The sequence below is a fragment of the Lissotriton helveticus genome, chromosome 8 (genome assembly GCF_964261635.1).
Source record: "Lissotriton helveticus chromosome 8, aLisHel1.1, whole genome shotgun sequence".
Lineage (NCBI taxonomy): Eukaryota > Metazoa > Chordata > Amphibia > Caudata > Salamandridae > Lissotriton > Lissotriton helveticus.
In genome coordinates this window covers 1,297,347,897-1,298,501,329 of record NC_136069.1, presented here as the reverse complement: position 1 = coordinate 1,298,501,329, position 1,153,433 = coordinate 1,297,347,897, and the positions used below count along the sequence as shown (strand labels likewise).

Sequence of the window (1,153,433 nt, the reverse complement as noted above, 5' to 3'; positions counted from 1 at the left end):
TTCTGAGAATAACCCATGTGCGGCAGTAGGTGGCATTGTTCGTCTCTGTGTCGCGCCGTTGGCATCGTCCACGCCAGAGGTGACATTCACGGTGCAGGGTATGATCCCTCAAGCTTATGACGGCTCAGCGTGCGAAGCTGTGACGTTCATGGTCAAGAGGAAGGTCTCAGGAGCGGTCACAGAGCCCAAGGTCGTCATCTCATTCGAAGTCATCGAGCTACTTGGGTAAGTCGAAGTCCCACAAGAAGAAAAATAAGTTGAAGTGCGCTTTACCTTCACCGGCCCGTCGGCAGATGAGACGAGGGAGCATCGCCACATGAGGCCTGACTCCGCGGTTGAGACAGCGTCTGGATCGGCTCTGCGCCTCCAGTTTCTGGGAGCTGGAGAGACCCCCGACCATTAAGGAGAATTTTATGAGGCCATGCACCTCATCTCTGAGTGGCCTGTTCCCTCTGGTGCACCTTTGGGCCCAGATAGTTAGGTAGGGCCCTCATAGTTAGGTAGGGCCCTCTACTGGATCCACACAGTCAGCGCCAGTCGGGCCCTAGGATCCATGGTTGAATCCATTTCGGAGCCCGTTGTGCCTATTCTCGTGCCTCTGACACGGAGTTGGAGGGGCATTGTCTAACACCAACCGTGGTGCCAGCTGGAGCCATGAATTCTGGGCCAGAGCCTTAGCCCTATTCCTATGGAATAGGACTCTGGGAGGATTGGGAGGGGTCCCTCGACCCTAGAGAATACCAGTCTCATGTAGATCAACTGGACTGGGCTGAGGATTTGGGTAAAGTCAATTGACTGAACCCTTCTCCAGATATTGGCTCTCTTTCTCCCCTCCCATGGCTCTGGAGGAGGGAGCTTCTTTCTGCAATGGTGTTGTGGAGGGCAGCTGAGGTTCTGGAACTTAGCTTGCCCCGGTGGCAGTCAAGACTAATGTCTTGACAGAAGTGCTTCAGCCAGGAGTATCCCCATCATGGCCTCTTCTCCCTTTCAATGATGCACTTACTGACGTTCTGCTTGGGACTTGGTCCAATCCCAGCATAGAGGCTCCTGTGAACAGGATGATTGCCAGCCCCCCCTACTATGAAGAGCTTGGTGGTCCAAGCCTCAACGTCCCACTTAAATCCTGGCACATTCCTACCACTTCCGGGGACAGAAATCCAAAAGTTTGGATAATCCTGTAAAGAAGGTGTTTTCTTCCACCAGCCTGGCACTGCGGTCTATAAACAATGCCTGTTTTTTTAGCTGCTATTTCCATGTGCTGCGGGATACGGTTGCGCAGGTGTTGCCAACAGTCCTGGAGGAGGCTTGGGCCATGCTCTTCTAGGCTATTGCTGATGGAAGGGATGCAGCGCATTTCACCCTCCTTTGTGGACTTGACACTACCAACGCAAAAGGCAGAGCGGTTTCATTGACAGTGGCCCTGCAACGCCATGCCTGGTTGAGAACGATTAGCTTTTCTGAGGATGTCCAGTCCTTCTTCATGGACATGGCCTTTGATGGCTACCGTCTCTTTGGAGACAAGGCAGATTTGGTGCTGAAGTGCTTAAAGGACAGCAGGGCTGCGTCCAGGTCCTTGGACCTTCCTATGGCTCCTTGACATCCTCAACCTGTCTTTCGCTCCTTTTATGGCCACAGAAGGGGCACACAACCGCATCTTTACCTGCTAAGCCACCATGGCGTGCAAGCTATCTAGCCTCTGTATGGCTGCAGACGCGGTTCCTAATAGCCCTGTGGGTCGGTTGCCCTGGGGTCGGGTCAGTCCACCAACGCCCCTGCAGCTGCAGCCTCCAAACCCAATATGCCCACGTATCAGCATAGGCACCCAGTAGGTGGCAGGGTTAGCCATTACAGTCCATAACATCGGACAGGTGGGCTTTGCAGATTGTCCGAAGGGGCTACTCCCTCCTTTTTTAGACTACACCTCCCTCCATGCCACCCTCTTATGACATGCTGATGGAGAACCACCTGTCTCTTCTCTGCCAGGAAGTGACAACTGTTTTGGCCAAAGGAGCCATAGAGAGAGTTCCGATGCCAGAAGTAGAAAGGTTGTTTGCTATTCCAGCTATTTTCTGATTCCCAAGAGAGATAGTGGCCTTCGTCCTGTCCTCGACCTATGCTCCCTCAATTTCATCTTCAAGAAGTAAAAATTCAAAATGCTCACTCTAGCTCAGGTCCTGTCTGATTTGGACCCGGGAGACTGGATGGTAGCGTTGACCTTGCAGGATACCTACTTTCACACTTCCATCTCGCCTGACCACAGGCGCTACCTGCGATTCACAGTGGGCCAAAAAGCATTTTCAGTTTGCTGTGCCACCTTTTGGCCTCACCAGCTCCCCGCAGGTGTTTAACAAGATGATAGTTGTGGTTTCAGCTCATCTGGGAAGTTCAGGAGGGCAGTCATCTCCTATCTCAACAACTGTCTGTTGAATGTGAGCTTGCCCGAGGCTGTTGTCTCTTACCTTCAGACTGCCTAATGGCCTCCTTTATCCTGCTTGTGACACATGCCCACTGGCCTTTAGAAACACCTTATTTGGTAGAGACTCTATCTAGCCGTAGATTCCTTACCGACCCATCCATCCTCCCCACTCTGCGAACAGATTTCTATGGACAGGGTACTTCCCTTTCAGGGCCCTAGTTTTCCACACCAGTTGTCAGTGTACTTCGTGGCTCCGCGCTTCTGCTGTGGATAGTCGTGAAAAGTAACTGACGTCAGTGCACCTGGGTGGCGCCTCTATAGTCACTGCGCATATAACTTCTGGTACGGATGAAGCCATGCAGAGCCAAACGAGGACACCTACAGGCGTGCAGGGCTACTGCTCTCAAAAAAATTCAAAATCCAGTCAGATGCCTGGGGAATAGTCTATAGTAAGGAATCTGCAGCTAGAGTCTCTACCAGATAAGGCAATACTTAAGTTTAGTAACTTGTTCTTCATTACCACATACATTCTTTTTTCTCAGTACAAAACTGGCTCATGGGCATTAGACACTTCACAACAGAACCTGACTACGGTGCACATTTTTAAAACATAATGAGTTGCCCAGAATCACAGGATGTTTCTCTAAGGCAGGACTCACACCTGGTCCCCTAAGTTACAACGACATCAATTCTAGACATTATTCCACATCTCCTACTTTTTTTATTGAGCACCATAATTGTCAATATTCGTTTAACTATATTGACATGGAACCTTCTATATTCACACTGGAGGTATTTTTAATTAAGATCAGGTAATCAAATGTGGATAAACCTCCAACCTTGGAGCTCAGGCACTTGGGTGCGAATCAATTCTTTAGCACTTGACTGAACGTCATGTGTTTCGAGGCATATCACTTTTCTGTTTCCAAAACTGTAAATATGTGGGAAATGTAGCATAATTGTAAATATGTGAAATATAATGCCATTGAGTAATTCAAATATATAAATCTCCACTGGTTGTGTATGCTCCTTTAAGGTCTTCCAGCCCCCCACCCATCCCCCAATTACTGTAGAGCATCCCCTTGATAACCATCAAGGTTTGTGCTATATACACACCAGTGCATACAGAGAATACATGAGTTCTCTCCGAAATTAAAATATATTTCGATTGCCCTGACTTCCAACGGGTAAGGAGAAACCATAGCATATCACGTTTTTAAATACTGGAACATAGTGTTATAAATAAGGAAGTCACAGGTTCTCAATTTCCGCTTCAATTGTTTCAAACTATTTAGTTTAATGCAATATATTTAGTTGATATTGTTGCCAAATGTAAATTATTAGACTTAAAGAATGAGTAGTGTGAAAGATCTTTTTAGGTCTGGTGTTAGCCAACACCTTTCGATTGCACTTAAATGATATATGTAAAAAATAAATATGAGGGGTTTCAACCAGCCCTCTCATCCATTGGTCTGTTACTGTGTCATTCTCATTTTTAGGTCTCGCCTGTCAATGCGCATGCGCATTGAGCAGAGCGAGACTATGGGGGCTTAAACAAAGCTTACCTACACTGGCGATTCACTGGCGATTTGATGAAGTGCATGTGCACTTTTAACTCAATGCGCAAGCGCAATTAGTTAAAATGCGCGTGCACAGCATCAAATCGTCAGTTTAGTGCCGCCAGCAGCTCTTCCCGCTCCGCCCCCTGCTGCATCAAAGGCTTGGCGCTCTGCCTCAGCCCAGCCATTCTCCTCCCCTAATTACCCCCTGCTGCATCAAAGGCTTTTTCACGGCCGGCCGGCCGTGCTTTCAGTTTCACGGCTGGCCGGCCGTGTCTCCTTTTCTTTTTTTTTTTTTAATCCGATGTTGATAATAACGATATCTGCTTGCTTTGCTTTATAACACTAATTTTATTTTAGCTCATCGCAGTGTGTTCACACTTCTATCGATGTTTCACAAAGTGTGATTTTGCAACTAAATGTAATTTTTGCACCTCTATGTGCTGGGGATGTCATACGAATACACATTTTTCACAACTCATTCATCATCAAACTAAATTTTCTCTCTATGCAGAGTGATTTTACACCTATAAGAAATGCCACACACTTGGTTACTTTGCTGCATTAGAGACTGTTCACCTAAGTTAGATTTTTTATTTTTGCTCCTACATGTGTTTTTGGAACGAAAAGTGATTCATGTTGATTTCGCACTAGGGATTGGACTAAATCTGACATGCCACACTAAGAAAAGGATTTCATGCAATGCAATTCACTGTCCACATGCGCTTAATTAAACATATGCTTGCTATCATAGTTTTGCAGTTTCTAAGTTCTATCAATCACAGGCTTTATAACCGCATCCACCACCACATCCACCGCCACATCCACCACCACCACATCCACCACCACCACATCCACCACCACCACATCCACCACCACCACATCCACCACCACATCCACCACCACATCCACCACCACATCCACCGGCACATCCACCGGCACATCCTCCACCACATCCACCACCACATCCACCACCACATCCACCACCACCACCACCACATCCACCACCACCACCACCACATCCACCACCACTACATCCACCACCACTACATCCACCACCACTACATCCACCACCACCACATCCACCACCACATCCACCGCCACCACATCCACCACCACATCCACCACCACATCCACCGGCCCATCCACCACCACATCCACCACCACATCCACCACCACATCCACCACCACATCCACCACCACCACCACCACATCCACCACCACCACATCCACCACCACTACATCCACCACCGCTACATCCACCACCACTACATCCACCACCATCACATCCACCACCACATCCACCGCCACATCCACCACCACCACATCCACCGCCACATCCACCACCACCACTACATCCACCACCACTACATCCACCACCACAACATCCACCACCACCACATCCACCACCACATCCACCGCCACATCCACCACCACCACATCCACCGCCACATCCACCACCACCACCACATCCACCACCACTACATCCACCACCGCATCCACCACCACTACATCCACCACCGCATCCACCACCACTACATCCACCACCGCATCCACCACCACTACATCCACCACTGCATCCACCACCACCACATCCACCGCATCCACCATCACATCCACCATGACATCCACCGCCACATCCACCGCATCCACCATCACATCCACCATGACATCCACCGCATCCACCATCACATCCACCATCACATCCACCGCCACATCCACCACCACATCCACCACCATCGCATCCACCACCATCGCATTCACCACCACATCCACCACCACATCCACCTGACAAAGGTATTAATTTTGCTATTTTCAAAACCAACACATAAATAAAAAAAAATAAAACTTTCCTAATGCGAGACCTATTGCATTTTCAATGCTTGTTCTTCAGCCCACTAATGCATACATCATGGAGCAATGGTTAAGCCCACTACTACAATTGGCTAATGTTTCTGTCAAATACAGCATTCTGCTGTTTAATAAGAAGCACATCTACACACAAAATAGTTCCCTTCAGTGCCAGAGACCTCTACAGCAATATGATTTTATAGACCAAAAAAAACTTTTACTTTAGAAAGTGCGTTAGGCATGACCTTTTTAGTGTACTAAAATATTATAGATAATGTACGTTTAGGGCTTTCCACCATCCCTTTTTATCCCGTAGCTTGTTTTTGTCATTCACATGTTTCTTCTGTCCACTCCAGCCTACAGCATGGGGCAACCCATTTCAGATATTGACAAACTTCACTGTGTGTGACAGCACTGTGTTCTTTCACAAGGCGCACATCCACACGCAATGTAGTTCCCTTCAGTGCCAAGGAGTACTCTGCAATGTGTGCTTTTTTTCAAGCAAAAAACGATTGTTTTGTTTTTAGCCAAATATTTTAATATATTGGTGAGGGCCCAGCACTTCACACAAAAATACAGTTTTGCAAAAACCATGGGAAAACACGGTAAGCATTGACAACCCCAAAAGGCCGTTAGCAAGGCCAGACATATTGACTTTGCCAATGTTTTTTTTTTTTGGATTGACGAGGGCCAAGCCCCTTCTCTAAAAAATTTAGTTTTGTAAAAACCATTATAGAACAAGCATTGACAATGCCCAAAAGCCGGTTCGGTTATAATTCAACCATGTTGATCCAATGTCGCCACTGTAATGGCATTTCATGCTCTTAAATGAGTTTGCTGACTGGTGGTTTTGTAAAGTTTGAGGCAAATTAGCTTAGCTCTTTGTGGTAAAATGGGCAATAAGTGTAGGAAGTATGGCTCAAATACTCCCACATGGTACAATTAAAGGTTTGCTTAGTAGCTGCTATGCTGACATGAATGTGCTAATCATTGGCAAATGTTTCTTCGATTTAAGGCAAAAACCGGATTGAGCTGTCTGTAGAAGTCCTCAAGTAAAAGCTAGAGTTTTATTGGGGATATTAAGATTAAAGTAATACTTCTGGCCCACCCAGTGTGGCAACACTTACTCCAAACGCTGTCTGCATGGAGATGAATTCATTTCTCTCTTGGACCGAAGGCAAATCAAACAGTGTAATTATTGACTCAAAAAAACGCACTGCAGATCCTTGGATCGGGTCCTTGCTGGACTCTTTACTTTCCCGTTGTTTCACTTATTTATGACAAACTTCAGATATTTGCGTTTTTATTATATTTTACTTAAATGTTAGATGCAATGAGAGGTTCTGTAGGAGACAATTTGAACCAGGGCTCTCCCGTATATTTTGTTGTGTTGCATGCATAGGACATAAACGGGCATTAAGAAAAAGCCCTAAGTGTGGAAAATGAGGCATGACTGAAACATGTTTACATATTTACTGGACCGACCTCTAAAGTCTTTGCCACAGAAAATATTACCTCAAGCTATCTTGAGATTGAAACACACAGTGCTTAGAGCCCCATCATGGCTCTTGTTTGATTTAGAGCTTCTGTTAGACACCAGGGGCCACATTACACATGCTGCACACTTTTCTTCATTGCACTGTGCACCCCATTAAAGAGGTGCACCTGGCGCAATGAAGTAAAGAGTGCCGCAGTATGGGGAATGCACTGCCCCCAGGGCAACCGTGAACTCATGCATCTCAGTAATTGATGAACCAGTAAATCTTATATTCCTTACATAATCCTCTAAATTTATATGTACTTTGGCTTAGTTCCTGTCTAGGTAAACCAAAACCATCAATGTCTCTCTTTGTCTCTGATGTATGCCTATAGTCTTCATAGCATCCCATATGTTCATTATTGCCATCCCTGGCATCATGTTAATCTTTAATAGAACTTTTAATTACTAGCCTGGTAGCTTTGCTCTGCACCATTTATTTACCCAGTTTCCATTTCCCAACCCCAGGTACCTCTGCCCTGCTATCAAGCAAGGCTGAGGCTGGAGTATGAGCCAAACAAGTTATGAAAAATATGTTTGATTCGCTTGGAGCTGTTTGACCAGCAAAATGGGATCAATCCTGAAGAACGACTTGTGTAAGGGGGAAAATAATATATGGCCTTAACACCTGCCCCAGTGAAACACTTTCCAGAATTCCACAGGTGAAATTTCTGTAAGCCCTTTCCTAAATTCTTCAGAAAACAATCCTTGTGGATTAGCTCCCTCCTGCAGAGTTGAAGCATCACAGGGAAGGGGACCATGCTCATGTCACCACCAGGACAACCTCCCCCTCCACAACCCCTGTCATTGTACATGGAAATCTCGGGAGAAATGTGTCTTCTCCCAAGTTTGTGGCATACACCTCAATCTATGTAATGAAATGCCTATACACCTTCCCCTTCACAATTCTAGCAGTCATCCCTATCCTGTATCAATTTGCTGTTGTGTTTGATGGAAGAGGCACAAAGTTTACGAAAGATGCGTTTCCTGTAGTGTCAAAACATTTCTACCATCTATGTTGGAGAATATCTGAACGCTTGATCTTATAGTCAATTAATTTGTCGCCTTAACAGTTAATCCCATAAAAGTAATGCTCTTAATTAGCCCATCTCAATAGCACCTTTATAAATTCTATACCCTTTGTCCCATCCAATCATCCACAGTGATCATTCCCACCACCTCTACTTAATAACAGAAACAAAATTAACCAAACATCAGAGTGTAGGAGGACATTACAAGAGAAGATGATCCTGCTTCCATACGAAAATCGTCGCACATTCCCTCTGCATCAAGCCACCCAATCTGGGACTACTGCATCTTATACCACTCCTTCATAAAGGGGAGTCGCAATCGGAGAAGCCCAGAGCTCAATCATCTTCCAAAAATCAATCCTAATCTAGGCAATCTGTGGGTTTCAAAGGTGAGAGTTTATTTCTGCAAAGTGAAAACACCTTCCCTTTGTCAGGCAGTGCACCAGAGGTTCACTTTTGTTCCACAGAATCCCTCCATATTATCAATACTAGGGGCCATGAACCAAATTTGTTAGGGGTGTGACCTCTACTAAGTATTTCTCCAAGTTCATTATTTGACTCTGCTGCATGGTAATGTGCCATTCTCTTCAACGGTATTGGGAGGTTCTTTGGTTCTACATGACCCTGAGTTTCATCTTTAGTTTTAGCTCTGTTCTTCATGTTATATACTCTGTGCCCCAGCTGAAAGTGCAACCTGCACAGGAAAAATATAGCTAAAGTGCATCTCCCTCTAGATGACTGTCTCCATAATACGTTCAGCACATTCCATGTTAATAGCGTTGTGACAGAAGATAGTTTGTCGATCCTGGAAAGTGTTAGGTGTTGCCTTTTTCTCTCCTAGAATGTTCTTTCTTCTGAAAATAAGGGCATCTTCATAAAGATATTGCTTGGATGCCTGTCATGCCACGACTACTCGGACACTGTGTTCTCTTAACAATCAGAGCCTCACCATCCTTCAGATTCAAGACCTATGTGAAGATGAAACCCGTGCATCTCTATCTGAGAACATCATATCCTTCAGTGTACTCCCTAACATTGCATACTCTGTCTCCTCTAGATCAGTTTTCCAGGTCTTCAAAGTTGAGTTGCGGAGATTCAATTTGGGATTCAACTGATAACACCTGAACCTGAACACCTGTAATCTAGTTCACCTTTACAACCTCCTGTAGTCACTCCTTGGATTCAACTGCCACTGCTCCAATAAGCTATACATCTGACTGGGTAAAGGTGATGACATCTGCAAAGTTATTGCTGACCCCTTATAGTTCCTCTTTGAGGTCCTTCTTCCACTCTGTCTGCATCTCTTTCTGGCAAGTCATGAGAGATGACTCGGTGAAAGAGGCCTCCAATTTCTTGACGACTTTGCCAAACACGAGGAGCATGGTTTCATAGCTTCTGTTCCCTCAGCAGGCCCTTGAGTGATATGTACACCAACACCAGGCAGGAGTCAGTTCACCGTAGAATGTAGTCACTGACTACCCTAATATAAACTACCCTACTCTCAAGCATGGTGTTGGCGCTGGGAGCTACACACTACAAACATTTCAACACATTCCCTTCTCTAGAGGCAAAAAAATCATCTTCTTCCCACTATTTTTGCACAGTATTCATTCTTTATAGTGTTTGTTACTTCACTAAACCACACAACTGACCATAAACCAAGCAGCAGTGTTACAGTTACATCTCCTGTATTATACCTTCAGAGGTGGCGATGAATTGTCTTCAATCCACAATTACTCTGGACCAATTAACTTCACAGGAGGCGACACATGTTTCCTATGAACTTCATTTTTATCCTTCAGGTAATCAGGGCTAACAGTGCTTACATTGGTATTTTGTTGAGCCCCACCTGAGACTCCTCTCCTCAGAAAGAGAAACATTGAGTCTATTTAGGGAATATCTGAAGGCCTTGTGCTTGAACAGGGGTTAGACAACTGCAATGCAATATAGACCGGAGACCTTTAATTTTCCTGAGCTAGCTGTAGACCCTGGAAGGATGTGTGCCATTCGAAGAGATTCTTCCTCTAATAAGTATGAAAAGAAGCAAGGTATTGAGCCCTGAGAGGATCTCAGCCGAGGGATAGAAGTCTTTTGAATCTATTCAATGACCTAATATGGAGTTTAATTCTTTTAATCAAGTGACGTAGTTACTCTTTCAAGTCTCCAAAGTGGAAATTGAGATAAATAGCATGGGAAGGATTAGATATTGTGCTCCTCTGACAGATGATTTACTCTACTAAAGTTAGAAGTGTTATTTTAGACAGAAATACTAGCTACTAAGCTCGAAGTCTTGCAGCCTGAGATGGTGACTCTTGGCAAGGCTGCAGTTGTGAGACGTAGACCTACCTTACATAACATGAGGATGCTGGTCCACCTTGTTGAAAACAACATGGAACGTAGCAAAAAAGAAGCACTAGTATCAGTGTGCAAAAAAAAAGAACATTAAACAGGGTGGGCTGGCCTTTCCTTGTTAACAGAATATTGAGATTCAACATTTGAGTTAATCTTATACTGATGTAGTGGCTGAGTTATGTCAACCAACCAGGGATTTGTGAAGCGCGCTACTCACTGTGAGGGTCTCAAGCCACTAGGGGGGGGCGTGCATCTCTGAATCGTCCGAAGAGCCAGCTCTTGAGGCTCTTCCTGAAGGTGTTCAGAGTGGGGGAATGTCTGATGTTGAGCTGCAGCTCGTTCCAGGTCTTTGCTGTGATAGGATAAGGCTCTACCAACGGTTCTGGCTCTGCGGATGCACGGTGTTTCGGCGAGGGCGAGGTCAGCAGAGCAGAGGTCTCTCAGGTGCTTGGAAGGAGACTCTTGTGTTGAGGTATTGGGGTCCGGTGTTGTGGAGGGATTTGTAGGCATGTGTGAGTAGCTTGAAGGTTACTTTCCGGCGTACAGGGGTTTCCATAGTCCAGTCTGCTTGACATGAGTGCGTGGGTGACTGTCTTTCTGGATTTGGGGGCATCCACTTGAAGGTCTTGCAAAGGATGCGGAGGGTGTTGAAGCACGTGGAGGAGACCGCGTTGATCTGTCAGGTCATGGTGAGGGAGGAATCGAGTATGATGCTGAGGTTCCTGGCGTGGTCCGTGGGAGTGGGGGGTTGCCGAGGGTAGTGGGCCACCAGGTGTTTCCCATGCTGAGGCGGTGGGTCAGAGGACGAAAAATTCTGTCTTCTCTGAGTTGAACTCCGACAGCTGCTGCTCATGCAGTATGCAACGTCTTTCATTCCTTCCTGGAAGCTAAGTCTGGTGGTGTGGGGATCCTTCATGAGGGAGAGGATGAGCTGGGTGTCGTCGGTGTAGGATACTATGCTGAGTCCATGCTGTCTGACGATGGCGGCCACAGGGGGCCATGTAAATGTTGAAGAGCGTGGGACTGAGCGATGATCCTTGGGGTACTCTGCGGTTGATCTCTGTGGGTTCGTAGAGGAAAGGTGAAAGTCTTATTCTTTAGGTTCGGCCAGTGAGGAAAGAGCGGAACCAGCTGAGGTTTGTTCCCTGTATGCCGGCATCGTGGAATCTGGCAGTGAGAGTACGGTGGGAGATGGTGTCGAAGGCTGCAGAGAGGTTTAGTACGATTAGGGCTGCGGTGTGGCCCTGGTTGAGGAGAGTCGAGGATAGTGTGGATGTCGTCTGTGGCAGCGAGGAGGGCAGTCTCGGTGCTGTGGTTGCTGCGGAGTCCGGATTGGGAAGGGTCGAGGATGGAGTTATCTTCGAAGTTCGTTAGCTGGATGTTGACGATCTTCTCAGTGACTTTAGCCGCAAAGGGGAGGAGAGAGATGGGTCTGTAGTATTTTTAGGTCAGTTAGGTCTGCAGAGGTCCTCTTGACTGCATGTTTCCAGTCATCTGGAAATGTGCTGGATTTGAAGGTGGCATTCGTTGAAGTTGTGGTAGAGGGACTTGGGGCCAGATGTAGGAGAGCAAATACCGGTCGGTAACGGCCGATTTCGGTCGTTACCGACCGGTATTTGGTGTTTGACATGTAGGGGCCATCATTTTACAGAATTCTGTAAAATACCGAATCGGTAATTTTAGCGATTCGGTAAATCCATATGTAGGTGACACTCCTAAGAGTGCCACAGGCCCTTAAGAGTCGGTATTTTACCACCCAATCCTATTGGGTGGTAAAATACCGAATTCAGGTGTGCATGCACATCTGTGCATGCACACTTGTGCCATGTGACACACAGACATGCCCTTAGGGCATGTATGTGTGCCACATGTCACACATGCCTGTACTTGGGGTGCTAGAGGGTGTCAAAGTGACACCCCCTGCACCCTTGCCGGATTCGGTATTTATTTACCATTGATTTCTATGGGCTTCACAGCCCATAGGAATCAATGGGAAATACCGATTCGGTATTTACCAAATCGGAATACCGATTCGGTATTTACCAAATCGGTAAATACCGAATGTTACCGATTCGGTAAATCAAATTTAAAAATTACCTACATCTCCCACCTTCAAATTTACCGATTCATAAATACCGAATCGGTAAAATTCGGTATTTATGAGTCGGTAAATTGAAGTTACCTACATCTGGCCCTTGATTTTGAGATGGAAGTAGGAGGCAAGTTTTTTGCAGAGGTCCTGGGAGGTGGGAGGCTTGGCTGGGGAGTTTGGTGAATTCCTGAATGATGCTGAGGAGTTCCTTTGAGTTGCTTGATGATGGTCCTTTTGGTGGATCTGGTGCATTGGTGCTATTCTGTAATGGCGTTCTTGTAGGTCGTCCGATCTTCCGAGGTTTTGCTGTTTCTCCATAAGTTCTCAAGATGTCTGCAGGTGCGTCTAGATTCTTGAAGGTCAGTTGTGAACCAGGTGGCTTTCACGGGGAGCTGTCAGTCGGAGTTGTGGAAGGGGGCGAGCTTGTCTGCACAGTTGGTGATCCAGCTGTGTAGTTCATTGGCTGCAGAGTTGATGGTGGTCGTGGTGGGAGGGGGATTGTGGTTGAGGGTGCAGTTGAGATGCTCCTCTGTAACCTTACTCCAGTTCTTTCACAGAGGGCGTGGTGTAGGTGTGTGAGTGGTGGCTTTTTCGATTGAGAAGTGTACGTAGTGGTGGTCCGTCAAGAGGGGTTGCGTGGTGTGGCTAAAGTGGATGTTGTTCCCTCCTGCGAAGATGGGGTGAGGGTGTGTCCTGCCTTTGTGGGTAGGGGTGGTGACAAGCTGTTTTAGTCAGATGTTGGTGAGGTTGTCCAGGAGAGCGGTGGAGTTGGGGTCGCTGAGGTTGTCGAGGTGGAAGTTAAGGTCTCCGAGCAGTATATAGTCCATGGAGGCAATGGCGTGGGTCGCAATGAGGTCTGTGATGGTTGTGGTGAACTCGGTTTGTGATCCGGGAGGTCTGTAGGTGAGGGTGCAGTTTAGGGTTGTTACGGGGCTGGGCTGGATCTGGAAATGGAGGTGTTCCGTGGAGGAAGAGGAGTTGTTTGTGCTGCAGGTGGTGAGTAGGAGGGAGTTCCAGTGCACAATGGCTAGTCCTCCTCCTGGGTGGTTGGGGCGGTCCTTCCTCTGGATCGTGTATCTGTCGGGGATGGCGGTAGCGATATTGGAGGCTGAGGCGGAGGTGGAGTTGGTCCAGGTTTTCGTGAAGAAGGTGGCGTCTGGTGAGAGGGTGTTGAGGAGGTCTAAGATATCTAATGCATGTCTGTACAGGGAGTGTACATTGAGGAGGATGCACCTCAGGGGTTCGGGAGCACTGGTGTCCAGCGGAAGGGCGGTTACTGTGGGGGTGCGGAGGTTGGGGAAGGTTTTTTGGCAGTGTCCGCAGGAGTACTGGCCGTGGGTGGTGTTCGGCATAGACAGCTGGCAGTTGTTCTTTCTGGGGTTGAGTGCGTGGAGGGCAGCTGAGTCGTAGCAGTAGGTGGTCGGAGAACCAGGGTCCCTGGTGTTGGTCACGGTCGGGTCAGGAATGGGCTCAGATAGGCTTGCCTTTGGTGCGCCCGCCATTAAATAGGGAACGGGGGAGGGAAATACAGCTGGGAGGTGGAGCTGGAACCAGCAGGGAGGTGGGGCCGCAGGGCAGCAGTGGCTGGTAAAAATGTCACGGAGGACACGAGGGCCCAAAAGGACACAACAAGGCACAGAAATAGAAAGAACATAGGGAGGAAAAAATAAAAGGAAGATAAAAGCTAATAAGAAAAACAACAGATTATGGGCACAATTAACACAACACCAAACAGACAGCCAAAGGCAGAAGACAGAGAAACGCTGGCCGAGCAGACCAGCAGAAGAGCAAGGCTCTCCCACTGGACCAGCAGGGATGAGGCACAGGCAGGAGCTTGCGGGTGGAGGAGGACCTCGAATACCTACCTGGACAGAGAGGTGCTGGGGGCAGTGGCAGCGGCGCAACGACTGACCCCTGGTGAATGTAGGGGTAAATAAAGTGTGGTTGGCCTCCAGCAGACATGAGTGAAGTACCATTCAAGTTATCTCCTTGCCACCATTGCTTTCTGCAATGAAAATTAAGCCTTCGACCATTCCAGTAAAGGACTGAGAAAGACTGCGAGATTGTGGACTGTTAGGGGAATTCAGTTTTGAAACACTGCCCACAAAGTGTTCTTTCTGTACTAAGGTATACTGTTCCTTGTAAATCCCGACATTTTGCTCCTGAAATTAATGGAGGAGCTTAGGGAATTTGGCAAAATACTCGAAATTGAAGTTACATGTTAGCAAGACAGAACTCCTACCAATTAACCTTAGATCAGAAGTAGTAAACGAGATTGTGTAGTGGGACTGATAGAATCATGGGTAGCTTCATTAAATATCGGTGGATCGACAGGACCATGAGAGTAGACATCCCCTAAGATGTGAGTATGGGAAACCTGATTAAGGTCAATAGATAATAGAGTGACGTTATGTTTAATTAATTTAGTGACCAACATATTTCTTAGGAGTAAGCAGCTTGGTTGTGTCTTACCAGAACTCTCATAGTGCTTTGCAAAATTAATATAAACTTGTTTTTGCATATTTCTTACTAATATATCCCAACATTGCATTACCTCAATTGGCACGTTCTATCACGATGGGCTCCAAGCATATTATCTGAAACAAAAGAAGGAATTGATGTAACAGGCCAATTTATTTACCTTTTTTCTGTAATGTGAACTCGACCAAGCACTGTTAAGTAAAGCATCAGAGCTACTCAAGAAAAGTGATATTGGACTATTTTAAATGGAGGGGAGGGGTAAGTTGCATGAGTTATGAATATTGTTATTACCATTACAAGTGTAAAATGAAAAATTGATGGACAAAATGCTGAGCAATGTCAAACACTCACCCCCCAGTCAAACGATGAGTGTAGGCCCAGAAATCTGACTGGGGTGAGTGTTCGACAGCGTTTGGCATTCCATCCTTCAATTGTTCTTTTTTTAGTTACCATTACAAGAGCTTAAGATTCAATCGGGAAGTGTGTACTTCATGAGAACAGAGCTAATAAGTGACATTGTGAGCACACCAAAATATCGTCATGACAGTAGTTGAAGGCATTGTCTAAAAGAACATTTTTTTTTTTTAGTTTTAAAAAGCTAAAATAAGAAAACAGCTCTTTTGATAGAGACGGTAAGACTTGTGTTGCTGTTCTGGAAAATTACAGTGTTAGGGTCTGTTTGCTCTTGAATCTGGGCCCACTAAACTGGAGCATGGGATTGACTTCTGAGGTCCCCTATTCTGCCACATTCGTTTTTGTTTGAACGATTATAAGAGGTGAAGCTTTGAAAGTAATAGTGTTGAGTTTGAAGTCGAGCATGTGTTTTGGGGTTAGTGATTGTAGGTATTTGGGGGCTGCAGTGATGTGTTCAAATCTTCAAGTGCAGGGTTTTTAATGTAGCAGAATGTTTACTTCTAATGAAAATTTTTACTTATACTATGTAGAGTCCACCGGGTAGAAAAGTTAATCTTCTAAGAAGTATGGTACTGGGTATAGCTAGGAAGCAGAGTAATAGATTGAAAGAAATATGATTTCCCTCAGCCCACATAAAATATAGTTAGCCAGCATGAGAGTCACAAAGAAAGTGTGAGATTAACTAGAAATGCTAAGCTAGGAATACAAATATGCATATAGCTTGCAAAAACCTTCACCCAAGCAGCATAGCCCAGTGAATTAAATGCTAATATTTACCATTTCCTGTTGTTTGCTGGTCAGCAGTTTGAACACTGGCAAGCCCAGCTCAGTCTTCCATCGTTTTGAGGTCAGCAAATTGAGTGACATTAAACTGGTTAATATTAACACCTGGTATTTACAGTATTATAGTTACTATTTTAGAGAAATTAAAAAGTCTTCATTAAATAGATGCTCAAAGAGGGAGTGCTGACACACAAAGCCCCCCTCACAAAGAAGTCTGACATTTCTGCATGTAGTAGAAACTGACAATTAGCTTGAAGACCGTAGGTCCTCAGGTGTTTCTGAGCTCTAACCCTTTTCAGAGTTGTATGGCATCCAAATCTACTATTATTCTACTTTCTCTGATCTATCATTATATTCCATATTTTTTTATGTGCCACATCTAAGCATGGGCGAATTTAGAGAATTTGCGATTCGCGAATTTGCGGATTTGCGAATTCGTGTTCCGCAAAATTTGCGAATTTGCGGATTTTTATATTTTTGCGTGTTCGCGGGGCGCTTTGCGTGTTCGCGGGGCGTTTTGGCATGTTCGGGGGCGCTTTGCGTGTTCGCGGTTTTTTTTTTGGGCGAGACCGTGATGCGCCCTCTGGTTCATCACTGCCACCCTCTCGTTTTTTATGCCCTTCTGCCCTCTGTACCACTCGTTTTTGTGCCTTTCTGCCCTCTGCCCCACTCGTGTTTGTGCCCTTTTGCCCTCTGCCCCACTCGTTTTTGTGCTCTTCTGCCCTCTGCACAACTCGTTTTTGTGGTCTTCTGCCCTCTGCCCCACTCGTTTCTGCCCTCTGTCACACTCGTTTTTGTGCTCTTCTGCCCTCTGCCCAACTCGTTTTTGTGGTCTTCTGCCCTCTGCCCCTCTCGTTTCTGCCCTCTGTCCCACTCGTTTTTGTGCTCTTCTGCCCTCTGCCCAACTCGTTTTTGTGGTCTTCTGCCCTCTGCCCCACTCGTTTCTGCCCTCTGTCCCACTCGTTTTTGTGCTCTTCTGCCCTCTGCCCAACTCGTATTTGTGGTCTTCTGCCCTCTGCCCCACTCGTTTCTGCCCTCTGTCCCACTCGTTTCTGCCCTCTGTCCCACTCGTTTTTGTGCTCTTCTGCCCTCTGCCCAACTCGTTTTTGTGGTCTTCTGCCCTCTGCCCCACTCGTTTCTGCCCTCTGTTCCACTCGTTTTTTTGTGCTCTTCTTCCCTCTCCCCAACTCGTTTTTGTGGTCTTCTGCCCTCTGCCCCACTCGTTTCTGTGCCCTTCTGCCCTCTGCCCCACTCGTTTTTGTCCCCTTCGGCCCTCTGTCCCACTTTGTGCCCTTCTGCCCTCAGCCCCACTTACAATGGCGCCGGCAAGCTGCCAGCGCCATTCTAAAATAGCTACAAAGTCAGCTTCAACAGGAGGCATTAATAAATAAAGTAAAGCAGGTGCTCAGTTGAAGGTCAAATTAAGTTCCACAATCATTAATCACCCCAAATTCGGGGTGATTAAGGATTGTGTAATTTAATTTGACCTTCAACTCGAGCACCTGCTTTACTTTATCTATTAGTGCTTCCTGTTGAAGCTGACTTTGTAGCTATTTTAGAATGGCTCTGGCAGCTTGCTGGCAGCTTGCCGGCGCCATTCTAAAATAGTTACAAAAGTCAGCTTCAACTTTTGACCCAATCCGTTCCGCTCCCGGATTTTGCGGGTAATTCGCGAATCTCGCGGATTGCGAATTTGCCGAAAATCCGCAAAATCCGCGAGCGGAACGGATTTTCCGCCCATGCTTAGCCACATCCCTTCTTACTCATTTGGGAACACCCATTTTCCTGCCGTTCAGTCTTACAACTTTCCTAGTCTTTAAGGGACATGTCTGCATGCAAAAATGTGCAGATTCTGACTTTGTGAATGGGGATTTTACTTCAAGAAAATTGTCTACGTGTACGTCTAAACTGGACTTAGGAAACGTTTTTATAAATCAGCCTGTTAAATCCTCACCGCGAGTCATTTCTCCCAGAATGGAGATTGACATGCAGACCTAGAAATAGAGGATGCGGAAAACCATTTCAGGGACGATGTTGAGGGCTGTGGTGCTGCAGGCAGGGATTAGGAGAGAGAAATGTAGGTGAAGCACTCACTGAAGAACAATTTGAATCTCCTCCCTCTTTGTCCCTGAATAGCGTGGTCGGGGCTAGACACAGCAGATGCCGCAGCTCCACACACACTACACGAGGCTCCAAGTGTGGTGTTTCCTTGCTTGGTATTACCTAGTCTGATATTTTCAGACTTGGTAATCAAGGGCCCCAAAATACTGGTTACCCAGCATAGCTCAGAGCAGTGTCCTCCAGGAATATTACTCTCGATTATTTGTAATGAGGACTACCATTTAAGCAAGTGATAGAGTAGAGCAAGAAGGTGATGCTAAAGACTTTCTACTCCACTTATGTCTCTTTTCATGATCATACTTCAGTAGTTTGAAATGCGGTACCCACTAAATTAATTTTCCATGCAGCAAAATAAAACGTTGGGGAATGTGAGACACTGTTGTCTGATAGCATCATGTGTGATCCCCATTTGTTAGGTGGATTGTGCACAGTCGCTCATCCCTGGTCAGCAGTTCTTAATTTGAGCCGGTGGTTGCCAGTGGGATCCACTGGCACTTATGTGTGGGAACTGGCACATATCTTTTTTCTGCATCAGACATTGACCACGAGCAAGAAAGGGAAAAACACAAAAAGGGGGAAGAGTAGGGAGACAAAGAGCTAAAACCAGTTGTAAAGGGGAAAGCAGGAAGCTGTAAGAGTGAGGTAAAGAGGAAGAGAGTGTCTGTTAGTGGATTAAAGAGGCATGGTCTGGATTAAAGACTAAAGGCCTGAATTATATGTCAACAGGAAGGGAACTCCATCGTAGTGCCAAGAGAGTTCCCTCCCCATCAACATAGTGGTCTTCCCAATAAATCTTAAGTTTGGAGATGGCGGAGATACTCCATCTCCACCATGACCAAACTTGTCTCATGGCCCTGTGAAGTAAGGCCGTCGGACAAATGGCTATAAGTCCGTACACCCAATTAGGATGGGTGGACATATACCAATTTTTTACTGTCTTTGACATCGAGGATAACCCTGGTGGTGACGGAGAGTAAAATGCAAATAATGCCCCCCTACTATGAGAGAGGACTCCCATGGCTAGGGGAGTATTATTTTTTTGTACAAAAGGACAATCCTGTTTCAGGATTTTGTCTTTGTAAATAAAAAAAAAGAATACTCTTTGCTACAGGACTGTTTCCTGCTGGCGCGGCCCTGTAGCAAAGAGTAAAATGCATTGCCAGGAACCGCCGTGACGACGGTTCCTGACAATGCTTTTATAAATGAGCGCCTGCTTGGCGGTCATTTATAAATTAAGCGGGTGGTCCCTCTGTGATGGGCACCGAGTAATTTATTCCGCCCCATGTCGGAACAGCAGGTCGTCCACGTATATATAAATCAGTGCCTTACTAGTGCAGGTATTCGGTGCACTGTCATTTAATTGCGCCGGCTGCGGGTTTCAGAGCAGAGCTTTGGGCAATGGCACTCGTATTACAATTTATTTACTACACCTCTGGTCACTTTGTATTCTTAGTAGTGCAGGAGCCTCACAAGTTGAGAATTCACAAGTATTAAAGGCAAGGTTATCAAAGGGGTGGTGGCTCTGATGTCAAAAGAATTTGTTTGTTGAGCGACTTGGGAGGGGCTGAGACATCTTTCAAATACTTGATGGAATGTAGTTCGAAATTAATACGAGAACAAATAAAATTGTCATGCTATGAACTTCATAGCATGACAATTTTATTTGTTCTCATGTTCATTTCTCGAAGGCCATGTCATTTATAATGTTGTAAAGAAAAGACAGGCATCTAAATGATACTGAACTCCAAATGAGACATCCATCTTTTTAAACAAATGTTTATTAGACCGAGATCAAATACCCTGCCTGTTGCAACTTCTGAAAATAAGTATGCTCTGCAAGTCAAACTGTCAGATATTGATACAACTTTAGGTGTTAAAAATCAAGAGCTAACATAATGAAACACACAGTGGATCTTTTGGAGCCGAAGGAGGAAGATAGCAGAGGGACACATCAGCAGGAGAACACTGTGCTGTATTAATGGAAGGCAGCTCCAGCACTCTCCAACAATAGTGTTTGTGGGCCAGCCCAGAGTTATATTTTAATGGACGACCGCTCCCACAATCGTGTTTGTTGTGGCAGTCCATTTCGTCACTGCAAGCTCTGCCCGCTCAACCCTTGGTATACACTTCCTACTCTCAAACTTGCGTAGGTTGTGGTGAAGTTGTACAGTGGCCATATTAGGGCTCTTGCTTTAAAGTCCAAGCACTTGCAGGGTTTTCCAAAGGAATCCACCACAAGGCAAGCAACTTCTGCTGGTTCGGGATGTCACTGATTTGCTCAGACAGGCACAAAAGTGGAACCTTGGCCTGACCCCAATGGCATAGCAGGCATCCTGGGCTCAAGCAGACCATGGCCTCGTCCTCAGTTTTGTTTAAGAACTGTATAATTGAATAACCTCTCTGCTGAGATGTGATGGTATTTCCCATTACGGTAGCCCTGTCGAGAATTTGTAGGTTCTGTAGGCCTGTAAAAAAGGTTCTGCTATAGTGCATTAGTAGCGTAGCAGCTCATGTGAGAAGTATGGGTAATGCAACTTTTATATCTTGCACCTGTGTAGTAAACATTTTCCACTTTCAGCCTTGGATTTATTAAAAATGACTAAAGCTTCTTTTTGCTAGTGTGAAGCCTATTATGCTTCGGCAGAATATCGACTTATGAAGCGCCCTAGCCGCAGTGGTGGGGCTCAACGTTGCCCACATATTTGTAAGTCTATTTCTCTATCACTGCCTCCCCCGACAATGCTGAATGGACGTAAAACAACTATTCCCTATATTCAGAACTATCTATGAAAAATTAGTGGCTTAAGTGAATCATAAATGTATGAAATATGGGATTCAACATTCCTTTCCTGTGGATAACAGATCATTTTCCAGCCCGGGTCAACTAGCAGCAGCAGCCCTGACTGTATGCATGATGTGGTTGGTGCCAGTCTTGGCTGCCAACTTGGCACCCTGACAGTCAGTGAAGTACTAAGCTGCTGTCTATCTTCAGTCTGCACTGCTTAGAAAATCGTCCTTTTATAACCCATATATTTCAAGTTCATTAATCAAATTGTTAATATACTACTGGGATATGTCTGATGTTGCCTTTTCCAAGAAGTTGTCTGCTCAGGAACATGACTTGCTTTTCCATGAGCTAAATATCTGAGATAAAAAAGCAGCCTGTTGAATTGTGGTAACATAAAAAAAATCAATCTTACACCGCATCTTTCACTCCACTCAGACATGTTATATTTAGGTTTGGCTGTGCTTCTGACTGTAATCTTTCCAAGAATGGAAGGATAGAAATGGACATGCATAACTAGTCTGCAACTTTCATTACATAATCTCCAAACCGTGAGCCTCCTTGTCTGCGGCCCTTGTAATTTCTGGCAATATTGTGTGGATGTGGAGGCCGTTTGATTCATTTACTGTTTGTATTTTTGTCGCCTGTGTATTTATTACCTTTTCATGTATTAAATATTTTGTGATGTCCTTCTTGACTCACACCATGGTGACACATTGTAGAATAGCCCAGTCCTCATTAAATAGACATCCTGGGCAATGACTTAAACGCTCTCTGCTGAACTGAGGTGCAGAAATGGCTTGTTCTACTAGTGTGTTTTATATTTACGAAATATGAATTTACAGTCATTATCTCATGTAAATTTAAACTACAGTGGCATAATTTTATGTATGGTCATTTCACAAACTTTTTGCAAAATATATAACCAACTTGCATATGGATGGGATTTATTGCATTTATTGCATCAAAAGCAGGAGTCAATTTGTATCCAGAGCTGGAAAAAGGGAGCATCCCCAAAATTGGTGGGGGTGTAAGTGATGGCGAGACTTCATTGGGAAATATCCCCATGGAGAAAAAAGTCTCATAAGGCTAAATGTACATTTGTTACATTTATGCATGCGAAAATGCTTTTGTGTGTGAGAAACTTGGAATTTGCAAAGGATTCCCAAAACTGTTTCTTTGACACTGGGACAGTTGCAGTTTCCAAGAGAAGTATTCTGAATGCCCAAAAAGTTGATAAGCTACTTCATACAAGTGCACATTTCTGACTTTCTTCCCCCCCCCCCCCCCCTCCCGACTAATGGCTCCTCGTTTTATGCGACATTTGCATTGATAAAACCTTAGTCCCTGGTATCCGTAAAAGTTGATTAAGAGGTTTTGAAAAATATATAAAAAAGTAAATATTATGTCGAGTTTAAATTGTTGCATTACTTCATATTTGCAGTAAACAGACTTTTTTTTCCTTCAAATGGCATTTTGCGGTTCAACTTTTATGCATTCTCTTTAGCAGTGATTTTTGAATGACTGGCATACTGATATATTCACACACATTTTGTGTACAGAGCTCAGCTCAGCACAGCACTGAAAATTTTAGCCACCTCAAAGTTTCCTCACTTTAACTTTTTACCCACATCACAGAGGCCACGTTTCATAGAATCCTCCTCTGAAATGGGAACGCTCCTTTACCTTCCTCCTCCCTTTTCTTTTATCTTTTTCCTCCCAACAGTTGCCTCAGGGAATCCCATTTTAGTCAAAGCACTCATGTACAGGATGCTTCCTTCTGATGAAGCGCCCATATGAAATCTTGGACAGAAATGACAAGTGTACCTGTTAGAAACGAGATGTACATTGTATGTACTTATTTCCTTGCCAACAAATATGAGTTATTGCGAATCTGGTATAAATCAGAAACCCTTTTCTGAATGATACATAGGATTCCTGCTCTTTTGTGCAAATTGTAGCTGCAAGGCTTGTCTTCGGTTCAGTAGAGCTCACTTCAAGTTTGTATCCGCCTACATAGCTTTGGTGCATACTTTTTCAGTCACAGCTGCATTTCGACCTCATAGTGGCTTGATTTAATCTATTTATTAAATCCTCTTTAGAGATGCCTCTGTTCAAGTTGAAACCTGTGTGCTTTGCATTTCCTGTGAAGAGCTCCCTTGTTGTGCAGTGTGATCTATACCTCCCTCCCCCCTCTCAACCAGGGAATGGAAACGTGTGGAATGTTCCTTCTGTGTAAATAGTAGTGAAATACCCGGCTTACGGCTCCAGAGAACACTGGATCACTGTACTGCTGTTCCTTTTAGAGATTTTTAGAAGAAAGATGCTCACAAATTTTTAGATAATTAGATAAGTGGGTATTTGGCTAGCGCCTCTATTATATGCAAGCTCTTTAAAATGGCCGAGCTTGTTCTTAAATCATTTTTCTAAACGAGACATTTCCAGACATGGAAAATTTGAATGTAATTCACATTTTCTCAGTGTTATGAAAACGCTAATATGATGTATGGATTCTCTTTGGTCTGGTATAATGTACAAGAAAGTTCTACCCTTTCTTGTTGCGTAAAGCAAGTGGCTATTTGATTAATATTTATTATTTCCACTGCTTCAGCACATATTTACCAACACAATGGTTACTTGGCACTCAAACATATTCACATTGGCTATAACACAATCCCATCCTGAGCTGTTGGAGCCAGGCACAGCCAGATTCATGGTTTTCCATTAAACTAATAAGTCTATTTTTAAATCTCGGCTGCCCAAATAATATGTGCTGTTCTACCTATCGCGACTTTGGGCAAAGAGAGAGATAAAGATTTTTTTTTCATGTCAATGATATTATCTGGAGGGCAGTCGCATTCAGATGATATGTGTATTTTGGAAAGTGGGTCATAGATAACATATGTAATATTGTAAATGGGTAGCTGTCAGTACGTTTTCAATTCTCCTGAGAGTGTCCAATGGACAAAAAAGTGACCCTCCATCACTGTGTGCCAATATTTATAGAAAGTCAATACCTGGGGAGAGGATGTGGCCTAGCAGCTAGTGCGGTAGACCTCAAATCTGGGGAACCAGGTTTGAGTCTATGCAACAAATATCAACATCCTGTGATTCTGGGAAAATCACGCAATCTCCCTGTGCCTAACAAAAATGAATGTGTCCATAGGTAACGCAACTGGTGCTCATGTAAAGCGCTCTGATACCTAATACCTTTGGGTCAAGTACGAGCTATATAAAACTCAGAAACAAAAACAAAACAAAAAAAAAGTGTGACTCGCTCAACACCCTCAGCGCTTTTTCTTCCCTCGCCACCCTAAACTAAACGTCCCTCTCTCAATGTGAGAGCAGATAGCTGGTGCCAGGTTGACAGCAGCTCAGTGAGAGCCAATGCCATTGTGGACTATAACCCACTGTCGGCTGCACATCCCTAAGGGCAATGGCTGATAGGCACAGGCGTAGGTTGCTGGTGCAAAACCACCACCCACATTCCCCTTCCTTGTTTCTGCCTGACTCTGAGCCTGGTTTTACACTGCTCTGATCTTAGAGGTGTGACTAACTAGGTTTCTACTCTAGTGTTTGTGCTGATGGCTTCTGAAATTCGTTCTGCACAACAGAACCTTACCGATAATGGACAGTGTTGAAGGTATAATTTAGACTTGTCGCTCTGGGGCAGTGTTTGACTGCTGGCACAGAACATGTATGTGCTTAGATTCGATAGGTGACCCAGGAGGCAGTAATATGCGGTATCACTGACAGCTTAGTGATAAGATACTTTGTTAGTTGCAAAATCTAGTCTATATCCATAGTCCAGAATGGCAGGAATTGCAGCTGGAGCTGCTGAAAACATAAAATAGGTCTTGACCACTGCATTGAAATGCAAGCAAAGAGTGAGGTAATGGGCAATAAGGCAGTCCCGATTCTTCGCAATCTAGACTTGTAAGAGGCAGGTGTTTAAATTGGGACGGGTGAAAAATGATAGATCCAAAGTCATTCATGTCCACACAATTGACAACTTGTTGCTGTGGCTTCATGGTCTATATAGGAGTCGGTACAGAATATTGAGTAGGGAGTATCTAGAAATGTTGAGATTGTAGCTAAAATAGTGGGTATGTATAGATTTTGTATACCTAACTATGCTTATAAGTATCTAGACAATATGTGTATGTAGATGTGCAGTTAAGAATAGCAAATGTATACTTATGTAGGATACTGTGATCCATAATGTTGCATGAAATGGACCGATTTAGCACAAGCAGAAGCACAAGCAGAATCCCTGCAGGTTTCATTTGTAGGGCTTTAAGATGGAAATAGTGAAAATTTGACAATGAATGTTGCATCACTGTAATCATCTGCCAAATTCTTCAAGTCGGCAGCCGAGAAAGAGGATGATCGAAAAGAAGGCATCATGGATACACAAATCTCTATGAAAAAATGAGTAACATAAGCAAATTTTTTGAAATATTGCATTCAATTTTCATTTCCTATGCACCTCTCCAGTGGGAGTCAGGAGCACACTCACTCACACCAATGCATTCCCATGTGTGTACGTATTCACCCATCATTCACAAGCACACGCACTCACAAATACACATACCATCATATATACACTCATGCACTAAACATTAAAACAAAAGTTACTGGGCCGCAGCAGTGATCTCGGGTGGCAGGAGATAATCCTCAGTGGTTCCTGACGATTGGGACTGGTGCCTCCTCTCATTGGCTGACCTTGTTATGGGTCAGTCAATGATAGGAGGAGGCAGTCCCTTCCTCGTCACAGAGTGGGATGGGTTCAGTCAAAGTGCTGATCCCACCCCACTCTGTGACGAGTATCACTGATGAACTCACAGCCCTGGGCATTTCAGGGCTTAGAACTTAAGCACTCAGGTCTGAGGCTATCAGTGACGGGTAGGACCTCCGAACGCTCTAACAGACACTCTTCACATCTGGAAAAAGGTGGGGGGGGGGATAGCTCCTCTGCCCTTAAGGACGGGCCACCGCTGCTCCTCTCTTTAATACAGGAACAACTTTCTCTACATTTTATGTACTTGGTAAGTGTATTAAGTGGATTCTAGGCAGTAGATGAATGGGCAGACTCACCTTTTTAGCCTTCATGAGTGGCCCAGTAAATGGGCTGAGTTTTCTGACCCTGGAGCTACTGATAAAGAAGATACCAGTAACTTCCCGGGTGGGGAAAGTCTGTCCCATTACAAATTGCACCTTGGGGATCCACTGAGATATAAAGAATTACCTTGGTATATATAATCCGCTGGTTATTCCTCCTTTTGTGCTGGACTTTCACCTGGAGATTTCAACTGATTTAAGCCACTCAAATCTCTGGGTCAAAGCAAAGGATCTGCAGTAATCCTGCAGATTTCATAATTCCAATGAGACCAGTAGCTGCTGTAACCATACCCTTCTAAATTAAGATGCCACTCGTAATGAGGGCCTTTGAGGGTGTGTACCACCTTAGTACTTCATGACCATAGATACTCCTCTGAGGACTCCCAAAAGTTAAAAAAATGCTCTATTAAAGACAAGACAACATGAAATACAGCAAATACAGGAATTAAAACAATGGAAATGAACATACAGTGAGTCATGACATAGTACAAGCAATTATTGTTTACATGGAGAAGCCAGGTAATCAAAAGATACAATGAAATGGCCAAAGCTACATAAAGCATATCTCTAAAAATTAAAAGGGAAATACAAATTTGCTGTCTAACACGAATAGCACTTTATGAGTTTTATATTTTGGAGGGGAGGGAAAAGAGTAGAAGTAAAAGAAAAGAGGGTGACAAATGCTATCTTGTTCATAAAAATGAGGAGGCATTCAGTGAGTGAGAGAAAGAAGTTGAAAAAGGAATATAAAGTGAAATTTAATATATTCATGGAGGTATGGATACTTCAACATTTCTAATGTTTGCTGTATCAGTATTAGATGGGAAGTCAAAGGTAACCTTAGGAAATCTCTCTTACTAGCAACCTGCAATGTGGGTGTATGTGTATTATCCAATCTATGATTGTAACAGATCAAGTTGCACCATATGGGACAAGAAAAGTTATGTGCATTTTTCCAATTAAAAGTAATGATTTGGAAGGCCATAACTAAAGGAAGATCCACCAGCATACCCTTAACTCTGACAAGAAGACCACTTGAGATCTTTGTCAGCTATAGTTATAGTGGGATTACACCAGAGTGGAGAGGAGCAATAGTTTAGAAGGCGAATAGACTTTAGAAATAAACTGTTTCCCAATATTACAGGAATTATATAATAATAGAAAAGATCTAGACCTTGAGCAATAGGACAAAATTGAAGAAAAGAAAAAGGGGAGATTAAAAAAAGCTCAATGGAGCGCCAAAGCAGTGGGGGCACAGAATTATATATTCCTAAAGAAGACCATATCTGTTTGAAAGTAAAAGCAGAATGATATTGTGTAAAGTTGGGAAATTTAACACCCTCCATTGTTTTTGACTTCTTAAGTTTGAGTAAGGAGATTGAAGCTTGTCGCCAATTCCATAGAAACTTAGATACTACGCTATCAATGGATCTGAAAAATGCTCAGGTAACCATAGGGGAAGCATTTGTAGAAGGAAATTGATGATAGGCAAGAACATTGTTTTAATTGCGTCTAGTCTGCCCCACCATGATAGCTATACAGGGGACCATTGAGAAGAGAGAGTAGAAATCTTATGTTTTAGAGCCTCAATGTTAACCCTAATGGTGTCCTTAATAGAGGAGGAGTACAAAATACCAAACGTTGTGATCTTCGAGGACTTCCACAAAAAACCTGTATCCTTAAACAAACATATCCTTAAAACAGTATTTGTTGATGGGCATTACTTCTGATTTGTCTTAATGTAATATGTATCCTGAAACAAATGAGTACTGCAATAAAAATCTAACAACTCAGGAATGGAAGTATGTGGATTGGAGACGCATAATAAAATGTCATCTGCATAAGCCGTGAATTTAGTATTTAATTGCCCATGTGTTTACCCGGTTAAAGACTTGGATCTTCGTAAAGTTTCTAGGAACTATTCCAAAGCCAGAATGTAAAGTAAAGGCGATGAGGGACAACCCAGTCTGGTCCCTCTTGAGAGGGAAAAATATTGCGATTACAGACCATTAGCAAAAAGTGGAAGGGGAGGAGTAGAGAATATTAACATATTACAGAAATCTATGGCCAAAACCATTCCATTTAAGGGCTTTGAACTTGGATTCCCAATTTACGTGATCTAAAGATTTTTCAGCGTCCAACGTGACTGCCGCTAAAGGAGTCATGTTTTTGGAAGCACCATGAATAATATTTAAAAAGGTGCGAGAATTATCGGAAGTGATGCATCCTTTTACAAAACCAGGCTGTTGAATGCCGATTAGGGAAGAGGTTTAATCGTTGGCCCGAAGTGCCAGAATCTTTGACAAAATGTTGCAGTCGATGTTGATAAGGGAGATGGGCCTGTAATTTATTTTTACATTCAGCCGGACTGTTGTCTTTTTTTGGGATTAGACATATCATTTCCTCTGAAAAGAAGCCTGCTACAGAGTCGGTGAGCAGAAGATGTTGAATAAGTAATAGAGTTTGGGGAATTGGAAGATTCAAAAATTTAGAGTAGAATTCAGCTGTAAAACCTTCCTCCCAGGTGCCTTATCCTTTGAAAGTTTGGAAATGGCTGTACGGATCTCAGCACAAGAGATGTTTGCCACCACAGGGGAAACATCTATCTGAGGAACCAGTAATTTAGGAATTGTGCGAAAGAATGAATCAAGAGAGGTGTGATTGGAGGGTGTGTCTTCCGTGTATAATTTGGAGTAAAATATGGCAAAACGAGCCATGATCTCCTGGTCTTTGAAGAGTTGATTGCCAGAGGCATCATGTATGACTTCTATTTTTGACCTTTGTTTTTTAATTTTCTGTTAAATGGTTAACAACTTGCTAGCCTTATTAGAGACACCATAGTACTTAGCATTAATTTTTAATAGAGCACTACTAGTATTGTTAATAGATGTTCTATTAAATTTAAGTTTGGCCTCGATGAGTCAGTCCAGAGCATCCTTAAGGGATGACGAGTAGTAGTCATGTTCTAGCTTCTTAATATGTTGTAGAAGAGTAAAAGATTCTTGGACAACACCTTCTCTTTTCTGTGATACATAATCAATATTAATTCTACAAGAGTCCCGGAAATGGTGAAACTTGACTTCAGGACTAATATTATGTTAGTAAACACTGAATTGTTCAAAACCTGTGATGAACTGCTGATCCTGTAATAACCAATTTTTGAAGCGCCATCTACAGGTGGGGTTAGGGGAATGGGTGGAATCTAGATTGACTGTCACTGGGGCATGATCTTAAGTAAGGATGGGGCATAGTTCAACTTGGAACAAATTTTGCAAGAGATTTTTATCTAGAAATATGTAATCTATTCTAGAAGCCGAGTGGTGGGTAGGGGAAGAAACAGGAATAATCTAATAGGTCGGGATTATACCTACGCCATCCATCAACCTATCCTCTGTCGGAAACGGTTCTGTGAAAGGCTTTTTGCATCTTGTTGGGAATGTATTTGAAATCAGATTGCTTCTCTAGAAAGTGGTCAAGCAGTTGGTTACTTTCTCCACCCAGCACCAGATCAACATTCATAACCAACATTAATTTAATTAAAAGTGAGTTCCAGAATTGAGTCCAACGCATGGAAAAGGTTAAAGGAGTCGATCTCCTTGGCCACAGTGTAAACTTTTAAAGAAATGTCTCTGGTTTCCACATCATTAAGCTCTATATCCGTAACCCTGGATTATAGTGAAGATCATTTGTCTTCTAGCCGTTGAAGAGTAGTGTTGGTGTCCATCATGAATGGTTTCAGCATTTTTAGTTTATCCATTAAGTCCTCCACAGTGACTGGAAGGGGAAATATCCTAGGAGAAGCAGAGTCTTTTTAAGTCTTTTATTTCCGCTTCCCAGAATCTACTTGCGTGAAGCAGAGGCAGTACTGGTGAGAGATCAATTCTTCAGAGGGGGACTAGCTCCCTCCGCCATATTGGAGTTGTGTGCTGAGAAGCACAACAATTAATGAGGGATATGTGAGAGAAGTTATCTGGCAATGACGTGGCTTAACTAATGAAAACAGCCAAATAATGACAATGGAGGAAGCAATATTTAGGCAAAATGGTAAAAAGCATCCCATCTGGTTAATGCGAGGGCGACTAAATACTGAAGACTGGAGGTGAAAAATTCACAAAAGGATTAAGGATTACAGAGCAAAAGGCTGAGCCAGCATTGGAGGAAAGAGGAAAAAATTATACCTATTGGTGAGGAATGGACTTCATAAGGAGCGAGTGCAGCTACTGACTTCCAGTCAGCAGTAAAAGGCTAGGAAATGGCGATCGCAGACTCCAGCTGGTAGAGGGTTCAGGCTTGAAAAATGATAATAGGCAATAAAAGCCTTAAAAGAAACTCACTGCTACATTCCCCACATGCTGAACCATTGTCCGCGGGCTCATCTCAGATCAGCAGCATAAATGAAAAAACTTGGACCGGGGATCGAGAGCGTTCAATACTGGTGGCCATCTTGCGGGCACCCAATCGCGCACCCTAGGACTCCAGTTTTTACATGAGCATTAGGATTTTAGATGTGTTGATTAAAACACACAGGCATTGCTTACATTATTCATATGCAAAACATATTCACATATATATTGTTACTATGCCTTTTTATGTGAATTATGCATATATTGCGCACACAGACGTACGTTATTTACTAGGGCTTAAATCTTACTGAACAAAAATGTGTGTACCTATCCACCTTTAAGAGTTTATCCCTGGACTTGAATCACAGAAAGGGTAATTTGAGCAATGTATTTTATGTACACAATTGTACCAGTATGGAAAAATGTACAAGTGTGCTAATCAACAATAACTTTTATGTTCTTGGAGATGGATGTAGAATTTGAAAATTTGCATTTTGTGTTGAGGTACACGCGCAAATTGTTTAAGGACAGGATGCCATTGTAAAATGGAAATCTGGATGATTTGTCCCTAAACATTCTCCCAAATACATCAAAGGCGTTTTCAGTGTAAAAAAGTAGTCCTGACAATGAAAAGTGGCCATTTTCAATCACTCACTGATAATAATTTCTGTTTTTTCGTGGATTTTGATCATATGTAATAAGGGCATATTTTTTAGGTCTGCAACTGACTTTCGTGCAAAAGCCTTGCTGGAGTCCTCTGGCTGCTAAATCAGTGGACTTGCGCCTTAGATAATGATAAATATATGGGAGTTTAGCTTTCTTTGTGTGCGTTTTATTTAATTTTATATCACTTTTATTTTATTTTATTTGTACTACTTGTCACTGGCCACTCCTAGGTAGAACCATACTTTCTATGCATATGTTGTGTTATTTATGTTCCACCTCTTCCGCAACTATCTTTTATGCTTAACTCGGTGCATACTTTTATTGATTACACCACAGCAGAAAGTTAAGCAAAACAACTTGCGTATTTTTTGGCTTTGTAAATCTGCAGCCTTTTTGTGCCTACAAAAAAGTTGGATTTGTCTGGGTGCGTATCCATATGGAGAAGATTATACTTTTCTGAATCGGTTGCAATGTGTTTCTATTGATGATCTCATTAATTAATAAATAATTTAGTTGAAAATGATAAGCTTGCAAGCTTGTACTCTTTGTCCTTTCTAGGTGTACCAATAACCATTTCCCTTTGCAGTTCTTTACAATGAGATTGACCAGTGGCAAATATGGAATGTATTGTTATTTGCATTTCACTGCACACATTCTGCCTTTGGAACAGCCTTGTAGACCTAGTGGCAATTAAGTGACTTTCAATATGGGTGTGGATAGGCCACAGTGTGGTTCAGCTTGTGATTTTATATATATATATATCATGGGTATTACGTTTAGGTCATATGCTTGGTTAGGTGGCAATGTTTCATTGATTGAAGGGTGACTGCGAGATTTTTGTGTTTATGGGGCAAAGACGGATGGCTTGAACTATTTCTCAAGCAGTATCCGTGCCAATAGCCAAGCAAATTGACATATGTGTTTTTTTCTTGATGATAAGTACTGGTGGGTACTATAATTTCTGACAATTTGATGTCTCAGCAGTGTTTAATATATTTCAGATCTGTTCTATTGAATTTCAGTTATAATGCATCATGGTGAGAAGTGCTGTAAAGCACAGTTATAGCCTGTTGTATGGGTGGGCTTTCTTTTGGCCACCATATTGGGTTCACCAATCCTGTTAACAACTAGACTGAAACCCTTAGTCTCTTCATTAAATCACCTTGTGACCATATTAGTGGTGGCCATATTGGAAGTAATAGTGACCATCAACCTTTTTTCACTGCTTTTTCAGTGTTAATTTTGTCCAAGTCTTTAAAAAAAGAAACACATCTTCTAGAATAATAAAAAAAAATTTGGGTGGCATGGAACTACATTGATGTGGAGTGGCACTCCACTGGACCCATAACTAGACAACCTGACACCTGGTAACAAGAGTGGGGAGGAGTGGCAACCGCTTCACTATGATGGACAACCCTGCCTATCAGTGGGGCAAACTATATATCAGTACACCCACACCTTATGATCTCTTGATCTGTAATCCAAACAGAATACATGGACTGCCTCAAAGTAAAGTTTATTGCCTGCTTGCAATGTTTAACTTGCAACCTTTAGCGTAATGTAACATCCTAAAGTGCTTATGTATTTTAACTGTTCGCATGTAAAGGGCTATGTCACCCTTCAGGTCTAGATCGTGCTATATGAAACTATAAAAATCAAATGAAAAAATAAATAAGACATATCTGTCCTGAGCTGGATTTCCTCTTGCCCTGCAGAGTAGATGTAAATATGTGGAATTTGTTTTGAAAAGGTAAAGACAACTACATTCATATATTTTTCATATCTTTATTCAACACTAACCTACACCCTAAAAATGCTAGGCAAGTAAGGTAAAATTAAGTAGAACATTAGTACAGGCGAGATTTGGAAATGTGAAGAGATAGTACATATTTAACTTTCTATGAAGAGCTAAGAAGAGCCTGCATTGGATTTTCTGTTAATTTGCTAGAAGTGTAAACCATTGAATCTCATGATCTCTCTTTACATCAGTGATGGTAATCACAACTTTCAAGGAACCGATGTTTACAATTCACGGGCCGGGCGCTCAATTGACTGGCCTAGTGTCCCTTGAATTCGAAAACGTCCTCTCCAGACCTTCTAAAACCTAGGGTTTTACACTCTGTTTCCCTCTAGATATCTGAAAATTGTCCTTGCCTCCGCTCTACTGAACAACCGGCCACAACGTGCATGAGGTAATAAGAAAAAGAGTACAAGGACTGTGCATGTGACAGGGCACAGATGTTGAATACACGCAGTTGCAAACATTAATAAGATTAACTTATAGATATATATTGAGTATGCAAATGAGCCAAAATATCATGAACCAACTAAAGATTTCACAGTAAGCAATTTGGTAATCTCCATTCCATGCTACCCCACCAAAAAGGAGGGATCACAAGTCCGTCATAAAAGATGGTATTTTGTGATGATTCACTAAAAGTCAGAGGGACACAGGAGGGTTTGTGTGTTTACACGTAAAGAGCTTATTCAGGCAGGCCCAATATTGTGACTCAGCAGGGTGGAGTGGAGTCGGTAGACTCACGAGATTGCTGGCTCATTGATCCTCCACCACTCGTTGATCCTCGACTGCTGTTTCCTGGACCGATACTAAGACCAGGACTGCGGCCGAGGCTGGTAGAGCCAGAGGAGCAGAGGCTGCTGCTTGGTCCGTGACAGTCTCTGATGGACCACTCAGCACCCATCCTTGGAAGTGGCTTGGGTGCATGTGCTGTTGCTGAGATGTCCCCAGGACACCACTGTCTCCTCAGGTCTTCCCTAAAGCCAAGTGGACCCCGCAGCAAAGGGGTCACAGCCCTGAAGATGTCGCAGGCTTCTCGTATCTGGACTCTTACAGGTAAACCCTAGGGGTCGGAGGTGGAGGGTTTGGAAGCACGAGGGCCCATGGGCGCAGGGCTGGGATAGGCTGGCTGGCGGTCCCAGTGAGGCCACATTTTCTTAACAGTATTTTGAACAGCATTGGGAGCAGCAATTGTCAAGGAAAATTCCAAGATCGCTTTGGGGAGTTAAAAGAACTCCTTTCGGATCTGAAAGACCTCTCTACATGTGGGATAAACTCTTTCATTAGCCTTTAGCAACCAACAGTTTGATTAGGGAAGCCCTTTTCAAAATACATGGAACGTTTAGTACAAGGCCTGAAAAAACAAAAGAATATTATTCTTTTTGTATTATTATTATTATTATTATTATTCAGGGAGAGGAGTTGGCCTAACGGCTAGGGCTGTCGACCTCGAATCTGGGCAATTGGATTTGAGTCTCTGCAATTTATTTATTTGAAAAGTTTTATATAGCGCTGGCTAGACCCGGAGGTATTAGAGCGCTTTACATGAGGCAGAACATTGTTTCAGAACATAGTTACACAGTTACATCAGTTACTGGAGCGTAGTTACATGAGTTACAAAAGCATAGCTTAGGCATAGGGATAAACAAAGCAGGCAGGGGGAGAAAAATTCAGGGGAGAGAGGAAAGGAATGGGGGAGGTAGACAAAGAATGAAAGAGGGAAGAGGTGGGGGAGGGGGCAGGAGACACAGAGACACAGTGTGGAGACGAGGAAGTAACCGCGTCTGACGTCCGGCTGGGTAGGTGACGGCTCCCAGCTGTAAAGGGATCATTACCAGTCCTCTGTTATGTGTGATTCCCATTGTTGCGGTGGACTCGCTCAGCGGGGTCTCTGAGACTTTAGGGCATAAATGCTGGATCCCTCCTCAACAAGGGGAGAGGAGTGCTTTGGCCACGGGCACACTCTGAAGAATGAAGGGGGGAAGAGGTGGGGGAGGGGTAGAAAGCGCAGCAGAAACACAGTGTCCGACTTCCGGCGGGGTAGGAGATGGTTCCCAGCGGTAAGGGGATCTTTCCCAGTCCTCCGCTATGTGTGACTCCCTTGTCGCTGTGGACTCTCGCAGAGGCAATGATGCTAAACATCCTGTGATTCTAGGCAAATCACTTAATCTCCCCGTGCCTAACAAAAATGAATGTGTCCTCATGTAATGCAACTGGTGCTATGTAAAGTACTCTGATACACGATTCGGGTCAAGTTCGCGCTATATAAAACTCTTGAAAAAAATATATATATATTACATTAATTGTAAATCAACCAAGTATCGCCATCTATACTAGGGTGTGGACTGCCAAATATAAAACAGAATTAATGGCAGATCCCCAGTGATTAATGGAAGTGATAAACCAATCTCTGAACAGCTCCTGCCCTAAGGCTAGTGTTAGCTGGAATAAGGATACAGCAATAAAATCACAGACCCCACCAACTCAAATTAGAGCTTCGGATCATGTAACACCACTGCTCTGGCAGGGATTAGATAGAGATATATATATAATGTAAAAAACAAGGACCCCCTGTTCAAAATTGATAATTCATGTGACAGGGAATTAAACAGTGTGTATAATATATCAACATTTATACCAAGCAAGAGGGAAGAAAAGTGCAAAACAAGAGATCTACACAATTATTAAAAAATGCTATTCTTTTTAATGATATTTCTTTTAAAATCATGAATTGTATGCATCAGAATTACATAACCAATAACAAAATCACCAATTATCACAATACTAAAAAATTAAAAAATTAATCATACACAATAAAAACAAAAGAAAGGGGTGGCAATCAATACTTTCTCGACGCGCGTTTCGGCGTTTAAGGAAACGCCATCATCAGGAGCCACAAAATGTTTCTGAAATACATAATATAATCAACATAAGAAACGTAAAATATTCATATATTTTCATAAACAACATAATTGCATAAACGTTAAAAACATCTCATTATTCAACAGTTTTAAAACTATACACAAATCAAGCTTCCCTGCTTGCTATAGCATTTAATACTCGCCAAACAAGTCACAAAACTTATTTATATGTATTTGAGCAGTTGTTATAACCATTTAAAAGAGAAAAAATCAAACACCCATTACAATCTTTAGATTAGTTGGCATTGGGTAATTTGCATAAACAAAATAATATGGAACAAGGCCAAATTCGAGATCATGTATTAATATGTGTCACTGGTCACTTTTTAATATCAATGTTGGCCTTGTTACCGATACGTTATAGGCAAAAGTCAATATTAACTGATAAATTCCTTTGGTCATAATTCAAGGACACCCTATATTTCTTCATCAACCCTTAGTTCAATCATATAGTGTATATTCATTATGGTTCCAGATTAATAAAGGGTATTATGTTTTCTAATGTACTTCATAAAAAGGATGGACGACCATTATACTACAGGTCTGTCAAACATGTGAAAAACAGAAGGTTATATATTCACTATATTGCTTATTATACTATAGGTCAAATGAGTTATTTTAGGTAGCTAGATACACTTACCTAAGAAATTTAGAACAATCTTTCTACTGTCAATTGTATGGCCATTCACTGCCTGCGTCCTGCACAAGCATAAGATGTCCCACTATTTGTGTTTTTATCATTATCCTAAATGGGAAAAACGGTAACGTTCAGTTCTTTTCATCTGATTTTTATTGGATCTAATCTAGCTATCCAGATTCTGTTAGTCAGTAGAAATCAGCTTGTCGCAGCACTAATTAACGAGTCTGCTTACCTATCAGTAAAAAGATTCCTGTAGTAGTTGCTAGATATGCAACCAGTCAAAATCAAAAGACGCTTTCCGCCTCACGTTAATTTCCTTTATCTTTTTTTCTAAACGAACCTGAAGGTACCATGCAGGAAACACAAATGCATAAAAAAAAGAGAGAAAGGATATTCATTGTCAATATAATAACGCAAGCCCTTGACGAATATTAGGAGACTCTTCAGTCATCAAAGAACAGCACTTACATCTAAATGTGCACGTAGCGTTCAAATTCTGCACCCACACGATAAATATTCATGTCCAGGATGACAAAAATCTTAGGAATCGGAAAGCCGTTTTCATATTTCTGCCTCTAGTTCTCTGTAATTCTATATCAAAAATACAGCCAATTAATATCTATGGTAGGTGTTCCTTAACAATAGTAAGGAATCACACAGATATAAACCAAAATAACTCAGTTAGAATAGTTCCTACAGCGTACCTTACCGATAAAAATTGATAACGAGGGTTTTACGGCGTTGTCGATGGTAACTGCCGATGAAACCTGCCGGCGTTCCGTGACCGTTAGAGAAGATATCACTAGTCACGATAATTAACTCCCTTTAAATCCACCTTTCGAAGGGTCACATGATTAGCCGCTTTTGGATTCTTAAAGTGCCAGTAGCATTAACCCAGTATTGGTCAAATAGATATGTCAGAGTTGTTAGTCTGTTGCTGGGTTATATAGACAGACTCACATAAGCAAAGGACTATTAGTGTAAATAAGGCCACTATAATAAAGTTTACAAATTGTTTATTATAATTAAAGAAATATACATAAAAATATATAAAATTGGACAGTACATTAAGTGGTACTATTGTACTCTATTTTGTAGCTCTATATGAACAATATCTGAGATCCTACGGTATCAAGCACATGGTCGATTTACCTAAGATTATATGAATACAAAGGCCCAATTAAGGGGACAGGCAACTATTGTTTAATCTCTCATAGGACCGATCAAAAAAGGTTTTTTGGGATATATTGATAGTAATGCGATAAAATAACTAAACTATCGCATTCTCCCACAGAATCTCACTATTTAATCCTTGTTTAAAAGTATTAAGGACAAAAATCCAGTAGACTTCCTTTTTCTTTCTGATGGCGCACCCACCTTTACTATCAGGAGTTCTTAATTTTTCTAGGATGCGCCATTGGAAGTCGTCTGACTTGTGATTCTTGTCAAGAAAGTGTTTCACTAAGGGTGCTGTCAATTTCCCTGTCTTGATAGCCGATCTATGTTCGGTCAGACGTACTTGGATTGGTCTACAAGTTTCTCCAACATACCCTAGGCCACATGCACATAAAATAAAGTAAACAACATTTGCAGTTTTGCAATTCCAAATGTCGTTGGCCTTGGCAGAGAAGCCATTGTGTGTGAACTCTGCACCTCCAATGATATTATTGCAGGATTTGCAATAGGAACATTTGACTGTTCCACGTATTGGGAGATTATTCAATAAAGATCTTTGACTCAGACTCTTATTAGCCAGTGTAGTTCCAAATCTTGAATGAACGATTTTATCTTTCAAGTTTCTATTCCTCTTATGTGCAAAAAGAGGCTTCATTAAAACATTCTCAGAGGTGGGGTTACAGTTCAGAATATGCCAACTGGCATTAATGATCTGTCTCACACGCTCATTCAAAGTAGAATGAGTAGTTACGCAAACAAGTTGATCCTTTGCAGGCAAGGCTTTTGGTGTCAACAAGGCATCGCGGTCATAAAAGCGTGCTCTTTTATACGAACTTCTCATGAGCCTATGTGGATAACCACGATCTAAAAACTTTTTTCGCATAATAGCAGCCTGCCTATCATAATCAATAAGATTGGTGCAGTTTCTGCGGACCCTTAGAAATTGAGAAAAGGGAATACTTTCACGCTGGCTCTTGGGATCAAAACTGCTAAAATGAAGCAATGTATTGCGTGCGGTGGGCTTTGTGAACAGATCAACTTAGTATTGTTTTCTCTTATTAGTAAATCCAAGAATTCTACCTGATCAGTACTGTATTGGGCAGTAAATTTTAAGTTTTCATCAGTTAAATTGATCCATTCCAAGAATTCCAACAAAGACTCCTTCCCATTGGTCAAGATAAAAAAGATGTCATCTATATATCTGGACCAATGGGAAACAGACTCGAAGAAGGGTGCCAATTCATTGTCAATGAACCTGTCTTCAAAGGCGGACATATAAATGTTCGCTATTGATGGAGCGACCGATGCGCCCATGCTTACCCCTTTAAGTTGGCGGTATAGCAAATCTCCAAATTCAAAGACATTATCGGTGAAAACAATCAACAGGCAATCAATGAGAAATGTTTTAGGACAAATTATATTGTGCTTGTCAATAAACCAATCTGTTGCTCTAATAGCTTCAATCAGAGGGATGTTGCTATAAAGGGACTCAATGTCCATTGTGACCAATATGTCTCTATTTGACACAAATTCCAGATTCTCAACTTTATTGATCATATGTCCAGAGTCTTTAACATATGATTTGATTTTCGGTATGTGAGGTCTTAAAAAATGGTCAACAAATTTTGACAGGGATTCTGTTGGGGTTCCGATTGTAGATACAATCGGTCTGTAAGGGGGATTATTAGCATTTTTGTGTATCTTCGGTAACCCGTAGATACACGCTGTCTTGTTTTTGTTGGTATTCAAGAATTCATGCTCTTTAATACTAATTTCTCCATTATTAAGGGCCTCATTTGTCAGATGTTGGATCTTTTTTATGATATTGTTTAAGGGATTAGACTTGATTTTCAAATAGGTGGAGTTATCGTCTAACATAGCAACCATGTTGCATTCGTACTTGTCTGAATCAAGCACGACAATACCTCCTCCTTTGTCACATCCCTTAATAACCAACTTGTTATTTTCAGATAGTCCTTTCAGAGCTAGTGATTCATCCTTACTCAAATTGTACAATGGTTTAGGAATGAACCGAAGCGTTCTTTCAAGTTCCTGGAGAACCACTAGTTCGAATGCAGCCACTGCTGGACCCAGTTGATCTAAGCCTGGACTGAATGCTGATGGTAATGTCAGTTCTCGTTGGAATGTTTGTTCGTTATTAGTCTCTCCCTGAACCTGGAAAAACTTTTTGAGCCTGATCTTCCTAAAAAATGAAATGATGTCTTTATATAATTCAAAAGTGTTTACATGTGCTTGTGGCACAAACGAAAGGCCCTTGGATAACATAGCTCACTATGTCTGTCAAGTTTAGTAGATGACAAATTAAAAATAGGAATCACATTCCTTGGCCCCAGTATTGCCTGTTCCGAGTCTCCCTTATAAATTGGGGCTCTTGCTGCTGATGTTGTTGTTGATGATGTTGATGTTCCAGCTGATGTTGTTGCTGATTCGTCTGAAAATTTCCCCTGCTCTGCCCCTGTTACTGGAATCTCACTCTTGGACGACCTCGGCGAGGCCCCCTGTTGGATAAAAAAGGACGTTGTTGGGGACGAGGGGCTGCATAAGATTGGAAACCTCCATCTGGTTCATAATAATTACTACTTGAACCTTCACCATCAGAGTCTGATGTATCGGTGAAATTATTAACTCTCTGTGGGGCACTCCTAGATTCATCTATATAGTGATTCTGTTGATAAAACTCTTTACCCAGATAAGGATAAGCTACTTCTTCAGTGTAGAATCGTTTATCTTTTTTGAGCTTATCCAATTTCCGTTTGTTAAGGTAAGTGACAAAGGATTCTAACTCCTTATTGTATTCCTCTATTCTCTTCTTCGCTTCATCTATCCCATTCAATTGTCTAAGCTTCTCTTCTAATTCTTCAATTTCAGTTTTCATAGCTGCTGCCAATTCCTTCGATGTTTCCACGATCAAAATCATTAAATCGCGGGAACATCTGTTCGCTATTAGACTCCATTTCTCTAAAAACGGTCTATGATGTACGAAAAGTCCAGGTATATTTCGTACTCGTAGACCAGCGGGAATAATACCCGTTCTTAGGTAGGATATCATGAACTCACCATGGGCTTCCATCCTGATGAGTTTCTTTTTAAGATCTATAAGTTTCCTACCTTCATCGTTACCCCTGGTATTCGAATTGGTATTACTCGAGAAGGTCGAGGTACCAACTAAGGTGGCAAATTCTTCATCGGAGAAGCCGAAGGTTTTTAGCTGAGCCATGACTGATAGACAAAGAGGGGATAAAGATCGACAAAATTACAAGCCCTGATAACTGCTCAAATATTTAACAATATTAATCAAATGACAATCACAATAACACGGCCCTGCACAGACAAGCTGTGGGAATTATAATGTAAAAAACAAGGACCCCCTGTTCAAAATTGATAATTCATGGGACAGGGAATTAAACAGTGTGTATAATATATCAAAATTTATAACAAGCAAGAGGGAAGAAAAGTGCAAAACAAGAGATCTACACAATTATTAAAAAACTCTATTCTTTTTAATGATATTTCTTTTAAATCATGAATTTTATGCATCAGAATTACATAACCAATAACAAAATGACCAATTATCACAATACTAAAAAATTAAAAAAGTAATCATACACAATAGAAACAAAAGAAAGGGGTGGCAATCAATACTTTCTCGACGCGCGTTTCGGCGTTTAAGGAAACGCCTTCATCAGGAGCCACAAAATGTTTCTGAAATACATAATATAATCAACATAAGAAACGTACAAATATTCATATATTTTCATAAACAACATAATTGCATAAACGTTAAAAAATCTCATTATTCAACAGTTTTAAAACTATACACAAATCAAGCTTCCCTGCTTGCTATAGCATTAAATACTCGCCAAACAAGTCACAAACTTATTTATATATATTTGAGCAGTTGTTATAACCATTTAAAAGAGAAAAAATCAAACACCCATTACAATCTTTAGATTAGTTGGCATTGGGTAATTTGCATAAACAAAATAATATGGAACAAGGCCAAATTCGAGATCATGTATTAATATGTGTCACTGGTCACTTTTTAATATCAATGTTGGCCTTGTTACCGATACGTTGTAGGCAAAAGTCAATATTAACTGATTAATTCCTTTGGTCATAATTCAAGGACACCCTATATTTCTTCATCAATCCTTAGTTCAATCATATAGTGTATATTCATTATGGTTCCAGATTAATAAAGGGTATTATGTTTTCTAATGTACTTCATAAAAAGGATGGAGGACCATTATACTACAGTTCTGTCAAACATGTGAAAAACAGAAGGTGATATATTCACTATATTGCTTATTATACTATAGGTCAAATGAGTTATTTTAGGTAGCTAGATACACTTACCTAAGAAATTTAGAACAATCTTTCTACTGCCAATTGTATGGCCATTCACTGCCTGCGTCCTGCACAAGCATAAGATTAGATAGAGAACCTTGCTGGAAGCAAGCATGCCTGCTCAGACTGGGTAAGAATGATATTGAGACTGAACACTGGTATCACTCAACAACAAACATATTCGTGGAGTGCTCACTTCAGCAGAGTAATATAGAAGCGTGTCTGGATCAGGAGGTCTGGAAGCGCCTGCTCAAACCCTTGTACGCAACATCAAGGGCGTTAGAATTCCAATCACATACATTTCATATTCAGATATAATTACTGGAGACGCTAGCGCAGATATTGCAACTATCAACTCCCATTTTAATGTTGTTACATCACAGTCAAGGAACTTTTGGTGCAAATTCATGCTCAACCAGGCTCTGCTAAAAGTAACACAAATAAACTGGAAACTCTCCTCGCTGAGTTAAGCCAAAGTGCAATTAACCTTTCAGATGTAACAGAGTCCTCACGACCACACAACGGGCTAACAATGTGAAGTAAGGCAGTGCAGCCGGTATTAGCGAGAGGAAAATGAAATAAAAATGGAGTAAAAAAAGCAAAACCTCAAAGAATAAAAGAAAGGCCTTCAAATATTTTCCAAATTTGTAATGCTCCATTAGAGACTCCCTAGATCGACGGAAAACCAACTGCCGCAGCCAAATTACCAGTTGATAGATCGATGGAGAATCGAAACAGACCAGTCAAGGATCACAAAGAGCGGCAGACTAAAGGATTGCAGTGAATTCTTAACTCTAAACTTCATCAAAGCCAACAAACAAGTCAAGTAAAAAGTTTTACTGTGATTCCAACAGTGCCAGATTAAGTGCTCAATGCCCATTAACACAGCTCAGTTTGAGCAATGGTGCTAAGGAAATGATTGAGAGTAAGTCCTTTTTGCACTCTTCACACAAGGCTTTACTAATAAAATATAAACATTTGCTGGCTTCGATATTAGACACACGGGACAAGGATTATATTCAGCAGTCCATAAAACAGACGAACTCTCAGGCAGCAAAATATCCATTACAACAGACGTCATCAGACCGTGGTGATATCATAGGAAATAGGACCAGCTTCTGTCCAGAATATAAATCAAGAGGTCGTAATGATACAATGAATAGGAGAAACATTTTGAAGCTACCGGCTGGAGAAGTGGAGAAGTGTGGCTCACTGGTTAGAGGAGGCAGACCTGGAAGCAGAGGTCAGCCCGGGACCAGGGTTCAATTCCCGGCTCGGGGGGGTCTTGAGTCCTAAAATGTCCATGGACTCGACATTTCTCGCTCCGGTGCCTACTCGATTCACGGGTTCACACTCTGCGACTCTGGGCAATAGCTTGCTTAATCTCCACAACGGCCCCTCGCGGCGGGATGCCTGGCTTTCACCTTGCAGATACCCTGCCGGGGTTATCTCACAGGGGAATACCAGGACGGGTTCCCTAAGCAAGCGCTTAGAAACCGCTTGGTGATTTGCGCTATATAAATTCCTGTACATTTACATTTACCGGCAGTAAAGATGACTTTAAGCATTTGACATCAGGCAACATATAAGCCATCACATTTTGCCCACTCCCAGATGGGAGGCACAATGAAACTACTATTGTTATGTGGCGTTCAGAAGAAACAGCAAGTTTAATATTAACAAAGCACCAAGCCTTTGCAAAAAGGGGTATTACCACTGCTAGTATACCAGAGTCAAGATACCCACTTGTTTTATTGCCGGAAGAAGTAAATCTGGAGGTTACAGACCTCAAGGTCCGGATAAGGAAAAATTATAAGCTGAACCCTGAATCATTGCTCAAAAATGCAAAGGGGGCAGATCCAAACACCAAAGCCTTTGAGGCACAAAAGATAATAGTGTTTTGGAATAAGTCACAAGGTTGCCGATGTAAACTAGCTCAATCTCCCAATTCTTTGGCAGTGGATTGGGGCTGGATTTTGCCAGATCTGAGAGAAAATAAAAATGCATTACTGGATCTCCAGAATAGAGCTAGCATCCCTCTAAGCACAAAACCTGAGAAAAGGCCTCTCCATGCTATCCTGGACCATAGCTGGTTCAAAAAAGCTCTGCATTGACACAGCTATGGAGAATAATGTAATCTCCTATGAACCGTTATGTTTACAGGTAACACGGAAAGATGAAGTTTTCCCAATAAAGGGATTAGTGGAAGAATTTTACACCCGCATGAACAAAGGCCACCTGAAGGGAGGTCTATTGATTTGTCTCCATTAAGCATGCATTTGAAGTAACAAAGCTGGATATTAGAACTCCAAACATACTAGGGTGTAAGTAGAAACTTGGGAGTGCGGGGACACCTCTGAGCTGGTGGTGATAATAAACATATACATCAACTGAAAACTGAGCATGAAGAAAACAACCATCAATACGCTAAAATGTGGCTTATTTGAATTATCCTCCAAATATGGCAATATCCCCTTAATAGTAACAGGTGATTCCAATTTGAATCTCGACAATCCTTCGAGGGGAGAAGGTTGTTTAAGCAGAATTGATGCTCGAAGAGGAATTTCAATTCAGACATCAAATTCAATAGCCTGGATCAATTAGACCATCGTTTTCTTGGAACCGCTTTTTATTAATGCATTACAGCAAATGGAAAATTAGTGTAGGATATTGCAATCTGGCAGGCTAAAGATCCCATTTAGCCTGGGGACTAGTTCAAAGGGAGCTAAGAGAATACCTCAGAGACACCAGAGTGGTCTTCAAATTATCAAAGGAGAACACACTAAAACAAATGGTACTCAAAGGGCTCATTGAAAACATTTGAATAGAGAATTTAAAATATTAAACAATCTGGAGAATCCCACCGAACACATTAGGATGGTAAATGTTTAAGAAAAGCTTATAAAAAAGCACTGTGGGAGGCCAGATGGAGTGCAAATGATTGGAGCTAGTTGAAACTTTTCTAAACCTGTATAGGCAAGAATTAGAAGTACTTCACTTGCCTCGTCAATTGCCTGTAAAGTGGCCAGAGCCAGAAAGTAGGCAATAATGCTGATCAAATAACATGGCTATCTCACATTAAGCAGCTATATCTGGCTAAGGGCTACCAAGGAAATGCGAAGCCTGCCTCACTCAGTAAAAGAGCAAATTAGAAAAGGCCGGGGAGACTGAGCTCCTGGCTCGAATGGCCTCCCAGCTGCTATTTATAAACAAGATCCGGAATACTGGTCAGAATCCTTTTGCAAGCTATTTAATCACTGTTTGGTTGCAGAAATTATGCCCGGCTTGTGAGAGGGTTGGTATTATATCCTATATTTAACAAGCATTTGCAATGCAATAGGTCTCGCAGCATTAAAGTTTGAGTTACTGGCATTGTAAATGACAATGCTTTGCATTAATTTTTTTTCTTTAATTTGCAATTGGTATATAAACATTGTTTGTGAATGGTTAGCTGTTGCTTATGCTAAGCAAAGTTGGCAGTAATATAGAGTGCTAGTCTTGCTTGTTATAAGCATGCCGATTTAGAGCACTCTGATACCTGCGGTTAAAGTTTGCGCCATATAAAAGTGAAAACTAATAAATACATTTAAAAAAAGCCTACCCGTACCACGTCCACCAGACCATAAATAACGTGCAAAAAGAAAAGACCATTCACCATCTCCTTCTAGGAATGGGGCTGCCAGGCCATATACAATAAAATCCATTTACACCCAGGCACAAACGCAATTAACTGTAATTGTTTTATTCGTGGTGTCCCAGAGTGATGTGGTGGTGTCCCCGAGTGATGTGGAGGTGTCCTCGAGTGATGCGGTGGTGTCCCCGAGTGATGCGGTGGTGTCCCCGAGTGATGCGGTGGTGCCCCCGAGTGATGTGGTGGTGTCCCCAAGTGGTGCCCCTGAGTGATGTGGTGGTGGCCCTGAGTGATGTGGTGGTGTCCCCGAGTGATGTGGTGGTGTCCCCGAGTGATGTGGTGGTGTCCCTGAGTGATGTGGTGGTGTCCCCGAGTGATGTGGTGGTGCCCCCGAGTGATGTGGTGGTGTCCCCGAGTGATGTGGTGGTGTCCCTGAGTGATGTGGTGGTGTCCCCGAGTGATGTGGTGGTGTCCCCTAGCATGGATCCCGCTCTAATGCATGTTATTTTTTTAAGTGCATTAGCCCTGGCTGCTTTATAGTGCTTCCTATAATCCAGAATTCGTTTTAGCACACTGCAAAGCATTGCCAATAGCTCTTGCGGGCATGATTTTATTGGTCACTGCTTTTTTTTTGGCATCTGCTGCTCATTAAAACTTTTTTTTTTTTTAAATACAGCACATATGCTCGCCAAATTCAAAGTCTTTGCTAAGCAGTCCTTACTCAACAAATGTTTAACAAATGAGAGAACTGTCCTACTGGCACTCGTGCAGCTTATTAACAAAAGTGGCTTCATTTTTTTCTGCTAAAATATCAGCAATGCGCTGGGTAGGCATGTTGAGGAAACAATGCATGCGATTTATTTCTCTGGGGCCAGAACACCGGTAAAGGATGAGCCCCTCAGCTTCTGTGCATTTATACTTTTTTGCCGTTTTATACAGCACTATCCTTTTTCATATTTCCCGATACTAATTCTTCACTAATCCTTTTTGGCTTCCGATGTAGCGTATTGCTCGCTGAAAAGCACTTTGACGCCTCATCACTGGTAGTAAGCGCTATTTAAATTCAATTACAATAGCACAAACTCGACCTGAAGGTATTGCAGCACTTAACATGAGCACAAATTACTTTACATAAGGATATATTCATATTTTTTTAGGCACTGGAAGATTAAGTGATTTGCCCAGAATCACAAGATGTGTGGACTGGGTGCCGAGATTCCAATCGAGTTTCCCACTTTCATAGTCGGCAGCTCTGGCCACATCCTCTCCCCATTCACTGACTGTTAAGCAGGACACAGTGTGCTCTCGGTGTCCATAAGCAGAACCTTTGTTTGGGCTTCATGGCCCCTTTAAATCCACATCCCAACACTTGAGGTTCTTACAAAGCGAGCTGCAAGAGAGATTAAGGCTTGGTTCAGCTCTTCCTGGTAGGTAACCAGGCCTTCCGCCCCTACTGCCATCACAAGAATAGGAGATCAGATAACACTGGAATTAAACAAAGCAGAGGGAAGGCGAGGAAAGGATTCCGGTGACACGGGACTAGACAATGATGGGGGAGAGAAGGAATGTGACGTTTGTATAACAAGTTATACAATACATGTCATCACATCAGACACTCACGTATTAAGTTTACATTGCACACAAACAATAATCGTACCATAACTGGTTTACACCCAAACAATACCTGTTCCTAACGTGTGAAGATACCGATAGAGAATGAAACTAGACTTCTTTCTGACAGAATGTAGGCAGAGTTTTCTCGACTTGTCTGAACAGGAATGATTTAGGGCATGCATGAAGGAGAGTGAAGTGAGACTGACTCCGGGTGCTGATCAGATGACGCTTGCTTCCCCCTCCGCGCGCACTGGACAATGAGCGAAACCAAAACTTGTCGTGGGGCGGGACTTCCGTCTTGTGAAGCCCGTGCCCATAGAGTGCCTGGCCAGAGGAGCAGTGGAGATGCGGGGCTCCCATGCCCGAGGGAGAGCCCCGCGGTGGCAGTTGAAGTCCGGAGTGGCGGTAAGTGGGCCTTAGTTGTAGGAGGTAGGAGGGGGGAGGGGGTCTTGGTGCACTCGTGTGTGTGTGTGTGTGCGCGCGTGTGTGTATGTGTGCGACGGCAGGGGGGGCTCGGTGCACTCGTGTGTGTGTGTGCGCGTGTGTATGTGTGCGACGGGGGGTGTCTCTGTATGTATGTGTGCGTGCGTGCATTGGCGCTCGTGTGTGTGTCTCTGTGTGTGCGCATGCATGTGTGTTGGAGCTTCCCAGAAGACAGGAGATGGCCACAGCGAGCGCGTTTGCACGCGCGTGGCTGGGTGCTGTCTCTTGGAAAGCTGAGTCGCTAACAATAGGTCTCTGGCGAGACCGCGCTTTCGCGCAGTTAACGCCACGAGACCTAAAAAAAGGAGCATGCTCCAGTCCAGATTGCTATTGTTTGATAGCATTGTTGGACACAGAATCAAAGTACTTTGCTAGCTTACTTCTGACAGGCTTAGAAGACTGGCCAACTAAGGAAAAATGTATTCCCTACAGTCAAACACGTTTCAAAGCTAAGTCAAGTGCAATTGATAATTTAGTCAGCCTAGTGATGGTAATACATGTCAATCAAAACAAACAATTACTTTATACCTGTTTCATTGACTTTTTCAAAGCGTATGATCATGTCAACAGGAATTTACTATGGAGAAACTTGGCCTCATTGAATGTCCCAGTCAATCTGCTTTGTGATCTTCAACTCTTACACACCAACTCATTTGTGCAAATAAATCTCAGTGAGGATCACGTACTTTCACCAAAAGTGCAGACTCAAAAGTGGGCTTAAATAAGGATGCATTGTCACCCCCACACTTTTTAATCTATTTAGCTCAGACTTTCGCACGCTTTAGACCAAGCAGATTCACGCCATTTCCCTGCAATAAGCAGATAAGGCAGAGCTCATCAAACAGGAATAGGCCTCCAGAGACTTTTAAATACTTTGGGCAAATACTGCATAGAAAACAAATGGCAATGATTATGTACTTTAGAAAAACAAACATTCTGATTGTCAGTAAAAAATGGAAAAAGAAAGGCTCCTTGCACATGGTTGGGGGGCGGAACACCAGTTATGAAGAGAAAAAAAACAAATTTTTGGCCGCATGACTGTAGGATCGTAGCTCACATCTTTTGCATCTCAAAGCATTAAAACCAAAGCTTGTAGCTTGAATCTGTGCGTTCGAAGAGCTCCTTCATAAGTTTTTAGCCCCTTCACTGGTTCCGCTACTACACATCTTGCAGACAAAGCTCATGCCTTTGATATCCTTTAGTGTAGAAGGTATCCCAGGATAACCCCAAGCCATTTTTAGGTCGAGCCTAGCAGCACGCATGAGAGGCTCTGCGAGACAGGCTATATCTGGTGGGGTGCTTAGACCACGCCCACCACTCTCTATTGGTTTCTTCTTGTGCCTTCCTGAATTCCATTCTTACTATTGGTGAAACACTGCTCTTTGGCCTGCCTATGTGTGTGTTTTTCTTTCTGTGGCGACTGCCCCACACCATAGTGTATTTTCCATTTGTTTGGCACACTCTTTGTTTCGTTGAATTGGTCTCATGTTGTGAACAGAGAGTTCCTACACAACACTTGTTTATTCTATAGATGCACCCCGTACTTGTTTACTTTATGATCGGCTTACACTTCACATTTGACATTTGCTCTGTCTCCAGCATCAAACGTTGTTGCAGCACTCGGGTTATTTTAATTTACTATGTTCCAGCACATCGGATATTATATATCCTTAAATCCCGATCTCGATTACAGGCTTTCCGTGTGCGTTCCTTTGTAATTTTGCTTTTATGTCTATTGCCTGTTCCAGGTTTTTTTCTATTTTTGATAATGCTTCATTTTTTTTTAACATCATACCGAAAAGCCTGTTCATTCAATGAAGTGACGGTACCTCGGTCCTGCCGACATACCGCACAAGGTATTCAAACATTCAAGGGTAATGGTGTATACTGTTTTTCGACTACAGCACACTTTCACATTGTCATACACGTTAGACAGTGAGACACTGCACAAATGCATCAGTCTATGCAAGCCGAGTCCCCATCTACATGAAATGACTGCCACACATTCTGTGGTGACAGGGGTCGTAGCGCCTAACTTTCTGCAGTGCTGCGGTGCCAGTTGGAGCGTCTGCCTCCTTATTGCAGGCTGAAATTACACATGCAACTTTTTGTCCCCCTTCAGCAGGCTAACCATCACTGTCTGTGGCATGCACTGCTGTAGTTTTGTTTCCCTGCTTTTTAGGTCTCGGCCTGCGATAGCTGCGCAGACGAGCTGGCGAGATTTATTGACTTTGAGTATTTTTCACCAGCGAGGTTAAGCCCCACCCCTTTTTTCCATTGGCTGGCTTCACCGTTCACGCTAAACGGTGGCCAGCCATTGGAAAAGAGGTCCCAGTGACCTCGTCACCCCCGTCCTCTTCTGACTGGGTTCCTTGACTTACGTGTGTGGTAAAAAGTTTCTTATCTTCTTTATGGGTCTAGATGGCCCCATAAAGAAGATAAGGAACCTTATATGCCAGCAGGAAGTCAGGCGTTTGTTGGGCGCTTGTTTTTTGGGCTGTCACTGCCACCTTATAGGATGTCCATTGTAGGATAGGTTGTTGTCATATCGCTGTGCTGAAGTGACTGCCACGGGGGGCTTGTGTTTTCTGAATCTGGAAGAGGGACACGGTGAATATCAATGTGGCGGCATTTGTAATTGCTTAAACAAACACTTTCGTTAAAACATAATACCCGGTTTAAGCTGTAAGGTTGCTGCGGGGGGCTTCATTCAGCCCAGAACCTGTGAAAACGTTCGAATTTGCATGTGAAAATAAGCACCAAAGAAATGCAAATGGCTGTAGCATGCCTTTATCGCCATTCTCAGATGCCGCACTGGGGACCCGTTCTGTACGGAAGGCATCACTTTCACGGATGTTTTCGGAAAGTGATTAATGTTTTGTTTTTCGCTCTCTCTTAATAATTTATTGTTTCACAAACTGTCAGGTAACAAGTATGTTTTCACGTTTTTGAGGTATCCACCGATTCCTGTTTTACTTTGTATAGTGAGATTCATTGATAAGTAAACTACAGGTATTTATGGGGGAGGGAAGCATCCACTGTGTGGCCTGAGACAGGTTTCCCAGACAACTGAAAGCAATGGCTTTGTGGAAAGAAAAACAGTTCTTGGATTTTTAGAATGTTGACCCAGGCTGCCCATATTTAAACAAATAAAGCGGCGTGAATATTAATACCGGCATTGAACATGTGCGTGTTACATCCTACCCATGCGAACTGCAATCTAGAACATTGGGAGTGTGCTCTTGGAAAGTTATTATTCAGGGGAGACGACACCTGACAATGGTGTCACTAGGCCCTCACCAGAGGAGAATAGGAGCCGCATAATGATAAAACCGATCTCATACAGGGTGATAGATTCAAGGATCAGCCAAGGCTGCTCATATTTCTACCTTTTGTAACAACCACTGGTCTGATTCACAAAGAAACAATTTGAAACTTAAATTTCCACTTGTGGAAATTTACCACTAGATTTGGGAGTACAGTTTCAGATCTGATGGGGTTTATAAAAAAAGGAAATAGATATTCTTTGATTTAAAGTTTCCTTTTCATCGACAGCGCCTAGAAATCACCTCCGCTCTCGTGCTGCTTTATAGAAATCCTTCCATATTTTCATTTACTTTCCACATTCCCCATCCTTGTCTGAGGCATGGCGCATGGTGGGCCTCGTACGTTACTTTTCACTCGAGGCTGTGTGTGTGTTTGTATGTCTGCATGTCTCTTTCTTTGTGTGTTTACGCTCCTCTGTGTGCGTGCGTTTGTGTGTCTTTAGGTGTTTATTCCCGTATCTGAGTGGATGTGTTTTGCTTCGTGTGTGGGTGTGTTTATTTGCACCAAAGCCTACATCTCGTTTCTACTTTTATGGCGCCGAAAGGTGCTCGCTGTGCTAATCAGTGCTATAGAAATTCTCCTGGCTGTCCCATGTATCGCTATGTTTCCCCTGCCAAGCCTGTCTTTGGAAGGCGCTATATGGCGGGGTAGGACGGCCCCGTAAGTTATCACTCACTCGTGGCGCTCCGTGAGTGTTTCTGTGAGTTCCCGCGTGTGTCGTGCATGCGCCATTGGTGCGTGGGTTCCAGTGTTAAGTTATAAACAGGAGTTCCCTATTTTGGTGAGAGGCCTTATGTCTGGTTACACGTGCATTGTTATGAGCATGACTGCTTTCGGCGATCACCATGGTCAATAATCCTTTTAGTCCACCCCCCACCCCCCTCCCCCCATCCGTCAGTGGTCCCCTTCTTCATGAGTGACCCATGTCCCCACCAAAGTACATTTTCTGAAGCCCCCTCCAAGCACCCCCAAAAGCTGACAGTAAATTCCGCCTCTCTTCCCTTGTGTGTTAGTTGTAGTTCTGTGCTTTAGGCCCCACAAAGGCACTGTATCATTCCCCTGCTATGATCTAATTCACATTTTTGTAATGCTTGACATTACCTTATGTTGTTTGTAAATGCTCCCGATTTTGTCTGATAAGAAATTGTCACGTTACAGCTAAATTATTTGCCTAAGAGCACACAATTAAGAGGTTACGGGGGGAGCCAGGATAAGTTCTCCTGGTTTCAGGTTCCACTATCATTCATAAAGTCTGGATTGGAGGCGAACTACTGCTTAGAGTTGATTTTGATGAGTGATCAATCAATAGCCATGGTAGGTGGTTGAAGGACAGATAATGTTAAAACGTTCAGTGAGTTTGTACGATTTGGGCCCACACTTGCCCATCTTATGTATTCTCTAAATGCAGACAAGCCCTGTGGGGTGTCAGGCTTTATTTACCCTTCGGTACCCAATTATGTAGTCCTACTGTTTAACGTCACATTAATCTAGACCAGAACTCCCAGAATGCATTTTGTTCTAAATAAATGAATGGGTGGTAAAGATGGTGCTTCCTGTGACCTGCCTAACCACTCACGAGACTTTGCTGCGCCCCACCGCCTGTGGAGTTACGAGAGTCGAAAGTCACGGGTGTTTACTCATTCGGCAAATACACACTGTTTGCTTGCAATGCCCGGGGGGGGGGAGGGGACCTCGTTGCCTCCTCCTTACTGCGGAGGTTGCAACAGGACTCTCCCCCCCCTTGCGGATGTCCAGCGCCTCAATGCCCTCTCTCTTACGAGTATGTGCAATTTACCTCACCCCCACCCCTCACTCTTGCGTCTCGCATTGGGGGAGAGGTGTTGGGTGGGGGCTTGTATTCATGTCTGGGCTGCGGCCCCCCGTTGCTTGCACCGAGGGCTGCCTGGCGGTGCTGTGGGGGAGGGAGGGAGGCTGGCAGGGAAGGAAGGCTGAGCAGGCTGGAAATGGGCAGCAAGAGATCTGGGGAGGGGGCAAGGTTGGAGACCGGGCAGGGGCAGGGTAGGAACAGAAGGTATAGGGGGATGGGGGACAAGAGCCGAGAGTCATGTGTGAGACACTGTGTGTGAGAGACACTGTGTTAGACAGTGTGTGTGTGTGTGAGACACTGTGTGTGTGAGACACTGTATGTGTGTTTGAGACTCTGTGTGTGTGAGGCTGTGTGTGTGTGAGAGACACTGTGTGTGAATCTGTGTGTGTGAGACACTGTGTGTGAGGCTGTGTGTGTGAGACACTGTGTGTGAGCCTGTATGTTTGTGACATTGTGTGTGTGAGACACTGTGTGTGTGAGGGAGACACTGTGTGTGTGAGATACTGTGTGTGTGTGTGACACTGTGTGTGTGAGAGACTGTGTTTGAGACACTGTGTGGGACTGTGTGTGTGAGAGACACTGTGTGTGAGAGACTGTATTTGAGACACTGTGTGAGACTGTGTGTGAGACACTGTGTGTGTGTGTGTGAGACACTGTGTGTGTGAGGCACTGTGTGTGGGTGAGGCACTGTGTGTGAGACACTGACACACTGTGTGTGAGACACTGTGTGTGGGAGACACTATGTGTGTGAGAGATTCTCTACTCACTCTCTACTACTCACTCTCTACTCACTCTCTACTACTCTACTACTCAATCTCTACTACTCACTCTCTACTACTCTACTCTCTACTCATTCTCTACTACTCTCTACTACTCATGCTCTACTACTCACTCTCTACTACTCTCTACTCACTCTCTACTACTCACTCTCTATTCACTCTACTACTCTACTACGCACTCTACTACTCACTCTCTACTACTCTACTCTCTACTCATTCTCTGCTACTCTCTACTACTCATTCTCAACTACTCACTCTACTACTCTCTACTCACTCTCTACTACTCACTCTACTACTCACTCCCCACTACTCACTCTCTACTACTCACTACTCACTCTCTACTCACTCTACTAACCCTCTACTACTCACTCTCTACTACTCACTCTACTACTCTCTCTCTCTACTACTCTGTACTACTCACTCGACTAGTCACTCTCTACTACTCACTCTCTACTACTCTCTCTCTACTACTCACTCTCTACTACTCACTCTCTACTACTCTCTACTACTCTCTACCTACTACTCTACTACTCACTCTCTACTACTCACTCTCTTCTACTCACTCTCTACTACTCACTCTCTACTATACTACTATCTACTACTCACTCTTCTACTCACTCTCTACTACTAACTCTACTACTCTCTACCTACTACTCTCTACCTACTACTCTCTACTACTCTACTCTCTACTCAGTCTCTACAACTCACTCTACTACCCACTCTCTACTACTCGCTCTCTACTACTCACGCTCTACTCACTCTCTACTAATCACTCTACTACTCTCTACTACTCTCTACTACTCACTTTCTACTCACTCTCTACTACTCTACTCTCTACTCACGCTCTACTACTCACTCTCTACTACTCACTCTCTACCATTCACACTCTACTACTCACTACCTACTACTCTCTACTACTCTAGTCTCACTCACTCTCTACTAATCACTCTCTACTACTCACACTGAAAAAACAGCGTGACCTTACTCCAACCCTTTACTCTTTGCCTAAAGGCACTGGAGAGGAGTTGGCCTAACGGCTAGGGCGCTCGACCTCGGACCTGGGTATCTGGGTTTGAGTCTCGGTAACGACGCCAAAACCTCCTGTGATTCTGGGCAAATCACTTAATCTCCCCGTGCCTAAAAAAATGAAACATGTCTCCTCATGTAACAGAACTGGAAATATGTAAAGCGCTCTGATACCTGATTCGGTTCGGGTCTAGTTCGCGCTATATAAAACTCTGCAAAAAAAAAGGCACTAGTGAAAAAACATTCAAAATGCAATAGATCTCATCTTTATTACACTTAAAGCAATTCTGTTTGTAAACAGGTGGCTTTTTAGCTTTACTTTTATTAGAGTTTGTAAAACGTTCATGTACATAACATGCATATATATGCATATATATATATATGCATATGTATGTGTATAAATATATATATACACATACAGATATAAACATATATAAACATCTGCATTTCTATATAAATACCAATATTAATGCATCCATGCATCTATACATATACATGGTATGTACATAAACGTTAAAAAAAATACTAATAAAAGCTACCTAATTACAAACAGAATTGCTTCAGCTTAAGTAAAGCCGAGACCATTGCATTGCAAATGCTTGTTTGGCACAGGGATTACAGGATGAACTTCCTCCCCTGTTGCTGCTCCACGGGTTTTCACCGCACTTCATCTTTGCTAAGGTATTGATTCTAGAGTAGTGCCGGTGTAATTGAACAATGCATCACATTTAGAACTGCTGGCTGAATTTTCACTGCTCCCCGTGCCTCATCTTTGCCCTGAACATAGGTCCCAAGCTGCAGCTGCTCTTCGCCTCAGTGGCCCACAAAATCAAGGTGCCGCAAGGCACTTTGAGATCCTCCGCACACTGGGAGTTGGACTTGCAGGGCTATGCGGGGCTTTAAGTGTCCCGGGTCCTGCAGGTGCTCAGCACTGGTAGTTCTAAAAAGCTGATGCTGACACTGGTTCCTATCGGACTCTCCATTTTTGCCCCCACCCTCAGGGTGAAAAAATTAAACCTGAACTCTGCAGCAGTATCTCCCTTCACTGCCTTTGGTGTCACTTCAAAGAGACTCGTTATAGTTCTTTCACAGTCCCACCATTTCAGAACTAAAGCATTTGCTATACTACAAAGCCATGGTTGTTGCTTATTCATGTTATGCAACTAATACCCATTGACAAAGCCAATAGTACTGGCCTGTTGCAAGTGTAATGCTACTTGCTTTATTATATATATCTTGGATGTAATAACAGAAGTAGCAAATTACCAGTCGGCGGCACACTAAGCTAAGCAAAGGTTTTCAGATTGGGTGTTTTTAAGTCAAGCGCTGAATTACATCGGCCATGTCCCTATGAGAGACCCTCCCAGTTTTTTTCCTCCCACTTAAAGCCCTGGGGCTATGGATGTTTGTGGACAGGTTGAGTGGCCCATCCTCCCCGGCAGTGTTAGTGCTTCCACTTGTAGTTGTTTGCAACCCCGTATGTATTCTGTGACCCTTGCAGTAGATGTTGTAGCACCCAGGATAATGTGCTGCATGGCTAAAGGCTTACAAACTCCCAACAGCGAGACCTTTTGGCTATGCCACTGCTCGTTTGATCTATCACAATGGAACGTTTATCGCCTGTTATTTCAGCTTTCCAATAATGCTTCACAAGCGCAGATAAGGCTGGAATTGGTTGTATTTGACCAGGAATTGTCTCAGAAAGCATTGCTCCTCAAATATTTATTTTCCTTGAGGTAAGCAGAAGCAGCAACATTAAAAGCTTTTATTTAGAAGGGGATGCTGCTAGGGACAAACATGAACCTTGGAGGTCAGCAATGATCTCGGTCCTCTGAGACTCGAAGGTGGAATCTCTGGTGGCCAAAACCTATTGTATACTGACTTCAAAATGCCGCTGAATAATCAATTAGAAGTAATTTCTTTCTTCAGTCATAAAGATAATGTCAGGAAAAGAAGCCATGCTTGGGTGTCTGTCAACACATATAAACACTTCCAATCACAAAGCGACGTCGCCAAAAGTTTCAAAAGCTATTTCAAGTTAACATTATGACAACTGCAGTGTTGACTGCTTTCCTTTCACGACCTAACACCAACAAAGTTGAATAAGACATCTGATGGTACCTGCAGACTGTGTCATCACAAAATGAATCATAATGCACTTACTTTGCATTGGCACTGCTTTATTAAACGAATGCAGATAGTGGCTTTACACAGTGTTCAATCAATGTGGCAACCGAATCATGCCGCCAGGCAATCATTTTTTTGCATGAGGTTTGATTTTGCAACTGTCGCCGTCAGATCTATCAAATTTATGTACGGAGCAGAGAGGTAACTAAGCAGTAAAATCATAGGGAAACTCCTCAAACCAAAACTGCTAAGTGACTGCTCAAAGAACATCGGAGGTCACTAGAAATATAAGACTTGGCGGCCATATAGCAAAGCCTTCGAGTGCGATATACCACCGAACTGTATATATACGTTTTATTATTTTATTCTTTCCATTTTCATTGCTGATTAAATTTTACTTGCTTGGGGATTTTTTGATGAGCACCATTGCTTTTAAAAGTTTTTGATAGCTGTACAGGCCTGCCAAGTATCACACAACCGACGTGACTCTAACGCATTTCAGTGTGGTGTTCCGCATCACTGCACTGAAATGCTTTGTCACGCATTTTTTTTTTTTTGAAAACCTTTATTGACATCAAAAAGGAGAGACAAGTCAAGCCTACAACCAAGCCGGCCGGCCGCAATGTGCAAAACAATCAGGAGTCACCAGGCAAATATCACAGAATCAATCAACACAAAGCAGAGGCCGTACAATCATAAAAGGGGGGAGAAGAAATACAGGAACCAAAGGGCTGAAACACAGGAGTAAATAAGGCTCAATTTTATAATATGGGGAGAAGACATATGACAGGCTCACTCTCAATACGGAGGCATCCGATATCCCGTAACCAACTTCGACATTAATAAGGGGGCATGGGGCCAGAATATCAGGGGGGAGAATACAATACATTCAAGAAATCAGGATATGTGAGACACAATCAGCCCCTGAGCATTATCCTCGTAACATGCCCGCCACCCAAGACACTTACCAAGCCAGAACAGAGGGATCGGAAAGACAATGCACCAAAACCAGCCCGTCATAGTAACCTCTAGGACACTGGAAGGAAAAAGGGGGGGGACGAGGTAGGGAAGGGGAAGGGGAAGGGAAAGGAAAATGGAGGGAAGACAAAATAAAACAATAACAAGGGAAATAAAGAAATATGAAAAATGAAAGGAAGAAGACACGCCGACATAGGCCCCCCGTGGCGGGAAGACAGGAGACAAAAGGAGTAGCGGCCCAAGTGGGGGTATGGCGATCGGGGAGAAAGACAGCCGAAACATAGCAGGAGGATTAATGACGCCACACCCCCCACCCGAAACACACCATAGGAGGTCGGGACAGACGCAGCCTCACGAAAAAGAGATAGAAAAGGGCCATAGAACCAGAGGACAAACAAAAAAATAGAACCCAACCCACCCGTCCCACCCTGCACCCCTGTAGAAGGCTATGGCCTACCCTTCAAACAGCGTGCCTGTCGCCCTAAACCAGAACCCGAAATATAGCGAGAAGTAAGAAAGAAGAACGAGACAAAAAAAAAAAAAAAAAAGCGGAGAAAAAAAAAGACAGGAGGGAGGAGCAGAATAACTATAATCCGAACGGGCGGCCGCAGCCCTCCGCCCAACCAGACAAGCACAGTCAAAAACAGACCAGGACGACACCCCATCACGCGCCATAAAACAGTAGGCGAAGGGGACCTCCCACCTTTCTACGATTGAAAACAATTATGCCACTAAATCGTATACCGGGAATCAAACAGAAGTCGTATATTTCACCCCCAACCCTTTCGAGCGACAAACCCCACCCACCACATGGCAATGTAAAACCACATACTACATACGAAATCAGCATATAATCGAGTGGAATGGTGACTATCATAGCTACGTGGGGGGTAGATAGATCCACAAGGGAGCAATAGTCCAAACCGAAAGTGTAGATGCATCAACAATCGCAGCACGAGCAATGAAAAACAGGAGTTCAGTTGCGCCACTGGATCGGGAGAGGTGGCCCCAATTATAGACACAGGCAAAGTCATCGAAGCAGGCACAGGAGGCAGTCCACCAATAGTTTCAGGCAACAATGTCGAACAGGGTCGCAGTACAGCATCCAAGTCCCCGGGGTCCGAACCTTGAAAAGCAGGGCGCCTCGAAGTCACCGGCACACTACACGATCTTCGATCAGTGGCGGAGACACTCAAGCCAATCGAGGGGGGCGAGGCAATGAAGTCATCGAAACAAGAGGGCGACAAGAAGAAATGGCCGCCCAAAATGGCGGCAGATCGTGGCGGACCCACCGAGACGCCCAGGGCCAGGGAAGCGTGCAGGGATTTCAGGGCCTCCAGGATATCTCTGACCGTCGGCTCACGTCCACCAGATCCGCTCCCCACACAATTAGGCAACACGGGCCCGCCGCCACAGGGTGATTCTCGTTCCAGAGGGTCGGCCGCCATTTCGTGAATCAGCCCAATCGCCGCCCACCAAGACCCCCGGAAATAACCGTTCGCAAATGTAGGACTTTACAAGCTCCGGGGGTCCCAGCAAGGGCGGCCTCGATGCCAAAAGGATATCCGCCCAAGACGGGTCTCCGCCAGCACCAGCACCGGTGCCCCAAACAAGCGGAGTCCGGGCCCCGAGGACCAGGGCCGCCGGACAAAGCAGCGGCAGGGAGAGACCCCCTCACAGAATCAGGTCCCGGGGCCTCTCACCCACGTCGGCTGCGCGGCCACCAGGGCAGGCCCGGGTCAGGATCGCCGGGATCTTCGCACATCGGCTCCCAACACTGGTTCTCGCTCTCGGCCGGGGCCGAGAGCCGTCGGATCCCGCCGGCCAGGTCCCGGTCCAAGTCTCGCAGAGGCCCCGATCCCTCGGAGGCCACAACTCCGGAGCCACTGCACACCGAGACCCCGGGGTCGGATGGTAAGTACAAACAAGCCGTTATGTTTCCAATGCCCCAAAAATGTGTCGTCCTCTGACAGGATAGAAGACAGGATAGGCAATCAGGACGGAGGGCTGCGGGAGCCGAGCTAAAGGGCGACCATCACGGCCGCGAGCTAGGCTCCTCCTCTTTTGTCACGCATTTTAATGGCACTGTCTCTGCTGTATCAGATATGCTGACGTAAGTAACTGGCTACGTCAGGCTGCTAGCGCGCGGCGCGCCGACCTATGACACCCAACGCAGTTAATGATGATCTTATGCACTCACTGCTGCTGTTAATGTATGGTGAAATATATTGCTTGAATTCCCGCCCGCGGCACGGGTGGAGCTGAGTCACTCACTACAGCCCTGACATCGCCCGGCCGAGTGGCAGTCCTTTGCCCATTCAGGCACCGTAACCCGCGGCGGGCGGGGCCTGCCCTGTCAGCAGTGGTTGGCTACTGGCACCGCCGGGGAGGAGGAGGGATGACACCTCACGTCCTGGTTGTGGAGTGCTGGATTGGTAGGACTGGACATAAGCGCGGGGACTCACCTGGAGATTGGATTGCCGCGTGCCGGGGGCAGACGGAGTCACTGTCCTGTCCGCGTCCCGGCTCATGAATTAACTCACTCCTGTATTTTACTTGTGCATGGTCATATGAGACTCTAAAGACAAAGTAGCACTCCCTGTCATGCACTTTTCAAAGCTATGTCAAATTTTTCATGCTTGTAATTAACTGAAATAAATATTTACTTACCATTGTTTGCGGGATTTCCACATTTAAATGCATCTCACAGTGAAGGAAAGATTGAATTAATAATTTGGTAGAAAATCAGATTGATAACAAGTTCCACAGGGACCTCTGGCACAGGTGGATCAGGAAAGTTAAAGTGTATTTCCTTTCATAGTAGGATTTCTTTACAGAGATGGAAGTAATCATGATTCATGGGTCAGGCTGCACACAGGGTTCATTTTTAGGTCGAGCCTGGGCAGTGCATGCGCTGCTCTGCGACATGCAGTATTGGAGTATGGAATAAAAGCCATATCCACTCGCCGCTCATATTTGTCACTGGCTTGTGTCATTGCCCTTCTTAAATGATAGCTTCCGATTCATTAATAGGCTTATTAGGCCATCCTTGGTACTGCTTTGTCTTCATTTGTAACCTCCCATGAGTACTGGCCCTTTTACTTCTGTTGTTACACGGTACGTCTTTTTTAGTCTGTAAGCACTATTTACTTTTAGTTTCTTCTACTTCAGGCACAACATGCTTTCCTGCAACATTCAGCTCGCCATGCACGCTTTCACTTTCCAAGCAGCCCGGGACAATGGTGGCTGCTTCCTTGAATAGGTCTTGCATTTTATATGAGTTTGAGCTATTGGCATTGTAAATACCAATGCCTTTTATTTATGTGTTAATTAGCAAAACAGATAAATAAAAGGCATTGTCATTTACAATGGCAATAGCTTAAACTCTCACAAATGTGATACCTGTTGCATTTTAAATGCGTGTTATGGTCTGGCCTGAGAGAGGAACTTTCGCCAGACAATTGTGTGGGTATGACAGGGAGAAGGGCTTTGGCTCCACCCAAATGTTGGGGTTCAGGAGAATATGTTTTGATTAGGCAGAGGTTGTGTGCTTCCACCAAAAAAAGTGTTTGCCATCCATTCAGCTGTGATAACTTTGTTTATGTATCCAGCTGCATGAGCTTGAATTTTCAGGGGCACACACATGAGATTGTAATGCTATTAAAGTATCTTAAAATAACCTGATACAATTATAGTGTTTTTCACTGTTAGCAGCACAGATGGCAAGAGGACAGTCATTAACCTTCATGTATTTTTAGGTCTGGCTTGACAGCACAACTTTCAGCTGACCTTTTAAGCTACCCCAACATTATTCTACGGTTATTTGCTTCCACACAGATACATATGTCCATTCCCACACTATCTACTAGTGATGCTTCACACTACCACACATCATTCCTTTAATGCCAGACCTATTGGCATTGTCAATGCTTGTTCCCCTTATCATGCAGCACATCTTGAATACTGTAATACAAATCAAGTTCAGTGGGATGGACCCAGTCTGAAATCCTTGATCCCTGAATGCATGATATAGACTGTGGTTACACAGTGTGCCAGAAAGAAAGCATATTGCAAGTTCTTAAGGGTCTTGTTCCACCCACTCTCTTTAGTAAAGCAGGAGGGTCCTGATGGTCCATTCAGTAAGGTCATATACATATGCAGATGCATTATTAGAGGAGAGGGTCCTCATTTACATGGAGACCCTCCACAGAGGACCTTTAAATGGGTGCTCTTCAGGTCACAAGATTCCTTTGTTGGCCACTCTGGAAGCCCTCTATAGGTACCAATCGCTTCCTTGGATCTGTGCCAATATTTTCACAAATCAGCCGGTTTGGAGGTGAGGCCTATGGACCCCGAGGCGGTGGGATCTCGTATATCCCCTGCTGCATAGTTCAAAGTCTAGAGAGGTAGGTGAGACTTTTCCTCATGGTCCGAATGTTCTATGCAGACACACTCAAAATACGTGTGCCCTTCTACAAAGCATAGTGCTTCTTTTGTAATAGATACCTGACTGTTGTCTGAGCTATGTGCAGGACTCTATGCCTGGTGCCTCTGGCAGAAAAAAGGGAACAGATGTTATGTATCCACACTTCAATATCTATACTTAAATTGTCATGCAATTATAGGAGAATGTAGGGATTTTCCCATGAGTAACTGCTATTTATATTGTGTTTCAGAGCGATAAGAGGGCTAAGGGTTCATTACCTCTAATTGTGGGGAATTACATTGTATTGTATATGTACCAATATTGAAACATTGGGTTTTTTCGCAGTCTGTAATATTTGTGTGTTTCTGTGAAGTGTTGAGGCTAATTCTGTACGGTTGCCATTTGAGTGTATTGCAACTTTGACTAGAAAGATAAAAGGCACTTTACAGGCATTATTGTTCCTATTTGTAATTCAAAAGGGATTTGTCTTCAGGTTCTGATACTTGCAAAATGGTTATGCGTTGGCTCTATTCCTCTTATAACATGTAATTTATTCTCAATTTGATGATTTTAAGAATGCAAAGAAATGTGAATTTACTATGATTTCGACAAATGTGTGTCATTCAAAATCCCAGTACTTTGCATAATATACGGAGAACTTTCCCTATCCCGATTGCAGGAAATAAGGAACCCATTGTGGGTGAAATGATTTGAGTCTCTAAAACGTAGGATATATGATTAAAGTGTAAAACCGTATGCAATCGTTTAAGGCGACCTTATAAGAATTTGTAGTGGTTGTGGAATTGCTCGAGTCAATGAACCAAGATTCCCTAGCACTGAGCTTGTAGTGAGTTTTAAAGAAATTGCAATTCTACAAATTACATCGCATTTATTCGTTGCATGGTTTACTCCTTAATCCAGCATTTTATGGCTGATTTGTTCATGATGTGAAGACTTCCTTGGTGTTGGTGACGATCAAAATAGTTATTGTATAGAGAACATCGTTAGGTGCTGTCAGCTGAACTTCGACAAGAGTAAGTCCAAACACCCATTCATCTAGGGGGGATCTCTTTATGGTAAAGAATAATTGCAAACTACCATTTATCTGGAGGGATCTCTTTATGGTATAGGAGAGAGCGTGCAAGTAGACCAGATCTTACGTTTAAGAGTTTTTGCAGAGCTCCGCCAGGCCCTACAGGTTTGCTACAGATTGTGCCACCAGGAAATTTAAAGGAGCATTCTAGTCCACTTGTCAGGAAGGGTATAGAAGGTTAATGGGCATGACTGGGGCAAGTTTGCGAGAGTTATGCTTATTCCAGGGCAATGATTGAGTGTTATCCTGCAGGGAAGTTTCTAAGCGTGAACGAGTTAAAAATGCTCTGGTGGTCTAGGGGACATGACGGAGCTTGAGGGTGGGATGGTTTTCATGACTAGCAGCAGTACGTGGGAGACATGCTGCAGGTCACTACAGCAGCCATTGATATTGGGTGTGTTGGAACTAATTCAATGTGGTGGGACCTCTCATTCATAGACTTCACCCGTAGGTAGGGATTAGTCAGAGGTTCCTCTAGGCACTCCTGAATTTCATGGGGCCCTTAGAGGAAGCAGGATCTTTAAGTAGTCTCACCAGCTCACATTTCCATCCATCAACTTACTGATTATTGCCCAGGAAGGTGGGAGGCATCCCTAAGTTCCCAAAAGAAAGAATAGAGTTGTATGGTCTCCTAGCCATGAACAATTGCAAACATGCTGCCTCATTGTTTGAATGACAACAGTACCTGGATGAGTGAGTTGTACATGTACATGTATTTATATATGTACATGTATTTATATAGCGCAAATCACCGACACGGTATCCAAGCGCTTGCTTAGGGAACCCGTCCTGGTATTCCCCTGTGAGAAACCCCGGCAGGGTGTCCACAAGGTGAAAGCCAGGCATCCCGCCGCGAGGGGCCGTAGTGGAGATTAAGCAAGCTATTGCCCAGAGTCGCAGAGTGTGACCCTGTGAGTCGAGTAGGCACCGGAGCGAGAATTGTCGAGTCCGTGGAATTTTTGAGCCCGAGACCCGCCGAGGCGGGGAATCGAACCCTGGTCCACGGTCGATCTCAGCTTCCGGGTCTGCCGCCTCTAACCACTGAGCCACGCTTCTCCACGTTCTGACATGAACGCTATCCTGGACAACTACCATTTGTGTTTCCTCATCATTTGAATGCCCCGGGCATCAGTCTGGATCCAGATCTTCAGCAGGTGGTGCCATCAGGGTTTACAGAGACTTCTCACTGCCTCCGTAAGTAATGGCACAGAGCTATATGTAGGTGCCACCACTGCACCCTTGCATCATTCTTACCGCACCTTTGGATGCTATCCAGAGCTCCACTCTCATATTTTTTGTTGGTGTCTTACCAACACTAAAACGTTTATCGAGACAATGTGTTAAAGCAGTATCTTCCCTGAAGACCACTGGCATCAAACTATTTAATAAATGCAGGCAGAGGATCTTAGTTATGGACCAGAATCACAGTCTGTAGTGTTGTGGGTCCAAGCATGACTCAAAATCCTAAGGCAATTAGTCTGTAATGCACTTGAAGGGCAACGGAGAGTGAGAGGCGAAGTTATACATTGCAAGGGACAATAAACAAGGCTATCTACAATGGCTGCTCCAGAACTGGGTCCAGATCCAAGTCACCATCCTCAGGTAAGTCGAAGTCTAAATGAAAGGACACATCTCTTCTTAGGTATAGGAAGTCCAAATGGGATTTTTCTCTTTCCCATCACTCCATTCCAGGGAGAAGTCACGCAGTTGGCTCTTAAAGGAGTACCCTGAGTTTCTGGTGGCATAGTTGACCCCACAACCGAAATTGACTTTCAAGCAGGTGAGGTGCAAACCTTTTAGATGACTCTGAATCCCTCTGGAGTGCCTTTTAAGCCCATGGATCCACCAGGCCCCCAATCGAGCATCTGTTTGCAGGACCTGCCCTGGCACCAGCTGACTGTGTTATGGCCCTCCCAATCCCCCAGCTGGCACAGGTTTATACCTCTACACCTATTCCAAAGGCCACGTCATTGTAGATTGTATCAATGCTGTTCTAGGCTCCAGAAGCATTGACTGTAGACCCAACCTACACACTTGTTTCGGATACAGAGGCAAGTTCGGTCTAAGCTTGGCAGATGTCTCTTAAAATAACTAAGGCACAGACTCTGGTCTTGGATAACTCCTAGGCAGTGCAACAATCCCAATGCTAGTATTGCCAGTAGTTAGAGATTTTATTTGGTTGGAATCAGATGCTTTCCAGGGTCTTTCAAAATTCCTAATGATGATGATATGGAGATGAATAATTGACTCCCCCCTTATTACAATGAGGCAGGCCTGTGTGTGGACCATTGAAAATGTTAATACCCCGGATAGTTACACCGATATAGTTAGACCTGCCTACAGAGGTAAATGCCCCTTTTACAGTGGTAGTCTGCTGAGCCATAGAAGTGTCAGAATTTCACTCGCCCACGGTAGAAACCAAAGTAAATCTGCTAAATGAGATCTTGCAGTCTGAATCTGTGACTTATGAGGTACTGCTGCCTTTTAATGGGCTCTGACAGAGGCATTGATGGTGGCCTGGTCTAAGCTGTGCTCGGCTCTACTAGTGAGTCACCCTGTAGCTGAACTTCATAGGCCTCCTCCTGTGGATCCAGGTTTCTTGCTCAGCACCCGAGTCTTGAGAGCTTGGAAGGTCAGACTTCCAATAGCAAGGTCAACCTCAATGGGTTCCCCACTGGCCCGTCGGACAGAGATTTCAGGGACCTACTTGGAAACCGTGTTTTCTCATCTGCCATTTTGGCATTAAAGTCAACAATAGCTATTTGTCAGCTACAGTGCTATATACATGTTCTCTGGGATATGGCCAACAAAGTGTTTGCCTGCCCTTCCCGAGGAATTCACAAACTTGTTTGCACAAACGATCGTTGGTGGACAAGATGCAGCTGGGTATGTACTGAGAACTGGTCTAGACATGACCATCTGCTTGGGTTTCACCATTGGCACCAGTGTGGTGATCGGGCGCCATGGATTGATGCACCACAGGATTTCTTTGGTATTTGCATTCTGTATGGCTATGCCATTAGATGACTCCAGGCTTTTTGAAGAAAAATCTGCTTCTGCGTTTGAGCATTTTGGAGACACCCTTGCTATGAACTGCTCCTTGGGCTTGATATCTCCACCCTGCCAGTTTCACTAACAGTGCTGAAAAGGCACTTTCAAGTTATTGCCTATCAGTAAAGGCAGACTTCGCAGCCAGTTCAGTATCTTATACAACCCTTTCATGACACCTAGAGACGTGTTTGAGATAGATTCCTTGGCCTCCAGTAAGGACAGCAACCCTCCTCCTCTTCGGCACATGCTGTGGCTGCAGAAAAGCCACTTTTATTTTCACTGCCATGGTAAAAGGCAGCCGGAAAGGGACAGAATAAAGTTTTATCTGTCAGCCTGGGAAGCAGTTACCTCTGATCATTGAGTGTTTCATTTGTTCACGAAGGTTAGACCCTCGCTTTTATGTCTACTCACCCTCTTCTTGTTCATGTTTTGGTTCAAACTTCGAAATATCATGTCTCCATCTTTGCACAGGAAATTTAGTCACGTTGGCCAAAGGGGCCACAGGCAGAATTCCTGAAGCAGAGAAGAGCAGGGGGTGTTACTTTCAGTACTTTTTGGTGCCCTAAAAAAGACACAGGGCTCAGGCCGATATTAGGCCTGCAGTCCATTGACACCTTCCTTTGAATGGACAGGTTCAAAATGTTGACTTTGGCGCAGGTCTTACTTGGGTTTGGAGTACTGCATGTGTACATTCATGTGCCATCATGCAATTCCACAGATGCGTCCTTTGGTTCATGGAGGGGTCAAAAGGTATTCAGTTTCCACCTTGCTTCGTTCTCAAGGATGTTCACGAAGTGGCTATATGTAAACAACCGCAATGAGCTAAAATCCCCTCTGCCATTGACACAGAGGATTCTGGCCATAGAGGCCATCCTTGACACAGTGGCTTTCAAGGCCTTTCCTCCCTTGTGGTGATTCCAGGACATCCATGTTATGATTTCGAAGTGTGGGACTTGCTCCTGTGTTCCTGCACAGATGGTTCTGAGGCTTCCTGGACTCCTTGCCTTGTGCATCTTACTGGTTTCCCGTGCAAACTGTAGTGAAACCTCTGCCTTCAATGAGCTCACAACCGGGCTTGTCTTCTAGACAACATCCTTATGTTAAATGAGGCAGCCTGGGAAATGCAGTGGTAGACCCAAATAAGCCAACCTGACCTGTGGCCAGGTGTTCTTATCTCATACAGGTCTCACATCGTCCCTGGAGTAGGGAAGTCTCCTGGACAAGGTGGAAACCTGAGACCTTTCATCTCCTGTGGAGCAGGGGCACCATATAAATCTTCTGGAACTGTGTGACATTCGCTTAGCACTGAAGGCCTTTCTCTTATCCATGTGGGAGAAGCTATTCCAGGCCAGCACAGCTAGCATATTGTACTGTAACAAGCTGCGCTGTGTGGAGTCAAGGACAAGTTTGCCTGACTAGTCTTTGATATTTAAGCCACCATTTGTGATGTGGTTTTTGAAAGGACTCGCTTATGTGTTTTCTCTTGCGCCCTTTATCATGCCACAGTGGGACCTTAACTTCAACCTCACATTTTTAATGTGCAAACCATTTGAGCCTAAATACAACTGTGCCCTGATCAGTAAGACTTTATTCCATATTGTAATGACTTTTGCATAGCATGTTAATTAAGTTCAGGAGCTGTCAATAGCCTTGATATACCTCATTCTTTTCTGGCAAATAGATGCTTTGACCTCAGTCATATCATGTCACACTTCCATATGAGGCAGTTTATCACACGTCCCATTTTTCTTTTTTTGCCATATCCCCTTAAGTAGAAGGAACTGCTTCATCATTTGGATCAATAGAGGGCCCTTATCCTTTACAAAGATTGCACTAAGATATACTAGGAAGATGACCAGAGTTTTTTGTTAGATTAGCCACTGCTATCAAAGGAGACACCGTCCAGAAACAAACCATCTCCAGGTGGATCAATATGTGCATACAAATGTGTAATGCCCTGGCCAAGAAGAAGCCTCCTGAGAACCTTCTATCATATTTTACAAACACTAAAGCTGCCACTATGGCATCGATGAAAGGGGTTCTGGTGTTGGGCATCTGTCAAGCTGCCATAGTTGTGTCTGTTCATTACTTCACCAGGCATTTTTGTCTCCACGTTAACGCCTGCATTGAGGGCCATTTTGCCAACTTATCCTGTGTGACTTCCTGCTGTAAGTCCATTCCTCAGCTCCTCCCTCAGAGAAGTACTTCTTTATATCGATCCAGATTGTGACTAATTTGTGGTTGAATGTATCCGTCAGAAGAACAAGTTATTTACCTTTTGTAACACGTTTTCTGGTGGATACTCTACCTAACCAGAGATTCCTCACTGTCCTCACTCATCCCAATTTGGTGGAGTGGACATTTATGGTTTTAAAATGGTCCAATGTAGGTTTTGCACGCTGTTATACTTACAATACCTCACAGCGTCTGAGAACGTGCAAGATTAGCAAAATAAAACTGACATCAGTCCATGAGGGGACACGTATATGAGTTCTGTGCCGTCATTTCCGATGGCGATGTGAAGCTACCACGGAGTCCGGGAGCAATTACTAAAGAGGTTCTAGATCCAGTCTGAAGCCTGGGAGTATTTAAAAAGGGAATCATCTTCAATTAGAGTATACCCCAGAAACAGTGGTACTGAAAGTAAATAACTTGTTCATATGTGACCCCACTGTCCCCTGTACCCCTTGATTTAGAGCTACTTTAACATAGTGGGCTGTGCTTAATCTGTAAATAAAAGCGTGCCAGTGCCCAAAGCTCTCCTGTGGAACATGTGGCTAATGCAGCTAAGTATGCGAGCACAGAATACGGAGGCAGCATAATCCTGAAGCCAACTTGGACATCTTTATTCCATTTACAGCCACTTCCTGCCACTTCAGCTCACTCTTGCAGCTTTCTCCTTTCTCCCTTTGTGACTCTTTTCCACCTGTCTCTTCCTCCGTCTTTACCATATGTGTCTTTTGCTCGTGTAAATGCCTGATGCAGAAAAATAAGTGCTGGTGCCCCCCACTGGACACCACTGGTTCAAATTAAGCACTGATAGTGTGAGTGAACTAGCACTGTAGTCTGGAAGATTACTGCAAAGAGCCTTTCTCCATCGGGAAACGTCTTAAATGAGTGAGTGTCCAGCCGCTCTCAACAACTCCATATTGTGGGGTCAATATGATATTGTTGAAATGAATATATGTGCAGTACTTAATTTCTAAAACAATAAGTTCAAAAGCCCGGGGCCGGTGCTGTTGAAGGGCTGGAGTGTTGCACACCAAGGCTGTAAAATCTTGATTTCACCTGATGCCTCTTTCACCCACCGCTAGATGCCCCCTGTACTTTTATCTCCCTCTTTCAAGTTCTTTTTCATCCCTGATTTCTCCCTTTGTCACCGTTTCCCGTCGTTCTCTTCCTCCTTCTTCCCCTTTTTCTGTGTTTCTCTCTTGCTATAGGTCAGTCTGATGAGGAAAAATAAGTGCTGGTGGGCCCCACCTGTAACCACCCGCTCAAATTCTGGGTTGGGTCGCGAATGGCCCAGACAGGCTTGCCTTTGGTTCGCCCACCATTAAATACTGACCCCCTTCATTGCCCACTTATACCTGTTTATTGTATTACCCACCATGGTGCAATTATCCTGGAATCTGCGATCAATCCTGTTTTTTTTTTACTCCTACTTGATGCCGATTTTGCATTTATGTAATTCCTTCCATCCTAATGTAAAGCGCTCTGATATCCTTCGGGATCTTGTTCGCGCTATGTAAAACTTTATAAATAAATAAATAAATTAAGCAGTGTGTGTGTTTGTGTGTTGTGGTGTGTGTTGTATGTCTGTGTGTTTCAGGTTCCTGAACACTTATAACCAGGTGTGTACCTAATGTATGGAGTGAGGTGTGGCACTAGTGCCTACCTGTGCATGTATGAGGGTGTTTATTACCGGACACATGTTGCCATCTACACTGCACACCAGGAAGTATTTCCGCTTCTCTACCAATCAGTAGCAAGACCATCATACCACCTGGAGAATGTTTCCGTTCACTGTGGCTTTGTTCTTCTAAGCAGAATGGCATTTCTTTCTCTATCAATTTTGTCTCGTTCGTTTTCAATTTGTGTTCGTTTTGGGGTGGTCGGTCAGGGAGAGGGGGGCTGAACCATTGATAACACCGCTCAGACAGACACTTTCTGAAATACTACACATACACTGGGGGTTCTGTGAATATGCACACGTTCACAAACAAGTACAGGCACGTTGGTGATACTTTGGCAGTACACATAGAAACATTAATAAAATGCAAGACATATATCCTCAATAAACACAACTCATAATTCGGCTGTCATTGCGCCATAAATAACGTCAACAACTGGCGCCTCACAAATTGGTCGTAGATCACATGGCGTACCGCAGTGCTGTGTGCACACTATGCCAGCATGGCGTCCTCCAAAAATAAACCTATTAATAAATTGGCACACGACTGCATGATAGGCGTTTCCAGAGCTTTTCATAGGCTGTCCAACTTCCTGCTGGCGCATGTCTGAGCTTTCCTGCCACATAGTATATCCTGAGTGAGTTACAACACATCTGTTCCTCGCTAAACGCTAATCTCTGGAATTTATTTGACTCTCTTTCCTTGAGAAATTAACTGCTTGTGTCTATTTTTTTCCTTTCTTTTTTTATCGAAGAACTTTAAGGCAAATAGTTTTTGAAATGGCCTTAAATCCACATTTGCAAGTGAGGAATAATAGAAATTCAGTCAAAATGCAGTACTTTTGTAACTTAAATGATTACAAATCCACTTTTTAAGTGCTGTTATACTTACCTATTTGTAATTATTACAGTTGTCATGGATGCACAACAGTTGGATTTGGGGCTCTTATAATCAACAGCATTGTTCCATATTTTACACATCTTTACTTAAGCTACCAGTATGAAAAGAAAAAGCATGTACAGAAAACAAGCAGTGTTTTGCAAAATACAGTAATGAGCATCACAAATAAACCTTTATTAACATCCTTTCCCCCCGTGAAGCTGTGATTACAGGAGATGTCCCACTAGGGAATTCAAAATTAGAGGTACTGAGTGGCACACCGCCTCTTAGAAGAAAGTCTCTGGTTTCCCACGCCGCAAGCAAGCCTGTAATTATGCGGTGTACCGCATATGTATGTCGGCCTGTTTGAGGTACGGGTGCCAACTCTAAAAGGATTCCCTTTCAAAAAGCAGACCTCCCTCAAAATATGATCCAGAGCAGTTACTATTGATAATATGACTTGAATTACCCACATGGTGCCAGACAAGAAGATGGCGACAGGCTCGCCTGTAAAATAAACCTAAAGTAGACTATATGTGGGTGAGGACGCATGGCACTGTGCAGCCATTATAGGGTGTTTGGAAAAAATTATTGGTGAGTAACGCTCTGCTCGAGAGTATAGGAATTTGTGAGTAACGTATTCCTTCTCTCCATGTAGCTGATTTTTCCAAGAACATTTCAAATATGGTGCAATACTTACTTTTTTAAAACTTCGTTTTAATAGAATAAAGTATCATATCCATGAACAGATAGAAACGAATGAGGGGAGATGATATGCAGGTTAAGAATTTCAGAATAATCAAAAGCCTTCTAACAGTTATTACCCGACACCCAAAACCAACTCCCCTATAAAGCTTCCATCCCCAAAAAGGGCATGTGCAGATTACCTCAACTGAAAATAAGATACGTCGTTGACAAATGTTGCTGGAGGTCATTCTCAGTCCTCATTTTTAAAATAACAAATATTTATTTGGACCACATCCCCCTTTTACCTTATAGCGTAGTCCTTTTTTTAGTACAAGACCCCAAAGGGGACTTAAGGGGCAGCTGACCACATGGAGGTCTGCACCCGAGACAATATCGGGGAATTGGAGCAGTCTGACGACTGTTTGGGGTCTGCACTGGTTTGGGCCTTATTCATAGCCCAGGATATATATGCGGACAGATTAGGTCACCAGCCACCATTGTATCGTGGTGACACGGTGGCTTGTACTAGGAGCCGTAACGCTTTTGCCCGCATTCCCAGCCTAGAGTTGGAGTTTTTTTGAGAATTTATGTGAGACCATGTTTTGGTCTTTTGGGGGGCAGGATTTATAGGGAACAGATGCGCAAGGTAGGTAACAATGTATGGTTGTCACTTTGAGGCAGGTGCAGGAGTGGTTGGCTGAAAAGTTGTCATGGGTTACCGAAGTTTATTGTTGTTGACAGCGGCAATCCAGGCTGAAAGGGAACGGGTAGACATGCTCACTCCTGGATGAGCCAGGAAATTAAAGGTTCATTAGGAAGTTGAGTTAGTTCGGTAAATAGTTGCAGTAAAATTTGAAGCAAGTTTAAAGGTAGGTAGAAGATCAGCACTAGAGGAAATGGAGACTTACAGAATTAAGTTGTTGTGGCAGGGAGGGACACCTAGGGGTGAGGGGTAGTTAACATAGGTGAACAATTTTGTTAGGTGATATTTGTAGTTTTGTAAGTTGTAAAGCCCAGGGCTGAGTTATGTGATGTACACCTTTTTCAATAAAGCAGCCTTTTTCACACAAACATGGTGTAAGTGGTCTGTGCTGCTCCCCCTCTTCCACAATAAACAGTTTTCCTACAAGTATGTAAAAATATACATTTGATGGGATGCTTTACAAATTTATTAACACATCTCTTGGTAACAAAATGTAACTCATTTGAGTGTGGCAGTGATCCTTTTGAAGAGATTACAATAACTTGTTTACCCAGCATACACCTACACGAAGGAATGGAAAAATAGGGGTGGCATTGAAAGTATGCACTAAAACATGATACTTCATAATACTTCAATTATAACTACTCACAGCTCAGAGCACCAACTAATGAAGGTCTATGTGCATCTGTTCATGACTTCTCATAATTTTTTTTTCAACTTAGAATTATCACTGCTTCATCGGATCATACCTTATTGCTGTGGCACCATTAATGTAAAGGAAAGTACAGTAAGCAGTATGCTATTTACTATTCATCTGTGGATCCATGCATATCTCCTGCTGGAGTGTGGATAAAAAGCAACCTGAAGTCTAAGTAACATTATATTGGGTGGAAGGAATCAACTGAGGTCACAGTTTTTTGTAAGGTGTGAGCATCCAAGAATGCCCCTTGGAAACCAGACCTCCATTATAAATGCTTTTTTACTAAAAAAAACCTGTGTCACAACATTCACACAAGCTCTCACAATTGTTTTTTTAGTTTCCTCACAACAGGAAGCAAACATTTATTTTCCCAAAAAGACTCTAGGTATACTGTCAAATGAATCACAAAATGTGCTTAATAGTACCTACATAGTGTCAGCGTCTACCTAACTAGGAAGGTCCTACTGTTGTATAATCAAAATATTAATCTCTCAGCGACAATAAGAGGAGATTTGAGTTAAAATCTTCAGTCATATAAAGGTTACCAATGAGACTTGACTCTTATCGGTCCCCTTACTACAAGCCTTAAAGCAATGCATCTTACTGTGCTCCTTGCGGTCAGTGGCGTCTGTTTCCCTGACGCTTACTGCCCCTGAACACCAGTGCTTAATATGTAGATCTGGCGTTAGACAAGACCATTTAATTTTCTAACACTCTATGTGTAATGTACTTATAGTAGTGTTAGGCCAGCTCTCTTCGTCCATTAGCCTGCAGTTCTCTCATTCAAATTTTTCTGCTGCTCACTACAGCATTCTGCATGGGCGAACGGGACAGCCCATTTCTGCCACTGGCTGGTTTTACTGTGAGTGCTGGCATTCTGCTATTTCCCAAGGTGCACGTCAGCCTGTAAAAGTTCCCTTCAGTGTCGAGCTCTTTTATGGCGACTTGTCCTTTTTTCAAACTTTCTTTATTGAGTTTGTGTTGTTTTACAGATAGAAACATCAGCAGTTCAAATTCGGGTGGTGTGAAAATTGTGTAATGTAACAAAAAAGTTAGTGTAAGCATACTAGATACCGAAACATGCAGTATCAGTTTTGCTCAGGCTGTTACATACAGGCATACTATATAGCACAGGTACTCGTTGGCACAACTAAGAAACATATAAAGCTGTAGTTAACTAGTTGTACACCAACATGTGAAAATGCTCTCATTGTTGTCTGTGCAGATGTCTGGAAGCTAGGGAAATAGAAACTCTTGAGCATGGGAAAACAGGTGTGTCCAAGGCCTGAGGCCTACTAAGTGGTGCTGGAACAAATTTTGGAGTGAGATTATTTCCATCAATGTTACATTACTATAGTCGTAAAGGACTAAAAGATCCAAGTGCCGCACAAAGAATAAGTGTAGCAAACGAGTCACGCCCAGTTAGCATGAGAGTGGTAAGGGTGTGTTATGTAGCCGGTGTTGCATTTCGGAGCATACTGTTGCAAATACTGTATTAAAGTATGGTGTGGCAGCGCATTGGCATTTGCAGACTGCACATTTTCCATCGAAATGATGCAAAAAAAGTATATCTTGCACAAACAGTAATGTTTGTGGAAATCGGGGTTCAGCAAATAATTATAAGGTGTGCATCACCAGGTAAAGTGTCTTGATTGGTTTGAGCCTCATAAAATCTTTGTTTCACCACACCTCTGAATTACAATAAAAGTCCTTCATTTGTAATTTCCTAATTGATAGTATATTTCGAAATGTATATTATGTACAATTTATTTTCAGGTATTTACATTTTGTTGTCTTAATTAAGTTGACGCCCTGTAGACTTTCCTTTCACACTCCCTGTACCCCGGGAAATGTATCACTACTTTACTTTACAGCAATCTTTTACTTAGAATAAGCAGCAATTTATCTGAAGACAATTTTGACCTTTCTTTGAACTCACAGCAAATGAGACAAGATAAAAACAAAATGTTGAAGATGTCTTTATTACTCATTCACCTTCTGAACTCCAGCATGGTTATTTTGGGGGTACCACAGCACACCCAACACAGTCCTAGTCCAGCACATGTAGGTCTTCCCCAGAGATGGGGAAGGAGAATCCATACCATGGGGGTCTGTGGTCCATCCTGCTGGGCTACCGCTCCTCCGAGTCAGTAAAAGTAGCTTCCACCTCTATCCGTTGCTCTGCCAGGGGTATTGTACTTAGGCCTCTATGTTCTTCCAGACGCAACAGCATTCTCTCTGCCAGGACCCAGCTCTTCACCTCTGCCTTCCACTGACTATGCAGAAGGCCTTCCGGGGGTTTTCCAGTGTAGTGCACTCCCATGTTTAGGTCTAGGAACCAATTGCCAGCCTCTCTCTCTGGCCTTCTGCTATAGAGACCAAGCAGGCATATCTGAGCCGTGTGCAGCAACTCCCTACGCAAAGTTTTCTCGAGCTCCAATGTCACCTGGAGGCAGAATCACTGGGCAGCTCCACATCATAAGGACAAAATACACATTGACCAAAGCATCTCTGGGGCAACTCAAGTCGTTAGCATGTATCATTGTGTTCAGCCTGTGGGGCATGAGGAAGGTGTTATGTAAATAGTTAAACTGCCTGAATTTGAAGATTGTGTTTCAAGAAATAGTGTATGCGTTTTCTAGAGTCTGCTCCCACTCATTTCCATCGAATTTTCTACCTATACTAGTCTCCCATCTGGTTCGCAAAGACGGCAGGCCATCGGACGTCATGAGATCAGATCATGTGTGTGAGGTTTAGGTTTTAATGGCCCCTTGAGTTGGCGCACCATGTGCACCAGTACCCTGTTGACGAGGAATTTGTGCACTAGAGGTCACACTCTATAATCGGGATCTCCAGGCTCCCAAAGGTGCCCTCTGAGTAGAAGTTCCTCAGCGTCGGATCTAAGTATGCTGGCAAATGGTTCAATCGCCAATGCAAAAAGCATCAGAAATTGCGGGAAGCTCTGCCAAGAGCCGCAAAAAATAGTAACGGGTCGGAGATGCATTGGCCCACACACACTCAGACCCACGCGTTCACATATAGCAGTGCAACCCATTTGTACCAACCCTCACTTAACAACATCTTCCGCATGATCGCTCTCAAGTAATTCCACCACAAACTCTCAAATGCTTTCCGGCTCTCAATCACCAAGACCACTGCCTGAGGGTAGTGTTTTTGGGGGTCTCCTCTAGGATCCAATAAATATATTTGATATTATAAGAGGTGTTTCTGTGAGGGCCAACCCCGTAGTTTCTTACTGAGGGTTTTGCAATTCAATTTTAACAGAGAGTGGGCAGTAGTTTGCCACATCAGTGACATCCCCCTATGGTTTGGAGATGGAGACTATTAGGGCTTCTCTGGTCATATCTGGTAGGGGCCGACGTTCCATTGTGTAGGCATACATTTATGGCAATGTCTGCACCAGAATCCATGCATATGTTCGATAGACTTCTATCGGCAGGGCATCCCTACCTGCCATTTTCCCCTGTGCCAATTCCTCACGGGCCCCCTGATTTCAGGTTCAGTGATTGGTGCCCCCAAGGCCTCTCTCCTCCTCTGGCACCAAGGTTCCCGTCGGGCCCCCTATCTGGGTAAACAGGCAACCCCTATCCTCAGGACAGAACAGCCAGGAGAGCAGTCTTCTTGCCTGGCCTCCCTCAGCATGAGCAGAGGTTCAGTATTTACACCAGTTCAGACCCTGCAGCCTTTCCAGGGTAGTCACATGTTTTTCTACTTCTCATTCAGGGCAGGTAGCACCTGGGGATTATCTGGAGATTCCCTCTCCAGTCTACAGATGTTATCGTCTAGTGCTCATAGGTCCGCCCTTAGTGATTTCTGAATCCATACTGATTCACTAAAGCAGTAACCGCAAACCACCACCTTCAAAGCATCCTACTCGATAGTGTGTGCAGTTGTGTGTTGGTTAATGCGAAAGTAGTCTTCTTTCATGTGCGCCAAGTGGTCTCTGAATGTAAGTTTGTGTACGTAATTGGGTGGGAGCCACCCGGTGGTAATGGGTGATGCATGCCTGCAACACTGTATGCCCATGAGCAACTGGTTGTGTTCCAATAGCATGCGACCCAAGTATATTACCCTGTGCAGAAATCTCCAGGTAGCCCACCAACTTAATATGAACATCGTATAATGGGGTGTAGAAGGAATTGGCCCTCTATTCCAGATTACTAAATCTGCACACGGTGAAACATACTCGATCTGGCAAATCGTCGGATCACATAATTCTGAGTAATTCGCGTTGCGGGCCCAGTTAAAGTTTCAGAGGTATTCTTAATGAGCGTCTTAGAAATGTGATTATATTGTAAAACTTCTTCTTTAATAAGTACCTTAATATGTTCGGAATGATTGAACCTGTACTTGTTACAACCAAAGCGTTTGGATAGACGAGAAACCTGCCATGATTTTACAACCAAAGTTAGTCATTCTATCTTTAGTCCTAAAATTATAATAACCTCATGTCTTTTTGAACAGCCCTCTGCCCACATTTGACTGCTGCTGTTTTTACATCATTGATTCTCATGAAGGCTTTCTTTGTTGTTGAAGGCCTTTGTGGTGGTGGTCGATTGTTTAGGGCAGAGTGTCATGAAACATAGCACCACCCAGACAGAGGTTAAATTCACTCTTTGTTTGAAAACTTATCCAGCTGCTCCACCCTTCCCTCTTTGATCTTACCAGAAAAGTAGCAAAGATTGTATTTATGTGGGATCAACATCTGAGTATGAAAGTCACAATTTTGAGGAGTGATTTAGAGTCTTTTTTTCAAAATCTGTGGTAACTGCAATGGGTTCTTGTTTTTATCCCCTAAAGAGATCCAGAGGTTGGCAATTTCGATGCAGTCTAAACTGTACTACAAGTTTGTCTTAACTACCGTCCTTCCAGTATACTTGTTGACACGACTGCAATATGTTTAAAACATTGTGGCCCAACTGGTCTTCTGCCTCAGGAGATGGTGTCAAATGTGCAATGCCTTGGTTGACAGTGGACATTAGACAAAAGAATAGCCTTTATTATAGTTTGTTTGACTTACAATGGTCTGCACAGTTTGAGCTCTTAAAGAAAAAAAACTATTCTACTATAATCCCAAGTGTCCTATTAGATCGATCTATAGGCACTGATGTTTAGGACTTCATGAGTTCTGGTATTTGGTGGATGATGGGGGTAAAAGTGGGACTGCAGTTTCTGTTGTTCAGGATGAAGACATTTCTCTGCCCGATTACTGCTTTAGAAAGAATGATGAAGACCAGGTGCAGTGATCTCACATTTCATTGTGTTGTTCACTGCTGCTTGGAACTGGCTGCATTGCTACCTGCTGTGAGAAACATCACTTTGCACAAAGCCTGAAATGACATTTGAAAGGAATCCACCCACACCAGATCTGAAGGGTGATGGTGAGCATTTACAGGCTTCTTTGGGTTGGGGAGGTCTTGTGTACGGCGTAAGAACTAAGGGCCTAATTTAGATCTCGGTGTATGGGTTACTTCGTCACAACTTTGACGAATATCCCGTCCACCCAAACATAAATCCCATTATGTTATGTTATGTTAGGGTGATTTATTATGCGCACAGATACTCCAGCCAAGGAGCGTCCCGGCGCAAGGACAAGGCAGAACATAACACAACAGAAAATAAGATCAAAACAACTAAAACAGGAAAGTTTTTATCGCCCTCCGGAAGGTCAAAAGGTCCTCCATCAGACGGATTTCAACAGGGAGGGAGTTCCATGCTGATGCAGCCATGACCCTATATGAACGGCCTCCCATACGACTGAGCCTGAATCTGGGGACCACTGCAAGAGCCAAACCCTGGGAGCGGAGACTGCGGGTGGGGACATAAAAGGAAAGGCAACTCGACAGAATTTCCGGGCCGATACCTCTCAGGATCTTAAAAGCAAGACACAAGATCTTAAAGAGAATGCGCTTCCTAACCGGAAGCCAATGTAAAGAGCGAAGGACACCTGCCACAGAACTGAATCTGGGCAGGCCAACAATCGCTCTCGCCGCGGCATTCTGAACCCGTTGCAAACGGGTTAGTTCGGCCTGGTTAGCCCCAGCCAGGAGAGAACTGGCATAATCCAGGCGAGAGATGACAGTAGCCTGGATCACCAGTTGCCTGGTTGGGGCATCAAAGAACTTGAGTACTGGTCTCAAGCCCCTTAGAAGTCCAAAACAACAGGCCGCAGTTTTTTGTGTGTGCCCTACAAAGGAGAGGCCGGCATCCAACCATACCCCCAGATTTTTCATCTCCGACACCGGAATCGGAGTGGGTCCCAGCTCTGAAGGCCACCATTGGTCGCCCCACAGCTCCACTCCCTTACCGACGACCATCACCTCCGTCTTTGTGGCATTAAGCTGAAGGCAGTTGCCTGTCAGCCAACTAGCCACCGCCTTCAGTCCAGACTGAAACCTGGGGGCCGCAATTTCCGCGTCCCCGCTGAGAGTAACCGCCAGCTGTGTGTCGTCGGCATATGAGACCAAAGTTAGGCCCCACTGCCTAGCGACATCAGCCAGCGGTCTCACGTAGAGATTGAACAACGTGGGACTCAGCGAGGACCCTTGCGGAACCCCCATGGCCAGCGGTTGGTAGTTGGACTTGAAGGGAGGGATGGCAACACAGAAGGAGCGGTCGTCTAAAAAGGAGCGGAACCATTGCAGCACCTGACCGCCAATACCAGTCTCCTCGAGCCGGTGCAGGAGGATGCTGTGGTCCACCGTGTCAAAGGCGGCGCTAAGGTCTAACAAAATAAGCGCCGCCGTTTGACCAGCATCCAACCTTGCCCGGAGATGTTCCACCATCACAAGTAACGCGGTTTCCGTACTGTGCCCAGCACGGAACCCGTTTTGTGTGGGATCGAGGGCATTGGTTCGTACCAAATGCTCAGCCAGGGCCAGATTGACGTGGGCCTCAGTAATCTTGGCTGGCCAGGGTAGCAACGAGATGGGGCGGTAACTTTCAGGCTTAGATGGGTCCAGGGTGGGCTTTTTAATAATTGGGGACACCACGGCTTGTTTCCACTTGGCTGGAACTACTCCCGTTTCCAAGGACAGATTGACAAGGGAGCATACAGCTGAACGCCCCATAAAAGCCTGATCCCGAAAAAGAGCAGGCCTTACTGGATCGGATGGAGATCCAGATTTAACTTGCGATGCAAGTTTGTCAAAGCCGTCCGAGGTGAGGGGGGGGAAAACAAGCAGAGTAGTCTGATGGTGAACCCCATTGGTACTTTCCTCACTGTGCCCTGTACCAGGGAGTGTCCGATAAATAGCTTGCACCTTCCCTAAAAAGTAGGATGCAAGGGATTCACAGTGGGAAAGAGAGCTTTCGGTCGTAGAGGTAATCCGCTTCGTCGTAAGATCTTTAACGGCCTTAAAGATGGCTTTCGACGGATTAGAACTGTTCCGGAATTCAGCGGCATAGAAAGCCGCACGGGCTCGGCAAATAGCTCGATGGTAGAGCTTGACGGACCTGGAGTATGCGGCTTTTAGGTCAGCCCCATAGGTCTTCCTCCAAGCCCTCTCAGCCCGTCTGCAGGCACCCTTTAGGGCCCGAAGGGCGCCATCGTACCAGGGGCTCGACTCTCTAGAATTGATTTTAGTTGATACAATAGGTATCAGAGAGTCCAAGGCCCTGGTGATCCAAGAACAGAAGAGGTCATACCCCTTTTCTACATCCGTCAAAGGGCCGAGCGGCTCCTCTAATAGAAGACGATGAAAGTCTTCTAACCGAAGCTTTTTCCAAGCCCTCTTCTGAACCCATCTAGCCGAAGAGACTAAAGGATTTATATTTCAGCGGACGGGATAACGGTCACCGCTGTGATGGAGTAACCCATTTGCTGGGATCTAAATCAGGCCCTAAGACCTTAACAGTCAAACAATAGGCACAATAATTAATGTCCAACTCTGTGCTTATTTTTATGAAAAGGAAAGTTATTTTAATCTTCCTGCAAAAGTAAATACTGAATAATCCAATCAAGGCATCATATAGGGTTATTATGAATTGTGCTTTAATCCTGAAGTGCTACACTTCCCCTTACTTCCCATGTACTCCTCTTCCCTCCCACTCTGGCCGAGATCCCACTAGTACTGCCACACTGTACTCGGGTGTAGTCAAGGAGTGCACTATGCTGCAGGTGACTCAAACGTTCTCATGAATTGAGTGTGCAACGATCACCAACCCTAACCTGGCAGCAGGGGGGCTAAGCCGTGCTGCATTTTGTCCTGCGAGCCCTTGCGCCAGCAAACACGCTTAAAATGCTGCAGCAGTCCCGCGGCTAGGTGAATCCCGGGCCAAGGACGGGCCCGTCCACGCTCATCAGAGGCTGGGCTGGGCACCCCCTCTAACCACTGGAATCTGCATAAGGTACTTTTCATTATAATTGACTGCATTTGATTGAGGAATGGTTAAACGGAAGGGGACAAATGACCAAACAGGAGGAGTGGTAATAAACCCTCTCGATGCATTCCTAACAAGGGCAGCGGGCGTCTTTTCACATGAGAAAGTACTCACAGTGAGACGTCTATCATTGGAACCTCTGCCTTCTCAGAAGCGATGTTCTCTAGGGGGAGCTAGTTCAGATAGTGTCCCCACGCAGCCCCCATTATCAGTCCCATTAGATCACTCGGCAAGTAGGGCTCCTGAATCTCCTGCTGTAACAGTCACTAGCCCCGTTATACCTACGACTGGCACTATATCTCCCCTGCAGTCTGAAAATAACAACGAACCACCAGTTAAGAGAAGAAGGGGTGGTGTGGCACAGAAACAAAGAGTTACCGGAGTGACAAAAGCGAGGGCGACTACAGTTTTGGAAAATAGTAAGAGTATTCTTTTGCCGCTGGATCCGCTTCCTTTGATGAACGATGAGTACAGGTGGATAAAACTAGAAAAGATGGTAACCCTCTTAGTGAACCCTCTCCTTCTCAAACTAACAGAGATTGAAGGGAGATTATCTTGCCTCGAGGATCATGGTGTAAACAACTTACAACTCTTAAACAATCCACGCCCTGGGACTACTCAACGACCGCAGGCAAGGAACCAGATGGGGGAAGCTGATCCACACCACACACATAAAAACTAACCGTCCCAGTGATGGGGGGGTTCAGGGAGGGATGAGTTCCGGAGGCCAGAGGGAAATGAGGTGGGGAAGGACTCTTACTCTTACCAGATACTGGATCTCCCTCCAGCAGCTTCCCCGCTTGTATTGGTTTTGGCCAATGTACCGATCCTGCGGGAGGATCAGCAAGAATCAACAACCCATTTAATGGCCAAAAGCTTACATTGGCTGTCGAGACATTCAAACCATTTTGTAGGGGGGTGGCCTTCTGCCTAATAAGAATATCATTGGCAGGAGAGTAGGGCGGCGGCTTTGCACTTCTAGAAAATCTAAATTGGGCGACTGTGTAGTAATACATTTCAATATTAGGTTTGTAGTTCGATCTCTCTTAGGTCAGCTACACAAAGTAGCCCTCCAGGGTACACAGATTTCTGCCTTACCTCTGGAGTATTTCTATAGCCACATCTTAACCCTGGGAAATGAACATAGAAGACCTCCGATGGAAGGTCCAATAGGAGGCTGCATAGGTAGAAATATGGGCGTCTTGGGGTTGAGATTGGAAAACAGATATGCTCCCTTGGCAGACCTAGAAGCATGTGATTGACTACCCTTAGGTGGTAATGATCTTGCAGAGGGATTGGAAAGCTCGGTTGTTGATCCTCAAGGGAGTGTAAAAAATACTGACTTTCAGAATCTTTCCGATTTTAAGGTGTTGCAATTTTAGACAATGTTGGGTAGCCTTATATTTTTTAATGTCTTTGCCTGACCCTTTTGTATGTTTTTCGATAGCCACATTTTTGTGGGCCTGTATAAGGAGGAGAAAATGTACCTTAGATTGTCTGGAGCATCCACTCTAAAACTAACCTGCAGATAAAGGGTAACTATATTTGTATTGCATGTGGCCTATAAGATGCGCCCAAAAACAGCAGGGTTTTTATTCCACTTCTTAATGTAACAGCAATGTCTATTTATGATCTGTGCAGGTAATTTTAGCTGCTACATGGGTAATTAAAAAAACATTAGTAATGCATTTTTCAAGTTATGAACTGGTTTGTTATGCTTATTATCGATCTTTTTCAGTTCTTTTATGATCTGTATGTTAATGGATCGAATAAAGAATTTATTGATTGATTGAGTGTGCAACTCAGTTGAATGTCTGTTGTGGCCTTTGTACCAAAAAGCCTCAAGCAGGTGAAGCACATTAGCCTGTGCATCTCAGGTTCTTTTTCTCATCCCCAGGTGCAACTAGGAACAGCAGTTGCCCTGCGCCTTGATGCCCTTGGGCTTAGTCCGCGCTTTAACAAATTCCCTTTCATTCATTCATTCATTCATTCATTCAGTTACATGTTGGTGGTCGATGACTGTTCAGAGATCAAAGTACCTTTGGCTATATGAGTTTACCTTCCCATGTTTCTCTTACTGTGTGATACCTTGCATATAGTAGAGTATTCACACACTCTCACATTTTACTTGTTGGAGCTGATTTCCCATAGTCATTGTAAAGAAAATGCTGGGTCCAAGAGATGTAAACGTAGTTAAGATTTACCAACTGTCAACCATGGCATCTACCCATCCAGTTATGACCGACAGCATCTCCGACTGAGCACAATTACAAGATACTACAAGGGTTTATCTGACAAAGAACATTTTGGCAAGTTATAGCCCAGTTACTAATAAAACCCCTTTAGAGCATAGTGATTTTCGGACCATGCACACCACAAATTTAAAGTGTTTTTTTTTTTCAATATCTTTAATGTCCCAAGCCAAGTTCCAGGTAGCAGCGGCATGACTCAAAGTGAAAATGTTATTGTAGCAGGAGTGTCTGAAATATTGGATGCTTTTACATAGAACAGTATTAACTGTGGAGTCCAGTTGGGACTGATAACAAAAACGTGGATTTGACAGAGAGCATGAGGGGTTGCAGGGGGGCAGAAGTGGGGGAGGGAGAACAACTATTTAGACGAATACCATACTACACACCGAACTGTTGATTTATACCTTGCCTTACACATATTATACACGTCTTGTCATGTTAGTGACTTCTGGAAAGAGGAAATTAAATTGAACTGATTCAAGGAAAGACGGGTGTTTGTGGTAGTGTAATCAAGAAAACTAGTAAACAAGAAGGGGGGGAGGTAAGAGCTCTAAAAAGGTGTGGAATAAAGAAAATACGATTAAAATGGGAGGAATGAGTGCAAGGGGAGAAGAATAGAACCAGGACCCAGATAGAAAAGGAAAATATATGAAAATGGGCAATTCGTAGAAAAGGCGAGTAAGGAGCAAGAGATGAAGGAACTGAAAATAATTAATAAAGAGGAGGTACACATGTGGAATAAGACGAAATTAGACAAGAAACGATGAAGTGTAATAGCTACGTTGATGCCTCTAACCAGAATATTTAGCTTCAAATCCTTGCTCCCTCACTTCGCAAGAACTATAGCAAATTAATTCACCTCCTGGTGTCTCAGTTCCGCCAGGTGTCCTCTGTGATTCAAGGCAGGTTGAACACCGTTATTATGTGCTATATTAAAACCAAATTACTGTGGAGTAAAGACGAAAGATGCAGGTGCAAAGATTCGGATTTCTTTCTGTCTGTTTGGAATGGCCCCTCTTTATTTCCTTTCAACTCCGTGGAAGTGAAATTAGGAGATATTTATGTCTCCCACTTGTCATTGTGAAGGAATAAGTAGTCATTAAACTCTAAAGTTGTAGTGCTCTTCAGTTTCTTTTTCGTCTATTTTATGACATCTATTCTCTTGTAGGATTTGCAAGTGCTCAGATCCGTTTGTGTTATGTTATAGGCCAATGTGCCTATGTTAACATCTAATCCATGCTGTGCTTTTGATATTAACGTTTATATGTTGTGCAATAGTTGGAATGCTAAAACGTAAATAAATATGTACAACTGCTGTGAGGTAAAGTAATGGAAATGCTCATCTGTTACAACCAATGGACAATAAGGGCCCAATTACAATGTAGTTCGGAGGACACTGTTTCTGGGAAGGAACCACCCAACCACAGGTCGGAGGCTCCAACAACCCCATTAGGATACAACCACACATGGTGCGGTCGCAAACTTCAATTTTTCAATGGGAGCTTGTGCAGCAGGCTGAAAACGTTGCCGTGCAAGCTCCCATTGAAAAATGGAAGTTTGTAAACATCCCTGCCCCGTGGGGCAGGCACCGTTAGGTCATTGCCACATGGTGCAGGTATGTTTAGGAGGGCACCTCCGGGACCAAATGCGGAGGGTCAAGGGGAAGGGAGGCCTGAGAGGGGCCCCAAAGTCACTTTCCGAAAACCTATCCATGTTAGAAATGTTGGCATGAATTGGCTGTCAGAAAACAACATCATAAACCTGACTGCGAAAACGCCGTCCTTAAGGAAATATGTTGCAGTTCCGACTGACCAACGGGCTCCCGTCGGAACAGAGTCGGAGTCCCCCACCGGTTTAAACTGCGACCGCTGTCATCCTAATGTGGTGGTCCGAGTTTAAACCTACAATGTCGGTCGGAATGCCACCGACCAGTGGTTGGAGGGTTTCCTAGCGACATTGTAATTAAGCAATCTGATATCTCTTGATGCTTGGAGGCCCACCCTCTTCACATACTGAGTCTTTCCCACTGGCTGACTGATGCCAATCACAGTTGAATCATGCATTATCCACAAACTTCTTAAGTGCCCTTCTCAAATCCACCTGAACAGTAATAACATTTACCGCATCCACAATCAGTTCTCCAACCTATCCCTTTTTTTCTGGCTCTCATTGAGATCTTGTTCATGTATGCACCATCCAAAGTTCTCCCAGACTGAATAATGGCCACTTGCAGAATCACGTGTAGTCAGACCCCCCAGGATATAGCGGCATGGATTCGCAAATTTAGCGGCACAAATATGGAAATTTAGCGGCACAAATATGGAAATTTAGCGGCATTTTTGCTGCACTTTATTTTTCTCATAATCATTCATTTTCAGCCTTAAATCAATGGAAACTGTTATAGCAGAGTATTCCACTTTGAATAGGCAAACTGGAATATGGAACAGAGGAAGCAGCCCACAGGTGAAGGCTTTTATCCCATGGAAATGCAATTCTCCATTTGCTTTCGCTCCCGGAGCTTGCCCCCCCACCCACTGCGGGGGGGGGGGGGGGGGGATGTGTTACCCCACTCTGTCGAATTTGTAAGTGGATTAAAAATGGCGAGAACACGTAAAGGGTTTGTTATAAAACCACTTACTTTCCTTGTGTGTCCCATCTCTCTTGTGGAAGCGTGTAGACAAGTGTGTGCTGCCCTTAAACATATGTAAAGGGTGCGATTAGCTATGTGTAAATGTAAATGTAAATGTGTAAATGTGTGAAGGGTGCGATTAGCCGTGTGCACACGAGCATGTTGGTGTCTTTAGATGCGCATGCATGAGGTTAGCTGCACTCGAATATATGTGAAATGTGTTAGTGACCCTGGCTAAGTGTGTGCCAGCGAGATCCGCTGCCCATCGTGTATGCACAAGTGTGCAGGAGCTCTCATGTCGGATGCCCGCCAAGGGGATACAGATAAGGGTACTAATGCGCAGGGAGTCTGTGTACCTGGGTGCTGGGGTCTCCGTCAGCGCCCAGGACGCTATCACTACCTTGCCGCGCCTGAGTGTATCAAGGGTCTCTGGTGGGAAGGGCAGGCTGACCGTGAATAAACATGTTCATAGGAATAAAGTAAAAGAGTTAATTTAAGTGCAAGATGATGGCGAACCCCAAACCCTCGCTGTGCCACTCTTAGACATAAACAAGAAACAGCCGAGCTGAAGCCTGAAGGGCGGCTTTAAGTTTAGCTACTTATGGTAGAGACGGTGCGGGACCAGCGTGTAGGGTTGCAAGCAGCTCCGGGAGGAAGAGAAGCACACAGGGCGCGATCTTTGAAAAACGGTTCAACGGTGCCCGAACGAATCCAGCAGCTGGATATTACAGCCCATCGGTTAAAAAAGGCGCAAGAAGTTTCACTTATGGCGGTATATTATCAGGATGTCCCATTTTCCTTTGCTGACCTCGGACTCCTCTGTCTGTGAATGAAAGTCAGGCATTGGAATGTGCAGAAATGGCAGCTTGTCTTACATGTAAGGGTAGATCGTCCTTCAAAGTCTACTGAGAGGGGTCTTCCCCTCCCCTCCTGTCCAGACACTGGGCCACTGAGTTCAAATCCCTATAAGATCTTCAAGCAGGTAGGTTTTCACCAGAACATAAGCACAATAAATCCGATTGTTCGCTTCTGTGCAATATAATGGAAAACAGTGATACTAGAGAATGGCCATGTGTATGTGTTTTTTGTTGTTTTAAAAGCAGCTTTCGGCTTATAATCCCTCGCTACAAACATTGACATGTTCTACTCACTCATGTATTTTCCACCCACACACAAGTAAATAAGTATTCAGGTATGTGTCCATCAGTTGCGCAGTGGCACCGGGGCCTAGCTCACTCCACACCTCTGCAATTATTTTTAAGCCTGTTTTCACGTGACTGCCTGAGGTCCTGCTTAGTGTTTACTTTTCAGAGGGAGGTGGAGGGTGGGTCTAGGGATGTGAGAGAAGGTTTGCTGTCACAGAAAGAACAAGACAGGCTTCGAGGTGAGAGTGGTGGTGGGAATGACAGCAGTCGGAAGGCACGGGAGGACGTTGATGCGTCGTCGCCACTGTTATACCACCGGGGAACAGAGCGGAGGGATCCGCGAAGCCTGCTCTCTTTTCTACAACAATAAGACAGCCATGTGCACTCTTTGGTAGAAATTGCAAGGATCCGCCATAGCGTGTAAATATTGCTCTGTAAATTTAATAGCATATTAATATTGACTATTTCTGCCGAGTATATCGTAAAACAAAATGATTACCCTACATAGTAGCTTCTAAGAATTGCTGCTTTTCCCAGGTGTGTCTTGCCCACATGATTATGGGAAAATAACAATTCCGAAAGACGTCACATGGATGGTTTTACTCCCAATGACCTTTAACCTATCGAAAATAAGCCAAGTTATTCCCAAATATGTCTCCAACTGACACAAATTTTTATAGCAAAAATACGTTAGTTTAATGATTTTGGAATCTGTAAAATTATCTGCCTAAAATCCCCCTTTTGGAAATAGTCCGTCTCTGCGCCTGCAAGTCTTGTCTATTGGGTGACAGATTCGAGTGACAGAGGACACATCTAATGAAAAGCTACTTAAGCGGTCCACTGATGGATGGCAAATATCACCTCTGCAAATTGTGTCCGGATTGCAGACAGGCCCGGCTCCAGGAATTTTTATTTGGGTGGGCCAATGGTGCCTTCGGGTGGGCCACTGAGTTAGTCACTGCCGGCAAGACTCGTGAGGGGAGGGAGAGAGGGCAGGGTTAATTTAATAATATATATATATTTTTATGTAGCTTACCGGGTCCCATGTCTTCTCGGCTCCTACCCAGGATGCAAGCAGACAGGCTCCCTCCCCAATGGTGCATAATTCCAGTGGCCCTGGTTATATCAATACACCCCAGCAGGCAGCAGTTAATGACTGTGCTGTCTGAACAAATAAACTATGGCGTAAACATTTTCAGTTTCTCTGGTATTGATTGAAAGGGCTTTATTTTGTTTTCCAAGGAAGGTGTACATGATCAAACATTTGGCGTCTCGGAAAAACCAGAACAGTTTCTGTGGTGGCCCTCCTTTGACTGAGGTAACTTAAAAGTTGCACTGCGGTGGCACTAGGGCCCAGGAAACTCGCTGCCAAGGGCATCTGCTGACAAAGCCTATACATTAAATGCCACATCTCAAAGAGACGGGTAAGGTGGGGGTTGGTTTCTGGTTAAATTCTGAGTTTGAGATGGGAGGTTGGTAGATTGGTAGAGCAGTGAGGATGCCTTGCCTGGCCAGCATGAGTTAGAGTCGGGCCAGCCATCCACTGCGAGGAGGAAGGGAGCAAAACCCTGTTTATTGCCCCATCACCTCCTGATCCAAGGGGAGTGAAAACTCTGGCCCTCAGTAGCAGCATCTCCCGTGGTGAGGCCTCCTTGTCATACCCTAAGGCAGTGGTCTTCAAACTTTTTTGCACTGAGCCTCCCAAAGAGAAATGTTTTGAAGTCGGGGACCCCTGTAAAACTTTATTCGGAAGATCGGGAAACAGGAGAGGCAGGGCTGAGCGCAAAGGCAGAGCTTTTGAGATCATATCATGGATACTTTTTTGAAGCTCATAATCCACAGTAAATGTGAAACATATGATAGGGAAAATCATCAAACAATAACAGACATTGACAAAAAAACCTGTTCTCTCCATAATTTGGTTCTTGTGAGTCCCTCGCACTCCTGGGCTCCAATGGAATTGCACTTCCTGCACTAATGATAGCTGAGGCCCTAAGTAGCCCACTACCTCCTCTGCCTCTTTCACAACTTACCGACCATGGCTATCACTCCAATCTTGAAACAGGTTATCCATCCCCTTTTTGGTTTTATCTAGGGAGGACCCGGCCCAAGGGTATTGGGAAACTTTAAATAAGCACCATTTACATTACACAAACACAAGTTCATATTAATTTATTATATATATTTTTTTAATTTTAGGCACTGGACTGTTAAGTGATTTGAGATGAGCTGACAGGAGAGCCTGAACTAGATTCCAAAGTAGGAAGCTCTTGCCATTAGGACACAATTCCCCCTTTTAGAAATAATGAGCTCCAACGTGCTGCCCCCACCTTTTTGCAGTAAAGGTGCTCTCATCTCTCTGTAAAACGCCCTTCGCAAAGCTTGACTGGTCACCTTTCTTTTGCTTTTTGCTATATTTGGGTATTAAACCAGCATTAATGAGGTGAAACCAATGCCCAGATAGTTTTTACCAAATGTAAAAATGGCAAAGTAACAAAGTAGATGTATGACAAAATGTTCTGTATAACCCCACATAATTTTCCTTTTCTTGCCACATAATTTAGTCAACCATGCCCCATGATTTGGTCCTCCCCTGCTGCATAATTCCAGTGACCCTGTCTTTAATAGACCTCTCATGACGCTGGACCCTATGCAACTGGTTAAGCAACACACATAAAAGCAGCCGAGGAGCAAATATATGTTTTATCTGATGCCACAGTGCTTTTTACCACAGGCATAGAATGTGTAGCTCTATAAATACACTAGTTACTATTTCCCACTGTGAAAACCAGGATTCAAATTGGCGACTATCTGGTCAGACACGGAAATCTGCAGTGATTGCTTTAGATAACGGAGGTTTATAACGTAAGAGAGTATATTTTCCCAAAATTGGTTTCATTTGCTTTCTTTTTAATTTACTGTGTGTGCAAGTTTTTTTATATATGCAATTATATGAAGATGTAAAAATTACTTAGTTATTAGCATATTGTGTTTACCCTTGAGCCCCGTCTCCCTACTCACTGACAGTGCCCCAGGAAACACTCAGGATTACAGGTGCAAACTTTTTATGCAGTTTAACTTCTGCATATAATAGAAGACTCAGTTGTGCCCCCCTGGGAATGCAGTCACAGACCCCCAGGGAGGCGCGCACCACCGTTTGAAGACCTGTGCCCTAAGGCCAGGGCCGCAGCTCCCACCACATGCTGTGCCTGCTGGGCTTGGCCCATTGTCATTCTATATGGGACAATTGCCCGCCATAATCTGTGTTGGGCTGGGCTGCGCAGAGACTGCAGCATCCTCTTGAAGTCGGATCAGGAGGGCCAGCCCGAACACTGGTGGGGGGGAAAACGGCTCACATCAAGACTCGGCACTTTGCCTCAGGTAGCGGCCGAAATGACCGCCTTGCCAATCCGACGCTCAAGGCTCATATTTGGGTGGGCCTGGCCCACCCGGCCCACCCTCTAGAACCGGGCCTGATTGCAGAGGTCAGGAGACTCAAAAGCCACAGTGTCAAACTATTCATTCAGTTGTTTTATCACTCTGGGTAGTTCTCACCTGGTTCCGAGGAGCAAAGAATATTTTTTTAGTGTAGCAGGAGCATCTCAAAGATGACGTGAAATACATATAACAATAAAATACCTAGTTTCAAACACAATAATAAAAACTGTATCTTGTCAGTGCGAACTCAGTTTGCAAATCTGTAGCTGTTTATTCCTTTCTGAAACTCACTGGCCCTGGATAGGTGTTCCCTAATTGCGGCATTTTTACAAAAGTGCCGATTTCGCTGGCACTTTTGTAAAAATCGCGGCATTTTTGCAAAAGTGCCGATTTCGCGGCAAATCGCGAAATCGTGAAATCCTGGAGGGTCTGTGCAGTAGCCACAATATTGGTGCTGGAGGAGTTGTTGCAGTGATGTACTACAATTATATGGCTATCAGCATAATGTTATGACTTCCCTGGCTAAATCCTATACAATTGCTCCAATAGCCCCATCTACTTACTCAGAGAATATGAAGAGTAATTGTACCCCTTCCCTCAAATGTTTTCCCTCATTCTCTGCTAACAGCTTTGTTTTGACCTGGCTTCTCTCTTCTCTTAGCACTATTAAGGGGTGTGAGATGGTAATCCTACTGGCAAAGTCCTTGTCTCACCAATCTCCACAGGCAACATACTGAATCTGGAATATGTTGAAATAGCCCTTCTACGCCGACAGGTGAAATTTCAGCTCCAGCTCCAGCTCTAAGCTGGTACCACCACTGAGCTGAATAAGGTATCTCCAGTGTGCACTGATGTCATTCTTTTGCAGCCTTTGAAGTAGTTCAAGACAGTTTTGGGGCCATTATGCAGCTTTCCAGATCTGGTCTTGACACTAATGGTTTGGTGGCCATGTTTAAGGGCTCTTCGGTGATTCTTCATAGACATGCTTGTTTGAAGTCTCTTGAGCCTCACTGGTGATGTTCATGTAAATGTTTTGATGTGGTCTTTGATGATTCTCACCTCCTTTGCAAACAGGCGTTCTAGAGTCTAAGTGCTGCTGCTAGGTATGCCCCAGTACCCGATCTTTGGGTTTACCATCTGCTGTTAATATGTTCTGTGGAGGTCAAAGGAATCTCAAAAGCTTTATGTGGCTGTGGGCGTACAGGGATCGCTAACACTCCAACTCTGACCATCCACTGTTTCCACCTACGCATGACCACAAGGGATCTGGTACCTTTGAACAGTACTTGTGGTAGAACCATCAGTTTTCATCTTTTTCCTCCCTTCTTCTCCTGTCAGGCCATGTGGAATGCCTACATGTAGAATGGATTTGTAATAGGAAAGTAGTGTTCTTTTGACACTGTGTTGTTCAGGCTAATGAAGCTAAAGGCCTTGCATGGGGGTTGTCCCCTCTTCGAAGCACACTTGGCATGCTGCCTTCCTTCTCACCATCTGTCTGTGTTACCCATTTCCCAGACAAGGGGATAAGAATAATTTTTGTTCCTCTGCAATGGAGGCCTTTCTCTTTGACAGGGCCTCAAGTTGTTCCAGACTGAGGTCTTGCTTTACACTTGGGTATATTTGGTCTAGTTAATGCTTCTCTCGTTCACTTTCTCTTTTCTTTCTCGTAGGGAATGGTATTTAGGTTCTTATGTGTTTTCTAGGTTGGTTTATCTATATACTCTTGGATAAAGATTTTTTTGCCCTCTAACAATAGTTGACTTTGTCCTAGGTTTGAATGACAAAGGGTGCTGGTGGGAAGTATTGCACATCGGGCAAGTACATTTTTATTGCTTTTTGGTCAAAGTCAAAGTCAGAGCCAAAGTCCCAGGTTTCTGAGGATGTTAGGAGAAGTACACGTTTAGAGAGCTAAGGGTACCAATACCTCAGGAATGGCGCTTGGGGTCAAGACTCACTCCAGCAGAAGCCACCAGCAGGGTCCAGGGCAGGTCCAGTTGAAACTGTTTAGCTAAAGTCTTAAGGAAAAGGGGCTTCTTATAGCTTTTTGTGTCCCTATAACTTAACAGGTTGTGAGCCGAATGACCCTTGGAGTCCACCTCTTGGTGATGGGTACAAGTGGGAGCAGGTCCAGCCTTTCATGTCTCCTCAAAGGTCTCAAAAGCTGATGCAGTCTTTCTTTTGTATTCCACAGGTCCAATAGTGTTCTGAAAAGGGTGCCCAGGGGTGTCACATTTATGCTTGGCACTAGCCTGTGGGAGGTCCTGACCCCTCACTGACCAAGAGGGAGAAAGTTCCCAGAGGTAACCCAACCCTCTTTTGCAGCAGTTCCTGTGTGTTCTACTGCAATCAATTCCACTATGCCCCTATCTACCTAATTTCAACATGGCAGAACCTGTATTTCTCTGTGCAGAGCTCCTGTGCCAAGAAAATGAGCAACCCCTTCTTTATGGTCACGCAAAACTATCTCTGGGGAAGCTCATCTGCCACTGTGATTGGTGCCTATCTGACCAAAGGGACAAAGAAGAGGACAGGCCAACAAGTGAACTACATCTGCCTGTGACCGGGTAGGCCTCTTTGAAGTTAAGTACGTTCCTGGGTACAGCCAAGATGGTCATCCTTTCAGAGGAACAGAACACCTCCCTACACACAAGACCTTTGTCTCAGCTCTTGGAGCAGGTTTGTACCTCATCAAAGGAGTTTTCACCTTCTCGGTAACAGTTGGAAACTCATGCAAATGGACTTCTAGAAGCTTTAGAAAGGTAAACGATGACTTTTAAAAATAGTGTTTGCAAAATATTTGCTACAATCCTAGTTTACCAATGATTTGGGCTTGTTTTAAATATTTTTTTAAATGTCTAGAGATAACTTTGTAGCTGTTCCACCGAGATAACATTATTTAAGTTTAATATTATCTCCCAAAATCTTCCTATGGAACAGGTAATCCTGCTACAGCGAAAATAGCTTTAAGGGAATTGTCATTTTAAGGGCATGTTTAACATGAAACTTTTTCATGTCCTACTTTTAAATACTATTCACCGTGGCTTGTGGGCATTAAAGGCATATTTAAGTATGAATGACTAATATTTATAAGGATAGTTAAGGCTTGCCTAAAGGTTTTATTTTGAAGGTTGAATTTGCAGTTTTAAAGCTGCACAGACAGGCTACAGGGGTAGGCCTGCAGTCCTGCATGCACTGTCACTCTAGTGGTGACACAAGGCAAACTGCAGCCCATTAGAGGCATTTTACTTACAGGCCCTGGGCGCATTTTGTACCAAATACCCATGGGTTTAGAGGTAAGTTAAAGATACCAGTTAGAGGCAGAGCAAATTTCAACGTGATTTAGGGGTCAGAGCATACCACCTGGGCACTGAACAACAGGGTCCCAGTGTGCTGAGTCCAAAAACCAGTAATGAATTCTAGCAAAAAGTGAGTGTGACCAAGCTAAAAGGGTCATTTTCATGCAGCAAGTATTTATTTGCCTCATTGATGTAGCAGTAGGTGAAGAAGAGGATATTAGACTTTTGTAGATCCACATTGTCATCCTCAGTATAATGATATTCAACCAATTGAGTTTAAGGTGAATATTACCACAGAAGGGCTCTGTGTCTTGAAAAACCAACAAAATATCCAAGTTCCTGCATTTGCAACACAATTCAATGATGATTGCTGAGACCCTGCCTATTTGATCAGAGATTATCACCTCCACATTTTATACACTGAGCTGGAGGCTATTAGTTGTTATCCACTCCTGAATTACTATTAGATATTGAATCTGAGAAGATTAAATGACTAGGAATTGGTGGTTGTTCTCATACATAGATGGGTCTTGTCTAAGCAAAAATGAATTCATGCAATGGAACAGGTCCTCACACACAAACTGAACTTTAGTCTGAACTTGAGAGAGACCTGTGTGATTCCAAACTGCCAAGTTCTGTAGAGGATCCTGGTATGGTTTTTTAGTGGTCCTCTAGCAGAAGAGGCTTTACTGTGACTCAGTGTGTAAGGCGCAATAAAGCCACTCTAATAAGTCATACGTGATGTGCCATTCCATATAATTAAGGGTATTTATTTTAAGAGGCTAAATATGGCAGCTTGTACTATGCAGACTCTCAACAATAATTGGCCCCAGACCAATTGAGTCCAATTAATGGAAATTGCTTCACAAAAATGCTAGCGGTGGCTGAATAGAGAAAAATTCTTTGGCACTTGATGACTTCACAGATTTGACCAACTTTCCCATCCTTAGTCCCTCACAGCCAGTCATTTGGTTCTGAGAGGTCACAGGGAGGACGTGAAAACCATACAAAGTAATATCAGCTGTTCAAATCCTGTCTATTAGTTTTTCCTGTTGCTGGCATTTGACTTCAGAAATCAGGGGTTACAAGAATATTGCCTATGGTACTATGGAACTAAAGTTCGCTAAGATAGAAGAATTCAGATACATTATTTTACAATAGGAGAAGTAGGATCCCTCTCCTCCTTTTCAAATTTGGCGGATAAGTATCAGCCGCCCAAAAGTCCATTTTTTAAGTATTTGCAGATACGTGATTTTTTAAGTAAACATGTAATGACGCTAAAACAACATAAGATAGTTGAAGCCATAAGACTTTAGGCAAAAATCGGGGCTCTCTATAAAGAGCTTTTCAAAGTAGACGATCTAGAGAAACATAATCCTAAATGGGGGAACACTCTTGGAGAGCAATCTGTGTCCCTAGAGAAATCGATTGATATAGCAGGGGAAATTCTATTGGCGGCGAATTTAAAAATACAGCATTATAAAACAATAATAAACTTATATCATACTCCTGCAAAGATGAAGAAATTGGAGGGTGTCTTTGATGGGAAATGTTTCCGATGTGGCGCAGATGACGCCGACATCTCTCATGTTTTCTACTCTTGTACCAAACTGACGGTGCGTGTACAGCAAATTGAGAGATTGTTATCAGAGGACACCGGAGTAGCTCTAAAAATCTCGGCTTCTATTATGCTGCTTGGGATTGGGGAAAATCTACTGCTTGGGAGGCCGATGTATAAGTCTAGGTATCTTGTTTTTTTCGCTATGGTAGTTACACTATTGGGCATAGATTCCACATGGCTCCATCCTGAGGCACCTTCTTTTGAAATGTGGCTAGCAAGGTTTTACAATACATTCAACATGGAATTTAGTTTATATTCCGTCAAGGAGACAAGAAAGCAAAATCTTGGTATGTACATATGGGGGGCTATGGTTGAACATTTGAGCTGTTGAAATGTATTTTTCTGAGAAATGGTATGAATTGATTCTTTTCCATTATTGTATCCTGGTTTGTGATTTGTTTGTTTTAACTGGCTTGATACTGTGGATTTTAATTTTTTTAAAAAAAGAGAAGTAGGGTCATATTAAAGACAATTGTGTCTTTCAATCTCTTTTCTCAAAAATTTGTGTGAAGTCAGGAATTTAAGAGGGTGGACCGATTCAGATGAAAGGAGAGTTCATTTTTTGGAGGGTGTTATAGGTTTGACCCATGGAGTCTCAGGGGGACTGTTGTTTGTCAGGTGGGTGTATAGAAGTAAAAAAGGGGTGACACCCACCAAATGACAGTGACTTAACAGGTTGGCAATTGGATATATTATTTTCCTCAAAAGATTTATTGCAATTGGGGCAAACCTTTTCTATGCGATCTGTTTTAGAGGGCATAGGAGGGCTTAAGTAAGATTTGAAGAAGAAAGTAAGCCAAACATTAAATCCAGTGAGACCAATGGAAAATATTTTTCGATGGTTTCTGTTTTTTTCAATCATAAAGGGTCCCTTAAAATGTATCCCTTTTTTCTATGATGTAATACATTATTTTTTTCAGCTACAACAAGATGGTATTTTTGTCCTGTTTGGAAACTACGTGGTCATTGAACTATTGGAAAACATGCAGGTTATTTAAATTAAAGTTATTTTCATTTAGTTTGGTTTGGTTTTGCTTTTCTGGTTGTCTTTCTTCTTTCCTTTTAAGCAGGTGGAGAACCAGAATACATGATGAGCCTGAGTTTGCAATTTCCTGAGCTGTGCCAGTGTCTCTGTTGTAGTTTGTCAGGGCCACTGGAGTTATGCGACATGGGAGGGCCAACTTATGTAGCAGGGTTAACTAAATTCTGCAGCAAAAAAAGGCAAATTATGTGCCATAATGTGGTACATTTTGAGTTAGTATTACTTAATTTGTTTGTCATTTGTACAAATGTTACAACTATGTGGCCAAAAATGTCACCTCCTTCGTGCCAGTCTAATGCCCTAATACTGCACTAAGCAACAGAAAAATGTGCCAACCTTGGTGAAGGGGTTACCACAGCGCAGCAGAGCATTGCCTCACTTTTAGTCATTTTTGATCCATTTGATCAAATTATTGGTTGACCATGCACTGCTAAGTACCCAACATATTACATCACAGATGACATCTTCTATGACATCATTGATATTACTTTAACATTTGTAGTGAAATTATTGATGAGAAAACTCTGCATTGTGGGCATGAGATATAGTTGCTTCAGGATGCAAGTTATAGCTACTTGAGATATGTATATCTGTTGAATTTCTATGGTTATGTTTGTGCTAAATCTGAACTTAGCTATAACATCTCTGGAGCCCTTGTTTTTTTTCAGTGAATATATATATATATATAAATATATATATATAAATATATATATATATATATATATATATATATATATATATATTTTCCAAAGCCTCTCCAAAACGGAAAGAATGAGCCGCACACATGGCAGTAGCGTTCATTATTTATTTCGGCATTTAAAAGGCTCCAATATTCCTAATATATTTCGGCCAACCTTTGGCCTTCTTCAGATGTAGAGCGACAAGCATACGGGGGCCATGCAGGTACACAGGAACCAGGAAGTTGCTTATTTTTTATCGCGGTGATTTCCTTCCAGTGGGAGCCCAGATAGTTTTCAGTACTAAGCATTCTGGTCCCTGTAGTACCATTCCAGCCTCACCAATTCATTCCCTCCAGTGGGTGATACTTGTACCAATCTGCCAGTGAGAGTCTCCCCGCAATCCCCACTGCACACCATTTTAAAGCATGCTTTCACTGTGTAGGTTGAGCTAGATTCTCCATGAACATGTTGCTTATTTACAATGAAAACACTTAATTTCAGTCTTTGTTTTGGAAAATGCTAGTAAAATGATTCTAAGTTATTTTCCACTCAGCTTTAAAAATATACATTAATTGTGAAATTAGAGTTTGATATCTTTAGTGGGAAAGTAACTGTATTAAAATGTACTTTGTGCTGCCAGGGTCAAAACTGGGTTAGCACCAGTTTTGCCACTCATCTGACCTCCAGAAGCTCAATGCACATTCCAGGTTGGAGTTAATGCTTTTCCTCTGGGCCCCTGTGGGCACAGAAAGACAAGGGGTCAACGACTGGCCAGTTAATAAGGATTAGCCATCTTGGAAGAGTGCAGCAATAGTTGGCAGAACCAACAAAAACCTTCAAACAACCTCCTTTGATTTGGAGATGCTACTTCAGGCAGACCGGTTCTGCTCCCATTCATTCCCAGGGCCCTCCTATACTCTCTGGCTTCAGTCCCAGTTCTTGGCCTGATAGAGGGAGAAGACTTAATCTAATTATGGAAGTGGTTTAGGGAGAGCCAACGAGCCTTCTGATGGGAGATGGGGTTAGCCATTTTGGATTTAGGACTTCTGGAAGTGTTTACAGTAAAGTGAAGAGAAGCTGCTGCAAAATGAGGTGGACAAAAGCATGAACGTAGAAAGGACTGGGTAGGTAAGATTCTTCAATCAGTGTTGGTGCTTAGAATGAGACCAGCATATCATAAATTCCTCCTCAGAACATTCCTGGCCTTGGGAACAGTCTACCTGAAGAAGAAGACCCTGCTGGAAGAAAGAAGACTGAAGGACTCCTAGCTCCTACTGCCACCAAGGTATGGAACTGCTCTCCAAGATCTCTGGTTAATTTCCAGAATGCCTGCTCCAGGGATACAAAATGCAGAAGGACTACTGACTTCACAAATGCCAAGCTGATCACTGGGGACTGAACTCTGCAGAAGCCCCGACTGGTGAAAGACCTTGTGCCAAGACGTGTTCAGAAGGAAAGTTCGCAACAGTTGGAGAAAGTTTGAACTTAGTCACTGTTTCCACCTTTGGAGGATCATGATAATGTTAGAAGGAGGTTGCACCATAGTCAGGCTAAAAACCAGGTTTGTCTCACTTGGAGCATTTTACTGTGCTGAAAACTGGTCCACGGTAAAGGTATATGGCTTTGTTGAGCCATGCACTGCTACAACTTCCAACCTTGCCTCGTGTGAGGGTTCTGAGACCCAAAAATAAAAAGTCCAGAAGGTACAACCTTGGATCAGGGTGAAAGGGCAAATCTATTCTACTCCTTTGCACAAATGGAAAATTCTGACTTCCCAAAAAACTATCAGCCTGATTCATGTAGCTAACAGCGCTCGCAAAAGGGCCAGATTCTGAGAATCTGGCCCTTTGCAAGTGCGATTTTTGCATTTGGTATTCATGATCCCAAATGCAAAAATCGCTATTTAAGAATTAGCAAATATGCGAGGAGTAGCATTTAAGGAATCTCTATTAGAGATTCCTCAAATGCTATTCATGACACATTAAAAAATTGCGATTTTGCACTTTTGGGCCGCTATTTACCGAGAGGTCAGACCTCTCGGTAAATAGCAAAAACTCAGAAAAATGCTTTTAAAAGCATTTTTCTAAGTTGCATGTTGCACACACACATGTCCTTTGGACATGTGTGTGCGCAACACCTGTTCAAATGTGCATTTTAGGGGTGCTACAGGGTGTCCTTTGGACACCCCTGGAACCCTTAAAATCGCTATCTTATTTGCGAGTAGCAAATTGCTACTCGCAAATAAGGGATACTCCCCATTCATTCCTATGGGCCTCTTGGCCCATAGGAATGAATGGGGAGTTTTTGCGAGTAGCAAATTGCTACTCGCAAATAAAGAACATGTAGGAATCGCTATTTATTTAGCAATTCCTACATGAATGCCGTTTTGCGTGTCCTCAATAGCGAGTCGCTATGATTCGCTATTAGGGCCACGCAAAACGGCCCGTACATGAATCAGGCTGTATATGTCTAAAGGTAAAAATCTTGACCAGGACAGGCCTCTTGGTGTGTCCCACTTCCACTCACTTCCACCCCATTGAAGTCAGAACGAAATCGTGGTTAGGACTGAAGGGCAAGATCTTAATCAGATCTTATGCACAGGATTCTACGTTTTGGACAGAAATCTGGCTTTTTCCCAGAAAATGAGGACGATTAAAAAACAGAATTCATTTCTCGGTATTTTCAGAATATGTTTTCCACAAAGGAATAACCAACTTTTGTAGATGTGTATTAGGCTTCCTACAACTGCAACTCTTAAAATGTATCAGGGCCACTAGAATTATATGGCAGGGAGGATCAAATTATGCTACAGGATTGACTAAATTATATGACAAGAAAATGCACATTATGCATTGTACTTAAGCACACTTTTTGATAGTATTACTACATTATTTTGTCAGTTTTACACATGTTAACACTGTCTGGACAAAGATTTATCTTTAGTACCAGCGTAACACGCAAACATAGTAGTAAACAAAAGAAATTTGACCTGTCCACCTTAGTCAAGGGTATTTCACTGTACAGCAACATGTGTTGCCACTTGTGATCTGCTTGAGCTAGAAGCAAAATCTTTTTTTACCTTCAGATTATGTAGCAGATGATGGATTATGTGGCAAGTCCATAAATATGTGGAAAAAGCTGTGCCGTAACACCACATAATTCTAGTGGCCCTGTCCATGATTAATCACTGACATTGGGCTTCCACGCAGTAGTAAACTAGTTGTACAGACAGCACTTCAGTGCCCCATCAGCGGTAGTAGAAGTAAGCACTATACAAGTACTGGCACCATGCCATACCTTGCTCCAGCTGACCACAGTCCCTCGTGTAGTCTTTGATAACCAATGATAATGAAGGAAATGGCCAGATGAGAGCTAGCTGAGAGTTCATCTCTGATGTGCAGCCAGCCGCTTCCATTGCTGGCCTAGCCTCTTTACCGAATATGATGATTTGCACAATAAATGTATGTTTGCCAGTAAGTGCAAACACACTATTGTGCCACCATATTCTTGCATTAAGTCTATCTGTGCTTCTTTCACTAACCAGGCGAAGAGTGGCAAACACTAGTCAAAGAAAACACACCGCTCAGTATTCCCTCGAGAGATAGTGGCATCTGCATTGCTGCCAGCGCCACAAAGAGTGTACCAATGACTTTGCAAATTTTACAAATGTCTAGAGATTTTTACAAGATGTGAAAAACAAAGTCTGGCTACAAAATTATTCCGTAGAGCGAAATTCACTTTTAAAATATTTATAATTTTTGGAAAGACTGGCTTGCTTCTAGGCCCTGCCAAGAGGGCTGAAGGCCGCACTGCGTGCCAAGGGAATTTAAGTAGTTTGGCCAGCGCTGGAAGAAGTGTGTTTAACAATCATCAATTGAAGTATTCAGTGCTGGCTTATGTTCATGCATCAAGAAAGCTGCTAGTGCCTGTATCTATTCATGCTTTACTGCTGCATCCAGTGCATATGGCCGTAAATGTAACTAGACGCTTACTGTACCCAAGGAAGTGAACTCGTGAGCAAGTTACACCTCTCTCAGAAACCAAAAGCTTTTTTCCGCACAGTACTCATTACCTCCTCGTCCTGTCTCCCCGTCCCATTCCTTAACAGTGAGCAGCTAGTCTGCTCCACAGAGACCTAATACCTAGCAGAGCTTTTTGCACTTCCCCAACATGGCGTCACCATCATGTGACAATAAAGGGGGAAGTGCGGTAGAGAAACTTCCTGTTCTTTTTTTTCTGCCTTCGCAGTCTACTGATGTCCTAGCAGGAGCTGTTGGGGGTGAGTTTTCTCTCTGTTTTTTGTTGTTGTAGCGTCCTGCTTTAGCGGCCGCCTTTTTTCCTTTTTTGTTGCATGTGTGACTACCGGAGGTTCGATCCCTGCACTTTGTGGCTCCGCCTTCATGTACTTGTTTGTGGGTGGGGGGGGCCTGTGACTTGCGGAGATTGCTCTAGCGGCCGCCTGTGCATCTTTTTTGGCCGCTGCTTGCTTTTGGGGCATTTGATTCAGCCTATGTATGGTATGCACCTGTGCCTCCTCGGCCTGCTCTAGCGGCCGTTGCTCTCAATGCCGTCCCGATGCACCCTGCTTTAGCGGTCGGGGATTTTCAGCTGTGTTTCCTGCGGTTTGCGCAGCTCCCTGGGGTTGTGTTTAGGCAGCCGGACACTTTTTTAGCATCCGCCCCCTGTTTCCCGTGTGGGGACAGGGCCTCGGGACTTCTTGCCTTTCTGGGACGGTCTCTTTTTCTTGGGTCCCGCCTGCTTCTTCATGTGGCGGTTGCTGCTGCCTTCCGGGCTCGGCAGGCTGTTGGCGGATTTGTTTGGGGTGCGGAGCTCTCTGACTTGTTCATCTGTGTGCGCTCCCACTCCGTCCTGGTTGGCGTTTTTGAATAATGTTAACAACAAGAAACCTGTAAGTCGAAAAGTACAGAGCAAGATAACGCTGGCATTGGAAGAATTGCACAGAGAGAGTGAAATTAAACTAGCATATCAACAGAAAGCTGTTAAAGTCCTATCAGACCACCCAAATGGCGGAGCCTCATCACGTAGGACTCCTAGACCTTGGTTTGTGTGCAAATGCCCAGACGTATTTTGGCATTGCATCACTCAGCCATGGTCTAGTCACCAAAGTTGTTCATGCGGATGGTGTGTCTGACATGTGCAGTGCAAAAAATCAAGTGGTGTGTATAAAATGGCTGAACTGGCAAACAAATAAACTTTAATGGCGTTTGCCTGAACGTCAGATTAAAAATTAGTGAGGTGACAGTGTGACAAAATCACTGTCTAACTTGCTTGGTAAAGATCAAAAATTAGGGCCAACATGTTTCTGCCATAGCGTGAAAGTCCACTGGCATTCTTCAGGGCCAAGCTGGAATGCTACTGCAAGTAAACTACTAATTGTGTTATAATTAATTGTGTGAAAGGAAAAATTTTTTTTAACCAAAATCCAATCAAATTGGTCATACAAGACCATCCTACCGCATCTTCTTATGTAGTCCACAAGATGCAGTTGGTCTTCCCTGCAAATAATATACAAGAGGAGAAACCATGTAAATACTATACACAGGTACTGTATGAACAAACCATAAATATTACTATCACTCTAATCAGCACTTAGGAAATCAGTGCTGCTACTGTGCCGAAACCAATGCCAGCTCACTAAACACTGAAACACGTCCATCACCATTTAGCGATGGCTCCATAGGGGGTGCGCAACCTGGCGTCACCAACAGATAATCTGTGTGTGCTTTGACATAAGTATGAACACTTACCCATCAATTTGTGGGAGTTGAGCCTCACCTCACCCGGCAACTGCTCGGAATGATAAGGCCCCGCTCTAAACATATAAATAGAGACAGTTCCAGGTTAGATATCTGCCCCTAAGATGTTACTAGTACATCTTGTTAAAACCCAGTCATTTTCTTTTCTGTCTGAAGACGGTCCCCCACCCAGGCAGAACCGGTGGACGCATAGGGCGACTGACACATCAAACCCTTGGAGACATATGCTCAATTATGATGTAAATAAATGTAAATGCTAAACCATAGTGCTATGCTGACCTAAGGCCACCATTTTATGCATGTGGTCAGTCCATCATGTTTGGTAATAGTCTTAATCAAGGGTGCTGTTGTCAAATATACTGGTAAAAACGAGCTCACTAGTTGACAAACATAGGACAGGGAGCTGCCTTGATACCTCTCTGCCCTTGGATTCCCAATTCGACTGTACATAAGCAGCCTGCAAAACACCAGTGGTCTGAACCCCCAACCATAACTCAAACAAAGCCCCTGCTCCTACCTTACCTGTCCGTCGGTACCTCGCGGCGGGAACTCGAGCCGAAGGGGAGGCACCGACGGACAGATCAAGCACGCTTTTGTACTCCCGTTAATTATCCAATAACGAGTCTGAATAGACTCAGCTGTGCTCAAGCCTAGTCCGCAGCGCGTGCGCGGCTCGAACACACTCTACCTCGCGCCTGCGCAGTGCAGTCAACAGACACTCTGCACACACACTCTCCCGACAGGCCACTGAACGCGACGCATGCGTTATCATTGAACATGGACGCAGCTAAGCGTCGCACTCCCCAAGTGTAACCGCGCATGCCCGGTCACACAGACGCTGCCAACCACCCATGCGTGCGCATCAGGCGTCTTGGAATCACGCTTGGCTGTGCGCGTGCGCACAAACCGGAACGCGCGTTGTTACCATTCGTGATCACCAATGAACGAACTCTGCCGGTTAGCCAAGTATTTACATAATAGCGAAGACCAGCAGTAAAATATGTCGTTCAGGGTCACGCTTACACACTCATGTATTTGCTTCATGCAATTTGATTTATGCAATTTGGAGAACAGTACCTGTCCCAACAGTGAAATCCAGTGTCTGTATAAATACTATCCAAGCAAGACTGTCAGTGTCAACACAGTCCGCCTCCTACAACACGGTGTTTTGTGATGGAGGATATAACCCAGTAAGTGGCAAATAGAACTAATGTGCCCACCCATACTAGGGACTTAGCAAATATAGGGGAAATACCTCCCTTTCATAGGCAACCAACCCCCCTCACAAAGATCATCATGTCGTGGAGTGGAGTACAGTAGCTCAATATTACATCTCGGAGTGATGTCTGACCCAAGTGATGGAGGGAGTCAACAGGTCCCTTTGCTGATAAACCCACAGTGGTGATCTGTGGGAATGGAAACATCCGAAGGATGCCCTCTGGGCCAAGCCAGAGATAAACTACTAGGGAGCCCCTGGAGGCCTCATTACATACGGATGTAGCAGAGGAGCACAAGATGGCAAATGTAGCACTCAGATCGATATCCATGAAATGTTGTCATTTAGCCCATTAATATCAGATTTCAGCTTAAAGATCCATCGCTGTTCTCTCACAAACAGAAAGTGCGAAACATCCGAGATATGTGGTGGGATGTAAGGCTTTTCTAGAACCACCCACATGAGTTCCTCCGCTTTATGTTGCGCCTCAAGGAAATGGTTCGTGAGCCCTGTCGCCTGTTTCTTGCAACGGATCGTGCTTTTATGTTCACTGATGCGGGACTTGATCATTCTCGTTGTATGGCCCACATACTGCTTCTTACAGGGACAGGTGATAAGGTAGATAAGTTTCTCCGAATTACAATTGGTGTGTCGCATGAGCTTCCAGGGTCTGTTTGTCCCAATGTCGATTGTAAGGGTCTTGCGTGTCTGTGGGCAGGCTGCGCAACTGCCACATGGGTAGTGGCCCTGGACCGGGTTAGTATTCCACAGGGTGTTCGGAGTTTGTCTGTTCTCGCCCCGTGGTCTGGTATGGACCAGACTATCCCGAATCGATGGTCCTCTCTTGTAGGCAAACAGGGGGCGAGGTATAGTAGCCTCACCTACGTTCAAGATCTTCCAGTGTTTCAGTATGGTCTTCTTCACTGCATTGGAAGATGTGGTGAAAGTCTGCACCATGGTCATCCGATCATTGGTGTCAGTAGACCTCTTGTGCTGCAAGAGTGCCTCCCGGTTATTGTTGAAAGCCCTCTTGCGAGCACGACGTACAAGATGATTCGGGTATTGTCGCTCTCTCAAATTGGTAGACAATTCTTGAGCATGATAGTTGTAGAGACTATTAGAGGAACAATTCCGTCTCAACCTCAAAAATTGGCCTACAGGTAGATTTTCACGCAATGATTGCGGGTGGAAACTCTGGAATGACAGTAGCGAGTTCCGTGACATTGGCTTTTTGAAAAGTTCACTTTGTAGACCTCCCTCTGCTGGAAAAATGCGGAGGTCCAAGTACGCAAGTTCTTCTTTGCTGCTCTCCATAGTGAACTTGAGGAACCGATTCCTTGAGTTGAGCCATGTGTGGAAAGACGACACTTCCAGGGACGATCCTCTCCATATCACCAGGATGTCGTCAATATATCTTTTCCACAGTACCACCTGGTGGAAAAAGGGGTTACTGTGGTTCAGGACATGGTCTACCTCAAATTGGTGCATGTACAGATTCGCCAAACTGGGGGCAAATACGCTCCCCATTGAGGTCCCTGAGACCTGGAGATAAAGCTCATTTTGATATTGAAAAAAATTCTCCATCATTGCAATTCGTGCGCACTCCATTATGAAGGCAACTGGTTTTTGAATAATGGCCTTTCCTCACGGTTTTGGTTCTTGTATGGAGGCGCCCTTTATTTATTTATTTATTTATTTATTTATTTATTTATTTTATATTCTTATAAAGCGCCAGACTAGACTCCCGAAGGGGTATCTCTGCGCTATTGCTGTACCACGAGATTGTGCTAGTTACGAGAGTATGACTAATATAGGGTGCAGAAACTGAATAGTAATTTATTTATCGGGATACAAATACGTCTTTAAATTCTTCCGAAAACACAGATGACTGGAAATTGATCTGAGTTCTGGAGGCAAGGAATTCCAGAGTGTTGGGCCGGCATAGGCTAGTGCACGGCCACCTTGTCTGGTCTTTTTTACTCTTGGTATCTGCAGGAGCTGCTGATGGCTGGAGCGCAGAAGTCGCCCCGGGATGTAGGACTGAAAGATCTTAATCATGTACTTCGGGCCCTCCCCTATCATGCTCTTGTGAATAGTGCATAGAGTCTTAAATTGGACTCGCTTCCTCACTGGAAGCCAGTGGAGTCTCTTCAGCAGGGGACTGGAAGGAGTCCTCGCTGGAACATTCAGGACAATCCTTGCTGCTGTGTTTTGGATTACTTGCAATTTACTGAGCTGCTCCTCGTTAGCTCCGAGGAGCAGCCCATTGCAGTAATCCACCCTGCTGATGACCAAAGCCTGCACGAGCGTTTTTCTATGATGGTCTGGTATATAGGGGAAGACTCGTCTCAACATCCCGATAGCCCGGAAGCAGGTACCAGCAACCTGATTGACATGTCCGTTGAAAGTAAGTTGCTGATCAAAGAGCACTCCCAGGTTCCTAACAGAACTCTTGGGGGTAGGGACAGGGCCAAGCTCCACGGGCCACCAGTCAGATGACCAATATGTTGCCGCTTGTCCAAAACACATGACCTCCGTTTTCCCCACATTGCACTGCAGACAGTTAGTTGACATCCAGTCTGCAATGGCTCTCATGCCATCTGCAAAAGATCTTTTTGTTGCAGATGTGAGAGTTTTAAAAGGGAAAAGGAGTTGGGTGTCGTCAGCATACGACACCGGGGTGAACCCGAAAGATCTAGCTAAGTTGGCTAGGGGTGCCACATACACATTGAAAATTGTAGGGCTGAGGCTTGAGCCTTGTGGCACTCCCTTATTGAGCTCCCTTAGCGTGGATTTGTGGGAGCCCAGCCTAACTTCTTGGACACGACCAGTCAGAAAGCTCTTCAACCAAGTCAGAGCCTCTCCCTCCACACCCACCTCACCTAGGCGGTCAAGGAGCACCGTGTGAGACACCGTATCGAAAGCGGCGGAAAGGTCCAACAGCACCAGAATCAGGGAGCTGCCCTCATCCAGTGCCATTCTGATGTTATTGGTCACTGTTTGAAGGGCTGATTCTGTGCTGTGGTTAGGCCTGAAACCAGATTGTGAGTAGTCCAGGCCTTCCGTCGCTTCCAGATGTTGAGAGAGATAGGTGTTCACGTGTCTCTCTGTAACCTTACCCAGGTGAGGCAGGAGGGAGATAGGTCGTAGATTGGAGAGGTCTGTCCAAGGAGAGGATGCCTTTTTCCTGATCGGGTTCACCACCGCCCTTTTCCAATCTGCAGGGACCTGGCCTTTAGTTAGGGAGATGTTAATCACATCCAGCATGTGCGGGCCCAAAATGGGAATCATGGGGCCGACCATTTTAGTTGGAATAAGGTCATTAGGCGACCCAGATTTAATGTGGCTGCAGAGGGAAAGGAGCTCTGTGTTGGTAATCGGAGGAAAAGATGAAAGGGTGGGTTTGTTACCAGATACCGATATTTGAGGATGGGGATGGCCTATATTGGAAATTTTTATAGCATCATTGGCTGCCACTATTTTTTCATAGATGTTCTTTATTTTATCCTCAAAATATCTCGAGACTTCATCACATAGGTCTTGTGAAAAGTCCTCAGAGCTGTCACAAGCAGTCGGCTTAATAAAATTCTGCAAAATGTTAAAAAGCTCCTTAGAGCAGTTGCCGGCCTGTGCAATCTGCTGTGTTAAATGTTGCTTCCTGGCTTGCTTGATATTTTTGTAGTACTTGGATTGAGTCTCTAAGAAAGCTACTCTACTGCTCTCGGTCTTCCCTTTCCTCCAAGCTTTCTCAGCTCGTCTGCAGTTTTGCTTAGCTACCCTCAATTCATGGGTATACCAGCTGTCTTGTTTAGACATTGGATATTGTTTGTGCTTTTTTAATGGGGCTACAATGTCAATAGCTTGCTTAATTGAGACATTAAGCTTAGTTAAGGCCATATCAGCGGTGTCAGTTGCTGAGATTTCTGGATTTATCCAGAATTCCTGGATTTTATTGGCCGTGACTTTATGCCACTCTCGTCGCCAAATAGGGGGAAGAGGAACACTCTTAACAGTTTTTACAGGGGTAACCAAAAGGAATTCAAGCATGGAGTGGTCTGTCCATGCTATTTCTTTTGCCGGGGAACAATTAACTTTAGCACAATTACAAAAGAGTAGATCTAACGTGTGTCCTCCTTTATGGGTGGGTCCGTGATTCTGTAATTCCAGACCTAAGTTGGCAAGGTCTGTAATCAGGGCAGTGGCATCAGAGTGTGTGGGTAGATCAACATGTGTATTGAAGTCTCCCAGAAGAAGAAAGTCTTCTTTAGATTTGATGTGAGGGGCCAGGATTTCTTGAAGAAGAAGAGCAAAATTCGTGTTAGTGCCTGGGGGTCGGTATACCAGAGCACCTTTCCAGGTAATATGATTGGTAAGAGTGAATTTAAAAATCATTATTTCTAACTGAGGGTGCATGTGCTGCTCACTTATAGTAACTTTTATACAATCCTTATGTATAATAGCAAGGCCGCCTCCGGTTTTTATTTCTCGGTCTAGATGTTTAATTTTATACCCAGCAGGGATCCCCATGGCAATGGCAGTAACTGTATGTGGCTTTAGCCATGTTTCAGCCAGGAAGGAGATGTCTGGTTGCATAGAGTAGATTAGATCCCACACTTGATGTTGGTGCTTAGGTAATGACCGTACATTAAGAAAAAAACTCCTGAGACCCGAAGGAGGGGGTTTAGCAACTGAGGGGGGAATACTATTTCGAGATAGACGCCGGCATTGCAGACAGGAGAAACCTCCCTCTACCCGGTGCCATGGAATGTTCGTGCTACATGACCGTGATGGTCTAAGGGTCAGAAGCGTTTGGGCCGAGTAGCTAATTGTCCGTATGCCCTTACCGGTCAGGCCTCGTTGGGTAGGGTCAGAGTCCATCGCCCCTCGCCCCGTCCTGTCGCGGACGGGCGCAGACGGGCTTTTCTTCGGCGCTTCTTAGGCGCGCTCGAAGGCGCCCCCTGCGCGCAACCGCTGCGCGCTTATGGGAAGGGCGTGGCTAAATAGCCCGGAGTGAGGTAGCCACTAGAGCGCTAACCTCAACTCCGGGGAAACCGGAAGTGCAGTCTGCCTGGCTCTTGCCTGTCCGCCCTCCGCACAACGGCACTATTGCCGGGTCGGAACGAGGCGGGCAGGCGGGAAAATCGAGCCCAGGAGATTTAGAGGGAGAGGAGCTGTTTAAGATTGAACACGTGAGTCTGTCCAGGTAAAAACACAATTATACAGATTAAAATGTAACAGACTCTAAAATCAGTCCGTTTGTTTTAGCGCTTCTCGCAGCCCCCTATAATTACCACTTCTCGTGAAAGTAAGGACGCTCTCTAGCACAGCAGCTTCCTTCTGTCACTGTGGTTGGCTTGTTGAGGGGGCGGTGTGGCATTCCTCTGCTGCTTCCCGCTTTTTTGTCGGGGCGGCGGCCTTTCCCGCTGGCATGGTCTGGGCCCTGGCTATTATTTGGCGGGTTGGTGTGGATGCCTCCTCTCTCTTGGCCCTCCTGGTGTTGCAGGTGTGCTGATTGTTGTCAATCTGTGTGCCACTGCGCTGCTTCGGAAGCTTAGATTGCTGCGAGGCGTCATGTCTGGATGCGTTCCTGGGAGACTGGGTCTTCTCAGTGGTTGATCCTGTTTGGGTTGCCCTTTGTGGGTTCCCATGGACATGCTCATGCTGTCGGCTGGGTGCCGCATGCTTGTGGCTCCTGTCCACCCTCCTTCTCGGGGGCGTGGGTTTGGCTACTGCTGTGCCTTTGGGCCTTCTGCTCGGGGTACTTCGCAGCCCTTTTGTGGCTGGGGTCGTGGCCAGGGGGCCCCTGGGGGTGCCTGGCCCCGTGCCCCTACCGGTGATTTTCCGGTTTGGGTCGCCTTTGTTGTCCTGCCCCGGTGGTTGGGGGTTCCAGATGCCTGGGACGGTGCGGACTGTGTCCGGGGGTTCTTGGGTCGAGTTCTTCTCTCCTCCCCCCCCCAGTTTTCCAGGTGGCCCCCTTGCCCTGTCATCCTCTATGGCGGGTGGCTTTGCTGGTCGGTGTGCACCTCATGTTGAGGCTGGCGGCTGTCATGGTGGTTCCTCCTCTGGTGAGGGCGTGGGTTGTTATTCACTCCTCTTCCTGGTCTCCGGGTTCCATGCTTCGGGTCAGCGCCCTGCCTTGGTTCTGGTGGGGGGTCAGTCTCTTTGTCCCCCATCTTACATTCGTGTTGGTGACTTTGTTGTCCATGGACCTGTTGGCTGCTTCTCTGCACGTACCGATCCATCCTGCGGCTCCGCGGTTTCTCCGGTTTGTGGTTGGTTCTGGGCTCTTCCGGTTCCGGGCGCCTCCTGTCCACCTTTCCTCTGTGCCACGGGTTTTCGTGCGGCTCTTGGCACCTCTGGCGGATGTTCTCCATTCCGGAGGTCTGCATCTGTCGGTTGTGGCCCTGATGTGTCGTCTTCTGAGGTCCTATGGGTTCCTTGCCGCTCGCCGGGTGTCTTCCCTTTCTGGGGATGGTGTTCCTCTCCAAGGAGCGCCAGTTGGCTTTGTTCCGTCTCCTTTCTTGGGTTCTGTCCCTGTCCCGGGTGTCTGCCCGTCTCTGGTGGCAGAGTCATGGGGAGTTGGCTTCCCCTCTGCCTCTCCTCCCTTGGACCCGGCTGCTTTTGTGTCCCCTCCTGCTTCAAATCCTGTTGCACTGTGGTCCTGCCTCTCAGGTCTACGATGCCCTGCTTTCCGTCGCTCCGTCGCTCCGGGGCTTCGGGTTGTTCTCCAGTGGTTCTCTTTCCCGGGGTTTCGACCTTCTTCCTCCTCAAACTGTGGTGGTGTTGTCCACTGATGCCTGTGCCGTGGGTTGGGGTGCTGTAATGGGTGCCTCCAAGGCTCAGGGTCGATGGTCCCGTTTTCGAGTCCTTCCAGTCCTCGGACTGGAAGGAGTTGAGGGCCTTTTGGTTGGTCGGACTCCTCTTCTCGGGATTGCTTCCCTGCGCCGCCTCCGGCTGGGGGTTTGGCACTTGAGAGGTTGAGTTTGTTGTGTCAGGGTTGCTCAGTTAAGGTTGCCTGGGGCCTCCAGTTGTCGCGCCCCCCCTTCCACCTTGAAGTCCTGCGCCTGTCATTGGTAGAATTTCTCCTCCTGGTGTCTTGGGAACGGTCTCTCTTCTGCCTCCTGTGAGGCTGTGAGGGTGTTGGACTTCTTGCGGGATGATTTTGTCTTGGGGCTCACTGTTTCTTCCCTGCGTGCGCGGTGGGCTGCCGTTCTTGCTTTTCGGGGTTCCTTTGTGTCCTATGTCTCTCCGTTGCTGGCTCGCCTTCTGCGGAGTTTTTTGCTTCGGTGTCCTGTTTTTTGCTCTCCTGTGCCTGCCTGGGTTCTTCCCTTGGTTCTCCAGGCCTTGGCGGGCCCCCCTTTCGAGCCCTTGACCTCCTTGGTCCTTAAGTACCTTTCTGCTAAGGTTCTTTTCCTGGCGGCCGTTACTTCTGGGTGGCGAGTTGGTGAGATTGGGGCTTTGATGGCTTCTCCCCCCCTTTTGCGCTTTTGCGCTGACATGGTCGATCTCCGTCCCGGTCAGTTTTTTCTGCCTAAGGTGTTGTCCTCTTTTCGCTGTCAGGAGGATATTGTTCTCCAGGTTTTTTTTCCGGATCCTGCCTCTCCTGTGGAGCTGGTCCTCCATTCGTTAGTTGTGCTGAGGGCTCTCCGCATCTACTTGGAGCGGACCTCTGGTTTCCACGAGGTTGGTTCCTTGTTTGTCACCTATGGCCTCTCTGGGCTGGGTCTTCGTCCTTCTTTGTCCACCTTGACTTGTTGGGTCAAGGATGCTGTGGTTTCTGCCTACGATTCTACCCACTGTCCTCTCCCCTCTTCTGTCCAGGGTAGGTCGACCAGGGGCGTTTCCTCCTCTTGGGCCCTTTTCGAAGGGGCCTCCTTGAGGGGCATTTGTGATGCTGCCTCATGGGCTGCACCCCATACGTTTGTTTCACATTATCGTCTTCAGTTGGGGATGGCGGCCTCTGCTGCATTTGGCGCTCATGTTCTGTCTGCAGTACATGGTTTGTGATATGTACTGTTTTCTGTTGATTAAATGGACCTGTTTTCTCGCACTTTCTGGTCTGTTTTTCTTACAATCACCGTGTGCTTGGGTATGAGCTCACTGTTAGGGAATGGGACGGGGAGACAGGACGAGGAGGTAATGCCCGATTACTCACCGGTAATAATCATTACTCCGAGTCCTGGTCTCCCCGTCCCATTCCTGAGCCCTTCCCTCCCTCCCTGTATCTGGTTTTGGGGTGATTGTTTCGTTTCTGGGTTTTTTTCTTTGGTATTCTCAGGAAGTTTCCCCCTTCCCCCTTTATTGTCACATGATGGTGACGCCATTTGGAGAAGTGCAAAAAGCTCTGCTAGGTATTAGGTTTCTGTGGAGCAGACTAGCTGCTCACTGTTAAGGAATGGGACGGGGAGACCAGGACTCAGAGTAATGATTATTACCGGTGAGTAACCGGGCATTGTTTGGTCCTTATTTTGAATGAGTGCATGGGGTATCAGTGCAATAAATTGTATAGACCTTCTGGTCAGATCATTCCTTGTTTTTGTCTCTATTTTGCCGAAGGGGGCTGCACACTGCCCCACTGTGCTTCCTTTCTTTTCTGAACACTCTTAACTATTTCAACTCACTTATCAAATGGGTGATTTTGTGCTCTATTAATTATCCTTTTGAGGCCTATAATCAGATATTGGCTACTTCTAGGGCCACTGAAATTATGTCATCTCGTGGATTTTTTTGAATAATTATGGGTTTGCTACATAATCCACCATCTGTTGCATTTTCTGCATATTTTCTCAAAAATTCCGTATTTTACATGGCAACATTAATCAAGTGTTAGTCCAAGGTGAAGGGCAGGCAATATAAAGTTGCCCGACCATAGCAATAACTTAAAAAAGTGGGTGCAGAGAACAACCAACAGGGAAGCTTGTACAAAGAACAATAAATAAAATAAAAACAAATAACAGAAATAATGAAACGTGGTGGGTAAGTATTGGGTGCAATGGACAAGCTGGGGGAGAATGGTGATTAAGGAGGGTCCAGTAATCAGATGAGAGGGAGAGTGTAAAGTGATACTTTTCCATGGAGTGCTGAAACACAACTAAACAAGCATTTACAATGCAACGGTCTCGCCTTTGCAAAAGTTAGAGCTATTGGCATTGTAAATGACAATTTTTTTTATGTGTTGGTTAACTTTCTATCATAAACCCTCTTTACTAGGAACTCATGGCGCTTCATCAGTAACAAGTGAACTTTTAATTACAAACTCGCTTCTCTTTTCATGATGTCATAGTGCAGGATAACATACAAATCAGCCTCACATATTCTCCAAATTTTATTCAGGCTTAGAACGCAAGATCACTTTTCAACTGGACCGATGGCTAGGTGGACCTGAAGAAGCTTGGGTATAAAGCTATATAATATTCCAAGCAAGAATGAACTAAAGAACTGATCTGTGTCTGGCTGGGATAAAATTGGCAAGAATTGTCAGTCAAGCAGAAAAAAGATTTTCTTTGACGCCACAGACACTTGCAGCTCATTGAAAGAGGTAGGCACTGCTATAAATGTATATCACCAAACATACATGGTGGGAGAAAAGTTGGAAGGATTTTACAGGTGTCCCATAAATTATGAATTCATTTTAGATATACTGAGTTTCAGCCAACTCTTGAGAATCCATTACTCAATTTCAAGAGAACGCGCCAGTAGTTAACCAGATTCGGGCGTCATCGGAGAAGAATGGAACTGTAGACCACAGCCTGAGGATACTCTCTATAGTGACTGCAAGTAAAAATAGAACAACATGCAGAGCATGACCCAGATTCCCTGTTCCAGTATTTGCCTTCCTCTCTTTGAGTGTCAAAGTCTTCTATCCTATCTCTTAGTCAATGGATTCCCATCCTAGTTTTAGTAGGTTCCTGCTAGTGTCAGGGGGGTTCCTGTCAAATTCCAGTGCATTCACTTAATCAATGTTTAGTGTGCTTCTTGCACAGCTTCAAGGAACCCCTGCCTCGATATTTATTTCTGAGATCCACACTCATAGCATTCTCTGTTCTAGAGTTAGTAGTGACTGGGGCACAATAGATTGCTGTGTTTCTGGTAAGAGGTACCATGGCCTGGCAGACCAGGACGGACTGTTCATAGTGAAGTAAGGACAAATATAATGTGCATATGTTGTCCCCTTGTCTGGAGTGATGCTGAGGGCAAACGGCGATGGACTGGACTGAGGCCCAAGCTATTATGAGTCCCTGAGACTACGCATCACCTTTTCGCTGTTTTACAGTTCAAGTCTGTTCAGTGTTTCTGTAGTGTTCTCGGTCAGTGTTTACATGGAAACATGAACAACAACATGAACACAGCATATCATAAGTCACAGAAAATATTGACAGGGATAACTTGACAATACCAAATATCCGGTCTAAAGACGCACTCCACTTGCAAAAAAATGTTGTGCCACACTAGCTCACCTCTCTATGCCTTTCTTGTCCATCTCCGACGGCTGCCATCTTACATTGGGCAATGCCTGGGCAAAGTGGGCAGCATGCTGACCAGACCCAGAGGCCAGCTCCAGGAGGTGGACAGCGGGGGCATAGGGATCCACGCAGCCTCGGAGCACATCCAGGATGGGCTGTTTGTTTCTATCGGCGGCAGCCGCAGACAACATCCTAAAAGTCCTTCTTAAAGTAAGAGTAACCGTTGTGAAGCAAGTTGCTACGCTTAAGGGAAGCCCTGTGCAGCGGATGCTAAGAAATCGCAAGGGGACTTAAAAATGGTTGAAGAACACACGCAAAAAATATATAGAGTGCAAGGGCGCTTAAGGAGCAGCAGTCAATAGCTAGATACTGGCTCCTGAACCGAAACAAGATACACCCATTAAAGGTTACTGGAGATTGTAGTTCAAACAAATTCAAATCCTCCGAATTTTTTTTACAGAAACCTGAGAAATAGTGTGTTCCTAAAGTAACAAGAAAAAGACGAGCGCAGCTAGGGAACAAAGGCAAGAAAAAGACGAGCGCAGCTAGGGAACAAAGGCAAGAAAAAGACGAGCGCAGCTAGGGAACAAAGGCAAGAAAAAGACGAGTGCAGCTAGGGAACAAAGGCAAAAAACTTAGCGACTCAGGGGGGGACGCCATGCACACCACCATCTTTCTCCGAGGCGAAGCAGAAATGCCTCAGAGAAAGCAGCGTCATTTTCGGATTCGGGGGGCGTGGTTTTCGTTCTCTCCTCTTCCCATTGGCTGGAAGGTAAAATTCCAGCCAATGGGAAGAGGAGAGAAAGAAAACAGAAAGAAGCGAAAAGACACGCCCCCGAATCCCGTCTTCAACGGAGTGACGCCCCTCTCCTCCAATGGCTGGCCTCCGTTTAGGAAGCCAGCCAATGGAGAAGAGGGGCAGGTTCAAGCCCCCACATATGTAACATAAGATCTCTCCCTGCGACTGCGCAAGCACAGCCTACGTAGGTCTCGACCTAAAAAGCAGTCTCCGCACATCAGCAGTTGAAGAGTGCAAGTTGTCCAATCTAAATTTATATAAAGAAGCTATGCTCCAGGAGGTGGACAAACACAAGTATAAGGAGCATAGCCGAGCTGCCTTTTCTGCACATCACCCCAAATTGTTTGTCCTTTGGTCTGTGCCCTGATTTTGCTGTTATTAAGACTCTGACATTCAGTGTCACAGTGTGCATGCTCTTGTCCTAAAATGGTTTTGTTAAAACTGGTTCAAGTTGTTTCCAGCCAGGTCATAGGAAATGGCACAGAAATGCACCAATAGCATAGGAGTTAAATGCCACGTGTGGGCTCAAATGTGGATTTACCCCACCCACATAGATGACAAAATATATAAGGTTCTCAAAGAACGACTGTGATCCGGCAGGGCTGCAATTTGAAAAAATGCAGTGTCACATAGGGAAACCTATTTTATATATTAATAACAGTAGAGTGTGGCAGGGAACGAGGGTGGAGGAGCAGGTGAAGGGTGGGTGGCGGGAGAGGAGGGGGAGGACAAATTAGAAAAAAATAAAATACCACTTACATCATCTGCCGGTCCCATGTTTCCTCCGCTTCTCCAACAACGTGTCAAGTCCTGGAACCAGTGAGAACCCAGGTCCCCCCATAGCCAATCACAATGCTGCAATGCAGCTTTGGGATTGGCTTAGGGAAGCCAATCACACTGCTGCAATGCAGCGTTGTGATTGGTCTGAGCACTGTGGATCGGTGCACAGATGTGGACTGGGGGCCTGTGCATGTTTCCCACTACTGTGTAATGCAGCCTGGTGGAGAAAAAGTGCCCATGACTGTTTGGCTGTCCGGAGATGGCCGACCAAAGAGCAGTGGGGCAACGCTCCTCCGTCTTAGTGGAGGAGCCGTCCCTGATTAATAAGTCTCTCCTAAAGTATATCTCATGAAGCCACCCGGCTGGGTGATATATATATATATATATATATATATATATATATATATATATATATATATATATCCACACACAAGTTTGGCGTGCTTGAGCCACTTTAGCGGCGGGCTCTCGACGGGGTTCGCCAACCCCCTCCAATTACACACACTCCTGGCCTCAGTTCCTTCGCGGGAAAAACCAGAGTCGAAGCCCAATTATCACGGTGCAGCATCAGTGTTTATTCAGCCGAAAAAACAACACGCCCTACGCGTTTCGAGATCAGCCGATCTCTTGCTCACGGGTGGAGCTTGCCGGCACCGTCATTCATTTAAAGGTACATTTTAAATATGTCACGTGATCATAGACATAGAGAAATTAAATTACATGCTGTGTTTCTCTGATAACCAATTCATAAATGAAGAATTATATACAGAAACGGAATTCAAAAATAAATAATTGTCATTCATAGTCTGGCATAATAGAATACATGAAAATTAATTAGTGAAAGTTCACAAACAAATTAATGCGGGTAAACAAGAGTTGTTTCTCATAGTTAAACAACAAAATATCGTGCTTGTGCCACAATTGTATTAGTTGCATACAATTGAGAAATAGTTCATAACTGACAATTCAGCCCCAGTGGGCGTATCTTGCAAATCCTTTATGGCCCATGGAATGACTTCATAAATTCAGCCCAAGTGGGCATAACCATTGAGAACTCCGTATTTCCTAAAAGGGAGAAAAACATAGCTGTATGTAACAAATCTTATTTTACTGATACGTGTACAATTAAAACCAATTAAAATACTTGAATTTCAAATACCCAAGAAACAGCATCACATTTGTACATCCAAAATTGTTATTTAAACTGATACTCAAGTCTGTAGGTGAATGGCTAGCTCTTCACCCAAATTATGTCCTACAGGCTGCATGGTATTATACATTATGATATATTTCGACTCCAATATTCTCAGTTCCAGCCATCTATTACCACCCCTCTCATTTCTCTCAACACTGTCTAGAACACAAAACTTCATCAAATTGGGATTTTTGTTGTGTTTATCCGCAAAATGCCTTGCTACAGGGTATTGTTGGTTAACATTCCTGATAGCCCTCTGGTGTTCTAGAATTCTGAGTTTTGCTTGTTTAGTAGTACACCCTATATAAAACTTCTTGCAGGGACATTCTAGTGCATAAACAACATACTCCGTTGTGCAACTCAGATGTTTAGTAATCTTGTGTGCACAACGGTCCGTTGACAATTGTATTGATTTGCAGTTATTGCTATACTTGCAGGCCTTACACCTGCGGCAAGGGAAAAATCCCTGAATGGTGTCAGTTTTTTGATTTTCCTTTATCAGTGTACTGCTTAATGTATCCTTGAGGGATTTCGCTGTTCTGTATGTTACAGAGGGAGTGTCATGGATAGCTTCCTTTATGTCACTATCAAGTTTGAGGATATCCCAATGTTTAGATAGACATTTGCGCAATCTCCACGATTGGCTATTGAAGGTGGTTATAAACCGTACCTTTTCCTCACTGCTACATTGTCTAGGAATTAGCAGCTCATTTCTGTCCATGACATTAACCCTTGAAAGTGCCTGTTTGATAACTTTCTGACTGTATCCTCTCTCAGAGAATCGTTTGGCCATTATCTGGCTCTCCGTGAAAAACCCTTCAGCTGAGCTGCAATTTCTCTTGGCCCTAATCAGTTCTCCCACAGGTATACTGTGTATAAGGCTGGTAGGATGGCTGCTCCCTGCATGGAGCAGACTGTTGCCTGCTGTAGGTTTCCGAAACAGGACACTACTGAGAGTTCCTTTATGGACCTCCAGCCTTATATCAAGAAATTCCAGTTGTTGTTTACTGATTACACTGGTAAACCTCAAGTTAAGGGCATTATCATTCAGAATATTTTCAAATTCATGTATCTGGTCAAGAGTGCCCCTCCAGATACAGAAAATGTCATCAATGTATCTTTTCCAAAGGATGACGTGGGTACCAAAGTGGGAGATCTTACGCACCACCAGCTCTTCCCACCAGCCCAGATATAAACACGCTAGGCTGGGGGCAAAGCAAGTAGCCATCGCCACCCCCCGGATTTGTTTAAACAGTGATTTGTTGAAAATGAAGTAATTGTTGGATAAGCATTCTCGCATCATATCCAGAAGCATGTGAGTATGTGATAATAGAGAGATCGACCTCTCACGGAGGTAAAATTTACATGCCTCTACACCAAGTTCCTGGGGAATGCTTGTGTACAGGCTGGTTACGTCGAAGCTCACCAGCCAGTACTCAGGACTCCAAGTAATGTCATCAAGAATGCGTAGAAAGTCAGATGAATCTCTTACGTATGAGGGCAGGCTAGTTACATAAGGTTGCAGAAAGTAGTCTATATACCTACTGGTATTCTCATAGAGACTACCCACAGAAGACACGATAGGTCTACCCGGAGGTGTCTGCAAATTCTTGTGTAACTTGGGGAGTAAATAAAGTGCCGGTATTTTGGGATATTTAACATGGAGGTAATTATATTCATCGTCTTCTAACAACCCCCTTGCTTTCCAATCACACAATTTATCCCCATATGCACTTTTCGATGCATTGTAATCATCTTTGTTAGCATACGCATAACTATTTGTGGCAGACAATTGTGTTAAACCCTCTTTAAGGTACAAATCAAGAGGCCAGACCACAACATTTCCACCCTTATCACTATTCTTGATGACCACATCACTCCAATTCTCCATCTCCTTTAAGGCAAGAAACTGTTTTTTGGTCAAGTTCCAATTCAATCTAGGTTTCATTCTGTCCATTCGCCTCATTTCCTGTATTATGCTTTGTTCAAAGCTATCAATATTGCTGTTGATAATTTGTGGTACGAAGAGCGATTTAGGTTTGAACCCACTCTTGCTACACATATCGACTGTGTTCTCAGGGTCAATTAGGTTAAATACAGCATCATCACTGACATTATCACAGCCTGCTAACAAGTGTACCGATTTCAAAAGTTCAGCATCATTTACACTGAGTGCACTGGGTTTGTCAACCGTTATATCCTTTCTCAGTCTTGGTTTCGTAGCAAACCACTTCTTTAACTTAAGTTTTCGCGTGAAGCAAAATAGATCAATACGTGCATTAGCAAAATTAAAATTAGAAGTAGGACAGAATGAAAGCCCTCTAGATAGTACTTCAAGTTGTGCAAATGTTAAAATACGATTAGAAAGGTTTACCACTGTCATGGTGTTTACTTCCTCGCCGCCTTGCCTCTTGTTACGACTCCCACCGGACTTTGCAATGCCTCGAAGGATCTGTTGCCTCTTCCGCGTCCGCCTCTGCCGCCTTTTCCACGCCCTCTTGATGGGGTGCCTGTCTGGCGTCCCTGTGTAATTAGGGCTACCTCCTTTAAAATTAAATCTTTTGCTGGCATATTTTCCAGTGGCTCGGAGACATCACTTTCCACAGACTCAGTTTCATCCTCCAAGATCACCAATTCTCCGGGAATTGTTTCTGTTTGCTTTGATATATTTTTCTTTGTGCCGGGTGTCATCTGTATTTTGATTTTCTTTGCGGCATCCCTGATCACATCATACCGCTTGGCAAAAGTTAAGATCTGTCCCTTGCTATAGTCAATTTCATCGCGGTGAAATTTCCGCTGTTTTTTCTCTTTAATTTCTTCCTCTAATTTGTCAAGGCGTTTATTCATTTTATCCATTTCTTTGGTAAACTCATTCTCTGTATATTTGGCCTTAAGTTTCGTAATTAATGCCTCATTTTCTGTATTTAGTTTAGCACACTCCTTTTCAGCGTTTCTGATAAGCATTTTCAGCATGTTGAGAGAACATGCATGGTTGTTATCCATCCATTCACTGATCAATTCGGGGTCAGGATTTTGGAACGTCGGTATAACAAAAATTCTTAACCCACGTGGTATCCTGTTACACTCCAGGTACTTGGCGAGGGCAGCCGCCTCCCACCAACGCGATTGTTCCCGTTTTAAGTTTTTCCATAATGTATCCCATGTAGATCTAAGTTCATCAGTTTGTTTTACCCACATTAATTTGTTTGTGAACTTTCACTAATTAATTATCATGTATTCTATTATGCCAGACTATGAATGACAATTATTTATTTTTTAATTCCGTTTCTGTATATAATTCTTCATTTATGAATTGGTTATCAGAGAAACACAGCATGTAATTTAATTTCTCTATGTCTATGATCACGTGACATATCTAAAATGTACCTTTAAATGAATGACGGTGCCGGCAAGTTCCACCCGTGAGCAAGAGATCGCCTGATCTCGAAACGCGTAGGGCGTGTTGTTTTTTCGGCTGAATAAACACTAATGCTGCACCGTGATAATTGGATTCGACTCTGGTTTTTCCCGCGAAGGAACTGAGGCCAGGAGTGTGAGTAATATATATATATATATATATGTGTGTATATATATGTATATGTGTATATATATATATATATATATATATATATATATGCAATATATATATATATATATATATATATATATATATATATATATATATATATATATATATAATCGTGCTTTAGCGCCACAGAAGACTTTCACTCCTAGAAAGTTTTAATCAGCTGAGCATTTCGACCCTACAGGTCGTCGCAACGGCCAACCTTTTCTTTCCTCACTTATGGGAAGTGTTTGTCCCTGCCTTTAAAAAGGTACATGACTACTGCTCATGTCATCAACTCCCCTTCTTCTCCAGTTGCCATCATTTTACTCATTTAACCCGTTGGGTGCATCGGTCGGCCATCCAATGTCACAGTGGGCGGGTGAGGAAGACGGCCGGGGTTCGCCCACAAAACTGCTCCGAGGGAAATGATTTGAATGCAGAAATAGAGAATATGGGTTCTAGATTCCTTGAAAGAGGATACCCAATGGAGGTCATTACCACTGCAAAAAGCCGGATGCACCTGAAGAAAAGAGAAGAACTCTTGTCCCCAAAAAATAAGAAACTAAAAAGAAACCAAGAACAAGAAAATGATCAGAGCAGAGAGACAACCAGACTAATAGTTGATTATGATAATCAAAGCCCACAAATGAGAAAAGCCTACAAAAAACATTGGCAAGTTCTTCGTCTGGATAACACCGTAAATGAGAGTTTGACGAAACATCCCAGCATAACATACAGGAAAACCTCCTCCTTGAGAGACATACTAACACAAAGTCATTTAGTAGTGCGGGAGGAGAAAAAACAGAGATGGCTTACAACACCTGGCTTCTGGAAATGCCATAAATGTAAGGCCTGTGAACATGGGGTGAACATCAAATCTTATTTACTACAAGATGGCAGAAAAGAAACCATTTATGACCATATCACATGTGACTCCAAGTGTGTGATCTACAGGCTTCAATGCCCCTGTGGCAAATACTACATTGGGAGCACTGTAAATAAACTCAAGTTGAGAATACTACAACATTTGAGGGCGATAAAAAACAAGGACCCGTGTTACCCAATGGCCACACACTTTGCCCAACACCACCAGAGTGACACCACCTTCTTGAAATATTCTGGAATAAAATTGTGCAAACTTCCAGAACGAGGTGGTGATCAGTTACAACTATTGAGACGCTTAGAATCGAGAATGATACTAAATATGGGAACTGAAGCACCGTTTGGTCATAATTTGGATGCCGAACTATATGTACATTTGTGATTTGATTTTAAGATAATTCAATGAGACTTTGATTTCAAACCTGTGGAACTCTACAGAATGTGGAGAACGTTGTCCCTTTGATACTGGAATGTGTACATGTTATGAATAATTGATTCTGAACCGATAAATCATTTAAGATCCCAAGCATCCCCCCCTGAGAAGCTAATGAATGAAGGATATGATGGTGTATAGTTTATTAATAGTTGGATGTTTAGAAGAGAAGAAGCTGAAAATATAAGTACTTTACACGAATTATGGTTGTTCGCATAGGAAGGTTGGTCAAGATGGTATATAAAACTATATACGATAGGTCAGGTAGTACCTTGATAATGACGTCTTATACTGTTTTGGAATTAATTCCTTTGGATATATTGTAGATACTTTATTGTGAATCATGCAACAACTTACTAAGTTTAAAGACCTTAGTTCTCTTCTCGTAAAACTTTAGAAACTGACTGTTTCTCCACAAGGTATAACCATCCTAAACTTAAGTAATCCTCAAAATTAATATTCTTATAGGGATGGATGGAAATGTAGATAATGATTTTTTGTATATACTTTAATTTATATAAAAAATCTTCGGTTCTATATATAGGGGTACTTCACATTACACTTGCGCATTGAAACGTAATAAGAGACCGTGAAACCTGATAGTACTTTATTCTGAGTATATGGTCATAGAATTTTATTTTTGGTACTTCACGTTGATTGTACATAATTATGTATATACCATGAAACTTGATAATACTTTATTTTGAGTGTATGGTTATAGAATTTTGTTTAAGGTACTTTACGTTGATTGTACATAATTATGTATATACTTTTACATTAATTTGCGCATTGATATGTAAAATAGACCATGAAACCCTATAATACTTTATTATGTATGGTCATAGATTTTGACTAATGTACTTTACGTTGATTGTACATATTTGTGTATATACCTTTTAACATGTACTGGCCATGTATATAAACCTTGCTGGGTTGGGTTGGTCTAGATGACCATGGAAATGGTAGAGGGTACTTACACGAATTGCACTATATAAGTAAGGTCTAGACCCAGGGACTCTATGGTCCAGTGGAAGGCAGGAGCCGAAACGCGTGGACCGTCCATTTGATGCACGTTATTCTTTGCACTGGTGTGTAAATAAAACGCTGAAATTCATCTGTTGCTGTGCCGTGGTCTTTACTCTACTTAAACGTGGGAAGAAGAAAGCTGTGGCTATATATATATATATATATATATATATATATATATAATCGTGCTTTAGCGCCACAGAAGACTTTCACTCCTAGAAAGTTTTAATCAGCTGAGCATTTCGACCCTACAGGTCGTCGCAACGGCCAACCTTTTCTTTCCTCACTTATGGGAAGTGTTTGTCCCTGCCTTTAAAAAGGTACATGACTACTGCTCATGTCATCAACTCCCCTTCTTCTCCAGTTGCCATCATTTTACTCATTTAACCCGTTGGGTGCATCGGTCGGCCATCCAATGTCACAGTGGGCGGGTGAGGAAGACGGCCGGGGTTCGCCCACAAGACGCCCACTCATTAATTCACCCGCACCGCGGCAGAATGCGCCCCGCGGTCAACGGGTTAACAGTTTCCTTTATTGAACATGTTGACATGTTATGTTATGTCCACTTGTAACGCGCACGGATACTCAGGAGTGTCCTGACGCGATGCAGAGGGGTATAGGAAGAGGCTTAACAGACAAAGAGGTGGGTCTTAAGTTTTCTTTTAAACACAACAGGGTTCTGAACGGACCGCAAAGGAAGGGGGAGGGCATTCCAGGCTCCACTGGCCTTCCCCACAAAGGAGCTGCCACCCATCCTCTGAAGCTTAAAGCGAGGAACCCAAGCAAGACGCAGAGACATAGATCGAAGCGCACACGTCGGAAAGTAGAAGGAGAAACGCCTCTGAAGGTAGAGGGGGCCAGAGCCATGGAGAGCACGATGGGCCAAAACTAAAGATTTGAACCTAACCCTGTCAGCAACAGGAAGCCAGTGAAGAGAACGTAATTGAAGGGCCAAACTATTCCTTGTCGAAATGCCCAATAGCAGTCTAGCGGCCGCATTCTGGACTACTTGAAGCTTTTTAAGCAGGTATCCAGGGAACCCAGCAAAAAGGGCATTGGCGTAGTCCAAGCAAGGTAGAATCAGGTCACAGGTAACAGTTTCTCTAGCCGCTTGAGGGAGAAGCGAAAAGAAGGTCCGCAGAGACATATGGATTACTGGGCCTTCTCTTTTGCAGGTATTATGTTAACACACCCAGTAGATCCTTCATGGCTCTTTGATAAGTGCAGTTATTGTACAACATGACAGTTCTGAACGGAAGAAACAGCCACGTTTTGACACATGCATCTCCCTCAGCTTACATGTAAATAACATCAGGTACATAACAAAGCCAGCCACTGTCAGGTATATTTATCTATTTTTCTGGCAATCTTTCGCCGTAGGTAAACACACTCTAGAAATCTACTCTGTTATTTTAAAAGGCTTTATGTTATGCCAGTTTTGGTGTAGAGTACATTAAGCAAAATAATTGCACAAATCAGTAGAAACATAGTGACAGCTTAAGCAACAAGTATAAAAAGGAACATTTGCTACATATTATACAGAGCGAATTCTAAAATGTCCTACATGCCTAAGCAGCAACAGGATTGCACTAACGAGGGTCAGCATTTCGTCACACAATTATACCCGTACTTCATTTCTGTTTGAGCAGTATACACACCTGTCTGCAAAACAGGGTGAAGTGATGTTTCTATTTGAAAATGTTTTATGCAACTCTCTCAGGGGCAGAACTGTAAATAGCTAATATTCAATTCTAAATGTGTTTATTTTGAGAAACGTAAACCTCGTAATCATCATGTAAGATGAGAGAAATAGTGTGAGAATTCTCGAACACTCATGGGAAAGCCTATAGTTATTCTACTTTCTCCTAAGCACCATCTGTTTAAATGAATATGTAAACTAGAAGCTTACTATCAAAAGGCGTTAAATATATTCCATGTGCCTCTCATTGTTGTACAATAATAATGCACCAGTTATTGCATGTGTATAATGTATTTTTAGCCCTAAGCAAATGCACAGCATGGGGAGGGGGAGCATAAGAGGCATACAAGACAAAATATATGATACTCTGATTTATTTCCTCTTTTTTATATATAGACTCGCACTTCTCCCTGCCACCTCCCCAGCTAGGTTGGTGGTTTGAAGATGCCAATATGGTTTGGTACCCTGCCCACCACACTATAACATAGATCATCTAGGTAGATCCCTGCTCTTTCCCCTATCTCTGATGTAATAAAACCCCTGAAACTTAACAATGGATCTGCTGACTAAATTCTAATCCAAACTAATCTCAATTATATTTTGTGCACTTATGTCTCAAGACAAGATATTAGTACAGCTCTGGTCACACAACCTAAAGGCTTCTCTCGTATGATCTCAATAAATTCAACACTCTGCCAAACCACACGATTTACCATGGTGTAGAGGGCTATCATTCTGAAAATGCTCTTTTGCACCCCACAGTGGGGTGCGAAGCGCTATATAAAAACTACTGTACATTGTAGCTCAAAGATCCCGGCCCACCAACCTGCCAGGATAGCACCTTCCTTTAAATTCAAATACTTCTCTATAGAGAGAAGTTATACTGAGCTGGCAGGCCTCTCCAGAATTCCCCAAATCAAGTTTATATGAATGTGTTAGAAGGTGCACAGTGTAAAAGATGTTCAGAGCATCTCATCATTTGCCCTGGTCAAAATATTTATTCTTTATAAATTGGGTGCAGTGTTTTTTCTGCACCCTTTGGAATGCATGGCAGATCTCGGGCTGCTTCTCTGTAATAATTGTACTTATTTATCCCAGTTCTTTTCTTTTTATTTCTGTGCTGCATATTTAGTGATGGGTTTGCTTTTCTGAATCTTTGTACCCTCAGAGTGCATCAGATTTCATACTACACTGGTGGTCTCGAGTGTAAAAAAAAAACATGTTTATGAAGGAAAATGTTCCATTTGTGCTGCTCTGATTTCTCCTTTCTTTTTCGTCTCCTCCTGCTGCCATACCGCCTTTGGGAGAAAACCATCAATGGGTAATAAGGCGTAGTAGCTACATCCACTGACGTGCTATATGGTATTCCTGGATACTGCCTTTGCTACCCATGGAATCAGGGTTTCTGAAAGGCGCGGCTTGACAGAAAGGAAATAGGGCTTCTAGAAGCATGATTACTTTTTATCACTTGTGTTTATCTATACATTTTGGTGTTTTATAGTGCGCTGATGGGTATCTTGCGATATGAGTAAGTTACACTTTAGACAGTTGCTAGTTGGCTTTTTACATCTCCGTTTTCATTGTTTTAAATTATTTTTTTATGAACATTATTGGTATTTTCTGAAAAACAAAGAGACATTACATCTGATAATATTGTGACAGGTAACATAAAGAAAGCAAATAAAAAGGATAAAGAAAGTATCATTCTTAGCGGTATACCTAACAGCCTTCACATCTGCTATCTCATAATTATGTACAGTTTCAACCAGCACTTCCTGTAACAATAGCATTTTGTGGCGGTAAGTTCCCAACCCGATCTATCATCATCCCAATACAAAGTCACTTCAGTGTTCACAATGTCAATGTCTGCAAATTAGTAATTATTGGTAATCTAACACACTACACCCGTCTATGCATCCAGTAACTTAGTGAGGCCACTTCCCTAACCCTTCCACTTCATTGCTTACAGTAGCATTAATGCCTGGGTTCATATTCTCTTTCGTCATTTGGTTTGTCTTATATAACGCCCAGAAATTCTTTGGACGACTGCGCGGGGGAGCAGTTTACGGTAGTTCTCAGTTTGCGTGCTGCAGTAAATCATGTCCTAGACCATTCCTTGATGGTCGGGCCTCCCACCCAACACATCGCCACCCTGCGCCTAGCAATCAGCATACCCATGTCTACTAGTCTGTGAACTGCCTTTGACAATCGCCTGGAGTAACCCAGTAATGAAAGCAGGGGATCAGGGGTACGTAGCATTTCAATGATTTTGCCCAGCTCTTTGAACACAAGCGCCCAGTAGCTAGCAACTCCAGGACAATTCAAAGCTAAGTCTAAAAGTCTGCCAATTGTACTGCGCAGTGGTCACACATCTCCGTTTTCAATTGCAAAGATAGAAGATATCTTGGGCAAAAGCTTTGTTAAAGAGCTTGGTTTAGTATGTATGTGGCATTTATATAGTGCAAACCTAGCCAGAAAGGAAGCAAAACACTCTACAGAGTCATAGGCAGACATACAGGCAATGAGATTGTTACCGCATTGTGATGTTGCGTTCTTTCAAGAGGTGTGTCCTACTCTTTTCTAAATTCGAGCAGCATCGGGTGGTACGTATGGATACGGAGATGTTGTCCCGGATCTTGGGTGTGTAGATGGAAAAGGCCTGCTGACTTGAGTTTTTCTTTTTTAACACTTCATAGTCTTCAGTCTAATGGTGGCCTAGCAGCTGGTGTACCAAGAGCCACCCGAGATGATGAGCACGTCCGTATGTCGGTGAGGTGCTGGTTATGTTGACTTTGTAAATGAGGCAGCTTGTTCTGAAAATGGTGGAGCCTGGCAAAGGATGCTAAGGAAATTCCTTCCGGATGTTGATAATATTATCATGTTTCTTCTGGCTCTGAAGAGACATGCTTTGGTGTGCAGGATGCCCGGTTGAAGTGCCAGTGTGGACTCTGGTAGGCCACAGAGAAGGACATTGACACTATTCAGATGTGAGAATACAGTGACTTGTAACTAACCAATACGGACTCGGCTGTTCCTAAAGAAGAGGAAGGTGTGGTCACATGAAGGGTGGAGGTAGTGCTCAGTGGAGGGCTACCCTGGGTATCCAATTTGTTGGAATTAATGGCCTCACACACCCTTGCGAGTGTCATGCTTCATCATTGGCGTTTGCTCCTCGTAGGGCAGGCGGTGCAATGCCCTACGGGCTCACCTCAAGGAGGGGCTCTTTATCGGAGATCTTTTTCCAACTGCCTATGGGTGAAGTGCAAGTGAGGGGCCAGGAAGAGAATGGATAGTGTAGGTAAGTGGATTTAAAATATAGCACAAGGTACCGGAGATCAATTTATTCTGGTGGTCCCCTGCTACACATAAAAACAGTGGGTAGCCTTTGATCGCCGGAATTTAGGATTCCATATCACGATCTAGGACTACAATTCATATCGTGAGGTCAACATGTTTCTCGCCTATGCACTATGGCTGCGATTCTTCAGGATTTAGTTAATTACATCTATCTCTTGGGGACGTGACCTAGTAAAGTGTCAGTCAATATTATAGTTTACTACCTGTTGTACTACCTGAGTGGGACTGCTCTTGCCTAAGGGTCAAGGAGTACAGGTGTCAACAGTACCCGGTAGGTGTGACATCAAGGGGGGGAACCATCGAGGTTTAGGTTCTCGTGGCCTTGGTCATAGCCCATTGTGCCTACCCATCGCTACCGGGATCCGGATACAGTGACTTGAACAGCAGTTCTAAAGTTGCTTATGGAAGAAATTAGTTCACTTTCTTTAGACAAGAGAGCTGTTACGAGACCATCTTTGTTTTTTTGGCATCCAATTGTGAGGTTGGTGTCCATGGTGAATCCAAGTGACTTGGATTTCGGTGAAAGCTGATGTTCGAAGCCATTGAGGTACATGATATTGGATCAGATTTGTCCTATATGCTGTTGATTGTTCTTGGCAAATAATAAGAATTCTGTCTTTGTTGAGTTGAACTTCTGGTAGGCACTGGACATTGAGGTCTGGATGAGGTGTAGGCACCATTTGTGGTGTTGGATGTCTGGAGCTGAGGAGACTTTCAGGGTGAGTTGTATATTGTTGGCATATTGCTGAATCTTGGTTCTGTTATCTGTGAGTAGAGCCCCAAGGTAGCTCCATGTAAAGGTTGAATATGAGGGGAGACAGTAAGAAACCTTGGAGGACTTTGCAGCAGTTAGGGATCATTTGGGTCCTGGAGGCACCATGTGAACTAATCGTGTTGATGGGAAAGGTGGGATTCACTAGCAACTGTCCTTGACTGATCCTCCTCCTATTCGAGACTCCAGAGTGTGGCTGAGGGTTGAATGGTTGAGTTTTTTGTAGCCAGCCATATCAGGAGGCAGCACCTATCTTCATACGTTCATCTGTGATCAGGATGGCGTTGTCTATGATGTTTGAGGAAGTGGTCTCTCTGCTGCTGCATGACCTGAAGCCTGGATGATAGACCTAAAGGTGATTGTCAGCACTGATGTTATTTTAGAGTTAAGCACAAACTAGTTTTTCAGTTATCTTGCCAATGAAGGATAGGTGAGTGATGGGCTTGTAGTTGGCGAAGTCTTCAGGGTCTAATGTAGGTTTCTTTAGGGGTGTCAGAAAGTTGCCTATTGTTACAGATGATCGGAAGATGGCTTGAGTGAGGAGTTTCATGAAGTTAGAGGTAGTTAGATTCAGCTCTGGGTTTGGGGTGAAGGGTATTCCAAAGATTTGCACTCAACACTCCCAAGGATCACTCTCCCTGTTTTTGCTGGTTAAAGGGGTGGCAAAGATTCTGTTGTTAGGTTGCCAGCCAAATGTTGCTTGTGGGGAAATAATGAGAGGACACTGCTGTGAGCATGCCAGGCCTTTTGTTCCAGTAAACTTTGTGGCGGATGCCAAGTGACTTGAGTGTAATGCTTGTAGGGCCTGGAACCTAGTGGAGTGCTTTAAGAGCCGGTCTGGACTTACCAAGATTTAGGCACATCTTGGTGGCTTGAGTTTGTCATCTCTGAAGTCTGTCAGTCAAATACTTGAGGTAACTTGTTGAAATCGCATTGCAATAGCCAATCCCCTCACAATGAGTCATCTTATCAGTTTGATATTCGTTTCCACTTGTTAGTTCCCTTGTTATTCAGCAGCAAATATGAGGCTCTTGGACAGTACATGTGGCTAACCCTGTGAGGTCAAAGGGTGCATTGTTTCCCTTAGCACTTTTGTGAATCAACATCAGTGGAACAAAGTGCTGTTCTGCGCCTCAGAAATACACTACTAAACATAGCCGTCCAGTGGAGTAAAACCCAGGTAAACCCCACCTGATTTTCTCCATCTAAGAAATAGTAATTATTTATTTCTGAAGTGAATTTTATTGAAATTATTCTAATTTGATTGGATTTGTCAGCGCTCGGGGTGAATTGAAATAAGGTTTCACTATATCAGACGGCAAATATGAACTGACAATACAGATGCAAGCTGATAAACCCTCTTCTCAGTCTAGGCCAGGGCTCTGGTTAATCTATTGATTCGGCCAATATATTTTTGATGCTCATACTAGGTACAAATGGCAATAACCTGTTTACAGTAAACCTACTTTGCTGTGGGGTTCCCCCAATGATTTCCCCCTTCCCTCTACTATTAACAGATACTGTGTGGAGATAGCATTTCATAATAAAGTTTGTTTTGACCCAGAAAACTCTCAAGTGTATCCAGTGCTGTCTTCTCATAGTTGCAGGCTTAAAGATGCAGACCATTGTCTGAACGTTTACAGGGAAGACTAGTGTTGGTGGTTTGCCATAGAAAACCTATTGATTGAGGATTTTTTAAACCCCGAAAGAGATCTACAAAAATAGAGCATCACTATCTTTCCATGCAGACACATATGCACGAGAGTTGACACGAAGCAAAGGGAATTAACTGGATGGCTTTCATCTGGAGCACAGGCATCATCTGGAAATTAACACTCACTGGTGTTCCCCTGTATTTGTTCACATTCAGCCTGGAACACTTCCCATCTTGGTGTGCATCTCATCCTGGGTTCTACTGTAACGTCAGGACTTGAAAGATAACAGAGCGTGATAAAGGACTTTTGGGAAGGGCCAGTCTGATACTGGCAAATATCAATATGTTTATCTATGAGTTTATATTTGTTAACTAGTTAAAAACTCATTGGTATCCAAAAGCTAGGGACTGCCAACATGCTGTCATTAAAATACTAGTGAAGCACTATTGAGCTACTGTAAATACGTTTTCTGTGTTTTTTTCTTGACAGTCTGCAGGTTGTCTTATTCACCAACATGTTGTGAAAGTTAGTGTTACTTCAGAGATGACAATAATATGTCTTCAGAGGGGAATTTGTTTACTTTTAGATAGTGATAGAGTCCACTTCTCAGAGAATTATATAGTGTTGTTAATGTTCCATTAGTTTGTTTCCCATGAATTGCCACATGACTAAGTATGAAAGTTTGAATTCCACTTGGGCCCTGTAACAAAAGGCCAGTGATGTTGGAGCCAAGAATAGAGCTAGTATTGTACTGTATTGTAATTGCATTTATATAGCGCTTACTACCCCGGACGAGGTGCCAAAGCGCTTTTTCGGCGAGTAGCACGCTACTCCGGATCCCACAAAGGATTAGTGTTGAATTAGTGTAGTGAAATATGAACGTAATTTTAATGGTGGATAGGTTAGACAGTTATTTGGATTGAGAAGGATAGCCAAGGGATAGAAGAGGGAAAAAGGTTTGCATTTATATAGTGCTTGTTAACCCTGGTGTTGAAGCGCTATTTTCGGCGAGTAGCACGCTACTCTGGGACCCATTAAGGATTAGTGGGGAATTAATATAGCGAAATATGAAAGTAATTTGAGTGGTGGATATTAGTCAGTTATTTGGATTGAGAAGGATAGCGGAGGGATAGAAGAGGGAAATAGGATTTGCATTTATATAGCGCTTGTTACACCTGATGGGGTGTTGAAGCGCTATTTCCGGCGAGCAGCACGCTACTCCGGGACCCATAAAGGATTAGTGGTGAATTAGTATAGTGAAATATGAAAGTAATTTGAGTGGTGGATATTAGTCCGTTATGTGGATTGGGAAGGATATCGGAGGGATAGAAGAGGGTAAAAAGGATTGCATTTATATAGAGCTTGTTACCCCTAATGGGGTGTTGAAAAAAGCACTTTCTTGGCAAGTAGCACGCTACTCCGGAGCCCATAAGGATTAGTGGTGAATTATTATAGTGAAATATGAAAGTAATTTGAGTGGTAGATAGTTATCAGTTATTTGGATTCAGAAGGATAGCGGAGGGATAGAAGAGGGAAAATGGTTTGCATTTATATAGTATGATGACAATCATTTGGTTCCCACAAAAGCAAGGAAAAGCTTGTGGTGGATTTTCTAAGGTTAGCGATGTTTTAAACTTCTTGGTGGCTCTGATGGAATATGAGTATTAGTCTGTCCTGTTGCTCAATCTGACTCAAATATTAGTGGTGAGGTATACTGTGGATAGGGAGGGCTTCATCAAGACACAAAGTAAAAGTGGATTATGCAGACAGGATTATTTACCGAAACCACAAATTACAGAATCTAATCAGAAAAGCATTTTCTTTTAACTTCTACCTGAATGTTGAGTTGTTTGCCATTAATTAAAACTTTCTACCAAGGATTACGTTTTCTAAAGCACTTTCTAAGTCTTAGAAGAAGTACCTCAGTTTCCAAACGATGGTTGTGGTGATCCTGCCAAAGTGACAGAATTAGAGATGGCCATCATTTGTATAAACCGAAACCAAAGTCTGAATAAAGCAAGAGGTTGTCAAGAGACTGCAGAGATCTGTAGAAATGGAGAGGTGATGCTGCTGGACACAGGGGATTGCCACTGGGTAGTGTGGTCTGCGGCATGCTAGTAACATATCAGGGCCATTGGAAGTATGTGAATCTGCTGCTGCGGTGTTAGATTCATAATTATGGATTTACCACAGTTGGCAAATCTACCGTATGCTGCATAATTTACAGATTTCAATAAAAACTTTGTTCCTCAATCCGGCACTATTATTGTGCAAATGACAAGAGACAAATAATCCAGTCACTGGATGTGTCACATTATGCTGCATAATTTATCTTTTTTGTGCTTTATAATTTAGTCATTTACCACTACTGCATAATGGAGCGTTGTTTGTTCCTCTGTTGGCGGATAATTCCAGTAGCCATGTATTTCATTTTTCCATAATACATTATGGTCTGCTTCACAACAAAAGTAAACCAATGATTTGGGGCTGAGTAAGATCCCTTATCACCAGTGCGTGGCTAGTTACACATAGCAGAAAGGTCTAGATGATATGAAGGGAGGTTTTTCTATTGTTTACCCTGTGCTGTAGTTTTTCTTTAATGTTGATGTTGGTCCTCATAAATTCCTACAAACTTGTATCATAGTGTTCAAGGCATTGTTTTTATCTGTAAACATAGCAACATTTTGGATCTACCAAAAACCTTTCCGAATCCTAAATTTGGTTGAGGTTCTTCTAAAAATACATACTTCCTGCATGTCCCTTCTTGGGAGAGAGCTGAATGTTACATTTCATCTTCATTGACTCATAGATGTATTGAAAAGGGTCTTCGTGCAAATCCAAGTGTTCCCCTTGACTTTGGCTGGCTGATGCATAGTTGATAGATATCTTTATTCCAAGGTACAGATAATGAATATTAGGATAATGTGGGTCTGATGAATTTCGAAGACACTAACCCATCATCTTTTGTGTAATTTAGTACAGTGCAGAGACCATGGATTTGATATACATTATTGAAATGTTATCCTCTCTCACTCAATGGTATGCTCAATCCTCACAGACAAACATTTCGTAGGTTAACGCTATGGAATGGCCGCGGTTTGAATGCAGATGTAACTTATTGTAATTGTGGGAGGTGGTCACTGCTTGTCACTTGCTGCAAGGTATGTAATGCACTAGGCTAGTTACTACAAAGATTTTACACACTGCATTGCACCTTTTAAGTTTCACAATCCAACCTTTGAAACTGCTGCCAGTTTCAAGGAGGTCTTCATAACCTGTCAACTGCTCTGCAAGACAGCTTTGTCCACTTGTAATAAACGTGCATGCAGTTCACACTGAAACAGTAAGTGCATACAAATCTTCTTTTTAAACAAATGAGAAATATTGTTTAAAAGAAACCGCCTACCGCTTCAAAATGCAGCATGCTGGGCATAATGGCTGGTGTCCAGCGGAAGCTTGCCATTTTCACTGCTTATTGATGATTATTGCTTTCACAATTAATATCACCTGCATGACTTTTGCAAAGCAAATCAGTTGTCTATGTATGTTGGTGTTTCATTTCCTCCTATTTGCAGTTTTTCTCTTTGTTTTTGTTTTAGGTTCGGGATATTACGCGGTAGAAGACGATGAAGATAGATACTCACACCATAGATATGCCAGTAAAGGTGACCGCTTTGCTTTACATACTAACATTCTACCCTTTTAGGCCACTGTTTCATAAATCATGAACAAAACACTAATGCACATTTAAAAAGCTGAAAAGTTATTAATACCCTATGTTTCAGACAGTTGAGAATGCTGATGTGAACTTGATGTGCATTCTTAACCTTTTGCAATGGGTCAGTTTTCTGCAGGACCAATTCACAATGTTTTTTGAGCATCAAAGTTGAACTTGAATGCACAAAAAGTGGCATTTGAGAAGGTGAATGCCTGATCCTGATTCACAGAATTGGGATCTGCAGACGTTCACGGTCACAGATGAAACTTAAGACCTTGACATGGGAGATGTTCTTCTATTGTAGACGTAGGGGCATTAACATGAAAAAATGGTGCATAGGATATTGTCACAAAGGGCCTGCAGCATGCTAAGAACGCTCATTAAGGTAAGACTTTGCTGGTAAACGCAGTCGTTTTGCAGAGCTAGTCTTTAGAAGCGATTGAAAATTCACTTGAATTTTTAGGGTGTTTTTAAAATTATCAAGTTTTCCATGTCATCTTGCCAAAATATTGTATCCAGAACTACCACTATGTCATGAAAGTAAGTATGTATCAATAAGTATAGATTTACTATTCTCAACTCCACGTCTATCTACCTTGAAGATATTGACATTGGTCATTGCCCGGTGCTTATTCACTGAGCTCAATCCAAGAAGAGAAAGTCCACTCTTGAAAGTAAAAAGAAGCAAGTCATATGTTTTATCGTGTTTTTTTTCTATACATTGGACCTTTATGGAGGGCAAGAGAGCTCGCAACAAAGGGCATAGGCTCTGGTATACTGTTCATGATCATTGACAGGGATTTAGAGTAACATAGGTTCTTATGAAGGTGGATCAGATGGCTTTGCTAGGTCTGGTGGCTTAGTGGGCTAATGCATCCACTGTAGGCACCTGTGTTTGACCTCATGGGCAAAGGTTCCACTCCCGGCAGGTCCAATCATCCTTTCGTCCTTCTGAGGTTGATAACATGAGTATCATTGAGTTGGGTAACAATAAACATCTGTTATTCAGTGCTAAGATGCCCTGAGTGAACGGGCACTTTACAAATACACATGTTGTTGTGTGGAGTGGTTGAGCCCAATTTATTAATTTATTTATTTTCAGAATTTCATATAGCGCTGGCTAGACCCGGAGGTATCAGAACGCTTTACATGAGGATTAGCGAGATATAAAATGACATCAGTTACAGAAGCCTAGTTTCACATAGGAAAAAAAACAGTGTTACACTGTAACAAGAGTTACTATAGCATAGAATACCATATACACACATTATATACACAAGAACTGATTTTCGCTGAAACCGGGTCTCTATCCTATGCCTAAGAGTTCAATTTCTACGCCCATCACCCTTGCCAGATCATACTATGTGTAGTTTCTGATACAAGTTGGTCAACTTTATGCTTCTTTGGATTGAAATTCTTTTTGAGATGCAAATGTATTTTTGCTTATTTCTGTCAATGGACATCCTCTTCTATCTGGTATTCATTTTCCCAAATCTGTCACAGAATGAAACAAAAATCCTCTCTATCATCCTGAAATGAACATATTCACTCAAGACAAACTGATTGTGCCACTCACATGAGTAGCCCTGTAAAGGTAACTCAGACCTGCCACAGCAGTGTCTGTACACAGTTTTAAAACTGCCATGTCAAGCTGGAAAATGCACCCACTTGCCAGGCCCACCCTTCCTTTTTCTTTCATGTAAGGCACCCTTCAAGTATGCCCAAGGTACCCCCATAGGCAGAGTGCAGTGTATGTGACAGGTAGAACATGCACTGGTGTGTGTGTGACATGTCCTGAAATTGAAATACTGGCAATTTTGTTTTTTACTATTGGAAGGTTATCTGCCTCATAGGCTAACATGGGAGATACCTTGTAACATTTTACAAGTATAACTTCCCATGGGACAAGATTGAGGAATATAGTTTAGGCTCTCTGACCTCAGAAGTTCATAACACTCTTTTTAGTAAAGATGGTTTTTAAATTGTGTGTTTGAAAATGGCACTTTCAGAAAGTAGGCATTTTCTTGGTTAACCATTTTGTGTGCCTCTGCCTGTTTGTGAATTGAGTGTCTGGTTTTGGAGTGAAAGGGACTGGGATGTGCATTCACTGTAGACAGCCATGGGGGCGGTGGGGGATTGAGGTGTGCTTGGACCTTCCTGGATGACTCAGAGCTGCACTAAATAGACCATGGCTGTGTTTAGAGTAGTGGGAGGAGTTTTCCTTGCACCTGAATAGGGCCTGTTCCCCTCGCACAATGCTGTCTCCCCCATGGCCTCTCCGATGTTGTGCTTCATCATCGCGGAGCTGACACCTGACATGGGTGACCTCCAGAAACCCTCGACCCCGCATCATCGTAAGAAACTGATGCCTCACCTCCCAAGCCTCACAGTGAGGAACCAACAGCTCATCTCTCCTGTGGTCGTAAGGAATTGATGCCTCACCTCCACTGTGGTTGTAAGGAACTGATGCCGCCCGGCACCAACGACGCATCACCTCCCCGACCCCGTTCACCGTCTTTGTTTTCCTCGCTTGCCAAGGTTCTGTCCTTGGCTTCTGTATGCCTCTGTGTCCGGCCTGAGCATGGTGTGGTCGGCGCCGTACTTTGGGATTTCCATCTCAACGTCATAATAGCCCCAGCTGGAGCTGTTTGTTGCTACAAGCTTTATTTTTGTGAATAACCTATTTTGATGATATCTTGACATATGCACTGTGGATTTTTGTCATTTTGGTCTTGTTTTGTTTAGATAAAGTGTACCTATTTTTCTAAACTGGTGTGGTTTCCATTTGTAGTGTTTTCAGTCTGTTACTGTATGTGTGCACAAATGCCTTGGAGATAAGCCTGACTGCTCATGGCAAGCTACCAAGGGGGTGAGCAGGCGGTTGTCTAAGGGCGTAACTCCCTTACCCTGGCTAGAAGCAAGGGTTCCTACTTGGACAAAGGTGCAAACCATTGCCAACTAGAGATCTCCATTTCTAACTCTATTCATTTGTCTTTTTTATTTTTTAGTCATCATTGTGTGCTGAAACTATTTATTCTAGTTATGGTAATACAAAGCCAATAGAACCTTTTCTTTGTTCTGATAAGAATTTCTTGTGATAAGCATTAAAATGAGACATGTTTTCTATATCTCTTTTATGTACACCTACCTGCTTGCAGGCACTAAAAAAACACATTTTCATCTTCCTTGCATGAGAGACAGGGTTTCTTTTATTCTGGCATGAGCTTGCAGTATAATATGTTAGAAAACTAACTTTCACACTTTCTGGCTTTGCCAATGCATGTTTACCCTTTTTCTGCAATCCAATCAGTCAAACCTTCCCACCGCCCTGCCTGCCTGTCTTTCCTGTTTGCCTTGAGTGAAGATTACCAAAAGTCTGTCCTTACGTGCAGGTCCTTAATATCTCCATCAACCCACCCAGGAGATGTGACCTATCTCCCCTGCATTCACTAGCCTCTGACTACTTCAGCTTACCTTGTAGCAGCCAGTAACCTTTACTGACACTACACTGACAGGGTAACGCCCACCAAGACTAGAATACGTGATAAAGCCATGCTAGCTATCTCAGTTTCACTGCAATGTACCAATTCCAGCAGCTGCTAAAGTTTAAGTTGAGCAACGCTGCCAAATTCTGTTGTGCTTTGGCTCTATAATACCAGTGTAAGTGAAACTTGATTACTAAAACCACTGTTGAGTGCTCTTTATAGCAGTGACAACTTCTTTCTTCCCATGTACTATTCTAACATATTCGTCCTGCTCCCCTCCACCTGACCTAACCAGGCATGCCTTTTAAAGTTCTGGTTAATGAATTAAATCCATTAAGCTGATCCTATCACTGTACAGCACCTACTGACTCTGTGGTTGAGAAAGTCTAACATTCTTCACAGACCCATAGCAGGTTTGGTGGTTGGGAAGTTGTGCCTTCCATGGGGCTGCACCTCCTTTGCTGTTGTCCAGATACCAAAGACTCCTAATATTTAGGTGTATTTTGGGAGGCTGAATCTTTGACTGGGTTGCATTCCATTCTGCTTGGGAGAACCACATAAACTCATAGTTAGCTTGTGTTTTTTGGGAACCTGGGTCTTCTGGTATGTCACACTTTAGCCACCTCATTCTGGGCCCAAGAGACTCATAATAAAAAGGTAATGTGGGGTAATGTCCTCATCTGCCAGAATAATATGCTCATACTTTGTCAGGCGAGTACTTGTCAGATGCTATGTTCGAGTCAGCTAAATCTCAACTGAATGAGGGAATAGCGCAATAAGTGTCTAATCCATCACAATCCCTTCACTCTGTTGAATAGCAAGACAGGTTGTGGCAATGCGCCTCAGGTAGCCTAGAAGTGAGGCAGCTACTGGAACTAATGTAGAAGAAAAATAGGCTACTGGTCATTTTGCTCCTCCATGTTACTAAGTACTGAAAATGAGCACCCTTCTCTTTCATAATAGAATAAATACAAATATTTTTCATAGTCAGTATTCCAAGAGCAGGAGCAGTGCAGAGGCTATGTCAGAGCTTGAGGAAGGCATTCATGCATTTGTTGTTCCATGGTACCCATCACTCACATAACAGTGAGTAAACTTCTGTAAAGGCTTTGCAATCAGGGAAAGGTTTGGGATCCGTTGACAATAGTAGACATTCATTCCCAAAAACATTTCCAATTCTTATGAGTCATTGTTGAATTAATATTTAGAATCACAGATATGCGTTCTGTAGACACTTTTCTTACTCCTTTTTTCAAATTTGTGACCCCAGTGAATAACCACTTTCTGGCAATATTGCATTTTTTTCAGGACACTTTATGACCATTTTCTGATAGATGTTTCAGCAGGTCAATTGTGTCCAGCTTACAAGCTTCTTTTGGTTTTGCTGCAACAATCAGATCATCTATAAATTGCACCAGCACTGAACTGCAGGGCAGTTGTAAAGTCTCTAAATCTTTCTGCAGAAGTTGAGAGAATATTGATGGACTGTCTGTATAACACTGGGGGAGGGAGGACAAGGAGCTGGCTCTAGGTCCAGTGACTCGTACTCCTGAAAAGTAGACTTGTTGTACAGGTGAGTCACAGTTCCTACGAATACTATGATAGAAAGAGAGGGAAGAAGGTCGTTCTCTTAATATAATGCCAAAGTACAGAATGTCCTTGTCTTGGTGCCCTCAAACACCCCAAAGGATGTCATTCTTCATCATTGGGCAGTGCTCCTCGTTGGTCCGGCGAAGCAATACCCTGTGGGTCCCCCAAAGGGTCACTTTTTTAGAGATCTTTTGAGTGATAAAGCTGTAAAGGTGTGTGCGGGTCTGAGTCGGAGAGGTGTCCTGTGCAGTGTTAAAAGATGGCTGGAGGGGGGGAGTAGTAGGTTTAATCAATAAAAAAACCAAAAGGTTGTGCTACTTGAGGGTGATAATGGCCCCCAGTAGCTAGACAAGTGTCACGTCCATTATGGACATGTGAAAGGTCGACATGTTTCACGCAGTATAGTGGTCTCAGGGGGAGATCCTGTGCGCTTCTTCAGGACCAAGGTAGAAAGTGAGGTGAGTGCTTGTGCAGTGTTGCGGCCTGTTAAATAGTCATAGTGCCACTCTTACGGATAGTATATTGATGTAATCTATTAAAAAAATGGTGCAATTTGCCATGAGGTTCGGGTGAAGTTTCTCCTTTTGTGGTAGCTACCATGAATAAAGCAGGTATATTAACCTACTCGACCTCTCGCTGCCTCGGACTGTCTGTGTAGCCCAGTGGGACTTAGCTCCAGACCATTTTTCCATTTAAAAATGCGAACACAAACAGATACTGGCTATCCTCATGAAGAGGAACAGAGGAAAATCCTTGATGCAAATCTATGATATTAAACCACTCAGCACTTGCAGGGATTTGGAACAAAATGACAACTGGATTCAGTACCATGGGACAACATGGGACTACAGTAATATTAATGTTGCTCAGGTCTTGTACCATGCGCCATGTACCATTAGTTTTTTTTAACCTATAATCTGGGAGCTGCAAGGTCTTTGTAACACTTCTTTTAAAATGCCTTGCTCAATCATCTTCTCAACGACCAGTGCCAGTCCCTGTTCTGCTTCACGAGGAGGATTGTACTGAGGAGTAGCAGGATGAACCCCATTTACCTTTTCAATGATCTGAGCTGGTTCTTCACTTTTTAATAATGTAATCTCTTTACCTGTGAAAACTAAAACTTTCGCTTTCATTGTGTTTCTTAAATTAGGGGGCAAGTCCTCTTTTGTGAAAACAGGGAACAAATTCACTCTTGACTCTTGTGATTTTAGGTTGAAATCAGAATTGTCATCTTTTGTCTGTAGTGCCACACCATAAAGTGTGCAATCTAGAAAAGAATTTCACAGCAGATCACAACCCAACAAATTAATCAGTCTCATGTCACTTAGTATGATCTGATGATCATTTTCGGTTGACCCAATTTTGATTGGTATGTTTGCAGACACTGTATTAGTAATCTGCTTATTGGATATACCTACAACTTGAACTTCTTTTCCCAAGAGGTATAGGTTGGGAACCACCATCGACCTAACCACGGATCAGGTAGCACCTGTAGCAATCAGAAATCACACTGGGTGGGCCATTCACCTCACCATCTACAAATGGGCCACTCTGGTCTACCTCTAGGACTGGACCACACAATCCTCCTCAGACACCATCATGTCTCTGACTCTGTCCAGTAGGCACCACTCCCAGTGTTGCAGCAATTTGTGGAAACTTGTTCCTATTTACTAAAGGGTTTTGTAGAAAACAAGGTTTCTGTTGAAAATGCAGCATTTTATTCTGTATATTTTGCTTCATCGTTGAGGCTGAATGTAAGTTTCCATTGAATTGCCTTTTATTCTACATGTTTACACAGAGGCCGGTTGGGCTGGGGCTACTGACTGAGCCATTCTGTTCTGTGCCATATGATTTATGTTCACATTTAGGGACCCATTTGTAATCCTTTTTGTGCTCTATAGGGATTGAATATACACTTGTGTTTCCTAGGCCAGGTTTGCCATCCATGTTTCATGCTCCAATCAGTCCTTTTAATGATAAAAAGCACTTCAACACTTCATGTGGCCATTCCCCCAACTTGGGCCTTCTTCGGAGTTCAGTGCAAGTCTTGTCGAGCTCAGACCTGCTGGAACACATTAGTTCTCTCTTCCATATTCATGCATCTCTGCTAGAGTCAATCTGCCAAGTTCCTTCTCTTTTTCTCTTTCATTCTGCTCCACAAGACCCAACGTGGCCCATGCCTATCACATAGCCCTTGGGCAAGGTGAGAGGCATCATTTTGTAGATTACATGCCTACTTGTCAATATTCTCCCTTGCTAAGGAGAGCCCCCGGTCATTTGCAGAAAAGAAACCAGATATAGCATCCCTCACAGGATTTCTACTTGTTTGGAGCCCAAGTCGTAGTACTGAAAGAGGATTAGGCTTCTAACACTATAAAACTGCTCCCAGGGAGTATTTAGTATTGACTAATAAGCCCCATGAACGGAGGGTCTATGGAACACAGGAGGATTACATGTCGGAGTTCATTGTGGAAGCTACACCTCAAGCTACCTGGCCTGATTGTTTAAGCTGCTGGTGCCACCACCAACAACCCCAGTCATGTTTGTAGCATCACATCGCTTATGAGAGAGGCAACTTAGCACATTTGTTACACACATGTGTTTTAGACCATAGTTGTGCAATTCTGTGTTGTGCCACCAACAAGATGGCCTGGTCTTCTGGGACTGCTTACGAGATGTCCATTCTCCTAGAAGAAGAGCTGGCCTGGCTTCCTGAAGGGCCTAGATAAAGGAGCTGGGGTCTTAGTTTGTCTATCCGCCAGATGCTTGGTTGGTTCACCTCTTCATATCTGGTGCATCTGCCTGTGCCCTCTCACTCGGCTTTGACTGCTGGCTATTAGATCTTGTTATCAACTTACTACTGAGACTCCTAATCATGAGAATATACTTTGATGGTAAAAGACATATGAAGCATATGATTTTAGGCTTTACAAACCTATGCTATCCCTCATTTTGCATTTAATACTCCGCTCTAGTGTCCAACATCAGTTATATTTTGGAATAATAAAGTTATACAAACAACCAATAAATAAAATAAAATGCCCTGTTAATATAATTTATATATTAATTTCAGTTGGTGTAGCAAACTGAATTCCAGCCACTTAATCCCCCTGGTTGTTTTGCTTTTGACTACCCTATTTTGAGCCTCACTCCAGATAAATTCATAGTAAATGGTCTGAGAGTGCTAACTGACAGAGATCGCCTTTTAAGATAAAGTTGCTGCTGCAGAGCTAGCATAAGTGGCTCATGGCTGGTTACATAAGAACACGCTTGTGTGCCGGCTGCATGTGTTAGACTGCCATCTTCTTCAATATCTGCACAAAGGTAGCCTGTCGCTGAAGGTACCCTTCAATGATTGATTCTGACCTGGGGTAAACCTTATAATGTGAGCGGGCATTCACACGGAAGGTCTGTAGAGCTTAGTAAAATTCTGTGGTGCTTAACAGAATTACACATTATAGGCAAAATCAGCACCAAAGTATAGTTTAAGCTGCTTAAACCTACAGTGTCCAGTGAGTTATTAATCTAGAAGTAAATATGCATCCCACATGTAGATCCACAGTCCCATACATAATTCCTACACTCCTAATGACATTTTAAGATTTGTTATGTTTCTGTGGCTCAACTCCTATTCGGTTTCCAAACCTTTGTCCTCCATACTGGGCAAGTTAATTACTCAGCTGTCCAGAAGGCTGATCAAAGGCCTCCCAACACAATAGAGCCATTGTCAGTGCTTTACCCAGTTTCTAGGAAAGGAAGGGATGGGGAAGAAATCTGCTCTGATAATTAGCTCATCACAAGCACCTGGTCTGGACATCCTATGCCCAAAGAAACAAAGGAGGTTGGCCAGGGCTCTGGACTCCAACACATGTGGGGCTCATCTTTGAATTTTTGTTAGGAAGAAAATCAGGCAGCTGTGTCAGCTAGAGGCAGAGCTGAGGCTTTCATGGAAGCTCTTTCCACAGACAATTTGGATTTGCCATGTTGGAATATCCCAGAATGCTATGCAGGAGGGTTAGGAAGAGGTGGAGTGTTGATGTGGCACACTAGGATTGTTCAGCGGTGCCTGGCTTTTATACCTTTTCATGAAACACTAAACCGTGCGAGGAAATAAGCCTTGCTTGGTTGGGGGGTCCGAGAGGAACTATAAAGGGAGTACACCCTCCGTAGGTAAATACTGTATCACAAAAGGTACTCCCCATGTGAGCTAGTTTGCCATAGAGGAATTGATTGGCTAACTCGAACAGACTATTTTTAGGTAGTTGATATGCCCTGTATGAAATGTTAACACCACCGCTGCGTGGGGAAGGAAGCAATTCCTTTTGTTATTTTATTACCTCACACACCCTAGTGGTGTCATGCTTCATCATCGGGACACCCTGACGCCTAGAAGTCGGGGAGGACAGTGTGTGGGAGTGATTTATTCGTGTGTTTTCGTGCTGGTGTGTGTTTGAGTGTGAAAGTGATGACCATATGTTAAAATCTAAGTCACGCACCTCTGAGTACATGACATTAGCTTGCGGCACAAGACCCCTGAGGAATAGTTCGGGAATTGGACCTGCTACGGTACTCTGAAGAGTTCCACTAAGACTTCTGTGGACTGGTCCTGCAATTGGTTGAACTCATCAGGATGGCTACCATTCACTTCACTGTCAAACATGTGCCCTGCAAGACGGCCAAAGTCATGGGGCCGGGGTAATCCAACAGGGAGGGTATTCTGCTTGTTGGCTGAACAAGATGCCCCTGCAAGCAAGAGAGGGCACCAGGAGACTTTCCGAGGATGGGTCTGTGCAGGGATCCATCAAACTATGCTGCTCACTTCATGCAGCCTTATCGAGGCCAGAGCCCTGTAGAAAAAACTCCTGGGTGCTAGAGCTGGCAACCAGGGGTCAAACAAGCCCAGGAACAGTAACATTGCCCCTGTGGAGCACAAAATACAGCCAGGTCCCCTTAGGACAAAAGAGGAAGTAAATGGTTACTCTTGTATGGAGTGCTCCAGCACCCTGCCTCGGCCATGGGCAGGAGAAGGCACTGCTGCTCCCATATCCAGACTGGAGCTTAAGACAAAGGGCTTGCTTCCACCCGAGGCAGGAATAGGGAAGACTGTTGCTAATCCCTGCCCCAGCCCAGGAAGGTGCCTAGTGAGAGGCTCCAGGTGCAGGAGCCCTTGCTGGGACTCTGTGTGCATGTTCCATCACGTATTTGGAGGAGAGACCTTCTGTGGCAACCACAGATTGTAGCATGTGTTCTATGTAAAGGGTGTGATTAGTGCCCTCCATCCCCTCAGGCAACCCAATGATTCTGAGGTTATTTTGTCGCAATCTTCTCTCCATGTCTTCGGTGCGGCCCTCCAGTATCCTGATTCGGTCATCGAAAAGGAAGCACATGCTGGTACACACATATTATCAGGTCATAGTAGAGAGGGAAAACAGATGAGCAATGCAGGCCACAGTACATGGGACCTGCAATCCAGCTTGAGGGGAAAAATGAGAGCGGACCCCTGGTTTCCAAGCAATGCAGCAGACTCTTGTCAGGTTTGCGATCCAATCCCGGTCCGCAGAGCAACAAGAGGCGAAATGGATATAAGGTACTTTGGTGAATGCCAACGGGACAAGCTGCCCGCATGCCCATTAGGTGCCAGTGGGGGACACCGCCATAGTTGGCAATGCGGGTCCCCCTCATACCACTCTCAGTGGGGGCCCCCCTCCCCAAGCACACAAAAAGGTATTTCACCCCTGGGGTGTCTCAGACCCCATTGATGCATCTGAAAGGCAGGCAGGCCTGTCAGAGAAAACGGGGCTCTCTGATTTAGGCGTCTCAGTCCAGTCACCAGGAGGGGGGACCGGGCTGCGTTTGGGTCTTACACAGCCCCCATCCCTCCCTGGAGTGCAGCCAGGCACCACAGCAGAGGCCAACAGATGTTCGGCTGCTAGGCCAAGGGCCTGTAGGCCATCGCAGCTGGTGCTCCCAACAAGTAACCTGCCTCCCATCAGTGGGAGGGTGCACCAATTCACTTCAGGACCGTTCTCTTTTTACCTCCATTTCCCACAAGGGGTGGTGTGGCAAAGGAGAGAGGAAAACGAAAGCGGCCCACCACACCAGGCCTCAGTAAGAAATCAGGGGCTGTCAGCGTCACCAGTTCAAGCTGAGGTCCCTCACGCAGTCCAGGCCCTTTGTACTGCTCTGGTACAGCACCGCAGGCCAGCTCTGAGAGGCTGGAATTTCAAGGAGTAGTCTACAAAGATAAGATTGGGTTGGTAAGGCCTGCGTTGTAGGCTACTGCATGCAAGGATGTTGCTGGATGAGCTGGCTGAAGGATAGGATAGTGTAGGATAATATTTATAAAGCACACTTATACCCGAGGGTGTCAAGGCGTAGATCGATCTGGGGAGGACGGAGAAGTGCCAACACCCAGCTAAGGAGCAAATAGCCAAGCTTTCAAAAGTTTTCTGAAGACCGGAAGATAGTCCGCTTTGGAGAAGAAAGGGGGCAAGGGGTTCCAAAGCGTGTTGGCTACCACAGAAAAGGAGCGGCCGCCCCATCAGGACCTGTGATATCTATGAGAAACCATTTTTTTCTGTGAGGAGAATCTCCAGGTCCTCCTCGGAGTGTACCATGGTTTTCAAATGTGGTGTGCCTTTGCTGTGCATATCCTTATATACCATATTCAGGGCATTGAAGGAAATGTGCTTCCTGATGGGAAGCCAATTTAAGGCTCGGATCCCTTCCCTGGCTGACTGATACTTCGGAATGTAAAGAATCAGCCTATATTGATGCGAAGGTACAAGGTGTTGCAGTATTCCAGCTGGGAGGTGTCTAGTGCGATGTTAGTGGACCGAGGAAGTTCAGATGGAATATACAGCAGCATTTTTCTCAGGGTTTTTAAAATATAGAAACAGGTGCTGACTGTATGGCTGACCTGAGCATCGAAGGTCAGAACATTGTCAAAGGTGACCCCCAGATTTTTTGCTGTCCTAACTGGGACAGGAAGGGGACCGCAGTCTGCAGGCCACCAGGCATTTGAACAGATTAAATTCTGTGAGCCACAAACTAGCACCTCTGTCTTGTCTGCATTGATCTTTAATGAGTTACCCTTCATCCAGCAAATAATGCTGGGCATACTTTTATTAAACTTTTGTGTGTGGCAGACTGCAAACATTTGCAATGGAAACAATGATTTGCTGTACACAAAGCTCTCATCTTGCGTCCACCATGTTCTCTGGCTGGCAACGCCCCCTCCTTTATTCAGTTTTATTATGTTCACCAGACTTATCTAACTCCAGCTCATTACCAAGTCATTTACCCTGAAGTGTCCCTCTTCTGCTCCTGCCATAGCTCGGATGATACTATGTTTGGTCATATGATTTGGTTGTGCCCAACTTTGAAGGGGTTGTGGAATGCTGTCACTGATTGTTTTGCAAACTGGACTGGTAAGTGTGACTTGAAGATGCTAAAAAGCATGCTTGCTGCGTCTCATGTCTAGGTCCAAAGCTAGCAGACCCCATAACAAATGTATTGATCAAGCCCTGGCCCTGGCCCTTACTAAGTGACACATTGCCATGAATTGGAGGTCATAGACCGCCCAGTCTTTTACTAAATGGAAAACAGACCTGCTCAACTCTGCCAGGACAGAGATGGATGGGCCTGACTGACTCTGGCAGGGGCGTAACACAGGCCCACGCAGCCCCCGTGGTGCGGGGGGGCCTCTAGCTCCAAGGGCCCCCCTCAACACTGCACTGTGGCCGGAGAGCTCCTGATTGAGCCCGGAGGGGGCCCCTCTAAGTACCGTGCAGGGGGCCCCCTCACTTTTCGTTATGCCAGTGGACTGTCTGGACTGGGTGCTGATTCTCATGACTATTGGCCCTAAGTTTGATGACAAACCTGTTGTCAAGCCCTGCTTGCACAAATCCAGTAAAGAAGATGAAGGAGAGCAGGTACAGTGAAGAGCCGTTTATTCAGAACAAGCGAGTCTGATGTACAATAACAGAATAATCCCAACGTCTACTTCTCCCCATTTACTACTCTATCTCCCCATTCAAATCAACACACAAGACGCACATACCGCACGGTACCATTTAAATAATACGATGCCGCGTGGAAAGTAGTTGGAGCTGACACGAGTGCGAGAGCGCTCGTGTCCGCTTCAAACATAAACACATGAGCACATAACAAAATCATCGTAGAGGGAGAGCTCCACAGAACTTCTCGATGGTAACTGCTGTCTGTGTGCATTGTATGGCACATTTGCCTGACAAATATGTCTCTGTCTTAGTACACTTAAAATCATTATTTACTAATCCATATTGATTAAACTGAAGAGCTTGGCATCTTCGCCTGACAGTTGGAGGAAGGTAGTGGGTGGCCACAGTGTGATTTCATGTACGTAATTATTGATGTTGGCTTTTCCTAGTGTGATGTAATCAGGTTTGTTTTGGCAGGATGTTTAGATAATGCTTACTGCTTTCATGGCTGCCCAAGCACTATACCATCATGAAAATGTTAATACAGAGCACTGGAAAGAAAAAACGGCTGACAAGGAGGGTGTGAGTACAGTCTCAAGTCCTCATGCACATCTCATCATGTTACAGCAGATTGTTCTTGACAGTAGACTGAGGCCTGTGATTTTCATGTGCTGTCCTGGCAGTGGTCCAGGGGAGGCTGGGTGCAGACCACATCTTCAAAGAGTGTGGCCTTTCAGAGAGGAGAATGGAGACTGCTCAGAGCCTTCAGAGTCCTTAATCATCACAAACTCTTGTGGATCGACATTAATGAACACACAGCGTGGTAGATGTAGCCGTCTATGTTCCATTGGAGGAATCACACTGTACAGCAGTTGCACCACAACACAGGCTTGACAGAGGCAGGTGCAGGATTCACACAGCTTGGCAATTGCAGCCTAACAAGTGCATATATAGGTTTCATGAAGTATGTAGTTACATCCCGACAAGGGCGAGTTGCGGCCCAACGTGGGCCAGTGCACCAGGGCCAATGCCGGATTTATGCAGCATTACTGTTGCAGCCCAACCTGAGCCAGTGGAGGACACTCAGCAGTTGCAGCTTAACACAGGCAGGTACAGAATCATGTACTATGGTAGCTGCAGCCTAACAGAGGGTCATGCAGTTCTCAATCGAAACCACGGAGATACAGAGAGACCACCTACAACACAGGTCATTTCTGGCTATGCTCTCTCAAACAGTCTGCGTTCTCTGGGTGCTCCTCAACCATGAACACTGGGCTTCTCTGCCATAAAAAGATCTCCTCCTGTACGGTCAGTCAGAAGCTGTTCATGTCCCAGCAGACAGAACCTCTTCTAGGCCTAGGCAGACCCTCAGCTCTTCCAGCAGAGAGTTTTGACTTCAGTTGACGTTTCCTCACTTTTCCCTGTCAAGCAGATACCAGTCCTGGCCACACAGCAGTCCTTCAAGGAATCTGTGGAACACTCTTATAAGATGAACTTGGAACTGGAAGAAAATGTGGTGGTTTAGGTCCCACTTTCATACACACATTCTAGAAAGTGGGATGTGGGTCCATTGTTTCAAACTACAAACCTGGTTTGGTGTGTTATTCCTCGGGTGTCTTAATTTGCTCTCCAAATGCAGTTTTTGTGTTCCAGGATGCTTCTCACAGCAGCTAGCAGTGGGGCTGTTTCCAAGCTGGAGCACCAACAACATGAGCACAATGAAGTATGAGGTTTGTCATCAGCCTACTTGGGCAGTCATCAGGGACAAACCAAAGGGAAGGCTTGACTTCAAAACTTCTTCACCTTGCACAACAAAAACTGCAGCCCTACCCTCATTCCTACCATCAATCAAATGGCAGTGCTCATGAAGAGCTAATCAGTAGCCCCTTGTTAACAAAGTCTCCATGGAATTTCTAATGTTAACCCCATGTCCATCCTCCTCACTCCAGTTTCCACCTGCCTGTGACAGGAATGCAGGCAGTAGATCCCCACTGTCTTGGGGAAGCTGTTCTCATCCTCCCATCTTGTGCTGTGCCAACCCAGGGGCCATCCAAAATGCATGCCGCTGGCTTCAGTACACACACGCACAAGCATAGGCTTACACACACACACTTTCACTCTCTCGCCCTCTCTCTCTTTCTTCTACAGCCATGCATAAACCACACCCACACTGTACACGCACATGCACTCAACCTACACACAGGATGTCACCACAAGATTATGGACATTCATATAACAGTGGCATTTTATTTTTTTTATTTTTTTTATTTTTTTAAAAACCTTTATTTGAGCAAGCAGAAATGTACAAGGATGGGCCTACAACCACACGGGCCAGCCGCTAAAAAGGAGTAGACACATATCACATATGCCCGCAGTGGTAACCGTCAATCAACAATGCAATACTCCACTTTATATACAGGACCAAAACAGGTTTTATATATATGAAAGAACAAACATACAGAAAGGCGAGAGTGTATCACTGAAGGTCAGCTCAAGGGACGCAAGGGGGGGACAGCAGCGGAAGTGCAGTAGTAATATCCTAAGCACTAAGGAGTATGGAGTGGGGGGGGGGGGGGGGAGGGGGGCAGAGATCAGGAAGAAGAAGGGGGGAAGAGCCGGAGACACCAGCTCAGTCCCTATATAGAGATTCCGGGAACGCTAGCCTAAGGAGATAGGGTAATCTCAATAGTGTCCACAAGGGGAGGAGTACAAATGTCGCCACGGTATTCGTTCCATTGACCCCACACCTTCACCCATGCCCTGGGTCCACCCCTGGCCACATAGACAGTTTTCTCACGGAACATGGACCAATCCATATTATCCTCCCATTGCGAGAGGGCAGGGGGCCTGGAGGCCCCCCAGAGTTGCGCAATATCTCGCTTCGCAATCATATAGCCCAGGGTGGCCCATCTAGTCTGTGCCACCGAATAGTCCGTGGGCTCCCAAACATTCAAAAGACAGCGACGAGGTTCCGGTCGCAAGGATATCCCTGTCACCACAGTCATCAGATCAAGCACGGCCACCCAATAAGCAGTCACCATCGGGCATTCCCAAAGAATATGCAGGAAAGTAGCACGCAAACCACATCCACGCTTACACAGTCCATCGGAGGAAAAGCCCATCACCACCAGTCGCGGTCCCGTCACATACACCCGATGAAGGATCTTCAATTGGACCAGACGGAGTCGAGCCGGTATAGCCACCTCCTTCGGAGAGGAGAGGGCCGATTGCCAATCCTCATCATCAAGTTCCAACCCATCTCCCATCCACTGTTCCCGAAGTCGGGCCAATAAGTCAGTCCGATTGTTAATCAACTTTTTATAGATCAGGGAGATAGTGCTATCAGGAAGATGTTCGTCAAGGATACGGTCTTCAAGTGGGGAAGAGTCAGGCGGAATCGCACCAGGAGCAAACACCGAAACCAAAGCGTGCCTGACCTGTAAGTAACGAAAGAATTCCCGACTACTCAGGCCGTAGTCAGCCTGGAGGGCCTGAAACGGGCGCACAGAACCCTTAGAATATACATCCCTCACTTTAGAGATCCCAATCAAGTCCCAACGGTCAAAACCCTTGGAAGACCAAAGACCGCCCAGACGTTCCGAAGCATAAAGCGGCGTCGCCAACGTCAAGCGATCCTCCCAGCCCAGGCTCACATTCGCAGCACGCCACACTGTCAAAGCAGTCAAAGTAGGTCCCACAAGATGGCGCCCAGCAGAGCGAGAATAGAGCACTCTATTAAAGTCACCTCCCGGAAGCTGAAGTTTATCCATCTCAAACGCCGGATTACGACCCGGAGAGAACATAGCGTGATTAATAGCGGACAGATGGGAAGCCCAGTAGTATCTCTTAATATCGGGGAGCGCCATGCCCCCATCGTACCACGGGATGGAAAGTTTCGCGAGAGCAATGCGCGGTCGCCCATCCCAAATAAGTTGCCTCTGAAGGCTCTCAATCTCCCGAAAATAGGTCTTGGGAATAGGATCATAATAATTCTGGAGAGCGTAGAGAAACCGCGGTAGTGACATCATCTTAAACAGGGCCGCCCGACCCAGTGGAGAAAGGGGAAGTTTGCGCCAGCGGGCAACGTCCAAACGGAGCCTAAGCAACGGGGGAAGGAGATTACGATCAAAACGAAGGGACGGATCCAAGGTAACGAAAACCCCCAAGTATTTGAAACCATCCCGGACCACCTGAAGAGGAAGTCTACTCGGCAACGGAGGCAAGATACCAGATAAAACGTATACACAGGATTTAGACCAGTTGATGACGAGGCCTGAGTTAGCGCCAAAGGACGCAAGGACGTCAAATAAAACAGATAAAGACTTGCGAGGAGAAGTAAGATACAAGAGGATGTCGTCCGCATAAAGCGAGACGCGATCTTCGAAGTCCGGGGCCCAACGAATACCTTTAAGGGACGGTTCCCAACGGAGCCAGGCCGCCAACGGTTCAAGAGCGAGCGCGAACAAGAGAGGGGACAAGGGGCAACCCTGACGGGTACCCCTGCCCAAGGAGAAGGGGGCAGACACTCTACCGTTCACCACAACTTGCGCCAGAGGTTCCGCGTACAACAGCCTAACCCAGCTAATAAACTCGCACCCGAATCCAAATTTCTCAAGTGTTGCCCATAAATAGGGCCACTCCACAGTGTCAAAGGCCATCGAGGCATCCAGGGACGCCAAAATGGCCGGTTCAGTCAAAAGCCCCGCCCTCGCCAGCGCGCCGTGGAGGCGACGTAAATTCAGAGCAGTGTTGCGATGCGGGATAAAGCCAGATTGATCCGGATGGACCAACTCCCCAAGAACCGAAAGGAGACGGGTCGCCAAAAGTTTAGCCAACACCTTAGGTTCAACATTTAATAGGGATATGGGCCTATACGAGGAACAGAGGTCACGCGGTTTACCCTCTTTGGGAATGACGACGATTGTCGCCAGACGCTGATCATAAGGAAGTATGTTCCGCTCACGAGATTCTAGAAACATGGCGCGGAGATACGGCGCCACCTTATCGGGGCGTAACTTGTACAACTCGATAGGCAAACCGTTCGGGCCCAGTGCTTTGCCCGAACGGAGCGATCGAACTGCATCGGCTATCTCATCATTCGTAAAAGGGGAGTCCAAAGCAATACGGTCCAAGTCGGTGACACAGGGCAAAGAGATATCACGCAAAAGAAGGCGGGAGTCAGCAACATCCCTCACGGACACGGGAGCATATACCACACGGAAATATTCCGCGAAACGATCAACAATGGCGGTCGGATCAATCACATTCTCACCACTCGCAGACTGAATCACGGGCACCACACGATTAACTCTTTCTTTCTTGTCCAACCACGCTAGGAGTTTGCCCGCCTTGTCACCCATATCGTACAATCTGCCCTGCTGTTCACGAAACATCACCCTTGCAGCGTCAGTGACCAGAGATTTATATGCAAACTGTTTTAGACCCAGGGCATGGAGTTTCTCAGGCGTGACACCAGATTCCAACTCGTCCTCCAAAGCAGAGATCTCCCCCTCAAGGTCCACCACCTCCTTCCTCCCTGCCCTCTTAGCTTCAACAATCAAGGAAAGGGCCTGACCACGAATCACAGTTTTAAAGGCTTCCCACAGGGACACAGCCGAAGAGACCGACCCCTCATTTTCCAGGAAATATGCATCCATGGACTTGAGCAAGAGGGTACGAGTCTCAGGGGAGGAAAGATACCAAGGGTTAATGGGAGCCACTCGGCCCGCCGCCTCTACCCCAACCTCAAAACGAAGCCAGAGCGGCGAGTGATCAGAAATACCCCTCGGAAAATGTAAAATCTCGCGAACCGCCGATGATTGGGCTGCGGGCATCAGGAAATAATCCAGCCGGGACAGACTGCCGTGGGCCCCAGAATGGAAGGTGTATTGGAGCTGAGTAGGATGCAACAGTCGCCAGCAGTCCACAAGGCCAAAGGTATCTAAAAACCCACCCAACCACTGCTGAGCCTGCGGGGTATCTCTAGGGGGATAGCGATCGTGAAGGCCGGAGAGCACCGAATTAAAATCACCGGCAAGGAAGAGAGAGCTATCAGGGAGATCTAACAAAACACGGCCCAAGTCAGTAAAAGTAGAGGCCTGCAAACCCGGGGGAACATAAACATTGAAGAGAGATAGGGTGCGGCCTTCATATCTACCCACCAGGACAGTATATCTCCCACGGTCATCATGAATCACCTCATCGATAGCCAGGGGGAGGGAGGTTCGAACAAGAATACCCACACCCCTAGATCCGGAGGTAAACCCCGAGTGCGCCACAAGGCGGTAGCCCCATCTATTCATAGCATAACAAACATTACCAATCAAATGGGTTTCTTGCATGAAAACAATGTCCGGTGACAAACGTCGTATACATTTTAAGACCACACTGCGCTTAATACGATCTCCCAGGCCATTAACGTTCCAGGAAAGAAATTTCAACCCTCTACCCCCCATCCCAACCGCCCGAGCCAAAACCCCTCGTCCATGAGCTAGACATCAGAAACAGCAGCAAACACAGGAGCAACTCGCCTTGAAAACAACACACAAAAAAGAAAAAACTTCCCAACCCCCCACCCCCAAACTGAAGAGAAACACCCCCCACCCTGCACCCCTGCAAAAAGCTAAAGAGCCACCCCAACCTGCAGTGTGCCTGTCGCCCAAGAACCCCTATTCTACACAAAGACCCCGGAGGAGGAAAGGTCTCCGTTCCATCCACCCCCCGACCTCAGCAAGAACAAAAATAACAAACGAAAGACAGAGTGATCACAATGTAGAGGGACGCCGGCCAACACTCCTGAGAATGTATTCAAAATAAGAGATAAGAGCCGAACAGTTAGATCTCCACACCACCTTCGGCACCACCAGGGTGAGCGGCGGAGTCTGTATCAGGAGGACGGTCAGGCAATGAGTCCAGCCAGTCATTAACAGCATCTGGCCGATCAAAGAAAAGGGTACGTTCATTGTATTCAACCCGGAGTCTAGTGGGAAAGAGCATGGCGTAACGTAGGCCCCGATCCCGGAGACGTTTCTTGGCACCACGAAACTCCATACGTTGTCTCTGAACCTGTTGGGAAAAGTCCGGGTAAAAGTTCACCGTAGCATTCTCAAAGGCCACCGGGCCCTTCACCCGCGAGGCCTGCAGGATAGCGTCCCGGTCTCTATAATGAAAAAGCTTCGCTACAATGGGTCTCGGCGGGGCTCCCGGCTTGACTTTGCCCCCTGGAACACGATGTGCACGTTCCACCGTGAAAAATTTTGTGAGACCAGAGGGGGCCAAATGGTTCAAGACCAGATCCTCAACCAGGAGATCCACCGAGCGGGGTTCAGGGTTTTCCGGTACACCAACCAGGCGAACATTGCAGCGACGCGCCCTATTTTCAAAGTCCTCCAGGCGACGGGTCATGAAGTCGTTCCCTCGACGGAGATTTCCAATCTCTGTTTGGAGCTCCGAGACGTCATTCGTAAGGCTAGAGGATTTAATATCCAGTGATTGTACCCTCTCATTCGTCTTGCCGAGATCAGCACGAATCAGATTCACCTCAATAGCCACGGTGTCAAGTTTGTGGGCCAAGGCCTCGTACTGCAGGCCGATGGATTCCCTCACGCCCGAGATGGCGCCCATGATATCCTGTAGGGAGGGCTCCGCCGGCTCTTCCACAATTCGTTCGGACGCTATACTAGAACCAGGCAGGGCAGCTCCGGGGGACCCCTTAGAATGGGTATAACGGTCCATGACATTGGATTGAATTGGAGCTCCGCGCAGAGGTGTTTTCGTCTTGCGCGTCTCTCTGTCCCCTCTGCCCGCCATTTTGAAGATGCGTCACAGGACAAGCCACCAGGTTCGACGGGCCCGACACCCAAAGTACAGGATCAAAAGTACATAAAAAGGGGGCACAACTCGGGTAGAGGTCGCCAAGCCAGCAAATAGGTCACATGGAAGCCCAACAGCCGATCTGTCTCCAAGTCTCAGTCGCAACACGACATCCACGTCCGTGGCCCAAGTCGGAACGGAATCGAAACCGAAACTTAGGAAGGGGGGACCCACAAGGCCAGATCTCCTGCCGTTGTTGTTCAATTGCAGGACGGCTACAGTACCGCACCCCGTCCCGGGCGCACCTCAAGGGCGGAGCCCAAAAGTTCAGAGCACCATATCTCAGGGATACGAGATCCAAATCGATTTCTGAAAAGTGCCAGGGTAATCAGCCAAACGTCCCCTACACGAATTCTTGCAAGAAATCAGGATTCAGCCAGGATAAAATGTCGGGAGCGGCGAGGGTCCGGAGAGCGCTGTGCTCAAGCGGCCATCTCGGATGCCCGCCAAGCTCCTCCTCCGAGAATCTTATCAACAGTGGCATTTTAGAGAAGAGAGTCAGTACACCCCACTCTCACTGACTCTGATAATGGCATTCTACCACCAGCCCTTTATGTGCTACTTCCAGGACAGGGCCAATAGTCCTTCGTCCACTATAAGGGTATGCTTGGTGCACCCCCCAGGTCACAGGATAGGTCCTGGACCTCACATACTCAAGGCAGGTCTAGGCCTTAGTTTTCATTTTTAATTAGTATCATGCTGGGGAACAAATAGAAGTCAGGATGTCACATAAACATGCAGGGGACATTCCCATCTCAACACATAATCACACATTCTGGCAGATTACTAGTTTCACCGCTAATAATCACCCAGCCTTTTGCCAGATTCTGTTCTCTGATTCAGGGTCCTTCATATTTTTAAAGTTACCAAAACTGATTATGCATGGCCAACCTATTTTGTTTAACTGGTTTTCCCATGGTTTTTCTCTCTCAACTGAGTTTGAGGCAACAACTGCCCTTATGAAGCTTACTACTCTTAGTGTCTTTTGCCTCCAATTCTTTTTGAAGAATTTAGGGCCAGATGTATATAGACTTCCGTTTGTGATTTCCTAATAGCAGATTTTCGCGATTCGCAATTAGGAAATCTTAAACAGCTATGTACAACAGTGTGTATTACACTCTTTGCGATTTCCAGTGGGTCGCAATTGACCTACCTCATTAATATTAATGAGGTAAGTCGCATTTTGCGACCCATTGGGAATTGCTAAAAACACAGGGAAGGTGACCTACAACCATGTCTGTGTTTGCTTTCAAATAAAACGTTTTCTTTTTTTTATGCAGCCCAATCTCCAGGAACCAGGATGCCTTTCAAAAACAAAAAATGAAAAGTTTTCTTTTAATTTTTTAAGAGTAGGCAGTGGTCCATGGAACCACTGTCTGCTCTTAAAAAATGTTTTTGCATACATTCAAAAAGGGGAAGGGTTCGACCTCTTCCAGTTTGTGAATGAGTTACCACCTACTTGAAGTAGGTGGTGAAATGCAAATGTTTTGTGTCCGCATTTCGGTTGCAAAACGTTCAAACATACCGCTAGTAGAAAAGGACGCCCTTAACAATCCCCTTCCAAATACCGATTCGCCTACCCATTTTGTGATTCGGTAATAGGTTACCGAATCGCAAAATTGGTTTGGTACATGGAAAAAGCTTTTTGCTGTTGCAAACAGCCCGATTCTGTGACATCAAAAAAACCTACATACATTGGACCAAAATCTTTCTTCAGTGTCACAAGCTTGAGGATTTATGAAAACGTAAGCCATTTACTCCCAATATCATTGTTCTCACTCCTAGATTCATTAGGGCTTTTTCCTGTGTTTTGTGGATAGCTTCCAGTGTTACTAGATTTGTAAATTTGGAAAACATGCTTGGGTCAATAATGGCATTGTGTTGGTTGTCAGGCGTGCCTAAAAAGGCGGAAGGAATAGCAGACTCAATTGGCTTCTCAGTTTTACTTGGTCTTATCTGAGTCATAGTCATTTGGGACTCACACCTCTCACCTTCAGGGGTTGTGGTAAAATGTGAGTGATTTACCTTTCATTAATAATTCCTGCAGTCTCTCAATTTCGGTTCGTTGACGCTGAGAAAGAGTGGCCATCTCTTCAAATAGGAGTTTGTCCGAGAATTTTCTTGGAAGTTGGAATTGTCTTTCCTTGCATTCAGATTATGTTTACTTCCCATTTTGGTGTTCTGTAAGCCTGAATGCTTACATATAGAACTGGTAATAGTTACGTAAGTCGAGAAAACTACGCTCATGTACTTGCAGGTTGTCTACCTATTCGGCTATGTACACTCTTGTAATATGTATTAAAAGATGGAGAAATAGAAACAATATGTCAACTTAGGTATGTCAAACACTCTCGAATTATAGGATGAAGTTGAAGGACAGGGGAAGACCGCGTTCCGGCATTACTTACCTTATTTGCACCTGCTTTTTCGAAGACTAAGGTGAACTTCTTGAACTAAAATATTAGCAACTGTTGAAAGAAAAACCTTTTTTTATAGCACAAACTCGACCTGAAGGTATTGGAGCTGCTTTACATGAGCACCAGTTATATTACACAAGGACACATTCATTTGTGTGAGGCACGGGGAGATTAAGTGATTTGCCCAGAATCACAGGATGTTGAGCGTCCCTCCCAAGACTCGAACCCTGTTCCCCAGCTTCAAAGTCGACCCCTCTAGTCCTTAGGCCACATCCTTTCTCTCTCTGTTGTGCCAGGCCATCCATTTCAAGCAGCTGCTTTCTCAGGACCACTGGTCAATGACTAAGAACCTGTTGGATTAGGTCTTCCTAATGATTGCCTGGCAAATCCCAGCTTGGGTGTAAAGGACAATTTGTGCCAATTTGGGATTCTGAGCTCTTCAGGTAATTACCATACAAGCAGGTTTGTGTAAACAATATTCCCCAAGTGAAACCTGGTGGAATCAGTGCAATCAAAACCCTCGCATTCTGAATTGGAAAGGGGCATTCAGTCGTGGGTGCTGCCAATGTACAGTATTTATAAGAACAGAGTGCCCCCCCACTTGTTTTTCAGAGAAGCTCTTGATTTATGAGCAACACATCCACTAGAATTAGATATGTTCAGTATATTTATTTATACCTTAAATCCAGCAATTATTTAGAAAGTTCTGTACATTTCATGTCAGACAAAGAACACCACAGATATGACATGAATTTTAAACATAAAATTCATGTCATATCTGTGGTGTTCTTTGTCTGACATGAAATGTACAGAACTTTCTAAATAATTGCTGGATTTAAGGTATAAATAAATATACTGAACATATCTAATTCTAGTGGATGTGTTGCTCATAAATCAAGAGCTTCTCTGAAAAACAAGTGGGGGGGCACTCTGTTCTTATAAATACTTTAATCAAGGTCCAGCCTTCCCCATCCTTCAAGGACCTAACTCCTTCACGGCCAATGTACAGTGGCGGGGTGGTGGGGCAGCAGCGGCAGTGGGGGGATGAATTAATAATAAAAAAAACAATGTACTTGATGACAACAGGCCAGCCACCTCGCGCCTCGGTGCTCTTCTGCTCTTCCTGCTCCCAGCAGTCCCATCACGTACTTCCCATCCAATCCAGATGCTGCTGTCATGATATGAGAGCAGTGTGGGGATTGGCCTGAGTGGACTGGTTTGACGCTCCCTCGGGCACAGGGAGTATGTGTTGTTTCTCCACCTGGCTGTGAAACACAGCTGGTTTGGAGAACCCTAAATGCGCATGTCTGTTTGGCTGGCATTAGGCAGCCGGCCAAACAGACATGCACATTTGCAAGCGTCCACCACTCCTCCCAGCCCCTGCCCTGTCAACAGAGGATTGCCTGGCCCTGCCCCAGACTTAGCAGCATTGGCTGCCAATCAAAATTAAAGTAGAATAAAATGGTTTTATTATTGTTTTATTTTTAATTCTGCACTAAGTGGGGCGATGCTCCACTGCCATTAAGTAGTAGCTGCTGCTGGGGGTATTGCCATATTATCCTGCATTCCGGGGTTGTGAAACTCAGCATGAATATTTATCCCACAGTCTTGACATTTACTGTGTCCAACAGTATTGCACCAGATTTCCGCAGTACTCATAATGGGCCTCTTAGTGGTCTGTAAGTAGGCCCAATCTTAACCCGGGTATGGGGTAGTCAAACAGCTACCAAACAGTTCACCGACGAACTCAAGAGCTCCAACAAGAACTGCCGAGCCCTCGAGAAAGCCTGGCGCAGAGACCCAACACCGGACAACATGACTGCCCTCAAGCTAGCCACCCGAAAACACCACCAACTGATTCACGCCACCAAGAAAACTGCTTTCAAGGAACGACTGGACAACAACGCACACAACAGCAAGGAACTCTTCAACATCGTTAAAGAGCTCTCCAACCCCAACGCCGGAAACAACGACATCACCCCTTCACAAGACCTCTGCAACTCCCTTGCCTCCTACTTCTACAACAAGATCGCGGACATACACAACAGCTTCAGCACTCAACCGACGCAAGCCACGACCGAACCACCGCCCCCCACCACCATCCTCCGCGCCTGGACCCCGATCAGCACCGAAGACACCGTCCGCATGATGAACTCCATCCTCTCCGGTTCTCCAACCGACCCCTGCCCTCACCACGTCTTCAACAAGGCCGACGCTGTCATCGCACCCCACCTGCGGGACATCATCAACACCTTCTTCGACACCGCTACCTTCCCGGAGAGCTGGAAGCACGCCGAACTCAGCGCTCTACTTAAGAAGCCATCAGCCGACCCCACCGACCTCAAGAACTACCGCCCCATCTCGCTGCTCCCGTTTCCTGCAAAAGTCATTGAGAAGACCGTCAACAAGCAGCTGGCCGCCTTCCTCGAGACGAACGGATTCCTCGACCTCTCGCAGTCTGGATTCCGAGCCAACCACAGCACCGAGACTGCCCTGATCGCAGCCACCGATGACATCCGAGCCCTGCTCGACAACGGAGAAACAGCGGCCCTCATCCTCCTAGACCTCTCCGCGGCCTTCGACACTGTCTGCCACCGCACCCTAGTGCAGCGCCTCAGCAACGTCGGAATCCAGGAGAAGGCACTGGAGTGGATCATCTCCTTCCTTGCCGGAAGGCCACAGAGAGTCCGCCTCCTCCCCGTTCAGGTCAGAAGCCACCGAAGTCATCTGCAGCGTTCCTCAAGGCTCCTCGCTCAGCCCAACCCTCTTCAACGTCTACATGAGCCCCCTCGCAGCCATCGCACGCCAACACAACCTCAACATCATCTCCTACGCCGACGACACCCAGCTGATCCTCTCCCTCACCAACGACCCCACCGCAGCCAGAGCCAACCTACACGAAGGGATGACAGTCGTAGCCAAGTGGATGAGGAACAGCCGCCTGAAACTGAACTCAGACAAGACGGAAGTCCTCATCCTGGGATCCTCACCCTCCGCCTGGGACGACTCCTGGTGGCCCCCCGCCCTGGGCAGCGCACCCAAACCAACAGACCATGCACGCAACTTGGGCTTCATCCTGGATTCCTCCCTCTCCATGACCAGACAAATCAACGCCGTCTCCTCGTCATGCTTCAACATCCTGCGCATGCTACGTAAGATCTTCCGGTGGATCCCCACCGAGACCAGGAAGACGGTCACCCAGGCCCTCGGCACCAGCCGTCTGGACTACGGCAACTCCCTCTACGCCGGTACCACCGCCAAACTCCAGAAGAGACTCCAGCGGATCCAGAACGCCTCAGCACGACTCATCCTGGACATCTCCCGTCGCAGCCACATCTCCGGACACCTGAGAGACCTGCACTGGCTCCCGGTCAACAAGAGAATCACCTTCCGTCTCCTCACCCACGCACACAAAGCCCTGCACAACCAAGGCCCAGGATACCTCAACAGCCGCCTCAACTTCTACGCTCCCACACGCCAGCTTCGATCGACCGGCCACGCCCTCGCCACCGTCCCCCGCTTCCGAAGAGCCACCAGAGGGGGAAGGTCCTTCTCCTACCTGGCCGCCAAGACTTGGAACTCCCTCCTGACCCACCTCCGCCTGACCCAGGACCACCTCGCCTTCAGGAAGCAGCTCAAGACCTGGCTGTTCAAGCAGTAGCGGACCCCCCCCCTACCCTAGCGCCTTGAGACCCTCCGGGTGAGTAGTGCGCTATATAAATGCCTTGATTGATTGATTGATTGATTGATTGATTGATTGACTGTAGTTCAAAACAGGTGAAACGTACAATTCGTTTGAATGTTGTGTTAATATTCTAGGCCGGTTTCTGCTCACCCAAATATATCAAATGCTAAAGAGAGGGTCGCTCATGAACAGAAACAAAATTATCCAATGGATGATGATGATGATGACAGCAATTTGTAACATACACAGCTACTCCCAAGGAGCGTCCTGGCATGAGTGGAGTCCTCCCTGCTTGGATATGTTCAACCTGAATTTCACTGTGGACATGGAATTCAAACTACCCTGCCTGGGAAAGGCTGGCATGGGCAAGGGTTTGGGGGAGCCAGCAGTCCTAATGTCATTGGACTTGTTAGCAGCCATCTAAGAAGCGTCTCAGCGCTTCTTTATGTATCCCATGTGTCATGGGCTGACATGGGCCCAGAGAAAGAAAGTTTTGCTGGTTTCTTTTTTGTGGGACCGTTAATCAAGCTTTTTAAATCCAAGCGGTGGAACCCTGGAGTACCCCACATTTTCTTCACTCCTCTTCATTGGGTTTGTGTTTCTATTGTCCACAAAGAGTAGGTTGTTCAAGGTGGAGTACCAAATGTAAACCAGTTACACCCAACTGCTTTTGCAGCATGAGGTGGTTGAGTAGAGCAGTGGTAGGTTTGCACAGTCCTGTGAAACCCCAAGGTGAATGGGGAGAGTAGGCCAACATCTCAGGGTTTTAGAGGCATTAGTGCTCGATTGACAACTTTCTCCCCGATTCCTTTTGCCTAGTAGAAAATTTGGGTCAACTGACTTGAGACATTTCTGTGAAAATCAGACAGGTGGGGCGGGGGAGGGGCGATCTGCAACTCTTGCTGGAGCTTGTGCAACAGACTAGACAGCCTTAGTGTTCAGTACACTGACACTCGCTAGGGCCAGCTGCAGTTTTCTAAGAAAAATATTGGGCCCTGAAACGTATTCTATTAAAAATTAAGTACAGGACACCAGACTGAGGCCTTTCCTGGTCTTTACACTGATCCTTTTAAGTTTAGGTTATGCAAATTATATATGTTTGGGTTTTCTGAACATGAGATCACAAAACTGTACATGTTAAAAAAAACTACACATGCATTTTGATTTTCAGCCTGAGGAAAGAGTGCCCATTTGCTATAAGACTGCATCTCTTCACTTCCACACAGCCTTACCGACCTAGAGGCCATTGATATTAGAAGGCTTTGCAAGGTTCAAATACCCTGAGGCCATATATATGACCCCTGTGACGCAGGCCTGCACAGCAAGTCGCCTTGCTACGCTGCCCTGCATCACAGGGAAAGGGCAGGAATTAATCATATTTATCCATTACACCGCATTCCTGTCCTTTCTGTTTGCGCTGGTGCCATTTTGGCAGCCTAGTGCAAACGCATGCACCTTTACACCATGGTGCAAGGATGCCTGTGTTCTAGGCAAGAATGTTTTTGGGAAGGAAGGGCCTTCTTCCTGCACACAAAAAATTCCTGAGAAGCGTTTTCCTGTTTGTATGTGTGCTACAGAGTGCAGCACACAGAGAAAGAGGAAAAAATGAGGAGAAATATCTGTATTGCCTCACCTGGAGAGGTGTATCTTTTTGGCGCACTCCCAGGTTTGATAAATCTGGGAATGCGTAAAAACCATGGGAGTTGCATGGGAACACCCACACAATGCCCATGGAACGTCTCCTTTACGCAGAGAAATGCAACACAGCAATTTGCACTGCGTTGCTTTACTTCATATTTCTCAATCAATGCATAGTGGCTTTGCCTGGCTTCAAAAATACAACTTTAGCTCTTGCACCACTTTGTGTGGTGCAAGAACGATGCAAACCAGGACTTAAATAGGCCCCTAAATGTAAAGAAGTGCCTTCTGTAGGAGAGAAAGGTGCTAGTTAAGGTATTAAACTCCATATTGGTTTGCTCAAGACATCCTTAGTCTACCAGGGACAGCTATATCTTCTGAAGGATTTTTGATGCGTTGCTCTTTGAATCAAGGAGTAGGCAGTAATTCTTTCCAAGGTGGTGTCTGTTTTTTCTTTTCTCCAGTGATTTCCTCGTTCCAAGCTTTGGTGTGCATATTATTCTAAAGTACTAAAATAGATTAAAACAGAATAATAATGAAATGTGAAAATATCAATTGATGTGTAGCAAATAAAGATAGTCACACAAACAGTTTTGGTCAGTAGGATCTGGGGAAAAGCAATGAAACGTCGGCGAATATGAAGGGTCACCACATGCCAGAAAGAGGTAAAGGAATCGGGCTGGCCTGCTTTACCTTGTGTTATTTTTAAGTCATTGTTTCCTATGAATCTGTAAATGTAGGTCACATGATTCCATATTCTTTACCACACGGAGCAGAGCAAGTATCATCACAAATCTGGGTGTATCTGGTGTCCTCATAAAGCTTACTTAAAGCTCCTGCACTCCCGCAGGTCATGCTAGCACCAGTCAACACAGTTTAAGGGACTACGGCAGCCGGCCTTTTGTGTGCACTATGATTGTCAATGAAGTCAGAGTCAATTAGCCAGTGGCAGTTGCTCCCAGATCACTTACCTGCTGGCCGGCGCCTCTCCTCCGTCCTCTTCCTTCTTTGCCAGCAGGAAGCACCCAGGATCTTCTAAGCCAATCACAACGCTGCAATGCCCATGGAGAAGATGCAAAGTGCACAGGGCTGTTTGGCTGTCCCAAGATGGGCGGCCAAACAGTCATGCGCACTTAGAGAGGGCCACTACTCCTCTCCCCAGCCCCGCCCCTTCTAAACTGCCTCAGCACAGAAAAATACGTTGATAATAACATTGCATTATCATTTTATTTTTCCTTTTTTGCAATGTTGAAAAGCATTGGGGCGCGCTCCTCCGCGTTAGCGGAGGATCCGCCCCTGCAATTAGCTGAAGGAGTTTACACAAGGTAGATGTTGATTTAGTACTCTATAGATATTTGGAAATATAGATTCACACAATAAAATATGTTGTGTGGGCATTATAGCAACATCCTAGCAGACAAGCCTCATACCACAAAATGGCAGTGGGTCTCTTATTACTTATTAAACTCAGCAAATTCCAGAGTACTTTTGCTGTCTGAAAATATAGTGAGACACCTGCCTATCAAGCGCATGGCAATCATACAAGTGTTCCCTTACTACTGTGCACGCTGTCTTACTGCGTAAAATGCCTGATATTCAGCCCTGCACCAACTTGTTGAAACACTTTTGTTGCAGTTTGTAGCATAGCCAATTACTCTCACAAACAGCGGTCTGCTTGACACTGAGATGTTTTAAGGCATGGGCAAAGTGGGCTCTGGCCCAGGGCCCCAGCCTTTCAGGGACCCCCCCCCCCCCCCCCCCCGGATAGAGCCATCTCTGTTATGAAGAGTCTTGCCCTGATGTCCTTAATTAATTCTTAAAGAGATTGTTTTAAATATTGTTTTCCTTCGATTGGCGGAAAAATAAATTGGCGCCTTGATGCCCTTGGGCTAAGTTGCGCGATAAAAACTCCCTTCATCAATTCATTTATTTTGTAATGTAGGTGATGTGTGAGATTCTATTATATACATTTTGCAGACAAATGGTGTGTTTATGTTTAAAACAACATCCATAAAAAAAGTTTCTTTTAGATTAAAACAGGACCTCAATGATGAGAAATGGGAAGTGGTCACAGAGACTATTTGTAGTAATATAAGTGAGCTACTGCTGCATTACAATATTGGAAACACACGTCCCTGTCCCTGAATATTAAACATAAACACATTTAGAAGTTGGACCAGTGTGCTTGTGCATGGTCAGTGACCTAGTCAAAGAGGGCGTGAAAGAGCTGACACTGGATCATAAATTCAAATCTGTTCCGAGCAACCGCCCCCAAAATACGGTTGGCCAGGCCCCCCAAGATCCTTAAAATGTCCCTGGCTAGGCATCCGTACTTGTTTATCAGTCATCTTACTTTGTGTTTGCTTAACGCTGAGCTGTGCTATTTTTTTTAATTTATTTATTGCGATTTTATATAGCGTGAACTTTACCCGAAGGTGTCAGAGCGCTTTACATAAGAACCAGTTGCAAAACATAAGGACTTAGGATTACATGCGTTACATAAAAGATACAAACAGAAAAAATTGCAAATGTACAAGTTGTAAAGTCACTCAAGGAAGAGATACGAATGGATATACTCTAAGAGTCACATAGGAATGGTAGAGAGTACAAAGGTCTACTGCATATACTAGTGATTAGAGTTATCTCTATATACATAGGGAAGGGATACATACAAATGGATATACTGTAAGAGACACATAGGAATGGTAGAGGGTACAAAGGTCTACTGCATATACTAGTGATTAGAGTTATCTCTATATACATAGGGAAGGGATACAAATGGATATACTCTAAGAGTCACATAGGAATGGTAGAAAGTACAAATGTCTACTGCATATACTAGTGATTAGAGTTACCTGTTTACGAGTAATATCTGAGTTTCCTCTCGGTTGTACTGTCTTTAACCTACTTCACTTCCCTTTGTCTTTGTGCTCAGAGGCTCCATGGTGCTCTCCCATTAAGGTGAAAAATGGGCACGCGAGCTGCAGAGCGCCTCGAGGACACTACTACAAAACCGTGCGGGGGACCGCATGCGACATCCACTGTCAGAAGGGCTTCGAGCTGCACGGTCCCTCGCAAATCATTTGTCAAGAAAACAGACGCTGGTCGGACAAGTATGCCTGCAAACGTGAGTAGACTGAGTTATTAACTTTGCTTTCAGCCAAATCTCTTTTAGGAGCAAGGGATGTTCTACAATCTGATTATATTTGTCATTTAAGATGTAAATGTAGATTAAAAAAGAACACTTGCATGTAGAAATGTAAAATTTGCCATACGGGATAAAGAAAAAATAGATAGTTATCTTTGCCTACTTCTGCTTTGCTAACAATCACCAACAATAGACATTCTAGAATGCCCTTTTATGTCAGCTTAGGTTTTGAGACTTATAGTGACATCATTCACCAAATGCCCCTTTCAAGATTCTCAGAGCATGACATGGCATATATGAGGGACAGAACTTGCTTTGTGAATATCATGTGTTATATACACACACACACACCAAACGTGGCATGAAAGTAGAACTTTACTCAGAAACCTGCTTTTGTTGGTTTTGTTTAAATCCATTCAGTTGTTTTTGAGATATTGGTGTTTGAAAAGTTGCGGGGGGGGGAGGGGGAGAGGGGGAGGGGGCTCTGTCAAACAAATGTTTAATTGTTTGATACATTTGTGAAAGGCTAGAGAAGCCCTCTGATTCATTTTTTTTCAACGTTTCACCCTGTAAAATAAATGCACCATGCCCCTTAGGGGCCACTCTCAGAGGATTTGACCCAGTGGTTTGTAGTCAAAGGAGTTGAAAACTAGAGTACCTTAAAAGAAAAAAGTGCTAATAAAAGCAGATGACTCACAAGTCAAAAGGAAATGGATTCAACCGCCAATTTGTGGAAAATTGCATGTTACTCTCGAATTTTACAATGGATGCAAAAAAGGCAGACTGCAAATTAACCTCCTATACAGAGAAGTGGCTCAGTGGGGAATTGCCCCCCCCCCCAGAGCAAGTGGGGTACAGGGCCTAACTGCAGTCCAGGCCGGGCACCAACCCCTGCCGTGCATAGCTGAAGACCAAGCACTATAGCGCTTGTGTGCCTGTTGCAGTTTGCAATCAACTCCTGTTCCGCACAGCCAAAGGCCATCATGTGCAGCGAGGTTGGCCAACCCATGCTGGGTTAGTCACAAGCCCTGCTGCAGCCAGCCCAACACCCACTGCTCCGGGGCGATTACTGTACGCAGCGGGTTGCCCACCTGTTTCCAACCCCCTACGCCACACGGGCAAGTCCATGTGCTCAGAGGGGGATGTGCACCCAATCTCGTCTGCGCACAGCCAAAGAGTCACTCTAACTGATAAATAAACTCATGAGAGTGAATTTCATTCTATTTTGAATTCCCTTTCTGTTTAGGTTTTGTTTACTAGCCTCTGTCAACGTACTAGCCAGACTCAACTCCCCCTTTACCATTGCTGTTTAGGGGAGGCTATTGGGAATTTTTAAGGAAAGCAAAATGGCCTCGTATACAAACTAAAACCTATAAGAGCTGTGGAAACTCATGACAAGTGTGAAAGAGGGGGATCATATTCTCAAAAAACTCCTACTAACCACAGCCTTCTTAATCCAAGGCGTGAAATGTTAAAGTGTGACACAGCATCTGCATACCCAATGTGACTCTTCCACATATCCCCCATGATTTTTTGAGAATAACACTAATTCATATATCTGATTCCATTTTTAGAGATCCGCTGCCACTCACTTACCATGCCACAGAACGGGGGATTCAAATGTTCCGATGGGTCATATTTTGGCTCCCGCTGTGAATACTACTGTTCCCCAGGATACCAGCTGAAAGGTGACAGGGTTGTTACCTGCAGGGACAACAAGGCCTGGAGTGGGAGGCCAGCGACCTGTACTGGTGAGTAATTTAAGATGTGACTCTCCAAATTATATTTTCCATTTGCAGAAATAGGCAGTAAATGGTTAAGGCATGACTATCCTACATAGCATCCACATTGGATCATCTTGGTAGCCTTGGTTTTAACGACTTTAAAAAAAATCATCATCAACAAAACTGGCGCAACTATGTTGTGATGCTACTCTTAACAACAAGTTCTGATACCAATCTTTAGATTTCTGTGTGATTGTCTTCCTGCTAGGTTGACCTAAAGCGTACCCACAACAACTTTCGCTGCTCCGCATCCTCATCCTCTGTTTCAGCCGAAGGTTGGGTGTGACAATGTTGTCTTTCCTGCCAAATATAACATTATACTTAATATGTTCCCTTTTCTTGCGTTCTGTGGTACTGCCATTTTGTGGCATGTGGCGTGTCTGCTATGATGTTGCTTAAGTGCCCACATAAAAGATGTTATTGTGTGAATCTATATTTCCTAATATCTATGTAGTTCTATATCAACATCTGTCCAGTGTTCTTTACAATAAATGTAGCTTCTAGAAATCTTATCGGGAACATTAGGATATTGCCTCTAACCACTTTATTTATCGTTTTCCACACCACAGTATGTTCCATATGGGCACTTTTAATGACCACTTCCTTTTGGGCAGGTATTAACTGATTATACTTAACAGCATTTGAAGTGAATTTCATAAATTGCTTTTCGGTCCACAGTGCCCTTCACACAAGTATTATTAAAATAAATCAAAATTAAAAATGTAAAATGCAATTGCAGTAAAATCATAAACTACCATATAGGGTTCATTAAAAAAAGGATACTATATTTAACAGAAGATTTATTGTGCACAGGATTGTTCAGTCTTATAAATAACCACGGTGACTCTGTGCATTTTTATTCACTGCCCTTTCACTCGGGTGGTGCTCAAATGAAGAGAAGCACTACAGGCCTTAAACAGCGAGAAGGCAGGCTCTCCTGACCAAAGTTCAAGAAAAGGAAAGGTCAGCCTAGTATAACAAAAAGCCATAGGATTGCATCTTTTCAAACCTGAGTAATTAAAGACATTATGCTTTCAACATAAATCTCTATTGTTCAACAGGAAACTCCATGTTATAGAGGTGGAAGGTTAAGAGTTTAAATGTAAAACTTTTCTGTCTAGATTACAGAACTATTATCCTAAAAGAGGTGGTTAAACACCTCTTTGGTTCCTAGTTATTAACATTGTATTCCAGTGGAATAGTTCAGAGCGCAGACCTCCAGTAAAAAATCCAGATCACTACAAATTCAATAATAGTGCATTCTTTGAACCTTATTACAGTTCTTGAAGTGCTCAGGAATAAAATCACAAAGACAGAGTGTTAAGAAGAAAAATCTGAGACAACATGTGCCTGGAAGTTCCTTCTTCAGCAGCAAAAGGATGAGATGCGACTTCCAAAGCACGGATGCTCACCTTCAGCTAAAAAAGATAACTCAAGGGAGAATGCGTGCTGCCAGATTTGTAATCAGTAACACTGGGGCTCTTGGTCGTGTGAAATCAAATTAAAACAAAGACAGAGGATAGCACAAACAAATAGACAGCTGAATATCCACGATCAGCAAAGTTGTTTAATATAAAAAAGTGTTTAATGTATAATTAGTTCAACAAGCAATCTTCATCATAGTTGTTCAGTTGTTCTAACAATAGTACAGCTACAGCCGACACGTGTTTCGTCGCTTCTCTTGCGACTTTTTCAAGGCTCCAAAAGTACATATATTCTGGAAGTAGAAGAACGTGTTTGTCCTGAGAATAAAAGTTCATAGGTAGTTCAAATTCTATTTACCAGATCATCAATAATTCATGTAAAAGCGGTATGACGTGGCCGGAACGTAAAAGTATTGTCCCCAAGAATTCGTATTCAAAGTTCCTAAGTAGTTGCAGTATAATACTTTCACAAGTAAGGTCAGATGTGCAGCGACATCTTCCAATACGTAGTTAGACGTCAAGGTTTTAGCGTCAGGTATCTAGAGTGATGTACTGGTATTTCGGGCCGCAAAAGGTTGGAAGTCTCCCGTCCGTTTACCCGCTCGGACTGAGAGCGGGTAAACAGACGGGAGACTTCCAAACTTTTGCAGCCCGAAGTACCAGTACATCACTCTGGATACTTGACGCTAATACCTTGACGTCTAACTACGGATTGGAAGATGTCGCCGCACATCTGACCTTGCTTGTGAAAGTATTATACTGCAACTACTTAGGAACTTTGAATACGAGTTCTTGGGGACAATACTTTTCCGTTCCGGCCGCGTCATACAGCTTTTACATGAATTATTGATGATCTGGTAAATAGAATTTGGACTACCTATGGACTTTTATTCTCAGGACAAACACGTTCTTCTACTTCCAGAATATATGTACTTTTGGAGCCTTGAAAAAGTCGCAAGAGAAGCGACGAAACACATGTCGGCTGTAGCTGTACTATTGTTAGAACAACTGAACAACTATGATGAAGATTGCTTGCTGAACTAATTATACATTAAACACTTTTTTATATTAAACAACTTTGCTGATCGTGGATATTCAGCTGTCTATTTGTTTGTGCTGTGCTCTGTCTTTGGTTTAATTTGTATTTGATATATGCGGAAATTTTCTACATATATTGTGTGATACAGCAGGTGGCACGGTATTGTGACATTGAGCACACTTGAATTATAGTGAGATTTTTTCTACTTTATGGGCTACTATAACTGAGGTGCTGGCTTTTGAAATTACCCATTGCCACCATTTTCCCTTCTCGTGTGGAATCAAACCTGGTAATATAGATTTCCTGAGAGGCAACAAAGCACAGATTTCAGAGATGTTTCCATCCAAGACGTTATTCCATCCACAACTTTTGCTGTAATGGCTTTAGGTCCCCCACGCCTAAAAAGGAAAACAAATCAACCATAACAAAATGTCCCCTCAAAGCGGACCTCTGCTGAGGGTTCTATTGGTTGAGACCTCGACTCATGGGCTCCTGGGAATTCTCAGTAAGAATCAGCTTCCCTATAGGCTGAGGGACCACTGATGACCCACAATTTGTTGTCAGTCAAGCAGAAACTACCAGAACAATAGGGACTGCTTTGAAAAATAAGAGATTTATTGGCGAAAACAGAAAAAACACGTATGCAAGCAAAGCGTGTTCATGAAGTGGGGGTGGCGGGGTGCTGGAACCCAGACCATACCATCCTTACCTCTGCTCTGTATCAGTACCTACTACCTGGTGGAAAGTGAGGATTCGCAAGTGCGAGAAACTGCACAGCACGCTGAATGTCACATGCGGAAGTAGGGAAAGTCTTTGTGTGACCTCGAGCTCTGGAGCAGAGGATCGCAAACCTCTGCCGGACATAGAATAGAGATCGGAAAGATGATCAGCCCAACCACCACTGTAGGTGGATGACGTGAGTGTTGAGGTCATAAAAATAAACTAAACCTATTGTAGATGTGCAGCAATCACGTTACCAGTAGAGTTGTGCAGCACTCCTTTACAAATCATGCTCCAAATGTGATGTATTCGTGTGCACAATTTCACAAGTGCAGTGAATGGTTGGTAAGGAACAAAGGTGTAGCTATGTTATAGGTAGTACAAAGAAGCTGCCTAGTGAACGAACGGTCAATACAAAGGCTAAACACCGAAGTGTATCTATGCATTCGGATATCCGCAAATTACATTATGGGGTTGGCTAGTGAGGACCTTGATAAAGGTCTCGTTTGTATAACTTGCACCAACTTTTTCTCAGAAACGTCATTTCCAGGCGCTGGGAGGCTAGTGGGCCTTAGAATCTTGCTTCTTGGAATGCTGAGATCTCTATATGGTCTTCTTTCTAATCAGCAGTAGGACACTTCGAAGGTAAACTCTGCAGCTCTTCGATGTATTCCTGCACGCGCTCTCAGTGAGTTCATACTCGCCGCTGGCATCTGCTATGATCCAAGACAGACTCACCTTTCCAACCGGTCGGTAGTTTGGGTTACGGTAAATATGGGCGACAGTAATATCTGTTATTTACGGTACTTAGAAACGCAAGTGGTGCGTATAGATAGTTTAATACAACAAGATAATACACAGATACTTTATATGAGGTGTATATTTTATGAATCATTTTTTTCAAAACTGACTGCCTTGCACGGAATTTGTTTCCAGACAGGCAGCCTACTTTAATTGTCCTGCAATGTGAGATGGAGGTCCTGACGTGCCCGAGCTCATGTTTTGTCTCCTCTCCGCTTCATCCCTTTCCAGACTGAGTAGCAAAACTTGATTTCCTCCTGCTTCTTAAGCCGATGTTATTACTTGAAGCTGGCATGTCAAGTTTTGGACATAATGCGAAACATATTTTTCCTGCAGTGCTGTCATTTTTACTATGGCCAGAGGGTGGCAGAGAAGGCGAACTTTTCGTCGTTTGTGTTTTGTTTAACATTCCTACACGGGAACTGAAACTGAGCACAGCGGAGCCTAGGACTACCGAATGGATTTTAAAGAGTTAATAAATAGAATTCAAAGATTAGGGCCTGATTTAGAATTATGCAAACGGGTAGCTTTGTCACAAACGTGCCGGATAACCCGCCTGCCGTCTTACAAGTGCCATATAAGATAATAGCACTTGTAATACTAAGGACCGGATATCGTTACCTTTGTGAAGAAGTAACCCTTCTGCTGAACTCGGCCCTTACCTAAATAGATTACAAAGAGGAAACAGTGCAATGGTTTAAAAAAGATCGCCTTTGTCGACTTGTAAAAGTACACAGGCAATTAGGTGCTCTTTATTATATCACATTAATTATTTAGGTTTGAGATGAGTCCGAGAGTTGAGGTAGAAGATATCTTGAGAGAGGTATAGGGTTTGAAATAGGGTTGTGCATTGAATATGCTGAATTAGAAGAAAAGTAATCAATATATAGAGCCAAAAGTAATACAGATCCATAAGTACATGGAAGGTGTATAGATGCATAAAGGAAGGTCGGTTATGTAGATTAAAGATGCATTAAATAAACTCTGGCTTTGAAGTGTTGTACTTTAAATTGGTTTTATTTATGTAGATATATTTTTGAGGCTTAGTAGTGATGCAATTGTAGATAAATAGTTATGCTAAAATAATTTACTTAATTATGCAGTCACTTATATAATTGTTAAAAACATAGAATAATGTAACTTTCAGTAATATGTACATTTGTTAAGCAGAACTAATAGATATCTACATATAATAATTTTTGTAAACATAAGTATTCAACACGTTTATACAAAGCATTGAACATATATAGGTATATATTTATAGTAGAAATAAATCGTTCTATACATAGAGATTTGCTGTATATTTCTGTCTGTTTGCATATGGTGGTTATGCGGGGATTAGCAAATTCTTGAATAGTTTTCTGAAGATAAGGTGTTTATCCGTGGATCCTATGTTGTGGTGGTAAAGAGTTCCATAGTTTGGCTGCTTTAACAGAGAATGATAAGCAACCCATTGTTTTTTTCATGTATCTTGGTATTTTTGAGGCGAGGTGCTACTCTAGAGCGGAGGTTCCTTTTTTAACGTGTTTGGTAATTTTATTCCTGATGAAGAGTGGTCCAGTTTCATGTATTGCTTTGTGGGTGATACAAAGCAGATTGAACATGGATCTTCTGGCAAATGGTAACCAATGTAGGGCTTTTAAGGCAGGGGAGATATGTTCTTGCGGTTTTATATGTAAGAGTAGTGTTATGAACCCCAACGTACTCCGATATAGGCCTAGGTAGTTGAAGAACATTTTACCTACTTTAGTCATTCCATTGTTCTGCATAGCGGTTCTGGTGCTGACCTTTTACCTAGTTAGGTGCCTCATAAATGTTGTGTGGTTTTCTCAGAAAACTAGCCTCATTTATTTTGCATGCAGATTCTCAGTATCACAGAAAGATTACCATCTTCTGCATAATAACTCTGTATAAGGGTCACCACTATTGTCATCCTTGGCCGACATGCCCACAGTACCATAACACACCTAGGTAGAACCGCTGAGGGTACCTTTTGGGTATATAGGTACCACATCTTCGCTGGGAAAATCAGAGGAAAAGAAGCTTCCGTGCTGACATGAGAGGTTGAGGTCCCTGTACACAGACACTCCAGCACGCAATGGTCTGACATCCCTTGCGGGGTGTCCAACTCGAGACCAAAACAGTGTCCTTTGTTCTCTCACATCAGCTAATAGAGTTGGCTCTTTCTTAGGGGATTTCTTGGCTCTACACCTACATACATGCCAGGTACACCCAGGTACATCTAGTTAGTGTTACATCGTAGGAGTACATATTATTACTGTCATGTATCTATATATATATATATATATATGCATCTATTCACTGTTTTAGCACTATGGGAGAATTCTACCTTTTCTTTACTCCGTTGGTGCTTATAACCGTGTACGTCTGTTTCTGTCTAATGGTTGTTGCAGTACACGTATTATATACTAGAATGACGTTGGTTCAATAAATGCTTACTGAACACGTACCCATCGTTTATTCTGTATATCTCTCTGAGAGCAAGAGAGCTTGAGTGACTGAGCGAAAAGTACTGTACTGTTTCCACGATCCCCGAGGGGTCAGGGTTGGCATGTTCGATAGTTGCCAGAAACTTTTCGCTCCTTGGTAAGGTTGTGGGGCTTGGATTGGCACTGTGAACTAGCTGGTCTACAGACTAACATATCCTTTGGGGGTGTCTGGAATCAGATGACACCAATCCCTTAGTTTATGTTGTCTATACGGTCAGATCCTATATAGATTTGTAGGAACTACACAACAGTTGTCTGGCAGCCCAGTTCTGAATCCGTTGTAGTCTTTTCATGGTCATTAAAGGTGATCCGTGGTAGAAGCTATTGGCGTTATCGAGTTTGGAAAAAACAAGAGAGCTAGTAGCCTGGACCTTGTGTGGAAATCCCAAATGGTGGAATATTTGTCACAGAGTTTTTATAGTAACAAAGCTGATCTTGCTAGTTTGTCCACTTGGGCATTCATCGATAGCTTGTAGCCCATGGTCATTCCGAGGTTTCCTACCTCCTTCGATATTTTAGGCAGTGTCCCAGATCATCAGGCCACACGGCAAGCGGATCATAATGTTTCCAATCGCCACACATGAATATTTCTGTTTTGGCAGCATTCAATGTGAGATGGCTCCATATCCATTGTTCCACGGCTCTTAGAAAAATGAAAAGTGGTGAGATTCTAATGTATTTGGGGCATTGCGGTGGAGGACTATTTGCATACCATATACATAATTATGGTACGTAAGGTGAAGCTGATCGGTCAGTGCTTGTTATGACTTCATGTAGATGTTGAAAAGCATGGGCGAGATAGAGCCTTGAGGGACCTCTCCTTTTGTGAAGTACGGTTTGGACGAGAAAGGGGGTTTTGGATAACATTAGTTCTGTTGCGAAGATAGGATGCAATCCTTTAAAGAGAAGTCTCCTCTATGCCGGCTTCTTTGAGTCTTTGTAGCAGAGTGTCAGGTCAACCATGTCAACGGCAGCCGAGAGGTCCAAGAGAAGTAGCGCAGCAACCCCATTGAAGTCAACTGTGTTCTTCAGGTCATCCCAGATGTCAAAGAAGGCAGATTCAGGTCCTATGCCTGGATGGAATCCCGTTTAGAAGTCTGAAAGTGTGGCATTCTCATCAATGAATTGTGACATCTGGATGAAAGCTGCTCTTTCTATCAGTTTGCCCAGGAAAGGTCCATTTGAAATAGGTCTGTAGTTGGCAGGGTTCAGATGGTCCAAGTCTATTTTCTGCAGTAATAGGTGCATGTATGACTTTTTGAGTTCTAGGAATATTCCAGTATTTAAGGAGTTGTTGATGATTCTCCTTACTGGAGTGGCAGCAGGGGTTGTAAGAAGAATCGTCTTGAAGGTTTGCGGTGGACCAGGGTTAAAAGGGCTGCCGGCAGGCCTGCTTGCTTTGAACAGGTCCATACATTTATCTTGTGAGATGTGTTGGAAGATATGGAGAGGCTGGGTAAGAGTATACTTGGATTGTAGCTCTGTGAAAGGGTTAGTTCTGATGCTTCGTCTCTGTTTTAACGGGTCTGCTTTGTCCGTGTAAGTATTTGTCACTTTGTCTATGAACTCTTGATTAACGGGATGAGCTCCTTCTAGGCAATTTGGTTTGTCAAATTCATTGAGAATTTTATAGTTTTCTGTATTTGCACATTTATCATTTTGAAATCTGTCTGAATTGTATTTTTTCTTTGCGTTTTTGATAGCTGACTTGTACAATCTGTTAATTTTCTGTAGGTGAAGTTTGTCTTGGTTGGAATTTGTTTTGAGCCAGGCATGTTGCAGTTTTCTAATTTGTTGTTTTATCTTTTATCTCTTTATTTCTCAAAGGTGCTTGTTTTCTTTTGTTCTGTTGTGTGGTTTTTAGTGGTATCAGGATATCAAAAGTTTCCTGTAGCCACTCATAGTATTTTAACAGAATTGATTGTTTCTAGATCTCTACTGGATGTTCGTTGTGTTTCTTAGTGCTCCAAATTGAGTTATTTCCACAGCCGATAGGCAGATGCACATTAGGTGGTTTTAGGTGCGTCAATTAGGGTTGTTTTATGTTGGAAGGCAAGCAAATGGTGGTCTGACCAAGTGACCGGAGTCACCATTTGAAAGGCAATTAGTGCTGTATTAACAAAATCAAAAAGAACAATTGATGGACAGAATGCAGAACAATGTCATACATTCACCAAGTACAGAGATCTGGGCCTAAATCCATCTTTTTTTTGCTCTCCATGCCATTCCAGTTTGGACCCAGCCATATGCAAATCTGTCTTGACCCTGCGCCCAATGGGAACAGTCCAGCCCGAACTGCCAGGCCAGGTCCTCCCTGAACTGGAAACAAGCATCCTAGGACCGGTTTCGGGCTTTCAGCCCTCATCAGCAAGGATAGCTTGATTCCAGTGGCATAGAGAGTACAGGACTCACGTCTGGGAATACCCGTCCCAATTGGAGTGACTAATGCAGATCAGTTGACTGGGGGTGAGTGCTTGCAATGTTCAACACTCCGTCCATCATCCCCTTTGGTTTGGCTTTGTTCACCCTAAGTTGGCAGGGTATGCCCCAACATGGGTCCCTTGCTCACTTTGCCACTTGATTCAAGATAGCCTGGCTGATGAGGGCTGTGAGCCCTCAAACCGGTCCCAGGATGTTTGTTTCTGGTCCAGGAAATATATGGTTTGGCAGTTCGTGCTGGACTATTCCCATGAGGCACAGGGTCAGACTGATTTGCATCTGGCCACGTCTGAACAGGGGTGGCGGAGTGAGCTAAAGAATGATGATGGATTAAACACAGATCAGTTGACTGGGGGTGAGTGCTTGCAATGTTCAACACTCCGTCCATCATCCCCTTTGGTTTTGCTTTGTTCGCCCTAAGTTGGTAGGATATGCCCGACATGGGTCTCTTGCTCACTTTGCCTCTGGATTCAAGATAGCCTGGCTGATGAGGGCTGTTAGCCCGAAACCGGTCCCAGGATGCTTGTTTCTAGTCCAGGGAAGACATGGATTGGTAGTTCGGGTCGGACTGTTCCCATGAGGCACAGGGTCAGACTGATTTGCATATGGCCATGTCTGAACTGGGGTGGCGGAGTGAGCTAAAGAATGATGATGGATAGAACCCAGATCAGTTGACTGGGGGTGAGTGCTTGCAATGTTCAACACTCCGTCCATCATCCCCTAAGTTGGCAGGGTATGTCCAGATGTGGGTCCCTTGCTCACTTTGCCACTGGATTCACGATAGCCTGGCTAATGAGGGCTGTGAGCCCGAAACCGGTCCCAGGATGCTTGTTTCCGGTCCAGGGAAGACATGGTTTGGCAGTTCGGCTGGACTGTTCTCATGAGGCACAGGGTCAGACTGATTTGCATATGGCCATGTCTGAACTGGGGTGGCGGAGTGAGATAAGGAATGATGATGGATTAAACCCAGATCAGTTGACTGGGGGTGAGTGCTTGCAATGTTCAACACTCCGTCCATCATCCCCTTTGGTTTTGCTTTGTTCGCCCTACCTTGGCAGGGTATGCCCAGACGTGGGTCCCTTGTTCACTTTGCCACTGGGTTCAAGCTAGCCTGGCTGATGACGGCTGATTAGCCAGAAACTGGTCCCAGGATGCTTGTTTCCAGTCCAGGTAAGACATGGCTTGGCAGTTCGGGCTGGACTGTTTCCATGAGACACAGGGTCAGACTGATTTGCATATGACCATGTCTGAACTGGGGTGGCGGAGTGATCTAAAGAATGATGATGGATTAAACCCAGATCAGTTGACTGAGGGTGAGTGCTTGCAATGTTCAACACTCCGTCCATCATCCCCTTTGGTTTTGCTTTGTTCGCCCTAAGTTGGCAGGGTATGCCCAGACGTGGGTCCCTTGCTCACTTTGCCACTGGATTCAAGATAGCCTGGCTGATGAGGGCTGTGAACCTGAAACAGGCCCCAGGATGCTTGTTTCCGGTCCAGGGAAGACAAGGTTTGGCAGTTCGGGCTGGACTGTTCCCATGAGGCACAGGGTCAGACTGATTTGAATATGGCCATGTCTGAACTGGGGTGGCGGAGTGAGCTAAAGAATGATGATGGATTAAACCCAGATCAGTTGACTGGGGGTGAGTGCTTGCAATGTTCAACACTCTGTCCATCATCCCCTTTGGTTTTGCTTTGTTCGCCCTAAGTTGGTAGGATATGCCCGACATGGGTCTCTTGATCACTTTGCCTCTGGATTCAAGATAGCCTGGCTGATGAGGGCTGTTAGCCCGAAACCGGTCCCAGGATGCTTGTTTCTAGTCCAGGGAAGACATGGTTTGGTAGTTCGGGCCGGACTGTTCCCATGAGGCACAGGGTCAGACTGATTTGCATATGGCCATGTCTGAACTGGGGTGGCGGAGTGAGCTAAAGAATGATGATGGATAGAACCCAGATCAGTTGACTGGGGGTGAGTGCTTTCAATGTTCAACACTCCGTCCATCATCCCCTAAATTGGCAGGGTATGTCCAGGCGTGGGTCCCTTGCTCACTTTGCCACTGGATTCACGATAGCCTGGCTAATGAGGGCTGTGAGCCCGAAACCGGTCCCAGGATGCTTGTTTCCGGTCCAGGGAAGACATGGTTTGACAGTTCGGGCTGGACTGTTCTCATGAGGCACAGGGTCAGACTGATTTGCATATGGCCATGTCTGAACTGGGGTGGCGTAGTTAGATAAAGAATGATGATGGATTAAACCCAGATCAGTTGACTGGGGGTGAGTGCTTGCAATGTTCAACACTCCGTCCATCATCCCCTTTGGTTTTGCTTTGTTCGCCCTACCTTGGCAGGGTATGCCCAGACGTGGGTCCCTTGTTCACTTTGCCACTGGGTTCAAGCTAGCCTGGCTGATGACGGCTGATTAGCCAGAAACTGGTCCCAGGATGCTGGTTTCCAGTCCAGGGAAGACATGGCTTGGCAGTTCGGGCTGGATTGTTCCCATGAGGCACAGGGTCAGACTGATTTGCATATGGCCATGTCTGAACTGGGGTGGCGGAGTGATCTAAAGAATGATGATGGTTAAAACCCAGATCAGTTGACTGAGGGTGAGTGCTTGCAATGTTCAACACTCCGGCCATCATCCCCTTTGGTTTTGCTTTGTTCGCCCTAAGTTTGCAGGGTATGCCCAGACGTGGGTCCCTTGCTCACTTTGCCACGGGATTCAAGATAGCCTGGCTGATGAGGACTGTGAACCTGAAACAGGCCCCAGGATGCTTGTTTCCGGTCCAGGGAAGACAAGGTTTGGCAGTTCGGGCTGGACTGTTCCCATGAGGCACAGGGTCAGACTGATTTGAATATGGCCATGTCTGAACTGGGGTGGCGGAGTGAGCTAAAGAATGATGATGGATTAAACCCAGATCAGTTGACTGGGGGTGAGTGCTTGCAATGTTCAACACTCCGTCCATCATCCCCTTTGGTTTTGCTTTTTTCGCCCTACCTTGGCAGGGTATGCCCAGACGTGGGTCCCTTGTTCACTTTGCCACTGGGTTCAAGCTAGCCTGGCTGATGACGGCTGATTAGCCAAAAACTGGTCCCAGGATGCTTGTTTCCAGTCCAGGGAACACATGGCTTGGCAGTTCGGGCTGGACTGTTCCCATGAGGCACAGGGTCAGACTGATTTGGATATGGCCATGTCTGAACTGGGGTGGCGGAGTGAGCTAAAGAATGATGATGGATTAAACACAGATCAGTTGACTGAGGGTGAGTGCTTGCAATGTTCAACACTCCGTCCATCATCCCCTTTGGTTTTGCTGTATTAACAAAATTGACATCTTGGATGTGTCCAGCGATGTGTGTGGGTTTATGGACCATATGATGCAGGTTTGGTTCTTCTAGTGATAAAGATCAATTAATTTACAATGGTCAGGCGATTTCAGTAGTTGTTTCCTAAGTTAAATTTGCCCGGCGTAAAACGCCTCTAATACCATACGAAGTTATTCAATAAAGAGGCAGGCGCTGGAGACTGGAAGACAGGAAACAAGTTTTATTCCGACGGAGTAGAACACGTCAGATCGGACAACAAGGTATCGTCTCGAGGTGCTCTCTCTACCTCTCTGAGACCTGGTCTTTTATACACTGGTTCAAGACATGTGGACGCTCTTTATTACAATAACGGCATTTATGAAGCATGAGAATGACATCAGAACGATATCCTCGACACCCCCCAGTTCCAGCCCATTCCAACACATGACAACAGTAGAGACCCTTTCCCCTCATATGATTGGGAGGGGCTATCACGCAGCTGAGTGTTCTGCCGATTTCTTTGGAATGTGTGCGCCTGATCGAATCTCCGGGGGTGGGGGTGTCATGATCAATAGTGGCCTCTTTCAGGAGAGGCGAGTGCATACAGTAATGGGCAATAAACTGTGTCCTCGGGCTAAAGGATGACCAGCAGTCAGTGCTGACGTTCAGGCTCAGAGGAAGAGGTCATCAAAGGAGGGGTATTCATGGACGGAAAGGAGGTGTTGGTCAGGCGCGGGGTGCGATTCTTAGGGACAGAGTCATGCGGGAGGGGTGGGCTCATGACTCGCGCATGCGAGTGCGGGGGCAGCCAGGGTGCGCGGGGAAGGCTTGCATGGTCAGGGAAGTGTGCTGACGGGTGATCGTGAACAGGGAGACCATGGTACCTAAAATGGCTGTTGTGTATGCTCGTACGTGGGTCTGCAAGATGGCGTAGATGATGTTCAATACACGAACTAAAATTCCACAGTCCTCCCTTTAACATGTCTCGCCAGCTTGTCAGTTCGGATCGATCCCCATGAGACCACGCACCTCTACCTCGTACAGGGGACTCATGTGCTCAGGTTTAAAGTTCAAAGTCTTTGGGCACATACAGTTGAAAATGAGTGCACATAAAGATGGTAAACATTGAATACCTAAACAACACCCACATAGTATCATGATTGGTATCAATATAAACGTGAACAGTCTCCATCCCCAGTTCTTTAAAGTGTCCCAGAACCAGCCTCCAAGCGACCATCCTTCCTGTTCCTGGTGAACCTCCGAGGACAGTCTGTGGAGGTGTTCGATTGCTTTGTAGACTGAAGGTGAGTTATCTGGCACGTAGGTGCAACAGCTGGAGCCGATGATACGGCATGCACCTCCACGGTCGGCCAGAACCACATCTAGAACAAGACGGTTTTGAAGAGCCACCAGGCGGACTGCCTGAAGTTCAGCCGTGTTGTTGGCGAGGATGCCAGCGGTGATATTAATTGTTGTTTCTAATGCCTGAGTTAGGTGTCGGATTGCACGGCTATTGGCCATTGGTCCCCACAGAGGAACAAGTCCCTTTGCTGCATCCAGGAACTGTGCTCCGGTGGAGTCGGCTTATTCAACATCTCCAGCGCGCTTTTGCCGGTGGTGGTTGGCTGGGGCCACATACGTGGGAGGAAGAATGAAGGCGATGTAGCACGTACCCTTCCAGCCTTTTGGGAGCCACGTGTAAGCTTTGGTGCCACAAACAAAGTACATATTCGGAGAAGCAACAAAGGAGGGGGGGTCAGCTGAGGCCAATGTTTTGGTGATGCGGCAGGAACTGTGACCCACCAGCTGCGTTCCTTGTCCTTTGAGGCATACGAGTCCTGTGACATTGATGACAGACAGGGCCGCAGTCAGGGTGGCAGCCGTTTGTTTCCGCAGGTGGGAGAAGGTGGATCTGGCTGGATTGTGGAGCACCTGCATTTCAACCCTTTCTTTGGCAGGGATGTTCGTAAGGAAGGTTGAACCTGAAATTGTGGGACAAAAGGGCTTTCCTGTGTTGTTCAGCCAGAACCCATAGTAGAAGTGCGACACTGTCTGACCAGAAGCGGCGTTGTCCTTGTGGCTTTCTTGCATGAGGATCAACCAGGCGAGGCAAGAGCCGTGAACTGAGAACGGTGAAGGAATAAAGGGGATGGAGTGTCCGGTAGCATGTGGGAGCAACCCACAGATCCAGCAGTTTGTGGCGTTTGCAGCAAGGTTGTGCTGGTGCAACAGTTGTACAAAGAAATTGTTCCAGAATTCCCTACGCCTTTCTCGAAGCTGAGGTGAAAGGGTGATCAGGTGGTGCTCTTTCACGGTGGTTGGCAACATTTGGTGAGCGGGTGTGCTTTCCTCCAGGATCCAGAAGGAAGTCATGAGGAGGAGGCAGAATAGGGAGATAATGAAGAAGGCGATTGTCTTTGATTTGTGCAAATTGTCAGTTTTTGGATTCCTATAGTGGGTATTTCCTGTTGCTTTCGACGTCTTCTTATCTGGCGCTTCCATCATCTTCTTATCTGGCGCTTCCATCATCTTCATCTTCAAGGTGCTCGGTAGTGGGCAGAACCACAGACTTAGTTTATCTTCTCTCCAGGTAACCCTTGGTTGCTTTGGGTCACCGTTCTGAGATTTTTAACTTAGTCAGTGGCCTACTTAGCCGAAGCTCCCTCCTTTCGACGCAGGAAATACCCTTCTCGAGATGGCACAGTGGGATCAGAGTGTTTTGAAAGTTCAAGTGCCTCGGTATCAGGATAGCAGTTCAATGATGGTCGGTCTTTGTTCAGGAGCTCTTCCTGGGTGCTGACGTTGTCTGTCGTGGCCAGGGTCGAGGAAATCTTCTTGCAGTGGTGCGCATGCAGCCAATTCTTTTTCCCCTCCACTCGAAGAGCCGTCCGAGTGGTGATCAGTACTTGCCAGGGGCCCGTCCACCGGGGTTCCAGACTCTTCGCTCGTTGAAAGTTCCGGATCAGGATATAATCCCCCGGTTGGATATTGTGACCGGGACCCTTGGAAGTATCGGGAATGGCCTGCTGCACCTGTTGATGAATGACAGACAATGTCTTAGTTAACTTGTACAAATAATCTGACAGCAGGACGTCGGGGACGTCATGAATGGAGGTTGGTTTGGGGGCAGTCCAGAGGTTCATAGGCCACCCAAACACAACTTCGTAGGGGGTCAAGTGGTGCTTAGTGGGGGTGGAGCGCATCGATAGTAATGCCAGTGGAAGGGCATCTGGCCACTTAAGCCCTGTGGTGGCCACTATTTTTGACAGTTTCAGTTTCAGTGTAGCGTTGTGTCGTTCAACCAGGCCAGCGGATTGGGGGTGGAAGACCGCATGGAACCTTTGTTTGACCCCCAACCCCTTCAGGATAAGTTGGATAACTTCAGCTATGAAGTGGGGGCCATTGTCGCTCCATAAAATTCGACAAAGGCCGTAGCGAGGAAAAAACTCCTTCAGTAGTACTTTAGCAGTAGTCATGGCAGTGTTATCACGGGTCGGATAGGCTTCCACCCATTTGCTGAAGGCACATACAATGACTAATACGTACTTCAAGCCTTGGCACCTCTCTAATTGGATGTAATCCATCTGGAGGACCTCAAAGGGGTGGTCGGGGATCCCAAACCCTCCCCGGGGTACCACAGTTCCTTTCCCGGGGTTGTGTTGTAAGCAGATAAGGCACTGTTGGACTAGGCGTTTGGCTGAGTCGGGGATCTTGCCGTTGTGCCAGACTTTGGAAATGAGTTCGATCATGGGGCAGAACCTATGTGTGCAGGGGAATGTGCCATTGTCAGTATGGGGATCAAGTATGCATCAGGCAGCAACCATTTGTTTGTGTCCTTTGTCCGCCAGCAGCCTTCATCGTCCCTTAGACCCACCCGTGCCCACTCAGTCAGTTCGTGTGGTGTGCTGGTCGATTGGATATCCCTGATCGTTTTCCTAGTGTTGGTCCATTTTTCTGCTTGTGACCTGGTCACATACATGCGTGTCGTGGCCCTATTCTCAGCTGTGGTTCGGGCAGTGATGTCGGCTAGTGCGTTTCCCTGTCCAACTAAATCTGTCACCTTCTTGTGTGCCTGACATTTGATCACTGCTAATCGTGTGGGGAGAAGGACTGCTTCAATCAGGGCGGAGACTAAATCTCCGTGAAGGATGGGTGTACCATGGGACGTCAGGAATCCCCTTTCCCTCCACAGGATCCCAAAATGATGAACTACCCCGAAGGCGTACTGGCTGTCCGTGTAAATGTTCGCCGTGGTTCCTGCTGCTATGATACATGCTCGTGTGAGGGCAATTAGTTCTGCTGCCTGTGCGGATCGTTGTGTGATGCAAGCAGTTTCAACTACCGTTCGAGCAGTCGTTACCGCATAGGCAGCAGAAGTGGTGCCGTCTGGGATTTTGATGCAAGAGCCATCTACCCATAGTTCTCCGTCAGGATCTGTGAAAGCAACGTCTCGGAGGTCGATTCTACTCCTAGTCTGCTCGTCTGTGAGAGTCACGCAGTCGTGTATAGGGGGCACATCGGGGTCATTTTCGGGCAAGGGTAACAGTGTAGCAGGATTTAATGTCGTGCATCTCTTCAGAGTGATGTGGGGCGCAAGCAAAGTCAATTCGTATCCTGTCAGTCGTGCACTAGTCAGGTGTTGAGTCTTTGTCTGGTTCAAAAGCGTGTCAACTGCATGGGGTACTAATACTGTGAGAGAGTTTGAAAGTACAATTCCCTCACTCTGTCGGATAGAGACAGCAGCAGCGGCTACTGCTCGAAGGCAGGCTGGTAGAGCTCTGGCGACTGGATCAAGAGTGGCAGAGAAGTAGGCACAAGGGCGCTGTTTGGCGCCGATGGGCTGAGTCAGAACAGACAATGCGCATCCCTCCCTTTCGTGAGTGTAGAGGGAGAAGGGCTTGGAGTAATCTGGTGTTCCTAGAACGGGTGCCGAGCAAAGGGCATCTCGCAACTCCTTAAAGGATGCTTGGCATTCGGGGGTCCACGGGAGTGGGAACGGAACATCTTTGGCCAACAGGGAAAGTAGGGGTTTTATAATGAGACTGAAATTTGGTAGCCATTGTCGGCAGAAAGAAGTAAGGCCTACTAATGAACGGACTTGCTTCTGTGTTTTTGGAATAGGGGTGTCTAGGATGGTTTGGATTCGGTCGGGTGTAAGTTTTCTCCCTTCTTTGGACAGGAGATGACCTAGGTATGTTACTTGGGACTGACAAAACTGCAGTTTCTTTTTGGAGACTTTGTGGCCATTCTCCGCGAGAAAGTGCAAGAGTTGGACAGTGGCTGTGATTGCAAGTGGAGTGGTGTCGGCCGCCAAAAGGATATCATCGACATATTGGATCAATACCACTCCATCTGGTAGCTGGACGGCGTCCAGCTGCCTTTTTAGGGCCTGGCTGTAAATGCTGGGACTTTCAGTGTAGCCCTGGGGAGCTATACAAAATCGGTATGAACGGTTTTTTAAAGTGAAACCGAAGAGATAACGGCTGTCTGGATGGATGGGGATAGAGAAAAATGCATTTCTAAGATCTATAACGGTGAAGGTGGTGGCAGTGGACGGGATGAGGGTCAGAATGGTGGCGATGTCTGAGACTACGGGGTACTGTGGCACCACCACTTTGTTGACTTCTCGCAGGTCGATGATGAAGCGGTACGCTTTCTCATCCCCCTCACCTTGCTTCTTAACAATGGGTAGGATAGGACTATTTCAGACATTACTAACCACTTCCTCTACCACTCCTGCATTTACCAAGGACTGAATAATCGCTACCAATGCCTTCTCGCCTTCGGGCGATATCCGGTACTGTGGGAGTTTCGGGAGTATTGCATCTGGTCGGATAGTTATGTGTACAGGATCGATCATCATTCGGCCTACATCCGAGTCGTTTCTGGCCCATAGGTGCAGGGGTAGCGAATCGAGCAAGGATAGGTCAGCATCTGTTAAAGTGTACATATGTCGTGCGGGGTAGGGTCCGGACATGTTCGGGTTGTCGTACAGGATAACTCGGACTCCTTCCGGGGAACACCTAATAGTAGCTCGGAAATGTTTCAGTAAATCAATACCCATAATAGCGTCAGGGGAGTTGGAGGAGAGCAGAAACGTTGTGTCAGTGGGATTGTTTCCTAGGTCAAAGGAGATAGGTACAATAGGTACAGACAGGGGATTAGTGGAGGGCGTCCCATCGAAACCTATCGAGGTAATGTGTGAGCCAGACAAGGGTGCCCTTGGAATCAGTCGTTTTGATAACACACTACGTGTCGCTCCAGTGTCTACCAAAAATGGAGACTTTGTACCCAGGACCTTAGCAGTGACATAAGGACCTTGCTGGTCAACACAGAGCTCGACTGGATCCCTCCCTTGCCCCTGGCAGTCCTATGCAGAGTCGTGATCATTGTAGCCATCGGACTGTTGGCACTGATTCTGTCGGGGGCGGTCAAACGTGTTTGGTCTACCAGATCGGTCATTGGCGGTGTCGTGGGTCTGTCCTCGTCCCTGCCCCCCAGTTTTGGGGCCATTTGCCATGTCCCTTGTCTCTTTATTTTTAATCAGTTCCCGAAGGGCTAGGCATTGAGACTTCCAATGTCCAAATTCTTTACAAAATGCACATTGGTTCTCATCAAGGTCGGTTCGTGGAGCGCCAGGGGTGGGGTTGCGGTCTCTAGGGGTCGAATTCCTAGGGGCATTTGACTGGTAGTTTCCCCTATACCGTTCCCTCCCTGTGGTCACTCCCTGTAGTTGTGCAATCATTACTCGTTCCTTTAGGTCCTTTTTCTTTTTCTCAGTTGCCCTTTCGTTCTCGTTCTTTTGGTGTTCGTAATACTGAGCCATCTGAAGGATAGCTGCAGGTTTAGAGGCTCCCCAACTACTTTCGCTAGTCTGTAACTTTTGGGAGACCTCTTGCGATAGCCCCTTTACGTAGTTCTGCACGAATAGGTGTTGTCCGGTTGCGGTGGTCATGTCTTGGCCACTGTAGTCGGAGAACACTGTTTCAAATCGTGAGAAGTATTCTGATACGTCCTCCTGAGGTTTCTGGCGGCAGGCCGTGACTATCGACCAGTCTACCTTCTTTTCTGGGATCAACGTTTTTAGCTTCTGCACTATTTTGTCGGGGAGTTCCAATATGTCTTTTACAGGTTTCTTTCCGGGCTCTCGCTGCCTATCTAGTTCATCGAGTTTTGTCCAGGTGTGTCCGAACAGATCTGTGTGGTCGGCTCTCCGGATTTGCTTCCACACATCAGCCGGCAGACACAACCCGAAAAACAAATCCATGTCCGTTAGAGTCATTATGGTTGAGCCCAAGGCTGTGCCTAATTCGGTATAGAATGCTGTAGGGTTCTTTCTTAAATCGGGCAGGGTTTGTCTAAAAGTTAAAATATCTTGCCGATCCCATGGTTGGTAAACCCAGTTGTACACAACCCTCCTTTTGGCATCTGCATGGTTGATATCATCGTTTGTTCCCTGACCTCTTGGGGGAACCCAATAGGGGGCGGCTTCTCTGATAGGCATCATGGTGTTGGCTGCTTCTAATGAGGGCTCAATCGTCTCAGGGACTGTGATCTTGACCTCTGGTTTCTGTTCCGTGAGGTGGCGGAAGACCTCAAGCGTTTGCATGAAGAGGTCCGTCACATCGCTTTCAGCCCCATCTCCGACATCAACCCTTCTATATAGAGCCGTCACTTTAGCAGGACCCTTGGTCTGGTACCTATCCTCATACGCGTTCAGGGTGTGGTAGCTGAACCGTAAAATAAAATGCCGTCTGTGACTACCGGCATGCGAGTTGTGCATATTCATCGTATATTCTTCGCTTTCTTTTCGTTCTACCAGGGTTTTTGCTATTTGGTCGATTCCATCCCGCTCATCTTTGCTCAACCTGTTTGGTCTGGCTGTTAGATGCCTGCTGATCTCATGCTCATCTGCTGTTGTTACCAACGCGGTTGGTGCGAAGACCGTAAGAGCCGGGGCACTAGCGCTAGGGTTACTCACACCTGCATTTTGAACTGGTGAGTGTTGTGTTAGAGGTTGGCTGGGAGCATAAGGAGGAGGCATGTAGATAATTGGAGGACCGAGCAGTAACTCGTCATTTGCTCGCTGTTTGGAGGGAATCTCCGGGTAGAGCGCAGCGGTGGTCCTGACAGGGCATTGACCTGTCAGTCCTGATTCTTGCGTTTGTTCAACTTTCTCTCTTCTTCTTATTTCTTCGTCTAGTTCTTTTGCGGCTAGATGGGCTTCTTTTCGTAATTCTTTCACTGTTTTTACTTCCTCTCTTTTCCTGCGATGGTCTGCTTCTTTGCGCCACATGCCAATACTAACGAGCATAGTGGGCGTTACCTTATTTATTTTTACAGCTGCTTCTAGTGTTTTTATTTTATTTTCATCAAAAGAACCTATCAGTGGCCACTGGTTTTTAGGATCCCTTTTTGTATATTTGTGCCATAACTTACTATAAGCTATAGCGACTAGTCCTTGCTTAGTAAACATGTCCTTATTAGGGGGGCCCTCCAGTGGAGCTGGATGGTTCATCTCTAATAAGCGGTCCGGGTTGACCCAACTATGAGCCAATGGGGAGAAGATAGGCATGACGGATTACAATGGGGGCAAAAGCCTGCACTACCTATCTTTTCACTATTTGCAAAGACTGGACAGAATATTCTATTCTACGCTATTTGCAAACAGAGAATACCTCCAGAAAGAACCAATTCCAAACAGTCAATGTTTGGACAAACAATCAATCAATGAGGAATGAAATAGGTACGACGTGTTAAAGGTTTGCGTTACCTACCCTTCACTCTCTGCAAAGGGAGAGAGAATATTCCTATTCTTCCCTGTTTGCAGGCAGAGAAGATCCCTAAGAGAACCAACTTCGAACAATTCAATGCTCGATTCAATCAATCAATCAATGGGGAGAAAAAAAGAATAGGCACGACGTGTTAAAGTTTTGCGTTGCCTACCCTCCACTATCTGCAAAGACTAAACAGAGTATGGTGATTCTGTGTTTGTTTGCAAATAGAGAATTTCTCAGAAACGGTCAATAAGTAATACTAGTATTTTCAAACAATCAATCAATCAATTTCGCAATTTGTCGTGTGTCACGACCTTACCCGGACCGCATGGACAGTTTCTCGTCTTCCGCTTCCAGCGCCCGATCGTCCTCTATCCTCTGTTGCTATCGCGGCACTCCTGGTGGTTCCCAGTCAGGACCGTAGATCACTCGGGAGAGGTCTGCTCGGAATCAGTGAAGTTCAGATGATCGGCTGTCAGACGAGGGTCTATCGGACAGGAGCTCTTCCGATCGTTGCAGTCGTTCACTCTGTCGTCGGGACCTCTCCCACTGGATCCACGTGTCGCTGATGGGCCCCGCGTTTGGGACGCCAATTGATAAAGATCAATTTACAATGGTCAGGCGATTTCAGTAGTTGTTTCCTAAGTTAAATTTGCCCGGCGTAAAACGCCTCTAATACCATACGAAGTTATTCAATAAAGAGGCAGGCGCTGGAGACTGGAAGACAGGAAACAAGTTTTATTCCGATGGAGTAGAACACGTCAGATCGGACAACAAGGTATCGTCTCGAGGTGCTCTCTCTACCTCTCTGAGACCTGGTCTTTTATACACTGGTTCAAGACATGTGGACGCTCTTTATTACAATAACGGCATTTATGAAGCATGAAAATGACATCAGAACGATATCCTCGACACCCCCCAGTTCCAGCCCATTCCAACACATGACAACAGTAGAGACCCTTTCCCCTCATATGATTGGGAGGGGCTATCACGCAGCTGAGTGTTCTGCCGATCTCTTTGGAATGTGTGCGCCTGATCGAATCTCCGGGGGTGGGGGTGTCATGATCAATAGTGGCCTCTTTCAGGAGAGGCGAGTGCATACAGTAATGGGCAATAAACTGTGTCCTCGGGCTAAAGGATGACCAGCAGTCAGTGCTGACGTTCAGGCTCAGAGGAAGAGGTCATCAAAGGAGGGGTATTCATGGACGGAAAGGAGGTGTTGGTCAGGCGCGGGGTGCGATTCTTAGGGACAGAGTCATGCGGGAGGGGTGGGCTCATGACTCGCGCATGCGAGTGCGGGGGCAGCCAGGGTGCGCGGGGAAGGCTTGCATGGTCAGGGAAGTGTGCTGACGGGCGATCGTGAACAGGGAGACCATGGTACCTAAAATGGCTGTCGTGTATGCTCGTACGTGGGTCTGCAAGATGGCGTAGATGATGTTCAATACACGAACTAAAATTCCACACTAGGACAACGAAGATTGTTTTCGGATGGGGCATATTTGGTTTGTGAAACCAAATGTTGAGGCCACCCAGAATGCATAGGTTGGATTATAGTGTTATCAGGTTTGAAACCGTGTCTGGAAGTACGACTGGGAATGTTGCCTTGCGAGCTGGAGGTTTGTAAAGGAACAAGAAGTTACAGGAGGAAGACGGTATAGGATTGCATCTGATGAAAAGGCCTCACAATCTTTTATGGAAATGTTGTAAACTTTAGTGATATGTAATGCTTGCCTGAACACAACAGCTAGGCCACCTCATTTTTTGCCTATATGATTTTGGGTGATCGTTTGATAGCCTAGAGGAATGACTTCATGCAGGACTGGAGCTATATCATCTCTAAACCATGATTCAGTTATGAATAGTATGTCTGGTTTTGCGTCAGTGAGAAGGATGTGGATGTGATGTTTGTTTTTACGGAGCCATAGAGCATTTATTAGTAGACAGTTTGTGTTTTGCTGATAGTGTGACTTTGTTTTGTAGAGGAATAAGCAGTATTTTGTGGGCTTGCAGCTGGTGTGTCCTTAGTGTTGGTATTAGGTATATGAGGATAAAAATTGTGTAGCTTTTCCGTATCATGTTTTTTGTCCAGCAGACTAAGAAGGCATTTTGATGGGCCTGCATGGTGTTTGAGAGTGAGTTGGTGCGCTGTGTTTTTGTAGTATAACCTTATTGTGCAGTATACATGGAGAAGCGAAGTTGTGAGATGTGGCATGTTCCCTATTTTGTGTGCCTCTGTTAAGGGCGGAAGGTATATGAGTTAGGGATGGCGGTACAGCTTGTGGGTCATGTAGTAAGGTTCTCAATAGTCCAATGGATGAGAGACAGTTGAAAGACAGTTGATGTGATGCTGTATATGTGTTGGGTGTGGTGGAAGAGCAAAAGCTTGGTATTGGAGTTTGTTCATTTGTGTAATTTGAAAGGTGCATGTAGGTTTGTAGTTTGTGATGGTAAGGTAAAGCTAAAAAGATCCCAAATCAAAGACAGAAACCCCTGGTTCAATGGACCCCTCAATACCGAAAGGAGAGCTCTCCGGCTAACAGAAAGAAACTGAACACTGCACCCCTCAGCCTCCCAATGAAAACTTCTCCGTCAGACCAGAAACACATATAACAGAAACATCCTCAAATTCAAACAAGAGTTTTTCAGATCCGAACTGGAAAACGCTAAAAATAGACCCCGAAAGCTCTTTGAAATCGTCAAACTACAATCAAACAAACTAGCCAAAACCTCCAAAGAAACTACCAAATCCTTAATAACCTGTGAGGCGCTCTCCTGCTTCTTTACAGCCAAAATTAACTCCATAGGAAACAAACTTAATGTTGCCTCTAACTTACCACCTCCTCCTGCCAGGACCCATCTCTCTCCTCATCCCCCAGGCAACACCCAAAAACCAAGCTCACTGGTCCAAATTCATAGCATATGACACCTCTCTATCTCAAAAATTCTGTCCCCCTTAAAACCGAATAGCCACCTTAAGGACCCACTCCCCTCCAACTGCTTAGCACCGACCTCCCTATTCATCATTTCCATTTGGACTACAATCATCAACGCCTCCCTTCTTCAAGGCTCCATACCTGACTCCCTAAAAACCGGGCAAGTCACCCCATCCTAAAAAACCGACTCTAAATCCTGCTATTCCAGACAGCTTCAGACCAATATCCAATATTCCTCTTCTTGGTAAAGTGCTGGAGAAATGTGTGCAACTTCAACTGAGCCACCATATTGCTAATTTCAATCTATTAGGCAAATTCCAATCCAGTTTCAGGTGTGGGCACAGCACCGAAACAACTATTCTTCACATTGTAGACGATGCTCTTCAAGCCCTTGGATTTATCCTCGGCATTTGACAGTTTGGTTCCTTCCTCCGGAACCGCTTCCAGATATTCTTAGTTAACAGCAACCTATCTGCTCCCACCCTGATAGTAATCTGTGTCCCTCAAAACTCAACTCTGTCCCCTACCCTCTTCAATCTCTACCTTGAACCGCTAGCTGAAATACTCCGCACTGCCAACATTTCCTTCCATATGTACTCCGACGATACCCAAATCTCATCTCTAGAGGAGACTGTTTGAATGAGGCTCTGAAGTTATCTGTTCAATGGCTCACCAGCAACCAGCTCAAACTGAAAGCACAAAAAACAGAGTTCCTTCTCATCTCCTCCCCTAAAAACACTACTGACATGCTGAAATGGACCAACTCGATCAAAGCACTTAACTGCACACTAACGATAGTGGAATCTGCCAAATCTCTTGGCATAACCCTGGACAGCAACCTGAATATGCGTGACCAGATCAACTCGATGGGCAAAACTGCCAAGTTCCACCTGAGCTATTTGAGAAAACTAAAACCCTTCCTTGAAGCTGCAGACCTAAAAACTGCAGTCCAGGCATTAGTTATCTCCAGGATTGAATACGACTGCTCAACCCAATCAGGCCTACCCAAGATCTCCACTGTCCCCCTAAAAGCCTGCCTCAATGCCGCAGCAAGACTCTGAACAGGCTCAAAAGAATTTGACCACATCTCTCCGCATCTGAAGGAACTGAACTGGCTCCCCTTTGAAGCCAGAGTCCAGCTCAAACTGACTTGTATCATGCACAAAGCACTATACACAAATTCCCCTCCATATCTCGGCAATAAACTCTTGGTAACTGGGGGAATCAGAAACTCCCGGTTTGCCAGAGACCTTGTGCTCCAGCCACCCCACATCCGTAAGTATAAAACCTCTAACCGTGCCTTCTCTGGGGCCGCACCTAGAACATGGAACTCGCTGCCGTCCTCCATCAGAAGTATCCCTTCTCTGTCAACCTTTATGAAGGAAGCTAAAACATTCCTAATGAGCAAATTCCTCCCTTAATTCTCTTTCACCGTGCACTCTGCTCCGCTGTAGTGCTCTGGTTATCCTGACAAATCTCTGGTCTGCTTGGTTGCTCCGATTCTCTCTACTGATTCATTATTCCTTCATATATAATTGTGGACTCTCTCTGCACATAGCTGACGTGTCACCCCACTTGTGTAATTCCTGGTTGTCCTGCATTTTGCTGACTTGTCGCCCCTCTGCTTAATGTATATACTCTGGTTATGTCAGAATGTAGTCACTTCCCTCTATCCCTACCCGCGTTTATTTTGCCTGTGTCAAACCTGTATACAACAAGTTTTCCCTGTAAAGCGCTCTGATACCCTAACAGGTCAAGTTCACGCTCTATAAAACCTTAAAATAAATAAGCATTATGAGCTGTTGTGCTTGAGAGATTTAGTTTTGCTGGTGTGCGTGATATGTTATGTTTTTGAGGAGTAGTGGAAGGAGATGCTGACTTATATGTTTTATGAGATGGATTTGTTTGCATAGTATTTTTTGAGAGTGGAAGTTGTAAGGTAAAAGGGGTGGTGATGTGTTTCTGAGGAGAGTGTATGTTGTGTGTAAGAAGAGATGAAGTAGAGTTAAGAGTGTGTCTTAGACTTGTTTGCTGCAAGAGGTAATATGTGTGGTGTAATGGAGTATAAATGTTGTGTGGTTGTCTTATTGTGTCATTGTATGAGTTATTCAAAGAAAAAGGGTATCAGCCAATATTAGGAAATACCTACCAACACCAGTGTTTACAGAGTGAAAGCACTATTAGATGTCTTTTGTCCTGTACAGTGGACTATTGCCCACCCAAGGGAATGTACTGCATCCAGAGGTGGTTTCTGAGCTCATGCCTTTGTGTAACATATCAAAATAACTGATTTGCTAGTGAATGCAGCCAGGGAATTTTGAGACACCATCCCCACTGAACCCAGACCCTCCCCAATGAAACTGTCCATTCATGAGGCACCCCCAGTTAGTGCTAGAAGGTCTCCACTGCCAGCTTGAAGAAACTCAAGTCTTCATTCTCAGGGGTCTCACTAATACAAAAGAAGAATCTGACACAGAAGCTGGAATATAAAGAGAACATTTTTATTAAACTCAAATGAGTGAAACTACATCACACAGAAGCCGTAGCAACTGAATGAGGCAGTCTAAAGAGTACAGAACACAGAGGCATTTATATGCTTAGGGTTACAACCTCAGTACAAAAGTAAGGGCAGTCCTAGCTTTTGCAAGCATGCAAAATACCTAATATGGACATACAAGATCTGCAAAATATTAGCCAATAGGAAAACATTCAAAACAAGGCATCATGTAACCAGAACATCCCCCTTGTGTCGTGCTTTTGCCCAACCCATAAGTCAATCAATTACACCACCTACAGGTCAATCAGTAATGGCAGAACATGTTTGCGTGCTTCAAAGGAGAAGGTTGTGGAATAGGAAAACACAGGGAGAGAATAGCGAAGGCCAAAAGATAAGATACAGCACGAGAAGAATGCTAAAGGCTAACAGATAGTTGATACAGGGATTAGGTGGTCCAGACAAGAATTAGTTAGGCCAGCTGGTGTCTGAGATGGGTTTCAAGACAAGGACAGAGGGGGTCTTCAACACGTTGCAGTCCAAAAGGGCAGAGACACTTCGTGAATCATGCAGCCTGTGTAAATGCAACACAAAATGGAGTTTGAATGTAAAATGGAGTCAAAATTAAAGAACCTCAGCCCCTCCTTTTGCCATTACACAGGCAAATCCTAATTCATTGCTAGGCAAGCATTTTCCATTCTTAAACATTTCATTAAGGGTATGAGCAGGAATACAAAGAGAACAGGGCAATTGCTCATAATTAGCATAAAGTAATGACCACTTCTACTACCAAAAATTATAATTTTTCACAAACCCTAAGCAAAAGCAAATCCTAAAATTATCTAGTAACATTTTCTTAGGGCTCCTATGCATTTCAGAAACGTATTATATATTCAGGTGGAACAGTGGCGATCCTTAAAAATGCTCTCAGATGAAAAGGGATACTCTTCCACAGAGAATGGACTTTATTCTGCTTTTACTAAACAGAATACTACTTTAAAACAATGTCAGCAAAACAACAAGAATCAGTCTCCTAACACCCATTTTATGCAATCGCACGGAAACCACTTGTGCAACCAACTATGCCCAGAGTCCGTTCAAAGCCTCTCTGGCAGGCTTCTAACGTCCATCAAATCTGCTCCCATTGTTGCATGGGCCTCTTGATTCAGGCCTCCCATAAAAAATAGTGTTTCTCAGTATCCGTTGGAGTGCCCTCCTGGCAAACACTCACAGCTCATTCGAAAGTTTCAATGTCTCAAGGCAGTGCACCAATATCTCTCCTCTGCGGCAGGCACTACAGATAGTGTGCTCTTCATTGATCAAGGGCACAGATCATCTTATGCAGATCCGGGTCTACATTGTCAGGCTCCAACACTCATTATTCAGTATCAGAGGACGCTCAGGCTGCTCTTTCATGGGCACCATAATGTAGTGCCTTTTTCCAATCTTGGATCCTCCGGTGCACTGCACTCCGTTGGAGCAAAGGAAAAGGGGGTGTGTGGCCAAAACTCAGGCCAAGGGGCTCAAGGGACTGCACACTGTCAGAGGTTACCAGTACATGACAGGTAGAAAACTGAAGCCCCAAAACAACAGGAATCCTTCTCTTTCGCTCTTTTGCACCGAAATTCTGGTTCTGTGGCAAAACCAGATCCTCCTTCTTCTCTGATGTTCAACGCCTTCTGATGAAGCAAGCACAATACTTTGAAGATACCATTCATGGCGTGCTGGCGATCACTATCCAACCTTGCTACTTTCTGGGTGCTGAGACTGTAGCTGTCACTGATGGGAATTAGACTTTATTCATCGTTCTGCAGGTCATGACTCGATCCCGCAGAACCTAGTGACGTAGAAAATGTGACACAGTTGTTAGTTTCCTTCAATTTAGTTCAAAAACAGTTCATTATATGACAAGGGGACTGCAAGCAGGTGGCCTGCAATCTTCAAAGGAGTGGCCATATGCCATGGGACAATTCTGGTCTAGAATACACTGTCATTCTCAAAGGCAATACAAAGACAAAGGCAGTAGGCAAAACAGTGCCTCTAGCCTCTTCAATTGGTTTTCCATGTGAGAGCATATCTTCTACCATCTAAGGGTAGATAGCGACATGGGAATTCTATCTGAATGGATGTCCTCACACATGGTGACATCGTCTAATGGGGTAAACATACTTTTTCTCTCAATGATTACATATAGGTGTTCCCTAATTCCTTATCTAGAACATCTAAAAAGAGAAATTGCATAATACAGATTATCAGGGACATGTAGATACCTCCCTTTTAATAACTGTGCATCAAGTGCACTATGCAATACAAAGGCTAATGATCAAAAATGTGGAAGCAAAAGACAAGAACTAGAGAGTCCTAGTATGTCCATGATTTGGAACACATCTGATTCCACCAAAAAGCAGGAACAAAAGGGTAAAAATCCAAATTAAAATAGTCATTGAAAATGTGTCATGTTCAAAAAAATAAATGCAAGGTATCTCCTATTGAGGTGGAAAACTTGTCTTACTATAGTATTGAGTCAGTTAACCAGTCCATCACTACCCTGACAGTCAGACTGGAAAACATCGAAGTAGGCCTAAAGAAAATTCTTAAAAACCAGCCTGGTCATACAAAAGGGAATTATGCATAATATGGGGGTTCCTAGTATATTACTGCAATCTGGAAGTGTGAACCTGAACAATACATCAACAATAATAAAAGCTGACTAGTGAAAGGAATATGGAAAAGAGAAACGGGACTAGGTCACAGCTAAAATCCCCAATAGCTAGGCACGATGCGACATCGGTCAGGGGAGAAGTAACAAAAGAAAAATTTATAGGAAGAACAAGGAATTACTTGGGTGAACAAAAATCAAAAATAGTTCAGAAATGTTAGCTCTACCGCTGGCCGCTAAACCATATACGGTAATCTCAGCTAATGTTCCAGTTCCTTCTTCAGGGAAAAATGAAACCTTGTTTCCTTTATGGTACAAAGCCATACACTACTTAGGAAGCAGAACAAAACTGACTAATGTAATACAGAAATTAGGTCACCATGTACAAGAGTCACAGATCTATAATTTTTCCTTTTTCCAATCAGGATACATAAATCTAGGGCTGCCTGTTCCTTAAGGGAAGGGGGCAGTAACGTGACTAACAGCAGGTGACACACTTTGATCCTGTATATCTCTTTTTTATTTTTCTTCAAATACCATTATAGCCAAATTTGACATACACTGATGAAGTGTTGTCTGTCTATCCGTGAAATTTAGTGTCAGAGCAAATCTACCCAACTGTTGTGCAGCGATACACATCGTCATGTATATCCCTTCACAACACAGGTAAACTTGTAATAGTATCGAAAGCAGCAACATAAAACAAAAACATGCAAAAAAAACGCACATGTCAAGCCATCAGATATGCTTGCTGTATATCAAGCACAAAAAGCATAGACAAAACAATAGCATATATAAATGAGCGGTGACGCACAACACCATGTCATGTACATTATGCACTGTGAACCTGAAGCCCAAAACCCAATATTCGGGCCTGCTTAATTTGTCATGTTTAAAATCCTCACCCTCCTTTTGACAGCAGATCACCAATTAGTGGAGATTTGGCTGTTAAATACAACTTACTGTGTCTCTTCTGACACACAGGACCAGCAGGAACAATTCATAAAAGGATAAAATGCAAAAATATGTAAAACGCACAAACATTTCTTTTCATTTCTTTTCAAAGAAGTAATAATAAAAAAAAACACATCTGTTTTCAACATACTGCCGACACTGCACATAACACACAAAATATCAACTGTAACCAACCATCGTTTGAAGACATGCTAAACCACCTTAATTTTTATTTTCAAAAATAAAAGTCTTTCACAGACACTCTGCGTGTCCCGTGCGCCAACCACCTTTGAGGCCCTGCTTTTCCAAGCAATGATTTCTCCATCTGTTTACACTTACTCCTATCTCCCACCTTACTGACCTTAAGGTCAAAACCTGCCTTGCGGGCTCCTCAGCCCTCTGTCAGCCTTAGAGTAAGGAAGAGGGAAAGACAAAAAGCCTCCCCAACTCTTTCTAACCTGCAATAACAAACCCTATTTAAAAACACATGATATATATATTACTCCTGTTAGGGGCTACAATTTATTTCTATACTTAGATTATTAAAACAGTTACTGTGAATAATTCGCAGAACATAATAACATAACATACCAGATTTAGAACAAATGTGTGTTACTACCCTATGCAACAGTACTCAGCTCATCAACCTTAAAAGAATGAACTTTTCAATAGGTCCAGCTTAGAGTTAAAACCTTCAACCCTGATATTAAACTCAAACCTCTGCACCAGGCACATTGGCTGACTGAGCCATTAAAAGCAACCCTAAATGGGAGCAACCTGGAAATTTATATTATACCTCAAATGTATGCATTTACAGAAGCCTAAAGCACTTTAAAGCTATTTTAAATGGCAAAAATACCCAAATTCGACTTTGATATTTGGGGCACTTAAAAATAAATATCCTATAATTGTGATACATATTAATCATCCTCAGAATGTTCTTTATAAATTGCAGAGATTGGACATTAGACATATCTCATGCAAATCCTGACAAAAATGAGTGTTTCACGCCTGCGCCAAGTGAAATTCTATATGCTAATGTCCTCATTATGCAGTGCAACACAACTTAAATTAAATTATAATGCTAGGAGGTCACAGTATGAACATTAAGCTTCATGAATAGTAAAAAACGAATTTTGTAGCACTTATTTTTAATAATTATTTTTCATAATTAATCATTAGTTTTAATAACCCCAATCATTTTTGATAATTCCACATATTGAGGTTCTGTAATTCCTCGAGTCTGACTTCATTTTTTTTCCTGTTCTGTGTCACCATTTTGCGCCTTCCTCCACGCAGGCCTGCAAAGATAGCCTGGCGAACAAGGTGGCCTGGCCTCCCCAGCTCATGTACACATTAACTAGGTTTACTCTGAAATGAACTGTAAGAAACTGACCTCTTCCCCTGAAACTGACCTCGCAAAGCCAATTTCCCTGATTGATCTTTATCTGAGATTGCCAATCAATGTTCAGGACATCGTTAACTTTTTAGTTTCCTTGCACATGCCTTATCTTGTTCAGCATCTGTTACTGTTTCTTTTTTTAAAAAATGTTTCTTCATTACATAGGTTAGTTATTATTTAGCAACAGAACCAAGAATATGAAAACCCTTAATTTAAATGTCTTCCTATAATACAAAATAATGAACCTTAGTTTTGGAACCTTTTTAAAACGACATTCTGAAATGCAAAGATTCACCCGTGCAACTGAGGGTGAAGTCCTGGCTTGAGTAAATATTCCTGTTTATTCTGTGACCTACAAAAACAACTGCTCTTTGCTCAGAGGTAATAAAAGTTCTCCTCTCAGTAGTAACATGAGCACGGTGGCAATCTTTTTCAAACTAAGACACATCAATGCGTATTCTATAATATGCGTTTGAATTCAGCAAAAATGTACTTCAGCTGAAGTGTTTGCCTGTTAATATCTAACACAATGTATGTAAGTAAAAAATACTATAAGTTTATTTTTCTACAAAATACACAATTTCGATTTTGAGGCTTTTTTATTCCTAGTGAATGTGAATTTAAATTTTAGTTTTTAAGCATTTAGACATTTTGCCTAATAGACTGAAAACATCAAGAAAAACCACGAACAGACATTGAGCTCATTTCAGACATAAACAGAAAGGGGTCAAACACTCAGGACACACAATACGGCGCACTTTAACCATTTATTTCGTGAATAGCGCCATCGCTATTCACTTACAGAAATTGCACTAATGGGAAAACCACATAGACATTTAAACACACATTTAACCCACAAATCAATACTCAGGACAAAAAAACAAAGGACAGCCCACAGACTGCACTTAAACCAAACCATTTGTAAATACTAGTTGTAAGTCATATTTACAAGAAACACTTCTCAATTGTGTTCCAAAAGACGGCAAAAACAGCCCAACAGACTGATGTATGTCCAAGAAGCGAAAATACACTCAACTCACTAGCTTTGGCTAGCAGAACACTAAAAAATCGCTCTGCATATCTTCATTCAAAATAAAATTGCACAGAAAAAAAGAATCCTTGTATGTATTATGTCCATATTTTAATTCCCTGGGGATACAGAATCACCAAGGAAGAAATATGTTTATATACCTAAACCTATTTAGGTATTCCTTCTAGGAGAGCCGGCTAATTAATTTCACATCACACTATGGTACCTTCCAAATAAAGCAACACATTATTTGATGTGAGCTTGAAACAGGCATGCCAAAAATATTGCAGAATATACAATATTATACCCCAAGTAGTGCTTAAAGTACTCTTCGTACGTGCACCGTTCAAATTTTATACAAAGTAGAGAAAAGTCTCCTCATTACCTGCCTACACAAATTGCAATTCGCATATACAAACCTATACAAATCCAAAGTTGGTCAACAAAAATTCCAAAATTCCAAAGCTACAGTAAGCGTTACTAAACTACCTTACTTTTACCAATCAATAGATTGTCCAAATTCTAACTGCCAAGTTCTACATGACCTAACGGTCTTTTTTCTTTTAGAATACTCACGCCAAAAAGGTTCTCAGTCAGGAGTGACATCATGTGGAGGATCAAAACCAGGAAGATCAGAAATATACTGGGCTGCAAAGACAAAGAATCTCCAGAATCCCTGTGCATTGAGTAGTAGAGTCCCGTCCTGTCCTCCTCAGTAGATTTCAGTCTCCTGACAAGATCACTCCTTCAGAAAGTCACTTCTCTGATGAAGCCCCAGTTGGCCGCGCCATTTGAAGAAACTCAAGTCTTCATTCTCAGGGGTCTCACTAATACAAAAGAAGAATCTGACACAGAAGCTGGAATATAAAGAGAACATTTTTATTAAACTCAAATGAGTGAAACTACGTCACACAGAAGCCGTAGCAACTGAATGAGGCAGTCTAAAGAGTACAGAACACAGAGGCCTTTATATGCTTAGGGTTACAAACTCAGCACAAAAGTAAGGGGCAGTCCTAGCTTTTGCTAGCATGCAAAATACCTAATATGGACATACAAGATCTGCAAAATATTAGCCAATAGGAAAACATTCAAAACAAGGCATCATGTAACCAGAACATCCCCCTTGAGTCGTGCTTTTGCCCAACCCATAAGTCAATCAATTACACCACCTACAGGTCAATCAGTAATGGCAGAACATGTTTGCGTGCTTCAAAGGAAAAGGTTGTGGAATAGGAAAACACAGGGGTCTCACTAATACAAAAGAAGAATCTGACACAGAAGCTGGAATATAAAGAGAACATTTTTATTAAACTCAAATGAGTGAAACTACGTCACACAGAAGCCGTAGCAACTGAATGAGGCAGTCTAAAGAGTACAGAACACAGAGGCCTTTATATGCTTAGGGTTACAAACTCAGCACAAAAGTAAGGGGCGGTCCTAGCTTTTGCTAGCATGCAAAATACCTAATATGGACATACAAGATCTGCAAAATATTAGCCAATAGGAAAACATTCAAAACAAGGCATCATGTAACCAGAACATCCCCCTTGAGTCGTGCTTTTGCCCAACCCATAAGTCAATCAATTACACCACCTACAGGTCAATCAGTAATGGCAGAACATGTTTGCGTGCTTCAAAGGAAAAGGTTGTGGAATAGGAAAACACAGGGAGAGAATAGCGAAGGCCAAAAGATAAGATACATCACTAAAAGAATGCTAAAGGCTAACAGATAGTTGATACAGGGATTATGTGGTCCAGACAAGAATTAGTTAGGCCAGCTGGTGTCTGAGATGGGTTTCAAGACAAGGACAGAGGGGGTCTTCAACACGTTGCAGTCCAAAAGGGCAGAGACACTTTGTGAATCATGCAGCCTGTGAAAAGGCAACACAAAATGGAGTTTGAATGTAAAATGGAGTCAAAATTAAAGAACCTCAAGCTGGACACTCCCCTTTCCAGCCAGCCCTATACCCACCCAAACCTCTCCTATTGGAAGCAGACATCCAACCACAGAAGGTGTTGTTGAGAAGAAGTAGTCAAACGCAGGTCCAAAATGGTAAGATTTATTCCATATAGAAGATCAGCTTAACAACCACAGGAGGACAACCAGGCAGGCACGACTGATCATCTCCAACCGCTACATTCAATGTGCCTCCCAACATTCCTCATGACATATTACCATTCTACAATAAACAATTATATAATCTAGAATACCACACACCTCCCCCCTTTAAAAAAAACCCAATAAATAAATAAAAATAAAAAAATTTATAAAAACGAACAGTCTTTTAGCTTAATCGGAGAATGCTTGTCACAAAAAAAATTTCTGACAATGTCAATGTCTTGTACAGTGTCAGTCTGTATTTTCAAGTACAATATTGTAACCTTCATGTACAACTTTGTTTTCAACATTCTTTTGAAAATCTAAATGATCAAATACTTCATGAAAACCAGACAGACTCTCCATATTGTCGAAACAATTATTAAATGAAGATTTTCTCATATCATTGATTGTAACAGTTTGCAAGTTTGAAGTGGAATTAGAAAATGCTTGTGAATTACACACATAGATACGCCTAAAATTCCAAATTTTACCACCCTCAACTTTAACAGCTTTGCTAAAAACCTCAGTGATCCTTAGGGGATCCGACCATTTAGCTTGTCTTTTATTGAGTTGACCAGCAAACTTCACACGAACTAGATCACCCACTCTTAATTTATAGACATTAGATTCTCGTTTTTGATTACTATGAATCATATTCTCTTGATACCTCTTTACTCGCTCTCTGACATCATGACAATCCACATTGATATCATAAGACTTCCTAGTCTTTAACCACCACGGCATAAGTTTACAACCAGGTTTCCTGCCACGTAACATCTCAAAAGGAGAAAGGCCAGTTACAGAATTAGGTGAAGTGTGATATGTTAACAAAGGGGCTTGCAGGGCTTTTCTCCATTTCAACCCACTTTTGATGGCCAACTGGCAAGATTCCTTTACTACTCTATTAAATCGTTCTATTTGACATTAGCTTGGGGAAAATAATTAGAAACTCTTTTATGTATGATATTGCACCTTGAAATAAAAGATTCAAACTCCTTGCTTATGAACTGTGGCCCATTATCAGAAATAATTTCTTCAGGTAAAACCTTCTCTACAGAATACTTCCTCCAAAAATTCAATAACATTCTCTGCACAAACTTTTTCAATGACATGGTTAACTGTTGTGTGATGATTTTTTTCACACATTTTCCACCGGAGGACTAATTATTAGGTCCTGAAGAAAGCTGAGCAAAATGCAAAAAAACAGCAGAAACATGTCGACCGATTTTTAGGACTCGGGTTCCGTAACTCAGAACCTTGTCTAGTCCACTCACAATTTGTAATCAATGCGGGTTGACCATCATTAAAAAATTTTTGACCTGGTTACAACCTATGCATTTTTTAATTTGCACTAACACCACACGTTTAGTCACTTTTTGATTTGGGCACTGTTCCACTCACCACATCCTGCTCCGCTGTAGTCAGGCGTTGTAGCACGCTAGGGTGATACTCGGTCACCCTAGCGGGGACCCGATGATGAAGCATGTCACCAACTAGTGGTGAGTGAGGGTCCTTCTAAATGAATAGAGCTTCACCACTGTAGATTGCTAGCTCTAGAGGGTGAGAAGCGTACCAGTTGGTATACTAACGGAACTGGCAGTACCATTTTATCTTAGATGAAGACAGAGCACTTTTCATGGGGGTTTATTTATTTATTTATTTAACCTTCACCACACGTTAAGAGAACCGTGGTTGTTGTTTTTCAAATGCTTGTGCCAAGTCACTCCTTTGTTGTTTGTGTATGAATTAGCCCGGGGTCCAGGAGTGTCTACTCATACCCTCCCTCTCTTGTTGCTGATATATTGAGGTCACTAGTTAACCCGAGCTCCCTATCCCAAGCTTCTGAAACTTTCAACAGTAGACATTGATGCAGAGAGGCAACCCCCCCCCCCACTTGTTGCTCGACAACACCTCAAAGTGTGCCCAAAATGAATCTGCCATCTCCTCAATCTGGCTGATATTACGTGGAAGCACCTTTTTTAGTGCATCCAGAAAATGATCTCGCCCCACAACTGAACTAGACCCACCGTGGGCATGTTTAGTCCTACTGGCGGCCCCAGCAGCAGCTCAGGCAGATGCAGGACCATATCTGTCTAGTGCTCACAGCACGACTGAATGCACCCAAGAAGACACATCCCATATGGAGACAAACCTATCCCACCATGGGGATTGCCACTATCCAATCCTTGGATCCTTCACAGGCTTTGATGGTTTGGTGAGTAGATCTGTGCAGGGCCAAATGCATCCTTAGTCATTGTTGCCTCATGTATCAGACTATCCTGGTGCAGTAAGGCCACTATTTTTACTGAAAAATAAGGGCTAGCAAGTGTGCTGTTGAAAATACCTCTCTGCTAGCGGTACAAACAGTTGAGGAGTCTGACCCCTCATTCCTGGGACTGTTCCATTCCCCACACTTCTCTGAGGGCCGCATTTGACTAAGCTCTAGGTGCTCAAGCTGCAACCTCCACATTCAACTTTTAATAACAGAGCTCATGGGGTTGCCAGCATCAACCACTGGGCTTGTAATGCTGAACATAGAAGCGTATGCAGGTTACCTACCTGTCGTCCTTATTCTCAAGCTCCTAAGACTAACCGCTTAGTAGGTGTGAGCCTCAACACTATGTCCCAGCAGGCTTACTTGGCAATAGTTTGCCACTAGTGCATAGCCTAGAAGAAAAAATAGCAGCAACGCAAGCCAAAAAAGGAGTAGGGGCCAGTCTATGGTTCGACCTGACCCACTTACTGTCAAGTTTAAGAGACCAAAGACCCTTTCGACTTGTTCCTGCGGTTGTCCTTCCTTCCTGCACAAGCACGAGTCCTCTATCCATAGATATTGTGGGAACCTCTAACTTTTTTTTCTCCATCATAGTAGTACATCTAGGACCTCAGCTTCTCTGCTTCTGATACCAGCTGATACCATTCTTTGACTTGCTCATAAAATTATGTTATTATTGCGTTAAATTCAACCAGCAGGGGGTGTACTCTGCAACTCGTCAACTTTCCCCTCAAATAGTATTTAAGTGAATTTGCTGAGACATTTTCTGAACTGACTTTTAAAACAGAAAATCTTGTTATATTGTTTTCCTAAAGTGTTGATTTAGTCTGTACATAGCAGAACTGTTCCTTTGTTCAAGAAAGGTGAAATTTCATTTTTGCATGGAATTGCTGACTACCTAGGTGTGTGTGAAATTTGCATAATTTGCTCTTGCTTGATTACACAGAATTTGGTGAAATCTATGCAAAATTGCAAGTTACATGAATTAAAATCTGGATTTTAGCACTATATTCCAGGGTGTCCTTGCATCCATTTTGGCATGAATACACAGGTGTGGTGAACAGTAGCCTCTCGCGTTCTAGTTGTTTGTGATCCGACACTCCTGGGAATTTCATGTAATAAGCGCCTAATGGAAAATTTCCAAAATTATGCAAAAATACACCAGCATAATTAACATTTAATCCGGGTCCGATTCCAGCCTACCCATCTCCATTGAATGAATCAATAACATATCTTGTTATATAAAATGCTGTTTCGAATTTTTTCAGGTTCAGGTAAAGAGCATGCACCGGTGAGTACAGAGTTCTCTAGTTTGCTGTCAGATGTCTCACGCCAGATACACAAAGAATGACACATTTGTTATTTTCATTTAGAACTGCTGGTGGTTTTACATTTCCTCTGTTGTATGACATACTCCAAACCACTCCCTTTGAATTACTGCTGTGTCCAGACTCCTAGGAGTCATGAGATGAAATAGATCATTGTGCCCGCGATTTGATCTTATCCTTTGTTCGCCTATTTTTCGAACAAACTATACTCCTTTGAGCAAAATGCATTTTCTAACTTCCTTGACAAGCTTGAGCTTGCTTTATTCTGTCGACTTGTGGGTAATTGCATTAGGAGCGAGATGCCAGTAGCAAAATCCATGGAGGATTTGCTTTACTCTTAATAGCTCCTGTCATGAGAAACCTGATGTATCTCAGATCAATACATTGTGAAATATAAAGGGATCCAAAGCTACACTACTGACAGCAAATTGGTCACTGGTTACCATGACAATACCCAGTATAGGAAGATAGATAGCATGCTATGTTCCATTACCTAAAGGTAAATTATTATTATCACACTACTTACACACGATCAAACTAGAAGCAGCATTTTCTCATAATGTGTATGGAATTAGTTATTGGAAATGCGGTGTCCCTGGCTACATTAATTACCCTAATAATTCTGAATTTTTTATGTACCCTAACCATCCTGATTGGGGCCAGTTTTATCCCATTTTGGCTCCTGTGATACTTTTTCTGCATGTTGGAAAACTAATAAAGACTGGGCATCCAATGGTAGCTTCATAGCTGCAGGGAAACTGTCCATGTCGAACTTTAATGTTAACAAGTTAGGACACCGCCTCGTGGATAAATAGCAAAATGCCCTTTAGCTGCCTGTATTATGGTAGATACTTGGGTCGCCCAGGTTTGGAGAAAGCTAAACAAAGACTGTTGTATACCTCTTCAGTAGTTAAGGTTTAACCCCAGATCCTTCCTGTTATGTTTTCTTATATTGATTTGTATTGCTTAATAATCACCTGAGAGGGTATCCAGGCGCTTGGGCAAAGTGTGTAGGTGTGTGGTTCCAAGGTACATTTAGGAAGAGCGAAACCTTCATCTTCTTGCGGAACTCAAGAAGTAGAAGGCTCTGATGTGTTGGGGGAGGTTGTTACATGTCTTGTACAAGAATGAGCAACCTCCAGTTTTGCTTTTGCGGCTGTGGTTAGTGTGTGCGAGTGAGATGATGCAGAGCGTAGGTGTCTAGTGGGTTGGTGAATGCGTATTGGCTGCTGTTGTGAATAGGGAGCCAGTGAAGATTCCTGAGGTGCTTTGTGATGTGGGTGCGGCATGGCAGGTCAAGAATGAGTCTTGCAGCCACATTCTGGATTGTCTGGAATCTGTGAAGGAGTTGCCTGGATATTCCAGCGTAAAGTATTGTCGTAGTCCAGCCTCCAGGAGATGAGTGCTTGCATAACAGTCCGTCTAGTGTTCTGAGGCAATCATTTAAAGATCTTTCGCAGCATGCATAGGTTGTGGAAGCATGATGTGTTCACTGTGTTGACTTGAGCCACCATGTTGAGCTTGTCATCTTGGACGATCCCTAGATTTCTTGCATGGTCTGTGGATGTGGGTGTTTGTCCTAGTTCCAAAGGCCACCAAGTGGAATCCCCTGCGGGGGTCTTGTTTCCAAATATCAGTATTCTGTCTTGTCGGAGTTGAACTTCAGGCAGTTGGTTTGCATCCTGTCTGCTACCATGGTCATTGTTAGACCTGTTATCCTTATGGTGGTCTTCCCCCAACTTCTTGTCTTCTTACCTCCACCTTTTTCTTTATCTTTTTGTTGGAGTAGGACTCTGAGCACTTTACCACTGCTTCACCCCATAAACCTGGTGCCATTGCTGTATACTTGATTGGCACATTTATGTTACCTGTAAGTCACTTGTAAAGTGCTATACCATATACACAGGACCTGTGATCTAAATTATATTAGTGGGCCTGCAGCACTGGTTTTGCCACCGACACAAGTAGCCTTTAAATCCTGTCTCAGGCCTGCCATTGCACGGCCTGTGTGTGTACAGTTTACTGCCCCTTTGACTTGGCATTAAAAACTGCTTGCCAATCCATAAACCCCCCTTTTGAAAATCTAAAATGGTTGCATGGACAAGTGGCCAAGAAGTCACCTCTAAGGTAGGCCCTATGTAACCGTATGGGCAGGGTGCTGTGTAATTAAAAGGTTGGACATGCACTTTTAACAATTTTTATGTCCTGGTAGTGACAAACTGCTACATTTGTTTATCACTACTGTGAGGCCTACTGCTCTTATAGGCTAGCATTGGGAATTCCTTAAAACTCATTTAAACTGTAATTCCTGATTTGAAAGGTTGAAGTTCTGGCAACCGTCTTGTGACTCGGTTGAACTAAGTCACAGGAAAAACATAAAAAAAGAAAATGGGGCAGGATTTGTGAATCCCAAAGAAAAAAAAAAAACATAGGCTCTCCCGCTTCGTTTTGAATTGACCCTCTGGGGGGCCAGGTCCTGGGTGCATGTCCAAAATATGTAGTGGGGGGGGGGGCATGGGTGCACCTCCTAGGATCCCGGAGCCTTGAGGCTCCGCCCATGGTCCCCAACACTAGAAAGAGGGGGTGAGGCCAGGGGGTGGGGTTTCCCCGGGTCCAAATTGGCGGGGTGCACAGTCCCTCGCCCCTTGTTTGTTTTTAAATAAAGAAAAAGGCTAGGCCGGGGGCGCATGGGGTGTCCGGGACTAAAATTTGCCCAGGGAGTGGAGCCACATGGCCTTACTCTTTCATTCAGAAAAGGTCTTTCCCTTGGGAATGGGGCCTCCGGGGATTAAATTGGCCCAGGGAAGTGGGGCCACACAGACCCCCTTCCCTAATATAAAAATTGGAAAAAAAGGGACCAGCAAATCATCGGAGGCCCTGACCCCTTTTACCACCACTCTGTAAACAGTCCACCTGGTGCCCTTCTGATTGTGGAATGACCGCTGTAGGAAGCTGGCTCTGTATATACTATACCAAAGTGAGGTATGGAGTCCAGTGGAACCACAAAGGTAGGCAGAAGTAAAGTTAGACAGCACCTCACTCTCTATTTGTGGTACTGTGGTCCAGCAGTAAGGCAGTATTAGAGGACAGTGTTAAGCATTTGTTGTACACACTCAGTCAGCAAATTAATTCACACACTCAAAGACTGAACTTCAAACCAATTGTTGTTGTATACAAATATTCTTTTAGTTATTTAATTTTCTAGAACCAAGCAAGTCTGGCACAGGTAAGCAATTTGCAGTTTTCAAACAGTTTGAATTGTATTTGCATATGCACTTTTTTTGGTTGCAGAGAACTGCAATACTTTGTAAATACAGTACATAGACTTAAATGGGCTTTTCAGTAAAATACTAGGTAAGTTACTTTTTAGATTACTTTTCTTAATCAGAGTAGTATACCTGGATACTACTCTGGGACATCTCCTGTAAACAGGTAAGTAAAATCGTTTTGGTTAAATAGTACAATTTTAAAGAATTTCTTTAGGTTTTCAAAGTCCACACTTCCAAGAAAACAACAGACACTGTTATCCTATGGAGGAAAGTAGTGTTATCGGTTTTGAGGTAGGTATTTGGTAGTGGGAGTTGAGGTTCTGGGGGTAGACTCAGGGGTCCCCCAGGTTAAGGATGCACTCTAGTTACATCCTCGGCGTCACTAGGGCAGCCGGGTGCAGAGTGCTGAGGCCCAATGTTATCCATTGGGAGATAAGGGGCCTCCGGTTGGTGGCTGCTGACGAGCAGGCCACTTGGTTGTGGGAGCAAAGCTCCTAAACTTTAGCTCAGAGCTAATGGGGAAACAAAGTAGCACCAAAGATGCACCCACAGTGTGGCACCAGGGCGGCCGGGTGCAGGGTGCTGTTTCTACATCGGGCGCATTGTTGTTTGCAATGGGGAATCTCCGGTTTGCAAAGGCACTGCAGGCTTGAGGACGCAGGTCTTCTGGGTGCGACCACCAATTTGAGAGGTATGTTGGGAAGTTAGGGGTTGGTTAGGCACTGTTGGTTTGGCCACCCAAGGCGTGGGGCATCGGGTGCAGGGATGCCTTTTGGGATCGGATCTTATCAGCTCCTGGTCGCTGTTGGGGGGACCTTCTGGGTTTAGGCTGCAGGCACGTCAGGGGTTGCCGGATCTTGGGTTAGGATCGCATGTGGGCCCTAATCGTGGTGTTTGCCCACTCGAACTCGGCCCGTGGATGGCGGGTGCAGAGTGGGGCGAATCCGGTTGCAGATGAACAAATCCAGTGTTCATGGGAGACACAGTCTTTGAGGTTGAACATAGGCAGGTCTTCCTGGGTTTTCGAGGCTGCTGGCTGCAGGACACACCGGGACTTTGCAGGTGCAGGTTCAAGGTGGAGACAGGCTGGTAGGACTGGGGTCAAGTCACTGGGCGTCTTCCTCTTGTTAGCTTCTGCATGGCTGTTCGGTCCTTCTTCTTCTCTTGTAGTTTCTTCTTGTCTGCTTTTTGGTTCAGGGCTGCCTCCTAAATACTGTATTTAGGGGGCGTTTTAGGGGTCTACTGACCATAGGGTGACTTAACCCTAGGTGTGCTCACCCCACGTGGGGGAGTGTGCACAATCCCTAATTCTGATTGCGGAGTGCCTGCCATCTGCAAGATGGCAGGCACTGAAGAGTGGGCTTCACCTCGCCTCCCCCACCTGAGGGGTGGAGTTGGCAGAGGTGGGCACACCTTCTGGGCTGGCTAGTTTACCCCGCCTGCCTTCCCACCGAAAAGGAGGGGAGACAGGAAGGGGGCCTGCTCCTAATAGCAGGAGAAGCTTGGGGTCGCATTACAAAGGCTGCCAGGCCTTTGAAGCTCCCTTGCAACAGATGGCTCTTCCTGGCCTGGGGGAGGTGTTAACACCTCTGCCCAGGAAAGGCTTTGTTTCTGGGCTCGGGGAGTGAAGGCTCCCACCCTAAGAGTCCAGAAACAAGTCTTGTGGTAGCAGGCCGGTGTGTACCAGTCACGGAACCCACCAGAGGCTGGTGGTTTTTCAGGGGGCATCTCTAAGATGCCCTCTGTGTGCGTTTGTCTTAAAATCCCACACTGGCATCAGTGTGGGTTTAATGTGCTGAGAAGTTTGATACCAACCTTCTCAGTTTTCAGTGTAGCCATTATGGTGCTGTGGAGTTCGTAATGACAAGCTTCCAGCACCATATACTCTTAATGGCAGCACTGCACGTACAATGTCTAAGAATGGACTTAGGGCCATATGTTGTGGTAAATAAAATATTACCCTGGCAGAATTTCTAGGCATTAACAAAGTATCATGCATCAAATGAGAGACAGGATCCGTGGTGTCCAAGTTAAAATGGGCTTTATTCCAATAACTCGAGTCAAAGGGAGAATATGTTCCATCACCTCTGAGGTTCAGGAAGAGTCTTCTAACATTTAATAACAATGAACAGAATATATACATTTTACTCCTTGTACATAGGGAGGAGCGCTCCAGGCAGAGCAAGAAAGAAGGAGATAAGAGCATGTGGGCGTGTATGAAGGTGCATGAGGGTGTACACTTGATGAGTCATAGGTAGGTGATAGGTAGGTGTCATAGGTGGGTGGGTACTTGGAGGAGGAGTTTGCATGACCAGCTGGAACTCTGCCCTAATTGTGCAACTTGAGCATGGCGTGCAATTGACGTGTGACTGGGAGGAGAGCTGACTTCCAACCTAGCAGAGACATCTCTTGTGTTAGGGCGAAAAGCACATCTTGTACAATCTGATATGATAGGGGATGTATTGTCTGAAGCAAAGGTTCATCACTAGAAATAAAGAAAAAGCATATATTTCTCCGTTCATTGCATGGGGGCTGAGACAGAGAGCTAGGCCTTATCTGTCACGGACGGGTTCTGTTTACATTTCCTCACCGGGCAGGGATGCCACTCTGTACAGCAAAACAGATAACTGTTATTCATAACACTGTCTTGGCAGGCTTCTTGCTGACGTGACTGCAGTTTTCAGTGTGCTAGGAGTCAATATTTCAGGACTGCGGGGCTGGCTCAGTTGCTTAAGAAAAAAAGGGCTCAGTACGATATTTATTTAAAAGTGCACAATGCAAAATGCAAAATACATGGGCCTTCATTTTAGCTTAACGTTTGGGAGACTTTGATGACTTGATGGCAGAACATGTTTGCAGAGGCCTAGTGATTCAGGCCACTACGAGAAATATGCATGGGTGACATGCACATGTATGTAACATAGGGTGTATGTAGTGGACATTTTTGGTCAGGCAAAATATCATTTTCCTCATTCCCTCCTTGTCTCCTACATAACCCTTTAGGATACATCTATATTCATGAGACCGTATAGTTGATCATACAGAATCATTTCTTCATCTTTATCCTTTGTACATGTGGATGGGGAACGCAAGCAGTTGCACACAGGCTGCAAATCGCCAGGCCACACTGCAGACAGAGATAGTATCATGGCAAACTGCTCCTGGATCAAGTCGCCAGGGCAGATGCAGCTACATTGACAACTGCTTCCAGGGTTCTTGTTAATTCGCGTACCAGTTTACTGTTTTGGTCGGGGCCAACAAAGAAAAAGAATCCTTTGTTGAAATCTGTATATTGCTCCCACGCTGTTTCAGTCTTAACCACTGAGGCATCTGTCTCTCTCCTTACTCTAGCATGTTCTAGTCGTGAATCTCTATGATAATGGGATGGGGCCAGGAATACAGGTGGCAATAAGAATGCTATATAACAAGACCCACACCAGTCTAAGGGCAGATGTACATAGGCTGTCTGACCGCAAATGAAATAGGTATGGCGTGACGTTTTGAAAGAAGAAAGTCCTTCTGAGAGTGAAGTTCCTTGTAAATAGCTCCTTGTGAATATGGTTTATGAAGAGCATGTCATTATTGTAACTTGTTGAGTTTCTTGTAAATATGGCTTGTGAATAGCGCCATGTGGATATGGTTCGTGCAGAGTATGTTGCCATTACGTTAGGCAGGAGAGAGCTGGATCTCATTCAAGTGCTTGGAGAAAACGTTTAACATGCTGTTTAACAAGGTGTTGAGGGATTTTGGCGTTTGCGGGGGGCGTGTTTTTGAGCGGAAATTCGTACCCGTTCCAGTGGAGGGATTTGGTTGCCTTTTGGTGAGGATGTAGGGCATCGCTTGGACTACTGTGATGCCAAATTTGAAAAGGATCTGAGCTGTGGAAGTGGTGGAAAAAGCATGCTTTGTGCGGAGGTGCGATTTGCCATGTTATCCAATGGGCATTTTTTCCGGAATTTTTTTTAGAATCTATTTCGGCAGAACTCCCTTTGTTTTCTGATAAGGGGGTAGTTGGCCACATACCCAGCAATCAGTTGCATTGCTGGTCTGGTTGGTCACTGAATGTATGCATACTGGATGAATGTATATGTGAGAAAACATGTAGCAATAAACAAACACCAATTATAACAATGCACAGAATAAAAAAAATGATCAAGGTAACAATACATCTACTGCGTAATGTCTTGCAGTATTTTCTCTCTTCTTGCTATTCTCATATGTGATCTTATACATGTCAGAAACTAGTCTAACCGATTCACCACCGGGTGGGCTTAAACAATTAAACTACGTCTGACTTACTAGATCTTAGTTTGGACCTATACTCTTGCTGAGGGGTCTTTTCAAGCAAAGGCGGCACAAAGTCTGTTTTGTCATTAAAGTCAATGTTCTTTCGAATGTTCCACATTGTCCAAAATACCGCTTAACGTGATGGGCATGGATCCAGCCCTTGCGTCCCTCCACTTTCAGCGCGGTCCTCGTGGTAAGAAGCACCAATTTCGGGGTCTTCCAGCGCGTCTCGAGGGGGCTTGAACGATCAAAATTCCGGATGCACACAAAGTCCCCTGGGACTATGGCGTGTTCCTTGACCTGGGTGTTGTCAGGGAAGGCGGCAGCAACCTGTGAACGACAAGAGAGTAGTGCAGACATCAAGGAAGCCAGGTAATCTGTCAGCATGTTACTGTCAACATCAGTTATCTTTCCGGGCATAGGCGTACCCCACATATTTGGCGGTCTACCGAAAACCACTTCATACGGAGATAGGCCTGTTCTGGAATGTGCTACCATACGCATGTAAAAGAGGGCAACTGGCAGGGCTACCATCCAATCCACGCCTTTTTCTGCACAGACCTTTGCTAATTTTATCTTGAGGGTCTGATTATGTCTTTCTACAAGGCCTGCTGCTTCTGGGTGTCGGACACAATGGAACTTCCATGTATAACCTAACAGAAGAGACACTTGTTTCATTAATTCAGAAGAGAATGGCTGGCCATTGTCTGAATAGATCACCCGAGGTAATCCATACCTGGGGAAGTACTCGCGCACTAACTGTCTGGCTGTTGTTACAGCAGTATAATCTGGAACTGGATAAGCTTCTGTCCATCTAGATAGTGCACACACTACCACCAAGATATACTTGTAACCTCTACATCTGTCCATTTGGATATAATCCATCTGGAGAACCTCAAAGGGGTGGTCAGGAGGATGAAATTCGCCTTGTTCCACCGGGATGCCTTTACCTGGATTGGACTGACAACAGATCATACATGTTCGTACTTTCTGCTTCGCTGCGGCACGCAGGTGTTTGTTAAACCAGATATTCTGTAAGCTGTCTAACATTGCTTTTTCTCCTAAGTGTGCTGGACTATGGGCTGTGTTAATGATTACTTGTACCATGGAATCTGGGAGAAACCATGTGCCTTTTCCCTTAGTCATCCAACCTTGGTCAGTCTGGACCCCTCCTTGTTCAGTCCATTTCTGTATCTCATCTGCAGTGGCATGTGTCTGTATGTCGAGTACGTTTTGAGTGGGATCCCTGACTGTCATACATGTTGTCAGTAATGGTACCTCTGTCCTTGTCGTGTCTGTTGGTGTCTGGGCTGTCTGAGCTGTAAGTCTAGCTGTTCGGTCTGCCAGGTCATTACCCTGGGAAATGGTGTCTGTAACTTTGGTGTGAGCTTTGCACTTTAGGATAGAAATGGCTGTAGGTAAATGTATGGCTTCTAACAGGGCTTGAATAAGCTGGCCATGCTGAATCTTGGTCCCATGGGAGGTCAGGAAACCTCTCTCCCTCCATAAGACCCCGAAATCATGAACAACGCCAAAGGCATATTGCGAATCAGTATAAATGTTTACTTTCAAGTGCTTAGCTCTTATGCAGGCTTGTGTCAGAGCGATGAGCTCTGCTGCTTGTGCTGACAATGTGTCTATTTTCTGTGTCTCTATGACTTCTTTATCAGTGGTCACAGCATAGGCTGCTACTAACTCTCCTGCACTCGTTCTCATGCATGATCCATCTACATAGAGCGTTAAGTCTGGTTCTGAAAGTGCAATATCTGTCAGGTCTTGTCTTGGCTTTGTCACTATATTCATTACTTCCACACAGTCATGTGGTGGTGCATTTACTGTACTTGAGGGCAAAAGTGTTGCAGGATTCAGAATATTACAACGTCTGATCTCTATGTGTGGTTGAAATAATGTCAGTTCATATCCTGTCAGTCTTGCTACAGTCAAGTGTTGTGTCTGTGTTCTGTTTAAGAGAACCTCCACTGCATGTGGGACCTGTACTGTCAGAGGGTGACCCAGCACTATGGAGTCACTTTGTCTTATGGCTAGGGCTGTTGCTGCAACTGATTTCAGGCATGCAGGCAGAGCCTGGGCCACTGGGTCTAGCGTGCTAGAAAAATAAGCACAAGGCTTGTGTTTTCCTGCTTGATCTTGTGTGAGGACAGATAACGCTGTTCCTTCTCTTTCAGTTACAAAAAGCATAAAAGGTTTGCTGTAACATGGAGTCGCTAACACTGGCGCTTGACATAAAGCTCTTTTTAATTCCTCGAATGCCAAGGTGTGTTCTTGTGTCCAAGGGAGGACAGTCCCCCCTGCCTCCTGTGTAGTTAACTGTATGAGTGGTTTGGCTAGAAAGGCATACTGGGGAATCCATTGCCTACAGTATGAAGTGAGGCCAATAAAGGCACGTACTTCCTTTTGTGTCTTGGGTTGTGAAAGGTTAGTAATGAGCTGTATACGGTCTTGTGTTAGCTGTCTCCCCTCTTTGGAAAGCAAGTGTCCTAGGTACACTACTTGCTTTTCACAGAATTGCAGCTTCGAAGGCGACACTTTGTGCCCCTTGTCTGCCAGAAAATGTAAAACTGTCAATGAAGCATTTTCGCATTCTTTTTCTGAACGTGCTGTAATCAGGATATCGTCCACATACTGTAGTAACGCAGTGTTGGTAGGCATGTGAACACTGTCTAGCTGTCTTTTTAATGCCTGACTGTAAATACTAGGGCTTTCTGTAAAACCTTGAGGAGCTCTTGTAAAGACAAAGCTACGACCTTTTAATGAAAATCCAAACAGGTACTGGCTGTCTGGGTGAATGGGAACACTAAAGAAAGCGTTCTTCAAGTCGATAACAGTAAAGTAAGTAGCCTCTGAATCAATAGCAGTCAACAATGAAGAAATGTCTGGCACCACTGGATATTGCGGTACTACACATTTGTTCAATTCTCGCAGGCCAATAATCAATCGGTACACTGGCAGTACACTAGGATCAGATCTTTTAAGGATAGGAATGACAGGCGAGTTACATACATTTGAGACTGTCTCTACCACTACCCCCCGTGCAATAAATTCGTCAACTATTTTCAGTAATGCTGTTTCGGCGTCAGGTGGTAACCTGTATTGTCTAATACGTGGAGTACTACTCCTGCTTTGAGTGTGACATGGTGAGGCGTAATGACCATGTAACCTACGTCAGTCGGTCCTTGTGCCCACAGGATCTGTGGCACGTTCTTGAGTCTGTGGTCAAAATCAGTCAGTACATAATGTCCCTTAAAATCACGTAAGAACAGGCGTACTCCTTCTGGAGAGCAGCAGATAACTGCTCCTAGATCTTTTAATGTCTTCATACCAAGTAAGTTTTCTGGACATGACTTAGTAAGTAGCAAGTCAGTGGTACGTGACAGTGGACCAACCCCTAGGGAGACTGGTTTTGACACTTCATTAACAATAGGCTTTCCTGAAAATCCCAGGGAAACATTCTGTGAGCCCGAGAGGTGCCCCTGGAACCTCGTCATGACTGATGGTAGTTCTGCTCGCCCCTGTGTCAATCAGAAACTTTCGATCCTGACCTAGAACACGACTATGTACATACGGACCCTCTTGAGCTACAGGAACCTCAATAAGGGGCAAGCCTACTTCCCTCTCGAGGCTGTTTCATGAGAACTGTTGATATTCTGGATAGTCAGACTGTGTGTGCTGATACATTTGTGGTGTGGCATTAACAGGCGGTGGTGGAGGAAAATTCGCTACTGTCTGTTGTGTGTTATTCTGTCTAGGAGTGTACTGTCGCTCTTTTGTCTTGCCTGTAGCAATGTTGTGCTTCAGAACAGTGCAGTCCTTTACAAAGTGACCTGGTTGTTTGCAATAATTACAGTTCCCTTTGACAGGTGTCGTGTTATGTTTGTTTGAAGTCGCCGGTACCGTCTGGGCAACCAGCACCTTCATTTTTGTCTCTTTCATGCGTCTCTTTTCATGATCCTGCTCTTCTCTAATCCTATTCTGATGATACTGTAGCATCTGTAACATTTGTGAAGGGCTGTTTGCTTGCCAAGTACTCTCAACCTTCAGTACTCTATTCTTGATCTGGGGTAAGGAATTCTCTACCAATTTGCTCACAAAAAGATGTGGAAATGACTTGCTACCTGGCTTAAGGCCACTATTAATAGTAAAACATTTCTCAAATCTAGAATAGAAATCACTTGTGTCCTCGTCTTGCTTTTGTTTACATGCTGAAATAGCATCCCAATCGTCCTTTTTAGTAATCAATAATCTTGGCAAAACTTGTATCAGGAATTCAGGTAGTTCTCTAGCTCTATCTCCAAGACCAACTCCTGGGAGCCTGCCCTTCTCTTCTGTTTCCAATGCATCCCAACTTAACTTTTTCTCACCCACTTCCCAGTCTTTTTCCTTAAGCTTTTCATAAATCCCTGCAGGTAACAGTACTTTTAATAGCTTCAGAATGTCAGCGTATGTATAATCTCCTATGCGGAGGATGTCTTTTAATTCACGGTGAAATCCCCCTGGGTCTTTATCATGACAAGGCAACATCTTTTTCATTTCAAGAATCTCTAATTTCGTTAAGGGGGTGTAAACATACACCCGTTGTAACTCATTGGCCGCATTCTTAACGGGATGAACCTCTCGTAGGGGGTTCTGTCTGTCTATGTGTACGTTATGTCTGTCATGGTGTAAGACTGGAGGCATGTATGTAGTCAGAGAATCTATGTACTTATGTCGTTGATCCAGGATTACATTAATTAATTCAGTACCTAAACCTGTCCATCTATCTAGTAAAATGTCGTCAAGTATTTTATGCAAGTGACCAGGATCAGAATGCTGACTTTTATACAACGTTATCAAGTGTTGAACCATGTAAATACCAGCCAAACGCTGTTCGTTCGGTGGAAGGCTTAAGAAAGTCTGAGCCACTATATCACTGCTATATATATTGGCATTGGACACCCACTGGGTGGCTGACCGGGCCAACTCTATTTCGTGTTGTGTGGGAGGTCTCTCATTCCCTATCCATTGTTTCAGTGCTTTCTCAGTAGCTTGGAATAGAGCTTCAAGGGAATACCTTTCTTTTATAGCTGGCCCTTGTTTACGGTAATCAAGGCACTTGGGTCTGTCAAACTGTCGCGCTTTTCCTACATAATTAATCTTGTCTTTTGGTTCATCTACTTCTTCTGTTGATAACTCACCATTCTCCTCAGACTCTTTTCTGTGCCTTTCTATTATTTCCTTTCGTATTTTCTTGTACATGGCATCTATCTGTCCCTGTTTCTCATGTCTACCGGCATCTATGTGATCACTCCATTCTATCAAACCTGGTTTTACATCTCCGTCTCCTTCGTCTTGTTCCCTTATCAGGCAGTTAATAATAAAACGTAAGACATGGTTCTTAACCCCTACTTTTCTCTGTGCCATGGCTTGTGCTATACTATCTGGTCCCTCCCCCGTTCTAATAAAACAATACATGCTATCTAGGTGATCTTTCATGTCTGGTAATGTCTCTAGATATGCAACAGCTTGTCTTAGTCTACGTGAAATCACGACCATTGAACCTTTTCCTGGTTCTGGATCATATACACAAAGTGGAATGGCTGCATCTACAGTAGGCGCCCCTCCCACTGCCCCGGGACCTACGTCATCTTTTGCTAGCTGCTGCTGGAGTTGCTGGAGCTGATCTGCTGGTGGGGGTGGAGGAAAACCTGCATTAACGTAGTCCGGGAGGGAACCGTCTAGATACGAGGAAATGAATGCTTCAGATGCTGTCTGCTTTATTCTATGTACTCTATATGGTACAGGTGGTGGCGTTCGCGACCTACTGGATCTTTCTGAGGTGGTCACTTTAGCTAGTTCTTCTGACAGAACGGGATAAATACCATTAACAACGGCGTTTCTTTCCCTATCAGTCTGTTCTGTTTTGACACGTTCCCCCTCCTCCCGCAGTTCCTTTTCTCTGGCTTTTTCCCCTGCTTGTTTAGTTCTCTCTGCTTTATTGAATTCTTTCTCTGTTCTCCTATGTGACTCTTTGCGCCACAATTTGATGGCATCTTTCTGAGAGGGTCTTGACTTCTTTTTCCATAGCGCTTCCTCTACTCTCATAATGCATTCAGAATCCCATGTACCCGAGATTGGCCATCTATACTTTTCCTCCAGGTCCTTGGTGTAGTCTACCCATAAATCTAAAAACAAAATGGCGTCTAGCCCATGCTTATTATACATATAATGACCAGGTGTGTCTCTAGGCGGGATGTTAACTGATTCTTCTAGTATACCTTTTCTGGTCCCTATCTGACGTAATTTTGAAAACAGTGGCATGTTTGAAACCAATATTCACAAAAATAGACTGAAACAATCAACAATCATTCACACACAAACAAATATTAAACACTAAAACTGTTACAACCTAACCTGATACAGAGAGCTAAACATGTACTTGAAAAACTTTATGCACTGAAATACAGTACAACCATACCGGTCTCAAAAATGAGACACGTCTTGACCGTTCCCACGTTTAACCGTGGGCCCGTCTTTACCGGTCTCACGTGAATGAGACACGTCTTGACCGCGCCCACGTTTACCATGGACACGTCTTGAATCTTGATGCATTCCCCATAGTGGTACTCACCGGGAAGCAGCAGAACTTGAAACTTGAAGGCATCGGACTTCTACGCATGCGCCTTGGAACAGGTGGACCTCTGGAGACCTCGGACCATGCTCTCTCACGGGCTGGGCTCTGGTTTGAGACGATCCGCGTTCCTCACCGCCTCACATGGATGCCTGGTCGCAGTCCGTCCTCCTCCTGGGCCTGAGGGAATAGCGGGAAATCCCAATGGCGTGTACAATTTAAAGTCCGTCACGGCTGTGGAAGGGGGCAAAGACTAGACCAACAACTCCGGCGAGTGGGGAAAGGGACATGTCCCTGTTCAAGGGCGCCAATTAATGTGGTAAATAAAATATTACCCTGGCAGAATTTCTAGGCATTAACAAAGTATCATGCATCAAATGAGAGACAGGATCCGTGGTGTCCAAGTTAAAATGGGCTTTATTCCAATAACTCGAGTCAAAGGGAGAATATGTTCCATCACCTCTGAGGTTCAGGAAGAGTCTTCTAACATTTAATAACAATGAACAGAATATATACATTTTACTCCTTGTACATAGGGAGGAGCGCTCCAGGCAGAGCAAGAAAGAAGGAGATAAGAGCATGTGGGCGTGTATGAAGGTGCATGAGGGTGTACACTTGATGAGTCATAGGTAGGTGATAGGTAGGTGTCATAGGTGGGTGGGTACTTGGAGGAGGAGTTTGCATGACCAGTTGGAACTCTGCCCTAATTGTGCAACTTGAGCATGGCGTGCAATTGACGTGTGACTGGGAGGAGAGCTGACTTCCAACCTAGCAGAGACATCTCTTGTGTCAGGGCGAAAAGCACATCTTGTACAATCTGATATGATAGGGGATGTATTGTCTGAAGCAAAGGTTCATCACTAGAAATAAAGAAAAAGCATATATTTCTCCGTTCATTGCATGGGGGCTGAGACAGAGAGCTAGGCCTTATCTGTCGCGGACGGGTTCTGTTTACATTTCCTCACCGGGCAGGGATGCCACTCTGTACAGCAAAACAGATAACTGTTATTCATAACACTGTCTTGGCAGGCTTCTTGCTGACGTGACTGCAGTTTTCAGTGTGCTAGGAGTCAATATTTCAGGACTGCGGGGCTGGCTCAGTTGCTTAAGAAAAAAAGGGCTCAGTACGATATTTATTTAAAAGTGCACAATGCAAAATGCAAAATACATGGGCCTTCATTTTAGCTTAACGTTTGGGAGACTTTGATGACTTGATGGCAGAACATGTTTGCAGAGGCCTAGTGATTCAGGCCACTACGAGAAATATGCATGGGTGACATGCACATGTATGTAACATAGGGTGTATGTAGTGGACATTTTTGGTCAGGCAAAATATCATTTTCCTCAATGTATCAAGCAAATTCGCATTCGCAAAGGCCGAAATTGGCAGAATTTCGGCCTTTGCAAATGCGAATTTGCTAAATGGTATGTATTAAGCAAAATCTGATGCAAAATAAGGAATCGCAAAATTTGCGATTCCTTATTTTGCAATCGCATTTAAGGAATCGCAAATTTTGCGATTCCTTTAATGCAATGTATGAAGCAAAAAACATTTGCAAAATGTCCTTAAGGAATCGCTAATTACCACCAACTTCTAGTTGGTGGTAAGTTGAGAATTCCTTGAAAAATGCACATATTTGCATTTTTCAAAGTGCCATGTGACGCACATACATGCCCTTAGGGCATGTATGTGCGCCACATGTGCACCCATGCATATTTCAGGGGTGCAACAGGGTGTCCTTTGGACACCCCTACCCCCTTGAAATTATTCTCAATTTGCGATTAGCAAATTGCGAATCGCAAATTGAGAATAACTTCAGATTCATTCCTATGGGCCTCCTGGCCCGTAGAAATGAATGGGAAAGTATTCCTTAATTGCAATTAGCTAATCGCAATTAAGGAATTTTAAGATATCGCAAAAAAAATGCGATTTTGTACATACATACCTATTTGCGATTCTCAAATAGCGATTTCTTAGAAATCGCTATTTGAGAATCGCAAATGAGTATCTTGATACATATGGCCCTTGCGTATGGCCCTTGGACACTGGAGGGGTACAGGGCTCATGCAGCTGTACCCTAACCACTGGTATAGGGCGCCCAGCTAGAGGGGTGACTGATCAGTGCCAGGGCAGTGGGTTGTAGGCATGGCACACAGGGATGTGTGCCATGTTGTCTCTTTTTTGTTGTGCTCCAAAACACGCAGCCTGCAAAGGCAGTGTGTTTGTGTAAAGGTACAGGGCCTCTAAGGGTGGCACAATTAGTGCTGCAGCACTTAAAGGTCTTTCCTGGTCTCAGTGCCCTGCATACCTGTGGTACCATTTTCCAGGGGCTGACCTGTGGCCAGAGATGACAATTGGGTTAGTTTTGGGGAAAGAACACAGGCCCTGGGAACCTGATTGGTAGGGACCCAGGGCACATCAAGTCAAAAGTGCATCAGTAGTCTGGCAAAAGGTGGGGGGGTTACTGCAACAGAAACCCACTTTCCTACAACGTTCCCTGGCTCCACAGGGACCTTGAGGGGCCAACAAGCCCGCCTGTTACCCCCAAGCCTTCCTGTTACTTCGAGTAAGTCCCACAGAGAATGATTGCTTGGCGGGCTTCAGAGGCCAGGCCCCTTTCTCCACAACTCTGCAAACGTAGCTACTAGTTTAAAAACCTTAGAAATTTACTTAAAAAAACTAAGGTTACAGGGACATTATAGTTAGGCTAAGATTTCTCTCATAAGAAACCAGTGAAATTCAGCCGTTATAAGTACATGAGCTAACTATAACTTACACTTCCGCAATGCACTGCCTATGACCTCACATATTACATCACTCATGGCTCTGTGTGCCTGTCGGCCTGTCTTCAATTCACCTCTGGGTGCTAGGTGGATAGCTACATCTGTGCCTTCCTGTTAGAAGGCCATAAACTAGGGGCTCAAAGGAAACTGCGGACCTCTGACTCTGAGGGCCTCTCTGGGATGGTTACTTGGGGGTGGAATTCGCACCTGCATTCCAAGAGACCGGGACTTGGCCCCACTAAAGATAGTGATCAAACTCCCAGGGTAGGATGGCAGACAGGACACAATTTAGAGAGGGACTGTTCATTTCAAAGGTGGCATTTTGAACTGATTGAATCTTCAAAGGCCAAAGTGAGTATAATAACTTGGGCTCTGGCCTCCAAAAGTAGAGACTCTTTTGGATTTGGAAACATATGACGCTGGTTCAACGCTGGAACATCGAAAGGAGGAATCATGAGGGCAGGAGGGACTGCAACTGGACTATCCTCAGACTTGTGGTGGTGTGGAACTTGTTGTGTTCCAGGAAGGGGACTATCACTTGGTGAATTTTGCCTGGATGTTGCTGGCCTGTAGCTAAGTGCCAACTGTCATGGCCCGGGTCCCTAAGTTCTCTCCAAGGGTCAGTTGGTTTCCCTCCTGTCCACAAGATCCCAGGGACACAAAGGATCTCATAATTTACACAAGATCGTAAGGACCGCACAGGATGTGGCAGAAACAGGTGGAGTGATTGAAGTTGGGAGAAGGCCGTCCTAACATACACCATCATTACACTGTACAGAGAGGTGTGTGCTCATAAAGATCAGCAGCCACCTGAGGTGCTGGGAAGTGAGGAGTCCGACGAGTGCAGGGAAAGCTTGCAAAGTCTGAGGGGCCTGTGCTTGCAACCAAGGGGACCTGTGCTAGCTTGCACTGTGGAGAGTGTGCTGTCCAAGGGTTGTTGGAGGAACATGAGCCAGGCGCTGAGACTGTCTTCGATAGGAGGGCAACAGTACTTGACATTGTGGATTCTGTCTGAGGTCGCTGGCTTCCTCTCCCTGGACCCACGCCACAAGGTTCTTTGTTGTGGAGAGCATTGTGATGAGGCCCAAGGGTTTTCATGTGCCCTGTGATCACCTACAGCTAACAGTCGGGGTTACAGCTGATCACACATCCACTTGAGGGAAAAACATTTCCTTAGACTTGGAAGTCCACCAGCTTCCTGGGTCACAACCATTTGTCTACAGGGGGATCGTGATCTGGCACTCGTGCAGGTGCCACCAGGCTTCTAGAGGTCTTATCTGGATGAAAAAAAAGTAACTATTTCTTTCTGTGTTAGGTGGTTCCGACTGTCTAGTCAACGGGGGGTCAGCAGGGGCAACCTGTATTGTTGGCTATTGTAGCTGAGTTACTGAGCGCTGGGTCACAAGGCGTAGCCGAAGACCTGTAACTGTTTGCCTGTTCTGCAAATGGGGAAGTTCAGCAATTGCAAATAACTGTATAGTGTATATACAATGTGTATCTCATTTTGATTTCAATGGGGTAGTTCGACACTTGCGAATTTGCGAATCCTTATTTTGTGAATGCATTTAAGAAATCGCAAATTGCGATTCCTTAAATGGAATGTATGAAGCACCCAAGCTGTGCAAATATGGCATAAGGAATCGCAAATTACCACCAACTACAGGTTGGTGGTAATTTGCGATTTCTTTTAAAAATGCACATTTTTGCATTTTTCAAAGTGGCATGTGGCGCACATACATGCCCTTAGGGCACGCATGTGCGCCACATGTGCACAGATGCTCTTTTCAGGGGTGCAAAAGGGTGTCCTTTTGACACCCTGGCACACTTGAAATTGCATTCTCAATTTGCGATTCTCTAATTGGGAATCGCAAATTGAGAATGTCTTCCCATTCATTCCTATGGGCCTCTAGGCCTATAGGAATGAATTGGGAGGTATTCCTTAATTGCGAATAGCAATTTGCAATTCGCAATAAAGAAATATGCAGGATTCGCAAAATGTATTGCAAATCCTACATACATAGCCTTTTGCGATTCTCAAATAGCGATTCTCAAAAATTCGCTATTTGCGAATCGCAAAACCTAACATTGATACATATGGCCCTTAGTCATTGGGGAATGAAAGCTTACATCTGTAAATCGCATCAGTATGGAAGACAAACTATTTTATCAATGCATAGTTCAGAACAATTTCCATAGGCTGGAAAGCAACACTCCATGAAAACATGATATGAAAAAGATGAAGTTTGATTTCATAGGAGCAGTGCAGGAGAAGTGAAGGGAGAGACTAAAAACCTGAAAGAACCATTTGGCAAATAAAACAAACCAAACCTCTGAGTGAAGAAAACTTCAGCACAAGATGCTATGGAAAAATGCTCAACTTTACATATAAAGATTTTTAATATACCCGTTTGTCTTATTAGATACCTATCCAGCCCTACTCCCACAAGCTGCCTTGATCACGATATTAATATCTTGTGCTAAACTAACTCTGGCTAGAGCCTGGGTCAGCCCAGAAACACCTAAAATCTGGGATTGGTGGGCATTAGTAACCGAAATACACTCAATGGAGCTCGCATTAGCAAACATTAGGGGCATAAAGGCAATGAAAAAATATGAAAAAAACTGGGGAACTTTCATTGAACGCTGATGTTATACTCATGAAAAGACTATGTTATTTGATAATCATTACGGTGCTCTGAGATTGTTAACACGATATTGCTCCTCTCTACATTTGTTTTTGCCCTTATCTCTTCTTTTCTCGCTTTTCTTTTCTTTCCTTTGCTCTCTTCTCCCTTTTTTTTTTTTTTGTGTTTGTTTTCGATTACAGTACTGATTTGATTTTGTATACGCTCTATATGATACCCATTATATATATATGTATTGTGTTTTATGTACAATTATTACTTTTTCTTGGATTTGCTGTTTATTGTTTGTTGCTCTCTTCGTCAGCCTGCTAACAATAAAAAAAAATTAAATAAATAAATAAATAAATAAAGATTTTTAATATACCCACCTGTGATTTTGATATATTGCATGTCAATAGTGTTAATACATCAAGAACTAAAAGATAAAAACTCAGACTTTGTAGAGTCATTACTCATTCTTGTTGCTTTGATCTGGTTATGTTATAGATGTGGAACCTCCTCGAATCCAGTGCCCAAGTGTCAAGGAGAAGTTAGCAGAACCCAATAAGCTGACTGTACGTGTGACCTGGGAAACTCCAGAGGGCATGGACACTGCAGATGGTATTTTGACAGAGTAAGTACAACTCCTCCCAATGAATCATTAAAGCTCCCTTTCCTCTCCGTCATACTTATAACTAGGTAGGTATGGCTGTCCCCAAACATAATGAGATAAAATGAGCTTTCAAGACTACTACAGAAAGGGACCGTGAATCAGTTTAGTACAGACTTTGAGTTGTCAAAATATGCATGCTTCCACAGAAAGAGTGCCTATACTGCTGGCAGCTGTGATCATTTGTTTATCCAGTTGTATGAACCATGCTCTATAGCAAGCAAAGCTACTATGTTTGACCTTCGGTCATGTATATGCCACTGTAATAGCAAAAGGAAAAAATGATGGGCGGAATGCTGAACAATGCAAACATTCACCCCAGTCACAAAGACCTGGGTTTAATCCATCGTTCTTTTGCTCAGCATGCCACTCCAGTTTGGACCCAGCCATGTGGAAATCAGTCTTGACCATGTTCCTCATGGGAACAGTCCAGTCCAAACTTCCAAGCCAGATCCTCCCTGGACCAAAAACAAGCATTGTGGGACCGGTTTTGGGGCATCACCCCATATCAGCCAGGCTACCTTGTATCCAGTGACGCAGTGAGCAATTTTATTACACGAAACTAAACATTAACAATTATTAATGTTATTAAACAATAAATGCTTTTTCAAATTTTTTAATTAACAAACAAAACTTTAAATATTCACTTTCCTCATTTTGTTTGAGGTGAAATCTTTCAGGATATCTTGGAAGTCTACTTTTTGCAAGACGTCGTATTCAGTGGCCATAATGGCAAGTAAGCTCAGTCGTTTTTGTGTCATTGAAGATGATTGACAATTTTTCGTTAGTTTTGACTTCGAAAAGGTTTGTTCACCATTAGCGTTCGTGATTATGAGACACCGATAAATTCTTAAGCCTGTCGTATCATTTGGAAACGTTGCTTACACCATATTTTCAAACATGAGTTTGTATCATTGTGATGCTGGCACTATTTCACCAGAATCTTATAACTGTGATATCGAATACTTTAAATAAATCATTTAATCTGCAAACTCCAACTCGATGTTCTCAGGATAATTCTCTCTAACTCTTGGGGCAGCTTATTAATTTTGGCGTCAGTCTGTGATGAGAACTCACTTTGTTAAATACTTCCACACGACGGAAAAGCTTTGCACGTAACTTATTCAACATTGGTAGGTAAGTTTCAATCTGAACTTTTCTCTTCCTTGAAGCACAACGTTTTCCGCATCACCATTTTTGTGATGTCTTTTTCTTACGCGCGCACGCCTGCTTGCATTAGTATATTGCGCATCGATTTTCTCATTTGCCTTCCTCTCGTAGTCATCAAACATTTCTCTATGTGATGATAAAAAATCGAGAAGTGATTTCCTAAGACTGAAGGCAGTTTCAAGTTCTATTGCTTCCTTTTGAAGGGATTTCTTGACTCCTTTTATCTGATCTAGGATTACAGCCTGGAAGCCTACCACAATGACATTTTCCTACTTGAACCTGTCATTTAGCAGACATTTGGCCTTGTGAATTGTCTTTGGTTTCTGATTCACATCTTGAGCAAAGACCTGCAAAGCCTTCTGAAGTCTGCTGAAGCAGTGGGTTAACGCCTAGTTCGCATTGGCTCTTGCACACCACCTTGTGCCAGTCATTCTTTCAAAACTTGCTGACATTCGCCATCTTTGTCCTAAAGATATTCAAGCATAACCTCCCAACAGTGGGTTGATGCTGAGAAAAAGTTGTACATTGCTTGCACAAGCCAGAAGATTGAGATTGCTCCCATGCAGCTTTCTATAGCACATACACCAACTAAATTGAGCGAATGTGCTGCGCATGGAATGCAGTGTGCAAGCTTATTAATCTTGGCAATATACGCTTGATGACCATTGTAGCACCCTGGCATGTTTGCTGCATTGTCATAAGACTGTCCTCTCAGGTTTTTGATTTCAATGCCGCATTTGAATAAGAAGGTCAAACAGGGGTTGCTAGCGCTTCTCCAGTGTGTCTTGCTTTGGGGTTTGAAGGTGGGAAAACGTTCTACCACTTCACCATCTGACAATCCAAGATATCTAAGCTCAGAGAAAATTACTTGGCTTCCTGGAATTCCTTTACAATAACTCCGCAATTTACTCTAAAATTCCCAAGTAGTTGCTATTATTTTGAGAACCAAGGAGTTCTGTACCACTGCGAAAAGCAAATCCACGTAATGGGAGGAATTTGATTACTGACACTACTCTTTGAAAAACTTTGATCTAGTATTCTTTTTCTTTGTTGAACTGAATTTCCAAAGAGCAGTTGATTTGACCTTCATCGTCTACTGATCATTGTCTGTACATAATGCCCGATGCGTTGCACTGTCCTCGAGGCATTCTTCCAATCTGAAAATCTATCTGATAATTGAGTTTGGCATTTGTGTTTCACCAAATAGGACACTGTCGGGTATTGGGATCGCTACCAGTATGGAAGGCAGACAAAATGAATGAGGAGAGGAGTGATAGGGTTCCAAATGTTTATTTACTCTACGCATGTGTCACACTGTTCACCGACAGGTTTCCTGGTTGGGTTGATCCCGTCTTCACCAGGACTCTTCTTGGGAGTGGTGGTTCGATCTTGGTTCCACCCTCTTCCCAGGAGCCGGTATCGGTTGTGGAATACTCCGGATATGCAAAAAGAAAAGAATATCGTGGTCAGTGGTTAGGAAGTATATACTTCCTGACTCAGGGGAAAAAGGAGTGAGCAAAGTAGTCACCGCTAATCCAACACCAAGTGGACCCCGTCGTGACCTCCCTCTATACCGCAGCCCTCCCTTTCCTATGCCCCGTGAACCCCATGACTTTCGCCCGTACCTTGGCAAGCCACCCCCCTCCTGGAGGGTGACTGGGCGAGACACGGTCCCGTAGGCCTCCCGGCTTGATGTCTTCATCTGCGTCAACGCCTCTCGACTTAGCGTCTTCTTCTACGGCAGCTTCACCAGTCTTGTCAGGTATCCCGCTTCCGTCTTGGTTTACTCTCCAAGCCACGCACACTCCTCCTCCAGGGACTCAAGCTTTCATCTTCGGCCAGAGGCCTGGCTCTCTTGTGTCGCCCGCCTGCTCCTCCGATAGGCCAGCATCTGGCAGCGTCATGGGCCAAGCCCCCAAGGATTCTTCCTGGTGTTTCCTCTTAAAGGGCTCCAGACCTGCCTGCATAGAGGGCGATATGCCGTCTGTAAATGTCCTGTCAGTGTCAAAGGGTAACAAGGTCCGCAGTTCGTCATCGGATTTGGATCAACAACATGGGAAACAGTACACATTTCCGATGGACAGAGAGTACATGAGCCATTCTCTTTTGATTAGTTCACCTCCTACATTTTTTTTAAAGACCATGGAACGGGGAACATTATTTTTACGATCTTCATACTGCCTTTTTTAAGCCGAAAAATCTCCATCAGTGTTGACTTTCTACAGGGTCTTTACTACACCAAAAATTCTGCACTTCATAGGTGATATTTTGCTATTACCCTATGTCATTTTGATAATCTGGTACGAGGATATTTCTGTTCTGAAGAAGTAACCACTGCACAAAGCTGGCATCTGAGGATCAGCACTTTGCTGGATTTGTTCCTTCCTGACAGCCTGTACCCAGTCTGTTAGTCTGGTCTCCTTCATCTTGGACACCATCAACCACATCTGCAGAGCTCCACAAGGATCCTCGCTCAGCCCCACCCTCTTCAATGCCTACTTCCTCCACGCCCACAGAATCAAAATCATATCCTACATAATGACACTCAGCTCATACTCTCCCTCTCTGACTAGGCGGCAAACACCTGTAGCAGTTTCTCCGCCTGCAAGACCAAAGTCACTAGATGAATGAAAAACAACTGCTTCAAGCTCAACACGCACAAGACAGAAGTAGTAATCTTTGGCAAAGACACTTCACTCTGGTACTCTGCTTGGCGGCCTGCTGAACTTGGACCCACACCCTTCCCAGCAACCCATGCAAAGAACCTCAGAACAGTAATTTTCAACCAAGTCAAGCAGTCTTTGATGTTTCTTGTCGGAGTAGGAGGTTCCACCACGGGCTTTCTTTTTGTAGGGAGGAATAATCAGTGTGCCAGTCTAGAGCAGAGAGTTCAGTTCTGGGAGTATCTTTGTAGCTTTACTTTAATGAGTGACCGTTGTTGCCATTGATGGACCTGTGAGTGATGCAGAAAGCCATGCATGCTGAGAGTCCCTCAGTGGGAAGCTAGTGTAGAACTTGGAGGGTACTTATTGTGACATCCCAACATATTTTATTCTAACCAGTTTATTTTATGGATGTGTACATTTATTGGAAAATATTCACACATGGGTCATTTTCACATTGTTCACGTTGAAAAAATACAATTGACTGAGATGTGTTGTTTGGCTTCAGTTATTTAGTTTAATTGTATATTTTCCTACCTAGAAGGGCCTTAAAAATGCCATGCAGTTGCATTTGGTACTGTAAAAGAGATATCCAATAACCTAAAAATAAAAAGTATGTTCTCTTTTACAGTGTTGTCTTACATGGACGACCTCCAGGATCTGAGTTTCCAGAAGGAGACCATAAAATTGAGTACACTGTGATGGACAGAGCAGAAAACGAAGCTTCGTGCAGATTTAATGTTAGAATCAGAGGTAACAGTGCATGTGTACTCTCGTTGCAAATTTTGAATAACATGAATTATTCAACATGCTGAAGAAAAAAAGCAGTGTGGCCTTCTAACAAGGACAGATTACATTTTAGAAACAAAACAGCCTGATTTAGAGTTTGGCGGATAACCTTTGCTCGTTCGAGGTGGCGGAAGACAGTACCTCTGCCGTCCTGAGGGACCTTTGCCCCACCAAAATTATATTTGTCTCCGGCCCTCAGGACAAATCTGCATGTCAGTGTAAGAAACGTTTGAAGAGCAGAACCGTCAGATATGACAGACTGCCATCAAACTTTTCAATTATTTTTGTTTTTAAAGAAAAACCTCCCAAAGTGAGAGTTTGTTTTTGGAAAACAACAAACGAATGTAACCCACAAGTTGTGAGTTGTCTACCAGGATATGGGGGTGATTATTGTTTTTTTCCTGTTCCTTACTACCAAGTTTTTCCTACCAATGACTGATAAAACAAAAAAATACATCATCCACCTTAAATAGTGCTAATGGTGTACAGTCCTTCCTCCAATGGACCCTACACTGTTGAGCTGTCAAATGAAGCATACCGGTGACGGTACCAATGGGGGCTCTTGGCTCTGTTGACAGACAATTTACAGTCTGCCCGATTCTAATTGAGGTGGGCAGATAGAGCCTTTGGGGGGCAGGGTATTCAATTGCACGTTCAATGGCTGTACCTTGTCTGTCAAACTCTATCAGGCTCAAAATCACAAATTGAAAAACAGTTATTTTCTTTACTAACTCTCACAGAAAGTGGTAATGTGGTATTTCATGACAATCATGCGTGAAAAACATTTTTTATTGCGCAGCCACTTTTAGAGTCAGTAGTATGTATTGAGACACTATTAGTAGGCAGGTGATGTAGAATCTTGTTTCCAGCTTGACAACAGTTTAAATAATGCCTCCAGCATCCCCTCTTGCATTAACCATGTAATCCACTGGATGAAGAAGAGCATCCTCTACATGAATTGAGTAAAAACTGAGATCCCCGTAATGCAAAAAACACACCTAGCTCTCTACCCTTTGACTTGATAATAGGTCTTGAATCCCCACCTTCTACTGCTTCCAAAGCCAGGAAAAGAGGTATAGTCTTTGCTTGTGTACTCTTGTTCAACACACAAGACAATGCAGTGGTGAAAAATATCAATCTCCAGCTCGCCAAACTTTGAAAATGTACATTATCCGTGTCCTGTCTATTGCAAACACTGATCTCCCTAGGAAACTCATTGCGAAGCTGGAAAAACTACTGAACAAGACTGAATCAAATTCAATATTTTCTCATCATTCACAATGCCTAATGGGTTAAAAGGACCAAAAACCCCACAATACCTAGATTCATACTGGAAAGGGGCGACCATTCGGTCCCCCCGAACGTATGGTGGAGTACCACGATCCCCCCGGGAAGCCATCTTGGGCGGGAGGCGAGTCTCGGCTGGTATGCCCGAAGCGGCGTAGCCGGGGCGCGCCTTTTTCCGCCCTGGAGTGGTTTGTCCTAGCCAGTGACGCACTCGGCCACGCCCTCGGAGGCGGGCGGGGGCGGGTTGACGCCCGCCCCGAAGACGGATAAAAGAAGCAACAAACCAAGAAAACATCCTCTTGTTCCTGTGCTCTGAAGCTGCACCTCCCCACTGCACGTGAGCTCAGGACGGAACGAAGAGCCAATTTTGAGCGTTGTAATCTTTCTTTTTGTCTTACAGATATCCCGTCTGGGAATGCCTAAGAAAGTCGGAAAGCGGGTCAGTACCGATCAGATGCTCCGCATGCTCATGAAGGAGGTAGCCGATTTGAAGAAGCAGATGGCGGCTAAGAACGGGGAGGGAGGACCGAAACGGCCTTTGCCGGGAGTAGTCCCCGGTGGGAGAGGCAAGAGGTCCAGAAAGGGGGCGCTTGGGGGTGAAACTCCGGTCCCTGATACCCCACTTGAGGAGCCAACCCCGGTGCCGAAGGGGGGGAATCCGATCCCCGTGGTGGTCACCCCCGTGACCAGGGAAGATATGCCTCCCGAGTTAGCGGCACAATTGGCAGCGTGGTTGGGAAAAGATAACGAGGGCACCACGGCTGACGACGCCCGGGCAGTAATGAGACAACTGCGGGAATCTAGGGAGGCTGCGAAGACACCAGCTTCTGTTACCCCGCCAGTTACGGCGGCGGAAAATGCAACAGGCCCAGTTTCGGCGGCAAATGCAGCTTCTGGTTCAGGTAAGCGGCCATTGCCGATCGCGGGGGAAGGGTCCGTACCTTCACGAAGGGAGAAGGTGGCTCAGCATGTTCCACTGGAAATTAAGGAAAAGATTTGGGCGAATAAGTATGTTAATATTTTTTCTTTGCTTACCGACCATTACGAGATGGAGCATGTTAAGAGCAAAAAGGAGCTCATGCATCCGAGTGTTTGGCGCGCAAAAATGGCCGCCTTTAAGGTTGACGAAAACATTGGTACTTGGGGCAGAGCGTGGGGCATTTTTACCTCCATCATGGGTGAGCGCAGGCCCGAGTTGCTGACCGAGTTGCCTATTTATCAATCGCGTATCATGGAGTACTCCGTAGCGTATGGGGGCAATCAGTGGTTCTGCTATGACAATATTTTTAGAAAAGCTAAGGAACATGACCCAGTTTTGACTTGGGATTGTTACGACTCCGTGTCATGGCAAAAAATGGAGAGTACTGGAATGTTAAAAGTACCATTGTCAGGGAGTAGCGGGGGTGAATCTTCCCGCCAATACTCTGGGACATCCTTTCGGACGGGTGCAGGTAGCGAGTACCACTCGAAGACGAGTGGCAACGCAGGTAAAAGGGGGATCTGTTGGAATTTTAACAGAGGTAAATGTACGAGGCCCCAGGGGTCATGCAAGTTCAGACATGAATGTGGGGGGTGTGGGCAGTCATCCCATCCTGAGTCCTTGTGCAGAGCCAAAACGGGTGATAACGGTGGTAAGGGAAGCGCCAAACAGGTCTGAAATAGTCCGAGGGGCGACTTTACCTACTCCGATTGATACCATGGCAATGATTCCTTGGCTCAGTGAATACCCGGATCATGCTTCCGCTGGGGTGTTGCGGAACGGGTTTTCATATGGTTTCCGCATCCCAGTGGGGGATTTTCAGGGTGTAGCTAACTGTACGAATCAACTATCGGTCTTACAGCATTCGGCTGTGGTACAGGCAAAGATTGGGAAGGAGGTGACTCGAGGTCGTGTCGCCGGTCCATTTGACTTGCCACCGGTTGACAATTTTGTTTGTTCCCCTCTAGGGGTGGTCCCCAAGAAGGACCCGGGTGAGTTTCGGCTGATACATAACTTGTCAGCCCCACGAGGTCTTTCCGTGAATGATGCGATAGACCCGGAGGTGTGTTCGGTGCGGTACGCATCTTTCGATGGGGCCGTCGCCATGTTGCATCGCCTGGGGCCCGGGGCGCTGATGGCAAAATCAGATATCGAGTCAGCGTTCCGTTTGCTCCCGGTACACCCAGACGATCAGCGTCTCCTTGGTTTTAGGTTTCAGGGTCGCTATTACATGGACAGATGTATGCCAATGGGATGTTCTATATCTTGTGCCTATTTTGAAATGTTCAGTTGTTTTTTGCAATGGGTCTTCACAAAGAAGACGGGTTTTCAACATGTTATGCATTATCTCGATGATTTTTTGTTCTTGGGGGCAGCCGGGGATCCAGAATGTGGACAGGCTTTAAATGAATTTTGTGTCTTGATGAACCAATTTGGTGTGCCATTGGCGCCAGGTAAGACCGTGGGTCCCTCGACTTCCCTCGAGTTTCTGGGGATCGAGCTCGACTCGGTAGAGGGTTGTTTTCGACTACCAAGAGAAAAGGTTTTGAAATTCAGGGCATCCCTTGAAACATGTATCAGTGAGACTAAAGTAAAACTGCATCAATTACAACAAGTGGTGGGCCAGTTGAATTTTGCCCTGAGAGTAATGCCGATGGCCCGCCCCTTTTCCCGCTCGATTGCACAAGCCATGGTCGGCCTGAAGGAGGGTCATCACCGCACGAGGCTCTCGGCAGAGGTTCGCCAGGACATGCGCATTTGGCTGGCATTTCTTGCGGATTTCAATGGTCGAATTGTCTGGATAAAACCGGCGGTGTCCTCTGAGGAGCTGGGGCTGTGGACAGATTCGGCGGGGAGTATAGGTTTTGGCGCCATATTCGGCACACAATGGACGGCTCAAAAATGGCCGTCATGGTGGCATGAGTGCGGATTGACGAGGAACATTGCTTTTCTCGAACTTTTCCCTATTTTGGTGGCCCTGAAAACTTGGCCTGAGGGGTTCCGGGATCAGTCTGTGGTGTTTTGGTCTGACAACATGACCGTGGTAGAGTGTATCAATAATCAGGCAGCACGTTGCAAATGGATGCTGAGACTGCTTAAAGAAATTGTGTTATTGTGCATGCAGTTGAATGTGCTCTTTAGGGCAAGACATGTCCCGGGGGTATTGAACCAAGCGGCTGATGCGCTTTCTCGTTTCCGTATGCAGGCCTTCTGGGGTTTTCTGCCCGCAGCGGACCCGGTGGCAGCACCCTTTCACGAAGCTCTCTGGTCTCTCGGTGCCCCGAACTACAAAACCTCGTGGGAGAGAGTTTAGCGCCCAGGACAAGGAAGGCATACGAAGGGGCGTTCCGTTCCTATTGGTCCTTTTTGGGTTCTGCTAGGGGGGAGCTTTGGGGCCAGGAGGAGCTTGTCGTTAAATTTCTGCTGTCTTTACATCAGGCAGGCAAATCAGTAGCTACGGCCCAGAGGCATCGGGCCGCCATTTCCTTTATGGCAAGGGCTCATGGGATCCAGGACCCGACAGCGTCTTTCGTAGTCCAGAAAGCGCTACGGGGGTGGCAACGCCTGGAGGGTCGCAAAGCAGATGAGAGGCGCCCGATAGGTCTGGATAGGTTGGCCCTGTTATTTTCCGTACTCCCGGCAACGTGTTCATCACAGTATGAGACAGTGTTATTCCGAGCCGCTTTCGCGCTAGCATTCCATGGGGCTATGCGGGTAAGCGAACTAGTGGCGAGGAACAAGCGGGATACGATGGGGGGATTGTGCCAAGAGCACGTTCAGGTCAAGGGGGAGACAATGACTGTCTCGTTTGTCAGGTCCAAAACCGATCAGGGTGCGTTTGGGGACTGCATAATCATACAGAGGATTCCCGGGTCCCCCATGTGCCCTGTGGTTTGCGTAGAGGAATATTTAGCGCAGAGAGTGGCATCATGGGGGGGGACCTTTTTGAGACACGCTGACACCACCCCACTGACAAGGTTTCAGTTCCAGCGGGTGCTTGCGATGTCGATTTCGGCCGCGGGCTTGAACCCCGGCGAGTTTGGGACCCATTCTTTTCGGATAGGGGCTGCTACAGAGGCTACAGCCAGGGGTCTGAGTGTAGAAGAAGTAAAACGTGTAGGGCGTTGGTCCTCGAACTGTTATAAAAGGTATGTGCGCTTGCACATGTTATGAAGCTGTAATGATGTACTCACGCTTCTTGTTTTGTTTGGTTTTCAGTTGCGCAAGCCTACGAGGCGGGGCGGACTGGGCAGTCGACCCGACACATGGGGACCAGCGGTCAGACTTCACCGGCTGGGAAAAAGGAGGTGTGGGTCGTGGGCCACTCATACGTGAGGCGTGCCGGGGACGTATTCAAAGCAGGTGACATGATTCACGTGGCTGGGGAATACGGGTACAGTGTGTCCTTCTACGGAAAGGGCGGGCTCTGTATTGACCAGTTTCAATCCTTTTTCGAGGGTTTGTTAGGGCGGACAAGGTCACCGCCGTCTATAATCATAGTCCATCTTGGGGGCAACGATTTGGTGGCCACTGGTAGACGACTTCTTCTTGAGGCAATGCTTTCCACAGTAAGTTGGTTGGCAAGGAGAGTTCCAGGGTGCACAATTGCATGGTCCCACATGATCCCACGAAAAGTGTGGCGGGGGGCTATTTCTGTTTCTGCTCTGAATCATTCAGTAAGGAAAATAAATAACAAAGTGAGTAGATTGTTTCGTTCAAGTTCTCTGCATTCTGTCTCGCATGGTTGTATCAGAGGGGACAGTATGTATTTGGGGGACGGTGTTCATTTGTCCCGGGTGGGGAATGAGTTACTCATAGGAGACCTCATAGCTTGGTTAAAGAGTTTATAACATGACCTTTAGGCAGGAGTTGTTGTGGGGGGTCCGGATAGCCGGTCAACTATCCGGCCTGTGGCGGTAAGGTCATGATCGGTGAGCAGTAATTGGAAGATCCCTATGGGGGGGCGTCACCCATTACGGATGGGAGCGCTCGGGGGAGGTGGCCATTGGCCCCTCAACGGGGAGGCGGTCCCGTCTAAGGATAGGCCGCCGGAAGGAAAGGAAAGGTGGTCAAGGCCCCTTCCTGGATAGGAGGGGCTACGGGCCCTCCTGGGGAATTTCCCGGGGCCAGGACATCTGCGACGGCAGATGGGTAAGTTGTGTGGGGTTCGGGAGGGGGTTTACGCTACCTCTTAGACACCTCACACGAGTCCTCGGACGACCGTTAAATAGCGTCGAGTTCATTGGGGCCCCCGTCAAGTCCAAGGGAAATTGGTAGATGCACTTGAGGTACGCCTCTGTGCGGTTGGTCCTCTCACAAGTGAGGGTTGTATTTATGGTTTAGGGATCTGACACCGGTTACGACCTTGCCGTTGGCCCTTAACGTTAGGATGTACAATTTCAAGTCAAATGTTTTGTAGGATGTTGGATCGGCTAGGAGAATCTTTGTATTAGAGATCTGTTAAGGTTAGCCAAACATCGTAATGTGGAAATGAAATTGTACATAATATGAAACTGTTATTTTAATGTTTTGATTTTGTTTCATATTTTAATAAATACGGCCGGGAGGGTCACTCCCTCCCGCCTTCCAAAAGTTCAGAACCGTTTCGGTTTCCCATCCTTGGGGATTGTGTCGAGAGGGGGTGGCGGGTATCTCAGCCATATGGAAAGGGGCGACCATTCGGTCCCCCCGAACGTATGGTGGAGTACCACGATCCCCCCGGGAAGCCATCTTGGGCGGGAGGCGAGTCTCGGCTGGTATGCCCGAAGCGGCGTAGCCGGGGCGCGCCTTTTTCCGCCCTGGAGTGGTTTGTCCTAGCCAGTGACGCACTCGGCCACGCCCTCGGAGGCGGGCGGGGGCGGGTTGACGCCCGCCCCGAAGACGGATAAAAGAAGCAACAAACCAAGAAAACATCCTCTTGTTCCTGTGCTCTGAAGCTGCACCTCCCCACTGCACGTGAGCTCAGGACGGAACGAAGAGCCAATTTTGACCCACCCACCAGCCCCTGAGGACAGCTAGTTGTTTTGAAATAAAGTTTTGATGTGGTAACCCTATTTTCTTACAGGTTGTGACGATTGTCGTGATAATTTTTGAGTATGCAATAAAGATGGTCACTTTCAATATGTTGTGCAAATAAAGGATTTTGCAGTGGTGTTGATCAGTAATCATGCTTTTAATAGGCTATAATTCTTTCGTGATTTAGTAATTTAGGTAGATTTGTCGTATTTATTGTCAGGCGGTAAGGTCATGATCGGTGAGCAGTAATTGGAAGATCCCTATGGGGGGGCGTCACCCATTACGGATGGGAGCGCTCGGGGGAGGTGGCCATTGGCCCCTCAACGGGGAGGCGGTCCCGTCTAAGGATAGGCCGCCGGAAGGAAAGGAAAGGTGGTCAAGGCCCCTTCCTGGATAGGAGGGGCTACGGGCCCTCCTGGGGAATTTCCCGGGGCCAGGACATCTGCGACGGCAGATGGGTAAGTTGTGTGGGGTTCGGGAGGGGGTTTACGCTACCTCTTAGACACTTCACACGAGTCCTCGGACGACCGTTAAATGGCGTCGAGTTCATTGGGGCCCCCGTCAAGTCCAAGGGAAATTGGTAGATGCACTTGAGGTACGCCTCTGTGCGGTTGGTCCTCTCACAAGTGAGGGTTGTATTTATGGTTTAGGGATCTGACACCGGTTACGACCTTGCCGTTGGCCCTTAACGTTAGGATGTACAATTTCAAGTCAAATGTTTTGTAGGATGTTGGATCGGCTAGGAGAATCTTTGTATTAGAGATCTGTTAAGGTTAGCCAAACATCGTAATGTGGAAATGAAATTGTACATAATATGAAACTGTTATTTTAATGTTTTGATTTTGTTTCATATTTTAATAAATACGGCCGGGAGGGTCACTCCCTCCCGCCTTCCAAAAGTTCAGAACCGTTTCGGTTTCCCATCCTTGGGGATTGTGTCGAGAGGGGGTGGCGGGTATCTCAGCCATATACTCTTCTGCAGATTTCTCCACTCAATGTCCATTGTCTAGCTGCTTAATCCAGCAATGGCCCCTCAAGAATCTGGAAGTTGGAGGCACATTCTTAGTGGTACAAGGACTAAGACTATGAAGCTCCATTACCCTACTGTGAGATGTGAACCCAAGTATGGTCGGATTCCTTTCCAACTGACCCATTTTGTTAGAGTGGGTTGGAAAGGAAATTGACTATTCATTCTGACTGCCATCTGACTCGCTCGGAGAGCCCGTCCGCCAGTCGGAATGACTTCAGTAATCCCAAGGGCGTCTCTCGTCTTACAATGTTGGATTCCGACAGCCATTCTGTTCTGGCCTTTCTGATGCAGAATGGCTGTCAGAAGTTGACTTTTGGGGCCCCCAGCAGGGCCCCCATGGGTGCACGACCTCCGTTTGGTGGCCTAGGAGGCACCTATGGTGCTCCCCCTGTTGATTCCTGCACCTCGTGGTAGGCACCATTGGGGGCATGCCACGGTGCATAAGGATGTATGTATGTATGTATTGTACACTTATATAGCGCAAGCTGTCACCCAAAGGGTATCCTGGCGCTTTGACTCCACTAAACCAAGTACGCAGTCACCACATTATACTGTTCTAGGAAAAAGTTAGGTCTTCAAACCTTTTTTAAAGATGGAAAGTTCCTCAAACTCCGCAAAGAAAGGGGGAGGGAGTTCCAGAGTTTAGCGGCTGAGTATCTAAAGGAACGGCCACCCATTCGCAATCTCTGAACTCTCAGGACCACCGCCAAACATGCTGAGGAAGAGCGTAGCAGTCTTGCTGAGTGGTACCACGAAAAGAGTTTCTGCAGCAAGACGGGTCCTTGGTCATGCAGTGCCTTAAAGGCCAGGCAGGAAGCTTTAAAACAAATTTGTTGCTGAACAGGTAGCCAATGAAGGTCTTTTAGCGCCAGAGAAGAAGAAGCAGCGCGTTGCCTAGAAAGAGCAAGCTTCGCTGCCATGTTTTGAATACGCTGCAGCCTACTAATCAGAGTGCTAGGTGCGCCCAAAAGTAAAGCGTTACAATAATCAATCCTACTTAGGATAATACCACGCACCACCTCTGGCCTAGCCTGCACTGGAAGCATGGGAAGAATTTTACGCAAAGTGCGTAGTAACAACATACAAGTGGAAATGGTCTTGTTAACAAAGCCATCCATCTGCAGATTGGGACTGAACATGACTCCCAGATTACGAGCTGAATCCGCCGCCACCACTGTGCCCATAGTGGACAATGGCCAAAAATCAGCCGGTAGGTGGCGCGGGGTACGATCAGATGAACAATACAATACCTCGGTCTTTGAGCCATTAAACTGGAGAGAATTGGTTCTCAACCAGTCAGCCGTAGCAGACATGCATTGTTGAAAGGTCTCCTTAGACACGGCGTCTTCTCCTTCAAGGGAGAAGATAAGCTGAGTGTCGTCAGCATAATTGATCACTGAGATGCCAAAGGAATTAATTAGACTAATCAAAGGGCGGAGGTACAAATTAAATAAAATAGGGCTAATCGCTGACCCTTGGGGTACACCTTGCCCTACTCTTTTGATCCCTGATCTAAAAGGAGGCAAGGCCACCACCTGGTGTCTATTCTGGAGATATGAAGTTAGCCAGTCCAGTGCCAATCCCGCTACCCCAATCTCCTCCAGCTGACTGATAAGGATGGAGTGGCTGACCGTGTCAAATGCGGCCGACATGTCGAGCAGCACTAAAAAGGCTGTACTACCAATGTCGACCCGCGATCGAAGATCATCCAACACGACCGCCAGCGTCGACTCCGTACCATGCGCTGGCCGGAAGCCAAACTGGGTCACATCCAAACAGATGTTCCTTTCCAGAAAGCTGGGCAGAGACTGGGTCACGAGTTTTTCCATGATCTTAACCGGGAAGGGAAGCAACGAAAGTGGCCGATAATTCACCGGGCAGGTGGGATCGAGTGTGGGTTTCTTCAGAAGAGGAGAGACCACAGCCAACTTCCAGCACTCTGGCACCGTAGCAGTGCTAAAGGACTGGAAACAGATGGAATAGAGGGGGCAGAAAAGCTCCTCCTGAAAAAGCTTCCAAAATGTATGGGGTAGCGGGTCAAGAGGAGAGCCCGAAGACACACCATTTGCAAGGAAACAGAAATCCTCAAACGGAGGAAGGGTAAAACTTTCCAACCTTGGATGACCTGAGGTAAATGAAGGTACATGGGCAGCAATTGGCTGGGGACATGAGCAACCCGAACTAGCGAGTCCACTCAGAATGGTGGCAATCTTGTCCTCAAATGCGTCAGCCAAGGTATCGCAGAGAGACTGTGAGGCCGGAATATTGTTTGCCGCCCATGTCGGCTTAGAAAGATCATTACCTATTTTAAACAGGGTCTGTGATTTGTTAGATGCCTGTAATAGCATATCCTCTAGATATTTCGCTTTAGCGCGCTTAATCTGGGCTTTATAGTCCAGCAGCGCTTGTTTAAAGAGGGATCTAGCAGACTCTGCATAGTGCTTTCTCCATACCCTTTCTGCCTGCTAGCATCTTATTTTGGTATGGAGAAGATCGTTAGAGTACCACGGCATGGCAGGCCTACGTCTATCTTTTGATTTCCGCAGGGGGGCCAGCTTGTCCAGCGAGTTGGTAATTTGCATACATAGGCCTTAGTAGCTCGCCTCCACATTCCCCTCTAAGGAAAAACCTCCCGAAAGCAAAGTGGGTAGAACACTGCTATTTAGAAGTTTAGACCATTGTCTGCTTGTTTTGGTGGGACCCGAACTGCACTCTCGTGCAGAGTCGGCAGGGAGACCTAGGGAAAAATGGACTAAAGCGTGGTCAGTCCAACATTGAGTAATTATATCCCTAATCTCAACCTGCGTGGCTTCTGCAAAAACCAGGTCTAAGGCATGGCCCTTCAAGTGAGTCTGGGAGAGTACCAGTTGCTGCAGTTGAAGATTGCTACATGCCTGGCACAGTTCTCTATAAGCTGTGTCCATCGGCCCATTTGGCCACAAATTAAAGTCCCCCAGAATAAGTAGTCTAGAATGAGTATTGGAAAGGTCATAGATTAAATCGATCAGATCAGGTAGGCTGGACAGTGCATTACCCGGAGGTCTGTAACATAACAGCCCGGAATGCAATGTTCCTTTCTGTCCTTTGAGAGAAAAGCCCATAAGTTCGAATTCTTGGACCCTCTTTACCTCAAGCTGAGAGAAATCCAGAGTGTCCCTAAATATAAACCCTATGCCTCCCCCTCTATTCCCCTTACAAGGGTTATGCCTGATTTCATATCCCGAAGGACAGGCCAGCCCAAGTTCTACCTCGCTGTCTGCTCGAGTCCATGTCTCTGTAAGAAAGAGCACATCCAACCCATGAGATTCAATTAAGAGTGCGATTTCGACATGGTGTTTGCAAAGAGACCGAACATTAAGTAGCCCGCAAGACAGCACCGCTAATTTGTTAGACATCAAGGCCGGCAAGTTACTTACCGGAAGGCGATGACCGAGCTCAAAGAGCTCTGCTCTAGAGTAAGTTAGCCGGTGTGTTGCCGCAGAGGCAGCGTGGCTAGTGCTAGTTGCGATCGATGCGCGAACGGGTGCAAACGGGCGTCCGCTGCGCGCTTGATGGATATGCATATTAAATGGCCGTAGACGCGGGAGTCCTCCGATGTAAACACTAGCCCCCCAACCAAGATGGCGCCCGCAAATCGGCACTCACCCGGTCACCCTCACCCAAGATGGCGGCCTAGATCGCCGCGATGCGGTGGAGTCACGGACCCTAGCACGCCCTGAAGCGCCCTAAATCCCGCCAAATGCGGGGTGAAAAAACAATTATGGTGCAGGGTAAGAGTCTCACCTAAATATTACCCCTCAGAGAGCGTGCAAGAGACTAGGTGCCTATCGTCAGAAAAGAGCAGCGCGATAGCGCAAAGATGCAGGTAATTTAAAATGATTAAAACTAGCAATGCAGCACGTTGTGTAAGCGCGCTGTGCAGATGAACTGCACCACTTTGTTTTACAAAGAGATCATGCATTCAGGTCGAATGCATACTCCTATTGTAAAGAATGGGAGTATGACCGAACACTGTTCGGTTGCATCCTAATTGGTGAGTCAGGACCGCTAGCAGGAGGTCGTATGGACATCTTAATTAGGCCCTCTGAGTGATTCAGGAAACTTTCCAAAATTGTTCAGACATTCCTTGCATCTGAAAAGGTAACAGACCATGGGTAATGATAAAAATATAAGAGACAAGGGAATTATCCTTACCTGACTCTCACTTTACACTCTTGCATGTAGCAATAGTTTACTACTCTTTTCTAGGGGCCTAAGTAACCAACAATTAACACACAGTGCATTAGGAAATTCACAAATAAATAAGTCTGAGATAGTTCACAAAAGGGTCTGAAACCAAATGTCCCTTGAACATGTAAATACAGATACTAGTTTCCTATTTTTATTTTTACAATGCTATGTAAAATACTCTTTATATTGCCACAAGTATAATTCTAATAACGTTTCCTGTTAATTGTTTTAAGGGTATGCATGGTTGAAGGACCTAGCATGCACAGCAGACATATCCATAGAATGTAGGAGGTATCAGAAGTGACTAGTGAATGAGAAATAGATGGGGCAATATATTACATTCCAAGCATCTTTGTGAGCCATGTTCAGAAGCCACCGTTGGAATCCCATCGGCATAGGGCCCATTTTACAGTAGCATTCATGAATAAAGGAAGTAGCACAATAGGTGTACTGTTTTATGTACTCTTACATGATTTGTGAATCTGTCTGAAACATCCAACTCCTTATGTGTTAAAGCAGAGAGAGGACACAGTCCTTTGTATTTGTACTAATTTTATATGGATATTCCCTGAATATACCCATTTTAGATGTTTCAGGGCCAATTTACAAAGGCATGTAAGAGTATATAAAAGAGTCCTAAAAGACGCCATGTGCATGCACATGCACAGCACTCAACATGTAATGGAGTTACTTGCGTTTTTGAAACTCCATTACAAGATGGCCATTGTATATACATGTGTGTGCAAAGTGGCCATCATGTAATTTACTTCAAGAAACATAACAATCTCCATTACAGGATGGCGCTTCCATGCAGGGAAGTTTCAAATTAACAATTCCATTATAAAATGGCTACCACGTATGAGCATGCATGTTGCTGTGATTTGCTCTTGTACGACTCCTAAATTTTAGGAATAACCCCAGAGTACAAGAATAAATCACACTTTCTTGTATACCAATCTTTGAGAACTTGACCCTATAAATGTATCTCTAACATTTAGTGCAAAGTAAGATCGACTGAATACAGTCACTGTAACTTCTTAGGTTGGCTCAGCGGTGGATGTATGACGGTACAATGCGTACCGTTTCAACGCGTGCCTTTACAACGCGTCTTTAACAACTCAAGTCTTTACAACGACTTGCGTTGTTGGGCGCGGATAGTGAATAGTATAATTTACTATTCTAACACCAGTCCCCGTGGATAGTAGGGAAGGTGTTGGAATAGTAAATATACTATTCTTTATCCTTTAGCGTCCTCCAGCGCAAGTCGTGGTTACGACTTGCGTTGTAAAGGACACGTCGTAAAAGCACTGCGGGGTAACATCCGCGTTGAAAAGGATGTTCCCCCTCAGGGGTAAGCTCAGTTAAGGCGATATACAGTTGACTGCAGAGGCAGGGGTTGTTCCTGCGTTAGTAGAGGTAATCACTCCATTCTGAAACAAAAATGCTGAAGCATTTGCTAGTCTAAATTCAATAGATGGCTATGATAAGCCCAGCAAAAGCGTGCCAAGAGATCCACACGTTAATAGTGCCCATCAAGTTGCAGGTAACAGAGAGGCCATGGTAAGCCAGGTGACTGTGTCTGTTAAAGTGGATTCACTGTTACTCACCAAAGGCAAAGCCACCAGACTTACCACTTTACTGCCAGTACTACCCCCACCTCAGTTGTTACTAATACCCCACCATGACTAAGTTTACAGCTCAACCAACCCTAGAAGTTACAGCAACTGTATTCAGTCGATCTTTCTATGTCCTCTTCAGGTTTGAATATGCTGTGAATTTGCAAGAGTAAGCTACACTTACTTGTGCAAAAAAGATTTGTGAATCAGGCCACATATTGTTTCCCACGCAGCACAAGAACTTGTGATGTAACACTATATAAATGCAAAAAGAACAGATGATGGACAGAATGCTGAACAAATCAAACATTCACCCCAGTCACAGATCTGGGTTAAATTGATGCCATTCCAGTTTAGACCCAGCCACATGCAAATCGGTCTTGACCCTGCTATTCATAGGAACAGTCCACGCAGAACTGCCAGGCCATGTCCTCCCTGGACCAGAAACAAGCAACCTCGTACCAGTTTTGGTGTATCACCCCTCATCAGCCAGGCTATTTTGAATCTGGTGGCATAGCGAGCACTGGACCCATGTCTGGGCATACCCTTCTCACTTAGGGTGACAAATTCAAAAAGAACAGATGACGGACAGAATACCTAACAAATCAAGCATTCACCCCCAGTCACAGATTAGGGGTAAATCCATCCTTTTTTCACTCGCCACACGGCTTCAGTTTCGACCCAGTCATATGCAAATCAATCTTAACCCTGTTCCCCATGGGAACAGTTCAGCCCGAATTGCCAGGCCAGGTCCTCACTAACAGTAACATTCATGCACTTTTCTTTAATTTGATTTACATACTTAATCTCCTGGACATGAATTCAGGGATAACTCTTGATCCTACCCTCTCATTATAGATCAGGAAATCCTTTAGGAGACCTCTGTAGTTAATTTTCCAAGCTATTTTTCAACGCTTCTGTGATTATACTGTTCCATCACAAACTTTTTATGTGCAGGTTTTCTGGAGGGGTCAGGCGCTGTGCTTGTTTCTTATTCAGGCCTGAAATTAAGTCTTATAGTTTCCATTCACCATTTTCCTTTTTTTCTTCTAGTCAAACGTTGCAATAATCTCATTGCACCGGAAAATGGCTACATCAAGTGCTCATCTGCTGGTAATAATTATGGCGCCACTTGTGACTTCTCCTGCGTTAGTGGCTACGAGCTTCAGGGCAGTCCAGCCCGAGTATGCCAGTCCAACTTAGCTTGGTCGGGGCAAGAACCAACGTGTTCCCGTAAGTGAATATTTTGTCATTGTACCTCGTGTCGTTGCAGAGTTGCACCTTTACATTATAATTTGTATGTTGTACTATCATGATTATTCTGAAAATATGTGTTTATTTATTAATGCACGATTGACTAATAATAATGTATATGAGTCATTGAGACACCCTTGCCAGACATTCTATGTCATTATAGGGGCAAAGTCCTACCCTAGTTCCAGTAATCCTAAAGCATCCAGTTTGTGACTGTGGCAAGGGAGAGTGAACAATAAGTGCTGGGACAAGGAAGGGTAAAATGAGTAATGAATATTATCAGTAATTAAACGTCACATTACTCCCTTAAACCATCCTCGACCAAGTCTTTAATAAATTAAGATATACCAGAGCAGCAGTCTCACAGCCCACTCACTACCAACCACTGCCAACCTCAAAGGAACACTCCCTGCCCAATAAGAAAAAACATAGTATCACTGAAGGAAATGCAGGCAAGAAAACATGAACTGCCTAAACCTGAACAACCAGTCAGAGACTACTACATACCCATAGCCCATTTCGTGGGACAGCATAGGATGAAGTAGTAGACTGGCACACCTGGAGTGGGGCTTAACCTTTCTGGGCTAAATCAGGCCTAAGTGAAGCACATAGTCCTTAACTCTGCAATGGGAAACAACAACACATGATAGCCAGTTCAAGAATGGAAACCTGAATTAAGAGCCTGAACTTGCCATGAAGCAACAAACCATATACAAGAGCAAAGGAACACAATACAATAATAATCCAGACAGAGCACCCAGGTGCCTAGACAGAGGCACATATAAATGCAACAGTTAATTCCATTATCAGATCCAGAAAATACACAAAACAACGTGTGGCCAAAGAAGAAGGAACCACCAAAACGGTATTTATTTCCTGTAGACTTGAAATTGGCAAATGGCCACACGATTGGGACAGTCTGAGAACAGATGTCTGCCATCCAGAAGGATGTTTTCAGAAACTCAAACTAAACCATCTGATGACAGGAAAACGTGCAAGGACTTAAACAGATAGGCATTGTCAAAACCACCCAGATAGAGGAAACTCAGAACTGCCAACGGGGTCACAAAACAAAGCCACCATAGGCCAAGCACTAGAAAGCAAGAGACCAATAGCAGTCAAACAACCAGAGACATCTGACTAAGGAACTGAAGCTGTTCCATTGATTAATCTCACAGCACTGCAAAACACTGTCCTCACAAAAGCAGGAAGGAAACTAAGCAAGGAAATCTTGAACCAATCAACTAAGCCCTCCATCTGCTCCTCAAAGGCTCAGCCAGCCAGAATTCAAGATCAACCCCCAATACAAGCCCCAATTTATCTGTCCCTTCAATTGAATTCTAAAATACAGGAAAACAGAAGGGCTGCTCCACCAAGTGCCGAGAGTCACATAAAAGGAAGCCCAGAAATAGTCAGACCATGGGCCTTACTGGAAAACGAAAATGTGGACAGTCAAGACCTAGGGACACCTAACTGAAAAGAGCATTGGAAAACAGGGTGTCAAGCCCTGATAGCAATGTACAGCATGACCAGAAATCCCAATAGCTCATGGAAAAGCATTAAAAGGACAGGCAAAAGACCCTTCCAGACCCCATAATAAAAGGAGAAGTGTACATCCAACAAGGCAGACCAACAGAAACAAGGCCCAGGGGATAAAATCCATTATCCATGTATGTCATGGGGAAACCCTAAAGGCAAATCCATAGATTAAAAGAAGAAACTGATGAAGCAAGACACAAAGATGCTTAAGCGACAATCTCTGTAGAACGAGAAAGTTAGTGTCAAAACTGAACATCTTGAATGCCAAGCCCAGAAGGGAGTAACAATTTAGCAGTGGCCCCCAAGAAAGCCAAATTGGCCATGGCCTGACACTACAAAATCGAAGCCATTAAGGTGAAGCAGAGAAGGCCAGGGTAGTCAAGACTGTGCATCACATGGTCTAAGTGCAACAGAAGTGGAAGCTAGAATGGTCAAGGCCTAACTTGAAACTCTGTACCTAGCAAGTAACACAATAGGAGGCCAGAATGGTCATGGCCAAATTTACAAGCTCCACGTCTAGCAGGCAGCCCTGGAGGAAGTCAGAGCAGCCAAGGAGTAATCAACAAGCTTCCAAACTAGCAGGGTTCAAAAGAGGAAGACAGAATGCTAACGACCAATCGTGAAAGTCCCAATTCCATAAGCGAACGTAAGAGGAAACAAGAGCACCAATGTCTAATCCACAAGCTCCTTGTGAGCATGGGGCACAAGAGGAAAAGAGTGGTCAAGGGCAAATCCACAAGCGTAACAGGGAGCACAAGAGGAAGCCAGAACGGGCCAGGCCCAGTGGAGCTGGAGCAATTTTAAGAATGGGGTGCTGCCATCAGTGTTACATCCAGGGGCGTAGTTAACCCCCGCTTTAGCAGCTACAGTGAGGGTGAGGTTCTTGATGGGCCTCTCCTAGCTGCAAATTACCAGAAAAAGGCTCATAATTAACATGAAAGGGTGAGTGAATGGAAGGATGGACTTGAAATAATGGATGGGTGAGTGAAAGGGTAGATGGATAGATGCATGGATGAATGAGTCACAGTATAGATGTAAGTATGGATGAGTGTAAGGGAGGAAGGATGGATAGATAGATAAGTGAAAGAATGGATAGATTAGTGAGTGAAAGGATGGATGATGAGAGGGTAAATGGATGGATAAATGAAGTGAAAGGCTGGGTGGATGGACAAGTTGAAAGGATCTTTCAAAATTGCCCTTGGACAGAAGGGTCCAGAACTTCCTGATATCTGGATGACGGATGGCTTGTGCCTGTTTATATTCCTTCCTGACTTCACTTATGCTGGGAGCGTCCCTGTTTCTAATGGCTACGGACAGTCTCCCTCTCAAAACTCTGCATTCCCTATTGAACCATAAGTCGGAACCCTATAATCTAGCCTGCTTTGGCCCGGTCTTGTGGCCATGGATGAGAAAGAAGCGTGCCAGATGGTAAAAAAAAGTCTCTATGGGAGTTGCTACAAGCAAATATTTCGGGTGGGTCGTCGGGCTCTATACTCAAAGACTCCAGGTGCTTTTCTAATCGTTTTTGATCAATCTAGTCATGGTTTCATCTGCAGTAACGGCAGGCCATTTGAGCCCGCGTTTGTTGTTGGAGGGAATTAACTCCTTGGTGCTCAATGGAATCAGAGTGACCTTCCCCCTTTCGCCCCATGGGTGCTCGACAGTCAGGCTAAGGGGATTATGGTCGCTACCACAGGGCGGGATGAGGACCATGTCCCATACTAGAGGCCATAAAGTAATGTCTACTAGGAGGTAGTCTATCCTACTCACCCCTTTCGGTCCATTAAAGGGCATCCCCCCTCCTTTGTCAGAGCTGACTCTCCCATTTGCGGCCCTTAGCCTATGTTCTAAATAATTGACATTCAGCTGCAATGCTGCTTTCAACCATTTTTTAATGGGGACACGCTCCAGAGGTGGCACCATCCAAGCCTTATCGCTCACATCATGAGACTCTACCCAGTTGAGTGGCTCAAATGTCACATTAATATCACCACGACTATTAGGGAATGGCCATCATGTCTAGCTTCCAGTAGATTGTCCAGGGCACGCACAGTTGGAGAGCTGCCTCCTCTGGTGCTTCTGGCATACACGTAGAAGATATCAATGGACTTGCCCTTACCATTACTTAACCTTACCCTTAAAATATCAGGGCTGTTGGACGCAATTGCACCTGCGAAAGCCCCTGGCCCGGATGTCATCCCTAGTGACCTTTTCCGTGCAGATAGGGAAAACTGGGCTACATTCCTCATTACATTGGCCAACGATATAACTGGTGGGGGAGGATCCCCGATTCGTGGAAAGGGGCTGAAGTAATACCCATTTTCAAGAAAGGGGATAGGTCGATGCCTTCCAACTACCGTCCGATCAGCTTGATCGATTGTGCCCAAAAGGTCTTCTGTCGTTCCGTCCTAGCCAAAATCTAGGACTGGATGGATGAGAATGACATCCTCTCTCCAGGCAGGATTCCGGCGGAAGACCGGCACAATCCCGGCACAATCTACCAAGTTTTTCATCTTGGTGCACTATATTGGAAGGTAGTTGTCTTGGGCAGGGGAAGTTTATACCTTGTCTTTATAGATTTAAAAACAGCATTTGACCTTGTGCCCAGGGACTCACTATGGCGGGTGCTTAGGGATATGGGATTGCCTCTGGAGATCCTGGAAATACTAATCAGGTTGCACAATGGAAACTACGTCCGGGTGAGATGGGGGAACCAGGGTCAATATACTGAGCCTATCATGATCCAGCGGGAGGTCCCACAGGGATGTATTTTAGCTCCAAATATTTTCTCCCTGTACGTCAACCAGGTAGCAGACTTTTTGTGCTCTCTACCAGCAGATGCACCATCTCTGGCGAACCGTAAAAGTTCCACACTACTATTCTCTGACGATACCCTGCTGGTTTCCAAAACTCCCATGGGTCTCCAAAAACTTTTAAACCACTTCAAGACCTTTTGCGAGGAGAGGGGCTTGGTCATTAACACCAACAACACCAAGCTAATGATGCTGAACCCTCATAAATCCTTCAAGGGTAACTTATTTCTAGATAGTGTCCCGCTTGAGATGGTTAATTCCTTCGATTACTTGGGTATCAAATTAGGGAATGGATTGGAAGAATCATCTAGAGAAGGCTTCCTTGAAATGTACTCAGCTTACTGGAGCTTTGAGGAGGCAGCATTGCTTATCGTATACTATGCCTGTAGCTCCCGCTCTCAAATTGTACAGCTGCAAGGCTGTGTCCCGTGCCCTTCATGGGGCAGAGCTGTGGGCTACAGCACCCACAAATGAGCTTGCAGTCTTGGAAAATAAGTTTCTCAGGAACTTGATATCCCTTCCCCTAAGCACACCCCTTTTTCTTCTTAAGCTTGATCTGGGTATTAAGTCCATCAATGATCTTGCGAGGCTCCACCCACTGCTGTTTTGGCATCGACTGGTCTCCACTCCTGATCTGGCCCCTTATGCTGCTGCTCTTTGTGAGATCTCTACTATGGACACCGTAAAAAAAAATGTCTGGATTAACAAGTAAATGCTCTTCGGTCCAGCATTGGTTTGGCAATTCAGGCTATCGGCCACCCACCTTCCTACTCAAGAAGCCAAGTAAAACTCCTGTATTGGGCATGGGTCGATCAGAACTACCTCAGGAAAAGTCAATCTGGCAGCCTATCAGATGCTTTCACTGACTTGAAATCTAATCGTCATCTAGAAAGCTACTTTGATATCATTCTGGTGCTAGCCAACAGGAAATTGTATACACAGTTCAGGCACGGTAGTTTACCAATTAAGGCTTTTACCAATTCCTGGCAGAGTAACAAATCCCAAAGGCTGTCCCTCTTGTCCATGTCCACATAAAACAATAGGGCATATCCTTTTTGCCTGCACAGCATATGCGAAACCAAGGAGCAAATGGTTAGCTCCTGTGTGCAGACAATTAGGGACCCAAAAGCTCTAAAGACGCCCTACGGATATTAAAGTGAGATGCCAGATCTCTTATTGCTTGTGCCACCGTGAAATTCTTAGGCTATTTCTGGGCGATTAGAAGGAGGGCAGAGTTAACAGTGTTGACTGGTCCCGATAGATAAATCGAGACTGTATCGACCAAACAACATTTCCAATGCTGGAGAAGTGTGGCTCACTGGTTAGAGGCGGCAGACCCGTAAGCAGAGAACGGCCTGGGACCAGGGTTCGATTCCCGACGCGGCAGGTTCGTGGACCAGGGTCAGCGGACTCGATAATTCTCGCCTCGGTGCCTACTCTAGTCAGAGACCACACGAGGCAACTCTGGGCATCAGCTTGCCTCATCTTCACAACGGCCCCCCCAGATCGCCGGGGATGCTTGGTCGCACCTTAGAGATACCCATCTGGGACCATCTCTCAGGGTGAGCCAGGACGGGTTCCCCAGTGGTCGAAGCGTGGAGATACTCCTCCGGGAGTCAATTCCTAGCGCTATATAAACCCGCAATTAAATTAAATTAAATGCTGTTATTTTCTAATTAATTGTTTTTACGGTTGTATTTTATGTATTTTAGTCTACAGTGACAGGTGCTAGGGCTTTCAGCTAGATTCATCAAAGTCCCGTTTTGCGAGTCTGTAATAGCGATTCATAAGGAATCGCTATTAAGGACTTGCAAAACGGGATTCATGTAGGAATTGCAAATAATATTGCGATTCCTACATCTTCCTTATTTGCGATTAGCATGAATGGGGAGTTATTCCTTATTTGCGATTAGCAATTTGCTAATCGCAAATAAGGATGCCATTTCAAGGGTGCCAGGGGTGTCCAAAGGACACCCTGTAGCACCCCTGAAAAGCAAATGTAGCCAGATGTTGCGCACACACATGTCCAAAGGACATGTGTGTGTGTAACATACCACTCAGAAAAATGCACTAAAGTGCATTTTTCTGAGTTTTCGCTATTTACCACGAAGTTACAATTCGTGGTAAATAGCGGCCAAATATTGCGAATTCGCAAATTAAAAATGGTTGATGAATTGCATTTAAGGAATCTCAAATAGAGATTCCTTAAATGCAATTCCTCGCAAATATGCGATTTCGCAATTACCGATTTTTGCATTTGGGATGATGAATCCCAAATGCAAAAATTGCGCTCGCAAAGGGCCAGATTCTCAGTATCTGGCCCTTTGCGAGCGCAATTTCCTTTCATGAATCTAGCTGAAACTCTTTAGACATGTGGCAATTATTCCTTATTGTTCAACGTGTGGGTCATAAACCCGGAAACTGATTTGAATAAATGTTGTTAACGCATTACCACTTTAGCTCCATAGTACTGTTAGAGAGACCTTAATCATGAATTATGGGGAATTGCATCATCCATGTTATATCCATGCTGTTTCATCATGTCAATCTGAGCGCTTTTTATCCTTCATTTGCACACTTGTCTTTTGAAACACTCCTTTTAGTCTAATATGATATATTAACGATCTGTATGGTTGTTTCTTTTATGGTTTTTGTAACCGAAATAAAGAATTTTTGATTGATTGGGATAGATGTAAGGATGAATAAGTGAAAGAATGGGTGGATCAGTGAAAGGGAGTGTAGAAGAGAAAGCTGGATAAAAGGGTGGATGGATGAGTGAAAGGGTGAATGGATGGATAAGTGAAAGGGTGAATTTATGGATAAGTGACATGATGGCGGGGTAAGTGAATGAAAGGATGGATGAATGAGTCAAAGGGAATGGATGGATGGATGTGAGTGAAATGATGGAAGGATGAGTGAGAGGGTGGATAGATAGATGCATGAATAAATGAGTGAAAGGATGGATGAAAGGATGGCTAAATGAAAGGAAGGAAGAATGGATGAGTGAAAGGGTGAATGGATGGATGGATGGATGAGTGAAAGGGTTGGTGGATAGAGGATGAGAGAAAGGATGGATGGTGGGAAGATGAATGAATGAGCAAAAAGATGGATGGATGAGTGAGCAGGTGGATGGATGGAGAGAAAGGTTGGATGAATGGACTGAGTGAAAGGGTGGATGCATGAATGGAGTAAAAGGATGGAGGGGGGTTCTTAATGGGCCTCTTCAGTCTGCAACTCAGCAGACAAAGGCTCATATGGGATGATTGAGTGAGTGGATGGATAAGTGAAAGAATGGATGTAAGGATTGATGAGTGAAAGAGAAGGTAAATGGGTGGTTGCATGAAAGGGTAGATGTATGGATAAGTGAAAGGGTGAATGGGTGGGACGGATAAGTGAAAGGATGGATGAGTAAGTGAAAGGATGGATGAGTGAAAGGGTAAATAGATGGATAAGTGGATGGATGGATTAATCTAAGGTGGATGGATGTGTGAAAGGAAGGATGGCTGAGTGAAAGGATGGCTAGAGGAGTGAAAGGGAGGATGGATGGAGTGAAAGGGTGGATAGATGTATGAGTAAAACGGTGGATTGGTGAGCGAAAGTATGGATGATTGAAAGAATGAATGGATGGATGAAAGGAGGACAGATAAGTGAAAGGATCGATAACTAAGTGGATGGCTATGTTTTATGGATAGGTTTAATGATGGATGGATAGGTTTGGATATGGAAGGGCGGACGGAATGGTGACAGGCGGAATGTTGGATGAAAGACTGAACAGATGACAGAATGTACAGGTGAAATGGTGGATATCAGCAGGTGGATTGAAGGACGAAAGGATGAACATGCGTGGATGGAATAGACAAGCAACCTATTCTGGGGAGGGTCTCGATGAGTTGCTTCCCTTGCTTGGTGCCACAAGAGCTTTGGTTCAAAGTGGGGGTATTCCAGTTTCCTGGCTACTCCTTTGGTTACATTACTGAAGTCATATGGAATGTGTAAAATCCATGTTTTTCTCAAATAACAAGTATTGCACATGAGCCACGCCCATTCAGGTTGAGAGTGGTAAAGGCTGGGTATGTAGCCAATAGCAGATTTTGGAGTACACTGTTTAAAATATATTACTAAAACATGGTGTGTTAGTACACTGTCATTTACAGAAACCACATTTTCCATTGAAATCACCCCAAAATTCTCACTCACATGCAGTTTTACTGATACAACTATATCGCTCACAAATGATAATGTCCAGAAATCGGGTTTCTGCAAATATTTGTCATTTAGCAATTACCAAGTAACGTGTCTTGATTTGTTTGATCCTATTAAAATCTTCGTTTCCTTCATACTTCAGAACTACAAAATAATGTGCTTCATTTGTACTTTCTCAATTACATAGCATGACATTTGACCCCTGTATTTGAACCAACAGAGAATGCAACAAGATAAAACCAAAATGTAAAGGTATCTTTATTGATCATACATCTTCTGAACTCCAGCATGACTTGTGTGGGGGTGCTGCAGCACCCCAGTACCGCTACTTCCAGAGCCTATGACCAGGCCTAGCCAACAACCTCCAACTCCGTCAGGTTGCACACGAGGAATCCAGATTGTCTGGCCTAATCCACAAGCAGGGGATGTGTGCAGAACGCAGATGGCCAGATGGGCTTTGTCCTAGTACCTGACGCTCCAGGGCCAGCATGGAGTACAAAAGAAAGATAAAGCCGCACGGTCCAACACATCATGGCCTCGGGCCAGCAGGGAACAAGGGAGGAACAGTGTGGTCAAACCAGCGACCAGGACACAACTCCAAGACCAGCATGGTCAAAGGAGGAAACCAGAGCAGCCAGAGTCCAACATATTTCTATGCCAGAAACTCTGACAATACACAAGTCAGTACAAACAAGGTGCACGGGGAAGGAAGGTGCCAAGGAGCGGACCCAGTCAACAGCCATGGCAGGGTCCCCAAACACAGGAGTCTGTCCCTTCTCCACAAGATAGGCAAGGAATTTCTCCACAGTTTCAACCTCCAAACTAAACAGGTCAACCACCTGGACCACCAAAACCTAGAGCCTGGGACAGGGCAAAATAGGACTCAGGAAACAAAGTCTCTGTCTGCAAGACAGTGTCAGCATAAGTGATTTTCTTTGATTGATTCGGTGCTCAGGATGGCTGTTCTACAAGACTCACCCAAACTGCTACAGCCAGTATTCTGATTGTCAGAGTGACTTGTTGAGGGGAAAGAGGTTTAAAGTTAGGTGTCACAGGGATGGAGATATGCAAAAGAGAAAGAAAAGTTTTTACCGTTCTATTCTTAAACACAAGAGTTTTGGACATAATTAACTCAGAATTAACTGCATTATATTGCTAAATTCACTTGTCTCAGGCTTCGTGAAAAGATTCACACAGACGAAGCAGCCCTCTGTGTTAAACGCACTCAGCTCAGCAGGCAAAACGAATTGACAGAATTATATGCAAGGTATTCCAGCAAATATCACTACTGGACAATTTTCCAATAATTACAATAAAGTCTCATACCTGCACAGTCTCCTTGAAATATTTATTAACGTCATGCTGTGATGTTCTAAATGTCTTAATTGGTTTCAGCATTTTAAATATATTTCTAGTTTCACTGAAAGTCATAAGAGTACATTTCACTCTTTTGGTAACCGCCCCACGCATTTCAAATAAACAAAGGTTATTATGTTCAAAGAAGATTCTCTTTCTAACAAGAACAATGACCTTCACCATGGCTTTCAAGCTGCTACAAATGTTGGGGCACATGCATCAAGCCCACATTTTGCGGTTCCCAAATAGCAATTTTATTGATTCGCTATTTGGGAATCGCAAAATTCTATGCAAAAATTAGCAATTTCTTAACATTACCCAATATCAATTCGGAAATTGCGACTCACTATTTTTTTTTATATAGATTTTATTGCTATTTTCAAATAGGTTGACACATCTTTACAATAACTGCACAACAGGTTACACAGCATGAGATGGATAATAACATCACTACGGCTGCACATGCAGTATAACTAAACCACATTAGAATTACCCTCTCCCACTCACCCTACAAAAATCTACATTATGCTAAAATCAGTCAACGCTCATTGCCGTATTACTACTTATCCTAATTCAATTCTATCCCCCCAACTAGCCCCTCCCACCAGGTATGTCACATACAATCAACATGTGAGTTGTAGTTTGGATCTGTTGTCAGTTTAGGTGCGCGAATGCATCAAAAATCATATGTCGTGATCGAAGCTCCAATGATGGTGGGATGCACTACTTAGACTATTCCAAGTCACCATAGAGTACTGAGCATGGTAGTAAACTAACTAATCTACTGCTTCAGGTGTTGCAGTTTTAAGAGCGTCATCGTCAGCATCCTCAGGATTCTTTAGGAGCACTACCAATGCCTCCAACTTCCTTGCCGCCTCCAAGGCCCTCTCACTGCCCGCACTTCTTGCTTGCTGTAGCCGAACTAGTCCATCACACACCGCCCACTTAATTAATTCCTTCTTCCATCTACCTATATTAGGGTCCCTCTGCGCTTTCCAATGCATGGTGATTTCTCGCTTCGCCAATAGGAGACCTAAATCTAAAAATGTACTTGTGACCTTATTTTTGGCTGTGTGGGGGAACCAATGTAAGATACATAACCCTATGGTCAGCTCAAGTTCTCTGTCAGTGATTTCGGTCAGTAAAGCCACCACTTCAACCCAATATGTAATTAATTGCGTGCAGCCCCAAAACATGTGGTCTTCCCTGTTGCAGCGTGGGCATGCTGCTGTTTGAATGTTAAAGTATTTATTGAGCTTTGCTGGGGTAAGGTAGGCTCTGTGTAAAATGTAAAAGTGCACTAATTAAAATTGGGCATTCCCGGAACTCTTCCACTAACTCAGCCCAGGTCTTTTCTGGATTCTCATTCCCCCACATCTGCCTCCCACTTGAGTCGCAGCCCATTTAGGGGCACCAACATTTCCAGCGCCATACGTCTATAGAGACATGTGACCGCCTTAAAAGTTCCTGCCACCGTCACTAAGTATTGACACCCCATTGATGTCTGCTGTTCAAGGAGTCCCTCCTTCCAGTGTTTACGGATAGCTGCAGTGAGTGCAGAGTGCAATAAAAAGTACCCCCTACTCAAGTCATAACGGTCCTGCAAGTCGTTGAAAGGAAGCAAATTACCGTTGTCATACAAATCCCCTATAGTGGTCAGGCCCTTTTCATTCCAATGAGCCAGCCTCCTCCAGTTAGCCCTGTGTGGCAGTACTTCGCACATGGACAGAGGGATGCCAGGTGCATATGGAATTGCAATACGAGCCCTTTTCAGACTCCTATTCAAACATTGCCTCGCTACGTTGAGGTTCTCTGGAAGAACATTTGTTCGAAAAGTCAGCCTCAGGACGATTTGGGACAATATTCGTAGTGATGGAGCTCTATCCCATTCCTCCCCCTCTCCTCGAAATCGGGCAGCTACCGCCTGCGTGAGCCACTGTAACTGAGCCGCCAACTAATAGGTCTCAAAATCAGGAACTGCCAACCTGCCCTCTGACCTTTGCCTCATTAGAACACCCAATGGTACCCTCCTCCTACTAGTGCCCCACAGGAATCCCGTGATCATGGACTTAAGTTGACTGAAATATCTTGCTGGTATCCAGGTCGGCAAAGTCCGAAAGTCGTATAACAATCACGGCAGGGTCACCATTTTAAGTAAGGCAACCCGCCCAGCGACTGACAGAGGAAGGTCCCTCAAAAGTCAAAGTTGCCTTTCGTACCCCTTATTGCCCTACCTATGTTACCTTCCAGCAGATCCCCGTCTGCATGATATATTTGCGTCCCTAAGTAAGGGAGACATCTATATTCCCAGTTCACACCAAAAGTCTTGTGTGGGCCATTTTGGGAAATTGCGAATAACTATTAGGTAATGTGACTCCTTTCAACTCCATTAATTCCAATGGCCCGACAGGCCCATAGCAATAAATGGTAGTGCATTTGCTAATTTCGATTACCAAATTGGTAATCACAAATAACAAATGTAAATCCAAGGACACCCTACAACAAAAAGTTAAGTGTTCACATATAAAGCACTCACATGCCCTAATGGCATGTGTGCGTTGCATGGCACTTTGAAAAATGCGTTTTTGTGCATTTTTCAAAACATGCACATATTACCATCAACTTGAAGTTGATGGTAATTAGCGTTTCCTAAATGCACAGTTCCCATTTAGGAAAGTCTACATGCATCAGTATGTAGGGAATCACAGATTGTGATTCCCTAATAGCGTTCGCAATTTAGGTACTCACAATAAATTGTGATTACCTAAATTGGAATGCCAAAACCTACATGTATAGGAAAAGGCCTTTCTCCATTTGCAAACTAGCCGATTCTGCGAATCGGCCAATTTGCGAGCAGGAAAAGGCTTGATGCTTGTGCCCCATTGTTCTTTTTTTGCAAGATAATCCGATGCAAGACTCCCTCGCACACGGTTTTCAAATTAAACAAATAAATGCGTCATAGATGTGTGTATCATAACTCTTCAGTGTTCATGTCTGAAATGTCTTCTGTTCCAGAACTGGTTGAAGAACCTTCACATGTGAACTGCTGCAGAACAACTTATCCACTGCCGCTCATCACCAAATTGCAGTGGCTGTTCCATGTGTGCTCTCCTCCCACTGATTAATTTATGGCAGCTTTTGCACTTTTTCGGCACATTTTTATGACACGCCACCACATGGTGGCGCTATCCTTTATTTTTAAACAGAGAACGTTAGCACCATGTTTAAAAAATTCTATATATATATTATAAAAATAATTATACCAGTGCACCCAGGGCGTTCGTATTTTTTTATAGCCTTATTTTTTATATTTTCAATCTCACAAGGCTTCATCCACTGTTGAACATATAGCATCATTACATATGCGACAGGGCAGAACAATGAATGAACATCATCACCATTAGGGATTATTATTGTCACAGTGCTAGTTCGTAATATGTCCACCACCCGCACCATATCTTATCACGTTTTTTGGGGTATCCCAGTGCCTCATAAATTGTTTTTTCTTGGCATGCACGCCAGGCAACTCCCTTTCTCCAGATCTCCACGTTTCCAACATTGGGCATCATCCCTCTTAGCTACTAGAAAGGCCACTCCTATAAAGATCCTCTCAGAACTTAGCCCCCTAGCTTCCTTCAGGAGACCCAGTAGTGCCATCCGGGGAACAAAATTGATGTGACGACCCAGCACCTCCGATATCTCGTGTCCCACCGGTTCTAGAAGGTTGTCAAGGCTTGGCAGGACCAAAACACATGGAAAAAGTCAGCGGAAGGGAGGGAACATCTGATGCATGTGGCCTGTGTCACAAAGCCCAACATGCAGGCCATTCTTAACAGCTTTGGGTGTCCTAAAATATTTGAAATTGTCACATTTGTTGGAGTGTGATGAGTAAGAGGGAGCATCAACAGTGGCATTTGCCAGCACTGCAGGGACAGTGAATGATGCAAGCTGCTGTGGCCCTCTGAGGAATATATTGGGCCTTAGCTTATTTTGTTATTTTTAGGTCGAGCCTGGGCAGCGCATGTGCTGCTCTGTGAGGTATAATGTACTCACATATGGACTTGAAGCTGCGCCTGCTCTCCGCTCGTATTTTTCATTGGCTTGTGTCATTGTCCTTTGTAAATGCTGGCTTCCAATTCATTAATAGGCTTGTTAGTCCCACCTTAGTACCACCTTGTCTTTATTTGTAACTTCCCATGAGGACTGGCCCTTTTAATTCTGTTGTTACACGGTATGTCTTATTTAGTCTGTAAACACTATTTTCATTAATGAGTTTCTCCTACTGGAGGCACGAAATTCTTTCCTGCAACATTTAGCGCACCATGCGTGCTTTCACTTTCCAAGCAGCCCTGGACAATGATGGCCGCTTCTTTGAAATGAAATAGGTCTCCCATTTACAAGGTTTTCAGCTATTGGCATTGTATATGACAATGCCTTTTATTTATGTTATAATTTATCAAAACAGATAAATAAAAGGCATTATGATTTACAATGCCCATAGCTTACACTCTTGCAAATGTGACACCTATTGCATTGCAAATGCTTGTTTTTTTTACAAATGAATCACGGTCTTCTCCCCTCACAGGTCTTCCCCCATTGAAAGGCTTGCAGCACTAAATGAGGATGGCATGAGTATGGACCACTTTATAGTGGGAAACGCAATCCTTTATTTTTAAACAGAGAACGTTAGCACTATGTTTAAATTCAATATATATTATAAAAATAGTTATACCAGTGCACCCAGGCCGTTCGTATTTTTTTATAGTCACATTTAAAAAAATTTCAATCTCACAAGGCTTCATCCACTGATGAACATATAGCATCATTACATATGCGACAGGGCAGAACAATGAATGAACATCATCACCATTAGGGATTATTATTGTCACAGTGCTAGTTCGTAATATGTCCACCACCCGCACTTTATAATATATATATAATATATATATTATATATATATATAATAATATAATAATACACAATTGCACAGGGAGGTCAAAAGTTCTGGCCATCAGTTGGGAACACACTGAAAGTACCCAAATGAGATGGAGAGCCAGAGATGGTGGTAGCGCAAAGCTTTCTGGGCCTTGAAGTCCAGAAGGCCATACAAATTGTTTTTTGTGACAGCTCCACCAGATATTCCACCATTTCTCTTAGCACACAGCGTTTTGGACTAAAAATATTTCTCAGGTTTTACAGCATGAACTACATGAGCCCCACGAGGATGGGTCTCTGCCTAACAAACAGCCATGTGGTCAAGCATGGCCAGAAGATAGTATAAATATTGGCTTTGTCGGGTACAGAATTGATTCTAGGTTTACTGAATAATAACAAATAGAAAACCGTGCTCAAACATTTCAGCAAAGACAAAAAAAACACCAAAAATGAGTAAATCTAAAGTTCTATTGAAGGATAAATCAATTTGATTTCTCCCTCAATACAACTTTAAATTTACTCATTTTTGGTGTGTTTTCTGTCTTTCCTTCTCTTACCTTTTCATTGATTATTACCGAAAAGTTTCAGCACTGCTTTCTATTTGTTATTATTCAGTAAACCTAGAATCAATTCAGTATCCGACAGAGCCAACATTTTCCACATTCTTCTACACGCAGGTTCTGAGGGGCACTGGGTTACCCCATTATACTAGATGCAGAAGATAGCATAGGCAAGAGATGTCCACAGCCTTACTAGTGCTGCATCCTGGGAAACAAAAATACTAGTATGAACTACACATAGATGACCGACCTGCAGCAGATCAAAAAACTCCAGGATCAGAATATATAGAAGAGTATAACACAACCATAGCTCAAATGTCGATACCTGCAGGTGAGGAGGAAAGGCAAAAAAGGAATCTAGTGCAACATCTGATGCCTTGAAACCAATAGCAATAGAGATGTGCTCTAGCCCCCAACGCTAAAATGGGAGGGTAAGTACCAACATTCTTCTATAGATGTAACGTTGGCCTTCAGCCAGAAACTTCAAACCTAGTAGGGAGTGCACAGGGAGGTCAAAAGTTCTGGCCATCAGTTGGGAACACACTGAAAGTACCCAAATGAGATGGAGAGCCAGAGATCAACATCAGTCACAGCCTACAGCCCAACAGAGATCAATAAAGAGAGCGGAAAGGAGATCTTCAACCTGAACGGCTGGAATAGTGGAAATTCAGTAGCATACAGAATAGCTGCAGACAGATTTATGAAAATCCATCCACTTCCAAGGAGGATGTGTCTTGTAGTCAAAAGACTTAGGAATGTGAGGAACCTAATGCACAGCAGGCAGCGATTTTAGGGATATTTGGTCATACCTGACACAATCCCATGCATCCTCAAATACCAGCTGGGAGGCTTAGAAGAGGAACAAGCGTAAAGAGCCCATTCACCTACTTAAGAAAGGGAAAGGACAGAAGCCAACTCACCAAGGACAGTGAGCCATACTTGGCATTAACTAGCAGAAAGCCAGAGAAGAGCAAAGTGTTCCACAAGCAACCTCAAGAACTTCCAAGCAAGCACTGTAGGAAAGATGCAAAGTATACATCAGATAACCACATGACTGGACAGTGCACCTGGAAATAGACTAAGCCAGTAAGACTCGTGCGTGCCTACAAAATGACACAAGCACTTTTTTCTATTTAGTTACTGATCCAAATTGGATGGGGGAGGGGGGCAGAAGAAATACATAAAGGCGGAAGTATTATGTTTTGATGACAACAAAGGGGTGGAAGTGTCACGGAGTGAAGAACTGTAATCTTCATTCTCAGGGGTCTCACTAATACAAAGAACTTGGCACAGAAGCTGAAATATGAAAAGACATCTTTATTAAACTTAATTAAGTGAGACTACGTCACACAGGAGCCTTAGCAACTGAATGAGGCAGTCTAAAGAGTACAGAACACAGAGGCCTTTTATATGCTTAGGGTTACAAACTCAGCACAAAAGTAAGGGGCAGTCCTAGCTTTTGCAAGCATGCAAAATACCTAATATGGACATACAAGATCTGCAAAATATTAGCCAATAGGAAAACATTCAAAACAAGGCATCATGTAACCAGAACATCCCCCTTAAGTGTGTTTCTGCCCAACCCATAAGTCAATCAATTACAGCACCTATAGGTCAATCAGTAATGGCAGAACATGTCTGTATGCAGTTAGGCCACCTGGTGTCTGAGATTGGTTTTCAAAACAAGGACAGAGGGGGTTTTCAACACGTTGCAGTCCAAAGGGCAGAGACACTTCATGAATAGAGCAGCCTGTGTAAAGGCAACGCAAAATGATGACAAATGTAAGATGGAATCAAAATTAAAGAACCTCAAACCCTCCTTTTGCCATTACATAGGCAAATCCTAATTCATTGCTAGGTGAGCATTCTACTAATTTTATAAAAACAGGAATTTCTAAGCTATCAGCAGGAATACAAAGAGAACAAAGCATTTAACATTTAGATAGAAGAAGAAAGTAATGACCACTATTACAAACAGGTTTATCATTTTTTTCACAACCCTAGGCAAAAGCAAATCCTAAAATTATTTTGCAAACATTTTCAGGGCTCCTAGTTATTTCAGTGACTATTGACAATGCCAATAAAACAATAAGAATCAGTCTCCAAACACCCATTCTATGCAATTGCACGGGAAATACCCAGAGTCCGTACAAGCCTCTCTGGCAGGCTTCTATTGTCCATCAAATCTGCTTTTGTTGTTTTCTTCCGCATGGGCCTCTTCATACAGGTCTTTCATGAAAATGGTGCTTCTCAGTATCCGTTAGAGTGCCCTCCTGGCAAACACTCACAGCTCACTTGAAAGTCTCAATGTCTCAATGCAGTGCACCAATATATTTCCTGTGCTGCAGGTACTACAGATATTGTGCTCTTCGTTTGTCATGGGCACAGATCATCTCATGCAGACCCAAGTACTATTAATCGGGAAAGAGCAACAGACTTTCACACTCAGCAACACTTTCAGGCTCCAACACTCTCTATTCAGTGTCAGAGGATGCTCGGGCTGCTCTTTCATTTAATCATAGGTACCACAATGTAGTGCCTTTTGCCAATCCTGGATCCTCCGGTGCACTGCCTTTCCGTTGGAGCAAAGAAAAGGGTGTGTGTGGCCAAAACTCAGGCCAAGGGGCTCAAGGGACTGCACGCTGTCAGAGGTTACCAGCACATGACAGGTGGAAAACTGAAGCCTCAAAACAACAGGGATCCTTCACTTTTGCTCTCTTGCACTGAAACTGGTTCTGTGATGTCCAATGCCGTCTGATGGAGCAAGTACGATGCTTTGGAGATACCATTGATGGCGCGCTGGCGATCGCTGTCCAGCCTTGCTACTTTTCTGGGTGCTGGGACCTTTCATCTATAGCTGTCACTGATGGGATTGTGGGTGAGTTCTGCAGGTTATTATGACTTAATCCCGCAGAACCTAGTGACGTAGGAAATGTGACACAGTTGTTAGTTTCCTTCAATTTAGTACAAAAACAGTTTATTGTTTTTAACAAGGGGATTGCAAGCAAGTGGCCTGCAATCTTCAAAGGAATGGCCATACGCCATGGGACTATTGTGATCTAAAATACACTGCCATTCTCATAGAATACAAAGACAAAGGCAGTAGGCAAAACAGTGCCTCTAGCCTCTTCAATTGGGTTTCCATGTGAGAGCATATCCTCTACCATCTAAGGGTAGATAGCTACATGGGAATTCTATCTGATTGGATGTCCTCACACATAGTGGCATCGTCTAATGGGGTAAACACATATTTTTCTCTAAATGATTGCATATAGGTGTTCCTAAATTCCTTATCTAGAATACCTCAAAAGAGAAATCACATAATACAGATTATCAGGGACATGTAGATACCTCCCTTTAATAATTGTGCATCAGGTGGACTATGCAATACAAAAGCTAATGATCAAAATGTGGAAACAAAAAACAAGAACTAGAGAGTCCTAGTATTTCCATGATTAGAACATATCTGATCCACCAAAAATTAAAGCAGCAGAAAAAAGGAACTAAAAACCAAATTAGAATAGGCATTGAATTTGTCATATTCAAAAAAACGTAAGGTGTCTCCTATTGAGGTGGAAAACTTGTCTTACTATAGTATTGAGTCAGTTAACCAGTCTATCACTACCCTGACAGTCAGACTGGAAAACATCGAAGTAGGCCTAAAGAAAATTCTTGAAAACCAGTCTGGTCATACAAAAGGAATAAATGAGCTGACTGGTGAAAAGAATACAGAAAAGGGAAATGTGAGTAGGACACAGCTAAAATCCCCAATAACTAGGCACAATGCAACATCAGTCAGGGGAGAAGCGGCAAAAGAAAAATCTATAGGAAGAACAAAAAAAAATTACTCGGGTGATAGTCAAGTTTGTGACATAATACCAAGAGTATGGGTGATGTACAAAAGTCAAAATAGTACACAAATTTTAACTCTACCGCTGGCCCCTACACCATATACGGTAATCTCAGCTAATGTTCCAGTTCCTTTTTCAGGGAAAAAATGAAAAGTTTAGGTCACCTTTAGCAAGAGCCACAAATCTATAATTTCATCCTTAGGTCCAATCAAGGAAACATAAATCTAGGGCTACCTGTTCCTTAAGGGAAGAGAACAGTATCGTGACTAATTGCAGGTGACACACTTTGATCCTGTATATCTCTTTTATTTTACTTCAATACTATATAGCCAAATTTGACATTCACTGGTGAAGTGTTGTCTGTCTTTTTCACAGCATGAAAAGTCATATCTGTGAAATTTAGTATCAGCGCAAATTCACCCAACTGTTGTGCAGCGATATACATCGTCATGTAGAACCCTTCACAACACAGGTGAACTTGTAATAGTATCTAAAGCAGCAACATAAAACAAAAACATGCATAAAATAAAAAAAAACACACACATGCCAAGCCATTAGATATACGCGCTGTATATCAAGCACAAAAAGCATAGACAAAGTACAATAGCATATGTAAATAAGCGGTGACACACAACACCATTGCATGCACTTTATGCACTGTGAACCTGCAGCCCAAAACCCAATATTCGGCCTGCTTAATTTGTTTGGCTTAAAATCGAAATTACACCAAAATTACTTTCTTTTACTTTCCTCACTTTTGACAGCAGATCACCAGTCAGTGGAGATCAGCTGTGAAATACAACTTACTGTGTCGCTTCTGACACACAGGACCAGCAGGAACAATTCATAAAACGATAAAATGCAAAATCATGAAAAAATGCACGAACATTTCTTTTCAAAGAAGTCATAATAAAAAACACATCTTTTTTTTTTTCAACATACTGCTGACACTGCACATAACACACAAAATATCAACTGTAACCAACCATCTTTTGTAAACATGCTAAACCACCTTAATTTTGACTGTCCAAAAAATAAAAACTCTTTCACAGACACTCTGCGTGTCCCGTGCACCAGCACCCTTTGAGGCCCTGCTTTTCCAAGCAATGATTTCTCCATCTGTTTACACTTACTCCTAACTCCCACCTCACTGAACTTAAGGTAAAAATCTGCCTTGCGGGCTCCTCAGCCCTCTCCCTCTTCCTCACTCTGAGACTGACAAAGAAAAAAAGCCTTCCCAACTCTTTCTAACCTGCAATAACCAACCCTATTTAAAACACATGATATATATATATTACTCCTGTTAGGGGCTACAATTTATTTCCATACTTAGATTATTAAAACAGTTACTGTGAATAATTTGCAGAACATAATAACACACATACCAGTTTTTAGAACAAATGCTTGTTTGCAATGGTACTCATTTCATCAACCTTAAATGGATGAACGTCTCAGTAAGTCCAGCTAAAGTTAAACCCTTCCACCCTGATATTAAACTCAAACCTCTGCACCGGGCACATTGGCTCACTGAGCCATTTAAAAGCAAACCCAAATGGGAACAACCTGCAAATTTGTATTATACCTAAATGTATGCATTTACTGAAGCCTAAAGCACTTTAAAGCTATTGTAAATGGCAAGAATGCCCACATTTTACCCAAATTCGACTTTGATATTTGGGGCACTTAAAAATAAATATCCTATAATTGTGATACATATTAATCATCCTCAGAATGTGCTTTACAAATTGCAGAGATTGGACATTAGACATATCTCAAGCAAATCCTGAGAAAAATGAGTTTTTCACGCCTGCGCCAAGTGAAATTGTATATGCTAATGTCCTCATTTATGCAGTATAACATAACTTAAATTAAATTATAATGCTAGGAGGTCACAGTATAAGTATTAAGCTTCATGAATAATGAAAAACGAATTTTGAAGCACTTATTTTTAATAATTATTTTGCTTAATTAATAATTATTTTTAATAAACCCAATCATTTTTGATAATTCCACATATTAAGGTTCTGTAATTCCTCAAATCTGACTTAATTTTCTTTTTTTTGCTCTGTGCCACGTAGGCCTGCAAAGGTAGCCTGGCGAACAAGGTGGCCTGGCCTCCCTAGTTCATGTACACATTAACTAGGTTTACTCTGAAATGAACTGTAAGAAACTGACCTCTTCACCTGAAACTGACCTCGCAAAGCCAATTTCCCTGATTGATCTTTATCTGAGATTGCCAATCAATGTTCAAGACATCGTTAACTTTTTAGTTTACTTGCACATGCCTTATCTTGTTTCAGCATCTGTTACTGTTTCTTTTTTTTTTTTTTATGTTTCTTCATACATGGGTTATTATTATTCAGCAACAGAACCAAGAATATGCTTACAGAAATGCTTAAAGAGAGGAAAACCCTTAATTGAAATGTCTTCCTATAATACAAAATAATGAACCTTATGTTTGTAACCTTTTTAAAACAACATTTTGAAATGCAAAGATTCACCCCTGTTTAACTGAGGGTGAAGTCCTGGCTTAAGTAAATATTCCTGTTTATTCTGTGACTTCTTGTGTTGCTTGCTTAGCGGCAGCAACAGCTATTTCTTAGTGTTGAAAACGTAAGCACGGTGGCTGTCTGTTTAAAACTAAAACTAAGACATTTCAAGTTTCAAAATGCGTGTGCAATACAGCAAAATCCAATGCATTCAAATGATGTGTTTGCCTGTTAATATCTAATACAATGTATCTAAGGAAAATGCTGTAAGTTTATTTATTTTTTGCAAAACACCAAATTTAGTTTTTGGGGGCTTTTTTTTATTCCTGGTGAATGTGAATTTAAATTTTAGTTTTTAAGCATTTAGACATTTTGCTTAATAGACTGAAAACATCAAGAAAAACCACGAACAGACATTGAGCTCATTTCAAACATAAACAGAAAGGGGTCAAACACTCAGGACACACAATACGGCGCGCTTTAGCTATTTATTTCGTGAATAGCGCCATCGCTATTCACTTACAGAAATTGTACTAATGGGAAAACCACATAGACATTTAAACACATATTTAACCCACATATCAATACTCAGGACAGAAACAAAGGACAGCCCACTGACTGTACTTAAACCAAACCATTTGTAAATACTAGTTGTAAGTCATATTTACAAGAAACGCTTCTCAATTATGTTCCAAAAGACTGCAAAAGCAGCCCAACAGACTGATGTATGTCCAAGAAGCGAAAATACACTCAATTCACTAGCTTTGGCTGGCAGAACACCAAAAATCGCTCTGCATATCCTCATTCATAAAATTGCACAGAACAAAGGATCCTTGTATTTATTATGTCTATATTTTAATTCCCTGGGGATGCAGAATCACCAAGGAAGAAATATGTTTGTATACCTAAACCTATGTAGGTATTCCTTCTAGGAGAGGCGGCTAATTAATTTCACATCGCACTATGGTACCTTCCAAATAAAGCAACACATTCTTTGATGTGAGCTTGAAACAGGCATGCCAAAAATACTGCAGAATATACAAGTATTATAATCAAAGTAGTGCTTAATGTACTTTTCGTACGTGCACCGTTCAACGAAACCAGATAGAAAAACTCTCCTTATTACCTGTCTACACAAATTGCAATTTGCATATCAAATCCATATCCAAAGTTGGCCAACACAAATTCCAAAATTCCAAAGCTACAGTAAGCGTTACTAAACTTCCTTACTTTTACCAATCAAAAAATTGTCCAATTTCTAACTGCCAAGTTCTAAATGACCAAAACGGTCAAAAAAGGTTCTCAGTCAGGAGTGACATCATGTGGAGGATCAAAATCAGGAAGATCAGAAATATACTGGGCTGCAGAGACAGAGAGTCCCCAGAATCCCTGTGCACAGAGTACTTTCGTAGTAGAATCCTGTCATGTCCTCCTCAGTAGATTTCAGTCTCCTGACAAGATCACTCCTTCAGAAAGTCACTACTCTGATGAAGCCCCACCACGTTGGGCGCCATTTGAAGAACTGTAATCTTCATTCTCAGGGGTCTCACTAATACAAAGAACTGCGCACAGAAGCTGAAATATGAAAAGACATCTTTATTAAACTTAATTAAGTGAGACTACGTCACACAGGAGCCTTAGCAACTGAATGAGGCAGTCTAAAGAGTACAGAACACAGAGGCCTTTTATATGCTTAGGGTTACAAACTCAGCACAAAAGTAAGGGGCAGTCCTAGCTTTTGCAAGCATGCAAAATACCTAATATGGACATACAAGATCTGCAAAATATTAGCCAATAGGAAAACATTCAAAACAAGGCATCTTGTAACCAGAACGTCCCCCTTAAGTGTGTTTCTGCCCAACCCATAAGTCAATCAATTACAGCACCTATAGGTCAATCAGTAATGGCAGAACATGTCTGTATGCAGTTAGGCCAGCTGGTGTGAACCTCAGGAGGGCATGGGTTGGAGGAGGAGAAACAATGCACAATAGAGCAACGTGGAGCAATCGGGGAGAAGAACAGGCACCAACAGGCAACAGTTGAGTACAGGGTTGAGAAGATGATGGAATGAATGGCACAGGTGGGAGAAGCAACAAAGTTAATTGAGAGAAGAAGCAACGGGCAAGAAAGCATTATGTGGGAGTGAAGCACATATGCAAGAGGGGTAAGCACACTAGTGAGAGTGCGGTACGGATGGGCGTGAACAAGCCCACAGAGAACAAATCTGAGTGCAGGGAAGTGAAGTACATAATGGAGAGAGCTGGAAAAAACACCCACTCTAATGGAGTGCTTAATTGGAAAAAAGAGTTGAGTAGTGCTTGAAAAGCAATCAGTCGAAGTAAAGTAAAAAAGCCAGCCAATCAATTGTGATGGCAAAGAAGCATTGTTCCATTGGAGGGACAAACACAAGAATGACAAACAGAGACCCGAATAAGAAGTAGGCAAATGAGAGAGACCAGGAAGCCAAACAATGGTAAGCAATGGGTGAGCTCTGTGCCCTGTATGTTCTTGGCAAGCCCACAATATATCTGCCAGGAGACAGCACACTCGCTGTCTAGTAGGGGATATCTAAAACTGAGCTTTTTAAAAATAAATGTAAAGGAAATTTAAAGAATGCTATGTAATGAGACTCAGCCCTTAAAGGTCTACACAGTATCACCTGTGGGAGCAGCTACAAAAAAAAGAAAGCACTATGATAGCCCACCCCTTTGTGGCCCTCATTGGAGTGTAAGAAGGACAGTTTTGCTAGATTACATGATGCCTTGGGGGAGGTGGTCACACCTCATTTAGTAAATACTGAAACGAGCGTGGTTTGAGATGGTAATTACAAATTTGTGTTATTGAGTTAAAAAAAGTAGGCTAGTTAATTTTGATCCTGCACTTCATGCTCCCTATGCGAGACATCCATTATCTAACAACTTGCACTAGATATTTCTGGAAAAATTTGAAAGTGTAGCTGTCAATTGAAGCCCAAGCAAACAATTTCAAAACTGAGCAAATCAAACTCAATTTTATATTATTTTAGATTGTCTAGCACCTATCATCCCTTTTGCACATTGAATAGGAACATTCTCAGCATCACTTTATTTGCGATCAAGTTGTTTTTTTGTTGTTGCTTTATTGCATGTTTTACTAGACGAAAGTAGCCTTAGCTACACCTCAAGGAGAACCTTTCTTGAACTATCCTAGAGCGGCAGGTTGTCTGTACAGCTCTGTATAATCGCATAATGCACTTTAACAACGTAGCTGAGGGCCTGCGGCTTTCTGAGTCCATCAGTGGCACGTCTGATATACTTATGTATTCATTGTTGTTTTGTATGCTGTAAGAATGCCCAAATGTATCCGAGAGGAATATAAAGTTAGCTGCCAGTGCAAAAGTGCTAAACAAATCCTTGAGGGGTGGGGATAGTTGAGCTAATCTTCTGGTTTCTTACAGTTTATATGGTGAAAACATGAACCTGGCCAGTCCACAAAAATGGAAGTGGAATTTGGGATCAACCGAGGATCACAGAATGACGGAATATCTGTATCCTCTATACTTCTGCAGGGTTGTGTGTCTTCAGCGAATGACTTGAACCATCAGCCTGAACCTCAGTTTTTAACACACTCAGCCAGTTTTTGTTCATACAGTTTTGTATGACAGAGAATTCCTAAGCAACTGCCTGAAGATCAGCCATTGGAATTTTAAAGAGATGAAACATACAGGCACATGCATCTAAAGAAAAAAACGGTCGCAAATGGGCAGAGTCTCAGAATCTGCCCCTTTACGACCGGAATTTTTGCATTTGGGATGCATCATCCCAAATGCAAAAATAGCAATTTAAGTACTCTCTAAATTGTGATTACTTAAATTGCGATTGCATTTAAGGAATCGCAAATTGAGATTCCTTAAATGCAATGCATTAAAGTAAAAACAATTATTGATTTCGCTAATAGGGGGTGCAAATTACCATGAAGTTGAACTTCATGGTAATTTGCAAAAACTTTGAAAAATTCACTTTTGTGCACTTTTCAAAGTTTCATGTTGCACACACACATGCCCTTAGGGCATGTGTGTGCGCAACATATGTGCACAGATCAATTTCAGGGGTGCAACAGGGTGTCCTTTTGACACCCTTTCACCCTGAAATTGCATACGCAATTTGCGAGGACCTATTGGTACTCACAAATTGTGGATGAGGCCCATAGGAATGAATGGGAAGCCATTCCTTACAGGCCCATAGGAATGAATGGGAAGCCATTCCTTATTTGCGACTCACAATTTGCGAGTCGCAAATAAGGAATGTGTAGGAATCGCTATTTGTACAGCGATTCCTACATGCATAGGCTTTTGCGAGTCCTTAATTATGATTTCTTAATTATCGCAATTAAGGATTCGCAAAATCCTACCTTGATGCATGTGCCAGATAGTTTGGGGGAAGCCAACATAGTTGTGAAAGCTAATCCCCATTTCCACTTGTGATTGATGGATGAGTTGTGGGCAGAATTAACGAGAAGCAGAGATAAATGTAAGCCCTGCTGCACCCCACAATGTACCATAATGGTGTTAGCTGATAATGAATACGGTAGCTCTCTGGGCGGATAAAAAGGAACGGAGCCAGTTTAATGATTGCTCCGACACCCATCTCATATTTATTAGACTAACAGCAAAGTTTGTTGCTCAGTTGAATCAAAGACAGCGTGTAGGCCAAGCAACAAAATGGTGGCTATGTGCCCCTAATCTACTGTTTCCAAAATGGGATCTGCCCATCAATCAGTGCGCTCTTCATTCCCCTAGGGAGTGAGAGACTGAGGACTTGCCACCTAGGCTACAGTTTTTCTCCCCAGATTCTTGTAACTAACTACACTGTTTCTACCGTCTCAATAATTTGTACTATACAAGAAATATCTGTGATTGCCCAATAACTTGTAGGATGTAAGGAATAGTAGTAGTAAACCCACAAACCCGGACATTTCACAAAAATAGAAGTAGGACTATAATTTCTCATCGACCTTGGGAGCCAGAATGACTTTGCTATCGAATGTAGAAAACACGGACACCGAAGCAACTGGGGGGAATAAATTAAATACAGCTTTTACACCGTCATAAGTGCTATTCAACTTAATGTCTGAAACTTCTGGTACTTAATCGTGCATTGAAACACACAAAAAAAAGCTTGTTAAAACCCTCTCTAAAAACCGGGACGACTAATGAATTTAGTGAAATCTGCCTCTGGCAACTCCGGGACGCCTGGTCACCCTGCCATAATAAGGATTCTTTTAAAAAAGATTTGGATCACTCTACTCCTAAAAGAACTATGTTCAATATATTTAGCATATATGGTGCTAGCTTTTTGCACAATTGTTTTTATTATTCTGCCTGGGCACAGTTTCTCTTGCTATTAATGTTAATACTTGGATTTCTCTTGTTTTTGGAGTTTGGATAGTTTGGAAAAAAATTACCATTCATTATACAACCCAAAAGCCGCTTCAGAGCACATGGGTCTGCTTAGAAGTCTTGTTCTACTCTGACGCCCTCCTAACGTTAAGCACTGATAACGACTAGGGGCATATTTACAACCGAATGGTGAAGCGTGGCGTGTAGCAAACATTGCTAACGCCACACTTCACCAGTCTGAAAATGCAGGGATGCGCCGTATCCACAAAAATCAAGCGCGCTCCTGTGCTTCCCCTAGCGCCGTTGCTAAATTAAGCTGCCTAGCGCCAACACCGGCACACATGTACCATTGTGCAAGGGTGTCTGCGTTGAGGGGAATGATTGTTTATGTGCAGGAAAGTGTCCCTCCCTGCACATAAACAATCAAGAATGCCGATTTGAAACTCCTATGTATGCTGCACACATAGAAGTTGCAAATCGCCATTTGTTTAAAGATTGTTTATGTACAGGAAGGGAATCCTACATGCACATACACAGTCATTCATGGCGATTTGCTGTTTCTATGTGTGCTATGCAGCACACATAGATACATCAAAAAGAAGGAGAAAATAATCATTTTTCCAGGTTTTCCCTGGTCTTAATTTGAGTGCAGCCTCCTATTTATGCCACCCTTGTAACTAGGAGGCAGCATCAACATCAATGGGTGTTGCTGCGGAACACCCACCCACCACCACTTTCATGCTAAGTGTAGTGTGAAAGGGGGCCTTATTGACAAGGCGGCATTAAGCCACATTAAGTGGCTTAATGCCACCTTGTAAATAAGGCGAAGGGATTATCAAAACAGGAACATCGCAATAAGTGACTTTCCTGTGGCAATATGGGCTTTTAAATATGCCCCAGACTGTCTTAAGCAAGTTGCCTGATTTGTTAATATGCCACAATAGCCTCAGTGACTTGTGATGTCATGACAGAGCCTTAATGTCTGTCCTCCTGATAAGCTTTCCTAATTTCCAGGGCTGAGTTGGAGCAACACTCAAACTGTCCTTCAACTTTGGTATGTGTTACAAGAAAACAAGTTTCAGATATTGTGGCCCTTCCACTATGGGGTCCAGATGACCCGATAGTGGTGTACTTATGTGCTTGCTGCACTAAAGGTCGACTTTAGGGCAAAGCGGGGTGGACTCTACTGTGGGGATAGAGTTACTTGGACCTCATAACTATTGCTAGCTGTACCATAGCACGGGGACACACTGGCCTTAGTGTAACCAGGCGCTTTATAAATTTCATAATATTTATTATTTATAGGTCAACCCTATTGTGATTAGTGGCACACACATGTGCAGCAGCCACACCTCGATCCTGTGTTTCCGTCCTGAAGAATGCCACGGACTCGCATTAGCCATCAGCCAGAAGTTGAGGGTACATGTGGTGATGGGGTACTAATTCCCCTTATCTCCACGCTGGTTATCAATACCAAGTGATACCTCCTGTGAATATAAAGGTCTGTTTAGGATATCACATTGGTTTTTAATCCTTATAGATCACAGCGAGAGAGTCCAAAATCTTTACTTGCTAGATTTGTGTAGCATTAAATCGCAAATACAAAATGCATGCAATATGTCAACACGGAAAAACAAATTAAATTCAGCCTGCCACATTGATAGGGTAAAAACATGTTGACGGTAAAATGTTATAAAACAATTCAGAACAGCAAATTTAAAAACACCACCTTATCATAAAATCAAAGATGTATAATAGAGTCTCTAAATCACGCCCTTGTGATATTGCACATTTCCGTAGTTTTAAAACCTTCCATAGAAATGAGGCCATTGCACAACAAATCAGAGGGCAGTGTAACTGTTGTAGACACAACAAGGCAGTCTGCACAGCCTAAATTTAGAAAACTTTAAAAAGAGGCAATACAAATTTTCTTCTGGGCGTATCGTAGAAGATGCAAAAGAACAAGATGTGCAAATTACTCTGGGGAGAAACACTGTCACATGGGCAGGGACTCAGGCCTGCTAAAGTGTAACAGTTAGCAGGATATCCTACCATAATCTGTAAAAAATTAAAACAGAATCAGAGTGCAGAGAAGCTGCTTTAATGGCTGTTCTGTAATTTTATAGGGTCTAACTTGTCCCCAGCTGATGGAATCCAGTGGTTATGACCTCCACATCCCTTGTTATCTACCCACATAGCTCTGACACAGAGTTCAAATAAATTGTCTGGCTATTGAGGTTTAATTTTGCTCCAGGCCCAGAAGGTATATGCCGCATATGAAGTTTCCTTCCTGAGAGTACCCACCCCTGACCAGCTAAACTGGATGAGAAGGTGATCGGACCAAGATACTGCCACCAGGTAATCTACTGAGAGTGGGACATTAGAAGATATGAGGTCTATGATATGCCCTGCAAAAGTAGGTGCTGAAACTCCCTGGCTAACTTAAGCATGCCAGTTTCTCCGATAGTCTGACCACCAATGCATTGTTTATATCATCAGTGTGCAAGTTAAAATCCTCTAACTGGCTATAGTTAGAATATTGCAGGGTCAGTTGTTCTAGAGCATCATCTAGTAAGTTGATTAACTCACCCGCCTAACCTGGAGGGCTATAGACCAGAGCCTCCACCAGGGAAGTCTGCGGGCAAACTCCTATGCAAAAAACAAGGGCTTCTGCTAATTTCAGCTCGGCTATCTGAAGATGTTACAGGTAAAGTATTTTTTTTAAGTATCACATTATTAGGTTTTGACTGTACAGGTCCGACATTGACATACATCTCAGTTGCGCAATGCTTTGGAGAACATCAAAAGAACTTCTCAACAGTGGCGAAATATGGTGCAGCTGTACTTTAACAACTTAAGTCACTGGGGCCCAGCAAGGCCTTCCACATACCAAATTCACCATAATCATGTCCACAAAGAGGCATAAAAAATGTATATCTACTAACAAAAAAAAGAGGAAATCAAGTCATCAGATACTGCAGATACTACAGATAATGGGGTGTGTAACACTCACGCCAACATTGATACAAAATAATGCACAGTATACCTCCATCTGCAGAGGCAACCTACTCCAACCCAGTATCAGCGATACAGGTTTAGTTTTGGCCTTGTGTGAACAGGTTAAGATTTTTTAAAGGCGATGGCAATCCCCCCTCCTTTTTTCCCTCCCCTGTTCAAATGTATGCATGCGTAGCTCTCAGGGAGAGCTAATACCTTAACAGCAGCGGACAACTCGCTGGAGCTGACAACTCGCTCAGCCAGGTCTCCATTATAATCAAAATGTCCGTCTGAGGCTTACTGTTGAGGTTGTTGATGTGTGCAGCTCAGGTGAGGCAAAATGTCCTCTGCCTTCCACACTTATCCCCTCTACTCCCCGCAGTATAAATATGCACCAGTAAAATCTTTAAAATGTAGGTGGTGTCAGCATTTAATAAAGCAATGTTCATGCATACATAAATCAACAATATTGTCAGAAATTATCAAAAAATTAATCAAGCTCTGAAAATGCTGCCTGCAACATAATGACCATGTAGGGGCTGCCGTCTTCCCTTGGGCGGCTTTTATTTTATCCTCCATATCCACAATAATTTGGTTAAGCTTTTCTGAATAGTTGAAGGTTTTGGTCCCACTGAACAACATATTGTAATTGGTAAGGGAATGGCGATCAAGCGCAAGCATACTGCACATTTTCTTTTTTTTATAGTTTTGACTGCATTTAGAATACTGTGCCGCTATCCTGTCTCCTATAAAAAAAGATGTACCTTCCTGATGACTTTCAGAGAGAAACTGATGAGAATAGGTCAATTTGAAAAGCACTTAAGATGAATAAATATTACGTGAGATTACAAGCGTAAATATACAGGAAGAGGAATCTTAGTTATATCACAGACCTGAAATGACTTTCTTTGAAAGCTTAACTTGATGAAGAGTATATTGTACCACATTACCCATGTTAAGTCTGGAACCGCCTATTGTTGAGTAATTATTGTAAATGCTAGAGCTGCATTGCAGTATGATTTACAATATCACCCCCTACAGCTGATATCTTTGTATAACATGCAGTGGAAATCTGGATTTTTTGTTTTAAGGTAGAGCACCTACCCCAGCTGCCAAATACCAAATGCCTAGAATTCCGAAATCTAAAGTGATTAGAGGGAGTATGGCAAAAAGGTGGAATTCCTTTGCATAGGTTAGTAATTTGTACTTTGTTTAGACTCTTCTAGCAAGAATAAGCAACTATTAAGCAATAAGAATTTTTACATATGTTGATTGGTAAGATGTTGGTGTATAATATATATAAAGACACAGCTCTTTGAAAAAAATGTAAAAGCCTAGCCACTTGGTTATATCTCCAGCACACAAATCAATTGAGAGTAAGAGTTGTAAGTTATATGTATTGAAATACTTCAAAGTACTCAGGTATTATATGGGTTATGAGAATTGAGATCCCTTCATTATGATAAACCATGGTGTACCAATGGTCTGTCTTAGACCAAAGAGTGAGTTTGTTGATATCTGAACAATCAAGTAAGCAAGAGTTCTTGATTTTTCCAAGACCTTCAAATAATTACCTTACTGATGTATGTGATATTGATAAATCATAGATTTTCATGCTACTTTAGTTATGTTGCCATGTGACTTTATTATTCCAGCCATGAATGTCAATGTTATTGTGAGAACTGCTGCAGCCCTCTTGGACCAGTTTTATGAGAAGAGGCGATTGATAATTGTATCAACTCCATCAGCAGCAAATTTCTTCTACAGAATGCAACTTGGGGTGTTTCAAGTAAGTAAATATTTGCATGTTGACACTTTTACATAATTTCTGTTTCATTTTTCAATGTTTTACAAAACATACCCACTTACATTGGCACAATACCTTGAATATTATCGAATGCAGATCAGACATATACCGATGATACTCAAATCCTTTTAGATCTACAACAGGGATCTAGTCATCTTGATTCAATGTTACAGCGTCTAGAATATGTTAAAGCATGGATGACAAAAATATATCTAGTTTAAATGCAGGAAAAAAATATTTCTTTTCCTCAGTGGCACAAAGAAATCAGCTCCTTGGGACGTGACTGCTCCACTACACTGCGACGTCTGGAAAATGAAGGGTTATTTCTTATATTAACCTCTCTTTTCAGTCATAGGTTTTAGCGATCGTGAAATTGATGAACTTTCATCTAAATAGTATATCAAACTTTTCTCCTTACTTGGAATTACTCGGCCAAACTCTTTGTAAGCAGTTCTCCTCTCAAGATTGCAGTATTAATCCGCTGTGTATCTCCCAATTCCACAGAGTCTGCTTAAAAAGCTACAAATGATGAAAAACGTAGCTATTCATATTGGGCCCGATTCACGAAGGTAGATTGACTTTTGTCTCAGTTTTAATCCCAGTCAAAGTCAAAGTCAAAAACTTTATTCGGAAACATGTAAATCATGTCCATAAAAGTACATACATACAATACATGTTAAAAGAAAATACACTTAACAATCGCAATCCGCTAAAAATACAGTATGATACATATAACGAATCAAGTGACACACCTAAAAAAAAGTTTCCAATGGATAAAATATTTTAAAAATTTTTATATTTGTTTTAAAAAATCATGCTTTTCCTATAGCTGATGGCCCTGAGTAAATAACTAGCCGTATAAAAACAGATGTCAGGGTGATGCAAATTAAAAAGTAATTTCATTGCCGCTTTAATGGTTCTTGCTCCAAATTTAATAAATAAAGGTTTTAAAAAGAATTTACGATATTCACTATACAGGTTACATGTAAGTAGAAAGTGCTCTGTGCTTTGTTCTGACATGTTGTCGCACCGACATGGACCTGTAGGGCGCATCTTAATCTCAGGGAATGCAACCAATAGGTGGACCGTACCCATCCTCATCCCGGTAAGAACAAACCGGTGTTGCCCTTTGGTTACCTGGAGGAGGTAAGGGTGTAGGCCCACAAATTCGTTCAAATGGTTGTAACGTATACAGGTGGAAAGTTTAAGATCATCCGTGGCTCGTCTTTCTGCACAACGATTTAAGAAAATTGATTTCAGACTCTTTTTAGAGAGATCCGAAGCAGAACAGTGATCTAATGTAACGTTTAACCCAAACACACTAGAAAAGGATTCAATTGTGTATTTAATCCATGGGATTTTGAGAAAATAGTCTAGACGTAAACAATCCTCAATGATGGCCCTATTAAATGAGGTTTCGTCTTTCATCCAGACCGAACGCCATAACATCAGAGGTCTCAATAGTAATAGATCATTTAGATGATGTAGTCCTAATTCTTTATGGACCAAGCTATTAGCAGTGGATGTCGGGAGACACAATAATTTTTTCAGAAATGTATTCTCTTCTACCTGTAGAGGTTCTACCCTGGATACCCCCCATACCCCTGCTCCGTAGAGAGCAGCCGAGAGACACCTAGCTTCAAAGATCTTAAGCATTACTTTAGGCCTTCTACTACCTAATTTACTAGCAAAAGCAAATATTCCATTGGCACTCCTGATCATTTTGTCGCGCACCATCTTGTGCTCGACATCCCAGCGACCATTTTTGGAAAAGTTAACCCCCAGGTAGCAAAAATTTTCCACACACTGCACCACTTGGCCATCAATAAGATACCTATAGGGCTTTTTAGTTTTGACTTTACTAGCTCCACACTCCATCACATATGTCTTGCTCTTGTTAATGACCAGCTTTCTTTTTTCAATAAAGGCCACAAATTTATCCATCAAAAGCTGTAGACCCCGAGGAGTCCTAGAGAGCAACACAGCGTCGTCCGCATAGAGTAACACGGGGATGGTACTTGTGTTTACTCTAGGGGCGTCCGCTGGTGCCTTCTTAAGGATCGAGTCTACTTCATTAATAAACAGAGTGAAAAGCAAGGGTGCCAAAACACACCCTTGTCTAATACCTCTCCTGACCCTAAATTTGTCTGTACATTCGCCCGAGGGCCCGTACCGAACACTCGAGCTAAGCCTCCCATATAAACGGGCCAGAAAGTATATAATTTCCCTAGGTGCTCCCATTTCTAGCAAGGTAGTCCATAGTATGGCGTGATCCACCAGGTCAAAAGCGCTGCTCAAATCAGCGAAACAGAGGTAGAGTGAACCATTTTTTGCTCGAGTGTATTTCCCTATCAGGAGTTCCAGGTTTAAGCATTGTTCAATGCAACCTCTTCCTTTCCTGAACCCGTATTGGCAGTCTGTCATTGTCTGATTAGACTCTGCCCACTCTTCTAATCGGACGAGGAGTACACGGCTCATAATCTTGACGGACGAATCCAGCAATGAAATTGGCCTGTAATTTTTAACGTTTCCTCGGTCCCCTTTCTTGTGAATCGGAACTATTATTGATTCAGACCAGGTACACGGAATAGTATAGCAAACAGCAGCGTTAAAAACTTTGACTAGTACTGGCCCCCATGTCTCAGGTGCGAATTTATACACATCAACTGGGACACCGTCGGGTCCCTGGGCCTTACCGCCCTTACTAGCCCTGATACTACTTAGGACCTCCTGTAAAGTGATATCTAGGCTAAGTACTGGCCAAGAGCAACTTATCGGCAACATTACCGTGTTAGGATTAAAAATGCCAGAAAAATGCTGTACCCATGATTCCTTACCCACGTTTGAGGTTAACACGGGAAGTTTATCATCTTTTAAAAGGGGGCTGTTTACTACTGCCCAAAAAAGAGTACAATTATTCGATACAGCCGCTAGATCAAGTCGCTCCCAAGCTTCCTCACGTAGTTCAGCTTTCCTTTGCTTAAGAGCTAAATTATAGTCAGATCTAAGCTTAGCTACAACTGTTTTGTCTCTAGGTTTGATGGATAATGCCTTTTTTAGTGTCTTCAGTGCCATAGTACATGCATTATTGAACCATCCCCTTGCTTTATTATTAAAATTTCCAGCAGACCTAGTAAACTTACCACTAATAAAAACATTGATTTTTGTAAAGTGAAGAATACAGGCCTCCATATTTAGTTTCTCATCAATAATTGATGTAATGTCATTTAAGCAGCATGAGATAATGCAATTAGAAGTTACTTCAGCTTTATCCCCTGCCCACCTTATTCTGAATCCGTTCGGCCTATGTACCTCAATGTTTATGATAGGGCTACTATCTGGAATTATACAAACTTCCCAAAACCTAGTTTCAATAACAAGACAGTTATGATCACTAACCATATGGTCTACAACCCTGACATCAGAGCTAAAATGAGCTAGTTCGGGAGACATACAAATAAAATCAATTACAGTGTTCGCCCCCCTCCCTACAAAAGTTGGCAAGCTATCACCCTTCCCGTCCTGCTCAATCTCTAGGATCTCCATATCATAGGCGAGTAGGAAGGAGTTCAGAGTTTCTCCATATGTATTGTGTTGGAAATGTGTAGCTGGCTCTCCAACACGGTTCAAAGTGCCACACAACTTTTGGTTAGAGAGAGGGCAAACAGAAATGTTAAAATCTCCAGCATATATGAACTCAAAAACTGTATTAGAAGCTTTCATCAATTGTTTGATTGCGACGTCTAATTCTAAAATAACCGTGTGTCTGCTGGCATCAAAAACATTATTATACATATTAATCAGCAGAATGTTTTTGTCTGCCTCATCAGCTAACCACAGCAGTTGGGAATTATTGCCCACGGTGATATGCTCCTTCACCCTAATTCGCATTTTCACAGAAATCAGAATTAGCAAACCACCTTTGGCCCTCCCTGAGGTAGTTGCCACTGCTGGTAGCTCATATGCTACAAAACCATCGAGGCCCTTGAAGTTTAGACACCAGGTCTCTTGTAAACATAGGATATCAAATGTTCTAATTAGTTCTAACCACCCTAATACTTCAAATTTGGAGACTAGTCCTGCTATATTCCAACTAGCAATAAGGCAAGTTGATGATTCCCCCTCTAAAGTATTGCAAGATGTACCCACAGACTTAGGCAGTATACTACCAGTAGTATTTGGGGACTGATTTAGATCTACTCCTGCAACCACTTCGGCAAACTCGTGTCTGACCTCTTGTCAATCGCAGTTATTAAGACCAGACAGGGCATCATATCTGTTGTGTAAAAGCAGGCTTGGTACTAGGGGGGAAGCCCAGCGGTTATGCATATTCAGGTTGTTATCCCATCCTAGTGCTGGCGTTTTTGGTAGGGTTACATTTTGCTGTTCCCCATGGAAAAATTTTAATGTTAGGGGAACCACCGTACCTCTTCTACGCTGCGGTGGAAGAATATGTGTTAAGACATTTGGAAGTACATCGGGGTGTGCAAATGTTACCGCCACACAATCCCCTTTAAATCTTTTGGGGCGATTCCCTATCCAGGGGACACGTTTAACTGCTTTAATATCGTGCGCCAGTTGCTGTAACCCACCAGGCGCTAACCTCATATTACCTGAGAGCCAGTGGAGGGCCTTACTACTCAGAGAGCTAGATGACTCGGTAATACCGTCATCCAAAAGGGGTACATTAGCTAACACCAGTACAACAGGTGAGGCTTCCTCAATAAACTGCAGTGGGTCCGTACCGTGAACTTGTGCTTGTGGTAAATTTACTATCAACGGACGCCCTTCTGCTGTTGTTATATTGTGATTAACTTTCGGGGCCGGCATATGGACTGGATTAGTCAGCACACCAGATGTCCCTTCTCCAACTTGGTTAACCCCTTCGGTACTATTTCTTGTTGTTAATAAAGTATTAAGACTGCCTATTTCCTCCGTCAACTTTGTTTGCACACCTCCAAGTCTTTTTACTTCAGCCTGCAATTTATCAATTTTAGAGATCAGAGGTTTTACAATTTCAGTAAGTTTACCCTCTACAACCTCAAGCAGTTTACTAAACATTTCGTCATCTCCTCTGTTTCTTATAGTCCCTTCCCCTACAGCCTTTTGGGGAGCTCTCGAGGAACCTGGGGATACTGTTCTTTTCCTTTTCACTCTTGGCCTTTGACCGCCCTGTTTCCGCTGATTCTTCACACAGGTGCGCACAGGCCGGGGTGTGTGCTCAATCGGTGGTAAATCATCCTCCACAGGACCAGTTACAGTTTCTGGATCTGAATCAATAACATTGTCAGAGTCTACATCCAGAATAACAGGGGATACTAACGTGATCAATGGCTGGCTGCCAGTCTCAATAATAGGTGATGCATATGGTGAGACCCTGGTTTCCACCAACACGAAGGGGCTATCCTCAGTTGACAGAGGTAAAGTAGGGCTTAACCTGCGCAAATCTGGTGACTGGCTTAGCCCAAGTGATTCCCTCCTTTGTTCATTTATTTTCTTTACTGTTTGCACTACATAGTTATCCATGGTGTTTGCGGGCAGAGCAGCAGACGCTGCAGGTTTCTTTTTGGACATTGTCTGTATATAATGCAGTTAACAAACAACACAGCAACAGAGTCTTACTTGTAGGCGCGTCTCTGATGGAACAGGGGGTCGAGCCCTGCCCCTGCCTCCTCCTGCCGATGAGGGCCGTAGAGGGCCCGCCCTTTGCCCGGGCTTCGTCAAAGTCAAACGTAAGACGAAAACTTAAGTTTAACTGAGAGAAAAGTCTAACTTCATAGTCGTAAGTGCCCTTTGTGAATGCTGAAGGTTGTAAAGTTAGACTTTCGTCTCAGTTTACCTTTGTGAATCGGGCCCATAATTTACATCCTGAACCAAAGATCTTGCAACATGATATCTGAGAGGCTTATTCAGGTTTACAAAAGCCTGCAGGAGACCTTCGCACTTTCCTGGTCCCAAGCTTGAGATTCCCCTGTGGCGGTTTGTAAAACTCGGGTGAATACATTTGCAAGTGGCAGGTGCCGCCACGTAGAATTAACTGCCACATTATTTGTATTCTAGTTCATAATTATTCGGTTGCATGTGTAATTTGAAACTATGGCGCTGATGTACTATGCTTGTTCCCAAACCAGGGATGTGCAAATTGCATGCTGGCTGGTTAGTGAACAGGGATGCAACTTGAGATGCAACATATGTGCCAGTAGGTCACATCACAAATTGCTCATTCACCAGGGGTTTGCTAAATGACCATTAATTAGGTAGAACACATTTAGCAACCCTGTCTTCATGGCAAGGGTGAACAGACTACCATCTCCACGTTTCCCTTCACAAAAACAGATTACAATGTTTTTTTTTTTTAAAGAAAGCCATGCCCATTTTAGAGATAGGTGTTGTATTTTTACCACACAGGAACACATCAAGGGACACTTGAAGTGGTTACCTGAACTACAGCTTGACCCCAAACGACCACTCATCATGATTCTCAAAGGAAAAAATTCAGCTTTAGAAGAAGTTACAGCCGCAACTGAGGTCACAAATGATTGAAGCATTCCTTATCGACTCGAGAGGGGAACACCTCTTTCATACACACTCCTGTTTGTGACTCGGAAAGGCGATACAACCCCTTCTATTCTTTCAAATTGTGAAGGAGGTTTCAGACTAGGTGAAAAGGGGGGGGGTTGCTATCCGAAAATATGCAGGTATTGCGACCTCAAACAGCTGTAGTACATGAGCCCCATAGGGGCTTAAACTGCCAATTTAGAGTTTAAGCCTGCATGTTTTTAAAACTAGAGGTTTAGGATTTTATAATTAATGGATTCATGCAAATATATGTATCCAATGTAATTTAAAATGCTATGCATTTTATTAATCAGTTAGTGAATGAATGAAATGTTTACTGTATCAATTAACAAAAATTGTTACAAAAAGTTTCCTATAAAATATCTACAAAGTTTACTTGCTATAGTAACCATCATTAACTGCTGCAAATTTGATATACTACGTCTGCTAAAACAAGTCCTGAAAATACAGATCATAAAACACTAAAACCCATAGATCAATTGTGAAAAGAGAAGGAAAAAAGTGGTTATATACATTTAAAAAAAATGCAAGGGGCTTTCCCCTGTATAGAAACTTCACACATCAGGCAAAATCATATAACATTTCCAATTAAAAAGTCGTTCAAAGCAAACCTATTTTGGAACAGATGTTTCTATAAAATGCAGAGTACATAAATCATGACATACCATGCAAATCAAAGTCCAGGCATACCCAAAGTGGCAGTCTTGAAGTTCTAAAGTGTAATGTGCATTACTTAAACGTTCTTTTACTTTATGTGCAAATTTAGCAAATCTAGCCAGTTCCATCGGTATCTCCAGGCTAAAGAAAAGTTTCATAGCATCGTTGCAATTACGCGTCCCATATTTTAAAAACAATGGCCTCAGTAAAGTGCGACATGCATATATCAAGCAACGGCATATGCAGACCAAATGAACCATACATTCCTCATGGTGGTGACATAGTCTGCAGTTGGTGATCGCCTCTAGGGATTTCCAGCGCCTGTTAATATCTTTTATCTCACTGTTAACATTTGCTTTATAATTATCTTGTTTAGCGCAGCGTCGAGATATGGTTGCCTTAACCGATCTTCATAGGAGCTTGCAAGTATCCCAATGTTGCTTTTGGAACAATTCAATTCCTTCATGTCTTCTTCCCTAGATAATGATCTAAGTTGTTTTTTTTAATATAGATTGTAATATTCCAGGCTGGTAAATCAAATCCTGCAATTTGGTCATGTCAAGCTGTAATGCAGTGCAGGCGGCTTGCAGGCCTTTGCTCCATGAGTTATTGGCTTTAGTAAAGATTATTTTCAGAATTGACTTCATTGTATTCGGACGGGCTGCACAAACCCCTCGGTAGAACCGCACAAACGTTGCCCAGTGCTCGTAGCTTTGTTTATTCAACCCAAATTCCAGTCGCACCAAGGTATTTCGTGTGTGTGCAGGGTTCTGGAAGATTCGCTTAAAGGCTCTGCAGTTGATATGTTCCAAGCGATTAACAAAAGCCGCGGGAAATGCTAGCTGGCCATATGTAACTGAGGGAAGCAGCTTGGCCCTTATAACCTTTCTGATTGATTTTGTTGTCGGGCTATTTAGTTTAGAATTAAGCCTACACAAGGCAAACGTCACTGCCTTGGCATTTGTTGCGACTGAAGCGAGGTGAGCTGTTGACTTCCCATTACTCATCAGCCATGCCTCCAGTTAGTTGTAGTTGGTTACTGTTGTTATCTTCAAGTTACCCAACCTCCAATATTGTCTAAGTTTGTTGGCGTACTTTCGAAATATAACTACCATTGTCTTCCCTGCATTTGCTCTTAGGTCATTCTTGATATTGTAAAGGTTTAGTTCATCCAATAATCTTTGCATGCCTGTTTTTGTGTGATCTAAACACACCATGTCAAATCTATCGGAGCCAATTTTCGGGGGGTAAAAGATTTGCGTTAAGAATAGTTTTGGCAAGGTCTGCTGTATATAAATTATAAAGCAAAGGTGCCAATACACAGCCTTGTTTTAAACAACGGTCTGTTGGGATCTTTTTGGGAGCTGAGTTCATTGAAGTTTTCACCTGTACCCAGGTTCCAGTGTAAAGGCTAATAGAATCTCTGGTATCCCCCAACCTTGTAATTTCCAGCACAACAGACTCCGATTGACTCCATCAAAGGCCTCGGAATAGTCCACAAATCATGCAAAGAGTGGTGGCAACTTTTTCTCCGTATTCTGTTCTATCATACAAGCAAGGGCTAAGATAATATCCATTGTAGATGCTCCTGGCCTGAAGCCATTTTGGCAACTTGGAAGAATTTCATTTTCATCGACCCAGGTCTGCAGGTCTTGTAGAAGAAGACTAGCATATCCTTTCGTTTCAATGTCTAAAAGGGCTATCAGCCTATAGTTCGAGGGGTCCCGGTACTGCCCTTTTTATGGATAGGTTATTCATCGGTCCCTAGATGCTTGATGTTCTAAAGTACTGCTGTGACTTTTACATATAAAACAGTAATAATGACTTGAAGAACACAAAAATGCTATTTAAGTTGGAATATCTTGAATGCAACTAGTATTTATCCTACAATTATCAAGTGTACTGACCAACGCAATAAAATATGAAACAGTGCATCTAGTTTATAGAATTAGAGTTGCAAGATCCAGAGTCATGGCAGTTTTTCTGAATCACCCCACATATTACCCAAGAAAATCGAATTGTAAACAATGAATCCAGGTTTAGCTCTGAAGGAGGCATCTTTGTATATGAAAAGCTCCCTTAAATAGCGAGCTGAGTTTCAAAAACTACTTTGTAGGAGTACTTTTTTTAAAGTAAAATGCACTTTTAAAAAATAGATAGCATTGGAATCCACGTGAAGCAAATACCTCAAGAAAAATGGGAGTAGACAGGTGCGAGAGGAATTGGGCAAGATGAGTGTGTGTGTGCAATAGATTGGTATTTTCTCACCACTCGAGTGCCCACTTAGGGTGATTCCATCATGTGAGTGTTTGCAGTGTCACCAAGATGGCTGAGTATGCAGTGAGAACACATTACAACACTGCATGTTTTCAAGTGTTTTATACTTTGTTTATATTTTTATTTTGAGATGTTAATATTTTTAAAATTGCCTGTCTTTTTCCTTCATTATGGTGTCTACCAGTCCTAAAAATGGAGTGCTGATCACGAGTATTTCTTAAGTAATCCAATAATCAAAAGATGTGTACATGAGTGAATGGTGCCTGGAATGCCTGGGACAAAGAGTTGCATCAAACAGGATCCTGGTCTTGACGAATGGCACGGACACCCCTGGGTACTCGCCTTAGTTAAGATACACTTGAGACACCGTGGTGATTTCTATTTCCTGTTCTGGCCCCCCCTTTCACCCCACAGAAAACATCCTGTAGTCCATGCTGTGCAGGTACTGATTTTGACGTTCCTATTGTGGTGCCTATTTCCTGGGCACTGCCGTGGGAATGCCAGAGAACCGCCCACCAGGAAGGAGAAAACTTGTAACCTGCCAGAGGTTCAACCAAGGGTTTGGCAGCGCGGTAATGTGGCGGTCCCGCTCCCGTTCCCACAGCGCCAACTCCTAATGAGACCCTTAGTTTTTACCAGTCTTTTTATTAATATTGGTTTATATAGCGCAAACTTGACCCGAAGGGATTGGGTATTAGAGTGCTTTACATAGCACCAGTTACGTTACATGAGGACACATTCATTTTTGTTAGGCACAAGGAGATTAGGTGATTTCCCCAGAATCACAGGATGTTCAGCATCGTTGCCGAGACTCGAACCCAGTTCCCCAGATTCGAGGTCGATCGCCGTAGCCGTTAGGCCAACTCCTCTCCCAGTTGTACATTTTTACATCTTCCAAAAGTCTTTGCAAACACTGTGGGCCTGATTTAGACTTTGATGGATGGGTTACTCCTTTACAAATGTGGCTGATATTCCCCCGTTGTATTACAAGTGCCACAGTATATATGGCACGTGTAATATGGCACAGGGTCTATCTGCCACATTTGGGTCAGAGTAACCCATCGGCCAAATCAGGCCCTAAGTTAAATTTATATTTGGTATTATGCCTCCGGTGGGGGTGTGTAACTGTGGGCTACACCTGTGCTCCACAACAATGATACATTCCAGCAAAATTATGATGGTAGACTGATAAGTGGAGATATAGAAGTTAGATTTGTGGGAGGGATGAAAACAGTTGAAACTTATTTCAGGCTCCCAAAGGGAGAGCTGTATATCAAAATTAGCTATTATGCAATGGTTTGAAAGCACACCTTTTGAAGAAATATCTCATTCTGGCCTTGGATGTCAGGGTGTCACCCAATAAAGTCAAGGACACCATTCAGGGAAGTAAATATTGCAGTCCCATCTTGTGAGGCTAATTAGCAGAGCTCTAATTATTGTCAATTTACAGAAGTAAATTCAGCCCAGTGAGCCATTTTATTAACACCAAAAATATTAGCAAATAACTTGGCCCTTAGGAGAATTAAATTGAATCAGTGATTCTAACAGTTGTGGACAGTGTTAGTTCGGAATGAGGGTTGCTACTCATAAGAAGTGTGCCTGATGTTGTATATGCTCTTGCCTTTGATGTTAGTCTTGCTATTCAATGGTTGATTCTGCATAATTCTTTGAGACATTGGAAGTAGGGATGATTGAAATTTGCATTTGCGTAGCTACATTACATTTCTAGACAATTACACGAAACTACACATAATTATGCAAAATGCAAATTGAGTATTTAGCACTATAAATTCATGCAAAACGTGTCGGACGCATTTTGCTCTAAGAAATAGAGTAAAAAACACAAGCGGCGTAAACAGCCATCTCTTGCATTTTGGACGTTCATGTTGTTTTCATGAACTTGCTCTATATTTTTGCAGTGAACTGCACATAATTACATGACATAACAATGTACTTTCGGTAATTTCGTGTGATAAGGGTAATGCGACAGTACTGAAATTACACAACATTACATCGATGTATTGGAAATCTCACCTGGGCCTATCGGGAAGAGCCATACACTGAAGTTAATAACAACAAATTGTTTTCAAGTGTAGTATAAGGTGAAGGTTGTGTTGGCACAGTGTGCCAAATGATTTGTTAAATTAAACAGAGTGCTGGAGTGTCAGAGATGGAGATACTGGTTCAATATATACATTTTCATGTACTTTTGGCCTAAAGTGACTGGAGAGTTAACCACCCCATTGGCAATAGAACTGCATAATCAAGTTAAATTATGGAAAGCAAATTCTACATGGCACAATATATGCATTTAATGTGTAATAACAATTCGTTTTATTAGTTTTAAAGTAGTGTTCAGAGGACAGCTTGCAGATGGGTTTTATTCCATTACAGACAAAGATTCCATTCCTACCTCATATTTAGTTGTAGAGGTTTTCTTATTATTTTGCAACATTTCACTTTACAACATAAATGCCTTCTCTCAATTGCAAATACGTGCTCTCTCAACTGAATACATAGCAATGTGCATCAACTGAAGTTGTAAATATTATTATTTTACTTTAACCATATCCATGCTGATGACGGAACCGCTCCGTCATCAGCCGCGGTGGCGCTGTGCTGATGACGGAGCGGTTCCGACATGGTCCAGCCGCCGCGCCTGCGCGGCACGTTCTATTAAGCAGGCAGGGCCATGACGGAACCGCTCCGTCATGACCACAGCTCAACCGTGGCTGGTAAAGGAGCGGTTCCGTCACCAGCATGCGCCCGCCAAGCGCCCCCCCACCCCCTTGGCGCTGCGGCGGAATAGCCGCCGCAGCAGCGATGTGGTTAAGTAATAAGTGCATCAGCAGAAACATTGTGGCTCCTGTCATTGTTTCAGAATGAGTTGATCATACGACCCAGATTGGTGCAGCATGAATTGATTTTAGAACTAGTGGATTTTGTTTCTCTAATTTTCAGCCTGTTTTTCCATACACCTTTTGTGTATTTGGACACAAAATATCTCACGGAGTTACCACTCCCTCCAAGTTTGGAGTAGGGCCTGGCACCACATTTTACATATCTCCCTTCTAGCCAGGAGGATCAAATAAAATAGCAGCTAGTTTTGAAGCTTCGAAGGGCCCCCAATTACAAGTCCTAGATGTGCCGTATCGAACATGATTAAGGTGCGTCCTACCGCTACTTCCACTCCAAAGATGTCCAAGCTCGCCTTACCCACATTACTCCAGAAGTTTTCCAAAACAGTGGGCAAACATGTGGATATCGCCCATCTCTCGGGCTCTACACCTCTTACATTTGGAGTTGCTACCACCTCTTATCTTAGCCAACTTCAACAGGGGCTAATGGACTCTATGTAAAGTGAAAAAATGGTTTCTTCTTAATACAGCAGAATTGATTACAGAATAAAGCATCCTCATAGATACTTGCCATGACTTTTCTAACTCCACGCTTGGCAAGCATCTTTCCCAAACCAGGTGAGGGGGGTCTCATGCTTTTAATGCTGATGTGACCAGATAGCCATACCAGTATGATACCTCCTTTCAAGGTTTTGGATCCTGAAGATCCATCTCCATAGATTTTTCTCCAGAGTCCGATCACCCCTGATTTCTGAGCCTCACTCATATCTGATAAAACTTAAACCTGGAGAGCGTTCCATTTGTCCATTCCCTCCACATGGCCCACAAAACAGCACTTGCCCCCTTCCACCATCTCCCCCCAGAGCATTATTCCACAGTCTTTCAGGGGTGACCGAACGCCATACAACATTTTTGCCACTGCTTTTAAGGTCTTCAGCTGAACTTTCTTAAGAAATGTAGGAGCCCCAAACGTATACATGAAACCACCCTCTGATGAATTAGTCAGCATAACACAATACATAACTCACCAAAGAGCATTCAGGGTGAAGCAGGAGCATTCTGCTATTCTTCAGTTGGTATGCACAACAATACAATTGAAAGTCCGTGAGCCCCAAACCGCCACTTCCTACCCTCCTTCTCAGCTTCTTCCAGGAAAGACTAATCCCCTTGTTAGCCTAGATAAAGGATGTGATTCTCCCCTGTTTTCTCACAAGTAATTTTTTAATGAAATGAATTCTAATGGTATGTTGTCAAACAAATAAGAAAACTTGGGTAGACTAGACATCTTGACCAGATTAACACGACCGTACAAATTATGGGAAAGATTCTGCCATTTCTTCAAAATCCTATCTACCTCTTTAAAAAATCTTCTCCACGTTCATTGGGGAAACCGTCTCCAGATCTTGTAGTATAGTTCTCCAGGTACCTTATTTCTTTCGATAACCTAATACCTTGATGTTCCTGATTCCATACCATTACCTCAGTTTTACCACTATTAATTTCATAGCCGGACAGCTTCCCAAACGAGTTAACCTCCGCCATCAAACTTGGTAGAGCATGTTCAGTGTTCGAGGTGTATAACATTTAATCATCGGCATATAAAGCTATCTTCCTGGAGAAGGTTCCCACAGTGAATGGCATTATTTCACTATTCTGTCTCATGCTTTGTGCCAGGGGTTCCATATATAGGTAAAAAATGATAGGGGACAAGGGTTAGCTCTGTCTGTCCCCCCTACCTGTCTTTACTAAAGAGGTAAAACTACCATTAACTAATATCTGTGCTTGAGGCGCCCTATAGATCTTAATCAGCGCATTCTGGAACTCTTTCCGAATTCCAAACGCCTTTAATGTGCCTGCCAAATATTTTCAGTTCACGCGATCAAAGGCTTTGGCCCCATCAAGAGTAACAATTGACATGGGAACTCCCTGAGTTGTAGGAAGATCTATTGAACCTATTAAGGTGTGTGTGAGGTCCATTATCTGTCTTCCTGGTAGAAAACCCTTCTGGTCTACATTAGTTAGACTCCCAGCTACTTTGCATAAACGGGATGGCAGAATACTTGTGAAGATTTTATAATCACAATTCAGCAGTGATATTGGCCGGTATGATTGACACTGCAAGGGATCCTTGCCAGCTTTCAAAATAAGCGAGATAACTGCCTCATTCCAAGATTCCGGTAAAGGGGAATCCCTCATCAACACATCATTAAATAAGTACAGCTAGACCTGAATTACTTCCTTTGACAACCTAATGTGTATTCCGTTTGGACTCTCATCTGGCCCGGCTGTTTTCCCCCTTTTAAGTTTTTTTACTGCTGTCAGAATTTCATTCCCTATTATCTCAAAGTTCAAGCATTGCTGCTTCTCAGAACTAAGCCTCTGAACAGCTTGCCTGAGATCGAATTTTCTAACTCAGACTCATCTACCTCAAACTTTTCAAAATATATATCCTGGAAGAACTTATGGAGTTCCCGCTCAATCCCGTCTGAGTCCTGCACCACTCTGTCCTCCTCTTCATACTTAATTTTCCTAATATGATTGCGTGTCCTATCCATCCTGGCCTTACAAGTCAACAATTTTCCACATCTCTCTCCCTGCTCGTACTCCCTCAACCTACTTGCATCCCACTGCTGTCATAATTTCTCCTCCAGTTTCAGCTTCAACTTCAGTTGTAAATCCTCTACCCTTTCCTCCAGATCTTTTTTATACCCCCCTGATACATTTCATTCTTTCAGTGGAGTAATTAATTACAAATGAGTTTCTTATATACTTGGAATCAGAAGCAGATTCTGGCCAAATAGCTTATCCCCCATTATAACATTTTCAAGTTTTATAACATATCTTACTTGCCTGACAAGAACACACCTTTCACAGACTTTCCTTTTCCAGTAATTGTTGATATATATTAAAAACAACATACAACAGCATAAATTCAAGCAGCATGGCCACTCTTAACATATTCACAAAACTTATGAGGTGATTTCAGATAAGTCATTGTCATTTGTCATGCTGTTGTCATCGTTTGCATCTCTCTGTATTGTGTAGTCATGTAGTTCTGTCACACTGATTCTAGGTCTGGCTTGATAGTACAGCTGTGCCTGTCCTTAAGTGATCCACCAAAAAAGAGCTTTCACAGTACTACTAAGAGATTGGTTTATGCTCCACCCACATGGGTTTTACCTGAGTAAAGGTTCTCATTAGGTTCAAGTTACATACTTCCACTGACAAGAGAAACTTTTTGGCTTTGTGGCAAAGCTTATACCCTAAACAGCAGGGATGAGTTGGTTATGGTGACAATGGCCAGTGTACAAGACAAAGAAGTCTGAGGGTCTGAAAAAACCACCTACAAATAAGATGACATATGTGTCAATAGTGCACCAGAAACTTAATCTGCACAGGAAGTCGTAACTTGAAGGATGGAATCCCATCACTCATGGAAGTGACATGCTTCATCATCTGGGATCTCCTCCCAGCTGTAACTCCTAGTACAGTCGAGGGCTAAAACCCCCTCTCTACGCGAGTGATAAGCGCAGTGCAAACTAATATGAAAGTGTGAAAAGTGAAGCTAAAGCTAACTATCAGGAGAAAAAAGACCGTTAATAGTTATCTCTTGATGTTAGGATTAAAAACAGTGCATAAAAAGGAAGTTTTGACATAATTACTGCAACTGTGGTCAACATGGTTCGGCTATTCTGACCTAACCAGTGTCTAGCCTTTCAGGACCTCAATGTTATGTGCTATTGTGTCATGAGTATTCAAAAAAAGTGTGACCATCTTTGTGAAGCCAGGGGTACTGACGGAGAGAGCGGTGCCTCACGCCCTGAGCTGCTGCCTGGTGAGATGACGTTCCTTACTCATAAATTATGGGTTGACCAGTACACCATGAGCCTCCATCAGAGATAATGTGTGATGTAGGTTGTATTGGTTCCATTTAGTTGTTTACTTATTGGTCACACCTTTTTTTAATACAAATGACGCAGTAGCACATAACATCAAGGTCTTGAAGAAGGCTAGAACGTTTCCCTCGGACCTTCCTATCCTGGTTTGTTTTTTTAGCCATGGCCAGTGCTCCTGGCTATAGGCGCTATCTGTTTATTATTAAACCCACAGGTCTGATGTCTTTATTGTGAAATGCATAGATGATTTAAACCAATCCATTTATGGGTGGATTGTTTTTACCCTGTATGAAAGTTTGCATAGAAATATTGTTTTCCATTGAACCCGAAAGATTACTGTTATAGGCAAGAGTTTCAGTGTTGGCCATCCTCTCTGACAAACCTTGGATGGGGGGGGGGGGTTACTGTGATGGCAACAGCCTATGACAAACCGTTGCTTTGGAAAATTTGCTGTGTGGGAATGCTTGTTAGGCCCTCCTAGGACAGGTAGTATTTGTCTTAGCCAACTGTATTTTGTACACGTTTGCAAGGTTATGACTGTGTGCCTAATGATTCCTTTGTGTGAATGCTTACACTGAAAACAATAGTCCTGAGTTGGTCATCGTGACTACCAATAGGCTGGACTAGTGCTAATAGTTTTGTCCAATTCCATAGTATGACCTGCTTAATATGAAATGTTATGCTAAAGGCAGTCAGCCTAGCTTATTTATTGAGAAAAGCATTTGTTAAACCATAGGTTGTTAGGCTATATGAAGGTATTTTATATATGCAATCTCACCGACTACCGGAGTAGGCACGGGTTGTGGTGATGGCTACCCACTCTGACAAACCCTGGGGGATTTCACTGTGATGATTCTTGTTAGACCCTATTGCGAGGGGCTGTATATTGATTTGAATACTGACTTTTTCTACATATCTGTAATTTTATAAGTCTGTACATGATGGCTGCCAGTTTGTGTCCTTCAATAGACATGTATTGGTTATGGCATCAAGCTAATGGGCTTATCAGTTCACTGTGAAAAGATATGGCAGATTCTATAGGTTTGAGATGTTTATTTTGAAATGTTATGATGAAGCCAGTAGGCCCTACTTACGTGTTCTGAAAAGAATGTGTTAAAGACAATAGGCTTTGAAGAATAGGTTGTCATTAGTGTTCTTAAGCCTCTGGGCAAGTATTTTGTTACATGGAATCTCACGGATCACCATAGTAGGCAAATGGTTTTGTGTTGGTGTCACACCTAAACAAACCCTGGGGATGAAAGATGTGCACTCCGATAAACTTTACTAGGCTCTCTTAGGATGGACTATATATTGTTTTGACAAATGTAATGTTGCACATATTTGTAATTGTATTTCTGTATACCTGATGGCTTCCTTGTGAGATTGTTTATGCTCAACACAGTAGATCTGAGTTGATTATGTTGAAAGGCCAACGTTAAGGGTTGTAGGCATGATTGTTTATTGTGAAGTGTTACAATAATGGCAGCTGACCCGACATGTTGATTGTGAATATCATATGATAAGGCCAACAGTTATTTAAGGGTCGATTGTTATTACTCTGTATTACCACTAACAGATATATGTTCAAATTACCAGAGTACGTGATTTTTTATATTGGTTACCCCTCTGAAAAACAGTGGGTATCGAAGATTTGCACTGGGAGATCCTTTTCAGGCTTTTCTTAGGGGCTGCAGTATTTTGCTTAGCCAACTGTAACTTTGTATACATTTGTAATTGTATGACTGATGGTTTTATTGTGCAAAAGCTTAAATTCAGTAAGCACAGTATGCTTTCCCACAAGGCAACCAGAGTCGGTTATGATGACAAGTTATTATAACATCTATACGCCTGATTGATGTACTGGGGAGAGTTATGCCAGATGCAATAGATCTGGCCTGTTTAATATGAAATATTATGAGTAAGGAAGTAGGCCCGGATTATTTATTGTGAAAAGCATTTTTTAAAGCCTACAGGCTTTTAAGAGTGGATGCTTATCACACTATGTTACAAGTTGTAGACAGATATTTTGTTACATATATTCTCATCGAAATATCATAACAGCGAAGAGTTTTGGTGTTGATCTCCCAGTCCGGCAAACACTTGGAGTTGAAGATTTTTACTTTGATGATTCTTTTTAAGCCCTTTGAGAGGGGTTGTATTTGTTTTCCCAACTATAATTTTGTATATTCTTGCAATTGTATACATCCACATCAAATGGGTGCATATCCCTGCTGTGTCTGCTGAAGGAAATAGCACACTATAACAGCTGATTGTAAATGTTTGCCTCTTGTAAGAAAACAGAGGTGCTAGGGCTTTCAGGTTTTCCATAGTGGTCTTTTTCATAAGATTTAACTTAGGCGGTATTATGACTGATTGGGATGTCTTTAGTTTATAATTAATTCCTTAGAAAGCAATGAACTCCAAGCACAGCCAAGGCAACTAGTTTCACTCTGAGAAGGCAAGGTTTCACATATTGCCTATTACTGTAATAGACCGACCCTCATTTATGTTGGATCCAGTGCAGAACCCTGATATTTCTATAGATTCAAGTGCACTAATTCTATTTTCAGTGACAACGTTAGTCATTGCTATGAGATGAGACAGTGCATTGCTTGTGTGATTTTCGGGACACCCTAGTTTCTCATGCACGTATTTACCCTACTGATTCGTTTGGGTTCTATTTTGGCACCTAAAATTGATCTTCATGTTTAATCAAATATGTGTATAATCTGCCTGAATCTTTAATACAAGTAGGTTGACATCAACAAGAATATGACAGCCTCCTGTTCTACTCCATAAGTAGCCATTTTGAAATATAAAGAATAACTTTTTATGAAGTACTTAATCTAAACCCTGTGCGAATGTCTTGTGCAAGGAATTGTGAAACAGATGCAAACAGGGAAAACCTACGAGTTCTGTATAAGTCTTGACCCATATGGTGCGACAATCCTGACTTTTATGCCACTGGCCAGTAAGCAGGCGACGGCAACGGAATCTATCATTTTTTGTAAGGATAAGAAGCTTAAGAAAACTGCTTGTTGATGAAAACAATGTGAAATCATTGGCTTTTAATTTATTTTTCACTTCGTTATCTCATTGGCCTTGAGTATGAGTGTGCCGGAGGGAAGGGGCTATATATCACACATGATAAAATCTGACTCCCCAGGGTAAGGACATTTACGGGATGTGATAAGTTGCACCTATTCCAAGTTTTTGGTTAATATTGTGGATTTTTGTTCTCTCTGCATCAAAATCCACACTGCACATTAAATAATGCATATTTTCCCCTGTTAAATTCAAGCAGATTTGTTCCAGAAATGTACCCAATGTAAACTCCTCAAATCTAGAAATTTCAACCACTGCACACATAGTGGTTTACGCTGGTGCCGGAAATCTCCAGGGCCTTGGTGCCTATATTTCATTGATTATCCATACGAGCTAAGTCATCAGCAAACACTATAGCATGTATAAAAACCTCAGTCAAAGAGATATATGTTTGTTGAGTTGCTCTGTAATATTTATAATTTAAAAAAAACTATTGAACTTCGCTGCAAACAACGTTCTACAACATAACCCCTAATCCAGTTTGGTTAGTAATTGAATCAGCATTAGGCTGTACAAGAGTCTTTCATAATACTTATTGTAAAACCCATTCTTTCACAATGAACTTACATTCTCAGCTAGATAGTAAATACTTCTGTAGTTAAGTGAATTAAAAGGCTCTCTTGTACAACACATTTACATTAAGATCAGCCTTGCACTCTAGCTGAACCCTTCCTTCATCAACTGGCACTCGAAAATAGAAAAAGTACAATAATATTTCATCTAATGGATTTGCTCATTATTTAGAGAAATGCAAAAATGAGTAATGGGTATGGCAGTTGTTTTCCTCAAAAGGTCATGACAGAGCTTTTGCAAACATAAAAGTCATTTCCTTATGTCTGAGGTAAATATCATTATTTTTTATTAGCTGGTCTGCCTGACATGAGGCTTTGAAAATATCTCTTGTGGTCCAAGTTGTTTAAGCTGTCACCATAATATAAAGTGATTAGCCAGACAGTGATAAAGGTAAACCTCGTTGGAAGGTAATGCCTGTGAGAATTTGGGAAGATAGGATACTTCGTGCAAATTTCTAAGATGCCAATGTTTAAAAGAAAACGTACAAAACAGGGTTCCTGTGCTACAGCTGTCAATTTCTAGCTACTGGGCATGGGAGTCGGGCTTGCCTGACTCCAGATATGGATTTAAAGCTATACCAACTGCATAGAATGAAAAGGCTAATATAAAAATTCACCATAGTCAAAGTTGTACAACTTTGTCATTCTTCGCATTGAGCAAAGTTTCAAATTCTGCACAACCATTGTAATAAAAGTCAGTTACTTAAACTCAGATCACCACATTGTAAATTGGTGAGGTAAACCTGCAATGCCTACGCTTCTAAAGTAAATAGGAGTTTTTCATTATTTTTGGCATTTTTAACTGAAAAGTTTTCTGATTCTCCCAAACCTCTCTTTTAATTTTCTCTTTTTTATCTAGCCACTTAAATGTATACTGGTATTCATTCTGTCCTACCAGAATTGCCTTATGTCTGTAGGCTTGTCAGTGTAATCATTATGACCAATGGGCTTAAGTGGAATCCTGGTGCTTACTTACTTCAGCGCTCAATCATCTATATGACAACCAGCCAAAGCAATAATACTGGAAAATGCCTTTTCAAGCAAGGTCATCCTAATAAACTGAATAATTGAGAAAATGGCCCACATTAAATTTCACTTAGAAAAACTCTGGAAGGGTTTCCTCATGTTGGCACCAGCTCTGTTGTTTTGTCTAGTAGTTCTGGAAATAATTTATTTTTGATCCTTTTCTGGAATTACAGACCTATGCAGCATATCTGCACAAATCAACTTCTGCATCGCAGCGAACAATGTAGAGTTTTTACTCAAAATATGATTCCAGTAATGTAGCATAAAGTTTTTTTTTTTGCATTTTTCACCATCCAAGAATGTAATCATGCATAGCTCTTCTCATCACAGAAGAACATATTTTGTACTGATAGGAGAATCGTTTTGGCAACTACTGGTACTAATGCCGCACTGGCCAAAAGTACTTAGGGGCATTCCATCGCCAAAATATTTTCTTTTCTAAGAGTCAAATTAAAGATGACCTACTTTTCTAGTCACTTCCCCAAATGATATGTGATTACCAAATGATTCTATTTGCGAGGATTATGCCTTCTTTCTTCACTTTATTTCAATAGCAGCAACAATGGTTAACACAGACTATTTTTCCCATGAACCAAAGGGAAAGGTAGCAAAAAAGAATAGCACATAGTAACAACCAATCCCATCAAGGAAGCAGTGTCCAATCAGGGGCATCTGAGCCCAACATAGTCCTTTGCTAGTGTCCCCTCTTCCTCTTCCTGAGCGCGAAGCCAGGCCTCCTTTTCTCAACAGGCATCTTGCTTGTGAGCATCAGAACCTGCAAACAGGGACACATTACCGAAGGAAACAAACTGCTAAAGCCTGTAAAGGAGCATTGAGCAGTTACTCTGAACTCAGCACAGTAATACATGCGGTTAAAATCTGAAATAAAGTACTTACTGCAGTACGGGGAGGGTTCTCCTCCTAGAGCGTAGGGTGGGATAATCCTCTCCTCCGATTCCTTAATAGAATTGAAAGTTTCTGATACGTTAGCTAGGACATTTTTCATTCTATGTCAGGACTGGAGGCAAGGATTATGCGTGTTAAAGCTTGCCCACAACCAAGTGAGCCATGTTGAGCACCAGCTTAAAGTAGAACCTCTTAAAGATTGAGTCCAAAGACCAATCAGCCGCATTGAGGATATCCTCCAAGCGGGCACCTAAGCCAAATGCCTTAGAGGCCATAGCTCCTCGAGTGGAATGTGCCCTAAAGTACCAAAGGCTTATACCCGCCTCTTGCATCATCCAGCAAACCCATCTGGTGATGGTTGGCGAGGAAATCGATTTAAAGGTTTTCCCGGGCGCAGTAAGGAGTTGGCTTTCTCCAGGGGGACGGAACTCTTCCGTCATTTCTTCATAAGCTTTGAGGCATCTGACCACACAAAGTTTCGGGGAGTCAGGAAACTCCGGATAGGAGATACCCCTGGTATGGCATTTTGTGTGCCGAAGCAGAGTGAAAGTCACCCCATCGGGGGTAAACATCCTATCGGTGATGTCCAGGGCACAGACATCCGAGACCCGTCTACAAGAAATCAGGCATAGAAGCATAGCCAATTTCGCAGAAAGCTTCTGCCTGGCGAGGAACGGGTTAGGTTGAAAGTACAGAAAATGATTGAGAACCTGATTAACATCAAGAGTGCAGAGTAACGCGGCTCTGGAGGTAAGGAAAGCCGGAAACCATGGGGTGGACACCCATAGGAGTCCCATTGACCGGAACATGGCCAGATGAAATGGCCGATCTGAAGGTGTCGATAGACCAGTAAGCCAGCCCGTCGGAAGCGAGCTGTGCCCCAAAATTCACTACGTGAACCACGTCTGCGACCAAGGGATCGAAACCCCATTGCAAACACCAATGAGACCATCTGCTCCATGCGGACCTGTACCTCTTGACAGTACTGTCTGCCCAAGCCTTGGAGATGAACATCTCAGCCTCCCGTGAAATCCCTGGGGCTTCCCATCTACCCCGGAAATCCGCTAAACCATGAGCCATAACGAGTTTGTCAACACTAGCAGATGAGGAGTCCCTTCTGGACTCGAGAGGAAGGTCAGAAAGTGAGGGAGTAGTATTGGAAAGTCCCAAGAAAGTTCCAGAAGAACCGGAAACCAGACTTGCGACTTCCAAAGAGGGATGACTATGACTAGGTCCGCTGATTGTCTGCTGACTTGTGCCGTTGTCCGAGTGATCATCGCGAAGGGAGGGAACGCATACACCTGCTCCAAGCTCCAGTCTTTGAGGAATGCATTTGTGGCCGCCGCCAAGGGGTCCAGTCTCCAACTGAATAACCGAGGTATATGATGATCTAGTCTGGAGGCGAACAGATCCGCTGAGAAAGGACCCCAGTGGTTGTTCAGCATCGCAAAAACAGATTGGTCCAGCTTCCAGAGACTGGAATCCTGGAAGTGCCGCAAATGGAAATCCGCTTCCAAGTTGTCTCGCCCTGGCAGATATTCTGCTGTGCCCGATATCTGACTGCCTAGGCAATACTGCCAGAAACTCGCCACCAGATCCAAGAGGGCTTTCAACCTGGTACCTCCCAGTTGGTTCACATAACGGACCACGGAGATGTTGTCCATTTTCAGGAGAACGCAAGATTGCACTGATTATCTCATCCAGCATCGTATGGCAAAGGACCCCGCCAAAAGTTCCAGACAATTTATATGCAACTTCTGTTCACCTGGAGACCACAACCCTCCCGTAGAAAGGTCTCCGCACCTGGCACCCCAGCCCAGTTTGCTGGCATCTGACTCGATCACAAGATCTGGAGCTGAACCGAAGATCGCTCAGCCGTTCCAGACCTCCATATGACCTAACCACCAATAAATCTCTGCTCTCGACTCGGTGGACAGAGCGACCTTGTGGGAGTATGGGTAACCTTTGTGGAGGAAGAAGGCATTGAGGTGCTGCAGGGCCCTGGAGTGGAGCGGATCCAGGAATATGGCCTGTATTGATGCAGACAGGAGGCCAGCTGGAGAAGGAACACCCGTTGCTTGGCAAGGACACGTCACGACTCGAGATGGATTTTGGTGACTTTTCTGGAAGGAAGACTGAGCATAGAGGTTGTGGAGTCTATTACGAACCCGAAGAAGGTAACGGACTGAGCTGACTGTAACAGTGGTTTTCGCTCGTTCATCACAAAGCCGAGGTCCTGGAGGAGGGTCACCGCCATCTGAAGATGAGTCGTTAGCTGACGGGGCAAGCAGCCATCAGGAGAAGTTCGCCTAGATACACAATCATACTGACCACCCGAGCTCTCAAGATCTCCACCATTGGCTTGAACACCTTGGTGAAGCACCAGGTGGTGGAGGAGAGGCCGAACAGAAGGTCTGCAAACTTGTAAATGAGATGACGCCAGGTGAACTGTAGAACCCGCCCAAGAGGAGGGAAAATCGGGACCACCAAGTAGGAGTCCTTGAGGTCCAAATGGATCATCAAATCATGGGAGTGTAGGACGTCCCGAAGGAGATGAATCCCCTCCATTTTGAAATGGCGATACACCAGCCATTCGTTGAATTCGCTCACATTTATGACGGGTCTCTTACCGCCGTCTGTCTTGTCTACTAGAAAATATTGCTCAAAAACCCCCTGGGATGGAGAGAAGTACAGGAGATGGCGCCCTTGTGGAGGAGGGATGCGATCTCCTCGTCCACTAGGGCTGCGCCCTGTGCGGAAAACTGAATGGGCCAGGGATTGGATCTCTGGACCGGGTGCCCCACAAACTCTATGTGAAACCTTCACACTGTTTGGAGTACCCATGCATAGTGCATTAAGGACAACCAGGCCTGGGAACAACTTGTCAGCCGCCTCCAGTTCTGACATAGAATGACACAAGCCAATAAAAAATATGGGCGAAGAGTTGGCGGAGCTTCAAGTCCCTGTCTCAATACTACCTCAATACAGCATGCCTCGCAGAGCAGCACATGCCCTGCCCAAGATTGACCTAAAAATTATATAGGACATTCATAGAACAACTGTGTATCAAGAGCTTTTTCACTGTTGATGCACATCTTTATTGAGAAAATGTATTTGTTTTTATTTAGAAAAACACCCTCTGACAAGATCGCTATCTTGAATTTATTTAACAGGATCTCTTTACTTGTAACTAAGGTGACAACAAAGCAGAGTTGTCTGAGTAAACCCGCAGGACAGAAAGAATGTTGTCTTATCTACCCTTTGTGTAACGCATAATGGCTAATAGTGTGCCATTATTACACTAACACACTGTCTGGACTATTTCTAAGTTTTAATAGAGAGATAGGTGTGTTTGGATAGCGAGATGTGTAAGTTTTTTATGTTCTATGTCGAAAGAGGTGGTTGCAATGCATGTTGTCCTGACATGTATTCTTAGGGAAACAGCCCGTTACAACGTGGGCTAAGCCACACATGCCGTTTCCTCACGAGCACAACCTTGCTTGCCTTAACCACACATATGCGTGGTTAAGGCATATGTGATGTCTAGATGCTGGAATGGATGGGCCCAGGAACAGGAAGGTTTGGGAGAGAATGCGGTGAAGTAAGTGGGGCTGTTTTTGCGGGGGATGGGGTCGTTTTTAAGGGTTGGGTTAGTCTCTAGGGCTCAGAGGGTCAGAATTGTTTTCAGGGCTCGGGGTTGGTTGGAAAGAATTTAGGGTTCAGGGGGGTTGTGTTAGTTTAAGGACTCAGGTGGGTCTAGGTAATTTTAAGGGCTCGTTTTTACGGTTTGGGGAGTCGGTGGATTTTAGGGCTCTGGGGGTTTGCATTCGTTTTTAGGACTCAGTGGGGTACGTTTTAGGGCTTAGGGGGTGTTGGGGTACTTCTTTGGGACTCGGGGGGTTGGGTCGTTTTTAGGGGTTGGGTTAGTTTTTAGGTCTTGGGGGCATGGTCGTTTTTAGGGCTCAGGGGGTTTCAGGTAGTTTTTAGGGCTCAGGGGGCTCTGTGTGTAAAGGGATGCATTGTTCAGACACATTCATGATTAGGGCAGTGCTGTAGAAGCATTCATGGTTTAGCCATGCATGCCTCTATCATACAACCGTATTATTGTTGTGTTGCAGAAAAAATGACACTGCTGGTATGCCTGCCAGTGTTAAACAGAGTTATGTGACAGGAGTAGCGAGTGTTTCATGCAGTTCCTATTCTAAGTAGATGCATTGCGGGCTCACAACCTAAAGAAATCATTGATTCCACTGGATAAACATTTAGTGAGGTTTAAATATGGGTTCCTTAAAAGGATATATCTATGATAACCCTTATCTGTTATCCAGACCCCTAAATAGTTAAAAACAGAAATATAACTTGGGGCCTGATTTAGATTTGGGTGGAGAGGGTACCTTTTCGCAACAGAGTTCTTTCTCTGTCAAACTCTTGGTCCAACTGCCCAATTTAGGGCTGGGCGGACCAGCAGTATCTCGACGGTGGTGCCTTATTTGACTCTGTCACCAACTTGCAACTCTAACAGAGTACAGGCCTTCAGAGGCAATCTATCTCACCATCCACCCAATTTAGAGTGGGCAGTTGGATAGATTTATTTTTATTGTCTGTCATTGCCAGATAAAACTTGACAGTGAGGGAAAGTAAAAATAAAAATTGACCCCCCCCACACCATGGGAGAAAACTCCCCTATTGTGGTGCTTTTAGTTGGACATATTTCAAAAACAAACTCATGCTTTGGGAGTTCGTTTTGAAAAATGTAAAGCTTTCAAACATTGGATGTAAGAGTCCATTACGATGAAAAGCATCCCAAACTTTCCATTGGCTTTTGCGAACTGCTGTGACTCCAGCTCTTACATATCCATAGAGTTCACCTCTAGGCTGGTGATAAACTTCCAGTTTGGAGAGTGGAGTAAATGGAGGGTGTTGCGCAAAAAGTCCTCTGCCACTCTGACTGCCTTTACCCTGTCCACCAAATACAAAATCTAGCCATAGTTTGGTTGAACCCAAATACGTGCTTGTGTTTTCTTTTTCAACTACCAAATACCATAATCTTTGTTTTGGTATAGCTGGCAATACTTTATTAAAAACATGTTCATGTAACTTGTTCAGCCACCTCTGAAGACCAATTAGAGTACAGTCTTACAAAAAAGGGATTATCTAAATATTGAAGCAACTTTTGGTATTTGGGAGAGGGAAGGTCACCTTGACATTTGCAAGGCATTCTCAAGATTTGCAGTATAGAGGCTGAACAAGGGAGTAGCCAATATGCCCTGCTTCAAGCCTCTATTAGTAAGAATATGTCTTGAGCCTGTGGTCCCATTTCCAACTTTAACTTTGACTCGAGTATCTGAGTGAAGCCAGACTGTTGTGTAACAGAGCTTCTGGGATACCCAGTTTAACAGGTGAAATGACACTGATCCAGCCGGTAAAATGCTCAAGTAAAATCAATGTATCATGCTAACAAGTTGCCGTTGTGTGTTTGGGAAAGCTTCAACAGCTGTAAATGAGAGGTCAACAACATTGTCTACTGTGCTGCACTTGAGCCTAAACCCTATTTGAAAAAAGAAATTAAGTGCTTTTAATCCAAACAATTTTCAAGTTCACACTGCAGAATTCTGGTATGAACTTTAGCCTTGATATCTAACACGGAGAGCAATCACTAATTGCCAGGATAATTCCTGTCACGCTTTTTATAAAGGTGGTGCAACATGGGACCTCTCCATGAGACGGGCACCTGAGGGTTCTAAAGTGAGATCTTAAATAAAGGGGTGAAAGAATTGGTCCAATATTCTAAATCTGATTTGAAGAGCATGCCATGCAGCTCATTAGGGCATGGGGCACCACTAGATGTACATTCCTTCATTGCACCTTCAATGCTAACTGAATCAATGTTTACTTCACTATTTATCAGTGTATTCTGTGATGCTTAAATATCTTTTTGATCCAAATATTGGGCAGTTGATTTTTCAGCCCAGGGAAGAAAGTAATATTTAGTTCTATAGAGCCACAATTCTCCCAAGTTGGACCGTTGATCACATCCAAGTTATTATCAAACCACCAGAACTTTTTCTGACCTCTAAGACATGACAGTTTGTGAAAAAGATGCCCGGACATCAAAAAACTTGTCAAACCTATTTATTGTGATATTTTCTGACATGAGTTAATCTAGATGTAAGCTCTGAATCATTGCGATTTTTGTCGTATTTTCTTATTATAGCTCTAAAATGCATCTCTTCTGTTTTTTAATTAGTAGCAGCGTGAGGTGGGGCCCTGTTGCTCTGCCCCTTGTGGCCCACAGTGGACATCGACATTGCCACTGGAACCTCGGCATTCATTCTGTAGGGAAGCTCAGAGGAGGCCCCTGATCGGGACCGACTGATCTGGGAGGCCACAGACACTGGCAACCACCCTCCTGCCCTCCCCTGTTTCTTCACCTGTGCACTCCATCTCACCATGTGGGACTTTGCAGGACTTGCCAGTGGCTGGGGGCCAGGCATTGAGACAACAGACGGACACCAATTGGACCTGCCACGGGACTCCCTTATGTGAACACATGCCATTTGTCCACAGCACAGAACAATTCTCCCTCTCCTACCTAGTGGAACGTACCACAGTTAGTGGCAAGCGTAATGGAAGACACTGGCCATTGGGGGATCAATCAGACACTGCTATTCTGCCCAGATCTGCCTCAAAGTAGTTGCCGCCATAGACATTTCCCCCCACAGAACTGGTAAGACCCCCACAGACTCTGGGACTCCCACCTACTTGTAAGCCTAGGGTCTAGACCTCCTGTCTGGGGTCATGTGCACTTATCCTATACAAGGGGCAAAACGCGTTGGAACTTCCTCAACAGAATTGTTACCCCTCCCCTCCCTGTTGGAATACACACGGGGACCACAGGCACCCCTCGGGCTGACAGCTTGCAGGAGAGCCTACACATCAAGTACTGATGGGGAAACCAAGGACAAACAAGCGGGGGCACCGCCTGACTTGGGAGAACAGACCTGACCCCAACCTGTGGAAACTGAGGGGCATGGACCTCTGAGGGATCCTATTTACTTCCAACTGGAACAAATACACGCTGCCATTGCCGATACCAATGCCACCCTTCAGCAAGATATGGTCTTGTTGGGCCTGGGCATTCTGCAGTCAGACCACCAGAAATAGGTAGAGCGAGTCAAACCAGTAGAAACCTCAGTGGAGAAACTGTGGTGCGAACACTGTCCCGCCAAAAGGCAGACCTGACCGATAGAGTGCGTGTCCTTGAACATCGAGCAGAAAATGCAAAGGGACATAATAGACTAGATACTATGTGAGTGGTGGACTCACTGAAGGTAAATAGGGGAGTGATATGGTCGCATATCTTGAACACTGGCTCCAGACGGAGGTTGCCCTGAACAACCTGACCCCATTCTTCGCACTAGAACACGCCCACAGAGGGCCGGAGCGACAGTTTTTTTCCCGGGTTGTCTTCCCCAACCTGTGGTGGCTAGGCTGCTCCACTACAAAGACAGGGATGTTATCCTGCAGAGAGTGTGAATGGGGGGCAAATTCACACAAGCCAATAGCAAGGTGCCAGTGTTCTCAGACTTCACTGCTGCTCTACAAGCCAAACGGGCTCCCTGCCTGGAGTTCAAGAAGGCCGCCGTGATGAGGGACTACAGTACTTCCTGATGTTCCAAGCCAAGCTCTGGATAATGTTAGAACTGGATCGACTATCCTGATGGCGCATCCTAAGCCTAGTGCTTCTTAACGAAGATTAAAGAAACTCTCTCATGGAGCCCTACGTGGTAGATCCCTGAAGAGGCCACTACTGTCACAAACCAAACAGGAGTGGGGCGCGGACTGCTCTCCAGGCAGTGGCTGAGATCGTGATGACACAGAGCTCGGATTTGGGAACTGGTGCCCATTCTGAACGTTGATCAGTCCTTTCAGAGTCTGAGTCTTCCCAGGTCGATGTTACTGGCCTGCTGTTGGTGATGGCACAATCTGACGATTTGATAACCGCTGCCACTGGCCCTTTGGTGTGTTGGTGGTTGGGGTGAGTCTCGAGATGGGGGCCCACCCTCACTGTAAGTTACAGAGTTGGAGGAGGCTGCCGCCTTGGGTAACGCTGCATATTTAAGACTGTTATTTCTTGAGGGAGTCTGGACCATGGATGTGCTGGTGTCTACCATGGGGCCAGGCTGAGTGCCTGGAGAGTAAAATGGGCAGGGCTGGTGTGACACTGGTTTTGTCTGTGCCCTATAACCTACCCCTCCCAGGTAGACCCCTGCTGGGTGCCTGGAGGAGACCCTCTGTGGATCATGTTTGTATGTTTAGGTTTGGGTGGCTAGCCATTGCTGGGCCGCTCACGGACGGGGAGCTACTAGTTGTGGGGGGGCGGGGGGGATATTATTTTTTACAGGGATCGCTCTATATGTTGAGGTGTGAGGACTAGATGTGGGGGAATCCCAGGTGGCCTTGGTGGGCCATGCACTTCATACAATCGGATTCCAGATCAGCGGCACTCTCTGACCCTCCTGTCCTGGAATATTCAAGGGATGGGTACGGCCTCCAAACTTCACAACATACATAGATATTCAAAGCAGAGATGCCAGAGATGGGTGAAGGTGGCTATGCTACAGGAGACACACCTTGCAAGGGAGTTGATTGACCACCTGTGCCACAGCTTGCGAGGCCATTCATATACCACTTCATAATACGCCTTCACGTGGGGGGCATTGATATGGATCAAGGCAGGGACACCATTCAAACTCACCTACTCCTCCATTGGCAAAGAGGACCGTTATACCCTGATCAGGGGTAGGCTGTTGGGCAGGGATATAAACTTAGGTGGAATCTATGCTCTATATCAGGACCGGGTGACCTTCCTCTACTCCCTACCTGCCCCCCTGGCATCATCAATGACAGATGACCTCTTGTTAGGTGGGGATTTCAATTGTGTAGCTGATGCCCTCCTTGATTGTTCCACCACCCCCACTCTGTCAGGTGCACCCATCTATAGGACTCAGGGACTGGTTGGACCACTGGAATCTAGCGGATATTTGGCGGACACAACATTGTGTAGACACTTGACTTTTAATATTGCTCACATATTTACCAACTACACACCTGGATAGATAAGTTTGTCTGTTCACACAGGCTTAGTCAATATGTGACATACACCGAATACCTAGGGTGCACCCTTTCAGACCATAGCTCCCTGCTGCTGGGTTCCAACCTGTTGGGGAGCACCCCAGATGAACACATGCAGGCTTAATCCATTGCCTCTAGAGGATACTTGCTTCTGAGACTCCCTGGGAGATGGAATCTCTGGGTATTTTGAGCATAATCCGAGTTGGCGATCTCCGGTCTATTCGAATTGGAGGCGTTGTGGTCCGGGGTCACAACTTGGGCCTCTCAGTCAGGGGCCAGAAAGAATTGAATGGGGAGCTTCAGCCCCTGCATAGTAAATTGCTTGAGTTACATAATGCTCTGGAAACTGACGTAACATCGCTAGGCAGACTTTGTGTGACCCTGGAGCAATATAATGCCACCTTAGAATGGCTACACTGCCATGATTATAAAAACTATCTTGCCAGGGCCCATGAGGAGGAGGGACGACCAGGAAAGCTATTGGCCTGCCTTATCTGGCGTGAATATCAAGTGGGCCCCTATTACACATATTATGTCTGGCAAAGGTGATTCTCTCTATTCTCCTGGGGCTTTAAATGCCTGGTTCTGGGAATACTAACGAAACACTGTATGAATGTCTGGATTCGCTCCCGCTGGGATGTCAGACTGTCTTTCTGGCCGGCCTGCCAGTGTGAGAACTTCCTCAGGAGGCTGGAGAGGCCTGTAACAGTACAAGAGATCCAGTCTGCTATTAAAGAAATGGCAAAGGGTAAGACTTTGGGTTATGATGGCCTTCCTGCAGAGTTTTACTCCAAATTTGCTGGGACGTTGTCCCCGAGCCTGGAGTCACTGTATGCGGATTCTCTGTGATTGGGGACACGACCTGACACAAGTCGAGACATTGTTGTGGTCCCCCTTTCTCTGCTTTACATGCTTAATATGGATTTCAAAATCAGTTGTAAGGTGCTGGCCCTCCAGCTCCTAACCATATGCCCACTCTAATGCACGAAGACCAGAACTGCTTCAAACTGGCATGCAACACCTCTCTTAACCTAAGAAGACTGTACCATGTAGTTTACCATCTGGAGGTACAGTCTTGATAATGGGGCATGTTGATTGACCTTGAAAAGGCCTACAACTCAATACGCTGAGAACCTTTGTTTGAAGTAATGTGTGGGATCGGTTTAGGGGAAAGCTGGGTTAACTGGGTTAAGTTACTTTATAATACACTGACCGCACAGGTCAAAACGGGCACTACCATCTCCCTGCATTACAATGCACACAGAGGCAGCAGGCAGGGATTTCTTCTACCCTTTGTTCACATTAGCCATTGAGCCCTTGGCTGAACTCTTTCACCGGACAGGAGTGGGCATGGGTGCGTAATTCCAAGGTCGAGAATACAACCTCACCTCTTACTTTACCTAGCAGATGTGCCTGTGGGGTCTTTGAGAGAGTTTCGGGCCTCCTTATCAATAATACAAAGACATACATGATCCCCATTTCGCCAGACACCCAACGGCCCTTATCTCATGTCAAGACCTGACGTAGTCCCCATTCTTCCTTTCAATACCTGGGTATAAAGGTATTTCATCCCTTGGAGTACTTACAAGAAGGCAATCTGGGGAAAACCTTTTGACCCCTGCGATCAAACTTTCCTTATTGGCACTCTTTTGGCCCAGTTCTCACTAGCCAAAATGGTCATGCTCCCAAGATTGATTTATTTCATTGTTGGTATGCTGGTCTCTTGATTTCGACAACTGAACACCTTACTGTGGCCCTGATTTTTGGCTGTACTTCTTGGCTTCACTGCTCCAGTGGGTTACTCAATGACTAGACGGAGACCACCAGGAGGAATTGGGACCGGTAGAATTGTCCACCCACTTAGGCATGTATTGGCTAAGCTACTTTGTCCAGCGGTAGTGATCCCAGGTCAGGGTGTGTTGTTGACGATAACATTGAAGTGCTCGGATGTGGATTCTCCCCTCAATACCCCGGCACTGCCTCTGGTGGACCTCCCAAATCGAGACCTTCTCTCCTTTTTCACAGCTTGGCAGTTTTTGGCCTGGACTGATGCTGGGCTGGTGACAGGGGGACTGCTACCAACAGGTTGCCCTTGAAGAACTCGTAACCCAATATGGCTTACCCTCTGGACAATTCCTCGCGTATGAATGTTCAAAGGCCAATGGGCCGGAGGGCTCAAGGGTGTGGTGACTCTCACAATACTGCAGCTGCTGGTCTCCCTGGGCACCACGAGACACTGTTGAGATGATTCTTTTGCACACTATCCGAGATGAACCGTAAACCATTGCTGACAGTTCGCCAGAGGTGGGGGAGACACTGGAACGGGAGATAACAGAATCAGGGAGGCGCAAGATACTGAAATACCCTAAGAAGGTCTCCGGAAACATAAGTCTAAAATGCATGCAGTCCAATTGCGTCCGTATATGACTCCCCATAGACTTCAGGTTGTTTATGGTTGTGAACCATGCAGCTGCCGTAGGTCTGGGCAATCTATGAAGATTTTGTACACAGGACATGGAGCTGCCTGCAGCTGCATACATTTTGGGGCACAATTATAGACACCCTGAATACCATATAGGGGCTTCACTTGTTCCCTAAGAGTCTGTTTGCTGGGGTTTTACCTGAGATCCCGCACCCGGAAAGTAGGCTCTAGATTTTTAGACCTGGCCCTAGTGTTAGCAAGGAGGCGAATAGAGATTGACTGGAAATTCAAAGCAGGGCTGGTGGTGGGAGCTTGGATTAAAGATATTACCCAATCGGACATGGCTGAGGAGTGTGCTCTGCTTAGGGAGCATGCCTAAAGGATAAGAAGACGCCCAATATAAAGCTTGTGAACAGAGGTCTTAGATACCTGGGAGCACCCAGAGGGAAGGTCAGATGAAGATGCTGAGGTACAAGAGAGTCGGACTGAAGGGGATGGGGGGGCGTCCAAGAGGGACATTATTGGGGTAAAATCATACCCTGAGTGAGAAAACTGACTAGACTACTACTGCCCTCACATGCCCAAGTGGAGAATTGGGTGGCACTGGATCCATCCTCCCATCACCCCAGGGTTCCAGCTTGTCACTCCTGCCATGGGAGATTTCCCCTTTAAGCCAGAGTACGGCTCCAGGTCACCATCCCCTGCAACTCCTCTTACTAGCATCTTTTTTTATTCTTCCTGAACTTGCCGGATTGAGCGATCCCTGCACTGATTTGGTTATTTCTTTTTTCTCCCCCTCTATCCTTTCTGTTCTCTACACCCTGGATGTTGCAGTTCTTCATGTAATATTTCTTTTTCTCCTTCATTATAATTGCTCTTGTTGCGACCAGTGTTCCTGATTGGGCAATGTTAACTGCTGAAACGTTATATGCTTTTGTATGGAACCTTGTTTGATAGACCACTACCTGCATCTTATCCGTTTATTGAACAATTGCAGTGCCCAGATTGTTAATGCTTCTTTATGCTATTGTCTTCAACTTCTGGAGATGTTTGTTATAATGCCAATAAACATATGTTTAAAAATAAAATCACAATTTCTTCTTCTCAAATTAATCTCTAGAGTGCCTCCTTCTTCTCTGATGGGTCACCATTTTTATTTTTGAGCATCTCAACTTTCTTCAACTTCTTTTATTGTCTATTCTTTCTCTCTTCAATTTCCAACTCTTCTCTCATTTGCCTTTTTATTCTTTATTCTTCTTTCTTTTTAGATAGCATCTAAATCCTTTATAATATTAGTATTTAGGGGACCCCCCCTAATGAAAATGCTTTCAGGTCAGGGAGAAAAGGGGAAAGAAACAAACACTTATAGAAAAGCTCCCTCATGACCTCTCTATTTTATCAAAGGATTCAAAACTGAATTCCAACATGGGCAACACCAAATAACAAAGACATTTCTTACGTTCTCATTTTCTTTTTTATTTTGTTACTTTTTTTCCTTATTAATACTTTTTTTCCATATTATTATTTTCAGCATAAAATGTTATAAAAAAATACAAACTTTTCATCAGAGATCTATAATGCGTAAATTATTATCCACACTGCAATCCATTCATTCCTGGGTAGAGAACCAACACAACCAAACCACTCACTCATACCTCATACACATTCAAATCACAAAACAATATATCTGAACAAGTTAACACGTTTTGTTGTTTTTCATCTATTGCCCAATACAGGGTTACTACATTCAGTTGGATTTTACAAAAAGACTTGGTCAACACGTTTTGGTGGCATGCAACGAGATTCGGAGCCACCTTCTTCAGGACCCGTCAGATATATTGCATCATGTTCTCTACACCCAGGGATCTCCTGCAGAATGTGCAAAATTCTATAATAAGTTACATACCCATGACATAACGATTACAAAAGACATTGATTGGACCAATGTCAATACATGCCATGTTAAAAATCTCGATACACCCGTGCTACCTCTACCATACAGTGACTGTGATTGTCTCTATCAAACTAGTGCCATATCTGTTTTATTGTTGCCCCCACTCACTCGGGGCAAAAGAGACAATGCCAACGCAAACAAAGAGAGCACATTTTATTTCCTATTGCAGTCTTATCTCGATATCCCAAACTGTATTGGGCGACCGCTTTACCTTTCCTCTCACTATATCAGCATCAATCACTTCTGCATGAACACTCAGCTATACTCCATTCATACTTACTGTTTTCTAATCCTCGGTGAGAAATCTATGGCATAAAGAATCTAGGACGATATTCCAAATCTGTACTCATTTGTCCAAGAGAGCCTACTTCCTAGATGGTAATAAAAGAGAGGGGAGTGCTGTCACCTATGTCTCATCGCTGATCGAACAATGTCCATCACAATTAAAAGAAGAGGTTTTTTATTTCCTTTTGCCAGTCCTATCTAAGCACCCTAAGATACATTGGGCGTCCTCTTTACCTCTATTCTCACTTTATTGGCATACATCACTTTTACATATACACTCAACTCCACTACATAGATACTCACTGTTATTTAATCTTTAATGGAGAATCTAAGGGATCAAAGATATGGGACGGTGTTCCAGATAAGTACTTGTTTGTCCGTGGGAGCCTACTTCCTAGATGGTAACAAAAGAAAGGGGAGTTCTATCAACTCTGTCCCACCTTAATTCCATACTATTCATCGCCCATACACTAACCATTGTAATTCACAATGTATTACCTAAGGACAGCCACTAATGATCCTGCCAGTGGTGGACACAGGTTGCTACCAGATTTCGTTCAGATGTGGAAAAACCTGTGTGTCAAGGCTATATGATGTAGATCTATTTAAACATACACAGTGCCTGGTCAATGTCTATTCAAGCCTAAGGTAATACTTCTTATAATTATATCTAAATACCTTGAATATATTTGTTGCCAGCGTATAAATGCCAATACTCTCAGTACTGTAGTATTCTGTGCTGTGACATCACAAAAAGATCATCTCAACTTTCCCAAAGTCACTGCCAAGAAAGCAAGAAGGCAAGGTTCACTCTTCTCTATTTCCTATTAACATCATTTAGAATTCAATGTCATATAGTTTACATTACACCTTATTCTGTCTCTTTTTTTTAAGAATAATGTGTGGTTGGTTTCTCACCGGTATATTAATTCAAACCACATCACTCTTTAGCTAACTTTGACATATAGTCACTGTATGGAATTACAATCCTTTACCCTAGGTACTTGCTCGCAAGCCCAGCCACATTCATAATTAAAACGAACATCTTACACGGATAAACTGGGAACACCCCTCTCAACTCTTCCATCCCTCGACAATCAGTATATTGACAACGTCTGCCCTAGTCTTCTCTCCGTTACATTTTGCACCCCAACGCTTATCAAGCCCCACGGCACTTACTTGTTTAGTTCAGTATCCACAACGTACTGATCTCGGCAACACCGCTCGCGCCCACACGATAAAGGTGCTGATTGCAAGTGCCACTATTTATACCTTGCCAGACCCCCGTGATTCCGCGTCAAACTCAATAATTATCCACACCTGTGTGTTCATAGTAACTGACCGCGGACTTCCTGTTTACTTTAAGCATAGTGGGTTGAACGATTCCACTTCACTGCAGCATACATGCCATTCGGCGCCATAGATATTAACGAAGGACTTCCAAACTGCCTACCTTATTATACACGCCATGTTGAAAAAGGCATTCTACAATATAACGTAAAGCTTCTATGTCTGATGCTATGTCCTACGCCATCGGGTTCATAAACATAAATACATGAAAACGGCATATGAAAGATATGAAAACGGCATATAAAAAAGATAGAAAATAAGTATCCGGTGACACAGCACGGTACATCCATGTTAGCATCCATCATCCACAGACCGCGGTATTCTATAGTCAGTGAGGGACATAAGTATTAAAATTTAACATACTGCGACGTTCTGCCAAATAAATGTTAACAACCTAAGGCTTGTCTCCGATGTCCACGTGTTTCATAGCACTGCATGGGAACGAACAGAACGTTGCGCAAGCAGCACAATGGTGACATACACCTTCCTCTATATTACAATAGAACAGTCTCTTTTTAGGAACCTCAGACAAATAAACTCTGCTCTTCACACATTGAAATCCAAAACCGGGTACACTCAAGTGTCAAAATACAACAAAGCATTGTTGTATTTAATACCATACCCAAAGTTCAGCTATCCATCTTTCTTCGCAGAAAAACGCCTTTTGTTACATCAGGTAGCAAAGACCAAACGGCCAACACCCAATTATATTGCAACAGTACTCTCAACATTGTAATTCAACATGACTTCCGCCATCTTTTTAAAGTGGATCCATATCCAGTAAAAGACAAAGCTTTTTTGCTCTGAGTAGACAGCCGTCTACTTCACTCCACCTAATTATCTCAGAGGCAGTTTACTGATCCTATCATTAACAAGCATTAGTATCACCTCACAGACATATGGTGTATCATTAAGCCCTTATCCAATTGAATTTTCCCTTGGAATGGGGATACTACTGTTTACAATGTTCTTACTCACGTTACAGCAGATACTTCCAAATTACCACGGTTTCATAATTTGTTTTGGTATAGCTGGCAATACTTTATTAAAAACATGTTCATGTAACTTGTTCAGCCACCTCTGAAGACCAATTAGAGTACAGTCTTACAAAAAAGGGATTATCTAAATATTGAAGCAACTTTTGGTATTTGGGAGAGGGAAGGTCACCTTGACATTTGCAAGGCATTCTCAAGATTTGCAGTATAGAGGCTGAACAAGGGAGTAGCCAATATGCCCTGCTTCAAGCCTCTATTAGTAAGAATATGTCTTGAGCCTGTGGTCCCATTTCCAACTTTAACTTTGACTCGAGTATCTGAGTGAAGCCAGACTGTTGTGTAACAGAGCTTCTGGGATACCCAGTTTAACAGGTGAAATGACACTGATCCAGCCGGTAAAATGCTCAAGTAAAATCAATGTATCATGCTAACAAGTTGCCGTTGTGTGTTTGGGAAAGCTTCAACAGCTGTAAATGAGAGGTCAACAACATTGTCTACTGTGCTGCACTTGAGCCTAAACCCTATTTGAAAAAAGAAATTAAGTGCTTTTAATCCAAACAATTTTCAAGTTCACACTGCAGAATTCTGGTATGAACTTTAGCCTTGATATCTAACACGGAGAGCAATCACTAATTGCCAGGATAATTCCTGTCACGCTTTTTATAAAGGTGGTGCAACATGGGACCTCTCCATGAGACGGGCACCTGAGGGTTCTAAAGTGAGATCTTAAATAAAGGGGTGAAAGAATTGGTCCAATATTCTAAATCTGATTTGAAGAGCATGCCATGCAGCTCATTAGGGCATGGGGCACCACTAGATGTACATTCCTTCATTGCACCTTCAATGCTAACTGAATCAATGTTTACTTCACTATTTATCAGTGTATTCTGTGATGCTTAAATATCTTTTTGATCCAAATATTGGGCAGTTGATTTTTCAGCCCAGGGAAGAAAGTAATATTTAGTTCTATAGAGCCACAATCCTCCCAAGTTGGACCGTTGATCACATCCAAGTTATTATCAAACCACCAGAACTTTTTCTGACCTCTAAGACACGACAGTTTGTGAAAAAGATGCCCGGACATCAAAAAACTTGTCAAACCTATTTATTGTGATATTTTCTGACATGAGTTAATCTAGATGTAAGCTCTGAATCATTGCGATTTTTGTCGTATTTTCTTATTATAGCTCTAAAATGCATCTCTTCTGTTTTTTAATTAGTAGCAGCGTGAGGTGGGGCCCTGTTGCTCTGCCCCTTGTGGCCCACAGTGGACATCGACATTGCCACTGGAACCTCGGCATTCATTCTGTAGGGAAGCTCAGAGGAGGCCCCTGATCGGGACCGACTGATCTGGGAGGCCACAGACACTGGCAACCACCCTCCTGCCCTCCCCTGTTTCTTCACCTGTGCACTCCATCTCACCATGTGGGACTTTGCAGGACTTGCCAGTGGCTGGGGGCCAGGCATTGAGACAACAGACGGACACCAATTGGACCTGCCACGGGACTCCCTTATGTGAACACATGCCATTTGTCCACAGCACAGAACAATTCTCCCTCTCCTACCTAGTGGAACGTACCACAGTTAGTGGCAAGCGTAATGGAAGACACTGGCCATTGGGGGATCAATCAGACACTGCTATTCTGCCCAGATCTGCCTCAAAGTAGTTGCCGCCATAGACATTTCCCCCCACAGAACTGGTAAGACCCCCACAGACTTTGGGACTCCCACCTACTTGTAAGCCTAGGGTCTAGACCTCCTGTCTGGGGTCATGTGCACTTATCCTATACAAGGGGCAAAACGCGTTGGAACTTCCTCAACAGAATTGTTACCCCTCCCCTCCCTGTTGGAATACACACGGGGACCACAGGCACCCCTCGGGCTGACAGCTTGCAGGAGAGCCTACACATCAAGTACTGATGGGGAAACCAAGGACAAACAAGCGGGGGCACCGCCTGACTTGGGAGAACAGATCTGACCCCAACCTGTGGAAACTGAGGGGCATGGACCTCCGAGGGATCCTATTTACTTCCAACTGGAACAAATACACGCTGCCATTGCCGATACCAATGCCACCCTTCAGCAAGATATGGTCTTGTTGGGCCTGGGCATTCTGCAGTCAGACCACCAGAAATAGGTAGAGCGAGTCAAACCAGTAGAAACCTCAGTGGAGAAACTGTGGTGCGAACACTGTCCCGCCAAAAGGCAGACCTGACCGATAGAGTGCGTGTCCTTGAACATCGAGCAGAAAATGCAAAGGGACATAATAGACTAGATACTATGTGAGTGGTGGACTCACTGAAGGTAAATAGGGGAGTGATATGGTCGCATATCTTGAACACTGGCTCCAGACGGAGGTTGCCCTGAACAACCTGACCCCATTCTTCGCACTAGAACACGCCCACAGAGGGCCGGAGCGACAGTTTTTTTCCCGGGTTGTCTTCCCCAACCTGTGGTGGCTAGGCTGCTCCACTACAAAGACAGGGATGTTATCCTGCAGAGAGTGTGAATGGGGGGCAAATTCACACAAGCCAATAGCAAGGTTCCAGTGTTCTCAGACTTCACTGCTGCTCTACAAGCCAAACGGGCTCCCTGCCTGGAGTTCAAGAAGGCCGCCGTGATGAGGGACTACAGTACTTCCTGATGTTCCAAGCCAAGCTCTGGATAATGTTAGAACTTGATCGACTATCCTGATGGCGCATCCTAAGCCTAGTGCTTCTTAACGAAGATTAAAGAAACTCTCTCATGGAGCCCTACGTGGTAGATCCCTGAAGAGGCCACTACTGTCACAAACCAAACAGGAGTGGGGCGCGGACTGCTCTCCAGGCAGTGGCTGAGATCGTGATGACACAGAGCTCGGATTTGGGAACTGGTGCCCATTCTGAACGTTGATCAGTCCTTTCAGAGTCTGAGTCTTCCCAGGTCGATGTTACTGGCCTGCTGTTGGTGATGGCACAATCTGACGATTTGATAACCGCTGCCACTGGCCCTTTGGTGTGTTGGTGGTTGGGGTGAGTCTCGAGATGGGGGCCCACCCTCACTGTAAGTTACAGAGTTGGAGGAGGCTGCCGCCTTGGGTAACGCTGCATATTTAAGACTGTTATTTCTTGAGGGAGTCTGGACCATGGATGTGCTGGTGTCTACCATGGGGCCAGGCTGAGTGCCTGGAGAGTAAAATGGGCAGGGCTGGTGTGACACTGGTTTTGTCTGTGCCCTATAACCTACCCCTCCCAGGTAGACCCCTGCTGGGTGCCTGGAGGAGACCCTCTGTGGATCATGTTTGTATGTTTAGGTTTGGGTGGCTAGCCATTGCTGGGCCGCTCACGGACGGGGAGCTACTAGTTGTGGGGGGGGGGGGGGGATATTATTTTTTACAGGGATCGCTCTATATGTTGAGGTGTGAGGACTAGATGTGGGGGAATCCCAGGTGGCCTTGGTGGGCCATGCACTTCATACAATCGGATTCCAGATCAGCGGCACTCTCTGACCCTCCTGTCCTGGAATATTCAAGGGATGGGTACGGCCTCCAAACTTCACAACATACATAGATATTCAAAGCAGAGATGCCAGAGATGGGTGAAGGTGGCTATGCTACAGGAGACACACCTTGCAAGGGAGGTGATTGACCACCTGTGCCACAGCTTGCGAGGCCATTCATATACCACTTCATAATCCGCCTTCACGTGGGGGGCATTGATATGGATCAAGGCAGGGACACCATTCAAACTCACCTACTCCTCCATTGGCAAAGAGGACCGTTATACCCTGATCAGGGGTAGGCTGTTGGGCAGGGATATAAACTTAGGTGGAATCTATGCTCTATATCAGGACCGGGTGACCTTCCTCTACTCCCTACCTGCCCCCCTGGCATCATCAATGACAGATGACCTCTTGTTAGGTGGGGATTTCAATTGTGTAGCTGATGCCCTCCTTGATTGTTCCACCACCCCCACTCTGTCAGGTGCACCCATCTATAGGACTCAGGGACTGGTTGGACCACTGGAATCTAGCGGATATTTGGCGGACACAACATTGTGTAGACACTTGACTTTTAATATTGCTCACATATTTACCAACTACACACCTGGATAGATAAGTTTGTCTGTTCACACAGGCTTAGTCAATATGTGACATACACCGAATACCTAGGGCGCACCCTTTCAGACCATAGCTCCCTGCTGCTGGGTTCCAACCTGTTGGGGAGCACCCCAGATGAACACATGCAGGCTTAATCCATTGCCTCTAGAGGATACTTGCTTCTGAGACTCCCTGGGAGATGGAATCTCTGGGTATTTTTAGCATAATCCGAGTTGGCGATCTCCGGTCTATTCGAATTGGAGGCGTTGTGGTCCGGGGTCACAATTTGGGCCTCTCAGTCAGGGGCCAGAAAGAATTGAATGGGGAGCTTCAGCCCCTGCATAGTAAATTGCTTGAGTTACATAATGCTCTGGAAACTGACGTAACATCGCTAGGCAGACTTTGTGTGGCCCTGGAGCAATATAATGCCACCTTAGAATGGCTACACTGCCATGATTATAAAAACTATCTTGCCAGGGCCCATGAGGAGGAGGGACGACCAGGAAAGCTATTGGCCTGCCTTATCTGGCGTGAATATCAAGTGGGCCCCTATTACACATATTATGTCTGGCAAAGGTGATTCTCTCTATTCTCCTGGGGCTTTAAATGCCTGGTTCTGGGAATACTAACGAAACACTGTATGAATGTCTGGATTCGCTCCCGCTGGGATGTCAGACTGTCTTTCTGGCCGGCCTGCCAGTGTGAGAACTTCCTCAGGAGGCTGGAGAGGCCTGTAACAGTACAAGAGATCCAGTCTGCTATTAAAGAAATGGCAAAGGGTAAGACTTTGGGTTATGATGGCCTTCCTGCAGAGTTTTACTCCAAATTTGCTGGGACGTTGTCCCCGAGCCTGGAGTCACTGTATGCGGATTCTCTGTGATTGGGGACACGACCTGACACAAGTCGAGACATTGTTGTGGTCCCCCTTTCTCTGCTTTACATGCTTAATATGGATTTCAAAATCAGTTGTAAGGTGCTGGCCCTCCAGCTCCTAACCATATGCCCACTCTAATGCACGAAGACCAGAACTGCTTCAAACTGGCATGCAACACCTCTCTTAACCTAAGAAGACTGTACCATGTAGTTTACCATCTGGAGGTACAGTCTTGATAATGGGGCATGTTGATTGACCTTGAAAAGGCCTACAACTCAATACGCTGAGAACCTTTGTTTGAAGTAATGTGTGGGATCGGTTTAGGGGAAAGCTGGGTTAACTGGGTTAAGTTACTTTATAATACACTGACCGCACAGGTCAAAACGGGCACTACCATCTCCCTGCATTACAATGCACACAGAGGCAGCAGGCAGGGATTCCTTCTACCCTTTGTTCACATTAGCCATTGAGCCCTTGGCTGAACTCTTTCACCGGACAGGAGTGGGCATGGGTGCGTAATTCCAAGGTCGAGAATACAACCTCACCTCTTACTTTACCTAGCAGATGTGCCTGTGGGGTCTTTGAGAGAGTTTCGGGCCTCCTTATCAATAATACAAAGACATACATGATCCCCATTTCGCCAGACACCCAACGGCCCTTATCTCATGTCAAGACCTGACGTAGTCCCCATTCTTCCTTTCAATACCTGGGTATAAAGGTATTTCATCCCTTGGAGTACTTACAAGAAGGCAATCTGGGGAAAACCTTTTGACCCCTGCGATCAAACTTTCCTTATTGGCACTCTTTTGGCCCAGTTCTCACTAGCCAAAATGGTCATGCTCCCAAGATTGATTTATTTCATTGTTGGTATGCTGGTCTCTTGATTTCGACAACTGAACACCTTACTGTGGCCCTGATTTTTGGCTGTACTTCTTGGCTTCACTGCTCCAGTGGGTTACTCAATGACTAGACGGAGACCACCAGGAGGAATTGGGACCGGTAGAATTGTCCACCCACTTAGGCATGTATTGGCTAAGCTACTTTGTCCAGCGGTAGTGATCCCAGGTCAGGGTGTGTTGTTGACGATAACATTGAAGTGCTCGGATGTGGATTCTCCCCTCAATACCCCGGCACTGCCTCTGGTGGACCTCCCAAATCGAGACCTTCTCTCCTTTTTCACAGCTTGGCAGTTTTTGGCCTGGACTGATGCTGGGCTGGTGACAGGGGGACTGCTACCAACAGGTTGCCCTTGAAGAACTCGTAACCCAATATGGCTTACCCTCAGGACAATTCCTCGCGTATGAATGTTCAAAGGCCAATGGGCCGGAGGGCTCAAGGGTGTGGTGACTCTCACAATACTGCAGCTGCTGGTCTCCCTGGGCACCACGAGACACTGTTGAGATGATTCTTTTGCACACTATCCGAGATGAACCGTAAACCATTGCTGACAGTTCGCCAGAGGTGGGGGAGACACTGGAACGGGAAATAACAGAATCAGGGAGGCGCAAGATACTGACATACCCTAAGAAGGTCTCCGGAAACATACGTCTAAAATGCATGCAGTCCAATTGCGTCCGTATATGACTCCCCATAGACTTCAGGTTGTTTATGGTTGTGAACCATGCAGCTGCCGTAGGTCTGGGCAATCTATGAAGATTTTGTACACAGGACATGGAGCTGCCTGCAGCTGCATACATTTTGGGGCACAATTATAGACACCCTGAATACCATATAGGGGCTTCACTTGTTCCCTAAGAGTCTGTTTGCTGGGGTTTTACCTGAGATCCCGCACCCGGAAAGTAGGCTCTAGATTTTTAGACCTGGCCCTAGTGTTAGCAAGGAGGCGAATAGAGATTGACTGGAAATTCAAAGCAGGGCTGGTGGTGGGAGCTTGGATTAAAGATATTACCCAATCGGACATGGCTGAGGAGTGTGCTCTGCTTAGGGAGCATGCCTAAAGGATAAGAAGACGCCCAATATAAAGCTTGTGAACAGAGGTCTTAGATACCTGGGAGCACCCAGAGGGAAGGTCAGATGAAGATGCTGAGGTACAAGAGAGTCGGACTGAAGGGGATGGGGGGGCGTCCAAGAGGGACATTATTGGGGTAAAATCATACCCTGAGTGAGAAAACTGACTAGACTACTACTGCCCTCACATGCCCAAGTGGAGAATTGGGTGGCACTGGATCCATCCTCCCATCACCCCAGGGTTCCAGCTTGTCACTCCTGCCATGGGAGATTTCCCCTTTAAGCCAGAGTACGGCTCCAGGTCACCATCCCCTGCAACTCCTCTTACTAGCATCTTTTTTTATTCTTCCTGAACTTGCCGGATTGAGCGATCCCTGCACTGATTTGGTTATTTCTTTTTTCTCCCCCTCTATCCTTTCTGTTCTCTACACCCTGGATGTTGCAGTTCTTCATGTAATATTTCTTTTTCTCCTTCATTATAATTGCTCTTGTTGCGACCAGTGTTCCTGATTGGGCAATGTTAACTGCTGAAACGTTATATGCTTTTGTATGGAACCTTGTTTGATAGACCACTACCTGCATCTTATCCGTTTATTGAACAATTGCAGTGCCCAGATTGTTAATGCTTCTTTATGCTATTGTCTTCAACTTCTGGAGATGTTTGTTATAATGCCAATAAACATATGTTTAAAAATAAAATCACAATTTCTTCTTCTCAAATTAATCTCTAGAGTGCCTCCTTCTTCTCTGATGGGTCACCATTTTTATTTTTGAGCATCTCAACTTTCTTCAACTTCTTTTATTGTCTATTCTTTCTCTCTTCAATTTCCAACTCTTCTCTCATTTGCCTTTTTATTCTTTATTCTTCTTTCTTTTTAGATAGCATCTAAATCCTTTATAATATTAGTATTTAGGGGACCCCCTCTAATGAAAATGCTTTCAGGTCAGGGAGAAGAGGGGAAAGAAACAAACAACACTTATAGAAAAGCTCCCTCATGACCTCTCTATTTTATCAAAGGATTCAAAACTGAATTCCAACATGGGCAACACCAAATAACAAAGACATTTCTTACGTTCTCATTTTCTTTTTTATTTTGTTACTTTTTTTCCTTATTAATACTTTTTTTCCATATTATTATTTTCAGCATAAAATGTTATAAAAAAATACAAACTTTTCATCAGAGATCTATAATGCGTAAATTATTATCCACACTGCAATCCATTCATTCCTGGGTAGAGAACCAACACAACCAAACCACTCACTCATACCTCATACACATTCAAATCACAAAACAATATATCTGAACAAGTTAACACGTTTTGTTGTTTTTCATCTATTGCCCAATACAGGGTTACTACATTCAGTTGGATTTTACAAAAAGACTTGGTCAACACGTTTTGGTGGCATGCAACGAGATTCGGAGCCACCTTCTTCAGGACCCGTCAGATATATTGCATCATGTTCTCTACACCCAGGGATCTCCTGCAGAATGTGCAAAATTCTATAATAAGTTACATACCCATGACATAACGATTACAAAAGACATTGATTGGACCAATGTCAATACATGCCATGTTAAAAATCTCGATACACCCGTGCTACCTCTACCATACAGTGACTGTGATTGTCTCTATCAAACTAGTGCCATATCTGTTTTATTGTTGCCCCCACTCACTCGGGGCAAGAGAGACAATGCCAACGCAAACAAAGAGAGCACATTTTATTTCCTATTGCAGTCTTATCTCGATATCCCAAACTGTATTGGGCGACCGCTTTACCTTTCCTCTCACTATATCAGCATCAATCACTTCTGCATGAACACTCAGCTATACTCCATTCATACTTACTGTTTTCTAATCCTCGGTGTGAAATCTATGGCATAAAGAATCTAGGACGATATTCCAAATCTGTACTCATTTGTCCAAGAGAGCCTACTTCCTAGATGGTAATAAAAGAGAGGGGAGTGCTGTCACCTATGTCTCATCGCTGATCGAACAATGTCCATCACAATTAAAAGAAGAGGTTTTTTATTTCCTTTTGCCAGTCCTATCTAAGCACCCTAAGATACATTGGGCGTCCTCTTTACCTCTATTCTCACTTTATTGGCATACATCACTTTTACATATACACTCAACTCCACTACATAGATACTCACTGTTATTTAATCTTTAATGGAGAATCTAAGGGATCAAAGATATGGGACGGTGTTCCAGATAAGTACTTGTTTGTCCGTGGGAGCCTACTCCCTAGATGGTAACAAAAGAAAGGGGAGTTCTATCAACTCTGTCCCACCTTAATTCCATACTATTCATCGCCCATACACTAACCATTGTAATTCACAATGTATTACCCAAGGACAGCCACTAATGATCCTGCCAGTGGTGGACACCGGTTGCTACCAGATTTCGTTCAGATGTGGAAAAACCTGTGTGTCAAGGCTATATGATGTAGATCTATTTAAACATACACAGTGCCTGGTCAATGTCTATTCAAGCCTAAGGTAATACTTCTTATAATTATATCTAAATACCTTGAATATATTTGTTGCCAGCGTATAAATGCCAATACTCTCAGTACTGTAGTATTCTGTGCTGTGACATCACAAAAAGATCATCTCAACTTTCCCAAAGTCACTGCCAAGAAAGCAAGAAGGCAAGGTTCACTCTTCTCTATTTCCTATTAACATCATTTAGAATTCAATGTCATATAGTTTACATTACACCTTATTCTGTCTCTTTTTTTTAAGAATAATGTGTGGTTGGTTTCTCACCGGTATATTAATTCAAACCACATCACTCTTTAGCTAACTTTGACATATAGTCACTGTATGGAATTACAATCCTTTACCCTAGGTACTTGCTCGCAAGCCCAGCCACATTCATAATTAAAACGAACATCTTACACGGATAAACTGGGAACACCCCTCTCAACTCTTCCATCCCTCGACAATCAGTATATTGACAACGTCTGCCCTAGTCTTCTCTCCGTTACATTTTGCACCCCAACGCTTATCAAGCCCCACGGCACTTACTTGTTTAGTTCAGTATCCACAACGTACTGATCTCGGCAACACCGCTCGCGCCCACACGATAAAGGTGCTGATTGCAAGTGCCACTATTTATACCTTGCCAGACCCCCGTGATTCCGCGTCAAACTCAATAATTATCCACACCTGTGTGTTCATAGTAACTGACCGCGGACTTCCTGTTTACTTTAAGCATAGTGGGTTGAACGATTCCACTTCACTGCAGCATACATGCCATTCGGCGCCATAGATATTAACGAAGGACTTCCAAACTGCCTACCTTATTATACACGCCATGTTGAAAAGGGCATTCTACAATATAACGTAAAGCTTCTATGTCTGATGCTATGTCCTACGCCATCGGGTTCATAAACATAAATACATGAAAACGGCATATGAAAGATATGAAAACGGCATATAAAAAAGATAGAAAATAAGTATCCGGTGACACAGCACGGTACATCCATGTTAGCATCCATCATCCACAGACCGCGGTATTCTATAGTCAGTGAGGGACATAAGTATTAAAATTTAACATACTGCGACGTTCTGCCAAATAAATGTTAACAACCTAAGGCTTGTCTCCGATGTCCACGTGTTTCATAGCACTGCATGGGAACGAACAGAACGTTGCGCAAGCAGCACAATGGTGACATACACCTTCCTCTATATTACAATAGAACAGTCTCTTTTTAGGAACCTCAGACAAATAAACTCTGCTCTTCACACATTGAAATCCAAAACCTGGTACACTCAAGTGTCAAAATACAACAAAGCATTGTTGTATTTAATACCATACCCAAAGTTCAGCTATCCATCTTTCTTCGCAGAAAAACGCCTTTTGTTACATCAGGTAGCAAAGACCAAACGGCCAACACCCAATTATATTGCAACAGTACTCTCAACATTGTAATTCAACATGACTTCCGCCATCTATTTAAAGTGGATCCATATCCAGTAAAAGACAAAGCTTTTTTGCTCTGAGTAGACAGCCGTCTACTTCACTCCACCTAATTATCTCAGAGGCAGTTTACTGATCCTATCATTAACAAGCATTAGTATCACCTCACAGACATATGGTGTATCATTAAGCCCTTATCCAATTGAATTTTCCCTTGGAATGGGGATACTACTGTTTACAATGTTCTTACTCACCTTACAGCAGATACTTCCAAATTACCACGGTTTCATAATTTGTTTTGGTATAGCTGGCAATACTTTATTAAAAACATGTTCATGTAACTTGTTCAGCCACCTCTGAAGACCAATTAGAGTACAGTCTTACAAAAAAGGGATTATCTAAATATTGAAGCAACTTTTGGTATTTGGGAGAGGGAAGGTCACCTTGACATTTGCAAGGCATTCTCAAGATTTGCAGTATAGAGGCTGAACAAGGGAGTAGCCAATATGCCCTGCTTCAAGCCTCTATTAGTAAGAATATGTCTTGAGCCTGTGGTCCCATTTCCAACTTTAACTTTGACTCGAGTATCTGAGTGAAGCCAGACTGTTGTGTAACAGAGCTTCTGGGATACCCAGTTTAACAGGTGAAATGACACTGATCCAGCCGGTAAAATGCTCAAGTAAAATCAATGTATCATGCTAACAAGTTGCCGTTGTGTGTTTGGGAAAGCTTCAACAGCTGTAAATGAGAGGTCAACAACATTGTCTACTGTGCTGCACTTGAGCCTAAACCCTATTTGAAAAAAGAAATTAAGTGCTTTTAATCCAAACAATTTTCAAGTTCACACTGCAGAATTCTGGTATGAACTTTAGCCTTGATATCTAACACGGAGAGCAATCACTAATTGCCAGGATAATTCCTGTCACGCTTTTTATAAAGGTGGTGCAACATGGGACCTCTCCATGAGACGGGCACCTGAGGGTTCTAAAGTGAGATCTTAAATAAAGGGGTGAAAGAATTGGTCCAATATTCTAAATCTGATTTGAAGAGCATGCCATGCAGCTCATTAGGGCATGGGGCACCACTAGATGTACATTCCTTCATTGCACCTTCAATGCTAACTGAATCAATGTTTACTTCACTATTTATCAGTGTATTCTGTGATGCTTAAATATCTTTTTGATCCAAATATTGGGCAGTTGATTTTTCAGCCCAGGGAAGAAAGTAATATTTAGTTCTATAGAGCCACAATCCTCCCAAGTTGGACCGTTGATCACATCCAAGTTATTATCAAACCACCAGAACTTTTTCTGACCTCTAAGACATGACAGTTTGTGAAAAAGATGCCCGGACATCAAAAAACTTGTCAAACCTATTTATTGTGATATTTTCTGACATGAGTTAATCTAGATGTAAGCTCTGAATCATTGCGATTTTTGTCGTATTTTCTTATTATAGCTCTAAAATGCATCTCTTCTGTTTTTTAATTAGTAGCAGCGTGAGGTGGGGCCCTGTTGCTCTGCCCCTTGTGGCCCACAGTGGACATCGACATTGCCACTGGAACCTCGGCATTCATTCTGTAGGGAAGCTCAGAGGAGGCCCCTGATCGGGACCGACTGATCTGGGAGGCCACAGACACTGGCAACCACCCTCCTGCCCTCCCCTGTTTCTTCACCTGTGCACTCCATCTCACCATGTGGGACTTTGCAGGACTTGCCAGTGGCTGGGGGCCAGGCATTGAGACAACAGACGGACACCAATTGGACCTGCCGCGGGACTCCCTTATGTGAACACATGCCATTTGTCCACAGCACAGAACAATTCTCCCTCTCCTACCTAGTGGAACGTACCACAGTTAGTGGCAAGCGTAATGGAAGACACTGGCCATTGGGGGATCAATCAGACACTGCTATTCTGCCCAGATCTGCCTCAAAGTAGTTGCCGCCATAGACATTTCCCCCCACAGAACTGGTAAGACCCCCACAGACTCTGGGACTCCCACCTACTTGTAAGCCTAGGGTCTAGACCTCCTGTCTGGGGTCATGTGCACTTATCCTATACAAGGGGCAAAACGCGTTGGAACTTCCTCAACAGAATTGTTACCCCTCCCCTCCCTGTTGGAATACACACGGGGACCACAGGCACCCCTCGGGCTGACAGCTTGCAGGAGAGCCTACACATCAAGTACTGATGGGGAAACCAAGGACAAACAAGCGGGGGCACCGCCTGACTTGGGAGAACAGACCTGACCCCAACCTGTGGAAACTGAGGGGCATGGACCTCCGAGGGATCCTATTTACTTCCAACTGGAACAAATACACGCTGCCATTGCCGATACCAATGCCACCCTTCAGCAAGATATGGTCTTGTTGGGCCTGGGCATTCTGCAGTCAGACCACCAGAAATAGGTAGAGCGAGTCAAACCAGTAGAAACCTCAGTGGAGAAACTGTGGTGCGAACACTGTCCCGCCAAAAGGCAGACCTGACCGATAGAGTGCGTGTCCTTGAACATCGAGCAGAAAATGCAAAGGGACATAATAGACTAGATACTATGTGAGTGGTGGGACTCACTGAAGGTAAATAGGGGAGTGATATGGTCGCATATCTTGAACACTGGCTCCAGACGGAGGTTGCCCTGAACAACCTGACCCCATTCTTCGCACTAGAACACGCCCACAGAGGGCCGGAGCGACAGTTTTTTTCCCGGGTTGTCTTCCCCAACCTGTGGTGGCTAGGCTGCTCCACTACAAAGACAGGGATGTTATCCTGCAGAGAGTGTGAATGGGGGGCAAATTCACACAAGCCAATAGCAAGGTGCCAGTGTTCTCAGACTTCACTGCTGCTCTACAAGCCAAACGGGCTCCCTGCCTGGAGTTCAAGAAGGCCGCCGTGATGAGGGACTACAGTACTTCCTGATGTTCCAAGCCAAGCTCTGGATAATGTTAGAACTGGATCGACTATCCTGATGGCGCATCCTAAGCCTAGTGCTTCTTAACGAAGATTAAAGAAACTCTCTCATGGAGCCCTACGTGGTAGATCCCTGAAGAGGCCATCACTGTCACAAACCAAAAAGGAGTGGGGCGCGGACTGCTCTCCAGGCAGTGGCTGAGATCGTGATGACACAGAGCTCGGATTTGGGAACTGGTGCCCATTCTGAACGTTGATCAGTCCTTTCAGAGTCTGAGTCTTCCCAGGTCGATGTTACTGGCCTGCTGTTGGTGATGGCACAATCTGACGATTTGATAACCGCTGCCACTGGCCCTTTGGTGTGTTGGTGGTTGGGGTGAGTCTCGAGATGGGGGCCCACCCTCACTGTAAGTTACAGAGTTGGAGGAGGCTGCCGCCTTGGGTAACGCTGCATATTTAAGACTGTTATTTCTTGAGGGAGTCTGGACCATGGATGTGCTGGTGTCTACCATGGGGCCAGGCTGAGTGCCTGGAGAGTAAAATGGGCAGGGCTGGTGTGACACTGGTTTTGTCTGTGCCCTATAACCTACCCCTCCCAGGTAGACCCCTGCTGGGTGCCTGGAGGAGACCCTCTGTGGATCATGTTTGTATGTTTAGGTTTGGGTGGCTAGCCATTGCTGGGCCGCTCACGGACGGGGAGCTACTAGTTGTGGGGGGGGGGGATATTATTTTTTACAGGGATCGCTCTATATGTTGAGGTGTGAGGACTAGATGTGGGGGAATCCCAGGTGGCCTTGGTGGGCCATGCACTTCATACAATCGGATTCCAGATCAGCGGCACTCTCTGACCCTCCTGTCCTGGAATATTCAAGGGATGGGTACGGCCTCCAAACTTCACAACATACATAGATATTCAAAGCAGAGATGCCAGAGATGGGTGAAGGTGGCTATGCTACAGGAGACACACCTTGCAAGGGAGGTGATTGACCACCTGTGCCACAGCTTGCGAGGCCATTCATATACCACTTCATAATCCGCCTTCACGTGGGGGGCATTGATATGGATCAAGGCAGGGACACCATTCAAACTCACCTACTCCTCCATTGGCAAAGAGGACCGTTATACCCTGATCAGGGGTAGGCTGTTGGGCAGGGATATAAACTTAGGTGGAATCTATGCTCTATATCAGGACCGGGTGACCTTCCTCTACTCCCTACCTGCCCCCCTGGCATCATCAATGACAGATGACCTCTTGTTAGGTGGGGATTTCAATTGTGTAGCTGATGCCCTCCTTGATTGTTCCACCACCCCCACTCTGTCAGGTGCACCCATCTATAGGACTCAGGGACTGGTTGGACCACTGGAATCTAGCGGATATTTGGCGGACACAACATTGTGTAGACACTTGACTTTTAATATTGCTCACATATTTACCAACTACACACCTGGATAGATAAGTTTGTCTGTTCACACAGGCTTAGTCAATATGTGACATACACCGAATACCTAGGGCGCACCCTTTCAGACCATAGCTCCCTGCTGCTGGGTTCCAACCTGTTGGGGAGCACCCCAGATGAACACATGCAGGCTTAATCCATTGCCTCTAGAGGATACTTGCTTCTGAGACTCCCTGGGAGATAGAATCTCTGGGTATTTTGAGCATAATCCGAGTTGGCGATCTCCGGTCTATTCGAATTGGAGGCGTTGTGGTCCGGGGTCACAATTTGGGCCTCTCAGTCAGGGGCCAGAAAGAATTGAATGGGGAGCTTCAGCCCCTGCATAGTAAATTGCTTGAGTTACATAATGCTCTGGAAACTGACGTAACATCGCTAGGCAGACTTTGTGTGGCCCTGGAGCAATATAATGCCACCTTAGAATGGCTACACTGCCATGATTATAAAAACTATCTTGCCAGGGCCCATGAGGAGGAGGGACGACCAGGAAAGCTATTGGCCTGCCTTATCTGGCGTGAATATCAAGTGGGCCCCTATTACACATATTATGTCTGGCAAAGGTGATTCTCTCTATTCTCCTGGGGCTTTAAATGCCTGGTTCTGGGAATACTAACGAAACACTGTATGAATGTCTGGATTCGCTCCCGCTGGGATGTCAGACTGTCTTTCTGGCCGGCCTGCCAGTGTGAGAACTTCCTCAGGAGGCTGGAGAGGCCTGTAACAGTACAAGAGATCCAGTCTGCTATTAAAGAAATGGCAAAGGGTAAGACTTTGGGTTATGATGGCCTTCCTGCAGAGTTTTACTCCAAATTTGCTGGGACGTTGTCCCCGAGCCTGGAGTCACTGTATGCGGATTCTCTGTGATTGGGGACACGACCTGACACAAGTCGAGACATTGTTGTGGTCCCCCTTTCTCTGCTTTACATGCTTAATATGGATTTCAAAATCAGTTGTAAGGTGCTGGCCCTCCAGCTCCTAACCATATGCCCACTCTAATGCACGAAGACCAGAACTGCTTCAAACTGGCATGCAACACCTCTCTTAACCTAAGAAGACTGTACCATGTAGTTTACCATCTGGAGGTACAGTCTTGATAATGGGGCATGTTGATTGACCTTGAAAAGGCCTACAACTCAATACGCTGAGAACCTTTGTTTGAAGTAATGTGTGGGATCGGTTTAGGGGAAAGCTGGGTTAACTGGGTTAAGTTACTTTATAATACACTGACCGCACAGGTCAAAACGGGCACTACCATCTCCCTGCATTACAATGCACACAGAGGCAGCAGGCAGGGATTCCTTCTACCCTTTGTTCACATTAGCCATTGAGCCCTTGGCTGAACTCTTTCACCGGACAGGAGTGGGCATGGGTGCGTAATTCCAAGGTCGAGAATACAACCTCTTACTTTACCTAGCAGATGTGCCTGTGGGGTCTTTGAGAGAGTTTCGGGCATCCTTATCAATAATACAAAGACATACATGATCCCCATTTCGCCAGACACCCAACGGCCCTTATCTCATGTCAAGACCTGACGTAGTCCCCATTCTTCCTTTCAATACCTGGGTATAAAGGTATTTCATCCCTTGGAGTACTTACAAGAAGGCAATCTGGGGAAAACCTTTTGACCCCTGCGATCAAACTTTCCTTATTGGCACTCTTTTGGCCCAGTTCTCACTAGCCAAAATGGTCATGCTCCCAAGATTGATTTATTTCATTGTTGGTATGCTGGTCTCTTGATTTCGACAACTGAACACCTTACTGTGGCCCTGATTTTTGGCTGTACTTCTTGGCTTCACTGCTCCAGTGGGTTACTCAATGACTAGACGGAGACCACCAGGAGGAATTGGGACCGGTAGAATTGTCCACCCACTTAGGCATGTATTGGCTAAGCTACTTTGTCCAGCGGTAGTGATCCCAGGTCAGGGTGTGTTGTTGACGATAACATTGAAGTGCTCGGATGTGGATTCTCCCCTCAATACCCCGGCACTGCCTCTGGTGGACCTCCCAAATCGAGACCTTCTCTCCTTTTTCACAGCTTGGCAGTTTTTGGCCTGGACTGATGCTGGGCTGGTGACAGGGGGACTGCTACCAACAGGTTGCCCTTGAAGAACTCGTAACCCAATATGGCTTACCCTCAGGACAATTCCTCGCGTATGAATGTTCAAAGGCCAATGGGCCGGAGGGCTCAAGGGTGTGGTGACTCTCACAATACTGCAGCTGCTGGTCTCCCTGGGCACCACGAGACACTCTGTTGAGATGATTCTTTTGCACACTATCCGAGATGAACCGTAAACCATTGCTGACAGTTCGCCAGAGGTGGGGGAGACACTGGAACGGGAAATAACAGAATCAGGGAGGCGCAAGATACTGACATACCCTAAGAAGGTCTCCGGAAACATAAGTCTAAAATGCATGCAGTCCAATTGCGTCCGTATATGACTCCCCATAGACTTCAGGTTGTTTATGGTTGTGAACCATGCAGCTGCCGTAGGTCTGGGCAATCTATGAAGATTTTGTACACAGGACATGGAGCTGCCTGCAGCTGCATACATTTTGGGGCACAATTATAGACACCCTGAATACCATATAGGGGCTTCACTTGTTCCCTAAGAGTCTGTTTGCTGGGGTTTTACCTGAGATCCCGCACCCGGAAAGTAGGCTCTAGATTTTTAGACCTGGCCCTAGTGTTAGCAAGGAGGCGAATAGAGATTGACTGGAAATTCAAAGCAGGGCTGGTGGTGGGAGCTTGGATTAAAGATATTACCCAATCGGACATGGCTGAGGAGTGTGCTCTGCTTAGGGAGCATGCCTAAAGGATAAGAAGACGCCCAATATAAAGCTTGTGAACAGAGGTCTTAGATACCTGGGAGCACCCAGAGGGAAGGTCAGATGAAGATGCTGAGGTACAAGAGAGTCGGACTGAAGGGGATGGGGGGGCGTCCAAGAGGGACATTATTGGGGTAAAATCATACCCTGAGTGAGAAAACTGACTAGACTACTACTGCCCTCACATGCCCAAGTGGAGAATTGGGTGGCACTGGATCCATCCTCCCATCACCCCAGGGTTCCAGCTTGTCACTCCTGCCATGGGAGATTTCCCCTTTAAGCCAGAGTACGGCTCCAGGTCACCATCCCCTGCAACTCCTCTTACTAGCATCTTTTTTTATTCTTCCTGAACTTGCCGGATTGAGCGATCCCTGCACTGATTTGGTTATTTCTTTTTTCTCCCCCTCTATCCTTTCTGTTCTCTACACCCTGGATGTTGCAGTTCTTCATGTAATATTTCTTTTTCTCCTTCATTATAATTGCTCTTGTTGCGACCAGTGTTCCTGATTGGGCAATGTTAACTGCTGAAACGTTATATGCTTTTGTATGGAACCTTGTTTGATAGACCACTACCTGCATCTTATCCGTTTATTGAACAATTGCAGTGCCCAGATTGTTAATGCTTCTTTATGCTATTGTCTTCAACTTCTGGAGATGTTTGTTATAATGCCAATAAACATATGTTTAAAAATAAAATCACAATTTCTTCTTCTCAAATTAATCTCTAGAGTGCCTCCTTCTTCTCTGATGGGTCACCATTTTTATTTTTGAGCATCTCAACTTTCTTCAACTTCTTTTATTGTCTATTCTTTCTCTCTTCAATTCCCAACTCTTCTCTCATTTGCCTTTTTATTCTTTATTCTTCTTTCTTTTTAGATAGCATCTAAATCCTTTATAATATTAGTATTTAGGGGACCCCCTCTAATGAAAATGCTTTCAGGTCAGGGAGAAGAGGGGAAATAAACAAACAACACTTATAGAAAAGCTCCCTCATGACCTCTCTATTTTATCAAAGGATTCAAAACTGAATTCCAACATGGGCAACACCAAATAACAAAGACATTTCTTACGTTCTCATTTTCTTTTTTATTTTGTTACTTTTTTTCCTTATTAATACTTTTTTCCATATTATTATTTTCAGCATAAAATGTTATAAAAAAATACAAACTTTTCATCAGAGATCTATAATGCGTACATTATTATCCACACTGCAATCCATTCATTCCTGGGTAGAGAACCAACACAACCAAACCACTCACTCATACCTCATACACATTCAAATCACAAAACAATATATCTGAACAAGTTAACACGTTTTGTTGTTTTTCATCTATTGCCCAATACAGGGTTACTACATTCAGTTGGATTTTACAAAAAGACTTGGTCAACACGTTTTGGTGGCATGCAACGAGATTCGGAGCCACCTTCTTCAGGACCCGTCAGATATATTGCATCATGTTCTCTACACCCAGGGATCTCCTGCAGAATGTGCAAAATTCTATAATAAGTTACATACCCATGACATAACGATTACAAAAGACATTGATTGGACCAATGTCAATACATGCCATGTTAAAAATCTCGATACACCCGTGCTACCTCTACCATACAGTGACTGTGATTGTCTCTATCAAACTAGTGCCATATCTGTTTTATTGTTGCCCCCACTCACTCGGGGCAAAAGAGACAATGCCAACACAAACAAAGAGAGCACATTTTATTTCCTATTGCAGTCTTATCTCGATATCCCAAACTGTATTGGGCGACCGCTTTACCTTTCCTCTCACTATATCAGCATCAATCACTTCTGCATGAACACTCAGCTATACTCCATTCATACTTACTGTTTTCTAATCCTCGGTGAGAAATCTATGGCATAAAGAATCTAGGACGATATTCCAAATCTGTACTCATTTGTCCAAGAGAGCCTACTTCCTAGATGGTAATAAAAGAGAGGGGAGTGCTGTCACCTATGTCTCATCGCTGATCGAACAATGTCCATCACAATTAAAAGAAGAGGTTTTTTATTTCCTTTTGCCAGTCCTATCTAAGCACCCTAAGATACATTGGGCGTCCTCTTTACCTCTATTCTCACTTTATTGGCATACATCACTTTTACATATACACTCAACTCCACTACATAGATACTCACTGTTATTTAATCTTTAATGGAGAATCTAAGGGATCAAAGATATGGGACGGTGTTCCAGATAAGTACTTGTTTGTCCGTGGGAGCCTACTTCCTAGATGGTAACAAAAGAAAGGGGAGTTCTATCAACTCTGTCCCACCTTAATTCCATACTATTCATCGCCCATACACTAACCATTGTAATTCACAATGTATTACCTAAGGACAGCCACTAATGATCCTGCCAGTGGTGGACACAGGTTGCTACCAGATTTCGTTCAGATGTGGAAAAACCTGTGTGTCAAGGCTATATGATGTAGATCTATTTAAACATACACAGTGCCTGGTCAATGTCTATTCAAGCCTAAGGTAATACTTCTTATAATTATATCTAAATACCTTGAATATATTTGTTGCCAGCGTATAAATGCCAATACTCTCAGTACTGTATTATTCTGTGCTGTGATATCATCACAAAAAGATCATCTCAACTTTCCCAAAGTCACTGCCAAGAAAGCAAGAAGGCAAGGTTCACTCTTCTCTATTTCCTATTAACATCATTTAGAATTCAATGTCATATAGTTTACATTACACCCTATTCTGTCTCTTTTTTTTAAGAATAATGTGTGGTTGGTTTCTCACCGGTATATTAATTCAAACCACATCACTCTTTAGCTAACTTTGACATATAGTCACTGTATGGAATTACAATCCTTTACCCTAGGTACTTGCTCGCAATCCCAGCCACATTCATAATTAAAACGAACATCTTACACGGATAAACTGGGAACACCCCTCTCAACTCTTCCATCCCTCGACAATCAGTATATTGACAACGTCTGCCCTAGTCTTCTCTCCGTTACATTTTGCACCCCAACGCTTATCAAGCCCCACGGCACTTACTTGTTTAGTTCAGTATCCACAACGTACTGATCTCGGCAACACCGCTCGCGCCCACACGATAAAGGTGCTGATTGCAAGTGCCACTATTTATACCTTGCCAGACCCCCGTGATTCCGCGTCAAACTCAATAATTATCCACACCTGTGTGTTCATAGTAACTGACCGCGGACTTCCTGTTTACTTTAAGCATAGTGGGTTGAACGATTCCACTTCACTGCAGCATACATGCCATTCGGCGCCATAGATATTAACGAAGGACTTCCAAACTGCCTACCTTATTATACACGCCATGTTGAAAAAGGCATTCTACAATATAACGTAAAGCTTCTATGTCTGATGCTATGTCCTACGCCATCGGGTTCATAAACATAAATACATGAAAACGGCATATGAAAGATATGAAAACGGCATATAAAAAAGATAGAAAATAAGTATCCGGTGACACAGCACGGTACATCCATGTTAGCATCCATCATCCACAGACCGCGGTATTCTATAGTCAGTGAGGGACATAAGTATTAAAATTTAACATACTGCGACGTTCTGCCAAATAAATGTTAACAACCTAAGGCTTGTCTCCGATGTCCACATGTTTCATAGCACTGCATGGGAACGAACAGAACGTTGCGCAAGCAGCACAATGGTGACATACACCTTCCTCTATATTACAATAGAACAGTCTCTTTTTAGGAACCTCAGACAAATAAACTCTGCTCTTCACACATTGAAATCCAAAACCTGGTACACTCAAGTGTCAAAATACAACAAAGCATTGTTGTATTTAATACCATACCCAAAGTTCAGCTATCCATCTTTCTTCGCAGAAAAACGCCTTTTGTTACATCAGGTAGCAAAGACCAAACGGCCAACACCCAATTATATTGCAACAGTACTCTCAACATTGTAATTCAACATGACTTCCGCCATCTATTTAAAGTGGATCCATATCCAGTAAAAGACAAAGCTTTTTTGCTCTGAGTAGACAGCCGTCTACTTCACTCCACCTAATTATCTCAGAGGCAGTTTACTGATCCTATCATTAACAAGCATTAGTATCACCTCACAGACATATGGTGTATCATTAAGCCCTTATCCAATTGAATTTTCCCTTGGAATGGGGATACTACTGTTTACAATGTTCTTACTCACCTTACAGCAGATACTTCCAAATTACCACGGTTTCATAATATTCCACTGGATTTTCAATGCAATCCATGTTTTACACTATCTAGAGTAAAGATCCAGAATGTCTCCCTTCTCTTACGAATTACCTCCATTGGTGTTCCTGTCAATCCTTTCACCTTCTCCAAAATGCACCACTTAATGTCTCTCTCAGAGTGCTGTTTAGCGAGAAAATGTTGGATAAGCGGTGCTTCAGTCCTACTATTTCGTATCGCTGATTTATGCTCGCTGTAACTCACTCTAAATTCCCGAGAAGTCTCTCCAACATAGCATAAATTGCATGGACATGTCAGAATATATATGACATTTTGACTTCTACAATTCGTAAGATCCTTCAACTTAAAACTCACATTTCGATGTTCAAAGCAATCCGTAAACAAAGCTGAGTCGCAGGCATGACATGAACCACATCTGTGGTTCCCCAACACCAATGAGAGACCTGTAATGGGGGGTTGACGCATTTGTGGTGTATTTAATCTCGTGTGTACAAGACTATCACGCAAATTGCGATTTCTTCAAAAAGCCACCAATGGTTGCTCTAACTGATTTTCATCGTCATTTTCCAGTTTTTCTGAATGACGTTCTTTATCTTAAAGTTGAGGGGAGAGTGATTGATAACACAGACTACCTGTTCTTTAACTGTACGATGTGTTCCCTCCAATAGGGCGTCACGATTATAATATTTGGCCCTTTTGTATGCATGACGGACTAGTCTATTAGGATAGCCCCTAGCTAGTAGTCTCTGTTTGAGGGGATCACCATGTTTATGGAATTCAGTCAGATTGGTGCAGTTTCTTCTTATCCGTAGGAACTCACCAAACGGTATTGAGTCCTTTTGGATAGTAGGGTGATAACTTTGATACTGTAGGATGGTATTCTTTGCCGTCGGTTTTTCTGAATAAACTGACCTCCAAGACCGAATTGGACCCCGAATTCAAAATGTCCAGGAATTCTACATATTGGGCACTGCTCTTAGCTGTAAATTTGATATTATGATTGCTTGCATTCAGCCACATGACGTATTCTTCAAGAGAGTCACTGTCTCCCTTCCAAATAAAGAAAATATCATCAATGAAGCGTCTCCATGTTCCGACATTGTCAAAAAATGGAGCCGCCTCATTGAAGACATTTTTCCTTTCCCACTCTCCCATATAAATATTGGCGATACTGGGAGCACAGGAAACCCCCATGCTGGTCCCCTTTATTTGTTGGTATAATGACCCATGCAACTCCACAAAATTCTTTATGAGAACTATTTCCAGACATTCAAGCAAGAAGCCGTCTGGTCCGTCTCCTGGGGTCCTCTGCAAAAGCGCTGCCACCGCCTGTAACGCTTGACATTGAGGAATATTAGTATACAATGCCTCAATGTCAAGCATTACCAGTATCTCAGTAGTTGGATTGAAGTGCATCCCCTCAAGTTTACTAATGATATCCCCAGTATCACGGATATGGGAATCATACCTCTGAGATAGGGGACAAAGAAAGGAATCAACATATTTTGGCTGGGGCTCCGTACTGGAACCGATGGTTGATATGATGGGGCACATTGGTGGATCTGCTGGAGTTTTAGGATAGGATTTATTCAAAAACTCATACTCTTGTTGACAAATGTCACCTCCCTCTAGTGCTCTAGCTGTTGTTTCCTCTATGCTATCTCTCAATTTTGATAGTTCCCTTGGGTGAGATTTTTTATAATGTTGTGGAACAGCCAACATTTTATTAATCTTGTCATCATAATCTGATATACACATGACTGCGATGCCCCCACCCTTGTCGCAGGGTTTTTTCATCAATTCCTTATTCGATTTGATGGTTTGTAATGCTTTGTTTTCTGTGGGTGACAGATTATTGCGCACCACTGCGAGATGTTTGACTACTCTGGCAATTTCTTTCAAGACATTCTGTTCGAAGATTTGCACTTCTGAACCCACCATCTCCAAGGTCGGTGTAAATTGGGATGGGGGTTTACATTTAGACTGGTTAACCTCCTCAGTATCCATAGGTCTGTCCTGGAAATACCTTTTAGTCTCACTTTCCTAAAGAAGGAAAACAAGTCCTCATGTAATTGAAATAGATTTGGATGAGTGCTGGAGACAAATGACAAGCCCCGACTAAGAACAGAACGCTCATCATGGTATAAATTTGCTGATGACAGATTACAAATAGGCAAGGTGTCCTCTCTCTCCTGACCTCGTTCTTCTGAGGCATTTAACACCAGTACTGATGGTTCCTGGTTTTCAGGTAGGGCTGCTGATGTTGAGGGGCCATCTGTTGTGGCTGCGCTCTGTCTGGTACCCATCTCTTGTTCCTCACTCGGTATTGTCCACTCGGTAAAAAAGGGGATTGACCTCGAAAGGGTTGCTGTCCCATTTGTCTTCCCCTATAGGAACGGGTATCATACTGTGCCTCACTCCTATCTTGGACAACGTCATTGTCAGAGTCCGATGAGTATGTTTCGGAGAAATTAAAAATTCTCCTACGATAGTTGTTTGTACTACCTTGATAGCCCTGACTACAGTTTGGATCTTGATAGTAGGTGGGGTTGATATATGGATAAGCCATCTCCTGAGTATACCCCCTGATATCCTTTTTCAGCTTTTCTGTTTTCTTATTAGTAAGATACATTTCAAAATCCTTCATATCTGTATTTATTTTATCTAACCTGGCCTTAGCTTCTTCTAGAGCTGTGGAGATGTTGGGTTTTTCTTTCAATGATGCGATCTCTTGACTTAGGACCTCCATCATCTCCTTGGCAGTTTCTATTATGAGGATCATCCAGTCCCTGGAGCAGCGGTTCCCAATAAGCGACCACCGCTCCATGAACTTGCGGACTTCCACAAATAGTGCCGGAGCATTCCACACTCTCAGGCCAGAAGGGATCACCCCTGATCGTAGATATTGGAGCATATAATAAGCATGTGATTCAATGCGCTTTAGTTTTTTTCTCAAATTCACTAGGTTATTCCATTCTCCATTATCATTAGATTGTAAAGGGGTAACACTGCTATCTGTCAATGCCCTTCCTATTAGTGCCGTGAAATCATCGTCTGAAAACCCAAAGGTTTTAAGACCCTCCATAGTATTCAATAGTGTTCAAATGGAAATTCAAAAACACCTCCGTGCAGAAAAATGCTCACTCAACAAAGAAGACAGTGTGCTCCCCACAACCAAAAAGTTATAACAAAGCACGTATATTAAGGTCCAATACAAAATGTCACAAATGTATCCAGCCCACATATATGGGCTGGCTAAATCCTTTATATAAAGCATATAAGCATATTCAATTAATGCCAATGATTAATACAGGTTTTAATATAACTCTAAAATGTCCTCTTCCTATTGCTGCAAACCCATTTTTAATGGCAGAAGCTCCGTTGTGTAAGGTTTCTAACATAGTAGTTGTCTCTAAATGTTCTAATTTAGGTTTAAGTTCAGAAATGTCTTTTGCTAATTCTTCAGTTCTTCTACTCTCATCTGTATGAACAGCAATGTTGAGCCTTCAACATTTTAAAGACTCTGCCTTTCTCTGCTAATAATATATCTGAAGCTAATTGACCTTGCAGAACCATTGACCTAATAGCTACTAATTCCGTGTTCACTGCTAGCAAAGTGCCAGTTGTACTAATAGCCAATTTATCTACTACAATAGATAACATTCTAATCTTCTTGCCATTAAAAATTATTCCTATTGATGGTATGATTGCTTCAGAAATATCTCCCACTAATTGTGACCCATCAATAGTACTATGTGTGTGTCTGTGAGATGGAGTCATTGTCAAAACATCTATGCTATTTGCATGATACATCTTGGGGAACAAAAAAGCCAAACAGCAAACACCCTCCCAGCCAGCAGGTAATTGGCATTAGGCATCCTCTTTGCAAATGAAATACATTCCAGGAATAACGGCCTTAAGCCCTGTTAAAATTTGAACAGACCCAAAACTTCAAATGTGTGTTCCCGGGTACTTATCCCACAGTATCTCTTTCTAAACTGGTTTCCCTTCTTGTAAACAGAGTTTACTTTTTTGTATTTTTTTTTACATTTTTATTTTTATCAGGCAGAATTATACCATCAATACGGAGAACAATTGGATGGTAGAAAAATACATTCACACTTTCGACTGCCATCAAAGTATTTGAAATAAAGAGAGCCATTTCCCTAATCAAGGTTTATACAATATTCATGAAATAAATAAAGTGACAAAGTGCATACTAGCAAAAAGAAAAAAAAGCAGCATACAGAGACAAGTATAGAAACTACCCATAATGAAGTGCAATCATGTAAACAGAAGAGAAGTGACAGAGCGCACGTATCCAATAACGAACAAATGGCATCCAAACATCCCGAATAGGTGTCTTTTAATGCGATACCATTCAACCAATAATCTTGTCTCACAATCATGAAATACACAAAATATAAACATTAATATATTAATTGACGAGTAGGAGATTAGCAGTACACGTGGGCAAATATACAAACTACCAATAATAAAGTGCAGTGATCATAACACAAGTACGGTGGCATAGTTATTAGCATAAAAACATCTCAGAAACATCCCAACATCTAGAATAGGTGTCTCTTAATGCGACACCATTAATCCAGTAATCTTGTCCCGTAATCATAAAGTGCACAAAATACTGACATTCATATAAGAAGATTTGGGATACAAACTATCATGTCACAAATCGAGATTTATAGTACTTACGACACAAATACAGTGACATAGTTCATATTGCCGAAAAGGACATGAGTCATGCAATCTATGTACGCAGTTGTGGTAATGTTTTAATGACATGTCTCTATCTTTTTTATGTCTCCGTTTTTTTTATGTCTCCTTTTCTTTCTACATGGTATATATCCCACTACCAGTGAGATATTCGCAAATGTGTAACTTTAAGGCAATTACCCTCTGTCCTGAGGATGAACCTCTATTAAGTATGGTTCGAAACGTCGTCGACATATTACACTAAATGCAACGAATGCAGATACAATTTTTTCTTGCATATGTGTATTCTTTAGATTGTCTGGTGTACGTCATATTCTAATCAGACGTCTTGCTATTGCCTGTTATTGTGTATGTTGTATGTTTTTCCAGTGTGTTAGTCGGACACCGGACGGTGCCCCGTTTCTACCACACCAAGTGTTATATTTGTTATAGTACTTTTGTATCAGGGAAATAAACTGTCCTGCTGGACACTTCCCCGGAATATATTACCATTTGGTTTATATTTATTATTTTTTCGTGTATTGGCTTGTTGTTCTAAGGACCACTGTTCTTGATAATATAGTACCTACCCATGGTCCTTAGCTTACTGCGCCTTGGGTCCCCTTGTTCCCTGAAAATAATGAAAAGGACATGAGCAGCATACACAGACACATATACAAACTGCCCAAATAAAGTGCAATCATTATAAGACAAGTAAAGTGACATTGTTCACTTTCACAGTACAGAGCAGGTGGCATACACACAACCGAAGTCACATGGCTACCCCTTAATATAAAGGCATTAAACCTGAAATTGCATCTCACAATCGTAACGTGCAGGAAATATCAAAATTCAACCGAGGCTAAAAAAACAGCATGCACGAACATACTGGGAAGGCAAAAAAATACAACAATATGCAGCAATGCAAGTATTACAAATTACATTCATAGAAGTTCAGAAACCACCTTTTTGATTAGCTCTAAATACTGAAAAATAACGGTAAACTACTTTACGCCCCTGACTCGACTTGCATATGCCTCTTCAAACTTCTATACTCTAAACATTTTTCACACCAACCTGGTAATGTTGGGACTAGTTGTTTTCTACTTTTGAAAACTCAAAGAGCTAGCTATCGAAAATACAATATATATAAACATTTGGCCCAATTTATCAAAACTGGTGCTCTAACTCTGCTTGGAGACCCCAAAAAGTACTAAACATGCTTTCAGAGTGATCTTAGCCTAGAGACTGATACTAATAGCGGCAAATCATTTTTTCCAAAATTGCCTCCGCTTTGGGCGGGTATAAAAAAGATTAAGCTAGTCCCCAGAGCCTTTCCTGGTGGCCGCGAAAACTATGATGCAAAACTGTTGGATACATTCTGTGAAGGGCGGCGAGGGTATAGTATGCCATCCACCTAGAAATGAAGGACATTCTCTTAAAAATTTGCCGCTCTTAAGGACTTATGCCCGGTCTCCAAAATAATTTGGCAATCGTTTTCAGAAACACGACATTGGGTTTTCAACAAGATCTCCCGTAAGAAGCTAGTCGCATGTTTCTAAACCCCTTGAATTCTTAGCAACCTGTCCCATATCCAGACTCCCAGGAGCCTAGTTCTTGCAAGTGCACGCAAGGTAGGGTAGTCATCTTGACTTGCTTCCTGACAATTAATAAGTGTAAAATGAATAATCTGCTGAAAACTCAGAAAAAAACGATTGCAGTGATCGCCACAAGAAGTCTGTGCCAAGTAATGTGCTTACGCCTTGAAATTAAACGACCAAGCTCTTCAAAAATCACTGGAGTTGAAGTTCCAATACCTCATCTCGGTTTTAGATATAATCAACCCAAAATGGTAGCACCCCTGCAGCTTAAGATATATATATAATTTACTGGGATGTGATTTGATATGAACAGAATGTTCTTCGGGCTGCCCATCTCCTGCAGCGACTTATACCTGGTTTCCTTTGGCAATTTCAGTACTTTAATATAAGCTGGTAAACTTATTTCTGATTCCTGGACCATTTATTAAAAAACAATATCTAATACCCCACTGCAACGATCTTGATAAAATATGAAAACGTGATGCCTCATAGAATGTCTGAACATGAGGTATGCCCAAATCTCCCTGTACTATATCTAATTGTAAAACAGAGGATTTCACCCAAGGGGCATTCCTGTTCCAAATAAAGCATCTAAAAAAGTGAATCTAAATCCGTAAAAAAGCTATTACTGACTTGTATGGGAACATTTGAAAACAAAAATAAAAGTAGAGGCAAAATAGGCATTTTGATAAGAGCAACCGTACCAACCACTGTCAGGGGGAGAAGTGACCATCTATCCAGTAGCCCCCATATCCTCTTCAGGGTTGCCATATAATTTAACTGAAATAGCTGTAACTAGTTAATCGTAACATATATACCTCAATTGCATATTGGTCTATGAGAACTAGCTTGCTGCTACAGAGAGATGGGCAGATCACCCACAAACGCATTAAAAAGCAGCAGTTTGTGATTGATTTTATATCCGCCAATTCCCGTAAATTCCTCAAACTCATCAAGCGCCCTCTGTATATTTGCATTATCAGGTTTTATAAAATTGTCATCCGTGAATAACTTCAGGTTAGACATTCCCTCCATCGGTTTATAGATCCCCTTGTTGCTCAGAATCCTAACAGCCACGGGCTTAATAAAAAATGCTAACAAATTGGGGATAAGGCAAACCCCTGACGGGTGCCTCTATTAATCCCCACTGTTTCTGCCAAACAGGAATTAATTAATATATTTGCTTGTGCGCCATGATACAAATTTTCAAGCAAGGAAAAAAATTGTAGGGGGAAGCCAAACTTCCTTAAACTGTAAAACTTCACCTCCCTATTAAACAGATCGAATAGCGTCTGCGCATCAATCATTATAATTGATGCACTAGTCTGATTGCATGAAAAGTAATCCAGCGCCTGTATTAAAACATTGGTGTTGGCCACCATCAAACGATTAGAAACAAATCTACTCTGGTTTGTATGAATTAAGGCCTAACCAGAGAGAATAATCCGGGTAGCCCATATTTCATTAACAGCTTTTAATCAGCATTCAATAAGCTAATTGGACAATAAGAATTTACATTACTGGCGTTCTTATCTTTTTTTAAGAAACTCACTATAGTAGATTCCTTGAAGGTAGAGGGAACTTCCCTGCCATCCCTAATATAATTAAATAAATCAGTTAGGAAGGGTACTATTTCTGCTTCAAATATTTAAAAAAAAAATTCTGCTGGAAACCCGTCATTGCCACACGCCTTAGCATTGAACATTTTTGAAAGGGCTGTGTTGACCTCAGCCACTGTTACGATAGCTGTAATTTTTTCGGCTACAGAATTTGGCACCCGAGGCAACGTTATGGACCCATAATACCAATTTATACGAAACTGCGAGACAGAATACTTAGTTTCATGTAAGCTTAATAGTGCTGTAGAAAAACTCGAGAGACCTCATGCTACTCCGTTACTATCCTATGGGTGGCTGTATTTGCTAGCTTTCTGATTAACAAAGCACCCTGTTAATCCATGTCGACCAGGCCGAAAACCTGCTAATCAGCTGGTTCTCCTCATAGATGCGTTGCTGATATGCCATAGAGCTATTTATTTCCCCTAATATGAAAAACTCCCTTATTAACGGAGATGCCAGGCCTAGCCCACATGCTATGCCATTAGCACACATGATTCACCCCTCCCCTGCTTCGCTCCATACTGTGTTGGAACATGGGAGTAACAAGAGGCTACTGCTGACAGTCCCCATACTGAGGCAAGAAGCAAGCAACAGAAAACAGTGCTGGAATCACAGACTCTGTCTGCCCGTTCCTGGGAGGATTACTTTGAAAGCGCGAGCAGCGAGATAGAGGCACAGAAATTCTAGCTCTTTTCCTTTTTGAGCTTTCCATGAACAGCTTGGCCATTGTAGATGTGAGTGCTTCCGGCCATGAGGAGTCGGGACTGGCCAGCATTTTGCCGCTGTTTCTATGTATTGGATTCATGGCAAGCAGCAGCAGCTCCAGTTCTACTGCGCTCTGTTAAATTAGGAAAGGAGAGGTTGCGGAAAATTGGTGGTGACCTCTTGAAATTCTGGTAGTTCACCCCCTCAGCTTTAGTGCTGCAGTTGAGAAATGCAATAATGCGCATGCCTCCCTACGCCATCCTCCTTGTGGGCGAGAGTGAGTGAAAACAGCACGCAGGACGCACGCAGAAAGTTGCCCTTACGCCATATGAATCTAAGTCAAAACAACTATGGTGCGGAGTACCCCAAGGCTCTGCATTGAGTCCCTTACTTTTTAACCTCTACCTAGCTCCTTTGTTTTCGTTGATCGCCAACTGGGGGGTGAAAGCTATTTCTTATGCTGACGACACCCAGCTGGTGTTCTCTTTTAAAGAGCAGACAGTGGATGGTTTTAAAAATTTTAAGGGGTGCCTACGCGACATAGCTAGGTGGATGAATGCTAATAAATTCAAGTTGAATGCGGAAAAAACTGAGGTACTGTTCTTCGGCCAAGGTAATGTGCCAAAGTCAGAGCTCTGGTGACCAGTCGAAATGGGCATTCCACCCATCCCAGCTACCTCAATCCGCAATCTAGGAGTGAAATGGGAAGCAAACCTGACCTTCTCAGCCCAAATACAACAAGTTTCGGCGACCTGTTTCAGCAAACTGAAAAACCTCCGGAAAATTTTGCACCTCTTACCAAATGACTGCCGCAAAACAGTGGTACATGCTACAGTTACGTCCAGGCTGGATTATGCCAACGCTCTATATCTTGGCCTCCCGAAATACGCTATTCATCGCCTGCAGATGATTCAAAATGCGGCTGCGAGATTGATTTGCGGGATTCCTTTTCGACATCATGTCTCTCCGCATTTGCGTAAACTACACTGTTTGCCAGTGGAGAAAAGAATCATTTTTAAAGCCATGACAATGGCTTATCGGGCTTTGAATGGAAATTGCCCCAATTATCTGAAGGAGAGACTATATCCTTATAAACAGTATCGAGTGCTGTGCTCCAATTCCTACAACTGGTTACAGATACCACGCTTTGAGAAAGCCCGGCTGGGCGGGCGTGCCTTCACGGTTAAAACAGCTACTCTGTGGAACTCCCTCCCTGCCCAGCTGCGCAGCGCCAAGTCCGAAGCTTGCTTTCAAAAAACTCTGAAGACATGGCTGTTCAAGACAGCAGCACTGCAGATCTAAACACTGTCCGCTCCCCTTCATTGCCTTTCACCTAGTGTAATTTTCAGCACCGGGACACCCCTGTGCTGGGGGTAGCTGTTGCACTTAACAAATTACAGTATTATTATTATTATTATTATTAACAGCAAGCTGGGATGGACATTCGCAGAGCTGGGGAGTCTGGGAGTGTTGAAGGCACTTCGAGGAGTAAGGAACTTTGTGTAGAGCTATTGTGCAAAGCCGGTGTAAAGTATGAATAAGCAGCATTCCAAAACCATGAATGAAGCTGGCACCATGAACGCCTCTTCTACCCTGGCCCAGAAGGCAAAGAGACGTATCATGCAAGCAAAGTCAGCTTCTGCCTGGGCAAATTGCAGTTTCCATATGAGAACATGTTCTAGGGTGGCCGCGAGCTCATAGAACTGCACATTCAGCATCCAGAAGGAAAACATGATGGTGGCTGAAAACGGCTATCAGCATTGAATATCAGAGCAGGCTTCAAAAGGCTGAATGGACTCCTCAATAAGGACTGAATCTGGAGCTCAGAATAACGAGATGCTTGTGGAGGTAACGGTTGAGGCGGATTCAAGCCGGAGTAAACGAAAAGAATATCCCTTATTTGCAAAAAGGGAGATTGACTGTATCCGACTCCATGACTTGACTGTATCCGACTCCATGGCTTTACTTCAATTCACCGCTAATAGAGCCCCGTTAGAGGTACAGGCATGTTTATCCAAAGCAAGCTCAGGCTACTCTCTCGGTAGAGTTTTCTGTCTCGCATGCATCGTCGTCCTCTAAGTTGAGTCTATCAACTGTATACGTGATCAGCCGCAATTTAAGACAGTTGCAGGACTTCAGGCCCTGGAACTTCAGGGTCAGCTGCAGGATCAGCAACAGGAGTATGGAGGAAATGGAGGCAGCAAGGAACTTGATGGTAAAGACATACTCAACATTATTTTGACCGAGTTATGGGAGTTAAAGTTTTCGCAGGCACTTAAAATAGCTGTTTTAAATTAGACACTACCTAAGATTGAAGAAAGCATGATACAACTTCCAGACGATTGAGGGGGCTGAATCTAGAATATCTGAACTTTAAGATAGTGTTGTTTCCATGCAGAAATAAGTCAGCCAATTTGAAAAGCAAATGTGCCTTTTGGAATATAAGATTAAGGAGCTTGAAAGCCACTCACAACGTACCGATTTGCAAATTGTGGGTGTACTGGAGGGGAAGAGGGTCAGCAGGTGACTCATTTGGGTTGCTCTTTTATCAAGTCTTATGTACTGCCCGATTTTAACTATTACAAGGACCACTGTGTATCGGCTCAGTGCTCTCCCAGCGCAAAATATCCTCATACCTTTTTGGTTAATTTCTCTGACCATTGAATCAAGGAGCACATCTTGGCAAAGGCAATTGAGAAGAAAGTTTTTTTTAACTCCAGAAATAGGTTATTGTCGCATTTTTCAGACATGTCAACATCAGTGGCTCGTTGTCAAAGGGAGTTTGGCAAGATGGTAGATTTATTCAGAGCTCAGGCATCCATAGTGCAACTGTGCAAACTGAAGGTGCCAATAAAACCACAGTTTTATTTGGTTGCCTGCCTTAGAGAGGCTCAAGAGTTCATTCTGAAAATTAGGAAATAATAATGAACGCTGTCGGGTGTTGTCCTTTAAAATGAATTGAATTATACTGTTGAAGGTTAATATTGGAGGAGCGGGTGTGTTTTTTTTTCTGTGTCAAATGTGCAATTGGGTGCAATACCATGGCCCTTATTTTCTACGGAGCGTGGCAAGGGGGTATTGTAGATACTTTCCCCTCTGTGGAATGGGGTGTGTGGAGGGTCACTGAGATCGTTTTGGAAGAGTGTCAGATTTGGGGGCAGCACTTATAGCAAACATAAGCAGAATTTTGATATGTTGATGGCCAGGTACATGAAAACTGTGGTAGGTAGTAGATTACATCTTTACAATGGTGCTTAAGGTTAGGCTGATCTCTTGCAGTGTTAATGGCATTGCAAGTAGGCATAAATAGCGGTGCCTGAAATTATGGTTAACGCCACTTTCCCCCGAGGTAATATTTTTGAAGGACACCGACTTCAAGAATATTTCCCCCAAAGATTTTTATTCCGAAAAAATATCCCTATGCGTACTTCGCTTCGGCAGGATTAGCGGTAAGGGGTGTTGCAATTTTTTTGTACAGAAAGTTGATTGGGTGATAAGGGAAGTAATTAGGGACCCCCTAGGCAGGTTGTTATGGATTAAAGTTGTAGCCAATGGAGGGGGCGTGGTCATCAACATGGGCGAGTAGGACGTGTGCCTGCGCTGCTCCGGCAACATACAACTGATCCGACATTCCTGATGGTAGCCTGAGGTCCCAAAACCGACGCCCTTTTATCCCTGGGGGTCTGTCATCCTTCCGACGACAGCGAGGGCCGAGAGACGGCCGTGACGAGCTTCCGGCCCCGTGTGGAGAAGACTGCTGCGAGGGCCTCGGAGCGGGACCCAAGATGGCACCACTGGGACGCCGACTATAGAGCCAGCGCTGCCGAAGGCACTGCCGGCGGCTCGAGAGAAAGGAGACACAGCCCTGCGTGGTTGCAGGAGAGATCGGAGACTCCGGAGGACCACTGTAGTGGCCCCTGGGACCTGACAAGGCGGAAGGAGGAGGAGCGGACGCCGAGACCAGGATCCACCGGACGGACTGCGCTGCTGTGCTCGTAGGTGAGGGCTGCCCTTGGGGGACGCGGCGACTGGTGAGGGTGTTGGTATGACCCCGGGACGCGGTGCTCTGTGCCCCTGTGAGGCCGCCCACCCGAGTCGGCAGAGGAGACACAGCCGGAGCCCCCGGGCCCTGGAGAGAGCGGAGGAGGGCCGGGAGAACAGCAAGCCTAGGCGGAAAGGGCCTCCACCCCCTGGCGCCCGAAGGAGACCCGGTTGGAACTGCTCCCCCCCTCCCCCTACCTGGGGGGGCCTGTGGAGTGAGAGGCCTTAGTGGAAGATGGCATATGAATATATACCGGCGGCATTGAGAGGGCGCGGCTCTGGCCAGGAGCACACATCGCATCTTCCTGTGACCTTCAGTGCTGCATTTAGAGGTACATGGGACAGGTGAGACTAACGAGCTGCGGTGGGGGCACGCTGAATTCGCCCGCAATAATCCCTTTCATGCTTTTTATGAGCTGCATGAGCTGCAGGGGACTTGGCGGAGCATAGTGGAGACAACCTGGTGTGCTTATAATCTGGCCTTGTTGGGCTACGCTGGCTGGGGATGCAAGGCGCCCTGTTTGCCCCCCTTTCTGGTTCCCCCCTCTCCCCTCAGGTGGGGTCACAGTGACCGGCTCTAACAGGAGGCCAAGACAAGTGCATTGCTGAGTGGCCGGTGGGCAGCTGCAACTGGAGAGACTCTCTGAAGGGGGACCTAGCAGTGGTAGGCCACGGCGAGGGGCTGATCGGCGCTAGGACAGAGCAGTCTCTGAAGCTACGGAAACGCATCACGGGCAAGAAGGACAAGGATCCTAAACCTCCCAGGCAGGGAACACTTGATCGTTCTAGCACGGCGGCCCCCCAGCCGGACGATGACCCAGTGGTTCCACGCTCGGACACAGCCCTCCTGATGAACACAATACAGACGTCCCGCGAGGCCTTGGAGAATAAGATCGGGCAGGTGGGCACAGAAGTAACGCTCCTCCGGAATCTCGCGGAACGAGTGAGCGAATCAGAAACGAGATTTGGGGAAGCTGAGGAAACTATCCAAGATATGAGGAAGGGTATGGCAGAGCTTCAGTCATCCCATAAGCAACTGCTGTGGAAGGTGGACGATGCAGAAAACTGGACAAGATGCAACAACCTCCATTTTGTGGGCTTTAGGGAAGGAATCGAATGTACAAACCAAACATGGCGGAGTTTCTGCACTCTTGGCTACTACGCTCTTTCCCAAAGGATAAATTCTCGACCGGTTTTATCATAGAAAGGGCTCATCGAGTGCTGCTGGCTAAACCACCGGCGGGAGCGAGACCTCGGCCAGTAATAGCTCTTTTTTTAATTTTCTGGACAGAGACATGATTTTAACGGAAGCTAGAAAACTTGGGGAAATCCGTCTAGACAATGCCCAAATAATGATCTTCCCGGACTACAGCCGGACTACAGCTAGGAGGTGCAGAGGCAGAGACGCTCCTATGACTCGGTAAAAGCGAAACTGAGGGACCTCCAAATCCAGTACGTGCTATTATTCCCGGTGAAGCTAAAGGTCATATACAAGGATAAGGCGCACTTTTTTCAAACACTGGAAGAGGCGTGGCAGTGGCTGGAGGAACACCCTCCGTTGACGAGACACATGAGCGGAGCTCAGAAGTCCACTGCTACAGAGAGGCCTATGGAAGACCCGAGAGGGGGGCAAAAACTGCAGAGGTTGTGACAGAGGCATGGAAGCCGAAACCCGGGAGCGACCCCATACCCCACAGCTGGACCTGCACGGCGGAGGCAGAGGAGTACGGTCTCCCTGGACTCTAATCAGCCAACAGGATCCTGATTCCACTGCCTTGCGGAAAAAGCGCAATCCGAGGGGGAGGAAGAGCCTCAGTGTTCCTCATCTGAGGGGGAGGAGTCGGGCAGGCATTCGTTGCATCCCTGGCAGCTGCGATAAAAGTGATGGAAAATGAGACTACATCAGAGACTGTGGCATCTCAGGGGGATCCCGCGGACTCTAATTCGTGAAGAATGACCGAACTGGCTGACCAAGTATTGGCTATGTTTGCATGGAGCATGCAAGTTGGACACCACAGGGGATGTATGTGGGGATAACGGGTACATGGGAGTGCCAGAAGATCACGATCATCTCCATATACGCACCACCAAAATTACAAGCTAGAACCCTGACTGGTATGGCTGATATCCTACTGAACACACCAGACACACTTCACGTGGTAGGTGGGGACTTCAATGATGTTATGTCCTCTTCAATAGACAGGTCTAGGGACTGGCCTCACGACCAAGTTACGCCCCCTCTGGCGAGGACGATTGACACACTCGGATTGACGGATGTCTGGCGGTGGCTACACCCGGACGTCAAAATGTATTCGTATTTCTCGGGGGCCCACAGGGTGTACTCCAGATTAGATTATGTCTTCCTTCCCCGTCATGCCCTTAGTGTTGAGGATGTGGAGAAGTATCATGCGCGAGGAATCTCGGATCATTCACCTCTTCTGGTGACACTTGGGGGGAGACGCGAGGCTGAGGTAGGGGATGGCGTCTGACGGCATGGGATCTTCAGAATAAGGACTTGTTGTGGGGACTCAGGCGGATACGAAGGTATACTTCACAGACAATTCAGGATCGGTCCAATCGGGGGTGATTTTATGGGAAGCTTTTAAGACGGTTATGCGAGATAGAGCCCAGAATAGGATAAATTGGGAACAAAGGAAAACCCAGGCCGAACTGCAAGCTCTGGAAACTCGTATCCTGGAGCTGGAACGACGACATGTGGTAGCCCGTAACGCGCAGACTCTTAGGGTATTAGTGGACATGCAGAAACAGTATAAGGCTCTAGTGACAGAGGAAGCTAAAACTCTGGCACAGGCAACTCTTCACAGACTATATGGCATAGGGGATAAGTCCGGAAAGCTCCTGGCGTGGTTGAGTAATAGAGAGCAGGATGCGCGTTGGGTGGAACAAGTGACAGACGGGCAGGGCCAACTCAGGCAGACGGATGTCCAAATAGTTCAGGCATTCACCGAATACTATGAGAATTTCTACAAGGCCAGAGACCTGGGAACGATAGCAGATGTAATGCTGTACCTAGACAGCATTGAAGCCCCTGTATTGACTGAGGAGGATCAGTTGAGCCTGGAAGAGGAGATAACGATCACAGAGATCAAAGAGGCCCTAGCTAGACTGAGTCCGGGGAAATCCCCTGGTCCAAATGGATTCCCCTCTGAATTCTTTAAAAACACAGCAGATTTACTCAGTGGCCACCTGCTGGCCTTGTTCGCTTGGGCGGTCCAAGAGGGCATGCTACCTCTGGACCTTCATATGGCCACAATTATCCCTATCCACAAACAGGGTAAACCCCCTGGGGACTGCGCGTCATATTGCCCCATTTCACCCCTGAACACGGAGGTTAAACTCCTGGCGACGATTTTGGCGCTTCGGCTACGACGAATGATCCCGGATCTGGTCCACTAGGATCAAACAGGCTTCCTGCCAGGCAGGGCAACCAGATTAAATCTGAGGAGAACCCATAACTAGCTGATGGAGGTGCGTGATTATCAGGATCCACACATGTTCCTGTCTTTGGACGCGGAAAAAGCGTTTGACGCAGTACATTGGCCCTTCCTAGAGGGAGTTTTGATCAAGTTCGGGTTTGGTCCCAAGTTCAGAAAGTGGGTGAATCTTCTATATACAGACCCGAGAGCTAGAGCAAGGGACAATGGGGTGCAATCAGCGGACTTCCCTATACTGAGAGGGACCCGGCAGGGGTGTCCCCTTTCTCCGCTACTGTTCGCCCTTACCATAGAGATAGTAGCGTGTGCAATAAGACAGGAAAGAGGGATAAGAGGGTTTAAAATCAAACAGACGGATACATCTGAGGAAAATATTTCGCTCTATGTGGATGACGTCCTCCTATATGTTACCCACCCAGCTGTTTCGATACCACTGCTATTTACCCTACTGGGCCGGTATGGCTCCTATTCAGGGTACCTGATAAACTGGCACAAATAAAATTTGTATAGCCCCTGAGAGGGGGAGGTTTGGCCCCCCTTGCCCGGCGCTCTTCGGGTCACGGATGAAGGGTTTACATATCTGGGGATATATGTGACAAAGGATAAAACGATCTCCTATCAGAGAAACATCCAGCGAGTACTCACGAATTTCGTTAAAGATGCAACTAGATGGAAGACACTCCCCCTCACGATTTTAGGCCGTGCTGCAATGTTCAGAATGATAACGCTGCCGCGGTGTCTTTATGCCCTACAGAATGAATATTTCCCCCTCCCCGACAGGTTTTAAAAGATATAAACGCCGAACTCCGGTCATTGCTCTGGTTGGGGAAGCAATCCAGGATAGCCATAGAGACCTTGCAGAGGAATCAGTACAATGGGGGGATCTCCTTGCCAAATATTGAAGCGTACTACTGGGCAGAACACTTATCGCCGATAAATGACTGGCTTCACGCCCAGGCGGATCACCCCAAGTATAGACTGGAGAGAAAGATGATGGCGCAACGCACCTGTTTGCATTATATCTATGGGAGTAGAGGAAAAGAGAGACTGCTATCTGCAACACGGGTTACAGTAGAGGTGTGGGTGAGAGCGACCAAGGCGATTGGTTGGACACACAAACCAACGAAACAGACCCTGATATGGCACTGCGCATGGCTAAAGGAGCTGCATAAGTTGAGGGGGTTTAAAATGTGGGATGACATTGGCATTTCCGTACTGGGGGACCTGTTGAAAAGGGGGGAGCTGATGTCCTTCCAGCCGCTGAGGGTGGAACACGGACTGCATCACACCCAGTACCTGAAATATGCGCAGCTGCGTCATGCCTGGAGGTCAGAGGAGGCGCTATCATGCCCCTGCCAGAGTATGCCCCACTTGAGGGCCGTCTACTGCAGGAGCACGTCCTAAGAAAATTAGTTTCTCTGACCTATAAAACTTTGATTAATAATATGCCTGATAGACTGGTAAAATTGAGAGAAGCATGGGAACTAAACTTGGGGGAGATGGACACGCTTGACTGGGCGACAGCCCTGATGCATCCCAGGGAAGTCGCAATAAAGTCCCGCCTTAGGCTCATACAATATAAAATTCTGGATAGGATTTATTACGATAGACAGTGACTGCACAGAATGGGGCGTGCTAGTGATACTAACTGTCTGAGATGTGGACATGTGAAGGGAGACTTTTATCATACCATCTGGGAATGTTGTGTAATCCAGGAATACTGGGCCAAGATCTTAAGAGAATTAAGTGAGATACGGCCCTCCCAATGGAGCCTAAATTGGTTCTTTTGGGAATAACTAATAATGTGGATCTGAATCGCCCACTTTTGATATTTGTAACACTGGCTTTGGTGGTGGCTAACAGGGACGTGGCCCGGGGGTGGGGCGCTCCCACACCTCCCCAGCTAGATGATTGGAGACGGGGCATGGACATGTACATGGCAGCGGAGAGGGTCACCTACAAGGCCAGGGGGTGTCCCAAGATGTTTACTAAAGTATGGGGGAAATGGAGACGATACCATGGATTAGATGGGGGATTGTGAAAGGAGGAGGAAAGGTCACTCTGTTATCCCGGTTACATGCGGAGGAAAGGTCACTCTGTTATCCCGGTTACATGCGGGGAATTCCCTGACTAATGTGCGCAATATAGAGACAGATGGGGCATCATATTATCATTGTGTAGTATTACTGGTGAGACTATGGGTATTGTGGGTGGAGGGTGGATGGGGGCAGGGTATGGAGGACGGATTCATGTGAAATGCTTGTTATGTTTATGCACTTTGAAAAAAAAGCAAATAAAAATATATTTTTTTTTAAAAGTTGTAGCCAATGGAAGCCCTTTGAAATTGGTTAATTATTATGGCCTGGGTGCTGATGAGGAGGAAACATTATTGCAGATTCACAACATTGCAATGGGGGCTGAGGTACTAATGATTCTGGAAGGGGACTTTAACTACTTCAGGATTTAGCATTCAATACATAAAAAAGACCTACACTAAAAGAGTGATTGGTACTTTAAAGCAAGATTTTCAATTAATAGATCCATGGCATCAGAATCATCTGGGTTCTCTACAGTGATCACAGCATTATACAACGGCTTCACGTCTGGATAATAAAAATATTTCCCAGTCAATTAAAAGGGTGGGCTCAGATACTAGGGCAAACGTCTTTTATGATCATTCAGTGGTCTATATTCTGGTGGAGTTGGTAATGGTGAGGAGGGAAAGGCCCTGGTGGCAGCTGTATCGGTTTCTCCTCTCCAACCAAGAAAGGCTGAAAGAGATGAGAAAATGTATTGTTGAATTTTTCCTTGTTGATAGAAGTAGGGCCTATTTTTTCAGTTTTGGAAGATTTTAAAGCCACAGTATGGGGCATATTATCGCATACAAAGCTAGCAAAGATAAAGACCGGGCTCATCAAATAGCAGATTTGCAATCAGCAGTAGACACGGCTCTGCAGGCCAAGAGCAGTCCTATAGATCCATGGCCTCCATTTGAGAAACATTTAGAGAAGGCGAATCACAACTTAAGATAGTTTCCCTTTTTGCTTATCTAATTTTAATTTAGGTTATACAATTTTATCTTTTATTCATCTTTCTCCTACTTCCATACATTATTTAAAACATTATCCTTCTTGTGTGCCCTATGAAACATGTGAGCTCTTCTTTCTTCTAATGTTAAAATGCATTTTTTGAGGGCCTCATTAAACAGGTTATGCTGTTTTGTATGCCTTGGCAATGTCTAGAACTGTAGGGAACCTAAAGAAATACCATGCAACTTCCATATCCTTAGCTTGCGGATGAGGTTTCATTATTTTCTGACATATCATAATTAGAAAAATTGTATTCAAAACATTCCTTTCTGTAAAATAATCAAAGAAATAATTATACATGAAAGTGGGATGTGGTGATACGTGACATCTTCCGCAGCTGAAGAAGGAAAGCGTGCACAGACATAGTAATCATTAATATCTATAGCTTAAGTGCATTCCTGAACTTATAAAGATTTCTGTAGCAAATTAGTTTGATGAATTATTTAAAAAAAATATATAATATTTTATGTATTTACAGTTTTAAATTCCAACATTACAGGAGTCTTTTATAATATTTTCTTTACTCTTTTAGCAAGCCCAGTGTGGACTAGACCTAAGACACATCACTGTGATTGAGCTGGTTGGTGTTTTTCCTGCACAATTAGGAAGAATTGGACGAAGACTCCTGTCACCATCACTTAGCCTGCAAATCAGGTAATGTAATTTCAATTATTGTATTGATTTCCATACCAATTTGTATGTGTCAAATCAACATCTTGTGTAGTCTTTTATTATAAGTCAATTTAACACTCATAATGAAATATCAGTGGATATCAAATTCTGCTCTCTCCACCGTTTTGTAGAATTTGTTTGGTACCCGTATTGAACACCATAAAGTCTTGTTCAATCAGGACCTCTTACCAAATGCCTTCTATTGAGATTTGCAAGCATGTCTTATGTTGTTGGTCGTTGAAGTAGTATCTGGTGCTAACGTATACAATCCAGGAACTGGCTATACCTGCTTAAATTTAACTGAACTGCTGATATTGCTTTCACTAGACATTGTCTATTGGTGTTTCATCGTTGTCTGTCTTAGTTTGTGATGGCACTTTATAAGCCCCTGCCCCGGATCCAGCAGGGCTCTCCTGCTGAAGTTCTCTGGAAAAAGATATTCGTTTCTCATCAGCTTTTCTCGAGCCAGTCAGGCTTCCGATTTTTGTTCCTGTTTTTTTTCCCCTGTTATGTCTGTTTTGTTCTTGCCTCATTTCTCCGGTCCCAGGATGCTTGTTTACGGTCCAGGGAAGACCTGGCTTGGCAGTTATGGCAGAACTGTTCCCATGAGGCACAGGGTCAAGACTGATTTGCATATAGCTGGGTCTGAAGTGGGGTGGTGAAGTGAGCTAAAGAACAATGATGGATTCAACCCAGATCTGTAACTGAGTGTCTGAAAAGTGTCAGTGCTCCGTCCATCATCTCCTTGTGTTTACCTCATTTTCTCCCTTATTTTACATTCAAATGTTTCTCAAATCCACTGTCATGCAATTTCTTTTTTCATATTTCTTTTAAGTGATTTTAATACACTATTCCAGTGAAGGTAAATTCATAACAAATAATACAGATTCATAGACACATATGGCAAATAGTGAAACACAGTTCTACCTCAATCAGTCTATATACTACAATTCCCTAAACCCCCATACATACAAGCCAAAAGACAATCTCTATTCATTGACCTCTTATGCAAATAAGGTGACACCCTAGTGCAGAATAATTCAGCTCTTGATTTCAAGCTTTCTCAGAAATACGAGCTCTTAAAGTGACTGTGCACATAATTATAAACATCCATAGACGTTTGGAAAAAAGCAACGCTGAGCGCACCCACAACGTTAATAGTGCTGATTTTCCTCGTTCTGGCACTTAAAATGCCAGTGCAGCATATAGTTCGAAATATTTAAAGTGTGCTGCATCAAAAAGTGTCGCTGCTCATCCTTCTTTAACGTTCATATGGTCAGAAAGAGACTGCACATAAAAAATACTATTCACTACTACCCCCTGGCCCATCTTATCCATTTACTAAAGTACTTGGTCGCAAGATTGGCTTTTTCATAAAACCAAGCTTCCTTCTAACTGACCTTTAGCATTTTCCCTTCCCACTCGCCCACCCTAGGGGCAGTAGAGAATTTCCAATAGGTAGTAATCTAAGAGTTGGTAAAACCATGGCTGTGAATATAAAGTGCTCAGTGTTGTGATGCTCTGGCCATTCAACATCAGATAATCCCGTAAGAGTCATTTTGGAAGAGGGAAGAATATTCAACCCGATTGTCTTACCTTCTGCCTGAAACACCCCCCTTCTAAATGTCTCTAAACTATAGTAGGTCCAGAACATGTCCCGAAACCCTTTCCTGATTACACGTTGGCCAGTTTCTGGATACAGCGCGCATATCTTATTTATAACTCGCTGGGTAAGGTACAGCCTCCATCCATTGAAAAAGGCCATGTGATGAAATGTGACCCCTCTAAAACTTGAATAACTGAGATCATAATACCTTTCCATTTGCGTTTCAATTAGCTATTGGTGTGCCTATCTCATTTTTATCTTTTCTTCTCTATGATCCTGAATGAGGTTCTTTGTACCAATACCTCAAAGTTATGATAACTTTGTCTTTCCTAAACAGCTGTCTTACTCTGTTTCTGGGAGAGTCTATATCCATCGCTGACAGATTATGGAAGACTGCACGTATTTGGATTTATATATATATAGAGAAAATTATAAGGCACATTAAAGATTTTAAACTAGCACTATCATAAAAATACCCTACCTTTCAAATACATAAATCTGCCTATTTCCTTATTATACCTTCGGTCAGGCCAGGAGATAGAAACCTACAATATCTCAATGGAGTCTCTGGGTTGACCTTAGAGATTCTTTATTTAGTAAATATTATATATTTGAAAATCCAAATGAGGTTTAAAGACTTGTTTATACCTTACTTTTTTAGGTGATTTAGGGATTTGAATACACCACCTTAGGTTTGCTACCTCCAAATGCTTCAGCAGTAGTGGCCCATCCCTTGCCAAAGTGTGGGGGGGCTGGGGCGGGCCGGGCCCGAGCAGAATGGAGGAGGAAGATGGGGAGTGTAGTGGCCAAAAAAACATAAAAGCTCTTCCTGCTTCTGGCCCTGGCCACAGGCTCCCAGTCTGCCCTGCGGCCAATCCTAAAGCTGATCTCGCATGAGAGCAGCTTCAGGATTGGCATGAGAAATTTGCGCTCCAAGGCAGCTTGGGAGCCTGAGCCTGCTCTCTCGAGCACCAGCAACACAGCTAGAACTGGAGAGAGCTCCACTGCGCATGAGGGGTTTGTCCGGCCTGAGATGGACAGCCAAACACCTCATGCGCAGTGCCCAACACTCCCCCAGCAGCAGTGTCATCCCCTGGACCAACCCCCAAGACTCGTCAGAGTCCTAGGGGCGGGTCCAGGGGATTAAAATAAAACATTAATAAAATAGGTTACTTACTCATTGATTTTATAGCCCCCACAATCAAGAAAGCTTTAATCAATTGAAGAGCTGTATTAATATTACGAGGAGTCAGGGTTAAAAATAAAGCCATATCATTTGCATATAGCTTTATATTAGACCAAGAAGGTAAGGGTTGTACAAAATTTTAATTAAGCTGAATATACTGTGCTAAGGGTTTGATTAAAAGGGCAAATCATAATGGTGAGAGCGGGTAACCTTGACGTGTGCCCCGATGCAAGATGATTTGGTCTGACAGACAATTATCAATTAATATCTGCCATGCAATTTCATGATAACAGCATTTTTGTGATGTAGCATTCATGGTTCAAAGAGGAAGAATCATGATCCTCACCTACTATTCCACATGCTGTACCTCATTTTGGAGTAAAACCAGACTAGGATATATAACCTGATGACCCCAGGCTACTGAAAATCCATTTTGGTGAAAATCCAACCTGAGAAAACCCCTTTCTTTAGAAATGTTTGTTCATGTTCAACAACAAAAATATACAGAGCATAAAGGGTTATAGATTAACGTCCTTTCTGCTGCGCTGCCCTACGGCAAAAGTTAAGGCAAGAATTTGCTGTATCTATCCCATACGGCACATTCCTGTCCTATTCCCCTGCGCTGGTGCACATTGGGCTGCTGTGCGCCAATGTAGGCACCTTAGCATCATGGTGAAAGGGTGCCTCCATTGAGGGGTGATTATTTTTGGGCAGGAAAGGAGACCTTCCTTCACATAAATAAATCAGAAAAGGGCCTTTCCTCTTTCTATGCATCACATATAGAAAAAGGAAAAACAAGGAGAAATAAAGTTATTTCTTCTCGTTGTGCCTCCCTTACGCCTCCCCGTAGGTTTTTGGCACTGCCTCAGACTTACGATTTCTCGTAAATGTGGGGCAGTGTCAAAAAGCCACTAATGTTGCTGGGAACTGCTTTAAAGTGAACAATATTTAAAAGGCAGCATTAAGCCAAAAAAAGTGGTTTTGTGCTGGCTGGTAAATGTGGAGCAGGCTTCTGCGCCACTGGAGCGTCACCAAATGTGACGCACCAGCGGAGCAAGGGGCTTATAAATAAGCTCCTAAATGTCAATGGATGTGTCTTTGGTGGTTACAGTAAACCAAATGCCAATAAACAAATGTTTAAAATAAATAAGTAAAGGGTTATAGAATGAAGAAAACAGCATAAGAAAACATTTACGTTGTGAAAAAGGGGCAGGTATAATGGAGAGGGGATGGAAAATAAGTCCTATGATGTAGCCAGTGGTATATAAAGAAGTAGGACTTATAGGTATTAGGGTATGAGTAGGGTAATAAAGCATGGAGCTTCTATAGTAGGGTCTTGGTTGGGTAAAGGTAGCAGGTTATAGAAAGGGATAGAGTTACAGGGTTTAGTTAGTGGTGGGGTAGAGGAGTTTCAGGGATATGGCATAAGGATATTGGTAGCAATAGAAGGGGATAGACGGGGCAGAGGGTCCTGATGGAGAGGTTGGGGTAAAGGTACCAGGAATTAGGTAGAGATGTTTAGTAAGGTAGAAGTAAGGGTAGAAGTTCTAGACGTTTGGTAGTTGTAGAGGGATACTAAGGTATAGGCAGGGTGAAAGCTAAAGAAATAATCAGTGATTGGGAAGGGGGCAATTGGCTTGAGTATAGGAGGGGTATGAAGAGAGGAGTATAAATAGTATGTAGAAATGAGGGAGCCACGAAAAGGAAAAAGAAGGAAGACTGGGAAGCAGATAAGTGGATGGAGGAGTTATAAGGTAAATGGAACAATGCATCTATGTGTTCATAAAGAAAAAGTATACAGGGAGATTTTCAACATAATCAGGTACAACCCACACAAATCCCTTTCCTGATTACTATTGAGAATAATTAGCCACTGGAGGAGCTTATGACCACATTGTTTCAGTCTACTCATTTTAAGCGGCAGAATGACACTTTTAATTTCAAAATGTTCATGTTGTAACCCTTTTTTGTATTAAATTAATAGGTAGAGGGGGGGCGTGTCCTAACAGAGTGTCGGGCTGGAGAGTAAAAGTTGTGGCCAAATAAAATGAGTATTTTAACTAGGACCTAGCAACCCCTGCAGCACCTCCAGGCTCCACTGTGAACAAAACTGATAAAATCATTAAAACAGGCGCCCGTCTCGCCGGGAGCCAGGCACTTCCCTAAGAATACAAGGAAATGAAATCAATGCGCGTTCTAGCATGCTCTAGCAGAGTGCTTGGGAGAAGAAATGGCAACCTGGGCACATCACATTTTTCCACAGAAAACTGACCTTTTTGTACAAAGTGAGTAGCTGCAGATGTTGGGCCCTGGGCCAGCCGGCCCATTGGGAAACCTAGCAAACCTGCACATTTTTTAAAACTAGACAACCAGAGAAGTCCAGGGGTGCATGACTTGCATGGCTCTTTGTAGGTAATGTTACCCAGAAGCCATTGCAAACGTCAAACTTTGGTAAGAAACACAAATTTGGCTCACATTTCTTTGACGAAAGGTTCTGAAATCTGTGTAGAGCCACAAATGTCCTACTACCCTGAGTTCCCACACGTCTCCTGATAAGAATAGAACCCCACTTGTGGTGGTGGGCCAAGAGACCAAAACAGAAGGTAATAGAGTTATTTGTGATATTTGGGGCATTGATGTGTTGCCACCCATGCAAACCTACTAATCACAGACATTTCTGAAAAGTAGATAACCATGGGATTCCATAGTTCCACGAGGTGTTCTTACCTGCAATGCCCTGCCAACCTTAAACTTTGTCTGAAATCACACATTTTACTTCCATTTCTGTGATGGAAACTTCTGGAATCTGCAGGAATTCACAAAATTCGTACCACCCAGCATTACCCCACTTGTCCAGATAAAATGCTACCCTACTTGTGTGGCTGGTCCTAGTGCCAACAACAGGAAAGGATGAAACCAGGGATAATGGAAGTTCCACAGCTGTACTCCCATTGAACCCCAGTTGTCTAGTTCTCAGAAATGTGCAGGACTGTAAATGTTCCTTCTGAGTCTTTCCACAACTGAAGCACAAATTAATACCTTTTGCTTTTGGCACTACCAGTAGTAATAAGGTCAAAGCTTCAATACTGTTACCAGTATCTGACTATTGAACTCCTCATTTAATGTTAGTGAGCCATAAAGCTGCGTCAAGGCACCAACGACTTTACGGTCCATTCACACGATTTTCCTGCATGCCACACAAGGTCATTCATACTGCCCACCACATACCCAACACACACAATACTCACATCAACAAACCACCACAATTCAAGTTCCCACCACATTCATACACCAACTGGACTAAAACAGCAATTACACTGCCAATCGGCCACTCATCAACTTATTATACAAACACAGCTCTTTCAAACCAATACACACATTCCACCAGCCAACAGCCACAGATTCCACCAGACGACAGACACACATTCCGCCAGCTACACTTTCTGCCAGCCGACAGCCGTACATTCTGTCAGCTGATTGCCACACTTTCAGCCAGCCACTAGCCACACAATCACCACTAAATGCATATTGCCAGCAGATCACTATGAAAAAAAAGTAGGCTATGGTTTGAATTCCTGTTCATGTCCATCGCACCCGCTGTCTAATACTGCGAGGGTGCCAGGTACACCTTTATGAAAGCCTCTCCGTGGAACCCTGATCAGGCTTAGAGAGACTTTTCTTTCTTGAGCCTTCAGCGCACTAAATCCAACTCTTTCCAGTCAGTTGTGGTGTGTCTGAAGATGCATTTTTTCTATCCTCAACAGTGTCATCAAATCTACCTTTGTGCCTGATTTATATTTTGTCAGATGGGGTTACTCCATCAGAAGTAGGGAGGAAGGGATGCCACAAGTGACATTATCTAACCTCCTGGTGCAGGCTGCAGCTACAGGACACATGCCCAAAAAGGGCAATCAGATCTTCTTGTAAATTTCTGTGTTATTCGGCTCTCTGTATATGATCCGCTCATATGAGGCTATTTTGTACATTTCGGTTATCCATTCGTCATGGTTGGGGAGGTAGGGCAATCTCCACAGACGAAGGATGCTGATTTTTGCCATGGTGTGTTCTGTGGCTAATAAGCACCTTGTGGGTGGTAAATCAATTGCCGCAGGAAGGTCTGAGGCAAATGCAGGGTCTCATTAAGGGTAGATTCTACTTCCCTCCAAAATGGCCGGATTTGGGGACAAACACTAAGAATGTGAACTATGGTATAGTCCGGTTTGTCACATCTCCAACATTTAGAATGGTAAAGTAAGCCTGCTTAATAGAGTTTATGAAGGGTCCAGTACCAGTCTTGTAATGTTTTAAAAAGGCACAGTTTCATTCTGGATTCCTGGACTCCTTTGTCTGGATCTAACCCGAGTGTGGCCCAACCATGTTCAGTGTAGTCTGTCTGCAGTGTTCTTTGCCAGGATTCTCACAGCCTGGTGAGGTGTGGATTAGCATATAGCTGGAATATTAACAGATTATACAATCGTGCCATCACACCCCAATGTGACCCCCCAACATGCCAGGTAGCATCTACAGAAGAGTTGCATATGTTCCATGGGGTGGCCTTAAGCGCTCACTCAAACAGTGTTATAGTTGGACATATCTCCACCGGTGAAGGGCAGATAGTTTGAATTTCTCTTGGAGCATTCTAAAGGGCAGATGTCCCTGTGCAAAATTAGCTGTTTGCGGTCAGTATGCCAGCTCTGCACCACAAACCACAGCTTATAGTGTTGCCATCTATCTTGTGTACTGCGTTGTTCCAAATGAGTGCATGTTTGTGCAACCACGTGTCAGTCCACAGTTGGTCATGGACGTGGAATCAGGACTTCACCTTAGAGTAAATGATCCAGTTCTGTGTCAGGAAAGTGGGGGCTTTGGGTTTATAAAGTAGTTGCACCTCGAGCTGGCAAAGATAAGGAGATGTTCGATGGCAACTGATAGGTGGGCATGTCTGCTGTGTGGGCTCACAGTTTGGCCAAATGTGATAAATGCAAAGCAGTGTAGTAATGCTTCACATAGGGGGGGGGCAGGAGGGGGGCTGAGCCCCCTCGCTGCTGGGGACCTACAATTTCTGAATTTCCAGCCAGGGTTTGGAATAGCCCCATATGAAGGCTTTAATGTCACAGTCAATTGTTCATAGGAGGGATAGTTTGCCTGGGAGTAGTAACATGCCCATATGTAAACCTGGGTACTACAACCATTTTCATAACTTGTATCCTGCCCCAGAGCGACATGTGGAAATGTGTCCATTTTGCGTAGTCCAGCTGAGATCCGGTTATCAGTGAGTCTATGTTATCAGTTATCATTTTGTCCAGACCTCGATTGAGTGTGTCGCCCAGGTGGTGGAGTCGATTTATCTTTGTGACTTGGTACATGGGTAACACCTCACTTTAAATCCAGTTAATCTTATAACCTGCCCAGAACTGCCTCTGCCACCGTTTCTCTGCGCAGCCTTCACTGGCTGCGCATCGAATCAAGAGTGAAATACAAAGCCCTCTGCTATATGCACCGGATAAAGACAGGCAACTCCCCCCCCCCCCCTATCTTTCCATTTTGGTTCAACCGTACTGTCCAGCACGCACCCTCAGATCCTCCTCTCTTGGCACCTTCTCCGTGCCCCGGTTCAAACGCACCAGAGTTGGTGGTCGCTCCTTTTCCTATCTGGCGCCATCACTCTGGAACACACTCCCCATCTCTTTGCGCTTTGAAACCTGCTACCTGAAATTCAGGAAAGGCCTGAAAACCTGGCTGTTCTCTGCTTAATCCTCTCTCATTTTACTGTCTCCCTGCTTCTTTTTCTCTGTCAGCGCCGGGAAACCCCTGGGTATCTGTGCGCTTTACAAACTCAAATATAATAATAATAATAATATAGAGACAAAATCTGATATAAGGGACATGAGGGAGGGAGGGAAAGGCTGAGGTTTTTGAGTGTTAAAAAAATGTCATCTACATAAGATAATATCTTTGAACGGCCATCAGGCGTAGGCACGCCTGATATGGAGGAATGTTGTCTTATGGCTGCCGCCAGAGTTTCTATAAGAGAAACAATAATGGTGGCAAATGTCATCCCTGTTGGGTACCCTGGTAGATAGGAAAGTGTTCGGATACAAAGCCTCCACAGTTGACCTAAACCATTGGATTACTGTAGAGCCATTTGACTTTAGTGGTGAAATTATCACCCAGTCCAGGCCTCATGAGCATGTTAAGGAGGTCTGGTCAAACACCTTGTCTGCGTCAGGTGAGAGGGTGAGGACCACCTCCGGTAAGTCTCTGATTTACCAGAGGAGGTGACCAATAGTGCTTAAGTGATTGTGGGATGTGCATCCGGGCACAAAGACTACCAAGTCCTAATAGATGATGTTATGGATTACACGTTTAAGATGGGAGGACAATATGCCAGCCAGGATTTTAATATCCACATGTTAAAGGGATCTCAGACAATAGGTGCTGTAAAGTAAAGGGTCCTTCCCTGGTTTGGGAAGGACAACGATTAGCACCTAGAAGGAAAGAGCCGAGAGGGCGACGTTCGTTCCACCTCTTTGTACAAATCATACAGGGAGTCTAGAATGTCTGACTTCAGCCATTTATAAAAACTATCTGGGGAAACTGTCCTCTCCAGGGGTCTTGCTGTAGGGGAGGTTAGAGATTGCCTGAGCGATCTCCTCTTTGGAGATTTCCCCTTCTAGGAGAGCCCCGCCATTAACATTAAGGCATGACAATTTGAGAGTGGCGAAGAAGTGGTCCTCACTCTCAGGTCTCCACCAGTTTGTGAGCTGTATGGGTCCTAGTACTATGTCATGAATTCTGAGGCTATTTCTAGGGGCTTTCAAAAGCAGATTACCTGATCCATTACGAATGGCTGGGATTGCAACAGCCGTCTCCTGTTGTATAAGTTGAGCAGCTAGGAGCCTTCCGGCTTTTACCCCTTGTTCATAATGCCTTGCATATATTGTGCCTTGGATGTGTGCAGGTAGTTGATTGCCGCCTTTGTGGGTTCAAGCTATCGCCTGAGGTTTGGTGTTGATTGGCTCATGTATGCTCTTGATTGACATTTATTATCTTCTTCTAAAAGTGCATAATCTTACCATAAATAGGTTTCGTGCAGAGACTACAGACTTCCAGTTCTCCTCATAGTATACGGTTACATGGGATTTCAAGCGGTGTTTTTCTTCTGGCATATTGTAATTTGTAGGGGTAAGGTGCCAAGGTTTATGGATCAGCGTAGTCAAGACCCCTTGAATATCAGGACCCACAGGCGCATGGTCAGAGAGTGATCCCTCTAATATCTCGAAGCACATCACGAACGGCGCTAGCTGGTGAAAGGAGAGAAAATAGTCCAGCCGTGATTGCGTCCCTTGAACTGGTGATATGTATGAGACTTCCTTGTCAGGCAGATGAAGCAGATGCCAGATGTCAAACTGGCCCTGGTCGTCCATGATGTCTTGTAGAAACGCTCTGGCCCCATTGTTAGGCACATCAACCGGCTTGGTACAGTCCAGTTTGGCATCCGGGGCTAGATTCCAGTTGCCACCCAGGATGACCCAGTTCTGGGATGAGTCAATTAAGTTTAAGAAAAAAAATATGTTTTTTGTCAGTAGGGGCGTAGATAGTCAGCACCCAGTATCCTGTCTCCTATGTGTAGTTTAGGAAGCGTGTAACCAAGTCTGTAGTACCATGCAGGCTAATAACAAAGAAGGAGTGCCACCCCACATTTGTTAGGGCGCTCGAAGGGTGGGTGTCTGTAGAACCATGCAGGGTATGCAGGCTAGTAACATAGGAGTGCCACCCGACATTTTCTAGGGCACTCGAAGGGCGGGGGTCTTGTAGGGTCCGGGATAGTAGATCTGAAACTGTGGATAATGTTGTCCACCCAGTCTCATTTCAATTTGTCTGCCACAAGGGTGGAGAGATGTGTCTCCTGCAATGGGGCCGTAGCAGTGTGTTTGGAGGCCAAGTGGGAGAGGATGTTCTTGCTTTTCACGTAATGCCTTGGACCTTTAACATTCAAGGATGTGATTCAAAGGGCAGTACTCATCATCGTAGGGAGGGCCAAGGGGTAGTCACGTAAAACTCAGGGGCGAGCCGTAGGGTAAGCAGTCGCCCCTTCGCACCCCGTATATAGAGGTATCAAGTGGTCGAGCAGTAGTGTCTGATTTCAAACATGGAGGGAGTTAGAGAAGAAGGTAGCTTGTATATGTGCAAAGTAAGGTGGGTTCAGGGCCACTAAAGCAGGACTAGCCTCACCAGAACTTGTGGCAGCTGAGGAGACAAGTTGGGAGACTAATAGGGGACGGTGGGAGAAGCAGGGGTAGGAAACCAGTTGGAGGGGAGAGAGAAGTTGGGGAGGGAGAAGGCAAATAAATGAATTGTGCAAAACAAAAGCAAGTGCAGCGCAGGTGCACAGTAAGTGGCCATGCGATTAGTGGGGTGAGTGCCTAGGTTTTTGTCAAGTGGTCTGCTACATCCAACGCTCACATCAAAGTCGGTAGGTGGGCGATGGACAATGGGACGGCAAAAAGAACAGGGGAGGGGGAGGAGGCCAGGGAGAAGGTCCTGTGTAGTAGAATATTTCAACAAGAACGCCTCAAGGAAGGGTGTTCATTAGTATTGGGTTCCGGGGGAAGATAAGCAGCAGTGTGCAAGGGCAGGAATGAGATTACAACTGAGCATCTGAAGGTCCCCCATAAGGCGGGAGATGAGGGGGTGCGCTACCAGCAAATGGCGGGTAATGGGATGGGTGGTACGGTATCTCCACATGTGATAAGAGGGGGGAATGAGGGTACAGAAAAGCACTCACTCATCGTAGGCACAAAACTGGGGATGCAGGGAGTGGAGGGGCTCCTGGGGTAGTGCAGTCGGAAGCAACAATTGTGGTCAGAGGGCCGCACCCCTCCACAAAGGGGTGATTCAGGCTGCAAAGGTAAAGTTCAAGGGGCGGCCATAGAGGCCCATATCATCGCTCAGTGAGGAGCAGAAACAACTGCTCTGCAGGGGCTTTTCCAGACTTGGTGGCAGTGATGGAATCGCACCTTGCAGTTTTCCTCTACAGCCTCAGGGTGTGACCGTGTACAGGGAGTCCCGGCCAGGAAAGCGATATGTAGGGGGAGGATCCTAAGCATCTCCTCAGAACTCCATAGCCTCCGATTCGGCAGATGTCAGCAGGATCAGCCAGTGTGGACTGGCAAGTGCGGTAGCAGGGGATCCATGAATTTGATCCGAGGTAACGAGGCGAGGGAGCCTTTTCCCTTAAGGTTTGGCAGCAGTGTGGTTGGGCAGCATGGCCTCTTTGTCAAACGTGGTCATTGATCTCAGATGCAGGTCCTGCCGTCATTGCTCTGATGCACCCCATGCTTTCCCCCTATTGGGGTGCTGTTGAACAGGAGAAGAGCACCGCAGGAAGCCCAATGGGAACTCCCAAAGGCCTCTGTCCTTGCAGAGCTCACACAGAGGTGGCCATCTTCATAGGTGGCCAGAATACGTCCTCATCTCTGTTTTCTAACTAAAACTATAGGTTGAATACAAAGGTACTTGTAGAAGTGATTGCTGTGTGTGGGGTGCAAAAAGGTGTGGTATGGTTAAATAATGTCATGCTGTGAGAGTGTAGTACAGTGTGATCACAAGAACAAGTATCAAACTCACACTTATCTGACACAAAGAACTTCTACAAAGACCCAACATTGACAAAAACCTCTCTGAACATCCAACACTGCCAAAAACGTCTCCAACAAAGCTAAGAGAAAAGATAAATATGAGTTCATGTTGCAACACACAGTATAAGACAAAAGCACATTATGCTACATTTATCCCCGTTGCCTGGAGAAAATTCTTTGCAAGTTGTGCTACATTGTGAAAGAGCAGACTGCGGTTGATTCACAATGAAGTTATCCATTTGCACTATGTGCCCCTATACTTGCCCCTGCCACAGCCAATGTCAGGCGCTGACCAGTTCTTGTGACATTCACATTTTACTTTCCTCCAGCACAGCATATATAATTTCGAAAACTGGGAACACTTCAACCAGTTTTCAGTTATTGTGCCATTCATTTAGTAAGTCTGCCCAGCGTGGCTGAATCCCTTCAGCCGTTGCTCAGCTATTCAGCTATTCACATTTTGCTTACACACCCACAGCAATGCTTTGAAGCACTCTATTGTTTGAGGGCATTTACAGACACAGACTCTTTTATAACACTAGCTAATTAGAGTTCTTCTACTCTAATGTAGTTACGTTCTAGCCTCTCCCAGACCAACTTAAAAGTACATGTTCAACTTTTTTAACCCCTTCGCTGTGGGGGTAATTCCCCCGCTGTGCTGGGGGGAGGGCGGCGCGCACGGCGCCCCCATGCTCATGACGAGCTCAGCTCATCATGAGACACGGCGCTCCTCTGCTCATGACGAGCTCAGCTCGTCACAGGTGCACCGGCTCCCATGGAACGCTCAGCACAGCAGGGGAATTCTCCCCGCACCTGAGCGTTCCACGGCCATGATGAGCTGAGCTCGTCATGAGCACCGGAGCGGCGTGGCTCATGACGAGCTCAGGTCGTCATGAGCATGGGAGGGGTTAACGCAATGCACACTGGCCCTAGGGGTGACATATGGATTAAAAAGGCCTGGTAAAAGGTTTATTTTCCCAGGTCAAGATGGCAGTTTAAAACTTCATGCAGGCTGCTATGGCAAGCCTGAGACATGTTTCAAGGGCTACACAAGTGGGTGGCAGAATAAGTGCTGCAGGCCCACTAGTAGCATTTAATTTACAGACCCCAGGTGCATGTAGTGCCCCTTTACTAGCGACCTATAAGTAAATTAAATGTGCCAGTTGGGTGTAAGCCAACATTACCATTCGAGCACAAGCATTTTAGCAATGGTTAGTAGTGGTAAAGTGTACAGAGTCCTAAAACCCCCCAAAACACGTTTAGAATACAGGAGGGGTAAATTCAAAATGTTTGTGGTGACCCTGTAGAGAAGGCCAAGTCCAACATTACTGAACTCAGTTAAGACAAGGGCCCCGATCAAACAGTATCAGACATGGGCTTTTCACCCTCCTCATTGGACTGGATCTTTCCCTGGCTGATTAAACTACACTTTTCCTATACCCAATAGTGGTTTATAAAACTTACAATCTTATCAGACATGGGATTTTCAACCTCCTCATTGGTCTTGATCTTTCTCTCCCTCTCTGATTAAACTACACTTTTCTTATATTAAATAGTGGTTTATAAAACTTACAAACTTAGTTATAAGACATGGGATTTTCACGCTCATCACTGGACTCCTTCTTCCTCTCCCTCGCTTATCAAACTACCCTTTTCTTTTACCCAATAGTCTTTTATAGAACTTACAACCTTATCAGGCTTGAGCTTTTCAACCTCCTCACTGGACTCTATATGAAGATAGAGTCCAATGAGGAGGTTGAAAAGCCCTTTATTATCAAACTACACTTTTATTATACCCAATAGTAGTTTATAAAACTTACAAACGAATACATTACGGAACATAACACTTGTCTGAGTTTAACTCATAGCATAGACTGTCGCTTGCAAAATTGTGTATGGTGCGGTTTCATCCTTGTGTTTATGTTTAAAAATGGTAGAACACATAGTTGGCTCCATTCACAAAGCTGTTTGTATGAGCAGGTGTGTCATGTTCCATGCATGGGTGTTACTTGCTAATATATTTCCAAGAGTAATGGCCTTATTTAGAGTTTTGGCGGACGGGATAGTCTGTTCAAACGTGGTGGATATCTGGCCACAGGCTATAATGCATTGTAATATAACAGATGGGACATCTGCCACATTTGGGACAGAGTATCCCATCTGCCAAGCTCTAAATAACACAACTACTTATAAGTGCCAGCCGCCACAAACAATGGATGGGGGTGCCTGTGAGGGGAACGCAGGAGGTGGAAGCACAGGGCAAAGGAGTGTTAATAAATAATAATATTTAAAAAAAATAACTTACCTTCCGCTGCCAATCATCTCCTGCGTAACGCCTCATGTGCTCTTCCTGGTCCCAGCAGCCCCTGGGACAGATTCCCTGTGCAATCTCTGCGCTGCTCTCCTGCTATGAGAGGAGCACAGGGTTGGCCTCCGTGGGCTGCAAAGGGAGTCTGTGGGGTTTCGCGAGCCTGGTTGCTCAACGCAGCCAGGTTGGAGAAACCTAAGTGCGCATGAGTGTTTGGCCGGCCTGAGACGGCCCGCCAAACACACATGCGCACTTAGAACATAGTGCACATAGCACTTCTCCTCTCCGCTCCCCTGCCTCGGCCCCGCCCCTCCCAGCACGTGCTGGTTCCATGCCACCAAATGAAAAATAAAATGATGATAAAACATTGTTTTATTTGTCACCTGCTGACTCTCAGCCATGCAGTGAGGCGGCGCTCCTCCACCATTGCGGAGGAGCTGCCACTGCTACTCATAGTAAAAGCTTTGTAAATTCGGAAACCCACAAATTTATAACACTAAGTACGGAGGAGCATTTTCTGCTTAAAGAGAAAGTATAAGACAGATATGTTTAGTCATTTTGCTAATCTGTGTTAATGCTAATTAGGATTTAAAATGATGGTTTCATAAGGTTTGGGTTCACCTTTAATTATTTTTCCTCTTCTGCTGTGGCCTTTTTCATTTTCTCATTGATAATGCTTCTTGCTAAGTCACTCTGTCTGACTGAATATTGGACATCTAAAAGTTGCTTTTTGTTTGCTTTTCAGGCTGTTGTTGCGCATCCCTCATCACAAATACCAGATGGTCATTGTCGATAAACATGGTATGGACAAGGAACGCTATGCTTCCCCAGCCTCAGCTATCGAGATCTTCGACCTCATCGACACATTCCCCCTGAGGAAGGAAGAGATGAAGTTGCAAGCAGCAGCCGGTCACACATGCACCTACGCCTAAAAACACAACTCTTGAATCCTGTGAAGACTCCTTCTTGACTCTCCAATGGGTGCTAAGCACAGCATGGCTGCTTCTTCAATGGTGTACAGATTTTTTGAATGTTTTTTATTTGAATGTGTGGATACTATCTGCATATTGCATATGCATGATGCTTTTTGCTAATTTCAAGATTTCTTGAAACTGTGTAATCTTCCCCTCTTGGAAGCTCTTTGTACAGATGCTGAAAAAAATACAATCTTGCGTACACTTGGGATTGCCAGTATTTTGAATATTTCATGTTTGTGTAAAATCGGGGGGTGGGGAGTTTTTACAGATGCCTATTTTATCAAATATGTTTTTATCAATAAAGTTATTTTGCAATTTTAACAAACCTGTCTTCAAGCAAATTTCTGTTTATCCCACAACACAAATATACACGTCACTGAAATTAATTTAGACTTTGCTGTCCTGCAATTTAGTGTAAGGGTATCTACAATACATGTGGATTATGAAATATTTGTAAAACATACTGATTCTGAAGACCATTGAAAAACATGTAAAGGCAATGCAGCATGTGTTTCAAGTTAAAAGGTCCAATGAACCCTACTTCACAAGCTTACCAACCCCACTACCTTAAGGGGCTTTCCCTTTTGTCTTTGCATGTGCCCCAGTGGTCTTCATGTTTTCTACTTTTTACCAGTAATGCACAACAATGGTTTATCAAAGCAAAATGTTTTTATATGTTTCCATTTTGAAACTTGGACAAGACAGCCTGTTTCGTCAATTTTCCCGGCATTTTTTCAACCTATGAAAATAAACAACAGACTACCACCAAGAAGCCTAACATGGTACTATGAATTATAAGGAGTACAAACCTAGCATAACATATCTAGTAGGTCCGTTCTTAAGCTGAACTAATGAATGCTGTATTAAGAAACATTATGAAAGGTCAGGCTTTTCTGGTTTACTTTTTCTGCAGGATCTCAATATGCCACTCTAAAGAGGAGGCAGTAATTTGTGGATTGTGGGTGACCAGGAGGTGTCTGCTTTACAAAAGCCTTTAGCGAAGATCCTGCTCAGGACCGTCTATTCTCTAATTCTATGAAGAGCTGTTCCTATAGGAAGCTGGGTTACTGGTTCATTGATTGAGATTACTGATAAATGGCTAGCAAGAGGCTATACTGAGCTATGCTGGTGATACACAGACATGAGTGCCTTAGTGGAGGACTCTCATCTGCATATCTTAGAGAGTACTCCGAATATTCACAGGAATATGGAACGTTCACGTCCATCACTATTTTCTGTGAAGGTTGTAGAATGCATTGTGTTTTTCCACGGAGAAGTGACTCTTCCATTGCTAAGTCTCAGAGACCTGGATTTACCTTGAGTAAATATCAATGACAGACTTTCGACGTGAACAACCACTGCATTCATAGTGGAGGTCCTATAAAGTTTTATATGGTCTGAGCAGTTTCCTATGATTAGAACATGCAGCAAAGAGACCAGAGGAGATTGGTGCCAGCAGCCATTGCTAATCTCAGACTGTCTGCTGCTATCAAACATCCCAACATAAGTCCTTTTTTTTAAAGAGCAAACCATTCTACGCAGACCAAGCATGTGGGATCCTTCTTAGCAGAAGGTTAGGGCCTTATTATGACTTCGATGGTCTTGGAGCAGGGCCGCCACCTCAGCCCTGCTCAAAGACTGCCAAAGCCATAAGAAACTGCCCGCCAGATTACGACTTTTATGTCTCTGGCTGGCACTTCTTTGGCAGTCCCACTGCGGAGACTATGAAAAATGGCACTGCAGTAAGACAGTCAGAGGCTGGTCCTGCAGGGCAGGCACTGTCAAGTCCATGCCCTGAAGGAACAGGGGGAGGATGCATACAGGGAGCACACCATATGCCCCCATTCATACATCCCATGGCGCAGAGACATTAAAACTATGGGGTAGAGGAATCACCTAATATTCCTGGTGGTGCTGCAGCATATTAGGGGCCTCAGACTGCTGCAAGACTGCCGGGATCGTGGATCCTTGGCAGCAGCAGCGGTCCCATGGTGGTCTGACCGCCTTATTTGTAATAGGGTGCCGAACAACCACCACCATGGGTCTGTTGGTGAGTCGGACCGCCAAACTCATAATAAGGCCCTATTTTTTTTTTGTGCATTGTTTGGTCAGTTATTTATGTTGTATGGAGGATATAGCGGGGCCATATTTACTAACATTTTGCTCCATGTGGAAACTTGTGCAATTACGTAGTGCATGGGTCTTTTCGTGTTGTTTTTTCCCATGGTGTGGATTCTGGGAGACAACTCTGCTAAATATGCACACTACTCACATAAAACGATTTACTATTGGAAAGCAATGCCACACAAAGTCACACAAGTGTTTTGCACGGAAAGATAATCCAAGCACGAAACGGGTACAGGTACAAATTCACAGTTTACATCAGCAGTGTATAAAGAAGCATAAGACAACCCTCAATACTTTGAGATTGTTATCCTGCAACACAGTATGTGGCAGGGGCGATGCTCCTCCACTAAGGGTGGAGGAGCATCGCCCCACTGCTTTCTCGCAGTGCGAGAAGCAGAAACAGAAAATTTTATTAACTATCATTTTATGTTTCTGCTTCTCGCACTGCGAGAAAGCAGATGGCTTTAGTTGGGAGTGGGTGGGTGGGCGCATCTGCTCCAGGGGAGGAGTGGCTTGCCCACTGCTGAGGGCACTGACTCAGCCAGTCATGCGCACTCTGCTCTTTCTCCATGTAGGCTGCATATACATGAAGAAAATGTCCTCCCCATAGATGCCTGGCTGGACGCCGTCCCAACCAATCACAACACTGCCATTGCAGCATTGTGATTGGCTTGGGGAGGGAAGGAAGGTTGCCTGCTTCCTGTTCCTGCCGGTGGCAGGACAGCAGGAGAGCAGGGCAGGAGCAGAGTTGATGCGGGACACGGGAAGGTGAGTTTATTTTATTTTTTAAATTACCTCCATCCCCCCCCTTGAGTCATGCTGGCCTCGACTGGTAGCACTGCACCATATTTGCCATAACCTCCAATTCTCGCATAATGGATGCTGCTCTTCTGAAAAGCTCCACTCTCCTGTAGTATGCACCATACTTGTTTTCAATGTCCTATATTATTTGCTTTTTCTTTTGTATATTTGCTTGACTTAAAGTAAATGTAAATGATATTCTCTAATCTATTTTGCTCTGATGCACATATAATCTTTTATGTACTTAATTTTACTTGATTTCTTCTCTTCATGTTCACAACTAGTCTGATTCGGATCCTTTGTAATTGTGTTTTATTTTGCTCTAATTCAGTGCTGCACACCAGCATATTATTTATTGCCTGACTCCTCTTATCATCGATCAATTTTCTCTGTGATTAATGCATTTCAAAAAATAATTGTGTTGTAATGGCAATTAATGCACACTTAAAGGACCATTAGTAAGACAATTGATGGAAGAGGTGATTAATATTCATCAAGAAATTAATGAACATAAGGCAAATGATAGCTTAAGTTCAATTACCACAGGAAAGAGGAAACAACCATGAGCAGGTAATGAGAAATTGATTGTCAGAATCTAAGTGCGGCAATTTAATAAACCAATATGGTCAAAATATTTTATTAACATGAGGATGCATTATGTATTGTCACTTGCAGAGAACAAACTGAATTGGGAAACAAAGGATGACTTTACAAGAGAGCAGGGAGAGTTCCATGATTGAAAAGAGGAAGGGGTAAGGGCAATGCTTAAGTTTAGTGGGTGGTCGCAGGTGGGGTCTGCCGTCACTTATTTTTGGGGACCTGCACTTATTTCTCCTCAACAAAAACAAAGAAAGGAAGCTGGGATGAAAAGAAACCAGCACAAGTGAGATAAAGGAGAAGAGAGAGTCTAATATGGATGAAAGAGGCATGAGGTGTGTTAGAAATTAGATTTCTGGTTGGCTAAGGATTGCGCCAAAGCCAGGCAGAAACCATCACTCCAGTCAGGCCAAGGGAGTTACAAGCTGAAGATAACCCCTGCTCACCCCCTTGGTAGCTTGGCACGAGCAGTCAGGCTTATCCCAGAGGCATAAAAACACGGTGCATATTTAAGTCACATCACATAAGACACATTATGCAATCACAATCACAAGGGGCATAAACACATTGTGTAGTTTTGTAGAGCCTGGCGCTCCACCTCTCTCATGCACAATGACCCCAGGCCAACTGGCCTTCTCTAGGGCTCAAATGCCCTCTAACCAGAATGTCAGGGTGCTAAGCTGCCACTTTCAGCTAAAGCAAAAAGTTTGCAATACGCTAGCACCACGGTGCCTCCTGGGTCCCCTCCTGGGACTCCTCACTACACCCTGGCCTAAACGTAGCAGCTGCCCGCTAATTGCCGGGCAGCTGGGATGTAAGGAAGGCCTGGCACTCACTGTGCCTCTTCTGTTCCACTCAGGATCTCCTCATTACTAAACTCCTGCGGCCTATATTGCAGCTGCCCTCTACGGTGGTGCAGCTGGGAATGGGCAAGACAGGCAGGGGCGCCACGGTGCCCTCTGGACCCCTTCTTGGGCCCTATGAACAAATGCACCCATGTTGCATCTGCCCGCGACAGCTGTGCAGCTGTGACAATTACCCTTCAAGGGGCCCGGCACCCTGGGCTCCCAAACAACCATGCCCCCATCGTGGGAGCAGCCCGCAACGGGGGGTCCGCTCAGGACATGGGCACTCACAAGGTGCCAGCATACAGCCCCACTCACCCACTTTTTCTCCTCTCGCTGCAGGACCGGCGGAAGACTGTTCCTTGGCTGGTCCACACTCTGGACTTCTCCCGGTCTCCTCTCTTCACCCGGACCCCCTCCTGGGACACGGGACTTCCATAGGGAGCCTTCGAGGCTCCGGACGCCTTCCGCTTCTCTGTAGCTGGACTTACTCCACACGCAGGGCTCTCTCCATCTCTAGGGAGCCCCGCTTTGGGTCTGGCCGCACTAGTGGCATCCATGCAGGCAGGGTGGGCTCCCGCCTGCCTGCAGCTTAGTTTCTTGCACCGGGGCACCCAACAGCTCACGGGAGCCCCACTCGGGCCACAAGACTTCCGCCTCCACTGGCAGCTTCCGGACTACATGCGACCGGCCCCGCCTGCAGTCAGACAGTTTGCCTGGCTTCCGGGCCGGCCGTCCTGCTTTCCCCAGGTTGCAGTGGTGATTTTCAATCAGTCAGCAAAGTGCGGGGTGGGCGCCTGCAAAAGAAACCATCATGTTTGATGGGCACCCGCTCTGTAGGAAATCACCAATGCGGGGTGGACACCCGCTTCAGCATAAAGGCAGGGTGGGCTCCCGCCTTGTGACACCCACCAAAGCGGGGTGGGCTCCCGCTCTTCCCTCAATGCTAATGGGAATCTACATGTCGGGATTCCCTCGATGCATATGTGGCAGCCCAGCGCTGTAGAGCATACCCGCTCCTCTCCTTGAACATTTAAATATAGCGCCCACGAGGCGCTTGATGCAGCAAACAGTCCTGGGGGATGAAAAAGAAGCAAAAGGTCCCTGGGGCATAGCTGGGCCCAGGGAGGAAAGCCCTCATGGCAGTTCTTCCTGTACCCCAGCAGCAGCACGCCCCAGCAGGATCAGGACCAGCCCCAGAAGAACAGGAACTGAACACATTCATGGGGTCACAGCCCCTCTACTTATACCACCTAATCCTTTGTCTGTAGTGCAGGGCATGGGGTACCAGATGCAACTGGTTTAGGGGGGATTTGGAGCACTTTGTTTTGCAAGCTCCTCTTCCCCTTTGTCAGGTGGGGGCTAGGTGATCAGACACACCACAGGGGGCGGAACCAGCATTGTACAGGGCAGGCACACTTCTATTCAGAGTCAGGTGATTACCCCTACCACTACTCCCAGCACATATGTCCCATTCAGCCTAGCGGTGACTCACCCTGCCTCTCCAGGAGCCACACACACCTCCCAGCCCCTGTCACTCACAAGCCAGACATGCAATTCACATCAGGCAGGCAGACACATAGCTCACAGAAATGGCAACTTCTAAAAGTGGCATTTCTCCCATAGTCATAATAAATCTGCACACACCATTGTGCAGCATTTATTCTCACCATTTCATACATACTAGACTTGACCACACTGCTCCTCTCATAATAGGAATTACCACTGACACACCTTATCAGGGAATTTCCCATGCATTCCTACGGGAGGGCAGGACGACCTTACCAATGTAACACAGAGAGCGCACACGCTTTACACTGGACTACAGTGCTAAAGTGCTCAGAGGCCTAAAATCACCAACACCAGGTAACAGAAAAAGGCTAGGAGAATGCAAAATGTTTCGGGGGGAACCTGCCAAAAGGGCCAAGTCCAACAAGGTGGAATGAAGTCTATGTAGCCTTGGTATACTGCACCCCGACATTTGATAGTGCTGCCGATGGGCTTCTGAGAGAAACTTTGGGCACTGACACTTATTGTTTTGCATATTAAGCCCTGGGGAGGATAGAGGTATAGAGTTTCTTTGGTACTAACTATAAAAGTGGAGGTATTGTCAGCTAAATAATGGCCACTCAGGCCAGAAGAAGTAGGCAATATCTACACCTTTAAAAGGTTGCAGAGTCTCGGGAAATCCTAAGGACGTGATTGGAAAGGAGCATTCTTAGTTTTGGTCTACTGTGGATATCTTGGTTTTTTGTGCTGCAGGGGTCTCCAAAGTGTTATCGCTTTCTGCCAAAAACACAGTTGATGGACAGAATGTAGAACAATGTCATACATTCACCCAGTGCTTAATTTGTAAAATATTAAGTGCAGGTGCTCCAATTTTTTCCCGGAGGCCACACCCACTTTCCTGGCTCCGCCCACTTCTGCGAGAGGCCCATCTACTTCTTTTATTGGTTCCACCCACATCTACAAGCATCAACACATCATAGTCACTCCTTACATCTTGAGTTCCGCAAGGAGCTGAAGATCTGGCCCTTCACATAAGCACCTCGGGACCTCACACCTACACACCTGCCCAAGTGGGTGGATACCCTCTCGGGTGATTAGCATTTCTCCTAATCAATATAACTTAACATAATGTAACATATGGGAAGCCTATGACAAAAACTTAAAAGTGAACTCAAATTGGATAATGTGTGTAAATCTCAAAATGCAGCTTCAGTAAAGGTCATTAGAGGACTTGAGGCAGCTTTGGAAATTAAAGAGAATGTGCGTGTACTGTGCTGTTAAAAAGAAAGGAAAGGGTAAACGAAGGAATACATTAAAGAAGGCAGCAACAAATGCAGGCAGGAAGGGGAGTACTGAAGTGAGGATATATATGAGCAATGGATGAAAGAAGGAGGAAATAAGTAAAGAATGTGAAAGGAAGAAATGAAGGAATAGAGGGGGAAAGGAAGTGAATGATGTGTGATGAATGAAAGGAAAGAAGAAAAGAAAGGAGCAAGATAAGGATTGGTTGATGATAAGGAAGAAAGTAAAGAAGAGGTGAAGGAAGGAGGAGGAAAACAAAGTACGGAAAGATTGGAGGAAGAAGGATTAAATGCACCCAGGGAGGAAGTATGGGGAATGAATGAGGGTGTAAGGGAGCAAGAATGGAATGAGGGTATAAGCAAGCAAGAATGGAATGAGGGTGTAAGGAAGCAAGATGCAAGAGGGGAAAGGAGGCATAGTTGGAGGTGCTGAGGAAGAAAAAAAGAGAAAAGATAAAGATGGGACAAAAGGAAAGAAAGGAGGCCAGGGGAATGAATATGAGTAAGAAAAGTACTGGATCAAGGAGGATCAGAGAGAATAATGACAGTGTAATATCGCATAGAAATTGAAAAACAAAAGATTGAAATACATTTGTGTCCTTAACATACCATGTATGTTTGTAAAGCACATATTCACCAAAGGGGGCCTTGCCACTGAATTTAAAATGTTGTTAACCAGCTCAATGGCACACATTTTATCGACCTCAGAAATATTAAAGACTGAGTTGCCGCACCAAGATTTAAATGTATGACCCTGAGAACAAAAACAGATTCCTGGAGTGGATATGAAGACATGCGCAAGAAGGAAAAACATAAACAGGAGAGTGAGGAAGGAGGAGAGGTCTGAAGGCAAAGATAGATACGGTAGACAAAGAATGTGAAGAGAAGTGAGGAAAGCAGAGAGAGGGAGTGTTAGAATGGAGTGGAACATGATGATAATGAAAAAAGGAAAGAGGAAAAAGGGAAGAAGAGCAGACAGCGGGGAATGTGTGAAAAGAAAGTGGAAGGGAAAGATAAGAAGGTGAAAAATGAAAAGCAGTTAAAGAGGGGAGGTGGGAATTAAGGGGAAACAGAGTAAGGTGCGAAGGGGAGGAAGAAAAGCCGATACTGAGGAAGAGCAAGAAAAGAGTACACCACTGCTTTATTAAATATAAAGTAATCAATTATGTAAAGGTGAGGGGTGACGAGGCTGTCTCATTCTGGGTTTGTCTCATCAATGCACAGCTGTGCTGTCCAAGACACAAAACAGAGATTTCGGACATCATATCACTGAGTGGCAAGCTTGGGGGCCTGCCATTTGTGCATTCACTGTGAAAGCCCATGCCATTTTTAATTCTAAGGCCAAGTTCTGTCACAAGCCTATTTTTGCACATGTGGTGTTTTACACAAAATTACATGAGCAAATGCTTGGAAGGGAATTTTAACTAACTCTGGTTAACAATTGGCGACATTTCAGATGATAGGCCAAGAGCTCAAATATATCTGAAAGGATGAAACGCATTTACTCTTAAAATGTTTATGTGAACGAGGATTTTGGAAATTATTTAAAAAAATGGAAGATTGTAATCATCTGAAATTGAAGACTGGAGTTTATAAACATAACCTATACTGGACGGTGGCAGTTGCTGTGCATGAGGGTAAAACGAACATTTTGGTTACTAAGAAAAGTTCACAGGGAATGTTAATGGTTTCTCTTGCCATTCCTGAAGTTTTCAGTCAACAGGTGTGACCGTTGCCAGGCAGGAGTGACTCTGCGGTCCGCACTGGGCCCTGGAGCGGGTGCATTATTAAGTACAGATGCTACCCACATTAGCACACACACACACAAGCCATTTGCACTCACGTTTAATTGTCCATTAGAGGCCATTCTTCGCCCAGCCCATATAGGCGCTGAGAGGGGACTGCACTCTGCACCCATTGATCGTAACCGACTTCCCTCTGTGGATCCAGTCCTTATAGACGTTACTACCAGCTTAATGTAGATGTTTTTCTTGGGCTAGAAAGGGAAGCAATCATGCCTAAAATAAATACAGGGAGATATGTCGAATGGCCGGTTTGCCAGACGAAGAATGTGAAAAGCCGGTGGAGCTGTGGGAGAGTCAGTAACATTAGCCATTCCTGTCAATAACAACTGCTGCTCTCTGAGAGGTGTGCACTTCCAACTCGTGAGTGGTATCTTGTCGCTCATTTTCCCTAGCGTAATCCTTTATCTACTTGTTACTTAACTGTTTCGACTATTGTAAAGCACTCCGGGCCTGGCCTGCTCTATATAAAATCATAAAAATAAAGACAAGTATCTGGCAGTTGTGCAGTGCTGCGATTGCTCTTTAGACCGACGTCGTCAATGCACTTCTGAGTGGCACTGAACTGCAAATTAGTGAAACTGACAGTGATATTGAAAAAGCTAAAATACAATTAACTTCAAACTATTGAGAAGTGATGCGGTTTAAAATTACTTGAAAGTAATGCAAAACTCCTGAAACCCGCTTTCGGAGTTGATTACATAAAACAGTCGAGGCACCATTGTTTATCTCAAGTAAGTAACTCTGCTGCATCAGCCAGTTTAAACAGTGCTGAAGACGGGTTTTGCATGTCACACTAATTAAGCTTGCTGCCAGAATTATTTTTTATCAGAACAAAAATCGTGAGTTTAAGCCAGCACACCCAAGCATTGCTAGACAGGCCCACAAACAGACTAAAATAATCACCCCATAAAATGACTGACCTGCTGTCTCGAGACGGGGGCAGAACAGCAACGGAAGGAAAAGCTGCAACCTGTTTGTGTCTCAGGGGTCATACCTCAATGGTCTTTCATGTCTGCTGTACCCAGTGTGCGCTAACAATACCAAGTGACACAAGGGCACTAGTTTCAGCTTCTTTGAAGCTCTGGGTCGGCCCGCCCATAAAGGGCCCAACTATCTGTAGTGATGATGTCCACGCTGAAGATGATTTAAAGATGTTTATTTATAAATAAGTGAATAAGATGGTAATAAGGCCCCACCAGGAACATCTGACATGATGCTCAGCCCAATGCTAACTGTCATCTCCAGCCCCACAGAGTCCCAACATTCTACAATACATCATCGCTGGAACATTCCACAAGCTGGGGTAGAGAAGGAGATACTATGCAATACATTAATAGGATACCAGAATACTACATTTCCCCTTTTGTCCGAATTGAAACCAAACAGAGAAAGAACATGGATCAAAAAAAATCACGTTAAGAAAGAATCAAAGAAAGATAAAACAAACAGAAGTATAAAACCCATCCTCCTATGAAATAGAAACCAGAAAACGTCACCCATCCTCCTATGAAATAGAAACAAGAAAACGTCAGGAAGACAAAAGGAAGTAAGCAAACTTATAAGAACCTATCCATTCTCCCTTCAATAACATAAGAAAGATAAGAAAACAGCAGAAAGGAAAATGAAGATTGAAAATACCAACGGCTAACCGGCATACACACCTACTGGCCAGACAGGAATGCAGGACGGATAGACACAAGTATAAAAACCAAGATAGCGTTCAAACTCCAACCCTCAACAATATATGTTAACGAATTGCAACATGAGAGTAGGAAGAGTATAAATACAAGAGAAAACAGATAAAAACTGTAACATCAAAAGAAGACAGAATTACCTATTTTCTCACCAAAAAGTTAAATATAATCATGTAGAAAAATAATCACAATGAAGAAAAACTTTCCCATACGAGGGATTTAGCATTTCATGCATATACAGGAATAAAACCCAATAAAGTGCCTTAGCACTAATAAAAATGGGACTTAGACGTAAAAATTAGAAACTTAGGTGGGACTAACACCCCCTAAGCATTGGTAAATCCCTTAGCACTGAGAAAATGGGACTACGACAAAAATTAGAAAAAAAAAATAAGTGAGACTAATACTCCCTTGCCAGGTGGGATAGACACTCCCTAAACTTAGGTGGGACTGACACCCCCTAAAAATTGGATAACTAGGATACAATCCAATTTTTGTATAGGTGGGACTCAAAACCCCCTAAAAAAATGTTTTGATGAGTCAGAAATACAGAAAAATCGCAAAAATAGGATATGGGACTTAAAACCCACCCCTAAGGACTATGGGACTGTGACCCATTCCTACAGACTAAAATACAAGGCGCCAACACAAAACTTTGAAAATAGGATGTAGGACTTGAAACCCACCACTAAGGATCATGGGACTATAACCCATTCCTACAGACTAAAACACACTGTGTCAGGACAAAACTTGCAGATTAGGATGTGGGACTGAAAACCCATTCCTTGCCTAATATCAAAAATATGCAAAGTGATCACCGCTGATGGTGTCTACTCTGACGCCCTCTTTCACTATGCTAATCCTGCAGTGCATGAATAAAGTTTGTTAACAATTTAGGCCTAGGACTTCATACCTTACTGAGGTGAGCCAGAGCCGACAGCAACTGGCAGCGGGCCGTAACCACATGGGCTTTGTAACGATAATGAAGTTATTCTTTACTTCACAACTTGCCTTAAGGACATTCTTTACAGACTTCCTCGACAAGATGAACGCTGGGCCGCAGTCTCTGGCTCAGCTGTATAATGTGCTGCCTCTGCATGATGCTCAGCGAGTGTCGATGCTGCCCTGACACTTCCCAGTCGTCAGGACCAAGGACGCCAGGTATATACACAGGCAGTACAGTTACTGAGACCACCATCATTGCGCATGGAAGGCAAAGAGGGCGCACCTGCAAATAAACCCCTTAGGACATCACAATTATTGAAGAACTCACTGTATCACCAAAGTTAAGAAACTCCTTCTATCGGAGCTTTCTACTTTATCGACTGTCTAAATGGAATTGAGCATGAACTGACAGTCGTTATCTGTGGGGTGTGTTGGCAAAGCAGTGAATGCGCGCGCATTACAATGTGAAAAAATGTGCGCACGCTGCTTGCCAACCCCCACAGATTTGATGAGCGTGCCCTGAAAACGAAACTGAATCCATCCTGTACTACTGGTCTGTGCAGGCAGTCCGGCCCGCAACTGCGCAACAAATAGCCACTACTGCCCACTGCAGTGCACTGCTGACAACCAAACATGATCGTGATGATCAAACCAGGGGATCAAAAAACAACTTCATCCTCATGATCAGAGTGACGTGACCAACAACATAAAAAAGTAAACCAGTAGTAGGCCTCACTAGGCTCACCTGCGCAGCTTTATTTTTTTTTTAATTCATGATTTTGCCACCGGCCTACGCCGCCTATCCCAGGCCATAACGTCACCAATCAACAATTATTATCCCTTTATATCAGAAACCCTTTATATCAGAAGCAGATCTAAAACTTGCTATCCAATCGCTAGTTATCTCAAGGATCGAATATGGCTGCACTACGTTAGCTGGCCTACCAAAAACATCCACTGCTCCGCTAAAAGCCTGTCTCAACGCAGCGGCAAGACTTATCACTGGAACGAGGAAATTCGATCACATATCTCCTCACCTGAAGGCACTGAACTGGTTACCTTACGATGCTAGAATTAAAATGAAGATGGCCTGTATCACACACAAAGCGGTCCACTACAACACGCCGAGATATCTAGCCAAGAAAATCAAGCTATCGGGAGGGAACAGACCAACTAGAAGCGCTAAAGAGTTGCTACTACGGCCAGCCTTCTTCCGAAAAAAAAAGACCTATGACCGAGCTTTTTCGGGAGCCGCCCCCAGAGTCTGGAATTCACTCCCACCCTACATCAGGAAGATTCAAAATATTGCAGCGTTTAAAAGGGAACTGAAAAGACATATGATGAGTAAATACCCTACATAGTGACGACCTCGGACTAATGGCACAAACTTCTTACGCCAAAGAGGATGGGAGCCATCATAAACAATTGGAAGACCAATAAGACAAATGTCTAACCACTCTAGCTATGTCTATCCACCCAAGGCTTGGCTGTACACCTTATCGCTACCTCATTTTTAGATGTTATCTGCACTATGTCTCACACCAAAGACACTACCCCTACCTTGTCATGTGAATATTTATGATCGTTATAACTAGTCTTATCCATTCTACTCCTTCGTAATTACTCTGACATTGCTCTGATAATTAATTTACAATCCTACCTCATCGAACTTGACCATAGGTCTATGACACAACCTAAACCATATGCACCACTTATCGCTAAGTGATCAGGCGTTAAGAATATATTTATTTAATCACCCTAGATAGCATATTGCCTCCTACCTTCATATCTGTTTGCTGTTTTCATTGCTACTATAATGTCAATTTATTAACCTTCTATGTCAGTTTGTAACCTCCCTAGATAGTGTATCGCCTTCTACATCCATATATGTTTGCTGCTATAACTGCTTTTATAATGCCAATATGTAATCTGTATGTAAAGCGCTCTGATACCCACGGGTCATGTCCGCGCTATATAAAACACTATAAATATAAATAAAATAAAATAAATAAAATAATTATGATTAAAAAATAAACAGTAATCATGCGCCTGCGGCTCCCAGGCCCTGCCCTGCCTCACCTGCGCAGCTTGATTTATTTAAATCAGGATGATTCGGCCGCCGGCGCCGGCCGGGCCTACCCCAGGCCATCATGACCAGACGCCGGCCGGTAGACCAATCAAGATGATTTAAAAAAACCTGACCAAGGCGCCTCCCTGGTTGCGGTCTGCAAGGCCCTGCCTCACTCACCCTCACATGCTGAGCAGTCCGAACTCCCAACTCAAACTACTTTTGAAAGGCGGCATGCGTTGGTCGAGTACACCACCACTGGATACTCGGTGGTTGATAGAGAAGAGGTGTGGGTATGCTGGGGCGGGCAGCAAAAATGCGCGTGCATTCAATTGCATAATCTGCGCACGCGTCGCTGCCTCTGCCGCGCACAGCCCCAACCCCCACAGCAAAGCCCTGCCCTGCCCAACAACAACTTCTAACTATAGTGTCCCGCCCACTGGGCTTGATCCGCGGCCGAGAAGAGAGCAGTAAGGAGGTAGGAGGAGGAAATTGAGAATCAAATCACTGGGAGTGAGTCATGTCACCGTCAGCAGTAAGTGTTTACAATTTACTAACTGCATGCATCAGTCTACGTCGGTAACTTAAACGAACTAAGTATGGCACCACAGCAGTAGCACAGCACACGCTCTCTGTGTGCCAGTGCCACACACGAGTCACAACTCTCATAAATCAATTACTAAGGCAAGACAGGTGCACCGGCCCTCATAATTAGGTGCCGGTGCTAAGCACCGGCAAGCTCCGGCTCAAATTAAGCCCTGCATTCACCCCAGTACAAGGATCTGGGCCTAAATCCATCGTTTTTTTGCACTCCACACCACCCTGGGTTAGACACTGGCTATATGCAAATCAGCTCTGACCCTGTGCCTCATGGGAACAGTCCAGTCCGAACTACCAAGCCATGTCTTTCCCAGACCGGAATCAAGCATCCAAAGACCGGTTTTGGCTATCAGCCTTCATCAGCCTGGATAGCTTGACTCCAGTGTTGTGGAGAGCCTGGGACTTGCGTCTGAGCATACCCAGCCCACTCGGGGTGAAAATTGCAAAAAACACAGTTGATGGACAGAATGTAGAACAATGTCATACATTCACCCCAGTACAAGGATCTGGGCCTAAATCCATCGTTTTTCTGCACTCCACACCACCATGGGTTAGACACTGGCTATATGCAAATCAGCTCTGACCCTGTGCCTCATGGGAACAGTCCAGTCCGAACTACCAAACCATGTCTTTCCCAGACCGGAATCAAGCATCCAAGGATCGGTTTCTGGCTATCAGCCTTCATCAGCCTGGATAGCTTGACTCCAGTGGTGTGGAAAGCCTGGGACTCACGTCTGAGCATACCCAGCCCACTCGGGGAGAAAATTGCAAAAAACACAGTTGATGGACAGAATGTAGAATAATGTCATACATTCACCCCAGTACAAGGATCTGGGCCTAAATCCATCGTTTTTATGCACTCTACACCACCCTGGGTTAGACACTGGCTATATGCAAAGCAGCTCTGACCCTGTGCCTCATGGGAACAGTCCAGTCCGAACTACCAAGCCATGTCTTTCCCAGACCGGAATCAAGCATCCAAGTACCGGTTTCTGGCTATCAGCCTTCATCAGCCTGGATAGCTTGACTCCAGGCAGGATTCTTCATTCATCACATTAACCTTGTATATGATGTAGCTGGTCTTGAAGATGATCCATGATACATTTTGTAGTCAGTTTAGCTCATTTAGTAGCGATATGGTTGCCATTTATTTTAGAACTTTGGTGTGGTGGGCTGCTGCATGTACAATGCTTTTCAGTGGGGCTAGTATCGAGTTGTAGATGCCAGTAAGCAGGGTCTTTGTTCAGCATACCAGAAACTTAGCTGTAGTTCTGAAGCCTTAGATAAGCTTTTCTGTAGGACAGCTGATACCTAACTGCCTCTCCCACTAAAATATAAGTGTTATTGATGATGAGGAAAGGTTGCCTGACATGATGGAAGAGAGGCAATTGGCACTGTTGGCGAGTTGTGATGAATAGCAATCTAATTTCATGTCTGCCAGCCAGACAAATCCTGGGCCATCTGTGGTTGCTGTTTTCAGTGAGGATAAAGTAGGCTAGAGAGTTTCATATAATGCTAGCTATCATAAGTGTATTGGTGCACTTTGATTCAGTGGTTGGCCAGGAGGCTTCCAGTGGATCCACGTATATGTTCATCAACACAGAAGAGATGCCCGAGCCTTGTAGTACCCTGCAGATCACTTTAGCTTCAATATGTGGTCATTTGAATATCTTGTTGGTGGTCTAAGAAACCTTAGAGGTGCACCAGTGAGGCCTGGTGACATCGCGCTCCATGTAGGATGGGATGTTGGTACGCTCCCGTGATCATGGTGTTTAGCCACGTAGATGACTGCTGAGAGACCCAACAGCAGGGAAAACACTTGTCCGTGATTCATTGGGTGTTATCTCCTCTTTTTAAAGATTAATTAAAAACAACTCATTCCTCTAGCTTCTGCATTCTGTGCTGTGAACATCCCCTCTGCTCTTTCTATGATCAATTTCCATAAAGAACTGTCTTTGTTTCACAGAGAGATCCAGCCTCAGTGTGGGTGAAGCAAGTTTCCTCCCTTTTTTTACCTTTGCTTGAGTTGTCCTTAAAACCAGGTAGTTGACCACTTAAGCCATAAGGAAGCTTAGACTGGAAAAGGGACAATGAGATGTGAACCAGAGGTGGTCATACAGAAGAACTGAATAGTCTCTTGCTAAATATTATATTACGTTTCAGACGAGCACTATAACAAACTTTAAAACATGGATACGGAGTGCAGGCAATTTCAATGTAATGTTTCCAGTGTTGTTTTTTAACTTAAGTAACTATATGAGGCTAATGTGTTATTTGTTGCATTTTTTCAAGAGGAGATAGAAATTTAGGTTTTTAATCCACAGCATGCTTTTCAAAACCAGGGCCCATATTACTCAATATTTCCTGCAACGCAGCAAGCCACCTTACAAAGGCAACATTTGCCTTTGCAATAGCCAATCTTTGGCTATTTTAACTGTTGTGTTGTAAATTTGTTTTTGCGCCTTACCTGCTTATTGTATGAGCTTCCAATTAGTGGAATCTGCACTGCACTAGCGCGCTCGTAGTAACGGTGCCGCCATCTTAGGTGGACACCAGGGCAGCGTTCTAGTTGTTTGGCGTCCCTGCCCTCTGCAGTATTTAAACCTTGTTGCAATCTCGCGCGTTCTGTCACACTTGTACTTTGTTACCCTGAGGCGTGAGCCGTGGGTTCTAGGCTGATATCCATTACCTTTTAAAACTTCGCATTTCACCTTGTAAATTGCCAATCTTTGGCTATTTTAACTGTTGTGTTGTAAATTTGTTTTTGCGCCTTACCTGCTTATTGTACGAGCTTCCAATTAGTGGAATATGCACTGCACTAGCGCGCTCGTAGTAACGGTGCCGCCATCTTAGGTGGACACCAGGGCAGCGTTCTAGTTGTTTGGCGCCCCTGCCCTCTCCCTATATAATGTGTATATGGAATTGTCGGCGCAGCGGGCGGGCGCAGCGGGCGCGCCAAAGGCAAGCCTGTCTGCGCCCGTCATCGACAGTCCATCGCCTCTCGCCAGTACCCCTGGTCGGGACCGGCTTTTTTTCCGTAAGTATGATAGAGAGCAACTTTTGAACCTAAAGCCTATTGAGGTGGCTTGTGCCGAGTTGCCATCCCAGCTAGGTGAGACAAGTCTGACTTGTCAGTCTTGTGCATTTTCTACATACACTCCTTCTGGGGTTCGGAAAACCGAGGTCTTAGGGAGTCGAACGCTGTTTACCGTCCTTCAATTAAATGTGCGTTGTTTAGTGAAACACCATATGGAAGTCCATACGTTAATCAGTGATGAATCTCCCGATGTCCTCTTTATATGTGAGACGTGGCTGCGGGATGATATGTTAGGGATAACTGGCTTATCTCTTCCGGAAGGGTACTTGATTAAGACTCTTAATAGAGACTCTAGGGGAGGCGGGATAGCTGTTATATATAAAGCGCAGTATCCCTGCTCCTTTATGGCGGAGAATCTATACGGCTGTGAATGTGCACGCTTCAGACTGGACATAAGCCCGCATTTTACATTCTCTGGGCTCTATATTTATCGCCCTCCCGGCCATGCTTCTAAGTTTAGTGAAGCACTGTTAGAGCTAGTTAGCTCACTAGTGGTGAGATCTGCGAATTTTTCTATTCTAGGTGACCTGAATCTCCATTTTGATCAAACTTTGGATCAGGCCATTTGTAACTTGTTAGCAGACTTGGCAGCCTTCCAACTGGATTTACTGGTACATGATGCTACTCATGTAGCAGGACATATATTGGATCCTGTTTTCTCCAATATTCCAGCTGTCAGATTGACCGACCTGTACCGATGGGCTGGACTGACCATTATTTAATAAAAGCTAGTTGGGAGATAGCCGAATCCCCTAAGATTGACAGGACCACTCTGTCGTTTAAAAGGCCTTGGCATAAACTCAATATAAATGAGTTTCACGCCTATCTGAGAGAGTCCCTTGTCGAGGATCTGGCTGACCCTGAGGCCGCATATGCTGCCTTCTGCGACTGGATTGGGGGGGGGCTTGACGCTCTTATTCCAGCTAGATGGGTTAGGGGGCGCAGCTGGGTCTCCAATCCTTGGTTCTCAGATGCTCTTAGAACACTCAGAAAGGAGTGTAAAAGAGCCGAGCGGATTTGGAGAAGGAACTATGAAGAGGATCTTAAGACTGTGTACCTGGCCAAACTAAAATACTACCACAAAATGATTTGCTCTACACGCGCTAATTTTTACGCTGAAAAAATTAGGGATAGCTCTAATCCCACGAAATACATCTTTAAGATTGTTCAGGAGCTGAAGAAGACTAAAACCTCACTTTCCTACGTAAGCTTGGCACACCAATGTGAGGAACTTGCTTCTTTCTTTACGAATAAAGTGCAGAAAATTTATGCTACATTCCCACAATTTTCTTCTGTTCGGAGCTCTGTCACGGTCAGGGTGGGGGTCTCTACTTTGACTGTTATACCCAAGATCCCTTGTGATGAACTTGTGAAACTTTGTAGAGGGGTCAAATTGGGATCTTCATCTGACCCTATGAGGCCGGCACAGTTTATGGATTCTATGGAGCTTGTTCAGAAACCGCTAGGTCATATACGTAACCTATCTTTTACCACGGCCACAGTACCCCTGGCCTGGAAACAGGCTCGGGTTTCTCCCATCATTAAAAAGCCCACACTTGGTCCCTCTTTGCCTGAGAGCTTTAGGCCGATTTCCTTGCTTCCATGGGTTGCCAAATTGGCAGAGGCACATGTGAACGAGGTGTTATCACGGCACATGACCTTTAACAACATTCTGGACCCATCGCAAAATGGTTTCAGATCGGGTCATAGTACCGAGTCTGCCCTGTTAGCCTCCACTGAGTATTTAAGAATTATTCTTGACACCGGTCAGAGTGCAGCGCTTATATTAATATATCTTAGCGCTGCCTTTGATACGGTGTCTCCTGACATCTTGTTGTATCGTCTGGAGGCAATAGGGATCATGGGCCAGGCCTTGGAATGGTTCCGTGCATTCCTGTCGGACAGATCCTTCTGGGTGTCGGCACCGCCTTTCCTATCTCAAGCTCATTCCATCGGCCAAGTGGTTCCGCAGGGCTCTGCGTTGAGCCCGACTCTGTTCAATCTCTATGTACAACCACTTGCGGTTGTGGCAAGAGATTGGGCCTTACGCTGGTATCGTACGCTGACGATACTCAGCTGGTTATCACCTTAGCTGAAGGCCCTTCTGTAGTTGCCACAAGGTTTAGAGATGGGATGACTGCAGTTGCTCAGTGGATGGCTGACAACTGTTTACAACTGAATGCCACTAAAACGGAAGTGATGCTTGTAGGGAAAAAACATCTCCCTCTGGAATGAGCACTGGTGGCCGGCTTCGTTAGGCACTATGCCAACATCCAAGCCAGTGGTTAAGAACCTTGGAGTTTGGCTGGATGCGGATCTTAATTCTCAGTCCCACACGAAGAAGGTGGCAGCGACGAGCGTGGGCCTGTTGAGAGGCCTCCGTCCTATCCTGAGGTTCTTTAACGCGCCTGTTCGGCAGCTCATTATCCAGGCTACAATTCTATCGCGCTTGGACTATGCCAGCGTTCTATTTCTAGGCGCAAATAAAGCTGAGATTTTGCGGCTCCAACGAGTTCAGAACTCGGCAGCCCGCGCTCTTGTGGGACTCCCACGTAGATGTTCCGCCAGAGCCACTATCAGAGCTTTACACTGGCTGCCGATTCAAACAAGAATCCAGTTTAAGGCGCTCTGTTTGGCGTTTAAAATCATAAAAGGTATTAGTCCTGAGCTACTTCGCCCTCTTTTAACTCCCTACATCCCCCAACGTAGCCTGCGCTCCTTGGGTCAACATCTGGTGACCATACCCAGGATCAGACTTTGTCGTGTCGGAGGCCGTTCCTTTCAGCTCCTGGCGGCTAAATTGTGGAATTCTTTGCCTGTCTCCATTCGTAGTATTGATGACTTACTGTTATTCCGGAAAGCTATTAAGACCTTTCTTTTTCCACTGATCTAGGGTTCCCTTCTTTTCAGCCTACACTGTTATCTTGTACAATTAGACGGTCAGCGCCGGGACGCCCCTTAGCTGGGGCAGCTGTGCGCTTTAACAAAATTTTAACATAACATAACACACAACCTTGATAAATGTGGGCCCTGGTCTCTTCATCCTACGGAACCAATATAAAGTATGTACATTTATAATATGGGTATGTGTTATATTTTTAGTTGCAGTATGAAACCTATTTTCCTCACTCTTGCTTTGTCATTTATAGAGCAAAGCCCATGTAGCAGGAGTTTCATCAGATGACATATAATGTCCTAGAGGTCAAATGCCAGATGATTATGTAATTTCACCGTCACCAAATAGCCAATGGTTTTTAGGTTTTGTTTCAGCATACTAAAGGGCACTTATCATAATATTTTACTTGCTGTTTGCATCACAAAAGTGACACAAACTGATAATTATTGGGAATTTACTTTGCAACACGAAACTTGTTTCATGCTGCGAAGTTGCCTGAAAGTAAAGCAAAGCATCACTTTGCACTGCTTTGCACTACTTTATGTAAATGGGCGTTCCTTGGATAATACCGGACATTCCCATTCAGTCACCCATGGGTTTTGATGCAATTTTCTAAGTATTAATGATGGAGAGGAAATTACATTTCAACTTTAGTGACATTGAGAATACCGAATATGACACTTTCTGAGAGAAAATTAATAAAAGTGCACCAGCTACACGTTCAAGAACAAGAGAATTTTGGTTACTGCATTGTAAAAGATTGCCGAAAAAGTGTCGCTTAGATTATATCATTCGTATAAATAAAATAGATTGCGATATTCTAATGATCAAATAACTATATTTTATTAATGTGCACTAGAAATGTGTAAGTGGTGAATTCTTATGTTATGGAGTTTATCTTTAATCATTTTTATTTTCATTTACGTGTGAATAACTAATGGGAAATTAACAAATTATTATGATGAATTTTACTAAATGTACTATTAATGATGCTTTCATTAAACTTTCATAGACTGTATTTCATATATATACTAATGCTATGCATCCATAATGAATTACCAAAGATGTATTTTAAAATATATGTACACGTTACTACATTCGAAAGGCAGAAAGCTGTCATACTGACACATGTGATTTGTAACCATACTTAATGATTTAAAGTCCATTAAAGTCATACTAGAATCTTGATAACCTTATATTTCATGTGAACGTATGCTTAATGATTCTATATATTTCACGTTATATTAGCACAGTTTATTGTAGGCCAAACTGCATTCGCAAAGTTTCTTGACTCGTTGAAGCTACTGTAGTTGAGAGAATTCCTCAGTAAAACAAATAACGTGAAACAGTGTTTTCTTTCCTGCGTTCTCATGTACTGTACAATAAACTTTGCTAAATTATCTTGATATAATCCTAACCAGCTGCCTGGGAAACTGTCCTCTTGAACTTGCCTATGTGTTTTTGCTAAAGGAGCATTTTACCAACGTTTTACATATTGGATTGCTTAAGGACTGCATAATAGTCCCACCTATTTCTCCGTCTTTTTTATGTCGCCTGACACCCATCCTATACAAACTGACCAATGGACTGAGTGGGCTGACCAGATGAGGTGATTCCAGGAGGTGTCACCCCCGGAACTATAATAGTGTCTGAAATTTTAACTCGATAGCAGCAGCGGCGGTTGTTGGCCATTGGGCCAAGACTGATTTGCATATAGCTGTGTCTGAACTGGGGTGGCGAAGTGAGCTAAAGAATGATGATGATGAATTCAACCCTGTGACTAGGGGTGAGTGTCTGAAAAGTTTCAGCTCTCCGTCGTCATCTCCCTGTGTTATTTTATTTCAAATGTCTGATTAGCATTTAACCAAACTATGACCTGATTTGTTGATGGACTTCTTTACCTTAAATTTGATAAACTAAATTTACCCTATGGACTCAGTTATCATGATTGTTTCCTCTTCAATTGAATGAGCATTCCGAATTTGTGATTAATGACCAGAGGAGATCATATTAAAGAGATCGCAGAACATTAAATTCTAAGGCTGTTATTCTGCATAGCTTTAGCGGAACTCTTAGGGGGGATTTACTAAGATTTTACGTTATTTTTGTGTCACAAAAGTGACGCAAATTGGTGCAAAATCTTTTTTTCCTGTTTTACTTTCCAATGCTACACTTATTTAGAGCCGGAAATAACCAGAAAGTAATGCAAAGCAGTTCATAACACTGCTTTGCATTACATAGCGCCATGGGGGCATACCATGGGTAGAGCCTGGGCCTTCCCATGCAACCACTTGAGGTTTCTCACGCTAAACCCAATTTACTAAACAACGTAAACAGGGTTTGGCGTGCGAAAACTGCGCCCTTTCAAAGTAGGCGCAAGGAAGGAGAAATGCTTTAATTTCTCATTCCTTTTCCAAATGTGCATGTGTGCTGCTCTGTACATACATCACAGATACGAAGTGGAAAAAGGCTTCAAGTTAGTCTAAGCATAGTATTTTGTACTGGAAGCGTCCCTTCCAGTACAAAACCTATTCTAGACTCCCATGGAGCAAAGGTGTCTCCCTGGCACAGGGCAGCTGATTTCAGCACCCGGCGCAAGGGAGAAGGGAAGAGAGTGCCTTGTTTTGGTAAATTGGCCTCTCCCTTCCTCCCTCCTTTTCACGCAGCGCAGCATTTGTGGCTGCTGCAGCGCGCTACATGAAAACATGGTACGTCTCTGCCTTTGTGTGTATGATTTTTGTTTGCCTCCTTTCTTTAGGAGATTTGAGCTTGTTGTGATAATCTGTTACCTCTATAGCATTGTTCTGAGAATAATATATCTGAGTTTGTTTTATAGCTTGTAGTTCAGTTATCCAATTCCTGGTCCTCATTGGATGACTGTTGGAACCCTTGTATTCAACCCCTCTCTGCACTAAACAAGATCGATCGCAGGACCAAGAAGGGAGAACTGATCATTGACAGGGAAAAAGCAAAAACATTATCTGGTGATAATTAAATTATATTGACATGAGCCTAACACTACAGCGCTAACAGTAGACATGGTTTTGTGCCAAAAAATAATTCCTGATTGACATTGGTATAAACTTGGAGATAAGCTTTCGTTTCTCCAAATGTTTCCCAACTTCATGTGTGCCTCTCTGTATAGCACAAATCCTAAGTTGGGAAATGTGTAAAGTTTGTCTAGGAATTTGTATTTTTTGCAGGAAGGGTACCCTTCCAGTACAATTTCTACTCCCAAGCACAGGTTTTAGGTAAAACAAGGTTTCCCTATTAGTGATAATCATATACAGTGATTTAATGACACATTTAAACAGTATTTCTTTTTGATTTTCCTTGTCACGCTTTATTCAGATCTTTTCAGCAACAGGCAACAGGGTGTGATCCCGCGACTTCCTCAAGGCTATGATGTCCGAGTATATGATTTGTAAATGTGGTGTTAATTCCAACCCACAATGTAAGCTTACAGGCCGCACACGGTGTATGCTGACATCTCGAACATCTTGCAGCACTCTGCTTGGGAAGTTAAGAGAGATGAACTTTTGGTGAATAACTTGGACCTGAATATCAAAGGATTTGCGCATATAAAGTGACAACAATAAACCTCAGAACCCCTGTGTGGGTCGGAATTAACACCACATTTACAAATCATGTACTCGGATATCATAGTCTTGAGGAAGTCGTGGGATCACACCCTGTTGCGACGAAACGCGTGTTGGCTGTTGCTGAAAAGATCTGAATAAAGCGTGACAAGGAAAATCAAAAAATATACTGTTTAAATGTGTAATTAAATCACTTTATATGATTATCACTAATAAGGAAACCTTGTTTTACTTAAAACATGTGCTTGGGAGTAGAAATTGTGTTTCGAGAGTTTTTTTCTTGTCTCATGGAGTTAAGGGGTTCTCCACACCTTAGAGCGCCGTTAACTTAATTTTGAACCAATATTGACTTAGTGCAAATCCAACCTTAAGGCGCCGAAATCCCTATACGCAAAACCATGCCGTTAGCATTCTACCCTTCCAGTACAATACGTTAGCTAAACATGACACAGACATCTTTGCTCTATGGAGCAAAGGTGTGCGTGTGGCTCCTACCAGACAGGTTGTGCGCCAGTGCTAGGGAGAGAGCAAGACAGTGCCATATCTTAACAAATATAGCACATTCCTGATCTCCCCCTCTCAAGCAATGCAGTGCAGCAACTTTGGATGCTGCACTGTGCTGCGTTGCATACGTTTATAGTAAACCTTCTCTCAATATCTGTGGTATTACTGTAGAATGTATACAGCTGCAAAATGTAATTGACAGGCATTGCATTTTATTATTTAATATAAAAAAATCACACGTGGGTCCGACTAGACATTTGAATCTAAAATGCTTATTAATTTAAGAACAGCATTATAATATACAACAAAAACAGTTTGGCTTAGAGCACTATTGTGCTCTATATTTTAATGAGAAAATACAACATTGACATATGGTACTGTAGGACAAACGGAAATCAGTTTCTTATGACACAGTACATGGGATCAGTAGATCTGTTCAGTTGCCTTCTGTAATAGGCTGACGTTTCTGCAGTCGCGTGTGCTGTCTTCTGCCATGTATCCTAGCGAATTATAAACATTATGGATGCGTAAAAAGCATAAGTCACCAATAAGAAACTGGAATGTGCATTGGCATATCTGCGTGCCTCTTGCTGATTGTGCATAACAGACTGTTCTTCAGGTCGTATGGGCTACTGTGCTTTTTTACAGGGTATCTTCTTTGACTTTCACACAATTTTGCATGTTTTGGGTTTGTTCTTTTAAGGAGTGAATCTCAACTTTCCACTGTCTATCATTTCCACTCTTCAAAGTACAGTCAAGAGAAGTGTCTAGAAAAACTCCGCTGTTCGAAAAAGGCTGTGTTTACTTTGAAAAAGCAGAGCCTCAATCAATGGTGTACCAGGCACATCAAGAGCTTTTGGATCAAAAAGAGTTAAAGAGACTGTGCTTTCACTCTCATATGTGCAAAAAGTGAACGAATTTAAATAGCCAACTAACAGTTGATCCAGCACAAGAGTTGGAAAAGGAGTCTGCCGAGTCCAGGTGCTAGACGTCACTCTTCCTGGCAGTCCTAAGTTGTCAGGGACTGCGTTTTCCCATACTAGATCTCAGCATTAAGGTGCTTTCAAAGGTTTCTCCAGGGTTGTCATACATCTTTTCCCAGAGGTGCCTCTCTTCTCCTTGTGAATCCATCCAATCCACTTGGCTTCCATTCTCCACACCTAGGAAAGGCAAAATATTGACAATTAAGTGTTTGAGGATGGAAAGTGGCATATTATATTAAGTCAAGCTTTTGCAAAAGTAGTGCCAACGACAACCAATACATCTGAGCCATCACACAGCTCTCTTAAAGGTAAGGGCCTGATTTATTTAGTGGCATTTGACCCATCCTCTCCCAGAGTGACGGAGTAAATTACTCAGTCGACCTGGCAGAGGTGCCCAAAGAAACATTTTGAGATTTACGCTGGCCCAGCAGAATTCTCTAGCATTTGCAGTAAACAGTGTCACAGTAGTTCATGGCAAGGCATTGTACTTTTGCCGTATGGCTCTGTAAACATGACAGGAAATGTATCAAGTTTTTTTTATTTTCAAAAAGGAAATCCCAATGTTGCTTCCCATGGCCAGAGGGTCATTGAGCACTTTTCAGTGCCCCTTACCACCAGCTTTTTCCTGGTGGTGACAGGCATTAAAAACGGTTATGTGTCTGCCAATCTAAATTAGGTAGGTGGATATACAGCCAAACCTCTAACTGCCCTTATTCCATCGGGCCATCAGAGTAGTTACAACACAGAGAAGATGGAGTAGTCTCTGCTGTCGTCAAACTATCGTCCATCCACATTTACATCTGCCGGTGGACCATAGTCTTGGTAGGGAGAGAACTCCTTTACTGTTGCAATGGAGTTGCCTCTCTGCCAAGATCTAAATAAGGTCATAAGTCTTTGTTCCTTTTTTCCAATGTACAGGGCCAGGAATGTGTTTTTGCTTGCAACTGTGATCACTGTTGTTTGTGTGGGTTTTCCTATAGTTACTGTGAGTGTGCAAAAATGTTTTTATAATTTCAGTGCTCTATCGTCTCTATGGTATCACACGGTTAGAGCTTTAACTTTTCTGAGATGTTTGCAGTGGTGCCATAAAGTGAAGTCTGTATATCTTCTCTTTTTGAGGCTAAAGATAACATTGTTGGCCTGTAATCCAAACCTCTGGTTTGATGGAGGCATCACTGCTTCTACAATATTGTCTGCGACTCAGAATCCAAATTAGAGCTCCCCTCTTGTGTGGCAAGGATTTTGCTCTCCAAGCAGCTCCTGCTATGTAGGCTGGAACTTATTTTGGACAAAATGGTATGTGAGGGCATGAACACCATGCCATGGTGTATTTCCATCACAGATTTGGGTCATGGGAATGTATCCCCAAATTGATATACATATCCCAGACTCACATTCAGAATGTCACTTATATGTTGGGAATGTACTTATGGTGCATCTGGGGCATTTTGTTTAATTTTTGTGAAAGACAATCATGATTATGACTGCAGTCTCCCAAAGAAGGGAAGTCCATGGACATGGTGTAGATTCATAACTGGGTAATGCACTAAATAGCATTTTTGTCAGCATCATGGCTGCCAAGAAAGTGCTCCTGCTGGTGGAGTTGATTCCACCAATGCGGTCTGTAACACTGCCTTCCGACTTGGTAAAATAAGTTTGCATAACACGCTCAGGGCCGAATAAAAGATGTGCCTTTTTGGAAGAAGTCCCATTACCTCTCCCCTAAGTCAGGCCCCAAGGGATCATTCCAAGATCCTGATGCTAGATAGCCAAACAAACCTACACATTTTCAACGTATTTTTACCAGAAATATAAGACAAGGAGAGAATAATATGTTGATGGTATTTTAGTTCACACCACTTCTGTGACCAGACTGTTTCTGGTTTGCTTAGAATTTACATTGAATTTGGGACAGTATCTGGTTATAGTTCTCAGCAAATGAATACAGTGCAAATGAGCTGGCATTGAAGCCATATGGAATTCCTAAAATAAATATTTATATTGTATTGTTAAAGTGTAGGTACGCTAGAGCTTCTCAGAACTGGAGCTGAGGTTATGAAGCATTTCAGATTAGAACTCTGACAGTTTACATGACAGTAGCATTCAAATTTCATGTGATTCTTTGATGTATGGTGTTGGTGCTATGGTCTGAAGTCTCAAACAGCAGGTGGTCAACATGATCAGTCAGTGGGATCCAAAGATAACAACTTAGGCTTTACTTGGGATGTCAATCTTTTTTCAAAAAGTCCTCAAATTGGAGCTGTTATAAAGTTATCTTATCATGAAATCCAGTTTCTGAAGGAGAGGATTCCCGTTCATAACCAGCAAAAACCATGCAATGTCATGCATGCGGTATGCAAATGCTTTGAAAGTGGCCTACATTGCTGGCAAGTAATCGGACTAACATGGAGGCAGAGCTTGGTAGACAGCCTTATTTCAGGTATCAGTAGAGCTCAATGTCATCTTCTAGAACAGTGATACTCAAAGTACAGCCTCGGGCCACATGAGGCCCTTTTTGACCTTTACATTCGCCCCCTGGACCACAGCAGCACTGACTCAGCACCAACGTCAAAACAATGTTAAATAAACAGCAATCATTTATTTAAAGGTTAATTACAGTTAAAGAAAGAAAGTAACTAGGGTATACTGCACCACTGAGCTTTAGGAGCACATGCCTCCTTAAAGACAGCAAACGTGTAAAAATGTGATAGGCTCATCAGAATTCAAAAAGTGTATTTCATTTACCTGCAGAACCGTTTCACCTTAGTAAATCAGATTTCAGCAGTACATTCAGAAGTAATGTTTTTAAAGTGATAGTTTTCAAACATGATTTTAGAAACGGTCATGCTCTCCCCCTCGTCCCCCCACCCTGACAACACTGCCATTAGTGAATAATTCCAAACAGAGGAGAAGGTTTTGTACAGCACGCATCCTGAAGTCATGTATTTCGAGATCCTCTTATGTGTAATGATTAAGAAAAAGGAGGGAAATTGAAATAAAACAATTACCCAGGATCACACAATTTGGTCAAGTGGGTAAGCCGGGATTCATCTCAGGTCTTCTAGTTCCATATTGTGCAATTCAGTTCAGCCACTAGTTGTACATGATTCGCTTCCCCTACACCAAGTTTAAGCCCCTTCCCCCTCCTCAGACCCTACCCCACACACACACTATACACGCGGTCCTGGTCATACCAAAGACCAAACCTTTGTGGCACCTAGGAAAATGCTTGAGAGTACCCATGTTCTAGAAGATTCCATTATCTCACTATGAAAGCTAAGGCACTTTTTAATATGCTTGTCAATTAAACACATGCATGTTCCAGAGGGAACCCTGTATGGTCTAGAGAATAAATTAAGCTACCACAGACTGGTAATATCAACGCAACAGATGGTGTGATGTTTTTACAAGGTGCTGTTAGTACGAGCACTGTGTAGAAGGCTCTCCCTACACCTGCATCAAAAAGAATTCCTGTTTATTATTTAGACCACAAAAGCCTTGGGGACCTACCTGGTTTATGTAATAGCACAGTCGAAGATATCCCTGCTACTGAGATTTGTACTTCCTACTTCTTTTTCCTCTCATATATTTTTCTGTGTTCACCTCTATTTTTCATTGTGTTTGCTGATAACTTGTATTTTATGGGTTGTGTTGCATTTTGTGGATGTGCATTATGATTTATGCTAGCTGCAAAAGGCTCTAGGAAAACGATCGGCCAGAAGTATGAAGCATTTTTGAGTTCTGAAAAGGTCCGATCCACTGACTCGAGCTGTTTGAGACCACAAGAAGGCTTTGTGACATGTATGAAACTCAAATTGTGATTCTGTTGTACGCTACTGAATCACAGTTTCGGTTTCTGACCAAATACCGATTAGGCATTTAGACAGTGCAGGTTTAGGGCTTCCATTGCAAATACCAGATCAGAATGGGATGCATTAATGTTTTCTGACCGAAATCTGGTCACAAAACATTTATTCTTTACTGACTACAAACATGTAGTGGTGACTCATTTGCAAACGGAGAAGGGTCCTTAAGGGTCCCATTCCCCTTTGTGAACATTGAAAATTGTAAGTGTAGGCACTTACTCTTACAATAATATTACTTAAACTTTTCATTTTTTTATCGCATCCTGTTTTCCTTTTTTAAAAGTAATCACAAACATGGTGGTCTGCTGACCTCAGTAGGCCACCATCCGTATGATGGCAGCAATTTATAGTGGGTTGCAATTTGCAAATTAACTCATTAATATTCATGAGGTAGGTCGAATTGTGACCCACTACGAATAGGGTTTTTGCGAACCAACCTGTTAGTACATAGGTTGGTTTGCAAAAACAGAATGGATTTGGTATAAGTCAGTGCGCACTGTGTGACCATTTTGTGAACTCCATTCATAGTGCATCTAGCCTATAGTTCTGTAAGCTGAAATTGCTATTCACATATACATAATTTCAAAAATCTTTTATCCCTGATTACATGTCCTATTGTATTTATTGCTGGGGGCGTAAGCTCTGGTCCAGCTGTTAGGGCATCCAGATCCAGAGGCAAGCAGTAGCATCTGTATGTTTTGGATTTCATACGGCCCAGCCTTCAAATGAGAAAATGGTCCTTGAATGGTACCTGGCTACTTAGGAAAGCCTTCAATTCAGTAAGCTAGATTCTATGGATGAGTAAAGCCATGTCTAGCTACACATGGCAGGACTTTTACTGGCCATGAACTGTTGGAAGAGGAGGAATGTTCCGTTCTATAGGTACCTCTGCTACCTCTTTGAGTCCTTCATTAGTAGTAATGGGGAATATCGTTAACCACTCTACAATACGCCAGACATAGCTGCGTGGGAATTGCACTATTGAATGCATGCCTGTGAGTGGAAAGAGAAGAGTTCCAGCTCTCACATTGGAGAAAATGTAGGTTATCATCTAGTGCATGCTTAAGAGGTTTTACCTCCAAATTAGTGGGAATGTTCTTTGTAATGCAAACAATGGGTGATGTCTCTGGTTATTCGAAATATACCAAGAGCCACACTCAGACCCTTATTGTGAATGGTCCAGAGTTTGGGCAAATATTTATCGGACATGATAAAATCTGACTCCGCTTACGCTGGGTCAGAATTTATCAGGACTCATAAAAATTCCCATTTTAAGTTGGTCCTCAATACTGGGGAATAAAATGTCGGTTTTGGTGTTTAATGCTCCGAAATCCACAAGTGTTGGTGATTAACATGCAGCTTGATGTACCATAAAGTATTGTGTTGATTTACTTACCATTTAACCCCTTCCGTGCGCTGCGAAATGTTCACGCTGTGCGGGAGTTTTTATTAGTGGGCGGGATTCGGACAGCCGGGGGCCGTCCTCCTCACACGCCCACCGTGACGCGTGACGGCTCCCGGACGTCACAAGCATGCAAGGGGTTAAAAAGCCAGTGGGCACACTGTAAAACTATGCAACTCTGTGTGACAACCAGCACAACTCTCAGTACATCTAGGCCCAACAGTGCTAATCATTCTCACAAAAGACACATCATCTTCACTCACAGCTTACATAATAAATGTAATTCATCACAAAAAAACACCTTACCAGTTCCCATGCTAAGGCGCAATCCTCCCAGAAAGATGTTGCTGGAAAGAGACTCTTTATCCCAGACGGTCAGTTCCAGGCAGACATTTAGTAAATCGCTGTGCTGCAGACTGCTGAAAATGAATGTATGGTTCCACTGAGGGTTCACTGTCTTTTTCACCACTGGAGTTTTATGTTTCGATGCTTTGCTGTGATTTGGGAGCAGGTACCTATGACGCAAGAAACAGAAGTCAGTCAGTGCTTCAGTGCAAGGGCCATGACTGGCGCGGTAGAAAGTGTGAGGGAGCATAGTGGAAAACACTGATGGGTAAATGCTCAATTAAATTCAAACTGCAATTTCATTAAATGTAGGATTTCACAATGAAAATGATTGTGACTAATGTTTGGAAGAACATCATGTTCAGATACTTTGTATATATTACATATTCATCTATATGCATATAATACACATACACATATAATAAAAACACACCAATGTTTATATGAACAAGGCAGGGGATCCTGCCAAAACGCGTTACTGCCCTAAAAACAGAATAATAAAGCTTACTTGAATACTGGAATGTCGGTGTCAGAGTCTGGCTAAATGATGTTATGTGCCGGAAGTGTTTGGAGATATATATTTATATATATATATATATAAAATACATGTGATTCTGTAATCCCAGTATATTTGACTGTCTCTAATTTCTTTATAATCGGACACAGCCAGTCCGATTATAAAGAAAAGACATCAGAACTCGACTATTATAAGTTATTAGAGTCGAGTTCTGAGGTCACAATGCTTGCTGCCTACAGCCGAAGTGAAAGGCGGGTCTGGTCTTGGGACACAACTGAAATAACTGTTAAGCAACAAAAACTAAAAGTAGCTTTTCTTTTTGTCTGCTCTATTTTCCTAGTTTACAATGACAAGAAGAGAGAAAGTTTATGTTTTGGCACTCCTTAGACAATTAGAGAAAAGCTAGAATATTTCTGCATGTTTCTACACAATCTGAACTAGTGCAGATTTTAAAAGAAAAAAATCACTTGTATTGAACTGTTTCTAATATCTGTTTGCGACAAATATGTAACAGGTTCTGACGTCTTTCATTTTGCACTAGAGGTTTTATTTGTATTCTTGAGGTTTGCAAGCATGCTCACACTTTCATACGAAAGAGCTAAGCGCCAAGGTTTTAAGTGGTTTGTGGGAAAGTTGATGGTGTGACCATGTACTATATGGGATAAAGTACCCCCTGGTGAACATGATATTATATTGCAAGCCACCTTGGAGTTCCATAACCTGAAATTAGCCTTCGGTCTCATTCCTCTATATCGTTATGAAACTCCTTAGTGACTTGCAATATCCTTATAATGTATGGCAAGGGGTACTGAGTACGTATCCCATATATGTATGTGTATCTATGTATATACAACTTTTTTTAAAGTAGCACACACACATACATATATAGCGTGAACAAGGGCTCGTGTAGCCTGAAACGCATAGCTGTTTTTCTGTGCTAAATAAAAGATCCTGTGGTCCGTCTCCTCTCTCGCTGGTGTTGCTGAACAGCTTGCCGGAGGTGCTGTGGAGCTTTTTGTTGTATATATATATATATATATATATATATATAGATATATATATATATATATATATATATATATATAGTGCTACTTTTTAATTTTCACTTTTTTGTGTTTTTATTGCACATAAAACAGTGGTATAAAAACCTATATATCACAGGTTGTGAAATATGCAAAATATTTCACGGTTGTCTGTGAAATATGGATTTCTTTATTATAATGACCATGCCCAAACCACTCTGCAGAGCTTTAACATTGTTAGAGCTACTAGGATTATGCAGCAGAGAAGACCAAATTACGTTCCAAGGTTTTATCAAACTTATATGACAGAAAAGTTAATTGTGTGGCACATTTTTGGGGCATAATTTTATCATTTTTTGTCAACATTCTTAATGAAATCTGCAAATTTTCCACGTTACGTGGCAAATGATGTGGCACATATTTTAAATCAATAATTATGTTTTAAATACTGCAGCAACAGAAGCTCAAAAACCTACCTACCCCACGATCGTCCATTGTTTTATTTACATTGATTCATGAAAATTAATCAAAAATATTAGTGAGCATTTGAAGCTAACTACCCCAATATAAACATGTAACGTAAAAAATCCATAACGGGTAGCATGTATATGGATGACTTTGGGCCTTATTATGACTTTGGCAGGGTGGCAGTGGGCTGCCACGGCAGCGCCCCGCAGCCACACCGCCAAAGCAATAATGAGACCTCCTGCCGTATTCGAACTGGATTTCCGGTCGGGTGGTCCTGCGGCCGCTGGCCTACAGTGGTGCAGTGCTAAGGCTCATACGTTGCCCTGTAGGACATGCATTGTTTCCTCACCCCCATGCCATGGCAGGCTCATGCCATGAAACATGTGGTGGTGAGGAAAATCCAAATATGCTTGGCAGTGCTGCAGCGGCATATTAGAGGCCTTCGACCGCTGCAAGACCGCCAGGGATTGTGGATTTCTGGCTTCAGCAGCGGCCCCATGGCGGTCTGACTTCCCAACTTGTATTAGGGTGGTCGGACCCCCGTCACCACGGGTTAGGTGGGCCATAGGACTGCCAAACTCAAAATAAGGCCATAAATATTGTAATCTTGGGTTTCTGGTGAGATTTACAAACCACTATATAGCCTAACTAGGATCACACTAAAATATATCATCCATCATATGTAGAACACCATTTTGAGTCCAATGAATAAGCTCTAGGTTGTATGTAACAAAATCAACTTTTAAAATGTTGACTGTGTTAAACTAGTTGAAATTGCTAAGCTCATAATTATGTGCCTTTCATTATTACCTATGCCAGTCCCAAAAATGGAGAATTTTGAAAGTCATTTTATTATATGCATTTTTTAACTTTTGCTTCATAGCTCATTAGTACCCCTTAATGCTTCTCATCCCAGAACCTTTAAAAACCCAACTACCCTTTAAAGTTACCTTTCCCGAAACCCTGAAAATCCCTTGATTTTACACTTCCCAGAACCCTAAAAGTACCCCAACTACTCCTTAATGCTACCGTTCCCTGAACTCTAAAAAACCTTTACTACCCCTTAACTGTATCCTTTCTTTCCTGAGCCATAAAAACCCTTACTACTCTCTAACACTACACTTCCTTGAACCCTAAAAACAATTGCTACCCCTTAACACTACACTTGATTAATCCTAAAGGTCCCTTACTACCTCTTATCACTACCCTTCACTGAAGCTAGAAAAACTTAGGGGCATATTTACGAGCACCTTTGCATCGCTCCTGCACCATGCAACGTTGTGCAAGAGCGATGAAACTTAAAAATTAGAGTTATGAATCCACACAAGGCCACCTTGTGTGGCCCTGAGTGGGTTCATAAGTCTTGAATAATGCAGCACAGAGCAAATCGCTGTGTTGCATCACTCTGCACCAGGGAGGCATTTCCATGGGTGTTAGATGGGGGTTCCCACGCATCAGTCATGGATTTTGACACATTCCCAGATTTACCAGGTGGAGCAGACCTGGGAATGCACCAAGAGCCTATGCCTGCCAGGTGAGGTGTAACAAGAAGCAATATCTTTATTTCTCTTTGTTTTTTCCTCATTCTATGTGTGCTGCATTCTGCCTCAGGGGATTGTTTTGGGCAGGAAGGGGACTCTTCCTGCACGAAAACATTTCACCTTACAACACAGGCACTTTTGCACCATGGTGCAACGGTACCTACATTGGGGCTAGACACCCAAAAGGGGACCAGTGCAGAAAAAACAGGCAGGAATGTGCCAAATTGACTTAAATACAGCACATATCTGTCTGTTCCTTGCGTTCGCATTACAGCACAGCAAGGTGACTTTCTGCGCTAAAAGCATTACTTGACCATAAATACGACCCACTTCGTTCTGCCTAACACTACCCTTTCCTGAACGCTAAAACCCTTTACTACCCCTTAATGTTACTCTTTGCTGCATGCTGAAAAACATGTATCATCTATAAACACTGCCCTTCTCTGAACCTAAAAAAGCCTTACCCTCCTTTTTAGTACCCTTGCCTAAACCATAAAAAACCTTTACTACACTTTAATTACCCTTGCCTGAAACCTAAAACCCCATTACTACCTGTTTACACTGCCCATCCCTCTTCTCTAAACATCCCAAACTACCTCTCTCTTAATAAAACCCTTCTCTGGATTCTAAAAACCCCTTATTTCCACTTATTCCAATCTTGCGTGGACCCTTTTACTCAATTGATCCCTTAACCACAAAACCCTGAACCACTCCGAAATGCTACACTTCTCTTAACCTTAAATCCCCCCTAACTTGTTTCTTATCCCTGAACCCTATAACCCCTTATTAAACCTCTACATTAACCTTCACTGAACCTTATTAAAACCTCATTAGCTTCTCACACCTACCCCACATTAGAGTATATGCTCCTGACTACTTTAGCAGGATGATGCATCCTTGCCCTTTTACCAGTACACTTAGTATTGCCCTAAAATGCATGACATTTTTCAATGTTTTGCCCCTTCCTTCACAAAAACAATCCTGCTTGTAATGGAGGCACTCTTGCACCATGGTTCCAGGGTGCCTAAGTTGGCACCAAGCTGCCAAATTGTCGCACGCGCAGTGAGACAGAAAAGGACAGGAGGGCACTGTATTGCTTAAATAAGTTTCTGTAATTGGCTTGCTCAGCGGAGACGAACTAGGCAAAGAAAGGTAGAAATAAACTACATAAATGTATGCAAGGGATGAAAAAGGAAAGAAAGCACAAGAAAGATACATTGAGCACAACTAAGCAGAATCTCTGAAAGTGAAGAAATTGCGATTGCATTGTATCAGACCATGTGTCCAAGCCCTGGAGAAAACAGACACAATTGGACAATATCAATGGGCGTTGATGTCCTATTACTTACCGGTAATCTTCATTACTCCTGGTCCCGTTGTCCTCGTCCCCTTCATTATAAAAAGTGAGATAACCTATCTTATAGACAGAAAAAAGAAAATCAGGAATGCTGGTACGCCCCTCCCTCTCCCTATAGGGAGTACATAAGGGTACAGTACCCAGCATGCCTCCTGAACGGTGCACAGACATAATATCGACTCCAAAACATCGTTTGGACAGAATATCGAGTTTGAAATATCGTTTGGACAAAATATCGACAGGACAGAATATAGACAGCCAAAATATCGTTTTTAAGGTAAGTGAAGTAATATCGACTGTAAATAATATAGAAAGTGAAAATATCCAAGTATATAATCTAGATAGTAAAAAATATCGTTTTTTAAATAATATTTAATTATTTATAGTGTTTTTTCATGTTATAATATGTGTGAAAAGTGTCATTTTATGTTATAATTATTTTTAATTAATGATTTTTTTAAATTATTGTGTAATTTTATTCTGTAGCGGGTTGTGGGTTTATAGGGGAATAGGGTGGGAAGTAATTTAATTATAATTAATTAAATATGTAAATGTATTTATTGGTAGTAATATTTAATTAATTGGTAATTAAATAATATTTGTTAATTATTTAAAATGTAATTGGTAATTAATTTAATTTTATTGATTAATTGCTAATTATGTAAATTTAAATAATTTATTTCCTGTAGCGGGTTGTGGGTTTATAGGGGAATAGGGTGGGAAATAATTTAATAATAATTAATGAAATATATAACATTTATTTAATTGTATTTAATATAAAATAATTGTAAATTAAATTTTAATTATCAAATAAATAATTGGTAATTAGTTATAAATTAGTATTAATAGGTAACTAATTGAAATATTTAGTTAATTAGTAATTTTAATATATTAATTATTATGTTATATTAAATAGTTAATCATTTTTAAATAAATTTATATTGATATTATTTTGTAATTTATGTATTTATTTTTACAGCGCAGATACCTTTACAACGCATACCATTACAACGTAAGTATTGGTAGGTATATAATCCTTTTTTTAATGTAAATTTTTGTAATTTTTGGGTAAAGGGGTATTTTTAGGGTTCAGGGTCAGTTTTTAGTTTTTGGGTAAAGGGGTATTTTTAGGGTTCAGGGTCAGTTTTTGGGTAAAGGGGTATTTTTAGGGTTCAGGGTCAGTTTTTGGGTAAAGGGGTATTTTTAGGGTTCAGGGTCAGTTTTTAGTTTTTGGGTAAAGGTATTTTTAGGGTTCAGGGTCAGTTTTTAGTTTTTGGGTAAAGTGGTATTTTTAGGGTTCAGGGTCAGTTTTTAGTTTTTGGGTAAAGGGGTATTTTTAGGGTTCAGGGTCAGTTTTTAGTTTTTGGGTAAAGGGGTATTTTTAGGGTTCAGGGTCAGTTTTTAGTTGTTGGGTAAAGGGGTATTTTTAGGGTTCAGGGTAAGTTTTGGGTTTTTGGGTAAAGGGTTTTTTTTAGGGTTCAGGGTCAGTTTTGGGTTTTTGGGGTACAGGGGTACAGTGTAAAAATAAAGTAAAATTAAATTTACATTAAATTAATTTAATGAAATTAAATTAAATTAAAATATATTAAATTAATTTTAAATAATTTAAATTAAAAAAAAATTATTATATACTTACCAATACTTACGTTGTAATGGTATGCGTTGTAAAGGTATCTGCGTTGTAAAAACATGCGTTGTAAAAACATGCGTTGTAATAGTTTTTGCGTTGTAAAAATTTCGTTGTAATGGTAGTGTGTTGTAAAAGTTGCGTTGTAACGTCATATATCCACTGTTGCACTCTTTGGAGTGGGAATAGTAATTTTAACCCCTACGCTATCCAACGCTTTCCCTACTGTTGCACCCACTGGAGTGGGAATAGTAATTTTTACTCTTTTGTATTTGTACGTTAATAATATTGGCTATTATTTAATTAAATTTTGTTACTATATATATATATGTTTTAAGAAATATGAATAAAAAAATATTATTTTTTTACTTTCATTAATTATTTAATTATTAAAAGGTATTTTAAGTATTGTTAAGTATATTTTAGTAATTAATTTTTTATATTAATGTAATTAAACATTGTTTTTATTAAAGTCGATATTTTTTACAACGATATTTTTGTAAACGATATTTTAAACTCGATATTTTTGTACTTACCTGTTTGTATATAGAAAGTCGATATTTTGACAGTCTATATTTTGTCAACGATATTCTTGAAGGTCGATATTTTGTCACTCGATATTATTTCAGTGATCCCTCCTGAACCACCAAGCCCAAGATGAGGGCCGGAAAGTCGGGAGGGAGGGAGGGAGGGATGGAATGAAGGGGACGAGGACAACGGGACCAGGAGTAATGAAGATTACCGGTAAGTAATAGGACATTACCCCCAGGTCCCTCCTGTCCTCGTCCCCTTCATTATAAAAAGTGAGAATACCCACGCAGCAACCGGCCATCATCAAACAACAAACCACCAGGACACAGCAGTACAGCAAAACCCAGCAATTTATTGAAACAACAGCACATGAAAAGAAAAGAAGGGCAATCAGGAACACACAGCCCGAAGAACCCCCAAACCAAAGTTAGTGTCATCCCCCAGAACATTCTGGATACGGTAATGCCTAACAAAGGTATTAGCAGACGCCCAAGTGGCGGCCCTACAAATCTCTGAAAGGGACACCCCCCGAACCTCCGCCCAGGAAGCCGCCATCCCCCTAGTCGAACGTCCCTGAACCCCAGCCGGGGGAGGAGCACCAGAAAGAGAATAGGCAAGCACAATAACCTGCTTCAACCAACGCCCAATGGAAGAAGTGGAAGCACGGTTACCCCTGGAGACAGCACCAAAAGAGACAAACAGGGAGTCAGAAAGCCGAAAAGCACGGGTCCGCTCAACATAGACCCTCAAAGCCCGGCAAACATCAAGCAGCGACCAGGGAAGATCATCCACGTCCACCTGAGCAGAAACCAAAGCCGGAAGGACCAGCTCCTGAGAACGATGAAACTGTGAGGAGACCTTAGGCACAAAAGAGGAATCCAAACGAAGAACCACCCCATCAGCATAAAAGGACAGAAAAGGCTCCCGAGCCATCAGGCACCCAGCTCCCCCAGGCAACGAGCCGAGGTGATAGCAACCAGAAAAACCACTTTCAGGGTGACAAACTTCATATCCACCTCCTCCAAAGGCTCAAAGGGAGCAGCCACCAAAACCTTCAAAACCAAGGGAAGATCCCAGAGAGGAAAAGAAGGATGCACCACAGGACGAGAAATCGCAAAACTGCGCAACAAACGAGAAACCAACCCATCAACATCAGGAAGGTTACCCCAAGGTGCTCGAAAAGCCCTGATAGCAGCCCATTGAGCCCGGAGAGTAGAGACAGACAAACGCTTCTCGAACCCATCCCAAAGGAACTGGAGAACATCCGGCAAAGGACAAACCAAAGGGGACAAAGCCAGGCCAAGACACCAACGCTCAAAGTTACCCCAATGTCTACCATAAGATTGAAGGGTAGAAGGCTTCCGAGACCGTTGAATAGCCAAGGCTAAATGGTCAGGGAGGCCCCTATTACGCCACCCCTGCCTCTCAACCGCCAAACCGACAGCCGAAGCCGACGCAGGGGCAACATCGGAGAGGACCTCAACGGGGACGGAGGGAATGGGAAGAACCACGGACCCCGAACAGCCAACAGCCGGAGAGTGGGAAACCACGACCTGCGGGGCCAGAAAGGCACCACCACCACCACCTCCCGATCCTCCACCATCAGGCGAGCCAGGAACCGAGAAATCAGAACCAGAGGGGGAAATGCGTAAGCAAAGAGGTCCAGAAAAGGAAGACCAAACCTCCCGCACACCAGAAGAAAGGCCGCCGGTGTCAAGGCCAACTCCAGGGAGGCAGGAAAAAAACGACTGAGGGCATCCGCCACCCCATTGTACACCCCCCGGACATGAACAGCCGCCCGGGACAAAAGATGGCCCTCCGCCCAGCAAAACAAGGGAGACACCACGCGTACAGGGACCGAGAACGGATACCTCCCTGGTGATTCAAGTAGGCCACCGTCACCGAGTTGTCCGACCGAACCAACACATGCTGGCCCAACAGAAGGAGCCGAAACCCCTGGACAGCCCAACACACAGCAGACAACTCCCGCCAGTTCGAAGACTGACGACCCTCCCAGAGGGACCACCGCCCCTGAAGGCACTCCGACCCCAAAGTCGCCCCCCAGCCCAAAGCGCTGGCATCCGTCGTAAGGACCACCGGAGGAGGACACTGCAGAGGCAAGCCCCTGTCCAGACTGGACGGCAGAGTCCACCAGCGCAAGGCCGGAAGGATCGACAGAGACACAGGAACCAAAAGGGACAAGTCCCCCTACAAGGTATTCCACCGTGCCAACAGGTAGGACCAAAGAGGATGAAGATGGAAACGCGCCCAAGGCACCGTGAACACAGTCGCCGCCATCAACCCCAGAAGGCGCAACCAAAGACGGACCAGAAAAGGACCGACCCAACAGAAACCGCTGAGCCAGCACACACAGGGTCACAGCCCGAGCCACGGGCAGGAACACACGATTCAAATCTGTGCGGAAACGGGCCCCTATGAACTGCAAGTCCTGAGAGGGGAGAAGCTGACACTTGGGGAGGTTTATCAGGAACCCATGGTCCCGCAAGGCCACACACACCAACCTCTGATCCACCAACAACTGCTCCGCGGAGGGGGCATGCAGGAGCCAGTCGTCCAGATAAGGATAAACCAACATCCCCTGGAGGTGCAAGAAGGCCACCAAGGGAGCCACCACCTTGGTAAACACCCTCGGAGCCGATCTCAGGCCGAAAGGAAGAACAACAAACTGGTAATGGACCCCCAGAAGACAAAATCGAAGGTAGGGACTGGAGAGAGGATGTACAGGCACGTGATAATACGCATCCTGAAGGTCCAGAGTGCACATGTAATGACCCCGGAGAACCAGGGGAATAACCTTCTGAAGAGTCTCCACCTTGAACGGAATCCGCAGCACAAATTTGTTCAGGGCCTTGAGATCCAGAACAAGGCGAAACCCCCAGTCACCTTGGGAACCAGAAAAATGATGGAGTAAAACCCCTGGCCCTGCTCCCCCGGAGGAACCACCCGAACCGCCCCCTTGTCCAACAGTGACTGAACCCCCAGAGAAAGTTCCGCACGTTTGGATGGGCAGGATGGCCAAGGAGTCGGACGGACCCCCGAGACCGGAGGCAGGCTGGAGAACTCCACACGGTACCCCAAGCGGATCACGTCCAGGACCCACAAGTCTGAACAGGAGGACATCCAGGCCGGAAGAAACAACCGAAGCCGACCACCTACCAAGGATCCGTCCTCGGACCCCAGATAGTCAGGAACGAGGCTTCGCAGGGGGGGATTTAGCTTTCTTGTCCCGACCCCGTCCAGGCTGAAAACGACCTCGACCCCTGGAAAATTGTCTGTGAGAAGAGGGGCGAAAGAAAGGCTTAGGCTTAGAAAAAGCCGGAGCAGCCGAGTGCTGTTTGAAAGAGGAGGAATGTTTCTTCTCCTTGAAAAGCCGATGAAGCTTGCCCTCCAATTCAGCCCCAAACAACATGGAACCCTGAAAGGGCAACCGCAGCGCAGCAGACTTCTGGGCCGAGTCAGTCTTCCAATCCTTGAGGACCAAGTTCCGACGAGCAGCCACGCACGCACCCCCCGAGAGGGCAGAAGCACGCACCACATCGAAGGACATGTCAGAGAGAAACTCCACCTGACGCTCAATGTGGGCCAGGACAGCAGAACAGTCAGTAGCATTATCCATGGACCCATACAAAGTTTTTAAGTCAGAAAGAAGGGACTGGGCAACATAAGTCCCGTAGATGCCCGCCCTTAGAGCCAGGTGCGAACCAGAATAGGCTTTGCGCAGGGAAGCGTCCACCCTCTTGTCGACCGGATCCCGCACCACAGCATCCTCAGCCAAAGAAGTGCGACCCACCAGACTGGCCACGAAAGAATCCACAGGAACAGAGTCCGGCAAATCCTTCGCCATATCCTGAAGAGGATAGAGCTTCGCCATAAAGCGAGGAAGAAGAATATGATCAGGATCCTTCCACTCCCGATCCAAAACCTCCCTGACACAAGGATGGACAGGCAAAACCGCAGGCGCAGCGCACTGGAACTGACGAAGCAAGGACCCTCCAGAGGTACCCGGGACATCATCAGCAGGAAACCCCATATTCTCCTTCACATGGGCCAACAAATCGGGCAGTATATCCTTATTCACATATTTGCCCTTGACAATATCCTGCTCCAGATCATCACCGTCCGACCCAGAGGAGGAAGAAGAAGAAGAAGGGCGTGGAACACCACCGGACTTGGACAGGGAGTGCGACCCCTTAGACCGGGGACTCCCCATCTCCAACAAAGTCTCTCTGATCAGCGACTTCAACCTTGCATCCACACCACGGTCACGACGCCTGGATCTAGCAGGAGAAGGAGAGGATGAAGAGGACGAAGAAGAGGAGGACTCCACAACATGCCTGCTCTTCTTCGAGTGCTTCCCCATGATTATGCCAGCAGGAACAGACAGCCACTAAAGACAGCCACAGGCCAGCAGGAAAAACGTGAAGGAAAGCCCAGCAAAGGCGCCCCAAACGTACAGGACCCTCCAAACACAGAGAATCGAGAAGCAGCACCCAAAACACGCCAAAACAGCAAGAAATGCAGGCACCGTAGGGCAAAAGCTCATTAAATAGGAGGAAATGAGAAAAAAAACGCTACGCGGTACTTACACACGAAGGACCGACAAGCCTCCAAACAACACCGCCGCCGGCCGATCACTGAAACACCTGACTTCCTGCCCCACACAAAGGAAGTCAGGCAAACTCCGGCAGGAAGCGCCCCAGCCACGCGAGGGCCGCCGCACCACCGGAGGCACAGGAAACAGAGCCGCGTCTCCGGTCAAGCCCAGCAGGACAGAGACGCGGCCAAATCCTCCTCCAGCCACACGCGAAGATCCAAGGCAGGCCGGAAGAAGACTCCAGGGAACCCCTCGAGCCTGGCAGGAGGGGAAACCAGCCCCACCCGAAGCCCAGCAACAGGTAGGCACCAGGCGCCCACCGGCTCCTGGAAACTGCAGAAAACACTGTCGAAGACAGAAAAAAAGAACAGGAGGCATGCTGGGTACTGTACCCTTATGTACTCCCTATAGGGAGAGGGAGGGGCGTACCAGCATTCCTGCTTTTCTTTTTTCTGTCTATAAGATAGGTTATCTCACTTTTTATAATGAAGGGGACGAGGACAGGAGGGACCTGGGGGTAATGTTGTCACTGGTGGCCCAGGGGTAGGGGGCTGTCAGAAAACACTCTCTGCGGTAAGCTTCTCTCGTTAACATTAGCTTGTTCAAGGAGTTAAGGCTTAGTCTAGGAGGGGAAATATATTTGGACAGCATTGAGGCAACATTCACACACAATAAAGGCGAATGTATAGTTAGTGTTCTTGTGTTTAAAAATTAATACAAATGCATTTACACTTAGAATTAGAAAAGCTAGGAATTAATAAAGAAGTAAGAGTAACACAAACCTGAAGGTCTTCACATTTTTGTAACCCGAGCTATAGGTCTAAAAGTGTCTTATACTTAAAGGCAAATAAAGGTAAACCAGATATCTATTAAAAAAGGCTACTTAATTTTTTATTTAAAAAATTCTTATTTCTTTTGAAAAATACAAATATTGCTATGAACATGTTGTTGAATCGAGTCAAACCCCTTTGACTAGGGTTGATGGATTGAAATGACACCCTTTGCATTTATATTACAGTTTTGGCTTCCTTGCTCCAGTAAATGAAGGGCACATTATATATCCACCGTCTGTTTATTTTGACTGAATTTCTCAAGAAAGGAAAAGGACTTGTGAAGGCAACACAAGAGCCTTCAACCAAAGGTGCGGCATTCGTCTACTCACAAGAGAGTACTAGTCAGAAACAGAAACTATGACTGTTTTGCAGCTGTGAAAGGCACTATATTGCAAAGTTTGTTTGCTGGCTGTCCAGTGGAATCCTGAATTTTGGTAAGAATAGGGAGGAACCCCTAGGGTGCACAATGATTCATGGAACTATTTTAGTATCGAATTGTTCAGTTCAGCTGCCAAACGAATAGCAGGGTGGAAAAGTGTCTTGCAGTTTGTGCCCAAGGGATTTGGATGACATCTAGTGCCTCTATCTTGGTTCTCGTCAAGATTAAATAGCGCTTCCCAGACTGCCAGGGACTGTGGTGTGGTGTTACAGTGGCTTTAAACCTTCTTTTGATAATATCTCTCAAGGGCATGGCCAGAGTAGTTCAAAATGTCCCACCTTTAGCTTGGGCAGGGCTAAACCATGGAAAGCAAGGGAAACAATGTATGGTTTTTCTGAAGGAGAATAGTGAGGTGCATACATCTGCATCCCCTTCTTGTGCATTTTTATATCAGGTGAACGGGGTGAGCATGTTAACAGATCTTTTTGCAGAAACGTTGTGAGGCGATTCGTTTCAGGCACATTAATAGAAGATCTTGAACTGCTCCATGACTAGAATGGGAAGTCAGTAGAATTTGGCAACAGTGAACATTTAGAATTTAAATCCTGTAGGTTGGTAGCCATTACAAAGTTGATTTTTCTCTGTGAAAAGGCACGCTTGTAGTTTGAAAGCTGATCTCTTACCCTAACATGATTAGTCAATCAACCCTCATCCACATAGATGTAAATATTTTCCTTTGACAAATTTTATCTGCATAACCACAAGTCCTTGTACTAACTTGAAGCTATCTTGTTGTTGGAGTCCTCGTCCTATTGCAAGTGGAATGGTACTCTCTTGTGATGGTCCATCACTTCCTTGATTGATTCCTGAACATGCATTATTACAATGGGATCTATCATTTTGTCCAGTCTCTTAACCAGGCCTGACTTTTTTTAAACACTTTTTGTTGTTGGGTGAAACCAATGAAACTCACATGGAAGGGTACCATGTTCTTAGATATTGCAATCCTCAAAAGGATGTTTTTTTGCATCTCCCTGGATGAAGAAAACATACACTAATACTGTCATACTCCTGTAGCATAACTCAGTAGTTAATTTGCTCTTGCACTGCAATAAAGATCTTGATCAGCAATTTTGAAATATTACAACGAATGAACATATGATGAAGATTGTTTTGTAAAGTAAGCCTTTTACACTTAATTTACAAATGTATTTTTCAGCAGCAAATGATGCCATTTGTAAAATCACTGGGTTTTTACGTGCAAAATACTTTTTAGTATTACCAGAGGTCCATTTGCAAGTCGGAAAAGGTTTTATGCCCAGTAAAAGGGCTTTTATGATGCTTCCTGAATCACAAATCGAAGGGGAAGTGAAAGGGGTGTCCCTCTCCTATTTGCAATTTAGAAAGTGTCATATGCCTAGGGTTGGAGACCACAGTTATGGTCACCAACCATTGACCAGATTCTGATACCTCAAAGGGAATGGTATCTGATTCGAAAAGACAAAGCTGTCCTGGGAATATCTTCTCCTTAGAGAATCACATTGTGCAGCCTTGAGGGGAGTGGGCAGTGTTCAAGAGGACAGACAAAAGGTGATGGGAGAAAGGCGTGCAAATAGTCTAACCAGAGGCAATCACTTGGGGTTATGTTTCAACCCATTGTTTTTTTTGCCCATTATGCTATCTGAGATTTGACCAACCTATGTACAAATCAGCAGTGGTTCTGCTCCAGGCCCTTAGAAATGAGGGTGCTCATATTTATCCTAATGGCTGACTTTTCTAAGGATGAAATCTCGTTTCTTTCTATATAGTGTTGTTTATTGCTGGTCAGAGATGGATATGCGTTCGAACACTGACGGTACATCCTTTTTTGTGTCCTGACATTTTTTTTTACATGAGGCAAGAATATTTAAGAATTCAGGCATGATGAGCGATCCATGCTGGTGGACTCTTCCAGCAGTTTCTTGCAATGTGTAGGATGGTTTCAGAGCCAACTTCCACCTCGATATAGTGACGCACAAATGGCCATTTAACTCTCGTAAGAGTGTCTGACTTTTCAAGATGTCTTCTCAGCTTTCATAAAGTATTCCACCAGATTGCTATTCAACCCTTTTCAATTTTCAAGTTCTTTTTCAAACGGTATATAAGTAGTTATACCAAAGATAGTGTTTCAGTAGAAGGTGCTCAGCACGGAAATTGTCCTTCCAGTTTGTTAAGAGCTTTCCTGAGTGAATCAAATTAGCATTGTTTGGATATTTAGGCGGTTCTTGACTCTCAGTAACTTTGCAAATATGAAATATATCAATATGAAATCAATAAATAATCAAGGATTTAGAACACCATGGTTTATGCAAGAATGACAATCGTGTAACTTTCAAGCTGGCTGATGCCTCTTCTTGATACATACATCCCAAAGAAAAAGAAAAAATGTGGCTCCTTTTAATAAATAAACTGATCAATGTAACTCTCTTTGCTTTTTCAGTGTTACATTCAATTCTCACAGAACTATTGTTTCAAGTAATGCATACATCACAACTTGAAATTAATTAAAATGTGATTTTTGGTAGGTCTCCAGGGAGAAAGATGACGCAATGCCATGTCCTGTAATATCATATGTCAGGCTAATTACTAGTCAGCAAGATATAATTGCTGTCCTTTCTTTTTTCAGTGAAACCATAGGACATCGAAATTGGCATTTTCCTTATGGTTGCTCAGCAAATGAAAATACGTCTTTTTGAGGCTGTAACTTGGAAGAACTAAAATGGTGGTAACATGTGAAAACTTCATCAGGCTCACCTTGGCAAACCTAGATTTTCTTCAGATGTTCTGTATACTATATTGCAACTGTGCCTGAGACCAGAGAAGAAATATTACCCTTGGGTAGCTAAGAAACTCTTATAGTTGGTGTATGAAAGCGAAAAATGATCGGAGGTCATTGCAAGTTGACAACTATTGTTGAGACTCGGGTAGAACCGGCTGTCATATGGGCGCCGGACCAGAGATACTGGCAATGTCAAAGGCTTGTATGGCACAAATGCAAAAAGGAGTGCAAAGATGGAGAGCATGAATAGTGTAAATCACAGAGCCCAGTGAAAGAACACATCTTTATTGCTCATTGCATTCAGGAGCACCCCATGAACCTGGGAGACTTGTCTTCCTTCTGTGCCACTGCCACACCAGTGGATGCAAAGTAGATAATGAAACCCCCATCAAGTAGGTGGAAGTATAATGACATAGTTGGCCTCTACTGATATGGCAGGAAGGCTGACCATGGTTTAAATGACCCGTATGTTGACACAGAAAACCATCATCTTGAATGGGTGCATGTGCTAGATGATCCAGATCCTTCAAATGTCCAGATAAGTTCAAAATAGTGGTGAACGTACAAGATGACTTGGTTAGGGGGAGGGAGGAACCTAGAGACCTCTGTCTAAAGTACAGAGAAGGACTTTAGAGGTGCGATTCCCAGATAACACTGCTCCAACCACCTTGCCCAGCCATCTTGGAAAGTAGAGAATCGACCCAAAAGTTACACTCAAATGCAAAACATGGAGAAATACAGAGAACTGTTACACAATTTGGGTCACCTTATGCCGGGACAAACTACTCATCTAAGCAAAATTGAGGTCCTGTAACTATAGATGACTTGCATAGATCAAGAAGGATAGTTTAGCAATCATAAATACTTAAGTTGAATCATACAAGGGAAGGGAGTGAGGCAAACAGCAAGAATGAAAACAATTCAAGACACACACAGATACTTAAAAGTAGGCGGCACAAGCAAATAATTGTAAGGGACTCAATCCAAATTTCAAAAAAATTGTGATGGAGCAAAAATAACGCCCATCCATTTTGCACAACACATCCATTTGTGTGATATAGAATGGGTTAGAGGACACAAATTTCCACATTCATGAAACAGAAAGATGTTTGCACCTTGAAGCACATGAGGACAATGATTCTAGACCTCTTGCTAAATACACATACTCCACTTTTTATCTTGAACATTATTTTACACATGTAATAGTAATTTGACAAAGAAAAAGGCGTCAATAAATAACCTATCAAAAGAAATAGATGTACGTGGTGTGTTGCTCTTCCATGGATCTCCAGCACAGCTCCCTATCTGAGGCCCAGCACATCATTGGAGGCATGGACTGGTGGTACCTTGGTAGTATGTTGACATGTCCCACATGTTCCCTCACCAGGAACCTTGGAGGCAAGCAGTCCCCCCCCCTCCAAGTACACCAAATACAAGATGGTGGCCGCAGGGTGCTTGTTGGCCTGTGGCCTGAATAGCAGCTGTGGTAATGGAGTTACACCCGCTCCCCAATTTCTAGGAGCAGCTAGTGTGATACATATTGTAACAATTGGAATTTGCACTATGGCAAATCATGAAGCAAACTGATTTCACATGACCTTTGCTGTTTGCCTAATAAGAAGCTGAAAAAATACATTCCTCCCACTGTCCATATAGAAAATGTGAGACTATGAGACAAAAAGAGATCATGTTTTATTACTGCAAATAAATAGAAATTGGGCAAAGACAAATTATTATTAATTATTATTTATGGGCAAAATAAATAGCAGCTATTTAAAGTTAATATAAAAAATAACTACAATTAACCAAATTCATCACTGAAGAGAAAATAACTAGTTGTAGGTAGATGTTCACTAAATCCAAAGGCTTTCTGCAGTCACTGAAAGTAAAGGGAGCCATGAGTTGCTCCATTCTGTATGCTGTGGTGGTCTGAAGCAAAATGTGAATGACCATTTAACAGACCAATGAATGAATAAAGTCTGCTGATTAAAAGCCCAAATTTCGTATGTATTTTTTGGAAAACAGTTTTGTGAGACAGCTAAAGATGTCTCAAAGGCCAGACCTAAAAAGCAAAGGTGTAGAGATTCTTACCCTTTCACAAATGTGTCTGAAGTTCCCCCAGATTTTACAGCTGTCAAATTTTTGGCCTCCTTTATATGAACTTCAAGCACTCCTCCACTTGGCAATGGAGCACTACTTTTCTTCAGCGATTTCTTAAAGCTCCTTTTCCCTAAAAAGAATGAGAGAAGTAGTCCATGATTGATGATCAGCATGCAGTCATCATTTGTGTTTAACCAACCATTGTTTATTTCGCTGACAGCAACTTATTTTATATAAACGCTTTATCCAACTAATAAAATTGTTATGTCACCCCTGTCTATTTACATAGTGCTCACCCCAAAAAGGAATTGGCTCCTGGTACTTATAAAATAGACTTTAATATACCCTAATGTTGGGTTATGTGCTGGGCTGGGGGTGGATTGGAATGGTAGGTGGTATGGAATGTGGGTAGTTCTGAGTTCCCTGTGTGAGGTTCATTTGGCAGTTGCTGCCGGGCGCTGGAACCGATAGGTGAATAAAGCAAATGCTCCTTAACGCCATGTCTGGAGCCTTTTTTAAGTGGCGATGAGCTATCCGCTTCGGCATCCCTTGCTGTGCCTCATTCCTGCTGTGCCCCATGTCTTGCTGATGTGTCCAGCTGTTCCGAGTGTGGCATGTGGTCCTGCTCCGAATGCGATGACCCGGCAATTTGAAGTTGGGTGTTGCTGTAAAAGTGATGTGGCGCACAGAGGGGGGTGAGTGCAGTGGAGTCTCAAACCCCACAGGACATGTCAGTGAGAGTGGAGTTGTGGAGATATCCTCCATGATTGGGTTACACAAAAGAAACCCACCAGCTTCTATGATAGCTGTGAATAATAGAGGTATCAACTTCTCTGCAGATTCCGGTTCCCCTTTCACGCTGATTAATGTGAAGGATTTGGTAGATTGGGGGACATTCAAGTGCACCAGTCATTCATAAAATGTTTGCAAATGGGGGCAAGAGGGTAGAGGCCATGGGTAAATTTGATGCCAACCTGGAATTTGATGGAAATTCTTTTACAGACCTGTGCACATTGTCAACGAAGGTGCAAATGTGTTATGTTGGGATGAGTAAGGGAAACTTGCAATTATTTTGGACCCCAATCATTCTGACATGGCATTATCTAAATGGAAATTCAAGGAGGTCTATTGTGCACAACAAAAAACAAACCTCCCCAATTCAAGCCCGGCTTTAATGGCTGGTGAGTGGCTCAGGGAATTTAATGAGGAATTTTTCAGCATTGCATAATTCTCAAAGATGATGCACAAGCGGTGGCTCATAAGTGCCTCTAAGTTGTGGGGGAATTGAAACTCAAATTAGAAAGATTGTGTCCTATGGTTATAATTGAGCCCACTTAGGGGTTGGAATGGTTGACCCTTCATTGTTCTGGCACGCAAGGATGACAAGTGTCTGAGACTTTGGGGCTGATTACGATGGCAGTGAACCCGCCACCGACAGGCTGTCAGTTACATCGTGTGGCCATTTGCCACCTGCCATATTATAATGGCTGGCGGGTCCATGGTTGTTGGAAACATTGACTGCCATGCACCCGATGTGCTCCTTGAGCCTGCCGGTGCTGCAGAAGCCCTCTATTCCCATATATGGCAGTGGTGCTACCAGGCACCACCAGTGGGATTACGATCCCATCCCTGCCAGCCTATCCATGGTGGTTCACCCGCCAAAGAAAGGCTGGCGGAGATTGACTTTGGGAGCCTGTAGCAGTCCCCCCTTTAACCTGGGCACTTCAGTTTTGGGGGGCACCTTTCCCTGCACCATGTGTCAGGCATCGCATGGTGCCTGCCACGTAGCAGAGATATCGAAAAAGTGTTGTTTTTAACATGGCGGCGGGTACGGCAGCCAGCAGCACCCACCACAATAATAAAGTATGGCACTTGTGGCCACCGTGGTGGCAGCGGCATTGTAATACAACCTGTGGGACCGCCGCCTTGTAGGCGGGTGGTCCAAATCCCCGAGATGACGGCGGACGGACTGATGTCCATCTGCCTTCGTAATCAGCCCCTTTGTGTGGATCTGAGAGATCTAAATTTGAATATTTGGGTGGATGGCTAACTTCTGCCTAACATCAATGAGATGCTGGCAAATTTGGGTGATGCTAGTTTCTTCACTTCTTTAGATGTCTCTTCTGATTACCACCTCACACCGTTCGTTACGTCTGAGGGTGCATATTGCTATGTCCATATGGCCTGAAGTGAAGTTTTTGGACAACATAAATTAAGGAGCAATTATTAAATTTTACAGGGAAGTATTCTTAGGATAGGAATTCCCTGAAAAATAAGTGACTGAAAATGGCATGCAGCTTGAACCCAGGGAAATGGAAATCATTTCCTGAACAAATTTGGCATAAAACACATTCTAACTTCATTATACCAACCCAGTAGCAATGGTTTAGTCGAAAGAGTCATTAAGGACCAGTTGCAACTGACTCTTATCAATGGGTTGCATTGGAAGGAGGGGATTGAGGATATGCTGTGGGCCGTGAGGACATCCCCTCACATAACTTACATTACTAAGGGGTATGATTGCAGCAACCAAACTAAACAAAGATTAGATATCCAGAAAAAGCCGCTGGTTAGGAAAAAGTGGATGTAAGAACTACAGTGCAGAGCAAATATAGTACTGTGAATAATCAACACTGAAACTTATTTGTTCAGATTATGGAATGGGTAAGGATCAAGAGGCCTGGTTTTGTTTGCATGGGTTTGTGATGTTTTTCTGCACCAATTGATGTGAAGGAGGTGAAAGATCACGTGGTTGTGTTGGAAAACGGCAAAACATGGAACAAGTGCTTTGTCTCCATGGTGGATTATGTTACTTACCCAGTAAGCATCTGTTTGTATAATGTAGTGCTGAAGATTCACATGCTCTGCATACTCCTGCCAACTAGTGTGGGGTCCAAAGTTGTGCAAGTTGTTTTTCTTCGAAGAAGTCTTTTAATTCATGAGACTGAGTGACTCTTCCTCTAGGTGATACTGTGCATAGGCATTGACTCCGTTGTTAGATTGTTTTCCTGCAGGCGGGTGAGAAAGGAGTATAGAGAGTGTGAAAGAACAAAGTTGTCCATGCTAAATGTAAAAGTATACTATAAGTATGTAACATAACTACAAAGGGCCACAAGTGTCTGGGGAGAAGGGAGGGCGCATGTGAATTAACAGCACTACATGCCATGAACAGATGATTAATGGGCAGGTAACATAATCCATTTGTCGGCATGTGTGGCTGTAGATACACATGCTTTGCATAGACTGTAAAGCAGTCCCTCATCAGAAACCATCTTACAAGCTAGCCTGTAATAGTTGCAGTTGTTTTCAAAAGGGCACGTAGCACTGCCTGGCCTACGCTGGCTTGTTGGCATGCTAAAACATCCACTCAATACTGTTTGGTAAATGTGTATGGGGTAGACCATGTAGCTGATTTACAATTGTCAGCTACGGGAATATTTCCTAAAAAGACCATAGGAGCTCCTTTTTTATGAGATGAGTGTGCTCCAGGAGTGACTGGTAACGTTCTTTTGGCCTTAATGTAGCAAGTTTGAAAACATTTGACTATCCATCTGGCTATGCCTGATTTGAATATAGTATTGACTTTATGAGGTGGAGAAAAGGCTACAAAGAGTTTATTTGTGTTCCTCAAAGTTGTAGTTTTATCTATGTAGAACATGAGTTCTCTTTTTACGTCTAGGATATAAAGAGCTCTTTCTGCTACAAAATCAGGGTTAGGGAAAAACACTGGGAGCTCAATGGATTGATTGATATGAAACTGAGAGACTACCTTAGGTAGGAATTTAGGATTAGTATGAAGAACCAGTTTGTCTCTATGCATTTGGAAGAATGGTTCCTCCAAGGTTAGAGCCTGGAGCTCACTAACACATCTGTGTGCAGTCATGGCAACTAAGAATGCCACTTCTATGAAAGAAAAGGATGGGGCCATGAGTTAAGAGGCTCAAAGGGGGGACCCATGAGTCTGGTTAGAAAAATGTTAAGGTTCCAAAAGGGTGCTGCAGGAACTCGAGTAGGAATGACTCTTTTGAGACCTTCCATAAAAGACTTAATGACTGGGATTTTGAAAAGTGAGAGTTTTTCTGTCTGTTTTGGAGATAGGCAGCCATTACATCAAGGAGTAACCTAATGGAAGTGTAGGCTAAATTAGCCTTTTGCAAATGAAGTAGGTAGCAGATAATGTCTTGCACCGTTGCTTTCACTGGCAATAGTAAATAAAATGTTTCCATTTTGGAGCATAACATGCTCTGGTTGTGCGTTTGTGTGCTTGTTTAAGAATGTTCGTACATTCTTCGGGTAATCAAGATGTCAAAACTCTGCGACCTCAGGAGCTAAATTGCTGAATTGACTGCTTTGGGGTATGGATGTCTGATTTGTCCTTGAATCTAAGTAAGAAGGGGGATCTTCTCATGAGGAACCGCTGAGAGATCTAGTAGTGTTGTTAACCAGGACTCACGTGCCCAAGTGAGAACTACTAGGATCATGATGTGAGATGTTTGCCCAAGTCGCCAAACCAAAAAAATGAATGAGGGGTAGGTGGAAAAGCATAGGCGAATATCCCTGACCAACTCACCCATAGTGCGTTGCCCTTGGATAGTGGGTGTGGGTACCTAGAGGCAATGTTTGGGCATTTTATGTTTTCGTCTGTTGCAAAAAGGTCTATTTGAAGAAAAGTCCACTTTTGAAAGTAGGTAAGGAGGACTTGTGGGTGGAGTACCACTCATGGGCCAGTTGCTGCACATTGCTGTGAAGGTCTGCAAAATTGTTGTCTACTCCTGGCAGATATTTCGCCACAAGATGAATGTGGTGTTGAAGAACCCAGTTCCATATGGTGTGAGATAGCTGTGACAGTTAAGAGGACCCCCCCTCTTTTTGTAAATAATACATGGCTGTCTTATTGTCCATCCAGACTAGGACACAGAGGTATCTCCTTGTACGCTTGGGCAGACAGCAGACAGCGCGCTGAAGGGCGGACTATTTGCCAACGCGATAGCGTTTTTAAAATAATACCTTTTTGCTATATTGTTTAAATTTAATTTCATTCTACCCTGTTTTTAATAGGCTCTGCTCAGTCCCTCTACCTGCACTATAATTGTTAACAGCACCGCGCTTTTGGCGGGTCCCTTGATTCACCTCACGCTTTTTGTGGCCATCTTGGGGGGAGACTTGGACGCCTGGCGGCGCCATTTTTGTTAGCAGACCAGCTGTCACAAGGACACGCTGACCTGCATATTAAGCTGCCCTTTTTACGCGCAGCGTTTGAGCCGTAGTGACGCCGGAGTCACGCCAGAGTCCAGCCCGTCTGCGCCAGTCCGCGTTAAGGACGGGCTAAAGGGCGGGAGACTACGGACCCTGGGTGGACTCGATATGTCATCTCTGGCAGGTCCTTTGTATTCCTACCAGGATCTCAACCGTTTGAGACCTGCATGGCTACCATGCCATTTTTCTTGTTCTCCGGAGACCTTACGAAACGCCTTTTACTGTAACTGCTTTACCACTTGTGGTGAGCTACCGGCAGCTCGTACTTTTAGGCCCCCCCCCTTCTTTGTCACCTCCCCTAAGCTTCCTCTCCTGAAGGAAACAGGCTTTCTTATTAACACTAGATCTCTAGTGAAAAATAACATCGCCTTTAGTGAGTTCGTCACAGCAAGAAAGCCCACACGGGTTTTCCTTACCGAAACCTGGGCCACTGAGTCTTCGGGACCTGACTTGGTAGAGGCTGTGCCGGATGGGTACTCTTTAGCTAGAGTAGGGCGTAGAGGAGGTGGCCTTTGAATCCTTTATAGGACCTCCCATACCTGTCATACCATTCAACTCTCCAGGCCCTCCGACCTTTTCCAAGCCCTTTATTTTCTCATAAAATCTCCCTATGCCGCTCCTTTTGTGGGTATCCTGGTGTACAGACCACCCGGGCCCAGGACAGATTTCAGTCATTCTCTTCTTAACATTCTAGAGCCCTATTTCGGATCTGCCAATCTGACAGTTCTGGGTGACCAAAATTTTCACTTGGATAATCCTGAATCTAAAGATTCCTTGGCCCTTCTGGACTCACTGTCTGCATGTGATCTTTTGCAACTGGTCAAACATCCTACTCATCAGGCGGGTCATATTCTGGACGCGGTTGTTTCTAATGACGATAGGTTCAAAATAGACGATCCCATCCCTTTGGTCTGGTCCGATCACCTTGCCGTTCCTTTGGAGCTCCGGGTCGCCCGATGCATGCGAAGACTGGTGTCCCTAGCCAAACCAAATCCAGGAGGAACCTCAGGAAGATTACGAGCGCCTCGTTGGCCCCTCTGATTCAAAATCATAAAGCGGATCTTTTTGAGGATGTCAATCTAGCCGCTTCTGAATTGTCCAAAGCCATTAGGGCAGAAGTAGATGTGCTGGCTCCCCTTTCTTCTTGCTACTCTGCGAGAAAGAAACCTTCTGCACCCTGGTTTTCGGAGCCTCTTAGGCTCATGAGGTAGGGGTGCAGGAAGCAAGAAAGGCTTTGGCGGGCGAGTTGGAACTTTAAGGAGAGGGATAAACACAAGAAACTCCTGAAGGAGTACAAGGTGGAGGTCATTAGAGTAAAGCAAGAATACTTTGCTAACTTGACAATGGCTCTTTCCTCTCCCAGGGATCTTTTTAAAATAGTTGACTCGCTCTGCACGTTACAGATGCCGGACCCTATAGTAAGCTCCCAGGAATTCTGTGATAGAATAGCAGGATTCTTCCACTCGAAGATTGCGGACATTTATTCGAATCTTGAATTACAAAGGTCCGTTACCCCTTCTCCGCCCGTCCCCTCTTTTCCGCCTTCGGAGGAGGTTTCCCCTACCACCTTGATGAGTTTGTCCGAGTTTCCGCCTCTATCCTATCAGGAGCTTGACCTGCTTTTAAATAAGACAAGGTCGGGGTCCCCATTGACCCATGCCCCCTTAAAGTCCTGAAGGAGTGCAGAGACTCCTTACTGCCCTTATTGTTGGACATCATGAATAGGGCTATGAGAGAGGGCATTTTTCCATCTCAATGGAAGAGTGCGGTGGTCAAACCCCTCCTAAAGAAGCCTACATTAGATCCCGAGGTGCTTAAGAATTTTCGCCCCATCTCTCTGCTTCCAGCTCCGGCGAAGATGCTGGAGACCCATCTTAATCAACATCTGCCGGCATTTCTTGACTCCTCGGGTCTCTTAGATCAATCCCAACACGGCTTCAGGAGGCACCATAGTACAGAGTCAGCCCTTACGGTCGTACTGAACAACATCCGCATGGAGGTAGACCAGGGACATACCACTGTCCTGGTCCTTTTGGACTTGACAGCCGCCTTCGATGCCCTATCCCCTTCGGTTTTAACATCTCGCCAGAGGGAGATAGGGGTGGAAGGGGTGGCTTTGAGTCTGCTGGCTTCCTTTCTGGACCAGAGGGAACAGAGGGTTAAGCTGGGAGAGTTCCTATCTCCATCCCTGCCTGTGCAATGTGGGGTTCCACAGGGGTCGGCATTAAGTCCGACCCTGTTCAACATCTACGTGACCCCGCTTGCCAGGCTGGTTAGATATTTTGGGATGGAGGTAGTCTCCTATGCTGATGACACACAGATCTTGGTGTCCCTCTCCCATTTGGGTAACTCGTCACCGTTCAACTTTAGGAACTGCATGGAAGCAGTGTCCCAGTGGATGATCTATAATTCACTAAAGTTGAACGGTGAGAAGACTGAGATCTTGGTGTTTGGCCCAAACAATAACATCTGGTCACCTGAATGGTGGCCGCCTTCGTTGGGGACCTGTCCTACTCCTACGGAGTCGGCACGGAACTTGGGAGTATTGATCGACCCCGCCCTCTCCATGACTTTGCAGGTGAACAGAACAGTTGCTACCTTCTGGGGTATCATTAAAATACTTTGAAAAATAAAACATTATTTGTCTCCTCAGGCGCGGAAGCAAGTGGTGGTAGCACTTGTCGCTTCGCGACTTGATTATTGTAACGCCTTGTACACCGGCATGAATAAGAGCCTGATACAGCGTCTTCAGACTGCCCAAAATGCGGCAGCCAAATTTGTTCTGGACGCTCCTAGATTAGCGTCAGCAACGGCAGCCAGGAAGGCCTTACATTGGCTTCCTATTGAATCGAGGATCATCTTTAAAATGCTCTGCCTGACCTACGGTGCACTCTCCGGTAAGGGTGCGGGGGTGTCAAGAAACTGCTACTACCCTATGTACCGGGCAGAGACTTACGCTCCTCCTCAAGGAGCCTGCTGGTGGTACCTCGCTTCCGTAGGAGTAAATGGGGCGGTAGGGCTTTCTCTTCAATTGCCCCTAAGTTATGGAATACCCTTCCTTGCGAAATTAAATCTCAGTCTTCCGTTTTGCTGTTTCGGAAGGCACTGAAAACATGGCTGTTTGCAAGGGCGTACCCGTAGTTACTGTTCATTTGTTTTCATGGATTTGCTGTTAGGCGCCTTGATGCCTTCGGGCTTAGTTGCGCTGTTAGAAGCGGCTGTCTCTAGTTGGCAGAGGTATACACTTCTGACAAATAGGGACACACCTTTTCTAGTCAGGGCAAGGGGATCACACACTTAGATAACCCCTGCTCACCCCCTTGGTAGCTTGGCAAAGCAGACAGGCTTATCTCAGAGGCAGTGCGTTAAGCATTTATGACCACATACAGTAATAAAGTGAATACACTACAAATGGACACGACACAGTAGTATTATAAAAATAAGAATGTTTATATAAGGCTTAGCACAAGACCAAATAACGACAAAAATATACCACAATCTTAATAAATACTCTTGGAAGGAAAAATAATAGTTCAAGCACGGTTTCTTCTTAGCACAAAGTCTTTAGTAACAAAAGCAACTCTTCTTCTTTAAAACACAGTTCTTGGCAACAATGTAACCCACACCGGAGTCACACGACGTCGAGGCAAAGTTAATCCAAAGGTTCGGCGTCGACCGCGAGGAGCGCTACGTCGAGCCCGGAGTCGCACAGACCCCCACAACACAGTACCTTGGAAAAGTGAAGCACTCGATGATCAGCGGCGTCGAGATGTCCGGCGTTGCGTCTTCGGCGTTGATCGGGCCTCGGAGTCGGGGCGATCTGCAGCGGCGTCGACCGAAGTCAGGCAGGAGCAGCGCTCACGAGATGAAGCAGGATACGGCGGCGGCGTCGATGTCGATGTTGCAAGAGTGAGCAGCGCCCACGGCGTCGAGAGGGCTCGGCGTCGATGCGATCAGCAGCGGCGTCGACACAGGGTCACTTGGAGCTGGAGCCGAACTCGCTACTCACTGGCGTTGCTACTGGCGTCGATCGGGCCCGGCGGCCGGCATCGAAGGTGCAGGACACTGGAGCCGTTACTCACGATGTCGAGCTGGATTCGGCGGCGTCCGTCGGCGTCGAGATTGCTGGATTCTTCAGAGGTGCTGGATTTTCAGGTTCCAGCAACAAGCACTTTTAGCAAATAGATGAAGTCCTTTGGCCCTGTGACTTCAACAGGAGGCTGGCACACTTCCAACCCTTGGAGATTTTCTTTAGCAAGTTTGAGAGTACACACTCAGTTCCTCTCTCCTGGTTCCTTGGCAAAAATAAAGAAGCAACTGCAGGATTCCCCCAACAAACAACACTCTGACAGAAGGGGTAGGCAGTCCTTGGATCAGCAGGCTTCTTGTCCTTGGTTCAGGTTTCCTTGTCAGAAGTGATCTAAATTCTTGGTTCAGGGGTCCTTCTCTTATACCCCTTTTTGGCTTTGATCCCTTTGTCCATGCAGGGGAATTTCCCCCCATCTTGGGTTTGTTGTGGGTGTTGCCAGGCCTAGGCACCTGGCCTATTCACTGTGCAGGGCAGAGTCTTCAGCCGCCCAGCAGGAGCGGAGCCAGCATTGTCACTGGCAGGGGCAGGGCCATCAGTTGCCCGGCAGGAGGTGGGGCCAGGAAAGTCCCTGGCAGGCTCAGAGTCATCAGTCACCTGGCAGGGGGGCGGAGCCAGCAATGTATCAGGCAGGGCAGGCTATCAGGAGCTACTCTTCCCCTACTCTCAATGCAAATGCCCCACTCACCCCACACTGACTCATTCAGACCTCTGGAGCCACCCAGCTCCTGTCACACGCACACCAGAACCAGCAGAGACCGGTAGACAGTTAGACAAGAAAATAGCTACTTTCTAAAAGTGCTATTTTCAAACACAGAGTCCAAAAACCATCCACCCAAACGGATGCGTTATTAAACCCTGAGTTCAGGGATACCAAACTCGACATTGCACCATGCTTCCCGAGCCCGCTAGGATTATAGCATTAATAATCCTGGCAGCCCATTCTAACTGATGGAGAGCAGGTAACCTTACAATAGTGAAAAACGAATATGGCTGTAATTCACTATTGGGACATGCCAACCTTGTCAGGCTTGTCCTACCTTATGCTTACAATGCACCCTGCCCTTGGGCCTACCATAGGGGTGACTAACATGAAGTTAAGGGAAGGTTTAGGGACTGGCAAGTAGGTGTACTTGTGCAGTCTGCATGACAGTACCAGACTGCACGTAGGTCTAGCAATGGCAGACCTGTAGACATACTTTTACTAGGCCGCTTCTGTGGGTGGCACAACACGTGCTGCAAGCCCACTAGCAGCATTTGTATTTACAAGCCCTGGAACTCCTGGTGCACTCTACTAGGGACTGACAGTAAACCAAATAAGCCAAACATGGAATTCAATCAATACAGCAATTTCACATAGGGAGCACTTGCACTGTGGCACTGATCAGCAGTGGCACAGTGCCCAAAGCAATATACCAGCAAAAACATCGTATACAGAGGAGGCAAACAGAAAAAATGGAGCAGAGACTCATGCCAATGATGTCAGGTCTAACACGTGTCCCCTCCAGCTGAAATGTGGGGAGAACTACCCTTACCCTAGGGAGTCCTCATCACTAAGGCGGAAAAATCTGGACAGACCATCAGCATTGGCGTGATCTGTGCCAGGGCGGTGTTCCACCGTGAAGTCCATCCCCTGTAGGGAAATGGACCACCTCAACAGCTTTGGATTCTCACCCCTCATCTGCATCAACCATCTGAGGGGCCTGTGGTCTGTCTGAACCCGGAAGTGAGTCCCAAACAGGTAGGGTCTTAGCTTCTTCAGCGCCCAGACCACAGCAAATGCTTCTCTCTCTATCGCACTCCACCTCTGTTCCCTGGGGAGTAACCTCCTACTGATGAAGGCTACAGGTAAGTCTCGGCCCTCTTCATTCACCTGAGCTAGAACAGCCCCCACGCCATGCTCTGAAGCGTCCGTCTGGACAACAAATTCTTTAGAAAAGTCAGGTGCCTGGAGTATGGGTGCTGTGCACATTGCAGTTTTCAGGGTGTCAAAGGCCGTCTGACAGGCGTCAGTCCAGATCACAAGTCGTGGCTGCTTCCTGGAAGTCAGCGAAGTCAAGGGGTGCACAATGTTACCATAATCCTTGACGAACCTCCTGTAATAACCCGTGAGACCCAAGAAGGCTCTCACCTGAGTCTGGGTTTTGGGCGGTGCCCATGCCAGGATGGTATCAATCTTGGGTTGCAGGGGGGCCACCTTGCCGCTCCCTACGTGGTGCCCCAAGTACACCACTGAACCCTGCCCAATCTGGCACTTACTGGCTTTGATTGTGAGGCCTGCTCTGCGCAGGGCCAACAACACTTCCTGGAGGTGGCGCAAGTGTTCCTCCCAGCTGGCGCTGAACACTGCGATGTCGTCCAGGTAGGCGGCACCGAAATCCGCCAGTCCAGCCAAGACCTGGTTGACCAACCTCTGGAAGGTGGCAGGGGCATTCTCCATCCCAAATGGCATAACCCGGAACTGGTAGTGCCCATCTGGTGTGGAGAATGCTGACCTCTCTTTTGCCCCATCAGTCAAGGCGATCTGCCAGTACCCAGACGTCAGATCAAACGTACTAAGGTACCGGGCAGCCCCCAACCGATATATGAGCTCATCAGCTCTGGGGATGGGGTGCGCGTCAGTCTTGGTGACTGAATTGAGTCCTCGGTAATCCACAAAGAACCAAAGTTCTGGTGAAGCACCAGGCGCTGCAGCCCTTGGGACCAAGACCACTGGGCTGGCCCAAGGACTGCTAGAGGACTCAACCACCCCTAAGGCAAACATTTTGGAGACCTCCTCCTTGATGTATGCTCTGACCTTGTCAGTCACTCTGTAAGCCTTGTGCTTCACAGGAGTGCTGTCCCCGGTGTCCACATCATGGACACACCACTGAGTGACACCAGGAATCAAGGAAAACAGATCAGGGAATTGTCCCAACAACTGGCGACAATCCTGCTGCTGTTCAGGGGTCAGGGTGTCAGAGAGGACAACACCATCCACTGACCCATCTTGCTCTTTTGCATATCTTTCCCACTCATACCCCTTGTTTTGTTGCAGATTTGTGCCTGTTTTGTTCATCCTTCGTGTTGTCCGCCGCCCTCCACCCTCCCTTCCCGCCACCGCCGCTTGGCCCCGCCCCTTTCTTCTCTTCTGTATCCCTCCCCGCTCCCGCCTCCCAGCTGCTCCGCCCACCCGCGCACTTGGCCTTAAATGGCGACCGTGCGACGCAGGTGAGTGTGACCCACTTGTGGGACACCCCCGCGCCGCACGGCCACCAGCTGCTGTGTGTGCCCCTGCCCGCCCTCTGCCTCGCTACTGCCTCGTTTTGCCGGCTGCCGGCTGCCCCCGCAGTAGGGTTGTTTTGACAATCATTTGTGCCTGTTTTTCTCCTTAACCCCGTGCATCTCCTTTTTTCTTTCCTTATTTTGCCTGTTTTGTCCAACAGTTGTGCTTGTGTAATTTTCTCCGTGTTCTTGGTATCTTTCCCACTCATACCCCTTGTTTTGTTGCAGATTTGTGCCTGTTTTGTTCATCCTTCGTGTTGTCCGCCGCCCTCCACCCTCCCTTCCCGCCACCGCCGCTTGGCCCCGCCCCTTTCTTCTCTTCTGTATCCCTCCCCGCTCCCGCCTCCCAGCTGCTCCGCCCACCCGCGCACTTGGCCTTAAATGGCGACCGTGCGACGCAGGTGAGTGTGACCCACTTGTGGGACACCCCCGCGCCGCACGGCCACCAGCTGCTGTGTGTGCCCCTGCCCGCCCTCTGCCTCGCTACTGCCTCGTTTTGCCGGCTGCCGGCTGCCCCCGCAGTAGGGTTGTTTTGACAATCATTTGTGCCTGTTTTTCTCCTTAACCCCGTGCATCTCCTTTTTTCTTTCCTTATTTTGCCTGTTTTGTCCAACAGTTGTGCTTGTGTAATTTTCTCCGTGTTCTTGGTATCTTTCCCACTCATACCCCTTGTTTTGTTGCAGATTTGTGCCTGTTTTGTTCATCCTTCGTGTTGTCCGCCGCCCTCCACCCTCCCTTCCCGCCACCGCCGCTTGGCCCCGCCCCTTTCTTCTCTTCTGTATCCCTCCCCGCTCCCGCCTCCCAGCTGCTCCGCCCACCCGCGCACTTCGCCTTAAATGGCGACCGTGCGAACGCGCAGCGGTCACGCGCAGCGGGCGCGCCGATTGTGCGCCGAAGGCGCGCCAAAGGTAAGCCCGTCTGCGCCCGTCCGCGACCGGACCGCGACCAGCGCCAGGACCCCTGGCCCCCACCGACGGAAGCCGACCCGACGAACCTACAGCGCCGCCGACCTCATCGCACTCAACACCGGCCGCATCCCAGGATGTCACCGAGCCGCCCCGAAGCACACCCACGGACCCTTCAGCTGCCACGCATGCAAGTTCACCTGCATCCGGACCTTCCCTGCACCCGCCAAGCCGAACTCCAGCAGCACCCACCTCAAGTGTATCCTGCTCAACACCCGCTCCGTCCACAGACACGCCGTAGAACTCTGGAACCTGCTCGACACCACCGTCCCCGACGTTGCCTTCATCACCGAGACCTGGATGAACGCCTCCTCAGCCCCAGACATCGCCATCGCCATCCCAGAGGGCTACAAGATCACCCGGAGGGACCGCGACAACCAGACCGGAGGAGGCATCGCCATCATCCACAGAGACACCATCCGCATCACTACCAACACCGATGACACCCTCACCACCGCTGAACACCTGCACTTCCAGATCCACACCAACCCGACCACCACCCTCAGAGGCACCCTGATCTACCGACCCCCGGGACCACGCACACGATTCAGCGAGGACATCGCCGACTTCGTCAGCCCGCACGCTCTCCCCTCCGCCGACTACATCCTCCTGGGGGACCTCAACTTCCACCTGGAGAACAACAGCGACCGCAGCACCAGCACCCTGCTCGACAACCTCGACAACCTCGGACTCAAGCAACTGGTGACCACCCCCACCCACCTCGCCGGACACACACTCGACGCCGTCTTCTCATCCAGCAAAGACGTCTCCTTCAGCCACGCAACAGGACTCCACTGGACGGACCACAGCTGCGTCCACTTCACCTTCAGAAGAACGACGATCCACCACCACCAGCAACAGGTTGCTCGAAGAAGCTGGAACAAGATCACAGCCGACCAGCTCACCGCTTCCCTGAGCCAGCACCCTCCCGCCAACTCAGCGAACCCCAGCCAGGCCGCCGACAACCTCACGAAATGGATCAACGACTGCGCGGACGAACTCGCCCCTCTGAGAACCCCACCCAGCAGATCCTGCAGCAGAAAAACACCATGGTTCACCGACGAACTCAAGAGCTCCAAGAAGAACTGTCGAGCCCTCGAGAAAGCCTGGAGAAGGGAACCAACGACGGACAACATGACCACCCTCAAGCTCGCCACCCGGAAGCACCACCAACTGATCCGCGCCACCAAGAAAAATGCATACAAGGACCGGCTGGACAACAACGCACACAACTGCAAGGAACTCTTCGACATCGTGAAAGAGCTCTCCAACCCCAACGCCGGAAACAATGACATCACCCCGTCGCAAGAACTCTGCAACTCCCTCGCGTCCTACTTCCACAACAAGATCACGGACATACACAACAGCTTCAACAACCAACCAACGCAAGCCACAACCGCTACGACGCCACCCACCACCACCCTCCGCACCTGGACCCCGATCAGCACCGAAGACACCATCCGCACCATGAACTCCATCCACTCCGGATCTCCGACTGACCCCTGCCCTCACCACGTCTTCAACAAAGCCGACGCTGTCCTCGCACCCCACCTGCGGGACATCATCAACACCTCCTTCGACTCCGCCACCTTCCCTGAGAGCTGGAAGCACGCCGAACTCAGCGCTCTCCTCAAGAAACCCACAGCAGACCCCACCGACCTCAAGAACTACCGTCCCATCTCGCTCCTCCCGTTCCCGGCCAAAGTCATCGAGAAGACCGTCAACAAACAGCTGGCCGCCTTCCTCGAGACGAATGGATCCCTCGACCCCTCACAGTCCGGCTTCCGAGCGAACCACAGCACCGAGACCGCCCTCATCGCCGCCACCGACGACCTTCGAACTCTGATGGACAACGGAGAAACAGCGGCCCTCATCCTCCTGGACCTCTCCGCGGCTTTCGACACTGTCTGCCACCGCACCCTAGTACAGCGCCTCAGCAACATCGGAATCCAGGAGAAGGCACTGGAATGGATCACCTCCTTCCTCGACGGAAGAACACAAAGAGTCCGCCTACCACCGTACAAGTCAGAGGCCACCAAAGTCATCTGCGGCGTCCCTCAAGGATCCTCACTGAGCCCCACCCTCTTCAACGTCTACATGAGCCCCCTCGCGGCCATCGCACGCCAACACAACCTCAACATAATCTCCTACGCTGACGACACCCAGCTGATCCTCTCCCTGACCAACGACCCCGCCACCGCCAGAGCCAACCTGCACGAAGGGATGAGAGACGTAGCCGAATGGATGACGACCAGCCGCCTGAAACTGAACTCAGACAAGACGGAGGTCCTCATCCTGGGCTCCACGCCCTCCGCCTGGGACGACTCCTGGTGGCCCCCCGCCCTGGGCACCGCGCCCAAACCGACGGACCACGCACGCAACCTGGGCTTCATCCTGGACTCCTCCCTCTCCATGACCAGACAAGTCAACGCCGTCTCCTCGTCATGCTTCAACATCCTGCGCATGCTACGTAAGATCTTCCGATGGATCCCCACCGAGACGAGGAAGACGGTCACCCAAGCCCTCGTCACCAGCCGACTGGACTACGGCAACGCCCTCTACGCCGGAACCACTGCCAAACTCCAGAAGAGACTCCAGCGGATCCAGAACGCCTCGGCGAGACTCATCCTCGACATCCCCCGACGCAGCCACATCTCCGGACACCTGAGAGATCTGCACTGGCTCCCGGTCAACAAGAGAATCACCTTCCGTCTCCTCACCCACGCACACAAAGCCCTACACGACCAAGGCCCGAGCTACCTCAACAACCGGATCAACTTCTACACTCCCAAGCGCCTCCTCAGATCAACCAACCACGCCCTCGCCGCCGTCCCCCGCATCCGAAGAGCGACAACAGGAGGAAGATCCTTCTCCTACCTGGCCGCCAAGACCTGGAACTCACTTCCCACCGATCTGCGCCTGACCCAAGACCACCTCTCCTTCAGGAAGAAGCTCAAGACCTGGCTGTTCGAGCAGTAGCGGCACCCCCCCCCCCCCCCTCCCAGCGCCTTGAGACCCTACGGGTGAGTAGTGCGCTCTACAAATGACTTGATTGATTGATTGATTGATTGAGGTCAGGAAGAGGCTCACTCTCCTCCTCCATTCCAGCATCTGTAGCTAGGAGCATGCCCACTTCGGACCTTTCTAAGTGGGGCTTCAAACGGTTGACATGCAGGACCCGCAAGGGGTTCCTGGGAGACTTTAAGTCCACCATGTAGGTGACATCGCTCTTTTTCTCCACAACCTCAAATGGTCCAGTCCACCTGTCCTTGAGCGCACAAGGTTCCACAGGGGACATGACCCAAACTTTCTGTCCAGGCTGAAGCTCTACCAGAGTGGCCTTCTGGTCGTACCACCGCTTCATCTCTTCCTGGCTGGCCTCCAGATTTGCCTGAGCAAGATCTCTGAAGCGCCTAGTCTGGTTCCTAAATGCCAGCATGTAACTGTATACATCCTGGGGAGGTTTCCTGGGAGATTGCTCCCAGCCTTCTTTGACCAGACTCAAAGGTCCTCTTACCGGTGTCCATACAAAAGCTCAAAGGGGCTGAACCCTAGAGACTTCTGTGGCACCTCACGGTAAGCAAACAACAGGCATGGCAAGAGGACGTCCCATTTAAGCCTCATTGGTTCTTCAAGACCCATAATCATGCCTTTAAGGGTACGGTTGAATCTCTCAACCAACCCATTACCTTGAGGGTGGTAAGGAGTGGTGAACTTGTAGGTTACCCCACACTCCTTCCACAGAGACTTCATATAGTTGGAAATGAAGTTGGTGCCCCGGTCTGACACCACCTCTCTGGGGAACCCCATTCGGGAAAAAACACCCATCAGTGCCCGTCCCACCACAGGGGCCGTCACTGTTCTGAGAGGGATGGCTTCCGGGTATCGTGTGGCATGATCCACCAAGACCAGGATGAACCTGTTGCCCATGGCTGTCTTGGGGTCCAGGGGCCCAACAATGTCAATCCCCACCCGGTCAAAGGGGGTACTGACCACGGGAAAAGGTTGGAGGGGAGCCTTCTGCTTCCGCCCGCTTTTCCCACTTGCCTGGCAAGTTTGACAGGTCTTGCAATGGATATCTGTATCCCTTCTCATCTGAGGCCAATAAAAATGGGAGACAAGCCTGTCATAGGTCTTGTCCTGCCCCAGATGTCCAGCTAACGGAACGTCATGAGCCAAACCCAGTAGGAAGGCTCTGAAGCGCTGGGGTACCACAGCACACGGGCTGACCCAGGCTCAGCAGCCTTAGGCTCGCTATACAGGAGATCGTTCTCCCAGTAGACCAAATGTGACCCTGACTGATCACCTGTTGTCTGGGCTGAGGCCTGCGGCCTCATACCCACAAGAGAAGGGCACACTTTCTGTTCTGCACAAAATTCTTCCCTGGAGGGACCACCATCCTGGGTCAGCTCGGGCAGGTCTCCCAGTTCAGCAACTTGTTCACCTGTGGGTTCCAGGGCATGCCCCTCAAGGTCTGCCTCCTCCTGGACCACGGGAACTACGGGGGACGGTTTCCCGCGCCCGCTGCCTCTTCTCTTCACAGCTGGGTCCTGGGCCATACTTTCAGGCTCCAGAACCCCATCAACACCCTTACTTGCTGTCATGGATCGAGTGGTTGCACACACCCACTCTGGCACACCCAACATTTTAAAATGTGTCTCCCTCTCCACCTTAGCCCAAGGGGAGTCTTCCAAATCATTGCCCAGGAGACAATCAACAGGCATGGCGGGCCTTACAGCAACTTGAAGAGTACCTGAAACTCCCCCCCATTCAAAGGAAACCTGAGCTACCTCACACTCTCTCTGGGAGTTGTCAGCAGCTATCACAGGGTAGAATGCGTGGGGAACAAACTGCTCTCTGGACACCAAGTGACACTTGACAGCTGTCACACTCGCTCCGGTGTCTCTGAGAGCTTCCACTCTATGGCCATTAATGGTCACCCACTGCCTATATTTCTTAGTGTTACTAGGCAGAGGGGGTGGAGGGACCATTTCCATGTCTCCTAAAGAGACCAGGGACATCTCTGCAGGACCCTCCCCACCATGGGCAACCATCTCCTCCCCTCCCAGGGCTACACTCGCCAACTGACGGGGGCTGCACGGGGTGGTGCACTAGAATTCTTCAAGGGACACTGGGGATCATAAAAACGGTGTCCCACCTGTTTACAAGCGAAGCAGGTCATTGGGCCCCTATGACCAGGTTTACCTGGCGGGGCCTCTGATTTCTTCACAGGGGGAGGCTGGGAACCCTTCCCTTGGTTCCCTTGGGGATTACTTTGGGGCCCTTTCTGGAACTCCCTCTGTTTACCCTTGTCCCCCCACTCTTCTGCTGGGGACCCTGCCCACCTTTGGCTGAGTCTCCCACTGGACCCTTGTGGACCCTGGTACTGACCCAGCGGTCCGCCTCCTCAGCAAGTTTTCTAGGGTTAGATATCTTGCTATCAATAAGGTGCTGGCGCAGCTCTGGAAAACAGTTATTAGACAAGTGCTCCCAAGCAAACAAATCATAAAGAGCAACATAACTTTCCACTTTGCTGCCCTTTACCCAACCATCCATGGCTCTGCAAAAAAATGACACATATTCAACCCACGTAGTACCAGGCAATTTCTTACATTCTCTAAAGGCCTGTCTGTACTTTTCTGGGGTTAGGCCATACCTTAACATTAAAGCATCTTTCATATGAGCATAAAACATCCTATCCTCATCAGGCATGTCTAACAGGGTATCTCTTCCCTCATTCACAAAGCGACCCCACAACCCCGCTCCCCAATCCTTCTCAGGGACCCGGTGGGCCAACAATGCTAACTCATATGCTTTAAACCATTGACCAATATCCTCATTCTTCTGAAAATCTTTGATCACATCTTTAGGAAAATAAAACCTACTTTCTGCAGGCACAGATGGGATGCTGCCACCAGAGGGATTCAATTCTAAATTCTTAGCTTTAAGCTCCATGTCCCTCACCATTTTCTCACGCTCAAAAGCTAACTTTTCTCTTTCAAACGCCAACCTTTTGATCTCCATATCAGCTTCTCTCCTGCCTCTTGCATTCTCTATCTCCAACTGCCCATCTATCTTAAGTTTTGCCATTTCCATGTTGTATGCTCGCTCCTTCGCCCTTTCTTCTCTTTCTTCAGGAGAAAGACCTTTGGAGGAAACACTGCTGCCGGGAGGGGATGTGGGCCCATTCACTGGCACTTCCTCCTCCCCTTCCCCTGGCTGTATCACCACCGGATCAGAGGAATCTCTGGCCTCTAACCAGGCCTGCAATGCTTTGAGATATTCTGGTTTGTTTTTGCAGCCTGTGGTAGGAACTTTAAATTGCTTGCAAAAGGATTTCAGATCCTGTAACTTGTAATCCTTTATCTTACTCCTATCAAACTCCTCCACAACAACAGGGGTAGTGACTCCGGCATCACTCATGGTCAAAACTGGCAGTTTCAAAAATCAAGCTCCAGGAAAGCGGAGAACAAAAATAGGATATCCAACCAAAACAGATTGTGGCTGCGCTATGGTCTGCTTTCACTATGTAGCGCACACTAATCACTGCACATGGGTCATAAATGCAAAGTTCAAATCCTCACCGCTAACCCACCAATGTTAGAAGCGGCTGTCTCTAGTTGGCAGAGGTATACACTTCTGACAAATAGGGACACACCTTTTCTAGTCAGGGCAAGGGGATCACACACTTAGATAACCCCTGCTCACCCCCTTGGTAGCTTGGCAAAGCAAAATTGGCTTTCGGTTGAGGGATGTGCACCGCCTTTGATTTAAATAGTTTTTGCGTGCTTCAAGAGTATCACTCCCCTCCAGGAGTGTTAGTGAATACGTCCAAATGTAGCAGAACTATTACGTCATAGGTCTCTCACCCTTGGCACTGCTTCAGTGGCTGATTAATATTCAGCAAAAATTGTTTTCATAAACAAGGTTTCCTTGGTTAACTTTTCTTTTTATTTATAGTAATGATTTCATCATTTTAATCCATGTACATTTTCATTACTCTTAATGTTTAAATCATTCCATTTGAACTGATCCAATGCATTTCGGTGCATTCAGCACCTTCATCAGGGCAATATCTAAAACACACAAATACGCAAACTCAGTATAAACTGAAAAACAATCGTATTCCATAACAATGTTATCGTATGACATTCATACTACATTAATGCCCATATTCTGTGCTTTCCTGACTAACTCCTTCGATTTATCATGAACCTATATTTATTAGTTCAGCCTTACGTGTTATTTTAAACTAATATTGCATTTCAACACTCAAAAGACGAAAAACAGGTTACGTGTTTAACTACTCTCCAATCGCATTTCAATGCTAAAAAACGCGGGTTCCGTGTAGGCGTCTGCGTGAACAAACATTTGTTTAAATGGCTAAACCACCTAAACGTGCTGATATCTGTGCTTGCCGGTGTACGTTATACTCGCGCTGCTTTCTATCATGTCCGCTCTTACCTCGCTGGTCAGCTTTCAGATGTTCTATCTGTAATGCGATTTGCCGATGCCTGTTCAAGTTGGGCTTTTACGTTACGTGCGTTACGCGCCTAAGGTGTCGTAATGGCTGCTTTTTTCTCTAGTCTAACTTTATTGTTCGATTGCGATGTAAATGCCAAACATCTTAACCCTTAAAGTTTAAGTTACAGCCAGAACCTGTGTGAAATAAGTCAGTTGTGAAAATGACGCGGTTACACAATAACATTGTAAATACCTCAATACATTTCACTTCAACATCATAGGTAACATGTAAATTCAACACGGTCATTGAGCCCATTAGGCTTATAACTATTAAGGTGATATATCCAATAATTTTCTCGTTTGAGCAAGTTCTTTCGATTTGATAAACCTTCTGTTTTGGGAACTACTTCTAAAATGCAAGCTTGTAATTGGCTGATATGATGCCGTTTTTCCGAAAAGTGTGTCGCCACTGTAGATTTCAAGGAACCAGTTCTTATGTTGCTCTTGTACTCGTTTAGTCTAACTTTGAGCTTCCTTTCCGTTTGGCCCACATACACTGACCCGCAAGGGCACTTCAGAATGTAAATTATGTTCATCGTGTCACACGTGGCATTGACTTTTAATGGAATTTTATGTCCTTTCATAGGGTGAGGAATACTATTCCCCTTCATTATGTTGTGGCAATTGCTACAATTCATGCACGGGATTGTTCCTTTGAGGGAACTTAAAGTTTCTGCTTTCTTCGTGTGTTTTAGCATTTCTCCTAAGTTGCGGCCTCTGGTATGGGCAAATAATGGTTCCTTATCAAATATTCCTTTGAAATCTGTGTCAAGTTTTAACATCTGCCAATGTCTTTTTATGACCTTTTTGAAGAAAGAGCTTGCATTAGAAAATTTACTTACACATGTTATTCTGTTTTCTGTTTGTTTGGGTTTGGGTGTGTGTAATTCCTCTTGCGGTTTCTGTAATGCTCTCTTTAGCGCTGTTTTGACCGTGGGACTTGGATATCCCCTATCCAAGAATCTACGTTCCATGTATTCCAATTGTTTAAGACTCTCTTGTTTGTTCGAGACCAATCTCCTTACCCTGAGAAACTGAGAGTAGGGCAAATGGGTTTTGAGTGATTGAGGGTGATGGCTATCAAATTTCAACAAATTGTTTCTGTCAGTTGGCTTTCGATACAAGTTCGTGTGAAATGTGTTACCACTCCTGGTTATTTCCACGTCTAGAAATTGTATATTTTCCTGACTGATCTGCCATGTGAAGCTTATCCGGTCATTTCTTTGATTTAATATTGCCAATTGAGTGGTCAAGGATTCCGTTTCTCCTTTCCATATGATGAAAATGTCATTGATAAATCTTACATACATCAGTAGTTGTGATGCCCATTCCTGGTTGTTATAGATATATTGCTCTTCAAATGATGACATGTACAGGTTGGCATACGCCGGGGCGGCGCAATTGCCCATGGAAGTTCCACTAAGTTGAATGAACCATCTGTTGTCGTATGTGAAGTAACTGTTCATGAGGGTAAATTCCATCAGTTCCATCAAGAAAACTTGTAGATCTTGTGAGTATGTGCTGTTCAATAAAGCATGCTCTATTGCTTCTAATCCCTCTTGATGAGGTATTGACGTATATAACGCCTTAACGTCGATAGTGGCCATCACAATGTTTTCTTCGGTATGTAAGTGTCGCAGTCTGTTCAAAAAATCAGTAGAGTCTTTGATGTAAGATAAAGATTTTAGTACCATGGGTTGCAAGTATTTATCTAGGAATTTTCCTACTGGTTCGTGGAGACTTCGTTTAGTTGACACAATTGGACGACATGGAGGTTTGCTCAAATCCTTGTGTACTTTAGGTACCATATATAACGTTGGACTTATAGGATTTTCCTGTGTAAGGTATTTTTGAGTCTTTTCCGTGATGGTGCCTTTTCCTTGGGCTCGTTGGAGAATCGCTTGTAAAGATTTCCGAATCTCTTCAGTGGGATTATACTCAATTTCCATATATAATTGTTGGTCCTCTATGTGCTCTCTGAACAACAAATTAAACACCTTCTCTATCTAACCAGAAAAGAAATCAACCAGCGGCTACATGCCAGCACCATGGTGAAATATCACAAGGCCCAACGAATACCCCGAGGCCTCCGAATTTCCCTGAGACCATCCTTATGCAAGAATTCAAAACCATTCATCGAGCGATGGTATGCCATCCTTAATAAGTGTAGTTTGGACCTGATCCTATTAATAATTGAAGAACTGTCCAAAATACTAGAAGAATTAGCCACAGAAATCAAAACTACCACTGAAGAGCTTAAAAAAACAATGTCAGAAGAAGAATTGAAGAAAATACTAGAAGATATAAACAACCAACTATCAAAGCACACACAAGAGGTTAACGAGAGAAAATTGAGAAAATATCGAAGAGATACGCTTGACAACAAGCTACAGGAAGTATATACGTGGGCCGAAGTGTACGCTAGAAGACGTCAAATGAGAACGTACACGTCACACACAGATACATCGTCTACGGACAGTGAAAAACACACAGCCCCCCAGGGGAGAACCCGTAGCACTGAACCTTCATCAAGTAAAGCGACTTCACCAACAACTGTGCCTTTTTTAGAGGAAGGCAACATAGAGGGGGAAGACCCAGGAGGAGAGGCCGAAAAAAACAAAGAAAAAGCACCCCCGCAAACAAGGACCACTACCAAGAGAGACAAGCCGAAAAAACAACAACAGACATAGAGAATCTGGTCATTAATATCTCGGATGAAAGATTCAACGAAACTCAAATCAACACACTTCAAAAAGGAATGTCTTATGTACCCACGGCACACACTAACAAGTTGGAACTAGATGTCAGTCTGTTTAAACTTACTCGAAAAATGAGACTGCAACACTTTTTCGACAATGTGGTCACCGATACCAAATCTAAACCCATAGATGAACTTAGGGGTTTAAAAACCAGTAGCACTTACATGCCACCGATCAGTCACAAAACTATTGACTTATTTGAAGAACTATGTAAACGTGATATAGCCAAAATAAACTTCAACAAGAAGAAGAAAAGGAAAAACATGACAAATAAAGAATATGGCATTATTGAAGCCATAGCTCGTAATGATAAAATCATTTGTCAAAAAGCAGACAAAGGAGGGGCCTTGGTTATATTGAATACATCCTATTACCAAACAACTGTCAGAGAGCACATAGAGGACCAACAATTATATATGGAAATTGAGTATAATCCCACTGAAGAGATTCGGAAATCTTTACAAGCGATTCTCCAACGAGCCCAAGAAAAAGGCACCATCACGGAAAAGACTCAAAAATACCTTACACAGGAAAATCCTATAAGTCCAACGTTATATATGGTACCTAAAGTACACAAGGATTTGAGCAAACCTCCATGTCGTCCAATTGTGTCAACTAAACGAAGTCTCCACGAACCAGTAGGAAAATTCCTAGGTAAATACTTGCAACCCATGGTACTAAAATCTTTATCTTACATCAAAGACTCTACTGATTTTTTGAACAGACTGCGACACTTACATACCGAAGAAAACATTGTGATGGCCACTATCGACGTTAAGGCGTTATATACGTCAATACCTCATCAAGAGGGATTAGAAGCAATAGAGCATGCTTTATTGAACAACACATACTCACAAGATCTACAAGTTTTCTTGATGGAACTGATGGAATTTACCCTCATGAACAGTTACTTCACATACGACAACAGATGGTTCATTCAACTTAGTGGAACTTCCATGGGCAATTGCGCCGCGCCGGCGTATGCCAACCTGTACATGTCATCATTTGAAGAGCAATATATCTATAACAACCAGGAATGGGCATCACAACTACTGATGTATGTAAGATTTATCGATGACATTTTCATCGTATGGAAAGGAGAAACGGAATCCTTGACCACTCAATTGGCAATATTAAATCAAAGAAACGACCGGATAAGCTTCACATGGCAGATCAGTCAGGAAAATATACAATTTCTAGACGTGGAAATAACCAGGAGTGGTAACACATTTCACACGAACTTGTATCGAAAGCCAACTGACAGAAACAATTTGTTGAAATTTGATAGCCATCACCCTCAATCACTCAAAACCCATTTGCCCTACTCTCAGTTTCTCAGGGTAAGGAGATTGGTCTCGAACAAACAAGAGAGTCTTAAACAATTGGAATACATGGAACGTAGATTCTTGGATAGGGGACATCCAAGTCCCACGGTCAAAACAGCGCTAAAGAGAGCATTACAGAAACCGCAAGAGGAATTACACACACCCAAACCCAAACAAACAGAAAACAGAATAACGTGTGTAAGTAAATTTTCTAATGCAAGCTCTTTCTTCAAAAAGGTCATAAAAAGACATTGGCAGATGTTAAAACTTGTTGGAATATTTGATAAGGAACCATTGTTTGCCCATACCAGAGGCCGCAACTTAGGAGAAATGCTAAAACACACGAAGAAAGCAGAAACTTTAAGTTCTTTCAAAGGAACAATCCCGTGCATGAATTGTAGCAATTGCCACAACATAATGAAGGGGAATAGTATTCCTCACCCTATGAAAGGACATAAAATTCCATTAAAAGTCAATGCCACGTGTGACACGATGAACATAATTTACATTCTGAAGTGCCCTTGCGGGTCAGTGTATGTGGGCCAAATGGAAAGGAAGCTCAAAGTTAGACTAAACGAGCACAAGAGCAACATAAGAACTGGTTCCTTGAAATCTACAGTGGCGACACACTTTTCGGAAAAACGGCATCCTATCAGCCAATTACAAGCTTGCATTTTAGAAGTAGTTCCCAAAACAGAAGGTTTATCAAATCGAAAGAACTTGCTCAAACGAGAAAATTATTGGATATATCACCTTAATAGTTATAAGCCTAATGGGCTCAATGACCGTGTTGAATTTACATGTTACCTATGATGTTGAAGTGAAATGTATCGAGGTATTTACAATGTTATTGTGTAACCGCGTCATTTTCACAACTGACTTATTTCACACGGGTTCTGGCTGTAACTTAAACTTTAAGGGTTAAGATGTTTGGCATTTACATCGCAATCGAACAATAAAGTTAGACTAGAGAAAAAAGCAGCCATTACGACACCTTAGGCGCGTAACGCACGTAACGTAAAAGCCCAACTTGAACAGGCATCGGCAAATCCCATTACGGATAGAACATCTGAAAGCTGACCAGCGAGGTAAGAGCGGTCATGATAGAAAGCAGCGCGAGTATAACGTACACCGGCAAGCACAGATAGCAGCACGTTTAGGTGGTTTAGCCATTTAAACAAATGTTTGTTCACGCAGACGCCTACACGGAACCCGCGTTTTTTAGCATTGAAATGCGATTGGAGAGTAGTTAAACACGTAACCTGTTTTTCGTCTTTTGAGTGTTGAAATGCAATATTAGTTTAAAATAACACGTAAGGCTGAACTAATAAATATAGGTTCATGATAAATCGAAGGAGTTAGTCAGGAAAGCACAGAATATGGGCATTAATGTAGTATGAATGTCATAAGATAACATTGTTATGGAATACGATTGTTTTTCAGTTTATACTGAGTTTGCGTATTTGTGTGTTTTAGATATTGCCCAGATGAAGGTGCTGAATGCACCGAAATGCATTGGATCAGTTAAAATGGAATGATTTAAACATTAAGAGTAATGAAAATGTACATGGATTAAAATGATGAAATCATTACTATAAATAAAAAGAAAAGTTAACCAAGGAAACCTTGTTTATGAAAACAATTTTTGCTGAATATTAATCAGCCACTGAAGCAGTGCCAAGGGTGAGAGACCTATGACGTAATAGGTCTGCTACATTTGAAGCTTGGCAAAGCAGACAGGCTTATCTCAGAGGCAGTGCGTTAAGCATTTATGACCACATACAGTAATAAAGTGAATACACTACAAATGGACACGACACAGTAGTATTATAAAAATAGGAATGTTTATATAAGGCTTAGCACAAGACCAAATAACGACAAAAATATACCACAATCTTAATAAATACTCCTGGAAGGAAAAATAATAGTTCAAGCATGGTTTCTTCTTAGCACAAAGTCTTTAGTAACAAAAGCAACTCTTCTTCTTTAAAACACAGTTCTTGGCAACAATGTAACCCACACAGGAGTCACACGACGTCGAGGCAAAGTTAATCCAAACGTTCGGCGTCGACCGCGAGGAGCGCTACGTCGAGCCCGGAGTCGCACAGACCCCCACAACACAGTACCTTGGAAAAGTGAAGCACTCGATGATCAGCGGCGTCGAGATGTCCGGCGTCGCGTCTTCGGCGTCGATCGGGCCTCGGAGTCGGGGCGATCTGCAGCGGCGTCGACCGAAGTCAGGCAGGAGCAGCGCTCACGAGATGAAGCACGATACGGCGTCGTCGTCGATGTCGATGTTGCAAGAGTGAGCAGCGCTCACGGCGTCGAGAGGGCTCGGCGTCAATGCGATCAGCAGCGGCGTCGACACAGGGTCACTTGGAGCTGGAGCCGAACTCGCTACTCACTGGCGTCGCTACTGGCGTCGATCGGGCCCGGCGGCCGGCGTCGAAGGTGCGGGACACTGGAGCCGTTACTCACAATGTCGAGCTGGATTCGGCGGCGTCCGTCGGCGTCGAGATTGCTGGATTCTTCAGAGGTGCTGGATTTTCAGGTTCCAGCAACAAGCACTTTTAGCAAATAGATGAAGTCCTTTGGCCCTGTGACTTCAACAGGAGGCTGGTACTCTTCCAACCCTTGGAGATTTTCTTTAGCAAGTTTGAGAGTACACACTCAGTTCCTCTCTCCTGGTTCCTTGGCAAAAATAAAGAAGCAACTGCAGGATTCCCCCAACAAACAGCACTCTGGCAGAAGGGGTAGGCAGTCCTTGGATCAGCAGGCTTCTTGTCCTTGGTTCAGGTTTCCTTGTCAGAAGTGATCTAAATTCTTGGTTCAGGGGTCCTTCTCTTATACCCCTTTTTGGCTTTGATCCCTTTGTCCATGCAGGGGAATTTCCCCCCATCTTGGGTTTGTTGTGGGTGTTGCCAGGCCTAGGCACCTGGCCTATTCACTGTGCAGGGCAGAGTCTTCAGCCGCCCAGCAGGAGCGGAGCCAGCATTGTCACTGGCAGGGGCAGGGCCATCAGTTGCCCGGCAGGAGGTGGGGCCAGGAAAGTCCCTGGCAGGCTCAGAGTCATCAGTCACCTGGCAGAGGGGCGGAGCCAGCATTGTATCAGGCAGGGCAGGCTATCAGGAGCTACTCTTCCTCTACTCTCAATGCAAATGCCCCACTCACCCCACACTGACTCATTCAGACCTCTAGAGCCACCCAGCTCCTGTCACACGCACACCAGAACCAGCAGAGACCGGTAGACAGTTAGACAAGAAAATAGCTACTTTCTAAAAGTGCTATTTTCAAACACAGAGTCCAAAAACCATCCACCCAAACGGATGCGTTATTAAACCCTGAGTTCAGGGATACCAAACTCGACATTGCACCATGCTCCCGAGCCCGCTAGGATTATAGCATTAATAATCCTGGCAGCCCATTCTAACTGATGGAGAGCAGGTAACCTTACAATAGTGAGAAACGAATATGGCTGTAATTCGCTATTAGGACATGCCAACCTTGTCAGGCTTGTCCTACCTTATGCTTACAATGCACCCTGCCCTTGGGCCTACCATAGGGGTGACTAACATGAAGTTAAGGGAAGGTTTAGGGACTGGCAAGTAGGTGTACTTGCGCAGTCTGCCTGACAGTACCAGACTGCACGTAGGTCTAGCAATGGCAGACCTGTAGACATACTTTTACTAGGCCGCTTCTGTGGGTGGCACAACACGTGCTGCAAGCCCACTAGCAGCATTTGTATTTACAAGCCCTGGCACTCCTGGTGCACTCTACTAGGGACTGACAGTAAACCAAATAAGCCAAACATGGAATTCAATCAATACAGCAATTTCACATAGGGAGCACTTGCACTGTGGCACTGATCAGCAGTGGCACAGTGCCCAAAGCAATATACCAGCAAAAACATCGTAAACAGAGGAGGCAAACAGAAAAAATGGAGGAGAGACTCATGCCAATGATGTCAGGTCTAACATGCGCGTTACAAGATTCTTTTCATTTCATTTCATTCATTTTCATTTCATTTCAAGACAACCTTGTGAGGCAGATGAGGAAGGAAAGCTTTTAGTGCTAGGAAGATTGACTGAAGCTCCAAGTAGTTGATGTGTAAGGATTGATGTTTGGTGTCCCACAGACCTTGTACTGTGAGGTCCTGTAGAAGGGCACCCCAACCCGTCTCTGATGTATCTGTTGTGAGAGTGAAGTAGGGAACAGGATCTAGAAAAGGGCGTCCTTGTAGCAGATTGTTGGTGTTCCATAACTGCAGAGAATGGTAATTGCGGCGGTCTTCCGTCACTAGATCCTCAAGGTGACCCTGTGATTGAGACCAAGGGGGAGCTAGCAATTGCTGCAGGGGACCCTTGTGCAACTTCATGTGGGGAACTATGACAATACAAGAGGCCATCATTCCTAGCAGACGATTGACTGTCCGAACTGTGAGAATTCAGTTTGGATTGAACTGAGGCAGAGTTACCTGAAAGTTCTGAATTAGAGTGGGATTGGGATAGGCTAGTCCCAGCTGTTTGTTAAGCATTGCCCCTAAGTAAGGTTGAATTTGGAGAGGTTGAAGGTGAGACTTTGGAATTTATTGTGAACCCTAGTATGTGCAGTAGATTTGCTGGCTTTGATGAGCCAATCGTCCAGGTATGGAAATACATTAACTTTTTGTCTGCGCAGATGTGCTGCAACTACTGCCAAGCCTTTTGTGAAAACTTGAGGTGCTGTGGTCACCTCAAATGGTAGAACTTTGAATTGGTAATGCTTACCTGCTATGACAAATCTGAGGTATTTGTGCCGTGCATGGTATTTTGGCCCATGAAAATAGGTGTCCTTTAGGTCCAGTGTAGCCATAAAGTTGCCCTGTTGAAGAAGTGGAATAACATCCTGTAGAGTAACCATATGGACATGTTTTGACAGGATATATTGGTTCAGGGGTCAGCAATTTAAGATTGGTCTTAGAGACCCTTCTTTTTGGGGAATGAGAAAATATAGAGAGTATTCTCCTAATCCCTGCTGTTGAAGTGGAACAGGTTCTATAGCTCCTTCAAGAAGAAGAGTTTTCACTTTTTGTTTTAGAAGTGTTAGATGATCTTGTGACAACCTGTAAGTACACGGTGAGATATTGGTTGGTGTAGAGATGAGCTCCAGATAATAGCCAGGTTGGATAACAGCTATATCCATTGGTCTGTGGTGATGGATTCCCAGACTGGGTGAAATATCGTAGTCTGCTCCCGACAGGTGTGAAGTGGTTGGGGGGGGGAATGATTGGGTATTCACTGCTTGGAAGTGGGTGTTGCTACATTTGTGGAGTCACCCCTGCCCTTTCACTTTTTTGTTTCCCCCTCTAAAGGGACCTGTAAATAGCCCTTACTGTAGGCAGACTGACCTTGTTTTTGTAGGGAGGTGGAGGCGTCTGAAGTGGTAGATTTGAATGCACCCTGTAGCCTGGGAGACGAAAGGACCCTCTGGAGACTTTGGTTTGTAATGCTTCAATGTCTTTAGCTGTGATGGTTGTATGACATTACCACGCATGGTTTTACCACGCACGTCTTTTCCATGCCTTTTTAACCATGCACACCATTACCACGCATGTACATACATTGACATTAAAAGTACACTTACCTCACAACCAACAACCATGCACACTTCCACCACGCATACCATTTCTCTTTTTATGCTGTAAAGATTGTATAGTAATCTTACCTGTACACAGCATTCTCCGCTCCGATCATCCGTACTGCTTCATTATGCTCTATTTTCTGTAAAAAGAGACATTCAAGCCCCTAGGTCCTGGAATTTTTATAGACAGTGAACATGGACTATAGCAGTGACACAATATATGCCACTCTGGTTTGAAACCAGAACACATAAGCCATGCATATGGTCTAAGGAGCACCCTGGTATTGACAGCCCTAGCAGCTGTATCCACTGCATCAAGCGTTCATCGGATGGAGTTGTTGGTGATGGCCTGACCTTCTGTTACAATTTGTTGTCCCCTTTTCCGGCTTTCCTCTAGGAGGTATATTGTAACAGTTCGTTCCTCCATCTCATCCCAATGAGCTCTGTCATAGGGGCCCAGAAGGGCTTAGAAATTGGCAATACACCAATAATTAGTTGCCTGTGCTGCAACTCATTTCCCAACTCCATCTATTTGCTTGCTTTTCTTTTCAAGTGGTGGAGTGTCTCCAGTGTCTGGCTATTAGCTCTTTTACAAGCAGTTGTGGCTACTATGGTGTCAGGTGGGACTTGCTCCCTGATAAAAAAAAGTGGGTCAGAAGGAGGTGCCTTATATGTTTTGTCCACTGGTGGGGTAATAACTCAGGTTTGGAATGGTTCTTTAAAAATGTCATCTACATGGCTCATCATGCCAGAATGCTTAGGTAAATACTGAGTGTCCCTATGTGTGGAAGATAGGGTGTCAAACAAAAAATCCTGCTTCAGGGAATCGTTGTGAAGCTCAAAATTGTGGAATGCAGATGCCCTAGCAATGAGTTGTTGGAAAGAATTAGCAAGGGGAGGGACGAGCCAAATATAGATCCGGATTGTTGGGGTAAGGGGATCAGTGTTGAATGTATCCAAAGGGTCAGGATGCCCTAATGGCACTTGTTACCACCCATCATCTGTACCTGATGACCCTGGAGGTGTAGAATCAAGTGGGCCATGTGTTGGAGATGTAGAAGGTGAAGGAAGGGGTGGAGATGGTGGTGGTGGAGGAGGAGGCTGATGTGTAGGACTGGTGGCTTTGGCCTTCATCTTCCTCTTTTGGGGGATAGCGCTTTCCAGTGCTTCTTGGATGAACAGCTTCCTATTTGGTGGTGGCGCAGAAAGGAACTGTCCTGTCCCTTCCTGGACCTGAATTTTCTGTTGTTGAATGTCCATTTTTGCAAGAATGGATTCAACCGAAGACATTAAAGCAGATGAAGATTGACAGATTTTCGGCTTTATAATTTTCAGATCTGAGGTTTCGGTGTAGAAGAGAGTTTTTTTGGTCGGCACCATGGTTGAAGTGGTCGGTTGCCGGCTCGATCCCAAAGGTCAGTCTTGGTCTGAAGAGGTCGGTGCCGAAGGCTTGGCCTTGTTATCAGTTTTTGTGCCGTGTCCAAGGATGGGGCGTCTGAAACAATCTATCGGATCCAACCATGGCCCGAAGGTATTGGTGGCCAGACCACCTCTGTATGAGGAGGTTTGGAGGCATGCTTGTGTGCTCGAGCAGGGTTAGGGGTAATTGTACTCAGGCACTGACCAGATGGGAGGCTATGCAACTCCATATATATTTTGACATCCGAGCCAGAGCTTCCTTCCGGGGAGAAGACGCCTTGTTCATCATCCGAAGCTGGCTCCTCCTGGGCATGTTCCTTGCCAGAAATGTCGGGGTGTCATCTCTGCTTCTGTGAGACATTTCCAAGTGATACACCCTTCAATCCTGAAGGGTTTTCTTTGACTGAAAAGACTTACACGGGTCACAGTCGGCCTCACAATGGTCCATCAAAAGACACAAGTTGCACATGAAATGTTGGTCTGTGTGCGGATATTTCACGTGGCAGCGGGGGCAAAATCTTAAAGGTATGCATTCCACTAGAAGGACATCCTCAATGGAAACTAGTGCACACTGGAGTAGGCCCGAGATGGACAGCACCCCAAAGGGAGGTCGGTTAAAGCCCAAACTGCCGAAATTCAATAGCATGGCAGAATTGAAAAGCACGATTGAAACAATACCGGCGAAGACAGTAAACAGAACTGGAGAGTCCTACCAAACAGAGTCAACACAAGAACCAGAAACCCACATGTGCGAAACCGACGGTGCAGAGAAAACAATCTAACAAAGGAGTTGATGCCCATACAAAGTCTCACCGAGAGGAGCAGTCATCCAGTCTTGTGACTTGAAAGACTTCTTCGAATAAAAACAACTTGCAAAACTCCAGACCCAAAACTAGATGACAGGAGTATGCAGAGCATATGTATCTAAAGCCACACGTCATTGAACAAATTATTAATTCATTTCATTTTTGTGAAGGAAGAGGGGGGTGTTGGGTTATGTTCTTGGCTGGGGGTGCATTGGAATGGTGGGTGGTATGGAATGTGGGTAGTTCTGAGTTCCCTGCATGGTGTGAGGTTTTGTGTGAGGTTAATTTGGCAGTTGCAGCCAGGCGGTGAAGCCGATATGTGAATAAAACACATGCTTCTTACCGCTGTGTCTAGACCTTTCTTTCCCCCAATCATGGGAACTCATTTTGGTGACCTCATAATGATGAACGTCTACATATACTTTCCAAATGTTAAACCTTTGACCCTCACCTTACATGGAGATCAAAACAACAGGTGTTCATCCCAGTGAGCTAATTTTACAAGCTTACTGGTTAATATAAAAGGAACATATAATGTATTTTGTAGTACTAAGTCTATCAAAACAACTATTGTTAACTTTTTTTAATGAGTTACATTTTCTAGTCATATGTTTAACAAATATGACAAAGTAATGCAAAGCAATGAATTTAAATAAGGTCTCTAGAATCAGGTAATTTTAAATCATGTATATATGCTTCAGGTTCTTCTGGTAAGCTGCAGAATGTGTCAGGGGTATCCCACTCAAAGCAAGGATTTCTAATGTTAATGTTTGTACAGATCAGTATCACTTATTGTGGGCCATATTACAAATACTGCTGTGGGTGTGCAACAGGTGTTTGCAACCTCTTTTGCACACCAGGGAACCATGTTGATATAGAGGGAGGGAGTACAGATGCCCCTCTAGCCAAGCTATAAGGACATCACAGAACAATATGTGATCACAAGGGGGTGTTCCCTAATTTGCTTGGCTGGAGTGGCCCCATACAAATGAGAGAATGCCTCTGCACCTATGCTGCATTACAGGTGCAGGAAAACAGAAACTGTGTGCTAAGTAGAAGGCGGTGCAAAGTGAGCGCAGACTGAAAGTGGCACCATGGAAGAAGGGAGTGGTGTCCCAGTACCTCCCAAGGCATCTCCTCGCATTATACCAATTGGGATGCACTTTACCTTGTGATTGGTCAAGTGGAAGAGTAAGGTTCTTCTCCGGGGGACGGTAATGTAAACTGATGGTCAGCTCTCCTTTATACTGAGGAATGACGTCAGCTGGAACATCCACCTGAGAAAACAGAGAGAAGAAAAACAGCTTGACATGGCAGATGAGCTCAATATTTCTTATATTTTTATTGCGCTTAGACCAAACTATTTAGATGCTTGTTGGTTGAGACCTTTGAAAGACCTTTCATTTGTATGGTGCTGTATGTTAGGTACCATGAAGTTTGCATCTCAATATGAACATATGTATATAAATAACACATTTCAAAATGAAGGGCACTGAAAGCAGTAAGCAAGATGTATGCAGATCAGTGCAACACCAGGAATCACCCTGTGCCTTTAACTTAGATCATGCTACCTACAAATATTTGTCTCATAGTAAAACAGTGATAAAATGATACATATAAATAAATAATGCACTGGTGCACAATGTTCTGCCTTGCACCAATGCAGGTTCCCTTGCGCTGTGGTGCAAGAGTACCTGCTTAGTAGAAAGGATTATTTCTGTGCAGGAAAGGACAGCGTTCTGCACAATGCTTTGAGGATTTTTCTTCTGTCTATGTGTGCTGCAGAATGCAGCACACATAGAAAGGGGAAAAAACAAGCACAAAGGTTTTACTGAAAGCTGTGGGTTCTGGGTAAGGATGGAGGGTATAAAACCGGTTATGATAGGGGTTTGTATTAGGAGAAGGGACAGAAGAAGACCTCTTAACAATCCTGCTGTGTGGGAGTTACTGAAGATAACAGAAGGGATTGTTCGCCCCCAAGGACCCTCAGCAGCCAAGAACACCTTATCCCCCAACTAGTAGTGCACAAGGAGGTGTGTTTGCAGAGTGGTAGAGAAAGGGGGCGGACCACGAAGACCTCTCAGCATTCCCTCAGTGTGAGAATTACTGAAGGTAACAGGAGGGGTAGTTGGCCCACATGGACAAGTCCCACACAGCGTGGTTGCTTAGAGGTCTTTGGAGGCCACACCCCCTTTCTCCACCACTCTGCAAACATGCCTCCTGGTGCACTGATGGTTGGGGGGGAAGTTCCCTTGGCTCCAGAGGGTCCTTGGGGCACAATAAGCCCTCCTGTTACCTCCAGTAAGGCCCACACAGTGGAATTGCTGATAGGTCTTCGGAGGCCCCGCCCCCTTTCTCCATCACACTGCAAAAGCGGCTCCTGGTGCACTGCTGGCTGGAGGAAGAAATTCCCTTGGCTCCAGTGGGTCCTTGGGGGGGCCCCGACAACTACCACTCCTGTTACCTCCAGTAAGTCCCACATAGTGGGATTGCTGAGAGATCTTTGTAAGCCACACCCCCTTTTTCCACTACTCTGCAAACACACCTCCTGGCACAGTACTGATTGGGGAATGAAGTCCACTTCACTCCTGAGGGTCCTTGGGGCTCAACTACCCCAGCTGTTACCTTCAATATGTCTCAAACAGCTGGATTCCTAAGAGGCTGCTGGAGGCCACGTCCCCATTCTCCACCACTCTGCAAACACACCTCTTGGTCCACTACTGGTTGGGGGAAGAAGTTCACCTTAGTCCTGAGGCCCTCAGGAGGTGCGTTTGCAGAGTGGTGGTTAATGGGGTGTGGCCTCCAAAGAACTTTCAGAATTCCTGCTGTGTGGGACCTACTGGAGGCAACAGGAGGGCTTGTTGGCCTCCAAGTACCCTCTGGAGCCAAGGGGACTTCATTGTCAAGTTCAAGTTCAAGTTCAAGTTAAGATTTATATAGCGCGCTACTCACCCAGAAGGTCTCAAGGCGCTTGGGAGAGGGCTTGTTCGTTACCAAGTTTTGAGTTGTTTTCTGAAGGAGAGGTGGTTCTGTGTGAGGCGAAGGTGGGTAGTGGGAGAGGTGTGGCGCCGCGGCCAGGGCGACTGACGCTGGAATCTGGGGACCACGGTTCGATCCCCGGCTCCGGCGGCAGGTTAGCCCAGCACCATGTGACTCTGGGCAATAGCTCGCTTAATCTTCCCGACGGCCCCCAGCGCCTAGAGACCCTTACGGGTGATTGTGCGCTTTACAAATGTGGACTTTAGAGAGAGAATTCCAGGTTTTGGCCGCTAAGTAGGAGAAAGATCTTCCTCCCAAGGTGGCTCTTTGGATGCGTGGGACCGCGGCGAGGGCTTGATTGGTCGATCGAAATTGGCGTGTGGGGGTGTAAAAGGTCAGGCGTGTGTTGAGGTATTTGGGTCCTAGGTCGTAGAGGGCTTTGTGTGCGTGGGTGAGGAGACGGAACGTTATTCTCTTGTTGATGGGGAGCCAGTGGAGGTCTCTCAGGTGACTGGATATGTGATTGTGGCGGGGGATGTCTAGGATGAGTCTGGCGGAGGCGTTCTGAATGCGTTGGAGTTTTTTCTGTAATTTGGCTGTGGTTCCGGCGTAAAGGGTGTTTCCGTAGTCCAATCGGCTAGTGACAAGTGCTTGGGTGACTGTCTTTCTTGTTTCGGTGGGGATCCAGCGGAAGATCTTTTTGAGCATACGTAGGATGTTAAAGCATGATGATGAGATGGTGTTGACTTGTATGGTCATTAAGAGGGAGGAGTCCAGGATGAAGCCCAAGTTGCGTGCGTGGTCCGTTGGTTTGGGTGCGCTGCCCAAGGCCGGTGGCCACCATGCGTCATCCCAAGCGGAGGGGGATGATCCTAGGATAAGGACTTCCATTTTGTCTGAGTTCAGTTCAGTTTTAGGTGGCTGTTCTTCATCCACTCGGCAATGTCTTTCATCCCTTCGTGTAGGTTGGTTTTGACGGAGTTTGGGTCTTTGGTGAGGGAGAGGATCAGCTGTGTGTCATCAGCGTAGGAAATGATGTTGAGGTTGTGTTGGCGTGCGATGGATGCGAGGGGGCTCATGTAGACATTGAAGAGGGTGGGGCTAAGCGATGATCCTTGTGGTACGCCGCAGATGACTTTGGTGGCCTCTGATCTGAAAGGGGGAGGCGGACCCTCTGGGTTCTTCCGGAGAGGAACGAGATGATCCAGTCCAGTGCTTTTCCTTGTATCCCTACGTTGCTGAGGCGTTGTATAAGAGTGGTGTGGCAGACCGTGTCGAATACTGCAGAGAGGTCCAGGAGGATGAGGGCAGCTGTTTCTCCATTGTCAAGTAGTGTTCGAATGTCGTCTGTGGCTGCGATGAGGGCGGTCTCAGTGCTGTGTTTGGCTCGGAAGCCGGACTGTGACGGGTCAAGGGAGCCGTTGGACTCGAGGAAGGCAGCGAGCTGACTGTTGACTGTTTTCTCAATGACTTTGGCAGGGAATGGGAGGAGCGAAATGGGGCGGTAGTTCTTGAGTTCGGTAGGGTCTGCTGTCGGTTTCTTCAGGAGGGCACTGAGTTCGGCATGTTTCCAGCTTTCCGGGAAGGTAGCGGTGTTGAGGGAGCAGTTGATGATATCTCGGAGATAGGGTGCGATGATGTAGTCGGCTTTATTGCAGAGTGGATGGAGTTCATTAAGCGGATAGTGTCTTCAGTGCTGATTGGGTTCCAGGCTCCGAGGATGGCGGTGGGGGTCTTCTTTTCGGAGGTAAAGGGGGTGGACTGGTCGCCGAAGCTGTTTTGTATGTCGGCTATTTTGCTGTGGAAAAACGAGGCTAGGGAGTCGCAGAGGTCTTGGGAGGGAGTGATGTCGTTGGTGTCGGCGCTGGGATTGGTAAATTCTTTGACGATGTTGAAGAGTTCCTTGCTGTTGTGGGCGTTGTTGTCGAGTCGATCCTTAAACGATAGTGCACCAGGAGGTGCATTTGCAGAGTGGTGGGGAAAGGGGCGGGCCTCCAGTGACTTGCCGTGTTTTTTTTCTTCTTTCTTTTTTTCTTCTTTTAAGGGAGGGGGTTGCGTGGCCCCCTTGACCTGGACCATATTTGCCCCAGGGACTCCATCCCCAGGGACCAGGCTTTTTTCAATGGGTGAGGGGGGCTGCACGGTCCCCCACCTTGGGCCGATTTCGGCCCGGGTACACCAACGCCCTTGGCCCAGCCTTTTCATTTTTATTTTTTTTAAAGGGAGGTTGGACACACGGCCCCCCCCTGGGCCGGTTTCAGCCTCGGGCACCCTATCCCCGAGGGCCCGGCCTGTATTTTGGGTGCCGTGGTCCCACCCAAGGCACCCACTTTTTAAAGGTTGGGGACCGCGGGGGGCCTCAAGGCTCCTGCAGTCCCTGCCGGCTCGCCCCTCATGGGGGAGCCAGCATTGCTTTTACACATAACATGCAGCCTCCTGTGTGTAAAAAAAATTCTGCTCCCCTTCTAGTAAGTGAGAGCATTTAATGCCCTTGCTTACTAGAAGCGGAACAGCATTTTCTATGGCTTGGCAAGAGTTGTGCTCCAGCCAAGCCATAGCAAACTGCAATTACCCAATGGTGGGCATGCCGGGACATTGCAGAAGCAAGTCCTGGGGGGCAGCGGTCACCAGGGCCAACTAGGGCTCCAAGAGGGGGGGTCGCACAGCCACCCTCCAATCTTCTAATTTGCCCCGGGGATGTGGCGTCCCCGGGGCTGCACGGTGGCAGCGCGGCCCCCATGCATTTTTTTTAATTAAAGCCCTGGGGAGGTGGCGGCCTGCAGGGCTGCAGGGGCATCTATGAGGCTCCCTGCATCAATTTACAATAAAGTATCCAGGAGGTGGCAGTTCCTGGGGCTGAAGGGGGTCCAAGAGGCCCCCTCATTTAAAACAAAATAAGCCCCAGGGAGGTGGCGGTCCCCAGGGCAGCGGGAAGGCCATACAGGCCTATCCCGCAATCATATTTTAAGAAGCCCTGGGGAGGAGGTGGTTTCTGGGGCATAATAAGTCCCAGGAGGGGGGCGTGCTCCCCCTCTTTTTTTCCATAACCCCACCGGGACCTGGCCCACCCGGGGGCCGATAATGAAAGAAGCAAGGAAGCCCGCCCTTCATTTTAATTTGTTTTACATTGTGGGCCTGATCCGCAGATCCTATCAAACTGTAAAAAGAAAAATGTTTTTTTGGCCCTGGGTGTCACAGTGGGACCCCCCCCCCCCCCAAGAAGCCTAGGGGGTCAGGGTGTTTCTACCATTCCCCCTTTCTTTTTATGTAAAAGAAATTTGTCGGACTTGGTTCAACCGAGTCCCAAGCAATGTTCCCTATAATTATTTTCCTCTGTGTGCGGCAGAGTAAGGTCTCTGTGCGCTGCAGCCAAGGCTATGTGGGCCAAGAACCTGACCGTGCGTGTAGACCAGGGCTTTGAGTGGGATGAAAATACTCAGGGATCTTTCAAAGGGGCGTAACCGATGCAATCAAGGGGGTGGCTTAAAAGCAATTAAGCTAAAAATATGTGCATCGCATAGTGTGCCACTCTACTGATATTTTGCTGCTTCTGGTTTTACCCTGGTTATGGACTCATCAGGTGAGGTACAGCTTAGGTCCAGTGGCACAGTGAGCACTGGACCCACGTCTAGGCACACCCTAGCTACTTGAGGCATTACATCAAAGTCACAAAAGTTGATGTGAGTTTGGGGTTCTAAAGCATTGTAGTCTAAATATTATGCAATATCCGAGTAAATTCTGACAAATAAAACGTAGCTCAAACAGTTGTGCTAATAGACCTACATTCACACACTTATTACTACAGTGCAAAGTGCACAAGTCAAATTCCATGTGGTGACCACTGTAAAGCCTGATTAAGTCAAGACACCGTTTCCTACTGCCCCAAAGTCCTCACTATTAACCCAAAGCTACAGCACCACTACTCAAAAGTCCAATCTAATGAGATTTGGTCTCGCTGCATAGGTCTGTCCGCTTATGTTCCTGCTTCTTGTAAGTTCAGCCCATGAAATAACAAGCTGCAAACTCTGCCTGTACATATTAGGTAGAAGCCTACTATTACCATTGTCGATGGAAGGAAAGATATCCTAACCAAAAATGCTTCACCTCTTGTGACCATTGGCTTCTTGTCCACACTCTGCAATGTGTATATCCTACTACACTTTGCAAATCTGCATCTATATAATACAGCCTGTGGCACTTAAAAGGATGAGCCTTAGCGAATTTTTGGGCCTTCCCCTTTATCTACTCAGACGGGGCAGGGTTTTATAAAACAGAAGGGGGCTGGCTTAAAGAAGTGCGGTGCCCCCTAAATATAGTGGAAATATGCTTATTGAAAAAATGTACATTGACGAAAACTATTGAACAGTAAGTACCTTCTAGCAGGTAGATGTAGAAGCCTTGTCTAGTGTAAATAATGACATTTTTCTCTCCACTCCCAGGAATGTCCCAAACACCCTGGCATAGTGCCAGAGAGTTGTGTGACTTTCGCTGGGTAAGAATTATCCACAGGACCAGTAAAAGTCCTTGATTTGTTACAAGAGAAGTACAGATAGGTCAAATCTTCTTCCGAAGCTACAAAAGAAATGACATTTCAATTCAGCACACCACAAAATAAACCCTATTTCTGCTAACGGAAAAGAACTCCAGCAGGCCTTTCAAACATGGAAAATAAAATATTATTCTTTTCGTAATTACAAATGTGCATGTCAGTAAAGGGGGTCTGAAAATGTCAACTCAAGATTTAGTGATGTTAACTTAAAACAACAACTAAAAAAACATAATATTAATTAATATATCTGACCAAACAATTCCGATGGTTAGTGTAAGGGGTAGATGAAGAATAACACGGAATATGAAGGAAGAAACCAAGGCAATAAAGGTAATTAAAAGAAGCTTATGTCACAACACTTTACCACCTGTGTTATTTTCTGTCTCCTTAGCTGGAATCTCAGCGCTAGGTAACGGTTGCAAACTGGCAATTTATCAACTAAACATTATTTAAAACCCTCACTATAGCGTCTAAAGCAATACGCAATCCATGAACTATCTTGCCCTATATTAGGCCGTATCCGAGTACAGTGTCATAGATTAAACTAACTTTCACCTTTTAGTAAAAGCTAACCGTTCCTCTCAGGCCCGGCTCCAGGAATTTTTATTTGGGTGGGCCAAGGGTGCATTTGGGTGGGCCACTGGGGCTCGATTTGTCGCACATATGTCTGGGCAGGCCTGCTTCAGGGCCCTCCTTTATCTCTTCTTAGTCTGGCAAGGCCCAGTAAAACGCACTCTTTTCCAAATCTCTTTCTAAATGTTATCACTCTCAAAAGGTGTTTTTTCCATGTAATGTTCCTTTGATGGGAAGAGGAGGTTTCTGAGGTGGGAGGACCAGGCAAGTGACACTTCTCGGGCTCCCTCTGTACGAGCCTTCAGGGAGAATCCCTCTTCATTACTACCTCCACCTGACCCCAGACTCTGCAACATACTCCCTTATAGGTTTGAATATCCACTACTCCTCTCCAGTGCACCTTATCTCACAGCTGACCTTGGGCCCCAGCCCCATATCAGGCACCATCGGGCTCCACTTTAATTTTGCCCGGTAAAACATTAGACAAATCACCTTCAAACTTAAAACATTGAATATAGCAGTAAATATAATTAGCACGCACTTTAAGGTATGTTCCTCAGTAGCCCTTATGACCCGACTGCTAATTAAACAAAAACAGAAAGACCATGACAGGGCCGGCTTTAGCGCTGATGCGAAAGTTTTATTTGGCGCCGCACCATTAACCTCTTTCTCCGTAAATACCTTTACTACCACCTTCCAACAATGCCCCTCATCCCTCTATCACCCCCCTATTGACCTCCTCCTCGGATTTCCTCATTGCCTCACGCCACAAGTGCCCCTCATATCCCCATAGCCCCTCTCCTTCATGACCTCCTCCTCGAAGACCAGTACCCCTTATCTCTGTAGCCCCTCCCTCTCATGACCTCCTCCTCTGACTCCCTCACTAGCACCCTCCACCAGTGCCCCTCATCTCTCCCTAGCTCCCCCCACCCCATGACCTCTTCCTCTGATTCCCTCACTGTCATCCTCCACCAGTGACCCTCATCGCTCCATAGCCCCTCCCACTACCTCCTCCTCGGATTCCCTCACTGCCACCCTCCAACAGTGCCCCTCATCTTTACGTAGCCCCTCATGCGCATTTCATTTGTTGTATAGCGCTACTCATATCAGTGTAGTGTGTGTCAGTACTTTACATCACACACACATTATACAGAGACAATGAATCATACAAGTATGTAAATCAGCCTATAGGGAATGTTACATAAGCAAACGAGGATTACAAGGTGTATGAATCACATGTCATCCATACTGGTGGGCAGTATATTTTAAAAAGGTTTGGTATGGGGAAACACAACCTTAGGATTTAAAGTGTTCCATTGGGGTCAGATTAACTGATAAAAATGTACATCTGCCCAAACATACTCATTTTAGCAACATTAGAATAATGAAAGACTGAGGAAGTTCTAACTATATCACAAAAAGCAAAGTTCTAACTATACCATTCATGTTTGTAGGCAGCTCTTCGATGACAGTTCATAGGTCACTGTCCTATGATATGATTGTAACTTCTGAACTGCAAGTAACACAAGGATCTCTGTGACAAAGGCAGTAACCCACTGAGCTATCCACTTAAAATACAGTTGATCTGTATTTAAAAACTACTAACAGACAAATGATTGCCCTCCAGCAGGATCATTAATCACCAGCGTTATCTGAGCATTTTGTATCGTCTTATTGTTGTCCTGCATTGGCCACAATATTGATAAAAATTGTTTAAATGTGGCACACACGAAGTATGTGTCCTGCTGGGCCAGTGAAGATTTTAAAAAGAAAAAAATGTAGTAACACATTCTCTTACCTACTCCATTAGTCAAACTTTGTGTCACAGCCTGGTGTGATAAGCCACTGCAGGGGTTCGGAAAGGTGACTAAGAATAAACAAACTTATTTTCTCCTGTGCTGCATAGAAAAAGAAATATCAAAGCAGCAGGACAGTAGACAACGGTTACCGAAGGTTACCGACGTCAAAGAAAGGATTTGTCACCTTTCGCCTTAAAGAGATGAAGGGGAGAAAAAATAAACAAAGCCTCATTAACATGTTAATGGTCTTTAAAGACCTATTAAGTACTCGGGTGGGGGGCTGCGATAATCTCTAAAACTGTCTCTGTGTGCGCGCCCGGGAATCTGTCTCGCCCCGGGCTGGCACACACGACCTGTGCGTTGCACGCCTGCCTTCAAGCCCTCACTGCTGAGGGCCAAGGCTCCTGTTTGGGTGGGCCAGGCTCATGTTTGGGTGGGCCTGGCCCACCCGGCCCACCCGCTAGAACCGGGCCTGGTTCCTGTGCACATCTCATTTCCTTTCATTCTATTTGCTTGGTCCTGATAATTTGAACTCTCTCCCAGGGCTCTCTGCGGTATAACATCTAGAACAGGAAACCAAGATTTCCCCAAGCACACACCTTATTGAACATGGATAACATGGAACGGGGATAACACAATTCTTGGCTTTACCCCTCACAAATGAAGACTAAGCCAAGCATACATATTTAGATACGCAAGTGTTCCTGAGAATACATAGCAATCATAAAGTTACGCTCGTTCTTGGTTTGCCCGGTACTCGACGTCAAAGGAAACAAGTCTGAAAGCACGACGTGTAAAGCGTCGTGCTTTCAGACTTGTTTCATTTCTTTTCTAAATACAGCATGGCTGGGTGCCGATTGTGGGTCATTGTGAAAATATTCCTGTTAATTGCAGCGCATGACGGGCGCTGTGATTAACAGGAATACTTTCCCAAAGGCCTCAGGCAACCGGTAAATTGCCGTTTTTCGCCGCTCGTATTTTAAAAGTGGGCGGCGGCAAGAACGTGTGCGCGCTTCACACGAGACACTGCGCGCTCGGTGCCTTAAAGGTGCACGGGTGCGCAGCCGCGCACGTTAGGAGGAACACTGGTCCCAAGATGCCTGGCAATCCTTCCTGGTTGAAGTGTTGGCAGCTATTCAAATTTCAGTAGGGTTTCGGTAGTATCTATATTTATAAATTTAAATATCTCTGAAACTGCAGAGTGGATGTACACCATATCACAAAAAACACGCTTTCTGGACCATACAACTAGCTTTCTGCCAAATTTGGAGTAATTTAGTTCAGTGGTTCGGACTGTGGTTGTGTTAAAAAAAGGAAAAATCCACGTAGACATGACATGGGGAAAACGTGTTTCGGGACCCCCTCTATTTTCTCTGCCCCAGCTTGATGGACCACCCCGAAACGTTCAACACAGCAGCTGATCCAAAAAGGGACGTTTTATGAAAATTTTGTGAAGATTGGTCAAGCGGTGCCAAAGTGTATGGCAAAACGAAAAACGTTTTTCCTATGGAAACTGTGTTCCTAACTATAACTACCGACGGCCGACCCCCAGTAGGGGAGGTGGGAGGGAGGTGAATGTGTGTGTGTGTCTGTCTGCCTATCTCTCTGGCTGTATGGTAAGCATGAGAAACAACAGACATTATAAAAAAATACTGTGCCTATAGTTGTTCACCAGGAGGTATTATCCATTAGATGGAGAGACTACTGGACAATACAATGTGGCAATTGGCTCATTTTATAGCGCGTCTAGATCACTCTTTCCCAACTTGTGGGTCGCAATTCATTGGTGGGTTGTGAGTTCATTTTTGGAGGGTTGCAAAAGTCAGAGCAATAAATAGAGATGTGACAGAGCTCAAATAGCAGACTGATTTAATGCAAAGTGAGAAGAGATTTTAAAGTGAATTATGTGGCAATGTAGGATGTTGCTTTTTTGCAACATTTAAAAATCTGTAAATGAACTGTATGCATCCATCAGTCAAGTAGGTTTAAAGAGATCAAAAAGGCTCAAGACACTTGGGGATGGACAAAGGATAAATATTCACACAAATCTGGTTCCCACAGATTATTATTTTTGGGCTTATAGGTTTATCAGTAGAACTGTATATCTGTTCAAACGTAGTGCCCATTTTAATGGAAAATGTGCTATCTGTAAATCACGATGAGCTACCACGCAATGCTTTAGTTACATAAAAAAATAACACTGCCTCATGTCAATCAAAGGTAGATGGACTGTGAAAGTTGGTTGGACTAAAAAGTGAGTGGCAGTTCTAAAATGTTTAGGAACCACTGGTCTAGATCATTTTAGCATGTGCCTGCTTCCTGGGAGCGCAGGTACAATGGTATTATATGGAGAAGGGAAGCTATCCAGTTAGGTTCAGTAAGGGATAGGGGGTATATCCCTAGTGCCCTTCGATTTGAGTGTAAAACTTGGAAAGAACTATCACTGCCCTCCGCTGACAAAACCACCAAATTTATATTAGCTGAAGATGTCTGTAAATCTGGATATTTTGTCCCACTGTGTTCGCTGGCTGTGCAACACTGAATCAGTGAGGCAAGTCGGCGGGATCACGTTTATAGGAAGCAGGCTCCCAAGAAAATCCAGTCTGACTTGCCTATCTGTAATGAGTAGTGTGGTCTAGAAATTAATTAAATCAGGCATTGGACTATGGTGCTTGGATCAGTGACACATGGCACAATTTGCAGTAGACCTTGGCATGCCCCAACCCAGTTTACCCCAGCCGAAAGCCTGCAGCTCACCGCATAACAAAGCCCATCATTCTTTTAACACCATGTCATTCCAATCTGGATCACTTCTGGTACTGCAGCAAGAGTATGCAGTGTAACAAACCACAACCCTGCCAATGTACACCCTAGTTACCTGCTGACACAACTGATCACACCCACGTCCTGTAAACATATTTTCTTCATTAACAAGCAATTGCAAAATCTTACTTTGGGTTGAAGCTTGAACCATTCATCCGCTCGGTTTTCGAAGTTCCAGGAGTCGAGGGCAATTTCCACCTCCCCTAAGAAGCTGTTGCGGCCAAACCGGTCATTGTGCCAGACAGTGAGCTGCAGAGTTCTGGTCTCCAACTGAGTGTGGCTGATGACATACTGTGAAATAAGAGGGGATCAAAATGTGTTTTTTTTTATTGAGAAGATAATGAAATGTTAGTGAAAAACCAAGAGATAAACCGAGGTGAACACATTTCTTTAATGGCAAGAATTGTTTCTGTTGCACCCCTCACTACAAGCTACAATCCAGCAAATTATGTAATTACAGAACATGTAGGGAACGTCAGAGGTTTCTTGTCTAGCTCTTGGAAAGTACTTTTATTTAGAAACATGTATTAATAACTCCTGGAGATCCCATGGTGACAATTACGGAATATATATTACAAATTTAAACATATGGAAGCAGAGCATGTGCTGGTTTTCGTGGGTGTGTGGAAGTTTCAGTTCCAAAAAACTAACTATGAGGACTGGTTTAAAGTATGCCCCCGTCCCCATAACGTGTAAACAATTACCAAGTACATTATGCAACTTGTATAAAAATATGTGCTGGGGATGGTAGTAAAATGTTTCTGTTAGAAATGGGATTTCTGGTTGGCTAGGGATTGCGCCTAAGCCAGGCAGAAACCACCACTCTAGTCAGGGCAAGGGAGTTACACACCGGAGATAACCCCTGCTCACCCCCTTGGTAGCTTGGCACAAGCAGTCAGGCTTATCTCAGAGACAATGTGTACAGAGCTTATGCAACACACACAGCAGCAACACACTAGGCACACTACAAAGGAAACTCCACACAACGTTATATCAAAAATAGCCTTGTATTCTAATATACACGGTGCCAACTGGCACCAGGCAATATTCACAGGGGATTATATAAAGGACCTGGCGAAATCGGGCCACGGTCGGAACCATCAGAACAGGTAAGTAAATATAAAACACAACCAGTAACTACTGGTACAATAATGACCTCAGCATTATTTCATCAGGCATAAAACACATTAGGCCCAAACCTCCTAAGCATTAATACATTACACATTAGGTATCACCAGCATAAGCACATTATGTCTGAATCACAATTAGGCCAGAACATTGCGCATAAATATCCTAAGCATAAACAAGGTACGCACTCACTGTAGGCATGAACACTTATGCATTGGTCATCACGATAGGGCCTGGCGCCCTACCAACACTCTCAACTGACCCCCAGGCCAACTGGCCTTTTCTAGGGCTCCAATGCTCTATGTCCAGCAAAGTCAGGGCTCTGAGGGGGACATTGCAAAGGGCCCCCTGGCTGCCTCAGCAGCAAACACAAAGTGTGCACTGCGCTGGGGCCTGGGGTGCTTCTCACCCCTTTTCTCATTGACAAAAATGCCCCCAAACATCGCAGCTGCCCTCTGTCAGGCGGGGCAGCTGTGGAAATGAGGCCTGGCACAACTGTGCCCCTTCGGCCCCTCTGGGACTCTGAAAATGATTTGGCCTAAACGTCGCAGCTGCCCACTGTCTGGCAGGGCAGCTGTTGCACAAGTGGCCACTGGCACTAACTGTACCTGGGGCGGAGCCCCAACAAATGCCACGTTACATCTCCACCGTTGGGGTGGCCCGCTCTCCTCCGGGACCGCTCAAGCACCGACAATGTGCCTCGCGCTGCCCCCAGCCTCTCCTCCCACGCCACCACTCACCGGGCTCTCTGCTGCGAAGGTCCCTGGCGCCTGGGATCGTCATGGACTCTTTGCCTCAATCGGATCAGGCTGTTTGGGGAGACCGCAGTCGAGCCCCATCTCCTGCCGTCAATCTCTGGAGGGATCCGGGTGCTGGTGAGCCGGCGCACAGCTCCGGTCCCATCGATGCAGGCCCGCGGGGTTTCCTCTGTTCCACACGGGGAGAACCCACCCACAACCAGGTGAGCGCCTGACTTCCTGGCCGGCTGGATGCTTTTCTGGGTCACTGCTCATGGAGCGGTGGCCCCTCGGCAACACGCAAATGCGGGGTGGGCACCCGACTCAGAACAAAGCTCAATTGCAGGGTTGACACCCACCTCCAAACAAAACGCAGATGCAGGGTGGGCACCAACAGTCAAATCCACTCACAAAGCAGGGTATACTCCCACCGGCAAGGCTGCACGAACACGGGGTGGGCTCCCAACACTCAACGCAGCATAAATATCCAAAAGCACAACGCAATGCGGGGTAGGCTCCCGCTCCCCTTCAGCAGCGGCAGTGCGGGGTGGGCTCCTGCTCTGCTGCAGAAGCGCCAAAAATTCTGGGGGATCCCATGTCACAGCCCAGTGCTGCAGATCAAAAACAGAAGCACTCTCCTCAGCAGTAGGAAGGTAGCACTCCACGAGGTGCTAGGTCCAAGGCAAAGGTCAGGGGGCACAAAGCTGGGCTCAGGCAGGCCAGCACACAGGGCCCTCCAGCAGCATCAGAACCAGCTCAAAATCATTGGGTCACAGCCCCTATCTTTATACCACTTTTGCCCTTTGTCTGCAAAGCACAGGGCTTGGGGAAACCAGTTCCAACTGGTTCTGGAGCACTCTGTTTACCAGGTTCCTCTTCCCTATTGTTAGGTGGGGGCTCGTCATCAGACATACCACAGGGGGGCGGAGCCAGCATTCACTAGTACAGGCACCATCCTATTCAGGGACCAGGGACTTCTCCTCCCACCCCTTCAAATGCAGATGTCCCATTTATCCTAGCGCTGACTCACCCTGCCCCTGCTGGAGCCACACACACCTCCCAGCCACTGTCACTCAAAAGCCAGACATGCAATTCACATCAGGCAGGCAGACACATATCACACAGAAATGCCAACTTCTAAAAGTGGCATTTCTAAAATAGTTATAATAAATCTGCGCACACCATTGCGTAGCATTTATTATTACTATTTCAAACATACCAAACTTGACCACGCTGCTCCTCTCATATCAGAAACTACCACTGAAACAATGATTAGGGAATCCCCAATGCATTTCTATGGGGGGGGCAGCCCCACAGTAGTGAGAAACCAAAATGGCTGTTTGTCACTACCAGGATATGTCACACACTTAAGGTACATGTCCTATCTTTTACCTACAATGCACCCTGCCCATAGGGCTGCTAGGGCCTACCTTAGGGGTGGCTGACAGGTAATAAAAGGGGTGTCACAGACATGGCACACACTTTAGAGCAGCAGTAACACTGCTCGCACAGGCCCTGCAATGGCAGAGGCCTGGGATAGGTTTGAAAGGCTACTTTGGTGGGTAGCGCAATCAGCGCTGCAAGCCCACCAGTAGCATTTAATTTACCAGCCCTGGGTATCTGAGATGCCACTTTACAAGGGACTGACAGGTAAATCAAATAAGCCAAACAGGTGTAGACCAATCTTACCATATTGAACACAGAGAGCGCACACACTTTACACTGGACAGCAGTGCTAAAGTGCCCAGGTCCTAAAACCACCAACACCATGTCAGAAAATAAACTAGGAGAAAGGCAAAAAGTTTAGGGATGACCCTGCAAAAAGGGCCAAGTCCAACAGTTTCTTATGAACATGTAGTGAGAACTGCTGAATGCCAGTGTTGCCAGATATCGAGGCTACCTAGTCTCAGTGGCGGCTGGTATCTATGAGGGTTGGTGAGACGGGCAAATGAGTGGTGGGTAAATAATGAAATAAAATCCACTTACCTGCAGCACATCCTCCTCCTCACTGCACCTCTTCTTCCTGCAGTCTGATGTTCAGCTCGGGCCCCATCGAAGTACCTTAACCAATCCTGGTGCCACTCTCATGCTGCATGAGAGCAGCACCAGGTTTGGAGGGAGCAGCTGCTCTCAGTGCTCCAAAGGGCACTGAAGCCCTGCACTTGCTCTAACCCAGCTGTTTTAAGACAGGTGGGTTAGTGGGCTCCAAGTGCGCCATTTTGGCTGGCCGTTGCAAGTCGGCCAGCCAAAGGGACATGCGCACTTTGAAATGAAGTACCCGTTGGCCCACCTTTCTCCCTGCTGCTGCTTTCAGTAAGCCCCGCCGGTCCTGACTCATGGTTGTGGCCGGGCAGATAAAAAATAAAATGTTAATAAATTAACTTTTATTACCATTTTATTTGTCATCTCTGGGGTTTTGGGGTATTTTGGTTAGTGGGGCGACGCTCTTCCACTCTCATGGAGGAGCCTCCCCTGCTTAGTTTTGATACCAATTCTTGCCTCTTTCTTCCACCAACCTACAATTGCTGTCTCTTTATCTTAATCTTGCAGGTTAATTTTAATCCATGCTTTGTTTTGCTGTGATTGTTTTTCCTATCAATTGCTTTTTCTTTCTTTCTCCCCTTTCTATCTGAAGCTCTCTTTTAATGCTGATCAAAGTCTGATGATGAAAATAACTCCAGATCCCCGGCAGCCACCTGCACAAATTAAGCAGCACAATTACTTAACGTGTACCACTTCTTGTACAGAAACATTTACTTTTATCCGATTTGTTATCTTCCTGTTAATTGTAGTGAACATGGATTCTACAACAGTACATGCACGCTCAACTTAAGTCAAATTCCTCTCATAGTGGCTACTAGTTGCAAATAGATTCTTTAAAGGAGCCATCCAGTGAAGAGAATAAAATAGTTAATAGATGCCTTTACCAATTTCGCATCACTTACAATCACCAACAAACTAGAATTCTAGAATTTTGCTTTGTTTGATGACATCTGTTTTGGTTTTGAGACACACTGGGGCATATGTACAAGCCCCTATCGCAACAACACGTCACCTATATTGAAGATTGTGGTGACGATAGGGGCTGCGCCTTATGTACAAGGCAGCATGCCACTTAACATGACTTAATGCTGCCTTGTACATAAGGCCCCCTTTCACGCTATGGTTACCGTGAAAGAGGTGGGCAGTGGGTGTTGCGGTGTGAGTTCCACCACAACACCCATTCATTTTGACGCTGCCCCCTATGTACAAGGTTGGCGTACATAAGAGGCAGCACCAAAATAAAGACCAGATAAAAACTGGTCTTAAGTTGGCGAAACGAGGAGAAATGCATTATTTCTCCTTTGTTTTTGCTTTTCCATGTGTGATGCCTAGTGCAACTCGGGTCATTGTCAGGGAATGTTGTTTGAACTTCCGAACCACTGATGGAATTAGTGGGGGAGGTGGAAAAGCACAAGCACATTTTCCTGACCAGTTCATCCATAGCACATTGCCTTTGGACAATGGCTGGGGATACCTGGACGCAAAGTTTGGGCATTTTGCGTTGAGGTGTATGCCGAACAGGTCTATTTCTGGGTAGCACCACATTTGGAAGGATGGGAGGAGAACTTGAGGATGTAGTTCCCATTCGTGGATCTGTTGTCTTTGACGACTGAGCAGATCTGCAGTTTGGCCCATCCCCCGATGCTTTGAGCTACTTGTGAAAGCTGTAGAGAGTGTGTGGCCCCCTATTTCTGTATGTAGTACATTGCTGTCATGTTTTGTGTACGAACTAGTGACACAAAAAGGATGTACAAAGTTCCCCAAACAATGGCCAAATGTACCAAGGTCCCCCACAGATGCCACCGCCTTGGCAATACCCCTTTTACCCTCAAGGCCCCCCCCAATTCTATCCAATCAACCCACCTTTTTTAGGCAGAGGCTGGGGCAGAGGAAGAGGGCGAAAGCGAGGAGGGCAAAAAACTGTTCAATGGCAAGATCAACCAACTGCGCAGACAGTGGTGGAGACCAGGAGCACAACCAGAGGCAGGAGAGTCTGATTGTAAATCTGTCTAGCAGAACACTTAACACGCTGGAGACAAATATCCTTGAGAAAGGACTAGGCTTTGTGTACACTCCAATACCTGACAGCTTCACTGAAGTGTGTGAAGTAAAACAATTTTTCAGGAAGGTACGCCTACGATCCTTCTTTGCAGATAAACCTGAGCAGGACAAAACGGACACTGGTTTACGCAAACCATCTACCTTTACTCCATCAGACTCGATGGTCCCCCCTGAGATACTAGCTTTTGAGAAGGCAGTACTTAGGAGCTTGGACGACAAACCCAATACTACCTCTTACAAAAATTTGACAACAGCTGAGAAACAAGCTGTCGTAGAACTTGGGAATGACACCAGCATAGTGATCAAACAGGCAGACAAAGGTGGGGCCACTGTGATCCGGAACTATACTGATTATGACACCGAATGCAAACGTCAACTCTCTAACATCACTCATTACAGACCACTCACCACAGACCCCACTAAACGACTCAGGACTACAATCACGAGTCTTGTCTTAGAGGGCGAGACAAACGAGTGGCTCTCCAAAAATGAAGCTGCATTTTTAGTCACCACAGACCCGGTCATCCTGTACTTTTACACTCTCCCCAAAATCCACAAAGGTGTTACTCCAGTCCCTGGGAGACCAATCGTCTCTGGCATAGGCTCTCTGCTTGAGCCCTTGTCAAAATTCTGTGACTCTTTCCTCCAACCAGTGGTGAAGAAAATTCCATCTTTTTTACAAGACACACGAGATGTCCTCCGCCTTATTGAATCCTTTGAGGGGAGGGGTAATGTGGACCTCCTCCTCACGATGGATGTTGAGGCGCTGTACACCAACATCCCCCAACAAGCCACCCTGGAGGCAGTGGAATCCACCCTGCTTTTGGAAGATTGGTCCTCTCCAACCCCAGTTTCATTCATTATGGCATGCGCTTCCCTGGCATTAACAGAAAATTTCTTTCAATATGGTTCCCAACTATACCATCAGATCCAGGGGACTTTCATGGGTTCTACATTTGCTCCAAGCCTGGCATGTATTTACATGGCAACCTTTGAGGAAAGTGTCATCAAATCTGCGCTCAACCCCTACCGTGATAACATCACCCTATGGCGCAGGTATTGTGATGTATTCCTATAGGTTCTGAATCGATCCCCCTATTCCTGACCCTATTCTGGTTAAACAAACCAACAAGTTAACTAGCAGTCAGCCCATGAGGCAGAAAACCCCCATGATGCAGATACCGTTATCTGACGCAGTCACACTACGGCACAGGAACGTGTTATCTGATTAGGTCATAACGCTTGCGATCTAATTAGACAAGCGATATTCCTCCAGCCCCTGATAAGGCATACGGAGTTCTCATAACAAATCAAACCTATGACAACCTGGGCAAAACCCTGCGGCCATTGTTTTGATTTCACCGAGAACTTCAGCAAAAGAATGTGCTAACGAGCAAGTCGTATGACATCCTTATTGACGTATCTATGTCCATCCTTACGTCAATCTCGGCACCTTAAAGGTATAAATATTACCGATATTGCCCTATGCAAACACACGCGGTGGTGACGAGACGGAGCAGCCATACTTGCCGAAGCGAAGAGCAGAGCAGACCCCGCTGGCGCAGCCCCGCCTTCCTGACGCGCTGAGAACGAGACGCGCTGCTTTCTCCTGCCGAGAAATCCAGCACCGGCGCTTCCGGGTAGCCCTCGCAGGCAGCCTGGAATATCGAGACCAGAGAGAGAGATACCATCCCTCATTCATCCTTAATTCCAGGTACAGAACTGAATAACCCCTCGCAGAGAAATTCTTTAGTTATTCACTTGGCAAAAACAAACTTAACTTAAACTGTAACTTTCTATTCCCGCCCACGTATTAGGCTTAGGTCAGGTACACGGGGTAGGCGTATTTAGAAACACCAGTTGAGTACGTTTAGTCAAATGTATATGTGTATGTAATATATTTTATTCATTTTAAAACATCTTATGGCTTAGAAACCAAATCAATGTTTTTACAGTATTATTTTATACTTCTGCTTTTAATGTATGCACTTTACTTAACTATAAGTATTGCAATAATATCGATCCATTTCTCTTGTATGAGAAAAGAGACTGATCAATAAATAACACCTTTTTATTGAACACGCCCGTCTCTTCCTTTTTTCTACAATCTGATGAGACTAAGAATGCACGTACTGACTGAGTAAAATAAATTGCCTTTTGTTCACACGACTCTCGAGATACACTCTTGATTAGGGGAGAGCAAAGTTGTCATGTTCTATGGTTGTCAGAAACTAAATCCCTTCTTGTCTAATCAGGGAAGTTAATTCTTTCCTGAACATTCGAGAAAGTTTCTAGTGAACTCTGAGCTAGCTGGCAAACCCAAAACTTTAAGTCTAATATCGACAGTAGTAGACCTAGTTAACGTCTGGTCTAGGCCTTTACTATTGAAGGTATTATTCCAATGCGCAGAGCCTATTGGGATAATAGGAACTACACTACATGGCGCCCAACGTGTTTGGAAAGGGCGATAAAACTAACGTAAGACATTTAAAGTAACTCAGTCGTGCTTTCTCACTCAGACCCCTTTCTCCCATAATACTCCAAAGACGTCTGGAGTGGGTGAAAGGTAAATATCCGCCAAACCTCACAGGAGGAAACTCCTATGTATGGTGCTTGGTATAGTCAACGTTGAAGGATACACTGTTCCAAAAATATTGTGCATCTAATCTTTGTTTCCATAAGAAACCTGATCTGCAAACAAAAGAAATAACCATCCTGTCAGTAAAATGGTAGACAGTGATGAAGAAAGAGAGGCAGTTAGATTAGCAACTGAACTCGCAGCAGCTGATGCTACCATGCAGGAAGCAGACCAGGATATAATACTCATCCCGGTCATTAAAAGGAAATCTATAACCATAAAACTTATAGAAAATGGACTGACACCTAGAGGTGGTACAGTCACATTCGTAATTGAGGCACACGAATATCGGCAGACAGAGGAATACTATTCATGGATAAATTTTCCAGCAGCAAATCCTGTAACAAAGTACTTCCACTATTACAAAATAGAGGAACCTCCTGAAACGTACACTCCTTTCGAGGAGGTGGAAGTACCACTCAAATTTCAAGAGCACCTGCTCTTATTTGATGGCGCCCTAAAACATAATAATCACATCACCAGGCTCGGTCCTTTAGGTAGACCAGGAGCAACGTGGCCGGTCCTAGCCGGATACACACCACATCCAGACATCGACGGGATGTCTGCAGCTAACCTGTTAACACAGCTAAAACAATTAATAAAAATACATAGACAATTAGTCCAGTATGTGATGCGGACTTCAACAATTCAGCCAGTGATTAAACTCCCACAGCTGACCCCTCACCAGGGGAACACAAATAAAATTACACCACAGAACATCCAGTCCTGCCTAGGTAAAGTACCGGCTAAACGGGAACAAATACCATTCTGGTTGGCACAGAAAATCACCCAAATAGAGGCGGTGTTTCCAGACACCACCCCGCTAGAAAAGCACAGGATTCTGACTATCTGTCTTCCAATGGGAATCGCACCACACATTGAGGACTGTGACACTTGGGGTACAGTCTTTGCTTCCATCTACACAAAAACGCACGGTGTTCCATCCATTTCGGTAATACCAGATGTGCTAAAACAAATTCAAGACAAATACGGTCCAGAACCCGCTTTAACTCTTGGTATGAAATTACTAAAAGACTTCAAGCAGGTCTCGGCTATATTATTAGCCAACATAAAGGGAGAAGCAGCAAACGTGGCGATCCGCCAGAGGTTAAAGGAAACAGATATAGCAGACCAACCAGCTGAAATTGCCAGAATCATAGAAAAATCCTATGAGGAACTAGGTAGAGATAGTTTAGGTGGAATACCAGTAAAACCACAACTGATTGAAAGTCCTGAAAAAATATTTTTTAATAATAACTCAACATCACAGAAAAAGAGCTGGGATGGAAACAAACAATCCAATCCCAAAGAAAAGAAATTCCAGTCCAGAGGAAGGTCTCCTATGCGAAGAGAGAAATCTCCGAACCAAAGACACAGGTCACCCCAGAGTGACCCCTCTGGGAAAAGATATAACCTTAGAAACAGGGATAATATAAAAAAGCCTGATAGATATCAAGACATTGATACACGTCCCTCTCAATCTTTTCAGACTTCCTCGCAGAAATCGGAAAGAAGAGGACGATCAGAACAAAGAGAAGAGCACGCCAAGTCCAAAGACAAGGAACCTGCTCAGCTAAAAAAGAAATTACAATTTCCAAAGAAGAAGGTAGCCAGCATTAAAATAGTTAACAATGCCGAGAATTCTGAGGACACAACTGAAAAACGGGGAATGGGCTCAGACAATGCTAGACAGCGCAGCAGAAGTGAGCATAGCTCGCAAAGTCCTTATGAATCATCTGGAGACAGTGGACACGAATGAATATCTTCAAGTGGAAACTGCAGACACCAGAGTTAGCAAACCTCACAAAATATACGAAATAACATTGCGTATAGAGGGGGATAAGACTAGAAAAATAAGGGGACTATTTTGGGATAATCTCTCCAAGGGCTATGATATCCTTCTAGCTGAAAAAGACTGGCCACCAGAGTTTGTCAGGGATTGCCCTCATGGCGAAGAAATAATTATGCCTGCCTTCTCAAATCATATCCCAATTCACTTGCTAGAAAGTGGGCAGTGGCTCTAGCTCCTGCTTTATATAAAAATCACGTGGGATGGGATGAGGACTCTCCTCCTCACAAAATCCAGTTAAAATCACAACCTACTGCACAAAGGCAGTACCCAATTAAGCAAGAAGCTAAAAAACAGGTAAAAGAAATACTAGATCAGCTAGAATACCAGGGGGTGATTGAAACTTGCACCTCACAAATGAACAACCCTTTGTTTCCGGTCTCCAAACCAGACAATTCATATCGTCTAGTTTTGGATTACCGACACCTTAACACATGTTGCAAAACTTTTGCAGTGCAAAATTCGCATAGTGCTGCACTAATGAATAACATAGTGCGCAAAAAATACAAAACAACATTAGACATCTCTAATGGATTCTTTTGTCAAAACATAGCACCAGAGAGCAGATATTTGTCTGCGTTCTCAATAAATGGCACTCAAAAACAATTCTGTCGTTTAGCCCAGGGGTACAAGAACAGCCCGGGGGTATTCTCAGCGAGAGTAACAGAATTACTACAAATATATGATGATGAAGCATTATCTTATGTCGACGACATTTACTTAACAGATGATGACTTGGAGACTCACTTGAAGAGAGTGAACACCATAATACTTGGGTTCGCAGCAGAGGGTTACAAATTCAACTTTCAAAAATCCAGAATTGCCCATCTGACAGTCCTGTTCTTAGGATATGAATTATCAAGTGAAGGCAAAAGCCTGGCTGACAATTTCCTAGAGAAATGTGCCGTAATCCAAGCACCTAGAACACTAAAAAACCTACAGTCGATTCTAGGCTTCCTAAATTTCGGAAGAACATACATTGCAAATTACGCAGAAAGGGTCAAACCCCTTCATGATCTGATAAAACCAGATTTTAAAAGATCCAATTGGACTCAAATACACACAGAAATTCTGAGATCCTTATAAACAGACATGCTAAATAAAACAAAATTAGAAACACGTGATAACACACGCAATCTTGTGATTCGAGTCATCCCAGGGAGATGCGGATTCACATACCTGACCTCTAATGAGGGAGAAAAGGTACCAATTGCATTCAAATCACACTTGTACACTAAGGCTGAAATGAAATTTAGCCCTACGGAAAAAATTCTAACTGCAACACAGACAGCTATAGCAAAAGAACGAGCCCTGGCACAAGGTAAACGAATAATAATCGTGACACCGATACCAGCCCTAGAGGCGGTAACAAAGGCAAGCATTCCAAATGCTAAAGCGCTCCATCCGAGATGGATACAATGGGCTAATTCTCTTGCTGCAACGGACGTGGCATACGAATTTGATCCTAACTTAAAAACACAAGAATTTCTCCAATATGAATTTGAATGTCCTCCGCCGACCGAAATTCTGCCTCTAGATCATTACGGCTGTATAATATATACAGAAGGATCAGCACAACCCGCAGTCGGGGGTAAACAAGCTTATAGTGCTGCGTGCGCGATTGTTAAAGGTCGCTGGCACGAAGGGAAATTTAAACCAACCCTCACTAAAACGCAATCTCTAGGAGATTGCACAGCTCAGCGAGCTGAACTACTGGCATTCAAGATGGCGCTTGAAAATACCGATCGAGAATTCCCCATGCTCATAGTGTGCGATTCGTATTATTGCGTTCAGTCTTATAATGAATACTTGCAGATCTGGCTTCAAAATGGTTTTAAGGATGCAAAAGGAGGCACAATCAAGCATAAAATGCTCTGGGAACAAATAGTTCTTTTACAAAAAGAACTACCAAAGACTCACGTGATACACACACTGAGTCATCAACGTGATGGCGTTCACGTTGCAGGGAATTCATTGGCTGATGAGGCCGCGAAAGCAGCTGTGCAAACAGCTTCCGTAGCTGCCATCACCCGGTCAAAAACAAAAATAGAAAGCGAAATATTACAAGCTGTCAGCGCTTCAGAAAAGGATTCGATAGAAACACTCCCGAAAGGCTTTCCAGTAAAATACTCATACATAACTGATGCAAACAATGTTCCTTTTGCTCGAATCCCTGGAGTGGGGGATAGGGCAATTCCAAACATGGAACATAGGTTAGGACTAATAATAGCGGCACACGAAGGGCTTGCTTCCATCCATGCTGGCGTCTCAGCCACAGTATCATTATTAAAACAGAGATACTGGTGGCCACAAATGAGAAGACAAACAAGGAACTATGTTCTAGAATGTGAAATATGTCAAAAAATGAAAGTATCAACGTGAGACGTCCAGCTCAGACGCCCCTTCTAATCTCGGATAAACCATTAGCCTGTGTTTATCTAGATCACTGCGGTCCCTTACAAAGGGACGGTAACTATAAATATATCTTGGTCGCAGTGGATTCATGCACGAGATTCATATGGATGTGGCCCCAGCGAACGGCTGACGCCAGAACTGTTATAAAAGATTTGCGAGTCTTTATCGGCACATACGCAATTGGCATGCTGCATTCGGACCACGGTCCTGCTTTTAGCTCTAGAGCTTATAAGGAGGCCATGGTCAGCATGGGCGTGGCATTGCGGTACTCTTGTCCATTTCACCCTGAGGGGAACGGAATTGTTGAAAGAAAAAACCGTGACATAAAGCAATCTATAACGACAAAGGTATTAGGTTCGGGAGCTGGGTGGGTCAAACATCTAATAAGTGTCCAACGTAGTCTAAATAACTTGCCAAGAAATTCTCTGAAGGGATTCAGTGCGTACGAATTATTATTTGGAACTAGGATGTTGATCTCTGACATTGATAGTCAGACTTCAGTGGTGAAAGAAAAAAGCTTTGACATCAAAGACCGTTTGGCTATTTTGCAGGACTTAAACAAAACAAGAAAAGACCTAAGCAACATAAAGTTGAAACAACAGCCAACAACCACTGAAGAACCACCACCTGTCCCAGCAAGACCTGTCTGGATTCCAAAAGTCGGGGATCTAGTCAGGGAAAAGATCGCGGTAAAGAAGGAATTTGGGCCTTCTTACAGAAAAGCAGTTCCTGTCTTGTCTATCAACGGGACAAGATCAGTTGTACTACCACCACTTGCTGGTAAAAAGGAGAACCGAGTTGTATCCATCGACCTGGTTAAACCACAATCATGTGGCCGATAACAAACAGTAGGCCAAGTGGACTCCCAATAAGTAGCCGAACACCAAGGTTTGCTACCAGTACAGAGGTCCTAACGAAGAGGCTCATCACAATCGAAACGCCTACAGAAGAACAACAAGGACTATGCAACAATGCAATAGAACTTAGACCTCTGAAAACCCAAATAAAAACTTTTAGCAGAGACACACCAATCTACAATGAAGTACCAAATGATAATGCAAGAAACATTAATCCTGAAGCAATTGGAACTATTGACAGAACTGCATCCGGCTACTTCATAAACTTCGATGATTCCTCTGAAGGCTTCAGTGAATCAAAGACACAGCCATCATCAAAAACCTTTAAAGATAAAGCTAAAGAACTTTTGAAACAACTGAAAGAAACATATCTGATTTCTCCATGGATCGAATTTTGCGTGGGTTTTGGTGCATTTATCCTCATACTTTGGCTCATCATGGTACTTACTTTGGGACGCTTCATTGAGGGAAAATATGCTAAAATGGACACAGCAAGTCAGAAAATCAACTTGATCCTCAAACCACACACATCTTCACACGTCGAGAAAAGAGAACTTTCTTCAGTCAACTTCACAGCCAATCCGATACCGGGTGGGGTAGCCTGGGACAACACTGACTATGAAATTTATGGTCCGGTCGAAATCCTGAAATATCCACACCAAATTAAGATCTCATTGAGTGACTTTGCAAAACCAAGCTCATTTGCTGATGATTGGGACTTCGAAAGCATTAATAATATGATGTCTGACTTAGTAATGTCTGCTAAATTTACCAAACATGATTATTTGCAGGGTTCTACAAATTATGATAGTATGTACTGTTATAACCACTATGGTAACCATTTTTTACATAAATCTGCACAACCTAGAAATGTTTTAAATTATAATCAATGGGAACATTGTGCAACCCCTCCAAAAGGAAGCTCAAGAACTTTCTATGACAAATATTCATACTTTTCAGGTTTTAACACAAGTAATGCTGAAGCATTTTATTTCAAATTGTCAAACAAGACAGGAACTAAGACCATGATAACAAACACAAAATTGATATATTCAGACTCATTCTTTGAAAAAATGAATACTTTTGGTTTTGATTATTGGGACAAAAATGTTGAATTGAAAAGTGTTTGGGGTACAAAAGAATGGCAAGTGCAGGGTATAGAATCTTTGTTTAGAGCCTGCATGATCCCAGAACAAATGATATTTTTAAATGACACTGTTCAACAAACTACCTGTCTTGGCCTAGCCAAAATCAAAGACTTAAATAAACCGTCTATTCCAAAGCCAACAATGTACAGCAATACCTCTACAGATGATGAGATAGACGTAAATTATGTATTAAACCAAAACAGAACACATCCTGATTGGAAACAGTGGTAGATCTGGCCCACAGATACTAATAACTGTCAAGACAGATTCCTGAACAAAACACAGGGGTTCAAAATGACCAGGCCAGACCCTAGATATCCTCAAAGACATCACCCAGGGATAATAACCACCTACAGTGTGGGCAAATTATGCCTTCAATGGCTACAAACTTCCACACTGACAGAAATTAAGCAACACCTAACTTTACTTACTGATGGTGCTGACTTGCGTGATTTCATTATGGGACCGCGCAAACAGCGTCAAAAACGTTTCATAGCAGCCTCTGTATATGCAGCATACAATGAGGCCTGGAAGGTTACTCAAATTGAAACAGCAGAGAGAATACGGGAAATTGACCGTATTAATTTGGAAAAATCACTTTCTGTAGTGGACAATGGGTTAATGACTCTGTCCTCCAGAATTTTTTCTTTGGACAGCATTGTGTCTTCAGCAATCGACATATTATCGCAAAACTTACTGTTGCTACAACACGGTCAGTCTCAATTGCGTTCTATTGTACAGCTTGGCTGGACGTTACAAAATCTGCGTTCAGGCTATGTGCCTTGGCGTTTAATCAACACAACGTCACTATTCCAAATCTTTAACCTTACTGATAGACAAATCAGTATGGCACAAAAGGGTGCTGATTATACAATCTTGAGCATTGAAAAACTAGAAAGATTACCAGTGACAATGTCAGAACGACCTGTCAGTGAATGGATAATACATGGGATAATAAATATTCCAATCTCAACCTTCAGGTTTCAATACTGCCAAAAATATATACAGGCTGGCATGTACGAGAAATTGGGAAAGGGGTACATTAAAACAACATGGAACCTGCCCTATTCACATGCATGTGTCAGTAATAAAGGACAGAAAGTGTTTCTTAGTGGCAATAATTGTGCGATGTCACTAAGCGGCATGCTTCTGTGTAACGGAATTAGTTTGCATGGAGCCTGTGAAGGGAATTCATACAACCTTTCATGTCACCAGCAAGGCGCACCTGCAACAGAGATAGAACCATTCTTTCAAAGACTCTATAATGGGAGTTACATTCTTATTGTAGATCGCAGATGTTGTAGTCTTATGCCCGGGACTCCTTATCTCGTAACTACAACGCGAAGGTCAAGTGATGTGGACGCTCATTGTTCCCCAGCTCCTTTCCAGACAGGGAGGCAAGGGGATGGCCCAATTTGAAAATTACTTCTATTCGAATAGATACTTTAAGCAGAATGAAAACAGTGCTTCTTCAGACGCCTACAAGGCTCACGTCATCAAAAGAAACGTATGATCTACAAGTCGCAAGGACGACTGCAGAGATACATTCATTGTTATCAACTAATTCCCCCATACATTTCGCAGAAATCCTGAATGAAATCTTAAATATTTCTGATACCAATGGGGTCTCAAAGGTATTTAAGACAGTATTTTCGATGGCATTAACACCATTCAAAGCCATACTGGGTATTTTTCCAGATGTCGTCCATTCGATTTTTGACGGACTTCCCCTGATCTTGGGACTAATTGCAGGAATACTATTCTTAGTCCTTATTTTTCGTTATGGCAACCCATGTCACAGACAAAACTCTTGCGACAAGGGAAGAAACAATCCTAGCCATTGGATACCGGGACCAGATATCAAAAATCCTGGGACTCTCCCGGCTTAGAGACCTGAACATGACTTGGTTTCTATCATTTCGACCAATGTGGCAAAGATGTGTTTTACCTGTATTAAGGTGTCTGCTATGCGGAGAAGAATGTGTGTTAGACACCTGTCTGACGCTACAATCGGATGCGCCAATGGATGCAGAAACATTGTTGAGCCCGATCAAGGTTCACACTTTGTGCTGCCCTCAAAGGCTACCAATCCTGATGACGGCATTCGTGGAAGCTTCACCACTACGATTAAGGGGTAGTGAAGTTCAAGATGAAAGCAGCATCGAACAGGTACGACCTTCTGTCAGCAATGCGAATCAGAATGTCAATGGAGACAATCATGCGCACGAATGCATGGTTACACCTTTTTCCGAGTTAGTGGAACTTTCCCAGGAAGCTGTTGACAGCTTTTTCGAAAGCCTAAATGATATGATGTTCTCACCAGAGCAGAAATAGAGACTTTTGAGCAAGCTCGCACACGGCGTTCCCTGAATTCGGCCTTCAACTTTAAAAATAAAGTCACATGAACAATTTTACCTCCAGTTCACGGACAGCAATTTTTCAGCAGCCCCAAAATATTTTTGCATATTTTTCGGGACACTATCTTCTGCTTAAAGTAAGAACTATTCTTAGAGAACTACGGTTTCTAAATTTTAGATAGCTTATAGACATTAGCTGCCCGCTGGTATGTTCATAAATATTTTATTGTGTGATGGAATGGTCTCGAACTTTTTTTCTGTATTAAGAGCCATTTCATGTGTAAATTCTCATATACCATATAGCAATAATGTATACAAATGCGTGATTACTTTGGCATTATTCTACAGCTTGAGTGCATACAATACATATGATTGCAATTTTTCCGTATATTTGAAAAATTTCAAGATGCATTTATGTATTTTGGGGTGGTAAGGTATACACTATACTCTATAGTATGTTTTACTATGCATAGATTAGTAAATATGTCCATAGTTAGCGTGGAGTGGGTGTGATGTATTCCTATAGGTTCTGAATCGATCCCCCTATTCCTGACCCTATTCTGGTTAAACAAACCAACAAGTTAACTAGCAGTCAGCCCATGAGGCAGAAAACCCCCATGATGCAGATACCGTTATCTGACGCAGTCACACTACGGCACAGGAACGTGTTATCTGATTAGGTCATAACGCTTGCGATCTAATTAGACAAGCGATATTCCTCCAGCCCCTGATAAGGCATACGGAGTTCTCATAACAAATCAAACCTATGACAACCTGGGCAAAACCCTGCGGCCATTGTTTTGATTTCACCGAGAACTTCAGCAAAAGAATGTGCTAACGAGCAAGTCGTATGACATCCTTATTGACGTATCTATGTCCATCCTTACGTCAATCTCGGCACCTTAAAGGTATAAATATTACCGATATTGCCCTATGCAAACACACGCGGTGGTGACGAGACGGAGCAGCCATACTTGCCGAAGCGAAGAGCAGAGCAGACCCCGCTGGCGCAGCCCCGCCTTCCTGACGCGCTGAGAACGAGACGCGCTGCTTTCTCCTGCCGAGAAATCCAGCACCGGCGCTTCCGGGTAGCCCTCGCAGGCAGCCTGGAATATCGAGACCAGAGAGAGAGATACCATCCCTCATTCATCCTTAATTCCAGGTACAGAACTGAATAACCCCTCGCATAGAAATTCTTTAGTTATTCACTTGGCAAAACCAACTTAACTTAAACTGTAACTTTCTATTCCCGCCCACGTATTAGGCTTAGGTCAGGTACACGGGGTAGGCGTATTTAGAAACACCAGTTGAGTACGTTTAGTCAAATGTATATGTGTATGTAATATATTTTATTCATTTTAAAACATCTTATGGCTTAGAAACCATATCAATGTTTTTACAGTATTATTTTATACTTCTGCTTTTAATGTATGCACTTTACTTAACTATAAGTATTGCAATAATATCGATCCATTTCTCTTGTATGAGAAAAGAGACTGATCAATAAATAACACCTTTTTATTGAATACGCCCGTCTCTTCCTTTTCTCTACAATCTGATGAGACTAAGAATGCACGTACTGACTGAGTAAAATAAATTGCCTTTTGTTCACACGACTCTCGAGATACACTCTTGATTAGGGGAGAGCAAAGTTGTCATGTTCTATGGTTGTCAGAAACTAAATCCCTTCTTGTCTAATCAGGGAAGTTAATTCTTTCCTGAACATTCGAGAAAGTTTCTAGTGAACTCTGAGCTAGCTGGCAAACCCAAAACTTTAAGTCTAATATCGACAGTAGTAGACCTAGTTAACGTCTGGTCTAGGCCTTTACTATTGAAGGTATTATTCCAATGCGCAGAGCCTATTGGGATAATAGGAACTACACTACAGTATATTGACGACATCCTTGTTTTCTGGAAGGGTGATCGCATAACCTGTGAGGCCTTCTGCACCTGGATTAATCTCCAAAATCCATATCTCAAGTTCACGGGTACAATGTCTACAACCACCATCCCCTTCCTGGACTTATGCATTAACCTCAATCCCACTAGTCTCAGCACAACCCTTTTTCGTAAAAGTACTGACAGAAACAGTCTCTTACTGTTCCAAAGCCATCATCCACGGGCCCTGAGGGACAATCTTCCCTTTGGCCAATTCCTCAGGGTCAGGAGGAATTGCTCAGACAAAGCAGATTTCCAAAGGGAAGCAACTCTGCTTCAACACAAACTACAGGACAGAGGGTACCCTACCAGACTACTAAACCAGTCACGTAAAAGAGCCCTGAATAACCCAAGAGTGAACCTACTGGAAGAACATCCCAAGGCCCAAGACGATTTGATAACATGTGTCACCTCCTTTACCCCGAACTCTACATTCCTAAAGAAAACGATAAACAAACACTGGCCCTTAGTCAACTCGGGTGGTTTAGGAATTCCAAACCCCAGATTCGCTTTCAAAAGAACTGCTAATCTCAAGGACGCCCTAATACACACACGCCCCAGGCAAAACACCACTGATAACCAGAGAACGCTGTGGGACCTTCCCCCAGTGGTAGGTCATTTCCCATGTGGCGGGTGTGCGGCATGTCCTCAGACATCCCAATGTAAAGAAGTCAGAATTACAGACACGTTTTTATGGCAACTCCGCAAGCACACAAATTGTAACAGCACAAAGTGTATCTATATGATTACTTGCCCCTGCGGTAAAAACTACATAGGGATGACTATGAGGCACATCAAAGTGAGGATTTTTGAGCACAAGAGCAACATCAGGTGCTCCAAAACACATACCAAACTGTATGAACATTTCTTTCAAAACAAACACTCTGCAGACAGTCTCACATGGTTGGTTTTAGAAGCCCATCCAGCCATTTCCAAACAAGCTCTGTTTAGGATTGAACAGAGATGGGTCCATCGTCTTCGATTGGACCTAGTTGGATTAAATGACTCTGTCCCTTGGGTGTCCTTAGGCATGTAATCCATCTATCCCTGTACTAAAGCAATGTACATCTCATGCGATGCATTTCTCTTGCAATTACACACACTGGCAGAGACATAACAGGGCAACTGTATTGCTCCATGTATTCCTTTATCTATCTAGCCTCATAGGGAACTGTGATTATCCAATGTCCCTTTCCGTTTGTATTAACATCCTCCACCCTTCCAAGATGGCCGCTATAGTCACCAGACTGCTCAATGGTTAGGTTTCCACTACCGTAACACATGCGCAGTCACGGGAGGGGGCGGGACCACAACGGCGTGTGACGGAAGAGCAGGCAGTGATTCAGAGACATAAATAATGGCTCTGCGAAGAGACAGTTACCAGCTGCTCTGCGTCGATTTTCCGACGCCGCTCGTGGGGTAGGTGCATCGGCTAGGACTGGTGCCGCCGAAGGTGAGAATCACTGAATTTGTTGCTCCCCGTCCACGAGCCTCCAAACAGGTAAGCTTTGTCAGGCTTAGCGCTCGGATCCACGAGTGTGTGGGTCCACGGGTGACCACCTCCTGCTGCGCCGCGGTAAAGACTGCGGTCCTGTTTGGCCTGTGGGTGTGCTCGCCTCGCTTGGCAGCCCTGTTGTTCCGCGCTGTGCTTCCCTGATGTTCTATCTGGGGTGCGACGCGTTTGCGGCGGGCGCTGGGTACGGTGAGCACAACCCCCTCTCTGCCTTGCAAGCAGTACTACCCTGGCTGAGTGAGGCAACTGGGGTTACGCCGGGTGACCCTATTACTCGAGATACGAGGCAAACCACAAAACCTTATTCTGTCTACCATCTTGGGTGGGGAGCCTTCCTAGCCCCCACTTCCCAACGCTATCACCTGGACCTCAGTATTCCAACAAATAACCACCAAAATGAAGTTATTATGATTCCCATCAACTAGGTACCATACCTTCTCAGCCGGTCCCACGGGAGCAGACTGTGAGGTACCTCAGGGAATCTTCTGGGGTAAGGTTACTCATACAGCCCTCCTCCTTATATACAGCACTGTCTTGCATTTGTTTCTTGATGTCACCTTCCACCGATGCATGGTATGGCATGAACTAGTTGGTCACATAAATTATCTACCAACTGATTACAATGTATATGCTCGGTTTTTAATCGACAACCACGGTTTGTGTGTGTGTGTGTGTGTGCTTACACTTTTTGATGAGGTAAAACTTCACTAATGCGGTTATCCTGTATAATGGCTTCATTTTCATCTCTACAGGTAACAATACTGCAGCAGGACCAATTGGCCTGCACCCCGGTATTATTGACCAAAGAAGGTTGTATACCACGTTGCAAGTTTTTACCTTTCACTAAACTATTTTCACTGTGTGGTACTATCTACCAAGGTCCTGAAGAATTGCCATCAGGCATGAAACATGTCGACCATAATTGAGGGTAGGAGTTAAACTTGCTCTTATAGTTTTAGGGTAATTTTTCTCCCCTCATACACCACCACCTCCTTTTTTAACCAAGGGAGTCTACCACGAGAATAAAATTAGGTTGTGGACTGACTCATCTTTTTTAATTTATCACTCACGTCACGACCACACTCCCCACGCCCTCTCACACGCATGCACCATATGGCGGGAACAAAAGATCTCCGATAAAGAGCCCCGGTTCCGGGAGCCCGTCAGACATTGCAGCGCCAGTCTGACGAGGAGCAGAACCCATATGATGTAGCATGACACCTAGCTTGCTGGGTGTGTGAGGGTTCTAGTTCCAACTAGGGGATTCCCCCACTTACTAGCACACACCCCTCTCCGTCACTCTTCCCGGGGAACTTTGTACATCCTCTTTGTGTCACTAGTCTATGGACCAGTACACTGGACCCCGTAAAATATCGTCCTACCCCAGTCCCCCTTTTTGTACTGATTGTGTACGAACTAGGACAGCTTTGCCTACTAGATGCTGTTGAAAAGCTTTTACTGCTAGAAAAATTGCTAATAGCTCCAGATGATTTATGTGGAGTTGTTTTTGTTGTGAGGTCCACATGTCCTGAATAGTATGTTTTTGAAGATGCGCTCCCCTACCAGTGAGTGATGAGTCTGCTGTTAGCACTATCTGTGGAACCGGGTCAACAAATGGCCACCCCTTGGAACGTTTTGTGTATTCCACCACTGCAGAGAGCGATGGATGCGGCCGTCCACCAACACCAGATCGGTTAACTGACCTTGAGCCTGGTTCCACTGACGTGCTAAGCATTCCTGTAGGGGACGCATTTGAAGTTTTGCGTAAGGAACAATAAAAATGCAAGAAGCCATCATGCCAATTAATGTGTTATAGAGAAAACAAGGGTACCCCAATATGTAAACCTGGGGTGGTAAGCTGTTTGGGGTACACCAGGGTTCTGCTGTGGCCTAAAGGTCCACTCAGAAGGTCACTTCTGAATGGACCTTTAGGCCACACCAGAACCATTGTTTTCCCCAAACATCATGCCGATTAATTGCATGAACACTCGAGTGTTGAGGTTGAAATTGTGATATCAGGGTTTGCATGCTGCGTATCCTGACTGGATTGGGGTATGCTCGAGTTTTGCAATTGTCTATTATGGCAACTAGATACGCGTGCATGGTGTAGGGCTGGAGATGAGACTTGGTGAGGTTTACAGTGAACCCCAAGTCATGAAGCAGCTGAACAGTTTTGTGAGTGTGGTGTATGCAGCTGTGTTGCGACTTGGCTTTTATTAGCCAGTCGTCCAGATAAGGGAAGACATGAATGTGTTGTCTCCTTAAGTGAGCTGCGACCACCGCTGGACACTTGGTGAAGACCCTGGGTGCTGTAGTTACCCCGAACGGTAGAACTTTGAATTGATAATGTTGTCCATCCACCACGCACCTGAGGTATTTCCTGTGAGCCAGGTGAATGGAAATATGGAGCTACGCGTCCTTTAAATCTAGGGTGAACAGAAAGTCACCATGCCGAAGCAGTGGGAGCACCTGTTGGAGGGTGACCATGTGGAAATGATCTGATTGAATGTATAGGTTTAGCTGTCTGAGGTCCAATATGGGCCTGAGAGAGCCGTCCTTTTTGTGGAATCAAAAAGTACAGGGAGTACACCCCTGTCCCTTGGTGCCGTAATGGGACTGGTTCTATTGCATGTTTTTGTAGTAGAGAGAGTGAGATGTTCTTGTGTAATTGTACGTTCTCTTGGAAGAATAGTTGGGGGAGTGTTGGTAAGTTCCAGGGAGTAACCATCCATACTGGATGATTTGTAATACCCACTTGTCTGAGGTGATTGAATTCCAGGAAGGTAGGAACTGTGAGAGACGTCCCCCGACAGGAGTGGAATGATCGGAGGGTAGCGGAGAGAAGTCACTGTTTATTGGCGGGGGAAGTGCGGGTGCAGTTACCTCTTCCACTTCCCTTTTTATTATTTCCTCTGTAACCTCCTCAAAAATAGCCTCTGGAGGAGTTAGATTGGTTGTTCCCCTTGTAAGAGGAGGAGGGATTTTCTGACGACAGTGCTTTTGAGCTACTACTGTCAAAGGAGCGAAGAAAGTAACCCCTTCTAGAAGGTAATTGTAGGGCTCCCATGATTTTTGCAGTTTCTGTATGTTTCTTCATTTTTTCTAATGAAGTGTCTACTGTTGGCCCGAAAACATGCTCTTTATCAAAAGGCTGATTAAGTATGGAGGATTGTACCTCCTGCTTGAATCCAGAGATTTAAAGCAAAGCCTGTCTCCTTAACAGTATGCTAGTGTTGAAAGCACAAGAAGCTGTGTCCGCCGCATCTATGGCGCATTTTATGGAAGTGTTGGTGATGAGCTTCCCTTCCTGAATGAGGTCATTAGATTTAGTTTTATACTCCTCTGGCAAATGTTGCTTGAGTTTTTCCAACTCATCATAGAGGCCCCTGTCGTAGCATGCTAATAAAGCCTGAGCACTGGCAATACGCCAATAATGGTTGCCTGTGAAGCTACTCTCTTGCCAGAGGCATCAATAGGTTTAGACTCCTCATCGCAAGGAGGGACGTCGCCTGTAGTTTGAGAGTTAGCTCTCTTGCGTGTGTTAGATACAACAAGAGAGTCTACAGGTAACTGACCTCTTATGTATGCAGGGTCTGTAGGAGAGGGCTTGCTTTTTTATCTACCCTAGGTGTCAGTATCCTGGCTCTAACTAGGTCTTTAATTACATCGTTGGTATGTTTTTACATGCCCTTCAGCATAGGTACAGTGTTAGTAGACCTTTGAGAGTGTGTGAATGTTTCCACAAGAAAATCGTCTTCTAGTGGATCTGTATGTAGTTCCACCCCGTGATATTGGGCAGCCATGTTGATAAGTTGTGTAAAGCCAATGTTGTCATCAGGTGGGGAAGGTCTGGAGGGATACAGGTTAGGGTCATTAGGGTGGTTTGGAACATTATCATAATCATCCCAGGGATCAGTGTCATGTGGTACGTCTGGATCTTGTGGGGTATGATGATTCCCATACCCCAAATCATCATCCTGTGAGTCAGGTGACATTGAGGTGGTGAATTTGATTGTGTAATGTGTATATTGGGAATAGAAGGGGGAGAAGAAGGTATGTAAAGGGGGAGAAGGGTTAGTACCCATATCTCTTTTTTTCTTCAGCGGTTTAGGGGCATGTCCTTGGAGGTTTAACTTCCGTTTTTTTGGAAGAGTAGCCAAAAGGTGTCCAGTTTTTGGATCAATACTAAGTCTTTTTTGTTTTGGATCCAGAGGTGTGACTTTAAATGGAAGTTCCTTGGAAGGAGTATCTGTTCCTTTAGGAGTGGATTTCGGCATCGAAGATTTGGGCTCAGTGTCTTTGGGTGCTGAGTGTTTGGAATCCGAATGCTTAGCATTAGCCGGTTTAGGCTGTGGAGTCTTTGGAGTGGCATGTTTCGGCTCCGAACTTTTCGGCACGGAGGGTGTTAGCTCCGAGCTCTTAGGTGTGGAGCGTTTCAGCTCCAAGGGTTTAGGTTTGGATGATTTCAGGTCTGAGTCTTTCGTATTGGAGGGTTTCAGTTCCAAGGTTTTCGGTGCCGAAGGTGTCTTTGGTGCCGACGACGCAAGAAGTGGCACATGTTTTGATGCCGAAGGTATTGGTTCGGCACCGGAATGGGGCTGACTCGAGCACGAGCCAGAAGGCTTGTGTTTAAGTTTCATAGCCGGGCTGGAGGGCGGGGCATCTGAAACTTTTTCTCAGTGTCGACAGGAGCCCGAGGGCAAGGATGACACTGGAACCTTATCTTTTGGTTGAGTAGGCACATGGGGATCTGTACTCACGGTACGTTGACACAGAATGACGTTAAGGTCTTCCTCCATGTCGGAGTCGGCTTCAGACACAGAGACCAGTTTTTCTTCTACTTCGGCTTCTGCAGCTGGACGAAGGTGTTCTAGGTCTTCACCGAAGATGTCCGGTACGGAGTCGCTGCCGTGTTGCATCTCGTGGCGTCGAGCCCGACGATCATGGATGGTCTTCTTCGATCGGAATGATCGACACGCTTTGCAGGTTTTTCTTCATGTTCCAGGGATAAGCACAAGTTGCAGACCTCATGCAAGTCGGTGCGCGAGAACTTAGCACGACACCAGGGACATAACTTGAACGGAGTCCGTTCCATCAACTGCTGGTGTGGTCGGCACGGGTATGCCCGACAGCCCACCTCAAAGTTCCCGATTGTAGGTTTTTACAGTGTACATGATACGCGTTGAATGGGAAACCGTGATCAAAAGACAATACCGTCGAGGGTAGAGGATTGCGTGTCGAAGGGGTTCAAAACAATACAGAACCTGAGCGCAGCAGCACACATCCGAACCCGATGGCAGAAAAAAACTATCTGGGGATGGAATCGATGCCCATGCGCACTATCACCGAAAGGAGGAGTCACCTATCTCGTGACTACAAAGACTTCTTCGAAGAAAAATAAGTGCAAACAACCGGGCCCAACACCAGATAGTGATCTATGCTAAATCATATGATCTACAGCTCATATGCCTAAAACATGATGTTTATCCTGTTGACCAAAGACACAGACGAACTGAATTTCACATGCAAGAAGCTGTTGAAAGAGAACTTAATTAATTGAACAAACATATCATGGAATGCTCCACTGGTCCAACACATTGAGTTTCTCCGATCATAGTAGTGTCTAAAAGAGACAGTGAAGGATTTGCATGCCTTTGCGTTGACATGCGTCAGCCCAACAAGGCAATCGAGAGAGAACAAAATCCCCCTCCGCACATTGCTGATGTGATAACTCAAATGAATGGTGCAAAGCTTTCTCTCGATGTAAACAAAGGACATCACCAGTTGGAACTTGAAGAAAATTGCAGGTACATAATAACCTTTTCTACAAATATTAGTCTGTTTCGCCTTAAGCAACTGAATTTTGGTGTGTCCTCTGCTGCAGAATTTTTCCATGATGTCATTCGACAGATCATACAACCTGTTGTGAATGCCTTCAGCTATAGTGAAGACATATTGCTTTTTGGACCTACTCAGGAAGAGCATAACAAAGCTCTCGTTCAGGTATGCTATTTGCTAAATGATGCTTGTTAGAAAGGCGGTCCCTGGGGAGGCAGAAGATGTCTGACTGACCACCCCGAGACCCACCTCTCCTTAAGGAGTTGGCCGAGCGCCGCCGAGAGGCCTCCTGAGCGAGGGCCCTCTCCCAGAATCGTCACAGCAGAGAATTCACACACTACAAAGGAACACCACTCAAGAGAGTACTTCTTAGAATCGTTATCAACATTAATGGTTCGGTTCCTTCGGTGGTATATATACAACGGATCGAGGGATCCACAAAGTCTCGTTAATAAGGGGGGACAAGGGTAGCGGAACAGTCTTAATATCAGCCTAGCACGGGGATACCCTACGCTCAGCTCTCAATCCTCGAGCCGGGGGGTTCCGCAAGGTTGGGCCGCGGCAGCGCCAGCAGGCTCCAAAGATGGTTTCAGCGAGGTTGGGCCGCGGCAGCGCCAGCGTGACTCCAAAGATGATTTCAGCGAGGTTGGGCCGCGGCAGCGCCAGCAGGACTCCAAAGATAGTTTCAGCGAGGTTGGGCCGCGGCAGCGCCAGCAGGACTCCAAAGATGATTTCAGCGAGGTTGGGCCGCGGCAGCGCCAGCAGGACTCCAAAGATAGTTTCAGCGAGGTAGGGCCGCGGCAGCGCCAGCAGGACTCCAAAGATGATTTCAGCGAGGTTGGGCCGCGGCAGCGCCAGCAGGACTCCAAGGGTACAGGGTACCAAGTAGTGAGTTCTTCTCGGGGTCAGCTGCGACAGCATCAGCAGGGCTCTCGACTCCAGGATACAACTGCTGACCTATCCCAGAGCTGCCCCAGATATAGGTCCGGTGTCCTTTGATGTCCGGACCCTCGCGCCTGGGGGTCAGAGGGACCGGGATGAGAGTGTCCAGACACCCAGCAGGGGGGTGGAGCCAGCGCCCAGGGAGGCCGGAGGGCGATCGAAACTGGGCGTCCGGGAACGGCTGGAGGCCCATCGAAACTCCCCTCTTCCTGGATCCGTCAAGTGGCCGCTTTACCACCTGGTTGGATCTTGGTGCCTCGATGTCTGGGCTTCGCTGGGGCTGTGACCGAGGCCGGGCCGGGGTCACGTGGTTCGGATGTGTAGGGTCCAAGATGGAGTCGGGCCTGAAATGGTGGGCTGGAATCGGGGTCGGATCCGCAGAGTGGGGCGAGCCGGGGTTGCCGGGCTCCCGAGGGGGAGAGCCGGGGATCGCTAGGGGTGGCGGCTCTCGTGCAGTTCGGAGGGTGTAGCCTTCCGGCCGGGGGATAAGGGTTGATGTTGTCCAAGGCCCGCTAGGCGGGAGAGATGGGACCACGCCACGAGGCCGGGTCCAACACACGTCCCCCCCAGCTGAAGGCGGGGAGAGTCACCCATCTTCTTGGGGGTTCTCCTCGTCGAGGCGGAAGAAGCGGGACAGGCCGTCGGCGTTGGCATGGTCGTTGCCGGGTCGATGTTCCACAGTGAAGTCCATCCCCTGGAGGGAGATGGACCATCGCAGCAACTTTGGGTTTTCCCCTCGCATTTGCATCAACCACCGCAATGGCCGGTGGTCCGTTTGCACCCGGAAGTGGGTGCCGAAGAGATAGGGTCGGAGTTTCTTGAGGGCCCACACCACGGTGAAGGCCTCTCGTTCAATGGTGCTCCAGCGTTGTTCTCGGGCCAGCAGACGCCGGCTGATGAAGGCCACCGGTTGATCAACTCCTTCGTCGTTGAGTTGGGAGAGGACCGTGGAAGAGGTGTGGCGCCGCGGCCAGGGCGACTGACGCTGGAATCTGGGGACCACGGTTCGATCCCCGGCTCCGGCGGCAGGTCAGCCCAGCACCATGTGACTCTGGGCAATAGCTCGCTTAATCTTCCCGACGGCCCCCCAGCGCCTAGAGACCCTTACGGGTGATTGTGCGCTTTACAAATGTGGACTTTACCGCCCCGACACCGTGCTCCGAGGCATCTGTTTGGACCACGAATTCCCGGCTGTAGTCGGGAGCTTGGAGCACGGGGGCGGTACACATTGCTGTCTTCAGGGTCTCAAAGGCGGCCTCACACTCGGGGGTCCAGTGCACCTTTTGGGGTTGCTTCTTGGAAATGAGTTCGGTGAGGGGGCCAACAATGCTCCCATAGTCCTTCACAAAGCGCCGGTAATAACCAGTGAGCCCCAGGAAGGCTCTGACTGCTGTTTGGGTGGCAGGGGGCTCCCAGGCCATAATGGCGTCGATCTTGGGCTGGAGGGGAGCCACATGGCCGCTCCCCACTTGGTGTCCCAGATAGGTCACGGAACCTTGGCCTATCTGGCACTTGCTGGCTTTGATTGTCAGTCCGGCCCGTCGGAGGGCCGTCAGGACCTCCCAGAGGTGCTTGAGGTGCTCGGCCCAGTGGAGGCTGTACACCGCAATATCGTCCAGGTATGCGGCGCTGAACCCTTCCAGTCCGGCCAATACCTTATTCACCAGTCTCTGGAAGGTTGTTGTGGCGTTCTTCATCCCGAAGGGCATCACTCTGAAGTGGTAGTGGCCATCGGGGGTCGAGAAAGCGGAGCACTCCTGGGCGCCCGGAGTGAGTCCGATCTGCCAATAGCCGGAGGTGAGGTCGAAGGTGCTCAGGTAGCGGGCCGCCCCCAGGCGGTCGATCAGTTCATCGGCCCGGGGAATGGGGTGTGCATCGGTCCGGGTGACGGCGTTCAACCCCCGGTAGTTAACACAAAATCGTAGTTCGGGAGTGGCGCCAGGGGCGGCGGCTTTTGGGACTAGGACGACTGGGCTGGCCCACGGGCTGTCGGAGGGTTCGAGTACCCCCAGGGCCAGCATCTTAGAGACCTCCGACTGGATGCAGTTCCGAACTCGGTCGGGGACTCGGTAGGCCCGGTGTCGCACAGGCGGGCTGTCTCCGGTGTCGACGTCGTGGACACACCACTGGGTGACTCCGGGGGTGAGGGAAAACAAGTCTGCGAATTGACCCAACAATTTCCGGCAATCCTGGTGCTGTTCTGGGGCAGGGCGGAGGAGAGGGTGACCCCCTCGACGGAGCCGTCTTTTTCGGAGGTGCTCAGAAGGTCTGGTAGGGGCTCAGAGTCATCTTCGGCCCCGCCATCGGTAGCCATCAGCAGGCTAAGTTCGGTTCGGACAAAGTGCGGTTTGAGCCGGTTGGAGTGGAGGACCCGGAGGGGGTTCCTGGGGGTTTCCATGTCCACCAGGTAAGTGACAGGGCTCTTGCGCTCCACCACCTTGAAGGGCCCCGACCATTTGTGCTGGAGGGCACAGGGTTCGACCGGGGACATGACCCAAACTTGCTGGCCCGGCTCGAATTCAATGGAAGAGGCGTTTTGGTCGTACCAGCGCTTCATGTCCTCCTGGCTGGCCTCGAGGTTGGCTTCTGCAAGTTCCCGGAACTTCCGAGTCTGATTTCGGAGGGTCAGGAGGTATCGGTAGACATCGGGAGGAGTACCTTGTGCTGCGACCTCCCAGCCTTCCTTGACCAGGCTGAGGGGACCCCGGACGGGGTGTCCGTATAATAGTTCGAAGGGACTGAATCCCAGGGACTTCTGAGGGACCTCCCGATAGGCGAAGAGGAGGCAGGGTAGCAGCACGTCCCATTGGCGGCGCAACGGCTCCTCCAGGCCCATGATCATTCCTTTGAGAGTTCTATTGAAACGCTCCACCAACCCATTCCCTTGGGGTTGGTAGGGGGTCGTAAACTTATACGTGACCCCCGCACTGGTGCCACAGGGATTTCATGTACCGAGAAATGAAGTTCGTTCCCCGGTCACTGACGACTTCTCGGGGGAAGCCCACCCGGGAGAAGATCCCCAGTAGCGCCCGGCCTACCACGGGGGCCGTCACAGTCCGGAGAGGGATGGCTTCAGGATAGCGGGTGGCATGGTCCACCAGGACGAGAATAAACCGGTGTCCTTGGGAGGTGCGGGGGTCCAGAGGCCCCACAATGTCTATTCCCACCCGCTCGAAGGGGGTGCTGACGACTAGAAAGGGTTGGAGGGGGGCCTTGTGCTTCCCTCCACTCTTTCCGCTGGCCTGGCAGGTGGGGCAAGACCGGCAGTGATTGTTCACATCGTTTTTCATTGTGGGCCAGTAGAAATGGGTCACCAGGCGGCTGTATGTTTTGTCTTGCCCCAGGTGCCCGGCGAGGGGCACGTCGTGTGCCAAGTTCAGAAGGAAGTCTCTGAATCGGAGGGGGACCACCAGCACCCGGCTGGCCCCCAGTTTGGCAATTTTTTGTTCACTATAGAGGAGATCATGGTCCCAATAGATCCAATGGGACCCCGAGGGGTCCCCGGCGGCTTGCATGGCGGCTTGCTGTCGGATTCCCTCGAGGGAGGGACAGGTTTTCTGCTCTTGCCGGAACTGCTCCCGTGTGGGGCCACCTTCTTGGCGCCACTGGGCTAGTTCGGGGAGGTGGCCAAGTTTAGCAATTTCTTCCCTGGGGAGCCCCAGGGGGTCGGGTTCTGGGTCGCTGTCTTCGGATACGACGGGCGGCGGAGGCGCGGGCCACTCGGGGTCTCCAGTCGGGGCGACCTCCGTCGGGGTGGCGACCCTGGCGGTCATGGATCGGGTGGTCGCGCAGGCCCACTCTGGAAGGCCTAGCATCCCCAGATGCTCTCTTTGTTCGACGTCGGCCCAGGGGGAACTTTCCAGGTCGTTCCCGAGGAGGCAGTCCACGGGGGCATCGTCCCGGACAGTTACTTTCAGCATGCCCGACACCCCCCCCCATTCGAAGGCGATGCAGGCCATCTGGCACAGGCTTTCGGAATTGTCCGCCGACCGCACGGGGCACAGCACATTGGGCAGGATCTGGTCAGGGGACACCAAGTGGCAACGGACGGCCGTCACGCTGGCTCCGGTGTCACTGAGGGCTTCGGTCCGGCGCCCATTAACGGTGACCCACTGGCGGTACTTTTGAGTGTTGCTCGGGATCGGAGCCCGGGGAATCATATCTCTTTCGCCGAGACATACCAGGGACATTGCGGCGGGCTCCCACTCGGCCTGCTTGTGGTCATAGTCCTCTTCCTCGGCCCTTTCTTCTCCTAGGGCGGCGGCGGCGATCTGGCGGTTTGGAGGACCGGTGGGGCCGGGTCGTTGGTTCATCGGGCAGAGGGGGTCATTGGCATAGTGACCGGGCCGCTGGCATCTGTGGCAGGTAACGTTCGGGCGGGGCCCTGTTCTGGCCAGGGATGGTGAAATGGAGGTCGGGGGCGGCCCCGCGGGAGAGTCGTGGCTCCTGTTCGGGCCTCCTCTGCCGCCTCGCGGGCGGTGGTTCCCCGGGGAACCTCGGCCGTAGTCTCCCATCGGGCTTCGGGGGACCCGGGTGCTCACCCATCGATCGGCCTCGATGGCGAGTTTACGGGGCTCGGTCAGTTTACTGTCGAGGAGATGCTGCTTCAGTTCGATAAAACAGTTGTTGGAGAGGTGCTCCCACACAATTAGGTTGAACAGTTGCTCGTAGGTGGTGACCTGGCTGCCTTTGATCCATCCCTCTAGGGCTCTACTATAGAAGTTCACGTACTCCACCCATGTAGTACCGGGAAGTTTTTTACAGTCACGGAATCGCTGCCGGTACATCTCGGGGGTGAGCCCATAGCGAGTAAGGAGGGCGGCTTTCATGTGTTCATAGGAGGTCATCTCTGGGTCGGGGAGTTCCAGCAGGGCGTCTCTCCCTTCGTTGACGAACTTCCCCCATAAGCCGGCACCCCAGTCTTTCTGGGGTATTCGATGAGAGGCCATGGCTACCTCGTAGGCCTTAAACCACTGCTGGATGTTGTTGTTTTTATAATATTGCTTGACGACGTCTTTGGGGATGTGGACCTTCGTGTCCGCAGGAGGAGGTGGGCTCCTGTTCCCGGAGGCGTTGGCCTCCCCAGTTTTGGCCTTGATCTCAAGTTCTTTTAAGCCACGCTCGTGCTCGAACGTGAGCTTTTTCTCCTCTAGGTCTCTCTGCCTTCGTTTTTCCTCTAGGTCCCCTTGTAGCCGTAGTTGCTCAAGGGCTATCTTTTTCTCGGCCAGTTGTAGTTCTCCGTCTAGCCGTAGTCGGGCGAGCTCCAATTCGTGGAGCTGGCTCCTTTCTCGCTCTCGGGCGTCTTCGGGGGAGAGGCCCGTGTCTATGTTCGTAGGTCTTTCCCCCGCTGGGATTGCGCTGGTCTCGGGGTGTAGGTTCGGACCCGTGTCGTCTTCGCTTTGGGGTGGTGTTGCTCCTGCCTCCACCCATGTTTTCAGGGCCTGTTTGAAATATTCCTTGGTGCTTAGTCCAGTGGTAGCGATGCCCAGGTCCTTGCAGAATTGTTTCAATTCTTTGTGACTATAGTCGTCTAGTCATTCTTTCTGAAACTCCGCCGTTGGTCTGGTTTCTTTGGTAGTCATGGTTGCGGTGTGTTTCTGTCCGTAGTGGGTGAGTCACTCTCTGTACGATTTGCGTTGGCTCGGATCGCACCGCCTGCCACCAATGTTAGAAAGGCGGTCCCTGGGGAGGCAGAAGATGTCTGACTGACCACCCCGAGACCCACCTCTCCTTAAGGAGTTGGCCGAGCGCCGCCGAGAGGCCTCCTGAGCGAGGGCCCTCTCCCAGAATCGTCACAGCAGAGTATTCACACACTACAAAGGAACACCACACAAGAGAGTACTTCTTAGAATCTTTATCAGCATTAATGGTTCGGTTCCTTCGGTGGTATATATACAACGGATCGAGGGATCCACAAAGTCTCGGTAATAAGGGGGGACAAGGGTAGCGGGACAGTCTTAATATCAGTCTAGCATGGGGATACCCTACGCTCAGCTCTCAATCCTCGAGCCGGGGGTTTCCTCAAGGTTGGGCCGCTGCAGCGCCAGCAGGCTCCGAAGATGGTTTCAGCGAGGTTGGGCCGCGGCAGCGCCAGCAGGACTCCAAAGATGATTTCAGCGAGGTTGGGCCGCGGCAGCGCCAGCAGGACTCTAAAGATAGTTGCAGCGAGGTTGGGCCGCGGCAGCGCCAGCAGGACTCCAAAGATGATTTCAGCGAGGTTGGGCCGCGGCAGCGCCAGCAGGACTCCAAAGATAGTTTCAGCGAGGTTGGGCCGCGGCAGCGCCAGCAGGACTCCAAAGATGATTTCAGCGAGGTTGGGCCGTGGCAGCGCCAGCAGGACTCCAAGGGTACAGGGTTCCAAGTAGTGAGTTCTTCTCGGGGTCAGCCGCGACAGCGTCAGCAGGGCTCTCGACTCCAGGATACAACTGCCGACCTATCCCAGAGCTGCCCCAGATATAGGTCTGGTGTCCTTTGATGTCCGGACCCTCGCGCCTGGGGGTCAGAGGAACCGGGATGAGAGTGTCCAGACACCCAGCAGGGGGGTGGAGCCAGTGCCCAGGGAGGCCGGAGGGCGATCGAAACTAGGCGTCCGGGAACGGCTGGAGGCCCATCGAAACTCCCCTCTTCCTGGATCCGTCAAGTGGCCGCTTTACCACCTGGTTGGATCTTGGTGCCTCGATGTCTGGGCTTTGCTGGGGCTGTGACCGAGGCCGGGCCGGGGTCACGTGGTTCGGACGTGTAGGGTCCAAGATGGACCCTACCTGAAATGGTGGGCTGGAATCGGGGTCGGATCCGCAGAGTGGGGCGAGCCGGGGTCGCCGGGCTCCCGAGGGGGAGAGCCGGGGATCGCTAGGGGTGGCGGCTCTCGTGCAGTTCGGAGGGTGAAGCCTTCCGGCCGGGGGATAAGGGTTGATGTTGTCCAAGGCCCGCTAGGCGGGAGAGATGGGACCACGCCACGAGGCCGGGTCCAACAATGCTGGATTAACTTTGAATGTTGACAAATTTGTCTTATGAAATTCACAATTTTCTTTGTCATTTTTATTGTTTATTTTCACTTTTATTGTCCCTGTTTGTTATGTCATTTTTGTCTAATTTGTTTATTTATTTTTGAGTTTTGTAGAATGCTACGTGTTACATTTCAATTACTCCAGAGAGCTGGAAAAGTTGATGAAATGCAGTCTGGTGGAAAGAGCAAAACGTCTAATTATAAGAGTGGGATCAAAATAAGATATTCATTGGTAGCAACCATTGTCAGTTCTCTTCAAGGCGATTCTGAATAGTTTGCCATTTAGGGGATTGCTATTTCAGATGCTGTTTAGTGTAGATCTCAAATTGAAGTTGAAAGCTTTCCACAGTCTGGGACAATGTACTCCAAGAAATCTCACACCATTTGTCATCCTCTTGAATAATTGTTGCTGGGTCAGGTCGTCAGAAATGATTGGAGGTTCCTGGTTGGGTGGTAGTGCAAGGCTAGTTCTGTTGTGTTTTTGTCCTCAGCTGACTTTATTGTGTTGGGATAGAAGGGCATGATTTAAACTAGGAGGGTAGGGGCGATTTTATTGTCATTTCCTGCTGGTGGAGAGGAGTTCGATGTACATATTCTTTACTCCATTCTTGAGACTGGGAAGGTGGCATAATGGCTACAGTTCACCTGAAAGAAAACAGAAGCGGCTGTTGCTGATGCCGTTGATGGACTCCATGCTGTATAGAAGGATATGCAGAATGGGTTTCTGGTTCATCAAAAGGATGATATAATAGGACTGAAGGTCATCAGGAAGGTCACAAAGGTCATGGACAGTCACATGAGCTGGAGGAGGATAAGTCCATTGATCAAGTGTGCATAAAAAGACGAAAAATTCCTTTAAAACACTAAATGGAAGAACTAGAAAGCACCCCAATTTCAACTTTTCCTTGAGCTTGGTAACATGTCCAAGGGTCAGTAAGCAGGGATGGTGATCACCAACAAGTACCATGTGTTACTACAAAGTAGCAAGTGTTCTGTTAAGGATGTTTCCTTTGCCAATGTCTCTTAAAACACCTGCTCTACTTGCAGAGGGGTGTGTCTGGCAGTGCAGTCATTGGTGCATCCATTACCATACTGCTGAACTTTTTGTTTTCCTGGCTTGTGGTGGGATAATGACATGTACAGATACCAACGCCAAACAAAACAGCCATGTGTGTGGGCACTAACAGAAGCAGCATGGAGAACAGAGAGAAAAAGCTACAAACTCACTTAGTAGTTAGGACCAATGTGGCACTCATTATGTGTGGCACTGTGGGGGATGAGTTATTTATGAGACATGTTGTGTGATACTCCTTAGATTGTTTTCTATTGTTTCTGATAAAAAAACTCCAATCATTAGTTTTTCAAATCCAAATAGAGAATATCAGAGATGTTGGTGCTCTCTGCACCAAAATATGCATGTATCAGTGTTTATCATGCATCTAACCTAATGAAATTCAGCCTAGGAAAATTGTAGGAAATGGAGTAATTGCAGCTCACCTTGTGATACGGGTCCATGTGCAAACATGTTTATTTAGGGGTCGATGAAAAATCTGGGGCACTCATAATTGTGGGTGTAAGTGTTTTTGGCACATGACCCGCCTTTCATACTGATACATTTTTTTGCTGTGCCTGTAAATCTTCAATGTAGACATGGCTCTGAATTAGGCCTGGGTGGTGATCTCGGCTCCATTTGCTTAGTTTGCGGTGTTTTCCACACTCTGTGGAAAATGCGGAGGTCTGAAAAACTCCACTCCACAAAGCGGAGATTTTTCCTCACTTGCGCTCGCCAACGTGATTTCTCAATGTGGGCGGTTGCGGATGGTCGTGACCGTTCGCGTGGAGAACCCTTCTGTTCGCGTTGAGGTAGCTGCCACTCGAGTAGAACATATAGTCGGTTGGCGCTTTGATCATTTAGGTGATAGGTTTCACCAAAAAAACTGAAATTCATAACTCTGGTTCTACTGATAGGATTTAGTTCATTTTAGAGTCATTTTATTTAGTATGTGTTGCACAGCCCGTGGAAAACATACCCAGCATCCCCAGGCACTGCTTGAGCGGTAAAAACAGGCAGCTCAGAGCAATCATGATGCTGCTAATGTAGTGTCATGATAGGCTGGCAGAGTCGGAAGCCTGGGTGCTTCCGGTGCAGGCTACAGGCAGCAACCGGGAAGAAGACGAGAAAGAAAACGGAGGAGAGGTGTGCGGCCGATGCGGCAGCAAAGCAGGTAAGTTTACTTTTACGTTTTTTCATCCTGATTCCCCCCTCCCTCTGTCCCACAATCCCCATTCACAGCCGCGGTCGGTATTAGGAGTTCCTGTAGGGCGGTGACGTGGGGAGGGGGAAGGGCAGGTTGGGGGGTAGTAATGTATGGATTACGGAGTTTAACAGGTAAGTAAACATATAAATAAATAAAACAAATTTTGTTGCGCGCACTGCATCACATTTGGTGATGCAGTGCACACAACGAAATTCGTTTTATTTATTTATATGTTAACTTACCTGTTAAACTCCGTAATCCATACAATACTACCCCCCATCCTGCCCCTCCCCAGGTCACCCAAGTGCAAGAACTCCTACTACCGACCGCGGCTGCCCATCAGGCCCGGACTGGCCGTTGTGGGCACCGGGCAATCCCCCGGTCGGCCGCAAGGGTGGGGGCCGGTTTTGGCCCTGGGGGCCATTTTTGTTGCAGAGCCGGTTTTGCAGCATAGCTGCGAAATCGGCCCTGTAATAAAATCGGCTGAAAAGCGGCCCTGGCAAAGCGCTCACCCCCCTCCCGCCTGTGGGGCGGGGGGGCCGGCCGAGCACTTTGCCAGGGCCGGTTTTGGTTCCCAGTCCGGCCCTGCTGCCCATTCAGAAGCAACCGCCACTGGCATTTAGATACTCTTTTGGGAATAGAATGTTGGACAGTGCACCATATTGAAAAGATATCTCCGTTTAACACTCAATAGCTCAATAGCATAATTGAAATGTACAAAAGCAACACATATTGCAAGGCTTTTGATGAGTTCACTCTACCAAACACACATCTGACCAACTTCCTTATCTTTGAATGGAAATAGGTGGAATGTTCATTATTAGAGGCAAAAGAGAGAGTAAAAACACAGAGTTTGGAAAACAAAGGCAGCATGGAATACATTACAAAATAGTAGGACAGCACATTAAATACATGTATGGAAGAATTGTTCATCATTTTAGTTTTAGTCAACATAACAGGTGTGTTTCTAGAGCGCATGGTCGCCTACAACCAGGGCTCTTGACGCATAAGATAAATAATGGATATTTATTGCTACCTAAGACCTTGATTACTAGCACAGAATTCCATGTTGAGCTTTTGGCTGGATGAAATTACTGCACGGAATTAGTGCAGTTATGAGGCATACCCCGCCGAATGGGGAATAACTGTTTTTTCTCGATGGTATTTCATATTGAATTCACCATTCCATGGTGTTTAACGCAGACATTTACCAACTTCTCTGCTACTCCCAATTATTGGTTGAGGGTCCTTTAGGGGATGGGAAAGAAGTCCGAAATGCAAAGCAGTCTAATTCCAAAGGATTGCTATCAGCTGGAATTTTCGGTGTGTGATTTCGGGTCCAGTGTTTCCACTCCTTCGAAATCCGGATTTGGGAATACTGGCTAACATGTAACTTTGTTTTCAAAATTCTGCTCCCCACCACTCATAATCAAGAAAATATTAGTAAACATTTTTATGAGAAATGTTATTGTTTTTTCTATTAATACAAGCAACATATATCAACAAATTACAGTCGTCTTCCCTATGGCGCTGAACGGTTCTTACAGGTGTACGATAAATCATTGAAATCCAAGCACAAAATGTTCCATACATTTGCCCGAGGTATGCGGAAGTTCTTCTACCTATACACACCACTCCATCCATTCTCGCACGCCATTTGATATGTATTGGGTGCGGGGTCGGCTCTCCTCCATCTCCGATTAGTAAACATTTTATCAACCTCAGAAGGATGAAAGGCTTGTTGGATGTGTCGGGATTCAGACGTTTGACTATGAATGTGGTCAAAGAGGCCCCTGAGGGTTTGATGCGTCAATCCACTAAAATAACAGCCGTGCTACTGTCTTTGTAACTGACATGGCGTCCAACAGGCCGCGATGCTTCTATCGCACTCTTGCGACCGATTAACTCATCTCTCTTTCCACCTACCTGGCGGAGGGTCTTTTGCGAGGAATTAAGTGGTAATTGCAGCATTTACGGATGGATACAAATGTGCTGCAACAACGGATTCGGACTCACGCGCCGCTTGTTCCTGTGCGGCTCGCGACGCTTGTAAAGAGGAGGGCAATTAATGAAACAGCTTCTTGGGGAATTCTTAATACGAAAAGCTGCTGCAGTGCGCAGTGGGCAGGAGGAGGCCTGACTGCAGGCTGCAAGAAGAGATCCTAATGACTAATATACATAAAAATGAACACATGATTGCGGTATGAAAGCCTTAATTACAGTGTTCTACTAAAGCAGACATGTGCAATCCGTGCAGCCGTTGACAAGTTTATGAAAGATAAACTCACCAAAAACATTGCGCTGTACATTTATAGAATAATACGATTTTCAAACACTTTTGCAGGTGGTTTTTTTATCAAGCAATGCACCAAAATAATGGCAACAGAGTTCTCTCACAGCTTTTGTCCATATTTTAAGAATTTAGTTTAAATGCACTATGACAGAATTTACAGTATGTCAAATAACTGATGAACACTATTTGCTCGTCCCTTTAACCCATTGGGTGCTGGTGACGGAACCACTCCGTCACCAGCCACGGACGGGATGTGCTAATGACGGAGTGGTTCCGTCATGGCCCCGCCGCCACGCCGTCGGCAGCAATTTCACGCTATTGAGCGGGCGGGGACGTGACGGTACCACTCCGTCACAAGCACAGCGCGCCCGAGGCTCGTGACGGAGTGGTTCCGTCACGAGCATGGCGGCGCCGCGCGGCCCCCCTAGCGCTGTGGCGGAATTACTGCCACAGCCAAGGGGTTAACAAGCATTATCAAAACTGGGGATGCATTAGTATTAGTGGCGACTATAACTTATATGATTCTGCGAAAAGTCTGCTTTTAATTAACCCTTGAATGGACCTCTATCGAAAAAGTGTTATGATCCACACTTAATCTCATTTTAAAGAGGTTATTTCTAACAAAGTTTCAATTACTTTTTTCTTTAGTGATCTCGGACAAGAGCTGCCTCATCTTCTCTCCCTCCTCAGTCGAGCAGTCGAGTAGACGATCGAGTGAGCCGCTTCCACCCGTAACCGCAACCGCTCCCACCGAGAACCACTGTGAGCTCCACGGAGCTGAGCGGAGGGCGTGGAGCAAAGAAGCAAGAAGCCGCAGAGAGCGGCTGCAGGAGCCACAGCGAGCTGACATTACCGGGAGCAGTGAGCTGCCACTACAGCGAACAGCGAGACAACGCTGCTGAGAGCAGTGAGCCGAGAGCAGTGAGCCGTGGTGAGCCGCCATCATCGTGAGTTAATACCGCTTGTCTGCTGTTGCTGGCAGTCGGCAGCCTGCGGCTGGGTCTCGCGGCGGGGCACCACTGCCCCTGTCTTCACCGCTGACAAAGGCGCCCCGCTTACCTTTGTTTGTTGTTTTGCTTAACTATCGACGAGAGCCGCGGGGAGCGTGGGGAGCCCCATGCATTTTGTGAGACCTGAGGAAGAGAGAGGAACAATCGAGTTGAAGTCAGCCTGTTGCCTCCCACCCACCCCCACTGCTGCTGAGCCCTGTCTCTGCCTCCGCCGCTGTTGTGGGTGCTGATCCCATTGTTGGCGGCGGCGGCTGGCCCGGTCTCAGAACTGAGGCGAAGCAAGACGTGAGTGCGGGTGCGAGCGCTGAATAGCTGCGCCTATGTGTGTCTGCCTGGAGCCGCCGAGCCGCCAAACCACTGCTGTGTTGATTGCGGGTGAGCGGAATAAGTCTGCTGCTTGGTCTCTCTTGCCTGTGGTCGGCGGGGCAGAACGGCTGGCGAAGAGCCAATTCAAGTAAACTAAACAACCACATGAGGGTGGCAACAGTGGTTTGTGGGACTGGTGCGACTGGTGTGCCTGAGGTGGATATTGATTGCTTTATAAAACCTAGGCAAGTCAAAGATAGGCTAATCGCATTAAGCTGCGTTGAATATAAAAGTCCGGAGACAAGATAGCCGAAGCAAGCAGAGGACAGCATGAGGTCAGGTCGCGTCCGGGGCAATACAAAGGTTAAAAGACAGACAAAAAACGAAAGCGAATAACCAAGATGTTTGAGGAGGCAAGGGACGAAATACCACCAGAAACCGGTCTGGCAACCCAGAAGAACTGTTCCCCGATAGAAATACCTGTAGATGGAAACACTTCTGGGTTAAAAAAGAGTGGGCAATCACTAAATTCGGAGATAAGTAACAAATAAAAAGGCAATTTTCGTATCAACCAAAAAATGTTTACAAAATTCTGCTTTCTAAAAAATGCGGGGGATACTCTACTTTCAACTACAAGAGATGTGCCAGGTCTTCAATCGCCTCTTCAGCCTTTACAATCAAATCAATTATCACAAATTACTGAAGAACAGAAAACAACTTATAAAAGGAGAAGTCCCAGCATAAAAAGAAATGCTAGTATAGTAGCCACTAGCCCCTTACAAATAACATCAACTCCTCAACAAAACAAAACACGGATGAGTTTTGAAACTACAGGCAAAACACAGACAGGGGGTGTCGAGATAGTCCAAGTTCACAGGCAAAATGAAGCAAAAAAGAGGTCCAATGACGTCCAAGGAGAAAAGCGAGAAAATCAAGAAAATAGCTTTGATTCAAATGGCGACAGTAGACCAACATATAGCAAAAACAGAATTGGCAACTGTGCCATAATCAATACACCAACGATCCATAGCCTAATAAGCCCGCGTGAAAAAACGCTGCTTAGGAGCACTGACTCCAACCAAACGAGGAATGGGGAGGTGCGGGAAGGAACAGACCCACCCCAATCTCAAATAAACAAACACCAAATCATCAATTAGAGCCAAACAGTGGGGGGGGGGAGAGAAACAAAGAGCTGATCTCAGCAAAAAATTTAGCTGAAAACACAGAAGACATAGAGATTTCCTCATACCTCGGAACAGAGGAATGGGAAGGCCTTATGGCCGCTTATACCCAAGACAAAAGCAGGAGTGGGCTTAATGTCAAAACTCAGGATAAGATAATTGAACACAATCAGGAACCACATGAGGGAGGAAAAACAAAGGAAGACCGAAATGAGACAAATAATCCAGCTTGTGTGGAGGGATCACCAAAAAATGCAACCCAGGGAACGGCATGGCCTAGCTTGTTAAAAACAATGCAACTATTGGTAGAAGCACTCCACTACCAGTCAGATAAGATGGATAACCAGCTGAAGCTTTTAGACACCCTGGCTGTTTTTGTGGTTGCTATCGACGGGAGGCTGGGCACATTAAATACATTTCTACAAAACAAGCATGACCAATCCCAAAATAAGATTCTGTGTTGTGGATGTGGCCCAATCATCGACAAACTGGCCTCACTACCATCAATGTTGAGCGACCTATGTACACATATAAATAAGCCCCTGCGAGGAAAAGAGAGTCACTTGTGTGACGGACAAACCGATGCTGAAATAGATAAGCATTCCTTTGAAAGCTGCACTGTGAACATAACAGATAAAATGAAAAGTACAGGAACTCCAAAAATCATTAAAAACGTATGCCCTGGGGCAAAGGACACACAGATTTACAAGAACCGAAAAGAAGATGCCAAAGAGACAATAACAGCGGATGATCAACTGCCATTATTCTCAATGGAAGACAAGGTTGACAAACAACTGAATGCAAAACAAAGGCGAGCGAAAAAACGTAAAGGCAGAAATCAAAAAACAAATTTAGATCGAGAACGATTTAAGCATCTTTTCGGGTCGACGTCACAGTCTGACCAAGGTATATCCGAATCCATAAACGACATCAACAAGAAGGAGCACCCAAAAAGGACACCAAAAAAAATGAAGAAGGAGAAGTTCCGCATCAGGAAGAGACTAGCAGGCCTTCTCCACTAATACACTAATAATGAAAGAAAACAAATTCAAAGATCTAGTTCAGAGCCAGCGAGTAAAGCAGAACGTCATGAACCGTTCGATCATCAACACTACAAGGAATACTACTGAAACAAATGGAATAAGGCTGGGGAGAGAAAGCGACCAGCATATACTACCCAAAATAACGAAGGGGGAACTTAAAGAGTCAGATGACAGCGAACTGGCTTCTAGCAGATAACCATCTATATCTATACATTCAAGGGCAAACCTGAGAGATGATATCCAGGTACACGTAAGGGGTGCGGGAACAGAACTAGCTGTCCTCGGCCGTGGAGATGTGAACCAAAAGTCAAACACAGGAGGACAACAAACACTCTGCCAGAAAGGGAGCGATGAAGTAGAATCCTCTACACATCAAGCATTATTGAAAGCATCTCAAGGACATGAATTTGGACAAGGAAGAAATGACGACAGCAAAAATAACAGGAGCACTGGAGATATAAGAAGTACAACAAATATTGAATGGTTTAACCCGGATTACATCTCTAAAGGAAGGCATGATATACTGAATAGAGGCAATATTTTACGGCTGTTATCTCACATTCCATCCCTGGCTGGTGTGACAACCCTGGACCTGGTCTCAATTGAATTTATAACAGAAGATGGAACAAAGGCGGAAAAACCAAAAGCAACATGGATAACATCTTTAGTTGCACAAAAATTACTGGCAGAGATTCAAACCTTTAAAAATTGAGGGATAACAATAGCCCCTTATGTAAAACCAAAATATCCTGATCTAATAATTCCAGCAGTAATAGATAGAGAACAGAACTCCTTCAATAGATCTGGAATACCAGTACTTAGAGGAGCAATAAGGACAGACGGAGCAAGAAGCGTGGATGATCTTAAAGTTAGGGGACGTACTTTCGATGGCGCATCAATAGGACCAATCGATCTAAGATAGATCGCCAGAACAATTAATAATCAGGTAAATTGACCAACAAACAATCACCCTAAATCAAGCGGGCAAAACCATTTTAGAATATGCTCGTGGAACATCAACGGCCTAGCCTCTAAAATGTCCAATTCAGAATTTGTCAGCTATATAAGATCTTTTGATATTGTGACCCTTTAAGAAACATGGCAAATAGAGCCCCCGCATCTGCATGTTTTTCTGTGTTTTTTCACCAGTGCAGTGAGAATAGCAAAATATGGACATCTTCAAGGCGGACTAGCGACTTATGTTTCGGTCACAAGTGCCTATGAGATCAGGGAACTTGAACCAATCACTCCTGATTTAAAGATAATAAATCTGTCCACCTTGAAATCAGGCAAGAAGGGCACAAATCTTATACTGATCAACGTCTATATCCATCCAAAAAGGAAAGGTAGTAAAAGAATTATGTAAATACCTGGAGGAATGTATAAACAATGCACCGACAACAGATCTTATGATCACCGGGGACTTCAACCTTAATCTGATGGGAACCTCAACAGATGATGAGAACCATTATCAAAATATAGCCTGGAATATACCGCAACAAGAGAGTTCAGAAATATCCAAATATTCCAAGTTAGATAAGCAGGTGCTAGAGAATCTCGAGTCCTATAACATCAGAGCACTAAATGGGAGATTTATCGGAGGTAATCCACCAGCGTGTACATTTCACACAACAAGATTCAGTAAAATATTGGACTATACCTTTATGTCACTATCCTTATTTCATCAAATTGCCTCATTTCAAATAGGGAAAAAAACTGATAGCGACCACTGCCCTCAGGAAATCCTACTCAATATCAGCAAACCTAAATTTGAGCGATCCCTGGTACCTAAAGATTCAATTCATACCATCAACTACAAAATGATTAAGTACTCGGCAGTGAATGATGGAGGCCTGCAAGAAACGGCGAAGCGGCACTTTGATGAAAGAATTGGAGCAAGCGAAGTTGAGAAATGGGAGAGTTTTCTAACAACTATGGCAGGATACTCCACAAATCCAAAGCTCCAAAAGGGACTGAATGACAGCAACATGATTTCTTTTACAAAAGAATAAAAAGTGAAGATAAAACGCACAAAAAAGTATCTTTCACACAATGCGTCAACTTAGGTATTTCCCAAGGGATACGGCGAAACATGACCTTGTACGAGAATTGAAGGTATCTTTGAAAAAAACAAAATGGGAAGCGAATAGAGCAATGAAGGACAGCATGTGGGCAAAACTACATGCAGATACCAAGCAGAATGACAGGGCAAGATTCTGGAAAACCATCAATTCCTTTATAAACTCAAGGCATGACGGAGTCTCCTCTAATATCACCGAAGAAGCATGGGCAAACCATCTTAAAGATCATTTCAAACAACATAGAGACATCAATTTGGAGACAGAAACTGATAACAACAAATCAAAGCCACTGCGCGGAATTCGCTACAAACAAGAAGGCCGTATTACAACCACGAACATAAGAGTGACAAACCTACAAAAGATAATTACGCGCCAAATCAAAAAAGGAAGAAGAGAGGGGGTGCCAGGCCCGAATGGAATCCCTCCCATTCTTTACAAACAGAATGAAAGTGAACGGGCTGCAGCACTCGAGCCACTATTTTTGGAAATTAAACAGTTTAATATACTACCTGGTTCCTGGAAGGGCTCTATTATTTCTCCAATATTCAAGTCACGGGATAAGTCTCTACCACGTAATTATAGATTGGTCGCTCTTATGGATAACAAGGCAAAGTATTTTGCTGGGATCCTTTTGGAGGAATTGCAGGCCTGGGCTACAGAAAAATCCCTAATTCCTGTTAATCAGACGGGTTTTGCCAAATCGGTTGGGACAACAACCAATATTTTAACTATGGGTCTTCTAATTGACAAAGCCAAAACTACTAAAATGCCAATCCACTTGTGCTTTATAGATTACAAGGCGGCTTTCGACCACATTAATCGGAATCATCTATGGTCCAAACTGAAGAAGTGGGGGATACCAGGGCCATTGCTAGACCTGCTGATTAACTTGCATAGTGAAACATGGATTCAGGTGAAGCTGGGCGACGGCTCTCACTTTTCAAGACGTATCCCAACCAATAAGGGTCTCAAACAGGGATGTGTTCTGGCCCCAACGCTTTTTAACTTGTTCTTCGGAGACCTTATTCTGATTCTTAATAGCTGCAATTCTCATGCACCTAAACTAGGTGGTCAAATACTGCCAACACTACTCTACGCGGATGACATAGTTCTAATCAGCTATACAAAAATAGGGCTGCAAAATCTTGTGGATGCCACGCAGAGATACTCTGATGAAAACCAATTGACGGTAAATCTGGAGAAGACTCAAACAATGTCAATTAACAAGAAAGGGAAAAATCCACACGGCTGGTTTTGGAACAACATCCTTATAGAAGATACAACAGTGTATAAGTATCTAGGAGTTAAAATTGACAATGGTGGCCAGTTTACCACTCAGAAAGCCAGCATCAGAGGTAAAGGTATTGCTATAGCAATTTCTCTAAAAAAACTAAATAGCAGATTTACCAGTCATCTCTTCTGCCCCGTCACAAGTTATACGAGCCAAACTCTTGCCCACAATTACTTACGGGAGTGAAGTACAGAGAGGAAGAGATGCAGCGATTTTGGATAAAACTGTGACAGCTGTATATAGGATCATCTTCAGCCTGCCAAAATATACTTCCCCGGCTCAACTTAGGCTAGAGTTTGGCGGCCAGAAACAGTCTCTGGCAAGACAAGGAGCGTACATAACCACTTGGGACAAAGTCCGGAAGGCCAAAAAGGGAACCTTAAACGGCTACTTATGGTCGGAACTAGAGCGAAATCCAGCCTCGCCATCCTCTAAGTATTTGAAAAAAAGCCTGGTGAACCTAGGATTACAGGAGTTGTGGAATACCCCTACTAATCATACAACGGTTAAAAGATTAGTAAAGAAAACAATTAAACATCTTTCATGGATTGAAGATAAGGCGTCTCTAGCTAAAAGGTCACATGGTTGGATAATCCTAAACTCCTATTCTAAGCAAGGTCAACAGAGCTACCTTGACTTGGGGTACTCAAGAACTACAAAATTGAAGTTTTTAAAGTACAGATTGGGCCTGCTACCTTGTATATGCCATCTTCCACACTGGCTTAAGGATAAAGTGGGATCCCTCTGTCGTTTATGTGGCATGGCGTCTGAGGACATGCCACATTTTGCTGGAGGAACGGAAACGTTTGTTGAAATTCCAATTTAACCAGCGAGGAATACGCTCACGAAGACATGCAGTTCTTGCCTGCTTTGTACCCAACGATCCGCAGTTGAACTGTAGCTTGGTGAAGTTTATGAAGGAGGTGGAAAAAAAGATGCTGAAACTTGACCCTTCATTAAGCTCTTAGAGGATATTAAATCAAGCTGAATTATATTTAATAATGTTTGTTTAAAAAGTTTTAAATCTATGAAGGTGGCGGAAAAGAGGATGTTGAAACTCAACCCTTCACTAAGCTCTTAGAGGACATTAAAATCAAGCTGAATCTTATTTAAAAATGTTCGTTAAAATGTATTAACTTCATGATTTTAAATGGGAAATCTGAAATAGAACATATATTATTTTACGTAGATGTAATTTTATGGTTAGGGTGAAAAATGTATTGTGTGTAGATGATTTTTTTTAAATTGAGATATTGCAATGGTTTTAATTAACTATGCAAATAAAAATGTACTTACTTACTTACTTACTTACTTACTTACTGATAGGTCTCGCCTATGCAAAAGTTATTAGTGGGGTTAAGGAGAGTGAGTGGAGTGTTGTAAATTAGAGTGGAGTGTTATGGAGTGGCGTAGTGAGTCGTGAAGTGGCATAGAAATGCATAAACGCAGAGTAGAGTTGAGTACCGTCGAGCGAAGTGGAGTGGCATAGAGTGAGGTGGTGTAGAGTGTTGTGGAGGGAGTAGAGTCCCGTAGAGTGAAAGGGTGCAGAGTGGAGTAGTGTGGCATAAAGTGTAGTAGAGTGTCAAAATGGAGTAGAGTGTTGTGGCATAGAGTGTTATGGAGTGGTATAGAGCAGAGTGGAGCGGTGTAGAGAGAGTTGCAGAGTAGAGTATTGTAGGGTGACGCAGAGTGGAGTAGATTGTCATAGAGTGAAATGGCAAAGAGTGGAGTAGTGTAGGAAAATGGCATGGTATAGAGTGGAGTCAAGCATTGTAGAGTTCAGTAGTGTACAGTGCAGTGGCATAGAGTTTCAGAGTCTAGGCATAGAGTGGGGTGCAGTGGTGTTGAGTGGAGCAGTGGAAACGAGTGGAGTGTGTGTCATAGAATAGAATGGAATAAAGTGGCAAGGAGTGGCATAGCAGGAGTTGCGTAGAGCGTCGTAGAGTGGAGTAGTATTGTAGAGTGGGCGGTTGAAGACGGGAAGGTTTGGCCTGTGGCTACTGTTGCCCATTCCTGCCTAGAAGCACTCGGGTAGCCAAAAGAGTCTCACTATGCGGACATGGAGCACAAAACAAATTCATTCTCTGCCTGTGTCTGTGTTTGTTTTGCTTCACCTTTTCCCTCGCCTATGAAAAGCCTCTGCGCCTTGCCTTTTACAGGTACTCACGTGCCTTTCTAAGGTATGTCAGTGAGCTTGGGCCACCATCATCACTGTCCAGGGTGCAGGAAGTAGTGAAGAGCCACATTCATCAATCATGTGCCTTGCTACTGTTCTGTGGTCCATTAACTAGGTGGCACCAGGCTAACTAGAGTCAGAGCTTGTAGAAGGTCCTTCATGTTTCTGGTGCATGCACTTTGAGCCCAGGCATCCATGCACAAAATGCCCCCAAGTGTCGAGCTCTGTGATCTATATGTACTAAAGATTACACAGTCCATCAGGGGATGCAAAGCAATATATTGCTGCACATATTAGTCTTTAAAATGGTTAGTAAATTGCTGATAACCTTTAGTCGCATTGTTTCATGTAGGTGACCACAGAAAACCGCCACAAATAAGGGCTAGTCTATCCCATTCAGTGCAAAGACTTTTCCCTTTTCAACATAGAACCATTAACCTAGTGCTGCTACCATCTCTGTTTCACTAAACATCCAGCAAGAAATTTGCAACACAATGGTAAACTGAGTGACCAATCATGCTTCTCAAGTGATAAGTCTTAACCACAAATAGTAGGCAAACTGAATGTAATGTTTTTCTCAGCCGGTTGCATTGGTCATAAAGTGTGTTACTTGTAATGTAAAATATCGCAATTGGCTAGGGATTCTGAAGAAAATAGTAGGAGGTACTATATTTAGTGGTAAAGTTTTGATCCTCATTACTAACAAAAAGCATGGACAGCACAGTGATGACAGTCAGCTAGTGATTAAGATGCACAAAACCTTCATTTGGATCACAAAAGAGGGTGCCAACCTAGTGCAGCTGCCTGTAATTCATGTCTGGCATTGTATTACTCCATTAAATTGTGTGCCTTCTCTGTCCGCTTATATATATATATATATATATATATATATATATATATATATATATATATATATATATATATATATATATATATATATATTTATTCTATATATATATATATAGTCAACATGTCCATTTTACAAAGTAGCAATCCTCACAAGACATTCTTTATTGTAGCTATTAGAACTGTACTATACTTTATCTCTTTCGAAGTTCACTGCAACCCCGTTAAGCTGGGCATTGACTTCTCAACTAAGCAGCCATGGAAAATTAGAAGCCTTGAAAGGCCAACTTTCCATCGCAGACCAAGTAACTAGTGTCCTGAGTTTAAGAGAACACTGCAGTCTGCTCTCTGGTATTATTGAGTGGTCCTGAGACGTCAAGGAGAGTTGAGAAAGGCTTGAAAACTAAAACTTGTTCAATGTCACTATGCTGGTCATAGGCCAACATTTGTGATAAATTCCATGTTCAAGATCATTTTCCAGCTGGCAAATGCCAATGTACCTGTGGCCAACAAAATATATTAAACAGCTGATGTCACTAAATCAGACAGAACAATCCTATTTTAAAAAAATCTCACACTTTGATGCATTGCAAGTAAAAAAATAATTGCTAAGTGGAGAATAGTTAAAGTCGCCTATTGACGTCATCACCCTGGACACTGACCGCATCCTCAAGGAATTTATTACCACGTAAACCAAGATGGCCTGGCACTAGCTCTCTTACTAAACAAGTCAAACTATTCCCCTTAGAGATCAACCCTGCAACTGCCTTTCATGTCCTTGTCCTTTTTCTTTGAGTTTGTGGCAATGCCCCGCTCCATCACCTCCCAGTCTCCACAGTGACCTCACTTAAGAGCATCCCACATACTGCAGCATGCCTGATGAAGAAATGTGACAATATCGCCCTACCTTAATGCAGGGCCGGACTGGGAACCCGAAACCGGCCCTGGCAAACTGCTCAGCTGGCCCCGCTGGAGTGAGTGGGAGTGCAGCTGAGCAGTAAATGTAAATGTAAATTGATACTTGTATAGCGCACTACTCACCCGCAAGGGTCTCAAGGCGCTTGTACGAATACCGCTGCTGAACCCATCCTGGCTTTCCCTGTGAGGTGTCCACTCCTGGGCACCCCCAAGGTGGAGGCCAGGCATCCTTAGCGTTGTGGAGATTAAGCAAGCTATTGCCCAGAGTTGCAGAGTGGGACTCCATGATTGGAATAGGCACCGAGGCAAGAATTATCAGGTCCGTGGAATTTTGAGCTCAAGACCCGCCGAGGCGGGGAATTGAACCCTGGTCCCGGGCTAGACCTCTGCATCAGGGTCTGCCGCTCTAACCATTGAGCCACACTTCTCCAGTTTGCAAGGGCTGGTTTCGGCCGATTTTGTTACCGGGGGCCAATATTTCCGACCCCGGTAACAAAACCGGCCCCCAGGGGCCCAAAACTGGCCCCCACCCTATCGGCCAACCGGGGAAACGCCCGGTGCCCGCTACGGCCAGTCCGGCCCTGTCTTAATGGAACTTCACTTGCTACCTTTGCCAGCCTGCACCGTCTGCATAATTACCATCATCATCTACAAGGCCATCACGATCGGCAACCCACTCCAATCTGGCTGATAAGGTCACCATTTCAGGAAAAAAGCAATGCAACAGGTCTTCTCCATTAATGAACCCACAATCTGGCACAACATGTCCATACTCCTTGGGATAGCCCTAATCCTGCTGTAATTTGGTAAACCGCTAAATAAACACCTCTTCAAAGAACACTACATCACAATGCAGAAACAGTCCACTCTTGCTCTTAGAAATTAACTAGTCCGCCGATAATGCATTGACTGAATCCCCTGTGATTCTGTCCACAGCTCTGCTGGCTTTCAGCTGGACTTGTGCGACACAGATACCACATAGATATATTCATCATGGACTGCTACATATTATGGTCCTAATTTATGGCATTTTGGTGTAGGGCAGTGCAAGACACCATGCTGCGCTGCCCTATGCCAAAGTGAAAGGGCAGGAATGCACAGTTTCCTTTCCTTTGTGCCTGTGCTGGCACCGTTTTGGCAGCCTAGAGCCAATGTAGGTACCCTTGCTCCATGGTGCAAGGGTACGTCTGTTGCAGGCAGAATTGTTTTTGTGCGGGAAGGGACAACTTCCTGCACAAAACAATCCTACAAGGAGTTTTCCCTTTTTCTATGTGTGCTGTGGAATGCTGCACACATGGAAAGAGGAAAAAAGAGGAGAAATTAACACATTTCCCCTCTTTATGCCTCATCTCAGGAGGCGTACGGATTTGACGCTTCCCCAGGTTTACATCTCTTTGTAAATCTGGGGTTGCGTCAAATTCCATAGGTGTTGCATGGGAAAATTAATCGCAAAGCCCATAGAATGCTTCCTGGATGCAGGGTAGGGCGACACATTGATTTGTGCTGCATCGCCTTACTCATGATATATGAGGCCACTAAAAGCCACGCAGGGTGGCTTTGTGTGACTTCATAAGTCTTTATGAGAACCCTGTCTCACGCATGTACCACTTTACATGGTGCAAAATTGATGCAGGGCTCTCATAAATAAGACCCTATGTGTGCTCTAAAGGTAAAGAGAAGACAGCTATTTATACTCTGCAACCTGGTTTATGGATACTCCTGTGTCTTGGATATGTTTATTTATTTTGCGGATTGTTGCATGCATCCATAAGATGAAAGGAACACTTATTTAAGTGGCATTGCAAAGAAGAACAGAAGGTCCAAATGGTGTGGGATGATAGGCTTCTGCTAAATGATCCAAAGGTTTGAAAACATTCAGCTTATATCAGCAGTCTATGAGGTGTCCATCTCAACAAATGGTCACCCATGCCTCTGCTGAGAAAGTTTCACTCATACAGTGGAAGTGATCTAGGTACCATAATTGACAGAGCGCTAAAGGCAAATCCATAACATATTGGCAGACATTCACAAGGCTTGGAACACTGGAATCATGGAGTACAATTCACACAGATTCACCTTGGCTGTGAACGGTGGTCCACTATACTGTTTTCTAGGGAAAATCTGGCAATAGCCCCCTGTACAATATTCTAGCTTAGGCACAGTATTATAACCTGGGCACTTTGCTGCAGAATATGATGAAATCCAGGTGTCCAATATAATTGTGTGTCAACAGATATCTTTATGAGACCACTCATGTTTGAGCACAGTGTTCAAGCTTGAATTCTTGTTTTTCTGAAGCAACCTGTCTTTGCAGACTCTTGCTCTGTACAAGCAGGAATGTTAATGGATATAACAAACGTTTTGTCTTCCAGTTGTCATATATGTCTTTAGGATGTCTGCAATTTCTGTGCAACTGAACTTAATGATGTGCAGCCAGATCTTGAGCACTGATCACAATGTGAACATTGGTACATATATGTGAGCAAATGTATTCCAGATTGTGTTATCAATATCTAGTTATCATAAATCAGTTTTGAGTTCATATGTCCTTTGTTTCTGCTTGCTGTGATTCTGAAGATAATTTGGTGTTACTAATTATCCACTGTCTTTGGTTTTGGAACCGTTTTTTCACCTCATAGTTCGCCATAAAGCTAATGAAGCTTAAGTAGGCAATTTACAACAGTGAGAAAAATGAAGTGCAACTGTGGAAAATAAATACATTTCCACAAAATGGGTCACAGGAGCATTGGAATATTATATAAGGGATACAGTATTCCCTGCCGTACATTATAAGGATATTGCAAGGCACCAAGGAGTTCCATATCCAGATATAGGAATGAAGCCGAAGGCCGAGTTCCTTTGTAAGGTTATGGAACTCCAAGGTGACTTGAAATATCCTTCTCATATACGTCTGGGGTACTTTGTCCCATATAATACATGGTCACAGCATCACCTTTCACACAAACCACTTAAAACCTTGCTGCATAGCTCTGCATAGCTCTTTCATATGAAAGAGTAAGCATGTTTGCAAACATGAAGACTAAAAACAAAATCTCTAGTGCAAAATTAAAGATATTTGTTGCAAACAGATATTAGAAACAGTTCAATACAAGTTAGTTCTTAAACAAAATGTGTAGAAACATGGAGAAATATTTTAGCTTTTCTCGAAGGAGTGCAAAAAAAATATTCTCTCTGCTTGTGATTGAAAGCTATAAAATAGAGCAGAAGAAAGAAAAACAATATTTCCTTTTCGTTGATTTTTGACAGCTGCTTCAATTATGCTCTGTGACCAGACAAGCCTTCCACCTAGCTGCTGGCAGCAGCAACTGTGACGTCAGAATTCTACTGTAATACCTTAAAATATTCAAGTTCTGATGTTGTTTATTTATAATCGGTGACTGAATGCATCACGTCGCCAATTATAAAGAAATTAGAGTCTGCTGTTTATACAGGGATTACAGAATTCCTTTGTATTCTTTCAAAAACTGGAGAAATGTGCAGTGTCACATTTACCACACATGTAGAATTTGTAGTGATCCATTATTACTATTGCAGTTCTAGGCTCTTATTATTGCAGTTCCAGGGTGCAAGCACCGAATGCCTGCAATGGTTTCCTATCAGTATAATGTTAGTGAAAAGAATCTACATAAAAATGCACAAAATGTTAGATAACATTGTTGTCACACTTCATTCCTCATTCGTTGCACTGTAACCCTCAATGATGCGGTGACACCGTTTTGCAATGCTATCATCGTATATCGGTATAACTACAGGATTTTGCACAGGACTCTAAAGTAACACTTTCTTATTTAGACAACTTTGTTAATTACCGTTGATGCTCAGCTATCACAATGTTTTCCAAGATGCAAGAATAAGAAGTGAAACTTTTAGATTAAGATTTCAAACTGGGAGATATAGTAAAAAAAAAAAAAAAAACGAAAAGACATATCTCATAAATTGAAAAACTGCTATATAAAGTCTTACCTTTAGTACTTCATTATACTCAGGATTGATATTGTTGGGTTTGATTTTGGTCTTGCGTTTACTTTGGCGTGACTTGTCTGGTAAAAGATAAGCTTTGACATAGCTGTTGATGAAAAAAGAAACCTGTTAGACCTTATCCTACACATTTTGTGCATTTAGCATTGGTAAAATTACAGCACGTTTTTGCTACTCAGATTTCGCTTTGTGGTGGAAACACTCGAAATGTTGAGGTATCACAATATCGTTACAAAAATAAAAGAGGAGTATCCCCTCGTTGGCAGAGAGATTATTCTCTGGACATAGGCTTAAGTGCTCTAGTCAGCACAATATGCCCCAACCTATTAGCGGATAATGCATATCCTTATAGAAGACCCCTCACTCACCAACCTAGTTGGTGACATGCTTCATCATCGGGGTCCCACCCCATAGGCCGAGTGCCTACAGGGTGTGCTGCGACACCTGACTACAGTGGAGCTGGTTAGTATTTTCTTTTATGTGTGCGTAACGATCAAAAAAGTGAGTTTAAAAAGGGCCAAAACTACTCACTGCAAGTATTTATTCTTGAGTGCTTGAACCCTTGTTAAAAATGTGTGGCACCTGTGCCTAATTAGGTAGGCTTTGGTGTCAAAAGTAGTGTTTAAAAATAGCAAAGTGTGCTATGTGAGATGTGATATTTACAACGCTATTAGTTAAAAGGTCTACATGTTTCAACCATTGTATATATTCATTGGTTTTCATCAGGACCGTGTTATATTGAACTGGGTGGTCCGCACACGCTAAGGTGCGTCCTGCCCTAGTCCAAGTTAGAGTTCACAAATTGCAAACTCGTGTAAAATAGTGCGTTTTTCTTTTTAAGAAAAAAAAAACCCTGTAAAGAAACAGGAAAACAAAAGACAGGAAGGGGTCACATACCGGGGTAGACAATACACATGTACTACATTTAACACATATATTACTAGTCTTTACCCCATTCAAATCAATAGATGGGGTCATGCCAGAGTTTAGAATCAAACAATAGGATCCATCTATTGAGGTCACGCAACAGTGATTCAGTGTTTTTACCGGACTGTGCCTTTCAATAGAGAACCAGCGCCAAAAGATGAGGTGTCGGACTGGTATTGGCGTCTGGGAATATAGTGTGAAAAAGGGGGCGTACTATGGGAGAGTGATCTTAATGGTGCTGTGATGTGGACGGCTGCAAAGGTTGTGAGCAGTCGTGGCGTCGCTATCGTGAATCGCAACTTGTTTTTAGCTTTTAGCTTACGCTTCGTTGCGGCACTACCGCTTCATGGGCACCAGCGTTTCCAAGACGGCAAGAGTCCGTCTCCTGAAAAATGATAGAGAACAGATGCCATGTGTGAGCTTACTGGCTGATCGGGTCGGGCGATTAGGTATAGCCTGCGGGATCGTGTAGTAAATCGTTCCCGCATTCAGGTCAGCCCAATGGTACTTACTTGCAGCTTCTGATCATCAGGCGGAAAACCTACTTGGTTCCGGCTGGAGGTGCCCCGAGGAATTCCCGGGTTATCCGTGGTTGCCGGTAAAGTAAACCCGTAGCGTTTCCTGGTTGGGCATGGCCTCGTCACGTGGCCTCAGCACGTGAGTCGTTACAGGCCAATCAGATCATTTGGAAGTGAAAGGTAGGCGGTGTACTCCGTCCCCGGAAGCCGCTTCGAGGATTGTTTACATTGCCATGGAGATTGCGCTGGTTGTTTTATTTATTTTAAATGGAATCGAGGCCTGCCATGCGAGTTCTCAGGATTGACAACTACAGGGATTAGTTGCACAATATTTGTTGAGTAATCAATGGATAGTGCAATTGGCAGTTGAGGATAGCTGCTTAGTTTTACTGTACATATGGCTGATGGGGACAGGTCTTAAGTCATTACACTGTTCCACGGGATATTATCATTCAAGCCTGACTTGTGGGTGGAGAGTCTATAAACCCACCTCTGTTCTTTTTCGAATAATCGTTGAGTCAGGTTGGCTCCTGGTTTGACTTGTTCAATAATTGTCCATTGAAGGTCATCTGGTGTGTGACCTGCGGACAATATCGTTGGCAGAATATAATGTCCCTCATATCCTCTATTGTCCAATTGGTATTATTAATAGAAAATATACACGCAATAGGAGACATTTGTACATATTTATCATAAAAATATGTACATAGACGAAGTCTGTATCTGTACATGCTTCTTATGCTTAAAATAAGTGCTTAACTCAATTGTTAGGACAAGTATATGGGTAAAACAGATTTGATTGGGAATTTCAAAGGGTTTGTTAAAAACTGTCGAATCGACTCAGATGCTACTGCATCTGACACACTGGAGGGAGGTGGGGGTGGTAGATTGTTTGGATGTATTTTAAACCTCAAAGGGACAGCTGTCTTGTTACCTTTTCAAACTCACACTATATCCAGGTGATATTGGCGGCATCAGAATAGCGAAACATACATTTTCTCTATCAGTAAACTTAAAGGAAACCTCACATTGCTCATTAACGAATAACACCGTCATAGTGGCTGGATATGAATCGAGAAATAACCAAGGTTACTGTGTTTGGACACTGCAGTATTAGTAAAACCATTGCAAAATCTAAGATTTTCAAATCCAATACGACTGGAGATATGTGTTGAGTCTTCTGTCAAATTTAAGTTGTGCATCATCTGTCACAAAGGTGACTTTACACATAGAGGGCCATATTATCAAGAAAGGGTGATACATTATTGCCGCTTTTATCGGCAGGAAACTGCCGATTAAAGCGGCGATAATGGGCTTGATAATATCCCCTTTTGAATTCCCATAGAAGCCCAGGTTAACACCAGAAACTGGGCTTCTATGGGAATTCACAAGGGCATATTATCAAGCCCATTGTCGCCGCTTTCGCGACAGTTTCTTGCCGATAAAAGCGGCGATAATGTATCGCCCTTTCTTGATAATATGCCCAGAATCTTTAATCATAAAACTGGACTATCATTTTGCCCAGGCCTGTGAATATATTTGATATTAGGAAAAAAGCCTCCTTGCACATGATTGAAAAATGAGATCTGTAGTATACGCCCAATGTGAATTTAGAGTTTAGAAATCTACTTTCTAGAAGTAAGAAGGATTGCATTTTACAAGTATCAGTAGACAAGAGACCTCTTCTTAAATGTGTCCTTCATAGAGTCTTGATCCTAAGTAAAGCAAAACAGAAGGGTAGCTGAAAACAAAGCATCTGAGAGATTGATATCATATGTGTTAATTACTTTTAGTCAGCGTAGTATGTATTGGAAGGGGAATGGTTTGTAGAATGACAAATGTGCATAATTATCAAAATAATGTTCTGATATAGGTCACCAGGACATTTTGAACCTCAAAAGCATGTAGCACATGGAGTGCAAGCCTATACACATATGTATGTATTCATATTTTGGACAAGAAAAGCATGTGACATAACTTTTTTCCACAGGGAGAAGACAACATTTCCAACGAAAGAAAATTGGCTATTTAGTAGTTTACAAGAGATGCAATTAACTGAATATGTGAGGACTATGAACTTCCCCTCTGACATAGCAGGATGCAGATGCTGGTAGATGTGCCACTGTCTGGAAAAATAACACCCATCATGAAAGGATGATCTCTGAAGTACATGAATGAGCTACACCATATCACTGTATGGAAAGAGGAAAGAGAGATTTTTATAATTGAACTTGGTGGAAGAGATGGACACAGCTTGAGCCCTCGAGTATTAAGTTGCTGGATCATTCTAGCCAACACTTGATTTTTAACATTTGGGTTTAATTGAGGAAAATGTATTATCATGTATTTAGTTGGTATAGTGCGATAATGCTAATTGATGATCCGGAATACAAGACAAAAACTCAAATAGCAAGAAAAGTTGTGAATTCATCTAGAAACTGTGTTCATATGGAATATCAGCACATAGCCTCTGGCACACTCTCTGTGACTATAGGCAGTATTTTTTCTTTTCCACTTTTCAGGCATGCACATTGTAGATGGTTATCCTTTCTGCTGTCCCAATGATTACATCTCTGAGTTCACTGTCTATGTTGCACCCTCATGGAGCTCACATCTGTAGCCTTAAATGGCGTCTTTGGGGAGATAGCAGTATTTATGTAAAAGGATTCTTACACTTGCTTCCTCTTTCTTGCTCTTATTGAGTTGAAAGTGGTATAGCTGTACCTAACCATTTATCCATCTCAACATAACTGTTTTTCTATCAGCTGTCATGTAAAAAAAACAGCAGAAAATTAGAACAGGACTTCTGCTGCTTTAAATAAACATATGGACAGAAAATCCCATTTTTGCCATGCTGGTTAGCAATGCACTCATCTTCCTCCTCTCATCCTCAAACATAGATACAACATTTAAAATGTTTTACCTAACTTCATGAGATGTTTGTAATGTTTTCACTAACGACCTGTTTGAGCATCATCTCCTTACCTAACATATATTTTACTCCCTTTACCTTGTCATGTTTTTTACTTTGTCTGACATTTTCTTCTACCAGTCCCTAGGTTAGGTGATTTGATGATAGGTCTAGGTAAGGATATGTGACTTCATCATGGCCATCGTGTTCATGGTGGCTGAAGTTATCATGGTCAAATTAATGGTGAAGTAAAATTGGCACAGTAAGAGTAAGTACCAATTTTAAGGAGGTTTTTAAAAGCATATACATTCATGTATCTGGTCCTATCAATACATTTGTATTAAAAACAGCTGTAATCACAAATGTCTCATGAGAGCGTTGGGCTTAAGAGATGGATGCAGGCTGGCTAAACCAACAGGTACAGAATAGAAATACTGTTGTTTGCGTCTTGATACCTTTTTTTCAGATTGATTTAAATCCTTCATGTACAAATTGATATCCTCTAGAAAAGAAGAGACATATTGACTTTTCTGACCCTCACATTTTGAATTGTTTTTATCTCAAGGACAGAGACAGATAAATTGGAAAAATTCTAATGACTCTAAATTATTTGCTTTGCATTTTGATTGTAAATCCATTCCTATTTAAAATATTGATACAGATTTGTGATTGCCCATAATCCTTTTATTTTAGTTTTGATTAAGAGTCTCTGTCATAAGCGTAAAGAGTTAAATAATAAAATGTTAATAGATATAAGTATCTAGTCACACTGCGCCCGTTGGGAGAATATATGACCCAATCACATAACTGCTCTTTAATTTACAAAAGTTGTTTTTTAAACCAGAAATATTAATTCAGTATAATATGTAGCTGTTTTTATAACAATTGTACATTTGTAGATGTGTCACATTATTTATCTTAACTGTGTGCAGTATCACCCCGTCGTTAGCATTTCCTCTAAAAGGTGTGCTTTAAAAAATTTAGAGAAATTAGATAAAATGTCTAATTTCCTGTAATTATCTTCACTCCCCATTTCACATTCATATATACCAACATTGTTAAACCGAAACCAAGGCACAAGGCATTGCTAGGTAATTATTCAACTTAACAGTATCTTTGCTGGTCATTAAACTAATTCTGCCATTTGCTAAGAAGCCGAAAAGTGGAGGTTGCCCAGGAACAAAACGATGGGGAGGAGATGATTGGGAATGATTGGTTTCTTGTGCATTTTACAGCATTTGGGCCTGATTAACAAAGACTGTCCTGTTACTTTCTCTTTCATTACTCAATACATTAGTTAACCCTGGAGTACTCTTGTGTACAAGTGGAATTGAGGAGAAAGCTGTGAGTAACCAAGAGTTCAGTAGTAAGATACGAGTATACAAATAAAAGCACTCCTATTCATAGCAGGATGCTTTATTATTAGATCCATATTTTATTGATTTATTTGGCAAATTATAACATTGAAGGTGTTTGTTATTTTTAATGTGCTTAAACAGTATGTTCTGCTTAACCAGACTTTGTCCAACTAGTTTGTGATACTGAAGTTGAAATATTTATTTGCAGTCTGAAACTTTCATAGTTCCTCATCATTAACAAATTTGCATTACCTAAATTTTTTAAAAAGATAAATGTGAAAAAATCATCATCCGAATTAATGTAGTCATTCTAACTGAAGAGATAAAGGAAATTGTAATACTACAACATAGCACATTTTACTTTATTGATTTTGGTCTGCTTGTACGTTTCTATACTGATCTCTGTCTATTACATATTTTATCGGGAAGCCGCATTTGGAATGGTAGTAGAGTCAGTCAAAATATATATGGACATTTATTAGTTTGGCAGCAGGAACACCTCTCTTCGTACCAAATTATGAAATATATTCATTTGCATGAATGTAGGAAAGAAAAATGTAATTCCCACCAGACTTCGGTCCTTTCCCAGGAGCTGTGGACAAGCAGTAACAATCTCCTGTTTTATCTAAGACTGACTTGAAATATCACCTGTAAAGTGGTGAAACGGTGAAGTTCTGGAACAAAAGAGAAATGGACTGAAACAGAAAGGTCCTACAAAAAGGGGGAGTTAGTCCCATTGTTTCTGGGGCCATGAAGAGCTTCCAGAGCTCATCCTCTTTGCTGAACAATTTGTTTCCTTCACATGGCAATAGGAGTTCATCAGATTGCAGTACCAACATTAACCAAGGATTACATCAATTAAAGGTAAGTGTTTATCTGGAGGGGAGCAAGAAGTTCCCCTTTGTCTTGGCACTCTATGATGATTCAACTTATAGTGAATACTTTCCTAGAAATGTCTATGGGCAATATTATTCAAAGTGTGCATGGCGTGGCACAGAAATTTGCTACATCCCACACGTTAGTCCTATGTGATAGGAAGAGTCCCTTCGGCCAGCTTTGACATGTCTCTTATCTTAATGAATACTCCACACTCTAACAACAGTAATAAATGTAGTGACCATAGCTGCTTACGCATCAGTTCGTTGTTTCTTCTCATCTGCGACAGCCAAATTCTTGCAACATTTTACCAAGACATTGAGGGCCCCAGTTTGGTAATTATAGTTGATGTTCAGAAGTATTTCTCCGCTTATATTCAGATTGCCATAGTCACCAGTTTCACTGTATACGCTCATCATGCTGTTAATGCTGGTCTGAAAGAATCAACAGAATAAATTATGTATCTGAAAATGTATTTACACTAAGCAATCAATTACTCTGGAGGGTCTTGCTGCAATTGGTCTTTGCACTCCCAAGTAGAAAGAAGCAATATTTTATATCTGTATGTCTATCCATTCCAAGCATAGGGATGATTTGAGTTTGCAGATAAAAAAGGATGCATGCAGGCCATGTTAAAGGGTCCACTGGATCAGACATAGGTTTTATATGAAAGACATTTTGCATCTATGGCTGCTTCCGAACTCCGGCTCAAGGTGAAGATCAATGGCATTTTGATTAAACACAATAATTTAGATTCCATTTTTTTATGGTTGCATATCCTTCTTTCTGGGTTACACCCAGTTCAATCTACCCAGGGTTTCTGAGCCAGCCACCCCTCTGCAGAGAAAGAGAAAATGTACAGGTATCTCAAACCCTTCTCTTTGGACAGTGTACGTTTGGAGGAGAGGTGTTTGAAGGACAACAGACCAGTCAGATAGTTTGAAATCTCCCAAATCAGGCCTCACTCAACCAGCAGTTATGTTAGTGGATGCTTACTACAACATAACGTATTAGAAAATATGGATTATAATTGTCATTATGGTAATACAGATACAACTAAGGCCAGCAAACCTAGATAAAAACCATAAAAGCACCAATCAATACGATTTGTAAGTGACAATACAAGCCATTCCCTCTCAAATCTGCTGAACTATGTAAAATGTTCCCTGTACACTAGACTAGGTGACCTGGCTATCGACTGATTGTTGGGAAATGTCCTTTGGTTGGACTTGGCTGCCAGATGTGTAGGTGGTCCTCACCTTCCTCACAGAGAGACCGGAGGGAGGTATGTGCCTTTGTGCATGAATAAAATACTTGCCTGGTAAGTGTGGCATGGCCGCCCATTACTGGGACTGGGTGTATAGAAACTAATTATTGGTGGGAGCAATTGGTAATCCACTCTGGGCTTGGCCGCTTACTGACCTGTGATGCACAAGGTGGCATAGCAACCATGCATATGAATGACTTCTCAGCCTAGAAGCTGTCACTGAATCGCACATTATAGATAATCATGTGTCACGTAGAGATGGCTTGCAGATGAAAACCACAACCCATGAACTAGTATTTCCCAAAATCCCAATGAGGCGATGGTGGGACTGGTGATCGTGTGTATAATCAGTACTGAATTTCTGGACTCTCAACTCTGAATGATGCATATTAGTTTGTCTCCATTATCCGGGTCCTCTGCACTCAAATGTTCTGAAGACTAACTCAAATAAATAATTATATTGGCAATCACAATGTCTCTGTGTAATTAATATGATTTTACACTGTCAATGAAAACATAACATTGATTTGTTTCTATATCTGCTTCTTTCCATTCATAATATCATATAAATAGACTTCAAAATAAATGTTGTATATAAAAGATAACACACATTGTGAAGGCAAGACAGTTGTCTGTCTACACGTTCCAGGGTACCTTCAAAGTGCCTCACCTATGTGCTGAGCCAAACCATGTTCTCTCCAGCTCTTTGCTCCTAGTACAACATTATGAGTAAACCCCTTTTGTCCATTTGAGTGACCTCTCTAATGTATCTGTGCTATACTTTGAACCCCTCCGCTATTTGAGTGATTGGTGCCTCCGCAACCTGGGAACTTTCAACTGTATGTGTGCCTTACTTTTTTCCCCTCAACCCCATGCCCTGTACCATGCAAAGTACACCCTCATTTGAGAGATTGGTGCCCCTGCTCCCTGTGGACTGCTCCCCTCACCGCATTTCAGTGATTGGTGCCCCTGTATCCTGCAGACTTTACAATGAGTATATGCCCCAGTCTACACACTGCTCTCACAGAGAATTGAGTGTCCCTAAATATTTTTGTAGATTATGTCTAGCATGCTATGCGTCTTGGTATCATAAAATAGTATTTCATACCCTCTCCATCTAAGTGATTGTTGCACCAATATAGATGTTCCAAATAAGGATCATTAAGCTACACTTCTCAACCGCTAAGTGCCAAGAAACTCTTGTGGGTTATAGTGCGCTTTACAAATATTAAGAACATAACACAAACTGAATGACAACAAGAAGAGCTCTGCTGTTCCTATACATGCACACGCTAGCACATCTTTTGACTCTTACAGTGCTGGATGACTACCATGCACTGAGTATGTGATTCTCTCTCAGCCACACTTGTCCCTCTTCTCTACCACTACCTTCTCTAGTACTACCTATTTCTGCAGCTCTTTGCAATTCTCATTCCCTTGTTTAAGAACTCCAACATCCATAAACAATCCAGAAATCCCTCATTACAATACCATATATCCCACCCCAAAACACAAAATAGATCCTAGTAACATACTGTTGTTTATTGAATGGTCCATCCATCTGCAACAAAAGAGTTTTCATGACTTATTTATTTGGCTCCTCCTTAACTCACCTCTGCCAGATTGGTTTACTCGAAAACTAGAGTGAGCAGAATTACTATGCCACACCAGCTGTCTGACAGACTAACCACACCTCATACTCTCCAACATTGTGGAGGTACTGGCTTTGCTTAACAAATTCCCTCATATTCACCCAATCCCCACTTGCACACCCCTCAAACTTCACTCTAGAGTACAATGCCATTATAAATACAGTCCCAGACAGAATTCACATAATTATAATCTACCACCACTACGATGTAAATAGAATCTATCTTTAAAGACCTTGATGGCAGACTGTAAGAAGCTACCTCTTTATATAGCGGGGCAAAAGGAGTTACACTGTGTAAAGAGTCCAGGCATCCTCAGTTGGCTGACAGAGGCACAAATGATAACCCAAATGCTCTCTTTTGTGGTAGTATGTCAGAGCAGTTAGACTTTCTGAGGGTAGTGCTAAGCATTTATTGCACACACAAAGGCAGTAAGTGAGACAATTAAGAAATCCAATGTATAAAAATAACACATACTTGTATTTGAATTTGAAAACCAAGATCATCGGAATCAGGTAAGTACTTTTAGAGTTATGAATTTTTACAGCTTTCAAAAGTTGACACACTACAGTTTTTGGGAGCGGGAATGTTATCCTATGGGCAAATGTACTGCATTTCGGCACTTAACAGCGACTTATGGGGCTGTTCTTCTAGACTTAAGGTGAGTATGGGGCAAGGTCCAAGGCCACACAACAGGTCATCTTGGGAGGCTCTGAAGCATCTGGGTGTTGGGTGTCCTATTCACTTCCATAGGGAACGGTCCAGTCAGAAAGAAGCTCCAAGCTCGGACTGGGGGACCAGTTGGGGGGAACCCACAGAGGGGCTCGACCCTTGAGAAGCTCGGGCATGTAGGAACACCATTGGTCCACTTCTCCTCTGGCTATGGGGCTCAGCTGCAGTGTTGTCTTTTGGCATCGGGTTGGGTGCTGGAGTCACTTGCGTTTGATGGGATCTGCAGAAAGAGGCTGCAGGCAGCGGCTGGAAGCCCTGTCTGATCAGACCCAAGGATAGGCTCGGGTTCTGTGTATCTCAGGCCCTCTGGGCACTGCCACCTCCCTTGAACTAGGGCTGTGGAGAGCAGGAGCAGAAGCACTTTGAGGTGTCAGGTGGTGGTGGTAGGGGACTCACTCTTTGTCTTTGGTTCTGCAGTAGGGGGGCAAACAGGACAGCTGGGGAATTCTTGATGTGGGCCTCACTGTCCCTGAAGTCACTCAACGTGCAGGTTGGTTTTACTCGATGTGGGTGTCCAGACTGGACACAACAAGCCTTGATTGCTGCAAGGAGCCTTGGTACTGCGCAGCTCCTGTCAGTCCTGACAACCCCACACTTGGAGGGAGGAAGGATCTGACCTGTAGGGGCACAGTAACCTCTTCCTGGGTGGCTGTAGCGGCGGTAGTCCTAGTGGGTAAACTGGATCATGCTTCTTGGGTGCCTGTGGCTACAGGGGAGAAGCTCCTCTACTCCAAGGAGTTTACTTTGGCAATTGATGAAGCACAGACAGCCGTTATGGTTTCTTGGAGTCTGCACAGCAGCAGGACAAGTCAGTTGTTACACAAGAGTTGGATGCCGCAGGCAGGCTGGCAGGGTTGGCACCAAGTCAGTTGTGCTCCTCTGTTATCGGGTCAGCATTCTTCTTGGTCCACTATTTCTTTGTGTCTATTGAAATCTGAAGTCCTGGCATTAACGGTGCCACCTAAATACTGTATTAAGGGGCATTACAGGGAGTGTCAGTTAGTAGCCAATGGGCTACCTACCTTTAGGGTGACTACACCCTCTATATGACCACTTCTGTGGGAATTGGGCGTAACCCTGACCCAAAATGCCTAATTCCATCAAAAAACAAAATGGTAGAATTTTCCTAGTCGTTTTTACTTCAAGTAGCCCACCTTAGGGATGGTACTAGACTGAGGGTGAACACGCCTCCTGACTAGCTAATTTTCCCACCTGTCCTGGTGCCAAATGGGCCCTGGGCATAGTGTGGCCTTTCCCCTGTCTGGGGGGAAGCCAGGGATGCATATCACAGGTGGTGGAGGTCTTTGAAGCCTCCTGCTTTGAATGAATGAATGAATGAATGAATGAATACGCACTTATATAGCGCATGGCTACCCATAGGGCATCCCAGCGCATAAAGTAACCCCAATCATTCAACAGTAATCAGGCAAAAAGAAAGGTCTTTAACTGTTTCCTGAACCTAAGATGGTCAACTTCAAGACGGATGGATTCAGGAAGCTGATTCCAAAGCCTGGCCGCATTATAGGAGAACAGCCGTCCTCCGGTCCGAGACCGTTTAACCTTCGGGACTAGCAGCAGTTGTTTATTGCTAGATCTCAAAGTCCTCTTGGTGTCATATAAATGCACCAGGGGCTGCAACAAGGCTGGATATTTCCCCGAGATGCACTTATGGACAATGCACATTGCCTTGAACCTGACCCTTTCTGAAACAGGGAGCCAATGCAGTTGTCTAAGTGCCAGCTTAACTGACTTACGCCTTGGGATACCCATCAAGAGATGAGTCGCACAATTCTGTGCTATCTAAAGTTTCCCGATAGTTCCCAGTGGCGCACCCAGGTATACTACATTTGCGTAGTCCAACCGTGATAAAACCAGGGATTGGACCACCATGCGCCTGGCGTCAAATGGCAAAAGGGGAATAATCTTCCGCATCATCCTGAGTAGGCCATAACAATTTGCGGCTACCCCGCCTGCCTGGGCTTTAAGATTCAATTTACAATCTAGCCAGACCCCAAGACTCTTAATTTGTGTCTTAGGGACAGGCGGCGCACCAAGGAAGGTTGGCCACAAAGAGTCCAGATTGTGAGGAGCCGCATGACCAAGAATCATAATCTCAGTCTTTGTGCCATTAAGTTTGAGAAATCCATCCATTCAGAGACCTTTGCAAGCCAAGCCCCCAGGCCTGGGTTTGAATTATCTTGCCGGTTAAGACCCACCACTAATTGTGTGTCATCCGCGTATGTAACAGTGTGAATACCCCAGGGGAGTACCACCTCAGCCAATGGCCTCATACAGATATTAAATAAAGTGGGACTCAACGAAGATCCCTGAGGGACTCCACACCGTAACGGCCTCTGGACGGAGAGAACACCCTCCTCAAAGACCACTAAAGACCTGCCAGAAAGAAAGGACTGTAAGCAGTCTAGGGCAGTACCTCCAACACCCATCTCCCTGAGTCTTTGAATCATTATATGGTGGTTCACAGTGTCGAAGGCTGCGCGGAGATCTAATAAAATAAGTGCAGCGCAGTTTCCGTTATCCAAGATCTTCCTTGACTCTTCAAGAACTGCAAGAAGAGCAGTCTCCGTACCTTGGCACCGCCTAAAGCCTGTCTGGGTCGGGTGGAGATGATTATTCTCCTCAAGATAACTTGACAATACTGAATTGACATGCCTTTCTGCCAGTTTACTCAGTCCGGGCAGCAGAGAGATGGGCCGATAATTAGACCAGTCATCGGGTTTTAAATTACTTTTCTTAAGCAAGGCTTTGACTCTAGCTTGTTTCCAAGGGCCAGGAACCTGTCCCGTTGAAAGGGATGCATTTAACACCTCCAATATCACTGGGCAGACTATCTCTGATACTGAGTTAAGGATAGCCGGAGGGGCAGGATCAGCTGGTGATCCAGATTTTAACTGGTGCAAAGAATCCTGCAGTGACGTCAAAGTAAGGGGGGGAAGAATATCTAGCATAGCTTGTCGTACAGGTAATGTGACAGTGCTATCCATGGCCCTATACTGAAAACTAGCATAAATAACATGAATTTTATTAAAGAAAAAGCTAGCTAGTTCCTCACAGCGACTTTGGGCATTATCATCATCATTAATAGGAACAGGGGGAGTAAGAAGCGATTTCACAATTTTAAAAATGTCCAAAAGGGGAATTAGAGGCTGAGGTGATTTTTTCCTGGTAGTACCTAGTTTGATATGCAGATTACTAGTCATCCTGCTTGGAGGAGGTGACAACATTTCCTGCCAGAGCAGGCTTTGTTTCTGACCTCAGAGAGCATGGGCTCTTACCTCTAGGGGTCAGAAACACGTCTGTAGACAGGACCAGTCAGCCAATACACAAGAGGTTGGTAGGTTTTCAGGGGGTACCTCTAAGGTGCCCTCTGGGTGCATGTGTTAATAAATCAAGCACTGAAATCACTGTGGGTTTATTAATACAAGGTGCCTGATATCAAATACCATAGGTTTCAGTGAAGCCATTATGTAGCTGGGAAACTTGTTTTGACCAGTGCCTAGTACACACCTTAAGATGGCTTCCCTGTTCACTAGTACTGTCAGTTATTTAACTGGCCAGCACAGGGGCATATCTGCTCATGCAGATATGGCTCCACGTGTAATACAATGCACCCTGCCTTAGGGTTGTTAGGCCTGTTGATGGGGTGACTTACTAATACTACATGCAGTGCTAGGGGACATGGTAACCATGTTTCACAGGGTGTGGGCCAAGTCATGAATTACTTTTTAGAGCACCTTGTAACACAGCCTACAGTGGCAGACTGCATGAGTTTGGGTGCCTGAGAGTGGCACAATATATGCTGCAGCCCTTAGGGATCCTCTTTAGTGCCTATTCCCTCAGTACCAGGGGTACCACTTACCACTTACCACTTACCGACAGAGGTGCTAAAGGCCTGGTCAGTGAACTTGTTTTGGGGATTGAACACTGGCACAGGGGACCTGGTTAGCAGGAACCCAGTGCACTTCAGTCAAAGTTCCATTAAACACCAGGCATAAAGTGGGGAACTACTGCAACAGAAACCCAGTTTCCTACGTATACCTGACATTGCACTCCAATAAACTCCCTTTATGGTCTTTAAGCAATTCCAAACTTCAACAATAGAACCATATACCTTACCTCTGTAAAACAAAATCATCTGCTAACAACTCTCTTCCTAACAATTACCACCCAAGTTTTCACCACTGCTAGATCTCATACATTATTGAAAGACTAGTCTTTAAAGCCTCACTTCACAATCTTAAACATCCATTACAACCTAGTTTCCTTCAGCTCTACTCAACAGAACAAATAGTTCCAAAAATCTTGTTCCTGCTCCCCAAAATCATTTGTCCTCAATGTTTAACCTCTTGGACTATTCTGCAGCATTCAATATTGCTGGGCAATGAATCTTACTTGCCTCCTTCACTTCCGTGGATGTAGCAAGTGCAACTCTTGAATAATTTGTTTAATCTCTCTGATGACAATTACATTTCTATTGATTCTCTTTCCAGTCTTCTACTAGCTCAACTATAATTGGTAGTTCACAAGGATCTGTCTCATGCCCCTTAGTCTTACTCCTCTACAAAACAAGCCTGGAAAACCCAATCTGCTCCTCTGGCTTTACACACAGATGGCACACAGATAAGTATCTGCTGCCACTCATTCACACCACACACTGTAAAGCCAAATTACACAGAAACCTTACACTGTATGTCATTTCCTAGAACCTGGGCATCTACTTACAAGCTAAGGTAACCCTAAAAAGTCACTTCCTCCTTGTTACCTTTCCCCTACCCCATTGTCCCATCCCCGTCAGCAAGAAATCCAAATTGCTGTTAAACTCCAGCATAAAACTGTGATCATTTATATTTGCTGCCTGAAACCTCCCCATTCACACTGCCAGTCTGTAATTCACACTGGTGAGAAGAACGCTGGATGCAACAATGTACTAGTATAACTCCTCAAATATGCCTTCTTGCCTGTTGGGTTAGTAACCTGTACCATTTTCAATCTCCACATACACACACCTATCTCCCTCTACAGACACCAAGTTAGTTGATATAAACACAACGCCCAAGTCTGTGTTTAAAAATACTACAAGGGCCTTTCCTCTTGACCTTGAGGGCCTTTCCGCTCGCCCTCACCTGTCTCTTTGTATGACTAATATTCAGTGCTTCTGAGGTACAGGGAAACCTATATTTAAAAACCTATCCTTTCCAAAGTAGAAGCCTTACCTCCCTCCAGTGCTTCAATTGTGCCCTTAAATCACACATAATGGAAGAAGAAAACAAGGAATACTGACACACCTCACTACATCATCATGAAAACATTATTGTGTAAATTGAATATAATGTTAATGTTCTGGCGGCATGTTGTAATGTCTTGTCTCTTGTCCCATCTTCCTCTTACTATGTACAACAATCACCTGATTACTATAGCAAATCAAATCTCAACCTATGAGTCATGTTTTAAAGTTTAAGGGAAAAGAAAAAGTGATTGATGGAATGCTTGAAATAATATTAGCCACTGGTAATTACTCAGGGCCTTGTCACCGTCTGATATTTTTTTGCCGCTAAACAAACTCTAGACAGAGACCACCCATATACAAACCAACCATGGTCCTGGTTCAATAGGAGCAGTTAAACTCAAAATGCCATGCAAGTTCCAATCTAGATGGGTAGTCAGCCCCCCACTCCCAACCCCAGACCAGTTTAGGCCTATTTAGGTTTCACCAATGAGTTGCAGAGTGAGTTCTATGACACTGTGAGCACAGATTCCATGTTTGGAAATGCATGTTGCACTTAGGGCATCTATTGAAAAAAGCAAAAAGGTGATGGTGGGATGCTTTAATTTGCCTCAGCCTCTGGTAAATATTTGGAGCTGCATGTCAGTGTCATAGTTTTTGTGCCCACTAATGCACTCTAGAAGAAGACCAGCAATATGCAAATTAGCTGTGGTTCAGTTCCGATGGGAGCAGTCCAGTCATATAGGCCAACTCCCCTCCAGGTGGAAGCACAAGCAACCCTAAGGTAGTTTTGTTCTAGTTATACCTTGGTGGTTGAGACTGACCACTATCTAGAGTGGAAGAGTGGGCACAAATAGTAGACTGATGCAGCTTTGAATTACTTTCTTGCAACTGAATTTTTTCATGCTTTTAATTAGTCTTCTCTTCTGTAGACCACTAAAAACAGTAACAGTACATTGAAAGGTGAAACATACAAAAGAAGAAAGCATAGGAAGCCAAAGAGAAGAAAGTAAGAAAACTCACGGTGTCAGCATCTGCATCAGGCACATTTAAGTGGGTCCATATCCTGTCAGAGCCTGCTTGGGCGTTCTTTTCAGGAGAGGGCAAAGGTCAAGAGAGAAAATTGAGTTAGAGACAATGACAGACAGACAAAGAAGGACAATGGGAAGGTAAAGTAGGATCTAAGAAGTGTTCCATACAGTCCCTAAATTGTTAAAATATATATATATATATATATATATATTGGTGAAGGGGTCCAAACGTTTGTCTTAAGAATCCGCCAGGGTTGCGGAATACCAAGGCTGCCTATTCTTGTAAATTCAGCCCACTTTCTTTTCCACCCTACACTAGTTTCTCTTTATCTCAGTCTTGAAGGTTCCTTTCCACCCAGCTTTCTCTCCTTGATTCTGTTTTCCTATTATTCTCTTCCTCCTTCTATATCTCTTTTTGGCCTTTATCTCTCTTGCTCTGGACCACGATCTGATGATGAAAAGTGAGTTACGGATCCAACTGATGAGCATCAGCATCCACCATATGCATAAATTAAGCACAAAACCCAAAGTGTACTTTACATCAAGCATTTGCAATATGATATGGCCAGGAATGTTGTTCTCAAATGGAAGAGATTTTTAGCTTTTATGGTAAAATAAGCCCAAGTTTGCCCAGGACTGAATGAGTCTTAGGGGCATATTTACCAGAAATTATGCAATAATGCGCAAATGCAGCGATGCGTCAAACATTTCTGCGCCTGCATCAAAAATCCTTATGATGCCGTGGATGCACCATATTTACAAAATAGGGCTCCATGGCACAAGGTCCTCAGAATGCCTCAGAAATTCTGACGTATCTGTGTGAAGGATACCGCAAGGCATCCAGCTCAAAAGTGGGGCACAGCTGTAGTTGGCCATAAAACGGACTCAACTACAGCAATGCGTCAAAAAACAGAGTTGATGAGTCAGTTTTGATTCACACAGTAGCCTTCTGTATGGGGACCAATATAATAGAGTGTCAAAAGGTGAAAAACTCAACTTGCACTCTATTACATTGGTCCTGGATGTCACACATACATGTGGGCATAGTGTACTTATGTGTACCACTATGCCTAGGTAAGTGTGACATAAGTCAATAATGGTGTGTATTGTGTGATTTACTGTTTTACTTACCTGTTGAGGGGATGTGACTTGATTGCAGATTAAACTGTTTCAAGTCACTTTAAGTGGTCAAATTCCTCTGAAACAGCCAATACATAATTTCTGCTCCTGGGTTTTAGAGGTGCAGGAATTCTGATCCATCTCAAGCCCAGCCTGCCTCCCGAAGATGTGTCACTTTGGGAAAAATTCACAAATACCACTGCATCCGTTTTACGGGGGATTTTAGGTGGGAACGCCTACCGTGCATTTATTAAAACTAACATGACTGAGCTGATTCTGATGAAGGTAAAAAACGACGCTGTCCGACGAAAAGTAATGCATCAGTCTAAATGCATCACCTTGAAAATATGGAGCAATGACAGTGCTGTTGCTACGTCAATAAAAATGACACAGTGGTGGTGCAAGCTCCTAGTAAATAGTCCCCTTAGTGTTGGTTGGAGGAATCTGGTTGAGGCAGGAGTTTTGTCCAGGGAAGATGAACGGTGAGCCAGGTTTATGTTTCTGGGGTGAGGTAAATCTGAGTTTTTTAATCTTCCAATAGTGGAGGTATATTGTTTTAATTTTTTTCCACCAGGCAGCATTGACGCAGAATCCATCTTTATATTATATGGGTGAAAGATTAGCCAAAGACTGATCCCTGTGTTTAGGTCCAGGACCATGGTAATCTATGTGTTTAATTTCGAAGATCTAATGAGTGTGGATTTAGTTGGAAGAGGTGGGTTGAGCAATAATTTCAGGCCTGATTCTGATGTCGGACGGACGCAGTGCGGATTGGAACCGCCTGACCATAAGTCAGTAGTTCTGACCGCACAGTTTAGATGCAACCACCTTATGCCTGGTCGGAAACATCCATTTTGCAATGGCAGCTTGTGCCGCGGGTGAAAAAGGCCCTCAGCACAAGCTGCCATTGAAAAATTTATATTTTTAAACATCCCTGTAACATGTTGCAGGCACCATGCGGTGCCTTCCACACAGTACACTGTTGTTTAGGGGGGCACCAAAGGTATCCCACAGACCCCAGAGTGGAGGTTGAGGAGGGACAGGGCTCTGCTAGGGGCCCCAAAGTCACTTTCAAACAGTCTTGCCATGAAAGAAAGGCCGACATGGAAAGGCTGTCGGAATGTGACATCATAATCCTGATGGGGTAGCCGAGGCTGGGTATGCCATCATTATGGGATTATGGGTCCTTTGGATGCTCTCCTTGAGCCCGTCGGAAGTGCAGCGGTATCTCCCTGTGGGTTTCACTCTGACCTCCGGCATCATAATACAGTGGTCGGAGGGAAACCATTGATGTTGGGCGGAAAGCCTCCAACAAGCTGTCGGATGGTTTTCCGCCCAACATCGAAATCGGGCCCTTAGTGTTCTGTGAGACAGATGTGTGACTCTGACAATTGTGGAGATTTTTTGGGCCATATTTCAATAGTATGGGTCAATAATTTTGATTAGGAATGTGGTGAGTCATTTACTGTGCTACTAGTAAACCATATTGCTATGTCTGTGATCAAATGCATCAGGTTTTGTTTTATGTTTAGAGTGGCAATTTTTTTCTGTGGTGAACCGGGTATTTAGTGATTAGAAAGTGATACATTGTGATTCTGGATTGGTTCAGGCGAACAAGTTACTTTTAAACAGTTGCGCTCTTTCTGATGTATAACATACCTAACCACAGTTCCCTCACCTTTGGAATATCCCAACAGTCTCACTGAATCTAGATTATTTGCGTGCTGGAAAATGCAATCGTTTGAGTCTGTGGCAACACCGTACTTTCTCCAGAAGTGTTGGTGAAGAGCATTATAGGGGCACAACCCATATAAGTATGGTACCAGATTATCTTTGCCTAAATATCATCTGACAAAAATATTGTGACCTAAATATTGTTTACTAAAATTTCACCCCATTGGAGTTAATAACAGAAAATCCACACCCAATGTAGAGATATTTTTGTAAATGATATTTAGACCACATTGTTCTATTATACAATATTTAGACAATTATATTTGTAAATACATTGCCCTTGCACCATGAAGTCAGTTTAACTTGATCTTTTTTGTGCCCTCAAACGCAGATCAACTGAGCCTCATTCGAAAAGGCAGTGTGCTGAATTTAATTTGGAACATTTTTAGAATCCCGCTAAGCCACAGGGCAGTGAGGAATCTGAGGTTAGATAAAGTATCCACCAGAAAGTGCGCTACCAAAGATAACCTGTTCTTCAATTGGATACTTCTAATCACAGATTTGCTGCCTTGTGAGTAGGTAACAAAGCAATACCTCCCAAGAGGTAGAGGGTCTTAGGAGTGCACTTACATCAGGAATTCTTGCAGGACTGAGTTGGCGACATGGCTCTGCCTACAGACTTGACTGTCAAGGAAGTAATGTTTGGTGAAAGTGAAAGTGTTTATGGAAGTTCCTTTAGCTGCCTGGCAGATGTCCAGTACTGGAAGACGTCTTGCTAACACCTTCATTGTCCTCCGGGGGTTACTTCTAAGTTAAGATATATCATGTTATTATGAACGGGTTGATCCATCAGGACAGGATTACTTGTGCACAGCCTTACATTTTTGCCCAAGCAAAGTCCACAAAGAGCTGGGCATTCACGCTGTAGTCTCTCTTGCACTTGATGTAAAAGCAGAGAGCTCTTGTTGGTTTCAGCTGATGAAGACTCTCCTCCTTCTTAGAGGAATGTGAAGTAGAGAAAATTGATTGTCTGCAATCTCAGCAAGTTACTGTGCTCAAATCATGTGCACTTCCGGAATGTAAGGACCAAGTAAAGGTTCTTTTGAGGTTCTGTTGAGGCATAATAGCAAGTTTCAGGTGGAAACATGTATTTGAATCCTTTTAGAAAAAGTAACACAATTGATGATTTGAATAATGTTGGTTCGCCAGTCAAATGTAGGAAGCCCAAGATGAATGACAAACACACTTTTACAGTACTCATTGCAAAGCCTTGATGGGCTGGAGATAAAACATATAAAAAAACACCAGATAACGTGGCCCGTAGAGGGTCACGATGAACTCCGCACCGGGCCACAAACATTCCCTAATGACCACAGTAAATAGGTTTGGTACATAGGCTCATAGTCACAAGAATAACACCTACTACTACAGTAGGTAAACTGAAACTGCAAAATCCATGCACATAGGTTTAGGTTGTTGTAAGACTGGAATTCCTCCAGAAAAAGGAGACAGATAAAAGACAAATGCTCAGTGAGAATCAAACTCTCCTGCTCTGTCCTGAGCAATCAGGGTGACCTGTGTCTTTTCTGTCCAGGTTTTTTTGAGAACTCGGGGCAGGAGTGGCAGGGTTGGAAAGTTGTACAGACGACCGATATCCCACTGTAGGCAGAACACATCTCCTTAGGAACCCCTTGATAGACACTATAGTGCACAATAATAGCAGCAATGTCTCAAAGGTGACTTAAATATCAAACCAAGGCATGCCCCACTGGAGGAAGATGCCTTCCACCACCTTCAAATGAAGATGCCATTTGTGACTCTCCAGCTGGCATCTGCTGACGTTCACCCACCTTGTTATTCAACGATCCCACTGAATGGTTTACAGTCAGAGAGCTCTCTTGAAGGCCCAGCCATTTCCAGAGACACACTACCTCTTGGCATAGAATATAAGAGCCCACACCACTCTGTTTGTTGCAGTACAACTCAATGGTTATGTTAGTTATATTGTCGGTTAAGACTTGAACTGGTTTTTTCTTGATAGATTTAAGGATGGCCTACAGAGGGGGCAAAAATTTCATAGGTTAATATGGAGTTTTTACTCCACTCTGCGAACCAGATCTCTCTGATCTCCACCTCTCTCAGATGATTGCCCTAACCTAGACATTGTGCATTCATCACTACAGTGAGCTTTGGATGGTGTAGGGAGGATGGTCAGCCGCCTGTCATGTTGGGGATCTAACAGCCAACACAGAAGGTACTGGACTGATTGCTTATGTAGATCTTGTCCAAAGTGGAACCCTGATCCTAACCCTGATGCTGGATTTACTGCACACTAATTCAGCCACGGCTCGTGCAGGGCCTTACACCGGGCGGTGACGTCAGGCAGAGGAGGGACAGGGTGGGGCGTTGTAAAATACGGGATATAGACGATGTCAGGTAAGTACCGAAAAAAATAATAAAACAAATTTCGTTGCGCGCGCTGCATCATATTTGGCGATGCAGCGCGGGTAACAACATTTTTTATTTTTTTATTTTTTTGGTACTTACCTGACATCGTCCATATCCCGCATTTTACAACCCCCCACCCTGCCACTCCTCTGCCTGACGTCACCGCTCGGTGTAACGCCCTGCACGAGCCGTGGCAGTACTAAATGTGCAAGTGCCAACAGGCACTTGGGATTAGCAGGATGCATTAAACCAAAAGAAAACAAATCCTCAAAAAAACCTGTGCACAACACCAGAAATTAGTCTGAAACATCGGGATAATATGATATCTTGAATATCCTGGACTCTCTGCGGGGTCTTGAATCCTGCTATGTCTATAATGGGCCCTTTAATGGGGGTCCTTTGTGTAGGTTGAACTAGGGATGTGGAAATGTGCCTTATTAGGGGCACACCGGTGCCGGGGTCACCCTTATCTTTGTCCACGGGTCCTTCAGACCAACAAAATAGAGATTGACACTCGAGCTGAAATTCAAAATAACAAGTTTATTCACTCATGAGTGAGACCACATCCATACAACACCCTCGAGTGTTCCAGGAGGTAGTGACTTGAATACACAGACCATGGGCCTTTTATACTAGTTTTTCTGCACTGGTAAGCATGTAGTTACAAATAGAAGGTACAGGAATAACTACCGACAAACATGGGAAAATGTGGGAATCACTTAGTCAGCAAAGTGGGAGGGGGAGCAGGAGTGCTTATGGCAGCACTAAGGGATTGACAGTTGAGTCTGAGACTAGGTGTTCTGACAGCTACAAACTCTTTAGCATGCAGATTGCTATTAGCTGAATCAAGAAGTTAATTAAAATAGACAGCACAGGCAGGGAAAAAGACGAGCAGCAGAGGATGGAAGAATTACATAGCTGACAAAATGGATGCCACAAACATGATGGTTTCAGCTTATGCTAATAGAGATTATTTGCGATTTCCACAGGAGAACCCAGAGATGAAACACAGGTCATCTGCATGTGGTTTGCGACTAACGTGGCGACCCTGCCATCATTGAGGTATGTGAATACCTGAATCCCCAACCTGTGAAAAGGGAGCATGATCACCACCCTCACCTTTATAAACACTCCTGGGGTGGAGATGAGGGTAGAGTGGCAAACTGGTAATGCTCTGAACCGACCCACCATGAGCCAAAGAAAGCACAAAAGAACTGCAGGATGAGAACAGGAAAATGCATATCCCACAAGTTCAACAAAATGATCCAGGCACCTGGGTCCAGGGCACCAAGGACCTGGGGAAAAGCAAACATCTTGATCCTGTCCTTCTGCAGGAAGGTGTTCAGGAGCCAAAGATGTAGAATTGGCCTCAGACAACAGTCTTTTTTGGGCACCAAAAATGGCGGGAGTAACACCCCATGGCCCCCTCTGCCTCCAGGACCTTCTCTATGGCACATTTGACCAGTAATGACTGGATGTCATGCACAAGAATGGAAGCAAGCTGTGATGAAGGTTGAATAGAAACAGGTGGAATATGAGGTGGAGTGGATGTGAAGGGGGGGGGGGGTGTAACCTTGTTAGACAATTTTCAGATCCCAGTGATCTGAAGTAAGAGTATTCCAGCTGGTTAGTAAAATACAGATTTTGCACCTTATTCGTCCGGCAGGACCATAGAAGAGGGAATCAGAGCATCTTGGCAGCAGCTGTTGCAGGTGAAGAGAAAGAAGAAAATTGTTGCCCGTGATGATGCCAAGGCCTCTGCCATCAACACATCCTCCTGAGTCACAAGAGGGCTGTGCTATCTGTTGCACAGACCGTGAGGGGTGCATTTGGGCTTAGCTGAAATACTGAGAATTTCTTCTCAATTTTCAGTACTGTTGGTGGAACTGACAGGACGGTGAAAGTAACCTTAAGGAGCGCCCATAACACAGCTGTCTTCAAAGAGGTACTGTTTACTAGGCACTCTCCTCAATGAAAGGCCACAGTGGAGAGTATAATTCGGTTTCAGGCAAGGTGTCTATGTCTCTGACGTTCAGAAGCTCTAGATATAATTCTGCATCAGTGTCACAAGAGAAGAGCAAGTTGCATGCTTCCTCACCAACATCCTCACCACGTGAAACAATTTGGAGTCCACCGTCAGAATCTGATCTGAACAAGCTTCCAAAATTATCAGGTTGAGGAACAGGCTGGTGTCCATCCAAAGTAGATGGGCTGTAACTTGGTACATTTATAGCAGGAGTGGGCTGATGTTGCTTTTGGTTCAGTAGCAGGCATCTGGATTGGATCCGGTGCAGATGTTGCTAGAGTTTGAATTGTCACCAGGGCTGGTGGAACTAAGCCTCCGGCATCAGGATGGAGGTGCAGGCTGGCACCAGCATGGAGCTGGATGGTGGACCAAAGGGTTCAGTCAACAACTGTGCAGAACTCACCAGTGGAAGATTGACTGTGAGTCCCTGCATCTCTGTGAGGCTTGGAGGCACTCCAGGGGAGAAGACATAGCCCTGAACAGATGCAGCATGGCTTCCTAAATGCCTTTATTTGCTCTGGGGTTGACTCCAGCCCAGGAAATATGAGATGCAGCTGAAACAGGCTTAGAGCCGTCTCCGAGTCAGATGATGGCAAAAGTGTTGGCCTTTGGAATACTAACTGTGCAACTTCTTGGAGCAGCAGGATGTAGATGAGTCCTGCTTGGACATATTGCTCTTGCTGCGTGTCTTATCCCGTAAATTCCACTTTGATTTTTTTCAAGGATGGCAACTTGGAGTGTGACTAGGACGCGGAGTTGGGGGCAAACTTGAGATTTGGAGTGGAAGTGGGTCGCTGTTTGGAGCATGACCAACCTCATTTATTCCATTCAGCAATGTATAGCTTCCCCTCCTGCTCCCAATTGCCTTTGGGTGCATCAGGAAGTGTTTGTCACACAACTTTGAGCCATGCACCAGCCCTAAGCACTGTAGGCAGACATTGTAGAGATCCATTACAGACACTTGCTTCCTGCAGTTATATAATGGTTTAAAGCCTGTGTGTTTTGCAGGGCATATTTCAAAACCACTGTCTGCAATTGTTTTGTCTGTTAAAACTGAAAAAGTTGGGAGAACAGCTACTGATCTGCATTGAAGGGCGCAGAAAAAAATATCTGATATCATCATGCAGGGGTGGCATCTTCATACAGGTCGATGCTCTTACTTTCAGTGGTGGTACATGTGCAGCGGAGTCAGATGGCGCAATCTGCTAATTTAGAGAAGCAGTTGCTTGGAAAAACATCCTAGCATCTGGGTTCATTTGCACGGTAAGGGACCTGCTGTTAGAAGTATCCCTTAAAAATGTTCCTTATCTGTTGATTAAGATATCAAAATATTAGGCTCTTGAATATATTGCGTCAGACACTTCATTCAAGGATGATTAATGTACAGGTTTTTTGTTTGTTTTATTTAGTCAGTTATTTGGTTGTGGGGTCAACTGCGCAGGAGTGAGTCTATGGGTGGAATACAACAGCTATAAAGTTGTTTGCTGGTGTGCATCAGGTTAAAACCTAAACTAATCTAAGTTCTAGAAATGGTGTTGGGTAAATTGTTTTTTGGGTTGTGAAGTAGGCTGGGCTTTGTTTTTAGTTTTGTGGTAACTTGAATAAGATTTTGGCTGTGCCTTTTAGGAGGAGGCCTTAGGATCCGAATATGGCGTTCACACTTATTTGGTTTTTGATGTAAGGAGAGTCTGGTTATGGTTTTATAGCCCAGAGAAACTGCCTTATGGCTTGGGGGGTATTGGTTGTGGTGGCTGTGGATCCACTCCTTTCACAGATTGAAAGAAAACAAGAGTTTTGTTATGGGTGCATGGATATTTTTAGGAGTAAATGGTAAGATAAGAGTGGAGGAAAAGAAGACTAGGGGCTAATGAACACCCAATACCAGCAAATAATGACAACTTCAATGCTTGGATAGTATAACTCTGAAGTGCTGCTTCTGAAAATAATAATTACCAACAGAATATCTATTGAGTTGTTGCCTGGTAACACTATAAACATTATAATATATTATGTCCCCCTAGACCTTGCAAAAACTTCCTTTGAAGAAATATCCAATCTCATTTTAGTCAAGGGTGACTTCAACTTCCAGAATGAGCCCTATCCATTCCTTCTTCCAAAGAAGTCATAGACATATGCAAAAGCCTCAGAGGCAAATTATATAAAAATCCACTTCCACATCTAAGGCCTTGGCCAAGACAAAGTCTAACAATGTGGCCTAAACATCTCCAAACTAATGATCTCCTAGGTTAATTTGTCTGACTACCACACTATTTCCTTCACAGATACTTTCATTTTTTGCCAAACGCACAAAAAAAACCAAAATATTTTCTCCATTTGGTAAAAAAATAAAATATTAACTCTGAAATCTTCAAAACCAAATTAGCTAAAAACTTCCTTCCAGTCATTATTGACTGCTCACTCACTTTCATCATGGTCTTACAATATTCATATCTAAAGAATATATGCTCCTTGCCAGAAAGGTGTTGCTAAAACAAAAAACAATCTGTGGTTTTCAGAGTCCCTGAAGTTAGTAAAAAAACAAAGCTGTGATCTAAAATATTCCTGGCACAAATGCTCATCACAGGCCACTTCACTGGGCATAATTCATGATAAGACCCACTTCCACAGCATTATTTCTCTTTCAATAACATAACTTTATTCACAAGTCCTGAAAGTTAACAATAGCTTTCATGAACTATTCAAAGTGGTCCACAAATTTACTAACACAATGCCCCACAGCCATGGTTCTCCATTGCGATCGAATTCAACAGCATTCTTGCTGTAAAAAAAAAAATCTGAACATTTCCTGTGATATTCCCATCCAGGAAACCCAAAACACACAACACTGATAGGAAAGCTGTGATAGATATTCAGCTTCTCAGAGGTACCCAAACATCACAAGACTCTTGAGACAGAGCAAAGACCCAGGATACTTCTGTCTAGCTGACATTGCCTCAACAAAAATGCTGAAACCCCTACTTCTTTCATAACAACATTCATAAGCAAATGCATTCCTGGTGAATGACCTCTCCACTAACACAACCTATGGTCCCCTGCTCCTAAGATAGACCCATCAGGTCTAAATAATGTTGACCCATTGGTGGCCTACAGTTAATTAGTAAAAAAGAAGAAGAAAAGAAAATCCTGTCACTGCCCAGCCCCCAAACCATTTGGAAACCAACTACATATTAGACATCAACCAACGCGTCTGCCACAGGACCCATAAAAGTATCTGAGATAACATCCTGAACATGGCTGACCAAGATTTATCATGCACACTGATCCTCCTAGACCTTTCTGCTGCCTTCAGTATGGTGGACCATGCTATTCTTCTTCATCAACAGAAATCAACAGCCTGGGGCATCATCCAAACATTAAAATGGCTTAAATTCTCAAAGAACAGTTTCAAGAAATCAGATAACCATACTTCTCCTCCAACTCCATGCCGAAGGATCCCTAAGGATCCCACTTTCGCCCCACTCATCAACATGCAGAGATGCCACAACCTCCTATCCCACTTGTTAGAACTGTCAGCCTTAGGGTGGCCATATACCAAGATTTTTGCCTTCCTTTTCCATTTTTGGTGTTCTTAGTTTTGCTGGCCTTAGGACTGTCTGCACATTACCACTGGTGACCAGTGCTAAAGTGCATATGCTGACTCATTAAAAACATGGCAATGTTGGATTATCCCAAATTGGCATATTTAATTTACTTTAAATTCCATAGTAAAGTTGTACTGCATGTACCCAGGTCCTGTAAAGTAAATGCTACTAGTGGGCTTGAAGCACTGATTATGCCACCCACTTAAGTAGCCCTTCAAACAGGTCTCAGTCCTGCCATTGCGGCCTGTGTAGGCAATTTGAAACTGCCTTTTCGAACTTTCAAAATAATACTTTTTGCCAGGCCCATACCTTCCTTTTTAATACAGATGTCACCCCTAGGGTAGGCCCTAAACAGCCCTCGGGGCAGGGTGCAATGTAGGGCATGTAATTTCAAGATTTAAGTGAAAAACACTTATATTTGATTTTCATACTGCAAGGCTTACCTGTCTCATGGGTTAACATTGTACATACCTTATTACATAGGCTGTAATTTTCAAATGGAAGAAGGTACCCAGCTCACGTTTGGTGTCTTTGACATTGTAATGAAAATTCCTCTCTCATGGTATAGTCGGATTTTAAACTACAATTATGAAAATGCCACTTTTAGGAAGTTAGCAAACTACTACAAGCACAGAGACTTGAATGTGTTGCGCACACTACACCTGCTGAAAAACACCACTTTGTAAACATTCAAATTAATCAGTTTATATTGAGTTTTATTTTGTAATGTATCACTTATCCAACTTTCTTTTCAATAAGGCTCAAAAAATCATTGTGCAGAAAACACATTTTTACATAAACATCATTACAATGAAAATATCATGCAATACTGTTGTACATCATATACATATGAAACCAAAAGGAACAATCGCAAACACATATATAGTTTCATTCAATGTTCAATGCCGATGCCCAATGCATTTCGGAACTTGAGGCAGTTCATTCATCGGGGGCTAATCTGCCACAATGATGTACTTGGTTAAATCTCTTGCACGCAAAGATGCCAACTTTGAACATTGAATGAAACTATATATGCGATTGCGATTGTTCCTTTTGGTTTCATATGTATATGATGTACAACAGTATTACATGATATTTTCATTGTAATGATGTTTATGTAAAAATGTTTTTTCTGCACAATGATTATTTGAGCCTTATTGAAAAGAAGGTTGGATAAGTGATAAATCACAAAATAAAACTCAATATAAACGGATTAATTTGAATGTGTACAAAGTGGTGTTTTTCACCAGGTGAAGTGTGCGCAACACTATCAAGTCTCTGTGCTTGTAATAGTTTGCTAGTTTTATTTATCAAGGGATGACAACCCTTGCGTGTTGCTGCACCCCATATAAAATTTTGTTTAACCAGAGCATTTAGGAGTGCTCCTCCTAACTTTTATTTCTTTTTACTTTTAGGAAGTTGGCTTTTTCTTGCCTCAGCCATTTAGTGCCTGTAGCCTGTTTCTTGTCCACATGACTCGGTGTAGCTGACAGTTGGGCTTGGTGTATTCTGCCTAGACAGCCACACACAATAAAGAGTTAATATGTGCCTGGATGGGCCATCACGGACAGGATGGGAGGGTGGAGCTGGCCCTATTTACACTTGAATCCGCTGTATCCTACCAACACACAAAGGGCTGCGTAGCCCCTGTAGTCCGTCTGGGGCCAGGACTGGGAAGGCAGGATGCATGGGGACTTCAAAAGGAAACCTCTAGAAGCTTCTCCCGCCTTACAGAGAAAGGGAATCAGGTATAAATATTGGACCTCAGACATCAACTCAGTATACTTCTGGATGTGTGGATACTCTGCCAGGAAGAAGGGCTTCTGTGCTTCTAAAAGGACTGCTACTCTGCTGGACTGTTGCTCTGAAGAAACTGCTACCCTGCTGTGCTGATCCGATGCTTGCTCCCCTCTTGTCTGTGTGAGAAGGACTGCATCTGCATTTGTTGAACATAGGACCTCAAAGTGACTCCATGGGCTAGGTGGCTGACCTCCTGAATAGAGCCTCACAGACAGAAGGCTCGTAGAACCTTGATCCTAGCACCTGGATCATATGTGAGCCCTGCCCTACCACATGATGCCACCCCAGTCCTGAACCCTTGGAAGTGGGCCTGAAGGTGATCTGCCAGTCCGTCTGTGAACCCAGCAAAACCAACGCACCTCCTCTGCTGTGCGACACAAACTCATGCTGAACGAATGTATCGCTTCTGCTGCGAGGGTTCACTCAATGCCAAGGACTCTGCATCGACCCTTCAGCTGCATCAGAACAGCTGCCTGTGTGAAGCTTTTCTGATACAGGCCTTCGCATCACAAATCTCTCAACAGCAACCTCCCCAACGACGAGTTTCTTGCATCGCAGTTCCGCAGGTAATCGGAATTGATGAATCGACTTTACTGCGCGACGCATCCTCTGCACCGGAATTCTCATTGGCATTTTCAAAATTATAATTTAAAATCCCACTTTACCATGAGAGAGGATTTTTCATAACAATTTCAAACACACTGAACATGAACTTGTTACCTGCTCCCAATTGGAAATTACAGCTTTTGAAATGTAATCCCATCCTATGAGTAAATCTGCCCCTTTTCGTACCCACTCCCCTGTATCCCCTCAAATTTACCACTAAATTCTATGATTACGTATTCATAGACTGCACAGTCAGGGCAAAGAACTTCCCATATTTAAGTATAGGTAACACTTACATTTTGTAGTACATTTTGTAATACTGTTTTTAGTTCTACAAAACGTAGTGCAAAGTGCAGTTTTTGAATACGGACCATTGTTTCCAATGTCTTTCTCAAGTGTTCATTTTCTCCTATGCCATAGCAGAGATAGCGTTCAACTCTACTTTCAAGCACTCAGTTGGAATTCATAATATCAGCTAACACAATTTTACAGTTGAGGTGGTTGGTGAACCAGCTGAATAGTGCAAAGGAAAATAGGCAGGGTGGTTCGTCTTTCTGGTTGTACGGGGTTCATGTTTCTGGTTGTGTGGTTTCTTAACAGAATGCTGTCTCAGCTTTCCAGATGAGGCACCCCTTCTCCCCCTGGGAAGAGGTTGTAATTCCAATGATATAATTACATTGCGCCAGGTTCTGTAAGCGTTATAAGAAACCTAAAAATCCTCAAACTGGATGACCACTCTACCAGCGCATGGAAGGTCATATAATAGAGGCATTTATCCTGCCAACTTTGTAGCCTTGGAAACTCTGAATGACCAGTTCTGGGCACCAGAGTGAGCTGCCTATCACTGAGGCATAAGGGCCTGTTAATTTAGCAGATTATGTTAATTGGAGCAAACAGCGCTAGCTGGAGAACCCATTATATCACATCTGCAAATCTGAATATTCTAGACCCCGTAGGAAAACCTGATGCCTCATCTGACTGATTAGCCTTTTTCTCAGGAAACGTACAGTACAGTGCTGTTTGTACACCAACACCTGGCATTCCTGAGGCATAGTACTTCGGATGCTAAAAATGATGCTGGTCTGCAGGCTGCCTCTGTGTGCAAGAACTCAGATCCTCCTACAATTAGACTTCTTCAAGTTGCTCAAGCATGGCTTCCTTAATTTTGTGACCCACTGCAAACAAAGCCACCAAGAAGTATCTTGTGTTTCATGTTTCAGACCTCCATGATTATTCAAAGAGAACAGCCATTCACATAATTTAGAGATGTGTTTCACCATCTTGATCCATGTGACCCCATCACAATTTTCAATGAAAAAATCCAAAAGTCCAACTGATGATATTCAATTTATAGCTGGAACATAGGTACTTTCTAGGAATGTCTTAGTTCTTGTTTTTAAGATCAGCGAAGGTCCATTTCAGATTGCCTCTTGAACACCTCTGCCAATACACCAATTATAATTGATTATGTTCCTCCTTTTTACTCCATATCTGAATATGTGTATATTCATGTATGTATGAGTGCATTTAATTATAGTACTGCTGTAAACTACTATTTAATTGAAATAATGCTAAATAATAGGGTTCATTCATTTTTATTTTTCAAATTATGATTATAAAATTATTGGTTGTGTAAATGTTTAGAAACTGAATGGATGCTGTCTTGTTATTTTTAGGCAAACACAACGAGATGATGGACGAAGCACTGAAACTTTTCAGACACTCACCCCCAGTCACAGATCTGGTTTGAATCCATCATCTTTCTTTACCTCACTTCGCCACCTCAGTTCAGACCCAGCTATATGTTGTTATTTATTTTTAGGGACATCAAATTGGAAAAATATTAGAGCATTATAGTGATATTTTACTTATCTCATTTGTGAGTATTTAAAAAATATCAAATTCAAAAAATTGTCATTAACTTTTTTATTGAGTATATTTAATTTAAGTTCAAATATATATATTAGGATTTTGATTTATTTTTGCTTACATCTTATTCAGATGATACATTTAAAAAAGAAAAATGTAAATCAATTCTAGTAGCGATTTTAAATGTATTTCAACATTTTTTATATAATGTTTATAGTATATGATAATTAAAATACTATTTATAGGACTGCTGTTTGATTTTTGTAACATTATACACCCAATACACAGTTAAATGAGAAAAAGTACTGTGTATTGTGGATTTACAATATTAGATTTGACTCCCCCCTCCAAATGTATGCACTTTCCTTATTGTTAGTGGGACTGGTGTCAGTATAGCAAATCTGAACCTCCCACCCCGCCGAATATATAGCACTTTCCCCAATATTAGTTGGACTGGAGTTGGAATGTTAAATCTGTCCCACCTCAATATGTGTTTGACTGCTTCCTACACAACTATATGCACTTTCCCCAGTGCTAGTAGACCTGGAGTGAGAATAGTAGATCTCCCCCCCATTAAATACATGCATGTTGCCCATTGTTCATAGGACTTGGGTTATTCCCCAAATATATGCATGCTCCTTAAAGTAAGGAGAACTAGAATTGTCAATCAGCTCTACTTTCACCCAAATATAAGCTCTTGCACTTTCCCCACTGCTAGAAGGACTGGAATTTGATTAGTACATCTTACCTCTCCAAATACATGCACTTTTTCAAATTTAGGATGGGCTGGAGTTAGAACTCTGAACCCCACCAAAAAAAAGATTTACACCTTCCCCAATTTATATTGAATTGGAGTTATAATAGTAAATCTTGCCCTTAAATTTATGCTTTTTCAAGGTTTGTGGCTCTGGATATAGAATAACGTATCTCATCCCTTTTCTGTGTGTAATTTCCATATTTTTGATGGATTGGAGTTAGAATAATACATCTCAACTCATAGATATATGCGCTTTTCTCAATATTTATAATAAAAATCAAATTACATACTTTCAAATGTTGGCAGGATTTGTATTGATAAGGTAGGTTAACACATTTTTCAAATTTAGGTTGCATTTGTTCTTTGACTTTTATAATTCGGATAGATTGAGACTTGTATGGAAGGGAGCTGATAATAAAGGAATTCTCTCCAGAGTAATTAAAAAACACCCGGAGACAGTCGAGATTTGCCTGTCTCATACAAGTCCTAGTAATGAGGTGGTTGGCGCTTTTGGAGACTTATGCGGGGCCATTAAAACTGAATCCTGCAAACCCGCTAGGCAGAGCTTCTCTCAGGGTCCCCGTTGGTTTGATTCTTCTTGCTCCAAGGCCAATAGGGACTTGAGGGCAGCCCTTAATACCAACCCAAGGGACTCTCAACTCGTGAGAGTATTAAGATCAAACTATAAAAGTGCCTTACGAATTAGATCTTAGGCCCTAGTAATTAATCACTGGGAATCCCTCACGCGTACCGCCACATTGAAGGACACTACAGGTTTCTGGAAAGAAGTTAAGTCCTTAAGATCTTTTGGTTCTAACATCAATCCAATTAATAGCAATATAACAGGCGAGGCGTGGGTAGTGCATTTCTCCCAAATCTACGCCATATCAGCAACCCCTCTAGATACTGTCTCTCTACCCCATAGCGTTGAACCTCTGACTTTTTCATTACTCGAGGTTGAAGATGCTATCACTGATAGTGCTAGTAACAAAGCCCCAGGCCCTGATGGCCTTTCTATTGATCAAATAAAATCAGAAATTAACTTCTGGGCCCCCCTATTATGTAACCTATTTAATAACTTGAGCGATAGCTCATATCCCGATTCCTGGGCGAACAGTGTCATCGTTCCTATATTTAAGAAAGGTGACAGGTCTGATCCCGCCTGTTACCGCCCGATCTCACTGATCGATAATACGTTAAAAATCCTGGGAAGGGTAATTTTTAAACGGATTAGGGATTGGGCTGAAGATAACAACGTTCTCCATTCTAGCCAACTGGGATTTAGAAGTAAAATAGGCACTATTGAACAATGTTTAAATTTAAATCTGATTATGGCCAAATATATCATTGTCAAAAAATCCCCTCTTTATTTAGGTTTTATGGATTTGAGTTCTGCGTTTGATTTTGTTAACCGTTCTAGGCTGTGGTCACTTTTACTTGATTATGGTTTAGACGACTCACTGGTGTATTTTCTTTCTTATTTACATAGGGATTTAAAAGCGCGAGTACGAATTAATAACGATGGCGATTTATCTGATGATATCCCTATTAGCAGAGGAGTTAGACAGGGCTGCGTACTCGCCCCACTGCTTTTTATTCTATATATTAACAGGTTAAGTAGTACTCTGAGTGAGACCATTAAGGATGTCCCTATAATAAACGGTTCCCCCATTACTACCCTACTCTATGCGGATGACGCTGTATTAATGGGGCGTACACCTAATGCTTTACGCATTTTAATTTCTGGGTTTGTTGCCTTTATGTCCGACCTTGGTTTAAATACCAATTTTAAAAAATCTTTTATAATGAATTGCGGACCAAAGAAGTATAACATCACCTCTATCAAATCTGGTAACAATACTCTAACATGCACTAGTACTTTCCCCTATCTAGGGTTGTTATTTTCTAACTCAGGCTCTTGGCAGCAACATGTCGTCTATGCGAGTAACAAAATTGGCAAGTCGATTAATTCGATCTTGTCTCTTCGTCAACCTAAATTGGCTGATGTTGTTACCCCCCTTCTTACCATCTATCGCACCCAATGCCGACCTACTGGGACTTATGGAGCTGAAGTATGGGGCTATTGTAACAGCTCGGCCCTTCAGGTGGAGGAAAATAGATTTTGCAGGAGGATACTGGGGGGAGTTCCTTGTGCTCCCACTTTGATCTGTCACAATGAACTAAGGCTGCCATATATTGTCGATTTTATTAAGTCAAGGCCTGCGCTATTTTGGATTAAAATATGGCTAAATCCAGCAGCTACACTAACGCGCAGTATTATATCCGACTGCTTGTCTAGTGACAGATCTTATCTTATACCTTGGCTAAATGCAGTTAGAAACAGCCTGCAGTGTGTGGGACATGGATCTTTATTTACCTCCCCTGATTCCATTGTACCCGCTCACAAGAATAGCATTAAACGGGCATTCCTGGATCTATATAAAGAGGAAAGGATGAGATCAGAATCCATTAAACCAGTGGTCAGGAGATATTTGCGTACTATCGATTCAGGTGTTGATAATCTAAATAATACTATAAGATATTTGTCAATTCCTATAGGAAGATGGAATCGGAGTCTTTTATTCAGGTTTCGGGAGGGAAGCATAGTCTATTTGCTTAGCTTTCCTATTGGCTATAATAAAAAATTAGAAGAGCTGGATTGCCCCTGCTCTCATGGTGTAAAACAAAGTTTATTACACTATTTCTTCTTTTGTGGCCATTATAAAATGTATACCTGTCAATATTTAAGACCAATACTCCGCAAATATAATTTACGAGACTCCATTTCTGCACTGCAATTTTTGCAAATGTTGCACACTGATGAAGTCATTTATTCTGTTAGTTGTTTCATTAAAGCCTGTGTGAAATCGAGGGCAAGCATGGAACACGGCTAAATGGACAGCTGTACCATGCCATCCTATGTTTTTGTGTATTTAGCCATTGTACCAGCTACAAAATGGTGATTCCATTGTACATGTGCTTTGTTCCAATTCTCGAGGAGGAACATAACTTTATTTTGCAATTAGGGACATCAATGGACTAATGTCTCTCCTGTACTATGCATTTTGCACTTCATATATTATGCACTTTAAGCCACATATGCTGCTTTAACCTAATTGGATAACTTGTTTTTAACTTGTTTATGTGTGTTTTTATAATGCTCTTAAATGTATTTTCCTTCTGCATGTACTTTTATGGATGCACTAAATCCGAATAAAGATCATTTGAATTGAATTGAATTGACTTTTATAATTAATTTATAAATGTTGATGTTATGTGTTCATTTTTATTTCAAAATGATATTTATTACATTATTATTTAAATCGTTCACAGTGGCTGAATGAATATACAGTACATGTTTATAGATATACATGTTTATTATGGAATTTGTATATTTACATTTAAGAGCCCTATTATGATGTCGGTCAGAAAGCATTCCAACCGACTCCTTGTTGGAATCGGTTCCGACTGACTCAGATTTGGCGAGTCTGACTGAGCGATTCCGATGTTTCCAAACACCGTTTTGTCGGACTCCCATTGACTTCAATGAGAGCCTATGTTCCAACCGACAACACAGACTCCCGTTGAAAAAAGGGGTTGGTTGCAGAAAATCTTGCAACCTGTTGCAGGCATCCCATGGTGCCTGCCACACTGTGCATGGTTGTAAGTAGGGATCCTATGGGTACCCCTGCCAACCGGAGGCCACTGTGTGAAGGGAGGCCTGATACGGGCCCCCAAAGTCAGTTTCCGACAGCCGTACAGCCGTACAATGTCGGACAGACTGATTCGGAAAGGCTGTCCGAATCCAACATCGTAATATGTAATTTGGAAACGCGGTCGGTACAGCTGTACGATTCGGCTCCAACCAACTTGGAGTCTCCGAATGTCGGTCAGAACCGAGTCGGAAACACCAAACAGTTACCATCTATCGTAATCGGTTGGTCTCAAATGTTTCCGAATCGGTCTGAATCATGGATCCCGACATGGGTCATGAAAATCCGAAGGCCGTTCGGAGGCTTTCCGACTGACATCATAATGAGGCCCCAAATGATTCTGTAACAGTGAGGATTTTTAATAAAAATTATATTTTGAAACTATTCATTGTAATTTATATTGCAAGACCAAATAAATGTGGATTGAATATATATATCTTTATATCTATATCACACTCTCTCTCTCTCTCTATATATATATATATATATATATAGAGAGAGAGAGAGAGAGCGATATAGATATATAGATATTTTTTATTGGGTTCAATTTATTATTTTTTACATTTTGTAAAATATTAAACATATACCATAGTTTGCATAGAAAAGTATATTTATATACTACATATATATTAAAAATCATTATCTTTTTTCATTAACATCAATTATTAACAATAGATATGTTCACATTATTTTAACAATATTTTGGTACAGTATATTTTTATAGCAGATATTTTTATTACATCTATTTTAAAACACAATTTCTTGTAGTAGACCTTTTGATTGTAGATATTTTTAAGTCTACCGTTCCTTTTACTGATAAGTAGATATTCTTGTCATTTCCATTACAGGTATAGACAGTCAAAATTTTGAATGCACGTATTTTGACACTGATATTTCTGTATATAGATATTTTTGTAGTTGATATTTAGAAATAGAAAGATTGCCAATGGTGCTACTGATATCATCTGTTCTTCTAAAGGATCTTTTGTGAGTATTAAAACTATGCTGTAGCCACCTTAAAATATTTAGAGTATTCTTAGTACAATTGACATTCAGTTCAGGACAATTATCCACTCTCAGGTATTTCTGGGTTGTGAACAACTTAATTTGTGTATGCTCTGACATCCCATAGGCACTTTCAATGCAATGGAGAAAGCAGTTCTGCTTTAGCTCTAAAAGAAGAGAGCACAATGGTCTCTTGGTACATGTATTTAAGAGTTCATCCAAGCTCTTTCTTCCCTGCCCATAAACGTGAAAGTTCAATGTTGCAAATGGAATGCTTCTAATACTGCCTAAGGATAACACTGTTGATAAACCCCCTGAAGTACATTCCAAAACCATATTTTGTACTCAGTTGTGTTTTAGCTAGGAAGTACATTCCATATGCAAACTAATCAGACTCATTCCCACTCAATCTAAAGTCTCTGCGCCATGTACTCCTTGACAGAAAAAACAGCTTCTTTCGACTTGGTACCATCTTGAACCCAAAAATCCCTTTTTGGAGACACCATACTACTTCTTTGGATGACTACCAGAAACCCATTCTGGTCTCTTGTTTATGTACATGCTGCTCCTCAATCTGTTTTTAAAATATCTTTGAATTATGTTCAAACACCTATTTTGGTCAATGAGGGTGGGTTAATGGTATTGTGGACTGGTACCCCAAGATAAATTGTCCATATTTTGGACGATTTTATTTCCCCTGTAAAGTTCTGGTAAGGTGCTTTGAGGACTGGGGCCCTTCAGAATTTCTCCTTGGGTGGATCGTCATTATTCATATTGTTTTAATTAATGTCTCTTCATCAATTGTTGTTTCTAGGTCTGCCTACCTGTGCCATGTACACAGCATAGCTGACATCCACATTTTTTTTTACTTTGTTCACTTTTATTGCTTGCCTGGAAGTCACCATGTAACACAAGATCCTTAACTCCATCCCACACCTTTTAAAGAATGAAAGATGCTTTTTTCGATATAAAATGTGTCTCTGATTTTCTAAACTGTTTATGTACATTAGTTGGATGCAAGATGTACATTAAAAAAATATTGTACTGATCCAATGTCCTCCTTCTGGGGGAAAACCCTTGTGTTGCACAAATAATATTCTAGGGCAATGGTAGGCAACTGGTATGACATAAGGCTGAAGGTGTGAATTAGTTTAGGGGTAAGATACATACATTGGGTATGGGAAATGGTTACATATAGTATTAGGGTTAATTATCGGAATAGTGGATGAGCTAGCTACAGGTCAAAAGGAAAGGGCTGAGTTGAGTAAGGAGAATAATCAGGGTCTCTAGCCATAAATATATATAAAAATGGAAAATCTGAGCTTTCATCAGACTCCCCACCCTAAAACAATATTATTAAAATAGGGCTTCAAGAATAATCACCCTTGATTAATCACAAAATAAATGCCATTAAACATGTACATCATGTTATAACTTTCAATTCTTCCATTTAGAGGGGCCATTGGGTGTACGATGTCATAGTGCATCTCAAGACCAAAGCAGAAATCATCAAACAAAGCTATGTTTTAGAATGCCTATTGTTGGTGATTATTGGTGATGCACTATTGAGTAAAGAGTAATTTTTTTCGGCACTCTTGATGGCCCCTTTAGGGTTTCTTGGAGACATTTGATCTAACTTTTCTGCAAAATACCACAGCTCCTGTAACATTTACAGGGACGGCATCTTGCCGTTATTCTGATTTTACTTCCATTGTTTTGACCCTTATCACATGCCCATCTATAAACTACTAGCAGTTGTTAAAGGAAGGTATTATTTGCTTACGTTGTAATTATATTGCAAATTCTCACTATTTACAGAAGGAGGAAAATTATGGCCAAAAGAAGACTTTGGAAGCGGTTGTTTCCTTTAAAGCCAGTGCAGATAGTTGGATCTCAATGTATCATCAAATTTTGCCATACTTCCTATGGGTGTACATCATCATTAAGTTCTGTGCAGTGCACAACTAAATATGTGTGCACACATACACACTAAATAGAGAATCATGTTTGCCTACTATCCACATTAATGTATTTTCTTCTACGCGGGGCATCTCTGCATGGATTCAAGCAACTTTCCATGAAAGGAAGAAGATAGAGCTCATAATGATGTATTTGATTTCCAGATTAAGACACACCCATCAGTTGACTTTCCAGCCTAGATGGCTGTAACAGAGTGCAATTTGTCGCCTGCTAATGGACAATGTTGACTTTTTTTAAACTGATGAATACCCCAATATAGCAGAAGAGCCCCCAAATGCATTCATTGTCCATAATAAGTGGGTCAGATCAGAAAACAGGGTTAGATTGACCTAATGCTTATTAGGCAACTTTAAGGACCCTTGGTGCTGTATATCCTTAATGATGATGCTTACATATTATGTGAATTTTTAGCATCTAAAGTGTTCCATGTAGCAAGTTGAGGCCCCATCTGTTACTTCATACCACGCTTCATATTTTTCTTCTGCTAGTTGGTGAACTGAGTACACTTTATTGATGCTAAATGTATCAACCCTGCAATGGCGCAACACTTATTAGGTATTGCTGGGTTTCAAACTTGAATTTCCTTTTTCTTAGATATAACAATGTCCCTCCAACCTTCAAGCATGTTTGTAACATCCCAAGATATCCAAGTGACTAATCCTTTGTCATCGGTTGGTAGGAAATTGACATTTAGTTAGTCAAACGTAAGAATTTTGACCCTACATCTCTTCGAAATAATATCTGCGCCAACCATAATGTAGCAACCTTAAATCAAAGGTATGCGCATGCCGATATGATTATAGTTTAAGGTGCGATGAATATATATTCAATTGATTTACTGAAAAGAATAAGTGAGGCACACATTCACATCAAGTTGTTCAGTAAGGATTTTTGTCTGTGACTGTAGCATTTACACCAAAGGAGGTACTTGTAACCTAGTTAAGTGAGCAGATATGTTTCTATGTCCACTTGTTCCCTGTCCTTATCAATGCCAGGATAGAGATATACACAATAACGGTACTTTGTAAACGTACAATCCTACTGACTACAGGAATATTCCGATAAGTCTTCTAATTTTTCAAAGAAATTGCAAAACAGTTTCAATGAAATCTCGATTGCAAACATTTTGGAAGAGAGTTCACTTTCTCAAGCAAAACTGTTAAAAATTTGACATGTTTTATGCATATGGTTTTGTAAAATCACTGACTGGCACAGGGTTGATAGTTGCTGGAAAAAGAATGTTATAAAATGTTATTGAGGAACATCGAAGACTTTCATCACAGTGAATGGTTCAAAAGGACTCGCGGTTAGGGACCCTGTGTGCACAGATCGTATTCAGGTTGTTTCTGTTACCCTCGTGGTATGGCACACAAACAGTCAGGGTGTACATCCCAGGGCCTTCACTTTGGATTACTAAGGGCCCGAATACGATGTCGGGCAGACCGCAGGTGACCGACCGTTGGTTGCGGTCCGGCCGACATCTGCCATTGCGGTCCGCCTGCCACATTACAATGCGGCAGGTGGAGGGATCCAGCTTTGGACCGGCACAAGAAGCTTCGGAAACACACATAATCCATAATGAAGGCAGAGCCAGCCTCGGATCCGCTGTCGAGATTACAACGTCACTTTACAACAGATTTTCCATGTCGCCATTTCTGACATAGAAATGTTGTTGTAAAGTGACTTTGGGGCCCCTAGCAAGGTCCCCATCCCTCCGTGGTCTCCGCTATGAGGCCTGGAGGGCTCCTAAGGTGCCCCTCTTAACATCCCTGCACCATGTGGTAGGCACCGTGAGGTGCCTGCCACACAGTGCAGGGATGTTTAAAAACATCCATTTTACAATGGAAGCTTGTGCTGCGGGCTTTTTCCACCCGCCGCACAATCTCCCAGTTTAAAATAGATGTTGTGTGGTTGGAAACGCTGACTTATAGTCGAACGGTTCCAGTCCGCTAGGGTGTAACGATGCCCTAAGTACAGAAACCATCCTGGAGAATACTTGCAAACTGAATTTAGGAAGCTCAGTAACATCAGATGGTGTTTCAACATGAATAATGTTTGCTGTAAAGAAGCAAATCCTATCTCACTACTAACAAAATTAACTTGGAGCATATTGATTCCAAAACATGGCCACTGGATGTCTGTATGATCCACCCATAGCCCAAGCTTACATTCACCAAGTGCAAGGCTGTCTCTCATAGACAATTCCAGCTTTGTGAATGTAATAGCATTCACCTATGAGGAGTGGGTATGAATATAGTATATATTTTGCTGATGCAATTGTGGTCTCAAAGCATGGCATCTCATTGCGACACATATGGGGGATCACCTCTTTTATCCACTCTCCTTCTTCAAAATTGCAAGGATTCTCAATGTGCACACCACAAAGTAGGGTTTTGTGGTTGCAATACATGATTTTGCAAATCATAGGCTTTATGAATCCAAAACCCTTTAATGTTTTAGTCCAGTTGTTGATCCATTGACTAACAGACTATACCCAGGTCTCAGTAGAAGTAACAAAGCACAGTAATGCTTGCACACTGTGCAGGTATCTTAGCAGTGTTTTGCCTAATTTAAAAAATATATATATATTTGGTTTATTTTTTGCACAATGTATAAATGTCTAGTACTTTGAACTTTCAAGTACAAAGTTTCACCACAAAAATGTATTGATAAGTACAGAGGTACTATTCATATGATAAGTATGTTGCCAAGGTACGTAGATGTGGAGAGTAAATCTATATTCACTTACCTTTGCCATATTCTGGTAGTCAATATTCTGCTCACAATATTTTGCATGTTGAGATTTAAACCTCCATATTCTGGTACTAAAGCTATGACTGCTTCAGAACACTAACCTACAGAGTGTGGGGAGCAGGAGTGGGCAGGGATGCAGTAGGGGAGGCATACAAACAGTGAAGTAGTTAATCATGAAGGGAGAATCACTGGTTAGGAAGACACAAACATGAACTATAAGACAATCAGACACTGAGACGGTGCTGGACCTGGGCAAAGTCAAGAATTCAGGCTGACCGCAATGCAGCACGGGCGTGATACAGGAGCCATGGAGGGTCACTGAACAAAATAACTTGATGCTGGTCGCAACAGCGAGGTGTGAGCAGCTGCGGCTGGTGCTGGTAAGAGTGGTGGGGGAGTTGACAGACGACAAGGGAGAATAAAAGAAAAAAAACACTTACCTTGAGCTCCCTGCATCGCAAGATGTTTTTCTTTTTTTAAATTTTATTCTCCCTCGTCGTCATCTGTTGATTCCCCCCCACCCTGCCTCACCACTCTTACCTGCACCGGCCACAGCTGGATGCAAGGTGCAACCGGGTGTTGTGTTAGTGTAGATTCCGCAGCCATGGTGACGTGTTGATTTTCTTCATGCAATGGCAACAATGTGTCGGTGCTGAAGACAATGCACTGAGAGGCGTTGGTTCCTTAGACAATGTGACAGGTTTCTCCATGCAGTCAAGGGGATGCACCGATCTTCCCACACTGCAGTTGTGGCGATGTGTTGGTTCTGATGTGTCGGTTCTTTAAGCCGATGTGCTGGTTCCGACTGTCATGTGCTTATTCTGCTCCCGCAAAAGGGACGATATGCCGATTTTGCTATATGCAGAGTGGAGATGCGTTGATTTCACTGGAGCAAGCACTTGGGTCCACTTCCAATGGACCTCGTACAGGACTAGGTGATGAGACATTGATATCCTTGAGTCTGAAGCAACAGGAGGCAATCCAACAAATGCTTGGAGTTCACTCTGGGTTCAAGGCAGAGTTCAGCTCTCCCTCAGCAGGGTCTGGTAGCAGCTGGCAGAAGGGAATTATAGCAGAAAAGCAGGTCTTCGAGAGCAGTAGTCCATCAGAGTGACAGTCCTTGTAGCAGCACAGCAGTTATTCTGACAGAGGTTCTTTACAGGTCCAGATGTGCCTGAATTGGTAGGTCAGAGACACAGTACCTATACCCAGTTGTGCCTTTGAAGTGAGGGTTACTTCAAAGAAGGGTGTTTGAAGTGCACAGAGATCCTTTCTTTCTAGACCTGGCTTCAAACTCACTACAGGAGGTAATCAACCTTTTGTGTGAGGAAAGGACACTGCCTATTCAGGTGTAAGTGTCAGCTCCTCACTCCTATCCTGTCCAGAAAAAGCCATCAAGATGTAGACGGGTACTCAAACAAAACTAAAATTTATTTGAGTGTGGCTGTCTAGAAGGACTGCACAAAGTCAAGCTGTCACCCAACCTCAGACGTGTATTGGAGACAGATTGTAGGCAAACAGAGCTTTAAGAACAGAGAAATGCCCACTTTCTAAAAGTGAAGAGAAGAACTAGAAATCATTGTGTATTGTTTTGAAATAATTTAGATGGAGTTTAATATATGTGAGACAATCAGCTGAGTGCAAGTAGTAGTGCACGTTCTGTCTAAGTCTTTTTGTCCTAGTTCTTCTCTTCATTTTTGAACGTGGTTGGTAGAACCACCCCAGACGGTGCACATTGTAATTGAAATTGTTTGGTTTCTATTGAAAACTGTGTTTACTTTATGTAATTTGAGCGCATCATCACAGCTGTTTTGTTGTTTCTTTACCTTTCAAAAGCAGCATTTCTAAAATGGTAATGTCAAATCCAACTTTACCAGTAAAGAGGATTCATCATTACATTTTCAAAGATATAAAACATGACTGAGCTACTCCTTTCTAATCAGGACTTACAGCTTAAAAGTGTACTGAGGAGTTCCTAATGTAAACCTATGAGAGAAGAAAGCCTCACAGTAGTGAAAAACAATTGTAGGCATTTTTCACTACCAGGACATGCAAAACTTAAAAGTACATGTCCTAGCTTTTACTTACACAGCGCTCTGCCCTTTAGCCTACCTAGGGCCTACCTTAAGGGGGACCTATGTGTAATAAAAGGGGAGCTTAAGGCTTGGCATTGGGTTCTAAATGCCAAGTCGACATGGCAGTAAAACTGCACTGACAGTCTCTGCAGTGGAAGGCCAGAGACATGTTTAAAGAGCTACTTGTGTGGGTGGCACAATCAGTGCTGCAGGCCCAGTAGTTATTTCTTAAGACAGTGGTCCCTAGACAAGGGTTAATGTAAGTAAACAATAAATACAGACCCAATCAGTACTATATTTCCCAGCTGTCCAGCCGGACATGTTTTTTTTTATATGCAGTTGCTTAACTATATACAAAAAAAAGCAAGAAACAATTAAAGTGGGACACAAGCCTGTATCCAACTTACTGGGAAGGACGTACAACATGAAAACAGAAAGGCTCTGGCAGAGTAAATTGTTTGTATGGGGCACATTTTGATATGACAAACAAACTATAGTGGAGACACCATTACACAAAATGAGTATTCAATAGTCAAGTTAAGTCAAGTCAAAATTTGTATAGCGCACTACTCACCCAGAGGGTCTCAAGGCGCTTTGTGGAGGGGGGTTTTGTTATTTATCAAACAGCCAGGTTTTGAGTTGTTTTCTGAAGGAGAGGTGGTTCTGTGTAAGGCGGAGGTGGGTGGGGAGAGAATTCCAGGTTTTGGCCGCTAAGTAGGAGAATGACCTTCCTCCCATGGTGGCTCTTCGGATTCGTGGAATCGCAGCGAGGGCTTGATTGGATGATCGTAGTTGGCGTGTGGGGGTGTAAAAGGTCAGGCGCGTGTTGAGGTAACTGGGTCCTAGGTCATAGAGGGCCTTGTGTGCGTGGGTGAGGAGGCGGAACTTGATTCTCTTGTTGACGGGGAGCCAGTGAAGGTCTCTCAGGTGGTCGGAGATGTGATTGTGGCGTGGTATGTCTAGGATGAGTCGGGCGGAGGCGTTTTGAATGCGTTGGAGTTTTTTCTGTAATTTGGCTGTGGTTCCGGCGTATAGGGTGTTTCCGTAGTCCAGCCGGCTTGTGACAAGTGCTTGGGTGACCGTCTTTCTTGTTTCGGTGGGGATTCATCGGAAGATCTTTCGGAGCATGCGTAAGATGTTAAAGCATGATGACGAGATGGCGTTGACTTGTTTGGTCATTGAGAGGGAGGAGTCTAGAATGAATCCCAGGTTGCGAGCATGGTCCGTTGGTTTGGGCGCGCTGCCTAGGGCCAGTGGCCACCATGAGTCGTCCCATGCAGAGGGGGATGATCCTAGGATGAGGACTTCCATCTTGTCTGAATTCAGTTTTAGGCGGCTGTTCTTCATCCATTCGGCTACGTCTTTCATTCCTTCGTGTAGGTTGGTTTTGGCGGTGTTTGGGTCTTTGGTGAGGGAGAGGATCAGCTGAGTGTCGTCAGCGTAGGAGATGATGTTGAGGTTGTGCTGGCGTGCGATGGCTGCGAGGGGGCTCATGTAGACGTTGAAGAGGGTGGGGCTGAGGGATGATCCTTGTGGTACTCCACAGATGACTTCGGTGGCCTCCAATCTGAAGGGGGGGAGGCGGACTCTCTGGGTTCTTCCGGCGAGGAACGAGATGATCCAGTCCAATGCTTTTTCTTGTATCCCAACGTTGCTGAGGCGTTGTATAAGGGTGCTATGGCAGACCGTGTGAAATGCTGCGGAGAGGTCCAGGAGGATGAGGGCAGCTGTTTCCCCATTGTCGAGTAGTGTTCGGATGTCGTCTGTGGCTGCGATGAGGGCGGTCTCGGTGCTGTGTTTGGCTCGGAAGCTGGATTGTGAGGGGTCGAGGGAGCCGTTAGACTCGAGGAAGGCGGCGAGCTGGTTGTTGACAGTCTTCTCTATGACTTTGGCAGGGAATGGGAGGAGCGAGATGGGGCGGTAGTTCTTAAGTTCGGTGGGGTCTGCTGTAGGTTTCTTCAGGAGGGCGTTGAGTTCGGCATGTTTCCAACTTTCCGGGAAGGTAGCGGTGTAGAGGGAACAGTTGATGATATCCCGGAGTTGGGGTGCGATGATGGAGTCGGCCTTGTTGAAGATGTGGTGGGGGCATGGATCGGTTGGTGATCCGGAGTGGATGGAGTTCATCAAGCGGATGGTGTCTTCGGTGCTGATCGGGGTCCAGGCGCAAAGGGTGGTGGTGGGGGGCTTCCGTTCGGTGGTGCAGGGAGTGAATTGTTCGCCGAAACTGTTATGTATGTCAGCGATCTTGCTGTGGAAGAACGAGGCTAGAGAGTTGCAGAGGTCTTGAGAGGGAGTGATGTCGTTGGTGCCGGCGCTGGGATTGGTAAGCTCTTTGACGATGCTGAAGAGTTCCTTGCTGTTGTGGGCATTGTTGTCGAGTCGATCCTTGAATGCTGATTTCTTGGTGGATTGGTTCAGCTGGTGGTGTTTGCGGGTGGCGTCCTTGAGGGCGGTCATGTTGTCTGTGGTTGTTTTTTTTTGCCAGGCTTTCTCAAGGGTGCGGCAGTTTTTTTTGGAGTTTTTGAGGTCGTCATTGAACAAGGTGGCTTTTTTGCTTCTTGGGTTGTTGTGGTGGTTTTTCAAGGGTGCTAATTCGTCAGCGCAGCGGGTGATCCATTGTGTGAGATTGATGGCTGCATGGTTTGGGTCCGATGCTCTGGCGGGAGGGTTTTGGTTTAGCGATGTGGTGAGCTAGTCGGTGGTAATTTTGTTCCAGTTTCTGCGGGGGACTTGTTGTGGGTGGTGGTGTGTCGTGGTTTTTCTGAAGTTGAAGTGGACGCAGCTGTGGTCCGTCCAGTGGAGTCCTGTGGCGTGATTGAAGGAGATGTGCTTGCTGGAGGAGAAGATTGCATCGAGCGTGTGTCCGGCGTAGTGGGTGGAGGTGTTTACCAGTTGTTTGAGTCCGAGATTGGCGAGGTTGTCCAGAAGGGTGGTGGTGTTGCTATTGTTGTTCTTTTCTAGGTGGAAGTTGAAGTCTCCTAGGAGAATGTAGTCCTTGGAGGGGAGGGCGTGTGGGCTGATAAAGTCAGTGATGTCTTCGCTGAATTGTGTGCGGGGTCCTGGGGGTCTGTAGATGAGGGTGCCTCTAAGTGTGGTCTTGGGGTCGGTGTGAATCTGGAAGTGAAGATGTTCGGCGGCTGTGAGGGTGTTGTCGACGCTGGTCGTGATGCGGATGGAGTTCTTGTGGACGATGGCGATGCCTCCTCCTGTTTGGTTAATGCGGTCCCTTCGGATGATCTTGTAACCGTCCGGGATGGCTATGGCGATGTCGGGCGCTGATGAGGCGTTCATCCAGGTTTCTGTAAGAAAGGCCCCGTCCGGCGATGTGGTGTCGAGTAGGTTCCAAAGTTCAATGGCGTGTCGGTGGACCGAGTGGGTGTTGAGCAGGATGCACTTCAGGTGGTTGTTGTTTGGGCCTTGTTTGGTGTTTGTGGTTGCAGTGTGGGATCTGCGGCAGCAGAATTTGCAGGATTGGCAGGTGAATGGTCCATGGGAGCGACCTGGGGCGGCTTGGTGGCAGTCGGGGAGTCGGCCGGTGTTGAGTGCAGTGAGGGTTGCGGCGTCGTACGTTAGGCGGGTGGAGTGGTTTTTGCGGAGGCCAGGGGGTCTGGCTCTGGGCGCGGTCCAGGCGCGGACGGGCGGAGACGGGCTTGCCTTTGGCGCGCCTTCGGCGCGCATGGGGCACGCCCGCTGCGCGTTTGCCACTCTGCCATAAGTGGAGAGTTGAAGGGGGCGGAGCGAGGGAGGAGCAGCTGGAAGGCGGGAGCGGGGTGGGTAGGAGCGGTGATGCAGGAGGGGACGGGGGTTGGGCTGAGCAGCGGCAGGGAGCGGGGTGGAGGGGCACAACAAATGGTCTCTGAGAATGAAATCGAAACTAACCAGAGAGTCACAGCGGGCAGCGGTGGCGGCAGCAAACAGGGGGCACGACTAAATTCAGGCAGAGCACACGAACACAGGCACAACAGTTATATATGGCGCAAAAGTGATTATAAATTAAATAGAATATTAGAATAAATTAGTGCACAAGACCGGATCCTTGGCGGCGATTTTCTGGGGCACAGCAGCTATGGGGCACACCGGAGACACAGCGGCAGGGGTCAGGCACGAGGTGGGTGGAGCGACCGGCTCTGACCTTGTATTTGAGGCAAGACAAGTCGATGGCGTTTCGAACCTTAGAAAAGATATAGGATCATCATCAGGACATTATCAATGGTATGCCTGTGTACATTTTGCCTGAAATAACTAGGTCCGGGTCACAATGACTGTCGAGGAGGTTTGTTCCAGGCGAAGACCGATTAGAAGTCCGAGCCGAGTAAGAAAGATGCAGAGAGCCGCAGGTGCGGTCTGTACAAGTAGAGGTTGAGTCAGAGTTGACCTAATTAGAAAGGCTGTAACAGCTTAATTAAGTTACTGGATGGCATCCGGTGTATTTCGGAGGATGACAGGTTATTGCCGCATAGCAGTCTAGGAATCAGGGTCCAAGAAGGCCTATTTCAGATGGCTGCAGTATATCTGGGACGGTAACCCAGTTAGCTGTGAGCCGTGTCCACGGTCTCAAGTATCAGGGGAATCTGTGATTAGCCGCTGTTACAGCATGTCTTGCGTCTCTACACGCTTAGATTAATAGACTCCCACCTGCTACCATGTCACACGAAGAACTTCAAGAATATCCAGTCACTGCAACAGACCATAACTGTCACCACTCATTATAGTCTTGGTATTTGGAATTTTATAGGAACTAAAATACCCCTGTGAAAAGATACAATGTTCTCCACTGGAGGAACAGGATAGGATACACAGTGGTATCTTGAGAACTAGGTGATACTGAATAACAAACACACACACTACAGTCCACATCCTGATTCAATGAGATGGACCCAAATTAACCCGATTCACACACAAGATGCACTAAACACAATTGCAAGAAAGCCACAAGATAAAAGACCCGTATCAACATCACTCACAAGAATGTTCAGCCTCCGGACAACAGGCACATTGTCCGTGAACACATAGATAACAGAGTAGGACTACACAGTATTCTTACGAAGACACATATAGAGGAAGTAAAAGCACTTTTACATTTTGTAATAAGAATATACAACTCCCAGGCCTAGGCCTAGTTATTTTTGTTAAGACTAAGCATAAGGGTACAGTAATGGGGTCGTAGTAGAAAGTCATATGACTTGACCCCCACCCTATGAACAGCCAACATTGTGATAGACTTGTGTGGGGCATTTTGTGGAAAAGGGCAGTGCCAACAGGCCACATCTTCAACAATTTTCAATTTATCATGATCTCATTTGCACTTATAACTTGAGCACTATTCTCAGAGACAAACTGATGAAAGTATTCTATTAATATGTGGTTACTATGCGTTCAAATGTCTGGCTTGTGTTTTTTTTACATATAATAAACAGTTTTGAAGAAGATTATATTTGCCTCTTGAAATTGGTTACTATTGTTGGGCAATCTTATTGATTTCAGTTGCAATTTTTTCACAAGAAGATCCTCCCTATTATTTCAGCAGAGTCGAGTGTTCAAAACCATTATGGGCAACTGGACCTATTAGAAATACTTTGAAACTGTTCAACTTCCACCAGGAAAAGGATGGATTGTTCTTAAATACATTCAAGGAGCAAATGTCAGCTACATTTGCGGCACATCGCTTCGCCTTTTAATGACACATTTATGAGTAGCTATGTTTTGTACAAATGTATTTTATCTCCATTTTACATTATGATATTATGATAAAATGTACTGTTGTGATTCTGCAACTGTCCCATTGAGAGTGCATTACAAATTCCACGCACAAAACTTTGTTCCATTAACACCTCTCCAGAACCATCAATCATAGAAAATACCTCAGAATGGAAGATAACTGTGCATACACTGAATTGTAATGTGAAATTCTGATGTATTCTCTGTTCCGGACTTCTCTGAGTAGGTGGTGAATGTGTGTGAGGATTGCCTGATCTGAGGCAGGTGGAAGTAGGAGCGTCGAGCGGGTAGGGGAGGGAATGGGAAGACCACTTATGAAGGGGGAAGCACCTTGTCAATAAAAAAGGAGGGCCACGATGCCAGGGCAAGGCCTGGCTGTTGTTGCACTAACGTCTCAAGGGATTTTCCTGATGCTTCAAATAAGGTCTAGTGGTTCTGCACCCAGAGAAACTGGTTAGAAAATACTAGAGGCATATTTATCTAAAAGTAAAGCTGCTCAGTAAGTCACCTTGCTGTGGTGCGTTACAGGGAAAGTGCAAGAATGCGACATAGTTATCACAATATGGAGCATTTCATCCTTTTCCCAGTGCTGGCGCACAATGGGCAGACTAGTGCTAATGCAAGTACTGCTGCACCATGGTGCACCGGTGCCTGCCTTGCATGCAGGGGGCACCTTCCTGCAAAAAACACAACCCACCGAGGAAGTTTCCCCTTTCCAAAAGGCAGCACACATAGAAAGAGGAAGTCACAAGGAGAAACAAAGATATTTCGGCTTGGGAGGCACAGCATTTCGGCGCATTCAAAAGTCTACCAGGTATGGTAAATATGGGAATGCATCAAAATCCAAAGGTATTGCCAGGGAACACCCACGCAATGCCCATGGAATGCCTCTCTGGAGCAGAGTAACACAACTGAGTGATTTGTAATGCTCATTACTCTAGATTTATCAAGTCACTCAGTGCCACGTAAGGTGGCCTTGCGTGGCGTGCTAGATCACATTTTGGGGTTGTGTTGGGCATGCACCAAGTTGCGGGGTGCAAATACAATGCAGCCCCTACATAAACATGGTCCTGGGCCTTTTGAGATTGGGCAGAGGAAAATTCTACATGAGAATTCCACTCTGCCTGACTTTTAATCAGGCCCTAAATGTGCTTGGCAAAAGGCACCCCAATAATGGTACATTTAGGGTCACAGGAACCTCTCTGGCTACAAGATGGTGCAATGTGAGTTCTTAAAGTTCTTCTAAAGAGTGCCATGGGAGCACCCATATGTGGTAGCCCAATGGTGAAGTCTAGCACTACAATCATACTTTTGGTGTTGCACGGAGCAGAAATTGGACCCTCTATGGCTCTGTTTTATTTTCTCTAGTTCCTATACATACGTGCATGGTCTACGTGTGAATGTGTAGCAATTCTTTGGTGACACAGCACTCAGTGCAAAATTCTACCCATGGACAGAAGAGAGTGTGATTTTCATAATACAACACCAGATACCAAACCCATTATGGATAGTTTTAAGCTTGAAATAAAATTATAGCCGGAGATGATGTGCATGTAGTGGAGAGGGATGAAGAAGGCGCGAGCATACAAAAATCAGCTGTGGAGAAAGGAACTGCAATGCGTTTCCAAGGAGATCTTACCATTGAAAATCCACTCTTTAAGCTGCTTGGAGTCATTGCACGGTGAGTAGAGTCCAGTTCAATACTTTCATCCAGGTAGCCCTTGTGGAAAATATAAGAGGTCAATGATGAGAGTTTGTGGGGTTAATGCAAGTATTCTTAGAGAAAATAATGTACAATAAAAGCCTCTGATTTTATATATTTCTCAAAGCACTGAAATGCAGGCACCTGGTATTAATCTAGTCCCAGCCGCGGCCGGTAGTGGGAGTATCGGCCGGGCGGTGACGTGGGGAGGGGGAGGGGCAGGGTGGGGGGTAGTAATGTATGGATTACGGACTTTAAAAGGTAAGTAAACATAAAAATAAATGAAACGAATTTCGTTGCACACACTGCATCGCATTTGGTGATGCAGTGTGTGCACAAAATTATTTTTATTTATTTGTATGTGTACTTACCTTTAAAAGTCCGTAATCCAAACATTACTACCCCCCACCCCGCCCCTCCCCACGTCACCGCCCGGCCGGTACTCCCACGACTGGCCACGGCTGTCTAGTCCAATATCAGAGTTATGTAGCGGGTGTAATTACACGAAGATAATGGTCTATTGAGTTCAGCTTTACCTCCATTGCACAATCTGCTCAGTTTTTAGGTGGGTGACCAATTATGAGCCATATACATTTCCTAAGAGAACTCAGAAGAACTCGGATCCCCCACATAATTTGTTGTCTCGACCTTCAATGATTCCACAGATATGTACATTGAACGAATCCCTACTGCATTCAAACTACCTGTTGCTACCTTATGGCCCAGATGCCAATTATTAGCATACAACTTAGCACACCAAGGAAGCATGCATGTTGCAAGCAGCACATACAATTAATTACTAAATTCATTTACATCTTTCTTCATGAGTAACGCTCAAAAAAGTACCCCATGATGTGCATTGCAAAATTAACGCTCTGTGTGGTCTACTTCCAGTGCAGTTTCCTGTCAGGTATTCTACTATTTAAATAAGCCCATGTCTTGGATTCACACTTTTGTGTGTCTTCACAGTGAACAGAGCGCACTGAGGCCTTGTGCAAATCCCTCTGGAATTCTACGAGATGTTCGAAGTTTACCACATCTGGGGGGTCATTAGGATGGCGGGCGGCGTGAAATGGGACCGGCCGCCATAAGGGTGGGGGTCCCGTGGGGGCCATTAGGATGTGCACGCCACAGTGGCGGGCGCATCCTGCATTCCTGTCATTGTGGCGGGCTGTGCACTCAGCACCGCCCGCCAAAATGCCAGGAAGGCGGTGCCTGACATGTTGTGCATGGAACTACAGGGGTGGTACCATAGGTACCCTCCATGTGCACCCACCAGAGTCCCTGGGGGCCCGCAACGGGCCCCTGCAAGTGATTTCCGCATGCCTTTTCGTGGCGGCAATGCGGAAAGGCATGTGTCCGCCCCATACTAATATGGATGGCGGTGTCTAGCAGACACCGCTACCATATTAAACTCTTTTCCGCCTGGTCGCGACCGGGCGGAAAAGCGGCAGACAGTCTTTCCGTCCGCCGTGGTCCCCCCTCCATTGTAATATCGCGGGGGAATTGGGTGGCGGCGGGGACGGATCTCGGGCGGATCGCCACCGCCATGCGGGTTTGGCGATCCACCCAAGATCCTAATGACCCCCCTGGTATTTACAGGGTGAGATAAGATCCACATTCTCCTTTACATTTTGGCAGGTGAAACCCGCTAAAATTTAACGGAGGAAAATAGCACTGTATTTACCATAAAATTCAGATTTTTGTGCTATTGTTCGTGTTAATCCTCAAAAACATGCAATAAGTGCAATTTTTCGCACCTGATAAATTGCAAACCTGGAGAGTCAGATTTTATTGGGTACAATAAATAGCACCTACCTTCGTGGAATACCCGGGAGCCTTAGAGAATGGCAGCCCCCTATTTCCCACTATATAATGAAGAGCCTGGGACCGGCCGCCATAAGGGCGGGGGTCCCGTGGGGGCCATTAGGATGTGCACGCCACAGTGGCCGGCGCATCCTGCATTCCTGTCATTGTGGCGGGCTGTGCACTCAGCACCGCCCGCCACAATGCCAGGAAGATGGTGCCTGACATGTTGTGCATGGAACTACAGGGGTGGTACCATAGGTACCCTCCATGTGCACCCACCAGAGTCCCTGGGGGCCCGCAACGGGCCCCTGCAAGTGATTTCCACATGCCTTTCCATGGCAGCAACGCGGAAAGGCATGTGTCCGCCCCATACTATTATGGATGGCGGTGTCTAGCAGACACCGCTACCATATTAAGCTCTTTTCCGCCTGGTCGCGACCGGGCGGAAAAGCGGCAGACAGTCTTTCCGTCCGCCGTGCTCCCCCCTACATTGTAATATCGCGGGGGAAATGGGTGGCAGGCGGGGACGGATCTTGGGCGGATCGCCACCGCCATGCGGGCGGTGGCGATCCGCCCGAGATCCTAATGACCCCCCTGTTATTTACAGGGTGAGAAAAGATCCACATTCTCCTTTACATTTTGGCAGGTGAAACCTGCTAAAATTTAACGGAGGAAAATAGCACTGTATTTACCATAAAATTCAGATTTTTGTGCTATTGTTCGTGTTAATCCTCAAAAACGTGGAATAAGTGCAATTTTTCGCACCTGATGAATTGCAAACCCGGAGAGTCAGATTTTATTGGGTACAATAAATAGCACCTACCTTCGTGGAATACCCGGGAGCCTTAGAGAATGGCAGCCCCCTATTTCCCACTATATAATGAAGAGCCTGGGACCGGCCGCCATAAGGGCGGGGGTCCCGTGGGGGCCATTAGGATGTGCACGCCACAGTGGCCGGCGCATCCTGCATTCCTGTCATTGTGGCGGGCTGTGCACTCAGCACCGCCCGCCACAATGCCAGGAAGATGGTGCCTGACATGTTGTGCATGGAACTACAGGGGTGGTACCATAGGTACCCTCCATGTGCACCCACCAGAGTCCCTGGGGGCCCGCAACGGGCCCCTGCAAGTGATTTCCACATGCCTTTCCATGGCAGCAACGCGGAAAGGCATGTGTCCGCCCCATACTATTATGGATGGCGGTGTCTAGCAGACACCGCTACCATATTAAACTCTTTTCCGCCTGGTCGCGACCGGGCGGAAAAGCGGCAGACAGTCTTTCCGTCCGCCGTGGTCCCCCCTTCATTGTAATATCGCGGGGGAAATGGGTGGCAGGCGGGGACGGATCTTGGGCGGATCGCCACCGCCATGCGGGCGGTGGCGATCCGCCCGAGATCCTAATGACCCCCCTGTTATTTACAGGGTGAGAAAAGATCCACATTCTCCTTTACATTTTGGCAGGTGAAACCTGCTAAAATTTAACCGAGGAAAATAGCACTGTATTTACCATAAAATGCAGATTTTTGTGTTATTGTTCGTGTTAATCCTCAAAAACGTGGAATAAGTGCAATTTTTCGCACCTGATGAATTGCAAACCCGGAGAGTCAGATTTTATTGGGTACAATAAATAGCACCTACCTTTGTGGAATACTCATTCCCGGGAGCCTTAGAGAACGGCAGCCTCCTAGTTCTCACTATGTAATGAAGAGCCTTGCCCTTTGAGAGAGACCAGAAGGCTCCGTCAATGGTGGTTGTATCTATTTTGTTAATCCACCATGACAGCCGAAGGAGAATGCATAAGTAAAGAGGCAGACGATGCAGCCAGACATTCCACCCTTTGTGGGTAGCGTATGTGACTCCATCACCTCCTTTGGGATCAGTTAAAGGTGAGTCACACACTCCAGGAAACTTTCCATTAAGGCCTTGGAGAAAAGTCCATCTTGCAGATCCCAAGGTGTACTGCTACTGTGGCATGCCCTGTTGTAAAGCCTGCTCAATGAGAGGAGGGAGGGCACGCTCATGCAGATGAATCCGGAATGTGCAAGCAGAGAACCACTGCTGATGCAGTCTACTTTAGCAGACCCTGTATATAAGACACACTTTGGGCCTCATTTATGGCATTTGGCTGCGCTGCCCTACGTCAAAGTGAAAGGCAGAAATGCACCGTATTTAAGCAACACAGTTCATTCCTGTACTTTCTACTTGCACTGGCACTGTTTTGCCAGCCTAGCACCAACACATACGCCCTGGCGTGCCTCTGTTGCAGGCAGGATTTTTTTAGTGCAAGAAGGGGCATATTCCTGCACAAAAACAACCCTAGGAGGCATTTTTCTCTTCTACAGCACACATGGAAAGAGGTAATAACAAGGAGAAATAAAGTAATTTGTCCACGTTATGACTCACCTCAGGAGGTGTACAGATTTGTCACTTCCCCAGGTTTACATGTTTTTGTACATCTGGGGCAGCATCAAATTCCATGGTTGTTGCATGGGGAAACACACCACAACACCCATGGAGCGCACAGTGATGCGACGTATTGATGTGCGCTCAATCATCTTACTCATGATTTATGAAGCCACTCAAAGACATGCAGGGCGGCTTTGCATGGCGTCATAAGCCTTTATGAGAGCCCTGCATCATCACATGTACCACTTTACGTGGTGCAAATGTGACGCAACACTCTCAGAAATAAGCCCCTTTGTCTTGAAGGCCACAGAATGAGTTTGTATGCTCATATTCAACTTGTGTACCCTAATTCTATTATTGCCATCTTTCCCAGGGTATTAAACTGAGTACCATTAACTTTTGCAATTGTAACACCAGTTAATAAAGGCTTCCCTTTGGAATCAAGTATACAGCGAGGGTCATTATAATTAAGGCTCCCAGTTTTCCGTTTTTACTTATTATAACAGATACATACAGACAGAAAACAATGTATTTCCTTTCTGTATTTATGTTTAAAAGCAGATAAATACAGAAATTTGTGCTTCTTGTGAGTTACTCTCCCTTTTGTCCTTCATGAATTTTGGACCAACAGTTGAGCAGATATACAGTATGGAGAGTTAAAAAACAAGATGAGACTTCCTTAAATACTGGTATATGTTAACATATATCTGTATATAATGCCAATATTTACCTGTGGGTGTAGTGTTTTGTTTCATTTGGTGGCTCAATTTGCTAAAACGTGACAGGCATCAAAGTATGTGTGCATGTTTATCAGTTAAATATCAATTAAATAAATGCAGAAATGTAACATTTTTCAACTCTATTTATTCTCGAAACACAAAATAAACATGGATAAATACCAATAAGAAAGCCAAAAAATAAATGTGGATAAACGTAGACAGGAATGTTAAAAAACAAATACCATAAAACCTGGAGCCCAAATTATAATTGCTACCAACTCTAGTGCATGAAGCTTTTTATCTTAGTTTCCCCTCAGTGGAGGACTATATTGTGAGCTTCAGTTACAAAAATGGTTGAATTTCACCTGTACAATTATTAGCGTGTGTGAAATTCATGTAATTTGCTTTTGTGTACATAAAGGGACTTGCATAGAGTACCGTAGAGTTGAGTACAGTCTTGTAGAGTGGCACAGAATGGACTATAGAGTTGTATAGTGACATAGACTGGAGTACAGTGTTATACGGGGAGTAGTATAGAGTGGAGTAGAGTTTAGTAGAGTGCAGGGGAGGGGCGTAGAGTTTTATACAGTGGTGTAGAGGTTCGTAGAGTGGAGTAGACTTGAGTGGCATAGACTGGAGTAGGGTAGAGTGCAGTGTTGTACAGTGTTGTGTCGTAGAGTGTAGTATTGTAGAGTACCTAGGTGTACAGTGTCATGGTCTAGAGTGTTCTGGCATATAGTCTCATGGTATAGAGTGGAGAGGTGTAGAGTGGAGTGGCGTAGACTGGAGTGGCATACAGTGGAGAGGGGTAGAGTGGAGTAGAATTCAGTGAAGTGGGGTTCAATGGACTACCTTACAGTGGAGTGCCATAGAGTGGAGTGCTGTAGAGTCGAGTGGCATACAGTGGAATAGCATAGATTTGAGTGGCATACAGTGCAGTGGAGTGGCATAGAGTGGCATGGTGTAGAGTTGAATTGCGTAGACTGGAGTATCATACAGTGGAGTGGTACACAGTGGAATAGCGTAGAGTGGCATGGCACACAGTGAAGTGGCAGTGTAGTGGTGTATAGTGGAGTGGCCTACACTGGAGTGGTGATCAGTGGAGTGAGGTAGAGTGGAATAGCATAGAGTGGAGTGTTGTAGAGTGTAGTAGCATACAGTGGAGTAGCATGTGGTGTACTAGCATAGAATGGAGTGGCATAGAGTGACTGGCATACCGTTGAATAGCGTAGAGTGGAGTGGAGTACAGTAGAGTGGTGTGTAACAGCATAGAGTGGAGTAACGTTGAATGGCATGGCATACAGTGGAATGGCATACACTGGAGTATCGTACAGTGGAGTGAGTTAGAGTGGAATAGCATTGAGTGGAGTTTCGTAGAGTGGAGTTGCATACAGTGGTATTGCATAGAGTGGATTGGTGAATAGTGTAGTAGTGTAGAGTGGAGTGGCTTAGAGTGGAATAGCTTAGAGTGGAGTGGTGTGGAGTGGCATACAGTGAAGTGGTGTAGAGTGTAGCAGTGTAGTGCAGTGGCATATGGTGTAACAGTGTATCATGGAGTGGCCTAGGCTGGAGTGGCATAAAGTGGAGTGGTGTGTGCTGGAGTGGAGTACAGTGGAACAGTATACAATGGAGTGTTGTAGAGTTGCGCACCCAATAATAGAGTGGCAGACAGTGGGATAGCGTAGAGTGGAGTGGCATAGAGTGGATTAACATACAGTGGAATAGTGTACAGTGGAGTGGCGTACTGTGGAGTGGTGTAGAGTGGAACATAGAGTGGAGAACCAGAGAGTGGAGTGGCATAGAGTAGAGTGGAGTGGCATAGAGTGGAGTGGAGTACTGGGGAACAGGATAGAGTGGAGTAGATTACATTGGAGTTGCATACAGTGGCATGGATTAGAATGGATTGGTGTGTTAGTGTACAGTGGAGTGCCTTAGAGTGGAATAGGGTAGGTTGGAGTGGTGTAGAATTGAGTGGCATACAGTGGGATAGTCTAGAGTAAAGTGTTGTACAGTGGAGTGCCGTAGAGTGGCGTAGCGTAGAGTGCAGTAGCGTTGAGTGGCGTACAGTGGAGTGGTAGAGGATGGAGTGGCATACAGTGGAGGGAGAAGAGTGAAATAGCATACAGTGAAGGGGCGTAGAGTGCAGGTGCGTATAGTGCAATAGCGTATAGTGGAGTGGGGTATAGTGGAGGGGCGTACAGTGCAGTGGCATACAGTGGAGTTGTGTACAGTGGAACAGTATATATTGGAGTGCCATAAAGTGGAGTGATATACAGTGGAGTGGCGTAGACTGGAGTAGCTTACGGTGGAGTGTTATACAGTGGAATAGCATAGAGTGGCATACAGTGGAATGGCATAGAGTGGAATAGCGTAGAGTGGAGTAGTGTACAGTGAAGTAGCAGTGCAGTGGGATATAGTGGAGTGAACTAGATAGTAGTAGAATACAGTAGAGTGGGGTACAGTGGAATAGACTACAGTGGAGTTTCGTAGAGTAGCATAAAGTGGATAGGCAAACAGTGGAATAGCGTAGAGTGGAGTGGAATAGAGTGAACTAGCAAACAGTTAAATAGCTTATAGTGGAGTGGCATGCAGTGATATGGTGCAGACACGATCAGCATAGAGTGGAGTGGCGTACAGTGGAGTGGCATACACTGGAGTTGTGTAGAGTGGAATAGCATAGAGTTGAGCATGGTAGAGTTAATTGGTGTACAGTGTATTAGTGTGCAGGGGAGTGGCTTAAAGTGGAATAACGTAGAGTGAAGTGGCATAGATTGGAGTGGTGTACTGTGGAGTGGCATATAGTAGAATAGTGTACAGTGGAGTGGCCTAGGGTGGAGTGGTGTACAGTGGAGTGGCATACAGTTCTAAAAGCCACATGGTGTAACATTTAGGACAAGTACTATTGCAATACAAGTTGATCACTTGTAATCGTCAGGACATGTATTATTTGCAAGTACAAATGCTTTCCACTTAAAAATGAATATATATGCTTGGTAGTTTGCTTAAAGGACTTGCCAAACTATATGTAGGAAGTTTAATGCAATTGAATTGTGAAGCACTCTGAAACCCAATTTAGGTCATGTTCGCGCTATATAAAACTCTGAATAAATAAATAATAGTGTGGAGTGGCATAGAGTGGACTAGCATACAGTGGAATAGCATAGAGTGAACTGTCGTACACTGGAGTGGCCTAGAGTGGAATAGCATAGATTGGAGTAGTAAACAGTGGTGTGGCATACAGTGGCGTGGTGAATGCAGGAGCGGTGTACAGAGGAGTGGGGTAGAGTGGAATATAATAGGGAGGAGAAGCGTAGAATTAAGTTGCATACAGTGCATTAGTGGTGAGTGGAATGGCATATATTGGAATAGTGTAGAGTGGAGTAGCATAGAGTGGAGTTGCATACAGTGCATTCGAGTACAGTGGAGTGTCATAGAGTGGATTGGCATAGTGTGAAATGGCACACGGTGGAATAGTGTAGAGTGGAGTGGTATACAGTGGACTGGTGTACAGTGGAATAGTGTAGAGTTGAGTGGTGTGGAGTGGCATACAATGCAGTGTTGTAGAGTGGAGTGGCATAGAGTTGTGTGGTGAAGAATGGAATAGCATACAGTGGAGTGAAGTGGTGTACAGTGGAGTGGCATAGAGTGGACAGCGTATACTGTAGTGACGTAGAGTGGAGTGGTATACAGTGGAACAGAGTAGAGTGGCATAAAGTAGAGTGACGTAGAGTGGAATAGCATGGAGTCGCGTATAGTGGAGTGGCATACAATGGAGTGTCGTAGACTGGAGTGGCATACAGTGGAGTGGCGCAGAGTGGAGTGGCATGCAGTGGAGTGGTGTACGGATGTACATTAAATTGGTCAGGAATGTACAATATGGTATGCAGATTAATGCAAGACAGTGATTTGCCTGCATTGCGTTTCTCTAGAATTACCAAACAACGCAGTGCCAAGCTTGGTGGCCTTGTGTTGCTTTGTGTATGTGACTCGAGTATTGCTTTGCCCATGCGAGACCATGCTTGATGCAAGGTTAAAACAATACAATAATACATCTGGGCCTTAGTTATACAGTGTGCCATGGTATACCATGGTAACCTGGCAGAATATTAAGGTACATGCTGATGACAAAGCAGTATATAATTGGCTAATGGCTGCTTTTACAAAATTAATAGGTATGCATATTTTTATGTTTTAATACATCACCGATGATATTATCCAACGAGTGAGTTAGTTTTTTTTTTTTTTATGGTTTACATAGTGGCAGGGAAGTACCATATTACTTTTTTACATAATACAGCCTGTGTCCAGCTAATGGGTGTAAGTGTTTACAAAACGCATGTGCTCCTATTGCATGAAAGGTGTGTAGATGTATTGAACACTGTATAAATCTTTGTATTCATGAATAACACTGTGTGCAGGTGACAGTTGTCAACTTGTGTCCAGTATGTTAGACACAAGTTTTTTAATTCTGCAGAAAGTTTCCATTCTTTGAATGTTTAGACAGAATCGTCTCAGCATAACAATTTCTAGCTAACATAGAAAACTGTGTGCACCAGGTAATAACCTGTGCACATTTGCTTAATTAGCTAAAGTTTTCAGCACAGTATAAAGGCCTTTAGCACCTTCAGACCTCGGCTATTTTAAGCAAAGTGTTTCTTTGGACAGGTTTTGCATAGAGAGTACCTTTTTCTTAGTAGATACCTTTCAATACTCTGTTGTGTATTTCTCATGAGAGTTTCACTGTCTGCAACAGTGTGATACAAAGTGACATCTCTCCATAGAGTAAACACTGTTCACAGTACCCCCTTTTCTAATCCTATCAACTTAATTTCTCAATTCAGCGACTGAGAGGGGTTTAAAACAGATAAAAGCTATCTATAGTTGGGCATTCATTTTGGTACAGACATTGAGTATCTAGAGGAACTTGGCTTTCTCTGAACAGTTGTATACAGATTGAACACTGTGTGCAAAAAAGGTATCCCATATATCTGTGGTTGATTGTTACTGTGAATTAGGCTACACGTGAAGTGTATGGGATAAGGCCAATGTTGCACAAAACATATGCTTGCAACACCTAATAGGATTGTATTTGTGATGGCATGAATGACGCTTCATATTATTCTGAGCTATTTTGTACTTACTTTCAAGCCTCTAATGCCATACTTGTTTATAGAGTAAAGTGTACAAAATAATCTTGACTGATGTCATCAGTGATGCCATCAATTAGCTCATTTGAGATGTCATCAGAGATATAAATGATAGCCCAGAACATGCATGGCAGGGTGAAAGTTATAGTAATCACTACTAACTATAACTGGTAAATTTCTGTGTTTTTGTGTTCAAAACATTAACGTTGCCACTGACATATTCACCTGACTATGACGTCACTTTAACCATTATTTTTTCAGTGAATTTCTAGATTTCTTTTTAACATGCAGTAATATTTTATTACCATACGTAAAGTCAATCCCCTACAGACAGTTAAACCCACGCTGCGAGGATGGTCACAGGACTTGGCCTACAGCCAGACCCTGTGGCCAGTACCCCCACAGGTAGCCAACACTAGGCTGCGCGCTGCCTTCTGTCGTGCGCAGTGTGGGGTTGGTCACAGGGCTGGGCATAAGGCCAGGCACTGTGGCCAACCCACCTGGAGGCAGCCAGACCCACACTGTGCATTGCCTTTGAATGTGCAAGGTGAGAGGTTGGCTGCAAGCAGTCAACCGCAAGTTGTGCACAAGCTTCGTCTGTGTGCAGCGGGGTATTGGCCACAGGGCCTAGCCTACGGTCAGGCTCTGTGGCCAACCCAACCGGAGGCAATCAGCCCCACACTTCACATGGTCTTCAGCCGTGCACAGCGGGCGGTTGGCCACAGGACCTGTCTGTTGCCAAACCACCCAAAGGCAGCCCATCCCCCTGAGGCTGAGAACCCCACGCATAGCCTTTGGCAATGTGGGGTAAGGTTGGCCATCAGGCCCTGAAAACCCTAAGCCAGGGGGCCAAATTCAACAAAAAAGGGAAGGGTAATGGGTGGCTCCCCTTCCAGAGCTTGAATAGGCCCCATGGACCCCATTCCCTGATGCCTAATTCTAAGGAGAGGGGGGCATGCCCCCCTATCTCTAACCTTAATAGGCCCTGGAAACCCCGTTCCCCGTGGCCATATGCAATTAAAAAAGGAGAGATGGAGCCACGCGGCTCCCCTCCCCGAGCCTTTTCAGGCCCCGGGAACCCCATCCCCAGGGCCGCATGTTACTATGAAGGGGATAGAGGCTGAGCTGCCCCCTCCCTGAGTCTTCTTGAGCTCAAGGATACCCTTAAAAAGGGGAAGAGGGCTGCATGGCCTCTTTAGGCCCGGGGTACCCCATCCTCTGGGACCATGTAACATTTAAAGAAGAGGGAGCTGTGCCGCGCCCCTCCCTCAGCCGTCTCAGGACCCAGGGACCCCATTCCTCGGGGCCAAATAGACTTAAAAAGCAAATGTCTGCTCCCAGCCAGTGGGAGCATTTTTAAATCTCCCACCAGCTGGGGCACATTTAGCTTTGTTCCCATTTGGCAGGAGATAAAAAAATTCTCTTGCAAGATGGGAGCATACATATGTTTCCCTGACCACGGTAGTGCAGGCAGGGGAACTACTGTGTCCCAGGGTTGCACTCCCCGGGACACAGTCACTGAGGCAGCCCCGTGGGGTGGGGGTCCTACGGGCCTTTGAAGGGTCAGGGAGAGGAGCTGCGCGGTCCCCTGCCTTTAAACTTTATTTCGCCGCACTCACAAAAACACCTTATAGACCTCATAGAATGATATTGTCAAATGACTGCAATGCATCATGTAGAGACATGAAGCACTGTGGATGAGAGGTCCTGGACAGAACTTGAAATGCTACTTCTGTGGTTAATGGCTTGTATCTACTAACACTGTGCTTCTGCTGAATAAAGCATGTGTAAAAGGCCTGGCAATGGCAGGAAATGCACTACTTGGTGCAAGTGCAGAAACAGAAAATAGACTTCCTCCCCTCTTTGTGCCCACCCCACACTATGTGCAGTGCAGTAATATATAAACAGACAGAATGCTGTCACTCTCACTTTCTGACAAGCTAAACACCAAGGGCCAGATGTAGGTCACCAAATACCGGTCGGTAACGGCCGATTTCGGCCACTACCGACCGGTATTTGGAGTTTGGGATGTAGGGGCATGTTAATATACAGATTCGGTAATTTTACCGAATCGGTAAAATACCGAATCGGTATAATTACCGAATCAGTATTTTGACATGTGGGTAGCACTGTAATCAGTGCTACAGGGGTTTAAGAATTCTTAATTTACCACCAACTAGAAATTGGTGGCAAATTATGAAAACCCTTTAAAAAGCCTTTTTTCTTGTTTTTCAAACAGTGCCATGTTGCAGACATACATGCCCTAAGGGCATGTATGTCTGCAACATGTGCACCCATGCACAATTGAGGGGTGCAACAGGGTGTCAAAGTGACACCCTGCCATCCTTCAATGTTTCCCCAATTACCGAATCGGTATTTACCGATTCGGTAATTGACATTGATTCCTATGGGCCTCAAGCCCAATAGGAATCAATGGCAATTACCGAATCTGTAAATACCGATTCATTAATTACCGAATCATACCGATTCGGTAATTAATTCGGTAATATTACCTACATCCCGATTGCCAGTTCTTAAATACCGAATCGTTATGATTCGGTATTTAAGAATCGGTAATCTGGGATTACCTACATCGGGCCCCAAAAGACTGTCCTGTGGGCTAATACTTAATGTGACAGACACTGCCTAAAAGCACATGGCTGATGGCAACTGACCCAGTCTACCACTCAATGCATGTAGTCTTGTGGAATGAACCAAAGTGTTATTGACTCCTACGTAGCAATGGCTGAAGGAGGCTGACCTATATCGCTTTCTGTATGTTTTATTTCTAAGAATGCGATGTATTATTTTTTGAGATTACAACAGGCTAGTGGAGCAGCTAAAGCTGTCTCTACATCAGATTTAAAAAGCACTCTGAAGTAGAATATTAGCAATTATTTGCCGGCTCAGTGTCGTTTAAAGCATCATAGCACATCACAGACTCACATTATCCTCCTTTCAATACGTTCTTCACCAATGGTTTTTAAAGCACTGCCTGCTGGAATAAGTCAGTGGCCTGGAACTATAAGCCATAAAAACAGACACAAAAACGACATAAAAAGAGTAGGCCATCATTCTCTGTAAACATTGAGTCTAAACATAAAGATAGGTTTGAAGACTTTTCAAAGCTCCTGATGAAGTCCTAGTCAAAAATCAATACTTGTTCAGATCAGAAGTAAAATTCAACCTTAGTATAAAACATGTTTTTTCCACAAAAAAGCATGCAGCAAAGTACCAGATGATGTCTTCTTGTTATCTGTTAAGAAGTCTTCCTGTCCATGGAGTACACAGTGACAGGTAGCTAAAATAGCCAGACATGCATTTTAACATACGGCATGGGCCCTGGTAGAAATTAACTTCTGTCAGAAGTGTTGTTTTCTATTTATCATTTTCTATTAATTTTTATTGGGAGGCACCAGGTCTTCTGACAGACATGATTTACATGGTGATACAGCTTATAATCAGCGAGATCCTTTGACAGATATCTAAACTGATTGTGAGTCATCTTAAGTAACACATGAATAAACGTTCAATGATCACACGTTGAAGAAACCTTGAAAATAGACATGAGAGAACTTAGGTCCACATGTATCAAATTGCGGTTACCTAATTGCAATTCTCAGAAAATCGCAATGAGGTAATAGCAATTTACAATGTATTAAACTCCATGAGTTTCATATACCGATTCCTAGTGGGTCGCAAATTGACCTACCTCGTTAATATTAATGAGGTATATCTCAATTTGCGACCCCCTAGGAATCGCTAAAATCAGGGGGATTGTGGCCTCCTAGGGTCAGCAGACCACCATGTTGTGATTGCTTTTAAATAAATAAATCTTTTTATTCAATGCAACTTGCTTTCCTTAAAGGAAAATGGGTTGTGTTTTAAAAAAGAAAAGTTTCCTTTTCATTTTTTAGGAGCAGGCAGTGGTCCATGGGACCACTGCCTGCTCTTCACAAACATTTTTACTACCATTCCCAAGGGACCCCTTTGCATTTGCAAATGGGGTACCACCTACTTGAAGTAGGTGGTAAAATGCAAATGTTTTGCGACCGCATTCACGGCACAAAACATTCATACATACCAATAGGATTCGTTATTTGGAAGGAACGCCCTAAGCACGCCCCTTCCAAATACCGAATCGCAAACCCATTTTGCGATTTGGTAAAAGGTTCATTTTGCGATTTGGTAACAGGTTATCGAATCACAAAATTGGTTTTGATGCATGTAAAAAGCCTTTTTGCTTTCGCAAACCGTCCGATTCTGTGAATAGGCCCCTTTGCAAACGCAAAATTGGTTGATACATGTGGCCCTTAGTTACTTCATTGTAAAAGAAAGCAGATCAAAGGTAGAATAGATTAAGTCATTTTCATGTGATAGTATAGGTTCTTAGATTTATAAATCAGTCATTATATACAATTTTATTGTACCTTACAGTGCCTAAACGAAAAATTCACGTTATGAAACTGTTAATCATCCTTGTTAAAATAATAATAATGTGTGTAAAGAAAATAATCCAATCTAACATGATTTAAATAATTTTATGGGTGATATTAAAGGATTTCATTCTGAATTTCATCATTGCATATGGAAAATGTACACTGAAAGTGACAAGAGAAAAAGTGATGTTGTATAGCCACTTTTAGTGGAACTGTTCTGAAACCTTCAGATTATGATCTTCATACATGTACTAATGTAAATCATTTGAAACAATATTAATATTGTATGATTTAAAATACAATTACAGGTTTATATGTTGAAATGCAGTAATATTCCATAGCTATATGTGATCATTACAATACAGCTAATGTATTCTGAGGGCCTATAAATTTAAAGGGGCATATTACCAACGTTAAGCGATATTTATCGCTAACGATGCTTAGCAACGAATTTTTTAACGCTAAGCATCGTCAGAAATTATTGCAGATAAACCTTGCTATTATCAAGGTTTATCGCAAATGCGATAAAAAAACGGCCGCGATGCATGAATATCGCTGAAAAGTCAGCGATATTCATGCCTTACCGAGCTAATGCTCTTAGCCATGTTATCCACCTCCCATTGGATAACATGGCTAAGAACTGCTCAGGGCAGGTGTTAGTTTTTGGAGATATTCGCGCTTAGCGCGAATATCTCCAAAAGTTGGTAATAGGAGATAGCGATGTAAGCGACTGTTTCCAGTCGCTAACATCTTGGCACGCCCACTTTGCATGTCATTAGTGATAAATATCACTGACATGCAAAGTGGGGCCCAAGATGGTCGCTATCTCCTACTAGCTGTCGCTAACTGGTGTTAGCGACAGCTAGGTAATAGGGAGATAATTTTATCTCCGCTTTCTTGGCTTTTAAAACCAAAAAAGCAGAGATAAACCACCTTGATAATATGCCCCAAAGAGTCTTAGAGAATTGTTTTTTTCATGATATGCATTTTTTTTCATTAATTTATATTCTCCAAATTTTTTAAAGCAAATGTAATAGGCCTTCCATTTTGCCTATTTTGCACTCCCTTACATTCGTGAGGAAGTCTCATAAACTTACAATGTGAAGCAAAACTGTATTTCTAGAAGCGTTTTCACTCGCTTACAAGGACTATTTGCAACAAAGTCGATACTTTGGGAACTTTTGCTATGGGAACCTGTCCTTCTGAACTCATTCATGTGCCTACAGCTGAAGGGTCATTGTTTGGAGGTTTAAATATACTGAATGTTCTGACAATTTACGTGACAAACACCGCCTCTTTCTATAATATGTGTCTTCTTTATGTTGTACGACAACCACCGTATACAAACTGACCAAAGGACCGAGTGGTGTGACATGATGAACCAGGCAGTGTCACCACTGGAACTAGAGTCTTATTATATACACTGATTTGAGGAAGTTGGAAAAAGATTTTTCGATTGCGTTGGTGATGAACTGACTGACTGGTTCACTTTGATTTTCCCAAACCAAAGCAGACTGGATCTCAGAGACCGTCTTTGGGAACTTTTGCCGATTCTATGAGATTTCCTTTTGGACTGACGCATACGCTGTGTACGCTATTTGTGGATTCTTTCTCGGTGAGACACTGCCCATGAGCTATTATAGGTCATGCCCTTGCTGAACTTTCCAGAGCTTCATGTCAATTTATGGCAACCCTAACCTAATTAATTTGAACAGCACTCTTTCTAAATGTTTATTAATGATACACTTCCCTTTGAAAATCTTTGATACATTTTACGTTAACTAAAAAGAGTCTATGGTTTGTCATGACTTGTCTCCTTAAGTTGATTGTGCATTCCAACTGATTTATTAATGATGACAGGAAAAGATCAGTATAGAGAGATCTCTAAACATCAGGTACTAATGTTATTGTTTTACATTGCTTAATCAGAGCTATTGGTTTGCATGATTTTAGTCCGGGCTACATTTCTTTAGAAGATTCAGGCTAGCAGTGATATTTCTTTATTTAAATAGTCTTGTATTGAGAGTAATATTCATGAATCTAATAATAAATCTGTGAATCGGTAATCCAATTACTGATCCTCATTAAATATCCGGAGTTGGATCTCTTATATCCAACCCCTCAGTGGCACAATACAAGATCCATCGGAGGATCAAGTGAGTGTCAGAAGGATTAAAACAGATGATGAGAGTAGAGAGAATAGGGCCCAAAATCTGCTGCAACAATGGTTGCTATAAGGAGTGCATAGGATTAGTTACAGATGAGTGCATACCAACAGAGACTTGATGATTGATGAAGGGAGGTGGGAAATTCTCACACGAACAATACACAGAGAAATGTGAATGTTAACATACAAAAAAATGCTAGCCACATTCACAGGTATCTTGACAATATACATAGGCAATGTTGCAGTTACAGTACAAACCCATGCTTAATTTACTATCAGAGTACAAAACCAAACTATTTTGCAGCAGATAGTGTGAATACTAAAAGAGCATAAGGTATTTTAAAACAATGAGCCGGAATATAAAATGAGGCTAAATTGTGTTTATGTTTTACCTAAGTTGGCAGGGTATGCCCAGACTTGGGTCCCTTTCTCACTTTGCCACTGAATTCAAGCTAGCCTGGGTGATGAGGGGTGTTACCCCGAAGCTGGTCCCAGGATGTTTGTTTCTGGTCCAGTCGAGGACGTAGCCTGGCAGTTCAGGCTGGACTGTTCCCATGAGGCACAGGGTTAAGAATGATTTGCATATGGCTAGGTCTAAACTGGGGTGGCGAAGTGAGCTAAAGAATGATGATGGATACAACCCAGATCTGTGACTGAGGGTGAGTGTCTGAAAAGTTTCAGCACTCCGGCCATCATCTCCTTGTGTTTGCTTTGTTTGCCCTAAGTTGGCAGGGTGTGCCCAGACGTGGGCCCCTTGCTCACTTTGCCACTGGATTCAAGCTAGCCTGGCTGATGAGAGGAGTTACCCTATATCTGGTCCCAGGATGCTTGTTTCTGGTCCAGGGAAGACCTGGCCTGGCAGTTTGGGCTAAACTGTTCCCGTGAGGCACAGGATCAAGACTAATTTGCATATGGCTGGGTCCAAACTGGGGTTGCTAAGTGAGCTAAAGAATAATGATGAATTTAACTCATATATGTGACTGGGGGTGAGTGTCTGAAAAGTTTCAGCACTCCGTCCATCATCTCCTTGTGATTGCTTTATTTGCCCTAAGTTGGCAGGGTATGCCCAGATGTGGGCCCCTTGCTCACTTTGCCACTGGATTCAAGCTAGCCTGGCTGATGAGGGGTGTTACCTCGAAATAGATCCCAGGATGCTTGTTTCCGGTCCAGGGAGGACCTGGCCTGGCAGATCGGGCTAAACTGTTCAGATGACGCACAAGGTCAAGACTGATTTGCATATGGCTAGGTCCAAACTGGGATGGTGAATTGAGCTAAAGAACGATAATGGATGAAAACCAGATCTGTGACTGGGGGTGAGTGTCTGAAGAGTTTCAACACTTCGTCCATCATCTCCTATACTTGCTATGGTTTACAGTTACATAGCTATAACACTCCTTCCATCATCTCCTTGTGTTTGCTATGTTTTACAGTCGATTGAAAGCGCGTTTTTACAGCACATTTTGCTCTTGGATTCTCAAGATAATTTGGTATGGTACTTTCTTCCATAGGTATTCAAGGAGTGCCTCTTTCACAGCCACCACGTTTTTCACCCTACTATACGGTGTGGGTTGAAGGCTTTCTCAAGGTTGTAATGAAATTGGTAGGTATAGGAGAATGGAACTAACGTACGATAAAAAGCAATTAGTCATAGATACAGCTCTATCTAGATACATGGAAATTACTGTATTGTGTTTTGGTAACACATTGCAATTCATGTGACAAGCACACAAGATATTAGGATGGTATTTAGTGTTGTGTAGAAAACATCAAGGTGACAGATGAAGTAAGTAAAAGTGTAAAAAGTATTTGGTCAAGGTGGTCATTTTAGAGAGAAATACCAGGATCAGATGGAGAAAGTACATGTTATAGGATTGATAGGATTAATCATGTCATATTAAGTACGGTAAATATGTATGCTATGCATTTCATGTTGCAGATTGGTGTAAATTTATAGATTTTCATTAAGGAAGGAGGTGGAAGAAACAGCAGAAAATTACAGCAAAAGAAAGTAAGGTTAGTTTTGCCATAGGGTTGCAATGTTAGAGGATATAAGGTAGGAGGGAATAGTGGGATATATGACCTTTAGCTCGTCATTGTGGTATTTAGTATACCATATCTACAAACAAAATATCTCTGAGCTCCTCCCTCTTAGAGAGGGGGGTCATAGCCAAAGCACTGTGGATCTCATATACATACTGACGATTAGTGGATACATGGTAGGCTGATTTGAGTTAGCTGTACGTCCCTTGTCTAGGGGTAAGACATAAACTAAGGAAATGTAAGTCAAATGCTTCTCTGTGAGCCTGCAGCCCTCGTGGTGCCACCCAGTGAGGTAGATCTTCAAAAGTGTCACAGGTTTGCGCTGGCGAGGCCTTTGTGTGCAGGTTACTGTTACTCTGCGTGGCATTTCATTTAAAAAGCTACTTGCCAAGGTTCTGCATGTCTCTCGCTACATCCAAGTACTCCCTGGGGGCAGGGTGCGGTGTTGGGAAGAGGCAAGGCATGTGCTCATGTGCGCTACATGCACTGGTAGTGAAGGGCATTGAATGGTGTGTTCGAAACGGTGAGGCCTAATTCCCACATTAAATAACATGGGGGACCAGTGGAAAGGCTATTGGCCAGTATTTCCTACATGCAGAAGAGTAGCCACATATTGTTTGATATCGATGAGTGAGTAATGGCAAATCCTCTTTGGTAATGCGAGTGGATTTGACATTACTAATGTAGAAATGCCACTTTTGGAAAGTGGGCATTTCTGTGCCTGTCAGCCTGTCTCGGTCCACATCTGTGTGCTGGGGGGTGGGGCAGCTGCATCTGTGCATTCCTGATAGAAGACTATAAACTAGGGGCTCAAGGGAATCTGCAGACCTATGACCCTGAGGTACATTCCTGGGATGGATACAAGGGGGGTGGAATTGGCACCTGCATTCAAAGGGGCAGGATCTTGGCCCCACTAAAGACACTGATCAAGCCTTCCTGGGTAGGATGGCAGACAGGATGCGATTTAGAGGGCATTTGCATTTGAAAGGTGACCTTTTGAATTGTTCTCATCTTCAAAGGCCATTGTGGGTATAACTACTGGGGCTCTGCCCTCAGGAGTTAGAGACGCTTTAGGGATTGGAACCATTCTACACTGGTTCGATGCTGGGACATCGACATGAGGAACCATTAAGGTAGGAGGGACTGAAACTGGATTACTGCGACATGTGGTGGCCTGTGGCTTGTCGTGCTCCAATAGGGGAACTATCACTTGGTTGATTTTGCCTGAATGTTGCTGGCCTGCAGCTAATTTCCAACTTTGGTTGCCCAGGGCCCTATGCACTCTCTAAGGGCTGTAGTGTGTTTATCTAGGTACCTATATTGATACTCCTATTTCTGACCCTTGTCCGGTTATTAATTCACTAATGTCCATACAACGGCACAGAAACCCGTTTTCAGATTAGGTCATAGCGCATGCTGTCACATTAAGCAAGCACTATCCCTCCAGCCCCCTAGAAAGCACACCGAGTTCTCAAAACAAACCAAACCTCCAGCAGACCTGGGAAATCCCCCGCAGCTATTGTTTTGATTTCGCTCGAGAACTCCTGAAAAGAATGTAGGAACGACCAGTCCTTATGACATTCTTACTGACGTCTTATGCCCATCCTTACGTCAAACTCGGCACCTTTCAGGTATAAATATACCAACGCTGCCCTAAGCAAACACACGGTGGTGACGAGCTTGGAGCAGCGCTACTTGCCGGAGAGCCCAGCTGATGCAGGAAGCCCACGGACGCTGCCCCTCCCTTTTGACGCGCTGAGAGAGACGCTGCCTTTTCTCCAGCCGAGAAATCCAGCCTCCGGCGTTTCCAGCCGTCCTCGCGGGTAACTGGGATATCGAGTCCTGAGACAGAGATACCAACCCTCCAGCCTTCTAAATCCCAGGTGCTGAACTGACTAAACCCTTGCAGAGAATTCTTGAGTCAGATTCTTGGCGAAACAAACTTAACTTAAACTGCTACTTATTTTCTCCCGCCCACGTATTAGGCTTAGGTCAGGTACACCGGGGTAGGCGTAGATAGAAGCACCAGTTAAGTACGATTAGTCAAATGTATATATGTATGTATATCTTTTATCCATTTTAAATATCATATGGCTAAGAAACCATATCAATGCTTTTACAGTATTATGTTATAATCCTGTTTTTACTGTATGCACTTTACCTAACTATAAGTATTGCAATAATAGCGATTCATTTCTCTTGTATGAGAAAAGAGACTGATCAATAAATAACATCTTTTATTGAAACACGCCCATCTCTTATTTCTCTACAAACTGGTGAAACTAAGAATGCACGTACTGACTGAGTGAAATAGTTGTCTTTTGTTTTCACACGACTCTAGAGATATACTCTTGATTAGGGGAGAGCAAAGTTGTCATGTTCTATGGTTGTCAGAAACGAAATCCCTTCTTGTCTATCCAGGGAGGTTAAACTCCTCCTTGCCTATTCGAGAAAGTTTCTAGTGAACTCTGAGCTAGCTGGCACACATAACTTTAAGTCTAATATCGTCAGTAGAAGACCTAGTTAACCACAGTCCTACGTCTATACTATGAAGATATTATTCCAATCTGCAGAGCCTATTGGGAATATAGGAACTACACTACATGGCGCCCAACGGTTTGGATAGGCGATAAATCTAACGCAAGACATTAGAGTAACTCAGTCGTGCTTTTTCACACAGACCCCTTTTTCCCATAAAACCTCCAAAGACGTCTGGAGTGGGTGAAAGGTCAAATCCGCCAAACTTAGTAGGAGGAGTCTCCTATCTATAGTTTTTGGTTTATTCAACGTTGAAGGATACAGTGTTCCAAAATATTGTGCACCTAATCTTTGTTTCCGTAGAAACCTGATCTGCAACAAAAGCAAAAAACCTTGCTGTCAGTAAAATGTCAGACAGCGAGGGAGAAAGGGAGGCGGCTAGAATAGCAGCTCAATTCCTAAAGGACGACACAAGTCTCCTGCAGACTGACCCGGACGCAATACTCATCCCGGTCAGCATAAGAAAAACTATAACACTTAAACTTATAGAAAATGGACTGACATCAAGAGGTGGTACAGTCATATTCGTAATTGAGGCACATGAATATCGGCAGACAGAGGTATTCTATTCATGGATAAACTTTCCAGCAGCAAACGCTGTAACAAAGGAATTCCACTATTACAAGATAGAGGAACCTCCGGATGAGTACACTCCTTTCGAGGAGGTGGAAATACCACTAAAATACCAAGAGCACCTGCTCTGGTTTAATGGCGCCCTAAAACATAAAGATCACATCACCAGGCTCGGTCCACTAGGTAGACCAGGAGCAACGTGGCCGGTTCTAGCCAGCTACACACCACATCCAGACATTGAAAAAATGTCAAAACCAGATCTTTTAACACAGTTAAAACAACTGATTAAAATACACAGACAATTAGTCCAATATGTAATGCAGACTTCAACAGTCCAACCAGCTATTAAAATTCCACAGCTGACCCCTCATCAGGGGAACACAAATAAAATAACACCACAGAACATACAGTCCTGTCTAGGTAAAGTACCCATTAAAAGGGAACAAATTCCATTCTGGTTAGCACAAAAAATCACTCAAATAGAGGCGGTATTTCCGGATACCACCCCAGTTGAAAAACACAGAATTCTGACTATCTGTCTTCCAATGGGGATCGCACCACATGTGGAAGACTGTGACACTTGGGGCACAGTCTTTGCTTCCATTTACACAAAAACACATGGTGTTCCGTCCATGTCGGTAATACCAGAGGTGCTAAAACAAATTCAAAATGAATACGGTCCAGAACCTGCTTTAACTCTGGGTATGAAATTACTGAAAGACTTCAAACAGGTCTCGGCAATATTACTAGCAAACATAAAGGGGGAAGCAGCAAATGTGGCGATCCGCCAAAGATTGAAAGAAACAGATATAGCAGAACAACCTTTTGAACTTGGCAGAATCATAGAAAAATCCTATGAAGAACTAGGAAGAGATAGTTTGGGTGGGAAACCAGTGAAACCCCAACTAATTGAAAATCCTGAAAAGGTATTTATTAAAAATAATCTAAACACTCCAAAAAAGAGCTGGGATGGAAATAAACAATCCACTCCCAAAGAAAAAAGATTCCAAACCAGAAGAAGGTCTCCTCGGCGGAGAGAAAGATCTCCGGATCAAGGACACAAGTCTGCCCAGAGGGAGCCCTCTGAGAAAAAATACAACCTTAGAAATAGGGATAATCTGAAGAAACCTGATAGATATCAAGATATTGATACACGTCCATCTCGATCTTTTCAGACTTCCTCGCAGAAATCGGAAAGAAGAGGACGGTCAGAACACAGGGAAGAGCACGTCAAGTCCAAAGACAAGGAACCTGCTCATCAAAATAAAAAGTTACAATTTCCAAAGAAAAAGGTAGCCAGCATCAAAGTAATCAATCATGCCGAGGATCCTGAGGACTCAGCTGAAAAACGGAGAGTGGGCTCAGACAATGCTAGACAGCGCAGCAGAAGTAAGCATAGCTCGCAAGATCCTGATGAATCATCTGGAGACAGTGAACACGAATGAATACATTCAGGTGGAAACTGCAGATACCAGAGTTAGCAAACCTCATAAAATATATGAAATAACATTACGTATAGAGGGAGATAAGACTAGGAAAATAAAGGGTCTATTTTGGGATAATCTCTCCAAGGGTTATGACATCCTTCTAGCTGAAAAAGACTGGCCACCAGAGTTTGTCAGGGAGTGCCCTCATGGCGAAGAAATGATTATGCCTGCCTTCTCAAAACACATTCCAATACATAAAAAATATACACTTGCAAGAAAGTGGGCAGTAGCCCAAGCTCCTGGATTATATAAAAACCACGTAGGATGGGATGAGGACTCACCTCCTCACAAAATCCAGTTAAAATCTCAACCAACTGCACAGAGGCAGTACCCAATTAAGCAAGAAGCTAAAAAACAGGTCAGGGAGATCTTAGATCAACTTTAATACCAGTGGGTGATTGAAACATGCACCTCACAAATGAACAATCCTTTGTTTCCTGTCTCCAAACCAGATGATACATATCGTCTAGTTTTGGACTACAGACACCTTAACTCATGCTGCAAAATGTTTGCGGTACAAAACTCACACAGTGCCGCACTAATGAATAGCATTGTGCGCAAAAAATACAAAACAACATTAGACATCTCTAATGAATTCTTTTGTCAAAATATAGCACCAGAAAGCAGATATTTGACCGCTTTCTCAATAAATGGCTCACAGAAAATTTCTGTCGTTTGCCACAGGGGTTCAAGAACAGCCCAGGATTATTCTCAGCGAGAGTAACAGAGTTACTACAAATGTATGATGATGAGGCATTATCTTATGTCGATGACATCTATCTAACAGATGATGACTTGGATACTCACTTGAAAAGAGTGAACACCATAATACTTGGGTTCGCAGCAGAGGGTTACAAATTCAACTTCAAAAAGTCAAGAATTGCCCATCCAACTGTCCTATTTTTAGGATATGAACTATCAAGTGAAGGCAAAAGTCTGGCAGACAATTTCCTAGAGAAATGTGCTGTAATCCAAGCACCAAGAACGCTGAAAAACTTACAATCAATTCTAGGTTTCCTGAATTTCGGAAGAACTTACATTATAAATTACGCGGAGAGGGTTAAACCTCTCTATGACCTAATAAAACCAGATTTTAAAAGAATCAATTGGACTCAAAAACACACATACATTTTGAGATCTTTACAAACAGACATGTTAGTTAAAACAAGACTGCAAACACGCGATAACACACGCAAACTTGTAATCCGAGTCATCCCAGGAAGATGCGGATTCACATACCTAACCTCTAATGAGGGAGAAACGGTACCCATAGCATACAAATCACACTTGTACACAAAAGCTGAAATGAAATTTAGCCCAACGGAAAAAATTCTAACCGTGGCACAGACTGCTGTAGCGAAAGAAAGAGCCCTAGCACAAGGTAAACGAATAATCATCGTGACACCAATACCAGCCCTGGAGGCGGTAACAAAGGCAAGCATTCCGAATGCTAAAGCACTACATCCAAGATGGATACAGTGGGCTAATTCCCTGGCTGCAACAGACGTGGTATATACAAATTTGACCCTAATTTAAAAACACAGGAATTTCTCCAATATGAATTTGAATGTCCTCTGCCGACTGAAATTCTGCCACTAGAACATTACGGCTGTATAATATATACGGACGGATCAGCACAACCCGCAGTTGGGGGTAAACAAGCTTACAGTGCTGCGTGCGCGATTGTTAAAGGTCGCTGGCACGAAGGAAAATTTAAACCACTGGTCACTAAAACGCAATCCCTAGGAGACTGTACAGCTCAGCGAGCTGAACTACTGGCATTTAAGATGGCGCTTGAAAACACAGATCGCGAATTCCCCACACTCATAGTGTGCGATTCATACTATTGCGTACAGTCTTACAATGAATACTTGCAAATCTGGGTTCAGAACGGTTTTAAAGATGCAAAAGGTGGCACAATCAAGCATAAAATGCTTTGGGAACAAGTGGTTCTTTTACAAAAAGAACTACAAAAGACTCACGTGATACATACACTGAGTCATCAGCGTGATGGCGTTCACGTTGCAGGGAATTCATTGGCTGATGAGGCCGCGAAGGCAGCTGTACAAACGGCTTCCGTAGCTGCCATCACCCGGTCAAAAACAAAAATAGACAGCGATATATTACAGGCTATCAGTGCTACGGTAAAAGATGCGATAGAAACACTCCCGAAAGGCTTTCCAGTAAAGTACTCATGCATAACTGATGCTAATAACGTTCCATTTGCTCGAATCCCTGGAGTGGGGGATAGGGCAATTCCGAACATGGAACATAGGCTAGGACTCATTATAGCGGCACACGAAGGGCTTGCTTCTGTACATGCTGGCGTTTCAGCCACAGTATCATTATTAAAACAGAGATACTGGTGGCCACGAATGAGGAGACAAACTAGGAACTATGTACTAGAATGTGAAATATGTCAAAGAATGAAAGTATCAACAGTGAAACGACCAGCCCAGACGCCCCTTCTAATCTCAGATAAACCATTAGCCTGTGTCTACCTGGACCACTGTGGTCCCTTACAAAGGGACGGCAACTATAAATATATCATGGTCGCAGTAGATTCATGCACGAGATTCATATGGATATGGCCCCAGCGATCGGCTGACACCAGAACTGTTATAAAAGATTTGCGAGTCTTTATCGGCACATACGCAATTGGCATGCTACATTCTGACCAGGGTCCCGCTTTTAGCTCTCGAGCTTATAAGGAGGCCATGACCAGCATGGGCATTGCATTGCGGTACTCTTGTCCCTTTCATCCTGAGGGAAACGGAATTGTGGAAAGAAAAAACCGTGACATAAAGCAATCTATAACGGCAAAGGTATTAGGTTCGGCAGCTGGGTGGGTCAAACATTTAATAAGTGTCCAACGTGGTCTTAATAATCTGCCAAGAAATTCTCTGAGAGGTCTCAGTCCGTACGAACTATTGTTTGGGACTAGAATGTTAATCCAGGACCTCGATAGTCAAACTTCAGTGGTTAAAGAAAAATGCTTTGATATCAAAGATCGTTTGGCTATTTTACAGGACTTAAACGAAACAAGAAAAGACCTGAGCAACATAAAGTTGAAACTACAGCCAATAACCACTGAGGAGAAACCACCTGTCCCAGCAAGGCCTGTCTGGATTCCAAAAATCGGGGATCTGGTCAGAGAGAAGATCGTGGTGAAGAAGAAATTTGGGCCTTCTTACAGAAAACCAGTTCCTGTCTTGTCTGTCAACGGGACAAGATCAGTAGTACTACCGCCCCTTGCTGGTAAAAAGGAGAACCAAGTTGTATCCATCGACCTGGTTAAACCACAATCATGTGGCCGATAACAAGTAGTAGGCCAAGTGGACTCCCAAGAAGTAGCAGAACACCAAAGTTTGCTACAAACACAGAGGTTCAAACTGAAAGACTAATCACAATCGATAATCCTACAGTAAAAGAACAAGGACTATGCAACAAAGCCATGGAACTTAAACCTCTGGAAACCCAAATCAAAATCTTACATCAAGAAACACCAATTTACAATGATGTAACCACAGACTATGCTAATGAAACAAAGAAAATTCCAAAAACAAAAAGGAATCCAGAAGCAATTGAAACAATTGACAGAACAGCATCAGGCTACTTCATCAACTTCGATGATTTTTCAGAGGATCTGAGTGAACCTGAGGAACAGCCAACAACGAAAACTTTTAAAGACAAAGCAAAAGAACTCTTTCATCAACTAAAAGAAACCTATCTGATTTCTCCATGGATGAACTTTGGGTGGCACTAGGAGTATTCATCCTCATACTTTGGCTCATCATGGTACTATGCTTGGGACATTTCATTGAGGGAAAATATGTTACAATGGACACAGCAAGTCAGAATATCAACTTGGTCCTGAAACCGCACAAATCTTCACACATCGAGAAAAGAGAACTTTCTTCAGTGAACTTCACAGCCAATCCTATACCCGGTGGGGTAGCATGGGACAAAACTGATTACGAAATCTATGGTCCGGTTGAGCTCTTGAAGTATCCTCATCAATTCAAGATTTCATTGAGTGACTTTGTAAAACCAAGCACATTCGCTGATGATTGGGACTTTGAAAGTATTAATGATATGATGTCTGATCTAGTGATGTCAGCTAAATTTACAGAACATGATTATTTACAGGGTTCATCTAATTATGACCAGATGTATTGTTTTAACCACTATGGTAACCATTATCTGCATAAATCTGCTCAACCTAGAAATGTTTTAAATTATAATCAATGGGAACATTGTGCAACTCCACCAAAAGGCAGTTCGAAAACTTTTTATGACAAATATTCATACTTGTCAGGGTTCAACACAAGCAATGCAGAAACATTTTATTTTAAATTATCAAATAAGACAGGAATGAAAACGATGCTTACAAATACAAAATTAATCTATTCAGAGACATTTTTTGAAAATATGAAAACATTCGGTTTTGATTTCTGGAACAAAAATCTTGAAACAAAGACAATCTGGGGTACAAAAGATTGGCATGTACAAGGTATAGAATCATTATTTAGAGCCTGCATGATCCCAGAACAAATTATATTCTTGAATGATACAATTCAACAGACGACCTGTCTTGGCCTAGCCAAAATCAAAGACTTAAATAAACCGTCTATTCCAAAACCAACACCTAACAGTAATAGCACTACGGATGTTGAGATAGACGTATCCTATATTTTTAACCAAAACAGAACACATCCTGATTGGAAAAAATGGTTGATCTGGCCCACAGACACAAATAACTGTCAAGATAGATTCCTGAACAAAATACAGGGGTTCACATTGACCAGGCCAGACCCTAGATACTCCCAAAGACAACCTCCAGGGATAGTAACTACTTACAGTGTAGGAAAACTCTGCCTCGAATGGCTACAAACATCCACACTGTCAGAAATTAAGCAACACTTAACTTTACTTAAAGAAGGTGCTGACTTGCGTGATTTCATCATGGGACCACGCAAACAGCGTCAAAAACGTTTCATAGCGGCCTCTATATATGCAGCTTACAACTAAGCTTGGAAAGAAACTCAAATTGAGACAGCAGAAAAAATACGGGAAATTGACCGTGTTAATTTGGAAAAATCACTTTCTGTTGTAGACAATGGGTTAATGACTCTGTCTTCCAGAATATATTCACTGAACAGTATTGTATCTTCTGCAATCGATATAATAGAGCAAGACTTACTGATGTTGCAACACGGTCAGTCTCAATTACGTTCTATTGTACAGCTTGGCTGGACGTTATAAAATCTGCGTTCAGGCTATGTGCCTTGGCGTTTAATCAACATAACGTCACTATTTAATATCTTTAACCTTACTGATAAACAAATCAGTTTGGCACAAAAGGGTGCTGACTATACAATTCTGAGCATTGAAAAACTTGAGAGATTACCATTGACAATGTCAGAACGACCTGTCATTGAATGGATAATACACGGAATCATAACTATTCCAATAACGACTTTCCAGTTTCAATACTGCCAAAAATATATACAGGCAGGCCAGTATGAAAGGTTGGGTAAAGGATACATTAAGTCAACATGGAACTTACCCTATACACACACATGTGTCAGTAATAAAGGACAGAGTGTATTTCTTAGTGGTAACAGTTTGCGAAAAATCACTAAGTGGTATACTTCTGTGTAAAGGTATAAGTTTGCATGGGGCCTGTGAAGGAACTTCAAATAACCTTTCATGTCTCCAGTTAGGCACACCTGTAACACAAATAGAACCATTCTTTAGAAGACTTTCTAACGGGAGTTACATTCTAATTGTAGATCACAGATGTTGTGGCTTGCTGCCAGGAAAACCTTATCTTGTAAGCGTGACTTCCAGGGTCATGTGCTGTGAAAGAGTATTGTTCCCGAATGATGCTCTAGACAGGGAGGGAAGGTTATGTCCCAGTTTGAAAATCTCTTCTATTCGAATAGATACTTTAAGCATAATGAAGACTGTGCTCCTACAGACGCCAACCCATTTGACGTCATCAAAAGGAAACGTATGATCTCCAAGTTGCAAGGACAACGGCAGAAATTCATTCAATGTTATCAACAAATTGCCCCCTACACTTCGCAGAAATGCTGAACGAAATCTTAAACATTTCTGATACAAGTGGTAGTATTTAAGACAGTTTTTTCGGGACTGTTAACCCCATTCGGGACTGTTAACCCCATTCAAAGCAGTCCTGGGTATTTTTCCTAATTTCGTCCATTCCATCTTTGGCGGACTTTCACTCCAGTTGGGACTCGTAGCAGGCATTTTATTTTTGCTACTCTTGCTTCGTTATGGCAAGCCATGTCACAGACAAGACATGGAAGACATGGAAGAAACGATCCTAGCTATCCGCTACCGGGACCGCATAACTAAAGTCCTTGGCTTAGCCCGGCTACAGGATCTAAATATGACCTGGTTTTTTTCATTCAGACCCATCTGGCAGAAATGTGTGATGCCTGTATTAAGATGCATGCTATTCGGCGAAGAATGCGTGTTGGACACCTGTCTTACACTACAATCGGACGTAGCATTGGATGCAGATACTTTGTTGGGTCCAGTAAAGGCTCATGCATTGTGCTGTCCCCAGCGGCTACCAATCTTGATGACGGCATTCATGGAGACTTCACCACTACGATTGAAGGGTAGTGAAGTACAGGATGAAAGCAGCATCGACCAGGTACGACCTTCTGTAAGCAGTTCTGATCAAACCATTATCGAAAGCAACCATGCGCATGACTGCATGATAGCGTAATTTTCCAACCTTTTTCGAGAGTCTGTCTGAAATGATGTTTTCAGAGAATAACTTTAAACAAACTGGCACACGGCGTTCCCTGAACTCTGAATTTGGCCTTCAGCTTTGTGAAAACAAAGCGAATGTGAACTATTTTGTTTTTCTCTTCTCCCCGGAAAAAGCGAAAACTTTTTCCAAATCCAAAATATTTATCTTTTTGGCACTTATGTTCTGCTTAGAGTACAACTATTCATAGAGAACAGAACTTCTATTCTTAGGAACTCTAGAGACATTAGATTACCTCAAACTCTAGCTTATATGCAAGTAATTGTATTTATATGTGATGAGATGGTCTCGCAATTTTTTTTCTGTATTAAGAGCCATTTCATGTGTAATTTCGCAAATCATTCATGCTGATATAAAATGTGCATCTCCTTTTTGAATGATTACACTGCTTGAATGCATACAGTACCTATACTCATTCCGTGTATTTCACATACGCCATTTTTAGAAATACAAAAATTTATTTTGGGGTGGTTCGGTATACACATACACTGCTAGTTATGTTTACTATTGCTTAGGTTAGTAAATATGTACATAAAATCGTGGAGTGGGTGTAGTGTGTTTATCTAGGTACCTATATTGATACTCCTATTTCTGACCCTTGTCCGGTTATTAATTCACTAATGTCCATACAACGGCACAGAAACCCGTTTTCAGATTAGGTCATAGCGCATGCTGTCACATTAAGCAAGCACTATCCCTCCAGCCCCCTAGAAAGCACACCGAGTTCTCAAAACAAACCAAACCTCCAGCAGACCTGGGAAATCTCCCGCAGCTATTGTTTTGATTTCGCTCGAGAACTCCTGAAAAGAATGTAGGAACGACCAGTCCTTATGACATTCTTACTGACGTCTTATGTCCATCCTTATGTCAAACTCGGCACCTTTCAGGTATAAATATACCAACGCTGCCCTAAGCAAACACACGGTGGTGATGAGCTTGGAGCAGCGCTACTTGCCGGAGAGCCCAGCTGATGCAGGAAGCCCACGGACGCTGCCCCTCCCTTTTGACGCGCTGAGAGAGACGCTGCCTTTTCTCCAGCCGAGAAATCCAGCCACCGGTGTTTCCAGCCGCCCTCGCGGGTAACTGGGATATCGAGTCCTGAGACAGAGATACCAACCCTCCAGCCTTCTAAATCCCAGGTACTGAACTGACTAAACCCTTGCAGAGAATTCTTGAGTCAGATTCTTGGCGAAACAAACTTAACTTAAACTGCTACTTATTTTCTCCCGCCCACGTATTAGGCTTAGGTCAGGTACACCGGGGTAGGCGTAGATAGAAGCACCAGTTAAGTACGATTAGTCAAATGTATATATGTATGTATATCTTTTATCCATTTTAAATATCATATGGCTAAGAAACCATATCAATGCTTTTACAGTATTATTTTATAATCCTGTTTTTACTGTATGCACTTTACCTAACTATAAGTATTGCAATAATAGCGATTCATTTCTCTTGTATGAGAAAAGAGACTGATCAATAAATAACATATTTTATTGAAACACGCCCATCTCTTATTTCTCTACAAACTGGTGAAACTAAGAATGCACGTACTGACTGAGTGAAATAGTTGTCTTTTGTTTTCACACGACTCTAGAGATATACTCTTGATTAGGGGAGAGCAAAGTTGTCATGTTCTATGGTTGTCAGAAACTAAATCCCTTCTTGTCTATCCAGAGAGGTTAAACTCCTCCTTGCCTATTCGAGAAAGTTTCTAGTGAACTCTGAGCTAGCTGGCACACATAACTTTAAGTCTAATATCGTCAGTAGAAGACCTAGTTAACCACAGTCCTACGTCTATACTATTGAAGATATTATTCCAATGCGCAGAGCCTATTGGGAATATAGGAACTACACTACAGGGCTGGTTGGCTAGCCTCCTGTTCATGAGATCCCAGGGACAGAAAGGACCTCCCCTTTTCCACAAGATTGTAAGGACCATGCAGGGTGCAGTGGAAACATATGGAAGTGATCGTTGGTTGTGAAAAGGACCATCCTGATGTATGCCTTAATCACAATGTACAGAGGAGTGTGCTTGTAAAGATCAGTGGCCCACCTGGAGTGCCGGAACTTGAGGATTTCAAGGAGTGCTGGGGAAGTTTGCCGAGTCTGAGGGACCTGTGCTTGAAACTGGCAAACTGTGCTAGCTCACACTCCATAGTGTGTGGTGTCCGAGAGGTTATGGGGGAAGTTTTCTGGTCTGTGGGACCCAAGCTGGAAGCCTAGACTGTCTCAGACTTCCAGATTAGGACCACAGCAGTGCCTGACATTACGTCCTCCATCTGAAATCGATGGCTCCCTCTCCCTGGACCCACACCACATGCTACTCTGTTGTTGAGAATATCATGCCTGGACCGAGTGGTCTTGTTGTGCTTTGAGTGCACCCACGGTTGGCTGACTGGAGCAACTGCAGCTCACACCTCTGCCTCAGAGGAAACATTTCTCCAATTTTGAAGTGCTCTAGCTTCCAATGTCACAGTCTTTTGCTTACCGGAGGGGGTGGGTTAGTTATCCCCACTTGTGAAGGTGCCGCTGGGTGCCTGAAGGCCTAATCTGGAGGGACGAAACCAAGTAACTGTTTCCTTATGCTGTAAGTGGTCCGGCAATCTAATCAAAGTGTCGCCAGCGGGTGCAAAGTATATCATTGGCTGGTGTCGTTTGAGTGGCTGAGAGGCTGGGTCATGAGGCACAGTGAAAGCCTTTGATTTATTGACCATTACAACTGCACAGGGTATGCAATAATAGGAATGTCATATATTATGCTAATGGATTAGCTGGACAGTGGAGTACCTCTGAACAGCCTGCATATATTTGTTTCTTTCACTTTTGCAGTGGGAGGGATTGCCTGGATCGAGAACGCCTCAGGGATGTACTCACATCGGTTTATGTTACTTACAAGGCTGAGAGGATAACGGTGCAGGTGAATGACTACTACATATATGTTCATGTTGGTCTGCTGTTAATGGGAGAGTTTGTAACTTTCTAGTAACTGTAAAGAATATATCCAATGTGTATGTAATTTTCATTTCAATGTGTGTGTAATACAAAGACCAGTGTTTTATACATACGGTGTGGAGTCTTTTTGTAGTGTACTCAGTGTTTTGCAAGGGTGGTGTTGTACTAATACTTTACACTCTGAACCTAAGATAAGCCTGAATGCTCTGTGCCAAACTACCCAAGGGTGCACGTGGGTTATCTGACAAGTGTATCATACTCATCCTATATAGGAAGGTGGATACTGTCTGGCTTCAATGCATCCCAGCAAGACAAAAACTGCTGGGTCTCACAAATACCTTATACTAATTTACTATTCAGGCTATCTTCCGCAAAATAGTTTGGTTTACACTCTGATGGCAAAGTAAACATATTGTATGGTCAAAAATGGAAGGAGGCCTTACCCATTAACCTGACCTCAAACCCACCCAAAACTTTCCAACCAAAATAGTGGCTAAAATGGCAGTGCGAAGAAGGAAGAACTCCTATAGTCTACTATAAGCAGTACAAATCGAAGCTCTACTACCTGATCAAGACACTTCTAAAGCGCAGATCATCAACAATAAATGGGGAGAGGGGTTGGCCTAACGGCTAAGGCGCTCGACCTCGGACCTGGGGATCTGGGTTCGAGTCTCAGTAACGACGCCAATAACCCCCTGTGATTCTGGGCAAATCACTTAATCTCCCCGTGCCTAAAAAAAAAAAAAAATGAAAGTGTGTCCTCATGTAACGTATCTGGTTCTATGTAAAGCGCTCTGATAACTGATTCGGTTCGGTTCTAGTTCGCGCTATATAAAACTCCCAAAAAAAATATTTAAAAAAATAAAAAAATGCCTTCTGAGAGGAATTTGTATGTTCAAATTCATATAATATTTTGGAGTATGAATATACATTTTATTTAATCTGAAAGATTGACTCAGAGTGCCCCAGATGGGTAGGCGATAATTATTTCCCCCAACAAATACTGATAACCTAGGAATAGAATTTATCAGAGGTGATAGAGTGCACCTTTCATAAGTTAATTCCTGAATAATGGGCACATCATCCATGCTTTCTGCATCAAAATTCACATTATAAGGGAAATACAAGGCCTTTTCTCCTGTTGAATTTTGGCAGGTTTGGCATCACGAAATATATTCTTGTAAAAATCCGAATGTTCAGTCTTTATCGCAACCTGTGCTCACCTTGGGGCATATTATCAAGAACCGCTTTAGAAATTATCGCTGGTTTAGTGGCAGAAAACTGCTGCTAAAGCGGGCTTGATAATATGCCCTTGAGAATTCCAATAGAAGTCCATGTTCTGGTGTGAACATGGGCTTCTATTGGAATTCTCCAGGGCATATTATCAAGCCCATTATCGCCACTTTAGCGGCAGTTTTCTGCCGCTAAACCGCCGATAATTTTAACGCCGTTCTTGATAATATGCCCCCATGTGCGTGAAACGTGACACCATTTTTGCTTGTGATTCTTACACACACAACAGGGATGGGACATTAAAGGGCACTTACTTCGAAGCCTTATTTTTGTGGTGGGCATTTTGCGTATTGTATTGTTGACAATAACAAATAATATTTAAGCTTGTGCCTGTCTTCTTAAACATCGATACATAAAATTCTTAAAAATAAATGAAACAATGTCCTAGATCCGTTTGGTTCTTTGGATAAAAAGATGAGTGCAGGTGTATGCTATATAGCACTACTCAAGAAGATTCAGTATGGGGAAAACATAAGCTAGACCTTACATTCTTGCCTAACTGCTCTGGCTGCATGAGAAGAAATGTGAAGGTATTTAATTCCTTATAAAACATGATTTATCAAATTCAGTATATGTGTATAAAAATATCAGAAATAAATTACCCAACCCCTATTTGCGGATGTTTAGATGTAGAATGATTTGCCTATGATCCTATGTAAAAGATAAAGTCATCCTATAATGCCATTTAAAAACATGAAGTCAGGCTATTTCCGTTGAAATTCTGGCGTGGAACGGCAGTTGCTTTGATTCCTAGACAGGAGTTTCTGCAGAAATCTTTTGGAGATTAAAAAGTCATGCTATTCTGGTAAAGTTTAGTCCTTCTTTACCCATGTCCATGCACCAGACACAAGGTGCTCCTTGCAATTATTATTATTATTATTGGGACATTTATTGAGCGCTGCGCTTACGCACACCGGCGTGTCCGCGCGCTGAAAGTGGGAGTAGGCAGATGACAGGGAACACAAAAACAGCACGGGCCATTATTTGCTATAAAGATAAGTTTTTAATTTTTTCCGGAATCTGGCCTCATCTAGTTCCAGACGCAGGTCCGTTGGCAGTTTGTTCCAGTTAGTTGCCGCCAAGTGTCTGAAAGACCTGCCTCCCATGCGGGCCTTCTTAATTCTTGGGGTCCTCAATAGGCCACCCCCTGTTGATCTAAGCGCCCGTGTTGGTATGTACGCTTTGATCAAATTCGTCAGGGGGGCGGGTGCCCTGCCATTCAAAATACGATGACAGGTACAGAGGGCTTTATACTCCACTCTTCTCCTTACGGGGAGCCAGTGTAGCTGCTGGAGGGCCGCCTTAGAAGGCGCCCTTTTAGGCAGTCTGAGTATCAGACGTGCTGCCGCATTCTGGAGCACTTGCAGCCGGGCCATGCTTTTTTCTGGCGCCCCCAGGTACAACAGGTTCCCGTAGTCCGCCCTAGCTGTTACCAGGGCATGAACCAGGGTTTGACGTGCTTCCAGCGGGAGTAAGTCCAGGACCTTTCTCAGCCGCTTCAGAATCCCGAAGCAGACTCCCACCACCCGATTAATCTGGGGGCCAAAAGTGAGCCCTACGTCAAACCACACCCCCAAATTGCGCGCCTCTAGGCACGGGGTAGGGGTGGGGCCAAGGCAGGAGGGCCACCATGCCGGCGACCAGGCAGACTGGGCTCTCCCTACCACCAGCACCTCTGTCTTGCTGCCGTTCAGCTTCAAGCAATTGTTGGCCATCCATTCGGCAAGATCTTTCATACACGAACGGAAGCCATCGGCAGCAAGACAGGGCGCCTGCGACAGGGAGATCACCAGCTGCGTGTCGTCGGCATAGGAGACTAGTTGGAGGCCATGACTCTCCACGATCGAGGAACAGTGAATAATAAATGAGTGGCTCCTGGTGCTAATTTACTATTCATTTATTTGGTTTTTAATTTATTTTTTGGGTGTCATAGTGCTGATCATGGACACCAGAGTCTTTATATTTTTTGGTGGGTGGGGGGGGGGGGGCGGTCACAGGAGGAGCTCCAGGGCCCACACAGCCCCACCGGCTTCCCTGCCAGCACTAATCCCGGCCATGGTAGGAGCCTGCATAGTTTCCACCCCGCATGCGGCAACATTTCTTTTGCCTCTGCCGGGTATATATATATACATATGTTTAATTGTTTAAATATGATTTTTATGTATGTTATATATAGCTATATGTGGACTGATAGCTAGATACACACATAAATAGAAAGTCATATGCGAATATTTTTGGTAAACATGTAGGCTCAAGTATTGCAACATGCAATCGCTTCTGTACAGTGAAAGAGAGCTGCAGATAATGATGTGTTTGGCAAGATTTGGTGTCTATTTGCCTCTGTCTTTGCTTTCAAGATACACTGAACAACTTGGTGGTGGGGCCAAAGGAGGGGCCAGTGCAAATGTAATTGGGACACAGGCACCGTCTGCCCCCTCAGACGTCAGTGATGGGCATGATAATAGGGACTTGTTGGAAATGGTCCTTTTTTGCAGGGTTACCCCAGACTTTTTGCTTTCTTCCTCCTCTTTTTCTGACCATCTTTTTGTTGGCTTTAGGACTCCGAGCTCCTTTCTACTGTGAATCAGCGCTAAAAAGCATGTGATTCTTCCCTAAACATGTGTGCGATTGGTGTATACTTAATTTACATATTTAATTAACTTGTAAGCCCCTCGTAAAGTGGTATGCTACATACCCAGGGCCTGTAAGTTAAATGCTACTAGTGGACTGCAGCACTGATTGTGCCACCCATAGAAGTAGCCTTTCAAACCTGTCTCAGACCTGCCACTCTAGTGCCTGTGTGGGCAGTTTTCTGCCCCTTCGATTTGGCATTTAAAAATACCTGCCAAGCCCTAAACTCCCGTTTTATTACATTAAGTAACCTCTAAGGTAGGTCCTAGGTAGCCCTAAGGGCAGGGGGCTATGCAAGTAAAAGGAAGGAGATGTACTGTTCTGTTTTGCATGTCCTGGTAGTGACAAACAGCAACATTATTTTGAGGCCTGCCCCTCTCATAGGTGAGCACTTAGAATTCACTTATACCTGTTTAAGTGGCAATTCCTGATCAGAGTGGAGTATCTGTGTCACGTTTTATCCCTTTGGAGTGGTACTGTTATATTCTCCTTACTGCTGAAGTTAGATTTAACCTTACTGATTTAGAAATGGCACTTTTAAAAAGTGCAATAAGAACAATTAATGGACAGAATGCAGAACAATGTCATACATTCACCCCAGTACAGAGATCTGGGCCTAAATCCATCGTTTTTTTGCTCACCATGCCATTCCAGTTTAGACCCAGCAATATGCAAATCAGTCTTGACCCTGTGCCCAATGGGAACAGTCCAGCCCGAACTGCCAGGCCAGCTCCTCCCTGGACTGGAAAAAAGCATCCTAGGACAGGTTTCCGGATTTTACCCCTATTCAGCCGGATACCTTTATTCCAGTGGCATGGAGAGCATGGGACTCACGTCTGAGCATACCCATCCCACTCGGGGTGACAAATGCAAAAAGAACTATTGATGGACAGAATGCAGAACAAGGTCATACATTCACCCCAGTACAGAGATCTGGGCCTAAATCCATCATTTTTTTGCTCACCATGCCATTCCAGTTTGGACCCAGCCATATGCAAATCAGTCTTGACCCTGTCCCCATGGGAACAGTTCAGCCTGAACTGCCAGGCCAGGTCCTCCCTGGACTGGAAACAAGCATCCTAGGACCGGTTTCGGGGTTTCACCGCACTTCAGCCAGGATAGCTTGTTTCCAGTGGCATGGAGAGCACAGGACTCACGTCTGAGCATACCTGTCCCACTCGGCGTGACAAATGCAAAAAGAACTATTGATGGACAGAATGCAGAACAATGTTATACATTCACCCCAGTACAGAGATCTGGGCCTAAATCCATCGTTTTTTTGCTCACCATGCCATTCCAGTTTGCACCCAGCCATATGCAAATCAGTCTTGACCCTGTCCCCATGGGAACAGTTCAGCCCGAACTGCCAGGCCATGTCCTTCCTGGACTGGAAACAAGCATCCTAGGACCGGTTTCGGGGTTTCACCGCACTTCAGCCAGGATAGCTTGTTTCCAGTGGCATGGAGAGCACGGGACTCACGTCTGAGCATACCCGTCCCACTCGGGGTGACAAATGCAAAAAGAAATATTGATGTACTGAATGCAGAGCAATGTCATATATTTATCCCAGTACAGAGATCTGGGCCTAAATCCATCGTTTTTTTGATCACCATGCCATTCCAGTTTGGACCCAGCCATATACACATCAGCCTTGACCCTGTGTCCAATGGTAATGGTCCAGCCTGAACTGCCAGGCCAGGTATCACTTTGTTCGCCCTAAGTTGGCAGGGTATGCCCAGACCTGGGTCCCTTGCTCACTTTGCCTCTGGATTCAAGATAGCCTGGCTGATGATGGTTATGAACCCGAAACTGGCCCCAGGATGCTTGTTTCCGTTCCAGGGAAGACATGGCTTGGCAGTTCGGCGCTGGACTGTTCCCATGAGGCACAGGGTCATACTGATTTGCATCTGGCCATGTCTGAACTGGCGTGGTGGAGTGAGCTAAAGAATGATGATGTATTAAACCCAGATCATTTGACTGGGGGTGAGTGTTTGATTTGCTCAAACGATCCATTCATCATCCCCTTTGGTATCGCCTTGTTTGCCCTAAGTTGGCAGGGTATGCCCAGACGGGGGTCCCTTGCTCACTTTGTCTCCGGATTCAAGATAACTTGGCTTTGGCTGATGAGGGTTATGAACCCGGAACCAGTCCCAGGATGCTTGTTTCCGGTCCAGGGAAGACATGGCTTGGCAGTTCGGCGCTGGACTGTTCCCATGAGGCACAGGTTCAGACTGATTTGCATATGGCTATGTCTGAACTGGGGTGGTGGAGTGAGCTAAAGAATGATGATGGATTAAACCCAGATCAGTTGACTGGGGGCAAGTGTTTGATTTGCTCAAACGCTCCGTCCATCATCCTCTTTGGGAGCACTTTTAAAAACTGGACATTTCTCTGTGCTTATAACTCTGTGTGCTTTGCCGCCTGTCTCCAAGACACATCTGGGCTGGGTGTCAGCTAGACTTTGTGCATTCCCTCTGGACAGCCACAAACACAGGAATGACTGCGTGCAACAGAGGACTCATCTGCATTCTGATAACCTTCCTGGGCAGGAAGGGGGAGAGGTGACCCACACTTACCTCTGAATAGGCTATGTCCCGTTCACACACAAAGGGTTGATTATCCTCCACCAGTAGCCTGGCAGACAGGACTGGGTTGAAAGGGATATCTTTGCACTTTAGAGGGCTCCTTTGAAGTCACACCCTACATCAAAGGCAGCTTTGGGTATAAGTACTGGGGTTCTGCCCCTTCAAATTAGACACTTTTTGGACTTGTAACCAGACACTGCTGGCTCTACACCGGCACATTGCCTGAAGAACATCTGTGCTGCCAGGAGGGACTGCCACTCTCCTACGTGCTCTGCTGTGTTGACCTGCTCCTTTTGTGCTGTACTGCCCTAAAGCGTTCGCCAAGGGCTTACTAGCTTGCCCCCTGTTCTTGAAAGTTCAGGGCTTTCAAAGACTTTGCATCTGAATGACTGAGCCCTTCGCTCTACAGAGGTCCAGCGTTTGCATTTGGCCTGCACTTTCCAACCATACCGAGCAATTCACTCTACAAAGGTCCAGAGTTTGCTTTTAACCTGCAATTTCAAGTTACACAGATCAGTGCAGAACGAGATCGCCCTCTCTGTGTTCCAGCCGGTGCTGAGGAAAGCCTCCCAGCATGGACCCCTGCTTTGCTGTGGTGACCATAGATTACCCAGTGACGTAGCATTGGACTAGCCTGCCCTGTCAGTAGAGGCCACGTAGGCGTTTATCACCCCCTTGAAGGGAGGGCCGTAGCGAGAGCCAGCTTGCTGCATCTGCGACCCCATGTGTTTTGCTTGGGCTGCTGAGTCTGTTGCGAAACTTGCACCAGTCCATTCGGAGCCCAGGTACTGTTTGGTGCGAGGTCTCACTTTCAGACCTGCTTGCCATTGGCAGCCCGGAGTGCCAAAATCCTATGGTCCCAAGTGATCCCTGAAAGCCCCGCATGGTACGTCATTGAGCACTATCTGGCCCCCACACATACAAGTAAGTATCATTTGAAAGTACCTATAAGATATATGATCATTAGTGTTAACCAAAGAACCAGCGGAGCCTATGGAAACAGCGAACTCGGCCGAGCCCTGCTGCAACGAGAATGGGCCCCTCACAGAGGAGAAAATTTACAAGCCCACGATGGGACAAGACCCCAGAGCAGATTACCAGGACCGAACTCCACCAAAAATCATCATGAAGTCGAGCCGCCGTCCATTATTCAGCGCCGAGGTGAGCGCGACCGCGGCCGTTTAGCTGGCGGCCGCCATGTTTCCCTGAGATTCCAGAACTTTCCACGGCCGAGTACGCTGCAGGATCGGCGGTTTCCACAGGCTCCGCTGGTTCATTGGTTAGCGCAGTGAGTATCTGGAGGTGGGAGGGGGCAGCCCGGCTTTGGAAACGCCGAGACGCTGCCTGCCGCCACTTTCCACCGGGGATTGGGACTGGAAGCAACCCGGTTAGGAGTTCTGTCTCGGTAGTGGTACGGTCACCTTTAGTCCTACCGCTCAGCCTAGAGTTTTTTCCTTTGGTCCAGGCAGTTAAAACTACAGCAAAAGACAGACTCGATTGGGAGGCAATTAATCTGCTGGATGTAACCCTCGGTTCTTTTCTTAGAAGGGACCAAGAGAAGACGACATTTTCACCGCATGGATATTGTGTAGCGGGGCACTTTTTGGGCAACATCTTGCAGTTTATGGAGGAAGAAAGAGGGAGCAGTGAGGAACTAGCATCTGTGGTAGAGGGTAGAGGTATATTTCCCCCCAAAGTAGGGAGGTACACGCTCAGAACTCGAGCAGCACTATTAGCCCCCAATTTAGATATTACACTTCCCATAGTGACCCCAAGGAAATCTCTCCCAATCGATGAAATTAACAGAAAGGTCCATCAAAAGAGCCAAAACGCCTTAAAAGAAGGGGAAAAAAGGTCAAGGGAAGTCCCAAAAAACAGAGGGAAGAGTAAGGGGAGGAAGGTAGCTGTTGTAAAAACTAGGATAACACCCTTACTGAATACATACCAAAAAATAATGTCCTCCACGGAAAGCCCAAGTCAAGTACCCGATACAAACATCCAAAAGGAGCAGGAAAAGGGGGCTGGCAAAATTAAAAATAATAAGGCCAAGACTAAAACCTTAGATCTTGAAAAGGATTCAACTCCCCACACACACAACCCCCCACACACACCCCCACACACACAACCCCCACACACAACCCCCCACACACACAACCCCCCACACAACCCCACACGCACAACCCCACACACACACACAACCCCCCCACACACAACCCCACCCACACACAGCTATCTATCTATCTATCTATCTATGGCCCTCACTCTATCTATCTATGGCCCTCACTCTATCTATTTATCGCCCTCACTCTATCTATCGCCCTCACTGACTCTATCTATCGCCCTCACTCTATCTATCTATCTATCTATCTATCTATCTATCTATCTATCTATCTATCTATCTATCTATCTATCTATCTATCTATCTATCTATCTATCTATCTATCTATCTATCGCCCTCACTCTATCTATCTATCGCCCTCAGTCTATCTATCTCTCTATCTCTCTATCTATCTATCTATCTATCTATCTATCTATCTATCTATCTATCTATCTATCTATCGCCCTCCCTCTATCTATCTATCGGCCTCCCTCTATCTATCTAGTGCACTCACTCAATCTATCTATCGCATCACCACAGCATCAATCAGCACCACCGCAGCATCGCTCAGGGGCACCACATCATTACATTGCTCTACCACAGCATCACTGAACACCACAGCATCACTCGTTTTTAAGAGAAAACCCATGTGAAGATATTTGCGATAAACGGGGAGTAAACTTTACAACTTCGCACACACCTAGTGAAACATGAAGGGCCAGGCTTAATCCTAGATACTGCTGCACCTGGAATTCAGCCATTTCCGTCCGCTCGCCACTCCGCTGGCAAGGTGACACTGTAACCCAATCACGGAATGGTTTATTCCACTGGCCTTTCATGTGGGCCTCGTCTAAATTGCACCGTTAAACAAAACAAACGAACGATTCTCCGCTGCCTCAGGTGAAATTTCGGTCAGTGACCCGGTAGTCTTTCACATCACTTACGGTAGCACAGCTGAGGCAATTTTCCCAGAATGATTACAGGTTTCCACCTCATCCACGTTAAGCACACTGTTAGAGATAAAACAAAGCTGCGTGATCCCGCGTGCCTTGTTAGTAGGAACTTCGCAGTGTTTTAGGGAGGTGTGTTCAACTGGAAGAAAAACCAATCAAAGGAACGTGTGACGCGCGAGGGCACTGTGGAATTGGGGTTACCATCTGTATGTAATAGCCGCAAAAGTGAAGTGCCCCTGAGTTATTGTAGATTATATGCGGCCTTTATGTTAACGTCACCAATTCGCCATAGCAGCCTTGCATATTTTCCCGCTTTGTGTACATAAATTGATTATGGTGTGAGAAATCTGGCATTAATGCATTTATTTTATTAATTCTCTTGTATGCATTTTGGTACTGATGTATGTCGAGCGGGCATAAATAATTTGTTTGGCACAGTTCCAAACACATGATGATTTTTAAGCGATGGAAAGGTGAGCAGGGATTAACGGTAATTCATGCAAATGAAGTGATAGTATTTAAGCTATTACTTAATGGCACAGTTTGTGCAAGCGTGAAGCGTGAAGCAGAATTTTACAGGGTTCAGTGTTGTGCATCACGCGTTTTCATTACGTGTCTTCTAATTCAATTATTGAGCATTTTAGAGCATTTTAACCATGCTCGTGTCGCTGGATGACACCTTAACAGCGTCAGCCTAAAGGAGAGATCGAGACAGTATGGACTGAAAAGGTGGGCGAGAAGAGGCAAGGGAGAAAGGAGTCTTGCTACATTCTTAAAGACGGGTGCCAAACAGGTTATTTTAGAAATTAGTAGCGGCTTTTTAACCTATTGCAGAAATGTAGGAAGTGGTTTTGATGGTCTCATTGATGTGTGAACCTCCAGAATAGTCCCTGTTCTGTGGCACTAAGGGCCAGGCTTTAAGTGGGTTGGGTCTAACCGGTGTTTCTTGTTGTATCATATATCTGGATGCAATGACAGAAACAGCAAAATACAAGTCTGGCGGCACACTATGCTAAACATAGATTTTTAGCTTACGTGTTTTTAAGCCATGCGCTTAATTACACTGGCCACGGCCCTTTAAGAGACCCCCCAAGTTTTTTCATCCCACTTAAAGCCCTGACTAAGTGTCCCTTGATCAAAGTGCTTGAGATTTGAGACGGGGTGAGGGAGTTGTGTGATGACCACAGGTTCTCGAGTGGGAGGGGTAATGAACCTTTCGGACAGGTTTAGGGAACAGTAGCCCAATATTTACTTGCAATGGATAAACTTTCGTAGCCACTATGTCTGGGGATCTCACAGATTTCACCGAAAAATGTATTAAGTTATCTTTGGTCACCCTTTAGTAGTGTAGGACAAGGTCAAGGCTTAGACAGTGAGAGGCCCAACAATTCAAATAGGTTATTCAGTTTAAAGAATGAATACTATAAGGTGGCAACCAAATGTATTAGCTGAGTCTCGAACAGAATCAATTAAAGTAAAACGAGCAAAATTAGACCTACCTGTTGAAAACTGAGCAACAAGAAGTTATCACAGAAATGGCCCACACAAACATGCAAACCCTTGATTTTCAGTGACAATTAAGAAGCAAAAAGTAAAAAAAAAAAATAAAAAAAAGGAGAAAAATGTCTTGCACATATGCTATGCGTATGTGAGCTAAAAATTGGAAAAAAATAAGCCTCTCCATTTTTTTTACAAAGTGACATAGGTATAGTGTCTTGTGAGTCAGCGATGATGGGACCCTTTTTGTTCCTGATGGACTCTGTGGAAGAGTGATGTTAAGTGTATGGGTGCGGTTCATAGAATGCATGACGAAGAATGTTCAGTTAACTGTTACATGCTGAGGAATAAAGACTTGTAATATCAAGCTCCATGTGTGGCATCATCATTTACATGCTCCGTGACTGGGGAGGACACTACAATAGATGTTAGCTGTCTCAGTGAATAAAATAGAATAGCACTGAGTGTATATTTTTAGTTTCACGTATTTGCTTACAGTATGATAACCTTAGAATGTACCAATTTTTATGCAGCTCAAACGTCACAAGCTCAGAGAGAGACTGTCAATCAACTGTGTGACCACTTCCTGACCCTAGAAGCGCAGACCAGAAGGTCCCAACAGGTGGCCTGAGATACGCACTATAAGCTTCATAAACATAAAACTGAATAAGATATTGAGCGGCATATTTACCGCACTTTCACGTAGCCCAATGCAGCAAGCCACCTTGCTGCAGTGCGTCAAAGGAATGCCTCCAATTTAGCATCATACAGCACATTCCTGTCCTTTCCTTGCGCCGGTGCACTTTTGGCTGCCTAGCGCCAACACAGACATCCTTTCACCATGGTGTAAGGGTGCCTGTGTTGTAACCAGGATTATTTTTGTGCACAAAACAATCCTGAAAGATATTTCAGCTTGTTATGCCTCCCCTGGGGAGGCGTAGCATTTTGATGCATTCCCACGACCACCACAAATCGTAAATCCGGGAATGCACCAAAATCCATAGGTGGATGCATGGGAACACCCACGCTCCACACTGGGAACGCCTCCCTGGCACAGAGTAACGCAATGCAGCGATGTGTGCTGCCTTGTGTTACTTGAGATTTATCAAGCCATGCAGGGCCACGCAAGGTGGCCTTCTGTGGCTTGATAAATCTGTTTTTAGTGTGACGTAGCCCTTCAGCCCAATTGCATGGCATAAGGGTGATGCAACACTATGACAAATATGGGTCTGAATTACATTGGTGAGAAAAATCAAACCGAGTTGCTGCACTTGGCTCTAGACACTTGATGATCCTGCAGCCATGTCCCTGAATTAGAGGACACATTTTTTGGGAAGCATAGAGCAGTTACTGGGTAACTAAACATGCAAGCAGAGTAATGATTATCTTTCTAAAATACAGCTGATTTCCACAGGTATGCCTGCATTTTAATGAATAGGACACGTTACACAGCACACATTAACAACACATGCCATTACAACACATTTTTTACGACGCAAAATCCATTACAACGCATGTCAATTCAATGTAAGCCATTACAATTCATAATCCATTACATTGCAAATTGCTATTCTAACTCCGCCGGGGCGTTACTTTGTGTTGTAATGGCATGCGTTGTAATGGATTTTGCGTTGTAAAAAATTGTGTTGTATTGGCACACGTTAACGTGTGTGTTGTAAATAATGTCTCCCCATTTTTATACTTTGCAGGTCCAGACGTTACTGTGATGATGTTCTCTTATGTGCTGATATTACACCAGCAGGTTTATAGTACTTGCTCCCAAATACCAAGGTAGATGCAACCCAGTTTCTGAGGCCTGATTGGCTCTTTATTGCCTATTTTCACATACAAGAAATAATTCTGATCGTGTCAGAGTTGCTCTAACTCTGACAGGGATGGATTGGAAACCGAAATAAGCCCAGTCAAAATATTAAAACCAGCTCCACATTACAGGAAGACACTACTTAACTAGACCAATAGCCTTGGTTGGATCATGGCAACCCATCCTGATCTGAGCCCCCACGCCTCCGCCCCACCAGAAAAATGCCAGAAATGTCAACATTTCAGTCAGTGACCTGAGAGTTTTTCACATCAGTCTTGATATTACAGCTGAGGCAATTTACCAGAATGATTACAGGCCCACCTCACTCATGTTGGGCACACTATTAAACATAAAAAACAGCTGCATGATCTATTACAGCTTGTTAGTAGGAACTTCGGAGTATTCCAGGCCCTGTACTCTGATGAACACTCCTATGTTTCTGCACCTCATAAGGTACAACCTAGGAAGGTACCAGTTGTGGTCATTGGGAACTGCATAAGGGCCAAGTTGGAGTTTGGTGGCTTGCCACTTTCAGGTGGTTTTTTTTTTCCTTGGGTCCTGACACTTGTAATCTGACTGGGTTGATGCAACAGCAACAAGGGATTTCTGTTGCTACTCTTCATTGTTTTTATATTTGCAGGGTGACAGTTGTGAGCAAGAAGAGTGGATTAGCAGGCCGCTCATTGTTTAGGGAAGGCAGAGCAGTTTGTAGTGTTAGTCTGAAAACTGAGTCCATTAGCCACACTTTTAAAAGCAGTCATCCATCGCAGTCTCTTTGTTTTTTGATACCTTAGGCAATTTTTTTTTCTGTTGGAACCCCTGGTTTGTTGGGGCATATATGTTCCTGTATCTCTGTTCAATGGGCCAGCAAAAATGATACTATGGGAGGAATACTAGATAGCTGTCAGTGTGGCCTGGGTACAGTAGCAGTCCTAAAGACTATTGAATACTGTCTGGCCGGTGCACAGTGGTCATCAGATTGGCATCAAGCTGTAGCGTTTGTAAAGATGCTTCTGGTTCTAGATTTGTACCTTAGTATTAACCAGACAAGGGGGCATATGTACGAGGAAATGTCGGAGCATGGAGCTACACCAAATTGGGCAGCGCAGTGCTCTGACAGTTCCAAAATGCAGGGATGCGCAGAATTTACAACAATACAATGCACCCCTGTTTTTTCACTACATCTGGTGCTAAAATTTGCTGCCTAGCACCAGCGCAGGCACACTTGCACCATAGTTCAAGGGTGCCTGCATGGCAGGGCATGATTGTTTAGATGCAGGAAGGTGCCCCTTCCTGCACATAAACAATCAATAATGATGTTTTCCTACTTCTGTGTGTGCTGCACATAGAAGTAGCAAATCATCATTATTTAATAATTGTTCATGTGCAGGAAGATATCCCTTCCTGCACATAAACACTCATTAAGTAATGACGATTACTGCACATAAACAATCATTCATGGCGTTTTGCTCTTTCTGTGTGTGCTGCAGAAAGTTTAATCTATTGGCAATCTTTTGGCATGGCCTTCTAGTCCATATTTTTTCACCCACGATGCCAGACAGGGACCAACCTTATGTATATCAGGGTTTGTCCTGGTTCAATAGGAATGTCCAGCCTGCCCTCCTGCGCCCAGTCTCCTCTGAATGGGGACAAAGGTATGACAGGGGCCTATGCAGAGAAGGTCTCTTTATTTAGATTTGGTATGCTTTTGCAACTGGATTTCTGTTGGGTGATATGGGCCATATCCTGAACTAAGAACTGAGATGACAACAAGGATGAAGGAGTAATGTGAAAAAACAGCTTATAAAAGCTTGTAAAGGAGCCCTGTTGTTAGTGTCTGCCATGGTCCTGCAATTTGAATTTACTTTTTCAACTGTGTGTGTCAGGAGTGTCAGCGGTGAAACTTCAATAGGGTTTTCAGAAAACAATGACATGGCAACGGTTGAAGTAGGTTGTACCATTTCCATTACGTGACAGGTTTTTCCACTGAAAGGGGTTTATTCCGCAGTATTAATACGCGAGCTATGGGAGAACTGCATTGTTAAATAAAATGAAAGAACCATTCTCGCATATGTCAGGTTTACCCAGATGATCATTGGACCCCTCCTGACACACAGTGAAACTGCAATGAAACCTGCATGCCTGTTCTCACACAACTGGTTCTTAGGAATGCCGGATTATATAGCTGGGGTGTTCTCAATTACATGCATGTTTGCCTTAATCTTTACTATTGTATTTCTGCAAATTGCCCTCATTTCATTCAAAGTTTTCAAAAAATGTCCCTCCTACTTTGAAAGTCATACTTGCAGCCTGAGAAAACTTAGGGGGATATTCACAACATAATGTCGGAGGGCGGTGTTACTCCAAAAGTGGTAACTCCACGCTCTGACATTTTTAAAACACAGGGATGCACCATATTTACAAAAATACATTGCATTCCTGAGTTTCCTCTAGCGCCGGTGCTAATAAAGCTGCCTTGCGCCAGCACAGGCACCCTCGCGCCATGTTGCAAGGGTGCATGCACTGTTTGTGTGCAGGAAGGGACACTTTTCTTTACATAAACAATCTTGAAAGGCGATTTGTTCTTTCCATGTGTGCTGCAGAATGCGGCACACATGGAAAGATCAAAATGCAAGGAGAAATTCACAATTTCTCCTCATATCGTCAGTCTAATACCAGGTATTCCCTGGTCTTAGTTTTTGGCGCGCCCCCAGACCTGTAAATATGTGGCAGCACCACCATGGGTGTTGCGGCAGAACACCTACTGCAACACACATTGAATGCCTTTCACAGTAAGTGATGCGTTAAAAGGGGCCTTATTTGCAAGAAACGTTAAGCCATGGTAAGTAACTTTTAATGCAACTTTGTAAATAAGGAGAAGGGGATATCACCACCAGAATGCCACTAAAAGTGACGTTCTGGTGGGGATATCCCCTTGTAAATATGCCCCCTTATCTCCTCTATCTCATCTATTAATTCCACCAACCATTTGCATGAACTCACATACCCCCATTAATGATCACTCCTAGCACCTATTAATGTAATCATTCTCAAAGAAGTTGGAGTAAATGCATGGAATTGATTTCTTGACAGCACAAGACTTATCCCAATGACCAATAACCACTGGCTTTACTACAAAACCGCAGGTTCTGGAGGAGTGTGCTGCCCGGTGCAAAATGCTTCAACGCCTTTTCAGTGGTAGTAAGCGCTATATAAATGCAATTACAATGCAATACCTGAGGTGTTTTATCTGACAGAAGGGAGGTCTAAAGGGAGAAGTGAAGTGCGAGGGTATTGAAGAAGTGCATTTATGAAAGGAAAGTTTATAACCTACAAAGAAGTGGTGACCCCGAGCTGTGATAGACTGGATGTATGACATTACAACGCATGCTTTTACATCGCATGCCTTTACAACGCAGTTTTTACAACGCAAACCTTTACAACGCATAGCGCTTTGGGGTGCTGGATAGTGAATAGTTTAATTTACTATTCCAACTCCAGTCCCCGTGGACACTAGGGAAGGTGTTGGATAGTAAATTAAACTTATTCCCTATCCTAGAGCGCCCCCCAGCGCAATGCGTTGTAATGGTTTGCGTTGTAAAAGTTGCGTCGTAAAGGCACTGCGTGGTAAAAGTTGCGTTGTAAAGGATGTTTCCCTGATAGACTCAATGCTGTTTGTATTTAATGCATTTTGGTAGCCAACTTTACGCTATCTGGGTATTTAACGTGACAATGGTGCTGACAATCTTGCTTACTGATTTTATTCACTTGGTTTTAAAATAAATTAATTTTTTACAACTAATGTATCGTGAATGTGAACGATTATTTTGCAGAATCAACTGATCCATTTATGAACATCATATGATTTTTGTCTAAATGATATACAAGGGGGGTTAGTGGTCATTTATGCAGATCCATTGACTTATCTTGAAATGCAGGATTGAGTGGCTAATACGTGAGGGCATATCTTCTAATGTGTGAAACGTGAAGCAAAGTCCGCACAGAGATGAGTTCTGCATAACATGCTTTTACATAAATTTATTTTAAAGACTCTAAGTATGCTCATGTCCTTGGATGGCAGCTGCTGAGTGTTAGCCACAGAGGGAGCGGAAAGGAAAGATGGAGATGAAGAGAGGGTTGCAGGAAGGGTAAGAAATGATGAGGGTATTTTGCAAAAGGGATGAAGGGTTTTCAGCAATTTGCAGCACAGTACACAGTAAGAAGTTTTCTTTTCCTCTCACTATTGTGGAAGACCTTCAGTTTAAACCCTGCAATGTGGTTCCCAGATCTCCCTGTCAAAGCCAGAGAGAGATGACCATTCAGTGACATGGGATTACCTCGGATCCCTGGAAGAGTGGCACAATAAAACCTTCATGGTCTGAGACATGCACGCTGTGGTTAAGCTCCCACAGCCACCTTGGTACGAATACCACTCACAGGTGTTACAGACAACTCCTTTAAAAGTACCCTTGTCTCACCCTTTTGTAGTGTGGACCAAGCTTACTTAGAGGATGGTGCTGCAGAGTCCAATGACCAGCTACTGAATTATGCAGTGGGTACCTCTGCGGACTAATGCATCCACCCCAGGGATCTGTGTTTGAGCGCATGGTCAAATATTTTAATCCCAGTGAGTCCACTCAGCCTTTTATCCTTCTGAGATTGATACAATGAGCACCATTGAGTTGGTGACAAGAAACATCTGTTATTTCAGTGCCAGGAGATTCAAGATTTGGGTAAACATTTGCTTTATACATACACGTTATGTTTTGTTTAATGTGGTAGGGGTTCTTAACATTGAGGTTTTGGAGAGTGATATAGTGGGACATGAATTTGATTCTGTTATGTTATGTGTATTTGTAGAGTGCTGTATCACCCAGGAGGGTATCCTTGTCCTGAGGAAGGGTCAATTGTGGCTTGGCTACGCTAGAGGAAGTCTTCGTACAGCCATGTCTTTAGCTTCTTGAGGAATTTGAGAATTGAAGAGGCAGGACTCTGGTCTTGGCAGGTAGTCAACAAAGTGTTTCAATACAGGCGTGTTGCCTTTATATGTCTCAGTTTGTAAATAAAATTGATAAATGTAGTTTAATTGAGTAATGTTTGATGAAGCCGTGCTGAGGAAGGCTAAAGCAGAACAGGCTGGCATAATACAGCCTGCTTTCTACTAAATGTATGGTAAAACTTTCTCAGATTATGTCCCACTAGTACTTGAACGCAAGAGTCTGTGTATGCCTGATGGTTTGCTTTTAGCTTGCAGCTGTTTTTACCGGACAAACTTATATGAGAATTGATTTGCACTTAAATCCCTTTTCTCTCTTTATTATATGTTAGTCTTTCCAATGCACGATGCACTTTACATTGTTGGAAGGCTTTCCAATGATATATTAAGGCCGAAGAACTTTGACGTTCTTTCTCATATAATTGTCCTTTTCTTTGCAATTTGCATTTTATCTGTGGCTGTTTCACTGAAAGTAATTGTTTATATGTTTTAAATTAATGCAGTGAGTATTCACTGCAAGATAATATGATGTTATTTCTTAACGCGCATAGCACAAAGATTGCTTTTAGCAGTGTAAATTTTATGTTACTTGGTACACTTTGATTGTTTTTTCTATAAACCGAATTAAGTCTTTTGAATTAATGGTTGATAGCTGAACAGCAGTAGACCAGTTTTATCCTTCTGCAAAAAGGCGACTCTAATAACAAGCATTGGCAAAGCCAACAGGTATAACGCTGGCGCATGAGCACTGACAAAGGCAATGAAAAATGTGTGTTGCAAGGCAAATCAAATCAATAAAAATTTACTTTGCATATACAATGTCTAGGTGAGAAAAATAATAAAATACATGTTGACAGAGTGTACTTTTCAGATGTAAAATACCCATGCTAAATTCCAATGGAATTGGAAGAAGACATCCAAAGGGCCAGTGAAAAAAAGGTGGACCTCAAATACTCCTGTGGACTGACCCAATATGTTACTGTCAACGTCTCAAGCTGATAAATTGCAGGTTGTAAGCCAAAGAAGCCAATAGCTGAAATAGCCTGACCCGAAGCCCCTTAGATTACATATAGAAAACAAAATGTTAACCAGGAATGATATATACTTCAAACTTAAACATGTTACAGACCTGAAAGGATACCCCGGCATACCTTTCAACTGTGTAGGGGGATTTCCATATGCATTAAAGAGCACAGGGCTGTGCATCTAGACAGTGTTTACAAATGTAGGGGTTAATCCTCAAAGAAAGTCATACACCTCTACGTGCATGTGTATGAACTTGCATGGGCACCAGTTTACATCTTTCAGGAATCCACAAACTTTTCCAACAGCATTCATGAAAACCTGCGACAGGAATGGATAGAGGATTTCTAAATATGTCTATGCGATTAGCTTTCCACGTGTGTAAATTTGCATAGTATACATTTGCTCATGTGGAAATGCTTTCATATGAAATAATTTCCACTTTCATTTTTTTTCTCCAATTGATGCTGAAACTCCTGTGCCAAAACTCCCACCAATTCAGTGGGTGCTCCATTCCCTCTCCCACGCTGAAAAGGGATTTCTTGCTGTCCTGATCAGGAGCAATTATCCATCCATTTCCAGAGATGGAATGAGTCAGAAACTGCGAACACCCACCCACTCCAAGCCCCTGGAGAGATATTTACTCATGCTTGATAGTAAACCTTCTTGGAGTAATATTACAGAGGAGCACATGGATTTATTTACGTGTGTAAGGTTCACTTTTTGTGAATAAGACACTTGTGAGTCAAGGTATTTGTGATGGAAGTCTGACTTACACATATAGCGCTGTGAATCAGGCCTCTTAGTGCTTTCCGCTGTTAAACCAGTTTTACAAGTAATTTCCCCTAGCATATCTATTATTTTCGTAAAAAATGGCGAAATTAGAGAAAATGTGCTTTAGTATCTTCCACTGTTTTGCCGTTTAGAGATCATTTCATGAAACCATTGTATTAACCCCTTCGATGCTGGTGACGAACCCCAGCCGTCACGCTCCACGGTGCTCGTGTGCTGATGACGGCTGGGGTTCGTCACGACCGAGCCCTGTTCGTTCCGCGGCCGCACACGGGGGGAATCGCGGCCGCACGGAAGGGGTTAATAACGTGAAGATACATATGATCCCTGTGCAGGGCATATAAATGATATTTGCTATGCATACGTCATGCACTACTCAGACCTCAATTTTTCTTCTTTTGTTTCCCTGTATCATATTATATTTGAAAATTACACAAACATCCATTTGGAGGCCACACGATGATTAATGGTGTCTTATACAGCCTATGAGAGAGGTATTAATTGTATTTATATAGTGCTTCATAACACTGACTAGGCACGGTAGCGCACTAGTGGATGCGTTGCACACTATGCCTTAGATTACGCTTAGTAGAATGGGTGGTGAATTGTGGCGTGTCAACGTAGGTAGTGTTTTGGTATCAATCGTGGTGACCAGAGTGGTCGGCCACATATCCCGTTATCTACCACTGCGCTTTAGCCTGCAGTGGAGTGAAGACGGTCAAGGGGAGAATTGACCCTCTGTGGTCAGCTCTGCCAGTGGTAGAGCATTCCAGGCTTTTCTGCAGTACTTGAAATTACCTGACTAACTTGAAAATAGCAAAGTCCAGGAAAAATAAAACAGGCTGGTCTTGATCTTAAAGTTTAAATACCCATTGTTAATAAGCAGGACCTTGTTTGTGTTGTACTTTGTAAGTCATGAATTCAGAATTTAAGTCAGAATGTCTTAAGTCACCTATCAAAATTATACAGAATGTATGTTTTATGTTGCAAGATACACCCTAACAGGACATCATAAAATCACCATTTAGCACTAAGCTATTTTTTTCACCAATAGGAAAGAGCACTCGGGTGGCACTTGGAGAGTTCAACAATGTTGACCCCATTGCTTGAACAATCAACTCCAGGTCAAAGCATGTGGTTAGCTGACAGCCTACTGAGGGCCCTAACAAATCACAGATCTAATGTAGCTGTAACCTGTGCCTTGCACCGGCTCTATGCAAGACCTAGATTATAGCATTCATCAATTTCTCACAAAGTATTTATGGCTCACATTTATGACACAAAATTCAGCCGTATAATTCACACATAAAATTTACTTCCAAGATGTTTTATACACTGGCAGATATCTAAGGTTATATCAAAAACGCTTTCAGCATCTGTTACATGTGCAGAATGAGGAAAGGGCACTTTTTCACTCACATGGCACAATATGAAGTACAAACACTAACTTGGTAACTTTATGAGTTAGAACACTAGTGCATGAGCTACAGTCATCAAGGGTCGGAATTACCAGTATATAGTGTCAACATACATGGGCGATGTCAGTTGAATGTCTCCTCTTTGTTGCTTCCACTTGGAAATTACTTATAAATGTCGCTAAATGTATTACCAGTAACCCAAGTACTAATGTAATTGAACAGGACTAAACTATTATTATTTTTTCCTTATAATACGGTACTCCTCTTTAAATATCAAAGCATTGCATTAAAGGTTAGAAGAGGATAACAATGGATTGATGGTCCAGCTTAGCAAAACATAACGTTTGTACAGAGCATGTTGACCTTTGGGCATCTTGGTGCTGCAATAACAGGTCTGTATTATTATCATACTCAATGGTTCTCATTCATCTCACCTCAGAGGGTGAAAGACTGACTGGGCCCACCAGAGTTCGAACTACGACCATGAGATCATTTACAGATCTATGGAGTGAATGCATTAGCCCACTGAGCCACAAAACCCAGCTCAGCAAGAAGATCCTTTGCACAATCATTAACAAGGTGCTCTACCCTAATGCAAATAAAACAGGTAAAATGCAGCAAATGTTAAAAAAACACCTGTAATATTAGTGATCAAGCCATATGGTGACAGGACAGGGCGTGTAAGTGATGTTTGTTTGCTTGGCATACCTGAAAGGCTGCTAATAAGAACATCTCATTGGCTGTTTCTCCTGAATAGTGAACCTCCTTTTCATTACTCTACATTAACTGGCTGCACATTGTCAGGTTCCATGTCCATCTGTCGCAGGCAGAACTCCCCACCTGCCATTCTGATGAATTTCTGCCCATCAACCACTAATGCATATGCTTCTGCTAGTCACAAGGCTAGTGTATGCCTATGAACAGCAGTGCCAGCTCCAAACACCTATACAGCTACTGCTAGTGACTATGTCAAGTGGTTAGTTATATGTGCAGGTCTGCACAGCACAAAACACAACAGATCTGTTACTCTATCAGTTATTCTGTTAATTCACTGAAACATGTATCGCTGAACACAACTTTATTAATGAGCATTGGCAGAGCCAGTAGGCCTGGCTTTGGCCTTCTGCTTTTTGGATTTGTCAGTGCTTGTTTTGTGATGGTTTCTACAAAGTTTTATTGCTGGGAAAGTAGCAAAGTCCTCATCTTTCTAAACAAAAAAATGGCTTAAAAGCAAAAATATTTGTTGAGTCTCAAAAATCTCATAGTGCCATATTAGTCCTTGGCACTTGCGGGAACTACTTAGTGTATCATCATTCACAATTAAGGAATGAATTAGCAAACGGCTGAAGTGGGCTGACCCATTGCCCCATGCAATAGGCTGTAGTAGGTGGAAGAAAAATGTGAATGGCAGACCCATGGATGAAGAGGGCTGGCTGAAAGCCACGAGAAGTGTATTACATGTATAATTTTAGTACGATCAAAAGGTCTTGGCTAATTCCAGACCTAAAAATAAAAACGTTTAAAGTGTGCTGTGTGAAAATTGTTTCTGAGACAGAAATAATTTTGTGAACAGGGGAGGTGGTGGCTAGGATGGGAGTGGACATGAGGTCCTATATAAACTGAGATAGGCAGAAAGGTCAGAAAGACATGGACAGAGCCAATAGGGGATTATTTTGAGAAGGAAGAGAGACATAGAAGTCATGTGGAGGCCAATCTTTCCTGTGTACGATTTTATTAAAGAAAATCCATTTTACCATGTAGAAAAGCATGCCTGACCCTTATAAGAAACGGAGAATACAATTTCTTTGCAAAACATTTGAAGCTTTTAGATGCTGATACAATATGGATTTCGACCTGGAGAGCAGGCACTTGTAACTTACCAGGTTCTTGTCCAAGCCGCCGGGCATTGATACACTCCTTATGCTGACACCATCCTCGTTTCCTTCTGAATAGGATCCATTCAAGTCAATCTCAGACCTGCTCCGATCTGTAAGAAAGAGACAATCACAAGACTCAGTACTGTAATGGATTTTCAGTCGCAAGCGCATTATCTGACATTCTGATCCGCTTAGCCGGTCTTTTGAAGTGCTACTGAGTAGCTTAACTACACCCACGTTTTGAAAAGTTCATTTTTCACGCTGGATACAGGGATTTTCTGCATTTACATTTTCAATCAAACAGTAGCAAAAACTGTATCACTTAAGTCATTATACAAATGATAGGTGTTATGGGCCCATAGATACCCATTGTGGCGGGCGGGCAATGCTGCTTCTGTGAATCTTTCGCCTGCAGGAGCCCCACCCACTACCGCTAGAGGCAGGCTTATGCCAAATTTCAATTTGAATGTAAATCAAATCTCCTGCTCTATCATGGCCCAAGAAAACAGCCTTTACTGATAATTTCTTCGGTGATGTATCAAGGTGGAACTGGTGGATGTGAGGGAATGTAAGGTACCCTTATGAAGGTGGCCACAGGTGCACTAAACTCCTGGGGACACTATACAGGATCCATCATGCAGACTGAAATAAGTAAAAAAAAACACGATCCAGGACACACACCCATTGGACTAGAAGAATGGACGATTATTGGGCTAGAGCAGTGATATTAATTTATAAGACCAAAGCTGTCCACAGAAATATGAAGAAAACTAGGGCAGAGAATTAAGCATTCTCAACAGGTCTTTGGCCCAAACTGATTAGTCTCTTGTTAAACTGTTTTAACAATGATTACGAATTCGGGGTCTCTGCTGATTTTCTATGGTGGCTATGCAAATGAAATGTATGTTTTATGTCTGTGCTTGTTTCAAAAGTGATAGCAAGTATTTACTAAAAAAAATCACTCCACTCCGTCCGTTCTTCTGTTCACCAAAGTAGGGAGGGAATAAATGCGGTATTGCATCTCTACCCAGCCATTCACTCCAGACCAATCTAACATTCTGCCTGGCCCGGCTGATTCCTACACGTCCAAGAACAACCCTACATCTCCACTAGTTGAATATGTCAGATGAGTTCTGATAAACTTAGTACAGATTATATGACAAATTGAGAGGCACTTTGTATACAATAAATTAAAGAAGCAGCAGCAAAGGACCTTTTGGAAAGTAAAATGACTAAGCATTTTGTTTTAGAAACAGATGAAAAATTGAATATTGTTGACCTACTTGAAAATATTTTGGGAAAAATACCAACAAGTACATTTAAAAAACACGCATCTGGGGGAATAGTTCAACAGGACTAAGATAATAGGTCCACCTACAGATTTCGTTCCCCCAGCCACTTGTATTTACATTTAAATAGTGGTTGCACGCTTGTGTATGTATTGTCTCCTAACGGCAGGACGTATACGCCAATCAATAAAGTTACAGCAAAAAGAGTACTGACGGTATAGGGAAGTATGACATGACACCGACCACACACATCTAAGTTTCTTACTTTTAAAACAAAAGCGCTTTGACTGATGCAGTCAGTACCCAGTGAATACTAGCTGTAAAAAGCTGCCACAGACTGCTAGCGAGTACATAACATTCTTTTCAGCCATTATTTACTCTCTAATGGTCTACACTATTTACACAATGATACAAAGAGGAGAAAAATATCTTTAGCAAAGAAGTTCTTTCTACAGTAATCACAAACTGTGGTTGTTTGCGGACAAGTCAAAGAGTACACCAAGTCACCACTGTTATTGCTAAATGTGTATTCAAGGCAGTACACAAAGTCTGACGTGTGGCAGTGGTCTGAGGCATCCAGACCTATGTCTCATGCATGAATGGAGTGGAATGGAATGGATGGAATGGATGTCGATTTATAGAGCGCGAATTGCTGCCCGAAGGCGTCCAAGCGCTAGAATGACCAAGAGCCTACATAGAGGCTATGTGGAAGTTAGAGGGGCAAGTTAAAAAGAAAAGTTTTTAACTATTTACGGAATGTGGGCAAATCGCAGTTGGCTCACAGGTGAAGGGGGAGTTTGTTCCATGCCATGGATGCGTTGTAGGCAAACGTCCTGCCGCCAGATCTGGATCTTTTTATTCTTGGTGTCGTGGCCAAGAAAATCTGGCTGGAGCGGAGGGTTCTGTTGGGAAGGTAGTGAGTAATTAGGTCCCGGGTAATCCTGGGGCCCGTATCCCAGAAGGCCTGATGTGCGATGCACATAGCCTTAAACAGAATCCTCCGACGCACTGGTAGCCTATGAAGGCTAGCCAGCCCGGCCCTCACAGATTGTCTTCGTGGGATCTTGAGCAGCAGGCGTGCTGCGCAGTTCTGCACCAACTGGAGTCTGCGTATAGTATATTCTGGGGCACCAAGGTAGAGCACGTTGTTGAAATCCAGGCGTGATTGTATTAGACCCTGTACAGCCACCTGCTTTGCCTCCGCGGGAAGGAGAGGGAAGATTTTGTTTAACATTCTCATGAGTCCAAAACAGGCGGCCGAGAGTTTTGTGGCCTGGGTGATAAATGATAGGGACCTATCCAACCAGACCCCAAGGCTTTTGATGTTGTTTTTTGGGGTTGGTGGAAGGCCTAGACAGGGGGGCCACAGAGTAACGGGGAAGTAGGGATCAGGGGGACCTAGGAGCATCAGCTCCGTTTTGTCCCCGTTCAATTTAAGAAATGAAGAGGACATCCAGCTCTTGACCTTATCTAGGCATTCTTTGAGGCCGCCTGACGCAGGTATATTGGCCTCCTGCGCCAGTGAGACCACCAGCTGCGTGTCGTCTGCATAGGAGATGATCTTAATCCCAAAAGGGTGGACGACCTCAGCCAGTGGCCTCATATATATGTTGAACAGTGCGGGGCTCAAAGAGGAGCCCTGAGGAACCCCGCACTTTAGAGGTCTACGGGTGGACGTAGACTCACCCTCAAAGACTCTGAAGTATCTATCCTCTAAAAAGGATTTGAACCACAGCCAGGCTTTGTCCCTGATCCCGGCGTTAGATATACGGTGCAGCAAGATGTCATGGCTGACCGTATCGAACGCCGCGCTGAGGTCAAGGAGGATCACTGCCACTGATCCTCCTTGGTCCAAGATCTTTCTGGACTCCTCTGTGACCATAAGAAGGGCGGTCCCAGTCCCATGTTTGGGTCTAAAGTCCGTCTGGGTGGGGTCTAATAGTTGTTGTTCTTCTAGAAAATTTACCAGTTGGAGATTTATAAATTTTTCCAGAAGCTTACTCACCCATGGGAGCAGGGAGATAGGCCGATAATTACCAAGGTCAGTCGGATCCAAGTTGGATTTCTTCAATAGAGATCTGACCATGGCCTGCTTCCAGGTGGGCGGGACAATGCCGGTGGTGATAGATGCATTTAGGACATCTCTAATGGTCGGCAGGATGAACTGTGAAGCCGCCATAATGATGATTGGGGGGGCTGGATCGTCAGGGGAGCCGGACTTGACTTTTCGGGCTATGGATTCGAGGGTTGCAAGGTCAAGAGAGGGGAAATGGGACAAAGTGGATGAATTTTGTGATGGGAGAGAGATTGAGGTTTCAATGGGTTGGGCTGAGATAGTGATGTTCCTAGGGGGGAAGGCGGAGTAGATTTTATTCACTTTTTGATGGAAAAACTCAGCAATGTTATTACAATAAGTGGCCGATTTAGTAATTGGTAAAACAGGAGGGGGTTTAGATAATTGTTTAACAATTTGGAAAATTTCTTTAGGCTTTGATTTGGCACTCAAGATCTTATTCGAGAAGTAAGCAGCCTGAGCAGTTTTGACTTCTGCTTTATATTTGCTGAGTGACTCTCGGTAGAGTGTTTTATTTTCCATCGAAAAGTCCAGACGCCAGCGTCTTTCCGATTTCCTGCACTGACGCTTCATCTCTCTAAGAGCTTCAGTATACCAGGGGGAAGTTTTGTGGGAGCGTTTAAGCGTGACTTTCTTTTTTGGTAGTATGGCATCCAGAGTTAGAGAAATCCAGTCAGCGTAGGATTGGTAGGCTACGCAAGGGTCTTGTTACATCCTGTCTTCAATGAAAGACGGAGAGAAGACTGATGTAGGATAAAGGTTCTTTAATGTAGATCCTTCACAGCAAACACGAAGCACGTCAGCTAGGAACAGGAGTCAGGCAGTAACTGACAACAGATAGAACATCAAGTATAGAACTCAAGAGGCATTCTAAGCATTAGAGACAAGTGGAGAATATAGATGGCTTAAAACTCCAAACCATAGATACCACACATCTCCCTTCCCCAAAACAAAAAACAAAAACAAAATCAAAGATAAAAGTCCTTAAGATAAGCAGGAATACAGGTGTTGCGAGTACTCCGCCTAAGAACAGGTGGAAGATCCACTTGAGCAGAAACAACTTTTGGATCAGAGGCAGAACAATCAGAAATGATATTTGAAGCAGAGGCAGAACAATCAGGTAAATCATTACAGGCATAAACTTCATCAGTGACATCTGGAGGCGAACATAGGTCCGACCGCAAGGAAGAAGGACCATGACGTTCCAAATCATCAGCTTCAGAAGTAAGGGAAAAATCTTCTTGAAATGAAGACGTGGAGGACTGCAAATCTGGAGATAAGCAGACCGAGAAGTTGCTGTCCTTTAAGCTTTTGCAATCTTTGAAAACAGGAGGATTGACAACCACAACATTTCTTTTGCTCCACCATTTCCCATTAGAAAGTAACACAGCATTCTTGGAAACTCCGATAACTTTTGAAGCAGGATAGAACTTAGATGTCTGACTACTGTTTTTCAAAGGTCTTTTGACTTTGACGGAGTCACCCACCTTGAAGGGAACAATTTTGGTTTTAAATTTGTCATCATATGCAACTTTCATTTTGTTTTGCATAGAAACAACTTTGTCACGAACGTGATCAACATTGGGTAACTTTCCATCAACTTTTGTCTTGTCAAGGACCCAGAGAGGACTAAGTTTGGAAGAACCAAAACGTTTCTTTAACAAGACAAAAGGGGTAACACCAGTTGTGGAATGAGGTGTATTATGATAACTCCACAACCTTTCATTGACAGCTTTAGCAACATCCAAATTTTGCATGCAAGCCAACTGGATGGTGTCTTTTAACATTTTGTTGACCCTTTCGACCATGCCATTTCCTTGTGGGCTGTATAGGGCAACAGTCAAGTGTTTGATGTCAAGATTAGATAGAAACTTTTGAGTGACATGGGACTTAAATTGGACACCATTATCAGAAATGAGATATTTGGGAATCCCTTCTCTATGAAAAAGGTCATCCAAAAAATCAATAACACCGACAGTGGAGGGATCAGACATGAACCTGCACTCAACCCACTTGGAAAAATAATCCACAAGGACCAAGGCATATCTTAATTGAGGCTTCAAATTATACATGGGACCCATAAAGTCAATGCCCAGTTTCTCCCAGGGGCCTTGAGGATAAGGAACAGGATTAAGAGGAGTATTCCGTAGTTTGAGGGATTTGTCAGCTTCAAAACAACAAGAACACCTACCAACAAAATTTTCCACATCAACATCTAAATTTGGCCACCAGTAGTAGAGTCTTAATCTTTTCTTGGTGCCAGTGATCCCCAAATGACCACGGTGAGCTAAGTTCAACAATTTCACTTTGAGTTTATTAGGAGGAATTAACAAGGAACCTCTCATCAAAAAATCATCCTCTACAGTAAGTTCATCTTTGACTTTAGAAAACAACCGCAACCCAGGATCAAGATTCCTATCATCAGGCCAGCCTTTGAATATGTGATCTTTGACCATGTTTTGAACCTTGTCCAATTTAACACAATCCAACCACTCATCCTTACTGATGATACTCTCAGAAAACAACAAACCATCAACTATACCCACAACGCACTCAGAGTCCTCACCCAGGGAAAAAGAACCTTCAGAATCTTTAAGGGGACATCTAGATAGGAAGTCAGCACGAGTATTTTTACCTCCAGGGATATGTGTAATAGAGAAGTTAAATTCATACATCCTTGAGAGTAATCTAACTAAGCGAGGACTGAGACTATTGTGATCTTTGTTTGACAAAAGGAAAACCAAGGGCTTATGATCAGTCACCAAAATAAATCTTCGACCCCAAATGTAAGTTTCGAAATGCTTGGTAGCCCAAAGACAAGCCAGAGCTTCCCTCTCAATAGTGCTGTATCTGCGTTCAGCAGGAGAAAGGGACCTGGAAGCAAAGCCAACAGTCTGTTCCACACCATCAATTAATTGAGACAAAACAGCCCCTAACCCGATGCCGCTTGCATCCACCGTGACAACTGATTGGATGTCATCTCTAAAAGAATGAAGGGAGGGGGCTTGAACAATGAGTTTCTTTAAGTGCATGAAAGTTTTGTTGAGAGAATCATCCCAAAGAAACTTTTCACCTTTCCTGAGTAATTTCCTTAAAGGTTCAGTTTGCAAAGCAAAACAATCCACAAATCTTGAGTAATACTCACAAAGACCGAGGAAAGACCTAAGTTGGTCTTTGTTCTCTGGACTGGGACTATCTACAATGGCTTTAATAAGATCTTGTTTGGGAGAGATGCCACTGCTGGAAATGTGATGACCAAGGTAATCGATGCTGTCAACCATAAACTTACATTTTTCTTTTTTTTACAGTGAACCCATTGGTTTCAAGAATGTTCAACACTTCAGAAAGTTTTTTTAGATGATCATCATCACATTTAGAATAAATCAGAATGTCATCTTGGTAGGCTAACACATTGCTACAATTACTAAACATTTTGTACATGAGCTTCTGGAAGACAGAGGCAGCAGACGCAAGTCCAAAAGGCATGCGTAAGAACCTGTAGGGACCAAAAGGTGTATTAAAAGATGTCAAATCACGGGATTCTTCACATAGTTCAACTTGGTGATAGGCAGATCTTAAGTCCAGACACGAAAAAACTTTGGAATCACCAAGTTGAGCTAACATGTCTTGGATCTTGGGAAGGGGAAAACAATCAATTAAAATATTTTTATTTAATGATCTCAAATCAATGCATAATCTTATGTCTTTGCTACCCTTTTTCTTCGCGATAACAATGGGGGCAATCCATTCTGATGAATTTATAGGCTCAATAACTTTTTCAAGGCAAAGCTGCTCTAAGTGTAGCTTGAGTTGAGACCTAACAGATAGAGGAACATTCCTTACTTTATGGATAACAGGAATGGCATCTTTTTTAAGGACAATGCGATGCTCAAAGTCATGAACAAGACCCAGCTTGTCCTTGAATAGAGCACTATGTTTGGCAAGGAGTTGGTGTAAGGCAAGATTATTGGAAGAAGAAACATCAACTAAAGAGATCGGACAAGAAGTGCCTGGTCTTAAAACCATGCCGAATTTGCCCTGATCTTTCCATCCTAATATGTTGTATCCATTTTAAGCTACGTATATTTTAGTAGCAATGCACCTGTCTTCAAATTTAATGGTGTCATTGAAAAATCCCAACATGTCAATGGAATGACCACCAAATGACACTGTGTGTATATCAGGAGGAAATAGTTGGGAAGACTTCCAGTGCAAATTATATAAGATGTCAGTGACAAAGGTGATTGGAGAACCAGAATCCACTGTCACTTGAATAACAATATCCCTAATGGTGATGTCACAGATAGGACCACCATCATCCAATTCAGCATCAATGTACAAAACAATCTTATTAGAGGGAACAACTGTACATACATTTTCAGGTTCAGAAAAATCAACATTTTCAACCGTATTGACTTTTATAGGGTTTCTGTTACACACCCTGGTGAAGTGACCAGTTCGTTTACAATTAAGACAAGTTTTACTAAGAGCTGGACAACTTTTAGAATTGGCTAGATGTGAAGAAGAACCACATCTGAAACATGCAAAATTTTTCCTGGGCTCTCTGGAATCTTTGTTTTTATTTTGGAAAGATTTTGGTTTAATGCTTAAAGCATTGACAGTTTCAGCCAATGTCTCACTTTTATTTTTGTTCAAAACTCTTTGAGAAGAGACAGATCTCTCAATTCCTCTAGCAAGTTCAAGAGTTTCTTTGAGAGATGGATCTCTGCAACATAGCAATCTCTCTTGGACTTTTTTATTATAACAATTAACAATTATTTGATCTCTGAGGTAAGAATCAATGTTGCCATCAAATTCGCACGTTGCGATTAAAACTCTAAGTTCAGTTAGGAAAGTGTCAATTGACTCATATTCAAACTGATGTCTGGTATAGAATTTGTGACGTTCAACAACTACACTGGTCTCATCAATAAAATACTTAGCTAGTCTGGAAACAGCTTCTTGAAAAACATCCCAATCAGTTTCATGAGGTTGGGGAGAAACAGGTAAATGATCGAATATGCGTTGGCCTTCAGCTCCAAGACTGTCATATAGTAAGGCTAACTTCCTGTCTGGTTCAAATTTCTGACCATCTAAAGCAATGATATAACTACCAAAACCTTTGAACCATTGTTTCCACTTTGTTTTAGGTACACCTGGATCAGAAAGAAAATAAGGAGGAGTGACAATATTTTGTGACATTTCAGTATACTGTGTGAACAATAAATAGAATGAATTTCGAATGTAACGTAACACAAAAATATTTGTCTCTCTCAATTAATTTTCTTGAAAAAGTACTTTGTAAGATGTGCACATCATCGAGTAGAATTTAATTAGATGTGCCGTGTGAGATGCTGAACCAAGGTGATTAAATAAAACAAAATCCAAACCTGAAGACGATTAAATTGTTTGGAGTCCAGAACAGCGCAGTGACTAATCAGGTAAAAAGACAACGTTGTAAAAATGACGAAAATTGTTGTCATGGATAATTAATCTTCATGCGATGAAAAGTCTTGAGAAAACGAGCGCATGAAATTGACTGCGCATGTCAATTAACTTGGTGCGTGAACTGTACCAAGATGGAGGCACGTAGGGTAAGATAAACGTGCAGTGCGTCACTCCGTCGGGGTTTGGACGGAGGTTTGTGACGACAGAAGCTGACTGGGAGGAAGAGACGAGAATGGCAGGGTCAGAAGACTCTGAAGAGTACGTTCGAAGAGGTGCTCAAGCCGTGAGTCGCTCGAGCGGTGGAACGCAGAGTCTTTGATGCGCTCGAGCAGAAGCTCGCTCAAGAATTTGAAATGCGCAGCGTAGTTTAAGTGGCGCTGGGCAGGTAAGAATTGTCAAAAATCAAATTTTTTTTATACGACCTTATGTGGAGAATGCGCGCTTCTTCATGGGAAAGTTCAAGCGCAGTCTGATAGATGATGAGGTCTCCCAGTGCTTTGGCGAATGCTGGTAATGTGAAGGAAAAATCCCATCCGTCGCCAAATGTTACATCCTGTCTTCAATGAAAGACGGAGAGAAGACTGATGTAGGATAAAGGTTCTTTAATGTAGATCCTTCACAGCAAACACGAAGCACGTCAGCTAGGAACAGGAGTCAGGCAGTAACTGACAACAGATAGAACATCAAGTATAGAACTCAAGAGGCATTCTAAGCATTAGAGACAAGTGGAGAATATAGATGGCTTAAAACTCCAAACCATAGATACCACAGGTCTTCATTGCACGGGGGATGGCTGCTGGCAAGTTTAATGACCATTCGTCAATTACGAGGCAAGACCAGGCTCGCATGATCCTTGTGGTGGGTCTGGTCGGGGGAGGCTTGAGTGAGGTCCACTTGAAGGGGACCAGCGAATGGTCTGTCCACAGCAATGGAATTGGTGGCCCAGTTACAAGATCAATACAGTTGCTAAAAATCGGGTCTAGTAGGTGGCCCTTAACATGTGTAGGGGTCTTCACATGCTGTGTAAGTTGTAGGGCTGCCAAGTCGTCAGCCAGGGTGGTGGCTGTGTGATCGGCAGCAGAATCAAAATGAAGGTTAAAATCACCTAACAGAGTGAAATTGGACGAGGTGCTAGCCCGTTCCGCCAGGCTCGTAGGTAGGCACTCATGAAACTGCTTAGAAGGGCCAGGGGGGCGGTAAATGAGAGTGCCTGAGAAGCAGCTATTAGGGGAGAGATCGATGTCAAAGGTGAGGCTCTCACAGTCTGGAATGGTTTCAGAGGTGACACGACATTGAAACCGTTCCTTGTAAATAATGGCTAGACCTCCTCCCCTGCCTTTCGGTCGATCTAGCCGTGTAATTTGAAAGCCTGGAGGGAGGGCGACGGTTAGGGCGGAGTCGGACTCCGAAGTAAGCCAGGTTTCTGTCAAAAACAGAATATCTGGCATGTGCTCCTCTATTAAAAGAGCAATTTCAACCGCATGTTTCGGCAAGGAACGACAGTTCAGTAGAAACATATGGAAGTCATGGGTGAAATCGGCAGAAGGTTTAGGTTTGAGGGAACACTTACATTTAGGACAGGCTTGTGGTAGAAGATCAACGCAGTAGGGCAGTTGCATAGAACCAGTAACAGGGGGTCTAAGTTTATACAGAATTTCCGCACTGTAGTGCCTGGGCTCAGGTATCTGTGATGCAGGGGTTATGGCCCTTGGCACGGACTCGGCGCGGACGAGCGCAGACGAGCTTGCCTTATGCGCGCCTTTGGCGCGCAATCGTCGCGCCCGCTGCGCTCGTCCGCTCCGCTTCCTGAATAAGCACATCTTTATAGACAGGAGATGAATAGGGGGCGTGGCCTCGTAGTGGGCGTGTCCTACTCCAACCGAGGAGGATAGCGCTTAGGAAAGCGGCGATTTCCACCCTTTACAGCGCTCGTTTTGCCTAAGGAACAGGAGCCTGCACACCTCATTCATGTAGCAGGTAAGGGGTGAATTATTTAAAAGAACCACAATTTCAAGTTTTTAAAAGATATCACAAATACAAGTACAAGTATGCACACAGCAACTCCCGGCTGAGCCTCAGGAGCAAATGGTCATCCTGCATGACATTCCTGAGACAGCTCCCTCTGAGGTTGGCTGAATGAGGTGGCCGTAATCCTTGTGCAGGCTAGGGAGATAAGATGTGGGCAGCTTGAAGAGTTTACACTCATCTTCAGAAAGTTTACCACTCTATAGAGTGCTTTCTGCTACATAAAATGCTCTAACTCCTATTTCTATAAGACGCCAGTTGGAAATCTAACTTTGAGATTTTGCAAGAGACCAACTTAGTTGTTATGAAAACCTCACGTTATTAATTCGTCAAAAAAGTACAATAACTAGTACAACGAGACAGAAGGCTTTGGGTCAGCCTTCTTCAACCACTATCTGTCATGGTGTTTCATGAAATGCCATTGCTTGGATGGGAGGTCCATCAAGGCCATGGCATTTTGTTGATGTTTGGACTATACTATTTGTATATATCTTGGCGATGGGTATAAAACAGACTAGAAACTCTGTGTGGTGTTTGATGTACTTACTCTGCAGACACATATTTAAATCTATGCCTTATGGCGTTTTTGTATAGGAAAGGCATGCTGGCTGGTTGCCTTGGCCCATCATAAAAACACCGTGATATTCACTAATTCCCCTTACACGTTTATTTGTATTACATCATAGTTTAAATACATTGGGGCAGATTTATGAGGCCCTTGCGCCACGTTTACGCCGCTGTTGCGTCACGCAAGGCGGCATAAACGTGGCGCATCCCTATGAACGATTTACAACGTGACGCATCTAGGCAGATGCGTCACGTTGTAAAGTCCTGCGCCGCTTGTGGGCGTTCCGGCGCAGGGTGGGCGTTCCGGGGCAGGTGCGTCTCGCAAAAGTGGCTGAGTGAAATCTATAAGATTTCACTCAGTCACTTTCAGTCCAATGCTGCGTCAAAAGCCTGCGCCTACTTGAAGCAGGCGTAGGTCTTGACGCAGCATTGTTAAGATGGGGCACCCCCGAGCCTTGCTGGAGCTGCGTCGCGCTTGCGACGCAACTCCAGCAATGCGCCACCTTTACGGCACAGATGCGTCACACACCTGTGCCGTTTTTGCCCCATGGTGCGCTGCATTATAAATGCGGCGCACCATGGGTGGCGGAGTTGTGGCGCACATTAACTGGCGCATCCCTGGGGATGCGCCAGTTAACATAAATCTGCCCCATTGGATTTACAACTTTTTTGTTGACTTGAGATTTCACTCAGAGTGACCAATTGATTCCTTTGGGGCCAAGGATCAGTTTCCTTTCATCCACTTTATCTGGCTTCCGAAAGCAGCCAAAACACTGGAGGAACGTTTGAACCAAAATAAGCAACTGCCGGGGGAATCTAGCCTAGAATTACCAATCCCCAGGCAATTCGGCATTTCTTAGTAGACCTTTAGATTCCAAATCAGTATGGGAGGGATTTTCTTGAAGGCAAATTTCGACTTAAGGACAGAAATTAGGGCTTATGAAACTGTATTTACATTTTGAATAAATTAATGTACTTTATTCTTGCTATAATTTAAAAAAAGGTCAACATGTGAATCACAACTGCCACATTGCGTCTTCAGGACCAATAGTTTTCTAGATATGATCAGAATCATCAAAGTAGCGTTTTGAATGATTTTCTTATGTGCGCTCTCATGTCGTAGTAGGAGCCGTTTTTCGATCACTGTGGTTGTATGTATTTGGGCAATATGCCATATACTCTATGCAAAGAATGAAGGAATCATTGGTCCTTTACTGTGATTTAAGACTACACAATATGCAATGATTTACAAACGTACTTTTAGGATTCTGATCATATTTTTTAAATGATTGTCCCCATAGAAGCAACCTGGTAGCTGTGAAACATGTGTTGGTCTTTATTGTGTTATGACAAGAATAAAGGAAATTAATCTATTCAAACATCTGAATACAGTCTCTGAAGCCCTCGTTTTGTCCTTGGAAGACAGTACTTCAGTGTTCTGCCGGTTGTAGAATTTGATGAACTGATCCATTGTGATACAACTCGATTTACAATGCTTACTCAACCTTTTGCCTCCTTTCATAACACTCTTGTTTGAGGGTACCACTTAAATCTGCTAATGCAGTTTGTTGGGGAAAAAGGCCCTACACCCAGCGACTATTCTGTTGTAACCCAAGATGTTGTTTCATTATGTGATTTTCATCCAAGAATAGTGGAGGCAATATATAGGGTTCGCCAAATATTGAAAACACTTTCCCTAACAAAAAACAGACCTATTTGCTTTACACATGTTTGTTTAGTTTGGCTAAGCAGTAGGCCTGGGCAGAGTTCATGGAGATCCATGACAAAAAAAAGTCAACCGCACTCTGCGGATTTCCACAAGCAGTGGAGTGAGGTAAGTAGTGCTGCCCGCGTTGATTTTTAGCACCAGGCGTTTGTCCTGCGCTATAAAATCAGCGCAAATGGCACCACACACAGCGTAATAGGGAGCAGCTTCTTTCTGCCACTTAAGTAAATGTTTTACTTGAGTGGCAGTTTCCTCAATGCTAGTGGCAGGTTTCTCAACGCGAGTGATATCGATCTGCCCGCGCTGAGAAATCTCACCGGGAGGTGGTCTAGAGCTGGATATTCCTCGCTCTTGCTCGTCAACATAACGTTGGCGAGCCAAGAGAGAGGAAAATCTCTGCTCCGTGCCGCTACATGGTGTTTTTCAGAAATGTGCGCTCTACGCGAAGCACGTAGTGGGAAGATCATTTTTGTGTCAATAATGCTACTGCGACTCTTATTGGTTTAGTACAATAAAACTTAATTTCTCCACTACCAGATAATATCATTCAACAAAACATTTCTTTGAGCAACAGAAGATACAGAAACTATATAGCCAAACTGATTACTACCCTAATTTGCATTTAATTATCAAGCCCTTCTCCTGTCACTTCCTCTGATCAAAACCAGAGACTAAAATATGTAAGTACTGATTCTGATCTCAAGAGTCTAAAATCCCTTTAGTTTTTCATGTCTTTAAACTTTTATTGAAATTTCACAGGTTACAGTTGATGTACTTCAAAACTGTGCAGTTCAAAGAGTTTGGTGTAGGTCATCAAGGATACAGAAAGGATATATGCATGTTAGGTGGAGAAATGGGAGGGTGGTTAGGAGTAGAGGATCAAAAACAATGAGGAAAGTCCAGCAGTATTTGACTGTAAGATGAACAATCTAATAGAAATTGCTGAAACAAATCATCAAAACTGTAGGTGCTTGTGCAATAGATTTAAAAATTGAGAGGTTCACTTATAAAGCGGATACACAAAGGGGCCTTAGCATAAGAATAGAGCCAGATGAAGGAAGAATTAAAGTACTCTGTATGTGCCAGAGGAATGCCCCTGAACAGAGGTTGTGTACCTCCTAGAGAAACCCCCACAAAGCCATATATAGTATGAACATTTAGGGCGTTTCAAATCACACATTAATGAGAAGGAAAAAGAGGGGATTAAGAGGTGTCCTAAGCAGGGGTCTTTAATATGTATTCCTACATTAAAGCAGAGCTGTGTATGAGAATGGAAGGAGGATACATATAAAATCACCTATGGCGCCATAAGACAAATGCCTTGAATGGTAAGTACAATGGCGACCAAATAGTATCAAGTTGGGTGGTTATGGGGATTGTGTGCGGAAAGTGAAGAAATCGTCAATAATAGCCCTTCAAACTATGGTTGTTTCCAATCATGTCAGAGCTAGTGGGTTTAGGTAAGGGCCCCAGATTTGTTCAGAAAATCATGAAATTCAGCTGCAGACATGGTCTTTCGCAGTAGTATAGGTGCCATCTTTACTAGTTACATGGCCAAAGGAATGTGTTTTGAAATATTGCAAGGTTATGTTCTGAATCTACATTGATATGTTTGTTGTTAAGGTCATGCAGAACAGTCCATGGAATAAACTTTAATTTCCTATTTACTTCCACTATTTACTTCTTACTTACTTATGCGCACCACCCGCAAGATTCTTCCCCTACTCCCGCCCACCTCCAGAAAACTCCTAGTCCAAGGACTAATACTGTCACGGCTGGACTACAGTAACATGGTTTACCTGGGTGCCCCTGAGGCCACCTTGGCTAAAATACAACGAACACAGAACGCTGCAGCCCGACTACTCATGAACCTTCCCTCCAGAGTGTCAGCTAAACCCGCCATCAAAGCCCTGCACTGGCTCCCGGTGCGTCGAAGGGTGGAATTCAAAGCCATGTGCACGGCCTACAAACTGATTAATGGAGCTCGCCCTCCGATTCTCAGCGACCTGGTAACTCCTTATATAGCTCCCAGATCCCTGCGGTCCGAGAATGATCATCTAGCCAACATCCCCAAATTCAAAAAGACACGCACTGGAGGCCGACGCTTCTCTGTGAAAGCTTCCACCGGATGGAACTCACTCCCCCGTACCCTCAGACTGGAACCCAGCTATCTTATTTTTAGAAAAAAATTGAAAACACTTCTATTTCCGAAATAACGTCCCCCCTTTCTCTTCTTTTCTTCTTTTTTCTCCTCCATCTCATCTGGATATCAAAATCATTACAGCGCGGGGATGCCTTCGGGTCACCAGGCGCTCTACAAGTCGTTAAAATAAATAAATAAATAAAACTGTGCAACTAAATCGTACAAGTGAACAGCTAATGAAATGTGTGTGTAAGTAGGTGTTATTTGGGGGTAGATTCAAAGTTAGTAGTCAGATTGGTTTGCTGTTCAAGTAACATTATAGTTTTGCATTTTTACGGAATTCATGCTATAAAATGGTGCGCTTTGATTGTGTGTAACATTATAAAGGAGGAGCTCATTCATTTTCATTTACTCAGAAAACTAGATGTTGCGTGATCCTTTTGTATTAGATTTTGTTGTTATTATTGTGATTATTTGCTAATGTGATGTGGTACTTAAATTCTTAAAGGCACATTGCATTGTTAAATTTTTTTATGAATTTTCTTCTGATTCTAATTAACTGTTTACCTTCTGTAATGATTAATTTGACATATGAATAAATATACAGACTGAGATCTGGAAGAAGCTGAACTGTGCATATTTTTCCTAAATATTCTGGAATGAATATTTGAGCACAAGATTCCCCCTTTCCCACGAATTGACCCTCTTTAATGTAAATTGATTTGAAGCATCAACACACCTAATGCAAACACTTTTATTCCAAGTGCAGCAAAAATTCAGATTCAATGTTCTGATTGAGAATAGAAAAGGTACTGCAAGAATTAGGTAGTAGTGTTCCCCAAGGAAACATCTGCACAATTCAACAACTACAATTGTATTATGTACATCATGTAACGTGTGACACAATTCGTATAAAGCACAACATATATAACCGACCACTCCGATTCCTCCAGTAGCAAGGATCCTGAGCTGTCGATAATATCATTGCTATATTAGAGAAAAATGTTCTTACTTTGAAAACTACGCTGCGACTTTGTTCTAATCGCAAGTTACTATTTCTAACTTATGGCCGGCTGACCCAACCATTTGGGGCGGGCTTCTTCATTATATGTTTAAAGTGTGACGATCTGTTTGACCTGCAGCTGGCCTTCGTGGGGACTTAACTTGTGACCTCCACCACCCACATCCAGATTCCTTGTTGGGATCCCGTGAGGAATTCTCCAATCTGGTCCGGACGAGTGGACCAACCAGCGTCTGTTCTTCATCCAAGTTGATATTGGGATTTTCACCACCAGTACCCATGCCTTGAGAAAGTCTTAGTGCAAGACGAAACGCGTGTTGGCAAATTACGTGCTGGGAGATTTTACACAAATACTTTTTGAATACCAATAAAGAATTGATGAAATTACAAGAAGATTGACAGTGAATTTACTTTTGAATCGTCTGGATCTTCGCATCTGAAGATTATGCTTGTTACATTCTGTCCTATTATCCAATAGAGGGTTTATTGATCCTGAACAAACTGTTACTTAGCTAGAATTTGAAAGAGAGACTTATAAGGTGTGCTTTGGGTAGCCTCAATTTTGTTTTTTGAGAATAGAAAAGGTATTTGGCTTGCTTTTTGAACTGGCTGTTTCCACCACATATCACTGCCTTACGTGTGGCATTTTTGTAAAATGCATGATCTCCGTAGGTTGAGTCATATTTTAATGAAGAATTGTTTTTGACTGAACATTTTTCATCATAAAGCTTTTTTGGGGTTTGGTAAGGTGTCATTGAGAATAGTAATGATTTTTTTGTTCACCCCCCATGGAAAGAATGGAAACTAACCTCACAAAGTCTTATAAAGGCAAGTGAAAGATAACTCAGAAGAATGTCGAAGCCTTGCATCAGTGGTTAAAGTAGCAAGAGAGTTCCCAGCCTCTGATTACTCTTCTGCATCCTTACTGAACATGACTCATTTACAGCCTGTAACCTCTATTAATCAGATTGATACACTGACCAGAATCTTGTCACAGTTCCTATAGATGATTCTCCCAGATATGAAGATGTCACACTCTCTGCATAATCAGTGATACAAAGTCTAGTTTGGTTTTGATGGTGCTTCAAGGAGCATCATCTATGAAAGGGCCTGAACGAATAGCAGTAGATCAGTGGTCATACTGGAAAGTAATCATAAAAGAATTGTGATTCAGCAAGTGAGCGGACATAAAGGTGTTGACTCAATCTTTATAAATGGGCACAGAGTTAATGGTGTTTTACGGCACCCAGTGGCTGAACTGTCAGAAAATGAACAGCAGGGGGCAATGAAAGTGGCACTGCAAAATTATAGATGATTATCGCGTTAAACATTTGTGACTTGGTTTGACTAAACTCATACACCTGGGAAGCAGATGCAGGTGAAACAGGAAAGATATACCTCTGAATGATCAGGTCATACTTTAGATGATGCCATTAGAGCCACAAACAATCCTCAGTACACACAGGCAACTATGATTAGATAAAGATGAGTCTCAGCAGGAAGTGGATTAGGACATTATGCTTGGTCTAGTTTGAAGAAGAATCATACTCAAGTTACACCTCCTTTATTTTCACAGGCTGAAAAAGAAAATTGGTGTCTAGGAAGGCCATACAAGTAAAAACAGTATGTCAAATAACATTGATTTCCCATATCTAAGTGGGCAAGGACCAGAGTAATATTGGCCTCTCTTTCCAGGATTTCCTGCCCTCTCCAACAGGTTGAGGTGTCTTGCTGCACTGCGTTGCATGACATTTTGATAAATCTGTCCCTTGGTGTAATGAAGATAACCAGAAAGTAATCCAGTTCTGGGAGGTGCACTTGTCCACTGAGATTTCTTATCAGCAAGAGGAGCTGTTGATTGAAGAAGATTAGCACAAGGAAGCCAAAATTCCTTTCATAACAAGATGCAAACTATATGTACATCCTTTGCAAGAAAATGGAGCTCTTGTGAGGTGATTATATGACTTCATTCAGAAGAGCTCAGAAACCCGAGAGCTATGACTTCATCCCAACTCTGTGTAGTAAAATCAGACGGGAGTGTGTTTATTTCATGTGCTAATGAAACATCAAAAGTTCAGTTTTCACAAGGACACAAGTAACCTGAAAGAACGACTCTTCCCGGTCACAGGCTCTCTCTGATGACATTTCTGTTTCTTGGAAGTAAAATGGTGACGCAGCGGTGTAACAAGACTTGAGGTCCCCCCCTGCAAGGTACTTGGTACGGCCCCCCTCCACCTTCCGGGCCCAGTCAGGAGCTCTTAGTCTCCGCCCATGCAGGTGACCCCCCTGCACTGCGGGGCTGCAGAGGCTTTCGTTACACCACGGTGGTGAGGGGCAAAAAGCGATCTATGATTAGCGCAGTGGGAGGCCTGAGCAGCGCTCCCCATAATCCCCATAATGCTCGTGGCTTATTTTTTATTCATCAGGACGGCACAATAAGGAAGGCCTGAAGCTAAGCGGCTGTGAGTGCCTTAGCATGAGAAAGAGCGACAGACGACCAAGCACACCTCCTCACAGGAGGCAAATGATGCGTCAAACAGACATGAACAAGCATAAAATGATAACTGAATGTAAATGATGCTGCCATGATGTGTCTTTTTTTTAATGCCATTATACTGGAACATTAAGGTCCTTCTCCCATGCTGTACATAATGGGCCATGTATAATAGTTGCATAGCAGGGGGGTTTCAGGATGTGATGCAAGCAAGGAAAACAGCCCCCAATCCACTGATATGACAGTCATAAACAGTAGGCCCCTCACACCTCTCTGCCCCGGTGCCACTGCACCTACTGCAATATTTATACCTGTGGCCCTGTTGTATTGTCAGATTTGCATCTGCACACTTGCATGTTTTTGCTGCAATCCTTAAGAAGAATGTTCTACAATCACAATATGAAGAACATATTCCAAACTCTAAGGTGACTGTGCGAATGTGCACCTATATTCTGATACATGACCTGAAAGCCATGCGCACAAGTTCAACATACTGAATAGTGGCTTGATTGAAGGGTGCAAGGCAGTGCCTAATTTGTAAACAAATAAGTATCAGGGCTCTCGTCAGGAGGCCACTGTAGCTTACTCCACCCATTGCCCCTACCAGCACTGCCAGTGATAGCAACAACACAACCACTACCCATCATACTCCTATCAGTGTGACAATTCAGACTATTCCAGGGCACTAAAGCTATAGAAGTGGTTTTAACGGCAGTCAATAGTCATTTCTAATGTATATTGAATTAATAACTGACTGTTGTTGTGGTCATCTGTAAATTAGCTAGACAGCACCACCTTGTGACAGACTATCACAAGCGCTGGTGTTGACAATTATGTGCCGGTGCCGAGCACCGGAAACCACCAACTTAAATTAAGCACTGGAAGGAATTCACAAAAGATGGCTTTGAACTCTAAATTCAACTTACCCGTTTGTAATATCACCCAACTACACTGTAATATTACTCAGCAGTATGTCTACTATCACTTAAGAGCTAGTGGGTTTTCACACACCTCGACTTGATCAATTCCCACAGTGGAAACCGTTTTAAATTTACTTCTGTGAAGGGCATTGGTATATCATTTTCCAAACTGAGTCTGGGGATGAAACAACTCTATAATTCATAGCAGTGGAAGGGAAGCGATTTCTCCACACGAAACAAATTGTCCTGCAGGGGGGAAGAAAGTGCAATTGAACCAATACTTCAGCACTTTCACAAGAATAATAATACATTATGCAGACCCTCCAGGATTTCGCGATTTCGTGGTTTGCTGAAAAACCGGCATTTTTGGAAAAATGCCGCGATTTTTACAAAAGTGCCAGCGAAATCGGCACTTTTGTAAAACAGTTGCGATTTTATATTAGTGCCCACAAAAATGAAGAAATGCAGGGAAAAGCTGAAGCAGCCCAGCTCAGCAGCAAAAGGGTGCTCCGGTACCTGGGGGGGTGGGGAGGTACTGTGGAGTAACACAGGAGCAATGGTCCTCCTTCAGAACCAGCTGCTTGTGCCATGGGTGGGAATGGAGGTATGATGGCAGTGATTGCATTAATAACAATCAGAGGACCATCTACACCGTTTTGGGGCTTGGAGGGTGAAATGAAAAAGTATGCCATGGCATTAGAACCACATCTCTTTCTTTGTTGTCCTCTGAGGCGGAAATCCGGAGGTGTTTTTTGCCCGCATTTTTAAAAATTGTACATTTGTGTGAAACTTTGATTTTAAAACGACTGGGTACTCACCCTGATCACTTGCTCATAATTCGCCTGTCATTGACCCTGATCCAGCGGACCTAGCGCTGAAGACAGGGTAGGATTGCTCGGCCGCCATCGCGGCCCTAACGATAGGACACGCCCACTTAGGAGGCCACGCCCACCTCGGCCTTTTAAAGCGCTGACTGCAAGCGCGCCATAACTTTCTTTGTTGTCCTCTGAGGCGGAAAGCCGGAGGTGTTTTTTGCCCGCATTTAAAAAAATTGTACATTTGTGTGAAACTTTGATTTTAAAACGACTGGGTACTCACCCTGATCACTTGCTCATAATTCGCCTGTCATTGACCCTGATCCAGCGGACCTAGCGCTGAAGACAGGGTAGGATTGCTCGGCCGCCATTGCGGCCCTAACGATAGGACACGCCCACTTAGGAGGCCACGCCCACCTCGGCCTTTTAAAGCGCTGACTGCAAGCGCGCCATAACTTTCTTTGTTGTCCTCTGAGGCGGAAAGCCGGAGGTGTTTTTTGCCCGCATTTTTAAAAATTGTACATTTGTTTGAAACTTTGATTTTAAAACGACTGGGTACTCACCCTGATCACTTGCTCATAATTCGCCCGTCATTGACCCTGATCCAGCGGACCTAGCGCTGAAGACAGGGTAGGATTGCTCGGCCGCCATCGCGGCCCTAACGATAGGACACGCCCACTTAGGAGGCCACGCCCACCTCGGCCTTTTAAAGCGCTGACTGCAAGCGCGCCATAACTTTCTTTGTTGTCCTCTGAGGCGGAAAGCCGGAGGTGTTTTTTGCCCGCATTTTTTAAAATTGTACATTTGTGTGAAACTTTGATTTTAAAACGACTGGGTACTCACCCTGATCACTTGCTCATAATTCGCCTGTCATTGACGCTGATCCAGCGGACCTAGCACTGAAGACAGGGTAGGATTGCTCGGCCGCCATCGCGGCCCTAACGATAGGACACGCCCACTTAGGAGGCCACGCCCACCTTCCCCACTACAAATGTGTCTTTCAGGCAAGCGCAGCGGACGAGCGCAGCAGGAGCGCCTAAGGCAAGCCCGTCTGCGCCCGTCCGCGCACGGCCGGGCCTAGGGCCAGAACCCCTGCTGGATAAAGCTGCCCCTAAGGCAAGCTACTCACGTCGGGACCTCCTAAGTCTCAGACCCCCCATCGCCTCCTCCTGTGAGTATGTTCACGACCTGAATGGACCATTCATCAGTTGTACTTACTGCCATCCTGTCCAGCTCAAACTCCCTACCCGACCCCACAAGCCCTCAACCCTTAACCTCGCTTCGCTGAATTGTCGCTCTCTCCCCAAACATGCGATGCTGATTAACCACCTCATAGAAGACCATGACATAGACGTTCTCTTCCTGACGGAAACGTGGCTCTCCCCAAACTCGGAGTCAGATATGGTGTTAGCAACCCCACCGGGCTTCCTTATTCAGTCCCTACCTCGTCCATCAGGTAGGGGTGGTGGTGTCACCATTATCCACCGGGATCACCTCCTCTGCAAATCCAATGATGCACAGATTCCCGACTCTGAAAGCCTGCTATTTACAATTAAGGTAGACCCTACTAACTCCCTCACAGGGATCCTAGTGTACCGCCCCCCCGGTCATCCAGGTCCTTTTGCTAGTTCTCTCTTGGACACAGTAGCTACATATGCCCACTCCATCACTAATTTCATGATACTAGGAGACCTGAATATTCACTTCGATGACCCTTTAGATTCTGGGGCAGTCGACCTGATCACTGATCTGGCGGCTCTCGACATCCGCCTCCTAAACACTGGGGCTACTCATAACAAAGGTCACCTGCTGGACCCTGTGTTCACGAGCACCCCCACTATGCAAGCCAATAAGTCCCTTCCCCTCCCATGGACGGACCACTTTTTAGTCTCTTTCCAACTACCAGGAACTTTTAGGAAACCTCAAAAACCACCCACTTACACTAGGGACAGGGCCTGGTCCAAGCTTCCTACCGAAGAATGGACCAGGACCCTTAAGTCAACCACCCCTGCCTATGCAGAAGACCCGGCTATCGCTGATAGTAAATTTAGAGAGTGGATTACTACCTCCCTGGATTCCGTGCTCCCATTTAGAACTCGGGAGGACAAAAACGGGAAACCAGGTTCCGCCCCGTGGTACACCCCGGAACTCCGACTACTGCGCAAAAACTGTAAGAGAGCCGAACGACTTTGGAGGAAAGACTGGCAGCACGCCAGCAAGGAAGCCTACCAAAACTCGGTTAGACTATACAAAACTGCTATTAGGCACTCTAAAGCTTCCCACTACGATACTCGGATAAAAGAATGCACTAACTCAGCCAGGGAATCTTTCCGAATCGTAAAGGAGCTTCTGAAAGTACCTACCACTCTCTCCTCCAACATACCCCCGGTGGACCGAAGCAATGAACTAGCCACCTATTTCAATGACAAAATTGTTCGCATCCTAGCATCCCTTCCCCCTTCTTGTCCCTCTAGCCACATGGACAATAATTCACCCCCCAGCCAGACTGGAAGCAGCCTACCCTCCCAACTTGCGACATTTAGGCCAGTAAGCGGCAACGAGGTAGAAGCCATCATGACCAAAATGAAAAGCGGATCACCCTTGGACCCTGTTCCCTTCAGATTCCTTAAAACCGTAGCCCCCGTCGTCACTCCCACGATCACAGAGCTCATTAATAGCTCACTTGCCCAGGGATCTGTCCCCGCTAGCTGGAAGAGTGCAGTGGTGAAGGCACTCCTTAAAAAACCCCAGCTAGACCCAGCAGAAATGGCAAACTACCGGCCAATTTCACTACTCCCTGGCATTAGCAAGGTAGCCGAGAAATTGGTCAACCGTCAACTGTCCCAGTTTCTCGAGGCAAATAACCTCTTGCGGCAATCCCAAACTGGGTTCCGCCCGGGCCACGGCACAGATACTGCCCTTCTTGCCGTCATCGAGGAGGCAAGGCGCATTTTAGATTCAGGAGGGTCAGTGGCAGTGATCCTCCTGGATCTTAGTACAGCTTTCGACACAGTTAACCATCGTGTCCTTCTCCATCGGCTGGCGGCAGCAGGGCTCACCGGGACGGCACTCAGATGGATAGAGTCCTTCCTTGCCGGGCGTACGTTTCAGGTTTGGGACGGCAATTACCACTCGTCCACCCTCCCCCTCACATGCGGGGTTCCACAGGGATCGTCCCTGAGCCCGACGCTTTTTAATGCCTACATGGCCTCCCTTGAAGACGTGGTGACACCATTCGGTATAAAAATAGTGAGCTATGCCGATGACACACAGCTGGTCGTCTCCCTGTCCCAACTAGACGACCACCCAGACAACCTGGCAAATTGCCTTACGGAAATCCACGGTTGGATGTGTGACTCATCTTTAAAACTAAACGGGTCAAAAAGCGAAGTGATGCTCATGGGAAAGCAATGGGTGACCATCCCCCCAGCGGTCTGGCCAGACGTGTTCGGGGAAATTCCCACCCCGAAACATGAAATAAAGACCCTAGGAGTATGGCAGAAGACGCAAGCGGCCAAAACTGCAGGAACCTGTTTTGGGCTTATGCGCACCACCCGCAAGATTCTCCCCCTACTCCCCCCTGCCTCCAGGAAACTACTAGTCCAAGGGCTCATACTGTCAAGATTGGACTACAGTAACATGGTCTACCTGGGAGCCCCTGAGGCCACACTGACGAAACTTCAACGAACATAGAATGCAGCAGCCCGTTTACTCATGAACCTTCCATCCAGAGTGTCAGCGAAACCTGCCATCAGGGCCTTGCACTGGCTCCCTGTGCGCCAAAGGGTGGAATTCAAAGCCATGTGCACGGCATACAAATTGATCAATGGAGTTGGCCCTTCGATCCTCAGCGACCTGGTCACTCCCTATAAAGCACCTAGATCCCTGCGGTCCGAGAATGAGCACCTAGCCAACATTCCCAAATTTAAAAAGACACGTACGGGAGGTCGACGCTTCTCCGTGAAAGCCTCCACTGGATGGAACTCCCTCCCACGTACCCTTAGATTGGAATCCAATTATTTGGCCTTCAGAAAAAAAATTAAAACCCTTCTATTCCCTAAATAACGTCATCCCCCTCATTCCTTCCCTGCATCTGGATAACATTCCTCATAGCGCGGGGATGCCCTCGGGTCACCAGGCGCTTTATAAGTTGTTAAAATAAATAAAAAATAAAATCTGCTTCATTACGTGTATGCACCAAAAAATTAAATCTTTAATTTTCAGTATCTTCTGTTAACCCAGGTCACATCATTCTCGTGACCATCCTCCTGCAACTTACAACATATCACACGCGTTTGCCACCACTGTACACCATAGTATAAATCCTACGCCAGTGTCTTAAATCCAATCATGGCATTGAGTCACGTCGAAGGTGTGGTGAGAAACACCAGCGGCTTTGCTTCATCCCACAGAACTATTCCTCCTTTCAGAGGTTAGTTGGTATAGTGGATGAACAGTATAGGATGTTGGGCTAGGAAAGTTTAGTATGGCCAGGGTATGCTCAGACGTGAGTCCCTTGCTCCCTTTGCCACTGGATTCAAGCAAGCCGGGCTGAAGACGGCTGGAATGCCAGAAACCGGTCCTCGGAAGCTTGTTTCCGGACCAGGGAAGACATGGCTTGGCAGTTCGGGCTGGACTGTTCCCATGAGGCACAGGGTCAGACTGATTTGCATATAGCCATGTCTGAACTGGGGTGGCAGAGTGGGCTAAAGAACGGTGATGGATTAAACCCAGATCTTTTGACTGTGTGTGAGTGTTTGATTGATTCAGATGCTCCGTCCATCACCACCACCCCCTTTTGTACTGGGCTAGGAAAGTTTAGCATAAGTGAGGAATGCCGAGCTTTAAACTGCGAGAGAACAGGGTTAGGCTCTCACAAATCCATGGCGAGATCCTCCTCAGATAAATACCCTCAGTGCATATATAATTTACATCCATGTTTAACCTCTGAGTGAGTAGTACCAGCTGATTCTGTCCTGTGCATGGAGGTGCTTCTATTTTACCAGTTTCTCAAACCTCACACATTGTCTTATCTTCTGGGGCATTGCAGTCTTGCGCCGTACATTCAGGAGTAGAACATTTTTACAGTTTTTTAAGGTTCTGATTAACAACGGTACACATCATTAGACACTGTCCAAAATTCATGTGAATATGGAGCAAATTTACATTATACAGACCCTCCAGGATTTCGCGATTTTGCATCAATTTAGCAATAAAATTGAATTATGAATTGGTATGTTACCGACTCCAAATAGTGATTCTCAATTAAAAAATCGTTTATAGCGAATCACTATTGTTATGTCAATGCATTTGTAAATAGCGATTAGTCATAAGGAAAACATAGTTTTTCACATGCAAATTACCACCAATTCTAAGCAGGTGGGAACTGTGTGCAACCTATAACAAATAGGCCAGAATGCATCTGTGATTTCCAAAATGGCTGCTGTATCTAGGATGGCAAGAAGAATAAGTATTCTGGCATGGAATGGGCTAAGCAAATGGAGGATTGCATTTCCAAGGGATAGCAGCCTTCACCTGTGGGCTGCTTCCTCAGTTCCATATCCCAGGTTCCCTATTTCAAAGTGGAATACTCTGCTAAAAGTTTCCATTGTTTTAAAGCTGAAAATGGATGATTATGAGTAAAATAAAGAAGTGCTGCAAAAATGCAGCTAAATTTCCATATTTGTGCCGCTAAATTTCCATATTTGTGCCGCTAAATTTGCTAACCCATGCCGCAATATCCTGGGGGGTCTGATTATGTACAAATAGTCACGTAGAACTGCAGCAACATAGACCTACTTAGGAAACCATATATGTTTTTCAAGACTACTTGTGAAAATAAGTGACTGTCACTTTTGTGAATTACTGAAATTCATAAGTCTGCAACCATACAAGGTAGTAAAGTGCGTCTCCAGATCTATAAATATATTTGTAAAATGGATCAACACTAATATGGCTATTATTACATTTGCTCTGATTTGTCCAACTCAAGTTTAAATTCATGTACTAGGGTATGCACCAAGGGAACTTTTTTGAATAAACTATATATAACCAGTGCTTAAATTGAGCCAAATATTCAGGTGTGGCCCACTGGCGCTCACTTTTGGGGAAAAGTGTAACTGCAACAAATTATGCACAGAATGCTGAATAATTCAAACATTCTCCCCAGTCAAGAGATCTCAGTTAAATCCATTTTTCTTTTGCCCACTTTGCCACCCCATTGTGGACCCAACCATATGCAAATCAGTCTTAACCCTGTGCCTCATGGGAACAGTCCAGACCGAACTGCCAAGCCAGGTCCTCCCTGGACCGGAAAAAAGCATCCTGGTACCGGTTTCGGGGTATGTCACCCTTCATCAGCCATGCTAGCTTGAATCCAGTGGCACAGTGAGCAAGGAACCCACGTGTGGGTATACTCATCCCACTTAGGGTGAAAAGTGTAACTGCAACAAATGATGGACGGAATGCTGAATGATTCAAACATTCTCCCCCAGTAAAGAGATCTGGGTTAAATCCATTGTTCTTTTGCCCACTGCGCCACCCCACTTTGGACCCAACTATATGCAAATCAGTCTTGACCCTGTGCCTCATGGGAACAGTCCAGACCGAACTGCCAAGCCAGGTCCTCCCTGGACTGGAAACAAGCCTCATGGGACCCGTTTCGGGGTATGTCACCCTTCATCAGCCATGCTAGCTTGAATCCAGTGGCACAGTGAGCAAGGAACCCACGTGTGGGTATACCCATCCCACTTAGGGTGAAAAGTGTAACTGCAACAAATGATGGACGGAATGCTGAATGATTCAAACATTCTCCCCCAGTAAAGAGATCTGGGTTAAATCCATTGTTCTTTTGCCCACTGCGCCACCCCACTTTGGACCCAACTATATGCAAATCAGTCTTGACCCTGTGCCTCATGGGAACAGTCCAGACCGAACTGCCAAGCCAGGTCCTCCCTGGACTGGAAACAAGCCTCATGGGACCGGTTTCGGGGTATGTCACCATTCATCAGCCAGGCTAGCTTGAATCTAGTGGCACAGTGAGCAAGGGACCCACATCTGGACATACCCATCAGCCTGGCTGATGAAGGATGATGCCCTGAAACCGGTCCCAGGAGGCTTGTTTCCGATCCAGAGAGGACCTGGCTTGGCAGTTCCAGCTGGACTGTTCCCACAAGGAACAGGGTCAAGACTGATTTGCACATGGCTGGGTCCAGACTGGGGTGGTGTGGTGAGCAAAAGAATGATGGATTTAATCCAGATCTTTGTGACTGGGGGTGAATGCTTGTCTTGGATGTATTTCGATATGAAATGCGTTTTATGGACGTATTTATCTTTGGTGCTTAGATATTCTGAATCGATGTATCTGTATGGCAGTTTTCTTTTCTTTTTATTTTTGGATCTCAATACAAATTTAAATTAAATAAAGAAATTCAACATGTGTAAAATGGCTGCTTACCTTAAGGGTAGAAATGATCAAAAGGTATTGTGAGGCACAGAACATGTACTGTCTGAGAACCCCAATTCGAGAAAGAATTGAACTCAACTTGCAAACAGCACTGTCCTACAAATTAGGTTTAGCTTTTGGATAGGGCATGCACGTAGACAAAGAACAACCTTGCAAATACTCGAAAAGATCACATCTACATGTACTTATGCCGAAAGAGCAACACACCTACAGATATCCATGCACTAATTCCGACCTTGACCACTTTAGCATAATCTTACACATCACATCTATAGGACCACATGGTTCTATGCACTCAAGACAACATATCTCCAGACCTGACCTTTCATTTTGCAAACCACTGTTATCAAGTTTGTTGTTCCAAATGGGTTGGATCAAATGAAGCAAACAAAGAAGACAACTCCCAGACTCGCTGGCTTGCTAAATTAAAACCTAAGATTTTAATTTGGTGTTTAGTGTGTAAGGAGTGAAATGGCAAGACTACGTGTATACTATATTAGCTACGAAGCTTAAATGGTGTTTACAATTTTTGCCAGGTAGGATTCCCCTTGATATGTGTTTTCTATTGGTATTTCGTAGCAGACGTACAACATAACATGCATTTTCAGTTGTTTTAGTTTGAAACTTTTTAATGCAGGCTTTAACATTCCACAACGCCTTTAAATAGATCATACAATACATTCTTGTATTGAGTTATAAGAAAGAGCTGATAAACGGCTTGTCACAGTCAAACAGTGCACTGACAATGATAAGTGATACACTCAGGCTGCTACAGCTAATGTCTTCCTCAATAATGGAGCAGGAACATCATTTCTTCTTGGACACACCACCAATGTAAACATATTTCATATTAACAAGTTTTTAAAGCTAAACTTGAGCATTTAATTTGCCTTCTTCTGTCGCTCAACTAAACTCAAAGATAAGATAACCTCAAAGTTATCAATTACACACTTCAGACTTAAGTCCCTTATTCTTATTTTTCCAAATAAAGCAAGCGGCATCCATGAATCCAAATCTAACAGCCAATGGCAAAGCGTACAGGTCTGACTTGTTTTTTTCAGTTATTTGACAAAGCCATAGAGTAAAACACATTTGTACCTCAGCAGTGTCCTGGCAGCAGGAGAGCTACTGGTCATGCTGAATCTTTTTAGTTGCACGATAACAGCATCAGAGAAGTCGCTTTGTTCGCTGAATGTCTACAGTGGCCTGGCTATGGCAGCAGGAAAGCTACTGGGGGCCACTGAATGTGTTTGCTAGGGACAACAAAGGGTTGTACCCCTTATGGACACTAAACTCTACCTTTATGAGAACAACCCACTGGCATGCCTAGCAGCCACACCCTGTTGTAGAAGCCCAGTGTTCTGTACGGAGTGGAGAGCCCAGACGCAAAAAAGTCAGATTAGACCACGAGGGCTCTGTGGAGGAGGTGGGCAGAAGCACAAGGAGAGGGAAACAGAATGTTTCATCAAGCAATTCAACAGCAGCAAGAACTACTTTATGCCCTACTAGCAGCCCGTCCCGACGTTGCCCGGGAGCAATTAGGCTTCAGGGCCCCCTCCCGCCCCGCTTTTGTAACCTGCAGACGTCACTTTTTCCTCCTGTAATTTACTTTGCTTCAGGGCCCCCAGCTGCCCCACTTTTGTAACCTGCACACGTCACTTTTTCCTCGTGCACACGTCATCCACCCCCTTCCCTCCACTCCACCCAAGGGACGCAGGTATTCGTGAAGGAAATATTCCTATATAAATATAATCTCCTATAGTGAAGCAAACGCATCTAAACAATAACATATTAACCGCTGACAGTTATGCGAGCAAACTCTCCCCTTTTTGACAGAAGTTGGCCTCGTTCGAGGGGGCACCGTTTTTCTCCTGACCGCGTGTAGGCCTTCGTTGCGCACTTTGTTAACGGCGGAGCACAGAGTCCCATTGAGAAGAGCATGGGATTATCCTACGGAAGCCGAGGTGGCTCAAACATTTACAGCATCTAAAACCCCTCTGGCTACACGTCACTTTTTCCTCCTTTTCCTCCTGTAATGCACCGTTTGTCTGACATTTGTAGTGCACCGTTTGCCTGCTCTTTCTTGTCCTCAGGCTTCCCCGACCGCCGCCCGCCCATCCCGTCCCCAGCCCGGCCCGTCCCGTCCCCCGCCTGCCCCGACCCCCGCCTGCCACGACCCCCGCCTGCCCCTACGCCCGCCTGCCCCTACCACCGCCTGCCCCTACATGAGGGCCCTTACCTCCACCGGCGCTGCTCCCGTCTGTCCGCTCGCACCACCGCTCCTCCCCTGCGCCATGTCCGCCGCTCCTGACGTCACCGCTCCTCCCCCGCACCATGTCCGCCGCTCCTCGGACGCCGCTCCTCCCCGTGCTCCTAACGTGACCACGCACGTCGCGGCCGGCGCTACTTTTGAGGGACTACTTTTTTTTTTATCTAAAATTTTAAATAACGTTTATTTTTTTAATTTATGTTGCCTATAACCATCTACACACCCTGCCGATTTCAGCGGTGTATTGGGTGTGTAGATTGGCGCAGTGGTTCCCGAGTTTACCCGCCTCAAAGCCTGAAAGTTTCTGCTTTATTATAGTAGTATAGATCACCAAATCCATGATGGGAACACAATGTGTTAATGTAAACATGTGTCAAAATGCAGTGGGTTTCATGGACAGCTCGTTCAAGCAATGGCTGCTGAAGAAAAATTCAGGTAAGTCAATGGAGGACGTGGCTGACCGAAACCCCACTCTCTTTATATATTTACTTCCAGCGGCGACTCCTCTGCTAAGTCAGAGGAGCGTCCCCCACAGGAAAAATAAAATTATTATAACTCTCTGTTATTCTCATTTTATTTTTCAGAAGGTTCTAAAGATGCAGGGCAAGGCTGCCCAAAGAGCCGGGCGGCAAGCCAAACAGTCATGCGCACTTAGCATGTTCTCCACCAGGCTGTAATGGACAGCCGGGTTGGATAACATGCACAGGCTCCCACTGCCTTAGTACTCAGACCAATCATGACGCTGCTGTCAAGGTAATACCAGCATCGTGATTGGCCTGGGGAGTCTGCTTTCTGCTGGATTGAACAGGACAGATTAGAAGCGGCAGCCAGCAGCGCAGGTAAGTGAATTTTAATTATTTTCCTAACTGCCTTGCGCCTCCCCCCGCCCTACCACAAGTGCCCCCTAGCAGCCACTACTGTTGGCTTCTATTTGTTATTTTTGGAAAGCAGTGATGACATAAGCTTTTGCAGAAAACACACAAAGCTGTCTGCAGTTAGACCTAAAAAGGATTATATAGAGGTATGCATTATAAATTGTAAAGCCAATTCATGTGCTAAAAGCTGTCTAAGCTCCGAGATGAGCATCTGACTTGGTGAGACCGATTACACTGTGGATATCAGTTAATTCTTCTTGGCATTCAAGTAGACACTTACCTGAAGAAACTGCTATGGACGGTGTTGTGGATGTTTTCCTTCGATTTCTCTTTGATGAGAAAGCTTCAGGTAGACTTTCATCACTTGAAGGGACAACAGAACCATTTTCAAATCCATTTTCCTGTACAGAGAGAGAGCCACATGCATGAAAATATATTACAATGATAACTAACGCAGTACTACATTCCACAACGCAGCCATCTCTAACTACTGTAAATAATAATACATAATTTAATAGCATCTAATGCATCAGCATCCACAGGAGGGAAGACTGAATTGGCTTTGCTGAGCTCCTGACATGTTGAGCACTGATGTCAGCAAAGTATATTTAACTCACGGAGTCACCTTGCTAGCTACTCAAGATGGAATGCATATCTCAATCACATATTTCAAAGGCAGATCCTTCAATATTAATACATTATTTTCCTGATAATTATAAGTTGAAAAGTATCTTAGCAATGTGAAAAGTACATGAAAACAAAGTCATTTTGTTGTAAAATTCGAGGGGATTTCTTAGAAAACCTCAAAAGCCAAAAAGCCAACATGTTTGGTGCATCTCTTAAGAACAATTTCGATAATTTGACTACTAGTTACTCTATAGTTACAGATGGAAATTTACATCGATCATAGTTACCGAGTCGATTTAATTGAGGAAGGGCTAGAAGGGGTATGACTAAAGTGTGAAATGATCTGCAAACTGTGGGTGATACCCACAAATGTGCCAGTTTGTGAGTAACTGGTTCAGCCTATTGCGGTATCAACTATTTTGGACTTCTTGAAATAGCCATTTGGGAGTGTTTCTAGAACCTTTTTTGTTCATCCCAAAAAGCTAGAGTTTTCCTCTATAACAGCTCTATGATAGATACGTTCCTGCAGCTTTTTTTTGTCCTTGACCCTATTAACATAGAACCTAATTCAGGGCACAATCCCGCTCAGAGCCTACATAACTGAGCTCCGGCCTAACCAATAGGCACACATTTCGACAAAAACTCAGACCAGAGTATGTACTTTTCATGTTTATCTGTTGCTATTTTATTCAAATATGACAGGCTCTCAAAATATGGACATGCTAAACTGCAAATGGCTTCTTTTACAAAACAATCTAGAAAAACAGGTGTTTGAGGAAAGCAATCTGGAAAAAAAGGACATTGGCGAAGCTGATGGGGAATTGTCTGGTAATAGAATGAATTTGTTTGTGATACCCCTATTGGTACTAGCAGGAACATCTAATCATAATGCAATGTCTTGGGCTACAACCGTACATGAGCTTGGAGTAGGGGCGTCTGTGGGAGAGACTGCATTAGCAAAGTTAAGATCAAACCTCAAATACAAGTGTTACGAAAAAGAGTCAGAAAATTGTGAACTTAAAATGCATAAACAGCAACATATTGAACAGTAGGTTAGTAGAAACGTTTAACAAAGGGCACGTACTTTACATTTCTGCTTTGCCAAAACTATGTTTGTGCACTCTGTGAACAAAAGAAATCTGCTAAATGCAACATGCTATCATGACAGCAAAGTAAACCAGATGAAAACACCACAGCGTTTAGTGAGCAGTATTATCTTTTTGGAATGCCAACAGAGATGCCTAAAGAAAAATTCATAAATCAGTAATTAAAATGTGATTGTGTCGAGCAAAATGAATCCATCAAATAACACACTGTGTCTCAAATGATAACAATACGTCATCAGCACCTGCAGTATAACCAAATGTGACAATGGAACCATCAACAAATTTCAACTGCCTTGATGCACAGTCCATTGAATCAATGGCAAACGACAAAAAATACGTGAAAGCCAATAGTTGGAAGGGAATGATCCAAAAGCCACTCTCTATCTATACTTCCTCTTATCTTACTTTGTTGAAGAACTGATGGCATCAGGTTACAAATATAACTGTCTGGAGCAAGACATAAAAACCCTTTCAGCAGGAGACTTCACTCCCAAAAACATTTTCATCTCCACCCCTGCCTGAAATCTTGAAGAATATTGTTGGCAAATACAAGACGGGCGATTCTTTGCATTATAGAAAGAAGAGCTCTGTATGAAAACTCTGATCGATATCGTAGACAGATGTAGCCAATATTACTGTAGAATCAGCATGTACATTACCTGGCTTTAAGAGAGGAAATTAGATAGTGCCTGTTTCTGCCATTTCAGATAGTGCTGTTTTAAACCAGACTTCCACACTTTACTACATGTGTGACGGAAAGCAAGTTACTTTCTCTATGAGCCTCAGTCATCAGATCTGTCAACATTAGGAGCACTAAGAAAAGATCTAAATGTCAGTATTATGCCACTTGACACTTTCATTGCATTAGTTGTAGGCATCACTGTTCAGCTTTTTACAGTGAATACAAATAATGGTTTGATAGCTGGAACCATGCATCATTCCATAGTGACTATTGCTAATCATGGTTACAAATATGACTATTGAAAAATGGTAAACTACATTTTATGTCATGGTGCAAATATATTGTTGCTGAACATGTGTGTTAATTACAATAATTGCTAGTGTCTCCCTAGATCTGTTCGGCTCTAACCGTTCTAAACCTGGCATTGGGTTCACCAACAAAATTTCTCTGATTGAGTTCCTGAATCAGTTCTTCTAGGGTATATTGTTTCAGCCCTGTACAAAGGTAACTGAGTAGCTGGCTTTAACTTCTGATTTATCCTGTGCACGAAATGTCTCGGGTCTAGTTCGCGCTATATAAAACTCTAAAAAAAAAAGCAAAAAAAAAACACACACCCGTTCACAACACTCACTAACAAATGCATGTACATCCATAAATACATGCACGCATGCCACAAACATTCAAAAAACCATAAAACTTACCTTCACTGTAGAGAGGGAAGCCTAGGAGGGTTGGGACTGCTGTCTTGCCTTACTGGCTGACAAAAGGTCAACCAATGAAGGAAGGTAGCAGTCCCTCACTCATCACAGAGTTAGATGGGGTCAGTGACACTGCTGACCCCCCCCCCACTCTGTGACGTGGTGCCACTGATTGACACTCTGCCTGGGCACTTCAGAGCTTAAAACTGAAGACCCCAGGTCCAAGGCAATCAGTGATGCTCCCCCTCATCACAAGGGAAAGGGCCTCGAGGCACTTTTGCCAAGCTGAGGTCACGCTCACAGGGCTGTGAAATCCTCAACCTGGCACAGTTCCACTCAGGCAGCTAGAAGCATACACATTTAGCACATGTCTAGCTCCTGGCTGCTTGGCCTGAACAAGAAGAATGTCTAAAAGGCTGCCCTTTATTCAGACTGACAGACACTCTTCCTGCTGGGAAAAAGTTGGGCAGTGTGGCCCTTCACCCCATATGGAAGGGCTCTGCTGTATATTTCCTATTAGAAGAATAACTCTACCATGTTTCAACATTAGCTGAGGTACTCATCTCATATGGCACACAGGAGAGACCCTAAGAATGTTGAAAGGAAGAATGGTGGTGATGAAAATTCTATAAAAACATAAGCAGATGATTCAATCGAATCTAAAACTGAACTGAATTGTGTATATAGTACACACGTGTCTCTTTAGATCAGCTACTCCTTTTCTTGCTATTAGAATTATAATAACCCAGTTGCACATTCTCTCCACTCTTCATGGATCACTGCAATATTGAGATACAGCAATATTGTGTCAAAATATCAATTACGAAAATATTGCTTTCCTATACTTATATGGTGAGTACAAAAATAGTGAACAAAAAATATAGTTTCACACTAATATCTTAAAAAAATATACCAAAATATCGTTTTTCAATATATATATTTTAAAATAGTACATTTTAAAATATATAACATTAATGAAATGTCAATTAAATACATTGCAATAATATTTAATACTACATATAAATATATAATTATATAAACAGCAACAAAGAATCTTTTTGTTTAGGACACTCAGGAATGATTAAATCAGACACTCAGGAATGCTTAAATCATATTTACTAAATACAGCCACTGGTACAGATATAATAAATATGATTTAGGCATTCCAGTGTCCTGGCAATTGCTGTTAAATTTGGGCTGCCTGAGACCCACTAGGACCGCCGCAATATTGGAACTCTGGGTCTATATATATAGGTATATAAAGGTGAAAAAGATCAAATAAAAAAATATTTGGACAACCTCAGAGTTGTGCTGCTTGTTACCTTGACCAGGAAGCATTGGAGCAGGAGAAGGAACTGGTTTGGTAAACCGATTTGCATATATACATATCTTTGGAAACTAGCTCAGAACAGAGTTCGGAGCAAGATACAAAATCAGAAGATGGAGCAGGGTCAGTGAATAGAAGGAGAGACACCCAGGAGCCGCCTTCAGTTATAGATGAGTTGCGTTTTTTATGTATAGACAGGACAATGAATGCCAGACAAAGACCTCGGAAGAAAGGGAAAAATTATCAAGAAAATACAAAAAGCAAAGGGGAGGGCATGGAACTACACTCAGGTGTCGGAACAAAGGAGAATCGTCATCGCAAGTAAGCCTGAACTCAGTGACTGTAATAAATTTGACAGATTTGGAACTCTCTGACGAGGAAGTCAATTTACTATCACTTGGGCTTTCGTATAGTACCAGAATGACTTTCAACTATAGTCAGACACGCATTGACTTTTTCAAATTTGTCAGAAAGCTAAAATTGAGGAAATTCTTCCACCATAGAGTTGAACAACCAGTGTTGAAACAACCAGATTGAGGACCTGCTTCCAATTTGGTGGTGGGGGACCTCAATCTATTACATGACTTGGAACAATTGGAAATGGGGTGTGAAGGAGCTGAATCACAAGGATCAATAAAGGAGACTGCTGAATTCTAGGATTGGACATTTATGATAGCACAGAAACAACTTTCAGACCCAAGTCCACATTTGTCCCTAATGTGCCAAAAGATTCCATTGATGTATTTTCTCATATGGTCATTAAGGATATGAAAGCCTTATCATTGTTATCAAGTGAGGAATTCCTCAAGGGTAATAACTAACATGAAAAAAGTATGCTCAAGTTCTAAGAAGGATCAAAAGTCGAAAAGAAATAGTGGTCCGCCAATCTGATAAAGGAGGTAATCTGGGATTGTGGCCATTGGGTTTGTACAACAGTGAGGCGAAATCTCAGTTAAAGAATATAAAATGTTATCAAAAAGTTCCACAGAGCAATTTGGTGGAGGTGAAAAATAAATTTTACAAAGATTTAGCCAGATGGAGAGGGTTAGGTATGATAACACAGGATGAATATCTGTACCTGAAGGTAGATGTACCTTAACCCTAAGATCCACAAAATTGCAGTGGTCCCACCTGGTAGACTCATAATATCAGCAATTGGTAGTCCTTTCCAATCAACCTCCAGATATATAGACCATCTATAACAGGAATTTGTCAAGAGCATCCCGGCATACATACAAGATATGAGAGATATTTTAAGGCGTGTGCATAACATCACCTGGACAGATTCATTGGTACTAATCACGTTAGACGTGGCCTCTCTATATACAAGCATAGCCCACGAAGATGGGCTCAGAGCAATGAGACATTTCCTGAATAAACGACTCATAAGCCTATACCAACTCTCAGGGATGTTATTGGAAATGACAAGGCTGTGCCTGGAGAATAATTTCTTCTTGTATGGTAATGACACATTCCGGCAGGTGAGAGGGACAGACATGGGCACCTGCTTCGCCCCCAGCTATGCTAATTTGCATATGGGCTGATGGGAGGAGAAGGTGCTCCAGGTAAGACATGCAAGGGAATGGAAGGACAATATTATTGTCTGGACGAGATTCATTGACAGTCTTTTTATTTTATGGAATGGCTCTGAGGAATCGACTCTTTGAATCTTCAAGTTACTGATACAATCAGCAGTTCTCGCATCTGTTTTCTAGACCTGGAAGTACATGAGAAACATAATAAGAGCCACACATGCACATATCGAAAACCCTCAGCTGGAAATTCTATTTTACACTGCCAGAGCTTCCACCCACAGAAACTAAAGAACAGTGTTCCTTACACAGAGTATTTAAGAATGAAAACAAATTGTAGTGAGGTATCATCATTGAAATAGGCTCAGGTAGATATAACGAGAAGATTCACAGAGAGAGGGTACAGTCCACATGTACTGGATCAAGCATTGAACAAAGTGGAGCAAATCAGCGGAGAATCACTAGTTTTCCCGAGTTATACAGCTCGATAGGGGAACAGGAGTGGTAAACATGATATACATATGAACTCGGGGTACAATGCCTATCAAACCAGGGTGAGAGACTGCTTGAATAGACATTGGTACCTAGCGAAAAGAGATCCCATACTGAACCACACATAAGCCTCTAGCTCACCTTCAGAAAGGCCAAATCCATGAGAAAGAAACTGGTGGTTAACAGCCCGAGACAGGGAACACTGAGGGCAGTCTGAGGGCAAATCCGGGCTTTAGTAAATGCTCAAGTGCAAGGCCTGTAAATTTGGACTGAACAAAAAAGAAGTCCAGTCACTTCTATTTAAAAGTCCATGGAGATTTAGAAATGTCTTTAACTGCAAGAGAGAGTATGTGGTTTACATTCTGCAGTGTACTTGCCCCAAACCCTATGTGGCTAGTACTTTTCACATGACGCATATAAGAAAACTTCAGCACCTCAGGGCAGTGAAGAATATAGACAAGAGCTACCCTGTTGCTAGGCATATCAACGAGATACATGGTGAGAATGTGAATGATCTTGCTTATTTTGTAATAAATCAAGTTGCAAAGAGCAGAAGAAGTGGTAATCATGAGCAGAAGTTGGGACAATTTGGGCCTCATTTATGAAAAGTGACGCATCGCTGAGTGAAAACAGCGATGCGTCACTTTTCACTGCGCCCTCCTTGCGACACCAATGATGCGTCATATTTACAGTATGACGCATCATGGCGCAAGGAGTTACAGATACGTCAGTATTTCTGACGTATCTGTATGGGGCAAAAGTGACGCATTGCTGGAGTGCGTCACAAAAGTGACCCAACTCTAGCAATGTGTCCTTTCACATGGGGCAAGCCCTATGTGAAAGGAGCTGCGTCAGTCTTACGCCTGCTGTGAGGGAGGCGTAAGAAATTGATGCATTTGTGTACTAGAAGTGGCGCAGTGAAATCTTATAGATTTCACTGCATCACTTCTATGACCCTTTCTTGCGTCAGAACGTCCCCCCTGCATACATTATACCTGGCGTAGGTATAATGTAGCGCAGGGGTTTACAAAGTGACACATCTACCTAGATTCGTCACTTTGTAAATATGGTGCAACAAGGCACATTTTGTACGCTGCTGGTGCGTCACAAAAAGTGACGCACCGGCGGTGTAAAAGTGACGCACGGCCTCATAAATTAGGCCCATCGAGTCTAGATACATATGAACTACATGAAGAGAGAGGCATGTTGAGGTGAGGTAGTAAGAGCATGTATTATCAGAACCAATGAAGTTGATGTAATGTTTTGTTGATTTTATTTAAGCACCTTTCATCACAAAGAAGTTAAATATCCTAATAATGAGAGTAGTTCATAGTAACAGGTGTTAACAGAAGACCCAGCCAGATTGGTAGGAGTTAAACCTTTTTAAAAAAAATTTTTTTTTTATAAAGCACACTTGCACTTTATACTGAATATCCCAGTCGGATTTTTGTGATGAAGGTGATGGTCCATCCGCTTTTTTGGTTTGGTTTGTTTTATCATTCAATGTGTATGTATTGCCATATGATCCAGATTTTTAACAAGTGTTGTAATGCATTTGCAATGTACAATTGGTAGGCAGATTGTCCTTCCACCATAAAACTTTTGGCCACCAATGACTTTAGGCACTAGCACTTTACATATTTGGAGCAAAAGTAAAGCACCAAACATGTTTGGAACAATTGTAAATCACCCCGTATAGGAAATAATATTGGACCTTTGAAGTCAACAAAACCATATTCAGTCATGTACTGTTATTAGGTGTAATAATGCACTTGCACGTTATTAGAGCTGCTCGATGATTGTAAAAGTGGGATCAGGCATGTACAGTCCCCAAAGTGTCATTTTGTACAATAATGCCCTTGCACTTTATCCCACTGCTCGATATTAGTAACTTGCATTTAATACATTTTATGTATTTAATTGTAGGAATCCTGCTCGAGCTTCAGGACCAAAAAAATGAGCTTGGATACAGTGTTTTAGTCCAACCCATATGAATTGTGCACTGGCATTTAATTTGTTGTGGTGATTCACTGCCGGTGGTCCCACTGCTCGGGAGCGAGAGTGGCCAATGATTAGGCTGAATGCACTTTGCGCTTGTGTGTAGCATAAGGTATTTAATCTTGTGACATTCTGAATTCAGAAGAGTGCCCACGAGTTAGCATATTGACGTTTCACACATATGTATTGCACTTGCACTTTTTATCCAAATCAGGAGATAATTATGTACCGAATTGGTTCACAGATTCACATGCAAAAAGCTCACTTCTCTCAACTTTCTTCATTTCACCATTCTGTATATGTGTGAAGAAATGTGTGGTAAACACCAAAAATAATGATAATGTAAAGTGTTAATCAAAAACAGTTTGTGAATGTTTTTACAAATATTGATGTTCATACTACAGGAGATTTACTGCCCGTTAATCTTTCCGCTATCGGGTGTTTGTTGAGTATGTTTTCCATGACTATCGCAACAGGAAATCATGTGACTTGTAGTTCTGGCATTTTAAGTGGGAAAAATAACAACGCTCATTTTGTGAGGAAGGCAGAGATGCCGTAACCCGTTACAGCAAAAAAAAAATGTAAAGTAACCTTAGTGAAGTCGCAATGCGTTTTTACTATTTCCTTATGTATAACTTTTTATCCGCTACGCGGCTTGGGATATGATTACCTTGGATTGACTATTTTATGATCTCTACAAAGTATCTTAAGGCTGTCTAAAACCAACTACACTTCTATTGGACCTATTTTGTGTTCACCTCTCCCTGTTATCTTTTTTTGCAATGCGTTTATATCACACATGCACTTTAATAAGGCTATTGGATTTGGACATATGTCATTGCAGATTGTCACTATGGTATGTTAAGATGATGCACATGCACTTTTCTAAAATGGATTGATTCCTTTTCATTACTTTTAGTATTTAATGAAAAGTATTGTACTGTACACATACTTTTTGGTCTTAAAGACCGAAATAACATTTTTCCTGAACTGAACTATTCTCACTTCAGTCTGTGAAACAATAGAGAAAGAATTGGATTTCGGACGGTTTAAATTTACTATTTACTCTCCAATGTGTGCATTAAAAGGGAAGGCATTGACTTCGGAAGGGTAGCTTTTTCTTATTACCCCTTCAATCTGTGCAACAGTAGGGAAAGCATTGGACTTTTGAGGGATATCATTTACTATTTCCAGTGCAGTCTGCAACAGTATAGAAAGCGTTGGACTTCAGCATGATAACATTTAGTATTCCCACTCCAGTCTGTGAAACAATAGGGAAAGCACTGGACCTAATAGGGGTTAAATGTACTTTTCCCATTCCAGTCTGTGCAACAATAGGGAATTTACTTCACTTCAACCACATAACATATTTGAATAACCCTATTAATATACAACAAAGATCAAACTCTTAGTATGAACATTATTAATTAACCAAAAAAGTATATATATATATCAAAATAAAACACAATGAAACAATTTGCATGACTTTTAAACCATTTAATAAATAATCGATTAATTTTTTTAAATGTATTTATTACTTAATTAGCTTCCCACACTATACCCATACACAGCTAGCAGCCCACACCTAAAATATAACTAAAATAAATAAGTATAACACACTCAACATAATTAATAGTCAATGAAATAATTATAAATACATTAATTGTTACTTATTACTGAATTAGCTTCCCAACCTATACCCACAAAAACCCAGCAACTTATACATATATAACTTAAAATATATAATTATTACACAATTTACATAATTTATAATCAATGAAATAATTATTAATAAATAAATAATGAATTGTTAGTTATTACTTGATTAACTTCCCACACTATATCATTAAAAAACCTAGCAACCTGTACCTAAGATATAACTTAAAAATAAAATGATTACAAAATGAATATAATTGATAAGAATTACAAAATTAATAATACAGTGACAATTAATTGTTAATTAATTATCCCTAATTCCCTTCCCTTCTTATAGCCCTACAAATCTAGCATCCTGCTACTACACTATAAATTACTATTAGCAATTAAAAAAAAATCAGAAATCACTTAAAATTACAAACTTTATTAAAATATTATTAACAATTATATAGACATTAATAATGCATAACATTAATAAATTAAATAAAACACATACAAATAATTAAAAAACAATATTTCTTTACAACTTCATTATTGAAAATGATATTAACAACAGTATTATTGACAACGATATTATTTACCTGAAATAAAATTGCTATCCTTGACTACGATATTTCTGCATCATGATATTTTTGCATCATAATATTTTTTTCAGATATTTCTGTAACTTGATAATTAAAACTCCAAAGCTTATTTACAATTCCCTTGCACAGCCAGCACATAATTTTTTTAAATATTTAAAGTGATGCACTGGCGGCGAACGGGGATTGTAAATAAGCCCCTCAAGATTTTGTTCAAGTACCCTCTTCACATCTCGCTCTGCTTTGAATATCTCAAACGTCTCTTTCAGTATGGCTTCAGGTTTGAGCGCCAAGAGATCTAAGGGTGTATATGTGCTTTACAAATGTGCGCATAACATACCTTTTCTCTTCTTGACCTATGCTATTTATGTCACACTGGTGGTGAGTTATGAATTAAGCTGTTCTCTGCAGAGGATGAAATTGCTGTCCACACATTCCACACCAAAAGGTCTTGAAAAAAGGAATGTGCTATTGGATTGTTTCATTGGAATTGGATTATAATCTCTAGGCTTGCTCTCTGCATGGTGTCAGCAAGGGCAACTACTTGACATCTACTCAACCCTCCCCTAGCATTGGTAAAACTTTATTACAGGCAATACAATTGAAAGTTACAGCCTTTTTATCTGCATAAGTTCATAGTTAGCTGAGGAATAGGCATCCAGGTAGTTTTCATCTCTGAGACTCCCATGCAGACAACAGTCCTCTACTAAGGATGTCAAGTAAGGTCTTTCGAGAATGTTTATTCTTTATGGTTTCTGTTATTTAGTATTTATTTACCACAAATCTGACCAATCCTGTAGCCTTGTTGCACAGCTTTGTTGTCCAGTGATTGCAAAAGGTGGTTAGAAGATGTATGGGAGGAGGGTGTCATTTGTGAAAACAGTGATGTGCTTCAAAACTAGATGAGCAGTGATGGGTTAAATGACATGAGAATAATCATGGAAACCCTGGAAGCGTGCATGCAGTTGGAATTCCATGAAATGCTATATGTGGGGAACAGCCTAATGTTTTAGATATCTGCGATGAGAGATGGTAGATACTAAGTAGGAAAGGATTCCACAGTCTGAGGATTTGAGCCATGAACAGGACTCCACTCAAGCGTGATTTGTAGAATTTAGGGATCACACACTGGGTGAAAGCCAAATTAAGGGTAGTAGCAGCGCAACTCCTGTTATAGCAATATTGGCCCTATCACTTGAAAAAATTGATGTGTCTTTTATGAGGCTGGCAGGGAACCATACGGCCAATGGATTGACTCATTTTAAAGGCTGGAGAGCTAAAGATACATGTTTAGAGATGCAGAAGGAGCTGAACATGCTGAAGCCTGAGCACAAGGTAAAATGTGCCCCTACAGTGTCCATTGTGGTAGCTCAAGAAAGAGCAGGAGAGAACTATCGGAGTTTGCAGTTGTAGCTGGAATCTGTTTCAGAGGTTTAATATTTCACTACTAAGTTGACCTGTGGTGAGATTTCAGTGCACTTGAAAGCAGTAGGTGGAAGGTACAGCTGCACTGGCCAACTGATCGTTAGTTCAGAATAAGGAAGAATGTCAGGACTGCAGTCATATTGGAGTACACATTTAGATGATTTGGGCCATCCAATTGTTCAACGCAAGAAGACAGCAACTGAATTAGGTAATTTCTTCAGTTTCAGGATGATTTGGGTGTTGCTTGTGTAGTTGTTGCATACGTTAGTGAAGAAATTGCACAAAAGGTTGAACAATGGAGGAATGATAGTCAAGCCCTGAAAAAGTCTAGAAACAACAGGGAGGGTAAAAAAGGTAAGGGACAACAGATACAGTCTGGATCTGATCTGAGAGCTGTGAGGGTATCTATTACAATGCCCTATCCTGAACACATATATGGGCTGAGCCAAGAATGAGAGCGAGATAATGTGAAGTGTGAAAAGATGCACTGAGACCCAGTAAAATAAGTGCAGCAACACCACTGGATGTAGTACAATGCCTGATATCTCGACTTTGAAACATGCTGTACTTTGTAACACAAACCCGACTTTGGCACCTGATTAAAACTGTGTGATTTTCAATAAGTCACTTAATCTGTCTAAAACTGTAAAACAAAAAGTAAAATTTGATGAAAAGCATGAAATGTAAGTTGTGATTAGAAATGTGTAAAATCTGCCTTTGATCTAAATCATTTTACATTGTTTCCTACCCTTGTTGTTTGACCAGTCAGCCTTAGGGTAGGTAGTCTTCCCCCAAACCTTTAACCTTACTCCTCCATTTTTGCTGATCTTATTTTGTTGGCCTGAGGGCTCTGTGCACTTTACCACTATAAACCAGTGCTTAAGTGTGTGTGCTCACTCCCTAAAACCTGGTAACATTGGCTTACATGTAAATGGCACATTTAATTTACGTGTAAGTCTCTAGTACAGTAGTACCACATGTACACAGGGCCTGTATATTAAATGCTACTAGTGGGTCTGCAGCACTTTTTGTGCCACCCCCTTAAGTAGCCTTTTAAAAATGTCTCCGGCTTTCCATTGCAATCTGTGTATGCAGTTTTAAACTGCCATTTTGACCTGCCAAAATGCACTTTTTACCAGGCCCAAACCTTCATTTTTAATATTTATGTCACACCTAGTTTAGACCCTAAACAGCCATTAGGGCATGGTGCAGTGCATTTGAAAAGTTGGACATGTACTTTTAACTTTTACATGCCCTGGTAGTGAAAAACTCTTTAATTAGTTTTTAACTACTGCAAGGCCTGCCTCTCCCATAGGATAAAATTGGTTTACCTTATCACATTTAATAGGTGATAACTTTCAATTTGGAGCAGGTAAGGGTGTTGAGTTTGATGTCTAAAGAATTGGTATTTAAAACCCTCTCTAATGGAAAGCTCAGATTTGAAGTCACAATTCTGAACATTTCAATTTTAGAAAGTTGGTTTTTTCTTGCCCCACGCATTTTGGTGCCTGCAGTCTGTATCCTGTGTCACTTGACCAGGTGTAGCTTGCAGCTGCTCTTTGTATATTGCTCCCAGACAGAGAGACAAAGGGAAATAGGTGGTGGCAGGAAAGACCATCACTGACTTGATAAGGGGGCGGGTCTGTCAGCTACACACCTGAGACAAGCTAGGGCCAGGGTAGGAAAGCAGAAAATTCCAAACTCCTCTGGGGTGGAAACCTCCAGAACCTTCTTCTACTTCAAATCTGGCAATAAGTATACATATTGGACCTCCAGACCCATCCCTTCAGTACACCTCTGGATCTGTGGATACAACAGAATAAGGGCTGCTGTGCTGCCCTGATACAAGAAGGACTGCGACTCTGTAGCCATGCTACACTGTTTACCTGCTGGCTGAGAATGAAGACTGGACCTGCACCTTTCATCCCAGGCTGAAGTGACTCAAAAGGGTCAGCTGACTGATCTACTGTTCTGAGCTCCAGGGACACAATCTCCAGAGACATCCATGCATCTGCCCAGCTGACCTGCTGCCAGGATCTGCAACTGGACCTACTGCGCCCTTCTGTCCTCTGCTTGAGTGAGTTCTTGATCCCAAAAGGTGCTCCACACATCCTAAACCCTGAGTATGGAATCAGTTGAACTCCCCCTCCAAGAAGTGGAGAATTCCTGAGGCTGTGGGCGCTTTGCGATCACAAGCAAGCCTGTTTGCGCCAAGATCTTGCCATCCATTCCGCCTGCAAATGAGAAGCTCTGGTAAACCCGACTCTCCGCACTACAGCATCGTCAGCCCGCTGATGCCCTACAGGATCTTTGCGCTACAGCAGCCACCCTCCCTGACAACCGGCTGGCTGATTACGCTAGGGCAAGGATGTTCCAAAACACACTTGCTGCGCTGCTACTTGCAGCCCCCTCCACTGCAAAGGGAACTTATGGCAGTGCACATTCGAAGCTAACTTGGCCCCTTAATCCGGCCCACACTCCATCATGGGCAGCCTGAACTAGTGACCCTCAACTGCTCTTGCACAACCAGATTGTGCTTTTAGGCACTATACTAACCTTAAATCTTTGAAATGACACATCTCCAGTTCTACTGATTGTTGTCGTTTTGGTGTCAAATAATTTAGTAAAGTTTACTATATTTTTCTAAAGTGGTGTGGGATTTTTCTTATGTTGTGTTTTCACATTATTACTGTTTGAAGTGCTGAATAAATACTTTACACATTGCTTCTAAATGATACCAGACTGTTTTTGTGTTTTTGTCTTCCGCAACATAAATATCAATACATACATGCATCTGATTGGGTTTAAGGTCATCCTAGGTAGTGATGATAGGTGATTCAGTTCAGTCACAAAGGCAAAAGTAACAGGGATTTTTATTAATATGAGCCATTATTAAAACAACCACTGCAGCTCTCAGGGACATATATTTCCCTTGTTTACCCAAAAAGATATGCTACTAAGTGAAATGGTGACAAAGAATAAAAAATGATGTATATCCTGAATCATACATCACACTGTTCTTTGTTACTTAGTAGCCCCATAGCAACTGTTATCGAAGGGGAAAGACACATCTGGAGCTCAGCATACATTTAAATAATACAAACACACTTTAAATGAAATTCAAATGCACTGTGCTCTCAGTCTACAGTAACAGCTGCTTTAAATTACCTACTTCAATAGATGTATTCCCACATTTACATTTCTAAGGCATTTTTCAGTTTCAGCATATTACTTGTCAAGAACATCAAAAGTGCAAAATAATAAGGTTGGCAAGTAATTTCTTTTGTTATATTCAAATGGAGCTACATGCTCCTTTACAGTTAATAGGCATCCATCATGTTAAGGTTTTATTCTTTTAAATGGAAATGTATTTGTCTGAACATAAAAACATGCTGTGAATAAAACATAACTATTCATGTGCTCCTCTGCCCTTCAGCCCAAATAACCTCAATGAGCTACTGTTGTTGCCTTCAGTTGCTTCATATAAGGCATATGTAGCTTATTCAGTCCTGTGAGAGTTGGCTATTGAAAAACATAAAACAAATGAACTGCACACCCTGGGAGTTTTCTCCCAGGGTGTGTTAGGTCATTATTGGTGTGCTCTGCCCTCATCGTCAGGTTTTTCCTGGCAGTGACAAAGAGAAAATAACCCTGTCAGACTGTCAACTCTAAATAGAGACAACAATTAGATGGTTTAACTCAGATGGCCTGGGCGCTAGGTGGCGCCAGACCAAGATGGGCGCACTGCCGTGAGGCTCCCGCTGGACCGAGCGCTTCTCATCATCCTTCAGCCATCCTGACCGGGAAGAACTGGTCGAGCATCGCCCCTCTGCCTCCGTCACACCTGGCCGATCACAGCGGTGCCCCTCCTGCCCGGGGACTCCCGTCCGGCGCACTGACAGCAGCCTTTGAAAACAGAGCGGGCTGCGGCGCTGGAAGCAGGGCTCTCGTGCGCCGGCCCACAATGCAGGGAAAGACCGCGGCTTGCGGCCCACCCGGCGCTGCCAGGAGATCCTCGCCTGCGGGAGAGCGCCCCAGCCCTGCTCACCGGAGCTTTCTGCCGCGCCCATAGGGCCCCAACGGACACCTCAGGTGAGCGCGGCTTTCAGTCTGCCCCCATCCCCCTGCCGCTACTACCTCCCCCCCTCCCCCCCGGCGCTGTGATCGCTCCGCACCGCGCTTCCCGCTTTAAGGGCCTGCCTGCCGCCTGCAATCTCAGGGCATATACTCCTCTACCTGGGACTCATTTCTTTGCCTCGAGGTCCTTAACGCCCTCGATTCCGGCTCCGTGGTTGTGGTCACTCTTCTTGCCGGAATCGCTGCCTGTCCCCTCGCCATACCGCCTGGTGGTGCCCTCAGCCCCTGACCACGTGGCCTGCACCCCACGCAGAATCGGGGCCTGCTGCTCCTATGCCGATCCTGCTGCCGCCATCGTGGTAACCTGGACACTGCTGCTTGTCGATCTTCATTTGGGGGCTCCTTGGTAACCCCTGCAACCTTTTAGCTCCTCCCCACCACATCTGCATCGGCACTGCGCTGCCACAGTCTGCCACTTGCACTACCTGCCGGCCACTCCACACCTTGTCACCCCCCCCCCTCCTTGGGTGGAGGGCCACACGATACATCGTCCCTTTTTTTCTGGCTGACCCCACCTGGGGCTGAGGCAACGCTACTGCTCAGCACGTGGCCGGCTATACCTGTTGTTATTGCGTGGGACGTTGGTCCGCAATACTGCTGCCACCCTGGAACTGCACCTTTTTGCTGCTTAACCTGCCTGGAACCCTTCCTTCCCTCCTCTGGCGCCTGCTGCTCCCACTGCGCCCCCACCACTATTCGTCCCATTGGCCGAGTAGGAGGTGGCCCGCTCCCCCTTTTTCTGTCTGGACCCTCTTACGACCTGGCGTCCTCCCCTCATATAGCGTTGCGGACACCCAGACGAGATATGGGCCGCAACGATGCTCGCCAGTCCAAAATTCCATTTGAAGCTAAAAAAACTTCCAAAACTGCGCCAGAGACGGAGGGCAGCCCTACGGCCTCTGCCCCGCAGGAGGAGGACTGGAAGACACTCTTGCTGGACATGAGGCAAAGCCTGTCCACAATAGACTCCAAAATTGACTCCATAAACTCGCGTATGGACAAAGTTGTGACCAAGCTGGAGCAACATGACACTCGCATCAAGGAGTCAGAAGACAGGATTTCGGTTCTGGAAGATGGCGCTGCTTCGACTAGCAAACAGGTCACTCAAATGGACAAGCTGCTCAAACTCATTGCAGACAAGAATGAGGATTTGGAAGCGCGTTCCCGCCGTAACAATGTCCGTATTTTAGGCCTTGCGGAGTCCACCAACACTGGCAAGATGGGGACCTTTGTAGAGACCCTTGTCACGGACCTGTTTGGTAAAGAATCCTTCTCCTCACACTTCATCGTCGAGAGGGCCCACAGATCCCTGGCAGCTCGCCCTCCTCCTGGAGCCCAACCACGTCCCATCATTGTGCGCTTTCTAAACTACAGAGACCGTGATGCAGTCTTTAGGCGCTCTAGGGAACTGGGAACTGTGCACTACTGTAACACGACTCTCTCTTTTTTCCTTGACTTTACCCCTTCAGTCCAGGAGGCCAGGCGCAAATTTGCAGGGGTCAAAAAGAAACTTCAAGCGCAGGAGATCCCATACACTATGCTGTACCCAGCTAAATTGAAAATCACGCTTGATGGCAGGCATCATTTTTTTCAAAGCCCACAACAAGTGGAAGACTTTCTTAAACATCATAGGAGAGACCGAAACGGCGAAGAGGCGGCTCGAGGGCGATCTAGGTCCCCTTCACCAATGTCACAACAAGACTGATTTGTCGTACTGCGATGTTGATCCAATCAGAGCTGTGATCTATACCCTTTGCCTATGCGTAGCCTGATTCCTATAACCTCAATTGAGATGCTTGATCTGTATGTATCTCACCGGTCTATAGTATATCTCGGCGCTCGGTCGCCCACCTCCGTCCCACGCTAGGCGTCCGGGGTGCACCCGACTGCCTGTCGGTGCAAGTAGGGAGGTGGTTGGCTGGTTTGGCGCCCCTAGTCTTGGTCCCCCGATGGGCGAACCCCCAATCTCCCCATCCCTTCTCAGGGGAGGGGCAAGTGTAGTATCTAATATACTCTTTGGTTTGTTATGTTTCTGGGTAGGTGGGTGGGGGTTGTATACCCGGCTAGTTGGGGTTGCCGGTGTGGGTGGGAAGGAGCTTCGAACTAATGTCGATGTTATTGTAAGGTTTGACATGTTTCTTTTGGGTGGGATCTGGGGGGGATTTTAAGGGGTAACTGTCCTTTCTATACCATCAACTGTGCTTTGGTCTTGGTTTGCGCCATCATATGCTACATGATTCGATATGTGTCTGAATGGGTGAAGTAGAGGATACACAACCGTCACACCAGTTTCGACTGGCCTCCTGGAATGTTCGAGGGCTAAATAATCCCAGGAAAAAGAGACAAATTCTGGGATACCTTGACAGACAAGGCGTATCAATCGCCATGCTTCAGGAAACTCACCTGCTGCCTGATAGCTCTCCCTTATTGGCCTCCAGGTGTGCCTCATGCAAGGTTTTCTCTTCCTACTCCAACTATGCCAGGGGGTCACGATCTTGGTCAGACGGGGGGTGAGGTTTACACCTGCTGGTACGGATGCAGATTCATGCGGCAGGTACTGCATGGTCTGGGGGAAACTACACTCACACACAGTCCTTTTTGCCTGTTACTATGGCCCTAACTCCGACGACACTTCCTCTCTTCTCACATTGTGGGGCAAGATTCAGACATTGGGCATAGGTCGTGTTATATTGGGTGGGGACTTTAATACCGCTTTAGACCCTCGCCTTGACAGATCTGTCCCCCAGGCCTCACACTACTCCCATACCCAACGCATTCTGTCTTCCATTGTTGCTGAACACCACTACATCGACGCCTGGAGACACCTACACCCGTCCCTCAAACAGGGCACTCACTACTCTACCGTGCACTCCACATGGGCACGTCTAGACTATGTGCTCCTTTCGGCAGGCCTTGCTCCTTGGTTGGTTAACACCCTGCACCTTGCCAGAACCTTCTCAGATCATTCCCCGGTCCTAATATCGCTACGCATGCCCACTGAGGTCTCCCCTTACCTGAGCTGGCGCCTCAACCCTGCCCATCTCACAGACTCTGCCTTCAGGGTGGAACTTGAACAGGAAATCCAAGACTTCTTCGAGCGTAATATGGGGTCGGTGTCGGATCTCACGATGGTTTGGGAGGCCTTTAAGGTCACGGTGCGAGGCTGGTGCATCGCTAAGGGGGGAGGGGTCCTTAAATCTTTACGAGATGAGTTACGTAAGCTAGAATCCGAACTCCGCGAACTGGAACAGAGTAGAACCCGCACCGCTCGGGGACTCACTGCTAATGCCCTGCTAAGGGACAAGCTGAACGAGTATACAGAAGCCGCTGCTAGGGAGTGTAAGTTCCTTGGAAGACAGCACACCGCACGCATTTTTGGCGAGGGGGACAGACCGGGCAGGGCGCTCGCCTCTGCCACTCGAGCCCCTCGATATTACAATTTCGTCTCGATTTTGCTGGACGAACACCTACTCCCTCAGCGAGACCTCACAGAACAACTCCGCATCCTCACTCGCCATTATTCCACTCTCTACACCTCTCAAAGGATGGCTCCCATCAACCTAAGTCCATACCTGGAGGACACAGCCATTGCATGGCTTGGTCCGTCTCAGCAAAAATTCCTGCACCATGTACTCGAGGTGGACGAAATAAAAGATGTCATCATGTCCATGAAGTCGGGCAAATCACCGGGATCTGACGGGTTGCCAATTGACTTTTACAAGGCCTACATCCATATTCTGGCCCCGATACTGCAGCAAGTTTACTATTCGGCCCTGGAAGAGGGTACTCTTCCGCCTACCATGCGCGAAGCCCTCATAACGTCCCTCCTAAAACCAGGCAAACCACCGGAGCACTGCGACTCCTATAGACCCCTTTCCTTGCTCAACACCGATGTTAAAATGTTAGCGAAGGTTCTAGCGTCGCGCCTCAACCTCTTGATGGAACGCTTGGTCTTGCCGGACCAAGCTGGCTTTGTCCCCAACAGGGCGACATCCCATAATTTGCGTACCCTTTAGGCAGTAATACAAGATATTAACCCTCACTGTGAGGCAGCTGCGGTTTTCCTGGATGCTACCAAAGCGTTCGACTCCCTTGAGTGGGATTACCTTCTAGCTCTTCTTGAGCGTATGGGCATTCCATATAGCTTTCTGGATTGGATAAAATTACTTTATTGCAACCCCACAGCTTCAGTCCTGCTAAATGGTGCCAGGTCGTCTCCCTTTGAGATCCAGAGAGGTACCAGACAGGGGTGCCCTCTCTCCCCTGCCCTTTTTGCGATTGCCATTGAGCCATTGGCGGCCAAACTCCGACAACACCATAATCACCGTTCTCTAATATACCCGGAGCGCCAGCTACTCGTCACACTGTATGCCGACGACATGACTCTGTATGTCGATGAGCCGAAAAACAACCTCAATCCCTTGCTACGTGAAATTACTAAATTTGGTGCCATATCTGGTATACAAATTAATTGGTCTAAGTCTGCCCTATTCCCCTTAACTGATAAGACCGTGCAATTCCCCCTGGACTACCCCTTGATATGGGAAACTGAGGAACTAAAATACCTCGGTATCATCGTGCCAAGAAACCGTGAGGCTCTCATTAGGGCCAACTATGGCACAGTCTTGGATAAACTGACCGACACCATCACTAAGTGGATCCATCTCCCACTTTCAATGGCGGGACGCATCTCCCTGATTAAGATGGTGATCCTTCCCAAGCTGCTGTATCTCTTCACCAACAATCCATACAGCCCAGGCCCCCACTTTTTCCACGCCCTCAACTCCCAAATGACGCGCCTCATATGGGGAGGCAAACAAGCCAGGGTTAGCCTAAAGACCCTCATGTTACCATATCATCAAGGCGGGTTTGATGTTCCCAACTTTCAACGTTATTACGACTGTGCCTAGTGTCACTTCGCAGCGTACTGGTTTCACCCTCCTCCCTTCATGGCCCATCTGGCGGTGGAAGACGGTTATATGCGGCCTCTACAGCCATCGGGTTATTTATACACTACCACGCGTATCACAGACCGAGACCTACTACTGTGGACTGCACCGTCCAGGCATGGAAACGCCTGGCGGACCACATGGAGGTCGAGTTCCTATACTCTCCATGTATGCCTCTTGCGCATGACCCACGTCTGCGGGTCTCCTGTGAGGAAATTGGCCGTAAACTGCTCACGAAATTGGCGCTGCATACGTGGGGCGATCTTTACCTTCAAGGGCAGTTTCGTACATCAGCACAATTCTTTGGAGAGTACTCTCCCTCTATTATGGACACGTTCCTTTATGTCCGACTTCGACAGAATGTCAAAGCTGTCACTCCTGCCTTCCCTGATGAACCAGATACCTTTGCACCCCTCCACAACTTGTTACAAATGGACACCCCCAAACATGTTGTGTCTATGCTATACAAACATGCGCAACCTGCCCCGTCACCCCCACCGTTAAAAGCTCGTAGTGACTGGGATAACGACCTCGACGCTCCGCTAACGGACGAACAATGGGAGGACAGTTGTTCACACACAAATGCAGTGACTGGTAATGCCCGTCTACGACTGATTCATTTCAAATTTCTGCACAGACTATATTATACCCCCTGAAAATTGTTCCGCTTCGGCCTACGAGGCAACGACAAATGCCTCAGATGCAGGGGCGAGGGTGCTGATTTTTTCCACCTGGCGTGGACGTGCCCAGTGGTAGCAGAGTACTGGCGCGAGATATTTGGTGCCTTGTCCGATATGGTCGGGGTAGCCGTTGATCCCTGTCCTAGGGTTGCCTTGCTGGGCCATACTGTCCCCACGCTGAAATCACACAGGAAATTCTTCGCACTGAGCCTCCTGTTAGCTAAGCGCCAGGTGGCATGTAGATGGGGCAGGGGCCGGGCGCCTAAATTCAAGACGTGGCTAAACACAATGTCTACTTGGCAAGATCAACTCCATAACTATGCCGAACTCTTACCACATAAATCTCGACCCAAGGATCTTTGGGGTCCCCTCACTTCCTACCTCCTCCGCCAACAGGGAGAGGATCCATCGGAAGAGGGACCCAAGTTGCACTGACCTACACCAACTCCCTTCTTTCTATCATTAGTCTAGACTGCATCCGATGCCTTATGGTGGCTCTCCCAGGACATTGCCCTACCCTCTGCTCCAGGTGATGACTTACCATTAGCCTCGCTGACTTACGAGGCCCTGTGTCTGACTGATATGTAATGTGCACCCCCCCCCCCCCCGGATCGGACTACTTACTCACCTCACCTGTATGTTTTGGACGTCCCAACTTCCAAGGCCTTTGCACGCTATTACTCTTTCTGATTTGATGGTGTAACACCCCCCCCCCTTCCTTCCTCCCCCCCCTCCCATGTCAGCCAGGAGTATCCAATGGATGCGGAGCTACACTCATCCTGATTAAGAGGGTTCCTCTATACACTCATTAACACTCTATAGCTCCTCATCTCAGTGTCCTCTGATCCACATACTGCGTATGGTGGTATATCATGTGAGGGGATTTGTCTCTGTTGTTTGTTTGCAGTTTCTTTTAACAAAAAATGATAAAAGGAAACCTCAGATTATTGCTGCTTGTTCATATGTTGCTTCCGTTCTGGCAGTATAATGTACATTCCGGCGGGTTATTCCAGCTTTACATCGCGGCCGGCCCTGCTGGGTTGTAGGCGACATGCTGTGTCATAAAATGTTTTACTGCCTGACCGTCTAACTGTTACCGTTATCTTCCCGGTATTTGCTGCCGGCCTGTCGTAGCAGGTTGTAGGCGTGAAGCTGTGTATTATCCTTCTATTGCAATCAATAAAGGTTTCAAAAAAAAAACTCAGATGGCCTCTCCTTCTTTGGACCTCCAGATACAGCTTTAGTCACGTGATTCAATGGGGATGAGGCAGGTGGCTATCAATTTGGCAATCAGGGTACTCCTTTGCATATGCAACAGATTACCCTGTACATCAAAATTTAAACCAACCCCTTAGTCAACAGTGAAGCGCTGGATGTCTTAACTCTCATGGCTGAAGGCAATAAAACCCAGTGGATGATTTTCACACGCCTTCTAAACCACTGTTCCACCCTGTTTTGAGTAATCTATACCCTGAGCAGTTGTTCCTGCAAAAGGTATTTCACCCCTTTAGTTGGTGCAAAATGGTTTTGCAAGGTTGCTTACTCCAGCTTCAAAGTGTGATAACATTATAGCAAACACTTCAGAATCTTATACTTGTTCACAATGAAAATCCGTATCTAATTCATTGTGTATGATACATGAGGATGCATCTTGTAGCCCCACCCTCCTCAACCCAAACATAGGCGATCCCCACTCTTGACACGTATACATAGACAACTAAGAAGTACTGTCCTTTCTGCACCCTGAGGAAGAAGATAAAATACTATTTTCCAAAAGAAAACATTCACTTCTTTGTAAGCACATTGTCAATGCTGTCACTGTTCTAAGTTCAAAATGATTTTTTTATGGTACAATCTGAGGTACATTGTTTCTCTAGTTTCCTGTGACACCTTGTACATCTACTTTGCCCATAAAGGGCATGGCTTAAAAAGTGAACTAATTACAGGCTTCCGTGAAGTGTTTTCTCTTTCTGACGTCTTTGTGAAGTTCCCAAAAAAGGAAGGCTGAGAACTTATAACTGGGTACAAACAGTGTCATGAGCCAAGAGCTAGACTTGGGAGGCTTATGCAAGCCTTAGGGAAGGGAACACAAGCAGACAGTTATTTCTCTAAACTACATGACTGTGCCATACCCCGCGACCCCCAATCTAGGATTTGTGGAACTGGCTTTTCATTTCTCTGGAATATCTTGTGAGGTATTCATAGTTCATCAGATTACGGGAGGTGTTAAAAAAGTTCAGTTTTCCACTACATTCCACTTACTACACCAGCATTGATGTAAGCAAGGTGAGGGAATACTGTGCAGGAGTAGCAACAGGGGTAGATCCAGCAGGAATGAGATACTTGAATCTAACATATTCTTGTGAAAAGGGATCTAGTGAGCTAATGCAGTCATGATTTTGAAAACTTCTACATCTCTCCTTCTTGAGGTACTATAGTGCCCCATACACGAGAGGTAAGGCTTAAAGACGGAAAGAGTTAAGGAATAGGTTAGAGCTCAAGAGGTGGGTATGGTGCCCAGGGATGTGCAGACTAGGAAGTGAGATGTCTTGGGTTGTGAATGGATTGATAGGGTCAATTTATAGTTGTGGTTGGGAGCAAGGTGTGGAGGCAGTGAGGCACCACTCCTAGGCTGTCAGGGCAGTGGGAAAGATTTGCACTACCCACTTATTGCTCATCCTGCCTGATTACAGCCTAAAATATATAAATTCCCCAAGTAAATGTGGAAAATCTACTGGAAAGACAACATTCTGTTGGAGCTTGCTGGCAGCACCAAGGCTTGTGGCTAGGGCCTGTGGGAAGGAAAGACTGATATGTGGCACTGGCTAACTTTTAAACATTAGTGAATTGGTGTAGGTGGTCTCCCTCATGAAGTAATATTGTTTGGTTTTGAGCATTAGTGTTCGAGCATTTAATAGAAACAGTTTCACCACACAATAGAGGACATGTAAGAAAGCATAATGCTTTAAAATGCAACACTTTATGAAACTGTTATGAAACCATACCACCTTATACGGTATGAATATGGGGAGTTCCAACTCTGAGCATTACATCATAGATCAGTTCTCTGCCAAACCTTATCTTAAATGGGGATGGCAGGGGCTGTATTTCCTTGTATTTATTGTCGAGAAAAATACCCCTAGTTACATTACAATAAATGTTGTACATGTAATAAAACACTGACACGTGTAACAAACACCGAGCCTCCTTTTAAGTATTTTAAGCATCATTGCTAGCACTTTGAGCGTATTACCTTCCCTTCCACATTTCTCTCTCTTATTGAGGAATATCTTTAATACAAATAAGCCTACGGTAATGTAATTAAATGTATCTCTAATGTTTTATTAGCATCTGCTTGTGACATCACTACTCCACTGCATGAAGACAATTACACCACTACCCTACTGTAATATTATTACAATTAATTTGAGACGTTAGAATGCAGAAAATTAATGCACTAAATGAAAAAACAATGAATCCGCTCTTCTTGAAGGCAATTTTTCCCTGAAAATTCAGAGCCATTCATTGACAACAAGATATTTTAAGCAGCATATTTATTTACTCTGCCGCTGCACTTTCTTTCAAAGAAGGTAAACATTTCTCTGCCTGTTACCATACACTCTGAACTACATCTCCTTTCGAAACTCAATTGCACTGAAGTGCTCTAAATTTATTTTGCATAATCTATAGACTGCATAAATGGTGTGGCTATTTTCACAGTATGAATTTCAAATGTATTCTACAAGACCATAACTGTTTTATAAGAAGGAGCGAGGGAATACGTATTTAAATTTGAGTTAGAGAATAGTGTGACAAGGTAGGAAAAGGGATAAACCCACCACTGCTCTATATTAAAGGGCTACTCTGAGTTTATTCACCCTTACTTTGCTTTGCAAAGAAGGAACTCTCATCATAATTCCTGTACTTAGTCTCAAAATCAAAATCCCTCAGTGAATTGTAGTATACGTATAATGTATAACGTACTGTAATGTATAATAAATAAATAAATATATATATATATATACATATTCACTGAAAAAAACAAAAGTTAAAGTAACGTTATAATTAGGAGAATTTGTCAGTGATAACATTAAGGTATTGAACTAAAAGAAAACACAAGGATTCACCAGTTACAGTTAGCAGCGCTAACTATAATTTGCGCCCCTGACATGCACTGCTTATGACCTCACATATGACATCACTCATGACATGTTCTATGACATCATTTATGACATCGCTGATGACAACTCAAATGAAATTTTTGATGATATCATCCAAGCCTCATTTTCTGGCATATTGCTGTATAAATTATTGTATTACAAAAAACATTGGTCCCAAACAACAACAAGGATAGGACAATCCAGATAAATACAGACCAAAATTGAAATCTATATTTTGCTGTCCAGCCGGACAGATTTTAATAACATGAATAGTAATGTATATCAAAAGTAGTAGAGCAATTTACCAAGCGGGACACAACCTGTGTCCAGCTATCACATATAGGAAACCAAATGACATACATACAAAGGCAGAAGAAGGGCAGTCTGTAAGTATTTGACAGTTATAACAGACAGTAATGTGAAAAATACACTTTTTTGTGATCTTTCTAGTAAAATATATCAATCATCAAGTGTAAAATGTCAATGACGTTTCGATCTTTTAAAAAAATTAAAGATCATCATCAGGACTTATAGATGCATGCCTCGATGTTTAAACAGAGGGGCAGGGTCGTCTAAGTAACAGGGTAAGGCCCGGACGCTTATTTCATATATATCGTCCAATTCGTCGTTCCAAATTTAAGGAACAGGTCCCGTATTTCGGTCAGTAGCCGGTCATAGAAAAATGGAGAACCTGGCGAAATGAATAAAACAAATACGGCAGTGTAACAGAAGTCCACCGCAATGGGGGGTCTGTAGGACGATCGAGTATTCACCTGATCGATCTGGTGAGCTCTAACTTTGACATCACTGTTATGGATCCACTCCCAGTTACATGGACTGACCACTTTCTGATAAGGTTTTCTTGGGACTCGGGAAAACCCTCTCCCCCTCTGGCCACTACCCTCGGTCCCCCTTCCCGGAAGATCAATATTCCTGCGCTATCAGCGGCTCTATCACACTCCCATGCGGCGCCCGCTTTTGATCTTGGGGGGGGGCGGTGGAGTGTTTTAATGCCTCGGTTAGCCAGGGGATTGACTCCTCCTCTCAACCACTTGCCTGCAGATCTCTCCAATCCTCCCCCTCCAGTCCTTGGTTTTCTCCAATTTTAAAAGAGCTGAAACTGGGCTGTAAAAAAATGGAACACCAATGGCGGATGGAGTATTGTCCCATTGCTAAATCTGCACTTCGCTCATCTCAGAGAGATTACTATGCAGCGGTCTGGAAAGCTAAGAGCGACTTTTATGCTGATCGGATTGCGAAAGCCAACAACAATAGTAAGGAGATCTTCTCTATTGTGAGAAGTTTCATGTCTCCCGGTGCTGAGAAAAAGACTCTCCCAGTTTCCACCCAATGGTGTGAAGAGTTATCTTCATTTTTTATTAATAAAATACTGTCCATTCAGGACAGTCTGGGACCTCCCTCGGTGATCCAGATGATCCTTCCATCCACAACCCCCCTGCCATGCAAGTCCCGCACTTACTCAGTTCTCGCCTGCTGAGGGATCCAACATCCTTGCCATTTTGAAATCACTTAAATTGGTCTCCCCATCGGACACATGCTCAGCAAGAATTTTAGCTGAAGTGGCAGAGAAAGTTTATCCGGAAGCCGCTGCCATTATCAATCGTTCCCTCCAGTTGGCCACGGTTCCGGCGCAATAAAAACAGGCCAAACGTCTTCCTCTTCTTAAAAAACCCACTGCAGACCCCTCCGTTCCCTCCAACTACCGCCCGATTTCTTCACCGCCAGCATTGGCCAAAGTGTGCGAAAAGGTGGTCTTCAGCCGGCTGCAGACTTTTGTGGAAACTTCAGGGGCCCGTCATCCAGCACAATCAGGGTTTAGATCAACCTACAGCACTGAAACCACGCTGGTTGAAATGGCGGAGGCCATCAGAGAGTGCCTGGACGGGGGCGGCAGAGCGACCTTGATTTTGCTTGACCTCTGTGCCGCTTTCGATACGGTGCCTCACCAGCTCCTTCTCGCTCGCCTCTCTTTGGCATTGCAGGTTCTGTGTGGGCCTGGCTTAAATCCTTTTTGGATGAGCGCACCCAGCAGGTCTGGATGCCCCCCTTTTCATCCTCCGGTAGGAAGCTAGCAACCGGAGTCCCGCAGGGCTCGACCTTGAGTCCTCTACTTTTTAATGTCTATTTCACCCCCTTGATCTTCCTGGCAGAGGAGCTGGGTGCGATGACACCCAATTACTATTTACCTGGAAAGGCCCCGATTTAGACACAGGCATTGCCCAGAGGTGCCATTCAGCCATATTCACGTGGCTGGCAAGGGCCCCACTCAAGTGTATCAAGGAGAAATCCGAGGTACTGTTGATTGGCCAGTTTCCCCCGCTCTTTAGAGAAGCCTTATGGCCCCCGGACTTTCCATGCCCCTGCTCGGAGGATGGCACAGCAAAGAACCTAGGGGTGTGGTTCGGAGATGATCTCCGGTTCTCAGAGCACATCAATAAGCTTACAGGTGTCTGTTTTGGCACCCTTAAGTCCCTGAGAAAGTTCTTCCCTTTGCTTCCAAGGCCGGCCAAGGAAATGGTAGCTCGGGCCCTCATCCTCTCTCAGCTTGACTACACCAACACTCTATTCATCGGCATCCCCTGCTCTCTGATGAATAAACTTCCGTTGATTCAGAATGCGGTGGCCAGACTCTTATTTAATATCTCTAAGAGATCGAGTGTGAGATCACAAATCCGTGACCTGCACTGGCTCCCCGTGGCCCAGAGGGTTCAGTTCAAGGTTCTCACCCTAGCTCACAGAGCCTTGCATGACCTGGGACCTTCTTATATTAAGAAGCTTTGCTTTCTATAACCCCAGTCGTTCTCTACGCTTGGCTTCTCATCGCTGGATGTCCACTTCCCGCTTCCGTCGCACCAGGATGGTGGGCCAGTCTTGTTGCAGGGTTTCTGTACTCACACAGAACTGTGCACAGAGGAGTGGAACCTCGGCAAATTAGGATGTACCAAAACTTACCTTAGCAACCAACTCACCCCTTACCGAGCTAGCTACAGTGTCTCATCGGACATATCAAACACCCAATGTTTAGACAAACCAGAACATGAACTTACAGTACCTCAGGGTACGTGGGACTCATGAACACTCTTTCGTTATATTATCATTACAAACCAGAACATGGAGTAAAGAAGACACATGTGCATTTGAAATGTTTATTTACTAATGCCGTCTTCTCAGGCGCAGTATCTTAGATAATACAAGTACACTTATTATCAGTAGCAAAATTATCAGCATAGTTACTAAGACATAAAAAGCGAATGGTGACAGCATGTTAACATGCTGTAATGAATAAGAGTTAACAACACTTATATCTCACCCTCCCTGACACATATATTATATTATTAGCTAAGAAGGTCTCTTTGGGTTGTTTTAGGGCGGGCCCATACCTTAGTGTCCTAGCATGAAGGAATCACATCAGCATACACCAGCTCTCTCTGCATGTGCACCGCATCAAGTGTGTTAACAATTCTCGTGCAAAGCAATATCAATCCCGCCTCAAGCCCAAGTTGGCAAAGGCTGCACTTGTGTTATGACTATGAAGGCGTGGAGATCAGACCTCATAACAATTCCATATCGTGTTGCTCCTGAAACTTCAGCACTCTCCGTGCAGACATGGTTTATTAAACAAAACTGATATCAGAGCAATAACATATTATTCTCACATACACCACGGCAAACCACTAGGTTGAAAGCTAAGTCAACAATTAAGGGTCGTGTGCAGAAGTTGCAAGAAAGGAAAAATGGCGTTTAAATCTCAAATGTACCTATGCTAACTTAACACGATATAAGGATATATAGGAGCTATACAACACCCCCCCATGATCCGAGAACGGACTAAATAAGATAACAGAAGTGCCATCACATGAGAGCAGAATCCATTTATAAAAGAGCATGAATAAAAATTCAATTATAAAAACTAATGCTAAAAAATAGCCCACAAGTATAATGTGGCTCAAGCCAATAGGCAAGCAAAAAATAAAATGTCTTGACCAAAAGTCAATAAAATCAAGGAAATGCTATCAATCAGCATGTCAATTTGAGGCAGTGTCTATGATAAGACTGTATATGAAAAGTAAGCTGCAACAGCCTCCAGGAGGAAGTCACTGTCCTCATCCGAAAACAGTTCAGCCATCCAATTTAAAAGATGAAAGGAACATACGTGATCTTCCAGCACCGCATCCTCTATAACCATCAGAGGACAGCTCGGTGGGTTTTCAAGAAAACTTCGTTCCAAGAAATTTTGCGCTGCCGACAACACATCCCAGGGACCCATTAGTCCATGTGCCACCGCCAAGGCCATAATCCTTTCGTCAGAACAAACCAACTCGTGAGCAATGATAGGACTCATCAGTTGATCAAAATCGACGTCAGAAGATATTGGTCCGCAGAGACACAAATCAATGGCCCAAAGGAAATCACAGGTCAGGCAGTGAAATACAGGCTGGACACAGGTGAAATAGGAGAACCGAAAAGATAATCCAAACGCCGTGCTTAGAGTCGCCAACGGCAGTGTGCCATAATAATCAAGCATGCGGTTGCGAAACCGCGTCAGTAGCAGCTGAGCGTGGTCTTGCACAGGAAGGGCATCCATATTTAAAAAGGCAGAAAACCACCAATGCGCCAGCCGCTAAAGCAAGTAAAAACGGGAACCCTCCAAATAAGGATGAAAAAATAGAATGGAAGAAGGCAGGGATGACTCCAAAAATCTTCTCAAAGGAAGTCACGAGACCACCGCTAACAACTTTAAAAAAATGTGCTAGGCCCGTTGTGGAGGATGCGTTAAAGATAGAACGGACCATGGCTCCGAAATGCAAAGGCAAATCAGTGTTTAAAAGAGCCTGAACCTCCGTACGGGTGTTAGCAATGTGAAGCACGAAAGTTTCACGGGCCGAGCTCAAGGCCACCTCTTTCTGGGACAATAGAGCTCTTATTCTAGCCATGCCGCTGAATTCTGCTCCCAAGGTCGGTATCTGTGGCCAAATGGAAGACTCCCTATGTTCACGTGTGGGAGGATAAAGAACATTTCTGCAGCAAATAACTCGCTCACTAACCGTTACTATGAAAGCTATACCTTTAATTAAACCACAACAGTTTTCATTATTGAGCATTAAATAACTACCATTCTCTAACAATTTAAACGTGGGGATGATAGCAGGAACTGGCGTGCCCTGTAAAACGCAAGCCATATTCGGTCGGTCCTTGTTACATGAACCGTGTAACTGTATGTGTCTGCACATTAAAGAATGATCTGGCGTCTCAGTACACTCATCCCCTGTTAGATAAACCTCTTGTTCATCCTTGAAACATCTGTATGTGTATGGGAGTGACCAGACCTCATGAAGAAAACCGCTACCTAAGGGTTCAAAACGACCTATTGGCACATATTTCATACAATTTGAAAACTTATATAAAGCAAAAGGCAGTGTTATTAAACCGTGGATAAGCCACGTAGCAGCAGTGGTCTCTGCCACAGAGAAAGGTAAAGATCCCAACCTTTCAATATGGAGCATTGAAAAGGAAGCATCACGCATTGAAAGCAAGCGTTGTTTGTCTGTCAAATTAAATGGTGCAAATAAAGAGGAAACGTTCATGTATCCCCAGGGAACTTTACCCATTTTTAGAGTCTGTAGTGTCCATGCAAACTGCATGATTGAACGTAATTGATTTTGACCATGGTATAATACAGACACTTCATCATGCACAATATCAACAACAGACGACACAATATTATCTAATGTGTAAATTCTAGAGGAAAGCACGTTAATGCTATTGTCAACCACTGCAAGCACTTTCTCAAGATTTGCCTGATCAATAGCCCTAAGGCGTGAAGCAGCCTCAATCTGTGAGAGTTTCCAAATTTCATTGTAAACACCATATAACCACCTTTTCGACCTGCCACTAGCTGGGCCCTTAATGAAATCATTCAAATCCACGTCTGCATTCAGTTTGGAAAGGTGATACTTAACCGCAGGTAAAGTTGAATGTTTCAGCCAAGCTTGACACAACTTGCCAACAGAGTAAGAGGTGACAGTATGACTCAAATCAAAACGGGGATCAGATCTAACAGTCTTAAACCCTTCAGTTATATTTAAAAATCTTTTTTGGCAAGAATCAGCACTACGGTGCCAAAGCAGCCAACCCTTGGGAGTCATACTGGAAATGTTAAAGGAGGAATTCAGAAGCAGAGCCTGTATATCTCTAATGGACAATTTAGTAAAATTACTCCAATTCTCATATTCCTCCAACTCCGGGAAAGACGGGGTGTTTAACCTTTTAGATGTAGCCAATCCAAAGCACGTGGTCTGGGAAATGGTTTCATTTAAAAACCACATATGATTTGGGATGAGACATGCACGGTGCAAAGCCTCAGTGCCTTGTACCTGCCAGGCCCTTGAGCCCCAAACTGATTTAAGGTCTATGGTATCCTTCCATAACTCATACCCTCCAGTAACTAATTGATCCAGGAAGGCCTTTGAATATAACAATTTTGTATTTGTAAGTCGAACCTTGGACAGTGGCTGTTTGTGAAATTTAAAATAAAAGGACTCCGGATTGGACTGATTAAAGTCAGTGAAATAAGTATACTTTTTAAGAAACGTTTCTGAACTCCCTTGTGTTGGTGCTGGGCAATGTTCCCACTGAGTAAAATTAACCGCATCCCTTCGGGAAGATGTCTTGTGTAGGAAGTGATTGCCATAATGTTGGTAACAGAACAATTCACCATAATTAGCAGATTCTAAATATAAATCCTCAGCATCAAAAGCAGCATAATATTTCAAATCAGAAAACAAACTTTCCACAGCATTAACATCCCAATCATCAGAACGAATGTTTTGTTTCACCACATCCCCCATATTAACTCTTAGTACATTAGGGACATTAACGACTTCCGTTGGACCATGAATCTGAAAACGAACTGCATCCCACGCGATTCCATCCAGAACAGGCCACGCTGTGATGTTAACCAAAGTCAAGTCTCTTTTTAATCTGTGTGTAGAATGTGAAGAGGAAAGTGGGGCCAAAGTTCCATTCAAATGAGTAATGCAAGTTCTCTCCTCGACATAGTGTCCATTCATAATCCGAAAAAAATAAAACACAAAACCAATTGACATAAAAAGGTAAACTGAAAAAAGGACCAGCCAAATGTATATCCAAGGAGGTATCAAAAAATGTTTTTTAAACAGGCAAGCATATAATGCAATTTTAGAGGGTTTTTTCGAGGCAAGGGAAGCAGAGTCAAATGAAAATCTGGATTCCGTGGCTAAACGAGCTTGCAGGTCAGGCATGGACAAATCAGTGGGGTATGTATAGTCTGTCTCATCAAGGTTAGTTCCTGGTAAATTATTCAATAATGGAGTGGAAACAGCAGGTAATTCGATGGCCACCTCAGGTTCATTATTATAAGCAGTGGGCATAATTGAATTTCTCACAATGGAAGGACAGGAAACAGCCGGTGTCATGCTAAGAAGAATCGGCCACTCTGTGTATCTTGACATTGTCAATAGAAATAAACCTGTTTTCCTTACGACCTGGAAGTGGTGGTAAAATGACTGTTCTTGTGCCCTTCACTCCAAGCACTGGGACCGGAGCTCGATAGGAGGGACCAAACTCTTTCTTGTTGTCGATCTTCTCTCGAACCAGTTCTCCAACTTGGGGTAGCCAGCCAACTACCGGGATCTGCAACGCATCATCCGATGTGGAGGGCAAATGTTCCTTTGCAAGAGTGTCTCTCGTCTTTTGTAGATTCTGTAAAACATTGCAATGTTCATCTGCGTCAAAGCAAGTGGCGCGAACCACCGAGTCTAGACCGTCAAGGTCAGGGACGAACATCTTGATGCCAAAGAGCATTTCGTATGGGGTCCGCCCACCCAGAGACCTTCTAGGGAGATTATTAAGAGCACGCTGCACGCCATAGAGGTGAGCCAGCCAATTTCTGCCAGTGCCTATAACTCGGGCTGTCAAAGATTGCTTTAAATCACGGTTCATTCGTTCAACTACACTATTACCCTCGGGTCTGTAGGGTGACGAAAACTTGACTTGGACCCCCATCGAAGTCATGGCATCCTTATACGCCTTAGAGGCGAAAGCCGGACCCTGATCCGAATGGAAGGTACCACAGGCAAAAATCCCTATAAAGATACGCAAATCTCTGATGACAGTCCGGGAATCAGCGCTGCGATGTGGCCATAACCACACAAAGCGTGTGCATGAGTCAACTGCTACTAAGATGTATTTATACGCAGTATCAGCTGAAAATGGACCGCAGTGATCTAAATAAACACAGCCTAGTGGTTTATTAGAAATGTACAACTGAGTCTGAGGCGGACGCGTAGCAGTTGAAGGTTTAATCTGCTGGCATATGTCACAAAGAAGGACATAATCACGCGTCTGTTTGTACAGTCCCCGCCACCAGAAACGTTGTTGTAGTTGCGTTACAGTGGCTGAGACGCCCGCATGCGCAGACGCCACACCTTCATGAGCCGCTGTAATCAAGTCTGTTCTGCGATCAGAGTTGGGAATCAGCCGTTCCCCAACATCAGGAATTGTCACAAAAGGAACCTTTTCGGGACTTAAGTGGTATTTATACTTCGAAGGGAATCCCGAAGGATGTTTACTTCCCTTCTCAGAGGCAGCAATCGCTGCCAAGATGTCGCTATCAATCTTGGTTGTCGACCTAGTAACTGCTGCAACTAAGTATGTAGATACTGCTGATTTCGCTGCTTCATCAGCAAGCGAGTTGCCAACAGCGTGAACTCCCACGCGCTGATGACCGAGAGTATGAATCACATAAACGAGTGGCAACATAGCCTTAAGCTCTGCCACTCGAACCCAGATCATTTTATGTTTTATTGTGCTACCCTTGGAATCATGAAAATCATTTTGAATCCAAAAGAACAAGTTTTCATTGTAAGACTGGACACAGTAGTAAGAATCACTTACAATTAGAGTAGTAACACTTGGATCTGCGTACTCCAAAGCTAGTAAGAGAGCACGAAGCTCTGCCAATTGTGCGGTGCAATCGCCCAGGGGCAACGTGTGTACCTCCCTGGAAATGAACTCATCACTCAACATAGCACCGACCACAATGGCGCAAGCGGAAACGTAGGCATGTTTAGAGCCATGCGCAACCTGCGCCGACCCATCAGTGTAAATGATGCAATGGAAGTCCTCCAAAGGTCGCATCGCCAGAGGAGCAGGGTGAACGAATTCATACTGCAAGAACTCCTGCGACCGTAAGGAAGCGTCAAAAATAAACATGACATCCGAGGATGACAATGACGCAGCCCACTGAATCCACCGAGGGTGCAAAGCTTTCGAATTTGGTACACTGGCTCTCGTGACTGCCTCCAAATGAGGACAGGGTGTTACCACTAGCATGCGTTTCCCCTGTGACAGAGCTCGTTCCTTTAGAATAGCCATCTGTACAGCAGTTAAAACCTTTTCTATGGTGGGAAACCGCATCTCAGCCGAGGTGTACAAGTGTGACTTGTAAGCAATAGGTACTGTGTCACCTTCATTAAAAGTGAGGTAAGTGAAACCCACCGTCCCAGGAATTATTCTTATGACCAGGTTGGTGTGGTTATCACGAGTCAGTAAATATTTAGAAGCGAGCAGATCAGCCTGCAAGGATTGCAAAATGGCTGAATGCTCAGGCAGCCAGCATGATTTTGAGAAAGTTGGTTGTATCAAAGCATACAAAGGCTTGATACGCTGGGCATATTCCGGAATGTAAGTTCTGCCGAAATTCAAAAAGCCCAGTAAGGATTGTAATTTTTTCAGAGTCGTTGGTGCGCGCAATTGTGCGCACTTCTCCAAGAAGTGAGGAGCCAAACCTCTACCTTCATTGTTGAGCTCATAGCCCAAAAACAACACTGTGTGTTCAGCAATGTGCGATTTTGCAAAGTTAAATTTGTAACCCATGTCTGCGAAGTTGCAAACAAGAGAATTTACTCGACACAGATGCTCCCAAATATCGTCGTCTGTGAGATATATGTCATCCACATACGAAAAAGCATCAGGGTCGAGTGCCTCCAGAATAGAGACAATTCGAGCGGTAAATACACCAGGACTATTCTTGTAGCCCATTGGAAGGCGCCGGAATTGCTTTTGGACTCCAGCGCTTGTAAAACTGGTCCATTGGGAGCTAAAGCTGTCCAATCTGTGGGCATAAAAACCATTGGATATGTCAAGCGTTGTCTTGAAACGCTTACGCACGAGACTATCCACTAGGGCAGAGCCGTGGGTATTCTGAACTGCACAGTTACGGCAATGCGAGTTTAAATGCCGGTAATCCAAAACTAAACGATATGATCCGTCAGGTTTATTCACAGTAAAAAGGGGATTATTCATCGGTGACACACACGTTTCAATAACTCCCTGATATTCCAATTGTTCAAGGATTTCCGCGACGGAAGATTTTGCTTCACGCCGAATGGGATATTGAGGTTGAGGCTGCGGCTGAGACCGCAACGGAATTTCGTGGCAAGGCGACAATTTATCCCAACCACATTGGTTACGGTACAGAGCCGGCGCGAGAGCCCGAGCCCATTCTTCTGCAAAATGCTGCGCATGCTCTTTCGAGACAGTGTTCGCGAAACTGGGTAGGATTACCTCCTCCCCTCGCGGCGCCGTGAGCACAAAAGGTGGGGGCCAGTCAGCCTCTGAAAGTAAAATATCATATGTAGAAGACAGATTCTCCCAAAATACACCTTTAACGGTACGCTGTATGTCACCTTCAATTAACAGGACAATTTCATATAGTCTTTCAGGGGGAGCAAGTCTCGTATCCGCTGTTTCTATCACAATGTAGACATCAGTCGCTGTCACCCTCAGTAGTGGACGCAGCGCCTCTCTGACTATGGTTATCTCCGCCGCGCTGTCCAGCAAGGTCAGAGCCCACGTCAGATTCCGAAGCCGCGTTCTCACTATCTGTGGCATATCGATGCGCTGTTAAGGCTGCGACTTTCTTTTTCGCAAACTGCGGACGCCTAGGCGTAGAATCCTCCTGCTTCACTGCGCCGTCCGTCTGGCGGGACTGGCCACGTCCTTGTTGGCCACCACGTCCACGTCCACCCCCTCCTCCACCACCGGTCTTCGGAGCCGATGTGTCCTGAAAGGAACGAGGAGAGCGTTGATCAGAACCCTGAAAACGATCAGGCGATTTAATCATCGCGCGGTCGCGCAAATCATAAACTTTTTCGGGTGGCGCAGGAGCTTGTATTGCAGGAAAATTACCCTGAGTCTGCGTTGTCTGCTTCCCCTGTGTCTGTTTTTTAGGCCAATTTTGTTTCTTGGACTTGGGCTGGGCATCTGTCACTGCAGATTGTCCCTGTGGTTGTTTTTTCTCCTTTACTGGAAAATATTTTAGACCTCTACTTGTGCGGCCAATTGTTTTATAAGCGGCCACCACAATCTTTGCTAACTGGCGGGGTTTGTCGGCATCGGGCAGAGCAGCCAAAGCATTCGACACCTGAAAGTTAACTGCATCTCCTTTAACATTGGAGAGAATGAGATCACTTACAATCTCAAAAGAACCACACAGGCGCATACCCAATTCAACCGCTGCCTCTGGACCGTGATCATTCTGAACACGTCTAACGATTTCAGGCAGGGCAGTCATAGACGGGGTGCCGAAGCACCTTGTATAAACTGCCGCAAATGTTTTTCCCCAGCTGTCACAGTCAGCAAGTTCAGGAGTAATATCCTTCGGTAGAGTAATCGTCAACATTCTATGTTTATCAGCAGGAGTAGAATTCGGAAAAACCGCCTCTAGTTGATCAAACTTCTCTGCTAGCCAGAATGGGAAGTCATCGTTGTCAACCGGACGCGCACCAAAAACCGAATTTACCATCACTGGATTGAGACGCATTCCGCCTCGTTCCAGGGGAGCGGCCGCACCCCCCTGGGGACCACCAGGAAGATGTCGACCGATGTATTGCACTAAAGCACGAATCACGGAAATGGAAACTACATGCAGCCTGCGAATTTCTGCCAGGGTGCAAGCCCCGTGATTCGGGTGCGGGGTAAAGCCATCCAACGCAGGCCAATTAGTACCTGGAATTGAGAGTGGGCCTAACCTCGCAGGGGACATAGAGTGGGGGAGGGCGCCATCAAACCAAACTCGATGCTGCCAATGATCAATAGGTATTTCCAATGCCCTGTACGGCGTATATTCAGCCGGGACATCCGAGGCGGTGTAGGAGTGGAACAAACCAGAATTAGCGTCCACAGCCGGAAACGTAACCCAAGAGTAAAACAACTCGTAAGGAAACGCCGGATCTGCACATACCACGAAAATCACAGCCATCCCATCTACTGGGACTTGGTACGTCTGAAGATGGTTGCGTACCGCTACGCGACTATGCTGCGCAATAGCCACCGCTGCCGCCATTACAGAATTGGAAATAAGAAAACACAAAGAATACTTTGTAGCACAACTGGGTAGTAATTCAAAGAAACCGTTTAAGAAAGAATCAAGCTTGAATAAAGACCTATTTCAAAAAATAGGTAGGTTTCACCGACACCCCGTTTTCCGGAAACGGACGTGAAGGGGTTAAGGCATGAACGATAAACTACTCGAGTGTCATGATATAAGACCACCGAAACCGTTGGGCGCCATGTTGCAGGGTTTCTGTACTCACACAGAACTGTGCACAGAGGAGTGGAACCTCGGCAAATTAGGATGTACCAAAACTTACCTTAGCAACCAACTCACCCCTTACCGAGCTAGCTACAGTGTCTCATCGGACATATCAAACACCCAATGTTTAGACAAACCAGAACATGAACTTACAGTACCTCAGGGTACGTGGGACTCATGAACACTCTTTCGTTATATTATCATTACAAACCAGAACATGGAGTAAAGAAGACACATGTGCATTTGAAATGTTTATTTACTAATGCCGTCTTCTCAGGCGCAGTATCTTAGATAATACAAGTACACTTATTATCAGTAGCAAAATTATCAGCATAGTTACTAAGACATAAAAAGCGAATGGTGACAGCATGTTAACATGCTGTAATGAATAAGAGTTAACAACACTTATATCTCACCCTCCCTGACACATATATTATATTATTAGCTAAGAAGGTCTCTTTGGGTTGTTTTAGGGCGGGCCCATACCTTAGTGTCCTAGCATGAAGGAATCACATCAGCATACACCAGCTCTCTCTGCATGTGCACCGCATCAAGTGTGTTAACAATTCTCGTGCAAAGCAATATCAATCCCGCCTCAAGCCCAAGTTGGCAAAGGCTGCACTTGTGTTATGACTATGAAGGCGTGGAGATCAGACCTCATAACAATTCCATATCGTGTTGCTCCTGAAACTTCAGCACTCTCCGTGCAGACATGGTTTATTAAACAAAACTGATATCAGAGCAATAACATATTATTCTCACATACACCACGGCAAACCACTAGGTTGAAAGCTAAGTCAACAATTAAGGGTCGTGTGCAGAAGTTGCAAGAAAGGAAAAATGGCGTTTAAATCTCAAATGTACCTATGCTAACTTAACACGATATAAGGATATATAGGAGCTATACAACAGTCTCTTTCGGCCAAAGTACCCACTCTATGGAACAACCTCCCTGACAGTCTGCGTCATACACAGGACCTCCGCATTTTTAAGAAATTGCTTAAAACGCATCTCTTCAACCAGCCCTCTTAATTACTCTTTATTTTCGAAGCCGCAGTCTGCCTACGTGCCAGGACACTCCAGAGTATTAATGCACGCTATAAATCATCTATAACATAACATAACATCTATAACATAACCTCAAGCACCTGAAACTGGCTGAACATACATTGAGAACTGAAGTTGATATCAGTAGAGAACTGGGTACTGTAAAGAGCACTTACTCTATGGAGAGAGTTTGTTTTACACCACACTGTTTGCAAATAGTAAACCTTTCATAAGAAATACACCACAGAATATTAAAAAAGCATCCACTAAGAACTGTGCACACTCTATGCAATAGTTGTCAAAAAGACATTATTTTCTAAAAATAACCAAGATCTGTAGGTGGTGAACATCCTACCACCTTCACCATTTACACTGTCCTGAAAAATTTACAGATAGCCTATCTTCTCCACCAAAACAAGTATATGTATATTGGCTATTACCTGGTATACACACTCTTCTAATAATATATGTAGAAATTGTCATGCTGGCATGATTCTGTCTAATAACTCAAGACTGCTTACAAAACAAAGGGGGTCATTAGGATGGCGGGAGGACTCTGTAGGATGCATCCGCCACACTGGGGGGCGCATCCTGCATTCTTGACATTGCGGCGGGCAGTGCTCTCAGCACCACCCACCGCAATTCCAAGAAGGCATGTTATGCAGTTCCATGCAAAACGTGGCAGGCACCGTGTAGTGCCTGCCATGTTGTGCATGGAAGTGCAGGGGGGTACCATAGGTACCCCCATGTGCATCCCCCACCCCCCAGAATCCCTGGGGGCCCACTACAGGCCCCCAATTACGAGAATCGCATGCCTTTCCGTGGCAGCATTGCCACCATGGAAAGGCAACACCCCGCATGCAACATAACATGGATGGCGGTGTCTACCAGAAACCGTCACCATATTAACTGCTTTTCCGCCCGGTAGGCAATCGGGCTGATTGCCTACCAGCTGACGGTCATTCTGTCTCCGGGGTCCCCCCCCGCCATGGTAATGTGGCGGGGGGAATTGGCAGGCGGGCGGGCTCAAATGTCGGGCAGATCGCCACCGCAATGCGGGCGGTGGCGATCCGTCCGACATGCTAATTGGCCCCACAGTATCTACTATGTACAATCTTACTCCTGTTGAATACTTTTTCTGCAGTACTAAAAAACCTGTCTGGAACATCATGAACAGAAGTCATCAACTGCACCTGCACACAGTGTTAATCTTGAATACAAAGATTTATAACGTGTTCAATACCTCTACACACCCATAATGCAGTAGGAGCAGATATATTTTGTAAGCACTTCCACCCATTAGCTGGACCCATGCTATACACAATTAGGTAGACAAGTAATATGGTCCTTACCCGCCACTATCTAAACTATAAAACAAACTAGTACACTCATTGGATGATGTCATCAGTGATGTCATCAATGATTTAATTTGAGATGTAATTAGTGATGTCATAAATGATGCCATAGAACATGTCATGAGTGAGGTCATATGTGAGGTCATAATCAGTGCATGGTGAGGGAGCAAGTTATAGCTAGAGCTGCTAAACTATACAGTTCAAGATGTATGAAATGACGTGGAAAAGATCTATTAGTGTACAAAGCCCTGCCTCTCTAGAATCTCTTTTGATTTGGTGATTGTATGTATCACAGAAGCATCCACATGATTAATTTGAATAAACTGATTTAAAAAGCAACATGAAATAAAACTGTCAAATTAATTTAGAAACATACATTAGATTTGATTTAAAATGTAATTTTGCCAGATTATTTTTCACTGAAAGTTCTGATCAAGTATTTGTAGAGCATCATCAGTTATGTGTGTCATAGCTGATTCAGTGCTGTAACCTGCTCTGAAGCCAGATTGGTGTTTATCCAGAAGATCGAAGTGGTCAATGTGTATTGTCAATTGATGTAGTACGCATTTTTCCAGGAGTTTGGCTAGAGTAGGGCTATTGGAAATCGGGCGATAGTTGTTGAGGTCCATGGGGTCAGCTGTGGATTTTTTGAGGATGGGTGAAACCTGTCCTACTTTGAGAATGTCAGGGATGCAGCATTGAAGGAGTGAGCTGTTGATGATTTTGGTCCAGAGCGGCAGGATCAGTGGAGTTAAGTCTTTAACTGCGTTAGCGGGGAGAGGATCGGAGATGTGGTTGGCTGGCTTGAGGGTGCTGAGGATCTTGCCTATTGCTTCTTCGGTGTAGAGATGAAAGGAAGTCCAAGCTGCGTCATTTTTTAGTTCCAATTTTGAGGTGGCAAAATGTGGCAACGATGGAAGAGTAAGGGGTGTTTTGGTGCGAGCGCTTGAATGTAGGGTAAGGTCGTTGAGTAGGTCTTTCTTGATATTTTCATTCTTTAGAGTAAAGAAGGTAGCAAATTCTTCGCACGTGGGTTGAGTACGATCGGTATCTTGTGATCGTTGAGGTTCATACTTAGATTGTGTTTTGATTAGTTCAAAAAGCTTTTTGGGGCGGTTTCTTGCTTGGTCTAGTTGGTGGGTAAAAAAGTCTGTTTTAGTGCGCTTGATCTTTCTATGATACGCATTCCTCTTTTTCTCGTAGAATTTTGAGGTGCTTGGCGGATGGCACTGATCTCCAAATGCGTTTGGAAAGATCTAAGAGAGCGTCTGTCATCATTCAGCATGTCATTGTACCAAGGTTTAGAGTCTTTTGAGGATACTCTCTTTAGTTGAAGCGGAGCAGCCTCATTGATAAGGGAGGTCAGCGAGTTGAGGTAGTGGTTGGTGAGGTCGTGAACGTTGGAGAGGCCAGCCGGTGGGTTGAGTAGTTTAAGACTGTAGGCGGGTAACGAGTTGGGGTTGAGTTTCTTTAAGTCTCTTTTCCATATCTTCGGCTTGGTGAATTGAACTGAGTTGAGTTTCACGATTTCCCTGATAGAGAAGGTGATGATATGGTGGTCTGACCAATCACAGGGTAGGATTGAGTCAAGCTGAATGGAGTCATTTTTGGAGATTATTAAGTCCTATGGTTGCGCCTTTGTTGTGTGTGGGGCTGTTGCAAATTTGGGTGAGGTCTAGCGCACCAATGAAGTTTTTGAGACTATTGACCGTTGAGTCGATGAGGTCATTCCAATGGAGGTTGAAGTCGCCTAGGAATATTTGAGTGTTTTGTCGTCCGGTGTTCGTTGTGACCAAGTCCATGAAATGTTCCGTGAATGTGAGGTTGTCGCCGGGTGGGTGATAGATAATGTGTAAAGTGCAGATTGGAGTATCAGTGCTAATGATGTCAATGCACATGTATTCGCAGGTGGAAAGTGTAGGGGATAAGGCTCTGTTTACTGAGATGCTGCTGCGATGTATGCACGCGATTCCTCCCCCCAGCTTACCGCTCCTATCCAGTCTGATGATGTCATAATTTGGTGGAACAAGAATGTCCAGGAGGGGTGAGGAGGATTCAGTTAGCCATGTTTCTGTTAAGACGATCAGGTCAAGCTCTTGTGCAATGATGAGGTCGGCAATGTCTACTGCGTGTCTAGAGGCCGATCTACAATTCATCAAAGTGCATCTAAGACGTGGTGAGATGAGGGAAGGGGTGGGATCGAGTGTGAGTGTGATTCTTCAAAGATTATTATCGTTGATTCCCCTATTGATGCGTGTGGGGGACCTGTGTGTATTGGGGGGAATAGTCGGGATGGACGTGTATGCAGGAGAGATAGGAGGGGTGAGAGGAGGTATGTAGGAACGCAGAAAGGAGTGTATATCACTCTCCGACAGTAGGTTGATGCTTCGTATTGGGCGGGTAGGGAGATTTGGGGCTGGCATGGAATTCCAGATGGGGAGAATATGATTGGGGGTGAATGGGTGGCGAGTTGGGGGCTTACTTGATCTGGGTTTATTTGCTGATCTAATGTACAATGATTGTCTAGATATCATCTCTTTAACAGTGCGGAGTTCCTCTTTGATTTGGTCGAGTGAAGACATAATCACATCTAAACTCGCATTTGGTGCTGTTATGAGGGTTGAGGGTGGATGTGATATCTCATACGGTGTGATATCGGGAACGGTTGTGAATGGGGGGGGTGGCTGAGGTGTGTGTGTTGGTGGTTGAGCCTTAGCCTGGATTTGTGAGCGGACGTAGAGTTGTAGATGGTAATGTGTATGTGGATGGGGGATATGTTGGTGCGGGTGACCGAGGTGTTGGAGTGGATTGCTGGTGAGTGGGCGAGATGGGTGTGGTTGGGAACTGAATTTGGGCTGGGGTCTGAGATCTATCATCCATATGTGCCGGCAAGATTTCTGCATGGTGGAAGTGGGGTGTCTTCTCGTGTGATGTCGAATGAGGTGTAGTGTATCGGTAGGGATGTGTAGGTTCTATGTTGTGGGCGGCGATGTGAGGTACGGATAGCGTGATGCGAGGGAGGGGTGAGGGGGGAGAACGGGTGGAAGAAGAGTGTGTGTGTGGTGTTGCGTTAGTGCTAAGTGGAGGAGACGTGAGTAGGCAAGGAGAGGTGGGATGGGGTGCGTTGGAGGTGGGGTAGTCCGGGAGGGAGGGGTGAAGGTATTTGGTGCTTGTGGAAGATGGGGATGAGGGGGGGATAAGGTTGGCGGAGGGGGATAAAAGTGTGATGACATGTGAATAGGCTGTGGGAGGGGGCTGGGTGGTAGTGCGGGGATTGAATACCTGGTCTTTAATGATAGGGAAGATGGTCTCTAGAAGATTTAGATTGTGATCGGTGGATTGCAGGAGGATAGTTCAGTTATTGTAGATGGTAATGGTTGCTGTAGCTTGGAAGAGCTGTGATGGTGCAATAGAGATTGCAAGGCCGTGTGGAGATTTTCTGGTGGAAGAGACTGAGAGTAGTGTTAGGAATGCTTTCTGCCATTGGGCTCTTCGTTTGGTGGGGAAGATAATATTATTGGTTATGTTACCGTTGTGAATAGAGAAATAGGGGTCGGCGAAGAGGGTTTCAGGATGCAATTTTATGAAGTTGTGCTTGAAGCGTTTGGCGGCTTTTTGTGTAAGGTGTGGGGGATAAATGATATTGAATGTATGTTTGCCTGCGGGTTCCATGATGCGTGTTTGTGGAGAATGCGAGGTGATGAGGCGTTGTGGATGTGTAAGGGGGTAGGGAATCGTAAGGGGATGGATGTGAGGTAATAAGGGTCGAGTTGTGAGTGCGCGCGGATGGGAATATCTGCGACTGTGCAAAGTAGGCTGAGGTGAATGAGTGGGACTGGGGCTTCAATGATATGTATAGCCTATAAGCAGGGGTTGGAGGTCAAATGTTGTGAGATTTTATCATGAAGGTGCAGACTAGGGATAGAGAGATACCTGAGAGGGGGTGAGGACACAGGGTGGAAGGGAGCGACGGGTCTTTGGGAGCTGTTTGAGTCTGTGTTGAATAATACTGCAGCATTGGGGATGATAGGTACATTTTGCATTTTGCATTGCGATTACATTTATTTCAGATTAATGTTTTACAGCAATGGTTTTGAACTCATGATAATCATACTAGCTATTACCATTGCAAATATTAATAGCTTATATCACCTTTACTCTCTTGCTAGAGAACATATGTCCTCATGAGTTGTGGTCGTGTTGATTTATGAAACACATCCTCATTTGATGCTCAGAAAAGTAAGTATTTTGATTGTTTCTACCAGGTTACCATATTCAAGTAAAGCATGTCTTTTTCAATGTTATATGTGGATTAGTGGTAAATGTCTGACCCACAGAGCAGCAGAATTGAGTGAAGCAATCTGTGTACACCTGTTTGTTACTTTTATCCCACATGTTTAAAGGCAGTCCATGGGGAGATGGAAACATAACTCAGCTTCAATAAAATAGGTTGAAGTTAAAACGTTCAGCCTAGGAAGAGGATTGAAAAGTCAATAAAAGATATAGAGAAAGAGAGAAAGCAATGAGCATGATAATCAATCAACATACACATGAGACCTCAAATAAGGATAACATCAAGTTTGTGAATTACCATTAGATAAATACATGCTACCCCAATTAGCGAAACAATACAACAGAGTAATCTACCAGATATTGGGCCAGATGTAGGTAGCCCAATACCGGTCGGTAACGGCCGAAAATCGGTATTTTCGGCCGTCACCGACCGGTATTGAGCATTCGGGATGTAGGAGACCGAAAATCGTCCGATTCGGTAAAGTTATCGAATCGGTAATCATTCCGAATCGGATAATTTACCGAATCGGTAAATTTACCGAATCGCAACGGTTTACGAATCGGTAAATTTACCGAATCGGTATATTTACCGAATCGGTAAATTTACCGAATCGGTAAAATACCGAATCGGTAATCGGTAATTATGAAGTGGTAAAATTGAATATGGAGATGTAGGTAAGCTCATAAATACCGAATTTGCTTCAAATTCGGTATTTAAGAGTCGGTATTTACCATGGATTGAAATCAGGTGGTAACCAGGTGCAACCTATAAAAATGGACCCAAAATGCAATTCTTCTTGCACAATGGCGGCATTTTATGTCATTGCAAGACGGCTACGGCTACAGGAGGAAGGAGAGAGGGAATGGCAGAGACAGGAGCAGGTCTACAGGCAGAGGATCACCCTGTTCATGCTCACAGAGGCAGAGATTCTCCAGAGGTACAGGTTGGCCCCAGACACCATCTTGGACCTCATCAGGGACCTCCAACCACTGTTGGAGCACACTACCCCAAGGGCACACGCTATTCCACGCCACATGCAGGTGCTGTGCAGCCTACACCTGCTTGCATCTGGGAGCTACCAGAGTGTGGTTGCTGCGGTAGGTGGGATGACCCAGAGCAGCCTGTCACGGTTCTTCCACAAGTTCCTTGACGCCATGTTACAGAGGATGGACCATTATATATCTTTTCCTGCAACCCCTGCAGAGCTGGTCCAAACAAAATATGACTTTTACCAGATGGCGCGTTTCCCCCATATCATTGGCTGCATTGATGGCACCCACATTCCGATTTGTCCCCCTGCTGCCACGGAGTATATATACAGAAATAGGAAGTCCACTCACACCATCAATGTGCAGGTGATCTGCAATGCCAAGTGCGCCATCACTGACCTTGTTGCCAAATTTCCTGGGAGTACCCACGACTCCTTTATATTCCAGAACAGCGGAATCTATTCACGGCTGACAGCAGGGGAATTTGGTGAAGGATACATCCTAGGTAAGACACAGTGTGCGACCCCTTTAACACCTATTGCAGTAAGAAGTGCATGTATGCATGCGAGTAATGTATTCCCATTTCCTTTTAGGAGACAGTGCATATGCCCTCCGCTCCTTCATACTCACCCCTTACCTCAACCCCTCAACACCCAGCCAAATGAGGTATAACAGGGCCCACAAGAGCACCAGGAATGTGATAGAGCGTACCTTTGGTATCTGGAAAAGCAGGATCCGGTGCCTGCACAAAAGTGGAGGTGCACGGCAGTATACCCCTATCACCTGCTGTAAGATCATTGCTGCCTGTGCTATGTTGCACAACCTTGCTGTGCAGAAGGGCACTGAGGTGGAGTTGTCAGACTTTGATGATCATGACGACGAGATTGCTGTGCCTGAACCACAACCTGCTGGAGTGTCAACACCAAGTGATGGCAGATACAGACGTGAGGAGATTACACGCAACTATTTCTGAGTAAGTAATGAGACACAGACAGGTTGAGTATGCGACCAACGTATTTTAATGGTGCCACAACGTGCAAGCACTTAAGTACAACAAACTAAACATTATACATTTGGGGACTGTATGTCCCGGGTAACTTCACCCATGACCGGTAATGTCACTTGCGCCCGCGCTTCCCTGAGCCACTAGGATGTTGTTCGCTTTGTTCAGCGTGCCCTGCAGCCTCAGCATGGCGCCTGGTACTCCTCAGTGTCTCCACAATAGTGCTTGATAGGCTGCTCCAGCTACTAGTGTCTTCAGCCTCTGCCACGTCCAGGGCAGGATTCTGTGCTGTGTGTGAAATCAACATTGCCTCTAGTGCACTTGTCATTCTGGCCATGCCCCTGGTGACCTCAGCTGTATTCTGTGTCAAAGCCTCCTGCATATGTATGCCCCTCCTGCATAGCAGGGATGTGGCAGTGGCCAAGCGATTGATGGCCGTATTGTGGGCACGGGCATCCCTGCGCATTGTGTGTGACAGACTGTCAAGTTTTGAGCACAGCTGCGTAATTGAATTGCTCATCTGCTGCATCCCTGCTGCCATGTCAGTTGATTTTTTTTGCAACCTCTTTATTTGCCTCCACAATGTCTCTCATGCCTTTCCCCATGTCTCCTATTTGCACATTCAGGGCTTGGATGGATTTGCCCTGCATCCTTTGAATGCGCACAATGCTGCCCCCCAGCCCACGGAACACAGAGCCATCACCACGTCCACCTGCACTGCTGGGTCTGCGTTGTTTCCTGCGAGCTGTGACTGTCTCATTTGTGGACTGCAGTGCTGCTGAACTCACATCTACTGTGAATTGAGCCTCACTCCCACCCTCTGCTGGCTCCATTACTGGTAGTGGGGCCACGACACGCCTCCTGGCTGGTGGGGTTGCAGGAGTGGACTGGAGCAGTGTTGGTGAAGTTTCTGGTGAGGATACCAAGGAAGGGGTTTGGGAAAGCTGTGGGGAGTGCAGCAACACTGGGGTATGAACATTGTCATCTTCATGGGAGATGCCAGTCGTGTCACCTTCCTCCTGCGAGGCTTGCACTTGGCTTGGACCTGCTTCCTCACTCTCCTCCCTCGCTGGTGCAGTCCCTTCTGTGTTAGTGGGTCGACTGCCTGATTTAGCCCCTAGGTATGAAAAAGCGTATATCATCTGAGTGCTACAGTGTCACAGTCACTACAATAAATGCTTTACACATTTAACTTTTATTTATCTGCATTACTTTCACTAACTTGCTGATGTCTGCGCTGTTACACATGGTTTTACATTTGCTGACTACACTTCCCATAATGCATTGCTCCTGTGTAGTGATAGCAGTACTGAACTGGGGTTTGGTTGTCCACAAAGGATAAAGGGAAGCAGGTTGGTATGGGGTGTAAAGCAGCGCATGCGTCTTACCTATTTTTGTTGCAGCTCTGGCTGAACTGTCCACATCTCCCAGTCCACAGACGCTGTCTGCCTCAATGGTTGAGGCCACCAACTCCTCAAGGTCAGTCAGGGGGGGCGCTGGGTTCCTGCCTCCACTGGTTAGGCCAGCCTGCTTGTGGATTTCAGCCATTTTTTTCTTGGTGAGGCTCCTGAGGTCATAGAATCTTTTTTTGAGATCCTCAGTATTCCTGGGTGTGACTCCCACAGCATTCACCTTTTCAACAATTGCCAGCCAGATTTTTCATTTGGCAGACTCAGGAACAGTGAGGGAGTGCCTGCCAAAAAGTTTGATGTGCACTCTCACTACCTCCTCCACAAGAACCTGCAGCTCCATGCTGCTGAACTTTATTTTCCTCTTTCTGTCTGCCTTCTGGCTTACACTGCTGCTTTCCATTTTTCAGTTTGTAAAGTTTCAACAAAAAAAAACTCTCCCTGCTGCTCTGTGTCTCTGCTCAGCTCCGACTGCCTCTCCAGAACCTTCTAATTAGTTGCAGCTGCCTGGGTAGCCACTTCCTGGTAGGGAGGGGGAGGGTGGTAGCACCTGATTGGCTGTTCTCTTAAGTTTCACTTTTGCTTGCTTTCCGATTCAGATTTTACCGATTCGGTATTTACCGATTCGGTATTTACCGATTCGGTATTTCCCATTCATTCCTATGGCCCTTTTGTCCCATAGGAATGAATGGGAAATACTGATTCGGTAAGTACCGATTCGGTAAATACAGAATCGGTAAATTCCGAATGTCCGATTCCGAATTTTACAGACTCGGTAAAAAATACCGATTTTTTATCTACATCTCATTTACCGATTCATGAATACCGAATCGGTAAAATTCGGTATTTAAGAATCGATTTGCCTACATCTGGCCCATTGTGTTTTAAATGTTGTCTGACAAAAGTGTGGTGGCTAGAATATCAACAACCACAATAAAGAGAAGACAAGTATATACAGGTAAGCATAGATTTATTATTCATATATACTTGTATGTGTGTGTGCACATATGTGTGTGTCACTGTAGACTCTGTCGAGGTGGGTGCTCACTAATGTGGGAGTGGATTCCCACGTATTATAGCCACACTCCAGAAGAATTTTCAAGCACTCCAGTGTTTTTTTCCCAATGGTTATTTATTTACTTGTGCAAAGAAACTAAAAGCAGCGTTTCAGCTCCACGCCGTGATCACTCTGTTTTTTTCATACCTGCCACTTTTTAAAAAGGTTCAAATGTATTCAAAGTGCATACAAATGTTTCAGCCACCTTGGCTTGTACCAACATTACATTCTATTACGTTATTTAGTGTCTTATGTGGGGGCACATCAGCTGGGAAAATGTGTCCTTCATACCTGAATCGTACAAACTTCATATATCATTTAAATATGATTATTACTTTGAAACAATCTACTCATTAACTTCCAAGATTATATGATCACAATATATTATTATGCGTGGACTCATTACCAAAATTCATGTTCTTCCTTTTCTATTAAAGTACCAGTGCTTATTGTAAAGATCTAATTTCTTATTTAAAAAATTCATTATGATGCAACATTCATGCCCTGAATAGGCCGATAAAACTGGTATCTTTTTCGATATCATGCATACCACTAATTTAGCGATCTTCATCTTACATGAAGAAACTTGTTCTAAATGAAGACTACACATCCCTCAATACATCGAATTGAAAATTCATCAATTACCCAACATTACTTTCAAATAATACTCTGCCTCATAATATAAAATAAATCAAAAGGATCATACACAAAGGAACCAACAACAGCTAAAAATTAATACAATACCATTTTTGAAAGCCAATAAGTCAAAGAAATAAAGTCAGACTAGCAGGCAAGTTACTTTTAAAAAAGAGAAGAAGTGATGTAAAATTTTATATAAGGTGCTATGTGACATCATTCTCCTATGGGCTCTGTTCTGTATTGGCTAGCTCCATTTTCCCTTGTTGACCCTAACTGAGAGTCTCCATTACGTAGCTCAGTGTATAGTTTAGTCCATTATAGGATAGGGCCTCTCCTTTAAATATTGGGATTGTAGTATAAAATTGTACTTTTTATTTCGTATTTCTGTATGTAATGAATGATGTTTTATATATCTATCTTATGTGGAATTCTTCGGAATTCTAAATCATAATAAATACTAATTGAATTGAGAGTCTCCATTAACCCAAATGTATGGCCAGTTTCTCATCTCTGTGGGGGTCTTAGTCTGTAGATTTATATTAAACCTGGACTCCAATCTGCGCAACTTCAATACCCTATTACCATCTCTTTAATGGGGCCCTACTCTAACCAAGGATTAACACTTTCAGAGATTGGAACTGCTGGCATGTGCAGCCTGAAAATGCCTCACCACTGGGTATATTTGATCTCCCTTTGTTATTGCACGCATATGTTTCAGGATGCATTTTTTTGTAGGGTGTACTGTGCTGATGATATATTGTGTAATGCACTGACATACTAACCAGTACACCTTCTGGTCAGATATACGGTTACTGGCCTTTTGTGCCTGGTATTCTGTAAGAATTATCCTTCTCACTGTTGTTGCATGCTTAAAATCATATGTGGATAAAATCCTGTTTCAGACAAACTTGCTTTGGATGTAAAATGGCTATGGACTGAAGAGTCTCTCAAAGAAGTGCTTCTCCTATATGGGATTTGTAGATGTGTGTTTAATGTATGGCCAATTGTATTATATGATCTCAAAATGTACCAATTCCTCCAAAAGATTCTAGAAAGTGCAGCTGTATCTGTTGAAAATTAAGTTATAAATCTCACCTTAAATTCTTCTTAAGTTTTGTTCTTATCTACTAAAAGGTCCTGATGTGAATATTGCTTGACCCTCTCTTTGGCTGACTACAATATTCAGAGAGGATACTCTCTGACGAGAAACCTCTCAGTCATTTCTACTTGCAATTTATTGAAATCCTTACTATTGCTACAATAGCATTTGGTATGGAGCGACTCCCCGTAGGGAATGCTCCATTCCATACTCTTAGGGTGATTACTGGCACCATGTAAAATACTGTTTAACACAGTGGTTTTTCTAAATAGGGTGCTACCAATGGTGTTAGCTTTAACAGCTAAACTTAAGTCAAGGAAACTGACCTCCTGTTTACTCATATATATTGTGAATCTCAAGTTCAGGCCATTTTGGTTCAGAATGCAAATATACCCCTCAGCCTTGTCCCATTCTTCTTTCCAGACAACAAATATGTCATCAATATAGTGCGCCCACAGTAAGACATGCTACATCCACTCACTTAGGTGACCTGCCCATGCCACCCACCTTTCCCATTAGCCCACAAACAAATTTGTGTAGCTTGGGGGCGAAGCAGGTGCCTATAGCAGTCCCCTGTTTCTGTATGTAATATTGAACCCCAAACAGAAAAATATTTACATATAGACAGCATTTGATAAGATGTAAAATCATTTGATTATGTTGGTAATATTTGAGATGTCTGTTCTTAAGAAAATACTTAACAGCTTCAATGTCCTGTGTATGTGACACACTTGTGTATAGACTTGTAATGTCTAGAGTTATCAAAATGTATTCATTTTCCCTATCAATCCCTTCCAAATGTCCTTGGTGTCTCATATGTATGAGCTCAAGCCTTTAACAAAAGGTAACAAATACTACTCAATATAAAAATATGCATTTTCCAACAGGCTTGATCTGGAATAAACAACTAGATGACTTGGAGGGCGAGTTGAATGTTTGTGAATCTTGGGGATTTGATAAAAGGTGGGTACTTGTGGGATCTCACAACTAAAAAATAGATATTCCTCGTATTTCAGTATCCCTTTATCATGCCTGTCAGCAAGCATCATTCAAAATATGCCAATCATTCCCTCATCCTCCGATTTGTGGATGGGTTCGTAGCACTCCATATCTGACAATTAGCTCAAAGCTTCCTTTTCATAATATTCCCTTGACATGATAACTACACTGACACCCTTATCGGATAGCTTGATGACTATATCCATGTACTTCTCTAAATTATTCAAGGTTTTCTGTTGTTCCTTTGACAGATTATGCTTTCATGTAGATCAGGCGTGTGCCACAGTTGCTTCAACTCTTTGATGACAATATCCTGAAAAGGTATCTATGGAATTATGGGGTTTTACTGGTACAAAGGTTTAAAATTACTATGTCCACTCCTTTGTGTGATTTCAGCATTCTCTAACATTACTTCTACTGTACTGCATTTCATTAGGGAATCAGAGTCAAATGGTAACTCTTCATTCATGATTTCTAGTATTGTTAATGTTTCTAAATCCCCACAAGTTAGAATATCAGTTGGTTGCATCACAGTTCCCCAATCTTGAATCGCTTATTTTGTCCTTGTATATGTATTTTATTTAGTCTGCTTCCGTAAGAATGTGATTACTAAGATTAATGATAGTATTATCCGGTGTTGTTATTATTTCCCTGCTATTTTGCTCCTTGTCTCCTCCTGGTTTTCCTTCAGAATTGACTTCTTCTCAGTCTAGTGTTTTTCTGTATGTCTTCTTTTACGTTTGTCTTAAAAGTCTGTATTCTAAAAAAAATCTATCCCCACTTCCTGCAGATTCTGGTCTGTATGTAGTGTCACTCTCGGATTTATTATCCGTAGTATCCGTTCCAATCTCGGATTCAGAAGTTTCCTTAGCCTCTTGTGTGTTGAGATTTCTAGACTTGTAGAGTTCCCTTCTGAGCGCTTCGTACCATTTGGCAAATGCCAGTATTCTACCTGATTTGTAGTCTTGGTTATCCCTTGTAAACTTCTGTTTGTGCTGTTTAATGTCCTCTTCATAAGCCGCTGATTTTCCTTTCATCTGTCCCCTTAATTCTTCTATTTTCTCTTTGTCTTTATTTTGTGCCAATCTGGCCTCCAATATTTGTATTTCTTTTAACAGCTTCTCCCTATCACTCCTTACATATTTGATCAGTATTGTACCATGCTCATGGAGGAGGCTGCTGTGTGTTCTCCCCATTCTTTTTTAGGAGAAGAGGGTCTGGATTTTCATATGCTGAAATAGTGTACATTCTGGGACCTCTGGGTACCCTTCCTACTTCCACATAGCTTTGAAGGGATGTGCCTTCCCACTACTTCCTGATTTCTCTTTCATATAATTTTTCTAATTTATGAAATTTTTCCTTCAGCGTGCCAGATTGCGACTTGTGTCACTCTGAATGCTCTTATTCATTGTTTTTATTTACATTCTCCAAATATGTTGGCTGCTGCTAACCTCTGTACCGCTTAACTAAACATTCAAGTTCAAGTTCAAGTTAGAGCATTTATATAGCGCACTACTCACCCAGAGGGTCTCAAGGCGCTTGGGGAGGGGGTTCATTATTTGTCGAATAGCCAGGTTTTAAGTTCTTTTCTGAATGAGATGTGGTTTTGAGTAAGGCGGAGGTGAGAGGGGAGTGAGTTCCAGGTCTTGGCAGGCAGGAAGGAGAAGGATCTGCCACCCATGGTGGATTTTCGGATGCGCGGGACTGTGGCGAGGGCTTGATTAGACGATCTTAGTTGGCGGGTGGGTTTGTAGAAGGATAGTCGAGTGTTGAGGCATTCGGGTCCTAGGTTGTAGAGGGCCTTGTGTGCGTGGGTGAGAAGACGGAACGTAATTCTTTTGTTGACGGGAAGCCAGTGGAGGTCCTTTAGGTGTCCGGTGATGTGATCTCGGCGAGGGATGTCCAATATGAGTCTCGCTGATGAGTTTTGGATGCGTTGGAGTTTTTTCTGTAGTTTTGCTGTGATTCTGGCATATAGTGTGTTACCATAATCCAGCTGACTCGTGACCAGTGCGTGGGTCACAGTCTTTTTTGTTTCGAGGGGGATCCAGCGGAAGATCTTTTTGAGGATGCGAAGTACGTTGAAGCAGGAGGATGAGACTGCGTTAATTTGCCTGGACATCGAGAGAGAGGAGTCTAGGATGAAGCCAAGGTTACGTGCGTGGTCTGTGGGAGTGGGTGCTGTGCCCAGAGTGGAAGGCCACCAGGAGTCGTCCCAGGCAGAGGGTGAGGATCCTAGGATGAGCACTTCAGTTTTGTCTGAATTGAGTTTTAGGCGGCTCAGTTTCATCCATTCGGCTACTTCTTTCATGCCTTCGTGAAGATTGGTTTTGGCGGTGTTCGGGTCTTTGGTGAGGGAAAGGATTAATTGGGTGTCGTCGGCGTAAGAGATGATGTTGAGGTTGTGTTGGCGTGCGATGGATGCGAGTGGGCTCATGTAAACGTTAAAGAGGGTGGGACTAAGTGATGATCCTTGTGGTACTCCGCATATGACTTCTGTGGCTTCTGAGTTGAATGGAGGAAGTCGGACTCTTTGAGTTCTCCTGGCTAGGAATGAGATGATCCAGTCCAAGGCTTTTCCTTGTATGCCGATGTTGCTGAGGCGTTGTATAAGGGTACTGTGGCAGACCGTGTCGAAAGCGGCGGAAAGGTCGAGTAGAATGAGGGCCGCAGTTTCTCCGTTATCCAGTAGTGTTCGGATGTCGTCTGTCGCTGCAATGAGGGCCGTTTCGGTGCTGTGTTTGGCTCGAAATCCGGATTGAGATGGATCGAGGGAGTTGTTGGATTCAAGGAAGGCGGCGAGCTGGCTGTTGACGGCTTTCTCAATGACTTTGGCAGGGAATGGGAGGAGGGATATGGGTCGGTAGTTTTTAAGTTCAGAGGGGTCTGCTGTGGGTTTCTTCAAGAGGGCGCTGAGTTCGGCGTTTTTCCAGCTTTCTGGAAAGGTGGCAGTGTTGAACGAGCAGTTGATGACATCACGAAGATGGGGTGCGATGATGGAGTCAGCTTTGTTGAAGATGTGGTGGGGGCAGGGGTCGGTTGGCGAGCCAGAGTGGATTGAGTTCATTAGGCGGATGGTGTCTTCAGTGGTTATTGTGTTCCAGGCGCTAAGGTAGTTAGTTGGCGGAGTGGTATCTGAGGGGTGTGGGGAGGGTTGATCGTTGGGAGTGTTCTCGAAGCTGTTGTGGATGTCGGCGATTTTGTTGTAGAAGAAGGAGGATAACGCGTCGCAGAGGTCTTGGGAGGGGGTGATGTCGTTAGATGCTGCGGTGGGGTTGGTGAATTCTTTGACGATGTTGAAAAGTTCCTTGCTGTTGTGGGTGTTGGTGTCGAGACGATCCTTGAATGCTGATTTCTTGGCGGATCGAATCAGTTGGTGGTGGTTGCGGGTGGCTGCCTTGAGGGTGGCCATGTTGTCGGTGGTTGGGTTTTTTCTCCATGTTTTCTCCAGGGTGCGGCATAGTTTCTTGGATTTTTTGAGATCATCATTGAACCAGGAAGCCTTTTTGCTGGCTGATTTGATCTGGAGCTTTTTCAGGGGTGCTAATTCGTCAGCACTGTGGGTGATCCATTGCTTGAGATCGGTGGCCGCTTGGTTAGGGTCCAATGAGAGGGTGGGAGGATTTTGGTTGAGTGATGATAGGAGTTGGTCGGAGGGGATTTTGTTCCAGTTTCTCCGAGGAATGGGTTGTGGTCTGTTGTGTTTCAGGGTGATTTTGTAGCTGAAGTGAACACAGCTGTGGTCCGTCCAATGGAGAACTGTGGTGCGATCGAAGGAAATGTGCTTGCTGGAGGTGAAGATAGGGTCGAGCGTGTGTCCGGCTACATGAGTGGGGGTGTCAACAAGTTGTTTGAGTCCGAGATTGGCCAGGTTTTCCAGCAGGGTGGAGGTGTTGCTGTCGTGTTTGTTTTCAAGGTGGAAGTTGAGGTCTCCCAGCAGAATGTAGTTCTCTGAGGTGAGGGCATGTGGGCTGACGAAGTCGGTGATGTCATCACTGAATTGAGTGCGTGTTCCTGGAGGCCTGTAGATGAGGGTGCCTCTAAGTGTGGTCCTGGGGTCGGTGTGGATCTGAAAGTGGAGATGTTCGGCGGTTGCGAGATTGTCGTCGGAGCTGGTCGTGATTTTGATGGTGTTCCTATGGATGATGGCGATGCCTCCTCCTGTTTGGTTGGAGCGGTCTTTGCGGATAATCTTGTAGTCGGCCGGTATGGCTATGGCGATGTCGGGTGCTGATGATGTGTTCATCCATGTTTCTGTAAGGAAGGCGATGTCCGGTGACGCAGTGTCGAGTAGGTCCCAGAGTTCGGTAGCGTGTTTGTGGACCGAGCGGGTGTTAAGCAGGATGCACTTCAGGCGGTTAGAGTCGGAGCTGTGTATGGAGGAAGTGGATTTGGTGAAGGTTCTGAAGCAGTTGAACTTGCAGGAGAGGCAGGCGAATGGGCCGTGGGTACGTCCTGGGGTGGCTTCGCAGCATTGTGGTGTGCGTCCGGGGTTGAGGGTGAGGAGAGTTGCGGCATCGTATGTGAGTCTAGTGGGCTGGGTACGGCGGGGGGCAGGGGGTCTGGCGCTGGGCGCGGTCCGGGCGCGGACGGGCGTAGACGGGCTTACTTTGGCGCGCCTTCGGCGCGGCCGTAGCGCGTGGACGCTGCACGTGGGTGCATCTGACATAAATGGAGAAGTGGAGGGGGGCGGAGCGTGGGAGGGGCAGCTGGGAGGCGGGAGCGAGGTGCAGGGAGGGTTCAGGACGGGCCGAAAACAAGCAAATGGCCGTCAGGTAAACAAATGCTGCGAGGGTCTCCTACAGCAAGAGCTAGAATGGTAATGGAGCGCTATGGGGCAAGATGATTTCAGGGCAGCAGAGGAAGCGCTATAATAAGTAAAGCCAGAGAGCGCTGAAACAGTACAAATTGCGAAGCACGCCACAGCCACAGTTCAAATCTAAATTGTTGTAGGCAGCAAGCAAGTACAAGGCACAGCAGCGTTGCAGAGCGCGGCGCGGTTATGTAAATAAATAATTTAATATGCGAGCCTGAAATCAGCCGTGTGGTACGATGCCAGGAGAGGAGAGGAGGTGGGGGAGCGACCACTTCTGGAGGCAGCAGGGCGGTCACCTTCATGTAACATTCATGTAGGTGAACAAAATACTTCTCCATGGATCCTGCAATATGCTTGAATTACATGTAACATGCCCTCAAACATCTGCCACACGGAATTGCTTTAACTACAGTCTACTCAATTCAACTCAAATGGCAGAGTGGTAGGGAATTACCCACTGGAGTTAACCAAGAAGCATGAGCCTACCGACTCAAAGTTTCCCGACGCCCAACCAGTGGGAGCCAGTCTTGTTAGTCGGTCCTCCATGTAACCACCACTTCTCCATCATGGTGTTGTAGTGAGATTTCGCCCAAAGAATGCAAAAAAATGCAGCAGGTCGTGATAGCGATCTGAATTACTTCCTCCTCTACAATTCCCACTTGATTCTGCAGACCTTGTCGAAGTTGGTCCTCAGTAGTAACGTGTGAGTATATCCTCAGGTATTCCAGTAACACTCCAAAAGAAATTCCAAGCAGTCCAGTGGGTTCTCTCCAATAGTTATTGGAGAGAACCCACTGTTATTTCAGTTATTTGGAGTTATTTCAGCTCCTGGGTGCAAGCAGACAAGTCTTCCCTGCCTTTAGGATAGCTGGCAGGAAAGACATATCTATTTTCACCTGGTGGGAGATTTAAAAATGCTCCTGCAGAGTGGGAGTAGATTTTTCTTTCCCCACCAGCACGCCTACAGGCAGAGAAACACACAAAGCTCCAACCTGGCGTGAGAAAGCATAAACAGCTGCTCCTGCTCTGCAGGAGAAATGCAGGCTCATGCAGCATTTGGGGAGCTGGTTGGGGCCACGGGGGCTCTGGGGATCCCCTCAAATGTATTATTTGGTGGGTGTCCCGAGTGGGCACCTGAGCACCCACTAAGAAGGTTTCTTCTGCCCTGAGGGATGGGGTCCCCGGAGCGTTCGGACCCTTTTACCTTTATTATGCAAGTCAGCCCTGGGGGATAGGAACACAGGGGCCTTTTAAGGCTCAGGGTGGGAGGCCATGCGGTCCCCCTCCCCTTCTTAATGAAATTCAGCCCTGGGGATTTGGTCCCTGGGACCTATTAGGGCTTGGGGAAGGGAGCTGCATGCCTCCCTCCCCTTATAAATAGAATTGAGCCATGGGGAATAGGGTCCCACTCCCCTGTACACGTTTTAAACAATTCATAAGATATAAGGTATATTGAAGAAACTAATATATAGGAAGGAAACACGGTAAGATATCCTTACAAGATTCCGACAATATGAAATTTTTCAGATTTTTTTAGAAAGGTGTGATAGCAAACGCTACTTCCAAGCTGCATGGTATATAGTTCAATTGAATTGCAAAAACATTAAACACATTGGTGCAGCCTGTTGCCAAACAGACTGGCTGCCTTTCAGCTCTCCTCATCTTACCTTGCGACTATAGTTGGATGCCATACTCCGTGTGCTAAGTGCCGGCGATCCAGGGGGCATCGCTGCAGAAGCAGTGTTCCGGTTTATCAGCTGTGCTGAAGCGTTACGGTGGCCAGGCGTAGCATCAAGTTCTGTCGTGTTCAGAGACTGGTTACTTCCCCTGTAGTTAAATAGAGTTCAGAGACTGGTTATTTCCCCTGTAGTTAAATAGAGTTTTAAATCACTCAGGTGTAAATCATCATGTTTCAGGAATACAAATGCACACAGGTCGTTCTCCACTAACTAAAGAAAGGCCACACATAACATTTATGGAAATAACATTAAAAGTGACAACGTACCTCAATATTGTGCATAAAACCAGACCAAAATTACATAACTCATAAATAGTTTGCACACTATGCAAGTATTCAGGTAGTTCTCGTTATTCTGATCAAGGCAAGACCAAAACGACATACATCATTACCCTTAGTGCATGTAATGCAAGTTAGATATGGAAAAAGCACATGAATTACAATAAATACCGTTAAAAACGTAGGACACAGCGCATTTGCACTACTATTAAACTTAATGTGGTATCTCCCTCTCCCAGCCCAGGTAGACTATCTGTATACTGATGAATGCAGATGTTTCCCCTGTCACAGCCAGTCTTTCCTGCGTTGTGGGTGTCAAGAAAGTATGTATAAAGTGTAGCTGTCTCCCAAACCAGACGTATATTGGAGTTAGGCTGCAAAGCACAAAGAGTCATAAGCACAGAGAAATGCCCACTTTCTAAAAGTGGCATTTCTAAAATGGTAATGTAAAATCCAATTACACCAGTAAGTAGGATTTATTACCACTATTTAAAACATGACAACACCACTCCTTTCTGATCAGGAATTGCCACTTATAAGTATACAAGGGAATTCCCAATGCTAGCCTATGAGAGGAGTAGGCCTCACATCAGTGAAAAACAAAAGAGGCTGTCACTACCAGGACATGCAAAACATTAAAGAACATGTTCTAACTTTTACTTACACAGCACCCTGCCCTTAGGGGTGACCTATGTGTAATAAAGGGAGTTTAAGGCTTGGCAAGTAGTTTTAAATGGCAGTTAAAATGGCAGTAAGCGGTGTACACAGGCCCTGTGGTGGCAGGCCTGAGACAGGTTTGAAAGGATACTTATGTGGGTGGTACAAGCAGTGCTGCAGGCCCGCTAGTAGAATATACTTTACAGGCCCTGGGTACATGTTATACCGCTCTACAAGGGACTTACAGATAAATCAAATAAGCCAAACAGGTGTAAACCTATCATACCATGTTTAGAGGAGTGAGCACATGCACTTTAGCCCTGAATAGCTTTGGTAAAGTGCCCAGAGTCCTAAAGCCAACAAAAAGAAGGTCAGAAAAACAGGCAGATGTATGCAAACAGTTTGGGGATAACCCTGCAGAAAGGGCCAGGTCCAATACCCCTGTTTTTAATGTGAGGAAGAGTCAGCAGGTGTAGGTCAGAGGATCTCAAAGGACAGGTGAGAGTATAGTGAGAAAGCCTTTCAATTGATCAATTCAGAAGCTTGATTATGGCTTGGCTTAAAAACAGTGCAGAGTGCCTTAAACGCTTTCACTCTGGGGCACTGGTAACCAGTGCAAACAGTACAGCAAAGGGGATGCATGGCTGACTGTGAAAGTTTGAAAAGGAACCAGGCAGCTTCTTTCATGATCACCTGCAGTTTATGTAAAGCAGAGGCCGGAAGGCCAAGATAAGTGGCATTTGCTCAGTCAGTGCGAGAGAGAATTGTCACCAAAATGACTGTACGCAGTGCATAGGTTGACAGAAGAGAGGCTAGCTTCCTAACTGAACAGAGTAGGCGGATGCAAGTTGCTGTGAAAGAATTGACTTGGGGTAGAAGACATAACTGTCAGTCAACTGTCATGAAACGCGACATGAGTGTGGATTAAATGTGTGTCACTTTGCAAAGTTTTCTCTGCAAGATGACCACTTCATGCATCTGGCCCACTGTTTATTAGATGTGACGTTCAATGTCTGTAACTGCCCTCATCAAGTTTTTGCGTACTCTCCCTAGCTTTGCTTGCTGCCTATATTAGAGTGATTTGAGTCATTTGTCTTGAAGAGGAGTGCACTCTGATGCCAGTCAAGTGTCTAGGCCCTGGGAAGGCACTTTTTGGGGATCAGGGGCTCACTTTAGCAGAGGCCAGCAGGGCGCAGCCAGGTCCATTTGCAGACCCAAGCAGGTCCAGTGCAGGAGATCAGCTGAGCAGTAGCTTGGCAGCCTCTTTAGCTTGTTGTGTCCTTGTAGCTCAGAACAGTAGGTCAGCAACTGTCCTTTGGAGTCACTCAGGTTAGATCAGGATGAAGGGAGCAGGCCAAGCCTTCCTTCTCAGAGGGCAGGGCAATCCTTTGACGAACAAGGTAGGTGTCGAACAGCTAGGCAGTCCTCTAGGGAACCTAACAGTCCTTCTGTAGTGTCCACAGTCCAGGAGTGCTCTGAAGAGTTGTACTGAGGGTCCAATATTTATACTTGGTGCCAGCCTTTGAAGTGGGGGATCCCCACATCTGGTTCAGGAAAGTTCTTCCCTTTTCCTGCCGAGGCTCCAAGAAGTCTGGGGTGACTATAGACTAGTGTCAGTTTCTGCATACTGTCGGCAAACCCCTTTGGAATGTAAGTGGGGCATAGAACAGTTTCATTCCCAACTATCCTGTCTAACCCAATGTCCTCTGTCTCACTGTCTGAAAAGATTACACAAATCCCAAGAGTAGAGGCATTCATAGCCATGTGACCCAGGACACTGGCAGCAGGCCGTTGCCGCACTGCATCCCCAAATGCGATGCAGTGCACGCAACGAAATTCGTTTTATTTATTTATATGTTTACTTACCTGTAATCCTCCGTAATCCATAGATTACTACCCCCCACCCTGCCCTTCCCCCTCCCCACGTCACCGCACGGCAGCTACTCCCACCACCGACCGCTACTGATTACAGTTATTTCTTCAGCCCTCTTAAGCATCCAAGAGGTTGGTGCAAAGCACAGTAGTGACCTTTCTTGAATCAGCTCAAATAAAAGCCACTCAGCGCTCATTCAGGGGGACATCTGCTCTGAAATGTCTTTAGAGAGCCAGGTTACCTGGCTGGTTTAAACCCTGCCACCTGCCTTAACTCTACAGACTTTTTGGGGGGAGGGCAGAAGTTTTTTTTTCACCTGATCAAATTTCAATGGAAGGGTAACACAGCGTCAGACAGTCTTTCAGGTATTTTAGTAGTTGGCCAAATGTAGCTTTATTGATTAAGGACAGGACTTTGAACTTCACCATTTCTTTTTCTGAGCCTCCCCAGACAGAAGATATATGCTATTTGGGACAAAGCAAGGCAACACTCAAGTTTTCTTCACTCGCATCCAAGCAAAAATTTTCTGACCTAAATTTATCAGCCACAGGGTGTTACTATAGTCTACTTTCACCACAATAATTGCTCTGCTAGTGTTGCTGTCCATCAAGGAAAGGTCGAGATCATGTGAGCAATTTCAGACGATAGTTAGATGTAGCCACCTCCAAATTTATCTGTCAATCACTGGATGTCCATTCTTCAAATCCTTGCCCAGGTTCTTTAAATTATTATCTCACCAATTTGAATGGTCATTTACATTTCTAGAACTTTTTTTTCAGCACATGGTCTGACCCTATTAGAAAGAACTGACTAAGGCCTAATTACAAGTTTGCCGGTGCTGGAGTGGACCGGCACACTGGCGGTCTGCTCCCGCACCACCAAACCTGTGGTTGCACTGCTCGCCAGATTACGAATTTCCTCGTGTCTGGCGGGCTATTTTTGCTGATCCGACATCAGTGCCTCTGAAAAGGGGTACAGCAATGGGAACACCAAAAACAATTCCTGCACGGCATGGACTGTAAAGTCCATGCCATGCATGAACTGGGGAGCATGCACACAGGGGGCACATGTTGTGCAACCCTGCGTGCATCCCATTGCACATGGGCAACAGGGGACCATATAGGGTCCTCTTAGATTCAGGAACACCAGCCTTTTCATGGAGGAAAGACCTCCATGACACCGCTTGCGGTCCTGAAGCTTGTACTATGCATGGCTGTACCACAGCGACACCACCAGCATATTACTAAGGCCCTGACTGCCACGCCACCGCCAGGGAATGGTGGTTGCCTGGCAGCTGCGGCTTTGCATTAGTGGTCTGATGTCACAGCTCATAATGTAGCAGACGGTCCACTGGTGCATCTGTGGTTGGACCGCCACTGCCGCGCCCCTGCGAGTCTGGCGGGCCTCAGACCGCCAGACTTGAAAATAGGTCTTAAATCTGTTCTCAACAGGCGCGCAACACCCATTGGACTCACCAGGCTTCAGCCCCTACCCCCCCCCCCCCTTCGTGTGTGGCAGCCCAGGATGAGACAGATCCTGGGCACACACACAGCCACACCCGAACGTTTCACAGGTCTTTAGAAGACCATTTGAATGTTAATTAGGCCGTGCATTTGTTTCACCCCTTCTAATGGCCCCTGCAGCTCCACTGTGCCTACTGATTAAAGGTTCAGCCCCCCCCCCGGAATTTTTTCTTACCCCCCCCCCCGAAATTTGGTTCTAGTTGCGCCTCTGGTTCTCAATCACTCATTGTTGGATGTGAGCTATATTTTATTAATAATGCACTGATCTAAAAGCAGTCAATGTAAAGGGTAGATTTACACTTTAAACTATAGAGCAGAGATACAGGACGACACAAAACATGATTCACTGAACTATGAACAATCAACCGCTGATAAACCTTGAGAGATTCAAATACTTATTAAACATTTGAGATCCCTTGGCAGGACAATAAGCCATAATATTTACAGGTATTTCCATGGGTTCGCAAAATGCATCCTACAACTTTAATATTCTGGAGGTGGAATTTTGGAAACTCCTGAGAATATCCACTTTACGATGTGACTGACTAGTGCATCAATTGCATCACAAAATGGAGGTCAGTTCACGAATCAACCAGTATGCAATTTGCACATCCTGGTTCACAAACTACCCTTTGTACTTCATACTATTAGCTTTTGCAGTAGTTTTTTAGGAACTCTGCAAGCCATGAGTGCTGAGATACACTTGGCTGAGACTTTCTATGGTTCACTGTGTTGCAGTGGTGCTGGGGTCAATGAGATGATCATGAAAGACAAGCCTTTATCCTTTACTTCCAAAGCATTTTCTCAAACTTCAAGATAGGCAGATTCTATTCTATGGCCCAGGGAAAAGCTGAAATGCATCAGGCTTAATATTAGGAGTATCAGTGCATACAATGCAGTGTTATGTGCTAATCCCCCAGGACTGCGGTTCCTTTGGTAAAATCCATATGATTCTGTTGGCAACTTGAAATTCACAAAAAATAAATCTCACCTGTGAGAGTGTGGGATGGATCTGTTGCTGCGCGTGCTTTGGGCATCATAGTCTGAGTGAACGCTTCTTACATCTTCTCCTTTCACTTGTAATTTAGTTTTCTTATTGGGCAAGGTGCTGCAAATGCCAAACCAAAAAGCTGTTAGGATATGTTCCAACATAAATATTGGCTTCGCTATGTATGCATGTTTTCTTATGACTGGGCAGGAAGGGACCACATACTATTTCAATTAACAAACACACACAGATGTATTTACCGAAATCGTCTGAGACAATAAATATTTTGGAATTGTAGAAATGTAGTTTTAATGAACACAGTTAATTAGAGCCAGCAAGCCAAGGCTTCCAAGCTCCAATCAATTAAATGCATGTTAAATTATCTGACACAACTTGTTGCCTCTGGTTGAATGTGAACCATGTTAAAACAACACCAGAATTTTCTAAACCTCAATATGAATAGCTACAATAATTACTTTTCAGTTAAGATAAATTCATATACCTTAATGTTACATTTTTGATGTTGAATGTTTATCTTTTATTGCCTAAAAATCACAAGAGTTTGGTTTTGGCACAAAGATGACTATAAATACCAGGAATTAATTTGCTCACTAAATTTCATAGCATTATGATCTATTTTTTTTTCTTTTATTTGCTGTTTTTATATAGCAAAAAATATGCCCAAACGACTGTGAGAACTTTACCTGATTACATTACACAATGTAGGGTTGCTTTTTTGTATTACTCTTTTTATCAAGCAGTTGCTAAGTATGCATCAGTGTTTACAATGTTGGATATGCACATAGCTAGTCAGTGTGGAGAGAATAAAACCTCAGCAGTTTCAAGTAGCGATGAAGTCAACAGATGTATCACGTTTATAGCAATGCAGGCATATTAGAACGTAAAGATGTACAATCCAAGACAAAACACCCTTCTACCTCCCTTCCACAGATCCCCTGACAATCCCTTAAATCCAGTGCTTAATTTGTAAAAAAAAGAAGTGCAGGTGCTGAACATTTTGCCAAGGAGGCACAGCTCACTTCTTCCTCCGGTGAGCCCCACTTTCACAGTCTCACTGCCTCAGTCTCTATCTTCTAACCTTGATCTGTTGTCTGTCCCCTACGTCTTAGCTCTAAGAGTCTATCCTCACCTCTTTAATTGTTTTCTATCATCTTTGTCACACCTGGTGTGCTACCTTATTCCCTGTATTTCTGATTTGCCCTCTATTCATTCTATTTAACAACAGGGGGTGGTGATGGACAGAGTCTCTGAATTAAGCAGAACACTCTCACCCAGTCAAGAGATCAGGGCTAGATCCAACACCGTTTTTTAGCTCACTGCACCATCCCAGTTCAGAACCTGGCTATATGCAAATTAGTCTGTTCCTGTCCCAGTGCATGATGGGAACAGGGCAAACCAAACTACCAAGCCAATTCTTACACTGGGAAGGAAACAAGCTTCCGGGGACCGGTTTCTGGCATTTCAGCCGTCGTCGGCCCGGCTTGCTTGAATCCTGATGGTGCAATGAGCAAGGGACTCACATCTGAGTATACCCTTCCACGCTTAGGGTGGACAAAATATTTAACAACAGGGGGTGGTGATGGACAGAGTCTCTGAATTAAGCAGAACACTCTCACCCAGTCAAGAGATCAGGGCTAGATCCAACACCGTTTTTTAGCTCACTGCACCATCCCAGTTCAGAACCTGGCTATATGCAAATTAGTCTGCTCCTGTCCCAGTGCATGATGGGAACAGGGCAAACCAAACTACCAAGCCAATTCTTACACTGGGAAGGAAACAAGCTTCCGGGGACCGGTTTCTGGCATTTCAGCCGTCGTCTGCCTGGCTTGCTTGAATCCTGATGGTGCAATGAGCAAGGGACTCACATCTGAGTATACCCTTCCACACTTAGGGTGGACAAAATATTTAACAACAGGGGGTGGTGATGGACAGAGTCTCTGAATTAAGCAGAACACTCTCACCCAGTCAAGAGATCAGGGCTAGATCCAACACCGTTTTTTAGCTCACTGCACCATCCCTGTTCTGAATCCTCTATTCATTCTAGCCCTGCCCTTTTCCCTCTTCACTTATATCCATGCTCTGCTCCCTCTCCGCTCGATCTTGGCTCTTTACTATCACTCTTCTAGCAGTGATTAGCTGTGTCTCCGTTTTATCATTTGTCTGCGTTTTTTCCTCTGTCCTGTCCTCTACATTCTATCATTCTATTTTCTCTCTTCTTAATGCTCTCTTCTTCAAATCATGGCTGCTTTCTCTTAGTATCTGATTTGCTCTCCTTTTCTTCTACTTAGCTCCATCTTATCTCTCTCCTCTCCTGTTGTTTCTTTCTCCACTTTACTCCTGCTCTCTCTCTCATCTATAACACTGCTGCTGCCTGTGACCCTTGTCGTCAGCCTGTACATGTCCCTGCTATTTTGAACTCTGTGATTCCTGTTGTCATTCCTAATGAAGTGTTTTACTTTCTTACCTACACAGAGCGCAAAAACAAAATGTACACCAAATGAAAATGCTTTTTTTGCATATATATTAATCAGTGCGGTATGACTGGGTTTATTGTGGAACAGACGGCTGCTCGAGCACAGCAGGTGATGTCAATGCTAGTACTGTCTGTAATTAGTAGGTCCAGGGATGGTGACGGCATTGGCATCCACTGCTTAGCTTGCTGTGACTCTGCCTGCTACAGCACAGGCATTGTCCCCAGCTGTAATGCTGCCAATGCCGGTAAGTATGGCTTTGGTGCCTACTCGACTCATGCATGCTCAGCAATTACTATACTGGGGTGCAGCGCACAGATTCTACAAGTGACGCCATGGCACACAAAAGTTGTGGTGGTCCACAGCTGCATTGAGCACGTTGAGGATAGCAGCAATGAAGGGCTGCAGGATATGCTACTCTGGCTACGCAGCAAGTGGAAAGTCCACACTTACTTTAGTTTATTCTTACTCAAGAGCCCTCACTCCCAAGTTCCAAATGCGCTCTCGCAGCTTCCTTGCCTCAACTCGGTCATGAGCCAGCCCCTAGCTACAATTATCCAATGGGAGGCTTAGGCTCAGGCAGTGGCAGGGTGCAGCAGACTCGGGGAATAGAATGCAAGCCGTAGTTTGTCGATGACTTCTTAGATTTGTGATTGGTGTGAGGACATCATCACTAACATGGTTATACGCAATCATGCCTGCCTAAACAGGCCTATGCTGGCCTGTCTATGAACATTTACCAGCCAGTCACCATGCAATGTATGTTATTATTTTTATTTTGAATTTGATCAATTAATATTGAGACCACCACCTGTAGGGTCCGAAAGTGTAGCCCCGGGTCTGTGAAAGAAGTGCCGGTGCTGAGCACCTGAAAGCACTTGCTCAAATTAAGCACTGCTTAAATCTCTCTATATTGGCTCCTTCTGCTCCAGATCTTCTTGTACATTCGAGGCCGCCCCTACTCTTGTAGACTTCATGCTCTGCTAGCTGACACCAGTCTAGATCATTCTTCCAGTCCGGGATGACCAGGAATCGAACTTTGTTTTTGCAATGATGTGTTTGAACACACCTGCCGCTAACATCAACAATATTTTAAGATACCGGGGCCAAGTTTCCTTCCCTGTTATGCTAAATACCAGCCATCTAACCAAAAGGGGAACCGCAAGGCCTGTAACCGCGGCCATGACCTGTGTGACCTCCTTCCAATACTGTTGAATCACTGGGCAGCCTCAAAGGATATGAAAGAATAAATTGACCGCTCCACAAACCTTGGCGCAAAAGGCTGAGTTGTAGTGACCCAGGCAGTGCAATAAGGATCTGAAGTAGCAGGATCTGTGTAGTATTCATAGTTGTATGAGCCAAAAACGCGCCCGTATGGCTATTTCTGTAGAGCTTTGAAGGGCCTCTACCCAATCGTCATATTTTGTGAGTCCTATGTCTCCCTCCCAAGCTTCCCATGAGGAACAAAACGGATCGGGGGGGAGTTGTTCAAGATTTTTTGATATACTAAGGAGACTGCCTTAACCAGCATTGTGTCCAGTAACGAGTGGTCTTCCAAGAGTGAGGTCTCCGGTAGCTGTTCTCCCTCAGGTACGTGAAACCGCAGTGCATGTCTCAGTTGTAGGTATCTGTAGTGCTCCCGACCCCCATGCCGTATTTGGTTTGGAGGTCTGCAAAAGACAACAGTAAGCCCCCTCCAAATGTCCCCAGGGTTGTTGAATCCCATCAGTCCCCATGGTAAGAGGCCCTGTAATTTCCAAGTTGCTTGTTTTCCCACACTGGATACTTATTGGCTTCGTGCCATGTCCTACCGCCTGCCTGAGTGTTGCTCGGCAATTAACCCATTTGCTTTTTATTGTATACAATAGAAAGATATCCCTGGTCGCTCACAACCTTGTGATCGAACCTGTAGGCCAGTTCCTCCTGTCTCCAAATACCCATTTGTTAATTATCATCAGTTGGACAGCCCAGTAGTAAGCACGGATGTCGGGGATGGCCAGTCTCCCCTCGAAGATCGCCTGCTGTCTCTTACCGAGGGAGACCCATCAGCAACCACCATCCCAGAGGAGCTTGAGCAACTCGCTATTGACTTTATTGAAAAAGTTCTGCAACACCCTATTTGGGGTGTTCTGAAAGGAATATAGCATGCAGGAGAGGCTCATCATCTTAAAAAGCACAGGCCTGCCCATCAAAGAGATTGGAAGCACCCTCCAGTGTACCACAACCTCCCGAAAGTGCTCAAACTGGGCAAACAGGTTCCTATGCATGAATTCCTTGACATTCATGGTCACAGAAATACCCAGGTACCAAAAACCATGTGTTAACACTTGAGCCAGGCATGTTGATGGAAGAGCTGGGCAGCACAGTCAGTGGAAAAATGAGGGACTAGACCCAATTAATTTGGTAGCCCAAATAACCCTAAGATTGTTTTCTTTAGGAACAGGGAGATTAAGTGATTTGCCAAGAATCACAAGATGTTGAGCTGACACCTGAACCTAGTTCTCCAGTTCCAAATTCAACATCTCTAGCACTTAGGTCACATCTCTTACCTTGCTATTCAGGATGCTCAAATTCATTTTTAGAACAAATGTGGTAATTCAATAATTCAAATACAGTAAATTGAAATGGAAACAATATTTGCCCCATGTATGCCAAACTTTTCAGAGCTTTGAGTGAAAGGAAGAGTTGCTAGTCAGATTATGTAGCGTATCTTAAACGGACCGGATTCTATTCTGTGGCAGTGCATCAATAATTTGCTCTTAATACATGAGGACCATCAAGAAAGTTTAACATACCAACAATCAAAGACACACAATGTACCTGTAACATCAAAGTATCATGTGCTATCCTGTATAGTCACTGTCTGACTTCATAGTATAAGAGATTTGTATTATATTTTAACAGGACTAACGTCCTTTGTTATGACACAGAAGAATGCTGTCTTGCACAAGTTCAGGAGGCTCTTCAGAAAATCATGCCCTACCCAATGGCAGTCCTATTTGGACACACCCTATCAACTGGTCCTGCTGTGTCAATGATACACCCTGTAATTAAGCAATTAATTGTCCTGCCATGACTCTCCAAAGCCATGTGAACATGAAAGTGGACAGATCCCTCTGCAAATCAGGCTCATTAGGTTCACAGTCTTTGGCAGAACCACCTCCAGTTCCAAAAATGGCAAAAAACTTTTCAAGCATGCCTAAATTAAAACATTTCCCAGAATCCATCAGAATTAACATATGTTCATATAAGAAAACTTGCATAGCAGTAACCAACCTTCTGTTTTTCACTATTACCTACAAAACATAGCTACAAACATTCCCTTTGAAATGCATTATCTATAAATGAGGCCAACATCACTGTACTTCTTTCACTAGCCTCCCTCTTTGGTAAGAACTACAGGTTCATTGCATACTCCATTCACACTGTGCTCTCCCTCAACCTAAGCTGAAGCTAAACTAGAACCAAACTCTCTCATTGAATTAGGTCTCATCAACAAACATTCTGCTGAAAAACATGTCATGGAGATAATGTCCCTCCTAATCAAGTCTGCTTGTCACATTCTTTAGATTACATAATCCATGCTCTAAGACCTTTAAATCACTACTTTAAATGATCTGATCCCCTCAGGATACAACATTCACCATGAGAGGTGTGGATAAACAAATTTTGATCATGATGCGCTTCATACCTTATGCCCGATCTGAAAGGAAGGTTTTTTCATTTGCATGTGGAATCATGCTCTGCATTGGTAACTCAAAAAGCTCATTCATCTTTACCATCATCTACCATACCACATGGTATAAGTAATATTTTGGGATATTCCTTGAACTGGCCTTACATGTCCAAAAGTTCATCCAAAAATATTATTTATGCATTTTTTATGTATGTATTCATTTACATTTTTATAATACATAGCTTACCCAAAATGTTGCCAACATGCTTTAAAATGACTAAGACAAATAAGATCAGAAGATTTATCCTGCAGTGAACTATGTGACCAACAGGCTAGCTGAACAGTAAACAGTGAAAATCCACCATTTCAATACAAGTCATACAATATGTAAAAGTGCTAATAGGTGACACAAGTGGACCACTTAGTAAAATATTTTACATTGTGATCTTCAGACAAATGAGTGGCGAGTTCAGAAGAGCAATAGCATCTGGGTGGCATGGTTATCATGGAAGAATGTTATCTCTATGTAGACCAACTAGTTAGAAACTATCTTCAGAGCTAATTGAGAACCTTAACTTTTTGGCCTTTTACCAAATGATGCATGCTTCTACTCACGTAGTAGGTCATACCTTGGATGTGGTTTTCACGCTGGAACATTGATTTGCGCAGTAACAATCTTGGTTAAACTATGCTTTTACCTTACCCATCATTCAGTATCACCTTTGCTTTCATGTCAAACCTGCACTAACACCCATTATAGCCAGCCATAGCCTTGAGTGCCATAAAAGCCATAAATGAAGAAGAGTTTAACCATCTTTATAAATATGCAACCATACATCATCTTATCCATTCTAGTGCTAACAACTTGGTTACCTTCATTCAAGTGAATACAGCAATAACACTTGAAGTCGCACTTGATAAGCTTGCTCCTCACCAGCTAAACAAAACTAAGTCAACAATCAAAACCACCAAGGGGTACATCTGGCCTCAAGTAGAAAAGCCCATTTTAGGGCAAGAGCACAAGCACTTTATCACTGGTTAGCAGTGGTAAAGTTTACAGAGTCCTTAGGCCAGCAAAAACAGGTCAGAGGGCAAAAAGCAGGAGGACACTACATCAACAACGCCAGGTCTAACAGTGACTTAAGTAGTTTAGCATGGACTACATTGTGGCCCTGCAAACGATAACAGCAGAAGCATCTGTTCATTTCGTGTCAAAGTAACAAAATGTTATTTGTGGGATTATCCTTTTCACCTAGTAGAAATACAGAACCCCCACAAAACTGAGGTGAGGTTCAACAGAAAGTAGAAAAAAGGAAAAAATCTTATGGAGAGCAGGTGGACCATCTGCACTTCTATTAATAAAAATTGGAAGATGCTGTGATCATTAGGCTACAACAGAAAATGTTTATGCCATCCAGAAATGATTAATTAAACATAGTATTAAGTGAACTGCTGAGGAGTGAATAAAACAAAAAACTACAAACTGGTCCTACAAATGTGGGATTCAAACTTAGTAACCAGGTGAGCTCTGGATGGACCTAAAGATGGGTAACTAATGTAGGTGTACTAACATATAAGACAGGAGGGAACAAAGTGAATGAGATACAACCGAGTAATTATGGACTCATTACTTTTATTAGGTCCCCAATGAGTAGGATTTAAAAGAAAGGGTCATATTTTGACTCTGTCAAGAGGCTTACATGTTTCGGCCTTGGGTAATGCAAACAACAGTGACAACTGGCTTTCTTCAGAACTGGGAGGTTAACATATCAGTCCTGCCCCACTTCTGATTTACATTTCCAGCTATTCTGTTGTGGGCCAAATGACTGCCCATTCACACCCTTGCCAATTACACAGCAGCTTTTAGTTCTGTTGATTAATTTCATTTGCTAGGATTCACACAACAAAAGGGGCTTAATTAGTGATGGACTTGGTTTCAGGTCTCAGCTGTTGACCAGTGAATCAACTGATAACATCTCTGCCATAGGCAGCTCATGCTTTGATTAGGTTTAATCTCCCATTAAGACTACACCAATGTTATAATGCTGTCTGAAGAAATGGGAGATAACAAAATATACATACAGCAATAAAATCCTAAGTAATATGATGTGCTCGTCAATCAATTCCTTTGTTTTCAGTTTTAATATGAAATTGAAAGAAAGGGAAAGTCAACCTGAAAGAATCCAAAGTAACCCGAAACATGCTGATGGCGATATAGTTTGCAAAAACCACTTCTGCATTCATAAAAACATATTAACAAATGCTAAATATGGTTATTACGGGAATAGAATCAATGATGCTAAGTGTTCCAGACAATAACCTTTTACAATTCAAAAAAGTCCCCTGCATTTCATATTATCATTCCTGATATTAAATTGTAAGCCTTCTGCGAGGCACAAAGCAGTGAACTAAGTACTAAAATATTATCACAAAATGTGAACACAGTGATCCTAACTCATCGAGAGAGATTCATCAATTCATTGTGCCACTTTATTTTGAATTCATATCTATAGAAGATAGAAGGCTGAATCCAACTGATCTGTGGAAGATATTTTTCCAGCGACTTTTGTAAAGCAAAACCGTAGCTTATAATCAAAGGCGATAGTAAATTTGTCTATGCTTTTTTACACAAAGGTATGTAGCTACAGCTATTAGTGAATGTTACAGTGACTCCTCTCAAGAAAAAGCATACTCTGGATCCTTAAATAGTAGCTAACTATAGCCCTAAATCAACACTAAAATTTCATTTAAAAAAAAGAAATGATATACTTTAAAACTACTTGTAAGCAAAATTATTCTTGTCAGGTTTCGTCCACCAATAAGAAACATCAGAGGAAAAAGGTTATCACTATGCAATGAGCAACATCCAGGGGTACTGATTTTACTTGATCTCTTTGGTGCCTAGTGTTTTAATGCTGCAAACCAAGGTTTCTATTTGAAAGGCTGGAATCAGTGGTGGCCATAAAAGAAGGAGTATGAGTTGGATTAGCTCTTTTATGTTGGACCGGAAACTTTCTGTTAATTTTGTACAATTTAGCTCTCTATCCCATGCACCAGATTGTGGGCTTCCCTTATGGCTTTGCCTTTTTGTGCCTACTGTTCAACATATATATGATTCCTATAGCCCTTCTAATTGAGGCCATTGTTCTCTGGTATCAATTGTATGCAGCTGTTACCGAAATTATGGTAGATTTATAATAATCAGTGGGGATATCTGCAGCACAATCATGCCTAGGAGTGGTAGAACACAATCTGACCATCAATTGACTTTGCTTAAGTACTAGCAAAACTGAATTTTTGCTCTCAGGTACAAATTAAGTTAATACTGAGTGTTGGCCAAGTGAGCTTCGGCTTATACCTATGCCAACTGCTAGAAATATAAGAGTAGTTTTTGATTCAGCTTTATCTTTGGACAGCCAAATAAATTAAGCTACTAGACAGTCAATTTTCATTTGTACAATCTATGTAAGATGACCTCGTACTTCACATGACCTATCTAATTTTTCTAACAAATGAAGTGGTCGTTTCTAGAGTCTTGACATCCTTGGGCTAAGTTTGCGCTCTACAAATCCAATATTCATTCATGTTAGTGTATATCAGCCAATTTAATTGTAATACGCTGAAATCTGTTAAAAACATGAAAGTGAGAATTGTTAGGCATCTGAATCTGATCATCTGATTCAGCACAACCTAAATCTAGCCTAGCACTGTCTTAGAGACTTGGAGGCTTATTTGGACAATGGTGAGCTGTACTCTATTCTGCAGTTGCAGCAAATGGATGTATGATCCTGCCATTGAGGTCTACGGATCACCATGTTTAGCATTCTCTGCCAGCTAGGCAAAAATATCTGTGCCTTCAGAGGAATTGATGCTATTATGGTTCCTCTAAAAATACTGATGCTTGGGGGTGTAGGCACCATGAATGGTTTGCCTGCACAGCATTTTTTTTCTTTCTTTAAAAAACAAACTTCCCCTGCTCAAAACAGAGCAGGGGAGCTACTTGTTTGGCAGATGGGGGTCCTCTGCCATGTTTGTGGTGGAATACCACAAATATGGTGGAATACACTGTTTGCCAAAGTCTATTTAAGACCTTTAATTCAGTTAGGATGTCTAACCTTTTTCTGGAAAGCTTTGCATGGTTTCAGTGCAGAATATCTCATAATAACTTTAAACTTAAACAGCCTGTTAGAAAGTTTTCCTTAGCAGAAGATCTTAAATTGGACTTCACATGTTAAAAGCTGATCAAATTGGAAGGGAATGATCAATATGACTGAAGCCTTTCTACGGACACTTTGACTGCAAGCTTACAATAAAGCATCCAATTAATGTACTGGGTCAACTTTGATACTTTATTTTTTGAGGCTCTGTACAAAGACTTAATTGTGAACTTTTTGAAATTAGTTTTATGCTTGATTGCACCTTTAATTTATTTTAAATCTCATTTTGTTCTTATGTTTTTGTATTAATTACATCAAAAAACTGTTCTGTGTAGTCTAGGTAGTTTCATGGGTCCACTCAACACTCCACAATCCAATGGAATGATCCAAGAATCATCTGCAAAATAATATGTAGCTAGGGAATACTCCTAATTTATTCTATAAATTGACTCGCACCCATTGACAATCTGATTATGTTGAATTCATAAAGAAATGTTAAATATGTCACTTACCCAGGCATTGACCTATTGCATGTTGAATTCATAAAGAAATGTTAAATATGTCACTTACCCAGGCATTGACCTGTTGCTCCTCATGTTGTGCACACTTTGGGTGTCAGCATCTCCAAGAATGCTTCGACCATCCTCTCCTTTCTTAGCTCCACGGCCAGGTTTAAAGATCCTACTGAGTGAAAACAAGTTTTCTTTCAGATGTGAGGGAGAGACAGCTGATTCTACCACGTGGTTTCATGCAGTCTACTGCACTTTGAAATATGCAGGAACAATGTACTTTCTTTGCTTGGCATCAGTGCAGCACGCATTTTCCTTTTTAAAAGCAGTAACATATTTTTCTTTCCTACATTCTCTAATGATGAGTGAATTAGCGAAGTAGAAGAGATGCACTTGGTATCCTTGCTATATATATTGTGAGGCAGATTTACAAGCCTCCTGCGCCTCTTTTACGCCGCTGTTGCGTCACCTTTGTGACGCAGCAGCGGCGCAAAAGAAGCGCCATGGTGCGGGGTATTTACAACGTGACGCATCTCCCAGATGCGTCACGTTGTAAAGCCCTGCGCCCGAAGGAGGCGTTCCATCGCAGGGAGGGGAGGTTGTTCCGGCACAGGAACACCTCCCAAAAGTGGCTGAGTGAAATCTACAAGATTTCACTCAGTCACTTTTGGGCCCATGCTGTGTCAAAACCCTGCGCCTGCTTCAAGCAGGCGTAAGGATTGATGCAGCATTGTGGAGATAGAGCCCCCCAGAGCATTGCTGGAGCTGCGTCGCGCTTGCGACGCATCTCCAGCAATGCGCCGCTTTTACGGCACAGATGCGTGACGCATCTGTGCCGTTTTTGCCCCATGGTGCGCTGCATTGTAAATAAGGCGCATCCAGGGTGGCAGAGCTGTGGCGCACAATAACTGGCGCATCCCTGTTGATATGCAGGGATGCGCCAGTTATTGTAAATCTGCCCCTATATATTTACTACCATATAAATAACCACTTGCTGCTTGACAGGTTATTCCAAGTCATTCACTAAAACCTTTAAATATTGGTAGCCAACCATAGCTATAGAACTGTGTCAAGGGATTAATTGACAGACTCACTAATAATTACCTTATAGATGCATAATTCTTTTAATGGCCTTGCCACCTCCAAGTGTCTGTGCAATTCTTGCTGCTGCCTTTTTATGGTTCCTAACTTATTCACACACTGTATTGTAAGCAGCCACTTAAGTAGTATTTATTGCTAAAAATGTAATGACTACTTACAATGTCTGATACTATGATGGATAAAATAAGAGCTATATGGTGGATTCTGATGCAAGGCAGACCCATTTCCCCTTTTGCCACAGGCCTGACAAACATCACAATAAATAATGAAGGAGCAATTTGAAGGCAAATGTGGCCTTTGAAGTGTGTTCATTTTCTAGTTACTTTTGATGCACAAATCCTACGGCGTCTCCCTGATCTGGTTTGGAAAGACTCATCCTTACAGGATGGATACTGTGTGAGAAAAAGTGGGTTGCTATTTCAAATTTTTCATTGCTGACGTTTTTACTTCTTAATATAAAAACATTAATTTTTAGTTTAATTCTCACTCTTCCCTGTCAAGAAGTAACTCACTGGGCTAAATTGTGGCGGGAATTAACATGCAGGATAGCTAAAAAAAAATAGCGCAAGAATTGTGCACAGTCTGTAGTTCCCATGAGAAAATATCTTCTTTTACATTGCTATAAGTAAACATTGGACTCAATAGGTAGGCACAGCGCGTTGTACATAATATCACGGAAATCTGATTGGAAAAAGCAAGAAGAAGAAGAACCAAATCGAAAGATCAGGGTAACTAAAGGGCAATAGACAGATATGACAATTTAGAAACAGATGCGGAAACAAAAGCAGGACAAATCGTGTTAAGGATACCGGCGCCCTTTTGAACGGATTATTTAAAGATCACCTCATACCCTTTCATACGGGATCCGTTGCCAGCTGCTTTATGTTCGTTTCCTGAGGATGGCGTGACGTCAGCTTGGTCTTCTGGTTTTTCTTCAATAGTCTCCTGGACAGGATCTTTATTCTTCCCCCGACCATCCTTACTTGGAACAGGCTCTATGAAAAAAGAAAGAAGGAAATCAATATTTCCAGCCACAGATGTGCAAAGATGAAATCATGGGGCTGACAAGTGAACGAGGCAACTCCCAAGGCCGGCTGCCCGCCACAACTGAAAGGTCAGCTCCAATGGAAGTGAAATACCACTACTGACAATAATCCCTGGCTCACGGTAACTAGTGCCATTCCTCCGTAAGTAACAATTCTGACTCGCGGCATCCTTGAGCGACAAATCACCAAAATGCCAGGGTTAGCGGGAGTGACATCGCATGCCATTTGACCTTTACGTTCACTCACACACGCACATGCTTGCACATACAGCACACTCACTGTCACACATTCGCTCTCACATAAAGGCTCTCACCCGCAAGCATGCAACATACATTTAAAACCATATTTTACTTAACTTAGGTCCCAGATGGGGTGACATTCCTGCTAATTGTACTCCATTTTTTAGTACACTGAGAGTGAATAATATTATTCACTATTTGTGCAATAAAAATAACTAAAAGAAAACCAGGAAGGTGGAACCACGACGGGATTCCATTAGGACGACTGCCTCTGTTCCAGGCACTGATTTTGCCACCTCTGAGCTCAGGGGTCGCAAAGGCAGGGCCATGGGCGTGAGAGAGCACAAGTTTGAAAAAAAATGTATAAGTACGCCATATTTACAAGCACGTAGTTAGTTTAAACATGTTTTGCACACGAGTGTTTTATATCCAGGAGTGAAATATACAGAGTGGTTTATATTCAGTAGTGAAATGTATAGAATGTTAAGTAGAGTAACTATAATTATAACGGTGTGAGATTAATGTAGAAATGTTGGAATATATGTGAAAACCTCATGTTCTCATGTTAAAAGAATCATGTCTGAATTAAATGTAACTTTGAAAACCCAGTATTATGTGTAGGCCTTAGGGCAATTCACAGCAAACCTGAACGTGCTGCTAAATTAATGTGAGATAAGGTTGACATGGTTCTTCCAAAATGTACTATTGAACTTAGGGTTAAAAGTATATGCTTTATAGATGTGTTATTTTAGAAACGTATGCTAGTTAAGAATGTTTGCTGTTTAAATCAAGTTAACGTTTTAAGAGTGCAGGGACCTGCTGCATGTAAATCAAGTAGGCCAGAGGAGATAATGTCATGTCGTGTAAATCGTCATGTGCTCGTTAGAGAAGAGGTCGCGAGGTGTCCAGCACCGAGCTTTGAGAGTGTTTTATGACTAAAGATATGGTGGAGTCTGGAATTTGAGGCCCACTGCAGGACGAGCTGTATGCAGGTGCGAGGGTCCTAATCAGCTCGAATGAAAGGGACTTTGTTCAGTGGCGCCTTGCGCAGGCCTGTAGGAGTTTCCAGGAATTTCAGGGGGTATCAGCGCACTGAAGAAGAAGCCTGGGAACCAAGGTCAACTATAACGAGGGTCTTCAAGAGTACCATCATGGAGTTTGCCGCGCAAAGATGTACCACGTGAGGGGCGTCCCAAGGGGCGTTTCTATTGGAAATGTGATTTGGTATTAGGGAAAGCGACCCGGGAGGAGAGCAGAGCAGATGATTTTGGGAGCCTAAGGAAGCGGATGGGTAGGCAGATAGACTGATCAGGAGAGACCCATCATCAGAGAAGAGACAAAGAGAAGTGCGTGATCTTCTTAGGAAGTCACCACGGCTGACACCTAGAGGGTTAAGATCTTGCTAAGTAGGGATGTCATTTAAAATAGTGTAGGGACAGACTAACCTTAATTTTCTTTTCTGTAATGACTTTGAGATTGCAACTTATATCTATTTTGACAACCCTTATGGTCTTTGAGCTTGTACTTATTATTTTGTTCTTCAGACTTAGATTATTCAAGAAGTTCATGTTTATAGTGATACCAATTTACCTTTTGAATCTCATTTTGAGAAGTTTGTATCTTCAGTTATCTTTGACTTTATATTAAATCTTTAAAACTTAAATTTGGTCAGTGGTCATTTAGAGTGTTGTAAGTTCTTAAATTGATTGACTTATTGCGAGATTACCTTTTACTCAAGACAGGTACCAACGATTCAGTCGACATAGTTTGGGATTTGGTAAGATAATTAGTAACCAGTAATCCCGCGTTAGCAGTTGGTAGCAGAGTGAGGATGGTTATCTTCTTGAGGAAGGTAATCTAGAGAGGTTAGTTTACCCCAAGGCCCGAGACGTCGAGAGACGAGCAGCGGAAGAATCGTGTGCCGAAAGGTGCAGACGGTGCGAGAAAAGCAGCAGTATCGGAGAGTGAGTATAAAAAGGGTCATGCGTGAACAGATTGCGGTGTTTTGTGTTGTATTTGTATTGTAATGTCTGGCGGAGTTGAATGCCTGTAGTGTGAATGAGAGAAGGTTGTGAGCGCGCGCAACCTGGTAAACTGGTAACCTGGTAAACGGGTTAACTGGTGAAATCTTAAGTTCAGGCCAGAGCTTAAGTGGTTTTGGGTGTATCGAACATCCAGGGTAGTTGTCGACCATAGTACTGAGGTCACGAGGTACCATTGACCGCCGTGGATCCAAGATAGGGGGAGTGTAAGAGTGAGTGTATGAGTAACGGACGCTGGTCGAAAGTTACTGTGTGTGAGTAACCTATCGGAGAAGGCGATTGTCTGGAAGTAATTGGAAAGACATTTCGCCAAGTTAAGGTGACAACTACAGAAAGACTGTGGGCGTACAGTCAAGAAAGGTGATCGCTTGGACGGAAGTAATCATTTTTCAGAGTATGAATGGGATGCGTGCATGACCGAGGAGACGAGCTGAGAAAGGAGGGGAACTGCTGCGAAGGGGGACGGGTGACGTCGGCTAGAGCCGCGCTCTGATTGAGCGGTTGGTGTGACGTTAGCTAGAGCCGCGCTCTGGTTGGGCGGCTAGCGTGACGTCGGAGGAAAGTCGCGTACGGATAGGCCAGTTAGTGAGAACGGCGCTGAGATTGGTGGAGTGTCATCAGGAAGTAAACAAACGCGGAGAAAAGAGAAATCATGAAGTGTTTTAAGTGTTTGAAAGGGATTTTTAAACGTAAACGAAGTGAACATTATTACGGGGAAGAGGCTCCCCCAGAGGGTACGCCAGCTCATTATATGGCAACGAATGTTGGGCTGCATACCATATTGTGGATTGGGGCTTGGAATAAGCTTACGGAAGGGAATGAGGAAATGCAGTTCCCGAAGTACGGGACGTTTAAATTAGAGGTGTTACATCGGCTAAAAGCAACCATGTCCTCATTGAAACCCTCGCCCAGACCAACACAGTTTGAGGCACTTAATGCATGGATTAAGGCTGCACACGACCGAAATTTGAACAGGCGTCAACAAAGACTGACGCGATCGGTAAGGGCAGTGCGAGATTCCAAATGGGATGAGGAGGAAAAGCGTTGGAGAGTACAGACTATTGAGGTGGAGAAAATGTATCCGATGAGGGAGGTGTCAGGAGGAGGAAACCTCATGGAAGAAGACGAGGAAAGCGAGTCGGAGGACAATCTGATAAACAGATTGTTAATGGATAGACCACCTCCGAGAGTGGGGTTAATAGAAGATAGAGGGCTCGCAAGGGAAGATGGGAATGCCATAGAGGGGTATACACCACTCCCTATATCGGAATGGACACCTATCAAAAGTGGAGAAACACCTCCAAACAACACTGTACAGAGTGTAGTGGGAAGGTTTGTGGTGCAGAAAACGCCAACCACAGAAAGGGTTGAGTCTGTGGGATTGCCAGACGCTCTTCAAGTGCCTGTTACCATAGGACCCATAGTTTCGATCTATAATTCTGAGAGAGATAGAGGGGAACAACAAAGGCAATTGGATAGGGAAAGGATTGAGATGGAAAGGAGGAATAATGTGACAAATGCATGGAAACAATTGCCAGGTTCGGTAACATGGAACACCCCATTAGACACAACTGTCGGTCCCAATTCAGAACAGGGAGGTCCGAGAGGACCAATGGATCTAAGGGGACCACGGCCAAGATCTTTTTCAGAGTTAAGAGCTGATTTGAGGGAATGGGACGGGTCCGTAGTATCTCCAAATAACAGGACAAGAACAGAACCAGAGTGGGAAAGCAGGGGTAACGGGACAGTATCTCATTGTGGGGCCAGCGAAAGCAGTCAGGGCCGGGAAGGCCAAAGTCAAGAGAATAGAGGGGATGCATGTCCTACAAATCAGAGAGAACAGCCGGAACAAAATACTAGGATTGTAGAATGTGAGGAAATGTCCCGTCTCTGGGGGAAAGGAGGAGATGAGGCGGTACGGGCTTTTCAGAATAGGTTTAGGTGCCTTCATCATACACTTGGGGAAGACGTTCAACATTGGAGAAAGGAGAACAGCGATAGGTCCCGCCACGCCTCGAGTAATCAGGAATCACAGGGAAGTAGGGAAGAAAGAGGGAGTAATGGAACATCTTACCCTGCATCCCGTGAAACTAGCCAGGATGGGGAGAGGGAGGCTAGGAGGCATGAAGGAGTGTTTCACCACCCACCCCGAGAAGATGGAAAGGCATGGGACTTAGAGAGATGGGAACAGGGGAGGACTCCCTATAATTCACCAATACCCAAACGTAGATCTCGGAGCTGGGATGGGAGAGATGCGGATGGAGGAGCTAAATTGAGTGTCTTGAAAGCTGAAATTAAGGCAAAAAGGCTTGATGTTACCAGTTTAAAATCAGATGTTGATGAGATAATAGATGGAACATTGCCTTTGGAAAGGATAGAATTGTATGAACAGGATGAGTTATTGTTCATGGCAAAGGATATTACTAGGAAAGCTAGAGCGTTTCATGAGAAATTGACTGATTTGGCAGACAGGTATGCCGTGGATTTGTCTAGGACAAGGGCATTACAGAGTAACCACAGATTACAGTACGCAGACCAAGATCTAGATGAGAAGAGAACTACTGGATTAAAAACACACATAAGAGAGCTGGTAACAGGGATAAGAGTGTGGAGGGAACTGGATAAATGGGAAGAAAGGTGGTCGAAAAAGGGCACAGTTAGGCGAAGTACAAATGTGATGACCCCTGAGGGAAGGGTAATGCAGATGGAGGCATTCCCTTTGCGAGAAATATCAAACGGAAATTATGTACATGTGCCCTGGAGTAGAGGAGACTTAGCTGCATTTACCAACTCATTTCCGAAGTTGCGGGACAATCCAGTCGAATGGTATAAACAGGTAGAGAGGTTTGTCAAAATCTCGAAGGTATTGTGGATTGATTTGAACACGTTGTTTGACATCGTGGTCCCATCTGATCTGTGGACCCCTTGTAAGACTAGTGTCGAATGGCCAAATGCTGAACCATTGAGGGATGCTCGAACTAATGGACCATCTGAGATTGTCATGCGAAAGTACGAAAGGGTAATAGCATGGCTGAAAGATAAGGTACCACCACAGGATATAGATTGGGTAAAGATAGATCGAACAAGGCAAGAACCGAAGGAGACCGTGCATGAGTTTTATGAGAGGTTGCTGAAAACATTCAAGCAATACAGTGGACTAGATGTAATGGATCCCAAAGATATAGGGCAGTTTGTGTCAAAGTTTGTCTTGGGGTTGAGACCTGATATTTGTTTGATGATACAGCAACATTTAATATGTTGGCAGAACAAACCACTAGATGAGATTTTACGTTATGCAAGGTACTGCAGTGACGAGATAGATTCTAAAGCCAAGAATCTAAAGGAGAAATTGATGGTGGTGCAAATGCAGTCCGCTGGGAAGGGTGGCCAGCAGAAACAGGGGATGGGACGAAAGCCAAACGGTCAGAATAAGGACAATGAGGAAGGGCAGAGACCTAGGATAGACTTTGCCACTTTAAAGAAAACGACAAAGTGTCATCAGTGTCACCAGGTGGGGCATTGGCGACGCGAGTGTCCCTTTAACCCTGAAAATGGAGAGTTAGAAGTAGAAGAGCAGGTCCAAGAAGTCCCAGTGCAAAAGGTGACAGTCCCAAGTAATAAGGTGGCCAAAGGGGGGACTTCGGCTCCACGGGCCCAATTCCCACAGCCACCGAAGATAGCAGCTGGGGGAAAGGTCTTTAAACAAATGCCTCTGTTTATCGAGGAAGAAAAGTGTTATTACATTGATCCATTAACAGGACAACGGGTGAGCAGTGAAGAGGACTGTACCCTCGGGGCAGTCCTAGAAGTGGATCAGAGAGGGCCATTTGTTGAGGCAGAAGTGGCAGGGTGTCCCACTTAGTGGACACTGGGGCTACTCGTTCGACTCTGAGATCAGCGGTGGTTCCAGACTTGCCGATGTCAGGGGAAACAATTCAGGTGGTAGGAGTCGCAAATAAAAGAATGACTAGTCCCTTGACAGAACCAGTATCTGTGAAAATAGGAAATCATATGAACGAACATCAGTTTGTGGTTTGTGACTCGAGTCCGGTATGTCTGTTAGGAAGGGATTTGTTATGCAAATTGAATTGCACCATATACTGCACCCCACAAGGAGTGGAGGTACAGACTACCGACGATGATGCTACCTTTAAGGTGGCCAATTCAAAATTCTGTGTAGAACTATATCCTACTCTGACTGTAGAAGATCTTCCCCAAGATTTAAGAGATGCAGTGGCGTCAGAGGTGTGGGATTTCACAGGAGAAGATATAGGATTGATTAAAGGGGTAGAACCGGTAAAAATATTGGTAAAACTAAATGTTGAGTTCCCAAGAACGCCTCAATACAAATTGTCACAGGAAACGATTGCAGGAATAAAGCCTGTGATCGAGTCAATGATTCAACAGGGAATACTGAAAGAGATCGTGGGCAGTCCTTGTAACTCCCCGATTATGGGTTTGCAGAAACCTAGCGGGAAGTTTAGGATAGTTCAGGATTTACGAAAAATTAACAACATAGTCGTTTCATGTTGTCCCGTGGTACCGAATCCATCAGTGATACTATTTCAAATACCATGTCAAGCAGAATGGTTCACAGTGATAGATCTTTGTCAGGCTTTCTTTTCAATCCCATTGGATGAAGAGAGCAGGTATCTTTTTGCTTTTAAAATGGAAGATCGCGTTTTAACATGGTGTCGAATCCCACAAGGATTCACAGATAGCCCATCCATCTTTAATCAGTTGCTGAAAAAGAATCTTGAGAATCTAGTACTGCCACAGAATTCGGTTCTGGTACAGTACATAGATGACCTACTTGTTGCGTCAGAGACAGAGGAAGCTTGTAAAGCAGATTCAATTGCCTTACTGAATCATTTAGCTGAAAATGGACATAAGGTATCTCCGAGCAAGTTGCAGTATTGTTTGACAGAAGTACAGTATCTAGGGCACAGGTTAGAAAAAGGGAAACGTAAGGTGTCACCAGAGAGGATTGAGGCGATAATGAAAATGAATGCGCCTACAACACAGAGAGAAGTTAGAATGTTCCTAGGAATGGTGGGTTACTGCCGACAGTGGATAGTTAACTTCTCACTGAAAGCAAAGCCCTTACAGAAACTGACGCACAAGGAGGTGAGTGATCCGGTACCATGGGATGAAGAATGTCTAGTGGCGTTTTTACAGCTGAGAGACGATTTGTGTCGTGCTCCGGCTCTGGGAATGCCAGATTACGAAAAGTCATTTTCACTCTATTGCTGTGAGAGAGAGGGATGTGCTTTGTCAGTCTTGGCACAGACCCACGGTAATGCCCGTAGACCAGTTGCATATTTTTCGGCTACATTAGATCCAGTAGCCGCAGCGTTGCCCGGATGTCTCAAATCCGTTGCTGCAACGGGTGTCAGCATTGAAAGGAGCGAGAGTATTGTGATGGGACATCCAGTAGTGGTGTATGTACCACATTCAGTTGAATTGCTAATGACCAGGACGAAGACGCAGCATCTGACCAATAGTAGGCTCACGCGCTACGAGCAAGTTATACTTGCCGCAGAAAACGTGACCCTCAGGAGATGCTCTGTCTTGAATCCTGCTACTTTGATGCCATTACCCACTGTAATAGAAGGCGAAGGATGTGAAGACCACGATTGCCTTGATGTGACTGAACTATGCACGAAACCCAGACCAGATATTGTGGATGAGCCATTGTCTGACCCCGATGAAATTTACTTTGTTGATGGCTCATGTTTAAGAGACGATACTGGTCGGTTGAGAGCAGCTTATGCTGTTTGTACTATTACTGGAGTTGTAGAAGCCGCTTGCCTGGAAGGAGTACATTCCGCACAGGTAGCAGAGATTATTGCCCTAACTCGTGCCTGCATAGCAGGAAATGGAAAGAGAGTCACCATCTACACGGACAGCCAATATGGTTTCGGTGTGGTTCATGATTTCGGGCAGTTGTGGTCTCAGAGGGGTTACATGACCTCCTCTGGTTCGCCCATTCGAAATGGAGAATTTGTGCGGCTGTTGTTAGAAGCATTGCAAGGTCCAGTTGATATCGCAATAGTAAAATGTGTAGCTCATACTAAGAATACAGATTTTGTGTCACAAGGCAACAGATACGCTGATGAAGTCGCACGCTATTGTGCGGAACAAAATTATTCTTTCTCAAAGGTGGAAATAGAAGGTGCAGAAGAAAAGACTGAATTAAGTATGATGTTAGAAACTGTAGACACTTGGGAGGATTTAAGAATAATGCAGGAGAACGCACCTGAAACAGAGAAAAAGGCATGGGAAATAGCAGGTTGTGTGCGAAGTGAAATGGATTTTTGGGTTTCAGCAGATGGGAGAGCTGTGTTACCTGAAGAATTAGCTAATCCCATGGCGAGAGAAATACATGGTCCAGTACATCTAGGAAGGGATGCTATGATGAGAGTGTTTAGGCAAACTTGGTATTGCCCTAAATTTAGAATAGCAGCAGAATCAGTATGTAAGCGATGTGTTACCTGCCAACAACTGAACGTAGGCAAACGAACACCAGTCACACTGAGTCACATTGGGAGGTCGGGGGGGCCTTTCAATAGAATGCAATTAGATTTCATCGAAATGCCAAGAGTCAATCGCCTTAGGTATGTGTTGGTGATTGTATGCGTATTTTCCAGATGGGTTGAAGCGTACCCTACACGTAGGTGCGATACACTCACAGTGGCTAAATTGTTGCTCAGGGAGTTGATACCGCGCTTCGGGGTGCCTGCCTCTTTGGAATCTGACAGAGGAAAACATTTTAACAGCGAAATAGTGAAGATGTTGTGCTCCACACTGAATATCGATCAAAAGCTGCATTGTAGTTATCGACCAGAAGCTTCAGGAATTGTGGAACAAGTGAACGGCACGTTGAAGAATAGATTGGCTAAAGTAGTGGCATCCACATCTTTGAGTTGGCCAGATGCTCTTCCTTTAGTGCTCATGAGCATGCGCAGCACACCTGATAGGAGGACAGGTCTCTCTCCCCACGAGATCCTGATGGGGAGGGCCATGAGACTTCCTACAGTTCCAACTACTGCTCTATTGAATATTACAGATGATCTGATCTTGGATTATTGTAAAGGACTGTCTGACGCCATCCATTCTGTGTCCCTTCAGGTGCATGCGGCTGAAGTTCCAGCATCGAGGAACCTGTGTCATGATCTGAACCCAGGGGACTGGGTCTTAGTTAAAAAACACGTCCGGAAGAACTGCCTAGATGTTCGCCGGCGTGGGCCCTTTCAGGTAATCCTGATAACGAACACCGCGGTGAAGTGCGGGGGGCTGCCAAATTGGATCCATGCATCCCATACTAGAAGAGTTCCAGCACCTCTAGAAGGAACAGCTCCCATCCCAGACGAAAGCCCGGAAGTGGAAGAAGAGTCGCAAGAAGGGATTGAGGCAGCTGAGGGGGTGTCGGAAGAAGTTGGGAACGCAACGGATTCAGAAGAAGAGCGAAGGCAGGACGGCAGTGAGACAGAAGACGCAACTGAAGGAGAGAGCAGAAGTGAATACGACTCAGACTCAGATCCGTATCAGAGCGACCAAGAACCAAGTGAGAGGACAAGAAATAGGAGAATAAGGCTTGGAGCTGCCACTTGGCCAACAAGGAGAAGAAGGCTAAGTTTGAGGTCGGCCCAGGAAGAAACGCTTACTCCTATATCCGAAGACTCAGATCCAGAAGAAGATATCCAGGATCAAGCCGAGGAGGGTCTTAGAAGATCAAGGAGGGTGCGAGTGCCTAGTAGAAGATACTCTACTCCCGACTGGACCTACCTCGTTGCAGATGTCTGGGAGACACAGAACAGGGAGGATCAGGGAAGTGGAACTGATCAGAACTGACCCGATCATCACAGTGCAAATAAGGTTTCTACTGCCAGGAGCGGAGACCGAAAGGTTGCTGACACTCAACATCGTTCATCCTGCTCTCCTGAGTGGAATAAGAAAATTGATATTAGAGACAGTTGAGTTTCCAGTTTGCTGTTCACGATATCCAATATTGGAGGGAACTCTTCTTCGTTTGGAAATGCTTGAGCGAGTAGTAGAAATGCTGGGAGCGCTTATTGTTGTGGATTAATACCATATTGTGAATGTCTTCAAAGGGGCGCAGAACTGGAAAGGTGAAGAAAGTGATCTTGATTAGAACGGACCCCTTTGTAATTGTGGATGTAGAACTGATAGTACCAGGAGTGGAAATTGAAAAAACGCTAACTCTCAATTTTGTCCGTCCACTTGTCTTGAGCGAAATAAGGAGAATAATCCTAGAAAAAGTTGACTTTCCATGTTGTGGTACGAACTGCCCAGAACCTGAGGGAATGATACTTCGGATGGACATTTATGAAGACGTAGTGTCACTCCTTGAGTCATACATAACTTCAGACGAAAATAAGACTGTTGAAAAGAAATTGTAAAATTTTTGCAAGATAACCTAGCGCCGAGTGGAAGAAGAAAAATGGTAGGGGTTTCATTTTAGTGGATGGAGAAGGGCTAGGGTTGTCTATTTTCTACTGGACTTTGAACTGTTTTGCGGAAACAAATTGTCAAGCTTCCAAGTGTTCAAAGAAAGACATTGCAAGAGAGAAAGACTTTGTTTGAAAAAAAAAGAGGAAGTGAATGCTGGAAGAAAGTCAAAAAACTACACTGTTTGAGAACATGGAGGCTGGCAACCCGAACCGCAGGGCAAAATGTATAGCTGTTACACTTTTAGGGGTAGTGGTTTCTCTTATAATTTTAGTAGTAACTGTTTCATTCCTAGCGGGACACGAAGGGGATGAAACCGCAGTTAAGGAGGATAAGGGAGTATCAACACCGAAAACTACCATTATTAAAGAGAAGGGAAACATCAATGAGAAAGACAAAGCATTGTTAGATGCAGAAATAAAAAGGCTTCACACCGATGAATCACAGGGAAATTACAAGTCAAATGCTTATGCTAAATTGCTTTATGAATATGTTGATGCCATGGAAGTAAAGGATTGTTACGTTTGTATGCAATTACCAGCTTCAGTGGAGGAGGGTATCAGATACCATCATCTTCCATTGACATATGGAATAACGTGCAGTTTATTGTTGAGCATGTTTTATGGACGAGAAGGATTCGAGTATTATTTCTCGAATTTCGACTCGACATTGCCAGAGGTTCCGAATTTCAAGCATTTGAACAAATGGGACTACTACAAAAGCGAAGACAGATTACACAAATGGTTTATTCCATGGAAAACGTTAGATACTTCACATGCCCGAAGGAACAATCTGACTTGTCAAATATCAGAAGTTGAGAAAAAGTTTATAGCACAGGTAGATACTAGATACAGGAGGCAGAAGATTTTGAAAGCATCAGGACAATGGGAAACAGATTGGACCAAGGAGGAGAGGGCACATCAAAGAAAAGGTAGTATTGGTCCAATTGCTTTGGATAAGGATAAACGGGGAAAACTGTGCATTCACAGGAGTTACTCATATTATGAAAACTTTTATGTAGGTCAAGTCCATTGTGAACATGCCTTTCAATTGGAGTATTACTCTAAGAACTTTATGAAAGGGATGCAAGCAATACCAAATGTATATTTTGTATGTGGAAGATATGCCTATGTGAAGTTACCAGATAATTGGTACGGATCATGCTATCTGGCTGTTGTCTTCCCTAAAATATATCATGTTGAGAATTTAGACACGCCTAAGAAAGAAATATCAACTAGATGGAAGCGAGGGCTGGGTGCAGCAGAAGTAGTTGGAGATGTACTAGGTGCTGCATTCCCTTTCTTAGGATTAATAATGAATGACATCAAAATTAGGAGGTTAGCTACAGTCGTAGATAGGCTATCTGCCAGTACTGCAAGATCCTTGATGCTGATAGAAGGGGAGATGCAATCGATTAGGGCAATGGTTCTTCAGAACCGACTTGCTTTAGACGTTCTGTTAGCAAAAGAGGGAGGAGTCTGTAAGGCCTTGAAGGTCCAGGAATGCTGTACTTACATTCCAGACAATTCAAAACCTCTAGAGAAGTATATACAAAATATCACTGCCATACACTACGAAATTGAGGACCTGGCAAAGGTAAATGTGTGGGAAAAAGTAGGTCATGGAATGGGTAAAGTTGGAAGTTGGTTTGCCAACTTAGGAAAGGGTATCGTTTGGTACATATTGAAACCCATCATCATAATTGTGATTTGCGTAATCACTTTGTGGGGATTGGTGCGTTTGTATCAATGTTATAGAGCAAATAGGTTACAGAGAGCTATGAAGAAACAGGAAGAAGAGTTGACAGCGATGCAGGACACTCAATATAAGAGTCTGAAAGCATTAGAGAGTATGAAAAGAGGTGGAACTGCCCTGTCTTCACTTTGAAGGGTTCTACATTTTTAGTGTTTTGGTGATGATGACCCCTGAAGGTCATCAAAGGGGGGACTGAGAAAGCACAAGTTTGAAAAAAAATGTATAAGTACGCCATATTTACAAGCACGTAGTTAGTTTAAACATGTTTTGCACACGAGTGTTTTATATCCAGGAGTGAAATATACAGAGTGGTTTATATTCAGTAGTGAAATGTATAGAATGTTAAGTAGAGTAACTATAATTATAACGGTGTGAGATTAATGTAGAAATGTTGGAATATATGTGAAAACCTCATGTTCTCATGTTAAAAGAATCATGTCTGAATTAAATGTAACTTTGAAAATCCAGTATTATGTGTAGGCCTTAGGGCAATTCACAGCAAACCTGAACGTGCTGCTAAATTAATGTGAGATAAGGTTGACATGGTTCTTCCAAAATGTACTATTGAACTTAGGGTTAAAAGTATATGCTTTATAGATGTGTTATTTTAGAAACGTATGCTAGTTAAGAATGTTTGCTGTTTAAATCAAGTTAACGTTTTAAGAGTGCAGGGACCTGCTGCATGTAAATCAAGTAGGCCAGAGGAGATAATGTCATGTCGTGTAAATCGTCATGTGCTCGTTAGAGAAGAGGTCGCGAGGTGTCCAGCACCGAGCTTTGAGAGTGTTTTATGACAAAAGATATGGTGGAGTCTGGAATTTGAGGCCCACTGCAGGACGAGCTGTATGCAGGTGCGAGGGTCCTAATCAGCTCGAATGAAAGGGACTTTGTTCAGTGGCGCCTTGCGCAGGCCTGTAGGAGTTTCCAGGAATTTCAGGGGGTATCAGCGCACTGAAGAAGAAGCCTGGGAACCAAGGTCAACTATAACGAGGGTCTTCAAGAGTACCATCATGGAGTTTGCCGCGCAAAGATGTACCACGTGAGGGGCGTCCCAAGGGGCGTTTCTATTGGAAATGTGATTTGGTATTAGGGAAAGCGACCCGGGAGGAGAGCAGAGCAGATGATTTTGGGAGCCTAAGGAAGCGGATGGGTAGGCAGATAGACTGATCAGGAGAGACCCATCATCAGAGAAGAGACAAAGAGAAGTGCGTGATCTTCTTAGGAAGTCACCACGGCTGACACCTAGAGGGTTAAGATCTTGCTAAGTAGGGATGTCATTTAAAATAGTGTAGGGACAGACTAACCTTAATTTTCTTTTCTGTAATGACTTTGAGATTGCAACTTATATCTATTTTGACAACCCTTATGGTCTTTGAGCTTGTACTTATTATTTTGTTCTTCAGACTTAGATTATTCAAGAAGTTCATGTTTATAGTGATACCAATTTACCTTTTGAATCTCATTTTGAGAAGTTTGTATCTTCAGTTATCTTTGACTTTATATTAAATCTTTAAAACTTAAATTTGGTCAGTGGTCATTTAGAGTGTTGTAAGTTCTTAAATTGATTGACTTATTGCGAGATTACCTTTTACTCAAGACAGGTACCAACGATTCAGTCGACATAGTTTGGGATTTGGTAAGATAATTAGTAACCAGTAATCCCGCGTTAGCAGGCGTGTCTGATCTAGTGCACATGAGCGGATGCTCTTGGATATAGCAGCGACTAAAGTGTATTTCTAAGGGTCTCTTTTATTGTTCGGTGAAGCAGGACCTCTACCAGTAACTTGCAGAGCACAGTTCTTTCCAAACGGGCAGTTCTCCAGCCACGTCCCCTCCCCCATCCCACTTTAGGAGCCAGAGCTCGGAGGCAGCAGTGGGAAGGCTTTAAATTGCTGTTTATGGCTCATTTGATCGGATACATTGGCATACAGAGCGGAACAAGCCAGCGACCACACCTGGCGACCCCTAAATGACGTCCATGACAGTATCATTAGCTCCTGGAATTTAACAATTACTAATCAAATCATTAGAACATTTTAAACAGGCTGCCTCTCATCCTGAGAAGCTACAAATATTTTGGTGAGAAACCCCCTAAACTCAGTACTTTAAGAGGGATAAGAAAGGCAGAGGTAGTCAGTAAAAGGGCATTTCCTAAGAAGCTTAACCAGGAATTCTTTTTGAGCTATGTGGCTCCTGTAGTGATACGCGAAGCAAAAACATGCAGACCTCAATCATTTGCTGGACACAGCTCTCCACCTGACCAGTACTTTTATGCCTCTACCTGAGTTTTCTGTTAGAATCGAAATACCTCTCACAAACACATACACCTAAAAGTAGGAAGACCTACCAGATTCACCAATGCTTTTTTGCACTGATTTATATTCTGATTATTTTACTCATATTTTATTCTCATTTTTATTTTATACTTGGTATTTGCTCTTGCTGTCTATTTGACATCACTCAGAAGTCTTCGGTGAAAAGTATAGTCGGATTTCCCTGTTACCCACCTATACTTCTATATGCCTATGGATGTTGTGAAAGAGGAAAAGTGGAGTGATTGTTTGGCTGCCTTAGTGAGGGTAGTAATGCTATAACTCTAAAGGATTTGGTAGGCATATACTAGGCGTAACTTACATAAATAGCTGTGGCGCAATTATGCAGAGTTACCACAAACTTCACGAGAAGTAAAATTCTTCATTTACCTCTATTTTCTTATTCCAAAATTTCCACTTGCAATGATTTGGATGCCAGGGTGCACTTTGCACTAGGAAATAGTGCTAAATGCAACAAGAGCATAAATAGCACAGTGAACTGCTACTCACACTCGCTAAATGTGCTACTGTCGAAATAATTTTCCCCAACGTTCTTCTGGCAATTATTACTATTTCCTTAGCAGGAAATGCACCCCCACTTCCAAAATCGACGTGATGATGTATTTTGCGCTGAGGATATAGTGTTAAATGTAAAACATCATGAGCAGCAACACGAGCAGCCGCTTGCTAAATTTGTCCTCTTCTACACCAAATGATTCTTAAGCAAGCAAGCATAATCACGTAATTAACGATAAATATATAAATATATATGCAACTATCAGGTTGTCTAATGTTTAAGAAAAGTACTTGACTAGCAAGGTTAGTGGACAAAAGGGCCTTATTATGTCAAATACATGTGGAACGTAAAAGAGCATATGTTTGGAAAGCTTTTGTCTGGTGAACTGGGCAGTCAGATGCCATCAGCTACTCCCTAGAAAAGCCACAGACATAGCACAAGATCCTCATTGAGAAGTAAAAGATATGGGGCCTCATTTATGAGGCAGTGCGTCACTTTTACGCTGCCGTGCGTCACTTTTTGTGACGCACCAGCAGCGTAATAAATGTACCTTGTTGCGCCATATTTACAAAGTGACGCATCTAGGTTGATGCGTCACTTTGTAAACCCCTGCGCTACACGATACCTACGCCAGGTATAATGTATGCAAGGGGGGCGTTCTGACGCAAGAAAGGGTCATAGAAGTGACGCAGTGAAATCTATAAGATTTCACTGCGTCACTTCTAGGACACAAATGCGTCAATTTCTTACGCCTGCCTCATAGCAGGCGTAAGACTGACGCAGGCCCTTTCACATGGGGCTTGCCCCATGTGAAAGGACACATTGCTGGAGTTGCTTCAGTTTTGTAACACACTCCAGCAATGCGTCACTTTTGCACCTACAGATACGTCAGAAATACTGACGTATCTGTAACTCCTTGCGCCATGATGCGTCATACTGTAAATGTGACGCATCATTGGTCTCGCAAGGAGGGCGCAGTGAAAAGTGACGCATCGCTGTTTTCACGCAGCGACGCGTCACTTTCATAAATGAGGCCCATGGTGTCCAGCCACCACTGCCCAGTTGAGAGAGACAGTGTAATTACGGGAGAACTGGGACCATGTACCAGAACGCCCTCGATTAGTGATGGCAGTAACAGTAGATGCAGGCCACTGATCAGATCTGAAGAAAAGAGTACTGTGACTTCCATTGCCAACATCTCTGGAACACCAACAATGATGGAACTGCTGGTTTTGGATTCAGGAGAGTTATCGATTCAGGATTGTGGTGCCCACTTGACTCCTGGCAGTGCTTAGGTTCTCAAACGGTGCTGACCATGGTGCTTTCTGTTAGCTGGGCCGTGTGCTGTCTTCATGGGGCCTAAGTAGCTCCTCTTTGCAGGATCAATCCAGTTATTCTTGCAGGCATCTGTAATGTTGTAGTATGTGCCGGGCACTAGGACCGGCTCAGTAACTGTAAAAGGTGGCAGGAGAGCAGGGAGGCGGAACAGGAGGAGTCAATAGGGCAGTAAGGAGCAGGACAGGGTTGAAGGCAGACAATAGTTAATAAAGCTCCCATCAGACCATACCTTGTGTAAGTGTCATCTGTTTCAGTGTCATGACACTACAGCATCTAGTTTTTCCTTCGTAAAGTCTAGTAGCAAAGAGTCTCCAAAGTCTGTTTAGCTATGGAAAGCATTTAGCTCCATGATTTCAATAAGGGACACATGATGATCTGACAGTTTTGAAAGGATGTGTAATTGCTCTGAAGTTGTATTTTAAGGTGACTTTATTTTAATGACACTTATGTGGACAATAATCGAGCTACCCCTAAATGAGACTAACAAGTTGTTTATTTACTTTGATTTCAAAACCGTAGATATACTGCACCAGAATCACAAAGGTAAAGTTATACCAAATGTTTAACTTAGACCAAAAGTCTAACGTTACTACTTTTCAGGTATTCATGAAGGTAAAGTCGGACAAAAATTCCAACTTAGATTAAAAGTCTACCTTTACAACTTTTCGGTATTCACAAGGTAAAGTTAGGCCAAAAGTCTAACTTAGACCAAAAGTCAAGCTTTACTTGTAATAACATACCTTTGAAAATACCGAAAAAAAGTTAGGCTTTTGGTCTTTGTGAATCAGACCCACAGAGTTTAGCTGTAGATTCGAGTACATATAGAATAAAAATAGCCCTGTTCCAACTGGTGCTGTAACACCATGATGAATACAATACATAATCTTAACGGATGCTGATATACAGGTAAAATGGGTAAAAAAAGTTAACCTAACCATTTAACGAACAAGAGCTGAATCCAGTGGAGAGTCATAACTCATTGACCAGAAACCTTCAGCCCTGCAGCAAGGATATTTAGAACTCAGGTCACAATTACTTAAATGTTATATTTTGGTACCCTATTGTGGTGGCATCAAGGCAGTTATGGCACTGGCTCCGCTTCCCGGCTGAGACTGAAACTGTGGCATCTGTTTGCCAGGTGGACTGCAGATCAGCAATATAAGGAACATGTTAATTTTTGGTGGAAACCCCCATGTTCCCTTGCATGGGAGTAGCCCAAAAAACGAGAGGGAGGAGGACAATATTGACTCTAACCCTCAGCCATATAGAGGATTGATCAGTGACAAGTCACATAAACAATGTGTTAGAAGTGGCATCTTTGGTGTGGTTTGCCTTTCTTTTTGCCTCTACCTCCTGTATTTTTAACTGTGTGCTGGACCTTGTTTTTGCTAGTTTTGGTACTCTGGGAACTTTACCACTGCTGATCAGTGCTAAAGTACAAGTGCTCCCTGTGTAAGTTATGATTCTTATTGGTTATCCATAATTGCCATATTTGATTTACTGGTAAGTCCCTCGTTAAGTGCTCTGTGTGTGCCCAGGGCCTGTAAATCAAATGCTACTAGCGGACATGGTGAGCAAAATAATGATGGATTTAACCCAGATCTCTTGGATGGGGTGAATGGTTTGATTTGTTCAGCATTCCGTCCATCAATTGTGTGTCTTTTGCTTCCGCTCTCTAAGTGCGCCGGGTATGTACAGACATGGGTCTCGGGCTCACTGTACCACTGGATTCAAGCTATCCTGGCTGATGAGGGGTAAAACCCCAAAACCGGTCCTAGGATGCTTGTTTTCGGTCCAGGGAGAACTTGGCTTGGCTGTTTGGGCTGGACTGTTTCCATGAGTCACAGGGTCAAGACTGATTTGCATATGCCAGGTCTAAACTGGGATGGCATGGTGAGCAAAAGAATGATGGATTTAACCCAGATCTCTTAACTGGGGGTGAATGTTTTGATTTGTACTGCATTCCGTCCATCAATTGTGTGTCTTTTAGTAGTGGGCCTGCGCACTGGTTGTGCCATCCACATGAGTAGACCTGTAAACTTGTCTCAGGTTTTAAACTGACATGTCTACCTGGCAAATCCACCCACTTGCCAGGCCCTAACCGTACCTGTTTCTACATGTAAGGCACCCCCAAGATAGGCCCAATTTACCCACATTGGCAGGGTGCAGTGTATGTGAAACGTAGGACATATGCTGATGTGTTCCACATGTCCTGATAGTGAAATACTGCCAGTTTCGTGTTTCGCTATCGAAAGGCTATCTCTCCCATAGATTTTCATTGGAGCTGTCGTTTAACCGTTTCTAAGTGTAACTTTCAATATAAAAGAGAGAGAGAGATTTGAAGTTTGGGCTAGTCAAGTTGATTTTTAAATTGTGTGTCTGAAAATGTAACTTTTAGAAAGTGGGCATGTTCTTGTTTAACCAACCTGTGCTTGTGCCTGCCTGTGGAATCAACCTCTGGGTTAGATTAACTTGGGTTGTTTGTGCATTCACTCTAGACAGTCACACAAAGGGAGGTGAGGGGTATCCTGATGAGCCATTACCAGAATGATGAGTCTTCCTGAGCTACAGAGGAGGGAGGAGTTGCTACTGAATCCTGAATAGGGATGTGCATGTCCTCTCACAATGCAGTCTCAATTCCCCTAGATTATATCTGAAGCCATGGCCAGGCAAGGCAAGAACTTGTAAACAACAAAGACTTTCTTTTGAAGTATGCCAACTTTAAAGACCAAAGGGGTATACGTTTTGGACCTAAAATCCCGGACCTTTAGAACACTTATGGACTAAGACCTTACCAAGAAGAAGAGCTAAAGACCTGTCAGGAGGAGTACTGCCCCTTTGCTGTGTTGCTTTGCTGGGTTGGCCTGCAGTTGCTGCTTCTGTCTGTGGGTAGTGGAAAGGACCGGACTTTTACTTTGCTATAGCCTACATAAGAAGATTCTTCTCCAAGGGCTTGATGTGGAGCTTGCCTCTTGTTAAGAAGGCTCAGAGACACAAAGACTTTACCTGCAGCATTCTTGAACTCCACAGCTGGGAGTTCTGACCTGCCTTGTGATGCCAATTCTAGTTCTGGGCCCTTGGAGCTTGTTCCTGCAGCAAAGGCATCAAGAAACCATCAAAATAGGCGCATCACTCTTCCAGCGCCTGTTTTTCCGACGCAGCACTGCTGTGCGGGAAGGATTTCCATGCACTGCTGCTGTGATGCTGAAGAAATCATTGCAGCGCATGCTTGTTGCCAAAAAAATCACCGCCGCCCGAGTGAAGTCCGAGACCACTGCACTGACTCCAACGCAGGCCCTGCTGTGCAGCTGAAAGAATAGACAGATCTTTGGACCAAGGCTGAAAATAATCTATGCAGTACTTGTTTGCGGCTCTACATCGGACTCTAGCACGTCTGGATTTCCACTCATTGGATCTATGCTGCATGTTTTTCCGACGCTGTGCCCGCAGATCAGAACTGTCTTGGAATCAACACCTCGCTTCCCCTACAATCCGGATTCGATGCAACACTTCTCCCATGTGCAGCAGAACTGACGCATTGCCTCCCCAAGGATTCAGTAACTGATGCATTGCTGTATTTTCTGACGCTTCCCTCCTCTGCAGCTGTTTTGCTTTGTGAATTTATATACATTTGAAGGTACTTTGCGTAAACTCACTGCATCCACAGTTTCCTATGGACAGAATTGCTAAAACCTTTTAAAATTCATATTTTGAGTTGTGTATGTTGGATTTATGTTGTTTTGGTCTTGTTTGCTTTAGATAAAGATATGTTTTCTTCTAAACTGGTGTGGTGTCCATTTGCAGTGTGTTCACTGTGTTACTGTATGTGGTATGTACAAATACTTTGCACATTACCTCTCAGATAAGCTTGACTGCTCCTGCCAAGCTACCAAGGAGGTGATCAGTGGTTATCTTGGGTGTTTAATCCCCTTATTCTGACAAGAAGGATGGCTACTTACTTGCACAGGGTTCATACCACTGCCAACTAGATACCCCCATTTCTAACACAAAGGACAAAATCAGGCACTTGGAAAGGTTCTTAAGTGATTGAAAGGCTTAGCAAAAGTCAGTCTCATAAATCTATGAGTCTCTGCCTAGATGCAGGACTATCTTAAACTTCTCATTATGGAAAAAGGTGATAGTAATACCACAGTGGTAATTTACAGTGCCACCTGAGTTGAATACTCCCAAGTATTGAACTAACAATTGGCAACCAGCAGTAAAACCCTCTTTGCTTGTTGACTGCTGAAGTGGAAATTACTGCTGATGCTTAATGAAGGATCCACTGCAGTGAGAGCATCAGGGAAAAAGCTATCAACAATGCAGCCAGTGCAATGGCAGTGGCTCTCACGGATATGATGTGGCCAGCATGCCTTACACCAGTTGTATTTTTTTTTAACAGGCAGCCAGCTCAGGTTTTTGATTTTGTGAGTGCCTGGCCTCACCTTTCCCTTGGGAGTGGGTGGGTGTGGGGCGAATGTGTAATATAGCAAAGGAGAACAGAAGAGCGCAGAAGACACAGGACAGAATGTTCTATTGGAAGCCTGAGAAATGTGAGATGCACAGGTGACTTTTTGAGGCAGAGTAGAGGTGGAGAAAATAAAACAAGTGGTTCTACAGAAAGGCTAAAAAGTAACAAAACAATAGAGTTCAGCACAAAGAGAAGGGGCCAGGGAGGATGGTTGATAGAAGAGAAGTAATAGAAGGAACAGTAAAGAGTGGCTAAAAAGGAGAGAAAAGTATGAAGAAGGGAAGAAGGTAGTAGAGCAGATGTAAAGGTTATAGTTATAAAACGGAGGAAGGCAGTGGATGCGAAGAAAAGGATAGCGAGAAGGGATGAAGAATTTAAGCTAGAGAGCATGAAAGAAAAGCTAAGATTGGAGGAAATCGTTTGAAGGGGATAGTAAGGTCAGATTACAGAAAAAAGAAAATTAGAGAGAAAATAGGGAAGACACAGAATGCAAAGAAAGAAATGGGTTGTTTGAGGATCCGAGAAAAAGATATGAAGGACAAATACTATAAAAATGTAATATTGGGGAGGAGAGATGGAGGACGACAAATGGAGCAGAAAGGGAGAGGAGAAGTTGAATTTAGAGAGAGGATGGGGCAGAAACATAGACAGTAGAGAAAAAGGGAGCAAAAAGACAAGCTTTGTAGTTGAAACAAGTGGAGAAGACAAATAAAGAACAAGCATTTACAATGCAATGGTCTCGGCATTATTAAAGGTAGAGCTATTGGCATTGCTCATGACTTTTTTTTTTTAAATCATAAAAAAATGGCATTGTCATTTACATTGCCAATAGCTTAATCGTTAAATAAATGGCATTGTCATTTACAATGCCAATAGCTTAATCGCTCGCAAATGCATGACCTATTGCATTTACACCCACACAGAGCCATACACACACACATACAGAGCCATCCACACAGAGTCATTCACATAGAGCCACCCACACACACAGAGCCACCTACAGAGCCACCATCACACAGACAGAGCCACCCACACATAGAGCCACCTACAAAAAAACCTAAAAACAGCTAGGTGGCAACCCATCAGGGACTCAAGTACTGCATTCTTTTTCAATCGCAGTGCCTGTCGTGCTGCATATTGTCTATCACATTAAATGGCGCTGCATATGACAGACAGGCATGACACACACCAAAGTGTCAAACTGTTATACTGAGTTTTGCACTGCAGTTCTCACTTTGCATCGCACTGCGTTTGACACTGCATGCTGCACTGCATAAACTGCCGGCAGAACAGGGCTGCACAAAGGAGGTCGCATTCAATATTGCATAAAAGATCCCATTGTTTATCGTTCCGCGGGCCAGTATACATACTGCACTGCAATGCACACTGCATAGCCAATCGCAGTTAACTTCCTTATGCATTCACTCCTAAGAGTCGCACTGATGTCGCACTGTATAAAGTACTCACCTCACGAAGCTATGCTTCAAACTACACTGTGCTGAAAGTCAACTTGCATAAACCAGTGTATCGTAGTATGCCGCACTGTCCACTGCACTGTAGAGACAACCCTGTACCACCACCCCCTCCCCCACGAAAGAAAAGAAATGATGTATTCTACTCGGTAGTGTATGCTGAATGTTCGCAGTTGCTCCCTTCTCTTCGTGTTGTTGCAGGGTTGGCCCACTCATCCGCACTGCTTTCCTGCTCGGGCCCCTCCCCTCCCCCCATGGGCGGCAGCCGCGTCTTCAATACACATTACCTCTCATAGCTTCCACAAGGGCCTAGATAACCCCCATCCTGGCGGAGTACCCCCACCAGAAACATCACTTGTTCCTCTTGTTCTGTGTATGGGGAAACGTTCCTTCATCGACACCAAACAGCGCCCAAAGCCACAAGTAACTACTTGTAATGCCCTCCCCTTTTGAGAATGTAGCGCCTGGGGTCCCGAGAGTTGTGTGATTCAACTGCAAGTCACCACGCTCGATGTCAGCACTGCATAAGGTTCTGCCCCCTCTATTAATTGACTAACACTCATAATTTCTATCCACCCTCTACCCAAATCACTGCCACTCTGACTGTACTGCAATACACTAGGCACTATACGAACAGATAAGTACCCATCCCTTGAGTCTCGCGTCCCACACAGTTGCACTGAAACCACTCATAACTCGCCTCTCCTTGTCCCCCCTTCTATATCACCTCGGATCTCACCTGTGTTCCTTACTGTTCTGTATATGAGCAGCTAGGCGCTATATCACTCCACTCACTGCTAGGCTCGCACCCGCAACCTCTACAGTGCCCACCAAGGCGAGGGCAGATGATAGATCGCATCTCCCCGATCTCTCTGAATTTACTGCACAACACCTGGATACCTGGGAGTTTAGGCGCTATAGGCTCGATGTCTCATAGCGTTGTGTGCGAAAGTTCATTTTCTAGAAAGTTTCTTACCTCGTAAGGTGTGTCTGTCTCTCCCAGACCCCCACACATGAACCGAGTAGCGCCCGGACGCCCCGACTCGAGGCGCTATAGGACTTCTGGCCGCTCAGACTGCGTGCAGGGGGAGGTGGCTGCGGCCGGGACCGATGCCTCCGAGGGTGTGGGCGAGCAGCAGCCGAAGCCGAGAGCCGGGTGGCACTTCCTCGAGAAGCTGTGAGCGCATCTCCATGCCCTCCTCAGCTGACCCAAAGCCTGCACTCCTCCGAGCTCCCGTCACGGCTCTCTCTTCCCTTATCTGCAACCGCACAGGGACCGGGGGAGGGACGGTGAATCACACCAAAGAGTGATTCGCTGCAACGCCTCTTCTAGCGCTCTCAGCCGCTCACCGAGCCCCAGCAGCGGAGAGCACAACTTGGCGCGCGGGGGGCGAAGGTGGTTTAGAATGGCCTGAGACTGACACAAGGCCCGCCCCGACAGAAAAGACTGCTGAGACACGATACAACGGGAACGAGGACACGGACAGCGGGGGGGGGCGGGAACAAAGCGGGAGGGGGCGGGATCAAAGACACAAACAGCGGTGGGGGGGCATGAACGAGGACAGCGGGAGCGGGCGACCTCATCTTAACGAGCAGCAAAATGGCGGCCGCAAAGCTCCGAAATTTTCCGAATGGGGGGCGTGTTTTGGCAGATGACGTGACAGGGCGAAAGAACGCAAAAAACACGCCCCCGAATCCGAAAGAGACGGTGTTTGATTGGAGTGATGCCCCTCTCCTCCATTGGCTGGCTTCCTAAACGGAGGCCAGCCAATGGAGGAGAGAGGCGGGTTCAAGTCCCCATACTAGAAATCATTAAATCTCCTCCCGGAGACTGCGCAAGCGCAGCCTTCGGTCCTCAACCTAAAAAGGGAGAAAAGTATGCAAGTGAAACGAGAACAGGGAAGAATGGTTGCAAAAGTGAAAGATGAGAAGCAGCAACAAGAGGAAACAGAGAAATGGGAATGTGGCTAAGGAAAAGCGCAGATGAGACAAGAGGAGATAATAATCATCAAAAGGGGATATACATGAAAAAGAAAGGGAACAGAAATTAGGATGCTAGTGAGAGGAGGAGAGAGGATATATATATATGTATATATATATATATATACATATATATATATATATATATATATATATATATATATATATATATATATATATATACTGCACTGCACTTTTTATGCTATTTTTCACACTACAGTTTTTTGCACTGTCATATTAGTTCCTAATTTAGGACCTTAGCACTCATGCACTTTTATTGGGTATTGTGGGTGCCTGGATTTATCCGGATAGAATTATAATGTACATGGACAGTGCATGTGTGAAATAACATAAACACAACGCTGATTCAATATGGATTTACCCAGAGAGAATCTTTTTGCATTCATTTGCAATTACCAATTGTATTTAAACAATTGTAGTTGTTTGAATATGCTGTATTTGTTAAATTAATGTTGCGTGCAAAATACATCAACATTTTAAATTAAATGAATAGCATACAAGCATGTATTGGTGTAGGGTAAAGAAAAAGCACGCTACACACCTTGCTTTTGAAGTCTTTTTACACTGTCTTTTGATCATGTGACCGTCACTACATGTATAAAAAGAAAAAAATGGCGCAGTTTAAGCTGAATGTGATCAAGGGCTGCACAGCCGGAAACGTGTCATCGTGAGAAGTGAACAATAAAGTTTTTCTTGCCTGAAAATCTGCTGCAGAGGCCTGAGTCTCCTTCCTCTCCAGGTGCTTGCTGGAAGTGGTCGGGGTAATCTTTGGATATATATATATATATATATATATATATATATATATATATATATATATATATATATATATATATATATATATATATATATATATATATATATATATATATATATATATATATTCACTGAAAAAACCATAGGTTTCAGGCCTTATATAGTTAGGAATTAGCATTTATAAAACCTTGCAAATTCACTGAAAAAACCATAGGTTTCAGGCCTTACATAGTTAGGAATTAGCATTTAAAAAACCTTTGAAATACCCTAAAAAACCATAGGTTTCAGGAGCTATATAGTTAGGAATTAGCTTTTAAAAAACCTTTGAAAATTCACTCAAAAAACTATAAGTTTTAGTGGTTTTATAGTTAGCTGGACATTTTACTCATACAAAACCATTGAAATTGCTACTATATATTTAGTTGTACTAACTATATTTCGCGCACCCGCAATCCGCTGCTGATGATGTCACATGTTAGATCATTCATGACATGGTCAGTGACATCACTGATGACATCTCAAATGACATCACTGATGACATCACTTTGCAATAGAATGTTGCGATTTCCCTATGGAAAACAATCCTAACTATATATACCTACTGGCCGACGCCAGTAGGTAATATATATATATATATATATATATATATATATACACATATATACATATATATATATATATATATATATATATATATATATATATACATATATACATATATATATATATATATATATATATATATATATATATATATATATATATATATATATAACACACCACTCCTTCAAGGAAGAAGAAGAGACCAACAAACGGGGAAACTTGGAGGCATTTATTATCCGTAGTTCACTACAAGGCAAATGCATTTCGGCTTTCAACAGCCTTCTTCAGTGCCAGAGGTGTTCGTAGTCAGCATTTCGTGGATTCAAATATCCCCTTCTGACCTGTAGCTCGTCACTTGCCCCGCCCTCAGGTGAGTATTCATGCGGCTCCTTCTTTTCAGCCTGCAAATCCCAGAGTGCATTGTTAAGGCTCTGTGAAAAGTTCTTAACGAGGGGGGGTTTGTTGACGCCACATTTAATTGACCCTCTAAAAATGTTCGTAGCCACAGACAGTCTATGCCCCCTTGCGTCCCCTAAACCACATGACCCTTAGTCAGAAACGGGATCCTCTTCGGCGGGGACTCGGTGGAAATCCGCCTTGCCCGACGTGCAGCTGATTAACTGCAACACCGCCCCAAATTGTCTCCCAGGACCAAGGGGGACTACGGCAGTTCCAGTACCCTGGAGAAAATGCAAATCTGCCGTAACGGTGAGCCAGCAGTTCCGTAGTCAGCTTTGCGATGTGGGGGTCTCCAAAGCGTGATGCTGGCAACCACGCGCAATATAACACACCACTCCTTCAAGGAAGAAGAAGAGATCAACCAACGGGGAAACTTGGAGGCATTTATTGTCCGTAGTTCACTACAAGCCAAATGCATTTCGGCTTTCAACAGCCTTCTTCAGTGCCAGAGGTGTTCGTAGTCAGCATTTCGTGGATTCAAATATCCCCTTCTGACCTGTAGCTCGTCACTTGCCCCGCCCTCAGGTGAGTATTCATGCGGCTCCTTTTTTTCAGCCTGCAAATCCCAGAGTGCATTGTTCAGGCTCTGTGAAAAGTTCTTAACGAGGGGGGGTTTGTTGACGCCACATTTAATTGACCCTCTAAAAATGTTCGTAGCCACAGACAGTGTATGCCCCCTTGCGTCCCCTAAACCACATCACCCTTAGTCAGAAACGGGATCCTCTTCGACGGGGACTCGGTGGAAATCCGCCTTGCCCGACGTGCAGCTGATTAACTGCAACACCGCCCCAAATTGTCTCCCAGGACCAAGGGGGACTACGGCAGTTCCAGTACCCTGGAGAAAATGCAAATCCGCCGTAACGGTGAGCCAGCAGTTCCGTAGTCAGCTTTGCGATGTGGGGGTCTCCAAAGCGTGATGCTGGCAACCACGCGCAATATAACACACCACTCCTTCAAGGAAGAAGAAGAGACCAACAAACGGGGAAACTTGGTGGCATTTATTGTCCGTAATTCACTACAAGGCAAATGCATTTCGGCTTTCAACAGCCTTCTTCAGTGCCAGAGGTGTTCGTAGTCAGCATTTCGTGGATTCAAAAATCCCCTTCTGACCTGTAGCTCGTGACTTGCCCCGCCCTCAGGTGAGTATTCATGCGGCTCCTTTTTTTCAGCCTGCAAATCCCAGAGTGCATTGTTAAGGCTCTGTGAAAAGTTCTTAACGAGGGGGGGTTTGTTGACGCCACATTTAATTGACCCTCTAAAATGTTCGTAGCCACAGACAGTCTATGCCCCCTTGCGTCCCCTAAACCACATCACCCTTAGTCAGAAACTGGATCCTCTTCGACGGGGACTCGGTGGAAATCCGCCTTGCCCACGTGCAGCTGATTAACTGCAACACCGCCCCAAATTGTCTCCCAGGACCAAGGGGGACTACGGCAGTTCCAGTACCCTGGAGAAAATGCAAATCCGCCGTAACGGTGAGCCAGCAGTTCCGTAGTCAGCTTTGCGATGTGGGGGTCTCCAAAGCGTGATGCTGGCAACCACGCGCAATATAACACACCACTCCTTCAAGGAAGAAGAAGAGACCAACAAACGGGGAAACTTGGAGGCATTTATTGTCCGTAGTTCACTACAAGGCAAATGCATTTCGGCTTTCAACAGCCTTCTTCAGTGCCAGAGGTGTTCGTAGTCAGCATTTCGTGGATTCAAATATCCCCTTCTGACCTGTAGCTCCTCACTTGCCCCGCCCTCAGGTGAGTATTCATGCGGCTCCTTTTTTTCAGCCTGCAAATCCCAGAGTGCATTGTTCAGGCTCTGTGAAAAGTTCTTAACGAGGGGGGGTTTGTTGACGCCACATTTAATTGACCCTCTAAAAATGTTCGTAGCCACAGACAGTCTATGCCCCCTTGCGTCCCCTAAACCACATCACCCTTAGTCGGAAACGGTATCCTCTTCGGCGGGGACTAGGTGGAAATTCGCCTTGCCCGACGTGCAGCTGATTAACTGCAACACCGCCCCAAATTGTCTCCCAGGACCAAGGGGGACTACGGCAGTTCCAGTAACCTGGAGAAAATGCAAATCCGCCGTAACGGTGAGCCAGCAGTTCCGTAGTCAGCTTTGCGATGTGGGGGTCTCCAAAGCATGATGCTGGCAACCACGCGCAATATAACACACCACTCCTTCAAGGAAGAAGAAGAAACCAACAAACGGGGAAACTTGGAGGCATTTATTGTCCGTAGTTCACTACAAGGCAAATGCATTTCGGCTTTCAACAGCCTTCTTCAGTGCCAGAGGTGTTCGTAGTCAGCATTTCGTGGATTCAAATATCCCCTTCTGACCTGTAGCTCGTCACTTGCCCCGCCCTCAGGTGAGTATTCATGCGGCTCTTTTTTTTCAGCCTGCAAATCCCAGAGTGCATTGTTCAGGCTCTGTGAAAAGTTCTTTATATATATATATATATATATATATATATATATATATATATATATATATACTCACTGAAAAAACCATAGGTTTCACACCAGTTATAGTTAGCTGGAAATTTTACTCACATAAAACCATTGAAATTCCCACGTTATAGTTAGTTGGACTCACTATAACTTGCGCGTGCAATGCACTGCTGTTGACGTCACATATTACATCACTCATGACATGGTCAGTGACATCACTCATGACATCACTGATGACACCATCCAGTGAATGTGTGTCTTTCGGAAAAATACATATGTTTTATATATGTATATGTAAAAGTTGATGGTAGAATAAATGTTTAAATAAGTGTCTAAAGGGATATTTTTTTAAAAAAAAACTTGATTGGTTAACTGGCTTATTAAGTGTATCTTAGTGAATACATATATTAGTGAGTAATGTTTAAATATTTAAATATATGTATTAGTGTTTCACTTTATGTATAAGTGGCTGCATGGGTTGGTGAGTAGCTACATGTGTATGTATATGGGTTATTAGATGTTTTTTTAATACCAGTATGAGTTTCTATATAGTTTGGTGGGGGTATTACTTAGCACATAGATGCATGAGTGACTGACTCTCTGTTTGTATGTGTTTTGAAGACTGCATATGTGCAGGACTGTATGGGTGGATGAGTGTGTATATGTGTATGTTAGTGAGTGAATGACTGTCTCACTAGTGTCTTTATCAGTAACTACATATGTTTTAATCAAGTATATGTGAATATTGATGTATATAAGTGAGTATATGTGAGAGTAAGAGATTTTTTAGAGTTCCTGTTTAAATAAGTATGTTTCTATAAGTGATTGTTTAAGACAGTAAGTATGTGTAAGTTTCCTTAGAAGTAAGGTAGTAGTGTGTGTATAGCTGTATATGCAAATAAATGGATGTTCAATAGTTTATTTGCATGTGTGAGTATGTGTGAGTAACTTTTGGATGACTGTCGGTGTGTAACAGGATCTATAGGTGTATCACTACATATGATGAGTGAGTATATGTATGAGTGACTATATAGAACTGTTTGTGAATGAGTGGATGTGTATATAGATGGTTGAATTACTGAATTGGTTGTTGTAACTGGTATGGGTATCTGCATTTTTTGAAAATTTTAGTTTCTATTTTCGACTATGTGTTTCAAGGGTTACATTACAGTGAAAGGAGGTCTGTCACTCTGTCACAAGGATGGTGTCATCAGTGATGTCATGAGTGATGTCACTGACCATGTCATGAGTGATTTAATATGTGACGTCATCAGCAGTGCATTGCACGCGCAAGTTATAGTGAGTCCAACTAAATATAATATAAATATAATATTTCCAGCTAAATATAACTGGTGTGAAACCTATGGTTTTTTCAGTGAATTTCAAAGGTTTTTTAATAGCAAATCTCTATAGGTATGAAATGTAATATTTTTTATAATGAATTTTATATTGTATATTTATGTAATACCATTTTTTTTATATATATATTTTTTATTTTTTAGCCCCGGTGCGCTCCCGGGGCGCGTACCGATGCGCTTACCGGTAAGCGTAATGGTGAGCGTCCCGTTAGCGCTATTGCCGCGAACGAAAACATCATCGCGACGTATCACGTAGCCGCGTGATGCGTCTTATGACGCACGGCGTAAGCGCATCCGGAAGCGCCCGAGCACATACGATCGCGCTACGTAAGCGCCCCCGGGCGCGCCTTGACGCTCTTACGCTATGCGCGTCGGGTCTTGTGACCTGAAAATATCACTTTTCATTGGTTTTTTAGAAAGAATGAAATCCCCACCCATTTCCTTCACTTCTTCTTTCACTTTTGTGACTGCAAGACCTCTCTTTTTGCTGTCGGCTCTTTGCTGAATTAATATCTTCCATTACCATGGCTGCCAGAGCATCCAGCAGTGAAGATGAGTCAGATGGATTTCTGGATGAAGAGGTTCCTCAGCTGAAAATAAAAGAACATTTCATATGGAATTTTTTTTCCATTCCACCTGATCAGAAAAAAGTAAATGCTCCAAAGGTGGAGTGCAGGATTTGTAAAACTGTCCTGTCACGGGGTGACCCCAGAAAGAAATATTCCTTTGGAAACTCAACGATGATTCGACATGTCGAGAGGAGGCACCCCCAGAACTTTGCCCGGGAAAGTGTCAGGGCTCTGGCACGAGAGGCTCCAAGTGATGGGGCCTCTACATCAACCGGAGGACAAACTGCATCAGGAAGGGAGCAATCACAAGAACAGATTCCCAACATCCAGCCTGCTTTTAATAAAGGCGTTAGTAAATGCAGATATTGCGATAAGTTACTTTGCTATGGGGAACAAAGTGTTCTGCTCATGGTTCGAGCATTGGATAACCATCACTGCTGTTTCCAGCCCTAATTTTGTTTTGTCTTTTTGCTCCTGTTGAGCAGTTTCCCATTCACCGTTTTTGTTTTTGTTCTAAAAAAAGAAAAAAAGAAGAAAAAAAAAAGTTCTTTTCAGAACTACCTCCAATTCTCATCAAAGAGCTGTGTTCTTAAAAAAGTGAGGTTTTCCCTATGGTACGCTCCCCAGTACGCTCCCCTGTGCGCGTACCGGGCGCCCCCCCCGCGAAAACCGTTTTTTGTGGGTTTTTTTGCCCCGCGGGGCCCTTTTATGGCCCCCACATCAAACCTAGGGGGTCAGGGGGGGTCTACCCTGCCCCCTTATTGTCATTTCCCCCTTTGTTTTTGCCACCTCTTGTGTCTCGATCCTACCGAGACACAAGATGGCGGCCGCTCCGGACTGTTTGGAATGTTGACAAACACCCGAGAGCCAATCAGCTTTCCGCGCCCGAACTCGCGTTACTCGCGTTACGCGCCTGGTGCGCTCCCCAGTGCGCGTACCGGGGCGCGCCTATAGATATATATATTTTTTTTAACCTAAATTACTCAAAATCCTCTGGAGCACATATCTTGAGACATAGCAAAGGCACATCGGGCTACCAGTCCCTACAATTTTGCCAAGTTTGGTGGAAATCCATTCAGCCGTTCGGGCTAAAAGTGAGTCCAACCGCCCTATGGAAATTAACATGGGGAAAACACTTTTTGGGACCCCCCTTTTATCTCGGCCCCCGCTTAACGAATCCCTCCCAAACTTTCAGGGAAGGAGCGGAGCGGGCCATCTTCTTTGAGAAATTTGCGAAGATTCGTCCACCGGCGCCAAAGTTATTCCCAATAGAATGTTGCGGATTTCCTATGGAAAGTAGATCCTAACTATAACTAAATATATATATATATATATATATATATATATATATATATATATATATATATATATATATATATATATATATATCCATCAGCTGAGCATTGCGAAGCAAAGCAATCGCCTCACCCTTGCCTCTTGCTGCAGCGTTCTACAACAGGACGGCAAGACCCTCAATATCCACACAAAATGCTGATTTCCTTGTTAAACAGCATGCCGTAGACCAATTTTTTACTGAGTTGATTGGTGAATGAGTATGTTAATTTTAGCCAATATGTATGGTTTATTGATGCAGTTTATTGCCTCACAGCGTATGTAAATAGTTATTTTGTAGTTTTTAGAACCAGAATTGGAAATGAACAAACTCTGTTCTGTTTGGGACCATAGGTTGAATAGAATACATCGACTGAAGAACATGAAGCCTGTATTATAGAGGAAGAAAGTGTTGGTTATAGTTAATTTGATTAAGCATCCCCTTTGGAGTGCATGATTGCCACTGGATGGAGTCAAGAGGACAATTTCATTGAACAATGTCATGTAGAATTTTTGCCCACTTGGGCAGGTGTGTATTTAACTATGCAGGCAATAAAGGTGTTCATTTCCATAGGAACTTTAGACATGACTACAGCCCAAACTGCTGAATGGAATTACATGACATTTGGAAGAAAAGTAGCTGTTGATCCAGAAAGCAGCCTTTCTGTAAATTGGTGTAAATCAATTCAGTAGTTGGGGAGTTATTTAAAGAAATATCCAATTTTATATATAGGGACGCGGAGGATCCCGATCTGATTGGCTGCTAACACTTCAAACAGGTAGTCTTGGCAGCCATCTTGAGCCGAGTCCCAGAAAAAAAAGTTTAAAAAAAGAGAAAAGTGGGCAGGGCAGAAATACCCAGACACCCTAGGCCTCTTAGGGGGTTCCCACAGAGTCAAAAAAGGATGTGTTAAAACATATTTTCAGCTGGAGTCACGCTGGATCTGAGGATACTGCTGAAAAAAAAAAATTAATCATGGGCTCACGCACTTCATTAATAATTGGCCCCTAGGTGGGCCAGATCCCAGGGGCACTTGCATAATAAAGGACAGGGGCGCACGTGCCCCCCCCCCTTCTGGGGGTCTACTACTTTCCTTTCCTTCAAAATGGGGGACCTCTCTGACTTCCCAGGCTCCTGGGACCACTACCTCACCGGGCACATGCCAAAATCAAAATGTGGTCCCTTGAACTCCCCATGCCCCTGGGACCACCACCTCCCCAGGGCTAATTCATTGTTATGGGGAGTCCTCTCTGACCCCCCTCCTGGCCTCAGGACCTCCACCTCCCTGGGCCATATTCCTTTTAAAACTTTTGAGAGGGGGGCCACTCACCTCCCTCCTGGGCTGTTCTCAATCTTGGGGACTGCCACATCCCCTGGGCAGGCCCTAAAAATTAGAAAGGAGGGGGCCACACTACTGGTGCCATGGATGGCCCTAGGGACCGCACCCCCCTAGAGTCGGCTCCTGCTATGTCTCAGGGTGCCCACCCCTGGGACTTAGCTGTTTGCTGTGGCTTGACGGGAGCTTTACCGCTCCTGCCAAGCCACAGCAAATGCTCTGCTTTCAGCAAGCGAGAGCATTCGAAATGCTACTGCTTGCTGGATGGGGAGCAGAAATGCTTTAACACAGAGGGAGATGACTTTCCAGCAGCTCTCTCTGTGTGAAAGCAATGCTGGTACCTGCAGGAGGCAGACAGCCACCAAGGATCATGGGGGCCTTGAGGCTCACCCCGCGGTGCTCAACAGATGTGAGTGGGTGCCCTGGGTGGGATCATAACATCTATAGTAGAGGCTGGGATGGGGTCTCCAGAGCCAAAATTGGCCCAGGAGTGGGGGCCCTTCCCTAATAAAAAGAAAATACAAAAAAAGCCACCCAACAAGTCACAGGAGACCCCGCCCCCTTTCTCCATCACTCTGCAAATGCGCCTCCTAGGTCACAACTGGTTGGGGATAAACTCCTCTTGACTACTGAGGGTCCTTGGGAGCCAATTATCCCTCTTATTACCTCCAGTAAGTCTCACACAGCTGGATTGCTGAGAGGTCATCAGAGGCCCTGCCCCTGTTCTCCACCACTCTGCAAACGCACCTCCTCCAGAGTCATATTGTGAATGATCAAGCAGAAGTTGAGACTCGAGGTAGCTGGTGAGTTGCTGGTTGACTAGTTTTTCCCGGACTCTAACTGGGTACGGAAGAAGTGAGATAGGCCTGTAGGTGGAAAAGGTCATAGAATCGCAGAAGGATTTTTGGTGTATTTATTGGATGGAGTCAACAGCAGTCACCAGCTAAAGTTTTAAAAAGGGTGATTAACGCATGGAAATGAGTTTATGACTGAGAGAAAAGATATGGTGCACGGATGGTTCAACAAGTGATCCAGGTGCAACTCAACTCATGGTCTTTGTGACCTCTTCCCTCATAAGCAGAGTCACGCTGGGCATGGCTTGCCCTCAAAGCTGTCAAGGAGGGCAAATGAAGCCCATGGAGTCTAGAGCAGTTTGTAGTGAGAAAGTAAGATATATCTGCTTTATTTTACCATAGAAGTAACTAGAAAGCTCATAGCAGAGGTCCAGGGATGGAGTGATGAAGAAGGAAGAGACATAGGGAGTTGTTAAGTCCTTTGTAATGGTGAAAATTTCCTTGGCGGAGTTGGCATTTTCCTGGATCCGGGAAGTCAAGGAGAGGTGCCTGGTATGTCTCTAGTGCTGGTGATAATTACAAAGCACTGATTTAAAGGTGAATTTATTGTGAATGTTAGGTGACCTGCAAGTGAAGGATGGAGGATTGCAGAGCCAGAAATGGTTTACTTAAAACAATTTTATGTCTTGTTGATCCTTCATTTCCAGGTCCCAAGCTTGGCGGCAGACTTTCTATGCTTCAGGGTGTTTTGTTTTGTTGTGGAGTTCAACAAAACCTCATAGCATACTTTGAAATGGATCTGATACCAGTGCAGTTCTTAGTAGGCACATTATCAAGTTGCCTAGTATACTCCGCTCAAGGCTAAGAACATTGAGCATGACACTCTTATTTTTAGTTGTCCAGCTGAAGACAGCTCTGAGTCCAAAGGCAAACAAACACATCAGCACTGCACCTCAGACACAGTACAATTGCAACAGTGGTTTTATGATATAAACCACCTATGAGCTATATGTGCCAGAGGAGCATTTCTATGGATTATCCTGGATGCTGTAACTAAGACGCAACCCTGCTGATTCCAATCCTTATCCTGCAAATAGCTGCAGCCTACTACACCAGGCTGGCTTAGTCATACATCATACACATAAATGGGGAGTTTGGTTGTGCCAAGAGAACTGGCTAAGTGTACCTTCATTATGTTCTCAATATAATGGGTAGGATTAGGTAGGATTTTTCATATATGCATTATCATATAATCACACAATATTGTTATAATGGTTGAACTGTTCATTTTCCTCACTATTCTTGTAATGCTGGCAACAATGTTTGTTGCCTCCTGCTAATAATTGCTGCTCGTGTTTTTTACACAAGAATACAATTGCTTCAATAAATGTTTGAAAAGCCAATTCACATATTTCTTGTGTCTTCCTCTGTGCATTGCCTAAGTAACAATGAAAGGGTATATCTGTTGCCACAATTTCCTTAGGGAATTTGAGTGGTCATGTTCTGAGGTTGCAGATACCATCTAGCACCCGGTTATGTTAGGGGTCCGGATGGGGCACTGTGAGTTAGCTAGGAATTAGGGCAACATACTCTAATGGTATGGATGGACTCAGTCCCCATATTCTGATGTTTATGTTGTTTGGATACACAGACCTACTTAATTCATAGGAACCTTTTGAAAGTTTCATGTCAGAGCAAAGAGAAGAGGCAGCAACAGGCACTCTGGAGAAGAGCGTACCCCCAGGACTGTATGCTAGTGTTTATTCTCTTTCAACTCAGATTTTTATATCTGCTTCAACAGTGCACTGTCTGCATATGTATTGTTACCAGTTCTTTAAAAAATGTATGGATTTTGCTTTGACTCCAACTGGAAGAGTAGTTTTCTTTCATCTAATGCCATTGGCTATGTTGTATATATTTCTGTCATCCATGTAGTGCCTGCTTTGTTTTATTTATATTTTACTTAGCTTAAAAGAAATGCTACTCCTTGTCAGTCTCATAGTTAAAATAGGTAATGTTAGTGGTAAGATCAGAGGTCAAAGTGGGCGGGATCAAGGTGGGGTACGATGTGCCCTTACTTTTTGAATTTATGAAAAACTGTTCCCCTACGTTTTGTGAAAAGACAACTGTCCTCGGACAGTTAATTCCAGTAGTTTAAATGCTTTAGCTGAAGTGTCTTTCAGGGAACCTCCTGCGCTATAAAACCAAAGCCAGGTAGACAGCTAAACAATAAACAAGCCTTCTTGCCAGGGTCCCTGCTTGCCTGAAAGAAATTAAACTGTGTGGAACTGGTCAATCTGCAAATGCAAACGGTGCTTGGGAGTCGTTACTTTCTTTAATTAATGGAATCATTTTCAGCTTTGTAATGACAAAGATGTATTCTTTTTGAAACGTAGTGCAAGAGAATTATCAGCTGAACTGTGAAGTGCATGATTTTATGGGATAGTTAAATAAAACAAAAATTCCATTACGTACAGTCTAGGTATTGCTAAAAGCTATATTTTGGAAGTCCCAATTGATCTTAAAATGTTTTGTGCATTTTGTAGCAGTCTATCTTATACTGTGTGTAATGCAAGTTTTAAAAAATGACTTACATACAGTGCTTTCTGTCACAGGATAGGACTTTAGAGCACTAAAAATACACATCACTATTCTCCACTGCACCAATCAAGATCTAATTTTGTAGCTCCCTGGTTACACACACCCCTCTGCAGTGTATTAACTAACAGAGGGTTCGTAATGTACTACAGTACATTTTCCACTGATTAACAACTTGTTTTTATTTATTTCTCATGTAAGCTGCACGTTATTTTAAATATAGCCACCTGAAGGCGAAAGAGCATAAGAACGTGCAGAATATTTAGTTTTTTAACCACAAATCTGACCCAGCCCCCATGCTCATGTCCCTGCCCCGTTGAATGCAGCATCAGAGTTCCCATTGCTTTTTTTAATGCTCTTCAAAAGCTGAGAAAGGTCTACAGATCACTGCAGTTAGACAGGGTGTAGGTAACTCTGGTTCACCAGAGAATTTGAACTTTCTCTTTCGGTTACTACTGAGCCTTGCATCAGGACATAAGAAGTGTTGATGTGCCAGAATGAGCTCCTCTTGAGATAATGCTGTTTTGCTGCATCTCACGAGACGTTTGCCACTTCTAGTAGTTCTAAGAGTGCCTTAATTCAAGAGAATGGAAAGCACCTAAATAGAGGTCAGCAAGGGAGAGACTCAGATGACTATAAAGGGATGCATGGGACAACATAATGACCACAATTATAAAGTTTTTTTATGAGTTGATTAATCTTCTTATTTCAGTGTGAATTACACCTGAATTTTCCACGCCAAATTCATTATTTGTGAACAGGCGAGCCTTCCTCCAGGGTAATGAGTGGCTTACTCAAGCACAAAATAGGTACTTGAAAAAGTTTTTTTTCACGACAGTCATAGATTTTCTAGAGAACTCCTCGAGCGGAATGTACTAAAGTGGGAAATATGACACAAGGTTGCTTTACACATATAACTTTTTCTATCAACAGGGAAAATATTGCCCTAGTAAAGTAACTACTTCCCAAACAACTTCTTTACGCACAGGGTGTTCTCTACCCATGCCCACTATGACAATACACTTACTCAAGACTTTGAAAGAGCAAATTTGCACGCATTTCCATTGTAGGGAACTGTCAGCTACAAGCATGTAAATACTCAAAAACATACAGGACCCTATTAACAAAGAGCCTCTACACTTGTGGCGGATCTCCGCACTGAAGTTTCTCATTGTTGCGATACCGCCATGTCTGTGGTGTATCAGTCCCACCTGCAAGCACTGGTTCAATTGGAGCCCTGAAAACATATATGTTTTATTGGAAGATGTGTTGTGCTCATTTAGTATGCCTAGATTTTATTCTTTCTGATCACCTGATTTTGGGACTTTTACTGTGGGTGAGTCTCACTCACTCCATGTGCCTCTCCCACGGTAATCACACAGTAAATGAACCACACATATTTACAGACATTGTCAGCCTTTTAAAATAAGGCTGCTGTGATGCAGCGATAGCGTGGGGCACTTGGCTGGCTATACTTGTACACAAGTGTAAATGAGTGTGCACATGTGTCCGGGATGCTCGTGTAAGACTACTGTCATGCCCAGCTCGGTAACAGCGCAGAGGGCACTCTGCATAGTTAGATATTGACCTGGGGTTGGTATTATATTGTTGGAGGACATCCGTAGCTAAAGTCAGTATGATATACTGTTTTGTCTGTAATGACATTGTATTATTTACATAGGGAAAAATCCTCCTTAGAGGGTAGTTTCGCTTCCATTAAGCCTATAAAGTCCAACTAGGTATGAAACTGGTGTGGAAAGTGTGCACCCACGTCATATAAACAGGTCCCAAGATCATACATGTACTTGGGTCCTATGGGTCATTCACTATTGTCATATTTCTCTGGCTCAGCGCAGGATCAGAGACCAGGCCTTTTGTCATCCTGCTGGTCCAAGTTAATTACATTTCTGCCCCCAACGTGGGAGCCATGTCTCGGGTGCTCCGGGTGGGACTAGACACCCCTGTTAAGAAAACCCAAAAGGAAAACCAAAGAAAAAAAGGAAAGGAAAGCGGCTCTCCCGAACAGCTGAAGAGCCGCTCATAAAATATTCACTACCCATCCATCTGGGTAGCCCCGTAATGCCTCATCAGATGTTTATTTACATATTTTTCTTGCCTTGTTGTTGCCCCTGGATGGCAGGGGCAGCACCAACAAAGAAATGAAGTGTTGCAGGGGCTGCAGGAGTTGCAGCAGACCCCCTAGATCTGACCATTAACACATCTGACCCTATGTTTGCGGGATCATGGAATCCATGACCCCTCCAGGATTTCTTATCACTTTTAAGCACTCCAAAGACTACACATTTTAGGAAAAGCACTGTATTGTAACACATATTTTTAGAAATTATTTGACTGTTTTATTCTTTATTGTTTTTAAATGTTATATTTATTTATGATATATTTTATTATCTTTTATGGTATCAGTATTCATGCTGAGTAAAGAATTTGATTGAGTGATTGATGAAGCATGCAGATGGCCTGAGCTTTTACTTTACAGCTGGGAGTGTAATGCTCTTTAGGGGCTGGTCCTATTATTGCATTTTAATTGGCTTGAAAGTGTATAATGGAAACACAGAGTGCAGTTCTCTCTAGGGACTGGTTCTTTGCTGCATTTTGTGTTGCCTGAATATGTATAAAAGAAGCAGATACATGTTATGATCATTTCAATGCCTAGTTAACCATCAACAATAATTGTTGATCAATAGGGACCACTGGCATTTGATTATTTTCAATCAATCTACAGGTCTTATTTAAGAACTGAGGGAAGACATTACCTTCATTCTTGCAAGATTTACCCCCCTATATTGCCATGTGGTATGGAGGGATACTGTGATTTTAGGGGTCATGACCCTTTAGGGATCAAATGTGATTTCAGAATGTCATCTGACTTATTTTTCATCTGCCTTGTGTATATATTTGAAATTAATGTGTATTTAGTAGTGTGTGTGTTATTAAAGTACTTTTCATTTTTCCAAAAGATAAACAGCCAGATTCATGAAAGAAAATTCGGCTTGCAAAGGGCAAGATTCTGCGAATCTGGCCCTTTGCGAGCACAATTTTTGCATTTGGGATTCATCATCCCAAATGCAAAAATCACTATTTGCGAAATCGCATATTTGCGAGGAATTGCATTTAAGGAATCTCTATTTGAGATTCCTTAAATGCAATTCATTAACCATTTTTAAATTGCGAATTCGCAATTTTTGGTCGCTATTTACCACGAAGTCTGACTTCGTGGTAAATAGCGAAAAAATAGAAAAAAGCACTTTAGTGCATTTTTCTCAATTGCAAGTTACACACACACATGTCCTTTGGACATGTGTGTGTGCAACACCTGTGTAAATTTGCATTTCAGGGGTGCTACAGGGTGTCCTTTGGACACCCCTGGCACCCTTGAATTTGCATCCTTATTTGCGATTAGCTAATTGCTAATCGCAAATAAGGAATAACTCCCCATTCATTCCTATGGGCCTTTAGGCCCATACGAATGAATGGGGAGTTATTCCTTATTTGCGATTAGCCATTAGCTAATCGCAAATAAGGAAGCTGTAGGAATCGCAATAAATATTGCGATTCCTACATGAATCCCATTTTGCGAGTCTGTAATAGCGATTCCTTATGAATCACTATTAAAGTCTCGCAAAACGGGTCTTTGATGAATCTAGCTGAAAGTCCTGAATAGACAATCATTTATTGAATCTTATTATTGCCAGCAAAAGGTCATTACTAGCCCACCCCACCTGTCCTAAGTAGGCCTTGAACTGCTCTACTTCACTACCCTGAGATAGTTAGGTGCTACAATGGGGTGCTTGGTTCTGAGTAAGGGGAAACTGTGGACCTATTACTTGCACGGCCTCACATGCTGCATAATTAATAACTCAATTTCCTACACGTTTGGGTGTCATTACCTACTTTTGAAGACTGTTTCCTTCAGAAATGGCTATATTCTGCCCCAAATTTGTAAAGGTGTCAATTTTGCCATTCTGTGGTTCCCCTGGAAATGGGTTAAATTTTGGAGACAGTAATGAATATAGAGGTAATACATGTGGAGTTCCCGACACGTTGCTTTAAGTGAGCAGACAGCCACACCTGAAATGCTGAGGATTGCATTGAGGAGGGAATGGTTTTTTTTGGGGGGGGGATAGGCTTTAAATAGTCCATGTACATGATGTCTGGGTATTTACCAGTGCTCTCTTTTGTATTGTACCTTCTTACTGAAAATGTCAGTATAAAGATTTGAGAAAAATATTTTTGCCATTCTAGTGGAATTTAAGTATTCCCGGGTTCACTTTCTGAAAGTACATTTCTGGCAGTCCTGACATTTTGAGTCAAGATTGAGATCTAACAACGGCACACCTATGTTTGTAAAAGCTTTATGAGTCAGACCAATATTATCCGTACTAGTGCATACAGGATTGCAGTGCCAATGTAATTTACTGTTTACTGAATCATTGCTCACAATTTGCTTCCATGTGAGTGATGAGATGAAAATATAAATTTGTTTATATATGTCATCTTTCAGAAAATTTCAATTCTAATGTAAACAATAAGTAAATAAAACACATTTTAGACATTCAGGCCCAGATTTACAAAGCCTTGCGTTACTCTGCCCTGGAAAGTCATTCCGTAGGGGGTGAGCGTAGGTGCTTCCACGCATCTACTCATGGATTTTGGTGCATTCCCAAATTTACTAAGACTAGTAAGCATGGGAGTGCATCATAATGCTAAGCCTTCCCAGTTGAGGTGTAATGAAGAAAAGTATGTTTATTTCTCCACATTTTTCTTCTTTCTACAGCACATCTAGAAAGAGGTAAAGCCTCAGAGGCTTGTTTTTGTGCAGGAAGGTGTCCCATTCAGCACAAAACCTATCCTGGCTGTAACGCAGGCCCCTTACACCATGGCACAGGGCGCTTTAATTGGATTTAGGCTGCACTGTGTGCGCCAGTGCAGTGAGAAAGCATGAATGCGCCATATCTTAATTTAAAAATGGCACATTCTTGCCCTCTCCCTGTCACGCAACGCAGAAAGTTGTCTTGCTGCGTTGCGTGACTTGTTAATAAATTGTCTCCTCTGCCATTTATGCTAAGCAAGTGAATGGTTCACACATCTCATATTTAAGTGTTACTAAATATTTCAACAACGTTTATTACCTGGGGCCTTTCTTAAGATGGAATGTCTGACAACATCACTGCCCAGAATGTTGACTTGTTTGTAGCGCTTGGCTCTCTCTTCAAAGAACCATTCACCTGTCACTACCTTCAGCTGTCTGGAAAGAAAACACAAGCACAAAACAAAAATAGGTCATTCTATGACAGTCATTGCTGCTGGTTTACATTAAGCAATAGTACCATTTCTGTACTTGAATCCTGGATACACAGCTGAGCACATTCATTTACATTATTAGCAACGTATACATATCCTTTCAGTTCTGAAGAGCACGACTCTGTACAAGCTGAATTCCCATCACCGAGAAGGTGGGATGGAGAGAACCAGTACGTCTCTCGCTGTATCGTATTGTATTGTAATTGCATTTATATAGCGCTTACTACCCCTGACGAGGCGTCAAAGTGCTTTTTCGGTGAGTAGCATGCTTCTCCGGGACCGGTACAGCACGTGGAAATGGTGACATGGCGTCTGAGGGAGACACTGGTAACCTAGAAAAGTTGATGACAGAAACCGCAGAGTTCCAGTTTTCCAAATCTTCCCATGAGCTGGACCCAGAGACTGTACATTGGGAGTCGATGATAAGCAGTAACTGCATTCAATGGATACAAGCAAACAGGTCGATTTCAACACAAAGGCCTACAGAATAACGAAGGTCATGTAAATGCGTTGCGAGTTTGAATACACATGTAAAACCCAGGGAGAGGGAGTGGCTACTTTCTCACAGACAAGCCCAATTACTCTAGTTTACCACTCCGACAGCACTAAATTGTGAACTTTGTGCTATTCAGATGCCCTGTAGGCATGGACGTCATTTAGGGGTCACCAGGGGTCGCAGAGGCGACCACTGACTTGCCCTTTGCTGCCCCTAGCACTGCCTTTGGGACCCCTGGTCTCAGAAGTGGCACATTCAGTGCCAGGAACAGAGGGCAAGCTGGGGCTCCACTATCTTCTGTCAATTTCTTATAACACTATTAGTAAAAAAATAAAATATATTATTCACTAATAATGTAACAAAGTACAATAAGCTTGATTATGCCCTTCCTTGGCAGCTGAGGTAAGTAAAAAATGCTTTCAAATATATGTTGTGTGCATGCTTGCGGGTGAGAGTGTGTTTATGTGCGAGAGAGTGTATCTGTGTAAATTTGTGTGTATGTGTAAGCATGTGCGTGTGAGTGAAAGTGGAGGTCAAAGGGCATGTGATGTCAGTTCCACTACCCCATGACAGTAGGGTTACATTACCCAAACTACTGGGCCTTCTTCTGAGATAGCTGCAACATGCACTGACGGTAGAGCCTTTGGCAGAGTCCAACTCCACACTGAAGCCAACTGTGAAAACAGAATATTAAAGGCAGCACAACAGACTGCATTCACCCCTCAATTCTAACATATATACAATACTTCATATGCACATTAATCCTTAGTAAAGCACTATGACATTGTTATCACTCTCATTATGACTAAAGTCACAATATGTATCGCGACTCGGGTTGCATTAACCCCTTCGACGCTCATCGTCATGAGGTACACCTCTCGTACGCTCATGACGAGCTCAGCTCGTCATGAACCGCGGGTTTTTAAAAACTTCAGCGCACAACGGGAAAATGTGCCGCACGCATGGTGTAAAGTTAATATTAAGGAAACATTGCAGCACTGGGGATGGTTTTGTAAACACAAGTAGCAAATAACAGCAATAATAAGTGCAGGTTTCAACTAAGACACTGGTTTATCGGAGTCTGACAACTGTACTGCAAACAAGCTTGTTGCAATTCTGAACTTCTGCCACGTGTACAACAGGCATTGGTCACTTCAGACCACAGCTTCCAGAACGTCTGAGCAAGCTCAGCAATGCACTAAGATTTTATACCCTGTTTATGACACAACAGTGATACAAATCAGTGCAAAATCCTTTTGTCTCATTTTCTTTCCAGTGCTAAACTTGTTTAACGCTGGAAATAACGTGAAAATAACATGAATTAGCGCATTTCCATGCTTTGCATTACTTAGTGCCAAGGGGGCAAACCATGGGTGGTGCATTGATGTTCCCATAAAACCACCCAAGGTTTCTGATGCTAAACCCAACTTACTAAATACAGTAAACAACGTTTAACATCAGAAAATAGTGCACCCTTTAACCAGGCGCTATGAAGGAGAAATTATTTTTTTCTCCTTTATTTTTTCACTTCAGATGTGTGCTGCCATGTACAGCACACGTGCAAAGTAAGATTGTTTTCTAAATTAGTCTAGGCATAGTATTTTGTACTGAAGTGTACCCTTCCTGTATAAAACCTACGCTTAACTCTTGCAGACACCCATGCACTATAGCACAAAGGAGTCTCCGTGGCGCACAGCAGCTAATTTCAGCGCCGGCGCTAGGGAGAGGGGAGGAGAGAGCAATATTTCAGTAAAATTGGCACTCTCCTCCGCTCTCCTCATGCTGCGCAGCATTTGCAGCCGCTGCACTGCGCTGCATGAGAAATTGGTAAATCTGGCCCTGAGTATCCTTTAGGCGACATATCCTTAGACTCGCGTACCATTTGTACCACTGCCTTTGTGAAGAACTGGAGACTAGTAAACCATTTGTAAAGATTATGTTTGAAAACCTTTTCATTTAAGTCTGTCTCGAACAGAACAGCTACCAAGTTTGCAGATGTCTCATATGTGACATTTCCTTGTTTTCAGGATGCATATGTGTGAAATTTGAATTCTCTGTGTGAGGCACTTTCAATGGCACTTTATCACGCGCATTATAATGCAGTAATGTCCATATATTGAGTTAGATTTTTTTTAAAAAGATCTTTTTTGCAAAGGCGACAATAAAATGGTCTTTTAACAGCCGGGATGCTCATAAAGTTCTTATACACAAGTCCTCATTTGTGATACACTCAGCTAGCACTGTTTTTTATGCAATAACATATTACATTGTGGGACTTGTAGTTCCGCTTTGGACACAAGCTGTTGGCTATAAATCCAGAATTCACTGAAAAAGAGTTATAGGCCACCAGTCTCATTCCACAAGGGCACCATAAGGCTGACCTCTGAAAGAAGACCTTTATATATACACACCTTCAATAAAAGGTGCCTAACTCAATTCAGACCCATGCTCATCCCATACTAGGCACAAAGGTCAAGAAATGTTGAACACATAGAGGCGATGGTACATCACAGAGACCCAGTTTGAATTATTGAAGCTGGACTTCTTTAAAACCCATGCTTCTCGTGTGCGTAAAGAGGGCAGTAGCTGGCTCATAATAGGAGTATGTAGGGGTGTGCGAAATTTGCATCAATTGCTTTTGCATAATTTCGTAAAATTTCAGGAAAATTATTGTAATTAAACAAAACATAATTTGTCATTTAAGGCTATATTTGAGTGAAAATCGCATTCTCGCATCAATTTTTTAAAGCATGGATGCTTTTCGCACTAAATAAATAGCAAGAAAAAACACAAGTGGCATGAACAACAGCCGTTTGCATCTGGTTGTTTGCACTCTTTCAGTGCTCCTGTGCTGTAATTTAGCCACGAATGGAAGAATAATTAAAGTAGAGTGTTACTCACCCAAAAAGCGCTTTAACACCCCCCCAGGGGGTAAAAGTGCTATATAAATACAAACCTTTTTTCCTCTTCTATCCTTCTGCTATCCTTCCGAATCCAAATAACTGACTAACATATCCACCACTTAAAATGTACTTGCATGTTTCACTATAATAATTCAAAACTAATCCTCTATGGGTCCCGGAGTAGCGTGCCACTCACGGAAAGCTCTTTGTCGCCTCGTCAGGGGTAGTAAGAGCTATACAAATACAATTATAATAATAATAATCCTGGCTAGTCTCTAGGGGCTTATTTATGAGAGCTCTTCACCACACTTGCACCACGTAAAGTGGTCATGCTCAGGGCCGCACTGGCCGTAGCGGGCACCAGGCATTTCCCCGGTGGGCAGTCAGGGCCCCCAGGGGCCGTTTTTGTTACCAGGGGCGGAAATATCAAAATTGGCTGAAACCAACCCTAGCAGACAGGTCGGCCGCAACCCCCTCCCTCCCCAGGGGGGGCGGCCAAGCAGTTTGCCAGGGCCGGTTTTCATTCCCAGTCCAGCCATGGTCATGCTTGACACCAGAGCTCCAGGGTCGCCTAAGCTACAAGCATTTGAAATGCAATAAGTCTCACATTTGCGAGAGTTTGAGCTATTGGCATTGTAAATGACAATGTATTTTATTTATGTTTTTTGAAACCCTGCAAGCAGTGTGCAGACAAGCACTTTATACTTGTAGTCCTTGCTTACAAGAAGCAAAGCTGGCAGTAACTGCACCTCTTTTACTGCCAGCCTAGCTTCTCGTAAGCAAGGACTATAAGTACAAAGTGCTTGTTTAAGCATCGCTTGCTGGTATTCAAAACAGATAGGTAAGGACATTGTCATTTACAATGCCAATAGCTTAAAGGTTCGCAAAATGTGAGACCTATTGCATTGCAAATGCTTGTTAACAGCAGTTTGAGGCTACAACCTGCATGCCATGTTCTCTGCTGACCCTTAATCAAAATTAGTAACCCCCTACCCTTTTTTGCTCCTTGACCCATGTTGAATTTAATGCAGCATTTCTACATTTGCAAATCCTTGGGTGTAAAAGAATTTGCAGAGGCTTTGTCCTGAAAGGTCTCCAAAGTGTGCATTTAAAAAAAAGAAAAAATTGTGATGACAAAATGTTAAGTGTATGCAAGTAGCCAGTGATTCTTTCATATTCGAACACTGAACTGTCGAACACTGAACTGGAAATAAAAAACTAGTCTACGTGTAGGAACTCTTCTGCAGAGATGCTAGTATAAATGTTATAGAGTGTCCTTGTTTAGCAAAGCGGTGCAGATCACTTTAATGATGTGAGCGATGGCCTGGTTTGTCTGGCATTCCCAAACTCTGAGATCTGCAGGGGCTGTAGGAGGGAAAGGCGAGGGGAGGAGTGAAGGACAAGAGTGGAGTTCGGGAGAGAGAGAGATTACATGTGAAGTTACAGGCACGCACATTTAATCATGGAGAGCCCAGGTCAGTGGACAGCCCAATTACCATGGGGTAAAAAATTGCCTTGTCTTGTGTGGCGTTCTGTGTTTACATCTGCTTATTGGTTACATTCCACTGGTACACAGTTGCCGAAAGACAACCTCCTTTCTAAAGCTGGATCCATGTTGCTTTTGTTTTGAATGTGCGATTTTATTACCATCAACCAACCCCAACCGGCTAATCTTTTTAGGAACATTTATATGTAATTAAAAATATGGTGGATTTAAAATGATTTAGCAGAAAAACGTTATATGTTTTGACGAAATAAAGCTACTGCATTCCTTTATAGACAAATTAACACCAGTCCACGCTGTGTATTTTGCATTTATGATTTAGAGAACATTTCATTTTTAGCTTGTGGATAATTAGCATGCGATTTACTGAAATATATATATATTTGGAGTTGTTCCTTTCTGTCTGCAAAAGGCTAATTCAAGAAACTTCCAGGATAATTTTCCCTTACAATTTTGAGCTCTGACTGGTCCCTTTTTATTTGCAACTTTTGAGCATTCTCAGACCTAACTGATTCACAAGGCTGTGGGAAGAGAGAGGGAGAGGGGGGCTTAGAGAGAGGTTAGTGTTAGTACATCTGCTCTGCCAGAAATGACCGCCGCCACACGCACCAGGGGCGTTGGGCCCTTAGTTGCATCTCAGATGAGAGCCTGTCTGTTCTCTCTTTCCTTTAGGGGAGGGGGACCCGGAATTAAGGATAGTGGGGACGGCCCCCGCCGACGTCATTCAAGCGCGCAAGTGGTCCCCCCCTCCCCCCGGCAACAATAAAAGCGGCGGGAGAGACGGGGAAACCCTCTTTGTCCTTTCCAACAGTTCCCAAGGTGACAGACCAGCGGCAAGTTACCAGGGATTCAGCATGCCAGTTTTCTACGTGTGCGGCAGTGCAAGACGCACCTACCTTGGGGAGATAGGCTGGTCCTCAGCTTCGGGGGTTAGGGAGGGGGCCTCATAGTGTCGTCATATTTTGGTGGGCTATAGTTGCGAATAGCCCATGTCAAGTAAACATGGTACTGGTGATCGCAGGGTTTTTTCTGCAGTTTTGTTTGCAAGGCAACGTTGTTAAAATTCGTAATCCATGGCATTAAGGTACTGAGTAGCCCAGATGCCTCGGGTTAAGTCATTGCGTGCACGTGACCACATGTTACCTCTATGCTTGGTGTGAATTTTAACTGGTGTTGTTAACTCAAGCCTGGACACTAGGTGAGTGAGTATACCCAGTGCCTCAGGAGATTTGGCACATGCGCGCGGCGGCATGTGTGTCCTTTAATGTTGTGATAAGGTAAACCGGAAGACTAGGGAAGTAAGTATCCCGGGTGCCCCGAGTATGGTGTTGTTGCGATGGGGTCAAGGGGGTAGTAAGTAACCCAGATACCCATGTTGCAGGTGTGCGCAACGTTGGCATTGCGAGATGTTATCAACGAACTAAGGGGCTCTAGGTGGTCCAGGAAAACAAAGAGCAGATTCCCCAGGTCAGGTGATTTATTTCCTGGTGCTCGGTTTGTGCTCAGGCCTAGGCACGGCTGGCAACAGATGCTGCTTTTTACTCACCCTGCGGGATATGGATGATGGGGGGCTTGAACACTCATGCAGCACCAGGCCAGCGGGCAAGGGGGAGAATTTCTGGAGTAAGTGAATACAGGTGCGAGCCTGTGGTAGACTTCTTGCCCGATGAACAGGCCGGAATTTATAATTTACGAGGTTCCGCAGAAAGCTAAGACAATGGAGTGGGAGCATGGTTTGGCGTTTGTGCGCTCCACCGCGCATCGCCAACATTTATTTTATTTTTTATTTTATTTAATGCGATTTTATATAGTGTGAACATTACCCGAAGGTGTCCGAGCGCTTCACAAAAGAGCCAGATGCATTACATAAGGACTTTGCGTTACATAAGAGATACAAACAGAAAAAAGAAAACAAAGGGCCCGATATAGGTAAGTTCATTTTTGCGGTTCTTAAATACCGATTCATACCGAATCGGTATTTATGAATCGGAAAACGGAATGTAGCTAAAAAATCGGTAAAAAATACCGAATCGGTAACAATCGGAATCCACACACGGTAAATACCGAATCGGTAATATCCGAATCGGTAATATCCGAATCGGTATCACCCATTCAACCATATGGGCCTCCAGGCCCATAGGAATGAATGGGAGATACCGAATCGGAAATTACCGATTCGGAGATTACCGAACCGGTATTTACCGAATCGGTAAAATCCAATCTCGAAAATTCAAATAGAAGACATGTGAGCCAGTTAACCAATCAGGGACACCCACCACACCCCACAACAAAGCAACTGAGAAATCAACCAATCAGATGCAAGTACCACACCCCAGTACCTGGGGGTGGCCACACCCATGCAGGTGCAGAGCTACAGAACTGTTTGGAGAGCTGGAGGGAAGACAGAGGAGCAGGCTGCACTGAGCCCAGCAGAGCATCACCATGGAGTCCCAGGAAGGCCAGAAGGATGCTGGTGATAGAAAAAGGAAGCTAAAATTCAGCACAACTGAGCTCCAGGTGCTGGTGGAGGAGGTAGTGCAGCATTACAGCCAGCTTTTGGGAGACAGTCCCTGCAAGTAGCAGAGTCTGTCAAAAGAAACACCTGGCTGGCGATCCAGAGCAAAGTAAATGCCCTAGGGGTCACACATCGGGAAATTGAAGATATCAAAAAAAGGTGGTACGATCTGAGGATCACCACCAAAAAGAAGATTGCAACCCAGAGGAAAGAATCCTTAGCCACAGGTGGAGGGAAGAGCCGTGCACCAAGCCTCACTGAACTGGAGCAGCTGGTGGAATCCACCATGGAGCCGGAATGCAAACACGGGATAGGGGATGCTGACAGCTCAGCCAGAGCTGCAAGAAAGAAAGGTAAGATGCATGGACATGGACATGAATCCTCATCCATTCCCTGGCCCCTTCCCCAATGTGGGTGACTGAATCACAATCCAGAGCACATGTCAGTACTCACCACCAATGCATCATGGTAGTCGTAGTCATAGGAACATACATCAAAGCAGCCAACACAGAATTCAGCATGCCATGCCACACTCCCCATACACAAGCAGTTGCGGCGTAGGAAATTGTGTGATAGGAATGTGTTTAATGGAGACACACAGGTGATCATTGTCCATGTGTTCCCACAGGAGAGTCATCGCGCAGTGCAGCGCAGGGAGGGGAGGCAAGTGCACCAGCAACGGCTGCGAGGGAGAAGCCTTCAGACACATCAGGACCCAGCACTGTCCCTGAGGACACTTCCACAGCGCAGGCACCCACAGCATTGGAGGAAGACATCACAGCACAACCACTGTCACCCCTGCTGTTTGGGACACAGACTCCGGAAGCACCTGCAGGTGCCACAACACCAACCTCAGGGTCCACTGTGCATGTGTTCCACCACTCAGGATCCTAGAAAGCTCTGATGAAGAAGAGGTGGAGGTTCACACACCTAGCACTCCACCACTGGCTGGCAACTCAGGGCAACAGGGGTCATCAGGATCTGTGCGTGCAAGTGTCCGTGGTCATAGGGCACGTGAGCGATACGAGGGGCAGGGTATGCAGGGGGTCTTTGCTGGTTTGGAAACCACTATGGTGAAGATCCAGCGCATGCAGGCCAAAGGGATCATGGCAGTGCACAGACAGGTGCGCATCCTGAACAGCAGGATGTCAACAATTGATCGGGGTATATGCTCCATGGCCCTAGGAATGGAGTCTATGGCAAAAGGAATGGAGTCCATGGCAGAGGGGGTGAGGGAAATGGGTGTGCGCATGGGTTCCCTCTGTGACATGCTGGAGAGTGACCAGACAGAAAGGCGCAGGAATAGGCACGTACTTTAGCAGCAGAATAAGGCCATCAGCCGGTTGGCAACTGAAACCACCCTGCTATGCCGCCGGTCAGTGAACATGCAGACTGACATTGTGCACTGCTGCAGTGACTTGTCCAGGGGGATGGGGAGAGTGACCTCTGCTATGGAGGTACTGCTGACACAGCAGACAGCCACTGCTGGTAACACGTGTGTCAGGGACACAGAGGAGTCCACAAGCAGGAGGCTCCATGCAGAAGACCCTGGCACCACTGCGCAAGTTGACCCCCTGCCCCGTAGCTCCCACACCATATTGCGTAAGCGCAGGCATTAACAAATAATCCTGCTCTCAGGACAGGTCACAGTGATGTGAACTTTGGCCACCCAGTGTGAAATGCGGATGTTGTTTGATTCATGTGGTCTGGTATATGTGAAGTGCAGTAGTGCATATTAAACTGAGTGCTTCAGGAACTAAACATGCCTGTGTCTCCTCACTCTAGTAGAAATATCTGGTTGTGATTTCTGCGCGTCTCAGTCTGCCATCTGTTGCTGGCGCTGCTCCTGCTGCATTGTGATCGGCTTGTTCTGTCCCATCATCTATGTCCTCATGATATGTGATTTCTACCTCTGTGCCCTCCTTGGTGGCAAGATTGTGCAGCATGGCGCAGGTCGTAATAATTTTGCAACAGATCATTGGCGGTACTGCCGTGCACCTCCACTCTTATGGAGGATGCGAAATCTGCTTTTAAGCAGTCCAAAAGTGCATTCCACCACGCAACGTGTTGTCCTGTGTGCCACGTTGTAACGCCTTTCCCTTCTGGTGGATGGATTCAGGTAGGGGGTGAGGACAAATGAACGCAGGGCATATGAACTGTCACCTGGGTGGAAATAGAAATAATGATTAGTCACATACCCATGATTGATCCTTCTGTATTGACTATCAGGGTGTCTCACAGTTATTTACCTAGCAGGTATCCACCCCCAAAATTCCCAGCAACAAGGCGCGTGTATATCCCACTATTCTGGAAGATGTAGGAGTTGTGGGTACTCCCTGGAAATTTGGCAACAATGTCGGTGATGATGTTGGCAGCGTTGCAGATCACCTGCACATTGATTGAATGCGTAGACTTCTAGTTTCTATAAATGTGTTCTGTTGCTGCAGGTGGGCATAGTGGGATGTGCATGCCATCGATACAGCCTATGATGTGCGGGAAGTGTGCAAGTTGGTAGAAATTGGTTTTGGTCTTTGCTAGTTCAGCAGGTGTGTCAGGGAACTCAATGTAGTGTCCCATCCTCTGCATCATGGCGCCAAGGAATTTCCTGAAGAAACGTGACAGGCAGCTCTGGGACACCCCACCTACCGCAGCAATCACATTCTGGTAGCTCCCAGAAGCAAGAAGGTGTAGGCAGCACAGCACCTGCACATGGGGTGGGATGGTGTGTGCTCTTGGGGTTGGGAGTTCCAGATATAGGTGGAGGTCCCTGATCAAGTCCAGGATGGTTCTGGGGCGTAGCCGGTACCTTTGCAGGATCTCTGGTTCAGTCAGTTGGAACAGGGTGATCCTCTGCCTATACACCTGCTCCTCCCTTAGCCAGACCCTCTCTCCTGCTGCCTGTATCCGTAGCCGCCTTGTCATTATGTAGAAAGCCGCCATTGTAGTTGCACTTTGGGCCTTCTTTTATATCCTGCACCTGGTTTCCACCTGCTTTCATTCCGTGGTAAATACCGACTCTTAAATACCGATTTTCATGGTTTTCTGTATTTTTTGGGTTTCCTACATCTCGATATGCCATTTTTACCATTTCTGATTTACCGATTCGGTAAATAAGAATCCGGTAGATTCCGATTCGGAAAATACCCATTTCTTATTTACCGACTCGCTTAAATAAGAATTCGGTATATTCCGGTTCGTGAAATACCGAATCGGTTCGGACACTTTTTTTCCACATACATCTCGAAACTCTTATTCCGGTCGGTAATGGCCGAAATTACCGAATTTTGGCCGTTACCGACCGGTATTTGGCTACCTACATCGGGCCCAAAATGTTTTAATTGCAAATGTACAAGTGGAGTGAAAGGAGGGAAAAATTGCAAATGTACAAGTTGTAAAGTCACTCAGGGAAGAGATACAAACAGATAAACTCTAAAATTACAAAGGAGTGGTAGTAAGTACAAAGGTCTACAACATATACTAGTGGTTAGAGTTATATATACAAGTGGAGTGAAAGGAGGGAAAAATTGCAAATGTACAAGTCGTAAAGTCAGTCAAGGAAAAGATACAAACATATAAACTCTACAATCACATAGGAATAGTAGTAAGTACAAAAGTCTACTACATATACCAGTGGTTGGAGTTATATAGATATATATCTATATATGTACAAATAGCAAATTCACTTAGGATTACATTTTAACAGCGATTAGGCTTGGACAAATATATATTACATATTTACAGAGCAGGACATTTTTGCCATCGTTCAGCCAGGTGTTCAGGTGGTGTTGCACTCAAGGGTGGTGGCCTTGGGTCTGGAGGGATCCCCGAGTTGAAGATGTCCATAGGGGTAGAAGTCAAGCAAGTCGGGTAATTGCCTCAGGCCTCAGTCGCTCCCTGGCTGTCCTACATACCTTTGCAAGTGCGGCGGTGGAGGATGCCGAGGTAAGCACAAAAAATAGAGGAGCGTGGTGGACGGGACTACCATACGCGTAGCCACGGATAGGTTTGAGGAATGTGTCCTTGGATAATTCATAGAATTCTAGAGTGTAATTTTGTTGTTTATCACGAGGGAGCAGAGTTTAGCTATTCTCATTATCCTGCAACATTCTCGCACTGGAGGAAAGCGTGCGATTATGGGGCCTAGAGTAGAATTTATTTAAAGGATTCTGCCCTGTTCTTATCAATCAGATTAATGGTGATTTTTTCTCTTCCGGTCTATGTTTGTGGAAGACTTGCTGTGGGAAGCTGGGTGGAAGAGCAAGGTCCGGATCCCCCTCGAGCAATCGGACGATCACAGCACGGGTTCTTATGCTGGCGGCACCAACTTGGAGCACGAAAAGGGTCTGTTGTAAAAGGCCCACGTTGCCGATGGTGGAACTGAGGACACCATTTCAAGTCCCGGTGTCGGCTCAACACCAGGTGGTGAGTATGTGACATGCTGTGGTTTCGCCTTATTTTTCTGAATATGTTGGGTCAATAATTTTGGGGCCTGGTCAGTTCCTTTACTTACAGACTTTAGGAAAAATCCCACAGATGAAAGCAAAAGGACATGTTGTAATTTAACAGTTATGCTGATCAATCATGATCATTTCGCACCACTTAGTGGATGGATAGAACTGTTAGCTGGGTATGGCATTCTGTATTCACTGTTCTAGTCGGACTCTGTGCCAAAGAAAAGGTGCACTACAGGCTTCAAAGTGGGCACATCCATCGGAAGAATTCACGAGCCGTCTTCCTACAAGGGAAGTGGTTTATTTCTCTGGGGCTTTTCCAGTGTAAATCTAACCAGTCCCCCATCCATTTTAGGCCTGGATAGCCAGGATATCCTGTTGCACATGCTACTGGATAGGGAACTGTGCTTTAAATCAATGGCAGATGCGAGCATGTTCCTGTCGCACATACTTATCCTTCAGGGTTGGTCCACTGCTCTTCATCACTTCGACGATACAGTGAGCTGGTGTTTCCTTTGTCCTCGCCATGGGGGAAGCTGAGAGGCAGGGGAATCCATCTGCTGCCTTAAGTGACACAGCATTGATGAGAGGCTTAGGTAGCGTATTTGCAACCCAAACCGCTGATTTTATGAGTTAAAATTATCACCTATAACAATTACAGCTGTTGCTGCCGAACAGCCCCCTTGTTTGAATACTTCCTAACATGCACACGTGCATCGCACTGCTCTGTGACTGCTAATTCAACACAAACACCGCAAATTGTAAATGTATTGTTGGAGGTCGAGCCGAATTTCAGTGCACGTGTATGTAGGCCCACCGTGGCTAGATTCAGTTCGGGGTCTGAATCCTCCTTAATTATAGGGACAGCCTGGTCTTACTTTGGCCTACATGGTGTAGCCCATTAAATTTGGCTAGGGGAATGGAGTAGCCAAAATGCATTGGGTGGTTCGAAGCAACTGCCATCGCTTTCTTGACCCTTGAGGCGGGAGTTTGATCTAGGTCTCATACTATACAATTTGTCTCAAGCGAAATTAGCTCAAGGAGGCCAGCCTCAAAGTAGGTTGATCTGCTGGGGAGGCTACCATATGCTGATTTTATTTACATTTCCACCAATTGACCTGTGTCTGTACAACTTGTCGCCCACTTTGGCCTGCACTATATTTGCAGAAAGGAACAAAGAGGGCCTGAAGTTCCTCATAACTTTTTTTAGTTTAGCAATGGGGAGAGGGTATAACTTAATGGCTGGGGTGACCGGCTTGGAAGTGGTTGGACCAGAGTAGAGTCTGGCGTGAGGCTCAAACATTCTGTGGCTCTGGGAAAATCCTGTGATCTCCCTGTGCTTAAGGATTAATACTTCCATCTGTAATGCAACTGGTGCTCAAGTTAAACCTTCTAATACTTTCAGGTCGGGTTCACGCTATGTAACACTGCAAAATAATGGTGTTGTTGGGTGGATGGGTCCCAGCAGGGCCTTCTTTGATATCCATGTGTTTCACCTATATGAACATAAGGCGTTAGCTAATTTTCTCTGTAGGGAAGACAGCAGCATCAAAGGGCATAGATTCCGGTAGGCCCCGTTAAAAACTTCCATGATCGAAGATGCCACTAAGCTCCTAACAAGACTTTGTTGCTTCCGTTCATGGCGCTAAATTCATGTCCAGTTACATAGTGTACTCTGTGAGAATAATCTTTATTGTAGATATGTAATGCCCTCAAACATATTCTTAGTGATGGCTGGCAAAGTTCAAGTTGAAAAGTGCAAAGTAATGGCGCGAATTCTAAAGTTGTTTTGTCACTTTTTAAGAGCTGTATGACAATTGCAGAAGCAGCAATAGTGTCACCAATAAAACAGCTTAGGCACGAGAAGCAGCCTTATGTGGGGCACTCGCATAATCTAGAGTTGTGTCTGGCGTGAGAAACAAACACAGTTGGCCTCCTTGACGCACAGACAGCTAGTGATATCAGGGTCGACAATCTCAGAATCAAAGTCCTAAGGCCACTACAGGTGAAACAGCAAAACTCAGGAGGAAAAGGTTTAGGGAAAGACTACCTGAAGAGTATCAGGTATGAAACATAGTATTCTAGAAAAAACTAGTTATAATAATGACTAACAACTATAAGTGGTAATATTCGGTATCATGTCTTGCACCTGTTATGCCAGGATTATTCCTAGTAATGCCAAACATACTCTTAAAATATACAAGGAGCAATCCCACAATTTTAATTTATAAAGACATTGTTACCTTATTTCCTAAAGTCTTATTGTGAAAGATCTATTCTCAGTCTGAGCATAAAGGAAAAACGTTTTTATACAACTTACCCACTGGTACTCCCAAGCTGTCCGCTCCCGGACCAGGCCCTGGGGCACCCAGGTGCCACTGGTCCTTGCCTATTCGCAGAGCGGGGGTAGTAACCCCTGGTACATAGTAGCCATTCTCCACTCTTCCTCTCCTCAGGACAGTGCTAGACTGCCACTGATCCTGCAACCCAGGGTCTGCACCCCCAGGCGGACCAGAAGTCACGGGTGAGGCTCTCCTCCCCCTACCTCTCCTTCTAGGGTTCCTCCTCCTGCGAGAGGCACCCCTAGAACACCACTCTCCCAACCTAGGGTTTAACCCCTCAGGTTGCAGCGGGGTCAGAGGCGAGGACTCCCTCCCTCTGCACCCCCTTCCAGAGTTCTGCAACTCCCAACTGGAGTGGTACTCCTGGAAGATGAACCAGTCAGGACACTGTTTACAGATGTCCTTCCCTCCAGGTCAGGCGGATCCTGAACCTGGCCTCCCAACCTTGGGTCTAAAACCTTTGGTGGAATACTTGCCGGGCACTCCAGGACTTCTGGGGACTCACACACTATCCCCCTGAGGCTAACACATGACTCATATGTTGTGTGACTGTCTGTCTGGCGCAGATCTCCCATCCCCTGTCCACCTGACAGGGTGCGAAGATCCTCCAGAGCAGAAGTGGTATCACCATGGTCACTCCACGGGAACTTAGCCCAACTGACTAGTCCCTGACCCACTGGTTATTCCACTGGGGAATACACCCCCCATTCACTCCTCACTTCGGAATTCTGTGCCCTCCCACCTGGAGTGGCACTGCCGGACACTAGAACCACAGGAGAACTATTTACAGACGCTCCAGGTTCTCTAGACACTAAGGGCTCGATGTAGGTCGCCAATTACCGGTCGGTAACGGCCGATTTCGGCCGTTACCGACCGGTATTTGGGATTTGACATGTAGGTAGGCTTAATTTACAGAATCTGTATATTTCCCGATTCTGTAAATTTACCGATTCTGTAAAATACCGAATTGGTAAATTTACCGAATCGGTAAATACAGATGTAGGTGGCACTGAAAACAGTGCCACAGGCCATTACCGATTCGTTATTTACCATGTAATACTATTACATGGTAAATAACGAATTCCAGTGTACATGCACATCTGTGCATGTACACCTGTGCCATGTGGCACACAGACATGGCTTGTATGTGTGTCACATGGCACACACGCCAGAAACAGGGGTGCAACAGGGTGTCAAATTGACACCCTGTCCCCCTTTGTAAAATCGGTGATTTTACCGATTCGGTAATTACCGAATCGGTATTTGCTATCGAATCCTATGGGCTTCAAGGCCCATAGGATTCAATGGCAAATACTGATTCGGTAATTACCGAATCTTACCGATTCGGTATTTTTACCGATTTTTTTTCCTACATAGCAATTCCGATTAGTAAATACCAAATCGGTAAAATTCGGTATTTCCCATTCGGTAATTTGCTATTACCTACATCTAGGCCTAAGAGATCCTCTTCAAATGGACTAACAGGACAGCCTAGGTCCCCAACCTGGTGTTCCCTATAGAAACCATCCAAGTTCTGAGACTGAGTTTCGGGCACCGGGGAACTCTAAGTCGCACACTCACTGTTACCCCACTGAGACAAGACGTGAGTCCCTACACCCCTCTCGCTACACTGGGACCTATCTGGGCTACTCTGAACCTCTTCCACCACTCTGGGCTGGAAGATACCTGAACCACTACTTTTGGGATCACTCCCCAATGCCTCTTCAGAACCTCCGGCCACTACCCAGAGGTCGGCTTCCCGTGCAAGCTCCCTGGGATCAGAAGACTCACACACCAGCAGGTGTTGGCGCAACCCCAGAAAACAATGACTGAGCATGTGCTCTTTGATAATCAAATGGGCCAGCCCGTCATACTCAAAATCATCCGCTGCGCTAACCATCACCCAATCGTCCAGGGCATAACAACATTCATCCACAAACTCCTCCCAAGTCTGGTGAGACAGTTTCTTACTGCCCCTGAACTTCAACCTGTACTCCTCCTCTCAGGAACAAGGCACCATACCTTGGGAACTGGGAATGGGACTTCTTGCACTGGACCCATTTTGCTGCCACCACCGGACTCAACCCTCCCCGGGGAATCCAGAAAACTATAACTGCGCCCCTGGGCAAGTTTCTCTCTGGCAAGGGCCCTCTCAGCCTCCGCCATCCTCTCCTGTGCTAAGACCCTCTCAGTCTCTAGCTTTTTCTTCTTAACATCCAGCTGCGCTATCTCCTTGGCATGCTCTAACCTGAGCTTCTCCAAAGCCAGCTGGTGCTCCCTTTCTTCCCTCCTATCTACCCACTCCTCTGGGGAGAGGGAAAGGGATGGGGTGCTGCACCTGACACTGGACCCAGCAAGGGACTCCCTATCTATGGGGTCTTCACTATCTACTGGCATCCATGTACTGTCATCTTGTCCCTATTCTTCAGACTCTTCAGGGCTCCCCTCAGACCCACCACCCTCATGGCGTGAGGCCCGGGCCCTCTCTTACTCACTGCGCTCACATTCCCAGTCACCCTTCTGCTATTGGATTAGGTTGTCCCTAAGTTTGGACGGGGTGTCTGACCCATTCACTGCTATGTCTCTCTCTTCAAAGAACTCTACCAACTCATCCACGCTGTATCTAAACAGACCACAGAAATTAAAAGCTGACTCCATCTTGGCAGGACGCTCAGGGACATGTGCAACACAGGGGACCTAACAGTCTGAGCTGAAGCAAGAGTACACAATCTCAAAATGACACTCTTAGGAGAAATGATCAAATAAAACTCAAAAACAATAATCCCCAAACATGTGATTATCTAAATGCAGAGTTTGTAGTGCAACCAGTTCTCGCTGTGGTATTGCGCATACGCAAGTCCTATCCCACCGCTGACAACCAATGTTAGAAGTGGGATTTCTGGTTAGCTAAAGGCTTGCGCCAAAGCCAGGCAAAAACCACCACTCTAGACAGGGCAAGGGAGTTACACGCCAAAGATAACCCCTGCTCACCCCCTTGGTAGCTTGGCACGAGCAGTCAGACTTATCCTTGAGGCAATGTGTAAAGCATTTGCGCAACACACACACACAGCAGCAACACACAAGGCACACCACAAAAAGGAACTCCACACAAGGTTATATATAAAAATAGCCTTTGTATTACCATAAACACATTAGATCATAATCACACAATTACACTGTGCCAACTGGCATTGGGCAGTATTTACAGGGGATTATATACACAGGACAGGGCCACATGGGCCACTGTAAGAATCAGCACTTAGTAGAAATAGCACTTTTAGAACATAGAATAATTGTAGCACAAAATAACACTTGTAGGACACTACCAGTAACCACTGGTAAAAGGTAGGTACCCACTACGCAATACTAATCTCCTTAGGCATAGATCACGCAGGGACAAATGAACTCACTAGTATAAACTATACTAGGAAAAACAACCTCCTAAGCATGAAAACACATCTAGAGGTTTCACAGGCATAAAGGCATAACATATTATGCATAAGTCACATTAGGCATCAGGTAACGATCAACATAACCACAAATCACCAATCGCCTTGCGCAGCATCACAGTAGGTACTGACCCCAGGCCAACTGGCCTATCGTGGGTCTCAATGCCCTTAGTCCAGAATGTCGTGGGTACAAGCTGCAAATGCAGCAATGCGCAGGGTACCACCTTAACGTTGCAGCTTGCCCACTAAGTGCTGGGCAGCTGGGGAAATTGAGCCTGGCACCAGCGTGCCTCCTGGCTCTCCTCTGGGGCTCCTCAATCAGCAAAATGCCCCCAAGCCCTCGTGGGAGCCACGTGGGCACTAAAACAAATATGCCCCAAACCACGCTGGAGCCTCGTGGGCTCCAAACAACCAAGAAATGCTGAAATTACCATGGGAACCTCGGGGGCTCTACTGCCAACAATGCTGAACAATGTGGGAGCGGCCCGCTGCCATCCGGGGCCGCTCTATCACCAAATACCGCCAAAACATGATGGAGCCTCGTGTGCTCTAAGTACAGCTATGCCACCACAAGGTTGGAGCGGCGCGCTGCAAGACGGGGACGCTCTGAGGGGCAATTCGACTGGTGCCTCGATCAGGCACAACACTTGGTCTCGTGGCAAACCCCCAGCCCTGCCTCACTTACCGGGGCTGTCTGACGCGGCACCGGCGGAAGCTGCACACGGGGCTCTCCAAAGTCTCTGGGGTCTTTGGTCCACTTGCCAGAGCTGGGTAGGCTGCCGCCTGGCTCTGCCTTTCCACGCGGGGCTCTGCCTTCACCCGGTCCCTCTTCTGGGACCGGGACTTCGATGGAGCGGGTGAGGCTCCGGGCAGTCTCTTGAGGAGGCGGGGTGGGCTCCCATCCTCCTCCGCACGTAGAGGCGCTTCCTCACTTCTCTCTCCCGCACTGGAGCGCGGGGTGTGCTCCCGTCGGCTTCCGGTTTTGGCTTCTTCCATTGCCGGGCAACACCCGGTGCGAGCACCAATCGCAGCGCGGCTCCCCTCTGACATCAGCGGGGAGCCGGCGCGGTGCTCCTGGGACTCCAGGGCCGGCAGCGGTGTTTACTTAGGCAATAAATACGGGGTAGGCACCTGTTTAAGGTGAAATTCCAAAATCCAGGCAAAGTCGCGGGGTGGGCGTCCGCGCACTAACAATTAAGCAAGCTAAAAGCTATTATAAATGAGGTGCGCACCTGTGTGAGTTAAAAAATGGCACGCCAAGACGCAGGGTGGGCACCTGTGCACCACAATTCCACAAATAAGCGGGGTGGGCGCCCGCGAGGCGTAAGAGGAGGGGGGGAATCCCTACGCCCGGGATTCCCTCTGGAGGAAATGCAGCTCCGCGCTGCGACGCCCCCACACGCTCCACTTCTTCTGGGGGCCAGAAATACAGGGCTCCTGGAAAAGAGAAAAATAAAGCGCTCCCAGGAAAGTAGAAATAAAGCGCTCCCCAGGCGCTTTAGCACCAAGTCCCCAAAGTCCAGGGGAAAGTCTTGGAAGGAAGGCAGGGGGGCAGAGGCTGGGCCCAGGGGCCAGCTCACAGGGCCCTCCAGGCAGGGAGGCAGTCCCCAGTGGTGGTACCTCCTGGCGCCCAGCAGCAGGAGCAGGCCCCCCTCAAGTCAGGATCCAGAGAACAACCTTACAAGGGGTCACAGCCCCTTTTTATACATACATTTTCTTTGTTTCAAGAGTCAGGGTTAAGGGGAAACCAGATGCAACTGGTTTTGGAGCACTTTGTTGTGCTCAGCCCCTCTCCCCATTCACAGGATAGGCTAGGGACATCAGACGCACCACAGGGGGTGGAGCCAGCATTGTGGAGGGAAGGCCCAGCCCTATTCAGGTCCCAGGTGCACTCCTCCCTCCCATCAGCATGCAGATCTCACCATTCACCACCGGGGCAGACCCATCCTGACTCCTGGAGCCCAGCACACCAGCCAGCTCCAGCCAATCACAAGCCAGAGAGTCAATGCACATTTACTACACAGACATGCCAACTTCTAGAAGAGGCACTTCCACACCAGACACGTTAAATCTGCGCACCCCGTCGCACAGGATTTAATCTCACGAGTTCGCAAATACCAAACTCGCCCCTGCACTCCCCACACATCAAGAACTACCATGGACACATACATTCCCCATGCATTCCTATGGGAGGGCAGGCCAATCTCACAACATGCACTTTACACTGGGACACAGTGTTAAAGTGCGCAGAAGCCAAAAACAACTAGTATTAGGTCACAATTAAAAGCAAAAGGGTTAGGGGTGAACCTGCCAAAAGGGCCAAGTCCAACACACGGTATGTAAATTTACATCAGTGCCAAAGAGCCATATGTATCATCAACCTGATTTGAGATTCTCAAATAGCGATTTTTTAGAAATTGCTATTTGAGAATCGCAAATAGGGATGTATGTACAAAATCGCAATTTTTTTGCGATTTCTTAGTATTCCTAAATTGCGATGAGCAAAGTGCGAATCGCAATTAAGGAAAACTTTCCCATTCATTTCTATGGGCCAGGAGGCCCTTAGGAATGAATGGGAAGGTATTCTCAATTTGCGATTCGCAATTTGAGAATCGCAAATTGAGAATAATTTCAAGGGTGCAGGGGTGTCCAAAGGACACCCTGTTTCACCCCTGAAATAAGCACGGGTGCACATGTGGTGCACATACATGCCCAAAGGGCATGTATGTGCCTCAAATTGCATTTTTCAAGGAATTCGCAAATTACCACCAACTTGAAGTTGGTGGTAATTGGCGATTCCTTAAAGGCCAATTTGCATTTTTTTATGCTTCATACATTGCATTTAAGGAATCGCAAAATTTGCGATTCCTTAAATGCAATCGCAAAATAAGGAATCACAAATTTTGCGATTACTTATTTTGCACGCAGATTTCTTTGATACATACCATTTTGCACTAATTCGTTCGCAAATGCCGAAATTCTGTGAATTTCAGCGTTTGCGAATGCATTAGTGCTTGATACATATGGCCCAAAGACCCTAAACTTGTCTGCTAGCCTAACCTGGACCCAACGACAACACACTACTTGTAATTCAACTCACGTCATATATATGATCATGTGCCCTTGTGACATGAAATATATTGGCATGACGTGTAGGAAAGTGAAAGTGAGGATTGGGGAACATAGGAGCAATATTAAGACCAAGAAAATACCCACCAAAATGAGTAAACATTTCCTGGAACAAAAACACACGGTTGACAAAATCAGATGGACAGTTATGGAAATGTTACAAACCAAAAACAATAATGCAGAACAAATCTTATTTGAGAAAGGATTGTCTGCAAACAAATGTTTTTGGACTCAATGACGATGTTCCATGGCATCAACTATACTGAAAGAACCACCTGAAGTATAACCTGATTGGTATTATTCAACAACACTCTATGTATACATGAAATTTAAAATGACACATATTCTTAATTAGATATAAGTATGAAACATCTACACATAGGAAGGAAAATAGTCCCCTCCTTTCATTACTATCAGACTAGTTGTTAGCTCGCGCTCCCGAAAATTGACTCCAAATTTGTTTAATTTGCCTTACTTGCGCTAATAATTGGATATATTTACATAAATTATTCTACATTTCTGATTCGAGATCTGTCCAAAATTAAAATATGAGGCACCTCGATAAATACGAGGTTAGATAGTCTTTTTTCCACGTCGCTTACAAAATATGCTAGTCCTCTCTCTACCGCCATGGTTGTAGCGTTAGAAAAGAATGAGGGAACTCCAAACCCCTGTCTTCCGGGGGCAGAGTCAGCACAAGAACATAATTCGCAATAAGCTGGTAAGCGGGACGCGATGTCTTACACACGGAGAACAAAGTAAGTCTAGATACTAATGTATATCCGTTTCGTCTCGCACAGACAGGAGAGAATATCTCGAGCACCCAGTTGAAGCACGAAAGCTCTTTATGAGAGGTAACATTATGTCCGTAGACAATTGAACCACCATTTATTTTGCAAGCATTTATAAACATGACGACGCGGGCATTTTTTCTAAACTGAATTTAATATAACTTTGAGGTTAAAAGTAGTAGTAAATACAAAACGCAGTTGACTTAAAACAAAAGTGGGAGTTTAAACACTAATTTACTACCGGATAAAGGGAACTACACCTTTGCTTGCGGGTACCTAAATAAACCGCGATACCTCAGTAACCGTTTGTAAAATGTCTCCGCGCTTAACAAAGACGACACTTTTGAATTCACAAGCATGAAAACCCAGTTTTAATACCGATTACAACACCGCAAATAGGAAGAGGCTTGCTTTTCCGAGTAAACATATCTTTAGAATTACGCAAAGATACATTAAGCAAAGAAGGGAATAAGCGTGTGTAGAGGCAAGCAGTAATAGAAATGATAACATCCCAATGAAGAGTGAACAAAGAGATCGAGAACCTCTGGGGGTTGAATGCCATATTATTCGTAGTTTTAGTGAAATCCTCGGTGTACCCTCCAATGCTTGACATTACCATATGATGTCTCAATAGTGAAGAGGGATAATAGCACCCTCGTGAAATGTTAAAATATAGCAAAAACTTTTGAATGTAATTGTTGATGTTCGGTGTATTTGTCTTTGTCTTTTGTGTCTCTTCTCAATTACAGGCGCGATTGGCCCTCTCTTTTGATTATTAGTGGACTACAAGAAACACTGACAGTAGTTGCACAAATCGTGTGAGTACTTACCTTTTGGACCTGAAGAAAGCCCCGTAGACCCAGCTGGGCACAGTGGGGTTGAAACATGTCGCCCTGATAGTTAATTAGCAGGATAGAGGCTCCAGTAACTTGATCCATATCTACACACCATTGATTTTTATTATTCTTGAATCATCCCCTTTTTTATAATAAACCAGTTTGTCCTGAGATGAGCACTTTTAGACACTATATCTGGACACTACTACGTATCCAGTGGTTACCTCTTGCTAGAGGTAAGCATACAACAAAAAAGACCCAATGATGATGCACCAACGCATTGTAATTGGCGGAGAATCAAGATATAGCGCCTTCCAACTACGTGCGTGTATGAGGGTTTTTTATTAAGAAAGATAAAACCCCTGGAACCGTAGTTACAAGTGGGCCATTCTCCACTCTGATTTTTCCCATTTAGATAGATGCCACGCCTTCTAATTACAAAAAGGGGGTGGTGATGGACAGAGTATCTGAGTTCATCAGAACACTCCTACCCAGTCAACAGATCAGGGCTTGATCCATCACCGTTTTTTAGCTCACTGCACCATCCCAGTTCAGAACCTGGCTATATGCAAATTAGTCTGTCCCTGGCCCAGTGCATCATGGGAACAGGGCAGACCAAACTACCAAGCCAATTCTTCACTGGAAAGGAAACAAGCTTCCGGGGACCGGTTTCTGGCATTACAGCCGTCTTAGGCCCGGCTTGCTTGAATCCTGATGGTGCAATGAGCAAGGGACTCATGTCTGAGCATGCCCTGTTCCCATGATGCACTGGGCCAGGGTCAGACTAATTTGCATGTAGCCAGGTTCTGAACTGGGATGGTGCAGTGAGGTAAAAAACGGTGATGGATCAAGCCCTGATCTTTTGACTGGGTAGGAGTGTTCTGCTTAATTCAGATACTCTGTCCATCACCACCCCCCTTTTTGAATCGTTTTGGCCACCACAAGTGTGGAAGGGTATGCTCAGATGTGAGTCCCTTGCTCACTGCACCATCAGAATTCAAGCAAGCCGGGCCGAAGACGGCTGTAATGCCAGAAACCGGTCCCCGGAAGCTTGTTTCCTTTCCAGTAAAGAATTGGCTTGGTAGTTTGGTCTGCCCTGTTCCCATGATGCACTGGGCCAGGGTCAGACTAATTTGCATGTAGCCAGGTTCTGAACTGGGATGGTGCAGTGAGCTAAAAAACGGTGATGGATCAAGCCCTGATCTTTTGACTGGGTAGGAGTGTTCTGCTTAATTCAGATACTCTGTCCATCACCACCCCCCTTTTTGAATCGTTTTGGCCACCACAAGTGTGGAAGGGTATGCTCAGATGTGAGTCCCTTGCTCACTGCACCATCAGGATTCAAGCAAGCCGGGCCGAAGACGGCTGTAATGCCAGAAACCGGTCCCCGGAAGCTTGTTTCCTTTCCAGTAAAGAATTGGCTTGGTAGTTTGGTCTGCCCTGTTCCCATGATGCACTGGGCCAGGGTCAGACTAATTTGCATGTAGCCAGGTTCTGAACTGGGATGGTGCAGTGAGCTAAAAAACGGTGATGGATCAAGCCCGGATCTTTTGACTGGGTAGGAGTGTTCTGCTTAATTCAGATACTCTGTCCATCACCACCCCCCTTTTTGAATCGTTTTGGCCACCACAAGTGTGGAAGGGTATGCTCAGATGTGAGTCCCTTGCTCACTGCACCATCAGGATTCAAGCAAGCCGGGCCGAAGACGGCTGTAATGCCAGAAACCGGTCCCCGGAAGCTTGTTTCCTTTCCAGTAAAGAATTGGCTTGGTAGTTTGGTCTGCCCTGTTCCCATGATGCACTGGGCCAGGGTCAGACTAATTTGCATGTAGCCAGGTTCTGAACTGGGATGGTGCAGTGAGCTAAAAAACGGTGATGGATCAAGCCCGGATCTTTTGACTGGGTAGGAGTGTTCTGCTTAATTCAGATACTCTGTCCATCACCACCCCCCTTTTTGAATCGTTTTGGCCACCACAAGTGTGGAAGGGTATGCTCAGATGTGAGTCCCTTGCTCACTGCACCATCAGGATTCAAGCAAGCCGGGCCGAAGACGGCTGTAATGCCAGAAACCGGTCCCCGGAAGCTTGTTTCCTTTCCAGTAAAGAATTGGCTTGGTAGTTTGGTCTGCCCTGTTCCCATGATGCACTGGGCCAGGGTCAGACTAATTTGCATGTAGCCAGGTTCTGAACTGGGATGGTGCAGTGAGCTAAAAAACGGTGATGGATCAAGGCCGGATCTTTTGACTGGGTAGGAGTGTTCTGCTTAATTCAGATACTCTGTCCATCACCACCCCCCTTTTTGAATCGCCTTCTAAAACGGCAGTCACCAGTACAATAGTGTGCTGCCTGATTTCTGTATGCCACTGATGTATCAGCCATCAGTGAAGAGAAAATGAACAGGTAGATTCCTACCAGCCATTTCAAAAGATTATAATGGTGAAAAGGTAGGAGAAATTGAGACTTGGAGTTGTTTCCATTTGCCATTATGATGAAACTGCCAATCCGAGCATGAGATATTCGTCTGAAAGATTTTTCAGGAAATGAAGAAAACAGGTTGGCTTAATCTTTGACTTTACAAAAGCTAACATTCTCTATCGAAGAGGGTAAATTCATTTCCACAGAGGTGAAAAATGAATTCCATATCTCTTGAAGACAGATGTTGCTGAGAGACACAGTGAGAGAAACACATTAGTATTTCTCACAGTATTAGCACTTGGTGTGACAGTCTATGAAGGCAAATGATAGATCACTCCTAAGAGCAGGGCATCACAGCCAGCTTACAAGCAGATCTCTCATATGTTTCTAATGACACCTTTATTTTCGTTTCATTGACGTCTGACCTGAATTCTGACTTTCGGTGAGAAGGTCAATGCCCAATTGAAAATTGTATGGTTTCCATATTTGTTTCAACAATAAAGGATTTATAATGGAACACTATGCCAAATTTCTTTTTTTCCCATAAAAGAACCCTGGCCTTTAAATCATTATGTCAGCTTCCCAAATCCAAGCATGTAAACTCAGGCAGACTTATTCCTTCCTGAAGTCGTGCTACCTTTATCACCATAATGAAAATAAAACTGAGACAGAAATTGTACTAGGTGATTTTGAAATGATTGATTCTGAAGCTCGAATATGTGGTACACGTGGAGACGATCGAGGGATGTGCGTATTGATGGGAAGGGGGTTGCACATGCTGGGCCCTTCAAAGGTTTGATGATTCCCATATGCTATGCATGTAGTCTGATTCATCAAAATACCAGTGGAGGCGGAATGACAACACAGCCCTTTTGATCCAGATCATATCCAATTAATTTCTTGGCTTGACAGCATCCTAATTCCTGCTTAGTGGTGCAAGCAGTGTGATCAACAGGGAAGGCTTTTAAAGACTTTGATTACTTTATGGTCCTGCTGGCACCCACATGGCCTCTGGCATTGGGTGTAGTAGGGACAAGCGAGGCATAACAGCTGCTAACTGATGCTAACTGATGCAAGAGCGAATTTTATTTGTAAACAAAAACTCTTTTTAGTAAAAATGCGCAAAAGCCTATGTTCAAATTTCAAATATACTAAACAAGAACATTTTGTAGTAGGTAATCATTTTAAATGTTATTGGTCTGAAAGTGAAGTAAATAAGTGCTAATTTAAGTTATTTTAACCCCTTTAGTGTGGGTGTTGGCCAATGGGCGACACCTGCACTCTCTCCCAAATGCGCCAACACTGTGGAGGGCTGCAGAGAATCCTCCGGTGCTTGCACCAGAGAATTTCTTTAAAAAACATAACGAGGGCACTTTCGCATCAGCCCCCGACCCTCCTCCTGCTAATTTGTGATGTTAGCATGTCATGAGGTGCGCTAATGTAACTGATTCCCCACCAGAGCGGCAAAACGAGCAGGGAAGACCTCTCACCTGCTCTGGTGGGGGTAAAAAATTATAAAATGGTCTTCCAAGATTTCAGGGAGGCCTTATTTGAAAGCGGAAAGTCTACCTGTTAAATCTTGCTTCGGAATACACAGGAGACACTTGTAGTATGAAAACAGTTTTATTCCAAGTTGCACAAGATGCACCTCAGCCACAGCTGTTCCTTCATCAACTGTCGATCCTCTAGTGCCTCAGGGAAGTTCAAGATAGAATGCCTTCGCATCAACATTCTATCTACATAATCAGGCCCAGAAGACAATGCGTGCTCTGGCAGAACCATTCAGATCAAAGAAGGGGGAGGGATAAATGTGGATAGGGGGACACCTAAAAATGGAGATACCACACATCAGCCTTGTCTACAACTTAATACCTTGCTCTTGTATAAAAAACAAGAGAGCAGGAAGAGGGGGAAAGTGACAAGGAAGTTGGTAACAAACTTTTTTACATACTGAACCTCAACGGGGATAGGATAAACAGTATGATTCAAGTAGTAGTGACTACACACGTTTTGAGAAAACTCGGACTGCATGTTCTTCTCCCACTTGACCTAATGGGATTTCTGACCCCCTCTCTGTCAAGTGCGACAGGTGGGCTGGCTCTTTCAACCGCATCATTTCTGTCACCTTCCAATGAGGTCACACTTTTCTCAGGAGTGGTGAACCTTACAATCCTTCCTCTGTTCTAAATTCTTTCATCTTGGGGTTTCACTGCATTTTTAAGAGTTTCACAATTATAATAGGTTCTGTGAAATTTGACCATTTTGCCCTCCCAGGGGGGGTTTTGACATTGACCAGCTCACCCACTTTGAAGTTCATCTCTTTGGCCCCATGTATTCTGCCATATCTTGCTTTCCTTTCGCCTTGTAATTTATGTTTCCTTTCTCTCTGCTGTGTGTTTCTTGTGATATCTACCAACCTCTTGTGCCACTTCATTCACCTTGGTACTGATATAGAATTGGACTGCCTCTCTTTCATCAAGTCAAAGGGTGTTTCATTGTTATTTTGTTGTGGAGGCAATCAATAAGTTTCCAAGAGTTTCATTACCTCTTCTCCCCAACACAGCTCACAGACTTTGGCTAGCTGGATGCTCTCATTGATGGTTCTGTTTAACCTTTCTACCATCCCGTTAGCTTCCGGGTGATAGAGTGCACACAGTTTGTGATGTATCCCATTGCAATGCAGGAACTCTTTCATTTCTTGGGAACAGAATTGAACTGTGTTGTCCATTTGTAAGGAGCTGGGCAATCCCTTTAAAAATAAATACATCTAGCATGAAACATATCAATGTCTTGGTGTTTTTCTATGAGGGAAACTTCAGTTCAGGCCAACTAGAGAAAAGGTCTACTTTTCTCTAGTTGGATACTAGGTTGTATGGCAATTGTTTCTCCCCTGACAATTGACCTAATATGTCCAATGCAACATCTACCCAAGGGCACTCAGGTGGTGGTCTACAATGTAGGGGTGGCGTGTGTAGCTTGAGTACTTTGTCACTAGAAGCGCAAGGTATACACTCTTGTATCTTCCTCTCTATGTCTAAATCATATTAGGCCACCAAAAGTCTAGGCGTAACTTCTACTTTGTCTTAGTAATCCCCATGTGTCCTTCATGGACCAGGTCGAAAAGTCTGTCTTTCAGGGATTTGGGAGGGACTAATTTGGTGCCCCTAAAAAGCCACCCATTTACAATGGACAGTTCCTCTCGTACCATTCAAAGGTTTTTGAGCTGCTCATCATGTCTTTCCTGGCCTGCCCACCCCTTTTGTGTGTTCTCACAAATCATCAGTAAGAGTAGGTACAACTTCAATTCTTCCTTCCACTGTGTTTCCTCTACGCACACTCCTTTCCGTTGGGGGTCTAAATCTTCTTCCTCAAGTAAAGTAGCACCATCTTCCTCCTCTTTTAGGTTCTCAACAAGGTAAGAGAGTCAATATGGCGCATAGTTTCTCACTCCCGGGACATATTCCACCCCAAAATTATATTCTTGAAGACCAACCACCCACCTCCTAATTCTACTTGAGATGGAATCTAAACCCTTTTTAGTAAACACTTCCGTGAGTGGCTTGTGTTTGATCCTCACAATGAATTTTGTCCCCCAAAATGAAATTTCTGAAATTGTTGGTTGGCCTATGTACTGCAAGTGCCTCCTTCTCTATCAATGAATAGTTATCAGCCTGTTTCAATGATCGACATGCAGGGACAATTGTTTTGTCTCCCTTCTGTCCTACTTGCACTATTACAGATCCAAGGCCTTTGGAACTGGCGACAGTGGTTCTTACTGTTTGTCTACCTGGAATGAATTACTTCACTTTGACAGCTGTTGCTAACGCAGCCATAGTGTCCTCAAATTCTGCCTGACTCTTCTTATTCCAGTCAAATTGTACTCAAATTTTTTGTTTTTTGCAATGAATGAATGTGATACGTTTTCTTGCAAAACTATGGACAAACATGCTGTAGAATTCCCCAAAAAGGATTAAACTTCCTATTTAGTCTTTGGGATGTCAAATTCATGATGGAGTCTCTCAACACCTTAAGTAGTATGCTTACTGCTGTTATCTTGTGTCCTAAGTAATCTATTTCCTGGCAGCCAACATTTAAACTTCTACCTCCTTACCGTTAGTCCCTGCTCATGAAACCTCCTCAAAACTAGTTTGATAATGTGGTCATGTTATTCCCTGTTCTACCCAAAGACAAATACATTGTCCTGATAACAGAACACTTCTGGGAGCCCTTGGAGCATACTGGTCATTATTCTTTGGAAAACAGCGACTGCTGATACAAGTCCAAATGGCATGCATTTGAACTTGTATGCCCCCATGGGAATAATAAATGCTTTAAGTTCTTGGGACTCTGGGTGTAGTCTGACTTGGTAGTAGGCTGCCGTTAGGTTCAACATAGAAAAGAACTTGGATTCTGCTACCTTGGTCATCATCTCTGTGATGTTGGGTAGTGGGTATTTGTCCACCACCACCTCTTTGTTCAGTGCTCCTAGGTCTATGTATAGGCAAACCGCCCCAACATTTTGTTGGCCACTACGATTAGGGCCAGCCATTCTGTGGCTTCTACTTGTTCAATCACTCCTAGGCTGCATAGCCTCTTTAATTCTTCCCTAACTGCCTCATGCATGGATAACGGTAGGCTCCTCCCCCTGGCTGATACTGGTTGAAAGTTTTCCCCCAGCTTTATCTTGTGTACATAGTGTCTTAACCTCTTGGATGCTCATGACGAGCTCAGCTCGTCATGAGCGACGGCGCTCCAGTGCTCATGACGAGCTGAGCTCGTCATGACCGTGCCCGTTCCGTGAAACGCTCGCACGCTGGGCTAATTCCCCTGCTGTGCTGAACGTTCCATTGGAACGGGCGTGGTCATGACGAGCTCAGCTCGTCATGAGCACCGGAGCGCCATGGCTCATGACGAGCTGGCTTCGTCATGAGCATGGGGGCGCTGTACACGCCCCCGCTCCCCAGCACAGCCGGGGAATCCCCCCAGCTGCGAAGAGGTTAAACATTTTTCTGTAAATACCTCGGGGAATTTCTTGCCTACACGCGATGATGTTATGTCTACACTCTGTACTAGTATTTGGGGATCCTTGAGTTATATTCCAAAAACGTTTTGTGCTGGCCATCCCAGAATATTGTCTCCCTTATATGATACATACACTATTGTGACTGTGTATCTGTCCTTGTAAACTATGCTTCCCAAAGTACCCCTTCATTTGTATAGGTTGCCCACCATACCCTCCTGGTTTGATGTCCATTTTGTGCAATTTCTTATGTCCTTGAAACATTTTTCCAAACATATTCTCAGCAATTATTCTTAACTTTGAACACTAATCAAACAATGCTTCTACATTTTGACCCTCAACGTTTATGATATCATTAGGGTTCCTCAAATCCCTTTCCTAAACCTGCAAAATATTCTCGTCACACACTTGAATCACACTACCTTTGGGATATATTTTGCTATACATGTTACTTCTGCAGCGTATCCTGAAATGGCACTTTATTCCATACTTATTGCATGTTACATTTTAAAGCTGTGCAATCCTTAGCCATGTGTCCCATTTTCCCACATTTGTAGCAATTGCCTCTAAATGCCGCCCCACTTTTGTGATCCTTGGGATCTCTCTTTGTTCCTTTGACCACCAACACCTCACTCAGATTTCCTGTGATTTTGCTCACCTTTGACCTTTCCTTATATCTTGTTTTATTTATTTCACATAATGTGCCATGTGCTTGACTTGTTTGGCTACTATGAACACCTCCCCCAGTGGCGGATCATCTTTTAACCTCAATTCTTCTCTTATTCTTTCAATCGTACATTTTAGCAAGAACTGATCCCTTATTCCCTCCCCACATGTTGCCCAAAATGTGCATGCTGCAGCCAGCCTTTTCAAATGTGACACAAACACCTCCACTGTCTTCCCTTCTTTCTGACCCCTCTTCTCAAAGTGATAACGCTCCAGTATTGTGCTGACTTTGGGCAAGAAATGGTTATCTAGTTTTTTCACACTAATTTCATATTCATTGAGTCCTCTATCCTCATTTGCACCCAACTCAGGTAAGTGCTCAAATATCTCTTGCACCTTTGCTCCTAGGTAATGTGGTTGAAAAAGTTAGCTTCCTCTCCAGTCCTACATTGGGACCACACACTACTTCATAACTTTGGAACACTTTCTTCTACTTGAACCATTTTAAAGGGGCTTCACCAGGAGTTAGCATAAAAACGGTGGGGTGTGTTACCTTCTGAATGGTTGTGCTACTTTGCTTCCTTTTTTCCCAATGAAGTCCCTACACTGAGGTACATAAAACTGTCATCAACACCATCAAACACCCATTAACCCAATCTTAATAGAATCAGAGTTCATTCACTGTCCATGACCTGCAAAGGAAAATATTAGTTAGCATAAACAGTGAATAAAAATGTACTAATATTTTGTTTGTTTTAAAATTACCACAATAAAGAATTGAGTTAATTCCAGTAGTAGGCATTGCTCTTCAAATAAATGCTAGTTTGACTGCAGTAATATTTTTCCTGTATTTCTTTGACAAGTTTTCCTTCTTTTCCCCACCAGGATGAGTTCCTGAGGAAATAGATCAGAGCTGAAATACACAAAGGCCGATGCATGAAGAATCGTCTCACAGTGTCCTGTTCGATGTATAGTGCAGTTGCCCACAAAGACCTCTGGTAGAATTGTGTTTTTTTTTTCTATTCCTATATTTATATAGGCATTGTATGAGAATTTCTGTAAACGAAGCCTTGGACCGGAGGGAAAGATTTATTTTGGAGCAGCGTTAAAGTGTCAGAATAATTCACTTGCTATGCCCTCACAACAGACTTGTACACAGAATGATGTTCACCATCTTGACAGGTGATGGCTGCATTTTGCTTTGAACACCTCACAGGCCATTGTGCTGACTGAATGAGGGCACTTGTAAATACATATGCGTTTTTTTGCGGATTTCTCCACAGCCAGGCAGTACCTCTTAATATTTAGTCATAGTGTTCCGATTTCAGGGTATCTCGCATTCGCAAATGCATAAGAAACACACGGTTATGGTGATGTATGACTGTCTTTTCCTTCAAAGAGCACGTACCTCCCAGAAGCACGTATATGTCACATTTTACCCAGATGCTCACCTATTGGGTTTACATACTAAGTGCGAGTATAATTTTAAAACACCATCTGTGAGGCCTTGCACTACATGCCAGTTTACCACCATTCACAGTCTTGCAGCTTGATTCGCTGTACCTCCCGAAGCCCTGAACTATTCCACTTTACTCTGTCATTGACACTTGGGGCAGCAGGTTAGAAAAGCTGACACGTATGAGCGTTTAAAGATATGCTGAGGAGAATTTATAGTTAGCGCCACCTTTGTTTGAAAGACTATTTTGAAGCGATTTTAAAGTGGCTTTATAATTTTCTTAGTACACACAACAGACCACAACAGTGGAAGTCCTTTTTTTCCCCTTCTGCTGTCGCTTCGGTAAGCATGTTGAGGTGCTCCTCTTCTGCTGATTCCTTTATGTCCTCTGTCGCCTGTGTTACATTTAGCTCCGGAATATGCAGGAGACAAAACAGGTTTTTTCCAAGTTACACAGGCTACACTTCAGCCACAGCTGGCACTTCACAAACTGTTGCTTCTCTGGCATCTCAGGAAAGTTCAATATAGAACTCCCTGGCACCACATTCTATCTACATAACCAGGCTCAAAAGTCAATGGGCGCTCTGGCAGAACCATTAAGACCAAAGGAGGGAGAGGGAGAAATGTAGATGAGAGGACATCTAATAAGGGAAATACCACACTCACCTTTCCAATGAGGCCTCCCTGAAATAGTTTCCTGGTTGTGGATTGCAATCATGCCATGAACCACAGCCAGGAAGCAATTAAGTATCAGGGATTTTGTAAGGGGGATTGACCCTCATGGCATCTGGCTGGCCCCCACCCTAGATATATAAATATACATATATAGGTACCTCCAGTAAGCGCCACGGAGCTGTGTTGCAGAGTACTGTAAAAAGGGGCGTGGCCTCTGAACACCTCTCTGCAATGCAGCTCTCTGAGGCATACTAGAGGTACCTACTGGGCTAGTTGGTCCCGAGGAACCCTCAGGATTGAAGAGGAATTCATTCCCCAACTTAAAAAGCACCACAGGGCGTGTTTGCGGTCATGCCACTTCAGGGCCCGCCCCCTTCCTTCACCATTGTGCAAATGCGCCCCCTGGCGAGTTGTAAGTCGGGGAAATAATTTCTCTTTAATACTGAGGGTCCCTGAGGGCCAACTAGACCACTGTTGTGAATCTATCTAGGACCCTAATCAAGATATCCCCGATTCCTGCCCTTATGTGGTTACAATAAAACATATCCTTATGAAGGCATAGGAATCATGTCCATATCTAGTCACAGCCCATTCAGTCCAAATACGGCAAGGCTACTCCCATAGACTCCTAGAAAGTACAACGCGTTCTTTAAACAAACCAAGCCTCCAGCAGCCCGGGAATTCCCCCTGCTTTTGTTTTGATTTTAACAAGAACTCCTGGAGTCCAGAAAGAACTGTTAGTTCTTAGTGACGTCTTATGTCCAACCTTACGTCAAACCCGTCACCTTCCAGGTATAAATATACCAACATTACCTTAAGCAAACACACGGTGGTTTGGAGCAGAGCGGCTATCTACTTGTCCGACGCCCAGCTGATGCGAGTGCCGAAGGAAGCCGACCCTCCCATTTGACACACTGAGAGAGACGCTGTCTTTTCTCCAGCCGAGAAATTCCAGCTCCGGTGTTTCCAGTCACCCTTGCGGGTTGCTGGGAGATCGAGTCCCGAGAGAGAGATACAAGACCTCCTTCATTCTAGAACCAAGGTACGGAGCTGACTAAACCCTTGAGAGAATTCTTGATTCAGATTCTTGGCAAAAACAAACTTAACTTAAACTGCAACTTACTTACTCCTTCCCACGTATTAGGCTTAGGTCAGGTACACCGGGGTAGGCGTATCTTAGAAGCACCAGTTGAGTCCGTTAGTCAATGTTTTTATGTATGTATATATTTTATCCATTTTAAAGTATCATATGGCTAAGAAACCATATCAATGCTTTTACAGTATTATTTCATAATACTACTTTTACTGTACGCACTTTACTTAATGATAAGTATTGCTCTTGTGGCAACTCATTTCTCTTGCATGAGAAAGAAGACTGCTCAATAAATAACACCTTTTATTGAAAACGCCCGACTCTCTATTTCTCTGCACTCCTGGTGAAATTAAGCATGCACGATTGACTGAGTGAAATAGTTGTCTATTGTTTTCACACGACTCTAGAGATATACTCTTTATTCTGAGGGAGCAAAGTTGTCATGTTTATATGGTTGTCAGAAACTAATCCCTTCTTGTCTATTCAGGAAAGTTAACTCATTCCTGTTCACTCGAGAAAGTTTCTAGTGACTTCTGAGCTAGCTGGCAAAACTAATTAAGTCTAACATAGTCAGTAGAGACCTAGATGACCTCAGTCCTACGTCTAAACTGCTGTTTATGTTATTCCAATGCGCAGAGCCTATTGGGAATATAGAAACTACACTACATGGCGCCCAACGTTTGGTAAGGCGATAATCTAACGCAAGAAATTAGAGTAACTCAGTCGTGCTTTTCACACAGACCCCTTTTCCCGTAAAAACTCCAATAGACGTCTGGAGTGGGTAAAGGGTTAATATCCGCCGGAACTTAGTAGGAAGAGATTCCTATGTATTAGTTTTTGGTTTAGTCAACGTTGAAGGATACAGTGTTCCAAAATATTGTGCACCTAATCTTTGTTTCCTTGAAACTTGCTCTGCAACAAAAAACCTTCTGTTAGTAAAATGCCGGAAGGTGACGAAGAAAGAGATGCTTTAGCGTCTCAACTGTTGTTAGATGACACAACTCTCCAACAGAATGACCCGAATGTTATAATCATTCCGGTCAATGTAAGAAGAACTATAACTCTTAAACTTATTGAAAATGGACTATCACCGAGAGGTGGTACAGTCATATTCGTGGTAGAGGCCGATAAATATCGGCAGACAGAGGTATTCTATTCATGGATACAATTTCCAGCAGCAAACGCTGCAACACAAGACTTCCACTATTACAAAATAGAGGAACCTCCGGATGAATACGCTCCGTTCGAGGACGTTGAAATCCCATAATTTTACCAAGAGCACCTGCTCTGGTTTAATGGCGCCCTACAACATCAAAATCACATTACCAGGCTCCGTCCACTAGGTAGACCAGGAGCCACATGGCCCGTTCTAGCCAGCTACACACCACATACCGACATTGGAAAAATGTTAAGCAAAGAACTTTTAATTAAAATAAAGGAATTAACAGAGGCATATAGAGAATTAGTTCAATTGACAATTGACGATACAAAATACCTGCAGAAACTGAAAGAAACAGATATAGCAGAACAACCTTTTGAACTTGCCAGAATCATAGAAAAATCCTATGAAGAACTAGGCAGAGATAGTTTGGGTGGGAAACCACTAAAACCAGAACTAACTGAAAATCCTGAAAAAACATTTATCAAGAATAATCTGAACACTCCAAAAAAGAGTTGGGAGGGTAATAAACCATCCACTCCCAGAGAAAAAATGTTTTCAGTCCAGAGGAAGGTCTCCTCAGCGGAGAGATAGATCTCCAGAAAGAGGAAGCAAGTCTCCCCAAAGGGAGCCCTCTGAGAAAAGATACAACCTTAGAGATAGGGATAAATTGAGAAAACCTGACAGATATCAAGATATTGATACACGTCCCTCTCGATCTTTTCAGAATTCCTCACAGAAATCGGAAAGAAGAGGACGGTCAGAACACAAGGAAGAGCACGTCAAGTCCAAAGACAAGGAACCTGCTCATCAAAGTAAAAAATTACAATTTCCAAAAAAGAAGGGAGCTAGTATTAAAATAAAACATGCAGAGGATTCTGAGGACACCACTGAAAAACGGAGAGTGGGCCCAGACAATGCTAGACAGCGGAGCAGAAGTAACCATAGTTCGCAAGATCCTGATGAATCTTCTGAAGACAGTGGACACAAATTAATACATTCAGGTGGAAACTACAGACACCAGAGTTAGCAAACCCGATAAGTTATACGAAATACCATTGCGTATAGAGGGGGACAAAACTAGGAAAATAAAGGGTCTCTTTTGGGATAACCTTTCGAAAGGCTATGATATCCTGTTAGCTGAGAAAGACTGGCCACCAGAGTTTGTCAGGGAGTGCCCTCATGGCGAATAAATGATTATGCCTGCCTTCTCAAATCACATCCCGATTCATAAAAAAATACACATTTGCTAGAAAATGGGCAGTGGCCCAAGCTCCTGCAGTATGTAAAAATCATGTAGGATGGGATGAGGATTCTCCTCCTCACAAAATCCAGTTAAAAAATCAACCAACTGCACAAAGGCAGTATCCTGTTAAGCAAGAAGCTAAAAAGCAAGTCATGGAGATCTTAGATCAACTTGAATATCAGGGGGTAATTGAAACATGCACCTCACAAATGAACAATCCTTTGTGTCCTGTCTCCAAGCCAGACGATTCATATCGTCTAGTTTTGGACTACAGACACCTAAACTCCTGCTGCAAAACATTTGCAGTACAAAACTCACACAGTGCAGCACTAATGAATAACATCGTGCGCAAAAAATATAAAACAACATTAGATATCTCTAATGGATTCTTTTGTCAAAAGATTGCACCTGAAAGTAGGTATTTGACCACTTTCTCAACAATGGTGTCTCAAAAACAATTCTGTCGACTCCCACAGGGATTCAAGAACAACCCAGGATTATTCTCAGCAAGGGTAACAGAGTTACTACAAATATATGATGATGAGGCATTATCTTATGTCGATGACATCTATCTCACGGATGATGACCTGGAGACACACTTGAAAAAAGTGAACACCATAATACTTGGGTTCGCAGCTGAAGGGTATAAATTCAACTTTAAAAAGTCACGAATTGCTCACCTAACTGTCCTGTTTTTAGGATATGAATTATCAAGTGAAGGCAAAAGCCTAGCAGACAACTTCTTAGAGAAGTGTGCTGTACTCCAAGCACCAAAAACGCTGAAGAACTTACAATCAATACTAGGTTTCCTGAATTTCGGAAGAACATACATTCTAAATTATGCAGAGAGGGTTAAATCTCTCTATGAATTAATAAAACCTGATTTTAAACCAATCAATTGGACTCAAAAACACACAGAAATTTTAAGATCATTGCAAACAGACATGTTAGCTAAAACAAAATTACAAACTCGCGAAAACATACGCAACCTTGTAATCCGCGTCATCCCAGGAAGATGCAGATTCACGTACCCGACCTCTAATGAGGGAGAAACGGTACCAATAGCATATAAATCACACTTGTACACACAAGCAGAAATGAAATTCAGTTCTACTGAATAAATTCTGCCAGCGGTTCAAACTCCTGTAGCAAAAGAAAGAGCCCTTGTCCAAGGGAGAAACATATCTGTATTAACAGCAGAATCAGCCCTGGAGGCTGTAACAAGACCATGCAATCTGAAAAGTGTGGCATTAGATCCAAAATGGATACAATGGGAACATTCTTTTGCTGCAGAAGACGTGAAACACGCTTTTGATCCAAAAATGAAAAAAACTAGAAAATTTAGAATACGAACATGAATATCCTCTGCCAATCGAAATTCTGCCTCTCGAACAGTACACTTGTGTAATCTACATGGACAGATTTGCACAACACTACGACGTGGATAAAAAATCCTACAATGCAGCGTGCGCGATTGTTAAAGGTCTCTGGCGCTTAGGTAAATTCATACCGATAATCACCAAAACTGAATCACTCAGAAACTGTACAGCTCAGCGGGCTGAAATAAGATCTTTAAAGATGGAGCTTGAAAATGCCGATCGCGAATTCCCCACACTAATAGTGTGCAATTCGCATTACTGCGTCCGATCTTACAATAATGACATGCAGACATGGATCAAAAACGGTTACAAGGATGACACAGGTGCCACAACAAAGCATAAAAAACTTTGGGAACAAGTAGTTCTTATGCAGAAAGAACTACAAAAGACTCACGTGATACATACACTGAGTCATCAACGTGATGGCGTTCACGTTGCAAGGAATTCATTGGCTAACAGAGCCACAGCGGCAGCGGTTCAACCGGCTTCCGTAGTCACAAAAACGCGTACTAAAAAACAAATAGATGGTGAAACGCTACTAGCAGTAAAAGCGTCAATGGAAGGCAACTATGCGGCGTTACCTCTAAATTATCCACTAGGAAATAAATACATAATTGAGGCAAACTCCGTTCCTTTTGCTCAAATCCCTGGAGTGGGGATAGAGTAATTCCAAACACGAACCGGAGGGCTTATTTGATTCAAGAAGCACACATGGGACAGGGTCTGAGGCACCAAGAGATCTTGAAATCTGTAATAGAATTACAATCACAATACAGGTGGCCGGGGATGAACGTGCAAATTTACAACTTTGCAACTAATTGTCAGAACTGCAATAGAGATTGCAGTGGTGAACCAGACGAGACACCAGCCCAGATACCCTTATTAGAAAGCATCAGGCTATCTAGACGCAAAAATCCAGAAGGAAAAAGGCGGTCCCATAATTATTAAGACGAGATCCACTTAAAATGTAGGCCCCAGCGCTCGGCTGACGCCAGAACTGTTATAAAAGATTTGCAAGTCTTTATCAGTACATACCCAATTGGCGTGCTACATTCTGACCAGTGTCCTGCGTTTAGCTCTCGAGCTTACAAAGAGGCCATGACCAGCATGGGCATTGCATTGCGGTACTCTTCTCCCTTCCGTCCTGAGGGAAATGCGGTAGTGGAAAGAAAAAACCGTGACATAAAGCAATCTATAACGGCGAGGGTATTAGGTTCGGGTGATGGGTGGGTCAAACATTTAACAAGTGTCCAACGTAGTCTTAACAATCTGCCAGGAAATTCTCTAAAAGGTATCACTCCATACAAACTATTGTTCGGCACTAGAATGAAAATCCAGGACTTAGATAGTCAGACTTCAGTGGTGAAAGAAAAAGTCTTTGATATCAAAGATCGTTTGGCTGTTTTACAGGACTTAAATGAAACAAAAAGAAGTCTAAGTAAAACAAAGTTAAAGCCAACAGCCACTGAAGAAAACCCACTTGTCCCAGCAAGACCTGTCTGGATTCCAAAGATTGGGGATCTGGTCAGAGAAAAGATCGCGGTGAAGAAGGAATTTGGGCCTTCTTACAGAAAAGCAGTACCTGTCTTAGCTGTCAGCGGAACAAGATCAGTAGTACTACCGCCCCTTGCTGGTAAAAAGGAGAACCGAGTTGTATTTATCGACCTGGTAAAACCACAATCATGCGGCCAATAATAAGTAGTAGGCCCAGTGGACTCCCAAGAAGTAGCAGAAGACCAAACCTTGCTACAATCCAAGAGGTTCAAACTGAAAGACTAATCACTTTTGATAAACCTGCAGTAAATAAAAAAGGACTATGTAACAAAGCCATGGAACTTGTGCCTCTTGAAACCCAAATTGCAACAGTTCGTCAAGAAACACCTGTCTACAATGATGTAGCTTCAGACTATACTAATGTGACAAAAGAAGATTCAAAGACTAAAGAAAATCCGGAAGCAATTCCTACAATTGACAGAACTGCATCTGGCTACTTCATCAATTTTGATGACTTTTCTGATGATCCAAGTGAACATGAAGAAACGCCAGCAACAAAAACTTTTAAAGAAAAAATGACTGAACTCTTTCATCAACTCAAAGAAACATATCTGATTTCACCATGGATTGAATTTTAGATTGTGTTAGGTGTACTTTTCCTCCTGCATTGGCTCATCATGGTTTTATGTTTGGGTAGATTTATTGATGGAAAATATAGTACAATGGACACAGCAAGTCAGAACATCAACTTGGTCCTAAAGCCTCACAAATCCTCACACATCGAGAAAAGAGAACTGTCATCAGTGAACATCACAGCCAATCCAATACCCGGTGGGGTAGCATGGGACAAAACGGATTACGAAATCTATGGCCCGATTGAGCTCTTGAAATATCTACATCAGTTCAAGGTTTCATTAAGTGACTTTGTAAAACCAAGTACTTTCTCTGATGATTGGGACTTGGAAAATATTAATAACTATGATGTCAGATTTAGTAATGTCAGCAAAATTCACAGAACAAGATTATTTGCAGGGTTCAGCAAACTATGAAGAAAAAATGTACTGTTATAATCATTATGGTCATCACTATTTGCATAAATCTGCTAATCCTAGAAATGTTTTTAATTATAACCAATGGGAACATTGTGCAACACCGCCAAAAGGCAACTCGAAAATATTTTATGAGAAATTCCCTAACTTCTCAGGGTTTAACACAACTGATCCAGAAACGTTTTATTTCAAAATGTTAAATAAGACAGGAATGGAAACAATGTTGACAAATACTAAATTGATTTATTCAGAAACTTTTTATGAAAAAATGGTTACATTTGGTTTTGAATTTTGGAAAAACAACATTGAAACAAAAACCATCTGGGGTACAAAAGAATGGCAGGTACAAGGTCTAGAAGCATTATTTAGAGCCTGCGTGATCCCAGAACAGATAATATTCCTGAATGACACCATTCAGCAAACAACCTGTCTTGGTTTAGCCAAGATAAAAGACTTAAATAAACCGTCTATTCCGAAGCCCATACCTGATAGTAATAGCACTACAGCTGTGGAGATAGACGTATCCCATATTTTACACCAAAACAGAACAAATCCTGATAGGAAAAAATGGTTGATCTGGCCCACAGACACAAATAACTGTCAAGATAGATTCCTGAACGAAATACAGGGGTTCAAACAGACCAGGCCAGACCCAAGATATTCCCAGAGACAACATCCAGGGATAGTTACAATATACAGTGCAGGGAAACTCTGCCTCGAATGGCTACAAAAATCCACACTGGCTGAAATTAAGCAACACTTGACTTTACTTAAAGAAGGTGCTGACTTGCGAGATTTCATACTGGGACCTCGCAAACAGCGTCAAAAACGTTTCATATACGCGGGCATACACGCTGCTTACAATGAAGCTTGAAAAGTAACGCAAATTGAAACTGCAGAGAAAATACGAGAAATTGAGCGTATTAATTTGGAAAAATCGCTTTCTGTAGTGGACAATGGGTTAACGACTCTGTCGACGTTTCGACCCCTGAGAATAACAGGTCCATCGTAGGTCCATCTAGGTGACCGCGCGTGTTACCTAGATGGATTGACTCTTCCTACTTCGGACGCTGTATCCCCACACGACGATCTATGCCGCAGCGGCTTTCACCGCGAGGTGCCCGACCTACGGGCGGACCTATAATGGCTCTCGTCATCTGAACCCTATCCAGAGGGGAGATTCTTTTACCACCCATTCAGATTCCAAGTTCCCTGTTCCAGAGAGCGGTTCTCCTCTCCCCCAACTTTACCCAAGACAAGCAACCGTTGGGTCCTTGCCCTATTCCCCGTCCTGATGAAGACCCCGCCACAAGGGAATAATTAGAACCTGTTATTCTCAGGGGTCGAAACGTCGACAGCTCTTGTTCTCTCTTAAGCTCCACCCCACAAACTTGACATTGATTGTAATATTTGGAGCATGATATGTTCGTAATTAATTTCTTGAACTGAAGGTCTTCTTTTGTCTACATTTGACTAAAAAGTTTGATAATACAGTGAAGCGCTTTGGCCGTGTTTTATGTCACTATCCTTCACCTACACTTTCCTTCACAATACCACCTCCTTCCTTCCCATGGGCACGTGTAAATATTTAGTAATTATCCATGAATGCATTATTGCGTTTTCACTTGCTGTTACTCTATTGTATTTCATTTTGCATATATTGTGTTTTCTCTTGCTGGGACCCCCTTTCTCAGTACCTTTGTTTTGATTTGAACAAGAACTCCTGGAATCCAGAAAGAACTGTTAGTTCTTAGTGATGTGTTATGTCCAACCTTACGTCAAACCCAGCACCTTCCAGGTATAAATATACCAACATTGCCTTAAGCAAACACACGGTGGTTTGAAGCAGAGCGGCTATCTACTTGCCCGACGCCCAGCTGATGCGAGTGCCGGAGGAAGCCGACCCTCCCATTTGACGCATTGAGAGAGACGCTGTCTTTTCTCCAGCCGAGAAATTCCAGCTCCGGTGTTTCCAGTCACCCTTGCGGGTTGCTGGGAGATCGAGTCCCGAGAGAGAGATACAAGACCTCCTTCATTCTAGAACCAAGGTACGGAGCTGACTAAACCCTTGAGAGAATTCTTGATTCAGATTCTTGGCAAAAACCAACTTAACTTAAACTGCAACTTACTTACTCCTTCCCACGTATTAGGCTTAGGTCAGGTACACCGGGGTAGGCGTATCTTAGAAGCACCAGTTGAGTACATTAGTTAATGTTTTTATGTATGTATATATTTTATCCATTTTAAAGTATCATATGGCTAAGAAACCATATCAATGCTTTTACAGTATTATTTCTTAATACTACTTTTACTGTACGCACTTTACTTCATGATAAGTATTGCTCTTGTGGCAACTCATTTCTCTTGCATGCGAAAGAAGACTGCTCAATAAATAACACCTTTTATTGAAAACGCCCGTCTCTCTATTTCTCTGCACTCCTGGTGAAATTAAGCATGCACGATTGACTGAGTGAAATAGTTGTCTATTGTTTTCATACTCTTTATTCTGAGGGAGCAAAGTTGTCATGTTTATATGGTATATACAGCGCCTCACTGAAAGGAAGACACAATGCACTTCATGTTCCAGCAGGCCAAGCGGTGGCTACGCCCACTGAGGCGGGAAATACTGTGTTAAATAGTGCATTTGAAATTGCTGTGACTTCGCTTGCTAAAAATGCCTGTATCTCCTGAAGAAGTGTAGCCACACGAAACGCGTCGAGAAGGACATTAACTTTGGCATAGCATCGCTGATGTATGAAATTGCATTTCTTCCAGCAACAAAGAGGCGAATACCTACCTATCTGTCGTGGGCCTTTCTTACAGCAGGCAACTCTTCGTGATTTGTTTACAACGGCCCACCCTGAGTCGCAAGAAGGGCCCCGCTGCACGCTGTGCAGTCTGGCCGCAGCGCCAACCGGTGCTGTGTTGTGGAGATGGATATGCCGCCGGCAGAATGTGAAAAGTAAGCTCAACATCAGCGCTGTCAGTGCAACCCACTTGGGATTTTACTCAACAAACACAAGCAAACTTACAGCGCCTCACTGAAAAGAAGACACAATGCATTTCATGTTCCAGCAGGCCAAGCGGTGGCCACGCCCACTGAGGCGGGTAATACTGTGTTAAATTGTGCATTTGAAATTGCTGTGACTTCGCTTGCTAAAAATGCCCGTATCTCCTGAAGAAGTGTAGCCACACGAAACGCGTCGAGAAGGACATTAACTTTGGCATAGCATCGCTGATGTATGAAATTGCATTTCATCCAGCAATAAAGAGGCGAGTACCTACCTATCTGTCGTGGGCCTTTCTTACAGCAGTCAACTCTTCGTGATTTGTTTACAGCGGCCCCCCCCGCTGCACGCTGTGCAGTCTGGCTGCAGCGTCAACCGATGCTGTGGTGTGGAGATGGATATGCCGCCGGGAGAATGTGAAAAGTAAGCTCAACATCAGCGCTTTCAGTGCAACCCACTTGGGATTTTACTCAACAAACACAAGCAAACTTACAGCGCCTCACTGAAAGGAAGACACAATGCACTTCATGTTCCAGCAGACCAAGTGGTGGCCACGCCCACTGAGGCGGGAAATACTGTGCTAAATAGTGCATTTGAAATTGCTGTGACTTCGCTTGCTAAAAATGCCCGTATCTCCTGAAGAAGTGTAGCCACACGAAACGCGTCGAGAAGGACCTTAACTTTGGTATAGCAACGCTGATGTATGAAATTGCATTTCTTCCAGCAATAAAGAGGCGAATACCTACCTATCTGTTGTGGGCCTTTCTTACAGCAGGCAACTCTTCGTGATTTGTTTACAGCGGCCCAGCCTGAGTCGCAAGAAGGGCCCTGCTGCACGCTGTGCAGTCTGGCCGCAGCGCCAACCGACGCTGTGGTGTGGAGTTGGATCTGCCGCCGGGAGAATGTGAAAAGTAAGCTCAACATCAGCGCTGTCAGTGCAACCCACTTGGGATTTTACTCAACAAACACAAGCAAACTTACAGCGCCTCACTGAAAGGAAGACACAATGCACTTCATGTTCCAGCAGGCCAAGCGGTGGCCAAGCCCACTGAGGCGGGAAATACTGTGTTAAATAGTGCATTTGAAATTGCTGTGACTTCGCTTGCTAAAAATGCCCGTATATCCTGAAGAAGTGTAGCCACACGAAACGCGTCGAGAAGGACATTAACTTTGGCATAGCATCGCTGATGAATGAAATTGCATTTCTTCCAGCAATAAAGAGGCGAATACCTACCTATCTGTCGTGGGCCTTTCTTACAGCAGGCAACTCTTCGTGATATATATATATATATATATATATATAAATATATATATATATATATATATATATATATATATGTGTGTGTGTGTGTGTGTGTGTGTGTGTGTATTTATTCGCTCTCTAAGCACTGTTTCTTCTGCACAAATTTTGATACATAATGAAAGGTATATTGTCCTTACACGAAAACTTTGAAAATCATCATCATACAAGATATTGTGTCCTGTACCTTTTTTCCATAACATTGATTATGATTGGGCTCCTGGTTTTATGGTATTTATTTTTCAGCCATTTCCGTCTGGCTTTATCCATATTTATTTTTGGGCTATTTTATCTGTATTTATCTATATTTATTTTGTGTTTTGCGTATAAATTAAGTTGTAAAACTGTACATTTCCATATCTATTTAACTGATAGACTTGCACCTCTTACTTTGATGTCTGTCGTGTTTTAGCTATTTAAGCTGCCACATATCACATAACAATACATCCATTGTTAAATACTAGCATTATACCATAAATGTCTTATTTAAAGAAATGTAATCCTGTTTTTTATTTAACCATGCTGTTCGTCTGCTCAGCTGCTGGCCTATAATTCATGAAAGACAGCACGTAGAGTCACTTAAAAGAGGCAACATTTTTTGTATTTATCCACTTTTACAAATAAATACAGACAGAAAACACATTGTTTTCTGTCTGTATTTATCTGTAAAAATCCGTAAAAACAGAAAACAGGGAGCCTTAATTATGATACAAGTTACAAATTGAGTTTATAGGTAGAAGTGTCAGTAAATGAGTTCTATAGGATATTTGTTTGACTTATTAGACTAACTCTGGTTCTGGTTGGCAATCATTGTGGCCCTTGTGTTGTATACATAAGTTCCCTGAAAAGCATTTTAAAAAACTAGTCAAGACTTTACGTTTGTGCCACACAGAGTACCCCTGTGACAACATGGCTTATGTTCCTTCCACGATTATGTGCAGTGTGGGGAGCATAATGCAATTGTCATCTGTAAGCAGAACACCTACCACGTTCTGACAGCAGATAAGGGTGTTGAGCAGGCCATAAGCAAGTCAAAACTTTTCTCAAGTAGAGGAAATAAAAATATACAGCTGCTTTCCTAGTGAATTAGTGGTCTATGGAAGATGAATGTTCATGCACAGCCATTGAGAGGTTTACCTTACGGCAGCTCCAGCTCAGTCAATTTCCCAATACTTTGCTTTTGTATGGTACAACATAAAGCTAGAAGGAAATCACAAGGCTGGCTGAGATGGTCACTTTGGACAGTAAAGATGACTCCCCTGCCTCTTTGCTTGCTTAGAGCAGACTCTGCGCTGACAATATGGCTGAGTCTTTTTAGCTGTTTTAGTAATGCGGTCGGCAAAGTATTTATCCTGCAGCCTTGCCACGTCCTCCAGAGTATATGACGTGGAAGCTGCTGCTTCTTTAGCAGTAAGATTTTCAATGATGGACAACTGAAAGGTAAGGAAAGACATTAGTCATCCCATGGTGGCCTGACGATAAACAACATGCACATTGTGTGCTGCCATCTGGATCCCATGGGTAAACAGCTTCTTATTACAAATGTGAGTTTTACAACTCACATAGTATGGCTGAAGAGCTGGTCATTCTTATCCACTCCACCAATGTACTTGTTGTAATTAGGTATACAGGTGTGCTTGGGAACTTCATCCATCTGACCTCAAATCATGATGAGGTAGTGCTTTCATCATGAATCTTAGTGAGCATGTACACATCACGCCTATCAGAGAACTTGACAGCGAGCAGTTCATCGGAACACAGCACATTGCTCTAGGCTTTTTGGAGATTCTTATAAACAAGACCCTGTGGGAATCCTTTGCAGCGACAAAGAACTACCACATGCCACAAAGCTAGCTTTGTACAGCTCACTGAACAGTTCTATCCTGTATGGAAGTTGTCCACATGAAGGGTATACCCTTTGTGCACCCTTTGTGCACCCCTTTGCATTTTGTCATGCCACCAGTGCTTTTCTCAAGTTACCCAATTTGCATTGTTGGCTTTGTAGGAAGGAGTTGGATTTACCACAGTTAGAGCACTAAAGACGCATGTAAGACATGTATTCCTGAGCCTCATGTTGTGTTTTGTGCCATGGGACTCCCATTGACTTTGGTTTGGTGTGTTTATGCCATGGGTAATAGGCCCAGCCACATAAGTGGGTCAGCGTCTTTATTGGCACAAATGGGGTAATGCTGGGTGGTAGGAAATGTGTTGATTCCTGCAGATTCTGGACATTGTTGGAAAAACCTCGGGGGACCAGCGAAAGTGACCCCTTGCTGAATTTGTAATTTTGTCTACTTTTTAGAAATCTGTAGCTTTCCTGGCTCACCCATGGTTTTTACACTACAACTGGACATGGGCGAGTGCACAAGAAATGGGAAAAATGGGCTGCCTCTTTGAAAAATGCCTAAACCTGTGGTAAAAAATAATGTTTTTTTATTCAGCTGTGTATGTTCCTTCAAGCTTGGAAGATGGTAACTTTAGCACTGCAAACCATTCGTAGAGCCATTTTTATGAGAAAAAAACAGACACTTTATCCGGATCACATTTCTTCTATTTTTCCCCAAAATTTAAAATGGCACTATATTTTGCCTATTTTCTTAGTCCTCCCCAGAGTAATTCACAAACCCTGGGGACCTTTAGGATTCCGAGGATGTTGGGAAAAAAAGACACAAATGTGGAGTGGATACCTTATGTGGAAAAAAAGACACAAATGTGGAGTGGATACCTTATGTGGAAAAAAAGTTATGGCCTAAGCACAAACCACCTCAAATAGACAAAGAAAAGGCTGGGGTGTTGGAAGCCCAGCAGTTACGGGGTTAACTGTTGATGTCATGCTAAATAAAAATATTGTTTTTCCACATTGGATCATTATTTTCCATAAGATGTTTTCTTCTCTTTTGCTGAAGATGTAACTCTCAGAAACTTTCTGTTAGTTTGTGAATAGGCATTTGTTTTATATTTGACAACTAATAGTTCGGTTCTTACCGAGAAGTGAGAAGGCAACAGGAAGAACAGTCTGGACCACAGAATGTGAATGATGCATCTTTTGAAGTTCTAAAGTCTATGGACTATTGTACAAATTTGAGAAAGTGGGGAGTATGCATATTCCCAGGAGCTTACTACTAACCCTATTGGAGGATGCAGGAGATGAAAGAAAATATGTTGCCACCTAGAATGCTGTGTGTTTATATTAGTGCGTATTCATAGAGCAGGACAGATCTTTTCCTCTGAACTTTCCACTCAGGAGGGCTTTTTCCCTTGAGTTTCTGTCACTCACGGGGACTGGGGACTAATCTTTGAGTTTCTTATATCTTTCTGCATGAGAGTCTGCTTAGGATATTTCTTTGATGTCTGCTGATTTATAGCTGAGAATACTTTTCAGCTTGACGTTCAAAGGCTAAATTTTTATGCATTGATTCTCTTACCAGAACTCTTCCTTGAGTATCTCAGCTGACACCTTATTGTACCTTATACCATTTTAATTTAGATTGGTGATTCAAAATCACCATGTCTCCCACGTATTGCTGAAATGGAGCACTAATTTATCAGCCTCCAGGTTCGAGAGCCAATTTTCCCAACTTTCTGATTGAACAAATAGCCATGCAGGTCTTAGCCTCCAGCAAATTTATCCTGTTGGGAGACTTTAACTTTCATGGTGAAGATCTCGCCAATCCAGAAGTATCCAAGCTTATAACTAGTCTTAACTTAATTTGCCTCTCCCAAAGGGTTCCTGGTTCCACTCACAGGGCTGGTCATGCGCTTGACTTCATTTTTACTAATATCGATCATCTCAGCAGTTATCCCCCATACCCTTTAACGTGGACTGACCATTTTATGGTCATGTTTACCTATCAACCTCCGTCTATTCTGATTCCAACTGGAAATATGGAATGGAAGAAGAAGGAAGTACGTAGGACTTGGCATAAACTAACGCTGGAATGCTTTAACGAGCTTTTCCACCCCCAGCCATGGGAATGTGGTTCTGATGACTCCGATGTCTCTGGATTGTTGGAAGGTTTCAACTCTGAGTTAGGGACAGCATTGGACCTAGTAATTCCACAAATAAAACACAGTCAAGCCCAGCGGCGGCAATCCGCCCTCTGGCATACAGCTGAGTTGAAAACTGAAAAATCCAACTGCAAGACTCTGGAGAGACGATGGAGAAGTAGTAAAGACTCACTGGACAGAGAAGCCTACAAATTAGCCCTATCCAGCTACCATCAAAACATAACAAGCATTTGCAATGCATTAGGTCTCGCATTTACGAGAGTTTAAGCTATTGGCATTGTAAATGACAATGCCTATTATTTTTGTTTTTTAAAACATAAATAAAAGGCATTGTTAATTACAATTCTAATAGCTTAAACTCGCGTAAATACAAGACCTATTGCATTGCAAATGCTCGTTTTTGTTTGTATTTAGAACCTTTTTCCTCCATCCCGAGGCTGCATTTTGGAATTCACATGTGGAACAAATGAAAGGAAGGTGAGGAGAGGGTAAGGGTGATATTTCAAAGGCATGGTTTTCTGCAAGTGAGAAGAAGTTAGACAGAAAGAGGGAATAAGAGGAAACAAGTAAAAGTGAGCAGTAGAAAGAGAAAGTTTGTGGAAAAGTTATTATAGAGGAAAGGGATAAGAAAAAAAGTAAATATGACAGAGTTAAATAAATGTGACTGTAGAAATATATGTAAGAAAGAGAGAAATCGAGAGAGAGCCAAAGAAAGGAGTAGTGTGCGGTGTAACATACATTTAGTAATTGCAAAAGAAAATGAGATTGAGGAAATTAGAGACAAGAAAAAAGAAATAATAGTGAGAATAGAACAGAGGGAATGTCTGAAAGTATTAAAAGGAAAGGTGCGGAAGATGACCAGAAAAGAGGGTGTAGGGAAAAGCGCAAAGGAGTGATTTGCAAAGAGAGGGATCTAAGAAGAAAGAGAGGAAGAGGAATGGCGAAGAGGCTGATGGCGGCAGTGGGATGTCAGGAGGGCTGCGGCATGCCTTTGTCCTTGATGAATGAAGCTTACTTCTTTGGGTTTTACATTTAAAATATACATTTATTTTTCCTTATTGATTTTGAATAAATTCTCCTTATAGAGACAAGGAAGTGGATCTATTATTCTACAAGTACATGGTATAAATAAAACATACATCAAGGACAAGTTCTAATCTCCAAGCAATACTGAAAACAGAATCTGCAAATGATACACAATTAACATCACGTTGACTAAAAGCAAAACTTTCAAACACACACTTGCAGCCACAAACCCAGTCGTCACACATGCTACCATACACACACATAGCCGCATGTTAACTCTTATACATACATATACATCAAACACAAGCAGTCTCACGCCCACCTGTTATGAAACTATCAATCACACGCACACGTCCATTCGTTAATGAGCTGCCGTAAAAACATAGCCACTATAGTCACTAACACACATACTGCTAGAAACACAAAAACACACAAAAACAGCCACAAATCATCATAAAAAACGTCCCATATACATACATAGCCATATGTTCACTTCTCATACATGCTGACAAACACAACACCCACCTATAAACACACACACACTGTTTCTGTCACTATCGGGCATAAAAGTGAGTTATTCGCTGTCCTGTTCTACAGCAGGGCTCTGCCCTAGGACGTTCCCGAGTACTCCCCTTAGGCTTTAGGATTTGGAGGGGGAAGCTGTGACACCCTCTCTACCCACACCTCACATGCAGGGAATGTCACCTATTAAATATAATTTTAGGATTATGTTTGCTTCCTGCCATACACACACACCGTGTCTTGCCACAGCCGACGAATTTCAACATTGACAGTCCACAAAGTAACGTTTCTGTAACCTAAGAGTGCGTGCAGTTTCGGAAGGCACAATAATAGGTTAAGTAAATAAGCTGTAAAGTGGATAAGACAATTCCATCAAATATAATAATTGGAAAGCCTTGGTGCCACCACGCAGTGCTTGCTCATTTTAGGGGTCGGTGTGTGTAGGACAGTTAGTTTTGCACTGCAGGGCTTTCGTATGCACGTGAAAGTCACTACAAGCACTGTAAATAAGCGCTACATGTAAATGCAATTAAAATCCGTGAGTGCTGGGGGGTGGTCAATGACGTGAGTGAGATCCAAGAGCAGATCATAGGTTTCGGGGAAGAATATAGTTTTCAGGCAAGAAAAGCACATTTGTGTTGATTGTGGAAATAATACCTTTGCAAACAATGGCTTTGCAAATGGCTTGCGATCCTTGTCATTGAATACTTTTTCTGTCCTAAGATCAATAACTTTGACATTTGTGCTTATAGCTACTCTACTGTGTCCTTCTTTTATACCAGTTCCTCCTTTCAAAATACGTGGCTAATTAAAAAAATGTAAAAAGCCTACCTGTTGTGCTGTTCGGTAACTTTGCCCTACGGCTCCGAGAATATTTGCTGAAAGAACAAGCGGGAGGCGGCTCGGGCGCAGCACGTCTTCCGGAGACGTGCGCGTCCACAGAGCTGAGTCGGCTCGTGCACAGGCCAGTAGCGTCTCGTGCACAGCTCTAGACTCCCTTGCCAGTGAACACGGCGACTATGGAACTCGCTGGTGGGAGCGCTTCGCGCTCCAATGCCAGCTCGACCTAAAAATGGCCAGACAAACCTACATCATGAATCAAATTGATCAGCCCAATAATTCATCCAAAGTCTTATTTAATGTAGTTAAATACTTTGTTTCACCCCTAGCATGTGAACAATCTCCGGCCGAATCTGAAGAACTCTCTGATTCAATAGCAAGCTACTTTCAGGAAAAAATCATGCCGATCTATGTTAATTTTCCAACTATTAAATTTCAGAAGCCGGCACTTTCAACTGGGTTGGATGAACTGGAGATAACATCACCTGGTTTTCTTGACTAGTTTGAAACAATCACACTTGACGAGATTTCCTCTTACTATCGTTGGCAAAATCTGGTGCGCCTGGCGACCTATGTCCTCTAAAAACCAAGGCTCTCCTATCTTCCAGCTGTGCCCCGGAAATTCTCAAAATGTTTAACTGTTCCATTCAATCAGGTACTATTCCTTCAGATTGTACGTCCTATCTTGAAAAAACCTACAGCCGACCCTCAGGCGTTTAGCAACTATAGACCTATATCTTTACTACCCCTGCTGGGTAAGCATTTGGAAACCTTAATAAATAGGCAACTAAGCTCTTATCTCGACTTCAATGAAATCTTAGACCCCTTACAATCTGGATTTCGTCCAGGTTTCAGTACTGAGACCACTATCTTGGCAGTTACTGACTCTGTGAGACAGGTAATGGATGCCGGGGGATCATTGATTCTGATCCTCCTAGATCTCTCTGCGGCATTCAATGGATTTAGGCCCAGATCTCTGTACTGGGGTGAATGTATGACATTGTTCTGCATTCTGTCCATCAACTGTTGTTTTTGCATTTGTCACCCGAGTGGGACGGGTATGCTCAGACGTGAGTCCCGTGCTCTCCATGCCACTGGAATCAAGCTATCCTGGCTGATCAGGGCTGAAAGCCCGAAACCGGTCCCAGGATGCTTGTTTCTGGTACAGGGAGGACCTGGCATGGCAGTTCGGTCTTTACTGTTCCCATGGGGCACAGGGTCAAGACTGATTTGCATATGGCTGGGTTCAAACTGGAATGGCATGGTGAGCAAAAAAACGATGGATTTAGGCCCAGATCTCTGTACTGGGGTTAATGTATGACATTGCTCTGCATTCCGTCCATCAACTGTTGTTTTTGCATTTGTCAACCCGAGTGGGACGGGTATGCTCAGACATCAGTCCCGTGCTCTCCATGCCACTGGAATCAAGCTATCCTGTCGGATGAGGGCTGAAAGCCTGAAACCGGTCCTAGGATGGTTGTTTCCAGTCCAGAGAGGACTTGGCTTGGCAGTTCAGGCTGGACTGTTCCCATGGGGCAGAGGGTCAAGACTGATTTGCATATGGCTGGGGTGGCGTAGTGGGCAAAAGAACGATGGATTTAACCCAGATCTTTTGACTGGGGAGAATGTTTGCATTGTCAGTATTCTGTCCATCATTTGTTTGCTGTATGAACTAGTATGAACATGAGGCACAGCTAACGGGTATTGTACAAGAAAGAGAAGCTGGGGTGGGGAATTTCGGTGTGCTAGAGGGGTAACTGCAAGGCATGTAAAACTACTAAACTCCTCCATAGCTCAGTAACTGTCCAGACACTGATGGGAAATAAAATGACACCAAGAGGTCCTATCTTTGGAGGATGAAACATCTGAGGCAAAGAAGGGAGATGAAGCATCAAGAACTTAGGGTATAAGGAGCAGGAAATAAGAAACCCCTCCCTTTAAAATCGGGAATCTTTGGGATACACAGCATGGCTGCACTGAATGGTCGTGTTTTTATGTAGTAGTTTCTACCCAAAGTTTTTCTGTTATGTAGAATTGTATAGAGTTATTACAGTTTATAAACCTCACAATAATGAAAGGCTTGGTTTGGCTGTTGTATTTCGGATGCTTAACCTAAGGGAAAAACAGATAACAGGGGTAGAAATGTAACTCACTGAGCATTGTTATGAAAGACACTCCACTAGTAGCAAATTATTGAGATTGCACAGTGGCCTTATTGCAAGCAAGAAAAATTTACCCCAGGCTACCAATGACAAAGTAAAAGTCAGCCACAATTAGGGTGCAGCGGGGCCCTCTAATACATGACTGGAACGACAGTGCATTCTGTACTTATGATTATAAAGCTCCCAGCTTGTCCAGAGTACCCAGAAATCACCATATCAATGAAGCAGAAGGAGAATCTCCCTTCTTTCTCTTTAGCTGTCATTTTCCTCCAGCCTCTGTTACCTAAGATTGTGAATGTGCACTCAGAACTTAGTTGTTGAGGGGGAGGGATCGGAAGAAGATTTATGAGGACAGGCATTAGGTGTTGGGTAAGCCAAAAGGAAGGATAAAGAAGCATTAAAAATCTGGTTTTCAATTATTTGCCCACAAAATAATGTTGCCACGGTAAACTCAGAAACTTCATCTAGATGCCAACAACCCATGGTTCCCATACTTAACTACATAGAATATATAATTGCAGAAAATAATGCACAAAACACTGAGTCTGTACTTTTTTCTTGTTTGCACAGAATATCGCCAACAAAAATATAGTGGGACAAAATATCGTGTCAAGTATATCGAGGACAAAAGTATTGTGAAGGTACGTTTCTACAGGTAAGCAAAGCGTTGCTATATTTATATATTTCTCCACATATATGTACCTTGATGATGTATGTATCTTCAAGGTACGTAGATTTACACTTACCTGTTTGCACTTACCTTCTTGATATTTTGATGCTTGATATTTTTGACACAGGATTCTATCCACACAATACTTTTTGTTTCCAAAATTCTGTCAGTGATCCATATTTCCACACCCAGGAAAGCACTTGGAAACCCTACTCTTTCTTAAACTCTTAATGCTCTCTATTCGGATTCTTCTTATTAAATATGAGCTTTTCTAAATAGCAGTTGATACTACAATTTGACATTTTAAAACACTATATTTAAGGTGTTACTATTGGAGCAGGGTCAAGATGGATTTCCATTTGGCTTGGCCCAAACTGAGGTGACATGGCGTGGTAAATAATGATGGGTTGGGATTTGGCTCAAGTAATTCAAACATTTTATCCACCACTTTTTTATATACTTCACTGTGACCTGGAAGGGTGCCCCAAGTGTGCCCTCATTTGGTGACAGTGGACCATTGTTCCAGTCATGGGTTTAGTCCAAAAAGCACTGAGTGATACAAGCATACCGTGTATTGAGAATTAATAGTGTTATCTAACCTTTTTATCTGTCTCGCTGGAGTACAAGACTGTCGGCCAATTTGTGTGCTGTTGTGCTTCCATGCACTTAATGAGTCCTTAGCGCAAAGATCCTGAGTCCATGCAAAGCATGCAAATGTTTGTAGCATGCGTGGTACATACATGGAATATGTGAGTAAGTGAGAGTAATGGAGGCCTGTAGGATCCATTTTGGATTCCCACAAGCTGGCCTCCCACAAAATGGAGGTTAGGATTGTACTCTGAGACAGTGTAGAGTATTACTTGCATTCCTGTAGCTATAGAGAGAAAACCAAGATATGAAGTGAGAAGGGAGGAGAAGGGGCTCATATTAGACAGATTTTGCGGGATGAAGAGAGTGAGAAGCAGCTCAGTAGGCATCTTGAACACTGCCATTTGGTGGATGGTAGAGATAAGGGGCAGGGTGACACACTCTGTGAAACATAAAGAAGCCTTTTAGTGTTGGCTGCCCTTTTGTCTTTTCCTATTTACTCTTAGTGTTTTTTGGAGTGCGAACCAGAGCCGTGAGGGTATCGCAGCGCTTTACAGTGGTATCAGGTTGAATACAGAACAAATGGGGGAGGGGGAGAGTCCAGGGATAAGGTAACAAATAGAAACAGTATTTGGTAAAACAAACAGTCATAATATTCGACTACTCTAAGGGATAGGAACAAAAACGATGCAGTAAACTAGAAACGCAGTCTCATGACCCTGAAGGATTGTTCAAAGTGCAGGGCGGGTAATATAGGGGAAGGCAGCCAAGGAATAGTGCAGTGATCATAGGTAAAGTCAGGTTGAGGGGGTGATTGTAGCGTGAGCTTCAGGAGAGGAATTTGCCCATTAGGAAAGATTTGGTCTCCTTTTTGAAGTGGGCTAGAGACGGTATTCTTCTAATGGCTGCCTTCTGCCCAGGAGGAGAGGCTATCTGAAAAGGAGTGAGGTGATGCATGTTCCAGTGCTGTAAGGGGGGAAACTCAGAGGAGCAGAATGCAGGATAGTGATTCAGAAGTAGCCTGGAATCTGAAAGCCCCCGCAAAAGTATGCTGGTGGTTTCAAATAGGAACTTCGACTCCAAGACTGCACAAATGCAAAGCCTCTGTTGGTGCTGTAATAGCAAGTGGTGATCAGCCCATGTAGGACTGTTGCAGATGAAAACTGTTGTCGACCCCATGGGCCTGGAATTGCTGAGTATGATCAGCCTATATGGGGATGCAACTAATGGAGATTATGTTCAGTTCATGCAAGAATACAAATGGCAAAGTTGTGAGCAGCTCCTGCGGGCTTCATCCATGGTCTATCTAGCTTACCTTAGGCCCAACTGCCACCTCAAGAGGCCTGCAACTCTTACAACTGGACAAAGTAGAATCACCCCTTCTCAGGACCTGCACTTCCCTTTCTCATGAGTAGAAGAGTTGATAAACACAGCCAGGCACCTAGGATGGGAGGTACTCATAGACTGACTACTAGAATGCCGCCACCCAGCAGAATGTGCAAGCGGGTGCCCAGTATTGAGTGGACCGATCAAGACTTGAGAGGACTGAATGTACCTATGAGCCAGTAATAGAAAAGAAACTGAACGTACATACTGTTTAAAGGTGATTGCACTGCAGCTGTACCAGAGTCATGTTACTCAAGTTTCCTGAAGAGATGGAGAAGGCCAACCAGAATTGGGGAGAAAGCCCAGGGAGAGTGGTTACAGTGAGAGGAGGAATGGGCACAACGCCAGCAGAACCACACCCAGAGACACTGACGTGGGTTCAGCTGCTAGCAAGGTGTTCTATTAAGTATTACTGTGCGATAAGGTACTTTCTTTCTTGGAAGGGTAAGTTCTGGGCTGAAAATACACTTTAGTGGGCTGTTATTTGATTGTTAAGATCTAAGATGAAGCATTTGCATACTCCCTCCCTGAGAAACCAGTGACTGCTCCTGCTCACTCCCCGGAGACTGGAGTGCGGAAAGAGACATACTTGGCCTAGTTTGCAGAGCCATAGTACCAGGGAGCCTGTGACATCAGAAGTAAACGATAGCAAGCCACAAGACTATGTCAAAGTAGACCCTAATTGCCCCATAGCCTTATCATGGGATAGATAGCATTTATGTTGCAGAGTAGCCGTCAAGTGTTAGTAGCACCAAAATAAACTGTCTTCAATGTACCGACCACAGAAGGATGGAAATTGCCAATATTGAATTGTGGCCCTCCAAGACACAGATGTCAGTGGTCAGGTTTCAGGTTTTATAGTCTTTATTTCGATTTAGAAAATCATAAAAGACACATTGTAACATATTTTAAAAATGCCAAAATTTTCAGATAATCTTAACGGTATACATTTAAAACAGTTATAGTTTAAAGAAACACCAACATCCACTTAATACAATAACTAAACGGAGTAAAAAGGACTTAAACAAAACAAAACAAAACCACATTTAAATTTAAAAAAAAATATTATTAAACTACATGGAATACAAAGACAGACCTGTCCAAAGCATCAGAAATTTATAAAATGCAAAGGATTTAAGAAATACAATTAAACAAAACCATTCCTAATACAGGATACATAATACATTGTTATTCTATGTTGAAGAGGGAGGAAAACAATTGATCTTAAAGTGGGGGCGGCGGAGGCTCTAACAAAATATTTATCTACTTTTTTGACCTGATAATCCAAGCCCACCCTAGGAATTTGGCTAGGCTCACCACAATCACCTCAGAGGTGTTGGTTCTTAAAACCCAAACAGCCTCTGCAGACTTTCTAAAAGGGAGGCGCTGGAACAGGGGTTTTAGCCATTTAGTTCGCTGTGCTTTGTAGTTAGGGTAGGCAAACAAAAAATGGCCCTCAGTTTCCTTGTGACATGGACACCATCTACAAAAATCAGTAGCACCATTGGTCCACTTATTTGTGAAGGTGTTTAATGGCAAAGCTCCTACCCAAAACTGATGATAGAGTTTCTTATCCAGCGGGTTAGTAATGACATCCCAATAAGACTCACGGGAGGGATCCAACTTGAAGGTCAGAAACCTTCCCGTGAGACTAGTGGAACTGGAGACTGAAACACGTTTTTGGCGGAGCGAAGACCAATACAATGCCTTGAATTCCGGTTTGGAAGGAAAAGCGCTAGTGCTAGGAGATATCCACAACTGTTCGAGCCCCATATCTACTAGAATGTTTTTACCATTATAAGCCAAGGGATTCTCCCAGAGCCCCTGATTGACCTGACTTCAGCCAGTTCCTTTGCGAAAAGTGGTCAGCATTTAAGTCTTGGAGACATCTTGTCAGAAGTCCTGCATAGTGGTTACACCAAGCAGTCCTAAAATTATGATATTATACTGCATGCTTCGTATCCTTGATTGCTCGAACAGGACTAAATGCCCTCTGGTGAACAGTACAGCCTGATGAGCCATTCAGATGTTAAACACCATGAAATGGCAAACTTGGTAAATGGCAGTCATCCTTGGTTAATGGAGGCTTTGGTGATGGTTTTTCCTAGTTAAAGGTTCTGCAAGTAATTATGCAAACTGTACAGAGTGCACACAAATTCTTCTCACAATCTGTGAAGGGCAAGACAAGATGTCGAAAAATATAAATATGTTTGACATTTCCAGCAAAGCCGCTCATGCGGATACTTTCACGGTGATCTTCTCAGACTTGCCGGCATGACGAGCACGCTCCATTTCACCTGCCTCTCTTCCCGCGGGCGTCCAGACATCTTGCACACATCTAATTATTATCTTTAGCCTCTCACACCTCTGAAGTGACACGACTCCTGCGTTTTACTGTAATTTAGTTCAGTTTGCTTCGGTGACCTTGACGAAATATCAGCCCGCTCCCTCGGACTCGCGCCCAGTGGGAAGCACTCTTTTAAAAAGTGCGTCACATGTCAAGGAAGGGTTCGGCGGTGTTTTGGTGGCGGTTTTACACATTGACGGGGGCGGCACGGGGGTTTAGGTGTTAGATTAATTTTGATAATAAATAATCCTCATTTGATTTAGGCTGTTGGCCATAAAACCAAGAAGACAGGGATTGTACACAGCAGGACTACCCAATAAATAATCAAACTACCACAAATCACCGAGTCAACAGTACCTCGACACCTCAAAGCAGAGAAAGTGTAAAGCTGCCAAATTGGACGAATACCACCAGTGAACGAGCTTCTTTGTTGAAGTACCAAAGGACTGAAATTCAAAATTCAAGGGAAATTCAAGGCACCATAGTGAGATCGACACCAAAAGGGAAGACCCTGCTAAGTACTACCATTGAACACAGCCACTGGGCCATCACTGCAGGCAGTTTGGCAGCAGTCAGAGCAGTGCTTAATTTGAGCCGGTGGTTGCAGGTGGTGGGCCAGATCAAATATTTCTGGGGACTGGGACTTAATTTATACAATCAGATTTTGACCCGGAGCAAGAGAGAGAAGGGCAGAAAAGGGAGAAGGAAGGAGAACAGAAAATGTAAATACAGCGACAAAATAAGAAAGAAGCATGAAAAAGAACTCACAAAAGTGAGATAAAGGGATAGGGAGTGTATGCTGCTGGAAAACAGAGATATGAGGAAAAATAAAGAAGATTCAGCCTTGGTGTTCGGTCACCTGACTTTCAGCAGTGCCAGCATTGGGCGTCTGAGGAAAACTTTAGGCCCCAGGACTTACTTAAAAAATTAAGCACTGGGCCAGAGCCCACTGCTTCTTTCTTCTATAAGATTACTACTACCCCATGTGCTTTAGAGTCTGTAAAGGTGGTCACTTTGGAGCGTTAAGTTTTTAAACAATCTATACCAGGACCCTTCTTGGCACTCTGCCTCTTTGCTTTTCTTACATGTGCTGCTTTGCTTCCATGTGTTTCTGATTTTCTTCAGGAGCAAAAAACCCGCAGCACAGTAGAGAGGTGCCTTGCTTTTCCTACAAGGGTGGATAATTTTTATGGACCCAATGTCCACGAAGCTGTACATAATCATCACCAGGATTGCAGATTAAACGACTCTGGCTCCTTTATTTGTGGGCACCCATCAACATCAGGTTGCCATTTTTCTCACTTGATTCAGTTTTCTGTATACAGTTTTTTTTTTTTATGATTTTTATTGGGTATACGACTTGCAATGGTATCACATTTAGAAATAAGTATATACATATAATACCTGTGCTTCACACCACAGCTACCTCCTCTAATGTTCCTATATGGTAGCTTCACAGTTACTTTTGATATACCATTTAAGATCTGGCACATCCCTCTGTTAGCTGTTTTCTAGTGAGGGATCTTCAGGTGGCAAAGTACAGATATTTCCTCTGAAGTTGCTTCATTTTTACCACACCGGCACCCACTTCTTGGGACACCCTCTATGTATATAAACTGCCTTTTCTGCCACCATAGCCCCATTCATATCACTGCACCATTCCTCATATATTGGAGTATTCTGCGCCCCCCTAATATTTGGCAATGTTACGTTTAGCTATTGTCATGACTAGTGTCTTGGGCCGTATGGTTGAGGTCAGTTGCTTCCCATATGTTCAGGAGGCATCACTTGGGCTCTGGAGATACGGGACGCCCGCTAACTTGTTGTTATTGTGCACATAATTGCTTTCCAATATGCCATGATCTCCGGGCATTCCTATATCGTGTGGTAAAACGTGCCCACTCCACCACAGCACCGCAGGCAAAGTTGGTTGTCAGTCTTCCCCATCTTATGTAAGGTTACACTAGTGAAGTATGTTCTGTGGAGCACTTTAAGTTGTATTAAATGTAATTTTGAGGATATCGCCACTTCTCGCGGAGATTCTAATGCTTCCTGCCAGTCAGTTTCATCTAGTTCCCCGATGTTGGCCTGCCATTTTTCACAGAGAGTCTGTGAAGGATCTGGTTAATTATTGCTGATTTTACTGTAAGTTAGGGATATGGTTTTTTATCCATACATTCCGTTAGGAGTCTGTCCTCCAGTGGGGAGGCCTCTGGGAGGATAGTGTCTGGTTTCTGTGTACAGTTTTGATGATCATTAGTTTGCATCTGTTTTCTTGCTTTTGATAAACGCATAGATTAGCGTGGACCTAGATTCAATATCCGTAGAACCAAGTAATGGCGCTATATGATTCACTATAAACCCAAAAGGTGATGGAAGGAATGCTTACGAATTCTTTAAATTGCTGACAATTCCTCCCTGTAGCATTCCAACCCATCGCTTTTCGCCCACTGTGCCACTCTAGACAGAGACCAGCTTTCAGCAGATCAGAGCTGACCCTGCTCCTGAGGAGAATGTTCCAACCCAAACCGCATTCCTTACTTTTAGAGTTTTCGGTATGTATTTGCATTTGTATACATGTTGCTGTGAGTATTGGATGTGCTTGATTCCAAGTAACTGTTTTCCTCCATTTGTTTTACTTGGATCAGAAGATATGTCTTATTGTTTCTACTCTTATATCCTAGGGATGGACTGACCATATGAATGACAGAAGTGGTGGACAAAGAGCTAAAAGCGGCTTTGGAAAATGGGTTCATATCAGTCCCCTAGTGTATACAAAGTGAGTGTAACCTACATGTATCAGAAAGTGATGTACTCTGTAGGGGCTGTCTGCCAGTTTGGATTGGTGATTGTTACGTCATCTATCCGTAAAAATAGTTCCTTGGTCCTCAGCCTATCACTGGCTTTCCTTTGTCCCATATAGCCATTCCCGTCTTGGAAAACGAGGAAACCCTCAATGGTTAGGGGGAAGATGGCTACTTTTAGGGCTAAATCTTATGTGAGATCCTAGCTCTGAGAAAGAGAGAGAGAGAGAGAGATAGAGAGCTGAAAACACATTTTAAAGGCACATACATGATTTGCTGCAGTAGGGAAAGAGTGCTTCTCAGTACTGTCTCAAGTATTGGATTATTTCATGTTTTTCTCTGCCACATTACATGTAAAACCTAGTGCTTTTAGCAAATATATTTGGAAAATTGTATTGTATAACGAATCATTGTGCCTTATTAAAAAGCAATCATGTGTTGGGGAACCTCACTCTCCAGCCCCCGCAGGACAGTACTTGACTCACTTCCTAAGTCCCTCTCTTATCTGTGACAGGCATTAAAACATTTCCAGGAGTGTGTTTACTTCCCCATCCAGCAGTATATGTCTCTCCAACTTCGATTCAATGTTGTTCAAAAATGGTTGACTGACATTGACTTATTGATCTAGAGACAATGAGATAGTTTTACTGATTCATGACCATTTCAGTAAAGTTTTAAATATGAATTTCTGACACATCAATTGGACTGTCAGTTGCGAGTTATTCTGTTGCCTTTTCGGCCATCTCTGGTTCTTCTCTATGGAGAATGAAGATTTACTGTTCATCCTTCGGCTTTAAGTTTGTGTTCTTGTTGAAGATCTCATGGTCTTAGCAGCAGGAAATAAGAGACCTGCTCCCTGGTTCATTTGGGTCAAAGTATAGGGAAACACGCGTCCGATTTATGGGGCCCTGATCTCATTATTACTATCCCTCTTGCTAATACATCACTAACATCCCTTTTATCCAGTTCATTACTCTCTTTACCACTTTATTTCCTGTTCTTGACATTTCCTCTATCTGTGTGTTCATGAGTCCCTTACTTTCTAAATTAATGTTTTCCCCAATTTTCTCCTGTGCTCCTATTTGACATACAATTACCCACCTTACCCATATTCTTCTTCTGCATTCTATTTGTTCCTCTCACTACTGTCTCCACTTTTCTTTAAGAGTTATGAAGCCCACTTATCCATGCAGCTCCACATTTTTCCATATTTGTCTCTTTCCTTCCAGCTCTTGCTCTCCTTATTCTTATCTCTCATCTCCCCCATATTTTCTCTCTGCCTTGCATTTCTATACATTCCCATCTCTTTCTTTTCTCATGCATCACTCACTAGATATTTTCATATTTTTCTCCCAATCATCCTCTCAGTCAAAAGCCTCACTTCTGCACCATTCACACTACATTCTTTCTCATTTTGCTCTTTAGACTACTATTTATCTCCCCTTTAGATTTCCTTTTCTTTTTACCCTTGCATTCCAAATTAACACACATTTTCTCTTTCTATATCAGATCTTTTTTTTTTTTATCAAATGTTGACCATTTTGGATAGTTCCCAAAGGGATATTTGCCAAATTTTCAAACAATGAAACAGGAGGCACATTAAATAGGAGGGGGTGTGAAGATATCAGGTGGTGTTTGGAAGTTTATGGGACTAGGATCATTTTTAGGTCAGATCTTGTCAAACCATAGTAAATCATATGAGTGAAGGGGAGAGCATTGAACTGCACATGTTGCTTGACTGGTCACGCGTATAGGGAGTGATGTGCATCTGCGATGTGAACACATTTATCGAGTATGTACACAATCAGCACAAATGCGTTTCGAGTGAGCCGCAGTTTGTTCAGTAGTTATCCGGCGAGGCCCACAAAAACTGTTTCACTAGTACAGCCACAATAAAGTAGGTACCAATGCTACTGTAGAGTGGTTGTCATCGGCAAAAAATGGAGAATCTTTCCAAGGGTTCTAAAAAATCACGAGCATGTGATAAAATTAACAAGTGTTAATAAAGAGGAGTCTCATTGGTGATGACTCCAAGCTCTTTAGCATTTTGGGTTGCAGCTGTAGGAGGGCAGATCGGAGGACCACAACATATTGTCCTAGCATGCATGATCATTGCCCAGAAGCAGAAGTTCCATCTTGCTGGCATTTAGTTTTAAGAAATTGTGGTTCATCCACTGTTGCGTGGCAATCAGTCTGTCTTTTAAACCAGTTGTCATTTTAGTGACCATGTATTCTTATCAGATAATAATCTGCATGTCATTAACCTAAAAGATATGATGAGCCCAGACAGAGGGTTGAAAAAGGTGTAATGGTGCATGAGAGATGTAGAGGAATATTGGGGACTCAGGAGAGCATAGGTGTCCTACCGAGTTGTAGGGGGGTAAATACCGCAGTTGGGCCCAATACGACAAAATCAAGTTAAAACCGACAGGAACTCTGTCTTGGCTCCAGATTTCAGCCATATGGCTTATCACTACAGCATGATTCAATCGAAGGAAGCCAAGACTTCCAACAGGATCAGGCTTGCAGTGCCAGCTTCACCCTGAATCTGCCACATTTGCTCCATTTCCAGGAAAAGGGCTGCTAGTGTCCCATCATGTTTGCGAAAGCCCAGCTGCCATTGGTCCAAGATGTTGGTCTTTCTAGCCTTGAGATGTGTGGGGCCGCAACGTTTTGCAGGATTTTAGTGCAGGCTGGCTGTCATGTGACTGGACAGTTGCTGGTATGGTCACCAGGAGACAAGTTAGCTCTTTTTTAAAGAAGGCAGAGATCACTACAAATTTCCAATTCACTGGTACATGGCTATGGACAAGCTGAATTTATACACTTTAGTGACTGAGTTACATAGTCCAGGAGTCAGTTTCTGTAGGGCCACCACAGAACAGAGATACAAAGGCCACCCTTACTTAGACTTTGTGATGAGCACCATTGTGTCAGTAGGTTGTAATAACTCAAAATCCGACCAAATGGGCCCTCTCAGGCAGGAGAATGTGAACCATTCACAGGGACAATCAGATTGATTGCTGGTGACAATGTCATACATGGATTTGCATTTCTAAACAACGTACAAGGCTTGTATACTGTAAAATTGTTACTATTGGGGTGTAGAACTGGCAAGACAGCTAGGAATAGTAAACAAGCATTCGTAAATGTATTAGGTTTCACCTGTGTGATTTATAATAGGCTGTTTTTGTTGAAATTTGTAGCTTTGTGAACAGTTGTGCAATATATGTTACAGAAATTAAGAGGCGAGAATACCGGCCCATTTAAAGCAATGGCTACGTCTAGATCTATTCGAGTGATATTTTCTACTAAACTCCCAAGGTATCAGGTGTTTTATATATTAAACCATTGGCTATTGTGATCAGGTGGGGCAGAATCATTTAAAGGAATGGGGTAGGCTCAAGAGAATGCAACGATTATTGTTGGTTGGTGACTGTCTCTTGAGATTAACTTGTCCAATTAATTCATTACTGTCTTTTGTATGGCAGTTGAACAGTTTGATCTGAACGTTTGGTGATTTGTACAAGTCTAGCTTGAAGTTCATATCAAAGCTGTTTAACAAACATGAATATGCAGACCTAATTTTAAATTGGAAGGTAAGACAACCACATATTTGGGCATTGTGTCATTCAGGAATAAAAAAATATCATATTTAACTATGCTTTTCTGACAGGCTGCACCTAATTTACACAAGGAGGACATCTACCTTGGTGCAGCTTCTACAGTAAACAAAATCAGGAATACTGCTTAGAGCCAGAGCTTTGTGGAAGAGGATAAAGAGAGATACAGCCTAGAGAGTACAAATTGGGTGCGACTAGGGAGGCTTTAGCCATCTTAAGGTCCACTAAAAGGAAGTTCATGTGGAGAATCAGATCTGCAGTCGGATGGGTCCTAAAGCCATTACAGGCTCCACAATCACTCACAAAAATTTTTAAAAAGCAGGGGACCTCATCCGCAAGAGAAGCAGTCTCAACACTTCCCTCTCCCTGGCAGCCATTTAGTTGTTGACACAGAGATACAGTGGGTGGTAAAACTGGTATGACCCAGCTGCGTACCAGAAGCACCACAGAGAGAGTAGTGGACCAGACCCATTACCAGAAGGTGGCAGATATGAGGCAACACCGAATAGCAGTAGAAGACAGCCAAGCAGGAACAAAAAGAGTCAACTGGCATCCAAAAGCAGGAACAAATTGCAGAAAAGGAGAAAGGGGCATATATTTTTAGTTTGTGATGACCAGCAGTGTGTTGGATGGTGTTAGGAGGAGTGAGGTAGAACAGGAAAATAAACATGCAGTAAAAGTAGCTACTGCAAAAAGTTTACCCAGTTTTTCACAAAATGTCTTAAGAGATCTTTTAAAGTAAAACATGACATGCTTTGACACCCAAACCCTGTACCCTCAGTGGAGCTGCTGAATAATAAATACCTTCTCGTCAGGAGGGGTAACAGGCAAAGCCGCTTATAGGTGAAGAGAAAGGAATGGGCAACCCTTGGGGAACATTCCCGGACTTCTGCCCTTCAAACTTTATGCCGTAGCAAGTTAGGGCCCTAGTGTATAGTGTAAACTTTAAACAATTATCTGCACATAATGAGTTTGAACAGAGTGACAGTGCATTTTTTAAAGAGTGAGCAGGAGACGAGTGAAAGTAAAACTCAATGCTGCAGATATACCTGTTTAACGTGCCGTAAACTGCTGGAGACAGTGCTCACCTGGCAAGTGAATAGGCGATGAGTGAAGATAAAATCAAGTGCCATAGTACAACCCAGATTAAACCCAGTAGACCATTGGTACCGCAGTGGTACAACTGAAAACAATGCCGAGCATTTGTAAATTCTCTTACTGATGGAAGTATCTCACTATGTTTGCTGTCCACCATCTTGGATTTTTTGCGTCCACATGATTATTAAAGTGAGGTGTCTCACTAAATTCACTATGCTATGCCTGAAAACTTGGCCATGGTGAAATCCTGAAATTGTGAATTCAAAGCCAGAGTTTAAAAATGCATTTTACCTATTGGCTAAGAATAGAGTGCCTACGTGTTTCGTCCTGTGAATGCCTAAATGTAAATGAATAATGACTATAGTGCCAGAGTCGCATCCTTCATTGTGTGGGAAAATGGGGGCAGCTCAGAGGCTTTCTAAAAAAAACAACAAGCACGTTTGAAATGCGTGCAGCCACGGAGAGATTATGTACACAAGCACATTGCAAGTAGTGTGCAGGCTAAACATAAAAATAAGCACAGAGCAAGCGCTGTGCTTGTTTGCCAAATCTCCCCTTAGCTGCACGCAGTTCAAGAGCGCTTGTTAAAGGCAATATGCTAAAGGCAATTTGTGAGGCGTCACAAGTATGGCAGCCTAAACATAAAAATAGGCAGTTTACCTAATCTCCCCGTGACTGCATGCATTTCAAGCATGTTTGTTAAAGGCAATTTGTGAGGCATACCAAGCATGCTTGAAATGCATTCAGCCACGGGGAGATTAAGTAAACAAGCACAGAGCAAGTGCTGTGCTGGGTAAACATTTAAAAAGCCCCACAAAATCGGAATAAGCAGTACTTTGGCCTCAGGATGATGATAAGAGCCAACACACGAGGAACAACAGGAAATAGCATGCTACAGCCAATAGAAACAGAGGAAAGGTACGTGGCAAGCACAGGAACCAATAAAGAGCAAGGGGGCTGAATGAAAGCCCCTTTTAAGATTTCTGTTAAATACAATAAATTTCACATGAACAGTACAAGCATTGTGCAGGCGAAAGCTAGAAATGATACCATCTGTCTGGTGCCGAGAATTGTGGGTCTCCATGAGTTTAGTTAAGCCATTAAAAGATCTGTAGAACATGAGAATGAAGCCCCACAGACTAACAGAGTAGGGCTGTCAAATGTTGAGCCATGAGGATGCAGCCATGCCAGATAATCACTGACTATATAGTTTACAAAAATAGATTAGTAGTATTAAATCGATTCTCATCAAGATATCCTGAAGTTCTAATCAACGCACTTGACTTATGGATTACTGTTGGACTACCCTGTCTGCGTGGACTGTTTTAGTTGGGTTTAATATCTGCAGCAGACTGCAGATGGACTATTGTTTAGGATTCTGAGGGAAAATGTGTGCAAAGTTCATTTGGGAGTTAAAAATAATTTTAAATATCCATGGGCCTTATAGGTAGAGCATGTGAATTGACCCAACTGTGTTGTCTACAGTTGAGAACGAGTATGTTGATGCATTTTGCTGTAAAGAAACACTTTCTACAGGTACATGAACCCTAGAAAATGGATTGTTTCACTTTAGAGAGTCATAACCTTAGAAAATGACAGCAATAAACATAGAAAGGCATTGTTCAAGTGCACCAAGGGATATCTGGAATGTCTTAAGATGTAAAGAGGTGCCTCTCTTCAGAGAAGCATTCCTTATATAGGATATAAGACTGTGACTGTCAGAGAATTCTCTCGAGCCTGCGTTGTCCCAATACATGGATTCTTCGTGCATACATACCACAAGACCCGCTTAAGACGGGAGACTCTTAATTTGTGAAGCCACATGGGCTTTATTTTTGGTGTCTCCTGCCTAAAAATTACCTCTGCTTTCATATATGTTTATGGAGAAGATACAACATTCCCCTGATTTGTTTTTCAGTATCTCCCACTTTCTACTTTTAAAATATTGGTATGCATTTCTTCATGCTCTTAAAACAAAGACTTGCACTCCAATGGACGGCTGAACAAGTAAAACAAACAACACTAAAAAGTAGTTGCATGACATCAACAGTGAGAGGCTGCACCCTTGCCAACCAACTAAAGGCAAGGGTAAAAATGCTAAGCTTCATGGGAGAGAAAAATTCAGAATAGGAAGGAAAGCCGCTAGTAAGAAGGTGGCAACTGAGACTGAGAAAAAAGACATCTAATCATGAGCAAAGGTTAATTTTGAGGAACATTTTATACACTGTTGCCTGGAACAAACAACAGGCTGTGGTGAGACCCTACAAGGGTTCTAAATTCCTTGATCCTCTGGGACGAAATCTGAGGTTATTATGGGGCTAGATGAGGGAAAAGTGAGTGACCTTTAATGTGACTAGGGATCAAAGGTCGTGTGATGTCATTTCTGACACCCCACACACTTTGCTTAATCAATGTCCATGAAAAACACACATATAAATGGTTAATATATGTAACCAAATTAGGACGAACGACCCACATTTTACAATGGCATCACAAACAAATCTTGTTTTGACAAAAAGACCATGAATGCTTTAAAAACCCAACATTGATAATTGCTTTCAGTGAAGAACGTTTCAAGCACAGAAGCCCTCTCAAACGTTCTCACTTTTGATAAAGTAAGCCAAACCATGCAGGCGCACGCTTTCCATTTTTTGGCCGATAAGTATTTGGGTTTTTTGCCCACATGCTTTCTTTTAGTATGGCTTTTTTAAAATTGCATCATGAATGATTTAACAATAACACACTGCCTGAATTATGCTGATATACATTGAATACACACGAGCCACCCTTGTCAATGGTCGATTATGTGTCAAACTCTAATATAGCCCACCAAAGCGGGTCATACCGGCTATTAATGGCCCACTCCAGCATTAAAGGCCTGAACCGAAGGCAAGGGCCTTTAACAAGGGAGCGGGACTTTAATATCCGGTATAGCCCAGCTACGAAGGCCTATACGGCTATTAGAACATTCTGCCACTAGAGGGCAGAATGTTCTAACACATAAAATTTAGGCCTCTCAGAACCCGAGGGGGTTTTAATCCCCTTCGGCTCCAAGAGGCCTTTTTGAAAACAACATTGGAATGTTGCTTTGCAGGCCTTTACCGGCCGTAGAAGCACAGAGCACTCCATTGTCTTCAATAGAGTGATCCAAATTCCAGTGTTCTAATAGTATTTACCGACTTGGTATAAAGAGTTGTTTAAGTTACAACAACCTCCCTAAAAATGCAAGGTTTTTTTGGAATTTCTTTCAAGCATTGTAGATTTACCCCCTAAATTGCACCAAACTTCACCGACATGATTATCCCTGCAAAAAGTGCCCAACATATGTCAAGAAATCCTGTCTAGATGGTGTGTTATCTTTACATTTAGAGGGATGGGCAGAAGATAAACATCTTTCCCCTATTAGCTGCCAAGAGGGCTCAGTGAGCTGAACATATAGTTCTGACAAATGCAGTATTCTGATGGTCATGAGTTTAAATACCAGCAAGCAGGGGCGTTGCTTGGCCAGTAAGATTGGAGGGCGGCGGGGGCAGAGTAAGCTTCAGATTTTACAACAGTCACACTGGTATATAATGTTTTAAAAAATGATCTGACTAGCATGGCACATCAGAAGGGCTTAAAGGTCAGAGAAAAGGAAGAGAAATGCGGATTAGTAGGGGTTCTAAGTGAGAAAAAACAATATTTTGTAAACAAACTTAATTTGTGAAAACTTTCAAAACAGAGAGAGAGAAAGAGTCTATGTGTGATGTCTCTCCGTTTGTAAAGTTTCTTGTGAAATCCAACAGACACCTCCCCATACCCGACTGAAAGCACCTGTACCCAACTATTTACCAGAAAATGCATTTATTAGGGGAGTGTAACTCCCCAAACACCCGATGAAGCTACGCCCCTGCCAGCAAGGTTCCTGTTTGTAGGGTGAGTATGTGGACTACCATAAAATAGAAATATTTGTAACCATTTTTACATCATAAGCCACTTATGAATCCTTGTCTTTTTGGTCACGTCTACAAATGAGTAGCTAATAGTTACATTTTTAAAATTGGAATTAATGCACTTGTTTTTTGCGATTTCTTATGAGTATATTTTATGATCATCCAATTTTTGGTACCCAATTTTATCACTCTCAGAAGGGTGAAAGTCTCGACTAGCCATTAAGGAAACCAAACTCATTAGCTGCAGTTCTCACACAATGTTAACAGAAAGCTCTTATTTCACTGTGCAACCTTACACCCACTTTCTTTTTGTGGTGCATGCCATGCGCGTAATGCAGGGCCCTGCAGCCCTCGTGGCACTGGGAGATTCTCAACCCTTCAGTAAGCCCCCAACTCTTCAGGGGACCCCCACTCAGTTCAAGGCCAATGAATATCTATGGGATATGGAAGACTCAGGGGGCCCTCATTACATTCCACTTGGGGGTTCCATCAATCACTGTGCATGCAATTTACAACCATTGTCTTTGAAGTGCTTACCCAATCTTAGCACACACAGTGCACAACCAGGTCTTGCCAGTGCTAGGACCTAATACCCGGCATGCATTGCAGACGCGGAGTTTGCAGGCTTGGCACAGGTCCCCTCTGTCAAAGATTAGGCCAAGATTCTTCTGGCAGCGTACGCAGATTCTAGCATCGGCCTGGTTCCGTAGGCGTCGGTTCCCTCCTCTCCTCCGGATTTCTAGAAGTTCATTCTGTAACTTTCTGAAAAATTAAAGATAGAGAAACATTAATTCTCATGCTTAAATCTCCTAAAATCCCTCAAGCTAAGACCAGACCAGGACATGTCCATAGGAGGGGGCGGACCGTACTCTGAACTCTCATTGTTGGTTTTCCTGTGACAGAGCATGGTGAGGGATGGGGGTGGATGTGTGGTGGGGTGGGGGGAGTTTTCGTTGGTGGGTGGGATGTGCATATTTACGTTACCCTATGTTACTTGCGGTTATGTCTTGTAATATTGCAATCAAAACATTTAACTGTCGCAAGTACAGTGCATAGGGACATGACTACCTATTCCTGCTATGATGAACCCCCACCCATCATGTATTGTAATCAGTGCTTTATATGGGGAAAAATAAGTGCTGGTACTAATTAAAATGAGCTAGAGGTGTAGTGAGAGGGCGGGGCTGGGGCGGGGCTACAGGCAAGACATGATGATACAGAACAACGTTTATATTAGTTGTAGCACACACCAAAACACATGAGAAATGTGTTAATATAAACAAAGCAGGTTAACTCGTTACATAAAATGAAAGAGAAATTGGATAATATGTTAACATTTCCTATTTTTTGGCAATAGTAGCACCTTCATAATGTCATACTGTTAATTGCTGTTTGGCACAATACAAAATATTTTTGAGCAGGTGAGTAGGAAGAAACTGAAAAAATAACCCACCGTCGAACAAAAGCTCTTGTGGCACCAAGCAAATGAAACAACTCATCATGACCCTCACCAGAAGATATCTCTTTCATCGATCTATTCATTTATCCTTTCATCCTACCATTTACCTGCTAATGTCCACCATTTAACCTTTACCTTCTATCGTCTATTCAGTCTTTTATCAATCATTCTGTTTTTCCCCATTCCGTCTATCCACCCTTCATATCCAAACCTATCCATCCATCCTTTCACTCATCCATCTCTTTATCCTCCCTTTCCCTCATCCATCAGTCCTTTCGCTCATCCATCCATCAACCCTTTCACTCCTTTATTCCATCCACCCTTTCGCTCAATCCCTCCTTTCACTCATCCAACATCCAGCCTTTACTCCATCCTCCCTACCTTTCATTCATCCATCCAATCTTTCACTTACCCACCCATCATCCGTCCTTTTATCCAATCATCCACCCTCGTTCACCCATGCACGCTTTCACTCATCCATCCATCTATTCATCAATCCATTTATCTATCCATCCACCCTTGTTCACTCATCCAGCCACTCACTTTCACTCATCCATCCATCTATTCATTCATCCATTTATCTATCCATCCACCCTTGCTCACTCATCCAGCCACTCACTCACCCACCCTCGCTTTTATTTTATTTATGAATCTTTGTCGCCTAGCAGACATGGACAAACAATGTGCCACCCATTTTCTTTAAAATACTTACAGAGAGTGTCTGGGTTCTCTCTCTCTTTTTTTCTTGCAAAATAGGCATACACACAAACATAGCAGACACACAACAGGCTAAGATAGATGAAAGCTATCTTTTCTCTTCACCTCCCATGGCTTTTTTAACTGCCTCCAGAGCCTGACTGGCTGTAGCCTGTTTGCCACTGTCAGGGCACTGACATGATTCCTGTGCTTGCAGGAATGCACAGAATAGTGTGAATGTGATTGACAGCACAGGGACTGAATGGACCCTGCTCTGTCAAGCACAGCCTGATGGTGAGCACCGGACACCTGCTTAGGGCTCCTGAGGCCGAGATTTCTCTTGGCGCCTCGCTGCTGATCGCGCTGGTCGCACGCTTGTTTGCTCCTGATATAACTTTTAAATACCTTCGTTTTTCTGGATTCTTGTTATTTTTAATTTTAGCCTTCTTCCCTGTTGCTATCTTGTTCTGGCCCTTACCTGCACAGTAATTTTGTGGAAACATCACCGCTGTTTGGCGGGTCCGGGTTACCGGGAGGTTGTGGGTTTCAGCGCCATTTTTGATTGGGAAGAAGCGCGAGCGCCATCTTTGAGCGTCCAGGTCACCTGGGACGCCGAGACGTCGCTATTTAGGGCGAGCTGGCTGTAAGGTGAGCCTGCTTAGGGCTCCTGAGGCTGAGATTTCTCTTGGCGCCTCGCTGCTGATCGCGCTGGTCGCGCGCTTGTTTGCTCCTGATATAACTTTTAAATACCTTCGTTTTTCTGGATTCTTGTTATTTTTAATTTTAGCCTTCTTCCCTGTTGCTATCTTGTTCTGGCCCTTACCTGCACAGTAATTTTGTGGAAACATCACCGCTGTTTGGCGGGTCCGGGTTACCGGGAGGTTGTGGGTTTCAGCGCCATTTTTGATTGGGAAGAAGCACGAGCGCCATCTTTGAGCGTCCAGGTCACCTGGGACGCCGAGACGTCGCTATTTAAAGCTCGCCTGTTGAGCGCAGCGGTGACGCGCAGCGGTGCGCCCTCCCTGCGCCTCGTCAGCGTCACGGAGGCGTGCGAGGCGGGACTCTGGCTTTCGGCTCAGCTATCTAGTATCTGGCCTTTGCGGTCTGACGCTGGCTTTGTTTTCTGCCGCGCAAGGATGATTACCTACACTGCCTCTGCTTTATTTGCTTTACGCCCACCTTGGTTGGACTGCAAATCTCTTTTTCCCGGCGGCCGCCAATTGGGTAAAGGCTGTTCTGTGTGTGATTGGCGTCCTCTGTCCTCACCAATTTGTGTTACCCCATCCTCCCTCTTAGAGTGTCATTGCGCTCTACTGAACACTAGGTCCCTGGCTTGCCACTCGGCGGATATTTGGGATCTCCTTGCACTTTCTAAAATGTCCTGTCTTTTTCTGACGGAGACTTGGCTGGGGGTGGGCTCAGAACCGGATATTGCCTGTGCCCTTCCCCCCAACTATATCATTCTAAGAAAGGATAGAATGGGGGGTCGAGGAGGTGGGGTGGCCCTAATAGCGGATAAAGCCTTGGGATGTTCTTCTTTCCCTGTGGATAATATCGCAGGATGCGAAGCCCTCGGTTTTATTCTTCGCTTGTCGGCGTCTCAGACCTGTACAGGGATTCTCGTCTACAGACCACCGGGGCCTATTGGCTCTTTTTTCGAGGACCTGCAGTCAGCTCTGTCAGTACCCTGCATGCGCTCTGCGCATTGCATGCTGCTGGGCGATTTAAATCTGCACATGGACTTAATAACAGATGCCGAAGCGTCCAAACTGCGGGATATCACTGCGATGCTGGGGCTTGTCCCTTTCATCGATAGTCCCACCCATGTTAAAGGTCACACGCTAGATTTAATATTCTCTACGAGGCCTATTGAGGTGTCCCCTCCACTCCCTGTTCTCTGGTCAGATCACTTTTTAATAAACTTTGTTCTAGTATCTGAGTGTAGGACTAGCCAAAGAATTCACAAGGATGGCTCTCGACAATCAAGAGCTTTCCACTTAGTGACAGTAGACATGCTCGCCGATGCTCTCTGTCAACATCCGTGTAAAATGACAGGGAATTTAGAAGTCGACTTGACGTCGGTCCAGAACTGGCTTCAGGCAAGATTTGAGGAGCTTGCCCCTCTGAAGCCAGCTAGAATAGCTCCATGCCATGACTCCGCTCCTTGGTTTACCTCCACTCTTCGAAAAACGCGCCAAGACTGTAAAAAGGCGGAAAGACTCTGGCGGCGCAAGTACGATCTTGTGGAGAAAATCAAGTATAGGGACGTCATAAAACTATACCACAAACAGATTGCTGAAGCTAAAAAGAATTATCTTGAGCATAGAATAGATCAAGCTGATAACATGAGTCGGGAATTGTTTAGAATTGTGAAGGAATTCGTGGATCCTGCTGCAGGCGCCCGTATACACTCCCACACTGAAGAGTGGATCAGGCAGCTTGCCGACTTTTTTGTCACAAAGATTACAAAGATTCAGGACTCGTTTCCCGCTGTGGAGCCCTTGATGGATGTTGTTGCCTCAGGGTGTAATAAGAAGTTGGTACCATCCTTAGAGGCAGAGTCCGGGCCCACTTTATCGGCTTTTCCCCAGCTGTCCTGTGAAACATCGCTTGAGCTACTATCCCGGTTGCAATCGGGCTCACCTCTGGATGCTTGTCCAGCAAAATGTCTGGGCAAGGTGGCTTCAGCTGTAAACAGCTTGCTGAACCCCTTGCTTAATTTGTCACTGAGCTCCGGGGTGGTTCCTCAAGAATGGAAGCACGCTCTTATCCTGCCGCTAATCAAAAAACCTCTGCTAGATCCCTTGCAGCTGGCCAACTATAGACCGATCTCCCTCCTCCCTGCTCTGGCGAAGGTGGTGGAGAAACATGTTCAGCATACTCTTACCACCTTCATTGAGAATAACAAACTGCTGCATGACTCCCAATCTGGTTTCCGTGCGAATTACAGCACGGAGACAGCCCTCGTGGAGGTGACCGACGCCATCAGGGAGACGCTCGATCAGGGGGGAAAGGCTATGTTGGTCTTGCTGGACCTGTCGGTGGCATTCGACACCGTCCCTCACGCAGGTCTCCTTCTAAGACTCAGGGAGATAGGATTGCGGGGGACGGTGTTGGATTGGTTTCAATCCTTCTTAGCCGACCGTCGACAGGTGATCTGGGCTCCACCGTTCTCCGCGGAAATGCCTTCGCTAGAGGTGGGGGTGCCTCAAGGATCCATCTTGAGCCCCACCATCTTTAACATCTATATGGCCCCTCTGGCGGAGGTTGCGGAGGCATTTGGAGCCCGGGTCATTTCATACGCTGATGACACCCAGCTCCTGTTTACTTGCAAGAAGGGAGAGGTCTTCGACGGCGGCAGAATTAGAGACTGTCTGAGTGCAGTCTTTGCGTGGTTTCAGCGGCACAGCCTGAAATGCAACTCGGATAAGTCTGACCTGCTTTTTTTCGGCTGTGCCCCCGATCCTGGCTGGAAGTCGTGGTGGCCCCCGGACATGTTTCCACCTGAGAAGCCATCTTCCCAAGTAAAAAACCTTGGAGTTGTGTTGGATGGTGATCTCTCTTTTCGTCCACACATTATGGGACTATCAGGGAAATGTTTCAGCATCCTCAAGATGCTCAGGAAATTCCTCACACTGCTCTCCCTGCAATACCGCAAGAATGTAGTTCAAGCGCTTGTGGGATCTCGTTTGGACTATGCAAACGCGCTTTTTGCAGGATTGCCTAAATATCTTTTGTCCAGATTGCAAATCGTCCAAAATTCGGCGGCCAGAGCCATCTTTGGCCTGCCGAGGAGAGCCAGTGCCTCTTTGCTGCGGGTTAGGCTGCATTGGTTACCGATGTCCAGCAGAATTAGGTTTAAAATCCTCACGCTGGCGTTTAAAGCCCTCCACTCTACTGGTCCCAATTACCTCAGGAAGCGTATTGCTTTCTATGTTCCACGGAGGACGTTAAGGTCAGCTGACTTGGCTAAAGTGGAGTTGCCTGCGGCCAAACGAGTTCGGATGGGAGGCCGGACTTTTCAGTACATGGCAGCTCGCTTTTGGAATGAGCTCCCTCTCTCCCTCCGCAAAGCTAATAACCTTCTGGTTTTTAGGAGGGAGCTGAAGACCGTGCTCTTTTCCGTGTAATCACTGCGACTGTAGTGTGTCTGCCTTTGGATTTCTGGGTTTTTCAGGCCTCTTTGCTAAAGCGCCGGGACACCCTTTGGGGTAGCCGTGCGCTCAAAAAGTACGGCTATAACATAACATAACATTATTCAAATGTGCTCTGCTGAATAGCCAGCTGGGGCTCAGATGGGGGGCTGCAGAAGCGGCGCCTTGGCTGCCAGAGACACTTTCCACTCCTGCTCACCAGCACGGGCAATGACCTTACCTCTCATGAATACCACTGCAGTAGAGAAATGCCGGTACTCAGAGTTATAAATCTAAGAAGTGCCGGTGCTCAGTACCGGCGAGTACCGGCCCATTTAAAGCATTGAGTAATAAAACAATAACATTTTGTTTAAAACATAATAATGAGAGCTCTGTGTGAGTTTGAATTATTGTAAAACCGGTGCATAACTTGAGCGGGTTGCTCTAGATGCTCAGCACTGGCACCTAATCATTAACACCACTGGCACTTTTCATGAGCACCAGCTAAAAAGACATTCATTTATGGTAGACACAAGGAGATTAAGTGATTTCCCCAGAATCACAGGATCTTGGGCGGACACTGAGAATCAAACCTGGTTCCCCCTCTCCGCAGTCCACAACTCTGGCCATTTGGCCATGTCCTATTCCCACTTTCATGCTCGGTAGTGGGTTCTGTTTAAGGCGGCGCTGACAGGAGCTGCCTCCTGAACCCCGTCACTTATGTGTTCTACAAATTAACCACTGTGTAAAACGTGGGGAAACAATAACTGTGTGGCACAAAACATGTTGCAAAATGACAGCCCCATCTAGTGAACTACTGATAAAAAGGGGGAGGGGAACAATAGGTGCCACTCCCTTCCGAGATGCCCACCCCCCATGCAAATCAACTACATGGAGCATCCTTCCTACTGCATGCAGCGAATTAGGGCTTTAAGTGGGATGAAAAAACTGGGGAGGGTCTCTCAAAGGGGCGTGGTCGATGTAATTAAGGGCATGGCTTAAACACAGGTAAGCTAAATATTTGTGCTTAGCATAGGGTGCTGTCCGATGTGGATTTTGCTGTTTCTGTCATTGCATCCAGATATGATACAATAAGTAACATCATACCTACAGCAAGTCAGGACTATTGGCTTTGCAAATGGTTGTTAGTTGCATCAGATAAATAAGCAGTAACTATGGCTTGTTGTATATAATATTAAAAAAGCTTCCACTTAATGCCCTGGTGACACCACAATGATGTTGCTCCTGCGCTTCAAAATGACTCTCTTTAAGGGATTTTCCTTCCCCTACAATGCTCACCTGGCATGACGTCATGCAGTAACTTCTCCACTAGTGAGAAGTGAGTACTGTGAGCATGCGCACATGATATGCCTACTCACACTGCAGTCTGGAAAAAAACAGACCACTTGGGCAAGGGCACAAAACAGAGCCTGATAGAGACCCGTTTTGAGGCCCTTTTTTTAAAAACTGCCGGTGCTCAGCACCGGCAGGACCCGGCCCACTTAAAGCCCCGCAGCGAATGAGTCTTACCCCTGCAAGTGGGGTTTGAGGCGCTCTCCGCTGAAGATATTTTTGGAAAAAATTGCAACTATGCTGCATATTACAGCACATTTTTTATCAGCAATCCTTGTCCAATCATTTAATGGCTGGATAGAGATTGGAGATTGGGCTGTGCGGCTCAACAAATGAAATACTGGATGTGAGGAGTGGATGGATGAATGAATTCAAGAATTGATGACAATGAATAAAGACTTACCTATGTGGAGCAAATGGTCACAATACATTGAGCAAAGATGGGTTCCCGGTTTTCATTTTAGCTTCCGCATTAAAATCTCACCCTGCCCAAACACTAACACCAATACTTTTGAAACAACCATCACCTGGATGTGTTTAACACAGTGCAGTGACTTAGGGGCAGATGTATCAAGCCTTTTGCGATTCACAAAGGCCGGAATTCTGCGAATTTCGGCCTTTGCGAATCGCAAAAGGCTTTTTTGCATTTTTTGATATGTATAAAAAAATCGCTAAATAAGGAATCGCAAAAATGTGCGATTCCTTATTTTGCTTAAGCATTTAAGGAATCACACATTTTGGGATTCCTTAAATGCGATGTATGTAGGTATTAGAAATTGCAAATTTGGGTTAAGAAATCAGAAATTACCACCAACTTGTAGTTGGTGGTAATTTACGATTTCTTTTAAAAATGCCCTATTTGGCATTTGTGAAGGTGGCATGTGACGCACATACATGCCCATAGGGCATGTATGTGCGCCATATGCACACACATGTAAATTTCAGGGGTACAGCAGGGTGTCTTTGAGACACCCCTGCACCCTTGAAATTATTCTCAATTTGCGATTAGCAAATTGCGAATCGCAAATTGAGAATTATTTCACAATCATTCCTATGGGCCTCCTGGCCCGTAGGAATGCATGGGAAATTATTCCATATTGCGAATTCGCAAATAAGGAAGACTAAGAAATCGCTAAAAAATAGCGATTTTCTACATACATTCCATTTTGCGATTTCTAAATAGCGATTCCTTAAAAATCGCTATTTAGAAATCGCAAAATGGAATCATGATACATCTACCCCTTGGTGCTTGAAAGATTTAAACACAAAGCATTAAGTTTTGATCTAAAACAGGAGAGAGAATCAGATAACCAGGCAGTGACGAATTGCACAAAATCGTTGCATTAATCCCGGGTCCCACGTGGCCATAGAGTGTGAGCCTAGGTAATTACTTTTTTGTTACTCCACCTTTAATAAAACTATTGGCCATTTATAGGGGGCAAAAGACATCTTTCACCAAGAGCTCCATCGTCAGCATGATGGCCGGGTTATGAGTATTTCCAAGTTGATGATTAGAATGTTTCACTTCTACCAATTGTAACAACAACTGAAACATGATCCAATGGGGACATGCTGAAAACGGAAAACAGCCTTAAGTACAACGCTGGAATCACGCTGCGCCTTTACAGCGCCGGCAATTAAACAAACGTGTCATTAACACGCATCCGTTTAGCACGCAAGTCATAACAACAACTTACTTTAGGGGAGCACTTTGGTGCAGAGGTGTTGGATTTAAAAACGAACACCTTCCCTACTGCTGCATAGACTGGAGTTTGATTATTAAATTATACTAATCCAAAATCCAGCACCCCCCTCGGGTAAGTCGTTCGTACTAATGACAGCGTAAAAAAGGCATGTGTTCTAAATGCATGCGTTATTATACAATCACTGAAAACAGTACTTAATTTAAGCCAGTGTTTTCTGTCGCTAGGCATCAGCAGTTAATTGCGAACACCAGCACTTATGACAGCCTGCTACATACTGCCGCTGTTTGTTTAATTTACAGATGAGCAATACTACAGTTGTTTATTAATTCAATGTACATTAAAATGACTAATACCTGCTGCCCAAATTCATTCTTATGTCTATGGGGTACTGGAGTAGTCAGAAATGTCCTACTCGTAAGAGCACGATGGTCAGTGGTTGTGTTGGCTCTATGGCAGTGCTTGCACATGCAATGAGAGGTGTAAGCTGCTCTCCTCATGAGGGCCCTGGCCCTTATGTTTTTTACAAACAAAGCACTGACTAAAAAGTGATGCAATGATCCCATTATAAAGGCGTAGATCTTTTTGAATTTTGAAGAATCGTTATCATGTATGTACTGGACTCTTTGAGCCAAGCAACAGCAGACCACTCATTCCCTGTCCTCTCCAAAGCTCCAAAGGTTAGCACTATGTGTTGCAACCATGCAGGAGACACAAACCACACACAGTAAAAAAACATTGGCAAAGCCAATAGGTCTCACCTATGTGAGAGCTATTGTCTTTGCCAATGTCTTTTAGCTAAGTTGTACAGCAGCGTGGTTGGTGTTCAGCATGGATACAAGTTACTGGTGTGGCACAGAGGAGAGTGGAGCAGAGTGATGTGGAGTGGAGTAGTGTAGAGTAGAGTGGAGTGGTATAGAGTAGAGTGGTGTAGAGTGGCACATGGTAGAATGGAGTGGTGTAGTGTGAAATGACATAGAGTGGAGTGGCGTAGGGAACAGCAGAGTGGCATAGACTGTAGTGGCTAGGGTAGAGTGGGTTAGAGACCCATAGAGTGGCACTGTATGGAGTGGAGTAGGGTGACGCAGTGTAGAGTGGAGTGATGTGTCTTAGCGTAGAGTGAAGTGACACAGAGTAGAGTGATGTCACATTGAGTTGCATAGAGTGGCGTAGAGTAGCGTAGAGTGGAGTAGAGTGGAGTGGAGTGGAGTGGAGTAGAGTGGAGTGGAGTGGAGTAGAGAAGATTGGCATAGAGTGGAGTGGTGCAGAGTTGAGTGGCAAGGAGTGCAGCAGACTGGCACTGTATTGAGTGGATTAGTGCAGATTGGAGTGGAGTAGAGCAGAGTACAGTAGAGTAGAGGGGAGTCGAATGGCATAGTGTGGAGTGGAGTAGTGTGGAGTAGAATGGAGTGGCATAGAGTAGAATTGAGCGGAGTAGAGTGGAGCTGAGTAGAGTAGAATGGCGTAGAATGGCATGGCATGGAGTGGAATAGAAAGGCATTGTATGGCGAAGAGTGGCATAGAGTAGAGAGGCATAGAATAAAGTAGAATGGCATGGAGTAAAGCGGGGTGGAGTAGAGTGGGGTGGAATAGAGTGGGGTGGAGTGGAGTGGAGTGGCATAGCGCAGAGTGGCATAGAGTGGTGTGGCACTGAGTATAGTGGAGTGGCACTGAGTGGAGTGGCGTAAAGTGGTGTAGCGCAGAGTAGAGTGACGCAGAGTAGCATGCTGTAAAGTGGCATCACATAAAGTAGAGCGGCATGGCGTGGCATAGAGTGGCACTGTGTGGAGTAGCTTAGAATGTAGCAGAGTAGAGTGGCATTGCATGGCACAGAGTAGAATGGAGTGGCAGGGAGCAGAATGGAGTGGGGTAGAGTGGAGTAGAGTACAGTAGCAGAAAGTAGTGTAACGCAGAGTGGCATGGAGTCCACTAAAGTGGCATAGAATGGAGCGGCATGGCATAGAGTGGTGTAGAGTTGAGTTGCACAGAATGGTGTCTCATAGAGTGGAGAGGCATAGAGTGGTATTGTATGCAGTAGAGGGGTAGAGTAGAATGGAGTGGCATAGAGTAAGATGGAGTGGGGTAGAGTAGAATGGCATAGAGTAGACTGACGAAGAGTAGAGTGATGTGGAGTGTCTGCTTCTCGAAACCAAGCACTTTTAAATATTGTGCGTACCAGTATGGATGACATGTGACTCTTACACCCTCTTATCCTGCTTGCTTTATGTGACATTGCAACTGCATATGCTGCACGAATGCGCATTGCCTTTATTGTCTTGTAGTTTGTAAAAAATGTTGTCAGCTGCATTTTGTAGCCATTGCTGTAACATGAATGTGGTGCTAATGAGCATGTAAAGCCAAGCTAAGGCTGTAAAAGTCAAAGCTGGGTTGTTTTGGATTAGTAAATAATTTATTGTTGTAATAAAAAATATGATAAAAAATATATAGGTTCACACTGTGCATTAGGCAGTGTACCAAGGTCCCCTGTGGAACAAAGCAAACCTTTTCAGTATGTCCTTGATGTTAGATTGTACTTGTGCGACTCCACCTGTTGCACAAATAGAAAGAGTGACATAAAGGTGTGTGTGCAAAAGGTAGGGACAGGAGAAAAAGAGACGCCTGCTAAAGTGTTATGAAATATTACTGATAGGGAGTTGTTTTTGTTTCCAAATAACACAATGGCAGAGGTTAGAGGTGATAACACAAGGAGGTCAAATCTATTTTAAAGAAAAAGTGACCTGTGGCGGAGAGAGGCGCCTTATTTTCAATTCCACAAACAATAAACAATCTACATACTTTCCCGTCTGCACCTTCAAACTGGCCCTGTCTATTCCACCTCCTTCCCCTCCCCCCATCGCCCATCCCCCCCCACACATCACTTTGGCTCTCATAAACGCACGCTCCCTTCCTAAACACAAATATGAAATCCTAGAACTACTAACGAGCCACAACCTAGACCTCCTTTTCATTATTGAAACCTGGGGTGACCCTGTCTCAGGACCAGATTTCTGTGCTCTTTTGCCAGAGGGTTACTCTGTACTTAGACTAGACAGACCTATCAGAAAGGGAGGTGGCTTAGCCATTATCCATCGAGAACTCTATCCAACTAAAATAGAAACCTTAGACTCCCCAGTCTGTGAATCACTAAGCTTTTCTATCTTCCTCCCTAATAACCAATCGTTTAAAGGCACCCTTATCTACCGCCCTCCAGGCCCTCGAACAAACTTTCTTGCAGCACTAGACAGCCTTATAGAGCCCACAGCAGGAGCCCCCGACTACACTATTCTAGGAGATTTCAATTTCCATTTAGAATCCCCCGATGATAAAGACACTTCTCCCCTCACAACTGACCTCCAAGCAGCAGGACTCTTTCAGCTAGTGTCCAAACCCACCCATCTGGCGGGACACACCCTCGACGGTTTATTCACCAACAACAGCAATATCGCCCTCTCCTCAGTCCTCCCCCTTGCTTGGACAGACCACGCGGCAGTTCTTTTCACTATCCAAATCCGAAACTCCAACCTCCCGCATCCTACCGTCCGCATCCCCAAACACATTAGAGCATGGAAGAACATCGACATCCACCTCCTCACAACCACCCTCTCCAACACTCAAGACACCCCCGCTACTGACCCGGAGCTAGCATCCAATAATTACTTGTGGTTACATAGAGCTTTTTTCACCATGGCACTGCCCAAGACCATCTTTACTAATCGGATCACCCCTCTGCCCCCTGGTTTTTAGAGGTGCTCAGACAACATAGCAGAAATCTAGAAAGACATTGGCGCAAAAACTACAACACCTTTGACAAAATAAAATACAAGGAAACACTAGCCAAATATAAACAGCTGATCATCACAGAAAAGAGCAACTTTTATCTATCCCAGATAGAATTCGCTCAACACACTTCCAAACAGATGTTTAAGGTAGTAAACAAACTAGCCAACCCTCCCGTGTGCCCCAATGCAGACACCTCCCAAGTCCTCTGTAAATCCCTCGCCAACTTCTTTTCAGACAAAGTCACCTCTATCTACTCCACCTTCGCCTCTCAGGCCAACCCCGAACCCACTAATACCCAACCTCCCATTAACACTTCCGCCCCTACTTTTTCTAACTTTAACCAATCCCCCCGAGCAGATTTCAGAACTAATCTCCTCCATAAGATCAGGGTCTCCTCTCGACCCCTGCCCACCGTCCATCTTAAAACTCATCCCTCAATCCATAACCTCCTCTCTCACCAACATCTGTAACTCAATGTTTCGCACAGGCAGCTATCCCTCAGTTTGGAAAAAAGCTATCATAAAATCTCTGCTCAAAAAAACCTACCCTCGACCCCTCAGCCGTGGTAAATTATAGACATATTGCCTGCCTTCCTTTTCCATCGAAAATGTTCGAAAAAATAATGAATAGGCATTTATCGGAGTTTATTGATCACAATCACCTCCTGGATGACATTCAATTTGGGTTCAGGAAGGGCCACGGATCCGAAACGGGTCTCATCAAGGCAACAGACGAGATCAGGATGATCTTGGATCAAGGCGGTGCGGCAGTCCTCATACTATTCAATTTGTCCGCCACCTTTGACATGGTCGATCACACCACTCTCATCGACCGTGTCTCTTCCCTTGGCATCAACAACACTGCAAGGGCTCTTCTAGCTTCATTCCTTGCTGACCGTACTCATTCAGTAGAAATAGGCAATTTTTACTCCCCAGTGTTCACACTCCCATGTGGGGTGCCCCAAGGACCCTCGCTAAGTCCGACCCTATTCAACATTTATGTGTCGGACTTGGCCAGGATTATCAAAACACATGGAATGAGGCTAACTTCCTATGCCGACGACACCCAACTGGTGTTAGCAGTCCACAATGATGGTGAAGCAGTCGCGCCAAGATTCCAGGAGGGAATGCTAGCCATCAGTTCATGGATGATGAGGAATTGCTTAAAACTAAACTCCAACAAGACGGAGGTAATGACCTTCTGATCCCTCACCCCACACTCGTCCCCTATTTGGTGGCCTAACGATTTAGGTCCCCCACCAGAACCCGTCACGAAAGTCGGAAACCTGGGGATCCTGTTTGATGATAAACTCTCGTTTATTCATCACGCCAATGCGGTCGTATCCTCCTCCTTCTATACACTGAAACAAATAAAGAAAATACTGCCTTACCTTCTACCCCCCGCAGGCAAAACCCTGATGTCCACATTAATACTTTCAAAAATAGACTACTGCAATGCTCTCCTGCTCAATGCTCAACAGAAAGTCCTCAATAAGCTACAGTTGGTCCAAAATTCTGCTGCCAGAATTTTAGCAGGCACCCCTAGGTTCCAACCCATTTCACCCATCATCCGCCAACTTCATTGGTTGCCCATCAGAAGCCGGACCAAATTCAAAGCATTGTGCATCGCATACAAGGCGAAAAGCAATACTGGACCACAGTTCCTAAAACAATCACTAAGCCTGTATTCCCCCAACAGACCACTAAGCTCCTCCACAGCACACTTACTTCCGGTCCCACGCACCAAGAAAGCCTCCTGGGGAGACCGACGTTTCCTAGTCGCCACGGCAAGACTCTAGAACACCCTTCCACTCCCCATTAAAACTAGCCCTACACTCATGATCTTCAGGAAACAATTAAAGACCTGGCTCTTTAGCCAGTAGTCTCCACTCTCACCAATCATCCCCTGAATTACTCCTGAAGCGCCGAGACACCCCAGGGTATTTGCGCGCTATATAAGTTGCCTAAACATAAACAAACATAAACATATGTTCCGAGTTATAGTGGTAATATTTAAATATGTGGCTGCATTTTATTGTAGAACAACACATTATCATTGTATATTGATCTTATTTTTGGGCATAAGGTGTTACTGCACGTAGTACATGGAATGTAATTAACTAAGTGATAATGTATAGGCTAGGCTGGAAAAGTCATGAAAAGCGAAAGGCCTGTTTGTTACTTATGTGATTTAGTAAGTGAAAGACGGGGCCTGAAAGAACATATCTTTTTAATTGTTGCCACTGGTGGAAGAGCATGTAGGATGCAGTATAATTGTTGTTCAAGCGTTTGAGAGGAGCTCGGGGGGTTTAGTCCTCTGGGTGGGTGGAGAGGGATTCTCAGAGTGGAGCTAAGATTGTGGCGTCGCTTACTTTACAAGTAGCAGGAAGGTAAAAGACACAACTTGTGCATTCGTGCATAAAAGCTCAAAGGAGTGAATTTACCATCCTAGAGCCAGTTGACAAGCTGCCCGAATGAAAGCTAGAACTTTGTAAAAGCATGGGGGGGCTGGGTAGGGAGGAGGCGAGCTTAGGGTTGGAAGAGGAGTATGTGGACGGGTGAAATTAATTTGTGGTTTTTATTCATTGTGGTTTTGTCGGGTATGGTGCCACTGTATCTGTTCCACAAATGTAATGTCTGGTCTGGTTAGTGTGGTTAAGAATAACCGATGAAGAGAGGTGGGCTGTTGGTGTGTGTACCCTGAAACAGGGTGGTACGGTGTGGTATTAGTAAACAGCAACAATGAATGAGCATAATTTGGGGCAGATGTATGATGACTGGCGCATCCTCAGGGATGCGCCAGTCATCCTGCGCCGCTGCTCCGCCACCCATGGTGCGCCGCATTTACAATGCGGCGCACCATGGGGCAAAAACGGCACAGATGCGTGATGCATCTGTGCCGTAAAGGTGGCGCATTGCTGGAGCTGCGTCGCAAGCGCGACGCAGCTCCAGCAAGGCTCGGGGGTGCCCCATCTCCACAATGCTGCGTCAAGACCTACGCCTGCTTCAAGCAGGCGCAGGGTTTTGGCGCAGCATTGTCCTGAAAGTGACTGAGTGAAATCTTATAGATTTCACTCAGCCACTTTTAGGAGGCGTTCCTGCGCAGGAACGCCCCCCCCCCCTGCGCAGGAACGCCTCCTATGGCGCAGGGCTTTACAACGTGACGCATCTCCTAGATGCGTTACGTTGTAAATAGGGCGCATTGTTTGCGCCGCCGTTGCGTCAAATAAAGTGACGCACCGGCGGCGCAAGGCCGTCATTAATCTGCCCCTTTGTATTTTAACTTGGAGCTAGGACCAACATATATATTCTGGTGTAGACAGTGTGTGGTATCCCCTAGTGCAAGTAAAGGAATTGTGTTCTTCTCGTCTGTTTAAAAAGTAAACTGTAGCTTTATTGTAGGCTTAATGTTTCCATGAGTTCTTATTGTCCTGGTGTCACTGCACCTGCTGTTTGGAAATAAAGTAAGCTCCTGGAATTGCTTGTTCAAAGGATAGGGATACAAGAGGTGGTTTGAGGTGCTTAGAAGAGCAGTGATGTTGTGTTATTCTGTGTGAAGAATGTGGCCTTGCTTATGCTGAACTTGTCCCGGTGTCATTTCCAGACACTGGACACATTTAGGGGCGCCTGCACTGTTGTCTGCTTTCATTTTAAGCAGCAACATGCAGGCAGGGAGGGACTTCTTAACATTTATTTTCACATCCAGATGGGCCAAAGTTAAGGGGCCATCAGGCCTCATTTTGATCCAATCTGATCCTAGCTGGGCGTGGTCTGGAGGCTCACAGTTAGATGCAAATAGAAAGGAGGGGAAAGAAAGGCTCGCAGATTTTTATCATTTTACAGGTGCGTAAGACAGGCATGCTTGGTCTTTGTTCAGTCCCAGTTTATAAGAGAAATGCATGCACTGTAAGAATGTCAGATCTATTTGTCTGTCCCAGTATTTGCACAATTAACAATGTAGGTGCCAATATTTTATTTCTTTTATAGTACTACGTATCCCAGTGCAGACTGTAAGAGCGCATTTCATAAAATACATATTATACATTGACAATAATTCATGTAAGTATTTAAATCAATGTACAAGATGTGTTACATAAAACAGTGAGGGTTACAAGGTGCAGTAGACAAGTCCTTCATAGCTCACTGTGCTATATTGGAAGGATTACAATTTTTTCACTGCAAGTAATAAAAGGATCTCTGTGTTAAAACAATAACCCACTTACCTATCTAGCTAAAACTAAAATCTGTTGTCCGCATATTGCCTGATGTGCAATTTAAGGGTTACGTTACAGGCTCCTAAACTGGAGCATAAGTGGGCACCAGCGGGCAAAGCAGCAAACTGTATAGGGAACAATACGAGTGTACAACTACTTTTAAAACTGTGTTATTAGAGTGAGGCCGATCGGTTCACTCATGCAAAATGTAAATTCTGTATGCTTGTCTCACCCCTTGGCCTACATAAAGTTGTTGTGAAGTGCTGCACAGCGCATGAGTGGTTTATCTGCACTGGGATGTATGGGTGACTTGGAAGGGTACACCACAGGAATAATGCAGTACTGGGTAGTGCGTGCATAGTAAATGAATGCTCTAGATGTATGTGTGCCTGTGAGTTGTACAATCCATGAAGGATGTTGTGCTGTGGAGTCACTGCAGTACATGGCAAATGCATGTGCTGGATGTATGTGCATCTGTGAGTGGTACAATATATGAAGGGTATAGCGCTGTGTAGTGCCTGCATGGTAAATGTATATTCTGGGTGTATGTGGGCCTGTGACTGGTGCAATATATGAAGAATGCAGTGCTGTGCAGTGTGTGTATATTACATTCATGTACTTTGTGTGTGTGTGTCAGTGAATGGTACAATTCATGGCAGACTATGGGTTTCTTTTTCGGAGACTCAGGCCTGCATAGTGAATCATGGGGAGGCAGATAAATCCCCCCAGACAGATTTGTACATTGTCATTTATGCTGGCTTTCTTTCGATGGCCAGCCTGACAATTGCAGTTTAAACCTCTTCACCCAGCTGTCTGAGACAGCTGGGTGGAGAGCAGGCCCAGGCTCCCACTGCTGATAGTGCGTCAAAGCAGCCCACTCTAACCAATCCTGGAGCTTCTCTCATGCTGCTAACATTATCAGCAGCATAGGAGCCGGGTCACAATTCGTAGAGGGGAGTTGGCTAAGACTCCAGGTGTACTCGAGCTGACTGCATGCATTCCAGAATAAAACACAGAGCGGAGGATGAGGAAGTGTGGGAAAGTACATTTTTTATTTGACTGTTTTTGTTTTTGGCCCGCTGACAGGCACTATGAGAAACTCGCATTGCCTTCAGCCTCAACTCCTGAGCTCTCAGTCATGGCCCGTTATTAACAAAAATCTGTTCACGACCCATCATTTTAGAGCTTTGGCATAGAGCCTGAAGGCATTGTGATTTATTACAGTGCCTGTAACTGGTGTTTGTTAATAATATTTCCTACACTCTCGGTTCCCAACAGAGTCGGCTCCCTCCTCATTGGTTAGGGTCTCCGCCCGCCACTGCTACCCTTAGTCAGAGAAGAGTGGGAAGGAACCTCAGAGTCTCAACAGAAGGATGTGATGGGCTATGTGATTGTTATGTGTTTTCTTATGTGGATTTCTAAAGCGCAGCTAATCACCTGCAAGGGAAGGGAGGCGCTGAGTAGAGCCAGAGTCCGAGAAAGGTGGATGGATAGAATCATGCCTGTTTTTTCTGGAAGAGCCAGGTCTTGAGCTTCTTTTGGAAGTCTGTGAGGGGGAGGGCGATTCTGAGGTGTTGCGGAAGGTTGTTTCAGGTTCTGGTTGTGATGTCTGAAAAAGATCGTCCCACGCATCTGATCTTATTGATGCGAGGGGTGCAAGCAGTAGCTTGGTTTGCCGACCAAAGATGTCCAGTGGGTTGGTAGAAGCTGAGGTGGTGGTTTGAGATATACTGTTTTGATTTTATGAGGGCTTTGTAGGTAGCACTGGATAGGCCTGTTAGAGAGAGAATTGGTCATGTATTATATGCATATGAGAAGATGCAGATGACCTGCAATCTGACAATGTCTGAGAGGAATGCCATGTATACGTTGAAGAGCGCTGGGTTGAGGGAACCAGCCTTGAGCGACACCACAGATCTGATTTTTGGGTTCTGATGTGCAGGGTGGTAGTATCAGGTGTTGTGTTCTTCCCATGAGAAAGGAAGATATCCACTGAAGGGCTGGCCCCCAGATGCCCAGGATGTGAAGCCTTCTGATAACTGCATTGTGGTAGACGGAGTTGAAGGCTGTGCAGGGGTTTAGGAGGTTGAGGGTGGTTGTTTCGCCACTGTAAAGGATGCTTATAATATTATTGGTTGCTGTGATGAAGGCTGTTTCGATGCTTTGCTTGAGGTGGAAATTTAAGATTTGTCAAGGAGCTGATGACACTCTAGGTGGTCAGAGAGTTGAATGTTGATGGCTTTCTCCACAACTTTGGCTGGTAGGAGTGAAATAGGTCTGTAGTTACTGGGGGTGCTAGGGTCTACTGATGGCTTCTTCAACAGCGCGGTTACGTCTGCATTTTTTCCAGTTTGCCAGGAAGGTGGCAGTGGTTAGGGAGAAGTTGATGATTGTGGTGAGAGCAGGGGTGATGAGGGTGATTCCTAGGTGGTAGATGAAGAAAGGGGCATGGGGCAGAGGGGGTCCTGAATGGATGGTTTCCTCAGGGCCATGGTCTTTGAGTGGGGCTTCCAGTTGTTGATATTCTGTGTGTCTGTGGTGGCAGAGTTCGGCTACTGAAGGAGGTTCGGGCTGTAGGCTGAGGGTCAAATTTCTTGTGGATCTTGGTGAACTTCCAGTCAATAAAGTTGAGAGGTCATTACAGAGTGTTTGAGATGGGGTGATGTCGCTATTGGCTGCTGCAGGATTGGACAACTCCTTGATGATAACAAAGAGTTATTTGCAATTATTTGAGCTGGCTTTGAGTCTGAGGGTTAGGGCTCTTTGCTTTGCATCTAGTTTCTGTTTGTGGTAGAGGTTGAGGGCAGCTTTGTGCATGAGTCTTGCGGTGGTAGTTTTGCTCGGTCTTCATTATTTTTTGAGTTGTTAACATGAGCATTTGGAATCCCTGAGGTTGTGTTGGAATCGAGATGTTTGTTATTGTTCTTTTTGGTGATGATACACTAGGGTTGGGGTACGATGTGTTTGGTGCAGTCAGTGATCCAGCCATTCAAGATTTTAGTTTTGACGTTGGGTCTTCTGGTGTGGAGGGGAGGGGGTTCCTGTAGGGTCTTCGTCCATTCTGCTTCAGTTACTCTAACCCATTGTCAAGAGGGTGCGCTCTTTTTAGAGAGGTGATTCGGTTGGTGGGTATCCTGAAGTGGACGATGTAGTAGTCTGATTATGTGAGCGGATTTATGTTGGTAGTGGGGATCTTGTTGTTGGCGGAGAAGATTGGGTGGAGAGTACGACCTACTGTGTGGGTTGGTCCTTGGACTAGCACGGTGAGTCGGAGGTTGTTGAATCTTTCGAGGAGAGCTGTGGAGTTGAGGCCTGTCATGTCTTCCAGGTGGAGTTTGAAGTCACTGAGGAGGATGTAGTAGTTTGAGTTGATAGAAAGAGGACAGACGAAATCTGCAATGTGGCTGCAGAATTCCACTCGGGCCGGTGGACGGTAGGCTAGAGTTCCCTATCGGGTGCTGTTATTATCCTCATGTTCTTTGAAGTATCAATGTTCCATGAGGTAGGTGTCTGAGTCCATGAAGGTGGTGCAGTTGGTTGTGTTTTTGTGGATGATCGTGAGTCCTCCTCTAGCAGGTTTGTGGGTATGGTCTTGGTGTACGATTTTGTAGGCGGGTGGGATGGCTGCAACAATATCTGGGTTGGATGCTGGGTTTAGCAAATTTCGGTCAAAAAGAGAAGGTCGGTGTGTTGATGATTAGGAGGACCCAGGTTTCTGTGGAGTGCTTCTCGAGTGAGCGAACGTTGAGGAGCACAGTAGACAGATGATGTGGGGTGGTGGTGTGCATCATAAGCGCCATGAGACATTCGGGTGATATGTTCGTGCTAAATAATTATTCCTGATTTGATTCGATTTGATTTGGTAGTGTGTGTTGGTTGCTTGGTGGTGGTTGTGTTGGTGTGTGAGAAATCACAGTTGAAATTGCAGTTGGCACAGGTGAAAGGTTTAACCGTTGTGCAGGGAGATGTGCGACACCAGCGTGAAAGTCGGTGTGTTGTATTGGGGCAATGGAAGATGGCGGCAGACTAGAGGCAGCATTCATTGCCTCCAGTGTCTGTAGCATCTGTGATAGTAGTCTTCCGATGGATGGTGCGAGGGGCTAGGGTTCGTGGATCTGGGCATGGTCCAACCACGGGCGGACGCAGATCGGTTTGCCTTTGGCATGCTTTCAGGACAGCCAAGCGCTGATGAAGGAATTGTACGACCAGAGGTAAATTAACACTGACTGGTTATCAGGATGGTTGGGAGATGTTGGCGCTAAAGCCTATTTTTCCCAGGGCGTTGGAGGACAAATAGTGTGAGCCATACAGGGTAGTTCAGATTTCTGAGAGTAACTAATTGGTGGACATAGGTGCCATAAGTCAACTCAAGAGGGTGTTCCATGTGAACGGACTGAAGCCTGACCTACAGAGAGACTACACAGTGAATGTCATGGCTATGGCAGAGGAAGTGGAGGAAGACAGTCAGTCTCTTGTTACTGCATAGTGACATTAAGGATGGCACTGTGGAAGGGGTTCAGTTACTAACGTACCACGGTACTTCCCTTTGTTGTGTGATATTATGTTTCTCAATTCCTACTACCTATATTCTCTTTACTATAGGATGCATCTTACTTGTAATCATAAAAGTATCTTGGACTTGCTAAAGCATTCGCTGACTCTGGTCTATGCTAAACATAGCTGCTTATAAATAAATATATACATTCTATTTTGTGAACGGGGTCCTAAGAGATTCTATATAACTTGTCTAAGAGGTTACACCTGTGACCATGACAAGGTATTTATCCTAGTCTTGTTAGATCTGTTCCCAGCTTCTGAGAAGAAGGCTCGGTTTCTTGTAATAACTTATAAACCATTGCTTTAATGTCTTCGGAACAAATCATATCAGATGCAAACTGATAAAAGAACAAAACTATCAGGGGCTACACATAACTTCCGGGGGACTGATTACCATAGAATTAATTTACTGTTGTTTGTTGTATATTTAATTCAATAAACTGTAAAATCAAAGTAATTTTCCTGCGCGTCTCGTTCTCTTTCGCTGCTTCTCTCAGATTGGTTGCTGAATTCGTCAACATTGCATTGAGAGAAATTCAGCTTCATTTCTAAAACAAAGAGGGAAAATATCAGGTTTTAAAAATAATGTGTAGTGTTAAGTTTTGTAGTTTAATGTGTGAAAGGCCTTTTCAGTGCATGCAAATAATTCAAGGCGCAGCGAAAACAAGAGGATTGGCAGTGGAGTCATGCGAAAGGAATGCATGGCAGCTTTGTGGGTGAAAGATGTGCCTAACGCAGCTTGGGTTACGTAAATGGGAGCGTCCTTTGGTTAGAAGCCATCCTTCCTAATTACCACACCTTCAAACAGGCCCAGCTGTGAGCCTGAAGGTAGAAATATGTACACAGTAACAATAAAAAACACAAGATCTGGAAAACCAGCAGGTCGAATTTAACCTGTTAATTAATGCATGCAAGTATAAGCATGCACACAATGCTGTGTGCATGCGTTGCAAGCACGAATGCTGGCCAGCTCATTAAAATCAGGTTATTGCTTTTGTCAGTACTTTAAAAAAAATACCAAAAAAGATAGTTTTCTAAGTAGACTGCAAATAGGAGATCAAAAACTGAATGTGACGAACAGTGTGATGATTGTGTTCACTTTATGCAGATGTAAAATAGCCCTTATACATTACAATAGCACTTCCTAGACAGAGAGCAGAATGAAACACCAAACTGCCAATAGCATGAAGTGCTGAAAAATAGTCCTCTGGCCGGAGCTAAATCCCAATCTATATATATATTATGAGTTTGTAGCAGTAGGTCAAATAGACACCTCCACTGCCAAGCCAGACCTAACCATTTGAGATAAGCACCTTTATGAAAGGGGCTTTACGAGGCAAAAAATGGGACAAACAACTGTACAATTTAACATATTATTAACAATACATAATAAACAATAATATTAACATATTAACCAAGCTCATGATTCATCCTACCTATGGTGGGCCTTAGTGGATGGAAAGCGGTGTTGTTTTTTTAAGGGAAGAGGGAAGGTTACCCTAAGGGGCTGTGCGTGTCAGGGGGAATCGAAAGGGGAGAGATGATCCATATGGGCCTCGTAAATCCCCATTGTTTTCTTCAATAAAGAAGAAAAATGGGGCTGGACCAGTGCCAGATGAAACCCTGTGGAGGCCTCTAGGCAGCCGGTATTTCGCCCCCCGCAAATTATCTCCTAATACCGAATGCAGTTTTTTTTTATAAACTGACAACAGCCAAAAGATGAGCTTTTGAGAGACAAACTGTTATGTGAGTCTGATGTCTGTGGTTTATGTACTTTAAGTTGTAGTGGGCCCCTTAACCCCTTCGGCGCTGATGACAAAGCCAGCTCGTCATGGGCGTTACCTGCGCTACGCGCATGACGAGCTGGCTTTGTCACGTAACGCGCCATTTTCGAAATTTCAGCGCACAGCGGGAAAACCCGCTAGCGCGGTAGAGGTTAAAACAGTGGGGCCCATAGGCTGGTGCCTACTTTGCCTATTTGGTAATCTGGAACTGGGCTAGACTATGCAAGCAGTGTGCACTTGGATTGCCCTGCCAGTGTGGGGCATGACGTATCATGGTTCTGATTATTTGATTGGTCTATTTGAGGCTTCGGAAGTAGGCTAACATTCAAGTAGGTCTACCCAACTTAAAAACCCAGGAAAACTGACTATTGTCACCAGAGGATCTAAACAGTTGATTGAAGAAATATAAAAAATAAGCCATAATATGGTCAGCACCGTTTCAAGGATGCACTCTGAAGGCACCAAAATCTCGACATAACCCGTAGCATTTTAAAACCAAACCATTGTGTCAAAGTGTATGTGGGAGTAGGATCATAGGAGAATTAAAGGTGCGTAAAGTACAAAAGCTGAGCGAGGAGAAACATGGCATTAAATAAGTGCATGATAACTTCGAGGGCAAAATCAATATCCTAATAACTATGGGCAGGGATAACCCAAAACGAGAAGTAACAGCAGTTTAATCTGGCGGACTGAACCTTAAAACAATGCAATTAATGTGGGTCAGAATTCTAGTGCAACAAAAGTGTGTATAAAACCAATTAGTGAAATTCCTTAGGATTAATAGCTTCCTACAATGTATCCAACCCCTTGGCAGAGGATTCTTCCAGCCAGACCCATGAGAATTACCTTATGGGGTTCTCTTTGGTTAATCACACACGCAGCATAGATTATTTCAGGCATTACCTGTAGGAGTTTGCACAGGTAAACACCAAGAACCTAAAGTGACCTATTTATGTAGAATGTCCACACATATGAACAGGTGCAGGTCTGGGATTCATAAACCTGTGGGTAGTGGAGTGAGGTTCCTAATAATTATGCAGGAGTTTGACATGTGCTAACGTGGGCACATGAGCTGTCTGCTCCACTACCCTGGATGCAGAGCCTAGGAGCTGAAAGAGACAACCAGCCTCTGCCGCCAGAAAATGACCCCTACAAGCCTGTCCCCATGATTTCACAACTCTGTGAAAAGCCTTAAACTATAAGAGCACTTCCACCCCAGAAGCAAGTCCTTTTTTACATCCTTCCTGTCGAACCACTTTTTCCCCCCAAATGGATTACATTAAAAAACGAACCTGCAATTTTGTTATAAAAAATGAGTCACCATGCTATAAGCAAGGTTTCTTATACCTTTTACAATGCACCCAAGCAAACAATCTGCACGAAACGTTCAAGGAACAGACTTTCTCGTATGTGTTTGGAGCTTTTTATGCAGAAGCATTAGATGTGGTGTAAGTCATCATCTATAAAAACAAATGTTTTTTCCGATGGAAAAGCCATTTCGAGGCCACTGGAGAAATTATGCAGGCTTCTGCATTTAAGATCTCAAGCAATATATATTGTTTAATGAATTAAAAGCAGCCATGAGGCTGTAGAATGGCGGTTGACAAATAAGTGTACCTGGAGAGATTATGTACAGAAAAAGGCTGCATTTCCCCAGTCGCTAAAGATATTTGAAAATGTTCAATCATTTGTGGCTTTCGTGTGCTCTCCCCCCTTGCTCCCAGGACACTGGACAAGAACCATGGCCGTGCCCGTAGAAATATATCTGGGCACATTTTTATTTATGCGATTTTATATAGCGCAGACTTTACCCGAAGGTGTCAGAGCGCTTCACAATAGGAACAGTAATGATAAATGAGGAGAAAATTACAAGTGAACAAATTACAAAAGCAAATGTTAATTTACATGAATCAAAAGTGACAATAGTGAGCAACCAAAATACATGAGGTAGCAATCGGTACATTACAGGAGGAAAAAGTGATATGTGTGCAGGTTACAAAAGCGTACAAAGTACAAGTAGAGGTATAATACTGCAATAAATGGCAGACACTCCAGCACAAGAACAAACGTTACGTAGGCAATGGTGGCACTTGTGCACGTATCTAAAGCAAAAAAAAAATGTGAGAGGTAGCATACAGTGTGTTACAAGAGAAAAGTGACGTGTGCAAGTTACAAAAGGGTACCATACACAGTACAAGGATAATACTGCAATAAATGGTAAACACTCAAACTGCTAGAACACACTGGGAAGGCACTTCCATAGTCATGGACAATAGAATTTTCAATAATGGGAGGTCTTCCTTCAGATGATAGAGAGGGCGTGAATTAGAGCCCAGTACTCCTCGAGCTATCTATAAATACATGAAAAGCATATGTAAGGCTTGCGGTCATTGTAAGCTCATGACTGTGCCTATATGTGAAACAAGCCAAGGAAATCAGGCGTCCTAAAATTAGGCAATCAGTGCCTTATTTTTGGTTTTCATCGCTAACTTTGCATTATTTTCTTATATGAGAGCTGACCCAACATCACTTTGCCACCTAGGTAAGCTACACGTTTCGGAGAAGTATTTTGTAATGGTAGTTCAGTGTAAATCATTTCACAACCTAGTGGCAAGCACTAAAAGAAGATGCTGGAGAGATGACCTGGAAATACTGCTAAATCATGACAAAACACTAAGCAGTGTTTTGTCATTCCAGCAACCAACACTCCTCCCAATCAACAGATATTTCAGCTAGTATCAGGGCAGGGAATACCAAAAGTGATGACATTTGTCAAATCAAACATTTTTGTTAAAATGCAATGAGTGAAGTCTTTATACATTTTGACTTTTCAATAAGGGAAACTCTGACCATAACTTTTGAAATCACACCTTCCGGACATCTTTATAACTGACAATATATAATTAAATCCTGATTAAAAGTGACTCTCTAAGAACATCCTACATTTTTAAACTCCTGCTGTTGAGTACAATGGAATGTGTGTAAGTACAAATAAAACCCAGACTTTCACCCAGTACCAAGTCACTTGGATTCATCTTGACCACCAAACTCATCCTCAAGGAACATATTGCCAAAAAAAGATGCTCTGGTAACAACTCTCTTTATTATAGAAACCAAAACTGATCCTTCCAGAAAGTGACTTCAGAACTGTTGTTTAAGTCCACAACCTCCCAAACTTCACAATGGCTGCCCTTAATGGAATCTTACATGCTGCAGCACATCTCAAACAGGACTTGAAGAAATGGTATCACATCAACCTCATCCTGATGGACCTACATAAGGTCCTCTTGCAACCCACATCATCTTCAAATCAGCTGTGTCATTTACAAAGCCATTCTGACTGGCACCCCCATCCATCTGGCTGTCAAACTCATCACCTCTGGTGGCTTTAACAAATCATGTAGCCAGGACACCGTTGCTTTGGTGGCTAAGAAGTGTAAAAAAGAGAAACAAACAAGGTCATGCATTTTTTCTTCTATGCACTATGGTTCTGGGACAACATCCCTATGTACATCAGGACCAACCCAAATCTGCTCAAATTTAGGGAAGATCTGAGGATGCACCTCTTGTCTTTCCTATCACTTATTGACTATATCCTTGACCTAGACCCTGAGCAGGCCGCCGCTGTCTTTTGACCAGATTTGTGCTATGCAAACAACACATAATAACTCTATTACTCCATCTCATATTAACTCTAAACTTGGATTTCGAAGCAGCGTGCTACTCACTGCAAAGAGCTTCAAACCCTCATCAGGAGTAGTACGCGCTATATAAATACACCTAGCAGCCCGTCCCGATGTTGTCCGGGTATGAATTGCTGCCGGCCAGTAGTATATTGTTTTGTAGGATTTCGTTTTGATAGCATTTCTTATCTGTGACAGGCCTGTGAAACGCTCCCATTCACAGTGCACTGCTGATGCACTTAAGAGTGCGCGTTCAGTAGCGTGTGAACTCGAGTTTCCCTACTTTATTTTTCCTTGCAATATTATATAGCGCGAACTCGACAACATGGCATGAGCACAATTTACATTACAGAAGAACACATTAATTTGTGGTAGGCACGAGGAGACAAAGCGATTTGCCTGGAATCACAGGATGTTGAGCTGATGCCGAGATTCGAACGTAGCTCCCCAGCTCTAAAGTTCGCAATTCTAGAACTTGTGGCGGGAGGTGTGTCTAAAAGTGTATGTTGGTGCTGGCCATCAATGAGAGAGACCTGTGCATTTTTCAAATGGGTGGTGAAAAAATATGAGTATGTTGCTCGAGATGTGGGCTGCCGTGCCACCAATGTACTTACTGGGGGAGAGTAAACACCCATTATTCCGCAACTTTCTTTCCGCGTACCATCACTCCGCATACTACTTTCATTACGAAAGTACCATGACTCCGCAATGCCATTATAACGCATGGTATTACATTTATATGCTTTTACCACGCATACATTTACAACGAAATTCATTGTAAATGCCTGAATGGTAAAAGCATGTTTTTTTTTAAAATGTTTGGATAAGGTAAGTATGGGTATAGGGGTACATGTTTTGGGGGTACTGAGGTATATGTTTTGGGGTGTTTGGGTATTTTAAGGGTTCAGATATAGTTTTGGGTTATGGGGTACAGGGGTAGTTTTAGGGTTTAGTGATAGGTATGGGGTTTGGAGTACAAGGGTATTTTTAGGGTTCAGGGCTAGGTTTGGGTTTTGGGGTATAGGGGTATTTTTAGGGTTCAGGGGTAGGTTTGGGTTTTGGGGTACAGGGGTATTTTAAGGGTTCAGGGCTGGGTTTGGGTTTTGGGGTACAGGGGTATTTTAAGGGTTCAGGGCTAGGTTTGGGTTTTGGGGTACAGGGGTATTTTAGGGTTCAGGGGTAGGTTTGGGTTTTGGGGTACAGTGGTATTTTTAGGGTTCAGGGCTAGGTTTGGGTTTTGGGGTACAGGGGTATTTTTTGGGTTCAGGGCTAGGTTTGGGTTTTGGGGTACAGGGGTATTTTTAGGGTTTAGGGATAGGTTTGGGTTTTGGGGTACAGGGTATATTTGTAGGGTTAAGATGGGTTAGTGTTTAAGGGTGTTGGGGTATTTTAAGGAGTAAGGGTGGATTATGATTATGGGGTGCAGGGGTATTTAAAGGGAGCAGGGTGGGATTAGCACACAATATGAGACATGGCATGAAGGGTGGAACATACCACACGCCCCCAGCGTTTGTCACGCCCCCCAGCCCACGCCCACAGCACAACGCAGACACGCCCACAAGGGACTACTTTGCTGGCACGGTTCTTTTACCTTTTAAATGTATATGGTGGGCGTCTGCATAGCCTATGTCCTTCTGCTGCAACTGCCCTTTCCAACGCTGTATTGGGTGTTGTGATTGGTGCTGTGGTTCCTGAGATTACCCGCCTCAAACGTTTGGGCTCTCTCTTTATTATATTAGTATGGATTTACATGCATATATTCATACATACATACATATGACAATTGGAAGCCAGGACCACATCCATGGCAAGGGTGATTTCTGGAACACGCTTCTAATCACGAGTTTCAAAGAAATGTACCAACATCATCGAAAAAAAGCTTGACATGTTGAAGAATCAAATGATGATCACTTCCACTGAACTTGCAACAATGTATGCGCCCATACATTTTTACTTCTGGTTTACATCTGCACAATCTAACGAAACACCGTGCCCAACAGCAACTTTTAAACCATTGAACATTTTATTTATGTTTGTTTATATCTTCAATGGCCTGAAAGTAAATCAAACCATGTCACGGACATACATCTCTCTCAATAAAAGCAGTGCACCACCAAAGTCATGTACGATTTGGAATAAGGAAAACTAAAACTGCATCCATAATTAGCATTTTTAGGCATTCAATTTGTTTGCAGTTTCTTGTTTGAAGTAGTCCTGTTCCCATCCAAACAGGTATGTTAGTGTTTCCACTGACACCCATCAAGCCTCTTTCGCCTGTCAGCCAGGAGTATAGTTGCAGGTTCGTGATTTGTGGTTACAATAACCTTGTGGGACCAATTGTTATGTCAAGAGACCGGTAACTGATCACACTGTCAAAATAAAGTACAGGACTTGCATATTGAGGATGACAGGTTACTACAAATTGGCGTCTCTCTATTTACTATTTCATGCTGGCACTTACGGTTTCAGGCATTTACATTTTCCACTGAGGGTCCTTCGCAACATGGCACCCACAGAGAGACGTGCTGGTCTTTTACAAGATGGTACAAAAGGGGGTGGTGATGGACGGAGCATCTGAACCAATCAAACACTCACACCCAGTCAACAGATCCGGGTTTAATCCATCACTGTTCTTTAGCCCACTCTGCCACCCCAGTTCAGACATGGCTATATGCAAATCAGTCTGACCCTGTACCTCATGGGAACAGTCCAGCCCGAACTGCCAAGCCATGTCTTCCCTGGACCGGAAACAAGCTTCCGAGGACTGGTTACTGGCATTCCAGCCGTCTTCAGCCCGGCTTGCTTGAATCCAGTGGCAAAGTGAGCAAGATGGCATTCATTCACAGGTGTTGCCTGTCTGGGGAAATACCAGTGAATGCTAGTTAAATCTTATGAGCCAGTATACAAACAAGATGCATGCTAACGGTCGGAGTCTTGATGATGTCTTTAGTGTTATGGCTTCGACCACTGCTCTCTTCTCTAAACATCGCTCTGTTCAGTTTGCTTGTGTGGTTTTTAGTATGATGGCTCATGGGTGGCTACTCAATAGTGGCAAAGTATTTTGTATCTTTTACAAGGAGCACAATGCCAGGACATCTGATGTGTTAGACCTGGCATCCTTGGTGTGGTTTCCCCTATCTTTTTGCCTCCGCCTCCTATCATTTTTCCTATGTGCTGGATTTCGTTTTGCTGGTCTAGATGCTGTGGGTACTTTGCCACTGCTAATCAGTACTAAAGTGCGAGTGCTCCCTGTATAAACTGTGTTTATGGATTAGTGTTTCCATCATTGGCTAATTTGATTTACTGCTAAGACCCTAGTGCAGTGCACTGTGTGTACCCAGGGCCTGTAAATCAAATGTTGCTAGTGGGTCTACATCACTGATTGTGCCACCCACACCAGCAGCTTTTCAAATGGATCTTAGACCTGCCACTGCAGAGTCTGTGCGCAGTTTAAACTGCCATGTTGACCTGCAAGTGCACCCACTAGCCAATCCCTAACCATCCCCTTTCTACATGTGAGTCACCCCTAAGGTAGGCCCAAGGTACCCCTATGGGCAGTGTGCAGTGTCTGTGAAAGTTAGGACATGTACTGAATGTCTGACATTTCCTGATAGTGAAATACTTTGTATTTCGTTTTTCACTATTGAAAGGCTACATGTCCAATAGGATAGCATGGGAGATCCTTTGTAACATCTTACCAGTATAACTTCCCATGGAGACGTATAGGTTCTCTGAACTCAGAATTTAATGACACATCTTTTAGAAAGTAGGCCTTTTCTTGCTTAGCCATCCTATGTGCCTCTGCTGAGTTGTGTATTGATTGTCTGATTTTGTAGTGACAGGGGTTGAGGCTGTGCCTTCACTGCAGACAGCCACTGGGGAGTTTGAGGTGTGTCCAGCCTTTCCTGGGTGACTCAGAGCTGGGCTGAATAGATTGGGTTTCGTTTAGAGTAGTGGGAGGAGTTTTTCTTGCACCAGAATAGGCCCTGTCTCATGTGCACAATGCTGTCTCCATCTATTGCCAAGAAGCTGGCTTAGAGAGGATGCAACTGTTTTGACTGAGCTGAGAGACTTTTGACACAACAGAACAAATGAAAATGCAGTATTAATATTGGGGCCTAAATACCAGAACTTTAGAATACTTCTGGACTCAAAAGGAACCTCTGACAAGGAAAAGAGCTGGAGAAGCTGTAAGGAGGAGCACTGCCCCATTGATGTGCGTGTGGATGCTTTGCTGGTTTGGCCTGCAGTGGCTGCTTCTGCCAAGGAGAGGACAAAGACGGAACTGTGCTTTGTATCCTGCTTGAAGAAAATCTTCAAGGGTTTGGTGTGGAGATTGTCTCCTGTTCTGAAGTCTCAGGGACACAAAGACTTCACTTCCTTTGTCCTCCTACACCTGAAACTGCAGTTTTTTCTGCCTCAGAGTGAAAAATCAACCCTAACGCCTGCGACCTGCAAGGAAGCTGTGTGCACTGCTCGTGAAGTGCATGACCCACTGCACGGACTTGCATGCAGCGCCGACGCCTGCCGACGCAGCACCATATCAACTCTGACACCATCACCGAGGCCGCTGCCTGCACTAGAGCCGAGTGCACCACTCATGACGCACCGCCCCGACTTGCACCACAGCCCCGATCTCAACAACACTGGTGCCTCATTATCACGGAGCTGATACCTGACGTGGGTGACCTCCCGAATCCATAGATCCCGCTCCATCGTAAGGAACCTCCGCCTTGCCGCCAACATGACGTCACCTCCCCAGCAGAGTAGTGGCCTAGGGGCGTAAAGTGGGTGTAGGGGAAGCAAGGCATGTATATCTAGCAGACAAACTGAATTACACAATAGGGGATCAGAAAACCTGAAATGAATCCCGGCTTCCCGCCGTAACAAAACTGTGTGATCCTGTATTTCAATTTCCCTAATTTTTCTTCATTACCACATATAAGAGGACCTCGAAATACATGACTTCAGGATGCGTGCTGTACAAAACCTTCTCCTGTGTTTGGATTTAATCACTAATGGAATCGTTGTCAGGGGGAGGTGGGGAGAAGCATGGACATTTCTACATTAATGTTTAAACACTATCACTTTAAAAAACAATACATCTGAATGCGTTGCTATAAGCAGATTTACTAAGGTGAAACAGTTCTGCAGGTTAATGAAAGAAACTTTTTGACTTTTAAAGAGACTTACATATTTTAACACGTTTGCTGTCTTTGCAAATAAAGGTGTTCGTAAAAAGGAGTGTAGTACACCCTAGTTACTTTCTCTCCTTAACTGCAATTATCCTTTAAATACATGCTTGCTGTTTATTTCACACTTTTCATGTTATTGACAAGTAGCCCAGTGCTACTTTTGCCCTGGGGGTTGCATGTAAAGGTTAGGAGGGCCAAATGCGGCCCGACCCGTACTTTGAGTATCACTACCCTACCACGACATGAAGTATAAAATGTGAGGGACTGGAGATTCTCAAAGGAGTGTTCTAGAAGGCAGGCCATTCTGATTGGTTCAAATCTAAATTTGGGCTCTTCTTTAAAAATGACTAGGATATGTTACACAACTGAAGGGTCTAGTAGCTTTCTAGTCTGTGTTTAATATTGCATTGCTATTATGATGTGTCATGGGACTCCCATCTCGACTACGGGGATGATTCAAGAATGTGAATCTATGTAAGTTCCAATACTGGAGTAAAATTGAATTCCTTGAAACTAATGAATACTGCATCATTGCAGGTTACAGTTGTTGGTGTTAACACTGCTTTTTCCTCACACTTAATGGTGGGTGGAAGTGCAATGTGGATCAAAATCCATGTCACTGGTTGAACTTTATACATTCCTAACTCACTTGTCCAATATGAATGACCTTTATGATGTCCTCTTCAACCTTCAAAGGATGTTGTCCTAATCAGAAGCTTTGTTCATCCCACATTCTCAAGTTTTGTTAATGAATTTAAACAGACACTATTTCTCTGGTACTTAGACCCATTTCTCAGGACTCTGCCAAAAATAAAATGTTTCTCTTCCCTATTAAATTTCTATGTGTAAAGAAAGTAGAACCCCAGTGAGTAAACATATCCGCTTAAAAATGAGAAAAGATGTGGTTAATTACTGCTTTGTTTGTTATGCTGATAATAGTTTGAGTGTGTTGGGCTGTTCTGGGAGTTGGAATGCATGGGGCTAAGGCTCTGAGACTTCACAGTAAATGGAAATATGTTTCTGAGCAAGCAATGTAATTGTAGATGCTGTTTAATTTGGAATGAATGCAATGATTTTGAGCAGCAAATGACTGTGGTAGCTTACTTGTTCTATTTACCTCTAATGTATAATGAATTATATTGTAGTTGCCGGTGTTTATTGACTCGTACCCCTTGCCAAGCACTGAAGTGCTTCTGGGGAACTTGTATCATGCACTCTAGCCCTCATTTATAAAACTCCTACGCCGCCAGAGTGTAACTTTTTATGACAATACGGTAGCGCAGGACTCTCAATCATATCTATGAGGTGAAGTAAGACAAGGCAGCGCAAAGCACTGCCTTGCCTTACTCTATAAAACTATAGAAACAATGGTTCTGTCGCGTTCAGACTGGTTGATTTAAGGATTTGTAAACAATTTATTCAATACTTCATTGCGTATCAATAGAGTCAATCAAAACAGTAAACAAAAAACAACAACAAAACAAAATTACAAATCCAAACCTTCTTGGGTATATCAAAGTATTTTTATGAGTTATTTGCATTCATAAATACCCTATTTTCAGTGAAAGCAAGTTAAGTATACTGCAAAATTTGTGAAAAGAGTAAAATTCAAGTACTCAGTGATGTATTGGTGGGCACCCAGAGGTGAGCCATTATCTGAATGCCTCCCTACATGCTTTATTCGTTACTTTTGCAAATCCTTACCTTACTGCATCTTAAATCGTATTCAACAGGCTGCTCACCCTGCCCCCCTCCCTTCCCCCAGTCCTGATGAAGACCCGCAGTGACCCATGAATAGGGCATTCCTAGGGTCGAAACGTCGACGGAATAATCCTTTGGACCGGCTATAAGCATTCTGTGGCATAACCAACGGACGTAGCCCACAGTATCAACTATACAAAAGTCTTACTGGCCAAATATCCTCCCTTCCCCTTTCCCCACTGTACATAAAGTCACACATTTGTTTTTCACCTTTGCACAATACATCACTGAGCACTTGAATTTCATTGTTTATATAGTTTAATGCTGCCCAGATTCTGAGGGATACTGGGTTGCCCCGTTGTAACTTACTATTGCCTTACTCTACGTCAAGGAGGCGTTCCATGGGTGTTATGTTGTATGTTAAAATTTCTTGTAACGAGCACGTACACTGATTGGTTTCTTGGCACTGATTTTAGGATGTGTTGGTTTATCATATGCTTGAGTTTCAGTCGTAAGCTTGGGTAAAAAGCCATGTCTTGAGGAGCCTTCTGAATCTCAAGAGGTCCACGCAGGCTCTGATGTCAGATGGAAGGGAGTTCCTGAATCTGGGTGCCAGCACTGCCAACCTGCATCCACCTTGTCGCCTCCATTTGTAAGAGGGTGTGACTAAAAGATTCATGTGGGATGAGTGCAGGTTGCAAGTAGGTATATGCCTTTGAATAGGACTAGAGATGAATTTTGGGCTTGCGCCATGCAAGGACTTGAAGATAAGGCAACCGACTTTGAAAGCTGATCGTTGTGGGATGGGGAGCCAATGTAGCTTCCTCATGTGAGGGGAGACATGTTGCCATCTGGGCTGCTGCAAGATAAATCTAGCTACCTTGTTCTGCACCAATTGTAGTCTTTTAGTAAGATATAATGTTATGCCAAAATATAGAGAGTTGGCATAGTCTATATGTGATATGACCATGGCTAGGCCAACTTGTATCAGTGCTTCCCTAGGGAGGAGTCTACTGATCTCCTTAACTTTCTCAACTGAAGGAAGAAGGTCGAGGTCACCGGTCCAATCTGGATTTTCATGGGAAGGTCGCTGTTAATTATCACCCCAACGCTCTTGGCTGAGGGGGATTGAGTGGGGGGAGAGCCTAACTCAGTTGGCCAAAAATGGGAGCTCCATGGATTCTCAGTGTCCCTATCAGAATAAGTTCGGTCTTATCCGGATTGAGTTTTAAGTGGTTGCTATTCATTCAATTACGGATGTACAGCATAGTAGTTTGAAATTCAGACACAGAATCAGGTGTTTTATTGATGGTAAACATTAATTGTAGCTCATCAGCGTAATTGAATGTGCACACCTTCCTTTCTTTCAAGGATCGGATCAATGGAAGGAGATTTAGCCATCGCAAAAGGAGAATCTGCCCATTTGCGACCACTAAAGAGTTGGTTGGCATGCACAAACCATATCTTGAGAGTCGGTAACCTATTACCAACTCGCAAAATAGAGTCCGTGCAGTCAGTATTAAAAAGAGGCATGTCAAGGGCGTCCCTTCCTAATAGCGAGTCGCAGGGGGATGTAAGGTCTTGAGACCAGAATGCAGTTGTAAAACTTTACTGCCTATTATAAGTAGGTTGTAAGCCAGTCACAAAATTAAAGGGGTCCCCTCCCCCTTTGTGGGACCCCTATCCTTTTTTGAATGGCAGCAAAAAAATGTTTGCCTACTCGTGAAAAATGAAACTGAAACGCTTGATTTTTTTAAATTTTGAAACACATCCTGTTTTCTTTTAAGGAAAACAGGCAGTGTTTTAAAAAAAATGCTGCTTTCTTTAAAAGCAAACGCAGACATGGTGGTCTGTTGTCACCAGCAGGCCACCATCCCTGTGTTTTGTGATTCCCAATGGGTTGCAAATTGCGACCTAGCTCATGAATATTGATGAGGTAGGTTAATTGCAACATTAGGAACCACTAAATTTGTCTGACACACATTGTACATCACATTTTGCAAGTTTCAAATTGTGAGTTGCAAAAATTCCCCATTAGAGACTCTCAAAATTATTTGGTCATACATGTGGTCCTAGGTGAAGAACTTAGTGGATTTGACTTGCATATTTCCTGGCATATGGCTATTGCAGATTTATATGTGGAGATCTATTGTGTGACTTCTGTTTTTCATATACAATTTCTTACTTTTCCACTCCTACCTACCCATGCCTTCTATCTAGTAGAGCCCTGTTCTTAATTCTGACTACTGATTTGTAACATAAGACTTTTCCTAACCATATATGGGCAACCTTCATGAACATTTCATGAAGCCAACAGAGAAAAAGGAAGCTACATAAAGATTAAGGGATAAACTACGCAGCCAATCCACTAGTGATGCTGATAGGAACCTGAACGGAGGAATTAGCAAGAGCTATAAGACATAACAGTAAGGAGTGATGGTTGGGATTAAGACCCAATTAATGATGCCTTTTAGCACTACCATTCTGCCGAAGATGTTTATTCTTACATTAGTTCATAGTTACATGACATGACTTTAAGGAGTCCTTTAAGTTTTTCAGAGGGAAGCATTTTTGCAATTAATAATCCAGATCGTTTTTAAAGCATCTGCCTTAAATTAATACTAAAATCTAAGTCTGTCATGTTGAGTAAAGTACGGAGCTGTCGGCCGATCAGGTGGCATACGCTATTGTCTCTGTCCTACTGGTAGAAGACCGCTCATCAAACTAAGGGATCTCTGCCCACCTGGTAGGACTCTCTTCCACTGAAAGTACTTCTGTTGCAGCAAAATAAAAACATTGAGTTGGCTAACCATGTTCGTGCAGCCCATTTGGCATTCATCTTTGTTTTTAAGGAACAATTCTGTTAAGTGACATCTTTTTTCTGGAGAAAACAAATACCAACGACCTAGTTCCACAGGCAGTTTTCTTCCTGTGCATGTGAGCCATAGTTTGTTCCCCTGCCCGAATCCACCATGCCTTCTATGGCGAAGCCAGACAGGGAATATATGCATTGGGAGAAACACGTTATATACTGAGGACCTCTTCTTGCATAAATATGGCAGCTCTGTGGGGGGTGTATGACTGCTTTTCATTGAATGCCAGCAGTGCCAATGGGGGCCCGCCAGCAGTCAATCAGTGGTTTCCCTACTTTAAATGGGGCAGGGAAACAGTAAGTGTGCAGGCAGGAGATCTGCTTTGCTCTGGTGGTTCTCCCATTGCCTTCAAACTCTGTGGATCACACTGGCTGGAATTGCTCTGTGTTCGCCAATTCATACTTGGGCATTTCTACCGCCCATCTTAGGGCCTGTTTTCTAAGGGCTACTGTGTCTTTACTCAGGAATTCTGCCTGAACAATCAAACATCACCCATATAGAACTTGGTGCCTGGCTAGTCATCAAGGCACTTGGTCAATCCAGTGTGAGAGTGCATAGGTATGGAATATACTTCTTCTGAGTGTCGTGGCTGTCACCTGAAGGCTTGGCAGAAAATGTCAGTTTGTTTTTTCCTAGAACAGAAGGTGGCTCATGAATGTTGTGAAGCCAGTAGTGGGGCAACGTTTTGTGAGGTCTTTCCTTTGGGTCATGGGGCAGTACGTGGTTAGCATCCACGGTGGTTAATGTTGTCTATCACGGTATAGCTGAAGAGCTCACATTTTTTTAGTTGGATGTATTTTTTAACGTTTTTCTTGAATGCTCAGATAGTATGCATCCAAGAAATCTAGATAACTTCAGAGTTTGATCTGACTTACTTGGAGATATTTCTAAGCCAGCAGTACCCAGTTCAAAGGGCACTGAGAGATTGGGTGGATGGGGGAAGGGGTGGGTAAGGGAACTTTATTCATTGTATTAATATGTGATATAACATGAAAAGCCACTGATCTAAGTGTAAGAGATTGTTCAAGCAGAGATGAAAATCACCTCAAATACTTCTACAATTTGTTTGCTGTTCTGTACATAGACATTACTCTGAGCTGTTTATGCAGAGCTTCTTCTGAAATCCATTAGAGCAAGGAACTGACTCTGGATGGCCAATGCATATTCAGCTCAGTGGGGTAAAACTGGAGAGGCAGGCCAGATCAAAAGGTATGCATTGCACGGTGGCAACTTTGACCAGTCTAGTCCAGTCCATAGCTTGCATAGAGGTAAGGCAATATTATGACACCAGCCCTTCACATCAAATTTGACTCAACGATTCAACGGCCAATTGAGAAGGACTGCTACTCCCAATTAATACCCCACTCCAAGCACAACACATGGCATAACAATAGACAACTTTGCACAAACTAATACACATAGAAAAGGGAGATTGGTTCCTCTTTACCTCCATGTTGCCAATCTAAAGTGGGCCCATCTGAATTGGCAACTGTGCATTCGCTAATACACCCTTCTACTTATTTACAAACACTCATTTATATTGGCCAATAAACAAAACAATGTTACATTAGTGTTGGAATAAAAACGTTTTAGCTGTGCTGTTTCATGTATTGGGAGTCTTAAGTTAGCATTTGCAGCACCATTTTATGTTCGGCCGCCATTTTGAGCCATGAATGAAACTAATTTCTCCCTCTGCCCCTGCTGAGAGCAGCTGCGATAGTTTTCATTTTTCCAAGGTTGAGCCTTGGTGTACTAATGAATACAATGTTCTTATTAGCAAATACCTTTCCCACTAGATAGGCCTGCTCCCACCTTTAGAGTGGCGGGCACAGGTTGATCGACATTGGCATTAAGATAGCGGGTCTCAGGATCGAAACTCATCGTCTTGCACATTCTTTCTTCAACTGCCTCCAAACTGGAAATTTCCAGTCAGGGCATGTCTTCATTGGTTCTGAATTGTACATAATGTATCACCATGCCTCCTTATGTCAGTCCCTCTGCAGCAAGCCCAGGAGGCTGGTCAGACTGGACTCCGCTCCAGTGTACCTGAATAAATATACTTGGTTTGTATTCTCTACTGTCTAACAGACTCTTCATTTGTGTGGAATGCTGAGAGGTGGTCGCGAGTGACCCGGGTGGCCTAATCAGGTCACTTCCTTCATTTGGCGCCCGAACAGGTACTTTATCGGTTGACCCGTACTCGCCAGAGGATGGGTGAGGAGGTCGGGTCCATCGTTGGGTCGGACTCGCAGACCAGGGATCCCTGCACGAGAGAGTTCCAGAATTCGCAGCTGCCATATCTGTCTGACCAGTCGGTGCCTCGCCCAGTGGTCATCCTGACAGGGGTCCTGAACTGTGAAACCCTTGGATCTGACCATTTAATCCGAAGAATGGGCATTGGAGAATAAATGTATTTGGCCTGTGTGCACCAGGTGAGTTTGTTTTGGTTCTTTGTGGATATGGTACCATTTTGGTTTGTCTTTGGTACGGTCTCAGGACCGATTTTGGTTTGCATTTGGTATGGTCTGAGGACCGATTTGAATATAGTGGGGGTCATTAGGATAGCGGGCGGACTTTGTCCACCTGCCCGCCATCCTATCGTGAAATGGGACCACCCGCCATTGTGCCGGGCGCATCCTAATGGCCCCCTCATGGCGGGCGGTCCCATTTCACGATAGGATGGCGGGCGGGTGGACATCTGCATCCTGCATTCCTGTCATTGTGGCAGACGGTGCACTCAGCACCGCCGCCACAATGCCAGGAAGGCATGTCGTGCACTTCCATACACTGCCAGCATGGAACTGCAGGGGGGTACCATAGGTACCCCCCATGTGCACCCCCCAAAGTCCCTGGGGGCCCGCAACAGGCCCCCGCAAGCAATTACCGCTTGCCTTTCAGTGGCGGCAATGCCGCCACGGAAAGGCATGTTTCGGCCCGCATGATAATATGGCTGGCGGTGTCTAACAGACACCGCCACAATATTAAACTCTTTTCCGCCCGGTCAATGGAAAAGTGGCGGATGGTCTTTCCGTCCGTCGCTGTCCCCCCAGCCATAGTGGGGAAATGGGTGGCGGGGGGAAATGGGTGGCGGGTAAGGACGGATCTCGGGCGGATCACCACCGCCATGCGGGCGGTGGCGATCCGCCCCAGATCCCAATGCGCCCCAAAGTATCTGTGAACACTTTGCCAGGCGACATAATAAATTTGGCTTGCTTTTGAAAATGCCTGGGTTCAGCCGGCTTTTAGTTTCTAGATGTCGTATTTTTTTTGTTTTTTTAAAAACTTTTTATTAAATATAAAGTTACAAAAAACAAAAACAGAAACAAAAAACAAACACAAGGCAATACTATCATCACAGAGTTACAGCGTGTGGGGGGGGGGAAATCACATGTCAAAGAGGAGGTAGAGACATCTCTTAAGTGCGGGGGGCAGAGGGACCAGAAGCAATCAAATATGTCTAAGTCTGCGTGGAGGGAACATCGGGTTGGGGAGACGGCGGGTCAATATCAAGCTCTGGAAGGGGGAGAGTACATATCTCACCACGATACACATTCCATTGAGTCCATATCTTCCCCCATTTCCGGGGCGTGCCCCGGGAGATATACACCGTTTTTTCCCTGAACATACACCAGTCCAAGTTTTGTTTCCAGAGCTGAACTGTCGGCGATCTCTGGGCACCCCATAGTTGGGCAATGTCTCTCTTGGCAATCATATTTCCTAAGGTCACCCAACGAATTTGCGCCACACTATAATCATTCGGTTCCCAAACATTCAGCAGACATCGCCTCGCCTCAGGCATCGACCGCACACCCGTAACCTCACTCATAACTTCATGCACACGAGACCAATATTGCATCACTACAGGACACTCCCAAATGATATGGAGAAACGTTCCCACGAGACCACAGCCACGCCTGCACAGTCCATCAACAGAAAAGCCCATGCGTACTAGACGAGGACCGGTCACATACACCCTGTGTAAAATCTTAAGCTGGACGAACCGGAGACGCGCCGGGATCGCCACTTCCTTAGGGGAGGAGATCGCAGCCTGCCAGTCTTCATCATCAAGTTCCAGCCCATCGCTAGTCCACACCTCTCGAAGGTGGCATAAGAGATCAGCCCTGGAGTTGATCAATTTTTTATATATAAGCGAGATCGTGCTATCAGGAACGTACCCATCCAGTATCCTATCTTCGAGCGGGGACGCATCCGGTACTTCCGTACCCGAGGGAAAGACTGAGGTTACCGCGTGTCAAATTTGCAAGTACCGAAAAAATTCCCTACCATTCAAATCATATTCAGTTCTCAACTCATCAAACGTCTTAACTCTATCCTTGGTCCACACGTCATTCACCTTGCTAATACCGATCACATCCCACCTGTCAAAACCCTTCGACCGCCAAAGGGACCCAATTTTATCCGATGCATACAACGGAGTCGCACGGGTCAACCTATCAGCCCAACCTAGAGCCACCGTAGGGCAATGCCAGACCTGGACTGCCGTCCTAGTCGGGCCCGTGAGAGTCCTACCGGCAGATCTAGAATAGAGAGCCCTATTGTAATCTCCGCCAGGCAGTAGCCACTTATCCATCTCAAAGGCCGGATTCGGTGAAGGAGCATAGGTACAGTGATTAATAGCCCCTAGCTGAGACGCCCAGTAGTATCGGCGAATATCAGGGAGTGCGACACCGCCATCGTACCACGGAAGCGTCAGTTTCGCAATAGCAATACGAGAGCGGCCCCCCCATACCAATTGTCTCTGTAAACTTTCAATCTCTCGGAAATAACTAGCAGGCACGGCGTCTAATGTATTCTGCAACGCGTAGAGGAAACGGGGCAGCGACATCATCTTGAACAACGCCGCCCTTCCGAGGGGAGAGAGAGGGAGTCTATCCCAAGCAAGGACATCGGCACGGAGGCGATGGAGAGGAGGTAGCAGATTGCGTTCATATCGAAGTCCTGGGTCCAGGGTAATAAAGATTCCCAGATATTTAAATCCCTCCCGCACTACTGTGATGGGACAGCCGCGGGGCAAAGTAGGAGCGTCTCCCGAAAGGACATAGACACAAGACTTCGACCAGTTAATGACAAGGCCAGAGTTCTTGCGGAACGATGTCAAAACGTCAAAAAGGACTAACAGTGATTTTCGCGGGGAAGTAAGGTATAGCAGAATATCATCCACATATAGGGATATGCGATCTTCAAATTCTGGAGTCCATCTAATACCCTTCAAAGACGGCTCCCACCTTAACCAGGCCGCCAGTGGCTCCAAGGCAAGGGCAAACAAAAGAGGAGACAAAGGACAGCCCTGGCGCGTGCCCCTACCAAGCGCAAAGGAAGCAGAGACTCGGCCGTTCACAACCACTTGAGCCAAGGGGTCGGTGTAAAGCAGTTTCACCCAGTCAATGAAGGCCGAACCAAAACCAAATTTAGCAAGGACCGCCCATAAGTATGGCCATTCCAGCGTATCAAACGCCATAGTGGCATCTAAAGACGCCAAAATGGCCGGTTCACGCAACGTTCCCGCTCGCGCGAGAACGCCATGCAATCGCCGGAGGTTAAGCGCAGTGTTGCGACGCGGTATAAAGCCGGATTGGTCCGGATGAACCAGGTCGCTTATAACAGTGACCAATCTATTAGCAAGCAATTTAGCCAGGATCTTCGGTTCAGCGTTGATCAAAGATATAGGTCGGAAGGAGGCGCAGCGATCACGAGGCTTACCCTCCTTAGGAATCACCACTATAGTCGCCAGTCTCTGGTCAGGAGGGAGGGAACCTGTCTCTAGTGATTCTAGAAACATCGAGCGTAAATGTGGGGCTATCGTATCCGGGCGGAGTTTGTAGAGCTCAATAGGTAGCCCGTTGGGGCCAGCGGCTTTCCCGGAACTAACTGAGCGGATAGCAGTCGCAACCTCCTCCACCGTAGGCGGCGCATCAAGAAGTTCCCTTTCGGGTTCAGACAGACAGGGCAGCGCAATATCGCGCAAAAGCAAGCGGGAATCCTGTTCAGGTCTATCGGACACGGGGGAATACACTTCCCGGAAGTAATCAGCAAAACATTCAACTATTGCGATCGGCTCAGTGTGACTCACACCATTCACATCCACTATGACAGGAACCACTCGACTCGCACTCTCCCTTTTATCCAGCCAGGCAAGCAGCTTCCCCGCTTTATCACCAACATCATACAGGCGTCCCCGCTGTTCCCTGCTCATCACTTTCGCAGCATCCGTGACCAACGCTCTATATTCAAATTGCTTAAGACCCAATAGGTGTGATCCATCTGGGGTGACCTCGGACTCCAGTTCTCCCTCCAGAGTAGTAATTTCACCCTCAATACGGACGATGTCATCTCGACTACTCCTCTTAACGTTACTAATCAGGGAGAGGGCCTGGCCCCGGATAATAGCTTTATACGCCTCCCATAATGAAACCGAGGAGGATACAGATCCGACATTCTCCGCAAAATAACGGTTGAGCGTCTTGATCAATTCTACTCTAACTTTGGGATCACGGAGGTACCAGGGGTTAATCGGGGCCAAACGGCCCTCCATCCCCAGCTGCGCGTCTACCACCAACCAGATCGGGGAGTGATCTGATATACCTCTAGCAAGATGCTTTACCTCCCGTATTGCAGAGGCCTGGGCAGAGGGCATCAGAACATAGTCGAGTCTCGAGAGACTACCGTGTGCCCCAGAGTGAAAGGTGTACTGCGAAGTACCCGGGTGAAGCAATCGCCAACTATCAGTGAGCCCCAGAGTCTCGAGGAAGTCGCTTAACCATGATTGAGCCTTCGTAAGTTCCCGGGGAGGATAGCGATCACACATCCCCGAAACTACAGAATTAAAGTCCCCGCCCACCACCAACAAACCCTCTGGGACTCCCAGGATAACCCTTCCCAGGTCAGCATAGGTAGTAGTCTGGAGGCCAGGTGGTATGTAGACAGAGAGCAGGGTTATCACGTTCCCCTCCCAACGCCCAACAATGGCGGCATATCGTCCCCTATCGTCAAGAATGGCCTCATCAACAGCAAGAGGGAGGGAGTTCCGGACCAGAATGCCCGCCCCTCTGGATCCAGAAGTGAAACTCGAGTGGGCCAGGAGACGATAGCCACGCCTATTCAGCTCATGACACGTATTACAAAGCAAGTGCGTCTCCTGGAGCAGAACAACATCAGGGGATAGACGTCTCAACAGTTGCAACGCCACTCCCCGTTTATTCCTATCCCCCAACCCGTTGACGTTCCAACACAACAATCGAAGTCCCCTACCCCCATCCCAGTGTGTAGCCCCGCCCACAACCCACACGCAGCGCAACGCTGTACAAGAAAAGCTCGACATTACTGCGCCTTGTGAATAAACATGAAACCTGAACTTCAACCCCCCTACCCCCAAAAAAGCCCCATACATCTCACCCCCCTCCCCGCACCCCTGCGTGATACTAAAAAGTCACCCCAACTTGCAGTGTGCCTGTCGCCCAAGTACCCAACTAATCTACGAAAAGAACCCCAGAGGAGGAAGGGTCACCCACCCCCCCGCCCACCCCCAAAAGGAAGAAACGTTTGCAAGCAATAATATCGTGGCATCAAACCACAGCTGAAAGTCAAGTCCATGGAAAGGGGGCCGATCTCGATCTCTATTCTTGTTCCACCGGGCCGCCTTCTGCACCACCGGAATGTCCAAAGTTCTCAGAATGTTCCTGCCCCATAGGCAGGGAGTCCAGCCAGTCACTTGCGGCCTCAGGATGGTCGAAGAAAAATGTCCGCTCTTTATACACCACACGTAGACGGGCTGGGAAAAGCATAGCGTATTTCATGTCTCTGTCTCTCAGCCTCTTCTTCACTCCTTGGAAACCAAGTCGCTGTTTCTGGACCTGCTGGGTGAAGTCCGGGTAGAAACTGACTGTAGTATTCTCGAAAGCAGTCGGACCCTACTGGCGTGACGCTTGCAGGATCGCGTCCCTGTCCCGAAAATTAAAAATCCGAGCGATGATGGGACGCGGAGCGGCACCCGACTTAGGCGCGCCTCCAGGGATCCTATGCGCACGTTCCACAGCAAAGAACTTACTAAGGCCCTTGGGTGCTAGATGGTTCAATACAACGTCTTCCACCAGTAAGTCCACCGGAGAGGCCCCCAACGTTTCCGGGACACCAATCAGGCGGACGTTGTTCCGCCGGGCCCTGCTCTCGAAATCCTCCAGGCGTCGAGAAAAGTAGGCCTGGGCAGTCCGTAGGTTACCGACCTCAGCCTGTAGATCGGAGACGTCGGTCGTGAGGCTAGATGTCTTAAGATCAAGGGACTTGACCCTTTCATTGGTCTTTGCAAGGTCAGCCCTGATCAAGTTAACATCAATAGCGACAGTGTCCAGTTTGTGGGACAGGGCCTCATATTGTTGTCCCACTGTGGCCTTCATCGCAAGAAATGGCGCCCATGACGTCTCGTAGCGACAGGTCCTCACCAATCGAGGAATCGTCTGCAGCAATAGTCGGGGATTTAGTCGGTCCTCCAGGAGAGCCCTTAGTGAGGGTGTATCTATCCATGATATTCGATTGCACGGAATTCCCCCGGACACCCGGCTTGGTCTTGCGTCTTTCACCCTCAGGCTTGGTGGCCATGTTAGATCTGGAGCCCCGAAGGGAAGCCTGATACCGGGTAAAAATGGCTACAACCAAGTCGCCCGCAGCAATGAGAAGGAAGAAATACGGGCCCCTCACCAGGCAGTGAGCCAATTGAACCAGAGGCACCGTTCCGAGAAATAATGAGGTGGGGGGCAGTCGGAACAGGCCACTCAGGCAGAGTCAATGAGGCCCCTGGGTGAGAAACGAAACCGAAAGTAGACGACCAAGCCGAGATGACTCGGGTGGTCCGTTGTTGTTCAATTACCGTCCGGCTGGCAGGGAAACAGAGCCCGGGGCAGTGCCATGGAGCAGGCCTGAAAGAGTCCGAGATCCATATCTTCGGCTCCCAAAGTCCAAATCAAAGTCTGTAAACGGATAATTGATCAGCGGGCCTGTGCCAGTAACAACCCGTCGTCCAAATCAGGATAGAAGTCAGGATAGTCGGTGGAGGTGGCGAGGGTCCGGGAGCCCTGTGCTCACGCGACCATCTTGGTTGCGCGCGAAGCTCCTCCCCCTCTAGTTGTCTGCTGATGCTCGTTTGGAAAAATGTCAGCCTGCGCCTCCGGAAGGCACTCTGAATTTTGGCATGTATGTTAAGCATGGCCTTAGGCCTATTATGTTTAGCACGATATGCCCCGCAGAGGGTATATCCCACTCTTCCCTCGCAGGCCCAACTACCTGGGTCTTCTGACTCTGCTGTTTCTTCCTCTGTTATTGTTGATCATGTTTTAAATGTAGATAAAGCCAGCTGATGTGAAAAATCAGATTAAAAAAGGATTGCTTTCTGTATAGAATGCATGTATAGGATAAAAAAGTAATGTGTGATTATTCAGCATACTTTGAGATGTAAAATAGTCCCTTGTGCATTGTAGTGCAAATATTCCATGGATGGATTAAATATACATCAAACAGGAAATAGCTTGATATGAGAGAGGAATGCTCCTCTGGGTGGAGGCAAAGAGCACTCATTTTCAGGGACCAGGACTTATTCAACCCCCGGTCTGAGCTGGGTTATTCCTTCTTTAAGCTGCAATCTACCAAACTCTGTCTACCAGCTGTTTGTTTCAAATAGTTGCTAGGCAGAGTTTGGTAGCTTCAGGTGTGTTAGTTTGAAGGTGAGGGGCACCAGCACTCATTTTCATGGATTGGTTCTTATTATTCAGAACCAGACTTTGACCAAAGCAAGAGAGACAAAGGCAGAAAATGAAGGATGAAGAAGGAAGACATTAATCAGAAAAAAAGAAATGAATAAAGTGACATCAGGGATGAAAAACGACCTGCAAGAGTGAGCTAAATTGACAGGAACAGGGTGGTGGGAGAAAGAGGAATGTCTTGGTCTCTCAAGCTCTGTTTAACAGGGATATCATTCAGGAATGTGTATTGTGTAGCATGGGTTTCCAAATTCCATGGCTGGCCTATGAAAGCAGATATACTACTTACTGGGTAAGCAGAATTGCTTCCACAGGCCGGAAGGGCTGCATAAGGATGATAGATCCCAGCTGAAACAATTGTTTCTTGAAATGAGGCAGTGTGAAAGGGAAGCTACAGAATTGACTCATACCCAGAATAAGGATTACATTTTAATCCAAACCACCCTAGGGCTCGGATCATATTTGGAGCTACCACTTGGGATAGGGTCCTCTTACCTAGATTCAGGCTTGGATATATTAGATGACAATTAATACAACAAAAATCCTCGGGCCTACGTTATCTGAACAAAAAGCAGGACAAACATACACAAAGGTACTACCACAAACCTAACCGGGGGAAAGATCACTTTAGAAAGAAATTTATATTAGATGACAGCCATGTTTCCGCTTTGGGCAATATGAATCCTATTCAACCTTGTTTGCCCATGCAATGACCGTTCCCAACAGAGTAGATTGCATTCCATGTTTTTTTGTAGATTTTACTACTGTTTTACAAGACATTATCTAATGCCAGTATTGAAGGGCTCCGGCTAACCAGATGCAGATGCAGACCCACCCTTCTGCTCTTACAGTCACTGAAGTCAGCACTGATCTGCTTTATCATCATCTCATCTCTGTGTTAGAAGCCAAATGACCTTTTGATGTTATAGTGTAACATGGCCAGGATTTTAACACACTGTTTTAATGGTTTTAAAATCAAGTGTGACAGAACCATAGGAATTGAAAAATTCCCTCTGAAGTGTAAAAACGATAGCATACTGTATCCGGTGTCTATAAAATTCTGAACAGTCCTATATCGAAGGAGAAACTACCTTTCTAAAGAGGATAGAAAAGAAAACATGGAATAACCAAAGATCTCGAACAGAGTGAGGACGTAGGCCCAGATGCATCAAGCTAAAATCCGCTCGCAAAGGGGCAGATTCTGAGAATCTGCCCCTTTGCGACTGGTATTTTTGCATTTGGGATGCATCATCCCAAATGCAAAAATCGCAATTTCAAGAAATCGCAAAATTGCGATTACTTAAATTGCTATTGCATTTAAGGAATCTCAAATTGAGATTCCTTAAATGCAATGCATTAAAGTTAAAAAATTAGGGATTTCGCTAATAGGGGGCGCAAATTACCATGAAGTTGAACTTCATGGTAATTTGCTAAAACTTTGAAAAATGCACTAAAGTGCATTTTTCTAAGTTCCATTTTACACACAGACATGCCCTTAGGGCATGTGTGTGTTGAAGATGTACCCATATGCAGATTTTAGGGGTGCAACAGGGTGTACTTTTGACACCCTTGAAATTGCAATCTCAATTTGCGATTCTCTAATTGAGAATCGCTAATTGAGATTGTCTTCCCATTCATTCCTATGGGCCTCTAGGCCCATAGGAATGAATGGGGAGGCATTCCTTAATTGCGACTCACAATTTGCGAGTCGCATTCAAGGAATTTTAGTAAATCGCTAATTTTTAAGCGACTTCTTCATGCATGGCATTTTGCTATTCCTTATTAGCGAATCCTTATTTTTCGCTAATAAGGAATCGCAAAATGGATGCTTGATGCATCTGGGGGGTATTGACTAAAACAAAAACATTATGCAAGCCATGCTTTAGGAAGGATGACCCCTTTTAAAATGATATACCTGACAATATACACAGGTGAGACTTTGAACTGTGGGGAACCCGGTGGTAGCTTCTGCTGGGGTGATTGTAGAGAGGCGGCAACGCTATTGCATTTACTACGGTACTATCACCACTTGACATCCTTTTGGGCACTGATGTGGAAGGGAATGGACAGTTAAGCAGCCCCTCTCAGACAATCTATACTCCATATGTTGGGGAAGGGAAAATCAGTCCACATGTGCTTTTAGCAGCAAAGCAATCCACATATGCAGAGTGGGGTAACTTACGTTCCCCATCTGGTGATATGTGGCTTCAAAAATTGTGGGAGGCACGACGAATGAAAAAATGGTCGAACAATAGAGCGGAGGGATGGGGGATTTAAGAGGCTATGGAGCATCCTACTAGAATGTAAAGCAGCGCTATCCCCTGGAGACTGTGTCCTTGAACATCTTTGACAGCTCTAAATTGGACAACTTCAGCGCAACACAGAGGAACACTGTTTCTTTTTAACATGAGTGGAGAATGCATTTATAGCTGATATGGGTCCAAGGTAATAACTTGAAGGAGGAGACAATGATCGAACCCAGAGAGATGGGTGAGGAGATGAGGAGAACAGGTGGATCTTGTGGTGGGGTTTTTCAGGGAAGGGAAAAGGGGATGACAAATTTTCTGAATGTAACTTGTTTGGTAAAAAGCGGTGTAACAACATATTGTAACCTAAAAGAAACAGGAAAACATCTCGAAAAAATGGAAGTACCCTAATCTCCTAAAGAATGCCACACCCAGCTGTTCGGCTCTTACATTCCTTTAGCTACAAATTCACTTTAAACGCAACAAATACCGATTGTATCATTGTTGAAGCTACATCATGCCTCTTCTCTGATAGCATCAAAACAGTACTTTGTACACTTTCCTTCAGGTACGGCAGTAATGCGGGTTAATGATACTGTGGGTGTCTCATTAACTTTTTATGGCACTTTGTGCATTTTAACAGTCAATTTCATGCATCTGCAACTTCAGAAATGAAACTATGAGAATAGGCTGCTTTTCCATTATTTCCCCACAGCTTTCACTGGTTCCTTTCAGGTCCTCAGGTTGAAACTGTTTTTTTCTGCCCTGGTCATATTCTTTGTCAAATCAAGTATTCATCTGCCTTTTATTACAATTATAAAGGTTTATTAAACTCCTGAGAAATAATCAGTTCATTAAAATTCAGCGAAAACGTTGCATGTCCCTTAAGTTTTCTGGGAGCTGAAGTTCAAGACACTTAGAATAATAATGGTAAAATTACCGGCTCATTGTACGAATCGCTTCACCTAAGACATTTCGCATACAATTATCATAACACGATTTTAATACTATTAAATGTTCATGGTTTTGATGACAATTAAAACTTTAAATCGGCTCTATTTGCCACCAGTCTCAGCTTAACTGAGTTATAGCCATTTTAATCATCCCACACTGTGCTGCTACTAGGGAGGGTTGTAATCGAACTAGAATTAAAAGTTGCAGATGGAAGAGGTTCACAAGGTCGCACAGCATGTCTCCGGTATAAATACTACCCTATCCAGATATGAAGGGGCATATTATTAACGGTTGGCAAAAATTATCGCAAAGCGTGCTTGGCGCTGTTTTTATTATCACCGGCTATTGCTGGATTTCCTTGCCGTGATAGCGCTGTATTATCAACGCGTATCGCAAAGGTGATAGGTAATGCAGAGATAGCATGTAAAACCAGCAATAGTGTGAGAATTCCAGTGATAAATCAACTGCGCTAATGAAAAGCTTGCTAATAGGCAAGTGTGTACTTAACCTAACAATCCACCTCCCATTGACAAGATGGTTGTCAATTTTTTTTCAGGTGTTAAATTCCAGCAATAAGCGCGGTGATTGCGAGTTTTCTTATTGCTTCGAGGGCATTGATAATAGAGGAAAGTTGTGTTTGTAACTGTTTCAATGAAGTTTAAGTCAGGAATACCTACTTTGCATGTCATTAGCGATATATATCGCTGACATGCCAAGCGATAAGGAAAACGGCTAATATCGTTGGAAAACAAGCGCTAAAGCTTGTTAGCAAGACCTTGTTAATGGTGATATATAAAATCGCCGCTTTATCGCCGGAAAGTGCAGCTAAACTAGCGAAAACTCGCTTGATAATATGCCCCAAAAAGTTTCCATATTTTTTTCCTGGAGCTTTATATAGCACGAACTTGACCAGAAGGTATCAGAGCGCTTTACATGAGCATCAGTTGCGTTACACAAAGACACATTCACAAGGCCTTGATGTGTCAATTTTTTCTTAGCTGAGAAGTATTAAAAAATTTTTACAGTGGTAAAAAAACAAAGCAAATCCAGTTGCACCATTTTTGATAAGGTTGTACTGGGCAAACAGATTTTGTTTCCAACTACAGGTCAAAAGAAGCACCAATCTCATTTCAGTGCCTTGCTTTGTTTACATAATAAAGAATGGCCAAAATGCATTTTCACCACTTTCAAAGTGTGACAGAAATAAGTTTGAGGGGAAATCAGTTTCTACAATTTCACAAGTTTTTACAACTTGTACTTGGGAAACATCCTAGTGTGTGCTGGGCATACTTGTATTGTGCTGAAATCCCATACACAAATCAGAAATCTGCAGATAAAGGACCTCACCTGGGTGCAGATTTCCAAATTTTGGCAATTCACACAGCTTTTCCAGAGTGCATCTAGAAATCTGTGACAGTTGCAGATTGTCAGGCCTACTTGTAGTGAACATTTGTGAATCGCAACTAAGCAGAAACATTTTCAAATGCACAATTCTACAGAATGCGTATTTGCAAATGACCTGAAATTGGTGCAAAGGCACACTTAAAAAAATAGAAATTTCTTCACTGGGAAAGTATTTTCCCCTGTGAAGAAATACCAACACCTCCTCCGAATTTGGTGATGTCCCCTTTCCATTCCCAGCCTTTCCAGGGCATCTCTACACTAGAACCCTCCCTTCTCTCTATCTGGGATGTACTCGTGTGCAATATTACACGAACAAGAGGTAATACCTTGTATTTGTAAATGGATCTACAAATGAATACCTTGTACCTGTAAATCAGGAAATTTGCACATATAAATGGAACGCAAAAATGGTTCTGAGAATCATGCCTTTACGATTGTTTGCCTAAGGAGGCAAGATGACTAACCTATGCATGCGATTGAGACGTATGAGTTCATACTCTATACGTAAGCGAGTGGCGAGGGACGCACTACTCAATTAGGTCACTGCCCAAAAATTCACTTGGGTAGGACTCTACTTTTCCCAGGTTTATGCTTAACTTACACCTACCTACATGGACTAGACACATGAGCTGTATTAAGGGCTGAAAAGTGTAATACTCTGGACAGCTATGAAAGGGTGTGTGTCAGATGGATGACATCTATCGTAAACATTATTTAAAGTGCAGAAATACGGTACAAAAGAAATATAAACAGAGGTTCGCATTGTCCAGACACAAGCATAATGCATTGACTGCATATGGTATGCATGCGTAATCGGTTAAGAGAATTGGGGTATATCCTCCAATGTATGTGGTTACCATAAACGTTCTTGTGTCCATACAAATATGTTATTTACACACATTTTCAATTCAGTTAACAGACTAGCATGTTCACCAATCAAGTTAATTTTCATATTTCCCTATACTTATTCCCGACTAATCCTGTTTTGGGTTACGGAGTAGCATGCTACCGGCCAAAAAGCACTTTAACACCTGCTACCTGCTGAAAAGCACTTCAACACCTGATATGGAGTAGCAAGCACTATATAAATGCAAACACTTCCCTCTTCTATCCATCCACTATCCTTTTTCAATCCAAATAACAAACTCACATGCCCACCACTCAAACTGATTTAATATCTCCCTAACTAATCCACCACTGATTCTTTTTGGGTTTCTGGATTAGCGCCCTACCCGCCGAAAAAGCTCTTCAACGCCTCGTCAGGGGTAGTATGCGCTATATAAATGCAATGACAATTGCATGTTTCAAGGGAATGGATGTGAATACATATGCAGTAGTAGAAATCGTTCATGTATTTGTACCTTATTTGGGGCATATTTTATGTATTGCTCTATCCCTTAGTGATTCAGCCCCAAAGAGTTAACTTTACTGACATGTGTTCCCGTCAGTGGTTCCATGTACAGTACGTGTCTGATCAAAATGCCCTGGGGTTGGTTGCGTCAGAGAATACCTAACATTTTTGCAAACGACCAGCGCTAGTAAAAGCAGACCTGCCAGTTCATCTGCTCTCATGCCATGGAAACAGGCAGGAAGTGCCTTGATCACAAAGACACAATAGATCGGCGGCTAAAAATAATGGTAAAGAAATGGAACCTTGAAGGTATGTTCAGTTGACAGGCTGTGCTTTAACATCTTCAGTTACAAAGAAAGGCAGGCATCTAATTATTAAATGACTGCTGTTGTCTACAGCTACTGTTTTCAAGCATTCTCAGTCGTGCAGGTGGGTATGAGAGCCCTCGATAGCTGAATTGTCAAAGATGGCTGCCTAGAGACCAACATGCATTACCTTAATTGTATTGGCATTGTAGCATTTCTTTAGAACTTCCCTACCTCTTGATGAGACCCGAGATTCAGCTGGTTGAATCAAATTCATTCCATCTTAAGTATCTTGGTGTTATATGTGATACCTGTAGAGTGTGTTCTAGGCTTGGTGTGGCAGCATGCAGCAGACCTTTTTAAATGAGAGGTAAGATAGGGAATTTCGGGTTTTATTTTTTCATGCTCTGTGCACACAATTTGTCAAAGTAGCGTGTGAGAGTCACTTGGTTCCTGATTCTTAGGGAAGACAGGTCTTTACCTCTTTTCAGAATTATAAGTGGCTGTTGACGATCCATTAGAGGTCCGGCTTTTGAGACATCTTTTGCTATCTTGCAAGACTATTGTTTTTCCACAAAATTCACACACAATACACAGAGGTACTTTTGGTCAGCAGGCTTAATCCACTGGCCTTATAAATTGTCATTCACATTTTGCTTCCACCCACCAAAGCAATACAGCATGGGCCAATAGGTCAGACCATTTTACCCATTGGCTTCCTTCACTTTGAGTGACTGCAGAAAACATGCGCTTATTGCTCACATCCACCAAATCAAGTTCTTTTCTCTTCCGTGATAAACCTAGTTCAAAGTGTTCTATTACATCGTTTTAGTTATGTTTTTTTTATATTAGGGTTAAGTAGCAACTGCTTGGACAGAGCTGGTATTACAACCTCTGAATCACAAAAGAGAGCACTTGGCAAGGGCATTTCACTTGAATAATGGACCATTTTTCTTTTGGCAATAGAGGCAAAACAGGCAAAAGACCACCATGAAGATTTGAGTTTGAGTTGACAGTTCACACAATCATGATCGAACCAACGCACTCAGCAGGACACACCCTCGACCCCCTCTTCACAGCAGGAAACTCCATCACCTTCAGCCACACCATGGAACTCCTGTGGAATGATCACCAATGCGTTCACTTCACCTTCAGAACACCCACCATCCAAAGACACCAGCACCTGCTCCCACGAAGAAACTGGACCGGAATCACAGACGACCAGATCACCTCCTCACTCAGCAACTCCACCCCAAACATCACGGGAAACGACAACCTCAACTCCGCAACTTCGAGAGTCCAGACGCACTTGCTGCCACCTCGAAAAGGCCTGGAGGAACACCAAATCCACAGAAGCGCACAACAACTTCAGGGCCGCTACCAACGCCCACCACAAACTCATCAGAAAAACAAGAAAAAAAGCAATTTAAGAATCTCCACACACACACAACATCAAAGAACTCTTCAACATCATCAAGGAGTTCTCCCAACCCACCAGCGAGTTGACGGACATCCCTCCCTCACAAGACCTCTGTGACAAACTCACACCTTCTTTCACCACAAAATCAAGAGCATCTACAACAACTTGAGGAAGACAACCAACACACTGATTCCCCGCCAACCACCCCGACACCCTGAAGCCAACGATTGACAACTGGACAGCCCTCACCATCGAAAACACACTGAAGACAATGAAGTAAATCCACTCCGGGACCCCCACGGACCCCTGCCCCCACCACATCTTCAACAGAGCCGCCGACACCATTGCACCCATACTCCACCACACCATCAACCGCTCCCTGGCCACCACCTCGTTCCCCGACGACTGGGAACACGCCGAGGTCAACCTCCTCCTAAAGAAACCCTCAGTGGACCCCACTGACCTCAAATATTGCAGACCCATCTCCCTGCTCCCGTTCCCAGCTAAAGTAATTGAGAAAGCCATCAACAGCCCACTCGCCACATTCATCGAGGAGCACAACATCCTCGACTCCTCCCAATCTGGCTTCAGAACAAAACACAGTACTGAAACCGCCCTCCTCACCACAACAGACGACATCCACACCCTACACGATAAAGGAGAAACAGTAGCCCTTATCCTCCTTGACCTCTCAGCAGCGTTCAACACAGTCTCTCACCGCACCCTAATATGCAGACTCCTCGAATGAGGATCCAGGACAAGGCCCTCGAATGGATACGCTTTTTCCTCTCCAGAAGAACGCAGCGGGTCAGACTCCCCCCTTTCCTCTCCGATCCTACACCAACCATCTGCGGAGTCCCTCAGGGGTCCTCTCTCAGCCCAACGCTCTTCAACGTCTACATGGCTTCACTCGCCCCACCGTCAGAACCTACGGACTCAACATCGTGCCATACATAGACGACACCGAACTTATCCTCTCCCTATCCAACTAACCCAACACCGCCAGACACAACTTTCGAGAAGGTATGGAAGTCATCGCCAAATGGATGAAAAACAGCTGCCTACAACTAAACACCAACAAGACAGAAGTACTCATCATGGGCCCAAACCCCGATGCCAGAAACGACACCTGGTGGCCCCTCACTCAGAAATACGCCCACCCCCACAGCCACGTACGCAAACTGGGAATCCTCCTGGACTCCAAGCTCAAAATGGACCACCAGATCAACTCCATCTCGTCCTCCTGCTACCACACCCTCTACCTCTTACGTAAGACCTTCAAATGGATCCCCCTGGAACACAGAAAGCCCGTCACTCACGCCCTGGTCACCAGCAGACTTGACCACGGCAACGCACTCTACGCTGAAATAAACAAAAACCTCACCCGCAAGCTATAGAACATCCAGAACGCAGCCGCAAGACTGGTCTTCAACCTGTCAAAACACTGCCACATCTCCCAGCACCTGCGTACACTCTACTGGCTCCCCATCTTGGCCAGAGTCACCTTCAAGATGCTCACCCACGCATACAAGGCCCTCCACGACACCGGATCAGCATACCTGAACAGCCAACTCAATTTCCACGCACCCCAAAGTATCCTACGATCAGCCCAGCCCTCCTCCACCGTGGTCCCCCACACCAGAAAGACCAGATTGGGAGGCCTCTCCTTCTCCTTCCTCGTGGCCAGAGCCTGGAACGCCCTTCCACTCCCCCTCCGCCAGACAACATCGCTCCCCATCTTCGCAAGAAACCTCAAAACCTGGCTCTTTGACCGACCCCCTCCTTGATGGACTGGAACCTGCACCCCCAACCCTACCCCCAGCACCTTGAGACCCTTATGGGTGAGTAGTCGTGCTTAACAAACACCTGATTGATTGATTGACTTTAGACCGACTTCTGAATACCCAATAATGTTCATGTATGTCTTGCTAAAGTTACTTAACCTAACCGGTAAACGTGCTGGTTTCTTTTGAATTCCCTAAAAGGTTTATATTGGTTTATACTGCTTTTGGATTGCAAACGTATTGTTGTCTCCAAATAAATGCATGGCACAACTGAAAGGCAATCACAATAAACAAAACCAGCAGTCAAATTGCCACATCAGTGAATGTTTCCAAATTTACTATTTTTAATGCAAGCCACAGTTTTTCCATTTTTCTTTTTCTTGTACTTTATTGTGATTAAAAATAAAAAAAGAATAGCCATTGCACCATCCTGCCAAGGAAAAAAACTGTTGGCTTTATCAATGCTTGTTTTTAAAATTGGGAACATATTCCGCAGCTCAAATGTCTACACTGAGAAAGAGCTTCCAACTGTTCAGGATTGTTGAAAATGGAGAATAATCAGAAGTGCAGCCATTCTCGAGGGAAAGTTGATTCTTGATTGTACAATCTGATTTGACTTTGGAAGAACATGGCTGCCATTCCATGGACTGCCTGGTATGAAAAACAAAGGAGCTTTTCTTGCAACTGGTAACAAGTGTAGAGCCTTGAGTGCAGGTGTAAAGCGACCATTCCTTGTTTGGCCGATAAGGTTCCAGTATATCAATAGCAGAATATCTTTCATATTTCGTCCTAAATATCATTTACAAAAAAAAATATCACCCCACTGGAGTTATTAATAGAAAATGTATAACCAAATGGTTGATCGCTTTGTACATGATAGAAGGACATAGTACTTATGCCATACGATATTTCTTTATACAGTATTCTGAAATACAACTGTTTGGCTTAGGCATTCAGGATTCTTGCAGCTTGCTCAATAATTGCCTTTAGAGTAAAATGTGGTTTACTGTAATGTTCAATATATAGCCCAAAAGGGAATTAGTGAAAGCCACGGTGGGTGGGGAGTTAAAATAGAATAGAGGGAGGGTGAGAATGTCAAGGACAGTGAACAAATAATGCTTTACATTCAGAGACTGTGTAGTCTCCTATGGTGGAGTTGTGTAGGGCTACCCCTCACTAACCTCCACCAGTCTACATATTCGGTGGATTTCTGGGAAAGGTTAAGTATCCATCTAGGTTTGCGTCATGAAGTTTGGGTGCTACATCATCACTTGACCAGGTTTCTGTGATGAAGAGAAGGGCTGGGCTTTGCTCAATTAGCAGCTCATTGGTGGAAGTTCTGTGTGTACTTAGTGAGCTCAATTATCTTGTCTTGGTAGAAGAGAGCTGCAATGCCCTGTGGGGATGTGGGTTAATGGTTAGTTAAATAGTACGGTGATTGCTCTTTCTGCAGGAGAACTACACAATGAACAGGACGTGTTGTGGTTGACTCTAGATCTCTGGGTAAGGTCTGGTGACCTCTTTGGTATTTTTACCATTTGAAATGGAGAGCTGCAAGATTATTAGCTTGTTTTGTCTGATTTTTGTGACTCCTTGCTTCCACTAATGATAGTATGTCTTTTTTAATTCTTCTCATTCATATTGCTTATTTTGGAAGATTGTTGCTTGGGCTGTGTTTTAGCTAATGTCTCAAGGCCCTGTGTTTTTTGTTAGTAGTGCTAATCCAGGTAACGTAGCGAAGGGAAGTGACTACTCTTATGGTTGCTCAAGTGATTCCTCTGTGTAGCTTACCTGCCAGAGTGATGTTTAAGGCAGGTCTGGCCTGTGAGTGTGCTCCTTATTATATTGAAGAGGGTGGGTAAAGGGACATGAGTGCTAAAGATCATACCCCTGCCGTGTGAACTGTTCCTTTTCCCTCTGCCGTGAGCCCTAAAACATAAACCCATGCCCCAAAAACTATCCTGACCCCAGCGCCCGAGCACTAAAAACTGTCCCCTGTATCCGTAAACTACCCTGACTCTGCCCCCTACCCTGAGGTCTAAAACTGCCCCTGCCCTATAATCTGTCCCTTTTCCCCTGCTCTGAGTCTTAAAGATTAACCCACACCCCAAAAACTAATACGACCCCAGCCTCCCATCCTGAGTCCAAAAAACTGGACCCTACATCCCTGAACTACCCAGGCCTAGCCCCTCTTGCCCTGAGGCCTAAAACTGCCCTCAGCCTTGTAAATTGTCCCCTTTCCCCCAACCTGTCCTTAGCCCTGAAAAACTGCCCCATCCTAAAAACGATTCCGACACCAGTCTCCACCCTGAGCCCTAAATACTGTCCCCTACAGCTGCTAACTACCCCGACACCAGCCTCCCCTGCCCTGAGCCCTAAAACTGCTCCCTGCCCTACAACCAACCCCGATCCCCTCCTGAGTCCTAAAACCTACCCCCACCCTGTAAAACAACCCCCCAAGACCCAGTCCCAGCCCCACTTACCTTGCCATGTCCTCTCCCAATTCGTGATCGTCCTTCCTCTTCCTTTCTTCCTCTTTCGTCCATCCGATCGGCAACTACACCGCATATTGCCTTAACCATGCATATGCTTTATTAAGTCATATGCGTGGGTAAGGCAAGCGTGATTACACTAGCGTGTGTCGGACATGCGTAGCTGAGCCCGCATTGTTCGGACCATTTCCCTCATTGAGTTGCTACAGTGACTTCATTTGATATGATTGAGGGTTTTATGTGATTTCGTGTTTAATGGACATTTATAGCATTAATGACATTTACCATTTCATAGAAACCAGTTCATAAATGCATTTTTTTAATTGGTTCTTACAGGCTTATTTTCAAAGGTGTAAATGTAGTGGTTGCAGGTCTTACTTTCAGAAACATTTTTGTTAGAGGTATTTATTTCAGTGCCTTACTGCAGTGACATTATTTTGCTTATATTCTCAAACAACTACATAGGATGCTTTTTATTTGTCAACTCCTTACCAAACATTGAGATAAAGGACGTCCGGTTACTGATGTCTGATTACGATCTGTCAGCAGCCGACAGATCATAATCAGAAGTCAGTGACCGGACGTCCTTTATCTCAATTTTTGTCCTTTTTTTCCTTTGCTATACAGAGCGGAATTCACTTACTAGTAATATTAAGCCCTGAGGAAGCCCCCTGGCCAGATGGCCGATCTAGCGGGAGAAACATGTGTTGGCTGTTTTCTTGAAAATAACTTGTCCTATAATTGTGTGATCTACTCCTGAAGTATATGACTCGGATTGTTGACAAAAGTCAAGCACCATATAGATCCACTTACTGAGCAATAAATTGGAATTTTTCCAGAAATATGAGTGACGATTTCTACTTGTTCTGGCACACTGTTAAGCTGATTTCTCACATTGGGGAAGGGGTCTCCCATTACCAAGAACAAGTGAACCTTTAGCTGTGGGCTCTATTATCAAAGGTCTGTGGAGGATCGGGACCCTTTATCCTCACTCCCTGACCAATAAACTTTGTTAATCTTTCCCTCCTAAAAACCTCTCACTACACATAAATTACATCCATCCCTGTTCATAAACTCTGCCCATTCCTGAACCCTAAAAGCCCTTTCTACCATTATATTTCACCTATCCCTGAATCCTAAAATAAAACCTTACTATACATAAACTACAACCAACCCTGACTCCGAAACTCTACCCATCCCTTGACCCTAAAAGCCCTATCTACCTATAAACTCCAACCATCCCTGAAACTTAAAACCTCTCACCACCTCTAAACCCCACCCATTCTGGGACCCCTAAAACCCATTTGAACACCTAAACCTAACCATCCCTAAATCCTTAAAACCCCTCACCACCCTGAAACTCTAATCATCCATGAACCTTAAAAAAAACTCAACTTTCCCTTAACACCACCCATCTCAGACCCCTAAAAGCCACTCACTATCAACAAACACCACACATTCCTGAACACTAAAAATCCCTTTCTACATCTAAACTACACTCATCCCTGAAACCTCAAAACCCCTTGACATCGGAAACTCCACCTATTCCTAAACTCTAAAACCTTCACCTTATAACCTCCCCTCATCCCTGACCCCTAAAGCCTGCATCACCTCTAAATGACACCCATTCCTTAACTCTTAAACCCTTCACAAACCTTAAACTCTACCCATCACTGAACATTAAAAAAACGTCACCAGTCCTAAATTCTGCTTACCTATGAATCCTAAAAAAAAACCTAAACTTCACTCATTCGTGAACCCCAAAACCCCTCACCACCTGTAAAATCCACCAATCCTGACCACTAAAAATACTCTCACCACCCCTCAACTCCACCCATCCCTGAATCCTAAAAACTCAGTTCTACTTTAGAACGCCACCCATTCCTGATCTCTAAAAAATGCTCAACCGCTCCTAAACATCACCTATCTTTGAATCCACAAAAACCCTCATTATCCTGAAATTCCACCCAAACTTAATGTCATTTTTGATTTTTCCTGAAAAAAAATTTTCCTTTAAAATTTGATGTATTTGTATTTCCTTCGATTTCTTCCAATGGAGATCTTCAGATTTAGTTTTTTCATCAATTCAGTTACATTAATGATTGGGTGGGAGGGGCAAGACAACAAGTGTTTCTCCAAGCAGGGCTACAAGAGGGGTGATTAAGAAGTAAGCCTGGATTGCATTGTTGATAGACAGGTATTCTTATTGTAAGTGTGGTATCGCGCAACAATAAGGATTCAGTAAAAGAGAGGTGTGAAATAAAAGACAGGGTAGGTGTCCTCGGGCCAGCAGGGGGTGATAACATAGTAGATTGTGGTCTAGGTCTATGTCAGATCTATGACATTTATGATGGACGATTTGGCAAGGTCCATGAGTAAGGGGGATGGAGGAAAGTCATTGGTGTGGTATTTTGCAATGAGAGATAGAGGTGTTGACACAGGTAGCTGGGATTTAACAGAAGAGTACAAAGGGATAAGTGTGAGTGGATTAGGGTAAGGCAGAGAATGCACGTTTAATGATTAACGGAGAATTACACATGAGTGGGAACAGCAACATGAGATGTGGGGAAGTTGCCTTTTGGCAGGCAAGGCAAAGGAGTGACACAGGAGGGGTGTGTGTATAAAGAGGAAGGTAGTGGTGAGGACAAGTATTTAGGGTGCAGAGTTGTAGGTGGAGATCTGTATTACAGAGGAAGTTACATGACTAGATGGGATCCTCTCTGTAATGTGTTTGTGCAGACATGAGTCTTATTTTTTGTGAGATTTGTCATGTTTCCTTTCAGATAATGACATTTATGCCATTGTGTTTTATACATCAGAATATGCAATGATTTCTTTGCTGCAGATAGACGGTGACTGCACTCTGGATCAGGACAGCTGGATTTCAGTCAATGTTTATCTAGTCTATTTCAGAGCTGACTGCACACAACTTTAAGCACTTCTGAAGCAAATGTTTGATCTCTTCATAATAGGTCCCAAGTGTGAGTTTCCTATGTTCTTTGCCATTGTTTGCTCCAGCAATTTACTTTGATGAGAGATTGTAAATTTAATTTCCCATATTATATCTTATGGGGTGATTGTAGTTAAGTATGTTGCTTTGCTCAGTTGAGTGGAAACTTGGCTGTTAAGCACTCATTATGAGAAGCTCATAATTCCTGATGGTGCTTGTAAACCTGTTACTGGCCCCATCATGAATTATTAGGTACTGAAGGGCCTGTAATATTTCCTTTGGAGATTTCAGCTGCTACAAGCAACCAAAATATCAGAGTGAAACCGAGGGATGAATGAAGAAATCCCAGGGGACTCAGACCCAGAATGAGTGATTCCTCTGGTAATTTCTCATTACTCATGGGATTCAGAGGATTCAGTCTCTAATATCTGTTAATTCCAAACCCTTGGAGGTAATGAAATGTCTGGTATTTTCAATTTAGGTGGTGTGAAACTAACATCTATGCACCAAGGCACCCATAACAAGGTCTATAGTAGGATGTAGTGTAGTGTATTGTAATGTATCCACGTTTTTATATGCAGAGTTGTAGGTGTTTTTGGTCAATTGGTGAGTGGATCTGTAGCAACGGAAGCTTAAGAGTACCATGCTTTAATGCACATTTCTTCCGATCGCTGTATAGTATTAAATACTGTAACTTTAAATAAATTATGTTATATTCAGGAGAGAAAAAAGTTGGAAAAATTATCTTCTCAGGGTTCCTGACTCAATGGTGCAAACAGGAATATTGACTATGGTAAATACTTTTCAAGTGGTTTATTTCTATGGTAAATGAGACCTAGAAAAAACGATTAAAGTAAAAATATGGCTTAAGGTAGATGGCACATTTCAGAGTAACTCATCATTCAAATAGATTCCTCTGGGTACAACCAAGAAAACTTGTAGGTGAAGAGTAGGACAACTATAGGCTAGGATTCCTAAAGGATAGCCTCATAGGATCCTCACAAAGATCCAACAGAAAAGTAGTGTGACCTACTAGGAAAGTAATAAAACAGTACAACATGACAGCAACTTCTGGGATATAACAAAGCGATATTCACAGTAGAGCCTTTCATAAGAAATTCTCATAAAACTGACCTACGTTTTACTATAGAAAACCAATAGGATCATTTTGTATGGAATGGATTTATAAAGTACATCACATACCTCCAGTAGGAACGTGAAGTTATGGAACAAAGCTCAGAAGACCCGTGAACACAAAAGTAGTGGCTGGAACCGAACGAGTGTAGGGGATGTGGGGGGAGCAGAGGGAGAGCGGAGGGGGAGGGAATCATTTTTTTTTAACTTACCTGGATGAGACCGGCCGCCGCCTTTCCTCGTCCCCTCTGTCCTCTTCCTGGCTTCTTTGGTAGCCGGAAGCACCCAGGCTCCCCTGAGTAAACCACATTGCCGCAATGCAGCAATGTGATTGGTCTGAGCACCATGGAGTGACACTCAGCCAGGGAATGGGACCCTGGGCATGTTCTCCACCCAGGCTGAAATGAATCCTGGGTGGAGAACATGCAAAGCACGCATGACATTTTGGCCGGCCTGAGAGGGCCGGCCAAAATGTCATCCGCACTAAGAGGTGCTTAGCACTCCACCTCCAGCCTTTGAACAGCCCAGCCCTGCCCGCACCCAAACAACTGAGCCAGTACGTTTAAATAAATTGATAATAACATTAAGTTATTATCATTTTGTTTTCCGTTTTTAATTGCTCACTCAGTGAGCAGTGGGGCGACGCTCCTCCATCTTAGCGGAGGAGCCGCCACTGGTGCAAACTGAAGCCAAGTGTCTTGTTAAGGTACAGACAGCTATCCTTTTAAATACAGGGCATTGAACAAACACCTTGTGATCACTCCAGGAAAATGCACTGCTTGCACTGTTCCAACACCTTTGTCAAAGACCAATCAGATTTCAAAATCAATGATATTATTTGGGGGTCTCAGTTGAATGCTATGTGCAACTCCTTCAGAGTTTCAGTTTTCTGCATATTCCCAAAAGTACTTCTTCCATTTAAACAAATGAATTTCCTGTTCACCAATTTAGAAACCATGTCTGAGCTTAATCCCGCTAACAGAAATACCTGAGAGGAGCAGCCGAATTCATAGACAGAGCACTGACCACAGAGCATGCCATTTTCTCATAGCGTGTCATGCAATAGCAGGGCTATGTAACAGTTTAGTGCATGTTATTACAGAACAAATGAATCTATGAGGCTAAAAGAATGAATGAATATAAACAGTACCGCCACAAAGGCCCAAGACAGAACACAGGGTGACAAACACCTTTACTTGCATATCAGTACCTTTGCCTGGGTTTTCTCCCAAGGCACACACACACAAAAGGAATTAATCTGCACCAGGCAGGTTGGAGCAAGTGCTCAAGCAAAGAACAGACATCCAGCCGAGTGTGTCAAATTAGAATTCATAATAGCGAACCACAATTTAATTCTTACATTAACATGGAAATAGACTGCTCCGTGGCAACTGCACTAGGCTGAATAATTTACTGGGCTGGTTTGATGTCTGTCTCAGGGAGAGGAGGCGTTGGTGTGCATTTTCATAGATAATCGTCTTTTAAAGACCTTAGAACTAAACGGTATTGGTTAAAAGAAGAAATAAAGTTCCTGTATGTCGAATATAGAGAAGAAATAAACTAGTTTAGCCTCCAGCTTCCGCGTTTTGGCCCAAATGATGACTGGGGTTAATTCTAATCCCTGCACAAACATGCATTTGGATAAGGAATGCAATTCAAATTGAGCGATGATTATCCACTCCGGCTGAGCCTGTTTTGCTGTGATGGACGTTGCCAGGTAAAAGCCTGGTGACATTAATCAGTGGAAAGGGCAAAAGATGCCGATTTTTGTTTGCAAAATGCAGATTTTGGATGTTATATCTCACTCCCAGGACTAAAAACAAGGACAAGAGGACAGTAGCCAGTAGCAGCACGTGGTGGGAGTGCTGCTGGGCACTGACATGGGGTGGGGGAGGGGCAGGGTGGGGGGTAGTAAACTTCGGATTACGTCAGATTAGAGGTAAGTAAACATATAAATGTTTAGCGATTGGCGATGCAGCGCGCGCAATGAAATTAGTTGTATTCATTTATATGTTTACTTACCTCTAATCAGCCGTAATCTGTAGTTTACTACCTTCCACCCTGCCCCGCCCCACGTCAGCACCCAGCAGCACTCCCACCACGGGCAACGACTGGTATTAACCAAAATTGATAACAACTTTACCTCAGGGTATGTACTGGGTGTAGTAAATACCACCTTCTATAATGATTACCTCATAGTCCGGGTTCAACTTTTAATCAAACATAACCCTCATCCCAATGCCCCACGTTCTTTTAGTGCTCTTTGAGGGTACAACAATAGCCTATGCATTGTAAAGGGTAAATCCTAATTCACTTCTATTCCTACCCAACTCAAAAGACATGTTCTGCTAAGAACGTTCAAAACCTTAAACAGGCACAATGATTTTTCAATGGAGTACTGGGAGTGAGCAAAGGCCAGATGTACAAACTTTATGAATACCAATTTTCTAATTACGATTCTCTCCGAAATGCAATTTTGGAAATCAGTCTGCCCAATGTATGAAACTCATTGAGTTTGATTTAAGTATTCCTTGCGGGTGGCAAATCGAGCTACCTCATGAATATTAAGGAGGCAATTTGCGACCCATTTGGAATCGCTCCCATCACAGGGAAGGTGGCTTGCTGATGTCAGACTCTCCACTTTGGGGTCCAGAAACCTGTCAGGTGGTGACAGATGGCTGGGAGACAGTTAGAAACCACCCCAATGTTGGTCGTTTTTCAAGGGGCATCTCTAGGGTGCCCTCTGAGTGCATTTTCATTAAATCCCACACTGGCATCAGTGTGAGTTTAATGTGATGGGAAGTTTGACACGCAACTTCCACAATTTCAGTAAAGCCATCATGGAGCTGTGGAGTTTGTGCTGACAAACTCCCATCCATGCACTCAAAATGGCTCCACGGCACTTACAAATTCTGTGGCTGGCAGATACATTGTAGGAGCATACTGCTCATCCAGCTATGCCCTCATCTGGGTATGGTGTGCCCTGCCTTTAGGGCTGTAAGGCCTACTAGAGGGGTGACTTACCCATTTCACAGACAGTGTTGGTGGGCATGGTATACAGCGATGTTTGCCATGTCAACTCTTCAGTTTGGTCTGCACCAAAACCCGCAGCATGCTGTGGCAGGGTGGGAGTGTTAAGGTGAGGGGTCTCTGAGGGCGAGACAATACATGCTGCAGCCCTCAGAGGCCTTCTCTGGTCACAAGGCCCTTGGTACCAGGGGTACCTTTTACAAGGGAGTTACATGTGGCCAAGAGGTGTGCCAATTGTGGGTACAAAGGTACAGCTTTGGGAAGGAATACAGGCCCTGGAAACCTGATTGGCAAGGACCCAGGGCTCACACAGTCAAAGTATATCAGAAATCTGGCAAAAAGTGTGGGGGGTTACTGCAAAGTCCCCTTGGTTCCTCCTGCTGTTACCTCCAGTAAGCCCCACAAAGTGGGATTGCTGATAGGTGGTTGGAGGCCATGCCCCCTTTCTCCACACTCGGCAAATGCGCATTCTGGTGCACTGCTGCTTGGGGGAAGAAGTCCACCTTAGTCCTGAGGCCCTGAGGAGGCAAGGGGACCTCATCCCACCACCAGCAGTGTGCCAAGAGGCACATTTGCAGAGTGGTAGAGAAAGGGGGGCGTGGCCTCCGATCACCTCTCAGCAATCCCACTGTGTGGGGCTTAGTGGAGGTAACAGAAGGCCTTATTTGCCCCTAAGGACCCTGAGCAGCCATGCTGACTTCATCGACCAACCAGCAGTGCGCCAGAACACACATTTGCAGAGTGGTGGAGAATGGGGGACGGGGTCTACGGCAAGTTACCAGCTTCTTTTTTTTCTTCTTTTTCTATTTTTTAGGAAGGGGGCCACATGACCCCCTTCCCTGGGGCATCGTGGGCCTATGGACTCCATCCCCCAGAACCTGCCTCTTTTTAAAAAAATGTTGTTTTAAAAAAAAGGGGGGGTCATGCCGATTTTGGCTTTGGGTCCCCATCCCCAGGGGCCCAGCCTTTCTTTTTTTAAATTAAAAAAAAAAAAGGAAGGATGGCCTCATGGCCCCCCTTCCCTGGGCCGATTTTAGCCCCAGGGACCCCATCCCCAGGACCCGGACTGTAGTGTGAGTGCTCTGCTCCCACCAAGGGCACCCACTTTTGAAACAGGGAGCTCAGGAATCCTCAAGGCTCCCATGGTATCTGCCGGGTCCCCACCTGCTGTGGGAGCAGGCACTGCTTTGAGACCCAGAGAGCTGCTAACATGCAGCTACTTGGATCTCAACGCAATGTCTGTTTCCCTGCTCGATTGACAGCAGGCAGGAAAACAGACATTCTCTGCTTTCAGCAAGAGAGAGCATCTCACTTGCTGAAAGCAGAGCAGATTTGCTATGCCTTGGTGGGAGTGGTCCTCCCGTCAAGCCATACTGAACTGAAATGTCCCCGGGGTTGGCACCGTGGGAAAATATTGGAGCCGACACTAGGGGCTGGCAGTCCCCAGGGCCATGCAGGGCTCCACTCCTTTCATTATTTTAGCCTCTGGATGTTGGGGTCCAGAGGGCCAGGGGGCCCCAACGGACCCCCTTCATTATTGTTTAAGTTACCCATGAAGGTGGCAGTCTCCAGGGCTGATGGGGAGGCCATATTGCCTCTCCTGCATTTATTTTCAATGATGTGTGTGCCCCAGGGAGGTGGCAGTCCCCGGGGCAGCTTGGGGGGCCAGAGCCACCCCACATTAATTATATTTAACCCCGGAGAGCAGACGGTCCTCGGGGCAACTGGGGGGGCGGAGCCCCCCACATTAATGATATTTAGCCCCAGGGAGGTGGTGGTCCCTGGGGCACCGGGTGGGACAAGTGGGCCTCTCATGTTTCAATTATGTTTAGCCCCAGAGAGGTGGCACCCCCTGGTCTCGAGCCCCGCTTGATGGATCACCCCAACATTTCCAAGATAGCAGCTGGAGTGAGCGTCGTATAAGTTGAAAATACTTTGAAAATGGTGTGCAGATTTGTCAAGCGGCGCCAAAGTTTTTGGCAAAACAAAACATTCTTTAACTATGGAAACTAGGTCCTAAGTAGAACTGCATACTGGCAATTCCAGTAGGTATATTCTAGTTAGGACCTAGTTTCCATAGGATAAGCATTTTTTTTTGTTTTGTTTTGATGAAACCTCACGAAATTTTAATTACTAGTTTGCCACCTACTTCAGCTACTGTATTGAACGTTTTGGGGTGATCCGTCAAGCGAGCGGTGAGAAAAAGGGGGGTGACAAAACACCTTTTCCCCATGCAATTTCCTATTGAGATTTTGAACATGACTACAGCCAGCCAGGACTGCTAGACAGAATTACACCAGATTGGGCAGAAAGCTAGCTCTTGGTCCAGAAAGAGCGCTTTTTGTGATTTGGTGTAAATCCATTCAGTAGTTTGCAAGATATTAAAAGAAAACCAGATTTGCATATCTTGGGATGTGGCTCCTCCGCAGATCCAACAGTTGCATGCAGTTATCTGATTGGCTGACAACACTTCAACCAGAAAGTGTTGGCAGACATTTTGGGATCTTGTACTCAGCTGAAATGCAAAAGAAAAGTAAAAATGAAAGAAAAAGGGTCAGGGCAGGAATACTCGGACGCCCTAGGCCTGCTGGTGAGGTCCCAGAGGGTCCCCACTGGGGGTCAAAAAATGTTTTTTCAATTTTGCAATAAATTCACTGGTGGGAGGCAAATTTGCAGAAAAACAGAAAAACGAAAAGAAAAACAAATGCAGTCTCCACTGCGTGTTTGTATTTCAGCCCCAGGTCCCGGGGGCATATTTAAATATATATTTTGGGAGTAGGGGCACATGCCGGCCGACCCTGGGATGTGGCGGAGATATCGAATGGGGAAAGTGTTTGCAGAACAGTGGTGGCCACCATGACTCGCGGGTTGCAGGGCGGGGACAAGCAGTGGGCGCGAGGTAAAAAAAAGAAAATTACAACACTTACCCTGCCTCTGGTCACTCCGCTGCGTCTCTGCTCCTGATCTTTTTGTGGAACAGGAAGCCAGCCTCCCCTGACCAAATCCAATGCTGGATTGCAGTGCTGTGATTGGTAGGCACCCAGGCTCCCCTGACGAATCACAACGCTGCAAGGCAGTATTGTGATTGGTTTTAAATGTCCTGGTGGGACGCTCAACCAGGGAATGGGAGCCTGGTCTTGTTCTCCATGCAGACTGTAATGCAGCCTGCATGGAGAACGCGGAAAGTGCGAATGACTGGTTCGGGCAGCCTGAGAGGTCTGACCAAACAGTCATTGTGCACTTAGGAATGGACAATCCACTCCTCTCCTGCCCTGCCTCGCGTGAGCAGCGCAGCCCCACCCAACCACCAGCAAAGGAAGAAAACAAAAAATGATACTAACTAAAAGTTATAATCATTTTATATTTCCTTTCCTTTCCTTTACACTGCTCAAAGCAGTGGGGCTACAGACCCACCAACTTCCCATGCAATCTTTCCTAGAATGCCTCTCTCATTGCCCTCTTCCATTAACTCCCACACATTTTTTTCTTTTTTTAATAAAGAGCGAGGGGGTGGATGCGTCTGTTTACAAAGCTGGGTTTTTGAGCGGTGTTCCTGCGGCATCGCCAGAGGTTTCCAGCTTTCTGTGGTTAGCAGTGTTATCTCAGGGAGGGTTTGGTGCCCTTTGTGATGGTTATTTGCGCACGCTAAGCAGAGAAGAGGCAGACTCTAAGTTCAACACAAGAAGCCTTCACATCCACCCTGTCTGACACTGCGGACAGCTCAGAGGCACGTTAAAAATCCTCTTTTCTCCCCTATACAATGGTTACTCACGCAAAGGGTGTAATAGATTGTACAGTTAAACGCAGGGCCGGACTGGGAACCACAACCGGCCCTGGCAAAGTGCTTGGCCAAGCCCCCGCCACTCGGGGGGTTGGAGGTGCCGCCGAACTCTTTGCCGGGGCCGGTTTTCGGCCGATTTTGTTACTAAATCGGCCAGAGGGGCCCAAACCCGGCCCCCACCCGTGCAACGTACCGGGGGATTGCTCGGTGCCCGCTATGGCCTGTCCGGCCATGGTTAAATGCTGGCTTCCCACCTTCACCTACTCTTACCTTGTCTAAAGATGCTAAAGTGGCGTACACTGCACGTGCTTCCAGCTGCATAGCTCATACCACGTTTAAATTATAACTTAAGACCTGTACCCCTTCCATTAATGTACTGGCCTGACTTCTTTCTAACGCACCAAAGTATCCTGAAGGATAGGTGGCACTACAAAATGACATTAAATAGCCATGTCCTGTTCAGGGGCATTGGGTTTATTGAAGGTTGTTTTTGCTCATATAAGTTTCATTTAAAAAGTTACAAAGAGTGGTTGACCTTTAAATCAGGGTCACACAAAGAGCACACCTTGCATGCCAGCAAAAGTGTCAAAAAGAGTGGTGGGGGCAAGACAGTCACAATTACTAATGAATAATCCAGATTTGTTTTGTATCCTCTACACGCCCTTTGGTTGTATACCCGTTGGACAGATGCAATTTTTACCAAATCATAAAAAAAACTCCCATATTCGGTGTAAACTGTTTGTCAAAATCTGCCATTTTTTCAACAATGATTGTGGATTCCTAGGTGCTTGCGGTGAGAACTTTGAGAGCTGGGTTAATTTTAATTCCATAGCTACTTTGACCAACCTTAACTCTCAAGTAACACACATGAAACCCCCTACCTGCATCTGACACTATTTTACTCCGTTTTATGCACAACGCTCTGAAGTGGCCGAAAGGCGACATGTTGTTAAAGTAGAAAACAGGAAAAGCAAATGAATCGCACGTCTCCATTATCTGGCACCCGCCCAACTCGCAAAGTGATGTACAGCAAACTTTGACCAGTACAGAATCAAGAATGTTTTAGAATGGAGAAAGTGACGAATAAAAGAATGAGAACTATCAGTATTTGTGCCCCCGTTGTCTTCCTTCGGAATAGGAGAGCTGGCATGGTTGCTGTTAAGTCAGTAAACACTGGCAGAACTGAATCTGCATTCACTGATTACTGCTGATGCTCTCAAGACTTTCAAGCCTTTGTTTTCTTAAAACATAAAGGAGGTCCCGATTTAGTCCCATCAACATCAAATTGAATTTATGTCTTCATTTTGTTAAAGGTAATTCATTTTATTTTGCATTTGCTCCAAACTCCCCTGCTAATCCAAGAATTCCACCTCATTTTCTTCTTTTGCATTTATATTTGTAAAATATCCTAAATACATCTTATAGCATTCAATAAGTCTTTTAGACTACCTTGTTTCTGACACATTTCCCTTGTTTGTAAATGATGGCGGCATACACTGTGTACATTTTTGCTATCTGATTTCCTTTGGCAGAACAATGGTTTCTAGGACAGTAAATGATGTTCAGTTGTAGGAGGTTTAATGTCACTGTGCACATAATTATTTTTCCTCTTGTTTCTCAGCATAAATCTTTCTAATATGCTGAATGAAACATGAGGCTTGTCCACATCCATTAAATTAATTATACCTCCTTGAAATAGGCATGCGTTCAGACGTGCAATGAACAAAGACAATGCATATGAATATTGTTTCATTTCTACCTAAGTTTATTTATCTCAAAAAAATTATCAGCGTTATATAATGAGCTAAAATAAGTCACTAGATGTTTGTGGTTTGCTGATCAAATGTCAATATGCCACTTTTATATGCAAACACCTTATAATCGCTGCCACGAGACTTCAGCCATTTACTATTTTGATTTTGCCTTTTAATATCGGTGAAAGAGTAATGGAAAAAATGGATAACCTTATTGAACCTCCCCCTCACTAGTTAATATACAGGAGAAATTCACTCATTACCAATTACACTTGGCATCATGCTTGAATATAGTATTGTGTTGTGTTATCAGTGTACAAAAGCTAATAAAAAACGAAAGTCGTGCACAGCAGAAGACAGAAAATACCAGTGCAGCCAATACAAATACTTTTAGTTCTATAGCTTCTTCATGGATTTAGTACATTCTATTATTTTTTTTTTGTATCTCAGGAAAGCATAAAGTACGGTAAGCCAAAAATAAGCAATGATTATCGTAAGTCAAGTCAAGTCAAGTCAAAGGTCTTTATTTCGGCCCAAGCGGCCATAAAAACACAGATAAAAATACAGTACAAGCCATTTGATAAAAGAAACAGTCATTGCAATATGAGAAACAGGCGGTTAATCTAGTTAAAACAGTCTTATAATATCTACAAATCTCCACTATCCCTCCAATCTGGGGAGATAGTCTCAGAGATAGGTCAGAGCGCAAGTCTAAAGTTGTGCAATTTACTTAAAATGCATATGCAATTCATATACCACTCCGGGCCTGGCGTTGGTGATGAAATAAATTCAGTAAAGTGCATATACGATATGTAAACAGCAATAGTTAAAATAAAGTGCAAGTGCAATATGTAAACAACATTGGGGATTCTATTACAAAAAGCAACCAAATATACTTTAGATAATTATAAAAGAACAAGCACCTTGTATTCTCTAGAGTCCCTGAATCCCTAGGGCCCTCCATCGAAATTCATAATACACTGATCAGAAATCCCCTCTCGTGTTCCTAAGACGCATTGCTACTCTCAGAAAGTTTACCATACAGTACAGTGTTAAAACGTCCACAGAGAGTTTCAGGTGCAGTAAAGCCACCATCGCCTGTCTAAAACCAGCCTTTTTTTAAACTCTTCTTAAAAAGTGTTTCCTTGGGAGTGTGTAATACGGACATAACAACACAAAGTGAAAGGTATCCTGCGGAGATCTACGATCGCAGCCGCAGGGACCCTTCTGCTCCACCGTTTTGGTAAAACCAGCAGGCACTGCTAGGCTATGATGTATAAAATCCAACCTGAAGCGCGTCATAAGGAACCTATCCTGGGTTCTATGGATAAGATACAGGTATGGTTCAATGCCCGGGCAAGATTTCGTCAAAATGTGCCTTCTCACTGTGGGTTTTATTATCTCTACATCTTCCCTGCTGGAACCCAATAGGTTCAAAAACTCCCCCTTCACAATATTCTTATCTTTTGCCAATATTTTTGTGGTGTGAGTGAAAAGATCCAGGTGACCCGTGGCCATGAGAGAATCTCTAACATATTTAAGCCATGGGATATTCATCCCCTTATCCCTTACCAGACAATCCTGAATTATGTCTCTTGACAAGGTGGCCACTGGGTTTGTCCATATCTTGATCCAACAACTGACAGGTTTTAGTTTTATCCTGTCAATGATGTAAGCAACACCCAACTCCTAATGTACAGTGAAGCCCGGGATACTTTGTGGGACTTTCAGAAGCCTTCTTAGGAGTTTGTTCTCTTCAACATGAAGCAGCTTTGCATCTACAAAGCCACAGACCTCACTGCCGTAGAGGACCTTGGCGGAACATATTGAGTTACAGAGCAACAGGATCTGGTCAGGGGCCCACCGGCCCAGCCTATGTGCGTGATTCATAATCGCCCCCATGCTTCTAGTTAGTGTACGGCATTTATCCTCCATCAGAGGTGTAAAGTTGAGCCTGGAGTCGACCAGTATGCCTAGGTAAGAAAAGGACTGAACTTTTTCAATAATGTGTTCCCCAATCGTGTATATATATTTCTTTCGAGTCGCCTTTCCTACCTCCATTATATAGGATTTGGCTAGGTTTGCTGACAAGTCCAAGCTCTCCATGAAGTGGATAAAACCATCTAACAGTGTTTGTAGACCACTCGGGGTTCGGGCCAAGAGTACCGCGTCATCTGCCTAAAGCAGAACCTGAACCCCTCTGTGGCCTATCTTGGGCGAGTCCACTCCCAGCCCAGCCAGTGCTTTCTCCAAACCATTAATATAGAGGGTGAAGAGGAAGGGTGCCAAAATACAACCCTCTCTGACTCCCCTAGTGCAGGGGACCTGGTCTGTCAGGCTACCATCCTCATTATACCTACCCTGGGTGTGGGTATTCCTATGTAGGGATCTCAGAATATTAACGAGTCCCTGATCCACTCCCAATCCCTCCATGAGTTCCCCCAGTTTGTTCCTGTTTACCCGGTCGAATGCAGCTGTGAGGTCCATGAACGCCAGGTACACAGTTCCTTGACTCGCTATCGTGTACTTGGCAGTCAGGAGATACAGATTGAGGAATTGGTCCGTTGTGGAGCGACCAGCCCTGAAACCATACTGCGTGTCCGTGATGATCTTATGTTCTTCTGCCCAGTCTAATAGACGGTTAAGTATGACCCTGCCTAGAACTTTTACGGACATGTCTATCAGGCAGATTGGCCGGTAACAAGCGGGCTCTCCCTGTTGCCTTTTTTGAAGATTGGCACAATTGTCGCTGTTGACCAAGATTCCGGCATGCCAGTACACTCCCCAGCATTTATAACCCTGGTCAGAATGGGTCCCGCAACTCTGCATGTGTTAGGAACAAGTCCGGGGGAACACCGTCTGGACCTGGCGCTTTGTTTCTAGTCAGTCCTTCTATGCTAGCCTTAATCTCATTTAGGGAAAAGATTATGGATTCACCCATTCCTGAACCTTCATTGGTCATGAAACAATCCTCATGGGTGCTGAAATTATATAAACCATTGAAGTGTTCGTACCAGGTCTCCGGCAAAATATGGTTTACAATCTTGGGTTTGTCACTGTCTTGGAAACAGGGGTCGTTTATGATCTTCCAAAATGCCGTCATGTTTTTATTGTCTACTGCTTCCCTCAGGTTCTCCCACACCTGCTGTTGCAGCAGCAATTTACAGCTCTTAACAGCATCTTTATATAAACTTTGACACTCCTTAACCCTAATTTTATCTCTGGGGCAAGTTTTCCAAGCCCTTTTCAGGTCTCTCAGAGCCTTGGAAGAGGCCCGATCGAACCAACCATGTTCCCTTCGGTCTTTTTTTCCAGGCTTAGCCCTGAGGAGTCTATCGATATGCATTGTTGCATCTTCATAAGCCTTGACCAGCTCAACCCCTGTCACTTCAGGATTCAGACACCTCCCTATATGAAGATCTTTGTCTGCCATTAGTGCTACGTAGAAGGCATCAATTAATTAACAACAAGGGGTTGAAATGGCAGAAACCGGTCCCCGGAAGCTTGTTTCCTTCCCAGTGTAAGAATTGGCTTTTGTAGTCTGGTCTGCCCTGTTCCCATGATGCACTGGGCCAGGGACAGACTAATTTGCATACAGCCAGGTTCTGAAACTGGGATGGTGCAATGAGCTAAAAAACGGTGTTGGATCTGGCCCTGATCTCTTGACTGGGTGAGAGTACTCTGCTTAATTCAGAGACTCTGTCCATCACCACCCCTTGTTGTAAATGATTTTGTCCACCCTAAGCGTGGAAGGGTATACTCAGATGTGAGTCCCTTGCTCATTGCACCATCAGGATTCAAGCAAGCCGGGCCGAAGACGCCTGAAATGGCAGAAACCGGTCCCCGGAAGCTTGTTTCCTTCCCATTGTAAGAATTGGCTTTTGTAGTCTGGTCTGCCCTGTTCCCATGATGCACTGGGCCAGGGACAGACTAATTTGCATACAGCCAGGTTCTGAAACTGGGATGGTGCAATGAGCTAAAAAACGGTGTTGGATCTGGCCCTGATCTCTTGACTGGGTGAGAGTACTCTGCTTAATTCAGAGACTCTGTCCATCACCACCCCTTGTTGTAAATGATTTTGTCCACCCTAAGCGTGGAAGGGTATACTCAGATGTGAGTCCCTTGCTCATTGCACCATCAGGATTCAAGCAAGCCGGGCCGAAGACGCCTGAAATGGCAGAAACCGGTCCCCGGAAGCTTGTTTCCTTCCCAGTGTAAGAATTGGCTTTTGTAGTCTGGTCTGCCCTGTTCCCATGATGCACTGGGCCAGGGACAGACTAATTTGCATACAGCCAGGTTCTGAAACTGGGATGGTGCAATGAGCTAAAAAACGGTGTTGGATCTGGCCCTGATCTCTTGACTGGGTGAGAGTACTCTGCTTAATTCAGAGACTCTGTCCATCACCACCCCTTGTTGTAAATGATTTTGTCCACCCTAAGCGTGGAAGGGTATACTCAGATGTGAGTCCCTTGCTCATTGCACCATCAGGATTCAAGCAAGCCGGGCCGAAGACGCCTGAAATGGCAGAAACCGGTCCCCGGAAGCTTGTTTCCTTCCCAGTGTAAGAATTGGCTTTTGTAGTCTGGTCTGCCCTGTTCCCATGATGCACTGGGCCAGGGACAGACTAATTTGCATACAGCCAGGTTCTGAAACTGGGATGGTGCAATGAGCTAAAAAACGGTGTTGGATCTGGCCCTGATCTCTTGACTGGGTGAGAGTACTCTGCTTAATTCAGAGACTCTGTCCATCACCACCCCTTGTTGTAAATGATTTTGTCCACCCTAAGCGTGGAAGGGTATACTCAGATGTGAGTCCCTTGCTCATTGCACCATCAGGATTCAAGCAAGCCGGGCCGAAGACGCCTGAAATGGCAGAAACCGGTCCCCGGAAGCTTGTTTCCTTCCCAGTGTAAGAATTGGCTTTTGTAGTCTGGTCTGCCCTGTTCCCATGATGCACTGGGCCAGGGACAGACTAATTTGCATACAGCCAGGTTCTGAAACTGGGATGGTGCAATGAGCTAAAAAACGGTGTTGGATCTGGCCCTGATCTCTTGACTGGGTGAGAGTACTCTGCTTAATTCAGAGACTCTGTCCATCACCACCCCTTGTTGTAAATGATTTTGTCCACCCTAAGCGTGGAAGGGTATACTCAGATGTGAGTCCCTTGCTCATTGCACCATCAGGATTCAAGCAAGCCGGGCCGAAGACGCCTGAAATGGCAGAAACCGGTCCCCGGAAGCTTGTTTCCTTCCCAGTGTAAGAATTGGCTTTTGTAGTCTGGTCTGCCCTGTTCCCATGATGCACTGGGCCAGGGACAGACTAATTTGCATACAGCCAGGTTCTGAAACTGGGATGGTGCAATGAGCTAAAAAACGGTGTTGGATCTGGCCCTGATCTCTTGACTGGGTGAGAGTACTCTGCTTAATTCAGAGACTCTGTCCATCACCACCCCTTGTTGTAAATGACGTAGAAGGCATCAACATCAATTTTGGCCCATCTTAGCCTTCTACCCTGATTTGTCGCCGTTAACTCCCCTGTCAGGCCTATTTTATCATGGGTATTAATGATATTTTGATCCCTCAGAACAATAACTAGGGGATTATGGTCACTAAATGCACTAGATTGTATTTCAAACCCCAATAACTCCTGTTTCATTATATAAGATCGAAAAATAAAATCAATAACTGATCCACAACCTCTTCCTTTAAAAGTTGGGTTTATCTGCCCTACATCGTCTTCATTAATCAGATCCATGGTATGTTGGAGATCATACCTTTCCAACACCGTGTTGAGCTCCTTTCCCTCCGGGGTGTGTTCTAGATGAGGGCCCTCTCCAAGTGAGCAGGGGTACCAAAAACCCCGTATGTTTTTCACAGTTGGACAGAGGTGACAATTAAAATCTCCTGCAAGCACCCAATCATACTTGCTTCCTTCTTGATCGATCTCTCCCTCCAGCCTACTTCCCAATTCTTTGAAGTTAATAAGTGATGACCCTGGAACTATGGCATTATAAAAGTTCACAAATAATATGTTCTGGCCCCATTATCGTAGAAAATCATACATACAATACAAGGTACAGGAAAATCCACTTATTCTATTGTTCAATGAGTGGGCTCCACACTTGTAGGCCCCTTTTCTTCGCCCTCCGGCCTTTACATTTATACAACTCCGTCTCAAAATTAAATACATAGTACAGCTTAGCATATCAAGCTTGAAACGAAGGGGGATCCTCATCCTTTAATTTTTTTGCAATCAATATATGGAGAATTGCAGTTACCATAAAACAAAAACAAACTTGTGTTGGTTTCATCACAGCCTAATAACATCAAAGTTGGAGATAATGGGACTTGCCGTGAAATAGTTTTAAGAAAAAAAAGATTAGACCCCTTGTTTTAATTCGTTAAGCTGGGTACATTCGAAGAACATGTGCACCATGTCTGCAGGGCCTTTTGCGCACCTTGGACAGTGGTCATTTTCCCGTTTCCCCCAAGCAAATAGTTTTGCCGGTGTAAAATATAAACTGAAAACTGTTTTAAAATGTTGTGCTTTTAGATTAGCTGATAAAACACCGTTTTAGACAACCAATGTGATCTACTTAGGTCAACATCCTAGTTCCCCAGTTTATCTGCCCATACGGTTTCGATTCTAGGTATGTCATCCACGTTGGCCACAAACATGATAGAATATAAATCCTTAATGGACTGTTTAAAAACCAGACACCTAGCAGCTGTATTCTGCCCTTGTTTATAACCTGTGGTTCTAAGGGTCTGATTGACTCCCTAATTTGGACATATTTAAAAAGAGAGCTAGTTTCCACCCCATATCGCTCCTAAAGTTCTGTAAATGAGATGACCCCATTCATATCGAGCATGTCTCCTATACTATTGATTCCTGCCTGTTCCCATCTTTTTCCCATTACATCATATAATGGAGCAGGAAAACTTGATGAACACCACAAAGATATGCATCTTTGTAACTTTGGGATTTCTAAGTGTTTGCACATTTTGTGCCAAACGTTCCAGGCCGCTCGAAGAGGCTTAAACCGTGTACTTTTAAAGTAACTCCCCTCCAGCAGTCTCAAAAGGATCCCTGGTGCTGCACCACCAATGGCCAATTCGAAAATAGATGGAGGGGTTTCATCTTTCCCTCGCAAGGTTCGCTCTACCTTGTATTTAAACAATATGCCCATTTGCTGCAACATTATGGCTCAATAATAGTATAGAAGGTTAGAGACTGCCAACCCCCCCTATCTTGCGGTAATGTCATATATGTCATGGATTTCCTGATCTTTCTATAATTCCATATAAATTATGAAAACATCCCATTTATATTCTTTAAAAAAGGATGAGCTGGTTCCAGTGGGATACATCGGAGTAAGTAAAAAACCTTAGGGAACATCGTCATTTTTATCAAGTTGCTTCTTCCTATAATAGATAAGTGTAAATTATCTATTCTCCTTAAATCTCTACCTATCTTCTCAATAAGAGGTGCCACATTAATATCCCAGATGGAGTCGACTTCAGCCGAAATAGCTATCCCAAGGTAGGTAGCAGTCTCAGTTTTGCGCGGATCCTGACAGGCCATATTTTTGGTACACACTATCCTGATCTTGTCTGTATTCAAGCCATACCCAGACTCCCTGCCAAATTCTAAGGCCAGCTCTTCAATCCTTACTAATGCACCTATTGGATCGGGGGGGATGACAGTTATATTGTCAGCTTACGCTAACACCTTTGTTTTAAACCCCCTGACCATAAAAGGTATGATATCTTGATCCTGTATGATTGCATTTATAAGGGGGTCAATATATAATGCAAAGAGGATAGGGGAGATGTGGCAGCCTTGTCTTGTTCCACGGGCTATCGGATTATTTTCTGTTTCCCTACCCATCAATTGAATCCTTGCAGAGGATTGTATATACATAGCTTTTATAGCTGTTAATATGCGTGGACCAAAACCCTTATATCGAAGATTGTCCCAAAGGTATGCCCAGTCAACCTGATCAAAAGCTTTTTGTGCATCAAGCAGAATAAGGGACATCTGCTCCCCTGAAGCTTCAGCTATAGCAAACAATGATATTGCCCGGCGAATATGACCAATGGTCCCTCTTCCTGGTATAAATCCGTGCCGCCACGGGCTTACCAAAGGGGTAATAATTCTAGCGAGTCTACATGCGATAATTATGGAATATAGCTTTTCGTCAGCATTTATCAGGGTTATCGGTCTATATGAGTACGGGTCGTCTGCCATTTTCCCTTTCTTTAAAAAGAGGGCGATATTAGTCTCTTGCCAAGACTGAGGCTTGCCTCCCTTCTGCTGAACAGTGATAAATAGATCCAAAAGAAAGGGGGCAAGCTTCGTCTGTAAAACCTCATAGATTTCCATAGGGATACCGTCCGGACCTGCTGCCTTTCCTGAAGCCATCCCATGAAGAACATCTTTAACTTCCCTATTTTCAAGTCTTCCTCTAGTTCCTGTATGATAAGGGGGGAGTTTGCCTCAGTTTCCAGCTGTGTCACGGTCGATATATTATGCCTAGACCGATACAGCTCCCTATAGAAATCTGCAAAGATTTTAAGAACTTCTTGAGGTTCCGTAGCCACGATCCTGTGCTTCCCTTTGAGCCTCACGATATTATTTGCCGCTGCCCTTTGTCTAAGACGTACTGCAAGATGTTTTCCTGTGGCCTCTCCGTACTCATAATTATCTTGGGCATAAGTTTGATATATTTTGGCCATGGATTTACTAAAAAAAACTTAATTTTAACCTTAATCCTTAAAACTTCAAGTCCTAATTGGGTTATTCGTTCCTCTTGTTTTTGCGCAGTTGCTGACAGACCCCGCCTAACAGACCCGGCAGCAAGAGAGCACCCTGGTTCACCGACGAACTCAAGAGCTCCAAGAAGAACTGCCGAGCCCTTGAGAAAGCATGGCGCAGAGACCCGACACCAGACAACATGTCCGCCCTCAAGCTCGCCACCCGAAAACACCACCAACTGATCCACGCCACCAGGAGAACTGCTTTCAAGGTACGACTGGACAACAATGCACACAACAGCAAGGAACTCTTCACCATCGTCAAAGAGCTCTCCAACCCCAGCGCCGGAAACAACGACATCACCCCATCGCAAGACCTCTGCAACTCCCTCGCCTCCTACTTCCACAACAAGATCGCAGACATACACAACAGCTTCAGCACACAACCGACGCACCCCACGACCGCACCGACGCCCCCCACCACCACCATCCGCGCCTGGACCCCGATCACCACCGAAGACACCATCCGGACGATGAACTCCATCCACTCCGGATCCCCAACCGACCCCTGCCCTCACCACGTCTTCAACAAAGCCAACGCTGTCATTGCACCCCATCTGCGAGACATCATCAACACCTCCTTTGACACAGCCACCTTCCCGGAGAGCTGGAAGCACGCCGAACTCAGCACTCTACTGAAGAAACCATCAGCGGACCCCACCAAACTCAAAAACTACCGCCCCATCTCGCTCCTCCCGCTTCCGGCCAAAGTCATCGAGAAGACCGTCAACAAGCAGCTGGCCGCCTTCCTCGAGACGAACGGATCCCTCGACCTCTCGCAGTCTGGCTTCCGGGCCAACCACAGCACCGAGACCGCCCTCATCGCAGCCACTGACGACATCCGAGCCCTGCTCGACAACGGAGAAACAGCTGCCCTCATCCTCCTGGACCTCTCCGCGGCGTTCGACACTGTCTGCCACCGCACACTAGTGCAGCGTCTCAGCAACATCGGAATCCAGGAGAAGGCACTAGAATGGATCATCTCCTTCCTCGCCGGAAGAACACAGAGAGTCCGCCTACCACCATTCAGATCAGAAGCCACCAAAGTCATCTGCGGCGTTCCTCAGGGCTCCTCGCTCACCCCCACCCTCTTCAATGTCTACATGAGCCCCCTTGCGGCCATCGCACGCCAACACAACCTCAACATCATCTCCTACGCTGATGACACCCAGCTGATCCTCTCCCTCACCAACGACCCCGCCACCGCCAGAACCAACCTACACGAAGGGATGAAAGCCGTAGCCAAGTGGATGATGAACAGCCGCCTGAAACTGAACTCAGATAAGACGGAAGTCCTCATCCTGGGATCCTCGCCCTCCGCCTGGGACGACTCCTGGTGGCCCCCCACCCTGGGAAGCGCACCCAAACCAACGGACCACGCACGCAACCTGGGCTTCATCTTGGACTCCTCCCTCTCCATGGCCAGACAAGTCAACGCCGTCTCCTCGTCATGCTTCAACATCCTGCGCATGCTACGCAAGATCTTCTGCTTGATCCCCACCGAGACCAGGAAGATGGTCACCCAGGCCCTCGTCACCAGCCGACTGGACTACGGCAACGCCCTCTACGCCGGAACCACCGCCAAGCTCCAGAAGAGACTCCAGCGGATCCAGAACGCCTCAGCAAGACTCATCCTCGACGTCCCCCGACACAGCCACATCTCCGGACACCTGAGAGACCTGCACTGGCTCCCGGTCAACAAGAGAATCACCTTCCGCCTCCTCACCCACGCACACAAAGCCCTACACAACCAAGGCCCAAGATACCTCAACAGCCGCCTCAACTTCTACACTCCCACTCGTCAGCTCCGATCAACCAGCAACGCCTTCGCCGCCGTCCCCCGCATCCGAAGAGCCACCACAGGAGGAAGGTCCTTCTCCTACCTGGCCGCCAATACTTGGAACACCCTCCCGACCCACCTCCGCCTGACCCAAGACCACCTCACCTTCAGGAAGCAGCTCAAGACCTGGCTGTTCGAGCAGTAGCGGACCCCCCCCCAAGCGCCTTGAGACCCTCCGGGTGAGTAGTGCGCTATATAAATGTGCTTGATTGATTGATTGATTATGTGCTTCCTCGCATTTGGGCAGTTCTTCCATTTATTGCTGCATTTCTAACCTGTCCTGCCTCCTACGAAAACGTACAAAGCTAGCTATCTCTCCCCTTAACCCAACCTTAAAAGCATCCCATACCATTTCTCTTGACGTGATATACCTATTTATTTTGAAGAACTGTTGGGTCCACCCCCTGATGTGTACTGTAAACCCTTCGGTAACCAACAGTTTCCTATTTAATGTCCATTTAGTGGTTAACCACTCAAATCCCTGTAGGGGTGTGGCCAAGCAGGCTTCCATGGCGGACGTGTTCTGCTGAGGCGCCACGCTCGGGCTGACATACTGCCCACTACATCGCGTCGAATCTGGCCAATAAACCGACAACCAGATATCGGGCCATGAGGAGCACCAAGCGGTGACCGCTGCATTCCGCCAATGCGTGGATTTCAAACACAATACGCAACATTACTTACCTCAGCATTCGTTATGCATCTTACATCGTGGCAATAGTACAGTTTATAAATTCACCGCTGACTGTAAAGAATTTGTGTTTGGCACTATCAAATATGTATTGAGAAACTTTTCCAACTGCAATACCTGCAACATGATTTACGCTATCCAATGTCCCTGCAACTTGATCTATATCGGACAGACGACACAAAAGGTCAGAATAAGGGTTTATCAACACAGAAGCAGGATACGATGTAAGACGCCTAACGCGCCCCCTGGTAGAACATTTCCAAAGCATGGGTCACACCGAGGATGACATACGCTGGACAGTAATATATGTTGTCAAGCTGCCACCACAAGGGGCTAATCTGGCGCAACTACTGAACAAAGAGGAATTGAAATGGATCCTGCACACTGGCAGTATCCACACAGGTTTGAACCGCCAGGAGGACTGGACAACATTACTGTAAACAACTAAAGTCTCTACCCTTGGCTTCAGATAATAAGACCTTTAAAAGTCTCACAAAGCCAAATGGCTTTCTCTAAACTGTACCGTGTAAATATGACAAACTCATTATTTCACCATGTCCAAATGTATAGCACTTATCGTTTTTTCCACATTCAAATATCCATGATTGCATAACTGCCCATCCTGACTTAATCCTTCTGTCCTACCTATGCATTCGTTACGATTGTCCAAATGTATAGCACTTAACGTTTTTTCCACATTCAAATATCTATGATTACATAACTGTCCATTATGACTTAATCCTTTTGTCCTACCTATGCATTTGTTATGATTGTCCAAATGTACTGCACTTATCATGGTTTATTCCACATACAAACTTCTATGATTGCTTAATTGTTCATTTAGACCTAATCTTTCTGTCCCACTCATGCATTTGCTTTGATTATCTTTTACCGCTATCCCCTTCTTGATAACAACCAATACTTCTTCACGTGTACACCGTTCCGACATGGCCGCCATGCAAATATGGTCACATGACCTCCCGACTCATCCATTTTGGCTGCCACGGCCCCGCGGTCCCATGAATGCAAAGCACCGACTTTAAAACTCGAACTGAGAGCGGCTTTTCCCACTCCTGAATAGCAGTCGCCGCTATGCCACTTTACGTCCCGTGACTGGTAAGTACTTTTGGTCCCGCTTCCTTTACCTAGTGTCTTGATACCACTTGCCATACTGGCCCGACACAACCTTGTACCTTTCTACCCCTGTTTTAAGGATAATCTACCGCCATTTATCCAGACCTCTGGAGCTTAATTATCAAAACCGCCGCCCATCCAGACATCTGTGGCTCCATTACCTAAACCTACCCGTAACTGGGGTTACTCCTGCCATTGGACGGCTCTCCCCCAACCTCCAAGTTGGAGGATTCTACAATGCAAGCAGCAGATTTCGCTATATTCTTCGATGAAAAAGTGAAATCACTTGTGGATCAGGTCGCTCATCCTACCCCTCCAGAGGAGTGCAAATCCTCAGCCATTTGGCAGAACTTTGACTCCATATCTGAAGATGCCCTCCTCAAGTGCATCTGCATACAAAGCCCTCCAACCATTCTCTGGACCCCATCCCCAGTGCCATTGCCATTGACTTCTATACCCATTCCCTTTCATATTGGACTACCCTGGTCAACCTCTCCCTCTGTCAAGGCTCCCTTCCTGTCCCCTTTAAAACTGGGCAGGTCACCTCTCTGCTTAAAAAACCCACTGCTGATGCGAATGACCTCAACAACTTCCGCCCCATCACTAATCTACCCTTTCTTGCGAAGATCACAGAAAGATGTGTAGCGAAACAACTCTCTAGTCATATCAAGGACAATGATCTTCTTGACAATTGTCAGTCCGGCTTCATCCAAAACTGCAGCACTGAAACAGCCCTACTGCAAGTGGTTGATGACGCACTGAGGATAGTCGATTCGGGGGGGTCCTGTCTTCTAATTCTCCTTGACCTTTCTGCAGCCTTTGACACTGTCAATCACAACACCCTCCTCAACACTATTCAACAGAGAATGGGCATGGAGGGCACTGTGCTTAAATGGTTTGCCTCCTTCCTCTCAGATAGATCCCAAATGATCAAAATAGAGAACAGTCTTTCATCTCCTGTGGCGGTAGGTCAAGGAGTTCCTCAAGGCTCTATACTCACACCCACATTGTTCAATCTCTATTTAGAACCACTGGGAAATCTACTAAGTAAATCCGGGATCCACTATCATCTCTATGCAGACAACACTCAAATCTAGCTCAAGGTTGCCTCCACTCATGATCTCTCCATCCTAAGCTCTACTCTCGACTCCATTCAAAACTAGATGTCAACTCATCAACTGATTCTAAATCCTTCCAAAACTGAATTCCTCCTCCTCTCCTCCTCACTCTCTCCTTCCCCGGTTCAATCATGGATGGATCAGATGAATCTACTTAACAACAAACCCATCATTGTCGACAGCGCAAAATCCCTTGGTTTCATACTCGACAAAAAACTCAATCTAATCTCCCACATCAATTCCATTGCAAGTCTGCTCGATACCAACTGCGCCTTCTTTGGGGAATTCGCCGCTTTTTCCAGGAGCAGGACCTTAAAACCCTGGTGCAATCGCTGGTCCTCTCAAGACTGGACCACTGTAATTCTCTTCTTACTGGCCTCCCCAAATCCCACTTGTCCCCCCTTAGATCTGTTCTCCATTCAGCAGCTCGTTTAATTTATGGGGCCAAAAGAAGCGACCACATCACACCGATGTTATCCACCCTCCGCTGGCTTCCCATCGAGGCTAGAGCTATCTACAAGACTGCCTGTATCACCCTCAAAGCCTTGCACTCCTCCTCTCTTCGCTACCTGGCGAATAAACTGAAACTCTCTCTGGAGGCTCTAGACCATCACGTAATGCGGAAAATCTACTGCTTGAACCTCCCACATTCAAGAAGGAAAGATCGATGGCCCAATCCTTTTCAGGCAATGCGGTGAGAATATGGAACTCACTTCCGCCTCAGCTCCGGACCACCACCTCCTCCCAGGTCTTCAAAATGGACCTCAAAGTTCTCCTCCTTCAAAGACACCTCCTAAAGTAAGTCACGCCCTCTCTATTATCTGAAAGAAGACCTCCCATCACTGAAAACTCTATTCTCCATGACTATGGAAGTGCCTTCCCAGTGTGTTCGTGCGGTTGGAGTGTATGCCATTTATTGCAGTTTTATCCTTGTACCTGTGTTGGTTCTCTTTTGTAACATGCACACGCCACTTTTCTCTTGTAACACACTGTTTGCTACCTATCACATTTTGTTTGTTTTTGATACTTGCACAAGTGCCACCATTGCCTACGTAACGTTTGTTCTTGTGCCTCTGTGTCTAGCATATATTGCACTATATTACCTCTAATTGTACTTTGTTTTCTCTTGTAACCTGCACACGTGTCACTCTTTCCTCCTGTAATGCACTGTTTGCTACCTCATATATTTAGTTTTTGCTCTCAATTGTCACTTTTACCACATGTAACTTATCGTCTGCTTTTGTAATTTGTTCACTTGTAATTTTCTGTTCCTATTGTGAAGCGCTCTGACGCCTTCGGGTAAAGTCTGCGCTATATAAAAACGCATAAATAAAATAAAATAAATAAATCATACCATGAAGTAGGTAAGCCCCCCCCCACCCCCTACCCCCCTCTACTCACACCCACGTTTAGTCCATGCTGGCACATTCGCTAATTTTTCTCATCTCAACCGTCAGGTCCGATCACACTTGGAATATCCATCAACCATTCCACACTGCTCCATTACCTGCTCTTGAAGCAAGGTAACCATTTCGATCCTTCCAGTTCAAAAACTCCATCAGGCACGACCCCAGGTTTCACAACCCATGAACGCCACTTGTTGAGTCCACCTCACTCACATGCACCATTGATAGATATTTTTAAGCACTCACTTGACCACGCGCCGACTAGTGCTTAATGATTGTATTTAACTTGTAATCACACGCTAATGCGTGTTTGGTTTTTTCAAATCGCTTATGATTCATGCAGCATTGATTGCGCCAACAATTGCCTGATTATTATTTTAAACTTGGAATCCTGCGTAAAAATTTAATTTGGCCCACCACCTGCTGTCGCAAATGTGCTTCTTCTTCTATCATAGCCCACACTAACTTTTGCTCTTACTTTAATTTCCCCTTGATTTTTTCCCCTTTTGTTCTCTCAAAAATTGTTGTTTTTTTGACTCAGTTAATTATAGGCAAAATGTTTTCAGGCACGATATTTTGACAGTCCTGATGATGATCCTATATTTATGTTAAGGATTGAAACGCCGTTGACACAGTTGTCAACCTTATACACTATGATTTATATGCTACTTTATGTGTAAAGGTGACCTTCCACATTTGTTGTCTGTTTCATCGTAATGATCCTATACAGGCAATCACTTATTGCCTGAGTTTTGTGTTCCTTGTTATGTGAGTCTTTGGACACAGGCTTGTGTCCCACTGTTATTAATTCACATGTTGTGTATATTTCATATAATTGCATATTAAACTGCCTTTTTTCGGCTGGATCAATGGCTCAAATATAGTACTGATTGGGGCTATATCTATTTAATGTCTAATCATTGTTCTTCTCATGGACCACAGTCTCTTGAAATAAGTTAGCTCCCAAGGTCCCTGACCGATCTAATTTGGATTCACTTGTTCCTTATACATATTGGTTTATCTATCCTTCCCACTCTTGAATTCTTCCTGGCTGTAGCGATTGACTCTGTGCCACAGGTATCGGGTACACTATCCGTCTCACTCTGCTCTGAATTAGACCCTCTCCCAGACCCTTCATCTGACCATGTGACATCTGACAATGAGAAGAAATTGACTTCATTAGTCTCTGAGTCCATTTCCCGTTCGCCCCTTGCATGTAGGGTCTTGAGGTTTCTTGTGCTACCCCCTGGAATCTGGGTACTAATTTTAGAGGGGTTCTTCCCTCGACCCACTACAGACACAATTTGTGTCTTACTGGTACCCTTTTTCTTTGCTCCTGGATTCTTCTCCTTCCTGATTCGATCAGATTGCTCTTGCCTTTGCACTTGGTTGCATTGGACTGACTCCTGCCAGCCTGATTGTTCTTGCCCGGTAGGACCTGTATCTGCCCCACTGCCTCCTTCCACCCCAATATCATTCTGCACTCCCAACTGCAGCTCTACTTTCTGTATTGGGTATCTCCCCTCTTCTTGCAAAGTCTTTTGTGTAAGCTGTAAATGTCCCGAAATGGGAGCTTCCTGGGACCCTTGCTCCAATTCTGTCGACTCTCCAGTCACTCGCTCACCAAGTAACTCCACCTCCACAGGTCCCCCGGTACCCCTAACCCCGTCAAAGACGTACCGGTCTGTGAAGAGCACTGACCGCTTCCTTATCCCGGAGTCTGGATCCGCTGTTCCGTGTTCAGTGCAGTAGAGCTGTTCCCTGCTCCTCTGAGCATATCCAGTACAAAAGCGCTGGTCCAATGTAGCTGGGGCTAGGAAACTACACCCCTCCCCTTCCCGTCCGGAAGATTCTCCGTCCGGACCTTTTGCTTCTGTCCGACTTGCCTGGTCGCTGGAGCCGCCTCTGCATCCGTCGAGCTTGTCTGGGGGATGCTTGGGCACCCGCTTGCTGGAGAGCACCTCTCCCTCTTGTGCCTGTTTTCAGCCTCATCAGGGCCAATGAGCCACCCACGTTGCAACGTCCAGACAAAGCAAAAAGTGCACGCTCCAGACAATCACACCCGACGATCAGTCGCTCCACCTGCTCCACCAGTAATGCGACCCAAGGTAAGATCCTGGCGGGTTCCAGGGAGCCAAAAACTTGTCGGGGGCTTAGTATTTTCATCATCGTCCGCAATTCACCTTGAGACCGCCACCTCTGGGAGCCGGTTGTATGTTGTTACAACGCATTCCGTTGCAACGCATGCCTTTACCACGCATGCTTTACAACGGAATGCTTTTTCCACGCATTAACCTTCACCACGAATATTCCTTTACCACACATAGATTTACAACGATTTTCATTGTAAATGTATGCACGGTAAGGGCATTCTCTTGGTAAAGGTTATACCCCTCCCGTGTACCCTTACAGGACCCCTCTGCCCCCACTCCTTATAATCACCCCTGCCATTAACCCTTATTCTTTTTTTTTTTTAAACTAAAATTCCCTTTACCTTTTCATGTCGTCTCCTCTCCATCTTCCTTGGTGACGTCACCTCTCAAACGACGCTGATTGTTCCGTTAGGTGCGTTTTTTTGGGGGGGGGGAAACCCCGCAACACCCCTTTTTAATCCCACACTTTCTTTTTGTTTCTTGGGGGAGACCCCACAAGCCCCCTTTTTCTTTTTTAGCATTTGCCACACATGCCTTTACTACGATCTCGTAGTAAAGGTATGCGTGGTAAAGGCTGTCATTGTAACCACGCATGCGTTGTAATACACGCGTGGTAAAGGTTTTCGTTGAAACGGCCACGTTGTAGTGGCCGTTTCCCTTGGGAGCCACCTACAACCGACTCACACAGCCGCCATCTTGCTTGGATTTAGTACATTCTAAGTCAATTCACTCCTTTACCTTTGTGGTGACTAAATGTTTCCATATCACAGACATGCAGTTAAAGCATGGCATTTTCAGAGTCCAAAAGGTCTGAGGTTATATAAAATAATTATCATCGCATAGACCATTTTTCCCCTCAGAGGAAAGAAAAAAAATCAAAAAATGTGAACATTCTTAGTTACACAAACTGAATTCAATCATCAACTGAAATTGGACATATCAAAATGGTGTTGACTTTTCATGTTATGGTGAAATCATGCTACAAACAGGGAACCAGTTGTATGAGCAGGTGATTTAGTTTTGCCGTTCAGATACTTTGCAGTTTTAAGACTACTAAAGCCTAGGACGGATTTTAGAATCAAGAAAGAGTTAATGCAAACAGGAAGTAAATAAATTGTCCTTAACGGAGTGGATGCACTACAGAAAAGTAAGAGACATGAGTGTAGGTAGCACCGTGAGGCATTTGGCTTCAAAAGACGTATCTTTCATTGTAAATTAAAATTAAACACATTTAAATTATTGTGTGTTGATGAGTGTGTTTCTATGGGACAAAGAGTCATCTAGCAATTAGTGTGACCTAGAATATGAAAGTCTGAGTTGAGATATATACGTAAGGCTCTCCAGTGTTATGTGTCAGGAAACTGTTAGAATGGGAACAAACATTTATCTGAGGGCTAAGTAGTGCAAATATCTCAGTGGCATGCTTACAACCATTTAGCTGAGGGCTACATTTTGTAATGATCTAAATAAAAGATGGTGCCCAGAGTTACCAGACTGTTAAAATGGATGAGATAAACTTTGTGGGAGACTAAAGGGTAAAACAGTTCTGAATGTCCTGTGAGCTGGCACTGCTGTTCTCCAGATAAGTGGTTGCATTTAGAATGATTTTACTTATTCAATGTGAAATGGAAATTCTTATGTCGAGACATTAGTGACCAAGCAAAACAGGTTACAAATGCCAGAGGATAATAATCAACCATCAGCAAATTGTCTCTTAAGACTTTGTTTTTCAACCAGAGCAGGTGACATAAGGATAATTTAAGTATATGTAATCACAATGTAGTGCCCACTTTCATTAGACACCTTGGCTTTTATTGATTAGACCACCAACATTAAGGATTAGCTCTTCAGGGCACAAGTAGTTACAGGTATTTTATTTAATTACAGGGAGATTGAGAGATGTGGTTGCAATCTCCGATAGCGCCATCACAGGTGCATCAGCCTCTGGAGACGCTACCTGGACTACAGGGTCTCAAGACCTCACCACATGGCTTGGACAGCAGCGGGCTATATTCCACTCCTACACGGGGCACAGAGAGGAACTATTGAGTAGCGTCCTGCCCTTGAAGACAGTGTGACTACAGGGAGACACTCCCTCTTGCACTCAAATTTCAGTGAGATTCATGGTGAAACTTGGAAATCTAATTGTGTGTACATAGAAAGTGACACATCAGGTCATTACACTAGGTGAAACACATCCAGTAACTTATTTTATTCTTAAAGGGGAATAAAGTGAGAGGGATTGCTAGTCTTGAGGAAGGCTGAAAGACCCTTAGTGGGCAATGAGCAATAGCCGAAACATGTCAAAATAATAAGCAGTTAAGAGGGATGACAAAGCACTAATTATCTTCTGGGTCATACTCATTTTTCTCTTTTAACCCTATCTGGGGGGGTCATAGAATAAAGATTAGATTAGGGCATCCCTGAGGTAGTTTTGAAATTTAATTTTTCATTGTTATGCTGCAGGGATCCCAATATATTTTTGCTTGTATTGTCTTCCCCCCTCCCTTTGCTCCATCCTAGGCATTGGTCCACGCTGGGATGTTGTAGCAACCCTATGATAAAGCATGCCACTATTAGTGGGTGCTGGCATTTTTAAGAAACCTTGCGTTTTTCCAATGTATTTCTTCTTTTCTTAGAGAACACTTAAACTTCCTTCTTTTCCTCTGTTTGTGGATAGATATATATTCCACTCCTCCCATTTCAGCTCCTTACAGTACACTTTATCTAAGCAACAGGATCATCAACCAAGGACACCTCCTTTTAGCAGTCGGTCAACTTCTACCCTCAAGACAGTTACAAGCCAACTCCTCCTGTGGGCTTCAGAACTGTCAGGTTCCTGTACGCAAACCTGGAGAAGGGAAGTTGGCAGTCAGTGACCTCATCCATGGAGAACGGAAGAGTTTCTTGGTCACCACTAATGTGTGAGCCCAGATTCTGGTAAATAAATCTTAGCATACTGGATGGTAGCTAATGCCCATACTAATATCAAGTTTGCAGACAGAGTTTTTATATTCCACAAGTCTAATGTTGGGGCCAGTTTAAGGTTTTGTATATTCCTCCCAGTCTGGTCCAGCCATATTCGCTTTTCTACTGTGTCAGCAGGAATGTTGTTTGATGTGGATTTCTCATGTCAGGAGAGCCACAAAATAAAGAAACAAAGGAGGAAGGGGTTTCCCTGGTTAAATACCGTTCAACCAGTTGAAGGAACACTTCAAGAGATAAAAGGAGCAGTAAAGGGTGTCAAGGCTCAAGGGGTCAGCCTATACTTCAAACCAGACCTCTGACTCCCATCCTCTGTGCACTAGTGTCTGGTCCACTATAAGAGACCTCAAGAATGATTTGGAAAATCCCTACAATTCACATTGACACCAGGGCTCTCTCCAAACGCAATGTTATGCAACACTCTAATTCAGGAATTCTACTGCGCATGTTTAAACCACACACATGTGCCATTCAGGGATGGAGTGACATACCCTTTTGCAGGGGACAGACACACCAACTTAAAACACAGATGAGGCCAGTAGTATCCTTTCCCTCGCCAGGAAAAAAATTAAAAGGCCAGTACGGCCATTATAATCCATTTCTGCAACTAATTTTAGTGCTCTACAGAACAGTGAACTGACAGTAGTCACACTCTGCAAAGTAAGGTGCACATAGTGTGCCCGTCCAAACTACACAGCCCAGCTCTGGGTCCCATTCCATTTTACAGGGAGCCCTCATCACACTTGCATGAATGTTGTGTGTGCTGGGACAAAAAAAAAACCAATAGAAGCTCACTATGGTAAAGTTGAGGAAGGGATGCACGCTAACAAGTGTCAATCAATGGACCTTTTTTTACATAACAGACATTATGACCATTACATTTGATCATATTATTCAAGTAATGCGTCATCATCAATGTTTTCCACTACAGGCTCAAATCTATTTCAAGGCAGTCTGTCTCACAAAAACTTCAGTGTGCCAACTGTCCTAGAATCCTGGAATTTCCTAAGCTACCTAGTTTCAAGTTTGGAAAGACAAATAATTTGTCACTTTTTTTCATTGTAAATGTGGTGACCAGCTTGACCCAACTTCTAATGCAGTTCATCTAGGGAATTTTAGCGCAGCTCTGGCTGATGTTTACTGAATTATCGGCCACATGCATCAAACGATTTTGGAGTCGCAAACGGTGCGAATCGGAAAATTCGGCCGTTTGCGATTCCAAAATCTCTTTTTGGTATGCATGAACCATTTTTTTAATAAACGCAATTTTTAGCATTTCCTAAAAATGCAATTGCATTTAAGGAATCGCATTTGTGCGATTCCTTAAATGCAATGCATGAATGTTTTAAAAAATGCGAATTTGAAAATAGGAGGTGCAAATTAACACGAGGTTGACCCACATGTTAATTTGCGAAATCTTTAAACAATGCTCAAAAAAGCATTTTTGAAAGTGTCATGTTACACACACACATGTCCTTTGGACTTGTGTGTGTGAAACTTGCACTTAAAAAAACATTTCAAGGGTGCAGGGGGGGGTCCTTTGGACCCCCCACCACCCTTGAAATGCATCAACAACTTGTAATTCGCAAAATAAAATTCGCAAAAAGGCATTGATTCCTATGGGCCTCTAGGCCCATAGGAATCAATCTAATGCCATTCCTTAATTGCGATTCGCAATTAAGGAATCGCAAATACCAAAAATTAAGAAATCCTAAAAACTTTTAAGATTTCTTGATGCATAGGATTTTGCAATTCCTAAATTGCGATTCCTTAATTTTCGCAATTTAGGAATTGCAAAATCCTACAATGATGCATGTGGCCGTTTATTCGGTATTTTGTAAATTATTGCCGTGTTGTATGTTTATTTTGTGGAATGAAAGCAATTATGTATATCTCTTTGTTACATGTTTGGCTTGCGCTATAGAAAACCGCAACCTAATACAATAAATATAGATATAATAGCATGAGGGAATACAAGAGAGCAACAACATGAGCACAGCTCACATTTACGACGAGAGTCCTGTCATATTACAGAGGAGGATCTACAGGCTAATGGGGAGAGGAAGAAGGTTTGGTGGAGAGGCAAGAGGGTAAAAGAAAAGGCTAAAATTGATGCAGGGCTCGAATTTACTAAAATACCACACTTGACTGAAATGTTGTTGTTCTCTTATCTTGCACTCTGAGTGATTTGGGGGCATATCATCAAGGGCAGTATTGCCACTTTAGCTGCACTTTTTGCCGCTAAAGTGGCGATAATTTTAACGCCCTATCAGCATGGACATGTTAGCATGTGTTTCCATGCCTTTTCGCCATTTCTCTGAATGCCAAGCTGTGCATCTCTAATGAGATGCATAGTGGGTGTTCTGCCCAAAATAACGTGAGAAATGTCGCTAACCGACATTTCTCTTATCAACAAACCTCCCGCTAACTTGCATGGCGATAAGAAAAGTAGGCTAACTGCACTTATTGCTACATTTCTTATGCCTGCTTTCAATCTGACTTAGCCATTATATCCAATGGAAGGTGGATATAATGACTAAGTCTGCTCTTCCTTATCACCAAAGTATAGTCAATCGTGTAATTATCACTGGATTTCCAGCAATAATCGCACATTTGGGAGCTTGCGCATGGAATTTTATTGCTTTGGAGATAAGTGTTGCTGATAGCACGCTATCTCAGCGATAAAATCCTGTGATAGCCGGCGATACTTATCCTCACGCTAAGCGCGCTGAGCGATAATTATCGCCAGTCCTTGCTGATATACCCTGTGGAAATTACTGGAGGAAGATATCCCTCTTATTGAAGGTCAATCATCTACAATCTACTTTTTTCAGGTATTGTAAATTGACCTGAGTATTGATTTTATGATGAAAGACAGGACATCCTATGAAGTGCTAGTATAAAGACAGTTTTATTTTCCATACAATGTCAGCCCATGTACACTTAGAGGGCCCTGCTTTTCCGTTCACTGTTGGATCCATGCTGATGCTGCTGAACATACGGAATATGCTCCTAAACTCCTTCAGGTCAGGTCTTCCTTGGAAGTGTGAGGAGCATGCAGACCCCTGTTTACAAGTTAAAAGCACAGGCTTTTCTGCAGACCGCATGATACACGTGTAAAAGTTAGCAAGGTGTTATGTGTGCCTGCCTCAAAAGCATTACAAAAGGGGGTGGTGATGGACGGAGCATCTGAACCAATCAAACACTCACACCCAGTCAACAGATCTGGGTTTAGTCCATCACCGTTCTTTAGCCCACTCTGCCACACCAGTTCAGACATGGCCATATGCAAATCAGTCTGACCCTGTGCCTCATGGGAACAGTCCAGCCCGAACTGCCAAGCCATGCCTTCCCTGGACCGCAAACAAGCTTCCTAAGACTGGTTTCTGGCATTTCAGCCGTCTTCAGCCAGGCTTGCTTGAATCCAGTGGCAAAGTGAGCAAGGGACTCACGTCTGAGCATACCCTGCCGACTTATGGCGAACAAAGCAGTACAAAAGGGGGTGGTGATGGACGGAGCATCTGAACCAATCAAACACTCACACCCAGTCAACAGATCTGGGTTTAATCCATCACCGTTCTTTAGCCCACTCTGCCACCCCAGTTCAGACATGGCCATATGCAAATCATTCTGACCCTGTGCCTCATGGGAACAGTCCAGCCCGAACTGCCAAGCCATGCCTTCCCTGGACCGGAAGCAAGCTTCCTAGGACCGGTTTCTGGCATTTCAGCCATGTTTTTGCATTTGCCTCAAAAGCAAACATGTATTTTGCAGCAATTGACTTGAGGCTCCTGGGGATTTGTTGATGCTCCTGGGGAAATGTATCAATAATTACCTCTATCAAGGAAGGGAGGAGATAGGGGACTATTGGTAGCAATATTTAAAAGGTGGATACAGGTCCGGACTGGGAACAGATACCGGCCCTGGCAAACTGCTCAGCTGCCCCCCCCCCCCCCCCCCATGGGGTGAGGGGGAGTGCAGCCGAGCAGTTTATGAGGGCCAGTTTCAGCCAATTTTGTTACAGGGGGCCGTTATTGCCGACAGCCGGTAACAAATCGGCCCCCCAGGGCCCCAAAACCGGCCACCACCCTAGCGGCCTACCGGGGAAATGCCCAGTGCCTGCTATGGCTAGTCCGGCCCTGGGTGGATATGAGTAAATTTGAACGTCAAGGACCTATCACAAAGCTGACTTTGTGCCTTCTCCATGAATGGCTGATGGATAAGGATCTAATCCCTTTAAAGCAAGCTGTAAAGATAGTTATTCTAATGTGGTTCTTGTTCTAACTCTTTTTGTCATAGAGAAATATGTCACAATGAATAATACATAGTAATCACATTCATGTTTCATGGACGTGAGACAGAAATGTTGGTTTATTAGAGTGAGAATGAGTAATATTAATGGATATTTTGTTGCAAGTTTCTCATCACTTATACCAATATAAATTAGTGTCAGCTGGATGAGGAAGGATGGACGAGTTTACTGAGAACTTTAGATTTAGGTTAAACCGAATAAAACATATGGGTTCAAAGTTTCGAGGTTAAGGGAAATGGGCTAATTGAAACAATTACGAATAGTTGCCTAAGATCAGCTTTGGAAATGTTCTTTCCCTTTACAAACTACATTTTTTGAGTGGGGTTACCCTGCTGGAGATATCATTTTAAAGATGGAGAGGTTACTTAGCCCCTGTCCAAACCGAGCCACAAGCTGTGAAGTGAGTGCTAACTGTCCATTCAATCATTCTTTATATCTGGAAGTAAACTCCATAAAAGATTTACTGCTGCGATTAAAAACACAAAACTGATTACACAAGGATTACAGACAAAGGGACTGATATAGAGTTTGGAGGATGGGTACTTTTCGTCGCCAAATTCTAAATCAGGCTCAAAGTAATAAATTAGATACTGAAAATAATTCAGAAAATATGGGGGCATATTCACAAGGAGTTAACTCCAATTTATCTCCACAGTAACGCAGCAAAGTGGAGAAAGCTGGTGCAAACTGTAGACAACACCAGTATTCCCGCGATAACTGCCCCCAATTTATCGCCACGGTGGACACCACCAGCTAACACTAATGAGATGCAGAGTAGGCGTTCCCATGTAAAAATACACGAGAAAACCACTACACCACATTCACAACGAACTGCCAGATCTGCTAAACGAAGCAAAAACAGGGGCTAAACCGCGGTAGCACCAGGGATTTTACAACTGCCTTCTGCTGGTACTAAGCAGGACGACTATACACAGCATGAAAGGGAGCCCAGCCAAGAGCCACACCTGAAGACCCACAGATGCTATGGAGGCAAGGATCATGCAGCTCAGATACCTGTGAAGGGCACAACACTCACCGCCACCACCCCAGCGCCTGCCATATTTTTTTAATAATCTGCCAACTCCTCAGCTTTCACCTGTGAATGCACTTCCATCTATCACTCATAGCTGTTGGCTGGCAGGATCTTTTAATAGAGCAGGGGTATAGAGGTCGGGGAAAGGGCCTCTGTTGACACAGCAGTCTTTCAGGCTCCATGCCAAAAGTTAAATGTGCCGGGCAATGTCTCCTGCATTTGTTAGTCACTTGACACCCTAACACCAGGGTTGAGAAAGGTGAGTTATCTGGCGATGATGTGCCATTCCTCAACTATCGCCTGCTTACGCAGGAATAGCTATCGCCATTGCGATGTTGTTGTTGCCTGTTTTCTCCCCTGTGAACTGTAATTATCGCCATGTAGCACGGCCTTGTGAATTCCACGCTATCACGGCGAAAAAAATAAGAGTTAGGCAGTGCTAACTTTTCTGCCTATAAATTACTTTAGCAATAGTTATCGCACGTTCTTGTGAATATACCCCAATGTGTGTTAACCATCAAATGGCATACAATTATGTTAATTGGTAAGCTGAAATATATTACGTCAGCAATTTAAAATATATTTTCATGATAGTAATGTAAATGAAATACATACAAAATAACACCCAACAGAGAATTTAACAAGTAGTCATGTTATTTTAAGTCACATAACTAGACGACAGACCCAAATAGAGTGCAGTGGACTGAGGGAAGGCCATTTCACCATTGGGTCTCTACATTTTGATGACAAGTCACAACTGGTCGGTAGGGCTCATTATTTGATAAGCGGTGCAGGAAAATCATTAGAAATTACTAGTGCAATAGAAATAATCGTAATCAAAAGTTTGTGTTGGGTATAACTTTGAAAACCAGAAATGGCACCTCAGATACACAACTAAACTTTAGTTAAAAGCCATTTCTCTATTTACATACACTCGCTCACTATGAAAATTGAAAGGTAAAAATGCAGGTGATAAATAAACATTAAAAATATTTAACCCCTTGTGTGCATCGTATGGCTTGGAGCCGTCTGTGCGCACAGTGGGTGTGTGAGGAGGATTGCTCCAAGCCGTCCACGTATCAAACCACAGAGAATGCGCTGGCATTCCCCCTGGGGGCCAGCCTGCAACATGACTGCCCCAGGGATGGCAGAAAAGGTGCTTCCACTGCCCCCCGCCCTTCGTGATCTAATGATGTCATCAAAACATGCTGGCCATGCCCTAGAAGCCATATGCTTCCAGTGTATCAGAGAAACATGTACATTTCTCCTCCAGGGAGGGTTCAGGGGGGGCAGAGAGGCACCCAGAGAAGGAAAGAGTTTTCTATTTCCCCGGTGTCTCTTTACAGGTTGTACGACTGTACAACGCAGGTAAATACATCGCATGCCTTTGCCATGCATTTTTTAGCACACATGTTTTTACCGCGAATATGCATTTACAACGCATGCCAATACCACATATTGTTTTTAGATTTTAAAACAATGTATTTGTGGGGGAACACCCCCCGACACTCCCAGCTTACCTTAAATGTGTGGTATTGGCATGCGTTGTAAATGCATATTCGCTGTAAAAATATGCGTGCTAAAGAATGCGTGGTAAAGGGACAACAAGGTAAAAACCTCACTGCAAAGGCAGTTGCTCCTCTTTCCAGAGCTTTTTTGCCGTGAAATCGCAGGTGGACGTTTGATCGCGCAGCAGGTATTCACCCAGTATGTAATCAGGGATTTTCTTTTGTTTTGGGCCCTTTGAGCAAGGGTCGCTCCACTTTATGTGTGGACAAGTTTTGGCTGTTTCTGTGCCCCTTGGGAGCAGTTTGGCCATATTTTTAGGCCAATCTGCCCCATGGGGGTGGGCGGGCAGAACGCCACTAGCCACCTTGGATACGTTTTCTGGCAGATATTTTGCTTTAAACTTCCCTCAGCACATATCTCCCCTCCCACCTTTTTAGACTAAGGGCGTCAGCCATGCTAATAAAACTCATTGTGGACTGACCCACCTTTTTTAATTCACCACCCTCTCACGACTACACCCTTTTTCTTCCCTCACACCCGCATGCACCATATGGCTGGGACAAAAGATCTCCGATAAAGAGCCCCTTTACGGGTGCCCGTCAGACATTGCAGCGCCAGTCTGACGAGGAGCAGAACCCATATGATGAAGCATGACATCTAGCTTGCTAGGTGTGTGAGGGTTCTAGTCCCAACAAGGGAAATTCCCCTTCTTTGGCTTTCTCTTCCACTCTCTTTTCATGCTCCATTCGACACACTCTTCCTTTCCACCACCCCACCTGGGGAACTTTGTACATTGCTTTGTGACTAGCCTCTCGGACACGTACACTGGACCCCGTTAAAGATTGTCCTTTTATGGTTCCTCTCTTCTTTGTTGTAATACATTTTCTGGCATGTCAGGGAGCGGCCCCTTGGGCAAGGGTGGCTTGCCCTTTTTTTTGGAAAATACTTTGACTGTTTCATCCCCCTTAGCCATAGTTTTAGGCTGAGCTTCCCACAAGGGGCCAGAAAGTAAACCCACTAGATACAAGGGATGAATGTTGTTGCAATTCGGTGAGTGGGCCCTTCGACAAAGGTCACTCACCTTTTATTCAGACAGATAGTTTGGCATTCTCAGCCCCCCTTGAGGGCAGATCATCCATATTTTTAGGCCAATCTTCCTCTAAGGGGGGCAGAAACCCACTAGTCATCAGGGATAATTGTTTTCACAATAAGGGGAGTAGCCTATTTGGCAAGGGTCAGGCCCCTTTTATTTGGTTACATGTTTTGGCTATTTCTGCCCCCTTTGGTGGCAGATTTGACATATTTTTGGGTCGTTTGGCCCTTGGAGGGAGCAGACACTCACCGTGGATAATTGTTTTGGCTATTTGGGGAGTGGCCCGTTTGGCAAGGGTAACTCCTCTTTCATTTGGGCAATGTTTTGGCTGTTTTCTTTCTCCCATGGGGGCAGTTTGTCCATATTTTAAGGCCCAAAGCCACTAGACACATGGGAGTTTTATATGTATATAGGATACTTGGCGGGCAGTGTGTGTGGACTGGCACTTGGCTGACAGAGTGTGTGGACTGACGTTTAGCTGGTGATGCTTGTGGACTACCGCTAGGCTGGTGTCAAGCATGGACTGGTGTTTGGCATGTGGTGCATGTAGACGGGCGCTTAGCTGGCAGTGTGTATGGACTGGCGTTTGGCTGGTGGTGTGTGTAGACCATCACTTGTCTGGCAGTGCATGTAGACTGGCACTTGGCTGGTGTTGTGTGCGGACTTGCACTTGAATGGTGGTGTGTGTGAACTGGTGTTTGGTCAGCAGTGTGTGTAGGCTGGCCCTTGCCTGGCAGTGTGCATGGACTGGTGTTTGCCAGGAAGTGTGTGTAGACTGGTGCTTGGCTGGCAGGACTGTCGGTGTGTTGATGGCTGGTAGCCAGTATGTGTATTGACTTACTCAAGGCGTGTTTGTCAGTTGTCTGATGTTTGGGTGCTTGGTGGTGTGATTGGTGTGTTAGTCCTGTTGGCGGATGAGAGTGATGGGCCTTTGAATGGTGCTGTTTGCAAATGTAAGTGTTGTATTGTGTCAGGCGTGCAGCTGGCAATGTGAATAGCTTTCTGTGTATGACGCATGAAATGCACGTGAATGGACCTTGACATGGCTTTACAGCTCACCAGTTGTAAGTCAGTAGTTCTTTGAGCTAATGTTAAAATTATTAACAATTACTTTTGCTGATTTTATTTCATAAAGCCATTGGTGAATAAACTTTTTCAAGAACCATTTACTTACCCTCCACCTAATCCAACCAGCATGCCTGTGATTGACTAGTGGATAGATGTGCAATAATGTTTTTGTGCTTTTTGCTTTTTACCATGAATGCATACTCTCTCCTATATTTCCTACAACCCAGCCTTCCCTCAGGTCTCCCGATAAAAATGTTACCTCACTTGTGTGGGTGGGCCAAGTGCCTATGACATGGAAGGGCCGAAAACCTATTTTGGAGACGTCAAACGTATCTACTATAAAATGCACTGGTTTTGCAAGGGGGCACCTGAATTTTTGGTCCCAACTGTGGCGGCCATCTAGGAAAATCTACCAAACACAGACATTTCTGAAAAGTAGACACCTGGGGGACTCCTGGGAGGTGTGGCTTGCGTGATTCTCCCAGCATTTTCTTTTACCCAGAATCCACAGAAAACCTTTCCTCACATTTCTGTGTGGCAAAGGTGTGGGATAACTGACCTGGCACAAATGTCCTATCGCCCAGTGTTACCAAAGGTCTCCCAATGAAAATGATACCTCAAGTATGTAGGTGGGGCAAGTGCCTGTGACAGGGAAGGGCCAAAAACATATTGTAGAGATATCAAAATTATCTATCACAAAACAACCTGTTTTTGTAAGGAGGCAGATACGTTTTTGGTGCTGGGCTCAGCATCCATCTAGGGAAACCTACCAAATCCAGACATTTCTGAAACCTAGCCACCCAGGGAAGTCTAGGGAGGTGCGGCTTGCGTGGATCCCCCAACGTTTTCTTATGCAGTAACCTCTGTAAACCTCTAACTTAGCAAATTGACATCAAAATTCTTTGTGGGGAAGTTGTAGGAAACACAAACAGAAAGTAGGAAGGCACTAATGTCCTACCAACCAGTGTTTCCCCCAGGTTTCTCAATAAAAAATATTACCTCACTTGTGGGTGGGCCAAGTACCTGGGACATGGAGGGGCCCAAAATGTATTGTGTTCACATCAAAATTATTTACCACAAAACTACCTGTTTTTACATGGGGGCACCTGCATTTTTGGTCCTAGGCCTACCCACACAAGTGAGGTACCATTTTCATCAGATGACATGGAGGAATAGTAAGTGAATGGAAGTTTGTGGTTCCTCACAGATTCCAGTACTTTCCATCAAAGAAATATGAGGAAGATGTGTTTTATTTAGACAAATGTTGATGTTTGCAAGGGATACTGGGTAACACAACCCTGTGAGAGCAACACAAGTCACCCCATCCTAGATTTTCCTAGTGTCTAGTTTTCATAAACATACAGGTCTGCTAGGTTCCCTGGGTGCCGGCTGAGCTAGCGGCAAATCCACAGCTAGGCACATTGCAAAAATAGGGTCAGTTTTCAGTGGAAAAATGTGATATGTCCACACTGTATTTTGGACTGTTTCCTGATGTGGGCACTAGGCCTACCAACATAAGTCAGGTATCTTTTTTATCAAAAGCCTCGAAGAATGCTGGATGGAAGGAAGTTGTGGCTTTGCTGAGATTCCAGAACTTTTCATCACAGAAATGTGAGGAAAATATGTTTTTTTAGTCAACATTTGAGGTGTGCAAGGGATTCTAGGTAACACATCCTGGTAAGAATCACACAGGTAGCTCCATCCTGGATTTCCCTTGGTATCTAGTTTTCAAAAATGTACAGGTTTTTCCTAGTTGTTAGCTGAGCTAGCACCCAAAATCCACAGCTAAGCACATTGCAAAAAAAGGTCTGATTTGAGTGGAAAAATGTGATGTATCCATGTTGAATTTTGGGTTGTTTCCTGTTGTGTGTACTACAGCTACCCATACAAGTGAGGTACCATTTTTATTGCGAGAGGAACACAGAATAGTAGAACAATTGTTATTATCAATTGCCTTTCTCTGCATTTGCATCTTCTAAATGTTAAACAGTGTGGAAGAAAGAAGTAATTTTGAGAAATGCCCTCTAATTCACATGCTAGTATGGATACCCACAAATTCAGAGATGTGGAAATAACCGTTTGCTTCTAAATTTCATACCTTGTGGCCATTTTGGAAATACATAGGTTTCCTTGATACCTATTTTTCACTCTTTATATTTTGCCAAATGAATTGCTTTATACCCAGTATACAATGAAAAACCATTGCTAAGTGCAATTCACATATTGGCTCTGGGTAACTCAGGTTTTTGGAGAACATACAAGCCCTCTATATCCCTGCAACCTGAAGGGCCCAGCAGACGTACCAGTATATTGCTTTAAAAAAAAAATTGCCATAGTTAGAAGTTATGGATGAAAATGTAGGCACAACTGTTACTTTTTATAATAAAACATTGAAGGATCTACAAAAATAACCCTTGCTCAATTCAGAATTTTGCCTACTGTTCAGAAATGTTTAGCTTTCCTGGATCCACCATGGGTTTCATACCCAATTCCACAACTAACTGGAAGGAGGTTGAAAACACAATACATAGGAAAAATTGTCTATCTCCCAGTAAAATGCCAAAACTGTGTTGAAAATGTGGTTTTCTGATTCAAGTCTGCCTGTTCCTGAAAGCTGGGAAGATGATGGTGATGTTAGCACTGCAAACGCTGCATTGATGCAATTTGCAGGGAAAAAATGAGATGCTTTCCTCTGCAGCAGATTTTTCGCCAAAAAACAAATTTAGCTTTATTTTGGCTAATTTCTTGGTCCCCTCAATAAGAATCCACAAGCCCTCAGCACCTTTAGAATCCCCTGGATGTTAGAAAAAAATTACACAAATTTGGCGTGGATTCCTCAAGTGGACAATAAGTTATGGAGGCCATAGCGCAAACTACCCCAAATTGCCATAAAAGGGGTTAGCACATGTGTGTGTGTGTGTGTGTGTGCAGTGTGTGTGTGTGGGGGTGGTAGGCCATTCGTTCACACATAAGCAAGACCTAACCTCTTCCTGACAAGAATGCATCCATGCTTCTCATGCAAGTTGCTTCAGCTAGTCAATGCCTTCAAATGACAATAGGGGGCGTTGACGACTCATATGCTGAAGATATTCTAACCAAGAAGGTGGCAATACATTGACTGTCCTCTATGAATTGACCAAGAGCTCCCAAATAGATAAAGGGTGAATAATAAAATGCTGTGCAACTACATTTATGATACATTTGATGGGTTAATGTACGGTAATCTTTTGCTAAACATGTAGGGGCATATTATCTAGATGTGCGTTATATAACGCACATCGCACATTTCCCTATCGCCGTATTTTTTCGCCGTGTTAGCGCGTAATTATCAATGCGCAACACGTAGGCGATATTAAATCCTGCGATAGGGAACATTAGCGCGTGAAAACAAGTGTTGTTTTCACGCGCTAATATGTGCCTTGATAGTATGGGGGGGTGGATTCAGCGTTATAATCCACAACCCCATGTTATCAATGCCTAACAACTGATCAGAGCAGGCGTTGGGAGACCTGCGATAAATGAGTTTATCGCAGGTCTTCTCCCAACGCCTGTCTTGGTAATAGGGTGTTCCCACCTCCAACCACATTTTACATGTGGTTGGACGTGGGAACGCTCACTTTGCATGTCATTAGCGATGTTTCTGGCTGACATGCAAAGTGGGCTTGAGGCAGGCGTTAGCATGCCCTTGTTAATAGGGCGCTGGAAGTATCGCCGCTTTCTCGGCACAATTCGCCGAAAAAGCGGCGATACTTCACCTTGCTAATATGCCCCGTAGTTTCCTCAATGCAAACTGCTCTAGATCAGAGAAATAAGGTTGAGCCTTAACATGACTTGATCTCTGCATGTTACATTTCTTTTCCCATGTGTCACCAAGATCTAGTTCCACAATTGATTGATAAAAATACTTTGACCAGGGATTCTGTATAGAAGTTCCACCCAGACTCATGAGTTCCCACCCCACTAAGCCTTTTAAAGATAAAGGCGATATAACAACAAGCCCCATTACAGTACTTTTTTCTGCAAATGTGTGTCTTAATAGTCTAAACTCAAGCCGCATCTGGGCCTGCATGCAGGGCGGGCTCCCAGGGCCGGCTCTAGGGAGGTGCAACCGGTGCTACTGCACCAGATGCTGCTGACTTCGGGGGCGCCAGGTCTGCATGTATATTATAGTTTTAAAAGCACATGATGCCCCTTTCCTGTCCTCCAGCAATTTTCCTACAACAATAAAAATGTCATGATAATTCCAGTGATTAATGTTCAACCTGGAATGAGATCAGATCTTTTGTCTGGTGAAAGTTTTGAGTCATCATGAATTAGCGCAGAGGGTTAATGTGCCTGCTGCAAAGGGACTTGTACCATGCAGATCACATAATAGGTCAGTGCTTTTGTCAGAGAGAACCTTTTGTCACTTGCAGTCTGTATGTTAACAACCTAATACCGAACAGTGAGCTAATAATTGTCATCAAAAAGCTGCCAAAGCGCCATTCAAACTGGAAGGTACAAATTAGAGCGTTATGATTCTCCCCCCCCCCCACCCCATCTATCATTACTCTAATGTTGAAAAAAGGGTTTATTTCGGCAAAAATAAATGAATACATTCTTACTATTAAATGTAACCCCAAAAACATAGTTTTACATTTTAAATTCTGAGTTTGTGCTTCTCCAGAGCAAACACTCTTAAAATATACTGTTTATCAGTATGGATGAAATGTGCCTCCTACACCTTGTAGTAGTACTCTATTGTTAGCAGCATTCCTATACACTGATTTCCACACGTATGATGATTGTCTTTGTGTACTGCGTGTGTGTGATATTAAGTGCTCTGGCACCCTACACTGGTATTAGTGGAGCTAAACACCTAATTAAATGCATCTGAACAAGAGAGTGGCTATGGAGACTTGAGGGGCACTGCTAAAGGGTGGTAGGGAAGGAATCTGTAGTGGAGGTAGTCACTGGGGGGGGGGGGCACCAACAAACATTGTGGCACATGGTGCCACCAGCGCTATAGCCGGCCAAGCCTGCATGCAGTGCTTAATTTGAGCAGGTGCTTTCAGGTGCTCAGCACCAGCACTTCTTTCACAGGGCCGGGGCTACAATTTCTGACCTTGCAGGTGGTGGTCTCAATGTTAATTGTTCAAATTCAAAATAAAAAGAATAACATACATTGTGTGGTGACTGTCTAGTAAATGTTCATAGACAGGCCAGCATATGCCTGTCCAGGCAGGCATGATTATGTATCACCACGTTAGTGATGATGCAATCACGCCGATCACAAATCCAAGAAGTTATCAACAAACTATGGCTTGCATTCTATTCCCCGAGTCTGCTGCACCCTGCCACTGCCTGTAGCTGGGGGCTGGCTCATGACGGAGTTGAGGCAAGGAGGCTGCGAGAGCACATTTGGAACTTATGTGAGTGAGGGCTCTTGAGAAAGAATAAACAAAAGTAAGTGTGGACTTCTACTTGCTGCGTAGCCAGAGTAGCATATCCTGCAGCCCTGCATTGCTGCTATCCTCAACGTGCTTGATGCGGCTGTGGACCAACACAACTTTTGCGCGCCATGGCGTCACCCGCAGAATCTGTGCACTGCACCGCAGCATGGCAATTGCTGAGCGTGCGTGAATCCAATAGGCACCACAGCCATACTTACAGGCATTGGCAGCATTACAGCTGGGGACAATGCCTGTGCTGTAGCAGGCAGAGTCACAGCAAGCTGAGCAGTGGATGCCAATGCCATCGCCATCCCTGGACCTACTAATTACAGGCAGCACTAGCAGTGACATCCCCTGCTGTGCTCGAGTAGCCGTCTGTTCTGCAATAAACACAGTCATACCACACTGGTAAATATATACAAAAAAGGCATTTTCATTTGGTGTACATTTTGTTTTTGCACTCGGTGTAGGTAAGAAAGTAAAACACGCCATCTTCCACTTCTTTAGGAATGACAACAGGAAAACCCACAGTTCAAAATAGCAGAGACATGTACAGGCTGACGACAGGGGTCACAGGCAGCAGCAGTGTTATAGATGAGAGAGAGAGCAGGAGTAAAGATGAGAAAGAAACAACAGGAGAGGAGAGAGATAAGACGGAGCTAAGTAGAAGAAAAGGAGAGCAAATCAGATGCAAAGAGAAAGCAGCCATGATGTGAAGAAGAGAGCATTAAGGAGAGAGAGATAGAATGAAAGGATGTAGAGGACAGGACAGAGGAAAGAAAGCAGACAAATGATAAAACGGAGACACAGCTAATCACTGCTAGAAAAGGGATAGTAAAGAGCCAAGATCGAGGGGAGAGAAAGCAGACCATGGATAACATTGAAGAGGAAAAAGGGCAGGGCTAGAATGAATAGAGGGTAAATCAGAAATACAGGGAATAAGGTAACACACCAGGTGTGACAAAGATGATAGAAAACAATTAGAGAGGTGAGAGGATAGACTCTTAGAGCAAAGACTTAAGGGACAGACAACAGATCAAGGTTAGAAGATAGAGACTGAGGCAGTGAGAGTGTTGAAAGTGGAGCTCACCGGAAGAAGTGAGATGTGGCCTCCTTGGCAACATTTTCAGCACCTGCTCTTCTTTTTTTACAAATTAAGCACTGCCTGCATGGTTGCCTAAGGAAGCACTAACAATGCTTTATTCAAAGAGCAATGAGCAAATTCTAGCAAAGATACCAACTCTAACCACGGAAACTGTCAGGAATGCCGTGGTGGTGGCTAATATACTTTCTCTTTTTTTAGGTCAGCATGATTGCAGCCTCCTTAGACTTTGGGTGGGAACAACGATGACAATGGCTCCCCCCTTCTTCAAGCCAGAGCCCTAGATAGTTTTTACAAACTAACAAGTTAAACCTTCCTTATAAATGCGGGAGGTCCAGAGCCCCTTATCTCTCCCCCCTTAGCCTTCCTGCCGGTGCTGGGCTCTCAAAGACTAACTGCTATGATCAGACCAACAATGTTTATGTAACTATGTTTGAATGTATGCCCTGCCGCCCCCCCCCCCCCCCACTTCCGGGACTTTATGACACCTTCCTTCAGGTCCCTCCACATGCAATGTGTTGATGCACGATTATACTAATGCTGTATTTGCATTTTATTTACTGTTATTGATTAAGTGGATTGAGTTACTATTCTCACTTTGCCCTAAACTTCTTCATTGAAAGTGACATATGACATGTAATGTTACGAAGTAAATAAACAGATTTTTAAAAAAAAGCTACAAACAAATTGGAGGGTCTGTTGAAATGAACCCAGTATCTTCATACCCTGGTGATCAGTTTGAACTGCATTGAATATTAACTATCAAGGGTTTGCTTGGCCCTCACGTTTGTTTGTTAATTTCATTACATTGGTGGGTGACACTTTCAGGCTCACTTTAGTGTATCAAACAATGAAGCGTGAATCCAGACACCAATGAATGAATGAAACATACAGGCCTGGAGAACATACTAGTACAGATGGCAGCTGCACCTTTACATTTTGCTTTGTAATGCAGTTCATGTGTGGTCAGTTCTGCTGTAATGGTTTCAGACCAGCTTCTTTTTTCCTGCACAGTAATTAAACTGCTGGGAAAACTTAAATGATACACAAATGGAGGGGAGAAAAACAATTTTTTCTTGCTTTGCTAATATTAGCAGCACAGTTCCCGATCGGTAAGGATATTCCTATCTTCTAACTCTATCAAAACAAATCTTTTCAGTCTCGTTTCTGAGGGGATGTTGATTCTTTTTACTGTGTAAATTGAGTGACTGAAAAAGATGCCAGGTGGTAAGCACTGAAAATCAATGGTCTTGCATCGATTCACACAACAGCTGTGGTAGCGTAGCACAGGTGCACGCTGAATAGCCGCCACAATGCCCTGCCAATGCGTTTCTCGCGGGTCTGATGACACAGACCTCCAATCCCAGGTCATGTGAGCCCTGATTTCTCTGAGGGTGCACTCAGTGTGGGTGCCAGGTCGTGGCACATCAGATAGTGCATGGCTGGAGTACTTGCTCACTGAGTCCTTGATTTATACCAACAGCACAGGTACCAAAAGCACTAGGCAGTGCTTTCATGGCGATGATAAAGGTGGTGGAACTCACATGTGTGATTTTGGCCTAAGAGCTAATGGGCATATTAACAATGGCCAACGATAATTATCGCTGGCCGTGCTTAGCGATAATAATATTATCGCAGGCTATCTATGGAATTTATTGCCCTGGTAGCGCTTTATTGACAACACGTTTCTCCAGGGCGATAAAAATTAGAGACATAGCGAGGTTTTCCTCTGATGTTCCCTGCAAAACAGCAATAACCTTGCTGATACGACCGCCAGGGTCGTTTCAGCATAATCCACCCCCTATGTTAGGGATGGCTAAGTCAGGATTTAGCAAAATCTAATGTCTGCTAAAATCCTGTGGGCTGTCTTGTAAATATCACGATGTAAACATCAGCGATATTTGGAAGGTAGTCCATCCGGGGTACGCCCTGTGATGCCCACTTTGCATCTCATTAGAGATGCAAAGGGAAGCGTTGGTAAAAAAAGGATACTAACATGCGATTATGCATGTTAGCACCCTCTTGTAAATAGGGCGCTGGTTTTATCTCCGCTTTTTTTTGCTTTGTCAGCCAAAAAAGCAGAGATAAAAGCCCTTGTAAATATGCCCCTAAGAACCACGAAATTAACTGTGTGGCCTAAGAAACGTGGAATAGATTCTTATGCCTCACAAAATAAATCGCAAATCAAGCCTTCTCAGTAAGGTGAATAATTTACCACCTGGAACAAATTTTCTGTTGTTAGAAGATATTGCGGAATGTAACTCTCTCTGTCTTTACCCACTTAGCTACATTGCGAGATTCTGCACTCGGCCAACAGCTATATCCCTTAAGATAGCTGGGTGGATTAATGTTCCTACTAGAGAATTCTGTGGGCAACATAAACATCACAGATTCAAATCTCTTTGAGTTCAACAGAGCCTTTCATCCTCTGTACGTTGAGAAAGTAAGTGCCACTTAGGTAATAACATCTGTAATTTTCTGTGATGACAAACAGCAAAACTGGAGTACCACGCACCATCTTTAAAAAACTAAAATACGACTTTTTTGTTTGAACCTATGTCAATTGTGTGTGGGAAAGGATATGCCATGAATTCACATCAGCAGGGTTCACTAATTTTAAAGGAGGAAACTGAATAGTGAATATTCAAACTGTTGAAAGCATGGTACTACTTAGATATTACATGTACTATGCCAAATGTATTATTGCTGATGATCCTGGATAAAGGTGCGATGTGAATTGCTTAAAACCTATTCTCTTGCTGCAGTGCAATGTGTGAAAACTCCAGGTTACAGGTTTGAATTTGCCAAGGTTGCTCGCTGCCTTATTGTGGAGAATGAGGTGTAACCTACAGGTCACTAGTTCCAGTGCTGGTATGATAGGTCAGTTACTAACGTGATGACTCAAAGATCTGCATTTAATATGGTGACACAAGATTGAAACTCTGAAGAAATAACTCAAGCATTAATTTCATGATAAAGTTAGCACAACTGAATTGGATGTTAATTAACATCTTTAACCACATGCCAAGAAATAATTAATTTTCTGATGTAGTAGAATTATTCACCTAAGCCTACAGTACATTAAATAGATGGTGATTTAATTGTGTTTCTTCGTGCCCTGAGGTTCAGCATAACACTGACAGGCTGTTCCAACAAGATTGTTTACAGATTGAGGGCCTGGATGATGCATAGGTTGTCTGTGCTGAGATCTCCTCTTTCCCTCTGCAAGTACACTGGCCAATCACTCTGCAGGATTGGCAAGACAACCAAAATAAAATGTAACAAGCATCAGCAAAGACAATAGGTCTCGCCTATGTAAGAGCTAGTGGCTTTGCCAATGTGTTTTAGTCATATAGTACACCAGCGTGGCTGATGTTCAGCATGGCTAAAAGTCAGTGGCGTAGAGGAGAGTGGAGGGGCATAGAATGGAAAGGTGAAGAGTGGAGTAGAGTGTTGTGGAGTGCAGTGCCAGAGAGTGTCGTGTATTGGAGTGGCAGAGGGTGGAGTAGCATACAGTGGCCTACAGTGCAGTGGAATAGAATAGAGTGGACTGGTGTAGAGTGCAGTGACGTAGAGTGCAATGGCTTAGAATTCAGTGGTGTACAATGCAGTGGCATTGAATGAAGTGGCGTTTATTATAGTTTAGAGTGTTGCTCGTCCTATTTCTATTCCCTCTGCATCTAAGCTTGCATGCCTCACACCGATGACGGCACGGCACTCCTTGGACGTGTCTTCGATTGGGACTGCTCGCCTCACTCGGTAAGAATTTTATCACTGTACCTTGAGTTTCTGCATTGTGAATTTAAACGCATGTTGGAACTATGAGTATAAACTGTTCTTTTCACACAAATCCCCTGCTCTTCCATATACAGGAGATCGTTCCTTGAAACTTGGCGGTGTTTACCCTAATCGTGCAGGAGATTCAGCCGCAGTAACAGTATGTGTGTTTTTTATGATTTCACACAATTCCTCTATATCAGGTCATAGAAAATACCTACGTGCGCCTTTATCTTTCAGTGATTGATACTTGACCTATTGCCACCTGCGAATGTCAGTGGCTCTATCACTATATGGTCAGGTTTTTGGATTACTTCGTATATAGCCACTTCATACGCGCACGGGATGATATTCCCAACTGAGGTATAGTTGTCATTTGTTCCACACTCTGTATCAATCACCTGATCCCATTTACTTTGACCATTTCATCACTTGTAGTAATGATTGCTCTAGCACAGACAGCATCTTTGTCTTGCCTCATGGTATGTGCATGACAATTTTACTAGATTCAGAATCCCAACCGAATCTAGAGCGTTTCTCTCTACGGTGAATGGCGTATATTGTAATTGAAATCTTTCACTTCTTTTCTCTTTTTCCCTTTCTTCTTTTTTATTGTATCTCAGGTGGATCGTATTTGCACAAAATTCTTCACAGGCACAACATATATGTGACCTGTTGTTGGTTATTACAGATTGTTGTAAAAATCAGGTGTTTAATGTAACACACCAATTGGTATTTCATAAGGCAAATGACCTCCAGTCCTGATGATGATCCCAAATTCTAAGAGGGATCGAAACGCTGTTGACACACACTCTAACCCATTAAAACTATGTTTGGAATCATTTTCGTTCTGGGTGGAGCAGTGTTTTGATTTTTGTAGTAAGTGACATGAATGTTATATATAAATGTTAGTCACTTTCATTTTGCCTTATGTGTTTATATGTCTTGTTTTGTCAATTTTATGCAATTGTTTTTTGTTATTTGAAATTACTCTGGTGGGTGTAATTCATATATTCTTTTGGATGAATGTATATGTTGAAAATAAAAACTTTTGGTTCTGTTCCTCAGAACTGTTAATGGAACGTATTACTGTATCCATGAGGATTATTTTAAAAAGAAGTCTAACTTTGTTAAGGGACCCTTGCTGCTAGAAATACTGTCCCCGGAAGCTTGTTTCCTTTCCAGTAAAGAATTGGCTTGGTAGTTTGGTCTGCCCTGTTCCCATGATGCACTGGGCCAGGGTCAGACTAATTTGCATGTAGCCGGGTTCAGAGCTGGGATGGTGCAGTGAGCTAAAAAACGGTGATGGATCAAGCCCTGATCTTTTGACATGGGTAGGAGTGTTCTGCTTAATTCAGATACTCTGTCCATCACCACCCCCTTTCATGAATCGTTTTTGGCCACCATAAATGTGGTAGGGTATACTCAGATGTGAGTCCCTTGCTCACTGCACCATCAGGATTCAAGCAAGCCGGGCCGAAGACGGCTGCAATGCCAGAAACCGGTCCCCGGAATCTTGTTTCCTTTCCAGTAAAGAATTGGCTTGGTAGTTTGGTCTGCCCTGTTCCCATGATGCACTGGGCCAGGGTCAGACTAATTTGCATGTAGCCGGGTTCTGAGCTGGGATGGTGCAGTGAGCTAAGAAACGGTGATGGATCAAGCCCTGATCTTTTGACATGGGTAGGAGTGTTCTGCTTAATTCAGATACTCTGTCCATCACCACCCCCTTTCATGAATCGTTTTTGGCCACCATAAGTGTGGTAGGGTATACTCAGATGTGAGTCCCTTGCTCACTGCACCATCAGGATTCAAGCAAGCGGGCTGAAGACGGCTGCAATGCCAGAAACCGGTCCCCGGAAGCTTGTTTCCTTTCCAGTAAAGAATTGGCTTGGTAGTTTGATCTGCCCTGTTCCCATGATGCACTGGGCCAGGGTCAGACTAATTTGCATGTAGACGGGTTCTGAGCTGGGATGGTGCAGTGAGCTAAAAAACGGTGATGGATCAAGCCCTGATATCTTTTGACATGGGTAGGAGTGTTCTGCTTAATTCAGATACTCTGTCCATCACCACTGCCTTTCATGAACCGTTTTTGGCCACCATAAGTGTGGTAGGGTATACTCAGATGTGAGTCCCTTGCTCACTGCACCATCATGATTCAAGCAAGCCGGGCCGAAGACGGCTGCAATGCCAGAAACCGGTCCCCGGAAGCTTGTTTCCTTTCCAGTAAAGAATTGGCTTGGTAGTTTGGTCTGCCCTGTTCCCATGATGCACTGGGCCAGGGTCAGACTAATTTGCATGTAGCCGGGTTCTGAGCTGGGATGGTGCAGTGAGCTAAAAAACGGTGATGGATCAAGCCCTGATCTTTTGACATGGGTAGGAGTGTTCTGCTTAATTCAGATACTCTGTCCATCACCACCCCCTTTCATGAATCGTTTTTGGCCACCATAAGTGTGGTAGGGTATACTCAGATGTGAGTCCCTTGCTCACTGCACCATCAGGATTCAAGCAAGCCGGGCCGAAGACGGCTGCAATGCCAGAAACCGGTCCCCGGGAGCTTGTTTCCTTTCCAGTAAAGAATTGGCTTGGTAGTTTGGTCTGCCCTGTTCCCATGATGCACTGGGCCAGGGTCAGACTAATTTGCATGTAGCCGGGTTCTGAGCTGGGATGGTGCAGTGAGCTAAAAAACGGTGATGGATCAAGCCCTGATCTTTTGACATGGGTAGGAGTGTTCTGCTTAATTCAGATACTCTGTCCATCACCACCCCCTTTCATGAATCAGAAATACTGCAGGGCCATTAGTAGCATGTAATTTACAGGACCTGGGCACGTGTAGTGCACTAACTAGGGACTTATAGGTAAATTAAATATGCTAGTTGTGCGTAAGCCAATGTTATTACATTTAAAGCAGAGAGCACATGCACATTGGACTGGTTAGCAGTGGTGAAGTGACAGTAGCCCTAAAGCAAACAAAAACAAATTCAGCAATAAAGGGAAGAGGGATGACACTGCAGAAAGGGCCAGATCAACAGTTTTTATCACGACCTTGAATCACAAAGGAGTGGGGATGTCAATTTAAATATAACTGGTCTTTGTACACATGGTGTAAACAGCACAAACTTAGCTCAAGACAGCAGATCCCTGAACTCGCCACCACGTTGATCAACAACAACTTCTGCCAAAATTGAAAAGATAAAATGACAAGGGACCGAATAAGAGGTAGCTTGCTTGCTACCACTCAGAAGCTTATGTGATCGTATGGCCAAAGTTCCTATCACCTCACTGCATCCCAGAAGCACCTGTTTGAGCCCTTTTGAGGGGCAGCTGAAACTGGACCGGTCCCTCCCAACTCTCTCCTACTCATAAGGGGAAACCTACAGACACAATACAGCAGTGAGAATTACAAAACTGTAACAATGGATATGTCTTCTGTAGGCCAAAAGCCTGAACCATTTTCAAATTAAAAGGAATTGTCAACAAAGGCTCTGCCCATCTTCCTCACTGAAACTCACTAGGTACAGAAGTGTGTTTAACTTGGAACTCTTGCAGGCATCAGGGCCCACTCACTCCCCAAAGTGTAATGCAGGGAGCAATGAAGCAATAAAGAAATTAAATGGATGAGAGAAGGAACTGGTGTGGAATTGGCACGTGGGGTCAGAACCTGCGGTGGTTTCTCTTCTTGGTCAGAAGAGCATCACCCCACTTGTTGGCGCACCGGTAAAAACTCAGAATAATAAAATGGTCATTACCACTTTATTATTCTGTGTGCCACTGGCCCGCACTGCTGGAGTGCACATGTCAGATGGCCCATCTGTCTTCAGTCAACCTATCTGACATGTGCTCATCAGACCCAGCAAACCTAGGGCTGAGAAAGAGCCGGGAGATTGCTGGCACAGGCCCCCAACCTCAAAATGAGCGCTAGGTTAACCTGCTCCAACCAATCCTGTAGCCGCTCACATGTTGAGAGCAGTTCCAGGAGTGGTTGGGTTCGAGCTGCACTTGGAAGGGAGTCCTTCCCTTTCCTTCCTGCTCCTCATCACCCCCAGAATCGTCGTGGGGAGACGAGCACCTGACAGAGGGTCCGACGGCCAGTAGCATTTATGGTGAGTGCTCCACCACCATTTATTAATGTTGCCAGCCGCCACTGCACGGAATTAGGCTATTACCTTATGATGACATGAACTTGCTCGGACGGTCAATGTTTATATGCTTTTCGTGGCAGGTGTAGTGCTTAATTTTCCTAAGGATGTTGTGAAGTGCAGAAACGGGTTCTGTTGCATCGCAATGTAATTTGCTACACATACATTGGTGTTATAATCATTTGGCTTTGAGAAGAAATCGAGAATTGTGTACTGTACGTTCAGTCAATTTGGTAGCTCTGTGATACAGGTGTCATCAGCTTGAGGAAAGTCAGGAAAATGGTCAGGCGATTTAGTCGATGTTTCTTAAGTAATTTTGCCCGGCGTTAAACGCCTCTAATACCATACGAAGTTTATCAAATAAAGAGGCAGGCGCTGGAGGCAGGAAGACAGGAAACAAGTTTTATTCCGACGGAGCAGAACACATCAGATCGGACAACAAGGTATCGTCTCGAGGTGCTCTCTTTCAGCCTCTCTGAGGCCTGGCCTTTTATACACTGGTTTACCACATGTGACCGCTCTTTATTATAATAAGGACATTGTGAAGTAATGAAAAATGACATCCCCGGTACCCCCCCACCCCAGTTCCGGCTCATTCCAACACGAGGCTACAATAGAGGTCTTCACCCCCATACAATAGGAGGGGGCTATCACGCAGCTGAGTGTTCCGCCAATTCCTTTGGAATGTGTGCGCCTGATCGAATCGCAGGGGGTGGGGAGGTCATGATCAATAGTAGCTCCTTTGAAGAGGGGCGAGTGCATACAGTAGTGGGCAATAAACTGTATCCTCAGGCCAAGGGATGACCAACGGTCCGTGCAGACAATCGGGCTCAGAGGAAGGGGCCATCAAAGGAGAGATATTCATAAAAGAAAGGATCGGTATGGACAATCGAGCATAGAGGAGGGGTTTATCAATAGAGGGGTATTCATGGAAGAAAGGAGGTATTGGTCAGGCGCGGGGTGTGACTCCCAGCGACAGAGTCATGCGGAAGAGGAGGGTTCATGACCTGTGCATGTGAGCGCGGGGGCAGCCAGGGTGCATGGGGGATGCTTGCAGGGTCAGGGAAGTGCGCTGATGATCGATCGTGAACAGGGAGACCATGGTACCTAAAATGGCTGTCGTGTATGTTCATACGTGAGTCTGAGGAATGGGCAAGATGGCGCAGATGATGTTCAGTTCATGAACTAAAATTCCACAGTCCTCCCTTTTAACATGTCTCGCCAGCTTGTCAATTCGGATCTATCCCCATAAGACCACGTATTTCTATCTCATAGAGGGGACTCATGTGCTCAGTTCTAAGGTTCAAAGTCTTAGGGCACATACAGTTAGAAATGAGTGAACACAAAGGTGGCAAACATTGAATACCTAAGCAACACCCACACAGTATCACGACAGGTATCAATATAAATGTAAACAACCTCCATCCCCAGTCCTTCAAAGTGTCCCAAAACAAGCTTCCAAGCGACCGTCCTTCTTGCCCCTGGTGAACCTCTGAGGATAGTCTGTGGAGGTGTTCGATTGCGTTGTAGACTGAAGGCGAGTTATCTGGCACGTAGGTGCAACAGCTGGAGCCGATGATGCGGCATGCTCCTCCACGGTCGGACAGAACCACATCTAGAACAAGGCGGTTTTGAAGAGCCACCAGGCGGACTGCCTGAAGCTCAGCCGTGTTGTTAGTGAGGATGCCAGCCGTGATGTTATTGGTTGTTTCTACTGCCTGAGTCAGGTGTCGGATAGCGCGGCTATTTGCCATTGGGCCCCACAGAGGAACAAGTCCCTTCACCGCATCCAGGAACTGTGCTCCGGTGGAGTCGGCCTGTCCAATGTCTCCGGCGCGCTTTTGCCGGTGATGGTAGGCTGGGGCCACATACGTGGGGGGAAGAATGAAAGCGATGTAGCACGTACCCCTCCAACCTTTCGGAAGCCAAGTGTAAGCTTTGATGCCACAAACAAAGTACATATTCGGAGAAGCAACAAAGGAGGGGGGATCAACTGAGACCAATGTCCTGGTAATGCGGCAGGAACTGTGACCCACCAGCTGTGTTCCCTGGCCTTCGAGGCATACGAGACCTGTGACATTGATGACAGACAAGGCCACAGTCAGAGTGGCAGACGTTCGCTTCCGCAGGCGGGAGAAGGTGGGTCTAGCTGGATTGTGGAGCACTTGCATTTCAACTCGTTCTTTGGCAGGGATGTTCATATGGAAGGAGGAACCTGAGGTCACAGGACAAAAAAGGGGCAGACGTCCTTCCTGTTTTGTTCAGCCAGAACCCATAGTAGAAGTGTGACACTGCTTGACCAGAAGCGGCATTGTCCTTGTGGCTTTCCTGCAAGAGGATCAACCAGGCGAGGCAGGAGCCGTGAACTGAGAAAGGAGAAGGGATGAAGGGGATGGAGTGTCCAGTGGCATGTGGGAGCAACCCGCAGACCCAGCAGTTCGTGGCATTTGCAGCAAGGTTGTGCTGGTGCAATAGTTGCACGAAGGAATTGTTCCAGAACTCCTTACGCCTTTCTCGGAGCTGAGGCGAAAGGGAGATCAGGTGATGCTCTTTCATGGTGGTTGGCTGTGCAGTGGTCAGCAATATCCGATGAGCGGGTGTGCTGTCCTCCAAGATCCAGAAGGAGGTCATGAGGAGGAGGCAAAGGAGGAAGAGAATGAAGAAGGCGATTGTCTTTGATTTGTGCAAATTGTCAGCCTTTGTGTTCCTGTAGTGGGTATTTCCGGTTGCGTCCATCATCTTCTTATCTGGCGCTTCCATCATCTTCTTATCTGGCGCTTCCATCATCTTCAAGGTGCTCGGTAGTGGGCAGAACCACAGACTTTGTTTAGCTTCTCTCCGGGTAACCCTTGGTTGTTTTAGGCCACCGTTCTGAGATTTTAACTTAGTCCGTGGTCTACTTAGCCGAAGCTCCCTCCTTTCGACGCAGGAAATACCCTTCCCGGGATGGCACAGTGGGATCAGAGAATTTTGCAAGTTCAAGTGCCTCTGTATCAGGATAGCAGTTCAGTGATGGCCAGTCTTTGTTCAGGAGCTCTTCTTGGGTGTCGACGTTTTCTGTCGTGGCCAGGGTCGAGGAGACCTTCTTGCAGTGGTGTGCGTGCAGCCAGTGCCTTCTCCCCTCTACTCGAAGAGCCGTCCGAGTGGTGATCAGTACTTGCCAGGGGCCCGTCCACCGGGGTTCCAGACTCTTTGCCCGTTGAAAATTCCGGACTAAAACGTAATCTCCCGGTTGGATATCGTGACCGGGACCCCTGGAAGCATGGGTGATGGCCTGCTGCACCTGTTGATGAATGACAGACAACGTTTTAGTTAACTTGTATAAATAATCTGACAGCAGGACGTCGGGGACGTCGTGAATGGATGTTGGTTTGGGGGCAGTCCAGAGGTTCATTGGTCGCCCAAACACAACCTCGTAGGGGGTCAAGTGGTGCTTAGTGGGAGTGGAGCGCATCGATAGCAATGCCAGTGGGAAGGCATCTGGCCACTTAAGTCCTGTGGTGGCCACTATTTTTGACAGTTTCAGTTTCAGTGTAGCATTGTGTCGCTCAACTAGGCCAGCGGATTGGGGGTGGAAGACCGCATGGAACCTCTGTTTTACCCCCAGCCCCTTCAAGATTAGTTGGATAACTTCAGCTATGAAGTGGGGGCCATTGTCGCTCCATAAAATTCGACAAAGGCCGTAGCGAGGGAAAAACTCTTTCAGTAGTACTTTGGCAGTAGTCATGGCGGTGTTATCACGGGTTGGATAGGCTTCCACCCATTTGCTGAAGGCGCATACAATGACTAATACGTACTTCAAGCCTTGGCATCTCTCCAGCTGGATGTAATCCATCTGGAGGACCTCAAAGGGATGGTCGGGGATCCCAAACCCTCCCCGGGGTACCACAGTTCCTTTCCCGGGGTTGTGTTGTAGGCAGATAAGGCACTGCTGGACCAGGCGTTTGGCTGAGTCGGGGATTTTGTTGTTGTGCCAGACTTTGGAAATGAGTTCAATCATGGGGGCAGAACCTATGTGTGCAGGGGAGTGGGCCATAGTCAGTATGGGAATCAAGTATGAGTCAGGCAGCAACCATTTGTTCGTGTCTTTTGTCCGCCAGCAGCCTTCATCGTCCTTTAGACCCACCCGTGCCCATTCAGTCAGTTCGTGAGGTGTGCTGGCCGACTGGATGTCCCTAATCGTTTCCCTAGCGTCAGTCCATTTTTCTGCTTGTGACCTGGTCACATATATGCGTGTCGTCGTCCTATTCTCAGCTGTGGTTCGGGCAGTGATGTCGGCCAGTGCGTTTCCCTGTCCAACTAAGTCCGCCACCTTTTTGTGTGCCTGGCATTTGATCACTGCTAGTCGTTTGGGGAGGAGAACTGCTTCAATCAGGGCGGAGACTAGATCTCCGTGAAGGATGGGCGTGCCGTGGGACGTCAGGAATCCCCTTTCCCTCCACAAGAGCCCAAAATGATGAACCACCCCGAAGGCATATTGGCTGTCCGTGTAAATGTTCACTGTGGTTCCTGCTGCTATGATACATGCTCGTGTGAGGGCAATTAGCTCTGCCGCCTGTGCGGATCGTTGCGTGATGCGGGCTGTTTCAACTACTGTTCTGGCTGTCGTCACCGCATAGGCAGCTGAAGTGGTGCCGTCTGGGAGTTTGATACAAGAGCCGTCTACCCATAGTTCTCCATCAGGGTCTGTAAAAGCAATGTCTCGGAGGTCAATTCTACTCCTGGTCTGTTCGTCCGTAAGGGTCACACAGTCGTGTATAGGGGGCACATCGGGGTCATTTTCAGGCAAGGGCAACAGTGTAGCAGGGTTCAAAGTTGTGCATCGCTTCAGAGTGATGTGGGGTGTAAGTAGTGTCAATTCGTACCCCGTCAGTCGTGCACTAGTCAGGTGTTGGGTCTTGGTCTGGTTCAAAAGGGTGTCAACTGCGTGGGGTACTAACACCGTGAGAGAGTTCGAAAGTACGATTCCCTCACTCTGACGGATAGAGACAGCAGCGGCGGCTACTGCTCGAAGGCAGGCAGGCAAAGCTCTGGTGACTGGGTCAAGAGTGGCAGAGAAGTAGGCACAAGGGCGTTGTTTGGAGCCGATGGGCTGAGTTAGAACAGACAATGCGCATCCCTCCCTTTCGTGAGTGAAGAGGGAGAAGGGCTTGGAGTAATCTGGTGTTCCTAGGACGGGTGCCGAGGAAAGGGCATCCCGCAACTCCTTAAAGGACGCTTGGCATTCGGGGGTCCAAGGGAGTGGGAAGGGAACATCTTTGGCCAACAGGGAAAGTAGGGGCTTTATAATGAGACTGACATTTGGTAACCATTGTCGGCAAAAAGAGGTAAGGCCCACCAGTGAACGGACTTGCTTCTGTGTTTTTGGGATGGGGGTGTCTAGGATGGCTTGGATTCGGTCGGGCGTAAGTTTCCTCCCTTCTTTGGACAGGAGATGGCCTAGGTATGTCACTTGAGGCTGGCAGAACTGCAGTTTCTTTTTGGAGACCTTGTGGCCATTCTCCGCAAGAAAGTGCAAGAGTTGGATAGTGGCCGTGATTGCAAGTGGAGTGGTGTCGGCCGCCAAAAGGATATCATCGACATATTGGATCAACACCACTCCATCTGGTAGCTGGATGGCGTCCAGCTGTCTTTTGAGGGCCTGGCTGTAAATGCTGGGACTGTGAGTGTAGCCCTGGGGAGCTCTACAAAATCGGTACGAACGGTTTTTTAAAGTGAAGCCGAAGAGATACGGCTGTCTGGATGGATGGGGATAGAGAAAAATGCATTCTTGAGATCAATAACGGTGAAGGTGGTGGCAGTGGACGGGATGAGGGTCAGAATGGTGGTGATGTCTGAGACTACGGGGTACTGTGGTACCACCACTTTGTTGACTTCTCGCAGGTCGATGATGAAGCGGTACGCTTTCTCATCTCCCTCACCTTGCTTCTTAACAATGGGTAGAATAGGGCTGTTGCAGACATTACTGACCACTTCCTCTACCACTCCTGCATCTACCAGGGACTGAATAATCGCTACCAATGCCTTCTCGCCTTCGGGCGATATCCGGTACTGTGGGAGTTTCAGGAGTATTGCGTCTGGTCGAACAGTTACGTGCACAGGGTCGATCATCATTCGTCCTACATCCGAGTCGTTTCTGGCCCATAGGTACAGGGGTAGGGTGTCGAGCAAGGTTAGGTCAGCATCAGTTATAGAGTACATATGTCGTGCGGGGCGGGATCTGGACATGCTCGGGTTGTCGTACAGGATGACTCGGACTCCATCTGGGGAACACCTAATAGTAGCTCGGAAATGTTTTAGTAAATCAATACCCATAATGGCGTCAGGGGAGTTGGAGGAGAGCAGAAATGTTGTGTCAGTGGGGTCGTTTCCTAGGTCAAAGGGGATAGGTACAGACAGGGGATTAGTGGAGGGCGTTCCATCGAAACCTATTGATGTAATGTGTGAGCCAGACAAGGGTGCCCTTGGAATCAGTCGCTTTGATAATACACTACGTGTCGCTCCAGTGCCTACCAAGAATGGAGACTTTGTACCCAGGACCTTAGCGGTGACGTAAGGACCTTGCTGGTCAACACAGAGTTCGACTGGATCCCTCCCTTGCCCCTGGCAGTCCTATGCGAAGTCGGGAGTGTTCTCACTGTCAAATAGTTGGTACTGGTTCTGTCGGGGACGGTCAAATGTGTTCGATCTTCCTGGTCTGTCGCTGTTGGTGTCATTTGCGTACCCCCGTCCCTGTCCTCTAGTCCTGGGGCCATTCGTCATGTCCCTCGTTTCTTTATTTTTAATAAGTTCCAGAAGAGCCGGACATTGAGACTTCCAATGCCCGAATCCTCTGCAAAATGCACACTGATTATCTTCTATGTCCCTACGTCCAGAGTAGGGAGTGGATGTGCGGTCCTTTGGGGGTGGATTTCTAGGGGCGATCGATTGGTAACTCCCCCAGTGTAGTTCTTTCCCGACTGCCACCCCTTGTATCTGGGCTATCATTACCCTTTCTTTCAAATCTTTCTTCTTTCTCTCGATTGCCCTATCATTCTCATCCTTTTGGTGTTCGTAGTACTGAGCCATTTGGAGGATAGCGGCGGGTTTGGAGGCCCCCCAACTACTCTCGCTCGTTTGTAACTTTTGGGAAACCTCTCGTGACAGACCCTTTACGTAGTTTTGCACAAATAGGTGTTGTCCGGTTGCGGTGGTCATGTCTTGGCCACTGTAGTCGGAGAACACCGTTTCAAATCGGGAGAAGTATTCTGATACGTCTTCCTGGGGTTTCTGACGGCAAGCCGTGACTATTGACCAATCTACCTTTTTCTCTGGGATCAAGGTTTTTAGCTTCTGAACTATTTTGTCCGGAAGTTCCAGTATGTCTTTTATCGGTTTCCTTCCGGGCTCTCGTCGTCTATCTAGCTCACTGAGTTGATTCCAGGTATGTCCGAACAGATCTGTGTGTTCGGCTTTCCGGATTTGCTTCCACACGTCAGCCGGCAGACATAACCCGAAAAACAAATCAATGTCTGCTAGAGTCATTATCGTTGAACCCAAGGCTGTGCCTAATTCGGTGTAAAATGCTGTCGGGTTCTTCCTTAAATCAGGCAGGGTTTGCCTAAAGGTTAAAATATCTTGTCGATCCCATGGTTGGTAAACCCAATTGTACACAACCCTTCCTTTTGCATCTGCGTGGTTGATATCGTCGTTTGTTCCCTGACCTCTTGGGGGAACCCAGTAGGGGGCGGCTTCTCTGATAGGCATCATAGTGTTGGCTACTTCTAATGGGGACTCAGCCGTTTCAGGGACTGTGATCTTAACTTCTGGTTTCTGTTCCGTGAGGTGGCGGAAGACTTCAAGCGTTTGCATGAAGAGGTCCGTCACATCGCGTTCAGTCCCATCTCCAACATCGACCTTTCTATATAGAGCCGTCAGCTTAGCAGGACCCTTATTTTGATACCTATCCTCATATGCGTTCAGGGTGTGGTAGCTGAACCGTAAAATGAAATGCCGTCTGTGGCTACCGGCATGTGAATTGTGCATATCCATCGTATATTCTTCGCTCTCTTTCCGTTCTACCAGTGTCTTTGCTATCTTGTCAATCCCATCCCGCTCGTCTTTGCTCAACCTGTTTGGTCTGGCCGTTAGCTGCTTGCTAGTCTCGAGTTCATCTGATGTTGTTAGCAAGGTGGCTGGTGCGAACCCGTAAGAGCCGGGGCACTAGCACTAGAGTCACCCTCGCCCGCACTCAGAACTGGTAGGTGCTGTGCCAGAGGCTGGCAGGGGGCATAAGGAGGGGGCATGTAGATAATCGGAGGACCTAGCAGTAACTCGTCGCTTGCCCGTTGTTTGGAGGGCATCTCCGGGTAGAGCGTAGAGGGGGTCCTAACAGGGCATTGGCCTGTCGACCCTGATTCTTGCGTTTGTCTAACTTCCTCTCTCCTTCTTATTTCTTCGTCTAGTTCCTTAGCGGCCAGGTGGGCTGCCTTTCGTAACTCTTTCCCTATTCTTGCTTCTTCTCTTTTCCTTCGTTGCTCTGCTTCTTTGCGCCACATGCCGATACTATCGAGCATGGTGGGTGTTGCCTTATTTATTCTAACAGCTGCTTCTAGCGCTTTTATTTTATGATCATCAAAGGAACCTATCAGTGGCCACTGACTTTCGGGGTCCTTTTTTGTATATTTATGCCATAACTTACTATAAGCTATAGCGACTAGTCCTTGTTTAGTGAACATGTCCTTATTAGGGGTGCCCTCCAATGGAGCTGGATGGTTCATCTCTAATAAGCGGTCCGGGTTGTACCAACTACCAATCAGTGGGGAGAAGACAGGCATGACAGATTACAACGGGGGACAAAGGTCCGCACTACCTATCTTTCACTATTTGCAAAGACTAGACAGAATATTGCTATTCTACGTTATTTGCAAGCAGAGAACCTCAAAAGAACTATACTCCAAACAATCTATGTTCGGACAATCAATCAGTGGGGAGAAAAATAGGTACGGCAGATTACAATGGGGGACAAAAGTCCGCGTTACCTACCCTTCACTATCCGCAAAGGAAGATAGAATATTCCTATTCCTCCCCGTTTGCAGGCAGCGAATATCTCAAAGAGCGACAAAGCAAATACTAGTATTTCAATCAATCAAACAATCAATCAATTCGCAATTCGTCGTGTGTCACGACCTTACCCGGACCGCATGGACAGTTTCTCGTCTTCCGCTTCCAGCGCCCGATCGTCCTCTACTCTCTGCTGCTACCGCGGCACTCCTGATGGTTCCCAGTCAGGACCGTAGATCACTCGGGAGAGGTCTGCTTGGAACCAGTGAAGTTCGGATGATCGGCTGTCAGACGAGGGTCTATCGGACAGGAGCTCTCCCGATCGTTGCAGTCGTTCACTCTGTCGTCGGGACCTCTCCCACTGGATCCACGTGTCGCTGATGGGCCCCACACTTGGGACGCCAATTGAGGAAAGTCAGGAAAATGGTCAGGCGATTTAGTCGATGTTTCTTAAGTAATTTTGCCCGGCGTTAAACGCCTCTAATACCATACAAAGTTTATCAAATAAAGAGGCAGGCGCTGGAGGCAGGAAGACAGGAAACAAGTTTTATTCCGACGGAGCAGAACACATCAGATCGGACAACAAGGTATCGTCTCGAGGTGCTCTCTTTCAGCCTCTCTGAGGCCTGGCCTTTTATACACTGGTTTACCACATGTGACCGCTCTTTATTACAATAAGGACATTGTGAAGTAATGAAAAATGACATCCCCGGTACCCCCCCCCCAGTTCCGGCTCATTCCAACACGTGGCTACAGTAGAGGTCTTCACCCCCATACAATAGGAGGGGGCTATCACGCAGCTGAGTGTTCCACCGATTCCTTTGGAATGTGTGCGCCTGATCGAATCGCAGGGGGTGGGGAGGTCATGATCAATAGTAGCTCCTTTGAAGAGGGGCGAGTGCATACAGTAGTGGGCAATAAACTGTATCCTCAGGCCAAGGGATGACTAACGGTCCGTGCAGACAATCGGGCTCAGAGGAAGGGGCCATCAAAGGAGAGATATTCATAAAAGAAAGGATCGGTATGGACAATCGAGCATAGAGGAGGGGTTTATCAATAGAGGGGTATTCATGGAAGGAAAGGAGGTATTGGTCAGGCGCGGGGTGTGACTCCCAGCGACAGAGTCATGTGGAAGAGGAGGGTTCATGACCTGTGCATGTGAGCGCGGGGGCAGCCAGGGTGCATGGGGGATGCTTGCAGGGTCAGGGAAGTGCGCTGATGATCGATCGTGACCAGGGAGACCATGGTACCTAAAATGGCTGTCGTGTATGTTCATACGTGAGTCTGAGGAATGGGCAAGATGGCGCAGATGATGTTCAGTTCATGAACTAAAATTCCACAAGCTGTGCTTACAGAGCCTGCTTCATAGCGCTCCATGCTATGCTGATGTGGAGCATCATTTTATTCTTTGTTTCCGTTTGAGAAGTGTCAATCTCAGCCGCTTCCAGGCCCTGCAGCAAATAAAGCAAAACTCCAGCCTGGCAATATTTCATTCTTCATCTTGCGCCTGCGCTATTTTTGTAACAATGAACACATAAATTCCTGAGCACAGTTTACTGTCACTTCTGCTTCAGATTTTCAAAATATTGCCACTTTGGCATGTCAGAAATCTTGTTTTGCCTTCAGCTGCCTCTTCGCACGCTCTTGTGTAGATGCACCAGCTGTGTCTAAAGTGTTTATTACGCAAGAGAAGTCGTGCATAGTTTCTGATTATTGTCCTTCTCGTCGTTTAAGTGTTTTTTTTCTATTTTTCCTACATGCCCTGGTGTAATTGTTCCCGGCAAACTTTCATGTTAAATTCGTGAGTGCTAGTTGGATAATTGAAATTGAAGTTCACTTTTCTCACAAGTTAACTTTATAACTGCAGCTTCTAAAATTGGGTGGTTGAAGAGGAGAATTTTTTTCTCTAAAAGTCTTCAAGGGGTGTGGATGTCCTTATTTTATTGTGAAAGCTGACAGGTGGAAACTTTGGGGAACTATCGAAAGCAATCATTTGTGGTGTTAAGCACTACATAAGCAACAATGCTATTTTCATCATCAGTGCATTCTGCCTCTCTCGTTTATTTCTGAATTCAAGGTGGAAGCCTGGGCTCTCAGCTTTCCTTCCCGCTCCTACCTTGTTTTCCGGCTCCTTCTTCCCTATTACGTTCAACATTTCTGCTGCCCATCATCGTGGCTGTATCAGCCAGCAAACTGTTTTGCCAATCCTCTTGTTTCACCTGTTTTGTTTTTACCTACTGTGTTTTAATATCACTATCAGCGCACGCACACAAACACACACTCTCTTTCTCCCTCTCTCAACTCCTAAGCCAGGGCACAAGTCCTAAAAAAAGAAGTGGGGGGAAGCTGACGTCACGACAGGAAGTGACGTCACAAAAGGTGGCTTGCACCATCAGACTCATTGCCTCCCCTCGCTCACCCCTTAGATGCGATTGCATCAGAGAAGCCAGTGTGTGAGCAGCGTTCTGAATGAGGTCCGATCTCGCCCCAGAGAGGCCAAAGAGTGAATGAGTGGCTCCATTTGCTCCAGTTATGGAGCTCCCCGTAAAATAAGTGGGGGGACGCCGCCCACCCGCGTGGTACCCCGACTCGGACCTAAGCAGATAATGTAAGGTCAATGAACATTACTAAAGTGTCAGTGTCTGTGGCACACATGTACCACCAGCTTTGTATCCCACAATGCAGGCCGAAGTGTGCTTGTTTTCACCTTTTTCAATGCTACACTAATGCAACATTATGGAGGCTTTCTCTGCTAAGGTTGACATCACTCAGCAGCAAAGAGTAGAGGAGTTTGCAGGCAGACAACACTTTACCAGAAATAGCAAGGAAGCTTACAGGAAGAGAGTAAAGATAGGGTGCCTGTAGCAGGACTCATGAGGGCGCAACAGATGACAAACAAATGAGGTAACTGAGGCAAAGGATATAAGCATTAACAAGGCCAACAGGTCGTGCTTTTCTATGTTGCATGTGCATAATATAAAGGGAGAAAGACACATAAATACACACATGCAGCAGCGCATCTATAGACACCTACCCAGACAACATTGCACACAGACACCCATGTGCACAGGGTAACATAGATACAGAAACCCATTTTTATGCTATTGATAAATTGGCCTGCTTTTGTTTTGCCGCATTGAAGTCATGAATAGGGACTCTTTCTCTTGCAAGAATTTAGATTATCCTGCTGAATTGAAGATTTAGCAGAATTTTTTTTATATGAAATGTGGCATGTTTCTAATATTAATTCTGAGGTGAGGACTTTTATCAGAGACAATATACCACACATCAGTTTATAGAGTTAACAGCCTATGTGGAAAAATAAGAGACATTGTCAGGCACACAAATAATGTCAACAGCTCTGTCTCATAACTGAAAGTGCTTCCACCTATCCTTGCATTCATGCAGACATTCATCTTCCAACTGACTCATTCTTGTATTCACCCACTTATACAATACACACTAACTTAACATATTTAAGATAAATTAAAAGAATAAAAGTAGAAAAAACATGCTGGGCACATGTTTACAGGAACAAAAACAAATTGATGCATGTTATCAAGTTGCCGTCTTGCAATGGTATGGTACATAGTGTATCTGTTTTAAAGTCGCAAAATGACTGCCACTTTTAAGACCAACATTGTTAGATCCGGCATCCTTGGTGTGGTTATCCCCTAACTCTTTGCCTTCAAACCTCCTGTTTTGCTGACTTCATTTTACACATGCATGTACTCTGTGCACGTTACTACTGATAAATAGTGCTAAAAGGCTTGTGCTCTCTCCTGAAAGCATAGTCGACTTGGCTAATACCCATTCGGCACACATCATTTTATCTTTTACCAGGTCAAGACCTTCCTTTTTAATACATATAAGTCATCCCTCTGGTAGGTCCTGAATAGCCCAGAGGGCAGAGTGCTGTGTATTTAAAAAGAAAGACATGTACTTTTAAGTTTGACATGCCCTATTAGTGAAAACTCCCTAAATTCATTTTTCACCACTGTAAGGCCTACATCTCTCGTAGGATAACATTTGATTTACCTTATTACATTTAATAAGCTGTAATTTCCAAATGGGAGCAGGTGAAAAATCGAGTTTGGTGTCTAAAGACTTGTAATTAAAAGCCTTCTTTAATAATAAAATCAGATTCTTAACCACAATTCTGAAAATGTCACATTTGGAAAGTTGGCATTTTCTTCTCCTAAAACAATTTAGTTCCTGCAGGCTTTTCCTCTGTCATGTGACTTGGTGTAGCTGGCAGTTAGTCTTTATATATTGCTCCCAGACAATGAAATATAGGGAAGATAGGTATTGCCAGGATGGGGCCCTATGAATTAATGAGGGGGAGGAGCTGTTGCCTACCACACTTGCACATCACAAAGTCTCTGTTTGAGCACCCTCACAGAGAGATTGTCACTAGTCTATTGGGACCCCAGACTATTTCGGGCCTGGAGAGGAAGGAAGGGGCTGCTGGACCTCTCAGGGGGGTGAAAACATCTAGACACTTCCTCCACTTCAAAGTGGGCACCAGGTATAAATATTCAACGGTTAGATCCAACTCCTCAGTAAACGTCTGGACCTGTGGACTCTTCCAGGAAGAAGAACTGCTGTGCTGCTAAAAGGGCTGCCACTCGGCTGGACTGCTGCTCTGAAGGGCTGCTGCTCTGCTATGCTAACCTGCTGCCTGATGCTCTCCTGCTTGTGTGAGAAGGACTGGACCTGCATCTGTTGAACTAAGGACCCCAAAATGAGTCCAAGGGCTATTTGGCTGGCCTCCTGACTACAGTCTCGGGGACATAAGGCTGCAACATCCTTGATCCCAGGCCATTGACTCTGCCATCTGTGAGACCTATCCTGTCCAGTGGTGCCACCCCAGACCTGGACCCTTAGAGGCCATCTGTGGACCCAGCAGAACTGACGCTTCTCCTCTGCTGCGCAGTGCAACCCCTAACAGAACCGATGCACCGCCTCTGCTGTGTGGGCTTTCCCGGCACAAGGACTTTGCATTGCATTACTTCCACATCTATGGCATCCTTGACAATGATGCAGGACCTCGCATCGCCTCATTACAACTCCTTGGAACTGACGTTGCATAAAGTATCTGCAACTCGGTCTTCGAATTGCCTTGGCTGCGTGACGCATCCTCAACGCAAATGTTCACAACTAGGTTTTAAGGTACTCTAGTTCAGCAGTCCTAACTGGATCTCTTGGCCGGCAGTCCACGCTCCACAGTGGACGGCCTGAACATGTGACTTTGTCCTGGTCTACCATGACCAGATATTTTGAGCTGGCGCTTTGTGCTTTCTGGAGCAGTTTTCACTTGAATCTTTAAAACTGCATAGCTCCGGTTCTACTTATTAGATTCTTGTCATTTTTCATTTTGTCTTCTTTATTAAACATTAATCTATATTTCTATATTTGAGTGGGATTTGTCTTGTGTTGTGATTTCACTTTATCACTGTTTGAGGTGCTGCATAAATACCATACACATTGCCTCTAAATTAAGCCTGATGGCTCTGTGCTAAGCTGCCAGAGGCTTGAGACAGGTTAATTTGGGGTTTGCTTGTGCCTCACCCTGACACGATTGTGGTTCATGCTTGGACTGCTGCCCTGCTATGCTAACCTGCTGCCTGATGCTCTCCTGCTTGTGTGAGAAGGACTGGACCTGCATCTGTTGAACTCAGGACCCCAGAGTGAGTCCAAGGGCTATTTGGCTGGCCTCCTGACTACAGTCTCGGGGACATAAGGCTGCAACATCCTTGATCCCAGGCCATTGACTCTGCCATCTGTGAGACCTATCCTGTCCAGTGGTGCCACCCCAGACCTGGACCCTTAGAGGCCATCTGTGGACCCAGCAGAACTGACGCTTCTCCTCTGCTGCGCAGTGCAACCCCAAAACAGAACCGATGCACCGCTTCTGCTGTGTGGGCTTTCCCGGCACAAGGACTTTGCATTGCATTACTTCCACATCTATGGCATCCTTGACAATGATGCAGGACCTCGCATCGCCTCATTACAACTCCTTGGAACTGACGTTGCATAAAGTATCTGCAACTCGGTCTTCGAATTGCCTTGGCTGCGTGACGCATCCTCAACGCAAATGTTCACAACTAGGTTTTAAGGTACTCTAGTTCAGCAGTCCTAACTGGATCTCTTGGCCGGCAGTCCACGCTCCACAGTGGACGGCCTGAACATGTGACTTTGTCCTGGTCTACCATGACCAGATATTTTGAGCTGGCGCTTTGTGCTTTCTGGAGCAGTTTTCACTTGAATCTTTAAAACTGCATAGCTCCGGTTCTACTTATTAGATTCTTGTCATTTTTCATTTTGTCTTCTTTATTAAACATTAATCTATATTTCTATATTTGAGTGGGATTTGTCTTGTGTTGTGATTTCACTTTATCACTGTTTGAGGTGCTGCATAAATACCATACACATTGCCTCTAAATTAAGCCTGATGGCTCTGTGCTAAGCTGCCAGAGGCTTGAGACAGGTTAATTTGGGGTTTGCTTGTGCCTCACCCTGACACGATTGTGGTTCATGCTTGGACTGCTGCCCTGCTATGCTAACCTGCTGCCTGATGCTCTCCTGCTTGTGTGAGAAGGACTGGACCTGCATCTGTTGAACTCAGGACCCCAGAGTGAGTCCAAGGGCTATTTGGCTGGCCTCCTGACTACAGTCTCGGGGACATAAGGCTGCAACATCCTTGATCCCAGGCCATTGACTCTGCCATCTGTGAGACCTATCCTGTCCAGTGGTGCCACCCCAGACCTGGACCCTTAGAGGCCATCTGTGGACCCAGCAGAACTGACGCTTCTCCTCTGCTGCGCAGTGCAACCCCAAAACAGAACCGATGCACCGCTTCTGCTGTGTGGGCTTTCCCGGCACAAGGACTTTGCATTGCATTACTTCCACATCTATGGCATCCTTGACAATGATGCAGGACCTCGCATCGCCTCATTACAACTCCTCGGAACTGACGTTGCATAAAGTATCTGCAACTCGGTCTTCGAATTGCCTTGGCTGCGTGACGCATCCTCAACGCAAATGTTCACAACTAGGTTTTAAGGTACTCTAGTTCAGCAGTCCTAACTGGGGCTCTTGGCCGGCAGTCCACGCTCCACAGTGGACGGCCTGAACATGTGACTTTGTCCTGGTCTACCATGACCAGATATTTTGAGCTGGCGCTTTGTGCTTTCTGGAGCAGTTTTCACTTGAATCTTTAAAACTGCATAGCTCCGGTTCTGCTTATTAGATTCTTGTCATTTTTCATTTTGTCTTCTTTATTAAACATTAAACTATATTTCTAAATTTGAGTGGGATTTGTCTTGTGTTGTGATTTCACTTTATCACTTTTTGAGGTGCTGCATAAATACCATACACATTGCCTCTAAATTAAGCCTGATGGCTCTGTGCTAAGCTGCCAGAGGCTTGAGACAGGTTAATTTGGGGTTTGCTTGTGCCTCACCCTGACACGATTGTGGTTCATGCTTGGGTAGGATTTCACCCCCTTCCATCAGTATCCCAAATTCCTAGAAACATGTTACCATTTATGGACTATTAAAACATTGATGCACTATGGATAATGCAAGTTTATGAGAGCCACTTGATTTAGAGGCAATGGCCACAAAGAAATTGGCAGACATCAGATGAAATGAGTGGCAAACAGTGGCCCATTTGCAATGTCTGGGAAGCTTTTGTGTGCCCTAGGTGAGATGTTGGCACTATCCAACGAGTCTGGTGTTGGCTATCAGCTTTTCGGTATTCTCAATACCTGTTTTATTTTGCATGGTTTCTATAAAACATTGCTGTGGGAGCTGGAATTTTCAGACAGATGTGCATATGTGATTAGACAAAAGCCGCCACTTACAGGGCAAGAGAGCTAATAGTTGAAGCGTGCTGACCCACTGCCTGACGCTTAACGTGCCATGAATGGAAGAACAGTGTAAATGACATTCAAACCAATCAATGACAGAAGAGGGCTTATTCAAAGCCCCTCTAATATGTTAATATATATATATATATATATTGGGGCTTAGTCTAACATGCTGTCTGACTTCATTTGAGCTATAACTCGGAGTTCTATTTGAGTATTACAATGGGAATAGTCTTGTTTCTTTTGGGTATTCTAACAGTATTGATTCATTCTTTCAATTGCTCTTTCATGTGTTAGGAAAATTGTCGAGATGTTTCTTAATCTGTACTTAACAGGATTTCGGGATTTTATCCCTTTATGTTGGATTTGAATTCACTATCTGGAGTTTGGTTGTGAATTAATTGTCAATGAATCCTGATATGTGTATATTTGTATATATTTTTGTATGTACGTGTACATAGGTTTCTTTTCGAAAAGATTAAGGGCACTATGTCCTAATAACACCTTTTTTTCCTTAAGAATCATCACTCCCCCTTAATTTGAATTGTGATATTGCCTTTTCCATCATTCTTAAGGTTATTAATCATATAACCCTCATAATCATGGGTTGAATATGCCGTACAAATTTGCTTTGTCTCTTTTTTCATTTAAAGTGTACTGAAAAGTCCTTTTTGTATCAATTAGGATTTGCACTATGGTAATGAATTATGTTTTGCACTGTATATAGGTTTGCACTTGCACTTTTTTTAGGATTGCGCCACCTGTGACTGCTATAACCAACTATAGATTTTGTAAAATCCTCTCTATTAAGTGTATTGGATTTTTTAACTATTGCCTTGGGAGTACCATTAGTGGTATATCATTTTCAGGATTTAAGTTTAAATATATGAATCATGAAATAACTTTTTTTGTATGTTTAGATTCATGCATTTGGTTTAAACGTATGTCTTCCAGGTAATAATGAATAGTATGTTTTCTATGTTTAGCATTGCTATAGTGACGTCAATCTGTTTCGTGCACTGTATTTAAACACTGGTATTGGTTCTTTTTTGCCATGTGATCAAGGCTACCGTGTTGTAGCCGAAACGCGTCATGCTGGGGATCTGGGAGCATTAAAACTACCCTGAACTAATTTTCCTGCGTTGCTGTGGTCTGTACCTTCGTGGTTGAATCGGCGTCTAGAGACGATTTGTGGGACTGGTGAACGGATATATATATATATATATATATATATATATCACTGAAAAAACCATAGGTTATAGACCATATATAGTTAGGAATTAGCATTTAAAAAACCTTATTTTACTCACACAAAACCATTGAAATTCCATATATAGTTAGTTGTACTAACTATATATCGCGCACCCGCAATCCACTGCTGATGATGTCACATATTACATCATTCATGACATGGTCCGTGACATCACTGATGACATCACTGATGACATCTCAAATGACAATTTACCGGTAAATGTACCGGTTCTGTAAAAAAGGTCCCCTACATCTCAATGACCCATTTACCGATCGTTACCGACCGGTAATGGCCACCTACATCGGGCCCTAAATTTGATATAACGTTTCCCAATAAAACTATAATATCCTGTAGCCTCTACTATTGGGTTAATACCTTAATCAACACAGGCTTACTAAAATTTACAAAAGCTGGAAGCCATTGTGCATATGGTCAAAACATTATATACATGTACAAAATTACAGTTGGAAAAACAGTATAAACCCCTTTCACAAGGACCCATAAGGGACTATCACAGTGAAAAACGTCTACCCCTTGGGTCTGTCAGAGGAAGAAACCAGCACCAAAACACTTACCTTGTAGAGTAATTTGTGACATTTATTGTAACAATATACCTGGCTACCACTTGTAACAATGTATGATAAAAATCCACCATTAACCGCATGCGTGCGGGCGGAATTCCGCCCGTACGCTGGGATTTACTCATTCCCATGTTTCATGACGAGCTGGGCTCGTCATGAGCGTAGCAGGAGGCTACCTCATGACGAGCCCAGCTCGTCATGAGCGTCGAAGGGGTTAAAGACTTATTGCCATTAGCAAATACTTCTCGGAATAACTAAGCCAGCCAGGCCTAAGGCGTTGTCATAATAAACACGTCAAATCTATGGCATTAACCTTAACTATTCACAGTGAACCAATCAGGCCTACAACCTTTATTAATGGTTTGTCACCATAACCAACTCAGGTGTACTCTACTGATCATTAGCTTTCCCACAAAGCAACAATGAAACACAAAGGCATACAATTATGACTGCACACAAAATTTCATTTGGATAAGAAAAATATTATCTCTCTTAAGAAGGCTTAACAAGGATTATCACAACTCAAATAATCTATCTTCACAATTTGTTTAAGTATTCTTACTATTTTCTTTTAAATCCGAGATTAGTAAAACAGGTAAAACTGCATCTAGGCCAGACCTAAAAAATATATGTTTAGCATGCTTGGCTAAACAGCAAAAACCTCAAGTGGAGATTTCAACCATCAAGTTTTCCCAAGAGAGATAATTATATAAACAAAAACCCCTATTTGATAGTAGAACAAATGTAGTTTACCAGTAATAAAATCACCTTTGCGAGGGATGTTTTATGAAACTGCCTATCATTTGAGTATAAAACACGCATATTTTTAAATAGGAAAAACAGGACTAAATTAATTCTTAAGCAATTCAAGAAAAATTAACCCCTTGGGCGCGGCCGCGATTCTGAGCCTGTGCGGCGTTTTATTGAGTGGGCGGGTTCATGACGGCCCCCAGCCATCATCAGCACACGCCCACCGTGATGCATGACGGCCGGGGGCCGTCATCAACATGGAAGGGGTTTAGGGGCAGATTTTAAGAACTGATGCAACACAGTGCAGCAGAGCAAGTTGCAGCGCAGCATTGCGTGAAAGGGAGAGAGCAGAAATGCACCATATCTACCACGATGTGGCACACTTCTACTCTCTCCCAGCGCTGGCACACTGTGTGTTGTCTAGCACCAAAGCAGGCACCCTTGCACCATTGTGCAAGGGTGCTGCGTTATGGACAGGATTGTTTTTGTGAATGAAGGGACAGCTTCCTGTACAATAACAATCCTCAGAAGTATATTCCTCTTTCTGTGTGTGCTGTAGAATGAGGCACACATGGAAAGAGGAAGTAACAACAATAAATAAATATATTTCTCCTTGTTATGCCTCAAGTTTACAAGTCTTTGTAAATCTGGGTTTGTGTCAAAATACATGGGTGGATGTTTGGGAACACCATGCTCCATCATGTAATGCCTACCTGACTCAAAGTAATGCAGTCCAACACTATGCTCTGCGTTGCATTACTTTGTATTTACTAAACCACCCAAAGCCATGTAAAGTGGCTTTGCATGGCCCATCAAATGCCAACAATGATTTTGCATCAGGCTGCGCCACAACAGTGACGCAACCCATATGTAAAATCATAGTAAATCTGCCATCTAATGTCAATGTTACATTATGTATTGATCGTAAATTGTGTGGTATTGACTTTTGTTTAAGTTTAACATTTACACAACACACACACCCTCATTCATACACACTACCCATCACCATTATTTAAAATTCATGTTCTATTTCAATTGTTTTGAGAACACATTTCTCAATAACATACACAAAAGCAAGATGGATCAGTGAGCTCAGCACTCACAGCTGTTATCTGCTATGACCTTCATTTCTGGAGGTTGAGTCCAGATAAGTCCAATTCCTTCCTTTGGGGTTGGTGTATTGAATACCATTAAATTAAGAAATAATAACATCTATTATGTGTTGCACTCAGAAATGTCAAAAGTATTGTATCAGGCTCTTTCTAAAAAGCAAGGTATTATTAATCAGTCTGCATCATGGGTATTGTCTGCACAGATACCATCAAACAATTTACTTCTCATTGCTTTAGTAATACCTCCATGTTCCCGCTGCAAACTAAAAATCTAAAGCCTTACATTTGACTCTCATTATTTTCCAGAAAAATGTAGTGACGCCGCAGTCTCGCATATCTCATTATTCAAGTATATGCTGTACTGAGAATAACATACATTAGGCAAATTATGTATTACAAGCAACCCTATTAGAGAAGTCTAATGTTTCTTCTCACAATGGCATTTCTGTGTTGTAGTTTTGCTCATGGCATATTCACAAGCCCTACACTTAAACCAGGCAAAGTTGGCATTGGGTTTCCATGGTAACCAAGTGTATGTAGGCTGATAGATGTGCAGTTGTACTGCATATCTTTCTAATCTTGTTAAAGCTTGAATAGAAGACCAGCTGTTACAAAAGTTTTTAAAGTAGAATCCAATTTTACTCCCAGCTCCATGACCTATCTCATAGTGTGGGCCAGGCTCTAGTGCATTATCTTTTTTCATTTGAAGAGCCTCCCTTAAGGAGCAAACAAACTGACTGTCCTCATAGTCCTCAATGACCTCACTCTGGAAACTCAACCCCAGGAAGTCACTTCAAGCCTTCAAACAGGGTAACTTCATGGCAGTGTTTTTTCTTGTCAGCAAAGATCCCCATTACACTGTAGGCAGTATGATCTGAGAGATACAAGCCCTCAAAGCACACCCAAGGGATCAGCATTCAGTTGTCTTGTACGCCCGCACTTGATTTTCTGCTGCAGAGAAACAGCCCCACTGGCAATGCGCCAGACCATGAAACAATGGAATATTTTGTGAGGTTCTCCTGAGAACTGGCAGTACAATCTATGGTTTTATCAGATGGGCTCACTATTAGCACTAGTTTAAAGCAATATGGGTCTGGGATTAATTCATTTTTGGGACTGCGTTTTGCTTCCATTCCAGCAGTGACTTTTCGACTGACTAGAAAGAAACATATATAAGACAAATCTCACTGCCCTCATTAGAGGAACAGAAGTAGGTACTTTCCATAAGGGAAGGTATCAAAGTCACTTAAAACATGGAAGCACCTTCTTTATAGAACTCATTCTTTAGAAGAAATTCAGAGGTATAAAATGTGCAATGTAGTTGTGTTTGACTCCACTATTACTGCCTGTGACTCATTCATTAGACATTTCATGAATTGGGTGAAAATCTGGAAGCCTCCATTGTAGTTTAAAAAAGTTATAGGTGAAAGTGCAAAATGAAAAGCTCACCTAATATATTTAGGAACATCAATATGGTGGAGTAAAAACTCGAATTATTGCAATGATTTCTTTAATCTCAAGGTATCTTGATCAAATTTGTGATCTAATACATTTTCACATTCACACTATGTAAATCCTGTGCTCTGGCATGTTCACAATGTACAGCAATGCCATCATTGATATGGAATGAATGTTAAATTGGTCAAACATACATAAATGGCTGTAAGTGATCTTTAAAATATCAAGGGGTCTAAACGCAAACACTATGCCAACATTGCACAATCTTGCTTTGTGCGGATTGGGAACATAGAATTTTCTATTTTTAATTTCCTATTCAGCAGAAACAACAGGAAACTTTTCAAAACTACTTGGATGCCGTGAAATAGTAATGTAAACGGCCCCGGCTGGTGTATATAACCAAAGGGTACGTCTGGCAGCAATGTATACACTTGAATGTTAACTCATTCACGTATGCTGTCATCACATGGAGAACTAAATCAATCTTACTTTGTTTTAACATGTCTTCATGGATTAATAAAGAGGGAAACCGGTTTGCTTAATGTATAGTTCCTTGGGTCTCATACATCTATCTAAATGGTTAAATACAGGGATAGTTCAAAATTCAACTTTACTCTCCAAATGTAGTGTTTAATGATTGCAAACATGTGTTTTAGTTTCAGGTGTAAGGGTCATAACTTAGTTCACTGCCATTCTTGGAATATGAAGAAAAGGCATCTCCACAGCTTCTTTTATTCCAATTCTCTGTGTCGGCATTAACTTACTTATTTGAGTACATCACCTCAATGTAACTTTGGGAAGAAGCTACGCTTTTAGTACTAGTCTGTTCAACTGCCTTGCCTTCTATTATCCAGTATGGAGAGCTTTTCAACATTCAAAACACAAACTTGAGAATATTACTGGTGGGGAGAGGCCATCACAGTTTTGAATTTGAGGTATCTAAAATCCATACATGTTACTTTAACATTCTCTGAGGTGATGCGTGAACTTTGAACAGCAAAAGTCGGAAATTGACAGTGAAAATCCCAGCTAATTGTTGCTTGTTTTGTCTGCATTTCATGCATTGATTTGGAGAAATTCTGAGTTACATGTTTAGGCACCTCAAACACAAACAAACAGGCACTTGGCTCCATGTTGAGGCATTGCAGCTCTTCGTGACTGATATTGCCCCGGCCTGGTACTGGTAGAGTGATTTAGGGGGTATGTCTGCGGAGGTTACAGAGAGACCCAGTTCTGAAATATATCATGTTATCTTAATGAATCTGAGGGAGTGGGGGAGGTGGGGTACGAATAGTAAGCAATTGCAGCAGTTCAGCTTGCTGAGAAATAATGTTGACATGAAATTTTGGCAGGATGGAAGGGAATATGAGGGTGGATTTTGCAGCTGTTCATTAGTAGGTTTCTAGATGCACTTGTTATGAAGGACTCCAGACCACGGTATAGTCGAGAGGTAAACCACGGTTTATAGCCAGAGGAGCTGAGATATGGGTTTGAAGGTAAACTTTTATGGGGTAACTAAGAGATATAGGTGCATTTTCTAGATAGAGAAATAGATAATTTAAATCTTAGAGGAGTTCAGATTAGGTGGGTACATCATCCAATGATAGATGGCTGTGGGCAGTCAGAGAATCAAGTTTGAAGGGTTGGTTGAAAGTTTTAAATGAGAAAAGTTCAGTATTATCATGCTATGAGGAACCGGATGAGCAATTTATGCTACTGAGAGATGTGTACAGACACAATCTGGGAGGGTCCAGGACTGAACAAAGTGTATGCCGACTGGTCACATAGTTGGTGCTTAGAGCAATGAGAATCAGGAGACACAGAAAGTTCCATAGGAAAAGTAGGGGAGAACCAATGAAGTGCTTTGTTGGTAATGCCAACAGCAAGGAAGTTAGATCATAGAGTTGACTTCTTGATAACGTTGAAAGCAGACAGAAACCTGGATGAAATAGTCAAGGACTGCACTATTGACGGACAGAATGGGTCAGATGGTGGACTTCAGATAGGAATAATTTAATTTCAATGGTAAATGTGGCTGGCATATAGAAAGTTTGATGGAAAGTATATGCGGATACAAGAGGAGACTAGGCGGGAGGTGGGTTTTATAGCAGTGAGGTAAGGGTATTTCTTATTCTCAATATTTAAGAGGCAAAGTATGTGACAATGTTGGGGAATATAAAGAAGACAGAGTAAGAGATGTGCGGGATAGGGAGTGAAGGGAGCCAGCACCTTGTGACCCTTACAAGCGAGTAGTCATGCTGTACAAGCACCTTATTGACTGATTGAGGGAGTAAATGGTGTGACAAGATTGTGAGGGTTGTGAAAGTAAAGAGGATATTATACAGACACAGTAGTTGAACATTTTTGTGTTCAGAACTCCTGGGAGATGTTTGTAGACATCCAGGGGCTCCGCGGAGCTGTCTTTTCTGCATTTACAAAGAAGACCGTGCACTCTGTTTTCATACTTTGGATGTTGGGGTTGATGCATGGCTTTGTGTGAGGGTGAGTAGGGTGAAGGTACACATGTGAGATGAAGTCTGCTTTCAGTCTGTTGTTGAAAGAAGGTGTTGTGAATAAGGTGTTTTGGAGTGTAAATTGGATTTATTTATAAAGGCATAACTCTTGGCGGCTGTTTTTGTTTGGTGACGTTGATTACAAAGGCAAAGGATTGGAAAGAGTGATGGCTTATAAGTAAAAAAAAAAAAGGCCTGGAAGACGCGGAGACGGTTCATGGTAGGAATGAAGTGGATTATGACGGTAAGGTCTAGCCATTTGCTATGTCTGTGAGCAGATACTAAGTGTGTGTTAGTTGTGAGTCTTCTGAAGGGAAGTGGGTGAGTAGGGTTGAATACAAATCATTGCTTCGATCGAAAATGAAATCCCTAAGAATTATTAGAGGAGTGTTGAGAGAAAACAAATCTATTATGGTGTCAAGGTTTTCAAAGAAGGAGCCAATGGCTCTTGGAAGGTACTAGTTAGAAATAGACTTATACTTGACCCTATTTTGCTGGTATTAGGAACCCTTGCACTCTGATACTGCCATCTAGTGTTTGTGCTCTGTACCTAAAATGATACTGTAAAATGTGTTCCACCCAAATCGTGTATTTAACTTTCCAATTAGTCCATTTTTAGTTGGCATAGCAATTGCTCCTGTGGCATGGAAGTTGCTTGCCATATATGACTTCAGTGGGTATTTACAACTCTGATATATATGAGAAAGATATGTGGCTGTCAGGAGCTTCATTGCGCTCTGGTTGGGCTGCAGCCTAAATGCACTGGAGTGAACAATGACAGAAATACTTGCCTTTGCCATGTATGAAAAACTATTTTTAATTTTTAGCTAAGTCAACCCTAAGGTGTACCTGGTAAGCCCATAATGCTGATTTCTTAGCATATACAAATATAGCATGCTACATATTGAGGATAGTATCAATTCACAGTGAACAATTATCCAAAACCTGTTTTCACTGTGTAGGCTAGGTTCATTTTCTATGAACATGCCTAGATGGAAATAAAATCATTTTTTAAAAATCTCAGCCAGGCTAAAATGCTAGAAAGATGGATCAAAGTCATTTCAGACTTAGTTTCTAAACTCTTATGCAATTGTGAAAGTAGATTTTATTATACCTTTCTTAGAACTTTTAAAGGCGTACTTTGTGCTCCTTGGGAAGAAACAGATTTCGAAAAATTGTGTCTCTATGCCCTACTCTAGAGGTCCCAAACCCTTTTCTGGATGGGTGTAAATGATACTGCTTCCAGAAAGCAATGGTGTGACCTTAGTTCCCAGGTGGGCAGGTAGACGGCCAACAACTGGGATTTAAAATAATTAGCTATCTTGGTGGGGAACAGGAAGAGGTGTCAGAACTAAAGGCAGCACTAAAATGTATTCTTTTGATACAGTGATGCAAAACGGAGCAGGCAGGAAGGTATCCTGCTCATTCCTAGGGCCATCCAATAATTTCTGGCTCCAATCAAAGCAGGACAAAGATTGTATACTGAAAAAGAGGGCATCTCAATAGGGGAGTGACAAATGTAGTACTGGAGCTCAGATGGAGGAAAGGGTAGCCATCTTGGAATTAGGACTTTTGGAAATTTAGCAGTAAGCCAAAGAGGAAGGGCTGAAAGAGGAGGTAGTGTATTTTGTTGAAGATTTTTCAGGTGACCACTAAATCCTAGACCCTACAGCAGTCCTAGCTGGAGAGTGACCTGGGATCTTGAAACCTCGCCTGTTCATCTGTTGGCTTCAGGAGTGACTGGGAGAAACCTTTCCATCACATGGAAAAAAAGTGGCATTTACTAATTTTTCTCAACCTCTGGAGGACTGGGAGAAGGTAGCCCAGGGAGGGCAAGCTCTTGGTCTGAATGAAAACGGGACCTTCTTGTAACAGTATCTGGCCCCCCTTAGGACCTGCCTAAACATCTGACTCCAGCGTCCAGCTTGCCCTACAGGTGGAGCTTATGTTATGTTATGTCAATATAATTTATATTGTGATCAAATCACCCCAGGAAGGGTATATCGGCGCAGATCACAGACAAAAATTAAACTGCTAAGCTGAAAACAGCTGTCTTAAGTAGTTTTCTGAATTTAAATTGATCAGTACACTTTTGAATAAGAGGAGGTAATTCATTCCGTACGGAGTGGCTAGTTAAGAGAAAGACCTGCCCCCTGGATGAGACTTTCTGAGCCGTGGGCCAGTGAGCAGAGCTTACTGCTGGTGTTTTTAAAAAAAAGTGACTAAGTGCCTGATTTATAGTTTGGTGGATGGTTTACTCTGTTACAAACGTGATGGATAGGCAGTCCGCCATATTTCAAGTGCCACAGGATATAATGGACTTGTAATATGACGTTTGTGATGGTGTAACTCAGTCTGCCAATTTCTAAATCAGGCCCTCTTTCGGATGGTAAAATTTTGGATCAAGACAAGGCGGCAAATCTATCGCAGAGGTTAATCGATTTTGGTGGCTATAAAATCCAACTTTGTCCCAATTAGACATTTTTGGGATCCATTGCTGAGATTGTATGATTGTGAGAGATTTGTTGATAATATCACCTGTACTTCGACCTCTTCAGCTGCTGCATGTTGTGTTAGAGAATGTGGCACTTTCAGTGTGGTGGGGGGCTGGAGTTGATGTGTCTTTCTGTCAATCTATAATTTAATGTTAGCAGTTAGATGTAATGTGGTGAGGAGAATTAAAGTGACGGGGATGTAAGTAGTTGTGTTACTGCCTGCACAGATTCCACAGTAGAATTTTAAAAGGAAGAGTTCTGGATTAGCGCGATGTGTGTTTACATGTTTGTTTGGTGTTTAGCCAAGGTGGGTAACTGAAGAGGGTGTTAGTTGAAGAGATGGGTGGTTAGTTAAATTTGATCAATCTGCAAAAGGCATAACAAAAAGTGGGAATGAGACTTCTGGCCTCATTGATGAAACTATAGACTGCTCTCTATAATCAATTAATTTTAAATTACTCGTGTGGGTCAATGCAGCGGGGGCAGAGGGCACTCTGAAAACAATAGCATCTCGTGCCATCTAAGTTGGCGAGCCACGGGCATATCAGCAACAGCCGGCGATCATTATCGCTAAGCGCGCTTAGCGAGGATAATTATCACTGGATTTTATCACAGAGATAGCGTGCTATCAGCAACGCTTATCTCCAATGCGATAAAAATCCAAGCGCTAGCTGCAAAATGTGCAATTATTTCTGGAAATCCAGCGATAATCGCACAAACATAGGCGAGAGCTTGTTGATAGGGCAGGGCAGACTTAGCCATAATATTCACCTCCCATTGGATATAATGGCTAAGTCAGATTGCAAGCAGGTGTAAGGAAAGTGGTGTTAAGCGTGGTTAGGGCAACTTTTCTTATCGCTATGCAGGTTAGCATGTAGCTAGTTAATTGGAGAAATGTTGGTTAGCGACATTTTCTCACGTTATTTTGGTCAGGAAAGCCCACTTTGCATCTCATTAGAGATGCAAAGCTGAGCGTTAAGGTAAATGGTGCTGAGGCATGGAAACACGCATTAGCGTGTCCTTGCTGATAGTGCGATAGAATTATCGCCGTTTTTCATCCGAAAACAGATGCTAAAGCGGCGATATTTCTATCGCGGGGCCTAGATGATATGCCCCCACGTGCGTTTAACAAGGAAAACGAACAGCTATAGTTTCCTTACTGGATGGCTAGCGATTGCAAAGAAGTATACTTGAAATCAGTAATCTTGACACTGCGAGATCTCAGACAAACCACTTCAGTCAAGAGACAGCCTGACTGTATATGTCTTTCTTTTTCAGAAGTAGTGTGTCACTTATATGGTTTGCTTCGAAACGGTTACCTGAAATGTCATCAGAGTGCTGCCACAAATGTTAGCAGGTGCTCCTCCTGCTTTGAGAGTTTTCTTCAGACGTCGGTAGTGAAGTAAAGTAACCCAGTCCCACTCATGGGTACATGGCCCCCTGATGCGTCTTCCTCTAAACACGTGCACTCAAACAGAAGAGCTCTTTCAGCTCCTATTACTCAAGGGCCTTTTGCTTGGTTAGGTTCTTTTGTAGCCATGGTAACGCCTCTCTCCTTGCTTATGGGCGGCCTTCTTCAAATCGTACTCTTCTTTGCTCTGATGCTGGTGTAATTGCCCGATCACTGAACGAACGGAAAAACAATTACACTCGTGCAGCCACCAAGCGAACCTGAACAACGTAGTTGAACCTTGCTCGCTGGAATGTACATCAAGTTGAAGGCTGCACGCCCTGGTGCTGTAGAATGTATCAGGGGGGTGTGAAACCATAAAACGGGAGGTATCTGTGCCTGGCTGTACTCTTCTCCCCCCACACTGATTTGAAAATGTGTATTGGCCATTTTCTTACTTTTGAACATAAATTGGACACAAGGGTGCTGTTGAAATGTCCGAGACTACAGCTTGCACCCGACCTGTGGTCCATTCTAGGCCCTGTCATTTTACCCTGATCATTTCTGCCACTTTCCATGCCCTCTTGCAAGGCGTGTGACACATGCATTAAGAATACTTTCATGAATTAAATATAACGCATCCCATAATAATGACATTTTAAAAACATATATATGGGTGTAGAAAATGAAGAACTCATACCAAAGAATGCTAAATTGATGAAAATATTACATGCACTCTGGTCCTTACACTTAACCTAATGCTGCCTCTACCTGCACATCTACATTATCTCTAAACATACCTCTGCACTTCAATGTATACCTACCTCTTCCCCTAATGCTAAACCGGTCTCTCTACTTCTTGACTACATGTCTACCTACCCAAACCACCTCTTTCTCAGTCTCTAAACCCATCTGTAACTCCAAATCGATCTCTATCCCTAATCTACACAACTAGTGTTATACCTGCCTCTATCTCTAAACCTACCTCTACCTCTGCACCTACCTCTACCTCTGTACCTGAATCCAACCCTTCTATATTCCTTCCTCTATTGCAACACCTACTCTTACATTGTTCTCCACCTCTACATCTAGCTCTACCCCACCGCTGATGTTAAACTCACATCTCACGCTGCACATACACATAAATCTATCAGCTACCTCGAAGCCCACCTCTACGCCTCCCCATACCACAAAATATTTACCGAGCTATGCACCAAACTCTTGCTATACACCTATGTCTACCTCAACACTCACTCGTACTCTACTCTCCCTACAAATATAACTCTAACTCTGCCACTACATCCACATCTGCTGCACCTATGCTTACATCTACTAACTACCTCTAAGTCTACACCTACCTTTACCACTACATCTTTACCCACCTCTGCATCCATCTCTTCCGCTACACTTATTGCTACCAGGAAACCTACTGTTACACTGTCCTGCACCTCTACATCTAGCTTTCGATCTACTATAACTGCTACATCCACATCTCCGGCTTCATCTTCCGATCCAGCTACACATCCATCTGATTTGTCCTCTAATCCCACCACTACTCTACCTCATCCAGTACATACGCTCCCACCTCTACAGTAAACTCTGAATCTACACCTACTTTTGCACCTATTTCTCTTTAATCCCTTGGCCTGTTTTTTACTCAATTACACTTTGCCACTTCATTATTACACCCGCCTCTAAAGAATCTAAATTCTTAATTTCTAGGCCCCATATCCATGGGCGTGGAAGCAAAGGATGCAACTAGTATTGAGATTTTGGAATCCTTTACCGCCATTACAGTGTCCCTTCTGACCCCTATAAGTAAGGAAACCACAATGTTGTTCACAACAGTTCAAGGAGAACTTATGAAATATTTCTCTTTAAATATTTAGGGAAACTGTGAATGTTTTTGAAAAAATTGCTCTTTAGCTAATGCCAGTACATATTTAACTCAGAATTTACACATATGTGTGGTGTCCCTATTAGAGCTAAAGCTGTGTGAGGTTGTAACCTTTTCCTCTTTCAAACTTGCCGTAATTCTTCGAATACTATGATTTCCCTTCTTAGTTTTGCAGACGTATGTGGGTTTCACGTTAAAATCAGGGATTTCTAGCCCCTTAAAAGTCGCTTTGAGAAAAAAAAAGTTTGGCAACATGATTGAGTCTCAAGATCACGCGAAAAAAGTTTTGTAGATAATTCAGGATAAATGGAAGGATCAAATTGAGCGTCCATTTGCATTCACAAAAAACATTGCATACTTGCAGATAAAAACTAGGCCAGGAACACTACGTCGTAAAATCAGGAATCTCCTAAAACTGTGCATAGGCCATCATTTGGGGTTCACACTTGTGTATTAAAAATATTGCAACACCCAAATGAGGGCACAGTTTTGGAGACAATAGCTGAGATATCATATTTTAGATTATAATTCTTTATTCTTAAGAAGAATTAACAAAGATGAGGCAACTGCTCTTTAGATGGAAACCTATGATTGTGAAACCTGCACATACCACGCCTGTTGTGCAAGTACCCTGATTAACAAACGGATGTGTGTATTTTGGTGCGGTTGGGTTAATGAAACCTGATACACAGCCCTCCAAATAATCAAATATCTTTGTTTTCACACTGCACTTTCATACTTTCCAGTGCTCATGATCAGACCTAGCATTTTTTGAGTTTTATATAGCACGAACAAGACCCAAGACATCGGGTATCAGAGCGCTTTACATGATCACCAGTTTTGTTACAGTTGGACACATTCATTTTTGTTAGCCAGAGGGAGATTAAGTGATTTGCCCAGAATCTCAGGATGTTGAGCATTGTTGCCGAGACTTGAACCCAGTTCCCTAGCTTCGAGGTCGACCGCTCTAATCGTAAGGCTACATCCTAGCTGTCATCAGCGGGCTCCCTTGCAAGTCATGCCCAGTCCATTTAAAAGGCTGTTGCAAAATGTAAGTCTACACTTTTTGCACTGCAAAATGTAGATATGCTAAAGTACACTCACGCCTAGCATCAGTAAACTTAACCATTGGCCCTCAAATTCTGCTGCCCCATAAGGAACCAAAGGTGAAGTTGAAAAAGTAAATGAAAAGAATTTAAATAAATGCATCTGCTTGCATGTTTTTCCTTACACACAAGTGTATATGGGTTGGTAGGCATACATTTTCAATGCAATACAATGCAATTTTCAACACTGCCCACTGGAACATTTCATATGCACTGAACAAGTGGTGTAACATGGCTCACGCACCACTTGCACTGAAATGAGCACTTCAATGCAAAACCATATTTGTGTCTGTGCATATGTTGATACACATGCCCTCCATCAACAAATTGATGAGAGAACTTCACCAATTGATCACTTTCCTAAAGTTAGTCGATGGCTAAAACAGGCTCAAGACTAATTCTCCTGAAACATTTCATATTCTGGTTGTCTACCCTTCTGCAACAATGTGGCCAATGGAGAACTGTCCACATTTTTCTCTAAATCCCTGCTCCTGACTGCCTCTTACCCAGTCACATTTTTCAAGAAACCAGGAGTATATTGTTGTTGCACTAACAATTTTGCTAGATTTCAGATAACAAACAATATTGCACCAAGGCAAAAAAGGGCCTATACTGAAAGTGTTCTATTTTTGCTGAGTAATCAATAGGAAAAAAATCTCCTTTTAAAATACGAAGGTTAAACTAATTTTGCGGTAGAATAACTTAGCTTTTATCAAAAATCTGTTAACCTAAAAATATTAAAATCGATCCTTCATTGATTAGGATTTGTTTTGTTAGATCCGTATTAACAATACAATTAATTATTCGCCAACAAAATATGTGCCCTACATTGTGAGCGATTGTTTTGCAAACTGCTGTCTCCATTATTGCACTTATTGAAAAATGTTTATAGAATAGGCACTGAAGCAAAATCTTTTTGTTGCATTCGATATTCCCAATGCAGTAAAAACTAAGCAAAAGACCATTTCCCTAATATTTCACGGATGCAAATTTAATTTGAACAATTTAACAAAGATTACTTCAAAGACAAGAGAAAGTGGGCATCTATATCTCTGACAGGTATTAAAGCCAGACAGATAAATGAGACAAACACTATTTGACCAAGTTAAAAAAATAATAAACATTTTCAATAAAAGCCAAGAAAGGGGCGCCATTGTAACATTCAATATAAAATTACATACAGCATTAATCATTGCATGTAAATAAATTAAACTACAGGTATACCACTTCATTATATAGATAATGAAGGACTCTAGCCCTGTTCACTACAGAAACAAATTACAAATTAACCACAGGATCCTTCATTATTATATCTTCCACCCACAATCATCCATCAACATTCAGCCTACAATTCCTAGCCAGTGTTAAAAATGTGACCAAATTAGAGAAGACTACATTAGTAACTAAAGCTAAATAGAGAGCAATAGCTAAATTAGTAGAATACCCCCAGAGCTTCCGAGCTTTAAGTGATAGGGCCCTGCCAAACCTCGAGTCAGTAGAAAATAAAACAGACTTTGTAAAGGGTCCCCACAATAGCCTACATTTCCAGTCTCAAATTGTTCGGTAAAAACACTGATCAATTTCTCAACGTTGATTGTGAAAACCCTTAAGGTAATCCATGTCAGCAATGAAGTACTTGTTTACATTTGACATTTAACTTAATCTTGCATTCCCTAAAGCTATTTGTTTTTCCAGATGTATTTCTTCCGATTTTCCACGCAAAATATGGCTCTTGTACAGTGCATCCTATGAACTGAGTCACCTGTAGATGTCTATTGAATTCAAATAGAGTCTCCAACCAGTAGCTCGTGAGCAACTGTAGCTCTCCAGCTACCTCTGAGTAGCTCACCTGTGTGCAGCCCAGCTTATTAAATTAGAAAGCTTTTACTTGGTTGAATTATTATACATATAAAATAATCCAAATTATACAACACTGATAATAATATTATCTCTCAATGCATTTCATTCAACATAAGTAGCTCTCTGTACAAAAAAGGTTGGAGACCACATGAAGTGTCACAATTGGGTGCTCTGTAATTGAGGTACAAATCAGTGAGAGTTTCTTATGAAGCCTCTCTGTAGACCATAAAGGTGCTCAGATTACATGCTCATCAACTCATGACCCTCCCTGCTGAACGTTAGCATAAAAACCAAATGGTCACATTTGTGGCAGTTGTCATTATCATTATTTCTGAAAGTGTGTGAAGGGGATACACATCTTTTGAAATATAGACAACGCCACAGGAAAAGAAAATGCTGCATTTGCAGGTGAGGAGAGAGAGGGTGTGAGGGTGAAAGAGAGGAAAAGGACGATGAAAGGCGTGTGATACTAGGAGGCACATGCAGAAGGTCAGACTGAAAAGACATTGAGGAAGAGGAGGGAACGACATGAGAGATGGAGATGAAGGTCAGCAGCTTTCAATGTTTTGCGATCAGAATTACGATTGGAAGCCATTGATACATAGGATACAAATCTTGTCTTTGGAAAGGACGCCCAAAACAGTCCACTTCTGAATATTGAGTCGTTATCCAGTCACAAACCCGTGTTAGGAAAAAAAAAACTTTAAAGATTTCGAAAAATGCCTCCTCTGACAGCTAAACCATAAATGTTAATGCTTTTTGGGTGGGTTTCTGCTAAAAGTGTTAGATAAACAACTGAAGCAGATATATAGGCTGATAAGGTACTTGTTTGAACTTGATCTGATGAGGACACCCTGCACTGGATGAGAGGATTAGAGGTTCCCGAAAGACCAATTCAAAAGCTTACACTTGTAAGTCACATGCTGTTTTATCTGTGGTTAGCCAGGTCTCCAATTGTAAAGTCAGCAGCACCATAAACATGCTGTGGCATGTGTCTCACAAGCCTGTTAGGACATGCAAGATTAGTTCTTACGGAAAACTACATCAAGTGCCCCACAAATGTAAAGTAATATTCCAGGAGTGGAGCTATGCGACGCACTTTTATGCTTTAGTGTTCCACGGCAAATATTCAATTCAATTCAAAAATCTTTATTCGGATAAAAATATATCCATAAAAGCACAGGTCACATAGCAGCATTAAAATACAAAATTATATTCAATGGCATGTCGAAGAAAACTTTCAGTGGAATTTTCTAGAGGGCCGTCGTTCAGAATGGCCCACCCATGGCATTAGATTTTTTAGAAAACATTTTAGAAAGCCCTATTTAAGAAGTCTTTTGACCGCTTGACGCTATCCCTCCCCCATCTTTAGTAATTCGCCTGTCTGCCTATCTACCATGTCTCTGTCACACCTGTCCCTACCACAGCGGTCTACTCATCTGGCTTTCTCCGTAAACTGAGAGCTCTGATGCAGCCATCTGGCAACATGCAGCGTATACACATTCAACCAAGCCATAGTGCTTTTAATGCTACCTTTTCTACAGCCACTTTATTTAAACACTTCGACTTAACCATAAAATACACCCATTGTATAAACAAGGACCATTTTCAAAGAATCTCTTTAGTCAGAAAAGAAATACTTCAAGGTGTTTGGAATGCTTTTACAGTAATTCAGTCACTCCAAAGGCCAATATCCCATCACCTCTAATTAGAATCCACACACTACAGCTATCTGATAAGAACGAAAACCTGCAGACCTGCTCCCCAAGAGAACAGACCAAACACGTTTTCCCAAGGACTGGGCGCCTAAGCTAACTGAAAAATACACAAAATGGGCAAAGGCTCATGAATCTAGTCTTTTCACAGATAAAAACGTTTTGTAAATGTGTGAACAGTACTAAATGTAATTACAAGCAAAAAATGTTCACACTTCTGGAACTTCTTCTGTTAAACTCACAGTTTACCTGAATCCCTGTATGTAGGTGTCAATATTTTGAACCAGTTTAACTAACGCCGTGGTTATATTTGCTCGACACATCAGTGCATATTTCAGCCTTAATCCTTAGGTCTGGTCTCAGTTCAGATATTCATATTAAATCAATAGTTTTACATTTAACATTGTGCTTTTTTGCATAAAGTTATGTGCCATCCCTGGCCTGTGAACTGTTCTTGAGCCTATAGGTTCAGAAGTTATTTATTTGCAATGGCTTTTATTCGAATGTCTTCAATCATGTGCATAAGACATTTCAACCCTTCCATTATCTACCCAGCACCGCCCTTACTTGTCTTGGACATATGCATAGGATGTGCTACAGACAAGCACTCCATCACAGACCCCCACCGCTATCGGAATTTGTGCTGCATTTCTTGTCTGTTTACAACCTGCTTCAATAAGCTATTTGTCTGGAACCAAGGTGGAAGTTTAGTGCTTGTTAAATGCAGATGTCTATTCACCAGTAGACAGAATTTAAAGAGTGTGTTATTCTAGAGAATGGAGGTGAGGTCAGAGAAATAAGAAAGAACCAAGATTACCTTATCCTTTTCCCTTCGATTTGTTTCAAATGGTCATCTCTCTTCAGCACTTCAAGTATGGTTTTCTTCTCTGTGTCCGATAAGGAGGACAAGTTGATGATCTCAATCTGCTTTGTTGTATTCTTCAAAGATAGGCGTCTTACTGGATCCATTGCCTGAGACATTATGAAGCACTAAAGAGGCTAACCTCAGGGAATGGACCTATGCAGCGATGACAGCACGGTACAGGCAGCTTCCGAATCGACAGTAAATCAGCTCTAGATGTAGCAACCTTCAATCTGGTGGTATCGGAGTGATCCAAGGTGGAATGGGTTGTTCATTCTATTGCATGTCTCAAAAATTAAGGGTCACCTTTCCTTGTTGCATAATATCTGCTGTATACATCCCAGTAGTTCTATAGCCAGGAGTTGTGGCCTTTTCGGTGGCGTGCATTGGGGCTAAAATGTGACCTGCCCAGCAGCCTTGGATCCTCTGGAGCCCTGGTCATGCTTCTACATAATTCCTGAAAGAGGAAACAAAATGACTCAGTAAAAATATTCATCGTCCATGGATAGACCTCTCTGAGTATTTTACATAATTACATTATTGAGAGAGTTATCTTTTTAATTGCATTCAAAATTTTCAATCACAAGTATGTAACAAATTATCTAGGAGAGAGGAGGGCATACCAACACTTAGTTGCTACCTTTGCCAATTTTTTTCTCAACAACCTATTCCCAATCAGTGTATTTAAACACCCTTTTTTGCAGGCTTTAGATGATTCAAAACCAAACCTGCCATGTTTTCCCATGGCTCCCAGAGAAAAATGGACATAGGCCTGGTACTATGCTATTTACACTATTTACCATTAAAATCCCATATAATGTGACTGCTGGTAGAATTTTCCGAGAGTCTAATTCATAAACATGTGTGCCAGGGCCTGTGTTGGCAGGGGACAAGCCAGCTTTATTAAGTCGGTAGGGGAAAACAGGGCACCAAGTAATATGATTCTTATTGGGAGTGGGAATAGGAGGAAGCTGGATACCAGGTACGAGGCATTGATTAGCGGTGGATAAGACATTTCAGGAATTTGTTTGGGGCTCAGGGCAAGATGTGATGCTAGGTATGGAAGGCAGTGGAATGGCAGGATTCCAGGGATGTTGACGTTGTCTGTGGAGAAGGGGCTTGCAGTAGGCCAAGCATTCAGATTTCCACCTGGGGAAGGGGTGCAGTTCACAGGCTGAACACCAAGTATGTGGATTTCTTTGGGTGGTGAAAGGTGGCAAAATTACTAATATTAAGATCAGTTTTGATGGGTTAGGGTGAAAGTAAGGCAGCACTCTTAACGTGCAGCTTAGTTTGGGAGTACAAGACAAGGCATAAGGTCTCAAGATATGATTTGGGGGTGGGGGGCGTAAGGACCCAATTTAGTGACTGTGTCTCAAAGTGGTGGAAAGGCAGCTCCCAAGAAAGATGGATTTATTTTGAGGGTTCCAAGATTTTTTCCCAAGATTTTTTGACAGAACAAGAAGAGAAAGTAACATACACAAATGAAATAGTGCTGTTGAAATAGTGCAAAACAAGCCAAAAGTGCCTAAAATTATCTTTTTCTGCTGCAACATTTTGTAATCCATGTATCAATGTCCTGGGCGTCTGACTAGTAGAGTATTAGGTTTGTAGCATCTTTCAGGCTGTTTAGTTGTTGGGAAAGCACCACATAACTTGCTATCTTCCTCTTACAGTGCATGACGTAAAGGCATGCTACTATGATTCATTCAGTGTTTGTGTTGCCACGGTTGACATAACGATATACACACAGATCAAAGTCCACTCACATGGTTCTGCACATTTTTATTTACGGAAGAGTTCATTCGGTGTGAGCAATGCGCAGTGTGCATTTGCGTGCAGGCATTGAGAGAGACTGGAAAAAGCTGCTAATGAACATTCTTCTCGAATACTAGTGCCCCACCGGCACGAGAGTTGTAAAAAAACTAAAAACAAGAATTGGCAATGTCAAACGGTCTCGCCTATGCAGGAGCTATTGGTTTTTCCAATGTGTTTTAGCCATGTTGTGCACCAGCGTGGCTGCTGTTTAGCACTGCTAAAAGTTAGTGGTGTAGAGGAGAGTGGCTTAGAGTGGAGTGGAGTAGAGTGGAGTAGCGAAGAGTGGAGCAGAGTAGCAAAGAGTGGAGTGGAGTGTCCTGAAGTGAGTTTTCATGGAGGGTGAAGGACTGGAGTGTCGTGGAGTGTTGTGGAGTGTTGTGGAGTGGTGTGTCGCGGAGGGGCGCAGGGTGAAATAAAGTGCCATAGAGCAGAGTGGCGTAGGGTGGTGTACAGAAGCGTAGAGTTGTACGGTGGAGTGGTGTGGAGTGGTGTAGAGTGGATAGAGTAGCAAAGTGGAGTGGTGTGTAGTGGAGTAGAGTGGTCTAGAGAGAAGTGGCATATTGTGGCTTAGAGTGGACTAGAGTGTCATAGAGTGTAGTTTAGTAGAGTGGAGTGGAGTGAAGTAGAGTGGACTAAAGTAGAGTATCATAGACTGGAGGGGTGTAGAGTGGAGTGGAGAGGTGTACAGTGGAGTGGCCCTGCATAGAGTGCAGGAATGTATCATTGAAGGGGAGTGGCACAGCATGGAGTGACGTAAAGGTGAGTAAAGTAGTATGGAGTGTCATAGAGTGGCAAATAATGTTATAGAGTGGAGTGGCATAGAGTGTCTTTGAGTGAAGTGTCATAAAGTGGCCTAGAAGGAAGTGGTATAGAGTGACATAGAGTGGAGTGGAGTATGGTGGACTGGCATAGAGTGGAAGGGCATAGAGTGGAGTAGAGTTTTGTATAGTGGAGTGACATAGAGTGGATAGGCTTAGTGTGGAATATGCATTGTGTGGTAGCCCATACATTTTGTACTAACCACTACATTTGCACATACATTTTACTGATAAATCTATCCAGCGCTTAAATGATAATCTGTGTGGCAGTGACATCGCCTAGTGTATGGATTTTTTGTTATCACATTAAAATATTTATTTCCACCACACTTACGAATTGCAAAAAAAGTCCTTCATTTCTGCTTTCCAAATTTTGATATATTATTAAAAATTTGCACACTTCATTTACAGACATTTAAACATGGTTGTGTGCTATAAAAAAACTTTTCCTTCCCAGGACCCAGCAAGAGTGTCACATAAATTCTCAAACTTTGAAGTCAGATAACGAAAAGTAAACAGGAAGCTCCCTCTGTCTTTCAATGCAAGGCAAATGAGAAAAGTAAGATAATAACAAAATGTAAAGGCCTGTTCACAGAGATGAGGGCTCATGGAAGAATACAAGGAGTGTTGGAGAACAAGCTTTGCTTGACAAGAGGGACAAAGACATGCTGGACGGCCTCAAACAAATAAAGCCAGCAAATAGAAAATCTGAAAATGTGAGTTACAAACTACAAAGCCAATGGCAACTAATAGGTAGGATGCATTTCCAGGGAAGCTTTCAGAATACCCACAAGAAACCTTTTCGCAACCAGACAGCTGCACTTTCTGGATGGCTTCGGTCGAAAAACACACCCACCCCTCTGCCAATTTTGAAGACCAATCTCATCGCCCGTTAAACCAGTATATGGATATTCCCTGAAAAATAACGTATGAATGTGCAGTACCTGAGTCCATGGTCACAATGTTTTATATAAAAAATGTACTTATAAGTACACATAAGGACAGAAAACAAAACTGATTTTCCGTGGACCATTAAAATTCCTTTGTCTTAGTAGCTGGTATTCTGTAACTTAACCTCATTCAAAACGACTATCAAGGATTGTCCAGAAAATAAAGCAATGCTTTAGAAACAGGTTACAAACACTAGGTGGATCCTGAAAATATATGGGCCAAACAAATAGAATGCAGAACTGTCAAGCAAATGTGTCTCAGTCTAAATGAAATCAGTGAAGAACAACAATATTAAGTGCAGAAGTCAATTAATATAAAGATCTGTTCAGTAAAAGATCTGTATTCCCAGCCACTGGAGAATGTTCCAGAAATCCAGGTAATGTGATGGGCTCATGCTTGTAATGTCCGTCAGGGAATTCAAACATATGATCCATGTGTTTTATAGACAAAGGCAAGAGCAGAAAACTGTGTCTATGAATTCACGACATGAAAGAAATGCATGGAGCCAGAAGAAAGAGTCTGTAGTCCCTACATGACCAGACACACAAAAGGTGATTGGAGAATGCTTGCAATAAGTCTAACCACTGGCAATCACTCAGGTAGCATTCAAACCCATCATCCTTTTACCCACCATGTCACCTCAAATTTGATCCAGTAATATGCAAATCGTTCTTGACCCTGCTCCAACTGGAACAATCCAGACGAAACTGCCAAGCCAGGTCCCCTCTGAACTGGAACACAAGTAACTCAAGACCATTTTTGCCCTTAATGGGGCGCATTAGTTGGTGTATCTTGGTTCTTCTAGCACAGTGAGCAAGGGAGTCACATTTGGGCATACCCTTGGCCACTTAGGGTGGTACATCAAACACACAAAAGGTGATGAGAGAAAGCTGTAGTAAGTGTAAGGACTGGCAAACCAGTCTTGGGTTGCTTGTGTTCCAGTTCAGAGAGGATCTGGATCTGACTTATTTTTTACAGTGAATTTCTACATTTTTCTAAACTTTATTTCCTAACTGTAAACTGTAAACTTTGAGAATGTGTGTGTGAGTGGCTGTATAGGCTGTTAAGTGGGTGTATGGGTGGCTGCATGAGTCTGTGAGTGGGTGTGTGAGTGCATTTGAGGGTCTGTAACTGGGTCTGTGAGTGGGTGTATGAGTGCCTTTGTGTGGGTGTTTGAATGGAGCTATGAATCTATGAGTGGGTGTGTAAGTGCCTTTCTGGGCCTGTGAGTGTGTGTATTAGTGCCTGTGTGGGTCTGTGAGTGGGTGTGTGTGTGACTGTGTGGGTCTGTGACTGTATCTGTGAGTGACACTATGGGTGTGTGAGTGGCTGTGTGGGTCTGTGAATGGGTATGTGAGTGCCTGTGTCTGTCTGTGAGTCGGTGTGTGAGTGGTGCTATGGTTCTGCTAGTGGGTGTGTGAGTGCCTGTGTGGGTCTGTGAGTGGGTGTCTGAGTGCCTGCATGGGTTTGTGACTGGTTTTGTGAGTGAGACTATGGGTCTGTGAGCTGGTGTGTGAGTGGCTGTGTAGGTCTGTGAGTAGGTGTATGAGTACCTGTGTGTGTCTGGGAGTAGGTGTGTGAGTGGCGCTATGGATTTTGGGCATTTGAATACAAGGTATTTAAAAGGGAGAACCATGTACTCTGCTCTCACCAGGAGACAACATGAACAATTCTCTCATCACAGCCACTACAGATCAGATTGTGCTCCATTAGATCAATGACACATTCGCCTCGATTAAGATTTTCTGATTGTTTTTTAATGTAAAATATGAGAGGAAACCCATTTGATTTGCCTTCGCCAAGCCCAAGAAGTTATGAACATTTGTGCTTGCTGAAGTGGGGCTTTTGTAAGTGCTCTCCGTTGAAGTTTAATTTCTGTGAAATGCGCACCAGGGCCAGACTGGAACATCATTTGTTTCCCAGAAGAGTCCCCAGTTTTGCTGAAAATATCTTCCCAACTAGAATACTTTCATATGCTTAATTAGTAAGCATTACCTCGTTGGGTAAATGTCTTGTGCATATTTTGCACTGCACCTGCGTAAAGGACCATGGGGTAATGTCCCCAGTGACCTTGTGTACATGCAATTTCGATAAGGTGATTGTTCCTCAAGCGTCGAAGCCTTACCACTTCTGACCCCATCCATCATAAAAACAAGAGGTTTGTGATTAGTAACAAGAATAAAAGGCGTTCCCCACAGAAAACATTTAAGTTTCTCTACAGCCCAAACACAGGCCAGGGCCTCCTTTTCAATAGTACTATAGTGCCTCTCAGCCCCACGAATACCTCTAGAAATAAATGAAATCACTCTTTCTTTGCCATCAATAATCTGAGTAAAAACCGCACCAAGCCCAATAGCACTCGCATCCATCGTAACATATGATTTACCCTGTAGATCAAAAGTCTTTAGACCAGGAGCCTTAGCAATGAGTTTTTTAACACTACAAAATGCCTCATCGTGAACACTGTTCCAATTAAATTGCGACCCTTTTTTCAAAAATTGTCTGAGAGGTTCTACAACTAAAGCGTAGCCTTTTACAAATATTGAATAATACTCTCCTAAACCCAGAAAAGAACACAAAGAATCCTTATCTTTGGGTGTACTAACCTTTTCTAACGTATTGACCAAATCTTCTTTGGGGAAAAATGTCATCAGCAGTAATCCTGTTACCAAAATAATTGATCTCACTCACCAAAAATGTACACTTCTCTTTTGTCATGTATTCCTATAGGTTCTGAATTGATCCCCCTATTCCTGACCCTATTCTGGTTAAACTAACTATCAAGTTAACTAACAGTCAGCCCATGAGGCAAGACAAGCCCCCATGATGCAGATACCGTTATCTGACGCAGTCACACTACGGCACAGGAACGTGTTATCTGATTAGGTCATAACGCTTGAGATCTAATTAGACAAGCGACATTCCTCCAGCCCCTGATAAGGCATACGACGTTCTCATAACAAATCAAACCTATGACAACCTGGAAAATCCGTGCGGCCATTGTTTTGATTTCACAGAGAACTTCAGTAAAAGAATGTGCTAACGAGCAAGTCGTATGACATCTTTATTGACGTATCTATGTCCATCCTTACGTCAATCTCGGCACCTTTAAGGTATAAATATTGCCGATCTTGCCCTATGCAAAGACACGCGTGGTGACGAGACGGAGCAGCCACACTTGCCGAAGCCGAGAGCAGAGCAGACCCCGCTGGCAGCAGCCCCGCCTTCCTGACGCGCTGAGAGACGCGCTGCTATCTCCTGCCGAGAGACCCAGCACCGGCGCTTTCGGGCAGCCCTCGCAGGCGGCCTGGAATATCGAGAACAGAGAAAGAGATACCATTCCTCATTCATCCTAAATTCCAGGTACAGAACTGAATAACCCCTCACAGAGAATTCTTTAGTTATTCACTTGGCAAAAACAAACTTAACTTAAACTGTAACTTTCTATTCCCGCCCACGCATTAGACTTAGGTCAGGTACACGGGTAGGCGTATTTAGAAACACCAGTTGAGTACGTTTAGTCAAATGTATATGTGTATGTAAATATATTTTAATCATTTTAAACATCATATGGCTCAGAAACCATATCAATGTTTTTACAGTATTATTTTATACTATTGCTTTTAATGTATGCACTTTACTTTACTATAAGTATTGCAATAATATCGATCCATTTCTCTTGTACGAGAAAAGAGACTGATCAATAAATAACACCTTTTTATTGAACACGCCCGTCTCTTCCTTTTCTCTACATTCTGATGAGACTAAGAATGCACGTACTGACTGAGTAAAATAATTGCCTTGTGCTCACACGACTCTGGAGATACACTCTTGATTAGGGGAGAGCAAAGTTGTCATGTTCTATGGTTGTCAGAAACTAAATCCCTTCTTGTCTAATCAGGGGAGTTAATTCTTTCCTGAACATTCGAGAAAGTTTCTAGCGAACTCTGAGCTACGCTGGCAAACCCAAAACTTAAGTCTAGTATCGACAGTAGTAGACCTAGTTAACGTCTGGCCTAGGCCTTTACTGCTGTAGGTATTATTCCAATGCGCAGAGCCTATTGGGAAGATAGGAACTACACTACATGGCGCCCAACGCGTTTGGAAAGGGCGATAAAACTAACGTAAGACATTTAGAGTAACTCAGTAGTGCTTTCTCACTCAGACCCCTTTTCCCACATACTCCAAAGACGTCTGGAGTGGGCGAAAGGTTATATCCTCCAAAACCTCGCAGGAGGGAACTCCTATGTATGGTTCTTGGTATAGTCAACGTTGAAGGATACACTGTTCCAAAATATTGTGCATCTAATCTCTGTTTCCATAAGAAACCTGATCTGCAAACAAACAAAATAACCTTCAGGACAGTAAAATGTCAGACAATGAAGATGAAAGAGAGGCAGTTAGATTAGCAACTGAACTCGCAGCAGCGGATGCTACTATGCAAGACGCAGACCCGGAGATAATACTCATTCCGGTCATTAAAAGGAGATCTATAACCCTAAAGCTTATAGAAAATGGACTGACACCTAGAGGTGGCACAGTCATATTCGTAATTGAGGCACACGAATATCGGCAGACAGAGGTATACTATTCATGGATACATTTTTCAGCAGCAAATGCTGTAACAAAGTACTTCCACTATTACAAAATAGAGGTACCACCTGACATTTACACTCCTTTCGAGGAGGTGGAAGTACCACTCAAATTCCAAGAGCATTTGCTCTTATTTGATGGCGCCCTAATACAAAACAACCACATTACAAGGCTCGGTCCTTTAGGTAGACCAGGAGCAACGTGGCCGGTACTAGCCGGATACACACCACATCCAGACTTCGAAAGAATGCCTGCAGCAGATCTTTTAGTACAACTAAACCAATTAATAAAAATACATAGACAATTAGTTCAGTATGTGATGCGGACTTCAACAATTCAGCCAGCTATTAAACTTCCACAGCTGACCCCTCACCAGGGGAACACAAATAAAATTACACCACAGAACATCCAATCCTGCCTAGGTAAAGTACCGGCTAAACGGGAACAAATACCATTCTGGTTGGCACAGAAAATTACCCAAATAGAGGCGGTGTTTCCTGACACCACCCCGCTAGAAAAACACAGGATTCTGACTATCTGTCTTCCAATGGGAATCGCTCCACACATTGAGGACTGTGACACTTTGGGTACAGTCTTTGCTTCCATCTACACAAAAACACACGGTGTTCCATCCATTTCGGTGATAACAGATGTGCTAAAACAAATTCAAGACGAATATGGTCCAGAACCTGCTTTAACTCTTGGTATGAAATTACTAAAAGACTTCAAGCAGGTCTCGGCTATACTATTAGCCAACATAAAAGGTGAAGCAGCAAACGTGGCGATCCGCCAGAGGTTAAAAGAGACAGATATAGCAGACCAACCAGCTGAAATTGCCAGAATCATAGAAAAATCCTATGAGGAACTAGGTAGAGACAGTTTAGGTGGAATACCAGTAAAACCGCAACTGACTGAAAGTCCAGAAAAAATATTTTTTAATAATAATTCACCGAAAAAGAACTGGGATGGAAACAAACAATCCAATCCTAAAGAAAAGAAATTCCAGTCCCGAGGAAGGTCTCCTAGGCGAAGAGATAAATCTCCGAACCAGAGACACAGGTCACCCCAGAGTGACCCCTCTGGGAAAAGATATAACCTTAGAAATAGGGATAATATTAAAAAACCTGATAGATATCAAGACATTGATACACGTCCCTCTCAATCTTTTCAGAATTCCACGCAGAAATCGGAAAGAAGAGGACGATCAGAACAAAGAGAAGAGCACGCCAAGTCAAAAGACAAGGAACCTGCTCAGCTAAAAAAGAAATTACAATTTCCAAAAAAGAAGATAGCCAGTATCAAGGTAGTTAACAATGCCGAGAATACTGAGGACACAACTGAAAAACGGAGAGTGGGCTCAGACAATGCTAGACAGCGCAGCAGAAGTGAGCATAGCTCGCAAAGTCCTTATGAATCATCTGGAGACAGTGGACACGAATGAATATCTTCAAGTGGAAACTGCAGACACCAGAGTTAGCAAACCCCACAAGATATACGAGATAACATTACGTATAGAGGGAGATAAGACTAGGAAGATAAGGGGACTATTTTGGGATAATCTCTCCAAGGGCTACGATATCCTTCTAGCTGAAAAAGACTGGCCACCAGAGTTTGTCAGGGAGTGCCCTCATGGCGAAGAAGTAATTATGCCTGCCTTCTCGAATCAAATCCCGATTCATAAAAAATATACACTTGCCAGAAAGTGGGCAGTGGCTCTAGCACCTGCTTTATATAAAAATCATGTAGGATGGGATGAGGATTCTCCTCCTCACAAAATCCAGTTAAAATCACAACCAACTGCACAAAGGCAGTACCCAATTAAGCAAGAAGCTAAAAAACAGGTAAATGAAATACTAGATCAGCTAGAATACCAGGGGGTGATTGAAACTTGCACCTCACAAATGAACAATCCTTTGTTTCCGGTCTCCAAACCAGACAACTCATATCGTCTAGTTTTGGATTACCGACACCTTAACACATGTTGCAAAACTTTTGCAGTGCAAAACTCACACAGTGCTGCACTAATGAATAACATAGTGCGCAAAAAATACAAAACTACCTTGGACATCTCCAATGGATTCTTTTGTCAAAATATAGCACCAGAGAGCAGATATTTAACTGCGTTCTCTGTAAATGGCACTCAAAAACAATTCTGTCGGTTAGCCCAGGGGTACAAGAACAGCCCGGGGGTATTCTCAGCGAGAGTAACAGAATTACTACAACTATATGATGATGAAGCATTATCTTATGTCGATGACATTTACTTAACAGATGATGACTTGGAGACTCACTTGAAAAGAGTGAACACCATAATACTTGGGTTCGCTGCAGAGGGTTACAAATTCAACTTTAAAAAGTCCAGAATTGCCCATCTGACAGTCTTGTACGTAGGATATGAATTATCAAATATAGCCTGGTTGACAATTTTCTAAGAACTAGAAGAAATGGAAAATCTAGAATATGAAAAAACATACCCTCTGCCAATCGACATTCTGCCTCTACGACATTACGCCTGTGCAATCTATACAGACGGACATGCTCAACCCTCCGTTTGGGGAGAACAAGCATACAACCCCACATGTGAGATTACAAAAGAAGTGTGGCGCGGAGGTAAACTAAGACCTCTATTAACAAAATCACACTCGGTAGAAACTAATTCAGAAAAACAAACTGAAATAATAGCATTGAAAATGGCGCTAGATAATGCGGATCGCGAATTCCCGACACTTATAGTGTCAGATTCATATTACTGCGTCAAATCATACAACAAGAATTTGCAGACATGGATTCAAAACGGTTACAAAGATAACACAGATGCACCAATAAAGCAGAAACTGCTCTGGGAACAAATAGCTCTTTTACAAAAAGAACTACCAAAGACTCACGTGACTCACTCACTGAGTCATCAGCGTGATGGCGTTCACGTTGTAGGGAATTCATTGGCTGAAACAGCCGCAGCGGCAGCCACTAAATCGGCTCCCGTAGTTCGAAAAAAGCGTACATTAAAATACATTGACGGTGAAACAGTGCTGGCGGTGAAAACGTCATCAAAAGGCGACTGTTCAGCACTACCGATCAACTATCCACTCAATTACACATACATAATAGATGCAAACTCCGTCCCTTTTGCTCGAATCCCTGGAGTGGGGGATAGAGTGATTCCAAACATGGACAGGAGAAGCTTGTTAATCGCAGACGCACACATGGGCGAGGGTCTCAGACACCTTAAATTAAAAGATTCTCTGGAAGAATTACAATCACGGTACTGGTGGCCAGGCATGAGCCTGCGTCACACCATGTTTGTAAAACGCTGCCCAAACTGCAATAGAGATCGCAGTGGGGAGAGAAAGAGTTTGATACCTCGTCGTATTACGGCAGATAATATGACCAGTAAAAAGAATGGCTTGCGATTAACATATACAGGCTAGTTTCCACTTATAATGTAGATCCTCAGCACTCGGCTGACGTCCGGACTGTTATACAAAGATTTGCGAGTCTAAATGGCATATACACTAAGAGCATGTTACGTTTGACCATTGTTTTCACTCAGGCCCACCAGCCTGGGGGGAAACATGGCCAAATGAGCACAGCCCAGTGGGAATCTTCTCACTTCCTTCCTGAGGGTACGGATGGTGTAAAGAAAAAACCAAGGCAGAAAGCAATCTATAATAGAAAGGATATTAGGTTCGGGAGCTGAGTGGGTCAAACATCTAATAAGTGTCCAACGTAGTCTAAATAACTTGCCAAGAAATTCTCTGAAGGGATTCAGTCCGTACGAATTATTATTTGGAACTAGAATGATTATCTCTGACCTCGACAGTCAGACTTCAGTGGTTAAAGAAAAAAGCTTTGATGTCAAAGACAGTTTGGCTATTTTGCAGGACTTAAACAAAACAAGAAAAGACCTGAGCAACATACAGTTGAAACAACAGCCAACAACCACTGAAGAATCACCACCTGTCCCAGCAAGACCTGTCTGGATTCCAAAAGTCGGGGATCTAGTCAGGGAGAAGATCGCGGTAAAGAAGGAATTTGGGCCTTCTTACAGAAAATCAGTTCCTGTCTTGTCTGTCAACGGGACAAGATCAGTTGTACTACCGCCACTTGCTGGAAAAAAGGAGAACCGAGTTGTATCCATCGACCTGGTAAAACCACAACATGTGGCCGATAACAAACAGTAGGCCAAGTGGACTCCCAATAAGTAGCAGAACACCAAGGTTTGCTACCAATACAGAGGTCCTAACGAAGAGGCTCATCACATTCGAAACGCCTACAGAAGAACAACAAGGACTATGCAACAATGCAATAGAACTAAGACCTCTGAAAACCCAAATAAAAACATTTAGCAGAGACACACCAATCTACAATGAAGTACCAAGTGAAAATGCAAGAAACAAAAATCCTGAACCAATTGGAACAATTGACAGAACTGCATCCGGCTACTTCATAAACTTCGATGATTCCTCTGAAAGCCTCAGTGAATCAAAGACACAGCCATCATCAAAAACCTTTAAAGACAAAGCTAAAGAACTTTTGAACCAACTGAAAGAAACATATCTGATTTCTCCATGGATTGAATTTTGGGTGGGTTTTGGTGCATTTATCCTCATACTTTGGCTCTTCATGGTATTAACTTTGGGACGCTTCATTGAGGGAAAATATGCTAAAATGGACACAGCAAGTCAGAACATCAACTTGGTCCTCAAACCACACACATCTTCACACGTCGAGAAAAGAGAACTTTCTTCAGCCAACTTCACAGCCAATCCGATACCTGGTGGGGTAGCCTGGGACAACACTGACTATGAAATTTATGGTCCGGTCGAGATCCTGAAATATCCACACCAAATTAAGATCTCATTGAATGACTTTGCAAAACCAAACTTATTTGCTGATGATTGGGACTTCGAAAGCATTAATAATATGATGTCTGACTTAGTAATGTCTGCTAAATTTACCAAACATGATTATTTGCAAGGTTCTACAAATTATGACAGTATGTATTGCTATAACCACTATGGTAATCACTTTTTACATAGATCTGCACAACCTAGAAATGTTTTAAATTATAATCAATGGGAACATTGTGCAACACCTCCAAAAGGGAGCTCCAGAACCGTTTACGACAAATATTCATATTTTTCAGGTTTTAACACAAGTAATGCTGAAACATTTTATTTTAAATTGTCAAACAAGACAGGGATGAAAACGATGATAACCAACACAAAATTGTTATATTCAGACTCATTTTTTGAAAAAATGAATACTTTTGGATTTGATTATTGGGACAAAAATGTTGATTTGAAAAGTGTTTGGGGTACAAAAGAATGGCAAGTACAGGGTATAGAAGCTTTGTTTAGAGCCTGCATGATCCCAGAACAAATGATATTTTTAAATGACACTGTTCAACAAACCACCTGTCTTGGCTTAGCCAAAATCAAAGATTTAAATAAACCGTCTATTCCAAAGCCAAACATGTTTAGCAATAGCTCTGATACAGATGAAGAGATAGACGTAAACCATATATTAAACCAATACAGAACACATCCTGATTGGAAACAGTGGTTGATCTGGCCCACAGATACAAATAACTGTCAAGACAGATTCCTGAATAAAACACAGGGGTTCAAAATGACCAGGCCAGACCCTAGATATCCCCAAAGACATCACCCAGGGATAATAACAACCTACAGTGTGGGGAAATTATGCCTTCAATGGCTACAAACTTCCACACTGCCTGAAATTAAGCAACACCTAACTTTACTTACTGATGGTGCTGACTTGCGTGATTTTACTTTGGGACCACGCAAACAGCGTCAAAAGCGTTTCATAGCAGCCTCTGTATATGCAGCATACAATGGGGCCTGGAAGGTTACTCAAATTGAAACAGCAGAGAGAATACGGGAAATTGACCATATTAATTTGGAAAAATCACTTTCTGTAGTGGACAATGGGTTAATGACTCTGTCCTCCAGACTTTTTTCATTGGACAGCATTGTGTCTTCAGCAATCGATATATTATCGCAAGACTTACTGTTATTACAACATGGTCAGTCACAATTGCGTTCTATTGTACAGCTTGGCTGGACGTTACAAAATCTGCGTTCAGGCTATGTGCCTTGGCGTTTAATCAACACAACGTCACTATTCCAAATCTTTAACCTTACTGATAGACAAATCGGTATGGCACAAAAGGGTGCTGATTATACAATCTTGAGCATTGAAAAACTAGAAAGATTACCAATGACAATGTCAGAACGACCTGTCAGTGAATGTATAATACACGGAATCATAAATATTCCAATCTCAACCTTCAGGTTTCAATACTGCCAAAAATATATACAGGCTGGCATGTACGAGAAATTGGGAAAGGGGTACATTAAAACAACTTGGAACCTGCCCTATTCACATGCATGTGTCAGTAATAAAGGACAGAAAGTGTTTCTTAGTGGCAACAATTGTGCTATGTCACTAAGCGGCACGCTTCTGTGTAACGGAATTAGTTTGCATGGAGCCTGTGAAGGGAATTCATACAACCTTTCATGTCACCAGCAAGGCGCACCTGCAACTGAAATAGAACCATTCTTTCAAAGACTCTATAATGGGAGTTACATTCTTATTGTAGACCGCAGATGTTGTAGTCTTATGCCCGGGACTCCTTATCTAGTCACTACGACTGCGAAGGTCAAGTGCTGTGGACGCTCATTGTTCCCCAGCTCCTTTCCAGACAGGGAGGCAAGGGCATGGCCCAATTTGAAAATTACTTCTATTCGAATAGATACTTTAAGCAGAATGAAAACAGTGCTTCTTCAGACGCCTACAAGGCTCTTGTCATCTAAAGAAACGTATGATCTACAAGTCGCAAGGACGACTGCAGAGATACATACATTATTATCTACTAATTCCCCCGTACATTTCGCGGAAATCCTGAGCGAAATCTTAAATATTTCTGATACCACAGGGGTCTCAAAGGTATTTAAGACAGTATTTTCGATGGCATTAACACCATTCAAAGCCATACTGGGTATTTTTCCAGATTTCGTCCATTCGATTTTTGGCGGACTTCCCCTGATCCTGGGACTAATTGCAGGAATCCTATTCTTAGTCCTTATTTTTCGTTATGGCAACCCATGTCACAGACCAAACTCTCGCGACAATGGAAGAAACAATCCTAGCCATTGGATACCGGGACCGGATATCAAAAATCCTGGGACTCTCCCGGCTTAGAGACCTGAACATGACTTGGTTTCTATCATTTCGACCAATGTGGCAAAGGTGTGTTTTACCTGTATTGAGGTGTCTGCTATGCGGAGAAGAATGCGTGTTAGACACCTGTCTGACGCTACAATCGGATGCGCCAGTGGATGCAGATACATTGTTGGTTCCTACCAAGGTTCACGCTTTGTGCTGCCCTCAAAGGCTGCCAATCCTGATGACGGCATTCGTGGAATCTTCACCACTACGATTGAAGAGTAGTGAAGTTCAAGATGAAAGCAGCATCGAACAGGTACGACCTTCTGTCAGCAATGCGAATCAGAATGTCAATGGAGACAATCATGCGCACGAATGCATGGTTACACCTATTTCCGACTTAGTGGAACTTTCCCATGAAGCTGTTGACAGTTTTTTTGAAAGCCTTAATGATATGATGTTCTCTCCAGAACAGAAATAGAGACTTTTGAGCAAGCTCGCACACGGCGTTCCCTGAATTCGGCCTTCAACTTTAAAAATAAAGTCACATGAACAATTTTTCCCACCAGTTCACGGACAGCAATTTTTTAGCAGCCCCAAATTATTTTTTACAAAATTTTCGGGACACTTATCTTCTGCTTAAAGTAAGAAACTATTCCAAGAGAACTAAGATTTCTATTTTTAGATACTTTATAAACTTTAGTTGCCCGCTGGTATGTTCACAAACGTTTTATTATGTGATGAAATGGTCTCGAACTTTCTTTCTGTATAGCCATATTAAGAGCCATTTCATGTGTATTTCTCATATACCAAATAAGCAATGATGTATACAAATGCGTGTTTACTTTAGCGTTTAATTCATAGCTTGAGTGCATACAAAATATATGACTGCAATTTTTCAGTGTATTTGAAAATTTCAAAATGCATTTATGTATTTTGGGGTGGTAAGGTATACACTATACTCTATAGTATGTTGTACTATGTTATACTATGCATAGATTAGTAAATATGACCATAGTTAGCGTGGAGTGGGTGTCATGTATTCCTATAGGTTCTGAATTGATCCCCCTATTCCTGACCCTATTCTGGTTAAACTAACTATCAAGTTAACTAACAGTCAGCCCATGAGGCAAGACAAGCCCCCATGATGCAGATACCGTTATCTGACGCAGTCACACTACGGCACAGGAACGTGTTATCTGATTAGGTCATAACGCTTGAGATCTAATTAGACAAGCGACATTCCTCCAGCCCCTGATAAGGCATACGACGTTCTCATAACAAATCAAACCTATGACAACCTGGAAAATCCGTGCGGCCATTGTTTTGATTTCACAGAGAACTTCAGTAAAAGAATGTGCTAACGAGCAAGTCGTATAACATCTTTATTGACGTATCTATGTCCATCCTTACGTCAATCTCGGCACCTTTAAGGTATAAATATTGCCGATCTTGCCCTATGCAAAGACACGCGTGGTGACGAGACGGAGCAGCCACACTTGCCGAAGCCGAGAGCAGAGCAGACCCCGCTGGCAGCAGCCCCGCCTTCCTGACGCGCTGAGAGACGCGCTGCTATCTCCTGCCGAGAGACCCAGCACCGGCGCTTTCGGGCAGCCCTCGCAGGCGGCCTGGAATATCGAGAACAGAGAAAGAGATACCATTCCTCATTCATCCTAAATTCCAGGTACAGAACTGAATAACCCCTCACAGAGAATTCTTTAGTTATTCACTTGGCAAAAACAAACTTAACTTAAACTGTAACTTTCTATTCCCGCCCACGCATTAGACTTAGGTCAGGTACACGGGGTAGGCGTATTTAGAAACACCAGTTGAGTACGTTTAGTCAAATGTATATGTGTATGTAAATATATTTTAATCATTTTAAACATCATATGGCTCAGAAACCATATCAATGTTTTTACAGTATTATTTTATACTATTGCTTTTAATGTATGCACTTTACTTTACTATAAGTATTGCAATAATATCGATCCATTTCTCTTGTACGAGAAAAGAGACTGATCAATAAATAACACCTTTTTATTGAACACGCCCGTCTCTTCCTTTTCTCTACATTCTGATGAGACTAAGAATGCACGTACTGACTGAGTAAAATAATTGCCTTGTGCTCACACGACTCTGGAGATACACTCTTGATTAGGGGAGAGCAAAGTTGTCATGTTCTATGGTTGTCAGAAACTAAATCCCTTCTTGTCTAATCAGGGGAGTTAATTCTTTCCTGAACATTCGAGAAAGTTTCTAGCGAACTCTGAGCTACGCTGGCAAACCCAAAACTTAAGTCTAGTATCGACAGTAGTAGACCTAGTTAACGTCTGGCCTAGGCCTTTACTGCTGTAGGTATTATTCCAATGCGCAGAGCCTATTGGGAAGATAGGAACTACACTACACTTTAGTTACAGTCATGTCTTTAGAACCAAGAATACCTAGAACCCTTTTGAGAATGGTGTTGTGTTGTTCACAATTCTCTGCAAAAATCAATAATATCATCCTGAAATGATCGAACGCCCTTTATGCCCTGAAATAAATTCTCAATCAATTTTTGGAAAACACTGGCCGCTGATGCCAGGCCAAACGGCATCCTCAAAAATCTATACAGACCAAAAGGTGTAGTGAAAGTGGTAAAATCTTTAGAAGATTCATCCAATAGTACCTGATGGTAAGCAGATTTAAGATCAATTCCAAGAAAAATTTAGCACCATTAATGGCTGACAACATATCCTGAATACGAGGCAAAGGATATGTGTCAACTATAATGTTTTTATTCAGTGACCTGAGGTCAACACATAACCTTAAATCTTGATTTTGTTTAAGTGCTATGACGATAGCGGAAACCCACTCCGAACTATCTGTAGGCTCAATGATACCTTCCGAGCATAACATGTCAAGATGATCTTTTATTTTTTGTTGAATACCAAGTGGGACCATACGTACTTTATATAGTTTGAATAGGTACAGCATTCTTTTAAAGTTTAATCTTATGCATATAACCCTTGACCTGTCCAACTTCATTTTTAAAAACATCACAGTGTTTTTTTAAGAATCATTTCAAACTACATTTTTCCAATGAAACATTGTTGACGTCAAACTCCCTTAATTGTAAAGGACGTTCTGAACCAGAACATAAGTTGACACCCAATCTTCCCAAATCAAACCACCCTACAAATTCTTGCCATCAACCACAACATAAATTTTAGTAAAGATCTTTCTTCCTTCAAATTCTAAGGATTCTTTAAAATAACCCAACATAGAAATATCAAAATTTCCGAAGGCCTTGGGGTTCACATCAGTGTTCTTAAGTTTAACATTCTTCCAGTTTTCATAAAAAAACACATCAGACAGTATGGTAATTGGCGAACCCGAATCCGCCATTGCATCAAAAGACGCTTCACCCACTAACACAGTGCCTAACGGAGCCTTGAAAGGAATATTGATGTTACTCACAGAACTATCGAAAACATCATCATAAATAGTCAATAGCATATTTTGTAAATCATGCTCAACAGTTATATTGTTTACATTAGATTTTGAAGAGTTTGATGGCCTTTCGGGTGCATGGCATACAGAAGAAAAATGACCAACTTTGCCACAATTGATACATCTTTTCTTTGAGGCTGGACAATCAGAACTGTTGGCCAAATGTGTTTTTGCACCGCATCTATAGCAAGTCAATTTATTACCCTGTTTAATGTTTTGTTTGATGATCCCTTTATTAAAGGATTGTAATGCACAAACCGGTGTGACAGAAGACGTGTTTCTGGCTTCCTCAGCAGAAATAACTTTAGAAGACAATATGGATCTTTCAACCACTTTAGCCAGATCCAAAACTTCACTTAAAGTAGGATTGAGGCAAGCAAGAAGCCTCTCTTGAACCTTCTTAGACTCACAGTTAAAAATAAACTGATCTCTTATAAAATAATCCACCGTTGCTCCATACTCACAATTGGCAGCTAAAACTCTCAGAGATGCCACATACTCTTCAATTGTTTCTTCAGGCTATAGCCTCTTTATACACATTCCAGCCTTCGCCTTCCCCACTAGGTGGTGCAATAGGAACTAGATTTTTAAAGATTTCAATTGCAGCATCACCCAAAAAACTAAATAAAATAGCTTTTAGCCGTTCTGGTGAAAACTTAGTACCATCAATAGCTACAATGTGATTCTGAAAAGATTCAAACCATGTTTTCCAAATTAATTTAGGCTTACCTGGAATTTGTAAAAAAAATGTTGGTTGATTGCATATTTGTGAATTAACCATGTTCAAACCCTAAAAGGTAAATAGTTACAATACTTAAAATGTTGCAATGAATAACAATAAATCCATATAGAATATCAAGAACCTAAACACTAAAGTCATATGTAAAAGGTTTAAATATGAAGATTTGGAGTTCCAAGTTAAAAGAAATCAAATTTAAGAAATTAGTACATCAAAGAAATATGTGTAAAATAATCAGTTAATCAAGTGTGCATATCACTGTAATCCTCTTAAAGTGTGCACATCAATGTAATCCTTCAAGTGTGCGCATCACTGTAAATATGCTCTGAAACAATCAAGTAAGTGTGCGCATCAATGAAGACACGCTGAAATGAAGATAGCTGAATAAAGTGTGCGCATCACTGAAAATGCCCCTGAATAGAAATAAATAAACAGAATCCGTCTATAAAAGTTTCAGCCACAAGTCTCACCAGCTTAGTAGGAGTGGCAAAATCTCCTAATAGCTTTCCTCAAGGTAGCGATGAAAATGCCGGTCAGAAAAAGCTGGTGGGTAAAATGGCCGCCACACGCTGCAACGTGATGACGCAGGTAGCTAGGATACGAGGTAAACAAAATGGTTGATGTGTGCATGCCAAGCACAGCCTGAAGACTAGTTGAAACGCAGCAAGCAAACAGCGTGTTGAAGTAGGAGTGCTTGTGACTCTACACACATCCACAATACGCTGACTTTAGAAGACTCGTGACACGCCACAAGATCAGAATGCAGCTCTCCATGCGCTGGAATCTTAGCACACACAATCATGCCATGAAGTCATCACGTGCTGCGATCATAACATTCACGATCATGCGCAGTGATCGAACCATCGAAGATCATCCAAAAGGTAAATGAAATCACAGTACCTTAAATTATTATTAATGTCCGTATCCCTCGAAGCAAACGAAGAGAAGTTCAATTTAAAACAGGAATACGCGGAATTTCAAAAATGCTGAAATCCTGAACTTACTCACGAATCTTTTCAAAAATATAAAATGGTCCAGTGGGTCAGCACTTAAAGACACCTCGTCGCCAATGTAAAGAGAGGCTGCAGGAGTAAATTGTGTAAATAAGTACTTTTATTAAGTACTATACAAACGACCCACTGGAGCCAGGGAGAATGCTTCCAGCAGAATCAAAATCAAACCGTTTTCCCCTAACAGACTCTACACATTCCATACCACGGTTACATTAAAGCATTCTAGAGATGACATATTCTAATTCTAGATGACATAAGGAAGATCTAAATACTACGCTAAAAATAGAGGAAAGACAACATTACCACATCAATATATCTCGAATAATATTGGAGATGTGCAAGCACATGATATTGGTGAAATAATTCGGAATACATACCAGCTTTCATACAACAGATCGCTGGCTGAGAGCCTTATTTGAATGTTTCTGGTAAGAAAAATGTTTTCTGATGGGACTAAATCTAACACTGAAACATTCTTTTAAAAATTGTGTTTGATTCATTATGACAAAGGGGTTTAAAGTAGTACACGGGGGCTGGATACAAGTCAGATTTCAGAATAACCCCTATGTAAATCAGTTCCATTGCTATTCAATGTATGTAGATTTATTTCATGTAGATTTGCTGAAAATAGGGCATGGATCCTGCCATTCTGGATGTACATTGGACAGCTCTGATTTAAGGTTTGGCAGTGATTTGGTTCTTCGCTGAGGAAGAGGGTTCGGTGGAGTTATATGGGATTCCCTGGGGCGATGTAGGAAGGGCTGCTCTACTGACAGTGCTATTGTTTTAAGACATGAACAGTTACACTAGAGTAACAAGTAAATGGCATAGCACAAGGGAAGTGATCTGCCCTAGAAAAACGAGAAGAACTAAAAGTCAGGTTTTTCAAAGATTCCAAAAAGACTGAGATATATGGTGCATCAGCCACTCATTACATACAAATTGCCACCTATCAAAGACCACTGGATCTTAATGCCAAAGTAAGTGAAGAGTACGCCATTAAATCACTCTGCATCTGGGTGGTAGGAAAGAGAACTCACCCTTGTCATTTCTGCCAGACAGTCCACTTGACCAATGACGAAATGCTCAGCAGAGCGAATGGGGTCATGTGGCTTCCTCGTCCCATACCACTGAAGAGGTGGCCCATATGGCTCCTTCTATGATGATGGACTAGGTCACCTAGGGGAACCCAGATACGGCTTCTTTGACGTCGCATAGACCGCTGCCATCTCGAACTTGCAGATGACTATAAGTTCCCACCAATGGAGAAGTGCTGACGTTATCATAAACAAACCTGGCCAAGCTTTGCAATCTCGCAAAATTCGTTTGGCTGAGGTTTTTCTTTGATGTTGTTTGACATGTTAGAGGCAGACTTGCACCTGCTTCTGTTTTTACTGCCGCCAAGTTGCGCTTTAATATGCTTCACACATTCTTAAATGGCTTTGCTTTGCATAGTACAATCTTTCCTTTTATATGTAGCACAACACAAGGCAGGAAATGTTAGCATTAGGCTTTTCAAGTAGCAACATACAAACGTAAAAAAAACACAATGAAATCAACTTCTGGCAGAATTGAACACACTGGCTTGTTGGTAGCACAGATGCTACCTCTAGGAATTACTTTACTGCTTACAGCAGATTCTGGACTGTTTAAATATTTATCAAGTAGGCTGGGAGGACAGTCAACATTCAGTGCTCTGATAAAACTGTGTTTAGGCTGATGACTATTTTTAAGCTCCAGTTAACCATTTCCCTGCTGACCCTAATTATCCTGGGCTTGTTCCTTGTACTGAAACAGACATTTTAACTTGGCACTGAATAGCTTGGCTTGCATAAAACAGTAGCAGCTATTAACAAAGGGAAATCATTAAAGCACCCACTGACTAACAGAAGCCAATAAGCAGCATTTCACACAACAGTGGAACAAGCTGAGCAAGAATTATGTGTTTAGAGAATCACAAGAAAAAATATAGGGAAATGTACTGCATCAATCCGATCGGTGTGATCAAGAAGTCAGGATTCAGGCAGGTGTGATTGGGATGTGTTCTTCTTTTGTAATCTCTGAACAGACAAAGTAAATTAAGATGAAAAACGAATGAGTATTTATTTATATTAGGGTTTCTAAAAGATGCTGCATTGACCTGGCTGATACCCCATTATGCACAACTTGGAGAAGGTTAGATGAGGATCCAAAAGAGCCCAAGAAAGGTTCAAAGATCTTGCATCTACAAGTCTTCCTTGAGAACTACAGGGTGCAGTCATCAAATCGCAGCTGGGAAGCTGGAGGGGAGGGGGCCAGGTGGCCAGGTAGGTGAAGAGAAACTTTCATAGGACAGTTTGAAATTTGATAATAGTATAAGACCTTGGTGAAGATATCCGGGGAATTGTGTGTGGTGACTGACCAGTCACCACCAGGGTATCAAGGCCAGTCTTTCTCATGACTATGAATTTGAAAGAGAAAACAGAAGCAAAACCAATTATTTGAACTGTCCGAGAGTTGCAGAAATACTATGTGTCACTGTTTTATTGGGTCTCAATAACACATACTTAGATCACTTAACAATACTACATTCATAGTTGTTTTTGCCATAGTGTTATAACGAATTTGATACATAACCTCCTGCCACCAACCCTCAGCATATACCGTCCTCTTCACCCAAATAAACACCTGGCCTCCTGCCAGCCACCCCTCCAACCTCTGAACAATTCTCCCCTGCTCCTCTACAAATGTATAAAAAAAAATCTTGGCATCCTGCCACCCACCCTTTGCAAACCTATTTGCCCATACTGAAAAATAGGTACCTGGCCTTCAGCAACTCACCTTCACGGCCCTCTGCACCATCCAACCCTCTCCTAACCAAAAGACTCACTCCCCGCTCACACATTAAAACAGAGCCAGCACTGCATTGGCAGCCGCTCTGTTAAAGCCGCTTGACAGCGGGGTTAATTTCTTCTCTCAGAACCTGTATGTAGAGATGGGAGCTGACAGGGAATGCAGTTGTCAAAGGCACAGTGCCAACTGTATTCTCCTGCCTCCCTTGGGTCCACGGCGATATGAAGAGCTGTAAGAAGACGGGTGAGAATGCCAACCACTATTCCACCTCTGCACTATAGTTCTCGTGGCAGAACAAAGAGGAAGTGACATTTCTCCCTAGTGATGTTACAACAGTTTGGTTACCCATTGCTGTGACATCTCTACAGTAAATAACCAGATTTCAATACAGTTGTTCATGACAAAGGCAATATACACACACAATTTTTGACTGTGAGGAAGGGTAATAGCTCACAATAGAGTATCACGCTCATGGAACTTTATAGCTATGCGGACACGAGCAGGACACAAACCAATGCGCAAGAATTATAAAATAAATAGGTATTTGTATTCCAATGTCAACAAAAAACAGATCACTAGAAAGATAACAGTGGGCCTGAGCCAGGCTCACTGCCCGACTCTAAGATCATTGGTAGAGGCCAGGAGCGGCAACTGCTGTAAGTGCTGCTGGGCACTGATGTGGGGCGGGGGAGGGTCAGGGTGGGGGGTAGTAAACTATGGATTACGGCAGATTAGAGGTAAGTAAACATATAAATAAATTAAACGAATGTTGTTGCGCGCGCTGCATCGCATTTGGCGAAGCAGGGCACGCAACGAAATTCGTTTTTATTTATTTATATGTTTACTTACCTCTAATTGGCCGCAATCCATAGTTTTCTAGCCCCCACCCTGCCCCTCCCACGCCCCACGTCAGCACCCAGCAGTACTCCCACCAAGGGCCGCTACTGCCTGTGTCATATTCCCAGCCATCAGCCAATTGCCACTCTGCCAGACTTTTGGCTGTGCACATATGGAATTGGCATTGGACCGAGGCCATGTCCAGTGGATAGGCTGTCTGGCAACCCTCTGTCAACAATCCACCCCTATTCAGCTCTGTGCAGCGGGGAGTTAGCACAAGAGCTTGGTGGGCAGCCAAGCCCTGTACCATACCCCCTGCCAACCGTTCACCACTGCTGCTCAGGGCCTTTGCGTAATTGCTGTGGGCCTTGCATGTTGCCGGGCTGTGCAATCTTCCACTGCCTTTAGCCTATCTCATAGTGCACAGCCTTTTGCAAGCACATGAGTTGGGCATAAAGCAATGGTCTTTACTTGTGGTCAGACTTTTTTTCAGCATGATACTCTGGAGTCAAGGAGATTTGAGAGTTATGAAAATCTCAAAGCAGAAGTGATTTAAGAGTCTGACACAAAACGGCAGCTCGTGTGACTCTTGTATCTTTGGTGACTCAAGAGTCACATGCTGATAGTAATGTTTATTTTCCCAGAATTGGGACTTGAGCTTTCCTTACCTCTTGGTACCCCTTAACACCCTCCTGGCATGGCTGCCACCTACTCGGCTGTGCATTTTCTTTTCCACAAAACCAAACATGTGACAGTTTCAAGGTGGCTGAAAAATAATTTCGGAGCCCTTATTGAGCAAAAACACTTTTTAAAATAAATAAAAATGTGATTGAAAGGAATTGCGAGTCATGACTTTCGAGTTAAAATGGCAGAAATGTACCCTGTGTTAACGCTGTAATTCCTGTTTGGCTACTTCTTAAATGCTAATATCCCAAAAACTACTGTACCAATTTACACCAAAAAAAAGCACACTTTATGATAAAAATCTACTTTCATGCCAAGTTAAGCGTATATCCATTCAGTGGTTTGGGCTGCAGGGTATGAGCAAAATTTCCCATGTGAGCTAAAATGGGAAAGCACTTCTCTTTTGACCCCTTATCTTTTTTTCCTTGCATATATCTGGACGAGCTGGCAAATTTCATACAAATCCAACCACAAGATTAAAGTAATAGGAAAATCAAAAAATGCCTTTTGAATGAACAGTGCAGCTGAATCATAATTACATAGCGATGACAGCATCCATAACTTGCACACTGCAATGCAAACCATAATTTGCATACCAAATGCAATGACCATGACCGCATCCCTGATGTGACAAATGTAATTACAATTGTCATAACTATAGCTTACAGATGAGATTACATATTACATAAGACATAACACCATAAAAGAAATGACAATAAATGTAGTAGTATATATTAGTTGCAATTTAATGAACTTGAACTTTTGTTTGAAGAATATTGTGAGATCATAAGCAGCAAAGTTGGTGAGTAAAGATTTGCATGGCTACTGTGTAAATTATAGACTGCGGAGCTAACCATAATGTGAATTGGACAGTTTTTTGGTTTTATAACTGTACTTTAAATGTAATTTGTTATTGAATTTCTGAATTCTTTTTAAAGGTAAGTTAACAATGTTAAACTCAAAGCTAACCATAACTTCTTCCTAACCTTGTTTCCTTCAATGAATGTCTTCTTTTCTGTATTGTATTACATCCAAGTGAGTATCTTTTGATCATATCCTAGATCCACCTTCTTTGTATGTATACCCTACCCCATGAGCCCAGACCACCATGGGTGGCCAACTCTTGCTGTACATGGTCTTCAGTGGGCCAAGCAAAGCTGGACCTCTGTCTTTAGGGAGGGGTCTGCAGATCCCAATTTGAGTTTGCAAACTCAAATAGACTCATGTGCCCTTGTTTACAGATCTTGAGTTTCATAGCCATATGCCGCATTGTGTGTAATTGAGTACTGAGATGATGGCATGGGGTTGAGAAGGTACTTTGGTGGTTTTATGATGGTGTATCTATTATTATGTGATGCATGGTGATAGACTGTATTTTTAACTTTATATTTGTAATTTGAACAATACTGTATAATTTTGTGTTTTTTAATTAATTTTTAACTGTGTCAATAAATATCTGAATGTGAACTGTAATTAGTGTTTCCTCTCTATTACTACCTTCATATGACTAGCTGACCTTAATTGCCTAGGTTGTTACATTTCGCTTGTTCTTTTATCCCTGACCTAGGAATTACTAGAATAATTTTTTCAGGGGGTCCTTGATACCTATACATAAGATAGAATGTATAGTGGCATATCATTTCAAGCTTCGACCTGACCTCGTCATGAGCATTCAAGGGGTTAAAATGTATCCTTATGACATTTACTTACAACACCGTACGAGTATCTCAGAAACAGTACCCTCACAATGCACAGCACATACATGGCACTGCATTCTACAGGCTCTATCTACCACATCGCACTGCATCCTAGTGGCACAAACGTAATACTCTTCACCATGGACGACCACACTGCAATTTCTATGCGTGCTATCTCAAAATTCTCCACTGCAGATTAATATAGCTGTCTTACCCTCCACACTGCACTACATCCTATCAGGAATAGTAATCTACTGTTCTGTAGAGCATGGTGCCCTACTGACTCACCACACTGCACTGTAACTTGAGGACAATAACCAACAACACTGAACTGCATCCTTGGGACAACATGTCATCACACTACACTGCATCTCAGGGCTAGTAGCCTAACATAGTACAGCATCCTGATGACCCTGACCATTCACAGAATATGGGAGCATTGGACCTCTAAGACCCTATCTTGCCTTATATATTATGGGCACTAAACCCACAGTCAGTAACTTCCTGGGACAACAACCAAGGGCATTGGATTTAAGGGGCACTGTTGATGCACAATGAAGTGCATCCTTTGCAGTACAAGCCCAGGACACCACACGTTTGCATCACACTTTAATGCACCATAAAAGCATTAACCCACAATGCATTGTGCACTAGAGACAGTAACCCAACACAAAGTATCCTAGCGACTCCTCCCACCAAATCCCATTCTAGGGACACTTATCCTTTATACCACATTCAATTGGCATCAGACCGGCATACCACATTGAATCCTAAGCATTTTAACCTCCTTCTAACCTTCTTCTACTCCTATGTTCATCATACTGTTACTAACCCCACACTTCTCTGTCTCTTTGAAACACTAACCAACTACAAAATACCCTATGTGTTTTGAACTGCATAAGCACAGTCTATACTACAGACATTTCCACTGCAATAAACTACTGGGACACCAACTCACCAACATGCTTGCTAGGGAGCAAATCCTACTACACTGCATGCAAAGGAGCCTGAAACAGCACACCACAATGCCTCTTAAATGTGCTTCCTCAACTCAATGAATTCTAGAGAATCTAGTATACCAAACTACAATACATTCCAAAGACGGTAAGCCACTTTAATGCATCTTAGGAGCACTAACCACAAACCACTCCTCAGTCTACGTGCATCAACCTAGAACAGTGCCCATCAAAGGGGCATGAATTAGCAACAGTCCTCTACATCATAGGGAAAGTAATGCGTCACATTGCACTTCGACAAGCAGCATGACCAGATGCACCCTGGTATCAATCGTGATGAGTACTAGCAGAATCAAGTCACCTTTAAAGTTAACTTTCTATCTACAAGACTATTTACAAGACATTTCATATTGCACAATCAGAAAACAAACCTACATGCACCTACCCTTTAAAAATTCTCAGTACTCGAAATCAACAAGTCTTGGTAAAGCTAATAGGTCTGGCTTTGGCAAGCTGGTGCAATAGTTAAATTTTTAAACATTCTTATTGCAACCAAAGGAAGAAAAAAGAAAAGGAGAAAAAAGAACACTTGCAGCCACTTAAACATGATGAGGTTATGCTTACAATAAAAACATAAATAAATGTAATATTGTAGACCCGTTTTATGATTCTACATCTGTTGATTCTTATTAGTGCCAAGAAAAGGTATTAGTGGCTTGAAATACTATGGCTTGAAGATATAGTTTAGGCAAACAAGGATTACTAGAAAAATAAAATCGGGTATAGGATGTAAATGAAACAAGCCTTGGCAAAGTCAAGAGGTTGTGCCATTATAAGTGAGAAACAAGCTGTTGGCTTTGACAATGTTTGTCTGCAACGTATTATTTAAAGTACAATTAAAAAAATCATTTCAAAATACAAGACAAAAATAACAACATATCTTAGGGTAAGACTAAGCCGTACATTGACTGCACTGCTTTTAGTTTTTAGGTCTCGCCTGGAATTCGCATCCGAAGGATGCGTCCAGGTTGGAGACTTATAGCTAGCTGACTCGGGGGAATGAAGGACAAGAAACTGCCACGCGCTTTTCCTCGGCTGGATTTCACTGCGTGCACGCGCTTTTTCCTTCAGTTTCCTTCAGCATGTTTCTTTCTTTGTGTGAGCGTGCCTTCGGTTTCGTTTCCTGTCTTAGAGCGCGTTTGCTTTCACTGATCGCTTTCGCTGATATGGGCATTTTTAGAACACGAAATAAAGAGAAGTAATACATTGCAAAATGGCAACGTGGACTTTACTTAAAGGTGTCAAGAAACTTCACGAAATAAACAGAAGTAATACATTAAAAGCGATACACAAAAACAAATGGTAATAGCATTTTTATATAGTGCGGACTTTACCCGAACAAATGGCAACAGCTTTTTTATATAGCGCGGACTTTACCCGACTGCATAAACAGAAGTAATACATTAAAAGCATTACACAAAAACAAATGGTAATAGGATTTTTTATATAGTGCGGACTTTACCCGAACAAATGGCAACAGCTTTTTTATATAGCGCGGACTTTACCCAACTGCATAAACAGAAGTAATACATTAAAAGCATTACACAAAAACAAATGGTAATAGCATTTTTATATAGTGCGGACTTTACCCGAACAAATGGCAACAGCTTTTTTATATAGCGCGGACTTTACCCGACTGCGTGAAAGCAGCATGGACTTTGCTTAAACGTTAAAGAGACTTCACGAAATAAACAGAAGTGCGTGAAAGCAGCAGCAAGGGAGGGCGGGGTATTCTGATAGATTTCATCGGGGAGAGCTTTTGAATCAAGTGAGGGCAAGAGTAATTACTGAAATAGCATGCAACAGTGAGCCCATGTTAGAACACAGACGCCAGTAGTGGATTATGGTTAATGAAGTTTAAGATGATATATCCGACAACAGTGGGGCTGTGAATATTGGTTAAATGTGAGGAGTGGAGCCCCGTTTCGCTAATCAAAGGACGGGGAAAGCCAGACACGAACGGTACGCCTGGCAGGGCTCAGATGGATGTCAGCCTTTGTTTTGGGCACATAGAACTGCCTTTAAAATCACCTAAAATGGGCTGAGGTGAGGAGAGGAAACCGTAAGCATCCAGGCTCGCATCCCCAGGTGAATGCTTGTGCAGCTTTCTCTGAAGTGCAAACTCAACGGGGAAGTCCCTATCACACTGACGCCACGGTTTAACTACTGGCCTGAGGCAAAGTAATTGGGGCCCCACTGCAAAATGTGGGGAGGGACAACCGAGATATCAGTCTCTCAGTGAGATTTATAAGCAGGGTCGGATTGGAACATGTTTAGCCCGGGCACTCACAAAAAAAACAGAGAGTTAGTCTCATTTGAATCTGGCAGGCTACAAATGGCAACAGCATTTTTATATAGCGCGGACTTTACCCGACTGCGTGAAAGCAGCATGGACTTTGCTTAAAGGTTAAAGAGACTTCACGAAATAAACAGAAGTAATACATTAAAAGCATTACACGAAAACAAATGGCAACAGCTTTTTTATATAGCGCCGACTTTACCCGACTGCGTGAAAGCAGCATGGACTTTACTTAAAGGTTAAAGAGACTTCAGGAAATAAACAGAAGTAATACATTAAAAGCATTTAACAGCCACACGCACCCCCCCCGTCGCCGCACCTACACACACACCAGCGCACCTACACACACGCACGCACACAAAGACCCCCCTCCCCCTGCCGCCGCCACCCCACTCACGCATGCGCACATCACAGACACACGCATACACAGCCACACGCCCCCCCCGTCGCCGCACCTACACACACCAGCGCACCTACACACACACACGCACGCACACATACAAAGACCCCCCTCCCCCCGCCACCCCACTCACCGGTTACGCAGGATTTCTCTTCTCTGGGGCGGCGGTAGTGGGGCTCTCCCGATCCCTGGGAGCCCCTCCCGACAGCGCCTCTGTTCACCCGGTCCCCCATCTCGGGACCGGGACTCAAGGTGGGGCGGCCCCGGGGCTCTCCCTAGCGCACGGGAGCCCCGGGCCGCGGGAGGACTCGGCCTCTATGCTCCATCCCGGTGGGCAGCCAATAACAGCCCAGCAGCAGGCGGGACTTCCTGCTCGCTTCTGGCCCGGCCCACGTCTTCTCTCCCGTTGCCTGGCTTCCTGCCTCAGGGGTCCGCCAATGGCAGCGCGGCCCCGAGCAGGGAGGCGGGCACAGCGTTTTTTTGTTTCTCTTTTTAAGTTTTCTGACTATGCCAATTTAAAACAAGAAAGAAAAGATTCCTGAAAGTGTGTAAACATCAGGGTGAGGCTGGAGTACGATTATAACAAGGTTGCTGCAAGTCACAAGTGCAGGCGACTTAAATATAACGATCGTATAGGTCAAGAGGGAGCCCACTTAGGTAAAAAAACGAACGATAGACGGTTTTACAAATAAGAAACACAGAGTACCTGCGGGGGGGCTTACCTGTCCGTCGGTACGCAGCAATTTGTAGAGCCTGAAGCCGGAGGGACCGGGACTTTTTCAAGCCTCCTTTTGAGATATTATTTCTATATATCAATAAAATTTGATACTTTTGTACAAGCCATATTTTATATGTTCCTTTTTATACAACAAAACTTAACTACTGCATAAATAAAAAGACATTGCCATTTACAATACTAAAAGCTCAAACTTTCCTAATGCGAGACCTATTGCATTGCAAATGCTTGTTATTAATGGCATGGTTTATTTATTCAATGCTTTCACTCAGAAAACTGAACAGAAAAAAAGGAAATGTAAGAAGTAAAAGGAAACACGTGTCAAGGCCTAATTTACTGTTCATAGCAGGTTTATGGGCCTTCAGGACAGTACAACTTCTGCCTCAGCGGCCAGCTGGGTGAGTGCAGCAGATGGCTTTTATGGCAACACCATAAAAGACTTTGTGTCCCAAAGCTTGTACTTTCAAACAATACATGGCATGCAGGAAATAAAATAAAAACAACCCTAAATGTTTGCTCTTCAGTTATACCCCTGCAAAACATATCCTGGCTTCTGTCCTTTTACAGACAACCTGTGAGGGGGGTAAAGGGGAGCAGCACAGTGCAGGAGTGGGTATTTGAGGGGAAAGCAGCACATGAGGGTGAGATAAAACATGCAATGTCATGAAGTGCTGAATGAAAGAGAAAAATAGTAGTTCGCTAAATGTCAGCAAGTGGAAGGATAAGTCAGCCAATCAAAAGGATCGTAAAGTGGTTATACTTCCGAGTAGGGACAAACACAAGAGAAGAGGAAAGAAATCCACCAAATAAGAAACAAGCAACGAGTGACAATAAAGCCAACCAACAGCAAGAAATGGGAGTGCTCTAAGTCAACTGTAAGTTCGCAATGGGGCGTTCGCAACAAGACAGTTTGCATTGTTTGGTAAGCGAAACTTGAAAAAGCATTGGCAAAAAAAAATATGAGCCCACCAATCCTGGCACAGAAGTGCATTTCCTGGTTGGGAGTTGTGACATGATCAAGAACATAGTTTTCATTCACTGTGCAAAAGAACCAGTGGGTGGAGTGAGTGACCTCTTAATCCGATGATGTGTGCTGTGGGCGGAAGCAATATGTGAATGACTAGCCAACACATTCATGAAAGGTTTGACCCACAATAACTCTATGTAGATATAAATGTATGCATTATTTATGTTTTTTTTAATTACATGAGGTTTGTGGGACAGCTAAAGCTGTCGCTAGGCCACACCTAAAATGTACTCTTGATATCAGGTATTTTTGGTCCTAGAAACACACCTTCCAACATGATGACTCTCAACTTAGGAAGCAGTGAAGAATAGCATGATCTTAGGTATGCTTTGAAACGGGTTCTGGTTCTTAAACAAGCTGTCTTCCTAGATTGCTTAGAGGGGTTCTGTTTCTTTAGAAAAGCTGTCTTCCTAGCTTGCCTATGCTGCCTAGAATCATAGCAAACAGACTGTGAATGGGGGCTGCTATTGTAATTGTAACTCTGCGCACATTAGGTGAAGTTACACAAAATGCGAAACTACCATTTAGCTCTAATTTCAGCGTGAAACGCATCCTTTCATTCATTTTAGACATGAGGACGACATTCAGTTAATAGCACCAAAAAGCATAAGTGCCAATATCAAAAGCAGTTCATTTTTTGTACATTTGTGTTATTCCTGTGCTCCAGCACTGAAATATTGCCACAAATTCACACCATGTGCTATAATGTCATAATTTTGCGAGATTATGCAGGCGTAATAAGAATGTGGCCTGGACCTACAACTTTATGCTTAGTCTTTTTCATTCTTTGTCTTTCGCAAGCATTTTGGAAACTATAGGCACTTTGCAACTAGTAGGACAACGTGCAAATAACATTGGAAGTAGAATGAAACTATCTTGGAAAAGATTCTGAAAAAACTTTGTGCAGAAAATGAGTTAATAATTTAGAAAGTCTATTAAAAATTCCGTTTTACAGGATGGTTTATAATATTTATTCCAAGACCTCCTTACACATAGTTTTCAATATTGTTATTTATACATTGTTTTGGAATTAAGCAATGCATTTAGATGGAAGCACAATGGTCAATGAATTATAAGGAGGCTCTATGATTACCACGAAAATCAGATAAAATCAGTAAGCCATAAACACCTAAATGACATAACAAGCGATTGCTGGATAGATAAAGTATTTTATACTACATTAGAAAAACATATTACTTCTAATATAAACAATGCACTATAACTAGGGCCACTGGAAATATGCAATCCTTTTGCCTTTCCGCATAATTATGTATTTCATGTATTTCAAACATAATCCTTCATCTGTTGCATAATCTGTAGATTTTACCAAATGAATTTTGTTTCTAGCCCAAAAGGATCTAAAGTTAATAAAAACATGTGGTGACACTTGTTTCTGCGGAGTAGAAGCCCCTTGCCAAGGTTAATTTGTCATATTGCTGTATTTGAGTACTAAACTGTTTCTAAAAGCGTGAAATACTTTTCCAAGACAGTGTTACCATGAGCAAAAACAAAATAATGAAGTAATGCTGTCACAAAATGTGCCACATTAAGACGCATATTTTGTCTTTATTACCACATAATTTATTGAACCTTTCACAATATTTGGTCCTCCCATGCTGTATAATTCCAGTGGTCCTGATTATAACAAGAGCACATGCAAACACACCAATTGTTCACATTACTTCACCATGTTTTTACTATTTACACGTTTGTATTCACTTTTTTAAATGCTTCATTCTGCTCCTTTCTCTTCCTATTACAACATCACTCCATCTAATTATTTTTTGGGGAAAACAAAGACCTATGGACTTTGTCAATGTATGCTCTTTTCCACCTCTGCTATTTCTATACTTCCCGCTCTCCTGCTAATATAGCTGCTCTTTCTGCTTCTCTCTGTGCTTCAGCACTTACTGCAGTCAATTATTTTCCCTGATTGTTTTTCCTCTATCTTCACCAATAGTTATTGCTCTCACTGCTTGAAAAGTAAATAATCTTCTCCTCAAATATTTAGGGGTATTTCTATACCTTCCATTCAAGTTTCAGTGCAAGCATTGAAATACCGGTACTTCTGGGAGGCATAGACTTACGGTGGAGCTTGATTGATTATAACAACAGAAGTTACTGTTTTGTTTTATCTGCAATTTAGTCAGCAGCTTAGATTCTACTTACTTCTTCAATCTTTCTACTCAGCAAGTATGCCTCTCCATCTCTTCACCATAACTCTTACCAAAGTAGGTCTTCTAGGTCTGGGGTTTGATACTCAGTCAAACAGACTGTCAACAGAACTGTTGCTAAAAATGTACATAGAGTGGGTTTGGGTCCCCCCCTTACACGCATTGGATATCCTCAACCCACCTCTGTCAGCCATTGGCTTGAGACTTTGTTGCTCAGTCTTGTCCCAGCCCAGTGAAGTATGTATCTCTTATTTAATGCTTTTGGCTGTTTGTGGGTTTCCTTCTCCCTACACTTGAGAGGTAGTACAGAACTGCATAAGGGACTACTTTACTGCTATAGCACTTGATGTCCACACCTGTTGTTTCCCTTTCATGTAACACACTATAATGTGCTAATGGTGAATGTTTTAGCGCATAAAACCCAGACCTACTGGCTTTGCCTGTGCTTGTTCCGTTTATCACTGTCAACTGTTTTTCTTGAACAGTCCCATCCCCGACTCTAAGTTCTCTCTTGTTTCTTTCCCATGAGTAGTTCTTGTGATACCCGCCTTTCCAAAGCTGTTAACTGATGCTTTCGTGGAGGCGTGATCCTCAGCCCGCCCTAGTTGTTAGCTAAAAAAAAAGGGATCAGATTTCCAAAGAGTTTCTTCAAAATATTCAGCAAATACAGCGTTGAAGGCAGATTACCATTACTGTACCAGAGGAGTCTGTCAGCAGTTTCATTTTCCATCTTTCTCCTTTCTTCTCTCCCTGCAGCACAATGCTGCAGATCATTAACTGCAAATGTAGTTGGTTATGAGGAGTCCTGGCAAAAGAGGGAGGAGGCAGGGGCAGGATCTCAGTGCATGCATTCAAAGTAGGATATTTCACTGTAGTCTTTTGATTTATCACTGTTCATCTTTGGAGTAAACTAGGGTCTAACAATTTTCTGATTATGTCACCAGTAAGCAGATGGCCCCTAACACAGGTATGCTGGGCCACATCTAAGTTAAAATGACTCTGTACTTATCAAATAACCCTTCACTTGGGCGTTTTATGACTTTAGTGAGCAATGTAAGCTGTATCTGGGCACCTGCCTGGGTAAATGAATTAATGTCGAACATTATTGCTGATGGGCTTTTATGTCTCCTCTTTTGGATCAGCATGAAATAGAAGTCGTGATCTGATCCGATGAGGTTGTCTGTCTCACCTAATTCCTTGGACCGTCATTGATTTTCTGCAGGTGGTAAATCACTATTATTGCCGCAAGCAAACTAGAGATACACATTTTGATCATCTCGTATGCTCTCTGTATTTCAAATGGAATTAACTCACACTAATCTTGGGAAATTTTCCTTCTGATTACCAAATAACATAAGCAAGCATCTGGCTTCTACTGCTCTAAAATGGTTTGGCTCTATCACAGCCCTAACTAAGATAGGGCCGGTACAGCATGGTACTGACTGGTCCTTTAACCTCTATGAGTTGCTGACTTACTCTGGAATTACCGTTCATAACCAGGTGCTATATAGTACTGTAGATCTAAAATTAAAAAAAAGAAGAAGGTTCTTGCAGACTTCAAATGTCAAAGAAATAAATATTCAGCTCTTTTGGATCAGAAGCAGACTTGAGATAACTTTCTTCATGGCTGGACACCACGCACGCTACGTTTAACGGATATGATGGACAGGGGAATATGAGGTTTCTGGGAGGAGAATATTTATTTTATGTATTTGCTCAGCACCAGGAGCCCCTCACAGGTGATAATGCACTTTGAAAATGCATATAACATAACAAAACATGCCAACACATATCATGTTTGTGGGGTTTGTAAATCACTACTAACAAATCTGTTGTAGAGTCTGAGAGCCTTTGTGTATTGGGACATATAAGAGGGAACCGGATGATGGAAATGTAGATGTCTGGTGGTGGTTGCCAGTCAGTTAGTGGGTAAGGACAGAAGATCTGGGCGTTGCCTTGATCAAAAATACCCCCAAATGATGACAAAGTCTTGCAAAAGGACTAAGTCCTATGATAATTGGATGTAGAAGGCGAGAACAGTCTTGGACGCTGAATCAGGCACATACAAAAAGTCTGGATTTTTCCACTGCCAAGTACAAGAGGTGGGCTATTGAGAATCTTCTGAATTGTAGATAGTAATTTTCAAGTCTCTGTTTAAGAAGTAGGTTAACAGGAAGAAGCACTAAACATCGAATAATCTACAGTCAAGTTTCTTGTTTTGAATTTGTCAGATAGACAAAAGTCACCATTTGCAGCACTGAAGCTTTTGGTGGGTAGATGAGGGACACTCACATTCCGAGGTAGGTGGGAGGATGGCCATGTAGTGATTTGCGTACAAGTCAAAGAGTTCTACATGTCAATCTTTATTTTATAGAAGCCAAATGAGGTTCCCAGGGTCAGCATTATATGAATATGTCATTTCAGATCAAACAAGCAAGCTCCTCAGTTTTGAACTCTCTGGAATTTTGAAAGAGATAGTTTGCAGGCAGAGTATATACTGCTACAGTAATCCAAGCAAAACATGCCCACAGTGAAGATGGCAACGATTTTCTAACACAAATGGAGAGGGCAGCTGAACCATTTTAACAAACGGAAATGGTGAAATGCTAGTTTGAAAATTGCATTTTTCTGGGGAATGTATGTTAAGCACCTATCACAGAGCTTCCACACAGCCGCGGCCCGTGGAGGGAGTTCGGTGGGGCAGGGAGGCTGTGCGGGGGAGGGGCAGGGTGGGGTGGTAAACAACGGAAAATGGTTAATTGCAGGTAAGTAAACAATTTGATAAATAAAACAAATTTTGTAGCGCGCGCTGCATCGCTTTTTGCGATGCAGGGTGCGCTACGAAATTCATTTTATTTATTAAATTGTTTATTTACCTGCAATTATCCATTTTCCGTTGTTTACCACCCCCCACTTTGCCCCTCCCCCGCACCGCCTCCCTGCCCAACCGCACTCCCTCCACGGGCCGCGGCTGCTTCCACAGGTTCTTTACTTTAGTCATGGGGACCGAGAACCACCTACTTCAATAGGCCTGGGCAAAGATTGACAGGATTGACAGAGCCCAGAAGCAGAATTGTTTCCACTGTTCAGGCAGAGCACCTTTTCATGCGTCCAGCTCTGAACATGTGAAAGGCAGTTGGCCAATTTATGAAGCTTGCCAAGCTCAGACTCAAGCTTAAGATGGAGCTGTGTGGTGTTGCCATACAAGTGATAAGCAATGTTGTGTGGGTCTAAGATGTCAGCGATACAGGACATGTAACCATTGAAAAGGCTTTGGGACAGGCCAGCGTTTTGAGGTATTCCACACTTGATGTTGTGTATTTGGGAGAGGAATGGGCCCAATTTGACTAAGTGAAAGCTGTTCATCCGACAACAGAAGGCATCAACAATCTTTCAAATAACACCTGGTGGGCGTTGCTGTGCACACTGAAACAAGAATTCAGCACTTTAGACACCACCAGGGCCACCTTTAAACAATGGCTGAACTGGATGACGTACCTAAGAGGGGCATACTCAACTGCACTAAGACACACACCCTGGAGAAAAACTAACAGAGAGATGTGGTCATCTTTAGATAGCGTCCTTGACCCGCACAAACCACCGTAGACAGCAGCGAGAAAGCTAAGATCGAGACCCACCCACAGTGTTCGATGGTCGTTCCACAACCTTCAGCCGAACGCCTATATGTTATATGTATACGTTATATATGTTATAACCAAGCTCATGACTGAAAGACGATGGACATTTCAAATGACACCCAAGAACCAACCACCAAACGCTTTTATGCAATACGTATATGCCAAATGAAACAGCGAAATGTTCTAAATGTTATATGTATATCTGTATCCTGTCAAAGAAAAACAATAAAAATATATAAAAAAAAAGGCAGCTAAAAGGTCTAATAGAATAAACATACACTGGTGGTCTTCGTCTTGGGAGTTGAGTACTTTGATGATATTCATTCGTTTTCTCCATGACCAGAAAGGGTCTCAAGCCTGACTGAAAATCACTCAAGAATAAAAAAGGAAAAGTGCAAGAAATCTTTATTTTCTGTGGCTTTACAAAGACTCATTTATTCTTTTGCAGCTGGCTCATGGAATCAGCCTACACCTGGGGGTCATACAGAGGCCACCCGTACACTAAAAACAACAATTCAAATGATTAAAAATGAAATGGCACTTGAGAATCACTGTCATTTGTTGTGTAAATTTTAGTCACTTCGTACAAATGTGTATGCAGAAATCTACATTTAGCTAGAGTGAAAATATGGGATATTCCTCGGGCAAATTGGATACAAAATAAGATGGGGTCAGTTGGTAAAAATATCAGGTATATGAAAGAGGTCATAGGTTGTTTGTTTCCCTTTGCTGGTTAAATTATGTGTACCTAGTTTGCACTTATATAACAAAAGCATAACATAGGGCTAATGTGTTGTATTCAATGGGCAAAACGTATGTAAACCTATACAAATAAATCATAAAAAGAGGTCTAAACCTTTGTATGTGTATTTATGAATAACACAATATTTAGAAACAAACATCTTAATTCAAAAATCTTGAGCAAATATCATAGGCTAAATACTCTCATCAAAGGCATTTTAGTACACTAGACATGATTCACATATTAACCCTTAAGCTGCCTGGGCACATGTGCCAGCATTTTTCCAGCATTATTTTTTGCTAAATCTACCCTGAGTTTGCCTAAACTTGAAAATCTTATGCAGCAAGTCAATCTTCTTTGAAAAGTTGTGTACCCAAAACAGATCACTGACGGATCATCAGAATCAAAAATATGGTGTGGGCAGAATATTGTATCAAAAATATCTAGGACAAAAATATCAGGAAGGTAAAGTGAACATATGTAAGCATAGATTTACTATTCTTAACTCCACATATACATATCTTGAACATATATATATATATTGTTAAGGAACATATATGTGGAGTAACATATAGTAAAACTTTCCTTACGTATAGAAACTTACCCTCACAATATTTTTGTCTTTGATATTCTTGACATAATATTTTGTCCACACGATATTTTACTCCCAATATTTTGTCTAAATAGCCCCCAAAACTAAATGTTCAGACTTATCATAAGCAGTCCAAAATATGCCTGCCCTGTATGAAATGGATGTGGAGCTAATAAGAGGGCAGAGAGTACGGCTGGCCAGTGACGGATGGTAATTTTAACAGGAAGGGGTAGGGGGACATAAGCGCACACATATACACTCATTCACACCCATGCATTAGCAGATTCACACACCCCTCATTCACAACACTCACTAACAAATACACATACATTTATACATACACGCAAGCAGCATCAATCATAAAAAAAAACATAAAACTTGCCTTCACTGTAGAGAGGGAAGTCTCGGAGTTACCAGGAGGTTTGGGACTGCTGCCTTCCGTCGCTGACTGACCTCACTGGTCACAGAATGGGATGGGGGTCAGTGAGACTGCTGACCCCACCCCATTTTGTGACGAGGTGTCACTGTTTGACACTCGGCCCTGGGCACTTTGGAGCTAAAAACGAAAGCGCCAAGATCTGAGGCACTAAGTGAGGTTCCCCCTCGTGGGGGGCGGGGCCTCAAGGTACTTTTGCCAGGCTGAGGAGGCCACACCCACAGGGCTGTGAAATCCTCAGCCTGACAAAGTTCAACTCAAGCAGCCAGGAGCTTGTGCATTTGCCGTATGTCTGGTGCCTGGTTGCCAGACCTTAACACGAAGAGTATCTGTAAGGCTGACCTTTGCTTAGCCTGAGGGACATACTTCTTGCTTGGAAAAAGGTGGGGGGCGTGGCCCCTCAGCCAATATGGACAGGTTGCTGCTGAGACCGGCATCGTGAATAAAGACATTATTTGCAAAGTGATTCAACAAGAGGCGGTAATGCAAACTGACTGTAATGTACCTGTTCGGCAATTAAAAATACATTTGCAGACATTATGAGGCAGAAGACGAGGAGGGAACAAATAATAAAGGTTCACCAAAGTGCAAGAACAGAAGTCGTATAAAGCAAAATAAATATGCAAATATTTACATGCAGAGTGCAACTAGTTCGCAGCCGACTCCTGTCTAACGCCCTTGGAATATGTACATACACGCAGGTACAATTCATACAGAGCATTACAGATCAGATGTAGGAGCATAATCTCGAAATACTAATCATTTTCAAATGTTTTTGTTTCTTTTGAGGCAATAAGTGCACTGTTTTGTGAATGATTACATCTCATGTAGTAGTCCATGCTTTTGTCTAATCTGCTTATATTTGTCTGAATTGATAGCATGCGCAGCTGCAAATTTGATAATTTGTAAGTGTAAGGCACAATTTGGTGGTTTTGAGTTAAAAGGTCTCGTTTCAATTGACAAACATGCTAAAGTTGCAGAGACAAAAGTATGCACAGATAATCTGATTATTGAATGCAATGACCAAATGTTTATTTAAACAATAATTGTGCTAAATGTTGTTAATCAATTGATAAGGAAGAACAAAAAAGACAAACGTGAAGCAGGACAAAACCCCTTTCTCAGCAGTATAACCAACTGACATCTGTTTATAGAACATATTATGCTAGTGAGGATTACACGGGTTTAGCTTGGAAAAGGTATTCTCAATACAAATGAGCAACTCCAGAACTGTACAGTCAGGATTACCAATGTAGATTCATGAGGGCAAAAATTTAAATAAATTTACTCGGCAATCGGCTTACATATTTGTTCAGTATTAAATGACTATGCAAACCTGAATTTGCAGGCTTAATAAAATCCACATTCAGCCTGTGAGCACTAGTGTTCAGTGGAAGTTTGAAGAGAACTTTCTGTCTCCTAGCAGCTTCTCTTAGTTTGAGAGTTACACATTCTTAACATGTACCTGAGAGAAATATTTTCAATGCCACAGCCTCCTTCCTGGTCCCTGCTGACGACACTGACCTCATTTTAAAATGGCTGACTGTTTTTTCAGCAAGAAGCATTAGATACAACTCAAAATGAGTGATGTGTGTTTCAGGAAGGAGCATTAGAGGAGTTCCTTTTTCACACTTACAAATTGCAAGCCTTCAAGACATGGTGTGCCATTTTGTGCATTTACAATATCAGGCACTATTTAGTACATTTAAATGAAATGAAATCATACAAAAGGCATATGGTCTGTAGGATGCAGCGCCTGTATGTAATAAACATCTTGAAATGATGGTAATGAAAAGCAAAAAATACCCCATCAAAATAATGCAAATCTTTGGATGCTGGTTTGAATTTTTTTAAATGCTTAACATAGGACAGTATGCTATTAAGGATACCGCTGTCAAAATGCTCAGTACGGTAGGGAGAAGCTATGGATAGTGAAAAAATGGGAAGAAAAGAGAATAATAAGAAGCCATAGGATGCTTGCTGAAATGGGACCGTTGTGAGTGCATTCCCCATATTTTTCTACGAAAATTATTTCAACCGAATATTTTCGAATGCAACCTTTTCTACTCCTTTCCTTTTACAAGCTTTTTACCACTGTAATTTAGCAGGACATGTTGCACATATCAAGTGGGCGTGAGGAGTCTATGCAACCATTCTTGGCCACGGTGATATTTAATACAAACCTTTTGAACTTGTGTTAGAACTGGGGGTCTCTAGTTGGCAATGCTATACACCTTTGTCCAAATAGGGACCCTTCCGTCTAAGTCAGGATAAGGGGATTACACTCCTAGATAACCCCTGCTCACCCCCTTGGTAGCTTGGCATGAGCAGACAGGCTTATCTGAGAGGCAGTGTGTTAGGCATTTGTGAATATACTCAGTAATACAGTGAAAACACTACAGATGGACACAACACAGGTTTTTATAAAAATAAGTATTCTTTATATAGACTTAACACAAGACCACAAACGACAAAATCCACAATACTGTACTTAAAGTTGACTTAAAGATGATAAAAGTTGCTTAGTTCAAGTTGGTGATAAATGCAACACAATTCTCAACAAAGTACCTGGATGTGTCACGCAAAACAAATAAAAGGCACGCAAAGTGGGAGATGCATTGATTCCGTGATTCGGGGGAGATGATGCGTCGCGCCTCAATGCTTGCACAGGGTAGGGGATGCGTCGTGATCCTTACCGGTGCAGAGGTGATGCGTAAGTTCTCGGCCTGCAGCCCGGTTGCGATGCGCAAGATGGCGCCTTGATACGACAATCCTGGTGCAATGCGAGAAGATGGCGCCCTTGATGCAACGATGCGACGATGATGCGTTCACGCCCTGGCAGCCTGTCGACGACTCTGTACTTTGGAGCCGCAACAGGCCCTGCGAAATGCTTCACCGGCGTTGCGGTGGCGACCCTCTCAATGGCGTCAAGCTTCTCCGGTGATACGACAGCAGGCAGCTTTGACGAAGACACACTTCCTGGGAGATGCGGTGGCGGCACGCTTCTCCGGCAATGCAACGATTTCAGCTGCGGCGGCTTCACGCTTCTTCTTGTTGCGTCGCGCTTCCAGCTCCCAGCAACACGCAGGTTTTTGCAAACACTATTCCCAGCAAGGAAACTCTGAGGGGAGCTGGAGATGAAGTCTATTGTCCCTGAGACTTCAGCAGGAGGCAAGCACAAGTTGAAGCCTTTGGAGCAATATGCTGCAAGATGATGAAAGTTCTTTAAAAGTTCCTTCTCCTTTCATTGGGAATGAAGAAACCACTGCAGGCCAACCCAGCAAACAGCACACTGACAGAGTGACAGTCCAAACTCCTGCAGCTTCCTTCGTTCTTCTCCTTGGCAAAAGGTTTGTCTTGTTCCCAGAAATGATCTAAAGTTCTTGGGTCTGGGTCCCACTATTTATACTACTTTTCTCTTTGTTCTCTGAAGGCAGAGAGGCCTCTGCCTAGTCCGAACCAGTTCTTGAGCACTTTGTTTGCAGGACTCCCTCTTTCCTTTCACAGTGCAGGGCAGAAACATCAGACGCCCCACAGGAGGTAGAGCCAGCATTGCGGAGGGAAATCACAGCCCTGGAGCACTTTGTTGACATGATTCCTTCTCTTCTTTCACAGTGCAGGGCAGAGACATCAGCCACACCCCAGGAGGTGGAGCCAGCATTTTGGAGGGAAGGCCCTGCCCTCTTCAGGTCCCAGGTGTAACTCCTCCCTCCCATCTAGATGCAGATCTCCCTATTCACCACTGGGCTGACTCATTCTGTCTCCTGGAATGCCCCAGCCCTGTCACTCAAATTCCAGACAAGGAATACACAACCTAGCAGAGGCAGGTTTTGAATAGTTAGACAAGAAAATACCTACTTTCTAAAAGTGGTATTTTCAAACACAGAATGTTAAAACCAACTGTACTAAAAGATGTATTTTATCATTCTGAGTTCAGGCATACTCAATACGAATTTCTACTATATTCCCTGAGTGAGTTAGGATTATAAAATGTAATAATCTAACTGCCCATTCTGGCCTATGGAGAAAAGTGAAAAACGAAAATGGATGTAATTCACTATTAGGACATGCCACACACACCAGGGCATTTCCTACCCTATACTTACAATGCACCCTGCCCTTGGGCGTACCATAGGGGTGTCTAATATGAAGAAAAGGGGAGGTTTAGGGACTGGCAAGTGGGTGCACTGGCCAAGTTGACATGGCAGTCACAGACAGCACACAGGCTCTGCAATGGCAGGCCTGAGACACACTTTACAAGCTGCTTCTGTGGGTGGCACAACCAGTGCTGCAGGCCCGCCAGCAGCATTTGATTTACAAGCCCTGGGCACACATGGTGCACTGTACTAGGGTCTGACAAGTAAATCAAATAACCCATTCATGGTGTCACTAATCAATACATCAATTTAACGTAGGGAGCACTTGCACTGTGTCCTTGAATAGCAGTGGCACAGTTCCCAAAGGATATAACTAGCAAAAACAGATCAAAAACAGAGGAGGCAATCAGAAAAAATGGAAGGGAGACTAACGCCAATGTTGCCAGGTCTAACAACTTGTTATTGAAAATATACCATTTATATCACTTACTACTTTTCATGAAATGTTTCCAAAATCTAGCCTTCACTTAACCAAACATATATTCTATGCTAGCTACATTTCAAATTCAGACTCCAGTTCCAGAATATTTGGGGCACACTTCATGGAACCAGACCACTTTCCTGTAAAAAAAATGCATAATGTAACACTTTTGTTAACTTTGATGGTTTTAATGTAGCACTAGATACATTGCTATGCTAAGATTCTTGTCACACACCGACAAGATCTGCCTTTGCTATTCATGAATCTAATTAAACAATGAAATTAGTGAATAATATTGTAATGGTTTTTAACATAAGTGTATTAAAAATTGTCTTTACTGCAAATGTTTTGGTCAAATTGTTTATTGCATATGTAGCCAGCCAGTTTGTTATCCTATCAATTGATTTCTAATAAAGACATAGGGCTTCAGCTACGAGAAAATGACACAGTGCGGCCCCCCAAGCCATTTAGCTGTGCCGTGCTGCTTCATTTTCAAAGCACCGAGATGTGTTGTATTAACAACAATATGATGCATCCCTGTGCTTTCCTCTGTGCCAGAGCACAATTGGTTGACATGCACCAGCGCAGGCACCCATGTGTCATAGTGCAAAGATTCCTGCGCTGATGATTATTCTTGTGCAGGAAGGGATACCTTCCTGCACAAAAACAATATTTAATGGCATCTTCCCCTGTCTATGCATGCTGCCCAAATCCAGTACACAGAGGAAAAACAAGGAGAAAGAAAAGGATTTCTCCTCATTGCGCAAATACTACGCCTCCCCTGGGGAGGTGTGGGAATCTGACGCATTCCCTGTCTAACAAAATGTTGTAGATCTGGGAATGCGTCAAGTTTCATGGATGTTGCTAGGGAACACCCACAGCAACACCCATGGAATGTTCCTTTCATACAGAGTAATGCATGGGAGGGGCCCATATTTACAAGGCCATGAAAAGTCATGCAGGGTATGTTAGACTTGGCCCTTTTTGCAGGGTCATCCCTGAACTTTTTGCCTTCCTCTTGGTATTTTTCTGACCTGGTGTTGGTGGTTTTAGGACTCTGGGCACCTTATGACTGCTGTTCAATGTTAAAGTGTTGTGTGCTCTGTATGGTAAACTTGGTAAGATTGGTCTACACCTGTTTGGCGTATTTAATTTACCTATCAGTCCCTTGTAAATCTCATATACCCAGGGCCAGTAAATTAAACACTACTGGTGGGCTTTCAACACTGCTTGCGCCACCCACCAAAGTAGCCTTTAAAACCTGTCTCAGGCCTCTGCCATTGCAGGGCCTGCATGCACAGTTTACTGCTGCTATGACGTGGCCCATAAAGTGGGTGACATATCTGTGACCCCCCTTTTTACTACATATCAGTCACCCCTAAGGTAGGCCCTAGCTAGCCCTATGGGCAGGGTGTGCTGTAGGTAAAAGGTAGGACATGTGCCTTAACTGTGTGGCATGTCCTGGTAGTGACAAACAGCCATTTTGGATTCTCACTATTGTGAGGCTGCCCTCTCATAGGAATGCATTGGGGATTCCCCGATAAGTGTTTCAGTGGCAATTTCTGATATGAGAGGAGTAGCGTGATCAAGTTTGGTATGTTTGGAATAGTGGTAATAAATGCTGCGTAATGGTGCTTGCAGATTTATTACTACTATTCTAGAAATGGATTTATTACTACTATTCTAGAAATGCCACTTTGAGAAGCGGGCATTTCTGTGTCTTATCTGTCTTTGTAACTGCCTGTTGTGTATTGCATGTCTGGCTCTGGAGTGACCGGGGCTGGGGGGGTGCAGTGACTCCAGAGGAGCTGGGAGAGTCAGCGCTAGGCTGAATAGGCCCATCTGAATTTGGAGTGGTAGGAGGAGTAGCACCGGGCCTGAATAGAACTGTGTCTGCCTTCCACAATGATGGCTCTGCCCCCCTGTGGTGTGCCTGGGGCCAGAGCCAACACTAACTAAGGAGGTTGTTGTGCACTGTAAATAAAACATTTAAGTGCCCCCCAAAGCTGGTTTGGACTGGGCTCAGGGCCCTGTGTGAGGGGGAGAACAAAGACTTGCACTGGTATAAGTATTGGGGCTGTGACCTCATGAAAGGTGTGTTTTGTGTGCTGCTTGGTGCTCACTTGGAACTGGTGGCTGGCAGGCTGCTGGACTGCCCAGAGGAACTGCTATCTGGGGCTCCCTACTTGTGGGAGTGAAGCTGCTGCCCGATGTGCTGGCCTGCCTGGGCTAATTTAGCTGAGAGGAGACTCTACCCCCAAACTGTGGGGCAGCGCTCTAGACGCTGGCAGGATATTCCCCTCGTGAAGAGCCCTGGGGCTGAGCGCAGGCAGAGTGCTGGATTTTCATCTTTAAACTCAGCACGTCTTGGAAATGATGAAAACGGATCTGCCCGAAGGTGTGGGCACCGGCACAACACAGCGCTTGGACCGTGCTTCTTCTACTATCCGCCCTGAGCCTAAGGTAAGCTCCAGCTGTGTAGAGAAGGGTGCCGCCACGCCATGAAGAGTGTCAGAGCGAGAGCCCTGTGTGGTTCCCCTCAGCGGAGAAAGGAGGCAGAGGAAGGACCGGAAGTCAGGCGGCAACTCGGCCTGACTGTGGGCTGGGCAGTGCAGCGAGAGCAGGCGCCAAGGGCCGGACGTGGCAATCAATGGAAGTTTGGCAAGCTTGTGCCTGGAAGTGGGCGGGGCTGCCGGTTGCCAGTGGGAGACCCGCGTGTTGCCCAGAGGAGGAGACGGAGTCAACGGAGACTTCACTCCATACTTGGACGACCTTCGCGTTACCGGGGAAGCAGACGGAAACCAGGCCGGGCCTGGGTGAAGGCAGGCGAAGCAGGCTCATGCTCCAGACCGCAAGACAGAGGACCACAGGAGCCTGGCCCATAGTTGACAGGACGACTGCCACGCAACTCACTCAGCCTCCATGGTGAGTGGGGCTGAGCTTCTGTGCATTGGGGCTTCCTGGCATTGAGCTCCGATCGCCGTGAGGGTGGGAGCATTACCCATTCTGGGCCAGGGTAGAGGAGGGGGAGCAAGGTGTCGGCTTCCCTCACTCCTTGGGGTCCGAGATTGCCCAGGGTTGCTTTAGTTTGGGGGCAAGGATTGGTGTTCGCAGCTGCACCGCCAGATCGGGGGCTGCTGCTTGAAGCGCACATACTAGGGGAGCCCTGACATTTGGACAAAGGGCATTGGGGGGCAGCCCAGGACGGGCCCGAGGAAAGCCAGTCAGCCTGGTGGTCACCTTATGTTTTGGTTGGGCGTAAGGCCCTGGGCGATGTATGCAACTTGTTAGTGTTACTGTGGTGCACTGGTAATTTAGAATGTATGCCTAATACGGTTTATGCTTAATGTGTTTATGCAACTTTCATGCAGAGTAATGCATGAAAGTGGCCCATATTTACAAGGCCATGAAAAGTCATGCAGGGTGACTTTATTATGGCTTTGCAAATATGGGCAAGCCCATTGCACCGCCAGTGCATCAAAAATTAACTTATATGCGGCGCAATGGACTTGTAAATAAGCCCCATAATACTGAAGATAAATATTACCTTGAGAGCCCCAGTTGAATATTATTTTTATAGGACCCATTTCTAAAAGCCACAATTAGAACACTCTCGGCCTAATTACGATGTTGGGTGGACGCAACCGTTATGGTCTCTGGACCGACCGACCTCCAGTCAGCGGTCCCGATACCACGATTACAATGGTGTACACAAGCTCCCATAGACAAATGGGAGAATATGTTCATCCCTGCATCGTGTGGCAGGCAACTCAAAGTGCCTGCCACACGGTGCTAGGATTAACAGGGGGGCAACATAGGTGTCCCCTTGGTCCCCACCCGGAGGCCGCAGGATGAAGGGGGCCCTGCTAGGGCCCCCAATGTCACTTTCCGACAGGCTTTCCATTCAGGGAATCCACTCAGTGGTTCAAAGTTGGTGTTAAAATGTTGGGCAACCAGTAAAATAGGGGCAAGGGAAGGTAGGTCACAGGGGTAAAAATACTTTTAACATACTATAATTGATACCCTTTGCATACTGATTCACAAATTCATCAAGCACAGTACCTATAACTCAAATTCTCTAGAATAAAAGAAAGCGGTTTTAGTTGTGAAGAGGTGAGCACCATGAAAAGTAAAGAAAATGATATTTTTTTAAGCAAGGCAGCTATCTGCTTGTCTGGATGGAGCTCAGGACTACAAGGCAATCACTGAAAACATAACTACAGAAAATATGAACCTTTAATAAACGGTCTCGTATGCATGCTCCATAATTGCACATGAAGAGTCCCCCCTCTACATACGACTTGGAAGGGGTGCAAAATATTATGGGAGCCAATGAGAATCAACAGTATACAGTAAAAAAAAAGACTAATTTGATAAAAGTAGCAATTTGCTGTCTGGTGAGAGTTAAGTACAACATTTATAGATTTACTAAGAGGTTCTTTTGAACTGAACAATGACGTGAGCATTCTCATTTTTTTGTCCAGGCTAGGGAAAAAAAGAAAATAATGCGATAGGCTGGCTTCATAAATAACGCAGCTGTTTATTAGCCATGTTTCTGCTGCAATTAAAGGTCACATTATGCAGCAAGGTTGAATAAATAATTCAGCAAGCAAAAAACAATCTGTGGCGTGCATTCAAAGTCAGACTGTGCTATATGGCTACCAGGCAGTGCCCTTCGGGTCAGTGTTGTGGGCGTTTTGGCTACGTGTTGGCTGTTTTTGGTCAGCTGCGAAGGTTTTTATTGTTGTTTTGCCTGATATTAAGACAAACATACCTTGAAACACACTTATACTGCGTGTCTGTACAAGTTCAAAACTGCCCCAAAATCACATTTAGTGGCCATTTTAATTTTGGGCCTGGTGATATTTTCAGTCACTGTCCGACCATGAGTATATTCTGTGGTGTCCTGTCTAGATATAATGGTATTTTAACACACGTGTTTCGAATCAAACTAAATACAAATACTCTTGAAAATAGGTTTCTTAACCTCTTCTGCGCGGCGCGAATTTTCGCGCTGTGCTGAAGGTTCTATTGAGCGGGCAGGGCCATGACGGAGTGGTTCCGTTATTAGCACAGCTCAACCGGCGCTCATGACGGAACCTCTCCGTCATGAGCACCGAAGGGGTTAAGAAGGAAAACTATATCCATTCAGCAGATATTTACCAACAAATAAAGCTTTTGCCTTGCATGGCAGCAAATGAACACCATTTTATTCATTTTGTTCTCTCTAGCACCAGAATAACATAGTTTGTGTGAAACATAAGCAATGTTGCACTTAAACCTCTCTGCACTTTTATAACTCTCTATTTACAGACTAATATAAATTGGCTACTGAGGCACGGTGTTAGATTTTGTCCATTTTGATAGAGTAAGCCTTCCAGGACCACCACCCCTTGCCAACTAAACACGGTGATGCTGAATAGCACATTGTATTTCATGATTATCATGGAAGAGTAACAATAAGAAGCACTTTTAATCCAATACAAGGCGGTTAAACAAATTCATGCATTCTGAGAGCCCTCTAAAACCCGCTGCTTTGAGAACACTTTGATGTAAACATTAATTTGCATCTACAGTGAAAGGAAATATTTTCATGACAAAGAATGAATCAGCCTTTCAAGTCTGTTTGAAATATATATAAATATGTGGGGGGGGGGGTTCTGCTACACATGAAACACGTTTCCACTCTATCATGAGTTATACTGCATAAAAACCGATAAAATCGTCAAAGTAAAATTTATTTCTACTTAATACCATGCCAAATGTGGAAATTGACCAGTTAGAAATTGTAGTGTGTCAGGTTCCCCAGCATTCCTAAAATATTGAATGATTCGAACTAGCAACAACAAATAGAATTACAGATGTGTAGCAGTGAATAATGGAGATCATTTTAATTTGGGGGTTTTAAGGGCTTCAAATGGATGTAGAGGGAGGTTAACGTTGCCATGATGCCTCTCAAAACACTGGAGGTGAAAAACATCCCCATTATTCGAATTTTGCCCATCTATAATGTTATGTTGTATATGACCCCAGAATCATCTGTCCTTGCTTCCAATACAGATGCGGGGGCAGAAAAGTATTGGGGAGATATATGTAACGTATTTTTAAAATGTGTAATAAAACCTGGCCTTCTGCCACTTACTCCTATCACCTCAGAGATGTCATCCAGCTCCTGGAAATGAAACAAGCATTGGCATAGCCAATAGGCCTCGCCTTTAGGATCTTATAAGTGTGTAGCCATGCAGCACATTATTCTGTGAGCTCTGCCGCCAGGGATTAAAGAGCTATACAGCTACTACACACTTTTTTGTTAACAGGCAGACGTGGCCAACACTTCAATATGAAGTGTTTAAATAACAAAGCCATTAAAAACAGGTTGGATTATGTTTGGATTCATAAATAGAACAGAAGAAAGAATCCCAGGATTGTTTTGTTTGTTCTGTAAACAACTGCTTTAATTATGCTCTGTGATCTGGCCTGTCTTTCTCTTCAGCTACTGGCTCTGGCAGCAGGAGTTGTGATGTCAGAACTCAAATGTAATAAGTTATTATAGTTCCGTTCCGATGTCATTTCCTTGCAACTAGTGACTATGTCCATCACTAAATATAAAGAAATTAGAAATGTGGTTCTATACAGGGATTTCAGAATCCCAAGTATTGTAAGGCTATTGCAGGTTATTGAGGAGTTCCATGACCATATAGAGGAACAAGGCCAAAGGCTGAGTTCCTTTAAAAGGTCATCTAACACCAAGGTGACATTCAATATCCTTATAATGATTGTCAGGGAGTACTTTATTCCTTATAACACATGGTCACACCATCACCCTTGCAAGAAATTGCTTCAACATTTGGCGTCTTCTTCTTTCATATGAAATAGATAGGGTGTTTGCAGACATGAAAAATAAAAGTAGAATTGGTACAAAATTAAATATATCAAAAAGGAGTTAGATATTTGATGCAAGGCTGAAGGCAGAGATTCTTTATAAGGTCAAGAAACTCCTAGGTTACTTGCAATATCTTTATAATGTGTGGCATGGAGTACTTTATCTAATATATCACAATTAATCAGCTACATGATCATGCCTTAATTACAGGAGACTAGAGACCTCACAAGTCCCCTGTAATAAGAAAGTTAGTAACCAGCTTTAATACAGGGATTGCAAGCGTCCACGTTTTACAATAAAACTTAAATTCAAATCCAGCAACTATTACTTGGGCACTGTTTGACTGTGAAACGCCTACATTTGCAATGCATGCATGAGAACAAAAACACTGGAACACAAATACTAATGATCTATTAGGTAGGCTTCCGCATGAGTAAGGAGAATTGTCAACCAAGTCAGAAAATATACTAAAATAATGACCGTCATGATGTGTGACAATGTTTACAATTAAGTTGAGGCGATAAACTCTGTGTTTAATATACAAAATAGCCTTCTGGAGTTGTTGTCCTCCTGTGGGAGTCAGGAGCAGAGCTGAGCTTCAGCAAGGTGCCTGTCCGTGCCTTCTCTCCGAGAGTCCCCTTTGAGTTCTCGTGCAGCTATGGTGGCGGTGAGGCAAAGGGCAGTTTGGCTGCTCCAGGAACTGGATTGTGCCTTGCGAGTCTCCTCTATGCGAATACTTTGCGCGTTGGGTGCGGTGAGGGTAGGGTTCACATGAGAGAGTAGGAGTGAGATGAAGGGAAACCTTCTAGAGGTTTATTTATTTATTTATTTTTAGCATTTATACAGTGCACTGTTACCCGAGGGTGTCCTGGAGCTAAATGAATACTCCTAAAGGTTCAGGCCAAAATAGGAATTACTGTGTAAACAGCCAGGTTTTAATGCCTCTCCTGAAAGCCATCAAATCTGTGATGTTCCTCAAGGCAAGGGGCAGGGCATTTCAGGTATTCGTTGACCCAGGTTATTCATATACCTGTACAGGTTACCTATACAATAACAATTATGGCTGGGTCTAGAATCAACATGTTGTCAAAAGGAAATTAATTGCAATAAAGTCTGTTTTTGTCCATAAAAAACACATGCATTATGCATTATGTCATCATACCACCCCCACCAAGGTAGAGTCATGGGTCACACTGACCGTGAGCGTACAAGATAGGTACTTTATTATGAGGTTCTGTAGCAAAGGGATTATTCGCTAAATTTCTCTTACAAGGGAAACGTGTTTCTTTTTTATGCACCTTAACAAATGGAAATGATTACTCTACACTTCAGAGAATCTGTGGTTACATTGTCGTGTAGCTTTACAAACTTAGTTGATACTTAAATCGCATGACTCTTTTTTTCTATAAGTTAAGTGGTGCATGTTTCAAGTCTTGGTATATTGATTGCGAAGTGGCATGTTACCGGAGCTATTTCGTTTTAAATTATTCCATTCTTATCTAGTCCAGTCCTACACCATCTTTAGAGATGACACCTTTGCTCTTGTGCAAGATTAACACTGACCTAGAGACATCTGCCAGAAATGTTCTCTATTGGCTAAGCTCATTGAAGTAATAAAAGAAGCAGATAGAAGAATGTTAGTCGACCTTTCGTCCTCCCCTGCATCGTGATCAGAGCTGGGGCTACACTTGATTAGCACGGGGATGTGGGGTCTGGAGAACTGGCTCTCAAAAGCCATAGTCACTGTGGCCACTCACATTCCAGGGGGCACGGATTAGACAAAAAAAAAGCGGAAACGAGCTTTATTGGTACCGTCACAGCTTGGGGAGCAGCGACGTATACCATGACAGGGAGCAGGCCAGGTGGCTGAAACCCTTTGGAAGCACCAAGCGCAGAAAAATTGCACAGGTTGCCAGGTTCTAGTCTTGGCATTGGCTTAAAAACCTTTGAATCTGAGTAAATCACCTAATCGCCCCATGATAACATTAATCATGTTAAGTGCTCCAATACCTTCGGGTCAAGTTTGCGCTTAAGGGGCAAGAAGCACCAGAAACATGGAGGAGTGTGGAGGAGTTGCAATGCCTCATGAACTCCAAGGAAACCTGGTAGAACAGCATTGCAAAGAATTTTCTTTAAAAACAAACAACGACATGGGGTAGGTGGGGGAGAGCATGCAGCGACATGGGAAGCAGTGGGGGAGACAAATGCTGCAGTAAAATGCAAGCAGCTATGGGCACCGAAGCTGAACACAGCTAAACAGTAGCACGGGCAGGAACCAAAGAAAGAATAGTCTGTCAAAAGGAACAGATAAATACCACAACATAAAGATACAGTACTTGGTCCTTGCTCCATGTGAGGAAACAAAAGACAAAAAGGAGGAACAAAGAGGTAGGATTCACCAATTACAAGTAAGCATTTTGGAAGGACAATCTAAGAAGCAGATGAAAAGCAATGGGCAATAAGGCCACAAAGTGTATGCAACAGGTCTCAAAGAACCAGCGCAGGTGCTTTTGAGGCTCGACCTAAAAAATAAATACATGATCTTCTGCCACTGACTCCCATCACCCTCTGAAAAAGCACTCTTCTGCTCTGATATAAGAAATAACAATACCTAGCCTCTTGCACCCACCTACATCCCCTTCTTCATACACCCCCGTCCGACACGAACAGGACAAAAAATACCTTGCCATCTGCCACCCACCTCCACCATCACTCAACCCAATGACCAGCTCCCTGCTTTCACACTGAGAACCCAGCCCTGTGAAGCCAGCCTCACACTGAAGGCAACTCTGTGAGAGCCACTTGTTAGCGCAGCATAATTTCTCTTGCAACCGTGGGTCAGGAGAGACCCTCACTAACAGACAGCTCGAACAGACACTGACCTACCCACATACTCCCCTCTCCCTCAGGTCAGTGGAGACCTGGGAGTGGTGGGAGACGTCATTCGAGATCACCAACTGCCATTCTACTGATGCACTTGGGTTTCTGGAGCCCCAGGCAAGGTGGTGGAACAAAGGAAAAACAAGTTCTTCCCCTGGTGATGTCACAAAAGTGGTTAGCCTATTTGGTTAACCACTGTTGTGACTTCACTGCAGTGACTAACCGGATTTCCATCCTGTTTTCATGATAAAGGTGCCTCATGGCAGCCATACACAATGTATGTTTAAATCTGCAGATTATGCAGAAGAGTGTAGATCATGTGGCAAATGTGGCACATCAATCATTAGCCAGATGATAAGAACTTTGAAAAAGTCCAATTGCTGCTGTCATAATTTACAGTTATACCTAAATGCCGTCTAATGTCATCTATATTGAATTTGCTATCATAGCATTGAATGCATTTCCTACGACTTCACAAGCAGCTATGGACTGCCTCCTGCAGTTAATTTCTCTCTCCACAGCCACTCTCCTTCATTTGGGTGTCCCTCAAGTTTGGATGTATGATGTTACAACGCACACTTTTACAACGCATACCTTTACAATGCATTTTTTACAACGCAACATCCATTACAACGCATTCCATTACAACGCATGCCATTACAACGAATTTTTTAAAACTACATTTACAACGCATTCCATTACAACGCATAATACCTTTACAACGCATACCATTACAACGCATAACATTACATTGCATGTTTGGTAAGTATTAGACAGTGTAGGGGTAAAAATTACTATTCTAACTCCAGGGGGTGCAACAGTAGGGTAAGTGTTGGATAGTGTAGGGGTAAAAATTACTATTCTAACTCCAGGGGGTGCAACAGTAGGGTAAGTGTTGGATAGTGTAGGGGTACAAATTGCTATTCTAACTCCAGGGGATGCAACAGTAGGGTAAGTGTTGGATGGTAATGTTATGCGTTGTAATGGTATGCGTTGTAATGACTGAGTTGTAATGGCATGCGTTGTAGTGGTATGTGTTGTAGTGTCATGCGTTGTAATGGTTGCGTTGTAATTGCATGCGTTGTAGTGGATGTTGCGTTGTAAAAGTTTCGTTGTAATGGTAGTGCGTTGTAAAAGTTGCGTTGTAAAGGTTGTTTCCCCGCAAGTTTTAATCCTGAGTCCACTTCTTTCTTTGCCTCACACCTTCAATCCTGGGTTTGCTTTTGTCCTTCTTTGTTTTTGGGGCCAGTTACTTTCTGACCATGCCTAAATTGTTTTATTTCTTTCCTTTTATTTTGATACCATGAACCACAATTTTACAAACCAACCCATGTGATAATAGGTCAGTTTCTAAAGTTCTGAAATGTAGTGGGTCGCAACTCGCAATCATAACTACATCATGAACAATAAGCTGGATGAATTGCGACTCACTACGGCTAGAGGCCATAACTGGGATGATGGCCAGCATGGGCCATCACATCATCATGTTTGTAATCGACTTTAAATGAAGCAAATGTAAAAAAAGCATGCAGTCCATTAGAATGCAAACGGTCCGTGTTTTTTAATGAAAACCTTTTTTTGCTTGTTCAGTTAATGAAAAAGGAGAAATGTTTTGTTCCTACACTGGAGCGCTATATCTCATTGCTGCTCAAGGATACTATTTGTGTCATGTATGTCACTTATAGCTGAGACCAATTTAATAAAGATAAAGGCTACTACAACCTGCACTCCCTATTAAATTATCATACACCAAGATCGTTTTAATATTGTTGCCTCTATTACCAGGACATGGTATATTTTAGGGAAAAAGTGTGGTTATACTCAGCGAAACCCAAGTGAGATCCGCCTGCGAAACAAACCTGCATTCCCTCTTTCTACTGAATACACTCTAGTAGAGTTTTTGAGTCAGTAGGGAGTATCATTTGTGCAATATCTGTACCATGACAAGAGGTTTGTGTATCTGGGGCAATTCAAAGAGAAAGGCAATACCAACCCACTCAACACATTTATGTATTTAGAACAAGACATTTTAAATCCCAACGCCCAGACATCCCTGATGAACCCCCTGTAGTGTTGCTGGCGACGAGGGTAATACAACTGAAGAAGACCAGGGACTGTGTAACTATACATTAATGACAATCAATCAATCAATCAATCAGGGTACTTGTAAAGCGCGCTACGTACCCGTGAGGGTCTCAAGGTGCTGAGGGGTGGGGGGGGGGGGGGTGGGGGGTGGGTGCCGCTACTGCTCGAAGAGCCAGGTCTTGAGGAGTCTTCTGAAGGCGAGTAGGTCTTGGGTCTGTCGTAGGTGAGTTGGGAGGGTGTTCCATGACACAAACCTTTACGTTTCAAGTTTTTGCACAAACTGTCATTTTGACCAGCCATACTGTATAAAGTAGATGCAAATGCAGATACCTGCCATAGATGTAAGAGATTTCATCCATCTTCTTGAATTTGTCCACATATCCAAGACTACTTAGGTGAACTTCAGCAAATGATCTCTGAAATCATAGATTACTGTTGTAGATAGAAAGTCCACAAGAAACCTGGTTGTAGTTCCAAGAAGTAACTTTATTCAAGTTCAGGTTACAGAAGCTTTAAGTTATAGCCAAGATGGTAAGTAGGCCAATATGTACACCCCACCAGGAGCAGCCTCCAAGCTGCTCAACCTGCTGACACCAACTGCCTCACATCAGGCACCCAACATTCCAAGACCTCATCAACATTCCACACATACTAAGGCTGAACAGCAAGGGGAAAGAGGGAGCAAAGAAAGAACAGGAAAAGTCACCTTACTACAATTACCAATTACAGAATAACCAAATAGTGGCTCTATTTGGGTTATGTAGATGAAGATACTATATCGCTCAGGATAAAAGCTACTGTATTATTTATATTATTTTTATAAAAAGGCATAGTGGCAATGTCCTGGTTTAAGTGCGTGGTTGGCCGCACGATGTGTCGTGGTGTAATATGAACACTGTGATACATTCCACTTTGCATTCGGATGTAGTTAGATCACATGGGAGCCGTTCTGAATCTATCTACATAACAGGGATAACCCAAACCCAAGAGAAAGAACAATTGCCAACTGGGACGCCCTCTTCGAACAGTAGGCATGCAGACAGGAGGTACTGGGTTGTGTGGACGAATATACTCTCAACAGATATGTGTTATTTGGATGCAGCAACCGTAGCGGGTGGTGACTTCAGCGTGCATCTTCTGCTCATCCTCTAAGGGTTATGGGTATTTAGAACCTTTGATGTCTTCCATATGTGGAGACCCTGACTCTGCAAACACATAGGCTAGCACATATGAGACAATCAGATAGCCATTCCTCGAAAGATGCAAGTTATCTGTAGTTTGCAGTTGTTGGAAATTGGCTTAGATGAATGACAACTGGGAGTTATTCAGGCAGTCCTGCTGGGAGTTATTCAGCTAGTCCTGCAGTGTTTAGTAATGATCAGTGCCTCAAGTGAGGAAGCACTGATATGACGAGGAGGGAAAGACATAATGCTGTAGTGGCTGGTTGAGGCCCCAGACAGGGGCGGCTCTAGGCTCCTGGGGGCCCTGGGCAGGGAGCGTAGGTAGGGGGTCCCGGAAGAGGGGGTCCGGGTGTGGCGGCCCCTGTGGCCGTGGCTTATATATACGCCTGTACCAGCGGGCCAGCAGTGGGTAGGGACAAAAAGAAGCCAAACAGGAACCTGGAGGAATGCAGGCACGGAGGCCAGTGAAGAGGGGGGGGTCAGGGTGTTTGGAAGTTGAACAGAGCCGGAGGCTGCCAAATCCCTGCCAGGGGCCATGACGCAAATATGTCTCCATCCTTAGAGGATTATTATATTAAGGATATATATTGACGTGGTGGCCCCTGGGGTTTGGTGGCCCTGTGCAGGTGCACAGCTTGCACATGCCTAAGGCCGCCCCTGCCCCAGAGAAGTTTCAAGTTGGAAACAGTGAAATAATGGTGGCTGCAAGAGAAAGAGACCTTAGAATAATGTGGTCTTTCCTGCCTTTTCATATAGTCACAGCAAAATCATTCAATGCTTGGTGTGGTTGGTTACATACTTTTAACAGAGGATGGCTTGCAAAAATATTTATACTGTGTTTTAAAAGACACAAGGGGAGTCTGGGAGATTTAGAGAAATGCAGGCATCTTTAGGACCGAAACGGCAACGTGTGTAAAACCAATTGACGTCAAAACATGGAAAGGCAAGGGGGGGTTCAAAGTACAGACAGGGGGGAAACGTCAATGGGGAATTTGCCTCACCAAGATGGGAAACAGAGAAAGAAACAAGAAGAAACTATTTCTGTAATGGATTAAAAATTAGAAAGATAGAGTGGAATTTAGGGGCATATTATCAAGACTCGGCGATAAAATTATCGCCGCTTTATCGGCAGGAAACTGCCGATAAAGTGGCGATAATGGGCTTGATAATATGCTCTATGGAATTCCAATCGAAGCTCATGTTAGATGTGAAGGACATTTAACCTGAGCTTCGATTGGAATTCCATAGAGCATATTATCAAGCCCATTATCACCACTTTATCGGCAGTTTCCTGACGATAAAGCGGCGATAATTTTATCGTTGAGTATTGATAATATGCCCCTCAGTTCCTCGGTTAGTAAATGCTAAATGGAGACAGCAACGTCCAATATAATTGGGTTTTGTCCGCATACTGGTAGATTGAAAGACCAGTGTCTGTCATGAAATCCCTCTACACCTTATGTAGGTAGGTGTTCAACAACATTAGTGACAGAATCCAACACTGTGCCTCCCCACAACACTTGGCAGTGTGGTTCATTCTGGTGATTCATAAGCCTAACGTATTGAAAGCAGTGCTTTGTGATGGATGGTGTTGAAATATACTGATAGATAAGGAAGGAAATGCAAACAGGCGCACCCTACATCCAGCTGATGGTTCCATCCATCACCTGAGCAGGAACAGTCTCAATGCTACATCAATGGAGTAATGGATGTAGAACAGGTGATAGGACAGAGGCAGTGCATGCTAATGTACAAGAGGCAGAGGATTTCTGTGGTAATATAAATCTCGTTGTGCAAAAATAGGGGTTGGATCAGATTGCAGCACCAGTCAAACACAGCAACTGATTTGCGAGAGAGTGAGAGGGGGAGGTTGAGGGAGGGAGAGAGAGAGAGAGAGGGATGGGGAGGTGGAGGGAGGGAGAGAGAGAGGGAGAGGGAGGGGGAGGTTGAGGAAGGGAGAGAGAGGGAGGGGAGGTTGAAGGAGGGAGAGAGAGAGTGAGAGAGGGAGGGGAAGGAGAGAGAGAGGGGAGATTGAGGGAGGGAGAGAGAGAGGGGGGGTGGGGGACGTTGAGGGAGGGAGAGAGTGAGAGAGAAGGAGGGGGTGTTGAGGAACGGAGGGAGAGAGAAAGTGGGAGAGAGAGAGAGATAGAGAGGAGGGGGAGAGAGAGAGGGGGGGATGTTGAGGAAGGGAGGGGGAGAGAGGGAGAGATAGAGAGGGAGAGAGAGAGGAGGAGGTTGAGGGAGGGACAGCTAGAGAGAGAGAGAGAGGGAGAGAGAGAAAGAGAGAGAGAGATAGGGAGGGAGAGAGGGGGAGGTTGAGGGAGGGAGAGAGTAAGAGGGAGGGAGGGGAATGTTGAGGAACGGAGGGAGAGAGAGAGAGGGGGGAGGTTGAGGGAGGGAGGAGGGAGAGCGAGAGAGAGAGGGGGGGAGGTTGAGGGAACGAGAGAGTGATAGAGAGGGAGAGGGATGTTGAGGAAGGGAGGGAGAGAGAGGGGTAGAGAGAGAGGGAGAGAGAGAGAGGGGGAGGTTGAGGGAGGGAGAGCTAGAGAGAGAGAGAGGGAGAGAGAGAGAGAGAGAGAGAGAGAGAGAGAGAGGAGAGAGAGAGAGGGGGAGGGGAGGGGAGGGAGAGGGAGAGGGAGAGCCAGAGAGAGACCTATTTTGTCAAAGTACAATTTTGCCTGTGGTGCCAAATATCCTTGCACCGTTTTTTGCCTTGCACTGTCCTGCCCAGATGTGTCTGTGAATCAGCCTATTCCTTCAGGGGTGAACGTCCATCAACCTGTGTTTTCTCGGTGCCATGATTTTTAAGGTAACTACTGACTATGTAAATCATTGTCATTTATATTCACTGCTTGTATATGTATCTCACGCTGACATGCTGAAATGCCACTATGGTTCTCGCCCTCGTGGTTCAACGTTGGAACAACGATCTAGTTTCCATGGAGTTGCTCTTGGTATACTATTAAAGATAAGGGACTTAGTAGCATATATATGAACATCATAGTCACTAAAAGAGGGCGCAATTTGCGCACCAAATGTTTCTCCAATCCAATAGAATTTTGTGAATTAACCTATGTACTGATAGGTCGGATCATAAAATACCGAGGGGCAGATCTACAAGAAAGTGCCGCAGCACGGCACTGCAAGCCCTTTGGCTGCGCCACGATGCGGCACTTCCAGAGCACAGGAATGCAACATATCTACAATGATATGTTGCATTTCTGTGCTCTCCTCTGCGCTGGCGCAGAAACAGCTGCCAGGCGCCGGCACAGGCACCCTTGCACCATGGTGCAAGGATGCCTGCGTCATGGGGAGATTGCTTTTGTGAAGGAAGGGGCCCCTTCCTGCACAAAAGCAATCACTGCAGGCATTTTCCCCTTTCAATGTGTGCTGTAGAATGCAGCACGCATTTAAAGAGGAAAAAATGAGGAGAAATGAAAACATTTTTCCTCGTTTTGCTTGGTTACGCCACCCCTATGGTGGCGCAGCAATCTGACGCATTTCCAGGTTTACAATTTCTCGTAAATCTGGAAATGCCTCAGTGGACATGGGTGTTGCGTGGGAACACCCACAGCAACACCCATGTCCCGCCCCTAACATGCAAAGTGTTGCGTGAACACGGGGCGATATTTACAAGCACAGGTTAAGTCACACAGGGTGATATAGTAATGTATTGCAACCGAGGCAAAGGCAGAGTTGGTATAAAATGTGAGAGATGAAAAAAAGAACGGAACAAAATGGCGGCATGTGGTGTGGGTTTCTGAACAGGTCTCGAAAAGGGATAGTGAAGCTTTCAACTTGAAGCAAAGAAAGTAGACAAAGTGAGACTAGTGGGGTAAGGGTGGCCCAGGTAGGATGCAAGAGCCTGTAGCATTAGATAAAACAGATTAAATTGTGATTCCTTTAAATTCCTGTAGAAAATATGTGTTTTTCCTTATGCTCATACTGTTTATCTTGCAGACAACAAGCATCTTAGCGCCAAGAGGCACTTACAGTATAGCTCTTCTTTTAACTAGCATCTTCCTTTCCACCTACCGGTTCACATCGACACCCCTCCCCAATCTCTGCATGTGTTCTCCCTATCATTGTTCCTTCCTGCCAGTGGTTTTACCCTCAGAGCACTCAGTGCTTAAATTGAGCCAGTGGTGTTTGGTGCTCGGCACCGTCACTTAGTTGTTGATTCCAGCACTTACGACAGTCTGCCACATGGTGGGGCTGCTCATCTAATTTAGAGAGGAGAACAACAGTTGTTTTATGAATGCAATATACATTTAAAAATACTAATACCTGCCTCCACAGTTATTCCTACAGCTTTGGGGACCTGGAATAGTCTGAAATGTCACACTTGCAGGCAAAAAATGGTTAGTAGTTGTTTTGGTACCGCCCTTGGCATCAAAGACAGCGGCAATGGGTGGTGCAAGCTCCAGTGGCCTCCTGATCTGGGTGACCTCAAACTTATTTTTTTACAAATTAAGCAAAGACTGTACCCTCATTTTCATCTATGCCCTTTTTCTGTCCGCACTCATGCTTGATTTGTGTCCCCACCTGCATAACTCCTGTAATAATAACATTTTTTATTATCATTTCGTTTATTGTATTCAGCTTGCAGCTGAAGCCAGGCGGGCGGGCTCCCTGCGTCACAGGGGGAGGAGTGATTGCAGATCTTAAAGTGCGCATGGCGCTTTTGCCGGCCATCTTGGATGGGCCAAAGTGCCATGCGCACTGTCGTCAGTTAAGAGGTAAGTGCTATTTTCTTTTATTATTCCCCCCTCCCTCGTTCATCCTTCCCCCTTGCCCTACCACCCCTGTTCGGTAGCAGCCTCTACTGGTTGTGATCCTTGCTTTCCCCTTATCTTTGACTATGCCCTTTCTCTCCAAACCTGTGCGTGCCTGCTTACTGTCGTCGCCACTGCATATTGCTGCCTCTCATTGACATTGCATCTACAAACCATAGTCACCTTCGCTGCTGTTGCACAAACTGGAGTAGGAATAGTAAATTGTACTATTCCTAAATCCAGCACGCCCCCTACAGCAAGTCGTTGTAACGACTTGGAATGTAATGGTTTGCGTTGTAACAACAAAGTCGCAAACATGCTGCTTATCGCACAAGGATGTGGTGTAATGGCCAGAGCTGCCGACTTTAGAGCTTGGGAACCAGTTTCGAGTCTCGGGTTCGGCTAAGCATCCTGTGATTCTGGGCAAAACCACTTAATATACCCGTGCCTATCAAAAAATAAATGTGCCCTTGTGTAACGTAACTGGTGCTCATGAAAACCGCTCCAATACCTTGGTGTCGAGTTCCAGACATATAAAAATGTGCAGCAGGTTGAACCAAAACATTCCAGTTTTTCCACCTTCACTGGAGCGTGGGTGCGTTATGTGACACGGAGCAGAGCCAGTACTGAAAACCAAACAGTTTATAGCGGACGGGCCATGAAAACAAAAAGCGGCAGTAAGACAGTCACACAGCACCTGCCCAGGTAAAGCACTGCAAACAGCACAATCGGATACAGGCTCCTGGATAAATATTCGCTCATACGGCGAACGAAAAAAAGTAATAAGAATGAACCACCTTTTATTAAAAAAATGTTATCAAAAGAGACAAAACAGAGTAAATAAAACCCTATTATATATGAAATAAAGAGTTTGAGTGGTATGAGCAGCTCTAGAGGCCTTATGAAGTTTAGTCCAAATTCTATCCCAGAGAGGAACAGGCCAAACCTGACATAGATCGGATTCCCAGGCAAGTTCAACTTTAGTTTTTTATCTACCGGTATTGACGCGGAGAGAATCATAAAGGGAAGAGGCAGAGGAAGAAGAGTCCAATATTGAGGAGGTAGATCTAAAGGCAGCGGGGATGTCAGTAGAGGGAGGTAAGGACTGGAGATAAAGAGTAAGAACAGGGTACAGTGAATTGTATTGCGACCGAGTGCTGGATGGTAAAGAGAATTGAGATTGAAGATCTGAAAAGGAGATGGGAGAGTTTTGAGAAAGAAGTTGGGAAATCCAACGTAGACCACGAGAATGCCAACTTTTCCAGACAACAGTACGATTGCGGATTTTGAGCTTTGTGTTATACCAAATGGGTTGTTCATGTAATGAAAGACGAGAAGGATAAGACGAAGATAGAAAAGGAAGAAGAAGTTTATGAGAAAAAGAGAGGATAGGATTACGAAGAGGAAGCAATTTAGATGTGAAAGATAAAAATTCGTGGAGATTGAAAGGAGAAACAAAGGAGGATTTCATAAGCAACCAGATGGGAGGGTAAAAAGGGAGGTCAGGTGAGAGCCAGCGGGCCGATTGTTTGAGAGAGAAGGCACGATGATAAACTCGAAAATCAGGAAAACGAACACCGGCTTGAGATTTGTCCTTCCGTAAAGAAGCGAGGGCGATACGGGAACGCTTACCGTTCCATAAAAATTTTAATAATAAGGAATCAATGCGTTTGAAGTAAAAGTCCGGAATACGCATCGGAATCATAGAGATAGTATAAAGAAGAATGGGAGAGAGCATCATTTTTATAGAGCTTAGGCGACCCCACCAAGATAAAAAGAGTGGATTCCAACGAGTGATGGACGATTCCATCTTCTTAGAGATGTAGTCGAAGTTGATTTTAAGAGTGTCGGATAGAAGAGGCGCAAACCAAACACCTAGATATTTGATTTTGATGGGTTGCCAAGAAAAACCAGATTGGGAAAAAAGATGTTTTTGACACAAAGGATTCAGAGGGAGGATTTCACATTTATCAACATTTAAACGATAACCAGATACCGCGGAAAAGGAGGAAACCTGTTGAAGAAACGGAGGAAGAGAGGATAGAGGATCAGAACAATAGAAAAGAATATCATCCGCGTAGACTGAGAGTTTCACTTGATGAGAGCCAAAATGAAAGCCAGAAATGTTATCATCCTGACGGATTTTAGTTAAAAATGGTTCTAAGGCAAAAACAAATAATAAGGGGGACAGTGGACAACCTTGTCGAACCCCTCTTTGGAGAGAGAAATAATCTGAAGTCTTACCGTTGACAAAAATGGAGGCTTGAGGCCCGGAATAAAGCAAGGAAATAATAGAAATGAACTTGGGGGGAAGTCCAGCCCATCGAAGCGCTTGAAACATAAAATCCCAGTCAATTCTGTCAAAAGCCTTTTCGGCGTCTAGGGAAATAGCGGCTAATGGAAGGTCCAAAGAAGCTGCCTTGTGAAGGATATTAAAAAAGACTCGAGAATTATCGGAGGAAAGGCGTCCTTTAATAAAACCTGATTGTTCGGGTCCAATCAGATCTGGCAAAAGAGGATCCATACGTAAAGCTAGAATCTTGGCTAAAATGTTATAATCTGTATTAACTAAAGAGATAGGTCGGTAATTTTTTACAGAGGGAATGGTCTTTGTCTTCTTTAGGAATCAAGCATATCAAGGCTTGTTGAAAAGAGCCACTTGATGAACCGTTTTGAATAAATGATTGGAATAAAAGTAAGAGTTTCGGTAAAAGGAAAGAAGCAAAGTGTTTATAAAACTCGATAGTAAACCCATCCGGGCCAGGGGCCTTACCCTGATGCAGTTTAGAAACCGCCTGAGAGATTTCAGAGAGTGAGATATCTAAGTCAAGATCATGAAAGTTCACATGGGAGGAAGGAGGAGAGGGAAGAGAATGGAAATAAGAAAGAAGATCCGCCGGTGAAGGTATTTGTTCAGGGGTGTAGAGTGTCTTGTAGAAATTAACAAACTCATTGAGAATATCCGCATCTTTAAAACAAGAATCACCCGAGGAAGACTTAATTAAGTCAACCTTAGTGCGTTCCTTCCTAATCTTCAAATAATTAGCAAGAAGTTTCCCCATTTTGTTCCTGCCCCCATAGTAGCGAGAGTTACATTTAAAAAGGAGATTAGAGGCAGCCTCAGTTGTGAATTTATTGAAAGAGATTTTGGCATCAATTAGTTCTTTAAGGGAAGAATGCGAATTCGAAGAATGATAGGCAAGTTCCAAACGTTTGATATCGGCGAGTATTTTCACATGATATCCCCCCTACTTGCTGGTCCTGCCCTTGCCCTTCTGCTGATCTAAAACACATGTTATTTGACTGCCCTCCTGTTTCCCAGTTTTGGAACTCAGTTTGGACTCAAATACAACGCATTCTCCATCTCCAAATACCCTTTTCACCTTCATGCATTTTTCTAGGTTCTCTCTCCCCTGATCTCCCCCTCCCTTCCCATCATTATCTCCTCATGGATCTCCTGATATCTGTTGCTTTCCATACCATCACCTCTAATTGGAAGCAGGCTGCCAATGTCTCATATTGCTCTTGGTGGAACGCGGTCTGTTTTCATCATCGCTTGGATACTAATTATGTTTCCCCCATCTCCCTAGCCATTAAACGGGACTTACTTTGGCTTCCCCTGGTAAATTATCTTTCCCCGCCTGCTCCCACTATTGCTTCCCCAGACCCTGCTTCAGCTGAAGTACGCAAGCCACCTTAATTTTCCCCTTTGCCTTTTTTCCCATCATAGGTAACTTTTTTCTTATTCTGTTATTTTATATCATTGCTTGTTTATTTTCTGGATTTGAACTTTTTATGCTTGCTGTAAAAATGTTCTCACTGATTTCTTTGTTATTGTAATTTATTCCCAGTGATATATCTTTATTATACATTCCCCCCTTGCAATTGCAATTGTTTTCTCTGCATGATGTATACTGTTCTCATATCCCATTTCCTGTTTCTTCTCCCCCCCTTCCTTTCTGATTTTCTTTTTTCTCAAATAAAATCAAACTTAAAAAAAAGAGACAAAACAGTATCACAGGAAGGGAAACGACATCAAGTGTTCAATAGGTCACGCATAAGACAAGAAAACGTGTGCGCAGGTGGCGTCTGCCTCTTGATTCGGTGCTCTCTGTGCCTGGAGCTTACCCCCAGATGCATCAAAGTTATGTTTTGCGAGTCCTTAATAGCGAATTTTAAGGATTCGCTATTAAAGACTCGCAAAACGGGATGCATGTAGGAATTGCAATGTTATTTGCGATTCCTACTGATTCCTTATTTGCGATTCGCTAAGAGGGAATCGCAAATAAGGAATGGCTTTCCCATTGGAATGAATTAGCGAATCGCAAATGTGCCGCAATTTCAAGGGTGCCAGGGTGTCCAAAGGACACCCTGTTGCACCCCATAAATGGTAATGTTCACTGGTGTTGCGCACACACATGTCCCAAGGACATGTGTGTGTGTAATATACAACTTAGAAAAATGCACTAAAGTGCATATTTTTAAGTTTTTGCTATTTACCACGTAGTTTTAATTCGCGGTAAATAGCGACCCCAGATTGCGAATTAGCAATCTTGGAATGTTTCATGCAATGCATCTAAGGAATCGCAAATTGCGATTCCTTAAATGCAATCGCAATTTGAGAACTCGCAATTATTTGCGAATTCTTAAATTGCGAGTGCATCAGTGGCGGTGCGTCCATTGGGGGCGTTGGGGCGTTGCCCCACTACCCATGGACGACCGTCACGCCAGTAATTAGGCAGGATTCATAATAATAAAACATTAATCTCTCGAGGATCTTCTAATCTGTGAGCTCACTGTCTGCAGCAACTCAGAGACGAGTCAGAGAGCTTCGGCCCGGCCCAGGACAAGCCTGACATCGCGGAAGGTGTGGGGGCGGAGCTGCGGCAGTGATTGATGACAGGCAAGGCACAAACAACGCAGCCAGCTTCAATGTGCGCATGCCGATTTTTGGGATAGGTATTTTTAGTACTGGCCCGCGCATGCGCAAACGGTACAGTACCTGCCCCCCTCCCTCCCCTATTGTGACTGAGTGCAGGGACCCGGGCTCCCGGGTCTGATTATGGGCAGGCAGTAACCCTGCTCTTAGCCAATCCTGGCGCACTGGCGCTGCTAATGCAGCGCCAGGATTGGCTGAGAGCAGTCACTGCTCCCCAGGCAGCCTGCTGGATGGTGCCACGCGTGGGGGTGGCATTCACGCACTTGTATGGCCAATCACACTGTGGCTTATGCGAGCCATGCAGTGGTGATTGGCCATTTCTATGCTCTGTCGGCACGTCACCGTGCCTGGCGCGCTGTGCCACCCACACACAGACTAGTCAGTCACGAGACTAGAGTCGAGGTCTCGAGAGCTCGAGTCGTGCCACCCGCGTGTGTGTGTCAGAGAGTCTTCTTCAATCTCTCTCTCACTCTGTGTTGCACTTGTTGAGTCAGGAGTCAGGGTGAATACGTTAGTGACTGCACAGCAGTATATAACGTAAGTTTTTTATTTTTAAGTTGTTGTTAACTACTACACAGTCTCAGTCAGGTCTCAGTTGTTCTGTTATTTTATAATTGTTTCGAACATGCAATGGCGGCGGCGCTGGCGCATGAATAATGATGATCGTTTCTTAATATATACAGTGGTATTACGAAGTAGGCGGCAGTCACTGGCAGCGCAGTGGCTCTTATATCTTGAAACTGCATTTGCTGCTGCTTTGCAAATACAGTCCGAAAGTCTCCAGGACTCCCGACCTAATCACTGGTGCTACATCATGATGCGTGTCTGACTTTACACTCTCACTCACAGTGCACACTGGCACTGCTGCTTGTCTCCCCCTGGTCCGAGACCGAGAGTGCGAGATATTGTACACCGTGGCTGTGCTTACTTTACTTCTCTTCTGTGACGCTGCAAACAAATAAGGTGCCTGCGGCCGCCGTACCAGAGTAGTACACCGTGGTCTTATTTTGTCAGATTGAATAGCCAAAATGTGAGATGCGTGTGCTTGCTGCAAATAGTTGAAAAAACAGCTAAGTTGGACTGCCCTTTAAGAAAAAAAAAACTGTGAGTGAAACTGGTCCCATGAAAAATGTCTTCGCAACATGTTCACATTTTTTCACCAATTACTTCATGTATGGAAAATGAAACTATCGTATGCCAATCTGAATTAAAATTCGACGTTATGGAGTGAGTGACCGAAAGGAAATAAAAATAATGTGCAAGAACAATAACAAAAAGTTTATTGTTGACCGAGTTTCAGGATTTCGTTCTTTACCAGAGATGTTTGGTGCCAAGAGAAAGATTTTTAAAAAATGAACCAATGTTGAAGGAAATTAGATGAGATGAAGAGTTCATTTCAATTTAGAGACCTGGAAAGCCTTTCTGCATTTCAATCTAGGGTTGTATGCACTCTTAACTGGCTAAATTATGACAAATACGATCCATCATTTACTTATGTTGTTTAACACCGTGATTACATTTGCTGGCTTACCCCTTCAGAATCATGTTTTGGAATTATGTTATTGTCAAGCCCATCTGCATACATGTGCCTGCCTGCTGAATGTGGAGACAGTGTCCTTTAGTCTGAAACCCACTTCGGTCCGTTGGTGTCACCCGCTTTGCTCACTCGGTAACAGTCAAAGGTGACCTTTACGCCTCACCCCTTTCAAAAGCCACTATCCGCTACTGGAGTGCATGAACCCTTGATGCATCTCAAATGCCATTTTTGCGGGCGCAAATGGCCGAATTTTGCGATTCGTACCGTTTGCGCTTGCAAAAATGCTTGATGCATCTACCTGTATGTTAGGCTCTCGCTGCTGAAATTTGCCCAAATTCGCAGGTTAAAAATTCGAATGCCAGGAAGGCTAACTCGGCCTTTCATCTTTCTGAGATCGATACAATGAATCCCATTACAAATAGATAATTGTGACATGTTATTTAAAGCGCCTACAAACGTCAACAACTGGTATTAGGTGCTATGTGAAAACAAAGCATGATTATTGTTCAGTGTTCGTTTGCTTTGCAGGTAGATTTTCGCTAAAGCACGTGCACGACGAGTAGGCGTTTTCTCTTCTCGCTCATTGATAGAAGGACTGGGGCGAGGCAGCGGCCGGGCCTCTCAAATGAACTTCTCGTCAACAGAGACGAGTTTCTCAGCATTATTGTTTAGCCTTCGGCCCTTGCTGTTCCTTGGCAATGTAATTATATTGTGAATCCACCAACTAATTAAAGGAATGTGTAGATGCGTCTGCATTCATTTTGCGCTCGTGTAGTTAATTCGGTGTCCTATGGCTTCCCTCATCTCCATAAAGCTTATGCGCACAGTGCGTATTGGGCTTGCTGCTGTTTGTGCATGTCTGGAACTAGAAGTTCTGAAGTCTTTTTTTATGATAACTAAAGCCTATTTTTCATAACAGTGATATTATTAGGCACACCCAGTTGGTCTACTGCCGGTTCTCTTTCATCTGTTTTACGTTGTATTTATTTCATTATTTAAGGGATTGTATATAGCGCCAACCTGACATCTAAGATCACTGCATAGCGCTGGAGGGGGAAAAAAGCATAAGAAAATCCAAACTTAGTGGCTAGGACTGTAGGTAATTTGACTTAATCAAATGGTACGCTTTTTTGGTATTACTGAATCTCTGCCAAAGTAATTATTCATTTACGGAGTTGTATATAGAGCCACCTTAAGATCGGTATACAGAGACGTGGGAGTAAAACAATCATACCAAATTGTATATTTTGGCCCAGCAGCAGGGTTAGTCTTTCATTACAAGCAGGGTACAGAAACCTGGGTAGTAACGTGCAGAGAAATGACAAGAGCTATAAGGAAAAACTGCACTTCGGATCTGTTAATTAGATTTAAACGTTCCTGCGACTCTATATTTTTCATTCAAAGCCGTCCACTCGATGTTACAGGTAGACGTTGGGTCACATTAGAAAGGAATGGCGAGTACAGAAATTAATCTCCTGAAGTACCTTTTCGGTTTACCCTTTTTTATTGAGGTTTATCAATCATATCATTTGTAAAGCGCACTACTCACCCGTGAGGGTCTCAAGGCGCTGGGGTGGGGAATGCTGCTACTGCTCGAAAAGCCAGGTCTTGAGGAGTTTTCTGAAGGTCAGCAGGTCTTGTGTCTGCCGTATGTGGATGGGGAGGGTGTTCCAGGTCTTGGCGGCGAGGTGGGAGAACGATCTGCCGCCTGAGGTCGCTCTTCGGAAGCGGGGGACTGTAGCGAGGGCAAGGTTGGCGGGGCGGAGCTGGCCGGTGGGAGTGTAGAAGCTGAGTCGTCTGTTGAGGTACGTTGGTCCGGTGTTGTGGAGTGCCTTGTGTGCGTGGGTGAGGAGCTTGAAGGTCATCCTCTTGTTGACCGGGAGCCAGTGCTGGTCTCTCAGGTGGGGTGTGATGTGGCTGCGGCGAGGGATGTCTAGGACCAGGCGTGCAGAGGCGTTCCGGATATGTTGGAGCCATCTCAGGAGTTTGGCCGAGGCTCCTGCGTAGAGGGCGTTTCTGTAGTCCAACCTGCCGCTGACAAGGGCCTGGGTGAATGTTCTTCTCGTTTCAGTGGGGATCCACTTGGGGATCCACTTGTAGATCCTACGGAGCATGCAGAGGGTTTTGAAACAGGAGGAGGAGACAGCGTTGACCTGTTTAGTCATGGAGAGGGTGGAGTCGAGGATGACCCCTAGGTTGCGTGCGTGGTCGGTGGGTGTTGGAGCGGTACCCAATGCGGTCGGCCACCAGGAGTCGTAATATGTTTTTAATTAGAAACATCCTTTAGCCCACGTTTTTTACTTCGCATGTCTTTACCATGCATTTTTTACTCCACAAAAACTTTTACAACACAGGGCTTTACACCGCAAACTGTTACAAATCATTCCCCAAAGTAACGCCTCCCTGGAGTTAGAATAGTAATTGCGTTGTAAAGGGGAATGCTTTGTAATGGAGTGCGTTGTAAAGCCCTGTGTTGTAAAAGATTTTACAGAGTAAAAACTACAGAGTAAAAGCATGCGGGGTAAATGCATGAGGGGTAACGTCATACAACCGTTTTTAACAACTTGATTTAACATTTTCAATTCCCAGGTACTGTATTTCATAAGAAAGTGTAAATGCTATCGCACAATCCGCATTTCAAGGATAAGGCAATCCTCAACAGTAGGTCGGCATGTTCTTGGCTCAGATCCCACTTGCCCTCCCTGTCATAACTAGGGCTTTAAGTGGGCCTGGTTCTGCCGGTGCTCAACTTTGGCAGTTCTTAAAAGCAGGTGCCGAAACGGCCCCTTCTCTCCATTTTTACCTTCAGGGTGGAAGGAAAAGCTTAACTCTGCGATAGTACCATCCGTCACTGCTTTTGATGTAGCTTCAAAGCAACTCATTTTTCAGTATTATATAGCGCAAGCTTCGAGCAAACATGAGGAGCAGTTACATTACACAAGCACATATTCATGTTTTGAATCACAGGATGTTGAGGCGATATCAGGCTCGAACACAAGAATGGAAGCATTTTCAATATTATATACCAGTAAGTAATTAATAGCTGTTGCTTATTTATCTTATGCATTTACAACCATATACAAAGCCAATAGTTCTGGCTTGTTGTAGATGTAATGTTAATTGTCGTGTTAATTAGATGGATACATGGACAGAACCAGCAAAATACCAGTGGGGCATCACGCTATGCTAAGTGCACATTTTTAGCTTAATTGTTTTAGGCCATCCCCCTAATTACATTGGTCACGCCCCTATGAGAGACCCCCCTGTTTTTTCATCTCACTTAAAGCTCTCGTCGTAACCCAAGCATTAGTTCATTCACCCTTCCAAAATTTCTCCCGTTTAGTGTCCCAGTTCAGCCACCACTGTGGCTCCCTCTAACAGAAATCACATCTATCCGGGTGGGCAAAGGCTCCCTCGACTATGTTTGACATATGGAATGGGATCCATATTTTCTTGAATTTCAGCATTGTGTCCGGCACCAGGGAAGTCAGCCTTTCCATAGCATGGAGAGTCCAAACCTTAGTCCACCACATGGCAAGAGTCAATGGGGTAGATGTTTGCCAATGCTGTGCCACCACAAGGCGGTTGGCTAAGAGTAATGGAGTAGTCAGTCTGGCCGTCGAGTCTGAGAGCGGGGACAACCCCACATCATCGATCAGGCTAAGCAGGACAGACCTAGCTGCATGAGGAGATTCAGACTGGTTATTTTTCTCACACTCCCATCACCTGAACCCAGAACTGTTGTTGTGTTAGCGGGCACCCCACCACATATGTAGGTATGTCTCTCTCGTCCCACAGCCCCTCCAGCAAATGTCAGAAGCATTACCTATGACCCTGAGGTGAATAGGTGTTATGCACCATTGTAGCATGATTTTGAAGGTATTAACCCTGTACTGGAGGCAAAGAGAATACCTTGTAGCCTGTCTCCATACAAGTGTCCTGCCCCCTTTGGTCAGGTCTAGGTTGAGGTCTTCTGCCCAGTTTTGCGTGTATGGAAGCTATGGTACTGGGATCTAACTCTACAGCACTCTGTACAGTCGAGATAGCATTCTGATTGTTTCTCCCTTCGTGAACATGTCTTCAATTTTCGTGGTGTCACGTGTGCCCTGAGCCTACACATCCGGTTGTCCTGCCCAATGTAAGAGTTGTGTGATTTGGGATAGGTCTCTTGGACCCAGTAAAAAATCATTGCCACACTGGTCTCGAGTCTTGGGTAACCCCCTGAGTATAGCTGACCTAGGCAGAGCATTTTCTCCTCACACCACAACCAGTAAAGTTTGTCCATTATCTCTGGAGGAAAATACAGGTTCCCAAAATAGAGTTTAAGGGAGAGGGTAATCTCCTTCATCCTCTAGGCCTTTGACCAGTAGTGCAAGGTCCCTCTTGTGGACCATCTCAGTGTGAGGGTAGAAGCTCTGGCACGCAGAGGGAACCAGAGCAGGTGGTGGAGGGGTACTGGGCTTTATTCTTGCTCCAACCTGCAGCAGGGCTCGCCTCTGCATACAGAGACAAACGCACAAAAACCAAGGAGATCTGGGCCGTGTTGACATATAGTTCTACATCAGAAACTCCGCCCCCCACTCTTATGGCCTCATCAGCAGGGATCAGTCAGACATCTTCCTGTTGATATGTTTTTAGGTATCTGGGGGACCCGGGGACTGGGGTCGTGGGGGAGAATGAAAAAGCTACAGCAGTCTTGGCAGAAAATGTATCTTTTCTTTACACAGTTTATCCTGCCCACCCTGGAGGTCTCAGATCTACCTCATCTATGTAAATATTTGAACAAGACATCCAGAAGGGGCAGGATGTTGCTTGTGAATACCTTATCAACAGAAGGTGGGATCATCCCTCTCAAGTTTTGGACCCCTCTCTGTGAGTTTTCTCAAGGGCTCACTTGCTCCCACCTATTTTCATGGCCATTGACTTTTTACAGTTCATACGGTATCCCACCAATTGGTGAAAGTGCTCTAGCTCGTTTAAGAGTGCAGGTATTGCCCTCACTGGATTAGTCAGGAAACATAAAACGTCATCTGGAAAGAGGGCTATTTTCACTGGTCTGTTTGGTCAGTAAGCCCGTAATCAAAGGTTAGCCATAACTGTATGGCAAAGGGGTTCCATGGCGAGGGAGAAAATCAGGGGTAAGAGGAGCAGTCTCATTGCGTACCCCTTGTTAGAGGGATCGACTCAGAAAGGCAGGAGTGCACCCAGATTTACGCTGAGGGTCAGGCATAGGTGGCTAGTTTAAAAACCTTCACCTGTGATCCCAGGGATGTCTTATCAAGGATCTTTGTGAGAAATGTCCAGTCAACACGGTCAAAGGCTTTCTCTGCTTCAAGTGAGTGAAGAACTACCTCCATGTCAGTAACGTTGCCTTGTCAACCACGTCGAGGTCCATTCTAATATTGTCTCCCATTGTCTATTCCTTACATAACCTGCCAAGAACAGTGATACCTACCATGACCAGACCTCCCCCAAGCAACAAGCCCATATTAAAAAAAAAAGTTTAACATCTCTATTCAAATGTGCGATCAGACCGTACAATCCACCCAGTCAGGGATCTCTGTCGCTTAAGTATGAGTTTGAGGAAGGATTCCATCATCGTGGGTGTTACCTCTTGGGTAGCCAGAAATGAGCTAAAACTTTCATCAAATGTGGGGCAAAAGGACATCAAAGGCTTTGTAAAAGGAATCTGGGAAACCGCCTGGGTCAGGGGACTTGTTATTTGGTAGGGATTTGGTAGTCAGAAGAATTTCCTCCTCTGTTATCGCCCTTTCCAAGTTCTCCCTAATGTCCGGGTCGAGGTCTGACATAGAGACCTTCTCTAAATTATCATCTTGTGCGTCCTCTGGACAATTGTCCCAGATGTAGAGCATGGAGTAGTATTCCGTAAATGTCTCCAGGATCCCTCAATCAGTTGATTGGGGTAACCCTGTGAGCCTAACACAGTTTGGATGTGGTTCCTCATTCTATGAGCACACATTTTATGAGCATGTGGCTGGTCCACATTGTCGCCTCGCTCGTAGAATTTGTGTGTCTCCTCTAACAGTTTGTGTGCAGCATCTTTGACAAGGTCAGCTTCTAGCTCTCCTCTGGCTCTCCTCAGGGACCGTTGGGTTTTAAGACAAAGTTTAGTTTTAAGTCTGTTTCTAGCTTAGCTATTTCTGCTTCTAACTGGGTCTGGGCGAGCCGTAAGAAAACGGAGGTGTGCCTAATAAAAATCTTTACCTATGACTGCCATAGCAGCATCATTGAGGATGGCCCACAAGAACTATTCCATCTCATTTTCATGAAAATAGTTTGTTACCCCCTCTCTATTTTCTCCTGTAGGACTGCATCCCGGAATACTATTTCATTCATTGACCACAATTTAAGAGAAAGATCATCCAAGGGCACTATGTTCATTGACATAGTGACTTGGGCATGACCTGAGAGCTCCTGTGTACGTTTTGTCAAGGAGTCCACCCAGGGGAGAACTATTGGAGAGACGAAGATGTAGTCAATCCAGAAAAGTGACCGGTGTACATGAGAGAAACTTGTGTAATCACCTTCCCCATTATGAAATATCATGAGCTGCCTCTTTGTGTGGCTAGCATATGAGTCTTGCAAAGAACAGCAATGAAAATTCTCTTCATGGATATCCATTGTGAAACTGACTTCCTCTTGACAGGGGAACTGACACCCTGAACATTCAATGTAGCTAGTGTCAACGTCTGTACAGTGGATTGAGTAGCTATAGGCAGGGCAGACGTGGTCTTTGCACTTGATTGTCTCGCTCTAGGTGCAGGATAGGGTCAAAGGAAGCTACGCTCAGCACTGTACTACAGTCTAGTGATAAGCAATCTGCTCCTTGGAAAATAAAGAATATAACAACAACAATCATTAAACTAAAGAAAGACAACATAATGGATACAAGCCAATGAGCACTCTGAAACTATCTTCAATGTTAGGGCTAGCTTCTGATGGCCCATGTGAGCTGTTCCTTGCTTCTGCTTTGACCCGGTGAGCCTTCTGTACTTTTACATCCTTCTGCTCCCCTCTGGGTGACCCTGTCTATGGAGTGTCATAAGATGGCCCTCCCAGCAAAAGTCTACTCAGGCTTTCTTTGGTCATAGTGGGTCAGGTGATCAGGGAGTGCAGCTATTTCCCTCTTGAGGAAAGGGGATGACTCTTGTTTTTTTTGCAAGCTTCACGTCTTCTCTCTTTCCTTGTTTGCCATCTTCTCCTCCCTGAGCAAAACCAATCCAACTGTTCATCCATGAGACATGGATCTTCATCCAGGCCAAACAGCGCAACAGCCTCTTCATGTGTAGTAATCCGGGTTGGCTTTTCCTTGTATATAGCAGTAGTGTAACTAATCCTCACTGTTAGGGGATTTTGTGGTCCCGAAAGCAGTCAGAGGCTATTTTAGGTTGAGCCTAGCAGAGCACATGTACTGCTCTGTGAGGCATGGTGTATTCAGTACATGGGCTTCAAGTCAGCCCATCGCTTATCATTGGCTGTTACAGGTGTCTTTCTAAATTCCTTACTTTCGATTGGTAAATTGTGCCCATTCGTCTCTCTTTTTGGTCTGTCATTCCGTCCCATAGCGACTCGCCCTGTTATAGGGCTCATTTCTCATTGTGGAGAAGTGTGGCTCACTGGTTAGAGGCGGCAGACCCTGAAGCAGAGGTCAGACCCGGGACCAGGGTTCAATTACCGACGCGGCAGGGTCTTGAGCCCAAATATCCACGGACTCGATAATTCTCGTTTCGGTGCCTACTCGAGTCACAGGTTCACACTCTGCAGCTCTGGACATTAGCTTGCTTAATCTCCACTACGGCCCCCCCCCCCGGTGGGATTCCTGGCTTTCACTGTGGGGATGCCCAGTACGGGTATCTCACAGGGAAAAACCAGGACGGGTTCCCAAGGCAAGCGCCGAGATGCCTACGGGTAATCGAGCGCTATATAAGAACGCTTAATAATAATAATAATAATAATAATAATTTCACTTCAGTCCATTTCAGTCTGTATCGCGCACTATTTGTTCCGATTGCCTGCCTCGTGTTCTGGAAATGTTGCAAACGTGAGCAGCTGATCAGTGTTGCTGCTCTCCCCTCCCACCCACTGTTTCTCTGTATGGTCTCCCCTTGGCACCTTAGCTTTCACTTATGATCTGCAAAGTCTGTGTCACTGAAGATCGAGTTGAGCAGTCACAAAGTTAGAATGTTAGAAATGTGACATTACTTGCTAACTCCCTTTCACCCAATCTTTTGTTTTTAGCATTAATTATGTTTCACTTACTCGGAGTTCTGTTGCTCTGTTTCAGTAAACAGGGCTGTAAATCTTGTTCTTTATCTGGTCACAAATGTAGTAGCTGTGTCTCTGTTCCCAGTGATAATTTCTATTTCTTAGTCCTCTATGTAATGAAGCAGCTGCATCTCTGTTCCCAGTTCTAATTCCTCATTCTTAGCCCTCAAGGCAGTGCTGCAGATGCTTCTGTGGTCCCAGTGGTAATTCCTCATTCTAAATCCTCTAGGCAGTGCTGCAGCTGTGTCTCTTTTAATATGTCCACTACACTGCAAACCAAACCACACAGATAAAAGACATTGTCATTTACAAAGCCAATAGCCCTAACTCCGACAAATGCGAGACCTATTGTATTGCAAATGCTTGTTAGTGATTTATGTTTGGCCAGGGTCAGGGAAGACACATCTTGAAATAGCACTGGAAACAAACTTCAAAACACGATCAGTTCCACCCGTCTTACCACTATGATGATTTCCTCCTTTCGGCTGAAAAAGTTGATTTGTGTTAAGACATCCGGTGTCAGCTTTTTTGTCAGTTGGCATGTATTATAAACTCTATGAGTGTGATCAGGTTATATTGGCATGCTAGGAGTGCCTTGCAATATAGATCAAAACAAATCCTGAACATATTTCAGTAGATTCACATACACGAGAGAGAAGTGGGAGAGGTTACACAAGGTGTACACCATAGGTACTCACAAATGTTTGCTCAGGGACCACTAAGTAAGGTTGTGGTGTGACCGAGGGCCACACTGATGCCTGTAGGGTGGTGGTAGGGGTCTGGGATTGTGTAAGGAGGTGGCCTAAATACATGTTAAATAAACATGCAAGCTTGTATTTACAGGTTAATAAATGCTTCCCTGTATATTTAACATTGTTTTCTGAATATTAGTGCTCAGCAACTAAACAGATGCTCGAACTGCTGTTCACCATGGGGTTGCATGTAAAGGTCAAGAGGGCCACAAGTGGCCTCCGGTCCGTACTTTGAGTATCACGGGTGTACACAATTACTACAGCTTTCCACGTAGAGGCACGCAGGAACCACGGCTAAAGCACTGGCAAGGATCCATCATGGTAGGAAGTGAATAGACACCACTGTAATCTTAATTTCATTCTGTGTGTCCAGGCCATGACATCATCCGAAAGGACTTTTCTTACAGTTCACAAAGTAAGATCTCACATTACATTCATTCATTTAAGTATTTTTCTAGCGAACTGCTTTTGTTCACTCCATAACGCTATTGTTGAACATGAAGAAAAGCACAAAGTGAAGAAAATCGAATCGGTGAAGAATATCTTTTATATACAAGGGTTATATTCCTGTTTAAAACTTTTCTGAAATGCAGCACTACACTTGTTAACTTGTCTTTTTTACTCCACAACAAAAATGATTTCCCCCTTGTGAAACCCCTTCCTCAACACCCCACCAATTTCGGGGTGCTCCCTTTACCGCCTCACCATGGAAAGGTATTATACCTTGACAGTAGTAAATCTCTGATCAGTTGGCGTAAATCTCTGGCCATTTTCAAGGTAGTTGATCAGTAAAGGGTTTGTGACTACCCAGAGATGTGTAAGTTTGTGAATGTGCAAAAACTTTCAAGGAATTTCCTACCTGGAACACCCAATTCCCACCCCGTGGAGGAGATTTACTCACTCACAAACGTCCGTGTGAGTAAATAATTTTACAAGGCAAAACCTACATTTGTGAATTACCTAAGTGCTTTGCACTGACAAATAAATCTGCTTGTTTACTGCACTTAAACGTACATCTGCAAAATGGCTAATGTTTGCACATAACTAGTTTCTAGTAACCAAGGAGGGGACAGGGCCAAGTCACAGTTGTCTGTCAGAACATTGATAACAAAAAAGCAATTGATAACAAAAATATAATCTGCCTTAATTATTGATGCCTAACTATTGTTAGCAAAAATATTGCCGTACTGGTTGTAGATTAACCTGCAGCACAACAACAGCCCTTTGTTCTGCTTCAGTAAGATACCTACTTGTACTGAAAATCATCAGGTGCGCTATTTAGTGGCACCTTGTTGTAGCACTTGCAACCCACTGCTTGGGCCCTTTGTATTTAACTTTCTCAAATTAGCACCTTCTTAGATCTGTGCCCCATCACTGGGGTCAAATGTCATGTTGTGTTGCTTCCTGTTAAGTTCTCAGGGACCACTGGTCATATGATTTCACTTATGATGCCTCTGTTTTGTAGAAATATTGACACGTTTGAGGCAACCACTTTTCTTCAGTGTCCACTCTCACTCCCACAAGCATTAATAACAATTACTCGAAAATTGATTCGGCAGCTGCACTTCATCTGCACTTTACAACAATCAGTACAGCAAAACCACAAAGATGGTTAACTTTATACAATGTGAGAAGTATCCTTTCTGTTACTTCTGGGAATATCACACTTCATTGTCATTGATGCATTTATTTACAATTCTGTTGCACTTCTTATTTAATTACTCTACTTGAAGGTCTCCTCTGCTCAACCACTACCTCTACAATGCCTCAAACACAGCCTGCACCTCCTCACGATTGGGACGCCCAGCACCTACCTGAAGCGTAACCCCAGAAAGCCAGAATGCCTGTAATCTGGAAAGAATGACAGTCGAGAAATAGTACCAACCTGGCCCAATTACATGAACTTTGATGACTCTGAACCTCACCCGATTTCACCGAATGCAAATTATTTTGGATTAATCCTGAACACCAACCTCACACTCATGAAACAAATTTCCAGTAAAACACTAACAGCCTGTTACCAGCTCGATCTCCTAAAGAAAGTGAAACTGTTTCTTCCAGAAAGTGACTTCAGAACTGCTGTTCAAGGCATCACACCCACTTATCTGGATGGTGCTAATGCCCAACAATATGGTCTCCTAGACTCCACATTGCCCCTCCGCCCCTTTAACACCTTAGCCGCGGTAGGATTTACCGCGGTGCGCTGAGTTTTTTAAAAACCCGCGGTTCATGATGAGCTCAGCTCGTCATGAGTGTACGAGAGGTGTACCTCATGACGAGCTGAGCTCGTCATGAGCATCAAAGGGGTTAAGGGCATTCTTCACACTGCAGCATCTCTCATACAGGACCTGGAGAAATGATCAAATCACCCCTTTACTGATAGAACTCCATTTACAGCCAGGACACCATGCGTGTAAGACTTCAGTCTAAGAAGTGTAAAAAAAAACTGAAAAACAAGGCAGAAGCCTTTTTCCATCTATGCAACCAGGATCTGAAACAACATACATGCATCCATCAGGACTGCCCCAAAACTGGTCAAATTATGAAAACAACATCATAATACAGTTAGAGTATCCTTCTACTCCTACAACCCAGCTACATTTCCTATCACTCGATGTCTGAATTTTTGCCTTTGGCCCTGTAAAGACACCCTCTTCTTTTTGGCTAGCTCAGTGCATTACACATAACACATACATACACCCATACACACATATACATGTATAGTTCATAAATATTTGAACCCAATCTGTATTATTTGCTTTTTGGGTTTACAAAATACAGTGGAATTCCTATACATTTCTCTTTTTTATGTTTTATTTTGAACGCATTATTTCCTCAGATCAGTTACACCATATAACAAAATGCAATCAGGAAACCAGAATAGGCACTGGATTTTTCACTAATATACAAAAAACCCTGAACCATCTGAAACCTAGAGTTTCCCAGCTCCTGTGCAATCATTGCTTGTAAATCGGGCTGTTACTGCTGAAATCCAATCTGCGACGGCGTAACGACGCTTGTCTTTATCACGCCATCGCATTACTGAGTCAGAGCCATCTCAGTTTATTCCGTTGTGTGATTGGTTGCTGCTGTAATGTCCCTTTAACAGCCTCACCCAACAAGGAAAAAGGCCCGCACGTGGTAAATCTCACTTTTGCAGAGATTTACGCTCTCCCACGACAACCACAGGGTGGTTTCACAAATTTACATTAATCCCAGTGATAGGACAAATACCACAGGGGGGATTACCCTCGAGCATAGATATATAAAGTTATCTAAATACATATTCCCATTCGTTTTGCAGCAATTTACCACCGCGACACAATGTATCGCCGGGCAATACAATTTATAACCAGACGGTAAAAGAACTGCTGGCCGAAGACGTTTTTCAATTGCTGGGCAACAGACAGGACAACGCCAGAACAAAACGTGTGCGCTTCTTTATGGCGTGCACAGTGACCATGCGGAAACAAAGATTGATGTTGCCGAAATTGGCTGTCATTTCTATCCATTTCATTTTTGGCAATAGATTCAATAAATTCTTGCAATATTTGGGCCCTTAAGCGTGTCTGTTAGAGATAGTATAAATAATAGACGGTAGTATAGCAACTGCCAGCAGTGGTAATTTTACCACCTGTATGTTAACTTTTTTGAGGGGGATTTTTTCCCCGCTGTAATGTTTGGGTGTGGCGTTAAAACAAATTACCACCCGTGGTAATCACACTGCCCCTTCCAAAACACAGGCCTTCACATGCCCCCACATTTCGAAGACTGACTTACTACCTAGTCCTCAAACACTGAATGCTGGTAGTTAACACTTAAGGTGGGTGCTAAGACCTGGGAGTAAATGTAGCTTTACTCGCTGGTGAGCCCGTTCTTGTCACATACATATGCTATGTGGTATTCATGAGATTTCAGTACATACTGGCCGATAAAATGGATGATTTCTGGTCAAAGGGGCTGCGCGACACACCTGTTTGAAAAAGCAGGAAATAGAAGCTCCAGCCACATGCTCATGTTAACCAACATTTAGGGGGAAAAAACTAAGTAAAATTACAGAAAAAGCACTTTATGGAACTTCAGACACCGATCAAAAACCACATTGTCAATACTGAATAGGACCCCCCCCGTCTCCCTCGCAAATGACTTCTTTTTTCCTCACAGAGCTCGCAGGGGGCATGTCGCACCTGAGACAAACATAAACGCGGCAGTCACAGAGACCGAGCTGGCGCGAGAAATGTAAAGAAAACGTACGTACCTGGTCTGGAACGGGAAGAGAAATGCCGCTTTGTGTTCACCCGGCCATTCCCTGTCCGTGTTACGGGACCAGCCAGCGGGTCCCGAAAGCCCTGACTTGGAACCTGACAAACCAGCTCCGGCGCCCAGAGATGTGTTGACTCGCTGCCCACACCCAGCAGCGCGGTGGAATGTTTCCCTGCCCTTCGGTCGCAGTCGGCTGGCAGGCGGCGCTAGCAGGAAGCGCCCGCAGCAGCGAATGAGCAGCAAAGGCGACAAGTGCCCAGCCTGTGCGTGTAGTACAAGCAGGAGGCTTCCTTGGAAAGTCGCATTTGGCAAACTTTGAAGGTAGCAACTTCCCGAGTTCCATCTAAAATAATGTTTCTCGAAACACATCCGGTTCCTTAATCATGTGTAAAAGATGACAACATTACATATAAAGGACTACTTTACGAGTGTTTCCGAGTCTGCATGTGCCAATATTGGGGACACTTATTGGACATAAAAGGAAAGGGAGAAACGTGGCTTTGGAGCAGTGGCACTTAAGATTGGTACAGCGTCCACCTTCTCTTGAGCAGGGCCGGCTCTAGGCTCAGGGTGGCCCTGGGCAGGGAGCGTAGGTAGGGGGCCCCGGAAGAGGGGGTCCGGGCAGGGCCGAGCCCCCCGGACAGTGTGGGGGGGAGTCAGGGTGTTTGGAAGTGGAACAGAGCCAGAGGCCGCCAAATCCGTGCCAGGGGCCGCCACGCAAATATGAATCCATCCTCAGAAGATTATTATATTAAGGATATATATTGGCGTGAGCTTGCGGCATATCTCACTTCCACTATGTCTTACTTACTATTCAGGCACTTTCTCTGGAAATTGACAAGCAAACGAGACGTCTTGGCCCTTATTGCATATAGATTTACAGATCTGTAACTGGTAATAACTGGGTTGTTCTTCACAGAGGGGTTCCAAGTGTCAAAGACAACTAGACAGAATCTCAAATTGTATGTTTTTACAGCTACCCTTTTACATTAACACCCTTGGTAACAACCACCACTTTCCTGCACCAGTCACTGTCTGGCCCTTTCGTGGCCATCCCAACCTGACAGAACTGAGAGAAATCCCATGTCTGACGTGGGTTTGCGTGGATCTGCGGCAGGTAATGGAGGTGGTGCTTAGAAATGGAGAGCATTTCCTGCAATTCTATGGAAATGTAAGGAAAGTGGTTAAGGAGGGGTAGAAAGACATTCATAGCACACCATTCCCACACATCCATTGGTCTCAAGAAAACTAGGGCCCGATTCACAAAGGTAAAGTTAGGCGTTTGGTCTAAGTTTAGACCAAATATCTAACTTTACTACTTTTTGATATTCACAAAGGTAAGTTATGAGTAGTATCTTAATGACTGTGGACTTTCCGCACTCAGAGAGGAGTTTCCACACTCGGGGCGGAATCTCCACACTCGACGCAGAGGTCAGAATCCACCTCGAGTGGGGAGATTCCATCCGTGTAAGGAAACACCGCCTTGAGTGCGGAAACTCCGCAGTCATAAAGATACGACTCACAATTTACTTGTGAATGCTGAAAAGCAGTAAAGTTAGATTTTTGGTCTAAACTTTAACCGAAAGTCTAACTTTTCCTTTGTGAATCAGGCCCCTGGTTGGGAGGCACATCCAACACTTCCATCAAGTCACTGGAGACTGGGACAAGGTTAGAGAGGACCTGGAAGTGGCACCCTTCGCACAGGACATCATAGCCAGGGCTTAATTTATAGTAGAATAAATTCCGGTGCCCAAGGTCTGCTCAGAAGCCTGTGTCTGGCACAGGCACACTGAATACCAAGGTTGCAAAAACCAGAATCCACCTCATACTTCTTTAACCAACTACCAGGCACTCCCTGCCCCTTTATACCCATCTTGTAGGTTTCTGCTTTCTCCCTTTGTGACAGTGTTTCAGTTTTTCCCTATCTCCTCTTTTTCACCACTGTGCATTTCCATCTCTTGCTCTCAGGAAATATCTGATGAGGAAAAAGTGAAGGTTCACAGTGCTGGTGGGCCCCCACTAACAACCACCAGCTCAACTTAAGGGCTGATTATAGCACGTGAAAACAAGGTTTTTTTGTGCTGCTGTGATGTAACATCAGCGAATAGCCAGATTTCAGATGAGGAAGTCACGCTAATGATATGCAATGGAAGCCTATGACAACGAATGAATATTAGCTCTGTGGCAAAAGGTAATGTTAACCAACTGGATGTGGAAGTCTGGTTATAATAGGAATTAATCCCTCTCCACTTTGTCACTTGGCAAAAAAGGACCTTTTCCACCCGAGAAATGTCTCTGGGAGTCAGGTCAGGGCATACGGGGAGAGGAGTTGGCCTAACGGCTAGGGCGCTCGACCTCGGACCTGGGGATCTGGGTTCGAGTCTCGGTAATGACGCCAAAACCTCCTGTGATTCTGGGCAAATCACTTAATCTCCCCGTGCCTAAAATGAAAGTAACTGGAAATGTAACGTAACTGGAAAAATATGTAAAGCGCTCTGATACCTGATTCGGTTCGGGTCTAGTTCGCGCTATATAAAACTCTGCAAAAAAAATAAATATATATATATGCATTTTACCCTGCTTGTAGATACCCCTCAGTGGTCACTTTCCTCAAGGTATATTGGGTACCCAGCAAAAGGCTAGTTTAATTCTGGGTGGGGTATAACGTGTCACTGTTGGTGAGGCTTACTTCCAGCATCAACAAGGAATTGGACCATATTTGCATTGTACATTTTTGTGTTTTTGGGATGTCTTGATGGAAATGAGACGTGGTTATCCCGCTCTTCCAATGGTGTTCCCTTGGCAGAGGATCCCACTAATGGCAGTTTCTGCCACTATCTGTCACACATACTTTTATACTTGGTACCTTCAGATGGGCACTCTGGGCATGAGAGCCTTTCCTACATTCTTCTGCGCTGGCATTTCTCAAATTACATTTTGCCAACATAAGCAAATGGGAGGATTCCCACAGCCTGTCACACATATCTAAAGCACTGTGATGTTCCATATAATATGCTCAGAGAACCTTTGCTTTTTTATATTTATTTTATTAAAGTCCCTAAGGGTCTCCTTCTCAGGATACACAGAGCCTCACCCACCTACGTGGCATGCTTCATCATCGGGTCGTGCTCCATGTTGGGTGGGGGTGTACAGCACCCATCTGACTCCATAGAAAAAGCGCTTTTAAGAAATCTTTTTCTCACAAAAGTGGTGTCTTAATATTGTAGACAGGACAAAGTTAGTTGTCTAAAACTACCTGCAGATATTATGGAGATACTTTTTTATTCCTATTTTTACTAACCACAGCAAGGATAAAAACAGGAATGGGGGCTTATGGGAAGTAATAATCCCTAAATCCTTGATTATAAAGTGGTCAACATGTTTCTGCCATATTGCCCAGCCGGGGCATCAGCATTTGTCAGGACGTTGTCGACATAAGCCCTAATCGAAATATAGCTGTCTGGAGGAATACAGTTTTTAATAGTGGGACAAAACGCATGTAAACGTACACATATAAACGACGTAAACAATTATGGTTACACTAAACCAGAAACTCTGGAGGCTCTTTGGACCTGTTTAAGAATAATAGGACATAAAAATCTTGATAATGTTGTGGTCAAGGCTACTTAACGATACCCACATTGACGATATATGTCTGTCACCACACCACGTGTAAAGCCAGCCAGCAAACCATCTAACTCAAATGCAAGGAAGAATTGTACCACTGTTGTAAGAATTGTTCTGCTCTTTAAACTATATCATAGTGTCGCATCATTTAGTAGCTGAAGTTCCACCTGCCGCAGCGCCACAAAGGTATCTACCAAACCGTGTTGCACTGGTAACATGCAGCAGTCAAGCAGACAAGAAAATGTGCTTGGACTTTTATGTTGATGGAATTTATAGCTTTGTAAAAAAAAAAACTGAAAATCAATGAATGACAGTTGGTGGAACATTTGAATGAGAGCTCTGCAGTTATCTACTTTTTTTTTTACATGCAAATGTTCATCTCGTTCCCCTTGACACAACATTCCCTGATTCTGGTTCCACAAGTTGGACACGGTTGTGCAGAAGAGCTGGTTGGATATGAATGGATATGAAGAGACCGAAACAGCTGTTCTTGAAGTTTCATGGTTTTCGGTAAATCGAAATCAGCTTATTAATTGATTGATTGATTTACTGATCTGTCTGAAAATGTAGCTGTAATGTATTTTCTGTCCATTTTATAAAGAAATGGTCCCTCCTTGCAGAAAAAAATAAAAATATTTTGTTGCAATAAAGAAAATACATGCGAAATATCAAGTTTCAGATAAGTACACTCATGTAGTGGGATTTATTAAGTATGTGCACATGTTTAAAACACGGTTAGTAGGAGTAAGTGGGAATTTGTGTTTTTTAGGTTTTCCACAGGAAAAACATATTTGTGTATATGAAATCAAGTATTCCACTCAGAACTATGGAAAGAATAAATCATTGGAAATAGCTAGTCCGGGAGATTCATGCTTTTGACATCTATACCAAGGACTCATGACATTTTGGGCATACTACTGCACCAGAAGGATGGGAAACTAAAACAATATGGTCTGATAGCTTAAAGATGTAATAAAAGAAAAATGTGATTAAAGATCAGGACAGTAGACACAGTCACAAAATTCCAAGTAATCACACAGGCAGGCACTACTCACTACACAGACTGTTAGTATCATGTGCACCAACACATAACCACTAATCTTAGTCAACAAATATTAACCTCTTAAAGTATACTTTTTGCATCACAAACTTTCATTATCATCCTATGTTAAGCACTATAACTTTCTGTACATTAAAGAAAGTTATGCAGTTCATTATGCTTTTTCATGAGTTGTTCACTGCACACAGTGCATGTCCCCAGTAAGCATCTCATGTCTAAGTTTGTTTTCTCAGACTCCCATCATCTCTGTCAGACTGTGTTCAAATTCTACAAACTTGATTTGTTTTTTCTCGTTTTATTTATGTACTAGTAATAAATACTCCACTAGACTGAAAAGCAGCAGAGTTTGTAAACATAATCAAATGGATTTTAATGTGATAGTGATCATGTTTTTTATTCAGAAGTCTGGAATTTGAAATAATTAGTGTTTTGTATTCAATTTCATACTTGTTGAATGGGACTTGCTTTGAATGCATTCACAAAATAAAACAACGTTGGAGTTGGGACTTTGTGAAGACATTCATTATGGGAAATTAATAATGTGCCTCCAAACTTTCTACTTCGGCTCCTTCAGATTTATGAAACTGGGGAATAGAAACGGAATAGAATAACATTTTCTTTATTAACTCCTGGCAGTGTTTAAATTTGCCCTTACTTGAAGAATTGATTTGCAACATACATGATATATTCCACTATGGTATTCTGACGTAGGTTATTTTCTCATCACAGACCGAGGGCAGCAGAGTTGCATTTAGTCTGCGGTCCAGATTGAGTACTGTTTCTAAAAAAAAGTATCATAACATACCTGGATTAGGTAAATCTGTATACAAAGTGGCAATAAAAACTAAAATCAAATACTAACAAAGGAAAACTCTATTGTGTAACTACACAATCAGGCTGCTGGGAAGAGGACAACCTTTCAACATTCATGTGATGGTATTACCAGCCATGCACTCTGGCTCACAAACCCTAAAACAAAGCATACCACAAAGAAGCCTTACAAACTCATAGGTGTTGTTAGACCAGGCATTCTTGGCAAGGGTTTCCCCTATCTTTTTGCCTCTGCCTTCCGTATTTTTGCTGTGTTCTGAATTTTGTTTTTGCTGGTCTAGATGCTTTGGGCACTTTGCCACTGCTGATCAGTGACAAAGTCCAAGTGCTCCCTCTATAAATTGTGAATATGGAATGGTGTTTTCAAGATTGGCTTGTTTGACTTACTACTAAGATCCTAGTCCTAGATCCTGTGTGTGCCCAAGGCTTGTAAGTCAAAAGCTGATAGTGGGCCTGCAGCATGGACTGTGCCACCGACACAAGCAGCCTTTCAAAGGGGTCTCAGACCTGCCACTGCATTGTCTGCGAGCAGTCTCTACTGTCAACCTGGTGCGTGTACCCACTTGCCAGGCCCTAACCTTCCCTTTTATTACATGTGTCACCCCTAAGGTAGGCCTAAGGTACCTGTGTGGGCAGGGTGCAGTATATATGAAAAATAGTACATGTACTGATGTGAGTGACATCCAAACAAACATAAACCTTAAGAGACAACACTCATTAAATGTTGTTCTCGAATACTTTAACCCCTTAAGTGCTGCCGTCGGCCGTTCGACGTCAAGAGCACTACCTTCGTAGTGCTGTGCACTTCCAACGGCCAACGCGGCCCCGCCCTTTTTGCAGAAGTGCCGCACTGCCACGAAATCTCGGCCGCGGCAAACGGGTTAACAGATTAATGCAATGAAGGCAGGCATTTTTTCTTCTCTGTAAAATAAGGAAAACAAAGCCTGGGTATAATAATAGCCTTAGTCATCCTTAGGAGAAATATATTTTGAAACATGGGCAAACAACATCTGAACGAGTGTAAATATTAAGAGACCCAACATGTTGAATGTTGGTCTCAAATACTTAAAAAGATAAGCAGCATGATGCCAGCAGGCCTTTTTTCGACTCAGTAAAATGAACATAATAAAGCATGATGATTATATTAGCATTAGTCATCCTTGGGGAAAATATGAGTTCTGTGTTGAGACAGCAGCAGTACGTCTTTATAACAGGGTCATCTGTTTATTATCTGTACTCCAGCTATATTACGGATTCAGCACTTCACCTTTTCGCCCACACTAGTCCGTCAATTATGCCTTTTTTTTCTTAATAAGAACAGAGTGGTTCTGAGCACTTTTCTTAACTCCATGCATGATAATATAGAGTGATCTTTTAATTGCCCGCATTATTTCTCCTTTCTTAGCATATATTTTTCTCTAATGTCATACACTTTGAGCATCGCCACGGTGTGGCAGTGACGTCAGCCCGTTTTTCTGGTGCACAGAGTATTGCTTCCGCTTGAAATTGAAACAATTTTCCCAGCAGCCCTTGCTCTTGCTCAGGAGCGGATTAATTGCCTATTCAACCAGAGCTCATTTGTGCTCCGTCAGTGTTCCCTCCTATCCAGGCAAAGTGTATTTCCATTTACTTGAGGTTCATTGACGTTCATTCTGACTTAATATGTATTCATCGGGAGTTTTTCAGCCCAGGCTTTATCATCACAGTTGAGGTCCATTACGTTTCATGCTAGTAGTTTATTTTGTCTTATGTGCCGCTTTCATTTTGCCTCTTCAATCAATCAATCATATCATTTGTAAAGCGCACTACTCACCCGTGAGGGTCTCAAGGCGCTGGGGTGGGGAATGGTGCTACTGCTCGAAAAGCCAGGTCTTGAGGAGTTTTCTGAAGGTCAGCAGGTCTTGGGTCTGCCGTAGGTGGATGGGGAGGGTGTTCCAGGTCTTGGCGGCGAGGTGGGAGAACGATCTGCCGCCTGAGGTCGCTCTTCGGAAGCGGGGGACTGTAGCGAGGACGAGGTCGTGCGGGCGGAGCTGGCGGGTGGGGGTGTAGAAGCGGAGTCGTCTGTTTAGGTACGTTGGTGCGGTGTTGTGGAGTGCCTTGTGTGCGTGGGTGTCTTCGGACAGCATTGCTACTATTTTCATGATTTTCTCTATTCTAGACTTTTTCTTTACTTGATTCATCAACCAATGGCAATGTCTTGCATAGAGTTCCTATACTCAGCGCAAGTGGGAGAAGCCCCCTTGACACTACATTGGCACTCGAAATAACCTCTGCATTTTCATCCCATTTCTGTTTTACATAAGCTGCAAGTTGGCCTCACTAGGAAAGAGTTATAGGAACACTCCTATTACGCCTGGTTAGTGTAGCATTTAGCATCCGTATATGGAAGGAGGCAATGAGTCCCCCCAACTACCTGTGAACCTTTTAGCAGAAATTAGTTTGGCATAGTGGCGTAACTAGAGGGGGGAGGCCCAAGTTTTGGGTGCGGTGGCCTCCCCGCTCTTACCTACCACCTCTTACTTACCATCTCGGGTAGCAATTACTCCCTCACTCCTTAATGACCCGCGGTTAGAGAAATCTCTCGCCAGTATTCACCCCCTGTATTCACTGCAGCTGCCGCAGGGCGGTAAACGCAGGGACCGCCCCAGGCGTCCAGGGAAATAGCTACAGCACTGGTTTAGAAGCTTTATGGACCAGTTCAGGTGATCCTAACCCTCAGATTGGAGGGAAACACTCAGTGGCGGCTCCTCTGCTAAGGCGGAGGAGCGTTGCCTCACTGCTTCACAGCAGTGAAGTAAAGGAAACTTAAAGGGAGAATAACGCGTTGTTATCATTTTATGTTTCCTTCTGCTGGTGCAGCTTTCGGGTCTGGACTTCTTCCACTACAGAGGAGCAGGAGAGGAATGGTTTGCCAGCTCCTAAGTGCACCTCTCGAGCCGACTAAACATTCATGCGCACTTCGCATCTTCTCCATGCAGGCTGCATTACAGCCTGTGTGGAGAACATGCCCAGGCCCCCATTCCCTGGCTGAACCACGACTCTCAGACCAATCACAACGATTGGACAGGAAGAAGAGGAGAGGTGGCGGCCGGCCATCACAGGATAAGTTCTTTAAAAAAAAACATTTTTTGTCCCCCCCCAACCCCACCTCACCACCAGGATCCGGTAGCAGCTGCCACTGGAAACACTTCATTGCCCTCCTCCACCTCGAGGGGCTGATCTGTGGTCTTAGCTTTGTTCCAAGCCAACTCTAGCCAACCAGCCACCATAGCATAGGATAGTCAAAACAAAGCCACCCCTTAAACTTGTTCAGTGAACCTCTTCATCCATGTTCATCCACTTCAAACCCACACAGTCTGCACATTCACTCTCACTTTCCTGCCTGATCCCTTGACCAGTGGCCCAGCCATGTCATATTGGGCTAAACTAGCAAAACTGTCAGCAGTCCTTTTCCTCACTGAAACCACTGTTTCCCATACTACCAAGTAGGAGACCCAGGTCTTGGAATCCCCTATCCATCTAAATCATATCCTTGGCTAACTCTCCAGTAGGTCCCATATCTTAATTCTTGCCCCATCCACCATTTTACCAATGACTCTGCAGCCCGGGGTAAAAACTGACAGAGCTCTTCTAATTTCCTATGCAGCCATTTCCACCCAATGGCCCTCAAATTCTGATTCCTTCAGTACAGCAACACAAACTATACCCATGCATACAATACTCTGTGGAAGTTGTTGTCTATAGAAACATCCCCAGCCATGTGCCTGCCCCCTCCAGTAGCTTTCTGCTCACTGGACTGACCACTCATATAATGATTTGAGCCCAAACATTACCCACACTTTAGCCTTCAATCCTTCATCCTTCATTCAGTGGTATGGTATACATTTATGTATATAAATGTTGAACAAGAGTGTGGCAGGGCCACTTGCGCAAACTTTTCTCTATTCTCCCACCCTCAATGCCAATAATCTCTACTTTGGTGCTCCAAGGGAGAGGGCTGCCACTAACACCCACACATATGAACTCGGAACACCCAGTCTTGTACAGTCAACAGATTGTCCTGAGCACCAACAAATGTATGAAAAAAGTTTGTCCAGATCTTCTTGCTTTCATATTAATTTATTTCCGTCAAACTTCTTCAGAAGCCACAGCCTCTCGTCTTCAGAAGCCACAGTCTTTCATCAACAATCTTCAATAGCCACAGCCAACACGTGTTTCGTCAGATTGATGAGTGTTCATCACTGACTTCATCAGGGCTATAAATTAAATATACATCATAAATCTAAGCTTCAACTTGATTACAATGCATTACTCTGTCACCTAGTCATCCAGATGCTCAGTTAATTTGTACAACTGTCCAAATTTCAGAATTCCTAATTCATACGTCATTCAGTGTGAAAGAGGGAAATACATCCATTAAAGCTCCCTGATAGTTGAATCACACCAATACTCGTGTCATAGTGAAAACACTATCACATACAATAGAGGGTATTTCTCAGGTAATCCCAAATGTACAACAATCAGTGTGTATAAAACAAGCAGCATGCATAAAGACATAAATATACAATGTAGGGTGGACACCCTTTCTTATATAACTAGGTGCATAGTTTGAACGTTTTTTTAATCAACATTAATAGCTGGGCTCACCTCTCAATCAATTCCAAAATAATCCAAAGGTCAAATTGACATATCTAGGTGGTAGAAATCAATATATATATATATATATATATATATATATATATATATATATATATATATATATATATATATATATATATATATATATATATATATATATATATATATATATATATATATCAAGACTGATTTCAAGACTGATTTGCATATGGCTGGTTCCAAGCTGGAATGGCATGGTGAGCAGAAAAACCATGGATTTAGGCCCAGATCTCTGTACTGGGGTGAATGTATGACATTGTTCTGCATTCTGTCCATCAATTGTTCTTTTTGCATTTGTCACCCCGAGTGGGACGGGTAAGCTCAGACGTGAGTCCTGTGCTCTCCATGCCACTGGAGTCAAGCTATCTTGGCTGATGAGGGCTGAAAGCCGGAAACCAGTCCTAGGATGCTTGTTTCTAGTCCAGGGAGGACCTGGCCTGGCAGTTTGGGCTGGACTGTTCCCATTGGGTGCAGGGTCAAGACTGATTTGCGTATGGCTGGGTCCAAGTTAGAATGGCATGGTGAGCAAACAAACAATGGATTTAGGCCTAGATCTCTGTACTGGGGTGACTGTATGACACTGTTCTGAATTCTGTCCATCAATTGTTCATTTCTCACATTTGGTTAGGCATAGCTGAGGTGGGAGAACTTCCACAGTTAACCCTGGGTTTACTGGAAATATACTACATTTGTTCCAATAAACCTTATGTCCAGTCAGAGTAACATAGGTGTCTAGGACTGTCATTACTGGGGTGATATAGGCTTGAACGCCCTTAAAATATAAGATTAGGTCATTGCATATAGTGAGCTAAAGTGCTTGGTGTGACTATATGTTATTTCACTATAACTAGTACCCTGCCACGTAAGCCTGGCAAATAGTTTAATTGATATGGCAAATAACAAAGGAGAGAGTGGGATAACTGTGCTTTGTCCCTGTTTGCACACTACATGCGTCAGAGATCCATCTACCCAACTCCATCCTAGCAGATGAGTCAGTGTATAGGAATATTACCCATTTTCAAAATCCCTAACCTAATCCCAATTTCTCAAACCACTACATCTAAGTATCACCAGTTCAGTGTTTTGAAGGCTGGTATAATTGCCGTTCTGGGGAGAGGTCTCACTACTCCCAAGATCTCAATGAGCTTCCTGACGCTCATAGTTGGGCTACATTCGAGGATGAACCCACACTGATCCAGGTGGATCAGTTGCGGCATGGCAGGAAGCAATCTATTTGCTAACACTTTGCAAAGGATCTTCTAGTCTACGTTTAACATAAAGTGTGAGCGTTAAGATGCATAGTTTTAGGGATCACTCCCCAGATCTCTTCCTGGTTTAGACAAAGTCACCACAAATACGTCAAACAACATAAGTGAGAGTGTTCTTTGTCATAAAACTGTATTAAACATTGCTTTCAGGAAGTGTGGTCATGGTGTACCTGTATAAGTCAGAAAATCTCACTGTGAGCCTATCTGAACCAGCTGTCATTTCTTTTATTAATTTTGTAATCTCCGGGTGTTTTACACCAATTCTTGAATTTTTTCACCATTTCTATGGAGTTTTTTGCCCAGACATTTACTCATGGGCCTGGTAACACAAGATTAAAATGGCAGTAGGAATAAAACTCTGAGGGGCATATTTATGAGTTCTGGCGCATCTCTGCAAATCAGCAGGGATGCGCCAGAACAAATGCGTCACGCAAGACTACCCTTGCGTCACGGTGGAAGCTCCGCATTTACAATGCGGCGCGCCGTGGCGCAAGGGTAGGCAGATGCGTGACGCATCTCGTGACGTAAGGGCGGCGCATCGCTGGAGTCGCGACTCCAGCAATGCTCGGGTGTGCCCTATACTAAACGTGCTGCGTCAGTCCTTACGCCTGCTTCAAGCAGGCGTAAGGAATAGCAGCGTCGCACACGCCCACCCTGCGCCGGAACGCCCACATGTGGCGCAGAGCTTTACAACGTGACGCATCCGCCTAGATGCGTCACGTTGTAAATGGGTCGCAGGGATGCGCCACGTTTACGCCGCCGTTGCGTGATGCAACGGCGGCGAAAACGTGGCGCAAGTGCATTGTAAATCTGCCTCTGAGTGTTTCAGGAAAACTTCCACACGTCTATATTTCAATTCAGCAGCGGGACCCTAAGAACAATATCACTACATTTCAAGTTATAAAGTACCCTTATGTCACAGCCAGACAAATGGAAACAGACCTGCATGATAATAGAATAAGCCGGGTTTGGAAGAAAATCTTCTCTTTAGTCTGCTTAACTAAACCGGACTTCTGAGAGTCTTTACACACAGAAAACACTGGAAGCACCTCAGAAGGACTCATTTTTGTTCAGAACTCCCTTTGGGTTATGTAAGGGCGCTGAGACCTTCCACGTCCTTAGTTTCAGTGGCACAAGACCATAACTTCCAGAACAAGTAAAATGTCACTGTGCACTTTAAAAACTTGTCACTTTCAAATGTCACCCTTTCATGTTCTTGTCCTAATCATCACATTGATCGATTTGCAGGTTTCACAGATGTCAAGTCTCTCATTATGGAGAATATACAGTGCGCAACCAAGCCCAAAATTTCTGTGGCCCTAGTAATGATGATGCATACTGCTTAATACAGGGCAACCAGAGAAAACATATGCTTTTTAGGCAAAGTATCAAACAAGAAATATCGAGAGGCAAAATATTGAGTTTAAAATATTGTGTTGAAAAAATATTGCATGCAAAAATATCGTTGACAAGCATATCGATTTTAAGGTAAGTAATATCTATGTTAATTAATATAGAGATTAAAAATATCTATGTTGTTCATATCATTTACTAAATATTGTTGTTAATAATATCACTTTTTAATTACTTTTATGTATTTTAGTACATATGTTATAAGTTGTTTGTATAATTATTGTTTTTTTGTGTTTCAATTTTTAATTGAAATGTATAAATAGAAAAAATACATATATTATGATAACTGTATGTATTATCATACAATAAATATATAAGAACATTGTTATATATAAGCATATAGTAAAACTTTCTGAAGGATTAATCATATGATATAATTTAATAAATACATGAACATATAAGTGCAATGACAAATATTTTGATTTATATTGAGGCCTTAAAAAATGGGATTAATGGAAGGGGGAAGAGAGAGGTAAGGAAAGAAGGGATCACAAAAGAAATCGATAGGTGAAAAATGTACAAATATGAAGCATAATACAATATGAGTATGTTCCAAGGAGAAAAAGACACTCTAGGAAAGCAATGCGAATAAAAGGTGAATATAAGGGTTAAGTAGTTTAGTTTGTTGTACATAAATATAAATGTATGAGAGGACATTCTAAAAGATAGATAAAGGTAAGATAAAGTAAGATAAAATACGAAACGATAAATACTTACCATAACATAAATTAATTATGCTAATTCAAAGAAAGAAAAAATATACATAATAATATTCTGTGACATAAACAACATTAAATAAATGACATTATATTACAGGTATATGAATATATTGTTACGGAACCAAGGGAGATGAGGTAGGAAAAGGAAGTACGAGATGAGGATAGAAAAAGATAGTGAAATGGATAATATAGAGAAATGTACAAACAATAAATGAAAACAATAGGCATATTGAGGAGAATGTAAGTGTAAGCAGAGAAGCACACATGTATAAATATGTATTTTAAAAGATACAGAATTACTTGTAAAAGTTCTGGTGAATAGCTATTAAAAACAACAACAAATAGTAGATAACCTCTTCCGTGCTCAGGACGGCATAAATACAATATGTGTTAAGATTTATATCCACCAATAATGAATAAAGAATGAGAATAAGAGGATATAGAAGTTAAATTACTGCGTAGAAGGGTCATTAACATTAGCATCGGTATTTGAAGGTAGAAAGGGTGCCCATATTCGAAGAAAGATATTAGATTGATCCTGTATGTTGTATATCTTACGTTCGTAGGAAGCTGTTTGGATCATGGCCACCGTCCATGTTTCGTGTGATGGTTGTTAATACAATTTCCATTGCCGTAATATACAAATTTTGACTGTAGCTAAGGCTGTGTAAAAGTCGGGCTTGTGGCTTTAGAAAGCGATTGTGATTGATATTTATCATGCAGAAGAATGGTAGCATGCGAAAGTGGAATTTGAAGAGGCATTGTGGAACGTAATGTTTTACCTACATAATTCTAAAAGGGTTGGATCAGAGGACATCCACAGATGATATGAGAAATGTTACAAGACGTATTATCACATCTCCAGCAGTTAGAATGGGGAAGCAAGCCAGCTTTATGCAGTTTTGTTGGTGACCAGTGCCAATCATGTAAAATCTTGAATAAGCAAAATTTCAATTGTGCTTCACAAGCACGCTTATTAAGATTGTTAAGAATGTGAGACCATTTATCATCGGTAGAATAGACCGATAATAAGGTTTGCCATTTAGTACATAAAGTTTGCGATAAGTGTTTAGAAAAAAGATGCGACATGAGAGTTTGGTAGAAGTCAGATGTAGCTCCTTTCATCTTACCCCAAGTGTGGAGATATGTCACAATTGGTGAGTCGGGCAAGAGCCATGGTGGAGGTTCTAGGCTTGTTCGTAAGGATTGTCATAACTGGTTATATTTGAAAAGTTGAATATCAGGCAAATGAAATTCTTCCTGCAGTTGGACAAATGATTTAAATTCACCATTTGAAAAAAGTTAATCTAAGGTGGAAACACCTGCTGCTTCACAAATAGGCCAAAACATTGATTTTCTATTAATACGAATTGCAGAATTATTCCATAATGATGCTTTCCTAGAGAGACGAGGATGTGAGCCCAGTAAGCAGTGTGCCCTTTGCCAAGCGGCGCGCATAGCCAACAAAATAGAATTAGTGGAGTCTCGGGGACGAGATTCAGAGCCATATAGAACAGAAAGACCTGCTTTTGTTAATGAAAGGTAGTGTTCAAGGGAGGGCGTGTCTTAGGGGCTGATGCGGATGGTCGCGTGAGCTGAAGGCTCCGCACCAATCCCAATAATTCTCCTGCTTGGGGGCTGGTATTACCCCCGAAAGGCATACCTGCTGAAGTGCCGCATAGCTCTTAAGGTGCCAGCGGTGATCGCCAGGGGAAGAGGTATTGTCCCAGGGAACTGGAAAGTGGACTCGAGCGCGACCCCAGCTGCCCAAAATGGCGTTGTGAAGAAGGGTGACGAGTCATCCAGAGGCTGAGCACGGCGGACAGCTGATGCTGCAGCTGAGAGGTGGATCGGCAGGCAAAGACCCCAAATCCCAGTGACGGAGATCCTGGTGTGGCCCCGGCTGCGAGCTGCGGAAGGGATCCTGGAGCGGTGGGCGAGGTGATACACGGAGGTTCCCCCCCTCCTCCCTCCCCCTTCCTCTCAGAGAAGCAAGTGGCGGCCCTGGAAACGGAGCGGGGCTTCGAGGTACAGCGGGGGAGGACCGGGCACATTGAATGTATCGCTTGCCCCCCGGGGACGAAGGGGGGGCAAGCGATACATTGACTTTTTTTCATGTTTGGAGGGAGCGCCCGGGACAAATCTGCACATCAGGCTAGAGAACAACACCACATAGAAGTGGAGTGCTCCCCTCGCTGGCCCTGGAAACTGAGGGGGACAGGTGCTGATGGTGGGGAACGCAAGATCGTTATGTTGGACTACTTGAGGTGCTGCCAGAAGAGGGCCTGAACAAAACCTAGCCCAGACTCTGAATGGGCTTGGGTAGGGCAAATCTTGGAGAGACCCTTGAGGAAGTGGCTCATATAGGAGTGGGCAAGTGATTGGCGGGCCAAGGGGAACCCCCCTAGATGCTACATTAGAAACCTGCGGAGCTAGCTGACACAGCTCCTTGGGTGGTGAGTGGCGGCAGTGGAGAGCGTAGAGGCAACTGAGAGGGCCGTGAGGCGGGAAGAGGATCGCCCGGCCCCCCAGACTACCCCGTGGTGGGGGGTGGCGCGGGCATACCTCACTGTTGGCGGATAGAAGATCACAGCATATTCTTGGTTGTAAAAGGGCACAGCCCCCCCAGTGAGGTGCTGGGAGCAGGACACAGAGGCTGGATGGTATGGGCCATGAACAGAGTGTGGAGAGGGAGAATACTGGTAAATGGAGTGTTTTTGAATTTGCATAGAGTGTACTGCTGAGTTTCTTAACTGGGACCACCAGGATTGAGACAGGGCTGGCTGAATTTTCTTCTTCACGGCAAGGCATATTGGAGAGTTGAGCTGTGTAATCGTTCACTGGGGTCCTCAGGAGACAGAGGGGATTCAGCACTTATGGGACCAACGCTCAGAGTAGAGTGACCAGGTGATAGCTCTGCGAGCCTTGTAACTGAGTGGTGATTGACTGTTACCAGACATTGTGGTGGGGACGCTGGGTCAGGGAACGTCGCGAAGACTTCCGGCATAAGTCTAGAGAGGGCACAGTAAATAGCCGGGCAGGCTGCAGTACCAGCGGACAGGACAATAATGGAAAAACCGAGGGGCACGCAGGGAAGTGCACCCCCAGAGCATGAAGAAGAAGCAGTGGACCAGCAGAGGACAGGGGATTTGGAATTGCAGCCTGAGGGGATGATGCAACAACAAGTGGAGGCGATCCTGAAGGCCATCACGGACACGAGAGACCCTCTCCAGAGGGACATAGCACAAGTGTCATTGGGGCTGGGCCTCCTACGTGCGGACTATACAAAACTGGCGGACCGGGTGAAACAGACCGAGGCCTCCTTGGAAGTCCTGGAACCAGCACACAAGACTCTGGATACACAGATGGGGGATGTGCATCGCCGATTTCAGACCCTGGAAAAGAGAGTAGAGGAAGCGTAAGGGCGAAATCGAAGAAATAATGTATGGGTGGTAGGACTTCCGGAGGAAGTGGAGGGAGAAAACATGGTGGAATATCTGGAGACCTGGTAGAAGATGGAAGTGGCCCCGGAGGGTTTGACACCTTCTTCACCTTGGAGAGGGCTCATAGGGTCCCCGCACATCCTTTGAACCCCGGGAGACCATCCAGGCCAGTGGTAACACGCTTGCTCCACTACAAAGATAGAGATCTACTTCTGAATAGGGCAAGTGTTGTGGGCCCCTTCGGGGTGAATAATAGTAAGGTGACGTTGTTCCCGGACTACATCTTTGAGGTGCAACAACAGCGGGCTTCATTTCTGGAAGTCAAAAAAGTACTTTGTGCGGAAGAATTGCAATACTCGTTGATGTTCCTGGATCGTCTGAAGGTGGCCATGGACGGTAAAACTTACTTTTTCAATACTCCTGAGGAAGTGTGGGACTGGCTGGAATCCTACATGTCTGGGTGGGGAGAAGCTGGCCGAGGCCCGGAGGCTGCCAGGGGGCGCCCCGCCCTCACCGGCCATGGCCTAGTGTAAGACGACGATCTCTCAGACGGAAAGGGAAAGGATGGCGGCACTTCAAGCAGTGACGGAGATCTCACCTGAGCAGGGATCGGAATTGAAGGGGGCGACAGATACTAAGAAGGGGTCAGCAGGGACGGCATCTGAAGAATCGGATGTGGCGAGTGTCCCACTGTCTCATGTCACACCAGAGACTGCTGATGAGATCGCTGATGCATAGAACAGTAAGACTGTCTCAAAGACTGGGGGCGCCTTTGCTTACTGACAATCCTGTGTTGCGTGGTGGGGGGTGGCGGGATGGGTGTGGGGGTTGGAGGGGTTATTGGGGTGGGGCTTCCTTAAATCGCGGGTGCCACGTCCGGAGCCGTGGCATAAGTGGAACTGGGGTATGGCGCGGGATGGTTGGGCTCTTCTGAATCGGAATCGCTAAACCCATAGACACCGTCCCTCCATTTGGATTGTATTTAGCGGGCCCTGGTAGCTAGTAGGGAGGCAATTTTGTTGTGAGTTTGGATGGGTGCTGTTCTGTTAGGACCTGTTCTTGGGGGGGATTGTTGGGGAATGTTACACATGTTGATTGGGGATGTAGGGGCTACCAGTGAGTCCATGGTCAATGTTCAGAGGGTCCGGGGGGTAAAGGATTGCAATGGGGACATCGTTCGACGATGCCTCACGTGGAATGTGAGAGGGATGCATACAATGCGGAAGCGCCACAGGGTACATGCTTATTTGGTGCAGAGGGGGGTGCATATAGCCTTCCTGCAGGAGACCCATATTAATAGGATGGAGGGCAGGGCGCTGCAACGAAGATGGAGGGGGCAAGTGTCTTGCACAATATATTCAGCGTATGCTAGGGGGATGCTAATATGGGTTAGAGCTGGGGTGCCCTTTCAGATGACCCGCCAATTGGTTGATCCAGAAGGGAGATTTGTAGCGGTGGGGGGACAATTGAATGGCTTGGATGTCACATTGTGTAGCATATACGCCCCTAATGTTAATCAGATGGCTTTCTTTAATCAACTATCGGGGAAACTGGCTCCGTTCTTGACTGGCCCTGTGATAATGGGAGGGGATTTTAACTCAATACTTGACGTGACTATAGATAGGTTGCATCCACAGCTGCCGGAGGCACTTGTACACAAGATATCTAAAACTAGAAGGGACTGGCAGGAAAGTGGGGGCTTGTCGATAGTTGGCGAATGCAACACCTGGAGGACCTTGACTACTCCTTCTTTGTGGCGCATCCGATGAATGTGGAAGCATATATGACATTTGAGAAAGTTGTAATGCCAAAGCATAATATTCCACTGAAGGAAGACCTATTCCTCCATAGCATCGATGAGCCTTTAGTTTTGAAGCTGAGAGACGGGGTTTGGCAGAGTTCCATATTCATCATCAATTGAACGTAACGTAGTTAAAGGGACCTGAATAGGGAGCATGCCGAGGAAATAAAAAAAACGAGAAAGAGTAACCATTTTCACAGCTTGAACCCTGCCCCACATTGAGAGACACAATGCCTTCCACTTTTCAAAATCATGTTGCATTTGAGCAATGAGGGGATTGAGATTATCCGTAACCATGCCCTCTAGACCTTTGTTCACTAGTATGTCCAAATATTTGAGATAAGAAGATTTCCTTTGAAAGAGAAAACCTTGAATGTTCCCGTTCGAGATGGGTAGCGCTTTACTTTTGTTCAATTAATTTTGTACCCAGAAAGGGAGGAGAAGTCATCTATTATTTTTAACACAGATGGTAAAGAGGTGGAGAGATCTGTGAGTGTAAGAAGAATATCATCTGCAAAGAGATACATTTTGGATTCATCTGTCGGAAGAGAAATGCCCTTAACATAAGTAGATTGTCTTAATGTATAATTATTGTTAATGTTTTTTTAATATAAGTTTGTAAATTCGTAGTTGCTTTTAAATGTAATTTAATAGTTTATTGTTATTTTTAGTGTCGTAGCAGGTTGTGGGGTTTATAGGAATAAAGGGTGGGAGGTAAATGTATTATTAATAATTAATGTTATGTTATGTTATGTTATGTTAAGGGGGATTTTTATAGCGCTCTGTCACCATGGGTTTCCTGGCGCTGATATAATGATATAACTATATAATGTATAATTAATACTAATGAATTATTATGTTAATTGCGTAATTAATGTGTTTAAATGCGTTACGTTTTATGTGTGGTTGTAGGGGTATAGGGTGGGAAGTCATTTTAATTATAATTAATTAATAATACGTGTTTAATTATTATTAATTATTTAATTGATAATTAATGATAAGATTGTGTAATTAATTACATTTTTGATTTATATTTTTGTTGTGGGTACTTGTCTTTGTTGGGGTTAATGGAGTGAAGGAAATTAATTACACACAACACAAGGAGGGAGGTACCCTTGGGACCGTTTAGGGGACCGGGTAGAAAGTATACAGAAACAAGCAAAAGTCCCTACTTGGTGGGGATATACCCTGGGGCGTAGAATAACCTGGCCGAACGGCTTTAGGGGTTATCTATGCTCACACAACTAGAAATATATCAACATAACATCATCTTATCATACAAATGGCGGCCAATAGTCAGTGTAGGGACCCTATCTATATACACACACAACAGTTAAAAGACTGTAATCATTACCAGTGAAAAATCAACAATTTATTAAAAAGTCATACATAATCATTTGCATCACAAAAACATTGCACAATAAAATACACAATTAAAAAAAAACAAAGGTCGACGCGGCGTTTCGGTGTCTTTTGATTGATGATGACACCTTCTTCAGGACAGGGTTTTTTTGTTAAAAGTATCTCAACAATTAAGGGAGATATGAAGCATATGTGCTCTCTTACAAATGCAGATTATTTTATCTTTATTGACCGCCATTTGTATGATAAGATGATGTTATGTTGATATATTTCTAGTTGTGTGAGCATAGATAACCCCTAAAGCTGTTCGGCCAGGTTATTCTACGCCCCAGGGTATATCCCCACCAAGTAGGGACTTTTGCTTGTTTCTGGAAATTAATTACAACAATTAATTATTAATAATGATCTAATTGCTAATTAAATATGTAAATTGTGTAATTAAGATCTTTTTTAAGTTATATATCAGGTGTGGGTTGTTGATCATGCAGGGGAAAAGGGTGGGAAGTTAATTATTTAAAATTAGTTAATTAATTGTTTCTAATCGTTTAATTGATCATTAAATAAGTAAATGATGTAAATGAGGACATTTGTCAATTACATATTAGGTGTGTGTTCTGTTTGTACGGATAAAGCGTAGGAAGTAAATAAAATATCCATTGACACCAGGTAAACTGTCACCCAAGCCCTAGTTACCAGCCATCTCGACAACGGCAACTCAGTCCATGCAGGAATCTCCACCCAACTCTTGAAAAGACTACAGACCATCCAGAACTCAGTGGCAAGACTCATCCTGGACCACCCCAAAAGGACCCACATCACCCCATCTCAGGAACCTCCACTGGCTCCCCATCCAGTAAAGATTACAGTTCAATTTGCTGATACATGCCTATCAGGCCCTCCATGATCAAGTACCAGCATACATCAACCACTCCTTGAACTACCACCAACCCTCCAGACACCTGTGCTCCACCAACCTCTCCCTGCACGCACTGCTTGTGTCCGTTGAAGCTACAGCGGAGGTCGCTCCTTCGCCTACCTCACCGACAAGTGTTGGAACGACCTTCTCCTCCACCTTCGAACATCATCCTCGCTCATAGAATTCAGAAAGGGACTCAAGACATATCTCTTTGACTAACAGCAGCAGTATCCATCCCTGCACCTGGTACCCTTGTGGGTGATTAGCCACTCTCTACAAGTCCTAACTGATTGATTGATTGGATTCCATAAGTCAATATACTGTGGTGAAAGATGGTATTCACAAAGAAAGATGCTGTACTTCACAACTCTATCACGTTGCAGTCTTAAGGTTCCTATTCTAACTGATGTATGAATTTTCAATGCATGATGGCAAAATATCCTTTGAACTCTTAGTAAAGAGATAGACTCCTGCCTACAAAATAGATATGAACAAGTATAAAAGTCACACTTATTAGAAGCAGTTGTTTCTGCAACTTAAGCTCAATCTACTTTATGGGACTGTTTCAATTTTTTTAGCTCGGCTTAGTTATACCTTTCCTTTTATAAGCATCAGAAATAGAAGAGTGTATATGACCCTGAAAAAATTGGGCCTGATTCACATATGAAAAGTCAAACTTTTGGTCTAAGTTTAGACTAAAAGTGTAACTTTACTACTTTTCGGTATTCACAAAGGTAAGTCATGAGTTGTATTTTAATCAATGCGGTGTTTCTGCTCTCGGTGTAGAATCTCTCCCCACTTGAAGTGGAATCTCCGCACTCGGGGCGGATCTCTGCCTCGAGCGCGGAGATTCCACCGGAGTGCGCAAACTCCACCTGAGTGCAGAAACACATCCGTCGTAAAGATTCTACTTGTAACTTACCTTTGTGAATACTGAAAAGTAGTAAAGTTAGACTTTTGGTCTAAACTTAGACCAAAAGTCTAACTTTACCTTTGTCAATCAGGCCCTATTACCTCCTTCGTAAATGCGGGACAAATACCTGGTTGTAGATGACTCTCATGTTGGCTTATGCTGAAATATCAGAACATAGGTGCTATTGTACTCGATCTACCTAAGAGACAACCTCGCCACCATCGGACTGAAACAACTCGTCAGCTCACTGACGCACAAGGCAGGACACACCCTCAACCCTATCTTCGTAGGAGGAAACAATGTCCACTTCAGCCACACAACGTGTCCCCCTGGACGACCACCACTGCGTGCACGTAAGCATCGACAAACACAAGCCGCCAAAACTTGCTCTATGTCCACCGCAAAGGAACTGGAGAAGAGTCACTGAGGAAGAGCTCAACTCCACCCTAAACCACATCACCCCCACCGCTGTAACTGATGCCAACCTTGCAGGCAGGGAATTCCACACATGGGTCACCAACTGCGCAGACAAACTCGCCCCTCTGCGCAACGCCAATGAACAACACCCCAGGAAAGCTGCTTGGTTCACCACAGACCTACAAGAAACCAGGCACACTTGTAGACGCCTGGAGAACAACTAGAGAAACAACAAGACACTCCAAAAACTACACTACCTACAAGAACATCATGACGGAATAATACCAACACATCAGAATCACCAAAATGACTTTCATCCACAACAAAATCCTCGCCAACTCCAGCAACTCTAAGGAACTTTTCAGCATCATCCAGGAATTCACCAAACCCCCAGTGAAGCAACGGATAACACCCCTTCCCAGGACCCGTGTGACAGGCTCGGATCCTACTTCCACCTAAAGATCAAAAATCTCTACGACAACTCCAACAACGGATATCACCCCTTCCCAGGACCTCTGTGACAGGTTTGGATCCTACTTCCACTTAAAGATCTCTACGACAACTCCAACAACCACCCACCTAACCCCGCAACCAGCCCGCCACCTGGTAATGTCAGCCAGCCCACCATCTCCTCCTGGTCGCTGGTCACTACCAAAGACACCACCTCGACCATGAAAGGCACCTATGGCATCCTGTCCCAGGGCTGTCATTTAACTACCCCGTCGCTACAACACATGAAGAGAGACCTACTCCCGCCACCGCTCACCATCCTCTACCTAAACACTCGCTCCCTGGTAAAACACCAGCTGGACATCTTTCTCCTATTAGATACAGAGAAACCAGACATTCTCCTGCTCACAGAGACATGGTTAAACCCCAACTCTGCCCCTGACATCATCGCGGCACTCCCACCTAACTACTACATCATCCACGCTGACCGTACCAGCGGGAAAGGGGGAGGAGTCGCAGCTATCATCCGTTCCAACCTGATCGTCACCTCCCTCGCTGGCCTCTCGCTGGAGGAATCAGATAATCTTGTACTGAAAATTACCACTCCTGACTCGACAATTGCATGTGTTCTTCTCTACAGACCCCCGACCCCATGCCTACATTTCCTATGAACCTGGCCGACCAACTTGCTAACTTAGCACTCGAACACTCCAAAATCTTTCTGATTGGAGACCTAAATTACTGGTACAAAGACCCCCTAGAAGGCCCCCACTCAGCAGAACTATCGGACCTCCTCTCTAACTTAAATCTCACCCAACTAGTCTCCTCCGTCACCCACTGCAAGGGCCACATCCTCGACCAGTTGTGGTCTAACACCACCTGTACCACTGCCCCAACCATACTGCCATGCATCTGGTCTGATCACGCTCTCCTTCAATTTAACCTTTGCATCTCCCCTACGACCACTGCCGCACCAGCCGGAAGCGTGTCAGCCAGGAATATGAACTCAGTCAACAAACCTGCTTTTTTAGAGTCACTAGCCAACACCATCCCACCTATTCAAGACGAGATCAATTCCTCGGTCTCCTCGCTCACCAACTGGCTCAACACGGCCAGGGATTCTCACGCCCCTCTTAAAAAAATCAAACGGGCGAGACGTGCTGACGCCAACCGGTGGTTTTCCACTGACTTAAAAGCAAGGAAACTGGCATTACGACAACTAGAACGCCAATGGCGTCGGAAATACGACCCTGACTTAAAAAAATCCTTTACGAAAGCTAGGAAAGAATACATGACGGCCATCCTGATGGCGAAAGCGTCCTATTTTTCCTCTAAAATTCTGGAATCCACAAATAAGTCTAAGGATATCTTTTCCATCCTCAATGAACTTACAAACCTTGACACGGTCCGACCCAAGATCATCCCCACCCAGCCTTTATGTGATTCACTGAACGTCTACTTCATTGACAAAATACTGGACATCAAAGCCAGCATCCCTCGACCAGTGGCCCCCCTTACTACTGGCATGTCAATCAAGCCGAATCACTACATCTTGAGTAGTTTCCCACCCATCACCCAGGATCAACTTCGGGAATTACTATTTAGAGTAAAATCCGGTGCCCCTTCAGATAGTTGCCCGCCCCACATCCTAAAAGAGTGCTTCCTGACCCACCCAGCCCCGGCCCTTACACTCTTGAACAAATCCTTGACTCTTGGTCTAGTCCCCACAGCTTTTAAAGAAGCCATTGTCATTCCGCTTCTAAAAAAACTGGGGGCAGACCCAGCCTGCAAAGTCAACTTTCGGCCGATCTCGCTGCTGCCCTATTTGGCAAAAGTCCTTGAGGCACACGTGGCCAAATGCCTATCTAATTTCCTCGAGGAATCCTCCTGCTTCGACCCCCATCAGGCAGGCTTCCGGCCTGCTCATTCAACCGAAGCAGTAGTCACGACAGTTCTGGACACCCTGCGCGACTGTGCTGACAGACGCTCTCCACAAGCCCTGGTGCTCCTAGACCTCTCGGCCGCTTTTGACACGGTCGACCACAACATCTTGACCGACCGTGTCAAACAAGCCGGCGTCAGGGACCTAGCAGCCGGCTGGCTGAGATCCTTCTTGACTGACCGTAACCAAACTCTGCGCCTTGGTGACTTAATGGGCACCAAACAGGCCGTCACCTGTGGAGTGCCACAGGGCTCCTCCCTGTCTCCTCACCTGTTTAATCTGTATATACTCCCTCTGATCCAGACCTTAAGAGATAAACAGGTGAGAGTCTTCAACTATGCAGACGACTTACAGCTGCTGTTCACCATCGATAACACCGAAGACTCCATACGGCACTTCCAGGCCACCATGAGCTTCATCAAAACTTGGATGGACCAGAACCAGCTCAAATTAAATCCGGGTAAAACGGAACTAGTCCTGACCGGTGAAAGCAGCAAGTACTGGGGCCCGCATTATTGGCCTTCTGAACTAGGTCAAGCTCCAACACCTTCCCTGTCAGCCAAAACGCTTGGAGTCACTGTGGACAGTGACTTATCTCTTAAAACCCAAGTTGGTTAAGTGGTCTCCAAGTGTTTTTTCCAACTGAAGAAAATACGGAAGGTACGCCGCCTGCTTACACCTGAGGCACTCACCCAGGTGGTGATTTCTACTGTATTGCCCCATCTGGACTACGCAAATGCCATCTACCTAGGTCTTCCCAACTACCTAGTTAAGCGACTCCAGATGGCACAGAACCATGCCGCAAGACTAATTCTGAACCAACCCAGGCGTCAGGCAGCCATCCCCCTCCTTAGGAAACTACACTGGCTCCCGGTGGCCCAGCGATGTGCCTTCAAAACTGGTTGCATAATTTTCAAGTCCCTTTACTGTAAAAGCCCATTATTCATCAACAACCTGATTTCCAAGTACACCCCGTCCCGCAACCTACGCTCACTCCATCAGAACCTCCTGCAGTCGCCTTCCTTCAACTTAAAACGTGCAGGAGGTCGTAGGTTTGCCACCCTCGCTTCCTGCTTGTGGAACTCTCTCCCGATGGAGACCCGGAATTGTCAAGATCTCCTCTCCTTCCGGAAAGCCTTGAAGACCTGGCTATTTAGACAAGCATTTTCATAATTCTCTTCCCTCTATGTTCATGTTATTGCTGATCATAGCGCCAAGCAACCAATCGGTGACAGTGCGCTCTAGAAATATTTTAATAAGATAAGATCCACTTGGGAGCCCCCACAGACCCCTGTCCACCACACATCTACCACAGAGCCACCACCACAGTCACACCAGAACTAAAATGCATCATCAACACCACCTTCGAGACCGGCATCTTTCCTGGCGACTGGAAACGCGCTGACGTCAGGCCCCTGATCAAGAAGCCTACAGCAGATCAGACGGGCCTCAAGAACTACCACCCCATCTTGCTCCTCCCCTTCGCTGTGAAGGTCGCGGAAAAAAACGCTACTGCAGAACTAAGAAGGTTCATCGAGAAAAATGCCATCCTCGACCCTTCGCAATCTGGATTCCGCAGCCACAACAGCACCGAGACCACCCTACTCGCCGCCACAGACGACATCCGCACCCACCTCGACCAAGGCCACACAGCAGCCCTGATCCTACTCGACCTATCGGCAGCTTTCGACACTGTCTCTCACCACACACTTTCCGCCATGCTTCATGACGCTGGCATACAAGGAACGGACCTCGACTGGAACCGATTGTTCCTCACCGGCAGAAGCCAAAGGATCTGGCTGCCACCCTTTATCTTGGAACACATGGAAATCAACTGCGGAGTGCTCCGGGGATCATGGCTCAGCCCTACCCTCTTCAACATCTACGTGGCCCCCTCGCCACCATTGTTCCATCAGCACAGCCTCAGCATAGTATCCAATGCCGACGACACCCAGCTCATCTTCTCCCTCACCAAGGATCCCACCACCACCAGACTCAACTTCCAGGAAGGAAGGCAGAATGTTGCAGCCTGGATGAGCAACATCTGCCTGAAGCTCAACTCCGAGAAGACAGAAGTCCTAGTACTCAGGACCAACCCGTCGGCATGGGACAACACCTGGTGGCCCACCGCCCTCGGCAGCCCCCCAGCCCCCATGGGCCACACCAGGAATTTGAGCATCATTCTCGACTCCTCCCTCTCCATGAACTGGCAGGTCAACACCGTCACCTCGAGCGGCTTCAACCCCCTCCTCATCTTCCATAAGACCTTCAAATGGATCCCCACTGAGTCAAGGAAGACAGTTACCCACGCACTCATTACAAGCAGAGTGGACTACGGAAACGCCCTCTACACCGGCATGAACAAGTCTCTACTCCGCAAGCTCGAGACAATGCAAAACATTGCTGCCAGACTTGTCCTCTGTACCCCTCGCCATGAGCAGATCAGCCAACACCTGCGATACCTCCACTGCCTCCCTGTCGGGAAGAGAATCTCTTTCCAAACACTCACCCATGCCTACAAATGCCTACACAACACCAGCCCCCAATACCTCAATGACAGAATCAACTTCCATGTACCCAAAAGGAACCTCCGATCCTTCAACCTCGTCCTCGCCGAAACCCCCCGCATCCACAGAGTCAAATCAGGGGGATGAGCTTTCTCCCACACAGGGTCGGACTGGCTACCGGGCAGTTGTGTGTGCTGCCGAGCTGTGAGCTAATTTATCTGTGGTGGGGGCTCATTTCGTTGATGGGGACCTGCGTGCGCATTAAAATAAAAAAAGTAAAACGAATTTCGTTTTTCACACGCAGGTCCCTATCAACGAAAACAGCCTCCAGCTCGGCAGCACACACAACTGCCCGGTAGCCAGTCCGGCCCTGCTCCCACATCACAGCCAAGACCTGGAACCGATCGACATCAGAGACTCCCCCTCCCTAAACACCTTCAGGAAGGCACTCAAGATCTGGCTTTTCGGCTAAACAGAACTGCTGACCCCCCCATCCCCCCCAGCGCCTTGAGACCCTCACGGGTGAGTAGCGCGCTTTACAAATACCCTGATTGATTGATTGATTGATTGATTGTAATGTTATTTAGAATTTAGATAGCGGTACACTACCAAAAAGCTGCATAGTGCAACATCTATTTGTTGGATTCATACCTAGTGCCTGAGACAAGAAAAATGACAATATCGGCCCACATATCCCTGCACCTTCGCCCTCTATCAGCTGCTTTGAAGGCCACAGAGTCCTAGTAATATAGAACTAGAGAATTCACTGAGCTCACAAAACGTGCATGTCCTGGGAGACATACTGTTGAAGCGGACAGCTTTAGAATCATTTACTTTCCGGTGCACAGGGCTGCAAATGTACATGAACGTGGTTCTGATTGTTGCTGCTGCAAGTTATTGAAATAAATAACTCCCCAATAACATTCCTTTCCATGTGTTTGAATAATGTATTTATAGAGTTTCAGTCTGTGTACAATGTGCATTCTGTGACAGGTTTCAGTGTCTTTTAAAATAGTGCATCATTGTTCTGTCTGATCCACAAAGTTACTCATTCTTTAATTTTAATGTAATTTATTAGGTATAGAGAGAGACCTTTTTAAAGAAAATAAATATATTTTAAATGTGTCTATCGTTTATTTATATTCACCCAAAAATATAAATGATTTGAAAACCAGTGCACATTCATGTATTTGCAGGGGAAACAACGTTTACAACGCAACTTTTACAACGCACTACCATTACAACGAAACTTTTACAACGCAAAAACTATTACAACGCATACATTTACAACGTATGTTTTTACAACGCAGATACCTTTACAACGCATACCATTACAACGTAAGTATTGGTAAGTATATAATTATATTTAAAATGTTATAGTTTTGGGTTTTTGGGTAAAGGGGTATTTTTAGGGTTCAGGGTCAGTTTTGGGTTTTTGGGTAAAGGGGTATTTTTAGGGTTCAGGGTCAGTTTTGGGTTTTTGGGTAAAGGGGTATTTTTAGGGTTCAGGGTCAGTTTTGGGTTTTTGGGTAATGGTTTTTTTTTAGGGTTCAGGGTCAGTTTTGGGTTTTTGGGTAAAGGGGTATTTTTAGGGTTCAGGGTCAGTTTTGGGTATTTGGGTAAAGGGGTATTTTTAGGGTTCAGGGTCAGTTTTTAGTTTTTGGGTAAAGGGGCATTTTTAGGGTTCAGGGTCAGTTTTTAGTTTTTGGGTAAAGGGGTATTTTTAGGGTTCAGGGTCAGTTTTTAGTTTTTGGGTAAAGGGATATTTTTAGGGTTCAGGGTCAGTTTTGGGTTTTTGGGTAAAGGGGCGTTTTAGGGTTCAGGGTCAGTTTTTAGTTTTTGGGTAAAGGTTTTTTTTAGGGTTCAGGGTCAGTTTGGGTTTTTTGGGGTACAGGGGTACAGTGTAAAGTAAAATTAAATTTAAATTAAATTAATTTAATGAAATGAAATTAAATTAAATTATATTATATTAATTTTAATTAATTTACATAAAAAAATTATTATATACTTACCAATACTTACGTTGTAATGGTAGGCGTTGTAAAGGTATATGCGTTGTAAAAACTTGCGTTGTAAATGTATGCGTTGTAATAGATTTTGCGTTGTAAAAATTTCGTTGTAATGGTAGTGCGTTGTAAAAGTTGTGTTGTAACGTCATACATCCATTTGCAGGGAGATGCAACTTCTGACAAAAGGAATGTGGCAATAGCAACAAAAAAAACAAATTCTCAAAACAACATCTCATTCAGAACGGTCTACTACCTAAAAGAGCAACAAATCTATTCCTTTTAAATATGAGTTCTGTCTGCAGATTGCTTCCTGTATCTCTAGAAATCTTTTCCCATGAATTTAAATGGAAAATTTAAAAAACCTTTTTCTTCCAAAATTTTACTGTTTTAAACTGAAAGTAGTATAAAGCAACAAAGAGGTACGACAGTCTGAGAAAACAATTGTAGAAAATGGGCGCTGAACTCTCATTAACTAATATATGCCCTTTAAAATGTTCTCCTGGCCTCATGCCCTTAGATACCACCGAGTCCCATCCCCTATGGATAATATTGCTTAATTTCAGCTTCGTAAGGTTGAGAGCTTACCTAAGACAATTAAGTGGCTCAAGACCAAAGAGGACAGGGCTGGTACAACCCTCGGTCAGCATTACAATGCTTGTCTTTCTGTTCCTCCCTGTTCATTTTACAGCAAGTTGGAATGTTGTAGTAGCATTATATCCCTTCTGTCTTGGGCTATAACATTGTTAAGGGGTCCAGTCGTGGCACGTTAAGGTAAGACTGGTGTGCCGGTGGGGGAGGGTGATTTCGATACAGGGCCGGACTGGCCGTTGCAGGCACCGGGCAATCCCCCGGTGCGCTGCAAGGGTGGGGGACGGTTTTGGGCCCCTGGGGGCCCTTTTTGTTACAGAGCCGTCTTGCAGCATAGCTGCAAAATCAGCCCTGTAATCGGCCGAAAACCGGCCCGGGCAAAGAGCTCGGTTGCACCCCCAACCTCCCCCCCCCCCCCCCCCGGGGGGCCGGCCGAGCACTTTGCCAGGGCCGGTTTTGGTTCCCAGTCCGGCCCTGTTTCGATAGATGACTAAGAGGTGACACTGTATTATTTATCTAATTTTCCCTCATCGTCGTATGTTGAAATGCCCCCCACCCAGCCCGACTGCTCTTATCTGCACGGGCCACAGCTGAAAGGCCATTGTCCTTATTAATGGACTTTGTCTTTAGCTCGGGCCTACAATTTGGGAAAAAGTCCCCTAACAACCATTATTGCTCAAAACAGTGGGCTATAATGCTACTGTAAGTTGTATCTCTTTACCTGTTTGCAGTGGAAATCAGCAAAGACATGGTCTGCATCATTTACGATACTGTGGTCTCTTACTCAAAACCAGAAATAAGAGCTTTCCATAGATGGCATATTTAATCAATCTAATTGTGGCCGGAGAGCCGAGTATCTTGAACCCTAGATAAAGTAGCTGCAATGCTATTAGAAACTGGTGCTTAAACAAGATCTCTAGCAACATCATTATACACGTAAAAATCACTTTAAATGTGAAAAACAAAGTATTAATATATTAATAGAAACTCCTTGAGAAAGGATGGTAAAAACACTTTACTAATTGAATCACAAGTCATAATTCAATCAATGAGCTGCTTCATTAAATAATAAAGTCATCACCATAAACTAAAAAATATATACACAAGCCTAAAAGAAGCAGGACTAAAAGGAGAGATTTGTGTGACCAATTCTGTTTTCTTTTTACATTTTCATAATTGTATAATTGTCCATATTTTCCTAACTCCTTGCGGGAGACATGTATATTAGCCACTCTTTTAAAAATAAAAGTACAGGTTTGAACACACTCAAAACACTGTCAATTTGAATATAAGTCTAGAGATCAATTTATACAAATATTTTTCGCATGAGTATCTAGTTTCAATTCACTGAACCAGAAAATGGAAACTAGAAAAAGTGTCTATTGTAGGTCACATATGAAGTGACCTAAGTTGTACAAATGTATTCCTCCTTGGAGCTGGGAGTTTTTCAGGCACATTGTTGTAAAGTTGACTCCACAAGGAGCCACTCTTAAATAAAACTATACATTTTAAAATCGGTTGTTGGTAAAACTTTGAAAAATATGCAATAAATCATTGTTCTAGTATGACATTGAACAGTACACGGAACACAATAGATTTCAAGTGCAGATAAAACCTGTTGAGGAACGTCCCTGACCAATAAGTGGCTTAACAATGAACGGCCAGTGCTATGAAAGGGAGCTATGTGTGAGTGAATTCAAATGGGCCTTCGACACTATACCAAGTAGTAAACATTTGGGGGCTTATTTACATGCCTCTTGTGCCGTGGCTACAACAATTTTAATATAGGAAAAAGTGAGGTACCAGCGTTGCAAGGGGCTTGTAACTAATCCCCTGGAGTATTAGGGCATTACTTCCAAAACGGTCGTATTTCTAGTACTGTTCGGAAAAGAAACCATAAACTATATTCTTGAGCTTCTCAAATTATAGGGCAGTAGTGGACAAGACACAGACAGTTTAACCCTCTTAACACAACAAATATAGGTGTACTGATTATCACAGAACCTCAGACAAAGGATAATTCAGACTCAATATATCAACGGGATTCCAACAAATTTGACCTGAAAGTCCATCAAGTTAACACTAGTAAAATTTGCTCTGCTCTAGGCACTTGTAACCAAGCTGTGTAAAATGGTTGTATGACGTTACAATGCATGCTTTTACCCTTCATCCCTTCAGAATGCAATCATTCACCCCAACTTGTTATCGGGGGTGCTCTGGAATTTGGAATAGCATCATTTACTATTCCAACTCCAGCTGGTGCAACAGTAGGGAAGGTGTTGGAGTTAAATCCAACATCTTATACGGCCTACAGCAAGCCAGTTTCATTGTAATGGCATGCGGGGTAAAAGCATGCCTTGTAATGCATGCGTTGTAACGGTTGTTTCCCGTGTAAAATCACTGACAAAGAGAAAAGGCCCCTGCGCCAATAGATCCTGTGCTGGCCTCCTATTGTGAAAGGAGATATGTTTGAAAGTACTTTACCAGGACCTCTTGTGAAAAGTAGGAATTTAGTTGTTGAAGAGTCCATTCTGTGGACTGAAGATGCCAATAGTCCCCGGGCACCGTCACTCAAGTACATACATACAGAAGCTTTGGGCATCTACCAACAGGAGGTGCATGAGGTCCACAGAGCAGGACATTTTCTATACTAAATGCTAGTAAATAATTTACTTAATACTGAAATAGGGCTTGATTGTCGGTAGAATGGGAAATCCTGACCCTCCACAAATCCCCTGGTTACACAGGCATTGGAAATATTTGTAGTGTACTGTGCCTCTAATTTCTGGGTGCATTGAACTCCAACACCGCCCGCCCGAGTATATTTCCCAAGTATATTTTAACAGGTACAGAGGGATATGGCCGTGGAAAGCATTAACATAGGTATGCTATAGGTATGCTATGGCACATTTTGTAGGTCAACACCTGTAATTAGGGCACTTGTAACTAGGGCCTTAGTTACGAAAGATCCAACTCACAAAGGTATTTATCTGTCTACATTCCTTTGCTTTATGTCATGTGTACATAAAATTGGATTTCAGTTTTTGCATATAAAAAAAGAAAAATCTTCTTTCAACATTTGTCCCATTCCTTCTCTCTCTGACTCAACCCTATACTTTCTGACTACTATGAACACCAAAACACACTTCTCAAACTTTCCCCTCCTTTTTAGCAATGTAACCCAGCTAACTGGCACACATGACCACTTCTTACAACAACAACTTACTACTTCAACTTTCAAATCCTTTTGCATCATTCTATCCCTACTCTAAACTTTACTAAACACAAAATAAATTAAAAGTACAAACATAACACAACTAATGCACAATAAAAACAAAAAATATTTTAGTAATTTACTAACTACTAAATGCTATTTTTGGGTTCCGGGGCAGCGTTCTACTCACTGCAAAATGCTGCAATGCCTCCTCAGGGGTAGTATGCACTATATAAATATAATATACAATTACAATTTCTTAGCACCACAATGAGTGTGTAGTACCCCTCAACCAGTTTCAGACTCTCTGCCCTGTTCATTGTGCGGACAGTGTCTTGCAATTGCAAGGCAATATGTTGACTTTGTGGGCATGTGCTCATGCCCACATATAAGAGTGTGCGTGTGTTGTCCAATTTTGAATTTCACACTATGGAACAGATTTACAAAGGGCTTGCGCTGCCCTTGCCATTGAACCTATATCATGTCTCTGAATGTCCACCTGTGAGCAGAAATCTTTTTGAGTTGTGTTCATGAACAATGTGGGATTGTACCTATCAGGTGCCACCAACCGTAAGTGTCAGAAAGTGGATTAGGGTAAACAATTAATCTTCATGGAAAGGAACCAAAAAATGGGATAATGATGACAGATTCTCCAAAAAGACTCAAACATACCAAATTACTAAACCAGACATTTATTCAAATCCATTGTATATGCCATTCATAGTGACATAGCAGACTCTCAATGGCTGACTGTAATGAAAATCCTCACAAGAAAAAAAAATAAGCCTATAAGCCTTATGTTGGCTGCGAGGCTTTTGGCTGCCAATGCCGGAGAAATTCAGCCATTATAATTAGCTGAGTCAACTTTAACTCGCATACCCACAATGCACTGCATATGACCTCACATATAACATCACTCTATCCAACATGGTCAGTGACGTTACTGATGACATCGCATATGACTGCCATCCCATAGCAAACTACAAGTCCCAGAGGTGGGCTCCCCAGGACATTGCTAGAGCTAGTCCCGGGGGTGGGGGTCCCAGGGCTATTTAGGGCTCTAGGAGGGGGGCTGCTCATCCCCCCTCCCATTTTGAAAATAGCCCTGGGGAGGTGTTGGTCTCCAGGGCACTGGGGGCACGTACCCCCTCATTTAAGTGCAGTAGCCCTGGGGAGGTGGCAGTCCCCGGGGCTGCATGGGTGGCCACAGACAATTAGAGCAGGGGCAACATGGCACCAAGAAACAATGTTCCCTGGGCTAATCAGAACACTGTTTTTTAACTGGCACCTCCACAAGAGTCTCTCGAGCTTCTCTTACCTAACCGTCCAGACATACAAATATTTTTGAGCCTTAATTTCTAAAAACCCTACTAAACAGATGAACAACAAATCACGCAAAGCACAATCAACGGACCAAGATCTAGCTTTCAGTCAAATTTGGTGAAATTCCGTTTAGCAGTTTTTGCGGTAGCCCTTCATAAATACGTCTATGGAAAACGCATTGGGATTTTGCACTTTGGGAACCCCCCTTTTTTCCCACCTTCGCTAGACGGCTCAACCCAAATCTTTGCATGCCACATCTTGGCAGAAAAGAGCACTTCTTTGAATAGTTTGTGAGAAAGCTTCTGTGGGAGTCAAAACGCGTAGATACTGTTACGTTTGCCAAAGGATTTGAAGAAATGGTATATTTAGCACTACATGGTGTGCAGTTTCTCTCTTGACTTAGACGGAGTAGATACCATATATATGTGTGTGTACATATATATATATATATATATATATATATATATATATATATACACACACACACATATATAGATATATATGTATATATATACACACATACATATATATAGATAGATATATGTAGATGTATGTGTGTGTGTGTGTGTATATATATATATATATATATATATATATATATATATATATGTATGCTCCAAAGTTGCCCCCAGGACAAAGACGCACTCTGCATTTGTGTCTCGAGTATTCATCACAGTCAAAGCTGGAACAGCATGCCGATCGGCGTTTAACAGCAGATTGAAATAGAGACACAAATGCAGAGTGCGTCTTTGTCCTGGGGGCAACTTTGGAGCATACATTTTAAGCGGCAAGCCCAGCCGCTGAAGACGCACCACCTCGGAAGCGGGGGGTCAGGAGCTCCGCATGCTATGAAGCTTCAAATGAGACATTTGTGTGGGATATTAAGCTGGACCTACATGCTGAGGCCCATCCAAGCGCTTGAAACAATTTTGGCAACAGTTGCATTGAGTGCATCAATATGATGATAAAATTCTGGCAACACCACAAGCCCCATAATGCAGCGTGAGTATTCTGAGAAACCCATTGGAGGGCATGAATTTAAAAATGGGGGGTGTGTCAGCACCGCACTAGAGACTGTCTTGCCTCTGAAGACGTGCATTGAAGCACAGAAACGCGTCAGGCATCGAACTTTCAGTCTGCTGTTAAACGCCGATCGGCATGCTGTTCCAGCTTTGACTGTGATGAATACTCGAGACACAAATGCAGAGTGCGTCTTTGTCCTGGGGGCAACTTTGGAGCATACATTTTAAGCGGCAAGCCCAGCCGCTGAAGACGCACCACCTCGGAAGCGGGGGGTCAGGAGCTCCGCATGCTATGAAGCTTCAAATGAGACATTTGTGTGGGATATTAAGCTGGACCTACATGCTGAGGCCCATCCAAGGGCTTGAAACAATTTTGGCAACAGTTGCATTGAGTGCATCAATATGATGATAAAATTCTGGCAACACCACAAGCCCCATAATGCAGCGTGAGTATTCTGAGAAACCCATTGGAGGGCATGAATTTAAAAATGGGGGGTGTGTCAGCACCGCACTAGAGACTGTCTTGCCTCTGAAGACGTGCATTGAAGCACAGAAACGCGTCAGGCATCGAACTTTCAGTCTGCTGTTAAACGCCGATCGGCATGCTGTTCCAGCTTTGACTGTGATGAATACTCGAGACACAAATGCAGAGTGCGTCTTTGTCCTGGGGGCAACTTTGGAGCATACATATATATATATATATACACTGAAAAAATAAATGTTCAAGGGATGTTATAGTGAGGTGCAAATGTCTGTTAAAACATACCACTTTAAACTAACAAAACCACTGACATTTACCAGTTATAGTTAACTCAAGTAACTTTCATTTGTGCCCTAAGGTAATTCGTGCAGTTTTCATGCACAGTCTTGTCATCAATGATGTCATAGATCATGTTATGAGTGATGTCATATGTGGGTTAAGTATCTGGGCATGGTGAGGGTGTAAGGAATAGTTACTTTACAGCATGAGTTATGGTCACCTGAGATAAGTATGTCTGCTGAATTTCTTTTTTGTTTGTTTAAAACATTATATTTTAACTTACATTTTCTCCTAACGATAACTTTTGGTTTCTTTCAGTGAATTAATTTTTTTCTTTTTTCTTTTTTTCACATAAAATAATATTTTGTAACCATACGAAACATCAAATCCATGCCCTGCATGGGATTAACTGTAGGGACTGGCCATCAGCCAGGCTTGCGACCAACCCCCAGCAGGCAGCCAAAGCCACACACCCGCAATCAGGCCCAGTGGCCAACTTACTGTGGGCAGCCAACCCTTGTCAGTGCCCAACCCCTAGCAGCGCACAAGACATGCGCAGTGGGGGGGGGGGGTTGGTCTCAGGGCCTGGCATCCAAACTCTCACTGATGCATACGGCTTAATATAAGGGGGGCCATTTTAAGTAAGGCAGAGACTGACTTTATCAATGGGTCAGAAAGCCAAAATATAAAATGTGGGCCTATTGGCTTTGTGAAGGGATCAGAACATCAACATATAGAAAGCAAATGTATTGTCTTTGTTAGGAAGTGGCCAATAATGATAGGGAAATTTGTATTTGATTAATTCACGCAGTTCGATGTTTAGTAAAAGTGATAGTCATAATAACGTTTTTTAAATAGCTATTACAGAAATCTTCAACATATCTTTAAGTATTTTTAAAGAACAATTTCAAGCTAAAAAGTGCAGGCACCACAAACATGAAAATATATTATTATAAAATTTCACAAGCACATTATGTGGCACTCCTTGCTAGGAGCAGTGAATAATAAATCAGTGGCTCCTGCGGCTCGCTTATAATTCATTTTTTTTCCTGATTATTTTGGGTGTCCTGGGACACCCAGGTGTTTTTTGGGGCTACAAGGGAGGCACCAGTGCCCCCGCAGCCCTGCTGGCTCCACTGTCAGCACCCATCATGGGTGCTGACAGGAGCGAGCAATTCTTTTTTTTTAATGTTTAATAATTTCAGGGAGGGAATCCCCCTCACTGAGCATTTATAGGCCACAGCGACCCCATCCCTCAGTCCTGTATCTATTTTTAAAACTACAAAACAGATTTACATCAAGTCAAAACAAGCATCTTTCTGTGCCAAGGTCTAGCTTTGTGCCAAATTTAGTGCATTTCCGTACAGCTGTTTTGTCTGTAGCACTTTGCAAAAGCCCATATGGAAATTGCATTATGTTTTGCTTTGGGACAGACCTTTTTCTCAGCCCCCTCTTGACAGATCACCTCAATAATTTCCAGGAAGGACTTGAGCAAAAAATAATTGGGGGGGGGGGGGGGGAGTTTTGTGAAGATTAATCAAATGTTTCCAAAGTTATTAGCAAACCAAAGAAGCAATTTCGTATGGAAACACCATCCAAACGATAACCTAACAGTGACTGCATTTTATATTTAAAGAAAGCAAAGGTTAAAGAGATGTTATAGTTATGTGACAATGCCAATTGCGAAATTACATTATACTAAACAAAACATACACTGAAATTCACCACTGAAGTAACTACATACATTGTAGACAGTCAGGATGTGGAACAGGTTAGAAACTATGGCATAGACTTGTGCCTCTTGAAAGTAATAGACAATTGCATGCATGTTCCTCGGTCCACAGGTAAGTTTTTCGGTGACAGACAAAGAAGTAAAACATACTAGCACCTACATTTTACAGCATGTAAATGACATCAATCATGGTGTCAACTTTTTACACAGTACCTTTTAGTGTTCTTACTTACCTGCATGCCCACGATTGCATCGTTATCACTAAACTAACAAATTACATCCAGAAGAAAGGTGACACAATCGTCATCTATAGAAAGTGCAATCAATGAGTCTTAAACATTGAAATATCAAAGATCACAGTGTAAAAACAGCAAAATAATTTAGATTTGGATCTATGTACATGGCCCCAGACTGAAAATATGAAACGTCTTCTCCTGTCTGGGGATTAAGGGCCATATGTATCAAGATACCCATTTGCGATTCCCAAATAGCGATTTTTAAGAAATCGCCATTTGAGAATTGCAAATGGGTATGTATGTACAAAATCGCATTTTTTTTGCGATTTCTTAGAATTCCCTAATTGCGATTAGCAAATTGCGAATCGCAATTAAGGAATACTTTCCCATTCATTTATATGGGCCAGGAGGCCCATAGGAATGAATGGGAAGTTATTCTCAATTTGCGATTCGCAATTTGCTAATCGCAAATTGAGAATAATTTCAAGGGTGCTGGGGTGTCCGAAGGACACCCTGTTGCACCCCTGAAATATGCATGGGTGCACATGTGGCGCACATACAAAAAGTGCATTTTTCAAGGAATTCGCAACTTACCACCAACTAGAAGTTGGTAGTAATTTGCGATTTCTTAAGGGCATTTTGCAATTTTTTTTGTTTCATACATTGCATTTAAGGAATCGCAAAATTTGCAATTCCTTAAATGCTATTGCAAAATAAGGAATCGCAAATTTTGCAATCCCTTATTTTGCACCAGATTTTGCTTAATACATTCCATTTAGCAAATTCGCATTCGCAAAGGCTGAAATTCTGCGAATTTCGGCCTTTGCCAATGCGAATTTGCTTGATACATATGGCCCTAAATTCCACGACTAACCATCTGCCAGTCTCAACAGCATCACTAAGAGCAAAGTAGTAAAAGTTCTGGCATACAGTAGTGAACTCTCGAGCTTGAAACAGAAAACAGAATTTCTGGGACAGTATGTGAGAGATGTCAGGAAGAACATCATCCATTTGCTGCCATCTTACATGTTACAAGCAGATGTAGGGAATCTACCATATGCAGAGCATCCATATTATATGTTGCTTAGAGAGAATACACTAACTTAATTGGCACAACATGTGAGGAAAGGAAAACCGAAGGTTCAAGAATCCACTGGCTCAGATCCAACAAGCAGGAAAGTACCACTTGCACTCAGATGTAGATGTTGGAGGAAAATATGGACGCAATTCCCTTGCCACAAAAAACTGAATGAAGAAAGTTAGAAATAGGAGGGAAAGAGTGGAAAATGCACTGTCAAGATTGAAAAGCATCCTATGGCCTATCATATTTTTTATAGTATAAACACAGAATGATGTCACACAGCTGCTCGATGTCATCACTTTATGAACAAAGAAGTAATGCACTAAAAATCAACAACATCCGGGTGAATTATTTAGAGGGGTGGGTCTCATTCGACTGCAAATGTGGCAAACAGAAGACCTCTAACATTGGTTTCTCCACTCCCAGCTGATCAAACGGTCAAGGATACATACATAGAATTTAATCAGCGTGGAGGGGGTAAGATCTGCTAGGGAACAGATCTGGTACTCCGATCTTCTTAATCGGTGGTAGAGACCCTGGGCCTCATTTATGAAAAGTGATGCATCGCTGCGTGAAAACAGCGATGCGTCACTTTTCATTGCGCCCTCCTTGCAACACCAATGATGCGTCATATTTACAGTACGACGCATCATTGCGCAAGGAGTTACAGATACGTCAGTATTTCTGACGTATCTGTATGGCGCAAAAGTGACGCATTGCTGGAGTGTGTCACAAAAGTGACGCAACTCCAGCAATGTGTACTTTCACATGGGCAAGTCCCATGTTGTTAGTGCTTGCGTCAGTCTTACGCCTGCCACAAAACAGGCTTAAGATTTTGACGCATTAGCGGCTAGGAAATGGCGCAGTGAAATCTTATAGATTTCACTGCGTCACTTCCATGACCCTTTCTTGCGTCAAAACGCCCCCCCCTTGCATACATTATACCTGGCGCAGGTATAATGTGGCACAGGGGTTTACAAAGTGATGCATCTACCTAGATGCGTTACTTTGTAAATATGTCTCAACAAGGTGCATTTTTTACGCCACTGGTGCATCACAAAAAGTGACGCACTGGCAGCGTAAAAGTGACGCACAGCCTCATAAATGAGGCCCCCTGGATTCACAAAAGCAAATGCAAAGCGCATACAGAAAGCACTATAGACCTTTAAAATCTGATCCTTTGCCCAATAGTTTTACAATCTCAGGAACAATTGAGCTGCAAAACTGGAGCACGGCGCTAGAAATTAAACTACCCACTGTACTTAGTGTTGTAAGTTGACAAGCAGAAAAGTGTCATTAAATGACGCAAACTCATTATGTGAGCAGAACAAAAGTAGTGACAAGATAGAGAAATCAGTATGATGATGTGGGCCTAAAAAAGAGGAATTCCATACCTTCAACTAATTAAAAAAACAGCTGGAAAACGTGAAACAATGTGAGACGGTCACCATAGAGGAATGCAGGGGGGCTTGCTAGTGCAGAGTAGAAAGGCATGCAAAGATTGGCAATGCATTGTGGGAAAAGACAAAGAAGGCTTGCCTGGAGAAAAGCAAGTATGAGGTGAGAGAGAAAGCAAGATAGGTAAGGAGGCTGATGGCATGGGAAGGACCTGGTGGGGCGAGTAGTGATAGACTACAATGTTGGGTAGGTTAGCTAGAAAACAGTGGTGGGAAGGACGAGCACATAAAGGATTGGGAAGAGAGGTGGGGGGAAGGGGCGGGGTGGGGGCTAACTGGACGCTCCCCACTCTTGGGGACAACGCAAAAAAATACACGAAACAGGGGCAGGTGGCAAGACAAAATGTTGAAAAGATTGATTAGGCAGTGCAAACATACGATTTATAGAAGGCAGTGACATTTTTTACAGTAACAATTATATTCAATTACCCTCGACTATTTTTAAGACGTGGCTTTTTTTTTTACATACAACCAACATGTCACAGAGTCCATGTGTCCCTATTATGTAGAAATCAGGCAACATATTATCTTCCCAAAACTAGACTATTAGTGTCCTTCAGGAAGAGGACAGCATACAAGGGGGCATGTACAGGATAGACGCTGAATGGTTGTATGGAAATATTGGTACTTATGTCTTCTATTCTCCTTTCTCTCCCCTTTCTTATTTCCTATTTCCCTTTCTTTTTGAATTACATGCGATTGAATGACATGATTTCTGAACAAGTGTAATACAACTAAACCAAACACTTTCTCACCACAAACACTCCTCTAAAGGAAAGGAGGCCACAAAGGTGGATCATTTCAATTGTTTATGTGACTTGGGATAACAATATTTAGGGATAGGTCTTATGCCTACTTCCTCATACATGAAAAATCATTAAAGAGTTCGGTGAAGATGTGAGAAAATATGTTGGTTCACACTTACACATAAAATATGAAATGATGTGTGAACAAAACGTCATGAAGGAATGGCCAGATAGCCGAGCACCTCACATCACTCAGTGAAAATGTGACACATACGTTTAAGGAAGGTGTATTCTCTTGAAATATCCTGGAACTGCCATAACTAGGACGTCAGTGACCTGGCCTTCATGCATGTTGATTCTGCAGTCAGGGGCGGCTCTAGGCTCATGGCGGCCCTGGGCAGGGAGCTTAGGTTGGGGGCCCCGGAAGCAGGAGCTGAGGAAGGTGTTTTAATAAAACGTCCAGAAAAGACATTAGATGACCAGTCCCTGCGGCTGCTCCTACCCTTCCAAATTTGTCTCAGAGTCACCTTATTCATTTTCATTGGTCTGCTCGTGAGTATCATTCTGCTCATGGATATCATCATTTTTTTGTTCTTGTTTATGGTCGTCAGCGACTGTTTTACCTAGTGCATCAGCAGTACTCTGGCCGGAGGATTCTCCATCTTTAGGTTTCCCTTGAGTGATAAAGTTCAGGATTGCTCCTTCCTGTGACGCTACAAAAGTCTGCTGAGCCGCCTTTCTCTTTCGATTCGAATAACCAGATTTGTGTACTCAAATTCCCTTCATTTTGCTTGCAATAGGTACGCGAATGTCGTATGCCCCCTATCCCACCAGATATTAACTATGACTATTGCGCTAAAACCAGTATTTTATAAAAACTATAGATAAACTTGTAAGACGACTCGCCCGCTGGGAGAGGATAAGGTTATAGTTGCTTTCGCGCAAGAGTAACAGGGAATGAAAGGATGGCGGTCGCCGTGGCTTATATACGCCTGTACCAGCGGGCCAGCAGTGGGTAGGGAAAAAAAGAAGCCAATCAGGAACCAGGAGGAACGCATGCGCGGAGGCCAGTGAAGAGGGGGGGGGTCAGGGTGTTTGGAAGTGGAACAGAGCGGGAGGCCGCCAAATCCCTGCCAGGGGCCGCCACGCAAATATGTATCCATCCTCAGAGGATTATTATATTAAGTATATATATTGGCGTGGCGGCCCCTGGGGTTTGGTGGCCCTGTGCAGGTGCACAGCTTGCACATGCCTAAGGTCTCCCCTGCTGCAGTATATCTCTTCTCCTGCACTCCAGTCCTTTCGTGAACACAGCTGACATACATGAGCTGCCCAAAATGTAGATTCTGTGTCACATATGACGAGATAAGGCAGCAGTCATAAAGCTACACATATATATGGAATCAAATAACAAAAAATTAATGGAAACCAGTAGCGGCTGGCATGTCACAAGGGTGGTGTGGCTGGTGGGACATTAAAAATATATATATATATAATTCAATTAAAAGCACTTCTCTGCAAGTGTGTTGTTCTCCTCGAAGGTCTTCTCTCCTTGATGCAGGCAGTCTCCAAACTCAAAACCCAATCCTGCCACTGCTCTCACCAGCATGAATACAGTGCTAGGATTGGTGGATGTGGCCTCTAGCAGCACTCAAAAGAGCACTGGAGCCTTAAGGCAGCTGGTTTAGAGAGGTTTAAAGTGGGCATGTGCGGCTGGCCGTCGCAAAGCGACCAGCCACAAAGACATGCGCATTGTAAACTAAAAGTGTCCTGCTCACTCTGCTCCTGCCAGTCAGCAGCAGCTCCGTCCCCATCCTAATGTTTGGGATGGGGTGACTAAAAATAAATTGGTAATGAATTAACTTCATAATTACTTAATATTTTTTATCTTTGGGGGTATTTCAGTGGGGCAACACTCCTCCGCTCAAATGGAGGAGCCGCCCCTGAAGTTTGTTTTACTGATGGGGAGCACTTTGGTGGCTAAATGTTATTTTGCTTGAAGAACCACACATCGCCCTGCATCGTTCCTGCTCATGTTGGAGACAATCGCGACCATATTTAGGTGTAGCGAGCAACCTACAATTAAAAATCAATAACTATTTAAAGAAAATAACACTCTATAAGATATTTTATGGCCTGTTTTGTGCGGTACAGTAGTCACCTTGCTTCATCTGCATGTCTCATATACTGTGAAATGGAATCCCAATGTAAACACAAAATATAAGTATCCTCTGGCAAACAAAAGTAGTCAGAAAATGTGTGAAGCAGAACGATCCTCTTCTCTAATCACAAATCCCCAGGCACAGCTGCACATCTGATATGTGAGCTGTTCCCAATTCATCCACTGAAATTGTCAAGGCAACAATTGTTCAGTGCTGTTCACCATTGAGTATATTGCTTAAAGTGTCCCCAATTATGTATTTTGTAATAGGATGGCGGTAGGAGGCTTGAAAGGCGTCTCAAAGAAAGATGTGCGCAGACAAATCCAATAAGAAGCGGGCATCACAGACATTTGCATAAGTTTCATCTCTATGCAGAGCTGAAAATCAGACTTATATGCATCCTTAGCTGCGGCTTGAATAGCTCCGCAGCGTCTGAGCTACATGCATTGACTGTGAGTAGAGCTTATTCAAATAGAGTAATTTGGGGCACGATGTACTAAGCCATTTTTCTTCGTAAACCCTGTGTTTTGCAAAACAACAGGCTTTACAACCATAAAAGGACTTTTTATTCATTACTAAACCCCCTCTGTCCTCAGGAAATGCTATTCTGACATGAAAAAGGGTTTTGTGGCTTATTCTGCAAATAGGATGGGACATCCACTTGGTATCCCTTCTAATTACAAAATATATCTATGGTTTGTGACACAATTACTTGATCAGATACCAACACCTGAGCTGGGTTGGTCGGGAAGTTGTGCCTATGGGAGAGTATCTGCTTGGGGAATTGTGTTGGCAAGCCGCAAGAAGGAATCCAGGGGGCCAGTGCATGCTCTGTCAATATCTCTGCATATGGAGATTTTTTTTTAACCCCTTACGTGCTGCCGTCGGCCGTTGGCCGACGGGAGCATTACCTTGCTAGTGCTGCCGTCGGCCAACGGCTGACGCAGCCCCGCCCACCTAATAGAACGCCCGCACCGTGGCGGAAAAACCGCTGCGGTTAAGGAGTTAAACAGCCTCTTCTTTGAAAGAGATGGTAGTCTGTTGTCCCTTGCATGCCACCAACCCTGACTTTATAAGGAATTGCTGGGTGCAGCAAATAATGTCCCACCTAATTCATATTAACTAGGCAGGATATTCTGTGACCCCTTGAGAATAAACATTTTGCGACACAACAAAATACAAAGGTCTCCTTGGAATATGACTGGCAAAAACTCAGTGCACGCATTATCTCTTCAATGTAAACATATTTCCCTTCTGAAACAAGTTATCATTGTTAAACTAGCATATAATTTTAGTTCACATCCATCACCGACTTCTAGACGATCCTAAGCACCAGGCTTCAACCGGGCGTGATTCTCCACTCAATCTTTGAGGGTGAAGACCGCTCCACAAACTACTAGTCACAGGTTCACTCTGCCCGAATCACTGATTCTAGTACAAATTCTTGCTACACTAAATGAATGTTTTAAAAAATATCTTACAACAGGTGGATGAATAGATCATCCACGGGGTAGATTGCGTTTCTTCAGAAAATAAATAATTCCCGTTCAATTTGACTTGACCGTGGCGGCCGGCACAAGTAAGAGTGGTGAGCAGTAGGGTGGGGCTTGGGGAAGGCAATAGACGACAGGATAGGTAAAATTATATAAAAAACATTTTTTAAACCACTTACCTTGCTCTCGCCGCATCAGCGAGTCGGCGATGCGGCAAGCACATGGTAAATAGTTTTTTTTAAATGTAATTTTACCTATCGTGTCATCTGTTGTCTTCCGCACCACCCCCACCCGCCCCACCTCTGCCCTGCCCCACGCTCTTACCTGTGCCAGCCGCCATTGCATCTCTATAAACATTTAAGGGATCTAATTTACCCCCATCGTCTTTACATACACTCAGAAAAAGGCATCTTATTTTGACTTACATTTGGGCATTTTTTTAAATGTTTTATTTCTCATTGAGAATAATCACTAACCCTGAAGGCATCTTTGAACTGTACAGATGACATCAGGCTCTTGGAAAAGATACAGCCATACTGACGATCTAAAGAAGGATTCCCTAACTGTGGCCAGTGTACATGTATATAATGGTGTGTCCTTAAGTTGTAAGAAGCGATTTTTCGAACCCATACAAGCTGAGCAAATATCGATTTCAGTGTCTAGCCCAGTTTGTGTGTTGATCTATGAATTCGTTTTGAAGACTCCCACGGGCTCTGTGAATGGCACATGGGCCTGTGATGGCTCATGGGAGCAGCAGAAAGTTTTTGATGGATACAGAGGGGCACAAACGGATAGAGGGGGCATAGATGCATACAGAAGCAGGGATGGTGAAATGACACTCAAGGGCTTATTTCTGAGAGTCCTGCGTCACTTATGCACCACATAACGTGGTAGAGGGCTCTCATAAAGATTTATGAAGCTGCACATAGCCACCCTGCATGGCTTTGAATGGCCTTGTAAATCATGAATAAGACGACGCAGAACAAATGGGTACATCACCTTACTCTGCATCCGGCAGGCATTCCATGGGTGTTGCAGTGGGTTTTCCCAGGCAAACCCCATGGAATGTGATTCTGCCCCAGATTTACAGAGTGATGTAAATCTGGGGAAGCTCCAAATCTGTATGCCTCTTGAGGTGAGGTGTAACGAGGAGAAATATCTTTATTTCTCCCCGTTCTTTCCTGTTTCCATGTGTGCTGAATTCTGCAGCACACATAGAAAGAGGAATATGCCTCGTAGGATTGTTTTTGTGCAGGAAAGTGCCCCTTCCTGCACAAAAGCAAACCTGTTACATCAACCTTTCACCATGGTACATGGGTGCCTAAGTTGGCAATAGACCGCCGAAATGGCACCAGCGCAGAAAGAAAGGAAAGGGATGCACCGTATTGCTTAAATACAGTGCAATCCTGTCCTTTGACTTTGGCTTAGGGCAACACAGCTAGGTACCTTTTTGCAGTCCTGCAGTGAACACAGCACATAAATGAATACAGACCCCACTGGTACTAAGAACTGTTTGCACTGAGTAATACTTTCCCCATATACTGAGGCCTCATAGACTGTGACAATACAAATTGTCGATGGAATTGTCGGGGGTTGTTTAAAAAGCATTGTGTGTACCCACTTTAAATATAAACAGACAAAATAAACAAATTCCTTATTCTGATTCACAGAATTTGGTTGATGGAATTTTATTTTCTCAAAAGTGTGCTTGTGATTGTGGAAATTAACTACTGCATTCCCAATTTTAGGGTTGGGGTGGGCTTACTTGTCTAAGTATGCACCCATAAAAAAATAGGTAAAAAGCTGCAAACTCAAATGTTTGTGGGTATCTACACACCTCTTATAGGTCATTTTCGTCCTGAAGTGCCCAGAAATGTGTTCTTGACAGAGGCAGGAGTAAGTGTGATTAGAGAGTGGGAACATAGAGAGATTACCCCTATTATTAATGGGAGTACACAGCAAGGCTTTTCTCAATGGGAAAATATTTGCTATTGAAGAAATAAGTAAGTTGAACTGTTCAAAAACACTTGTGTCACATGTAAACTTGCAAACTTTTCTTCATGCTGGAAATTCTGCATGCACAAATTCAGTGGTTGCCAGTATGGATCACGGGTGGCAGGGTGGGCGCAGAGGGCCGCGGGGGTGATTGCTTATGGGAAACAAATATAAAATAAAACATTTTTTTTTAAACTTACCGTGCTGCCACGTCCCGTGTCTCTGCTCTTGTTCTCCTCGTGGAACTCAAGGAACAGGAATCACAGCAGCCCTCTACTGACCAATCACAACAGTGCAGCATTATGACTGGTAGGCACCCAGGCTCCCCTGACCAATCGCAACGCTGTAATGCAGGGTTGTGATTGGTTTTGAGCATCCTGGTTTGATGCTTAACCAGGGAATGGGGGCCTTGGCATGTTCTCCACCAGGCTGTAATGCAGTTAGCAAACAGTTATTGTGCACTTATGTGTGGGAAAACCACTCCTTCCCTGCCCTGTTCCAAGAGCAGAGCAACGCAGGTCACCCGCCTGGCCGCAAAGTAGCATGAAGCATAAAATTATACTAACGCAAAGTTATTATCATTTTATGCTTCCACTACGCACTGCTTAATAGCCATAGCGGAGTAGCTGCCACTGCACAAATTCTATACATTAGAGTACTCCAGAACGTATGCAGATGGGACTGTCTGTGAATCTTTGAAAAGTTAAACATATTTTCACAAATATATAAATTTGACCCTGTTTGAGCAAATACTGGCCTTTTCCAGCTACGGTTTTGAGAATCAGGCTGAAGTTGTACTCACGATAGGGACAAATCCACAAGCATTGCAGTCTGTCTGCTATCCTAAGTTTATAGTAATAGTTGAGAACATATATGTTTCAGGGAAGAGGAATGCAAGAAGAGGCAATGAACAGTGGAATTGTGGTAAATGGCAACAATGTTATAAATTCATAGGTTTTTATTTAAAAATTAATGTTTCCACCCCATTTAACGTCCTAAAACCAAAGGAGAGTGGTGGTAAGTGTGTATTTGCACCTTACTAATATGCATAAACAGGCACATTTTCCACAAGAGGAAAAAACAATCGTTTAGGTTGTGGTTAGGGATGTTTGTGAATCATATAAAAGCCATAAATGTACTAAACTCCTAACAGGAAACTATGATGAGTATATTAACCACTTTAGAAGGTGTTTCAGATGACAATGGTGAGCTGGAGAGGGTGCCACAGACTGCAGCGGGTTGTCACCCGTGGACTTAAGAAGGAGTACAGTCAGGTTACAAGCTATCCATGAGAAGTATTTACTTTGCTGGTAAAGTCAAATACGTTGAACTTGATGAAGTTGGTAAATGCTTTCTGACTTTGCACAATGTAAAGCTTAAGGCCCCTGCCCTAGCAGAAGGGACACATTTCTGAAGCACGGTGTCCACAGGGCAGGACTTCCTGGAGATGGAATCACACTGCCCATGAGCTGGCAACTCTCCAGGCCCTGCACTGCAAGTAAGAGTTGCCATGAGGGAGGGTTGGGAATGGTACAGGAGTTTGGGTATGGTCCAGCTGGTAGCGGCTGTCATGGGACGGCATGGGAGGATTGGGGTCTCAACATAGTGAGGTGAGCAGGGGAGTAGGAGAGTGGGACAATGGGGTTTGGAAGTGCAGGGAATGGGATTGTGTATGTGGCACTGGAAGATCAAGAGTCGGTCCAGTCATTGCCTGACGGGCTGAGAGTAGTGCAAGGTTGCCAAGCCGTTCACGTGCACCTGTGAACCTTTACTGCAGCAACAATAGTGTCCCACTACTAAAGTAGAACGTTTTTTCTTTTAAAAACGTTCCAAGCTTTTCAGAAACAAATATGCAAGGTTGCTAGTCAATAGACTTTGGAGCTTCGCAAACCCCAGGTCTTCGTGAACAGACCGACGGAGAAGAGAACTGTCTACAAGCTTGCAGGTGGTTGGTTGGATGATACCCTAGGATGCAATGTTCCAATGAAATAACGGTTTTAAGCTTTTTGACGTGAGGAAGGATTGAGTCTGGTGATGTGGACTGGGGAAGGATTTCCAGACCTTCGGGAGTGGTGGGGAGACGGGGTGGGGGCACGGGGCAAGAACACAGCCTGATGTGTCCGAGGTTTGGCCCACATCTTAGAAGACCTTCTAAAAGGGAGAACATATAGCATGAGGTGGTTTTCAGAATATGTATGTGCTGGAACAGAATGCAAGAGGATCGAGTTAAAGATGCCTGAAATAAGTCAAAGGAAGGTGTAAGAAATGGAAGTTCAGTAGGCAACAGTAGTGTAATAAAGTTGAAACATGTTTGCACTGAGCACTTTTTTTCTGCTCTATTGCTTTAAATATGTGTCAATCTGTATCATATAGTTAATACACATCATACTACAAAAGTGTGGTGTCCTTCATTTGTGTTGTTTTAATATACATTTATATAAATGTAGTAGATATTTTACATAATTGATAAATGTATACAATTTATATAAAATAAAAATTTCTTCTAAATTGTTAATAAATAAATGTTTTGTGCTTCATACCCCTACCTAATGCATAGGAAAAACAGTTATAAAGTATATGAGTAATACATATGAGTAAGTAATTGGGGATGATCAGTCACAGAAGCTGGTTGAAGCATGATTAAATTCCTTCCGCCTATCGACCTGGTTTTCTTTCCTCCAGCTCCTCCCTGGTGACCCTTAATTCAAAGAGACTGAAGAATCATCCACGCAGGCCCATTGATCACGAGCAACACACGGAACATGACATTTCACCAGGGTTTTCATTGCTTTCCTAACAGTATAATCCATCTAAATTCATATTCCTTTGACTGGAAATCATTGACATTATTAAGCGTCTTTTATTTATTTATTTATTTATTTAATGTTGTTGGTAGGGAGGTGCCAGCAACCTGCTTCCTATACCGTAAAAATGCTAAACTAACAGGCAGGGCAGTTTCTCAATCTAAAGTAAATTGTATAGGCTGCTTTTAAAGGAAGTAAAAAACGAGTATGGTTAAATATGAAAGGCTAAACTGTGTAAGTTATTTTTGGGTAAGTCCCCTCATTTTAATAACCCTAGAATCACACTCGTTTGTATATCTTTGTGTCTATTTAGAGTAGCTGACATTTATACTTGTCTTGGTATTACATTTGGAAATGAATACATCGACGCTCAGGCACAGCCCATGACATCTTAGGAAATGGTGAGTTTTTACGACATGAAAGATAGGGTAGGAAACACAGGAAGGGAACAAGGGGGTGCAACCACTTGTGTGCCTCGTCCAACATTATTACTAATCCCACAGTAACAAAGTTTTACTAATGCCAGATGTAGCAGAAGGGGCATTCCTCGCACTAAACCCCCAAGTGACATCACAGGAAGTGAAGTCGTATAACATTTGATTCTGATGTCATCGTAGGAAGTGATGCCACTTGACCATAGGCGCTGCTGGCATTACAGACTTCATTAAGTGAAATCACATAGGATAAGTATTATTTGTAAAAACAAAAGAAAAGGTAACATAGATAAAAGTGGATTTCGGTTACCAACTAATTATCAACTATGTTGTTGTGATGTTTTGGTCTACAACAGTGAAAAGACAGAAGTGCAGTCGTTATAGACGAGGATTACAGAATTAAAAGCCAGCCACAGCCATCACATCCCCTATTATGGATGGCTTCATTTTCATGCACAGACTCGGGGGTCCAGGTACCCCCATAACGTGCTAACCATAACCATCATTTCTCATGGACCAACCATAAAGGTCTACACATAGCCTCAAAAACACAAATGTATATGCCTAAGCACACTTCCGGTGCTATCTATTTGGAACATAATCATTAAATAGAGGCTGATTCTATGGAATATAGGTGTACAGACTTTCTTTCTCAGAACCAGTCTTCCCACAGGCTACGTAGCCCTTGCCTCAGGCACACATATGTTCACCCAAAAATGTAGACACTCATCCCACACATATTTTTCATTTCTTTGTCCTTCTCCTATCACAGGTGAATGCATGCACTGGAAACCTGTGGGTTTATTTTGTGAGGAGCGGGTTTAGTCACTGGTTTGTCGAGTATGCACCTATGAGGTGTCTGGATTTATATACACCCCAGATGTGCAAAGTAGATGGATGGGTGGTACCATGAAAAGCACATTTCTTTGACTTCAGAAGGATTGAAGGCTAATTCACCCCATCATGGATTCTAACATATATGGGCAAATAAAAAATATACAAAATACTCCTTACAAGCATGCTTCGAGAAGATTTGTGGCCTCAATATGAAGCTATAAATGTGAGGGTGTTAATATCGCACCCGTACAGTTCACTTTCCCAGCAGTCACATTACCCCTGGAGATGCAGGATTACAGGTTTAGCAATTAGAATAGCTTGAGTGATGACTATTATTTGGAAAGAAGTAATTAGGGGCTCATTTCAGTTGATGGTCCTTTATTCTTCAGTTCCCCTGCAGCTTCCATCTGTATTCTGCAGCCAAACTCCAAAGCAAAATCTTGCCAGACCCGCGTGTTTCTGCCAACATTGTATTTCCAGATGTGGCCATTGGCACTGTTATCATTCCCTCCTGGAATTCTGGGAAACTTGCAATGAGGCTACTAGAGATAGAAAGGTATTTTCTCTTATTCAAATTATAACATTGTATTCATGAACGTCGATTCACTCAAATGCCTGGAGTAGCGGAAATGACCTCACAGGAAGTGACATTATATGACCTTTGATCCAGAATCCTAGGAAATAATGCTGCAAGCACATTGAGAGAGCGCAAACTGATATAAATGTATGAGTACATCACACTTATCTATAGTAAGCACAGGTCATGAAGAGAAATGCCATGAGTGCTAATAGTATCTGCAAGTATATTCAAAAATATATAGCTAATGTAGAGATTTAAGTAGAAATGGAACTAATACAGAAATGTGTGACATTATATGATTTTATTAGACGTGATTATTTTGAATCTATGTCGTGTAGCTGTTAACACATAAGATGGTCTGTGGTAAAACGCAGAACGTGGTAGGCCACAGGGCCAGAGCTGGAGCTAAAAGGGAAGGTGTTTCTTTTCACGACACAGATTGTTTAACGTTTTTGGTCATTGCATTAATGGGCCATGATTTATAGTAATGTTTTCTAAATAATAGAATAAGAGTTTTAACATGCTTTAATTAAATGAAGAAGTTGAATGCTATAATCATAATGTGAAATATTGTAGGCCTGAAATGTTTTAGCATTGATTTACACGTACATGTCTGGGCTGAGAAATGTTGCAAGCCTTTTTAGAAGTCTATGAGAGTTGGGTTCTTGGCGGCAGATATCTGTCTGCAACAGGAAAGGGGGGATCCAATTATAAGTGAATGAATAGAGGTCTGTTCAGTAGACGGCCCAGACATGGAGGAGGGTTCTGGAATGTTTAAGGGGTATCAGTGGGCCGGAGAAGAGTCTGAGAAGCAAGGTCAACTCTAACGTCTGAGGCCCAATACAAAGCATCATGGAAAAAGCCTGAAGTTGCACCACGTGAGAGGCGTTTCGCAAGGGGCGTCTCAAATGTTGTTGACTGTTTTGTATTAGGGACAGCACCCCTGGGTGGAGTTAGAGCAGAGACCTGAGGACCCTTTAGAGAGCGGATGGGTAGGCAGTGAGGGGTCATGACTGGAGAACTTTAGGTTTTCACCAAGAGACTTAGAGTGGGTGACTTCCCTTGGGGGTCATTCACTGCTGACACCTTTGTTAGGTTGGGATTTGGTTAAGTAGGGATACCATCTAGAACAGGGTAGGGACGCCTAACCTGTGTTTGTTTTCCTCCAACCTAAATGAAGGAGAGATATGCGTCTATGCTGATAGCTTTGCTATTTTTAGAACTTGTGTTAGTGATTTCTGTTGCTCGTCTGAGGGCTTTTCGAGAGCACATGTATGTAATTGGACCTGTGTATCTCGTGAACCTCATTCTGAGATGCTTGTATTTGCAGCTCATTATATCTTTACAATAAACTTTTGAAACCTAGAAGTTGTCCGTGATCTTTAAGAGTAGAGTCCTTTATTGGGTGAACTGACTTGCAGATAGGTGTACTGTTTCCTTCCAAGACAGGCAACAAAGGTTCAGTCGACCAGATCGAGGTTTGGATCAATAGATATAAGGTATCGATCACAATCTCGCCCTTTCAGTTGGTAGCTATAGAGGATGGTTGCCTTCTTGAGGACGGTGACCTAGGCCAGGTTAGCTTACCCCAAGGCCCCTAGAAATCGATGATCGGAAGAACAACCCGCCGAAGAAGATCCGGATGACGTGAGACAGAAAAAGCAGCAGTATCGGTCGAGAGTGAGTATAAAGGGTTATGCGTGTTAGATTGCGGTGTTTTGTATTGTATCTATGTTGTAATGTCTGGCGGAGTTGAATGTCTGTAGAGTGACTGTGGAACAGGTTGTGAGCGCGCGCAACCGGTGGAAATCTTAAGTTCAAGGAGAGCTTAAGTGGTTCGGGTGTATCGGACACCCAGAGTAATTGTCAACTAGAGTGAAGGGGGTCATGAGGTACCATTGATCACCCGAGAGACCGAGATAGGGGGAACGTAAGAGTGAGTGCGTGAGTAACGGACGCTGGTCGGAAGTTACTGTGTGTGTAAGCAACCTATCAGAGAGACGATAGACATCTCGTCAGTTGTGTTGACAATTACAGATAGACTGTGGACGTACAGTCGAGAGAAGTGACCGCTTGGTCGGAAGTAGTCATTTTTCAGTGTATGAATGGGACGCATGCATAACCGGGAGACGAGTTGAGAAAGGAGGGGTGCTGCTGCGAAGCGGAGAAAAGAGACGTCAGGTGGTGTCGCGCAGTGATTGGCTGACCGGAGAAAGACCGCGCTGTGATAGGCCAGCTAGCGAACACGTCACACAGGGTCGCGACGTGATTGGCCGACAGGAGAAAAACCGCGCTGTGATAGGCCAAGCTAGCAAAGCCGCGACAGGATTGGTGGAGTGTCATCAGGAAGTAAACAGAGTAGCGAGGCTGGATTTTGTGCGCATAATTATGAAGTGTTTTAAATGGTTGAAAGCGCTGTTTAAGAAAGAGAAGCGGGGATCGTATGAAGGGGAAGAAGCCCCGCCGGAGGGTACGCCAGCTCGTTACATGGCAGTAAACGTTGGGTTGCATACGATCCTTTGGATATCAGAGTGGAGTAAGATTACAGAAGGAAATGAGGAACTGACGTTCCCGAAGTACGGGACGTTCAGATTAGAGGTGTTACATCGATTGAAATCAGTCATGACCTCAAAGAGACCCTTGCCTAGACCAACCCAGTTTGAAGCCCTTGATGCATGGCTTAGGGCAGCGCATGAAAGGAATATGAACAGACGACAAGAAAGGGTGAAACGCTCGGTAAGGGCAGTACAGGATGCCAGGTGGGATGCGGATGCTAAAAGATGGAGAGTGCATAATTTGGAAATAAATAAACTGTACCCAGTATTAGAGGCGCCAGTAAATAAAAGTCCCCTAGAAGAAGATGATGAGAGCGAAACAGAGGACAGCCTGATAAACAGATTATTGACAGACCGGCCACCCCCGTATAACAGAGCAGGGGGAGAGGTCGAGAATACTGAAGGAGCAAAGGGGGGCAATGCAGGAGAGCATAGACCGCTTCCCAGTTCAGAGTGGGATCCTGAGCCAAAGAAAGAGTTGCTCCAGCCTAGTCAGGTGCAACAGGTAGTCGGTAGGTTTGTGGTACAAAGAGCGCAGGAAACGGAAAGCGCCACATCCTACCCATTACCAGATGCACTACAGGTACCTGTTACCATAGGTCCTATAATATCGATATATGACCAAGAGAGAGCAAAAGGGGAAGAACGGAAACGGAAAGACAGAGAAAGAGCAGAGCAGGCAAGGAGGAACGATAACACTAATTCCCCAAGTCAGATGCCGATACCCAGAGAGTGGAGCACCCCGATGCACACAGTAGGGGACCCAGGAGGAGATCCTGGGGGCCCCAGATGGCCAATGGATCTGAGGGGATCTGGACGAAAATCCTTTCAAGAGCTAAATGAGTACATGAAGCAGTGGGACGAGGCAGTGACGGCTCAAAAGTGCATCAATGTTGCAGAAGCAGAAAGGGAAAGTCAGGACAGCCGAGCACGGACTCACTGCGGGGCTGGAGAGAGTAGCCCGGAGTGGGACTGTAGAGGGAGTAGGGGAGTCACCCACTGGGCCCGGAATGGAGGTAGAACAGACCTGGAAAACGGGGGCCCCGGGAGTGGAGGGGTGGCGTGCCCAATACTCAGTGAAGGGGAGAGGAGAGCGCAAGAGTACAGGAACAGCTTTAAGTGTCCACACTGTGTGCCTGGCACCAGAGAACAGAATGGGAGTTGTGAGAGGTCGCACCATAGTCCCTGTGATGACAGAAATGGGGGCAGCCCAGGGAATATGGGGAACCAGGAAGGATCGTATCGGATACTGAGCGATACGAGGCAAAGGGAGTGTAGCGACCAGAGGGAAAATAACAGAGAGGTGTGCGGTGAGAGGAGAGAAGAAGAAGAGAGTGGGCAGAGAGAGAGAGGGGGTAACAGGCCCGTGTTCCATCACCTTCCAAGATCGGATGGCCGAGCATGGGACCTGGAGAGATGGGAGCAAGGGAGGCCACCCATTAATTCTCCTGAGCCCAAACGCAGAGCTCGAAGTTGGGATGGTAGGGAGACCAGTGAGCCCCCTTCAAAAGACATATTGCGAGCTGAGATAAAAGCCAAGAGACTTGATGTCTCCAGCTTAAGGTCAGATCTGGATGACATGGTAGATGGTACCCTGCCTTTAGAAAGAATGGAAATGTATGAACAGGATGAAATATTGTATATGGCAAAGGACATCACACGAAAGGCGAGAGCAGTCCATGAGAAGTTAGTCGAACTAGCAGGCAAATATATGGTGGACTTGTCAAGAACCAAAGCATTACAGGGTAACCACAGGCTACATTACTCAGATCGAGATCTAGATGAGAGGAGAACGATTGGGCTGAAAACACACATAAGGGAACTGATTACTGGAATAAGGACATGGAGGGCACTAGATAAATGGGAAGAGAGGTGGTCCAAGAAAGGGACCGGCAGAAGAAGCATGATTGGTATAACACCAGGACAGCAGGGAATAGAAGCTTACCCTTTGCGTGAAGTTGCCAATGGGAGCTATGTACATGTCCCTTGGAGTAGGGGAGATTTAGCTGCTTTTACCACATCTTTCCCCAAGTTACGAGAGAGCCCCGTGGAGTGGTACAAGCAAGTCGAGAGGTTTGTAAAGATCTCAAAAGTCCTATGGATAGATCTGAACACGCTGTTTGACATTGTAGTACCAGGAGATCTGTGGACAGCATGCAAGGTTAGCGCTGAGTGGCCCACAACGGAGCCAGAGAGAGATGCTAGGACTAATGGGCCGTCCGAGATCGTGATGGCAAAATTCGAGAGAGTGATGACTTGGCTGAAAGAAAAAGTGCCAATGCAAGACATAGATTGGGTCAGAATAGACAGAACGAGACAGGAACCCAAAGAGACAGTCCATGAATATTACGAGAGATTGCTGAAGGCGTTTAAACAGTATAGCGGCTTGGATGTAATGGATCCAAAGGACATAGGGCAATTTGTGTCCAAATTCGTCCTGGGACTGAGACCGGATATTAGTTTAATGATTCAGCAACACTCGATTTGTTGGCAAAGTAAACCACTAGATGAAATACTGAGATATGCCAGGTACTGCTGTGATGAGGTAGACTCCAAGGCTAAGAAACTAAAAGAAAAGCTGATGGTGGTACAATTGCAGACAGCAGGAAAGGGGGGACCGCAACAACAGCAGCAAGGGACAGGTACAGGAGGTAAGAAGCAGTACAGTCAGAACAAGGGTAATGAGGAGAGTACTACCTTTAGACCCAGAGTAGACATAGCTACCTTGAAGAAAACGACTAGGTGCCACCAGTGCAACGAGTTGGGGCATTGGAAACGCGAGTGCCCTTACAATGTAGAGATAGGAGAGCAAGAGATAGAGGAGGAAGAGGCCCAGAGCGCACCTATGAGAGGGGCGACGCAATACCAAGGAAAGGTGCTCAAAGGGGGGGCTCCTCCCCGAGCCCAGTTCCCGCAACCTCCTCGAGTAGGGAGTATGGGTAAGACCTATAGACAAATGCCCCTGTTTGTGGAAGGTGAAGAGTGCTATTATGTGGACCCATTAACTGGACAGAGAGTGGAAAGAGAAGACTGCACCCTTGGGGCAGCCTTAGAGGTAGATCAGAGGGGACCCTATGTGGAAGCAGAAGTAGCAGGGTGCCCTACGACATTTCTGGTGGACACAGGAGCCACTAGATCCACGATCAGATCAGCTGCAGTTCCAGACCTGCCCATGTCTGGAGAGACCATACAGGTGGTAGGGGTCGCAAACAGGAGAATAACCAGCCAATTGACAGAACCGGTACAGGTGAAAATAGGGAAGTACAGCGATGAGCACCAATTTGTGGTTTGCGATTCAAGCCCTGTGTGTCTGCTAGGAAGAGACCTGTTGTGTAAATTGAATTGTACTATATACTGTACACCCCAGGGAGTGGAGGTATTGACTAATGATGATGATGCAGATTTCAAAGTTGCAAACTCAAGAATATGTGTGGAGCTGTACCCTACTTTGACAGTAGACGAGCTTCCCTGGGATTTGAGAGAGACAGTGGCATCAGAGGTATGGGATTTCACTGGGGAAGAGATTGGATTGGTCAAAGGGGTGGACCCAGTGAAAATTGTAGTGAAACCGCATGCTGAGTTCCCAAGAACACCCCAGTATAAATTGACTCCAGAAACGATTGCAGGCATAAAACCCGTGATCGAGTCCATGATTAAACAGGGAATACTGAAAGAAATCGTGGGTAGTCCATGTAACTCCCCGATTATGGGTCTGCAGAAACCAAATGGGAAATTTCGGATAGTGCAAGACCTTCGAAAGATTAATAACATAGTCGTTTCATGTTGTCCAGTGGTACCGAATCCATCAGTGATACTGTTTCAGATTCCATTCCAAGCAGAGTGGTTCACTGTGATCGATCTTTGCCAGGCTTTCTTTTCGATCCCTTTGGACGAAGATAGCCATTTTCTTTTCGCATTTAAGCTGGAAAATCGCGTCCTAACATGGTGTCGTATCCCTCAGGGGTATACAGAGAGTCCATCGATCTTTAACCAGCTTCTGAAGAAAAATCTTGAAAGTCTAGTGCTGCCCCAGAAGTCAGTTCTGGTCCAGTACATAGACGACCTCCTTGTGGCGTCAGAAACAGAAGAAGCTTGCAGGGAAGACTCCATTGCTTTGTTAAATCACCTAGCTGCCAATGGGCACAAGGTGTCCCCGGGAAAATTGCAGTACTGCCTGACAGAAGTACAGTACTTGGGACACAGAATTGAGAAAGGCAAACGAAAGGTGTCACCAGACAGGATAGAGGCGATCATGAAAATGAATGCGCCTCAGACACAGAGAGAGGTCAGGATGTTCCTAGGGATGGTGGGTTATTGCCGACAGTGGATCGTGAACTTTTCACTGAAAGCAAAGCCCTTGCAAAAACTGACGCACAAAGAGGTGAGTGATCCGGTACCATGGGACAAAGACTGTTTGATGGCATTCTTACAGCTGAGAGAGGACCTGTGTCGTGCTCCGGCATTGGGAATGCCTGATTACAATAAACAATTCTTTCTTTACTGTTGTGAGAGAGAAGGTTGTGCGTTGTCTGTGTTGGTCCAAATCCATGGGAATGCCCGTAGACCAGTTGCTTATTTCTCGGCTACTTTAGACCCAGTAGCCGCAGCGTTGCCCGGATGTCTCAAATCCGTTGCTGCAACGGGTGTCAGCATTGAGAGATGTGAAAATATCGTCATGGGGCACCCGTTAGAGGTGTGCGTGCCACATTCTGTTGAACTGTTGATGACCAGGACCAAAACACAGCATCTGACCAATAGCAGGCTCACGCGCTATGAGCAAGTTATTCTTGCTGCAGAGAACGTGACCCTCAAGAGATGCTCTGTTTTGAACCCTGCTACCTTAATGCCACTTCCAAATGATATTGATGATGATGATGAGTATACAGACCATGACTGTCTCGATGTGACTGAACTATGCACCAAACCCAGACCCGACATCGTAGATGAGCCACTGACCGACCCAGACGAAGTTTTCTTTGTCGATGGCTCATGTGTAAGAGACGAAGTTGGGCAGTTGAGAGCAGCGTATGCTGTTTGTACAATTGAAGGAGTTGTGGAAGCAGGGTGCCTGGAAGGAGTAAACTCCGCTCAGGTAGCCGAGATTATTGCCCTGACACGTGCTTGCTTAGCAGGCAATCAAATTCGAGTCACCATCTACACCGACAGCCAATACGGGTTTGGGGTAGTTCATGATTACGGGCAGTTATGGTCTCAAAGAGGGTTCATGACTTCTTCAGGCTCTCCCATTCGCAATGGAGAGTTTGTGCGCCTGTTGTTAGAAGCATTGCAATGTCCAGCAAGTATCGCAGTTGTAAAGTGCATCGCACATACCAAAAATGAGGACTTTGTTTCGAAAGGCAATAGATATGCTGATGAAGTTGCGCGGTATTGCGCAGAACAAGGTTACTCTTTCACAGAGGTGGATGTGGGTGGAATAAATGTAAGAACTGAATTAGCCATGATACTGGAAACTGTTGATACTTGGGATGAATTGTCAATCATGCAAGAAAATGCTCCTGATTCTGAAAAAGAAACGTGGGAAAAGGCAGGATGTGTAATGGGTGAGACTCATTTTTGGGTCTCAGCAGACGGCAGAGCAGTGTTGCCCAATGAGATGGTGAGTCCAATGGCTAGACTCATACATGGTCCCGTACACTTAGGGAGAGATGCTATGCTGAGAGTGTTTAGACAGACTTGGTACAATCCTAAGTTTAGAATAGCAGCAGAAGCAGTGTGCCAGCGTTGTGTGACCTGCCAGCAGCTGAACGTAGGGAAAAGAACACCAGTTGCACTAAGTCACATAGGAAGATCAGGAGGTCCATTCAACAGAATGCAGATAGATTTCATTGAAATGCCAAGATGCAACCGCCTCCGCTATGTCCTGGTGGTTGTTTGTGTGTTCTCCAGATGGGTTGAGGCATACCCTACACGTAGGTGCGACACCCTCACAGTGGCTAAGTTACTGCTTAGAGAACTTATCCCTCGTTTCGGGGTGCCGGCCTTTTTGGAATCAGATAGGGGAACACATTTTAACAGTGAGCTTGTGAAGATGATTTGTGTTGCACTGAATATAGATCAAAAGCTCCATTGCAGTTACCGACCAGAAGCCTCAGGAATTGTGGAACAAATTAATGGCACGATCAAGTCCAGAATAGCGAAAGTGTGCTCCTCAACGACCCTGAGTTGGCCTGATGCCCTGCCATTAGTACTCATGAGCCTTCGTAGTACCCCAGACAGAAGAACAGGGTTGTCACCACATGAGGTGTTAATGGGGAGAGCAATGAGGCTGCCATCTATTCCAGCTACTGCACTGTTAAATATCACAGATGATATGATCCTGGACTATTGTAAGGGGCTGTCTGACGCCATGCGTTCTGTGTCCCTTCAGGTGCAGGCTGCAGAGGTTCCAGCGTGCCAGGGCCCTTGCCATGACCTGTATCCTGGGGACTGGGTCCTGGTGAAGAAACATGTGAGAAGAAGCTGCTTGGAGATTCGTTGGCGTGGGCCCTACCAGGTCATCCTGATCACAAGTACAGCTGTAAAGGTGGGAGGCCTGCCCAACTGGATACACGCGTCGCATACGAAAAGGGTTCCAGCACCTCTGGAAACAGCTCCTCTCTCGGATGGACGTCCAGCTGAGGACCAAGAAGCCATAGAGGGGGCTAGCCAAGCTGTAGAGGTGCCAGTGGAAGCAGGGAACGAGTCTGACCAAGCTGAGGACGGTCAGTACAACAGCGAAACAGAAGACGCTACAGAAGGAGAAGACAGCTGGGAGTACGAGTCTGACCCTGACAGGTCTGAAAGAGAGCGAGAACAGACCAGAAGGAGAAGGAGTAGAAGGGCACGTGGAGAAGCAATTTGGCCGCAAAGAAGAAGTTCTAGCCTGAGGTCAACTCCAGAAGCAACCCTTCCTCCGATATCAGAAGACTCAGACCCAGAAGAAGGTGCTCAGGGCGCTGAAGCACCAGACCGAAGGAGGTCAAGAAGAGTGCGTGTGCCTAACAGAAGATACTCCACACCTGAGTGGACATATCTGGCGACAAATGTCTGTGAAACCGGAGACAGGGAGGATCCGAGCGGTGGTGGTGTCCAGTTCTGAGCCCATTATCACCGTGGAAATACAACTGTTGGTACCCGGTGTCGAACAAGAAGGGTCACTAACATTCGTGCTCCCCAGACCTCCCCGCCTCAGCAAGTTAAAACACATGTTTCTTACAGAATTGCGATTCCCCGACTTTGGTACAACGATAACAGCACATGAAGAGCATACTCTTCGCATGGAAATATTGAACTATGCTATTGAAGCTGCAACCACAAATCTAATAGTCGATTGTTAAAGGACTTTGTAAATAAAGCAAGCAGAAGAAAAGAAGATTACCTAGCGCCCAGGAAGCAGAGAATTTTAGGGAACCCCTTGAGTGGATGGAGAAGGGCTAGGGTTGTCTTTTTGAACTGTGAAAGGACTTTTGCGAAAAAGGCTGTCAGCCTCCAGCTGTGTGGATTCTAAAGACAAAAAAAAGATTGAAAGAGACTGTAAAGGAACGAGAGGAAAAGAACTTTTTGCAAAGAGAAAGGGAAAAGCTAGATTGTCTGAAGAAATGGAGGCCGGCACCCCGAACCGCAGAGCTAAATGTATAATAGGTACACTAATAGTAGGAGTGATAATATTAATAGCTTTAGTGGTAACAATTTCTTATGTAAAGGGACATGAGGAAGAGGTGAAGGTAACTGATGTGAATTCTGTAGTAACGCTTACACCCACTGTTGCTGGTGAGAAAAGGGAAAACACTCAAGAGAAAGCGTTATTGGCTGCAGAAGCCCGCAGGTTACATGTAGACGAGTCCCAAGGAGACTTTAGGTCGAATGCTTATGCTAAACTTTTGTATGAATACGTGGATGCCATGGAGGTTAAGGATTGCTACGTCTGCATGCAGTTGCCTGCGTCTGTAGATGAAGGAATTCGATATCATCACCTCCCTCTGACATATGGCATTACATGTAGCTTGTTGCTTAGTATATTTTATGAGAGAGATAGTTTTGAATACTATTTCTCCAATTATGATTCTGTGTTGCCAGAAGTCCCAAATTATAAGCAGATGAATAAATGGGATTACTGGAAGAGTGAAGACAGATTGGCCAAATTCTTCATTCCTTGGATTACCTTAGATACTTCACATGCCCGTAGAAATAATCTGACATGCAAGGTGTCCGAAGTCGAGAAAAAGTTCATAGGGCAGGTGGATGATCGTTACAGGAGACAAAAGATTTTGAAAAAATCAGGACAAGGGAAAATAGATTGGACCGAGGAAGAGAAGTCACATAAGAGAAAGGGTAGTAGTGGTCCAATAGCTTTAGATAAAGCGCAGAGAGGAAAGTTATGTCTTCACCGAGCCAAAACGTATTATGAAAATGTATACGTGGGTGAAGTTGACTGTGAACATGCTTTTAATTTAGAGTACTACACTAAGGATTTCCTGAAGGGAATGCAAGTGATTTCAAATGTGTATTTTGTATGTGGAAGAAATGCTTACGTGAGATTACCTGACAACTGGTATGGATCATGTTATTTGGCAATTGTCTTCCCCAAAATATATCATGCACAAGACTTAGTGATCATTGAGGGCCAGACATCATCGAGGGGAAGGAGAGATTTGGGCGATGCAGAAATGGTTGGAGATGTTTTTGGAGCTATGTTCCCTCTTTTGGGAATAATCCTTAATGATGTTAAAATTAGACGACTGGCAACAGTTGTCGACAGGTTGTCTGCCAGCACTGCACAGTCCTTAATGCTGGTAGAAGGAGAGATGCAATCGATAAGGGCTATGGTTCTTCAAAATCGGCTTGCATTAGATGTCTTATTAGCAAAAGAGGGCGGAGTCTGTAAGGCTTTGAAGGTCCAGGAATGTTGCACTTACATTCCAGACCTTTCAAAACCCCTTGAGAAAGTTATTAAGAACATAACTAATATTCACAAAGAGATCGAAGACTTGAGTAGAGAAAATGTCTGGGAAAAGGTGGGCCACGGAATGAGTGCAGTTGGAGGGTGGTTTTCCACCTTAGGAAAAAGCTTTATATGGTATATCCTAAAGCCTATCATCATAATATTGATCTGTGGGATAATATTGTGGGGATTGGTGAGGGTATTCAAATGGTACAGAGCAAGAAGGTCAGAAAGGGCCCAAAGAGAACAGTTGCAGAGATTGGCTGCCATACAAGATAATCAGTACAGGAGTCTGAGAGCTCTGGAAGCGCAGAGAATGCCAGCAATAACTGCAGTTTAAATGTTAGTGATGACCCCGAGAGGTCATCAAAGGGGGGAACTGAGAGAGCGCAAACTGATATAAATGTATGAGTACATCACACTTATCTATAGTAAGCACAGGTCATGAAGAGAAATGCCATGAGTGCTAATAGTATCTGCAAGTATATTCAAAAATATATAGCTAATGTAGAGATTTAAGTAGAAATGGAACTAATACAGAAATGTGTGACATTATATGATTTTATTAGACGTGATTATTTTGAATCTATGTCGTGTAGCTGTTAACACATAAGATGGTCTGTGGTAAAACGCAGAACGTGGTAGGCCACAGGGCCAGAGCTGGAGCTAAAAGGGAAGGTGTTTCTTTTCACGACACAGATTGTTTAACGTTTTTGGTCATTGCATTAATGGGCCATGATTTATAGTAATGTTTTCTAAATAATAGAATAAGAGTTTTAACATGCTTTAATTAAATGAAGAAGTTGAATGCTATAATCATAATGTGAAATATTGTAGGCCTGAAATGTTTTAGCATTGATTTACACGTACATGTCTGGGCTGAGAAATGTTGCAAGCCTTTTTAGAAGTCTATGAGAGTTGGGTTCTTGGCGGCAGATATCTGTCTGCAACAGGAAAGGGGGGATCCAATTATAAGTGAATGAATAGAGGTCTGTTCAGTAGACGGCCCAGACATGGAGGAGGGTTCTGGAATGTTTAAGGGGTATCAGTGGGCCGGAGAAGAGTCTGAGAAGCAAGGTCAACTCTAACGTCTGAGGCCCAATACAAAGCATCATGGAAAAAGCCTGAAGTTGCACCACGTGAGAGGCGTTTCGCAAGGGGCGTCTCAAATGTTGTTGACTGTTTTGTATTAGGGACAGCACCCCTGGGTGGAGTTAGAGCAGAGACCTGAGGACCCTTTAGAGAGCGGATGGGTAGGCAGTGAGGGGTCATGACTGGAGAACTTTAGGTTTTCACCAAGAGACTTAGAGTGGGTGACTTCCCTTGGGGGTCATTCACTGCTGACACCTTTGTTAGGTTGGGATTTGGTTAAGTAGGGATACCATCTAGAACAGGGTAGGGACGCCTAACCTGTGTTTGTTTTCCTCCAACCTAAATGAAGGAGAGATATGCGTCTATGCTGATAGCTTTGCTATTTTTAGAACTTGTGTTAGTGATTTCTGTTGCTCGTCTGAGGGCTTTTCGAGAGCACATGTATGTAATTGGACCTGTGTATCTCGTGAACCTCATTCTGAGATGCTTGTATTTGCAGCTCATTATATCTTTACAATAAACTTTTGAAACCTAGAAGTTGTCCGTGATCTTTAAGAGTAGAGTCCTTTATTGGGTGAACTGACTTGCAGATAGGTGTACTGTTTCCTTCCAAGACAGGCAACAAAGGTTCAGTCGACCAGATCGAGGTTTGGATCAATAGATATAAGGTATCGATCACAATCTCGCCCTTTCAACATTGACATCATAATCATAATTGATGTCACTCAAGCCTAGTGTAAGGGGAAAAGTATAGCTAATTTACAGTGAGATGCAGTGGTCAGGCCCACTTTTACTAATTCGTAGGGACTATATATTGTATATGAACTAATGCGGAAACAGAGTTGACGGTTCTGGTCATAAACATTTTTTTTTTCAAATTTCCACAATAAATGACATTGGCAACTATTTTAAAAACGGAGTTTTTTCAATGTGTTTAATTTTTCATTGTTCATATCAATAGGGCACATTCCACTTTTGAATTTATATTTCTATAACTTAAAAACAATGTCCCAGTGGGTCTGCAGAAGGTAAACAGTATTCAACAGATAACTGTTTACCTTCTGTGCTTGTTACTGCTTTTGCCAACTTGGAGGGCAGGGGTCAGTGCTAGAGGTCACAAGAGGCAAGCCTGGGGTCGCAGCTGCGAACCCTGGACACCCCTAGGTGACATCCGTGATTGTATTACCATTGAAAAGTTTTTAGACTGTGCATGCTGGTGCTGCACAATCAAATAGTTCTGATGCTCGAAAAAATCTCGACCGAAGTGCTGACAGGTGATGATTTTTGACTTCCGGTTATTTCGGTGCAGCCAAAATCCCCCTTGAAGTCTGTCAGGGATCCACATTTTTTCACTGGAACTATTTTAAATTTGCAAATACTTTATGTAATTCATAGAGTACCAGGATCCTAAAATTGATACTTTCCCTTATGTTTCTTCACTTTTATCACATCCTGTAATTACAACTTCAGGCCAGAAAATCATTGCCTATAAACGGCTAGAAACACTGTCGAAAAAGTTGTAATTTAACTCAGATACTCAGAAAGTTGTTTCCTATTAAGTTATATGTAAATATGCAGCGACGTTTTAATGCATGATCAAAGTGGGCCATTGCCCAGTGGCCCCCAGGGAAAGTCAACATTCTCTCTATTTGGCCTCTGTTGATTCTATTTAAACAACGTTCTCCCTTTAGCTATCTCTTCCTCTGACTCTATTTACACAGTGTCATCATAAGGAATTTTGGGGGTCCCGGGGCGGCTGGAATTAGCAGGAAATGGGTAGCAAAATGCAAAGTTTTTCAGTACATGGGCACCCACAAAGTGTATTTTGCTCGGGGGGCCCCAAAACCCTTGTGATGACACTGTGACTATACATTTGTAAAACTGTTCAGTATCTGACCACCCAGCATTATTTTTTCCAGGTCCAGCATGCCACTGATGTTTTCATTTTTAATCTACACCTCCACAAAACTGAAGTAGCTCCACTCTGCAATAAACATTTTGGAGTATCAAACCTCGTACTACCTAAAGGTTCTGCAAGGCTATAGAAACAGTAGACTATACTCTATACAAATGTTTGCCAGCCATAACCAGGACAGTTATAAAAGGCATTGTACTAAAGCGTTGTTACTGTTTGGAGACACGCTTCAACAACAAAAACAAATAACCCTTGATTAGCTTGTTAAACAAAGTACCAATTCGTTTGCTATGACCGCGATTGGCACCATCACAAAAGAAAGTTTACTTTAAATTATATTTCGAGATTTCCTGAAGTAAGAAGACATTTGTAACTGTTCTTAATATCTTTAAGGACATAATAATAGCCCCCTGTTTTTTGAGGGGAGTTTCATATAGCGCGAACTTGACCCGAAGGTATCAGAGCGCTTTAAATGAGCACCAGTTTCCTTACAGACGCACACATTAATTGTTTGGTTAGGTCCGGGGTGATTAAGAGATGAGCCCAGAAACACAGGATGTTGAGCGTTGTTGCCGAGACTCGAACCCAGGGGGATATTATCAACAACTAGCGATATTTATCGCTAAATGAGCTTAGCGATATTTTTTTTATTGCCGTGCATCGCCGGATTTTATCGCAGAGATAACGTGCTATTAACAACGTTTATCTCTAAAGCGATAAAATATCCGGCGTTAGCGGCGAAATGCGTAAACATCGCTGGGAATCCAGCGATATTCAGGCATTAAAGCCAATAGGGTCTTAACCTGAATATCCAACTCCCATTGGATATATAGGTTAAGAAGTGGTCTGAGCAGGCGTTAGGTTTTGGCGATATTCGCCCTCAGCTTAAATTCTTTTATCGCTTCGCCTGCGTTGATAATAGGCGCTAGCGATTTTAGCGACTGCCTTTCAGTCGCTAACAGGTTGGGTACGCCCACTTTGCATGTCATTAGCGATAAATATCGCTGACATGCAAAGCGGGCCCCAAACCGGTCGCTATCGCCTAAAAGCTGTCGCTAACTGTTGATAGCGTCAGCTTGCTAATAGGGCAATAAAATTATCGCCGCTTTCGCAGGAAAAAGTCCCACTAAAGCGGCGATAATGTCCTTGATAATATGCCCCCCAGTTTCCCAGATTTGAGATACACCGCCTTAGCCGTTAGGCTACATCCTTTAATTGAGAACGAGCAATACTGTAAAACACAGAGAGCTATCCTGTGTGTAAGTGCAGCCTTATACATAAACAGAGCAGGAGCGCGTGACTAGGGGTGCGGCAGGTGCTGCAGCGCCGAGACCCGGAGGCAGATTAGAAAGATAATGGAAAACAATGAGGCTTTTCAATCATTAATATTGTCATACAGCATTCGCTTTTTGTTCAAATGCAGTAAAAGGCCAGTGATAAGTAGGGACAGGCTAGAGAATATTTTTTAATGAACCACTGCACAACCTTTCCCATGTACAATTTAAGCGACTACAAAGTGACTGCATTTACTAACAAATGTTTGTCACTGTATTAATCAGGTTTTATAGATGAAGAACAATCATTTGTGTTACAGGCACCAATGTAAACAAGTAACTCCAATTTAAAGTGTACATTTTTCACCTTTTTAATGAAGCTTCTTTGTGCTATTTAACTGAGGAATGTGGTGGAGGAAAGTATAAAAAGAGGGCAAGAAAACAAATCAATTTACATTATTTGTACACATTTGCGCAAGAATATGGATTAATACAGTTTGATTTGATAACTTTCTTTTAAATAACTCTTAAAAAATAAAACATACACAATTTATCCATGTGTTTAGCAATATTGCATTATAATGCACTATTGAACAACATTTTTGCAAACAAATGACTCTGACAACCATCTCATTCACATTCTTCCCTCCCAGATTCAGTTGCCGCAAGATTTATTTTGCCCATTTCCTGCACCGCTATGTTCAGTAAGACCTGGATTGCTTGGAACTCCTATACCTTTAGTGAGCAGAAGCCCCGGGCCAGTATCCCGGTCACATAATGGTTCCAGCAACACTGAAGGAGTGGTCGCATATTAAATAAATGAATAAATAAGGAACATGCCAGGGATCACAAGCTGCAGCGCAGGAGCTTCAGCAGAGACTTCTGACGATCCCTAATGAAGTCCATGCATGCACAGCACCGGAAGTGATGCATGATACCAGTGGCGGGCAGTGACCCTCAACACTGGAAGGGCGTTGAGGGGACCAAGAGCCAAAACCAGTGGGGGCCAAAAAGATTTACAAAAAATCATAAAAATGTACTTAACTGTGTTTTGGTCTTCTTCCTCTTTTTCTTCTTTCTTCTGAGATGCCGTCAGCGCAACTGCCCCTTGTTGAGCCTCAGGCAACCCCCCGCCTGCAAATCCTGACGGTGCTCTCATGCGTCCGATGATCAGCATGAGACCAGCGCCAGGATTGTCTGGAGGGGGCTGCCTTGATGCTCCAGCAGGCACAGGGGGCTTGGGACGGCCCTCCATGTTTACACTGCGCAAGTCAGGCTGGCCGTCACAAGACAGCCGGCCAAAGTGACTTGTGCAGTGTAAAGTGGTGGAGTGAGCACCACTCTCCTTCTGCCAGTCAGCAGCAGACCCACCCCCAAACACTTCTCGGGCTGGAAGCAGTGAAAAATATGACGGGAATTCATTTTATTACTGTTTCATTTTTCACTTTCCTGCACTGGCAGCAGGGAGGCGATGCTCCTCTGCCCTAATGAGGGGGCACCCTGCATGATCCCGTGCTACTGATGGCCTCACTTTCACTT

General features: G+C 44.1%; 2 protein-coding genes across 3 annotated transcripts in view; one reads left to right on the top strand and one right to left on the bottom strand.

Moving 5' to 3' along the window:
• The window catches only part of SRPX (sushi repeat containing protein X-linked), a 464,109-nt gene extending 88,386 nt beyond the window's left edge, over window positions 1–375,723 (top strand). Inside the window, exons 2-10 of one of the 2 annotated variants that reach the window (XM_078658262.1) lie at window positions 135,426–135,491; window positions 167,128–167,319; window positions 168,915–169,091; window positions 227,403–227,529; window positions 232,030–232,151; window positions 247,399–247,578; window positions 279,375–279,508; window positions 359,541–359,662; window positions 375,167–375,723. In XM_078658262.1, coding sequence (XP_078514388.1) covers window positions 135,426–135,491; window positions 167,128–167,319; window positions 168,915–169,091; window positions 227,403–227,529; window positions 232,030–232,151; window positions 247,399–247,578; window positions 279,375–279,508; window positions 359,541–359,662; window positions 375,167–375,353 — 1,307 coding nt within the window. In that variant the 3' untranslated portion in view covers window positions 375,354–375,723. The remainder of the gene's footprint in view (window positions 1–135,425; window positions 135,492–167,127; window positions 167,320–168,914; window positions 169,092–227,402; window positions 227,530–232,029; window positions 232,152–247,398; window positions 247,579–279,374; window positions 279,509–359,540; window positions 359,663–375,166) is intronic. The other variant, XM_078658263.1, reaches the window with a different exon arrangement.
• Window positions 375,724–400,100: 24,377 nt separating this feature from the next.
• Window positions 400,101–1,084,471, bottom strand: SYTL5 (synaptotagmin like 5). The gene is made up of 18 exons (XM_078658261.1): window positions 1,084,294–1,084,471; window positions 1,002,367–1,002,868; window positions 851,937–852,161; window positions 781,848–781,963; window positions 739,630–739,774; window positions 737,740–737,850; window positions 726,848–726,964; window positions 721,454–721,613; window positions 662,655–662,775; window positions 631,247–631,353; window positions 575,109–575,189; window positions 530,655–530,833; window positions 523,795–523,897; window positions 470,067–470,228; window positions 458,383–458,491; window positions 424,182–424,320; window positions 406,344–406,552; window positions 400,101–400,946 (listed from the first exon to the last, which is right to left on the bottom strand). The coding sequence occupies exons 2-18, from the start codon at window positions 1,002,528–1,002,530 to the stop codon at window positions 400,804–400,806; spliced, it is 2,391 nt and encodes a 796-aa protein (XP_078514387.1). The 5' UTR covers window positions 1,002,531–1,002,868; window positions 1,084,294–1,084,471; the 3' UTR covers window positions 400,101–400,803.
• Between the last annotated feature and the right edge of the window lie 68,962 nt (window positions 1,084,472–1,153,433).

Excerpts from the sequence above, each read along its gene's own strand:
- SYTL5 (XM_078658261.1), bottom strand. The coding sequence starts at position 1,002,530 with ATGTCTCAGGCAATGGATCCAGTAAGACGCCTATCTTTGAAGAATACA. Across the intron at positions 737,851-739,629 it reads AACGGATCCCGTATGAAAGG|GATCTTTAAACCTGGCCGTG; the intron begins GTATGAGGTGAT and ends TTCACTCAGTAG. Across the intron at positions 424,321-458,382 it reads TCCACTTGACCAATCACAAG|GGAAAAGGAGCTTTAAGAAA; the intron begins GTAAAGTGCATC and ends CATTCTTTTTAG.